Source organism: Rhinopithecus roxellana, chromosome 5 (assembly GCF_007565055.1).
Source record: "Rhinopithecus roxellana isolate Shanxi Qingling chromosome 5, ASM756505v1, whole genome shotgun sequence".
Classification (NCBI taxonomy): Eukaryota; Metazoa; Chordata; class Mammalia; order Primates; family Cercopithecidae; genus Rhinopithecus; species Rhinopithecus roxellana.
Genome location: NC_044553.1, coordinates 3,078,107 through 4,231,539, shown reverse-complemented (window position 1 = coordinate 4,231,539; position 1,153,433 = coordinate 3,078,107). Strand labels below are relative to the sequence as shown.

General features: G+C 35.6%; 1 protein-coding gene across 2 annotated transcripts; it reads left to right on the top strand.

Moving 5' to 3' along the window:
- Positions 1 to 236,378: 236,378 nt before the first annotated feature.
- Positions 236,379 to 1,090,697, top strand: MDGA2 (MAM domain containing glycosylphosphatidylinositol anchor 2). 2 transcript variants are annotated; one of them, XM_010375832.2, is made up of 17 exons: positions 236,379 to 236,816; positions 611,544 to 611,683; positions 698,816 to 698,990; positions 771,906 to 772,102; positions 785,467 to 785,599; positions 811,188 to 811,457; positions 853,310 to 853,639; positions 888,419 to 888,712; positions 967,204 to 967,473; positions 1,005,636 to 1,005,784; positions 1,044,248 to 1,044,425; positions 1,049,063 to 1,049,083; positions 1,052,281 to 1,052,436; positions 1,052,902 to 1,053,060; positions 1,075,567 to 1,075,697; positions 1,084,962 to 1,085,067; positions 1,088,760 to 1,090,697. In XM_010375832.2, exons 1-17 carry the CDS (start codon positions 236,537 to 236,539, stop codon positions 1,088,846 to 1,088,848), a joined length of 3,078 nt encoding a protein of 1,025 aa, XP_010374134.1. In that variant the 5' UTR covers positions 236,379 to 236,536; the 3' UTR covers positions 1,088,849 to 1,090,697. The 2 variants fall into 2 exon arrangements, with proteins under 2 accessions (XP_010374134.1, XP_010374135.1); XM_010375833.2 differs by lacking the exon at positions 236,379 to 236,816 and adding an exon at positions 569,019 to 569,174 and having other exon boundaries at positions 698,821 to 698,990.
- The last annotated feature ends 62,736 nt before the right edge of the window (positions 1,090,698 to 1,153,433 follow it).

The following is a 1,153,433-nucleotide window of genomic DNA, read 5'->3' as shown; positions in this document are numbered from 1 at the left end:
TTCAATATACTGACTTTCTTTATTTTGGATATATACCCAGAAGTAGGATAACTGGATCAAATGGAAGTTCTATTTTTAGTTCACTGAGGAAGCGCCATGCTGTTCTCCATAGCAGTTACACTAATTTACATTCCCACCAACAGTGTCCAAGGGTTCCCTTTTCACCACATCCTCACCAGCGTTTGTTATTGCTTGTCTTTTGGATAAAACGATTTTAACTGGGGTGAGATGATACCTCATTGTAGTTTTTATTTGAATTTCTCTGATGACTAGTAATGTTGAGTATTTTTTACATACTTGTTAGCCATCTGTATGTCTTATTTTGAGAAATATGTATTCAGATATTTTGTCCATTTATAAAGTGAATTGTTTGGGGTTTTCTTCCTTATTGAGTCATTTGAACTTCTTACATATTCTGGTCAGTAATCTCTTGTCAGATGGGTAGTTTGCAAATATTTTCTCCTGTTCTGTAAGTTGTCTCAGTCTTTTGTTGATTGGTGTGTTTACCAAAAAGCAGAAACTTTTTAACTTGATGTGATCCCATTTGACCATTTTTGCTTTGGTTCTCTGTTTTTGAGGTCCGACTTAAGAAATACTTTGCCCAGACCAATGCTCCGGAGAATTTCCATTTTGGTTGGATTTTTGTGTATGGCGAGAGATAGGAGTCTAGTTTCATTCTTCTGCATATGGAAATCGAGTTTTCCCAGCACTCTTTACTGAAAAGACTGTCTTTTGGCATGTTCTCGTTGCCTTTGTCAAAAATGAGTTAACTGGAGATGGATGGATTTATTTCTGAGTCCTCTATTCTGTTCTATTGGTCTAAGTGTCTGCTTTTATGCCTATACCATGTTGTTTATTACTATAACTTTGTAGTATAATTTGAAGTCAGGTAATGTGATGCTTGCGGTTTTTTTCCTCACGATTACTTTGCTATTCTGCCTCTTTTGTGGTTCCACATACATTTTATGATTTCTTTTTCCATTTCTGTGATGACTTTCATTGTTATTTTGTTGGGACTGCATTGAATCTGTAGAATTCTTTGAATAGTGTGTACATTTTTTTCAGATAGCGTGCATATTTTAACAATATTGATTCTTTCAGTTCATGAACATAGAATGTCTTACCATTTGGTTTCTTCCATTTCTTTCATGAGTATTTTAGAATTTTCATTGTAGAGATCTTTCCCTCCTTTGGAAAAGTTTATTTTTAGGAATTTCATTTTATTTTCAGTTACTGTAAATGGGATTACTCTCTCGGTTTTCTTTTCAGATTGTAAACTGTTGGCATGTATAAATACAACAATTTTTTGTATATTGATTTTGTGTCCTTCAACTTTACTGAATTTCTGTCAGAAGATGCAAGGGTTTATTGATACTAGTCATAAAATTAGTTTTCTATAAATTTATGGGTAAATGTTAAGGAACTAAATTTACACATTTTCTTTTTTTTTTTTTTTTTTTGAGACGGAGTCTCGCTCTGTCGCCCAGGCTGGAGTGCAGTGGCCGGATCTCAGCTCACTGCAAGCTCCGCCTCCCAGGTTTACGCCATTCTCCTGCCTCAGCCTCCCAAGTAGCTGGGACTACAGGCGCCCGCCACCTCGCCTGGCTAGTTTTTTTGTATTTTTTAGTAGAGACGGGGTTTCAGCGTTAGCCAGGATGGTCTCGATCTCCTGACCTCGTAAATTTACACATTTTCTATTATTACCTTCCAAATATATTATTAGTTTGTGTTTTGAATATATTCAAGTGACACATTTGTTTCCAGGATAAGACACACATATTCAACACTTCTTAGGATACACTTTTAATTAATTGCTACTAATTTGTGGCCAAAAAATCTAAAATCTATACTCCTTCATATGCTTATAAATACTGTAGACCACAATTAATACTGTGTTATTTCCCCAATTTAAATTGAAATGTAGCAAATAATTTTATAAGCTATCTCTCTTCAGGAAATTCTGCCTTTAAAAAGTCACATTAAATCTTAAATATTTTTTGATTACCAGGGCCTATGTATAGCTCTGTTACTGCCATCTTTTTATCTTATAGTGTTAAAAAAAAAATCACACACAAAAAATCTGGATTCTTAAATGTACTGCTGGCCCTTGTATATTTATCTGAAAGGCTGGGGAAAGTACAAATTGACTACTTAAATGAGCCACTTGAGAAAGCAACAGGGACTAACCTCAAATAATAAGAGGTCAAATCCTGTCAAGGAAATGCGTTTGCTATCCAGTGTTTTTAAAATCTCACTTTAAAAAAAATGCCTGTTAGATTGAAAAGCATGCTAAGTGTGAGAACTGCTGTGAGAGGCACAGACAGTGGTGAACTATAATTTTAACTAAATCTATGTATGAAATAAAACTGACACTACAACCTATATCCTTTGCCCTCAGAGGTTACAACATCTAGAAAGTGCTTGAAATGTTCAGTGCAACATTTATATCAGTAAGAAATGTTGAATTGTTGAATAACTCAATTTTATTATTGCTGTGGAAATTTAGTTAAATGCCCATTAGTTCTCAATATTTTGCTTGTGTGTGTGTGTGTCTGTGTGTGTGTTGAGTTTCACTCTTGTTGCCCGGGCTGGAGTGCAATGGCACAGTCTCTGCTATCTGCAACCTCCCCCTCAAAGGTTCAAGCGATTCTCCTGACTCAGCCTCCTGAGTAGCTGGGATTACAGGCACGCGCCACCATGCCCAGCTAACTTTTTGTGTTTTTAGTAGAGACGGGGTTTCACCGTGTTAGCCAGGATGGTCTCCATTTCCCGACCTCAGGTGATCTGCCCACCGTGGCATCCCAAAATGCTGGCATTACAGGTGTGAGATACCATGCCTGTATGAGTTTTTAAAAAGTCTCAAACTTAAAACTCATGTCCACTCACATTCCCTGGCTAATTAATCTACAGTTAGGATAACATTTCTCATTTTGCAAAGTCATCATTTCCACAAATTTTGCTCTCTTCAAAATCCATAATGTTTTACCTTTTAAAAAAATCCTTAGTATTTGTGTACATGAGAGCAATGTAATTTTAGGACTGAGATTTCAACTGCAGCCAGTTGTGCCATTTTCTCCTCGTGGACATTCATGTATATAACATGTCAATGGGTTGTATTTAGGATAATGTACACTATCTGATAGATTTTCAATATTATTTTGTTCTTTATTCAGTTGTTTCATTAATGTTGATATTAATTAAGTTTCCTTCAAAGCATAAATGCCTTTAGCAAAATGCAATTGGTAGATCATTGGGCTACAATTGTTTGTAGTCTCAATGATAATCCATATTTTATAAAGATTATCTATTGATCATACACATCAAGAATCAGAATGTGCTGGTTGAACCTAGTTTTTTTTACTGTGCTGTGCAAAGTATGAGTAAGCCACGTATTCAGGCCTTACCAATCTACGTAAATATAAAGTCATGTTTTTATATTGCAGAAGCTTGTGTTCCCTCCTCATGATTGCTGCATCTCAAACTTCTCAGCAAAACAGAATGCTCCCAAGTTATTACTGAGAGTTCACAGAAGGGAGTGTCACTTGTTCTTACAATGTAGTATGCCCTCTATAGTTGCAACACAAGGTCTTCCTTCGTTACTAATCCAGCTACTCCTGCCCAGTGTCCCTTCAATCACTTGAAAGGGATGGGCTATTTCCACCTGGCAGTGGAATTTCTTAAGAGATAAGCAATGTGCTTACCTGGGATATTCTCCCCGATACTCCAGTATTCCCACTCTCTGTGCAGTGCCGGGTTCTGAGTGTAAACAGAGAGAATGACTGTCTTCTCAACTCCGAGCTAAAATTATTCATCCGTTCCTCAAATCAACAGTACTTAGGGCCAAAGTTCCAAAAAGTTTCTCTTGAGTGTAGTTTTTCCTACATCTCCCCTCAGCTGCTCAAATCCCGCAAGTAACTCTCAAAAGTAAAAATCAACAATGAAAACCATATCATTACAAAAAAAACCTCTCTTATTCAAGCACACAGAAAAACATATTTATCCTGCTTCCTCACTCCAGCCCACAAAGCAAACTTCTTCGGGCGTTAGTTCCAGCACATCTTCACCAACCAAGATATGCTACCTTCTCATATACATATTAACTTCTGGTTAACTGCTTGCCTGACAACTGACTACGTCCCAAGCCCATTAAGACGATTTGCCAAAAATGAAGAAGCATCCTGCACCAATTGAAACAGTTCCATTAGCTATGACTATGTCCTAGAGCAGAAGTCTGCCAAACACATATTTGCCCTTGAATTAAATATAATAAAACACCAGTTCTAGTCATTTGTTGTAAATTGCTGTGTTGGAATGCAATTTACCTAATAACTTGATTATTTCCTGGAGGATTGTACTGAAGAAATAAAATAGTATTCATCCAATATTTAAGCATGTGCCAAACACTCTTCTAAGGATTTCACAATATTAAGAAAAATTCTGAGCAAAATGGAAATGAGTATATGCAGAAGCCTAAGTTCAAAAGGTATGAGAAATTAGAAGTTTTGTCAGCATGCCCAGAAGTAAGAAGAACACATATAGGGTAACTACAGACACCAACCGAAAAACCACATGTGAATGAACTTGTGATTGTTGCCCCAACTCAACTGCACCATTACCAAATGTGCCATGCCTTATATGGACTACGAACTATTCGTGATTGTTTTTTGTTTTTTGGTTTTTTTTTTTTTTACTTAATAAACTTCGTGCCAGCCCCTTTCCTCAAAGCACCATCTCTCAGAGCTTAACTATGAAACACTGTTTTCAGTTTGTTCCAAAGCACTCTCTGATGCTCTGTTCCTGCTGTGTTCTTTTTGTTTTTGCATCTGTTTCTGTTTTTTAGAAGACATAGTAGAGTCTGGCTCCGTTTCCCAAGCTAGAGGACAGAGTGCAGTGGTGCAATCCTAGCTCATTGCAACCTGGAACTTCTGGTCTCAAGTAATCCTCGCATCTTAGCCCCATGAATACCTGGGACTACAGGGACATGCCACCACACCTTGCCCAGCTAATTTTTTAAAAGTCCCCTTTATCCGTTTCATTTTATATTGGTTTTATTGTTTTCAATTTCATTAACGTTTACTTCTACAATGGCTAATTTACCATTTATATGTCCAGCATATACTTTACCTCTCCCATTGCAGTTTTATCTTTAAAAGTTCAGTTTGGGTTGCTTTTATTCATTTATTTATTTATTTTGTTTAGGGACAGAGTCTTGCTCTGTGGTCTAGGCTGTAGTGCCGTGGCAAAGAGCTCCCTACAACCAAAACCTCCTGGGTTCAAGCAATCTTTCCTCCTCAGCCTCCCAAGTAGCACACCCACCAGGTATGGCTATTTTTTAAATTATTTATAGAGATGGAGTCTCACTATGTTTCTCAGGCTGGCATTGAACTCCTGGGCTCAAGTGATTCGATTCTCCTGTCCAGTCCTCCCAAAGTGCTGGGATTACAGGTGTGAGCCACTGCGCCTGGCTTGGGTTGCTTTTAAATCTCCCCTTTCTCTACTTAACAGGTTCAAATCATTTCCCAAATTTCTTAAACCTATGGAATGCAATTATATGAACTATTTTAATGACCTATGCTACTAATTTTATCATTGTTATTGATTTTAATTGACTAAATTTTCTCCACGTAAAGGATCATAATTTTGCTTTTTTGGAGGTGGTCTGCCTGTAACATTATTGAATGCTAGACATTGTAAGTGTTGCTTTGTTAGGTGATGGGTAATTTTTTGTATTTCTTTAAGTATGTCTTATTCTTATCCTGAGATATTTTAAGTTAGCTGAAAACAGTATAACCTTTTGGGATCTTGGTCTTAAACTTTGTTGGATGGGACCATAATAACATTTATTTGAGGCTTAATTTTGCCCCACTATTGAACATGCTACTAAATATCCTATCAATTTTGAAGTTTTCCACTATGATTTGTGAGAAAATGTACTACTTCTGGCCAAGTGTGAGCTCTGGGGATTTTCTTCCTTCTAATCCTTTCTGAAATCTATTCCAGGTTTGGTAGTTTCCTCATCGACCTCCTGATTAGGGTTCAACAGAATACTCACGCGATAATCTGCATCTTTGGAGTTCTCTCTCTGTGTAACTCTCTCATCACTGATACTCTGCCCTGCAAACTCTAGCCATCTTGGCCTTCTTAGACCCCCAGTTCTGTTTTTTGTACTCACGTAGAGTAGCAGACTCCATCATGCTTTTTTACTCAGTGCCACAATCTAGTATCTCTCTCTAGGTAGTAAACTGGAGATATTGTAGGGCTCATTTACCTGTTTTCCTTTTTTAGAGACCATGGTTCTTTGTTGTGATGTCCATTGTCTTGAGAAGCATTGACTCATATATTTGTATTGTTTCCTAAAATTGTTTTAGGCAGTGTTATGGACAAATTCAGTGTCTCCCCAAAATACTGAGGTTTGAAGAATTAAGGAAGATAAGGTATAAAGATGCCTAATTTATTAAACAGTCCATTGTCAGCCCTCACTAAGGGTAAATTTCCTTCTTTCATTTACCTTTAGATCAAGAACTCAGGCAATTAAACTAGAATTGATCATGTATCAAAACTTTACAATGCCCTAAATAGGAATGATAATAATGACATAATATGTACCTTTGAATGAAATATTGAATAGTTTTTTGAAAAAATTGTCCAAATGAACTAAACAAATTTTTCAAGTCTCATTTTAATAGCTAATATGCCTCTTCTTTTAAAGTTATATAGTGTGAATGAAATAAAAATTCAATTTCAGATTATACTCTATTTTCCCATGTAGTTTAGTTTCTTTTTCTTTAAGGAATGGCTGTGCTTTCTTTTGAACGTTAACACCCGGTAGTAATGATGATTTTATTAGTTACACAGGTAGGGGAGTTAAGTCTTGATTCATAGGAAGAGTCAACACTAAGTTGGGAGCCTGCTGTTTTCTCAGCATGATTTTTGTGTAGTGAACTCTTTGGGACAACATGCTATTTCATTAAATCATTCCTCTCCTAGCCAGTCTTTGCTACTACTTTCCAACACAGGTCTCTCTAAAAACGCTGTCATTCTCTTACTTCCTATTGTATCTACTACTAAATATAAAATGTTTTGTGTTTTGCAAAAAAAGCAAATTAGGTGACACTAATTTCGTTCAGGAAAGAGCACTAGTTCTAGGACAAACATGAATTATTCTTACTGTAAAACAAGAGATGACTGCCTGCCTTCTTTTATCCTGGAGGTGCTATTGAGTTTGCCCAGCCTGGAAGAATCTTAAAACAGATCTGAAATTATTAATGTTTTAAAAATATAAACATTAGCATTTACACATGTTTGAAAAACTTTAATTTCCTAAAAATAGATTAAAGGAAATAGCAAAAGATTAAAATCGACATAGAAATATATAATGTTGTTTAATAAATATTCACTTCAATGTTACTGATCCATATCATCTGGGGATAAAAACCAGACTATAATAATAATTACTATTCTTATTAATATAAAGCCTATTTCAAAGAACAGTGGTAACATGAGTACCTTAAAATTATTTCAAATGATTCAGAATGATACCATAGGCTTTTTGGCTATGATGTGACATCTAAATTTTCTTCTTAATTATGTCAACTGTTATAATGAATTCAATGACACCTAAATTTTGCATCAACATATGTTTTATCATATATCTATAAAAGAACCTTATGTATCTTTATCTTTATTGGGAGTATACTCCCAATAAACAGATTATCCATTGGACAAGTGGTACATTTAATGTTTCCTCAAAATTTAAAATAGGGCTGGGTGTGGTGGTTCACACCTGTGATCCCAGGACTGTGGGAGGTTCAGGCGGGCGAATCACTTGAAGTCAGGAGTTCGGACCATCCTGACCAACATGGTGAAAACCCTTCTCTATTAAAAACACAAAAAAATTAGCTGGGCTTGGTGGTACACACCTGCAATCCCAGCTACTCAAGAGGCTGAGGCATGAGAATCACTTGAACCTGGGAGGTGAAGGCTGCAGTAAGCTGAGATTGAGCCACTGCACTCCAGCAGTCCAGCAGCCTGGGTGACAGAGCAAAACTCCATCTAAAAAAAAAAAATTAAATGATTCCCATTTACTTCTATCTACACATCTAGAAGTTCATTTTAAAACAATTTAATATGAAGGGAACATTTTATCAAAGTAAAGCTCACTTGAAGAACTCGTGTCTGATTCCTTACAGTGGCTTCCTCCTTGTCTTTTCACATATCCAGTAAACCTCATATTTGTTTTCCCTGTGTATATATAATATCTAGAGAGAGTAAAGTCATTTCTGGTCAGATGTATGGGTTTACGTTAACATATCTGTTTGGTTTATATTAAAAAAAATTTAGGCCTGAGTAAGTAAGAAAAGGGAAAGACCTCATTTACTATAATTTTTTGGAGAGGCCAGCTAAGAGGTACAGTTGTATGTAGGTAATAAGAATTAACTATAGTTAGAAGTTGCTTTTGTAGCAGGAGATTTCATGACTATAATGAAGATATCCCACTTTGTGTGTTGGTTTTATTACTTGTTTTATTATAAGTTTACATTATTTGAAGCATTAGTTTCTTTCTGTAGTTTGTGAACTGGCACTATTAGGAATGACTGTATCAGTGGTCATCATGCCTGCCCACCCACCATCAATACATACATGCGCAATAAATTTAGTTAACTTATCTTGCAACCTAGGCCTCATTGGAAATGAAGCCTGCTGAGTCTTTAGACCTCTCACAGTATCCCTCTTGCTTCAAGTGTCAGGCTATTAGTTTCTGCTAGTAAAATTATAGCTTTGAATGTTCATATTCAAAAATTAAAAATGCCTAAGATTAAGTATCCAAGCTTCTGCCTTAAACAACTAAAAAAGAAGAGTAAAATAAGTAAGTGTAAATAAGAAAAAATTAAAAGTAAAAATTAAATAAATAGTAAACCGAAAAAAGAGAAAAACAATGAAAACAAGCTATTTCTTTTAAAAGACTATTAACATTGTTAAATCACTAGGAATAGTAGCAAAAAAAAAAAAAAAAAAAAAAAAAAAGGTAGAGAAAAGACATGTTTTCCAGTACCAAGATTGAATGTGGATAAATTATTATAGTTTCTATAGACATCAAGTAGTATATTGTTAATGTTATGAACAACTTCATGCCAATCAATTCAACATCTTTAATGACTTGGAGAAATTTCTTGGAAGGCACAAGTTAACCATAAAGGTTCAAAGGAATCAGTAAATGCTAACTATATATCAATTAAAAATATTGAATTCATAATTTAAAACAGTTCCACAAACAAGGCAAGCACATCTGCTTACATTGCTTCTATACTACACTGTACTGGAGATGCTAGTCAGTGCAATAAAGCACATAAAAAATAAAAGACATACAGCATGGAAAGGAAATAGAAAAACTGTCTTATTCACAGACTGCTTGATTGACTCTAAAATCCCAGGAGTCTACCCAAAAATCCTCCATGACTAGGACATGAAATTAGGAAGGTACAGTGTACAAGATCACAGTATATATTTTTATACTAGCAGAAAAATATTAAAATACAGTATTGAGGGGAAAAGTGGAACTTATAGTAACATCAAAATTGAAACAAATTAATCAGAAGGCTTGTGAGCCTCAATCTGAAAACATAATTGCAAAGATAAATTAAGTAATATTTAAATGAGTGAGAAGTTATAGTATGTTCATGGATGGGAAAATTAAATTGTAAATATATAAATTTTCTGCAAATAGTTCAACAGTATCAATACAATATCAATTAAAGTATTAAGTCATGCTTATGGACAAGCTCATTCTAAAATTTATGTGGCTATGAAAAAGACCTGAATAGATAAAAATGTCTTGGGCCAGGCACGGTGGCTCACACCTGTGATCCCAGCAATTTTGAAGGCTGAGATGGGCAGATTACCTGAGGTCAGGAGTTCGAGATCAGCCTGGCTGACATGGTGAAACCCTGCCTCTACTAAAAATACAAAAATTAGCTGGACTTGGTGGCACGCACCTGTAATCCCAGCTACTTGGGAGGCTGAGGCAGGAGAATTGCTTGAGCCCAGGATACGGAGGTTAAAGTGAGCCAAGATCATGCCACTGCACTCCAGCCTGGCCTGATAGAGTGAGACTCTGTCTCAAAAAAAAGAAAAAAAAAAAGTCTTATAAAATGAGAATGTAAAATATTATTTCCACTCACTATCTGATTTCAAAATGTAAATAAAGCAACAATATTCAAGACAGTATGATAGTGGCATGAGGAAAGATAAATATGTCAATGGAACAGAACGTAGAGTCCTTAAATTAACCTACACATATGATGTAAGTAGATTTTTGACAAAATCTCCAAGGAAATTCAGTGGAATAAAGAAACTCTTTTCAGGTTGTGTTGCTGGAGCACTTGCATAAATTCAGGACATACACTGACCCTGATCTCACATCATAAAAGTAAAATAATTTGAAATTATTATAAGCCCAAATAAAAAAGTTAAAACTATGAAGCCTCTAAAAGAAAACATAGTAGAGTATATAATTTATAGTAAACAAAGTTTTCTTGGAAAACTGAAATGTCAGAAAAAGCACTAACCACAAAACATGATACAACTGAACTCCATGAATATCATAAACTTCTGCTTATCAAAAGTAACCATTAAGGAAATAAAACAATAGAAGCCACAGACTGGGAGAACATATTTGCAAACTCACATATGTGACAAAATAATTCTTTTATTCAACATATATGAACAACTCCAAAAAAGCATTTTAAAAATTTCAACCAAATTGGGACAAAAAAAAATTCAGAAAATTTAAAGAAAGACATAAATTGGAAATAAATGTATGAAAAAGTGCTCCATATCTTTAGTCATCCATGAAATGACATTACAAATACAATGACATCCTACTTCTCATCTACTAGAATCGTTGAAAAATGTCAGCATCAACATTGGAATGGATATGGAGCAATTGGAACATCCCAACGTTGCTGGGGCTGTGTAAAATTGTACAGTCTTTTTGAAAATTGTGTTTTCTTAAATTAAGCTAAACATGTTTACCATATGACACCAGAATTTCACTTATTAGGCTATCCCCTCAAGTAAAACTTATGTACTGTTAAATAATTCCAGATAAAATATTTGGTAGCTTTATTAGTAATTGCCAAAAAACCAAATGTCAATCAACAGCAGAATGGGTTTTAAAAATTCTGATATGTTCAGAGTGGAATATTACTTAGGAAATAAAAGTGAATTGCTGACTTATTCAACAATAGGCATGAACCTCAATATAATGTTAGCATTATCTTAAGCATTATCACATATGGCAAAAGTAACATATTTTAGTATAATCAGAAGTGTGATTGTTTATGGAGATTGGGATTAATCCGAAGAGAAAAAGAAATTTTCTGAGTTGATAGAAACATTCTACATTGTAACACTTGTCAAATTTCATCAAAGGGTATATAACATATGAATTTATCACTTTATGTAAATCTTACCTCAAAAAGAAAAATGTCCAAGAAGTTCAAGTGTTGCTGAGGATAGCTACACTTTTTATACATTGTTGATAGGAGTGTAAAATGGGATAACCTCTTTGGGACACCTGTTGTCAGTATCTACTAAAACTGAAAATCCATATATCCTGACAACTAGCATCTCTACACCTAGTTATTTATCCAAGAAATATAAATGCTTATGTCCCCAGGAAGATATTAAAAATGCTCAGACTGCATTATTTATAATTGCCACAAACAGGAAACAAGCCAAATTTCCATCAAGAGGAGAAAATAATCCAGCTTCTTTAAGAGTGGCAATATTGACATTTTGGACCAAATAATTATTTTTGTGGGAATTATCTTGTGCATTATAGGATGTTTGATAGTATCCATGGTCTTTATCCACTAAACGTCACTAGCAATATCATACTTATGACAGTCAAAAATATCTCCAGACATTTTACCAAATGTATCATCAGGGCACAAAAACTACCTCTAGTTGAGACCCACTGGGATAGAGTAACATGGTATATTAATTTTCTGGTCTATTACTCAACAGTAAAAATTAATGAACTATTAATCAACACAACGTAATGAACCTAAAACAAGGTAGTGTGTTGATAAATGTTTAACAACATGCTCTCTGAGGTGAAGGTGAGGGGGAGGCTGATATGGAGCATTTGTCATGGTTTCTATAACTATTTCAACGTCTAGGTTTTAGATGGTAGTAGATTGATATTTTTGGGAAAAACTTCTAATATTTAGGTTATCCCAATGTATCTGGAAAGGTGGTATACCTTCATTAATTAATTAGTTTATAGATGCCATTTCACAATTTATTGAAGATACTGTATAAGAGTTTGTGAATCTATAAATTTTGAAGTCTTCCAATGCTGACATTCTATAATATTTATAAAATTGACATTTGTCCTCAGAATCTATTGGTTATTTGTGGTTTTTGAAATGAAATGGACCTAAATTTTTAGTGATTTATATTTTCAAATTAATGTTCCTTTTGCATTTATTTGTAAATTCAAGTGTGTCTTTTTATCAGTCACTAAGAAGAAATTGCTTTATATTTTCAAAATGTAATGTATTTACATACATATAAGTGTATAAAAGATCCCTTTAATGTACACAAATAAGTAAAGGTCAGGCCTTGCTTAGAAGTTAATGATGACATTGGGACCACTGACATTCTTTTTATTGAGCCTGTGGTGCTGAATTGCTGAAAATATGAATATTAAATGTGACACTGAATTCTATCTAAAGATGCACTCACAGGAGTAATTAAGAGGGGGTCAAGAAAGGGAGTCCGGCTTTTGATTCTAAAAGAAAACATTTAACTCAATTTGTAGATCAGATTGAAGGACCAACCAATTATACCATTACAAATTCTGTAACATGGCTATAATATTTAGATTTCAAGTAAATAGCACAAGTGAATTCTTGAAATTTAACTTTCTATCTTCATCCCCATTTCACTACTCTTTTTCTCTGCAGACCCAAGTTGAAGGCTGATTACAAACTGTACTTGATCACTAACGAATCAGTCAGCACCTTTTTCAGATTTGAAAGATTCCTGGATTGAGTCCTCAACTAATACCTCACATATTAATACAGTCACTAAAGCTACCAACATTTCTTTGCAAAGCAAGGAGTACTTTGCTATATCATTCCAAATCAATGTCATTCAGTAATTTGGGGAAAACATTATCTGTAAACTACATCTACTTCTATCACAACATGTACAAGTTCTTGGAAAGCAAAGGAGAGTAAACACTGGGCTCCGTTCTTCCTCATGTTAATTTAAAAATGTAAACTAAATTAGTTTAGTAAAACACACTTGTGAATGGCACTTGACCATCTCTTTTGCATCCTTCGCTAGAGTTCGAGGATAATTTCAAAAGCATTTCACAAAAGTTATGTACACTTTCAGTAATGGCTTAGGTGCATATAATAGAAGTAAGTTTGCATCACTCTGTAGCTATATCTGTTCTCATGTACATTTATCTCTAAATTTCATCAACTCCACATCAACCTTCCCAATCATAAATCGCCTCAGGGACACTAGGTAAAAATCCAAAATGATTTTTAAGGAAGGAAATTGGTATCTGTCTTGGAAGCAATACTTAACGTACGTCATTTGTGAATATTTAGTTACAGCAAAGTTATGTTTGTTGTGAAGAGCAAAGCAACTGCCCCTTTCAAAAATGAGAACATAAATTACACTTGCCCAAAAATGTAAAAGCATGCCCTTGCTAAATAATACATGGTCAGTACCAAACTATAGCTGCACTGAGTAAACTGATTTCTTTGAGAAATTTAGCCAGTGCCAGGTGTTAAGAAATCTTATTTCATGTAACTTATCATACATTATAAATATAAACTTAACACTTTAGCCATTACATGTCTAATGCAATTATTTGTTGTCTCTTAAAAGTTTATAAAACTCACACTATTAAAATCATCTCCAAACATTCCCAAAGATATGAAACACATTGAACTTCCTTGTAATTAAGAACTAAATGCAGTTTGCTTTATTTAGGCTCTTTCTGCCTCAGTCCTTCAGAATATGACCATAATCTCCTATAATTAGGAAGTACTTCATACCTTAAGCAAGTTTTACAACCCACTAAAAAGCTAATTAATGTTAACTTCGAATTGGTTCTCTTCCATTGACATTGCTGTGAGTGGTTGGCTTGGCTCAAATATAAAGTGCACTTATCTTTGACCTTATATAACTGAATGCAAAGGTATCTCATTAGAAGAATTGTAGCATTTCTCTTGCATGGATATATTACTAATGGTTGGTTTTCAGAAGGAAAAAAAATGAGATGGGGCTGCGAACTAGTGAAAATTCAGGCAAAGTCAAATAGCACATGCAGTTTAAGGCCTCTTTTCACTTGCTCATGACATTGGGCTGGAAGCAAGTATCTAGAAGTCAAATAGAGTGTTTATGCCTTCTTTGCTGTGCTAATCTTTCTAATTTTGGTTTTAAAGCATTCAACCTAAGGTTATTTAACCTTACTGGGTATCTTTACAAAGCAATATTCCTGCATTTTCAGAGAAATGTACGTATTTACCTATGTGCATAAGATGTGTCTTATAATCACCTTAAATCCTTCTGGCTCCACCGCTTCCTAAGCCATTGCTCTGGTCACCATGTCCTTGCAAGCTTTGACCAGCTTTGTGAAGATGCACTTGGCAATGCAGCAATGCCTTGGCTCATGCCAGTGTCCTGTATTTTTTCTCTTCTGCTCTCAGATACGTGGGTTGCCAAGAAGTATGGAGAGTTAACAACTATGAAACTGCTCTCAACTAATGGAGATCAATGTTTCCCCTTCTTCCAAGTGTACAGTTTCCTGAGCTAATTTACTAAAACTCCTTGGGAGGTCTTCCTCCATAAAGCTCAGGTGGCTAATAACAAACGCCAACTTGATTGTTTGCTCATTTTCCTGTTTTATTATTTAACTCCTGCTCCCTAGGATCATTTCCTAAGTAAAGTACCTGCATGTCAAACCCTCCCTTAATCTTAGCTTTCAGGAACCTCAGACAAAACAGTAAACAAGACATACAACAATGAACACATTGAGAGTCTTTTTTGAATATAATTGTCTCCTACTTTATAACATGATAAATATTAAGAGACTAATTTCTAGGCTTTTTAATTTCACCAATAGGCAAAATTTAAAAAAAAAAAAAAGGACTAATGTAGTATTGACAACTATTTTTTTTAACAATATTAACATTTGAAACAAAATAATCATTTTCTTATAATACTGGTTTTGAAATGTTCACCTATATCTGGATGTAAAGAATGTTACTTGTTAGGGCATTAGATAAGTTGTTAGGACTTTAGTCAGGTTATGAATATCTTGAGCCTCAGCTCCTTCATCTGTAAAATGGAGATAATAATAGCATAATAAAAAGTTCTAATAGTAGCACAGTAGATAATAGATAATAAAGTATATCAGATATTTCTTGTGGCATAACAAACCAGCCCTCACCTAAGTAGCTTAAAACATCAACCATTTAATTTTCTCAGAATTCTAAAATGTGGGGCTGGAATCAACAGGCCTGTTTCTACTGCTTTCTCTCTCTGGGGTCATTCATGTGGTTGTCACAATCTAGAAGTTTCACAAGAGTTAGGTAGTTAGTTCCAGATGGCCTCACTCGTATATCTCGTGGGTTAACTGGGTGCCTTGGATTTCCTCCAGGAGGTCTGGTCAGAGGGCTGCTGGGGTGCTGGGGTTTCTTACATTGAGGCAAGCAACATTCCAAGTAGGAGAGAGCGGAATCTATAAAAACCCCTTGAGGCTGAGACTGATAAGTAACAAAATGTTAGTTCTTTCTGATTGGATTGCTAATAGCAAATCATAAGGATTTGAAAAGGAAAGAAATAAACTCCACATCTTAATGGGAGAAGCAGTAAATAATGTCTGGCCATTGTAAGGTATGTACCTCAGGAGTAGTACTTGTAAAGAACTAAGTACAGTGCTGGCACATAGTCTCTACTGTTTAAAAATAGCTTATTTTCATTATATATTAGTATTTTGTATTCCTGTTTTATAAAAGTGGAGTAAGATTCACTTCTTTGGAAGTGCAGAAAATGTATTAATCTGAAGAAGAGTACTTTATATGTAATAAATCTAGCCTAATATAAACTAAACATATTTCTTTATTTTTCTCATTTCACTCAAAATATCAAATCAATATATATGTAGATAAATATCACTAGTTCCAGCACCACAGCATCAGTGTTTAGTAATTACTTGTGAAAAACATAGTATTTATTTATTTATTTATATGTATTTATTTATTATGAGGTAGACTCTCACTCTGTCGCCCAGGCTGGAGTGCAGTGGCATGATCTTGGCTCACTGCAACCTCCACCTTCCAGATTCAAGCGATTCTCCAACCTCAGTCTCCCAAGTAGCTGGGATTACAGGCACCTGCCACCACACCCGGCTAATTTTTGCATTTTTAGTAGAGACAGGGTTTCACCAAGTTGGCCAGACTGGTCCTGAACTCCTGTCCTCAGGTGATCCACCTGCCTTGGCCTCCCAAAGTGCTGGGAATAGAGGCATGAGCCACCATGCCCAACCAAAACATCATTTTTCTTTTACAATTCAGTCATATGGAATCCAGTTTGCCTCGTTTTTGCACAAAGGTTCTTACCACAATATGACCATAATAGGACTTCCATGTAATTATCTGCCCCATCAGACCTAAAGTACCCAAATATAAGAATATATCTATTCTGCTTGGGAACAAATTACAAGGTTAGGATTGTGTGGTTCCCTTTCTACAAATATCCCTAAACTTCATGTGTAGATTAAGGCATAAACTTAATTATAGCAATGGACATAAAACAAGTACAATCATCCCTCTATATCCATGAGGGATTGGTTCCAGTATTTGTATTGGAATTTGATATTTTCCCCCATATGTGCCAAAATCAATGGATGCTCGAGTCTCTTATATTAAATGGCATAGTTTGAGTATAACCTACACATATGCTCCCGTATACTTTAAATCATCTCTAGATTTCTTATAATACCTAACAAAATGTAAATACTGTGTAAGTCATTTTCATACTGCCAAGACCAGCTCTGTCATGGAGACCCTAACCCAGCAGTGCTAGAGGAATTAAAAACACACACACACACACACACACACAGAAATATCATGTGTGGAGTGGAAAATCAGGGGTCTTACAGCTTTGAGAGCTGAGAGCCTCAAACAGAGATTTCCCCACATATTTACTGACAGTAAGCCAGTGATAAGCATTGTTTCTATAGATTATAGATTAACTAAAAGTATTCCTTATGGGAAACAAAGGAATGGGCCAAAATAAAGGGATGGGCTCTGGCTAGTTATCTGCAGCAGGAGCATGTCCTTAAGGCGCAGATCGCTCATGCTATTGTTTGTGGTTTAAGAATGCCTTAAGCGGTTTTCTGCCCTGGGTGGGCCAGGTGTTCCTTGTCCTCATTCTGGTAAACCCACAGCCTTCAGCATGGGTGTCATGGCCATCATGAACATGTCACAGTGCTGCAGAGATTTTGTTTATGGCCAGTTTCGTGGCCAGTTTATGGACAGATTTTGGGGCCTGTTCCCAGCACATATTGTATTTTTAATTTGTACTTTTTCATTGTTGTATTATTATTTGGAATGTCATTCAAATATTTCTGATCTGCAATAGGTCAAATCCACAGATGTGAAACCCATAAGTAACCAGGGAAAACTGTATAAAGATTTCACCTTGGAACATATGGCCAAATGTCCACTCCATTTTTGTTACTTCAGTAACCTCCTGTTACTCTCTTCAATATAAGAGTAGCATTTTCCATAGGTGGTTTTAAGTATTAGATGAAATAATGAATATGTATGATGCCTTAGAGCAAAAATCATTATTTATAATACACACACACAGACTCAAATATAAACTGTATTTACTATGTAACAACAATACATTTCATATCTAGTCATGAACTACTGAGTGCCAAGACTTCCACATTAGCCTTTGATTGTGCAAAAAAATGTTGGTCCACTAATCACTTTCATAGGAATTGGATTTCTGCATCACTTGGTTTGCTGAATGGCACACCTCATCTCTGTATGCCTGAGTGCCTAACCACTACTCCTTGTCCTGTAGACCTACCCCTTAGACAAAATACCTGGGTTTACCTGCTAGCCTCCCTTCAGTTAAATCAAATACACTTCCCTGATACTTCAACTCCCACTGGATGACCTGTCTGGCATTGTAGCTGCTCAAGACCCATAGTGAAAGGATTGCAAAGTGATAATTAAAGTAGCTAACCTTGCTGCTCTACTACTTGTCCATTTGAGGAGAATTGGATCAGCTACACAAAGATAGTCTCCAAACAGCAATAACATTCCACCAGACACTCTAATTCCTATCATAAGATCTCAGTACATTGTGATCTTGGTAGGATTTAACTAAAATCTTCCATAACCCAAAGAAGCTATCCTCTAATTTCCTGATTTAGAATTTTGTTTCAGGGCATCTCTACCTGCCTTTCAGAATTGATACAAGTTGATAATATATAAACAAAATACTTACACCTATTGCACCCAGGCCTTGATAAAAGACCAAATCAGTTATGCTATTTTCCAAGGTACACTTAGTATGCTTTTCATTTAGATTAGCTACTTAGCAGGACTTGCTTATTCAAACAAACTTTCTGAAAACTGTTTAGAATTCCTGCAGTTTTCAATGATTCTTATTTTGCCTAGCATATATTCTCAAAATTCACAGAAATTATATGAATCGGTTTGTTCTAAGCATAATTTGTATCAAAGAGTAAATAATTAAGAAATATTTATGTTCTATCCCTAGAATAATACTTAGTCTAGCATCTTTTCCAAGAACAAATGAGGAAAAAGGTAAAAGAGCAAGCAATTCAAATAATATAAACAGGTTAAGAAATCTAGCGACTTAAAATTTGTACTTGGAAGAAAATATTCACAAATTATGCATCCCTCAAGGTCTAATATCCAGTATCTATAAGAAACATAAACAGATCAATAAGAAAAAGACATTAAAAAGTGGGTAAAAGACATGAACATACCCTTATCTAAAGAAAACATACAAATGACCAACAAATATATGAAAAAATGCTCAACATCACTTATCATCAGAGAAATACAAATTAAAAGCACCATATAATACGATCTCACATGGTAGATTAGATAAAGAAAATGTGGCACATACAAACCATGGAATATTAGACAGCCATAAAAAAGAATGAAATCATGTCATCTACAGCAACATGGATGCAGCAGCTGGAGACCATTACCCTAAGTGAATTAACATAGGAAATACTACATGTTCTCACAAGTGGGAGCTAAATATTGAGTACACATGTCCCTAAAGATGCAAGGCAATAGATAGCAGGGACTCTAAAAGGGGAGAGAGAGGGAGAGGACAAAGTTGAAAAACCACCTATTGGATAATATGTTCACTATTTGGGTGACAGGATCAATGGAAACCCAAACCTCAACATCACACAATATACCCATGTAACAAAACCATACATATAACCTCTAAATCTAAACTTTACAAAAATTAAAATTAAAAATAATAAAAATTATTCCTCGTTTATCAATAGTAAAGTCTTAAATGCATTTTGGTTATTGAAAACAAAATAGTATTGTTTTAGTCCATTTGTGCTGCTATAACAAAATATCTAACACTGGGTAGCTTATAAATAACAGCAATTTATTCCTCACAGTTTTGGAGACTGGGAAGTCCAAGATCAAGGCACCAGCAGGTTTGATGTCTGGTAAAGGCCTATTGCTCATAGATGGTGCTATCTAGGTGTTCTCACATGACAGAAGGCAGAGAAAGGGCAAAAGAGGACGAATGCTATATCTTCTCATGGTAAGAGAGTCTAAGAACAAAAAGGGCCTAATTACTTCCCTCCATCCCCTTTATAAGTCACTAATTATTTCATGAGGACACTAACCTCATGACTTAATCATTTCCCAAAAGTCCCTATCTCTTAACACCACCACGATAGGAGTTAGGTTTCAACATATAAATTTTGGAGGGTACACATTCAAACTACAACAATTATTTAACAACATTGTATTATTTCTAAACCTAATTACCAGGATAAACCAAATAATTTATATCATGAAGAGTCATGTAGTTTAATGTAAGGTGAACACATGTAAATGTGGATGAACAGTGGAAGATTAAAAGTCAAATTTATTAATTCATCATGTTGACATTCTTTCTAACGATCTTTGAGATACTTAGGTAAATGTTCTCGTGAGCAGAAGGTGGTTTAAATTTGAGGAGAAAAAGAGTCACAGTGAAGACATTTGTTATGTCTTCAAGAGTATTTGTTTTCCTCATGTGGCTTACTCAGGAATAAGATGTTTCACCCTAAATATTGAGGTCTTTAAAGCAAAAGAAATGATCCTGTGCATGATGACTGGAAACAGAAAATAAAATAGCACTACAGGAAGCAAAGCAATAGCAGGAGCAAATGGTTGTAGAATGGAAAAGCAAGTAATGAAAGTGAATCATAGACTGTGTGGAGAAAATGAAAGAAACATGGAAAAAAAGATTATTCAGAAGAAATAGAAGTCAAGAAAAAATGAGTCTGAAAGAATATGTTGCTGGTGTACGAAAGTCTTAGAAATACTGGTGATAATAGGACAGTGAGATATTTGTGGAAGCAGCATTTTAGCACTTTGAAACAAGCCAAGGGGAAAGACTAAAGAAGATAAATCAAGCCAATTCTTGAGGGAAAATTACCACGTTCCCAATGAACAGCAATTAGAGGCCAAAATTTAACTCACCCCTGAGTGCTTCTGTAATTAGATTTGGAATATTTGCAGTGATAAATAGTCTAGTAAAAATATTGATTGGGAGAATGGTACAAAGTGAAAAGATCTTGGAATGTATAATATGACAAAAAAAAACTGGTTTAACTTTCAGCTTGAGCTCTTAATAGCAATGTGACCCTAGGCAACTTATTTCAGTTCTATCAAGATAATTTTTTTGAGATATTTATTGAGATAAACCTCAATTTCCTTATCTGTGAAAAGACATTTTAACTGTCTCATTCTGTTGTGTGTAAAATTATTAAGTCTAATGAACTGTAATAATTAGAATTGCCTTATCTGGGCACTGCTTGGGAGAGAAATACTTATTTTTGAAAGACAATAATATTCCTTTAAATCAACACCCTGATGTCCATCGCTGTATATCTTCTCTTCCCTCTTTTTTCTTTAAATTAGGAAAGTTTAAATATAAATGATGGAAGCAGCTGGATCTAATGTCATTAATATCATTAGAGTAGTTCAATTTATAAAATTGTAACTTTATTATAGAATTTAAGAGCAGTTTTAGAAGTGCTAGGAAAGAAACTACTTAAGCATTTATTCTTTTTATAGTTTAGCCTATAACACAGCAATTTGCTATTTTATTTTCTCTCTGTTTTATGTATTCTTAAAAGACAAGTGAGCATAAAAAATCCTATTAAATAGTTGCATAATTAATGTTTGAAGGTTATAGTCCCACTTTCTTCTGTAAAACTTTTAGAATCGTAAACCTTAAAATAATTAGAAAAATATATATGTTTGTCCAAATTCATAAACCAGACGTTAGCCTTATAAAGAGTTTCTTAGAGCTTCTCTTCTCTCATCACCTATCAGCATAGGATATTCAGAGTTCAGAGATTTTCCTACAAGAGAAGGTACTCTTCTTTTTATCTATTCACCACCTCCCCCAAGAACTTCCCATTGAGAAAATAAGAAACATTTAGAACAAGTTTCATGCTATTTATTCAGCCATAATGGAACTTTGGTGATTTAAGAGAGATACCTGCAAAGACGATTAGGATATGACATGATCAGATCTTTTTTTTGGACTATATTTCACTCAAATATAAAGTACCATATATCATTCAAAATGAGCACCCTTTTTCAACAGTTTGTACACATAATGTTTATGTCTACCTCTGTAACTATTATTCCCATTATCCCTCCTTCTGACAATTTTTATAAAAATTAGGTGACATTCTTCTAGCATTCTTATCTCCAGGATAAGTCAGACTGCTTCTAGAATGGGTAAAAGAGGTAAAGAAAAAATGTGACTACAATAGTTTGGGACCCAAACAGATTAAAGTATGAAATATTTCATAGCGTAAGCAGTATATTATTAATCATATTTCCTAGTACATATACATGCTAAATAAGAAGTTATTGCATTAATTTAACCAAGAGTGAAACTGCACAGGATCTGGGAGATTTAAGAAATGGTGGAAGGCTTGCTAGCACCATCTGACCCTTGATTGACCATAGAGATCCATCAAACGGGAAAGACAGCTGATACAAGGATTGAGGAACACATGACTGGGAGAATCATGTGAACTAAGAGACTAGGTTTAAAAAAAAAGATAAATAGGAGCACATTTGGGGATGGAAAATGAACTATTTTTATTTTTAAATATTAAAAATTAGACACCTTTATTGTGTTAAAATGTCCTTCATGGAGTTGGAAAAAGTTTAAGACTGTAGAAATGTCCTTACAATGTTAATTTATCTGGAGCTGGGGACTTAAAACTCATTTAATATGGCTCAATTCTGTTGAGCAATCTCCTTAACTGTCTTGGGATTCATTCCCCTGTTATCATGATTCGTTTCATACTGTGAGTTCCTAACAGAGAAGTTAGAAGAAAATGGGAACTTAATCTCAAATAATATAATAGATTTATTCAAGCTATACAACTTTCTCTCCCAAGTTTTTCTTCCTGTACCAAGTCCAAAGTATGAACATGCCTTGTTTTCCTGTTTAGCACTTTTACATTTTCACTCAAATATAAAGTACCTTATATCATTCAAAATGAGAACCCTTTTTCAACAGTTTGCACATACAATATTTATGTCTATCTCTATAAATATTATTCCCATTATCACTCCTTCTGACAATTTTTATGTAAATTTATGATTTATATAAAGCCTTCTATCCCTAGTCAAAATTATTTACCACTTCAAGGTTACAACCACTCTGCTCTATGTTACATTTAAAGATTTTTATGAACTTGAAAACTCCCATTTCCTAAAACTTCTACTTCCTCAATTACTCCTGATCAGTTTAAATAAATTATAGCAGCAATACCTTTCTCATGGCTTTCTCTATCTTTTAAAATTACTCTTCTCAGAAAAATTGGTGTGGCTTCATTTGATTTCTGCTCTTGCTGAGTGTAACCTCCAGTAAACATACACTTTGCGGCATGCTACAGTGTTTAAGACCATTGTCTCAGAGCCAGACTGTCTGGGTTCAAACCTTGAGTCTACCACTTGTTTAGTAACTGTGGCACTGATCAAATCACTTAAACTTCCTGATCCTCAGTTTCTTCGTCTGTACCTGAGTAGAGCAGTAGTTCCTATTTCACAAGGGTTTGTGCTGTGTATCTTATATTTGCCCACCAGATTCCCCTCTGAACCTAGCTCCAGTCTGCTCTGCACTCAGGGAGGTGTATTCATATGAACGGAATCATCGAGTTATCTTGCCTGATAGCTTCCAACTGGACCAGAGATGAAGAAGGTGGAGTGTGAAGTAAGTGTATTTATTCTCCTTTCTTCTTGCCAGGTTACTGTACATTGGCTGCATTCACCAACCAAGGGCCATAGCTTCTGATTGGCAGCAATTCATATAACTATAGGTTCCATTAATTCCTCCTTTCATTTGCCCCTTCAGGTCTAGGGATGGTGAAAGACTTCCACTATGCTAGCCCCATGATATCAGTGCCCTTCTTGAGGTAGATTCAACTCTCCTTATATCATTTGTTTCCAATATGCCATTATTTTCCTGTTGTCACCCAGAGAGTAATTGAAGAAATTAAAGGAGATAATATGTGTCCAGTGCATAGCAGAGTTAGTTCTACAAAAAGGGTTAGATATTATTATTATACCATATTATTATCATTATTATTCCATTATCTCTGGATATTTGAAGTTTTTATGACATAACAACATGTATCATTTACATACAACTGGTAAGTTCAAAGTGCTTAATGTAAATCAACTAATTTAATAGCACAACCCTGCTGAGTAGCATAGAGGTACTAAGTAACTTTCCAAAGATCCTACCTGTAGTAAGTACCAGAACTGGAATTTAACCTGTCAATCAGCCTTTGCATTATTTGCTCTTAGCAGTCTATATTGTTACATTCATATCTTCTCTTGAGCCAGTAACCGTATACTTTTACTCTGACCTGTCTTTAATATCACTCTGTTTCTCTCTTCCACTCTCTTTTATGGAAATTTATTTCCATAAAATTTATCTTGTTCTTGCCCTCATAGTTGTGCATGTTTGCGCTGATATAAATTTTCTCGCCAACTACTAATTTATCTTGCCTCCTAAAAATCAATTGAGGTAAATGATATACATATGCATTCACAAAATAGAAGCAAAATGATGTACATATACACCAAAAAAAGAAGCAAAATGAAGAACTTAAGTGAACATGTTTTGATGATAGAGCTTAAATATGAACAAATAAAAATTATATAATCATAAATAATGCTAATACGGAGAAAAAATGATAAGCATGGGGTTACAGCAAGCATCATAGAGGTAATAGAAAAAAATCTCCAAATGCAAAACACTTCTTGCCATTTCAAAATATTAAACATAATAACATAATTTTAACTGTAATTACAAAACCTAATTCTAATCCTTTACTGTTTTGAAATAAGGAGTAGCACTTAATTTTAACTGGATTAAGTTTAAATAAGATATAATCATCAAGTAATAGCTTATGTTTATAGTACATATTCATCATGTTATTCATTTTAAAATAGAATTCTTTTATTTCATATATCTTACACTATTTTTGTATTTCCTAACAATGGTAATTTTCATGTTTATCTCAGGAGGAAACAAATTTACATTTTAAATATGAAATGATACATGCTCTTATGAAATAACACTCAAAATATAAGTATTATTTATTTTTGATTTACTATTTCACACACATAAATATATATTATTATAATCTTTAATGAAAATAAATGTGTATCAAAGGCCTACTATATTCCAGACACTTTGCTAGTTACTGTGATTTGGAGAAAAAGTAAGATTCAGGATCTACTCCAGGAAGCTTAATATCCAGTAGAGAAGATGAGCTTTAAGAATAAAATATTTCGGGCCAGGCGCGGTGGCTCAAGCCTGTAATCCCAGCACTTTGGGAGGCCGAGACAGGCGGATCACAAGGTCAGGAGATCGAGACCATCCTGGCGAACACAGTGAAACCCCGTCTCTACTAAAAATACAAAAAACTAGCCGGGCGAGGTGGCGGGTGCCTGTAGTCCCAGCTACTTGGGAGGCTGAGGCAGGAGAATGGCGGGAACCCGGGAGGCGGAGCTTGCAGTGAGCTGAGATCCGGCCACTGCACTCCAGCCTGGGCGACAGAGCAAGACTCTGCCTCAAAAAAAAAAAAAAAAAAAAAGAATAAAATATTTTCAATAAAAAGAACAAAATATCCTGAGGAAACTCCCAAGTGAAGGAAAAGAATAGTGATTATAAGCTATCAGGGAATGATTACAGGAGAATTAATCATTCGAGCTAGGTGTGATTATTTTAAAAGCTTTTAGAAAGGAGAGATCATGAAGTTGAAGAAAGAATCATTTCCAGTGGAGAGAAATGCTTAAGTACCGGACAATGACTGGAAAATTAAGCATATTTTCAGCCTAACCAAACTCATCTTCCTCTGGAGTATACTGTATACCAAGTATAATAGTAAAAAGTAAGCCATGAACAGCAGTGTGGTGGCAACTCATGTAGATTATTGAATGTCAGTCGAACAGTTTGACTTCTTTGTTGAAAAGCTGAATGTCACTCCTTTAGAAAATGTATGATGTCATCAGCATATGGGCTAAATTTAGGGTAAGAGAAAATAATGCAAAGAGACCAATAAGAAAGCCATTGAAATAGTGAATGTAGAGTATACTCTGCACTTGAATTCTTGCAATATCTTTGTGAATATAAAGCAGGGGAAATACGTAAGAAACATTTGCTGTGTCCTGTTCATGATCATTCATAGAGATTACATAGAATAGGTTCACACATTTCCTCTCAAAGACATTTATCATTTGACTAGATGACTTTCTACATCCTTTATGAGAACCTTTTTGAGTAAGTAGTTTGTATTTACTAATGTAATAGTAAAGAAAAATAGGATAAGAAAAGAGAGTAAACTGTTTTGGTTGGTTACTGTGGCTTTATAGTATAGTTTGAAGTTGAGTAGTGTTATGCCTCTGGCTTTGTTCAATTTTAGGATTGCTTTGGCTGTTCAGGCTCTTTTTGGTTCCATATACATTTTAGAAAAGTTTTTTCTAATTCTGTGAAGAATGACATAGTTTGATAGGAATAACATTGAATCTGTAAATTGCTTTGGGGAGTATGGCTATTTCTATGATAGCTACTTTTTAGTTCAATAGCATGGAATGTTTTTCTTTTTTATTTTTATTTTTAGTTCTGGGGTACATGTACAATAGGTGCAGGTTTGTTGCATAGGTAAATGTGTGCCATGGTGGTTTGCTGCATCTATCAACTGATCACCTAGGTATTAAGCCCAGCATGAATTAGCTATATTTCTCAATGCTCTCCCTCCCCCAAACCCCCAAAGGCCCCAGTGTGTGTTGTTCCCCACCCTGTGTCCATGTGTTCTCATTGTTCAGCTCCCACTCATAAGTGAGAACATGTGGTGTTTGGTTTTCTGTTCCTGCATTAGTTTCCTGAGGATAATGGCTCCCAGCTTCATCCACAACCCTGCAAAGGACATGAACTCATTCCTTTTTATGAATGCATAGTATCCCATGCTGTATATATACTACATTTTCTTTATCCAGTCTATTGTTGATGGGCATTTGGGTTGATTCCATCTCTTTGTTACTGTGAATAGTGCTGCAATGAATATATGCGTGCACATATCTTTGTCATAGAATGATTTATATTACTTTGGGTATATAAGCAGAAATGGGATTGCTGGGTCAAATGGTATTTCTTTTTCTAGATTTATGAGGAACTGCTTTCCATGATGATTGAACTAATTTAAATTCCCACCAACAGTCTAAAAGTGTTCCTATTTCTCCACAACCTCTTCAGGAGCTGTTGTTTCTTAACTTTTTAATAATGGTTGTTCTGACTGGCATGAGATGGTATCTCATTGTGGTTTTCAAATGCATTTCTCTAATGATCAGTGATGTTGAGCTTTTTAAAATGTGTTTGTTGGCTGCATGAATGTGTTCTTTTGAGAAGTGTCTGTTCATGTCCCTTGCCCACTTTTTAATGGGGTTGTTTGTTTTTTACTAGTAAACTTGTTTGAGTTCCTTGTAGATTTCTGGAAAGTAGCCCTTTGTCAGATTCATAGATTGCAAAAATTTTCTCCCATTCTGTAGATACCCTGTTGACTCTGATGATAGTTTCTTTTGCTGTGCAGAAGCTCTTCAGTTTAATTAGATCCCATTTGTCAATTTTTGCTTTTGTTGCAATTGTTTTTGGTGATTTCATCATGAAATATTTGCCCATGCCAATGTCCTGAATGGTATTACCTAGATTTTCTTCTGGGGTTTTTATACTTTGGGGTTTTACATTCAAGTCTTTAATTCATCTTCAGTTAATTTTTGTATTAGTTGTGAGGAAGGGTTCCAGTTTCACTTTTCTGCCATATGGATAGCCAGTTCTCCCAGCACCATTTATTAAATAGGGAATTCTTTCCCCATTGCTTGTTTTTGTGTGGTTTGTTAAAGATCAGATGGTTGTAGATTAGTGATCTTATTTCTGAGTTCTCTATTCTGTTCTATTGGTCTATATATCTGTTTTTCTACCAGTATCACTACTGTTTTGGTTATTGCAGCCTTATAGCATAGTTTGAAGTCCCATAGCATGATGCCTCCAGCTATGTTCTTTTCGCTTAGGGTTGTCTTGGCTGTATGAGCTGTTTTTTGGTTCCATATGAATTTTAAAATAGTTTTTTTTCTAATTCCTTGAAGAATATCAATGGTAATTTAATGGGAATAGCATTGAGTCTATAAATTACTGTGGGCAATGTGGCCATTTTTATGATATTGATTCTTCCTATCCATGAGCATGGAATATTTTCCATTTGTTTGTGTCCTCTCTGGTTTCCTTGAGCAGTGGTTTGTAGTTTTCCTTGAAGAGGTCCTTAACTTTCCTTGTTAACTGTATTCTAGGATTTTATTCTCTTTGTAGTAATTGTCAATGGGAGTCCATTCACTATTTGGTTCTCTGCTTCTCTGTTTTGGGGTGTAGGAATGGTTGTGACTTCTGCATGTTGATTTAGTATTCTGAGACTTTGTTGGAGTTGCTTATCCACTTAAGGAGCTTTTGGGCTGAGACAATGGAGTTTTCCAGATATAGGACTATGTCATCTACAAAAAAATACAATTTTATTTCTTCCCTTCCTATGTGAATACGCTTTATTTCTTTCTCTTGCCAGATTGCCCTGGCCAGAACTTCCAATACTATGTTGAATAGGAGTGGCAAGAGAGAGTATCCTTGTATTATGCCAGATTTCAAGGGGAATGCTTCTAGCTTTTGCCCATTCAGTATGATATTGGCTATAGGTTTGTCAAAAAAGGCTCTTATTATTTTGAGGTAGGTTCCTTCAATACCTAGTCTACTGAGAGTTTTTAACATAAAGAGATGTTGAATTTTCTTGAAGGCCTTTCCTGCGTCTGTTGAGATAATCATGTAGTTTTTGTCATTGGTTCTGTTTATGAGATGAATTACATTTATTGATTTGCATATGGTGAACCACCTTGAATCCTGGGAATTAAGCCAACTTGATCATAGTGGATAAGCATTTTGATGTGCTACCGGTTTCAGTTTGCCAATATTTAATTAACAATTTTTGCATTGATGTTCATCAGGGATATTGGCCTGAAGATTTCTTTTTTTGTTGTATCTCTGCCTGGTTTGGGTATCAGGATGATGCTGGCATCATAGAGTGAGTTAGGGAGGAGTCCTTCCTTTTCAATTGATTTGAATAGTTTCAGAAGAAGTGTTACCAGCCCCTCTTTGTATTTCTGGTAGAATTCAGCTGTAAATCCATCTGGTCCTGGGCTTTGTTTGGTTGGTAGGCTGTTTATCACTGCCTCAATTTCAGAATTCATTATTGGTCTATTCAGGAATTCAAGTTCTTCCTGGTTTAGTTTTGGGAGGGTCTTTGTGTTCAGGAATTTATCCATTTCTTCTGTGTCTTCTACTTTATTTGCATAGAGTTGTTTATAGTATTTTCTAATGGTTATTTGTATTTCTGCGGGGTCAGTGGTAATATTCCTTTTATCATTTTTTATTGTGTCTATTGGATTCTTCTCTCTTTTCTTTCTTATTAGTCCAGTTAGAAGTCAATCTATTTTATTAATGTTTTTCAAATACCAGCTCCTGGATTCATTGATTTTTTTAAAGAGTCTTTCATGTTTCTATCTTCTTCAGTTCCCCTCCGATCTTGGTTATTTCTTGTCTTCTGCTAGCTTTGGGATTTATTTGCTCTTGGTTGTCTAGTTCTTTTAGTTGTGATGCTAGGGTGTCAATTGAGATCTTTGTAGCTTTTTGATGTGGGAATTTAGGGCTGTAAATTTCCCTCTTAACACTGCTTTAGCTGCATCCCAGAGATGCTGGTATGTTGTCTATTTTTATTTTCATTGGTTTCAAAGAACTTCTTGATTTCTGCCTCAATTTTATTATTTACTCAGGAGTTGTTCAGGAACAGGTTGTTCAACTTCCATGTAGTTGTGTGGTTTTGAGTGAGTTTCCTACTCTTGAGTTCTAATCTGACTGCACTATTGTCTGAGATACTTATTGTTATGATTTCATTGCATTCCTTTGCATTTGCTGAGGAGTGATTTACTTCCAATTATGTGATCAGTTTTAGAGTAAGTGCCATGTGGCACCAGGAGGAATGTATATTCTGTTGTTTTGGGGTGGAAATATCTGCAGGTATCTATCAGATCCACTTGATCCAGAGCTGATTTCAATTCTTGAATATCTTTGTTAATTTTCTGTCTTGATGATCTGTCTAATATTGACAGTGAAATGCTAAACTCTTCCACTATTATTGTATGGAAGTCTAAGTCTTTTTGTAGGTTTCTAAGAACTTGTTTTATGAATCTAACTGCTCCTGTATTGAGTGCATATATATTTAGGATAGTTAGCTCTTCTTGTTGAATTGACCCTTTACCAATATGTCTTTTTTGATCTTTGTTGGTTAAAAGTCTATTTTGTCAGAAACTAAGATGGCAAACCTTGTTTTTGTCTGTTTTCCATTTTCTTGATATATTTTCCTCCATCCTCTTGTTTTCAGTCTATATGTGTCTTTGCATGTGAGACAAGTATCTTGAATGGCACACCCATGGGTTTTGACTCTATCCATCTTGCCACTGGGTTACTGTAGTTGTAATCGGGGCAATTACAATTACTGTGTAATTGTAATATTGGGGCAAGTGTAACTGGGGCATTTAGCCCATTTATATTGAATGTTAATATTGCTATGTGTGAATTTGATTCTGACATCATGATGCTAGTTGGTTATTTTGCAGACATGTTTATGTTTTTGCTTCACAGTGTCACTGGTCTGTGTATTTCAGTGTGATTTTTTTTTTTTTTTTTTTTTTTTTTTTTTTTTTTGGAGTGGCTGGTAACAGTTTTTTCCTTTCCACATTTAGTATTTCCTTCATGAGCTCTTACAAGGCAGGCCCGGTGGTGATGAATTCCCTCAGCATTTGCTTGTCTGAAAAAAAAATGATTTATCCTTCATCTATGAAGCTTAGTTCGGCCAGATATGAAATTCCAGCTTGGAAAGTCTTTTCTTTAAGAATGTTGAAAATTGGCTCCTAATCTCTTCTGGCCTGTAGGGTTTCTGTGGCTTCTGTTATAAGTCTGATGGGCTTCCCTTTATAGGTGACCTGGTCCTTGTCTCTAGCTGCCCTTAACATTATTTCCTTCATTTCAACCTTGGAGTATCTTATGATTACGTGTCTTGGGATTTTTCTTCTCGTGGAGTATTTTACCAGAGTTCTCTGGATTTCCTAAATTTGAATATTGGCCTGTTTTTCTAGGTTGTGGAAGTTCTCCTGGATGATATCCCGAAGCATGTTTTCCAACTTGGTTCTGTTCTCCCTGTCTCTTCCAGGTACCCCTATCAGTCTTAGGTTCAGTCTTTTAATATAATCCCATACTTCTCAGAGGTTTTGTTGATTCCTTTTCATTATTTTTTCTCTAATCTTGTTTGACTTATTTCAGCAAGATAGTCTTCGAGCTCTGATATCTTTTCTTCTGCTTGGTCTTTTTGGCTATTGGTACTTGTGTTTGCATTTTGAAGTTCTTGTGTTGTGTTTTTCAGCTCCATCTGATCATTCATGTTGCTCTTTAAACTGGTTATTCTGGTTAACAGCTCCTGTAACATTTTATCATGGTTCTTAACTTCTTTGTAGTGAGTTAGACCATCATCTTTTAGCTTGGCAAAGTTCGTTGTCACCCATCTTCTGAAGCTTGCTTTTGTCAATCTTACGTCTCAGCCTCAGCCCCATTCTAAGTTCAGCTGGAGACTTGTTGCAATCTTTTGGAGGAGAAGAGGTCACTCTGACTTTTTGAGTGTTCAGAATTTTTGTGTTTATTCTTTGTCATCTTCATGGGTTTGTCTACCTTTGATTTTGAGGCTGCTGACTTTTGGATGGGTTTTTGTGGTGTCTTTTTCATTGATATTGTTGCTTTCTGCTGTTTTCTTCTAGTAGTCAGGACCCTCTTCTATAGCACTGCTGTGGTTTGCTTGGGGTCCACTCCAGCCCCTATTCACCTGGGTCTCTGCCATCCCTGGAGATATCACCAGTGGAGGCTGCAGACCAGCAAAAAGGGCAGCCGGCTCCTTTCTCTGGGAGCTCTTTCCCAGAGGGCCTGATGCCAGCTGGAACATTCTTGTATGAGGTGTCTGGAGACTCATGTTGGGAGGTCTCACTCATTCAGGAGGAGTGGGATCAGAAATCCACTTAAATAAGCAGTCTACCTGCCGCTTGGCAGGGTGGGTATGCTGCACTAAGGGAAATCCTCCTCTTCTGGGCTGTCCTGACTCTCCAGACCTAGCAGGCAGAAAAGACTAAGATCACTGATCCAGGATACTGCAGCCAGCCCTCCTGCTGGGGGCTCCTCTCAGGTTTATCAGTGTTCTATCCATAAACCCCTGACTGGGGATGCTGAGATTCCCACAGGGAGACCCCAGCCAGTGAGGAGTGGATCAGGGTCCCACCCCATCTCACTGGCACCAGTGGCTGCAAGGGAAAGCAGCCACTGGAGCCATGGTGAAGGCAGCCACCCCTCCCCCCAGGGAACTAAGCAGTTTCTAGTCAGCTATGCTGGCTGTGGTGATACCAAACTAGTGGATTTTAGCTTGTGGAGTTCCTTGAGAGTGAGGCTGCTTGTCTCCCTGTCTTCAGCCTCCTTCCCACAAAAGTGGGTGGGTATCCTGCCTCATTGGAATTCCCAGAGCCAGAGTATGCAAATACTCTTGTGTCTCAGTGCCTGCTCAAAGTGGCCACCCATATTAGCAGTCCACCTGAGCAGCCACCATGATTCTCCACAGCTTTGTGCTTGGGAACCAAGCCTCTGGTAGCATGGCTCAGGAGGTGACCTCCAATCCACAGGTTGCAAGGATCCCTGAGAAAAATCTGGTTTTCAGGGAGAGGAAGCACAATTCCTCACCATCTCCCTTGGCTTGGGGAGAGAGTTCCCTTTGTCACCTGCAGTTCCTGGGTGGCATCTTACTACACCCTGTTTTTGCTCACTCTCAGTGAGCCACACCAACCACCTAGTCAGTCTTAATAAGAGAGCTTTAGTACCTCAATTGAAGATGTAGAGTGCACTCACAGTTTTTTGCTTCTTAGTGAGAGCTGCAGAATGGAGCTTCCTCTATTTGAACATCTTGGCTCCACCAAATGTTTTCCATTTGTTTGTGTTGTCCCTGATTTCTTTTAGCAGTATTTTGTAATTCTCCTTGTAGAGATCTTTCACTTCCTTGGTTAGGTGAATTTCCTAGGTATTTCATTTTCTTTGTGGTTCTTTTAAGTGGGATTTTGCTCTTGATTTCACTCTCAGCCTAAACATTGATGCTGTATAGAAACGCTATTGGTGTTTGTATATTGATTTTGTATCTTGAAACTTTGTTAAAGCTGTTTAACAGTTTTAGGAGTCTCTGGCAGAGTCTATAGGACTTTCTGAGTATAGACTCACATCGTCAGCAAAGAGTGATAGTTTGATTTCTTTTTTTCCTATTTGGATACCTTTTATTTATTTATCTTCCCTGATTGCTTTGGCTAAGATTTCTAGTACTGTTTTGAAAAAGAATGTGAGAATAGGCATAAAAACAGACACCTAGACCCAAAGAAAAGTATAGAAAACTCAGAAATAAAGCTCCACAGCAACAAACATCTGATTTTTGACAAGGCTGACAAAGGCAATGGAAAAAGAACTTTCTATGCAAGAAATGCTGCTGAGATAACTAGCTAGGACCCCTACTTTTCACCACATACAAAAATTATCTCAAGATGTATCCAAGATTTAAAGGGTAGGCCTCAAATTATAAAAATCCTGGAAAACAACCTAGGAAATACTCTTCTTGACACCAGCCTTGGCAAATGATTATCAACAAAGTCCACAAAAGCTATTTAAAAAAAATAATAATAATAAAATAAAATAAATTAAAAAAAAAAAAACCAGACACGTGGAACCTAATTAAACTAAAGAGCTTCTGTACAACAAAAGAAACTATCAACAGAGCAGACAGACAAGCTACAGAATGGGAAAAGATATTCTCAAACTACATATCCAACAAAGTCTAACATCCAGAATCTATAGGAAACTTAAATCAACAAACACAAAACACATAACCCCATTAAAAAATGGGCAAAGAACATGAACAAACACTTCTCAAAAGGAGACCCACATGTGGCCAACAAACATATGAAAAAATGCGGCCGGGCGCGGTGGCTCAAGCCTGTAATCCCAGCACTTTGGGAGGCCGAGGTGGGCGGATCACGAGGTCAGGAGATCGAGACCATCCTGGCTAACATGGTGAAACCCCATCTCTACTAAAAAAATACAAAAAACTAGCCGGGTGAGGTGGTGGGTGCCTGTAGTCCCAGCTGCTCAGGAGGCTGAGACAGGAGAATGGCGTAAACCTGGGAGGCGGAGCTTGCAGTGAGCTGAGATCCGGCCACTGCACTCCAGCCTGGGCGACAGAGCGAGACTCCATCTCAAAAATAAAAATAAAAATAAAAATAAAAAAAAAAAAAAGAAAAAATGCTCAACATCACTAATGACCAGAGAAACGTAAATCAAAACCACAAAGAGGAACCATTAAATAGTCAATAGACAACAGACACTGGTGAACCTGCATATAAACTGCTGGTGGGAATGTAAATTAGTCCAGTCACAGTGGAAAGCATTTTGGAGATTTCTTAAAGAAATTAAAACAGAGCTACTATTGGACCCAGGGATCTCATTTTTGGGCATATACTGAAATGAAAATAAATCACTCTACCAAAAAGACACATGCACTTGTATGTTCATCACTGCACTATTCACAATAACAATGACACAGGATCAACCCAGGTGCCCATCGATGGTAGATAGATAAAGAAAATGTGATACATATACACTGTGGAATACTACACAGCCACAAAAAAGGATAAAAATATGTCCTTTGTAACAATGTGGATGGATCTGGAGGCCATAATCCTAAGTGAATTAACATAGAAACAGAAAACCAAATACCATATGTTCTCACTTATAAGTGAAAACTAAACATTGAGCATACATGGCCATAAATATGGAAACAATAAACACGGCAGACTACTTGAGGGTGGAGGAAGGGAGGGGGAATATGTTGAAAAACTACCTATCAGGTACTGTGCTCACCTTTTGGTGATAGGATACACACCCCAAACCACAGCATCATGCAATATTTCCATGTAATAAATCTGCATGTGTGCCCCCTGTATCTAAAATAAAAGTGGAAATTTGAAAAAGAAAAGAAAAAAAGAGCAAACTTTTAGAAATGAGGAACAGGGTAAAGCAAAGGAATAATTGTTAAAAAGGAGAATTATGGAATTCACCCAATAACTGAAGAGTTCCCTGCAAAAATGGGAAAAACTGCGCTATCCAGGGGTTCTACATTAATAGAGGTTTACCCACACCCTCTGGCATTGAAAGTAGAGCAGCCTGAAAGATGCCACAGCAGTCTGTACAATTCCATCCAGACCTTCTGTCCATCTGTAGAACTGGCACCTCACCTTTTCACAATTCGCAACCTCAAGCCCCCATACCCTACATGAGCCCCATGGCTCGTTTTGACCCTGTATGCCTGCTCTCAAAACCCATCCAAAGTTATTTTTTCAGACATCTCTTATCTTTCAGCATTTAAGTATTTGTGGTTTTCGTGATACCGGTCATCATAGTGGTGAATGCTTCGTTCTTAACAAGTTTTGTTAAGATACACTTAGCAAAGCAAACTTATATCCTTTAAAACACAAAAAGGATTGAAAACAGTATTTAGCATAGTCACTAAGTTAGCACATTCTTGACAACCAGACACATTTATATTTCTCAGAAGGGCAGTATGTAAGAGTTTAAAACCGAGTTTAGAAAAAAGTTTTAAAAAGCACAGTACTATTTTTATTTACCTATGCAAATTTGTTTACAATTTTACCTATTGTTTTAGACTTACCTATGTAAATTTTTTAAATGACCCCAAATTTTAATGTTTATGGAAAATTTGTTATCATTTTATTATACTAATAGTAATATGATGTTTGTAACTGTTTAGTCATTAGATACTATTGGTTGATGATCAGTCTGCAAATAAATGTAAAAAACTATAGTGCTGCTTAAAGATGTCAATAACTAAGAGAATATCATATGCTGGGGTCTGTGCTTCGCGCCTGTAATCCCAGCACTTTGGGAGGCCGAGGAGGGTGGATCACAAGGTCAGGAGACGGAGACCACCCTGGCTAAGACGGCGAAACCCCATCTCTACTAAAAATACAAAAAATTAGCTGGGCGTGGTGGTGGGTGCCTGTAGTCCCAGCTACTCAGGAGGCTGAGACAGGAGAATGGCGGGAACCCGGAAGGCAGAGCTTGCAGTGAGCCAAAATCATGTCACTGCACTCCAGCCTGGACCACAGAGCGAAACTCTGTCTCAAATAAAAAAAAAAATAGAGAGAACAGCATACAAACTAGACTTATGATAAATGCATACTATGGTTCCTTTCAAAAATAATTTATTTTAATTACTCATTGATAATTCAAGAGTATTTAACTTCCCTTTGTTATGGAAATAGACAATCAGAATATTTTCCCTAATTTTGTAAACATCTAATTTATCCTTAAGTAAAAGTCTTACTATCCCCAATTGCATTATTATATAATACAGTTTTAGAAAATCAAATGACACAATAAATATAACCTTATTCCTTAAAAATAGTTGCAATATATTTTATTATTGTCACAATTATAAAATTTAATTGCAGTGAGTCGGAGTCCTTGGAGACCTGGACTTCTGCCACAGACCTTTGCAACTCCAAGCACGGAATATTCTCTGCCCCCTCCCCTAGACCTCCAGACTGACATGGAAAGCTGCATAGTCTGGATAGAGGCACTGCTTAGGCACATGCAGAGTGCCAAAAGTCTTGGACCATTGAGTACACCAGGGTCAGCGGCCACAGCTCTGCCAACGAGGGAGGCCAGGCTCTCTCATATGACCCCAAATTAGGGACTGCATCCATGGTGCTGAGAAGCATATGGACTGCAGGCCTCACCTCCACTACATGTCGCCAAACGAAGCTCACTGTCTTGGGACTCCAGTGCAGCCACCCCACCCCTACCTAAGCTCGCGGGCCAGTAGAAGCTCTGCATTTCTTTCCCTGGCACAGAGTGCTCAGAAGTCAAAGAAAGGCCCACAATGTTTTGCTGTTCTACAGTCCCCAGCTCTACTGCCCTCCAGCTTTGGAGAGGGCAAAGAGTTTAAGGACTATTGCAGGCCTTCAACACAGCACATCTGCCTTAGGGAAAATTAGCCTTACTGCTTTTGACACAGATCCCTGTACCTGCTACTCCTCATTGGGCAGGGCCTGTCAAGCTGGGCCCACAGCACAGCCACTCTCCACTCTACCCCTATCTGAACCCCTATCTGAATGCTTTACATGGTAATGACTATGCATTTCTCTGTGGAGGAAATCCCAGAGTCAACCCACAGCCCTTGTGCCATTGTAGCTACAGCAGTATTGTCAGAGACGTTTGAACCAGAGCAACTTCCTCTTGAATGGGGCCTAGGTAAAATGAGGCTGAAACCTACTGGGTTGCATTCTCAGACAGTTAAGGCATTCTAAGTCGCAGGATGATATAGGAGGTCAGCACAAGATACAGGACATAAAGACTTTGCTGATAAAAGAGGCTGCAGTAGAGAAGCCAGATAATACCCATCAAACCCAAAATGGCCATGAGAGTGAACCCTGGCCATCTTCACTTCTACATTCCCACAAGCGCCATGGCAATTTACAAATGTCATGGCAAGGTCCAGAAGTTACCCTATATGGTCTAAAAGGTAGAGGCATGAATAATCTACCCCTTGTTTAGTATATAATCAAGAAATAACCATAAAAATGGGCAACCAGCAGCCCTCAGGGCTTCTCTGCCTATGGAGTAGCCTTTCTTTTGTGTCTTTACTTCTCTAATAAACTTGCTTTTACTTTACTCTATGGACTCAAATTCTTTGTTATGAGAGATCCAGGAACCCTCTCTTGGGGTCTGCATTGGGATGCCTTTCTGATATCTTTCTGGTAATGACAAAGAGATGATACTAAGGAAACCCCCAATATAAAGCTAACCCTATATAGGACCATGGGACATGGTGAATTATTTCCTTCCCAAAAGGGGAAACTTTGGAACAATGGGCAGATCTTTCTCTGGCCTCCCTGAGCTCTTTGCCTTCCCCACCCTGCCACAGGCAATGTTTTCGTCTCTCTCCTTTCCCTTTCCTATCTTTTCTAGTACTCAAGAAGACCATCTTGCCCAGAGATCACAAGTTGAAATCCCTGGTCAGAGGGTGGATTAATGATGACAGGGCCTAACCGGGACATGTTTGAGCTTTGCCAGTTGGATATTGGGTGCTAAGCAGGGTGGCTAATTTCTATGTTTTGTCACATGTATTTTGCTCTGGCCAGAATGGAAAAAGATAATTTTCCTTTGTGTTGCAGCTTGGCCCTGAGGCCTGTGATGCAGCCATCTGGGTCATGAGGGTCACTCAAGGAAAGGGAACCCGGAAGCCTGGCATGCTGGCCAAAGGGTAAGAATTTCTTACCAGTCGAACTTCCAGTCTCTCTCTCTCTTTCTCTCTATCCCTCTGTGTGTGTGTGTATGTGTGTGTGTGTGTATGTGTGTGTGTATGTGTATCTTTCTGTGCAAACCAATTAAATTAATGGAAAAAAATCACTATTTCCTCTGTAAAGTTTTGATTAATGGGAAAAAGGGTTTGTGAGGCTAGTCTTAAATTATAATGAATCTGGTGTGCTTCATGTGTCTTTCTGTATTGTTCTGTCATAATGAGGGGTACCTTAGGATATGATGTGGGCCAGTACCCCTGTAAGCCTGCTGTTCAAGATGGCCCAACAAGCTTGATAAGATTTCCCTCTTGTCTTGTGTGTCCTTGGGAGCTTGACCTTGTAACAACATGGCAGTACATTCTTTTGGTCTCTGCCATCACATGGTGGCTTGGGTTTAGGGTTCAATTCCTGGCTTAGGAAATGAGTTCTTTATCTTCTATCTGTCTGTATATTTATATATGGTGTATGTATGACATAAAAAAAGCTTTAATTGGTTTAAAAATAATAAGTGCTTAAATCAAATATTTTGGCAGAAAAGTAGAAAGTGTAAAGCCTTTTGGTTCATATGATGTAAGTAATCTTTGGGAAATCGAAACAGTTTTACATGCAAGGTGTGTAAATAAAGTTAAGTCTTTTTGGTAAAAGATCGTAAGAAGTCATGGGAATGTGAAATTTTTTGCCTAGTTTAGAGGGTCAAGGATCGCTTTAAGTTAAATAAGACAAAGCTGAAGGTTTAGGCAAGTTGAGGAAGGCTTGTAAAAAATTAATCTTGTTAAAAAATTTTGAGTGTTAAAATATTGGCTAAAGTCAAAGGGGCATTATTCAGTTTTTCTGTAAATTAAATATTGGAATAAAAGCAGAACAGGTTTTTCTTAAAGAAAAACCTGCTTATAATCTGCTCTTTAACAAAAAATGGAAAGGGTTATAAAATGTTTATGAGAATCTTACCGTATGGTCAAATATTAAAATTGGGTAGAAATGTCTATAAGGCTTTTTTTAAGAATTGGGTGTGACATCAATAATGCACAAATGTAAAGGTGAAATTTGGTTTATTTGGTATAAAAATCATACAGAAAACATTATCCAACATAAAGCAATGTTTGGCTTTCTTTGGGCTATATTTGTATTATAAATACGTTATTGGTATGTGTTCCAAAATTATGGGAAACTCCTGTAATCCTGATATGACTTAGTGTATGTTATTGTTACATAAAATTATTGTATGCCACAGAGGTAAGCAATTTTTTTTTGTCAATTATGTTTTTGACTATGGCTGTCCTAAGACCTTTTGTCATCCACAAACAATTGTCTTGTTTTGGTCTACCTGATTTCTCCAGAATTTGAAACTAGTTGTGAGTATTTTTAACTTACAGCAGTGTAGTTATTTGCGTAAGTGAAATAAGAATCTGTTTTCTTTTACAACAGGGCACAACTGGGGAAACTGGTTATTTTACCAAGGCTTTGATTGGAATGGTGTGCTTTCCTTTAAGGCATCAAACTTGACTTGCAAAGCCAATGAAAGCCCCTTGAGCAAGCTGGCCTCATACCTTTTCTACACAGTCTCTGTGCAGAGTTCCTGACCTCTGAAAAGTAAAGAATGTTACCTTCTGACCAACTGAGGAACCTCAGGGACCTCAAGAGGAGAGGAATGTATCCAATTTGTATAGGTATTTTTAGGGTACAAACCCATGGCTGGGCTCTGTTTTAAAAAAAAAAAAATGTCTTATCTGAGATTCCTTCTATGGAACAAAGTTACATCAAAGCCAATTTAAAAAGCCTATGTGAAAAATAATTACTCTTGCTGCATTTTATACAGATAATTAGGCCAAGTATAACAAAGCAAATTGGTATTACCATGATTTGTCTTTGGTAAAAACGGAAAGCTGGAGAAAGAAAAATCATGTTTCAAGAACAATATGGTATACCGGTTATTCAATTCTAGTGGTTTTTAAGCTTGTTTCTGCAATTTAGACTAACCCTGCTTATTCCTGTGAAACACCAGTGATCTCTGACTGCTGCTCAGAAGAAACAAGGGATGGGTAATGTAAAAATCTTGGGGTATGTACTAGAATCCGCTAGCAACCCCACATCAGCTTGGTTTCAACTGTTGCCCAGTTCATGGAAACCTTCTAATTTAGTTAACTTGAGATAATTTTACTAATTTTGTTTTACTGTTTTGGAATATATTGCTGTTGTACTTTTGTGTAGGAATGCAGGATAAGTTTACTAAATGTTCTCTTAAATTAAATACTTATTAATCTTCCAGATATTACCTTTTGTTAGAACTCACAGCTATGAATGGCCCTCACCATATCGATGCTTTGTAATTAAGTTCCTCTCCACCTGAACACAGGAGACACTAATAGTTGGGCAGGAATATTACCACACCTATTCAGCATGAAGAAGTTACAGAAGATGAATCTTCATCCCTCTGCCACTGTTAGGATTAAGGGTTCTCTTGTAAAAGGGAGTAGGGAAATGTCAGAGGCATTTGAATCAGAGCATCTTCATCTTGAATAGAAGCTGAGTAAAATGAGGCTGAGACCTATTGGGCTACATTCCCAGACAGTTAAGGCATTCTAAGTCACAGGATGAGATAGGAGGTCAGCACAAGATACAGGACATAAAGACCTTGCTGATAAAACAGGTTGCAGTGAAGAAGACAGAAAATACCCACCAAAACCAAGATGATGATGTGAGTGGCCTCTGGTCATCCTCACTTCTACACCCCCACCAGTGCCATGACTGTTTACAATGCCTTGGCAACATCAGGAAGTTACCCCATATGGTCTAAAAAGGGGAGGCACAAATAATTCACCCCATGTTTAGTATATAATCAAGAAATAGCCATAAAAATGGGCAACCAGCAGCCCTCTGGGCTGCTCTGCCTATGGAGTAGCCATTCTTTTGTTTCTTTACTTCTCTGATAAACTTGCTTTCACTTTACTCTGTGGACTCAACTCAGATTCTTTTATGTGTGAGATCCAAGAACCCTCTCTTGGGGTCTGGACACCACGGATGCCATAGGATAAGGAGCCCAGTCTCTCTTTCATGTGTGCGCTCATCCCCTGTTCTTCACCAGGCAGGGCCCTGACTCTGGCTGCAATGCAGCAGCCCCATCCCTGGCTGAACATTCCCATTGGCAGCACCTCTGCCTTTCTCTAGGGTAGAGCTCTCAGAGGCAACTGAGAGTTCTGCCGCTACTACTGCATTGGTACTGCCCTCGCTGCCCTTGGACAGGGGAAAGAACAAAGCCTGAGTGCTTTACTCACACCTAAAGCACACCACACCTGCCTTATGGAGAAGAGGCCAGCCTATCTTCCTTGTGAGCCTCCCACACTGCTTGCTCAACACCAGGCAATGCCCCCTGGCTTGGGCCCACAATGCAACCACTGTACCATGGGTTGATTGTTGCCATTGGCAGTGGCTCTGCATTTCTCTGGGGTTCAGCCCGAAAAGACAAGTGAAAGGCCTTCTGTCATTGCCACCGCCATGGATCCTTCCCCTCTGCCCCAAAGCTGGGGAGGAAATAAAAAGCCTCAGCTCACCCCAGGGCTGTGGTATGCAGCCCAGGAATGCCAAATCAAAATCTGTGATGAACACTTGAGTGAGTGGAGAGGAGCCCACACTATCAGAGCACTGAGAGGAAGCACAGCTGCAAATGCGAGGAAATGGAGGAGCTGCCTGACTGAGCAAGAGCCCACTACACTTTAGTACCCTCTATAAGAGTACGTCCCAAATTTCAAAACCAAATATACTTTGCTGATATACCCCACCCCTGTGAAGCCAAGGACAGGAGTTAGATCACAAATAAAGGCCCTGCACAATGGCTTGACCCTCTGAAAACATCCAGAAACGAAGTCAACTGACCGTATTCAAATTATACCACAACAGAAGGAACATCAACCCACACAGATGAGAAAGAACCAGCACAAAAATGCTGGTAACTCTAAAACGTAGAGTGTCTTCTTATGTTCAGGCAACCACACTGGCTCTCCAGCAATGTTATTTAAACAGAAGAAAATGACTGAAATGACAGACATAGAATTCAGAAACTGAATGACAATGAAGAGCACTAAGATTCAGGGGAAAGTTGAAACCCATTCAAAGGAGTCTAAGGAATCCAGGAAAACAATCCAAGAGATGAAAGACAAAATAGCCATTTTAAGAAAGACCTAATCTGAGCCAATAGAGCTGGAGAACTCACTACAACAATTTCATAATAAGATTGGAAGTATTAACAATAGAATAGACCAAGCTGAAGAAAGAATCCTAGAATTCAAAGACAAGATTTTTGAATTAATTTAGTCAGACAAAAATAAAGAAAAAAGAATTTTAAAAAATGAATAAAACCTCCAAGATATATGGGATTACATAAAGACCAACTCAACAACTCTTCGGCATCCCTGTAAGAGAGGGAAACAGAGCAAGCAACTTGGAAAACATATTTGAGGATATTGTCCAAGAAATCTCACTAGAGAGGTCAATCTACAATTCAGGAAATTCAGAGAACCCCTGTGAAATACTGTACAAGACAACCATCCCACAGACACATAATCATCATATTCTCCAAGGTCAGTGCAAATAAAAAAATATTAAAGGCAGCTAGTTAGAAGGGGCAGGTCACCAAAAAGGGAACCCTTCCAGCTAACTGCAGATTTTTCAGCAGAAACCCTATAAGCCAGAAGATACTGAGTCCCTATATTCAACATTCTTAAGGAAAAAAAAATTTCTACCAAGAATTTATATCCAGCCAAACTAAGCTTCCTAAGAAAAGGAGAAATAAAATTATTTTCAGACAAGCAAATGCTAAGGGAATTCATTACCACCAGGCCTGCCTTACAAGAGGTCCTGAAGGGAATGCGTTCATGCAAATGAAAGACCATTATTGACCACCACAAAAACACAAGTACATGGATGATCAATACTATAAAGCAAATACACAATCAAGTCTACATAACAACCAGCTGATAAAAGGAAAACACGCCTGAATTAAATTTAAAGGAGATTAATTGAGCAATTAATGATTCCAAATCAAGCAGCCTCCTGCATCACAGTAGGCTCAGAGACTCCAGCTCAGCCAAATGGTGGAAGAAGATTTATGGACAAAAAAGAAAAGTGGCATGATTTTAAATGAGATATAGAAATAGCTCAATTGGTTAGAGGTTGACTTTTGTCTATTTGAACATGGCTGAAACAGTTGGCTATATTTGATTGGCCAATGCTCAGTGACTGGCACAAGTGTAGGCTGTGGTCTGTTTATACCATCACTTGTTATAATTCACGACAATGTACAGAAAAACCTATAGGCTGAACTTAAAATATGTAAGGAGGCAGCTTTAGGCTAAACTTGACTTGACAATTCCCTCCTTTTGGTCATCTTCTCAATTTTGACAAATTGACCAAAACTTTAGTCACTGATGTCATCAACACATTTATAAATGGACTTATTTGACCTTGAGGCACACTGGGAAACAGTAGAACAGTGGGTTTTACAAGGTAGAAACAAGGACTAAGTAGAGGGTACCTCCTTATGCTGGAATATCTTGTTTACATGAAAAAGACAAAACCTGGTCTGTTCTAGGATCTCTCTGTTTCCTTAACGTCTTAGTTTGATTATGTCACATTTAGCATCAGCAGCTCCATTTTGTTTTTGTCTGGTCTATTGGGGCCCAGTGCATGAGTTCAGTCCAAAACAGTGGCCTCTTGCCATTTGGTTGAACAACTGCCTTCTTTTGGTCAGATTCTCACTTAGTTGAGCGTGTGACCAAATCTTGGTGCCTTAGTGCCACTCTTGGTTACTATCATTCTGAGTTTCCAGTTGCAGCATGTTCATTCATAGGTTACTGTGTCCTCATGTTCACACATTTCTTTCAGCTCTTGTCACTCCAGTTGAAGAGAGAGCATTTGACATTCTAGAGATGACTGCATGCAAGCATTCAAAATGTTTGAGAGAATACAGCATACCAGGGAGACTACTATTATGACTATCAGAAGGATAATACCAAGAGTTTGGATTATGCTTCTTACCCAGGGTCCCCATGAACCAAACCACCTAAAATCAAATAAATCAAAGAATAAGCTAGATAAAGAATCTACTAACTTAACTAAACAGTCTTTTCATTAATCCCCTACAACTGAATCTCTGTAATACCCGATGTGATGTATTTCTCCATAGGCAACAACTGCCAGCAGCTGCACAGATACTTCCCTGTTTAGCTAGTAAGCAATCTGGAGCAATTCTATTATTTAGCATAACTTCTTTCACAAGAGAATTTAAAGTCTGCTGTATAACCATAGCCTTTACAGTAGAATCTACCACAGAGCTTATCATAAGGGATACATTTTTAATTATCACCTCTTTTACTCCAAACCATGGAAAAAAGGACCAAACAAATGATGCCTCTCTAGAAGAGGAAAGGCCTCCTGGCAACGTTCTCTTTAACCCATGATGTGGGTTAACAAGAGTGAACCAGTATTCAGTTTCTGACTGGTTATAGGGCAACATATGTACCAGTAAAGTTTCTCACCTACAGTAGGCCCTCATCTTTCATTAAGGTATTAGATATCCATGTAGAAGGCTGGTTGCAAAATCATTCACAAATAAAATTATACCTTATGAGTGCACACAATAGGCCCCCTTTTCAATTCTTTTGTTCATAGAGGCATTAGCAAGGGAAAAGTGTTCAAAGGTAAGTCTCATGATAGTAGAGAAGCTTGTATGCATACTAAAAAATCTAAAAGAAATGGATAAATTCCTGGAAAAATACAAACAACCGATACTGAATCAGAAAGAAACTATACCACGATCAATAAATAGTTCCAAAATGGAATCAGTATTTAAAAACCCACCGACCAGAAAAACCTCCAGACCAAATGGATTCACAGCCAAATTCTACCAGATGACTAAAGAGGACCTGGTACCAATCCTACTTCAAGTATTCTAAAAACCCAAGGAGGAGGCACTCCTCCCTAACTCATTCTATGATGCTGGCATTATTCTGATACCAAAACCTGGCAAAGACATCATGAAAACAGAAAACTTCAAACCAATAACCCTGATGAATATAGATGCAAACATCCTAAACAAAACACTAGCAAACCAAATCCAGCAGCATACTAAAAGCTAATCAGCCACAATCAAGTAGGCTTTATTCCTGGGATGCAAGGTTGCTTCAACACACACAGATTAATCCCAATGTGATTTATTACATAAACAGAACTAAAAACAAAACCACATGATCATCTCAATAGACACAGAAAAGGCTTTTGATAAAATTCAGTATTCCTTCATATCAAAAACCCTCAACAAACTAGGCATCAAAGGCACATTCCTCAAAATAATAGAAAATATCTTCAACAAACCCACAGCCAACATCATACTTAATGGGCAAAAACTGAAAGCATTCCACTTGAGAGCCAAAACAAGACAAAGATGCCCCCTCTCATCACTCATATTCAATATTGTACTAGAAGTCGTAGCCCAGGCAAAGACTTCATGATGAAGTCTCCAAAATCAATTGCAATAAAAACAAAAATTGGCAAATGAGACCTAATTAAACTAAGGAGCTTCTGCACAGCCAAAGAAACTATCAACAGAGTAAACACATGACCTACAGAATGGGAGAAAATATTTGCAAACTATGCATCTGACAATGGTCTGATATCTAGAATATATAAGAAACTCAAAGAAATCAACAAGGAAAAAAACAAAAACAAACAAAAAATAACCTCATTAGAAAATAATCAAAGGACGTGAATAGACACCTCTCAAAAGAAGACAAACACATGGCCAAAAAGTATATGAAAAAATTCTCAATTTCACTAATCACTAGGGACATGCAAATTAAAACCACAATGAGATATCATTTTACACCAATCAGAATGGCTATTATCAAAAAGCCAAAAAATAACAGATGTTGATGAGGTTGCAGAGAAATGAGGATGCTTATACACTACTAGTGGGAATGTAAATTAGTTCAGTCACCATGGAAAGGAGTCTGGAGATTTCTCAAAGAGCTTAAAATAGAACTACCATTAGACCCTGCAATCCCATTGCTGAGTATATGCCCAAAGAAATATATATTGTTCTACCATAAGGACATATGCATACATATATTCGTCACTGCCCTTTTCACAATAGCAATGACATGAAATCAACCTAGATGCGCATCAGCGGTGGACTAGATAAAGAAAACCTGGCACATATTTACAATGGAGTACTATGCAGGTATTTTTTTAAAAAATAATATCATGCCCTTTACAACAACATGAATGGAGCTCGAAGCCACTATCTTAAATGTATTAATGCAGGAACAGAAAACTAAATACTGCATGATGGAGCTAAACATTGAGTACACAAACACACAAAGATGGGAACAGTAGACACTGGGGCCTAGTTGAGAGTAGAGGATGACAGGAAGAAGATGATTTAAAAAACTACCTATTGGGTGTTATGCTGATTACCTGTGTGACAAAATTACCAGTACACCAAATTCCTACTACACACAATTTACCACACAACAAACATGCACATGTATCCCTTGAACCTAAAATAAAAGTTAAAAGAAAAAAATAAAATTAAAATAGCATAATACTAGCCACTAATAGAATATCTTACAAATAATTAAAGAATAAAATAGAAAAAGATTTTATAAATACAGTCAAAGGGAGTAAATGCAATGAATGTTAAAAAGACGAATACATAAAATAATAGAGAAAGTTCTCAGATTGCTCTAAATACTAAATCTATACACATCGTATAAGAGCAGACCTAACCATTATAGGATTATATCACTATGAAACAAAACAGAATGAGACACTTAATGCAAATAAATTCATGATGATACCTCCACAAGATATACTCACTGAAATTTTGTTATTGAAGAAGATGTAAGGTTATAGGAAAAGCTTGAAATAGGATAAATAAAATAGATATTCTAAAAATTATACATTATATATGGGCCGGATGCAGTGGCTCACGCCTGTAATCCCAGCATTTTAGGAGGCTGAGGCAGGCGAATCACCAGGTCAGGAGATCGAGACCATCCTGGTCAACATGGTGAAACCTCGTCTCTACTAAAAATACAAAAATTAACTGGGCATGGTGGTCCTCACATGTAGTCCCAGCTACACGGCACACTGACGCAGGAGAATCACTTGGGCGGAGGTTGCAGTGAACCAAGATCACGCCACTGCACTCCAGCCTGGCGAAAGAGAGAGACTCTGTCTCAAAAAAAAAAAAATTATACATTATGTATATAGATATTTCATTACATAAAAATATTTACTTACATATTAGAGATGGTTAAATATAGAGATATATAGTGATATATTTACAACAACAAAACCAGCAAAGATACACACCAAAATATTAATGGTAATACTATCTGAATAGTCATAATATCTGAATTATGTGATCGGTGATAATCTTCAAATTTTTGGTAGTTTTCAAACTGTGCCTCAAAGTTTGTTTTTATAAAAGAGGGAAAGACATGAAAAACACAAGTTTCCTTGTTTCCTTTTGTTAAAAAAGAACAAAATGGCTAATTATTTGAAGAAAGAATTATATCATTATTACCTGAACTCAAAATTCATTGACATTATTTAGTTTTGCAGAAAAACATGACCTAATATTTAAACAATTTGAAAGAAACAAAATTACATGTTGTCATTTTGCCACAGATTTTTGTTTCTGAATGTTTGGAAAATTTGGATTCCATAATATATATTGCATTAACTGAACCCTCTAACTTGATTAAGATCTCTAGAAATCATATAATCATGTTGAGATTTGAATTTTGATTTGAGGAACTGAATTTGCCTTGAAGATCTCTTCCTGCCGCAGATAGAGTTCCCATGTGAAAGATCATCAAAAAATATAGTAATAATAATCATGTTATAAAGTATAATACAGACCACCTCTTTCAGAATTGCCTATACTCAAAAGATAAGTCATGTATAAACAATAATGTTTGAGGGCCATTACTTTAGAGTTTCCAAAGGTCTTGCCACTCCATTAGCTTTTTCAGAAAACTTGGCAGGACCTCCAAATAGATTTGGAAATGAATCTCATTAAAAGATACAGATCACAATAATCTAAATAGATTTTACTGCCGACACTAGTCCTTTTGTGCCTTTTGTTGATGTTTTGATGTTATTTGGAAGCTCTTCTAGGATTCAGAGCATCAATCAGCGTATAGGTGATTCTAAGTTTTTAACTAAGGAAATATATCCCCCCCCCACCAAAATATCTTCTATATGCCTACTTATATTTGTACAAAGGAACAGTCAATGTAAATGAAGAAATTTCTGTGACAAAAATTTTAACAAAAGAGCCTCCTAATAGTTCACTATTTCTTCACTATCTCCTTAAAGCAAATTGTACAGAGTAGATATGTGGCATGCTTGTCTATTCCAGATAAATTGAAAGGAAGTTTAATGCAGTCTTTGTACCCAAACTTCTTTGAAGTCTTCTATTTTCAGAGAATATGGAAAACTCATATGGGCATTTGGCTCCTTCCTCTGAGACAGTACTAGATATACAACATAAATAAAAAGACACTGATGGATCAAAAAAACAAAATGTAAAATTATGAACTTTTGGCAAAGAAGAAAGTCATTGTTTCTCCATGTGTGTGAAAATGGGCAGTTCAGATAAGTTCATTGGACATCCTAGATGGGAAATGCTTGAGGGATCTTTTCTCTTCCCTATTTACTAGGCAGGTCAGTGCCTCCTTAAAACTGGAAAGGTAGCTGTGATAGTCAATTTTATATATCAACTTGGCATCATCGTAACCAGTTATTTAATCAAATCAAACCTACTAGGTGTTGCTGGGAAAGTATTTTATACACGTAGTTAAGATCTACAATCATTTGACATTAACTGAAGGAGATTATCCTCAATAATGTGGGTGAGGATCATCCAATCAGTTGAAAGGTTTAAGAGGAAAACTTGAGATTTCCCATAGAAGAAGAAATTTTGCCTCAAGACTACAGCATTAACTGCTGCCTATTTTCAGTTTATTGGACTGCCTTAAGAATTTTGACTTGCCAGCCCATACAACCTCATAAGCCCACAACCACATGAGCCATTTCCCTATACTAAATGTCTCTCTGCTTGACCCTTTATATATAAAGTTTTTATGTAGTTTTAACATTTTATATATACACAAAAGATTTAAAACTTCAAGTTTTATATAATCTTCTATATGTGTGTACAAGATAAAAACAATCCAAAAAGAGTTATTAATATGCACACATACATCTAGGTAAATTATAAATTATAGTGAAATTCAAGCAAGAGTATCTAAAATACCATGACATTTCCCAAAGCTTCTAGAGAAAGCTTCTGCCCTAAATGAGCAAGCAACCGATTGATATGAGGAATCACTTACACTGCAGGCAAAAATACAGTGTTACATCATTTTCAAGTGAGTAAGGAAAAATAAATAAATAAATGCCAGAATTTTATGCTGGCAAACTAATTTTAAATAAACGTATAAAATTATTTTTAATAACACAAAAAGTCTCAAAAGTTTTACAACAAAAGAACCTAATTGAAATTGTAAATGGAGGAAATAACCAAAAAAGGATGGTGATAAATCTAAGAGGATGCTAATACATAAATTGTGCGTAAGGGTCAGTGAATAACTTACTGAATTATACTATTATCTAAATGTATAATAAACAAAAAATATTCAAAGGAATACATAACTAAATAAAACAATACCAAATGATGGTTTTGGAGGTTGGAGTACTGAGGGAACAATCAGGAAATGAATATATGCCAGGCATTTTGACAGGAAGGGAATTTTCATTATGTCAAGAAAGTAACAGAGAAAAATGTTTCAAATGACCTTTATAAATGAGATGTTAAGTGAAGCGTGAAAAGTCAAACTAATAAAATTTGCATATGTACAGAAGAATATCGTATCTATTCATTGATTAAAATAAACGTAAATAAGTTAAATTCACTTACCAAAAGAGAAACCTTGAAAATTTGTAAAAACAAGATCCAGCATTATGTAACAACGAAGAACACATTTTGAAAGAGGACAGTGGTAGATAAAGAAAGCTTGATAGTAAAGGAATGGAAGAAGATATGCAAAGATAACCTAAGGAAAGCAAAAGTATAACTTTTAACACTAGGTGAAACAAAATTTATTTTAATGGAATTGTTTATTATTTATAATTGCTAAAACATCATAAAGGACCAATAATATAAGAGGCCACTAAATATAAAACTTTTATAAGTAAACATTGGAGAAAATCTTTGTGATCTTGGTGGCACAATTTTCTTTGACAGGTCATAGAAATCACTAATCATCAAACTAAAAATTTAGAGTATATTAAGAACTTCTGCAATTCGGTTAAAATAATAAATAATTTCAATAAAACAAATAGGCCACATGTTAAATGGACACTTCAAAAGAAAAAATATAAGAATGGCCAGTAAGATTATGAAATATTGCCCAACATCATTAGTAATCAAGAAAATCCGCTAAAACTACAATAAGATGGTACATCAAATCCACTAAAATGGCTAAAATTAAAAAGATTGATAATGCCAAATGTTAGCAATGATTAGCAGCAACCAGACTCCTACATTTATGTAAAATATCCTAATATTTTTTAAAACAGTCATTAAACAACTATTATATGACTGGGCAATTCCACTCCTATATATTTACACAAGAATTATTTTTAATATATAAAAAGAAGACTTTAAAAAGATGTTCATAGTAGCTTTATTCGTGTTGACTCTAAATGAAAAGAGCTTAAATGTCAATTAATAAGAGAATGAATAACAAAATTGTGGTGCAGTCATTTTATTAATACTATCTAGCAATAAATGGAACAATTTACTAATATATACAACAATATACATGATTCTCAAAAAAGTATATTGAACAAAAGATGTAAATATAAAAATTAACATACTGTATAATATATCTTTGTGTGTCTACTACCTCAAGTGACATATTAACAACTTCAGACAGGAGAAGAACAATCTTATCAGATAGGGAAGGGTTGTTTCTGCTGACAAGAAAGGCTGAGTGGAACTTAGACTTCAGATACTGAGGAGTATCTGATTACACCAAAGCACCACATATCAATTCTTAGAGTCCCACTCTTTTCCAACAGGTATCCTAAATTTAAATAAGATATTTTCAGAAGCAATCAATTCAACTTATTTTGTAATTTGGCAACCCAAAGAATCAGACTGTTTTCCTGATTCTTCGTATAATAGCATTGTGCCTTCAAGAGATAGATTCCACTAAGAGGCAACATGGATCTCTCATCCTCTGACAATTCATTGAGGAAGAATTTTAGGCCCTAATCTAATCATTTTATTTTTTCTATAAGAGTGCTAAGTAAGCAGAAAAGAGCCTAACACACAGTCTTATATTACATGTTACATGATAAGCACTTTATTCTAAGCAACTACTAACAAATACACATAAAAATATAAGTACCTCTTTCACAACTATGGACTATGTGCTGGGGCATTGTCTTGTTCTCTGATATTTAATTCTAGGATCTATCTAGAAAGATATTTATTACTTTCAAACCTAACCAGATCAATTTAGCAATTTAGGCCTTCTCTTTTCTTGAGATCCTCTGGCCTTCCATATCTCCGTGTAGTATTTAATCTATCAGTCTGTGTTCTGTACCAAAAAAAGATAATCCCTTCTAGCTGATTTAGGGATTTATTTCAAGGTAGTAAGTAGTTTAAAGGATTTCTGAAAGGGCTGATGAAACATAATAGAATGTGAGTTGGTAGGAATGCACCAAAAGCCACCCCACAGAATTTGATCTTCAGCTGTTGCTCTAACCCAGATCAGGAGGTTGCCTAACAAGTTGGGAAGCCACTTCTACAGTATTCTTAGCTACAATGAATCCTTTCATTAGATGAATTAAATTATATATGATTGGTAGATGACATAAAAAGAACATAGTATATAACTGCATTGGTTTATAAGAAAGTTTCTCAATTTGTTCACATTTTATACTAAGTAATAACATCTGAAGGCACAGTACACTAATACAGTCTATGCAGCAAACACCAATAGTTGTCACTTTCTCCCTAAACATGATATCCATTCACCATCACCTTTCTCCTGGGCCCAGTTTGCCAAGCACCCTTAGAGGTATTTAATATGCAGTTTGAACTGTATTAGAGTTTGACTTTCCTGTTTTATTATGTCAGATTGGCCAAAACATAGGGGATATGCATTTTATTTCACCCAGAAATAGGAGAGGTTTATGGAAAGTCCAAGACCTGAAGTGAGAGCAAATTTATTTGTCTTTTGATTGAACCTTACTGCATACATCTCATTCAACAAACCATTTAACTTGAGGCTTTCCAACTCTTCACTTGTCTCTGATATAATTATACAACTATAGCCATAGCTTCATTATTGGCAAGGTGTACTTGCCCTCATCTTGCCACTGAACTTGAGCATGGAATTTCTCTGGCTCATGAGAAGTTAGTGTAAATTACTTAAGCAGAGTCTCAAAATGTATTTGTGGAATTTGGTTTGCCTTCTTCAACCCTGGGATTCACCATGAGAAGAAAATGACCCCAGCAAGCCACTGATCTTCTACCTGGATCACAGAATAAGATGCATGGAGATGGGCACATGCACTGGGTGATTGCTCGACCCAGAAGATTGAGCATCATAAGGAGCATACCTGAATCCAATCTGTAGTGTACAGTTGGAAGCCTGGAGCCTAGATGTTAGACTACATCCTTGACCAGCCACAATGCAGTCACCGCATGACCATGAGTATGAAAATTAATTGCTACTGTTTTAAACCACTGATTTTTAGGGTGACTTGTTACACAGCATAACTGTAGCAATAGCTGACTGATACACATTAATATTTTAATTATAGCTTAGCCAAACTAACATATTTTAGACAAGACATGGTTGAAAGATGTTAAAACTATTATTGAAGAAATAATTAGAAAATAATTTTATAATTGCAATAAAATATATATTAAGATTTTAGCACACATCTAAAAATACATTTTTTAACCTCGCAAAAATCTTTCTTACTTTTGCAGAATATTTCTTTTTGTTGTTAGTTTAAGGCTAGTTGAAAGCATATTCATAGAGGGGGAAAATCAAATCTAAACTAATTGAAGTAGGTCTATGGAGGAATTCAATGTTTGCTAGAATGAATTTTATCAAAAATAGTCTAAGTAGAACTCATTAATTACATCAATTATGAAAAACATTTATGAAATACAAATATGTGTAAATTCCATGTATAAATTAAATTTTAGATATTATCTCATTTGGTCCCTATTGTAATGTTGAGAAATTCTTTCTTAATAATTATTCCTCTTTTACAGATAAGAAGACCAAAGTAAAGTTTCTTGTTGAAAATATTTATAAACAAAATTTACTTAGTAACTATTTAAATAAAATGTGCTTGTAATAAGTTAAATCAATATAATACAAATACGTAAACATTTGGGAATTGATAATATTATGTTCCCTCACCATTTTAAACCAGCTATTTGGTTGGGCATGGTGGCTCACGCCTGTAATCACAGTACTTTGGGAGGTCGAGGTGGGCAGATCACTTGAGGTCAGGAGTTTGAGACCAGCCTCGCCAACATTGTGAAACCCAGTCTCTACTAAAAATACAAAAATTAGCCCAGCGTGGTGGTGTGTGTGTGCCTGTAATCCTAGCTACTCCAGAGGCTGAGGCACAAGAATCACTTGAACCTGGGAGACGGAGGTTGAAGTGAGCTGAGATTATGCCACTGCACTCCTGCCTGGGTGACAGATTGAGACTCCATCTAAAAATAAAAATAAAAATAAACCAGCCATTTTAGCCTCTTTCCTAAAATCCAATACTCTACATGTGTCAGGGTGATAATGGGTAAAATTTCCAAGGTAATTGATCAAGTTTCCCTTAAATATTTCCTAGAAAAACACTTCAAAGAATATAATGCTTCACCTTTAAAATGAAGACCAAAAAATCAACCTATTGAAATTGGTTCCCTCAAAAACATGAGTGCCCCCTAATGTACAGAAAACATATTTTAAGGAAATAAATACTGTTGAAGTCCTTACTCCTCTTTATTGCAAGATGACATAAGTGATTTAAAGTTAAAAAACACATAAAATTAATTAAATTTTGGAATTTATGAGAAAGTTGTAAAACCCGAAAGGCAAATAACTGCATATAGCAAGAGCAGAGTAATAGCAAAGAAAAAAAAAAGAGCAAGTTATATAGGACTAGCATATTACGTGTGTGTGATCTAAGAACAGTGAAGTCCTTTGCCTTTGAAATGTGACTACAGCCCTGTCATGCTCTAATACTCCACAGGGCAGCAGAATGATTGGAGTGAATATTAACTCAGACAGTTCTTGGGAGTCTCTATTTAGCAACAGTTGTATGACTAGCACAAACCTAATATTGTAGAACAGGATAGAGAGTGAGACACCACATAATCTTTTGGTCATGGGGCACTGTTACATAAATGCATCTGTGTTGTTCATTTGAAGACTGCCAGCAACAGTTTATTAGATTTAAACAAAAGGGCTAAAGTCAAAACTACACCATATGCAATTGTAATAATCTTCCCTTACATTCCATGCAGGTGTGTTAGTGTGAGGCATCAATCCATCTGTTAAACTCACATTTATATTTCACAGTTTATATTTCCTGTAAAGAAATATATCATAACTCTTAGGATCAAAAGTTTGCAGAACTACAGATCTAGGTGAAATTCTCAACTGAGTTATTTAGTACTGATCTGAACTAAGCAAATATCAGCTTTAGAAACAACTGTACAGTCTTCTAAGAGTGTTTGGAGATATGTCAACTAATATATATTAAACCATTAAGCCCTTAAGATAGTAATTAAAACATGGTAAGTACTGAGTATATGTCATTTTTTATTATCAATATTATTGATCCATTTTCTTTGACTTTTTCTGTTTTTCTCACTTCAAATTTTAGGACACTTAATTTGAAGACACATATGTCTAATGTGCTTAGCAAACATATGAGATGGACAGGAATGATGACAAAAATTGGGAGACGTGGAATCATTGAAAAAAGAATGTCAGTATGACAGCCAGTAAGGTTTTGCTGTGCTCAGAAAGTTAAGCTGGTGTAGCAGTTTAACCAGTCTAGAAATCAGTCAGAGAACATGGCTTGTTCCTCCTGCTGCAGACAGTAGAAAACTATTACTGTGTTCATGTAGATCAGTGGACTTACATTCTCTAATATTTTCTAAAATTTCCTACACTGTACATCCTTATCAGTTCAGGCTACTGTAACAAAATACCATAGCCTGGATGCGTTATACACAACAGAAATTCATTTCTCACAGTTCCGGAGGCTGGAAGTCTAAGATCAGGGAGCCAGGATGGTTAATGCCCTCTCTGGATTGCAAACTGTGTACCTATTACATCTTTCCACGGTGCGAAGAGGGTGGAAAGAGAACTAGCCAGCTTGCTGGTCTCTTCTTATGAGGGCACTCTCCTGACCTAATTACCTCTAAAAAGCCGTCACATTGGTAGGAGGTTTTATCATGCGAATTTTGGGGGAACACAGTCTGTTGCACAGCTTAAAATCACATGTATAGGAAATATAATCTAAGGACCAGGAGCGGTGGCTCACGCCTGTAATCCCAGCACTTTGGGAAGCCGAGGCAGTCGGATCAGAAGGTCAGCAAATCGAGACCATCCTGGCTAACACAGTGAAACTCCGACTGTAGTAAAAATACAAAAAATTAGCCGGGCATGGTGGTGGGTGCCTGTAGTTCCAGCTACTCAGGAGGCTGAGGCAGGAGAATGGTGTGAATCCGGGAGGCGGAGTTTGCAGTGAGCCGAGATCGCGTCAGGGCACTCCAGCCTGGGTGACACAATGAGACTACATCTCAAAATAAATAAATAAATAAATAATACATAAAGAAAATATGATCTAAAACCATTCGTTAGAAAAGTTCAAAATCACGCAGTATTGATGCAAAAATCATATATTGATTCAAAAATATCAGTATAACACATAACCAAAAGGAAAGAAACATGATTTATTGCAAAATAGTTAGTTGTTATAAAAGACCTTATGAAGTCATTACATTCCTACACCTTCTTAAGGTAAGTGTGAACATAAGAGAAGGAGCTTAATATAACTAGTTCAGGAAAATAAAAAAAGAGAGGTGTGTCCAGATACTAAAATAAAAACTGTATTAAGCTAATGAATAGTTGTCAGTAAGATAGCTAATAACGGTAATAAATAACAGTACAGACCAGTATTGTCTTATATGATAACCCCTAGCCTGATGTGATTATGGAGCATTTAAAATGTGGTCAGTGCTACTGAAAATTGAATTTTTAATGTTATTTAATTTTAGTAAAGTTAGATTTATATTAAAAACTAAGAAAATGTACAATATCTCAATAGTGTTTACACTGATTAATTACAGGTTTGAATTACAATTAGGAGATGCACTGTGTTAAATATAGTACATAATGAAAATTATTTTTCTACTTTATTCTACTTTTTGTAATGTGGCCACTAAAACATTTCAAATGATAAATGTGACTTACACAGCGTTGCCCTTGTCAAAGTGAGTGCTAGACCTCTGAGCACAGTAGTAGGATAAAATTGATCAATGATAAATTATCTCTCTAATTTGTTTCAATATGTGATTTTTATAACTGAGATACATTATTTCAACATGTGATTTCTGCAACCTAGATTTGTGCATGTTACAAAAAATAAAATTGCATACTTATGTGTGTGCATATAGATATATATATATAATTTTGAAACAATCTTTATTCATGAAATTCAGTGAGAATTCTCAATTTTATGTGTTCTATTGAAGTTGTTTAAAGTGTGTTAAAAGGAATCTCGTGTTTCCTGTGCTACACAGACCCATCAGTAATCTTACTTTTGCCAGAACTAAACTATAACCCTGACAGCTTTCAACCAAATATGTTCTTGGAAATTCCAGAGCAATTTGACTTTCTTCTTTCCAAAGAAATGTATATAAGACTTAATAACATCAAACACCTTGCATAATTAGATTGATTAAAGTGTACTTTGCTCCCTGAAAACATTGATTTTTAGCTCAATTAAATTTTTCAGAAAATTTTGGCTAACAGTGTTCTTCCTCTCTTTCAAATAAATTAATTACCCAGTCCAGCTTTGTAAATTAAACCAAAATTTTTAAAAAGTAATCATCATCTCATTTCAGCAGCCATTCAAAGAAAAGCAATCTACTTGGATTTATTTAACTTCTGCAAAAATAAGAGCTGTAAAAATGTTTGATGCTCAAGCTACTTTTAAATAACATATGTTTGCTTAAATATCTCATGACAATTCTGGTTACTATAAGATTGATCTTATTTTCTAGCAGCTTATAAAGGATATTATTTAACTGTACAAATATATAAAGACATCTGAAAGATATATCATATCATTTTGTGATATTTGAATTATGATATTTAATTTTTCATTTAATGAATCAAAATTTTAAAAATAATTTTATATAATAAAAAGTTAAATATTCATTAAAAACTCATCTAAATTCCAATTTCAAACGAATGCAATTACCATTGCATAATTTATTTTTTGTTGCTGACACTGTGATATGCTTTGGCTGTGTCCCCACCCAAATCTCATCTTGACTTGTAGTTACCATAATCCCCATGTGTTGTAGGAGGGACCCAGTGGGAAGTAATTGGATCATGGAGGTGGAGCTAGGAAGATATGGGAAAATTTGGAACTTCCTAGAGACTTGTTGAATGACTTTGATCAAAATACTGGTAGTGATATGGACAATGAAGTTCCAGCTGAGGTGGTCTCACATGGAGTTGATGAACTCTTTGGGAACTAAAGCATAGGTGATTCTTGCTATGCTTTATCAAAGAGACTGGCAGCATTTTGCACCTGTCCTAGAGATCTGTGGAACTTTGAATTTGAGAGAGATGATTTAGGGTATCTGGTAGAAAAAATTTCTAAGTTGCAAAGCATTCAAAACTAAGCAGAGCATAAAAATTTGGAAAATTTGCAGCCTGATGATGCAATAGAAAAGAAAAACCCATTTTCTGGTGAGAAATACAAGCCTACTGCAGAAATTTGCATAAGTAACATGGAGCTGAATATTACTCACCAAGACAATGGGAAAAATGTCTCTAGGACATGTCAAAGACCTTTGTGGCAGCCTCTCCCATCACAGACCTAGAGGTCTAGGAGAAAAAAAATGGTTTCATGGGCTGGTCCCAGAGCCCCCAGTGCTGTGTGCAGCCTAGGGATTTGATGCCCTACATCTCAGCTGCTCCATCCATGGCTAAGAGGGACCAAGATACAGTTCAGGCCATGGCTTCAGAGGGTGCAAGTCCAAAGCCTTGGCAGCTTCCAGGTGGTGTTGAGCCTGCAGGTGCACAGAAGTCAAGAATTGAGCTTTGGAAACCTCCACCTAGATTTCAGAAGATATGTGGAAACACCTTGGTGTCCAGGCAGAAGTTTGCTGCAGGATGGAGCCCTCATGGAGAACTTTTGCTAGGGCAGTGCAGAAGGGAAATGTGGGGTTGGAGCCCCCACAAAGAGTCCCCACTGGGGCACTGCCTAGTGGAGCTGTGAGAAGAGGGCCACCATCCTCCAGACCCCAGAATGGTAGGAGCACTGATAGCTTGCACCATGCAACTGGAAAAGCCTCAGACACTCAACATCAGCCTCTGCAAGCAGACAGAGGGGTCTGTAACCTGCAAATCCACAGGGGCAGAACTTTCCAAGACCACAGAAGCCCACATCTTGCATCAGCATGCCCTGGATATGAGACATGGAGTCAAAGTAGATCATTTTGGAAACCTAAGGTTTAATGACTGTCCTATTGGAGTTTGAACTTCATGGGTCCTATAGCCCATTTGTTTTGGCCAATTTCTCCCATTTGGAATGGCTGTATTTACCCAATGCCTGTACCCCCATTGTATCTAGGAAGTAAGTAACTTGCTTTTGACTTTACAGGCCCATAGGCAGAAGGGACTTGCTTGTCTCAGGTGAGACTTTGGACTTGGACTTTTGAGTTAATGCTGGAATGAGTTAAGACTTTGGGGAACTGTTGGAAGGGCATTATTGCATTTTGAAATGTGAGGATATGAGATTTGGGAGGGGCCTGGGGCAGAATAATATGGTTTAACTTGTCCCCACCAAAATCTTATCTTGAATTATATAATAGTTTCCATAATCCCCACATATCATGAGAAGGACCCAGTGGGAGGTAATTGAAACATGGGGGTGGTTACCTCCATGCTGTTCTCATGACAGTGAGTGAGTTGTCATGAGATCTGGTGGTTTTATAAGGGGCTTTTCTGTCCCTTTACTGTGCACTTGTTACTGCCACCATGTGAAGAAACGACATGTTTGCTTCCCCTTCCACCACGATTGTAAGTTTCCTGAGGATTCCCCAGCCCTGAAGAACTGGGAGTCAATTAAACCTCTTTCCTTTATAAATTACCCAGGCTCAAGTGTTTCTTCATAATGGCCTGAGAATGTACTAATACACCGAATGCAACATTCGTTGATTTTGAGTAATTCCTTTAGCATCCCTAATGCTTACCTATTGCCACTTAATAATGCAGTGAATTACTAAAGTACCTAGTGCTATTGAAGTTGACTCTAAATTCACTATGTAGACCCATCACTGCTGATATCCAAATCTTTGAAAGTGAATATGTTTTTCCATATTTTTTAAGGGATTTGCAAATTGACAATCTCTTTGTATCTATTCTCAGTACTTTTGAAAGTAACATTTTTTTCATGTGTTTTAGTCTTCATGAACCTTATTTATAAGCAGCATTGAATCATTTTCATACAGGATACTTTCATCTGTTGTATGAAAATGTGTTTGGATGCAGTTCATTGCACATTTTCGTACAACAAGTGTCAATGATCTTTGACATTTTTCACAATTTCATCAAGCCTTCTTAATACAATATCATTGCTTAGTGAAATACAAATTTTTTATTTGAATTTCTTTCTGACATAAAATAGCAATGTTTCATACAGCTGGTAATATTAATATTCTTTAATATTTTGGCTTTATATTATAATGCATTGTGCTATTCAGTAAGAAATAATGAGACTTTTATTTCTCCAATTAGGACACATTTAAAACAGTTTGGTGACAGCAACACAGTTTTCAAACTTTTCTCATAAATTTCAGAAACATTATACTATATCCTTGCTAATTTAATCAGTGTGCTGCTTAGAAAAATTTACATTCAATCTTGTAGTTTTACTGTTTCATTTAAACATCTGTTGCTCTGTGGTGGCTCATGCTTATAATCCTAGCACTGTGGGAGGCTGAGGCGGGAGGATCAGTTGAGACCAGAAGTTCAAGATCAGCCTGGTGAAACCTCCTCTCTACAAAATATAAAAAAAAATCTGTCTCTGATGGTGTGCAACTGTAGTGCAGCTACTCAGGAGACTGAGGTGGCAGATGGCTTGAGGCCAGGAGGTAGAGGCTGCACTGAGCCATGACCATGCCATTGAATTCTAGCTGGGGTGACAGAGAGAGATCCTGTCTCAAAATTAAAAGTGTTGGTAGACTAGTCATATGATAAATAGTTCAATTATTAGATAAGCTATAAAACAGTATTAAATAACCAGCTAAATACAATCGATACATTTTCTTTGTATTCAACATTTTAAAATAAGATTTTAAAATTTATATTTAAAATTTTCTTGAATATAATATTATGAATGCAAACATACACAGGTATGTTACATTGGTAACTCAAATGTCACTAGCGACTTTGACATTGTAGCATCATTTTCCAAAATAAGGAACAACTTTTGGTAAAAGTTGAGCAAAACAGTGGAAAATGTTCTCTTGATTTATAGATGAATTCCAGGAAAATTCAGTGCATATTACAACCACTGAAAATGTTTAAACTTATATGTATAATGGAGTTAGATTCTAGGCTGAGATGATTTTAAATGGCAATGAGGGACATTCAACATTTGTGCACATGGGAGAATTTTGTTTGTATTGCAGGACAGCTCCATGGTTTATTAGATGCCTAATAATCTTGGTCTTCATCTACTAATGCAGGAACATCCCCTAATATTTTAACAATAATCAAAGAAATGCCTCCAATAAATTTCTAAATGACCTGAGGGGTTATGGCTCTGTCATCAAGGAGAGCACTGACTCAGATATAAAACAGTGAATTCTGTTATCCATGGGAAAACCATTGCAGACTCATGCCACATTTGCCTCTCATCTGCTATCCAGTGTCCTTTTGTATTAAATCAATAATCTTAGCTATATCATAATCTCCTTCATAAAAGCAGCTATTATTAAAAACTTAATCTTTGCAAGAGACTTTTGGGTTCATCACAGAAAGATAATATTAGGAGGCTTTTTAGCAAGTTCACGAGAATTAATGATTTTTTTGTATTTCTAACACAAAATTTCTGTTTCTATACTGCTAGACACATAGTTTTACATTAAACATATAAGATACAGGTTCATCTTAACATATTTTATATAAATACAGTCATTTAGTAAATGTTGTAGTGACCACATATATTTTAAATGAAAAAATAACATAGCTTTGCCCTTTGAAACACAATTGAGATTAATCATTGACTTGCTTTTGCATACAGTATTTATGTCTTTGTTGCAAATGAGGGAAGGACTTAGTGTGCATTTAATATTATCAAAATATTAAAATACACATTTAATCCTTACAACAATCCCAAGAAGCTCCTAAAGATGAAGAAATAAATCTCAGATTAAATGACATTGTCAAAGTCATAATGAAAGTCGAGTTTGGTTAAGCCTCTCTACTCTACCACCCTACCTTCCATTTTAGCTTGTATGTGCATGGAGTGTTCCAAACTTTTCCTTTCAAAAGGCCCCCTTGTTAGTGATAAGTACGTATTGTAATGACTTAGTGCTCCTTTTTCCCCAGAATATCAAAATAATTTTGGAAATGTGTTTTAGGGCATCTAGTTTTTGTTTGTTTGTTTTGATACTTTGCTCTCTTGTTGTCATTATACTCAACTTATTCTGTTCACTTTTAAGGCTATTGAGGCATCCTGCTATTTTTAATCATGTGCTGTTCAATATATTGAGCATTTTGATTACTGAATAAGTGTTAAATGCATATTTCCCCTAAAATATGCTTGCTATAGTCTGTAGACTAGTAACATGGATTTTGGAAATAAACAAGCCAATGCTACTGTGTTTCATATTTATACTGAAAGTACTGAATTTCCTTAAACTGGTAAATTTAAAAGTTGTACTTGTATGTGAGGATTTTAAGAATATTGCTAGTTTTATAATTAGAACTGCGAGAAAATCCATTTCAGAAACCTCATCAGAACTAACAGTGTGAATAAACCTATTTAGTTCTTTTTAGACTCTTACTCCTCAGTATTTTTATTTTTCTAAGATGCTTTCTATATTCACAATTTCTTTGGAATACCCATAAATCATCTATTCCACTAATATTAGTCTCACTGAAAAGTAGTATTTATGATGTGATGATTGGAAAGCAATTTATCATCTCCCTATGGTCACTCAGGCTTTTATCCCAGTCTTACTCGTATCTGCATTTCTTCTCACTTTTAAAGAGACAGATTCAGCCCAGCCAGGCTATTCATTAGTCTTTGATATAAACTTAGGTTTTTAAGCACTTGTTCCTGTGAAGACTTATATAGTTTCTCTTGCGGTTTTACGTTGTTAATTGGGACAGTCAGCTATTCTTCTCACAACTTCATTTCCAATCATCTCCCATTGAATTTCCCACCATAGAGTAATTTTCCAGCAATGGAAAATAATAAGCACATTCTCTCTCTGATTCTGCCGTCAGTTCCCTGGTACCTGGAATACTCCACATTATTTTCCTAGGCAATTTTTTTTTTTTCCTTTAAAAAACTAGACCTAGCCAGGTACAATGGTTCATGCCTGTAATCCCAGAAAGTTGGGAGGTAGAGACTGGAGGATCACTTGAGTCAGGTAGTTTGAGACCAGCCTGGCAACAAAGTGAGACCCCTGTCTCTACAAAAAAAATAAAATAAAATAATAGCCAGGTGTGGCAGCACACACCTGTAGTTTCAGCTACACAGGAGGCTGATGCAGGAGGATTGCTTGAGCTCAGGAGGTCAAGACTGCAGTGAGCCAAGATTGAGCCACTGCACTCCAGCCTGCAACAGAGTGAGATCCTGTTTCAGTAAAAAAGAAAACTGGAAGTAGACTTATGGGCAGTGGGGCAAGGTGAAGGAGAAAGTGAAATATTTTCTTCCTAGGCACACTGGGCTAAATATCTGTTGTCTGTATGAGTTTAAGATTGTCTGCAAAACATCTGGTTATCTTCATTATCATCCTCTCTCTTGTTGTGTTTTCTTCTTCACAAACAATACTTCCTAGTATCACAAACCCACAGTATAAATAAATGTAGAAATACTAAATGGGAAAGATGCATAAAAGTGCTCCTCTTCTTTATTCTTATTATTGATATGTTCTAAATTTCTACTTATATATGTAAACATTATAGGAACAAATCATTGCTTTTTATCGCTTCTCCACATCCACAAGTTTCCTTCACTCATGGATGCCCCCATAAATGTTTGATCTTTATTAAGAAATTAATTTGTAGGACCACTACTGATAAAACTTGAAAACAGCTGATACTAGTTTCCACTTCAAAATAAATACTTATAAATTTAATGTTGTTAATATATTTTGTTTTACAGGATGCTGTGGTGAAAAAAGAAAAGTGATAAGTAGAAATTGTAGGAAAAAAGCAATCCCTATAATTGTTAGAGATTAGAGAATTAATTAATTTGGAAGTGAAATTGCACTGCCTTATTTTGACCAAAATAGAAAGAAAATAGCATAGTTGAAATGGAAAGAATAAGAAGAAAATCAGATCTCTGACTTTAGAAATGAAGTACACTATCCAGTTCTCTAAGGATATGGATTCTCATGCAATTAAGATATATAGTGGAGACCAAAAACAAATTTTGACAGTTAAAATGATATTTTAGATGAAAATCCAATGTAAGGAAACTAAAATAAATAATCTAGAAATAACAAGTTATGTACATTGTACAAAAGAAAGTAATTCTTTAAAAAAATAATAAAACAACTTCAAATGTTAATTCGCTTTATATTTATAAACATGTATATTGGTATACTTGTTTTCATATAATTGAACATGACCTAAAACAATTTTAAAACAGTTTATGCTGTAAACAAATAGCTGCTCATAAGAGAATCCTCATAGGAAAACAAACATTCTAGAATGGAGCCTCCTTAAAAATACATTTAATAAAATCATTTCCAATTTCTACATTCAAGTTTTCTGTAGTTTTCATTAATTTCTATGGAGCAGAAACACATTTGCTTGTAAATGTATGGCTTATTACAATGACTTATAGTGTAAGGTGCTTAAACAAGCAAACATATATGACGTATTTGAAATATTCAATCTCACTAAAAAGTTTTAAAACTCAATTTTATTAATAATAATTATAAAGATTTACATGTTTACTATCAGAAATAAACAAATACATGTGCATTAAAACAATGGGGCTGGAGCAGAGGAGCAAGATGGTTGAATATAAGCCTCCACTGACCATTCCCTCTGCAGAAACATCAACTTTAACAACTATCTATACACAAAAAAAACACCTTTATAAGAACCCAAAATCAGGTGAGCCCTCAGTATCTGTTTTTAACTTTATATTTCTTAAAAGAAGGCACTGCAAAGGTAGGAAGACAGTCTTGAATAGCCAACACCACCCTTTCCCCCATCACGTGGTAGCAACAGGTAGTGCAGACAGAGAATTTGTGTGTTTGGGTGAGGGAGAGCATAGCAATTGTTGAACTTTGCATTGAACTCAATGCTGACCTGTCACAGTGGAAAGAAAAACTGGGCAGAACTCAGCTGATACAAGCCCATAGAGGGAGCAATTAGCCAACCCTAGCCAGATGGAAATTGCTCATCCCAGTAATCAGATCTCAAGTTCTGGCAAGCCAGATCAGTGAGGGTTAAAGGCCTCTGGATTCCTAAACAAAATTGAAGGTCAGTCTAGGCCATAATGACTACAATTCTTAGCCAAATCAGAGTATTGTGTTGGGCTCAAATCCAGTGTTCATAAGGGATATGTGACTTAGTGAGACATGAGCTGGGGTGAATAAGCGAGTGCTTGTGCCACCCATTCCCCAACCCCAGGAAGCACAGTTTGCAGCCCCAAAAGTGACCCCTTCCTTCCATTTGAGGAAAGGAGGGGGAAGAATAAAGAGGATTTGTCTTGTATCTTGGATACCGGCTCAGCCACAGTAGGATAGGGCCCTGGGCAGAGTTGTGAGGGTCTCATTCTAGGTCCTAGCTTCTGGACAACTTTTCTAGACACACCTGGGCCAGAAGGGAACCCACTTCCTATAAGGGAAGAACAAAATATTAGAAGATTTCATTTTCCACCCACTAAAGAGCATCTAGGCCCTGAAAACCAGCAGCAATACCAAGGTAACATTCATCATGGGCCTTATATGAGACTCTAGATTGTGATGGCTTCAGGTACTAGCTCAACCACAGTTGGGTAGAGCACCAAGTGGGCTCTTAGGGTCCCCAATTCCAAGCACTGGTTCTTCGATGGCATTTCTGGACCTGCTAGGCCAAAAGGGAGCCCATTACCCAAAAAGTGATTCTCAGCATTAACCACAAACTACAGAAGAGCCCTTGGACCTTAAGTGAACATAAGCAGTCACCTGGAAGTATTCTATGTAGGCCTGTAATGGTGGTAGCCACAGGAAGAGGCTCCTCTGCCTACTATGGGAAGGGAGAGAAAGTGGAAAGGACTTTTTTTCTCATGGATTGATGGCCAGGTTAGCAGCAGTAGAAGAGAGGGAGCATCTGGTAGAGTTTTAAGGATTTTGCCTCCAGTCCCTCGTTCTTGGACAACATCCCTGGATCCACCTGGGGCCTGGGGGAACTTGCCAACCTGAAGGAAAAGACACAAGCATGATTGAATTCACCACCTGCTAATTGTAGAGCCCTACGGCCTTGAGCAAACATAAGCAATAGCCAAGTAGTAGTTACAGTGGGCCTTGGGTGAGCCCCAGTGCTGTGCTGACATCAGGTCTGACTCAGCACAGTCTCCGTGGTGGTGGTCACAGGTTTACTTATGCCATCCCACACCCCGCCCCAGGCAGCTCAGCACACACAGAAAGAGACACTCCATTTATTTGGGAGAAAGTAAGGGAAGAGAACAAGAGTCTCTATCTTGTAATCAAGGAATTCTTCTGGATATTACCCAATACCAACAAGGCAGTACATCTATGAATATGCAAGAATCACAGCAGTACTGAACTTAATGTGTCCTCCAATGCAGATATGGCTTAGATCACAATGCCCACATCCCTTCAAATACCTGGAAAGCCTTCTCAAGAAGAGCAAGTACACCCAGCCCAGACTGTGAAGACTACAATAAATACCTAACTCTTCAATGGTTAGATAACTCTTCAATGAACAGCCATGAGCTTCAAGATGCTCCAGGAAAACGTATCCTTACCAAATGAAATAAATAAGGCTTCAAAGACCAATCCCAGAGAAGCAGATATATATGACCTTTAAGACCAAGAAATCACAATAGGTGCTTTGAGAAAACTCAAAGAAATTCAAGGTAACACACAGAGGGAATTCAGAATCCTATTAGATACATTTTAAAAGAGTAAAATAATTAAAAAGATCAAGCAGAAATTCTGGAGTTGAAAAATGCAAGTGACATACTGAAGAAAATATCAGTCTCTTAATAGCAGAATTGATCAGGAAGAAGAAAGAATTAGAGAGCTTGAATACAGACTATTTGAAAATACACGCTCAGAAGAGACAAAAGAAAAAAGAATAAAAAAACAATGAAGCTATGTAACAAACCTGCAGGTTGTGCACATGTACCCTAGAACTTAAAATATAATAATAATAAAATAAAATAAATTTTTTTAAAAAGTGAAGCATACTTACAGAATCTAGAAAATAGCCTTAAAAGGGCAAATCTAAGTTACTGGCCTTAAATAAGAGTTAAAGAGAGAAATAGAAGTAGAAATGTCATTCAAAGGGATAATAACAGAGAATAACCAAAACTTAGAGAAAGATATCAACATTCAAGTACAAGAAAGTTATAGAACACTAAGTAGATTTAACTCAAATGAGACTACCTCGAGGCATTTAATAATTAATCTCCCAAAGGTCAATGATAAAGAAAAAATTGTAAAAGGAAGAGAAAGAAACAGATAACATTCAATGGAGCTCCAATATGTCTGGCAGCAGACTTCTCAGTGGAAACCTTATAGAGCAGAAGAGAGTAGCATATATTTTAAGTGCTGAAGGAAAAACAAAAAACACTTTTACCATAGAAGAGTATCCCCACTGAAAATATGCTTCAAACATGATAAAGAAATAAAGATTTTCACAGACAAACAAAAGCTGAGGGATTTCATCAATACCAGACCTGTCCTAAAAGAAATGCTAAAGAGATTTCTGCAATCAGAAAGAAAAAGGATGTTAATGATCAATAATATATCATTTGAAGGTACAAAACTCACTAGTAAGTACACAAAAACCCACAAAATATTATATTATAATACTCTAATTGTTGTGTATAAATTACTCTTCTCTTAAGTAGAAAGATTAAAAGATGAACCAGTCAAAAATGACAACTACAGCAACTTTTCAAGACATACACAGTACAATAAGATAAAAATAGAAACAATAAACATTAAAGAGTGGGGAGACAAAGTTATAGGGTAGAGTTTTTATGAGTTTTTATTTTGCATGTTTGTTTACTTAGACAAGCAGTGTTAAGTTGATATTAGCTTAAAATAATAAGTTATAGTATTGCAATCCTCGTGATAATCTCAAATAGAAAAAAATACAATGGATACATACACAGAAAAAAGCAAGAAATTGAGTCATACCAGCAGAGAAAATCACCTTTACTAAGAGGAAGACATGAAGGAAGAAAAGAAGAAACAGAAGACCACAAAACAACCAGAAAACAAATGATAAAATGGCAACAGTAAGTCCTTACTTACCAATAATATCATGGATTGAAAATGGACTAAACTCTCCAATCAAAATAGAGTGGATGAATGGATGAAAAAATGAGACCCAAGGATCTGCTGCCTACAAGTAACACAATTCACCTATAAAGACACATATAGACCAAAACCAAAAAAAAAATAGAAAGATATTCCATGACAAGGGAGCCAAAGAAGAGCAGAAGTAGCTTATATTTATGTCATAACAAAAAGGATTTTAAGACAAATACTATAAGAAGAGACAAAGAAGGTCACTAAATAATGATAAAGTGATCAATTAAACAAGAGGATATAACCATTGCAAATTTACCTGCACCCAACACTAGAATATCCAGATATAAAAAGTAAATATTATTAGAACTAAAGAGAGAGATAGACCCCAATATAATAATAGCTGGAGACATAGCAACCCACTTTCAGCATTGACCCCATCTTCTAGACAGATAACAAGGAACCATCAGATTTAATTGGCACTGTAGACCAAATAGACCTAAGAGATATTTACAGAACATTTTATCCAATGGATATAGAATAAACATTCTTCTCCTCAACACACTGATCTTTCTCAAGGATAGACCATATATTATTTTGTGCATATAATGCACAAAACAAGTCTTAAAACATTCAAAAAACAGAAAAAATATCAAGCTTCTTTTCTGACCACAATGCAAAAAAACTACAAATCAGTAACAAGAGGCATTTTGGAAGCTCTGCAAACATGTCGAAATTAAACAATATGCTGCTAAAGTACTAGTGGGTCAATTAAGAAGGTAATTTAAAACTGTCTTGAAATGATAATGGAAACACAATATACCAAAACCTATGGGAAACAGCAAAAGTAGTACTGAGAGGAAAATTTATAGCTATAAATGCCTACATTAAAAAGTAGAAAAACTTCCAATAAATAACATAACAATGCATCTTAAAGAACTGGAGAAGCAAGAACAAACCAAAATCAAAATTCACAGAAGAAAAAAATAATGAATATCAGAGTAGAAACACTCTGTTGCTGACCTCCACCTGTGGTCCTTCCTTTACTATGGCAATGCCAGTTTTTCTTTTGTTCTTTCAGCCCCAGAACAATGTGTGGAGGCTCACATTGTAAACATTTGTTCCTAGAACTACCATAGGAACATACCAGGAAAACAGAAAGAATTTTCTGTTTGAAAGAAACAGCTTTGCTGCTGCAAACTTTGTTAGACAGCCAAAAAACTGAATGTCCAAAGTGTGAGGTGAAAATTCCCCTCTGAACACACATCCTCACTGGGGAACCTGAAAATCCAAATCACGGGAGAAGGATTTAATTTTACCCAGAGCTGAAATGAATTTAGAGAGTTAACCAAAGTATAAAAGTAGAAGAACAGCAGGAAGAGCCCCATAGGTACTCCTAGTCCCCTGGGAAGCCATTTTTCACTTTATGTCACAGGGATACTAGGGGAGGGCTGCTAGTGGAACTGGGGAAGGATGAAGGGGAGAAGGAAACTTTCAGCTGAACTTTGTAATAATTTTGCCCAAGCGTAAATTTTCCTGGGCAAAATCTGGGGTTAGGTAGCAGGGGGGTGAATAGGAGGTACAGATAAGAGCACAGAAGCCATGGCAGGGTGGAAGGGGTGAGTCCTAAAAGCCCTGCTTGCTTTCTCAGTGGAAAGGTATGTAGACAGGAGCAAGATCTCAGCCAGATACCTGGATATAAACTCAGTACTGTTGATGAAGCATGGAGGGAGTGACTGACCTTGTTGGTGGTGTGGGAGCTGGGTAAGGCCTGTCATTGCTGGTGTTACCCACATTTCCCTGGTGACCTGTATGATGCGGCAGAGGTAGCTATAATCCCCCTGGAAACATAACCCCATTGGCCTGAGAACCACACCTCCATCTCTCACAGCAGCTGCAAGAAGCTGCACCCATGAAGAGTCTGAGCTCAGACACATCTAACCCTGCCCTGATCTGGTGGACTTTCTCTACCCATCCTGGTAGCCAATGACAAAAGACATAATCTCTTGGGAGTTCTATGGCTCTTCCAGTGCCTGAGAAACCAAAATACCTATCCAAATAACCTTAGGGCAAGCTTGTATCTACACTATGCTACTGCAGCTGATGCTGTCTTGAAAGCACCACCTCCTGACTGAAAGCTAACCAACTCAAGCCATTGCAACAATTCATAAAAGAATGACCCTGCTCCAAGAAAGGAGAAAACAATGGCTAATTCTACCACCTCTAATATTCTGACTAACCAGAGGTTCTGAGTCTGTCCACATGACTTCACTGCCTGCACAACTAGCATTTGAGAAAGCCAGCATATTAAACAAAACTAAAACCAAGGACCTTCAAGTGGTCCAAATCACTCCACTGCTACCTCCACTGCAGAAGGACGCTGTAGCCACAGCTGAGAGACCTGAAGAAAAATCACATCACAGGACACTTCGTAGACACTCCCCAGTACCAGTCCAGAGCCTGATGGCTCCAATGGGTGTCTAGACTCAGAAGAGCAATAAAAATCACTGCAGTCTAGCTCTCAGGAAGCCCCATCTCTAGGGGAAGGAGGAGAGCACCACATCAAGGGATCACCCTTTGGAATAAAAGAATCTGAATCCTAGATCTTTCCTCTGACATAGTCTGCTCAAATGAGAAGAAACCGAAAAACAATTCTGGTAATATAACAAACCAAGATTCTTTAACATCTCCAAAAGATCATGCCAGATAACCAGCAATAGATCCAAACCAAAAAGAAATCTCTGATTTGCCAGAAAAAAAAAGAATTCAGAAGGTTGATTACTGAGCTACGTAAGGAGGTACCAGAGAAAGGTGAAAACCAAGTTAAAGGAATTTTTAAAATAACACAAGATATAGACCAAAAAATCTCCAGAGAAATAGATATCATAAATTAAAAATAATCACAACTTCTGGAAATGAAAGACACACTAAGAGACATGCAAAATATACTGGAAATTTTCAATAATAGAATCAAACAAATAAAAGAAGGAACTTCAGAGCTTGAAAACAAGGTTTTGGAATTAACCCAATCCAATGAAGACAAAGAAAAAAAGAATTTAAAAAAATGAGCAAAGTCTCCAATAGTTGTGATTCTGTTAAATGACCAAACCTAAGAATAATTGGTGTTCCTGAAGTAAAAGAGAAATCTAAAAGTTTGGAAAACTTATTTGAGAAAATAATCAAGGAAAACTTTCCTGGCCTTGCTAGAGACCTAGACATCCAAATACAAGAAGCACAAAGAACACCTGGGAAATTCATTGCAAAAAGAACACTGCCTAGGCACATAGTCATCAGGTTATCTAAAGTCAACATAAAGAATCTTGAGAGATGTGAAGCAAAAGCATCAAGTAACCTACAAAGGAAAATCTATCAGATTAAGAGCAATTTTCTCACCAGAAACCCTACAAGCTAGAAGGAATTGGGTCCTATCTTTAGCCCTCTTAAACAAAACAATTATCAGCTAAGAATTTTGTATCTAGCTTCCTTAAACAAGGCAATTATCAGCCAAAAATTCTGTATCCAGCAAAGCTATGCTTCATACATGGAGAGATAAAGTCCTTTTCAGACAAACAAACACTGAGATAATTCTCCACTACCAAGCGAGCACTAGAGGAACTTCTAAAAGGAATTCTAAATCTTGAAACAAAACCTCCAAATACACCAGAAGAGAACCTCCTTAAAGCATAAAGCTCACAGGGCCTATAAAACAATAACACTAATGAAGAAAAAAAACAAGGTCTTCCTGCAACAACTAGCAGGATGAATAGAATAGTACCTCATATCTCAATACTAACACTGAATGTAAACGAGCTAAATGCTCCACTTAAAAGATACAGAATGGCAGATTGGATAAGAATTCACCAAACAAGTATCTGCTGTCTTCAAGAGACTCACTTAACACATAAGGACCCACATAAACTGAAGGTTAAAAGGTGGCAAAAGATATTCCATGCAAATGGACACCAAAAATGAGTTGTTTTAAGGCATCAACAGTTAAAAAAGGCAAAGAGGAACATTATGTAATGAATGATAAAAGGACTAGTCCAACAGGAAAATATCACAGTCCTAAATATATATTCTAACACTGGAGCTTCCAAATTTGTAAAATAATTAATATTAGATATAAGAAATGAGTTAGACAGCAACACAATATTAGTGGAGAACTTCAATACCCCATTGACAGCACTAGACAATCATCAGGAGAAAAAGTCAACAAAGAAACAATGGACTTAAACTATACCCTAGAAAAGAATGGGCATAACAGACATTTACAGAACATTCTACTTAACAACTTCAGAATATACATTACATTCATCAGCACATGGAACATTCTCCAAGATAGATCATATGATAGGCCACAAAACAAGTCTCAATAAGTTTAAGAAAATCAAAATTATCTTAAGTATTCTCTCAGACAACAGTGGAATAATATTGTAAATCAATTCCAAATGGAATCCTCAAAAGTATGCAAATATATAGAATTAAATAATCCACTCCTGAAAGAGTGTTGATCGATAATGAAATCAAGATGGAAATTTTAAAAATATTTGAACCAAATGACAATAGTAACACAATCTATCAAAAACTCTGGGATACAGCAAAAGCAGTGCTAAGAGGAAAGTTCATAACATTAATTGCTTATATCAAAAAGTCTGAAACAGCACAAATAGGCAATTAAGGTCCCATCTCAAGGAACTAGAGAAATAGGAATAAACCCAACAGAAGAAAAGAAATAACAAAGATCAGAGAAGGACTGAATTACATGCAAACAAAAAACACAAAAGATAAATGAAACAAAATGCTGATTCTTTGAAAAGACAGATAAAATTGATCAACCGTTAGTGAGGCTAACCAAGAAAAGAAGACAGAAGATTCAAATAAGCTCAATTAGAAATGAAATGAAAGATACTACAACCAATACCACAGAAATACAAAAGATCATTCAAGGATACTATGAGCCCCTTTATATGCACAAACTAAAGAACCTAGAGGAGATGACTAAATTCCTGAGAATAGACAACCCTCCTAGATTAAATCAGAAAGAAATAGAAACTCTGAACAGACCAATAACAAGCAGTGAATTTGAAGTGGTAATAAAATAATTTCCAACCAAAAAATGTCCAAGACCAGATGGATTCACAGCTGAATTATATCAGACATTCAAAGAAGAATTGGTACCAATCCCATTGAAAGTATTAGATAACATTCCATAAGATAGAGAAAGAGGAAATTTTAACTAAATTATTCTATGAAGCCAGTACCACCCTAATACCAAAACCAGGAAAGGACTTAACAAAAAAAGGAAACTACAGACCAATATCCCTGATGAATATAGATGCAAAAACCTTCAACAAAATACTAGCTAACTGAGTCCGACAATATATCCAAAAGATAAGCCACCATGATCAAGTGAGTATCATGCTACAAATGTAAGGATAGCTTAACATATGCAAGTCAATAAATGTGATACACCACATAAACAGAATTTAAAATAAAAATCATGTGATTATCTCAATAAATGCAGAAAAAGCATTTGACAAAATCTAGCATCACTTTATGATTAAAACCCTCAATAAAATCTACCTAGAAGGGGCATAGTTTAAGGTAATAATAGCTATCTATGAAAAACCCACAGCCAACATTATACTGAAGGGGAAAAGTTGAAAGAATTCCCCCTGAGAACTGAAACAAGACAAGGATGCCCAATGTCACCACTTCTTTTCAACATAGTACTGGAAGCAATAACCAGACCAATAAGACAAGAGAAAAAAGAAAGATCATACAAATCGGTAAAGAAGAAGACAAACTGTTGCTGTTTACCCACGACATGAGTGTATACCTAGAAAACCCCAAATACTCATCAAAAAAGCTCCTAGACCTGGTAAATGAATTCAGTAAAGTTTCAGGATACAAAATCAGTCTACACAGATCAGTAGCACTGCTATACACCAACAGTGAGCAAGCCAAAAATCAAATCAAGAACCTGACGACTTTTACAATAGTGGTAAAAATGAAATAAAATAAGTAAAATAAAATAAAATACTTGGGAATATCCTTAACCAGGGAGGCGAATGACTTTTACAAGGAAAACTACAAAATGCTGCTGAAATAAATCATAGATGACACAAGCAAATGGAAACACATTTCATGCTCATGGATGGGTAGAATCAATATTGTAAAAATGACCATACTGCCAAAAGCAATCTACAAATTTAACACAATTTTCTCCAAATCATCACCATCATTCTTCATAGAACTAGAAAAAAAATCCTGAAATTCATATGGAACCAAAAAAAAGCCTACATAGCCAAAGCAAGATGAAGCAAAAAGGACACATCTCAAGGCATCACATTTCCTGACTTCAAACTATAATATAAAGCTATAGACACCAAAATAGCATGGTACTGGTATAAAAAATAGGCACATAAACCAATGGAACAGACTAGAGATCCCAGAAATAAACCCAAATACATACAGGCAAGTGATCTTCCACAAAGCAAACAAAAACATAAAATGGGGAAAGGACACCCTATTCAACAAATGGTGCTGGGATAATTGGCTAGCCACATGGAGAAGAATGAAACTGGATCCTCACCTCTCTCCATATAGTAAAATCAACTCAATATGGATCAAACACTTAAATCTAAGACCTGATACCACAAAAATTCTGGAAGACAACATCAGAAAAATTTCTGTAGACATTGATTTAGGCAGAAACTTCATGACCAAGAACTGAAAAGCAAATGCAACAAAAATAAAGATAAATAGATGGGACTTAATTAAACTAAAAAACTTCTACACCACAAAATAAATAATTAGCAGAGTAAACAGACAACCCACAGAGTTGTAGAAAATCTTTATAAACTATGCATTCAACAAAGGACTAATATCCAGAATCTATAAGGAACTCAAACAAATCAGCAAGACAAAAACAAATAATCCCATCAAAAACTGGACTAAGGACATGTATAGGCAATTCTCAAAAGAAGATGTATAAATGACCAACAAACACATTCAAAATGCTCAGCATCACTAATGATCAGGAAAATGCAAATCAAAACCACAATGTGATACCACCTTACTTCTGCAAGAATGACCATAATCAAAAAATCATAAAACAATAGATGTTGGTGTGGATGTGGTGAAAAGGGAACACTTTTACGTTGTTGGTTGGAATGTAAAGTAGTACAACCATTATAGAAAACATTGTGGAAATTCCTTAAGGAACTAAAAGTAGATCTGCCATTTGATCCTGAAATTCCACTACTGAGTATCTACCCAGAGGAAAATAATTCATCATATGAAAAAGACACTTGCACACATGTTTATAGCAGCATAATTTGCAATTGCAAAATATGAAACCAGCCCAAATGCCCATCAATCAACATATGGATAAAGAAAATGTGGTGTGTATATATATACACTATGGAATGCTATTCACCCATAAAAAGGAATGAAGTAATGGCATTTGCGGGAACCTGGGTGGAGCTGGAGACCGTTATTCTAAGTGAAGTAACTCCAGAATGGAAAACCAAACATTGTATGTTCTCACTTATAAGTGGGAGCTAAGCTATGGGATGCAAAGGCATAAGAATGATACAATGGACTTTGGGGACTCAGAGGAAAGGGTGGGAGGGGAGTGAGGGATAAAAGACTATACATTAGGTACAGTGTACACTGCTTGGGTGACAGATGCACCCACATTTTAGAAACCACCACAAAAGAACTTATCCATGTAACCAAACACCACCTGTTCCCCAAAAACCTATTGAAATAAAAAAAGATCAGAGCAGAATTAAATAAATTTGGAATGATGAAAATAATGCAAAAGACCAATGAAACAAAAAGATGGGTTATGTTTAAAGATAAACACAATGAACACACCTTTAGTAAGACTATGAGAAAAGGAGAAAAGACACAAATAAATCAGATTTGAATAGCTATACATTACAATCCATACCACAGAATTTTAAAGGATCATTAGTGTCTACTATGAGCAACTATATGCCAATAAATGGAACATCTAGAATAAATATATAAATTCTTAGACACATACAACCTACCAAGATTAAACTATGAAGAAAGCCAAAGCCTGAACAGACCAATAACAAGTAATGAGAATGAAGCAGCAATAAAAAATTCTTCTAGCAACAGAAAACCCAAGACATGATGCCTTCACTGCTGAATTCTACCAAACATTTAAAGAAGAGCTAATAATAGTTGTACTCAAACTATTCCAAAAATTAGAAGAGGAATCACTTCAAAACTTACTCTATGAGGCAAGATTTACCCTAATAACAAAAGCAAACAAAGATACATCAGAGAAAGGAAACTAAAGGCCAATATCCCTGTTGAAAATTGATGCAAACATCCTCAAGAAAATACTAGCAAACCAAGTTCAACAACACAATAAAAAGATCATCAATTGTGTTTAAGTGGGATTTATCCCTGGTAGTCAAAAAACAATTCAACATATGCCCCTTTACTATCTAAACCCCATAAACTGGGTATAAAAAACCATGCCTTAACATAAGAAAAGTCATCTACAGGAGACCCACAGCTAGTATTGTACCCAATGGGGAAAAACTGAAAGCCTTTCCTTTAAAATCTGGAATACAACAAGAATGCCATCTTTCACCACTGTTGTTCAATGTAGTACTGGAAGTCCTAGCTGGAGCAATCAGAAAGAAGAAATAAATAAAGTCAATTCAAATTGGAAAGGAAAAAGTCAAATCATCCTTTTTTACTGATGCTATGACCTCATGTTTGTACAAAACTAAATACCCCACCAAAACTCTATTGAAATTGATTAACAAATTCAGTAAATTTACAGGATTGAACATCAATCCACAAAAATCAATAGTATTTCTATGTACCAACAGCAAACAATCTGAAAAATAAATCAAGAAAGGAATCCCATTTACAATAGCTACAAATAAAATACTTAGAAATTAACCAAAGAAGTTAAAGATATCTACAATGAAAACTATAAAACTTTGATGCAAGAAATTGAAGAGGACACAAAAATCAAAAAATATTCCATGCTCATGGATTGGAAGAATAAATAATTGCTAAAATTACCATATTACCCAAGGCAATCTATAGTTTCAGTGCAATGTCTATCAAGTTATCTATGATACTCTTCACAGAAATAGAAAAAATAATTCTTAAAATGTATATGGAACCAAAAAAACAGAATAATCAAAGCTATCCTGAACAAAAAGAACAACTGAAGAAATCACATTATCTAACTTCAAATTACACTGCAGAGCTATAGTGATCAAAATAGCATGGTACTAGCATAAAAACAGACACATAGATGAATGGAACAGATTAGATAACACTGAAATAAATCCATCCATCTATAGGATATTCATTCTCAACAAAGACGCCGAGAACATACATTGGGGAAAGGACAGTCTCTTCAATAAATGGTGCTGGGATAACTGGATATTATAGCGGAAGAATAAAACTTGACTATCTCACCATGTACAAAAATGGGTTAAACATTTACATCTAGGACCTCACCCTGTGAAACTATTAAAAGAAAACATTGGGGAATCTCTCCAGAATATTGAATGGGGCTGGAATTTCTTGAGTAATACTTCACCAGCACAGATAACCAAAGCAAAAAGGGACACATTGGATGACATCAAGTTAAAAAGCTTTTACATAGCAAAGGAAACAATCAACAAAGTGAAGAGACAACCTACAGAATGATAGAAAATATTTGCAAACTACCCATCTGTCAAGGGATTAACAACTAGAATATATAAAGAGCTCAGACAGCTCTATAGAAAAAAATCTAATAATCCAATTTAAAAATGGGCAAAAGGTCTGAATAGACATTTTTCAAAAGAAGACATACAAATGATAGATATATGAAAAGGTGCTCATCATCACTGATCATCAGATAAATGCAAATGAAAACAATGGGATATTATCTCATTCCATTAAAATGACCTTTATCAAAAAGAAAAGCAATAGCAAATGCTGGCAGGAGGTGGAGAAAAGCAAACCCTGGTACATTGTTGGAGGGAATGTAAATTAGTGCAATCACTATGTAGAACATTTTGGAGGTTCCTCAAAAAACTAAAATTAGAACTACCGTATGATCCAGCAATCTCACTGCTAGATATATACCCAAAAGAAATGAAATCAGTGTATCAAAGAGATATCTGCACTCCCACATTCATTGCAGCACTATTCACAATAGCCAAGGTTTGAAAGCAACCTGGATGTTCATCAGCAGATGAATGGATAAAGAAAATGTGGTACATGTATAGAATGGAGTACTTTTTAGCCATTAAAAAAATGAGACCCTGTCATTTGCAACAACATGGATGTAACTGGAGGTCGTCACGTCAAGTGAAATAAACCAGGCACAGAAAGACAAACTTCACATGTTCTCACTTATTTGTGGGCTCTAAAAAGTAAAACAATTTTACTCATGGAGATAGAGAGTAGAAGGATGGCTACAAGAGGCTGGGTAGGTAGTGGGGAGTGGGGAAAAATTGGGGTGGTTAATCGATGCCAAAAAATTAAATAATAAGATTTAGTATTTGAATACACAACAGGGTGACTATAGTCAATGATAATGTAATTGTATATTCAGAAATAACTTTAAAAGTATAATTGGATGATTTGTAACACAAAGGATGAATGCTTGAGATGACAGATATTCCATTTACCCTGGTGTGAAATGAGAGGTAGCTGTAGAAATCCCGAATAATGATTTGCACATTACATGCCTGTATCCAAATATCTCACGTACTCCACAAATATATGCACCTACTATGTATCCACAAAAGTTAAAAATTAAAAAAGAATGAGATGACAATGAATGCTGTAAAATCAATAGAATTTAAAATATAAATTAGATTATTGAAATTATTTTAATATATGACTCTACATAATATATAAAGTATTATAGCACAATATTGCCATTAACATAAAAAAATTAAATGTCAAATTTGTATTATTAGAATAAAACTGAATCTACAAAATTCATGCCAATGAAAATAAACAATTTTAACATATAATCTAATTGATAACTATGAGAATATTATGGTTCTTAAATACATAAAAATACATTTTAACATTGCTAATTAAACAACTCTTTCTTGAGAGAATCTGCTTTAATACAAAACAAACTAAAAAACTTCTCAAGAAAAGCCCATAACATCAAACACATTCTCTGTCTACACAAATCCTGGCACAGGGTGAAGAGAAAGTGATTTCGACAGCCTTTCAGGTACTTCTCCCTACCCCTAGTAGCAAAAATATAAAATTTACCAAATACATCATGTGCTTCCATATGAAGAGAGAGCCATGAAACTAATTCTAGCCAATGAATCCAGAAGCGAATCGTGCCACTTCCAGGATAAGAATGGACATGAAGGTGTGCATTCTCTCTGTACTCTTCCCTGACTCATGTCTCTCAATGGCTGTGAAGCAGAGCTCACATGATGATGCACATTGGACATGCATCCTCAGAAAACATTAAATGTTATGCTGACACATTGTAATTCTGAGATTGTTGCCTATCATGACTTAGACTCCCAAAACGAGAAAGGTTTGAAGTCTGAATATTCAGGCCTGCTCCATTTCACCAGCCTCACCAACAGAAATGCCTGGCCTCTCCTTTCAAAATACAACACCTTCATAGAGGAGCAAGGTAATTGAGATCATTACTATTTCCAGAGGTAGAGTTAGGGTTAGACACAAGTCTGGGGTTTAGTTTAAGTCTTAGGTTGAGGTTCTCATTAATTAACATGCTCTCAGGGAGTCATAGCCTAAGAGCTGTGTATTATCTCTGAGTCTGGAGATAGCTTATGATATTAAAAACATACATAGCTCAGTAAACAAAATAAATTTTGGAGTCAGGGAAGTACAAATTCAAATACTTATCATTTACTGACCCTATGAGTATGGACTAGTTACTGAGTATCTGCAACTACGCTTTGTCTGGAAAACATGAATATCAAATCTGTTCCCATAGACTAGTTATCTGGATGGAATATAATACATTATGAAAATACTTAGCACAGTATCTGGCATATGATAATAACTGGTAATTATCATATGCTTACTAAGTGCTCAATAAGTAAAGTTATTACTAACTTGCCTTGATGATTCTCCAGTGATATCATTCTGCAACTCATAGTGTACATGTTGTGAAGAATCAATGTTCTACTTCTGTCTTTTTCTATTTTCTCCTCTTTAAAAGTTTTAAAGAAATTGTTCTAATATTCATTTTTACATAATTCTTATCTATGCTTTTAACCAGATTATAACATACTTATGATTTAATATTAAATTTTATCAAATATTTGTTTGTCCATTGAGATGGAGTCTAGTTCTGTCGCTAGGCTGGAGTGCAGTGGCGTGATCTCAGCTCACTGCAACCTCTGCCTCCTGGGTTCAAGTGATTCTCTTGCCTCAGCCTCCGGAGTAGCTGAGACTACAAGCCTAGCTAATTTTTTGTATTTTTACTAGAGACGGCGTTTCACCATGTTGGCCAGGATGGTCTCACTCTCTTGACCTTGGGATCCACCTGCCTTGGCCTCCCAGAGTGCTAGGATTACAGGTGTGAGTCACTGCCCCCAGTCTATCAAATATTTTTATAAAAATTAATAATTTAGATTTTGAGCTTCATACCTATGTCTAGTCCATAATAGATTTCAAAAAATGTAGTTTTACAATTTTGTAACAAATATTTTCATTGGCATGCAACTTTAATACATTGACTAGATAAATTGACCTAAATTTGCTTTCATCCTTCGGCCTGAACTCAAAATCTCAAGCAAGTTAAGCAATAATACTCCAGACTTCAAGGATGAGTGTTGAGACAAGCAGGAATGATGGTGGAGAAATGAGAGGTAGCTGCAGAAATCCTGAGTAATGAATTTAGTCTCTAATTGTTTGTCCTTTTCTCCTAACACATTTCTCTCACTGCTTGCCATTGAGCTTACTCTTAAGTCTCGCTCCTCCTCAGAGACCTGATTTACAACAAATTGGCCCTGTCCAACTCACTTTTGTCTTCCTCCCATGCTATTTCCATTTTTGACATTAAATTTTCAGTGAAATAGGCTCTCTTTTTTTCCTTAAAAGCTATTTAAATTCCTGCATTATTCTAAATGTTCTTATTTCACTTCCACAGAACATTTCTCATATTTCAAATGGAGTCTTTGAAAGGGAAGGGTCACAGAAATCCTATTTTCTTCTTTCTCTTCCTTTTTTTTTTTTTTTTTTTTTTTTTTGTTAGCTATAAAAGCACGTGGGTTCTGGATGATAGTGTGTCTTCTCCTGAAAATGTGTTCTATTTTGAAGAAACCGAACGTCATACAATTTTGTCAACAGAACCTCGCACCACCCTGGGCTGTGTTGGGTGATTGTAGTAGAATACAGTTCTGACACATTTGCAATCACTTGGCCATTGTCTGGCCCAAGAAGCCTGCGCTCCATTGGCTCCCCTGTCTCACAGTGCTCACCTGCTGGCTGTCATTTTAAGAAGGGCCTTGATTGCAAGTGGCCTTAGCTTCAGGGTACTCTGGAGCTATATATTTTTCTGTTTTTAGTCTATTTTTTTGTAATCTTCCAGTTGCTTTTGAGTCCTGAAAAAGAAAAATATACCAATACATACATATATATAAATGTATGCATATGTATGTCCACATTATATTGAAATTATGCTCTATTAATATAATCACTAAGAACAGTTCTACTCTTTTTTTCCAGTTTTATAAAACCAAGGTTTTAATTTGTTTGACTCACTTAAACCCGAGTTATTTCACTTCTCTTTTAATACATTAAGAAGTCACAAAGCTTCTCAAATTTCCCTTAACATTTAGGGAAACATACTCAACTCTGTAGCATTGCAACTAGGTCAGATAGAAATTTCCTGGAGGAAGTAGAGAATATATCTATTATTTTCATATGTTTATTACTAGGAGCCCATCTGAAATCTTATTAGGGCTGAGTACAGGGATTTATTTATTTCCCTTCCCTTTGGCTAATGACTTATTTACATATTGACATGTTCCATGGGATTTGGGAGGGAAAAAAAAGAACAATAAATGGGCATTCATCTAGAAAATAAAATAGTATTCAAAATTGTATTTTTATGAAAATCCTTCTGTTTCATTAACAATTTGAAATGATCGTTGTGTCGTGAAATAATCACTAAATGACATATGGTCCTTAATCAGCATTGTTCACGGCTGGCAGAATCATAGAGTCACTGGACTTGCAAATTCAGGTTTTAACTTACGGTGGCTTAGTGTAATCTATGAAAATCGGAGATTGGGTATTTTAAGCCAAAAACATTCAACTCTGATTTTACATACATGGATACCACTGGCCTGCATAGCAAAATGAAGTTTGTTATCTGCTTTATTCTATTATTGTGAGGTTTGTGTAGGATACTTATGTGAAATTTTGTGTTAAATGAAAGATACATGCTGCACCTTTTTTTAAAAATCCAAATTATATATATTTAAAGATAATTCTGCCAATGATGTAGCTAACCTTATTACAGTTTTGATCCTAAACAACATTCCTCATACGATTTATAGAAATGTATCTCTCTTCAGCAAATCTCTGCTCACAATATTGATCTGCATAACGACTAAGATTATCATAAATAGAAACACTATTTTTGATTGAAGACGTTGTCTCCACAAAATCAAAAATTTTAACCTGGTACAGTAAGAATTAGAAGAAATTAAAGTATTATCCTTCCCTAATTACTTGGTGCCAAATACAGGATTGTTAATTTTTTAATGGCAAGTATATTACAGATATCAATAGCTTTTATGGATAGATATTAGTAAGATATAATATATATTAAAGATTATTTTAATAAAATAGCATTGCATATATTTTTATTATGGGTGAACAGAAACTGCCAAGGCATAGATTTCTCTTTATTTACAGCAGAAAGTAATTTCCAAGATAAAAACCAACTTGCTCTTTTTAGCATTATATTATGTATCACTGAATTTATATATATATAAATACTGCAGGTTATTAATCCACTTTTATGTTACTGAACCTTTAAGGAGAAATAGGAGCAAGTACAATATTGCTTGTTTTAAAGATAGAACAAACAAGATGATAATGCATAATATCACAAAATTGCCCCAATGAAATTCTTGCCAAGAAATATTTCCATGTATACTGGGTATACTGAATATATGCTTGCTTTCATTTGTTTATCTTATCTAAATTTTAGTTATCACAATCTGAGATTGTTACTTTCTATTTGTTTAGGAAAATAAACTGTCTTATGGAGGTTAAGTGACTTTCAGAAATTCCAACAACTTGTCAACAAAAGAGTTAACATTATAATACCATTCTTCTCTCTTCTATTCTAAGGAGTATTCCATGTCTATTGCAAATTGAAAAGAATAAAATTAATTCACAATAAGAATGTATGAGCTATTTCTGTGATAAACAAAGCCTATATTTCCATTGTCTTCGCTAAGAAAAATATCTCTGTGCAGTGTGACAAATTTTGTCTTTTCTGGCTACCTGATTTCCTGGATTACTTTGTTGGAATGGATCCTAAGAACACAGCTCATTGCCATGATTCAGAGTAAATATTTGGACATAGATGCTGCTTGCTGGACTTGTTTCAGGGCTACAGTTTGGCAGTCTCAGCCCTCCCTTTGACTGATAACAAATCAAGATGGCTACTACAGTAAGCTTTACTCCTAAACTTAGGGAAGAGAAAGAAAAAATAAATCTGTGAACTCATAGCTTTATGTTATTATTTGTATTTACTCCTAACTAATAAATACCATAGTTCAAAAAAAGATTGATCTTATCTCCAGCAGCACTTGTGCACACAAATCATGGAGTACTTGTCATGTGCTGCTTACAAAGCCTTTCTTTTATGAGTATCTTTTATCTTTTCAGTTACGATCTGAGCTTTCTGATACCAGAGATATATTTTATGCCCTTTGCTATTCATAGTGCACTAAGTCAAAGCCTTTACATAGTAGATTCTGGAATAATTTTTTTATTTCCTTTTTGATTATTTAATTTATTGTGTTTAACTCTACTTAATATTTGAAAATGTTACAACTTTAGAAACATTGTTATTCTCTTTTTAATTTTGTATATCCAGATAAAATTATTTAAATAATATTCCCTATTTTCCTGATAATTATCTGCATCTCATTTAATTTCAATTTTTTATTCCTAATTTTCTTTTTTTTTCATTTTATTTATTTATTTATTTATTATACTTTAAGTTCTAGGGTACATGTGCATAACGTGCAGGTTTGTTACATATGTATATTTGTGCCACGTTGGTGTGCTGCACACATCAACTCGTCAGCACCCATCAATTCATCATTTATATCATGTATAACTCCCCAATGCAATCCCACCCCCCACCCCCTTCCCCATGATAGGCCCCAGTGTGTGATGTTCCCCTTCCCGAGTCCAAGTGATCTCGTTGTTCAGTTCCCACCTATGAGTGAGAACATGCGGTGTTTGGTTTTCTCTTCTTGTGATAGTTTGCTAAGAATGATGGTTTCCAGCTGCATCCATGTCCCTACAAAGGATGCAAACTCATCCTTTTTTATGGCTGCACAGTATTCCATGGTGTACATGTGCCACATTTTCTTAATCCAGTCTGTCACAGATGGACATTTGGGTTGATTCCAAGTCTTTGCTATTGTGAATAGTGCTGCAATAAACATACGTGTGCATGTGTCTTTCTAGTAGAATAATTTATAATCCTTTGGGTACATACCCAGTAGTGGGATGGCTGGGTCATATGGTACATCTAGTTCTAGATCCTTGAGGAATTGCCATACTGTTTTCCATAATGGTTGAACTAGTTTACAATCCCACCAACAGTGTAAAAGTGTTCCTATTTCTCCACATCCTCTCCAACACCTGTTGTTTCCTGACTTTCTAATGATTGCCATTCTAACTGGTGTGAGATGGTATCTCATTGTGGTTTTGATTTGCATTTCTCTGATGGCGAGTGATGATGAGCATTTTTTCATGTGTCTGTTGGCTGTATGAATGTCTTCTTTTGAGAAATGTCTGTTCATATCCTTTGCCCACTTTTGATGGGGTTGTTTGTTTTTTCTTGTATATTTGTTTGAGTTCTTTGTAGATTCTGGATATTAGCTCTTTGTCAGATGAGTAGATTGCAAAAATTTTCTCCCATTCTGTAGGTTGCCTGTTCACTCTGATGGTAGTTTCTTTTGCTGTGCAGAAGCTCTTTAGTTTAATTAGATCCCATTTGTCAATTTTGGCTTTTGCTGCCATTGCTTTTGGTGTTTTAGACATGAAGTCCTTGCCCATGCCTATGTCCTGAATGGTACTACCTAGATTTTCTTCTAGGGTTTTTATGGTATTAGGTCTAAAATTTAAGTCTCTAATCCATCTTGAATTAATCTTCGTATAAGGAGTAAGGAAAGGATCCAGTTTCAGCTTTCTACTTATGGCTAGCCAATTTTCCCAGCACCATTTATTAAATAGGGAATCCTTTCCACATTTCTTGTTTCTCTCAGGTTTGTCAAAGATCAGATGGCTGTAGATGTGTGGTATTATTTCTGAGGACTCTGTTCTGTTCCATTGGTCTATAGCTCTGTTTTGGTACCAGTACCATGCTGTTTTGGTTACTGTAGCCTTGTAGTATAGTTTGAAGTCAGGTAGCGTGACACCTCCAGCTTTGTCCTTTTGACTTAGGATTGTCTTGGCAATGCGGGCTCTTTTTTGGTTCCATGTGAACTTTAAAGCAGTTTTTTCCAATTCTGTGAAGAAACTCATTGGTAGCTTGATGGGGATGGCATTGAATCTATAAATAACCTTGGGCAGTATGGCCATTTTCACGATATTGATTCTTCCTATCCATGAGCATGGTATGTTCTTCCATTTGTTTGTGTCCTCTTTGATTTCACTGAGCAGTGGTTTGTAGTTCTCCTTGAAGAGGTCCTTTACATCCCTTGTAAGTTGGATTCCTAGGTATTTTATTCTCTTTGAAGCAATTGTGAATGGAAGTTCATTCCTGATTTGGCTCTCTGCTTGTCTGTTACTGGTGTATAAGAATGCTTGTGATTTTTGCACATTCATTTTGTATCCTGAGACTTTGCTGAAGTTGCTTATCAGCTTAAGGAGATTTTGGGCTTAGACGATGGGGTTTTCTAAATATACAATCATGTCATCTGCAAACAGGGACAATTTGACTTCTTCTTTTCCTAACTGAATACCCTTGATTTCTTTCTCTTGCCTGATTGCCCTAGCCAGAACTTCCAACACTATGTTGAATAGGAGTGGTGAGAGAGGGCATCCCTGTCTTGTACCAGTTTTCAAAGGGAATTTTTCCAGTTTTTGCCCATTCAGTATGATATTAGCTGTGGGTTTGTCATAAATAGCTCTTATTATTTTGAGGTACGTTCCATCAATACCGAATTTATTGAGCGTTTTTAGCATGAAGGGCTGTTGAATTTTGTCAAAAGCCTTTTCTGCATCTATTGAGATAATCATGTGGTTCTTGACTTTGGTTCTGTTTATATGCTGGATTATGTTTATTGATTTGCGAATGTTGAACCAGCCTTGCATCCCAGGGATGAAGCCCACTTGATCATGGTGGATAAGCTTTTGGATGTGCTGCTGAATCTGGTTTGTCAGTATTTTATTGAGGATTTTTGCATCGATGTTCATCAGGGATATTGGTCTAATATTCTCTTTTGTTGTTGTGTCTCTGCCAGGCTTTGGTATCAGGATGATGTTGGCCTCATAAAATGAGTTAGGGAGGATTCCCTCTTTTTCTATTGATTGGAATAGTTTCAGAAGGAATGGCACCAGCTTCTCCTTGTACCTCTGGTAGAATTCAGCTGTGAATACATCTGGTCCTGGACTTTTTTTGGTGGGTAGGCTATTAATTGTTGCCTCAATTTCAGAGCCTGCTATTGGTCTATTCAGGGATTCAACTTCTTCCTGGCTTAGTTTTGGGAGAGTGTAAGTGTCCAGGAAATTATCCATTTCTTCTAGATTTTCTAGTTGATTTGCGTAGAGGTGTTTATAGTATTCTCTGATGGTAGTTTGTATTTCTGTGGGGTCCGTGGTGATATCCCCTTTATCATTTTTTATTGCATCTATTTGATTCCTTTCTCTTTTCTTCTTTATTAACCTTGCTAGCGGTCTGTCAATTTTGTTGATCTTTTCAAAAAACCAACTCCTGGATTCATTGATTTTTTGGAGGGTTTTTTGTGTCTCTATCTCCTTCAGTTCTGCTCTGATCTTAGTTATTTCTTGCCTTCTGCTAGCTTTTGAATGTGTTTGCTCTTGCCTCTCTAGTTCTTTTAATTGTGATGTTAGAGTGTCCATTTTAGATCTTTCCTGCTTTCTCTTGTGGGCATTTAGTGCTATAAATTTCCCTCTACACACTGCTTTAAATGTGTCCCAGAGATTCTGGTATGTTGTATCTTTGTTCTCATTGGTTTCAAAGAACATCTTTATTTCTGCCTTCATTTCATTATGTACCCAGTAGTCATTCAGGAGCAGGTTGTTCAGTTTCCATGTACTTGAGTGGTTTTGATTGTGTTTCTTAGTCCTGAGTTCTAGTTTGATTGCACTGTGTTCTGAGAGACAGTTTTTTATAATTTCTGTTCTTTTACATTTGCTGAGGAGTGCTTTACTTCCAATTATGTGGTCAATTTTGGAATAAGTGCGATGTGGTGCTGAGAAGAATGTATATTCTGTTGATTTGGGGTGGAGAGTTCTATAGATGTCTATTAGGTCCACTTGGTGCAGAGATGAGTTCAATTCCTGGATATCCTTGTTAACTTTCTGTCTCGTTGATCTGTCTAATGTTGACAGTGGAGTGTTGAAGTCTCCCATTATTATTGTATGGGAGTCTAAGTCTCTTTGTAAGTCTCTAAGGACTTGCTTTATGAATCTGGGTGCTCCTGTATTGGGTGCATATATATTTAGGAGAGTTAGCTCTTCCTGTTGAATTGATCCCTTTACCATTATGTAATGGCCTTCTTTGTCTCTTTTGATCTTTGATGGTTTAAAGTATGTTTTATCAGAGACTAGGATTGCAACCCCTGCTTTTTTTTGTTCTCCATTTGCTTGGTAGATCTTCCTCCATCCCTTTATTTTGAGCCTATGTATGTCTCTGCATGTGAGATGGGTCTCCTGAATACAGCAGACTGATGGGTCTTGACTCTTTATCCAGTTTGCCAGTCTGTGTCTTTTAATTGGAGCATTTAGTCCATTAACATTTAAGGTTAATATTGTTATGTGTGAACTTGATCCTGCCATTATGATATTAACTGGTTATTTTGCTCGTTAGTTGATGCAGTTTCTTCTTAGCCTCGATGGTCTTTACATTTTGGCATGTTTTTGCGATGGCTGATACCGGTTGTTCCTTTCCATGTTTAGGGCTTCCTTCAGGGTCTCTTGTAAGGCGGGCCTGGTGGTGACAAAATCTCTAAGCATTTGCTTATCTGTAAAGGATTTTATTTCTCCTTCACTTATGAAACTTAGTTTGGCTGGATATGAAATTCTGGGTTTAAAATTCTTTTCTTTAAGAACGTTGAATATTGGCGCCCACTCTCTTCTGGCTTGTAGAGTTTCTGCCGAGAGATCTGCTGTTAGTCTGATGGGCTTCCCTTTGTGGGTAACCTGACCTTTTTCTCTGGCTGCCCTTAAGATTTTTTCCTTCATTTCAACTTTGGTGAATCTGGCAGTTATGTGTCTTGGAGTTGCTCTTCTGGAGGAGTATCTTTGTGGCGTTCTCTGTATTTCCTGAATTTGAATGTTGGCCTGCCCTACTAGGTTGGGGAAGTTCTCCTGGATGATATCCTGAAGAGTGTTTTCCAACTTGGTTCCATTTTCCCCCTCACTTTCAGGCACCCCAATCAGACGTAGATTTGGTCTTTTTACATAATCCCATACTTCTTGTAGACTTTGTTCATTTCTTTTTCTTCTTTTTTCTTTTGGTTTCTCTTCTCACTTCATTTCATTCATTTGATCCTCAATCGCTGATACTCTTTCTTCCAGTTGATCGAGTCGGTTACTGAAGCTTGTGCATTTGTCACGTATTTCTCGTGTCATGGTTTTCATCTCTGTCATTTCGTTTATGACCTTCTCTGCATTAATTAGTCTGGCTGTCAATTCTTCCACTCTTTTTTCAAGATTTTTAGTTTCTTTGCGCTGGGTACATACTTCCTCCTTTAGCTCTGAGAAGTTTGATGGACTGAAGCCTTCTTCTCTCATCTCGTCAAAGTCATTCTCTGACCAGCTTCGATCCGTTGCTGGCGATGGGCTGCGCTCCTTTGCAGGGGGAGATGCGCTCTTATTTTTTGAATTTCCAGCTTTTTTGCCCTGCTTTTTCCCCATCTTTGTGGTTTTATCTGTCTCTGGTCTTTGATGATGGTGACGTACTGATGGGGTTTCGGTATAGGTGTCCTTCCTGTTTGATAATTTTGCTTCTGACAGTCAGGACCCTCAGCTGTAGGTCTGTTGGAGATTGCTTGAGGTCCACTCCAGACCCTGTTTGCCTGGGTATCAGCAGCAGAGGTTGCAGAAGATAGAATATTGCTGAACAGCGAGTGTACCTGTCTGATTCTTCCTTTGGAAGCTTCCTCTCAGGGGTGTATTCCACCCTGTGAGGTGTGGGGTGTCAGACTGCCCCTAGTGGGGGATGTCTCCCAGTGAGGCTACTCAGGGGTCAGTGACCCACTTGAGCAGGCAGTCTGTCCGTTCTCAGATCTCAACCTCCATGTTGGGAGATCCACTGCTCTCTTCAAAGCTGTCAGACAGTGTCTTTTGCATCTGCTCAGGCTTCTCCTGCTTCCCCTGTTGTTTTTTTAGCTGAGCCCTGCCCCCAGAGGTGGAGTCTATAGAGACAGGCAGGTTTCCTTGAGCTGCTGTGAGCTCCACCCAGTTCGACCTTCCCAGAGGCTTTGTTTACCTACTTAAGCCTCAGCAATGGCGGGCGCCCCTCCCCCAGCCTCACTGCTGCCTCACGGTTAGATCGCGGCAGACTGCTGTGTTAACAATGAGGGAGGCTCCGTGGGCGTGGGACCCTCCCGGCCAGGTGTGGGATATATTCTTCTGGTGTGCCCGTTTGCTTAAGGCGTGGTATTGGGGTGGGAGTTACCCGATTTTCCAGGTGTTGTGTGTCTCATTTCCCCTGGCTAGGAAAAGGGATTCCCTTCCCCCTTGCGCTTTCCAGGTGAGGCAATGCCTCGCCCTGCTTCAGCTCTCGCTGATCAGGCTGCAGCAGCTGACCAGTACCGATTGTCCGGCACTCCCTAGTGAGATGACCCCAGTACCTCAGTTGAAAATGCAGAAATCACCGGTCTTCTGTGTCACTCGCGCTGGGAATTGGAGACTGGAGCTGTTCCTATTCGGCCATCCTAATTTTCTTAATGTTAATAATAAATCCTCACTTTAACATTCTTTTTCTTTACTAGTATTTTAGTCATGTTAACAGTTCATCAAATTCTGTTAGAAATGAATTCTGGCCGGGCGCGGTGGCTCAAGCCTGTAATCCCAGCACTTTGGGAGGCCGAGATGGGTGGATCATGAGGTCAGGAGATCGAGACCATCCTGGTCTACACGGTGAAACCCCGTCTCTACTAAAAAATACAAAAAACTAGCCGGGCGAGATGGCGGGCGCCTGTAGTCCCAGCTACTCAGGAGGCTGAGGCAGGAGAATGGCGTAAACCCAGGAGGCGGAGCTTGCAGTGAGCTGAGATCAGCCACTGCACTCCAGCCTGGGCAACAGAGCGAGACTCCGTCTCAAAAAAAAAAAAAAAAAAGAAATGAATTCTGTTCATTTATAAAAAGTTTTATATGTATCTTCAGAGATCAAATATTAATTAAATCACTACATTCTTTAAAAGAATACATCTTAGTGCACACTTTCATATATTGTAATTATACATTTTTAAACCAGTATTTGTATTTTCTGTTATTAAATGGATTCATGTTTATTTATAAACCATTTCTTACAATTATATTTTGGGCATGTCTTTGGAGAAATTACATCTTTTAGAATATATTGCTATAAAGGGGACTCTCAGGGTTTCTCTTCCTCCTTCTATTTTACAAAATAATGTAATATTTCATTTAACATACCAAAATGTCCAGTGATACTTTTTGAGTATCCACAAATAATATCATGAAGATATCCTGTTTTTGTCCACAGAAGGCTTTTACTTTTAGCTCTTATCTTAGGTCTATTATTCATATTCTATTAATTTTCAAATGTGGTATAGAAGTCAAGGGTTCATATATATAAATATATATGAATATGTGTATATGTGTGTGTATATATATATGTATAGAGTTGTTTAAACACTATTTGTTGTAAATAATTTTTGTTTCCCAATTGACTTGCTTTGGCTACTGGATCAAAATCATTTGAAGGCCGGGCGCGGTGGCTCAAGCCTGTAATCCCAGCACTTTGGGAGGCCGAGACGGGCGGATCACGAGGTCAGGAGATCGAGACCATCCTGGCTAACACGGTGAAACCCCGTCTCTACTAAAAATACAAAAAAATTAGCCGGGTGAGGTGGCGGGCGCCTGTAGTCCCAGCTACTCCGGAGGCTGAGACAGGAGAATGGCGTAAACCCGGGAGGCGGAGCTTGCAGTGAGCTGAAATCTGGCCACTGCACTCCAGTCCGGGCCACAGAGCAAGACTCTGCCTCAAAAAAAAAAAAAAAAAAAAAAAAAAAAAAAAAAAAAAAAAAAAAATCATTTGAGGTTTTTATCGGGAATTGCTTTTAACTTTTTCTTCTGTGCCATACCATTTATGGTCTGTTTCACCAATATCACAATATCCTGATTATTATATATTTTATTAATAATCAATCTTGAAGTGAATTAGAGTAAGTTCTCTAAGTCTGTTCTTTTTTCACAATTATTTTGTTTTTCTATATAAATTTTTAAAACAGTGAGTTAATTTATTTGTAAATGTTTGCTAGGATACTGAGATTGCATTAAATCTATATATCAATTTGGGGATAATTAAGATATTCATAAATGAAGTACTTTAATCCACACACGGTATATATTTTTATTTCATTACTTATTTCCCACCCAGCAGGAAGCTCTGGGCATGCCACCATCCCCAAGTGCCAGACGTCTCTTGCGGGGTCCTTGCTATGGGACTCAATGATAGGCAGATGGGGCTCCTGCTTTTGAATCTTTCCAGCCACCAAGATGTTGTGACAGATCTGAGCTTTACACCCAGTGGCGGTTTGATTTTGTTCTCTGTGTCATGCAGTAAGACTCTTCGCATCTGGGAGCTGAAGAACCATGATATGGAGGTGAAGGAACTACTTGGTAATTCCAAAAATACTGTATTTGCTCCTTTCTCCACTTTACCAGTGTCATTTTTACCTTAATAAAAAGTACTTTGTTCACTTCTCTTTTATGCCTAAAATACTCTTAGAGTCTAATCAATGAAGTTTTGGAGAAGAAGTCTTACATACTTTTCATTAAATTTACCATAAATTATTTTATGTTTTTAAATGTTAGTGTAAATTGTTCTTTTAAAAATTTTGTTTTCTAATTGGTCATTGCTAATGCATAGAAATTCAAGTGATTTTTTGATATTAACTTAGTGTCTTAATTCAATAGTACTGCTATAACAAAACATCATAAACAGGATACCTTATAAACAAAAGAGATTTATTTCTCACAGTTCTTGTGGCTGGGCAATCCCATGATCAAGGTGCCAGCAGAGTCAATGTCTGTTTAACACTATTTTCTGCCTCATAGAGGACACCTTCTAGCCATGTTCTCACATGCCCGAAGGGAAAAGGCGGCGCTCAGGCTGTTCTTTCATAAGGGCACTAATGCAATTCATGAGGGCTCTGCTATAATGCGCTAATTATTTCTCAAAGGCCCTACCTCCTAAAATCATTGCACTGTTGATTAGGATTCAATATGTGAATATAAAGGGAATGCAAACATTCAGACCATAGCACTTAGTGACCTGAATTTTTGTGAAATTCACTTACTGCCTCTAGTAGATATTTTTATAGATTTCCTTAATTTTATTTTCCAATATTTAATTGATAGTATTAAAAGATAGAATTAACTTTTGGGTATTAACATTGTGTTCTGCAACATTGGTATGTTTACTCTTAGTTCTATATGTATTATTTGGTAGAGTCCTTAGAGTTTTCTACACACAAAGGAGGTCATAGGAGAAAGTTTATTTTTGTCTTTGTAATCTCTATATGTATTTCTTTTCCTTAACTTATTATATATCCTAGCCAGTGTCTCCTCATATCTTAAACAAAAAAGTGAAAGGAAAATCATTTGCTATGTTTTTAACTGTGAGGGGAAATGCACTATTTCATATTCAGTGTGATATTAGCTACAGAAATTTTTAATAACTTCATTCATTAAAGATATGTCCTTCTGTTTCTAGTTTGATAAGATACTTTTTCATCAGTGGATATTAAATGTAATCATATTTTTAATATTCTGAAGGGACCACATAATATTTTTTCTTTTTTCTATTAATGTGTTACACTAAATAATTTTTGTATGTTTTTGTATCTTAAATGAATCTTATATTATTGGGATAAGCCATATTTTCTTGTAATATGTTCTACATGTAGCATTCAATTTGCTAATGTTTTTAAAAGAAAAATGTACCTCTTATTCATGAGAGGTATTTGTCTGTAATACTTCTCTGTTTGAGTATCCTTGTCTGGTTTTGGAATCAAAGATATCCTTGCCTAATAAAATAAGTTTGAAATACTTACTTTTATTCTATTTTCTAATATAATTAGTATATTATCATTTTCTTAAATGCCTATAATTCACTAGTGAAGCAAAACAGTCCTAGAGTTATCTTTGCAAGAAGATTCCCTCATTAAAATTTTAAGTTTTTAAATATAAACAATACTATTGAGATTTTCTATGGCTTGTGCCGATTATGTCTTTCAAAAAATTGTTCTACTCCATTCACATTGTCAAACTTATTCGCACTGAGTTATTTATTGCATTTGTACAACCGTTGGCTGTACAGACCTTTTCAAAGTTGCCGGTGTAATGACTTCCACTCTTATCTTTAGTTTCTTCTTTCTTCTAACTTCAAAAGTTTGAGGCATACATTGTAAATTGCATGTATTTTTGATTTGTAAACGTTGTTACTAAATTGCCTTGTAGTATACACTTGAGCTTCATCTCACACATTTTGAAAATTCACATTGTTGCTATTATTTATTTCTAAGTATTTCCTAATATTGATTTCTTTTTTTTTTTTTTTTTTTTGACTCATGGTCATTTAGAGTATGCTGGGTAATTTTCACATATTTGCTGTTTGTCAAAATTATCTTTCTGTTATTGATTTATATTTTAATTTCCACATGGTCAGAGAACATACTTTGTTGATTTCTGTTCTTTAAAACTTATGTTAACATATTTTGCTATATTTATGTCTATGTGCTTCAATTTTTGTGCTATTATAATTAGTATTTTTTAAGTTTAAAATAATTTTTCATATTCAGCAATGAAAAGAAGAAAGAATTGGAACATCCCATAATGTTAAGATGTTAATTTTTCCCAATTTCATCTATCAATTTAACAGAATCTCAATAGAAATCCCAGCAAGTGGAGTCGCTGAGGCGGGTGGATCACGAAGTCAGGAGTTCTAGATCAACCTGGCCAACACAGTGAAACCCCGTCTCTACTAAAAATACGAAAATCAGCTGGGCATGGTGGCAGGCGCCTGTAATCCCAGCTACTCAGGATGCTGAGGCAGGAGAATCGCTTGAACCCAGGAGGCAGAGGTTGCAGTGAGCCGAGATCGTGCCACTGCACTCCAGCATGGGTGATGGAGCTAGACTCTATCTCAAAAAAATAAAAATCTCAACAAGTTTTTTTGTAGATGTTCTGCTCATAAGATGGTTCAATATTTATGTGGAAAGGTAAAGCTACTACTAAAATAATCAGAACAATATTTAAAAGAAAAAGTTCCAAGACTCCAATTACCTGATTTTAAAACATGTTATTAAGCTTCAGTAATTAAAACTGTTTGCTATTAACAAAAAGATAGAAATAGTGATCAATGGAACACAGTAGAGATTCTAAAAATATACTTACACAAATAGGATCAAAACACATAAAAATTTACAACAAAAAGAGTGAAAAAGAAATTCTGCATCTAGAAGAAAACATAGGACAACAGTGTACATTACCTAGGGATTGACTATGTGTTTTAAAGTATGGCATTAACAGTATAACTCATGAAAGAACATAATGATAAATTAAACTTTAAATAAAACTTTAAAATATTTTGCTCTGTGAAGGATGCAGTTGCAAGAATGAAAAGCAAGTCATAAACTGGGAGAAAATATTTGCAAATAATATATCTGATAAAAAACTTTTACTTAAATAACAAGGTAAAAGATCTAAATAGACTCTTCACTGACAATTCTTAAACCTGGCAAGGATTCAGAGCAGCAGGAATTCTCATTCATTGCTGGTGGGGACACAAAATGGCACTTTGCAAGGTAGTTTGTCAGTGTCTTACTAAATATAACTTAGATTTATCATCCAATGTAGCAAGCATGTTCCTGAATATTTACACAATTGATTTGAAAATGTATGTCTGAAAAATACATGCAGAGGAATGTTTTTAGCAGTTTTATTCATAATCACCAAAAATTTCAAGCAACGTTGAAATAATATCCTTTAGTTAGATAAATGGATAAACAAACAATGGTATGTCCATATAATGGAATATTATTCAGTGATAAAAAGAAACAAGCTATTAACTCACGGAGCTACTTAGATGAACTTTAAGTGCATGTTGCTATGCATAAGAAGTCAGTCTGAAAGTCTACATGTTGAAGTCCATTCATATGACATTTTTGAGCAGGAAAAACTGTTGGATTGAAAGACAGATCAGGGTATTCAAATGATTGTGGAAGGGAGAGTGTTTGACTAGGAGAGGCACTAAGATGTTTCAGTTCAGTGAAACGAATTGGTATTATAGTGTAGTGGTGGATATAAAAAGCTATGCGTTTATTGAAACCCATAAAGTTGTACCACAAAAGGGCCAGGCGCAGTGGCTCACACCTGTAATCCCAGCACTTTGGGATGCTGAGGTAGGTGGATCATGAGGTCAGCAGTTCGAGACCAGCGTGGCCAACATGGTGAAACCCCATCTCTACTAAAAATACAAAAATTAGCCAGGCATGATGGTGGGTCCCTGTAATCCCAGCTAGTCTGAAGGCTGAGGCAGGAGAATCACTTGAACCCAGGAGGTGGAGGTTGCAGTGAGCCAAGACTGTGCCATTGTACTCCAGCCTGGGCGATGAGAGAGACTCCGTCTCAAAACAAATAAAGATGTACAACAAAAAGAGTAAACCTTAATTTATGCAAAGTAAAAGAATTAACCAGAAAAATGTAGTGTGTGCAATGAACATGGTGACAAAAAGATTCTAGTTGTATAACAAATTTATGGAAAATCCTCACTGAAAAGGGTGGGCAGAAAACTAGCCGACAAGTAACTTTGGAAAATGGTACTTTGATTGGAAACTGTTAAGACTAGAAACTAAAGGAACTGTACGTAAACACTATACTCTAGTTGTTTTTCACAGTGGCCTGGGTTAACAATTCTGAAAAAACTGTATATATAGAGTAGGTTGAACGAATATGTAAATATATGGTGGATGCTGTGAGGCAGGTTTATTCCTATTGGAAGAGCAGTTTCAGATAGGCAAGGACAGGGAAAACTAGAATGAACCACGTGGTAATGGATTAGAGTTAGAGACAGCTGTATGAACTTATGTTCAGCATAATACAGATACAAATATGTAAGTATTGACATATTGACAATTGACATTGAATCTGCCAATACCTTGAACTTAAGAGTTCCAAGACTCGAGAACTGTAAGGAATAAATTTCTGTTATTTTTAAGCCACTCAGTTCATGATATTTTGTTATATTAGTCCACATAGACTAAGACACTCTCTCTTGAGTGTGGGTTGTAGCAAATAGTGACTTGCTTTCAAAAACTACTGTATGGAAGAGAGGAGAATGCCTTTACAGTTGAAAAAGCTGTTCAACACTACTTTGGTCAGGTAATCAAAGTTAATATCAACAATAAGTCATGCTGTTAGCATACATCCTTACTAAAAGGTGATGAAAAAGATACTTTACAATCTAAAGCTCTTTTTATGCAATTTGTTTTCCTCCTCTTTCTAGTTTTACCAGTATTAATACGTTGGCAATAGGAAGGCTTTCCTGCTGTTCCTAATGACACTCGTGTTTGTTATTCACGGGTGTTACCAGGATAAAATATCTTGAACTTCTACTCTGTGTGAGTAAACTTTCTAGAAGAACCAAATGACATTTACTTTTAATGTAATAATTACTATGTTTGAGTTTAAGTCTACTACAATGGTATTTGTTTTTCATCTCTAGAGTGAATTGATATCTTAGTATTCCATTTTATCTCTTCTTTTCATTTTTAGTTATGTTTCTTTGTGCTATTTATTTTGTGGTTTCTCTTATGTATCTTTAATTTATAACAATCTAGCTTCTAAAATAATGTACTACTTTGTAAGCAATAAGAATATTACAAAAATATAATTTGAATTACTACCTTCCTGATTTTTGTACTCTCATCATATATTTAATTATACAAATGTTACAGGATATCACAGTTCTTTGTTATATTGCTTTAAACAGTCAATAGTATCTTAAAGATATTTAAAGAGATAGATATAAATATTGATATAAAGTCATGAACATAGATGCAGATATTTAGAAATTTTTGTAAATATGTTCTTTATAATTACTTACATATTTGCTCTTTCTGATGTTCTAGGTTTATGTGTATTAGATTTATAGATACTCACTTTTTATAGCCTGAAGAACTTATGTTAGTCTTTCTTGTAATGCATTTCTTGTAATACAAAATTTTTGAGCTTTTGTTTATCTAAACATACCTTTATTTTACAAGATTATTGTCTTTGAATATAGAAATTTTTATGCATAATTTTTTCCAACAGTATAAAGATTTCATTCTAACAGTTTTTGGTTTCAATCATTTCTGGTAAGAAATCAGTAACTGTCTTAATGTTATTCCACCTTAAAGAATGTAATGTCTTTTTTTCTCCACCAGTTTTTACTATTTCCTCTTTCTCTTTATTTTTCAGCAGTTTCACTATGATATGTCCATGTACAGTTTCAGCATGCACATTGTGCTTAACCTGTGAATTGATGTAATACCAATTTTGAAAAAACATTTGCTATTCTATCTTTAAATTGTTTTTTATGTGCAATTTTACTTCAGCTTCTTGAGCTTCAAATACTATGTTTCATATTATGTTTTAGTTTTATATTCAATATTTATATTTTATAGCATCCCTCAAATCTTGCAAGCTCCATTCTCTTTTATTTACTCTTTGATATGGTTTGGATTTGTGTCCCCACTCAAATCTCATGTAGAATTTTGATCCCCAGTGTTGGATGAGGATCCTGGTGGGAGGTGATTGGATTATGGGGATGGATTTCTCCCGTGCTGTTCTCGTGATAGTGAGTGAATTCTCATGAGATCTGGTTGTTTAAAAGTGTGTATCACCTCCCACTGCTCACTCTTCCTTCTGCTCCATCCATGAAGGATGTGCCAGCTTCTCCTTTGCCTTCTGCAATGATTGTAAGTTTCCTGGGGCCTCCCCAGCCATGCTTCCTGTACAGTTTGTGGAACCTTAAGTCAATTAAACCTCTTTTCTTTATAAATTACCCAGTCTCAAGTAGTTCTTTATAGCAATGAGAGAATTGAATAATACTCTCTTTTACTTTTGGTATTTCAATTTGAACGGTTTCTACTTACCTGCATGTTGGTCACTGATGCACTGATTCTTTCCTCTGCTCTGCACAGTCTTCCAATAAGCTAGCTGATCAGAAGGATTATTCATTTCTGTTGCCATATTTTTAATTTCTAGCATTTTCCTTTGACCTTATTCTTTATCATATCTGCCTGTGCTGGCAGTTCCCATCTGTTCCTGCTCATTGTCATCTGCTTTTTGCCCAGGGTCATTTAACATATTTCACATAGTTACTTTAAAATAGCTGGCCTTTCCTTAAGACCGTTCAACATTTTTATTACAGTTATTTTTAAGTCTTGTTTGATAATTCTCACATCTCTTGACTGCTTCTCTCCTGATAATGGGTCTCATTTTCTTTCCTCTTCATTTGTCCCATAAATTTTGCTTACACTCTGGACAATTTGTGAAAAAAAAAAAGGATGCTGAAATAAATATTGCATGCTCCTTCTGAGTGGCAACAAAAGGGCATGCTCCTTCTGAGTCAACCTAGTCTATAGTTGACCTAGGTCTAAACCCTGCTGTTGCTTCAGGTAGATTTAGTTCCCTACAGGTTTCAAATTATTTGAGGGTAGTTTTAGAACTTTTCTTTTAATCAACTTGGGATCTGAGTGTATGACCATTTACTCTCCTGTCCTCACGCCTCATGCTCATGCACTTGGGATAGTTTTATCTCATCTTTCTTTCCCAACACCCAGCTACAAATGGCTTCTGCCACATGCTTACTGTCAGTCCCAGAATGCATATAGGGATGCCCTCCTTTTTTTTTTTTTTTTTCTCTCATGGTCCTCAGACCTCAGTAATCTCTGTACATTTGCACCTTTAGAGGTTATTCTCACCTGTTCTCTAGGCACAGAGAGGTGCTTTTCCCTATTAAGTATAAGGCACCGTGGCTTAAGGACTTTCTTGCAATATTACTGCTCTGCCCTCACATTTTAGCAGGCTCATCACATTACCACTTGATGAGTACCTGAAGTGTCCAGGGATTTCTCTCAGTCATACTTCTTCCCCTCAGACTTCAGCAGCCCCCACACACCTGAACCTCCCATGGAATCTGTCTCAGCTCTCCTGTGCTGCCCACGATCTTTCTCATGAGAGCTCAATAAGGCTTGTAGGAAAGAGTTGGCAGATAGTTGCAGATATTTTTCAGCTATGACTCCTAGGGATTCTGTCATACCAGTCTGTTATTAGGTTTTAACAACTCATTGAAAGTATAACTGTTTTCTTCTTGGTCATAGCTTTGGTGGCTTCTTCATTATCCAGCTGTCTGGCCACAGATTAAAGCATTTGTGGATTACTTCTGTTCTAAGCAAATCACTGTGTGGGTTATAATTTAGTAGGTTTCTTTGCTTGCTCCCACTGTAATGAGCTTAAGAAACTATGACTTTAAAGTTCTTGTGGTTAGGATTGAAGAGACATCCTCTTGCAACTCTACGTTCTAAGTGGAAAAAGAAAATATCATTTATTAGTTTTAATGGACTAATTCTCCCATTAGTATCTTTGTAAAATGATTAAGGAAGAAAGTTTTGAATTTTTTTTTAAATTGCATTTTTTTTATTTCTAAAAGTTTATTTAGGAATAAAAGCTTTTATTTTTCCTAAAAATATTGAGATGCACACCATATTGGAATTTCTCAGAAAAATAAACAGGTTCAGCCAGGCACAGTGGCTCACACCTATAATCTCAGCACTTTGGGAGGCCAAAGCAGGTGGATCACCTGAGGTCAGGAGTTCGAGACCAGCGTGGCCAACATGGTGAAACCCTGTCTCTAATAAAAATATAGAAAATTAGCTGGGCATGGCGGTGGGCACCTATAATCTTGCTACTCAGGAGGCTGAGGCAGAAGAATCGCTTGAACGCAGTAGGCAGAGGTTACAGTGAGCCAAGATCGCACCCATCCTGGGTGACAGAGTGAGACTCCATCTCAAAAAATAAATAAATAAATAAATAAACACGCGCGCGCACACACACACACACACACACACACACACACATACACACACACACAGTTTCTTTGTCCTGAGCTTAGTAAATCCCAGGATAAATCCAATTTACAGTAGCTAAAATAACAAACAAACACAGTTAACTGCTAAGAAAGTATTCTGATTTTACACCACAAGTTAAAAGCAAAATTTTCCTGCATGTAAAACTAGAACAATATTGCTATGGAATTAAGAATCCTGAAGTGTAAGTGCAAAATTCCAGGTGAGATTAAGATAGTTTTGGGAACATAAAAGTCATGTTGAATACAAAGATTCATCACTTATTGATTAGTTAAAAAATTGATCATGTAGACCTTATGTAAATCAATGCTTAAAGCTTAAGAGAAGTAAAACAATATTTTTTACAAAACCTGAATATAAAATATTATTTGCAATTTAACATACAATCACCTTGAATATATGTTTGAAAACTCCAGATTAATATATTCTAAAGTACTAATGAATGGTTTAACCATAAAAATTACTTTTATTCAATAAATTAAAAAATGTGCATCTTCATCCAAATGTAGTAACAAATTGGTATTGCTCTATTTCAACCATTTATTTCTGGTTTAAAAAATGCATAGTTGTCCAATTAATCAGAAAAGTTCTGAGTTACAAATTATCAACCAGTTAGCTCAAGAACAAAAAGAATAAAAACAAATTATTGATTAAATCCGAGTATACATATATGATAAATGTTGACTGAAAATTATATTTATTATTTAAAAGCCCATTAATTCTTCAATACAAAAAGACAAATTATAACTGCAATATGAGTAAAAGGGAAAGAGAGAAATTGAAGTTTATTAAGCAATTACCATGTGACTGGCACTATTACATCACAACTTTATTTATTTTCTACAATGTACAGTTTATGGAACTTGTGGTTAAGATGTCAGGTTTTAGCCTTAGTTAGACACTAGTGGGGCTTAGTTTCAAAATCAGGTATGACTGCCTTTTAATTCCATCTCTAAGACAAAAAAAAAAAAAACCCTGGAAGTGATAGGATTAGAAGGATAAGAAGATGAGGTCTAACTTCAAAGATAATAAGTTTTCTGTAAAACCACAGAACGTAGAAAACAGAATGAGGAGGGCCATCAAACAATAAAATTCTTTCAGGGAACATTAAGTCAGTTCTTGGCCACAGAGAAAGGAATACAAATATTCCGGCAGCTCTACACACTGGTTATCTAATAGTGAAACAACTTAGGCAAGGATTTAAAGTATTACGAAATCACCGAGGGCTATGGCTGGAAGAATCAATCAAAGGAGGCATAAAAATGCCTCATAGTTGCACCTAGGGACTCTTTATAAAATAAAGTTTGGTTAAAACATAGCTAGAGATCAGCAAATAGCTTGAATATCCTCCAGCAATGCTCAAGGCAATAGAAGAGTTGACTGTGTTCATATACACAACTCCAAGACATTCAAGTGGTAGAAAGACTGGTAATTTTAAAATATAAAATGACCCTGAAAGATCAACCAGCTGGAAAAAGCAACAACTTTCTACTTTTCTGAACAATTGTCTTCTTCAAGCTACTTATTGTCCCCTGGACTTTCTTTATGAAATTAACTTAGAATTAACTTTCTACCTATTAATTTACTAAACTCAGTCCACTAGCCACGATCTTCATAATATGTAGTATCTCCAAAGAATGCTTTGTATTTGGATGACAGCTTTTATTTAAGCCATTAAAATGTAGATGTTTGAATGACAAAAATTAAGAGCTTTTTATCTGGGCTTTATCATGTCACAAAGGGCAGATTGTGTTTTTGGAAAAATTTTGAATATTAGAATTTAAACACATAGATAAATACACATATATTAAGTCAGGTATCAAATTAAATAGAAATTATGCTATCATGCTAAAAAAAAAAGCTATATTTTAACATAGCTATGAAATATGGAAATGGAAATACTATCTTATAAGGGAGATTATTTTCTTTAAAAGCTCTATGAAAATCAGCAACAGAGGTAAATAGGTTCGTTTTCAAATACAGTGCTTCAAAATGTACTCCAGAAGTATCAATTCTGTAGGTTATTGGCAGTTCCTTTTCTTCTCACATAGGGAACTTAATATAACAAATAAGGATAGTTATCAAATCTATGACTATATCTGTGAAGTCTTTATTTTTTATAGTGAACACTTTTCCTACAAGCAACAGAGAAACCAACCATGAGGTAAGAGAATATTTCACTTAACAAGAACCTAAAGTTAAGCAGTCATGCTTTTCCTTACTCATTTCAAAAAAATCAGGATTCTGAGTCAGCACCAGTGTTAGTTAAGATTAGTTTTAGATTTAAGGGACAGAAAATTCACAATAAAAATTGGCTAAAAATATGGAAATTTAATTATTTACTGTGTAAAAGTTCAGATACATGAACCATGATTTAAGGGACAGAAAATTCACAATAAAAATTGGCTAAAAATATGGAAATTTAATTATTTACTGTGTAAAAGTTCAGATACATGAACCATGATTTAAGGGACAGAAAATTCACAATAAAAATTGGCTAAAAATATGGAAATTTAATTATTTACTGTGTAAAAGTTCAGATACATGAACCATGGCTGAAAAGATGCTCCACAGAATTGGAGATCTAACATCTTCTTACCTTGTTACATCATTTTTATTTGGAATTCCATTTTCAATTCACCTTAAGGTAAAAAAAAAAAAAAAAAAAAAAATTGCTTTAGGTAGAGCTGTATGCAACAGGATAAACCAGAAAGAGGAAAAATATCAAAAGTTGCATATCTTTGGTCACAACTTAAAGACCTGACAGCAACTAGCATCAAGAAAAGTTGGTACATATATAGACTTTAAGCTGTTTCTATTATAATTTTCTTGTTTTTCCCTGGGATACCAAAGGATTGTCACAGCTTCAGCCACCGCAAGTTAGATTTTATTCAAGGGCAGGAGGGAGAAGAAGCAGGAGCTGTCTCCATCCGTTGTCCCCTTATTATCTAAGAGGATATTCTTTTTCCAGTTGCTTCCTCAGGATATCATCCGTTGTCCCCTTATTATCTAAGAGGATATTCTTTTTCCAGTTGCTTCCTCAGGATATCTCCATTTACAACTCATTGGACAGAACTAGGTCACATGCTCAGCTCTAGCAGCAAGGACAGTCATGAAAGCAAGGATTTATCAAGGAGAATAAGATTGGCTTCAATGACCAAAACCAATGATAATGAATCCTCTTAGACTGGGAACTTTGGAGTCAAAACAAAGAGTTTTGTTTATGCAAGATTGGAGAACACCTATTAGCTAAGCAAACCATAGTGTTTGCCAGTATAACAATGTTTTGGATGCACTGTTAAATATCCAACAACATAATAAAGCCAAACATAAAAATATTTAGCACAAATTGTTCAGTTTTGGAAAGTGGTATTAGAAAATTAAAAGGAAAAGAAAAAAAGAAAGGAAAGAAGGAAGAAATGGAATAACGATCAAATGTTTTACATTTCCAAATATTTATTCAAATAAACAAGAAATCAAAGTATGTTATAAACTAGAATTGAACAAAACTGAGTATACAATGTATAAAAATACTACACAATGCAGCTAAAATTTTTCCATAAAAATTAAAACTCTTAAATATTATGAGAAAGTAGGAAATAAAAATATGTATTATTAAATTAAAAAGAAAAGTCTACAAAGATATTTTAAGATATGAAAAAATAATTTGAAATCAGTGTGCATCTTTACTTTTTAAAAAACAATTATGTGACAAACTAAGAATAGGACACAAAATATTTACCCTATTGAAGAATGTCATGAATCAATAGAAAACCCCTTATTAACAGAGAACAAAGAAACGATGCCCAATTCAACAACTATTATTTATATTATTATTTTAAGAAATATAGTAGAAAATTGAAGAATTCAGTCATCTTAGTAATGGAATGTTAATAATGATAGCTTTTATTATTAATAATAAATAGAAATATAGGTACATTGACTAACATGATATTCAAATTTATCAGAGAACACAGTAAGATTCAAGACAAGATATATCATACCTTATGCCATATCCCTGCTCTATACTATAGCTCTATAATATCAGAAATAACCAGATTTTTTTAAAATAATGTAAAAGTCTTGATACGGTTTGGTTGTATCCCCACCCAAATCTCATCTTGAACTGTAACTCCCATAATTGTGGAAAGGACCCAGTGGGAGTTAATTGATTCATGAGGGCAGGTTTTTCCTGTGCTGTTCTCATGATAGTAAATAAGTCTCATGAGATGTGATGATTTTATAGAAGGGCAGTTTCCCTGCACACGTTCTCTTGCTTGCTGCCATGTAAGATATATCTTGCTTCCCCTTTGCTTTCTGCCATGATTGTGAGGCTTCCTTAGCCACGTGGAACTGTGAGTCAATTAAATCTCTTTCTGTTATAAATTACCCAGTTTCAGGTTTGCCTTTATTAGCAGCATGAAAACAGACTAATACAAGTATCTTTCCCACAATACAAATAAAAGAAGGGTTAAACAACATTAATCTGCAAGACTGTTATGAAGAAAATAATAAATCTCTACTTAAAAATGTAAAACAAGACCTGAATAATTAGAAAGATACCACATATTCCTAGAAAGAAAGAGTTACCACGGAAAACATTTTACTTATATTCAAATCCAAATAAAGACAATACAATTATGTTTCTATAAACCAATAAAACCTGAGTCGATGGACTTCCCTAGAATATTATCTTTATAGGATTCTGAAACTCAAATCGGAGGTGCTAGAGAGACCTCCGCTGATCTGAGAAAAAACAAAACATCTACTGGCCTGCTAAATTCAAAAGATATGCATTAAAATACAGTCATCAGGCAAAATAATTCATGGTTTCTATCATCACCCTCACACACACAGAGCAATGGAAACCAAAAGTTCCACTGATCCATACATATTACATGTAATAATTTGAAATCGTGCTCCTTTTCATGTGAATTATGATGACAGCTTTGGGCGACATGATACCATTCAACCTCTAACAGTCCATACACTAGAGGCCAGCCATGTGGGCAGTCAAACATGGAGTTCTAGTAAAATCTCTGGAAACTAAAGCCCTGAAGAGCTTCCTCAGTTGCCAATATTCTATGCATATTGTCACACATTGATGTCAGGAGGGTAATGCATCCTGAAAATAATAGAAGCCTCACATTTGAAACACCCACACCCCCACTCCATTGAACCTGCCCTGTGCACCTCTTCCCTTGGCAGATTTTATTCTGCATTCTTTCTGTATAATAAACCATAACCATGAATATATCACAGCTTTCAGTGAATTCTGTGGGTCTTTCTAGTGACTTGTTAAATCTGAGAGTGATCTTGGGAAACCCTAAACATACAATTGGTATTCAAAGTGAGGATGGTCTTGTGAACTGTGTCTTCCAACTTTACAGAAAATATCTCACATGTTTCCCCTTACAGATACTCATTTAATGACAATGTACTACAGGACACTGAATGCTTGTAAAATCATGCCTAACATGAATTCTTAACATGGAGTCAGGAAAGTAATAATGAGTTGCCCAGCTACCAAAAGATCATAAGAGATAAACAGGTTTTCTCAGAGGTATTGTTCCCAGAAGTACCAGTTACTGAAGGAAAGAAGAAATTCTGGGTCATCTAGGAGACTAAAAGAAACTGCTGCCATAACCGGTGCTGCTGGCGTTTATTACTGGGGTATCCACTGGGAGGATGTCAACGTGGAAACACACTGTGGGCTAGAGGAGCCTGGTGACCTCTACCATTCCAAGGTGTGAAACCATGAACATCCAGGGGAAAGGGGAAAGATGCTTAGTCTATGAAATACTGCATCACAGAGGGAAACCTGACTCTCCAGTAAGCCTGATGAGCTCAGATGAATTGTAGACAACCATAGAGACTTGAGATTATAGACTATCTCTTAGGTATCAAACAGAAGATGTGGTCTGCTAACAGAACACTGTAGTGCTATTTTCCAATTGAATTTTACATAAAATTAGAAATTCATTCATCTGGAAAATAACTTACTTCTAAGATTTACAAATTATTTAACATCTTTTAATTAAACTAAAATTTAAAATATATATCCATATATACTACATAAATGTCAGAAAATAATTTTAATTAATTTGTAATAGTATTTATGATACACTGTGAACTGTACATTTGGCAGAGTTGCTTAAACATCTAGGTAAAACATAAGCTTAAATATAAAAGAACAAAACACGAAGTTTGTTTTAAATTACCTCATTTACATAACAGGGTGTGACCATGCAGCTCAGTCTTTGCTTGGTCATGTTTAACTCTTTCAAAAATGATTGGTTTTTAGTAAGAAGCAGCTTACCTTGGGCTTAGAGGGGGAATCAGAATGTTGTATTAACAGTAAAGAATAAGGTGCTAGTACTATAAAGGAGATTAAGGAAAAGTATGAGAAACACTTATTAAAAAACATATGCATTGGCCAGGCGCATTGACTCACACCTATAATCCCAGCGCTTTGGGAGGCGGAGGCAGGCAGATCATGAGGTCAAGAGATCGAGACTATTCTGGCCAACATGGTGAAACCCCGTCTCTACTGAAAGTACAAAAAAAAAAATTAGCTGGGCATGGTGACACACACCTGTAGTCCCAGCTACTCGGGAGGCTGAGGCAGGAGAATCGCTTGAACCTGGGAGGCAGAGGTTGTAGTGAGCCGAGGTTGCACCACTGCACTCCAGCCTGGTGGCAGAATGAGACTCCATTTCAAAAAAAAAAAAAAAAATGTGTTTTAAATATGTACAATTAACCCAAGGAATGAGTATTTAATCAGTTCACTGCTTAAAAATCTTGTGACAATGAATCCCTTATCATTGTTTCTATATAATAAAGAACACTTGTACCAGTGTTCGTGATACATTTTTAAAGTGTGGAGACACTGTTGAAAGTCATATCAGCTTATTTTCAAAGAATCCCAGAGTATCTAGGCTGAGTGGGGGAAAACAGCCACTGAACTTGATGCTCAAGGACATATCAGGAGGGAAAGGGCTGCAAATACATTGGCAATCAGCAGTAGTTGATATCTGAAAATAGGCTAGGAGGCCCTGTACTAAGCGCATTCCATGTGTTGCTTCACAGGAAGCAAAAGCTGATGCCAATTATGATAACTGATCAAAATGGTAAATTATATGAAGCCCGATTTAGTAGCACAGTCTGAGTCTTTCTACCACTCTCCAGTGACAGGAAGAGGGTGTGGAGAGTTTGTATTTGCATAGTTAGGAGTTGGAAGTAAAATGATCTTTGTCTTTTGATAAAATTAAGAACTGTATAAATTTCAGGGACACAAGGGATTGCAGCTACCATACCCTGGCTGCTGAAAATTGGCTTATTTTAATTGTGAGATCATATCCAGACATAATACATGTTCCTGAATGAGCGTAGCTGATTTTTGCAATGTTCTCATACCTAGAAATATAATGCTGTGAATGACAGCAGAATGACAAGGGTGGCTAAAGAATAGCTCACCAAACACGCTCAAGGCAACTGGTGAAGAAATGTGATCCAATATTTTAACCAGGTTCTTAAATCATTGCAGTTTGGCAGTAGACCTGGGGGAGGGAGTGGGCAGGAAAAAGAAGTTTTTTTATAAAAAGAAAAGACGAGAGACAACACAAAGACCTGCAATAATAAAGCTACAGGCATTTCAAGTGATTTAAACAACTCTCTTTCATCAAATTGCACCTGTGTATGCAAGGCAGTGTTGTTTAACATAACAGTAGAGAAGTAACTGGGAATTACTGATAGCTGTTCAGGCTCTTTCAGAGGAAGGCAGAGCTAAGCACTTCTCCAACCTGCAGCCTTATCTCTGTGAAGCAGCAGCCATGAGACCATAGCTCACTCCATCTGTGTTATATTCTCTGATCTTAGCAGCTGAAGAACTGCAGGTGATAGACTCCTAACCTCTAGGGAGTTGGAGCAATTAAACAGTAAAGACATACTCGACACAAATAGCTCACTGCATCACCACTGTTTACCTATACAGAGCTCTTTGGAAATTATGTGTTATGAGTTTCAAATCATACACCTTAAGTTACCTGATGTTTGAAGATGTTGTAATATTTGACTGGTAGCCTGAATTTTAGTGGGTTATGGATTCCAAGTGTTTTATGAATATTGTGCCTTTGACACTTGTTTCATTTCATTATAATGGACAATGCTTGTTATTTAACATATTGCATTATGCACAGTTTGGCCTGTGTCAGTGACCCTGATGTTTTGGTGAACATTTTTGTGAACAGTAGAAGGAAAAACTTTGAAAGAATTCTGCATTGCAATTTCATATTATTATTTGTTCCATAGCTATTGTTGCTTCAACAAGCTTGGGTTTTTGTTTGTTTGTTTGTTTGTTTGTTTGTTGCCTATTGTTTGCTCTGCTTCATGGAAAACAGGAACAGGTAGTTTTACTTCACACCTAAGTAGCCTGATAAAGTTCTGATCTGCAACAGGAAAAGGATATTGAATCCCTTGGAATTGATGAGGGATCTATATAATTCTCTAAGATACTCATTTTACTGAGGTTTACAAGGCATGTAAAAACAGTCAATATTTTTAAAGGGATACAGATTGCTATTATGTTATATAAAAGTTTTGCCTTCCAAGTAACGGAAAATTAATAAATTAACAAATGAGAAAGGGAGAGGGAAAATAGTAGTGAACTATAAGTTGGTGAGTAAAGAATGTACTAGCGTATGTTAAGAATGTGGTATGGGCTGGGCACAGTAGCTCATGCCTGTAATCTCAGAACTTCGGGAGGCCAAGGTGGGTGGATCCAATGGACTCAGTAGTTCGAGATCAGCCTAGGCAACCCCATCTCTACCAGAGACGAGATTGTGCCACTGCACTCCAATCTGGGTGACAGAGTGAGAGCCTGTCTCAAAAAAAAAAAAAAAAAAAAAAAGTGATATGCCAGGTCTTTTCTCCAGCTGAGTGTGTGTGTCTCACCGGCTTTTCTGCATGTGCTATCTGTGAAACTTCAGGGGAGAAAAAGCTCTTTCTTTTCCTTGCCCATCACTAGGTTTATGACTGTGACCCCTATAACAAAAGACAGATTACAAGAGAAAACCATACAAATGTATTTAATATACATTTTATGTAATATGGAAACTTCAGAGGTGAAGACTCAAAGAAATAGGGAAAACTATGTGTATTTTGTGCTAAGCCTGACGAAGAAGTAGACAATTGTGGAGGAACATGATTGGGAAAAAGGAAAATGTGATCTAATAGCTATAAACTGGGGGAAAATTTAGCAAGACCTGTTTGTTCTGACAGAAACCAGAATATTTCACCACAAAATATACTTTTTGGGCATATTTCTGTATGGCTATTCGGAAGGGTTGCAACCCACAGAAATACCTCTGAAAAAAATTGCCCTTTTTAGGGGAGATTTGCATTATAGAGAAAATCTGCATTAGTAAAAAAAAAATACAGCAACACAAACAGACATTTTCTGAGGGTCCTCTTATCTGGATCTAGGAAAGATTAACTCGCAGAAAAAGAGACTTAAAGTCTTATACCTTTAAAGAAGGTTTGACAGAAAAATGTTACTGCTGGCCACCATGTGTTCTTTGTGAGAGTTGCTAGCTGTGAGATTTCATCTGCAATAACAAGGCTGCTTTTGCTCACCATACTTTTCCTCTTCTCTGCCTCCCATATCCTACCCTGCCCCTATTCCTTCTGTAACCTCAGGATGGTACAAAAACTTCAGCTATCTGGCACTTCCTTTGAGTCTCATACTCTGTGCATGACTCCTATATCTATATACACGTTAGTAAAATTTGTATACCTTTTTGTTCCTGCTCATTTGTCTTTTTTGTCTTTTTTTGTTTGTTTGTTTGTTTGTTTGTTTTACACAGGTATCCTAGCAAAGACCTGTGAGGACTCAGAAAAAATATTATATTTTCTCCCCTTCAGATTTTTCTTGGTGTTCCTCTGTGACATTCCTTTCTTCTGAGTATATTTCAAAAATCCCCTGAAATGAGAGTCTTCTGACCTATTTTCAGGGGAAGCTCAACTGGGTTTTATGGTCTGCTTCAGGAGACAAGGTCAAGGTGAAGTCCTTCTATTAACTGTTTCTATATCCTGCTTCAGAGACATCTTCCTGTGTCTGTGGTTTGATCAATTCCTTCAGCTTAAAATACTTATTGTGTCAAGGTGCTGTATTTTGGACAGCACGTCCTGAACCACATCCCTGTGTAAACTTGGGCAAGTTCCTTAATCTTAGAATATAACTTAGCTTTCTCATATGAAAAATGTGCAAAAGGAGATTAAATAGGACTCTTGTGAAAAGTAAACAAATAAACTATGTTAGCAGCCTATTATCATGCCTGGCACATGTTAATTGCTTAGAAAATACCAATTATTGTAACTACCTAAATAAGTCACCAAGTAAAAAACCAATATATCTAAATTATAAATTCAGTCATTCAGTCATTGTAATTCCAATTCTTGGGATTCAGTCATGGAAACTGTCCATTTTGTTCACTAAAGATTATTTGTTGTGTTATTAAGAAAGTTTGCACGTAATACCTATCACTTTATGTGTCTTATATTTTCCAATGTTAGTCATTCAGGTTTCAGGGAATAGGACATGGCATTCACACGGGAAATAAAATCTGTGCTCAAATTGGGCAACATTCGGCAGATGAAGAGACTTTTGATATCTTTTGTAGTGTTGGCACACATTGCCTATTTGGGATTTAATTAAGACTTCAAAAATTTAATTTTCTTGGAAGTAGTCTTTTTAATGTCCACATCCAGAGACATTGTTTTGTAAATAAAACTCTTGACCTTTTAGAAAAAGTCGTTCTGTGTTTTTGTTGTGATATATATTAAAACTGGTTTTTATGTATAGTTTAAGAAGTAATTGTTAAAAAATTTTAAAAGGCTATTGAAAGATTTCACTTGTTCACCCATGAGTTAATACTTGACATTTATCAGCTAGTGTTTTATTTTAGCTAACAAAATTTTAATTTTGGTAAAACACATGCTATTTCTGTGAGTATGTAGAGCCCACTCAGCTGATTTTGAATTTTTTTTTTTTTTTTATACCTCAGAATGAGTTAATTTATTCCACAAATTTCTCAAATGTTTTGAGATGATAAAAAGGTAAAATACTATGAATGTCAGTGAGTGAAAATGGGGGCATACTTTGAAAGTGAAATGATGTAAAGTTGGAAATTGAAGTACTACAGAAACATCTTTGCCTACTTCAGAATTCCCTAGGATCTTCTTTCTCTATTCAGAAGGCCTTTAAAACTCAGATTAGGGAAAAAAGACCCATGAGGTTATTGTGCAGAGACAGTGCTAGGGAAGTTCAGTTCATTTAGGCCATTATCATGGAGATAGAAAGGACTAGGAAACCCCAGAGTCAAGAAGAATAAATGTCTTCCTCAGTGCCATGAAAAGCCATTCTGAGCCTGATGCAAAAGAAGAAATGGGCTCTGCAATATACATTTATGTAAAATATCAATAAATTTCATTTGTTGAACCAAATGGAAAAAGCTAATAAAAGGTAATAAAAATAAAAAACCATGAGTATACATAAAGGCCTGCATTGCCTCATTTGTTCCAACACTGTCATCAACCCTTATTGGAGGATGTGACAGTTTTGTGGCCCTGACTAGAACCTAGGGCTCATTGGGAACAACTTTTTCTCTTGCACAAAACACAGGGTTATAAAACAAACAAGCAACAATAGCCTGTCTTTATTTATAAATTTCTTCACCATGGATTTTCTTACAGTATTTTTTTAGAACAGTTTTATATTCACAGCAAAAGTGACAGGAAGGGTCATGGCACCAATGTACCTCCTGTCGTCTCCACACACGAATAGCATTTCTCATTATCAACATCCCCCACCAGAGTGGTACATTTCTTACGATTGATGAACCTTCACAGACACATTATCAGCACCCAGAGTCCAAAATTTACATTATTGTTCACTGTTAGTGTTGTACATTCCATAGGTTTGTACCAATTTATAATGACATGTATCCATCTTTATAATATCAGATAGATGATTTTTCACTGTCCTGAATTTGCTCTGTATTTCACCTATTTATCCATTCCTCCCCTCACCCCCTAGAAAGCACTGTACTGTTTGACTGTCTCAATACTTTTGCCATTTCCAGAGTGTCATATAGTTGAAATGATATAGTATATACCCTTTTCAAACTGGCTTTTTTATTGAGTAGTATGCATTAACGTTTCTTCCATGTCTTTTTTGGATTGATAGCTCATTTCTTTTTAGCAATAAATAACGTTATATTGTCTGGATATACAACAGTTTACTTACTCATTTACCTACTGAAACACAACTTGGTTGCTTCCGTGTTTTGGCAATTATAAATGAAGCTGCTTTAAACATCCATATGCAGATCATTGCTTGGACATGTTTATAGCTCCTTTGGGTAAATACTAAGGAGCATAACTGCTGAATTGTAGGATAAGAGAATGTTTAGTTTTGTAAGAAACTGCTAAACTGTCATTCAAAGTGGCTATACCATTTTGCATTCCCCTGCAAAATGAATGAAGGTACCTGTTGCTCCACATCTTCATCAGCATTTGGTGTTGTCAATGGTCTGGATTTTGATTACTGTAATAGGTGTGTAGTGGGATTTTTTTTTTTTTTTCTTTTTTTTGAGACGGAGTCTCGCTCTGTCGCCCAGGCTGGAGTGCAGTGGTGCAATCTTGGCTCACTACAAGCTCCGCCTCCCGGGTTCACGCCATTCTCCTGCCTCAGCCTCTGGGGTAGCTGGGACTACATGCACCCACCACCACGCCCGGCTAATTTTTTTTTTGTATTTTAAGTAGAGATGGGGTTTCACCATGTTCACCAGGATGGTCTCGATCTCCTGACCTCGTGATCCGCCCGCCTCAGCCTCCCAAAGTGCTGGGATTACAGGCATGAGCCACCGCGCCCGGCCTGGAATTTCTTTATTTTAATTTGCATTTCCCTCATGATATAGGATGTAGAGCATATTTTCACATGGTTATTGCTATTTGTGTATCATATTTGCTGAGGTGTCAGGTCTTTCGCCCATTTTAAAAATTGTTTTCTTATCATTATATTTTAAGAGTTCTTTGTATATATTGAATAACAGTCCTTCATGAGATATGTCTTTTGCAAATATTTTCAGTCTGTGATTTGCCTTTTCATTATCTTAACGATATCTTTGACAGAGTAGACATTTTTAATTTTCACTAAGTTCAGCTTGCCAATTCTTTCTTTCATGAATTGTGCCCTTGCTATCATATATAAAAAGTTATTGGCGAATCCGGGGTCATCTACAATGTCTCCTATGTTTCCTTTTAGTTTTATAGATTCGCATTTACACTTACATTTTTCCACCTTTTTGAATCAATTTTTGTGATGGGTATAAGGTTAGCATCTAGATTTAATGTTTTGTATGTACATATCCAGTTATTCCAGCACCATTTGTTGAAAGGACTATCTTCTCCACAGTGTGATTCTGATCCTTTGTTTAAGATTAGTTGAGTACATTCAGGTAGCTTTATTTCTGGGTGCTCTCTTCTGTTCCGCTGATCTGTTTATCTATTCTTTTGCAAATATTAGGCTACCTCGATTACTGTAGATTTACAGTAAGTCTTGATGTCAATACTACCAATCCTCCAATTTTGTTCTAGTATTTAATATCGTCTTGGCTATTCTGGTTCTTTTTCTTTTTCACATAAATTTTAGAATCAGTTTGTCAATATCTACAAAATGACTAGTGAGATTTTGATGAGGATTGCATTGAATATACAGATCAAGTTTGGAAGAACTGATGTGTTGGCAATATTGAGTTTTCCTGTCCATGGACGTGGATTATCACTCTATTTCTTGTATTCGTTTCATCATAGTTTTGTAGTATTCCTTGTACAGGTCTTGTACATATTTTGTTGGATTTACACCTAAATTTTTATTTTTGTAGGTTCTAATATAAATGACATTGTGTTTTTAATTTCAAATTCAAATTTTATTGCTGGTATATAGGAAAGTGATTGACTTTCACGTATTAACCTTTTGTCCCTCAACTTTGCTATAATTGCTAATTAGCTCTAGGAGGTTTTTGGGTCAATTCTTTAGGCTTTTCTACATAAATGATTATGTCGTATGTGAACAAAGTTTTATTTTTTCCCTTCCAATCAGTATACTTTTTATTTCTTTTTCTGTTTTATGTCATTAACTAGGACTTTCAGGACAATGGTGAAAAGCAGTAGTGACACGAAATATTCTTGCCTTCTTTCTATTTTAGTGGGACAGCTTCCAGGTCCTCATCATTAAAGATGATGTTAAACTGTAGGCTTTTCATAGCTATTCCGTTTCAGTTTGAGGAAGATTTCTTCTATTCCCAGTTTACTGAGAGTTTTTGTCATATGTCACTGTTGGATTTTGTCAAATACCTTTTCTGTATCTATTGTTACAATTTCATGACTTTTTAAGTCACGTGATGCAATGAATTGCATTAATTGATTTTTGTTGTTGAACCAGCATTGCATATCTGGGATAAATTCCACTTGATTCTGATGCATAAATCTTTTTATATATTTTTGGATTAAATTTGCAAATACTTTGTTGAAGTCTATTTTTGCATCTATACTCATAAGAGATATTAGTCTGCAGTTTTCTTTTCTTATAAAGTCTGTCTGGTTTTGATATCAGGATGATGTTGACCTCATATAGAATGAGTTGAGAAGTACTCCTTCTACTTCTATTTTCTGAAACAAATGGTAGAGAATTGGTATAATTTCTTCCTTCAATCTTTGTTAGAATTCACCAGTGAACTTCTTTGGGCCTGTTACCTGTTGTGGAAGGTTGCTAATTATTGACTCCATTTCTTTCATAGATGTAGGGTTCTTTGGATTTTGTATTCCTTTTTGTGTGAGCTTTGGCAGATTTTGTTACTCAAGAAATTGATGCATTTAATCTAGGTTGTCAAATTTATAGGCATGCAGTTGTTCATAGTATGCCTTTACTATCTTTTTGTTGTCAGTGGAGTTGTAGTGATATTCCGTCTTCCATCTCTGACATGAAAAATGTGTGTCCTTTGTCCTTTTCTTTTAGTTGACCTGGTAGAGGTTTATCTGTTTTATCTATTTTATTTACCTTGCAAAAATCAGCTTCTGGTTACATTGATTTTATTTATTGATATCTTACTTTCAAATTCATTGATTTTTGCTTTAGTTTTTATTATTTCTTTTCTTCTGCTTATTTTGAATTAAATTTTATCTTCTGTTACTAATTTCCAATGGTAGAAGCGTAAATTATTGATTTGAGATCTTTCTTCTTATTATTATTTATTTATTTATTTATTTTTATGGAGTCTTGCTCTGTCGCCCAGACTGGAGTGCAGTGGTGTGATTTTGACTCACCACAATCTCTGCCTCCTGGGTTCAAGTGATTCTGCTGCCTCAGCCTCCCGGGTAGCTGGGATTATAGGCACATGCCACCACGCCCAGCTAGTTTTTGTATTTTTAGTAGAAGCAAGGTTTCACCATGTTGGCCAGGCTGGTCTGGAACGCCTGACCTCAAGAGATCCGCACGTCTTGGCCTCCCAAAGTGCTGGCATTACAGGTGGAAGCCACCGCACTTTTCTAAAATATGTATTCAATGCTATAAATTCTAGGAACTAATTTTACTATATCCCACAAATGTTACAGTGTTTTCGTTTTCGTGTATTCCCGTTTTTTTTATTTTTTTTTATTTTTTTTATTTATATGTTATTTTGAAATGTGTTATTTTGAGATTTTTCCAGTTATCTTTCTGTTATTGGTTTTTAGTTTAATTACATTGTGACTTGAGAGCAGACAATGCATCATTCTTTTTTAAAATTTTTTGTTAAGGTGTGTTTTATGGCCCAGCATGTGTTCTATCTTAATTAAGGTACCATGTGAGCTTGAGAAGAAATATATTCTGCTGTTGTTGGATAAAGTAAGTCTATAGATGTCAATCATATTCAGTTGATTGATGATGCTATTGAGTTCAACTATGTTCTTAAATTTATTTTCTGTTTGTTGGATGTGTCCATTTATGATTGAAGGATGAAATCTTTGATTAAAACAGTGGATTCATCAATTGCACCTAGCAGTTCCATCAGTTTTTGCCTTCCATACTTTGATACTTTGTTTTTAGGCACATATACATTACAGGTTGTTATGACTTCTGGAAGAATGAACCCCTTTACCATTATGCAATGCTCCTCCTTTTAAGTTAATATTATTTTTAACTGACAAATTATAATTGTACATTTATAGGGTGCAGTGTGATATTTTGATATGTGTGTACAATGTGAAATAATTAAATCAAGCTAATTAATATATGCATCACCTACTTTATCCATCTTTTTTTTTTTTTTTTTTTTTGAGACGGAGTCTTGCTGTGTCTCCTGGGCTGGAGTGCAGTGGCGGGATCTCGGTTCACTGCAAGCTCCGCCTCTCGAGTTTACGCCATTCTCCTGCCTCAGCCTCCCGAGTAGCTGGGACTACAGGCGCCCGCCATCTCGCCCGGCTAGTTTTTTGTATTTTTAGTAGAGACGGGGTTTCACCGTGTTAGCCAGGATGGTCTCGATCTCCTGACCTCATGATCCGCCCGTCTCGGCCTCCCACAGTGCTGGGATTACAGGCTTGAGCCACCGCGCCCGGCCTTTATCCATCATTTTTATGGTGAGACATTTGAAATGTACTCTCTTAGTTATTTTGAAATATAAAATACATTATTGACCGTAGTCACACTGCCGTGCAATAAATATCAACACTTACTCTTCCTATCTGAAACATTGTACGTTTTGTCTAAAAACTTCCCATTTTCTCTATCCCCCTCGCCCACCCAACCTTTGGTATCTATCATTTTCATCTCTACTTCCATGATTTCAGCTATTTTAGATTCCAAGTATAAGTGAAATCATGCCATATTTGTCTTTCTGTGTCTGGCTTATTTCCTTTAGCATAACTTCCTTCAGTCTCATCGATGTTGTTTCATATATTTTTTCTTTTAATAAGACTGAATAATATTCCATTGTGCATAGGTACCACGCTTTCTTTATCCATTCATCCATTGGTGGACATTTAGGTTGAATCTATGTCTTAGCAAATAATGTTGCAATAAACATGAAAGGGCAGATAACCCTTTGACATACTGACTTCATTTCTTTTGGATATACATTCATAAGTGGGATTGCTGAATCATATGCTAGTTACATTTTTAGTTTTTTTTTTTTTTAAACAAACTAGTCATACTGTTTTCCATAATGACTGTACTAATTTACCTCTGATACCTCTATTTGCTCTGAAGTCTGCTGTGTCTAAAATCAATATAGCTATTCCTGCTTTTTTATTAGTGAGATCATGGCATGTCTTTCTCTCTCGCTTTATTTTTAGTCTAATGTCTTCCACTTTTTTAATGACTTCTGTGGTTTTAACTGAACATTTTGTATAATTCCATTTCTCTCCTTTCTTAAAAGCGTTAGTTATACTTCTTTTATTAGTGCTTTTTGGAGGTTGCCCTAGAGTTTGAAATATACATTAAACAAGTCCACTTTGAAATAACACTTTACCACTTTATGGTTAGTGCAAGTACCTTATAATAATAATTTTTAAATATCTCAATTCCTCTCTCTCATCTCTTTTATCATCACTGTCATTCATTTCACTTATATATATATATATATATAGTGCACATACATACGTATACATGTACATAATAAAGTATGTTATTGTTATTAATATTTTGAACTAATCATTATTTCTTAGCTCACTTAAGAATAAGAAAAAAAAGTCTTTATTTTAGCCTTCATTAAAAATGCTCTTCCTTTCTGTATGTAGATCTGAGTTTCTGACCTATATTTATTTTTTATCCTCTGAAGTTGTCCATAGAATTAAAAATTTTTTTTCAATTTTGGCAGACTTCACCATAAAAGCATCGAGCCTGGTGTTTTCTTTAAATTCTTTTATGATTACTTAAAGCCATTCTTTATAAATTTTGGTAAGTTATATTTATCTATGTATTTGTAATTATTTTTCTCTTTTCAAATTTTTTAGCAAAGTTCTTCATGGTTCTATTTATTCTAATGTCTGTTTTGGTAAATTGTGTTCTTCAAGAAATATGTTCTTATTTTATAACTTGCAAATTTTATTGGGATAATATTGTTTATAATATCCTCTTATTATATTTTAACATCTTTACAGTCTATAGTGACATCCTCTTTTATTCTGCATATTTTAAATACGTGCTTTCTGTGTTTATTGATTAGTCTTCCTAGGAGTTTATTACTTTGATTCATCATTTCAAAGAGTTTGTTACTTTGTTGATTTTTCACTTTTATATGTTTGTTCTCAAGTTTTTCATGTTGCAAGTTATGCTCCCTGGGAAGCAGACTTTGGTAAAACATAGCACAGTAGGTTGATCGGGTAGTGTTCTTAGAATTAACACCAGGAAGGAAAGGAAAGGAAGCAGAATTGAAAGACAAAGAAGTTGGACTTTGATCGAGACCACCTGGCCAACATTGCAAAACCCTGTTTCTACTAAAACTACAAAAATTAGCTGGGTGTGGTGCCACACACCTGTAGTCCCAACTACTCAGGAGGCTCAGGCCCGAGAATCACTTGAACCTGGGAGGCAAAGGTTACAGTGAGCTGAGATCATGCCACTGCACTCCAGCCTGGGCAATGAGATGAGACTCCACCTCAAAAAAAAAAAAAAAAGATTGGATTTTGATTCATTCACAACAATAGCTTCTTTTGGAGTTCTGGAACTGGGATAACTTTTAGCATTTCTCTGATTTATTGCAACCGGACCAGGACTTTTTACTCCTGCATCCACCAGTATTGGATGTGTGATGCTTCAGGAAAAGATAAAAAGATGAAGGACTTCCAGGAAGGCAGTTCTATTAGGCAGCAGCACTCCAACAGTTTATATAATAAGCAGCTCAGGAAATGAGTAGTGAAGCACAGTGTCCACTTCAGTTAATCCATGATGCTCAAATCCATGTGTACACATACGTTGGGAGCAGCTTCTCCATGATTCTGGTATGTGTGTATTTTTTTATTTCTCTAGGGGAGACTTATTAAATGAAGAAACCACACAGCTTCCAACTCTGCAGTAGATCTTCGGGCTGTAACTGATATTCGACATTACCATCCTTGTTGCAAACTGAATGTTGTATCCCTCAAAATTCATATGTTGAACCCCTAACTTCCCATGTGATGGCATTGAGAGGAAGAGCCTTCGGGGCATAGTTAAGTTTAGGTAAGATCATAGAGGTGGGGGGCCCCGTGGTGGAATTCCTGTCCTTATAAGAAGTGAAAGACCAAAGCTCTCACTCTCTCCCCACCATGGGAGGACACAGCAAGAAGTCAGCTATCTGATGACCAGGAAGAGGGCCCTCGCCAGGAACTAACTGCCAGCACCTCCACCTTGATCTTTCCATCCTCCAGAACTGCGAGAAATAAATTTATGTTTCTAAGCCACCCACTGTATTTGTTACAGAGGCCTGAGCTAAGATATTCTTAGTTATTCATTTTCACCCTCTTCACCCTTAAATAGCACCTCTGCTGGTCAGGTGGCCTAACTTCGGAAGACTCAGACCTTCATCTGTGACAGTCGTATAGTCACAGTTGCTATGCCTTCTTGGGTCCTGGCTGCTGTGTTATTACATTGATTCTCAAAGTTGTACAAGACAATATCAAAAGACACCAAAGTGGATTAGGATTAGTTACTGTTAAAAATATTCCTCCTGCTTTACATTCTGTCTACCTTTCTCTGAAGTTCAGATCAATTATCCTATCAGGATAGTGATTTCTCTTCAAGTCATTTGGGAAAAGTCCCCTGAAGTACACTGAAAGAAGGTATAACTTCAGTTCATTGAAATTTTTGCAGTGTCCCAGAGTCAATGTATTGTATCTTTGTCGACCAGAACTTCTGCATCATGCAGTCCAAACTTGCGGGTCTGGAAAGCTCAAACTCTGTAATTGAGAAATGGGGTGGTGTTAAGTAAGTTATTTATATTTTAAGCCCCTGATTTTAGACTCATGTATTTTATCTACTGGGAAAAAAAATCATATTATGGTTGTTGATTTAGAATACACACCCTAAAAAATGACAGCCCATCTTTGTATGGTCTCATGTCTGAGCTAGGCATCCCATTGAAATCTTTAACTTAACATGCCATTGTTCCACTATGCACCACCCAGAAGCTAATTGGTCTCCATGCAGAATGGTGCTATTAGGGGGATTCAGTGCTTGTCTTGTATGTATGGACATCATGCAATAACAGGAGATAAATTTGTTTTGGAGATAGGGAACCCATTCTACTGAATTTAGGCATAGTCTTCCTTACATCACGTCGGTTATCATGTCTACATGCCCTTCGTACTCACACTTGGGTTGTGTGATGGTTAATATTGAATGTCAACTTGATTGGATTGAAGGATGCAAAGCATTGTTCCTCGGTATGTCTGTGAGGGTATTACCAAAGGAGATTAACATTTGAGTCAGTGGTCTGAGAAAGCCAGATCCACCCTCAATATGGGTGGGCACAATCCAATCAGCTGCCAGCATAGCCAGAATAAAAACAGACAGAAAAAAGTGGAAGGACCAGACTGGCTAAGTCTTCTGGCCTCCATCTTTCTTCCATGCTGGATGCTTCCTGCCCTTGAGCATCAGACTGCAAATTCTTCAGCATTTGGACCCCTGGACTCACACCAGTGATTTGCCAGGGGCTCTTGGACCTTCTGCCACAGACTGAAGGCTGCACTATCAGCTTCCCTATTTTTGAGGTTTTGAGACTCAGACTGGCTTCCTGACTCCTCAGCTTGAAGACAACCAATGGTGGGACTTCACCTTGTGATCCTGTGAGTCAATTCTCCTAATAAATTCCCCTTCACATAGACGTCTATCCCATTAGTTCTGTCCCTCTAGAGAACCCTGACAAACATGGGTTGCTATCAACTGGACAAATCATTCTGTCAACTAAGATTTTTAGTGCTTCCGCACTTCTACCACAGTGAGTGTACACTAATGAATGCAAACATTTGTATTACCCAATACATGGTCTAGTAGAGCATCCTCAGATGTGAACTATGCTGCCTCCTCTATCCAAAAAGGACTACCAAACGTTGTGCTTCCATCTTACTGCAGTGCAGTAAGAAATAGTTTGTCCTTTATTTTGTAGATGTCCCATCATGCCCTCAACCACCAAATGCCTAAATTTTACCGTTAGAATCGCTGTCAGTGATTGTACATTGACATTCTGTTGTTCCAGCACCATTCTTTTCCCATCAAATTACATTGGCAAATTTGATTTAAAAAAAAACAACTGACTATGTATGCTTATAAACATTTCCAGATTATGTTATTCTTTTAACCTAAATATGTGTCCTTATGCCAATACCCCACTCCATCTATTATTGCAGTGTATGATAAGTCTTGAAATCTAGTAGCGTAAGTTCTTCAACATTGCTCTTAATTTTTAAAATCACTGTTGCTATTTAAAATTGTTTGTATTACATGGAAATTCTATAACCAGTTTGCCAAATTCTACAAAAGTCCTGCTGAGATTTTAATTGGGAGTTTGCTTATTCTGCGCTCAATGAAAGAAAATTATCTTAACAATACTTAATTTTTCAATCTATTAACATGTTGTATATTACTGTTTACTTAGGATTTTTTCAATTTTCCTGCCTTGTTTTGAATTGATATTGTAGTTTTAAGTATTTTTTTTTTTATTTCTAATATTGGCTTAGTAACTATGCCCCACTTTTTGATTTTGTAGCACAGTTGACCATTGTAACAACACAAGTTGGAATTGTGCATGTCCAATTGTCTGTGGATATTTTTCAATAAAAGTTACACTGAGTACATCAGCCTCTCTCCAGCTTCTCCTTCTACCTCCTCCAACTGTTCCACCTCTGCCACCCCAAAACAGCAAGAACAACCCCTCCCTTCCTCCTCCTCCTCAGCCTACTCAAGGTGAAGCTCATAAAGATGAAGGCTTTTATGATGAACCACTTCTGCTTAATAAATTGTAAACGTATTTGCTCTTCCTTAGGATTTTCCTAATAACATTTTCTTTTCTTTAGCTTAACTTATGTTAATAATGCACAACATAATACATGTAACATACAAAATATGTGTCAATTGTTTATGTTTTTGATAAGACTTCTAAAGAAGCTAATAGCAGTTAAGTTTCTTGGGAGTCAAGAGTTATACAAGGATTTTCGACTGCATTGGGGTCGAGTTGTTCAAGTGTGAATTGTAGTTCTTCTCATGTTTACAAACTTACCGTATTATATCTTTGAGTAATAGTATACCAATATCATATATTTACTTACAACGTAAGAATCTTACAATTGTATACTTCTACTTCCTACCTCTCATCCTTTTTCTGTTTTTTTCCAGCTCCGCCTCCCAGGTTCATGCCATTCTCCTGCCTCAGTCTCCCGAGTAGCTGGGACTACAGGCGCCCGCCGCCATACCTGGCTAATCTTTTGTATTTTTAGTAGAGACAGAGTTTCACCATGTTAGCCAGGATGGTCTCGATCTCCTGACCTCGTGATCCACCTGCCTCAGCCTCCCAAAGTGCTGGGATTACAGGTGTGAGCCACCGTGCCTGGCCCTTCTCATCCTTTTATTGTTATAATTGTTATTATTGACATTCCCTTTATTCCCACTTGTTATAATCTGTTTGCTTTTAACAATTTCTAAATATTTTTAAATGAGGAGAAACAATGTATTTACCCACAGAAATATAAACCATATAGTGTCATCATTTTCTGGATTGTAATATTTCAGATGAGAAATGTGCTAATATTCTTATTTTGGTTCTTGAGTAAGTAATGTGTAATTTTTCTTTAGCTGTTTTAAAGATGTTCTCTTTCATCACTGATTTTTCAACAATTTGATTATAATGTGCCTCACTGTGATTTTCTTTTTCTTTATACAAAGACAATGGTGTGTTAAGTTTTGAAAACCTAGTTGTCTATAGTCTAATTCAAAATGGGAAAAATTTGTGGTAATTATTTTTGCAAATATTTTTTCATCTTCCTTTTTATATCATCAATCACATAATGTTTATGCCCCTTGAAATTGCTTCACACATCACTGAGACTCTGTTCAGTGGCTTTTTATTATTTTTCTTTGTGTTTCAGTTTGGATAGTTTTATATCATATATCTGAGTTCGTTGATCTTTTCTTCTTCAGTGTCTGGCTACTATTAAAAATCAAGAATTTTTTATTTTATATATTTTACTTCTTAATACTAAATTTTGCATTTTCTTCATTCTTATACCGTCCATATCTATTTTTATTCATGTTTCCTTTAAAATTTTTGAGCACATTTAAAACAGCTTTTGTGAAGCCCTACTCGTATAAATCCATCTTCAGTTTCTGTTTCTCTTCACTGATTCTTCTCATGGTCATGGCTCACATTTTCCTGCTTCTTCTCATGTACAGTAATTTTAAATTTGATCCCAAACTATGAGAGCTATACTGTTGAGTGTTTGGATTTTGTTGTCATCCTTTTACAAACGTCAGTTTCATTTTGCTCAGTATGTAATTGTGGATCAGTGTGATTCTTTTTTTTTTTTTTTTTTTTTTTTTTTGAGACAGAGTCTCACTCTGTCGCCCAGGCTGGAGTGCAGTGGCCGGATCTCAGCTCACTGCAAGCTCTGCCTCTCGGGTTCACGCCATTCTCTTGCCTCAGCCTCCCGAGTAGCTGGGACTACAGGCGCCCGCCACCTTGCCTGGCTAGTTTTTTGTATTTTTTAGTAGAGACGGGGTTTCACCGTGTTAGCCAGGATGGCCTCGATCTCCTGACCTCGTGATCCACCCGTCTCGGCCTCCCAGAGTGCTGGGATTACAGGCTTGAGCCACTGCGCCCGGCACAGTGTGATTCTTTAGAGGTTTGCCTTTAAGCTTTTTAGGCTGGACTTAGAGAATTCTTTACCTCGGGACTGCTTTAGCACTTATACTAAGGCCTGACCCTTCCCATGTTTCCACTGAATGTCTTAGATGTTCAATCTGTTCTGGTTGGTTGAAAAGTAAACATTTCCCTGCCCTACCTGGGCTCTGGGAGTCCTTTAGCTTAAAGTTCCCAGCCCTTTGACTTTTCCCATGCATGTACAACTTAGTACCTAGCAACATTCTCAAGGAAACCCCTGTGCATATTCCTGGAGCTCCTCCTTCACCTACTTTCCTTCTCATTGGTAATGTGCCCTACACATTCTATATTCCAGGTAATTCAGCCTTCCCTAACTCTGATCTCTGTTTACTCAGCTCAGTGAGATCATGCTAGTGACCCCCTCTACACCACAGGTTGCAAAGTGATTCCCAGCGGTTGGTAGAGCTCACTTTGTTTCCAGTTCCCTTGGACCATAATCCTAAATTGCCTAATCTCCTATATCTGAAAGAATTTGACTCATACATTTTCCAAGTTTTCCAGATATTTATAATGTTAGGAAAGCTTCTGTCTCTTTTAATCAGCATGGCCAGAAGTAAAATTCTGTGTCTGTTCATTCATGACATTTTCGTGTTTACTGATTTTGTAATTTCACCTATTATTTATTTAAACATTTCATATATAATCATTTTACATTCAATTTCTGATAATTTCTGTATCTGAAGCCCTTGGGAGTCTTAATTAGATGTTTGCTATTTGTTGTTTCTGCTGTCTCATGGCTTGATTTCTTTAATCTTAATCTTTAGGTATCCTAGGGTCAAATTTTTCTCCAGGGTAGAATTTGAAATTATCTCTCCCAGGAGTTTGGTGTAGTAAGACCTGGGACCAGGCTTGCTGACATAATGCCAGGTTTCCAGGATCAGCTCCCTCAGGCTTAGTCTCTGGAACACAATGCTAATATCAACATTTGTCTCAGGCTAGCTCCAACTTTCCCATTTGTGTCTTGCAGGCAGCGCACTGTTCTTTGATTCTATCTCAGGATTCAGGTCATTTTTTGCACGTTTATTAGGTTGCTTATCTAAGGAGTGCTTAGAGATTTACTTATTTTCCCACAAACACAGCAATGCATTGAAATGTAGATTTTATGAAGAAGCTAGTAGTTTTCCTCATAGGTTATTTATGTTGATTTTGAAGATCTTTATGTCTTGGGTGTTTGGTTTTGGTTTTAGCACTGGGTGTGTGTGTGTGTGTGTGTGTGTGTGTGTGTGTGTGAACTTTATCTTATCTTGCTCCAGATCCAGTGTGCTTCTCAAATACTAAGTTCATGCTACTGAGATTTTGAAAAAAATCGTAATTACCATCTCATTTCCCTCTTAGTCTTTCATTCAGTCTATCCCATTTTAATCTAGTATCTTATTTATCTCTCAAATTTGCTTTTAGTATCTGTAAAATCCTCAGTTCTTTCTCTCTGTTAATTGCCTGTTGAGAATTATCCACTTTTTAGTCATTGTGTCAAAATCTATTATTGCTTTCTGAATATCCATATATTTCTTGTAGTAATGTTGGTTTTAGCTAAATATGTGTCCATCTACCTAAATACAACATTTTTCAGCCTTTTTTGCAGCTACTTTGGGTCAGATAAATGGTATATACCTAAAATTGTTGTACAACATTTGGATCACAGTTTTAAAAGGAAAAGAGTAGGCCTTCCCATTCTTCTTTCCCACTACAATGGAATGTATGTTTTTGGCCCCCCAAATTCATATGTTGAAACCCTAATTCCTAATCTCAATGTGATAGTGTTTGGAGGTGGTAGTTTTCGGAGTCAATTAAGTCATAATGTTAGTGGTCTCATGGATGGGATTAGTGCTCTTATAAGAAGAGGCTATAGAGTAGCTAACTCTCTTCCCCTCATAAGAAAATAAGAAGACCTTGGTAGTCTATAAACCAAGAAGTGAACCTCAACAGACACATAATCTGCCAGCACCTTTATCTTGAACTTCCTAGCCTCCAGCACCATGAGAAACAACTGTTTGTTGTTTAAACCACCAGCCTGTAGTAGTTTGTGACAGCAGCCTAAACTATTAGGTTGGTGCAAAAGTAATCACGTTTTTTGCCATTACTCTCAGTGGGAAAAACTGCTATTACTTTTGCACCAACCTAATAACACACTCACTGTGGGGGTGCAGACATGATGGCTGCATGTGGAGCATCCAAGCTGGACTCTGATTAAAAAGCTAATTGAGGAAGTTACAATAAAGGATCTGGTTTGTTGACAATTTGAAAATGTCATCCATCGTCAAAGTCCTGAAATGCTTACAATTTATGAAAGAGATATAGGCCAGGCACGGTGGTTCATGTCTGTAATCCCAGCACTTTGGGAGGCAGAGGCAGGCGGATCATGTGGTCAGGAAGTCGAGACCATCCTGGCTAACATGGTGAAACCCTGTCTTTACTAAAAATACAAAAAAATTAGCCAGGCGTGATGGCAGGTACCTGTAGTCCCAGCTACTCCAGAGCCTGAGGCAGGAGAATGGCATGAACCTGGGAGGTGGAGCTTGCATGAGCCGAGATGCAACACTGCACTCCAGCCTGGGCAACAGAGTGAGATTCCGTCTCAAAAACAAAAAAAAAGAGAGAGAGAGAAATAAACATCTATCTTATTTGAACTACTGTTTATGTGGAATTTTGTCAAAGCCACCTATATCCTGTTCAGAGTGTATACCTAACTAATAAATCCATGTATTAGAAGGTTTTTCTTATTTAATATATTTTTCATTTTATAACTTCTATTTGGTCTCTTTTCAAATATATCTGCTTCTTATGTCACCTTATCTCTTATAGTAATTGATTTCCTCTTTCCTGCTTCATTCAATTTAAAGCTACTTATTTTATAGTCTCTGTGTCAGTCAGAGTTTGATCTGAGAAGCAGTACCACCAGATTTGTGTATAATAAGGGATTTGTAATAGGGATTTGCCTTATATATCTGCGGAAACTGTTAAAAAGTCTTTGTGAAGCTATTGTTTCTGTGTCTAGTGCTGAGCCTCAAGTCATCAGCACACACAGTCTGAAAGATAAAATGGACGTAAAATGAGGGAAGCAAGACAAACTGGTACCTGCAAGAATAAACCCGAATCTATCAGGACAGAGTTGCAACCCTGCTTCCATTTGACCAACTTCAAAGTTGGGGCGATCTGCAGGAGGAGCTGCTATGAGCTAAACTATACCTCACTGAAAGTCACATTGAGTGATTGAAAGTGGGTGTCTGGCAGCTGTGGCATTTCTGAGGGCCTAGCTACTGCCCTACTCCAACAAGGTGATCCCACAGATAAATGACACCTGCATGAGCTACAACAGTGCCATGTGCCACAGTAGTGCCATGTGCCCAGTGCTGACTTTCTGAAAATAAAAAGAATATAGATGCTGTTTCATTTCATCCTTCCAAATCTCATACAAAATATCTCTCATGGCCCTCACTAACAAAGATGATATGGTTTGGCTGTGTCCCCACCCAAATCTTATCTTGAATTCCCGAGTGTTGTGGGAGGGACCTGGTGGAAAGTAACTGGATCATGGGGGCAGGTCTTTCCCGTGGTGTTAGGTGGGTCTCACGAAATCTGAGGGTATTATAAGGGGGAGTTTCCCTGCACAAGCTCTCTCTTTCCTTGCCTGCTGCCATCCATGTAAGATGTGACTTGCTCCTTCTGCCATGATTGTGAGGCTTCCCCAGCCACTATGGAACTATAGGTCCATGTTAAACCTCTTTCTTTTGTAAATCACCCAGTCTCAGGTAAGTCTTTATCATCAGCATGAAAATGGACTAATACAAAAGAACTATGCTTGGAGGGGAATTCTGGGGAATGCAATTCCAGTTCAGTTCATTTGGCATATAAGACAAATCCACCATGGTCTCTGTAGTAACCAGCATTCAATATTTTCCTAGTAAGCACTGGCTCCTGGTATTCACACTCCTATATAATTCTGTCCCACAATTAACAGGACTTACATATGTGACAAATAGAATATTGTTTAAGTGAAAGTGTGTGATATAGGAATTAGGTCATTAAAAAGTTTACAGCCTCCTCTCTAGTCTTCCATTTTGCTCATTTTGGGAGGAGTTAGCTACCATGTTCTGAGGACACTCAAGTAGCCATGTGGAGAAGATCATATGGAGAAAAAACTGAGACTGACTGCCAGCAGTAAGCACCAATTCTCCAGCCGTGTGAAGTAACATTAGAAGCAGCTTCTCTATCCCCAATGAATTCTTTAGACAATTCAAATCAGTCAGTCGTCAAGTCTTACAGCTGATATGTCAAATAATGTGGAAGCAGAAAGAAAGCACCCCTCTGCACTGAGTGTGTGACCCTTAAAAACTGAGAGATAATATGATTAGTGTTCTTTAAGCTGCTAAGCAAGTTAAATACCACAATCTTTAGTGCTGGATACTGCTTTGAATGGATTATTTCTTCTCCTGGTTTGCCATTTTGTATTTTGAACTCATTTTGGAAGAGTTTTATTTGGAATGACACCAGGTGGTTTGGTTTTAGAGTGCTTACCATCAGAGTGTCTTGCACTTGTTTTTGTCAGATGCATGAGGGGATCCACTGATCTAAGTATAATTTGACACCAATACTTTTAGCTTGAGGATGCCCACATCTTATAGAAAATTGAAAAAATGAAGCCCAGATTCACATGTCATGAAATGCATTGTATTAATTTGTATTTTCCTGAAAGCATTGCTTGATACAATGACTTATGTATAGGTGGCATATTTGGGAGGGGGTTCTCAGTAAGTCAGAATGGGGCAGTGAAGAACACGATACCAATAAAGTGTATGCTACTGAGCTGTCATCATCGCTGGAGGGAGATGGAGCTCAACACTTCTGGGCTGTTCTCAGAAACAATGTGAAATATCCCTCAGAATCTTCCTTTGGAAAGGAGATGAGAAATGTTTTTCCTAATTTCCATCCTCCATTGATTAAGGATTGTCCAAGAGGGGTTATGGGCTTTAGAGAAAAGCTGGGGGGTGGGACAGTTACATGAGTTGAGGACTCCACTAAACGCATAGAAAGTCTCTACCACAGCTGTAGCAGAAATTGAAGATGGACACAGAGCATGTGATATAGAACCTCAATATCTGATTACAAATTCTAAGGAGGATGTTTTTTACTCTTTACCCAGAGACTGAGTCACAATAAAAAAGCAATAAAAAACCTTAGCCTTTTGGGTAGATGAGACCACAGGCATGCACCACCACGCCTAGCTCTTTATTGTATTTTTTGTAAAGACAGGGTCTCTACATATTGCCCAGGCTGATCTCAAATTCCTGACCTCAAGTGATCCCCCTGCCTCAGTCTTCCAAAATGCTGGGATTACAAGCGTGAGCCACCATGACTGGTGTAATTTGTCTTACTGTGCCAGAGGAAAATTGCGTTTTCTTATTCTATCATTCCAGTGAAGGTATAGCACTTTTGCAGATCTAGCACTTCCTGCTGAAAATCTCAGTTTCAGTTCACTACCAGCACTCTCTACTTCATCTTCTATTCTAATGTAAACATTGTAACCAAGCTACTAAAATTCCTTTCCTCCCTGAGACTAAAGCTGCATCATCACCTCCTAAATTTATCACTCTAATTTTCCGTCTCATCATCAATCTGAAACATAAATATTTTATTTACTTTATTGAGAGTTTAGCTGTCCATTTGTAATATTTGTTTTTCAATGTTTTATCCATAAGTTTAAGTGCTTTATGATAGGAAGATATTCAGCGTATCTAGTCAAACACATTAACAAAATGGAAATCCCTGGCTTTCTTGCTTGATTGCAGTGTGGAAATTGCCTGAGGAAGGACATGCTAGCCTTTCTGTCATTAAATTCTAATCATTCTCCAGTGAATTCTCCAGAAGGGATTTTGGATACAATGATCCTTGATATGATGGCTAAAATATGATTTGGGAACTAATGAGTTTTGGGTGGGTAGTTGGGAAGGGAAATACTATTGGAATGCAAGACAAAACTGTGAGCTTTGGCTGCAAAAGTAATTCCCCAATTTTTAGCCTAAGATTGAAACCATTCTTAGTTTCAAGCTAAATTAAGTGGAGCATTGCAGAAATCATCGAAATAATTCATGCCAAAACAAGACATAACTATGTTTTGCAAATATTTTGTAGCTATTTCAGAATGTTATTTATTTTTAGGAAGTAATGAATGGCAAGGGGTAAAACTATCATATCAGTCAGAATTTCTATAATTATAGTCTGAACATATTATTATATTTTATATCCTTCTATCAGGATATAAACTAAAGAAACATTTACTCTTCTCCACTTCATTTTACACTTGCCTGGGCTCCTTGGCAAGTGTCCATATTCCCCTTTTCCTTCTGTAGTTAAGGAAACAGGTCTTTTTACTTTTTTTGAGTAGTTAGCTGATCTAAATTGTTAATCACAGTCGAGTCTCTCCTTTGAAGAAATGTATACGTATTTCCTTGATCTTATAAATTGATGCAAATCCACTTATCAGAATTTTTCTACTTCTTATCACTTCTTAGGAAGTCCTACTGTTCAGAAACATCCAGTGGTTCCCAAGACTGGCCATGCATTACATATCAACACAGGAAAGCTTTTAAGAAATAAAGATTGTCCACTCCTGATAGGATTTAGAATTTAGAATTTACAAAGGTGTGGATCAAGTACTGATAATACTAACAAACTTCTCCAGGTGATACATATAAATTCTGCTTAGCCCAGATTCTCAGACTCCAGTGAGAATCGCTGAATTAGAATATGTCAACTATTTTCCTCTAGGATTTAGACAAGATCTTCTAGCGATTAATGTACCCTTGAATGAACAGGGAAACTATGGCTTAGAGAAAAGGAATGAAAATTACTATTGCCAAAATGAGATCTGATTACTAATGAAAAGTAAATTGTTTAGAAGAGAACACTAATGGGCATTTTTAGACAGAGGAGCTAATTTGCTGTTTTATTTATCTCTACCTCAGTAAGACTGAAAGAAATTTATTTTAAATTAGACAAGAACATAAGGAAGTATTCCCTCAGAGTAAAAACTACAGGATAATGTCCAGTTATTTCTGTAAGATCAAACTGGTTTTATATGTGAGTCAAACACATGAATGCAATTTTTTAGAATTAAAAGGTTTAATATTTTTATTTTCCTTGTTAACTGAGGTACAATTGATGTATATCAATTACACATACTTAAAGTTAAAACTTGAAAAGTTTTGACAGGTCCATACACCTGAAGAACCATCATTAGAATTAGTGTAGTGAACATATTCATCACCCCCTCCAAATATTCTTCCTGCTTTTATGCAATCCCTCCCTCCTTCTATGTAATCCCACCCTCCATCTATACAATATCTCCCTCCAACTTCATCGCAGCCCTCCACATGGAATCACTCTGATCTCCTTGCTGTCTCTATTAATTGATTTACATTTTCTCAAATTTTAGATAAATGGAATCAGGCAATATATAAAGATTATTCTCTGACTTCTTTAATTTAGTATAGTTATTTTTAGATTTATCTATGTTGTTGTTTGTGTTAGTAGTTCATTTTGTTATTGCTGAATATGATTCCATTGTATGGATGTACTACTATTTGTTTATCAATTCACCTGCTAATGGCGAATTGGATCGTTTATAGTTTTTGGCTATTACAATAAAGCATTATGAACATTTATGTGTAAATCTTTGTATGACTATAGGCTGTATTTTCACTTGCATAAATACCTAAAAGTCAATAGCTAGACCAAATGGTAGGGATTTCTTTTTTTTTTTTCCGTATTTTTAAAAGCTGCCAAACTATTTTTTTTTTAAATGATTGCACTATTTTCTAATCTTATCAGCAATGAATTAGAATTTCAGATCCTCCGCATTCTTACAAACAATTTGTATGGTCAGTCTTTAATTTTAGTCATCCAATAAGTATATAGTAATCTCTTATTGTGGTTCCAAATTATATTCCTGTACTGATTAATGATATTGATTATTTTTGCATGCTTATATTTTATACATATATCTTCTTTAGTAAAGTATCTGTTCAAATTCTTTTTTATTTTATTTTTGGTTGTTTTCTTATTGAGTTTAGGGATTCTTTATATTTTCTCCATATCTTTTAATAAGAATCATTTATGATTTTTTTCCTACAAGTTTGTAGTGTTGGGAACAGGCCCCCCAAAATTTGACCATAAACTGGCTACAAAATTGGTCATAAACAAAATCTCTGCAGCACTGTGACATGTTCATGATGGCCATAACGTCAACTCTGGAAGGTTGTGGGCTTACTGGAATGACAGTAAGGAACACCTGACCCACCAGGGTGGAAAACCTCTTAAAGGTGTTCTTAAACCACAAATAATAGCATGAGCAATTTGTGCCTTAAGGACATGCTCCTGCTGCAGATAACTAGCCCAACCCATCCCTTTACTTCGGCCCATCCTTTGGTTTCCCATAAGGGATACTTTTAGTTAATCTTATATCTATAGAAACAATGCTAATGACTGGCTTGCTGTTAATAAATACATGGGTAAATCTCTGTTCGGGTCTCTCAGCTCTGAAGGCTGTGAGACCCCTGATTTCCCACTTCACACCTCTGTATTTCTGTGTGTGTATCTTTTATTCCTCTAGGGCTGCTGGGTTAGGATCTCCCCAACCGAGCTGGTCTTGGCATTGTAGTTTTTCTTTTTATTGTCCTAACAGTGTCCTTTGAAGCACTAAATATTTTAATGTTGATAAATTCAAAATTTTCAACTTTTTATTTCATTATTTTTGCAACATATGGGACCCAAAGTCACTGATATGGTTTGGCTCTGTTTCCCCACCCAAATTTCATGTCTAATTGTAATTCCCAGTGTTCATGGAGGGAGCTGTTGGGAGGTGATTGAATTATGGGGGTGGACTTCCCCCTTGCTGTACTTCTGATAGAATTTCCACAAGATCTCATTAGTTGAAAGTGTGTAGCATTTCCCCCTGTTCCCTCGCCCTCTCTCTCCTGCTGCCATGTGAAGAAGATGCTTGCTTCCTCTTCACCTTCCACCATGGTTGTAAGATTCCAGAGGCCTCCCAGTCATGTTTCTTGTTAAGCCTGCAGAACTGTGAGTTAATTAAACCTCTTTTCTTCATAAATTACTAAGTCTCAAGTAGTTCCTTATAGCAGTGTGAGAATGGACTAATACAGTCACAAAGACTTTTTGTTTTCTTTTAGATATTTTATTTTATTATTTTATGTATTAGTATTATGTTTTTTTGAGATGGAGTCTTGCTCTGTTGCCCAGGCTGGAGTGCAGCGGCACAATCTCAGCTCACTGCAACGTCCACCTCCGGGGTTCAAGTGATTCTCCTGCCTCAGCCACTTGAGTAGCTTAGATTACAGGTGCCTGCCACCACGCCCAGATAATTTTTGTAATTTTAGTAGAGGCAGGGTTTCACCATGTTGGCCAGGCTAGTCTTGAACTCAATCTTAGGTGTTTCCCAGGCCTTGGTCTCCCAAAGTGCTGGTATTACAGGCATGAGCCACTGGACCTGGCCTCTTTTAGATATCTTATAGTTCTATATTTTACACTTAACCGTAAGATCCGATTTGTGTTAAAATTTTTGTATTTGGGTAGACATAAGTTCATTTTATAAGGAAATAGGGAGGATATTGAATTTTAATTATTCAATCACCAGATGCTGATCCTACCTCCACACAAATACTTTTTACTTTTGCCAAAAATTTTGTTGTCCATTTCTGAACTCATGTTCTGACCCACTAAACTGTTTGTCGATCTTTATGCAAATATCACACTCAATTATATTAAATACTTTAGCTTTATATTTTGGAATCAAGTAATGTTAGTGTTCCTACTTTGTTTCCCTTCAAAGTTATTTTGATCATTCTTGGTTTCTTTGTATTTTCACATGCATTTTTACAATAAGCTTGCAAATTCTACAAAAAGAAAACTGATAGGATTTTTTTTTTTTTTTTTTTTTTATACTTTAAGTTCTAGGGTACATGTGCATAATGTGCAGGTTTATTACATATGTATACTTATGCCATGTTGGTGTGCTGCACCCATCAACTGCACCCGTCAGCACCCATCAATTCATCACTTATATCATGTATAACTCCCCAGTGCAATCCCTCCCTCCTCCCCCCTCCCCATGATAGGCCCCAGTGTGTGATGTTCCCCTTCCTGAGTCCAAGTGATCTCATTGTTCAGTTCCCACCTATGAGTGAGAACATGCGGTGTTTGGTTTTCTCTTCTTGTGATAGTTTGCTAAGAATGATGGTTTCCAGCTGCATCCATGTCCCTACAAAGGACGCAAACTCATCCTTTTTTATGGCTGCATAGTATTCCATGGTGTATATGTGCCACATTTTCTTAATCCAGTCTGTCACAGATGGACATTTGGGTTGATTCCAAGTCTTTGCTATTGTGAATAGTGCCGCAATAAACATATGTGTGCATGTGTCTTTGTAGTAGAATAATTTATAATCCTTTGGGTATATACCCAGTAGTGGGATGGCTGGGTCATATGGTACATCTAGTTCTAGATCCTTGAGGAATTGCCATACTCTTTTCCATAATGGTTGAACTAGTTTACAATCCCACCAACAGTGTAAAAGTGTTCCTATTTCTCCACATCCTCTCCAGCACCTGTTGTTTCCTGACTTCTTAATGATTGCCATTCTAACTGGTGTGAGATGGTATCTCATTGTGGTTTTGATTTGCATTTCTCTGATGGCGAGTGATGATGAGCATTTTTTCATGTGTCTGTTGGCTATATGAATGTCTTCTTTTGAGAAATGTCTGTTCATATCCTTTGCCCACTTTTTGATGGGGTTGTTTGTTTTTTTCTTGTATATTTGTTTGAGTTCTTTGTAGATTCTGGATATTAGCCCTTTGTCAGATGAGTACATTGCAAAAATTTTCTCCCATTCTGTAGGTTGCCTGTTCACTCTGATGGTAGTTTCTTTTGCTGTGCACAAGCTCTTTAGTTTAATTAGATCCCATTTGTCAATTTTTGCTTTTGCTGCCGTTGCTTTTGGTGTTTTAGACATGAAGTCCTTGCCCATGCGTATGTCCTGAATGGTACTACCTAGGTTTTCTTCTAGGGTTTTTATGGTATTAGGTCTAACATTTAAGTCTCTAATCCATCTTGAATTAATCTTCGTATAAGGGGTAAGGAAAGGATCCAGTTTCAGCTTTCTACTTATGGCTAGCCAATTTTCCCAGCACCATTTATTAAATAGGGAATCCTTTCCCCATTTCTTGTTTTTGTCAGGTTTGTCAAAGATCAGATGGCTGTAGATGTGTGGTATTATTTCTGAGGACTCTGTTCTGTTCCATTGGTCTATAGCTCTGTTTTGGTACCAGTACCATGCTGTTTTGGTTACTGTAGCCTTGTAGTATAGTTTGAAGTCAGGTAGCGTGACGCCTCCAGCTTTGTCCTTTTGACTTAGGATTGTCTTGGCAATGCGGGCTCTTTTTTGGTTCCATATGAACTTTAAAGCAGTTTTTTCCAATTCTGTGAAGAAACTCATTGGTAGCTTGATGGGGATGGCATTGAATCTATAAATAACCTTGGGCAGTATGGCCATTTTCACGATATTGATTCTTCCTATCCATAAGCATGGTATGTTCTTCCAATTTTTTATTGGAATTATGTGGATTCTACAGATCAATTTTGGGATAAATGTTACCTTAACAATATTAAATACTCTTACCCATGATCAAAATATGTCCCTCCATTTACTTATGTTTTTTAAATTTCTCTTGGCAATGTTGTGTTTTTATTCAGTGTTCAAGTGTTGCATATTTCAGGTAAGATTTATTTAAGTATTTAACAGTTTGTGATGCCATTGTAAATTACATTTTTTAATTTTAATTTTTCTATTTTTACTGCCAGCAGATAGTAATACAACTGATATGTTTCAAAGCAATATTTTACAGTGAATATTTTCTAAACTCCATTACTAGTTTTAGTAGATTTGTTTTAGATTTCATCAGATTGTTCACATGGATGACTAGGTTATTTGCTAATAAACACAGTTTAACTTCTTTTCCCATTTGTATGCCTTTGATTTTATTTTCTTGTCATATTACACTTGCTACAACCTTCAGTATAATATATTAGGAAAAGTGGTGAGGGTAGTCATTCTTGTCTTTTTCTTGATTGTATGAGAAAAATCAGTCAGTATTTTACAATGAAATATAACATTAGCTGTAAGTTTTTCATAGATGCTATTTATAAAGTTGAGGAAATCATTTTCAGTTTCTATTTTTCTGATAGTTTTAACAGGAACAAATACTAGATTTTTGCCAAATGCTTTTTTTATATCCATTGAGATAATCATACACTTTTTCTTTTTCAGTTTGCAAATGTGATGGTTTTCCATAGCTGATTTTGAAATGTTCAAAAGAACCAGGTTGGGCACAGTGGCTCACACCTATAATCCCAGCACTTTGGGAGGCCAAGGCAGGTGGATAATGATGTCAGGAGATTGAGACCATCCTGGCTAACATGGTGAAACCCCATCTCTACTTAAAAATATAAAAAATTGGCCAGATGTGGTGTCATGCACCTGTAGTCCCAGCTACTCAGGAGGCTGAAGCAGGAAAATCACTTGAACCTGGGAGGATGAGGTCTCTGTGAGTCGAGATCACACCACTGCACTCCAGCCTGGACAACACAGCGAGATGCTGTCTCAAAAATAAGAACCATGCAAGTCTCCATAAATTCACTTGCTCATAACATATTATACTTTTAAAAATGTCATTTCATCTAACTTGCTGATTAAAATTTTTGCACCCATGTTTATAAAGTTTTGCACCTACATTTTGCACCTATGTTTGTGCCTAGGTTTATAAGAATATAGGTCTGTGTTTTTTGTGTGGGTTTATATTTCTTGTAATGTCTTTGTCCCGTTGGTATTAGGAGAAAGCTGACCTATAGAACGAGTTGAGAACTATTTCCTTATCTTCAATTATATGAGTTTGTGTAGAATTAGTATTATTTATTCCTTAATGTTTAATAGAATTCACTAGTGAAGGCATATAGGGTCAGAGTTTTCTTTATGGGAAGATTTAAACTGTAAATTCAATTTATTTAGTCAATATAAGGCTATTTCAGTTATCCTTGTTCCATGACCTTTAGTAGTTTGAGGTTGTTAAATAATGCGCCTTTGTTATTGACATTGTTGAATTTATTGATATACTGCTATTGGTTTTAATATTTCCTTAATATCTATATAATTCATAGTGATGTCACTTCTCTAATTCCTCTGCTGTTAGTTTGTATCCTCTCTCTCTCTCTCTTTCTCTGATCAGCTTGGCTATGGTTTAGTTTGGTTAATATCCAATCAATTTAATATGAACAAAGTGTTTTACATGTGAGCACAACATAAACATTACATTTCAGAATTAAAAGTTTTCAGACCTGCATCTGTGCAGCATGGCCACTGTGTCTGGTCAGGAGGTGAAGCATCTAAGGTTTGCTATGAAGTAGCTTATTAGTGCTGTTATCTCCTCTTTCTAGCCTATCCAGGTTTCTGGATTTTCTCGGAAGTGGGCTAAAGAGGATGATCCAGAAAGAGTTCATTCTAAGGTTTAATTCTTAGGAGTCAGAATTTGACTGGTTACTCATCTGGTTCACAGAATGAAAGGCAAGAGTCTCTAAGTTTGTCTGGAGCCACAATTCACTTCCATGAAGGTAGCCGATCAAATATAGGAAGAGAGAGTTAGTTTACTGATTACTTTTTGGATAGGATTTGAGCTTTTTATATTATGACATTAGTCAGAGCTTTTGCGTATGTCTCAAAGCAAAGCCAAGTATTGGGAACAAGGCAAGTACTGATATAAAGGAGAAGGACAGAAAAATTCCTAGAAGCCAACAAACATTTTGGAAGGTAGTGCTGAGGTATGTGAAAGGAGTGGTCGTGAGAAGCAGCTCCAGAGCCTGATTGCCAGGTAAGAAAAGTCAAGGACAAAGAAGAAGCTCTAGTTGGTGGGAATTGAACCACTAGAGAATGGAAAATCTCACTTAACAACGTACCTTAATAAGTTTGCAAGGAGGATGGGAGAAGAAAGGCTAATAGTATTGTCACTATTAATGCCTTGGCAGGCATTAATTTTAATAATTGAACAGGAATTTAGAAAAACCTATGTTGAAGTAAGCAGTGAGAAATCTCTGGGGAAAGCAGAGGAAGGTAAATATAGTAGGACTTGAATAAATGGATTTTTGAAGAAAATTTGAAAGCACATTGTAGTATTTTGAAAAAGTTGATAGGATTACATAAGACTTCTGGTATTGTCCTTTCTTGGTAAAGGTGAAGGTTTGGATTAAGTGGTTCTCAGAAGTTCTTAATGGCCTGGTGCTAAACTACGCTGTTCATAAAACTGCAGATATGGTCAACGCCATGAATGATTTACGAAGTATTGTAACATTTCCTTACTTCATGGTTGGCATCACAAGAATATTTTGAGCAACGAATATTTAAAATTATGTATATGGCATTTATTAGAGAGTTATAGTTTCTACCTGATATTATGTTTCAACTTTGCGTAGACACGCTTTAGAAATAAAACATTATTTTTTATTTAAGCAAACTTTCAGTTGATCAATTCATAAAAAATACTCTTCATCTGCTTAATTATTAGATAACCACTACAATCATTTCCCACTAAATTTAAAGAAGGCTCTATATTATCGATCCATTCTGTGAAAGAAAAACAAAAACTCAAGGATTCCAATTCACTACTACGCCAATAAATAAATAAATAAAGTTGAAAGTTGAGTCATGAAAGAAGCTGCCTTTCCTTTTGTTCCTAAGCAGTTAGCTACAGATAAAAGGTTAAATGTCTCCATGGGTAGCTACTCTACGCTCACCTTATCTTATGAAAAGTGCCAATTTACTGAGTGCAAGATGAATATAATATTGAACATTCCCCTACCTGCTCCTTTTCCCTGACAACATGTGAATTATCAGACCCTCCTTATTTTTCCTTCAGCCCATTTTTTCCCTTTTACATCTTGAAGCACTCAAGGTCATCTCTGGAGGAAGACATAGACCACAGACTGTTTCTGTGATATTAGGTTTATTTCTTCCGGTCATGCCCTTAACCTTGGCAAAATAAACTTCTAAGCTGAGTGAGACCTGTTCCAGATACTTTTTTTTTTTGAGATAGAGTCTCACTCTGTCACCCAGGTTGGAGTGCACTGTCGCGATCTTGGCTCATTGCAACATTTGCCTCCTGGGTTCAAGCAATTCTCCTGCCTCAGCCTCCTGAGTAGCTGGAATTACAGGCACCTGTCACCATACCTGGATAAGTTTTGTATTTTAGTAGAGATGGGGTTTCACCATGTGGTCAGGCTGGTCTAGAACTCCTGAACCCAAATGATCAGCCCACCTGGGCCTCCCAAAGTGCTGAGATTACAGGCATGAGCCACCGCGCCCGGTCACAATTCTAACTAAATTTTTTATTTAACAAATATTCAGTATGATTCATACTATTAAATTAAATCATTGTTTTTCATTTGTCTTTATCTCTGTATTTCATATAATCATTTCAACTATAATAATTTTTGAACATATTTTTCCAATTGAAAAACATTCACATAGAAAAATCAACAATAATGACAAATATAAAGAAGAATGTTAAATATGTACATGTGGCTCTTGAACAACATGGAAGTTAGGGGCTCTGACATCCCAATGTAGTTGAAAGTCTGTGTATAACTTTTTACTCCCCCAAAACTTAAGTACTAAGAGCCTACCATTGACTGGAAGCCTTATGCATAACATAAAGTCAATTAACACATATTTTGTATGTTATATTTATGTCATTCTACATTCTTACAAAAAAGTAAGCAAGAGAAAATAAAACGTCATTAAGAAAATCATACGGAACAGAAAATATATTTATTATTCATTAAGTGTAAGTGGATTATGGTAAAGGTCTTCATCCTCTTCATCTTCACCTAGAGTAGGCTGAGATGGAGGAGGAAGAAGGGTTGCTCTTGTTGTCTCAGAGGTGGAAGAGAGGGAGGCAGGTAAGCAGGCACACTGGGTGTGACTGTTATTGAAAAAAATCTTATGTAACTGCATCCACATAGTTCAAATCAATATTGTTCAAGAGCCAACTAGAAATATAAGAAATAGTGTTAAAATCACTCAAAATCTCACAAGACAGAAGCAAAGATTTTTAAGTTTTTCTGTACACATGAACTCTGTCTAGAACCACACTTCTATACATGCAAATGCAGATGTCTTCCTTTGTACTTCTATTCCTTCTTAGGGGTCTCTGTTAAGTTTTCCTGTAATCAAGCACATGTTACAATAATAAATATCAAATACCACTTAATATGTTTTAACCTCTTCTGGGGTGAAAATGCGTGTAACATTCCCAGTTTAGAAGTCTTTTTGACATTCCCAGATACATAGAGACAAATAAGAAGAGGTGAACCTCCAAACTTTACCTGGCAGGACCAATACTACCGAATTCCACCTATTCAGATAGCATCTCAAAACTGTGCCTGGGAAATGGCAGTAAGGAGGAACTAGAACCACTATCTCCATCTCCCCTTTTCGCTTCACTACTGAGAATCTCCACCTTTAATTCTCTTGAAGTGTTTTTAATGACTGAGAGTTAAATACATTTGTAGGTTGCAAATTTGAATCCTGCATTTAACAACCATTCTTTCAAAAGACACCATATTTGAACAATCTTCATTTTCTTTGGATGTTAATTTTAAACACTAAAAAAAAGAAGCTTTCCATTTTGTTCTCTAATTATATCCCAAAGATTTGGACAATTTTCCCAAAAGATGTTTATTTTCTTTGGAAAATAAATTAAAGGGGTTTTTCTCTTTAGTTATACACATAAAATCTGTTATTTAATTTATGTTGAATTTAATGAGAAATTAGCAAATGTGTTATAACACAGTCTGCACTTAATGGGGAATGGCAATTTCTGTTTAATGATTATTAAATGGTTTTATTGCCAAAATGCATCATTAATACACAATATTAAATTGGCATGAATCTGAAACACAAACTGCATTAATGGTTTTCTTTTCGTCCTCTCCATATTTTCCCTCTGCACCACTGCACACAAGTGACACCCACAGAGAGCTGGTTGCAAAGTCACTAACTTCTTTGAAGCAGATGTCCACCACAGCTTGCTGGGCACAGCATCACTCAGCTTCCCTCACATATAACATTCCAGAAATTAATCACAGAAGGAGGGAAAAGAGATTATGTTTTTTTTCTTCCCCGGAAGATTTAAGTTCAAAACAAGAAAGCCAATGCCAACATTATGCTTTATCCCTGCAAACTAAGAGGGAAGGCTAATAATTAAATATGTGGTAGAAAGTGAGTTGTTGATTCTGCCCTACAGCATCATTGCTGCCAAGTTGCAGAAAACTATGTCCAAAACATGAGAGTCAGAACAAAATGGAGTTGAAATACTCATTTCCTCCTTTTTCCTATTGCATTATTGGTACTTTGTTAGAATTCTCAGTATTTTTCCCAGGGCTGTCATACTTCTGTAAAATGAAAGCAAATATGATTCCATCATAATAAAATAAGCAGAATCAAAGAGGGTAGCTAAAATGATATATCAGGAGTGACACAGAAATGTGATTTCAAAAAAAAAAAAAACTAACTTGATTTTAAGCAGTCATTGCAGAATGTGTTAGCAAATGATGACAACTTTTCAATCCTTTTTGTAACTCCCATTATAAACTTTATATGAGCTCTCTAACACTCCCAGTTTTTTCCATTTATTGTTATTCAGGATATTTCTCTATAATGAAAATGGTTTGACTGTATACAATTCTTTATTTTTTAAAGATGTAAAAGTACAAAGATAAGGTTATAATTATTTTAAAGAAAATAATATAGATAAAATTGAGAAACATTTCCTTTTAGGATTCAAGCCTGAAATCTTACACAGGACAAACACAGCAGTCAAAAATTGATTGCTGGATAATGGCAAATTTTGTGATATTTCTCAGAGTGTGTGTATTATACAGATATATATATATAAATATAGTATATAAAATATATAATTATATATAATAATAACTGTATGTGTGTGTGTGTGTATATATATAGTTTCTAACAGTGCTTTCTTTTTATTTGCATATTTCCATTAAAATGAACTAGCATTTTCCCAGAAGACTTTATAGTTTGCTAGGAGCTCATAAAATTAGAGACTAGAAAAAAATGAGAAAGAAATGAACAGAATTACATTTAGCTTCTATGTCTTGCTCATAGCACCGTCACGTAATGATGAAACAGCGGCTCTTATTTTGATCTCATGAAATCCTATATGTGTGCTCTATCTCAGCTTTAGCAAACATGGTTGCATTTGCTAAAATTCATTGGATTCTCTCGAGTAAGTAAATACATTAAGTTTGTCCAAAATGTTATGTTACTTTTATTGAACTCTTGTTGTCTTCAGTGATATTCTACGCCAAATTTGGGAAGCATTTTTTGGGGGCCATTAATGTCCAAATGGGAATACCGAAAATAATGGGCACATTGGGACATGAGGTCCAGCTCAGTGATTGTATTTCAGATGGTAAGTATACCTTTTTGTACAGAAGATAATATAACTTATCAATGTTACAAACATTTTGATATATAATTAGCTTAATTATCATTTTAGACCAGGTGTATATTTCTATCTTTAAAAGCAAAATTGGTCTCCTGAGTGATAGTAATGTTCTAACATAAAGTAATGGGAAAAAATTGAAAAAGTTCCTTATTAAGGTAAATAAGTGTGATTTTGTACTTACAAGTATGATATGTATGTATGTGTGTGTGTGTTTCTAATCAGCTTTTAAACTTGGTCACTCTACAATTAACTGTCTACCTGGGTTTAAGTTATTGATCCACATATTGAGATGAATTGCAATCCAGTGATCAGACTTACCATTTGCCCATATCTGTTTTTGACTGGTATGCTGAGAAGTAGATACTGCTTTGTCCTGGAAATTAAATACTGACTTGGTGCCCTATATTTATGAATGGGTACCTGCTGTAAAATCTCTCTTGGTTTAACCCATGTTTTTCTGTTGTCAGGCCCTGACAACAGAAATACTTTTCTCCACCCATGTCAAGGACATCCTTGTTGCCTCCTGATTGATTTGACCAACCTAGCAGCTGAGATTCCACTTAGAGCTTATGATTCTCTAATATTCAGTTGCAGATTGAACCATCCTTTAGAATGGATGTTTGCAGTTTGTTGAGCTACTACTATGTTTGTTATGATAGTCTCTTATCTTACAAATATGTTTGCCAGAACAGACCTAATGACAATGGGTGATTATGTTAACTCTTTTGATTTAAATTATAATTTATTTTGGACAAATAGTTTTTAAGGGTATAATCCTACTGGGAAGTTCTTAATAGATTTGTATGCTTTATCTCCATGTTGTATTTCTGCAATTTAAATATAAATACCTTCAAAGAAGAGACCAGAGCAACGGAACACAAAAAAGCACTATATTTTTAATTGGGTTACATGAAAAAGCAGATTTCAGCTCACACAGGAAGATACTTCTGAATTTAACCTTGAACTACTCCAAAAGTAATTAGATAACCCAAGAACAGAGGAGTGAGTTTGAAGATATTGAAAAACAGATTAGCCTATCACTAGATGGTGATGTTTTATATGCCTTAAAATAACAGAACCAGAATATTTTAGAATATGATCCCTAAGAGTACTCCCAACTCTACAATTTTATAATATTGTGTCATGGTACAAGTCGAGTATAAGTAAGGTTATAAGCCCAGCTCTTTCCACATGCCATAGGCCCTCATCCAAAGTGCTGAACCTTTCTGATCCTCATTCCTCTCATATTTAAAATGAGTATAATAATGTTTTCAGGGCTATGGTGAGGATTAAGGAGAGTTTTAAAGCTCTCTAGCACTTTATTTGTTGACAATGCTTTAATTTCATGATAGTTATTAAAATGATGTTTGATAAGACTTTAAAGGCTCTCTAATTCAAACACTCTTTCAAATGCTTAAATGCTCTTTACAGCAATATTGCCAATGCAATTCTGTGATTGTAAAATTTTAAAACATAGATTTGTTATCTTTTCATCTTATAAAATCTGGATACATAAAATACAAAAATGTGGAGTTGTTTTTCTTAAGTTGAAGTAGAGGTCTCTTGTCCTACCAATTTACCTCCTTAGCCAGAACCTCCTCTGAGTCTGAAAATCGTGAACTATTAATATATTTTCATAGCTGCATCAAGATCATTACTTTTAAGGTAGCTCTTTCCTTATCTGAATATCTACCATTATTAGAAAGTTCTTTCTTATAATAGAAAACAAAACTGCCTCTCTGGCACTTCCTCTCCATGATAGTGTTGCAACAATTTGCGGCCAAGCGGAACAAGTCACCAACAGGCATTCTTAAACATTTGGAAACAAAAGTTAGTTTTACCGCTCTTTATTTTTCAAAGGTAAAATTTCCCAATCTGAAGGAAGACAGTTTATATACATTTTCAAGTGCCTCCAAATCCATTGACACTCTTTTATTATTTTATTTTATTATCTTTATGGTGTTACCCTAACACCAAGGGTTATTCTGACTAGGGGAAAGTATTATAAGACTGTGACCTCTCTTACTCTCAGAATATAACCTAAATCTGTATTTTCAAGCAATCATATCCCACTAATGACTAACATTTAGATTTCAGCCAAATAAGAGTTCTAAGGCTTTTTATACACTCTGCTGATAAAATCAAACTGTCTCATTCTGCATAAGCAGGTTATTTTTTTTTAAACTTTGAACCTCGCCCATTTGATGTTCTCTTGCTAAATCTGTAATCTAATAGATATGACAAATCATTCATCTAAATTGTTGATCTGAAGTATTGAACAAGATAGATGTAAATACAAGCATTGTAGTGAAAACCTCTCTCCAGACTGGAAACAAATGATTCTTTAAGTGTCTTTGAACGCAGTAATTCTAGTCAATCCAAAAATACCATAAGCATTCAGTCTCTACTTCTTTGTCAAAGGTAATATAGGAGGACATATTCACAAGTTGATAAAAAAAATCATACATTAAACTGGTTGTGTTTAGCCCAAGTAAAATCTACTTGTGAACGCTTCATATCTTAGACTAGCACAGAGTCAGCACATTTATTACACTAATAAAAAGTAAATATGAGGAATTTTTAGAATATGTAGTATTTGGGGAGATACTACTGGGTGATGGTACAAATATGTACTTTGCATTACAACACCAAATTTTAAGTTTAACAATTTATTCTTATGTTAATAGCATTGATGAGAAAGGTATGCTATTTTCCATATGAAGGAATAATATTGCATTTTGTACAACTGTAATAAGAACTTCAAGTGAGACAACTGACTTGTTAAAAACATGGTTAAAGATAATTCAAGAATAAAAGTTTTTATCAGCACAAAAGGATTAAAAATTATAGAAAAGATGGTCATTATGATGTACAAAACAGTCATCAAGTTAACTCTAGTACTGACGAAAATATCAGAAATTTCAGATCTGAATTCTTAAGAAAATAAACTATGAGAATAAAGAAATCTGAATTTGGATCTATATGACTAGTTCTCAAACACCATGAACATGTAGAACATTTTTACAGAACACGGTGTTCCACATTTTGAGTAACAAACACTCATTCTTTATTCTGAAAGAAGTAAAGCAAAGCATTTCTACAGAAAATAGTTGTCAAGGCAAAGACATAGGTGTCTGGGCATATGCAAAAATGTATGTCAAAAAGCCAAGGAGAAAAATTAAAGATGTCTGATATTCAAAAAGTTATGTGCTTTAAAGTCATAAGAAGCCAATGGGTTGATTTAGATCCTCTTTATGCATAATTTATTTCACTAGATCAAAATATCAATCAAACTTAGTATGTAGAAATTCTATATTATTTAAAAAATTCAGAATGAGAAATGGTTATAATTTTCAAATCTATATTTAACAAGAATATGTCACAGATTCTGAATATAATTTTTTTTTTAGATAGAATCTCTCTTTGTTACCCAGCCTGGAGTGCAGTGGCACGATCTCGGCTCACTGCATCCTCCACCTCTTGAGTTCAAGCAATCCTCCTGCCTCAGCCTCCCAGTAACTGGGATTACAAGCATATGCCACCACACCTGGCTAATTTGTGTATTTTTCGTTGATGTGGGATGTCATATATTGGGCAGGCTGGTCTTGAACTCCTGACTTCAAATGATCTGCCTGCCTTGTTCTCCCAAAGTGCTGGGATTACAGGTGTGAGCCACTGTGCCCGGCCCTAATATAATTTTAATTAAAACATTTAAATGGTAGATATATGTATTTAATTCATTCTTGTTTTCTTATTCCAAATGAGCTTTAAGGGCAGGAGCAGCATATTTTGAAGAAGTGAATCGTTTCATAAGTAACTATTATCTGGACAACAGTTACTTTTTAATTATACACGTTTTGGAAAAGTTTTTTTTATTTTTAATTATTGGCATTATTTTACAAAAGTCTATCAATTACTTTACAATTTTTAAAAAGCAAACACAATGGCTGGGTGTGGTGGCTCACACCTGTAATCCCAGCACTTTGGGAGGCCGAGGCCTGTAGGTCACTTGAGGTCAAGAGTTCAAGACCAGCCTGGCCAACATGGTGAAACCCCATCTCTACTAAAAATACAAAAATTAGCTGGGTGTGGCGGTGTGCACCTGTAATCCTACCTACTCAGGAGGCTGAGGCAGGAGAATTGCTTGAACCTGGGAGGCAGAGGTTGCATTGAGCCAAGACCGCGCCACTGCACTCCAGCCTGGGCAACAGAGCAAGACTCCATCTCTTTTTTTTTTTTTTTTTTTTGAGACGGAGTCCCGCTCTGTCGCCCAGGCTGAAGTGCAGTGGCCGGATCTCAGCTCACTGCAAGCTCCACCTCCCGGGTTCACGCCATTCTCCTGCCTCAGCCTCCCGAATAGCTGGGACTACAGGCGCCCGTCACCCTCGCCCGGCTAGTTTTTTGTATTTTTTAGTACAGATGGGGTTTCACCGTGTTAGCCAGGATGGTCTCGATCTCCTGACCTTGTGATCCACCCGTCTCGGCCTCCCAAAGTGCTAGGATTACAGGCTTGAGCCACCGCGCCAGGCCGAAGACTCCATCTCAAAATAAGTAAATAAATAAAACAAAAAACAAAAAAAAAAAACATAAACACAATAGAATTTCTAAGACTGACTTAATTGTTTCTACTTTTTTTTCTATTAATTAATTTAGATTGAGTCAATAATTTACTTGCTCTTATATGGTTATAAAATTTGAAAAGAGTCTATGTCATTTAAAAATTATGGGGCTTTTATAACTGCTTTTTTATTATTTAAATTTTTAGGTGGAATTAAGTATATTAATAAACTTTTGTAAAGTAAGCTTTTAACAATTTATCTTTTACCTATATATAAAAATGTCAGCATAGTAATTATTCATCTGGTGTTTCATTCTAAATTCCATTTTATAAGAACTGGCCATTTTATTATGATGAACTCTCAATATTAGGACAGATAAATTGAGTTTTATTAATAAATGTGTATATCTTCATGAAACTAGAGTGAATAAAGGAAAAATGTTATGACATGAATATATGATGTTTTTATGCAATAGTTTCCAGTAAACTATTTTATAACCAAAGTGTTTCAAATAGTTCTACTTTGTGGTCTTTTTAACTCTATAAGTAACAATGTAGTATAGTGGACATAGAAAAAATATTTGAGTATCAGAGTACACTTGTCTAAAAATGTTATATGCTTGTGATAATTGATTTCATAATCAATAAATTCATCTATTTAATTCATTAAACAAATATTATTCCTGTCTACTAAGTGCCAGACAATGTTTTAGAATCTGGAGATACCCCAGTGAAGAAAACATTTTAAAATGTCTTCCATCTTGCATTGTAGTCTATATATTTGAATAGATGGGCTGAAAGTGGATGTCAACTTCTTTGTGCACAGTAAATATTTTGATGCTGTTGACAACACCACCTTCTTGATAGATGCAATATATATCAAGAATATATATTTTAATTCCACTTCTTTGCCAAACTCCTTTTCTACCAACTTGATGTTAGTCTCCTTTGCTAGCTCTTATTTCAAGACTTTAAATATTAATGTTTCCAAAATTTTGTTCCCTTGTTCCTTCATTTCTTTGTTGTCTAGCCATGAATATTAACATTCACTTCTAATACTTCATCCACCATCTTTAGGTATTTAATATCCACTTCTAATCTCTGATCTATGCCATGCTTTTGAATTCCATGTCATTATTTGGAATATGATCATTTCAAATAATGATTATATTTCTGATCATATTCCTGTCTATATTCAAAGTAAAGTTCAGGCACAAGCATTGTAAGAGGCAAATAGGATAATTTAATTGATGCATAATAACATTAACTGAGCATTAGGTACCAAATAACAGCTTCAAATGTAAAATGAAAGTATTATTAGTATTGAAAATATTGTTTTTTATACAAAAACAAACACAGCAGTACAGATAGCCTTTAAAACATACCTCATTGGGCTAGGTTGCAGTGATCAATACAGCAAAAACATCAGAATACATTAATTAATTGGTAGAAAGATAAAGATTTCTCTAATATTGTAATCAAATGAAATTATATGTAAAAATCAATAACACAATTTTATTACAAAAATTTAAATATCCTTGTAAACAACATCAAAACCATGATCAGGAAACCATAATAATTAATATAGAAAATTTAATATGGAATACTATAAAATTTAGCTTGACAAGAATTTAAAATACTAACAGCATCACTAAATAAGTTTCATAAGTGAAGTAAAAAAGTTTATTCTGTGACAAAATGAATAATAATTGTTGATCAACATGTCTGGCACATCTCATCTCATAAAGTGATGGCTGCAGTCTCTAGGAGTTGATTTGCAAACTCACTAGCTGAAGGAGTATTTGGAACATCCAAGCCTGGGCAGGAAACATAGAGACTGAAAAACCGTGTATTGTGGAGAGTAGCCTCCTCGCCAGACCTCATTCGTGCTGAAATCTCAAGGAGAGAGACCCTGAAAGCTGAATCTGAGCTCAGTCTTCAAGGGACTTTGAAATACAAGCATGGGATTAATGCTTCATGACAAGGGAAAAATGTGTGAGGAAGAGTGAGAGAGTAGAGTTTTTCATGTTTATGCAAAAACACACATATACATACATATATATACACACACGCACATATACATATACATATGTCATGTTCTTAGCAGATTGAAAACTCTTAGTGTTTGTGCATTGTTTTCATATCTTAAGATCTTAAATTTTGCAAGCAATAGTAGACAACATTCTTGGCCAGGATGTCAATGTTGTCAAAGCAGACTTTAGAGAAAATAGTAGAAGTTAGCACCTATCAACAGCTTCCAGTGAGAAAGAATCACAGAAAAGGATACAAGAAAGCTGTAAAACTTTGTGCCAAAACATTTTAAAACTTAGATGAAATTTACAATTTCCTACAGAGATTCCAACTAACAAAACTGCCTCAAAAAGAAATAAATAAACTGAATAGTCCATAACTACTAAAGAACTTAATTCAGCAAGTTTAAATTTTTCCACAAAAATACATCATGCCTAGATGGTTTTATTAGTAAGTAATAAATATTACATAATAGATGATAACATTTTTTACAAATAGAAAAGAGGAACTATCCTACAACTCATTTCTGGAATTATATAACATTGATACAAAAACAGATAAGGACATTACGAAAGAGAATTTTTATATATCAATTTTACTATTGAATATAGATACAAAACTCAGAAACAATATATAACTTATTGAGAATTTGAGATTAACCCAGAATTTCAGTTAGTTTCATGCCAAAGACTATTAATGTAATTTGCCACAATAAGAGAGTAGAGGTGAATATCTAAATGATCATTTTGATAAACACAGGGAGAAAATATATAAATAAAAAGTCTATAATTTTTCATGTTACATCCTTCAACACAAGGAAGAAAAGTTTCAAAATATGATAAAGAGTATTTACCCAAAACTCATAGTGAAACATATTAAAATCGTGTATTCCTTTTAAAATAGAGATTATATTGTAAATCAAAACTATGCCTACTATGAGCAATTTTATTCCATCTTTTACAGGATGCTAAAGTCAGTGTAATCAGAGAGGATAAAGAAGTGTTGTGCCCGAAGTCGCGAGACCCCAGTAAGTGACCACCAGAGTCCAGAGTCAAAGCCAAATAGCCGGGGTTGCTTTATTACGAGTTCGAACCCGGACCTCTCCGCTTTATACAATGGCAGGTAAAGAGAGAGGCCCCGGCTGCTGTTTTAGGGTTTCTTTTATAGCGAGGTACAAACAAGTCACAGAGAAACAGTAGTTACAAGCTTATTATTGGTTAACATTTAAAGTTGAACATTCGGCAGTTTCTGGTTGGTTCCCGCCTTTTTCGCAACCTCAAACGGCTGGGGGTTTTCCAGATAAGTTGTTTGTGTAAGCCCGGGGGGTGGTCACATGCATGTATGTTTAGAATTTTTCCCTTAGGGGCTTTCTATCTCAGAAATAAGATACAAGATTTAAAAGGAAGAAACAAGTGTTTCATAATAAGCATGTTATAAGATACCCTAAACAGAAAACCCCCCAAATCTGTAGATACACAATTAATATATAATTCAAGGTACAGTCAGGTAAATGGAAATAATAGACAAGAATTTAATGCCAGCAATTAGGTTACAAAATTCCTAGATGGATTAGAGAAACAAAACAAAGTGGAAATAATAAAGAGATTAGGAAAAATGGGGGAAGAAATCAGGTACTACAGGGAGATCTGGTGGTCTATCCCAGGGGCAGACACTACTGCAGAAAACTTCAGCCCTTTGCTGGTTACCAGCCGCCAAAACCTGTGCTCTTCTGAACTTACTTCTCTCTGTCCCTAAGTGTGACCTAATCACCACAGAAGGCACCATTTGTTTCCTGTTACCAGCACCAACACCATGGTTGCCATAATCAATTGCTATAATCAGTTGCCTAAAACCACCTCTGCTATGGCCGCTGACACTGTGAAAGCCAACAGTTGCCTGTGGAAGCCACAGGCCAATGACTTGCACCTTCCTCCTCTCTAATCCCAGAGTGTTGACTTTTGGCAGAAATAATCCCAACCTAGTTCTCAAGGAATTCTAGAAATTCTCATTTTTAAGTATCTAGCTTCAGCAGTAGAGGGATAGAATTGAAGGTGAGTGTGGGCCTCAGAACCAACAGAAAATAGCAGGTGAAATTAATACAAGAAATGGGCAAAATATCTAAATGCAAAAGCTAGATATAAAATCATTATAGAAAAATAAATTAAATTTTCAAACAAGTTATCAATCAGAAATTAAAATAGGCCAGGCTTGGTGGCTCACGATTATAAATCTAGCACTTTTAGAGGCTGAGGCAGCTGAGGCAGGAGGATGGCTTGAGCCTAGGAGTTTGAAACTCCTAGGGCAACATAGCAAGACCCTGTTTCTAAAAAAAAAAAAAAAAAAAAAAAAAAAAAATTATAAATATTAGCCAGGCGTGGTGACATGCAGCTGTGGTCCCAGCTACTTGGGAGGCTGAGGCTTGAGGATCACTTGAGCTTAGGAGGTTGAGGCTGCAGTGAACCATGATGGTGTCAATGCAATCCAGTGTGGGCAAAAAAGTGAGACCCCCATCTCAAAAAATAGTAATAAATTAAAATATAATTTATAATACTCATAAAAATACAATAACTATGAAAGATTCTAAAACAACTAAAATAAGACTAAAACTAAAATTACAAAACTTTATTATAAGACATTAAAGATGCTGGGCACAGTGGCTCATGCCTGTAATCCCAGCAATGTGGGAGGCCAAGAGGGACGGATCACTTGAGCCCAGGAGTTCGAGACCAGCCTGGGAAACACGGTGAAACCCTGTCTCTATAAAAAATGCAAAAAATTAGCCAGGCATGGTGGCACACACCTATAGTCCCAGCTACTGGGGAGATCAAGGTGAGAGGATCACCTTAGCCCAGGGAGATTAAAAATAAAAAGACATTACAGAATATGAGTTGCAAATCATAACCAGACTAAGAGGACTCAATATCTCCAATATCAAATCTCCCCAAATTAATATATAAAATCAGAGTCCCTCCAATCATCATCACTATATCATCTGTTTTGTTGTTTTTGTTTTTCTAACACCAAAATGTATATAAAACATCTAGCTCTAATACATACCTGAAAAAAGAATGAGTATGACATTGCTCTACCACATGTAGAGCATATGCAAGGAGACAATATATATACATATAGTAATTAAGACTGAGCAATGAATGGATAAATTACAGAGACTAGAGTACCCAGGCTTACATATTAAATGCCAAATGATAAAACTATCATTGCCAATCAATAGAAGTGTGGACTATTAAAAAAAAAATTGTAGTAGCAAAATTAGTTGAATTTACTTTAAAAAATTCAATGAGATTTTGATTTCACATCTTTTTTTTTTTTTTTTTTTTGAGAAGGAGTCTCACTCTGTCACCCAGGCTGGAGTGCAGTGGCCAGATCTCAGCTCACTGCAAACTCCGCCTCCCGGGTTTACGCCATTCTCCTGCCTCAGCCTCCCGAGTAGCTGGGACTACAGGCGCCCGCCACCTCGCCTGGCTAGTTTTTTGTATTTTTTTTTTAGTAGAGACGGGGTTTCACCGTGTTAGCCAGGATGGTCTCGATCTCCTGACCTCGTGATCCGCCCGCCTCGGCCTCCCAAAGTGCTGGGATTACAGGCTTGAGCCACCGCGCCCGGCCGATTTCACATCTTATATAAATCATTTCCAGGAATACTTATTATGTAAAATACTTATTACATAAAAAGCAAAATTTAGAACTTTTACTTTTTAAAAGTAGGGAATTATGACACCTGCTAATCAAAAGTCACCATACAGACAATATACAAATTCAAAAAAATTTTCAACAACATAAACTGACAAATACTTGTACCTAGAAACTACGCTTTTTTTTTTTTACCATATTAAAGGCAAATAATTACTCCAATAGAAAATGAAAAAAAGAATAGATATTACACAGAAGAAAAAATTCCTCTGTCCAATAAAAACATGAAAAAACAATCAGCCTAACTAGTCATTCTAAAATACTTTTTTGTTGTTGTTTTTTGATATGGAGTTTTGCTCTTGTTGCACCGGCTGGAGTGCAATGGTGCAATATTGGCTCACTGCAACTTCACAGGTTCATGTGATTCTCCTGCCTCAGCCTCCGGAGTAGCTGAGATTACAGGCATAAGCCACCATGCCCGACTAATATTGTATTTTCAGTAGAGATGGAGTTTCTCCATGTTGGTCAGGCTGGTTGTGACTCCCGACCTCAGGTAATCTGCCCACCTTGGCCTCCCAAAGCGCTGGGATTACAGGCGTGAGCCACCACACTCAGCCATAAAATACTTTTTAACAGTCACAATATAATACAATTTTACACCCACCAGAGAGAAAATATTAAAAAGTCTAACAATACTAAGTGCAAGGATGTGGAACAATTGCTGGTATAATGTAATTTGATATGATAACTTTGGAAAATGATTTGACATTATCTGGTAGAAGTAAAAGATGTGTGTATCTTATTATTGGGAGTACCTGCTCCCGATAGTTAAGGTGGATTCTTTTCTATTTCCTAGGCATCTCGGCTGGTTTGAGAAATAAAGGGAAAGAGTACAAGAGAGAGAAATTTTAAAGCTGGGTATCTGGGGGAGACATCACACATCGGCAGGTTCCATGATGCTCCCCGAGGCATAAAACCAGCAAGTTTTTATTAGCGATTTTCAAAAGGGGAGGGAGTGCACGAATAGGGTGTGGGTCACAGAGATCACATACTTCACAAGGTAATAAAATATCCCAAGGCAAATGGAGGCAGGGGCGAAATTAAAATTGCTAATGAAGTTTCGGGCACACATTGTCATTGATAACATCTTATCAGGGAACAGGGTTTGAGAGCAGACAACCTGTCTGACCAAAATTTATTAGGCGGGAATTTCCTCATCCTAACAAGCCTGGGAGCACTACAGGAGACCGGGGTTTATTTCATCCCTTCGGCTTCGACCACAAAAGGCGGTCGCCTTAAGGGGGCCATCTATAGACCCACCCTCAGGGTGCATTCTCTTTCTCAGGGATGTTCCTTGCTGAGAAAAAGAATTCAGAATATTTCTCCTATTTGCATTTGAAAGAAGAGAAATATGGCTCTGTTCCATCTGGCTCACCGGCAGTCAGTTCAAGGTTACCTCCCTTGTTCCCTGAACATCGCTGTTATCCTGTTCTCTTTTCCAAGATGCCCAGATTTCATATTGTTCAAACACACATGCTCTACAATTTGTGCAGTTAACACAGTCATCACGGGGTCCTGAGGCGACATATATCCTCCTCAGTTTACAAAGATGATGGGATTAAGAGAATAAAGACAAGACAGGCATAGGAAATCACAAGGGTATTGATTGGGGAAGTGATAAGTGTCCATGACATCTTCACAATTTATGTTCACAGATTGCAGTAAAGACAGGCGTAAGAAATTATAAAAGTATTAATTTAGGGAACTAATAAATGTCCATGAAATCTTCACAATTTATGTTCTTCTGTTGCAGCTTCAGCTGCTCCCTCCAATCAGGGTCCCTGACTTCCTGCTGAGTCGGTAGAGCATGAGACTGTTAATCTCAGGGTCGTGGGTTCAAACCCCACATTGGGCGACAGATATTGGGAAAACCTGCTCCTGATGGTTAACTGATGGTTACCATGACTTATGACACCATAAATCAACTCCTGGAATAAATCCTTGGGAAACTGTTGCACATGGCCGGGCGCGGTGGCTCAAGCCTGTAATCCCAGCACTTTGAGAGGCCCAGACGGACGGATCACGAGGTTAGGAGATCGAGACCATCCTGGCTAACCCGGTGAAACCCCGTCTCTACTAAAAAATACAAAAAACTAGCCGGGCGACGAGGCGGGCGCCTGTAGTCCCAGCTACTCGGGAGGCTGAGGCAGGAGAATGGCGTGAACCCGGGAGGCGGAGCTTGCAGTGAGCTGAGATCCCGCCACTGCACTCCAGCCTGGGCGACAGAGCGAGACTCCGTCTCAAAAAAAAAAAAAAAAAGAAAAAAAAAAAGAAACTGTTGCACACATATATATGTATAAGGAGAAATTATAGTAATGTTCATCATAGCCTGATTTTTCTTAGCAACACCTGAAAACAACCAATATGTTTTCTGAATGGAGAGCAATTAACTATGTGTTTAAATATTTGTAAACCACTAGATGAACTTGTCACATTTGTTGAAACAGATGATACTGTGCTACAGTGCATTCTATTCACACATTTATTCTAATATAAGACATTACTATTCGGCTTACACAGTTTAAGGAAATAATCATCACATGTTGTGCATTTTTTTAATGTATGTAAAACTCACAAAAAAAAGTTCAACATTTTGCTCACAGTAGTGAAAAATATTCATACATTTGTTTGTTCTTTATAGATAAGAGAAATAAGACCTACGTAAGTTATCAAAAACAGAAATGTTTGAATGACAAGTTTAGAACAACATTTCAAACCTCTGGAAAAACAGTAGTATTCATCTGAGAATTCTGAACGTTCTAAAGTACAAATGTCTCAAAATAATTAATAGAAAATATAATTATTTTCTAGAAAACTGGATGTTGTGTTTGTTCTGAAATTTTAAAAGGATGTTTGTGGCTATACAGGGAATTATGGACCAGTAGGACTTATATTATATCCCCTTCCCACTTAAGAGAAATCACAAGGTAATTGATGAAAGAAATAAAGCTAGCAATAAAATATGTAAATGAGTTTAATTCCTCAGGAGTTAACCATTATATTTTCCATGATGGCATAATAATCTTTGGCCTCTGTAGGTGCAAACTAGTGCATTAGCAGTCTAAAAACTATACGACATTTGAAAGAGATCAAAACAATAATTGATCAAGAAAGTTTACCTTTTAAAAATTAAAAGAAATTTTACAATTCTTAATGAGGAGATGAAAAAATAATTAACCTTGGCATTACAGAATAGTCTTAGCTTGAATACTAAGTGAGCTAAAATACAAAATTAAACAAACATGTCTCAAACAAAATAAAATGCCATACTAACTTTTGTAAGAGGGGATGATCTGCAGATGTCTCAACTTCTGCTTAACTCACTGATAATGAAAAAAAGAGCATAGAGAAATATCTCAGTGCTGCCTGTTTCCCTATGTGGTCACTCAGATTCCACCTGTTCACTGCCAGCCCTACAGACCATGCAGTTTTGGCCACCTCCCAGATTGACGATGCTCACCTACTCTCCCTGGGCTGATCTTATTTTATTCTTATTTCCCATTAATTGAAGAACATGACTTTCTTTTTTAATCTTCAAAGACATATTTTTCTTCCAAATACTTTTTTAATCAAAGCTTTGATATTCAGAATAATTGTACTGATGTGGCCTTCAGAAGCTATTTTGGAGTTTTGAAACAGACTATTCACTAGGTCTTTCTCTTTGTATTTCTCCAATAATGACCTTGTTCTTCCACAGATGATGTAGGTGTCTCTGACAATATAGGTAAAGAAAGCACATAAATATTTCAGTTTATCATCTTACTGCACACATATTAACTTATATGGTTTGGCTTTGTGTCTCCATCCGAATCTCATGTCAAACTGTAATCCTCAATTTTGGAGGAGGAGCCTGTGGTTGTTTAAAAGTGGGTGGCATCTCCTCCTTCACTCTCTTCCTCCTGCTCCAGCCACATAGTATGTGCCTGCTTCTCCTTCGTGTTCTGCCATAATTGTAAGTTTCCTGAGGCCTCCTCAGCCATGCTTCCTGTACAGTCTGCAGAACTGTGAGTCAATTAAACCTTTTTTCTTTATAAATTACCCAGTCTGAGGTAGTTCTTCATAGCAATGCAAGAACAGACTAATACATTAACCTAATACCTACTCTATGCCAGGGGAGTGGACATGCATTGCAGGAATGCCATCTCAGTGAGTTTGTCCTCCTTTGGTAACAACATCAACAATACTTATGTGGATCACATGAAAGGTAAAAGCAGCCAGCCTGCATTTGCCCTACAAGTCACACTTAGAATATGAATAAATGGAATACATTGAGAGTATTCCTCCAAAGAGAAATCTAAAGATCATTTAAGTTGCCATAAAGAGATATAACTTTAATCACTCAGAACATTATGTTTATATTATGAGGTGGTATGCTTTATGGGTTTTTTTGTATTAGCTTCATTTTAGACATCATTTCGCATTCCTGCCTGTGTTTTACATATCTTTTCCTGTATCACCAATTTCTTCTGTATGTTAATGTTTATTTTATATATTCCTATGAATTGCAAATTTTCTTTCTATCTTTTAGGAACAAGATTAGTGCGTAAATAACTATGCCTTTGACATATTCGCAGGTTGGTTTGGAGAAAGTTAAAGGTATACTTAAGCATACTAAGAGTAGAGGAACAGACGGGTGCCAAGCATAACACTAATCTAACATATATTTGGCATATATTATTCAAGTGATTATTGTCCCTAGATAATCTATTTGTTCTTTCACAAAATGTATTCTCAACCAGAAGTTCTCAGTATTCATGAAAAACAGATGTTGACAAATTCACATCTTCTGAAGCACATAAAATAGGTTGAAGGAAAATGTTTCCACATTGAGAACTTGACAACATTATAGTTGTGAGTCTAACCATTTGGATGAGAGTTTAAGTCATGGAAAAAGGGAGGAAAATGTTGATACCAGAGAATTAACAACAGAGAGATTGATGCAAGGAATATACAGGAAAAATTAAATGAGATTCCTAGGCTTATGGCCAGGAGAATGCATAGACTGTAGCTGTTATTTAAAAGATCAGAGTAAGTAGAGGGGAAAAAAAGTTGAAATAAGACTAAAATCTCTATTTCTGTGTATTTAATCAAGTGTGGGAGATATGACAAGCTTTAAAAGGGCAATTAGTAATAGTTGAAAATTTATAAAGATTGCTGCAAGAAAATGGAAGGAGAATGCAGTCAAAAAGAGAAGAGCATGGGAGAAATGGCAAAACCAGTTAAGACACCACAGGATGCTAGTAGTATGAATAGAAACAAAGGCCGGAGGACACAGTGAGGTCTTCCAATTGACAAAGAGTTCAAGACAGCAAGCAGTATTTTTTAACCCAGACTCAGAAGGCATCAAAAAATTACTTCAGCAACAATAATTTCCCTTGAGTGATGCAAAATGTAACCAAGCTGAAAAAATATTGTAACTCTGAAAGACATTTAGAAACACAAAGCCAGAAAATGGAAGTGGAGGGAACTGCTATTTATTGAGTAACACCTATCTGTCAAGTTCTATGCTAGCTACTCTCCTTGTGTTCTCTGATTCACCACTTCAAATATTGTAGCAAGAAGATTTGCAGCCAGTGGCATAAAACAAGGACATATACAAAGCAGGCAAACAATAACAAAAAAGGCATTTACAAAGTACAATACTGCAAATACTGCAAGCCACCAATCAAGAAGGGATTTAATCATTTCACAAGAAATTTCAGACAAGCAAGGCTGAGGGTCTACAAAGCAATTGGCATAGATTGTTCAAAATGTTATGATGATAAAAGATAAAGATAGACTAGGGAACAGTGCCAGATTTAAAGGGACTAAAGAAACATGACAACTAATAGTATCAGAGTGTGATAATGGAAGTTAAATTAAAATAATGGTATTTTTCAAGATTGTATGATAATGCATCTTTCAATCTTTAAAAACTTGTAATTTGTATGACTTTTTATTTCTGAATAAATATTGACTGTCATGCTTTTTTTTTTTTTTTTTTTTTTTGAGACAGAGTCTTGCTCTGTCGCCCGGGCTGGAGTGCAGTGTCTGGATCTCAGGTCACTGCAAGCTCCACCTCCCGGGTTTACGCCATTCTCCTGCCTCAGCCTCCCGAGTAGCTGGGACTACAGGCGCCAGCCACCTCGCCTGGCTAGCTTTTTGTATTTTTTAGTAGAGACGGGGTTTCACCGTGTTAGCCAGGATGGTCTTGAACTCCTGACCTCGTGATCCGCCCGTCTCGGCCTCCCAAAGTGCTGGGATTACAGGCTTGAGCCACCGTGCCCGGCCGACTGTCATGCTTTTTTATTTGTAATGTTATATAATGTACAGTATAATAAAATAAAAAATAATGCAATTTCTTTTTTATGGGGCTCCTAAAATTGTATGAATTTCAAGCCCCACAAACCCCTGAATTTTCTCCTAGAAGCAGAGAGAGAATTTATACTCAGAAACAAAAGAAAAAGGGAAAAAAAATTTTTTTATAGAGTAAGCATGTGCTATAGTAAAGAAAAGAGGTGGGAATATTTGCCTGAAATGTGCAGTCATCTTCTGGTTGAAGTGATCTCAGACCACTTTAGATGGATACATTTATATTCCAATGTTTAAGATCTATACTCAATATTAAAAGGATCAATTAATGTGTACAACAGATTTATGCACACAACAAAAGACCCACCTGTATTATTATGATCGGAAAGTGATTTTACAGAAAGACTGGCATTTCCACTGAAGCAGAACGAATCCGCAGAACTCTACTGGAATGTTTAAACTGTTAAAGAGAACTCATTTACAAAATGCTGGAGTTAAAAATGAATAACTTTAAAGCTGGATTACCCTAGATATTTGCATTTAATTCCCTAGGCTCGTTTTTCATTCTGTTCAGCTGTTATTAGCCGATTCTGTGATGTCAATGTGCACATCTATACAAACAGGTCCCAATACAAGGGTCTGGTCACCTAATGTTTAAAAAACTTTAAGTTCCCATCAATGAGTACCATGATCAGTTTCCCCTTTTTATACAAGTGTTTGAAAGAAGCAGACCTGGCTTTCAAATCTCAGCTATTTCATTAAAATCTCTATACATGGTCTTTAACCATTATAGTTCCAAAATTGCTCAGTATTTTTTGACTGTTTGGATTCTCAGCCTGGGCCTTGGTGCTGTTGTCCTCAAAACTAGAGAGTATTTATTACTCATTTCCAGAATCACGAACCACATAGTATAAAATCCATAAATGTAGATTATATAGATGTTATTCAATTGTATATTTATACATAGACTTCCATGTTCCATCCAAGTAAGTACATATTTTGAGTGTCAGTTGTCACTTCAGCACACTTCAGAATGACATGTAGGACCCAAAGCAAATTCTTTGTTTTTTTTTTTTTTTTTTTTTTTTTTTTTTTGAGACGGATTCTTGCTCTGTCGCCCAGCCTGGAGTGCAGCAGCCAGATCTCAGCTCACTGCAAGCTCCGCGAGTAGCTGGGACTACAGGCGCTCGCCACCTCGCCCGGCTAGTTTTTTGTATTTTTTAGTAGAGACGGGGTTTCACAGGGTTAGCCAAGAAGGTCTTGATCTCCTGACCTCGTGATCCGCCCGTCTCGGCCTCCCAAAGTGCTGGGATTACAGGCTTGAGCCACCGCCAAAGCAAATTCTTACAAGGTACTGCGTGCTAGCCACCTACGGGAGTGTTCTAAAGATTAAGCACAATTTCTTGGTAACAGCGTCATCTTAAATACGTGACGCTTAACTTTAAATTCATCAGCTGCTCCATGAACATTGTCTTGTTTAAAGAATATCTTGCCCCTGGCTTTTCCCCTGAGTTAATACGATACCAACAGGGTATTAGTTACACTTATCTATGACATCAGCCAGCAGACTCGCCAGCATACTGTGACTATGAAGCAAGAGATGAGCTTTCAGGAAAAAAACAAAAACAAAAACATCAAAAGCCTGTCAAAGATCTATCAACTACTGATTTCTTGTGGGAGAGTTTCCTTCTTAGCATCCATTCCCTGACATTGATTAGAAACATGGGATCGGAAGGCAGCTCACTGTTAGACCCAAAATTACACTCTGGAAAGATACACAGCATCTGGCTGAATATGCTGTCAGAAATTCTTTTATAGCAGGGCCAGAAAGAAAGAGATTTTGTATCTTATTTCTGTGGCCAGCACACCGTTAATTTCTAATCTGGTACAAAGATCTGATTAGCCAATGAACATATTTTGTTGATAAAAGCTCCAGAAAACAGTTAAAATGCAAACTACTTTGTTTTGGGAACTATTGATACTGTCCAAAAGACTTGCATCTGGCACCCTCGACATTTCAGCTTTCATCAAACTCTGCATGTCCTAGTTTTTGGCCATCCCCGTTCATGATTATTCCCAATTTTTTTGGAAATAACCAAAGGACTAATTAGGTCACTTGTAGCTTGGCTTCAGTACCAGGTCCAGGATCCCAGCTGGAAGTGAAGGCACTTAGGAGAGCAATCACCATGTCTAACACTGCTGCTTGGCTTTGGGGATAATTGCCATTTCAAGAGCTGAACAAGCTTAACATTGAATGAAATGCATTGAGGCAGAGCTGACACTAGGAAATGAACACATTTGTTTTACAAATATTTTCCAGGCATTTGCTATGTGCCACCATTGTGCTAGATGCGGAAGACAGAAAGGTTAAAATTAAATAGCACCAGCCCAAGGAAACTATAGCCTATGGATTTAGATAAGTTGTGATTTACAATATAGTAGGATGAATGCCACAACTGAGGCAAAGTAGGAGCATAAAATGGGTTATAAAGGAAAAAGGAGGAAGGTTTTGAGGAAGAAGAGTCATTGATGGGGTGACTAGGAAATAATAGCAGATGTAAAATAAAACATTATAAGTGGAAAACAGATTGTAAATGGAAAACATAGCACCTTCTCAGAAATCAAAATATTTAGCATACAGAGTGCATGCTCATTCCCACGGTTCTTAATACTCTGCATTATCACCTGCTTCTTACATTTTAGCTTTCTTTAAATGTTTGCTATTCTTCAGTCTCTCATGCTTTGGTTCACATCTCCAACACTCTAAGCTCTTTCCTGATTTACACTCTTTGCCCATTTGGTTCTGCCACGATTGGATCAATCTTATCCTTTTTTCTCAGCTTAGTTCTCACCTCCTCAAGGACATATTTAAGTGATTACATCTCCCTTATATTACCATCATGAAAACGTATAGAACTTCAGTATTAACAGTTGTAGCAATTTATAATCACTTACTTTCATCATTACATTAGTTCCCTCCTATCCGCAGAGGGGTATGTTCCAAGACCCCCAGTGGGTGCCTGAAACCACAGAGAGTATAAAACTCTAAAAACACTGTTTTTTCCTACACATATGTACTGAAGGTAAAGTTTAAGTTGCAAATTAGGTATAGTAAGAGATTAATAATTACATCTAATAATAAAATAGGAAAACTATAATAATATACTGTAATAAATGTTATGTGAATGTTATGCTCACTCTCTCTTTCCAAGAGTAATATAGTACTCTTAGACCACAGTTGATTGCTAGCAGTTGAAACATTCGGAAGTGAAACAGCAGATAAGGGGGCACTACTGTACTTGTTTATTGCCTATATTTGAGCATTTCTATCTCTGTTTCAGGATATAATTTTCGGTGTTTGAAAGTTATTTCATCAGTATCTAGATCAGTGCCTGGCATATTATAGAGTCTCAACAAATACGTATTAAACAAGTGAATGAACACTTCCCTCCTCTTCACTCTTACATTTCAAGAGAACGTGGATAGTAGGTCATATTTACCTTTGTATCCTTACAGTTTAGGTCAGTTGTTGACACACAATCGATAGTCAAAAGACAGATGTTGATTGATTAAATAAATGAACCCGGGGTGGAGAGCTGTAAGAAACTGGGTTGATGAGGTAAGTCAGAAGCCAAATCCTGAAGGACTCTTTAAGCCTCATTAAGGAATTTAGATTTTTCTCTGGGGCAATATAAGCAAATGAATGGTTTCAAAATTGGGAGTGACGTAATCAGAATGTTTTAAACAATAAAGGTGTCCCAGATGCAGTGTCATGATGAATCAAAGGGATAAAACTATAGGAAGTCTGGGAAATAAGTCTATAGAAACAATCTATATTATTCAATCTCTGTCCTAGGGATTAAATATACTGGCATAAGAAAGATAATGCTATCAAGAGATATTTTCCACATGGGCCCTTTATCTTTATTTGGCCTTACAAAGTTTATGCTATTGCTCTTACATATGTGTCCAAATGTTCCTTTTCTTGGACATTAAACAAATGTTTTTTAAATGAAGCTCATTTATTGTTAAACTATGAAGACATATTAGGAGGAGAAAACTTATTTTCTCGTAATCTTATTCATTTAACAATATCAACATTAGCTGCCTTCCTTTTTTTAGGTTTTCAAATTTTACTTGAAAATTTATAAGAGCAGAAAACCATAGCATCTTACAAAATATGTTGAAAATGAGGTTGTATTTACCAACCACTGGGGGAATATTAATTTTATTTTATTTATTTTTTTTATTTTTTATTTTTTATTTTTTTTTGTTGAGACGGAGTCTCGTTCTGTCGCCCAGGTTGGAGTGCAGTGGCCAGATCTTAGCTCACTGCAAGCTCTGCCTCCCGGGTTTACGCCATTCTCCTGCCTCAGCCTCCCGAGTAGCTGGGACTACAGGTGTCCGCCACCTCGCCCGGCTAGTTTTTTTTTTTGTATTTTTAGTAGAGACGGGGTTTCACCGTGTTAGCCAGGATGGTCTCGATCTCCTGACCTCATGATCCACCAGTCTCGGCCTCCCAAAGTGCTGGGATTACAGGCTTGAGCCACCGCGCCCGGCCGGGAATATTAATTTTATAAGAGAGATAGAAAAATGAATAGGCTGCCTTTCAGTAGTGCACCCCAACCAATTTTTTAAATGCTTCTAACTTAGTAATATTTAGATAAATTTGGAAACCGGTTTAATGGTTTCAGATAAAAGCAATTTAATGCCTTATGAAGTCTGATAGACAAGACATTTCAGTTACATAGTTTACTTGATACTATATGCATTTCATCATTCAATATAAAAATAATGATAGATTTCCTGAAAGCTTATCAATTTTTGAATATCTAGATGATCATGAATAGGAAAGTATAAAGACTGTCATTGGTAATTTCTCTTTAGGAAACAATGTATGTCCCACATACATGTAGTTACCTAACCATAATTACACAGAGTGTCAGCAGCAGACTCAGATTTGAAAACACAGTACTTATGCATAAACTTTGGGTTGGTCTGAAGCTAGGCTTGATTCCTCTTCATCTCTCTTTGTCTCCCAGATTTTGTCAGATGAAGGATAAATAAATGTGTCTCTCAAAGCCATCTTTATTTGAAGAAGTTTCTTTTACGCTACAGATCTAAAGTTCTTTCTATGAACATCTTGTATGAATTGGTACCTGATTGAGCTGCATCTAACTATGTATTTGTATATGTTTCTCATTGCTTCATAAAAATCCAGAAATCTTTAAATGTGATTCAAAACCAACAAAAAATCAAATAAAGAAACATTTAAATAAATTAGTAAGAAAATGTGATGTAGCAAGTGAGTAACAAAGAGTAAAATGTGAACTGCCTATGTACAATAGGATAAAACTGAAAATGTGTTTAAGAAAATACTATTTTAACAGCTTTTAAGTGATAGAAATTTTCTGCTAACTAGAGATACGTATTATTTTATTTATTTGTACTCCTATGATCCATAAAATTGAAATCTGAATTCCTTAAGCTAAAGAGAGATGATAGGGCATTAAAATGGTATGACTGTGCACTTTTGATGTCTTATGACTTCATTAGAATATACTAATTCTAACAGGTAATTAATTTCTATTTATTTCTTTTATTTATACATCATTGATTTCACTTGTCAAAATCAAATTCATTGATAAAATATCTTTGCAGAATGGCTGGGAACTTCCTAAGAAATAAAACCTGAAGTTCATCCTATAGTTCTAACACAATGCATATAAAGGAGAGACTGTGCCTAAATGTTTAAATATCTTATCCCAGGAACAAAATATCAGGAAGCAGTGTTTCTTGATCTACTGAAACGACAGACCAACTATATTATCCTTTTTTACAGAGAGTCCACATTTTATTCTGCCCAAATATCTACAGGAACAGTCCACAGGAACAATAACCTCAGTTGGGATTTATGATTTCTTTTCTTTTTTGTTTTCTTCTTTTGAGACAGGGTCTCCCTCTATTGCCCAGGCTAGAGAGCAGTGGTGTGATCTTGGCTCACTGCTGCCTCTGCCTCCTGGGTTCAAGTGATTCTCCTGCCTCAGCCTCTGAGTAGCTGGGATTACAGGCACACGTCATCAGCCTGACTAATTCTTGTAGAGACTGGGGGTTTTTGCCATGTTGCCCAGGTGGTCTCAAACTCCTGGACTTAAGTGATCTGCCTGTCTCAGCCTCTGAGACTGAGATTACAGGTTCTGGGATTACAGGTATGAGCCACCATGCCCAGCCAGGGTGATCTGTTTTCTTATTATACTTATTTTCTACTTTTTTCATGGTACAATGTAAACTTTCAATTCCACTTAATGAATAATCACCTCCCAACTATTTTTAAGAAAAACAGTTTGCCTAAAATATTAAGCAAAAGTGATTTTCATTGGATAAATGTTTTTCTATGTGTTTAGTAATCATCAGTTTTTTGTTATTTCATTGAGTATTTAAAAGACACTAGGAAAATCAATTGATGATGTGGTTTACTCAGGAAGAAAAATTTTAGCATGTTCCTAAAGCCTGTATTATGAGTTAACTTATATGCTACAGTAAAATGTTGTAACTGGCAGTATTTACAACTGTTGGTAGTAGAATCTAAGGAGACAGAAGGCAACAACTGGCCAGTCTTCCCTGTGAAGTCAAAATTCCATTCTCTTCCCTGGGAAAGAGACAGAGTCAAATAATGGAGGTGTTTAATTTCTTAGTCTCTGGGGTTACTTCATTTCTCAGCCTCCCAGCCAACAGACTGCAATGAAGTCTCTAAAAGAACAACTGATGCGGCCCGGCGCGGTGGCTCACGCCTGTTGTCCCAGCACTTTGGGAGGCCGAGGCGGGCGGATCACAAGGTCAGGAGATTGAGACCATCCTGGCTAACATGGTGAAATCCTGTCTCTACTAAAAATACAAAAAATTTGCTGGGCGTGGTGGTGGGCGTCTGTAGTCCCAGCTACTCGGGAGGCTGCGGCAGGAGGATCCTTGAACCCAGGAGGCAGAGGTTGCAGTGAACTGAGATTGCACCACTGCACTCTAGCCTGGGTGACGGAGCAAGACTCCACCTCAAGGAAAAAAAAAAAAAAAAAGAACTACTGCACATGCATTCTTTTCATAACTGCTGGGCTTGGATGGTAGCTTATACTGATACTCATGGAAACATTAACGTTTACTTCCATAATACAAGGATTAATAACACACAACCTTCTTTAACTGATCAAAGTCATTCTCTTCTTTCAGTATTGAAAAGGTCTAATGGTGAAGTACAAACAGAGCTTTTTATTTTATTTTTTTAAGCAAAGAGAGCATTTAAGACAATCACTTCTGTATTACTTAATATCAACATATTCTCTTTCTTTTCAACCACCAGAACCTGCACAATAACAAGAAAGCATACACACATTAATACTCTGTACTATTTTGTGACTCATCTCAGATCTCATTAATCAGAATTTTAATGTGGGGTCCAGGGAATCTATAATTTTTTCAAGAAAATAAAAGTTTGAAAATCTGCTCTAAAGGCTTGATAAATACCAAGTTATCTGCCCATACAGATGTATTTACTACCAGACACAGATAGAAGCATAATCTTAAGCTCTGAGAACATTCTCAGATGTGTATTACCAATGAAAACTGTAGCAATTTAAGCCATGACACAATCAAATTAAATGTATAATTTTAATAATAGCACTACATACATAGTATATATGAAAGGTTTCCCCAAATCATTATTTAATTACATGAGTTTTCAGTTATTAGCAATACAAGAGCTAAAGTCTGTCCTAGCTCCTGATGCCTATAAACTAATAAGTGCTTGCCAATTTTTTATTTTGTACAGTTAAATGTGATCACATCCTTTCATCTATATTTCAGTATCCACCCCCAATGCAATACACCTAAATGAGCAACCTAAAAATGTTATTTGAAATATTTTACCATCACAAAGCCTGTTCTATTTGTAACTACGTTTGTTTTGGGTGGCTATAGAAATACCTGTTAGTAGAGATTCAGGATTTTGTGAAACACAGGGCAAGTGGGGGGAAAAAAACTGGCTTTACACCTACTTGATTTATTTAGACAAATAGGGTATAGTTAAAAATGTTTTAATGAGTTTTATATTTATGTGAATTGACAGAAGAGGTAAAAGTTATCTGACATGTTTATCCTCCTTTCTGAAATAGACTGAAAATATGTTGTAGTTGGAATTTAGTATCTGGCAGTTACAACAGGCTCATAAACCCAGGATGACTTGAGTGCTTCATTTAAAGACTGCAAATGGTAACGTAAATGTGAACTCTCTTCAGATTTTCAATTTAGACTATAAAAGAGATTAAGAAATGAAAACCACAAATTATATAGGAAGAGAGCAAGAAATTGCATTCAGAAAAAAGTCTATCTCAAAGCAAAATGGATAACCCTCCAAAAAAAGAAAGTGCAAGGGAATAGTTATTAAATTCAGATAACAGTTATTGCAAATCAGATAACAGCACTGCATATATTACATTTGTGTAATATTGCTTTATTTTGTAGACTGCATATTACTGAAATGATCTTTCAAGGAATTGTCACCTTACTTTATTCACCATTGTTCTTTGCTTATTTTTTATTAGTGCAACTGAGGAAAATGAGCAAAATTAAGTCATTCAGAAATTCAATAAAATAACTAACAATAGAATAGAATTTACTGTTGGAAAGTGTTTTTGTTTTTGTTTTGTTTTGTTTGAGAAAGTGTTTCACTCTGTCACCCAGGCTGAAGTGCGTTATCTCAGCTCACTGCAAATTCCGCCTCCCAAACTCAAGCCATCCTTCCACCTCAGCCTCCCGAGTAGCTGGGACTACAGGTGCATGACCCCACACCTGGCTAAGGTTTGGTTTTGCCATTTGCCCAGGCCGGTCCTGAACTCCTGGGCTCAAGCAATCTGCCTACCTCTGCCTCCCAAAGTGCTGGGATTATAGGCATGAGTCTTAATTCCACTGTTGGCATTTCTTTTCAACTGTTCTTAAAAAGAGTCAAAATTTGGAAATTGTCCAATTTAATTACAGTATAAAACCATTATTTTGTTCTGAGTTATAAAATCCGGGGTATAAAAAAGAGTAACTGTGATGCATGGACTCCCACAAAATCATGTGTTAAAAAATTTTGAAGAGGTTTAAATCATAGTAGAAAATGCGTAACATGAGAATTATATTTTAGTTTCAAGCCTTATGTATAATAAACATTTCCAATAAGGACACTCAGTAGTCAATTTGATTATCTCCCCTTGGTTTGGAGGATATGTCACAGTGCCATCAAAAATGATCCCAAAGCCTGATCCCCACGTGAAACACAAGTAAATCAGGTTAGCTATTGGTTCCACATTTTGAAACTCCACAACTGCAGAACTTCAGCCTTCTTCCAAGAAGCTCTTTCCATCTAGAATGTATACAGCCTTGGATTATATGCCCAGTGGACCTAAGACTCATCAAGACCAAGTCCAGCTTCACTCAGTGCTCTCCACAGACTGCCTAGTCCTCTCATCCAAGCCCTTTGTTTGCCACTTAGACAACTACCAGAATGCCATCTAGGCTTCCTCTTGTGTTGTTGCTTCATTGCCAACAGACAAAGGTGCTGTTTGAACTCTCAGAAGAAAACAGTCAAATGTCTCCTTTCTCTTTATTCTGCTTCTCAAATTAATACAGACTTTAAAAATACAACTCTTTCAGCATTTCACACAGTTCTTTATCCCCACAGCACATATCTGCTTCTAGAAAATCTGGGTCAAAGCTGTCACACAGTACTAGGAACCTCAGGCCCTGTCGTTAAAGCTGTCTCATCACTTCACACTTCACAAGTTCCTTGGTGACATTTTCTCTGATAGCTCAACCTCCTGCCAATTGTCTCCATTTTTACATGCCAATCCATATACCTAATATGTCTAAACATGTCATTCTCCTGTGAGGCATTTCAACTTCCATGTAAATCAGAAAAGATATATATATATATTTTATTTATATTTATTTGTATACCATATATAAATATAGTTCTGGGCTCCTACTATATATAAAAATATAGTCCTGGTCCCCACTCTCTCTATATATGTAATGATTATATTTATAATATATTATAAATTTATATTTGTAATATATAAATAGATTTATATTTTATATATAGTTATATAATTACATAATCATATATAAATATATAACTGTCTATCCATATATACATATACGTGTACATATATATATAGAGAGAGTAGGGTCCAGGGAATGAGGAAGAAATTAATGTTACCTATTTCTATAAGCCATTCATAACATTGAACTTCTCAGTGTAAAAGGACTTAGTTGCCACAGTGCACAGAGAATTACTAGCAATTGAGGGACATCAGTTTGACAGCATCCACGTTGTTATATATACACTTTCATAATCTCTCACAAAAAAATTCTTTCACAAAAACTCACCTGAAAATTTTGATTTTCATGGTACATTATCATGATCATGATTTTGTCTCCAGCGACAACCATAAGAATCACAATATCTCAGTCTCACTTTATACTCTGTTCTTTTCATACATGGTAGTAACATTCTACAGACTTTTCATAATTTCCAGGATGCTTCATTTTATCCAACCATGCATGCCAAGGTACTAGGAACATATCTGGAGTAAAGAGTAAAGTGGAGAATTGTGGTGAATATTCATTGAATAAATAAATTAATAAATTAGTCAACTTGGGCTGCCATAACAAAATACTGTATAATGAGTGACTTAAACAACAGAAATTTATTTTCTCAAGGCTCTGGAGGCTGGAAGTCTAAAATCAATGTGTTGCCAGGGTAGGGCCCTCCCGTGGCCTGTCTCCTTGGCTTCTGATGACTGTCCCCTCACTGTGTACTGACATGGTCTCTTATTTCTCCATGCTCATTTCTGCTGCCTTTAGGTATGTCCAGATTTCTTCTTATAAGAACACCATTCAGATTACATTAAGACCCACCCTAAAGACTTCATTTTAATTTAATCATTTTTTCAAGGCCTTAAGCTCAAATATAGCCACATATGAAGTACTGAGGATTAGAGATTCAACATATGAACTTTAGGGGAACACAATTCAACTCATCTCATGAACTATAAACACATCATCCACTCAAAATTCAGTATTACAATAAGACAGGCAAATGCCAATTTATGTGAAAACCTCATTGTTATCTGCTTAGTCAGCAAGTACGCATATCCTATAAAAAATTTAAAATAATTTATTGACAGAGAAGAAACTCAGTAAAAATAATAAATCTTAATAGGAAAAAATCAATAAATGAGTTACAGTGTGTTATGGTTAATACTGTCAACTTGATTGGACTGAAGCATGCAAACTTTTGTTCCCAGGTGTGTCTGTGAAAGTGTTACCAAAGGAGATTAACATTTGAGTCAGTGGACTGGGAGAGGCAGACCCACTCTCAGTCTGGATGGGCACCGTCTAATCAGCTGCCAGCACAGCTGGAATAAAGCAGGCAGAAGAAATTGGAAGGAGCAGACTTGCTGAGTCTTCTGGCCTTCATCTTTCTCCCATGCTGGATGCTTCCTGCCCTCATGTCAGACTCCAAGTTCTTCAGGTTTCAGACTCTTGGACTTACACCAGTGGTTTGCCAGGGACTCTCGCGCCTTTGGCTGCAGGCTGAAGGCTGCACTGTTGGCTTCTGTACTTCTGAGGTTTTCGGACTCCGATTGGCTTTCTGACTCCTCAGCTGGCAAACAGTCTATTATGGGACTTTGCCTTGTGATTGTGTGAGTCAATTATCCTTAATAAACTCCCTTTCATATATACGTATATCCTATTAGTTCTGTCCCTCTAGAGAACCCCAACTTATACACAATGCCAATGTTTGTATAGGGAAACTAGTTAACAGGTTGCAGGGTTGCAGCTGTTCTTATACAATCCCTTCACATGTGTATTAGGTAAGTAAAGAGGACGTATGATGAATGAAAACTACAAGAGAAAAGAAGAAAAATAAAAACAGAACTCTAGAGTTCTAAACCGAAGGGCAATATTTTTAGTTTAAAATTTAATTATATAGGTGGGTTTCATTAAAAAAAGAAAAGAAAAAGAAAGAAAAGAAGAAAAAATCATAAAAGCATTGTAAAAAAGAAGAAGAATTCTACAGTGGTTAAAAACAGAAGCTGGAAGCAAAGCAGACTTACGTCTCTCCCTAACCGTGAGTTGAATGACTTATTTAACTTTCTGAATCTGTTTTCTCTTCAGCAAAACAAGTATTAATTGGGGATTAAAACAAGGCAAATAAGAGCTTTGCACAGTGTCTGGAGAACAGTCAATATTCAATAAATGACAGGAAAAAGAAAAAGGATATACACTAAACTGAGCGCTAGATAGTCAACTTACTGGCATCAATATAAGGTTATGGATATGTGATTCATGTGACCATGCTTAGTTTCCAGGTCAGAGCCAGAAATACAAGATCAAATCATCATCTTTTTCTCCCTGTTCATTATCAACATTCTGGTAGTTCATATTTGCTGAATGCTTACTTTGCAAAACAATACCCTAGACATTTTATGAGCATAGTCTTATTTAATGTTCCCTACACATAGACACACACAGACACACACACACACACACACACACACCCTTAGTATTATTATCCACACTTTACAAATGAAACAAAGCAATTTTTCCAATGTCATGTATTTACATTTAACTTAGGTATTTATGATTCTAGAAACTAAATTTTAGCCCAGCATACTTATTGTCAATTGTGGTTACTATTCAGATTGCTTCCAGAGAAGCCAATTGAAGTATGTTAACTAAATTATTTAATGTGTGTAAGATTAAAAAATATTAAAATTGCCGATTTATTGCAAATTTCAACCAAAAATAAGGTCAAATGTTTTCTCTTGCATTCTATTTTATAAAGAAGATATGACTACCAAGTAAACAAGTTAACTTTGGACATACATGGAAGAAAGGGGCTCATCTGTAGTCCCTTTCATTTGTTAGATGTGGGCCATGGGAACCTTCTTCATTGTTCCCTTTGCAAAGAGAACTTTTATTTTGATAAAGACATGGCTACTAGAAGGTACCCCATGTCCTGTCTTCTTGCCTGCCTTGGTCACTGATGTGGAAAGACAGGATTCCTGGAGCAACATGACCGATTGTGTCATCGTGACAATAAAGCTAATAGCCTCTCAGAGGTGTCAAATTCAATAGCTCTGGAACCACATTGGAGCTTTAGGGTATAATTTTTGAATTAGTTGTCCATATTGCTTCAGCCATGTTTAATTGAGTTTTCTCTTACTGAAAGCCAAAAGCCTCCCTGAGTGATCCAAGTTCCACTCACTGTGCAAAAACCTTGAATAATCAAATGTGAATTAACTGTGACAATTTCTTGTATTGATTTATTTTCTTCTCTAGTACACATACAAGATTACTATTTTTTCCTCAGGGACAATAATTTTAGAATAGAGAATATAGAAAACTGTTCTTACACAAAAACTATTTTTATGTATGACTAAATTAACGAAAAGGCCCTTGGCAAAAAATGAAAAATTCTAGCAAAAATAATTTCACAGATGATATGAAAATTTTCCATGCAGCTCTAATTATGTGTATATTGCCCATAAAACAATTGCCATTTTCCATATTTAGGTCAATACTGGGCCAAAAAAAAATAATAATAAGAAATACCTCTTGTCGTCATTGTAAATGTTGGTTTTGCTAAAATATCATTGATTTTTGTTGTACTGTTTCATCACCAGTGATATAAGAATTCTCTCTGTCTTTATTCAAAAATTGTAGCAATATATTTTCAGCGCAGACAATTTATTAGGATTTTGGTTGGTTGTGAACTTGAAATGATGCTGTTGCTGATGCTCTCCCTGGTGCTTACTATCTCTGAAACACTTTCCAAAGTTTTCAAGTTATCATCATAGAACCAGTCCACACTAGACTTCAGTCATCTGTACCATCAATGAAATTTCTTTTAAGGATAATAGAAAGGACGAGAGAAAGCATTCAGAAGCTGAAAAGACTCTTCTTGTCTCCTCAGAGGTTGATGCCACAAGATTCTCAAGCAGAACTGGGTGTACACAGATACATAACCTCAGAAGTGCAGCACAGATTTGAAGTGTACCTGCACTCACAAGTTAAATAAAATTGCTATTTTTTAACATAAAGCAATTAATAATACAGTGTTACAGATTAGAAATGTATAAGAATTTGGACACTTTCTCACTGCGTGAAAAGGCAGACCTTCTCTCAAAATTCTTCACAAACCATATCCATGAAATACTATAAAATCCCTGAAGACAGGTGATATCCTATAATATAAAATAAAATTTGTATTAACCTCTCTGCCATAGACATTACAAATTTTTAGATTATATTTTTATATCAAAGTTTGACAACTCAATCAAAAATGGTATTTCTTTTTCCTATAATTATATTTTCCTATTATATATTCAAATATAATTTCTGTTTATGTTAATAATGGCAATGCTGGATGGTAGTTTAAGGAAATTGAGACTCACTAATAATCAGGTGAACTGATCCTCCAGCACTAGTTAAGCCTCAAGATGACCACGGGTCTGGCCAACAGCTTGACGATAACTCCGTAAGAGACACTTAGCATAAATCACTCAGCCAAACTGCTCCAGGATAATGGATCTTCAGAAAGTATATGAGAGAGTAAATACATTAAGCTGCTAAGTTTTGGGGTAATTTGTTAGAAAGCAATAGATAACTAATACAGATACAAACTAAACAGGAACTACTTATTTGGCCATAGTAGTTGATGAATAAAAAAAGGATTTGAAGACTGATCAGAATCCATTTGCAGGATCAGAATCCGTTTGCACATCTGCAATTCCTGGTGTATGGGTATTGTTAAAAAGTATTTATTTCAAACAGTAAGCTAAATCATTGTTAATAAATAATTTGCTTTTTTTTTTTTTTTTTGCAACAAAGTCCCAAGTTAACAGGCATTATATATATGCTTATCCATCTAACTAGCTGTCTATCTATACATTCATCCATCTATCTTTCCATTGATATACTTATCTATCTAGAGATGGGATTAAATGAAGCCTACTTAAATATTAACAATCAAGATTATGGGGCCTGAAATGGGGGCAATTTGTTTTACATGAACAATTCTGTCTTAAAGAGTTTAATTTATTTCTTAATGTGCTATTTATTCTATAATAATGATACTTCATGGTATTGAGTGGTAAAATCTTAAAGTACAATCTCAGGCAAAGAAAACGAAGAAAGCAGTTAAAGGCAAAAACAACACCAACACCAACAACGAAAACATGGTGACGGCACTGATGGCCCATCTGGGGGGACCACTACAAAGACGCCAGCTACAGCAGGGGAGGTGCACTGGGGATATGCACTTAAGGAGCCAGAGGGGGATGGGAACAGGTGGAAGCCCCACTCCGTACCGAGTTGGTAGGTGCAACTGCAGCTGCCCAGCCATAACTCTGAACTCAGGCACCCTTACACTCTTAGGGGCCCGGGAAGCCCCCCTACCCTTGCAGGCTTGAAAGTGCCTGTTCCTGCTCCCTGGCCTCTCCCTGCTCCCGGCACCTGCTCTGATTTTTAAGGAAAGTTGAAGCCAAGCCTGGGCACTGTCTTGACCTGGACAGGTGTGCATGTGCTTGGGGTGGCACTGACATGCCAGGCCGCTTTCCCCCTCTGAAAGTTTGGTCACTGATGGGGCACCTGCAGGCATGCACTGAGCCACCCTCAGTGCCCCCACCCCAAGCCTCCCTCCTTGAACTCGTTACTGCCTTGGCCCCCTCTGAAACTTTGGGCACTGACAAGCTCAGGGAAGGAGACTTGGGGAGCGGGCTGATGGTGGCTCAGTGCAGGCCTGCAGGTGCCCCTCAGCACAAATGACCTGGTCACTGTGAACAGCATGTTGACAGAGGCAGGAGGAAGACAGGCTCCTGGGTGGAAATGGGTGGGTCCCTGTTAAATCTCACCTTCAAGCCAGGGACAGCCTGAAGCCTGCCATTTCTAGGTGGAGTCTGGTACCCATAGTGAGAATCTATAGTGCTTTTTCTGGGCCTGCCCGTGGCAACCCATGGACCAATCAGCACAAGCTTTCTCACTTCTGAGCCCATAAAAACCCCAGACTCAGCCAGACTAGGACAAATGTTGAGACCTGTGGAAAGGAACTACCCACTGTGGGTCTACACTCTGCCTAGAGCTGGACACTTTTAGGATGACCTGGCTACAGAAAGGAACTGTCCACTTTGGATCTCCTGAGAGCTGTTGTGTTGCTCAATGAAGCTCTTCTCTGTCTTGCTCACCTTCGAGTTGTCCATGTACCTCATTCTTCCAGGACACAGGACAAGAACTTGGACCCACAGAATGGCTGGACAGAAAGAACTGTAACACAAACAGGGCTGAAATGTGCCCCCTGTCTCCACACTCACCACATTGTGAGAGATGAAGAGAAACTAGCTGCAGGCCTTTGGGAAGCCCAGATCTAGGGACTCCCTGAGCCAGGGCTGTGATACCCTCTTTCAGCTCTGCGGTTCCAGGCATCTCCAAGCTTCCAGATACCACTGCATTCCCCTTCTCTAGACACAGGTGCCTGCTGCAAAAGCCATGTGCAATACATCTGGTTGAGCCACAGCTTCACATGGAGCTGGCACCTGTGCCAGTGCTTGGAGCTGCCTTCCTGATGCAGCAGCCTGTGTGTCTGGCTGTGTGCAGTGGCCAGACCTTGCACTTGTTCACCCACACATTCCTCACTGTTCCACTACTGGCTCACTCCTGGCGGGTGTGAGATCCAGGCCAGTAGCTTAAGCTGAGCATAGCCTGCTGGGCCAAGTGGGCAAAACGAGGTAAGTGGGCACAAGCAATACTCAGGCACAAGATGGTAAACCTACACCCCAAAGATCCTGTGACAATGGCAAATATAATCTAATCTATCTCTGTAGAAGCAGGTATACAGTGGGATTGTTTGCTAAAACAGGAGATTTTACTTTAACAAAATCACATTTTGTTAAAACACTTTCTTACTCAAAAAAAGAAAAAACAAATGACACATAGCAGTCGTTAATCCAAGTAATTCTGAAATACAGAAGGGAATATTTCTGAAGTCTTCTCGTTTACAGAGGCAAGGTACAATATATGTTCCTTGGCAAGGATACATGTACTTTCTGGGGATTATTTTACATGGCCCTTAAGCCTTTTCTGCAGGCTGTTAGCTCTAACTTCTGAGTTATTCTCTATTTTCCATAAGAAGTGGCTAGTGTTTGCAACTAAGTGTCTTTCTCAGTCTGCTTCCTGCCCATAGAAATTTGGATGCCCCAAGGCCTCTTTTCCATTTTTTCTTTCTCTTTTAGTGAATGTTTGTGGGGACTTTGCCAATAAAATTATCTTGAAAATATCATGAATTTTCTATGAGTCTTACTGGGTTTATTTTCATTAGATCAAAATCACACTCACAAGTCTTTCTGAGGCAGAGTTCTTTCTAGTTCGTTTTACAAGACAGGGTTAAGTTATGGGACTATGCTCTTAAGATTCATACCTATAATATGACTAGTACTTTTGTGTAGATGAGAAGCTCTAACTCAAGGTATTGACTTAAATCTTCCAGAGGTCTTAACTCTCAATTTGAAACTGACTCTGAGCATATTTTACCCATAGTACCCTAAATTTTGTCTTTCCCAAGGTCATTTTTATTTTGAAAATCTCTTACTTTTTGGTGGAGCTGATAATGTAACCCAGAAAATACTTGATTAGGAGGGTTTCTTCTAAAGTCTTTTTGAAAACTCAACTATTATTTATTTTATCTCTTTCTTGCAATATGTTATCATAGACAGCTAAAAGCAGCCAACTTTAGTTTCAAAGTGCTGCCTAGAAACATACTTATCCAAATCCGCACTCTATTGGTTCATTTTTTATCTTCTGTGTCACTGAAAGTGATAGTCTTATTGTTTCAACAATGCATAGCAGAAGCTCCCTGTGCTCTAGTAATGTCTTCCTTTTCAATCTATAAAAACAGCCTATTTGCTGCCCTTCAGGGCTCAGTTTGGTCCCAAAGACAATACTATATGTTTAAGTATTTCTCATGACAGTATCCCACTTGTAGGTACTAATTTCTATTTCAGTTCCCCACTCCCTGAGGAGAAACAAAACCAAATTTAGTTTATTTCTTTTCTTTGCTATTTTTTTTTTTTTTTTTTGGGACGGAGTCTCGCTCTGTTGCCCAGGCTGGAGTGCAATGGCTGGATCTCAGCTCACTGCAAGCTCCGCCTCCCGGGTTCACGCCATTCTCCTGCCTCAGCCTTCGGAGTAGCTGGGACTACAGGCACCCACCACCTCGCCTGGCTAGTTTTTTGTATTTTTTAGTAGAGACGGGGTTTCACCGTGTTAGCCAGGATGGCCTCGATCTCCTGACCTCGTGATCCACCCGTCTCGGCCTCCCAAAGTGCTGGGATTACAGGCTTGAGCCACCGTGCCCGGCTATTTTATTTTCTAAAGCACAATTTATTATTTCTCATGATTCTGCAATCTTGGTTAGGTTCAGTTGTGCAGCTCTTCTCTTCTGCATAGTACCATCTTGGCCTGGATCATACAAGGAAGCTTCAACTAGAAAGGATGACACAGTTTATGGCTGGCCAGTAATTTTCTGTTTCCACCTGGACTCTTCTCCTGGCTAGCTTATGCTTCCATATATATAATAGTATGGTGGCTTTAGAGGAGTCAGACTTCTCACCTGATGGTTGACTTCCAAGAGGGCAGAAGTTAAAGCAGCCAATATTCTCAAAAGCTTGATCCAAATTTTCACAGCATGCCATCCAACTCATTTGATTCTTCAAGTAGCCTAGATTTGAGAGGAGAACTAGACTAAGTTTCTTAATGTCAGGCACATCATGAACATATAGGGAGGGAAGAAACTGATGACTGTCAACTTTGAAAGCTGCATATTTATAGTTTGCTCATTAGCATTGTAGTTTTCTCATGCAAAATACTTAAAATCACCATAATTTCGAATTGTGGTAGTAATTTCTTTCAGTGTTTAACATCTTCAAGTTATAATTTATATCTAAAATCATTTCATTCTACAAAGCTTCTTGCTAGCCCTTAGATTTTTAATTAGATTAAAAATTAAATTATTGCTAGCCATTAGATTTTATATTTAATTTTAATATAAAATCATGTAGAAAATGTATTTTATAATTTTTAAATATTATATTAATAAATAACATAACAGGATATAGAATACATAATCATCTAGTTTCCATATTTCCCGTAGATTATTATGTATTCTATATCCTGCTATGTTATTTATTAATATGTTTAAAAATTATAAAATGTATTTTATATATAATATATAATACATATATATAAATTTTGTTCACATGTATATATGTGAACAAAACCAAAAAGTAACCCCAAAATCCAATCCACTCATTGTAATCAAAGGTTTTTTTAAAAGGGAAGTTTTTTTTGTCATCATGCTCTATGTTTTACATAATTGATTCAGATTACTTTAATGGCTACCAGGTAGTATCTTTTATTTGGCTACATTCTTGCAATACGTAGGTCACAGATGTTGAAAATAAAACTGGGAAGTTGTGTTCATTTTGTTATTTTTTATAGTGTAAGTTGGTTAATTTTTTTTTTTTTTTTAAGCTAAGCAGCATCTGGTCCCTCTTCTTATTTTGGGTAAGTCTTTACAAGAAGCAGGGACTATGACCAACCAGATACTTTTACCTGGGGGTTTGAATCTTGAAAATAGTGAACCAAAGTCTCAGAGATGGAAAGGATAAACTCAAAAGGTGGTGACCATTATGATGACAATTCAAAGGGCAGCATGAAGTGTATAAGGGGATCAGTGCTGGCAGATATGTTCTAACTAAATTATCTTTGTGACAAGGCATTTACTGTGTCCTCTTCTACCTAGTCTCCACTAGTTTTGACCTATTTCCTTTAACTCCCCTAGTTTTAAAAAATTCATTGATAATTCAATAATTTTCCAATAAATTGATTTTCTGCCTGGGTTACTCAGGTTCAGCTTTTAGAGCTTTCAATCAAGAAACCTGATAAATGCACATGCTTAATCACACTTTAACTCAATTTTATATACAGTAGTTCCCTCCTATCCAGAGAGGGATACATTTGAAGACCCCTGAAAGAATGCATGAAACCATGGCTAGTACCTACAGAGCCTTATATATACCATGTTTTTCCTATGTTTGTTTAACTATGATAAAGTTCAATTATAAGTTAAGTACACAAGGGGTGGGGCCAAGATGGCCAACTGGAAACGTGGTGATCCCAGGCTCCCATCAAAAATAACCATAACAGCGTGTGAATCCTGCACTGGCAACCAAGGTATCCAGGTTCTGTCATCAGAACTAACTAGGCAGCTGGTCTGACCCACGGAGAAGAAAGAAGAGCAATGTGGTACGGCAGCCCACCCGAGAGCCACACAGGGTAGGCCTTAGCCCTTTGAGCTCCTTGTGCAAGGGGTGACAGCCCCACTCCAGCCAAAAGAGGTGGTGAGTGAGCATGCTACCCAGAGTGTGAAAATGTGCTTTTTCCACGGAACTGAGTAACACGCAGATCGGAAGATCCCACTCATGAGTCCACGCCATGGGGGCCTAGGTTCCCAACCACAGAGCCCTGCAGATTCTCAACAGCCCCTAAGCTAGAATCTGCTTAAGTTTGCTGAGTTCCCAAGGGGAGGGGCGACCAGCACCACAACTGCAGCTGCCCCTTGCCTTAGCCCTTTGAGCTCCTTGTGGGAGGGGTGACGGCTGACACTTGGACTGATAGCCACCTAACACACTAAACTCCCAGGGCTGGGGAAGAGAGGCAGTAATCTCTGTAGCTCCAGGCTGCGCTTTTCCCCTGCTAAAGCTGGGAAGGCTTGGAGGCATAGTCCCAAGAGGTATCCCCCACAGCCCAACACACAGGCTGTGGCAGAGTGCGGGCAGAGTGCTTCTTCAGGCCTGACCTTGACCCATCCCTCCTTACTGAGCAGGCCTCGCTGCAGGAACTCCAACAGCTCCAGACAGGGGCTCAGGGACAGAACTCTGATCTCCCTGGGCCTAAGCCCCTAGGAGGAAGGGTGGCCACAGTCTGTGCGGACCCACAGACTTAGACTTTCCTCCTACTAGTTCTGAGGAATCCTGGCATCTCAGATGAGTGGGTTTCCACCAAACGAAGCACACCCCCTCCACCAAGTAACAGTAAAAGTGCTTTGTTAAATGGATCCTGTGCCCTGTGCCACCCATCTGGGTTAGACTCTCCAACAGGGTTTGTCAGACACCCTATACAGCAGCATTCCTACTGGCATCAGGTTGGTGCCCCTCAAGATCAGAGATACCAGAGGAAGGAGCAGGCAACCATCTTTGCTGTTCTCCAGACTTCTTGAGTGACATCTCCTGGCACAGGGGTAAACCAGATAAATAGGGTCTGAAGTGAACCCCTAGCAAACTGCAGCATCCCTACAGAAGAGGAACATGGCCATTGCAAGAAAAACCAAACAATAGAAAGCAACAACAACAGCATCAACAACAACAAAAAAGTCCCCACAAAAACCCCATCCAAGGGTCAGCAGCCTCAAGGACTAATATTAGACAAAGTGATGAAAATGAGAAAGAATCAACAAAAAAAGAAACGCTGAAAACCCATAAGGTCAGAGTGCCTCTTCCCCTAATGATCACAATGCCTCCCCAGCAAGGGAACAGAACTGGACAGAGGATGACATGGAAGAATTGACAGAAGTAGACTTCAGAAGGGGAGTAATAACAAACTCTGCTGAGCTAAAGGAGCGCGTTCTAACCCAATGAAAAGAAGCTAAGAACCATGATAAAAGGTTATAGGAGTTGCTAACTAGAATAACCAGTTTAGAGAGGAATATAAATGACCAGATGGAGCTGAAAAAGGCAGTACAAGAACTTCGTGAAGCATGCACAAGTATCAATAGCTGAATCAATCAAGCAGAAGAAAGGGTATCAGAGTTTGAAGACCACCTTGCTGAAATAAGGCATGCAGACAAGATTAGAGAAAAAAAAGAATGAAAAGGAATGAAAAAATACCTCCACGAAGTATGAGACTATGTAAAAAGACCAAACTACGATTGATTGGAATACCTGAAAGAGACAGGGAGAATGGAGCCAAGCTGGAAAACACACGTCAGGATATTATCCAGGAGAACTTCCTCAACCTAGCAAGACAAGCCTACATTTAAATTCAGGAAATACAGAGAACACCACTAAGATACTCCATGAGAAGATCAACCCCAAGACACATAATCTTCAGGTTGTTCAAGATCGAAATGAAGAAAAAAATGTTAAGGGCAGCCAGAAAGAGAGTCCAGGTCACCCACAAAGGGAAGCCCATCAGACTAAGAGCAGACCTCTCAGCAGAAACACTACAAGCCAGAAGAGAGTGAGGACCAACATTCAACATTCTTAACGAAAAGAATTTTCAAATCAGAATTTCATATCAAGCCAACTAAGCTTCATAAGTGAAGGATAAACAAAATCCTTTCCAGACAAGCAAATGATGAGGGATTTCTTCACCAGCAGGCCTGCCTTACAAGAGCTCCTGAAGGAAGCACTAAACATGGAAAGGAAAAATCAGTAACAGCCAGTGAAAACAAAACACCAAAATGTAAAGACCAATGACACTATGAAGAGACTGCATCAACTAGTGTGCAAAATAACCATATCAGCATCAAATTCAAATATAACAATATTAACCTTAAATGTGAATGTGCTAAATGTCCCAGTTAAAAGACACACACTGGCAAATTGGATAAAGAGTCAAGACTCATCAGTGTGCTGTATTTAAAAGACCCATCTCATGTGCAAAGACACACATAGGCTCAAAATAAAAGGATGAAGGAAATTTTACCAAACAAAAGGAAAGAAAAAAAAAGCAGGGGTTGCAATCCTAGTCTCTGACAAAACAGACTTTAAAGCAATAAATATCAAAAAAGACAAAAAAGGCATTACATAATGGTAAAGGGATTGATTCAACCAGAAGAGCTGACTATCCAAATATATATACCCCAGATTCATAAAACAAATTTTTAGAGAACTACGAAGAGACTTAGAGTCCCAAAAAATAATAGCAGGATATTTTAACACCCCACTGTCAAGATGAGACAGCTCTATGAGACAAAATTAACAAAGATATTCAGGATTTGAACTCAGCTCTGAATCAAATGGACCTAATAGACACCTACAGAACTCTCCACCCCAAATAAACAGACTATATTCTTCTCAGTGCCACATGGCACAGATTCTAAAATTGACCACATAATTGGAAGTAAAACACTCCTCAGAAAATCCCAAAGGGCAGAAATCATAACAAACAGTCTCTGAGACCACAGTGAAATCAAACTAAAACTAACGATTAAGAAACTCATTCAAAATCACACAACCGCATGGAAACTGAATGACCTGCTCCTGAGTGCCTCCTGGGAAATAATGAAATTAAGCCAGAAATCAAGAAGTTCTTTGAAACCGGTGAGAACAAAGAGACAATATATCACAATCTCTGAGACACAACTAAAGCAGTATTAAGAGGAAAATTTAAAGCACTCAAGTTCCACATCAGAAAGTTAGAATGATCTGAAATCGACACCCTAACATCACAATTAAAAGAGCTAGAGAAGCAAGATCAAACAAATCCAAAAGCTATCAGAAGACAAGAAATAACTAAGATCAGAGCAGAACTGGTGGAGATAGAGACACGAAAATTGCTTTAAAAAATCAACGAATCCAGAAGTTGTCTTTTGAAAAAATTAACAAAATAGATAGATGACTAGCAGACTAATAAAGAAGAAAAGCGAGAAGAATCAAATAGACACAATAAAAAAATGATAAAGGGGATATCACCACTGACCCCACAAAAATACAAACTACCATCAGAGAATACTATAAATACCTCTATGCAAATAAACTAGAAAGTCTAGAAGAAATGAATAAATTCCTGAACACGTACACCCTCCCAAGACTAACCAGGAAGGAGTTGAATCCCTGAATAGACCAATAACAAGTTCTGAAATTGAGGCAGTAATGAATAGCCTACCAACCATAAAAAATCCAGGATCAGATGGATTCACAGCTGAACTCTATCAGAAGTACCAAGAGAAGAGGTACAAAGTTCATTCCTTCTGAACTATTGGAAACAATCAAAAAGGAGGAACTCCTTCCTAACCCATTTTATGAAGCCAGCATTATCCTGATCCCAAAACCTGGCAGAGACACAACAAAAAAAGAAAACTTCAGGCCAATATCCTTAATAAACATTGATGCAGAAGTCCTCAAAAAAATACTGGCAAACTGAAACCAGCAGCATGTCAAAAAACTTATGCACCACAATCAAGTCAGCTTCATCCCTGGGATGCAAGGCTGGTTCAACCCACACAAATCAATACACATAATCCATCACATAAACAGAACCAAAGACAAAAACCACATGATTATTTCAATAGATGCAGAAAATGCCTTTGATAAATTTCAGTATCACTTCATGTTAAAAGCTCTCCAAAAGCTAGCTATTGCTGTAACATATGTTAAAATAATAAGAGCTATTTATGACAAGACCACAGTCAATATCATATTGAATGGGCAAAACCTGGAAGCATTACATTTGAAAACCAGTACAAGACAAGGATGCCCTCTCTCACTACTCCTATTCAACACAGTATTGGAGGTTCTGACCAGAGCAATCAGGCAAGAGAAAGAAATAAAGGCTATTCAAATAGGAAGAGAGGAAGTCAAATTGTCTCTGTTGGCAGACAACATGATTCCATATTTAGAAAACTCCATTATCTCAGCCCAAAAACTCGTTAAGTTGATATGCAACTTCAGCAAAGTCTCAGGACACAAAATCAATGTGCAAAAATTGCAAGTATTCCTACACACCAACAATAGACAAGCAGAGAGTCATATCATGAATGAACTCCCATTCACAACTGCTACAAAGAAAATAAAATACCTAGGAATACAGCTAACAAGGGATGTGAAGGATCTCTCCAAGAAGAATTACAAACCACTGCTCAAAGAAATAAGAGAGGATACAAACAGATGGAAAAGCATTCCATCCTCATGGATAGGAAGAATTAATATCATGAAAATGGTCATACTTCCCAAAGTAATTTATAGATTCAATGCTATTCCCATCAAATTACCATTGGCATTCTTCACAGAATTAAAAAAAAAAAAAAAAAAAAAAAACTTTACATTTCATATGGAATCAAAGAAGACCCAGTATAGCCAATGCAGTCCTAAGCAAAAAGAACAAAGCTGGAGGCATCATGCTACCTGACTTCAAACTATACTACAAGGCTGTAGTAACCAAAACAGCATGGTACTAGTACCAAAACAGACATATAGACCAATGGAACAGAACAGAGACCTCAGAAATAACACCACACATCTACAACTATCTGATCTTTGACAGACCTGACAAAAACAAGCAATGGAGAAAGGAAAGGCTCTCCTATTCAATAAATGGTGCTGGGGAAACTAGCTAACCATATGCAGAAAACTGAAACTAGACCCCTTCCTTATACCTTATACAAAAATTAACTCAAGATGGATTAAAGACTTAAATGTAAAACCCCAAATCATAAAATCCCTAGAAGAAAACCTAGGCAATGCCATTCAGGACACAGGCATGGACAAAGGCTTCATGACAGAAGCCTTTGCCATTGCTTTGACAAAAGCAATTGCCACCAAAGCCAAAATTGACAAATGGGATCTAATTAAACTAAAGAGCTTCTGCACAACAGAAGAAACTATAATCAGAGTGGGCAGACAACCTAAAGAATGGGAGAAAATTTATGCAATCTCCCCATTTGACAAAGGTCTAATATCCAGAATCTACAAGAAACTTAAACAGATTTACAAGAATAAAACAACCCTGTCGAAAGTGGGGAAAGGATGCGAAATGACACTCTCAAAAGAAGACATTTATGTGGCCAAGAAACATGAAAAAAAAAAAAAAAAACCTCAATATCACTGGTCATTAGAGAAATGGAAATCAAAACCACAAGGAGATACCATCTCATGCCAGTCAGAATCACAATAATTAAAAAGTCAAGAAACAATAGATGTTGGTGAGGCTGTGGAGAAATGGAAAGAAACACTTTTACACTGTTGGTGAGAATGTTAATTAGTTCAGCCATTGTGGAAGACAGTGTGGCAACTCTTCAAGGATCTAGAGCCAGAAATACCATTTGATCCTGCAATCCCATTACTGGGCATGTAACCCCCCCCCCCCCACAAAAAAAACTAATTGTACTGTAAAGGCACATGCACATGTATGTGTATTGCAGGGCTATTTACAATAGCAAAGACATGGAACCAACTCAAATGCCCATCAGTGATGGACTGGATAAAGAAAATGTGGTACATATACACCATGGAATACTATGCAGCCATAAAAAGGATGAGTTCATGTCCTTTGCAAGGACATGGATGAAGCTGGAAGCCATCATCCTTAGCAAACTAACATAGGAACAGAAAACCAAACACCACATGTTCTTACCCATAAGTGGGAGTTGAACAATGAGAACACATCAACACAGGGAGGGAACAACACACACCTGGGCTAGTCAGTGGGTGGGGGGTGAGGGGAGTCAGAGCATTAGGACAAATAGCTAATGCATTGGTCCCTTAAAACTTAGATGACAGGTTGATAGGTGCAGCAAACCACCATAGCACACATATACCTATGTAACAAACCTACACATTCTGCACTTGTATCTTGGAACTTAAGTTAAAATTAAAAACTAAAAATAAATAAATAAAAATATTGTTAAAAATAAATAAGGTACAATAAGAGTTTAACAGCAGTAGCTAATGATAAAATAGAGTAGTTATAATAACAATTGTTACGTTAGTTCCCCTTATCCAATAAAATTGAGAAATAGCAATAACAAAACTATAACAATATAATTATGTGAATATGATGTCTCTTTCACTGTTTCTCAAAATGTCTTATTGTACTAAACTGACCCTTCTTTTTCTTGTAATTTGTAGGTCTGATAACTAAAATCCCTACTAGGTGACTAAGAGGCAGGTTGCATATACATCATGGATACACTGGACGGAGGGGTAATTCACATCCCAGGCTGGATGGAGTAAGAGAGCACAAGATTTCATCATGCTACTCAGAATGGTTCACAATTTAAAACTTACAAATTATTTACTTGTGGAATATTTCCTTTAATATTTTCAGACCATAGTTGACCACAGGTAACTGAAATTCCCCAAAGTGAAATTGTGGATAAGGGGACTACTGTATTAATACATAACCAGAGTACACACAATATGCCTTTTTTATAGCTATACATTGGTCTCCAAATATTGTTATTCTCCAATACATACGCTACTGTATCTGCAGAGCTATTGCCCAACTGTGAAGATTTTGTTTTACAAATCTCAATGACTTTTTTTATAGTCATCTTAGATGAAAAGACTTCTTATAAAATAGTGATCAACAACTGAATTTAAGGAGAAGCTCTATAGCAAGACATAAACTCAAAAACAACAATAAAAATCTTGATTTATCCAGATTATTTAGGAAAATAATCATTCAAGTTAGAATTTTATAGAAAGCTGAATAGTCATTCCTTCAAAACAAACAAAAAAGATTGTTTTCAAGTTCATTCAAAAGTATAATAAACCACAAATGTATAGGCCAGTGAATTTTCACAAAATTATCAGATTTCTGTAACCAGTACCAAAAACAAAAGAACAAGTATTACACCTACAAAACACCCTTCTTTTCTCCTCCAAGTTAATATTTATCAAAAGGAAAAGCATTATTTGACTTTTAACAGCTCAGATTAGCTTTGCCTGTTTTGTACTTTATATAAATAAATCATTTATTATGCATTTATTATGTACCTTTTGGTTTCTGGGTTATTTTGTACATGCTTATGAGATTTGCCCATATTATTATTAGTAGTAATTACTTTGTTCTTACGACTTTTATATAGTTCATTGTGTGACTTTTTTTTTTAATTTTGGATTTTTCTAAAAAGAATGTATTGCATTGCTTATCATTATAAATAATATATACTTGGAGTATTTTCTTCCTGATGCAGGTTCCTAGTTTTGAAGATCAGTTACTCTCCTGTGTAGTATATGCTTTTAAGAACACTGAGGTAGTGCAGGGATTTTGGCCCTTCATCCATGTTTTATTTTGATTTTAAGACTTTTGAGTCATCGTCCTTATTTTCATATTCTATCTTTACTTATTTTTTCCAGTTACTTCTCTCTTTATCTGTTATGATTTGGGAAATATAAATTTTGAACTTAATGAAAGTCATGTCAACCCATTTCAAACAGAGTTAACTGAATATTTACAATTGGCTTATAAAAACTGGCCCTGGGTTTATGAGATGGATAAGAAAAGAAAGTAAACGGCTTACTTTAAAGGGCAGGGTCTCTCCAATCATGTTCAATAAGGGATAGGTTTTTATTTTTCCCCAAATCCTTGTGGACTGATAGTTTTGCAAAATAAGACAAAAATAAGATACTAGAAAAAAATGAAAAAGTATATAAAACATAAGCCTGTGCATGTATTATTGATTCAACAGATATCAAATTTTACTCTGTTAAAATACTATGGAGTTTTCTAAATATATACTATCAATTTCTGTATTTACATCATTGTGAGCCAGTAATATACAGTTTACAAATCATAACAGTCCATGGACCACTGCACCGATCAGTAAATTCTCCACAAAATATTCTAGGTGCAATCCTTGGTTACTTCTGTGTTTGTCACTTTATTCATATAGTCATTAATTAAATTTTTGTCTTCTTCCCTATTTGACCAAATATACATGAAAAAAATGAAATTTTGCTTCATCAATGTTTTCTTTGCTGCCAAATAGAAAGCCTTCAATAACTACTTAGTAAATTAATGAAAAAATGAATAAATGGATTGATGGGTAGATAGAATTAAATTGCATGAATCATAAATTCCCTATTAACTGTTCAAAGAATATTTAATTTCAGATTTTTACCTGGGTCCCTAATAACTAACTGATATTGCTGTGTTTTATCTGTAGGTAACCCTGTTCTATAGCCATGTTATAGTATAAGTTGTTATTTGTAGACAGGTTTATGTAGTGTATGGGGCTGTTGTCTCCTGCTCAATAGAGTCCTCTTTCTTTCCCTCTAGCCACTCCTTTAAAGCCGTGTACAGTGGATATATATATACATCAGTTAGTGCTTTTAACCTTCCCCCAGCAAGTCAATATTTTCCTCAGATTTAAAGAAGCAGTTGTTTCCTCCAAGGCCTTTTTTCTTAACCTCTAAATCTTAAGTTGCAAAGAATGGATTCTAAGTTTAAAACCATACATCATTGGAAATACTATCATTGTACTAATGGAACACGTTATCATTGCTGTGATTATTATTTTCTCTAATACCATAAAACCTTGATTATTTCTAACACTCATATAATAAAATATATTTTATATTGGCATTATCAGGTAAAAAAATTGTTATGGATATTAAAGTATGAGGAGTACAAGCCAGCATTTTATATTGCCCCCCACCTTAAAAATTACACTGTTACACATTGATATCCCTAAAAACAAATGTGTTCATACATATCATGATAAATCATTCACAACGATATTACTCAATTAATTGTTTATTTAATTACCCTATTTGGTAATCGAAACAGGTGTACAGGAACCATATCATGCAGTGATTAAGCTGCATCCATGTTAATAAGTGTGTGTAAAGATTTTTTCACACTGTGTTATTTGACTAAGGCTATATCTTAGAGACCTGAATACAATTCACTCAATATTTCTATAAAGCTTTTTGAAAATAAATATATTCTATACATAACAGACATTTTTGTATTTGGGAGCCTGCCTAGTATCCGTGCCTTTTCCTATGTTTGGAGAAGGCTCCATTGTATAAATCTTGACTGGAAGCAAATTTCTACCACAATTATAAAAGCTGAAGGCATAAGATTCTAACTTACCAATTTCTTCTGACAAATAGGATTCCAGAATATTGATCTAGATTTGGCCAAGCTTATGAAGCTCTTTGGTGTGTGAGTCTTGAGCTAATACACAAAGACTTGGGCATCATAGAGAATTCTTTATAGCAGAGGCAGTAAGTGTAAGGTTTTAAGGACAACAGCATTTGGTGCTCAGTGCTCTTATTTTTGGCAAGATGAACTGTGGAATGGTGTTTTTACCAATGAAAGCAGTAATTCTGTTAGGAAAGGATTTAGGCTCTTTCCTAATAGAAGAAGACCGTAGGCTTCTTCTATTCTGGTATTTATGTGAGATCCTCGACATCCTTCCAATAGTTATTTTTTGTTGTCATTAAGTTGCCAAAGTCAGATTATGATGCTTGCACATAAGAAACTCAACTGATAACTTGGTACCTAAAGTGATGCAGCAGAATCCCAGGAAAGTGATAGCATCTTGGAATATTTATTTGGCTGGACAAAAGTAAAAATATGGCAGAAGTGGCACTGTCTTTCGGCATAGCTCTTGACTGCTTTGAGATCTCTCATTTTCCTTCCTTTGGAAAGTTTGCTCTTAAGATGATACCTCTGGCAACACACCTTCTGAACTGGAAGCCCAGAAGGTCACATGTAGATACTGTAGTTGAGAGCCCTAAATGAACTCCCACCATCAACTACCACCCCTATGAGGGCGCAATCTTGGACATTGAGCACAGTAAAGCCTTCACATCACTGTAGCCACATGAGAAAAAGTGACACTCCAAGAGAGAATCATCCGCTGATGCTATCAAACCATGGAATACTAATAACATTGATGAGTAAAGCTATGAAGTTTGAGGGTGTTTTGCTATACAGCAATAGATATGTAGAAGTGACATATCCGTTAGCATCCAACAAGAGATAGAAACCACAACAGCAATTTGAACAGGGAAAATGTAATATAAAATCTGTTAATTAGTAAAAAGTGGTTAACCTCCAAAAAGTAAATGTAAACTTGTATAGAAGCAACAACTACACAAAGCTGTTTCTATTCCAAAATGGAGGAGGGGTGAATAACACAGCTCTATATTTCCATATGACAAGATGCAGCCATACCTCACACAAGTAAAGAAGTTCTCATCCTCTCCTTAACATAAGGAGACATACAGTCTTAATCATCATTATATGAATTGTTGTTTATATTAATTAATCATCAAATTTACTTAGTCTCATTGTATTTACATTAAAGTTTTAAAAAGTTCAAACATGGAGAGAATCATCAATCTTCTGATAGTTTATTTTATTTTATTTCATTGAGATGGAGCTTTGCTCTTGTCACCCAGGCTGGAGTGTAATGCAGCTCACTGCAACCTCTGCCTCCTAGATTCAAGCGATTCTCCTGTCTCAATCTCCCAAGTAGCAGTTGTCACCAGGCTTGGCTAATTTTTGTATTTTTAGTAGAGATGGGAGTTGGGGGCAAGCAGTAGTTAGACAATGAGAAGTAAAGTAACCTTTGTTTCGACCTGAAGAATATATCTTGTGCCCCAGACCATCTGACTTACAGAAACTATACTGATGTGAGAAGCCCCTGAAATTTTGTGGGGCTTATCTCTGTCTCTCTGGCTCATATATGTATTAATAAGATATCTAAAGAATTTGCTACTTCCAGCTCTTCCAGTCCAATTTCAACAATACTGTCAATTTATAGAAACAATGTGATATTTTGTGGAATGTGGTGATCAAGACCTCTGAAGACTGTATTATGCACAGAGGGGAAGAGATGTAACCCTGAGGTATGGCTGTGAGAATGTACCGTTGATAGTGCTAGATGAGGCAAACTTCTGGTGGTCCTTGCAATTTTTGCCTGGAGAAAAAGGAATTGGTTAGGTCAGTATCTGAAAACCAAGTCCCAAGCACTATATTGATTTTTCTAGTCAAAATATTATATCTGGATTATTGACTGCAAACAGAGTCATCAAAATTATTCTCTAAGATCCATCCAACTTTTGTGTATGTCAAATAGTCAAGTTAAATGAAGATATGGTAAGTATCACCACCTTGCATTTTTACAAGTCTATATGATGACAGTACAAATATTTTCAAAGCCTTCAAAGCATTGTTTCTTGTTTAATATCTGAATAGGGAGAAAAAGGCTCAGAGGCTTTCATTTAGACCTTGTTGTCGTTGTGGCCTTTATTCATGAGCCACAAAGCTAGTGTGGATTTTACCAGTTGCCAAGTGTATTTTTTCTAATACATATTCAGAAACTGGAAAAACAGCTATGGAATTATCTGTAGGCCAACTAGGAGCCCACTGTGACAAACTGGGGCTAAGACTTCAGCTTTCCCCTAACTACCATTACCTCCTGCTTTGTCTGGTGAACAATGACAAAAAATTTTGAAGGATTCTGGCCATAATGGAGTCGAAAAGCTGCTGTTATGATAATAGAGAAACTTGCTGGAAGGCAAGGACTCATAACCTATGAAAGTTGATGCTGTGATTGAATAATAGTAGGCTTCCTACATAACAATCCACTAACTTTTATGTGGGACAAATCATATAGGTAAAAGGAAAGTTCTTTCCTCCTCCTCTGATCTTGCAGTGACCTTCTAGTGTCCATTACAGCATCAAGTCAAAGTCTAAAATCTCAAATCCAATCAGCTCAATAGTCCCCCCAAATCACATCACCTGAATCCGTTAAGTAATCCATTAGGTATAGCACCTGGGAACAATTTTTCTCCATATGTGAATAAGGGACATTAAAAACACATTTTCTCTACCCAACCACAATGGTGGGACAGGCATAGCATAACAGTTACAGACATTATGGTTCAAACAGGGAGAAAATTGAATATAAAATGGAGTAAGCATTCTAAAATAGTTTCAAAATCAAGCCCAGCAAGCTCCATATGTTTCACGACCTGGAGTAATTCTTTGTGGCTCTGGTCTCTGCTGACCTCACAAATTATCCTTCCATTTTAATGATAGTTAGCAGGATTTGCAGGTGAATAGTTTTTTGTTTGTTTGTTTGTTTGTTTTTTAATTCAAGGGTATAGAAATTTATTTTTAAAATTTAAACACAGTCCTAAAATTATTTAGAAACTACATGGAAAATGAAAACCACAGAGTGTCAAAACTGCTTTGCAAGTGTTAGTTTAACTTTAAGATATAAAACATCAGGAGAATCAAACAAAATACATGATTTGAAGTTCGCATTCATGTATTTCCCATGACTCCATTATGAGACTATATCAGTCAGGATAATCTAGACAAAAGATTAGCAAATAGGACTCCACGGACCAAACCTGACTTGCCAACACCAACTTTTTACTTTGCTTTTAACATTTTTATTGTGATGAGAACATGTAATGTGAGATCTATTATCTTAACAAATCTCTAAATATACAATATAGTATTGTTAAGCATAAGCAAAATGTTATGCAGCAGATCTCTAGGACTTATTCATCTTGTATAAATGAAATTGTACACAACTTGAACAGCAACTCCCCACTTCTCCCTATCCCCAGCCCCTGACAACCACCATTCTACTATCTGTTTCAATTAGTTTGACTATTTTAGATACTTACATAAGGGGAATCATACAGTATTTACTCTTATGTGACAGGTTTATTTTATTTAACACAATGTCCTGCAGGTTCACCCATGTTGTCACACATGGCAGATTTTTATTTGTTAATGGTAAAATAATATTCCATTGAGTGCGTATATACCACATTGTATTTATATATCCATCCATTGATAAACATTTAGGTTGTTTTTAAATCTCGGCTGTTGTGAATACTGAGATGAAAATAAAATAGAAATAAATTTTTGAGATTCTGACTTCAATTCTTTTTTTTTTTTTTTTTTTGAGACAGAGTCTAGCTCTGTCACCCAGGCTGGAGTGCAATGGTGCGATCTTGGCTCACTGCAACCTCCGCCTCCTGGGTTCAAGCAATTCTTCTGCCTCAGTCTCCCGAGTACCCGGGATTACAGGCGCAGGCCACCACTCCTGGCTAATTTTTGTATTTTTAGTAGAGACATGGTTTCACCATGTTGGTCAGGCTGGTCTTGAACTCCTGACCTTGTGATCCACCTGCCTCGGCCTCTGTAAGTGCTGGGATTACAGGTGTGAGCCACTGTACCCACCCAGTTTAAATTCTTTCAAAAAATACCCAGAAGTAGGATTGCTGGATCATATGATAATTCTATTTTTAATATATTGAGGAGTCACTATACTGTTTCTCATAGAGACTATGTTACTGAAACATGAGAGGTTTGTTCTAGGTCCTGCTGCTCCTGCTAGGTCCTGCTGCACAGAAAGCCAATCAGAGACGATGATTATTGCCAAGGAAGTGGGCTTTTAATTTGGGCCACAGTGAAGGAGATGGGAGATCAATCTCAAATCCAACTCCCTGACCAACTAAAATTAGGGATTCGTATGACAGGGAAGAAATGTAACTATGTATGGAAAAACAGGGACTCAGGAGGAGTAAGAAGGCAATCATAATGAATGAGGGGCCTGGTTCTTATTGTCTAGATGGGATGTTTCAGTTCTTTGGTAACTTTTGAGAGGTCTGGTTTCTCATTGTCAGATCTGCTGTTTCAAGCTTAAAACCAGAAGGGTCAATTTCTATGTTTATCAAAAACAAAACAAAACAAAACAAAACAAAACAAAGCTGTCTATGGGACAGTTTCAGTCCCTTTTTTGTATTGATTGATTCCTTAGTCATTGGGAATCTGGTTGCCAATGTTTCTGGCTGCTTCATACTGATAAGGGGGTGTCCTTTGCAGCTCCATACCATGGGTGACCACGTGGCCACCCAGGAATCAAAGGTTAATCTAATACTGTAGTTACTTGCTGAAACACAATCTTTCTCTCCATAGTCCTCCACTTCTACCAAAGACTAATCACAGTGGGACCAACTTACCTACCAAATAATCTTCAGTCCCATATACTTGGCCTGATTACCCACACAAAGTGCAGCAACAATTATTGTCTACAAAGGCTCTTCTAAATTGGCTTTGCTGGAACCTCTCACAAGGTCATTTCAGTCAAAGCCATGGGAAAATAATTAGTTCCTCCAACTGTGTCCTGTTATAAAAGGAAACAGATTCTTATTAAATGTATGCAAACAAACACATTGCCATAAATTAAGAATCACAAATAGTTTACAAATTCCAGAGAAATTAGGCAAAGAGAGATAAATATGCCTCAAATTCTGTATACTCTACTCAGTATACCTAAAGTGTATTTAAAAGCTATAAATAGCTCAAAAAAAGTTCTCCAGACCCTGAAAAACAAAACAAAAATAATCAGCACCATTTCAAATTTAAAAAGCCATAAAAATTATTTCAGTTCTCCATTAGTTCAGTCTATTCAAGCAACTCCTGCTCTGCTTCATATTGGGTTAGTAGTCTTTGTGAACACAATAGTCTTTTAATTAGGGTCCCGGAAGGTTTCTCTCTAATCCAGTGGCACAATTTCCAAAGTTATGAGAAACTTGCATTCAAGAGTCCTTTCCATGAGCTCCCCGAAAGAAGAAAGCTCTGGACTGTAGTTGATTATAAGTCACTTTTGGGAAGAATCAACACAAAACAATTGTGAATGACAAAAGTCTTAGGGCAGCCATAAGTAAAGACAGAGTTAGCAAGGAAATTTCGTTATTTCTGTTGGCATACAGAAATTTAAAATAATAATTGCAATCATTACTGACAACATAATCGCACACATCAGAATTTCAGGAATGTTACACAATCCTGGAACACATATTAACACATCTATATAAACACAACTCGAATGAAGCTAAATGGCACCTCACATTTGACAACGCTTCTGGTATAATTTTACATACCACATAGCCTAATATGTTTCACTTGGACTTCAGGGGACGCAATATCCAAAAACAGTTACTTTGAGGTCAAAAAGACTGAATTTAAAACTTAAAATTTTGCCGTTGGAAAATATGTCAAATATTAAAGTTTTAAGATATTTGATATCACAAAATAGAATCACAAGTTACTCTAAAATAGTCATTCATTTAGCCAAGATGATAATATGAAGACATTTACCCTTTGATAGTGAGTAGACTCAATTTCCCAAACAATAAGATCTAATAAAGATAGCATGAGGCCAAATAAATCTGTGTCTCCCCATCCTTCTTTTCTCCCCTGCATTTTACTCATAAGGTAAACAAAAATCTCTTATTATCCCTTACATAAATTTTTTTCAGAAAGGAAAACCAAATTTTACCTTTGTATAGTGTATTATTAATGTTAAAACTAATTTTAATAAAACCTTATAAACAAATTATCTAATTTTAGTCAGTTTGACCATAAGGCAAGATTTCCATAAACCTTTTATAAACTTTTACAACTTGCTATTAAAGAGCAGACCAGTGCTTCAAGAAAACCCTGTTATTCTGACACATGGGCTCCAACACTGGTCTTGCATCAGTGTACTTTTGACATTAATATTTAATTTATAGAAAAACTCTGATCTAAGTTTACCCCTCAGAATTGACTCTGATAATTTCACATGCCCACCTCTTCTGTGATAGTCCCTGAGCCTAAATGGATTGAATGGTTGTAATTTCTGGCCCTGTGTCTCACAAAAGCAGTTCATTTTTATTGTCACCTTCACCCAGGTTTGAAGACAAGACTTTGACTTGTGTCAATGCTCAAGATTTAGCTGAAGTAGGTGACTTTTTCAGACCCAGAACTCCAAGCCTGTAACTTAACAGCACAAGAATTAGTTAATAGGATATTTATATTATAGAAAGTCCTTTAATTCCCTCTAACATGTTACAAGTTAAAACACTGTGATTCGGAGTATAGAAATTACTGCCTGCAGCACTTCAAATCACTGTATGAAAGCAATTAGGTTATTCATTGTGTATGTCTAATTGCTAGCATTTTAGTAACAGGACTGTGACGAAAAACATGAAAAATATGATAGGTCCTACACCAAAGTTAGCAAAGTAAGACAACTAGTGTTTCTATCCATCATTAAAAAATGGCAAATGCAAACATCAGCTTTGGAAATTCAATAGGAGGATAAATAATCTTTCATTTAAACACCATACAACAAAACGGGAATGAAGTAAGAACAAGCACAAGGTAATTTCTTTTCAGCTATTTTGAAAGGGCATCATCACACATTACCAAGATTAGTTTCCAGATACAGTACTGACAACTGATTAGGCAATTTCCACCATTAAAATCTTCAAATCAGTGCAACACTTGTATATGTTTTGTTTTCAAGTACATACATGAAGTTACATCAGTGATAAATGTCTTGGAATAAAAAAATCACTAGAAACTCTCACATATTTTTATTACTACTTAATCCAAGTGAGCATCACTACACTTCAATATTGGCAAAGATAACAAAATTAGTTTGAAATAAATCCCAATGAATATAATTTCCTTGCAGACAAGGCCAATCTTTGCTGAACACTAACACTTTGTACTTGTATCATAGATTTTTTTCATTACTTAAAGGAAGAGATTCGAAAACAACTCAAATTATTGATTAAATTGAATTATCTTGGAAATAAACATGATTTAAACATTTTTATTCTCACCTAACAAATACCAAAATAATGTACTATTTTGGCTTAGAACTTGTAAACATAAGTCCTTTATTTTTGTTTTACATTTTGCTGGGAACCTTAAAGCTCACATAGCCCTCTAGATCACCAGAAGCAAACAAAATCAATCAAATTTTAAGTGGCTAGTATCCTCTATCAATTTTTTTGCAGGCTGACAAATGTAGCTTAGGAATTTTAGATACATAGAACCACTGAGAAGTTGCTGGAAATGCAAAGGGAACAAAATGGCTATTAATAAATAGAATCAAATGAAAGCCTTTCATCAGAACCTAAAAAAATCAATGGTTTTATATATATGTACATGTAAATAAAACCCAAATAATTTTACCTATGCAGACAAGCAAATATAGTATTAAACAATGCAATGCAGACATTTATGTGAAATTTGGCTCCATGTTAAATCTGGCTTCATGCCTAACTATGTTTAAAAAGAATTGCCAAACTGCCAATGTATTTTCTTACAGTATTTCTTACTTTACCTTCATCAAGATTAAGAACTTTAGCTATGAGCAGGGTTAACTAGACACTTCTCCAATTTCCTATCAGGTTTTAAATAATATTTCACTATCTAAATTTTTTCAACTTTTATTTTCTCTGAAGGTGCACAGAGATACACATACAGGGAAATAGGAGAAAAACTACATATGACTTACACAGACTATCTATAACATTCTTGGACTTTTTGTTTCATCCTAATTTTTTTTTCTTTACAAACTTCCATAACAAAAACACATCTTCATATCTATAACTTTTTCACATCTCTCTCCTCTTTCCTACTGTTTTAATAAATAACCTTTTCCAGTCTGTAATGTGAATTAATCTTTAGACAACTTCTGAATTAGACAAAATTATTCTTTTTCTCAATAAAACACATCTTTTTGGCACATTTCATATACAGAATTATATCTTACCTAGAATTCTTATCTTTAGTAACCTTAAATTTTAGTGAAAACCTAGAAGGGAAGAGATCCTAAACTCTCAGATGTTCTGGGGGCCTCTAAAACTGTGTATGCATCTTCTCTGGACTTGTTCATATAAATTCTCCATTAGAGAGATTTTCCTGTTTCTTTTTTCAGAAGTTTGTAATGGCTTCCTCCCTCTGCTGTACTGTGGCTTCTGGAGCTGAAGCAATTCCTAGGCTCTCTTACTTCATTATTGGTAGCCTCTAGGCATCTAGATTATGCCAGATCTTGTCCACATTCCAATACAGGTGAAAATAAAACCAGTCTTTTGGGCAGTCACCTTAAAAGTCCAAACACTGGACAGATGTTCCAATTGTTTATTTCCTTCCCCTGCAGTAAGCCAGGAGCTGAAAGACTTTCCAAGCATGCTGCATTAAGCTGGATTTTGTCATGTGAACATGTGCTAGAATAAGTCTCCACCTTTGTTCCCAGAGGCCCTCGGGCATCTAAATTTGCCAGGTACTATCGGTTCTCTGTGAGAGGCAGACAGATGTCAGTTTCTCGGGCAACCTCTTGAAAAGTTGGAATATTGGACTCATACTTTAACTCTTTTCCTCTCCAGGGAGAGGCTAAGTTTGGGGGGTTTCATGTGCTTTCTCTGCACTGAGCCAGGATAGGGGCTATGGTTGTCCAACCCATGGCCCATGGGCCATATGTTGCCCAAGACAACTTTGAATGCAGCCCAACAGAAATTTGTAAACTTTTTAAAAACATTACAAGATTTCTTTGCCCCCCCCCCCCTTTTTTTTTAGCTCATCAGATATTGTTAGTGTTAGTGTATTTTATATATGGCCCAAGACAGTTCTTCTTTCAGTGTGGCCCAAGGAAGCCAAAAGATTGGACACCTCTGGGCTATAATGAGTGCCTGTGTTTTAGTCCAACTGCTGTCTTTGTTCTCAGCAGTTCCCAATATGGGTCCTTTCCTGTCAGTGTTCAGATTCAGGAAAAACAGAAATCAGTCCACCATGCAGCAGCCAAAGGAGACAACATTGGATATACAATTCAGCTCTTTCATTTTCTCTCCAGGAAGAAGTTAGGCCCTTGGGATTTCCTCTGGATTGCATTGCACCAGTGGGATTACAGTAAAAAGGATCCTCAAATTTTACTAAAACTTTAATCTAACTAGTTTCATTCTTTTTGGGAGTACTGGAGCCAGTCAACTGGTTTCTTAATTTCTCACCAAGGAAAATGGTTCATGTATTATTGTTGAATCAGTGTGTCCATGGGGAGAAAATGGGGAGAGAGCCTCTTATTCTGCCATCTTGCTCCAAACTCTACATATGACTACTTTAATCAGCCTAGTTTTTACCACTAGAGTTTTTGGGGTGAAACATTCTTTCATTTTTTACTCTCTGTCGCTTTTAGTCCAACCAGATAGTTTTTCTCGAGACATAAAAATTTCAGGAACTTTCTGTGTATATCACAGGAATTTGCTCCATTATACAAGAGACTTATTAAGAGATCTTACATAAATAATCCCTTCTTGAGTTTTGCTACTATTGAGGAACATTGACCTCAAGTTTTCTAGAGGTCCTATGGTTTAATTGAGAAGTTCTGTGAGTGACACCCTTAATCTTAAAAAAAAAAAAAAAAAGGCTTTTCGTGTGACTAAATACTCATATCTTTTGATCTTTATGAGGTTTCAGGAAAGAGTTTTAAAGTCACATCCCCAGCATTTCCTATAGATCACACTTTCCTGATTGTAAATTTCTTTTATCTTACCATAGTTGCAATGTGGATTGGCTGAGAATTTCCAAAAATCATCAGTCCTTGTCCTTTTAGTACAATAATTCTTCTCTCAATTTATCTCTCTTCTCAAATTTTACTATCCCCACCAAGCATAAATCAGGTCACATCTTCAAAACTTTGCTTGGAAAAGTCCTTAACTAAGCATCATACCATAGTTCATTGAATCAATCCCTATTAATGTACATTTGCACCGTATTATATTCTTCTTCTTTTATAAATAGTACTACATTTTGTTTCCTGTACACATGTCTGTTTGTATACTTTTGCCAGTATATGTTTGGGATAGGAAAGAATTTCTAGATACAAGGGAAAATGTGTATGTGATATTGTCAAGCTGCCTAACTTCTTTCCATACTTGTTGCACTATCTTGTGCTAAATGAGAATGCTTATTCCCCAAGTCTTACTAACATAATACTTTCAAACTTTTAAAACTTTTTCCATTACAATAGATGAGAAAAGACATATAGTGCACATTCATTTTGCATTTTTGCATTAGTCTGTTTGCATTGCTATAAAGGAATGGCAACTGGGTAATTTATAAAGAAAAGAGGTTTATTTTGGCTCATGTTCCTATAGGCTATATAAGCATGGCACTAACATCTGCACAGCTTCTGGTGGGGGCCTCAGGAAGCTAACAATCATGGCAGAAGAGGACAAGGAAGCAGGTGTATCACACGATGAGAGAGCAAGAAGAAGGATGTCATACTTTTTAAACAAGCCAATCTCACATGAACTTGTATGGTGGGAGCTCACCCATTATCATGACGACATCGCCAAGCCACTCATGAGGGATCTTCTCCCATGACCCACACAACTCCCACTGGGCTCACTATCAACTTTGGAGGTCACATTACAACATGATATTGGAGAGGACAAAACATCCGAACCATATCATATTGTGATTAAGAATGAGCACCTTTTCCTCTTGTTCACTCATTTGTGAAGACTATTTTCTCTGTGTATAGAATACTTAACTTTTAATATTTTGAAGATATCATTTCCCTGCCATCTAGCTTTAATTTTTTTCTGTTGAGGAATCTGACTTCAATCCTATTTTAAATTCTTTGCAAGTAACCCATCTTTTTTTCCAGGTGCTTTAATGATTTCTCTTTGATTGTTTTGTTTAGTTTTAGTAGCATATTTATCTTATTATGTGGAAGTGCATTTTCTTCATTTGACTTCTTTCTGATAAATATAATGGCTAAATATAATTTCAACTTTTTATTTTACATTCATTTTATTAAACTTGCATGTGCAAGTTTATTACATGGGTATACTGTGTGATGCTGAAGTGTGGGATACAAATAATTCTGTCCCCAGGTTGTGACCATAGTACCCAATAGTTAGTTTTGCAATGCAGAGCCTCCAAGTTCCCTTCCCTCTCTAGTAGTCCCTAGTGTCTATTGTTGCCATCTTTACACCATGAACACTCCATGCTCAGTTCTCACTTACAAGTGAGAATATGCAGTATTTGGTTTTCTGTTCCTGCATTAATTCTGTGTTCATCCTGTGCTTGGGATAATGGTTTCCATGTTGCCTCAAAGAATATAATTCCATTCTTTTTTTATGGCTATGTATTATTCCATGGTGTGTATGTACCATATTTTCTTTTTCCACCATTGGTTCACACGTAGATTGATTCCTTGTCTTTGCCATAATGAATAGTGCTGCGGTGAACATACAAGTGCATGTGTCTTTTGGGTAGAACAATGTATTTACTTTTGGATATATACCCAGTAATGGGGTTGCTGGGTCAAATGAGAGTTCTATTTAAAGTTCTTTGAGAAATCTAAAAACTACTTTCCACAGTGACTGAACTAATTTATATTGTCACAAACAGTGTATAAGGATTCTTTTTTCTCCACAGCCTTGCCAGCATCTATTGTTTTTTAAGTTGTTTATAATAGTCATTCTGACTGGTGGTGAGATTGTATCTCACAGAATTTTTGATTTGTATATCTCTGACGATTACTGACATTGAGCATTTTTTCATGTACTTGTGACTGCTTGTATGTCTTCTTTGGAGAAGTGACTGTTCATGTCTTTGCCCACTTTTTAATGGGGTTATTAGTTTTTTGCTTGTTTAATCATTTAAGTTCCTTATAAATCATTTTTAGATGCATGGTTTGTAAATGTTCTCTCCCATTATGTAGGCTGCCCAATTATTCTGATAATAGGTTCTTTTACTGTGCAGAAGTTCTTTGGTTTACTTAGGTCCCATTTGTCAATTTTTGTTTTTGTTGCAATTGCTTTTGAGGACTTAGTCATAAATTCTTTCCTAAAGACAATGTTAAGAATGGTGTTTCCTAGGTTTTCTTCTAGGATTCTTAAAGTTTGAAATCTTATATTTAAATCTTTAATCCATCTTGAGTTCATTTTTGGATATGGTGAAAGGTAGGAGTCAAGTTGCATTCTTCCGCATATGGTTAACAAGATATTCCAGCACCATTTATTGAAAAGGGAGTCCTTTCCCTATTGATTATTTTCATCAACTTTGTCAAATATCAGATGGTTGTAAGTGTGCAGCTTTACATCTGGGTTCTCTACTCTGTCCCACTGGTCTATGTGTCTGTTTTTTGTACAAGTACCATGTTGCTTTGGTTATTGCAGCCTTACAGTACAATTTGAAGTTGGGTAATGTGGTGCTTCTAGCTGCATTCCTTTTGCTTAGGATTGCTTTGGCTTTCAGTTTTCTTTTTTTTTTTTTTTTTTTTTTTGGCGGGGGGGGAGTTCTCTATGAATTTTAGAGTAGCTTTTCTTCTAGTTCTGTGGAAAATGACATTGCTAGTTGGAGAGAAATAGCATTGAATCTATAGATTGCTTTGGGCAGTATGGCCATTTTAACAATATTGATTCTTCCAATCCATAAACATGAATGTTTTTCCAATTGTTCATGGAATCTGTGAATTCTTTTAGCAGTGTTTTGTTTTGTAGTTCTTGTAGAGATCTTTCACCTGCTTGCTTAGATGTATTCCTAGGTGTGTTATGTTTTTTTGTAGCTACTGTGTTTTTGATTTGGCTCTCAGCTTGAACATTATTGGTGTATAGAAATGCTACTGAATTTTGTACATTGATTTTGTATCCCAAAGCTTTACTGAAGTTGTTTTATTAGTGTCGGACCTTTTGGCAGAGTCCTTAAGGTTTTCTAGGTATAGAATCATATCATCAATGAAGAAAGATAGTTCTACTTCTTTTCTTATTTGGATGCCTTTTATTTCTTTCTTGGATGTCTGATTGCTCTGGCTGGGACTTCTAGTACTATTTTGATTAGAAGTAGTAAGTGTGGGGGCATACTTGTCTTGTTCCTGTTCTCAAGGGCAATGCTTCCAATTTTTGCCCTTCAGTATGATGTTTGCTGAGGGTTTTTTCATACATGGCTCTTATAGTTAGGGGTATGTCCCTTCAATGCCTTGTTTACTGGGGGCGGGGTTGGGGGGGCGTTATCATGAAGGGATGTTGGATCTTATCAAAGGCTTTTTCTGTGTCTACTGAGATAATCATGTGGTTTTTACTTTATTTCTGTTAATGTGGTGAATCACATTTATTGATTTGTGCATGTTGAAACAATCTTGCAACCCAGGAATGAAGCCTACCTGATCATGAAGAATTAACTTTCTGATGTGCTGCTGGATTTGATTTGCTAGTATTGTGTTGAGGATTTTTGAACTGGCCTGTAGTTTTCTTTTTTTCATTGTGTCTTTGCCAGTTTTGGTATAAGGGGGATTCTGGTTTCTTAGAATGAATTAGGGAGGAGTCCCTTATCCTCAGCTTTTTGGAATAGTTTCAGTAGATTTTGTCCTACCTCTTCTTTGCATGTCTGATAAAATTTGTCTCTGAATTAATCTGGTCTGGGTTTTTTTTTTTTTTTTTTTTTTGTAGCTAGGTTTTTATTATTGATTCAATTTTGGAACTGGATATTGGTTTATTGCAGTTTTCAATTTCTTCCTAATTTAATCTTGGGAGTTGTGTGCTTCCAGGAATTTATCCATTTTTTCCAGATTTTCTGGTTTGTGTGCATAGAGGTGTTCATAATAGTCTCAGAATCTTTTGTATTTTTGTGGGATCAGTTCTAGTGTCCCCTTTGTCATTTCTGATTGTGCTTATTTGGATTTTGTCTTTGTTATTCTAGCTAGAGATCTTCAATCTCAGTTATCCTTTCCAAGAACCAAGTTTTGAACTTGTTGATTCTTTGTATAGGCTTTGGGATTTCAACTGCATTCAGTACCGCTCTTATTTTAGTTATTTCTTTTCTTCTGCCATGTTTGTGGTTTGCTCTTTCTTTTCTAGTCCCTCCAGGTGCGATGTTACATCATTCATTTGAAGTCTTTCTAACTTCTTGATGCAGACATTTGGCCTTGTAAACCTTCCTCTCAACACTGCTTTTGTTGCATCCCTGGGATTTTGGTATTTTGTGTCTCTGTTTTCATTTATATCAAATAATTTTTTTTTTAAATTTCTGTCTTAATTTTGTTGTTTACCCAAAAGTCATTCAGGAACAAGTTGTTTCATTACCATGTAATTATGAGATTTGTGGAGATCTTGATATTGATTTCAAGTTTTATTCTACTGTGGTCTGAGAGTACAGTCGGTAGGATTTTGATTTTTTTGAATGTATTGAAACTTCCTTTATTACTGAGCATGTGGTCAATCCTGGAGTGTGTTCTGTGTGTAGACGAGAAGAATGTATATTCTATGGTTGATGGGTGGAGTATTCTGTAGATGTTTATTAGGTCCTATTGGTCAAGTGTTGAATTTAAATCCAGAATTTATTAGTTTTCTGTCACAGCGATCCATCTAATGCTGTCAGTGGGCTTTTGAAGTCCCCCAGTATTATTGTGTGACTGTGGAAGTCTTTTCTTAGATCTAAATGTAGTGGTCTTATGTATCCGGCTGCTCCTATGTTGAGTGTATATGTATTTAGGGTAGTTATGTCTTCTTGTTAAATTGAATCCTTTATCATTATGTAATGTCCTTCTTTGTCTTTTTTGCTGTTGTTGGTTTAAAGTCTACTACACCTGATGTAAGAATAGTGATTCTTTTTTTGTTTTCCTTTTGTACGATAGATCTTTCTCCAACCCTTTACTTTGAGTGTATGGGTGTCATTACACATTTGCTTCTTAATCTGAGGCTTTATATTATCATCTGTTTTACAATTTTTCAGTTATCATATCTTTAAATTTTAATACTTTTTCCTCCTTGGAATCCAATAATGTATATATAGACTATTTTTATTGATCTCTTGTCTCATATGCTCTCTTCTGTATTTTCTATTCCTCTATATTTTCTTTCTATATTTGGGAAATTATCTTCTAATCTATCATCGAGTTCAATAGTGTTTCTTCATCTATATCAAATCTGTTATTAAATCAATCTTTGAGTTCTTGATTTCAGTTTCTCAATTTTCCAGTTACAGAGTTTCTCAGATTATTGTAACAGTTTCCATTTCTGTGTAAATCATTTATTTTAGTTCCTGGAATATTGTAGGTATAGACTTTGTTTTCCCTATATATAGACCACAACTATCTGTCTTCCCTATAGAAATTTCTATTTTATGTTTCTTGGGCTTTTATCACTATATTGGCATAACAGTACTGTGATGAACAAGCACCAGTTAGGTGGCTAACATAACAGAAATACATTTTCTCACAATTCTGGCTTGTAGATGACCATCTTCATCTGATGTTTTCACATCATTTTCCCTCTGTGTCTGTTTTAGTATCCTCCTCTTGGAACAACATCAGATAATATTAGATAAAACTCATCCATTGTCCTTATTTTATCTAAGTCACCACTTTACAGGCCCTATCTTCAAACAGAATCATATTCTGAGGTACTAGAAGTTAAAACTTCAACATATGAATTTGGGGCAGAGGTGGCACAATTCAGACAATAGCAATCAATTTGCCTTATTTCTTCATATATTTGTATATACTGGATTGAGCCACCAGTATTGTTTACTTTAAAATGAATTGTAGAACTTCCAGCCTCAGTAGCATGAGCCTGTAATCCTAGCTAGTCTGCAGGCTGAGGTGGGAGGATGGCTTGAGCCCAGGAGTTCAAGTTCAGCCTTGGTAACATAGCAAAACCCCATCTCTAAAATATAAAGAAACTAAAAATAATTGGAAAATAAATAAATTGTAGAACTTATTTGAGAGTTGAGGCAATATGATATTATCTGATTACCTTAATCATATAAGTGCTGGGGTTGATTTAAAGCTGTGATTCAGACCCAGTGAGAGTTAGTCTATTTCAGTTTCATCTTTACTCCTAAATTGCAGATCTTTTGGGTTTCAAATTAAACTTGGTATTTTACCATGCTTTATTTTTTTTAGTGGATCCTAAGTCACAACTTTATCCTACTAGGCCTTTGAAATTGCTGAAATATTTTGCTTTGCTTTTCAGCCTCTTGGCCACATCTTCAGGAACATGCTAATTCTTTGTGTGAAGAGAAAGGAAAGTGACCTCTATGCTTGGGTTACTATTCTAGGTTTTTTTATCTCTTAAATCTGAGCCCCACAATTCTCACTAGCTTGTTATTTCTCTTGTTTAGATAGACAGACAGACAGACAAACACATAGATTGATGTAGATATATAGCTATACAAAAATTCTCATTACAAAATAGTGATTTTTCAGTGGCAATTTTCATCCAAATTACCAGATTGTCATTACCAGGACAAAAGCTCCACCCCACTGATACTTCTTAATGAGCTCAAATTAGCTATGACAGCAAGGATACTGGAGAAAGAACAAACTAAAAATGAGGTTTTTTATTGATACATATTTCAAGTGCTTTTAATTATTATTTGAGAGGTAAACAATTAGTGTTACAGACATTTACTATATTACTGCCCTCCTTCTTTTTGAAAGCATCCCTGGAAACTTATGCTTTCAAGTATTTTCTTCAAAAATTGATTTAGACAGATAAAATAAACATCTTTGAGTCAAAGAATTTTAAGAAATGCATATATTTTCAATGCTTGCTAAATTAGAAAAATAAATGGCAATTATACACTATCTGCAAAATAAACAAGATAGGTAATTTTCAATTCTGCATGTTGGAAGTCATTGTTTCTGAGTGTGAATTCCTTAGGGAGTTTAAAAATTAAGATTAAAAATAACAGTCATTATAAGCCATATGCAGTGGCTCATGCCGCTAATCACAGCACTTTGGGATGCTGAGTTGGGAGAACTGCTTGAGGCCGGGAGTTCAAGACCAGTCTGGGAAACAAAGTGAGAGCAAGTGTCTACAAAATGTATACATACTAAAAATTAGCCAGAAGTGATGGTGCATCCCTATAGTCCTTTAGATAATCTGGAGGTTAAGATGGAAGAATATCATGAGCTCAGGAGTTTGAGGCTGTGGTGAGCTAGATTACACCATGCACTCCAGCCTGGCTAACAGAAAAAAACTCTGACTTTAAAATTAATAATAATAATAACAGTAATATTCACTATAAATTATTTGAAACAATCTGTCATGAGTTTTGATTTTTTTATACATAACTTTATTTTAGACTTACTAGTTTTCACCGTTGTGTGAGAAATCAATATTTTGTGTTTACTTGAATGTTTTATTAACTAAATGTGATGTTATCATCATATCATTGAAGGAGGGCAAACATAAATATTTTATTACAAACCTAGACTTTCTTAAAAGTGATAATTAACCAGGTATGTTTTCACAATTTCCTGTTTACAACTCTTTCTAACATTATTAATTCAATATGGAAAATAAACATGAGACTCACTTTATTTTGAAATGTAAAGAAGTAACTCAAAATTCATTATCAGTTCTTTATTTCTAAGCTAACAAGAGGAAAGGTTACATTTCAGCAGAAAAGGCAGTTCACTGAGACAGACAAGCAATAATTGTATCCTTTGGGCATTTGTTTATCAAATAAAGAAGCCTTGAATAAATATGGAATTACTCTATGTTGTGGGGAAAGACAACATTTAAAAAATATATATTGCATTATGTCATATCAAAATTAATTATTTTGAGCATTTGCAAATTCAAAGCTGGATTTTAAATTAACAGATATGTCCCAAGGAAAAGAAAATTATTCTGAAACACTTCTAGTCGTCCTAAGTCTTTCAACATAGATTATGATTTATGCCCAAATAAAATAATTACTTGAAAACCTGGGTTAAAGTTAGAATGCAATGCTATAATCTAAGCATATTATTAATAAAATTACAGTTTCTTAGCAAATTAATCCAATTTGAGGTATGAAGACATAGCAAGTCTCTAAAAGTCAGTGCGTGTCTTTCACAATCTTTGAACCTGGGACACTGTTTTTCTGACTAATTCCAAACCTGTAGAGTGAAAGCATGTATTTTACTCTGTCATTATACATTTTTGTTCAATTAACTAAATCCAGGTTTTGTTCATTTCTAATTAAAACATTTTTCAACAAAATTTTTGGAAAAACCGTATACTTGTTAGGAAGGTAAAGCATGGTGTGACTAGAGAGTGGTTTGTCTTTAGATTAGACTTAATAATAAAATGACAAGATGAGTGTTATTTGCTTTAAAAGACTCTTGAAAAATAGAATAATATAATATGTTCCTTTGTTAATGTGAGTATTAACTGAAAGGAATGTGAATGGGGGAGGAATTTGGAAGTGCTGACAATATTCTGTTTGTTTCATCTGTGTGCTAGTTACATCAGTGTGTTCAGTTTGAGAAAATTCATTTTACTGTACACTTATGATATATGCACTTTTCTGTGTATATTACAATTCCATGAAGATTTTAAAACCTAAATTGGGATAGGACACATTAAAATGTATAGCAAATGTTAATATTTACTGAAACTGAATGGCAGGATATATGGGGTCTTAGGCTCTGCTTTTAGAATTTTGACATATTTTGAAATTTTAAAAATAAAAAGATTTTTAGGCTGGGTGCGGTGGCTCACGCCTGTAATCCCAACACTTTGGGAGGTCAAGGTGGGCGGATCACAAGGTCAGGAGATCAAGACCATCCTGGCTAACATGGTGAAACCCCCGTCTCTACTAAAAATACAAAAAATTAGCCCAGCGTGGTGGCAGGCGCCTGTAGTCCCAGCTACTCGGGAGGCTGAGGCAGGAGAATGGCGTGAACCCGGGAGGCGGAGCTTGCAGTGAGCGGAGATCGCGTCACTGCACTCCAGCCTGGGCGACAGAGCAAGACTCCATCTCAAAAAAAATAAAAAATTAAAATTAAAATTAAAATTAAAAATTAAAAGATTTTTAAAATAAAGTAAGATGATGCAAGATGGATACCTGGGTTGGCAACAATTACTGACTTCCTGGCATGAAGCTTTTACATGAGAAGCTAGCACTATTATAATTATGTAAAACAATGGCTTGGAACAAACGTTTTGGTGACAAGTTTAACTGAATAGAATAAATTTATAAGAAATTACCTCTTGGACATATATGCATTGATTGACACCTCCAGTAATGATTTGGTATCATATATACAAAGCTTGGAGGTGAATCTGAGTCTAAGAATCATGTCTAAGAAAGGGAAATGCTCTCTAAGAAAGAAGGGCACTTCTTAGGTGACGTTTCTTCACAAGTAGAGCCTGATCCCAGAAAGCACAGTTAGGGAAGAGAGATCAAAAAGGGGATAAAGTCAGTAAACCATGTGCTAATAAATGGTCATTGCTGTGAGCAACTGGAGACTCAGATTTGCTGACTTCATACTGAGAGAATTTCTCCTCAGTGAGTGAAAAAGCTGAGCTTTTATCTAACAATCAATATTCCTTATTGTTTGAAAGATGGTCCTATGGGCATTACTTTTCCCACACCTCTGACCTGCTCCTTAAGCAGACCTCATGTGCTTCTACAACTACAGACAGCCCTCGGGTTGAGGTGTCTGAGGTGGGAAGCCATTGGCTTGTATGACATTCTTTACTGAAACTGCAGGTGACCTCCAGGACCAAAAGAGTAAGGTCAGGGCATTATAAAAATGCTCCACATTCCTGAATGTATTTAACCAGTATTTGAAATGTATTAATATTACTACTCATCTAATAACTTTTAATTCATACTTTGTGGTTTTGCTTCCTTTTGTTTCACATAAAGTTGATAATAAAAGTAATAGGAAGATGCACAATGTATTTGGTTCAGATGTTTTGTATGGGTTCAGGGTTCTAAGAATTTTCTCTGAGATTCTGAAGCAAGAGTTCTTCCACTTTCAAAACAGGTGACCTGTGCTAAATCCGTTTAAATTTCATTTCTGTTGTTGTAGAATGATATTTGTTTATAATACAATCTTATAATGATACTTTGTGATTCTATCATTCTTTTTATGGATATTTTGTAAGCAATAAGGACAATTTAACAAAATTCAAAGTAACCTAACGAATACAAGCAAAGCAAAATTTATTACGGCTACCAGGTAACAATATGCAGAATGGTTGGATTGTTTACAACAATGAAAGTAAAGATGATGACTTAAACTAAAAGTTTAGAAAATTTAATGTAATAATTCCCATTTAAATGATATGTGGCTATGAGACCCCTAATGTGCCTTCTCTAGACAGGAAAAAAAATAAAGCACAGAAAAAGACAAAAACTAATAAGGAAAAGAGATCCTTAGCCTTAGGCTATAATTGGGATGCAATTGACATACTTAAAATAAACACAGAAGTAGTTGGAGGGAGAACACAAGAAAGAGGGAAGAAAGGGAGGAAAGCAGGGAAGGAAGAAGGGAAAGGTGGAGAAAGAAAGGCAAAGAAAAGAAAAGAAAGAGAGAAAGAAAGAAAGAAGAAAGAAAGAAAGAAAGAAAGAAAGAAAGAAAGAAAGAAAGAGAGAGAGAGAAAGAAGGAAGGAAGGAAGGAGAGAAGGAGAGAAGGAGGGAGGGACAGAGGCATGTGGAGAGAGGGAAGAAGGAAGGAAGGAGAAAGAAAAAAAGAAAGAAAGAAAGAGAAAGGAGGGAGGGAGAGAGGGAGAGAGGGAAGGAGGACAGAAAGAAAGGAGGGAAGGAGGGAAGGAAGGAAGGAGAGAGAGCAAGCAAGAAAGAAAGAAAGAAAGAAAGAAAGAAAGAAAGAAAAAGAAAGGAAGGAAAGAAGGAAAGAAGAGAGAAAGAAAGAGAGATAGGAAGAAAGAACCTATCTAATTCTGGCATTAGCCTCCACTAAAGTCAAGAGATTGACTGCAAAACAACATGAAAGATGTTATTTTGCATTCCCTAATTCAGAATCTGTACTAACCAAATATTAGGCAAGCACTCCTCTTTACCTTTCAGGTGCAGTTTGCAAAGGAAACAACACCATGCATACTTTCCGGAAAGTATAGTTAACTACAAGTGAGCACTGAAGAGGTGACAGATATTTTAAAAACCCTGTTGCAGCATGCTGGAAATTATGGAATTTATCTACTATATTGGTTTAGAACCAGAAAATCAGATTATGCATGTAGTAGAAAAAAAGCCTGAAAATAATAAAGAATTGCATGGCTTGCTCCTTGCTAAGGCTAAAGCAACTTACCCTCAGCGATCACGCTCTCTCAGAAGGGAATTTCACCACTGCACAAATAATAAGAAAACAGGACCTAAGAAAATTCATTTGTTCTGCTAACAAAAATTAAATCCTTATAGATCCAAACTCTCTGTTAAAAGAAAAGTAATTAGCATCAGGCTAATACAAAATTTTGCAGCAAAAGAGTAAGGGAGTAACACTGAAGACAGCATATCTCTGACAATAATTTACTTCAAGATCTAGAAGAAAATTATAGTTACTTATTTAACAAAGCTTAGGACATCCTAAGTGTCAGGGGAGGACATAAGACAAAAACAAGATGAAGAAAAGAAAGCAGTAAGTAAGTTATCAAAAACCTTCCAGTAAATTATAAATCAGTGATAAAATATCCATTTGACTCTTGAGTGGTTATTCACTGTTGCAGAAAATCACAGCAGTATATAGACCAGAATCATGAGAATATTTAAGTATTTGCTTTATACTAAAGCCTCTTTCACATATATATGTGTGTGCCTCTGTGTGTATTTATTTGTGTATATAATAATATGTATATATAATATACATGTGTAATATATATACATATAATATATGGGGGATATATGTATATATAATATGAGGATATATAATACAAACATATATTATACATGTATATTATATATAATGTATAATATACATGTATAATACATGTATAATAATAATGTATATATAATATAGAATATAATACATTATATATAATATACATGTATATTATATATCTCATACATTTGAGGAGATATATATGTGTGTGCTCATTTGTATATGTAATATACATGCACATGCACACACATATATATATGAAAGAGGTTTTAGCATAAAGCAAATAGTAGTTGCTCCCAAAAGTGCATGACTAGAATAAGCAGGGAAGACATAATTAAGAGACAACATTTCAGAGATGAGAAAGGGCTTATTACATTATTACATTTAAAGTATAATTTCTTAGAAAGTATATATATATATATATATATATATATATATATATATGTATATATATATATATATATATCCTGATGAAATATGTGAATCACAGACAGGAAATAAAAAACACTGAAAGAATCAGGGTTTTTCAATTTAAGAGAAAAAAGCAGATACGTATAGTGGATGCAAAATAGACCTGGCCTCAGATCTCTTCTCTACAATAATGAGTGACAAAATACATTGGTGCAGAAGGCATCAAATTATATCAAGATACAATGCACATAAATAATCTAATTAAGGTTTTTTATATTTATATTTATATATAAATTTTTAATCTTACACTTAAGATTACACACTATTTATAGAGTTTAGAAAATATTTACCTAGAAGAACCCTAAAAGGCCACAATGCAAATTTCAATTAACTTAGAAAAGCAAAAATAATATAGTCTTCATTTTTGTCAGTATGATATATTTAATGGGGACAGTTATCTAATCAAAAGGTAATTTTTAAAAATTCTTCCTGACATCCATAGGTAACCCAGAATTCAAAGCAAAACTGTACAGTCTATGTGGTAACTAACAAAAAAGACAACAGAATCTGTGCAAAATGAATGAAACAGCAAATTCTACACTCAAAATCAGAGGTATAAATCTAAACATTTCATAAGTAAATAGATAAGTATGCAAATAATAAACTAACTCCTCAATATAAGAAACTATAATTGGAATGCCAAACTTATCTCAAGGAAACTAAGAGATAGGATTAATTAGGGATGAAAACCAAAGCAAGACTTAATTAATTAGGAAACAAGAAACAAGGCCCAGCACGGTGGCTCACCCCTGTAATCCCAACACTTTGGGAGGCCCAGATGGGCAGATCACCTGAGGTTGGGAGTTAGAAATCAGGCTGACCAACATGGAGAAAACCCCGCCTCTACTAAAAAATAAATGGTGCTGGAAAAACTGGCTAGCCATATGTAGAAAGCTTAAACAGGATTCTTTCCTTACACCTTATACAAAAATTAATTCAAGATGGATTAAAGACTGAAATGTTAGACCTAAAACCATAAAAACCCTACGAGAAAACCTAAGCAATACCACTCAGGACATAGACATGGGCAAGGACTTCATGACTAAAACACCAAAAGCAATGACAACAAAAGCCAAAATTGACAAATGGGATCTAATTAAACTAAAGAGCTTCTGCACAGCAAAAGAAACTACCATCAGAGTGAACAGGCAACCCACAGAATGGGAGAAAATTTTTACAATCTACCCCTCTGATTCTTTCAGTGTTTTTTATTTCCTGTTTGTGATTCACATATTTCATCAGGATATATATATATATATATATATATATATATACTTTCTAAGAAATTATACTTTAAATGTAATAAGCCCTTTCTCATCTCTGAAATGTTGTCTCTTAATTATGTCTTCCCTGCTTATTCTAGTCATGCACTTTTGGGAGCAACTACTATTTGCTTTATATCCAGAATCTACAAAGAACTTAAACAAATTTACAAGAAAAAATCAAACAGTGCCATCAAAAAGTGGGCAAAGTATATGAACAGACACTTCTCAAAAGAAGACATTTATGCAGCCAACAGACACATGAAAAAATGGTCATCACTGGCCATCAGAGAAATGCAAATCAAAACCACAATCAGACACCATCTCACACCAGTTAGAATGGCAATCATTAAAAAGTCAGGAAACAACAGGTGCTGGAGAGGACGTGGAGAAATAGGAACAGTTTTACACTGTTGGTGGGATTGTAAACTAGTTCAACCATTGTGGAATTCAGTGTGGCGATTCCTCAAGGATCTAGAACTAGAAATACCATTTGACCCAGCCATCCCATTACTGGGCATATACCCAAGGGATTGTAAATCATGCTGCTATAAAGACACATGCACACGTATGTTTATTGTGGCACTATTCCCAATAGCAAAGACTTGGACCCAACCCAAATGTCCATCAATGATAGACTGGATTAAGAAAATGTGGCACATATATACCATGGAATACTATGCAGCCATAAAAAAGGATGAGTTCATGTCCTTTGTAGGGACATGGATAAAGCTAGAAACCATCATTCTGAGCAAACTATGTCAAGGACAGAAAACCAAACACGGCATGTTCTCACTCATAGGTAGGAATTGAACAATGAGAACACTTGGACACAGGGTGGGTGGGGAACGTCACACACTGGGGCCTTTCCTGGGGTGAGGGGATGGGGGAGGGATAACATTAAGAGATATACCTAATGTAAATGACAAGTTAATGGGTGCAGCACACCAACATGGCATATGTATATATATGTAACAAACCTCCACGTTGTGCACATGTACCCTAGAACTTACAGTATATTAATAACAAAAAAATAAAAAATAAAATAAAAAAAATAAATAAATAAATTAGAATAAACTAAAAATTTAAAAAAATACAAAATTAGCCAGCGTGGTGATGCATGCCTTTAATCCCAGCTACATGGGAGAGTGAGGCAGGAGAATCACTTGAACCCTGGAGGTGGAGGTTGCGGTGAGCCGAGATTGAGACACTGCACTCCAGCCTGGGCAACAAGAATGAAACTCCCTCTCAAAAACAAAAACAAAAACAAAAAAACAAAACAAGATACAGTATAATCAATAAATAAATTTGAAAGCTAGTTGATTGAATAGGCCAAAAAATACATTAAACTTGTTAACTCGCAAAATATATATATTAATATACATACGCACAAAGAAAATAAAACTCCTAAATTTTTAAAATGAGAAAAGTGATACAAATATATTTAGAGATATTTATTAAATTGTAAAACTATATTACTTATAAAACTTGATTTAATAAATGTAAAGAAATACAGTGGGTGTGATACTATAAATTGAGAGAGAATGCCCTTCAAAAACATTCAAATACAGATAACTAAGAGGTAAGCTCTTTTGAACCTTTTTGAACAGGTAAGCTTCTTGAAATTATGTAATTATTTCTATAATATTCTAGAGCTCATAAAAATTAGAAGCTTTCTAATTAACCTAATAAATATGGCACAAAAAATTTGAGATACATTTCAAATAGAAATATAAACACAAGAAAATTATAAATAAAATTACTAGTAAATTCAGCACTTTACTAAGGCCTAATATATTATTATGTGTGGGATTTTCTTGCAAATATAAAGATTTTTCAACGTGATTAGTGTTTTGTGCCTCAGTTTCCTCATTTACAAACGGAGTAATGGTAAACTCTACCTCATATGGTGATTAGGAAAATTGAATGTATTAACTTTAAATGCCCTAGAAATTTTGTTACATAACATCTTTTTTTTTTTTTTTTTTGAGATGGAGTCTCGCTCTGTCGCCCAGGCTGGAGTGCAGTGGCCGGATCTCAGCTCACTGCAAGCTCCGCCTCCCAGGTTTACCCCATTCTCCTGCCTCAGCCTCCCAAGTAGCTGGGACTACAGGCGCCCGCCACCTCGCCCGGCTAGTTTTTTGTATTTTTTAGTAGAGACGGGGTTTCACCATGTTAGCCAGGATGGTCTCGATCTCCTGACCTCGTGATCCGCCCGTCTCGGCCTCCCAAAGTGCTGGGATTACAGGCTTGAGCCACCACGCCTGGTCACATAACATCTTAAGTAATAGCGTCTATCCATACTAATGTAATAGCAATGAACATTGATTAATCACATTAAAATTCATCAAAGTGGTTTTGGATCAGCTGGATTTGAATTTAGAATTCTATCTAACAATGAATTTAACCTCTTTAAATGTCAGCTTTTTATAGATGCAAATATACAATTATATTTTTCTTCTAGATTTATTGTGATTAATACATTATAAGTTTTCCTGGTAATTGCCATTACAATGAACCTATGTTTAAAATCATTGTGAAATGATTATAATTCATACCAAAATGGCATTAGTTAAATTAATTAGCCATGCAGATTGGGTGAGCTAGATGGGAGAACAGGAAAAATGACTGCAACAAAAAACAACACAAAGAAATCTTTTTTTTTTTTTTTTTTAGATGAGATCTCACTCTGCCACCTAGTTTGGAGGGCTCACTGCAACTTCTGCCTCCTAGGCTCAAGCAATCCTCCCACCTCAGCCTCCCAACTACCTGGGACCTCAGGAATGCAACATAATGACTGGCTAACTTTTTGTATTTTTGGTAGACAGCAGGTTTCACCATGTTGCCCAAGTTGGTCTTGAATTACCGAGCTCAAGAGATTCACGGGCCTTGCCTTTCCAAAGTGCTCGGATTACAGGTGTGAACCACCATGCTCAGCGAGACCAATCTTTTATTAAATTAGGAATTGTACATCTATTTGAAACTAACAGTCAGTGTTGTTCTGATCTGTGAAACACTAGAAGCAATCCAATGATAATCTGAAACATGTTATCAATACCATTTTTCTACTATATGACAGAAATTTCTAACAATAAAATTTTGCAAAAACGGAAGAGTGAAGACTCATTACTACTGGAAAGAAGCAAACACGATTGTCATTATCAGGAGATTATATGATTGTCTCCCTAACTTATAAACTCAAGATAGTCAATGAAAATGAAAAACAGACTTAACAAAAAAATTTCATCTATTTAACAAATGATTATACAAAAATCAGATAACTTTGCTACCACTATGGACTGAGCTGTGTCCCCTTAATATTTCTGCATTAAAGCCCTAATCTCCAATATGCTGGTATTTGGAGATGGGGCCTTTGGTATATAATAAGGTTTAGTTGAGGTTATGGGGATTTGAACCTCAGGATGGTATTAGTGTCCATGTATAAGAAAAGAATCCAGAGAGGAGGTTGTCTCTCTCTCCCTCTCCCCCCCTTGCCCTCAGCTCACTCTCTCTCTCCCCCTCTCTCTCTCTGTCTCTGTTTCTCTGTCATGTGAGGACTCAGCAACAAGATGGCTTTCCACAAGCAAGGAAGAAAGCCCACAGCCAGGAAGAAAGTCCACAAGCAAGGAAGAAAGCCCACAGCCAGGAAGAAAGTCAACAAGCAAGGAAGAAAGTCCACAAGCAAGGAAGAAAGCCCTCACCAGAAATTGACTGTACTCACACGTGCTCTTGGACTTCTAGCCTCAAAACTGTAAGAAAGCAAATCTCTATTATTTAAGCCACCCAGTCTATGATATTTGGTTATGGCAACCCAAGCTAGCTAATACACCTATATACCAACTATCATCAATTCAAAAATATAATTTAGAAGTTTTGTATTCATAGAACTAAGGTATAATTTTATAAAAATATACAAAACATGTAAAATTAAAAGTATAAAATAATATTTAAAAACTTATAAAACCTAAGTGAATTTGAAAATAATACACATTATTAGGTGTGTGTAAATTGTTTGTTTTCTAAACCCTGAAATTGACTGTACCGTATGCTGATTTCCCAAATCAATTCATTGATATCCATATCCAATATGCCCACTGATTATAGGTTGTCTCCTCTCCTGAAGATAGTTTTTGTCTCTCCTCTTCTGGGATAGTTTCTCTGCTGTGTCTGCTCTTTATATCTTTATATATCTCTACTTTCTATTTCTATCTCTTTGAATTATCTAGGGGCTTCTCTTTACACCAAGGATAAAGCCCTTTCTGTACACTGGCCTATGGAGTCCTTCATGACTTGGTCCCTAACTACTTCTCAGAAAACCTTCTTTCTGTTCCTTTAATGCAGTAAGCTCTAAGAACTGTTGTTTTATTTCCTTTGTCTATAGATCTTACTCTACCTTTGCATGTGGTGGACATTTTATCCTTCAGGTCTATCACAATAGTACTCTCCTGTTGATATTATCAATCTAATTCCAAACCTTTTCATACTCTATCACACCCTTTTTTTAATACTTATAAAAATCTTATATTATCCTTAATATGAGGAGGGTTTATGATGACTGACTAGAAGCATTAAACACTTGCCTCCTCCACAAAAAAAGAATCAAAAAAGTAAATAGATAATCACACTGTTAATAGAACACTTGAGAGCGAGCACTGGAATACAGCAGAGAAAAGATGGGAAACACCTCAGACACAAAAGGAGACAGAAGTGAGGCAGCCAGCTCCACCAAAATCAGCTGTGAGCCTTGAGAGGCTCCCCAGTGCTGGGGAAGGATAAGTAAGAGAACCTCAAATATCTACATTCTCACCACACACCCCTGCAACCCAAGTTACAGGACAGCCCCTTGATCCTTGTGGGCCTTGAGGTTATTATACAGAGCTGCCTGGAGATTGCATGACAACATTGCTCTAGAGACGAAGCTCATACTGGGTGCCCCGCACCCTCTGAGACCTACAGACAAAGCAGTTACAGCACAGTGCCATTTTGAGAGCTCAGCTCCCACCAGAATGCATCTTTCTCAGGATCCCTGCATCTTCACATCCCAGAGCTTCAATGACATCCCCCTGCATCCATCCAGAGGGCTGTGGCAGTGCTACACCAGCTGGTCTCAGCAGTGCGGCAGGGTCCCCGGCACTCTAGCTCACACAGAGTCCTATGCCCCAGGCAAGAGGCAGTGCAGCTCGCCAGGGAGACCACTGCCTGGGACTAAGAGAATTGAAGCACCTGCTTCCCAGAGCCTGAGAGCTGTCTTCTTGGGGTTGATGACAGCAACCCCACTCCCACCAGCAGCAGGGCCACAGAGCACTATCACATACCCTTAGGGCAGGTTGTTTCTTCTACCACCATTGCCACTGCTGCCACCAGGGCCAAAGTGTGTGCTCACCAGTGCCTTAAAGCCACATATATATCTGCCTGGAGTTGCTCCCACATAGCAACATCCCCGGCTCCAAAGCAGTAGGGCTGCTGTGCACAAACATGCACCCTCAGAATAGGCTCCTTGTACACGGCTGCAGCTGCCACCAGTGGCCCAAACACACTCTCCCCAGAGACTGAAAGCCTCCCAACTACCTGGGAATTCTCCCATTGACAGAATTCCTCCAACCCCCACCAGCAATAGGGTCACTGTACACTTCCATGTAGCCTGAGTTCATGCTCTCTCCACCCAACACCATAGATTGCACTGCTCCACGCATCATGGTCTCTGCCCTTCTGCATCACTGTGGGACCTGATGATAGCCCTGCTCCATCTTGCTGTTACCCACTGCTGCCACTGCTGGCCCTTGAACAAACCATCTAGAGGCCAAAGAATAGACCCACCTTGACCCACTAACAATGGTGCTACCTTATGCTTCCTGGGGGCTCAAGGAAACACATGCTTGGCTAGCTGCTGCTGAGCCTGAGGACTAGGCTCAGTCCCTTTGCAAAGCCTCACCAAATCCCACACTAACAACTGCACCCAAGCTACCTAGGAAATCACTGTGTCCCTACCAAAACTACATCAAAGCCTACACTAACAACAGCACCCAAGCTACCTAGGAAATCACTGACACTACTGATGCTGTTTGTAGCCAAGGAAATCATACAGAGACCACATTACTGTAGGCACCGAGAAACAAAGCTAAAGTGCCCTACCCAACCATAGATAATGTCAGAAAAATGTCTTGCTTTCTGAAAGCCAATCCACAAATTGGAAGAAGTGACTGTTACACTAGCTATCAATGTAAGGATATGAGAACATATAAAAATCAATAAAATGTTACACCTCCAAAAGAACACAATAATTATCTAGCAACAGATTCCAATGAAAAATATTTATTAAATTCCAGAAAAATAATTAAAAGTAATGATATTAAAGGAGCTCAATGAGATACAAGAGAACACAGATAAACAATACAAAGAAGCCAGGAAACCAATTCAGGGTACAAATAAGATATTCACTAAGAGATATATTAGAAATAATCTTTCCAGACTGAAAAATTCAATACATGAACTAAAAAATATATTTGAGGGCTTAAAAAATAGACTAGATCAAACAGAGAAAAAAATTTTATAATTTGAAGATGTTTTGAAATCCAGACAAAATACAGAAAGAATGAATGCAAAGAAGAAAGAAAGAAAGAAAGAAAGAAAGAAAGAAAGAAAGAAAAGAAAGAAAGAAAGAAAGAAAGAAAGAAAGAAAGAAAGAAAGAAAGAAAGAAAGAAAGAAAAGAAAAAGAAAGAATAAGAACAAACAAAGCAGCCTACTTGACGAATGGAACACCTTAAAGTGATGAAATATTTGAATTTTGGGTGCTCCAAACCATGAAGAGAAGGCCAAAGGCAAAAACCAACCAACCAACTAACCAACCAACAAACAAACAACAACAACAAAAACTGTTTAACAATATCATAGCTAAAAACTCTCCAAGTCTAGCAAGAGATTTATACATCAGATACAGGAAGGAAGTTCATGAATCCCTAAATAGATAGAACCTAAAATGGTCTTCTCCATGGCACACTATGGTCAGCCAAAAGTCAAAGAGAAAGAGAGAATTGTTAAAAAAAAAAAAAAAAAAAAAGGAGAGAGAGAAAAACATCTACTCACATATAAGGGAAGCTTCCCATTAGATAATGGGGGATTCTTAGCAGAAGCCTTACAGGTAAAGAGAGAATAAGATGACATATTCAAGGTACTAAAGGAAAAAAAAAAACCCTGTCAGTCAAAAATGCTATATCCAACAAAGTTACCCTTCATAAATGAAGGAGAAATAAAGCTTTTCTCACACAAGCAAAAACTGAGGGAATTCATCACCACTAGACCAGACCTACAAGAAATGCTTAAGGAAATCCTAAACTTGGAAGTGAAAGACACTATCTACCATCATGAAAACACATGAAAGCATAAAAACTCACTGGTAGAGCAAACACAAAAATGAGGAATAGAAAAGACCCAAATATTATCACTACATAAAACTACCAAATAACAATGATAAATAATAAGACAGAAATAAAGGAACAAAAGACACACAAAATCATGAGAAAACAATTGACAGGGATGACTCCTCACATATCAGTAATAACCTTGAAGGTTAACAGATTAAATTTTCCACTTAAGATATATAGATTGGCTGAATAAACAACAAAACAAAAAAAATGAACCAACTATCTGTTGCCTATAGAAAACTCACTTCACTTGCAAAGACACATGTAGTCTAAAAGCAAAGAGATGGAAAAAAGATATTCCATGCAAATGGAAACCAAAGCAAGCAAAGGTAGCTATATTTATATCCAATAAAAGACTTTAAGTGGAAAATAGTAAAAGGATATAAAGAAGGACATTATATTATGACAAAGAGATAAATTCATCTAGAAGATGCAACAATTCTAAACATATAGGCACCCAACACAGGAGCACCCAGATATATACAGCAAATGTTGTTAGATAGAAAGGTTGAGATAGACTCCAATATAATAATAGTGGAAACTTCAACACCACACTCTCAGCAGTCTAGAAAATCAACACAGAAACACTGGATTTAAACTGGACTTTAGACCAAATAATTCTAATACTTACCAAACATTTTATCCAATAGCTGCAGAATGCACATTCTTCTCATCAGCACACAGAATATTCTCTGGGATATACTACTACGTGTAAGGCAACAAAAGAAATCTCAACACATTTTAAAAAATCAAAATCTGATTATCAAGTATCTTCTCAGACCATGAAGGAATAAAACTAGAAATTAATAACAAGAGGAACTTTGAAAACTGTAAAAATACATGGGAATCAAACAACATGCTTCTGAACAATCATTGGTTCAATGAAGAAGTGAAGAAGGAAATTTTAAAATTTTGGAAGAAAATGAAAATGGAAGCACAACATACCAAAACCTATGGGATACAGTAAAAGCAATGATAAGAGAAAAATTTATAGCAATAAACACCTACATCAAAATATTAGAAAGATTTCAAAGAAACAACATAACAAGTCACCTCAGGAAACTAGAAAAGGAAAAAGTAACACAAAACAAAATTAATAGAAGGAAAGAAATAATAAAGATCAGAGCAGAACTAAACAAAATAGACCAGTAACAACAAAGGATTAATACAATGAAAAGTTGGTTTTTTGAAAAGATAATTAAAATAAACCACTAGCTATATTAACCAAGGGAAAAAAGAGAAACTCAAGTAAATAAAATTAGAAACAAAACCTTAAACATTACAACTGATAGTACAGATATGTGAAAGATCATCAGAGATTATTATGAACAACTTTACACTCAAGGCTCTCTCTCTCTCGAAAACCCAGAGGAAATAAGCAAATTCCTGTACGAATATAACCTACAAGATTGAATCAGAAAGAAACAGAAAATCTGAACGGACCCATAATGAGTAAAGAGATTGAATCAGTATTAAAAACTTTCCCAGCAAAGAAAAGCCCAGGACCCAAAGGTTTCACCAATAAATTCTACTAAATTTATAAAGATGAACTAACTCAAACTGTCCTCAAAGTATTCCAAAAAATTAAAGAGGAGGGAATTCTCTCTAACTCATTCTAGGAGGCCAGCATTACCCTGCTAACAAAGCCAGAGGATGACACAACAAACTAAGAAAAGTATTGATCAATATCCCTGCTGAATATAAATACAAATATCCTCAACAGAATACTGACAAAATGAATCCACAGTACATCAAGAAGTTAATACTCCATGTTCAAGTGAGATTTATCACAAGGATGCAAAGGTGGCTCAACATATGCAAATCAATAAACATGATACATCACATCAAGAGAATCAAGGATAAAAACCATATGATCATCTCAGTAGACAGAGAAAAATCATTTGATAAAATTCAAAATTGCTTTATAATAAAAACCCTCAATAAACTAGGCATAGAAAGAACATACCTCAATACCATAAAGTCCTTATATGATAAATCTAGAGTTCACATCATATTGAATGGGGAAAAGCTGAAAGCCATTATTTTAAGAACTGGAACAAGACAAAAATGCCTACTTTCACCACTCCTATTCAACATAGTACTAGAAATCTCAGCCAGAGCAATCAGACAAGAGAAAAATGAAAGGACTCTAAGTAAGAGGAAGTCAAATTGTCCCTTTTTGAAGAAAACATGATGTTATAGTTAGAAAACCCTAAAGACTCCACCAAAAATCTCCTAGAATAGATAAACATATTCAGAAAAGTTAGAGGATACAAAATCAATATGCAAAAATCAGTGGTCTTTCTATACACTAATAATGAACTAACTGAGAAAGAACTCAAGAAGGCAATTCTGCTTACAATAGCTACGATAAAATACTCAGAATAAAATTTAACCAAGGAAGCTAAAGACATCCACAAAGAAAACTGCAAAACACTGATAAAAGAAATTGAAGAGTGCAAGAACAGCAAAACATCTCATGCTAATGGATAAGAATTAATATTGTTTAAATGACCATACTACCAAAAGCAATCTACAGATTCAATACAATTCCTATCAAAATACCAATGCTATTTTTCAAAGAAATAGAAAAAAATACTGAAATTCATATAGAACCACAAAAGACTCAGAATAGCCAAAGCAATCCTGAGCAAAAAGACCAAAGCTAGAGGCAACACATTACTTCAAAATATATTACAAGGCTGTAGTAACCAAAGTAGTACTGTATTGGCATAAAAACAGACACACAGACCAATGGAACAGCAATGAAACAGAGAACCCAGAAATAAATCCATGTATTTACACCCAACCGTTTTTTGACAAAGGTGCTAAGAATATACATCATGGAAAGGATGACTTCTTAAATAAATGTTGCTGGGAAAATTAGATATCCATATGCAGGAGAATGAAACTAGATCCCTATCTCTTACCATATACAGAAATTAACTCAAAATAGATAAAAGACTTGAACATAAATTGTAAATTTACTTAAGTGTAAATTTATAAAACTACAGAACTACTAGCAAAAAACATAGAGGAAATACTCCAGGATGTCGATGAGGCAAAGATTTTATGGTTATGACATCAAAAGCACAGGTGACAAAAAAAAAATAGACAGATGGGACTATATTAATCTAAAAAGCTTCTGCACAGCAAAGAAAACAATCAATACAGTGAAGAGGCAACCTGATGAATGGGAAAAATATTCACAAACTATTCATTCAACAAGGCACTAATATCCAAAATAGACAAAGAACTCAAACAACTCAACAGCAAAATAAACCCAAATAATTTCATTAAAAAGTTGGCAAAAGACCTGAACAGACATTTCTCAAAGGAAGACATTCTAACAGCCAACAGGTACATCATCAAATGCTCAACATCACTGATCATTAGGAAAATGCAATTCAAAAACACAATTAAATATCATCTTGTCCTTGTCCCAATTAGAATGACTATCAACAAAAAGACTAAAAATAACAAATACTGGTGAGGATGCAGAGAAAAGAGAACTCTTATGCACTGTTCATGGGAACGTAAATTAGTAAAGCCATTATGGAAAATGATGTGGAGATTTCTCAAAAAATCTAAAAATGGAACTACCATATATTCTTACAATCCTACTACTGGGTATTTATCCAAATACTGCTGGGTATTTATCCAATCAATACTACTGATTAAGGAAATCAGTATATCAAGGGAATAACTGAATTCCTACCTTTAATGCAACACTTTTCACAATAGCAAAGATATGGAATTGATCTAAGTGTTTATCAGCGAATGAATGGATTTTAAATAGTGGCATATTTACACAATAGAATACTATACAGCAATAGAAAGGAATGAAATCCTGTCATGTACAGCAGCATGGATAAAACTAGAGGACAACATATTAAGTGAAATAAACCAGGCACAGAAAGACAGACATTAAATGTTCTTATTAATATACAGGAATTAAAATAATTGATTTCATAGAGATAGAGAGCAGAATAATAGTTACCAGAGGTGGAGAAAGATGTGTGTCAGCAGCAGGTAGGAGGCGGGATGGGAGAAGTCGGTTAATGCGTACAACATACTCTTAGGTAAAAAGGATAACATCTATTGTACAATAGCAGAGTAGAGTGGCTACAGTTAACAACAATGTTTTCTGTATTTCAAAATAGCTAGAAAAGAGGGCTTCAAATGTCTCTAACACATAAAAATGATAAATTCATGAGGTGATGTATTCCTAAATATCCTGAATCGATAATTACACACCCTGTGTGTGTACATATCCCATAAACATGTACAAATATTATGTATCAATAAAATAATTTTTATTTCTTGTCTGCTTTTTTATTTGTTTCCTCTCATTAGAATGTAATCTTTTGAAGGAAACCAAATGCTAACAAGGGAGGCTGGTTAAATGATTACATTGCATTTACACATTGGAACGCTATTCAGTCATTAAAAATGTTGCTGGAAATGATCACTTATTGCAATGGAAAGATGCTGTTCTGTATTAAATGAAAAAATGGATATAAAATATGTAAGAAAAAAGGAATATCATTCAACATATATCTTTAAAGCTGGGTATGGTGTTGCATGCCTGTAGTCCCAGCTACAAGGGAGGCTGAGGTGGGGGATCACTTAAATCCAGGAGTTTGAGGCCAGCCTGGGAACATAGTGAGTCTTTGTCTCTAATATATACGTATATATTATGCATATATACATATATGTCTCTAATATATACATAATATATACATATATTAGATACATATATATGTTTTATATCTCTATGTCTGTATATCGATATATATAGAACTATATATAAACATATGTTATATCTCTCTATATCTTTATATATATCAATATAGAGATATAGATATATGTATATATGTATATACATAGGTACATATATCTCTATATAGATATACAGATATAGATATTATATACCTATATAGCTCTAGATCTGTATTACATATATATACATGTCTATACATATAGACATACACACACACATACACAGATATATTAACAGATGTATAAGTATCCCTCCTCCAAGGCCTAAAAGATTTATTACCTCAGGGCAAAGTGAGGATAAATGTTAAATGTTCTCTTCAGGCTTTTTAGATAGAGGAGTTGCTTTTTTAAAATTTATTTTTGCTTTTTTTGGACTTGCACCTCAGTATCCCAAAACCAGTTTTTTTCCTTTTCTTTTTTTTTTTTTTTTTGAGACGGAATCTTGCCAAGTCACCCAGGCTGGAGTGCAGTGGTGCAATCACGGCTCACTGCAACCTATGCCTCCTGGGTTCAAGCAATTCTCCTGCCTCAGCCTCCTGAGTAGCTGGGATTACAGGCACCCACCACCACACCTGACTAATTATTGTATTTTTAATAGAGACGAGGTTTCACCATGTTGACCAGGCAGAACTCCTGGCCTCAGGTGATCTGCCTGCCTTGGCCTACCAAAGTGATGGGATTATAGACGTGAGCCACTGTGCCAGGACCCAAACCAGGAGTTTCACTAAGCATAACATGACATACTAAATAGTTATAGAAAATTTTTATATGTTCTAACCACATTTTTTAAATATAATGTGGAATAAAATGGAATGAATAGAAAGAAACATATCAAAATACTTTGCATGTGCTAAGGGTAATTGCTTTCTAAGGGAAAAAATACGTTCTGGATTGTGTGTGCCTGTGTGTGTGTGTGTGTGTGTGTGTGTGTGTGTACTGGTTCATATTATTTGGGGTTGAGGTTTAAAAAAATGGCAAGAAAAGACAGTTTGAAAGCTTTTACTCTACATACATTTTATTTAAGGGAAACAGGAAGAAGAGGGAAATTCCCCTCTTCTGGTCAAAGGAAAGTAAGAAAAAAGAGGAGAAGGCTTGTGAGATTTCCTCACACCTTTTCTAAGTAAAGTGGTCTTCATCAGATAGGTGCAGGAGAATGCTGAGGATAGGGGCACTGCTTCCTTGACTCTTCTCTAGGACATCTCGGGCTACTTCACCTCTATCTGGAGAGCAGCCTCATTGAAATTAACTTGGGTGTAGGAGTCCTTCAAGTCTAGTTTTCCTTGTTCTTTCTGGTTCTCTGAGAGAGGGAATAATATGTCATCTATGTTTTAAAAAGCATTATTCCACTGAGCTCTAAAGATATTTTCCTGAAGTACGTTTTACAGACGCAGAAACTCAAGTGCTACCGATTTGTCTAAGCTAGGCAAGTGCGATTCCATAATGATTTAAAAGAAAATTTCCTAAAGACAAGGAACTGGGATAAAGACCCTAGTTATTTGGTCTTAGCCAAATAACTTCTATGTAGACTCTCAATTAAGGTACAAAATGAGCTCTTATATTCATTTCCTAGGAATGCTGTAACAAGTACCTCAAACTGGGTGGCTTAAAACAGAAATATTTTTATCTTACAGTTCTGGAGGCCAGAAGTATTCAGTCAGGATATCAGCAGGACCATGCTCTCTCTGGAGGATCTAGGGAGACTGTGTGCTATGCCTTTCTCTTAGCCTCTGGTGTTGCTGGCAATCCTTGACGTTCCTGAACTTGTCAATACATCACTCCAATCTCTGACTCCATTGTCACATGGTGTCCTCCCCTGTGTATGTGTCTTTTGCTGTGCCTTACTAGAACATGTTGATCCCCATCTGTTTCCTTGCTCTGCTAAGCAATAAACCTTGAAAATGAAAATTAAAAAAGACATCAGTCATATTGGATTAAGGACCCATGCTACTCCAATATGACCTCATCTTAAGTAATTTCATCTGTTACGACCGTTTTCCAAATCAGGTCACATTCTGAGATTCTGAGAAGGATGTGAATTTTGGGGGGACAGTAAGTATACCATCTAGTACAGCTCCCTTTGCCACATTTCTTCTTCCATATCTATCTTGTCATGTTCTTGCTTGTTGACCTACATCAGGTACCTCAGCTGCATAGGTTTATTTGGCTGGTCTTATTTTCTTTACCCTTCCAGTTTGATGACACACACTGGGATACCTGCCTCTCCAAACTCCTAATAATCAATTTCCTGCCTACAGGTTTCTTCCCCCTTCTTCAAGGTACTTCGTCTCATTGATTCTTCTGAAATCCTCCTACTCTAGCCCTGAATTTCTGTGGATCTCCTCCTGACCTTACAAAAAGATGTTTTGCCTTTCTAGGTCACCCCAAATAGGCAGGTTCTGGTCCTACCACCTTACTAACTTATTTATAGAGGGCTGGGCAGTGCAGCTATAAATTAAAAATATCTTATATTCAATTTATTTCTGATTCCCTGTAATTCTTGCTGAACTATGGTTTCACATTTATTGAAGTCGAGCATCCCTTCAGGGAAAGGGCAAAAGCCAAGGGAAGAAAAAAAATGTGTCAGAGCAGATATTTGAGAGAAAAAGGATTTTTAGGGGCACTCCCAGTCCTAAGCTTTAAATTATTACGTTCTAGCTCAGAGGATTCAGACCACGGCAGTCTATTGTAAACCAGAGAGTAGGGAGAATGCAAGATTGAAATGAGGTCCATTTTTCCCTATACAAGGAAGGTAAAAACTCCCCTGGTGGGAGGCTTGGGGGACAGTGGAGGAACAGAGAGAGAGAGAAAGAGAGACAAAAGAGACAGCAAAGTTGGTATAGGTATATGCATGTCCCTTACACTTTAAACATTCTGTGGCATAGAAAGTCTTTTTTCAAATCTTGCATTAACTCTGATGGAAATGCCTCACAGAGTATACATTAGAAAATATACAAAGGAGTAGAAATGTCAACATGGTACATCCAGGTACAGATAATGAAAAGTGGGGCCATTTGGTTTCCCAATATGAGTGATGTGCAAGAGATCCAGAATTTCTTGATGGCCTCAGAGAAGAATGGGTGATGCTTCCATGGCTGGAGAGCTGGGAAAAGCCTGACGTTTGGAAGACGAGGGAGCTACGTCCTTTGTACTCAAAGCCAGTGGGCAAAGATGTGAGCTGTGGGTGTAGCATGGTAAGTGGCAGACACTCACAGATCAAGTGGAGGCCAGCAATATTGGACAAAAAAGGACATCCTTCCCCATTGTCAGGACATGGGAAGAGGACAAGGAGAAGACTGTGTGAGAGTAACCCAGAAAAATTGGATAATTACATAAAGGAGACTAAGTTGTAAACCCAGAAGATAGTGTTTCTCTGATGTCCAAACATTAGCTGATACGAGTAGCTCATTAGCAGACTGCGTTTAATTACGGAGGATGTTAAAAGTTACATTTCTATAAATATCTGTTGTGATGGCAAATTTCAAGCCTATCATCTGGTTAAGACGCAAATATTCTTTATTTCCTAGTACAAGCACATCTGTAAATTGCTCCAAATACAGAATCTTGGAAAAAATTTTTCAACTCTCTTCTAGTCCTTTATATCTTATCTGTGGGTTAATCAGATCATCTCTTTGTCAGAAACAATACACGTTTTAATATTTACATCACAAAATTTCTAATCTAACTTTGACATTTATCTTTAATCTGGTCTATTGGCAATCTAAACGTGTATGCATTGCTTCATACTAACATGCTTTTAAAAGACAGTAAACCAAGCATAGTGATAAACAGGAACTTCTGCACATTAATATTTAAGCTGTCGAGTTATCCAAGGATACATCCAGGGATGTGGCACTTTCAAAAATAATCTTGAAGCAGAATTGCACTCTCAAATTTTCATGTTTCCAGAAGATATTAAGTGATGCCTAAGTACTAAAGTGCCAAACCATTACAGCTAAACTGTGGAAAGACTTCAGAATTCGATGTGACTGGACAGAAATGGGGCACATGAAGTTTGAATGAAAGAAAGTAAAGTAATGCTTTTAGAGAAAAACATGTCATCATACTTATAAAACTAAACGTTCTAAGCTGTCACTTCATCCCCAAATGGAAATTACTCAAGTTATTATCCCTATATATTAATGCCCTTTAACTAAAAATACTATCAATAAAAATATTGAGTAAGAATAATATATTTCTTGACCACTATATGCTAGGTGATGAGTATATTTACATGTATTATTTTATTTAAAATTCTAGGTTTTTTTGCTCTTTTCCTTTTACGGGATAAGGGGAATGTCAGGTCATACTGATGTCAATGATCCAGCCTAGGGCAGTCTGTTGTCAAAGCTCAGACATTTACCTACTATGTCACACTGCCCTGCACTGAACATCTTCTACTCTGGAACAAATCAGCCTTGTGTCTGTTCCTGAAATAGTGTCAGAATTATAATAAGAGTTCAAGGTAGACATGCCAGAATAAGAATAAATCTAGGGCAGGGCTACTAAAATTACCCAGGATGTGGTATCTAAGGGTAGTCTTTTAAAAAATAATTATAGGTTCAAGATACAAATTGTATAGAAATCATGAGTGGTACACAAAATCCTGAAAGTTGAAATTAGGGACTAGCATGTCTGGTTTGAAAAAGGGATGGCATTTACCAAACAAGTAAAAACTCTCAGAAATGTGCTGCTACTTTAAGCTGAAGATAGAATATCTAGAATACCAAGACCCTTGCCTCATGCTTTCTGCCTCTCCTTCTTCTTTTCCTAGCTAGATACTCTTCACTGGCAGTCACAAAATATCTGAGACCTCAGCCCCATCATCTGGTTACAAATTATCTTGGCATCCTCTCACGGTATCCAAATATACAGCCTTTCCTGTGTACCTCCTTTTCTATTTGCACCCCGGATTTGCTATCTCCAGGGATTGTTCTTTGGGTATTTTGTTGCTTCCTCAAGTTGAATATCTCTCCTGGACCTTTCTCAGTCGACACAGTGGGGATCTGGGACTTGACCTGCCTCCTTATTTCTAATATTAGAATTAACCATTCTTATTCCTCTTTTTGTTCTCACTAAAGCCCTCTTGAGAGATAATTCTATTTCCCTAAATGAAATCACTGTCTCATACCTAACAGCAGTATCTGGGTCCCACTGCTTAGGAGCAACTGCCCCCTATCTGCCTCCTGGAAATAACCAGCACCTGGAATCTCCAATGCTGTTCTGCGCCTCATGGCTTTACTATCATCTGAAACAGCCAGTTCTATGTGATGCTTCTTAGACTTCTAAGCTTGCATGCTGGAAGCTATTACTAAGTAGAAAGAAAGAAACAGGTGAACAGGGATTTGGCTAGAAATAATTTACCATCACCACTGAGGATTTTCACATTCTTGTTTGGCAATAGTGTGTATGGGAGTTTGTGTGACTTAAAGTGCGGCAGGGAAAATGGAAGTTGATGTAAACAACAAACAGCGCCTGAGATTTGTGTTCTGGGAAGAGGCTAAATTGGAAAGAAAGACAGATTTGTCCCCATTGTTCTGAATTTGCCTTACTCAGCTGTACTTCTGGAGACAGCAGTTTTTCTCACTTCTGTCCCACTACCTTGGTTGAGTCTTGTGCCAACCTGTGACTCTTTCCATGACAACGTCTCCCCCATGCTATGGAGGTTGGAACATCAAGCTCATATTGGAGAACGGAGACAGAATTTTTTTTTTTTTTTTTTGAGACGGAGTCTTGCTCTGCCGCCCAGGCTGGAGTGCAGTGGCCTGATCTCAGCTCACTGCAAGCTCCGCCTCCTGGGTTTACGCCATTCTCCTGCCTCAGCCTCCCGAGTAGCTGGGACTACAGGCGCCTGCCTCGTCGCCCGGCTAGTTTTTTGTATTTTTTAGTAGAGACGGGGTTTCACCGTGTTAGCCAGGATGGTCTCGATCTCCTAACCTCGTGATCCGCCCGTCTTGGCCTCCCAAAGTGCTGGGATTACAGGCTTGAGCCACCGCGCCCGGCAGACAGAAATTTTAAATAAAACTATAGTCAATAAAATAACAGGTTATGATGACAGTTTATGTGGGATTTTTTATGCTCTATGCAACATCCATATTCACTGTAAAAAATCCAGGAAACTGGTGATCTCTGAAATTATTTACACTACTCCTGTAGAAAACTGTTCTAATGGGCGATATAAAGTTTGCTGGGCCAGATTTCATAGTAGTCTCTGGGCCTGACTTCTATAGCTTTTCCCTTCTCTCTGATAAACCATCTCTTGCCTGTCCTTAAGCTTCAGCTCAGGCTCACCACCTGGAGGCCTTCATTAGCCAGTGCTCAGGTGTGGTTGTATATATTATGTCTGGCTGGTCAGTGCAGCCTGAAGAATGTTGAATTTCAAGATGCAAAAAAATGTCATTTGATTGAATTGGCAATTATTTCCATAAGTAATCTATGAAGCATTTTCACAGGAACCGAAAACCCATATTAAATCCAGTGCATTAAAAAAAAACTGTTATATAAGCCATTTAATGATTGCATGTAAAATTTGCCACTTTGTGTCTTAGGACTTTATTTACAGCACTTACAGTGTCAGTAGAAATAATGGTGCATATGTTGACCAATGCACTCTGTCCACTAGATTGTGTGGTTCTTGAAGGAAGGAAATGTGTCTTATAAAATCTTTAACAGTCTAGGATAAGGCCCAGCAAAGAGTAGCTGCATCTAGCTATTTCCTCATTTTTAATTTAAACTACAACTGGAATAAGTTGTAAATTGACTGGGTTCTCTAAGTTCTCTCCAAGTTCCAAAGATTTCACTCAGGCATTGCTGAGGACTCACTGGGTGCATGTTCCTTCCTCAGCAGAGATGAGCATTATACGGAAAAGAAAGGTCCTGGGCTCCTAAGGCCCTCTTCAAATGCTGAAGGTTAAGAAGAGTAATCTCCATAACCAGTCTGGGCTCTCCTAAAATGATACACTGATGTTTGGGGATGACAAAGTATCCCAATCTATAGTTCTTCACACACTCAAAGATCTTATGATTCCATAACTACGTGTTTAAAAGTATAGTACAAATATGGGGGTGAAGTACTACTTCAGAACATGATAAGCTGAAATCAGGAAGAGCCTCATGGACAAGATACATATGAGCTTTGATCTGAGAAAGGAGGTGCAGTTTATTGCCCCATGAAGCTACTGTGCTGCAAGTGTACAGGAATGATCTACCCACAAAAAGGCAGATTTCTAAAATCATGAGACAATTTTTACCCCACAGGTGACCAGTAAGTGAACATCACTCATTTTTTCTTCAGAAATCGCACACACTGAGTTTATTTATAGCATGACGCTTAATACCATCTAGTGAAAGTGGAATTTCATAAATAACGGGTTCTCAACACCGTGTGAATGATCCTCTGGGGGACCCTCTCAAAATGTTTGATTTCTCATATCTTGTAAACCCAGAGGGTAAGCACCAAACCGCACCCTATAAAAAATAATATGCACCATTCATTTAAGTGAGGAAAAGGACCTTGGGGGAAAGACTAGGGACTAAACATTTTCTAGTGATTAGGGTCCCCTACCCCCAGCAGAAGTACAGCATGGGGAGAGGGTCCTGCAGTGTGTTCTACTAGTCTATTATGGGAGCAGATAAATGAATACTGTGCTCCAGATTTCCCATAGCAATTATTTTTGTAACACATGTACAAATGCGCGTTTTAAACCATTCCAATCACTTCCTACCCATATGCTGTTTGAATAGTGAAGAATATTTTCAACAAAGTGGACTGCGTACAGGAAACATTATTATCTCGGTTACAGAAAAAAATCAACCACTACTACATTCCCAGATGTTCCCTATTAATTTTTAGCGAAGTATTTCCACACTTGTTGCAATGTAAATTAAAGATGCTTTAGATTTTCTAATCCTTTTGTACCTATAAGTTTTTCAAAACCCTTAAACATTACAGCTACCTCTGCCCCAACAAAAGAGCCTGTCTTTCACACAAGGAAAAGATTTTCCAAGCAGTTAACTTTAGTAGGAGACATTGCATATAAAATAAACTAATCTCTGAACTCCTAGTGTGTCTTCCCCCAGAGCCTTCATCTACTGTGATGACCATACTTCCTTTAAAGACAGAAATAGAGAAGAAACGTTGCCACTTCCAAATGCTGTGGCCTGTTCTGCCCTCTAGCCAAGCATAACGGATCCTGGAAGACCTTGGGCGGCGGAAAGGAGATAGTCTGTCATGTAATTACCCCGGGTGTAAGGTGGGTAGCTGGCCCTTCGGCGTGCAAACGCAGACGGCGGCATCAGAAATACATAACCGGCACCAGCCGCCGCGGAGCTCCCAGATAGGCGAGGGAGCCCTTCGGCGGGGGAGGTTGGAGGCCTGATGCCGCCGGCCTCGCGGAGCCTTTCAGCGTTGTCCATACTGATGAGCTGGGCTGACACAGGAAGGCAGACCAAAGGAGGGGCAGAGGAGGCGCGGAGGCAGGCGGCAGAGCCGCGCACCCGGCTTTGACGTCGCCCGGCTGCGGCTAGCAGCTCGCGCTCTCAGCACGTAGCGCACAACGTGACCACACACAGCCTTCCTCCCCGGCAGCCCAGCAGCCCAGCAGCCCGGCAGCCGGTCCGCCTGCGCTCCGCGCTCGCCGCTTCGCCCTCCTCCTCTTCCTCCTTCTCCTCCTCCCTCCTTTCGCCTCCGCGGCGCGCATCTCCGCGCACACCCAGGGATCCCGGCCGGCGTCGAGCCCCGGGCGCCCAGCAGCCCAGCCAGGGCACCTCTGCCGCAGCAGCGGCCCGAGCGGACGCCACGCAGCCGGGTGCCCTCCGCAGGCGGCCGCTCCCGCGTTCACCTCTGGATGCCACCACTACGTTAGCTCAAGCGGGGAACCCCTTCTGCGGCTCCCTCCTCTAAACTCCCGCCTGTCCCGACCGCCCCCACCCCCTCCACCTGGCGGGGGTGGCGCGGAAGCGAAGAGGACGCGCGCAGTGCCGGTGGGCACGCGTAGACGTGTGTGCGGATCGGGTATTTGCTTGGCATTCTCCCTCTCTTGCAAGTGGCGGTGCTGGACTCTGCTTTCGGCTCCGGGAATTGGTGCGGCCGGCCAGAGCACCTCTACCCTGGCGGGGCGCTAAAGGCTATTTTGGAGACCGGTGGCGGTGGCGGCGGCAGCTGTGGCTGGTGTGCCCAAGCGAGCTCCAGACGCACACTCCGCTCCCTGTTGGACCCTTTCCTCCTCCTCCTTCCCTCTCCTCCCTTCCCTCTTCCCCACCCCCGTTCCCCTAGCCCCACTCCTCCTCTTCCTCCTCCTCCTCTTCCTCCTCTCCCTGTTAGGCGATGAGAGTCTGTATCGTGTAACAGGATTGGCGTTGCAATGGCAACTGATGGAATGGGGGAAGGCAAGACAGCAGGGCTGGGGGCTTCGGACTGCGGGCGGGCGGGCCGCTGTCGCCGCTTGACGCCCCTCCGGGGACCTTCGCGAGTTACTTTGTAAAGGCGAACCCAGGCAAGAGAGCCCTGCTCGGTGTCCCGGGTCAGAGGCCACTTCCTGCTCCTCGGCTGTCCAAGCCAGGCTCCCACCGCGCGGCACCCCCGGCCCCCTGCCCGCGCCCGCCGCCAGCCCAGCGCGCCGCCGCCGCCGCCGCCGCTGCGGAGACTCGAGCCCGCTTCCCTGAAGAACACTTCGCCTCGCAGCTCCCCTTCCCATCACCTCCTCCTGCTCCTCCCCGGCGTCTGCGATTTTCCCAGGCACCCGGTGTGAGTGCGGCGTGCGTGTGAGTGTGTGTCAGGGTATTGTGTTGTGGGAGAGTGTGTGAGTGTGTGTGAGTGTGTGTGTGCATGAGTGTGTGGAGTGCGGGGCTCCTGCGCTCCGCTCGCGGCCGCCGCCGGGGAAGGACAGACGGACGGCGCTTCCTCCTTCGGCGAGCGGTTCCCGGGCACCTCGGCTCGGCCCGGGCGCGAGTGGAGCGCGCCTGGCTGGCCGCCGGCCTTCGGAAGGTCCCGCTGCGTCCCCCCTGGGCTGGATATGTTCATGTTCACGTGAAGATGGATTTACTGTACGGTCTCGTGTGGCTGCTGACAGTCCTCCTGGAGGGGATCTCCGGCCAAGGAGTGTACGGTGAGTGGAATCGCGACGCTATCGTGACCTTGTGATTCTTAGGCAAGATAGGCTGGTGAGCGAAAATGCACGACTCGCGCCGTTCTGGGGCCCCTTCCGGCGTGGCATTTGATTTACACTTCATCACGTTATTGGGAGCGATAAGGCGGCAGCGAGCGCGCTGCGGATTGGGCTGTGAGCCGCTCCCCCGGCGCCTGGGCTCCGGCTCGGAGTTGGGTCTAGCCGGCAGCAACGCACTCGTGCGAACGAGTGGCTTTGCACTTGATTTATCCCCGCGGGGAATCCGAGCTCCAGCAGTCTTTGATTTAATAATGGTTTGGCTCCTTGCATGCCACGGTGTCGGTGCCGCGGTTTTCCCCCACCCCTTCAGGGAAGCTTCCAGTGTGACCCCGTGAGTCTCCCCACCCCTCTCCGCCCCACGCCGCCTCCTCCTCTCCACCTTTTCCTTTTTCTGTGAATGCCTACATGCCTTGATTTTCCGGCTCAGGAAGTGGGGTGACAGTTGAGTTGCGTTCTGCACCAGCCGTTGCCATGAGCACTGACTTGGGGAGGGGAAAATAGCAGACAAGATTCTCGGTGCCAGACACAATTAAGGGACATGTTTGTGTGAATGGATGAGCAAATGCATGAATGAACGGACTGCTAAGTCCGCGCGTCTGGGTTCCAGGGCAGGACACCAGCTCGCTGCAGCGGGAACACAATCTCATCTCCCTTCTGGAAAACCCAGATTTAGGTTTAGGAACTAGAGAAGGGCAAGTTTGTTAATTAGGAGGTTTTGAAGTCCTCAAAAGCAAATTCAGGTTCTTTTGCCTGTCAGCAGTTGGCACCCTTAGCTTTCGGTATTGAAACACACACACACACACACACACACACACACACACACACACACACACACACATTCAGGTCATGTTTAATAGCGGACTAAAATGTAAATCTTTTTTTGGGACAAGCAGGTGGTGCCCAAAAAATAACTTCCGTGTTTTTGAGGTCTGGTGGGAGGTTAGAGGTGCACCCGTTGAGGGGACATCAAGCCAAGACCCGCCCACAGCCAATCCCACCCCTCGCCCCTGAGTTAGTGTCCGCAGAATGTGTGCTGAAAATCCAGGCCACTTGCCCTTGGTTTCACTCAGGTGTTTGGACTCTGGTGCTGCAGGACTAAGTCAATGGCTGACCCAGAGCAAAAAGGAATGAATATTTGTGGAAGTGTCAGAGCTTTCCCTGCAGACCCTAGAACTGACTGCAAAGTGGACACAGGTGCCAGTGAATCCTGAGTCCTCAAACTCTCCGGGAACGGAGTGCACAGTGGGTGGGTGTTTGGGGATGAATGCCACAAACCCAGCCTTTACTCTGTCCACTGTGTTCTGTCCAGGGCTGAACAGTGCTGAGGTGAGCTCTGGTACCCACTGCACTCCATCTGCTCCTCCCCTTTCCTGTGTTTCTAGCTCCCTTCTTGGCTTCCAAGAAACCACTTTTTCCCACCTCTAAGGATCGGAATGTCCCCTCTCCCACCCCCTCCTTCCCAAATGAAAGACAACTGTCTGGTGGTGGTGATGGCTGTGGTAATGAGGGGGGAAGTGTGTATGAGAGAGATGCTGAGTCTCCTGGCAAACCTCAAGGTTTCACTGAGAACAGGAGGTGGGGCCTGAAAAGGGTAGGAATTAACTTAGTGCTTTTGTGACTATCCTGGACCCCGGTGCCCTCTGAACGGCTGAGAAAAATGGGGATTCTAGCGATGTGGGAATGCTGGAGATAAAGCCTTCTCAATGGGCTGTTCCTTAGGATGGGAGAGTCTGAATTCTTCTCATCCCATGCCCAACTCTGTATTATTCCTCTCTCATTGATTCAGATCATCTTAGCTAAAAGAAATTTTTTGTTCTGGTGTGTTTTTCAAATTTGTGTATATGCATGTGTGAAGGTATGTGTGTGTGACGGGGTGATGAGAAGTGAGAAAGGCTGGGGGCATGGGGAGACAGTGGGACATTGCTGAAACTATCTAGATCAGAAGGGCATGGTTCCATTTTCCTGTCACTTTTTGTCATTCAGATTATTTGTCCTGGCAAGTCTCAGATTGGGTAGTGGAAAAGGGTAAGATCTGGTAGTGAAGACAAATAGGAAACAATTGCATTATAATAATCCTGTGTTTATGTCTGTTAACAGTAAACAAGGAGGCAGTTCCACTACTGAGCTGATGATTGTGATGAAGGTGGGGGTCTTTTTCATTTAGTTTTTTTTTATATTGATGTGGTTATTAGTCATATAGCTAGGAATAGAATTGCTTTTGTGTGAAAAATATTAATCAGTATTCCTGGCCATTATAAATGTCACGACTATGAGATGGGTTAAAAATTATATATTGCTTTTCAGATATGTGTTACCTGTCACAGAAGTTAGGTTCTCAAAGAAGATTAGGCCCCTAATCTTCAGCATTAGCATCGCCCTGGAACTTGTTTTAAGTGCACATTTTTGGGCCTCTCTGAGACTTTCTAAATTAGAAACTCAGAGTGTAGGGCCCAGTGTTTTGTGTTCATCACCTCAAGTGATGATTACAGTGGACACTGAAGTTGAGAAACACTGACATAGACTTACAGTTTCATTGCTTTGATTTTGTAAATAATGAACTTTCTTAACCTAAAGTAGTTTTATTTTTATTTGTGGAAGCATTTATAAGGAAGAGAACATTTTAAAAATTTATCTAAGAAAGGAATCAATTGTAAAGGACATAGACATAAGATTTAGTGTAAGGTTAAAAAGTGTGTTTTGAACATTTTATATTAATAACTTTGAGAATGATTAATTTAAAAGGTAGGGTTATTATAAACAGAAACTTCAAAAGCCTAGATAGGAACTTTGCTAGCATAAAAATCTGTTTTCCTTTATTTGCCTGTATTTGCTACATGTAAAGCCACACACAAACTAATATTTCTCAATAGTGTTTTCTAGTAGCGTGGTTCAAGTGGAAACACAAATGATTTTCTAGGTTACTCAGGCAAAATCACTTCATTGTAGCCTAAAATTGTTTACATGATTTAGAACTGTGTTATTATAAACTTTCTTCCCTGGAATAGCTAGGGTATCCCTTTTCTTCTCTACTTCCTCACTGAAGAACTCTGAGCATGAAATTCAAATTCTGTTTTTTAGTGAATTGAGAATATTTGTTGTAACGCATGGATTATTTTCTCTCAAGTATTTTAATCTTCTTCCTGTTATGCCCAATCTGTTTGACAACCATGTGCAATACTTAAGTATAAAAGTTTCTGCTATAGACCTAGGAACTTACTGTCATGATTGGACTGTTGCTTAGCAAACTAACTGCACAATAGCTAAGATTCATATATGGTGTCAGAGTTGGATGAGGGAGATTATCTATTAACTGCCTACCTTCCACCAACAATTCTGTCCTATAATTTTTTTTGTAAGTGGGATTTGTACTTTATATTTCTTACATTTTTGATATCAGATATAACATCACAGTAATATGAATTATTTGAAAATATTTCTGAAGGAAAGATTGCAAGAAAACCTCTTCATAATAGAATAGCACAAAAAAAAATCATATGAACTAACCATGGCAATTTTAATGGATAATACCCACTTGACATATATATTTGGCAATATAAATCTGTGCATATAAAAAATTTTACTTTGTTAAGCTATAGGTTTTTGCTTAGTGGATTTTAAAAAGCTATTTCTATTAAAATAATTCTCCCAATTACTCTTGGAATGTTAAAGTTTTGTTTCAATTTTCCTTTTAGCTTAATTAAACACCACTGGATAACAAAAAGTCATTAAATGAACTGGTATCTGGTTTTCACATTATTAATTTTGCTGCACTCACATTTCATTAGATTTAAGATAACTGATTGACATGGCCTTAAGAATTGGAATGTAAAACCTAGCTATCTGTATGCTTATTGAAATACCTAAAGCTAAGTGATCCAACACATTTTCTTAGTTTTGAAAGTTTTCTTTGTAAGTCATTCTATGGTAGTAAGTCATTTGGGTTAACTGTGTTTTTTAGAGATCCTATTGATAATGACATCATATCAAAATTTGTTATTCCTGTAAACTTATCAGCTGACTTGCTAAAGAAAGAAAAAATTATTCTGTTGAATTCTGTAGTTTTGCTTCTGGTCATCATGCCTTTAATTTCTAAGGAAGTTATTAAACATTATGAATGCATTAGCACAGACAAATCCCCACTACAAACAAAAAACAAAATACAATTCCAAGTCTGAATAGTTTTATGGGGAACTAAATCAAAAGATGATTTGGAGTCCTGAAATGGTTAATTCACTGTCCAAAAGTAGCTTTCAGAATGCATTAAAAGTAATAAATAGAGTAAGCTTAAGAAACATGTGAGTATGACAAATTAGCAAGCTATATTAACTCAATTCAGGTAATATCAGTAAATCTCATCCAATTTAGGAATGACACCCCAGGCAGTAGCTGGAGAGAAATGGCTTGGTGGAGTTAAGAACAAGGGCATAAGTGATACAAGGCGGCTCTGGAAGATACTTCAGACGGTAGTTTAGTAGGTTGAATTTGGATGGATAGGAAGGAATAAGAATGACATGGACGATCGGTTGGCCATTACATTCAGTCTCAGGATGTTGCCATTCTTATAGCAAAGTATGTTATCTCAACGTATGTTGATTATGATTTTTGTTCAGATTGGGTTTGGAGAGGCCCTGTGATGAGATACTGCCTTTGACTAAACCATATTTAGGGTATTAGTCTGTAGGAAAAGAGGAAGAGATTATTTTAATAAATGCTGTTTAAAAATCAATGTGAAGCTCTATTATATAGCATCAGCTCCAACCTGTTTTTCCTCTTCTCACTCCATTGTCCCTACACACTCATGCACATTCTTATATTGTCACCACCTTGGCCACGATCACGAAAGAAAAGTGACTGGACTGTTCATTGTATCTTGGGATCATTTTTGCCCATTCAGAAATTGTCCTTGTTGGTCATATTACTGAGATTTCACATGCAAAATGGGCAGATTATTTTATATAGTGTTACTTGCTCTTGTCCTATATTTCCCTGGGAAAGCCCCTAAGTGGACTAATAAGTATTTTAGATTGAGCAGGTTGAGCCTAACATATTTTACAATGAATAAGTCAGTTAGGGTGCCAGAGTTTAGACAATTAAGAGTCAGAGATAAAAGTTTAGAGATGAAATAATTCTGGTGAATAGATGTCACAAGAGAAATTCTAGGAAGGCATTTTTCAAGATCTTGATTTCTTTGCTTAATTTTATTATCTTTGGTTATGCTTCTTTATACTTATATTTTACCAATATTTTTATTTTTGTTTTATAGTTGTAAAATACCTTAAACCCTGCTGGAGAAGAAGGTTACAAATAAACTTTTCTGAAAGGAAGTGCTCTGTATTTTTATAAAACTTACTATTTTAATGTAACTGTAGTAGGGCTCATGGGGATGGGATTATAGCATAAGCCTGTGAGTTCAGTTATCTTTTATTAAGACATTGTTAGGAACCATGGTTTGGAGTTGTGTTCCAGGTATAGAGGTGATTCATCACTCATATTCTCTGACTTGGTCCCCATGCTTTGAGAAGAGTCTTGCAAAGGTTGGGCTCAAGGTTTGTAATCTACAAAGGCAACAGCAAACAGCCAGATACACGGTCCTACTCTGGGAACTGAGCTCGAGAGCTTGTGCTCTTTGGTAGCTCAGATTACCTTAGGGAATGTGCTGTCATCTCAGTTAAATAAGAGAAACTCTTCCTTAGGCTCCCTTTTGGCTGTTTTGGAAGGATATGCAAAGTTTATTGCATACATTTAAAGTATGAATAGAGTGAACATTTTTAGCTTCTTTGTAATTGACAGTAACTTAATGGTCCCACAAAATAACTTTTGTTTCTTTGCTTCAGTGACTGTGAGTGTAAACACTATATTACTTAGAGCAAACAATAAAATATTGCATTCATAGAAAACTATATCCTATCTTTATTTTCAAATCCAATTAGTAGTCTTTTGGCCCTGTAAAATCATAAAGCTGGAAGTGAGAAGAGACTTTAAGATATCATTAAATCATCTCACTAATTCAAGACACAGTGATTTTACCATTATATCAGGCAGATGGAGGTCCTACATTGTTTGTGAAACTTATTTTCTCCAGGGTTCAGACGTATTCATTAGATGGATTTGTTTTTCACAAACTACTAAAATATCTTATTAAAATAATCTCTTATTAAAATAATGGGGCATGTACTTTGTTATTTCCATTGTATATCAGTGCAATTCCATTTTCTTTTCTAACTATACCACCTTGCACTGATCCCATTTCAGCTTTTCTGTATCAGTTTCTTGCTACTTTTCCAAGACACTGTGCCATTTCTAATCTTATATTTTTAAACACTATTTCTTTTCCTGTTGATTTCATTGATTGACTTGAGTAAGATCTACGCTTTCTGTTTCAACATCCAAATCATATATTCCCTGGGAATTACAGAATAGGATTTCAACTATTATAAACACATTTTTGGCTATTACACATTTACCACAAAGTTATTTAAATACATACTATGGTATGATGAAAGGCATTAGAAATTATGATGTAACTTACTCTTTCTGTCTCTACAACTTTGCATAAACAGGAACCTCAGTTTCTTGCTGTTCCTGCTCAACTCTATATTAAGGACTGTTGTGTGGCTGATATTTGGGGTCATGTATATGACATATTACAGTATCTTCAAGCAGTATATTTTTTGTCTTGTTTTGTTGCAATGTGAATGGTGGAAATAAAAATGATCAAGTGATCCTGTAGAAGGGGAAACATGTCTTCCTGAAAGAGGAAGGGTTTATTCACAGCTAGGCGTCTCAAAGTCTTAATGGACAGCACAGAAGGCAGCTGAGATCTGAAGGAGGTGAGTAGGAAGTAAAGGCTTTTAGAAAAATGTATCTACCCTTTAAATAATGGCAAAACAGCAAAAGCATATATTTTTATTTGAAGCCACTAGAACTTTGTTGTAGTGCATCAGAGTGAAAAGAAAAATGTCTGCTGTCTGCCTGAAGAAAGACCATCTTGAGGGAGATTTTTCTGGTGTCCTGAAAGGAAAGGATGAGGGGATAAAGGGCTCTTAATAGGGCCTGTGGTCACTCTGAACCAGATTATTCTTCTCGCTGATGAATTGTGGGATTTGGGAGCACAAGGAAAGGTTGGGTACAGATTGAGCATTGGAGCATTCCGTCTTTTACTCAAAATACTAGAGGAAGATGTGCTACTTTTCAGAAGTGGTGACCAGTGAGAATTCCCCACACAAATTCTAGACTGACTTAAGTTCAGTTCTCATAAATTCAGTCAACTAATTAATTTGTAACTGCTGTGGATGATGCATGTAGCTATGTAGTAAGGTCTGTAAAATCAAAGACGTTATGCATTAATCCAGGAGATAAAAACAAATAGAAAAACAAATAAAATAAGGCTATGAGAAATACACGAATGTGTGTACCTAGACCAGAGAGAGGAATTACATTTCCTATTGTGGTTGGAGAAAACTTGGAAAAGCTTGTAACACGTAAGACTTGAAAGTGGGTTGGCATAATACAGATAAAGAAGGAAGAAGGGGCATTGCTATAGCATGGATTCTAGGTGGAGGAATAGTGGTGCAGAAAGAAAAGTAGTCCTGGAATGGGTATGTAATAAAGCCTCAGCAATTTCTTTAAAGTTTACCCCAACTAGAAAGATGTATCTGTCCTTTAACCTATGTAATCATACAATTCTATTGTATGATACTCTGGAACTTGCTCAGATATATATGTCCATCAAGATTCTGAAGTGGTGTGTGTTAAATGTGCGAAGCTAACTGACCATTTCTTCAGAAGATAGGACAGTTATCTTCAAAGTTCCTGTGGGGGCAACTCCTCTTGGAGGTAGACTCAAAGACTTTTTAAAGTCTTTTTAGAGTGCTAAAAAGAAGTGCTGTTTAGCAGCAGCAGACTATGGGTCCAGAATGACTTAAAAAATCATTTTGTTCTTTACGAATGCACAGCCACTGAGATGAAGGCATTGCCCTTGTGAAAAGAGAGGTATGTGCTTTCATTATTGTTTTTTATTACTGTGCCAGGCAGCGTGATGTACTTGAAAACTGTTGGGTAACTTGGGCTTTCTTCTTGTTCAGCTGCTGCTTTACTGTGTTACCTCAGGCAAAATTCTTAATCTCTATCCCTCAGTTTCCACATCTAATAAACTCTTAGGAGAGTGTGCTGATGAATAGCAGAAATGTAGATATTAGCAAGAATAAGAAAGTACGGCTGCATTTTTTTTTTTTTTTTTTGAGATGGAGTCTTGCTCTGTTGCCCAGGCTGAAGTGCAGTGGTACGATCTTGGCTCACTGCAAGCTCCACCTCCTGAATTCATGCCATTCTTCTGCCTCAGCCTCCCGAGTTCCTGGGACTACAGGTGCCCACCACCATGCCCAGCTAATTTGTTTTGTTTTGTTTTTTTGTATTTTTTCAGTAGAGATGGGGTTTCACCCTGTTAGCCAGGATGGTCTCGATCTCCTGACCTCGTGATCCTCCCGCCTTGGCCTTCCAAAGTGCTGGGATTACAGGCGTGAGCCACCGCGCCCGGCCTGCATTTTTATATCTGGAGTAGAAGCGGGAAGGGAGCACGTAGAGTTTCCCTTCTGTTCTTAAAAATCTGCACTTAGATGCTCTAGCAATTGAACCTCATAATAGGACTGTCATTTAGTTTTTAGAGCAGAATAAGAAGCTAGGAGGTAACAGAGACCAAGTAATTTGTTTCTGGAAAAATATATTCTGGTTGTGTCAGTCTAGTGGAAAATGACCGAAATTGAGTATTTTTAAACACTGTATTATAAATATGTGCATGAAAATGTGATTTGATATTGTATTTCGATGCATGTGTAGCTTATATTGTTCCTTATGCTGGTCTCCCTTTCTCAATCCACATAACCCAGGAGTTTCTCCTTCTTCTCCTTAATGGTGGTGGTTAGCAAGGAGCTGGCATCCCCCATTCATTTAAGGGCTCCAGAGAACATTAGTGCATCCTAAACCTTATGGTCATGGGTAAATTCATGCTTACATAAATCTATAAGTGTGTTCAAATATGTGTATCTATCTTGTTTTTGAATCAAGGAGCAAGAATATTCTTAATATTCTTCATTTTAAGACTAATTGAAAAATATGAGTATATAAAAGTCAGCCATCCAATTGGAAAAAAGTAACCTAGGGATATATTTTTAAGAATACTTATAATTGGTAGTTAATACATTAAAAACAGAAAATGAGGATAAACCATTAAATGGGGTCATCACACAATTACTGTGTAACATCTTCTAGGTTTGATCCAGAAGTAACCAGAATTGGCGTTTACCACCCAGTCACCTAATCATTTAAAACATCTTTAAATTAGAATTAACTGAAAAGGCTGAGTGGGACTTTACTCACCATTAAACTGTAACAGCCACATACCTAAGAAAGCATTTTATACATGATGCATTTTCGTTTTCTTTGGCAAACACTTTCTATTTTTGGAAGGTGGAAGGTAGTTCACTTCCTTATTCTCTATTCATATAATTAACTAGATGGCTGTAATTGCTTAATTCAATTATTCTTTTTCATGTCTGAGTATTAACTCAATATTAGTCGAATATATTGGTCAAGTATCTCTTTAACCAATTAGAAGGCAGTCTTTACTCAGGACTGTGAAAGACAACAAAAATTGTTAGTTGAGAAGATTTTTCCCATTATGTGAAATGAGCTGTATTGACTTTGCTAAACAAATCACCTTAAGCAAAGACACACAGTACTCTGTAATATGGACAGATATAACTCCCAAGTAATTTCACAGTTATCCGTCTAACTTGGTATCTTAGAATGAGTGAAATTATTATCAAGAGTTGGCATAGTTAATGTTTTTATTTCAGTTCTGAACTTGTTCCTTGTTTTTCATGGGTTACTCTACACCGTTGTTGTGATTCTGTCTCATCCTTTGAGTAACTTACATTTTTCATTTGGTTCATGTTTCACACTGGTTTGTACCACCTGTGCAACAGAGATGCTATATTCATTTTAGAGTTTTAGGTCTTAGTCCCAATCAATCAAAGCTCAACCTTTGACTAATTTTTTTCCTCCTTTGTTATGCAGATTCATCTAAATATACTTGTCTAAGGAAGTGCAACCCTTTTCCATTATGACCATTCCCTACAATATTATAAACTACATAATGACATCATTACTGTGAAAATCGGGGTTTAGAAACTTCCCAGTCTTTCCCCAAGACAAGAATAACTCCCAGTGCACTGCAGCCTGAAATAATCTGTCTTGTTTCTCAGAGACTGCTTATTCTCTGATTATTTCCTGTGCCTCACTATCAAACATCCCTCCAATTGCAGCAGCTGGGGTGAAAAGTGGCCTCCTTCTTGCTTCCTGTGATTTTGCAGCTGAACTCTATGATCATTATGTCTTTTTGATTAATATTTCAAAAAGTATTTAAGTTTTTTATTTTCTGTCGTCATTGATACTAATTTGTTAATGCCTTACCTCTTTAAGCTTACTTATGCAAAGAAGTACTTTGACAACCCTTATGTTTAACCACCTCTCCTCTTCCAGAGAGAGCTAAAGAAGATACACACACACACATAGGCACATGTGCATATGCATACACACACATGCATAATACAAATATATATTTGTATATAGAGTATTGGCATGTATGCTATAAAAATAAATACTACATGTTCAAGTAGAAATCTATTAACTATGTTAAGAGTATATAAGTGTGTGTGTGTGTATTCAACAATGCTTGGAATAGTAGCTACATTTTATTTAGGCTAATCCCAAGAAACTGGGTATTTTTCCCACTTCTCTTGCAAAGCTAACTCTAACTCAGTATTGGCAGCAGAGTATGCAGTCTCTCACCTAATACTTAGTTTGTATTTAAATATTTGTGATACATTCATGTTTCTATTGTTCATGGGTTTACAAAATTACCTTTAGAAACTGCGATTACTGGCCGAGCGCGGTGGCTCACGCCTGTAATCCCAGCACTTTGAGAGGCCGAGGCAGGCAGAGTGGCTGAAGTTAGGAGCTTGAGACCAGCCTGCCCAATATGGCGAAACCCCATCTCTACTAAAAATACAAAAAATTAGCTGGGCGTGGTGGTGCGTGCCTGCAATCCCAGCTACTCAGGAGTCTGAGGCTGGAGAATTGCTTGAACCCGAGAGGCGGAGGTTGCGCCACTGTACTCCATCCTGGGCGACAAGAGCGAAACCCTGTCTCAAAAAAAAAAAAAAAAAAAAAAAAAAGAAAAAAAGAAACTCCAATTACTTCTCTTTATTGCAGTTGACAAAAGAGAAGTATTTCTTAGCTGCCTAACAGAAATGCGTGTGCAGTTTATTTCACCTGCATTACAATAATGTATATATTTGAAGCTTAGCATCACTTGCATATTCAGAAGACCATCCCTGCCATTCTACTAGTCAGGTCTTTAAGTTGTATTTTCTTTATAAGTGAGCTTTTAGTGCACCAGCATGTCTATATTCATGTCTGGATTCTAAAATACATGCACAAACAAAATTTAAGCAACTTGGATTATCTTTCATCTTTTTTCACCTATAATTGAAAAATAATTAAAGATGAGATATAGTATTTTTTCATAAAATAATTGCCATTTATCAAGTGCCTACTGTATGCCACACCTTGTATTAGAAGTTTTATAGACATTATGCCATATTCTAATCTTTGTATGTGATAGATACAAAATCTGAAATTCATGAAGTTTAAATAACCACCATATAGTTACTGGTGGCTGAATTTGGAATCAAATATGAAATGTATGTAAAAATAAATACTTGTATACATATTTATTTATGTTATTAAAATTATATTCAGATGGGTGTGCTTATACTTTAATGAAATCATCAAAGTTAGGTAGCTCACGATGGGCTATGCATGAAAATTATCTCAAGCAGTATATACTTGAAATGCAGCTTGGGTAATACATTTTAGCTTGTCACATGAGAAGTATATATAGGTAGCTAATGTCAGCACTTTATACCATACAGTTTTATTTCTTAGAAAAGAAAGATGTGATTTATAATTCTTTTTCCTTTTCAGTATTGAAATGCCCATACTGAGGACTCTCTCTCATGTAATTTATTTTTGGAATGATATGATATTTTAAGCTTATTCATAATTGGTAACCTCTAAAAATGAAGAAATGGTTCTACTACATATTCTGCAGAAGTAGTTATATTCCTCCATGTACAATAGTAGGTATGTGCTTATAAAAAATAACTGCTGTCAGGTGTACTACTTTATTTCTCCCTAGGCTGATGAACAATCACTGGCCTTGGAAAGACTGATAGTTAAATGTCATATTTGGCCTAATTTTGTTGAGCTGCCTCCGGGTATTGCTTGGGCATTTTTCGCACAGAGTTAATTGAGGAGACTCTATCAGTGGATTTCTTTTCTTGAAAATCTTGTGTGTTCAAGAGGACAGTTGATTGCGAGCTCTGCCCTTCTCTTAGCTGACAGTGAGTTCCTCAAACCTCAAAGCTTACAAATTAGTGCAGTTTAGTGATTTGTTTTAGGCTTTTAGCTACAGTATTTGCCACTATAAAAGTCATTTTTCCTATGCTTTTTGAATGCTGTTATTGTGTCCTGTAGTATAACCCTGTATCATTGTGGCTATTGTGTGATTGATACAGGAACTGCTTCAATAGGAAACCATTTCAAGAGAGAACAGGAAAGGTATTATATTCAGCTGTAGTGCCATGCATTTCTAAGCAGCTGATGTTTTCTTTAACTGATAAACATCCCCCCTCAAATTTTCAGAGGCAATTGAGTCTTTAGAACTTTAACTCTTAATTCAGTCTGGCTGCAAGAGCGCTGCCCTGAAATTCATTATACATTCACATTTTACAGTTGGGAATTCATTAATTCTGTAGCATAACTGTTGTTATTGTATTTCAAAGCCAGATCTCTTCTTTAAAAAAAAAAAAAAAAAAAAAAAAAAAGCATGGAGAAGCACTGATTTTGTGAATTCCTTCTTTAAACAATGACTTCCTAATATCTGACCAAATACTTGAAACTAATGGGATATGACTTTTTGCACACTGGAAATAGTGCTAATGTTAAATAGTGGAGCCATCATGCATTTTGTAACCAAAAATTTCAAATTAAACTGGAAGCCTTTGTAAAGGGCAGAGTAAAAGATGAGTCAAATCCAAGTTCATAAGAGTTTAATAGATTTTGTGTTTTTACAATTTACACATTTAGTTCTATATTTGGGAGTACTCATAGAATATAGTACACCTTTTTAAAATCTTTCTCTGCTTCCAATTTTTGCATGTTGTGATATATTAGATGCATACTCTATTTTGAGTGAGAGTGGGTAGTGACTTCATAATTGAGGTACACACTTATACACCTAAGATTTAAGTACATCTGTATGTTGTGCTTTATCATTTAATTTCACCAACAATAATTAAATAATATCCATGAAAGGTGGAATAGAGTTTCTTAAATAAAGTAAAAGGTAAAATATCTTATGAACCTAAAAATGCCATTTAAATGTCTTTGGCTGTGATGAAAACTAATTTAGACTTTCTTAAGATAGTTCTAAGTTTGTTCTAAGAATATTTTTAGTGGCTTAACTATTGACTGCTTCTCATTCATTTTACATAGTTGTCACCCTCTCAACAATTATTATGACATTTCAGAGGTTTTCACAGTATTAATGAAAGACTCAGCATTTCTACGGATGGAAAGTTATTTATAAAGCAAATAATGAAAATAGTAAAGCAGAATTTCAACCTACTATTGTGCTCTGCTCTGGGGATTAGACTTGAAGTTGCATGGGTAGGAGCAAATGTGTTAGCCTGGTCATGATCTTAGCCTAGAGAAATAGGCCTAGAGAAATAGGAATAAATTTATTGACATAGCAGGGTGATAGGAGGCTTTCATGTCATGAGGATTAATAAAAAAGATCAAGGCAGAATGCAGTGTGTGCATGTCATAGATTGACTTCTCCAGGAAACCAACCCCAAGTGGAAGGTTTACACGAAGGTGGTTTATTAGAGAGTGATGTTGGGAAGAACACCTGTAAGGGAAGCAGGGGGCCTGGGTAGAGCAGAGGGAGAAGGTGAACTCTGATTCACTTGCAGCAGAATCCTAGGCTGAGTGCATGGGATGCTGTAGAGTTGGGATGGACCTTCAGAGATGTTCCAAATAGAAAAATAATTCTGTCTACTCCCTTTTCTGCCAGTTCTTGGACGTGGGTTGCCCCTGGGGCAGAACCACTATATTTGGGTTAGGCAGCTCCCTTTGGTGGAAGGGAAATTCTGGGAGGAACTCAGTTGTGAGCAACCACCAGTTAACACTCTCGGAAGTTGGGAGAGTGGATGTCTTCTTCATGCAGAAGGAGTTCTGGATGTTACATCCCATCTTAGACCACTTGAGTTGCTCAGTATCTGCTTGCTTATCCTGTTTGAGAACTGAACCCTCAGGAGCTGGCCTTTTGTCTTAAGGAAACTTACAAAAGAGGATGGTTAGTGGGACAAACGTCAGCCCCTACGTCTGGTCTCAGAACCATGTCTGATACTCATTCCCCCCTTTCTACTACTTCTTCTAGATACCCATTACCCTCAACTAGCAATTCTAAAGGACTAGATTGTGAACTTGGCGAAGTGACCTGAAGGACCTAAGATCCTGGTCCCCAAGATCTTCTCAGGTCACAGCTGATGCATTTATTGGTTTTCTACCAGAACTAGGTAGGGGAGCATCAACACATACTTACATGGGTCACTGGGGTGCCAGAGGTTGTCTCCCTGCTCATGTTACATAACAGCAGCCTTGCCTCCTCCAGACAATCAGGATTTATTATCCCTGCCTGAAAAGTGACTTTGTCCTTTGCCTGCTTGTCTTTTGCATAAGGAACCCAAATAAACAGGTGACAGCTGTCACAGGAGTTTGAGACTCTTGCTGTTGTCCCTAAGAAAAGTGTTCCTCCTCTGGGAACCAATACATGTTAGCCATAGAGGCCCTGTGATTCTGGCGATAGGAAGTACAGATACCCTACATATGTCGTGGGAGTGAAGATAACTGAGGACACTACACCGCCTCCTCTTGGCTCTTGGACCTATGTATTCTACCTACTGCTACATATAATAGTCATTATGTGACACAGCTACATATAATATTCATTAATTTAGGACTGTGTCATATCCAGCAAATGTGGGGTCCAAGTCTTTAAGAGCATCATCTCCAAGCTGCTGTATTAATGCTGCTCCTTCAAAAGAGTGTTCTATTAGATGATGTGGCAGAACCAGTAGATTCCATAGTCATTGCAGCACCTTCTTTTCTGTTCAGTGGATCCCTTTGTTTAGCACAATGTTAAGAGAGATCCCCTTTTGGGTATATCACATATTCTGAAACCTCTTATATTGATGTGTTTTATGGGGCACTGTAGGCACAAGGTAAGTGTCAGTTCCAATCAAGATGAATTTCTAATCTTTCATTTGTAAGTGGAGTCCACTATACTCAATTTCTACCAAATGCCTAGTTAGTTTCCTTGAGGAATGGGGTATATCAGAGTTCCTCCTGCTGGCAGGTTGGACTTTTAACTGCAACATTAGCTAGGTCAACGCTGATGAATGGAAGCTCTTGCTATTCAGTATATGGATAATGTCCATACTTTTCACTATGGCTTCTTCCTTTTTGTGTCTATTGATGCAACATTGGAGTAGCGATGGCAAGCTGGCTAATGTCAATAAATCAAGTTATTGTGTATTCTGGTTCCAATTACTATTGTTCTGTAACAACCCACTCCAACTTTGTGGTATAAAACACTCCCTTTATTATATTCATGGATTCTGTGGCCAAAGAATTTATACGAGGGATATTCAGAATGGCTTATCTTTGCCCCATAATTTTTGAGCCCCTACCTGGGAAGACTTGAAGATGGAGGAGGATGACTTGACATCTGGAGGCTGGAATCATCTGCTGGCATCTTCACTAACACATGTGATAGTTGAGACTATGGCTGATAGCTGGGACTTTGGCTGAATTGGAAGGTAGAACACTTACATGTTACCTCTCCATATGAACTCTTGCATAGTTTGGGTTTTCTTACAGCATGGTGTCAGGATTCTAAGAGTAAGTATCCTGAAAAGGTACAAAGGATTGCTTTGAATTTTGCCTTGGAAGTTACATGCATCAATTATGTGGCACTCTATTGTTTGAGGAAGAGACAAAGGTCCACTCAGGTTGAAAGAAAGGGATTATAGATCCCACCTCTTTACACCTCTTTATGGGAATAGTGTTAAGTTTACATTTAATGGAGGACTTGGAGAATTGGAGAAATTGTTGTGGCCTTTTTAAAAGAATACAGTCTGCCACATGCCTCTTTTGTGGTGGATGCTCTCTGGGGGACAATTACATGGTCTACAAAGATGTCTCTACTTTGTGCCCACTCCCATAGGAGGTACATTTGCATGCCTGTTTTTCTGAGTTATTGTTGCTGATTTTCTGTCACTTCTCTTTGCAGGCCTCCAGCCAACAATGAGCCAAGTTATTCACTGCTGCCAATAAGACTATGTTTATTTTTACTGCAGCCACTTCTCTTTCCATACAACGTGTATGGTCCCTGAAGCTCTACCCCATTGGGAATATTTTCTCTCATTGCACTCTTTGAAGGCACCCGTTAGTGGGGCTGCAGGGCAGGTGCAGTACCTTTTTGGTTTATACCACACGTGGAGCTAACTGATCTGTGAACCTGTCTTGATCTTGGTGGTTAGAAAGGACTGCCCATACAGTCATAGGGATGAGTTGAGGGAAATGAGGCAGTGCAACAGGAAAGATGGAGTGGGTTGCCATTTCTGCATGTAGCTTACTTGGGCTTTCTCTGTCTACTTGTGCTCAGTCCCAAATGTATCATTTTTATTTAATAATGGATTGCTACAGGACCTACTTGATCTTATGACTTGGCTGACAAAACCTAGTTATAATGGACATTTTTGGCACCATGGTCTCTTAATTGCCTATTTTCAGGCATTCTGCCTAAGTAAGTTCCCAGCAGTACACCATAAACTGTTTGTCGAGTGATTTGTAATTCTATGTTGCAAATGGCACAGGCTCGCTGAAAAACCTTCAGTGGCTAACATTGTGATTTTCCTACAGGGACTTCCTGTAGACTTTACATGTTGCTTGTCACACCAAAGATACTTCTAATATCATGGGGTGTTTGGGGTTATATGGTCTAAGCTTGAGGAATTAATTATTCAGTTGAATCTGTACCTCCTCCAAGGTCTTTAACTGCCCTAAGCCCCAGTCCCAGCCAGCATCCTTCTGTGGCCCTGGTAAATAGGTCAGAACAGTATTCCCGGCATGGACTGTGTTCTCTCTTAGATCTAAAGTGTTCTGTTATGGATTGTGCTACCTTCTTATTGATAGGGAAAGTGAGCTAATTTGTTCTTTTTTGGAAGGTTGCCCTTTATTTTGGAATGTGCATCAATTTGTCTTTTTTTTGAGTCATTGTCTTTCCATGACTCAGGCCATAGACTCCTACCACTCACCGAGGAGGTGTCTATTTTCCATCCTCTGAGCGCATGTCTTACCCAGACTTCCAAAGTACTTGCTACTTTTTGCTTATTTGGTTCTCTTACAGGATGTCATTGATATTATATAGGGGGCCAGGATAATGTTCTTTCTAATATCCAATAAATTCACATTCTTTCAGACTATATTTTGGCAGAGGACAGAGAAGTTATTTTAGTCTTGGGTCAGGATGGAAGGTGCATACTGTTGTTATGTCCATGTGAATGAGAACTGCTTCTGGTTCACTTTCTTGGTAGAGATGGATAACAGTGTTTTCGCTAGATAATTGCCAGGTACCATGACCTAAAGTTGCATTAATCTGCTGTAGCAAAGATACTGTAACTGGCCAAGCACTGGCAACTGGGGCTTCTACTTGGTTGAATTTGTGTAGTTTAATTCCAGCTTCCAGCATCTATCTGCTTGTTGTATCAACAAAAGTGGTAAATAAAATGAAGGGCACAATGAGGACTGTAAAATGTGCCTCCTTTAAATCTTTAAGAGTGGTCCTGATATCTTGTGTTGTTTTTAGAATGCAATACTGTCTTTATCCTAGCAACATTATCACACCATTTTCTGGAGTCCTCACCAGGGTGTTATTAAATCCTGTATCCTGGGAGGGTCCTCCCACATCAAAAATGCCTCTCTTTCCAGCATTATATTTCTTCCCATCTTAATCTAGCATCCTTAGAATCAATTCATCTACATACTCCTCTAGCTTCTGCCAGTACTTATTGGCTAAATCTACCTCTTTCAGAGCATAGTCTTTTTTTCTTCTTTTCTCCCTTGGTAATCTTAGCACCTTCATTGCTGGGTTAACTTGTAACTTAACCCTGGTGATGAGTTTGGCTGCCAGTAGGGGAATTGGGATATATTCTAAGGGGGAAATATACTGTCTTGATAGGTGGAGATCTCTTCATAACTGGCACTCTCAGTTATTCAACTTTATGTTCCATTCTCTGGTGACCTAGCATCTTCAGAATTGGTTCCAAAGTTGTTCTACTGATTCTACTGGAACATATTGGCTAGGTCCTGTGGCTCTTTTAGACTATTGTCCCTGTCCTCCTTTTGAAGGGTTAGCACTTCAGCCAGTTGTGACTTGCCCTTAGTTACTGGCCATTTGGCCAGCAGAGGAGGTAGTGGAAAATCCTGGGTGGGACTTATGTTCTTTTTCAGGGAAGAGTCATCTTCATTGTCTTCAAGCAAGGGGGGACGCAGGAAGCACTCGTCTCTTAACAGGGAGGAGACTTTTGTAGGCACGTAGTGTCCATGGGAACCTGATGATCAAGATTATTGACTGCATCAAACCAGATTTTGTTATCTCTAGGCCTTTTTGTATTCCCAATTTGCACCCTTACTTTCATGTAGCTAACTTTTCAGGTGAATTCAACCGTATCTAGAGCTTTGCTCTTATAGTTCTCTATCTGAAGCTAAGGAATTTTTACGCTATTTATAGAGGTGAAATTCTTTTTACTCCCTGGGAAGATCTTTGGCCTTAAATTGATGGTTGTGTTAGTTTTCTTTTGTTTTTGTAACAAATTACCACAAACTTAGTGGTTTTAAGCAATATTAATTCTCTGTGTAGGTCAGAAGGCTGACACGGGTATCGCTGAGCTAAAATCAAGGGTTCAGCAGAGTTGCATTTCTTTTTGAAAGCTCTAAGGGAGAATCCATTTCCTTGCTCTTCCAAACTTCTGCAGCCTGCTAATGTGTCTTGGCTCGTGGCCTGTTTGTTCTGTTTCCAAAGCTAACAACATCACATCTCTCTGTGCCTTTCTTCCATAGTCCTGTCTCCCTCTGACTCTCCTCTTCCTCCTCTGTCTTGCACTTTCTGAGACCCTTGAGTACATTGGACCCACCCTGATACTTCAGGATGTCCTCTCTATTTTAAGGTCAGCTGATTGACAGTCTTACTTCTGCTTTGTCATGCAGTCTAACATATTCACAGTTTCCGGGAATTAAGATATGGACTTTTTTTGGCGAGGTTTGATTTGTTTGTTACTGGTTTATTGCTGCTTACCACAGTAATACATCAGTGTCATCTTCCCATTTTCCACTGGCTTTCTCAAATGCGTGGGTAGCTTCCAGAGATAACCATCTAATTTTGTAGTCTTTGTAATTATTACTTCCCCCAACTCTTCAAGCACCAGCATCATTGCACATACCTTCCTCTGGTATATTATCCCAGTTCACCTAGAGAAGACAGAATTATGTAAAGCTCACGAGCAATCTCAGTCATAGGTCTCAGCAAATCTCGGCAAAGAACTATTGCTTCCACAGTATTCCCTGGATGAGTGAAATCTATTCTGGAAAAAATCATTGCTATTGTCTTGTTCTTATTTCCCGAGTTTTATTTGTGTGTGTGTGTGTGTGTGTGTGTGTGTGTTCCATAGAAAATTGATTTTTCTATTTTAGAAGACCTTAACTGTGGCAATTTCACATATTCTTATGGTGAGAATTATTTCGTGTCCATCTAAGATTCTTATGGGATATTGAGGTTCTACTGGTATAGCATTCACATCCACCAGTGGCTCCACGAATTGGTTTTTGGAAGTTAGTGGTATAAAAATGGAGAGAGGATAGTTTGTCAGACAATGCTTCAGCCTGAATCTGGCTCAGACTTTCAATTATTTCCCTGTGGTGTGGTAAGAATCTGGGCCACACAGGTCAGTTCTTTAGGGATTTTGAAATCCCAATTTCTGACTCTGAGTTATAGTTCTTACTCATTTTTACTTTTTTGAAAAAATTAAAAGTGATATATTTTCTTTCCACTATTAATTATCAGTTGCTGGATAAATATTTGTGTGTGCCTGAGGGGAGGGGAGCAGTGTTGAAATGATCTTTGCAATTTTAAAAATTACTAAAGAGTTATAAGATACTAATTTTTAATGCAATATCCATTTGCCTGGTTTGCTGGTGTTTCACAGTACTTGTTTTAACTTAGGAAATAATTATATAATCCTGAAACTTTAATGAAATTTTAATATCATCTTTATAAGTTTGTTACTTGTGAATCAAAGCTTAATTCTGTTTCAACACATGTAACTATTATAACTTGAACAAATTAGTATTTTCAGATAAAGGAAACCTACTTTGTAGTTTTCCATCACTGAAGATAGTCTCATTTATATAACATTTAAGAACATTCATGTATTTCTGATACTTTTATTGCTGCTATGTATGTATAGTAAAAGTTCAGGGTTTTCTGTGAATAATTTATAATGTCTATATAAAATTTTGTTCTCAGAAATAATAGATGAGAGGAATATGGGCTGCATATAGGTTTTGTGTAAATAACCTTCTCTATTCCAAAATAATTTCAGATGTTCTGATAGTACTTTATAGCAAAAGAAGATAATAATACTTTCTAGCAGATAAATATATTTGACAGCTATTGCTTCTGTATATCCTTTGCTAGTTCTTCCTCTTCTCCTCAATCTCAGGTAATCACGATCCTTATGTTTCTGTCCTTGTCCCTGTTTCTTTTCTCACCACTCACCCTCTTGCCTTAGGCAGTTTAAATATCATCCCTGTCTGCCAGCTTTTAAACTTATATATCAGGTCTTTGTTCTGAGCTGCAGATCCGTATGTGTAACTGCCTCTTTCACATTTTTACTCAGAGTGCTCAAAGGCATCAACATTAATATGTTAAAAGCTGGACTGTTGGTCTACCCAACTCTTCCTCCTCATCCTACTCCTTCTCATTAAGTCACCCAGGTCCACATATCATTCACCTGAAAGTCATGCTTGACCTTGACCTTTCCGCTTTTATCCCTGAAAGCAGACCATCACCTTTATTGGAGGATCAGTTCTGCCAAATAGATCTCAGATGTACCACTGCCACCACTGTTATCCCCTCCATGTTTCTATTTTGTCTCAGTATTCTCTTCATTAGTCTCCCATTTGCCCTGTGAGTGCCCCTTCCTCATGCTTCATATACCTCCCTACATACATCCATATATCAAGCCTATGTGATGGCTAAAAACAACAAAGCAGATTACATCACTCTTCTGCTTTGAAACCCATTCAGTGGTTTCTCATTCCTCTGAAGATAAATTTGCACCTCTACTATCATTCTCACACACTCCAGATATGGCCCTGCCCACTCTGCTGCCTCATCTTGAATTGCTTCCCCTTTAAGCATTGTGGTGGAGATACAGTGATTTTTATTTCATCCCATGGAAGCTCTAAGCTCTTTTCTGCCTCAGAGTCTTTGTATGTGCTTATCCATTGCTCCAAAAATGTCTGCCCTGTATTAGAGTTCTTCAGTATTTATGGGTGTACACACACACACACACACACACACACACACACACACACACACACACACACAGAGTCTCCCTTAAGGTCATCTACAGCTTCTTAAAAACTGTGACTTTAAACAAAATGACATATAATGAAACGAATTTTACTATAGGCTAGTTAACATAAATGACAGTTAAGTTCCTGTGGTATATTTTTGGTCACAAAATCATCACCAAATTTCTAAATAAAGACCCAAAAAGCTTCTAATATTAAACACTGAAATAAATGTTAGCTATACAGACTTTTAAGAAATCATAACACCAAGTGAGATAATTATTTACCCAGTTTTTGGTGAATCATTGAGTGACTGCAGTCATAGTGGCAGTGGGTCAAATCAAGGAATAAACGTTTGCAAAATGAAAACTGTCACTACCTACCATCATGCACTTCAAAACAAACAACAGATATGATGGGCTTGCTGAGTGCATTCGTGTCACATTGTTTTTTCGTGCATGTGTGTGATTATCATCTGCTTTACAGATTTTTATTTTACAATCATTTGTGTTAATTCATTCATTTATGCATTTTTCCAACCTGCTTATTCCAGTTCAAGGTTGCAGGTGGCCAGACTCTATCTCAGCATCCCAGGGTGCAAGTTGGGAAGCAACCCTGGATGGGTTGCCTTTCCATCACAGGGTGCACTCACACGTACCCATACTTACTCATACTGGGACAATTTAGACACGCCAGTTTGCCTAATGTGCGTATCTTTGGAATTTTGGAGGAAACCGGAGTACCCAGAAAAAACCCATGCAGATATGGAGAACTTCCTCACTCCACACAGGCAGTGGCTTCTGCTGGGAATTGATTTCTTTTTCTCATCAAAATTATGATGAAAAGATGTTGAAAGAAACAATGTTATTCAAGGACCGGCTGCATATATAAAATAAGGAATTGGCTCGGCTCACATGATTATGGTGGCTGTGAAGTCCCAAGATCTGCAGTTGGCAAGGTGGAGACCCAGGAGAGCTGAGGATGTAGTTCCAGCCTAAAGCCTGGCATGCTTTAGGCCCAAAAAGAGGTGTTTAAGCGTGACTCCCAGAGCATGGAAAAACATGATGTCTCAGCTTGAAGGCAATCAGGCAGGAGGAATTCCCTTTTATTTGGGCAAGGGTCTGCCTTTTGTTCTTTTCAGGCCTTCAGTTGATTGAATGAGGCCCACTCACATTAGAGAGACCATCCACTTTAATCAGTCTGCTGATTTAAATGTTAAACTCATCTAAAAGCATCCTCACAGAAGCACTTAAAGTTTGACCAAATATCTGGTATCCTATTACCCAGTCAAGTTAACACATAAAATTAACCATTACATTCTCTTCCTCTCTCCCAATTTTTTTTAGCCAAATTGATCCTGGTTTTTCAATATTCAGATTAAAAATAGAGTCGCCTCAATAATCACCATCCCCGAAATTTAAATTTAAATCCACTGTTATATCTCCTATAGCATTAGATATTTTCTCTCTAAGTACTTATTATAATTTATTATGCTCTATAAATTTGTGGGCTTTTTTTTTTTTTTTTCCCCTGAGATGGAGCCTCACTCTGTTGTTGCCCAGGCTGGAAGGCAGTGGCATGATCTTGGTTTACTATACTCTGCCTCCCAGGTTCAAGCAATTTTTGTGTGTCAGCCTCCTGAGTAGCTGGAATTACAGTCACGTGCCACTATGCCTAGCTGATTTTTGTGTTTCTAGTAGAGACAGGTTTTCACCATGTTGGCCAGGCTGGTCGCCCAGGCTATGCTGTATAAATTTGTGAAATGATCTGTTTAATGTGTAAAATTGGATGACCAAAAGGATAGGAACTACTGTGACTTGTTTGCCATTTATACATAAAGCACTTAGCAGTTTGCTTGACATAACACATTTATTTTACTTGGTCCACAGAATTAATGGGTAGATCCATGAACAAACTCTTTAGCTTAAAATTGTCTGTAGATAACCTTTGAAGCAGTTGCTACAGTCTTGAAATCATAGGATAGTAAGAAAGTTTTCCAGTAGTAAGTTGCAATTTACTCCCTCATTTATTAAGAAGAACAAAATACCCAATAGGTTTTTTAGCAGAAATCTAAAGTTACTCTGAATTACTATGACTATGGAAATAATGATTAAAACATTTAATGAGTATACAAATATTTTATATGATGAATTTTAGACATTTAAAAATATATTGATATTACTAAATAATTATTTCCTCTAGGTACCAGACATAAGGTCAGAATACATATATAAACCATCATTTTAAAGTGTTAATGTGATAGCTGCAGGTACAATTGATGTTAACATAATTTTAGGTAAAAATGTATTATCTCTTCTCCATTTCTGTTTGTATTCTAAAGAAGATCTGTTTAAATATGGTTTAAGAAAGAAATGTTGAACACATATGAAGAAATTCCAAAATTAAGTGATTTTATGAATACTTTCTTATGAACTTTATTTTAAGTACACTTCAATTAGGTCAAAATATGCTTCTGAAATGTATTCTGCAGAGAACATTGGGTGATTTTATTTATCCAGTCTTATCCTACCTATAAAATGCTTTTACTTTCTATTCCTAGTTCCGTCTGCCATTCATCTTTCTCTGACTATACCAGCCCACTCAGATATTCTTTGCAGCTGAACTCTGCTTGTGCTTATATTTCAGTGCCTTATGGTTTAGCACTTATTGCCCTCTATTTATTTTTTGTTACAATTGTTCTTTGAGCAAATCATTATTAGACATTATGTATATATAACAGGCTACTTTCTAGCCATTGAGGGAAACAAAGAACTATAAAAATGGTTTTTGTCTTCAAATGGCATATACTCTTATTGGAAAGATAAGGGAATTCATAATCATGCCCATAATAGTACCATTTACTGAGAACATGCTATGTAGAAGGAACTTGATTTGAAAAATTCTCAACATCTTTAATAGTATCTCAAAATTCAGAGGAAGAGGTTAAGTCTCAGACTGCATAAATTGTGACAGGTTATGTAACCAATAAATTGAAAACCTAGATTAAAAACAGAAGTGTCTCACTCGATAATCTGTATTCATGTCTCTTAACAACAACATAAAATGGCACAGTATGACATAGGCAAACCGTTGGAAGGTTCACAGGAAACACAGTTTGAAGTTGTGTGTATATGAGTAGATATTTGCCTACACAATTTGAAGTGGTTGGTCATAGTTTATTGTTTTATAGGCATTTATTTATTTATTTACTATTGATGCATAATAGATACACATATTTTGGTGGTACTTGTAATAATTTAATACATTACTATAATTTGTAAAGATCAATTCAGTGTATTTGGGATAGCCATCACCTTAAATGTTTGTCTTTTCAAAAATGGATCTATATAAGTTATAACAATAATTTATAGAATTCAGAAAATACAATGACAAAGATACTGCAATGTATATAGTTGATTTCATGTTTTATATTTCATGTTTAACCTTCTAAAACTTTTAAAACAGTTATAAAACACATGTGTTTTGGACATAAGGGTATTAATATTTCCATGTTATTTTGTGGTAGGCGAAAAGTGGCAAGCCACCTGCCCACCCTAATGTTACTGTACTGCACAGAATAAGTTAAGTGTCAACATGGGTAATGTGAAATACTTTTTTCTACAAAAGGAGATCAATATTGTATACACTGTTTACAAAAGGTTATGGTTTATTTCTCCAGTTGGGTTTTCATCATCTGGGATGAAAAATCTTATGACATTCAGTCCCCGAGCCAAATGGAGAAGTGGAATTGTGTTTCACAGAAATTATCATTTTTTTTTTTTTTTTGCCTTTTTAAAGCTTGTGTCTAATGTTAATGCCTGCTATTATAAAGAAAAGTCATCCCAAGGATGACATTACAAAGATTCATACAGTGCAATAAAATGAATAATTCATTTGTAATAGGCCATGTGTGTCACTGCTTATAATCTAATATAACATGTTGCAATTAATAGAAAACTTTCGAAGTTGATTTTTTTTTTTTTTTTTGAGACGGAGTCTTGCTCTATGGCCCAGGCTGGAGTGCAGTGGCCGGATCTCAGCTTACTGCAAGCTCCGCCTCCTGGGTTTACGCCATTCTCCTGCCTCAGCCTCCCGAGTAGCTGGGACTACAGGCGCCCGCCACCTCGCCCGGCTAGTTTTTCGTATTTTTTAGTAGAGACGGGGTTTCACGGTGTTAGCCAGGATGGTCTCGATCTCCTGACCTCGTGATCCACCCGTCTCGGCCTCCCAAAGTGCTGGGATTACAGTCTGGAGCCACCGCGCCCGGCCCGAAGTTGATTTTTTAAGGTGAGGCTTCAAAATGTTTGAACAGACCTAAAATACAATTGAATAATTAAAATCTTAGAGTATTTTTAATCTTCCTGACTTAATCTGCATGACATGTATTTTGGTAAATGAATACAAACATTTATTTTTATGAACATTTGACATATTAGAATACCATATAAGACGATAGAGCCAAAGATTAATCCAAACAATATTTAGTATAGACAGTCATAATTCATAAGACATGGCAATGTGTTTCATTAATTAACTGTCTCTTGGATATTGATGTAAATTATGGTGCAGTAGAATGCTCCTAAATAGTTGAGTGAAACTTGTCCAAGGGAAGCAGAGATGTTAATCACACAAAGCACTATTTACATACACTAAAGAGTGTGGATTTATGGAGTAAGTAAATCTCACTTTCACATTACAGACTCACAAACAATTTCGTTTTACATAAAATGACTCTTTGATCCAAATTCAACCCTAAAATTAAATTGTCATCTAATATTTGTTCAAAATGTGCCAGATTTTACGCTATGGGTTGTAGAGCACTAAATGATGTATAAGAAAAACTTTAATTCATAGAAATTACACTCATGATTGGGCAAGTATTTCATATGCATTCTTGGCTGCACATCATAATGAAGAATGCACTATTGTTATCCCCACTTCACTGATTATTATACCAAGCTTAGAGAGGATAAATAACATGTCCAAGTTCACCCAACTAGTAGATGGCAGACCAAGGATCCAAGGATCCAGACCCAAGAAGAAAGACTCTGAAGCATGCATTTCCACTATTTTGGCTTCAGAAGTAAAATTTAAGCTGAAAATCAGGAAAGAATTATATGTATAATATATATGCATCTATATGTATTATATATGTTATGTGTGTATATATGTATATACATGCATGTATGTATGTGAAAAGATTAATGAAGTAATTGTATAGATTCTTGAAATATGCTTTAAGAAACTAGTTTGGTAATCTATCCTACACACATCATTAGTAAGTGCAAAATAAAAAACCTTTTGGTATATTGTATATATTTGTATCTTTGTATTTAACATTGAGTGTATTTCAAAAATGAAAGTTTCTGTGACGTAGTAAAACTGAGGAAAATTTTCTTCCTCTTTTTTTTTTTTTTTTTTTTGAGACGGAGTCTTGCTGTGTCGCCCAGGCTGGAGTGCAGTGGCGGATATCTGCTCACTGCAAGCTCTGCCTCCCGAGTTAACGCCATTCTCCTGCCTCAGACTACCGAGTAGCTGGGACTGCAGGCGCCCACCACCACACCCGGCTGTTTTTTTTTTTTTTTTTTTTTTTTGTATTTTTATTGAAGACAGGGTTTCATCGTGTTAGCCAGGATGGTCTCGATCTCCTGACCTCATGATCCACCCGCCTCGGCCTCCCAAAGTGCTGGGATTACAGGTGTGAGCCACCGCGCCCAGCCAGTTTTCTTCCTCTTTAACGTTGGGTGTTGTTGTTAATTTGTTTTGTTAAATAGTTACATTTTAGTTAGAGCTTCTTTTGATCAGGTGTAGCATTTTTGTTAGTGCTGGTACTAGTTTTATGAAATCTTAAAAAATTGTGTAATAATAAAACAGTCCGTAGTTATAATAATTGTTATTATAAGAATTCTTATTTTTGTAAGATTTATACGAATTATTTTTATAAGATTTATAAGAATTGTACGAATTCTGACAATTTTTGAATCATAAGAATTGAATTGGGCCAGGCGCAGTGGTTCACGCCTGTAGTCCCAGCACTTTGGGAGGACGAGGCAGGCGGATCTTGAGGTCAGGAGATCGAGACCATCTTGGCTAACACGGTGAAACCCCTCTCTACTAAAAGTACAAAAAGTTAGCCGGGCGTGGTGGCGGGCGCCTGTAGTCCCAGCTACTCCGGAGGCTGAGACTGGAGAATGCGAAAACCCGGGAGGCGGAGCTTGCAGTGAGCCGAGATCGCGCCACTGCGCTCCAGCCTGAGTGACAGAGCAAGACTCCGTCTCAAAAAAAAGGATTGAATTATAAGAATTGTGTGAAGATGGTAGCTGCATTATTTTTAGAGAAATGGTGTCTTCGTTTCTTATTGCTGCTGTAATGAATTCCTACACATTCAGTGGATTAAAGCCATTACAATATGTTAGGTTCTAGAAGTCAGAAATCTGAAATGAGTCTTATAGGGCTAAAATCAGTCTGTCTGTAGGACTGTGATTTTTTTTCTACAGGCTCTAGGGGAAAATCAGTTTCGTTGCCTTTTCCAGCTTCTAGTGGCTGCCTGCATTCCTTAGCTCCTGGCCCCTTCCTTCTTTTCCAAAACCAGCATGGTAGCATTTTCAAATCTTTATCCTACTCTGAAACTCCCACCTAATTATTATTTTAAGATAGATATGTATTTTTAAGATTTGTTTTTAGTTTTATTTGACATGTAATAATTGCATAAACTTATGGTGTAGAGTGTAATGTTTCCATATGTGTATACATGTGTGGTGATCAAATCAGGGCATTTAGCATGTCCATCACCTCATACATTTATCATTTCTTTCTGATAAGAACATTCAAAATCCTCCTTCTAGTTTTTTTTTTCTTCAAATTTACGATACAATATTGTTAACTATCTTCACTCTGTTGTTCAATAGAGCACCAGAATTTATTTCTCCTTTCTAACTGTAATTTTATCCCCATGGATCAATCTTTTCCCTTCCCCATCTCCATCCTACCCTCTCCAGTGTCTGGTAAATTCTCTTCTACTCTGTACTTCTGTAGCTTTTTTAGATCCCACATACTAGTGAGATCATGTGGTATCTGTCTTTCTGTGTCTGTTCTATTTCACCTAACGTCCTAGAGATTCATCCTTATTCAAAAATGACAAGATTGTAGTATCTTTTCTTATGATTAAGAATCCATTTTGTATACATGCCACATTTTCTTTGTCCATTTTGTCCATTAATGGACACTTAGGTTGATTTTGTAAGAATCTTTATGTTTCCATTGAGCCCAACTGGATGATCCAGGATAATCTTTGAGTCTCAAGATCTTTAATGTAATCACATTTTCAAAGTTCTCTTTGCCACAGAAGGCAACATATTCACACATATTCACAGCTTTTAGAGATTAGAATATGGGAATCTTTGAGGGCTATTATTCTGCCTATCACAGACAGATTCTAGTGTATAGACTGAAATGACTGTTTTTGCATAAAAATATATCTTTGTATATCTTACTGTATGAATATAGATGTTCTAATAAACTAATTTCAAATTGGCTGTGGAAAAACTCACCTGGTCTACACTCTGATCCCACTGAATGACCTTTTAATGGCTTATCGCCTCCTTTTCACTATATAAATTATACTGAATAAGGAGAGTGCTCATTAATGAGCTGTTAGCTATTACTGTGTTTTTAAGAACTAATTTAATCAGTAACCCTCACAAAAATTTTTCTTTTCTATTTAAATAAAGAAAAGTGGAGAATCTGTGCCATTTAAAAATTCTGGCCCTGGTTGTTCCTAAATTTATCTTTCTTAGGTAAAATGAAAAAGTAAAAACATTTTGTTATTCTATCAGATGAAGATTATTGTTACATAAGGAATGTGTCAGTCAAATTATGACTTCTTGTTATTTTTTATGTACACAGTAGACCCTTTAAGAAGAGATTAAGAACTGTTAGGTAGGTTAACATTTGATGCCTCCTCGCTTTCCTACTTGTGAATGGCTGGTGATAGAAAGATGCGAGGTTTTATTTCAGGAACTAGGATGCTATTCTCTTGCATATTAAACTGCTACTAGGGGATGGGTATCTAGGAATTATTGGGAAGAAATTGCCATATGCTATTTACATATGGAATTTCCATATAGCAAATCTGATGGTGTAGAGAAATCATTAATTTACATATGTATGTTCAAAAATGGTGAATGTTAGTGATTGCTGCATCATTTAAAAGATGATTGACAAGAAGCACCATGGATGCTAAAACAGGCGCTCATTAAATATGTTTTCAACTTTTGATAGACATTTTATTAAAAATGATGTAATACTTCAAAATATTTTTCTTTTAAAAATGTTTTGCTTATCAATAGAATTTAAAATAAATGGAGATTTATAGAACCCGTTATATATTTGGCTCTTCATTTAAGAATAGAATGTGATTTCTCATTAGTATAAGGAAGGGATATAATCATTGTGCTTTATCCAGAATAACAATAGTAATGATCATAGCGAATGCTTACGCAGTGGTTAGTATTTGCCAGGTGATATTTTAAGTGTCATACATACATACAAACATATGTACAAAATACTCTGTTGTTATCCTTATTTGACATATGAGGAAAATTAGGCAAAGAAACATTAAGCCCAAGTCCCATTAGTCTTAAATAAACAGCTGAAGTTTAAACCCAATCTAGCTCCAGCTCATTAAGAAATAAATTATATTGGATTGTTTAAAATCTTATTAAGGAGTAGTCTTGATGAAATTCGAACAAACTAATCCACTTATTAATCTTCTGGAGGCTAAATTTACAAAGTTAACCTTTTTTAGTTAACGGAAGTTGAGTTATGGAATTTACAATGTTTATGCTTTAATAAAGATATTATCATTTAGAGATGGATAGATGATAGATAGATAGATAGATAGATAGATAGATAGATAGATAGATAGATAGATAGGGCTGGTAGAATTGAGGACTCTAGTACGTCTATGTAATATGGGTTTAGGAACACAGTTTGTTTGGTAGGATACGAAGCAGTGTTTGCCGAGCAATATGTGTGAGGCTGAGAAATGTAAATTTTTGATCCAAATGTATCTGATAGATAATCTGTGGGAACTAAAGCTCTCTCCAAGCCCTCTTCTGGAATGGTCAATGGATGTATGTTATTGTCTGTTTTTAATATGCTGCAAAGTCATGTTTTGAGCTTATTTTGTTATTTTAAAATGCATGCGTATTTGTTCGGCATACAGAGTTATGTAGTGCTGATTTATATATCAGGTCGTTTTCTAAGTGCCTTGGGAATACTGATTCAGTTCATTCTCATAAGAGTCCAAAGAGATAAGTACCAAAATAATTCCCATTTTACTGGTGAGGGAGCTGAGTAGTAAGAAATGGGCAAATAGCTGAAGGCTACTGAGATAACAAGTGGCAGAGCTGTCTCCAGAGTCCATTCCTTACTCATAAATAAAGTAGCTCACATCTGTAAGAGCAAGTTGCCCTTGGGAGAGAATCTTCTCCCCTCCTTATTTTACCCCACTTTACACCTTTTCCTGCGTTACACATTTGGAGTGAGGTACCCTGTTCCCATTCTTCACCACTTGGGTTCTAGCTTATTTTCATCTACAGATTGTACTGATTCTCTTCCTTCCCCTTCACTCTCCTCTGCTCTCCTCTTTTCTCCATTCCTATCCTTGCATCTCCTCCCTATCAAATGAGTTCAATTGATTAATGAACTAGTAAATAAATTAATACACTTCTAAAATGACATTTTATATGCAGTGCCTGACAACCTTAGCTAAAGCTATTACATGCAGATTAAGTATTAAAGCAAAACTTTTTAATTATTTCATATCAAATTGTTATCACAAATGTTCAACTTAAAATGTATCCTAAGAAGTTGATATCCTCATTATGATACATAGCAACTTTTTAGAAGATAGCTACTACTTACCAATCTTTCTTTTGATTTCTTATTGATTCTCATCTGAACTTTTGAACTCCTAGCCACCATTCAACTCCCTATTCAAATGCTATTTTTGATATCCTCTCTTCCACTGGATTTTCTCTCTCCTTTCCCTTTTTCTCTAATACTTGGATCCTCATTATAGTATTTTCATTAGTCTACTTTTTACAGTCACATTTGGACCTGGACTCAAGTAAGCAGAAATGGTGAGATGTCTCTAGAGACAGTCATTGAATCGGGGATTACAGTTGTCCGGAGTGGGCAGAGTTGACAATGTAAATGAAATAACTGATCATGCTTTGGAATCAGACTTGCATATACTTGACTAAGGAACCTGTTTTATCCTTTAGACCAGATGTGGTCATTTAGGAATCAAGCTAACAATCTGTATCCCTGGCAAGCCTATGGACTTCTTGGCTTGACTTCAAGTATAATAAACTGAGACATACTTAATTTGCATTGAATACATAAATATGTATAGGTGTACATATGAATACTTCTGTATTTTTAATTAAATGAGTAAAACAAAAAATGGAATGCCTGTAGTGTTTCATTCACTGGGAAGGAGATGAACATTGCTTCTTGCCATTGAGGAGCTCCTTGAGTAGGGAAAAGAAAAAGTAATCATTGCAAACTTGTTTATTCAGGAAATGGTTGATTTGTACTTTCTTGGTGCAAGTCATACTAAACTCTATAATACTAGCTGTGAACGAGAGACAAGTACTCCTGCCTTTATCAGCCTTACACTGGGGTCTTGTATATGAGAGAAAGAAGAAAGGGCTTGATGACAACATAAAGAAAGGAAGGCTTCCTAAAAGAAATTATGTTTAAGTCTTTGTGAAAGCATCAGAAATATTGAGGGAGGTGAGGATATTTTGTGCAGAGGGATAAGCATGTGCAGTAAGCCACAGCTTCTGACACTTGGATGACTAGAAGTGGAACAACTACTGGAGAGTAGATGGATCTTGGAAGGTGAGAGAACAGTCAAAGGTCAAGGAAGATGTACAAAGAAGAGGTAGGATTCTTAACATGTGGGGCTTTTATGATATGCTAAAAATTTGATTTATATGCATTCTAGAATGATACAGAAATCTCTCCACAAATTTTTAGAAAGTAATATGATATGATGATTTTACCATTAAAACCAACAACGACAACCATAAAGACCAACCATAAGGAAGACTAGTGGGGTAAAATTGGAGGCAGGAAAGACAGTTCAGAAGTCATTGCAGTACATCTGGTAAGAAATAATGAGGGCATGCATTGACATAATCGTGTCAATGTTAAATGAGGGAAGATTCACTGAAGAGACATTTAGAAGAAAAAGCCTTCAGAAGTTGAAAACTGGATATGCACCATTAGGGAGGAGAAATGATTCTCAAATGCTTGACTCAAGATGTAAACTATAGAAGAAGGGGACCATTTGGCATTAAACTTGAGGGTGAGGAAAGAGGAGATGGAGAAATATGTGACTTACGTTGTGAACATGTGCATTAAATGTGCGAAGACACTCCCAGTCAAGTGAGCGTATGTAGTACTAGTTAGAAAGCGCTACAGTTCTGGAAACAAAGGCGAGATGTTATATATAGTTATACATTTACTTGAGAGTTCTCATTCATTCAGCAGACATTTACTTACCTTCCATTCTTTGCCAAGTACTGGGCTTAAAGCTAGTGAGGCAGTAATGAGTAGGTTAAGGCCCCTTTTCTCAAAGAGCTAAGAATGGAAAAGTGAATAATGGGTATTTGAGAGTTGAAGCTATAGAGATATTTGAGATTGTTCAGGCAGTGTTTCTACTGTACAGAAAGGCACATGTGGAGTCCTATAGAGTGTTAACATTTTGATGGATTAGTTTTGGAGGAGAGGCTCCTTGAATGAGACTGGGAAGCAGCAGCCTCTGGTAGGAGCTGAACTGGGAAACACATGGAAACATAGAACAGTATACAGTATGAAACGCTATAAAAGTCTTAAATAGAAGAAGAATAAAAAATAGCATTTTAATTCGAAATCTAAGAGGTTATCTGTGCCCATATTGTAAGGAGTCATGATATAGTCGTGAGCAGAATTCAACTTGTAGTGCTCTGAGGCAAAAATGCAAAGCACCGTACGCTGGAGCCCACGAGTAACTGTAAAAGCAAGGAGGGCTCATTTCTTAGAGAAAATAATTTTTTTACAAACTGCTATCTCTGTTGTATTCAAAGGGGAAGAAGGTGGAGGAAAGCAAAAGGATTTCTCTATGTCTGGGACAGAGTTTGTCAGAGAGTGAAGTTCATAGAGGATGAGGCATGGTCGGGCGGCAGTGGTGTCTGGTGAATATGTTTGTTCATCAAATTTTTAATGGAATGACATTTTCAAAGGATATAAATAGCTATTCACATGGAGCTTACATTCTAAGAGGGTAAAATGGACAAGTTTTTATCTATATCTATATACATACCTTTATACTTACACAAATCAGGTGATAATAAGTACTATAAAGAAATATAAACTGAGAAGATAAAGAAAAATGAGAGGAGGTTCCTAAAGTAGCCAGGGAAGACTTTTTGTGGTGACTTTTCATCAAAGACCTAAATTATGTGATGAAGTTAAGAGAGAGCATTGCAGGGTGAGGAAATGCTGACTGCCAAGACCCTAATGTACATGTATGTCTGGTATCTTCAAAGAATGCCAAGAAATTACACAGAACTAGAGAAAGTAATAGAAGGTAAGACCAGAGACATAACCAGGGGCCAGTCGTGTGAGCCTTGACCATTTTAATAATGAACTGTAGGGTCTGAATGGTGATGTGAAATAATCTATCACGGATTTTAAAGGGATCGCTCTGGTGGATGGGTAAAGATTTGACTATAAAGGGTTGAACCTGGATGAGAGAGGACTGTTAGAAGGAACTTGCCATAGTTAAGGAGAAGGATGATGCGGTTTGGACTAGGGTAGGAGATGATGCAAAGATTCATGATGGATTTTGAAAGTAGAGGCTTAACAGTTTTCAGTACTGGGTGAGGGGTATGGGAGAAAGAGAGAAGACCAGAACTACCTCAGGAATTTTAGCCAGAGTAATGGTGCAGGATTAGGCTGAATAAATACAAAGGTGAAATTGTTTGGGAGATCTGTAATTCCTACTTCTTACCTAACACTGGCGATTGCATGTTCCAAAGAGCCTGCACATGGTATACATTTAATGAATGTTGGCCTTAATTCCATCCTAAAGTAAGGATGGAGAGGCAGTGTTTGTTTGAGGTACAAAAATCACCCTAGGTACTGTTGTTGCTAAGTTTTCTCATAGCAAAACTGGATTTCTAATTTATTATCTTCCCATGAATGCTCTCTGCCTGCTACTCCTACTGCTCAATTAAATTTATTTTGATTGATTTCAGCTGCAAAATGGGTTTTACATTTATATCTAAACATTTGTATGTCTGCACACACACCCATAATGCATGTGTGTACTCTGTGGACATGTACAGACTTAGCATAGACCCCTTTTCTACTGAGTATTTCTGACTCAGGATGTCAGGGGCCTCATCTAAATTATTTGCTTTAGGCATCATTAAACCAGCCTCTGTGATTCTGTTGTAGCTTTGAAGAGTATAATCACATGTTCAAAGCCTGGCAGGATTTGATTGAGAATGATGATGACAAAGGAGACAGTAAGCAAATGGATCAGAGTTGTGTCATATCATGTCTTTGGGTAACCGCGTTGATATTTAATCTAAGTGTGTTTTAGTTTGCCTCACCAAAGCCAGTGTAGGAACAGAGCTGTGCAATTAGCATGAAAGTTCATCCAGGAAGAACAATGAAATGAGACCAGCTAAAGTTTAGTATTACGTATATCATATCTGAAATCCGACACTTGACACTATCTAAAAACTATCTTGCAGTTACAATTTGGATAACATTTTCTATGGTAAATTCACACGGGTTTTTATTTCTTATAATATGTTTCATGAGGGCATTTTTATGCAGAGCTACACGTATTTACAATATGCAGAATTTAGATTTTTAAGAGGTAGGAGTGGTACAGCCTTTTAGGGAGATATTTAAACCTCCAAAAATTATTTCCTTAAAGTTTCACAAGGGCATTATTCTTGGAAAATTGTTTAAGACTAAATTTTGTACTAGTTATTTTGAGTGACCATTTGGCTATATTATCTAGGAGGAATTCAGCCATTAGGAGAGTGATTTTTCTCTCAAATTCGTTTTCTTATATTTATATTCATGCTGAATTTAGTTGTTTTAAATAATTTCCTGCCAAAGTCAAATAGTTTATTCATAAAATTAAAAATTAACTGTGGGCATCTTAACAACCGACAAAACCAGCATCTCATAATGGTTAGAGTTAGAAGCTCTTTAGTTATTCTACTTGGGTTTGTATCCTGTTTGTACCCCTAGTCAACGGGGTGATCTTGGTCAAGTCATTCAACTTTATGTACATACCTATATGCATAAGTATGTTTTATGAGACTTGTGTCCTTATAAATAAAATGCAGATAAAATACCAGGTCTCATAAAGTTGTTTTATATATTGAAATAAAATGTGAAAAGGGATGTACATATTTATTATGATGTTTAAAACATTGTAAATACTTATGCACTTTTTAAACTGTTTCAAGTACATGCATACATTTATTCATTTTTTTAAATTTTATTTTTTGAGACAGAGTCTTGCTCTGTCACCGAGGCTGGAGTACAGTGGCATGATCTCGGCTCACTGCAGCCTTCGCTTCCCGGATTCAAGTGATTCTCCTGCCTCAGCCTCCTGAGTAGCTGGGATTACAGGCACGTGCCACCATGCCCAGCTAATTTTTTTTTTTTTTTTTTTTTTGAGACGGAGTCTCGTTCTGTTGCCCAGCTGGAGTGCAGTGGCACGATCTTGGCTCACTGCAACCTTCGCCTCCAGGGTTCACACCATTCTCCTGCCTCAGCCTCCTGAATATCTGGGACTACAGGTGCCTGTCACTATGCCCGGCCAATTGTTTGTACTTTTAGTAGAGATGGGGTTTCACAATGTCGGCCAGGCTGGACTCAAACTCCTGACATCAGGTGATCTGCCAGCCTTGGCCTCCCAAAGTGCTGGAATTACAAGCGTGAGCTACTGCACCTGCCCCACTCATGCATTTATTAATGCTGGCTTCTGGATGCTAGATATCCTTAGTTGATGTAGCTTTCTGTAGCTACAACAATTTTAGTGGATTTTGCTCTGATGATTAATTCAAACTTAGAAACCAACAGAAATTGCCTTCTTCATTTGCATGCATGAAGGCACAATTAGACAGCTTTGTGGTTTCATATAGTTTATTTCCAGTTATACTGAGAAGTTGTTGCTTTTAATAGTAAAATTAATATTCTTTTATCATTTTTGCTTAAATTCAAGTTATACCTTATGAGGATATGTGTGTTTTAGGAGTGTTTGAGTCTGGGGGATCAAAGTGTTTGAAAGTATTATATAACCATAAAAAGATCAGATATAGTGATATGATATCCACGTTATAAGAAATTGTTTGTCCTTTACTGGCAAGCCTTATTCCTTAAGTAGCTTTTTGAAAAAAATTTCCAATTTATCCTGCTGCTTCTTAGTTGCTCAAGTATTTTAAAATAGGCAACTTTTTGAATGAAGATTTGCAAATGCCTGTGTTTTTTGTCAATAAGTTTATTGTCTGATCATCATTCTCTCAGATTATGTCTTACATAAGGTGTGTCTATTTTTATGTTTTCTAATTTAATACTTTTCCACCTTATTCTTGGATATTCAGACACTGCTTGTATTAAACCTACACTCACTTGAAGATAACAAGGCATGGATAATTTTCCTGACAGCAAATCAACACTTAGAGGCATCATCGTTCCTGAAAGTTTGAGTTGCAAGATTACAAAACATTAACACTTCTGATTTTAAAGACCATTGAATTTGGGGAGTTAATTATTTTCTGTGAAGACAGATTTAAATCAGACAATGGCCACATTCCTTTCTACCCAGAAATTGATATTTTTCTAGTCTTGTAGAAAGGTATTTGCACTCTGGCATCAAAGTATATTTAATATGTAAGGGATGATGACAACTCATGACATTCGGCCTGTTGGGGTTATTATTTATAAATTAAATTCACATCTACTGGAGCAACTTATTTTGCACAATTATCCCTACTTTTAAAAAGTATTATTATTTGTAAACCATCTGCTCTGTGTTAGATACTATGTCAGGCCATATAAAAATTAGGAGACATTTAATTGATTATATTGTATTCAATTCTGTTGTATGTCTCATTTAATCATATCTAAATCATACTATAGGCATTTATCTGATTTCATTAATGACGAACCTGATACTCAGATAAATGAGTGACCTGCTTAAGGTCAAAACTTTGAGATACGGAATCCTTGGACTTTCTCTTAGAAAAGCAACATAAAATTTATTTATTGCCATGCTTTGTAGAGTAATTTAATGTAAAACCTAGCTGTGATTAAAAATGAGTGGCGATGATACAAATAATAAATGTTTTTTACCACCTGCCATTTACTGTTCTAAATGCTTTCTGTCTATAAACACATTTAATGTTCAGCACAACTCTATTGGGTAGGTCTTATTATTGTTACCCATGATAATAATCAGATGAACAATTTGAAGCACAGAGATGTTAAGTCACTTGCCTGAGGTCACAGTTTGTTAAAGAAGAGATGAACTATGATTTTATAGCCTGCCATTGAAATTGTTTTATTTCATACTAATGGGCTCTTTTGAAAGTGATTCAGTTAATGAACCTGAACATGATAATGATGTAGATGGAAGACTCTGAGAGCAATAAGCCTTTTGCCTAGCATCATAGAGATTTTGTATTTATCCCAAAGTAAATAAAAGTATTCTTTGTCCTATATGAACTGGGGCTCAAGAACTCATGACGTCAGATTTACTGCTACTAAGATCAATCAGTCTAACTAAAGTTTATGGTTTAGGCATATGAAATACAAAGTTGATCATTTTATTTTTAAAATGTAGTACAAAATATAGCTTAGAAAATCTAAAAAAGAAAACACAGTTTTGTATACTGGAGGCCAGATTTACAAGCGATTTTTCTTTTACAACAGAAAATATTAATAAAATTCTAAGACTGTGTTTTTTCAGTTTGGGGAATTTTTTAAATGGATACATATATAAAAATATGCATATTACACAGAATTTAATAAGTGAGCATACACATGGGGTATTGCAACTTAGAGAAGTTAATGCTTTCAGGTTCACACTGTAGGAAATGATAGAGTCCCACTTCAAACACAGGCAGAGTTAAAAGTATAAGCATTTACTGTTGAACAAAATCCTGAAAGATAAGTGAAGTGTTAATCAGAAGGAGAGAGAGGGTTGGGGAAGGAAGGAAAGAAAGAAGCAAAAAAAAAAAAAAAAAAAAAAAAAAAAAGAAAACAAAAAGAAAAAAGAAACTATGCCAAGTCTTAGAAGCCAGAAAGAGCATGACAAACTCGAGGAAATTTAGGAAGGCCATTGTGGACGTTTCTTTTAATGTGAAAGACAAAATCACATGCAATAAGGCCATAAAGGAAAATTATGATCAGTTCATGAAGGATCTTTTAAGATAACAAGCTTGAACTTTATTCTGAGGGAACTGTAGGACCACTGAAGTTTTATTAAGAAAAATGACCTTTAACAATTTACTTTTTACAATGTTTCTTATGACTACCATGTGTGTATTGGAGTAGAGGGAACGAACAAAACTGGGAACAGTTAGGAATAGTAATTTAGGTACTAGATAATAGCAGCCAGGCTGGGAAAGTAAGGGTGATATCAAGAGGACATATTTAAGGATTAAAAAGACTTAATGATTGGTTTGGACTCAGTGGTTGGATGTTTGTGTAGGAGGAGAGAGGTTTCAGGAATGCAGGTATGTTTCTGGGATGGGAGTGAATTCATGGCACCATTCATTTCTATAGGGAAAATGGATGATACAATTTTGTGGGGGAGGATGATGAGTTTGCCCTTGGTCATATTAAGTGACTTCAGACATGTCTAATTTATAGTAGGACATATGAATGCACAGTTCAAGAAAGATTAAACAGGGCATCAGGATTTGTGATTTACATCCCAAAGCAGTATTCATGTGGGTTTCATGTCCATGCATTAGATCAGAGGTGTCCAATCTTTTGACACCCCGGGACACATTGGAAGAAGAAGAACCGTCTTGGGTCATACATAAAATACACTAACACTAACAATAGCTAATGAGCTAAAAAAATAAATAAATAAATAAAAATATCTCGTAATGTTTTAAGAAAGTTTACAAATTTGTGTTGGGCGGCATTCAAAGCTGTCCTGGGCCACATGCAGCCTGCAGGGTACAGGTTGGACAAGCTTGCATTAGATAGTATGAGAAATGCTTGTCTCGTGTCAATATATGCAAGGCAAGAAGCCTGCAAAGTGACTAAGAAGGACCTTACAAATCATAGAAGAAAAAGCCAGGAAAGTGCAGTGTTGCAGCTATGAAAAGAAATAATTGGGAAAGGAAAATATTAAGAGTCAACTATTGATAGGAGAGGTATTGGATGAGTAGATTTGGTGTGAATAGATTATATTGAGAGTTGAGGTAGAAATCAGGCTAATAGGGTAATGTATGAATGGCAGGAAATACCGTCATCCATGATGGATAATTTGGGAAAGAAATTTGGCTTTGTTGAGATAGGATAGGCTAAAAGGGTATGTGATGACAAAGAGGGCTTTTTGTTTTTGTTTTAAAAAATAAGAGAAACTTAACCATTTTAAAATAGTAATGGATATGTATTCAGGGAGGTTCCTGGAAAGGAGTATGGGCTGGGGGAAGAAGGGATTCAAAAATGACTCTGCAGTGTAAACCAGAGGAAGGGGATATGGATAGAAAGTATCCATTTCACAGCATCTGCTGTCCTTGAGAAATGAGAAATGAGGTCATCATCTGGTTACACTGAAGGGAGTAGAAGAGAACAAGATTATTTAAATGCTCCAGAATAGTGGTTTTCAGCTCTGGTGCACATGAGAATCACCTGAGGGACTTCTACTTTCTGGCTATGAAGACCAAACATCAGACAATTTAAGTTAGAATCTCTAAGAGGTAGCATCTAGGAATTAGTACTGCAAAAGCTTTCCAGGTGATCACATTACGTATCCATGACTGAGAACTATTAAGAGGATTTTTTACCTGTCTTTTCAGAGGAAAAAAGGAGCTGTCTTGCTCTGTGACCAAGGACGAATTTCTTAGCATTTCTGTTTCACTTGCAAAATGGGGATAAGAGGGCTTACCTCACTAGGTTGCCGTGAGGAATAGCTGACCAAAGAGATGTAAAGCACCTACCTTACTCTCTGGAATATAGGAAGTACACAATGAATATTGATTGTGTTGTTCTTTGTATCCAAATAGAAAAGAATCTTAGAAATGTTTCATTTCGAATATCTGGCTGTTTTGTGTACTCAGAGCATTGGGATAGTTGTATTGACCATTGGAATGGAACAGATAGGGAATAGATACTCTAGATGTCCTTATTTCCTTTTGTACTAGCATAATAATTCATTTTCAGACTTATAGGATGCACAGCTGCATATGGCTTATTTTGATGATTGCCTTTGTTTTTAATATTTAGACAACTGAAAGTATAGGATTCTTTCCAGAAAGAAAGTCTCTGTATTGTATGGATAATTCCATAAGCACAAAAAGTATGATTTTTTTTCTTCGTGTCTGAAGAAATAGACATGAAGCCGAAGGGTTTGGATTGATCATCAACATGTATTATCTGTCATTGAAATGCATTCCATAACCTTTGACATACAAAATTTGAATCTGTGTATGATGCACACACACACACTTATACACATACATAGGCATATACTACATACATATATACTCAAATTACAAGCTAAAGATTTCGTTTCCGTAGTATAAAAATAACCCATTGAAACTTTATTGCTCCATGTAACCCATACTTATAAAAATATATAAAACTTTTTGAGGTATATATTGCAGAAGTGATTGCTAACTAGACTTTTGCGTATGTGTTCATTTTATAAGTACAACAATTAAGTGCCTGTGTGACTTTTCTTAAACTTATGCTGTCTGTGTGTGTGTATATTTTTTCCTTCACAGAAATGGTATACATTCTTTTTTTTAGTATGAGAATTACTGCCTTATATCTAAATCATGTTCTGTGAGCCCTCCCCACAAGTTGTGTTTTTCTTTTATACCTTGCTATTCAGAGTGTGGTCCATAGACCAGCAGTATAAGTATCACCTGGGTGCTTACTGGAAATGCAGAATCTGAGGGCTTACCGCAGACCCCCAGAATTAGAATCGCATTTTAATGAGATCCTTTGGGTGATTTGTGTTCCAGTAATGTTTGAGAAGCCCAGGTGCCTCAAGGGAAGCCTTTTCTTCTCTGGTAGACATTTTCTAATGAGCTGCAGAGGAAGGAGAATGTTTGTTCCTTCAGGAAGAAAGAATGTACCTAATTTTAATTGCTTAACTATAAAATATGCATAACTAATGTATAAGGGAGAAAGCAATAAGGGTTACATTTTAGCTAGTCTGCTGCAAAATAATAATTCTTTTATTTTAATAACAAAGTTGTAGTCCTTCCTTTTGTATAAGGCATCCCTTCTTACCCTGAACTAGTTACATCTTCATTCTGCAGTACTTAGTATCTGAACCAATGCCTTTATATGGAAGATCTTCCATTTTCAGGGAGGTGAGCAGAAACCGCTGTGGTATGGCCAAATAGGACGTGCCTTCCCTCCACTATTTCCTTTTTTGGCATAAAACTATCTTCAATAATGTATTACTTAGCCTGTGTTTATCAGGCAAATGCTGACCGTAATAGTTAATAATTTTTTAAAAACCAAGACAATAATACCAATATATCTGTAAACCTCCACTCAGCTCAAATGAATCAGAATTGTATTAATATAATGCTATTGTCAGAATCATATGCTGCCCTTCTAGTAGCTTAGTTATTTAATAATAACATACACAACTCCACAACACAGATATGACACGGATTATTTATAAGCCCTTTTTTTACATACAACCCTAACAATTTTTTCTTGTCACAGATGGGAAGAGGCTACAGTGCCTGTGACAATCTCTGTGGACCCCATGGGGAGCTCTGGAGGTGGGATGGTTCTTCAGCCTCGTCTCAAGTTGGAATATGGGGCTGACCTTTATATACCTGAAGTATGAATGTCCCTGCAAGGAGGCAAGCCCTCAAACGCAGCAGTTGCCTTCCCTTGAGACTTTCTAAAGCTACGCTTAAGTGCAGCACAAAGTGAGCTGTAACTCCCTAACACCAGCTAGGGGGAGTAAATCTTCATTCTTGAAGGGGAGTCTGGCTGGTGCATCATAGCATGCGTCATATTTCCCCTTGAGATATAAGTCTAAAGAAATATAAGGTCCTTCAGTATATCTAGATACTCAAAAAGCGGTTAGTACCATTCACCATAGTTTTAATCTTAGGAGTTTCTGTCGGTCTTTGAAAGTTGCCCATTTGTTAATCTAATACTTAGTGAGAACCCTCTATGGGCAGTTCTGTATTGTACAATTCCTTAGTGTTACAAAAGTTACATAGAATCACAGTTAATCAAGAATAATGAAGCTTAGTGAAAGAGACTTTAAATTCATTCAACAAATATTTCTAAGCACCACATAGTGCCAGTCACTGTGCCAGGCCCTGAGTTTAGGGTGTTGAACAAAACCAATGTGTTCTCAGACCTCATGGAACTTATGAAGGATGTAGAGACAGACATGAAACAAATAGTCATGCAAATAGGCACATAATTATCCATTTTGATAGGAGCTATGAAAGAAAAGCAAAATATGCCATGCAATAGAAATTTGCATAAAAATGGATGAGAGGAATTATTGAGAAAGTGTCAAGTGAGATGAGACCTGGAGATAAGTGAGAGCAAGAGTGGGGAGAAGAGAACTTGAGACAGAGGGAAGAGAATATGCTAAAGCTGGTGAAGAGTTCAGATTTGCTCCTTTTCTACCCACCCACTCCCCCAAAACCCCAAAACTATGGCAGGTGGTATAGTGGACAGGAAGAAGAATGTTGTGAGGCAGGTAAGGCTGAAGACTTGAACTGGACTATCTCAGGTAGAGCCTAAGGAGGCTGTTGTCCAGAATTCAGGAGACAAGTCTTGACTGTTTTTAATGATATGATTAGATTACCAACCCCCCCGAAACAACAACAACAGCAACAAAAACAAAACAAAACAAAACAAAAACACCCTATCTGCCATGTAGAAAATGGATTCAGCCCAGATTGTTGATGGATAGAATGCAAATATTCAGAGGATGCACTAAGACCACTCAAGAGGGCATCCAATCAGAGGGTCAGTGCCATGCTTGAGCAAAGACTTGAGTATGAGTGAGCCTCACTGTAGCAATGATGGGAAGCAAAGGATTCTACGGCCAGGAAAATAGTAACTTGGAATTTACAGAGACTGGAAACTCTGTCTGCTGTCCTGAGGTTCTACTCAGGATAATTAGCTATATAAAGATAGGCAAAGGAACGTGGAGCAAAAGAGAGGTCAAAGGCTAAGTCATTGGGCTCCTGAGATTAAGGTTAAGAATTTTTCCTTTATTCGAAAACTAAAGCACTAATGAAGGCTTTAAAGCAAAAAAATGACCATCAGCCTAATGAGCGTATTAGAAAGATAACTTTGTTAGTCCTGAAAAATAAAGTTTGGAGAGTGATTGGTAAGACTCACCATAGGGAAATGGTTAGAAAGACATTTCAGTAATCCAGATAATAAATAAAGAAGGCTTATTTTGAGACATTGAAAATGAAGATTAAGGAACAGAATCTAAAAATGTTTCATGTGAATCTATATATGTCTGTTTTTATTTGTCAATTTTGTTTGATAACCAGAAGTCGTGGGACAATTTTGATAGTTGGAAACCACAGTTACCCTACTTAAGACTGAAAATACAAATATAAATTTTGTGTAACATTGCTGTTAGGGTGATATTATGAGCATCAGCACTGGTATGTGAGTAGCAGGTATAGTTTAATATAAGTTTTAATAGGAGATTAAGTAAAACATTGTTATACAAATATTTTAGTACAGTAAAGAATCTTGTACTCTGAAGTTAAATGACATACATATTTTTTGTTTTTGCATAAACATTGCTTGGGATCATCTGTGTCCTTTATCGTTACTCTAACTGCAGATCTAAGAAGTTTGACCACATTTTAATAGAGGCCATTATAGTATGCTAAAGAAAAGCATTCCAAGGTAAATAAAAACTTGTCACAGAAACAACTATACTGTAATCTGTTGTGTGAAAGGAGCCATAGGTTTGTCACTTACTACCTGTACAATCTAGGGCAAACTTTAAATTTTAGGGCCTATAAGTTGGTCAGGGCACATATATTGCACCATTCTACCAACATAAAACTTTAAAAATGAGAGTTTCAGTGATTTTTAAAAAATTTATATGTCAAGTTAATAGTAGAACCAGGTCTAAATGATGGTTCCATTTAATTATGATACTAATAGAAATATCTGTATGAGCAAAGATTAAAATCATATATTCAAAATTCACTTATCCTGGATTTGCAGAGTTTTATGGGGTACCTGACATACAGTCTCTTTATTTCTATGTACTACAGTTTTTATCTGAGATGCATTTCTTGTTATGAAGAAGATAAGTAGAAGTGTATATTTGCTTAGGTTGAGATCAAAGGAACTAAATTGGTTTTGACTTCCACCATTTCAATGTGACCTCAATTTTAATTTAAAATTAGAAGCACATAGGGAAATTATTTACCATCTATCTTATAGCCTGGAGCTTAAAAAAACTGATTAGATATAAGAATATTCATTTATATTCAGGTTCTAGAACCAACCCTTTGGCTCTATTTATAGCTTAACAGTTTGATAAAATGTATAGTTTTTTTTTTTTTTTCCTCAAGGGTAAATAGAAAAGATTTATCATTTATTTATGTATTTGTTTGTTTGCTTATTTATTTATTTATTTGAGATGGAGTCTCGTTCCGTTGCCCAGGCTGGAGTGTAGTGTTGTAATCTCAGCTCACTGCAACCCCCACCTCCTGGGTTCAAGCGATTCTCCTGCCTCAGCCTCCTGAGTAGCTGGGATTACAGGTGCCGGTCACCACGCCTGGCTAATTTTTGTGTTTTGAGTAGAGACAGGGGTTTCACTGTGTTGGCCATGCTGGTCTTGAACTCCTGACCTCAGGTGATCCACATGCCTCAGCCTTTCAAAGTGCTGGGATTACAGGTGAGAGCTACCGCACCCGGCCTAGAAAAAGATTTATCATACAAAAGGAATGAGGACCTTCAACCTTACTACGTTGTGAACACATCATTTACAAATTACAATGATTAAATTAAAACAATACTTATATGGGTAGACATTAAAGGAAAATCAGTGCCTCAAAAAAGGGGATGGTAAGGCTAACATAGATAATAACCTTCTGAGAATACAATGTAGCTGAACATTTTTCTCACTGAAATTACCAGAAGAAGTAGGCCTTGTTCTTTGGTTTTGGAATCAAACAAAAGAATGTTTGAAATGATGGATAATTTCAGTATATACTTGGGTTTTGCCATATAGATAACCAGCTAATGCTTCCGACTTTTCTGCATAGATTACGTGGCACACACCAAAGGGGTAATAGTTTGGGTTTTAGTTATAAACTCACATTGAGATTTTAGGCAAGTGTTAAAATTTGCTCAAGCCTCAATATTTTTTTTTTTCAGTTATAAAATGAGGATATTAATATTGGTTTTCTGTAATTCACAAAATTGTAATGGCAATTAAATGAGGTGTTTATGATGAATTGGAAAGCATTTGAAAAAAAGGGAAGTGCTATGCAAATAAAGTAGTAATAGCCCCTTAGATCACTTAAGACATGCCTGCCTTTGCTAGTTCACAGAGAGAAGTATTTAATATATCCTGATGACATAGGCCGACAGTACTGCATTAGATATTGTATGTGACCTAATTTTTGGGCCGGGCGCGGTGGCTCAAGCCTGTAATCCCAGCACTTTAGGAGGCCGAGACGGGCAGATCAGGAGGTCAGGAGATCGAGACCATCCTGGCTAACACGGTGAAACCCCATCTCTACTAAAAAATACAAAAAACTAGCCGGGCGAGGTGGCAGGCGCCTGTAGTCCCAGCTACTGGGGAGGCTGAGGCAGGAGAATGGCGTAAACCCGGGAGGCAGAGCTTGTGGTGAGCTGAGATTCGGCCACTGCACTCCAGCCTGGGCGGCAGAGCGAGACTCCGTCTTAAAAAAAAAAAAAAAAAAACCTATACATTAGTTTCATTGAGACCATCAGTCCCTTGAAACTTCAACTTTTATAATATCTTGTCAATAGAAACATCCTGTCTTAGTTCAGTTTTTGTTGCTACAATGGAGTATCACAGACTCGTTAATTTATGTAGAAAAGAAATTTGTGTCTCACAGTTTGGGAGGATGAGAAGTCCAATATCAAGGTGCTGGTATCTAGTGAGAGCCTTCTTGTTGCATCATCCCATGGTGGAAGGGTGGACGGCAAAAAAGCATGTGTGAGAGAGGGTGGAAAGGGACTGAACTCATTGTTTTATCAGGAACCCACTCCTGCAATAACAAACTCACGCCTGAGATATTGGCATTAATCCATTCATAAAGGCAGCGCCCTCTTGATCTAATTACCTCCGAATAGTCCCATCTCTCAACACTGTTGCATCGGGGATTTCTTTTTGCAATACATGAACTTTAGGGACACATTCAAACCCTACCACACCCTCACCACTATCCTTTAGTTTTCCTGACTTAGACAGCATAGTCCGCAATGACAGCTACACCTTGGTCAACATCCACAATTCATTTCCTCATTAGCTTCAGTGCAACCATCTGATATTAGAAGTTACTCTGGAACAAGCCACCTATCTATTTCCCTATGACTATGACCAATTCTAGTGTTGCCGTAGAAAATCGCCCAACTCTGAAGATTCCTGCCATTCTGATGACGTTTTACAGCAGGCTAGCAGCAACAGCTAGAAGATTTCCGCATCCATGGGTCAGTTTCCTTACTTATTTTGTGTAATGACTGCATCAGACCTCATTGCAACTTCCTAAAGCTCAGCTTTCGTCCGCCATCACCTTTAATTGACAACAGATGGTGTTACTTGTTTTCACTGGGAAATAATCATTGGCTGTCTGTTCTACCTGAAACATTCTTTCCATATCAACTTTGTCTACTTCATCTATATACCTCCCATTTATTCTTGAGGTTACAACCTCTGGAAAATGTCCTGGACCCCTTTGTGTGTTTCCAAGTCACTGTGTTTTTTTCACACTGGAGGACACATTGCTGCTTCCTTTTCGTGATTTCTCTGACTCAATGAAGGCAGAATTGCCTCCTTCACAGTTGTCTCCTTAATGCCTATCACTGTGTCTGACTCATAGTTAAGTGTTCAATAAATATTTATTGAGTAAAAAATAGTGATGTCATTCTCCCACCCCCCTCCAAATCTTCTTCTTCTCTCTTTTGTGGCTCTCTTCAGGTTACCTTTTGGTTACCTTTAACTTTGACTTAATGTAATATGTATTTATTAAGTACCTGTCACTCTTCTAGGCATATCAGGAATTTATAAAACACGTAGTTTTGTTCTTTGAAGGATGTTAGAAACTGAAACAGATACCTGTGGAATACTTTATAACAGCTCATATGAGTTGAATACTTACTATATTACAAGCACAGTACTTATCACCATGCCCATTATCTCATTTAATCCTCACTATGTTTAACCATCATTACATGTTAATTCCTGTGTAATAATATATTAGTTTTCTCTAGATTATGCTCTGGTGACATAATCCCAGAATTTCAGTTGTTTAGAGCAATAAAAACTTATTTTTCACTTGCAACATATGTTGGCTGTGGTTCAGCTGTGATTCTGCTCTGTGTTGTCTTCTCTTTGGGAACCAAACAGAATGAATAGCCCCTATTCAAGATATATGTCTTAGTCCTTCTTGAGGGTTACCAACATTCAGACCACAGTGGAACTTAACATTTTTGTGTCAGAAGGAAAAGAAAGAAGTGGCAGAAACAGTTAACATCATTCCTGCTCACATTTTCTGGCCAGAGGAAATCACATGGCCACTCCTGATGCCCATGTTTTGATGTGTTATACTTATGAAGAGATGCTGTTTGCTCTGGGGGCATGATCAAGAGAATTACATGGAAAGAGGCAAGAATGTATTATTAAGCAGTGGGAATCCAGCCACAGTGGTGAGCTCCTGTAGTCCTAGCTACTTAGGAGGCTGGCGTGGGAGGATCATTTGAACCCAGGAGGTCCAGTCCAGCCTGGGCAATGGAGTAAGTCCCTGTCTCTAAAGAAATAATTTTAAAAAAAGAAATAATGAACAAAGATGAGGGAGGTTGGGCAGGATCTCCCATGCATGTTTGAGTATTAAGAAAAGTGATATGGAAAGAAGAAGGGAGAATAATAATTCCTAAGGACTAGATCCTAACTGTATTTAATATAGGGTTTAAGAATTTGGGAAGGGACTTGGAATTGTAAATAAAAGGAAAGTCAAGTTCTAATAGGCAAGAATATGAGTGGTGGTAGCTAATGGGAGTGCTCAGTAATGCCAAATGCATGTATTCAGGCATAAAGATCATTAATTTGGCCAGCAGAAGGAGGGTGACCAAAATTTCAAAGGATTTGCTCTGTTTAAGTAATCTCCAAATATTTGTTATGTTAAAGTATATTACAGGTAAATGACTGGATCTAATTTTCAGCATTGGAGATGCTCAGTGATTACAGTCGTAATTGGGCTTCAGGTGACAAATAGTGGGCAATTTTGCCAGCTCATGCTTTACCTTGTCTTAATTAAATTGATGTTGTGCCTCAGCCAGCCTGACCCAGTCACGGTGAACACAGATACCCAGTCATTTACTGCTGGGAAAAGTTCAGATTTGCTATTCCAAAAGACTGAAATCCCATACTTTCAGTTTCTCCATTCTTCCCTCAAAGCTTTATCCTGGGTATTTGAGCCATACAATGGCAACCAGATTCTTAATCTTATTTAAAATTTTTTGATACTCTGAAGGGTGGTATATAAGCTAATCTTATAATTTAGAAATTGGAATAGACAAAATTTGGGGGCAAAGTTTATGGTCTAATTAGGGAAACAATTAGGTTCTCCTGCCCTCTCATCATGATTTGAAGAAGTATATTTGTAAGCGTCTACAATATACATCTATCATTAGATGGAAAGTATTCACATGTAATCAGATCTTTTTGATTTAAGAATTTGGAATTCAAATTGAAGAAAGTTTTAACTTGCATTTGCCAAAGATTTCCTCTAAACAACACTTTTCTTAGAGTATCTTTATATATGTTAACAATATCACTGTGGTGTCCACTATATATCATTTTGTTCCATGTGTCCTGGCACAAGCCACAGTATCATAACTGATAGTTATTTGCTGTCATCCAAAACCTCAGTTATTAATGTCTTCTTGAATCAGAAACAGTGATTCAGTTTGATAAAATATTCTGTTGCCATTAGCTGCTTGATGATTCCTTTATTTCTAAAATGTAGCATCAATTCGGTGCCTTGGTTTTCATATTACATTGATGGTTAGGTCCTCATATCCATCCTTCGATATTTAACTTCAGATTCCATGTATGCCAGCATTAAGCCAAGGATTATGTGTGCTCCTAGCCAAGAGCTTCCTGTGAACCTTTCATTGGAGCCTCTTTGGTGGCCAAGCTATGAAGGAAGGTTTGGGCCATCGGAATCAGGTGGATGGCTGTGTGCTCAGATGAGGACAACAACAGATCAATCTGTGGGTCAGTCAGGCTCCACTGTCAAGAGTAGAGCAGCCCTGGATATCTAAGTAATAAGTTAAATTTAAATCGCATTTAGAATCGGTGTTAAAAACCTATTCAGATATTGTCTGTGGTGAAAAGTGTCCAACTGGATGACTGAGTTTGTCAAAGGAAACAAAACATAAAATTCACAGCCTTTTAAAACGTCAGTACCAGGATCAAAATGGGCAATGTAGCTCCTTATGCTTGACCTGTGAGTACAGGGAATTACCTACTCATCTGTGAATTGTGCTACGTGCTCCCTTGAAAGCCCTTAAAGTCTTGGTCATTCTGAGATTCCATGTTTGCCATCTGAAAGCTGGAGAGATGTGTCACTGTGCCTTTTATCTGCCTCCTCAGATGCTTTCTGACTGAATACACAGTTCTGAGTCATGGCTACTTCCACCCTTCACTTGATGTGTGAAGACTTTGATTTACTTATGAAATTATTAGTATTAGTTTTAATGTACTTTAGGCTGTTAGCTAATTAATTCAAAAAAGTAAGCCATCCGTTTCTTTGTTAGCAGCCCACCTCATTGTGATGATGATGCAGCTAATCACTATACCATAAAGAGTACAATTTTTATTCATGTGGCTTATATTTGGAATATTATTATTAGGCACTAAAATTATTAGGTACTATTTATGATTGTCTAGTTAGTAGTATCTAACACAATGCTAGGTGCTGTATAGATACTGTTTCCAATCATATTAGCTGTTTTGTAGATGATGTATTTCTCTCCCTCCCTCTTTCTCTCTCTGTGTGTGTATGTGTGTGTATGTAATTAAACTGAGGCTCAGAGATGCTATAATATCAATGTATCAAAATTGTTATAACCTAGAGATTTGTACTTCAGGGCTGTGTACTAAAACCTTGGTTCTTCCATCCTTTCAACCTATTAAAAAAAAGAAGCCTGTGAAAGCTGGAGTCCCTGGAGTCATGTCTGACCACCTTGAAAGACTTTTTTATTACCTCCAGTGTGCCCTGTATGTGTGGCCCTTTTCTATGATTGCCTTGAAGAGGAAATTTGGAAAACTCTAATGCCTACTAAGATTTTTTTGTTTTTGTTTCTAAACTAAATCTAATTTCGTTCATATGTTCCAAGCTTATGGACATTTGTAATTTTGTGGCTGGTTAAAAGTACTAGAATAGCCATTGTTGCACAGTAAATGCAAAGAAGAAATGCAAGATAGATAAAATAAAATATTAGATGCAGCATTCAGAAAGCAACATAAAATATTAGATGCTGCAAAAATGAGCAACATACAGTGCCTGCTTGTAACACATTTAGAGAACTTAGCATGTATTGCAGTAAGAAAAATAGAAATAGAGAGTTTTAGAAAGTCTTGAGAAAGGACGGGTCACATTCAGGGAGTAGGGGATGATTGAAACATCCAGGTAGACATCCACACAGACTTGATGGACAGGTGGGCTTTTCATAATGAGGAGCATGCAGATGGACACTTGGCAAAAGGAACAGATCAACAGAAATGGAGGTACAATGCCTACTAACTTTCATAGAATTCACTTACCTTTCATTCTGAATTTTGCATTTGCAAAAAGTGCACCAGAGTAGCTCCTCACTACTTTTAGGCATCCGAATGATATTTAAGACTGACTGTGATACAATTTACAAGTGGAGAATTTTGCTTGATTAGAAGCAGCATCTCAAGCTAGTACGGTTATTTGTATTTATGCGTATGTTTATCCTTGTCTCCCTTTTGGCCATAATGATAATAATTATGTTTCTCAAAATTGCTCTGAGTTTTGCCATTTTCACCCCTATTGAACACTGATAGGATGTAGCTAAGAGATGCAAAACTAGTGAATTCTTAGCTGAATTCAGACTCTCAGATTCAGCTTATATTGAAAACTTTTTAATTAAAAAGTTATATATTAAAAAGCCCTTTGGGTTTTTTCTAAGTACTGGCATTTTTTTTAATATAAATCTGTTATTAATCCACTTATTTGTGTACAATGAACATGAATTTACCCACCATCCCCCAATTACATTGTTCCTCAAGCTGTCTCTATCTCCATCTTGGTCTATGTATAGTATTTAGTTTGCATATAATATGCTATATGCAAATATATAAATAATATGCATGCAACCTAAGGAAAAACAATAAATATAAATTAGTTTACCAAGCAACTCAGTTATGGTTTTGTAAGACATCCATAAAGACATTGTGTTAGGAGACAGTTAATAAAGAAACTCTGTATGAGACCTAAGAACCGTAGCAAACTAGTAGGTTTAGTGCAGAAATTGTTTTTTAAAACTGTACTGACTTGATAGCAGCATGCAAGCTCACCAGTTCCTCATTTAAAAAGGACTAATAGGCCTGGTGTGGTGACTCACACCTATAATCCCAGCACTTTGGGAGGCCGAGGCGGGTAGATCACTTGGGGTCAGGAGTTCAAGAGCAGCCTGTCCAAGATGGTGAACCCCGTCTCTACTAAAAATACAAAACTTAGCCAGGTGTGGTGATGGGTGCCTGTTGTCCCAGCTACTCGGGAGGCTGAGGCAGAGAATTGCTTGAACCCGGGAGGTGGAGGTTGCAGTGAGCCGAAATCGGGCCACTGCACTCCAGCCTAGGCGACAGAGCAAGACTCCGCCTCAAAAAAAAAAAAAAAAAAGACTAATAAAATTTAAATAATCTTAGAAATGCTTTATTATTCACCTAGTTTACCAGAATATTCTAGTCTTCCCTATATATGAGACTGTTAGATCTTTTGTAGGCATATGAGTTGAATCCCTTAAAGTTCTTTATTTAATAACAAGATCATTCCAACAGTGGTGCTGTTGCTATCCAGTAGAAAATCCAGTATAAAATCATTGCTATCCAGTAGAACATACTTGAATGATGGAGATGTTTTGTATTTGTGCTGTCCAATAGGACAGTTTCTAACCACATTTGGTTTTTGAGCACTTGATGTGAGACTAGTAAGAATGAAGAAGTAAATTTTTACTTTTGTTTAATTTTAATTAATTTTAATTTAAATAGTCACATGTGATTAGTGACTACCTAGTATGTAGCTCAGTTTTAACTGATTCATGTCATATTTCTAATGTTTTTGGACAAATGTGTCTTGTGAACATTTTATATATGAGCTCATACAAATATGGAAAATGCATGTATAGTCCATTATCTAAAAAACTATTCTACTTTTATGTTATGCTTTCTTAGGTGCAAACTTTAGAAATTAGTGAGATTTCAGTTGTCCCTTCTGTGTGTGACAACCTCTAAAAGTAGCCTAAGGAACCATTTGGCCCATTATTTTGTGCTTAAAGTAGACCCAGTAATTCACAGGAGAAGCATATAGAAGAGCGTTTGGAAACTCAAGACAGGCCTCAAGCAAAAGGTTTCTGAGATAAAGAAGTACGTGCTCCAAAACTGTACTGGCAGGTAAGTAATGAGGAAGGAGAAGTTAACAGCATTATCAAATTTAGGTCTTCTTTTTTTGTCATTTTAACCTAATACCTAGAACAATAATAAAACAACCATTATCTTACAAATTGTTTGAGTAGCATAAATGCATAAGCAGACACTGTTAATATATCTCTTCTGACTGGCTAATTCAGAGTTTACTGCCAGGAACAAAGTAGTCTGGAAATTTTAGCAGTGTATCAGAGGAGGAGCAGACAATGTGCAGACATTTACTTTGGTTCTCGTGTCAAATTTGACATAATGGCCCTTCATATTTTACTATCTGCTTCAAAATTCAGAGTCAAATATATTTTAGTTATAGCACTGAAACTCTCAGTGCTTACTGGTCTTGTGCTGAGATTTTGTGGTCCTGATCACTCTTCCTCACTTTCTCTCGCTCCTACACATTCCTCCCAGGAGAAGTGGAGTAACTTTTGTGCTTGAAGAGATTGGAAGGAGGAACAAGGCCTCCCCCTTTAGTATTTCCAGCCCCACTCATGCTTGTACCACAGACCCCATTGATGGGTGCAGACTCAGATTGTTCCACTGTGTCAGTGCTGAATGGACATGGTCAGTCCACTCAGTTCTGGGGTCAGTATCAGGAATCCCATTTGCTCACAGATTTCAGTCATACTTTACAATTTCCGCTTTATTAGTAATCAAGGTGAGGTTCTGGTTTTGTTAGTTCAGAATTCAGGTGGGGAAGAGGTTTGTTATTTATTAGACCCCTTTGAAACCTAATAGTTCTTACCTAAGCTGGTGAGAAGTGAGATTGAGGCTTTAGGATTGTCCATTAGAATATCTGGGGGACCATTTCAATGTGCGTTTGTCCTCTTCCTTCTATCCTCTGTCTAACTGACCTAATTCAACTGCAATCCCTGTAAATAGCTCCACTGAGAGCTAACTTAGGATATTGGAAAGGCCCAGTTACTATTCTACTTAGTGTAGACTTGCACATTCCACATTTCAGACTTTAACTACACCAGGCTACTATACTGTGAAATATTGTTCTGTATGTGGGCTTGGGCTAGAATCATACACTTTACATTTACCTTGGTCAGTCCCTCAATGCTTAACATACCCACTGGTCTGTATAACTGGAATTATTCTTAAAATGTTCATGAATTTCAAATTTTATATTAATTTTTAGTAAATATATGTTATTATAGAATGGTTAAAATCATTATTTTGGTAGAAATTAAAAGCACCACTAAAACAAATGTTATTTTTAAATTTTCTGAATTTTTTTTTATTAATTCAACATTTGTTGCTCAGGAGGGCAAGACAAATAAAATAAATGTGTTTGTCTTTTTTATGACCATACATCTATGAGAAAGAATATAAAGACAAATAATAATGATAGCACATCAGGAATATGAATCAAAATTGCTATAGGATTTTAAAAATTGAATAATGAACTCTTTCCAAGAAAAAATAAAGCAATTAGATGCTTAATAATCCCACGAATTATAGAATCTACTTTGTGACTGCCAAATACTACCAATAAAGTTACACTTATGAAACATTTACTATGTACCAGATATAGGGCTAAATCCAATATTCTAAAAATCCAAACACCATCTGAAGTGGGTACTATTATTGGCAGCATATTATAGAAGAGAAAAGTAAGAGATAGAGAAGTTATATAATTACTAGTCCCTGGAAACATGTACCTTAACATCTTACAACGTGGAATTGTTTTAAATCTGAGATGCATATAAATTGCTACACTTCTCATTTTCCCTTTTCTTCAGTAGAGGTTTTATCTGATCAGATAGCAATTTAGATCCTTGTCCCACTGGAGGGTTTTAAATCAGGAAACTTGGTTTTTTTTTGAAATCTATAGCCATTTTTAAGAATCACTCATTGGTGAACACTTCTTTTTTTTTTTTTTTTTTTTGAGACGGAGTCTCACTCTGTCACCCAGGCTGGAGTGCTGTGGCCAGATCTCAGCTCACTGCAAGCTCCGCCTCCCGGGTTTACGCCATTCTCCTGCCTCAGCCTCCTGGGTAGCTGGGACTACAGGCGCCGCCACCTCGCCCGGCTAGTTTTTTGTAGTTTTTAGTAGAGACAGGGTTTCACCGTGTTAGCCAGGATGGTCTCGATCTCCTGACCTCGTGATCCGCCCGTCTCGGCCTCCCAAAGTGCTGGGATTACAGGCTTGAGCCACCGTGCCCGGCCTGAACACTTCTAATATATATGACTGCATGAAAAGATGTTGTATTAAAATTAATCTATAATTTCTCTGTGAGTTAGCATAATGAGTATGAAAATTACATTAATACAAGGCCAGTATTGGGTGTAAGAGAGGTAGGCTTCTGCATTTAACTGAGTTAAATGCATCTGAGAGAAATCATTGATTTAAAAGGTGAAAACGTGGCTGACTGCGATGGTTCATGCCTGTAATCCCAGCACTTTGGGAGCCCAAGGTGGGTGGATCACTTGAAGTCAGGAGTTTGAGACTAGCCTGAGCAACACGGTGAAACCCAGTTTCTACTAAAAATACAAAAAAATTATCCGGGCGTGGTGGCGGGAGCCTGTAATCCCAACTACTCGGGAGGCTAAGGCAAGAGAACCACCTGAACCCGGGAGGCAGAGGTTGCAGTGATCTGAGATCACACCACTGCACCACTTTTTTTTTTTTTTTTGAGACACTGTCAAAAAAAAAAAAAAAAAAGAAACAAACAAACAAAAATCCAAGGAAACAGAAATAACCAATCTCTGGGCAAATTTAAACAACAACTTTTATGGGGAAAATTGATTTTTATCCGGGAAAGCTTTATCATAACTTCTAAATAATCTATGTAAATTTCTCCTAGAATGGCACAAATTCTGTTGTCAACCCCTCCAATAGAGCATAGTAGCCATATTTAACACAACTCCAAATATTACAAAGATGTTTTAAATGTGTTCATAACTGATGAAAGAAATTTAAAATATTTCATATAAAAACATAGGTAAAATGTTTAATAAGTGCATGGGGGTTTCTTTTTAGTGTGATATGAAAAATTAACCACATAAGATCTTTTACCAGCAAAGAAAATTACATTGTCATCACGTGTGATGAATGTTGATAGGACAGATGTGTATCATTCACAAAGGAAATCAGGATAGCTATATATAAATGTATGTGCAGATAACATATTAAATTCATATCCTAGATTGTTTGGGTGTTTTTAGCCCTCACAATATGAAATGAATCTCTCTTTCACAATAAATAATATTTCTGCAAGTTCAGGATTTGTTTATTTCTGGTATGATTGGTGTGTGTGTGTGTGTGTGCGTGCGCGTGCACACGCGTGTGCATATGCGTGTGTGTGTGTGATAAATGAAGTAAATTTGCCTGCAAAGAGTAGATTCAGAGCCTCCTCCCCAAAATATACATTCCCATCTTCTGGTGAATGTCTGAAATCCACCTTGCAGCTTGTTTTATTTCTTTGGTTTACAACTTTGCTAATGTGTTCAGATGCAGAATTCATTTGAATAGGATATGCTTTCAGCAGTTTGCAGTCTAATGAAAAACAGGGCTTTTGGGGTCAGACAGAGCTGGAGTTGACCCTTGCCAGTAGCTGGCTGGGTGGCCATAGGCAAATTATTTATACCCTAAGGTCTCCTCAATTATCTCTACAGGAAAATAAGGTAATGGTAGTTATTTCAGAGTGGGTATGAAAAAGAAATGAGAAAACTCTAACAATGACCACAATAGCTGGAGTATGGAAAGTGCTTAAAACTCAATGTAAACGGCTTTCTGAGATTCTTCCCTAACTTCAGTTTTCAATACCCGCAATAAGGGAAAGAAAATGTGGTATCAGTAGGTCTCCAGAGGATGCTAAATTGTTGGAGAGGTGAGGAAGGGGAAATATTAGGTCCTGCCAGTAAACTTGATCAGGTTTTAAGTATTGTGAGGTTTAGATGACTGGAGCACATTTGCCTAATCAATAAGTACCATATTTTAAAATAGATATGAATTTTATTCTATGTATTTTTACTTGGTGGAATATGTATAAAGTACACTTAATTTCTTGTATATAACACATTTCCTATAGAAATGCTATTTTACACCTCATGTGGGGAAAAAAAGTACAGATAGCTTTTAAAGAGTACCAACAGTGGCATATTGCTTGGAGAAGGTATAGAAGCATACCCAAATAGTTCTGCATAACCAGTAATTTTAAAAATTACATTATAAATACTGTTTAAGAAGTTTAAGGACAAATCACCTTAAAATACTCATAAAATTTAAAATTGAGATGCCAGAGGTTATAACCTTTGGCATCCAGAACTTTGAGCAGCTTAAGAAAGTTATATAACTCAAGTTTTTGTTATTGTTCTTAAAGCTTGTATTTGAAAAAAATATTTTGTAGTATTAGAAACATAACAACTTATTATTTTAGATCTGTAGTTTTTCCATGAGTGTGTGTAACCTCCTAAATTAGGTGAATTCTATCGAATGAGCTTTTATCCTATGACTGTGGGGTGTCACACTTTATGCCAGATGCTAGTAATTAATAAAACACGGAAGATAAATCAATCAGTCTATCTATCTATCTATCTATCTATCTATCTATCTATCTATCTATCTATCATCTATCACATTTGAAATATGAAATATAATTTGGTGAATGCAGTGATAAAGTAGAATTTAGGTACAGAATAGGGAAATCATATCTCTTGGATTCAGCATTCATTTGGAAACTTGAGAAGTATTACCAGATAAGATAGCCAGAGTTTCTTCCCTCTAAACATTTTGTTTGAGTCCCAAATAATTGTTTATACTGGTGATTCTGTGGTATCTCTGCCTTGCTAAACACAACTTTCCACTCTTGGGAAGTAATAGGTTTTAGTGTTTCTCTGTTTACTGAGCAAGTACTTCACATAGATGAGTTACTCTGCTGTTGCTCCCCATAATTGCTTTTTGATGTGCTGTGTTATGCTATTGGCCAACAAAATGCTTGATCAATAGGCACTACATCCCAGATAATCCTGTTATATTCATTGACTCTACTATGCTTTGTTTGACACGTGGCTTTCCAAGAACCTAAGATTGGGAACATCACAAATGTAACATCAGAACTGAATGCCTACTGTTTTTTGATTTTTTGATTATGGCCATTTTGGCAGGAGTAAAGTGATATCACACTGTGGTTTAGATTTACATTTTCCTGATCATTCGTGATGTTGAGCATTTTTTCATGTTTGTTGGCCATTTGTATATCTTCCTTTGAGAATTGTCTCTTCATGTCCTTAGCCAACTTTTTGATAGGATTGTTTGTTTTTTTGCTGATCTGTTTGAGTTTGTTGTCGATTCTGGATATTAGTCCCTTGTCAAATATATATATTGTGAAGATTTTCTCCCACTCTGTGGGTTATCTGTTTACCCTGCTGACCATTCCTTTTGCCATGCAAAAGCTCTTTAGTTTAATTAAGTCCCAGCTATTTATATTTGTTTTTATTGCATTTGCTTTTGGGTTCTTGGTCATGAAATCTTTACCTAAGCCAATGTTTAGAAGGGTTTTTCCAATGTTATTTTCTAGAGTTTTTATAGTTTCAGGTCTTAGGTTTAAGTCCTTAATCCATCTTGAGTTGATTTTTGTATAAGGTGAGAGATGAGGATCCAATTTCATTCTCCTACATGTTACTTGCCAGTTAACCCAGCCCCATTTTTGAATAGGATGTCCTTTTTCCACTTTATGTTTTTGTTTGCTTTGTCAAAGATCAGTTGACTGTAAGTATTTGGATTTATTTCTGGGTTGTCTATTCTGTTGCTTTGGACTGTGTGCCTATTTTTATACCAGTACGATGCCGTTGTGGTGACTGTGGCCTTGTAGTATAGTTTGAAATCAGGTAGTGTGATGCCCCCAGATTTGTCCTTTTTGCTTTGTCTTGCTTTGGCTCTGCGGGCTCTTTTTTGGTTCCATATGAATTTTAGAATTGTTTTTTCTAATTCTGTGAAGAGTGATGGTAGTATCTTGATGGGGATTGCGTTGAATTTGTAGATTGGTTTTGGCAGTATGGTTATTTTCACAATATTGATTCTCCCTATCCTTCACAATATTGATTGTCCACATCCATGAGCATGGGATGTGTTTCCATTTGTTTGTGTCATCTGTGATTTCTTTCAGCAGTGTTTTACAGTTTTCCTTGTAGAGGTCTTACACCTCCTTGGTTAGTTATATTCCTAAGTTTTTGTTGTTGTTGTTGTTTGTTTGTTTTTAGCTATTGTAAAAGGGGTTGAGTTCTTGAATTGATTCTCCGCTTGGTCACTGCTGGTGTATAGGAGAGCTACTGATTTTCGTACATTAGTCATGTATCTGGAAACTTTGCTCCATTCTTTTATCAGTTCTAGGAGCTTTCTGGAGGAGTCATTAGGGTTTTCAAGATAAACAATCACATTGTCAGCAAACTATGACACTTTGACTTCCTCTTTACCAATTTGGACGCCCTTACTTTGTCTGATTACTCTGGCTAGGACTTCCAGTACTATGTTGAAGAGGAGTGGTGGAAGAGAACTTACTCATCTTGTCTTGTTCCAGTTCTCAGAGGGAATGTTTTCAGCTTTTCCCCATTCAGTATTATTTTGGTAGTGGGTTTGTCATAGATAATTTTTTTACACTGAGGTATGTCCCTTTTATGCTGATTTTGCTGAGAGTTTTAATCATAAAAGGATGCTGGATTTTGTTGAATGCTTTTTCTGCATCTATTGAGATGACCGTGTGATTTTTGTTTTTAATTCTGTTTATGTAGTGCATCACATTTATTGACTTTCCTGGTATGAAACTCACTTGATCATGGTGGATTCTGTTAGCTAGTATTGTGTTAAGGATTTTAGCATCTATGTTTATTAGGGATATCAGTCTGTAGTTTTCTTTTTTGGTTATATTCTTTCCTGGTTTTAGTATTAGGGTGATGCTGGCTTCATAGAATGAATTAGGGAGGGTTCCCTCTGTTTCTATCTTGTGAAATAGTGTCAATGGATTGGTACCAATTCTTCTTTGAACATCTGGTAGAATTCTGCTGTGAATCCATCTGATCTTAGATGTTGGTGTGGATGCAGTGATCGGGGAACACTTCTACACTGTTGGTGGGAATGTAAACTACTACAGCCACTATGGAAAACAGTGTGAAGATTCCTTAAAGAGCTGAAAGTAGAACTACCATTTGATCCAGCAATCCCACTACTGGGTATCTACCTAGAGGAAAAGAAGTCATTAGACAAAAAAGATACTAGCACACACATTTTTATAGCAGCACAATTCGCAATTGCAAAATCATGGAACCAACCCAAATGCCCATCAATCAACAAGTAAAAAAAACATATATATGTATGATGGAATACTACTCAGCCATAGAAAGGAATGAATTAACAGCATTTACAGTGACCTGGATAAGATTGGAGACTATTATTCTATGTGAGGTAACTCAGGAATGGAAAACCAAACATCGTATGTTCTCACAGATATGTGGTAGCTAAGCTAGGAGGACACAAAAGCATAAGAATGATACAGTGAACTTTGGGTACTTGAGAAGAAGGGTAGGAGGGAGGTGAGGGATAGAAGACAACAAATATTGTGCAGCATATACTGTTCGGGTGATGGGTACACCAAAACCTCACCAATCACCACTGAAGAACTTACTCATGTTACCAAATACCACCTGTACCCCAATAATCTATGAAAAAATTAAAAAAAAAAAAAGAACTGAATGCCTGATTTTCCCTCACTGGACCTGCTCTTCTAGACTTTTTTTTTTTTTCCTCAGTAAGTGGTACATTCATTCTTTTAGTTGCTCAGGGCAAAAAGTTTGACTCCTGTTTTTCTCTCCAGACCAAATTCTAACCTGTCAGCATAGTTCTGCTTCCGCAAATATCCAGAATCCAGCCAGTTTCCCTACTACTACCCTCATCAAAAGTCATATCATCACCTGTCAACTGAATCACAGACAAGTCTCCTGCTTCTTTCCTTGTGCCCCTCCAGTGTGTCTTCAGTACAGTAGCCAGAGTGATTCTTTTAAAACTTACTTTTGACGACTTTCACTTTCCAATGACTTCCTGTCTCATTCAGAGAAAAGCCAAAGATCTTTACAGTGGCATAGCAGTTCCACATGATCAGGCCCTTGTTGCTTCTTTGAATTTCCTTCTTACAATGCCTATCCCCTACTACTCTAGCCACATGGACTTTCTGCTCAGTGTTCTTCATATATGAACATGCATTCACCCATTTCACAGCCTTTTTATTTGTATTTGTTATTTCCTTTGTTTGAATGTTCTTCCCTACGAGCCTCATGTCTTACTCTTCAAGTCTGCATGCCAAGGTCTTTCCTGACCACTCTGCTTAAAAGGGCAATTTCCATTACTCTCACCAATGTAACATTTCCTGTTACCCCTTGGCTTGTTTTACTGATCATCATCTGATATATTATGTATTAGCCTGTATGCTCTCTCCATTCCCGACTCATCTAAGCTCCACGAGAAAAGATATTTTTGTATGTTCTGTTCACTGTCTGCAGCACTTAGCATTTTCTCTTGAAGATCATATGCTCTCAAATATTTTTGCAAGAATGTATGGATTTAGTGGGATCTACACAAAAGTTGACATATAAGTTGCCTTACTGATGTCTGTCTGAGGATCATGTTATATAATTAGGATTATTTGCTTCTTACAGTTCTGTCCAGATAAAAGTGGAAAAGTCGTAATTAAAGACCCCCATTTCACTAGGAACTACTTGTGCTTATTCCTAAGCCAGGGTCTGTGAACAGTGATACATGCTATGCACCATTCAGTGATGCCTTTCCCACCATGAGTTAAAGATATTACTCAATGGAGATTAAACTGTTATTTTATTGGGCTTACATTAAGTCTCTCAATCCATTACCAGTGACATTGTGGTCATGGATATGTAAAAGAAAAGCATAGTAATTTAAATAACGACAAGTCTTTTAGAGCTTTGTTTTTTTTTATTATAAGGAAAAAACAATCAATAAATGTAAGTTTATCAGAAAAAAAAATGGCTGTGATGCAATTCAAAGTATTACCACAATACTTGCTTTTGTCGTATTATGAGCAATTTTCCTATGGGGCCGGATTAGACCATTTCTAATATATACAAGAGTATTATTAACCTGTTTTAAGTATTCAGATAGCTATTGAGTACTTATTTGAACATACTGAATTAAGTTTGCTTATGAACCAGTTTTATAAAATACAAATTCAATATCCCCTCTGGCCTACATGTTGCAGTCAAAACCACTTACTCTGGATGCAGTGGACTTCCTGCTTTCCATTGATCTGCTGACCTCACTACCCTATTGCTTGCAAGGACCCTCTAACCCCCTGCCCTCTATGCCCTCAAAATTCAGCTCATTGACTTAGATGTTATGAACCAAACCTGCTGCCATTGATCTTTGCTGTCTAACCATACAATTTGAACCATTTCCTAGTTTAAAATGTTTTAAAACTAAAGGCACAGAAGATTGTATTAAAATTTTTATTTTCCCTAAGGAATAGTTCTGTTGATATACAGCAACTAAAATAACCTTATATTTTCCCTCTTAGCTGCAGTAAAATTCAAGAAAGGTGAAAAATAAGTGGATGAACAAGGTTCATATACCACTAGTTGTAATGTCCTCTTAAATTATAAATGAAATTGAAATACCTATCTTTATAAATATGCACTTTATTTTTTTCTTTTCCCCACGCTGATCTCTTTCATAGGAGAGTAAAGAAGTTACACGAAAAGCAGCACATATCTGGAGATGAATGTCAGGCAATTTGTATTCTGCTAAAGTATGCAATATAATAGAGAAGTATAGGTTTGTTTCCTTGGGTATTTACATCTTATAACAAATCTTAACTTTGAAAGTAATTTGACTCTTGCTAGTCATTGACCAAATAATCTTTAGCAAACAATAATGCAATTTCTTAAATTAAGGTGGTGAAAATTTTTCCTCTATCATTTAAAATTTAGAAAAAATTAGTTACTGCAGTGCATGTGTTTTTCTTTATTCAAGCTTCCTAATGTTATAACTTTTACCTACACAGGAAATTTTTTGTATTACTCATTAAGCTGCTAATAAAATGCCGAAGTTTAAGCGTTAGGGAAAACCGGTGAATTATTTTACAAAATTCTCTGTGTTTCATGGAGCGAGGCCTTTCAGTTTTGCACAAGATGCATGCTTTCTGACTCACTCACAACAGCTCTTTTTGTCCTACAAACCATTTCTTCCCAGTGGGAAACAAATCATATCATATATCTTTATAAGTATAGTATGCACTGTAGGGAAGGGTGGTGCATTTTCAAAGTGATGTGGTGGATCTGCTGATACAAGGCAAACAGTACTTTTAGTATTTAGCCTCAGATGTAAGTTTTTAGCTGGAGGCCATGATTCTATGATTGCTGTACACAGCCAGGTCTCAATTACCTCTACTGATGGAGAAGTGCAGGTATCTCATGCTCTGACATATGATTAATATAATAAAATACATTTAAACATATAGAATATATATTTAGCTTTTGAATTAAATTGTGTTCCCCACCATAGATACAATTTTAAAAGTTTCATTAGGCCCATATCAAAATTTAGCTTTCTTTTTGGAGTACTGGTGTTGATAGAAAAGCAAGAGATTCCAAATTATGTGGCAGGAAGAAATTACATGGGATTAAATACTTTAGCCTGGCTGATAGTATCTGTATCTGCACTTTCTGTATCTAGTTCATTTGTCCAATTCATCCAACAAACACACATGTTCTAGATACTAAGGATGTAATATGGAAAGGAATGTCCTTGATCTCATAAACTATTAATTTAGTTGGAGGGAAATTAATAATAAATAAGTCAACAAATTAAAATATAAGGTAATTGCAGCTAATGATATGTGCTATGTAAAGTAGTATATCAGATTAATATTTAAAACACTAACTTGGGCAACAGGCACTATTAGATATGGTGTTTGAAGATGGCCTCTTTGATTCAGCACTGTGAAGGAAGAGACTTGGATGATGACTAGGAGATGGCCCTTTGTGTGGACTGAGCATATTTGAGATAAACCAAGGCCACACTAAAGAGTGGGAAAGGAGATAAGGAGAGATGGGGAGGGAACTGGATTACTGAGGGCATTACATTATGAAATATGTGTATACCATATTTCATGATCAAATGGCAATAGAGATTTTGAAAACCTACTGTAAAATCAAATTTGCCTTTTGTGAGGGATTATCAGTCCTCAATTTTTAGAAAGGTATTCCACAAATGTCCTTCAGAACTTATATTAAAGTGATTTTGAGGAATTCTGATTAATCTTTTTTTTTTTTTTCATTGTAACCATTATAAAGCTTACCTATAGCACTATGGGAACATTGGGCATTGCCTTAGTTTTCCTGCCTTGAGTATTTGCTGGACTGATTTGATGTGATTTTCTCCATTCTGGCAAGTGATATTATTCTATCTGTAATGTTTATAGAAAAATGTGAAAGATACCGCAGTTTCTGATTTTCTGTTTACCAGCTGAGTCATCCATTTCCATGTGTCCATATATCTCTCTTGTCGTTAGGACTTCTACATTTTAGTACATAAAGTCCTTGTGGCTATAATAAAAAGTGTGTGCACATGCATCCATATGCACACATATACAAACACACATATATTGCCACTTAACTATTTTTCTTCTTATCTATAAGTGAAAAAGAATGATTGCCTTCATCTGTCTCATTGAAAATTTAAATAAATTCATGGAGTCATGGTCAAGTGCTGTGTTACTCATTGAAAAAAAATGATTTACCACTGTGTTACTCATTAAAAAAAAAAATGATTTACCAAAATAAATAAACCTAAGGAAACTCTTATGACTAGACAAATGACTGTAGCATTGGTAGTATAGGGCATTTTAAACTATGGGGAAAAAAGGAGAGGAAGAGTGAAAGAAATTGAGACACTGAAAATGGAGTCTATCAGGTATGTATGCCTTCACAGCATACACCCTCCAGCCAAGTTTAGTGGTTTAAAAAAAAAAAAAAAACGTGAATTTGTGAATTGTGTGGTGGTTCTTCTGCTGGTCTTGCTTGTACTCTGTAATGAAGAGTCCTGTTCAGGTAGGTCAGCTGGGGTGGCTGGGCTTTTCTCTATGTGGCATTTCGGCCTCAAACAGAAAGCCAGAGCGGGCTTTCTGAGAGCAGGTAATCTCAAAGTACCAAAAGATTGAGAATGAGGTCTTTTTGGAAATTGCAAGATCATTTCCACTGAAAGTCATAGAACCAGCCCAGACTAAAGGGGTGTGGAAATAAATTCCCATTCTTGACAAAAGGGGCTGCAAAGACTATGTGGTCCTTTTACATTTGAGAGAGAGTAAAATCAAGATTAAAGACTAGGTTGGGTGTGGTGGCTCACACCTGTAATCCCAGCATTTTTGGGAGACTGAGATTAGAGGATCACTTGAAGCCAGGAGTTCAAGACCAGCCATGGCAACAAAGAAAGACCTTGTCTTTATGGGTGGGTAGCGGGGGCGGCGGGGAAGTTGTGAATGGTGGAACACGCCTGTAGTTCCAGCTACTTGGTAGGCTGAGGTGAGAGGATAGCTTGAGTCCAAGAGTTTAAGGTTGCAGTGAGCTATGATTGTGCCACTGAATTCCAGCCCAGGTGACAGAGCAAGATCCCCATCTCTTAAAAAAATAAAAACAAAAACTAAAGAAAAATAATAAACATAGGATGAGAGTGGTAGAGGGGAGAGAAAGGGATGGAGGTGGGAAGGAAAGGAGAAAGTGACATTTGAAATGCCTACGTGAAGGTTACAAATATTCTTTCCAAGTTTTATTCTGTTTTGGTTTAGGTACTGTCAATCAGCCATATGTAAGTTAAGAAAAGTCTTCCAAGGGCTTGGAGGCTGTGTTTGGCTGTTCTTATATTGCTATAAAGTAACACCTGTGACCAGGGAGTTTATAAAGAAAGAAAAGACATTTATTTGACTCATGGTTCTGCAGGCTGTGTACAAGCATGGCACCGGCACCTGCTCAGCTTCTGGGGAAACCTCAAGGAAGCTTGTACCCAAGTTGAAAGGTGAAAAGGGAGCAGTCACTTCACGTGGCAAGAGCAGGAGCAAGAAAGAGAGCAGGGAAGGTACTACACACTTTTAAACAACCGGGTCTTGCGTGAACTCACAAATAGAAAGCACTAATAACCAAGGGGATGGTGCTAAGCCATCCACTGGATCTGGCCCTATGATCCAATCACCCCTCACCCGGCCCTGCCTCCAAAATTGGAGATTACATTTCAACATGGTATTTAGAGGGGACACATCCAAATCATATTAGAGACAATGGGTGCTGGGTAGAAGGAAGCGAGGAAGGGAAGAGGGTGAAAGAGAGAACAAGAGAAACAGAGAGAGAGAGAGAGAGACTATGAAGAATGAGTGGGGGAACTGGAAACAAATCTTCATTCTAATTTTAGCTCCATCGTTGGACAAAATAAGGGCATTTGCTAATGAGCATTGTGCAGAATATAGGTATCTTGTTAGTTCGGTGGAAGGATCTGGCATAGCACTTTGCAGTGTGACATCAAATATGACCCCCTTTGAAGAAGCTAGTATTTTAACAGTGATGATTTTATGTCTATGGCACACAATTTGAGGATGTACTCTGATGATTTGGACTGATACATCATTATGTGGAAATAGTGCAGACTGATGTATTCGTGTAATAAAGCATTCAAATGAAATCTGATAGTTTTATTGATGACTGAGAAAGGATTATAAAAGCAAAGTCAATTAGTAGTGAGACAGGAAAAATTAGGATTCTTTAAATCTTTGAAGGTAGAAAAAGTAAAAATATTGCATGTCTCCGCATCTTGGCAGACAGACTATGTTGTTACTTAGAGAGCTGTGGTTCCAATTCTTATTGGGGTAGATTATATATAGACTCATCAATTTAAAACCCGAAATTGACTAGATGAATTGTAAGGAGAAGCAGACTCCCATGGCTTTGTGTGGGTAATAACTGAAAGTACTGTATAGGACTGATGGTCCATCTTGTTTCCTTCTCATTGATAACTTTAGCCGTTCAGACTTACCAAGTACTTCACTTGGACTCCAGTGATATATTCACTCAGAACAAAGCTCAGAAGTATGATGCAGGACTAATCCTAACCTTCCGCACTGTGGAGCTATTTCTATATATAGTACAACGTATTTCACAGTCCTTGAGCCCTGAATAAGGGAAACATAGATATTGGGTTACTTTTCACCAGGCTCTCTCTTTTATCTGGTTTGCATGCTACAGACAAACTGGTGGTAAGTTTTCCTGCCATTGGAGGCCTCAAGGAAAAAGTCTAACAATTTTCTGTCACTTTTATCCTCCAAGGTGACAAAAAGAAATTCCTGTGCAAACTCTTCCTTACTGTAAATAGTTTTTGATAGAGACATTGTAGGAAACTAAAAATATGCACATTTCAACCTAAAAAGAGAAGAAACATAGGTGGTCTCTTTTTTCCTGCTGCTTTTAGAAAAAATATGATTTTTTTTTTTTAAATAAAGAGCTTCAGAACTCTGTAAACACCCTGTAAAATGAAGTTGAATTATTCTACTGTTTTAATGAGTGATTCATCTGATCAAAGTTAATGCTGTTCATTTGTCTTGGCTCACCATGATCTCGAAGCAGGCATTAATTAGTGCTTTTAGTGCACTCACTCCGTGCTGGGACTGTAGGTCTTACCTGTGTTTTTGGATTTTAGAATGACTGGCACTCATAGGGCACTTTGGTGATTGGGTCTGTTGGTTGGTTGTTTAACATGGTCATTTCATAGAAACATTACATTGCTGGTACAAGATTGAAGCATAATATGTGTCACTTACTTAAAAAAAAATAGTTTGTTAGCATTCAAAATAGTCACAGGTTTTCAGTCCTGAGAGGAGCTTTGTTAGGTTAATAATGTAGCATGGAATGTATCATTTATTCTGCATCATAAAAGTATCATTCTTTCCCTTTCTGAATGAGTAAATTTCCTATAGTAGCCATACATAAAGCAGTGCATAGCGAGTCCAGGAAAGTAAGCCTAAATCAAAACTCCGAAGCTGGGGGAGAGAATATAATTTTTGTCCTTTTATGGATTCAATAGATTTCCTTGTAGTTAAATCAAGTTCAACTTTTATTAAAGAATGTCTTTTAGCATGGGCCCATACCTACACAGACTCGCTTTCATATGCACTGGGCTAACAGATCTAAACACTATTCACTGATGTTGCTAAAACATGACACTTTGACCTTGTCTCAGATGCCACTGAAATGGAAATGAAAAAACCTTTTACCCACATTTTGTAGGAACAAAATTTCAGTTTTGTCTCAACTTTGTGTGTAACTCTGACATGCTGTTGTCTTTCTTATTTAAAATAAGAAATGTTTTAAATAAAACCATTTCATTTCACTGTTGAATAATGGAAAAGGAAATGAATAGAGCTGTTTTATCTTACACTAGTAATAGAAAATAGCTTTGTATGTAAGCATCCTTTATAGTTTAAGGGTCATACCTTAAACTATTTCTTTTTAATCCTTTGTCATCTTCCAGAAAGATAACTGCCTTTGATCAATACAGATTTTTTTTGAAAATTTTGCTTCTAAACCTAGGATGTAGAGACTGGTGAAGAAAGTCACAAAAATATTGACTTCATGGCCTGTCACCTCAAAGGAGTCCTTGATCTTGCCCTATAACCACAGCTGTTCCAAACAGCCTCTCTTCATTATTCTCTGTAAATATCAGAGACCTTCACTACTTTCTTCATGCCTCCTATCTCACTCCTCATCTCTATTTAGCTGATGACATTGACTAGTATTTATTCGACAGAGCAAAAGGAGGTTGCCAATATACAGCGTAGTCAGTGCTCAAAGATATTTGTTAAATTAAGATGCTTAGGATTTCTGTTTGACTTCATATAAAATATTTTGTCATCCTGTACTCTAAAACCTTCTGAAAACATACTCATACTCTTACTCTGGATAGCTATACAGTCTTATAAACAGTAGATATTTTGTACCACATATCTCTGTATGTTGTAAGAAAGTGCTTATATTAAGGGCATATAATTTTGGTATCACTAAATTTAAAATTCTTGTTAAAGTTGCTCATTAAGTCATGGGAAACCTACTGGCTAACATTACTTTTTCATTACTTGGAAATGACTTATGAGCGATCAGATAGATAATTGAAAGCTGCCTTTTGTCAGTAGGGATGGACTGATAATTGAAGTGCTCTCCTCCTTGCCTTTTTTTTTTTTTTTTTTTTTTAATGATCCGATGAGAAAAGACACAACTCGCATAGTTTACCAGGACAAGGATGACTGAGGTTGAGTTGTGAAACATAAGCATCCTCACCTGTGGGTTTAGATGCATTTCTTTTATCTCAACAGCCTAGAACTCCAATAAATGAAGACTATGGAGAGTCCTGGAAAAAGTTTGGACACAATTCTTACTACCTTTAAAAGGAACCGTGTAGACATTAATTCAATAAGAATTAGGTTAAGTATTAAACTATTTTCCTAGAACAATCATATATGGTATTCTAAAAAAAAAAATTTTGAGACAATATCTTGCTCTGTCATCCAAGCTGGAGTGTGGTGACATAATTGCGGCTCACTGCAAACTCTGTCTCCCGGATTTAAGTGTTTCTCATGCCTCAGCCTCTCTAGTAGCTGGGATTGCAGGTGGATGCCACCACGCACAGCTACTCTTTTGTATTTTTAGTACAGACAGGGTTTCACCTTGTTGGCCAGGCTCGTCTCAAACTTCTGAGCTCAAGCAATCCACCTACCTCTGCCTCCCAAAGTGCTGGGATTAAAAGCATGAGCCACCGTGCCTAGCCCAAATACAATATTATAGAAGAGAAAATTCAATGTAGCCATGTCGTCCAAATGGCTATAAGTCACGTATATCACATTTCCTTGAAAATTTGAATTACAGTTCTGTATTCTGTATAGTATAAACCAACAACCAAATAAGCTCTTATTTTGCCTCTGTGGAGTGACATTATTGAGGATATATGAAATATGCAGTAGGTTGTCTACATAAATATATTAAATCTTTACTTTCATTTGTATATATTTTATACATTCCAAAAAAACCTTTTCTTCATTTTAAAACACGATGAGTTGAGGGGATGATGACACAGAATAATCCATCCGTTGACTTGATGCTGAGCCCTGGCTCTAGAACTGACCCACTGACCAGCAGAGCAGCGTTGAGAATGTAATTTACATGTTCTTGTCCTTATTTATCTGTGAAAGGAAGAGATGGGGACACGCTTAATTTTAAAAATCCATTCTAGCTCCACATTAGTACAATTTTAGATCAGAAACTTGCAAAATGTGTGGAGGAAATGTTGTGATTTCCAAATGGGGAAATGGAAGCAAACAAAGTCAGTAACTTATTTAAGGCCTATTGTTTGGTATGGGATCAAATTAATTGGTGGAGTTAAAATGAAAATCTCATGACTCCTTATTCCAAGCACATGCTAATTTCTACTACTTCTTGGAAGAAATAAAATATTGAATGCAGTAAATAGCTGTGTGTAAGTGTTCTGAGTTCCATATATTGCCTTTTCCTTTTGTGCCTAAGTATACATCAGTAATTGTCTTAATTTGATTCGCTGCTATTTGAATACAATGCAAAAAACAAGACACAACAGCATTTGTCTTAGTTTCCAACTGACTTCATTCTTTCCTGCTAGCAGATTTTCTGTCTAGTTATGTTTCAGATGGAATGGCTTGACAGATTCGTTTTAAGTTAAAATCATTGACTCAATTATAGAATATCTTCTTTGTGCATAATGATATTTTGAGGCATCCTAGAGGAGGACAGGCATAATGTCTTCCCAAATGGTCTTATTATCTAGTTTAGGAGATGAAATAAACTGATGGGAAACAAATAGAGGATGACATATGGTTGGTGTAGCACACAAGATTCGTGATTTGAACTCAGATACTTTCTACTAAACTAGGTATATATTCACTAGGTGTTGTGTCTAGATTTTTTAAATAACACTTCCTTACAATGTATCTCATAGCAGTTGGTTCTCCTAATTATTGTTTCTGTGGAGAAAGTCTTTGAACCTTATTTAGATGGGGAAGAGCGTAGAGATAGTTGTAGCTTGAAATACATAGAACATATTGTTTATCATTTTAATTCTTTGTAAGTATACAGATTCAGTGGCATTAAACACACTCACAGTGTTGCACAACCATCACCGCTATCTGTACCCAAGTCTTTTCAGAAATAATCTCTAACATAAACTCTGTACCCGTTAAACAATAACTTCCCCTTCCCTTTTTCCTCCTAGCCTTTGGTTATCTCTATTCTACTTTCTGTCTCTGTGAATTTGCCTATTCCAGATACCTCATGTGAAAACATGTTTTCAGCATCTATCCATGTTGCCGCATGCATCAAAATTTCATTCTTTTTTATGGCTGAGCAATACTTGATTGTATATATATATACTTGATTGTATATATATATATATATATGTATATACACATATCACTTTCTATTTATCCATTTATCTGTGGATGGATATTTGAGCTGTTTTCACCATTTGACTACTGTGAATAATACAGCTACAAACACCAGTGTACAAATATTTGTTCAAATTCCTGCTTTCAGTTATTTTGAATATATACCTAGGAGTAGAATTGACAGGCTATGTAGTAGTTCTATGTTTAACCTTTTGAGGAAGCACCAGACAGTTTTCCACAGCAGCTGTAATATGTTTTCACCAACAATGCATAAGGATTGCAATTTTTCAATATCTTTACCAACATTTGTTATTTTCTATTCTTTTTAAAATTATAACCTTCATAATAGATGTGAATTTGTGAAGTCCTAGCTTTGTGGCTTTGGTTTGCATTGCCTTCATGAATAATGATGTTGAATGCCTTTTTGCATGGTTATGGCAGCTTGTTTTTCCAGCATGTATACTAAAACACACTTTTTTTTTTTTGAGACAATACTTGATTTTATGTATATATACACATTTATGAATATGTCTTGTAGATACTTTACTTGTAAAGGTTTATACACATGCTCAATGTCTTCATCAATCAATATTTTTTCTTGGATAATTATATCTAGTAGTGACAAGTCCAGACTCTGTGTTGTGTGTTTGTGTGTGTTTAAGGAATCCTCCATATATTTAACTCTCTCTAAAATAAACTCTAATTGACTATATTTTTTAAAGGAAACCATTGTAGCAGCTATTAAACCCAACCAAAGATGTGTGAAAGTGTTTTAAAGTTGTTATAATAATTATGATTAGGAGAAGGGTGTTTAGCAAAAGTCTATTGTGATTCAAATGACTATAAACTTGTCATATTTATATTCATAAGCAATGAATATAAAAGAAAGGGAGATACTATAAAATTTTTACATTTTCCAATTTTTGAGATATAAAAATACAAAGTTAAAAGACTTAATGTATTCCATGACACAGCAAGGGCTAGTCATATTATAGTTGGAATATTTTACCAACATTGTTAACTTATGTTCATTATTGAAAAAGAATTTTGGTGAATTTGCTGGAAAGAAAAAAAGAATACTGGAAAATGTTACCTATAATATTTTTCCCAATTGACTTCGGTTTTATTGAAGAAAAGTATAATTTCTTTAATTAAAATATTCATTTTGTTTAAAAGATGGGTAGATTACTTCATAGATATCATTTATTGATTACCCAAACAGACAATCGTGATAAATCTGTGATAAATAATCTTGAATTTATTTTAATGATTCTCTTAGATTTTTTAAACTGATTACCCAGAAAATTTAACCTTTCAGGGGAAATTTTCATGACCATAGTTTTGTAATGAAAGTGTCTCATAACTGCTTGAACATACCCCTGTATCACAGAAACTCTCAGTCAGATATCTATAGTAAGAAGGTTTTGATGGGATTTTGAATGTATGCTCTTGGTGTAGTAACACAGTGAGTCACTAACATCTTAGTATGAACCCTTTATTTTATTTAGCTGCTGATTAAGGCAGACCAGGGCTCTTACGGAATGGACTTATCTACCAGGACTTACTAGTTACGGATACAGGCTCTTGATTTGGACTTGAATCAAGACTCCATGACTTATTAATTTTTAGGCGTTACGAAAGCTTCCTAACCTCCACAGGACTAGTTTCTTCATCTGCAAAAAGGGAATAACAAAATACTAACCTCAGAGGGATATTTTAAAAATTAAATAAACTACTCCACTTAGCAGAATGCCTGGGAGATGTTATATGTTTAGGTAGTATTAGCTGTTAATGATATTGGTAGTAATTTTTGGTAGGGGTGTGAGGATAGGAGGAAAACAGAAAAATGCAGTTTCTAGGCACTTGCTGTTTATTTATGTCACAAGGAACCCTTCGGGACAGCCAAGGACAAAATGGGCTTCCTGGGAGGAGACAGAGTGGGGAAGGTGATGCTGAAAGTGAAGCTGGATAATGGTCAAAAGCAAACGTCATCTGCATAATAATATTACTGTGGTCCCTGAATATATGAAACATCAAAGAAAAACATAAATATGGAAATAAGCCGCTAAAATGGACTTCCAGAATGAGTCAGAAATGCTGTCTGAAGATGATGAAGAGCTAAATCCTTATCTGTTTTCAGGTTTCAGTTCTTAGGGTGAGTCAAATGCTTAAAGTTAGTTAATTCTCATGAAAGTCCTATTTCTTGCCTCTAGAATTACTAGAACAAAACTGTATGTGTTTTGCCTTCCTTTTTATTTAACTTTTAAATAAATTTCATTTAGATATAATTAGCATGCAATAAAATGCACTTATTTTTAAGTTTGTAGGCCCATAAGCTTTGATAAACATGTACACCTGTGTAACTACCCTCACAATGAAAATATAGAATACTTCCATTATGCCCCCAAACTATCTAGCTTTCCTTTCTGCCAGGTTCCCCACCCTGGCCTCAGGAAGCAACTTATCTACTTTCCAGAATTATAGATTAGTTTCATGTGTTCTATAATTTTATAAAAATGTAATTAAATAGAATATAACCTTTCATATTTGGCTTGTTTCATTCCCTATGGGGATCTTTTTAAAGTCAGATTTGTTCCCATAGAAAAAGCATTATACGTTATGCAGATGTCTGTTTCTTTACTTGGGGCTTTGAAAACTACCTAATCATATAAGAACACTGAGTTATGGGGCAGAGATCACTCTATGTCACTATATGCCTATATGCTTTTGCCTAGAGTGAGCACTGTCCCAGTGACTCATTCCAGGTAATAAACATTTAAGATGCGTGGCTGAGGGTGGCTACATCAAAGAATATAATTCATGCCTCTCACTTCATTATGCTGTCGTGTTCTTGAGTGAATCCTTCACTTGGATTCAACTAAAAACATAGTATGATGAGTTTTTATGGATTGCCTTTTTTTTTTTTTTTAAGGGGTTCCACTCGTCGCCTAGGCTGGAGTGCCATGGCGTGATCTTGGCTCACTGCACCCTCCACTTCCCAGGTTCAAGCGATTCTCCTGCCTCAGCCTCCCGAGTAGCTGGGATTACAGGCGCCCACCACCACGCCCAGCTATTTTTATATTTTTAGTAGAGAAGGGGTTTCACCAAGTTGGCCAGGCTGTTCTCAAACTCCTGACCTCAGGTGATTCACCTGCCTTGGCCTCCCAAAGTGCTGGGATTACTAGTTTCTTAAAGTATATTAGTTTTTCTTTTTTTCTCTCTAATGCTATAGATCCGCAATGGCTTGAAAATCTCTCCCCAATTATTAGTCACTTGCCATGTCCAAATGAGGACTTTATAGCATGCAAACTTTTTGTTAGTCACTTTCAGAGATGAGAGAGGAACTTGTTACAGGCTTTATTCTAGATAAGCAGGTGTATATCAGTCTGGGATTTGTGAAAAAAAAAAAAATGTTTAGTTATACCTTGAAAGTGGGGAAGGTTTTAATTACGAGGAGTGGGGAAGTATTCTCCGGTGAGGAGAATAAGTACTAATAAAGGCCAGAAGGTTTGAGGGAGATGGAGGAAATTATGGAGATGATAGAAAATTTGTGACCTACAGCATACAATCTTTCTTACCCTTTGTGCTGCAAGCAACTTGAGAACAAAGATGCTTTTTGGCTCCATTTGATCACCAGCATCTAGCACAGTTCTGGTTACACAGTCGGCACTCAGTGCATATTGGTTTAAAAACGAAAGGGTGCATGGAAGCTCACAGTGGGAACTAGGCCTAGTGGGAATGGCTCTGGATCTACAGTACCTATGTGGTTAAGAATCATGGTTAAAGAGTCTTTAAGTAACTAGCATGATTATGTCTGACTTCTGAGAATACCAGCAACACCTAGGGGGTGGTATTTCCTCTTCTAAGTTTTGAGGAGCACTAGACCTAGAGTGTTTCATAAAATGAAAGAGTTCTCTTTTGCTCATACTGAAACTTAATGTGTCTATTCATTTATTATATCTTTCCAATGAAAACAACTCTGTGGATCCTTCAGAGAAATCTGTACATGAAGCTTTGCTTTCATGGGACTGTTGAATTTATGCACATGCTCTCAAGACATTATGCTAACACTTCATGATGAAAATCAGAATAGGATTAGTTATCACCAGCAGTAGCTATGATAAATGTATAGGAGAAAATATGTTAAAATAGAGGAAAATACTCATCTCCATCTCCTCACCATGTTCTAACTGGGTCTTTAATAGTATGACCACCTACTCTAATGTTTGTCCTACACAAAATCATAAATTCTTTGAAGGGAGCAAACCTTAATTTAGGAATTAATTATATTTTATACGAGGACTATTGCTTCACTCCATGCTGAATCTAAATTCTTTTCTGAGGGAGAAAAGTGCACTGATTGATTTATTTTGAAAAATTTGTAAGTTTTATCCTGAAAAGTCCTAGCACTTCTACAGTTTTGCTGGTCATTCAGTTATATTTTAAATATTTAAAATGTGAAAGTCACTGACAAAAATCTCTCTGCAAGAAATATTTGCAGCAACTAAGCTTACAAATAGGCAAAGTCTTGTTTTTACAAGTATTTTATTTTATTTTATTTTGAATTACGGGATACATGTGCAGGACGTGCAGGTTTGTTACATAGATAAATGTGTGCCATGGTGGTTTGCTGCACAGATCATCCCATCACTTAGGTATTAAGGCCTGCATCCATTAGCTATTTATCCTGATGCTCTCCCTCCCCCATGCCCCAACAAGCCCTAGTGTGTGTTGTTCCCCTCCCTGTGTCATATGTTCTCATTGTTCAGTTCGCACTTACAAGTGAGAATATGCGGTGTTTGATTTTCTTTTCCTGTGTTAGTTGACTGAGAATAATGGCTTCCAGCTCCATCCACGTCCCTGCAAAGGACATGACCTCGTTCCTTTTATGGCTGCATAGTATTCCATGGTATCTATGTACCACATTTTATTTTTCCAGTCTGTCATTGATGGACATTTAGGTTCATTCCATGTCTTTCTTAATGTGAATAGTGTGGCAGTGAACAAACGCATGTGTGTATCTTTGTAGTAGAATGATATATTCCTTTGGGTATATACCCAGTAATGGGATTGATGGGTCAAATGGTATTTCTGGTTCTAGGTCTTTGAGGAATTGCCACACTGTTTTCTACAAAGTTTGAACTAATTTATATTCCCACCAACCGTGTAAAAGCATTCCTGTTTTTCCATAGCCTCGCCAGTATCTGTTGTTTCTTGACTTTTTAGTAACTGCCATTCAAACTGTTGTGAAATGGTGTCTCATTGAGATTCTGATTTGCATTTCTCTGATGATAGTAACGTTGAGCTTTTATTTATATGTTTGTTGGCTGTGTAAATGTCTTCTTTTGAGAAATGTCTGTTCATGTCCTTTGCCCACTTTTAATGTTTTTTTTTTCTTGTAAATTTGTTTGAGTTCCTTGTACTTTCAGGATATGAGCCCTTTGTCAGACGGATAGATTGCAAGAATGTTCTCCCATTCTATAGATTATCTGTTCATTCCAGTGACAGTTTCTTTTGCTGTGCGGAAGTTCTTTAGTTTAATTAGATATCATTTGCCAGTTTTTGCTTTTGTTGCAATTACTTTTGACCTTTTCATCATGAAATCTTTGTCCATGCCTATGTCCCAAATGGTATTGCCTAGATTATTTTTCTATGGTTTTTATAGTTTTTGATTTTACATTTAAGTTTTTAATCCATCTTGAGTTAATTTTTGTGTAAGGTGTAAGGGAGGGGTTCAGTTTCAATTTTCTACATATGGCTAGCCAGTTTTCCCAGCACCATTTATTAAATAGGGAATCCTTTCCCCATTGCTTGTTTTTGTCAGGTTTGTTGAAGATCAGATTGTTGTAGATGTATAGTCTTATTTCTGAGATCTCTATTCCATTCCATTAATGTGTCTGTTTTCATACCAATACCATGTTTTTTTGGTTACTGTAGCCTTGAAATATAGCTTGCAGTCAGGCAACAGGATGCCTCCAGCTTTGTTCTTTTTGCTTAGGATTGTCTTGGCTATACAGGCTCTTTTTTGGTTCTATATGAATTCTAAAGTTTTTTTTCTTCTAATTCTGTGAAGAATGGCAATGGTAGTTTAATGGGAATAGCATTGAATGTATAAATTGCTTTGGGAAATATGGCCATTTTCATGGTATTGATTCTTCCTATCCATGAGCATGGAATGTTTTTCCATTTGTTTGTGTGCTCTTTGATTTCCTTGAGCAGTGGTTTGTAGTCCTCCTTGAAGAGGTTCTTCACTTCCCTTTTTTACTGTATTCCTAGGTATTTTATTCTCTTGGTAGCAATAATGAATGGGAGTTGATTCATGATTTGGCTCTCTGCTTGTCTGTTGTTTGTTTATAGGAACACTTGTGATTTTTGCACATGGATTTTTTATCCTGAGAGTTTGTTGAAGTTGCTTATGAGGTTAAGAAGCTTTTGGACTAGGATTATGGGGTTTTCTAGATATAGGATCATGTTATCTACAAACAGAAGCACCTCAACTTTCTCTCTTTCTATTTGAATACACTTTATTTCTTTCTCTTGCCTGATTTCCCTGGCCAGAATTTCCAATACTATGTTGAATAAGAGTGAGAGAGGGCATCTTTGTCTGTGCCGGTTTTCAAAAGGAATGCTTCCAGCTTTTTCCCATTCAATATGATATTGGCTGAGGGTTTGTCATATATGGCTCTTATTATTTTGACATATATTACATCAATGCCTAGTTTGTTGAGAATTTTTAACATGAAGGGATGTTGAATTTTATCGAAGGCTTTTTCTGAGTCTATTGAGATATTGTTTTTAGTTTTGTTTATATGATGAATTATGTTTATCTATTCACATATTTTGAACCAGCCTTGCATCCTGGAGAGGAAGCCGACTTGATCGTGGTAGAAGCTTTTTGATGTGCTTCTGGATTCAGTTTGCCAGTACTTTATCGGGGATTTTCATATCAATGCTTATCAGGGATATTGGCTTGAAGTTTTCTTTTTTTGTTGTATCTCTGCCAGGTTTGGGTATCAGTATGTTGCTGTTTTCATAAAATGACTTAGGAAGAAGTCACTCCATCTAAATTGTTTGGAATGGTTTCAGAAGAAATGGTACCAGCTCTTCTTTGTACCGCTGGTAGAATTCAGCTATAAATGTCATGTCATCTTAACTAAACTGCTGCCTTTGCATTGCACTGAGCTTTTCAGCTTGTTTGAATTTCTTCCAAACTTTAACAAATAAGTGTGAAAGCATGAATGGCAGATGTACAATCTCAGAATTTAAACCTGGGAACTTTCACATCAGACATTAGCGGTTTTCTTTTGCCATAAGGATAAGCAGAGAGAGAGAGATTCTCCTTTATAAAGCTGGTACTAAAATTTTATAAGATTCCATAGAGTCATTTCTTTGGACCTGTCAAAGTTCTATTCATTGCCAATTTAAAGGTGAAATGTGCTGTCCTGTTCCAGGGTTAGGCTGTAATTGGGTTGAATTGACATTTTTTTTCTAACAGTTCATCATTATTTGTTGATTGGTCATCAGATTTCGAAAATATTACTTTGTGAAGTCAATGGAAAATTATCCTTCTCCTGACTGTGATTGGTCAGTGAACATACTGGAAAATATTGTTTAATGCAATGCTAATATAATTGTACTGAAACACTGCTTATGAAATTTTCTTTATTTTATTCTATTCAGAAAAATTTTTGTGGTTACATAGTAGGTGTATATATTTATGGGGTAGATGAGATATTTCAATACAGGCATACAATGTATAGTAATCACATCAGCCATCATTTCAAGCATTTATCCTTTGTTTTTGTTACAGACAATCCAATTGTAGCCTTTTAGTTATTTTTAAATGTACGATAAATTATTGTTGACTGTAGTTATCCTGTAGTGCTATCAAATATCTTGATTTAACCAATCTATATTATATTCTTGGCATTTTAAAAATTAATAAAATGAAGACAGACCTCCAATTTTTCTAATCTGTAAAAATTGTACCCAATATTCATAGTCATGCCCTATCTTTTCTTTCTAAATGTATTTTTTTATACCTTTCCTTCTGCCCAAAATGCATCTTACTTTGTCAAACTCCAACTCATCCTTAAAGATCTAGGCCATGGTCTTTTATTTCTACTAATGAGTGATAACTACATCTCCTAAAATGTCTATTTGCATCTTTCTTTTGGCATTTTTTATGTTTTGCTTTTTACAATTAATATAAAAAGTGATGTCTGCTCCCACCACTTCTAGTTAACATTAGACTGTAGGATCTGGCTAGAGCAGTTAAGCAAAGAAAAGAAAGAAGGAAATGGTATATAGACTGGAAAGGAAGAAGTAGTGCTATCTCTGTAGACAGACAAGATGTTTTTCTTTATAGAAAACTATAAGGAATACACACAGACACACATACACACACAAAAAATTAGAACTAATAAACTAGTTCATTAAGTTTGTAGGGTACAAGATCAATACACAAAAGTCACTCATGTTTTTATACACGGGCAAATGGCCAGTCCAAAAACGTTATTGAGAAAGCAATTGCATTTATAATACCATGAAAAAAAAATAAACTTAAGAGTAAATCTCACAAAAGTGCAAGATTTGTACACTGAAAACTACAAAACATTATTGAAAGAAATTAAAGAATACCTAAGTAAATAGAAAAATATCTCATATTCATGGATTGGAAGACTTACTCTTACTAAGATGACAATAATTCTCAAATTAATCTACAGCTGCAATACAGTCTACATCAAAACCCCCTCTGCTTTTTTTGCAGAAATTAACAAGCTAATTCAAAAACTCAAATGAAAATTTGAAGGACCCAGAATAGCTAAAACAGTCTTGAAAAAGACTATCAAATTTGGAGAATTCACATGACCTGATATAAAAACTTACTACAAAGCTACAGTAATCAAGACAATGTGATATGATATATAGCATAGCATAATGGATTAGAGTCTGGCAATAAACTCATATATTTTTGTTAAGTTGATTTTTCATAAGGGTGCTAAGATAATTCTATGAGAAAAGGAGTCCTCTGAACTAATAATAGTACTGGGACAAATGGATACGCACATGCAAAAGAATGACATTGGACTTGTCCTTTACACCATATACAGAAATTAATGCCAAGTGAATTATAGATCTAAATGTAAGAACTAAAACTATACAACTTTTAGAAGAAAATGTAGGCCTAAACCTTCATGATTTTGGGTTAGGCAATGATTTCTTAGAAATGACATTAAAAGCATAAGTGACAAAAGAAAAAAAGTAGAGTGTGATTGTTAAAATAACTGCCCCACAAAGATGTCCACATTTGAATCTTCAAATCCTGGAATTATCTTGCATGGTAAAAGGGACTTTGTGGATGTAATTAAGTTAAGGATCTCTACATGGGGAGATAATTCTTGATTATCTAGATGAGCCCAATATAATCTCAAGAGTCCTTACAAGAGAGAAAACAAGGCAGGAGAGTTGTAATCAGAGGAGGAAATGTAAAGGTGGAACCAGAGGGTGGAATGATGCAGAGCCAAAAGCCAGTACATGCAGCCTCTAGAGCTGAATGGACAAGGAAACAGGTACTTTCCTAGAGCCTCCAGAAGTCACGTAGTCCTGCCCAAATCGAGTGAGATCCAGTTTGCCTAGAACTGTAATATAATAATTCTGTATTAGTTTCAGCCATTAGGTTTGTGGTAATTTTTTACAGCAACAATAGAAGCCCAATATATATAGATAAATTGGACTTCATTGGAATTGAACCATTTGTGCTTCAAAGGACAACATCAAGCCACTGAAAGGACAACTTCAAAAATGGGAAGAAATATTTGAAAATCATGTATCTGATGAGGGACTCACATGTAGAAAACAAAGAACTTTAAAACTCAACAAGAAAAAGATACATTATCCAATTAAAAAATGGCCAAAGAATTTGAATATCTTCAAAGAAGATACACAGATTGTTAATAAGCATATGGAAAGATGTCCAACAATATTGTTCATTAAGGAAATGCAATTCACACACTAGGATGACTGTAATGAAAATGATGAACAATAGCAATGTTGACAAGGATGTTAGAAATTGATACCCTCATACATTGTTGGTAGAAATATAAAACGTTTCGGCCATTTTGGCAAACAGTTAGTGATTTTTCAAAATGTTAATCATAAAAGTACTTATGAACTTATGAGCCACCAATTTGTGTGTGTGTGTGTGTGTGTATATATATATATATATACACACACACACATATATATATCTCCAAGAAATTTGAAAATATAGTTTTACACAAAAATTTGTATATGACTGTTCATGACAGTATTATTCATAATACTTCAAATGTAGAAACAACAAAATGTTCATCCACCTATGAATAGATAAATAAAATACGGGCCATTTATACAACTGAATATTATTCAGTAATAAAAATAAATAAAGTAATAATATATGCCACAATATGGATGAACCTTGAAAACATGTTAAGTAAAAGAAACCAGACATAAATGGCATTTCTTTTCTTTTTTTTTTTTGAGACAGAGTCTCGCTGTGTCGCCCAGGCTGGAGTGCAGTGGCCGGATCTCGGCTCACTGCAAGCTCTGCCTCCCGGGTTCACGCCATTCTCCTGCTTCAGCCTCCTGAGTAGCTGGGAATACAGGCGCCTGCCACCGCGCCTGGCTAATTTTTTTTTTTTTTTTTTTGTATTTTTTAGTAGAGACGGGGTTTCACCGGGTTAGCCAGGATGGTCTCGATCTCCTGACCTCGTGATCCGCCGGTCTCGGCCTCCCAAAGTGCTGGGATTGCAGGCTTGAGCCACCGTGCCCAACCGGCATTTCTTATATGACCTCATTTATATGAAATGTTTGGAATAGGCAAATTCATAGGAAAAGACAGTAGATAAGAGGTGCAAGGAGTGTCTAACGGGTGGCAAGGGAATGCAAAGAGATTGTTATTGAGTATGGAGTTTCTTTTGAGATGATGAAAACATTCTGGAATTAGATTGTGGCAATGGATGCAGAATTCTGCGAATATACTAACCAAAGACTCCTGAATTGTACACAAAATTGTGAAGTTTATGGCTTGCAGATTGTATCTGAGTAGAGTTGTTATTAAAAATTAAAAAAAAAAAATTCAGGGCAATGAATACTTTGAATAGAAATATGCAAGTATTTCCATAACTTAGGAGTGCTACCTCAACATGACTCAAGTTGTTATGAAAGATTTCTTTATAGAAAAGATATTTAAGTAGGAACATAAAATAATTTGTTTACTCATATTCTCTTGCAGCCAGTGACTTCCCTAACAGAAGAAATGCATTTCTGGGAGACACAGTATCAGATAAAATAGACAGTTGAAGGGCGTATAAATGGCACAGTGAAGCCAACAGGAATAGCTAGATGCCCTCATTATATTTATTTTTTCAGTTTTAACATGAATAGGTTTATTAGTTTAAAAAATAACTAATAAATATATATTCCAAAAATATCTCAGGTTTTTATTTTAAGTTTTATTTAAGTTCCGGGGTACACCTGCAGGTTGTTTTGTAGGTAAACTTGTGTAATGGGTGGTTCTTGTACAGATTATTTCCTCACCCAGGTATTAAGCCTAGTACCCATTTGTTATTTTTCCTTTTCCCCTCCAACATCTGATAGGCCTCAGTGTATTTTGCTACCTTCTATGTGTCCGTGTGTTCTCATCATTTAGCTTCCATTTGTAAGTGAGAACAGGCAGTGTTTGATTTTCTGGTCCTGATGCCTTCATTATTGTAGGAGCACATAGCATAAATTCAGCTGCATGGCCAAAACTAAACAAATCCAAGATTTAATAGCTTTTTGTAGTTTAGACTAAGGTACTGACCTCTGAAAGAAAAGCCATGCAATGGACAATGACTACTAAGGAAGTTTGAACATGACTGGAAACAGGGACTGATGTTCATGATGAAAGAGTGCTTGGACAGAGCAAAACATGTGGATACCACTTATAGATGATTTTGTGTGGTTCAGCCCATGTTGGCTAGATACTCAATTTCCTTATGTTGCTGTCCTCCTGCAAGCTTCTGTGACTTTGGCTTGGAGGTCTTTCTTTCACCGCTCATGGAAGGTGGATGTGAGGAAATGCTTGGGGATAGACATACCCTAGAGCTGCCCTCAACCACTGCCAAATGAATGCTGGAGGATAAATATTTCCTGATTTTCTATTCTTTGGAAACAACAACTCTGGGAAGAGTGGTAGACCATTTCCCATATGTGTCTAGTGGACTTGAGTCCCTGATGTCTGCAGATATAACCTGTTCTTTGATGCCTATCATGTTGGCTTGCTTGCATTCATTGTCTTGCTTTCCTATTTTATTCTAAGCTTTCTAAGATCATCCTAGCAAAGACTCAGCTATACTCAAATCTTGGTATTTTGGGTCTGCATCTAAAAAAAAAAAAAACTTTTAGATACCACTGAAACAGGAACTATGAGTGAAGACATTACAGAACAATCAGAATGACAAACTAAATCTCATTGACTAACATAGGTGGTCAGGTAGAGTGAGAAGAAATTGTGTTGTTGATCAGGGTTGTTGTGGTAGTAGTATTAAGTGCAATCTCATGCTAATGGTTAATTCTGTACACCAGTTCTTTATGGAGTAGTCAATTAAAATGAATCATTGAAACAAGCTTAATTTAACTAAGACCAAGTGGGAAATGGAGATATTATTAAGAAGAATAAAATAATAACTACTGTTTATGTCTGTCCAATATACCCCCTTTCCTGTTCTGGTAACAGACATCACCCTCCAGAACTCAGGAGTAAACATGTGACCTAGGTTGAACAAGTTGTAGCTACTTCTTCTCCCAACTGCAAAAATTTCTTCGGAGCTGACCAGTCAGAGGCCTTCCCAAAGACTGTATATACTGAGTGAGATGAAAGAAGGAAATGTTTCTTGCCTCTTGTTTTGGTTAGTGGTTTGCTAAGATTGAATGATGTGTAAATTGGGAGCTCCTGGACTGAGGAAGGTGATACACAGTGGAAGACAATTGGAAAAAATGTACATAGGAATATTATGAAAAATAGATTTTATATATAAGGGAAGGATGAAAGGGGAGTAGGTAGATTGGTAGATCGAGTCTGAAAGTGAAAGAGAATTAAGAAATTATGGCAGCCTATTAGATGCCCTACATTTCCTAGTTAAGGGAGCCAGTGAATCACTATTCTTTTGGCTTCCGTTGGCTTACATTGGGTAATCAGTTGCACCTGAGAGACTACTAACTGTCAATATCTCTCTTTCCTGCGTATTACTGTATGCCACACTTTCTTATAGGCCCTGTGTTTGTATTCTCGTTTAATCCTTATAGCACCTTCTGAGATGTGTGTTGTTATTATCTCAATTTTACAGAGAAGAAAACTGGGTTTATATATCAGTAATTTGCTCAAATTTTTTGTTGTTATCAGTAGAAGCTGGATCTTAAACATAAAGTACAAGTTCTGTGGTAACCCATCATTATTCTGGAAGCTGAGTGTTGCTAATACTGCAGAGAGGCTATTGGGTGAACCGACATCTGGAGAGTTGGGGAAAAGGCAGCCATCCTATTTTGCACATGTTTTTGTTTCCTACAAGACTTCTACACTGTCTTTCAAATAGTCACTCAATGTATTTTCATTTAGTGCCAAATTACCTATTTGGAATAAAAAGTTAAGACTGCAAACCTCGGCAGATTGTATTCAACCAGGAATAGATACTCCTATATGCATATATGTTTCTAAAAGTATGTTAGAGTCTGGGCATTACAAGTTAAGTTGATATTAACTGTTATAAGGAGCATTAAGTAGGAAATAAAGTTCTGCTTGAACGGGGAAGTGGGATTCGGAAAAGCTTTATTTAGTGTCATCTTGATATGAATAAATGCTTGCCATTCAGGTTCAAGAGGAGGTCATTCTAAGGACAGGGAGCAAGTGGGAAGGGTATGAAGCCATGAAACAGAATGATTGTTATGGAAACGGTAACAGCTTGGCTGAGTTGTGGGGTATTAATGGGATGTAGGCAATGATTAATTCATGGAGGAACTTCTATGGGATTATAAGAAGTTTGAATTTTATTAGTAGGCAAAAGAAATCACTGAAGATTGGGTATTCACAAAGATGGCATAAGAAGATAAACCTTTAAAAATGGAAGATGATTTTGATCTATGCAATAGGAGAGATTTAGGAGATTTTGTGATAATCCAGGTAGGAGGCTCTAAATTTCTGAACCAATGCCATAGCAGAAGGAATGGAAAGTATTGGTATGAGAGTTTTTAAGATGTTTAAGAAATATGAAATTTGGTTATCTGTACTACAATAACAGAACAGTGCTTTTCTCTACATAAAACCTGTAAGCAAAGCTCTGTCTTATTTATGGTTCTGCTACTTAAATTATATCTACATAACAAAATATTATCAGTCACCAAGTATTGATTGAACAGCTATCATGTTCTCAGATTAAAGGTTAATCTGTAGCAAACAGATATTCACAAGTGTGATCATGTTTTACATTGTATAACATATTACATTAAAAAAAAATCAGTGAGTTGACTCCCAGAAGAGAACACATTTGATTCACATTTGTATCCTCTGTACCTAGCACAATGTGCAGGTAATAGAAGGTATGTAGCAAATGCTTGTTCAATGGGTGAGTGAAATATTAACACATTTCATGGAATCACTGGATTAAAAATTAAAGGGTTTTATAAAATATGGATGATTTTATTATTTAAATGAACATCTGTATGTTTCTCAAATATATTGGCATCAGAGGGATAACTGGGGAAGGTGCTTACTTTTTACCAGACACTTTATGACCGTGGAAATGCAGGTGATAGAGTAATCAGAAATAAGTAACTTAATTGCCTAGTGCCTCAGTTTACTCATTAGCACAGTAGGGATAAGACTGTCTTTCCTTTACATCACTAAAATGTGTTGAGGATTATGTGGATTTAAAGTAATTAAAAATAAAACATTAAGGGGACGACTAAACTCTTTAGAGAAGATGCCGTTTACACATAAGGTAATCATTTCAAATTCTAAAGACAGCTAATAAAGAAATTGTCTTTAAAAATAATCATGTGTCATCTGGGGACCATATTCCAGCCTGAAGACAGATGCAGTTTTAGATGATTTTAATCCAAGATCCAAATACAGATATTTAAATAAAGAACAGGTAGTAGTTATTAATAAACAGACATAATGTAAAATTTATCATTTTCTCCATCCTCCTGAAAGTTAAAGGCAGATAGTTGGTTTTATTGCTAGGCCTTAAGATATTTATCAATTTTTCAAGTTGAAAGGACTCAGCATACATATTTGAAATCCATTTATATTTCGAGAAAATCGTGATTATTCAACATCCCCAAGTCTGGCAGCTGAAAGTCTCTGAAAATAAATGAGAAATCAGTTAAATGCTTTTAATGATAATTGTCAAGGTGATTCAAAGGCTCGTATTGCTATTTAAATCAGGAGTTGCCAAGCTCTCTGTTCTCACTGGCTAGCTGCTTCTTGTCATTCAGAGCTCAGCTTTAATCTCATCTCCTGATAGACACGTCCTTCCTGACCATACAATCTAATCTAGCCATTCTCCCTCACATAATTCTATCTTAAGTCTCTGCATTACACTACACTTACTCATTTATTTACTTGCACATTTTCTGTTTCACCCCAAGTTCTATGAGAGTAGAGACCTTTTCTGTCTTGCTTACTTCTCTCTCTCCAGTGTCAAAAACCATACATTGTGTGTTCTCAGTAAAATTTGATTGAATTCACGAGTTATGAATAAAAATCATAATTTGGATTGTCTCCAGAAGAAATATGTTAAGTTTTTACAAGATGGTGTTATTTACCCATCAAAGAGAGTGCTGTGGTATTCACGATAAGATGTACATTTGCTCACTTGCCATAATTAGAAGTTTATGCAGTGAGAGACTGAGTTGAACCTGACAAAGAGGTTGAAGTTGTTACTAATTCTGGATTAAGAGAAGATGTTTTGAATAATGCTATGTCATCAAAGATGAATAAAGTACAATTTTATTGAGAATAAAACAAACCCCAAGGAAAACTGCTGCTTCCTTTGATTAATTTATCTGAATAGAATAATGGTCATGTAGCACAAGCTTAGCATTGATACATCCTACTCTGATATTTAAGCTAAACAATCAAAAAGATTGTGTATGATTTGATTTAGAAATAGAAACCATAATGTTTGCTCTAGAATCAGTACTGATACTCTATATTGAAAATGCAAAGTATTATAATTACTAAAAATTAATAAGAAGCTAAGACATGGAGTCATCAAAGATGGATAGGTTTCCGAAAAGTCCATACACTGAACAAGCAAGGTTTAGCATATAAATTAGAAACATTTCCATCAAAAGGACTGAAAATAATTTCGGTGTAAACATCAGATTCAGTCACATGTAAAAGTCATTGTCATCCCATTTTAAAAACATGAATTGATTGTGATTCCATCTTTGCATGTTTTATGAAAAATCTTGAATGAAGTATAGAGGTTCATTTTCATGACACTATTATGGAGGACTGGCCATTGGAAGAGCGTTCCTTTCTTCCTCCCACTTTCATGTCTCTTATCCTACTTAGGCCTTTAACAGCAGTGTGTGCCATAATACTGTGTCAGGGATTAAGACATAAGTAATGGAAAAACAACAATACCATAGCTCACGTTTAGTGAATATTTACTGTGTATCAAACACTGTACTAAGAATTTTAAGTCTGTTATCTTACTTAGCACTAACAATAACAATATGAGATAGATAATATTATGTCAGTTTTACAATTGAATAAGCTTGCAGAAGTTAATTTACTGAAGGTCCATTTTATTTCAGAACTTGCATGCTTACTTGCTATTACTTTACCTCCAATCATGAATGTAGCACTGGGCAGAATGAGGGAAACAGGTATATGAAATAATTTTTGAAATCCAGTGTGTATTAGCCAGGTTTATATACTAGAAGGCACTAGCAACAACATTTCAGAGACTTGTAATGGTAAACATTTACTTTCCTGCATAAATTCAGCTTGTTTCACCTGTGTTTTCATTTTGGGACCATTGGCCGCTGGGGCATGTTCGTCCCATGAATAAGCAAAAGAGAAAAAGTTTTATGCCTACTAAAGAAGGCTTTACTGTGAATAGGCAAACGGTCACTTCTTCTCAGATCCTGGTGATCAACACAAGTCATGTGACTTGAGTCCAAAATCAATGGGACGACAAAATATAAGGATTTAGAGTGGGAATATGCATTGTATGTATTTCATACAGTAGAGCTTTCTATGTTCTTTCCATGTTACTTAGCCAGGTTTATTCTAAAGTGCATCCTCTGGATTATTTGATTCTTTTTAAAAGACTGTATTTGAACATATTTCCATAAAAACTTGATTGTTCACAATTCCCAATTCTTATATCCTCGAATAATCAAAATAGTCATCCTTAACCAGAGCTTGGATTATTGAAAATGAGGATTGAGTGAAGTTAGCAGGCAGAGGTAATGTGGAAATGATGCTTTTGTATCTCATTGTTATTCTCAAATCCTGTTGAGAACTACTTTCTAAAAATACTGCTTTTCTCCAGTCAGTAAGTGAGCTCAAATGCAGAAAGTAATATAGGAGAGCTTGGAGAGGGAATTCTCTTTCCTGTATGTTCATGAAAATACATGCTTAAGGCTTTCATGAGCTTGAAAGCTGAATGAAGGGATAAAAGCTTTTAAAGCAAATTATTGAAGAAATTTAAGGCATTATCATAACTTGTAAGTACTTTCCTGATTTCACATGATTAAAATTTTGCTTTACCCAGTGTGGTTGAGCTATTCAAACTTATTAGCAATCATTTTTCTTTTCTAAAATGACTCAAGTTAGAGAAGTCTGGTAAGCCAGCCAACTACTGTTGATATGTGCTCCTTTGATGTGTAACCTGTGGAGAGGGCCATTGCCACCAAGTTGGCTAAGAGGAAACAGGCAGCATGTTATGTACTGGAAGCATTATTTCCCATAATTGCAAACCATGGGGTAAGAAAACCAGTACCTTGTTCTGATGTAAAGCCTCAGGAAATTGTAAATACACATTGTTTTGAAGAAAACAAAAATGACTTCCAAGAGACATACTGGCATTTTTTTTCTTTGTGCTTTCAAATATATAGAGACTCCATATAGTCTCCTCTTTTCAGAGATTACTGGCAGGTAGAATATTTCCCCTTTAAATTTCTGTTTCCACAATCTCAGCTCTTCTGTTGATAGAGCTTAAAATAGTGGCTTGAATGGAATCTTGTTTATATGGTGACATTTCGTAAAGACTCACTGCTGTGGTCTAGATATTTGTGTACCCTCAAAGTTGATATGTTGAAACCTACTACCAAATGCAAGAGGATTAAGAGATGGAGCCATTAGGAGGAGATTAGATCATGAGGGCAATGCCCTCCTGAATGGGATTAACACCCGTATAAAAGAGGTGTGAGGGACCTTCTTTGCTCCTTCACCACATGAGGACACATAGAAGGCAAAAGTCTATGAGGAGTGGGCCTGCGCAAGACACTGAATCTGTTGGGTCTTGATCTTGTACTTCCTTGCCTCAGAAATGTGAGCAATAAATTTCCGTTGTGTATGAATTACCCAGTCTAAGATATTTTATTATAGTAGTAGGAACAAACTAAGACATTAATTTACATGTAAAAACTTGAGCTTTGGAGAGTATTCAATAGATCTGGGTTCAAGTTTTTGCTCCACCATTTAATTGGGGTGTGAATTTGACAGAGAGAAACAGTCTCTTTGGATCTGCTTTCACATCTGTAATATAAGAATAATAATTCCTCCTTCTTTGAACCTACTATGTAAATTAGATGTAAATATATATATTCACATAGCATAATAAAGTGTAGTAATACTAATAATAGGTATCCGATAGTTTTAGTGATTGCTATCTCTTTTTTAAAAAGTGTTTTCACCTGGAAAATGGATATGTAGCAAGGACTGCCTTCCTTCTGTATAGTATAAGAGTCTATTGGATTCAATTTTAGATTTTAGTGTCTTTTGAGAGCAATCCTAACTTTCTGTAAAGATTGATGTATCATGATTTTTATTATTTTTAGATGTCTTCCAAAGCACAAAGAGAACACATATTTCATTTTAAAACTGAGAGTAAAACTTACTCTATCTCTTTTAATTATCATATCGGTCCATTGGCCCTTATTATAAATTGAAGATATATTACGGGATTTTAGCGGTATCATTTTTCCTGTGTCTTGAAACACATTGCTGTTTCATCATTCCCAGGGATTACTTCTTTATTCATCATTAATGTTCAACTATCATAAAAATACTAAAAAATACAATTAAAAAGGGAAGAAAATCTGCAATTATGAAGTGAGTGAAAAGAAACAGCAGCACTATAGACTTTGATAATGTTGCTGAAATTTCTAAGCAAAATCTCAAACCTTGAGTCTTCAGATTACCATATCCTAGATGAATTTTCTCAAAATCAAGAATAAGTGGATGAATAATATCTTAAGGACAAAAATAAATATGGCATTCTCACTTCATTAGTCATTCAACTAGAAGGACATTATCATGTCATACTTTACTACAAAAACTTGATCCATTCTATTTTGATAAAAGTTTATCTTTTGCATTATTTTTATCCAAGAATTCATTTGGAAAAGAGGTTAATATGTTTAACAATTCTTACAAATTATAATATATATTCATTGTCTTTCTGTTCTGTAAATTATTCATGAAACTTAAAAATATATTTAAAATATTTATATTAAAAAATTGGACCCAAATAGCAAATGGTGATGATTACTTTTCCTGGAATGCTAAGGGTAAAATATTCATATACTTTGACCTAACATTGTACTCCCAGAAGAAGTTCACCTTAAGAAAATCTTTCAACTCAAGCAAGAATAAATTCATTGCAGTGCAAAATGTAAACAAGCCAACTGGATAACATATGGAATGCTTTGATAAATTATGATGTATCAACGGCGTAGCATATCATGTAGCCTCTAACAATGATAATTATGAAGATCATGCAAACTTAGAAAAATACTTCTGATGTTGACAAAAACAACGTTTAAAGATTACAAAAGAACTTAATAAGTCAGTACTTTTTATAGGTATTATGGTAGTGAATGAATTAATAATTATTCAAGAAGAAAGAAAATTAGTAAAATTAGCAAAGCTTAATTTTGTCCTATTTTAGTGATGTCTCACTATCATCATTGCTTGGCTGGGGAACTGAATTTAGATTTTGATAATTTCCATAGAGTAAGATGGAAATTCACCATACTTTTGGGACATTGTGTATTGGGACATCATTTTGATCAAGCAGCGTATTTGTTTTTTTAATTTTTTATTTTACTTTAAGTTCCAAGATACAAGTGCAGAATGTGTAGATTTGTTACATAGGTATATGTGTGCAATGATGTGCTGCACCTATCAAACTGTCATCTAGGTTTTAAGCCCCACATGCATTAGCTATTTGTCCTAATGCTCTCCTTCCCCTCAACCCCACCCCCTGACTGGCTTTGATGTGTGTTGTTCCCCTCTCTGTGTCCATGTGTTCTCATTGTTCAGCCCACACTTGCGAGTGAGAACATGTGATGTTTGGTTTTCTTCCTGTGTTAGTTTGCCAAGGATGATGACTTCCAGCTTCATCCATGTCACTGAAAAGGACATGATCTCATTTCTTTTTATGGTTACCTACTATTCCATGGTGTATATATACTGCTTTTTCTTTATCCAGTCTATCATTGATAGACATTTGGGTGGGTTCCATGTCTTTGCTTTTGTAAATAGTGCTGCAGTAAACATAAGTGTGCATGTGTCTTTACCGTAGAATGATTTATATTCCTTAGGATATATACCCAGTAATGGGATTGCTCCGTCAAATGGTATTTCTAGTTCTAGATCTTTCAGGAATCACCACACTGCCTTCTGCAGTGGTTGAACTAATTTACATTCCCACCAACAGAGTTAAAGCATTCCGATTTCTAAACAGCCTTGCCAGTATCTATTGTATCTTGAATTTTTAATAATCACTATTCTGACTGGCGTGCGGTTTTTATTTGCATTTGTCTAATGATCAGTGATGTTGAGCTTTTTTCCATATGTTTGTTGGCTGCATAAATGTCTGCTTTTGAGAAGTATCTGTTCATATCCTTTGCCCACTCTTTGATAGGGTTGTATTTTCTTGTAAATTTGTTTAAGTTCCTTGTGTAGATTCTGGATATTAGCCCTGTGTCACATGAGTAGATTGCACAATTTTTCTCCCATTCTGTAGGTTGCCTGTTCACCTTATGGTAGTTTATTTTGCTGTGCAGAAGCTTTTTAATTTAATTAGGTCCTAGTTATCAATTTTGGCTTTTGTTGCAATTGCTTTTGGCGTTTTCATCATGAAGTCTTTGCCCATGCCTATGTCCTGAATGGTGTTGCCTAGGTTTTCTTCTAGGGTTTTTATGGTTTGGGGTTTTACATTTAAGTCTTCATCCTGAGTTAATTTTTGTATAAGGTGTATAAGGTGTAAGGAAAGGATTCAGCTTCAATTTTCTGCATACGGCTAGCCAGCTTTCCCAGCACCATTTATTAAATAGGGAATCCTTTCCCCATTGTCAAGCTTACTTTACTTCTGTCTCCTGTCTCATTTATCTTTCTCCTTTTCAGAAATATGCACAATAACATGATTAACTTTACCATCTTTCTTTAAGAATACTCTAGACTGGGCATGGTGGCTCATACCTGTAATCCTAGCACTTTAGGAGGCAGAGGCAAGAGGGTTGCTTGAACATAGGCATTTGAGACAAGCCTGGGCAATATAGTGAGACCCCATCTCTATAAAAAATAAAATTAGCTGGGTATAGTGGCACATGCCCATGGTCTCAGCTACTTAGGAGGGTGAGGCAGGAGGATTTCTTGGGCCTGGGAGGTCGAGGCTGCAGTGAGCTGAAATCGCAGCCTGGGTGACACACTGAGAATCTGCCTCAAAACAAAGCAAAACAAAAGAATACTTTGACTAAACAGGAAAGTATACTTTCAAAGAGGATCAAGACTTTTGTTCTAAATTTGAGAACCAAAAATATTTGTATTTGATTCTTGATAATTATTGTATTCTGGTTGGTTTTCCCCTTTTTAAATAGATTATAAGCTTCCTGAAGACAGGGATGGCTTCTGAGTTCACATATTATCTATTATAAAAACACAAAACATTTCTTAGATTGAGTGAATTTAAATACTTCTGTGAGAACAAACCAGGTACAATGAGTGCAATCAGAAAAACACATTTTGAGACAAAGGGAAGAGATTGAAAAAAAGAAAAACAGATTTTTTGAGTATCTTAAATGTGCCAGTCATGGACATAAAATTTCTACATTTATTCTTGTAATAATTTTCACTAAAATCTCTAAAGTACATATTGATTTCTGTATTTTTAATAGATGATAGAAGTTTGGTTCAAAAATGTTTTATGTTCAAGGTCACAGTGCTGGTAAGTTTCTGAACCAGAATTTCAACACCGGTCTACATGCTTCCCAGTGTGTTTGCTGTACACTACTCCATACTGCGACAAAGTAGAGAAACAGAACAACAACAACAAAAAAGCCTACTACATAAGCTATTGTCTAAGATTGGGGACACTTAAATCCAATTATCTGTAAAGTTGGTTGCTACCTTTTACAAATGGTGAAATGTACAAAATGTGTAATTATTTGACTAGTCCAAGGTTGTAATAGGCTACTGGGTAAAGAAGAATGAACTTTGGTATAGCTTTGATTCTCAGTTTTGTGTCCTATAAAATCAACTGTTTGGCCTTATTAAACATGCAAGACACATGCAAACACACCCCAATGTGATGTCTTTACAATAAACTACCTTGTTAATACCTGAAGCTCTTGGGCTAGGTGTAGCAACTACATTGGCATATGTCGCCCTGTGATAAATTTCAAATAACTTAGAATGAAAATAGAGCAGTAACTAGGTTGCTATGACAGATGTTTTAGGTTTTTTTGTTTTGTTTTGTTTTTGTTTGTTTTGCTTACATTTTCATTTGAAAAGATACAGCATGTCATGGGTTTTTGTTAATATTTTTATAGTCTGCACTCCAGATATACCAACCACAGGGTTACAAGACACCGACCTTGCAGTGGGGCTTGGGGAGTGCATTTATGGAATTTCATTTACAAGGAAAGGAAGAACTACCATGCCTTTGAAATCAACTGAAGACTTGGAAACATGGTTCTCAAGTTAAGTTAGTGTGCTCGGATTTCTTCCTGACCTTATTAAATCTTATCTCCCTCTTCCTATTGGATTTAATAATGCTTCCCAATCTCCAATTGCAATAGATACAGCCTGTGCTATACAGAATCTGTCTGCCATACATACTCTTCTTAAAACTGCAAAGCTGAAGAGGAAATCACTGATGCATAGACTGGAGATAGAAAATATACCTTAGATTTTTTGAGATGAGCTAAAGAAGTTATCAGTTAAATGAATACTTGCCCCATAGTAAGCCATTTATACTTTTTTTATTATTATCAATACTAACATTTGTCTTCACCCACAGTAATAAACTAGTATATTTTTGCAAGGCTCTCTTCTCATGTATGCACCTCATGGACTCCTTTTAATTTGTACTCTTCCAATATTGCCAGATTGACTTTGGAGATTGAAAACTGGGGAAATATGGCTCTTTGTTTTTATAATGATTGATTTGACATTTGCACCATCATGCATAACTTGATTTTGAGATATGACAAAAGCAGGGACATGAAGAGCCAAATTTATGTGGAAGGAATCTCTCTATTCTTAGTTGTTCTTAAAATCACACCAATAATTAATATTAAAACTTCATTATGGAAGCTTTTTTAACAATACTGGTCTATACTATAGAAATATATATTCAATTCTCTTTAGAGTAAGCTGATTTTTATGTTTTTTGTTTTTGTTTACAGCTTAACCATTTCATAAAATCTTTGATACTGGCTTAAAAGTAGTATCTGTAATGAAATGGGAAAACAGAAATTAAGTTAGAAAATCTGTTTCAAGTATATAGAAGCCAAGTTATAAGCATACATATAGTCTCTGTGATTGACATTCAGATTTGTACCTCAGCTTCTAGGAAACTGGAGTTGGGGTTAAGGAAAAATCAAACATTATGTAATTATGTAATTTATAACACTGATAAAGGAATAGATATAATACTTCTTCAGGTGAAGCCCAGATTTCTTTAGACTGAATTCCAAAATGCATCATGTGGGTTTTTATGTGCTTGATATAAATTGATAGAAAATGTCCTAAATAATATTTTTACATAATATCAATATTAAATTTTATGTATATTTTATGTGACCTTCAAAATTAGGGGCACAATATTAAGTTGTCTTTTAGTAAAGTTGATTCTTTGAGGGACAAAACTTATGTAATTGAAATTCAAATCCTTACAATAGCTGATCATGATCTCTGATAATATTTAAAGAACCGAGGGAAAGGGTGGCTCACACACATTTTCCCTAAACACTACTTCTTGTCCTTAATGGATAGTAGATGGCAAAACATCCAAAGTTTTATTTTCTGATGAATACCTATGAGGTTGACATGACAAAAGTAATTTTTGCCTGGAAATACTTTAAAACTTGTATTAATCGTCACCATGTTCAGCCAGTCAATCAGTGGTTCCAAGGGACATGGTGGAATTTCTCTCTGAGTTTACACAGTTTTAAACATAGAACAGATGATTTTGGTTATTTGCCAGAAAAGATGCTTATGCTTTTGATGGAATTAATGTGTGACTTATTTCTTCAAATATTTAGATAATGGGACCAGATTTTTTTACTTGCTATTTTATATGAAAGCTATTCATTAAAATGATGAAAATCATATCATCAGTATTTAAAAGGAAATTACTCTTCACTGTAGTACTGGGATTTGATTTTTTTTTCTGTTTTTCAATTATCTAATAAAACGTCCTCTCCATAATTTCATGTACTACAGTGGTTCATCTGCAAAGTTAATATATTGATTGCGTTTTGTAAAATGGACACAATGATTAGAAATTATCTGCTTATTCAGAAAAGTAATCTGGAATAGTAAACTCAGAAGTCACTCATACTAAAATAAGCCATGGGCGTTCCAAAAATAGAAGACACCTACCTATATACACTTTATACACACAGACCCATGTACACTTTATGCACACAGACCCACATATACTCATGCACTTATGCTGCATAATGATAGAAGATAGAGGGTGTGGGTAACCCAGGGCCACATAGCAGCTAGAATAGAGCAGTGAGGAGCACAGACTCTGGGGCCAGACTTGCTGGCTTCAAATTCCAGCTCTAGTGATCGGCTCCATAACTTTGGGGGCAGATTATTTACTCTTCAGTGCCTCAGTTTTGTCATCTGTAAACAGAGGTAACAGTAGCAACTACCTTAGAGAGTAGGTGTTCAGGCTAAATAACTAGTATATGTAAAGTATTAAGAAGTTTTTCTCATTCATAATAAGCACTGAATAACATTTTATCTATTATTTTTATTATCAGTAATAATAGTAGTGGTACCAGACATGAAGGCAAAGAACATTCTTCATTTTAAAGCCAGAAAACAGATATTACAATTGACCCATTATGACTGGATTAACTAGAATTAGGGTACAATTCATAGTTAAGAATATGAAAGCTAAATAATATTTGAAAATTGTATTTAGTTCATCAAACTGGACTAAGAAATAGAGAGCTGGAATATAAGGGTGGCTGAGTTAGGCTTAGAGGTCAGGGACAAAGCAGATGAAAATTCTGTTGCTGGGCCAAGCCCAGGAACCCAGGAGAGGAAAAATGCACTTGCAAAGCTGGCTGATGTGTAAGATTCTGGCATGAGGACCTTAGCAAGAAGCCCAGGAAATAAGACCATAAAGGAATAGTGAAGTACCTTTACCTAGGCTCATGATATGGATAGGGCCATAGTCGTTGATCTTGAGCAAGGCTAATAGTGTTTGAATCGCCTAATACCAATTTGGATTTCATCTACTCTCTTCCTTGGTCTGACTCTAGCATGTAACAAAAGCCACAATCCACAGAACCCATTTTCTTCTCCATAAGAACTTGCCACGCATAACCTAATGTTTTTGCCTGTACTTATATACATGATGTGAAGTTTATTATCAGCATAACAAAGAGAAAAGAGAATAGTGAATAAAGACAAAAAAATGTTCATTTTGATTCAAAGCACTTTTGATGCAGTCCATAGAATTGAAAGTATTTTTTTTTTCTATTAACTTCAAAGTTTTACTCTCTACTGTTTCACCTTTCTGGAATTTCTGAAAACAGCAGCATTCTACAATGAAATCACTTCTTAATTTTAAAAATAAGGTTAGCAAATTCATGAGTTGTAAAACACTCCATCCATGTCATTTCTTCCAGTTAGCTCTTCATACGCTTTTAGCTGATTTTCTCCTACTTACTAAGAGCAGCTGTGTTTAAGCAGCTGGAGCACAAGTTGGCCAGTAAATGAATGCTATATAGACATTTAATACCACTTAGTGCTTTATCAGGCTTTACAACCTCTAATTAGTTAAACCACAGAACACCCGAGCACATTAGGTAATTATTACTTTTCCCCCATTTCACAGATAAGGAAACTGAGCATGAGAAAGATTTGTTTTCTGTTAGACTCTAATGGTTAAAGACGTGTGTAAGATGAACATTGGGTTGTGAAAAAAAGTGCTGTCTAGTGATATGGCAAGTCCTCAGGGCCCGGGAAATGAGAAATGTAATAACATTGCTGCCAGTATTATCCAAAAGATTATAATGTGGCTGATAGCAAGCTACTTTTTCAGAGCTAGAAATAGTCTATGTATATTATGCCGGATTCTCTAACCAACAGTTCATGCTCAACTGCTTCGAAAACACTCCCCAAAAGAATAATGCTGATTTCTTCAGTGTTGTTATCTTAATCAAGTCTCATCTTTTCATTGATATTTTGATGGAACTTATGTCTATTAATGTTTCCAGAGGTGTAAAATGAGTCAGAGAAGCAAATTCCTTAATGGATATATGTGGTTACAGAATTATGCATTAAATTAGAGAAATAATCAGTTGCAGAGGAGTTGGTCATTGGTATTGTTTCATAGGGATCTTCTCATAAAAAAAACAGAAGAACATGGTAAATGAATTAGGTTGTTTGGTTCTTAGCATAATTTCTGCCTTTAATCATTGCTTTACACTGAACTAGAAAGAAAATATTAAAATAACCAAAAAACAGCATTTATATTAAACTCTAATCAAAGTTGGCTAAATTTGTTTCACATATGCAGTTCAAATGAGTTTGCAGGTCTGATTGGTTTACCCTATTGGATTGTGCTGCTGAGGCCAGAATTTCTGGTTCCATTTATATATGGGCCAGTTAATTTTCCACTGTGAAAAAAATACATTTCTGTTTCTGAGGTCTGTATTGGTAAGTCCAGCTAGCTGCCTTCCCAGAAACTGGGCTGCCTCTCTTGAGCAGTACCAAGGGAGGTGGAGAGATCCTCCCAGAGGACCTAGAGAAGACATGTTGCCTATTGTCAGATTTGGTGGAATTTCTACCTGAAAGATTTGGTCCTTTGTAAGCCAACTCTGCAAAAACCTGAGTATTGACCTAGGGGATACCACCAATTCATCCCTTAAACATTTTCGATGATCGATTCTTATGTTTCAATCAGGTCAGAATTTGTTTAAAATTATGCAATCAAAGTTTCATAGCCTCAATCATATTCAAGGGATTGCTGTAATTAATAACATGATCCCACATGTTTCTGATTTAAGCAAGATGTACAGCTAGCAGTTATTCTAATATATAAAATATGGCCCATGATTTATATAAAGTGTGTGGGGACATTAAAAATATACAAGCGACTTTTATAAAGTATTAAGAGAGCACATAGAAGTCAAAATTGCTGTTCATAGTCACTGTATACACACATACCTTGTATTTTGTAGAGAAGAAAAATCAGCAATGTAATAAATCATAAATGCCACAAGCAGTGCAAGAATTTGGAATAGCAAGGGATGGGATTGGAAAGCCTCTAATTCTATTTGGAACTTCTTTCCACAGTAAAACAGACATGGAAGACAATGCTATGTGAAAGGAGTAATGAGAATAAATGGTGGAGACCAAAAACCAGATCCTGTGTTCTGACTGCATATACTTTTATTTAACAAATGAGCAAAGTATGTATGTGTGTGCAGAAGAATGTACTGTTCAGGGGTGTGTGTGTGTGTGTGTGAATATATGCTGTATTTTTTTTTTATTATTATTATACTTTTAAGTTCTGGGATATGTGTGCAGAACCTGCAGGTTTGTTACATAGGTATACACGTGCCATCGTGGTTTGCGGCACCCATCAACCTGTCATCTACATTAGGTATTTCTCCTAATGCTATCTCTCCCCTAACCCCCACCCCTCGACAGGCCCCAGTGTGTGATGTTCCCCCCGCTGTGTCCATGTGTTCTCATTGATCAACTCCCACTTATGAATGAGAACATGCAGAGTTTGGTTTTCTGTTCTTGTGTTAGTTTGCTGAGAATGATGGTTTCCAGCTTCATCCATATCCCTGCAAAGGACATGAACTCATCGTTTTTTTATGGCTGCATAGTATTCCATGGTGTATATGTGCCACATTTTCTTAATCTACTCTATCATTAATGGGCATTTGGTTTGGTTCCAAGTCTTTGCTATTGTGAATAGTGCCACAATAAACATACGTGTGCATGTGTCTTTATAGTAGAATGATTTGTAATCCTTTGGGTATATATCCAACAATGGGATTTCTGGGTCAAATGGTATTTCTACTTCTAGATCCTTGAGGAATCGCCACACTGTCTTCCACAATGATTGAACTAATTTACGCTCCCACCAACAGTGTGAAAGTATTCCTGTTTCTCCACATCCTCTCCAGCATCTGTTGTTTCCTGACTTTTTAATGATCGCCATTCTGACTGGCATGAGATGGTATCTCATTGTGGTTTTGATTTGCATTTCTCTAATGACCAGTGATGATGAGGTTTTTTCCATATGTTTGTTGGCTGCATAAATGTCTTCTTTTGAGAATTGTCTGTTTATATCCTTCACCCACTTTTTGATGGGGTTGTTTTTTTCTTGTAAGTTTGTTTAAGTTCTTTGTAGATTCTGGATATTAGCCCTTTGGATGGATTGCAAACATTTTCTTCCATTCTGTAGGTGGCGTGTTCACTCTGATGGTAGTTTCTTTTGCTGTGCAAAAGCTCTTTAGTTTAATCAGATCCCATTTGTCAATTTTGGTTTTTGTTGCCTTTGCTTTTGGTGTTTTAGTCATGAAGTCTTTGCCTATGCCTATGTCCTGAATGGTATTGCCTAGGTTTTCTTCTAGGATTTTTATGGTTTTAGGTCTTATGTTTAAGTCTTTAATCCATCTTGAATTAATTTTTATTTAAGGTGTAAGGAAGGGATTCAGTTTCAGCTTTCTGCATATGGCTAGCCAGTTTTCCCAAAACTATTTATTAAATAGGGAATCCTTTCCCCATTGCTTTTTTCTGTCAGGTTTGTTAAAGATCAGATGGTTGTAGATGATGTGTGGTGTTATATCTGGGGCTGTATATTTTTAAGAGAAAATATACCTTTGTTTGAAAATATGAAATGGAAATACAGAAAAAAGTATCACTTACAAAGTAATACATCATTTAATTTTCTAATGACTCCATGAAAGGAAAATTATTATCCTCATTTTGCACATGAGCATACTGACTTAAAGAGGTTAAAGCACTTGTCTAAGTTGAACATATATCTCAAACTCCAAAATCTGTGCTGATTTGAATATGATAGTAGCAGCTTTGGTTTAGAGAATGCTCATGTTAGGTTGGTTTTGCCATTGAAAGTAATGGCAAAAACCGCAATTATGTTTGCACCAAGAATATAATATATTGAGGATACTAAGTGGGTCCTATGTCTGTTATTTTCTTAAGTAGAAAAGCATTCTTTCTTTTAATTTTAGTTTTTGTAATTAATTCTGTGGCATATTTGAGAAAGAAGATAATATTTTTAAGGTTAATATTTTATGGCATCTTATCTCGACACATTCTAATATTATATATTAATTTTTAAAAAACCTTTTCCTTTATTCGTTAAATTTGATCAATGCGTGAGGTCACCCTTGATTCCAGTTTAAATATTTTCCTATCTTCAACAATGTAAGATTTATTTTGCCTAAACATTTTATTCCACACTTCATTAAAGTTTTTGCTTTGTGAATGTAACCGTAGATCTTTAAAAGCACATTTACAGTTCCTCATGCTTAGGATGAACCTTTCTTTAAAAGTGACCTTATTGAAATTAAAACATGAAAAGTTATTAATTGTACATAAGTGGAATACAAAACAACAATAGAATAATCTGTACCTGAAATATACTGAAGTTTGATTTATCAATTGGATTATTCTTTTAGTAAACTGAATGAATTAGGACACTCTGAGCTGTAGTAATGAAAATTCGGACAGAACTGGCCTAAATAAGAAGAGAAATTTTTATCTGCAGAATTTCTCAGTGCTGGATAATTGATTGTTGACTGAACCATAACATCAGGACCTCTCTACTCACTGCCCTACCGTTTTTGGTGTACTAGTTTCTTCCTTTGGCTGGTTTCCATTGTGCTTGCGAGATGGCTGAGAACATGACCTGGGACAGTGTTAGGTTCTTCTTCATAGTCAATGAGAGACAGAGAATCTGTTCCCAAATCACGAAATGTAAATCATTTTTTTAACCTGATTGGACCAGATTAACTGCAGTTGCCATGTTAATGCCATACACTGGTAAGCCAGCAGTACTCAAGATCCATCCCCTGGAGACAGTTGTGAGGAAGATGCATGAACAAAATTATGGATTAAAATGAGGAGAATGATTATTAGATTTTGACCCTGAGCACTAAAAACACATATTATTTCATAATCCAACATTAATGTTAGTTTCAACCTTAGTTTTTGGATAAGATCTCCGATTATCAGAGTGTTATTTATTTATTTTTTTCTCACCCTGTCTTACGGTGCTGACAGAGAGTGTTATATTGAAAAGCAATTAAGGTATTAAAAACAAAAAACTCCGCAAGGTTAGATATATTATTTATTTCAGTAATCAGCCAGTTTTATATCAAAAATGACAATAAGTGTGATCGTAAGTTCAAAACCAGCCTGGACAACATACTGAGACCCTGGTAAAAAAAAAAAAAAAAAAAAAAAAAAGACAGTAATTTTATGTTTTAGTTAGATGTGAGGGAAGAAATTACCCTACCAAAAGAAAGTTAAAAACTCTCCAAATAGAAGCTTAGTTCATAAACATCAGTGCAAACTTAAAGAGAAATTCAAAATACATATTTTATAGCCAGCAAAGTAAATGTCATCAAAAATTGATCATGAGAAAAATTCTGCATTAAAAAATATTCTGACCTCAGCAATAATTTACAATATAGCAGGATTATTTTTATATACTGTAACCATTGGCAGAAAGATAATTTTACCAATCTACAAATATTTCTTAACAGCAATTATTTAAACCCTCTTTAACTTTATTCTCCTTAGAGAATATAAGCTTAATAGTATTTAGGGCATTATCTGTGAAATTTAAACTGGAATAAATGATCAATTAAATAGACTTTAAGTGGTGTAAATCGTCCATGCCACCTTCTCTAAAGTCATATTTGAAGTTTCTCTGTACTGTGAAGAAAATGCTCTTTTTTCTTGGTGATGTATTTTTGCTAAAAATTGGTTATTAATCCATAGTCCATGCAGTCATATTCAGTATTTAGATGTACTTGTCAAAAAACAAATTCCAAAATAACTGCATTTTGTTATATTTGTCTGATTCATTAAGTTTTGTATTTTATATATATATATATATATATATATATATTTTTTTTTTTTTTTTTTTTTTTTTTTTTTTTGAGACAGAGTCTTGCTCTGTCACCCAGGCTGGAGTGCAGTGGCATGATCTCAGCTCACTGCAAGCTCCACCTCCCAGGTTCACGCCATTCTCCTGCCTCAGCCTCCCCAGTAGCTGGAACTACAGGCACCCGCCACCACACCTAGCTACTTTTTTGTATTTTTAGTAGAGATGGGGTTTCACTGTGTTAGCCAGGATGGTCTCGATCTCCTGACCTCGTGATTCACCCGCCTCAGCCTCCCAAAGTGCTGGAATTACAGGCATGAGCCAATGTGCCTGGGCAAGTTTTTTATGTTATATTTAAAAAATGACTGCTGATGAATGCTTTAAGTGGACAGGAATAAGGGATGCTGAAGAGCTTTAACATTCGTACTTGCGGTACGGAAGTAAAATCCCTCAGAACAGCAGTTGGTTGATGACTTTAGTCTATATAGACAGCATGAATTCCATAAAATCCACATGTGATTTTAAAACTTTTAACTTTAATAACCTCGCTGTGTCATAATTCAGGCAAGCTGGAACATAATCCATACTATTAGGGCCCCAGCAGTACTGACTAATGAAGAAAAGAAGGAAAATGGGATTTGGTGGACACATGAGAGTGAGCCCAGGAAACCTATAGGGCTAGATTCTTATTGGGAGCTAGCATGGGAATAGCCCAGAAAGTCCAAAAACATATCCAGGTGTTTGGAACATGCCAGCAAGAACGTATGTCACAGAGGAATATGAGGTTTTAGACAATCTGACAATTCATAGTGAAATTCGGCCATGCCTGGAAGTACAACAAATGAAATTTTGTACTTTTTGTTGATGAGGTATATGTTAAAAAACAAAATAAACAAAAACTATACATAGAGTTAAGGCTGTAGTTTAGTGGAACACTCTTAGATCAGGTTCCCTGGCCCAATAAGAAAAGGGTGTTAGTGAAGTGGAATTGGAAGTCTAGGCATTTTCTGGGTCAAGCAAATGCGGATGATAGCAGCTACCTCAGAGGAGCATGTGTTCAGCCCTCCCAAAAATGCTGTAGACACTGGATCTCATAATGAAGACTCTTACTTTTACCTTACCTACCAGTGTTTTGCATATGAAGGCGTTCTCTGTCATAGTTGGAATGAGCTCAGAAAGATGAAATTTAGTTTCTAGACAAACAGTATTGCTGCTTGTTTGGGCAAGCAAATGTTGAACGGTTGCTAGAGTGTGTCATTCAACATGTGGCATTTCTAGGATAATGTATGATAAGTGTTTTTCCTTCAGTTGTTATGTTCCTCATTTTAGCTAGTCATAAGTAAAGCTTACCATCTTATTCTGTTACAGATGCTTTTTGTCACAGGTTCTATAATAAACTTGAATTGCAAATAATTATATAAGATAAATGTTTGGATGGATATCTTATAAAATATTTTTAAATAATACTTTATTGGGCCGGGCATGGTGACACAGGCCTATAGTCCCAGCACTTTGGGAGGCTGACGTGGGAGGATCACTTAATAAGCCCAGGAGTTCCAACCTGGGCAACATAGTGAGACCCCATCTCTACAAAAATTTTAAAAAAATAGTTGGGCATAGTGGCACATGCCTGTAGTTCGATTTACTCAGGATGCTGGAGCAGGAAGATCACTTGATTCCAGGAGTTTATGGCTGCAATGTGCTCTGATCACGCCACTGCATTTCAATCTGGGCAACAGAGCAAGACCTTCTCTCAAAAAAAATAGAAAAAAAAAAATGAAGATGGATGACTAGATGCAACAAGGAGGAGAGTCTACCAACAAGGGACTGGGACACCAGGAAGACTGACATACCCCAAGCAGATCTGCAGAGGGAGGGCATTGAGAGTGGACAGAGGGAGGACACAGATGCTGAACTGAAGAGGGAGGAAACTGGGAATGCTGCAAGGGGCTACTGCGTACTAGGACTTGTTCCTGGCCCCCAGTGACTCCTGGGGAATGAGTGTGTTAAGCAGGCATGGTGCAACCTGCTCGTGCCACAGACCTCTGGAACCCTGGCATCAGAAGTTCCCCCAGCCCCCATGGAAACTTGAAGGAAACTAGCAGGAAGAGCTGCTTAGAGAAGTGATAGGTACAAGACTCCAGCCTGTGTGCAGCCCAGAGAGTTTGATGTGGTAACATGTGCTGGGGAGCATAGCCAGGGACATTCATCCCCTAGGATTGCCTTCTCCCGTAGGATACTCTAACTTTAGGTGATTAGGTGAACTGTCAGCCTTGAAGAGACCAGAGTGATCTTGCCCGTGAGACAGGGCCAGTCTGACCTGAGCATGCTTCTCTCTGCTGACCTCTCCTGGGATCCCAGCCTGGATGTGCCTGCTTGCTGTACAGCCTTGGATGCCCAACTGAGGTGCCTTTCAAGGGCACACATCATAGCTCTTGTACTAGCAGACCGCACCTTGTGATCAGAGAGCTCTAGTAGAGCAGCCTCTCCTGTGCCACTTCACTGGCACACACCTATCCACAGTCACCACCCATCACTTTGCTGGTGTGCATACATGCAGGCAGAACTTGCTTCTCCTTCCCTGCTGGCATGTGGATACATGTGCACCCACCATGCCATTGTTCCTGTTGTGAGTGCAGCACCTGCCCTGCATCGTGATGCTGCCATTGCTGGCACAAACACATGCACAGACACCAGCAACACCATCCCCACTCCAAACTGCCATTGCTGCCAGAGTGAATGCACACAAGGACATCCCCTGCCCCACATTGTCACTGCTGCTGGCACGAACACATGGACAGAAATTGCCAGCCTTATACCTGCCAGTACCCGGTCCCCATGCCAACAAGGCCATGGGTACAAATGTGTGCACATGGACTTCAGTGGCTTTAGCCCCCAGGGCCGCCTGTGCCACCGCTGCCAACACCCTTATGGAGACTGGCACCCAGGGCCCACCAGCATCTCACCCCGTCCAACGAGTGTACACCCTGTCATATGGCCACAACTGCTGGCACAATCAAGGAAGCGAGATCTGCTACCACTACTCAACAAAGAACTTTGCCTGGCACCACCCTCAGAGAATTGTGACCAACGGTTTGGGAATGCCTTGGCCTCTCCAGCTCAGCAGGTTTCCAACTTCCAGCCAGAGAACAAAGTTGGGGGCCTGATTACAGTCCCCCAAAGTTAAAGTACACACCCCAGTAATACTGAGCTGAACCTTGGCCCCTCAAAAATCTATAAGAAACAAAGCCAGTCAGCTGGACCCACCTTATGCCACAATCAAACTGCCAAGGACATCAAAGAAGATAGAAAAGCAAACAAAACAAAACAAAATAACGACAACAATCCAAAAGACAGCAAGTTGAAAGACTGAAGGAACATCAGCCCACACAAATGAGAAAGAACCAACACAAGAACTCTGGCAACTCAAAAAGCAAGAGAGTCTTCTCACCTCCAGATGATTGCACTAGTTCCCCAGCAGTGGTTCTTACCTAGGCTGAAATGGCTGAAATGACCAAAATGGAATTCAGAATACAGATAGGAGCAAAGATAATCAACATCCAGGAAGGAGTCGGAACCCAATCCAAGGATTCTACAGAATGCAATAAAACTATACAGGAGATGAGGAAAAAAAAAAAATGGCTATTTTAAGAAAGAACACAACTTGAGCTGATGGAGTTGAAAAACTCAACAAGAATTTCAAAATACAATCACAGGTATTAACAGCAGAATCCACCAACCTGAGGAAAGAATCTCAGAGCTTGAAGACCAGCTCTCCTCAATAATTCAGTGAAACAAAAAAATAAAGAAAAAAGAATAATGAAAAATGAACAAAACCTCTGAGAAATATTGGAGGATGTAAAGAGACTAAATCTGTGACTCACTGACATCCCTGAAAGACAGGGAGCGAAAACAAGCAATGTGGACAACATATTTCAGTATATTGTTCATGAAAATTTCCCCAACCTCACTACAGAGGCCAGCTGATATGGTTTGGCTCTGTGTCCCCTCCCAAATCTGATCTTAAATTGAACTTCCATAATTCTCACATGTGGGAGGGACCTGCTGGGAGATAATTAAATCATGGGAGCAGTTTCTCCCAACTGCTGTCATGGTAGTGAATAATTCTCCTGAGATTTGAGGGTTTTATAAGGAGAAACCCCTTTTGCTTGGCTCTCTTTGCCTGCTGCCATCTGTGAAAGACGTGACCTGCTCTTCCTTGCCTTCCACCATGATTGTGAGGCTTCCCCAGCCTTGTGGACATAAGCCGATTAAGCCTCTTTCTTTTGTAAATTGTCCAGTCTTGGGTATGCCTTTGTCAGCAGGGTGGAAACAGACTAATACACCAACATTCAAATTCGGAAAATGCAGAGAACCCATGTGAAATACTACAAAAGACCATCCCTAAGACATATAGTCATCAGGTTCTCCAAGGTTGAAAAAAAAAAAAAAAAAATGTTAAAAACCACTAGAGAGAAGGGGCAGGCCACCTACAAAGGGAACCCCATCAGGCTAACAGTGGACCTTTTAGCAGAAACCCTACCATCCAGAAGAGAATGAGGGCCTATATTCATCATTCTTTTTTTTTTTCTTTTTTTTTGAGACGGAGTCTCGCTCTGTCGCCCAGGCTGGAGTGCAGTGGCCAGATCTCAGCTCACTGCAGGCTCCGCCTCCCGGGTTTACGCCATTCTCCTGCCTCAGCCTCCTGAGTAGCTGGGACTACAGGCGCCCGCCACCTCACCCTGCTAGTTTCTTGTATTTTTTAGTAGAGATGGGGTTTCACCGTGTTAGCCAGGATGGTCTTGACCTCCTGACCTCGTGATCCACCCGCCTCGGCCTCCCAAAGTGCTGGGATTACAGGCTTGAGCCACCGCGCCCGGCCATCATTCTTAAAGAAAATAGTTTCCAACCAAGAATTTCACGAACAGCCAAACTAAGCTTCATAAGTGGGAGAAATAAGATTCTTTTCAGACAAGCAAGTGCTAAAGGATTTCAATACCACTAGAATTGTCTTGCAAGAGATCCTGAGGGGAGTGCTAAACATGGAAAGGAAATACCATTGCTCACCGCTACAAAAACACACATAAACCAGTGCCACCATAAAGCAGCCACGGAAACAAGTCTGCATAATAACCAGCTAACATCATGATGACAGGAACAAATCTGTATATATCAATATTAATGAAATCATACCAACCATGCTTTCAGACCACGATGCAATGAAAATAGAAATTGATACTAAAAAAATGACTCAAATCATAACATTACATGGAAATTCAACAGCCTGCTCCTGAATCACTTTTGGGTAAGTAATGAAATTGGGGCAGAAATCAAGAAATTCTTTAAAATCAATGAGAACAATGATAAGATAGAACATACCAGAATTACTGGGACATAGCTAAGGCAGTGTTAAGAGGGACATTTATAGCACTAAACTCCCACCAAAAAAAGATAGCAAAATCTCAAATTAACAACCTAGCATCACAACTGGAAGAACTGAAGAAACAAGAGCAAACCAACCCCAAAACTAGCAGAAGACAAGAAACAACCAAAGTCAAAGCTGAACTGAAGGAAACTGAAATGCAAAAAAACCCACACCAAAGATCAACAAATGCAGGACTTTGCTTTTTGAGAAAATTAAGATAAACAGAGCACTAGCTAGACTAATAAAGGAAAAAATATTCAACTAAACATAATCAGAAATTAAAAATGGGACATTACCACCAATCCCCAGAAATACAAAAACCCTCAGAGGCTATGATGAACACCTCAATGCACACAAGCTAGAAAACCTAGAAGAAATTAATGAATTCCTGAACACATACAACCTTCCAAAACTGAACCAGGAAGAAATAGAATCCCTGAATACCAATAATGAAGTCTGATATTGAATCAGTAATAAAAAACCTGCCAACCAAGAAAAACAAACAAACAAAAAACAAAACAAAAAAAACACCATGACCAGATGGATTTACAGCCAAATTCTGTCAGCTGTATAAAGAAGATCCAGTACCATCCCCACTGAAACTATTCCAAAATATTAAGAAGGAGGGAATCCTCCCTAACGCACTCTATGAGGCCAGCACCATGCTGATACCAAAACCTGGCAGACACAACAGCAAAAAAGTACAACTTCAGGCTGATGTCCTTAAAGAACTTAGATGCTAAAACCCTCAACAAAATACTAGCAAACTGAATCCCGCAACACATGAAGACGTTAATCTACTGTGATCAAGTAGGCTTTATCCCTGGGATGCAAAGTTGGTTCAATATTTGCAAATTAGTAAATGTGATTTATCCTGTAGACAGAACTAAAAACAAAAAACACATGATCATCTTAATGTAGAAAAGGTTTTTGGCACATTTCAACATCTCCTCATGTTAAAAACCCTCAACAAACTAGGCATTGAAGGAACATACTTCAAAATCATAAGAGCCTTCTATGACAAATTCACAGCTCACATCATACTAAATGGGCAAAAGCTGTAAGTATTCCCCTTGAAAATTAGAACAAGACAAGGATATCCTCTCTCACCACTCCTATTCAACATAGTACTGGAAGTCCTGGACAGTACAATAGAGCAAGATAAAGAAATAAAAGGCATCAAAATAGGAAGAGAGGAAGTCAAACTATTCCTGTTTGCAGCTTATATGATTGGACACCTAGAAAACCCCATAGTCTCTGCCCAAAACCTCCTTGACCGGATAAACAAGTTCAGCAAAGTTTCAGGACAAAATCAATGTACATAAATCAGTAGCATTCCTATACACCAACAACGTGCAAGCTGAGAGCCAAATCAAGAATGTAATCCCATTCACAAAACTTAGAAAAAGAATAAAATACCTAAGAATATAGCTAACCAGGGAGGTGAGGGATCTCTGTAATGACAATTACAAAACACTGCTGAAAGGAGTCAGTGACGTGAACAAATAGGAAAACATTCCATGCTCATGGATGGGAAGATTCATCGTTAAAATGGCTGTGCTGCCCAAAGTAATTTACAGATTCAATGTTATTTCTGTAAAACTACCAATGACATTCTTCACAAAACTAGAAAAAACTACTATTTAAAAATTGATACGGAAACAAAAAAGAGCCAGATTAGCCAAGGCAATCCTAAGCAAAAAAAAAAAAAAAAAAAAAAAAGCAAAGATGGAGGTGTCATGTTAGCATACTTGAAACTATACTATAGGTTTAAAGTAACCAATATAGCGTGGAACAATACAGAATCAGACCTGCAGACCAATGGAACAGAATAGAAGGCCCAGAAATAATGCTGCACACCTATAACCATCAAATCTTCAACAAAACTGACAAAAACAAGCAACGGAGAAAAGATTCTGTATTCAATAAATGATGCTGGGATAATTAACTCACCAAATGCAGAAGATTGAAACTGGACCCCTTCCTTACCCCATATGTAAAAAATCAATTCAAGATGTACTAACAACTTAAATGTAAAGCCTAAAACTATAAAAACCTTGGAGGATTACCTAGGATATAGGACCTGGCAAAGATTTCATGATGAAGGTGCCAAAAGCAATTTCAACAGAAACAAAAATTGACAGGATCTAATTAAACTAAAGAGCTTCTACACAGCAAAATAAACTATCAACAGAGTAAACAGACAACCTACAGAATAAGAGATAATATTTGCAAACTGTGCACCTGACAAAGGTCTAATATCCAGAATCTACAAACAACTTTACGAAGCAAATTTACAAGCTAAAAACCACCACATTAAAAAGCAGGTCAAGGACATGAACAGACACTTTTCAAAAGAAGACATAAACATGGCCAAGAAACATGAAAAATACTCAGTGTCACTAATTATAAGAGAAATGCAAATCAAAACCACAATGAGATACCACCTCACAGCAGTCAGAAAGGCTATTGCTAAAAAATCCTAAGATAACAGATGCCAGTGAGGTTGCAGAGAAAAGGGAGCACTTATTCACTGTTGGCAGAAGCGTAAATTAGTTCAGCCATTGTGGAAAACAATGTTGCGATTTTTCAAAAAACTTAAAACAGACCTGTCATTTGACCCAGCAATCCCATTACTGCATGTATTCCCAAAGGAATATAAATCATTCTACCATAAAAATACTTGGCTGGGCACGGTGGCTCACGCCTGTAATCCCAGCACTTTGGGAGGCCTAGGCGGGTGGATCACCTGAAGTCAGGAGTTTGAGACCAGCCTGAGCAACATGGTGAAACCTCGTCTCTACTAAAAACACAAAAATTAGCTGGGCGTGGTGGTGGGCACCTGTAATCTTAGCTACTCGGGAGGCTGAGGCAGGAGAATTGCTTGAACCCAGGAGGGGGGATTACAGTGACCCGATATCATGCCACTGCACTCCAGCCTGGACGACAGAGTGAGACTTTGTCTAAAAAAAAAAAAAAAAAATTGGACTCATATGTTCATCACAGCACCATTCACAATAGCAAAGATATGAGATTAACCCAAATACCCATGAATAATAGACTGGATAAAGAAAATGTGATGCATATACACCGTAGAATGACTAGCCATAAAAAAGAACAAGATCATGTCCTTTGCACTTTGCAGGAGGAACATGGATGGAGCTGGAAGCCATTATCCTAAGTGAACTAACACAGCAACAGAAAACCGAATACCACGTGCTCTTACTTATAAATGGCAGCTAAACATCAAGTATGTATGGACATAAAGAGGGGAACAAAAGACACTGGGACCTACTTGACAGTAGAGGGAGGGAGGAGGGTGAAGATTGAAAAACTGCCTGTCGGGTACTATGCTTATTTTATTACCTGGATGAAAAAATAATCTGTACAACAAACCTTTGCAACACGTAGTTTACCTATGTAATAAATCTGCACGTATACCCTTGAACCTAAAATAAAAGTTAAAAAAAAAAATAAAAACTTCATCTAAACTTTTCATCTATGGTCTTATTGATTAAGTTCTAAAGTGCTTTATTATTTGAGATTCCTGTATAAAATCTTGAACAATTTAATATAAAGGTCTTTTGAAAAATCATGTGTGTATCATATGTATATATTCAAATTTTTAAGAAAATGTAATAAAATTTACAGAGTATAACTGCCTATTTTACTTCTTTTTAAAAAATCAAACAGGAATGATAGAAAATTATCTAATCAGCATTCTGTGAGAAGCTCTATTGTTAAAAATAATAATTTCTCATCATAAATACATCTGCAAGGTTTTATTATAATTGTCATTATTTAATATACATTTTCTCTCTGCCCTTGGTGAAAGAGTTAAATTTATATGCACTTATAAAAAGGATAAGCATATTGTCATTGACTGGCAGGAAACAGTTATTTTAATAAAAGCAGAGAACTTGTCAAAATGGGCAGAGCATGTGCACACATGTGCTCTCCCTGAAAACAGAGGCTAATGATGAAATCCACTACTTAAGAGCCTGTTTTATTTTGTCAATTTACATCACTTATTATTTTCTGAAATCCGGAGATGTTTACTTATTATTTTTGGAAACGTGACAGTTGTTCTTCATTTGTTAAGGTACAAATCATGTATTCCCCCAGAAAACTGCAGAGTCAGTCAGTCATTTTCAGTAAACATTGCTTTTATATTGAAAATATAACTTCCTCCAGATGCTAGGTTAAAATCAAAGCTAGCATTATATTAGCCTAAACCTAAAATTTCTCCAGGATATCAAAGTGGACTAATTTTTTTCTTACCCCTGCCCAACCCTATCAAAGATTATTTTAAACCAGGATTGGATACACTTTGAAGAGTAATGTTATTTTTGGAAAACATTACATTTGTATCCATAGGCTTAGATGGGAATAGAGTCTTCACCCAACCATAGTCTTTTTTTCTAGGGGCTCTGGCATTATGGTGTCGGTCATACCTTCTTCCTGCCATACTCCCCACTTGCCTTCATTTTCACTGTCGACTATTCCACAGGATTCTACTTTTTAAAGTCATGATGACTCATATTGATTAGAAAATAGACTATTCAAGCTGATGTCTCAACTATGTAAGATAAGTGAAATATTTATAATGACAAATGTGGATAATCCAAAAATCTGTTTACCCATCTTATGGATCTGTTTAAAACTCTTTTATATAACGATGTGGAGAACTGAGTTTTGAATATACAAATTAATAAAGGGAGGCCAAATCAAACGTTTGTTAAAGATGACTCATAAGTCAATCATATACAGTTATAACACAAGTTATAGACATAGGGCTAAGGATACTATTCCTAACAAACAAATCTTTTATTCACATTGTATCTATAGTGCCTGATATAGAGCTATATTATAATAGCAACTATTTACTGAGCATGTATTATATGCCAGGCACTTTGCATTTTAAACTCAGATAATTCTCCAATAACTGTATGAAGTTGCAACTATTATTTTCTCCATGCTGCAGACTAGGATACCAGAGGTTAAAGAAACTTAACTTGACCAGGGTGTTCCAGCTGGTGTATTAAGGATCCCAACCTAGATAATCTAGGTTCTCTGTAGTTCTGCTCGAGGTGATGAAATTTTGGAAACTGAGTTTACTTCTGGCTATAATCTGGAAAAATTGTCTTTAAAATACTACCTTGGAAAATGCATAGAATTTTAACAAGTGCAGATGGAATTCTGAGAAGATCCTTCCTGACCCAGGGGACCGTGTGAAGAAAGGATCAGGGGTGGGAACGTATTGGCCAGGATTTGGAATGACTTTTGCAGATGTCTGGAGAGAAGTGAAGAGGCAGTGAATTATTGGTTCTGATAGTTGGATTAGATCAGATTGTGGAGTCTTAAATGTCACTATATGGAGTTCGTGTTTGACTAAGTGGGCAAGAGGGTGCTATAACCGGTGCTATGTGTCACTTGAAATGACAGAACCAACTTAGAAGCCAGGCACAACCTAAGGTCTGATGCCGGGAAATGTGAGTGAAGCTACCTACTCGAATGCAGCCTGGAAAGCTCTGAGCAAAAGAACTGGGGGTCAGGTGTCTGGAAGGGAGTCACTCAGTAAGAGTGATTATAAGAACCTAGCTCAAGATAGGCCCTAAATTTAGAAATGTCAAAACTTTTAAGCAAAGGAAACTTTTAAGTCCAAACAACAATTTTGTTTGGTTGAAGCCTGTTTGAAGAACCAGTTTGCCATCACTGGTGGCTAGGGAGATGGAGGAGCTTTCTCAGGGTTTACAAACAGGGCTTACATGGAAAGGAAGGTAAATGATGGAGTTGTGTTTGTGGAAAAAGTAATTACCAAAGGGTTGAGATGGATAGAAGAGACTGAAGGTAGAAGGAGCAGTTTAAATGAAATCTAGTGGAGTTTTTGTCAACTTAATTATTTCATTGTGGGAGATGGAGAAGATCTAGTGACTCTAATTTTCACTGACTCACTATTGCTCTATTTTCTTATTCCTCATTTTTCTGGGAAAATGTCTCTTGCAATGTAAATATTCTTAACTTTAAAAAAATATGATTGTGGTGGATTGTCACTTCCATTCCTGCCTCTTGAGTCTTCCTCCTGAGGATATGGGATGATTATGACTTTAACTTGAACATACATGGCAACTTAATGACAACATTGATTATGGTATCATCAAATATCCCCAGCACACATATTGGTCAGAATAAAATGCTGCGTCTTTCCCAGACTCAGGAGTATATAGTCTTAGTTCCATTCTATGTCCAATTTCATTGATCTCTCTTATACACAACTTACAAACTCTCCACAGCCACACACTCCCAGTTCTTATAAGAAATGAGACTCCAGTGACTGAGAAAGTTGCAGCATTGTTGAATATAAAGCAATGAAAAGTCAAAGTTTGTGAGTTTTAATTCTAGTGCTACTGCTAGATAGTTGTATGATCTTGGTTAAACATACTGGAGAGATACTTACCTTCAACTTGGCAAAGAAAGCCAGAGAAAGCATCATTGGTAATGCCTTTTTTTTCTTTTGGTCAGTGAGAACACACACAATAGTAATCGTATCTCTTGTTGCCAGCTTGTACTTTGACAAAGGTAGCCATTCTGTTCTAATAATCTCCTTTCCCATAACATTTATAGGCCACAACTCAGGATTCAGAATATCATTTTGGCTTAGTTGAACTTATTTGCTTGTCTGGGGTTTGCCTTATTCTGTAACTCCACTGGGGAAAATTAGAAAAGAGAAATATGGGAATAAGGAAAAGAGAGGTCAAATAGGTCCATAACAGTTTGTGGTGAATAACTTTTGGTCTCAGTTTCCACACTGATAAAAGAAAGCATTTGAAGGAGGTGATTGCTAAAGCCAAAGTGTAAACACTTTGTATTCTAAGTCTTCTAAGTCTCTGTATTTGAATGTAACCAAAGTGTAGAGGTAGTGGATTAGAAGAGAAAGAGTCCAGTCTCAACCAGAGACTCTTAGGTGAAATGGAAAATTATTTTTTGTCATTAAAATTAGGAAATTGGATCAACTCATTATTCAAACAAAACACCTAACATTAAAAAGTATCATGAAAACAATTAGGGAAACAGATTTATTTAAAATATACTAGTAATAAAATTACCCTGTTCCTTGGAAACTTTCCCAAGAATTATTACCAGCTTCTAAGCTGTTTAGTATTACTATTCATGCAGATGTTCATTCATCTAGAGTAATTTAGTTCTTATGTTGCCAGGGTAGTCTCTGAAGACAGGATAATTTTTCAAGGTCTTGCCATTATTTGAGTGCATCATACACAAACATAAGAAAAAACAAACATGCATTTCAAAAAAAAATCTTCAAAGTTATTTTTCCTAGCAGCAAAATTCCTATCCATATGTTTGCTTTTCTGGGAAATAAAATAGAGTCAAACTAGTAGGTATGTGATAAACTCATCATCAGAGACAGTCAGATGGCAAATGCAGACTGCAGCTCAGAGAAAGGAACACAGCCCAAATCAATATCACCTGTAATGGAACTCCCACGCCAAAACCCAGGACATAGGCATCCGGAGAATCAAATGCTCTTCTATAATGGAGAGCGATTTCAGCAACTGAACGTTCATTGAAAGAAAATGGATTTCTTAAATGATAACAGGGATGGAGGGGGAAAGGAGGAAGGGTTAAAACAACAAAACCCAGATGAAAATACATAGAACTGCTATTTTCCTACCTCAAAAATAAACAGAATGCATGATTTTATTTCACCTGTGACTTAGCTATTAGGAAAGTGTAGGTAGTTACATATTATCTTCATTATTGATAAATATTTATTGAACCACTAACGTGCAAAAAATTGGCAAGTTTCAGAGATGCAATAAAATATAAGACAACATATATCCTTTTATGCCATATTTTTTCTTATATTATGAACTATATCCTATAGTATTGTTTTTATAAATATATCTACATATATATACATATATAAATACATTACACTGACACACATATGTATACACATACTTGTATGTATGCAATGTATATGTAGGAAAATATCAGGAATAAATATTTCAAAATATCAGTAACATTAAAATAGAGGTGACATTTTCTTTTACCTTTTAGTGTTTTCCAAAAGCTTTCAGATGTCCACACTATTATTTGAAAAAAGGAACTATTTAAACATTAAATAAATAATAAAGACACAATTCATTTCAGATATTACTTAATAAGTTAATTATCTATTCATGTTACAATAATAACAGAAATTATTGAATGCCTAGCAGAGGTTCCAAGGAACTGACCATAATATACTAGTTGATTTCTAGACACCATATGTCATAGCCATAGTTATAATGTTTTTTAGACATTTACTCTGTGCCAAACACTTTTCTTGTTGCTAGAAGCAGTGAAAAAGTACACAAAATTCTTTGCCATCAGAAAGCTCACATTACTGGGGAGAGTTAGGTGATAATAGGAACCACCAATAAATATTCCGTATATCAGATTATAATCAATGTGTAGATAAAATAAATCAATGAAGTGACATAGAGTGCCAAAGCAGAAGTTAGGGCTGCCTTTTAAAATAGGTTGATTAGTGAATGTCTTCCTGAGAGGGTAATATTTGAGTAAATACCTGAACGAGGTCAGAGAACCAGCCAGCAGATAGCTGAGGGAAAAGCAATCCATGGGGAAGGAACGTAAGTACAAAGATGATGTAGCAGGAGCTTGCTTAGTGTGTTTGAGGCATACAAAAGAGTCACATGGAGACTGAAAAAAGGCAAGAGTTGGGGTAGTAAGAGATGTTATAGTGCTTCTAGTAAGAAAATAATTTGACTATTACTTTGAATTTAAAATTTTAAAAAAAGCCATTGGTGGGCTTTTACCAAAGGAGTGACATGATCTGACTTTTTCTCTTACATTCTTTTTAACAGAGGGAAAGAAAAAGACCAGGTAGGAGGCTATTCTAGTTCAAGGGTGAAAAGATGATGATAGTTTGGACTATTATAAAAGTGGTGGAAATTATGAGGTGTGATCGATTCTAAGTGTATTTTGACATTATAATAAATAGGATTTGCTCAAAGATTGGATACTGTGGTATAAGAGAAAGAATTCAGGAATTTCCTCAATATTTTTGGCCTGAACAATGGAAAGGACATAGTTGCAATTTCCTAAGGAGGGTTAAACTGTGGAGGAGCTTTAGCTCGAAGCCAGTTTTAGACATACTAGTTTGGAAATGCCCATTTAATATCCAGATGGAGTCACTGAGCAGACAGTTGGATAGTCAGGTCTGGAATTCAGAAGAAAGTTTGAGGCTCGAGGGATACATATGACAGTAGACAGTCAAAGGTGATATTTAAGTCTATGGACCTAGATAAGGTCTCTGGCAGAGTGAGTGCTTATACAGTAGAAATGAAGGTCAAGGGCTAATCCTGGGAGAACTACAATATACAGGGTCACTGAATTGAGATAAAATCAGGCTAATATGAAATGGCAAGGGAGGAGGAAAGACAACTAAGAAAGTTGATGTCTTGAAATATTATTTTTAGTCTGGTTTAAAATAAGCCCCAAATGATCATAAATCTTTCAGAAATAAAGTATCCTTTCTTATTGAAAAACAGAAAAATAACTGGAGTCCTTTGGTAAATACTATTGTTGATGTTATTTCTCCTACTGTTTTTCACTTTCCTCTTTCACATACATAATTTCCTTTTACCGCTCCAAAAATAATAAAGGTAAGATCTACCGGGAAAGGACAAATGGGAATTGATTTTTACCTCGTAAGTATTACATAAAACAATTTTTTTAATATGGCTACAAGTTCTTTTGAACTTGTTTGTTTTGTGTTCCAACATGTCAAGGAATGGATATCGACATGTAATCCTAAGGTCTTGAGAGACCTGGCTTTGAGTCTATTAATAATTCTATTGCTTTTAATTTTGTGAGAATTCTTGGGAGATGCAAGATTGATATATAAAATGTCTGATAATGCAGAGATGTCTATCAGTGGTTAAAAAGAGATCAAATTGGGGGAAAGGTTGAAATTATTAATGTAGGATGGCATGGATATCCTTTATTTAAATAAAATGGGTGTTTCATGGAAACCCAGAGGAACAATATGTATATATTTAGGTGTGGTGTGAAGAAGTGAGAACATCATGATATTTAGCCTGAAGTGCAGCTGCATGCAGTAGAGATGTTTTGTTAGAACAGAAAAGCATAGAAAGCAAAAGTGTTTATCCCCAGGCAAAGAACAGGCTTCAGTTATTTCTGAGCTGGTCATCAGAAATCACTCTCATAAGTTAAAGGCTGGTCTGTGATAAAAGGCAGAAGGAAAACCACCTACCTAAGCAGTCTGGAGGCAGAATTTAGAGCTAGCATTTTGAAATGTTTTTAATCAAAAACAATATCCTCTTAATTATATTAAACAATTATTAAAGTTGATTTGTATTTTAACTTAATATTTACATATATACTAATACATTAATATGACACATATCTTTCTCATTTTAATAAGTACTTTTGCCTTTATGAATACCCTTCAAAAGTATAAATTAATGAGACTCTATTTGTGCTTTAAAAAGGCTAAGTTGGTTTGCCTCCTAAATGTTCCATAGAGATCAATTCATCCTGGTGGTCACAGCTTGGCTTGGACAGGGTAGATTCTGAGAGAGACTCTGCCACTCTCTCAGTGTGAATGCTGGGCCAACCTCTGCTCTTTAAATTCAACAAGGGAGTGTTTTCCTGTATGTTACCTGGTTATCAAAAATAAGATTCCCCTAAACAGAACTGATTATAACTGGTAACAGAGGCAAACCATTGTCCCATCTGGCAACACTCATATAATTTCAGGAATTCTGCTTTATTATTAAATGCAGGGGCAGTGTTTACAAAGACACAGTCTCATATAGTGACACAAGAATTTGATCTTTTCTTTTTTTGGGAATAGTGAATTTAAAAGTGAATAAGAAAAAACAGTGAATGAATCATATATTAACTTACATAACATCTAAGAATTGCTGTGATTTTCTTCACCAAATCATCTACTCTACTGATAGGTTGTTCAGCAGTACTGTACACTCATTTAGTATCACATACACATTCTCTGCAATGTGAGTGTCTGCGATAGTGATTTTATATTTATAGAGCATGGCTTTTATATGCTTTATACTGTTGATTCTGAAATAAGTGAAGGAATATTAACATATTGAAGTGTTTTGCCAAACATATTGTACTGCATCCTATAGCCACAGCCACAGTAGGATTATAATCATTTTATTAACAAAGAAGTCACTAGTAAACAAAAGAAAATGCTATTTAGCCTTAAATATCTAGTTTAGAAATTGTCACTAAATAGCTTTGAAAGACACTTTATAAAATTAACTTTACTAGAGTATATGAACCTGAGTATCTGGGAGTATGAATCATTAGCTCAAATTAGGAAAGACGGGGGGTGGGGGTACTGATTTAGTTACAAGTTCTTTTTGGAACTTGTTGAAATTATGAGAACAAAAGAACATCAAGGAAGTAATACCCAGCAGGAAGGTTTTTTTTCTTTTTTTTTTTTTGAGACGGAGTCTCGCTCTGTCGCCCAGGCTGGAGTGCAGTGGCGCGATCTCGGCTCACTGCAAGCTCTGCCTCCCGGGTTCACGCCATTCTCCTGTCTCAGCCTCCCAGAGTACCTGGGACTACAGACGCCCACCACCTCGCCCAGCTAGTTTTTTTGTATTTTTTTTAGTAGAGATGGGGTTTCACCGGGTTAGCCAGGATGGTCTCGATCTCCTGACCTCGTGATCTGCCCGTCTTGGCCTCCCAAAGTGCTGGGATTACAGGCTTGAGCCACCGCGCCCGGCCAGGAAGTTTTTTTAAAGTATGCTAACAATTCACAAGTGAGCTTAGGAGTTGAGAAGGAGATTTGGGGATAGTAGCTGTATTTGTCAGCTTGGGCTGCCATAACAAAATACCACAGATTAAATGGCTTAAACAACAGCAAAAATTATTGTCTCACAGTTCTGGAGGCTGGAAGTCACAGATCAGGGTGCAGCATGGTCACTTTCTGGTGAGGGCTCTCTTCTTGGCTTATAGACTGCCACCTTCTTGCTGTGTGCTCATGTGGCCTTTCCTTATTGCATGCATATGGTGAGGGTTGGCAGTATGAGAGCAAAAAAGTACTATTTGGTGTCTCTGCTTATAAGGACAACCAGTCCTATCAGATCAGGGCTCTTCACCCTTATTACTTCGTTATACCTCAATTACATTCCTATAGGCCATAGCTCCAAATATAGTCACATTGAGTATTAGGGATTCAACATACGAATTTTGGAAGGAACTTAATTTTGTCCATAGTAGTCAGCAAACCCAAGGAATAGGTAGAATTACTGATGCTTTGCATTTTGAAAATATACGAGTATAAGAGCCAAAGGAAAAGTCTGATAGTAAAGAATGATGAAGACTAAGGGAAACCATTGACTCTGAATAATAAAGTGCCATCATGAGAGAATCACACCGGAATGGTGGAAAAAGGACCTCCAAAAAACTGTTCTTCAAAGAGACAGAGAGAGAGAGAGAAAGAGAGAGAGAGAGAGAGAGAATATTGGTGAAACCTATCAACACAAACTTGTTTAGAATTCTAGAAATAACTCAAAAAGCTGCAACAATCCAGAGTACTTATTTGAGAAAAATCATTGACTTTCAATAAGAGCAAAAAACTTTGCGGCATTTTTTGCTTTCTCTGTGTTCATCCCGCTCTCCCTAACCAACCAGTGGCTTCCTGAAAGCAGTAGCTACGGAAACCAGCAGGGTATCATCCATTGATGAGAGACAACAGATTTGAAACCCCTCAAAAAACTCCATCCTCACTGATTTGTCACTATTTGACCTGTCTGGCAGAACCCTGGAAAAGCCCCATTCACAAGTTATATCTTTTTTTTACCTCACGTAGTGCTCACTCAGTGAGGAAAGGCATATCACTTAGGAGTTTGTTGAAAAAATAAATAAATAACCTCAGCTGCAGTTGTGAACATTGTTGCTGTCTGAAGTAGTGATACCATTTGGGTCAAATAATAGACTGAACACAACTTTAAAGGAAAATTTAAGGAATGAGAAGACCATAAGAGATATGAAAATCTCTGCCATACTCCTGGAGACCTAGAAGGCCGCAGGTGTGCGCCCTGGACACATTCAGGGTTGTGTGCATGCCCAGAAAGGAATTCAGAAGACCTTATTTTCTCAACCCTGACTGATCTCGAGGCTTTGCACAAACAAGAAGTGAAGTATAAGACAGTTCTTAAATGCTAGAATTTTGAACACACACCTCCAATACTCATGGAGAGCTCCTATTCAAAAGCTAAGAAACTTACTGGTTCAATGCATTTAAGAAATCTCTGTCTAATCATTTGCTGCTTATATGCTAACTAAGCAGAAACTTCTATGGATGCATGTAACAAAGTATACAGACTTTCTGAATTAGTCCTTAAGCAAAAAAATTAGTCACTAAGCACACAGCAGCAACAACAAATTTTGGGGATGGGGGAATCTGTTTCTTAAATTGTCCCGTTTTCAACCAAAAGAAAAAAAAAAAAGATGCAAGAAACAGGAAAGCATGGCTCATACAGAGGTTTAAAAAAAAAAAGCACACCAACATGGCACATGTATACATATGTAACAAACTTGCACGTTGTGCACATGTTCCCTAGAACTTTAAGTGTAATTTCAAAAAAGTCAAAACAAACTATTCTTGAGGAAGTTCAGATGATGGGCTCAATTGAGAAAGACTTCAAGTTAGTTATTTTGAAATAAATAAATAAATATGAAATAAATAAATAAAATGAAAATAAAGAGTAGGGAAAAAATCAATTAAAAATTAATTCTTTGAAAAGATTAACAAGATTGACAGATTTTTAGCTCAAATGACTGATTAAAAAAAGAGACTAAAATTACTAAACGAAGAATGGAAAAGGAGGCATCACTATAACTGTATAGAAATGAAGTGGATTATAAGGGAATACTATTATATTAGATATCTTTGGCTGCTGTAGGAAATAACTACAAATTTAGAGGCTAAAAATACCAACCAGGTGCAGTGGCTTTTGCTTGAAATCCCAGCACTTTGGGAGGCTGAGGAGGGAGGACCACTTGACCCCAGGAGTTTGAGACTAGTCAGGGAAATATAGGGAGATTTCATCTCTACAAAAAATATAAAAATTGACCTGGGTTTGGTGGCACATGCTTGTGGTCCCAGTTACTCATGAGGCTGAGGGTGGAGGATCATTTGAGTCCAGGAGGCTGAGGCTCAGTGAGCTGTAATTATGCTACTGCACTTCCAACTGGGGGACAAAGAAAGACCTGGTTTTGTTGTTGTTGTTGTTGTTGTTGTTGTTGTTGTTGTTGTTGTTGTTTTAAGTCCAAACCTATAAAAAATAAAAAGAAAACAACACAATTTTATGATCTTAAGAGTTTCAGTTCAGAAGTCTAAAATAGGACCCACTGAGTTAAAATCAAGGTATCATCTGGGCTGCATTTCTCTCTTAGGCTCTAGAGTGTATCAGTTTCCTTGCTCTTTCCAGCTTCTAGAAGTGTCCATATTCCGTTGCTTGTGACCTTCTTCCTCCATCTTCAAAGCCAGCAACAGCTGGTGGAGTTCTCATATGGCATTAGACTAACCTCTTTTTCTGTCTCTGTCTTCCATATTTAAGGATCCTTCTGATTATAGGGGGCCAACCTGGATAATAAAAGATACTCTCCCTATTTTAAGCTCAGCCGATTAGCAGCCTTAATGGGGTTCTCACATCACATTTAAGGGCCCTCCATAATCCAGGATGATCTCTCTTTTAAGGTCAGCTGAGTAGTAAACTTAACTCTATCTGCTTTAGTTCTCTTTTGCCGTAAAGTAAGATATTTATAAATTCCATGAATTAGGATACTGACATCTTTGGAAGACCATTCTTCTGCCTACCAAAACCATGAACACTATACATCAACAAATTGGATAACTTAGATGAAACAGAAAAATCCCTAGAAAGACACAAACTACTGAGACCAACTCAAGAAGAAACAGAAAAAGTCTGAACAGATGTATAATAAGTCAACAATTTTTTTTTTACTTGTGAGAGCATTTTTAAATTTCTCATAGAGAAAAACTCAGGCATATATTGCTTCACTGGTGAATTCTACCAAACTTTTAAATAAGAACTAATAATATCTGTTTACAAATTCTCCTATTTCTCCTGAAAAAAAGAGTTGGAAATACTTTCCAACTCATTTTTTGAAGTCAACACTATATTTAATACCACAGATATACCAAGAAATCCAAAAGAGCATGACCAAGTGGGATTTATCAGTGTTAAGATTGATTCAACCTCCAAAAAGTCAACGATGAAATCACATGATCATTTTAATAGACACAGAAGAGCATTTGATAAATTATAATAAATTCTAGCAATCTAGAATTAGAAGTGAGCTTCCTCAGCCTTACAAAGAGCATCTTAAAAGAAGCCAAAAAAATCAAAACAAAATACCCCACCAGAGTTAACATTATACTTAGTTATCAAAGACTAATACTTTTGCCCTATGGTCAGGCACAAGACAAGAATGTCTGCTTTCACCACATCTATTCAACTTCATACTAAAGGTTGTAGATATTGAAATACAGCAAGAAAAAGAAATACAATTCATTAGTATTGGAAAAAGCAAGTAAAAACTGTCTTTATTTGCAGAAAAATTGATTTTGTTTACGGAAAATCCAAAGGAACCCTTAAAAAATTAGGACTAATAGAAAAATTTAGTGAGATTTCAGGATACAAAATTACTTTACAAAAATCAGTTATATCTCTGTATACTACCAATGAAAAAAACCCAAAATAAATTTAAGAAAATATTTCTACATATAGCACAAAATAAAATACTTATTAATAAATTTAAAAGAAGTACGAAATCTGTGCACTCAAAACAATAAAATGTATATGAAAGTACTTTAAACTGAAATAAACAGAAAGATATTCCATATTCATAAATAAAAACACTCTTAAGATGGCAGTATTCTCCAAGTTGATCTACAAATTAATTCCATCTCTGTCAAAATTTCAAGAGCTTAGTTTTTTTAGAAAATGGCAAGCTGATTCTAAAATTCATGTGGAAATACAGGTGATTCAGAGTAGAGAAAGCAATATAAAAAAATAAAGCTGGAGAACTCACATTTTATTATTTTTAAACTTAACTGCTAAGCTACATTAATCACTATATGTTACTGGAATAAGGATAGGGATATATATCAGTGAAATAGTATTGAGAGTTCAGAAATTAACCCCTACCTTTATGGTCAATTAATTTTGAACAAAGATGCCAACACAATTCAATAGGGAAAAGAATAGACTTTTTAAGAAATGATGCTGGAACATCCAAGTATCCATATACAAAAAAATGACCCTTACTTCATACTACATAAAAAAGCTATCTCAAGATGGATCATTGGCTTAAATTTAAGAGTTAAAACCATAAAACTCTTAAAACAAAGAAGTAAACCTTCCTCACCATTTCTTGTATGTGATGCCAATAGCACAAACAATAAAAGAACAATTAGATAAATTTAAATATACATTAAATATAAACACTTTTTTGCTAAAAAGGATACTGTTGAAAAAATTGAAAAAAAGGTGGGCACAGTGGCTGACGCCTGTAATCACAGCACTTTGGGAGGCCGAGGCAAGCAGATCACCTGAGGTCAGGGGTTCGAGGCCACCCTGGCCAACATGGTGAAACCCCATCTCTACCAAAAATACAAAAATTAGCTGGGCATGGTGGTGCACACCTGTAGTCCCAGCTACTCAGGAGGCTGAGGCATGATAACTGCTTGAACCCAGGAAGCAGAGGTTGCAGGGAGCTGAGATCGTGCCTCTGCACTCAAGTCTGGGTGACAGAATGAGACCTTGTCTCAAAACAACAACAAGAAAACCAACAAATTGACTTTCTTATTTGAAACTAAAGACATTGTTATTCAAGGAAATGAGGACATATTGTTGGTACTATATTATTTTCCCATTTTAAGGACTATGAAGTGTATATGTGCCCATAAATGATATGGTTAGGCTTTGTGTCCCTACCCAAATCTGATCTTGAATTGTAATCCCCACAATCCCCACTGTCAAGGGAGAGACCAACTGGAGGCAGTTGAATCATGGGGGTGGTTTACCCCATGCTGTTCTCATGATAGTGAGTGAGTTCTCACAAAATCTGATGGTTTCATTAGTGGCTCTTCCCCCTTGCCTTAGCACTTCTCCTTCCTGCCACCTTCTGAAGAAGGTGTCTTGCTTCCCCTTTATTTTCCGCCGTGATTGTAAGTTTCCTGGAACCTCCCAAGCCATACCAAACTGTGACTCAATTAAACCTCTTTCCTTTATGAATTACCTTGTCTAAAGCAGTTTTTTTGTTTTGTTTTTGTTTTTGTTTTTGAGACAGTCTCACTCTGTCGCGCAGGCTGGAGTGCAGTGGCTCGTTCTCAGCTCACTGCAAGCTCCGCCTCTTGGGTTCACACCATACTCCTGCCTCAGCCTCCCGAGTAGCTAGGACTACAGGCACCTGCCACCACACCCGGCTAATTTTTTTGTATTTTTAGTAGAGTCAGAGTTTCAACTTGTTAGCCAGGATGGTCTCGATCTCCTGACTTCGTGATCCTCCCGCCTTGGCCTCCCAAAGTGCTGGGATTAGAGGTGTGAGCCACCGCACCTGGCCATCTAAAGCAGTTCTTTATAGCAGTATGAAAGCAGGCTAATTCAATTTATATAGCACAACCTTTATTTAGCAATTAAATGTTATTAATAACACATAAATTGTTTTATATTACTGCTATCATTATGAATATGAAATGTAACTTTAGAAAATGCATACCACTATTACCAGTTTTTATTCTATATATCCAGATGGGAAATAAGCAGAATTTTCTAAAAATATAACCATTCCTTTAGACCTTGGAGCTTTAGAGCTATTGATATCACACACATATAAGTAAAGCAAGTGAATGTTTTGTTTCTTTTAAACCCAGTTCATTTGTTTTGATTATACTTGTTCTGTGACAAAATTTTTTGAACTTGGAACTAAGGATGTGATTTGTAACCAACAATTAGAACAAAGATTATTGCTCCATCTAATTATTTCACCAGTTTTTAAATCATTATTTTTAGTGAATATATAAATATATTTTGATTCTGTCATACATCAGATATTATAAAATACAAGGTTCAACTTTCACTCTCAGACATGAGTCTTCATCTATAAAGCATTAAGTTAATGTGATTTCTCATTTTAAAACAGAATGATTATATATTTGTATTAATGGACAATAATAGCCACAATATTTAACACTCAGTGTGGTTAGAACCATCTTCTCCTTAGTGCTAAGTATTTTAGAATAATCGTATTTAATAATAACAACCACATCTAAACTGAGGGATATAATTTTTATCCATTTACAAATGCTTAATTGATGCTTTACAGAATTTACAGTTTTAGAATTTAACTAACTTGTTCATAGTTATACCAAGAGTAAGCACAGAGTCAGATTTTAAATCCAAGACTTCTTACTTGAGAATCTCTGTGTTTAACATATTTTAGGCTTTGAAAGAATTTTATAAAGCAGTAAGCAACTTTTATGCTTTTACCTGGATAAACCTGGGAATGTCAAGTACCTGTGAAAAATGCTATTTCTCTCTCAGCTGCAGCCAGTTTCTCTGACTGTCACCCTTACTTGGCATGACTGATTCCCAACTACTGTCCTCCCCACTTTGTACTCTGTTCAGACCAAACCCTAGATGGAAACACCTAAAACCTAGGAAAGGAAAACAGGAAGACGAGGAAGTTGGAGAAATCATGTTCTTAGAATCTTCCTCCTTCAGTGTTTGATTCTGTTGAGCATCAACAGTGATACAAAATAGAAGTGCAAGGATGAAAACCCAAAAACCAAGGGGCTGGGGTTCAAAGGTTTCACAGCCTGTAATGAACGCATGTGGCAACTGATGACTGCAATTCTGCCCATTACCTTCTGCCATTTATTGTTGCCCTGGCCCTCTTCTGTATATATTGGATGCAGTCTTTCTTTCATGTATAGAAGAGTCTTAATTCAATCTGTCACTGTCTTGTCAATAACGAAAAATTTAGGTTAGGACTAAAATAGAGCTGTTTTAGTCTAGATTTCCTTTTAGTAATTCGTGTGAGACACCCTCATTAAAAACTGAATGGGCCTACATAACATGCTTCAGGAAAATATACATTAGGGATAATTTTAAAAAAACACACAACTTGTTTTGTTCCTTTGTGAATCATGGCTGATAAATAACGTTGGTTAAAATAAGTTATTGACAGCTTTAACATTAATTCATTCAATTTACTGTGTGCCTAAAATGAATCAGGTACTGTTCTAGGCATCAGACTCTAAAGTGAACAGGATTCAACTCCCTGACTTTCTGGAGATCCACTGAAGGTAAAAAAGGGAGTAACGCAGGAGGTAGAGAGACCAAGAAACATTCCCAAGGTTTTAAATTAATATGAAATCTCAGACATTCAGCCCCCGTTTCTGGAGCTCCCATACCCTTCTTTGATGGCCAGATCCCTGATCAAAACCAAACGGGTTTTCCTGTGTGCCTTATTTTGGAGCCTTTCCATTTCTCATGTTCTTTGGATAGAGTTAGTGGCAAAGCAAAACTTCTACATTTGTATGGAATTACTTCCTGATGGTCCAAATACAGTCCTTGAATTTGTTTTCCCAGAGAAATATGATGGCTCTCTTCGTATTCAATGTTCAATAAGTACTGTAGCCTGCTTCAGAAATACTATGATGAGTAGATTCTATAGGTAAACATATACCTGTGTGTGTGTGGATATTACACAAAATTAGTCCACACTATTAGTTGACTAGTAACTGTGTCTTCTGATCTTTCCACAGAGCAAACACCTGACCCCCTTGAGTGTTTTCCAGCAGGACTCCTTTCTTCCCAGAGTACCTAGTTACATGCTGCTCTCAGACTGTATCTTATTAGTCTCCATTTCCTGTCCTTACTAGATTCTCATGCCTGTTACTATATCATGCTTAAATCATGCTTTCCAAGTTCATGTTAAAATGAAGCTTCTATATAAAGTATTTTTCTCCCCATCTCTAACTTCTCTTCTTCTGAATTATCATAAAATTATGTTTGTATTTATTTTAGCATACCAATATACTACTTGGTGTAATAGTTTTGTTTTTCTCCTAAATACAGTACTTCTCCATTCCACCATTAAACCAGTCATTTAAAAGGCAGAAATTCTGCTTGAAGCATCTAAATATTTCCCAAAAGTGCTTAGCACAGCACTGCATACTGAGATGAACACTTAAAATACAGCCTATTCATAAAGTGGGCTACATTAATTCCAGCCAGGCATCTCAATAAACACTATTTTTAAATTGATCAGATCCACTTGATGGGCGTTGCTCTCAAGCCCCCACACTATCTCCTTCTTGATTTCTTTTTGCAGCCCACTGCTGTACGTGAGACTGCTGCTGTTTTTTTTCTTGCTATAATTATTAAATACTCGATGTTAGAATCCAAGTACAATCTCTTTTCCTTTGACCATGACGACTTCTTAAATGTCACTGATTGAAACCACAGAGTTGAAATGTGTTTTAGGAAATAAAGCTTTGTTGGAAGAAAGTCACCTGTGTAAATAAAACATTGTAAGTAGAACCTTGCATAGTTTTCCTTTGCTTTTGGTATGTGCAGACCTTTAATCTCTAGCTTTCATTCTTCTTTATAATGTATATCAAATCATGAGCATACTCTTTTTTGAGAAATGAAATGTATTCTGCACCTCTCACATGATCCCTGCCCCTCTTTCTAATCTTTTCCGATCTATAGAAACATGAGATGTTTTCAATCCAAATATTGAGTATATCTGACCACAAAATGGAGATCTCCTCTTTAATAAAAGTGTATGTTGATGGATTTTATGGTGTGCCGTTTAAACTGCTTCTCAACTATTAAATATGGACACTTAAATGCATTTAGGGTTTAGCCATCAGCTTTTAGTGGCATCAGCCTTCCTATTTTGTTCTCTTATTTGCACAAATATTAAACACAGCCAGCAATGACTTAGAATTAATTCATGGATATGAAACTCATTTGTCACAGAACCTGACAGATTTTTACAATACCAATAGAAGGCCAGGATTTTTCATTTAAATATTGAACTTGGTGTTGCATAGTTGAATAATGAAAATGATTCTTCTTTCTTACAAAATTAAAATCAATTTTTGTTGGCACAGAATTTAGATAATAATTTTATACTCACTTCTCTTGGTATCATTCTGTTAGTAAATTAGATGAAATTTAGAAAAGATTGTTTTACTTTTAAAAATACATCCAGTCTGAAACTGTAGCCATCCTTGGTGATCTAAAGTGGTTCTGGGAATAAGCTCTTTCATATTGGCCCTGTAATATTACTGTCATGGTATTTACAGGTTTGATCGCATTAGACAGTCTTCTTTGTATTATCTAGTACAGAGTGGATGGGAGAAATTATGTGATTGGCTTTGCTAATTAACCTCACCTCTGGTGGGAAGACAGAGTCCTCACAACCCAGCACTTCCGAGGTCATTAACCAATTGACCTGGTATTCAGTGTACTCCTCTGGACCCATCAGTGACTACCCTCTGTACAAAAAAATAAACCAACCAATAGCATTAACAACAAAGCAAACACACACACACACACACACACACACAGCATAGCACTATCTTACAAAGAAGCATCTTTGCTGGAGAGAGGAATATTAGGCTTGGCAGACACATGATTGACATATCCCATCCACCCATTCATTCAGAATTGGATTTGGAGAGGCAATGATTACCTCACATTGAGCTTTCCTGGCAATTAAAAAACTATGCAACTTAGGAAGCATATATTTTATTATAGTTGTTAGCCCATCACTACAAGTTTTAAATAGGAAAATTGTACATTTTACCTTAGGAAAGCAAGTTAGTAAAGTATACTTTAACCTGCTAATGTTTTTTTTTTTTTTTTAAAAATCAGAGGCGCTTACACACGTAGTCTTATATAAGACTGGTTAGGCATGAACACAATTTGACTTTTAATAATGGTTATTTTCTCACTGGTGATATTAATCTTAGCATTTAGTCTCTGACATACTTTCTATAGTCTTTATATTTCAAATGTGTGGACATTATCTTTAATTCTTTTGACTATATTTAGTATTAGAACTTTATAAGACCCATTCTCAAAGCTTCAAGATATGCCTGAGGAGGACCTAAAAAGTTTGGCTAAATGTTTCCTGGTAAATATAATGGAAAAACACTGGATTAAACAAAGTTCATCATGTTTCTTGCAATACATTTTCTCAAAGCCTTTCTATGTTACATATTTTGCGACTCTGGACTCTGGCAGAGAAGGCTAAGAAACTGACCCCTGCTCTTTTTTATACTTACAGAGCTCACTGTACTAATGCTCTGTAGTATTCACTTTGCCAAATGATATTTTAGTGCTTAATCTCTTAGATAGCATCTTTCAAAACATCTCCCTTGGTGATTTATAGATTTTTATAAAGTCTGTGACTAGATTAGATGATTTATGACTATACCTCTAGTAGGGTGCATGAGTGAACACAAGATATTTTTGAATTATCTGAGTATATTCATTTGAAGTGGCAAGAACAAGGGTCATTAACTTATTAACCATGGGGAAAAACTAGAAAATTGATGGTGTCACCTGCTCAGAAGTTATACTTAGTTCATTGCTTTGGATCATGCTTATGTCCTAAACTCTTTTATATTGAAGTGTCAACAGTTTAACCAGCTATCTCCTTGCTTCAAGGTTAGTGTTTACTTTCTGCTTGTACATCTTAAGACAATAAGGCAAATTATAATAATCCATGAGACAGTGAACTCTGTGCCTGATGTGGTTTGTCACACTTTCATAATTGCAATTATTATTTTCTACATCCTTTTTATATTTTTCTACTTCCCATGCTTCTTGTTTTTTTTGAGTGCGTGCATTACTCTATAACCTAAAAGATAAAATACTTTTATAGATTTATTTTCTTTGTTGTTGTTGTTGGGACAGGGTTTTGCTGTGTCACCCAGGCTGGAGTGCAGTGGTGCAATCATGGCTTACTGCAGCCTCAACCTCCCAGGCTCAAGTGATTGCCCCACCTCAGCTCCCAAGTAGCTGCGACTACAGGTGTGCACCACCATGCCCGGCTAATTTTTCTATTTATTGTAAAGACAGGTTTTTGCCATGTTTCCCAGTATGGTCTCAAACTCTTGGGCTCAAGCAGTTTGCCCAGCTTGGCCTCCTGAAGTGTTGGAACTGCAGGTATGAGTTAGTGCACCCAGCCTATAGATCTATTTTCTAATTCAACACAATGCCTGACACATATTTGTATTATCCAATTGTCAATATCCACTAATTAGTTAATACCAAATAAAAGAAGCAATTATTGCTTGTTAATTCAAATAAAATAATACTAAAATGTATATAAAGATAAAGTAGCATTTTTACAATAGCATCTTAGAATTGTTTTCTCAAAATCCTTTTTAAATCTGATTTAACTGGTTTATTTTTGCTCCAGTTGACTTGTAGGTACATAGTAACTTTTCTTAAACCTTTTTTTGTGAACACAAATGCATTGTTCTTAAGCAAAACCTAAATGATATTATTATGTCTTCAGCCTACTAATGATTTTAAATACTGTCTCTCTTTAAACTATACTAGAGTGTAAAGGGTATAGTACCAATCTTGACTCTGAATTTACCAGTAAGAGTATAAATAACACTAAAATTAAAGAAAAACTGAAAAAGCATCAACTACACTAACCATAATCAACCTCTGACTGTACCAGCTGATTCACTGAATGTGCTTCTCGGGGATTTTTACAAAACTCATAGATGTTGTCTAAGTACAAATCTTTTCAGAAATAAAGATGAGTTTTTAAATGTCTGCTAAAGGCATAATAACAGAAGGTATTGTGAGTAGAATATCCTAAGGAGAAACAGGTGCTTTTCAAAAAATAAATACTTTGGCTCTTTATAAAATACAATCTTAATTATTTATTAGTCGCAGAATCAAGGGACACAAGTGGTGCTTTAAGATCATGTTTTAAGGCTACATCATCCATTCTTTTGCCTTGAATGAGGGATCATTTGTAACAAAATAATTATTGTTTCTTATTCCTTATCCTCCTCCTTCATGGTTTTCCTATCTTTGTGTCTTTCTCTTTTCCTAACTCTCTCTCTCTCTATCTCTATATTTGTCAGTTTCTCTTTTCCCTTCTGTGTTAGATGAAGTAAGGAAAGTAGATGATAATGCATTGAGAGAGCAGTTCAGTAATCCAGAATAGTTTATGGTAAAATGAGTGACAGCACCAGCATTTTACTTTCTTAAGAAGACAAAGGAGCCTTGTGTGATTCTCCCTATTATGCAGAGACCAGATTCAGGCTGCTCAGGGGAGGAGCAGCCAGATCCCTGGAGGACAACCTAAGAATGGTATTGGGAAGTTATTGCAAGGCTTAAGAAGAGGTTAAAATGGAGTGGTTTCCAGGGGAACTCAAACACTGTAAGAAAATTAGAGATTATAGATGAAGAAATTTCTCCAAGCTCTCAGAGCGATTAAGACATAAAACTATGATTCAACTCTCCCCTCCCCCCTTTTTTTCTCATTCCGAAGCAGATATTCCTTCTGAAAATTTACCATGTGTGGGCTACAGGCAGAAAAGACTGAAAGAATAGAGAATATAAAGAGGGAAAAGGGAAGAGACAGTGATGTCTTTATGGGGACAAGAGCTTATTGGTAAGAGAGAGAACTGCAACATTAAGGCTTTGAGCATCAGTATAGAAAGGGTAAATTTAGAAACCAAACAAGGAATTTCCCTAATATACCCCAAGTGTGAGAAAATTATGTGGCCTCCTACCTGCTGTGACTGCTTTCTGCCTCTAGACATATTTTGTTTGCCTTGAAAAGTGTTTTGGTTTTATTTTTGGATTCTTCTTGTTCTTAAATTGAGTTAATGCCAACATTTACAAACTAGATTATACCCCAAAGTCCTTATTTTCTTCCACTTTTGAAAAGTCTGAAAATGACAATGCATGATTCTTATTCCTGTATGGCCACACTTTTCAATAGAGATAATAAATAATTACTCTTTTCAGACACACATTCATCGCTTCACTCAGGGATTCACCCCAGCCTGCTTCAGTCATTTCTATTACTGCCTTGGTATCCAGGTGGATTTGAATTTTTTGAAATCTGAAGTAAAGAGCAAGTAATAATCTAATCTTAGATTGTAGGATGAGTCGTTTGACATATATTTATTGATCAGGCAGTAATCTAGGACCTAAAATATAACATAGTGAAGAAACCAGAAAAAAATTCCTTCATGGTGATTTTGTTTTAATGTGCATGGCAGATAATTACCAAATAATCAAATAAAATATATAGTGGTTGGGTGTAGTAGCTCATGCCTGTAATCCTTGCACTTTGGGAGATCAAGCTGGGAGGATTATTTGAGGTCAGGAGTTCAAGACCAACCTGTGCTACATAGCAAGACCCCGTATCTAAAAAAATACATTTTTTAAATTAGCCCAGCATGGGGGTGCTTACCTGTGGTCCTAGCTTGGAAGTCTGAGGCAGGAGGATTGCTTGACCTCAGGAGTTTGAGGTTACAGTGGGCTATGAGCACACACTGCAGTCCAGCCTGAGTGAAAGAGCAAGATCTTGTCTCTCTATATATACATATACATACATACATACACACACACACACACACACACACACACACACACACACACACACAGAGAAAGAGAGAAAAGATAGGGGGAGGGAGGGAGTGTGTGTGTTGGTGATAAATGCTTAGGAGAAAAAGCAGGAAAGGGGACAGGAAGTATCAGTGGGTTGCTCTTTTAAATAGGATAGTTAGGAAAAGTCTTATTGTAGAAGTACCATTTGAGTCATTTGGAAATGAGTGGATGATCCCTGTGGCTCTTTTAAGGAAAAGTGTTCTGAGCAGAGGGAAAAACCAAGGCCAGATTCCCTGAATGGATTTGCTAATGTGTTCTAAGAACCTTGATGAGGCCAGTGTGGTGAGCGTTGAGTGAACCAGTGGGAGCAGTAACAAGGGTCCAGATTTGGAATGCCTTATAGGTGATTGCTGCTGCCCCACCTTTCACTGAATATGGTATGAACCATATATAACTATAAATATTAGGCTGTAAAGGAAATGAATTTATGCCAGATCTACTCTAGGCTACACCATGAAGCTGGATATGATTTACCTTATATAACTATTCCCAATTCTCTCAGATACAAGTAAGGGTAAACTGTGCTCTTTAAACAATCTCTATACTTCACTGCGATAGATCGTTTGGAAGAAAGGATGCAGGTAGGTCCCAAAGATAGCAGAATAGAAATGATCAGGTCTTAAAATGGGTCCTTGTTGAGCACAGATTTCACTTTTGATTGCTGAGTGATGTTCTGGTTATCTGTTCATTGCCTCTCGGCTCCATAGCCACCCTTCATTATCTGCTCCGCTGTAATGGAGTTAGACCCTCAAGCGTTTCTCCTTTGTATATCTTAAAATTAAACTTTGTCAGTAGAGGGCACTAAAGCAACGTTGCAGAAGGAAAGGGGTTTCTCTTCCTGGTTCTGGTATGATTTGGTTTTGCTTTTTGCTTCTATTGCAAGAATGCCTGCATGGGAACATCCAGTGGCACTCTGCTTTAGCCACACACCCAGTGCATGCAGTCCAGGGCACCAGGTCCTTGCTGTGACTGTCCCTGGGTTATACATGGTCTCCAATGTACAGTTGGTCTCCTGCAGCTCTGCTGGTGAGCAGGCTCCAATACTCTGACTCCATTTGTGTATGCACCAACCAGCCCTCACCAGCCTGTACCCTGAGGGAAGTTTCCTGTTAGTTTAGACAAATGTGGATCAATTCTGGTCTGGACAATTCAGCAGACTTCTCCACTATCTACTGTGCATCATATGGTAAGACCTGTGATGGAAGTGACAGAGTAAATGTAATAGGAAGGTCAAGTACATCTGTCAGGGAGAGTTAGAGATGTTTTGAGTGTGAGAAAACCCTACCTTTAAGGCCCACCCAGTCAAGAGTTGTTGTGTTATTATCTTTGTATATAACATTAAATCTCAATACAAAAGATAATTTCTAAGGATGCTTAGTCTTGTTACAGACTGAAATACTTTGACTTACCCATTTTGGTTCCAGAACTATAATTTACTGGGAATCACTTGGTAGTTGAATAATGAAGTCAACTTTTTAGATGCTTACTTAACACTCATGAACTTGTTCACTGACCAGATTCTGTTAATTGTAGGAAAAAAAAAAATTCACAAATTTGAAAGCTCATGTCAATTATTTAGTCATACTTGAATAAAATATTGGAGCAGGAAAAACTCTCAATTTTATTTTATCACTAAGCCATATTTATCCAGGGCACATATTTGCATATGGTTACAGTGTGCTAGCACAGATTCAAAACACCATACGTTTGTTTAACTACTGCTTCTTTTAAATAATTAGTACTTAAAAGAGTCTAGCAATTATAGTTTAAATTGCAAATGGAAAAACATAGAGGTTCTATTTATCTGAATCTGTATTGTCTTAAACATCAGTGCTGGTAGAATTGCTTTGCATTTAGCAATATTTTTCCTTGTCATATAAATAATATATTAAGATATAAAGCTGCCCACCTGTGCTGTACATGGTTATTATTCATTATGTTGTCCTTGGGAAGTCTGATTCCTAAATATTTATTACTATGAACTCATCCAGTTGGTTTAATTCATGAGGAATATGTGGAAATCTTAATCTTGTTCTTTTGAAACGCAGCGAACCCTGGAATTAATGTGGTAGCTGAAGTAGGGGGAAGTTTAAACCACAATTCTTTTGCACAGGATCAATGGATCAGTTCCAGTGTAAACAAAGGTTGGTTTAGTCAAATTAGCCATCTGTCTCTGATGAATTTAAACAGTAATGTGACACATTTAGTACTGTAACAAGCTTTTGCTTATTTTTAAGTTTTTTTTTTTTTTTTTTTAAAGAGAGAAGGTAACAGTGGATAATAGCAGCCCCAGGTTTCCTCTTTAGATTAATTCTTGAGCTGTATAGTAGCATCTTTCTTTCATGTACAACAGTTGGCAGAAATTGTAACGGTTGCACATTTGAAGGAACTTCCATTTCTAGATGCTGCAGTTCTCAAATTTTTCCAGTCACTTGACATCTTTTCAAAGTCTTTTTTTCTTCATGGATTAACCAGTTAAGTCTACCATTCGTCCATGAAGTGGTCTATAAGCTTTAGTTACATGCATGAATTTAGTATCATATTTTGCTTTTGAGTAGACAGAAATATGTCTACTTCTTTTGTTATGTGGCTAACTTTAGGGCAAGATCATATATTTAGGGAAACTGGACTTCTGAAATCTCTTGATGGCAAGGCTATGTGGAATATATGTGCTTAGCTATTAAAACTATTGGTGATTTAACCCATTTCCTGTTTAGAAAAAAACAGTGCAGCCTGCTGCCAGTGCTCATTTCTCAGAGCAAAGGGGAAATGTGTTAAGTAAAATCCTTTTATTACTTACATAGAAGTTAGTAGTAGTGCAACAGAGTGAGACTCTGTCTCAAAAAAAAAAAGAAAGAAAAAGAAGTTAGGAGTAGTTCTGGAGTTCTGGATTGTCTTGCTGGGTAATTTCCACGTCATTACAAACTCCCAATTATTTCTTACAATGGTATGAATATATTCTAGGGCTTATTCTTCTCCATTGTTCCAACTGGTATGATGGTTGACTAGTGTGATTAACAAGTCAACAGAGGACTTGTAAACTCTTAAATGACAGAATGCTTGGAAACTCCCATCTGCCACAGCAATAGAAGACTCACAATTACCTCCATACTTCAGAATAGTCAGAACATAGGACAATTATTACTTATTCATTTCTTTTGCTAATATTTACATCACCTTTGTACATACAATCCCCAAGATCACAGATGCGCTCTATAAATACACAACCACCATCTGGAGAAAAAATATAACTTTAAGTTTGTTTTTAATGATCCATTTGTACATATTTCATTTAGTAATTTGTATTTGCTTGACAGTGTCTTTGTGATAGATTAAGTTATCCACTCTAATTATTCACCCTACCCTACATCCACACCCATTGTTTTGGGTCTTTGTAGTTTCTCCACCTACAGGGAGGGATCCATTTCTTGATTTGAGTTCAGCCATGTTACTTAGTTGGATCAATGAGATGTTAACAGATGTGGACACACTTAATGCTTTCGAGGTATGCCTGGGCTTGCCCTCCTGGGTTCTGCCATTGCCATGAGGGCTCAGTTAACCTGTTCCTCCAAGAAGTAGAAGAGACATGTGAAGCCCGCTTGGAAGGCAAGACTAGCTGAGAGCAGCCTAGACCAGCCAATCCCCAGCCAACTGGCTGACATGGGAGTGAGAATAAGCAATTGTTATTTTAAACCACTGAGTTTGTGGGTGGTTTGTTATGTATCACATTTGTGTCTAAAATTTTGATTGATTCAGTGGCTTTTATTATGAAGAACATTGCCTTTAGAACTTTGTACTGGAAGTTAAAGAAGATGAAAAATTTCAGTCTGCACCTATTTCATGTTTATTTGTGTCCTCTTTTTTGTCTAAATTTATTTATATCAAACATCACCACTTCTAAGATCCATTATCTGCTTTTATTTTTAACTTGTCATTTTATTATTGAAATGTATTCTTTCCCAACTCAGAACCACTTCTTCCACATCCTTTCTAACACAGAGCTGACTAAACCCTGGTCTGTAGTCTCAGGGAAAAATGGCAAACTCCTCACAGTGACTGCCAGTTCCCTCTCAAGGTCTTTCACAAAAGCGACCCCTGCCTGACTGCTAATGTAAGACATGACATTACTTCCATTCCATTTAAACTGTTTGCATTTGACTTAATTTCCCAAAGTTAGGTGTTAACCTAAATAAACTAGTACCTGGCTTACATCTGTATGCCCAAGAGAGGAAAACAAAATGGCTCCTTCCAGAACAATGAATTTGCCCTAAAAAGGAAATTCTGTTTCTGCTCTTAGAACCATCAAAAGCAAGTAATTGTCCTGTTATATGAAAGAAATTGTGTAAGTGACATAAATGGAATGTACATAGCTGCTTTTTAATTTTTTTTTCATTTTGTTAGACAGGAATTAAAATATAGACTGAATACCCAACACATGGAAACCCTAATGATAACAAATAGATTCTGAAGAAATAGAAGTAAAAAACATGTTGACATATTAAAATAAAAGTTTTCACAATTCAGTTTCTAATTTTGAGACACAGTCTGGGTTTTCCTAGGATTTCACTGAGTGGCATTCACAAACGACTGCTACAGGAGCAGCAATATTGTGTTCCCTCAGCTGTTTCCAAATGGATCTGTGAGACATTTAGGTGCTTCAGTTTCTCTCCAGATAGACTGGGAGTTATTGGGGAGGTTTCCATTATGTGTTTCACTGTAGTTCTAAAATTTATCACATGTTATCTGATACTGTCTACCTTTTCTGCTTTTGGTGCCCCAAGATATTCTCCAAAAGTTCCCACACTTGGTTCAGAGAGCCAGGACAACCTGTGCTTTTGAAGCTACTGATATGGTTAGGTTCTGTGTCCCCACCCAAATCTCACCTAGAGTTGTAACCTCCACATGTGAAGCGGGGGGGGGACCTGGTGGGAGGCGATTGGAGCATAAGGGTGGTTCCCCAATCCTGTTCTTGTGATAATGAGTGAGTTCTCATGAGATCTGGTGGTTTCCTAAGTGGCGATTTCCCCTGGCTATCTCTCACTTGTTGCTATGTAAGACATGCCTGCTTCCCTTTCCACCAGGATTTTAGGCTTTCTGAGGCCTCCTCAGCTGTCCAGAACTGTGAGTCAATTAAACCTCTTTTCTTCATAAATTACCCAGTCTGAGGTAGTATCTTTATAGCAGTGTGAGAATGGACTAATACAGCTGCTATTGTTGTTGGTACCAAAGCTATTGAATCTAAAGTCAGCCCTTTTCATTGTTACTTGATCTTTTATTGAAGCTCTCAGCTTCTCCCTCAATCACACCTCTACTCTGGGGTTTAAGTATTACGAGTTCATGAAGACTGGGCTATAAATCAAACCAAGTAATAGATGTTTCCCCTATTGTAAAGCACTCTTACCTAACCAAAATTAGCTCACTGTCTTTGAACTTCTATTGAGCCCCATGTCTCACCCATTGGATACTTGTTTTCCCAGTAGTTTTCTAAGTTACATGAGGCTCCCTACACATATCCAGACCCATTTAATTACTATAGTGGAAAAGGTTTAGGCTGCTTAAACTAGGACCTCCTGTAAATTATAAAGAATATTTTATGGTAATGAATTTGACCTTTTAAGCTGCACTTATCATGATAAGGGAATGCCATATTTGTACTTTCTGCTTACTGTCTTTACTAATCAAATAACAGTATAATAATTACTGCTATTTAACAAAGAGATATTTGGGACCTACTGTGTGAGTATCTTTTATTCAACTCTGGAGCTAATTAAATGATCAATAAGAAGTTATTTATTTTTTCTAAATAAGTATCCAGTCTACTAAAGACACACATATCCATTAAAAATACACAGGAATAATAGGAGGATGCCATGACACAGTCAGTAATGAGGTCACTATTCTCAAAATTCCAAATTATGACATAGGCATGATAGCATATGCTGATTTCAAATTATATTCTCATATGTGGTGGTGTTTTGAGCCTTCTCCATATGTGTGTGGAGGCAGACAATACATGTGGAAAGAGACATCATCTTCTATTTCTGTATCTTCCAAGCCTCTTAGTCCTAGATGAATTTATGTAAAATGTTTGATCCAATATGTGTCTTTCAGATTGGAATTTTACTTATTGATCAATCAATAAATCCCAGCATATATATTAAGAATCAGCTGGTGGGTCTTCCACAGTGCTGAATATTATGGGAATGGAAGAGCAGATGAGAGGAAGGAAGACTAGAATGTACACAATATGATCTGTGCTCAGAGTTTGTAATCTAATTGGCACATGTCTCAGACATACGTTGCCTTCCTTCCGAGTGCTTATTTCTCATACCTCCAGCACCCTGATATTCCTTTGAAGGATTCATCCTGCCCCCATTCTAAGCTATGTGCAGTGGGAAGATTTGAGGATGCCACTGACTCAATAGAACCATCTCTGGTCTCAGTGATTGACTTAATGATGGATATATGACCTAAATCAGGACAAGAAACCATCTCTGGTCTCAGTGATTGACTTAATGATGGATATATGACCTAAATCAGGACAAGAAATAAATAATCCCAGGACTAAGTGGAAGCTGTCAGAAAAGATACTGACTTCAAGGCAAGTGTAATATGGCAATTGGAGAACTAGGGTTGATGGCAGCCATGTTGCTACCATGAGGGAAGGCATGACATTTTGGAGGCCATAGTATGGAGCTTAAGATGTAGCCTATTCCAAGGAAGGAAGAACAGGAAAGCATAGCAAAATCAGATCACTGATAACATTGTTTGAGGCACTAGATAAAGCCTCAAATTGAACCTAGTCAGTACTACATATGGATTTTAATTTGCTTGAGCTAATTATTCCCTTAAAAATGATTTTGAATTGGTTCTACTGTTACTGACAACGAAAGAAGTTTTAACTGATACAAAGAAAAAAATATTTAGTGGTGTGACTTGTGGAAAAGAGTTCAGTAGCAAGAAAATAGAAGAAAGTAGTATCACTGAAAAGCACAGATTAATTTTAATACGATAGTGCAAGGAGGCGAATATAATGTAGTGGAAATACACTAAAGTAGATTTGCTCTATCGGTCCCTGGAATTATTGGACGGAATAGAAGTAAGGGCAGGGCTAGAGGTATGGACCTATGGGTAACTATTAAGATAACAGTTAAATTCATTAGAAATGAACTCATGAATAATAAACAGTAAACTGCAGTGGACTTAGAGAGGAAACTTTATTGTTAGGGCAAAATTGGTGGGTGTAAAGATAAGGAAGGCAATAATAAAGAAGGAAAGACCAAGTAAGGAACTGTCAAGTATAAAAACCAAAGAAAGAGAAACATTTATAATGCCAATTAAAATGGATAGATCTAATGCATTTCTTTAATGCTAATGACTGTAATCGTAATTGACTTGGAAGATGAAAACTGGAAATTTTTCTCAGCCTTTAAAGGGCTTGGTAATTAATCATAAATATGTAGAGACGAAGACTGCTGTTTGATGCATTTATAAGAGTCTGTAGCTCATCTCCCCTCACTTTGCACTGTTAGCCTCAAATTATGTGAAAGGCTTAGCACCCTTGTAAGGAGCTACTCAGGTGGACTAGAGACTCTGGATGTGGTGGTTTCTGTTGAATAATCCTTATGATGGTCAATTTTCTACAACATTTGCTTTGATCATACTAATATGTTTGTTGGTCTTTTCCTCATTAAATTATTTCCAGAATCTTTTTCCCTTGATGTTACAGACTTCTAAATATAAATGCACACAATTCCCTGAACCAAATAGAATATGTTTTCGAATTTATATGATTTTTACCTGTATAGAAATAAGAGCTTCAAATAAGAAACCATTATTTCCTTAATTTCAAAGGGTAAATACATTCAGTGTTGCAGTCAACATTTGACAAGTCTTTACCAACATGTCTTAAGTTTAAGGAAGAGTCTCCCCCACTAAGATGAAAGAATACTGCTTAGTTTAATGCTGTAGAGTGACAACAGTGAACATGCCATGCTCCTAGAGATTAATTATTTAATTCTCATAACAATTCTACGTGCTGATTTATTATTATCCACATTTTACAAGCAAGGGATTGAAGTTCAGATACGTTATGTCACACATATAATAATATTACATTTTGTAATGGCTGCCTAAAATAGGTCAAATACTTCCTTTCTGTTTTAATATGAGTCATTGCTAGTATTGTCTTTTGAAGGACCATAAAACACATACAAATTTTATGTGATTATACATCTTATATACTCATTTTGAGAGTGATTATATTTGAAGTCTTTCTAAAAGAGAGATCCAAAATATTGTATCCTCTACCGGGAATGTAATGTTAATTTCCGAGGTGTTTTTAAATCTTATATGGAAAATTAACTTTAGTCTAAAAACATAAAAGGTATGCAGATTACATGAACTTAATTTACTTGTAATTTAGGTAAGGTGAACACTAGAAAAAATATTTGTTTCATTTTACCTATCACTTTGATGTTGCTCATTCATGTTTCTAAGTAGCAAAAAATTCAAGTGAAAATGAGATTCGTCTAACGACTATGGCAAACAGGAATGGTGAAAAATGCTTGGAATTGTATGCATGTCATACTCATACATATCCTACAACTTCTAAAAAGTCTTCAAGAAAGTTTCTGACTGTGACATGCATAACAGCATTTAGTCAAACATGAAACTTACCCCTACCCATCAAAACAACTGTTTCTCCAGGTATAGTTCTAGCTGACCATTCTCAGTATCTTTCATGAAATAAAATAATTTAGCAATTTAAATCAAGGGTTCAGAATGCTGGAGAAGAGTTCTTTGTTAATGGTCACTAAGAATATTTTTAAAAATTTAAAAGGGAGATTTAAAATTTTATCTTTAATTATCTTTACAAGGAATACATGTTTTTTCTTTATTAATATTTAATTAAATCTTCTCAAAATAACTAAAAGTGTATAATTGGATTGTTTGTAACACAAAAGATAAATAGCTAAGAGCATGGATACTTCATTACTCTGATGCGATTATTATGCATTGCATTACTATATCAAAGTATATACATGCATTACTATATCATGTACCCCCAGGTAAATATATATACCTGTTATGTACTCATACAATTAAAAATAAATTTAAAAAGTGATCATTGCTCATGATAGAATTTCTAAGAAAGGATGGAGTTGATATCCGTCTGTGATTTATAGAAATTTTTCTGGGATGGTTATCCGAAAATAAACTCACTAAAGTTATGCAGCAATGAGCTTTACTGTAGATGTAGTTGATAAAAAAGTTTGTGAAATCTCCCTTGACACTATAGGAGGTAATGATATATGTCTCTTTCCTAGAAAGTTTTCTGAAATTATTTTTTGGAATACGTATAGTTTGTACCTGAGAGTAGATGTTTAGATTATTTTCTTGGTGTAGTAGATAGATTGTTTTACAAGATAAAATATATTGATGATGTTATTCATGATTTTCACTTATTCATGATTTTCACAACCAGATGCAAAAGGAGAATTTATTTAAGTGTATGTAAAGTTAGAAGATGATTATTTGATTTGATCAATTTGGTCTTAAAAAACTAATGCACCTCAAAGCAAGTAAATATTAATCTAATCAACACTTTCTGTTGTATAGATCATTTAAAAATCTGGTTAAATGTAACTTTTAAAACATTTATTTTAATTTTGTTTCCATAATATGTCTATACTTTTTGTGGATGATTGTTTTCTAGTCTGCAATTCTATTTGCAAATCTGCTGGAAATCTATTCTCAGGCAATGACAGAAGAGACTATGATCTCCTTCTTTTTTTGGAAGGTGGAAAGTTGCCATAAGTTTCCACAGCCACTGACCAAAGAACTTCCGTATTTTGGATTCTTATCAATATGTATGATGACTGTTTGATGGGAGAATATATCATGCTGTAAACACCTAGAAGATAAGCTCTCAGAGGGCAGGAACAGCGTTTGTTTCATACTGCTTTATTCTGCATGCTAACGTCATGCTCTGCTTACGATAAGTACTGATTAAATATTGATTGAATGAGAGCACGGTGGGTCAGAGGTGTGACTGTGTTAGCAGTGCCGTGTTTAGGTACAGGAGAAAAGCTTCTAGTGGACTTAGGCACTGAGAAGAACAGTCCTGACCTGGCCGCAGTTCTTGTGCAAAGGATGTGGTGGTTTTATTTGGCCTAAAGTTTTATGTGTGCTTGCTCTGAAATGTGGATATGAAAAAGGTCCAGGGTAATAGTATTCTGTATTATAACATCTAAGAAAGGAATCTTACTTTGTTAGCTTTGTGCTCTTGCCAGCATTTTCTGTTTCTGCCTTCTGTTTACTCCTTGCCCTTACTGTGTAAACATGTTCAAGTTTCTCCAGCATTAAAACTAACTTATTTGACTTTTACCCACTGCTTTTATCTCTTTCCTCTCTCTCATGTCCACATTATTAAGGGGCATAATTGGTGTGGATGTCTTCAATTTCTCCTTTCTCATTTCTGCTTAACCTCTTTGCAGTCTGGCATTGCCACCACTGCTGCACTCAAAATAGTTTCATTGAAGCCTCTAAGGCTGATATTGTGAGGGTCAAATGCAGAAGATATTTCTAAGAAATTCTTGCTGCATTTGAGGCTTCTCCTCACATCCACTTCTCGAAACTCTATTCTCTTGCTCCAGAGACTCCAGAGTTTCCTTTTTTCTAACTACCCAACCTCATGCCACATCATTCCTACTTTATACTTTAGCTCTCCCCAAGGCTCTGCCCTCAGTTTTGAGCTCACTTCTGTTTTCGTGCACACATGCCTCACAGATAATCCTTTCCACTGCAAGTATTTTTAACACAACCTCTATGATAACTGTCTTTTCCTTTCTTTCCTACCTCCTACCCTTCCTTTTTCTGTTCCTTCCATCCTCCTTTCTTTTGTTCCTTCCAAGAATGCATCTATAAAATTCTTGACAAATACACAACAGAACAATAGCTGTTTCCTAGTGGGAACCAAGAGATTGTGTCTAGTTTCTTTTTATAGTTTTATTTATTTTCTGATTTATTTTACAATGAATGTGAATTAGCTTTAAATTCAGAAGTAAAAAGCAAAATTATTTCCAACTAGGAACAGCCAGAAATAGTGATTATTCTCAAGAATAAATACCCTCTTGTATAAATAAATAAATACAGTCCCCTGTAACCATCTCACACACTTGACCTTACCCTCTGTGTTAAGTGAAGTGAAGGGCAGGAACCATGTCTTAATCACCTTTGTAGATTGTTCAGTACAGTGCTTGGGACTTAGTAAATATTCATTAAGCATGCTGATACCGTGATAAGCTCACTACACTCTACAATTAAAATGACATACTAAAATCTTGGGAGACGTGGGTGAAAACTCGAAGCAGATGGGGCTTGGGCCAACATTCTGGAGAGGAGAGTGCACCATGGTGATCTCAACAATTGTTCTACTTTTTTCTCACAAAAATCTGTCTATTTTCAGCAAAGAGAAGAGAGCCTGAGGAGGAAGTATAAAGTCAGACACTTACAACAGACTTGCTGGATTGGAGAGAGAGAGACTTTCACAGCCAGAGCTGCCAAGTAGATCAGGACTTGAGGGTGAGGAAGAAATCTCAGAGAACTAAACCAGAAATGATATACAGTAGGTGATTTCCTCTGAAGGCATTTTGCCAATTCTTACACTACACAGCTGTAGGGTGAAACTCCTTGGAATCCAGCAGAAACCTGTTCCCAGGAGACCAAATAGCTGAGCAAAGGTATCACCAGTCCAGTCGTCCTGGGGAGAGAGAAGTTAGAGTTTATTGCCTAGGAAAGTGGAGTGGCCCTTTTAAATTCCACTAACTTATGGTTTTGATCCCAAAAAGTACTATGATCCAAGAATAAGAGCAAACTGGAAGAAAACACCATCTCTAACAAATCTCAAAACTCACACTTAACTGAAGATATCAGTACCTTACCTGTGTTCTAGAATAAGATAATATTCTATTTGGAGAAAAAACAGACCAACCAGAGCTTTTGTGCAATATCTTGTGTACTATATATAATATTCATTTAAAATTATCTGGCATGCTGATAAACAGGTTTAGATGACCACAAATGAAAAAAACATAGATATTTAATAGATTATTTAGATTTTGGAGCTATCAGGAACCCCTGGGTAACTATGATTAATATTTTCAAGAAATAGAGAAAAAGATGGAGAATTTTCTTAAAGAACTGGAATCTGAAAAATGCAGTGATTGAAAAACATTCGGCCGGGCGCGGTGGCTCAAGCCTATAATCCCAGCACTTTGGGAGGCCGAGACGGGCGGATCACGAGGTCAGGAGATCGAGACCATCCTGGCTAACACGGTGAAACCCCGTCTCTACTAAAAACTACAAAAAACTAGCCGGGCGAGGTGGCGGGTGCCTGTAGTCCCAGCTACTCGGGAGGCTGAGGCAGGAGAATGGCGTGAACCCGGGAGGCGGAGCTTGCAGTGAGCTGAGATCCGGCCACTGCACTCCAGCCTGGGTGACAGAGCGAGACTCCGTCTCAAAAAAAAAAAAAAGAAAAGAAAATTAAACATTCAATATATGGATTCATAACAGATTTGGCAAGTCAAAGGAGAGGGTTAGTGAGCTGAAAGATCAGTGCCTAGAAATACCCAGATTAAAGTTCAAAGAGGGAAAAGCCTGGAAAATGAAGAAGAATATTAAAAACTGGTGACATGTGCCTACATATATGTAATTTAGAGTTCTAGAAAGTGAAGAGCAAGAGAATGGGGCAGAATCAATAAAACATTTAAACTGATGATTAAGCTACAGATACATTCTAGTCTGTACATTCCAGGAAGGTAAAAATAAAGGAAAAAAAAAAAAAACACACACACACACATCTGGACACACCATAATCAAACTGCTGCAAAAAAAGAGAGAGAGGAAAAAAACTTTAAATCAGTTAAGCTATGTTTTATTTATTTATTATTTTATTTTATTTTTTGAGGTGGTGTCTCATGGTCGCCCAGAGTGAATGCAGTGGTGCAGTCTCGGTTCACTGCAACCTCTGCCTCCCGGGTTCAAGTGATTATTGTGTCTTAGCCTCCTGAGTAGCTGGGACCACAGCTGTGTGCCACGATGCCCGGATAATTTTTGTATTTTTAGTTGAGGCAGGGTTTTACCGTGTTGACCAGGCTAGTCTCAAACTCCTGACCTCGGGTGATCCACCTGCCTTGGCCTCCCAGAGTGCTGGGATTACAGGCTGAGCCACCGTGCCTGGCCAGCCAGGCTCTTTTAATTTTGTTCCTTTTGAGTTCCACATTTATAGAAGGTGATTGAAAAAGTAAAAGTAGAGAATATCCAGTGGCAAGTGTCCAGAGATCATAAAAGACCAAGGGACTGGACCTGGAAACCAGAAAACCATAAAAAGGTGAGAGATGTGAGAACATTAAACTAGAAACGAGTAAGTGAGACAATTATGGTAGTCTTAAAAAATTTCGAGTGTTGTCAGGATGAAAAGGCAATTTTCTTGTTCTGTGGTATCCAAAGGACAGAGTTAGGATGCAAGCTGCAAGGAAGCAATTTGTGACTCAACATAGGCAAGTTTAACAAATGAAGCTGAATGAAAATGGAACAGTGAACTTCCAATCATTGAGATTTTTTGAACTGGGATTTGGAGGACTAAGCTTCACAAATGTAGAAGGTATTCTTAAATTGAATGTGAGTTTAATGAGCTCTCCTGTAAGACTCCTTGTAACTCCAAGGTTAAATAACTCTGTAATGTGCATTCTAGTGACTGATGGTTGTATTTTCATGACCACAACTCACTTAAGAAATCATTCATTTAGTCGTTAACTTAGCAAGTGTTACTGAAGGCCCACTTCATGGAAGGCCCCCTCACAGGCAGTGGAGCCACCAAGAGGCATAAGACACAGTCCCTGACATTATCTTGATTGTGCACATGAGAAAGCCTATTCTGGAGAGTTTGTAACTTATTCAGGTCACTATAATGTAACTTAGTATAAGAGAAGACAGGACATATATTATTAAAATGGAGCTGAATAGTGTAAAAGAATAATTCATTGCCACTAAATGGGTATTTTATTCCTTTTTACAGAGGAGATTACGTGCTGTTTGTCATGTATTGAACAAAACTGCTATAAATATAACCCTTTTCAGGACACTCAGATGAGCTTAGCATACTGTAGCTTAATTCTCTAGAAGCCTCAATGTTCTTATCTTAAATTATCTTTCATTTCTTCAATGATCTCTACTTTCTGTTTCAGTTGTCAATGCAATTATTCCAATTTTCTGGCATGAAGTGATCGAGTAAGCCTTTATGTAATGGCAGAAGAAAGATGTTATTAATAGTAATTTTTAAATGTATTTTCTGTGCCATTAAAGTAAAATCCTCTGCACTTATTTCCTGCCCCAAACATTTTCTCCTACTCAGTCTAATAGGTTTAACACTCCTTGATCCCATCATTTTAATAATCTAGGTGGAAGGGTTGGCTTACATTGTAGTTTGAAATGATAAGGATACAAATCTTCAAAAATATACTTTCATACTAAGTCTATTTTAAAAACTATCATCTAGTAGAAAAGATGCTTTACATTTAAAATCACCTTTAAACTGGAGGAGGAAATAAAAGAAATAACACATACCTCAGTTCTGTTCTATCTGTCCTTGATTTGCCCTCAAGCATTACTGAAAAGTATTGTCAGTTCCACTGTCCTGAAGATCGTTTTTGGAGGAAAATAAATGTTTCAACTGTTATGTTGTGTTCCCATTTGATACACCTTTCAACTTGCAAGCTGCTGAAGTAAGAAATAGGGACATTTTGTTTCAGTGACAAACTAAGGCAAAAGCAGCTTATAGTATGATGGATAGCAAAATAAAAACAAATATCTCTGTTGTGATCGTGTGCTGAAGGCTTAATGAACCCACCCCTAGTCTAGCTATAAGCTCACATATAGGCAGGCAGACAGACCTGGAGTCACCTGGAGACTGAGCCCACCTGGGGATTAGAGCAAAGTGCAGGTGCCGTTGCTTCGTCTGTTTCCCTGAATGGTCCTTTGCTGTTGTCATCCCTCACAGTTTCATTTGAATTTATATCGAGACAACCTGAAGATTCCATGCACCGATTACAGGTGTAGCCTCTGAGTGTTCTGAATTCCAGTCTCTTTGTCATCACTTTTTCCACTTCAAATAGCTTTTGCTAAAAGCATACTAATAGATTGAAGTAAGGGCATTCTCTAAATCACTTTAAAATTTTAAAAAATTATAATTAAAATAATAGATAATAATTCAGGATCAGTATCAATTAAATTATATTTAACCTCTACTTTTTGTGTTGAAATTCTACTGTATCCCCAGAACTATTTTGGTAATTCTAATTAAGGTAGGTTTTACCATAATAACTTTGTGTACTTACTGGGTGTTTTCTCATGTGAAACCGGAAAAAGCAAGAAATATGGACTTGATTATATTTTCATTATTTTTCTTTCGTCCTTCCTGGCCTTTGCTTATTTGGCATGCCTAGATAAGGAGGACAGGCTGTTTCCTATTTCAGGAGCATGTTGTTAATGTTTGATAACTATATAAATGTACACAACAATACTGATGAGCCAAAGAAATTAAGCTTTGCAAAGGGCAGCTTTAATTTGTTGATTTGGAGCTTGGAAATGTGGGTTATTTTGTGATTGAATAACGTTCTTGAATGTTTAATGCATGGCCCCATTTACCTTGATTAGCTCAGCAATTCGCGACACATTATTTCCAAAGATGCTAATCAATTGTAAATCAAAATAGATTGAATTGCCTCTAAAATTGTGGAGATTACCCGAAAGTGTCAATCTCTTTGGGAAATTGAAATTCTGGCATCTTAATGAATGCAGCCTAGTTATGGAAGTACTGTATAAGAATAACGGGTTTTTGAAATACTACAAAGTAGGGATAAACTTCTGAATGTAATAGTTACATTTTAAATTAATTTAGCACTAGAATTATTTTATCTAACTATTACATTTGAAGGAAATACCTCTGCTATTATTGCTGATTCTATTCCTCCTTGTTGTTTCAAATTATTAATATTCGAAACTTAGAAATATCACCTCACTAGTTATTAGCTACCTAATTCACTTCTTCTGGATTGTTCTAATTTTACAGTTTTAGACATTCTCCCTGGTCAGATGGTAGTGAAACTACTCACAACTGCATGTATAAAGTTATTTAAAGCAGAAAGAGAAGGCAGTTTCTTTAGTGAACACTTCTAACTGAACATAGCATTTCTACTGATATTTAATAGTGTGCGTGTATATATACACATATATGTATACACACACATATATAAATATATTCTATATATTTAAATAAAACACAACATTATGTTGTTTTGATTAATCTATTTCACATGTTAACTTGCATTTCTATTGCAAGAGAAAAGTCATTGGCATGCCTGTATAAAAAAAACTGAAATGCAAAGGCTTCTGACCATTGGTTTATATTAGTTAGTGTCTTTAATTTTAGTTCAGTGGAGTATTTAAAATAAGGAGAAATAGAAAAGGAAAGGGTTTTCCTATTAGCATCATTCAGGAGCTTAATATATAAAGAACTAGAAGGACAATTTTGACCGGGCGCAGTGGCTCACGCCTGTAATCCCAGCACTTTGGGAGGCCGAGGAGGGCGGATCACGAGGTCAGAAGATGGAGACCATTCTGGCTAACACGGTGAAACACTGTCTCCACTAAAAAATACAAAAATTAGCCAGGCCTGGTGGCGGGCACCTGTGGTCCCAGCTACTCGGGAGACGGAGGCAGGAGAATGGCGTGAACCAGGAAGGCGGAGGTTGCAGTGAGCCAAGATGGCACCACTGCACTCCAGCCTGGGCGACAGAATGAGACTCTGTCTCAAAAAAAAAAAACAAAACAAAAAAAAACCAAAAGACTAGAAGGATAGTTTTTTGTTTTGTTTTGTTGTTTTGTTTTGTCCAAAAAGTAAGTATAAACATGCCTATGGACTGGGTGCGATGGTTCACGGTTGTAATCCCAGCACTTTGGGAGACTGAGGCGGGCGGATCACCTGAGGTCAGGAGTTCGAGACCAGCCTGGCCAACATGGTGAAACCCCTTCTCTACTAAAAACATGAAAATTAGCCAAGTGTGGTGGTGAGCACCTCTTATCCCGGCTACTCAGGAGGCTGAGGCAGGAGAATCGATTGAACCTGGGAGGCAGAGGTTGTGGTGAGCTGAGATCGTGCCATTGCACTCCACCCTGGGTGACAGACAGAGTAAGACTCTGTCTCAAAAATAAAAATAAAAAATAAACGTGCCTATGGAGATAAAAATCACAATTTTTAATAACATAAAGGTATTTTGAAGAGTGGTCATAGTATTTTGGAATTTTTATAATCCCATCTCATATTGAGCTCCTAGCATTACTACCTTTGGTGCTTTGGATAAAGTATTAAACTCTTTGAGCCTCAATTTTTTTTTCTTTCATAAAACGAGCCTAATTACTACTGCTCTATAGGATTTTTTGTTTATTTGTTTGTTTGTTTTTTGGAGAGGGCAATGGCAAGGTCAGAATTTAATAAGATATATGTAAATAACTTAGCAGTGCATCACTGCACCTGGTAAATGTTCTTGTTAAAACTGCTCTTAATGCATGAATGATGAGTCAGGGAACTTTGCAAGGTACCCTGAGGAAGACTGAAAGGAGTACATGTGATATCATCTAAAAAATATTCACCCACATCCAGATTCTAGTTCCTTATGCAATAATTGAATATAAAAAATGACAGTCATTGAACCAATGAGTAAGATGCTCTGGAAGGAGGAAGCAAGTCTTTCCTTGAAACGACTGGGGTCAGGCAATGTGGGAAATCAATTTTAATTTCTATATATGTGTGTGCCTTCAAAGTGGAAGGTATTTTCACTAATTATTTTATCCATGACGGGTTTTGCTATCCTTGAATTTAAATCAATGACTTCAATAAGCATTAGAAAAGAAATAAAATTCTCAGGTAAGTTGAAATTCATCCTGTACTGATACTGTTTGACAAATTATTGTTCCTTAATTCTGAATGACACCATTCTTATACTTTGAGGAAGGTCAATATTAGTTTAAATCTGAATTTATCTTTAGCTCAAGGGAAATTTATTTAAGCTTTTCATGTAATGAATCTAATAGATTGGAATCATATTTCAAGGAATGGTCACTGGTTCCTTCAGTGTTCTAAAGTGTACATTCATTTCCAACATGTCAAGTGCTTAATTTAAAACACTTATTGATTCTTGATTTTTGCTTGGATGTGAGCTCATTTATTTTAATGGAATTGTTAATAAAATGTCAACTTTCTCCTGTTCTGTGTTCTGTATCTATTTTCTGACTACACTTAGTTGTGATGTGTCATAGAAAAAAAATGACTAATACAATTTCTCAGGTCTTGAAAAGTACTTACACTTTAATGTCCATATTATAGATTTTTACATTAGAAAGTTCACATGGGTTCATAATATGCAGTTTTACTTATCATTGACATCAGCCTCTTCTGGGAAATTAATCTCATGAGTTGCTTGTAGTGGTATAATAGTAGCAACTGTGCTTTTGGATGATCATTTTCAGTGTTTTATGATTTTAGGCAGCATTTTTTTGCAGATATCTGAGTGCATTGCATTTAGCTTGATTTCTGAAAGTGTATATTTGTTGAGTCAGAAGGATGGAGTAACTTTTAAAAAGAGAGGAAAACATCATTAAAGAGAGACTAGTACATTGTGAATGCAAATCCTTAGAGAGCTCGTAGTTGCTACTGAGAATAAGTGAAGTAGGTGATTTAATGATGTGATGCTTCCTTAAGGAATATGGCTCAGAGGTCTGCACTTCATAGTATCTCAGGTCTGGACTTAGTCTATCTGCTAAGTCAGGTAAATAGACATGGCATTTGGCAAATAAGAAATGACTTTAAAAATACGACGTTGTTCCAACGTAGTTCCCCTTGTTCTCAAGCAATGGGCTCTACTAATTTATTACCTGGCTTCATGGAGAGGAGAGAGTTTATTATCAAGAAGCATAATGACCTTCTAGTTCAGTGCACCTTATTTACCTGAAGTATTACTGAGATGGGGAAAAAAGTCTTTGCACTCTTGGTTTATCTCTTATTTCCAAAGAAGAGGAGAAAATAGTCCTTACTCATATGGAAATGATTATCTCACAAATTATAGCTTATTAAGGTAAGAATGCCCATATATGGTGTAAACTCATATTTTTTTTTCCAAATGAAAGGGTGACTCCAGAAGATTAAAACAATGTGACTTGGAAAGTAATTAGGGAGAGTAAGGAGGGATAAAATCTTTCCACTTCCCTCTGACAAAATAATCAAATAAAAACTTGGGAGAATTTAACCTTTGCCATTTTTGTACCTGCGTTTGTTTACTCATCATTTGTAAAAGAAAACCATCAACTATTTCCACTAAGCATTACGTGTAAATTCAAACTCTCTAAGATAGAGTAACAGTGTAATTGACCACATGAGTTATATTTTTAAGTCATATGCTGTATACAAAATTGGAATTTAAAATAATTGCATGGAGGGGAAAACAAAACAGGTGGCCTAAAACATGTGGACCTTCCATCCTATGAAGAGAACTATGGAGAAACAAAAATCAGCTGCTTAAATTAGAATGTAGGTATGCCTGAAATATAAAATAGATTAAGAACTAAAAACAAAATAAAAATATTTAATTGGTAAGGTTTTTTATTTGTTTTTGTTTTGTTTTTGAGACGGACGGAGTCTCGCTCTGTCGCCCAGGCTGGAGTGCAATGGTGTGATCTTGGCTCACTGCAACCTCCGCCTCCCAGGTTTAAGCGATTCTCCCTGTCTCAGCCTCCCAAGTAGCTGGGATTACAGGCACCCACCACCACTCCTGGCTGATATTTATATTTTTAGTAGAGACAGAGTTTCACCATGTTGGCCAGGTTGATCTCGAACTCCTGACCTCAGGTGATCCACCCACCTCAGCCTCCCAAAGTGCTGGGATTTCAGGCATGAGCCACTGCGCCCAGCCTATAACTTGGTTTTTAACAACCAAGGGCATATGGCCTCCAAAAGAGGCAAAAGTTAGAAGATGAAAATAGTAAAAATTATGATAGTCTAGCACTTAGCTAATTATCTATGTCTCCTGAATGTGTGTTTGACAGCTTCTAGTGTCATCAGACTTTATATAAAGCACACTGATGCTATAGATGGCTTATGGCTCCTAAGTAACTTTATTGTCAGATTCTTGTAAGAGGCTTAAACATGTTAGTCATCAACTCTCTTTTTAAAAGGTTTCCCTATAAAGATATCTAATGTTACGGAATATTAGATAAGAAGAAAAAGCATAGGCCGGGCACGGTGGCTTACGCCTGTAATCCCAGCACTTTGGGAGGCCGAGGCGGGCGGATCACAAGGTCAGGAGATCGAGACCACAGTGAAACCCCGTCTCTATTAAAAATACAAAAAACTAGCCGGGTGCGGTGGCGGGCGCCTGTAGTCCCAGCTCTTCAGGAGGCTGAGGCAGGAGAATGGCGTGAACCTGGGAGGCGAAGCTCACAGTGAGCCGAGATCGCACCACTGTACTCCAGCCTGGGGGACACAGCGAGACTCCGTCTCAAAAAAAAAAAAAAAGAAAAAAAAAAGAAAAAGAAAAAGCATAAAAGTAGGCATAAGTTAACAACGTATTTTTTGGCAAATGCTTTTTGTATATTGTTGCAAATTATGAGCATATTCCTATCTGTTTTTGTGTGTGATGTGCTATGTAGATCAATAATTAAAAGCTTAATGTTTTGTTTTATTCTAAACAATTAGTATCTTATAACGGTTTATACCAAGTTTTATATGTTTATCAACACACATATGCATATATAACATTAGCATATATTTTCTTCAGAATTTATTTATCTCTATATAGGTATTTTTAAAATTGCATTTTTGTTTTCTTCTTATTAAAAAGAAATTTAGCAAATTTATTCTCCTGCAGTATCTGCGAAGCCTGGTGAACTCACTATCACCTGCCCATCCTCCACCCCCACAAATTTAGTAAGATTTTCTGGTTACAATATTCTGCTTCTAGAAATCTAGAGTACCATCAGTCAGTTGCTGTGAAAGAATTATTTCTTTGCCTACCTTACTAATATACATATACATGTCCAGTTAGCACACCCATACGTCTTCACTCTTCACTGCTCCAGTCACCTACAACATAAAATCTCTTTATTTCTACTACATAAACACCCCCATGACCACACACAATAAAGCATATACATTTTTCTGTCCTCAACATGGGCACTCATCACTTTAATTTTCTACACTACTGATATTTTTAAAAGAAAGAAGAATTACAAAGTGAGGAAATTTAAGCCACACTTTTTCTTTACATTAAAATTTTCAGCTTTCTAGTTGAAAAAATAGTTTCATAAATAGGAACAAATGAACTCATGTAATTAGGTTATTAAGCATTTTTGTCAGTTTCACGTATTTAAGTATAATCTATTCTTCGTGATGTTTGAGTGATGTCAGTTCACTCAGTAGCCTTATGCACAAATATGTGGGTAACTGAAGGGCAGAGGTGTCTATGCACTGCCCAAGTTCACTGAGCTAATTGCATGGGAGAATCTAAGAGTACATTGCCTCTATCTTTCTGGAATAGACTAATGTTATACTGAGTCATTTAACATCATGTTTTGCATTTAATATAAATTTACATATATGTGATTTTTTTCAAATCTTATCTGATTTGCATTTTGCTTTTTTAAATGAAGATTAAAGATAGTATTTTTGAAAGTTATAACTTTCTAAATATTTTACTCTAAATATCCTGTTTTCTTCTGCCATTTTGTACTTTTGTGATGAGTGTTCACATGATGGCATGCTAATATCTCTGCATTAACTTTTACTGAAGGATATATTTTAACATCATAATTTTCTTTCGGAGCTCTGGGATGTTTTAAGCTTGACTTCTCTTTATTTTAGTCATCAAAAGACTCCCACATTGAGAGTTAAACTATAAAAGTCAGCTGAAAGCATGTTTTGCAGGCATGATATTTTCCTTGAACTAATTTAAAAAATTCAGTCTAAGATTCATTTTATCTGACTGGTATTTTCAGTCTAAAAGGAGGACAAATAATCATATGTGAAAACATTTATTGACATATATAAACTATTTATTAATAATCCAACTATCCTGAATCTCAATCTGTGATTCCTTCCAATTGTTTCTTCTGATTGTTTCTCGAATGAATGTATCTATAGTGCATGGGGCAATTTTTTTATTATCAATAAAGTGTCCACTTTTTTTGTTCTTATGGGTAACAGTATATTTTCTAATCATTTTCTAGTTTACTCTTGAATTGGAAATCTTTCAGTTATGTGTGGTAGAAAACTTAACCAAAAAGGGGTTTAAAAAATTAAAAGATCATAATTTTGCTTGTGTATCTGCAAAATAAGATTTCTCTAACTTGATATACAGCTTGATCTAAAGGTTCCTGATGTCATCTTTGAAGTTTGGCTTTGCTTATGTGCACTGCTTCAGCTATGCACGACCCCATGAACAGGGACAATGTCCAGTTCAGCTTCCCACATGGCAGCTGAAGATCAGAAGAAGATTTATTCTGGTATTTCCCCTTAAAAAGATGGTGAGATTACTCTCCGGCAAAACCCAACAAATATCTTCTTATGGCTCATTGGCTTCATCTGAGATATTCGTCCCTGAATAAAACTCTGTACTCAAGAATATATTCAAGTCTATTACTCAGGAGTAATTTAGTACCTGGCTTAAACATGTGTCCCTTTGAATCTAAGGCTCCACAGGCTAAGAATGAGTTCAAAGGAATTTGGCAGAGGAATATCTGGGTGCTACTGGTGAATTAAATGGGAGTTAGATGCTGAGAAGGTGACTAAATGTCTGCTACAAGTCATTTGTAAAAGACCATTTTACAACACTCCCTATGAAAAATGATCACTGATTTGTTTTTAATTTCCTGTAAACTCATGGTTTTACTTGGTGAAATTTAATGCAGATGAAGGATATGGTTCCAGGATAGGTACTATAAAGGACTGATGAATATGCAAAGAGGGGACATAAGCGTCACCTGCAAGTCAGGTCTTATTTCCAGAAAACTATGCATAAACGGACTTCGTGCCTAAGAAAATGTACTGGGTCTTTGAACTGGAGCTAATGATTGAACTATGGTTACTTTCCACTGGCTCTAGAAATAAAGAGTCTCATTCTCTTTGATTTAATTTCCTGACAATGAAATGCAGACAGTCTTCAACTTAATAACTGATTATGATTCAAAAACGTATTTGGTGTTTCAGAATTTGAAATACACATGTAGATGTTGGTTCTGTACTATTTGCAGATGAGAAAACTGAGGTGCAGAAAACTCAGTGAATTTGACCAGGGCCACACAGATAGTAAGTGACAGAAATGGCATTTATACCTGTACAGTCTGTGTTCTTAATCGCTGCATATACTGTCCTTCAAAGTTGGGCCTTTTTTTATTCCTAAAACTATCTTGTGGTACCTGATAACTTATGTTTCTAGACTTGCACAACATGGCTTATTTATCTTTTTGTACTGCTGAGCATATTATTCTGAGAGTTAAAACTAACTCCCTCAGTTTTAACTAGGGTGTTAGATTAGGTTTCCCTCTTGTCTGTGTCTTAAGTACTTGTTGATGTTTGTCACCCAGCCACTGGATATTCATTCATTCTGTTTTCAATGTGTGAAGATTCTGGAAGAATCAGGAAACAATGCCCCATTGACCTCTATACAAAGATAGCAGACGCTCTGCTCACTGACTGCAGTGGTGTCAATGTGTGACACAAGCTTGGCCTATCAGATGTGAACTTTACATCTTGATATGTGCAGGGTACTCACAGGTTATTCACAGTAGTAGTAACCAAATGGAGATTCCAGCACCATTGCTGAAAATTACCATGATGATGCCAGGGGAAGCATCTTAAATATTCATTGCTGTGGCATCACCTTTACAATCAACTAGCCAGCCCCTCCTCCAGGTCTAATGCTCTAGTCTGCTGTGCAAGTCTAGGAGTCACTCTAAATGATGAAATAAATTCCTTTTCTGCAAAAGCTATTTACCATTATTCTAACTATGACTGGCGGAGCCACTTTTCTACTTTGCTCTTCAACTAATTTGTCTATTCAGTAAACTTTATAATACAAAGTGAGCGTAGGAACAAAGGTAGAACTTTGTGTAGATGAAGAGAGAAAATATAGTTAATCTATATTTTTTAGAGATGACTCGGCTTAAATTACACAGAGCTTCTTATCACAGGAGATGGGACAGGGCCACTGGTCTCCCGCTGGCATAAGACTATCTAGAGAGGGCTGGGGCGCAGTGGCTCATGCCTGTAATTCCAGCACTTTGGGAGGCTGAGGAGGGCGGATCACAAGGTCAGGAGATGGAGACCATCCTGGCTAACACGGGAAACCCCATCTCTACTAAAAATACAAAAAGGTAGCCGGCGCGGTGGTGGGCGCCTGTATTCGCAGCTACTCGGGAGGCTGAGGCAGGAGAATAGCGTGAACTCAGGAGGTGGAGCTTGCAGTGAGCTGAGATCACGCCACTACACTCCAGCCTGGGTGACAGAATGAGACTCCGTCTCAAAAAAAAAAAAAGAAGAAAAAAGAAAAAAAAAAGAATAGAGAAGTGGGAAAGAAGAAAGAACTTAGCATTGTCATGATGTGACCCCCTCGTAATCAAATGTTTTGGCTGACAAGCGGTATCTAAGAGTATCAAAGAAATAAATGAGTGGTCTTTTGCTAATCATTGGAGAGGAGAGATAAAATAAGAGGAGGGATAGGAAGAGCCCTTAGTTAGGACTATTATTCCTGTGTGATCTTTCAAGTATAAAGGACAATTTACTTTATATGTGTATAAATTAAGACCCATCTGTATAAAATGCACTGCAAGGCATGAGATATAATGGAAGTATACTGATGGTAGAATTACAAGATATCATTCTAGACCCAGGGCTGGTGTCAATAGGTTTGTGATTTATTGAAAAATATCTCAAGAGTTTCTAGTGTTCTTGTTTGTAAAACAAGGATTAGAGACATCTAAACATCCCTCCTTCTCCAATTATTACCACAGAAAACTCAGAAGGGCAGAATTCCAGGAGTTAATTTTAGTCTAGAGTTGCTTTCTGATCTAATTTTACTTGCTTCTTACGTCCAATTAGGAGCTCACAAATGAAAGATGGCTCGTCAGGGTCACATTTCTCAGGAACTTGGGGGCATTGCCCGTCTCTCTTTTAGACTTAAAAAATGAGGCCTGTTGTTAAAGGAGGAAAACACAATGTGCCAAGTAGAGTTTTCTCTTCAACTGCAGCTAGTAATTGTATCAAGCCTTCCCTTCACCTTTCTCAAAAACAAAACAAATGATTTGAAAACAGTAAAAGGCTGTCAAGGTGGTCACCTTGTTAAAACCGGAACTCCTTGTTGTTAAGTCCGCTGTTGGTGGCTTTGTTGTCAGTTTCTGAGTTTCAACTCCCCACTCCAGTGTCACTACATTCTACATAGTATTTTAGCTTACTAGACTCTTCCTAGAAATCAACAAGATTTGTTGAGCTTTTACATTATTTCAGATGTTACACATTCATCTTAGACTATTCCAATAGTATGTGAGTTCTTACAAAAAGAGGGAAGGTACATAATAAATATTGTTGAATTGGTTCATATGTGAGTTACTGACTGAATTTGGAGAAACCATTTAATATTAATTTTTACAGCATTAGAAACAGAGGTCAATTAATTTTTGACTCAGAACATATGATAGGGAATGCCAACTTAATGTACTTTTAGTTTCTTAAATTTCACTCTCCAGCTATCATTTATTTATGGTTCTTAGCCTTAGGAACAATATGTATCAGAATTTATACTCTAAGAAATATTTACATTGTGATTGATTCTGCTGTTACTGGTGAAATGCTTATTTACCCATTCATTTTTCTAGAATGGGTAAGTAAAATTATCTATTTTTCTATGTGGGTAGAAAAAAATCACTAAAAATTACTGGTGAAATGCTCATTTACCCATTCATTCTTCCAGAATGGGTAAATAAAACTATCAGTCTGTTTTTCTCCGTGGGTAGGAAAAGTCACTAAAAATACTGGTGGGAAAGAATTAAATGATTCAACATTTTCCACATCAGAAGATCTTGCACAAAATATTAAGTTGTCCCATGTATATATTAAAGTGATTGTTTTAGAATATTTCTTTCATTGTAAGCTCCATTAGTACATAAACTATTACTGTTTTGTTCACTGCCATATCAGCCATATATAAAAAAAGAAAGTCTTCCATAAACATTTGAGGCATGTGAGTGAATACTTCTCTTATATAATTTGTTAATAGTTCCTATTTTATTAAGGTGATGCTTGCTTTCATCATGAGTTTTACTTCAGTAACTGCTATATAAGAAACATTGTTTCTGTAAACGTCATCAATGTTTTAGATTTGTTAGAAAAAAAGCATAAGCTATTGACATGGAATGAGTATATATAATAGGAAACGGTGAAACAGTTCTTTTCTTGATGATGAGGTACATGAAATATACATCAAATAAATGATACAATAACTAACTTTGGGAATATAAGGATGTTATTAAAAGTTTCCTTGAATGCTATTTAGTCATTTTTTATGGCATTGTGTATAAACCCAGCAGATTGGGAGGCCGAGACGGGTGAATCACGAGGTCAGGAGATCGAGACCATCCTGGCTAACACAATGAAACCCCGTCTCTACTTAAAAAATACAAAAAACTAGCCGGGCGAGGTGGCGGGCGCCTGTGGTCCCAGCTACTCGGGAGGCTGAGGCAGGAGAATGGCGTAAACCCGGGAGGCGGAGCTTGCAGTGAGCTGAGATCCGGCCACTGCACTCCAGCCTGGGCGACAGAGCGAGACTCCGTCTCAAAAAAAAAAATAAATAAAAAATAAAAATAAAATAAATAAATAAATAAATAAACCTAGCAGAGTTTTGAAGTTCACCTCTGAATGGTGGTTGAGAGCTAGAAAAGAACGTGTGTTAAATGAGGATGATAAAACATGGGACCTATTTTCTTCCCATTCTTTCATCTAGTTCAGAGATGGCTGACACCCTCACAGTGAGAAAAAGCTTTGGATTTTGAGTGGCTCTATAGGGAATCTACTTTATAAGAGACTGACATCAATAATTTCAACATTATGCTGTCATCTCCTGAGAAAATCATTGAACTGTGGATTTAAATTAGTATTTCACAGTTGAAATACTATTAAGTATGGACCTTGGCATAGACTACGATAGATTTATGATGTCGATAGAACAAAGCATCTCTTAATAAGTCATTCAAATCTTTGGCACTTGAAAGGTGATACCATTTCAGTAAGTAAAATGTAGAATTTGATTTATGATTTTATAGTCCCCCAACTCTAGGGTCTGTTTGAGTCTTTATGAGTGATTTTGAACTATAGTTTAATTGAGATCACATTAAATGTTTATAATGAGGAAATTATCATATATACCAAAAATTTTTACTGAAAATTTCCTAATGCAGAAGAATGAGAAGAAAAAGCTACAATGGGTAGTTTCAAGGTCACTTTTTAAAAAATTCTGATAATTATTTAATTTTAGTTCATTGTTGGACATCAAAATAAGATATAAACAGCAAACATTTCACACTCTAATATGTTTATGTGTCCACGTATGCCACCTGAACTTAGAAAGAAAATAAAATACTAAGTCAGTTGATATGCATAGTGTTCAATGGGCAGTTTTCAGTAATTCTCATGGTGCCCCATGAGATAGTAGCACATGCCAGCTCTGTGATTCTTGACAGGGACTTTACTCAACCAAAGTTTATTATTTGTGCTTATGTATGCAAAATGACTAGAGCAATTTGGAATATGTAGGCCTGCAAGTGTTTATCATTATATACACACACACACACACACACACACACACACTCCTGTTTCTTTGAGGGACAGACCTGACTCTGTGTTGCCATAAGTTGATCACCTTCACCATTCCTTTTTCACTATCTTCCTGCTCTTCCCTTCTACTCAATTAAATGAAGATATACTTCCTGCCTGAACTGGCTGCTTCACCAGTTGCACTGATATTTATAGTTTAAAAGTGTGTTTATCTGTATATCTGTCTTCATTTACTACCTTTCCTTTCTTCGGTGTATGCAATATACAAAACTTTTACAATAACTTGAATGAAACAATTTTTATACTCAGGAAAATATAAGTCCTGTTTTAAGTCCATTAGAATTGAAACAATAGAAAAAGGACAAAAAAGAAACAAAGCAACCCTCTTACACATTCACTGTTTCCGCAAAAAGAACTTTTAAAATAGTTTAGTTATTTAGTAGATACTTTCTGTATTATAAACAAAACAATCTCTTCCACGTATACTATTTAAATATAAAATAATTTTTAAATGTCTAACTATTTAATAGATATGTTCTGTATGAGAAGTGGTTTTTCTTTCTATAAAAATATTTAATGCTGAACTTATGACACAGTCTTTCAAAATTCAATTTCATTTCCAGCAGTAATGAGGTTTCTTTTGGGTCAAAGTGTAAGTTGTCTTCCTCCATTCATTAATTCATTATAGTAAGGTTTGTTTAGTGAAGGTCTTTTTCCTGATAGGTCCTGTTCCAGGATCTGAAGGAGCACTAATGAATGAAACATAGTTTTTGACTTCATAGAGTTAACGTGTGTAGGTTGGTAGGTAGACACAACACAAACCAATAAAAATAAGAAAACTGTGGATTACAATATCTGCCATAATAAAGTTGAGACAGGGCAACAGAATAGAGAACAACAACTTGTAGGGGTAAGGCTGTTTTTGCCAAGATACTTAATGAGGTCTGTGCCAAAGAAAAATCATTTGCGCTAAGATCCAAACTATGGGAGCAAAGCACTCCCATTCTGGTCTGAGTAAATGATAAATGCAAAGTCTCTCAGGCAGGGATGTGTTGGATCAGGACAGAAAGAATCACTACTGATGGGAGGTTAACTGTGATGAGATCAGAGAGACAGGAGCCAGCTCCTGTAAGGACTTATTGACAACCACGAGAAGTTTGGATTTTATTGTAATCACAATGGAAAATCACTGGAAGGCTTCCCATTTATCCTTATATCACCTAGGTGATATCAGTCTTCCATTTCAGGAAGAAAAGGGAGGGGAGGAGTAACTAAAAAGAGTAACATGACTATTCAAGGATGTTCTGCTCACCTCAGATTTTTTTAAGACATTGAGTTAAACAATCAAAATAAATAAAATTGGGCAGAACTCTCAAGCTAATATCCAAAGGGTAAATGCCAAAATAAGTTAAGGTTTGTAAAATTGCTTAAAAGGGGTTTTCATGTCTTATTTAGAAAATGTTAAACCAGGAGAGCTCTATCTCTTCTTTACTTCTCACTGTATAATTCTGTCTTAGTTCGGGTTGCTATAATAAAGTGCTATAGACTGGGTAGCTTATAAACAACAGAAATTTATTTCTCACAGTTCTGGAGGCTGCAGTCTTGAACTCAAGGTATTAATATGGTTTCTGGTGAGGGCTGTCTTCTAGGTTGCAGACTGCTGTCTTCATGCTTCATCCTTATGTGGTGGAAAGGGTGAGGGAGCTCTCTGGGGCCCCTTTTATGAGAATGCTAATCCCATTCAGGAGGGCTCTGCCTGCATGGCCTGATCACCTCCCAAAGGTCCCACTTCCTGATACCATCACAATTGAGAGTTAGAAATTCGACATATGAATTTTCATGAGACAAAAAAAATCAGTCTATAGCATTATACACCTGGCCCCCCAAAATTCATATTCTTCACACGTTCAAAATAAATTAACATCCCCACAGCCTTAAAAGTTTTAACTCTTTCCAGCATCAACACTAAAGTCTAATCTAAACATCATTTGATCAGATATGGATGTAACTCAAGGTACGATTCATCCCAAAGCAAATTGCTATCAAGCTGTCAATCTGTGAAATTAAACATGTTAGGTTTCCAAAATACAAGCATAGGAGGTATTCATAAGATAGATACTTCCTGTCCAAAGGGGAGATATAGAAAAGAAGGTATAAAGGATCCTAACTCCAAACTGCAAGACAAATTTCATAAGATCTTAATCCTCAGGAAGAATCCTCTTGATTTGATACTCTGCTTTCCAGGTCCACTGGGATGAAAATACCATCCACATGGCTCGGTAGGAAGGCCCCCAGACCCAGCGGCTCTCTGCCTAGGTCCCACAGCTATCCTGGGCTGCAGTCGCATACCTGTGGCTGTGCCAGGTCATCATATTCTTTGAAAGCTAGGCAGAGGCAGTCATGCCCCCAGTGCTCTGCTATCCAGATACAGCTCGTTTTGCCTACATACTTCAAATAAAAGAGCTCCCCACACTTCCCCCTTCTGTGCTTTCATACCACTTTCCTTCAATGATCTGATCCACTTTCATGGATAACCACTTATGATCTCCAAACTAATTTTTTAACTCGTCCTTCGTTCCAGAATAAATATTTCAAGAGTTTTACAAAATATACCCATGCACAATACTATCCCATCCCATCCCAGCAAAGCTGCTTCTAGCATTCTATCTTTTCTGTATTATAGTTTGCCTGATTACTTAATGTAGACTAAATTCTGCCATCTAGACATGTCTGTTTTTCACAGCATTCTGGTACAGATGGCAACTGCTTTCTCATGTTCTCTTGTGTGTGTAAAGTGTGTGAAGGTTGAGTAACCCAACTTTCTTCATAGAAACCTATCTACATCTGCAACCATCTTAACTCTTTGCCTATATTCTCATAAGAAGTTGTGTTCCTTGGCCAGGCGCGGTGGCTCAGGCCTGTAATCCCAGCACTTTGGGAGGCCGAGGCAGGTGGATCACGAGGTCAGGAGATCAAGACCATCCTGGCTAACATGGTGAAACCCTGTTTCTACTAAAAATACAAAAAATTAGCCAGGCGTAGCAGGCACCTGTAGTCGCAGCTACTCGGGAGGCTGAGGCAGGAGAATGGCGTGAACCTGGGAGGCAGAGCTTGCAGTGAGCTGAGATTGCGCCACTGCACTCCAGCCTGGGCCACAGTGTGAGACTCCGTCTCAGAAAACAAACAAACAAACAAAAAAGTTGTATTCATTTATGCACAAGACTTATTTTTATGTCTGTGTTTATCTTATTGCCTCCTATAGTGTTCTAGTCAGGATATCTAAGCTACCCACTAGATTTCATATCCATATGGAAATATCCACCAAAAATAAACAATGCAACAGCAACAAATAACCTTTCTTACTTATATGTGGAGACTGTGCTTTTATAACAACAATGAGAGTAAGTGTTATTCTTTTTTTCCCTTCTGTTTCTCATTCATATTTTTTAAAAATCAGAGAAACTACTGGTAGCAAATATATATATAATATATTTGTGTATATAAATATTATATATATACTGGTAGCAAATGTATACATAGAGAGAGAGGGAGAGTCAATCAACAAATTAGGAAATACGTGGCTGCCATTAATTAACTCTACATTACTCAGATATTTTTACAAGAAGCATGCTCCTTAATAAATGACCAGTATAGTAAAAATAGAGCAAACAGCTATATAAGAAATAGTGGAAGGAACGGAAAATATTTAGTCTGGAAGTAAGATTTATAGGAGACATAACTTTCTTCGAATATTTGAATTGTAGCCTTGTTGAAAAGTAGCTATCCTTATGTTGGAAGTCTTCCATAGAGAATGGAAATGATTACACTACTATATCAGGAAGACTTCCTAACAAATAGAGCCATTCAAAAATAGAATTCTTTTTCACTGATGTCAGGAAGTACCCAGTGATATTTAGATAGAGGCAAGACTTGTCAAGAGAGGCGTAGTGGGATTCATGTATGAGGATGAGCTGGACTGCATTAAGTTGTGGTCTTTTTTTCAATTCCTGCTTCAGTTCTCAGATTCTGTGTTGCAACAGGAGTATAAAGAGTAACCCAAGTAATCAATGGAAAGATCTTAAGCCCAAATTTAATTTTCTCCAGTTATTGACATAATCTCAGCAGAAACAAAATTTTGTATGAATTATTTAGGCAGTTCTGACACTGAAGATGAGATCCATGGAAGTATTATCTGGCAGGAATTCTTTAAGTATAAAGAAAAATACTAAGAGAATAATGCATTACTTGTATCACTCGGGACAAGTTGAAATCACTATTCAAAACCTTTCTTTTTCTAGTGTCTGATAATTTATAGCCACCATGTTATAGCTACTTGAAAGGAACTAAAAGTGAGGTTTATTAGCTCTTTTTTGGTTAGGATCAAACATGGCTATGTGAAATCCTGTTCTCTCTCCTTTTCAGATCTGGTCTGTTTCGTACACTCTTTACAATTGATATTACACTGAGCTTATTTTCTCAATTTATTTTTATGCAAATGGCTTTCTAAACTGATGTGTCAGTCCTGCTCTCCTGGTATCTCCTCTTTTGAATGTTTAAATCACCATTGAATGTATTTTTTTTCCCACAAACCATATTCACAAATCTGTCTTCTAAATCCTCTTCCTTATTCCATTACCTAATTTGAAAGTAACCAGTTTCCATTATTTCCTAGGTTACTATGGCAGCTGGATAGTCCTTTGTTATAACCATGATTCTACATTCTCTACAGTTTATCTCTCTGTTCTCTCTTTTGTATTTTCATTTATGATATTAAGTAGATTTGATATTATCATGTGTCTTCATTTCAATCCATTATATGCTCAACTGCCAACAAGTGCTTCTTATCAAATTCTAGTGAAATAACTTGGAAGAGCACAATGATGGTACACGGTAAGTATGCCAAAGAAAAAAAAAAATTAGCAGCACTTTTGTCTCTTCCTCCACCTCCTAGTGACCATAAAAAAGGAAAAAAAGTCTAAACTCACGCTGGCATCCAGAGCCATAAAATAGACTCTGGATGTTAGAGATCTAGGCTGGCTCTGCTGCAGGAAACCATCCAGGGACCTCAGTTACATCCTTTGTTTGACTTCACACCTTCTGACCTCAAACAGTCCTCCTGCCTCAGCTTCCCAAAGTGCTGGGATTACAGGTGTGAGCCGCCCCGCCTGGCCTGCATTCTTTTTTTCATACTAAGTGTTGGAAATTCCTGTGTATATTTTATATTTGCAACACATCTCAATGAGGACTTGTCTTCAATAGCCACCTGTTTGGCTAGTGGCTACCATACTGGACAGCACAGGACAGGCCTGGAATGGTGGCCACTGTTGCAGAGACAGTGATCTTAAAGCATTCTTCTCACATATACAGTGTAGCCTAGTCAAGTGTCAGAAACATCCAGCCTATAAGGGAAAAGAGAGAGAAACATATGAAATCCAGGGCAAGCAATTTAATTTAAAACACTGAGAAGAAATTTGCACACGACAGTTGCATTTGCGTACTATGACAAGAAGTCGTTCATGTGCCCATACCTGACTGTAAGCAAGGTTGGGAAATAAAGCTTGTAAATGGGTGTTTGTAGGAAAAATAGATTTTTTAGAGGAAAATTAGCTGTTTTAATCATTTCTATTTTTCATATTTATTTTATTTTATCTTAGATGTCAGTCAGCCTTAGTTATGTGCCTTTGCTCAAACTGGTTAGCCCATTTGGATGTCTTCTCTGACATCCAAACTCCATTTGCCCAAACACTTGTGCTCAAAAATTGCTTTCCTTAGAGAGAAGATGCTGATCCTATCAGACAATGGGAACCTACTGAACTCTCATAGCTCTTTATCTATACTCCTCTCATCACTAATAACTGCATTTTAGTAGTTATTTATGTGCATGTCTTATCTCTCCTACCAACTTTTTGTCCACAGAGAACAGGATCTGTGTCCTATTCATAGTTTTCTCCTACTTCACTGTGAAGAATGTGCTGTGAGCATCATTTCTTCTCAGTACTCATTCAGTGAATTCGTGAGTAAATTGATTATTATTTTTTGAAATTTAGGTCCAACCAAGTAAAAAATTAATAGGCAAGACTCATAATGGATATATGCAGAATACATGAAAGTCTTACCATAGATTAGGAATTATTCCATAGATAAATTAACTCTGGATTTCAATTCAAATTATTTTTTTATGATTTTGTATTAATGTTGCAAGAAATGTCAGTGTAAATTGAAATTTGGGGGTTAATTGAAAACTAAGGGAAAATTAGTACACATTTTGCAAATAATGACATAAAAGTAGTACATATTTTACTAGAATGGATTATTAAAAACTTGATTAATCATACATCAGTTGGTTCATTTCTTCATTTGACAAACACTTGAGTATTTGGTGATTCAACAGGCATTTTTTAAAACAATTATTTTGACACATCTTAATTGTACTTATTTATGAGTATAATTTGATGTTTTCATACAGATCTATGTTGTGTAATGAGTCAGTCATGGTAGTTAGTGCATACCTGACCTCATGCAGTTATCATTTTTTTGTGGTGAGAACATTCAAAAGCCCCTTTTCTAGCTATTTTGTAATATACAACATCTTACTGCTAATCTCAGTCATATCACTGTTCAATAAAACACCAGAATTTGTTCTTCCTAATTGTAAGTTCGCACTTGTTGACCAACCTTTCTCCATCTTTCCCTTCCCTCTCCCCTATCTGACAACCACTATTCTATTCTGTGTTTTTGTGATATCCACTTTTCCTTTTTTTTTTTTTTTTTTTTTTTTTTAGATTCCACATATGAGTGAGATTATGTGGTATTTGCCTTTCTGTGTCTGACTTATTTTACTATTTTACTTAACATGATGTCCTACAGGTTCATCCATGTTATTGCAAATGACAGGATTTCACTCCTTTTCATGGCTGAATAGTAAGTCCATTGTGTATACAGCACTTTTTTTTAATCCATTCATCTGTTGGTGGACAGCTAGGTTGATTCCATGTCTTGGCTATTACAAATAATACTGAATGAATCATGGAAGTGTGGTTTTTCTCTTCGGCATATCAATTTCATTTACTTTGTATGTGTAGCCACTACTAAGATTGCTGGATCATATGATAGTTAAATTTTTAGTTTTGTGTGGAACTTCCGTACTGTTTTCCATAATGGTTGTGCTAGTTTACTATCCCCCCAACAGCATAAACAGTTTGTTAGTGTTTCCTTTCCACACATCCTCGCCTGCACTGTTTTCTTTTTTCATAGTAGCCCTTCTAAATGGAAGGAAGCCGTATCTCGTTGTGGCTTTGATTTGCATTTTCCTGAGGATTAGTAATGGGCATTTTTGAATGCACCTGTTAGCCATTTGTATGTCTTCTTTTGGAAAATGTCCATTAAGATCTTTCCGCAACAGGCATTCTTGAGACTTCAGATATAGCATGAAGAAGGCAGATATCATTTTTGTACCCCCTCTTGTAATATTACAATATAATTCAATATAATGTGATGGAGAAGAAGAGCATTGAAAAAAATATATATTTATATGTATGTAAAATTACCCAACTCTTGTAAATGTTATCAAATCTGGTCACCTATAGCAGGTTCCTAGTCCATAGCTCAGTATTCAAAATTAACATCTGCATCCGAAGAATAATTATGGAGAAAATTAACAACTGCATCCAAAGAATAATTATGGTTTAGAAAACCATTTTTAGAATGAAAATATGACAAAATGAATTACTGAGAAATTAAAACACCAAAGTTTTGAAAGAGTTCATTTAGATTTTTTAGAGAATTTGATCCTTGGTCTCCTTTCACTTTTAATCCCCGATATATTCGTTTCATTACAAAGTAACCAGTAAGTATTGTGTCACCTAACTGTATGAAAATCGTCATGAAATTGCTGTGTATTCTAGGTTATTAAGAAGATCTTAGGGTTACACATTTTATACGTCTATTTTTGGTACTAGTCTCTATAAAAGATGAGAACCCTTATTTACAGAGGGAAGCTAGGACTAAGCATTCACGAACTAGATACAGGTTAACCACATTTTAAAAGAATATCACAGGTACATAGTGAAAAAGGAGAAGGTAAATATCATCTTGAGCATCAGTACCACTCAACCATATTCCAGAGAATATGCATTGGTATTGGCAACCAGGAAAATTGTATTGGTATTGACAACAAAATAAAGGAATAACAAGCAAGGATAGAGTTAAGATAGCAAAGGAGGCCAGGCGTGGTGGCTCACGCCTGTAATCCCAGCACTTTGGGAGGCCAAGGCGGGAGGATCACGAGGTCAGCAAATCGAGACCATCCTGGCTAACATGGTGAAACCCCATCTCTACTAAAAATGCAAAAAATTAGCCAGGCGTGGTGGCAGGCACCTGTAGTCCCAGCTACTCGGGAGGCTGAGGCAGGAGAATGGCGTGAGCCCGGGAGGCGGAGCTTGCAGTGAGCCGAGATCGCGCCACTGCACTCCAGCCTGGGAGACACAGCGAGACTCTGTATCAAAAAAAAAAAAAAAAAAAAAAAGATAGTAGAGGACAATGTAGTGAGAGACTGGTGAATCAATTAATTTTGCTAATCATATCACTTATCTAGGACTGCTTTTACTAAGCCACCTAAATATGCCTTTTTTATGATACCTAAAACACGTTTTACTCTCTGGCCTCTTAGCTTTTCCTGTAGCTAATTTTGGACATGGAACCCAACCATATCTACTGTATTGATCATCAACAGATTTTAAAATAGCTTTATATTTCAAGTACATATTTTTAAAAAAGTAAAATGGTCTAACTTGTCTCATTGCAGTCCATGCTATAATGGAGAAACATCAGACAACTAAGTGCTGCTTTGAAAGATGAATTTGAATTTTTAAATGGTAAAGGGGGCTTTTGTGTACGTGTGTTTAAACTTTTTCTGAAGCAGGATGTTTTTAATAACATAATATATATTTAAAAGTATCTTTGGCCAGGCGCGGTGGCTCATGCCTGTAATCCCAGCACTTTGGGAGGCCAAGGCGGGCGGATCGCGAGGTCAGGAGATCAAGATCATTCTGGCTAACATGGTGAAACCCCGTCTCTACTAAAAATACAAAAAATTAGCGAGGCGTGGCAGGCGCCTGTAGTCCCAGCTACTCGGGAGGCTGAGGCAGGAGAATGGTGTGAACCTAGGAGGCAGAGCTTTCAGTGAGCCTAGATCACGCCACTGCACTCCAGCCTGGGTGACAGAGCAAGACCCCGTCTCAAATAATAATAATAATAATAATAAAATAAAAAATAAATATAAAAAAATTTAAAAAGTATCTTTTAGCTGGATGCAGTGGCTCAAGCCTGTAATTCCAGCACTTCTGGAGGCAGGAGGAGGATCACTTAAAGCCAGGAGTTTGAGACCAGCCTGGGCAACAGAGTCAGATTCCTTCTCTACAACATAATAATGAAAATAAATCATCCAAGCATGGTGACAAGCATCTGCAGTCCCAGCTGCTTGGGAGGCTGAAGCAGAAGGATTGCTTGAGTCCAGGAGTTTGGAAGCTGCAGTGATCTATGATCACGACACTGCACTTCAACTACAGACTGGTTGATACAGTGAGACACTGTCCCCCCAGACAAAATACAAATAAAAAAACAAAAAAATCCAAAGGATTATCTTTTATATTTAAAATTTTATACTGGATTCACAAACTATTTCAATTCTTTGTGTAGTATTTAATAAAAACCTTCTCAGAAAGCTAGTTATTAGAGTGGGCTTATCAACATCCTAAAAGGTACAGATTGAGATACAAATCTTCATGATAAAAGTGATGAGTGGCATTTCTCTGGCTAGGTTGTTTGGTTTGTGCTTTGGTGTTGTACACATGAGACAGAATTTAGTTCTGTGAGGGAGCCTTAATTTCATCAGTGTGAAATTAAGACATTCTCTTTCTTTCTCTCCCTCCCTCCCTCCCTCCCTCCCTCCCTCCCTCCCTCCCTCCCTCCCTCTCTCTCTCTCTCTCTCTCTCTCTCTCTTCTTTCTTTCTTTCTTTCTTTCTTTCTTTCTTCTTTCTTTCTTTCTTTCTTTCTTTCTTTCTTTCTTTCTTTCTTTCTTTTCTCTCTTTCTCTCTTTCTCTCTTTCCTTCCTTCTTACTTTTAGAAAAGGGGGTCTCACGCTGTCACCCAGTCTGGAATGCAGTGACGTGATCATAGCTTACTGTAGCCTCACACTCCTAGCTTAAGGGATCCTTCTAAAAGTAAGGGATACTTTTTAATATACATCATGTAATTAAAAACATTCCTAGATGCTTGAGAAAAAGTTCCTCAGCCTCCTGAGTAGCAGAGGCTACAGGCCCAGCTATTTTGTCTGCTTTTTAAACCTTTTAAATGGACCTTTTAAGTCAATTACAAATTAATATAGCATTAATTCTATGTATCCATAACTCCAGTAATTATGAAGCCTTTCATCTTATTTCTTCTCTTTCACTGTTTTGTTAGATAATTTTACTGGAAATCTTGCACATGTTGTTTCATGTATAAATACTTATATAATGTATTTCCAACTAATATAGACAATTGAATGGTGTATTAGTTTGCTAGGGCTGCCATCAAAAGGTGCTATAAACAAGATGGCTTAACAACAGAAACGTATTGCCTCACAGTACTGGAGTTTACAAATCTAAAATCAAGGTTTCAGCAAGGCCATGCACTTCTGAAAGTTCTGGGGAAAGAGCTGTTCCTTGGCTTGTAGATAGCTGTCTTCTGTTGTCTCTCCACATCATATTACTTTTACTTGTGTCAATCTTTGTATCCAGATCTTTCCCTTTATGACATCAGTCCTACTGGATAAAGGCCTACTCTAATGACCTAATTTTAACTTGAGGTTAATTGACCTCATTTAACTTTACCTCTGTAAAGACTTTCTATCTAAATAAGGCCACATTCTGAGGTATTAGGAGTTAGGACTCAAATATATCATTTTGGGCTGACACTATTCAACTCATAATAAACTTTATCTAACACCATTGTTTACAAAATCCTTAACAGTAACACCAGTTCTTATTCAAGTTTCCTTGATTTGTTCTAAAATATCTTAGTAGGTATCTGAAATATTAGAGCCAAAGAGTATCTGCTCATTATATTTATTTGTGATATCTTTGTCATTCTGTAAAGGACCCTATCCCATCCTCTTTTTTGGAAATGCCATTGAGTTGTCAAGAAACTGATTTACTTGTCCTATAGAATGGTCTGCATTTTGAATTTGACTCAATCATTTCTTATAAAGTCATGTAACTCATTCTGCTATCATCTCTTACCTGTAAACTGGTAGTAATATTCAGAGGTTTAATCATATTTAAGTTCAGCTGTTTTAAGTGTTACATCATATCATGAAGCATGTAATACCTGACCATTCTACTTCCAGTGAGGATAAAATTCATCAGTGGTTTCAGGGATGGTTACCCTTATTTTTGTATTATAAAATATACATTAATATTTAATCTAACAAAATTCACTGATGATCATTACCTAGATCTATTATGATTTCATTGGGGTTGCAAAATAGTAATTTTTATTACCCTTTTTGTATTTTTAGCTATAATCTTTAATAGAGAAGAACTCTCCCAAATTATTCAGAAAAAGCAGGGTGAATGTTTGATATATTTTCTGTTTCTAACCAACCTTGAATATAAGTTGCTTCTAACTAACTACAGTTGTAATGAATTGGTTCTATTAACTTTCATTAGTCTCCTTGTGAATATATAGATTTTAAAATATCTAATGTGTTTTGATCAGTTGTAATCATGATTATTTTTAGTACTAAAATTGTTGCATTCTGGACCCATTGGAACGCCTTCTGCTTGGTTCTGGCAACTTCCAAGCCTGTCAGCAGATGCCCCAGGTTCATCTTTTATGTATCCTCCCAAGAGTCCAACAGTCAGCTATTTCTCTGGGAAGTGCTGGATCCTTTAAGTGAGAATTAGTATTGGATACCACAAACTTGGTGCTAGTTGTTAAATTTTGAATTTTAATGAAATTTCATTTCAGATTTTCTGGCTCAGCTATCTAAATCAGTATATATTTTTCATGACCAGTTTTTTAAATATTCCTTTGTAGTCTTGATTTTCTTATTACCAATGAATAGAGAAGACCCCTGGTTACAACTGTAGTAATATACAAAATAACCTAAATAGGGAAAGAATTCCTGTTACTGGTTGAGGCCTCTAAATGGTCAATTGTTCAGTCACAGGATTAATTTACCTTTTGAAAGACTTTTAAAGTATCCAAGGAGTTCAGTCAACAGGAGCAGATGAGGAAATGTGTTTAACATAGTTTTGACCTAATTGAAGGGGTATGAGCCACACAGATTTATGTGTGGGGGTTATACATGTTTTCAAGTATATTTTATCATACTGTTTTGTGAAAATATGCAAATGATTTTTCAGGGGAAGTAGACCTGCAGATTTTTAAAAATTGCTTTAAACACTTAGTGTTGGTGTATTTTCTAACAATGTCTACTACTAAATTTCACACTTTCTTTCATCTTCAAATTAAATATAGACACATATATCCCTGTGGTTATCTGGACAAAGATAAATGCCTGGACACAAAATGAGAGAATGCACAGTTGTAGTAGAATAAATTAGATCTGATTGAAAATAAAAACATGTTTGTAAATTCTCAGGCATAGAGTTGCAGTGCCTATGAACTGCTCCTTCTCGGGAGACAGAGCCTGGATGTCAAAATTTAGTAAGTACAAAAACTCATCAAAAGATAAGTGCTGATTCTGTTGTGCCTCTTATTCCTCTTATTATCTTTGGAATAGCCAATCTTTGCTCATCTCTATTGCTGGAAGCTATAGGTATATAAGCTGATAGTGGTAGGAAGCTATAGGACAACTGCACTGTTCAGATTCTAGCAATGCACATAAAAATAAATTAATTGCCTATTTATAATTTATAAAATCTTTCTTGGAGAAGATAGGGAATAACAGTGTTTATATATATTGTGACTATTGGTAGAAGGGCATTAACCTGATTAAATTTTAATTCTGTATAAGTGGGGGAAGAAATAACCATATTTGCATATTGAAACAGACATATAAACTAGTTTTCAATGATTTTCCAATGTTAACAAATATACATGCAAAGTCCACAATAAAGGATAAAGCTCACTTTTATAGCAAATCCTGGAGTATTGATATCTCTAATATGCTAGAATTTGCTAGAGATTTAAGATATACCAGTCAGTGGGAAGACAGCCAGCTACATTTTATGCAACTTTGTTCCATTATATTATATTATGGACTAATTCCAGCTGAAATAATTATGAAGAAATATTTCTAAAATTGAACACACACCTTTGGTTTCAAATAGGGACTAAGATTAGCTGATTAGCTATCCTGGAGTGATATGAACATATTGGCATGTAATACAAGGAAAATAAATACTGAAGAATAAAAAAGTGCCAGAATAGCTAAGTATTAAGATATTGAGTGACTACTTCCCTGCTACATGATTTATAAACTGTAGTTTCATAAATTATAAATGGTGATGTCAGAGCAATAAAAAAGGAAACTGCTTTTTAAAAAAGTTTTCTGACTAAAATATGTAATAATACACAGGGTATATATATATGCCAAAAATTGCTATACCAAAATCCTTCCCATTAGAACTATATGCTTTTCCTTTTCAAGAGTTGAAATATTTTTTACTAATATTTTTATTTTGTTAAGCATTGGGTCCCCTTTATTTCATATACCTCGCTAATGTGGAAATACTTGTTCCAGTGCATTTGATAACAATTTAAGTAATGCCATTATTTTTTTCCTGACTTAAGAGTGTGTTAGAAATATAACCTTTGTTAGTGAATTTCTGAAGGAAAGTTTTCTTGTGTTCACTCAAAGTACCATTTCTCTTGTACCTATAATGGTGGGAAAGACACTGTGAGCCCATGTATATACTAACAGTAGGTTAGGATGAGGATGCCTTCACAATAATAGCACAGTCTAACAGCAAAAATCAAGGTCTTCTATGCCTGCTTGTTCCAGTAACAGCTTCATGAAAAAAAAAAAGAAAGTATCCTCTCTCAGCATTTTGTTGTAGGAGTATTAGTTCAGTGAACAAGTTGCAACACATGTAATTAGAGTTGATAAGAGAGGGTAACTGCCTCGAAATAGTCTACGGAAATGAAAAGAATTATATTACAGCAAAGAAAGGTACGTGAGGAAGATTCTGGTATCTGTATATTGATAAGAAAGTCAGAGATTTATAACCAACATGGCAGGTTTCCTGTCCAGTAGACCTATTTTCATCTCTGCTCCTTCTACTGTTTGCTTTCTGCCTCCCATGTGGAGCCTGTTAGATGATTACTTAACTTTCAGAAAAAAGTGCCCAAAATAGAATATTATACCTAATCCTTACTTAATGAATATTTATTAGAAAGTAACATACAAAGTGAATTATTGTGAATTACATTGTATTTTTCCATTGACTTGTGTTAACAGTTCAGACACAGTGTTTGTGATTTATTTTTAAATTTCAGTAGCCTCTGACAGTGCAATTTTATTACCTCCCAAATTTGTATATGTCAGAAGTTACTGATTGGGTAACAGAAATTTCTTAGATTATAGATAATCACAATTTAAAGGAAATATTCTGATAAAGTAGTTATAAAGGGAAAAGAACCCCAACAACACTGGTCATTACTCACTAATATGTTTATTTTAAATTTTAATAGTATGTTGCTTTCACTAGAGCATAGTCTATTCATGTAATGTTCAAATTTTAAACCCTTTATTAAATTGAGATACAAGCAGATTCAGTAAATTATCCAGGATCTTTCACCAAACCAATCAGCGGTAATGTATAACTACTCTATTAATTGAATTTGTGTATTAAAAGACTCAGTATTGGCCAGGTGTGGTGGCTCACTCCTATAATCCCAACACTTTAGGAAGTTGAGGTGGGAAGATCACTGGAGTTCAGGAGTTCGAGACCAGCCTGGCCAACATGGTGAGACCCCTTATCTACTAAAAAATACAAAAATTAACTGGGCGTGGTGGTACATGTCTGTAATCTGTTACTCAGGAGAAGCAGCCTGGGCAAGAGAGTGAATCTGTCTCAAAAATAAAAAAAGACTCAACATTGAAAATCCTAAGAGTAGTTAAATCTCGTTCTCAATGAACATTTTTAATGGTTTCTAAATTTATGAACATAAATGACCTGTGGAAAAAATAACTGATGTGAACTTCAACCCTTTTTCAGGGGTCTCCAAACCGCAGGGTATCGGAACAACACGCTCCCGATGTTTAACATGGGTTCTTTTCTATTTCCTAAGTGTCTCGGCTGGGTTGAGAAATAAAGGGAAAGAGCACAAGAGAGAGAAATTTAAAGCTGGGTGTCCGGGGGAGACATCGCATGTCGGCAGGATCCGTGATGCTCCCTGAACCATAAAACCAGCAAGTTTTTATTAGCGATTTTCAAAAGGGGAGGGAGTGCACGAATAGGGTGTGGGTCACGGAGATCACATACTTCACAAGGTAGTAAAATATCACAAAGCAAATGGAGGCAGGGTGAGATCACAGGACCACCAGATGAGGTGAAATTAAAATTGCTAATGAAATTTCGGGGCACGCATTGTCATTGATAACATCTTATCAGGAAACAGGGTTTGAGAGCAGACAACCTGTCTGACCACAATTTATTAGGTGGGAATTTTCATCGTCCTAATAAGCCTGGGAGCACTAGGAGACTGGGGCTTATTTCATCCCTTCGGCTTGGCTTCGACCATAAAAGACGGCAGGCTTTGAGAGGTTCTTTAATAGGCCTACCCTCAGGGCGCATTCTCTTTCTCAGGAATGTTCCTTGCTGAGAAAAAGAATTCAGCAAGATTTCTCCTATTTGCTTATGAAAGAGGAGAAATACAGCTCTGTTCCATCCTGCTCACCGGCGGCCAGTTCAAAGTTACCTCTCTTGTTCCCTGAACATCGCTGTTATCCTGTTCTTTTTTTTAAGGTGCCCAGATTTCATATTGTTCAAACACACATGCACTACAAACAATTTGTGCAGTTGATACAATCACATGGTCCTGAGGCGACATTCATCCTCAGTTTACAAAGAAGATGATGGGATTAAGAGATTAAAGTAAAGACAGGCATAGGAAATCACAAGGATATTCGTTGGCGAAGTGATAAGTGTCCATGAAATCTTCACAATTTATGTTCAGAGATTACAGTAAAGACAGGCATAAGAAATTATAAAAGTATTAATTTTGGGAACTAATGAATGTCCATGAAATCTTCACAATTTATGTTCTTCTGCCACGGCTTCAGCTGGTCCCTCCATTCGGGGTCCCTGACTTCCCACAACAGCAGGGTCATGGACTGGCACCAGTTCATGGCCTGTTAGGAACTGGGCCCCACACAGCAGGAGGTGAGCAGTGAGTGAGTGAGCATTACCGCCGGAGCTCCACCTGCTGGCAGATCAGCACAAACCCCATTTTAAGCTGCACATGCATGAGAGGGATCTAATTTGCCTGCTCCTTATGAGAATCTAATGCCTGAAGATCTGAGGTGGAACAGTTTCATCCCCAAACCATCCCCCTGCCAACACCAGTCTGTGGAAAACTTGTCTTCCAGAAAACCAGTCCCTGGTGCCAGAAAGGTTGGGGACCACTGTTTTATTTTACTGTGCATATATGTATAATATATTATATGTATTATAGTGAAATATTATGTATAGATTACTGAGCATATTATATATTATAGTAGCATATATATATGCTCAGTAATGTATATATTATGATTAATTAAACAATATATCAGCATACTTAATCTCTAATTCCAACACCAATCAGATCTCTTTCTTTTAAAATTTCTTAGGTAAATTCTCCATGTTCATTTTTCCACAGCTGAAAGTTAAAATTTTGTATAAAAAAAGGTGAGGAGTCAGGGGGCTGGGCAAGGTGGCTCATGCGTGTAATCACAGCATTTTGGGAGGCCAAGCCAAGGGAATTGCTTAAGACCAGGAGTTTGAGACCAGCCTGGGCAACATAGCCTGATCCCATCTCTACAAAATTATTAAAAATTAGCCAGGCTTGCTGGTGAGTGCTTGTAGACCCACCTACTTGGGAAGCTGGGGTGGGAGGGTTGTTTGACACTAGGAGTTAGACATTACAGTGAACCATGATTGCACCACTGCACTCTAGCCTAGACAATAGCGTGAAACCCTGTCTGTAAAAATAAATAAAATTTTGTAAAAATATGGATAGGTACAAAAGTTATTATTTTTCCTTCTTCCATCTGCTTGCAGAAAATTTATCACAGCATTAGCTCATTCATTCATTTGGTTCAAAAATTTTTGGTCCAATTATAAAAATATGACAAGCAAATTATTAATATATTGAAAAAATATATTTTAATTATTAAATGTACTAAGTATATGTAGAGACAATTTACCCAAAAATGCAAATATCTAATAGCTTTGAAAAAAATTCAGTCTCACTAATTTTCAAAGAAATTAAAATTAAAATTAGGATGAAATAATTTTTCAAAAATCAAATTAAGAAATATTTTTAAATAAGAGATAACCAGTGATTTTGAAAGAACAATAAAATGTGTATTTATGTACACTGCCACTGAGAATGAAAATTTGTTCTTTGAAAAGCAACTTGGAAATATCTGTGTGAAGCAATGATAATTTCTGTCCTTCTATTGAATGATCACCGTTCTCAATACACATGCACTGTGAGAAATACTTGAATAGTTATTCAACAGCATTAGACATACAATAGCATTTAATCACCACAAATAACATTCTTTGAAGGTAGGTCTATTGCATTTTGCAGATAGAAAATTGAGGCTACAAGAAGTAAATAAAATTGCTCAAAACCATGAAGATGGCAAATAGGGGATATATAATTTGAAAATAGAGTTGTCTGAGGCCAAACCTGGTTGATTTGATTTATTAGACTATTACTGGTGGGGGAATTAAAGTAAAAGCATCATGGTTTCTAATTTTCCACAGCAATATTACCAAATTTCTTTCTTTTATTTTTATTTTTTTTCTGGATTTAGGAATACAAGTGGAGTTATGTTACATGGATGTATTGTGTAGTGGTAAAATCTGATCTTCACACAGTGTACATTGTACCAAATAAGTAGTATTTTTTCCCTCATCCCACCCAACCACCCACCTTTTGAAGTTACCAGTGTCTATTATTACACTCTGTGCGTCCATGTGTATGCATTATTTACTCCCACTTAATAAGTGAGAACAGGTGGTTTTTGACTTTCTGCTTCTGAGTCATTTCACCAAGGATAATTGCTTCCGGTTTCATCCATGTGGCTGCAAAAGAGACAATTTTATTCTTTTTATGGCTGAGTAGTATTCTATGATGTATGTATGTGTGTATATACACATACAAATATCCAATCCATTATCTAATGTATATACACACATACATACACTATAGAATACTACTGAATAAATGTGAAAATGTGACCTGTGTGTGTGTGTATGTATATATATATGTATATATATAATCACATTTTAAAATCCAGTCAACTGTTGATGGATGACCCATACCTAAAGCCAACTGATCTTTGGCAAAGTCAAAAAATATACACTGGAGAAATGACACCCTATTCAACAAATGGTGCTTGGAAAATTGGATAACCATATGCAGACAAATGAACCTGGACCCCTCTCTCTCACCATATACAAACATCATCTCAAGTTGGATTAAATAACTAAATGTAAGACCTGAAACTATAAAAATTCTAGAAGAAAACCTAGGAAAAACTTTTCTGGGCATTGGTCTAGACAAATAATTTATGGCTAAGTCCTCAAAAGAAAATGCAACAAAAACAAATGGGACTTAATTAAACTAAAATGCTTCTGCACAGAAAAAGAAATAATCATCGGAGTAAACAGACAACCTACAGAATGGGAGAAAATATTTGCAAACAATGCAAATATGTTTCTAAAGGCTTTGTTCTGCATGCTTTGAGGGAATGTAGCTTTGGCTGTTAGCCTTAATTTTAAAATAGTAGGATAGCAGCCAAACTGTGGTGATTATAGAATGAGTTTCAGGAAGACTAAGTTTATATTCCAATCCCTGCACAAATATTTCTATAAAACTCAATTTCATGTTACACAATGTATTAGTCTGATTCCATGCTGCTATAAAGAACTTTCCGAGACTGGGCAATTTATAAAGCAAAGAGGTTTAATTGATTCACAGTTCAGTATGGCTGGGAAAGCCTCAGGAAACTTACAGTCATGGTGGAAGGGAAAGCAAACATGTCTTTCTTCACATGGAGGGAGGAAGGAGAAGTGCAGAGTAAAAAGGTCTAAAGCCCCTTATGAAACCATCAGATCTCATGAGAATTCACTTACTATCACAAGAAAAGCATGGGGAAACCAAGCCTATGATTTAATCACGTTCCATGAGGTCCCTCCTACAACACGTGGGGATTACAATTCGGGTTATAATTCAAGATGACATTATGGGTGGGGACACAGCCAAACCATATCACACAGCAATCGATATCTATATCTATCTCTTGAATGACAGCTAGAACGACTTTCTAGAATTTATATTTAAAAATTATAAATCAAATTTCCATTTGTTATATGCATTGATAATGACAAAAATAAGCCAAATGTTTAAATAATATACTTAATTATCTATGGGAGAGAAAAATATTCCAAAGTGGAATTTTAAAAATATTTGATAGTTACTTTTTGGGAAATAATATTATTCAAACAGATACTTAAAAACTATTTTAGATGACTTAGGCCAGGTGCAGTGGCTCACACCTGTAATCCCAATACTTTGGGAGGCCGAAGTGGCCTCATTTGAGGTCAGGAGTTCAAGAAGATCAGCCATAGCCAATATGGTGAAACTTAGTCTCTACTAAAAATACAAAACTCAGCTCAGGCAGTAGTGGTGCGCACCTGTAATCCCAGCTACTCAGGGGACTGATGCAGGAGAATCACTTGAGCCTGGGAGATGGAGGTTGCAGTGAGCCGAGATCACACCATTGGACTCCCTCCTGGGCCACAGAGTGAGAACTTGTCACAAAAAATATATATAATTTTTATATTATATAAAATTATATAAATATGTATTTTAGGTGATTTTGTTATAATAGTCCCAGAAATATTTTAAATTAATAATGTACATGTCCATTCAGTTCTTTCAGAGATGGGGAATAACTGGATGACTTAAGTACTTAAGCTTAAAGATTGCAAAGATAGTTTAAAATGTAGAGTTAACAAATGTTAAGAAGCCACATTTATGATACCTATGCACTCTATTATTTTGATTCTGGTAATAAGTATTATTAGAATGATTTTTAAAATTTTCTTCAAGAATATAAACAATAATTGAAAGATAGATGTAGTATTAGAGAAAATAATAAAATGAAACAAAATTTTCCTAGATGTATGTAAAGTAAGTAATTCTGGTTTTTGGCTTGATACTTTTAAGATAATAACTGTCTCACCTTGAATTATGAACTAAAAGACTGTATATATTGCACAAGTCTGTCATGGAAATAATACTTTTATTGTTGCTCATATAATTTAGCAAAGTCATGGATGGGGTTTGGGACAGTAAAAAAATTCTTATATGTTCTTGATAATATTATTATAGACAGAACTATATTTAATGCAGTGCTTTAAAATACTTAGCTGTCCTGTCAGAGTAAAAATAAGCACAGACAATGTGATCTGAAGTTTATCATATTTTAACTTGTCTATGGTGATGAAAATTAACTTAGAAGATTTATGATCTTTTCCTCTGCTAAAGTACAAAACAATTGCTCTGAATTTCTTTTGTCATTTTTCTCATTTTCTGTCCTGAATCATAATTTTAGATATATATGTATATCCATATATATATCCACACATATATACGTGTATATGTGTGTGTGTGTATATATATATAAAATGAGCACTCATTCATTGTAAGCTCATTGAGAGTGTTATCTCAGCCAGGCGCGGTGGCTCACACCTGTAATCCCAGCACTTTGGGAGGCCAAGGCGGGCAGATCACGAGGTCAGGAGATTGAGACCACAGTGAAACTCCGTCTCTACTAAAAATACAAAAAATTAGCCGGGCGCGGTGGCGGGCGCCTGTAGTCCCAGCTACTCAGGAGGCTGAGGCAGGAGAATGGTGTGAACCTGGGAGGCGGAGCTTGCAGTGAGCCCGAGATCGCGCCACTGCACTCCAGCCTGGGGGACAGAGCCAGACTCCATCTCAAAAAAAAAAAAAAAAAAGAGAATGTTATCTCTGTCTGCTTAATATTTGCATTGTCTGCAGAACCAAGATTGAACATTGTACTTAAATAGAGACTTAATAAATCTTTGTCAAATGGATGATTGAGTGAATATATCATCTCCACCTTCTGTTTATGTCCATTGTGTTAGTTGTTAACACCAAAAACCATGGCAAATTTGATAGGCACTTTGGGTTCATTCTGCATCGAAAGCAACGTTAACATATTAATGATGGAAAATTTAAGATTAGTGAAAATTGTAAGCAAATGAACAATTGGATTCATTTGAGGGTTCTTGGAATGAGGAATCTTTGAAAGAAAAGAAGAATTTATATTTGTGATACATGGTTCAAAGAGAATAAATATTCTCAAATGGTCTCAGATTGCTGGAGACTGTGGACAAATATATTTGCTGGTTAAACTCAGATTCTAAACAATGTCGTTGCCATAAATAGAATAATAATTTATTTAATTATTGAATGAAAAGTGTGTATTACCAGGATGTATGAAAATACTACGCCAAGACTGTGGTCAAATGTGATAACTTTATGTTAGAATCTTTTTTTTAGGAATAACTATTGGAGCCTTTGAAAATTGATAATAGCTTTAATGTCTTTTTTTTTTTAAATCAGATTTGTCACATAACTACCGTGGCGTACACATAAAATAACAATTGTCCAAAGTTAGTATTTACTGTTGACAGGTATTTATCATCCTGGTGGTATTCTTGGGGAGAAAAAAGATAATGATTTCTTAATCATGGCTGTATATCTGCAATACCAGTTCAGCTTAAAAAAGCAAAAACAAAACAACTACACCTTCTCAGGCCTCCATTTTGGATCTCCATGGTTTTTATTATGAGTTCTGCTTACTTTGGCTAATGAGTAAGTCTTTTGCTTAAGCAGAGATTCTGGGAGATAAAGTACTATCTAGTCTCTCCTTCCTATAGGCATTCTTAATCTTTATTGTTGATATCTTGGTGCCTCTTTCATATGGCTTCAAATAGGATACAATTCACTACGCCCCTTATTCTCATAGAGGAAAGGAAATCTTAAAAATGTTTACGATTTTGCAGCAAAATCTGTACTCCTAAGACAGTCAGAGAAACTCTCAGGAGGGGTTGGTTTATTGGTGTTCAGTGGTTTGAGGGCCAGTTGTGCCCTACTTAATCGATTCTGTAGCAGGCAATTGGTCACAGCTTGAAGGACTTGCACATTGCTTTAGGATGTAGACTTATTAATGAATTTCATGTTTAGCTATAAGCCTTAGTGATAATTCTAGGAAGACAAATAAAATTCTATTTAACATTTCATTATAATTATTTCCTAAAAATTCATTTGCCCTTGGAATGTGATTAGATTTGTTTATCTATCTAACACTATCTGTTCGTCTACCCACTGTCAGAGTATCAAAGGCCAGTTCTTCCAGTTCTTCAACAGACAAAACAGAGGACTTTTGGCAGCAATCTTGTCACAGGTTCTGTGAAATGTTCTTCTCTCTTATTGCATATACACAGCTCATCACTGAAAGAGTTATCTATACCAGGCCTAGCCAACTGATTCCCGTAAGAAGGTGAATTCATTCTATTAGAGGATCAGGGAATCATACAACCATTGAAGGGGATTCTTCAGAGTTCCCTGTGACTAGGTGACGTTTCCCTTATCACAGTTAATATAATATTTTTTATTATCACTTATGTTTTTAGATTTTCAAAGTTCTTCCTTTGAAAATTCTTACATCATATTCTTGTTCTCTTAAAACTCTACAATTTAACACCTTTAATGTAACTTCTATTATAGCTTTTTAGCACCTCCTTTTATGCTCATCAATATGTATAAGATTGTGAAACTGAGAGTTGGCAATTACTGAGTTAATGTGATGTGTGTAGAGGAGACAGACTACACCACCTGATTTTATTTCAAAATGAATCTTCATTTAGTCCTCAAAGAGTTATTAAATGAGGCTGTCAGTCACTGGTTATTGAACAGCAGCTTATTTTCTTGAAATGTATTCAGAATAAGATTCTTTTCTCAAATATTTCATTTCGTTAGGTTCTTTGATAGTATTTGCTTTAAATAAAATGTTTTCAAATTACTGAAGATGATTTCTCTATATATGCATACTAGTGTTGGGGTAGTCAGTAGAGTTCAACTTTTCTGCAAGTGAAAAAGTGATTTTGAATAAATAACTAACAAGCACAGAAAACTAGAATGCAAAAATATTTTATATGCGCTAATCCTAAGAGTTGGAATCTTTACACAGTTTATTAGCAAAAAGGCTGACTAATCTCACTGTTGTAGGCATTCACTTGGGGAATACTTTTTATCCTACTCCTGACACACTATATCTCATTAAGGCAGCAATCACTGTCTCATTTTTGTTGTTCAAATTCAAAGTAGGTGCATATAGTCATTCTTTATTCTTTGTTAGAATCCTGTAGAAAACAGGCTTCCCACAAAAGTATATATGAGTATGAAGACTACCAAGTAACTTCTGATCTTGAAAGTAATATAGTTTTCGGAAAGTGATTCACTAGGATGCAAAGGAATGCTGATGACTAGTTTGAGCTATGTAAGAAAAAAAAAAAAAAAACTCATGGGGAAAAAGTGAAATGAAGATCTATTGAAATGTAATAAACTGTGAAGAGAACCAAGTGCTACCCAGTTCTTTCATTGAGTACTTGCATGACATTGGCAGCATTCCATTTGTTGCCTTAATTTTCCCTTTATAAGATGGTGATGGCAACAGTTCTGAATGCTTACAGGGTTTCTATCAGATAAACAGCATTTTAAAAATCTTGAACAATTTAAAATTTTATCATGCAAATTTTATATAGTCCATATACTGTTTGGATTATCAGTGCCATTTGCTTTTCTTCTTTTGACTACCTGGTTTATGCATTTCACAGACCACTATGATCTCCCCCAAATAAATGGGGAGCAGAAAGTAAAACGGGCCACCAAAAAAAGTAGCATTTAGGAAATATCTTGTTTATTCCTGTCAACTAGTTTAATTAGCTGTCAATTCTTTGAGTGTGATGTTCAGGGGTAAAACATAAACTAAAAAGCCTATTCATTTACTAATAAATGAGTGCCACAAAAAAGTTACCATAAATTCAGTATACAACCATAACTTTAATGAATTTCATTTATAAATTTGGAAAGAAAAACATTTAAAATGTGTTTGAGAGTGCTAGTTGTCATTAAGATTTTAGTTCAAATTTTTTTAGTGTCAGGGAAGCACTAATTTCTCTTCATCCATTTATATTTTTATTAAATCTTGTCAGTCCTCAAAATTATTATAAACTAACAAGGAATTAAATTGTTCACATTTTTTTTTTGGAAAAACCTACATCATAATAAATACCAGGACTGATATGCATAACTGAGAGAGTCCTCAGAATGGTATACAAGATTAATTTTTTAATTATGTTGTTTAATTTTAATTATGTTGATTTAATTATGTTGATAAAATTTTTTAATTATGTTGTTTAATTTTAATTATGTTGATTTAATTATGTTGATCAATTTTTTGATTATGTTGTTTTGCGAATTATCAGATCGTAACTTTGTCTTACCTGTTATATGAGGGACACTTCCTCTTACCTAAGAAGAAAACTATAGTAATTTGTCTCTTTCTCCTGGTTATGACAAACATATTTCCCATAGCACATTTTTCTTTACTTTTCTAGTGAACCTCTGTTGTGCAGAGTGTTATGAATTATCATCCTTGACTCCTTGATTTATTACATACTCTCAATAGTTCCATACATGGCCTGCTTTTATTTTTTTATTGTTTACTAACTTTTAGATTTACTTATAAATCTCTAATAAACAATTGCTAATGACAGTTAAAATGAAAACTAAGACCTTACTTGTATTTATGTCGTATTTCTTCATTCATTCCTTGCTTATGCTCATTTTTCAATTGCTCTTTTTATATAGTTTTAATTCATCAACATATATGCCTTAAAATCTATTATACTAATCATTAACTTTATAAAAGAAGTGGCATTCATTTCACTGATACATTGTTAAGACTAAATCAGTCACAAAGCACACAAAGTAGTAGAAATATAGGAGGTGGGATGTCAAAGAGTATAATCATTTCCCTGATTCTGGTGCATGAACAAAATGCACAGACCATTTGCTTCCTTGGGAGAAGTAACTAGTCAGCTTATATCTCTTGCTTTGCAAAAATTGGCTTTGTAAAGAGATTTTACTTTCTGTAGTTTGAATATTTAAGAGGTTCTATTCCTTCTCTAGCCTAAGTACATCACCTTAGTTTGAAATCTCATATGTCGACTCATACATCTAACTGACAATACTCCTTATAGGGTGACCTACTCAATTCAATAAAATATTCATTTAAACTTAAAATGCCCAATGATCTAACCATGGTAGAAAACAAGTGGCTTGGAGCATTGAGATAGCCCAGAGAGCCCCAGGGCTGTGTAGCATTAAATAGATCCTACAAGACAGCCTGCATTCAAAAAAACCATTCCTAACCCACCAATAGTTTTACTTTCCTACTGTAGCAATGCTTCATAGGCAAGAAAATTCTGGTATGATATATAAAAATAAATGATAATTTAAAATCTAAATAATTTCCCATAAAGCAGCATAAATATAGACTTGTTGTAATGGACATTTTGGGGATTATTGCCAAAACTAAGCAAAGGAGTAATTCTTGGAAAATCTAAAAAGAAAAGTTAATTTTCAGTAAATTAAGATTTATTAAACAGCAAAGAGGTATTACACATTTTCTATGTATGATACTGCTTCCAAATTTAGAAATAAGCAACCAATAAACTTAAAAAGTAACATTAAGAGATGTCAGGCTCAAATAATTACCTGATATTCTTTTCCATTCTTCCATTCTGTAAAGAAGTCATTTAGATGACATAATAATAAAGCCAAAGTGCTAGGAACGTTGAATATTAATAATTATGAATCGTCAATGAAGATAGTGATAATAAAAGTTTTCATTTTCTGTGAGTCTTCTCTGTGCCATACTCTTTCACTTTATTTCATTCAGCTCATACAACTCTGTTGCTTATGGTTGATGATTTTTATTTTACAAAGAAGTTGTAGAAGTATTTGGTAATCTGCCCAAGGTGTGAGTTTTATTAATGTGTGGCTCATATTCCTTGTTATGGAAATATACTAAATCTTCTTTAAATCAGACCCAGATGGATTCTAGTTTTTCATCTGATTGAATGTGGTCTACTAACTCTCCATTGGGATTATCAACAGTAATATTGATATAGCTTAACACACATCAGGAAGATATGAATAAAGCAGAGTTTCGTAAAATACCTGTGTCCCTTGTTTTGAATGGGGCCTGTGATACTGCTTGTTTACTCAAGGTTTGGCTAAGGAAAAGTGATTGTGATGAAATTAGAAATCATTCAAAATTAGCAGTTATTTTTCATAGCTAAGGGAAGAGATTTTTATGTTTCTGATACTGTGAATTGATAATAAATGTATAAACTTTCTGAAACTTATTTACACATAAGAATGATAAAGGAAAAAAACAACCTACAGTATTAATTTGCCATCCCCTTGTATACTAGTCTTTTTTTTACATTGCTGCTAAAGATTTATCTGAGACTGGACAATGTACAAAATGAAGAGATTTAATTGGACTTACAGTTCCACATGGCTGAGAAAGCCTCACAATCATGGCAGAAGGCAAGGAGGAGGAACAAGTTACGTCTTACATGGAAGGCAGCAAGCAAAGGAAGAGAGCTTTTGAAGAGAAACTCCCATTTTTTTTTAAACCATTAGATCTCGTGAGGCCCATTCACTATTATGAGAACAGCATGAGAAAGACATGCCCTGATGATTCAATCTCCCACCGGGTCCCTCCCACAACATGTGGGATTTATGGGAGCTGTAAGATGAGACTTGGGTGGAGACATAGAGCCAAACCCATAATTCTGCCCCTGGCCCCTCCCAAATCTCATATCTTTACATTTCAAAACCAGTCATGCCTTCCCCACAGTCCCCTAAAGTCTCAACTCATTTCAGCATTAACTCAAAAGTCCAGAGTCCAAAGTCTCATCCAAGAGAAGACAAGTCCCTTCCATCTATGACCCTGTAAAATCAAAAGCAAGTTAGTTACTTCCTAGATACAATGGAGGTACAGGCATTGGGTAAATACAGTGATTCCAAATGGGAGAAATTGGCCAAAACAAAGGAGCTGCAGGCTCTATGCAATTCTGAAATCCAGCTGGGCAGTGAGATCTTAAAGTTGCAAAATGATCTCCTTTGCTTCCATGTCTCACATCCAGGTCATACTGGTGCAAGAGGTGGATTCCCATAGTCTTGGTCAGCTGCGTCCCTGTGGCTTTGCAGGGTATAGCCTCCCTCCTAGCTGCTTTCACAGACTGCCATTGAGTGTCTGCAGCTTTTCCAGGAGCATGGTGTAAGCTGTCAGTGGATCTACCATTCTGGGGTCTGGAGGACAGTGGCCCTCTTCTCACAGCTCCACTAGGCAGTGCCCCACCAGGGACTCTGTGTAGGGACTCCAACTTTACATTTCCCTTCTGCACTGCCCTAGCAGAGGTTCTCCATGAGAGCCCTCCCTGCTCCTGCAGCAAACTTCTGCCTGGGCATCCAGGGGTTTTCATACATCTTCTGAAATCTAGGCAGAGGTTTCCAAACCCCAATTTTTGACTTCTGTTTACTGGCAGGCTCAACACTAAGTGGAAGCTGCCAAGGCTTGAGGCTTGCATCCTCTAAAGCCATGGCCCAAGCTCTGCATTGTCCCCTTTCAGTCACAGCTGGAACAGCTGGGACACAGGGCACCATGTCCCTAGGCTGCACACAGGGACCCTGAGCCCAGCCCAATAAACCACTTTTTCCTCTTAGGCCTCTGAGCCTGTGATGGGAGGGGCTGCTGTGAAGACCTGCGACATGCCCTGGAGACATGTCCTCCATTGTCTTGGAGATTAACATTTGGCTCCTCACTTATGCAAATTTCTGCAGCTGATTTGAATTTCCTCAGAAAATGGGATTTTCTTTTCTATCGCATTGTCAGGCTGCAAAATTTCCAAACTTTTGTGCTCTGCTTCCCTTATAAAACTGAATGCCGGCCGGGCGCGGTGGCTCAAGCCTGTAATCCCAGCACTTTGGGAGGCCGAGACAGGCGGATCACGAGGTCAGGAGATCGAGACCATCCTGGCTAACACGGTGAAACCCCATCTCTACTAAAAACTACAAAAAAAAAACTAGCCGGGCGAGGTGGCGGCGCCTGTAGTCCCAGCTACCCGGGAGGCTGAGACAGGAGAATGGCGTGAACCCGGAAGGCGAGCTTGCAGTGAGCTGAGATCCGGCCACAGCATTCCAGCCTGGGTGACAGAGCGAGACTCCATCTCAAAAAAAAAAAAAAAAACTGAATGCCTTTAACAGTAGTCAAGTTACCTCTTGACTGCTTTGGTGCTTAGAAATTCCTTCCACCATATACCCTAAATCACTCGCTCAAGTTCAAAGTTCCACAAATTTCTAGGGCGGGGGCAAAATGCAACCAGTCTCTTTGCTAAAACATAACAAGAGTCACCTTTGCTCTAGTTCCCAAGAAATTTCTCATCTCCATCTGAGACCACCTCAGCCTGGACCTTATTGCTTATATCACTATCAGCATTATTCTCAAAGCCATTCAACAAGTTTCTAGGAAGTTCCAAACAGTGCATTTTCCTGTCTTCTGAGCCCTCCAAACTGTTTCAACCTCTGCCTGTTACCCAGTTCCAAAGTCGCTTTCACATTTTTGGATATCTTTTCAGCAGTGCCCCACTCTACTGGCACCAATTTACTGTATTAATCTGTTTTCATGCTGCTGATAAAGACATACCTGAGGCTGGGTAATTTACAAAAATAAAAAAATAATAAGAGGTTTAACTGGACTGAGGTTCCATATGGCTGGGGAGGTCTCACAATCATGATGGAAGGCAAGGAGGAGCAAGTCACATCCTACATGGATGGTGGCAGGCAAAGAAAGAGAGCTTATGCAGAGAAACTCCCATTTTTAAAACCATCAGCTCTCATGAGATCCATTCACTATCATGAGAACAGCATGGTAAAGGCTTGCCCCCATGATTCAGTCATCTCCCACGGGGTTCCCCCCCATAACATGTGGGAGGTATGGGAGCTACAAGATGAGATTTGGGTGGGGACACAGAGCCAAACCATATCACCATGTGAAATTTGAATAGCTGTTTTGGACTGCGGAAATCTCCATGAATTTTGCACCAAGCAGGAGAGCAAAATTAACAGATCATATTGAATCCATTAGCAATTTTAAGAAAATCTTCAGTTAGTGAATCCTCCCTAAAATTAACAAACATCTCTGCACTTTTGGTGAATCTTTCCCCTGCTTTTAAAGCACTAATTTAGCAATTTTTCATTTTGATTATCCCATTGTCATCAAAGACTGCTCTATTGGATGAACTTGACTTTATTTTGCAAGTTTGTAAAATATCCCTCTATAATTGTGTGAAAACTGAAGACCAAATATATTTGACGTCTAGTTGTGTTCCTGAAAGTAAATCCTGTGGAAATATATATATATATTTCCTGGCTTATAAATTTTATATTGTAATTCTGATATGACTATATAGTATAAAGCCAAAGCTTTGTAAAAAATAGCTATCTCAAAAAATATCAAAAAATGATAAATCTGTGAAGGAAATAGAAATATGCATGTAGCCATATACCTACTTTTAATTTTGAGGTTTCTCCAATTCATTTACCCTTGAATATGTTTTACTAAATTAATTAGAGAAAATTTATTTTTAAAATTATGAAAATGAGGATGAAACAGTTTCTGATTAGAGAAAATTTGTATCTCAAGAGTTTTGACACCAAGAGATAGCAGGTACACTTTTTACCAATACTGGTCAAACAAAGTTAAAATTGCTGAGGAGTGGGAATATTCCAGCACTTCTTGGGGATTAGAATATGTCCTCAGCTCTTGTCTTTATAATATCATGCTGTTTAGAAAATGGAGAAACAAGAACTACTACAAGATGAAAATAGATGCCAACCACTCACTGCCTGCTGAGATTTGCCAGTGTGAGTGGAAAGTAGAGGAGTACTTGTGGGAAAATGAGGTAAATATGAATATGTTAACAGATGGAAAGCCACTGTTATTTTGACTTCTGTGATGTACTCATGAGCTTTCAGCTTTGTCTGTCACCATCTGTACTTCTCTGTACATACATGGTGGACCTTGATGCTGTGCGAGACAGGATTTAGAGTAGTTTTCTGTTGCAACTGTTAGAAATGTAAGGTCTCAGATAATTAGAATGAGTCTTAAAATTGAAGTTCTCAAAGTTGAAAATCACCTTTGAACATGAGAATGACGGGACAGTAGGAATGAAAAAATAAATAAAAAGGCAGGTCCAGTGATCACGATTATGGTCATTGTATGTGTCTCTTCGAAGCAGGCGCTTGCTCATCAAGGTTTCTGATTGAAAGCTTGACAAAGAGAAGTTAGTAGAAAAGAAGGAGGAAGAACAATATGGAATGTCTGCAATATATGACCATTTAAAGTGAAAGTAATGTAGAATAGCAGTAAATACAGGTTACCAAGTTGAAAAAATAGATATTAAATGTTTTGGAATTGTGTAGAAGAAAAGATAGGGTCAATAAAGACACTCCAACTGATGTTTCTGAGTGCCATGATCTGAAAAAAATATAAATGAAAAACTTTTTTTAAGAAAAGATTACTTACTTTTTTAAACTTGAAATATGTCATAAAAATGTCAGTTCAGTATTGTAAAATGTTTTCACTGTAGTATTTTAAACTTGAAAAGGAAAAATAAGTGCATTAGAAGGGGAAGGTATGAGGATATAGAAACAAAAAATGCAGAACATCTCTTTACTTCTTTTTCTCTTTTTTTTTTTTCATTACTCCACCATCCAATCCTTCAGAAAATCCTCTTGCCTATATTTTTAGAATATATCTAGAATCGACCTCCAGAATACATCTAGAAATTTTATCACTTCTGCTAGTAACATCTTGGTACAAGCCAAATATCCTAATAAGTCTCTCTGATCTTACCTTACTTACCATAGCTTATCAATATAGGAGTTAGAATGATAGCTAGAAGGTGGTCAATAATATTGAGTGATAAATGAATGAATGAAGAAGGAAGAGAGAGGTTTCGTGTCTTTGACACAGGTTTCCTTTTAGTACAATCTAGAAATTTAGATTTGATTAACTTTTGTAAAATAAACCGTAGATTTTAAAATTAGATACATCTGCATTTTTCAGAGTCAGAATGAACTCTAGTTCATTGCTCTCCGTGCTGAATGAGGCAGCTGAAGCCCGGTGAAAGATGGAGGTAATATGTTCTATGTCATAGTTTTACTTAGACCTGAAACTAATTTCCAGTTTAGTGTTTCCTCCAGTATGAAGATAAAAACTGTTGAGAAGAAATTGAGTGATGTCCAGAGTCACGCGAAATGCTGCTTTGTGAATGGCCCTGTAGCAGAAACTCTGTAATTAATTCTTCGCAACTTTTTTTATATTAGGGAGACTTCCCTCCATTCCTCTTTTCCTAAATTTCTGTCATTCCTGGGACCACACAATTTTCTTCCATACTTGGGAGTCTAAGAATCGAGAGCTAAAGCCTCCTTTTTTTGTTTTCTCTTCACATGGAAATTATAATGTCTTTAAGAACTAACTGTGGAGCTACATTTCACTCACTGTTGTCAACTCATGATAAATCCTAACTGGAAAATCTAGCTTCAAACTTCAGACTGCTGATTATTTACAGTATCTTACTAATATGTCAAATAAGACTTCTATATCACAGTGCCTGTGTACCTGTAACATTACTGAATCGAGGGTAACAATATCCTCCTCTTTTTAACTCTTTCTTTACTTCTAACTACTTAAATAGTAACTCATATATAGGACACTTTGGAGAGTTGGGATTTTTTATTTTTCAAAAATAATCTATGGTACTTCTAGTGAAAATTGCACTTTTGTAGTATTTTAATTTTCACCAATGGGGAAATAAGCCTGATACGATATTTTTACTGCCAAATTTCCAAGTCAAATATAAATCATTTCTGGCCCATAAATGTTTTTGTCTTTGAATGCCTTCTACCTAGGATGGAGAAACTAAGCAAAACATCATTTCTCTTATGTGATTTAATTTAGTGGATAATAAAAAGTACTCGAGCCATTTGGTCACTGATAAGTGATTATATGACTATGGTATAATTTGATTACTTTTGTCTGTAGGCAAAGATTGGATATTTTTGAAGCAGAGCTATTTTAAATCTGTATCAAGACAGAGAGAAACATTACATTAGCAGTTCAGGATATTAGTGTCTGTAAGAACTCATTCCTCTTGGCTATTAATATGTTGGACAAAATACCTTGCATCTGTAAAACTTATTTTCCATTACAGGTAGACCATATCATTTGCAAATTTCATTTCCTGTAAACCAGTGCATCATGTAAATGTTGTCAAACAAAACTCTGATAGTCTACTCAGTTAGATGTTGGTTTAAAAGTTTCTAAGTTGAAATTATTTTTTTCCTCTCTGGAAATAGTACTGATTCTTTGCCAAGTCAGATTTCCTCCTACGCTTATCACTTTTTTTTTTTTTTTTTTTTTTGGAGACGGAGTCTTGCTCTGCCACCCAGGCTGGAGTGCAGTGGCCGGATCTCAGCTCACTGCAAGCTCCGCCTCCCGGGTTTACGCCATTCTCCTGCCTCAGCCTCCCGAGTAGCTGGGACTACAGGCGCCAGCCACCTCGCCCGGCTAGTTTTTTGTATTTTTAAGTAGAGATAGGGTTTCACCGTATTAGCCAGGATGGTCTCGATCTCCTGACGTCGTGATCCGCGCGTCTCGGCCTCCCAAAGTGCTGGGATTACAGGCTTGAGCCACCGCGCCCGGCCGGTTATCACTTTATATGTGGAAAATGAAGTAAAAGAGTAGGAGGAATAAAGCTAGTATCTTTTCTTAGCATCACACTAACTTAGGCAGAATTGGATCTGGTTAACTCATATTTGCAATGGCAATGTTATTATTTATGTACTGTTTAGCAATATTACTTGTTCTTAAGTGTTAGGGTGTTCTTATATAAAGACATAATTTCTCAGGGTTTTTTGCCCCTTCTTTCTCCATTTCTACTCTCATATAAGATGAAGATTACCATTATAATAGCAAGGTAATTAGTACTATCAGAACAATTCTCTAGGGTACTTCTCCCTATCATTGTAAATATGAATCATATAATCATTCTATAATTTGAGAATTTTTACAATAACACTTTGTCCTAACCATTACAGAAGAATTTACAATATCTCATTCTTCTTAGAGATTCATATTAGGGCACACACACAAAAATATTTTGCTTAATCTTCAATGTTAGGTTTCAGAAGCTACTAGAGGTATTTGAGGACCACTTCCGGTGGACTAAGTTTATTCTTTCTTCTTCTGTGAACAATAATTAGAAAATGAAGGGCATCTTCATCACTTTTGAAAGACAAGGCAAAAATGCAAGAAAATAGTATTTTTAAAAATAATATTAATGTCTACTAAACAATATTTTAATAGGAAAATATGGAATTATTGATATTTTTGCTTAAAGTCTTAATTCTTGTAATTATTTTTGCCAAGTCATAAAAGCAATTGGGAAATAAATATTATTGCTATTGGTGAAAATCACTTTATTGTAGATAAATCATATTCCTTTTATAGTATTATTGCTGCTGAGGCTTAGAAGACATGCTAGAAACAATTTCTTTGACATTTTAAAATAGTCATCCAATGCTTATGCAAAATACCACTAGAAACTATTTTAACATTGTGCAGTTCTTAGCTTAACAGTAAGCTAAGAATTTGTAAACCTTGATATGTTTAGTTCTTCCCTCTGAAAATGTTTGATTTTTTTGATTATGAATTAATTTTACACATACCAAAGTTTGAGGTATACATTAGAAGTTTTTAAATAAATATTAAGGAAAAACTTAGGTGTAAAATAATTTCTAACTAATCAAAACATTGAATTTTTTTGTAAAGGAACTACATTATTTATGATATTTTGTGCCCAGTTTAGCATATGAAATTTGAAAGGGATGAACCTGGGGGAAGAGAGAACAGAAAGGATATTATTGCATAACTTTGGGAAAGTGAGATGTGAACCTGTACAGTGGCAAGGAAAGTAGAAATGGAACAGACATGATTGACTTATTAGCTGTAAATTGTTTGTGTAAGTATGACTGAGGTTTTGTGTGGTTAGCTGAGAGGGTGATGCCATCACTAAGAAAATGAATATAGGAGATGTTATAAATAATTACTATGTGGAAAAACTTGGTTTTTTTTCCTTACTCATCAGATATTGAATGATTACCAATGGTTCTTTAGAAAAACATTTCACCAAAAGTAATCAATAAATGTGTAGGTCAGTAAGTGCCTCCATGAAATATCCATGTAATTAAGTCTAGATGCCAAGAAGAAGCAGGAGATCCTTCATTAGATTACACAGTTTGCACCTTTGGGTTTATGGACTATAGCATTAAAAGTATGTAAGTAGTCTTCCCTGTAAATCCTTGCTTGTGAAGTGATTTAAGCCTTATTTGAAAATTAAGCAGTTATGTTCAGATTGAATATTATTATTTAAATCATCATCATTTCACCCTACATCTCAAAAGAGGAGATGTTATCTATTTCAAATTATTTCTGACTTTATATCAGGAATTAGTAATTATTATATGCAGATCACCTTGCAAATTAAGTTCGAGAAAAAATTTAACGTGTTTATAAGATTGTTACCACAAAGAGTCTGCTACTGTTACTCTCAGAACTAATTGTTTTAAAGCAAGCATTGTGGATATTTCCTTTTGATAGAGCAGATGACGGGGAACTATTGCAAAATCTGACTTGCCCATAAAAAGCCAAAAGTGAGGCTCCTTATAAGCTGGTTACCATTTCAAAGGCTTCAAAATTTCAAAAGATTTCTAATTCTTCAAAGCCATATCTTTCACTCATCTATTTAGCGTGATCTGTCATCCATTGGTGAAACATTCTCCACTTAACCTCTAACTCACAGGAGATTTTCTCAACGTGTTCTCCCTCATCAGAGAAGGGTCACTAGGAGAGATACTGCTCTTGTATATTAAAACATATATAAAATAATATTTGCAGCCAGGTGCAGTAGCTCATGTCTGTAGTCCAAGCACTTTGGGAGGCTGAGGCGGGTGGATAGTTTGAGCCCAGGAGTTTGAGACCAGCCTGGGCAACATGGTGAAGCCCCATCTCTACAAAAATACAAAATTAGCCATTCATGGTATTGGGCACCTGTAGTCCCAGCTCTCAGGAGGCTGAGGTGGGAGGATCACTTGAGCCAGGAGGTGAAGGCTGCCTTGACCTGTGATAGCGCCACAGCACTCCAGCCTGGGTGACAGAGATCCTGTCTCTAAATAAGAATATTTGCAAATACAATTGAATCTATAAATTGCTTTGGGAAATATGGCCATTTTCATGATATTGATTGTTCCTGTCCATGAACATGGAATGTTTTTCCATTTGTTTGTGTCCTTTTGGATTTCCTTGAGAAGTGGTTTGAGTTCTTGCAGAGGTCCTTCAGTTCCCCTGTTAGCTGTATTTCTAAGCTCGATTTTATTCTCTTTGTATCAGTTGTGAATGGGAGTTCATTCATGATTTGGCTCTCATCTTGCCTTTTGTTGATGTATAGGAATGCTAGTGATTTTTGCACGTTGCCTTTTGTGTCCTGACAGCTTGCTGAAGTTGTTTATCAGCTTAAGAATCTTTTGAGCTGAGGCAGTGGTGTTTTCTAGATATAGGATCATGTCATCTGCAAACAAAGATAATTTGACTTCCTCTCTTCCTATTTGAATACCTTTATTTATTTCTGTTGCCTAACCGCCCTGGCCAGAACTTCCAAAACTATGTTGAATAGGAGTGGTGAGACAGGGCATCCTTGTCTTGTGCAAGTTTTCAAGGGTAAGGCTTCCAAATTTTACCCATTCCGTATGACATTGGCTATAGTTTGTCATATATGTCATACATGGCTCTTAATATTTTGAGGTATGTTCCTTCAATACCTAGTTTACTGAGGGTTTTTAACATGAAAATATGTTGAATTTTATTGAAGGTCTTTTCTGTGTTTATTGAGATAATTATGTGTTTTCTGTCTTTAGTTCTGTTTATATGATAAGCTTATTCATTTTTTGTTGGAGTATTCATTTTGGGAATTTTCTTTGTAAGGCTTTTTACATATCATAATATTAACCTCTTCAGTCTCTATTTTGCAATCCCCCTCTTTTGCTCTTCAATTTTCTTCATAGTGTTTTTTACATTGAAAATAGGTTAATATTAATTTATTGAAGTTTATTGATGCTTCCCCTTTTTTACTTCTGCCTTTGGTTTTTAAAAGTTTCATTTTAAAACATGAAAGGGCTTGCTCTCTCAAAAATTGTTTCAGAGCACAGTATATTCTCTTAGGCACTGCTAAGGCTATGATGAATCCAAGTTGTTTATTAGTATTGTAATTGTTTATGTAACAAGTGAGAGTTGTTACATCCATGGCATGTTGTTGGAACCTGTCATACTCTGTGACGTGGAAGGAGACCCCTTGCTCTAACAACTCAAAATGAGTGGAATTAGAACCACAGACCAGGGCTGCCAATGGACAGAGCCAATGGGGCCTGCGCCCCTGTGACTTCACACTTGCTCTGATTGGTGACTCTTCCTGTTGTAGCTCCTTCTTCATATCCTTCTATTTATCCTGATAAACTCATAGCACACCTTGCTTCCAGGTATCCTCTATTATGAATAAACTGCATCATGCAGGTCTTTCCTCCCATTGGGCATTATGTGCTTCTCCTCGCATTTCCCCAAATCAACCTCCTGGGTTCTAACCCTCCGTTATACAACTGTAGAATTGTCTTTTTAATTGGTTGAAGAATACTATCAACAACAAATAACATTTTTGAGTTTTTTTTTTTTTTAATGCCAGAGACTCCTGTAACCACCCTTCATGTATAAACTCATTAAGTCATACAACCATTCCATGAAGTAGACATCATTATAATTTTCTCCATTCAACATCTGAGGAATTGGAGGCTTGGGCTTTTAAAGTTATCCAGCTGGTAAGAGAAGAAGCCCTCTCCTCAGCTTCTTGCATTGAACATCTTCACCCCTTCCCTCTATACTTCATGATAGTCAAGTTCCCCCACCTTATTTTCCCCTTTCTTTGTTGCCACCATGTCTAGGACATGGCTGGCTAATATACTAAATCCACTCCAACCGTTTCATCCTAACCTCCACTGGCATTAACTAAACCTACATTGCCTTGTCATGGAAGCAGACAAGGTCTGCTTGTAGTCCCACAAGACAGTGATCTCATAAGATTAAAATACAGTATTTTAGTATACCTTTTCTATGTTTAGATATGTTCAGACACACTAATGCCATTGTGTTACAACTGCCTAAAGTATTTAGTACAGTAACTTGCTGCACAGGTTTGTAGCCTAGATGTGATAGGCTATTCCATATAGCCTAGGTGTGTAGTAGGCCAGACCACCTAGGTTTGTGTAAGTATAGTCCATGATGTTTGCACAATGACAGAATTGCCTAGTGATGCATTTCTCAGAATGTGTCCCTGTCATTAATCAACACATGACTGTATATACTATGAATATGGACATTTATTTCATAGCTAAAATATGTATATAGGAATAACTCAAAATGCAGTAATCAATAATTAATTGTGCTGGGATAGTGGATTGTGCATACTTTTTCTCCCTTTTTCTGGATTATCATTAGTTTTGATATGTTACTTTTACAATTAAAAGGAAGAAAAAGAATCACATAGTTTCACATTGTTGTTTTCTATTTATTTCCTGTTCCCCACTGTATTACATTGCCTTGAATGAAAAACATTTTGTCCAGTATTCGCTGAAAATATAATAACACCATAAACATTCTATTTGTACAAGCCTGGTCTTGTTACAAGCTTAAAGTTATTTGGAAAGTGATATAAATGATTTTTCAGCTATTAACTTCAAATTTAGTTAATTATTATTATTACATAAAATTGGAACTCTTAAAGAACACAGAATTATTTTACTTTCCAAGCTTTCCATGTTTTTTTGCTTTCATAGAGTTTATTATTAAATTAATTTCCAATGAGTAACTATGCCACTAAGAGGATTGAGGCAATGTTGAAATTTATAATTATTTGCACACTAACCAAATAACAACATCTAATATCAGTTATTTTGTTTGAATTGAGTAAATCCATGTAAGCAAAACTAGATGTTTTTAAATTTTAAAATAGAAAGCATTTTGCCAGAGAAGACTAGTTCTAAAAATGGGGCAAAAGGCTTTCATGATAAAATTGTTCCTTGAATAAAGAAACATTTTACTAAAATTGTATTTCTTAGATTGGTTCGTATAATAATTTTTCTTCCCCGTTTTGATTTACTTGATTTTAAAACATGTCTAACTAATTTAATCTAGAGTAGAAATAAAGTACTATTTTTTAAATGTCAAGACAATTTTACAGCTTTCTCACTACTAAGTGATTTAGCATAGACTGTGTAAAAATGGTAAGGAGACAACATCCAGAGTCTGTCGGTGAAAAAAAAACCCAAAAAACTGCATTAATACCATTAATCACAGGAACAGAAGAATGCTCAAGAATACCTCCTCTTCGTCTTTAATTTTTATTCTGATAGCCATCTACCACTTACCTGGCAAGATACAAAAGAAAAACACACACACATTTGTTTCTTGCACTATCAACTCACAATATTTGGGGATACTAAACCAGTGGTGAGTATAATTTACAACCTCACCTCCAACACCACCCCAAGTAGAAAAGTCAGTAATCTTCCCTCATTTCTGCCCATTGCCACCAACCTTGAGATAACACTTATCAGTGAATCCACTGTTTCTGGTAAATCATAATATGTAAATTCACTCCCTGAAAATTTCCTATAAACTTTAAGGAAAAAATAGTTTCATTACTAAGTATAAAATCAACATCACTTCCATGCTTTCATGAATTGATGACAATTTGGCCACCGGAAATAGCTACTCCTGGGAGAATTTTTCATTCTTAATTTTGACAGAAATGGTGGGTAATCCTTTAGTGGAAGTCCCATTAAACCTATCCCACAAAGAGTGTAAATTAGTTCAACCATTGTGGAAGACAGTGTTGCTATTCCTCAAGGATCTAGAACTAGAAATACCATTCGACCCAGCAATTCCACTGCTGAGCGTGTATCCAAAGGATTATAAATCATTCTACAATAAAGACCTATGCACACATATGTTTATTGTAGTACTATTCACGATAGCAAAGATTTGGAACCAACCCGAATGTCCATCAGTGATAGGCTGGATTAAGAAAATGTGCCACATACACACCATGGAATACTTTGCAGCCATACAAATGGATGAGTTCATGTCTTCTGCAGGGACATGTATGAAGCTGGAAACCATCATTCTCAGCAAACTGTCACAAGATCAGAAAACCAAATACTGCATGTTCTCATCCATACATGGGAGTTGAACAATGAGAACACATGGACATAAGGAGGAGAATAGCACACAACGGGGCCTGTCACTGGGTGTGGGGGTGGGGGAGGGATAGCATTAGGAGAAATACCTAATGTAGGTGACCGGTTGGTGGGTGCGGCAAACCACCATGGCACGTGTATTCCCATGTAACAAAACTGCACATTCTGCACATATAACCCAGAATTGAAAGTATAAAAAATAAATAAATAAAAAAAAATTAATAAAAAGATGGAAAAAAAAAACCTATCCCACAGGAAGCCTCACAAAATCTCCTAGCTGCCACTGTGATGGAGCTGACCTTACAGTGAGCCTGCCTGTGATGTTACTGACTGTTTTAACTTCTTGGACATTTTGCCTTTCTTTTATACAGAGAAGAGATGTGGGGAAGGGGATAGGAGATACCCAGTTTCTGTATCCTTATAGATTTTCACTTTCAGGCTGCCCTTCTAATATAACATGAAAGTGCTGATTTCTTTCCAAATCTAATCCAAAATAATGTTAAATAAGCCTGTTGACCTAGCAGTTATTGAATATTTATATTATGCTATTATGTAGGTCATCATATATAATTTTCATATTCCTTTGGCTATATCATGTATATAGCAATCAGATCTAATAGCATCATACTTATTTCTAGAATTTTCCCATTCATGTAAAACCTGAAAAAAAATATTTTTTTCAAATTTTCAGCCCTCAGTATGGAGCAGATTTGACATTTTAAAGGCAATTTAAATGATTTTTATTTGCCTAGTAAATTCTCAAGATTCCTTGTATGCTCACACACTTTGCAATGAGATGAAATCGTGTGAAAAGTAGTGCACCTGGCATTTATATCCAAAAGAGGTGTCGAGTTTAACTAAAATATACTTTAAAAAATTTCCTCACTGGTTTAAGCTTGATTTTAATACTATTTAACTCCTTAGTTAAACAAAAACTAACCATAAAAAATTCAATTTATGAGATCTGAAGAAGTTTTGCTGGGCACAGCTAACGATTCCAGCCTATCTTTGTGTTCGCTGACTTATTAAGTGTCGTTTAGAATTGGATTAATTTTGGTCTCAACTCTCAGTCCTCATCACAATCAAAGTTGCTATTCACATAAGTCTTTCTTTGAATAGGCTTCAGAAACAAAGACTACTTATTCTACTGAGCTCTGATTAAGCATTTTATAGCACAGAGGGACAAATAATTGGGGTCAGACTTTTCAACTGCGGTACAGGATGAAGGGCAACAAAACCAACATGTGCCTGTCTGCTTTGAAGCTGCCATAATTATATTTAGTTTTTAACTCCCATAAAGAACAAATCTATTCATGACTCTTTTCTTTCTTTGAGACTTTTTTTTATGATTACAGATAGGCAGGACCTTAGATAACTGGAAAAGAGCTCACAAAGTTGGTTTGAGGCTATCCTAAGTCTGTCTTTGTCAGTGTTACCCACCTAGAAATACTTGTATTGTTAGAGGATTGCAGCACTCTACTGATTGCCTTCCACTCCTCAGCTGTCTCTCTCCTGTACTCACCTTGTAGAAATGCAAAACCCACATCGCTGTCAATGTGCCATTTCTGTAAACTATTACTTTCCATAACTACCCGTTATTATAGGACAAAGTCTGGTTTCTTTAACTTCTTAACCAGTGTTTCCCATTTTCTGTCCCTTCTTTATACAGACATTTCATTAAGTAATGACACTATGTTAATTGAGTTTTCATTTTACTGTTGTTTTAAGTACAGAGTTAAAATTTGTGGGTCATTTTGTATAAGGCCAGTCAACAAGGTTAAAATATTAAATAATACAAAGTGCTATATTGGCATCAAAAATGCACTAGACTCTGTTTTAAACACACACACATACTTATTGAATCATCAGAACAACTTCATTTGTTCCTCATTTTACAGAGAAGGAAACTGAGGCACAGAAAACTAAATGATTTTCCCAAGGTCAAAGAGCTGGTAGGTAGAAGAGTGAGGGTTCATACCCAAGCAACATGGCTCTCAGAGACTTTCAATTTACCCACTGCATTCTGTTGCCTCTTTAGCTACTTCTGGGTGTTGACAATTATGACAAGCTATCAAAACCTTTAAAGAATGTCCTCATTCATGCAATTGTAGTGCATATTAATGAAAGGAGGAGGGGGAAAAGTGACATTGTCCTCCCCCAGAGACCTTATCAAGAACTTGTATTGGATATCATGCTACAAGATTTGTGTCTCTCTACTTTCAGATTTCCTTTTGCTTGAAACTATTATTGTTACTTTTTCATTCCTGCAGCACATGCAGTTTGCATTCTAGCATTTCAATCTCAGCTACCCATAGTCAGCCATTGGTACATAATAATGCTTAGTCTTTGATGAGGGTAAAGGAAACCTTTCTCACATACTAAGAGGCTCTATTTTTCCTCCTCTAACTGCCAACCTTATTTTGGCTTCTTTTTAGTGTTTTGGCAAGCATTTGTCATAAATCTTTGTGACTTTTGTTGAGAAAGTAGTAATTTATGATTCTGGTTCCATTTTAAGGAATAGAGTTACTTCCTTAGTGGCACCTTCACTATCTTCCTTAGTTACAATTACTTCAGTTCACTGCCTCTGAGTTGGTGGTGTGTCTCAAACACTTGGCCTTGTTTTTTCTAGAAGTAATTCAACTACCTTTCTTGTTCTCTCTTCAACTCCTTCTATCACTTGCATTGTGCCCAGTAAAGTGCAAGGGTCAGAAAGTGAAATTGAAGGTACCTACAGAAGGAATGTTTATATAATTTTATATTATAATACGTTACTAACATGGTAGTAATATAGTGTGAATATATTAATATCTAATATATCACATGTATGTATGTATAGAAAGCCTCACTCACCCCACTGCTCTAAACATCTATTTCAGAGGAGGATTTTGTAGACTTCACTTTGAAATAACAGTCCTCTTGAAAGGTATCCCTGTAATTCAAAGAACGAGAACCCATTCATTACAATGTGAGTTGAAAAGTGGCATCAAGTTATCCCATGGACATCCCTGTATTGTAAATGAGGCACAGCTTTGTCACAGAGAGGCTGGAACTGAAATTGGAAAATTGGAAAAGAAGTTTCTTCTCTGTTTCTTGAGGATAAACCTGGTGCATATTATCTCTCTGTATCTCTCAACTACTTATCTCTATTTTATCTCTCTCCATCTGTCAATTCTGTTTTCACATAGACCCAAATAAGGATGTAAATCCTAGCCTCTGTTATATAATAAGAATCATTTAATTGTTCCTAATTCAAAGTTTTTTTACTTTCATTTTTGGTGTGAGGGTACTGCAAAGCTTTGTTACATAGATAAACTCATGTCACAGGGTTTTGTTGTACAGATTATTTTACCATCCAAGAATTAAGCCCAGTACCCAATAATTATATTTTCTGCTCCTCTCCCTCCTACCACCCTCCATCCTCACATACACCCCAGTGTCTGTTGTTCCCTTTTTGTGTTTATAAGGTCTCATAATTTAGCCCCCACTTACAGGTAAGAACATGCAGTATTTGGTTTTCTGTTCTTGTGTTAGTTTGCTGAGCATAATAGCCTCCATCTCCATTCATGCTCCCACAAAAGACATGATCTTGTTCTTTTTTATGACTACATAGTATTTCATGGTGCATATGTACTTTACCCAATCTGTCACTGATAAGCATTTAAGTTGACCCCGTGTCTTTGCTATTGTGAATAGTGCTGCAGTGAGCATTCACCTGCATGTGTCTTTATGGTAGAACGATTTTTATTCCTCTGGGTATATAATTCTGCTTTTAGCTCTTTGAGAAATCGCCATACGGCTTTGTTTTTTTTTTTTTTTTTTTTTTGAGACGGAGTCTCGCTGTGTCGCCCGGGCTGGAGTGCAGTGGCCGGATCTCAGCTCACTGCAAGCTCCGCCTCCCGGGTTTACGCCATTCTCCTGCCTCAGCCTCTGCAGTAGCTGGGACTACAGGCGCCCGCAACCTAGCCCAGCTAGATTTTTGTATTTTTTTAGTAGAGACGGGGTTTTACCGTGTTAGCCAGGATGGTCTCGATTTCTTGACCTCGTGATCCGCCCGTCTCGGCCTCCCAAAGTGCTAGGATTACAGGCTTGAGCCACCGCGCCCGGCGCCATACGGCTTTACACAATGGTTGAACTATTTTCTCTCCTAGTAACAGTGGATAAGTGTCCCCTTTTCTCTGCCACCTTGCCAGCATCTGTTATTTTTTGACTTTTTAATAATAGTCATTCTGACTGGTGTGAGATGATATCTCATTGTGGTTTTGACTTGCATTTCTCTAATGATCAGTAATAATGAGCTTTTTTTTCATATGCTTCTTGGCCACATGCATGTCTTTTGAGATGTATGTGTTCATGACCTTTGCTTACTTTTTAATGGAGTTGTTTTTTTCTTGTAAATTTAAGTTCCTTGTAGACTCTGGATATTAGACCTCTGTCAGATGGATAGATTGCAAAAAATGTATTTCATTCTGTAGGTTGTTTACTCTGCTAATAGTGTCTTTTACTGTGCAGAAGCTCTTAAGTTCAATTAGATCCCACTAGTTAATTTTTTCCTTTCATTGCAATTGCTTTTGGTATCTTTATCATGAAATCTTTGCCTGTTTCTATCTCTAGGAAGGTATTGCCTAGGTTATCTGCCAGGGTTTTTATAAGTTTAGGGTTTTACACTTAAGTCTTTAATCCCTCTTGATTTAATTTTCCTGTGTGGTGTAAGGATGGGGTCCAGCTTCAGCCAGTTATCCCAGCACCATTTATTGAATAGGGAGTCATTTCTCCATTTTTCTCTGTCAGCTTTGTCGAAGATCAGGTGGTTCTAAGTTTGTGCACTTATTTCTGGGCTCTCTATTCTGTTCCATTGGTCTAGGTGCCTGTTTTTGTACCAGTATCATGCTGGTCCTTTAGTATAGTTTGAAGTTTGGTAATGTGATGACTCTGGCTCTCTGGCTTTTTTTGTTTGTTTGTTTTTTGCTTAGGATTCCTTTAGCTTTTTTGGTTCCATATGAGTTTTAAAATAGTTCTCTCTAGTTCTGTGAAGAATGTCTTTGGTATTTTGATAAGAATAGCATTGAGTCTGTAAATTTCTTTGGGCAGTATAGCCATTTTAATGATGTTGATTCTTCCTATCAATGAGCATGAAATGTTTTTCTATTTATTTGTGTCATCTCTGATTTTTTTGAGCAGTGTTTGGTAATTCTCATTGTAGAGATCTTTCACCTCTCTGGTTAGCTGTGTTCTTGAGTACTTCATTCTTTTTCTGGCAACTATGAATGGGATTACCTTTATGATTTGGCTCTCAGTTGGCTGTTGTTGATGCATAGGCAGACTGATGATTTTTATACATTGATTTTGTATTCTGAAACTTTGACGTTTTCCAGCTGAAGGAGGCTTTGGGCTGAGATTATGGGGTTTTCTAGATACAGAATCATGTTGTTTGCAAAGAGAGATAGTTTGCCTCCCTCTCTTCCTATTTGGATATCCTTTATTTCTTTCTCTTGTCTGATTGCTTTAGTTAGGATTTCTTTTAATTCAAATATTACTTAATTTATATATTTAATTCAAATACTTGTGAGAAAGAGAATTTGATTAACTTTTCCTACCCCTTGTGTTATTTTATCCTGGATCTCACATCCACCTTTGGTCCATCTCAGGTCCAGTCAGCTCTGATTCATGTCTGCTGATAACAACAAAGCAACAGAGGCTCTGTGTGTGTGTGTGTGTGTGTGTGTGTGTGTGTGTACATAGTAAATGAGAAATGAATTTTAAAACTAAACTATCCAGTTTTTCTTTCATTAATTGTTCTAGAGAGGTTTGTGAGTATTGTTATAACATTCTTAGATTACATTCATTGGTAATCTGTCTTAATCAGCCCTCTCAATGAGTATTTAGCCATTAAATTATAGTGTGATGAAGTAAAATACTATATTTTAAGTTATATCCTTTACAAACTAAAGTAATGCCATTACATAAGGAGTAATCAGAAGAACTTTTGAGCCTCTACATTATTATAGGAAAGGAATCAAAACTATAACAAAAAACAAAAATATGACAATTAAATGAGATGAAAGGTGCCTGCCACAATGTTTGACATATAACTGGTGATTTAAAAAGTTAGCTATTATTTTAATAATACTAAGTATATGACCCTGTTCCCAGAAGTTTTCTTGGAAATTAAGAACTCTTGCCCCTTTCTTTACATATCTGAATTTTCTCATTTTTCAAAGTTCACCTCAATCACTACTTCCTATGTGAAGGTACAGCTTATCAATCAAGGCTCACACATGAAACCCAATTGACATTATTTTTCATCAGGTACTTCATTTGGATGATACACAATACTTGTATGTTGTATGATGTACAATTCTTTGTAATCTTGCATATTATTTACTTTTATTATTTATTTTATTTTTATTATTTATTGTATGTATTATTATTTGTGTTTTTATTTTTTGTATGTCTGTGAGCCCTCATTCTATACCTAAATTGTGAATATCCTGAAAACAAAGTCTAACACACAATATCCATCATTGCACCATATGTTTGGGGGCAAGCATTCATATGATTTGTAGCAGGAATTTGTAAATAATTGATTTTAAAAGGAATTTTTTTTCAGTGGAATGGGACAAGGAAATGAAGTAATTTTAATAAAATTTTAATTTGAGATTTAAATTTGTTAAACACTATTTTCTATGACGTAATGTTTGTTGTCCTCAATTATATAGCTAGATTTTTAGGAATTGTAGGACTACTGAATAACTGAATACTCTTGTTCCTTTCCATGTCTTAGGTTTTAGTTTATTTCTGCACACACATGCACATGCACACACACACACAGACTTCTTTCCTAAAATGATCATTAACTCCTCCAGAATTTTTGTGGCAAGCCACAATTATAAATAAATGTCTCAATTTTGCTAGTAAAGTTCAATTTTGAAACTTTATGTGCTTTGATCATGACGTTTATATATTGCTAATGTGTTCAATCACTTCCACATGAGAGATGGATGAAGAAAAAGTCCAAATAACTATTTAGTTTTAAAACCTTTAAGCAAAAATGTCACTTATATTAGTCATTTGATTTTTTATGCTCCATTTTTTTTAAAAATGCTTCATTGTTTGCATCACATCAGTGTTTCCAAAACTTCTACATTGATAGTAATCATTTGGAACACGGAGCTTCCTGTCTTTCCCTGGGAGATTCTGAGTCAGCGACTCTTAGGTGGAAGTTGTAATTTTAACAACAGTTTGTATTTTTAAATGTAACTTATATTCTGGAAGAATTTTATACTTTTAAAAAGTACCTCAGGCAGTTCCTAACATCCAGGAAGTCTGGAGAAACATCTGTATGAAGCAGTTATTCTTCTTGTCTGTTTCCATCATTCCTAGTGACAAATCTTTGTGGCATCACCTAACATAATCACTAGTCTTATTGAGAACACCTCTTGCAAGTTGGATTTAAAGGTAGCAAAGCAATTAGAGTTTATTAAGCTTCTTTTCATGGCAAAGAAAATCACTCACCTAAAAGTATTGCTAGCTGTTGAATTGTCTTCATTGCTTATATTTCTAATTAGAACAATTTACTGTCCTCCATCAATTATGTAGGGATCCTACAGATTTTATTTCAGGAGCTATCCTGAAAGCACATTACTCATCTATAGGTTTCTTTTGTTATTGTTGCTATTTCAATCCTTTCAAAGTGCTCTTTGAAATAATTTTAAATGGGTTTCTGGGAAAAGTGGATAGCTTTGAACTTCAGTAGTATGGTTCACGTCACATGAAAATAAGAAAATGGGGATCATTTGTTGTTCAGTTCTTTTCAATACATACCTACCTCTGGTCTTCTTTTCTTTTTCTTTTTTTCATTTTTGCTGCCTACTTGTGGTTCAGTCTGTAATCCACAATCATTACAGGTATTCTTGGGGCTTGAATATATTTGAACTGCTGAGCACAGAGCCTGTAAAGGAGAGGATGCTCACAGTGGGAAACCATTTTCCTGATAAATAAATGTACTACAGAAAATTTAAATTGCTTCCATTTTTTTCACAGTGCTATTCTGTTAGTAAAACTAAGACATGTTCTTCGTTGTTATTTCTAGTTTGAATCCCCTCTGTTCTAAGAGCTTTACAATTCTCTTTCTTATTTCTATTTTGAGTAAGAAGTTTGACCAAATGTTCTTCCTGGTGCAGCTGCCTGGACCCTGCTGTTTTGGCTTTGTGCTTCCATCTCACGGTAGATACACACACACACACACACACACACACACTTTTTTTTTTAAACTTGGACTACATGGAACGATGAAAGTATTTAATTTTGACTCTTTCATTGAAGTAATTAGGAAACTCTAGGGTTATTCTGATTTGACTCCATATCTAGCCTCCCTGGTCCTATCCTCTTAGCTGTTAATGATTGCCATTTGTGTAAGGTGAGTTCTTAAACTTGTACAAAATTTATTCCCTCAGATTTCAAAAAACAATATTTGACGATATTCTTTTTAAAAAATCAAACTGAAAGGAATTCCTTTATAGGATGTAAAACTCTGTGAAATAAATAACATTCTATACATTTCTTATTTAAAGGTTTATAATTAATGTGTTTAGACAACAGTGCATAAAATTAATATATGCTCTCAGTCTTGGGCTGTCTGCATTTCTGATGATGGGACTTGTTGGCCTGTATGGTTTTAGAGTCATTCCAAGGTGAAAAATGGATCAGGAATACTCATATTATCCTTTGTCATAGTCTATTTGATAATCACCACTTAGAACCAGGGACCTCCTGGGTTCTGTTTTCAGTACACCATGGCATGCGATTATGTAATATCCCATCTTCTAAAGAGGGCACATCTTTGGATGAACTTCATGGTGAGACCTGAGTTGCCAAAATATTACTGTATAAAATTGTATATATTATCTCCCAACACTTAATAAAACTTTCTTTTTCATCTTTTGTTAGGAATTTTGCAAAAATTTGTATATCTTTTTCCCTTTTTTATAGTATTTTTTCCCCCTCTCTTCTCTTTGTGTCTCATCTAAATGAGTAAGTCTAATGTTTTTCTAAAAATAGAAAGGCAAAAATACACCAAATTGTAAACGTTGTAGTACAGTACTTATATTTTACATTTCTTCTCTCAGTTATAACCTTTCTTTTGTTTCTACTTAATCCTCAGACTATTTTGAAATCACTTCAAACCTTCTTTCCTCTTTTTTTCCTTCATGAACCCATGTTTACAGGCAGAGCAGGAAAAGTATTTACTTATGACTTATGATCATTTAAAGAATCAAAGTTTGTAATGCCTAAAACAGGAACAAGATGTCCTCAGAGTATTTTCTGTATTAGGCATATCTACAAAGAGAATTAAATCTTTTAGGAGTCAATTTTAATAATGATGATGAGTGAGAATGAAGAAAATGGTATCACCTTTCATCATAAAATATTAGAATCAGATCAAATGAAAATATTTTGAAAATTTGAAGTTAAAAATAACAGATACAAATTAAGGTAGATAGCCACTACTATACTGAGAAATCCACTCTTGATCATTCAAAAATAAATTGCCTGGTTTGAAAAATTTAAATCTATTCTTCTTTTCCTACTTTTGGTCATTACTCTGAAAATAATTCTACTTCACAGCATTTTTATAGAACTTGGGAGAAGCAGCTACCATAACACATAAATCAGTACATTTTGGTATTAATTCCATAACAATTTTGATAAGAATAATAGTGTTTGAGACAGAGAATAATGAACGAAAATGCAGTTAATTTGAAGTTTTCCTTTCAATATGTAATTTCACTTTAAGGGTTTTATATATCCTGCTATAACTGTCTCCTACTGATAAAACACACACACACACACACACACACACACACCCCTACACAAAGGAGAAAGCAGGAAAAAAGAAAGGAAGGAAGGAAGGAAGGAAGGAAGGAAGGAAGGAAGGAAGGAAGAAAGAAAGAAAGAAAGAAAGAAAGAAAGAAAGAAAGAAAGAAAGAAAGAAAGAAAGAAAGAAAAAGAAAGAAAGAAAAAGAAAGAAGGAAAGAAAAAAGAGAAAGAAGAAAGACAGAAGAAAGAAAGAAAGAAAAGAAAAAAAAAAAAAAAAAGAAAGAAAAGAAAAAAGAGAGAAAAAAAAGGAGGAGGGAGAGAGGAACAGAGGTGGGAAGGATGGAAGGAAGAAAGAGAAGGAAAGGAAGAAGGAAGGAAGGAAGGAAAAAAGGAAGGAGGGAAGGAAGGAATGAAGAAGTAATGAGAATGAAGTGAAATGAATATCTTCGTCTGCAGAAATTGAAAAAAAAAAAAAAAGATGAAGCTAATGGTTAAACACTAACCACAATATAAGAGGAATTCTTCATGCTCTAAAATAGTACAACCCAACCTCTTATATTCTTGGGGATGTAGGACCTGTACTATGGAGAAAACCAGGGCACTGTCTTATACCCCCAACCTCCAGGAACTATGCCAGCCTTCGGAGGTAATCCTTCTTGAGAAAGTAAGAGTCATTTTCCTTTCACCCATCATCAGTAAGTGAACATCAGATGTTCAAAGACATCAAGAATAATGGAGGGGAAATTGATAGCATCGCATTTCCTTCTGGAGGTTTATTTCCAGCATAAAGTGTTCTGCAGAACAGTAGAAATAGCCTGAGCCATAGGGATTTAGAGATTTTTCTGGTCAAAGAATTATAGACTGACTCAATTTCACTAGGACATAAATACTTCTCTCCCTAGTTAAAGGATTATTGAAGGGCAGAAGAAAATATACCTTCATCCCACAGAACCATACTAGATAAATTTCTGGTCATTGTTGGAAATTGAACTGGAAGTACTGCATCTCAGCCCTGCCAAAAAGTGGTATATTCTTTCAGTCCCAGAGGACAACAAGAGTACAAAGAGTAAATGACACATTCCTTTCTTCAGTTGGAAAACTTTTTCTTGTTTGTTTATTGTATATATTAAGGGTGCACCTTGATGATTTGATGTGTTAATGTTGTGAAATAATCACCACAACCTAGCTGATTAACAGATCCATAACCTCTCATAGTTACCTCTCACTGTGTGCTGACAACACTTAGGATCTATCCTCTCAGCACATTTGAAGTATACAGCAGAGAGTTGTTACCTATGGTCACAATGCTACACATTAGATCTCCAGAACTTACTCATACAGCACAACTGAAACTTTGTACCCCTTCACCAACATCTCTCCATTTCCCCCTCCCTGCAGTCTTTCCCAACCACCAGTTTACCTCTGCTCTCACCATACACAAAAATCAACTCAGAATGGATTGAAGATTTAAACATAAGACCTGAAACAATAAAACTTCTAGAAGGAAACATGAGGGGAAAGCTGCTTGATATTGGTCTTGGCAATTATTTTTTTGCATATGATGCCAAAAACAGGCAACGAAAGCAAAAATGTAAGTGGAACAACATCAAACTGAAAAACTTCTACCCAGCAAGGGATACAACCAACAAAGTGAAAAAGGCAACTGAATAGGAGAAAATATTTACAAACCATATGACTGATAAAGAATTCATAGCCAATATATATAAGAAACACATATAACTCAGTAGCAACAAAACAACCTGATTTAAAAATGGACAAAGTGCCTGAATAGACATTTTCCCAAAGAAGACTTACAAATGGCCAACAGGTATACTCTCAATATGTCATTAACCAGGATATCATGACAAGATAAAAAAAAAAAAAAAAAAAAAAAAAAATATATATATATATATATATATATATATATATATGGAGACATCTTATGGAAAAGATAAAAAGTTAATTTCATAAAAATGAGCAATATCCTCTTAACCACTTGGAAGAAGAATGAACTTGTGAAAATAATTTAATAACAGTAGATGATTTTACAAAATATCTGCTCTCGTCATTAGGAAAAATAATAAAAATTCAAACAAATGAACAAACAAACAAAACACAAAAAAAATGACCCTGTGGCCTGAGAAGGAAAATCATTAATAAAATGTTAAAATTATGTTTAAAGCACATAGATGGACTCAGACTAAGATTTTTTTAAAAAAAGGAAATAAACTAAAATTTTTTAAGTAGCTGAAAGAAAACGAAAGTGACATAATTAACTCCAAATTCGAGGCAAAGAACAGTCGAGTTAACATTGTACAGTATAAGTCATATTGAGGAACACTGTTAGAAGTTATCTCAGAATGTCTTCTTTGGAAACAGTATATTATCTCCTCTCTCTCTAAACGTTTTTGTTTTCTAAATTATTGTTTATACCATTCCAGAATGGCTTACCACATAGCATCTTGAATTCAAATTTCTTCATGTCTTAATTCTCAATTGTATTTTAATTTATGAAGGGTAATGAGTTTGTTCTAGTGTGTTTCTCATTTGCATTTATTAAATATTTGCAGAAAGCGTGCCTTTTAAAATGCATGCTCTCAAGCAATATACCTGTCTAACAAACCTGCACGTATATTCCAGAATCTAAAATAGGAATTGAAATTATTTTTTTAAATGCGTGTTGTTTGATAATATGTGACTAATATTTCCTTTTATGGGAGAACACATTCCAAGAAGAAACACTAAATTTTCTCATTCAAAGTTGGTAGTATAATATATATATTAAAATATTTACCATCAGTACAATTATCTAACTCCATTAACTAATTCAGACCTTTTGACTGTGTGTTGGCTCTTATGTGCTTTATCAGAATATTCCCTCGTTAATCCCCTAACACCAAATTCAGCCAGTTGTTGTAGTATGTCAGCTTTGGTTCTAAAGATCTTACTATGCTGACTAATCTAGAATATCTGAGGTGCTGACCAGAGTCTACATATAGCATGAGGGTTTTGTTTTGTTTCTGTTTTTGTTTTTTAAGTATATTTTGAGTGTTTCTCTTAAGTAAATTTATTCAGTAAGACCTAGTGCTACTTGTAACCAGAACATACTCACAGAGAGTCACTATATTTCTATTGCTCCTATATCAGCAACTTTGAGAAAAGAAGCCCTTTAATTTCAGACATCACATTTCTTTCTTCAAAGAGTTTATTCCATTTAATCATGTGCATTTATTTATCTCTCACATAGGGGCATTCTAACATCCCACTTGTCTTCTGATTTGTCCACTATCTTATGGTTTCACACCTATATAACTCTTTTAAAAGGTAAACAATTGGCTGGGCACGGTGGCTCATGCCTGTAATCCCAGCACTTTGGGAGGCTGAGGTGGGTGAATAACCTGAAGTCAGCAGTTTGATACCAGGCTGACCAATATGGAGAAACCACGTCTCTACTAAAAAAAAAAAAAAAAAAAAAAAGAAAGAAAATTAGCCAGGCGTGGTGGTGCATGCCTATAATCCCAGCTACTCGGGAGGCTGAGGCAGGAGAATTACTTGAACCTGGGAGGGAGGCGGAGGTTGCAGTGAGCTGAGATCATGCCATTGCACTCCAGCATGGGCAATAAGAGTGAAACTCCTTCGCAAAAAAATAAATAAATAAAAAGGTAAACAATTCAATTTTCTTGCTCACGTTGACTCAACTGTCTATTTTAGGATAAGCATTATAATTCTTTCTTGACAACTTTTCCATTATCTCTTAATAATCTAAAATATTATATACCCTAAAGCCACATAAAAGGCAATAGAAATAGAGGGCTTGTCCTTCCCTCCTCTCCTCCTTTCACTTGCAACACTTGTTACAAACTCATTCAAGTAATCTCAGTTTTATTTCACAGTCCATTCTCACTCATATTCTTTTTGTTTTTTTTTTGTTTTTTTTTTTTTTTTTTTGAGACAAGAGGCTTGCTGTGTCACCCAGGCTGGAGTGAAGTGACATGATCTCGGCTCACTGAAACCTCTGCTTCCTGGGTTCAAGCAATTCTCGTGCTTCAGCCTCTTGAGTAGCTGGGATTACAGGTGTGTGCCACCACAGCCAGCTAATTTTTGTATTTTTAGTAGAGATGGGGTTTCACCATGTTGGCCAGGTTGGTCTCGAACTCCTGACCTCAGGTGATCCTCCCACCTCAGCCTCCCACACTGCTGGGATTACAGGCATCAGGCATGAACCACCGCATCTGACCCCAATGCATTCTTTTTTTTTTTTTTTTTTTTTGTTTGAGACGGAGTCTCGCTCTGTCGCCCAGGCTGGAGTGCAGTGGCTGGATCCAGCTCACTGCAAGCTCCCCTTCCCGGGTTTACGCCATTCTCCTGCCTCAGCCTCCTGAGTAGCTGGGACTATAGGCGCTCGCCACTTCGCCCGGCTAGTTATTTATATTTTTTTAGTAGAGACGGGGTTTCAACGTGTTAGGCAGGATGGTCTCGATCTCCTGACCTCGTGATCCGCCCGTCTCAGCCTCCCAAAGTGCTGAGATTACAGGCTTGAGCCACCGCGCCCGGCCCCCAATGCATTCTTAAAAGCTAAATAATATATATTCATACACACCTTCATGCTCATTTTGGCTTATTATTTTGTACAACAGAAATGTTACAAGTTGCTTCATTATTCTCATCTGTATAATGTCCATGCTTTATCATCTACTGTTCATATTTTTAAAAGGTGTTGCACGATATTGTTTTCTCATCTTTCTAGACTATTTAACAAACCTGAATGAAGCGATTATATATGTATAAATGCCTTTCAATCACACTGTTATATCCACTTCTCTACTGTGGTTATTAGTGTTCATTTGTTAGTGCTAGCTTCCCAACAGTCCCCATTTCCAGGAGTGAATGTCTCCTGGTTATTCATATTTAATCTTTTCTCAAAGTCATCTTTGCTTGGAAGAATGTGCAATTATCTCACTCAGAAGAATGGATTCCAGATCTGCAGACATCCTGAAAGAAAATTTTTATCATTCATTACTTCAGGTAATCATTCAACACACTTTCAGATCTTTAATTCCAGCCATTTTAATAGGTGCCCATAAGCTAACATCTCAAACAGAATCTTTTTATCAAGACATCACCACTATTGAACTTGAGAAATTATTATAAGCTCAGAGAATCAGGTACATGTGTAAAAGCTTATTCTTACAGAATGTGGAAACTGTATACACAGTTTTAAAAACAAAACAGATAATGAATAATAATATTTTATCGATACCTTAAGGACATTAAATAGTACTATTGAATTAGCTTGTAGGTGATTTTGGTCCTACGTTTTATATATTTAAATTATTAAATAAATCCTGAGGTTATAAATGTACCATGGTCCAGTCATTCCTCATCCTATAAGGCAGAATGTAAAACATCATGATTTATGATAAACAATACTGCCTTTTTTTTCACCCCCAACTTCCCCTTCATCGTAAATAAATGTTGATGCAGTTCAGAGGGAAAGAGAAAGTCTGTCACATGAATGCCATTTGCTCTGTCAGACATCAAAAATTAAAAGTCGGCTGCCTATGACACTCTCCCACCTCCCTGGATGAAATAGAAGTGTCAATCACACGGATCAGCAACCTAAAGAACAAAGAGGCTACATTTATTAAGCTAAACCTCCCTATTGGGGGCCGTTTTCACAATTCTAGTAGCAGAGGGAGTACATAATCTATAATATGACAAATCGAAGATTTCAAAGTTATGTATGCTATAATTTTAGCATGACATGTAACATCTGCTACCTCATCTTTTAACATGTTCATCTACGTGGCTTAATATTCCACGAGATTAGAAGACTCACAGGAGCAAAGATATCCCTTCCCATTTCATCAGCTAACTCCAGTTCATGGAACTCACTGCACCTGATAGGTGTCAGTGCTCACCCAAAATCAGATCTCATCAGACGTTTCCAACTGCTTCCACCTTTTTACCTCCTTTTATAAACTGGCTGTAGACTAGCCAATTATTCAGAGCGTAACAAAGAATTTCAGATAATTATATAATTAAAACAACTCTTACCAGAATGACTGCTCTAAAATTTAGTTAACTAATATTCATAAGATCTTTGCTTTTTTGGCTTGAAATCATGAGATTTCAAATCTTGTACTTTTCAGTTTGTCTTGTAGATGATGATTAGAGTTAGACAGTCGTCTGATCAGGAGGGAAGAAATTGCCAAGAAGAGTGAGAAATGAGTAAAACAGTCTTCTAGACAGTTCAAGATTTACTCAGAATTTACTATGTGAGGGAGATGATTATGACACTTATTTGGGTTATCTTTCACTGATCACTCCCAGATTTAGTGTCTTAGAATGACACAAATTTATTATTTTTCATAAGTCTGCAATTAGAGTTTTGAATTTGTCAGAGACAAAAGACTTTAATATGCTTTGAAACTCTACAACACTCCTTTGTAAGGAAAATTTTTATCTTTAAATATGAGAAGGCAAAGGAATTTAAGAAATATGACAAAGCCAGAATAATCAAAAGTAAAACTCAGGCCTCATCATCAGATGATCATACTTGAAAAGGTAGCCTTTACTTAAAGTTACTCTTTTGACATTCCTTCCATTTCTATAAATGTATATATTAAGAGAGCATGTAATAAATTATAATATTATTACAGAGCCAGACCATATGAAATACTTTAAACTTTATTAGAAAATGAGAAATTATTATAATTTTTTTTTTTTTTTGAGACGGAGTCTCCCTCTGTCCCCCAGGCTAGAGTGCAGTGGTGCGATCTCGGCTCACTGCAAGCTCTGCCTCCTGGGTTCATGCCATTCTCCTGCCTCAGCCTCCCAAGTAGCTGGGACTACAGGTACCCACCACCGCGCCTGGCTAATTTTATGTATTTTTAGTAGAGACAGGGTTTCACTGTGGTCTCGATCTCCTGACCTTGTGATCCACCCACCTCGGCCTCCCGAAGTGCTGGGATTACAGGCATGAGCCAGAAATTATTATAATTTTGATATCTTAAGGTAGACTGTTATAATTAACCCCAAATTATTAGTGACATAATATAATAAAACTATATATTTCCCAGCAATACAACAGTTACTCTAATGTGCATGTAAAGTTGGTGGCCTTCCACAATGTGACTCATGGTCTCAGATGCCTTCAGTCTATGTCTCTACCTTCCCCTAGAACAATGTAATTTTTGCCTTTTAACCAAAGCACAAAAAATGAGAACATGGTAAAGATAGAAGAATTTCTTAGCTATTTTGTCTTAGAACTAATAAATATCCCTTCTGTTAACATTATATTAGACAATTAGTTAAATGACCCCATCTAGAATGCAATGGGACTGGGAAATATATCCTTGGCTAGACTAGTGCTAAGGAGCAACAATTCTGTTTTTAAAGAAGAGCACAAATCTTTGGTAGACCGCTGGTCATTTCTGTTGCGGTATGATAAAAATCTGTGGTTTGGAAGAATTCCTAAAGGTCATCTGATATAACTATATGCCTGATAGTTGAGCCCTTTTTATGAAATCCAATAATTTTAAAAGTAACTAAAAAATAATGTCTTAAAGTTTTCATAGGATTTACTTTTGTCATGAAATAGTTGATTTCATTCATTGTTACTTTTATTCACATTCAAATTTCTTCTGTATTCAAGCAATATTGCAAAATACTATATAATCTACAGGCCATCCAATCTATTTATTGGATCCCTTCAGCAAAATCGGGGGAATCTTGTGAGTATGTTTTGAATGTGTACATCATGCATCAATGTGTGTAAATTTGTGTGTGGGGGGGAGGCATTGAGAAACTTTTGACCTGTCTCTACATGTGTGATAGCCTGCTTATTACCACTCAACACTGCTTTTTCCATCTTTAAAGAATTGTGTTCAAAATATTTGTTTTTAGCTATTAAAAACAAGTCTTCTTGAAGATTTTGCCCTTGAAATTGTACACCATATTGAGCAAATCTAGTGCCTCTCCATAATGGCATCCCTCAAAATGTACCCAAAGAAGTTATCTATCTCCAATTCCTTCAAACCAGTACAAGATATACGTTGTGACTATTCTCATCATTCTCCTCCGAACATTACTGAGTCTTTCCAAGGACTTCTCTTCTTTGTCTGGATATATTTCCATTTGCTTAATTTGTGTCAGTGTGGGGAAATGGCAAACATTTTATTGTAACATATATTACTACATTTTCATTTACATAGAGGAGGATAAAAAAAATCCACTGGGCAGGACCGAAATCTCATTATATTGAACAGCTAGCTGCCTAATGTATTCACTATTATCCCTATGTAGTTAACAAAGATGCACATGACTAAAACTATCTTTATTACTACGTAGGTTTTTGGCCCATTAAATGCATCTATTTTCTCATCTTGGTAGACTGTCACATATACGTTAGCCTCAAAGGTTCCTTTAGTTTATGTTAAGATTAGAAGGAAGCTTTAGCAGTCAGTTCCATGTTCTCTTTTCCCAGAACCATGTCCTGTTATCTGTGCGGCTTCCACAGACAGGAAAATCCAGGTTTCTCAGAGTCCATTTTAATATACCAGGTATATATGTTGGAAATGAGCAAAGTGATCAGGAAAAAAATCAAAAAAATCTTTTCCGTTCAAATCTATTTATGATCACTTCATTCCTTCCACAGATTCACTAAAGTTTTTCCCTTACCCTACTCTCCTCCTTCGAGTATTCTTAAAGAACCCTTGATATACTTGGTTCAAATTAGAGATCTTCTTCCCTGAGTAGGAGAGAATGACCTCCAGCTACTTCCTAACGTTATAATATATGATACTTAGCAAGTCTTTAAAATCTGCAGGTAGTAAGCCTTATTTCAGTGATTAGGAAGGAGGATTCGGAGAGTTGTAGTAGTGGAGACAGACAGGGAAGAGTCCACTGAGGTGCCCTTTCTAGGGAGTAGCTGCCATTTTAGAATCTCTTTTGTGATGAGTCATGGTCACTGGCATATGTCATCTCTCTCAGATGAGTTAGAGAATAGAAGTTGAGAGCACCTGCCCTACACAAATGTTAATTTAACGGTGCCTCAGCTAAGTAAGAATTTTTTATTTAAATGCTTAAGGTTATTTGAAAAGCAAGTCCTTCAGTTCTCTATTCCATTAACCTTTATTATACATTCCAATCACAATCACTTGAAAAAATTAAACTATTCACCATTTTTTGCAACAATTGCAGTTCCCCTCAGCTTGAAAATAAGCAGTCCTTATTCATATTAACTAATACATTTTTCCCATTATTATAAAGGCTATATGTAACTGTCCTGAAGATCCTAATGCATCACATTGTAGTCAGTTCTCAAAAATGTCTTCATAAATTCTCATAGATGCAATAAGAATAATTCAGAATGACAGTTGATGAAAAACAGATGTTATCATTTGACATTGAGATTTTTAAATTTTATCCTTACATTTCGTTTGGAGGGTCTCTTCAATATCTTTAATAATGTTAATGATGTCAGTGTCAGTGCAGCACTGCTTGGAAATTATTTCCCAATTTCTGACTAGCAGCTCCTCTGCAACTTATTTGAGACTGGAAATAGATGATGCTCATTTAAATCTGATCTGTGAGATCTACCTTTCTTCTGATTGTTTTGCCTTGGGGGATACTATTTTATGTGTTTCAAAAGATTTTGCTGAGAGAAAATAAAGGGAGAAAAGTGACAACTCTACAAAGTGTAATATTTAAATGCATTGAGGGTCTAATATTTGTTACCACATGATAAGTCCAATTTTTAAGAAAGGAGTAAACATCAAATCCGTTTACCATATAAAAAGCTATCTGTACAAAAAAAAATCCTTCAAATGAAGATAGATATTAAGAAAAAAGAATATGTGTGGTAATGCATGTGTTTGTTAATTATATTGAAACATTGCACTATATATACAGAGAGAGAGAGAATATTGTGCACAATAATTGCATCAATTTTCTGTCAATTTTTAAAAAGTAGTAACTAAATTGGAGCAAAAGAACATATAGGTTGTCTATATGTCAATGATGACTGCAAAAAAAATGAAAGAATTTGGATTTATGGAGTCTTGTTTAGGCTACGCAAAATTTTTTTTTTCACATTTTTGGTAGCAACTGTTTTTAAACCATGGTTTTTTGTTTGTTTGTTTGTTTTTTTCATAAGAAAGCACATTCTGACCAAGATTCTGGAATATATTCACAAAGCATAAATAAGTTGGTTAATGTCAGCCTAGGTAGCTTTGCTTTTGCTCTGCATGATTATGTATATTTAGAAAACCTGAAACTAGGCCGGGCGCGGTGGCCCAAGCCTGTAATCCCAGCACTTTGGGAGGCTGAGACGGGCGGATCACGAGGTCAGGAGATCAAGACCATCCTGGCTAACACGGTGAAACCCCGTCTCTACTAAAAATACAAAAAACTAGCCGGGCGAGGTGGCGGGCGCCTGTAGTCCCAGCTACTCGGGAGGCTGAGACAGGAGAATGGCGGGAACCCCGGAGGCGGAGCTTGCAGTGAGCTGAGATCGGGCCTTTGCACTCCAGCCTGGGCAACAGAGCAAGACTCCGTCTCAAAAAAAAAAAAAAAGAAAACCTGAAACTATTTTTTTTTCTATCTTTCATGTTACTTTTTGGCTATGTAGTTAGCTACAAAATCAGATACTAGTATTATATGACTGTCTCTAGCTATAGTTTTAATGTTATTAACCTCTTAAGTGTGTTTAACTGTCTCTGTTAAATCTATGCAATTTAAGAAGGTAAACTAAATGATTTCTAAGTTTACTTTTATTTACAAACAAAAAGTTATGCTCCTTTGAAATAAAACAGTCACTGTGGCCAATTCTCATCAGTCCCTACTTATGAAAAGACTGTAATAGGAACAAAAAATCGTTAAGAATATGTTCTAAATTGATTTATAGTAGAGGTGAGTCTAATAGTCTACTTTGCTCCTTCTGTAGCAAAGTCTTCATTTATTTCTGCTTGAGACCCATATGCAAGTCGAATGTAAAATATGAAATCTGCTTTTGTGGGTATAATGTGTTTAAATGTAAGTATACTCTTTCAGACATAAATAGGGTTGAAGAGTTTCCAAAAGTAAAGAACAAAACAAGTGCCACATGCCTTCACATTTTTAGGAATGGTACTGGACACTGTTGCAGGACAGGCAAAGACAAAATACTAGTTTAATGAGTCCTTGCTGTTCATCTAATTTTAAGGTTGAAGAATCTAATGTAATTAAGATTCCTCTGGAAATAACTGGAGAAATGCTTTCTTTTCACCTGTTATCATCTGTTTCTACCAACACAATACTTGTTGCACCAAATGTATAGGATTTTTCCTCATATCAGCAACCAGTTCTCCAACTCTCTGGACAGCAACTGTGCAACCTACAATTTAATGAGATTCTGATGCTAACGATCTGGAGTTAGTATCAGATCCTGCAAGTTAACGACTCTGCTCCACATGACTGCCTCCACTTCAGATGCCAGTTGCAAGTCCTGAACCACTGAAATTTTTGACCAACTGGCAATAAATTCAGGGGTTTCCCGCAATCTCTTTCTTATGCTTGATAATGTGCAGCATAAGGAACTCAGGAAGACACTTTATTTACTATTACTGGTTTATAAAACATACAAATGAACAGCCAGTGAAGAGGTTCATAAAGAGAAATCCAAAAGTGTCCCCAGTGCAGGAGCTTCTGTCCTGCTAACTTAGGGTATACCACCCTATACCACCCTTTCAACACGTGGAAGCGTCACCTGTCTGGAAGTTCTCCAAACCTCATTACTAAATCTCAGCTCCTCTTCTCTTCCAAGAAGTTGTGGACAGTGGTATTGAAAGGTTGTTGGTGGGGGTAGGGGGATTGGAAGGAGACTTTGGGCTGGGCACAGTGTCTCACGCCTGTAATCCCAGCACTTTGGGAGGCTGAGGCAGTCAGGTCATTTGAGGTTAGGAGTTCGAGACCAGCCTGGCCAACATGATGAAAACCCCATCTCTACTAAAAATACAAAAATTAGTTGAACTTGGTGGCACATGCTTGTAATCCCAGCTGAAGCATGAGAATTGTTTGAACCCGGGAGGTGGAGGTTGCAGTGAGCCTAGATCTTGCCACTACCCTCCAGCTTGGGTGACAGAGTGACATTCTGTCAGAAAAAAAAAAAAAAAAAAAAATTAATTACTTTTTTAAAAAAAGTATGCATCTAATAAAGCTTCATTTTTCTGGAAACCAAAAGCTATCTAGGTTCTCACCAAGAATTATCTACTAGAATAAAAGGGATTGCTGTTACCCAGAAAATTCCAAGGGATCCAGGAGCTCTTTGTCCCTCTGAAAGACACTCTTATCACCCCAATCACTCAGGAAAATACAGGGGTTTTAGGAGCCTTCTGTCAGAAACAAGGGACCAAAATCAAATACATATTTCTTATTTTACCACATCTCCTCAAGTCAAATGAGAGAATTTTGGAGGAGCCTAACGCCCTGATATTTTGTTTCTGCCTGAGAAATTTAGAGACAATAAGCTTTGACTGGAGCTGTGTCCTCATCTACGAGAGAGCTCACTGCATTAGGAATGAAATCATTCCTACTGATGGTAAGAACAAAAGTCTACATTTCCCATGGACGATAATGGATCACAGGACTGGGAACCATCTACAGTGAACTTAGCGAGAATTTTGCTAGGAGTGCTGTCTGGAGCCAACAAATTTCTGTAGAGTTGACTACCATATGCCCCCATAGAATGTTAAGAATTGCCATCATAAATGACCAGCTAGAGAAGTTTATTGCTGTGTCTCCTGTCACTGTGGAGATTTTACATATAACCCACATCAGCATCCAACAAAGGAAAACACAGCATTAATACCGAAAAACTACCATACAAGGCAGCCCAATAACCCACTGGCACCTGAGGCAACGAAGGAAGCCTTCTCTTTTATTTCTTTGCCCCATTTCTTCCCTGCACTAACTCCCTAAATGGATTCAGAAACTGTGGCCAGGAAGTAGAGAGAGGCATTGGGGTAGGCATGAGAAAAGAGCCTGACCTTTCTCTTGTCTTCAGCAAGAAACTTTCCAGGCTTGTAGTACCAAGCCAAGCCACAGTAGGGTATGTGGGAAAGTATTACGTTCTGTGAAGTCAGTAGCTCCCTAAACAGTTTCATTACTAAAATGGTAATGTTTAGCATGTGAGAGTATGTGAGAGTAACATGAAGCTATTTTACTATCTAGAAGTAATAGGAAAATATTTCATCCATGGGTTAAGGAAGAATAAGTCCATGGGTTAGGTTTAAGAGAATAATGTGGGAAAAAAATAAATTGTTTTTTGATTCTATACCATTGTGTTCAGCACATTCAATATAATGATTAGAGTCGCTACAAGAACGCATGAGATTCATTCATAGTATGTGAATAGAATTCTGTTGTGCCACACTAAGTCTGCAATAGAGGGGGGCTAAAATAAATATCATGGATATTAATATCACCAGTTTAAATTTGACTTTAGAAAGTGGGTGCTCTCCGATCTCCCCCACCCTGTCTTTTACTTTTTTTTTTTATTTTCTACACCCACATACCCTGGCTTAGGCTTTTTTAAATTTTACTTACTTCTGGGATCTAGCTAAAGAGATGCAAAATAGGAGAGTGGATGATCTCACTGACAAGTGGGAGAACTATCTTTTTGAACATTATGTAAACTTCAGTCTTGCAAGTCTTCATCATGCAAGAATCTTTTTTTCTCTTTTTACCCTGAGACCCCAACAACACTCCCTACTTTTGTTTTTACGAAGAATTTTCTTTTAAAACAAACCACCCACCAAAATATTTCTAGTATTTTCATTTATTTCACAATGAACCATACCCAAAAGGAAGGAGAAACTTATAATATGACTGTTTCAGCTGTAGCTCTCTGTTTAGGCCTTTATGAGCTGTAATGAAACCAGGATAAATTCTGGGTCACAATCATTCTTGTTTATAATGACTGATTCTGTAATCTTCCACTCAGATTTCTGGTATAATCTTCTCACACATAATTCCCAATGTATGAATATAACATTTTCCCCTGCTTCTTTGTGAGTAGGTAAGAAGACAAAATTCCCAAGATGTTTTTGCTTTGTTACCTCCAACCAAGTACTCATACACATCTTCATGTAAAATTTCCTCTTTAATAATTACACACAGGGATGACTCTCTGATATTTCTTTATTTTTTTTAAGGAAGTGAGTAAAAAGTTGTACGTAAGCGTGGGTTTGTTAGAATCTCTTGAAAAAATAATAGCTACACGATTTTGCAGGCTAAGACTACAAAGCTATGTGCTTGTCATGTAAAGTATTGACTCAGACTGACTGCCTTGTGTGGTCCCTACAAGAGTTATGGAAATAAATTGTATTTTGTCCCATTGTTTCTATTTTTCAGCCATCGTACCTCTACTATTGTGGTATCAAGAAATTGAATTCCATTTCTGACTCATTGCTTTGCTTTTTCTGTTTGTGCTTATCTTGTTCCAGACAATTTACAAAGGGACCACATGACATCCAATGAAGTTGGTGTACAGTAATTTTTCTCTTTGTTCCCTCCCCTTCTGCTTATCTGTCAAAGTATTCTTCATTTTCTTATTGTCACTATTTCTTATTGCTGTCCCTCTGTGGATTTTATTTTGTCTTATGAGTAAGAGTGGGTAAGAATACAAATTAAGAACGTAGTTACACTTGGGGTTTTTCAATAATTTTTTTCATGAAGTTTTTCCTTATCACTTCATAATAAAGAAAGTTGGCAAACATGAAGTCACAAATTAAAAAGAAAAAATAAAACTCTCTTGTTACAATTTAAATAGAGTATGCAAGGCATGATTTGCAACTTAAAAGTTGTACTGTTGTTTTGAATTCTGGGGATATATGAGGGAAAGCATTTACTTTCAGAAGCTATAGATGCTTATTCTCTGAACAATGTGTGTAAACAGAAAAGGTAACTACAGCCAGGTGCCGAAGGTGGCCAAAAGCAGACATTTTTCCATGACCTTGCTGCTGTTTCAAGTGTGTTTTATCTCTTCCTTCCTTCCTTCTTTCCTTCTTGTTCCTCCTCATAGTCAACATTGATATTCAGTGTGGGAATCAAATGCCCCACTGCTGAACTTCTCTTAACTTCAAAAATGGAGAAAACATGCCAGGAGACTTGAGGTGACAACCAGGATCGATGTTTTCTGTTCTTACTTTTGTTCACCCATACCCCAGGTTTAGCACTTACCTTTACACTAACCATCTTTTCCACTTTCTCTCTCCATGCATACCCTAAAGAGTCTCACCTCAGAGCAGATACTGTGATAAAGACTTAATCTCTGACTAATTAACTTTCTCGAATGCATCATTGCACGTTTTATAATACTTTGAGTATATAGCTCTTAAAAGTAGTTATTATGTAACTATTCAGTTAGGTTATGGTATATAAAGATTTCAATGTACAACTCCTCCCTTTAAACTTGAGAAAAGTAAGGTTGAGCTGGTAAATCCAGTCTTAGTGACCTCTCATGGAGTGCATGATTCACTACTACTACAAGCTAAGACTATGAGGCTTAATGACTATTACATCCAAATACCCTCCGTCATCAAGTCAGCCCTTCCATTTTTTTAAAGGTCTGGTGAATAATCAAGGTTTTAATACAAGATGACCCTTTTGAAAACCCAGACGTCTTACATGCGTGCTTTATGAATATAACATAGAAAGCTTTACTCTTTAGCAGGTGGCCTACAGGCAGTCAAATCGCCATTCATTTAGAATCAAGATGATCTCTCATTTAAACATGTACTTCTGTCCTTTTTCCATCATCTTTCCTTGCCACCATAATGGTGCTCATGATTGTCCTGGCTGATGCTCTCAAGAGCAATAACAATGTTAAAAAGAGAGGCAAACGTCAGGTTCTTATGCGGCCGTGCTCCAGAGCCATCATCTGGTTTCTCATTGTGATGATGAAGCATGGTAACATTGGCAAATTTGAAATCGTTGATAATCACATATCTGGGAAAAGAGCTGCAAACCCCGCAGGCAAGTTAAACAGGTGTGGCATGATTAACCTCAACTTTGATGTACAACTCAAAGAGCTAGACAAATGGCAAAATAACTGCTCTTCTCCAGTCAGTTTAGTTGTGTTGACAACCTCAGCTGGCATCACAGACCACAAAGGAGCACGCTGAAAGTGCACAGCAGGGAAAACCCTGGGGATTATTTTTTCTAGGGCTGTAATGCTTACAAATAAAATGCTCAACAGACAACAAACAACAATAAAAGTAAAATAAACATGTACTTCTTTAGTGTTTCTTATGTGCAAGAACCCATGCCATGGAAAAGATATATACCTTCAATAATGTTATAATCGAGTGATTGTGTTGCAGCAAAAAGGGTATCCCCAGAACCTATATAGGAAGGAAAAGTACAACTTTCAGGGACAAGCTTAGAATTGAAGAACATCCTTGGGAGTTTCCAGGCAGAAGGCATTGGACCCTCTCCCTTATGGATGCCTAAATTCCAACACTCACCTGAGACCTGCCTCTTTAGGGACATCCCTAGTTATATACAGATGAAAGGTGTCCTTCTTTGCAAGGGGCAGCTTATTGATATCTCAATTTTTATTCTGGATTTGTCATTCTTTGAAATATTACAGGCATTTGAAGATGAACTTGGGTAATTAGTACCATATTTGATATTCTTTTATTATAAAAACAAAATATAACATAAATGCATAATTTATGGACTGAACTATGCAATGGTGAAATGCAAAACAATGAATATTTATATAGTAAATATACAGACAGAAATACATGTATAGAAAAGTCTAATTCTTTTTAATTTTGTGAGCCAGTCCACACAATTACTATTTTCTCATCTGTTTTGAAGCTAGAGCTCTACTAGTGTCATGTGGTAGTTCTCCATATACAAGGGGGATACATTCCATCATCGTCAGTGAATATCTGAAACCTTGGATAGTACTGAACACAATTGCCACCAGTTGGAATACATTTCTGTTCATGTCTTCTACCCACAAATTTAATGCCTTTTATATCTTAACTGAGCATTTATCATGCACTCTGGACATAACTTTGGCAGTTTGAGGTGCAACAGCAAAACTGGAATGAATTTCTTTTTGCCTCTTTACAATTTCATGATCTCTAGAGTTGTTCTCACTATATATCTTAGCAAGTTCAGCATACAATTTTTTTCTTTACTTAAGTTGAGAACGTGCACCGTTTCACTTAAAGTACTTTATGGCTTCTCTTGGACGTATCTTAATTGCTAGTATCACTATTTTTGCACATTGGGGCCATGATTAAGTAAAATCAGGGTACTTGAACCCAAGAACTGCAATTCAGTGACAGTCCATCTGATAACTGAGATGGTAAAGTGACTAAAGGGTGGGTAGCATAGACAAGATGGGTATGCCAGAGGGATGATTTGTCTTCCAGTGGGACAGAACAGGACAGTGCAAGATTTTATCACGTTACTCAAAACAGCATGTGATTTAGAACTTAGGAATTATTTCTGGGAGTTTCCTTTTAATATTTTCAGATCACAGTTGACCAAGAGTAAATGAAATTGCAAAAAGTAAAACTTTGGATAAACAGGGACTTGAATACACAGATGTGGTATCCGCAGGAAGGTGATGGATATGGGGATTAGAGTACATGCTCAACTTCATGGTCCCTGCATTCCATTTGCTGTGCCTCACTTTTTTAATGCCTTTAAACTTTTGTTTGCCCATGTAGGAAATGAGGGGTATGATAATACCTAGAAGGTAGAATCATTGTGAGGATAAATTTGTTAATACTCTGCTCCTGCCTTCACTACTGACCTCATCTCCGGTGAGATTTCCTGCTTACATCACCTCAGTGCACCAGCTTCCTCCAACTAAGTCCCAGACCAGATCATGTGCACCCCTGACTCCTGGCTGTCTCCCTGTGCTGGAAACACTGAGCCTAAAGACAGCTGCCTGCCTTATTCTCTCATGGAGGTCTCTCTTCAGATGATCAGAGAAGCCTTTCTTGCTGTTTATTCACCATTAGGTCTGTACCAACTGGGACAGTACCTGACACTAAACAGGCACTCAATAAACGTAAGTTCAATGAAGAAATAAATAAATGCGTATACATACCTTAACCAACTACTTATCACAAAGCAAGAACTCAAAGTATCCTCTTCGTTGCCTCTAGTATCAATTATATTGTTAAAAATTGATCCCAACCTATGATAAATCACATGACAAGTAGTGATTGTTTGAGCCCCCACATTTTCTACACCACAAGCCTGTTGACCTTTTCTTCACTGGACTGCAATGAAGGGTTTTTTTCTTTTCCTAAATAGAACCTTAAATCAATATATTTGACTGGGTTATCTATTTTCTGAAATCAAATAAGAAAATATTTGTTCTGTTGCACAAAAATATTTGTCCATTGCGCATTTGACACTGATTCTATCCCAAGATACATTGTGGCAGCTGCTTCTAATCGTTCTCAGCTTTGTAGGATATTGGGTCTCATTAATAAGTTTCACTAAAACTTCAAGTACTGGTTTGTATTTCTATTAACAGTATTCTACCAATTGGCATAATACCATATTTTATTTCTATAGTTTATCTACCAAGTATATATTGTGGTACTCTCTTGGTTGTCATTTGCTCTTTGTACCCATCATAAATCTGATTTTCAAAAAATTGTAAATTCCATGAGGAAAGGGAGTCTATATGGCTCAATAATATAACCTTAGTACTTATTGATGCTTAATATAAGTTTGTTGAGAACATATTTATTTATATACTTATTTTGGTAATTAGAGTTAGATTATCTCTTAATTTTCCTACTTTGTACTTCAGAATGTCTTAAAAAAATGCTTTACTTCCGTCACTTATTTGACTTTTTAAACATTTGCACTTTTGCACAAATGTGCATTTTGAACAACCTCAATTGGTCTGTGGAATTTCAATCAATGAAATCCAGTGAGGGGGTATTCAGTGTGTTCCTGAAGCCTCACCAGTCTGTCTACTCCCTGTCCGGCTCAATGCTATCTGCATTGTGAGCCCGTTCTGTTTCTGCTCTCCACACTTGCTTTCCGTGACCAGCTGCCCTAGTCTACCCATCACAACCTGTTCCCTTGTTACGTTGTTCTCAGTTTGGAATTCCTTGACTCTGCTTGATCAAATCTTGCCTATTAAAGGATCTCATCATGAGCTTTCTTGGCTCTGCTACTTTGCCTGATCACTCAGTTCAGAGTTCATCCGTCTCACCTTTTGGCTCCCATAAACTTGTATTTATTATTCTCTTTGTGGCATGTATTTCCTTCCTTGCTTTATAGTTGCTTTGCACAGATCTGTCACTCTTACTGTATTGTAATACAGCTGAAGGTAAGGAATGTTTGTTTGACTGTCTATTTGCCATCCCCAAATGAAATCAGTACTTACCAATATTCAGTTATTAGCTGTACCCTTGAATTTAATTCTACCTCTGGAAAGGGTAAAGGGTAGAGATAAGCGAAGTAAAATTTTTTTACGTAATGATACCTTGGATTCCAGGGGAAATGATCACATCTTTCCCTATGAAAGCATAACTGTGGGGACAAAGGGCACCCCTAGAATGACAGGAAGATCTCATTGTTTTTGATATTTTGACAATTCCGTTTCCAGGGAATTTCTAGAAGCCTACAGAAAGGGTAGAATCATGCTGAGTAAGACTCTGGGTTTATTTTACCTTTTCTTTATTACTTTATGGTATCTACCAGAGATACCAACTAGAAGAATTTCTTTTCACTCTTCTCTGGAAAAGCAGTTATATAAAATTGCCCAATGATTCTGAGTTTTGCCAATTCTAGGTTTAACAATTACCTGTGACTTAAGTTGCCCTCAGTCTCCCAATAAGCAGACCCTAAGACAAGGTTTCATGAGACAGTGATGTACTAGAAAGCTTTCCCATGAGTGAGGAAATGGCACAGGAAAGGGGAGGACAGCAAGTAAGGATGTGAGATAAACAAAGTCCCACGGACATAGTCCCTCAGGGGAACTCTGGTAATAGTGGAGATCACACTTCAGAGATGTCAGATCAGGGGCCAGATATTTATACATCCTCATTAAGGTCTGCCCCAAATGTGCATTTTTTTATGTGTGCAGGCAAGGCAGGCTGCAGCCGCTGAAGGGCTACTTTCCTCCAGGGATCCTCAGGGATATGCTATTGGGAGTGAGACACTGGAGTCAGTACATGTGATGGGGAAACAATCCTAGAGGTATGGATGGAGCAGTGACATTCTCTGCACTGTGCTACCTATACTCCTGCAGGTATCTGCTGAGAATCTTGGCGCTAGCAAGAAAGGTGGAAAGAACAGTGCACCCCAGGTGCAGGCAATAAGAAGGTACATTTTCCTTAAAGAATTTACAAATCAAAAAAAGAAAAAAGGCTAAAACTCAGTCTACTTTTTATTATCTTCATGCACCAACAATCGTGGAAACTGACTAATAAAATACTTCTAGCCCTGATATGCATACACACTCATACACACACACACTCCCTTAGGGCATAACTGTCCTGGCCCATTCTTAGGTACTTGAGTACATACAACTATAATCCCTGCCATGATTGGACAATAATATTTAGATTATACATACAAACATACATACACACACACACGTATGTAAAAAAATTTAGTCGGTCATTATCGCTGTAGGTACAAATAATTTGGCATTCTTTTTAAACCACATGAAATCAACCACAAAAAAATAAAGTGCTTTTCTACAGCTATGAAGTATAGATGTGTCTTTCTGCAACTGAATCACCACAAGCATAGAGGGAGTAGGGACAGCACCACTGACAATGGAGAATGTTAACCTAACATTGTAATTCATCCATTTTACAAATGTTTCTTGAATGACTACTAGCAGTTGGATACTGATTGCTATGCACATTTTGCGATAAATGATTATGTAACTATAAATTATTCCATTAACACATTTAGGAGATAAACATACACATATATATACTCACAAACAGAGACATAAAACATACTTACATATACAAACATCAACTGTGCATATATCTATTTATATCATGGTTCATTTCCTTATTTGACTTAAGTCATTGCCATATCCCTCAATATAACCTCCTATATATATCTCTATCATAACTAACTATTCTAAAGAAAGACTCCTCATGTGTTTGGAATAACTTCTCTTCCTTGCCTTTCTTTTTTTTTTATTATTAACCAGAGCACTACTGCAGTTTATTACAGCATCCTGAGCAAGACAAAAGGACCTAATTCACTACAGAAGCCTAATGCATAAATTCTGCAGATTATTTGCTAGTGAGTCAGCCTATTTACCAAGATAATTCAACTTGCAAATTAGTCATGTAGAAAGATTTAGTTGGCGAAGATAGAGTAGGCACATTTGCCCTAAAAATAGACACACTATGCTTGTTCCTAAGGCAGTACAGTAGCACCACACATAAGAGACACAGTGAAGCAGCGAGAGACTCTTTTTTTTTCTTATCCAAATGATCAATTCCTTTCCCTGATAGAGCTTGGAGCACATTGCCAAGCATTTGTGCCAGTTTTTTCTACACTGGAAAATAAACCCTGGCCCATGCTAATGAATCAGGCCCTAACAGCACCAATTGGTCTGGTTCTTCTTTTGCTTTTTGCATTGCTGACATTTCCTCCTTCCAGCTTGGGAGTTGCAGCTGCAGGGATAGAGCTGCAGCATATTTCTGGCTCCTGTCTCTTGAAAATGTCATAATGGAGCTAGAGAGGGAAGTAGCTATACTGGTTTACACATATGAGAAACAGGAGCCATTTAGAGCCTGATCCGGAATATTTGAAATTATTTGAAAAATGACTGGGGCTCTAAACAGCTCCCATTTCTCACATATGTAAACCAGTGCTAGGCTGCAAGGTCAGAACACAGTGTTTACCTATCAAGTTATATCCATATTTCTTTGAGGGTTGTGGGATGATTAGATATATGTGCCACTCCTTTCTAGAGAGGACAGTAATTTTCGGTATGCTGTTGAGTAGCTTCCCATTGCAAAATTGTAAAATCTAACCTTACTCTTCTATTGAAGGTGAGCTAAAATCTTTACCTTTAGATTATCCTATTTTTAGACCTCAAGTTTGCAAATGTAATAGGAAGCTAAATCAATGCACAGACGGTTAATAAGAGTACAGTTCAGTAATGGATAGGTTGTACCCAGTCCTTCCACTGGTGTTTCTGAATCATACCTTAATGTAGAATGGATTATAACAATTAAGTCTAAAGGTACTTCAGAATGAGGTCTTGGGAAATACATGGCTCCATGTATATTTGACAAGCTACCTATAATAGGAATTCTTGACTAGAAAGACTGGTACTGTGCTTTATGAGGAAAGATGCCACACATTAGACTTGACCTTATGTAGTGCTCAGAAAAATGTTGCCTTTATTAGAATGTAGCATGACTACTCAGAATAAACTGGTGCTAGAACTCATTAATGAGGCTTATTCAGCAAATTACCCCTACAGTGGATATGCTTGCATATTGCTGGACTGAAATACCAACATTTGCATGTGTTTTTCCAGCTGTGCTTGTTTGTTTAATTTAAATGATCAGCTGCAGATGAAATTCTGATCATATTCTTAAATTAGGAGATGGCCCCAGTTCCCTGATCACATTTGAAGGCTGATTTGTTTCACACAGTAACTTCCTATCATTTGTTGCCTCCACTCTACTGTGTACTTCATTTGAAATTTGGCAACCCATTACATTTACAAACTGTGGGTGGATTTGAGTACAAGACATGAGGAAATACTATAGCCACTAAAGAAATGGAGGCATAGACATTGTCTTCTAGCAATTTGCAATCTTTCCAGAGTTGTAACATATAAGCAACATGGAACAACTGGAAATATATCGAAGATATGGAATGGAGTACAAATACTAGCTGTTATTTACTTAGATTTACCATATGTCCTTGACTAGGCCATGTTTAGGTGCATTATCACATTTAATTAAACCTCTCAAACCTATAGTAGGCAGCCTTATCATCCTTATTCTCCAGTTGAAATATCTGAGGCACAAGACAGTTGAATATTTTGCTTTAAAACCTGAATGCTAGTAGTCCATATAGTTAGCCATTATTTCATACAGTTATACGTTTATTTAACTGCTTTGGGATGGAGAGGAGTTAATCTGACTTCATTTCTTACAGAGGTGAGTTTAGAGGAATTGCCCCCCACCCCCGACCAAAAAAAAAAAAAAAAAAAAGATACAATTCTAGGCTAAAAAGAATGAAGTAATGTGCCTGCTCTTTAAGTAGCTTTTTGCTTGGTGTTAGAGAGAGAGAAATCAACCAAAAACTACATTGCAGAATGGGAAGTACTGTGGTAGGTATACATGCATACAACTATGATGAACACACAGAGGAGAACTCAAGGGCAGCTAGATCTCATTCTTTTTTCTGCAAGGTACAGGTGCAGTGAGCATGTATCAAGAACTTGGATCCTGAGCTAATGCTTTCCTTAAGAAATAAACTGGCTAGACTGCAAGCTTGTCCAACTCGCGGCCAGTGGGCTGCCTGTGGCCCAGGACGGCTTTGAATGAAGCCCAACATGAATTCATAAACTTTCTTAAACAATTTTTTTTGTGATTTTTTTAGCTCATCAGCTATCTCTAAGTGTTAGTGTATTTTATGTGTGACTCAAGACAGTTATTCTAATGTGGCCCAGGAAAGCCAAAAGATTGGACACCCCTTGGCTAGAGGATAGTTTCTATGGTTTCCTTAAAACCCTGGGTATTATAAAGAAATATGTTGTGTTCACCCAGAGAGTATGGTACACTCCATCAGGTGAAGTTCTTTTCCCTGCCATTCTCCTAGTTTATCTATGAAGTCCAGTTGGGGTCCCCTCTTTATACACCTTAAAAAGAAAATGCCATTTGTTCTGCTTATCTATACTAGTAGAGACTGGCTACATGTAACATTATGCAACTCAGTTTATACATAAAGATGATTCTGTATAACTTAACGTGAAACCTATTTCTAACCCTTGCTACACTAGACTGCTTGAACTATTATACAAACTTTAGACATTTAAAAAAGCTTGAATTTCTTATCAGCTTTCATTTATCCCTGTTAGAAAGACAACTTCTCAAATTGAGAAATGGAAACACTGGGAATATCAGAGATGTATTTATGGATGAGTTTTCCCTGAGATGTCCCAGTTTGTAGACAACTATAATCTATGGACTTTACTATTGAGGTTTTGAGTGCACAGAATGTCGGAGTCAAGCTTGAGAAGCCATTTTGGTCATAAGGATGGCCTCTCTGACTAGAAGCGACCAGCTTGAGAGAGAGACAAAAAAAGGAAAAGAGTCCCCAGAAAAAAAGCCTATGATTTTAGGTCAGTTGGAAGCACTAGATTTTCTAGAAAGAAATTGAATGATGCAAACTGTTTGATGGCCATGTTCTGCCAGATTCATAGGGAATGGATCTGAGAGAGCTGAGCCCAGAAGCATAAAGTCCAGGGGGCACTTTTTCAGTAACCTGGTCATGAGGGAGTGGAATCATCCATCACAGTGTTGTTGGCAGGAACAAAAAGCCATGTGCTTCTCAGTACAAGAGAGGTTTGGCAGGACTAGCATTTTTCAATAAGCCTTTAATACTTGTGAGTTGTTACCATGAATGCAAATGGCCATTCATGATGACTCTAGAAAGTTTTAGAAAACAAATTAAACATTATTGTGAAGGCCACAGTAGTCACGGCCTAGGTCCTAGATAATGCTAAGCTAGGTGGTTAAAATGTGGGTTGAGGGTTTTGTGAGTGAAAACTACTGATGCTCAAGAATGCCAATTTCTAGGTTATGCTCAGACATGCTGCTGTGGTCCACACTTCAGAGCCCAAACCCTCACTAATGTGTGGGTCCAGGTGAAAATATGCACAATCCCCATTTAGGAAATGATGGGTAATTTTGGAAAAAGTATACAACAGCCAAAAATATTTGCATTACAGAAATGTATTTAAATGTCTGGCAGAACACAGAATCTTGGTTTAGTTAAAAATTAAGAGAATTGGGTATATTTAGAAGGGTACAATGCAGCAGCTCTTTCTCATGAGTGATACGTTCACTAGAGCTAAGCGTGGTAAATAAGAGTATTTGCCTACATAAAGTGCAGTTGTATATTGCAATGTTGGTTTGTTTTGATTTGTCTTGTTTTTGAGATGGAGTCTTGTGCAGTCTTCCAGGATGTAGTGCAGTGGCGTGATCTCGGCTCACTGCAACCTCCACCTCCTGGGTTCAAGTGATTCTCCTGCCTCAGCCTCCTGAGTAGCTGGGATTACAGGTGTGCACCACCACACCTGGCTAACTTTTGTATTTTTAGTAGAGATGGGTTTTCGCCATGTTGGCCAGGATGGTCTCTAACTCCTGATGTCAAGTGATACACCCGCCTCGACCTCCCAAAGTGTTGGGATTACAGGCTTGAACCACTGCACCCGGACTCAACATTGGTTTTAATTAAAGCATTATAAACCACCATCTTGAAATAGTGGGGTTCAGAGTAACCAGATCAAAATTTATGCACCCCACACTTCAATGTTGATTTTAACTATAACTAAATAAAACTAGAAAGTAACTAAAAGGTGGAAATGACATTAGCCCGTTCAACACAAGCTATATTTACCACTTCCTCTATATCTTTGTGATGTACTTAACATCTCAGCCATCTTTCAGGTATCTTATCATGCACGATCTGTTAAATACTTTATTTTAGGCAATAAATACAAAAGTCCACATTGCTTTTACATATACACTGAGAATGATATTATACCTTCTTTGACCTCAGAGAAATAGTCTAGAAGTAGTGAGAATCACTTGATCAAAGTGTAAACCATGTTAGCTTTCCAACTGAAAAGTCACTCAAGAAGCTATGAACTCAATAGACAAAGTTTCACAATGCTACAAATTATCCTAGTTCTATGAGATATGACATCTGTTATCTGTTTTTCATATAAATTAAAGGGTAATAACATTAATATACTCAGTAGCACAAAACCCCTATAAGTATCAAATTACTGAATAGTTTTTAAGTAAACTCTGTATCTGAGTATTATTGAAACAGTTGAATTTTTGTCAAAATTGAAATTATCACAGAAAAAATATTCATATGGCAAGATTAAAAAGGGCACCTATTCAATAATTGATAAGCTATTCTTATTTTTTTTTTTTTTTTTTTTTTGAGACGGAGTCTCGCTCTGTCGCCCAGGCTGGAGTGCAGTGGCCGGATCTCAGCTCACTGCAAGCTCCGCCTCCCGGGTTCACGCCATTCTCCTGCCTCAGCCTCCGGAGTAGCTGGGACTACAGGCGTCCGCCACCTCGCCCGGCTAGTTTTTTGTATTTTTTAGTAGAGACGGGGTTTCACCGTGTTAGCCAGGATGGTCTCGATCTGCTGACCTCGTGATCTGCCCGTCTCAGCCTCCCAAAGTGCTGGGATTACAGGCTTGAGCCACCGCGCCCGGCCAGATAAGCTATTCTTAAATGATGATTTCCTAAACTGGAGAATCTTAACGTGTATTTTTGTCACCAAAAGTCTTATTTTTTGCTATCAAGATGACTTTTTTCAGATATGAAAAGCTTTTATCTTTTAAGAGATATATTCTCTTATTATTTAGCAATGATTATTTAGCAATGATTTAAAATTAATTTGAGAATAATTATGGATACATATGCTAATATCAGATATGTCCACCACATGATTAAATTTTCAAACACATGCAAAACTTTACAATGCCTGATAATTGTTTCACTGACCATATCTCAAATTATTCTCTGTGAAGCTTCAACACATTCCTGAATTAGCACATGTATTAGTTTCCTGCATAGCTAGATGAGATATTTAAATAGCAGATAATGCTTTGTCTGCTTTGAATAACAAAGAGATGATTTCATTTTTCTCAGTGTGCTTACAATTGAAGTCTACAGCTTTATTCCATTTTCATGGAATAACAATGTAAATGGCAGCATCACCCCCACAACACTTCATTTCCCTGATGTCCTGAATCCAGAATTTCTAATTTCCCTTAGTGAATAGTTTTTCAAATGTCTCCTTAGTTCTGAATTAGATTTTATAAAGCTTTAGGGAATATATTCATGAAGATATCAGGCTACTTGCTTCAAAACTGGCAATAGTCATCTTGATTATTTTATAGGGTAAAAATATTTTTCACAGTGATTTTAAATTATTTCAGTTCTCTTGTCTTCTCTATTTTTCTATGTGTTTAGCTTTGGTAATCGAAGAGTAGTTTCTCCAAAAATTCAGATAGATGGAGAAATCTCACCTTTTTTCTTAATCAATACTTAGTGTTTCCAGAAGACAATCCTAGTCAAGAAACCAAGTAGAAGGAAGAGAGGCCTCCGTTTCCCAGAAGGACAACTCTGCTGGTTTTAAGGTTTCTATGTCTAATAGTATTAAAATGCTTTTAATAATAATAAAAAAAAAAAAGATGGACTGTGGTTGTGACCATCTTATAACTAACCAAATTAGTATTTCCCCCGAACACTTTTTTCTAAAACTTCCCTATGCTCTGTGTATACCCTGTCCTTTCTCTTTTAAAAAGGCAGTTATATCTCTCATTACCTGCTCAGTACATGCTTTCCTAATGTAATCACATGGACAGCTCCTGGAGAGTCATTCTTCATCATCTATGTGTCCCAATATTTGACACAATTCCAGGCACATGGTAGGTATTTGATAAATAGGAAAGGAATTAATGAAATTATATTAATACCTGGGTTCTGATATGCAGCCAACTTCTAAAATAATTCTTCTTCTTCAAAACTCTAATCTTCATCTACCTACATCATCCAACAATAAAATAGAGATGATTGTTTCAAACTAGAGTTTCCAAAATGTCATTCCTCAAAAATTCATTGCTTAGAATATATTTAGACTATATTGCACAAATTAGTAATATCAAGATTAAAAGATCAATTTTTGTAGCACTCATATTTAAAATTTTATTTTTTTTCAAATTTTATATTCAAGACAAGCATTATTTTTTTCAGAAGGACACAAAGTATAAGGTAGTTAATAAGGCCTTAGTTCATATAAGTGAAAATATGAATATACTGGTGGACTGAGATCTTATCCTGTTTTCAATTAAATATACTATGGAGAAATATCAGCTAAATATTCCATGGAGAAATTTCTTCTACATGTGATGGAGATAAAATAGGAGCCAGAAAGTGCATATACGTTATTAACTTTAATATGCAGATTGTTATCCCAAGGACTTATAAATCTAATTTAGCAGATATATGTGAGATAACACAGTATGACACATTTCAACTGCTGGACAAGAGCTGTGGCCCCACATATAAGTGTGAGAGTCCCTTAATCATCAGAAGTGGACATTAATTCAGTAATATATTTTAACTCTGGACATTAAATAGACTTTTATCTTGTACCATAGATTTTTAATATTTTTTAACCACAAAACTAAGAGCAAAAAAATCCCCATATGAATCTTAGTTAGTTTTTCTACAAAGTCTTTAAAAAAACAATCAGAGCTTGACATGTGCACAGCACCCATAGGTTAGCACAATCATTTAGATTATTTTGATCTAATAGACATAATCTTTCAAGAGTTAGTCATTTATGTTCATCTCCATTGGATAAAAACCAAGTTGATGTAAATAATATGCTATCTATATTTGTGTCTCTCAGACTTCGTTCCTTCAAGTAATAATGCTTCAGGTTGTTCATAAGGGTCTTTGAAATAAAGAGTGCTTATAGTCAAATATGTTGTGGAAAGCTATGTTAGGCAAATTTAAAGGTTCCCTTACTGTGGCAGGTTTTAGATTCTTTACTGAAATATAACATGAATTGCCATTTTAAAAAATGTAATGTAGACAAATCTCAATGTTTTTAGTTACTAATTCTCTATTTTAGATGGTCTTCATCTATTTTTCACCATCAAGTTTCAAAAATGTGTGCCGTTAAGTATAACTTATTTCTGTAATAATATAATACTGTTACTCCCCAAATCCTCATTTGTGCAAAGAAAAACCAGCACTCTGGGTAGAATTTTAAACATGATCAAATTTCTTCAAAGCACAGTTAGTAGTAAAGCCAAGACTTGGATTTACCTCTTGTAAGTGTTCTGCTTTTTCCATCATAACAATAACAAAGGCGTAATATTTAACAAATTCTTTCTGTGTGCCTAGGCATTAAGATTAATATTTTATGTATCTTTCCACATATGATTCCCATAACATTCCAATGACATGGGTATCATAATTCTACTTTTACTCAGGACCTTTGAATAAAAAGATACATATAAATGACTTTTAAGCAATTTTTTTCACTAAATTTCGAAAATTTTATATTTTTCCCTTCCCTAAACTAGATGATTAAAACTTACACTGTGAGTTTTAAAGCTTAGCGAGTTGCCATTGCCTATGGTGATACTTATAACTTCTGATTAATTGTTTCATAATTATTCATTCTCTCTAAGTATTCATACAGGAATATGAATATATACTTATATATATTCTCGTATATTTATGTGTACATGAAAATAAAAAGAGGAACGAACCTATCCAATCACACATTATGACATGGTCAGGGCTAACCAATATTGCCTATGTCTACAGACAATCCCCAATCAAAACAGATAATGACATAAAAACTATAAGGGTTGCAAATGCCTGATGAGTTCTTCAAGTATGCACAATTTTAAGCCCTTCACATGGATGAGTGTGCACTCAGTCTTCAAAATAACCATATGAGATAGATAGCATTTTACAGCTGATGGAAGTGAAACTATTCGAATTAATTAACTTACCCCCAGTCAAACAGCTAGACTGGTAGCACCAGGATTTGAATTTAGATAATATTATAGTTGATCATTTTGTGTACTGTCAATATTTAAATGAATGAGATGCCATCATTTGAATGAATAAGACTTTCAATTGCCATGAAAATATTATTTCAAGTGCTTACTTAATATAGGATCTTATATGTTTAAACAGAAACAACTTAAACTACTCTATTATTGGTATTATTGATAGGTTGGAGCAGTATTTGTAATTGTGACTGAGTAAAGTAATATAATGGTACCCCTTTTTTTCTTTTCCACAGAGAATAAACTTTATGTAGGTATTTAAAATTTCTTACACCCCCATAAAAGTGTCTTCCCACTCAAATTGATTAAGCCTGCACTTTCTTCAATGAAGTATAAGAAACACAGATCATGGCAAAGGGATCGTATGTGAGATAATCATAGAAAACTACCTGACTAAGAACACAGACATAATCTTGATATTCTCTGTCTTGGCACCACTATCCACTCAGTTGCTTAGGAAAACAACCAACCAACCAAACAAAAAGAATCGTCTCCTTCTTTTAGTTTATAATTGCTGATCAACTCATCAGCATGTTTTAGTGGCTTTACTCCCATTATCTCCTGCAATACTTCCCTAAGTGCTTCTCTCTGGGAAAGGGTCTTTCACAAATATATCTCAGATCACAACATTGCCTTGCTTAAGACTATTATCAGTGTTGTTATAATCAAATCCAAAGGGTGCAGAGGAGTCAACAAGGCACTGTAGAAGCTGTACCTGTAGTACAGATCTGTACCTTTCTGACTTCAACTCCATTCTCCCATGTATTCATTACCTTCCAGAGACACTGTCCTCTCTTTCCTACCTCAGGCACTTTTCACTTGCTTTTCCCTCTAGAATGCTGTTCTTGTTATTATCATCTGACCTCCTTTTCAGTCAGTTTTTAGATTATGTAATGTTATGGTCCCCCCACTCCTTGTTTCCCTCTTAGCTACTGATTCTATTGCATTATTTTACTATCTTCTGAGGATTCCTCATTACATGAAATTACTTGGTATTCCTCCATCTTTCCCACTAACATACAAATCTTGTTTCTCTTTTTCACCAATTTATCCTCAGTACTGAGAATGGTGCCTCGGACTTTGAAGAACTCAATAAAATGTCTTACAATGAATAAATATATATCACATCATGATTAATAAATGAAGCTGGCGTTAAGCATTTGCATGAAAAAGCAAGTCTACCAAAACTGATTTATAAAGTTTATACCTAATGTGAATTTTCAGCATTTGATAAGTCACAATGCAGAGATGCAGATGATGATGGATGCTTTATAAAAAGAATAAGACTTTCCCAGAACAGAATGCAATGAGAGAAGAATGCCATGGAAAAGACAGAAAGTCTGCAGACCATGAATAAAGCAAAAGAGAAATCTAGAAGATACAAAACCATTACATGTGTTATATTTGCTAAGAATTGTTATAATTTTCTAGGTGAGAAAGAAGTGGAACTAAATATCAAAACTGTCTTTCTCCTTTGACATATATGCATATATAAAAATATATGTGTGTGTGTGTGTATATATATATACACACACATATATATCTTCATATTTGGTAATTATGTTAATTTCTTAGGGTTTTTTTTTTTTTTTTTTTTTTTTTTTTTTGTCTTTTGTCTTTGAGACAGTATCACTCTGTTGCCCAGGCTGGAGTGTAGTGATGCAATCTCGGCTCGCTGCAACCTCTGCCCCCCAGGTTCAAGTGATTCTCATGTCTCAGCTTCCCAAGTAGCTGGGATTACAAGCACCCACCACCACGCCTGGCTACTTTTAGTATTTTTAGTAGAGACGGGGTTTTACCATGTTGGGTGGGCTTGTCTTGAATTTCTGAACTCAAGCGATCCACCTGCCTTGGCCTTCCCTTAGTTTTTTCATATAGTAACTTAGAGATGAACCTATTACCAGTTTGTGATTTGATTCTGTTCAACAAAGCTTTTATTATTTTGTATAAATAACTATTCCATGTAGTATTTTACAAAAATGTGATTCTTAAGGTCAAGAATTTTGTATGTGTGTGTATGTGTGTTTATATATAGGTATGTATTTTACATATATACATATATATTTATGTATGTGTGGGTATGTATACATAAATATATATGTAACATGTATGTATATGTGTGCATATATACATAAATATGTATATATGTATGGAGAGTGAGTGAGAGACAGAAATGATAGGGAAAAGCTCTACTTAGAAAAGGCTGTCCCGCCAGGGTTTATTATTTGGGTTTGATACGATAATGAGATAGCAGAATACAAAACATATGTGTAGAGAGAATTCTGAACTCAGATGCTTGAAAATTAATCTTTTAAGGGATCATTTTTATTGTGAAACAGCAGCACATTCCACATATTGAAAATCAAATATATACCTGATTTTGAAAATTAATCTTTATGTAGACTAATCAACATTTCCCTAGTTTAGGGTGAGATTGAATAACTCACTATAAAAACATCTGTACTACTGTAATGTAAAGATAAAGTGCCTAATTAAAATCTTGAAAGCAAGCCACAGCAACAACTGCAGTAAAATACAGTTGTGCTTTAGAACTACACATTAATCTTTCCAAATATGAGAATGAATGAATGATACTAATATGGTATTCTTCAGAGTAATTATCCTTATTCATTAATAATACATAGAAAAAAGTGAGTAAAGAGTTTCTTTAATTTTTTCCTGTTTTCTAATTCTATATCAGGTTTGAAGTGGGATAAAGCATATAATGATATATTTTTAATGCAGTGCATCCCTAGGAAAGTTTCCTTGTGAACAGATCATGAAATTAAAATAGCTACTCAAAAAAAGAAACAAAACATCTGGCAAGATCGATAAATATGCTTTAGTGAAATCAAGGAATAATTTATCTTTCTTAGGAATTTAGCACCAGTTTCTTTCTTTCTCAGGTTGCAGCTAATCCATAGATCTAGACCAACTGCATGATATATTTTAATCCTAGCATGTTCAAACGATAGATCTCTTAATAATGAGAAGCACATCTCTCACACAATCTGCACTGAATCAAATGTTTAGCAGAGCCATGTGAGGCTTCCGCTAACTCACTGCTCATTGGCATTTTCTAAGAGAGAAAGATTTGCTACATAATTGAAACAAATTCACCACTTGAGGAAGTATCTGGCATTACATGACATCCCAGGAAAGAGAAAAATGGTTCTTCTTTTTTGACCCTATCTCTATGTCTCCCACCACATAACCTAATGACAAATACTCAATTGCAATTAATTCTTGCTTCTACTGAGAATGTTGCAAAAAGATAGTAGGGCTACAGAGAATGAGGAGATTGTGTCTATAATTATATTTGAATGAACAATTACAAAATGACATGGAGAACCTGGTCCAAAGACTTTTTTCTTGTTACTATTGATCAAATTGGTGAGTACTCTGAATATTTAGAGTAGTGTTGAAAACACAGTTATCTGCAAACCATAGTATTTGAAGATCATAGCCATCCTTCCCTCTGTTTTACCTGACACCTCTCAGTTCTCTTTTGCTATTCCGTAGCCAAAAAAGGTTTATCATTTTCCTTAAATCCTTCTTTGTGTTTTCAGGCTTTGGAGGTGAATGTGGGGCGAAGGGAGCAGGAGGGTGGTGTTTTGCCTCAGACAACACATTAAAGCCATTTTTAAAATACTAAAGTAATGGCTTTGTGTACCATTTTATTTTATTGACAATAATGGCATGATGGCATTTTACGGGAAGTTTATATCTGTTTAGACTGAGATTTAGTTAAATACTGTTAATTTAGAAACAATCTAGTAATTAGTAACATTTTTATTTAAATTATCACACAGTTGTAAAAATTACCTGAAATTAATTAGCCCTTACTAGCAATAATTACTTTGGTGTGTTACTTTCCAGACATTTTTTCCTATGATTTAAGAAAGTAACTCAATGTATATGCTCTAATATACATTCATAATATGTAGGGAATTCCAAAACTTGCTTTTCTTCACCAAGCAGTATATTATAAATGTCCATCCTCCTCTGAAAATATGAATTTATATCATATGTTAAAGTCTTTATATCAAATACTACAATTTAGTTAATCCCCTATTGTTGGATAACTGTTATTCACTACGTGAGAGAGATATATATGATATATATATATAATGTGTTATATATATATATATATATCACACACAAAGATGCTTTTTCAAAAAATATGTTTTTTATAAAATATTAATCTGCTTATTTTCTAAAAAGTAATTTTAGGTGCTTTTTTAAAATTGTATTATCTATTTAGTAATATTAATAACTTCCATATTTTGCATATTTCATAGTTAAAATGGTTGCTGTCTTTCTGTTAAACGAACAGTTATACCAAGATCATCTTGTGGTCTCAAAAAAGTAAGAACGTGCTTAAAAGAAAAGAAAGGACTCAAAAAAAGTAGGGGCATACTGAAAACATACAGGGTCCTTCTGAAAGAGATCCCAATGACCAAATTTGGAATAACTTGATCAACAAGATAAATAAGAACAGAAGTAAAAAAATCACCATTAGATCACCACTTTAATAACTGCCATAGGCTAGATCCTCCGATGGAAGTCAAATTAGCAAAAATTCAGGAGGCAGAATGAGTGAGCAGAAACAGGATATCCTCTAGCAAATACTTTGTGAAATATACAGAAGAACGTATCCCTGCCAAAATGTCCATGTTCTCGTCTGCCAAAACTCTTATGTTATTTTATATACTCTACAAAATAAACAACCAGTACTCTTTGAAAACATCCGGGCTATGTAAGTCAGAGAACCCTCCCAGACTGGAGACTGGAGGACAGAAAGAAAATATGAAAACTAAGTTCGATATGAGATCCTGGGATGGATCCTGGAACAGTAAAAGGGCATTCATTAAAAAATCCGATGACACCAAAAAAAAAAAAAAAAAAAAAAATTCTATACATTTGTGAATTTAGTATTGTACAATAGTTAATTTCTTTTTTTCTTTTTCTTTTTCTTTTTTTTCTTTCTTTTTTTTTTTTTTTTTTTGAGATGGAGTCTCGCTCTGCAGCCTAGGCTGGAGTACAGTGGCTTGATCGTGGCTCACTGCAAGCTCCGCCTCCTGGGTTCACGCCATTCTCCTGCCTCAGCCTCCCAAGTAGCTGGGAATACAGGCGCCCACCACCACGCCCGGCTAATTTTTTGTATTTTAGTAGAGACGGGGTTTCACCTTGTTAGCCAGGATAGTCTCGATCTCTTGACCTCCCAAGGTGCTGGGATTACAGGCGTGAGCCACCACGCCCGGCCAATAGTTAATTTCTTAGCTTTGATAAATATTCTGTGGCTATGTAAGATTTTTACATAAAGGAAAGCTGGGTAGAGGGCATACGGGCACTCTCTCTACTCTTTTGCAAGTCTTTTAAAAGTCTAACATGTCAAAATATACACACATATATATACACACAGATATAAAATATCTCAGGAATAGTATATCAAAATTGAGCTAAAATGAGCATTACATTCTGAAACTCTCTGGAGAAAGTAGACTTTAAATTATACTTCAGTGAAAAATATCCTAACACTCCTTGACATTCCAGAACAGAAAACAATTTACTTCCTGTTCCTAGAAGATTGTAGCCTCAGTGGCTTTTCTTTGTGTGTGCGTGTGTGTGCTTAATATTTCCTTTACTCCTAGACATTTAACTGACATCATATTCTCTAGTTCCCAAAGGTCTTCTGTTAGAAAGCGTTCTTAGGATTTGATGGTAATGGATGCTCTTGTTTGGTGCTTTTAGGTAACTCTTTGTACATGTATCTCCTACTGAAATTAAATAAGGGTGTATTTATCTGATTTGATTTTATTGTCTGGATCGACATGTGCACTAATATTTAAAACCTGTTTTACCAGATAGTGCTAAAAATGAATATCCCTAAATCTGAAGTTTGTAATGTGAATATCAAACTTGGTGCAACCTCTCCCAATAAGGCATTAACATTGAACCACATTTTTCAAGGACAAGGATTTCACAAATTTACAGAAATACACCAGGGATTATGGAGACTTATCAGATAAGCTAAATTTAAATTGCCTGATAACTTTAAATGAGAAACTCTGTTTGAAGGTCTACCTTGGGAGCTACTCCAATTCCCATCCCACTTGGGCTACTTCGTTACTGGATTTCCCCTATTCACTTTCCTTTTTATCGAGCCCCATCTTTCTCTCCACACTTCGGATTGCCTTCTCCTACAACGTACCAACACAAGATGCCTTTTCCACATCTCTTTCCTTTAGAGTTACAAAAGTAAAAACTATGAGATTATGGATGGTTGTTTGCTTTGGATTATCCATAGCTAGACAATGAGAGGGTATGTGGAGAATGAGAACTTCTATCTTAGTCTATGAAATCAGAATTTTTCTTATGGAAAACAGAAACATGAAGAGACCAGTTACCTACGTCACACAGATATGTATTGCTCCTGTGTTAAGACTCTCTAGCTCCACTCTGAATTAACTAAATAATATACAGTCCATGTCACATCTAGAATTTCACTGTTTGCTTATATAATAATCAGAATCACAAATAATAATCAGAATCACTACTTTCAATAATTGTATGTGCTGAGGAATTATGCACTTCTAATATACAAATGAATATAAGGGATAAAGTTCTGACACACCTGAGAAGATGCTGGTGGAGTATTACAAAGAGTACTGAATTCATGTATCCACCTATGTCATTCAGTTGTTGGGTGAATTATGGAAACGTGGATAGTCACTCTGAACCTCAATTAAATTTGTTCTTAAAACTTTTTTTTCTTTTTTTTTTGAGACAGAATCTCACTCAGGTTGAGTGCAGTGGTATGATCATGGTTCACTGCAGCCTGCATCTCCCAGGCTCAAATCATCCTCCCACCTCAGCTTCCCAAATGGCTGGAACCACAGGCACAAGCCACCACACCGGCTAATTTTCAAAATTTTTTGTAGAGACAACGGTTTCTCCATGTTACCCAGACTGGTCTCAAACTCCTATGCTCAAGCAATCCACATGCCTGGGCATCCCAAAGTGCTGGGATTATAGGTGTGAGCTACCGTGCCCAGCTGCTCTTAAAGATTAAATGACGATTAAGGCTGGGCAGGTGACTCATGCCTATAATCCTAGCACTTTGGGAGGCCGAGGCAGGTGGATCACCTGAGGTCAGAAGTTCGAGACCAGCCTGGCCAACATGGTGAAACCCTGTTTCCACTAAAAATACAAAAGTTAGCCAGGTGTGGTGGCTCACGCCTGTAATCCCAGCTACTTGGGAGGCTGAGGCAGGGGAATCACTTGAACCTGGGAGGTGGATGTTGCAGTGAGCCAAGATTATGCCACTGCACCCCAGCCTGTGTGACAGAGTGAGACTTAGTCTCAAAAATAAAATAAAGTAAATGAGGGTTAAATAAAACAAACATTGTGTTAGTTCTCAGAACACTGACATATCTTTTGACTTTAACAATGTTAGTCACTAGAAAAATTCAGTAGGAAATAATATATTAAGTTCTATCACGATTCTTAAAAATCTACATATGTAAGAAAATAAAACATCCTAACGCATGAAGAATATATACAAAATTTCAGTTTCCTTCTAATTACCATATCGAAGTTACAGAATACACACACACACACACACACACACACACACACAGGTGTGGGAGTAGGGGAAACTGAGTTCAAATAAAGACTGACAATTAGTAGCTGTGTCACCTTGGGCAAGATAATACTTCTGAACTTCACTTTCCTCATTTGTCAAATGCGTTGCTCTGATGATTAAATTAGGTGAACAGTGCACGTAAAGAACCTAGTATCTGGTAGATGGCTATCAGCATTAATAAAGGTTAGTTTCCCAGCTTTTACTAATGAGTGTTGGGTAGAGTTACTTAGTATGGAAGAGGAAGAAAGTTAAGTTAACTCACAGAAGTAAATTACTTAGAAATTTAAAACATTTTGCAAATGCTTTTGACTTTTTCATTATTTTTATGACCAATAAGAAGAGTGATGAATTTCAAATTTAGCTCATGATACTATCAGTGGGGATAAAATTTAATATATAATTATAAAGATATGTGACGTGTTTAGAGTCATTAGAATGAAAACAAGAAGAGAAAACAAGGGTTGTACATCTAAACACTGCAAAATAATTTGCCTAAGCATAAAAATATCTTCCATATACATAAAAGAGAAAACAACTGGTTATTTAATTACGGGTAGGAAAAAGGAGATACAATAATCGTCTGAGATTAACAGGTAAACTCTATCGTCTGAATATCTACCTATCTATCTATTTATCATCTATCTATCATCTATCTATTTAAAATCCACCTATTTATCTATAATATCTTGCTAGGGTTTTGAGTGTATAGAATTCAAATGTTAACTCTATACTTAGTCCTTATAAGTGAGCTGACACAGAAAAGACGTGTATTGTGGCTTTCATGTTAATGACATTTCAAAAAAGGAACAAACATATTCTTCATGAAAATTTTCAGCTGATTATTTTTCATTTTATTTTTGCACTGTCACCAGCTCAGTCAATACCTACGAATAGGAAAGGAGTTAGAGAAAGAGGGATGGCGAAAATAGATATCATGAAAATTACAATGTAAAAAATTAGAAAACTTCAGACCTAATATTTGAATGATGGAAACAAAACTTTATTCAATGTAAATATACCTTTAATTTAAGCTTTTTCACTTGAGCCTCGCTTTTAAATGGTTGTTAGCTTGAATTTCGGGAATATCCTGGCAGTTCTCTCATCCTTTGGAAGACATGTTTGGTTAACTCATTTTCCTTTTGTTAACCCGGAAGCTGGAGGAGGCAAGAGGGGGTCAAGAGAGGTCAAGAGAGGTCTGCCACTTCTCTTTGGAGACAAGGGAGGTCGCTACTCTTACTGACATTTGCCTTGCTAATTAAAACCTAAAGAAAAGCCCAGGACTTACTAGGAAAAAAAGTAATTGGGAAGTCAACATTAGCACTCAAAATTCCTTTTTAGTCTATGGAGAGTTTGCTCATGAATAAACTCAAATATTTAATTTATTGCTATTACAAACTACTGAGAATGCTTAATCAAGGAAGAGAGTAGAAAATTTATGAGTTTGGAAATAAAAACCAGAAAATACTGGCCTGCCAATTATTAAACAAAAGAGAGCATAAATATCTATGCCATAGCACACTTCTGTGTTTTACAAAAGTGTCTTTTTAGTGGCAGTTAAACTTCAAAGGATATTGCTAACTTTGTACCATACTTTACTACAGTCACCAAAGTTCAAAATTGTCAAGCACATGATTTTTTTTTAACTTGAGAAAAATGGATTTAAAAGTTAATGCAATTAGCAGATGATCTGACACCAAAACAAACTAAACGAACTCAAAAAGAATGCATTCTTGTAAGTATTCTTTTTAAATTAAGAACACTTAGGAAATATAATCTAGTTTTTGCAATGCGAGAGTTCTCTAATTCCATTACTATTATCCTGTTAATAATGAACAGCTTTAGTCTTCATGAGAAGTTTCTTTTAAATTTGATATTGTTTCCGCACATGCATCGGTTGCATATTGGTGTTCACTAGTAGTTCAGTGATCTATCAGGGATAATTACAACTCTATTTATGCACCATTATACAAAAAAAAAAAAATTTTCCCTGAATATCAACACAATGTGCTTGTACTTTTTTGTCCTTAAATAACAGACTGGAAGCATTTGCAGCACAGTTTTGCTTTTGTTTTTGATTCTGCTTTGCTTTTCAGCTGGTCCACATATTAAAGGATGGAAGTTAGAGAAGTGTGTCCCACTGTCCATTTTATCTGAAAACATGAATCATAGTGTTCAAACTTTGTTTTGTTTGACTATCTATGATGCCAGTCAGAGAACGCAGGATTCTTCCCCACAATTTGCAATTTGGTTTGTTCTGTTTTGGTTTTTCTTGGCTTATTGACTTACCTAATTTAAATGACTCACGAAATGAACTTTTAATCTTTTTCTCCCTTTGAATAACATAATTTGAAAATGTAAACATTTCAGATAGACATAAGTAGAGACCCCAGAGTGAAATTCTCCAGATGAGTTACAACAAACTGACCCAGAAGGTAGGTGCCTAGATTTATATTAGGGGTTATTGATTGACTAGGTAAAATGTAACATTTTGACCTAATGTGTGTGTTCCACTCTCTGGAAAGAACAGCAGTGCTCTTCCTATCTTATTCTCAGCTCTGAAGTCTATTTGCTCTAGTATATTTCTCAGTTAGGTTTTATGCTCGAAATAGGCATGTTTTCTCTGCATATAAATGAACGTAAAAAAGAATCAAAATGGTCCTCTGAAAGGGTGCAGCATTTGTGCTTGCTCTTCCTGATAGAGGAAATACAGTTTGTGCTGTGATGCTTTATTATTATTATTATTAACTTACTCTTTCTCTCTCTCTCTTTCTTTCCTTTAGATATTGCTTTTGAATCTAAGGAAAATGGGAGTCCTTATAAAAATTAGTGTCTGATTTTAACAACAGTAAGGGCCTTTTTCACCAGGCAAGGCCTGTAATACCTATGGCTTCATGAGAAAAGGATTATAGTGAGAAAAGGAGTCCTACAGTGCTTAGAACTTTGCAGGCAATTGAGCCCATCTGGCAACATGTGTCCATTTTCATCAGCTCCAAATTTTAGAATTTGTGTTTTGTAGCACCAAGAAGAAAATATCAACATATATTTAGATAACTCCTTTCTTCTCCTCTACTTCCTTCTTCTCTTTTCTTTTTGCTTTTGCTATCTTCAAGTTAACTAAAAGACCTTTTATGCTAACTCGGTATGTAAATTTTTCCCAAGTAAAGAATTTATTGGAATTACAACAGATACTGTGGTTTCTAAAATAGAAGACTAGGAGCTATCTTAGACCATAGTCTATCTAGACTTAGTCTATCTCATTCCTTCCACATTTGAATTCTTTTATCATTCATCTTTATCTTGTTACATGAGCATGTTACTATGTCAGAATTATTTCTGAAGAGATTGATGTCATTTGGTGTCTTCTCAGTTATTACAGTTAAATTGAGTAATTTTCAATTTACAATCATTATTCTAAAGAATTTTTTTAATTGGCTATAAATATTAAGCTACCATATGCATTGTATGTGTGTATATGTGTATGCATGCATGCATTATGCATATTCCTTCATCCAAGCCCCACACTTGCATAATTTACCCAGTAATGCATTTTTTTTTTTTTTTTTGAGACGGAGTCTCGCTCTGTCGCCCAGGCTGGAGTGCAGTGGCCAGATCTCAGCTCACTGCAAGCTCCGCCCCCCGGGTTTACGCCATTCTCCGGCCTCAGCCTCCGGAGTAGCTGGGACTACAGGCGCCCGCCACCTCGCCTGGCCCGTTTTTTGTATTTTTTAGTAGAGACGGGGTTTCACCGTGTTAGCCAGGATGGTCTCGATCTCCTGACCTCGTGATCCGCCCGTCTCGGCCTCCCAAAGTGCTGGGATTACAGGCTTGAGCCACCGCGCCCAGCCTACCCAGTAATTCTTTTTTTTTTTTTTTTTTTTTTTTTTTTTTTTTTTTTTTTTTTTTTGAGACGGAGTCTCGCTCTGTCGCCCGGGCTGGAGTGCAGTGGCCGGATCTCAGCTCACTGCAAGCTCCGCCTCCCGGGTTTACGCCATTCTCCTGCCTCAGCCTCCCAAGTAGCTGGGACTACAGGCGCCCGCCACCTCGCCCGGCTAGTTTTTTGTATTTTTTTAGTAGAGACGGGGTTTCACCATGTTAGCCAGGATGGTCTCGATCTCCTGACCTCGTGATCCGCCCGTCTCGGCTACCCAGTAATTCTTATTATAAAGTTGACGATCTTTTTAATTACTTGGATCATTTTTACTACTAGTTTTTATTTACACTACAAGGCTTATATCTTGTTACCTTTTAATTTTTTTATTCTTCTTCTTTGTATTTGTGTATACCTTGGTATTTCCTTGAAGAAATTTCAGCCTTTGGTAAGTATGCCTACCTCCATAAAAAGACCTCTCCAATTAGCTCACAAGAAAAACGGTCTGCTTAGAAAAATATTTTATCCCCCATTGAATTATCAAATCGATTCCACAGTTATCAACTTAAATATGAATATGCAGTATATTTATAACAATAATAATATATTGTATATATTCCGAGATATAGTATATTTTCTTTACATGATTTCAACACAAATTAAACAAATTTAGCTAATGCTAGCACTATAGCTGGCATATGTAAATAAGCAGCAAACCTGTTTAAGAAATGTGTGAGGAAAGGTCATTAGTAGTGTAGTTAAAAATACAAGAGTACTAAATATAATAAATCAATTTTATTATTGTGTGCTAAGATGTGTTCTGTAAAGGAAGGCTAGTGTAAGAAATATTTTATACATTTTTCTCATGATTATTTGACACATATTTAAGGATTTCGAGCATCTTACCTTCTTTGGGTCATGGCCTGTGACTTATTTTGGGGCAATCAGCCTACAATAAATATCATTTGGTATTTCAATAACTAAATCTCTGATAGAACCAAAAAAAAAAAAGCCCCATTTTGCTAAATTCTTTCTCTCTCTCTCTCTCTCTCTCTCTCTCTCTCTCTCTCTCTCTCTTTCTTTCTGGCAGAGTCTCGCTCTGTTGCCCAGGCTGGAATGCACTGGCGAGGTCCTGGCTCATTGCAAGCTCCACCTCCTGGGTTCACACCATTCTCCTGCCTTAGCCTCCCGAGTAGCTGGGACTACAGGCGCCTGCCACATGCCTGTCTAATTTTTTGCATTTTTAGTAGAGACGGGGCTTCACTGTGTTAGCCAGGATGGTCTCGATCTCTTGACCTCGTGGTCCGCCCACCGCAGCCTCTCAAAGTGCTGGAATTCCAGGCATGAGCCACCATGCCTGGCCTCGCTAAATTCTTCTCTCAAGTATGCAGTATTGATAAAATGAGGACAGTCTGATTATGTCCCTGTGCCTCTGCATTTAGTATCACTTCAGTCTAAAATCCTCATTTCTTCTTGATAGCCCTTTGCCATTAACTTTACAAATATTCATTTATACCATGTAAGTATCAACTTAAAATCTAGTTCAACCACTGGCAGATAGATAACTGATATACCGGTATAAAGTGAATGACTTGCTCAGAGTTGCCCTTCTTAAAAATAAATCAAAATTATTTAGTTTCGTGTCTGAATACTTTTTAAATTTAACCTCCATTTAATCTCTATTTAATCCTTTTCTAATCTGCAGTCTCTCTATATGGCAAGAACTGAATAGTATTCCATTTTTTGTCACCAGAATTCAGAGTGCTTGTAGTGGTATCAACAGTGTTTACTGAACAAATATACCCTTTCCAATGAGCTGACCTTCTTAATAGAATTTCTGACCTAATGTTCTTATTCCCTTAGACCTGGGTTCTGTTTATCTCATACCAGTTAGATATAATGCTTGGAAAATGAAGTAAGGAAGTAAATTGCAGTAAGATGCTAACAAGTGATGTCTGAATATGTTATTTTCATTAAAATCATGTGCTATGGTCTGGATGTTTGAGTCCCCCCAAAATTCATATGTCAAAATCCTAACTCTCAGTTTGATAAGGGGTGGGGCCTTTGCAAGGTGATTAGGTCATTAGGGTGGATCCCTCATAAACGGAATTAGGACCCTCATGAAATAGGCTCAAGGTAGCTTGTTTGCTACTTCCACTAAGTGAGGACATAGTAAGAAGCCATCATATAGGAATCAGAAAGTGGGTACTCAGCACAGCCCGAACTTTCAACACCTTGATCTTGGACTTCACAGCCTCCAGAACTTTAAGAAATAAATTTAGGCTGGGCGCGGTGGCTCTCACCTGTAATCCAGCATTTTGGGAGGCCAAGACAGGCAGATCCTTTGAGGTCAGGAGTTCAAGACCAGCCTGGCCACTATAGTGAAACTCCATGTGTACTAAAAATACAAAAATTAGCTGGACGTGATAGCACACACCTGTAATCCCAGTGTAGTTCTCAACCAGGGAGGTTGAGGCAGGAGAATTGTTTGAATCCGGGAGGCAGAAATTGCAGTGAGCCAAGATCATGCCACTGTACTCCAACCTGAACAACAGAGCAAGACCCCATCTCAAAAAAGTAAAAAATTAAAAAGTACCCTAATTTTTATAGCAGCCCAAACAAGCTAATATAGAAAGTGTGTACTTGTCCAGGTGCACTGGCTCACACGTATAATCGCAGCAGTTTGGGAGGTCCAGCAGGAGGATTACATGAGCCCAGGAGTTTGAGGCCAGTCTGGGCAATATAGCAAGACCCCATCTCTATAAAAAATTTAGAAATTAACCTGGCATGGTGGTGTGCACCTGTAGTCCCAGCTACTCAGGAGGCAGAGGTGAGAGGATTGCTTGAGTTCAAAGGAGGTCAAGGCTGCAGTGAGTAATGGTGCCACTGCAGTCCATCCTGGGTGATAAATAAAGATCCTCTCTCAAAAATAAAAAGAAGGAAAATTGGTACCAAGAATAAGGTAATATTGTAACAAGTAACTAAAAATGTGGAAGCAGCTTCAGAATTGGGTAAACAGTAGAGGCTCAAAAAGTTTTGAGGTGAATGCTAGAAAAAGCCTACATTGCATGAAAGGACCATTCAGGGTGGTTCTGGTTAGAGCTCAGAAAGAAAAGAGGGGAGCTGTAGTAGATAAAGAGACCATCATCTCAAAGAACATATGAGTGATCCTGGAGAGAATGTTGGTCGAAGTATAGATGATAAAAGCTATTGTGATGAGGTCTCAGGTAGAAATGAAGAATATGTTACTGGAAACATGAGGAAAGGTAAACCTTGTCATAAAGTGGCAAATTATTTGGCTGAATTGTGTTTGTGTCCTAGTGTTTTATGCAAGGTAGAATTTATAAGTGACAAAGTAGAATGTTTGAAGAAATTTCCAGCAAAATGTTGAGTGTGTGGTTTGGCTTCACTTGAATGCTAGCAAAATGTGAAAAAAGAAATTATTTAAAGACAGAATTTTTAATCAAGAGGGACACAAGTTTAAAATTAGGAAAATTCTCAACTTATTTATATAGAAAAGAATGAGAAAGCACAGATAAGATTAATATGAATGTGCAATCTCAACAGAAGCCAAGAGTTACTCATCGAGACAATGAGACCTCATCACAATAACTTTTACCATCCATGCCTCTACCAGCATTCTCTTCAGGATTACCTATATGTTCTCTGAGATGAGGGTGGCTTTCTCTACAGCTCTCCTCTTTTCTTTCTGACCTCCAAAGGACATTTCGGAGACTATGTATCTTCCATTACAAACCCAGAGTGCAAGTGCCTGGGGAGGGTGGGAGCAGAATGATTTCATGGTTTTGTTTACTGTATTCTGGCATAGTGCTCTTTACTCACCTTAGGTTTTGCTTCGGTAGGCCCAGGTGGGGCTCTGGATGCAGGAGCTCTCTCCAGAGGGCACAGGTGGTGAACCTTGCACAGTGCCATCTCTGCTGGTGCACATCATGTATGAGCTATGGGATGTATACACATACCTATGATAAAGTTTAATTTATGCATCAGGCACAGTAAGAGATTAACAATAATAGTTAATAATAAAATAGAACAATGCTAAGTATATACTGAAATAAAACTTACATGATTGTGATCTCTCCCTCTCGAAATATTTTATTGTACTGTGCCATGGGTTTCTGAAGCCATAGAAAGTGAAACAGCTTATAAGGGGGGTTACTAGTGAATATGTATAGATATCCAAATTATATATGAAACATATTTTAAACAAGGTAGGATGACTAAAGTTGGTTAAATTATAGAATATTGCTAGTGTTTGTTATGGGAGATTATGAGGCAAAGATAGGTTGCTGAGTTTGTCATTCATGAAACATCTCTATTGATTAATCCATGTTTCTTCTTTATATGTTAGCAACCAAAATTATATCTGGTACAAAATGATTATTGATATAGAAATTGCTCTGCATCTGGATCCAGTTTTGTTTCTCCAATTAAGATTTTCCCAAAGAGTCTTCATCATGTCAGAATAGTAACATTAGTTTATTGGTGTTAAAGGAATGGGTGAACTAAACAAACTGATGATGGACGATACTCAAATTTATATTAAATATATATAATGATTTATATTTTCACCATTAAGATTATTTGAACAGAATTGAATCTCTTCTCTGTGTTTTTTATTTGCAATAGAATTATATCTAAATCTTTGCAATGTTAGTAAAAAATTATGGTTACATTGATTTTAAGGATTTTTTGCTTGCTTTTATCTTTCTTTAAATATCTGTTTTATTACATTTAAATTTGTATTGGATTCTTGGCTACATGGTATAAATTTAAATCAGGAGAAAACATCACAAATCTTAATAATGATCAAATGTTCAACATAGTAGTGATGTGTACAGTAAAATATGAATCAAGGAAAGTAACTTCAAATACTTCAACCTTGACAGATTTCAGATCCACAAGTACAATGTATGTTAGCATTTTTGTAGCGCTCTGGAAACTCAACATTAATTTTTAGTTTTTACTTTAATTAATGAATCAGCAAGTGCTTAATCTCATATTACTTCCCTTTTCTTATCTATCTATATCAGAAGAAATTTATTTTTAGATACTCATTTGTAATTTAGCAAAGGTTATTATTCTTTCCATTAATAGTCAACATTTACTGAGGACTTTGGCATATACTAGCTATATTTTATGAATTAGATAGTTCATTTTTCATAGCTAGTTGATGAAGTGGTCATTTGTTATTCTCATACTGTAATAAAATACTCAGAAAGATTAAGTTATTAGGCCAAAGCCATACAACTGGTAAGCATGGATCTTGGGTTACAACAAGGTGCTGCTCATTTCTAGTCAGTGGACTTCTCTGCAATATTCACGGACATGGAAATGAAACAGTTTTATTAGGGATATGTAGCTGGATAATAGTCTAGGACTATAATTCAATTTCACAGCAGAGTTTTTCCACTGTATCCCAGTAGGACTTCATATGTCCCTTAGTTCCTGAGTGACATATCTCTTTCATTCTCTTTGCCCTTAAGAAAAGCTAGTTATCATTTTATAAATGTGATCTTCTTCTGAATAGACTCTCACCTCCTAGAAAGCCTGCATCTGGTACTCTTCTTTCCTTGGAACTTAAAAGAACCTGAGACATAGGCACTGTGTAGTTTTAATGATGTTCATAACAGAACTGAAGCTTGATTTCTGTTCCTCTAATTCTAAAAAATGTCTAACCATGCTGTTGCCATGGATGATTAGCTAACTCACTCTATTCCTTTGTTTTCATAACGTTCTTTTGTAATTTATGTTTCATTGTATATAGAACATGTCACTTGGTGTTTAGTTCAGTCCCAAAAAGCTGAAAAGTGTCTTTGGTTTCTCAAAGTAAAAGCAAGCAAACAAACAAAAACTATTACTTATAATAAATACAGCATCAAGAGGGATGGCCAGTCTTTTTGTTGTTTAGATACTTACCTTGAAAATGTCCATTTCAGATGTTTTAACCAGAATAGTAATCTGTGTTTGACTCTTTCCAATTATTTAGCAAGAAAAGATTTGAAATTATTCCCTTACAGGATTCTTGAAGACCCAGGCAATGCCTTTAGTTACTTTTTTATTCCCCTTTTTCGTGTTACTTCTTTCTTTCCCACTGCCCTTCCCCTTGAAAACAGAGATCCATTTTTAGAAACTCAAACACCTAATGCAATGCATGAGACATAGTAGAGACTTAGTAATTTTCTTGGTTTCATTTTATTAAAGGACATGCTCTTAACTTCAGCAATTAACCAAGCACAGGTTCCAGCCTATATACCAGTAATTAAAGCATGTGCTTTCCTTGGTGTCTAATGTTTACTTCCAGTCAAATATTTTGCAGCCTGGTAAAAACTTTTGTCCTTTTATAGATATTCAGTAGTGATAGGCCAGGTTTAATATCAGTTTGAAATACTGAAATATGGCCCAAATGTTAATTGGCCTGATGGAATGATTTTATTCACATGGAATTAAAAGGTTTAGCATCATAGACTTTTCTAGACTAAAGCAAAAATGGTTCTGGGCTGGGCGCGGTGGCTCAAGCCGGTAATCCCAGCACTTTGGGAGGCCGAGATGGGCGGATCACGAGGTCAGGAGATCGAGACCATCCTGGCTAACCCGGTGAAACCCCCGTGTCTACTAAAAAATACAAAAAACTAGCCGGGCGAGGTGGCAGGGCGCCTGTAGTCCCAGCTACTCAGGAGGCTGAGGCAGGAGAATAACGTAAACCCAGGAGGGGGAGCTTGCAGTGAGCTGAGATCCGGCCACTGCATTCCAGCCTGGGCAACAGAGCGAGACTCCGTCTCAAAAAAAAAAAAAAAAAGTACATTAATAAATTTCTGAGCTACATCCGTTTGCTTTATTTATAATATGTTCAGCCTTCAGTTAGAGCATGGATTAAAATCTTTGACTTCTGATTAAGGATGAATGCAAAACTATTTAGTTCAAAGGCCCTTTTCTCAGAATCTCACCTTGAAACTGCATGGGCATCATGTGGTTTGTGTGTGTACATCAATAGCATCTGAAAACCTTGAGGCTCTTTCCCGAGGAAATGAGGCTCATGTTGGTGATAGCCTGGAGCATTTCTTTCATTCCAGTCTCTCTCTCCTTCTGTAAATCTACTGTCAAAATAATTTATTTTGTCACAGAATTTATACATTATCTGTAATCTACATCATTTCAAAAGTATTTTTGCAACTTGAAATATTTTCAGCAGGACACAGTAGCTTATGCCTGTAATCCCAACACTGGGAGTCCAAGGCTACAAGATTGCTTGAAGCCAGGATTTCGAGACCCACCTGGGCAAAATAGTGAGACTTCATCACTACAAAAATTAAAAACATTGGGTGTAGTGGCATGCACCTGTATTCCCATCTACTAGGGGGACTGAGGAGGGAGGATCGCTTGAGCCCAGGAGAAGTTGGAAGCTACAGTGAGCTGTGATCACAACTGCACTCTAGCTTGGGTGACTGAATGAGACCGTATCTCTTGGAAAAAAAAAAAAAAACGAAATAATTTTTTTAAATTTCTGTTTTGTTTTTCTTCTAAATAATTGTCTAAAGAGTTTCCTCTCTTAAGTTCCTGTCTTAAGGTTTTTTGTTTGTTTGTTTGTTTGTTTGTTGCCTCACATTATTGATTCTTCTCCTTTCCCATGAAGATTGACAAACATTTTATATTAGGAAAACTGAAGACAGTTGTGAGTGTTTTGATGACTACACTTTCCTTCTTCTTTCCAAAAAATATTACCAAACTAAATGGGTGCTAGAATTCACTGGGTTACTGACTGTGAGACTTTAGACAAGCTTCTTTTTTTTTTTTTTTTTTTTGAGACGGAGTCTCGCTCTGTCGCCCGGGCTGGAGTGCAGTGGCCGGATCTCAGCTCACTGCAAGCTCCGCCTCCCGGGTTCACGCCATTCTCCTGCCTCAGCCTCCCGAGTAGCTGGGACTACAGGCGCCCGCCACCTCGCCCGGCTAGCTTTTTGTATTTTTTTTAGTAGAGACGGGGTTTCACCGTGTTAGCCAGGATGGTCTCGATCTCCTGACCTCGTGATCCGCCCATCTCGGCCTCCCAAAGTGCTGGGATTACAGGCTTGAGCCACCGCGCCCGGCCTAGACAAGCTTCTTAACTGTGATTTTGATTCCCAATTTGTAAGATGGTAATACTTCTAGTAAGAGTGCCTACTTTTCAATATCTTTGTGAATAGTTAATAATTGCAACAGTATCTGGCACATAGCCTTCCACAGGAAACCTTACGGGTCTTTGGGATTATATGAAATGATCTAATATGGCCAGGGCCCTTGTTCCAATATAGGAAAGGATGCCTGATGATCCTTTCTAGAATATGCATTGATAAGCAGAATTTGTGAATTTGACAGACCAGTAGAGCAGATGGCTGTGATCTGCCTGCTTTACACATAGGTTAATGCTAACATTTTCCTTATGTGCTCCTTCATGCGCCTACTGCCAGTTAACATTTTTCATTTCCATATGCTTTATTTTCCTATCTTCTGGTCCTATATAACTTTTTCATCTTATGGTTGTAGTTTTTTTGTTTCCCAAGGCCAACTGTTATGGTCCCAGTGATGTAATAAAATTTAAATAATTGAGAGCAAAAGTATGGGCAAGCTTATACTTAATTATTTAAGGGAATGCAAAGTTTGGCTACAGTCTCCTTATCTGGACAGTGACGTAAATGGCCTTAGTTCTAGTCATGATAATTTGTCCAGAGTTTGAGGACATTCTAGAATGTTCCAACCCGACTACATTAGCCACTTATATACATGCCTTAGTTTTATTTTCCCCTTTTAATGTTATACCCTGTAGTGTACTCTGAAAGCTTGGGAGTTTTTTCTTATTTCTGTCTAACCACTAACTTCTTCACACTGGATGGAAAAAAAAAAGGACGTTTATGCCATTCCTATTATAATTATAGGGGGATCAATTCATATTATCTTGCCTTTCTTTTTGCAACCTACAAATCATCCTTTTCTGATTACTTCCATTTGCAGAAGAGATATACTTTTCCTCCCTCATAAACTGTGATGTACCTGTCTATAGGTAATTCTATATATATATCAGATTAATTCTCCTACACTAAGCCAGTGGCCTGCCAAACACATTATGGTGAACTTTCAAGCCCTAGAAGATACAGATTTAATCCAGGATTGAAAGCCTATTCAACAGACTGAAGTTGAATTAGAAAAGTATTTGAGAGTCTCAAATGTCTGTGTCTTAGGCATCTTTTATTTTTTAATAAAAAAATCTTAGACGTCTTTTATTTTTAATAACTAGCAAAGTGGTTGATGAATAGTAGATACTTTATAAATACTTGTTAATTCAATCAGTAAAAAAGTAAATTTGATATTAGACCAATTTTTTTGAGCATAAAATATTTATCAAGTTTACTTTAGAGAGAACTTATGGCAAAAGCAACAGGCTGATTTACAAAGAAAAATTAGGAATGTGGACATTTTGCAGTTATTTTAGAATAATAAGCTTTCAAAAGCTGTTGTTCTGTGAAATGGTGTGTTTTTTCTCTCTCTCTTCAGCCATGCATTTGATTCATTTACATGTTCAAAACTAGAAGTATATCCCAAATATCTCTTTTATGTAAGTGATTATGGTCGCTATGTCATTTATTGTCCGAAATCACTGGTTATAAGTTTGTTACAAAGACAAACTTTAAGAAGAGTGAGGAGGTAAACCACAAGTATGTAAAAACAACAAGAAAACTGGCAAATACCGGGATCCAACTAGTACTATAAAAATGAAAGGAAAGGATATAAATGATTTCCTGGTTTCCTTAAATGACCTTTAACATGCTTGTTAAAATTTTCCAAGATAGGAAAACGAAGTTATCACTACTTCATTTTTCTCTCACCCCACACTCCCGTATTTGATCATCCTCTTAAGTAAACTACAAGACACAAGCCTCACTCCAGGTTAAGTATGCTTCTCTTGGTACTAAATGGTTAAAGCCTTTAGTGCCAAAGATTAACTTATAGGCATGTCTTCTAACCAGGGATTAGAATGCAAAATGGTCTTTGCTCTGATCCTAACAAGCTTCCTGTCTGAAGACAACAAATGTTAGTTGACTATTGTTAGTATGTGGACCAATTTTAAAAAGTTTTTGAAACAAAATGAATCTCATAGCCTGTTGCTTATTATGGAGCAGAAATCAGTTATCACACATCCTTCACAGACTTTGAAGTTTTTGCACTTTACTCCTCAGTGATATGTGAACATGGTGTCACTGCTCACATTTTTTTCTTATTGGATTGGTCCACACTGTTTCTTTAGAATGCTCCAACCCACAAAAGGGGGAACGTAAATTAAAACCCAAGAAGCAATATTCCAAATTGACTGTCTTTCTACTGATGATTATACTATATTCGTGAGGTTTTCTTTCTTAAAAAAATCAAAATAATATCAACGCGACTTTCACCTCTACGTGTCATCTGGGTGGTTTGAAGTGATACAGCTTCTGAGGGAAGTGGCCTGAAGGACCTCTGCTGTGTCATAAAAGATAACTCTTCTTAGAAAACTGAACTGTACCTACAGTACTGATAAGAAATAGGGATGGCAGCATGTAGCTTTTTATTAGGCTCACCTTAAAATACACAGTTGCTTTTCTTAGAGTTCAATTTGCAGTCTAGAAGGAGAGAAAGAGTAAACATGTGATTTCAGACCAGTGTGATGAATGTTTGATAATAGTGTGATACGTTTATGATAATTAAGTGAAGCCATCTAGGAATGCCACGGTGGCTACCTGGAAAAAGAATCTTTCTGGTTAAACCTTTCTGGTTTTATCACCACATTCCCTCTTCCACCAATCCACCAATCCACTCCAGACACACAGGGCTTCTTGCTATTCTTCAGAGATGCCAGTCTACTTTGGAGTCTTTCATCTCTCAGGTCCCTTTGCCTGAAAAGACTTCTTTCATATGTCCACCTGGCCAACATTCTTACCTCCATCATGTCTTTTCTCAAATATTACCTTCTTGATAAGAGTCCCAATCTGTCCATCCTATTTAATCCTCCATCTGCTCAGTCTCCTCAAGCAGGCATTCCTGACCCCTCTAACCTTACACTAATTTTACTTTTTTAAAAAGAGCACTTAATAATATCTCTTAATATTATCTAATTTAATTATTTTGCATTTTGAATTAGGTTTCTACTGATCTGAGGACAAATTACACAAATATAGAGGCAGCTCAGAGAAGAATAGACTTCCAAGCATATTCAGAGTGTTGATAAAACTTTGTGGAGGTTTCATTGTCCTTGCTGATTTCCGGCTGGTGGCCCTCCTTAGCGCTTACAGTCCTTTCGCCAGTTATTGCATCTGGATCCCTACATCTCAGAGCCAGCATCTGCTCATTAAATCCTTCTTAGGCATAAGCTGTCTCTGATTTCCCCCTCTGCCTCACCTCCTTTACAATTCCAGCGAGAGACAGTTGTCTACTTTTAAAAGATCATATGATTAGATTGAGTCTACCATGCATATAAGAATAATCTCGGCTGGGTGCAGTGGCTCACGCCTGTAATCCCAACACTTCGGGAGGCTGAGGCGGGTGGATCACAAGGTCAAGAGATCGAGACCATCCTGGCCAACATGGTGAAACCCCATCTGTACTAAAAGTACAAAAATTAGTTGTGCGTGGTGGCGCACCGCTGTAGTCCCAGCTACTCAGGAGGCTGAGGCAGGAGAATCACTTGAACCCGAGAGGTGGAGGTTGCAGTGAGCTGAGATTGTGCCACTACACTCCAGCCTGGTAACAGAGCAAGATGCCGTTAAGAAAAAAAAAAAAAAGAATAATCTCCCTAAGACTCACAACATTAATTATATCTACAAATTTCCTTGTGCCATGGAAGACAATAGTCACAGGTTTTAGGGATTAGGGTAGGGACATCTTTGGGGAATCATTATTCTGCCTACTACATGTGTTATTTGTTGTCTATCTTTCCCTATTAGAATGTAAGAAAGATTCCTGCAGTCAAGAATCTGTACCTCTTTTGTGTAACTGATGTATTTGGTGTCTGAAGGAGGCCTTTTTAGCCAGGGGCTGCTCAACATATAGTATTAAAGACAGGAATGAATAAACAAATAACTCTCATTTTCACTATAATATTAAGGTATTGCACTGTTGATTAAGAATGAATCAGAAAAAAATAATTAACGTGGAAATTCTAACCTTACTTTGAATGTATATCTTAGGTTAAATCTAATTATATAAATGCATTCCCATATCCTTCTCTAAGAACACACAATATGAGAACATATACTAAAAGCCAAAGGACAAATTAAGAACTATATTTTCATGGATATAAATTGCTGCTTTTGGTGACATTTGAAGATATCATGGAATTCTATAAAGAACTCACAAAGATTCCAGTTGAATGAAGGCAAAATATATGAGTAAGCAAACAGAATCCAAAGTAAGATATCTAATAAAAATAATGATTATTGCATTATTAATAAAATGATTGAAAATAAAACAAAAGAGTCCATTTTAAGCTTGAAAAGTAGTAAATAATTTGTATATGATTATACTGAATGTTGATTAGGGTGCAATGAAATGGACATACATTTCATTGTACAAATGAAAGTGGGAGTATAAACTCCTGCATTTTGGAAAGTGAAACAAAACAAAAAACAAAACCAAATACACTAGAATCTTAAATTAGCTCTTAGGTTTTAGCCTATAATGCACAATGGAGAAATCATGCCTAACGAAACAGAAACTTGGGCCAAAATTAATATATACATCTCTTCATTGCAACCTTAGAAGAAACTGGAAACAACCTACATAATGTTTTGGTAAGGGAATGGATTGTATTTTACAAATAATACAATAACTTTTAAGAAATGAGAAAATGATCATAATATATTAAATGAAAAAATGAATAAAAGCTCATACTGTACATAACATGGTACATATTTCTGTATTCGTACATCATATAATTAAGAAAAAAACATCAAGTTGTCAAACAGTGAGGGGCAGTCCCTAGTGAGTGAGGTTGTATATGATTTTTATGTTCTTTCTAACTTTACAAAACTTTATAATTCTCTTCAGTAAGGTTGCAGTGCTTTAATATTGAAGAGGAAATTATTTAAATCATTATGGAAGAATAAATATTATGTTCAACGTAGGATGAAAGACTGACTCATTGAACCATACCTATATCTATCAGTAGCCATTAAGTCCAAAGAATAGAGAAATGAAGAGGAAATAAGCCAATTACTACTTTAAATATTTCATGTCTCTTTCTGTCTATTCTTTCTGATTTATCCCTGGAAGAAGAGAAAATTAATAGGATGTGAATACTAGAATATGTCATGTTTTCTCTCTTTATCCCAACCCTTCCCTGGTAAATTCTGCTCCTCAGACTTTTATTTTGTTTCCAAATCTGCTATTTTAGTGCCTGCTTAATAAAGCATGCTAAATTTGTACCATAATTAAGTAAATAGTTACCATATTGTCAATCACTTATACTATATTTAATAAACACTTGTCATAATTTCAGAAATTTTTATTGTTTTTATAATTTTGTCATTTTAAAGGATGCTGGAATGAACTACTTAATTACATAGAAAGTTTGTGATTATCTCCCTGGGACAGATTTCTGACTTAACTGGTAAATTTTATTAGTTTTATTGAAAATTATTTCCAAATTTTTTTCTAAAATGAAATCTTATTTGCACTTCTACCAGCAGTATGAGAGTATAAACTTTTATGTATGTTAATTCTTACAACTAGGAACAACTCCTTTCTTGAATTAAACTACTTGCTTACTATTTCCACATAAAGAGATCAATTAATTTTCGTTTCTCTGGACCATTACCTAGGTTTAGACATTTATACTTTATAGGAATATTTTAGTTATACTGAAAATGATTGAAAAGCTTAAACTCAAATAATCCTTAAGGTTTTCAGTTGTTTCTCTTTTATTCAAATATTAACCGTACAGGTGCTGCTTACACTGTTGAGTCATGCATGAACATAAATAATGTTTTAGAAATGTTCTTTGTAGAGGTAAATCGTTTGATTAAATTTATATGATTGCTTCATGTGTCATTTATACTGTAGCAATTCAAGCACTTTAAATCTCCCTCTTATTGCCTTCATGCCCCAAGTGCTTGGAAGATTATGCAAAATTATGTGACAAAGGCACAGATTCTAAAAATAGAAGCTGTATCTGTCAAAGTGATTTTGCATTTCATAATTCAAGAAAGGTATTTGGGAAAGACTGAAATTGGACAAAGTATTGCACCTTCAAAGTCAAGTGCGTAGCTTTGTTTGGGGACTGATAGTTTCGTTTTTTTCCACCAGTGGGGAATAGTAACGTTGCTTAACATTACTACTCCCCTTATCTTCGAGAAACAGGCAAAACACAAAAGATATGTCAAAGAAGAGAAATGAATGATTAATTCTCAGACATTTTAAAAAGCACCATGTAACCATCTTTTTCATGGCTGAAGACTTTGTGGAATTTATATATATGACAGAATGGTACACTCTAGCAGTAATACATCAGAGTTTATATTCATCAGCAGAGAGCCAAGTGAAAACATAAAACGAGGGCATGGCTTAAATTTTATTTAGAAATTCAATTAAGAACTGTAAGATGAAGGGCACATTATAGTTTCTTGATTTAAAAAGGATTTTAATTAATTACTTTGTACTTTTGATAAAGCCGCATTGAGTCATTCTTGTTATTAATCATTTTACATAAGCATAATACATGTATTTATTAGACAAGAAATACATAGAAGAAAATACTTTTTGAGATATTGCTTAGAAAGCAATGATTAATTATTGCTGTAAACATCATTCATTATTTCAGACTCTAAAACTTATATATTACTTTTAATATTTATTGAAACTGACCTGCAGTTTTTCATCATTGTTTTCATGGGTAAAGACTTTATGACACAAACAGACAATCTAAGATTCATTTAAGGGTAAGATGAGAAACTGTCTTCAAATACTTAAAAGATATCTGTCATAATCAATCCCTCAAAATAAGGCAAATAAACCAACAATCCTATTATAGCTTAAAAATGATAGGTAGGCTGGCCATGGTAACTCACACCTGTAATCCCAGCAGTTTGGGAGGCCAAGGCGGGAGGAGTGCTTGAGCCCAGGAGTTTGAGACCAACCTGGGCAACATAGCGAGACCCCCATCTCCACAAAAAGTAAAAACTTAGCCATATGTGGTGGTGCACACCTATAGACTCAACTTCTTAGAAGACTGAGGTAAGAGAATCACTGGAGCCCAGGAGTTTGAGGTTCCTGTGAGCCATGATCCCATCACTGCTCTCCAGCTTGGGCAACAGAGTGAGACCCTGTCTCAATTTTGTTTTTTTAAGCTTGGTATTGGCCTGTTGCTGTGGCTCACGCCTATAATCCCAACACTTTGGGAGCCCAAGGCAGGCAGATCACTTGAGGTCAGAAGTTCGAGACCAGCCTGGCCAACATGGTGAAACCCCATCTCTACTAAAAATACAAAAATTAGCTGGGCATGGTGGTGCACGCCTGTAATCCCAGCTACTTGGGAGGCTGAGGCTCGAGAATCACTTGACCCCAGGAGTTGGAGGTTGCAGTGAGATGAGATTGTACCACTGTACTACAGCCTGGATGACAGAGTGAGATCCTGTCTTTAAAAAAAAAAAAAAAAAAGGTTGGTATTATAGAAGAAATTTCTTTTCTCATCCATTGCTATGTTCGTGGCTGACAACTCTCTATAGCAAAATAAAGATTTAACAGGAGAAAAACATGCAAATTTATTTAATATAAATTTTATGTGATACAGGAGCCTTTAGAAATAAAGACCCAAAGAAATAGGAAAACAGGTATTTTTATGCTGAGTTTGATGAAGACTGGACAATTGTGCAGCTGTATGGTGAGACAAGGAGGGTATGTTCTATCAGGGAGGCCTTAGGAAAGTCCACTTTTTAGATACATCTCTGAGTCCTTGTGTCTTCAGAGATAAGGACGTCCCTTTTCTCTGGATATAGAGTGAGCTTCAGAGGAAAATCAGATAATTTTTTATGGCCTGTTTCAGGGGAGAACAAAAGAAAATTCAGGAGACCTTCCTTTTTTTTGCTGTTTTCTCAAATGCTAAGGTGCTGTATTTTGGCATAGCATGTCCTGAACACCATCATTATGGAAAGCTAAAGGACGCAAATTCAAACTCAATTTGAACTGGTGATGGTGATGAGCATGGAAATGGTGAGAAACAGCAGGAAGAACTTAGCAAACTAAGAGTCATTCAAGTAATAGAGGGAGAGGATACAAGTTGAGACAATGGCAGTGGAGATCTGGCATTTGCATGTGATGTGTCAGTTCAATGCATAGTACCTGGTGATCAGTTCGTTGCAGGGGGAAAAAAGAGAGGGAAAAATACAAGAAGACTGCAATATTGACCATGAATGTGTTAATCCAACATTCATCTAGACAGCATAAAAGGGGAGTTTACAAAGAAGACTGATAAGGAATGGACAAGAGGAAAAAATCTGATTTCCAGATTCCAGAATGGCAAATAAGAAGATTTTTAAGGAGGATGACAGTGTCAAATGCAGCAGAGATGTTAATTTGGTTCAGAAAAGAAACTGCCCAGTTGAATGAGCAGGTAGGACATCTGGGACTTAACAAGAGCACTTTTATAGGATTGGGGAAAATGAGACTAAGTTGATAGGTTGCTAGTGAATGCTGCTGGAAATGGCAAGTGGTGACTAGGAATAAGAGGAAAAGAAGGCCACTCAGCATGGACGTTAGAGAGAGACAGTGTGGGGAGAAAGACTGCCGTTTTTAACATGGGAGAGATCTTAATGCTTTTGTGTTGAGAGAAACGAGAAAAGTCAAGAGGGAGAAATTATATACGGAACAGAGTTAAGTGATGGTGCCAAATGCCTAAGGAGATGAAAAGGTGGAGAATTCACAGCATAGGTGAGGAGGGAATAGTCCTTCACAGGACTACAGACTCTTTGTGAATGGAACAGAAGAGAAGGATTTTGAAAAATTATAATACTTAATGGGTACATTTTTAATGTTAATGTTGTGTGTCTGTGTGTGTGTGTGTGTTCCAGTCTTCTCAGTTATAATTTCCCTATTCCATGCAAATTTTAGGGCAAAGATGACACATACGTGCATATGGTATTTTGTGAACTACATAATGCTATACAAATGCAAAAATTTTAAAAAACACATTTTTAAAGGAGAACAGTTTATGTTCTGCCTTCTCTTTTCTTCTTTTACATTCTCTTCTTCCACTACCTTTTCTACATTGTTCCAGCAACATTACAAAATACACATGCTTTGCAGGCTAGAAATGGAACTTCTGTATCATTTATAGCATTTCATTGGAAGGATAATGTATTCCTTAGTAAGCTGCAAATGTGGCACCTGAGGACAAGTTTAGCCTCTGATTGTAGCAAATAAGACTCTGTTAGAGACTCACGGCTTTTCTTTTCTCCTTTTCTCTCTCTCTCTCTTTTTTTTTTTTTTTTTTTTTTGTCTCTGGGGTTTCTACCCTAGCATACACCAGTCATTAGTTTTTGAGTTTCCTAAATAAGGTTTGAGGAAACATAGTAGTAACAGTACCACTTAGTTTGCCAATGTAACATTCTCCTGTCTTCCCAAAGCTCCTCGAGGTTTTAAATTTCACTTTTAATGCCTTTTAAAGATGTGCTAATACTACCTACAGAGAGCTGCAAATACAGGCATTGAGCAAAATTTAATTTGGTGAATGAGAAACAAATCATGAAGGTCTTATGTATTTCTCCTAGCCCACGTAAGATAGACACTGATAAACTACACGCTTGTGTTAACTTTTGACCACAAAATGGAATTTCGTACTTTTAGGCCCCATGTGCTAAAGACAGAGCATTACTTGTCACGAGGCATTTGAATATTGATTATTTACTGTCTCTCATCTGTCAACGCTTCGAGAATGACTGTATTAATTCTACTTCACAATAAAGCAATCTTACCACTCAATGGACATCATAATTTATCACTTAATTTAATCAGCAAAACTGTGCAATGACATTGGCTGGCATGGGGTTTACTTAAGAGAGCTTTCAGGTGATTGTGCGGGAAATATGGCCCCAGAAGATGCAACTTAGACTTCTGGGTGAATTGATCTGATTGAGTGGATAGACAGGATCACACAGCAGCTGTAGGCTATGGGTTGGCCAGTAATTTGCTGCCAGGTAGCCTAGTACTAAACAGATCATCACCCAAACCCACAGTTTTATTTCATTTATTCATTATTCAGTGTTGATGTGCAAACATAACCAAACTATAACAGAATTTGTTGGTAAAAAATTTAAGCATTTTGGTGAGTACCTCATTTCTAAAGTTGATCATGCTGGTTGTGCATAATTAAGCTACTTTATCGCCCTTTTCTGGCAAGCAGAACAAAACATGGTTTGCTCCCCTTATTTCCCATGTAATAGCTCGGAATCTTAATCTTAAGGCATTCTAAGCTTTCAATGTCTATTTTAATTACACATGTTCCTGTCATCTTCCCTAAAGAGACTTTTACTGTTTTCAAGGCTGGAATTCCGTTCTATTTTTTATCCCTATAATGCCTGTTGAAATAAATGGAGGTAAGAATTAATGATAAACTAAATAGATGAACAAAAATAATAATGAGCAATTGTGTGATTATTGCTTTTGGTTGTTAATTTATCTATTTTATGTGTTTTTTATTGAGATTCTACTGTTAATTAGACAAATGAAGCACCCAGAACAGTACTGGGGACATACAGAAAAAAAAAAAAAAATGCCTTACCACGAAGGGTTTTGTTGTTTGTTTGTTTTTTTGTTTCGAGATGGCGTCTTGCTTTGTCATGCAGGCTGGAGTGCAGTGGCATGATCTCGGCTCACTGCAACCTACACCTTCTGGGTTCAAGCGATTCTCCTGCCTCAGCCTCCTACCACTAAGGGTTTTAAAGCTTATATGTTGTTTTTCTTCCAGTGTTTTGTTCGTTGTTGGTGTCACTGATACCAGTCCTACAAAGTATATTTTAATATTAGCTAAACAAATATAACTGGTAGATTTTAATTCAGAGAGAGATACAAATGTGTAAGTATAAGGGGATAGAGAGAACAGTCAAACGTTTATTCTGTATAAATAGTAAGTAGAGGAAGATAAGTTGCAGAAAACAATAAAGAAAAAATAATAGTCATAAAAAGAAGGGAATTAAACATTGAATGTACAGTTGTGTGAGTTTGAGAGAGAATTCAAATTAAATGTCACCTTTGACAGCTTGGGACCATGAGTGTACACACTGAAGAATAAAGATTTTGACATTAAATTGTGAAGAAAACAAGAAAAATCATAGTACAGGAATATGAGTGCTGCAGTATATTTTCTCATAATAAATATACACTTTTAAATGTTCTGCATTTTTTTTTTCTGTTTATGATTGCTCTGTCAACAAGGTTATTTTTACCAGAACATTATGCATTCAAACTGGAAGAACATTGTCAGGGGAAAAAGGGAAGTAAATTGGAGGTAAGTGCTATTCTTATGCCGTATGTAAGCCTTTTACGTGTCACTGCTTAATTACATATTCTCAGTGCCACACTCTCAGTGTGTACTTGGATCCTCTTTACGGATACCTTCTCTGACCACATCAGCTGACCCATGGTGACTTTTCTTTCCTCTAAAATCCTAGAGCTTGTTATTTTTATATCCTAAATTTGATAATTACCATGCATTGTTATACAGCATTTTGTTTTTTTACAAAAAAACAGACATGATTTGTTTCCTGAGTTTTTGTAAACTCTTTATAAAATCTTTAAAAAATCAATTATTCAGCATTCAGTGTTTGCTGGGCACTTCACTTTATTCTTATACGCATTTGTTCAGTCTGCTCTAGCACCTATAAATGTGTTATGTGTGCTCCTTAGAGTTAAAACACAATGCCATGCCATGCTATGCAGGGTGTTTTAGAATCTAATTCAATCATATTAAAGGTCTTCTGAGGTTTCTGAAGAGATTGAAATAAATCTTCTTCTAGGATAATGAAGCAGCAGTAGCTAGTTATTTTGAGAATACAGAAGCAGATGTTGGACAATTATTCCTCATTCTGTCTTCCAACTATGCAAATAGATATTTCCTATTTCCACTTTCTGTACCTGCTTTTCCCATTTTGCAATTTCTGTGGGTCCTTTATCTTCTTATATTCAAGTGATTGGGCACAATGAATTTCAATGTCAAACCCATTCCTCTTCCTGTTCCTGCTCCTTTTTTCTTTTGTTGTGATGTTGCGGTATGCTTCTTTAAGATGGATGCTTCCTTCTTTCTTCTGTCTTATCTTTGACATTTCTCTTCTGTACATTCCCTTATTTGTTGCCTATGACATTTGCAAGTATCTTTCAATACCAAAATTTCTACCAAAAATGTGGTTTTCTTTCTTGGCTGGAGAGGAAATAATCTAGAGAGGCAGAGGGCTCATCAAATGAATACAATTAGACCCTAAGTATTTGTTGAAAGAGTAAGGTTTGTTCTATAATGAAATCAAGCAAAGTTACTTATTGAGTACACAGGTACAGGTAGATAGAGTTGTGTATATATCAATTAGTCTGTCCTCAGGCAATTTGAAATGTTTTTGAAGAAGCAACAATTATAATGCTAGAAATAGTTAAATACTAAATTGTATCTTACAAACTTTGTACTACATAGAAATTTAAAATCAAGAAAAGGTGATATGAATATAAAGAACTAAGAGAAATAACTGAAAAGATGAAGTTTGTGCCACATATTAGGGAATTTTAAAAGCAGGGTGGTGCCCTGAAATACACTAAATTACATAAAATACAGCACCATAGAACCTGAGTTGAAGTCACACCTCTACTACTTAAATGTTGTGTACCCATAGAAAAATCCTTTACGCTGTCTCATCATTGATTTTCTCATATGTAGCTGGAAACAATAATGACAGTTTAATAATAGCTATATTTATAAAGTCCTCATCAAATACCAGAAAATGTATATATAGTTTCTATAATCCCCATAACAACCTCTCCAAAAAATAGTTTTTTCTTCATACCGTGAAGTATAAAATGAGATGGAAGATGATTAAAACACTTGCCTAAACGCTCATAGGCAAAAGTTAGTAGAGTTACACTAGGGACCCAGGTCTGCCTGGCTCAGTGCTTCTTCCTACAAGACTCTTGAGAGAATTAATGCAGATGAAATTGTAACTCTCAAAATAGTATTGATTTCTATACTTGAGTATTTTTTGAGTTATAAGTAACCTGGGCATACTATATTTAAGCTATAGTTCTTTATCATGGAAAATGTGGGCCCAGGCAGTTAATTGAAGAGCCATATAGTGTCTTGGTAGACTCTGAAGCCCAACCACTGTGGGTTTGATACCTGGACCGGATACCAATCATGTGACCTCAGCAGTGTCATTTCATTTTATGGTGCCTCAATTTATCTTCTGTAAAATTAGGTTAATAATGGTTCCATTCTCAAAGGGATGTTGTGAGGATAAAATGAAAATATATGAAAGTGCTGAAGACAGTGCCTGGTACATAGTACGTGCTATATAATTGTTAGTCACCAGCTGTTTCTAATTCTTGAGGTATCTAAAAAGGTGAGGCAAATGCACTTGATAATGAGAACTTTACGTTCTCTGTATTAACCTCTCTTAATCTGGGTCTCTTCAACCAGCCCCTAAAGTTACCTCCTTGTATCCAGAATACAATTATATAGCATTTCTTTTTGAAATATCTCTGTGTGTGTGTTTACATGTATTTATATATAAATATCTCTGTGTTTGCATGTATTCATATATGTGCTCATGTAATTTATGTTTATAGAGATGATCTGTTTATAAAGATACTTATCTATTGATCTATAAAGAAAAGAAAACGTCCAGATTTGCTTACACTTCTTTCTTTTATTTTGGCTTTTGAAAATTTCCTAGGTAATTCTTCCATCATAATTCAATGTTAGGTCTTAGTTTTTTGGGTGTTTCTTTTTTTTTTTTTTTTTGGTTATCTTTTTTTTATATTATAATTTAAGTTCTGGGATACATGTGCAGAACATGCAGATTTGTTATGTAGGTATACACGTGCCATGGCGGTTTGCTGCACCCATCAACCCGTCATCTACATTAGGTATTTCTCCTAATGCTATCCCTCCGCTAGCCCCCACCCCTGACGGGCTCCAGTGTGTGATGTTCCCCTCCCTGTGTCCGTGTGTTCTCGTTGTTCAACTCCCACTTATGAGTGAGAACATGTGGTATTTGGTTTTCTGTACCTGTGTTATTTTGCTGAGAATGGTGGTTTCCAGCTTCATCCATGTCCCTGCAAAGGACATGAACTCATCATTTTTTATGACTGCATAGTATTCCATGGTGAATAATTGCCACATTTTCTTTATCCAGTCTATCATTGATGGGCATTTCCGTTGGTTCCAAGTCTTTGCTATTGTGAACAGTGCTGCAGTAAACATACGTGTGCGTGTGTCTTTATAGCAGAACGATTTATAATCATTTGGGATATACCCAGCAATGGGATTGCTGGGTCAAATGGTATTTTTGGTTCTAAATCCTTGAGGAATTGCCACACCATCTTCCACAATGGTTGAACTAATTAACACTCCCACCAACAGTGTAAAAGCATTCGTATTTCTCCACATCCTTTCCAGCATCTGCTGCTTCCTGACTTTTTAATGATCGCCATTCTAACTGGCGTGAAATGGTATCTCTTTGTGGTTTTGATTTGCATTTTTCTATTTGGGCAGTGATGATGAGCTTTTTTTTTTTTTTTTTTTTTTGTATTTTTAGTAGAGATGGGGTTTCACCGTGTTAGCCAGGTTGGTCTCGATCTCCTGACCTCGTGATCTACCCTCCTTAGCCTCCTAAAGTGCTGGGATTACAGGTGTGAGCCACTGCGCCCAGCCGAGCTTTTTTTCATATATTTGTTGGCCACATAAATGTCTTCTTTTGCGAAGTGTCTTCATATCCTTCACCCACATTTTGATGGGATTGTTTTTTTCTTGTAAATTTATATAAGTTCTTTGTAGATTCTGGATATTAACCCTTTGTCAGATAGATAGATTGCAAACATTTTCTCCCATTCTGTGGGTTGCCAGTTCACTCTGAAGACAGTTGTTTTTTGTTGTGCAGAAACTCTTTAGTTTAATTAGATCCCATTTGGCAATTTTGACTTTTGTTGCCATTGCTTTTGGTGTTTTAGTCATGAAATCTTTGCCCATGTCTATGTCCTGAATGGTATTGCCTAGGTTTTCTTCTAGGGTTTTTATGGTTTTAGGTCTTACATTTAAGCTTTTAATCCATCTTGAGTTAATTGTTTTATCAGAGAATACATATAAGAGTCTAGAAGTACATATGTGACTATAATAATGAAAGCCTTCTGTATTACATAAAGTAGAACAGAAAAAAATTAAAATTCCTCAACTTTGAAAATATGTTTATTAGGAAAAGTCTGTTTGTTCACTTTAAGTTTCAGGCTAAGTTTGTTATTGGAAATTGATTTGTGCACTCGCCTCATGACTATTAGTGCACAGTCTACTATTTCTCCTCACTTTCACCCATTCCAACATTTATGAAACACATAGATTCTCTTACTATCAGAAAATATCCAGAGTTTGGGTTTACTTTTTGTTTTTCATGCTTACTACACATGAAAGTAAAAATAAGAACCTGTGGCATAAATTGCTAGTTAAAAGAAAAACGGTCCTTTACTTATTTTCTAACTTAACACATATGTAAACATTCTGAGCACTGTAACAAAGTTAAACAAAATGGTGACTATACTGTTTTTATATATGAACATGATTTAAAAGTTATAATTATGTGTGAATTCATTCTCAACTCATATTTTATTAAGAAAAACCTACTAAATGAATATTTTTGTCTGACAATATATAATAATTATTAATATCGTCATTGTCTGTAATTCAGTCATGTTTTTTCCTGGGGATTATCATGCACATTTTTAATTGTCTTATAGTTTTCATTGTAACTCTCAAAAATCAAGTTCGTATTGAATAGCATCATTTTCCAATCACTAGGTATTTACTTTAGGCTAATATTTTAAAAATTATTGCTTTCCAATATGTTTAATGTTATGTATGTCACTTGCCATAAAGTCAAAATTTAAGTATATTAAAGACCAAATATTATATGTGGATATATATGTTATAATACGACTGATCATATTTTTTTATTCTGAGAAGAACACTATGGGGAAGTAGATAAACATCAATACTCTGGCTTATGACTACATATTGTGAACTTATTTTCAAAACTGGTATAAACTGTTGAAGTGTTCTTTTTATTCTGCATCAAACTTTTTTCTTTTTAAAATTAGGATTCTAATTTGTTTAGGTGTGATATTTATGTTGCAATCTATGAAAGTCTAAGCACATCAGAAATAGTTTTTTTGTTTCTGTTTTTCGAGCTGGGTTTTCACTCTTTGTCATCCAGGCTGGAATGAAGTGACACCATTATAGCTCACTGCAGCCTCGAACTCCTGGGCTCAAACTATCCTCCTGCCTCAGCCTTCTGAGTAACTGGGACCACAGACATGAGGCCCCACTCCCTGATAATTTTTTAAACTTTTTTGCAGAGACGGGATCTCACTACGTTGACCAAATTGGTCTTGAACTCCTTCCCTCAAGTAATCTTCCCACCTCAGCCTCCCAGATTGCTGGGATTACAGGGATGAGTCGCCACGCTTAGCTGGACATAGTTTTAAATATTTAATACATAACTTTATATTTGTTGTCAAAAATTACTCATTTTAAAACTTTCTGATACTTGTGGTTTTGAGAATAATTCATGATCATAATATATTTTTGTTCTAATTTGACACTTTACATTTAATCATGTGAATAAATCCACACATTTTAATAGTTACATAGTTATGAAATTCTCAAATTAAACTGTTACAATTTTAAAGAGACCCAGTAACTAAAAATAGAAAGGCATGCATACTAGCATGTATAAAGAGAAACATTAAGTCTTCTTTGTATTCTGTTTTAGTGTTCAAAACAGTTTTTAGTATTCATAATCTAATACTAAATTTAGTATTTAGTATTCAGTATACTGTATTCAAAAAGCAATACAGTAACCTCTCTGGCTTGTTTAAACTTGAGACCATTTTTTTTTTTTTTTTGCAGATAAAATCAAATAGCCACTCTTATATGATACTCTTTCTGATATAGTTAAATTGCTATCACAGTTGAAGTTAACTTTAAGATGGTTTCTTGCTGGTAAATATTTGGAGTCTAGGATCTTCTACACTAGGTTACATATACCTTCTTACTGATTTATTGTGTTCTAAATCAAGAAGCTTTGGTTCTGGTCCAGGCTTAAAAAGCTATGTCTCCTTAAGTTGTTTATGCAAAACCTCAGTGGCTTAGTTCTTTTATTTTATTAAGTGAAAATATTATTCTTTTGTGGATAGTTTAAAAGTTCAAATGAATGCATAGATAAAAAAGCAATTAGAGGAATGCCACATGCTAACAAATGCATAGCATTTTTATTATAAAAATATTTTTTATTGTGATGTTATTTATATTCATGATGGTGGAAGTGATAAACTTGCATTGTTGTTTCATAGGGGGAGAAAAGGGGGATGGAAAATGCAGGTTCACAAGCAATTTTGCATTTTGAGAACATAACTAAATGAACTTAATTGTCCTCCTTCTTCTGACTAAGCCACTGTCCAACCCAAACTTCCAGTGACCAGTTGTCCTGGTTTGGTACCAAATGTTCGTTTATATTTGTAGTCAAAATACAAGGTTTTCCAAGAAAATCTTCGGTTCCTGGTAAGCCAGTATGATTAGTCAAGTCACAAATACATTTCCTCATTTCCTGTACAGGCACAAGTCACAAGATTTTCTTACTATTGAAAGATGGAAAAATAGCTGGTGATCATATCGATGTAGAATGTTACCTGATTATCAATATCACATTCAGATTTCATTGGCCTTTGAAGCTTTTAAATATTGAAGGGAGAAGGAAGGGCTTCTAAATGAATCGAATATGAAATAACAAATCAAAAACCAGAGGCAGGACCTTGGAAACAGACTGTGCAAATAAGGGGCCTTAAGCTTAAGGTGATGGGAAATTAGCTTCTGCTGATTATAAATCCACTTTTCTCTTCCCCCATATACCCACAATTTAAAAGAAATAGCTGTTATCTGTGGTATTTTAATTTTGACTTGGCAAATATATTCATGCATTAAATGTGTAATTATATTTTTTTTGTGTGTGTAATTATATTTTTATATTTTAAAATAATCGCAATTTAAAAACTTTAAACTTTTCCCAAAATTGAAGAAAAGTTTGAAAAAAAAATCCTGAAATAAATAGGGATTCTGGTTTTCATATAAAGCAGTATGTTTAGAAGTAAGTTATTTTGCCGCAGTAAGTACACAGATTCTCATGGATGTGAAATAAATGAATGCTTTAGATTCCTCAATTAAAGCAACTATAAAGTTGTTTAATTTCTCAAGCCTGTCAGTCTCCAGATAACAAAGATTTTTGACACAGCAAGCTATTTGTATCCCTTCTATTATTATTATTATTTTAATTATCTGGTTTCTTTGGTTACCAGCAATTCAAGGTTCATCTAACAAACACTTTAGTTTTTAAGATTTTTAGTTTAGAAGATTACTTTCTTTTTTAGCTGCAAAAGCTTGTGAAAAAAATACTGGTCTGATCTAATATTTCCCTCCAGAATGTCCTTGGCTCATGAAGAAATAAAAGTAATGAGATGCTCAAATTTACATTATTCCCATACTTCCGAGCTTTTTCTTTACTCTAAATGTGATCCTTATTTCCATTTAGGGAATAACAGACTTAGGTGTTTAATGTTTAAATTAAGAAATCTCATTCAACAGGTATTTTTCTTATTTATTTATTTATTTTTGTTTAAAAATATGTCTACCTCTGGACAGTAAGTATAAGTGGGAATGTAGGCTGAGCCACATTGCCATGTAAAGCAGCTCCTCATCTGTTCCTAGCAGATGACAGCAAAGCCTTGCTTCCTGACAAGGTTGCGGAAACATCACAGGATATGTGCAGCTCAGTAAGGTCTCTCTGGACTGTTTACCCTAAAAGTTCTCCTGCTTGCTGAAGGCAGAGTCTATATTTATTTTGTCTGTCATTGTATCTTCCACTCAAAGATATTTGTGGAATAAACATAGATTTTTCTTGAACTATGGCTAGGACTCAAAGGCCTACTTGCATGAGTCTGTATTATAATAAACATTTTATGTGGGTCAAAATTTTTATGTGGGACATTTTGATGTGGGTCATGAGACATCAGCAAAACTAGATCTTTTATTTCAATATGCCATGGCGACAGTTTCCCATCACTTTAAATGCTGGATCATTTGCTTCATGAAATGATAAAAGTTAATGATTTCTAAGCTTCATTTTTGTCTTTGCCCCTTTGACTTCAATAATTAACTATGCCTTTTTCCTTTCCTCAACCTCACCTTAAAGGATGTATTTATCTATTTATTTACTTACTTGTACATTCATTATTCACTCAGTTATACACCCTCTATTTGATACACTCTTTTTTTTTTTTGAGACGGAGTCTCGCTCTGTTGCCCAGGCTGGAGTGCAGTGGCCGGATCTCAGCTCACTGCAAGCTCCGCCTCCCGGGTTTACGCCATTCTCCTGCCTCAGCCTCCCGAGTAGCTGGGACTGCAGGCGCCAGCCACCTCGCCTGGCTAATTTTTTGTATTTTTTAGTAGAGACGGGGTTTCACCGTGTTAGCCAGGATGGTCTCGATCTCCTGACCTCGTGATCCGCCCGTCTCAGCCTCCCAAAGTGCTGGGATTACAGGCTTGAGCCACCGCGCCCTGCCTTGATGCACTCTTCAGGAGATCTAAGTGTTAAAAGTTTGAAATTCTGAAAATTTGATAAGATAAAAGGGAACTTAATTTAGGGTCATCTTCTTACAGACAGAATTACAGGGATGTGCACAGCTTTGCCTCACAGCATGCCAAAAGTGGTCTCCTTTAGCCCTCTCTTTGTTTGAGTGATGCATATGAAAATAATTAACATAAAGAGATTTCAGTTTAAAGTAACTTTTAATTAATACTTCTAAATTGCTTAGATCAAATCTTTGAGATACTTATATTGAAGGGGGTTTATAGACACCAAAGCTCACCAAAGAGAAAACAAAATGTCTTACACTAATCAGATATAGCTGTGTGTTTCTCGTAGTTGCTGGTGTTGACATCGAAAATTAGAAAAGCATTTTCTTTTTTTTTTTTTTTTTTTTTTTTTTTTTTTTGAGAAGCAGTCTCGCTCTGTCACCCAGGCTGGAGTGCAGTGGCCAGATCTCAGCTCACTGCAAACTCCGCCTCCCGGGTTTACGCCATTCTCCTGCCTCAGCCTCCTGAGTAGCTGGGACTACAGGCGCCCGCCACCTCGCCCGGCTAGTTTTTTGTATTTTTTTAGTAGAGACGGGGTTTCACCGTGTTAGCCAGGATGGTCTCGATCTCCTGACCTCGTGATCCGCCCGTCTCGGCCTCCCAAAGTGCTGGGATTACAGGCTTGAGCCTCCGTGCCCGGCCAGAAAAGCATTTTCAAATTCATGTATTTTACTGTGAGAATGACTTTTAGAGATGATCAAAATCAAACCTGCCATTTAATAATTGACAAAACCAAGATGAGATACATGAGTTGTCTTAATTAGTGTGTTATATTTATATGCATACCTGTGACACGAAAAAATACAATTTAAACAGATGTCCAAAGTGAGATGAGGTTGACATATGACCAAGGAAGGCCGACTAGCTGACATCCACAGAATGCTAATGGCTGCCATTATATTGAGTCTGACTTTCACTGTCTCAAACCTCAGCAATAACTCTGAATGGATCATCCCATTTCTTAAAGACAGTTTTCACACTTGTCTATTCACAGAAACAGATTCCTAAAAGCCATGGCAAAACAATGCCACCCTATTTATAATGAGAAATCACTGTCACATGAGCAGGAATTCTGGAGCAGATTTGTGCATTTTCTCCCTTTGGCAAATCTACAGTGTAGGCAGTCACAATCAAAAAGCTGCTAGGACAGCATGAAATCACAGCAGAGTTTGCACTAAAAGGAAGGAGGAAGTGTTACCAGAGTTTGGTCCAGAAAAGCTTCACAGAGGATATCATACCGGAGGAGGGGTATTATGTGTCTGCCAAGGAGAATGGAGAATATGATTCCAGCACCTTAAAAGCATAGAATCAAAAGTAACATGCTATGTCTCTAGTCTAGTGTGTTACATTGTAAAGTATGCAAGGGCTGGCTAGACAGGAGATGGTAGGAGTGGAAACAGCCAGGATAAGGATTGGAAAAATAGAAAAAAGATCAGACCTTGAAAAATTTGATCCATTCTGTGGTAGGAAAAGAATTCAGCCAAGGAGATGAAGAAGAAACAGATAGCGAAATAGGAAAAAATCCAGGAGAAACTGGTGTCCTGGAAACCAGGAGCAGATGTTAGGGAAATAAAATTAGAAACAAAATCTCCCAAACCGGAAAGCCTCTCCCACAAAAGTAAAGGAGAAAGAAACCAGTTTAATGATTGAATAATCATTAAACTGGAATGTAACGTGCATCACAGAAATCCACCAAAGAGATTGCAAAGACAGAAAGAAAACACCCTTTATGTGTCCAAGCAGGTACAACTCATTGCCTACATGTTCCCAAGATAAACAGTAGCTAGTTCTCAAGTAAGACAACTTGACAGTGTCATTTGTCACACACAGTTCATCCTAACTTCATTTGGTAATTGGGATGACCATGCATATTGTCTTATGCATGCTTTATCCAAAAAAAAAAAAAAAAAACAAATGTATCTTTATGACTGAAGGTTGTTTTGGAGAGAGGCAGGAGCCAAAGTTAGGCTCCTACTATTCCTTAGAAACTGGGAGACAGAGACACTATCTATCTTCCTTGATGATTCCATCTTAAAAAGTTACTTCCCTAGTCTTTGAGAAAGACATTCCAGGGTTGTAGAGCTGGCTTATTATCTTTTAAAAAGAGTTGCATATATTTCAAAGAGAAGAGGAAGAACTAAAAACTCTTCTAAAGAAAATACTTCAAGAAAAAGACAAATTTTATTTCCTTATTTTCAACAGGGAAGATTAAGCCTCTCATATTTAATCTGTATTTGCCTTTAGGGACAGTTTTAAATTGAGAGTGATCGACATCTCAAATGCTGAAGCTCTCCGGATTACGGAGGGGGCACCACTAAGAGTAGAGGTAGCCTCTCTACTCCTATGAGCATATTCAAGGAGCCAGCCTACATTGTTTCTGTCTGAGAGTCAAGACATTCACCACTAAATAGTTAAATGGCTTCTCTCTTGCTATCCTTTTAAAGTCCTTTGGCTCTATGCTTAAAATGTTGTTTGTATGTATTTTAGGGAATTACGTTAGAATCCTCTACCCTTAGGCATTTTAAAGTACTTGACTCTGGCAACAGTTTTTATTCACAGCTTTCTGGGAAATCCCTCCCCACTTTTTTCACCCTGAGGCCCCAAGGACTGCAAAGTAGGGCAGTGTTTTGCCTTCTCACTTCTGCAGCTGCAGGGGGCAAGTGAGGCTGCTTTGCTTTGTGAAGTGTGTGTGTGTGTGTGTGTGTGTGTGTGTGTGTTTTCCTACAAAAGGGAAATTGACAAGTCCTCTGTAATTGTTCAAATAGCTTTTTATTTTTCATTTATTTATCATCTAAAGACATTCCTAGAAAGCAGTTTTTAAAAAAGGACCCTATAGATTAAAAATAAGTATTTCTATGTGTATGCCATTTAAAATGGCAAAAATTAGTAAGGTGAGTCTAAGAAACATGCACAATGTATTATTACATACATTTTTAGTCATTATATGTCAGCTTGGGAACTTTTTGTTATTTAATTTCATGATACATCATCTATTTTAGAAGTCAACGTGTTTATGTGCTCACACCTATATTTTGACCATACAGCATTTGTATAACATTTATTTTTTCCTTTCATAGATTCAAAGTATACACTGTGTTAATCAAAGCTATTATGAAGCACCAGTTATTTGCTAGTACTGTGCTTGATGTATTTGAACATTTTTTACAAAGTAATGACTTGGTGCTGATCAAGGAGTTTACAGTCTTGTTGGTGAAATGTGACTAACAGATATAGATAATGCATAACTTTGTATAATTAGCACAGAATTTTATGGCACAAAGCTGCTTTTGCAATGGAATTCTTAAGGTTTAGACATCAATAAGAAATAACTAGGAAAGATGTAATACAGAAGGTAAAATATGACCTTGAGTTTGAATGATAGTCAGTGTTTCCATCGGGACATGTGGTGTAACTGAGAGGTAGAAAGCACTTTATACTGCAAGGAGGCTGAGTAAGTCATCCTCGGTTGAGAGTTAGACTCAGACTTCAAGAGCTATTAAGAACCAAAGTGGGCCGGGCGCGGTGGCTCAAGCCTGTAATCCCAGCACTTTGGGAGGCCAAGACGGGCGGATCACGAGGTCAGGAGATCAAGACCATCCTGGGTAACACAGTGAAACCCCGTCTCTACTGAAAAATACAAAACACTAGCCGGGCGAGGTGGCGGGCACCTGTAGTCCCAGCTACTCGGGAGGCTGAGGCAGGAGAATGGCGTGAACCCGGGAGGCGGAGCTTGCAGTGAGCTGAGATCCAGACACTGCACTCCAGCCTGGGCAACAGAGCAAGACTCCGTCTCAAAAAAAAAAAAAAAAAAAAAAGAAAGGAAGCAAAATACAAATAATCAACAAGCATCCAGGAATGAGTTTTTGGATTAGATAGAAAGGAAAATATGGAAATAGTGTTTGTCATCATTTTAGTCTGTGATTTCTCAGTAACCATACATTAAGATCAGAGGAAACAATGAAAATAAGTGTAGTGAATATTCAAAAGTGAGATTTACTGACCAAAAGGGATTTCCTATCCACATATTATCATTTTCCCTTATGTCGACGGCTGTGCTTGTCTGACCCATACCTCAAATACAGATAGGTTTGGAAATAGAGAGGGTCTTTCTTATACATAAACGTATCCTTAGTGCAGAGAGATGGTGAGATCTATGACTTTCAAAGTTGTCATATCCATTCTTATGCAGGGCCTAGAGTATGTCAGTTAAGTATATTTACCCTGACACATGGATATTTAAAGTATAAATATGTTAAAAATAATTATGCCCACATGCTGAATTTGACAAAGAAGTGTTTTCTGCCTCAGACGTTTCAAAAACAATTGAATATCTTGGTTGATTTACTAAGCAACATAATTTAGAACAACTTCTGCAACTTCTAATTTTTATCTTTTTTACTTTATTTAGCTGAAATTGCTTACATCAAAAGAGTACAAGGGAGAGTAATAGAGGAGGGGTTGTGTGGACATAAGAGGTACCTGGTAGACAGTGAGGACAGAGAGAAAAACACCCAGCTGTTTTGATGTATTCACCACAAAGATCCAAATGCATCATAGGGTCATAACAACTTTAGTCTCCACCTCCAACTTCCATCCTTTCCCTCTAAAAGATAGAGGGTTGGGCTTGCAGGTGGGGAGAGAATATCCCAACCCTGGTACCAAAGGAACCCACTTTACTCTGTTTGTCTTGGTCTCAAACAACCTGTTCATGAACTGAAGAAAGGATGCCAATTATAGAACCAATTTGGTCTACAAAATTTTGAAATAATGTTAGAGAGATCCTTAGTGTTTCCTGAGATTGTACAGCAACTAGTTCCTAGTAAAGTATTCTGAAAACAGTAGCAGAAACACGAATCGTACCCTCTGAAGATAACCTTGAAGAAGAACAGTCATGGGGCTGTACAGTCTGATCATATTTGCTTTGGTGCTATTTTAAATTCATTATGTATCAAGAGCTGTCGTTTATTGAATATGTACCATGTGCCATACATACTATTTTAAATCCTTCATGTTCTCCTCATAAAAACCCAGTGAAGTAGATACTAATACTCTCATTTTGCAGATGAGGAAAATAAGACACTTTCTAAGATCACACAACTAGTAAATGCAGAGCAGAATCTGAAGCTAGGCAGTCTGCCTTGTGAGTTTATGCTCACAGATACTCTGTTACACTGAGTCATGCTGCAGCCCGTATATAATCCCTGAACGATATAAATACCATAGTTGTGGAAGTGGATTCTTTTTATTATTATTATTATTATTATTATTAGTTTGACAAATTGACAGAGGCTAACTTCAACAGGTATAAATAGTCTTGGTACCCGTCTCTCCATTTTTCCTTTTTCTTTTCATCTGTTTTCACTCTTCTTCTTAGCTAATCAGTACTTTTCAGCAGGGCTCACATTTTATATTACCATTTCCTGAGAACACTTTTACCTTGTAATTGTCACTTTTGTTAACATTTCTTCTGAAATGATTACCATGTTCACATCTTTGAGGAGTGGTGGCCATTTTATTGTGAAACTGATGATGATTATGTCTTTGTTAACTACGTGTTATCAGTCAGTGGTTTAATTTTTTTCTCTGATAAAATTCACCATAATCAGTTTTTATGAAATCAAAATCATTGAAAAGAATATAAATGAAATCTATACTTTCGTCTTTTCTTTCTTTCTTTTTTGGATGGAGTTTCACTCTTGTTGCCCATACTGGAGTGCAGTGGTGCGATCTCGGCTCACTGCAACCTATGCCTCCCTGTTCAAACAATTATCTTGCCTCAGCTGGGATTACAGGTGCCCCCTACTATGCCCGCCTAATTTTTGCATTTTTAGTAAAGACAAGATTTCACCATGTTGGCCAGGCTGGTCTCGAACTCCTGACATCAGGTTATCCACCCACCTTGGCCCCCCAAAGTGCTGGGATTACAGGTGTGAGCCACCGCGTCCAGCCTAAATCTATACTTTCATAAATTAGAAAACTATTCTAATGGATATGATATAGGTTTCCTTAATTCATTATACCATTCTGAATTACAACTTGCATTTATTATTTTTTCCCTTTGTCATGTATGTTAGTGATTACAGTTCTGGGATTTATCAACATTATAAAATAGGTAAGCAACTACCTCAGTTGCTATCATCATCGACTTTCTTTAGACTATCTTAGAGATAGTTTGCTCATTTTGGTCACACAAAAGCTACCCATTTCCTTCTTTCCTCCAAAGAGAGCAAATGTATGACTTCTTTGCTCCTGGCATTTAGGAAGAAATTAGACAGCATTGCTAATGGCTGGGGAGGAAGGAAGATGGAAAGAGGGATCATTGATGCTCACTCACCTTTCTTTTGAACTATATAAAACTTTGAAAGAAAAAAATAGCTTTTTAATTATCAGTGTGCAATTATCAGTGTTCTTCTCTTCTCTTGAGTAATATTATTATTCCATATTTAAAACAATGTCTTATGTGCCATTATTGCAAATATTTATGATTGTGTTTGAATTTTTATTTTGATAGGTAATTTTTTTTTTTTTTTTTTTTGAGACGGAGTCTTGCTCTGCCGCCCAGGCTGGAGTGCAGTGGCCGGATCTCAGCTCACTGCAAGCTCCGCCTCCCGGGTTCACGCCGTTCTCCTGTCTCAGCCTCCCGAGTAGCTGGGACTACAGGCGCCCGCCTCGTCGCCCGGCTAGTTTTTTGTATTTTTTAGTAGAGACGGGGTTTCACCGTATTAGCCAGGATGGTCTCGATCTCCCGACCTCGTGATCCGCCCGTCTCGGCCTCCCAAAGTGCTGGGATTACAGGCTTGAGCCACCGCGCCCGGCCTTGATAGGTAATTTCATATGCAAAATGTATGCTAGCTAACATGGCTCTTAATAAATTATATTTATCACTTATTTCAATTTTTTTTCAATTTTTACTAAGAGAATTTTGCTGTACTTAAGGGAATGAATGTCAGTTTCTAATCTTGTTAAATGTGAGCCTTCATAATATTTTGTTTGGATCCAGAAACTCTCAGTGTCACAGTAGATATTTATATCTATATAGTTATAATTATTAGACTTAATATGCAATTTACTTAAAACATACATACAAACTTTTTAGAAATAGTATAATTTTATAAATCTAATTGGTATTATTATTAGATATATATCATATATGTAAAATTGGTCAGTATTATCTTCAACTAGGGCTCTATAGACTGTTTGGCTGCTTCGCCCTGGATTATATAAGCAGGTAATAACAGTGTGAACTTGAAATCATGTCTGCTCACATCAAGAAAAATGTTTGCTCCCTTTTACGAAACCCTGGCAAGACAAATTTGAAATAGCTGAAGGCATCAGAAGTATTCATTGTATGGTTCCTCCATTGTCATAGGCTCAGCTATCTTTATATTCTCTGGTTGCATGGTTTCCTGATTAGCTCTGCAGTGTTCTGTTCATCTGGGCCACCCTACTGGGCTTAACACCCTCATTTGTTCAGTGACTTTCAATTTGTTTTTGCAATATTTTGTTCTCCACTGGAGAGTCTCTAAGTGGGTATATCAGGTGGGATGGAGCCACTGGGAGCTGTATGGAAGTACTGTGGCACCCACCCAAGCAATCAGGAGCAGTGATTTGGATGGCAGTATGTGGCAAAATTGCCCTCTCAAGCCATACTGCAAAACATAAAAGTATGAAATATACTGGATTGGAAAGGAGGGAATGCAAATAATGGTAAATCTCTGTAGTTCCAAGTGCAGCCCATGCAATACTAAGAAGAAAATAGAAGAAATTGAGAAGGAAAGGAAGAATAATACAAGATAACAATTCTATGAGGAATGATCCTGGAAAAGTGCTGCTTGAGGAAAAATAAAGTAGAATCTGTACATTTTACTTTGTTCTAGACTTTAAGATTATTATGGGGTTGAGGAAAAATAAAATAGAATCTGTACATTTGCTTTTGTTCTAGACTTTAAGGTTATTTTGAGGTTTAGTATCAAAATGAGGTTGTATATTATGCAGAACATTGGAGTCACCTGAATACTAGAGCCCCTCATGTGGCTTAGCAACAACTCGCCTAATGGTCCATTCTCTGACTCAGTTCCTTTGCCTCTATCAACGCTGCCAAGTATTGACTCTCTACCTTCCTTACTGCCTGCTGGACTTTTTAATGTTATGTGTATATGATTATCAGGTTCTATTTTACAATACTTTGTAAGCCTCTAGATGTATTTTTCATATTAAAGTATAGGAGAGAGTATTTGATGGTATTCATTAGTTACTAACCAATATGGAATATCATTATGTTCTATTTATCTCTTTATCTAATCTCTCTCTCTCTCTCTCTCTCACCTTCTCTCTCTCTCTCTCCATAGATACTTTATGCAAGGCTGCCTTAAGCACCATGCAGTCCATATATGCAATTTTTTTTGTCTCAGGCATGATCAAAATCATCATACTACATATTCACAATTAGAGTGTTTTGTGCATTAGCAATTCTAATGAATCAGCCGGGCGCGGTGCCTCACACCTGTGATCCCAGCACTTTGGGACGCCGAGTCGTGTGGATCACCTGAGGTCAGGAGTCCAAGACCAGCCTGGCCAACATTGTGAAACCCTGTCTCTGCTAAAAAATACAAAAATTAGCTGAGCTTGGTGGCAGGTGCCTGTAATCCCAGCTACTCGGGAAGCTGAGGCAGGAGAATCCCTTGAACCTGGGAAGTAGAGGTTGCAGTGAGCTGAAATAGTGCCAGTGCACTCCAGCCTGGGTGAGAAAGTGAGACCCTGTCTCAAAAAAAAAAAAAAAAGAAAAGAAAAGAAAAAAAGAAAGCAAAAGAAATTCGAATGAGTCTCCATTCAGAAGAATGGTGCGATATGTGTCATTTACTTTCCACACAGAATTTTATTAATATTTCTTCAATGAATCAAATATTACATACAGTAGTGGTTTAATACATGGACCTTATTAGGCAAGCATTTGATATGCACTGCCAAGTAATCCAGTATATTTTTCTTTTCTTTTCTTTTTTTTAAATTATACTTTAAGTCCTAGGGTACATGAGCACAACGTGCAGGTTTGTTACATATGTATACCTGTGCCATGTTGGTGTGCTGCACCCATTAACTCGTCATTTACATTAGGTATATCTCCTAATGCTATCCCTCCCCGCAACCCACAACAGGCCCCAGTGTGTGATGTTCCCCACCCTGTGTGCAAGTGTTCTCATTGTTCAATTCCCAACTATGAGTGAGAACAGACAGTGTTTGGTTTTCTGTCCTTGTGATAGTTTGCTCGCAATGATGGTTTACAGCTTCATCCATGTCCCTATAAAGGACATGAACTCATCTTTTTTATGGCTGCATAATATTTCATGGTGTATATGTGCCACATTTTCTTAATCCAGTCTATCATTGATGGACATTTGGGTTGGTTCCAAGTCTTTGCTATTGTGAATAGTGCTGCAATAAACATACGTGTGCGTGTGTCTTTAGAGAAGCATGATTTGTAATCCTTTCGGTATATACCCAGTAATGGGATGGCTGGGTCAAATGGTATTTCTAGTTCTAGATCCTTGAGGAAATGCCACACTGTCTTCCACAATGGTTGAACTAATTTACAGTCCTACCAACAGTGTAAAAGTGTTCCTATTTCTCCACATCTTCTCCAGCACCTGTTGTTTCCTGACTTTTGTTATCGCCATTCTAACTGGTGTGAGATGGTATCTCATTGTGGTTTTGATTTGCATTTCTCTGATGGCCAGTGATGATGAGCATTTTTTCATGTGTCTGTTGGCTACATAAATGTCTTCCTTTGAGAAGTGTCTGTTCATATCCCTCACCTACTTTTTGATGGGGTGATTTGATTTTTTTTTTTTTTTGTAAATTTGTTTAAGTTCTTTGTAGATTCTGGATATTAGCCCTTTTCAGATGGGTAGATTGTAAAACCTTTCTCCCATTCTGTAGGTTGCCTGTTCACTCTGATGGTAGTTTCTTTTGCTGTGCAGAAGTCTTTTGTTTAATTAGATCCCATTTGTCTATTTTGGCTTTTGTTTTCATTGCTTTTGGTGTTCTAGTCTTGAAGTCCTTGCCCATGCCTACGAGCTGAATGGTATTGCCTAGGTTTTCTTCTAGGGATTTTATGGTTTTAGGTCTAATATTTAAGTCCTTAATCTATCTTAAATTAATTTTTGTATAAGGTATAAGGAAGGGATCCAGTTTCAGCTTTCTACTTATGGCTAGCCAGTTTTTCCAGCACCATTTATTAAATAGGGAATCCTTTCCCCATTTCTTGTTTTTGTCAGGTTTGTTAAAGATCAGATGGTTGTAGACGTGTGGTATTATTTCTGAGGGCTCTGTTCTGTTCCATTGGTCTATATCTCTGTTTTGGTACCAGTACCATGCTGTTTTGGTTACTGTAGCCTTGTAGTATAGTTTGAAGTCAGGTAGCATGATGCCTCCAGCTTTGTTCTTTTGGCTTAGGATTGTCTTGGCAATGTGGGCTCTTTTTTGGTTTCATATGAACTTTAAAGTAGTTTTTTTCCAGTTCTGTGAAGAAAGTCATTGGTAGCTTGATGGGGATGGTACTGAATCTATAAATTACATTGGGCTGTATGGCCATTTTCACGATATTGATTCTTCCTAACCATGAACATGGAATGTTTTTCCATTTGTTTGTGCCCTCTTTTGTTTTGTTGAGCAGTGGTTTGTAGCTCTCCTTGAAGAAGTCCTTCACATCCCTTGTAAGTTAGATACCTAGATTTTTTATTCTCTTTGAAGCAATTTTGAATGGGAGTTCACTCATGATTTGGCTCTCTATTTGTCTGTTATTGGTGTATAGGAATGCTTTATCTGTTTTATCAGAGACTAGGATTGCAACCCCTGCTCTTTTTTTGGTTTCCATTTGCTTTGTAGAGCTTCCTGCATCCCTTTATTTTGAGCCTATGTGTGTCTCTGCACATGAGATGGGTCTCCTGAATACAACACATTGATGGGTCTTGACTCTTTATCCAATTTGCCAGTCTGTGTCTTTTAATTGGAGCATTTGGCTCATTTACAATTAAGGTTAATGTTGTTATGTGTGAATTTGATCCTGTCATTATGAGGTTAGCTGGTTATTTTGCTCATTAGTTGATGCAGTTTCTTCCCAGCATCAATGGTCTTTGCAATTTGGCATGTTTTTGCAGTGGCTAGTACCGGTTGTTCCTTTCCATGTTTAGTGCTTTCTTAGGAGCTCTTGTAAGACAGGCCTGGTGGTGACAAAATCTCTCACCATTTCCTTGTCTGTAAAGGATTTTATTTCTCCTTCACTTATGAAGCTTAGTTTGGTGTGATATGAAACTCTGGATTGAAAATTCTTTTCTTTAAGAATGTTGAATATTGGCCCCCATGGTATTCTGGCTTGTAGAGTTTCTGCCAAGAGATCCACTGTTAGTGTAATGGGCTTCCCTTTGTGAATAACCCGACCTTTCTCTCTGGCTACCCTTAACATTTTTTTTTTTTTTTCATTTCAACTTTGGTGAATCTGACAATTATGTTTCTTGGAGTTGGTGTTCTCAAGGAATATCTTTGTGGCATTCTCTGTATTTCCTGAATTTGAATGTTGGCCTGCCTTCCTAGGTTGGGGAAGTTCTTCTGGATAATATCCTGAAGAGTGTTTTCCAACTTGGCTCCATTCTCTCTGCCACTTTCAGGTACACCAATTAGATGTAGAGTTGGTCTTTTCACATAGTCCCATATTTCTTGGAGGCTTTGTTTATTTCTTTTTACTCTATTTTTTCTAAACTTCTCTTCTTGCTTCATTTCATTCATTTGATCTTCAGTCACTGATACCCTTTCTTCCACTTGATTGAATTGGCTACTGAAGCTTGTGCATGCATCACGTAGTTCTCCTGCCATGGTTTTCAGCTCCATCAGGTCATTTAAGCTCTTCTCTATTCTGTTTATTCTAGTTAACCATTCATCTAATTTTTTTTCAAGGTTTTTAGCTTCTTTGGAATGGGTTCAAACATCCTCCTTTAGCATGGAGAAGTTTGTTATTACTGATCGTCTGAAACCTTCTTCTCTCAACACGTCAAAGTCATTCTCCATCCAGATTTGTTCCATTGCTGGTGAGGAGCTGCATTCTTTTGGAGGAGAAGAAGTGCTCTGATTTTTAGAATTTTCATCTTTTCTGCTCAGTTTCTCCCCATCTTTGTGGTTTTACCTACCTTTGATCTTTGATGATGGTGACTTATAGATGGAATTTTGGTGTGGATGTCATTTCTGTTTGTTAGTTTTCTTTCTAACAGTCAGAACCCTCAGCTGTAGGTTTGTTGGAGTTTGCTGGAGGTCCACTCCAGACCCTGTTTGCCTGGTATTACCAGCGAAGGCTGCAGAACAGCAAATATTGCAGAACGGCAAATGTTGCTGCCAGATCCTTCCTCTGGAAGCTTTGTCTCAGAGGGGCACCCAGCTGTATGGGGTGTCAGTTGGCCCCTACTGGGAGGTGTCTCCCAGTTAGGCTACTTGGTGGTCAGGGACCCACTTTAGGAGGCAGTCTATCCATTCTCAGATCTCAAACTCCATGCTGCGAGAACCACTACTCTCTTCAAAGCTGTCAGACAGGGACATTTAAGCCTGCAGAAGTTTCTGCCGCCTTTTGTTCAGTCATGCCTTGCCCCCAGTAATGGAGTCTACAGAGGCAGGTAGGCCTCCTTGAGCTGTGTTCGGCTCCACCCATTCAAGGTTCCCAGCCGCTTTGTTTACCTACTCAAGCCTCAGCAATGGCTGACGCTCCTCCCTCAGCCTCACTGCCGCCTTGCAGTTCAATCTCAGACTGTTGTGCTAGCAGTGAGCGAGGCTCCGTGTGCTAGCAGTGAGTGAGACTCCGTGGGCATGGAACCCTCTGAGCCAGGAGTGGGATATAATCTCCTGATGTCCCGTTTGCTAAGACCATTGGAAAAGCACAGTATTAGGGTGGGAGTGTCCCTATTTTCCAGTTACCATCTGTCACGGCTTCCCTTGTCTAGGAAAGGGAATTCCCCAACCCCTTTCACTCCCCAGGTGAGGAGATGCCCTGCTCTGCTTTGGCTCACACTCCATGGACTGCACCCACTGTCTGACAAGCCCCAGTGAGATGAACCCGGTACCTCAGTTGGAAATGCAGAAATCACCCGTCTTCTGCATTGCTCACGCTGGGAGCTGTAGGCTGGAGCTGTTCCTGCTCTGCCATCTTGGAACGACCATAATCCAGTATATTTTTCTTCAGCTTTATCACATTTAGTCTTATGAATCCTCTGCTCCAACTACATCAATGGATTATACTCTAAATTTTAATTTTTCATTATCTTCCTCTTTGCCACTTTATATATCATCTCCTTCTAAATACCCATCTCTCCTCTCCACAGGAAAACATAGCTTTTTTTTTATGTTAATGTCATTTTATTACATCCAAGGTTCACTACTCTAAAACTAGCCTACTTCAAATCCAAAGAATTTAAACTTTTCTTTAACAAGTTCTTTATTTTTTCTATATTCCGCCAGAACTCTTATTGTTACTTTATATGTTGAGCAGATAGCATATCGACCTTTTCAATTGATTGTAATTAATCTTTTGGAAATTTTGTGTCCCTCTTTTCCTACCTCCAGCAGATTTTGAAACCCCTCAAGGCTATGCATTTTTTCCTGCATTTATTTCTGCAGTGTCTTAGTTCCCTGTACAAAATGACTGCTCAGTAAACTTTCACAGTGTAACTAATTACATTGTTTTGCTGCAATGGCATGACACCTATGAGGCGTGAGGCTGTACGGCAGTTTTTAGATATACAATTTTAGACAGGAAAATGGAGAGCAAGAACAATAACTGAAAAACAAAGGATTTGAAGGAAATCAGCAAGTATTTATCAGATTTTAATCCCCTACTGAGGTGAGAAGAACTAAAGGCACAGAAGATAAAATTTAAAGTTAGCATTAAATGAAAATTGTTTTAAAAATAAAGTTATGCTTGTAGAAATTTATATTGTTTATATTTTTTACAACTTGAATAAGAGAACAAACCTAGGTCTGAGATTGACCAATAATAGTTGGATTATACAATTTAATTTTTCTTTTTGTTAGACATATTGGCCTATATGTATACTGGGCATGTAAATATGGATACTAATGATATTTTCCAGAAAAACAAGTATAAAATAAATGTGTGTAAAATATTTGGCTCATTTACAAAAGATGAGCTTCAGCATCAGGCACACTTTTTTGCAGTCACTCTTAGAACTATTCACACAGGTTTTCAAAATTAAATGATCAAAAATCCCAAGCTGATTAAAATGTAATAGATATAAAATAAGGACTGAGGAACATGCTTTGGGACAGAGTCATTGAAGTAAATTGTGTTTTCTGTTTATTTTATTTTATTTTTTATTATTTTTTTTTGTTTAAAGGAAAATGCTGCAAAATATTGTTTATAGTTTTGAAGAGATTTGACAAAAATCTCTTCTAAAGTAAATACAGTGGGAGTTAATGTTCTTGATGTTTCAGAAACATGCATTACATTGAATAATCTTGTAAATATAGGTAAGTAGAGTGTCATTGGCTAATTGAGTGGAAACTAACTAAAAAAGAGCAAATCAAGTTTTCCACATGGTAGTAGGTAATAAATTACCCATTGTGGGCCAGGTTCTTTTGGGAGGGGCAGCTATGGGTAAAACACAACTTTATTTATGTTGTACACATAAATCACACATAAATGATAAGTCACAGCAAATAATTCCTGAACATTTCATAGAAACAAAAAATTAATTACATTGTGAACTCTAAATCCATTGTTCTAGAGGTTAGAAAATGGCAGATGTGAATTCTAATTAGAATAATCAGGAAAAGTTTTATGAGGTAAATAAAAATTGAGATCTGGATAGTTGTGAGGATTGGACAAGTAAGATGTCATTAGATGATTTAATGGAAAAGGAAACTTTAAAATGTAGTTATAGAATCAGAAAAATGAGTTAAAAGTTAATATTCTTTTTTTAAGGACTGACATTAGAAAATGGCAGATTTAGGGAGAGCAAGTTATTTAAAATATCATGAGTACATCAGTTCGGAATAGAAGAAAGATGAGGCCAGATTAAGGAGGATTTTAAAGGTCAAGCTAAAGCATTTTGAGTTTATTTGGCAAGTTATTCCCATCACCTGCCATTGAAGATTTTTGAGGAGTGAAGACGTGAAGTGGATTTCAGGAAGATAAAGCTGGCAGCTATAATCTGTATAAAGATCAAACAAAGAGATAAGGGCTTTGATTAAGATGGAAGTTGTAGGCTAAGCAGTTAAGAAAAAGAAAATTAACTGTTACTGGTGTGTTTTTTTTTTTTTCCTAAGAGGCACTATATATGAAAGACTTTTTATTAATGATGACTAAACACTCTGAAGAACTAGAAAGTAGATACTATTTTTTCAATTTTATAAAAAATGAAAAATAAATAAACAAGTTTGGAAAGGTTAAGTAAGCAACCAAGTAAATGCTTAGAAATAAATTAAGGCAGAATTTAAGATAAGCCCTATATTTGACTTCAAAATTAAAGCTCTTACCACTATAACACACTGAAAAAAAAATCTTTGAAATATAAGTAAATGATTAGTTGTAGGGGTAAGGTCAGGTTTAAAGAAAATCAAGTCAAAGCTCACACTTGAATAAGTAATGAGTTTTATATTTAATTTCTCTTAACATCTAATAATTTAATTTGGTTATACATTTTAGAAGGCATACCATTACAAATACAAGATTGGAACAGAAAGGATCACATATTTCTAATTCTAAATAATGACATGCATCTGTTTGAGAAAGAAATGTACAGAAAACCACAGAAGCAAATCCAGTCTGTTTTCTTGCTCTTGTATAATACTCCTAAATTGATCTGTCACAGAATTTGAAACCATTTTGATGTTTCATTTCAAAATGTTAGTGGCTGCCTTCATTGATGACAACTGCATTTGGCAAACTCTATACTGAAAAAAAGATATTCATGCTGTGATTTAAATCACCAACAGGATAAAAATAGATATGAAAATCTTAATAATTTGAGCATCCAAGAATATCAGGAGCCCTGCCCAGAATGAAAATTGAGATATTAATATCACATGTGTCTTATGGTCTGGCAATCTTGCTTATAAAAAAGAGAGTGAATAACCAAAAATTGAGGGAAAAGATCTGAACAGCCAAAATCAATCTCACAATATGTAAGCATTTAAGGTCAGGTACATTATTCATGGGAACTCAGGCCTTCTCTTAAATGAGATTTATTATTTCACTCTTATTTAGATATATATTTAATGATCTTTACCATCAAAGACAATTAGTGGGAAATCCTGGGGGAACTATTGGTGTATTATATTTAAACTACATAGTCATAACATTAAAGATGATGTTCCTACTATTGACACCTATTTTCAAGAAAAATACGGCTAATATTGTTATTAGACACTGCTTAAAAAGTCAAGTAGGTTTATAACAAAGATATTTCCCCATCCCAAATATGTAAAATTAAGAGAAAGTGTTGACATTTTAAGTGGAAATTTTTCACTAACAGGAAATTTTATTTGTATGGAATACCTTATTCTCCTTTGATGGCTTATTATAGGATTTTTTAGTTTAATGACTATAATTTTAAAAATGAATTTGTTAAGAAACAATTTACATGTTCAAAAAATTGGTCATAGGTTTTCTTTCAGCTACTCATTTCAAGCCCACATTGAATGTTTTTTAGTAGAGTCACAAAGTTGTGCAGCTATGACCAAAATCTAATTTTAGAACATTTTTCACCTCCTGTCCCCTCCGAAAAGAAACCCCCTACCTGTTAGCAGTTACTCACCATCTTCCTCTCAACAGCCCCACAGCCCAGCCCTAGCCAACCCTTGACTTTCTGTCTCTATAGGCCTCCTTTTTCTGGAGTTCTATATAAATGTAATCATATACTATGTGGTCTTTCGTGACTTGCTTCTTTCACTTAGCTTAATACTTTCAAGGTTCACTGATGCTGTATCATGTATTAATAGTTCATTCCTTTTGTCACCAAAAATATTTCATTGTATTTATATGCCACATTTTTTAAATTTATTTATAAGTTAATAGATACTTGTTTTTTTTCACCTTTTAGGTGGTATAAATAGTGATGATATGAATGTTTGTTAATGAGTTTATATATGCATACATGCTTTCATTTTTCTTGGATATATACCTAAGATCACAGATATTTTTAAAGTGACATTGGGATTTATATACTTTATCCTTTACTAGTCTTAATTGTCACAGTTTTTCCCAAAGCGAATTGAATGAATTAGTGTTGCTATATTTAAATAAAACAATTAAAAATCTCTCCCACTCTTTCTTCTTTTCATAACTCTCCAAATAATCAAAGATAATAGCCTAGTTTGTGTCATTCCATATTCTATACTGTTCTTGTATGCTTATAAACATATATAACACAAATACAAACTTATGCAAGTGCAAAATGTAACGTATACACATATGTGGTGTGTTATATAATTTTTAAAAATGGGATAATACTGGTATTTGCATCATTCTACAATACAATTTTCTTTTCTCATTTAAAAGCATACTATGAGTTTTCCTCTAGGCCAAAAGAGATAGCTCTGACTCGTTCATCCTAGTGACAGAGCATTCCATAAAATTAGTATAATAAAATGTATGTAAACATTTCCCTATCATTGGATAGTCAAACTTAATTATTTTCCCTCCAGCTTTTTGCAGCTACAAAGCTACAATAATCATTTTTTAAATATGTTTTTATAAGTAATACAATAATTTCTATCAGCTAGATTCCCCAAATGAGGTTGACTGAATCAATAGTAATCCTTAATTTTACTATATATTGCTAAATTCATTTTCAAAATGGTGGGTAGTAATTCGTACACTAACCAATAATTCATGAGAGTAACTGTTTCAGTTTCTCCACCAGCACTGGATATAGTAAATCTTTTTAAGTTTGCCAATTTTATGTGTATTTCATTGCTGCTTTAATTTGCATTTATCTGACTGCAATAGAGAGGGAACATCTTTTCATATGTTGATTAGCAATTTAAATTTCCTCTTCCGTGAATTGCTAATTCTTTTCCTTTGCCCTTTTTCTATCACGTTTGTTTGTTTTCTTCTTACAATTTATTGGAGCTCTTTACATATTAGGGATATTAGCATTTGGTTATCATTTGTGTTGCAAATATTTTATCACTTGATTTTTGACTTTTTTTTGTCGTTTGCCATTATTGTTTGTAATGTACTCAAATATATCTATTCTTTTTCCCCCCAGTCATTGTGGTTTGCTCAGGAACACTTTTTCTGCCTGCTGGTGATAGAATATTTTCATATGATTTTTAAAGCATTTCTTAAGTGCATTTCAACTAATACTATGTTTAAACAAAGGACATATTTCTAAGGTATTCAGTAATACGCCTGATGTTAATGCAATATCCAGCATTTTTTGCTTAGTTCCTTTTCTAAATATCAGATGCTTTATATAATTTGAGAGTATTTTATAAAATGAAATTATATACATTTTATTTTTGTAAATACATTTCAAAATAATCATTGAAAGATTACAGTATATATTGTAAATATTTAATTCCAAAAAGGTTACTTATAATGTTATCAGGTATGAAATGAAAAATAATGCTAATAGATATTTTTATCAAAAAGGTAAGAATACTAATTTATATGATACTATAACATAAATCATCTCAATTTATAAACCTAGAAACCTAGAATATATAAATCAATATAGAAACTATTTTGGTGTTTATTATTTTCTGGTTCCCTTTCAGTAATGAGAATCTATTATTCTTACAGTTGGAATCTATTATTATTACAGTTGGAAAATCATTATGACTATGGAAAAATTAAAATTCATGTAATACCTCTTAATTGGTACATTTTGGGGATGAGAGAATTTCAGAAATATTACCATACAGGAAACTACTTTTTGCCTTACCATCCTGAAACTATTCAACCGGTTCTGTGCTTCCCTTACTCTTATTCGGAATATAAAAATGTGCCTGGGGTAAGGAGATTAATTACTATAATGTTAATATTTTATGATAAAATATATTAAATATTGTCTTGAATATAATCCATGACTGGAGAGAGTCAGTACATTAATTTAGATGACTAAAAGAGATTGATACTTCCAAATAACTTGGGTCTGTATTTGAGACTTTAAGTAGTACTTTAGGTTTTAAAATTTTACACTAAACTTAAAAATTCTTTCAGTGCATTCGAAAGATCAGCATTTGAAAATTGCTTATGTTTATTTTTAAAAATATCATAACTGTTGCTTAATAATAAACTACCTTCAACAAAACTTCCTATAACACAATCCCATGCCCTAGCAGGGAATCCTGGCTTGCAATTTTAAAGTGTGAGAGAAGAATAATAGTATCATTTATTTTTCAAGTGTATTTCAAATTGTAAAATTATTATTATTTTATAGAACTCTTTTTTCACCCCATTTTATTAGTACATTTTTATAGAAGTTTTTCAAGTCAAAGGATATTTTAAAATTCCTTTTGTGCTGTCAACTAGGCATAGAATATATCCCCTACTTATGATGAATTTGTAATAAAGTTCAAGATATAAAATGTACCTTCAGTACAGTATTAATCAGAAAAATATAAGACAAAATGTAACAAGTGGTTAGGTAGTGCAGTGTCAACTAAGCAAAATGGGAATATAGAAGAGGATGTATTATGTGAAGTTTGAAAGTCATTGTAAACCTAAAGCAAGGGTGTGATTTGTATTATTTGTTTGTCTACATAAGGGGTGGTTTACAGAGAGGGTATAGACAGAGCAGAAGGAGAAAAGAAGAGATAAATATAAGCTGTGCTAGAAGGATGTTTAATCAGTTTGAATTATATATAATATAAACAAAACTATTTTAGTAAGCAACACATTCTTATATGTGGATACTGTTTAAAACAGAAAAGTCTAACTTTCTAAATTTCTTTTTTTTTTTTTTTGAGATGGAGTCTCGCTCTGTGGCCCAGGCTGGAGTGCAGTGGCCGGATCTCAGCTCACTGCAAGCTCCGCCTTCCGGGTTTACGCCATTCTCCTGCCTCAGCCTCCCAAGTAGCTGGGACTACAGGCACCAGCCACCTCGCCCGGCTAGTTTTTTGTATTTTTTAGTAGAGACAGGGTTTCACCGTGTTAGCCAGGATGGTCTCGAACTCCTGACCTCGTGATCCGCCCGTCTCGGCCTCCCAAAGTGCTGGGATTACAGGCTTGAGCCACCGTGCCCGGCCTAACTTTCTAAATTTCTGTTTGAATATGTGAGTACTCTTTGAATATGGGGACACTGTTTGAAATAGAAAAGTCTAACTTTCTAAATTTCTCTTTGAATGCCCAAACATAAAAATCTTACACAGACACACATACACACACACAAACAATAAGTAGACCTAGAAAATTCTAATTCAGATATAGGTCTCTGATGAACTTTCTTTTCATGTTAAATATGTCCCTCCATTCACAAATATTTAGTCCTCTCTTTCTCTTAATCTGCTTTTTTTTTTTCAAAGCATTGTTTTACTGCAGTACACAATATATTATGTGATTATTTGTTATTTTCTCTTCCCCTGGAATGCAAACTCTCTAAGAGTAAAGTCTTTGTTTCACCACTGGCTTATATCACTGATAATAGTATTAAGCTCATGGCAAGAATGAGTAACTGTTGAATGCATTATTGAATGATTGAATTCATTATTTATTGAATGATGCTGAAAAAGTAAGGTTATCATTTGAGAAAAAAATGAAAAAAAATTTGTCTTTTACCTTCATATTTTAAAATAAGTGTCAGAATTATTAAAGAGTTATTTTTTTAAAAGATAGCTGCATAAGGAATAACATTTTAGGCATTAAATAATATAAAATATCACAAAGAAAGTTCTGTTGAAATGATTACCTAAATGTCTAAAAGCCTATATATACAAAAATATTATAAACCTATTAAAAACTAAGTGCCTAGCTGGTAGAAATATATGCTACAAATATATAAATGGGATAATGTTCTTAATATAGAATTAGCTCTTACAAATCATGATGAAAAATATTCAACTTATCTAAATGATTAAAAACTGGGCAAAAAGTTATTAAACTTCCTAAAAGGAAAGCAGATGACCACTATATTGATGGAAAAAAAATCATATTTTATTTATAATCAAACAAAATGCAAAATAAAATGATAGTGAGCATCATTTTTATCTATCACTATGACACTATGACATCTTTTTGTTGGCTGGTGGTGTCGGGGCCAGGGGAGTTGGGGGACTGCAGGGTAGAGGGTGGTGGTAAGACGATGAAAACCCTGAGCTCTCATACATTGCTGTGAGAAGGCATGATAATGATTACTACATTTTTGGAAAGCAATTAGGAAATAGTGTCAATCTTAAAAAATATTCTTTCTCTTTAAGTATTTCCATTTCCAGAATTTTTTAAAGGCAATTTTCAGAGAAGTGGACAAAATTGTATGTACAAAGATCTTCATCTCTATATTATTTTTTGTTCCTACGGTTCCAAAAATTGTTTAAAATTAGGAGAGGAATTAAACAAATTATAACATCATAATATGGATATATGTCATTATGTAAATTGAAGTTATCAGAAGATTTTTACTGTCATTGGAAATATTTCATGATATATCACTAAGGGGGAAAAATTGTACTGCAAAACTATATATCCAGTATGTTTTCAATCTACCTGTGTAAATAGATACATATCCAGGCATAAAACTCCGGATTGTATAGTGGTGTTTTTCTCTAATAATGTTATTATTCATTAATTTTTACATTTATTTTTAAAATTTTTGTAGTGTCAAAATTGTTCTGCATTTTATATTATTATGCTTATAATCTAGAAAAGAAGTAATAAGTATTATTTAAAATTCATACAATGTATTCAGGAGTGCATGTATGGCATACAAATGGTGGAAGTCACTTCCTAATTTTTTGAGGTATAAATTTAGGTTACATTTTTTAAAGTCAGAAAGCAAGTTCGCATGACTTTTCTCCAAGCATATGTTATTATTATATGAACTCTCTAATCATGCACTTTCTAGTAAAACTCTTTAATTCTGAACTCAAAGCTTTACACTAATGACAATGTAAAACCTGAATAAATATAAAATGTGATGGTATTCTTTAGAATAGATGGTGTCATTTAGATACTATTTATGAAAATGAGATACAATAAATGGAATTATATATCTTAGATCCTAATAACGAGTGACATAAAATTGCCATCGACTAGCAGTATTTCATGCTCTTGCCCCCGCAAAGTATAACCTTGCAAGCACAAGACTAAGGCAGAATTTTAACTCTCTCTTGCTTTCAACTACAGGCTTCCAAAAGTGATCCAATTTTATTACACTGTATGATTATTCAATTCTATTCTCTGTCTAATCTAGATGGTAGTAGAAATATTTAATTTGTAAATATATTTTGTTAAAGTTAATGTTTACTGGGTCTATACAACCATTTATTTATTTCAGTTCCAGACTAATGTAGCACAACTTCCCTTCCTTCCTTCCTTCCTTCCTTCCTTCCTTCCTTCCTTCCTTCCTTCCTTCCTTCCTTCCTTCCTTCCTTCCTTTCTTTTTTTTTTCTTTTTTGACAGAGTTTGGTTCTTTTTGCCCAGGCTGGAGTGCAATGGTGTGGTCTCAGCTCACTGGAACCTCCAACTCCCAGGTTCAAGCGATTCTCCTGCCTCAGCCTCCTGAGTAGCTGGGATTACAGGCATGAGCCACCACTCCCGGCTAATTTTTTTGTATTTTTAGTATAGACAGGGTTTCACCATGTTGGCCAGGCTGGTCTCAAACTCCTGACCTCAGGTGATCCACTCTCCTTGGCTTCCCAAGGTGTTGGGATTACAGGCGTGAGCCACCGCACCTGGCCATATCTTTCTTTTTGGAAAGTGTGTGGCTAACATAGGGTACTTTACTTTGATATTTTTAGAGAAAAATAATAAAATTTATACTTCAAGAACACTTTACCTTTGGAAAGATATATTTTTACTTCCCCAGATAGACACGAAGAACATTGCTTTAGTAATAAACAATCTTATTTAGAGTCACCTGAAGTAAGGTTTGGAGAAAGGCCAAAAGAGGTATTAGTCAAGTAAGGGAATTAACTAAAGCAGAGAAAACTGAATTTCAGAAGGGAGGTAGGAGGTCAAGAAACATATGTCGGTAATTGCTCTTGCATAGCTGAGATTTGTTTTGATTTTAGCAAATTGTGGAAGAAAAAGAGTAGCACAGTTTTTAGAATGGCTCGCCCATAGAAGTCTCTTGTAGTGTGTGGCCTATCATTCTGTACTTTTATTTTGTGATGGTGTTACTCCAAACTAGAAAACTGGCATTTGGTTACCTGCGAAACAGTATTTTTGGTAGTTCTAACATCAAATTTATTATTATTTTATATGTAAATAGAGACAAATTATGAGTTTAAAGATATTTCCTGGATGCTATTGAAGGGTTGGTTAAACATTAGTCTTTTTTGAGCATTTTGGTTACATGAACTCTTAATTGGTTTCATACTCTTTTTTGGTACAGCCAAAGACAAACATTTTTAGAGATAGCAATCTATACGAAAGATTTAAATTGTTTTGAAAATTCCAGAAAATTATCCTACCCTGAAACAAGATGGATGGTTGCTTTTGCAAAGACAAAGAATACAACTTTCTGTGAAATTACTCATAAGAGTTAATGGATTACTTAATCCCTGTGTATTTTAACTGTTAACTATAAAATAAAGAACAATTAAGATAGCTCAGTTATATTTGCATTACTCTGCCAATGTTAACAGTAGTTGGCTAATAAACTCATTTTATTCACTACTGTCAGTCTTTTACTTGATGACAGATGATTAGTCTATGGACACATTTATTTGTAACAGTTCTAACAACATAGATTAAGGTTTCTACTCATTTTTATTTTCACATACAAATTCTATTTTTTTGTTGTATGCAAAACTAGTAGGCCAAAGTCAAACTAAAAGTAATTGCATTATATCTAACTTTTAGTAAAACAGAGTATCAAACATAATCTTTAAGGAATTTAAATCTGCTTAGAGATAAGTACTGTTATATGACTTGAAGTACATGTAATATTTTAAGTGCTTCTAATGAAATAATGTATTCACTTGAAAAAAGGCAAATAATAATAACAATAATGAACAAAAACTGTACTCAATCTGTACTGATTAATAATAAAGAGCCAGAAGACAAAATGTAAATAGTATATACTTTAAAAATATAGTACATTATTTTTTGTAACAGATGAAGAGGTTGTATTGTCCATTTTATTGAGTGGTACGTAGAGCACTTACTAAACTATAACCTCCTGGTAAAAGTAGCCAGGTGAAGGGTGAAGAAAGTAATTAAGTAGGAATCCTTATTTGGCTTTTATTCTGGCTCTTGCTAATAGAGATCATAGAAAAGAGACTCAGTTCACCCTGGCTCATCCCAAAAGGACTAGAAAGAATCATCAACTCTCTAAGGAAATTCTAGAACAGCCCTCTTTTCCTTGGATTTTTTTTTTTTTTTTTTTCAGACTAATACATCAGAGCCATATGTCCTTAGGGTATTTACATTTTAAAATTCTTCCTACCCTTTCTGCAGAAAAGACACTATCATGTAAGAGGGGATTGGCATTTGGGACTCTCTAATTCAGCACTCTTCCAGTAGTCTTCCTGACCTCCCTCCAACACCAAAAGTCCAAAGCCCTCAATCTGGAGAAGTTTGAACTACGTGAAAGAACCGTTGAATTCTCCTTGCCCTGTGGGAAGAATAGACCCTGTAGTCAGAACTGCAGTTACTAGTAGTATGACTTGTAAAAGTGCTTTGGAGCTAGGATTTTCCGCCTTTTCTTTTTCCCTTCATGCATGATTATTGAGATTGTCTTTGTGATTGAGTTCTTGGCACTTTAGCTCTAAAAAAGATTTAGATAAATTAAAAGAGCTTCCGAGAAAAGCCACAGAAATGATGAAAGAGTTAGAAGTATTGATTTATGAGGAAAGATGAAAAGAATGAATATGCCTTGGCATGGCATCAAATGAGGATGTGTTGCCATACCATAGCTATAAATATTTGTAAACAGAAGGAGGAGGAAAAATTATTTAAATAGTCCAATGAAGCAGTATGTTATGCACGAAAGAGAAGGTTAAGACTGTGTATTAATGTCCTTCCTTCTGGATTTCCTCTCTAAATATTCTGGCCACACCTTTACTTGGAAATAGAATTAGTTACCATTTACTATCTAGAACACCTGAATGCCTCATACTGCTTAATGTGGGGGAAGAAAAGGAGAGTAAAATGAGAATATTATTTCCTTCTCAGTTTGAGAAATGTTGTACAATGTTTCTGAGATGTCTAGGCCTTTCCTAGGTTTCTGTCCACCAGTACTGCTCGTGGGCACTGAGCAGCTTACGAATGGCAATGGGTTGAGCTGCCAGCAGTGTAGCTGCAGTAATTCTGCCCATCCCAGTACAATCAACTCTTTGTGTTCTATGCAGTGAAGAGCTCCCTTCATTTACTATGGGCAGAGTTATCTCCGCCTTAGCAGCTGTGCATACAGCAAGCTTCAGCTTCCACGGGTGAACCTTAGCAGAAGGGAAAGGCAGGGGTGGGCCACCAAGATGCACATTTTCCAGCTGTGCTCAGAAAGGCATGTCTTCCTTCTAATCCATAAAGGGAAGAAAAACAAACCCCATCTTAAGTCTTTAAGAAATAATATACTATTGAGAGGCGGATGGAGATGAAAGTGTTGAGTTTTATTTGATTTATATGATAATAGGCTTGGGCAACTCTTTAGTTCCCCAATCCCACTGAAGGGTGTAGAAAACAACTACAAATTTCCCCAAAGGAACTTTATTTTGTACAGATGGGTTTTTTTCAAATTGACTTAAATTGTTTCTTGGAATTCATACATACTATATCATGAAGGCAATGTTATATTGGGTAATTCAATTTTAGATGAGACCATGAAATTCTATTTTACCTATAAACTGCTAATAACTCCATTTTGGCTTTACCAGGCAACTCTCCCCATGTTGTTTATGGGAGAAAATAAACCCTAAGCTTCAACTTAAAATATCAAGAGGATATACTCCTGGAGGACAAATTCCCTCAATGGAAATTTGTACAGTGCAGATTAGCATCACTCACTTATAACTATCTGTATTTGCTTTTGTTTTTTAGTTTATTCTTAAACATATACAATTTTTATTTAAAATAGCAACAACAAAACAAAGTGAGTATATCTGCATTTGCTTTAAAGAAAAGACTTTATTTGGTCCTTATTTGGTTATCATTCAACAGAAGAGCTGTGCTCTATCATTTAATATAATTCTGGATTAACAAATTAGCATATTCAGTATTGAGTCATTACATATATACTTACCCTTTAGATATGACTCATACATAGTATTAAAAGTAGAAACAATAAACTCAGAGGAAATCACTGCAATGATTACCTGAAATAAAGACCATGAAGCCACACTTGAGACTGTCCAGATTCTATTTGCGGTTCATCTATAATCACGTAAGTTGTTGTATTTTTTTCCTTTAACACGTAACTTTTAATAAGCTCATTTTTACTTAAACAGTTACTATCTATACATTTATGAACACTTTAAGGTATATAGTTCAAATTTTTAAAAAATTCAAAGTAAAGTATACATGTTAGACATGCAATATGTATTTAAATAGATACATTCTAGAGTAAATTAGATGCTATCTAGAAATACTCTTTGCACTCATCTATTTTGGCTTTCTCTTTCTCTCTTTCTCTCTTCCCCCCTTTCTCCCTCCTTCCCTTCCTTCTTCCTGCCTTCTCTTCCCTTCCTTACTTATTTACTTTCTCATCCTCCTGTTCCTTCCTCTCCCTCTTTATCTCTTTCTTCTTCTAGCTTTTGTTTACAAAAGAACGCAAATGATTACCAATCCATTTACCATGCTGTATGACTTTTTATTATAATTCAATGAGCAGAAGCTGTTTGAAATAAGTGTCAGTATTTGGTGTGTATGTAAATTTGATACAGGCCAGATGTGGTGGCTCACTCCTGTAATCTCGGTACTTTGGGAGGCTGAGGTGCGGGAATCACTTGAGGTCTGGAGTTCATGAGCAGTCTGGCCAACATGGTGAAACCCCACCTCTACCAAAAATACAAACATTAGCCGGGTATGTTGGTGTGCGCCTGTAGTCCCAGCTACTCATGAGGCTGAGGCAGGAGAATTGCTTGAACCCGGGAGGCAGAGGTTGCAGTGAGCTGAGATCATGCCACTGCACTTCAGCCTGATAACAGAGCGAGACTCCATCTCAGAAAATAAATATAGAAATAAATAAATTAAATAAATAAATAAATAAACAAATAAATAAATACATAATTTGATACAACCCAGATAGTCAAGCATTTTTTAATAAGTTAGGAAGTCTGATAGTATATATAAAATATATTAAAATAAGGTATATAAAAGTGAAGGAAAACATCCTCACTAGATTTTTATATCATTACCAAGATGATAAACAGAGACATTAATATCTTCAGCTATCCATAAGGGAAAGAAAAGAGGTTGCTTTTGCAAGGATAGAAAATTGTGTTACTGTGATCAAATTACTGACTATTTTCAAAAGCTTTACTAATTGCTTTTGCATCAAGGATGCAGATATTCTATTCAAAATAAAAACTATCAAGCATTTCTAGTTCTAAGTGCTCCTCAGAATGGAATTTTACTGACAGTGTTCAATACACTAATATGATAGTTTTTGATGCATTTATTTTGAAGTAATTCAGGATAAGTACAATAAAATAATACCTATTGTCAAAACTGGTGAGAAAGCTTCCATCTTGAGTATAGTAATAGCAAGTAAAATATCAGACTAATAAAAACATAGCCAGATTTGAAATGTTGTGTTAAATATGATGAAATATTTCTTCAAAATAATTGGGAAAACATAGAAACTAATGACTTTTAATTTTTACCTAATAATTTTATAATCTTACATATTCAGAGTAATCTTTTTAGAAAAAAATGCAATGTAGTGAAAATATATATAAGGCACAAAAGAAAGAAAAGTAAATGCAACCAAAGCAGCAAATAGCTGGATAATATTAAGCACATTAAAAAATATCAGTATCTCAAATTTTCATTTATTTGGCAGAATACTTATAGCAAATATATGCATTTTAAAGCCAATAAACATTATATAAGTGATAACCCAGTTAATTGAAAATTGAGTAAATTGATGTGTTACTGTACATATATACACTCAATACCTTCAAAATTATTTGATTTTTATTATTTTTAGAGTCTGAGTATTTACAACTTCATTTTAATATGTATGTGGAAAGGAGTCCTCTTTGAAACAAAGGGAAAATAAAGGTACTTCAGAATCCATGAAGATGGCTGTATTCCCTTTATGAGATTCAATAAGTAATGCAAATTCATTTGAGTGAGAAAGAATGAAATCCAAGGCCACTTGGGATAGAAACCCAAGTCAAGCTTCTAGTTCAAGATTTGGGACTGCTAAATCAAATGGAAGAGTGATATATATGCAAATAGATGTATGCTGTCTCATCGGAGGTTACAAGTACTTTCTATTTTGCAAAGTACAATGTTAAAACAAGATCCACTATCATTTCCATTTAAAGAAAGGACATATTTTACTACCCAAAAATCAAAATAGAAGTGAAGGATAGTAGCACAGATTGAAGAAGAGTGCTTCGAATTAGGTAATTCCAGCTTTTTGAAAATCATACTCTGATATCCTTATATTATTCTAATGTTCCTATATTCTGGTGAAAACTTTCTCATAAACTGCCCAGGTATGCAGATCAATGATCAACCAAACAACTGAGTCCTCGGTTCAAAACCAAAGGATTCAAGAATGGAATCCTATGTAAGCAGTCCAAGAACTCATCTGGTCCAATCTCTTATTTTTAAGGTTAAGGAAACCCACATTCTGAAGCCCATTAGAAAGCACTGGATAATAATCATACTTTAAATCTGAAGGCACAGGAGAGAAGCAGAATTAGTTATTTGGGAGTGAAAGCAACATACTTCAAAACAAAACAAAACAAAACAAAACAAAACAAAAACCTGAAATCAGAGACAGCGCTAAGAGTTTTAAATAACCCTAGAGTTTTCTCTACATTTAGGCATGGTATAGTAGTTTGCTAGAACTGCCACGATAAAATACCACAAACTGGATGGCTTAAACAACAGAAATTTATTTTCTCACCATTCTGGGGCTAGAAGTCCAAGAGCAAGGTGCTGGCAGGGTTAGTTTCTTCTGAGGCCTCTCTCCTTGGATTGCAGATGGTCACCCTCCTGATGACTCTTCACATTGGTGTGCCTCTGCACACTCAAGCACCCGGATTTTTTGTGTGTGTTGTAGTTACTACTGCCATATATATATATATATTTAAAGTGTACAACATAACGTTTTGAAATACATATACATAGTGAAATGATTACTACTGGCAAGCAAATTAACATATTAATTCACATAGTTGTTATACAATTTTTTGTGTGTGGTGAGAGCACCTAAAATCTACTCTCCTAGCAAATTTTTATTATGCAATGATTGACTATAGATTTTATGTTGTACATTAGATCTCTAGATGTATTAGTCCCACATAACTACAACTTTGCACCCTTTGACCTACATCTTCCCATTTCCCCCATCATCCCTGGTAACCACTTGTTACTCTGTTTTTATGTATTCAACCTTTTCCTTTCTGTATCTGATTTGTTTTACTTAGCCTCATGTCTTTCAGGTTCATCCACCTGACAACTTAAGTTGTTTTCATTTCTGTGCTTTTGTGAGTAATGCTGCAGTGAATATGGGAGCACAGATATCTCTACAAGGTGCTGATTTCATTTCCTTTGGGTGTATACAGAGAGAGAGATTGCTGGGTCAAATGAAAACTTTGTTTTTCAAGTTTGAAAAATCTCCACACTGTTTTCCATAATGAATGCACTAATTTTCATTCTCACCAACAGTATACAAAGGTTTCCTTTTCTCGAAACCCTTGCCAACACTTGTTGTATCTTGTCTTTTGATAATATTCCTAACAGACGTGAAATTTCATTGGTGTTTTAATTTGCATTTCCCTGATTGGGAAAGCACCTTTTCATATACCTGTTGCCCATTTTTATGTCGTCCTTGGAGAAATGTCTCTTCAGATTCTTTGCAAAACTTCTATTTTTTATTTAATTAAATTAATTAATTAATTAATTTATTTATTGAGACGGAGTCTCGCTCCTGTTGCCCAGGCTGGAGTGCAATGGCACAATCTTGGCTCACTGCAACCTCCACCTCCCAGGTTCAAGCAATTCTCCTGCCTCAGCCTCCCGAGTAGCTGGGACTACAGGCATGCGCCACCAGGTCCGGCTAATTTTGTATTTTTAGTAGAGATGGGATTTCTCCATGTTGGTCGGGCTGGTCTTGAACTCCCAACCTCAGGTGATCCGCCCACCTCAGCCTCCCAAAGTGCTGGGATTACAGGCATGAGCCACTGTGCCTGGCCCTTTGCACATCTTTTAATCATGTTATTTGTGTTTTATTTTTTCTACTGAGTTGTGTGAGTTTCTTATATGTTTTCGTTATTAACCCTTTATCAGCTGTATGGTTCACAAATATTTTTTTCTTAATCTATAAGTTGAGTTTTTATTTTATTGTCTCCTTTGCTGTGCAGAAGCTTTTTAGTTTGATGTAGCCCTACATGTTTATTTTTGCTTTTGTTGCATGAACTTTTGGTGTGATACCCAAAGAACCATTGCTACGGACAGTATCAAGAGACTTTTCTTCCATGTTTTCTTTTTCTTTTTCTTTTTCTTTTTTTTTTTTTTTTTTTTTGAGACAGAGTCTTGCTCTGTGGCCCAGGCTGGAGTGCACCGGCACAATCTTGGGTCACTGCAACCTCCACCTCCTGGGTTCAAGTGTTTCTCCTGCCTCAGCCTCCAGAGTAGCTTTTTTTTTAATGTATGGTGAAAGATAAAGGTCTTAGATTCATTCTTTTGCTTGTGGATATCCAGTTTTCCCAACAGCATTGCAGAAACTATCCTTTCCTCATTGTGCATTGTTGGTGCCCTTGTTGAAAATTAGTTAACCATATATGCTTGAGTTTCTTTCTGGGCCCTTTATTCAGTTGCATTAGTCTATGTGTTGGTTTTTATGCCAGCACAATAGTGCTTTGGTTACTACATCTTTATAATATAATGTTTTTCGTTTGTTTGTTTGCTTGCTTGTTTGTTTTTGAGAGAGAGTCATGCTCTGTCTCCAGGTTGGAGTGCAGTGGTGTGATCTCGGTTCACTGCAACCTTCACCTCCCGGGTTCAAGCGATTATCCTGCCTCAGCCTCCTGAGTAGCTGAGACTACAGGTGCATGCCACCATGCCCAGCTAATTTTTGTATTTTTAGTAGAGATGGGGTTTCACCATGTTGGCTAGAATAATCTCGATCTCCTGACCTTGTGATCCGCCTGCCTCGACCTCCCAAAGTGCTGGGATTACAGGCGTGAGCTACCGTTCCTGGCCAGTAATATAATTTAAAATTAGGACATAAGATGTCTCCAACTTTGTTTTCCTTTATCAATATTGCTTTGGCTACTTGAGGTATTTTGTGGTTCCCTATAAATTTTAGAGATTTTCATTTGTTTGTTTAAGTGAAAAATGCCATTGGAATTTCTTAGAGATTGCATTGAATCTGTATACCACTTTGTATAGTATGGACATTTTAACAATATTAGTTTTCCTAATCCGTGAACATGGAGTATCTTCCCACGTATTTGTGTCTTCTCCAATTTCTTTCACCAATGTTTTAGTTTTCAGTGTACAGATTCTTCAACTCCTTAATTAAATTTATTCCTAAGTATTATTATTTAAGAATTTATTCCTAAGTATTAATTTTTGTTTCCAATGCTGTCATAAATGGGATTGCTTTCTTGACTTATTTTTTGCATAAGTCTTTATTGACGTAAAGACATGCAGACGATTTTTGTATGTTGATTTTGCATCCTGCAACTTGACTGAACTCATTAATTCATTCTTAAGGTTTTGGTGCTGTCTTTAGGGTTTTCTATGTATAGGATCATGTCTTCTGCAAATAGGGATAGTTGTACTTATTTTCCAATTTGAATACCCTTTATTTCTTTTCACCATCTGATCGCTCTTGCTAGTGCTTTCAGTACTATATTTGATAGCCGCACAATGGGTGAGTTTGATTGCTTGCCAGGTGACAGGCTAATGACCACAACCAAGAAAGGTTTAACAAGGGGATTTTATTACTTTTAACAAGTACAGAGAACACTAGGGAAGTTCCCAAAGCAGTGACTCTCCAAAGAAAGGTGAAAACAGGGCTTTTATTAGACTGACTAGCTGAGTCATTGCATGTAGACGTGGAGTAAAGGCAGCACAGGAGCCTTTACTTCCACTTCCACATCAAGATGTGGATCACACTTCCACATCTATGCATAGAAAATGGTGAATAGACACCTCTCTGGGTGAGGTTTTTAGTATACTAATGAGAAGAGGTCACCAAAGTTCATCTCCAATTCAGGCATATATGGATCCAACTGGTTTTCTGGGGCAGAGCTTCTTCCTGGAACTTTTTGAAACAAGAACTCAAGGTGCAACAGTTACAAGTAGGCACTTTTTTCACAGTGTGTACCAGAAAACCCAGGGACTATGGGTTACAAATCCCCCTTGAGACATTCTGCTCCTCATTCTTAGAGCTGGAGGTCATTGCTCTGTAACTACTTCATGTAGACCAGGGCCATTGAGTCCTCCTAAAGTTAGAATAGTGAAACTCTTGGGCTACTGAATTCAAATAAGTGTTGGGGTCCCCTGTAGTTGTTCAAAGGGGCTGATATTTTTGTTGTAATACAAGCTAGAGATGAAGCTGTTGAAGTCTGTAAGACACAGAGTTTACTATCACTTTAAATATACAAAGACCAAAAAGTAACAGGGGAACAATGGTCACTAGAATCCCCAACAGAGGAAGAACCCAAGTGAGGTGAGGTGTAGTGGACTTGACTGTCTTGCAAACCTTGTTGCTTGAGCTACCCTTCTAGTTGAAGGAATGCAGCCATTCTGTGTGTCTGAATATTTATTTTATGTTAACCTCTGTTTTCCCAGAGGTGCTTACCCATGTGCAACAGAAGGTATTGATGACTGCACATACCCCTCCCTGTTCTTTTAGTAAATAGTTTAAGGCCAATTGATTGTCCAACCCTAAACTGACTAGTGAATTTGGAGAAATATGCACATTTTGGAGAGCCTCCCTGTGTTAGCTGTCAAAGTGTTGGATGATAGGGTGACTTTTTTTAGGGTGATCTCATGGCATGCAAACCCCCCAAGGGGCAGCCAGCCCTACAGCAAGTCTGGTGCCTGACAAGATTAGTCCAACAGTCCTTTTGGGTCTATTATGGTGGTTGGTTTCATTATGGACTGTTATCCAGATGAGTCCCTGTAGGCTCACAGTGCACTGTCCTAGGTATATTACATTATCTACAATAGAGTAATCCACTGCAAATTGTGGCGAGGAGGAAACGGTTTAACCAATCAAGTAATCAGGAACCCCAAAGGGGAGAGGTAGTCTCATAACACTGAGAAGATAAGGGTTCTCCATAAATCTCCGCTAAGTAAAAGTGAAATCTCCACTAAGATTCACTTTTCCAGTGGAGCTCTTCCCGCAGCTGGAGGAGTGCTATATGATAGTCTCCAATATGCAGGGGGTTGTTTATCTCTTACCAAATTTTACATTGATTGTGACATTTGGTGTTAGGGTCTATCGAGTACCCATAGCTGTCTGTGAGGGCACACCAAGGTTTAGTGAGGTTAAAGGCAAGGGGGGTAGACGTCAGACTTGCCTCCACTACCTTCTTGTTATGAATGCATTTGGTGTTTTTCTCCTTTTTCTGAACAGTTTAAATAAATGAGGTCTATTTTCATGGTGATACTGCCCTTAGGGGTGAGGTCTACACAACCCACAGATGGGGAAGGGCCCCTTTATGCTGAGATAGGTTCAGGCGGGATTTTGGATCCCCTTCTTTCCACCGTGATGTTAATGTTCCTCTGCAAAGGGTAAGCAACAGGCCACCCTGTCTGAGTCTGGGAATACGCATGGCATATTTAACATTCAGACAGATTTATCTCTACCGGCTATAACATGGGAGAAGTTTACTATTGCACTGGCCTCCCAGAGACCACTGGCCATGGGAACTAAGAGGCCCAAGAGCATAAGGAAAAGATGGGGTTCATTTTAAGGTGTTGTATGGAGGGCTTTACCACGAATTGAGGACCTAACAGAGTGAAAGAGGGCAGTAAGTATAGGGGTTCCTACGAGGATGAGAAGATGCCTAGTATGTCGAGAGAATGGCAAGGGCACATTTTAGTTATATGAGCCTTTTCTTCTAAAAACCAATTTGATATCCCAACTAATTTGACAGGTTCACAAGTGTATGCTGGGGAGGGGTCCTCTTGGGGCTCCTGGGGTTTCTTCTCTCTTGAGTGATGAATCCAAGGTGTTACTCTCTGAAGTTTAAGGGAAGAATGAATACCTAGAAGCATTTGGCCAGGTCTTGTCATGCAGGCTGAGCTGGTCCAGGGTGGGGCCAGTCGTTCAGTTCTTGATGTATACCTAGTCTCTTGGCTTGTACAGGTCAAGTTTCACGTTAGAGGGGACTGGGAGACTGAGGTTGCCTTAATGGTTAAGAGCAGAAAAGACATATGCACTCAGATTAAATGTCCATCCCCATTCAGAAACTGTCAAAAGAGAAGCATCTGCCCCCTAGCTTCTAAGAGTTTTCACTCAGGGTTGCGCTAACTGGGAGAGGAGGATTGATGCTGGGAGTGGAAATAGGAAGTCCTCGACACTTTGGTTGGGGAAGTGACTTTTCTTGTAGAGGTGGGGAAGGCCCAGGTGGTTGGGATGACAGCCTTCCTCTCTCTGTCCTCTTGGTTCCTGAGCTTTATGGAGCTGAGAAAGTCCTCCTCATCTATGGGGCTCTCTAGGATTGGGAGCACTTTCTCTGGCAGTTTAGTGGGAGATTTGGTTGGTCCCACCTAGAGAGTGCAAAGCCTGCACTACATCTGTAGGATCCCTTCTGGTACAGGGCCATAAAACACTGGACATAGGGTATCACATCCCATTTCTCTTATCCCTTACAGAAAAGATCTAGCTGTAGAATGGTATGGTAATTAAATGACCTGATCTTCCATCATGGTTCCTGGCTAGGGCACACTGCAGCCAGGCTATTTTGCAGAAGAAAATCATCTGCTTTTCAGTCATTGGGGAATACTCAAAGACCTTCCAGCGTTAGCGAATGCACCCTAATGGGCTTTTCTCCAGGAGAGAAGTTGGCTTCCTGATACCTTTGTGTCCTCGTTCAGGGCTGATCATAGGTCCCAAGGTGTTCAAGTAATGAGGTGTTGGCTATGCTGATATGCGATCATTACTTCTCTGATGTGTAAAAGACAAATAAGCAGATATGTGAGGGCTGGTGGGGCCCTAATGCAGCCCTGTGTGTTCCCCACAAACTCCAACTGTGCTGCCCAACTACCTACCCAGGCATCAGGCACAGTAGCTGCCCCTTCTTTTAAAAACATATCTGAAAATATACCCAGAATGTACCCAGGTAGTAAGAGCCTATTCTCCTAAGTTAAAATTGTCCCAGCCTGTCAAGGTTGAGGGTTTCTGGGCATACTTGGGTCCCTTCTGGTTTTGGGAAATATCTCGCCCACCACACACATCTATAGACCTTAAACCCATCTTTTTGGAAAAAAATTGATCTTCACAGTTAATATCACTGTTTGTTAGCCAGATCTGGATTACCATTGACCACAAGGGATATGTCTCTCAGTCCCCTAGGGCACCAACCAGCCAAAGACAAGGTTTGTTTGATTGCTTGGGTGTCAGTCTAATGACCACAACCAGGGTGGATTTAACAAGGGGTTTCATTATTTGCAACAAGTAAAGGAAATGTTGCGGATAGTTCTCAAAGCAGTGTCTCCCCGAAGAGAGGTGAAAAGAGCCTTTCATGAGGCTGGTTATCAGAGTCATTGCATGTAGAGGTGGAGCAGCGGCAGCACAGGCACAGTTGCTGATCTTGCTTTTTCATATGTCATGTGTATAAAAATTGACAATAAATTCCTCCCAGGGTGGGGTTTTTAGCATGGTTGGTGGTGAGAATTTGCCAAAGTTCATCTCCAAATCAGGCATCTCTGGTTCTGACTGTTTTTTGTTGTTCTGGGGCTGAGCTTCTTCCTGGAACTTTTTGAAACAACATGAACTCAATATGCAATGGTTGCAGGTAGGTACTTTTTCACAGTGTGTGCCCCAAAACCCACAGACCACATGGGTTATATGTTGAATACAAGAGGTGAGAATGGGCATCCTTGTCTTGCACTGAATCTTAGAAGAAAAATTTTCAAATATTCACTATTGATTATGATGTTAGCTGTGGGCTTTTCATAAATGGTCTGTGAGGAAATTTTCCTTCTATACCTAATTTGTTGAGAAATTTTCTCATGATAGGATGTTGAATTTTGTCAAATGCTTTTTCTGTATCTATTGAGATGATCATATAGTTTTTGTCCTTTATTCCATTAATGTAGTGAATCACAGTTACTGATTTGGGTAAGTTGAACCATCCTTGTATCCCAGGGATAAATCCCACTTAATTGTGGTGAAAGATCTTTTAAATTTGCAGTTGAAAATAATTTGCTAGTATTCTGTTGAGGATTTTTGCACCTTTATTCATTAGTAATATTGGCGTGTAGTTTTCTTGTAGTGTTTTTGTCTGGCTTTGGTATCATGGTAATGATGGGCTTGTAAAATGAGTTTGGAAACAGTATTCCCACCTCTTCAGTTCTTTGGAAGAGTTTGCGAAGGATTGATTCTAGTTCTTTAAATGTTTGGTAGAATTCAGCCATGCAGCTTTCTGGTTCTGGACTTTTCTTTGTTGCAAGCTGTTTACTGCTATGGTTTATTTTTTCTTGTTGTTATTGGTCTACTCAGGCTTTCTGTTTCTTCTTATAAGGACACCAGGCAGATTGGATTAAGACTCCTTCTTACAATCTCATTTTAAGTTAATCACCTCCTAAAAGATATTTTCTCGAAATATGATTGTATTTTGAGGAAACAGGGATTAGGACTTCAACATACAAATTTTGAGAGAACACAGTCTAGCTTGTAACACATGACTTACTAAGGCAGGAGAGGTAGTCAAAGAAATGATCCTGTTTTCTGGAGGCAGCAACTGTAGTGACCATACATCATACATAATAAACCTTAGCATTCTCATTGTAATTGAGCTCATTCAAGCAAAGCTATCTTCAGTAGGGACTTTCCCTTCTAGAAAGCATATGCCTTTTCATTTCACCTTTCCTCAAACCGACCTTTTGCTCGTTGTAACAGTAAAAGACACACCCCTGGGTAGAGATTTAAGATGCTAATGAAACATGCCACGTATGAGCAAGCATGTACAGCTACTGCGCATGTGCACCCAGAAGACCACCCAGAACATGCTTACTAGTAACACCTCTTGCCACCTCCTCTTGAATAATCATGTAAAACTCCCATAAAGAGAGTTTCTCCAGCAATCATTAATGTTGCCTCACCTTACAGGCAGCTCACCCTGAATCCTCTGCTTCAGGGTGTACTGTCTATTCTGCACCTAACTTTCAAAATACTCTTTTTCTTTTGCAGTGAATTATTCTATGCTGCATCTCCTTTGCTGTGTGTCTCATTTAAATTCTTTTAAGCCAAAAAGATAAGAAATGAAGTATCACAACAGCCATCAGCATTTCCAGACTATTCTTTTTTTTTTTTTTTTTGAGGCGGAGTCTCGCTCTGTCACCCAGGCTGGAGTGCAGTGGCCGGACCTCAGCTCACTGCAAGCTCCGCCTCCTGGGTTTACACCATTCTCCTGCCTCAGCCTCCGAAGTAGCTGGGACTACAGGCGCCGCCACCTCGCCCGGCTAGTTTTTTGTATTTTTAGTAGAGACGGGGTTTCACCGTGTTAGCCAGGATGGTCTCGATCTCCTGACCTCGTGATCCACCCGTCTCGGCCTCCCAAAGTGCTGGGATTACAGGCTTGAGCCACTGCGCCCGGCCTCCAGACTATTCGCTAAGCATTAAGCATTGTAAAGTAAAGCATGTCCCCCCAACAATGCTCTTGAAATAATCAACACAAAAAAAGATTAATGACAAATTGGGAGACATTGAAATGTAGGGAATAGTAGTGTAGTAACTTTACTGCAAATACTCATTGATATCTGTTTAGTAACTTATGATTTACAAAAAGCTTTTGCAAACATTATGCCATGTTTTTTCTCAAAATAATCTTGTGAGGAAAAAATGAGATTAGGTGAGAAAGCCATAGTAAATGTAAGAACTGTCAGGCACATCCATGTGAAGAGACCACTAAACAGGCTTTGTGTGAGCAATAAAGCTTTTTAATCACGTGGGTGCAGGTGGGCTGAGTCCAAAAAGAGAGTCAGCTAGGTTTGCTCTTGTGTGTTTATATCATGGTTTAGTCAGGATGGTAAAACTAGGTATCCAAAGACGGAAGTACCTAACCATGCCTAGGAAAGAAAGGAGTTGTTTTATAGAAGGGGTTGGGGTTTGGGAGATGAGCCAGACACATTCAGCAAAGAGAGCAAGTGTGTTTTCACGAAGAATTATGCCAAGATAGGTAATGGATGAGGAAGAAATTTGGGCTTGACTGAAGTAACGGGGGCTGTCCATGATGCCTTGTGGGGGAGCGGAAGCTGAGGAAGAATTGGGACCTGGCTTGGCCTGGTGAGGAGCAGCCTGGGGAGCAGGGGAGAGTTAGATAGGTCTGTAGAAAAGGAGGATTCACAGGACTCAGATCTTGGGTGGAGACTGAAGGAACAGACAGGAAAGAAAGAAGAAAGATTTGGGACGAGTCACATTGGGAACAGAGATTAAGAAGGGACCGAAATGTAAAAGAATACCTGCATGTCAGGCACCTCAGACCATTTGCCCATTTTACGACAAGAATTATCTAGATCTTGTAGGGTGGAGAAATCGAAAGTGCTCTTTTCTGGCTATTTGGAACCATTGTCGATGTTGTATTGGGGTCAAGCAGTATTGCAGAAGAAAATAAGGCATTTAGGTTTTAGGTCATGTGTGAGTTGAAGAGGTTTTAACTTCTTGAGAACACAGGCCAAGGGAGAAGAAGGAGGTATGGAGGGTGGAAGGTTGCCCATAGTGAAGGAGGCAAGCTCAGAGAAAAGAGAGGGTAGAGACAAAGAGAAAGGGGGTGGTGAGCAGCCCTGAGCTGCAATGTGGGTGAGCAGCCAAAGCAGGCATCCCCACAATTGACTTGCCACCAAGGGAATGTGGTTGAATGACCAAGGCAGGCATCCCTGCAGTGATCAGACACCAAGGGAATATGGGTGAATAATCAGGCAGGTGTCCCTGCAGTGATTAAACACCAAGTGAAGACTGTCTTCCTGAGTCCATGACTGGTGCCACAGTTTTGGGTCCACGGATTAAATGTGTCTCCTTTGTCTCTACTAGACAGTTGAAAAAGAACTGAAATTGGAACGACAGGGAGATTGAAGGGTAGCGAGAGAGGCTGGAGAAGAGAGTGAAAAGACAGCTTACCCAATTTGAAATTGGCGAGATGTTCCTTGGGCTGGTTGGTCTGAGGACCTGAGGTCTTAGTGCATCTCCTCAGGGAGTGAGGGTAAGGACAGCGACCAGTCTCCCAAAGGAATCCTCCTGTCTGGGTCTTCAGCACCAAATGTCATGCGCGTCCACATGAAGAGACCACCAAATAGGCTTTGTGTGAGCAATAAAGCTGTTTATTTCACCTGAGTTCAGGTGGGCTGAGTCCAAAAGAGAGTTAGCTAGGTTTGTTTTTGTGAGTTTATTTAATGGTTTAGTCAGGATGGTAAAACTAGGTATCCAAAAGTGGAAGTACCTAACCATGCCTAGGAAGGAAAGGAGTTGTTTTGTAGAAGGGGTTGGGGTTTGCGAGGTTAGCCGGACACGATCAGCAGGGAGAGCACGTGTGTTTTTATGAAGAATTATGCTGAAATAGGTAACAGATGAGGAAGAAATTTGGGTTTGACTGAAGTAATGGGGACTGTCTGTGAAGCCTTGCTGCAGTACAGCCCAGGTAAGTTACTGAGGCTGATGGGTGTCATGGTCAAGAACAAATTGCATTTTTTTGAAATAATCATGTGTCAGGTATTTTATAAATGTTATTTCAGTGAATCCTGATAACTCCTTTTGCTTACTTTACATAAGAGGAAACCAAAACTCAGGACTCAGGATAGAATAGGAAACCAATTTCTTTCTTTCTTAAAAGGTCCTTTCATGATAAGTCTCATGGAATTATATATGCATATGTATGTGTGTGTCTGTGTATGTGTATCTTTTTTAATTTAGAGAGCGTATAACATCTATAAGTCCTAGAATGAAATTCTGCTGAAGATATGATGAAGCTTTCCTAATTATGATTTGTAACTTCAAGTATTTGAAGTACTTTTTCTGGTTTCTCTGAAATCATCTGTGAAACCATTTCTTCTCTATGTCTATCAGCAATTCATAATAATTAAAAGGATGATTGGCTTATTTTCTTAAGTATTAACATGAAACTTACGATGAGATACATAATTGATGCAGATCTTTTCAGTAAATAAGATGGAATAATGGATATACAAGAAACTCATTAAAGTCTAAGAGTCCAGGCAGATGATTTTCAGACTCTATATCTCATTTAGCAAGTGTTTATTGAGCCTTAACCAAGCATAGTTATAATCTTAAAGGTGTTGAATCCTTGCCCTTGAGTTTACACTTTGCTAAGGGGTAAAGGATAAAAATATAGTTATAATGATTGATTTTTTCATAGCTGTCAGTTTGGTGTCCATCATGAAATTCAAGAAGATTTTATCAGCCCTGGTGCAGTGGCTCATGCCTGTAATCCCAGCACTTTGGGAGGCTCAGGCAGGCAGATCACTTGAGGTCAGGAGTGCGAGACCAGCCTGGCTAACATGGTGAAACCCCATCTCTGCTAAAAATACCAAAATTAGCCGGGCCTGGTGGCACTGGCCTATAGTCCCAGCTGCTTGGGAGGCTAAGGCAGGAGAATCGTTTGAATCCAGGAAGCTGAGGTTGCAGTGAGCCAAGATTGTGCCATTGCACTCCAGCCTGGGCGTTGCAGTGAGACTCCATCTCAAAATAAATAAATCAATAAATAACAAAAATACTTGATCATATAATAGAAATCCGCCTGCACAGGCCACCACTCTTCTTCCTTTGACTATCCTTTTCCCATTACACTCAGAATTCCCTTGTCTTTTATTTAAACTTTCTATTGAAATCTCTTCATGCTCCCTGGATCCAGCTACCAAAATCACTTAGGTACTTGAGAGCTGTTGAAGTGGAAATTTATTAAAATGCTAGGGTTACGTGTCTCTACCTCTAAGACACATTCTCCCAGTGGGATTCCAGATTTTAGAAATTCTTTCAAAAGTTTTTTGAATGAAGGCTTCAATTATTTATATTGTCTTACGCGCCAACGCACACACGCGCGTGCACACACACACACACACACACACGATGTCTGTTATAAAAATGATTAATTCACTTTGAACATGCTGTATTTTGTATATTTAGAATTTAATATACAGCATTTATGTTTAACTGTGTAACAGTATAATTCAGATATTCCCCCAATGTTTTGGATCCCACTTAGAGTCCTAATCTTTCTACCTGCTATTTCCATATCCCTGTCTATACTTTAGCCTAACTGGACAGTTCTCCCCCCTTGAAAATGCCCTGTATTATTTTACTTTAATATTACTCCACTCTATGCTGAGAGCAGCATATAGAACTCTTACTTTTCCACTGGGCCAGGAAATGCACTAGCACCCTTGGGTGAACTTACACACAATACAGTTGCAGATCATGGTATAAAGATGGGCTAGTTACAGGTGATTGTTTAAAAGAAGGCAGATTCTGTCCTGGGGGAGTAGTAAAGTTAACAAAAAGATTTCCAGAACATTGTCGGAGCATAATTGGGAATCTAATTCCAAGCAATATACAGAGATCTAAATGGACACAGTCAGCCATGTGCTGACTTCAGGGTTATAAGGTCCCTGTCCTATTTCCTGAAATGAAGCTTAAGCCAGGGCAGGTCCTGCCTTCGAGAAATGGATGTATCTGATGTGATAGCTCTTGCCCTCTCATCTCCTGCCAGTGACTCTCACTGGTGGGAGCCAAGTGGAAGGCAGCGGGCAAAGGAGGGCCAGGTTAATTCATGACTTTAAGGATCAACCTTCTGGGGGTACAAGAATGAGAAGAAGAGAGAATGGACCTGGAAAGGTCAGCAGTTAATTTGGAGCTCAGGGAAGAACACAAAAGACTGACTCTAGTATCGATTGCTTTTTATCTCTAAACGTTTCAGAATATATTATTAGAAAGTAAGATACTTTGTTTTTGAAAACATAATTCATGTTATCTTTTAAAAAATAAATATTTTCAAAGAAAATTTAAAATGAAAATGAAAATACTAACATGCTCCTAAAAATATTTTTGTGCCAAAGCAAGAAAAGTTCATTATTTTAAGGAGATAGTACAGTTGCTTTGAAAAGTCACATATAATTTTGTAGGTAGGGAAGCTTATATCAACCAGATATTAATTATGTGGTTTCTATTAAACATTCTATCTTAACTATAAAAATTTGACTTTGTCAATAGGAATAATGATGGTTATCATTTGTTGAGTATTTATTATATGATAAGCACATAACTGTTACCTGAAGAGGCTAAACCCGTTTAATTTCTTTAAATGGATTCATCCCAGGTTAAACATTTAAGAAACGAAAAGGCCTTTGGACTCACGTCTAGGGCAATCCAGTATCGGTAAACTTTACTGCCCTCTGACAGGCCTTTTCTGTTAGCACTTGTCTGCCTATCATGTTATATTTCTTTGTTCATCACTTCAAGTAGGCTCTAGGGAATACTTTCAATTCCAGTTCCCTTTTGTCTCTCTGTTACAGTTGCTTGTCAATATTTGTATCAATTCAACTGTTTGTTTTCTTTACTCCTACACCACAAATTCTGTACACTGCCAAAGAAGGCCAAATAAGCAAAAAGATTGATTTCACTATAAGTTTATTTTCTCTATCTTTTCAATCTCCACTGGATTCTCAGTACATAGAAAATATTTCATGTTTCTCAGTAATTCTCTATTATTGGGAGATCTTTTAAAATAAAACTTTTCTCCCCTTGCAAACTAGCTCCCTCTTCTACTCAAAAATTCAGCAGTCACTTTTAGATTAACAGAAGTCACCCAAATAAAATTTTCTTAAGTTCTTGCCACCAGTTCTACAAAGATTTTTGCTTCTGCACTCATTTTTTTCCACTCTGCCTTTGTCTCTCTGTCTCCATCTCTGTCTCTGGCTCTTTCTGCTACAGTTAAGGAGGTGTTCTGTTCCTTTCTAAGTCAAATCCTTCCAATGTGCAAAGGATTTCATCCCTTTTTGCCTTCTCAAGAAACTGTCCCTCTCTCAATCAATTATATTTAATTTCTAATTCTCAGTAATTTACAATGAGCATTTAAATATGTTAAGGGCCCAATGTAGTAGCTCACGCCTATAATCCCAGCATTTTGGGAGGCTGAGGTGGATGGATCACCTGAAGTCAGGAGTTCTAGACCAGCATGGCCAACATGGCAAAACTCCATCTCTAGTAGAAATACAAAAATTAGCTTGGCATGGTGTCGCACACCTGTAATCCCAGCTACTCTGGAGCCTGAGGCACGAGAATCACTTGAACCTGGGAGGCAGGGGTTGCAGTGAGATCACACCAGTGCACTCCAGCCTAGGCTACAGAGTGAGACTGTATCTTAAAAAAAAAAAAAAAAAAAAAAAAAAAAAAAAAAAAAAAAAAAAGGCCGGGCGCGGTGTCTCAAGCCTGTAATCCTGGCACTTTGGGAGGCCGAGACGGGCGGATCACGAGGTCGGGAGATTGAGACCATCCTGGCTAACATGGTGAAACCCCGTCTCTACTAAAAAAAAAATACAAAAAAAAAAAAAAAAAAAAAACTAGCCGGGCGTGGTGGCGGGCGCCTGTAGTCCCAGCTACTCAGGAGGCTGAGGCAGGAGAATGGCGTAAACCCGGGAGGCGGAGTTTGCAGTGAGCTGAGATCCGGCCACTGCACTCCAGCCTGGGCGACAGAGCGAGACTCCGTCTCAAAAAAAAAAAAAAAAAAAAAGGATTTTCCTATCTGAAGCACACACACACACACACACACACACACACACACAGAGAGAGAGAGAGAGAGAGAGAGAGAGAGAGGGAGAGAGAGAGAGCGAGCACAATGCAATTATTTAATTATTTTCTTCAATTCTAAGTATTCCTCCAGCTACTGCAGCTAAACTTTTCTCTTTACAGACAGGCTTCTTATGAAAAAGTTTATACTCCTAGCTTTATTTTCTCATCTGTGAATTCAGTTGACCTTCTCCATCTAAAACTTCACTCTTGTCTTCTTCCTAGGAACCTTTCTCAATTCTGATTTTACTTGACCTTTTCCTAGCATTTGATGTTATTGAACATTTCCTTAAATTTTGGCTCTTACAGCATTGCGCTTTTCCCATTATATACCAATATGTCAGGTCATTTCATGTCAGTCATTTTTGTGGAATCTGTCCATTTTTATGTATTGAACATCATAATGATGTCCTTCACACTTTCTTCTGCTGCTTCCTGCACTTCCTTTGAATTGTCAAAATCCCCATGACTAATTTCCACTGCATGCTGCTGATTCCCAAATCTTTGTCTCCATTCCATATCTCTATCCTGTGTTTCATGTCACAGTACTACAGACATTTCAAACTTAACATGTTGAAATTCGAACGCACATTTTCCAAAACCCGTATTTCCTCTTGTCTTCTCTAGCACAGCGAATGACAATAGCAACCACCTGGAAGTTCGAGACAGATGTGTTAGAGTCATCTTGTCTATTAGACTACTTACCAATTCTTTTTTTTTTTTTTTTTTTTTTTTTTTTGAGACGGAGTCTCGCTCTGTCGCCCCGGACTGGAGTGCAGTGGCCAGATCTCAGCTCACTGCAAGCTCCGCCTCCCGGGTTTACGCCATTCTCCTGCCTCAGCCTCCCGAGTAGCTGGGACTACAGGTGCCCGCCACCTCGCCTGGCTAGTTTTTGTATTTTTAGTAGAGACGGGGTTTCACCGTGTTAGCCAGGATGGTCTCGATCTCCTGACCTCGTGATCCGCCCGTCTCGGCCTCCCAAAGTGCTGGGATTACAGGCTTGAGCCACCGCGCCCGGCTACTTACCAATTCTTTCCATTCCTTTATGCCCGTTATTACTCACAAGCAAATAAAATGCCACCTTTTTAAAATTCTACCATCAAAACATATGTTACATTTATCACCTTTATCCATTCTTATTGCCATGTTTTCTACCTTTTTCTTGAGTATGTACCACTCTCAAATACTGGCATTATTGCCTCAGTCTTGTCAAGGTGCCCATTCTTAGTCCATTCTTAACACGTTCTTCCCTATTGAACCCATTATGTGTGATTGCTTTTAGAATGACTTTTAAAAATGAAAATCTGGCCATGTCACTTACCTGCTGAAAATTCACTGTTCATAAAACAAAGTTCAGACTTTGTGATGTGGCTGCAGTGCTCTGTTTAGTGGGTCCCCTACTTATGTCTGATCATTTCTCAATCCTTTTTTTATATACTTTAGAACCAGCCATGCAAGAGTTTCACTTCCTTAAACACAGTGGTTGTGTTTGTGGTGCACTCCCCGATCCCAGTTTTCCTTCCATTAGTCTCATCTTTCCATTTTCAGATAGGTACCAAGTTTTTCTCAGCCTTTCTTAAAAAGACCTACTGAACTGCTCCTACTCTGTATACTTCACCATCTAAACTCTTACTGCTTTGTAATTGCCTGCTTTTCTATCCCTATCTGCCATGAATTATATTGTTCATGGATTATATGCTTTGCAAGGGCAGAAATCATATCAGTGTTGTCTGTCATTGTATTCCCAGTACTTGGAATAGTGGCAGGCACAATAAATGCTAAATAAATGTTTCTTGAATGAATTAATACAAATAGGATGTGTGCCATAAGAAAACTATAATTAAGAATATTTACTCCAGTTGGAGGGAATTTTAATACCTAATATGTAAAGTATTTTCACAAACATGTTATGCAATACTAAAACAACTCTCTGAGTAGGAAGGACTATTGTTTTATGCATGAAAGAACTGAAATAGAAAGTTTGGGATTTGTCCAAGGTCAGAAAGAAAAGGATTTTTTAAAATGTAATTAGGATAACCTCTAACCTCTGGTTCAGTTTTGCTTTTTCTGTCCCACACTGGCTAAAATTTTAAAGTGCTAAAATGTAAAATTTGCATATGTTTTTTCATCAGACACAAGATTATATGATGCCTAGCAGATTACAACTAATAATAAAACAAGAACAGTAGTTACTGCTTATTGGATGTTTGCTATGTTAAAGCTGTTCTTTAATTTATGTTAGCATACAATTTTTTTGTTTTTACATGTTTAATTTTTAGTTTTCAAATTGACATAATAATTGTACGTTTTTATGGGGCACATAGTGGTCTGAATACACCTAATAGTGATCAGATCAGGATAATTAGCATTTTCATCATCTCATACATTCATCATTTCTTTGTGTTGGGAACAGTCAATATCATCCTTTTAGCTATTTGAAAATATATAGTATATTTTTAACTATAATCATATTACAGTGGAATAGACCACTAGAATGCATTTCTCCTGTCTGTAATTTTTGCATCCTTTAAGAAATCTCTCCCCATTCCTCCTTTCCCTCTCCCCTTCCCAACCTTTAGTATCCTCTGTTCTACTTTTTACTTCTATGAGATCAACTTTTTTAGCTAAAAAAGCTTGACTGTTTGAAAAGAGCTACTTTTGATTCAACTCACTTAGATACTATCCACAAATGTATTTGTGTTTATAATGAAAACAGTAAACACACACTACACTTCTATGAATATGAAATGTCTAGTATTTGGGTTAGCTAATTTATGACCATTCTTTAACTTCATTGTGATTCATCTTCAGTCTTACAGTGGAGAAATCCTCATGCTGTGGAAATTGTCAGTTTTCTGTGGTTTTATTGTCTAACCAAGCAGCTTTTTTTGAGAGTTGGAAGTAGGGGTTGGGGTATGGATATACATTTTCAAATTGTACAGGCACTAGATAGTTGAAAGTTATCACCCAGAAATTGCTAAAAGTGGGAATTTAAAAACATCTTTGAGTTTTTTTTTTTTTTTTTTTTGCATCTTTTATTCTCTTGATACTTCACTTGCAAATGGATATGAAAACTTGTTTGGGGAGATATTTATTTGCATAAAGAATATTGGTACAGTCCTTTAACTTTCATTATTTTATAGAACCAGATTGTAATTCTTACCTTCCTATTTATAGCATGTGTGGGAAGTATATTTTATTATAAAGGGGGACAGGCTGAAGACCATCTTTGTTTCCTGTTGGGGCATTTCCAGATTGGATAAAATCGAAGGAGAGCCATCTGTTGAACATTTAGTATTCAGAACTGTAGAACTACTCCTGGCATCTGGTTTTGCCAAGTCCTGGCTAAAAATAAATATTAAATGGGGTTTGCTTCCTTGTTTTGTTGGTTTTGAACTCTCCTGGAAGAGGTAGTATATTCCCTAAGGAGAGAAGTGTGAGAAAAAAAATGTAGACATTTATTTTTCATTTTCATTCACAAAACATTTGGTTTGAATATTAAGATCAAATATGCCCAAACATTTCTACTTTCATTTCTATGTCTCTCCTGTAAGTTTTTTTAGAACTTGTTATTAAATAATGATTACCAATTCATTGATTTTGTGTATTTCATAAGCACACAGACACACACACACACACATTCTCTCACTGACATATAGACACCCATCTGTAGTCTCATATTAAGTTGCAATTTTATGATAATATGATAAAAATGTTAAATTATACTATTTCGCCAGCTCTTGGGAAAGTATTTTTTTTTTTTTTTTTGCATGTAGCTCATCATCATTTACATGCGAAAAAAGAAACAAACAAAATTAAAACAGTTTTATATAGGTTAATAAATATTAATATTCTATCCACAGATATTAATTAATGAATATCTTCTTTCATGGAGCCAAGGGAGCAGTATACCAAAACCAAAACAAACAAGCAAACAAACACATTAAAAAAAAAAAGAAAATAACAACAGAGATTTGTTATATTTCTCTTTATTTAGAACCTACCCAAATACCAAACTCTATTTATGTCTTATTGTTATTGGCCATCATACATCTTGTAAAAAGTTTGAGAAGCTCACATTCTTAAATAATAATCTTTCTGGGACAGCAAACTAGTGTTTAAGGGAAGAATCAACTATTTTAATAATTGACTCTGGTTTGCCTGGCAAAATATTACACCAAAACTGTTTGCTTGTGAATTCTGGAAGGCAGGTTTTCATACAAAGGAACGTCAATAGGCCCCACCCTGGCCAGTCTTTAACAACAGGATGAGAGGCAAAACATTTGTCCTGACAACATGGCATTGTTAAAAATATTTGACTTACGCACATGCCAAAACTAAAGATTCTTTCCTATTTAGGAAATAAATTAATCTCTTCACCCTCAAAAGAAATGTTTTTGGTAAATGCCAAGGATAAAGAAGGCAGAAGGAAATTGTAAAGAAAATGAGGGAAACAATTGAGTAGTTGAGAGTGATTGTGTGGTTAAACAGTGATCAGCTGTTTTCACTCAGAGGCGCAAGAATGACAGTTCAGTTATTTCTAGATGTGCAGAGGTGCACACTCTTTTCCAAGAGGTAAGATAAATCAGTGAGCCTTAAAGTAGTCGATTCCATTGTTGAATTGAATAGTGAATAGCTTTGTTGGTTTTCAGGGACATATGGCTATTTTTTTTCTGAATTAATGCATATTACCTTAACTGTTTTCTTTTTTAATGCATTTTAAAATGATAGAGCTCATATAATTGTGTATGTTTGAATACACAAGAAAAAAAAACACCTAGAGCACTAGGGAAAGCTTTAAGAAATCAATTAACAAAGCAATATGAAATTATAACTAACTAAATGAAAACTTTTTAAGGAGATAAATAACTTTCCTTTTGTAGCTTCATGCCATTTTATTTAGATAATTAATGAAAATGGCATCTTTGTTCCTTTGGGTCTTCCTTTTTGTTAGAGAAACTATTTTTACTCTGTGGCAGTTAATTATGCTATATCAACTGAAGATAAAGCTAAAAAGAAGCCATCGTGGAAACCATTAAGGAAAAATAATGGACAAAAATAATGGAAAAATGGAATGGCTGCCTATACATAAGACTGGTAAGTGAAATGTAGTGACATGATACAAAGAACACAGACATATATTTATGTTTGGTTCAAAGTTAGGCTTTTCACACTACTTTCTGTCCTCCTTTGAGCTGTGGGAGTATTCAGTTCATAATAGACTCACAGCATCTCATTACTACTTAGAACTTAGTTCACATTGCCTTCCTGATGTAATACAATGCCCAGAATTCGATAATCGTTCCTGAAAAAAAAAAAAAAAAAAAGAGATCACCATTCCTTTTAATAGCTTGAGACTGTACCAGAAGGATAAGTGGAAATGAGTCCTCAAAGCACCCTCAGCTGTTTCATTAATTATTGTGTACCTCCAGCATCTGGTTATTCAAGGTGAGGCTTCCATGTTTAGGTGTGAAACCCTTGGGATCTGCCGCAGACTCACGGTAGTGCTGCCTGCTTCTCCCACTCTGTGGCTGACTCCCCTGACGTAGCATTCTGCCAGGCAAGGCTGCCTTTCCTTTCTCCCACTACTGTGACTTCAGAAGGTATGGTTTTCCCTAATTTATCCCAAGTACGAAATGGGTTCTTTTCCTCTTCCCCCCCCCCGCCCAACACAGAACCTATCCTTTAAGCGTTTAAGGAAGCTTTCTTTGTTTCATAGAAGTACAACATGCAGAAGAATTTGCTGCTACTTTTTTAAGTGGCTTGTCAGCCTAAATTTAGGACAATTTATCTCCTCTAAGAATACCCTCAATTGAGCATCCATTCTCCAGACTGTAGGCCTACCTGAAAAACATTTCTCTGTTTTCCCGGGTCAATATCTTCACAAGACTACACATTTTTTCTATGCTGTGCTGGAATTCTTCTTAGTAAAATATATAGCTGCATTTTCTACTCCTATCAGAGAAAGCTATCTACTGCTTCCACAGATATAAGAAAACAATATTCTGAAAGGAGTACATTTTCCTAGGTCTAGGTTTTTAGGTGGAAGGTAGTAAAGAATATAAGAACGTGGGTTGTGAAATAAGAGATACTAAGGTTTGAATCTCAGCTCCACTATTCACTAGCTATGAAACTCTGTTTTCTCATCTGTAGAATGGGAATAATTATTGTTCATTTCATATAGAAATTGAAGAAGATATATATACACACATATTGTATATATGTTATATAAACATGCGTATATATGTTATATAAACATGTATGTTTACACACACACACACACACACACACATACACACATTTTGTCTGTGCTGGGCATAAATTTTCAGTAACTATTAGCAAGTCTAAATAAATAAAATCCCGACGTAGGAACTCACAGGCCTAGCTTATGAATTGAAATAAGCCAAGCTGGGCACAGTGGCTCATGCCTGTAATCGCAACAATTTGGGAAGTTGAGGCAGGCGGATCACTTCAGGGCAGGAATTTGAGATCAGCCTGGCCAATATGGTACACCTGTCTCTACTAAAAATACAAAAATTAGCCAGGCCCGGTGGCGCTGGCCTGTAATCCCAGCTACTTGGGAGGCTGAGGCAGGAGAATTGCTTGAACCTGGGAGGCCAGAGGTTGCAGTGAGCTAAAATCAGACCACTGCACTCCAACCTAGGCCACAGAGAGAGACTCTGTCTTGAAATAAAAGAAGAAAGAAGCCACGTTCCGGTTCTAGTCACACCCTTACCCGCAGAACCATGCTGCTGTTTTCTCCACTTTAGCCCTCTGTCTTTTGCAAATAGCTGCCCCCAAAATAACACAGATAACTGCACAAAAATATCTCAATTACTTTTAGGGAAAGGAAAGCATGTAACACTTTTCTTCCAAGAAACATTAGAACTTACAGAGATCATTTTAAACTTTAAGATGGATTTGTCTTAGTCAAATATGTATTATCAAAGAAAATATTATTTGCATTGAAGTAACTTCCTCTTTTCAGATTTTCTTGAACAGCTGAGTGTATTTGTTTTATTTTTGCATTAAAGAACAAAACCTGGACTTAGAATTTACTCCAAATTAAGAAATTATGTACCAAAGAGCAGATATTTCTTACACTTTAAATAGTTTTCATTTTACACTTTATTGTCATCAGTGTTGAAAAGAGTGATCTAGGTTTAGTCACTTCACTCTATGACATATGTAAAATCGGCTTATTTGGCCACATGCCATTGCATCAAGAAGTCCAGAATCCTTGGATTTTGTTATGGCAAATACTGTTTCACCTGCATTTTCTTAAGAAATAGTTTCCCAACCAACACTATTATGTGAAATTCAGCTGTTTCTTTGCATGTTACTAACTGCAATGTTCCTTGAAAGGACTGTTTAGAGTAAGATCAATGTGGAGGGAAATGTAAGTTAGCTTATGGAAATGTAAGTTAGCCACATTACAAGATAGCAGATAAAACTGAATGCAGTTTCTTACATAGAAAGCAACAACAAGCTGCCGTTAAAATGTGAAGATAAGGCCTCCATTGAGAATGAAATTATAGGAAATTAAATATAGAGGGTGGGATTAATTATCAGTACAAGCAACCCACCTGAATCAATATTCTCTAAATGTTGGGTCTAAAATCACAGAAACAGCATAACAAAGTGGGATGAATTTTATGACATTGGATCTTGAGTGTTTGAATATATAATATGACTGAAACTTAATTCTAACTCTGAGATAAACAAATTTCATTTAAAATGTCAATTATATAGCCAGGCGACGTGGCGGGCGCCTGTAGTCCCAGCTACTTGGGAGGCTGAGGCAGGAGAATGGCGTAAACCCGGGAGGCGGAGCTTGCAGTGAGCTGAGATCCGGCCACTGCACTCCAGCCTGGGCGGCAGAGCGAGACTCCGTCTCAAAAAAAAAAAATAATAATAATAATAATAATAAATAAATAAATAAATAAAAATAAAATGTCAATTATAATAAACGTGTAGTGATTGCCTGGTCTGAGAATGAGTTGAAAACTGAGTCCAGATTTATGAGAAAAGAGAACCTTAGTTGACATCTGCCATGCTATTGCATTAAGAAATGGCAGCAAACTCTTTACTGATGCTCCTGTTACTCTGTCTCATAAAAGGCTACATTCACAAACCCTAAGAGGTCAGTAAGAATTTTTTATAAGACAATTTTGAAATGAATTGTTGGTTGGGTTTTGGCACTAACAAGTGACAGTGCCACCAGTATCAGAGACCCATCTGGAAATTATATCTCTGTGATTGAGATAGATTCTCCAGAGTAGGATGACTAGATGGCACTCGTTATTGATGTCTTCTATATAATTACCCTGGATCCTGAAATCATGAGTAAAAATTAGTATTTTGGCGATTTTTTATTTTTCATTTTGGTTTACTGACTGGGAAGGACCACAGTGATAAAGGATGTTTGGTTTGTTTGGCACTTCTATTTCTCATTATAAATTGACAAGTAGGAATTCTATTTATAAGTTGGTTTATGCATGGATGTCTTGAGAGTTTAGCTAGCCAGAATCATTCCAATTGAGTATATCCTGCTGTGATTTCTGGTTGTGCTGATAAAATTAAATGATTACCTGTGAAACTGAGGACCCCTAAATTATGATTATCAAGATTGTCTCTGGAAGGCCTCTCTGAATAGGCAGCCCACAGCACCGCAATACTATTTTTTCTTTTTTCTTCTAATTCTAACATGAGTCTAAGATCAAAAGCAATTTCTTACTCATATATCTATCTTTAGAGCATACATATTTGATAAATTTTATTATTATTTTTTGAGACTATGTAAGTCTCAATTTGTTGAAAATTCAGAATAGGACTGGCATTACTAGGGAAAACACCTGTGTGGATACAAACTCGTGATTATATAATGTATATATACATATGCTTATGTAAATGTAAGCCACAGAAATCATGCTTTCTGTTATGAAATTTATAAGTTGTATGTCTTAGTCGGTTTGTGTTGCTATACAGGAATCCCTAAGGCTCTGTAATTCAGAAAGTAAAGAGGTTTATTTGGCTCATTGTTCTGCAAGCTGTACAAGAAACATGGTGCCATCAATTGCATCTGGTGAGGGCTTCAGGCTGTTTCCATTCATGGTGAAAGAAGAAGGGGAGCCAGCATGTGCAGCGATCACATGGTGAGAGAGGAAGCAAGAGAAAGTTGGAGGTGATGCCTGGTTCTCTTTATTATAACAACCAGATTTCACAAGCACACAGAGCAAGAACTCACTCATTACCTCCAGGGAGACACCAAGTCATTCATGAGGGAATCTGCCCCCATGACTCAAACACATCCCACTAGATCTCACTGACCAATATCACCACACTGGGGATTAAATTCCAACTTGAGATTTGGAGGGGTCGGACCAACCATATCCAAACTATAGCAGTATAATTTACAGAATACTATTTTTAAACTTTTATTAATTATATTCTCTTTTCTTGAGAAACATAAAATCTCTTTTTTGTATTATTTGTAATTGCAAACAAAAAATTAATATTAAACTAAGCTATGCAAAAAATAGTGTTTCATTTTCTAAATACTAATGCCAGTTCCCTCATTCTTTTATACCCCTAAATATGACACACACACCCTTGGACTTCGAAGAGTAAATGATTATAAATGATCACATGATAGTCCATTTTAAATAGACTCCCTGTAAAAGATACAAATTTATTATTAGTGATTCATTTCAATCAGTATAACACAGACAGATTTTTTTCTTTCTAAATACTTAATAGGCCCATAGAAAATTTCAAAATGAACATCTCCTAATGAAGGTAATGGCTAATTGTACTGTGATAAATTAGAATTTTGTGAGCCAGTTAGAAAGGACCGTACATCATATGAACAACAATATGTATCCTTAATGTTGCTTAATGCCAAGTTTTGGGAGTGAAAATATTCACTACTGGGTTTGACATACTTGCAAATATTTCAGAGTTGAAGAGATGAATCATAATATCTCATAACTCAAAAACATGCCTTTTGAATTACAGTGCTTCTGTGAAATAGCCTTATTTGAATCTATAGATAACTTTTATTTCCAAAGAAAGCAATTGTTGTGTTGTGAGTAGAATGTTGAGGTGTGCATGGACCTATGACTACATCTTCACAGAATTCTTAGCTTGATGGATTGACTAAAATGGCTACCACTGTTCACCAACCTACTTGAACAACTATTTTCCTAGAAGTGCTTATTTATGTATTATGTGGACTCTGCCTTTGGTTATAAATCCGAACATACAACTGGGTTGATAATATGCCTTTTAAAAGAGACTAATATTCACATCTCTCAAAAATAAACATCTGTCTATATATTTCTTATGTATATATGAGGTCATTATAGCCCATGATACTAGCAAGATATGTAGTCTATCCAGATAGACCTCTTGTGTTTTTAGCATCATGTTTCTTCTCTCTAATGGCATAATAGAGTTCCCCAGAAGCTACATATTTAATATATCCTATCTAGACAGTAAAATGATTTCCATAAACATGACAAGCTGTTTAAAGCAGACCATAGCAAATACAATGAAATCTCATTCGCTGTAATCCTCGTGATCTAGTTTGATGGCATGCTGATTAAAAAGAACAAATACACAATTAGGGTATAACAGCTATTGAAAACCAGGCTTGTCTCACCTAGATGAGTTGAAAGAATAAAGTAAACATACAGATTATTTTTAGATACTTTCAGAAAAAAATCGCTGTCCTGAACTGTACAATTATTTAAAAACTCTCAAAGGGAAAATCAGACTAGGTAGTAGCAACTACAGTGCGGTGTTCTGGTGTGCGTGTAATTCAAAACAACCTATCATGGGAAACAAGATATTTTCAAAATCAGGGGTATTTATAGACTAGCTTACACTAAACCAAGTGGGCAATGCAGGTGTGACATGTTTTTCTTCTTGATGTTTCCTCTAATATAAACATACATTAATGTACACAGTCTGATCATGTGATATTGAATATTGTATAATTCTAAATGCTTAATATCATATCATACATTATGAAACTAAGGGTAAAAATTATTAATAGCCATTATCTGAGCAACTTGTTCCCCTGTTTTCTTTTTATTGTCTCTTTCTCCTGCTTTATCAAATGTCTGATTTCTTTTGATTTTATTTTTACAGCTCTATTTCTAAAAAACATCGCTGTGCTGTCAGTCTCTAGTAGTATTTATATCTGAGAAATTTTAAAGTGCCTCTCCTCTTTCTCATTCTTTACTTTATATCTGCATTTTTCTATTTTTTTCTCTTTTAATTCAATTGACACAAAAGCCTTGTTCTTGCCAAATTAGTCAGATAGATGGGAGCTTTAATTTATAAACAGATTTGTATCAACATTTCTCAGAAAGAAGAATAGCCAATAAGGCAAGGTGGTGCCCACTTTTCTCTTAATCCTAGGCCTTTGATCTGTCAGTGACACCCACATCACCTCTTGTAGCTGTGCTGTTACTGAAGCTGTCATTGTCTACAAACAATTTTGAACATAGAGAATTTTTAACATACGTACAGATTTTACCTTCCTTGAATTTACTACTTTATCTCATTGGTAATTTCTATGAGAAACTGAGTAAAGAATACAATTTATGTAAAAACAGTATCACTATAATTTAATGTAAATTACATTTATAGTTAGTATTAGGGTTGAAATGTAAGTGGAATCAGATTTGAAAAGATAACTAATGAATATTTGTAGTTTTGTTGTTGGCAAGATGTAACAATGTCCAAGAAGGCAAGTACAGATACATATTTATGTTTTGCACATTGGTATGAATGTGAAAAGGAGAAATGGAAGAATGGCAGTCATTCATTCAACAGATATTTATCAAGCATACATTGAACACATACTACAATGAGCACTGTGTTGGGTACTGTGGAAAAAATGATGAACAGATCAAAAAAGATCCCTGAACTCATTTACACTCGAGAAACTAAATAAGTAAATAAAAAAATAAATAAATGTAATAACTACATTTTTTGAGTACTATTAAAGAAGCATACCATGTGATATGTTGGAGATCTTGAGGGGGCCTACTTTTCTTTGAGGGAGGTGAAATTTAAGCTGAGATCTTACTGCATTATTAATGTAAAAGCTCTTTCCTCAAACCCTAAGATTCTAAGACTCTAAGTAATTAATCTAATGTAGTGCCTCAAAGTGGGTACTTTAACCAAAATAATTTGTAGTTACATACTAATGCAACTTACTAGTTCTGTGATCTAGGGCAAGTTACTTATACTTCATAAAATAAGAAAAACAATGCCAACTTCAAATAATTATTAGGAGGATGCAATTATTTCTTCCTCTTAAACATATCTTCTTTATTCTATTTTCTCCTTAATGCCAATCTCCATTTCTTTCTTTCTCAGCTAAATTCTTGAGATGGCTATGTACTTGCTGAGGCTAATCTCTCATTCCATTCTTCCTCAAAATTACGAGAGTCTCCCCCGTGCCCTGCCTCCTATCACTCTGTCCACCAAAGTTTTCTGTAGAGGTCGGTAATGACTTGTGTGTTCTTAAAGGTAAAGATACATGAAGTCTACAAGACATATCCTAAATGTTGATATTTGCAATTCCTGACCTTTTCCTGAGCCTCAAACCTTCCACTCCTACACTTTTTCTTATATGAGTTAGTGGCAGCTCTGTCACTCCATTCAGGTAAAAAACTTAAAGTCATTGTCAAATTCTTTCCAGGGCTTCACACTCAGAAAAGTTCTGTGCTTGGTTTATTGCTCCACTATCACTGTATTGAAATTCCTAAATTTGTATTGAAATTTGAACAAGGGATCCTACATCATTTTTATTTTTTCACTAGGACCCACAAATGTAGCTCTTCTGCTCATCTCTCTCTTATACCCTACATTTCAGTCCTGAAATCCACTATCTTTCTCCTGAGTTAAACTGAAAGCATCCTAACTGGCCTTCCTGCTTCAAATTTTGTCTCTCTTTAGTGTATTTTCAACACAACAGCCAGAGTGATCCTGTATGTATGTATATATAATATATCTGTGTGCATGTGTATGTATAACATATACTTGTAATCTGACACAAATACATACATATATGCATACCTATATGTATTTATGTAGGATTGCATTATTTCATTGTTTAAAATCATCTGATGATTTTAAACATGATGACTTTCTACCTTACTCAGTGTAAACACAGAGATCAAAAGCCCTACACAATCTGATCTCTTGTAGCAGTTGACCTTATTTGCCGTGACTGTCCCCTCAGGCTCCATGATTCTAGGAGCTCCATCTCAGGATCCCTCCCTCCCAGGATCTTTGCATTATTGCTTCTGCCACTTGGAAGGCTTTTCGCCTACATATCCATATGGCTCATTCCCTCGTCTACATCAAGGCTTTGCTCCAATATCTTCTTTTCAGGAAAGTATTCCCTGACCCAATCTATTTAAAATTGCAATCCCTCAACCTCCGGAAATCTTTTTTTTTTTTTTTTTTTTAACCATATACATTTTTTTTCTATGAAGTACTGATCACCAAATAATGTTGCTTACATTTTATTTAAGTTGTGTCTGTCTTGGCTACTACAATATAGGAATTACGAAGGCAGGAATTCTGTTTGCTTTTTCACTGCTGAACCTCATCATTCTAAAGAGTAAGGGGCTAGCACTTAGTAGGTATTCAGTAATAGCTTTAAATTAATGAAATTAAATAAGGAAATATACATAAAGTGCATGCTGTTTGATTCATGGAAAGTCTGCAACAAATAATAATTTTACTACTATCTTACAAACCACCCAATTTCAAAGCTACACCAGATTATCTCAGCAATTATACAATTCACATTCCCATTGTTTTATCTGGAAGGCCAAAGCTGAAATATTTTAAGTGCTAATTCAATAGATACTGCCCATTCAGTGTAAAGACATATCTGGTCTGAACTTCCACCTCAGGGATCCTTCCACCACATTAGATAAACTTTCTGAGTAGTCACAGTTCCTTGTATTTTGTTCTATTTGAATTATCAGTAATGCCACAGCCTGCATCTTCACAATATTGAAAATCTGGCCAGACAGATACCAATAACATCTTTACTTTGCTTACAGAATTGTCCGGAAAAGATGAACAACTCACATAACCTAATTTTCATTTGTGTATATAACTTGAAATAATTAAAGATATTAAGAGCAATGTGTTTCAATAAAAATTTAGATATAAACAATATTTATTCACTGCATGTGGTTTAAAGACATTATCCCACTAATGGTCTGAACAATCCTTTGGATGTATTATAAACCCCTGTTACAACTGAGAAAACTGATGCTTCCAGAGATTCAGGGACTTGCCTGTGATTGTACAAGTAGTAAATAAAATATCAACTAAAAGCTATGCTAACTCACTCCAGAAACTTACTTTTAAAGAAATAACACCACACAAAGTAGACTTGATCCACTGAAAATGCAAATTTCCTACAAAAAGTATTTTTAAAAATGAATGTATAATTGTATTTCATTATGGTGAGTCAAAATCACAAGACATAAGGTTTGAAAACAGGTCTGATATATCTCAACTCTAGATATATTTTTTTAATTTTTGCTTTTTCTGTACTAAGTCTGTGCTGTAGACCACCACAAAAAAGCCAAGAAGGTTTTTTGCTTTGTTTTTATATGTCATTTCAAGATTTCAAATAGTTCTAGATACCACCTTTTGAGTGTGATGAGTCATAATTCTATTATAGACTTATTTTTAGTTTGTCGTTATCATATCTGTTGAGAGCTGTACTTCCTCCAAATTCTGAATGCCAACATTTTCCTAGAGGAAATATCTGAACCATATTTATAATATATAGGGATCCAGAAATATTATTATTTATCACTTAAAACTGAGAAATCATTTTAAATAAAAACTACACTACAAATATATATTTTAAAATGTAGGCTCAGAGTAATTTTGTTTCTCATCTGTCAAGTCAAAATAGAATTTAATATTAACACATATTATTTTTTAAAATAGATTTGGAATCATTTTTATCTGTGAAATTATCTTCCTTGTTTGTTAAATGATGACATTAAATTTGTGTAAGTATGAAGGTTGAGGGTGGAAATTGGGAGAAACAAAGGAGAAAGACTCATTTATGTTGTGTGGCGTATTATTGATAGTGGAACTGTGATTAAATTTATAACTTTAAAAATATTTCTGTATTATATTCCTAACAACAAATAATATTTTGAAACAAATAAAAATTGTCTGATCATTTGGATTATAGTGATCAAGACTTCATAGCCGAAATAAAGATTTTTGATATTTTTGGTAATTTGAGGTAAAATATTAATCTTACGTTGTTAATCTACTGTGACTACATATTAGAATGTAACTGCATTCAAAATAATTTGAAACATTGATTTTCTACTATTGTGACAGTTTGTGGAAAAATCATCATACACCAGTAAGACTGGCTATTATTAAAAAGACAGGCCGGGCGCGGTGGCTCAAGCCTGTAATCCCAGCACTTTGGGAGGCCTAGACGGGCGGATCACGAGGTCAGAAGATCGAGACCATCCTGGCTAACACGGTGAAACCCCGTCTCTACTAAGAAATACAAAAAACTAGCCGGGCGAGGTGGTGGGTGCCTGTAGTCCCAGCTACTCGGGAGGCTGAGACAGGAGAATGGCATAAACCCGGGAGGCGGAGCTTGCAATGAGCTGAGATCCGGCCACTGCACCCCAGCCTGGGCGACAGAGCGAGACCCCGCCTCCAAAAAAAAAAAAAAAAAAAAGACAAAAAATGACAGAGATCGGTGAGGCTGTAAAGAAAAGGAAACACTTTTACATTGTTGGTGGGAAATGTAAATTAGTACAGCCTCTATGAAAAACAGTATGGAGGGTTCGCAAATAACTAAAAATAGAACTACCATTTAACCCAGCAATCCCACTAGTGGTTATATATGCAGAGGAAATCATTATATCAAAAAGTTACCTGCATTTGGTATGTTTATCGCAGCACTATTCACAGTGGCAAAGATGGAATCAACCTAAATGCCCATCAACAGATGGCTGGATAAAGAAAATGTGGCGTGGAGATACAATAGAATACTATTCACCTTTCAAAATAATCAAATCATGTCTTTTGCAGCAACATGGATGGAGCTATAGGCCATTACCTTAAGTGAAACAGCTCAGAAACAGTACCACATGTTCTCACTTATTAGTGGGAGCCAAATAATGTGTACACATGGACATAGAGCTTAAAATAATAGTTATTGGAAACTCAAATGGGAGGAGGTTGGGAGGGGGGTGAGGGCTTAGAAATCACTTAATGAGTACAATGTGCACGATTTTGGTGATGGTTACATTAAAAGCCCAGACTTCACCATTAGCAATATACTCATGTAACAAAACTGCACTTGTACCCCTTAAATTTTACAAATTAAAAAAATTGTTATTTAATTTTTATTTTAAAATATCAAACTAGAATTCTTTTCTGAAAGATGTTTTACATTAACAGTGAGCTAACTTAGTGTTTAGTTTTGAATTTTTTTTAAGGACTTTACATCTTTTTATTTCAATAGAACTTGATGATAACCAAAGTTCCCTCTCAGCTGCATAGGCAGACATGCGCTGTTCTTTTTTTCTGATAGGGTTATAGTTTTGTGTATGAACTCAAATTGGCTGTTTAATTTTTTCTGGTTGCCATTGTTTTAATGTTGTTTGGATTCAACAGCATGTCTGAATTCTGCCAATGTTGTGCTGACATGCTGTTGCCAAAAGTGACTGGAGTAAGGCCAGTGTGGTCACTTGGCTAGTTTCTAAATGCAAACCAGTCGCTGGTTAACAGAATTTGAGAGCTTGAGGGAAACTTCAAAAATGGCTGTCTTTCAGCTTTCCAGCTGGGAAAGCTGAGACAATGAATACGATCACCTTTTATGGAATTACACAGAGAGTTACAGAAGTTTAGATTTGATCCAGGACTTAATGGGATGAAAGTTAACAGTTCGTGTAGTAAAACTCCATATTATTATTTTGTGTGCATAGACGTATCCTAAATAACTTTGCAAGTTTTTATTATGACTGGACATGAGAATAACTGGATATAATTTCCTATTCTTCCATTTTTCTGTATCCTTGGTTAAATTGTTTGACTTTTTTATGCCAAAATGTTCGTACGTGCTAAATGAGAGTTGTTTTATTTGATTTCCTTTTAGAAAAACATGCAAGTGGTCAATTATTACAAAGGACTATTTTTGAAATGTTTGAGATTTAGAAATGAAAATTCACTAATACAAAAATTTAATCACTGACAGCAAAGGTGTCCCTGATCTAGTTAAACTAATAAGTGAGTGCGAAATAAGGCAATTGGTCTTTATTAATCCTATTATATAATCTAATAAGCTTCTCTTTCCTTTAGTCCTGATAGGCTAATTTGGAAGCAAAAACCAAGCAATGCTAAGTAGCTTTCCAGACAAGTATTAAAACAACCAGGAAGAATATCAAGTTATTTGAGAAAAAGAGAGGAAATATGTCTGCATGAAATATGGTATGAAACAGTGGGAGAGTCAGTAAAGAATCTGTGTCAACAGAAGCTTTGTGAAAGGAACTTTTTCAGATGTCTATGTTTATAAGCGAAACTACACATAGATTAAAATACCAGTTTCTATAGCATACATTTTATTTGAGTACCTTCCTATTGGCATAATGACATGTATAGTAATTTTACTGTTGGTTTTTCTTTCTTGCTTCACATCAAAGTGCTCAAGGCTAAATACAGGAAATTATATTTTTCTTTCTAATCTCAGCATTTGATTGAAGAATTATGTCACCTACCATTTTATAAAAAAGTATTTTGTCATAAAAGTATGTTTTCCTCTAATGTTGGAAGTAGTGTTGTTTTTCAATATTTTATGGGGAGTTTATGTATGTTTATGTAGATATATGTATTTATCTTTAAACTTAACTTTTCATTGATCTCTAATAAAATTCTCAATGGAATGGTACAGCAATTTACAAAACTTTCATTATAAAAATTTTCTGGTTTAGTAAATCTAAGAAGAATTGGATTTTTAAACACTGATAAAAACAGTCAACTCAGTCTGAATTTCATTAATAGTGTCCAGGTTCTACAGCTCTAGACATCACAGAAACACAGAGATAACACAGTTTATTAATGTCTAATTTTTTTCATAGAAACTACCTTTTGACTTTATTGAAACACACAAATTGTGTTTGTGTATCTAAATTGATAGACAAAGGATCTGAAAAATATTATGGAATGTAACTGTTTAAATTGATTCTTCATTTTACTCATATATATTTCAACTGTCAAAAAGGAAATGGCCTCTGTGGTTCTTTGAGAAACCATTTGCATAGGTTTTTGAGCCTAAGTATCTCATATCTTTGATTTCCTTTTTTGGTGACTGCAGGAAGATGAGAATCATTATGATATAGCTTTACTGTAATATTTAACGTAGTATACTACCTAATGTCATGATTGAAATTGACTTGGGAATACAAGTTATACTGGTTAGGCTCATCAGAGATAAAGAAATATCCTCTGTACATTTAAACCTTTCTTTTCAAAGACACAGTTTAATTTCACTGTCAGAGTTCTGCTTTCCTGGCTTAAAATGTACCAAATGTTTGTAGATTATTTCCTCTAATGGTACATTGAATTATGAGCCACGTCATATAAATACTGTTTGAAACATATGTCCTTCTTTCTCTGCATTTCTTTGTATAGCCCAGTTATTCAAAGCACAGACACATAGCACAAACTATGGAATTTGATATCTCAAGTAGAAATTTGATATAGATTAATATATCTAAAATATATAAAGGAATAATAATAATTCTTGAAATGTGTGTCAGCTTTAGATCTAGGTATGTACAAATAAATAAAATTGACATACAAAATACCTGATATAATTTAAAACTTATATTAAGTAACCTGTAGTTCACTCATAAAAATTAGAGAAATGTAACCTTTAAAATTGACATTTGTGAAATATACATATAGGTGTAGATACAAGTGATTCTGCAGTTCTTCCTTTTAAATTGTTATGCCTTAATATTTCCAGCCCAAGTGGTTTCCCTGCAGCTATTTCAAGAAAATAAACATCAGTTTGAATATTATTAAAACATCTGATTGGTTCATTGAAATTATTTGCTTTCTTTCTCTCTTTCTAAATATAGAGGATTTTTCCCCCACTTTCTACTTTATGATTTGGGCTAAATTTTAAAGTTGAAGTCTAAAGGTGTGGCTTTGCGTAAATCACTTTATTTTTAGTTTTCTCATTATAAAATGATTGCTAGATTACCTAGAGTTCTGTGATTATTGATTTTTATATGTATTTTTCACTATCCCTTCATGTCAAATTGTATATATTAACTAGCAATAATTAGTTCACTATAGTTAACACTTGGCGTTTTTATTATAAAATTTTGAGACTTTCCAAGTATTCATGATATATAGTTTTAAAAAATTTCTTGGAGAGCAGAAGATAAAGAAAAAAAGAATGTATTAAATGATCATAGACAGCTTTACTTTTGTTTCTGGAAGAAAATAAACCGCACTTGAATCTTACAGAAAAGTTGTGTGCTCATTAGTGGGAAGTGAGAAGCTTTTGAAGAATATCAACTTCGAGAAACTCAGGCAGAAGCACCTATTTTTCTATGCTAGGAACTACTGAGGTTCACTTGGGCCCTCCCTATTAGAGTGATACCCTCTCATATTCTTTTCTTTTCTTTCTTTTATTTTCTTCACTTCCCTTTCTTCCTTTTTTATTTTCTTTCTTTTTACAAATAAGACATGTTTAAGAAATAAATGTCTAGTTTAACAAACTAAGCTACTTTGTTTGTCTTTAGATAGTTCTTCAACATAATAGAGACTACAGGCTGAACATGGTGGCTCACTTTGAGGGGCCAAGGCAGGAAGATCACTTGAGGCCAGGAGTTCAAGACCAACCTGGGCAACATGGTGAAACCCCATCTCTAATTATATATATATATATTTGAATTTTCCGCCTAGTTTATAGCAAATGCATTTTTTAAAAATATGAATTAGCTTTATGTGCTTTCACATATATGGCATTTATTAAGCAATTAAGATTAAAAGCAAGAACTAATTAAAATTTTTGTGACTCCTGCTCTATTTACTGTATCCACAATGCGAGAGTAGCCAAATGTTGCTATGATTCTCATCTTTTTTATTTGGGGATGTGGTGCCTTCCAAAACGCTTATATTCTCCACAATCTTAATTGACTTATTGGGCAGCAGGTCCTAAAAAGAATCCACAACTTATATTTTAAAATCACTCAGTTTGCTTGCTTGTCTTCGTTGTCACATATTTACAATGTGAATTTCCTTCAGTGAAAGGCTTTTTCTCTGAAGGTTGTTGGTTAGCTCTCACATTAGATACCTGGAAAAGTAAAAACAGAAATAAATTTTAAAAAATCAAAACAGTTGGATATGTACACAGGGACACAGTTCTTTCAGACAGACTTACAAATTCACACTTGCCAGTTAGTTCCAAGAGTACAGGCTGTGAGCATGTGCAGTGTGAATGAAGTTTCTTCCAAGAATGCATAAAATGTGCAAATTGTAAAAATAGGCTTGTATTACTTAGGATCTTTAAAATGCAGCACGATATTAGCTTAAATTTTTGTTGTATGCCCTGAAAGAAGAACAATAGATTCTTCAATATGTAGTTTTCTTCTCCTGAACACTTCTTTTCTGTATTTGCCCCAACTGTTTCTTAAAGTTTCCCTGAGTTAGTGGAAATACAGGATTTCATAGCAGTTGACAAATACTGTGTGGAGAAAATCTTTCCCTTTCTGTTTCTTCAGGAATATGTGTCTAAATCCACATTTGTCTTCCAGTGATTTAGTTTATCCCCCTCTGCCCAATATGGAGTGTTCAGACCATAAAATTACGTGATGTCAAGTGATGGTTAAAAAATCACCTCAATCTTTTGATCATGAAGGCGCTTCAGAAAGAGAGTGACTTTGTTAAGATTATCATGGGAAGAACAGTGTTTGTTTGTTTTTCACAAACACAATGTGTAATAGTACATTACTCGACATTACACAAACAAAATGTGTAAGGGTACTTTCCTCTATGTAATTCAGCGATTGTAGGCAGGAAAACTTTGTCATTAAGAGTGAGACACTTTGAGATTCTTGTAATTTGCATTCTAGCTTCCAACTTTTCCTTAATATGTGAACTCTTGGTATTCGCTTACTTTCTCTAAGCTTTAGGATTCTTCTATGTAAATGATGATGAGACTCAGTATCCCAGCTTGTTGAACTTTAAATGAGTAAGTTTATGCGAAACACATAACAAAGAGCCCGGTATATTTAAAATTATGGAAATACACACATATAAATGTTTGTACTGTATATGCATAACATGTGTATATGTTAAATTTATAATTTGTGTAGTAATTAATATTATACATTGTGAATAAATCATGATGAGGAACAATTCTAAGAGCCAGGAAGAGGAAATAAACTGTTATTTCTGGAAGACAAGTGCAATAATCTGGTCTTGCTTTCCATTAGGATTTATCAGTCGGCAATAAGGATTTATTCATGTCTCCACCTGCCGAAATCCTTGCAATAAGGCAGTGGGAAATGGAAGCCCAGCAAGCCTTCTTGTTGTGGACAATCAGATGATATCCTTGTTTCTTACACTTATAAAGTCCTGAATTCATACAATTTAATGTCAAAGACAAGACTGTTATATATAAAGGCACATAAATGAGCTGGATATTTCCCATTGGTGCTTCCATACTCACTCTTTAACCCCGTCTACCTGGTTTTGTTCCCTGACAGGCTGACTCAGCTGAGCTCTCATTGGATTAGGCCAATGGAACAAAGGGAAAAGAGATTGATTTCTAGGAGGAGAAGAGGTTAAGGGGTTTATTCCTCTAACTTCCTCTTTTAGGGAGCCACAGTTTGTCAATAGCTGTATTCCTCTGTCCATATAATGGCTTCTGCCTGGAGACCCTCATCAGCTAAAGGTCTGGCCAGATCCAGACTTCTTATCTGTTCAGGCCCAGGTGGGGAAGTGGCTTCTAGCCTTCACTAGTTCCAGAGTCTTTCACACTCCTCACTGTTTCTCTTAACTCCATCCTCTACTTGGTAAGCAGCCTCTTTGTTAATATCTCTTCAATCACGATTTTGAGTGTGCTATCTGATACCTGATAGGACTTTGACTGATGAAAAAGCTTCAGTGAAATAAAATTAATGATTTCTCTGTAGAGAGGAAGGAACAATAGATTATTTAACTCCAGGGATCAATAGCAATTAATGTCTGTATTTCTAAAGCCAAGACAAGCCGTAACCAATTTGCCTGAATTTCTCTCTGTGTGTGATTAAGAGTTTATAAAAATGATACAATTGCGTGTGTGTGTGTGTGTGTGTGTGTGTGTGTACTATCTTACTGGCTTAAGGGTAGAGTGATGACGTGACTTGCATTTTAGAATGACTGGGGCAACAGCATAAAGGAGAGTGACTTGAGAAGGAATAAAACTGAAGGCAGAAACATTCATTTGGAGACCTTTGTAATTTAGATAAGAGGTGAAAGTAACTTTAGCTAGATCAGTAGGAGGAAAGTCATACTAGAGAGGAATAATTGGAAAGCTATTTGAGGGGTACTATAGTAAAATGCTTAAGAATCCTCAGATTCTTACTCCCTTTGTGATGGTGGGCAAGTTATTTAACCTTTCTGAGTCTCATTCTTCACCTCTTCAAAGTCGGGAGAATAGTACCCATCTCATAGAGTGTTTGTTTGGATTAAATTAGTATAAGTAAAGTGCATAGAATAGTTCTTGGCACATTTTTAACATAATACATATTTTAAATCCTATTAGCAGTATATTTATGGATGTGGAAAGATGTGGGCAGAGAGAACACATCTAGGATGACTTGCAGATATAGGATGTGACAGTGTGTGATTTTTTTGATACCATTTACTGAAGTAGGTAATTTAGTAGGAAGTTCAGATCTTCACGTATTTCTCTGAATTCCATGAACATTTTTCCCTCAAATTCACACTGCTGTCATCTTAGATTAATGTCTAATATTGTCATCCTCAACATGCTCAAATAAACCCCCTTGCTTGGAATCTCAAGTGAATTCTGGGCATCTTCCACTATAACTGTCTTAATTTGGTCCTATTATCCCTAGTAGAGTCCTCCATAATGATCCAATGCATCTTTCTTTCAGTTCATCCTACCCAAAGTGGCCTCTCTATAATGTTATCTAAAACCATCTGTGGCTCTGTGGTATTTCCAGAATAATCTACAATTCAAAGTTCTTGCTCATTTGGCCCACCTATTATATATTGCTTTATTTCTTCACTGTACTCCATTATCAGATATTTCTCAGCCTTGTTAAAGCTTATTCCCTATACCTGACATATATACTTCTCTCCTGCACATGCCTAATAAGCTTCTAATCATCTTGCAAAGCTCAGTTCAATTTTTGACTCCTTCATGCTGTCTTAATTGTGTTCTATCAATCCCTCATGTCCTCATGTCATGTTAAGTGATGATCTATTATAGTACTTTTCAAAGTATTTTTGTATTAAAAAAGAGATCCTCAGATTATATTGTGAATGTCATTAATGCAGCTCCTTAGGTACCCTAACCCAAGAGATTCTGATCCATTAGGACTGCAGGTTTTAATGCAGAAGCTTATTTTCTGACAATCAATAGTCAAAGAGAAAAGGATTGACACTACTTGTCTACATGCCTATGGCATCTCATCTTGTTATGAAGTTACTATTCCCTCACAATTGTGATATCTCCCATGGGATAAGTGGATGGATGCAATCATGCCCGTTGCATTTGATGCATGACTTCAATGTTGCTGAATTTTCTATTTCAGTTTCATAGTTTAGTTGAGAGATCAGTCAGATATTGAATATCCAACCAAAACTATCAGAATATGCCACCTTTCATACCCATATCTTCAATGCTATTTCCCACTTCTCTATTACACTCTAGTTCTAGTTTTTTTTCTCTTTCTCCTACGCTTATCAACTTTTACTCCTAAAGTTGTGTTACAACACAATAATCATGCCCTGTTTTTTACTTTTATTATGGCACCATTCTTCTACTTTTTATTCAGATATATGGGCCTATTGTCCCTTGATCAATCTTTCCCCATTTTGCTATGTCATATATGGAGCCTACAGCTTTTTGATTTAATTACTCTGAAAACTGCCTCATCTCCTTCTCTCTCTCTCTCTCTCTGTGTGTATACAATACTGAATCATAACATTTACAACACTCTTTTCTGTTTTAACGAGGGTGAGATAATCACTAATAGAAATCAAGAAAACCTCTTGCATGTTTAAATTTTAAAACCATTTATAAAAGATAAAACAACTGACATTAGAACCTGAACTATTAATACATAGACAAAGGTTCATAGTCAAAAAGAAACATGCATGAATTTGTGATCTTTGCATTTTCGTCACATGATTTCAAGGAAACTAAGATGGAAAATAAATATGAAAAGAACACTCTTGTGATAATATTGATAAAACAATGAGTTGGCTCAATGGTTCTGTGACTAGAAAGATACACAGAGAACTCCAGAGTCTGGGTGAATTTTTACCAAAGAAAAAAAAGTTCTGAGTTTCTCTGAATAGAAGGTAACTTTGATATTTTCAGCCTAATTAATCAAATGTGCATTTTCGACATCTACATTTCCAGTGATTCTGGTGCAGTTGGCTCATGGGTAACACCAATATATCTGACTCCCCTAATTATATTTTGTACTTTAGGAAGAAATAAAAAAAGTTTTTTATACCTTTGCATTACTTAAAGATCTTTTATTCTTTTTCTTTTTCTTTCTTTTTCTTTTGAGATTGAGTCTGACTCTGTCACCCAGGCTGGAATGCAATGGCCTGATCTCTGCTCACTGCAAGCTCCGCCTCTTGGGTTCAGGCCATTCTCCTGCCTCAGCCTCCCGAGTAGCTGGGACTACAGGCACCTGCTACCACGCCCAACTAATTGTTTACATTTTTAGTGGAGACGGAGTTTCACTGTGTTAGCCAGGATGGTCTCGATCTCCTGACCTCATGATTCGCCCGCCTCGGCCTCCCAAAGTGCTGGTATTACAGGTGTGAGCCCCCGCGCCCAGCCCACTCAGAGATCTTAATACAACATTTTGTGTAGAGTAGCTGTCCAATTAAATATTCATCAAATTGAATTGAATTGAGTTACTCAGGATTTGTTTTTTCTCGTACCGATTTCTTCCATGCTATTTCATGCTTTCATAATTATCAAATTCCTTTCTAGTTTAAGTTTATTTTCCCTCTTGTGCTTTTGCCAGCTTCCAGTTTCAAAGTTCTATTGTAAACTAATTCTAATTTAAGATGTCATTCCAGTTGAAAATGTTTAGTAACTGTTCTATAGTTAAAGACAGTTTTATTTTCTCTTTCTTGTTATTTTTGTTATATATATATATATATTTATATATATGGCACTAATATTAAAATAATAATAAAACACAAAATGAAATATATATATATACATATATATATATATATATATATATTCATGACTCTTTTTTCTCTGAGGCTTATTCAACACATAACAAAGTTCATTCCAGGAAAACGGGTGGTTAGTCTTTAAAATGGGGAGAAGAGTTCTCCCACTTCGGAATTCGTGCCTCTGCTTCTCTGAAAGAGCCTTAGGCACCATCTCTCCTTCATTATGTATGGCAACTACAGAATTTATATTAGTACCATGCAGCTGTCCAAAGGAGGAGGATGAATGTGTGTGTGAGAGAATATGGTAGTGGCGATTCCAGTTACGGTGGGAAGGGAGAGGGAGGTTCACATTAGCAGATGCAATCCAATGCTGATAAAATATTTCCTGTATTTGCATCTTGGCTTTATGATTTTGAAAAAATATTCAGACTTCAGGTAAATAAATTTTAAAGAATATTAATAACAACAGGCTACTCTTCACATTAGGTAGAATTATTACACTGTATCAACCCGAACTGAGAATCTGAGTATCCACACATGATAAATAGAATCTGAGAGGTGGATATACCACAGAAGTTAAGTTACTTACATGCAGGTTGTATTTTCTGAGTCCTGTCATATTAAAAGTCCCGTCTGCTCTATCTAGCACTGCTCCTGAAGGATAAAATCTGATTGAGCTCTGTTCCTCCAGGATCTGTATCTCCTCATCAGATTGTTTGAGTTCAAAAAACTTAGCAGTAATTTTTATTTTTCAGGCTTCCTTATTTTCTTGCTAGAAAGCACTAATATTAAAATAATAATAATAAAGCACAAAATGAAATACAGCACAAAACTACTTCCCAAGACTGTTGTTAGAGGATAACCTAATTTTCACACTTTAAAGCTTGTCAGTAGAATACCTATTAAAGAAGAGAAAATGTTATTTTACATGTAGAAATCTTTAGCTTCTCTGCTTTACAACTGTTTACTCTGCTGTTCAAGTTATTTCTACTAAGGTTTAAAAATGTATGCTCTGTGACATATGCCCATGTCTGTCAGTCTGTTTCTCCACTGATAGGAAATCAAATCCAAATATAACACTGTTAACAGGAAGTACTTTTTCTATGGAATATCTGGTAATCTCTCTGTCTCTCTCTCTCTCTGTCTCTCTCTCTCTCTCTCTCTCCACTCAGTTTCCTCTTACATTTGAAGTTGAGTATTTTTAAAGAAGAGCCATTCTTGGGATTTTAATGACAAATAAACTAGCTATTTATTTCTAAGTGGAATGTTTCATACAGTTGTAAAATAGTAAGTTCCAGAACTGAAAGGGACTTTCTTAATATAAATTATTAAAAATGAATTATTAAAGAAACATTATTTTTTTGAATGTTACCAATCAGTAGTTATTAGGGAGAGAGAAGATGGAAATAAAGGCATAGCAATTTTCCAGACAAAAAGCTTATGGAAATTTAGTAATGCAATGTGACTACATTCTTATTACGGTCATTTCATTGCTCTTGGTTTGTAAGCATCTTTAACTCGTATAACTAAACAATCACTTATGAACAGTATTGTAGTTTTTCTTTTTTCTCTGGCTCAGATAAAATTGTAGTAAATTGAGCATCACAGGGTAGTCTATGACTGTTAATTAGCTTTAATAGTTCCTACTAAATCTGTTTGTAGCACAGAAGAAACCACAGAATAGCAGATGGTAATCTCATTCTCTGGTGGGAGACAATTGGCATTGAATGTTGACAAGCTGAGCAGGTAGAGGTTGGGTTTCAATTACCAGCCTTTAGGGCAATCAGTGTTTGATAGCAAGAAATAGAATGCATCTTTTAGTCAAGACATTTCATTTGATAAAGAAAATCTGCAGGAACTATTTTTATGATGTTCATAATGCTCTGTTAAATACTAGCTGTGTCAAAAAGCTATTAATTGAAAGGCAAGGAAAAATACCAACCAAGCTCTTTTGTTATTGCATTGACCAAGGTCAGATCTGTCACATAAGATAATCACAAGAGCAAATGCATAGGGTTACCCAGAACTGAGTACAGAGTCACTTTTGTGTGTGTGTGTGTGTGTGTGTGTTTCCACTCTCAAGCTAAGACAGAGCAGACAGCTAATCACTCAGGAACCACAATCTACTCTGTCTGCCTTCATTCACCTTCAGATATGTCCTGTATAGTCACCTATATGCTTTACATGTGTTTCCTAGAAAGGTCACATCCTTGCCGTAATATACCATAGGGTGTCCTTGAGACTTCTCTGCTGATGAAGCGCTTGCTCAAGTCTTCTTTACCCATAATCTCTTATAAAGTTTGGTTCAGTTTAATCTGGGGTACAATGTTTCCTGTGTAAATGGCAGAGATCAATAGATTTCCCCTAACTTTAGGGCAAATACAAGTACTCAAAGCATTCTTAAATCTCTTTAACCCAGGCTCTTCCCCTCCGGGAAAAAATAGAGGAGGTTATTGATATAAGTTCAGATTTTATAACCATCCCTCACTTAATTTTACTATATCTAAGTTTAAGATACAGTAAAATTGGACTTCTTCAACTGGAAAACTCAAGTTTCTCTTTATTAGTATTTGGAAGGTTGAGACCATCATTATTCATCATGCTATTTAAAGGAAGAGAGGAATGGAGGAGAGAAAGGATGGAGGGATGAAGGAAAAGAGGAGAGAAAAATATCGAAGGAAGAGAAAGTGGTAGAGAGAGGGGAAGATGGAAGGGAGCATGAAGAAAGGAAGGATAGGTAGATGTATCTGATGCTCTCATTCCTACTCACATGTAGGTTTGGTAACTATATTCTCATATAATCAGGGAGAAATGCCAAACCGTAAGCATCCCGTCTTTCTCACAGATTTTTTGTTTTTGAGACAGTATCTCTGTCACCCAGGCTAGAGTTGCAGTGGCACGATCATAGCTCACTGCAGCCTTGAACTCCTAGGCTCAACTGATCCTCCTGCCTCGCCTTCCCAATGGGTTAAGATTACAGGCATAAGTCATCGCACCCAGCCGCAAATTGTTTAATAGTGTATTTGTCTGCTAGGGCAGCTGCAACAAAGTACTGCAAACTGGATGGCTTTAACAAATTTATTGTCTCACAGTTCTAGAGACTCTAAGTCCAAGATCAAGGTGTCCACAGGGTTGGTTTCTTCTGAGGGCTGTAAGGAAGAATCTGTTTCAAACCTCTCCCCTAGCTTTTGGTGTTCCTTGACTTGGCCAGATGCAACGCATCAGTCTCTGCTTTGATGCTTATATGGCATTCTCCTTGTGTGCTTCTCTGTGTCCAAATTTCCCCTTTATACAAGAACATCTGTATAGTATTAGGGCCCACTCTAAAGACTTCAATTCAACTTGATTACCCTTGTCAAGATCCTAACTCTAAATCAAGTCACATTCTGAAGTAACGGAGGTTGAAACTCCAACATTTCTCTTTTGGGGGAACACATCCCATCTATAGCAAATGACGTGTCCTTTTTTTGGTAATATTACAGAAAAAAGTTAAAGTCTTTAGAGTATGTTTCTCCTATTGCTGCCATAAGACAAGCAAACAAAAGATTCAAGGTAGTAGAGCATAGTGTACTTTTTTTCCCATAAAAAATAGTAGGTGAAATATCTATTAGGAAGTATACCATGGAAAATAAAGCTTTGATAATTTGTATCAGGTCTATAGAAAATATGGAGATGAGCCTGAAGAGATGAAGTATCCTTAGCACCTTCTTTCTATAGGTTGGAGTTTAGTAGCATGTGTTAGCTGAAAATGGGGTATGCTTTTAATCTTTTAGTTTACAAGGTGTTGATGTAATAGGAGGAACATATATTTAATACTTTAAGGTGAATAAAGGCCTAGAAATGGGTAAAAACAATTTCATTATTTGAAAAACAAATAAAATTTTGAGATTATAATAGATGTTTTACAACTTGCCCGCAAGTCAGAAATGTACACTCACAGAAGAGAAGATTTGTTTGAATTTGTTCAAACTCAAGGATGTTAATTACAAATGTCAGTATCTGTGACTTGCCTACATAAAGCAGATAGTCTCTTGTTCCAGTCCAGAATAATAGGAGGTAATTGATGATCCACCAACCAGTAAGAATATTATACTATGACACCTCAGGAAAATATTGTAACACAATCATAATATGCATTTTCAGCAGCACACTTTCAGACATTTTTATGTGTAGAAGTTACCACATAATAAATAGACTATGGGAAAGGCAATTAGTCTTTACTCCTCAGGTTAAAGGAAAGTGTGATATAACTTATCTTACCATAGGAGATATTGACCTGAATTAGTTTCATTTGCTCAATTGACAATCAACTAGGAAAAGATAGAATTTAGAAATAGAACTGCAAGTAATTTGTAAAATTAGAGTTCTAGGGTTTGCACATATTCAAGAATTATGTTTAGCTTCTCTTTCTATTTCCTTCCTTCCTTCCTTCCTTCCTTCCTTCCTCCTTTCCTCCCTTCCTCCCTTCCTCCCTCCCTTCCTCCCTTCCTTTCCTCCCTCCCTTTCCTCCCTCCCTTCCTTTCTCCATTCCTCCCTCCTTTTCATTCTACTATAGATCTAGATAGGCCATTTTTTTTCTGCTGCATTAATTAATTCTTTCAGTAACCACTGAATGAACAACACAATGTGCTGGTCACAGTGCTTGGTCCTTGGGATAAAATGCCAGTAAAATCAGGTACAGTTCTTGCTTGTAAGGAGTTTATTTTTAACAGAAGGTGACTGACTGACTTTAACCATCACAGATGTGTGTGTAAAACTGTATCTGCGTTAAGTAGTATGAAGAGCTGGTTAATGGAGCTCTGAGTACCCATAAATGAATGACTGGATTTGTTCACGGGGGTCAAGGAATGTGTCCATGAGGAGGGGACACTGGAGCTGAGTTTTGAGTAAGCAATTAGATTACTGGAAAGGACTTCGAAACTAGGGAGAACAACACACATGCAAAGGCCTTGGGCCAGGATTAAACAGAACAAGTAAGAAAGACTGGGAAGAGAGAGAAAGGAGTTTGAATACCCAGAGGAAGAGTTTCTGGGATTTTTAAGGTCATGTTAATGACAGTTTTACTTTTAAAGTGTTAGAGAAGCATTGAAGATTCTTGAGTAAGGGATTAATATGGTCATTTTGAAAAGATCACTAGTGTGCTCCCTGGAGATTCAATGGGATAGGGACCATCAGACTGCTTTTGCAGTAGTTGGAGTGAGAGATGATACTGGCTTGCACTGGCATGAGAATGGCAAAGATGGAGGAAATGGGCAGATTAAAAGGATGAGTTCTTATGTTTGTGGTATATGAAACATTTCCGATGGTATTGCCATTCAATGATGTAGGAAAGGCTGAAAAAAGACACCTTTTTTGAGAGAAGAGAGGTGCTGAACATGAATTCAGTTTGGATATATTGGGATATATTTAAGACATCAAGAGAAACTGTCAAGTAGACAGCTGGGCATGGGGGCCTAGAATACAGAGCAAGGTCTATGTGGAAAATATAAATTTGTGGACCATATAGATGGTAACTGGGCCGTTCTAAACATAATGTATGGGTTCTCTAGGTAAGAATGGATGAGAAAAAGCTAGAGTAGCATAGGGACAGTCTTTTGGTTTTTGATTCTTTTCCCTATACATCCAAATTGGGATGAGCCCTAGGTCCTCTCCCCATATAAATCACTAATGGGAGAACATGATCTTTCTAGGAGAGGCTTATTTAGTGTTGACTAACACTGCAGGAAGCTTTTCTTGAAAAGATATAATCAGAGCTTTAGGTGAACTCTTCCAATAAAAAAAGGTATAAATGCACTTAGCTTCACAGCACATTGTCAGCAGTCTCCATCTCAAGAATGATACAAAATAATTCAAAACAAATATCATGACGTAAACAAATATTTTTGACTTGAGGTTTTCATAAATATACACACATATATCATGAGCAAGACATTCCTTAGGTTTCTCAAAATTAATGATTACTTCTCTGTTTATTTAAAGAGGAAGTCTATTTCCAGAATTGAATTATGCGATCTTTGCACTAAATCCTGTTTAAAAAAAGAGTTTGAGTACCTGTACAGTTACTTATTATTGTATTTATCTTTTCTTTAGAGTCTCTCATCAAATGAGTAATGTAGAAGCAGAAATATTTGTATTTCATTGTTATTGAGGTGCTCTTCTAAATGTTTGGCTAGAGACTGTAATCTGAATTAGGATTATGTGTAATCATTAATTTGCTGTCACAGTTTGATATACTAATGTAGGTCAGTGACAAAACACCACTTTAAGGTACTGGTAGCTAACAGGAACTTATCGACATGAGAACTTGTCAAAAAGGTCTTTCAGTGTAAATTAAGGAACGTTTGATATATGTCAAAATAGCTCTGGAATTAGACCCTCAGGTCTCTCATTCTCAACTATTAATTAAAATCGAGGTTTAATCTGCATAATAACGTTTCTGGTTTATGTCGCTTTTTGACTATTCATTTTAGGTATTGAAATTTCAGTATGGAAAATGCCATTTTATAATAGCTTGTTTGGATATTTCTTTTAATTTTCTACAAGTATTTGGCTCCTTTTGAGGTTATAATAGAGAATCAAATACATACTTTGCATTCTAAGTATTAAAATGTTATTTCTAAGCATGCTGATTCTAGTGATTGATTAGACAGAAGTCCATCAGAATTGCTTCTCTGTTCATAAGCCTGTTAGTTAGTTATTAGATATTTCCTTATTTTTATATATTTAAGTTGTTTGTGATATTAAGTAAATGAAATAGTACTTAATTAAACAGTTATTTTCCATGTTTATTTTTGAAAAGCCCAGTTTCAGTTGAAATTTTCAGCAATAATTTTCCTTCATTTATTTGATGAACTGACCTCAAAAAGAGAGCTTGAGATTTGTTGACAATTTTGATCATTTCTTTACGTGGGCAATATACATGAAGTTGGGGTTTATTTTTACAAATGTACCTTATTTTTGTTTTTTGGGGGTTTTATAGAAATTGTTGAGAAGAAAATGTAATGTTTTTTAGTAATGAGCAATAATATTACATTTCACATTTGCTCCATACATGGAGATTTCAGATTCTCAACAAAAAGTAAAAATTTGAATGATTAATGCCATGAGCCAGAAAATACAGTAACTCCTAGATATGAATTATATAACGTGAATGCTACAACAGTATGAGGTAGAAAGCCATATCGTCCCCATTATACAAATGAAGAAAAGGCAATTACCTTAGATTGTGCTAGCATTTCCAACTCAGCAAATCCAACTTCGCACACATCACAATAAATTAGCAACACTGAGAAGATTTAAGTATTTTATCACTGGAGACTTTATAACTGGAGGAAGGTATATACAGAATCTATACTTATATATGAATATATATGTATTCATTTGAACAAATATAAATAAATTTTTTGCCAATACCATTAAGCAGATGTGAAAAAAAAAAAAAAAAAAAAAAAAAACCCTGTGGCAGAACATTATTATTGAAGGAATGACACTGCTTTTTTTCTTTGCTTTAAATTTTGACTATTTTACTTACTGCTCTAAATTGTGTTGATATTGTAAAATTGTAATATTGGTATTTGGGAGATAAATCCTTAGGACACCAAGCCACTAAAAGTGACCTTGCCAAGTTGACAGAGATGGTGACCTAAACCTTCATTAGCTTGGCCATTCCTTGGATTTTTACGTATTATCTTATTTGCTATACAAATGAATTGTAAAGAATTCAAATGAGATTGGAAGAGTGCAAGAAGCCATTGAGTTTCATTAAGGAAAAGCAAAAATCTACATTGGCATCTTGGAAAATGACAAATACTCGTTATGCTCCAATGATGACCCAAGATTTATACCACGGGATGCTTACTGAGACCCTGCCAAGAAAGTCACTTACAGTGACACAATAAGTGAAAAAGGCAAACTTTTTAGAAGTTATAAATAGAGGTATTGGTTTTGCTTCAGGCAGATTTGGTAGGGCAAAGAAGAGGGTGAGCTTCTGAAGGCCAGAAACAAAATTTAAGACAAGTCAGAAGACTCTAAGTCCATAAAAAATGACCAGAAGTTCACAGAGAAAAATACAGTGGATCCAGATAGATAAGTGTTTCCTTTATCCATCTGGATTAAGAGAATCGGGGTAACTGTAAAGTAGAAGCCGAAAAAGTATTATAGTCAGGGAGGTAGAACTTAGCTCCAAAACTTAGAAATAAACTACAGAATCATTATATTAGCTCTGGGGGAAAAAATGTGTTCATTGTACAAAACAAAATTGAAAAATACAGAACCATATTAAGCAAAAAGCAAAGATATCAGAAAATTAACTGCTCCAAGACATCGTCATTATTAACATTCTAGTTAACATCCCTCTAGACAAGTATCTAGGTACACAGTATGCAATAGTACATACCTGGGGTCATACCATGCACATTATTCTTAGCAGTATATTATGGATTTCTTGTCATATCAATAAACTATACCATTTTTGTATTGGTCATATGGTAATCTATTTATGGATTTTTCACATTTTATTAATCCAATGCTTTATTGCTTGATATTTATAATTTTAGCAATCATTTAAAAAATAAAACCACTTTAATGATTATACTTGTTCATATCTTTTCTCTTTTGTAGGATTATCTCTGTTATCACTTTTTTTTGAGACAGAATCTTGCTGTCACCCAAGTTAGAGTGCAATGGTGCAATTATAGCTCACTGCTGCCTCTACTTCCTAGGCTCAAGGGACCCTCCCACCTAAGCCTCCCAAGTAGCTAGAGCTACAGGCTTATGCCACCAAGCCCAGCTATTTTTTTTTTCTTTTGTCGAGATGAGGTCCTGCTATGTTGTGCAGGGTGGCCTTATCCTCCTGCCTCAGCTTCCAAAAGTACTAGATTACAGGCATGAGCCACTGTGCCTGAACAATTACATTTTAAGAAAAAAAAATTGAGAACATCTTTTTAGAGAACTCCTATGTTTACAAACTATCTGTATATGTACTAAGTTTACACATAAATTAGAAAATATTAATGGTGTACACCTGCTGCCAGCACACTATGGGTGGGACATGGTTCCATTAAGCATTAATGATCACATCCTCATAAAATCTTTTGTGGAAGGTTAAATTATTAATCAACTTTACAGATACAGAAACAGAGGCACAGAAAGGTCAAACCATTTTCCCCAGTGTGACACAGTTAATGTCAGAGTGAGGATTTGAACCTGGACATCTGAGTTTAGAGCGCTTGCTGAAAACCACAGTGATTACTCAATCTCCATACACTCCACACTCTTCTCAAACTGTGTTTTTAAAAATCAAATGATGTCAATATTTTTTCCATTTGTAAAATGGAAATATTACAAATATTCCATTTGTAATATTTGGAGTTACAAATGTATGTTTTTCCATATATGCTGTTATTGACAGTTTTTCCCAATATAAATATTACAGTAGGCATACTTGTATATGTATCTTTTGGCAATTTGTCTTCTTACAGTAATTTTTTAGAGATGGGCCAAAAGTTAAGTATATTTCATATTTGGATCAACACTGACAAACTGCTTCCCCCCACAACTGTACTGACTTCATCCAGTAAGTATGGAGGCATATATTTCCTCACACTTACTCCAGCATTAGGAGTAACCAATTAATTATTTTACTTATTACATTTACTAATATCTCAGGCAAAAATAAATTACTGAATTATGTAAATTTCTTTAAAAATGCTTAGATAGAACAACATTGAACACGTATAGACCACTTGTTTTTGAAAGTACATTTTGAGTTGGGCATGGTGGCTCATGCCTGTAATCCCGGTATATGGGGAGGCAGAGGCAGGAGAGTTGCTTGAGCCCAAGTGTCTGAGACCATCCTGGGTAATAACAATGAAACCCTATCTCTACAAAAAAAAAAAAAAAAAAAAGCAAAAAAAAAGGAGAGGAAGAATACATTAGCCAGTCATGGCGGCTTGTGCCTATGTTCTCAGCTACTTGGGAGGCTGAGGCAGGAGGATTGCTTGAGCCTGGGAGGTTAAGTCTGCAGTGAGCCAAGATAGTGCCACTCCATTCCAGCCTGGGTGACAGAGCCAGACCCTATCTTATTTTAAAAAGTAAAATAAAAAGAAAGTACATTTTGAAAGGCACCAATCCGTGCATGTTACAACTTAGATCAGTTAAAGTCTAAATAGCTTATTTGGTTTGACATCTTAACAAAAACATGATCTCATCACTTCTCTGGGGTTAAAATAGAATAATTTCCAAGATAACATTTAAAATTAAAGTTGTGCAAATTTTGTTGTGAGAATCTAGGCAAAATAATTTTACATTTAGCAATGAGGGTGTATGACTGCAAGTAATGCTTAGTTACTTTTTATGTATTAATATTTCTTCATTAGTTTAAAAAATGCAGGTAAATATCATTAATTAGCAGTTTGTATTAGAGAAAATATATATATATATATATAATTAAATTAAAGTCTTGTGCATTTAAGTGTTGTGAGTCACCCATTTGATTTTCTACTATTATTAAGATTCTAAGGTTCTGTGATAGGCCAGGCATGGTGGCTCATGCCCGGAATTCTAGCACTTCAGGAGGCAGAGGTGGGAGGATCTTGTGAGACTAGGAGTTCAAGACCAGCCTGGGCAACATAGAAATACCCTATCTCTACAAAAAAAAAAAAAAAAAAACACTTTACAAATTAGCTGGGCATGGTGGTGTGACCTTGTAGTCCTAGCTACTCAGGAGGCTGGGATGGGAAGATCCTTTGAGCTCAGAAGGTTAGAGGTTACAGTGATTTGTGATGGTGCCACTGCCTTATAAAACAAAAAGGACTGTCATGACAATGCAAATTTCCTATATTGTTTATTTTATTAACAAACTCTAACATTATTAATGACAATTATGACAATTCTTAGAAGAGTGGTTATGAATTTACTCAGGAGAATGAAGTATATTCTCTTTACCACCGAGAGTAGAGTCTTGCTCTGTTGCAAGCTAAAATGGTACAAGTGCTTGTGAAGAGGCCAGAGCATGAGGCTCAGCCCTGGGAGCCTAAGGTTACAGGTAATCTGGAAGATGGCAGGTATAAGAAGATTCCTGGGAGTGCCATGCCACATTGCCACATATGTGAATCACTGAGATACATACTTATAGAGCCAATTTTGGCACTCCATCCTCAAATAAATAAAAATTGAATTGTTTGAGCAGAAATTTTGGATAATTCAGCTCCTATATATAAATCTATGAGATTGTCAAAGCCTAATATTTTAAAAATTAGGAGCTGAATTATAATATGTACTAATAATTGCTTATGTTTCACATTGTGTGGTTTAGACAAATGTTTTTACTTTAGATTCTCATGGCATCAATTAACTTAATAAGAGTATCTTTTTTATCGGAGTATAAATGATTTATAATTCTTTTTCTGTATTCTATTCTTCCTCCCCAAATCCCCAAAGACACAAAGGAATGTCTAGACTTTTAAAAATGGAAATGCAGCAGAGTAAAATGAAATTATAATATATATATTAAAAAACACAAAATATATTTCTAGCATAAAGCAGAATTGGCATCAAAACTAAGCTTTGACAATTCACAAACCTTCACTGGGGATATTAATTTTGTTCAAATGGAAATAAAAAACACATGATTTTCAGGGTTTGAGAGAGTACTACAGATCATCAAAAAATAACATGAATTACACAGGTGCTTGGTATTTACTAAGTTTGCAGTCAATGAGGGTATTGCCTCAGTGGAGTCTGAATCATTTCTACCTTGTGGTAACTGTTCTTCTGCCTTTTGTAGGAGGAGAAAAGAGCCAGACTTGGGGTATGTGCCATTATCTCACTGATCCCTCTCTCCTGGGATCCAAGATGTTTTTCTGACAAGCTAAGAAACTTGTCCTTGGGGCTAGTCACAGGCAGTGGCAGTCATTTCTCAGTGGAGAGAAACAGTGGGGACGTTGGCAGGCCAGATCCTGACAATTCTCTGCTTACTGTTGCTACTCGTGGAAAAGCAATTTGAAGTTTTCATTTTTGTCATATTTCATAGTAAATTTCTTTTGTTTTCTTGATGAGTTAGGCTGGAAGAAATAACGGCTGTCTCTAAATACCCAATTTATGCTTAAGGTTGGAGCACAATGCTAAGACTAATTTCATTTTGGTTAGTATTTTCTGGGGCTTTATGGATGTTTCCAAGAAAACTGAAGAGCCCTTAATTTTAGAGAAGGATTTAAGTATACATATCAGTCCAGAGAGATTAAAAAATGATGTCATTAGTACCTCTGCCTTTAGGAGTCGTGATCTCTTCAGGTGCTGTGATAATTTATAAGAGGCAAGGAAGATTTGGTTCAAAGAACCTTGATGAGTTCATTGACCACATGATATATGGCTTCTGACACTATTAACAGGATGCCATTTCACAAGTTTGATTTAAAGGGAAAGACCTGATCAAAGATTTTAAGGATTAAATGCCATCCTTTCCTGCAGTGTTATAATAGCTTCTCTCCCTCCTTTGCTATGTTCTTGTACAAATTTCAAAACTTTTAAGAAATAGTACCATAAAAGCAAGAGGTAAGTTCCCTTGTTTTTATTTCGGCTTTTTTGTTTGTTTGTTTTATAGTCTATGACCTAGTTGCCAAGATTTCTGGAATAGTTATGGGGTTTTTGGTCTAAAATTTACTGATTTGGTAAATGTCTAATTTAACCTTTAGTTGGAGACAATTCAGGATGTAGCATAGGATCCAATATTAAAAAGAACATATATATACACACATATATTATATATATATACATATATTATAGATACATATATATTATAGATACATATATATATATTATATACACATATATACATATATTATATATATACATTTATTATGTATACACACATTTATATTATATATATATATATAATATTGCATTCATACCAAAGAAGAGGAAAGCTTAGTTCCCTACAATATTTACCTTCAAGTTGGAGTATTCCACTTAGTTTATACAAGTCTTTTGAGCAACATATGAGATTAGTTAAATATTTGATGGACTTTCAGATGTCTTCCAGGTTCAGCTCAAATCTACTGGGAAGAACATAGTGAGGGACTTAGGGCGGGAATAGCCAGGTAGAGACAGGAAACATGGATGACCGATGGCTATGTGTGACTGTGTGACTGCCTAGACTTGATGGCCCATGGTTCTTCTCTGGCACACTTGTCAGAAGTTGTCAAATGCTGTATTTGAAAAGAATGTTATGAACCTTAGATTCAGTGAAACTTTATTTTTTCATCTCTAAAACATGCAAGGGTTTTTGAAGTTTTAGGCTTAGATGCTAATAGGCGACTCTTCTAGATGAATACAAATAAAGGTAATCCTGATGAAATCTGAAGCTGTAAATGTGAAAATCTTCATGAAATAACATTTTTATAATTGATAGTGCTTTGTTTTAAAAAATAGGACACATGTTGTTTTGTGGAAGATAATTCAGAATAATATTTTGCAATTTTGTATTCAATTCTTATGAAGTTAATACTTGTCAAACAGGATAGTTTTTACACAGAAAATATGATTGCTTTTTATCATTGTTTTACCATTAGAATTTGAATTACATAATTGCTTTTTTGTTTACCATTAAAATTTAGTGTACATTTACTGTAAGTTTAAAATTAAATTGTTATTGAATGTCATTGCTCTCTTTTGATGACAAACTTTCATCTCTCTTTCAAAATAGTGTACCATATACTGCACATAAACAAGTAATTTAACTTTAAATTTACAAATTAAATTAAAATTTAACTTAAATTAAAAGTTTAAAGTTTTTTCTTTAAATTCTTGGTTAACATCAACCTAAAAGATTATGTCAACTTTTATTATTTAGCAAACATTAATAATTGCCATCTAAAACCAGAGGCTTCTAAATTTAATTTAATTACCTTACTTTGGGCTTCGTACAGTCTCTTAGAGTGGTTCAGTTACTTTATAACAATGCTACCCAACAATGTACTAAGGAAATAATACAAAATATTAAAACCCTTTCATAATCAAGGCCTTTCAACTAAAGTCATATGAGAAACATATGATCTTCTCTTTATTGAATCCAGTATATCAAGAGGATCTTATTACTTTCACTTTACAACTCATCAAATTAAGGACAAAAAAATATTTACCTCTAGTGGACAGGAATACAATGTTAACCAAACATGGCGGTGGGAGGTTGGTAGAGGGAGTGGAGAAATAAGTTCACACTGATGTGGACATTGTAGTTAGTTTAAAATAACCAATGGAATCAAACAAATAAAATGATCTGTAGGCTGACTTAAAATAATCTATATGTTGTTTATGTATCAGAATATTTTTCTATTTGGGATTACATAAATGACAATTACAGAAAGATTTTAACTATTTTTTGAAGAAATTATTGAATAAATATACAAGTTGAACATTAGCTTATGTGCATGTTTGGATATGTGTTTATGTTCATGGGTGCAGGAAATATGGCAGTGGGATGAAACAACAGTCTTTATTGTGTTGTAGTATAGGGCAAGTATGTAATTTCAAAGATCTTTGTATCGAAGTAAAAGCAAGTAAGCTAAGGCTGAAGGAGAGGCCAATGATCATAATAATGACCAAAAAAAGAAACAGTGATTTACCAAAGTAGTCTTCTATTTTCCTGCCCTGTTCTTTTAGAAATACAAATGATAGGGCAGAGTCAGACTGCAGTGGACTGAGGAGGGCAAAGCACATGCCGAGGATGGCTGTGAACATGTGTCATTATTTCTAATCACTAGACAGTAAAGGAAAGACAAGAGGAGTCCTGTTGATAGGATGATAGGAGGATAAATGTTGCTGTTTTGTCTCTGTTTTTTTTTTTTTTTTTTTTTTTTAATGGGACACATTAAGCTTATTTATATGTTGTGGCATATTTAAATGCTGTGAGGATTAGCCTTGATTGTTTTACAGAAGAGATTAAACAGCTTTGAGAGATTCCTTCATATGTGGTCCTGAAGTTGACAGAGTTGAATTTGTAAAAAAATAAACTACCAGAAAGAGAGGGAAAAAAGAAAAGAAAGAAAGTGGGCTTTTAGAGCAATTTATTTTTGAAGAATGTGGAAGGATACTAGAAAATAATATTGTAGTGGCAAAAAGTTGCAGTTGTGCTAGAAGTATAAACATGATGAGTTGTTGTTTCTTATGATGAAAGTAATGATTCTTTGCAATCCTAAAATGCTGGTACAATATTGTTGAAATATTCAATTTTTCACTTCTCACTCCTTTTTACATATGAGTAAGCCTAAATAGCAGTTTTACTATTTGCTTCGAGCTTGATTTGACCTACTAAGATCTTTTTCCTCAGTCAAACCACACATCATTCATCCTTTGACTTCAATTCTCTGCAGCCATAGCTCAGTCAAAATTCACTAATGCTGCCTTAATTCCCAAAGGCAATGACCTTTTGTCTGTGCTGCTCTTAACTGACAACTCCGTGGTAAGTAATATTTTTGGACAGTCCACTGTGATCGGCTGTCTACTCATGTAACTTAAAAAGCACCTCATTTTCTTTGTTCTCCTTCTACCTCTCTGACTTTATAATCACACTAAGTCTCTTTCTTTAGCTTCTCTAGTTAAGAATACACATTTATCATGGTTCTATCATGACTTATTCTCACTCTACATGCTCTCCTGTAGAACTCTCCTGTATTCTATGTAGCCATCAACTACCATTGATTGAAAGCTCTCAAACTTAATGTCCAGCAACAACTTGTCAACTATTGGTGAACTCACCACAGCATCCAAAACTGAATTATTCACCTTCTTCTTCAAATCTTTGTATTTTTTTCCTGTTTTTTTTTTTTTTTTGTTTGTTTTTGTTTTTGTTTTTTTTTGAGACAGAGTCTCTCTCTGTCACCTAGGCTGGAGTGCAGTGACACGATCTCAGATCTTATGTCACTGCAACCTCTGCCTCCTGGGTTCACGTGATTCTCCTGCCTCTGCTTCCAAAGTAGCTGGGACTACAGGCGCCCACCACCATGCCTGGCTAATTTTTGTATTTCCAGTAGAGACTGGGTTTCACCGTGTTGGCCAGGCTGGTCTCAATCTCCTGACCTCAGGTGATCTGCCTACCTCAGCCTCCTAAAGTCCTGGGATTACAGGCATGAGCCACCGCAGCTGGCCCTGTTGAATTTTTTGATGATAAAACATGTAACTAGGCTAATGAGGAAGATGTTAGGCAATGGAGTTGTCAACAACAGGAGTAATTATGGACTAGGACTGTATGTACAAAAAATATATAAAAATCAGTTTAGAATACCATTGTGAAAAAGGGAGGTGGGGAAGATCTCATGTAATATCTTAAACCAGAAACTCAGGTTAGGAAAGAAAAGAAGAATGGAAGCCACCATATCCTGGAAGTACTATACATGTGCTACATTGAACATTTTGAAATAAACAGAAGAAACCAACCATTGACCATGCTGATTAGCTAAATGTAACATGTTGTATAAAACTGAGAAGTGTTTTATGAAAGCATATGATCACTTAAGCCAATAGAAAGCTGGGAGGAAAGTTTGATTATTGTTATGTTTTCTTTACAAACAAAACTGAATGACAGTTACGAGAATGGTGTAAGTAATACATAGTGACTCTTTGGCCATGTGGCAACAGTAAGGTATAGGCTGTCTCTCTGACTCTGTCTATCTGCCTCTCTCTCTCTCCCTCTTTCTCTGTCTCTGTCTCTCTATCTCTATGTGTCTGTCTTCAGAAAATCTATAGTACATGAGTAATGCTGGCACAGCATGGTTTACTGAGCTGTTCACTAGAGCTTCTAGGATAGGGACCAGTGACCATCTTTCTCCCCACACTGCTTAAATAAACAGATCTGTGACCTTAACCAAGAACATACGTTACACTGATCTAGTGTAGAAGAGTAGCAACATGCTGGTGGCAACTTGAATTCCCACAGAATAGCTGCATGAGGGATTTGAGGGATTTAACTAAAGAACCAGGCTGTTACTTGAAGCTCTTAGAGGAGAGAAAGCTCCTAGTACCAAAACCATAAATGTCTGATAGCAGCACGTTTTTCAGGAACCATCCTCATTACTGAAAAAAGTTTCTTCATCAAAAATGTTTCTCATCTAAGCCCTCATGCCAACAACCCTCCACCCCCCATGAATTGGGCTCAGAGCCCCTCATCTCAAGCTTCCCTCAACTGTAGGTAATGTGAGTTCCATGGCGATCAAAATAAAATAAAAATAAAAATAATTAAATAAATAATAAAATTTATTTTATTAAATATCCTATTTAATATCTTATTAAAATAAAAAAAAAATGTCATCTTTCACCTAGTCAGGGTATAAACTTCTTCCCTTACCTGCAGATTCAGTTAATTGTCATGTCCTATCTAGCAAGACCTCTAAAATGTGTCTCTCCTCTGATATCCATTCCCAGGCCTCTCCAGTGTCTCTCTTGTGTCTGAGACATAATGGCAAGCTGATAAGGCTGTACAGTGTCAAGGTATGAAGTAAATGGTAAACTACAGGGAACACATTTTTTACATGGTTATTTCAGAAACACAGTAGACACTGGCATATTACAAAGGCATATTTCAGATTTGCCTTTGAATACACTGTTTTCTGTCTCTGAAATCTCCTTCCTCTTTTGCTCCCAAGAGCATCTCTCCAAACTTAGGTTAAATATCACTGACTTTGCGAAACTTGTTAGACTTCCCTAGGCAGATTTAGCTATCCTCTGCTTTGTCTTTGTTTAGTACTTTTCATTTTCTTCTGTTAGAGTATCTATCCTGTTCAACTATCATATAATTTTAAATAATTTAGACAAACCCAGTAGGCTGTAAGCCTTTAGCAGGTGCAGCTCATGGCATTAATCATCATATCCCCAGCACATAGTCTCATGCCTACCATAGCAGTTGCTCAATAAATATATGCTTGAAAGTCTATATATGAGATGAAAGGATTAAAATGCCCCTGGTTGTTGCCATTGTAGAATAATTTATTTGTACTCTTTCTCCAGAGTGAATTTGGTTTAACTTTCAAAAGTATATTCTAACAAGATAAAAGAATGTCTCTCTTTTGCCCTTTTAGGCGACCTCTTCAACCCAAAGCCAAAATGTCCTCAGATTAAGACACTTGATATGATTAGTGTTAGGAAAGATTTTACATAATGAGATTTGGTTTACTTCAAGAAAATTTGGATGAATATGAGTCTCATGCAATATTTTAACATTGTAATTCATTGCTGACTCTACAGGGCAAAGGAGATCATAACCTTTAGTCCAATTTAAGGATGATGAATTGAGGTTTTTTACCAACAAGGCAGAGGATCAGAAATGTCTTGCTTCAGGTATAAAACTGCAAATTGCATCTATATTTAAAGTAGCAAATGCATTGCCATAATAGTTGATATTTTGCTAAAGTAAGAAGTTGATGTCATTATAGTGATAGTTGCTAAAATAGAAACTAAAACTCAATTAGTTAATAAATACCTCCTCTGTGCTGTGAATTACATGATATGGGGATGATGCCAAAAATGATGCTCAGTCTGGCACTGAGATGCTTACTATCGTGTTTGAGTGTTAAGAGAAAGGAAAATCACAAAGCAATAAGCACATACCTACTGGAATAAAAGAGAAGATAGTCATTGATAAGTAATCCAAGAAGGTATCAGGAACATGGGTCCAATTATTGGTGTGGGAATCTTAAATGGGAGAACATTATAAGAAAAGACTCTTAAAATCAGGGTTCTTTGCGTTCTCCCTGAGGATAGCCTGATATTACAGAGAAATGGGACTTCTAGTTGGATGGTAAGCATGAGGACCCTTGACAGAGGGCCTAAATGCACCCATGTGCAGTGATTAGGACTCTATGAAATGTCATAGGGAGATACTGTAGGATTTTAAGCAGAGAAACAACATAATGTAAATAGAAATTTCACAATACTACTTTGATCATTGTGAGATGTCATGGATTTGGCGGGTACTGGAGGTAGGATGATGAACTGGGGCAACAGTCTATTGTTAAGTTTGGTTAAGTTTGGAGCAGTTCTGCTACTTATATTCTTAATCTAGTTTATGGTGCTCTAACTGCTTTATTAATAATTTCTCAGTTGTTTTTTATACCCCTAGCCTGGTCTAGGTCTGGGTCTAGTTTGGGAGTTATTTAGAACACGAATTTAACTATGACAGACATAGTTTAAATAGAGAGCATCAAATAGTGAAAAGAACAATAGGCCAGTGGCTTTGGTCTCATTTAGCCACAACTAGCCACAGGATTGTGACATCATTTGATGTCCTCAGACTTTTCTTTCCTAATCGGGAAATAAGAGCACTGACCTATATGAACTCTAAGGTCCTTTCAAGTGAGCTTTGTGCAAACAAAAGAACTAAGGGAAGCTTCTAAAATACTCTCCTTATCATTGAGCAGCTAAAATATTTTATTTTATATTTTTTATGAATATTTCAATGAATACTAAGAGGAAGACAACTTCCACACTTAAAATTTGGTGAAATATTCCACCCTCCTACAGGAGAGGAGGTAGGTTCATGATGACTGCAGTATGCAGGCAATTACCTTTTCCAAGAATGTGTTATAATATAGAAGAAAATAGCAGAAAATTAACCCTTATAAATGCCACAGTGTGCTTACTGTATAATTTAAGTGGTTTAAATAAAGCTACTTATTTGCATAATGATGTTTTTGAAAGATATACCTTAAAATAACAATACTAAGCATTGATTTGAAATTAAAACAAAAATAACAAGTATAAATTAGGCTGGAAAAGATGTCATGTCACTATATAATTAGGTATATTAATAAACATGTGGGCTATAACATATGAAGCTAAATTTAGCATGAAAATATATTTTAAAATAATGGATCTGTATTTTCTATTGAAAATTTATTTTATTTTGTTTTGCAAACATTTATAGATTTTCATCAGTTTGTTAACCTCTATAATATGGATATGACCATATTAGACAGATGTCTAAATATAAGTACCTCACTAGTATTACTTATCTAAATTGAAGTCCAAATTTGATCACTGTCTGAAATGATTTGTGGGAAATGTGGTGTGAAACATATCAGAGCACTAAGAGAAACACCAAAGATAAGGATTTCTAATGTCATAAAACCAAAGAAATTATTACAATGTCTAGACAGAGTCCAGAGACATGATGGAAAATTTTTAATAAATTGGTTTCATAGACCAAACTGGACATTTGACTTAAGCATTGTTTAATTTTTCAAATCAGTGAAATGATGCATAGCAGAAAGTTTAGTTACTTTAAAAAGACAAAGGAAAAGGATATTTTATTCCTTGGGGTATTTTTCTTTAGCTAACAAATATAATACCCAGAACCTAGTCTATGTAGCTCTGTCATTGTAGCTGTCTGGGTGTTTGGTAAAAATGCAGATTCCTGGGGTTTCTTGCAGATATATCGGGTCTCTGAACACCTTTGAAATTTGTATTTTTAACAAGTTCTTGAGGGGCGTTTATTATGCATATTTAATGTCAAGGCCACTTTTCTAGAAGTACTCTTTTGTTCTTATCCTATTATTGAAAACATTTACCTGTCATTTTGATTATGCATATTGGAAACAGGGTTCTGAGTTTCAAGGTTGAGTAACAGGATTATGCTTTGGTATCTATAAAGAGCTGGACATAGCCAGTTGTTTTATTAATCATAAGTGGGCTTTTCCATCTTCCAGTTTCTGCCTGAAATTGAAAAAGATAATGAAATACGCCCATTGTCAGTTATTAAGCTCTGTGGGTAGACTGTGCATTTACGTTATATAAAACAAAATAGTACATATTGAAAACTATTCTATTTTACTTTCAGAACACAGATTTTCCCAGAATGCAGTTTTTCATGAGTTGGCCTTATAATCTGTTTTTCTTCCATAGAATCACCAAATTTATTTTCAAATTCTATAAGATTCATCGTCTTTAATGTTAGACAAAACATTCCTAATATGCTGGTACTGGCATTAATTTTTAAGTAATCACAACCTCTGCTAGTAATACTACTGTTTAGGTCGAAATATCTATCAGGAAATTCTTGAGATCACTGTCATTTATATGTAGATATAACCTTTCCACTTCCCTTTAACTGAAATAATCATTCTCTTTCACTCCAAAATGTATTACAAACAAAAATGCTGAGTTCACAAAAGGAGATGATCTCCAATTTGAAGCTAGTAGCTGTCAATAATTTACTTGATGGCAAGCACCATATCTTATTAGCTAAGTACTTCTCATGACCCATAGAAAGTTTCCATGTAGTTGTTCCCAATGATATGTAAGTCAAGGAGTGTTAGTTAAATTTTATTGGCCCCTTGGCACTGAAGTAGGAGAAAATTATATTTTGGCCGGGCGCGGTGGCTCAAGCCTGTAATCCCAGCACTTTGGGAGGCCGAGACGGGCGGATCACGAGGTCAGGAGATCGAGACCATCCTGGCTAACACGGTGAAACCCCGTCTCTACTAAAAAATACAAAAATCTAGCCGGGCGAGGTGGCGGGCGAGGTGGCGGGCGCCTGTAGTCCCAGCCACTCGGGAGGCTGAGGCAGATGAATGGCGTAAACCTGGGAGGCGGAGCTTGCAGTGAGCTGAGATCCGGCCACTGCACTCCAGCCTGGGCGACAGAGCGAGACTCCTTCACAAAAAAAAAAAAAAAAAGAAAGAAATTTGGGCAGCTTTATGCTAATGAAATTTCTTTTGAATCAGAATTTTAGACTCAGGCAACAATGGTATATTGTCTTCTTCCATGGCTTAATCAAGAATCATACTTTGTTTACATCAATACAGATGTCTATAAGTATGGTAAATTAAGTTGGTTTTCACTTCCTGAAAACCAAATCATCTTATTCGTGAGCTTCTTAACTTGCGCGCTACATGGCTTAAATAATTAATAGACAAATGTCAATGTCTTCAATTCAAATTCCCTTTTCTCTTCCAATTGTCTTCTTTCTTTTGCACTACATATTTTTGGTGCAATATTCCTTATTATATTAAAGTTTGATTGAACTCAGAAAGGAAGGGACCTTCTCACATTTTAACAATCAAGTTTTATCATGTTGTCTTGTATTGATGGTGATTTCCTGAGGCACCAGTGTTCTTCCACCACCTTGTTCCCCTGGAAATGTGTTGGTCACTGTTAGATATATTTGAAAATTTCTTCCAGTAAAATCTTTAATGCCTTGGGGAGGTGTTAAGACTGATAAATCTGACTAATCTGACTATGGTGAAGTCTAATAAGAATTGCTTTTATAGTCAAGATGGTTCATGAGCAGATCACTTACTTACCTTTTCATGTATCTTGTCTCTCTTCTTCCTGACTTGACAGCTCCTCCCACGGTTCGTATTGTGCACTCAGGCTTGGCCTGTAACATTGAAGAGGAGCGCTACTCTGAAAGGGTCTACACTATCCGTGAAGGAGAAACCCTAGAATTGACTTGTCTAGTCACAGGACATCCACGTCCACAGGTGAGTCCCGAACTGTGACACTGGAGAAAACACTCTCTGACTTTTCTTGGAAATCAAAAAGTGTATATTTTAGAATATTTAGCTAAAACTGTGTGTGTGGGAGTGTGTGTTTGTAACTCAAGTGCAAGTATATGTGCAATGCAGGACAAGAGTGTAGATTTCAGAACATTCAAACTTGAGCTATTTTTGTGTATAAGATGAAAAAAGAAATTTTTGTTTTGGTATTATGGGAAATGTAGAAGACACTTCTAAGGAAGCTGTTAAACAGACAACTACAAAAATATCTCAGTAGGATAACAATTCATATGGCAATGAGTTTATTTTAAAACGTGGAACATGATTTCATGATGACATAATTGCAACCAAGAGGTATTTGTTCTGAAGAATGTGAAGCATGAGGTCACATGTACTTTTCTTACTCCTAGTCATTTTATTCATAGAAAACCTTGAAAAACAAACAGTTGCAGATACTGGATGCACTCAGGCCTTCAGAATCATCAGCTACACCTTTCTTAAGCTACTTTTATAGAAGCAATAAAAATGGAGACTTTTAAAGGGCACTATAATTACAACAATATCTAAAGGCAAAGCTCAGGCGTGGTGGCTCATGCTTACAACCTCAGCACTTTGTGAGGCTGAGGCAAGAGGATCACTTGAGGCCAGAAGCTGGTGACCAGCCTGGGCAACATAGGGAGAATGTATCTCTATAAAAAAAAAAAAAAAAAAAAAAAAAAAAAAATTAGCTGGACCTGGTGGTGCACACCCGTAGTCTCAGCTACTCTAGAGGCTGACGTGGAAGGATCACTTAAGCCCAGGAGGTCAAGGCTGTAGGTTGTCATGACAGTACCACCACACTCTTGTCTGGGCAACAGAGAGAAACACTGTCTCAAACAACAATCAAAAAAAAAAAAAAAAAAAAAAAAAGAGAGAGAGAACAAAAGATTTGTAAGAACAAAATAGTTAGATAGAAGATAATACGTTTAGGATAGGATATATATATACACACACACACACACATATATGATGCAGGCATATAATTTAGATGCAGAATATTGAGGATATTTTACTCAAGTATTGATCATTCTTATTGTCAATAACCTTACTAACTCAAAATTCACGTTTGTAATCAACACAAGCACTATGGTAGGAAAAGTAGTCTCATTTAGAAGACAAAGTTACATTGTTTTAAGTATTTGTGTTACAGGAAAAAAAAAATCCAGCTAACAAAGCTACAGAGGGAAAAGTGAAGAGTAATGTGGAAATTTTATGAGCTCACCATTTTAACCCTGTTTTTAACTTCTGCCATTCTTGACTCTTACTGACAGATTCTTAACTCAAGGATCTTTGTATTTACCATTTTGACTCTGAAATGTTAAAAATAGGCATATAAAGCATCACAGAATGAAGCATTAAATAGATAAGACCATGGCTAAAACAGAAATGGTAAAATATGCTTAATAAAACTCATGCTGTTGGTGAAATGAAAAAGATCAAAAGTAGTCTAGAAAGAATAATTATTAAAAATGTTAAAAAAGGAAAACTCATGATAACTAAAATTTCAAATTACAACATTTGCTATTAAATGAAAATGGATTAAAGAATACAATTGTCTTAATGAAATTTAGATAAACACAATTTGAGCCAGGATAATTACGCTTGATAGAAAAAACATGATTCCAAAAGACAACATACAAGGACAGACTGATGACTGATAATTGTTCAAATTTGAAACAAGGAAATGGATATGTGAAGCATTTTCATTTTAAAATTTATACAGAAAACAATGTCCAGTTAAAATAATGCTACCAAAAATTTAAACAATGATAGACTTAACTCAAGATAATATTAACTCAAAGAAAATAAGGTGTTGTTATAATTTGATTATATGTTTTGTTTTGTAGACATGGAATAGAAATTTCAGAGTCAAAAGTTGGGATCTAAACAGGAGGGTCCAAGCATATTTAAAAGAAGCCGTGAACAGCTTTATGAGAAGCGATTTATGGCAATAGAAGATTCATTGAGGCTCCCATTGGTCCCTCACTGAGTGTACTAAATTTACACCTTCTGAACTCCAAATTATATTTAAAAAAACAACTTCTTATCTCTGTTTCTAACACACCCTAGGTGTTGCTCTGCTGCCTCTCTCTCCATCCTCCTGTCCCTTTAATATTGGAAATTTCCCATTTTCTCCATACATTTTCCCCTTTTATCATTCACAATCAGGAGTACAATCTTTGACCTCAAGACAAACCAGATTAAGTTCTGAAACAAAGAAGTAGATCATTCATTTTTTTTTTTTCCCCCTAAGCAGTTCCATTTTTTGGAAGCATTTCAATGTGTTTTGATCCTAAGAAAAATGTATTGTTTTGGTATCAGTACTTTTTTATTCCTAGAATTAATTAAGGTGTTTGCAGGTGAATCAGTTTCAGCTTATATTGCCAGTCGAAAAATTAACTGGGCCTCTTCATTGTCAACAAACTGTATAAGGAAGGCTGACAGAACAGCTGGGGCTTGGCATTCCGGCCAAAGTCTAAAGGGCATGCTGTTGGCAGCTGGTTCTGAGGATGATTTTTGTTGGCTGATATCGGAAAGCTGGAATGACTTTCTTGCTTGTCTAATCTGAGTATGATAGTTGGAAATGCAGTGAAAGAGAGAGGTTCCTCATTCACTCATCAGCAGATTTCTTAATCTGCTACCTATTCTTGTAGCAGTAAGAGTCATAAAGATTGTTTATTTCCAAAAGTATTGTACAGAGCATTTTTTCTAGCCTCTTTAGTTTTTTATGGTATGTTGTTTCGTGATAGGTAGTGGCCTGAAGGTATTGATGTATCCAGAGAAAATAAAACAAGTGAAGGAGAGGTCAGTACGATGCAATACTTGAGAGCATGATGCTGGAACCAGACTGTGTGGATGTAACTCTGGCTCCACCAGGACTAACAGTGTGACCTTGGAAAAGTTCCGTAATCTCCCAGCTTTCTTTGCCTCAGTTTTCTTTTTTATATTTCGGGGATGATAATAACTATCTTGTATCATAGAATCCTTTCCAGAGTTAAATTTATATTATGGATATATATACACACATATATTCTGTGTGTGTATATATACACATATACATATACACACACACACACACACATACATACAAATACAACTATACTTTCTTGGTACATAAGCATTGTGTCAGCATGTAATGGAAACATATGTTAGCTTTATTATTTTTCAGTAATTTAGGAGCATCAACTCTAAGATCTATATTTGGATATGTAGGTATGAAAATAAGTAGGTTTTAAAAATGGTTTTAGCATTCCTATATCCTGCTTTAAATTAGATGCATTTAAATCCATTTCAGTATTTTTTTTGTGTGTTATTGCTCTGCACAGCCTATACATCTCTGTTAATTAGCCTTTTTAGCTTGCAAGGAATAGAACTATGTTCAGACTACCTCGTTTAATGAGGGTTTATTATGAAGATACATGAAGAAGTAAGAAAGAAAGAAAGAGTTTAACAGTAAATCTAATAATCTAGTACAAACTCTAGATGTCTGCAGCTTCAGAATTCAGCTACCCTTTCTTCCCCTCTCTGCATCCTTTTCCTTCCCTTCCCTTCCCTTCCCTTGCCTGCCCTGCCCTCCCCTCCCCTCCTTTCCCTTCCTTTCTCCTTTCTCAAAATTATCACATCAATAATTGAAATACATTATAAATATAGTCTTCTTGTAAATGACTTAAACAGTAGGATATTTAACATAAATGTTTCTCTTCTTCCCACCTGACCTGCTTCCCAGAAGTAATAGTTTAGCATATCACCTTTCAGTTCTTGTTCAATGCATTTCCTTAAAAATAATTACTTATGTTCATGTTCCATTTTCAATTTTTAATAAATAAGATAATGAAAAGTATTATCATATGACTAGAATTTTTCACTTGGCCATGTGTCCAAAACACCAAGTATGGGTCTAGCCTGGTAGTTCTTAATGTGTGGTTTCTGGAGATAATTGATTAAAAATGAAAATTCCAGATCCCTTCACATTAGAAATCCCTGCTTTGGGGCCAGCAATTCATGTTTTAGCAAGCCCTCCCCAAGTGAATCTGATGTACGCTAAAATTTGAACCAGTGACTTGGGTCACTGTCTTTGCTCAGGCTGAATAGTTCTTTGTATGGGTGCACTGAATTTTGCTGTGAGTACTCTCAAATGTGTATAATTGCTGCTGTGTTGTTCATCATGGAATTACTTACAGATGGTCACTGTTATAAACAATCCAATGAATACTTGTAGGGTATACGTTTGTGTTGCCTGTATGTACATCTTTGTGAAATGTATGGTAGCATTGCTGTATCTTAGATTCCCTCCTCAAAATGGAATTATTTAACCAAAGTTGAAAGGGACCCTTACTTGCTTTCTCAATGGGAGTGTTTTTTTTTTTTTTTTTTTTTTTTTTTTTGTCAATTTGATGCAAGAAAGTAAATCACACTTAATTGCAATTTAAATTTGCATTTTAAATCACTAGCCAATTTGAACATTTTCCCACATGTTTATCAGTCATTTGTACATCTCTGTTTACTGGTTGCTGTTATCTTCTCTTTTCTTGCTAGTTTTCTCTTTCTTGTAGACTTGTGAAGACAAATATACTACATAAATAAATTTAATTGCTGATAAACATGTTGCCAATTGCACCTCCCAGGGTGTTACTTGTGTTTTAAGATTGTTTATGATACTTTTGTGCTCAGGTTTTTGTTTTGAAAAGAGGAATCATTTTGGCTTATGAGTTTTGTAGCTACTTTAGCAAGATCTCCTTATATCCATTTAAGATTTGTTTTTCTGACAGCTTATAGTCGTTTATGTATTTGACAATTTAATCATCAGGAAATCATTTTGTCCTTAGTATGAAATGTTAGTTTAGTGTGCTCTCTGTCTCCTTCTTCTCTCTTTTTCCCTCTTGCCCTTATACAAATAGGATGGTCAATATTCCACTGGACAGCTTCAAAATGCTCTTTTTAGCATTAACAAAATTAAATTAGTCTACACCTTTCTGTTACACTTTTCTGTACCAATTCCATTCCATTTTACCTTCTACAGCTTTACTATATATGTAAAAAATATAAATAATATATAAATATATGTTATATATAAAATATATTATTTAATATATAATATATTAAATAATATATAAAATATAACATAATATTCAATGCATATTATATAATATATAAAATATAACATAATATTTAATATATTATATAATATATAATTTTATGTATACTACATGATAAAATAGATATAATTTATATAATAAAATTAATATAATTAATAAAATATATACATATATACGTGTGTGTGTGTGTGTGTGTGTGTGTGTGTGTGTATTTAGACAGCGGCTCACTCTGTCGCTCAGGCTGGAGTGCAGTGGCACAATCTCGGCTAACTGCAACCTCCGCCTCTCGGGTTCAAGCGGTTCTCCTGTCTCAGTGTACTGAGTAGTTGGGATTACAGGCACACACCACTACCCCTGGCTAATTTTTGTGTTTTTAATAGACACGGGGTTTCCCCATGTTGGCCAGGTTGGTCTCAAAACTCCTGATCTCAGGTGATCCACGCCTCAGCCTCCCAAAGTGCTAGGATTACAGTTGTGAGCTACTGCGCCTGGCCTATAATCTCTTTTGATATATAAACAAGCAGGTCATTCCTTTATAGTTGTTTTAAAATATTTCCTCCGTTGACCTCAAACACTTTTTATCTACCCTATGAATTAGAAAATATGATTTTCATGTTCTCCACCCAAATAAATGTTGAGATTTTAGTTACATTGCATTATTCTTGCAATGAGGTCATATGTAGAAAGCATGACCGGCTTTTAAAAGGAAGTTCTCAGTAGGAATACTGAACATTTGAACTTTTAATATTTCAGACTTCTCAAATAACAATACAGTTTAATTGTAACCAGTATAATGTGTGCGTCTTTGAATTTCTTTTAATAACAAACATAGGTATGCCTGTTTGCAAGGTTGGAAGATACTGACCTTCTCCTTTCAAAACAAAACAAAGAAAAAAATGTGCATCAATCAAAGCAGCCCTGCTTTTCTTCTTTTTATATGCTGACTTTCTGGGTAGGATTTCATTTGAATAATACTTTTCATCACTAAAATATTTTTGAAAGCCACTCTTTAAAAATAATTATGTAAATCCAAAACACTAGGAAGCATTAAAACTGTCTACTAGTTTATTATACCTTAACCTTAGTGAGCATTTGTTTTTTGCATAAAAAAATTAGGCTGGGCCATTTTTCAATTTTGTAGTAGAATTGTATTCAGTCATTTGATTGTTGTATAAATGCATTTTTAACTACCAAGGCAGTTGCAGAGTTATTGATGCTTTTGTCCTTGTTAATCTTCTTTGCAGATCCTCAAATGGTAATCTTATCATGATAAAAATCTTAGCAAATGTTAGTAGCCAGTTCTTCAGTTCGAAACCAATAGTGCTATGTGTATTGTTCTTTGCAGATATTTTATATATCTTGATTCATATTCCTCTACTTTTTTTCTAATTTAATCTATTAATTTTTTTTACAAAATGAGAATGCATGCACTTGAATAAGAAGCATACTAGATTTTTGGATTTATCTCCAATTAATGTGGGCAGGTTTCGGTTCTGCTATAATCAAATATTATATCAATTCTTTTCTGTGTTTTATAAAATTAATATAATTTGCTTTTTTTCATCTGTGATAAACATATCTAGACTGAATCTGTCTGCTACATCATGTTAGAGAGTTTCCAACTAAAATAACTAATATTTTTTCTTTTTTTTTTTTTTTTTTTTTTGAGACGGAGTCTCGCTCTGTCGCCCAGGCTGGAGTGCAGTGGCCGGATCTCAGCTCACTGCAAGCTCCGCCTCCCGGGTTTACGCCATTCTCCTGCCTCAGCCTCCCAAGTAGCTGGGACTACAGGCGCCCGCCACCTCGCCTGGCTAGTTTTTTGTATAGTTTAGTAGAGACGGGGTTTCGCCGTGTTAGCCAGGATGGTCTCGATCTCCTGACCTCGCGATCCACCCTTCTTGGCCTCCCAAAGTGCTGGGATTACAGGCTTGAGCCACTGCGCCCGGCCAACTAATATTTTTTCAAATAATCTTTGGATAAGATGTGGAAAGTGTTTAGGATAAGCATCCAAATATTTGTTTTTTAAAAAAATTTCACATCAGCTGGGTGTGGTGGCTCACTCATGTAATCCCAGGACCTTGGGAGGCCGAGATAGGCAGATTGCTTGAGCTCAGGAGTTCGAGATCAGCCTGGGCAACATGGCAAAACCTCATCTTTACAAAGAAATAAAAAAAAAATTAGCCAGGTTTGGTGACATTTGCCTGTAGTTCCAGCTACTCAGGATGCTGAGGTGGGAGGATTGCTTGAGCCTGGGGAAGTCTAGGCTTCACTGAGCCCTAATCTTGACTGGGCGAAAGAGCAAAAGCCTGTCTCAAAAAAATAAAAAAAATAAAAAAAGATTGCCATATCAATGGCTGCTTTCACAATCCCTGCCCCTGCCTCATATACCTAGTCCCATCTGCAGTTGATATACATCTTTATTAAGTACATGGTTACATGAGTAAATGTATTTTGCATAACTTGTTTAGGATGAAACACTTAAAGTCTTCCTTATAGTCTTCAAATAGTTTTGTTTCCATTTATTTTTATATAGAATAAGAAAGGCTTTTTGGGGTCAACACTTTAACATACTCCTAAATTGCTAATACTTTTTACTCTCAATGTATCAGCATCAACCAAATATTTTTAGAAATTTTATTAAAATTCTCAGGAAAAGTTATTTTTGTTCATCAGAAGATTTACCTATTATTTTCTCTGAATTCATCTTTTGTTTAATTTTATGAACAATCTAAAACATCTCATTCATTCTAGATACTATCTCCAAAAAAATTAGTCAGTGTAATTAATGAGACAATACATGTAGATCATTTGACAGAGTGCCTAGCATAACATAAATGCTTAGTAAATGATAATCGTATTTGTGATTGAGTCATTGATACCAAATAATAATTTACAAACTTAATAATTATAAGCTCTTACTGTTATCACTATATACTTACATTTAACTCAGTAAAGTGGTGGATATTCTTTCCTGTCGCATTGAAATTTGTCTCTTCTCTATGCCTGGATTTGGCCACTGGACTTTGAGGTAGCGGTAATGTGGGTCTAGAGTGTGATGATACTGGGCTAGGAAGAATTTAAGGATAAAGTACTCTTCCATGACTTGGGTTAATTATGAGTAAGAATACCTGGAGTTAGTCCTAATATGCTGTTAGTTCTTTGAAATTTAAACATCATGAGGACTTGTGGTAAGTGAGCTAGAGATACAGGAGCTACCTTCACAGAATATTAAAACTTAGAAGACTCAGGTAGGTGGGAATGTTAGCACATATTTATTATATAAGGCTTGTTTTTAGAGAATTTCCAAGGCATTCACTGTGAAAAATGCAGTAGTCAGATGGACACTGGCATCTATGAAAAGCTCAGGGTGACTGTCCTCTGTAGCCCAGGGTGTAGTAGGAGATGCTACCATAGTACAAGGATCTCTAAACTCAATGGTCTGATTCTGCCATTTTCAGAAATGGCAGAAGTTTAGTAGTAGTAACACTTTACCAGCAGACTCAATATTGATATCGATAGTGTAAAGAGCAACAAGGTCAGAATAGCAACCAGAATTCTTTATCAACAAGGGTTTATGACACAAGGATAGCTGACTAGAGTAGTACTTGATGTATCTGAAAAGACTAAAATGACACCTTGAGGAAGTAGACATTTTCCGCTATAATAGAAGATCACAATCATTCATCCAGTTTCCAAATTTAAACTAGTTCATGGAGCCAACTCTTACTGGTTGAAAGGGAAACCAGGTTTTCTTAAAGAAAGACCTAGCGATATCACTGTAAGTTACACAAAAAAATGCTGTCTCAATCCTTCCTTAAAAGGACTTATGGCCATTTTACATAGCAATTTACACTGGAAAAAGTGAACTAGCAAAGCCTTTTGAGGGCTCTGAAAGGTACAGAGCCTGAACTAGCACTGACATCAGTAGTCTTGTAATGCTAATAGAGTTAGAATGGGGGTTTGAGGAAGACAGAGCTAAATGGAGTCCTAGCCTAGGTAAATGAATTGATCTATGGTTATTTCCCCAGACTCCCAAGTACATAATCAGGACCAACATACTTAGCAACAAGCAGGATACTCACACTGGTTATATGACCCTTGGAATAAGTCAGAATCATTTTAGTAGAAAAGACCTAGTGGAATCCTATAAAACTATTCTTCCCAAACCAATGTATGAAATCATCAGTAACACTCCTTCCCAGGAGAAACTTCAGAGATTATATGCTACCATCAAAGATTTAACAGTGAAGGAGTCATAGTCTCCATCATGCACCTGTTCACTTCACATGTAAAATAACTAAAAAGTCAGGCGGATTATGATATATGATAGCTTATGGTTAACAACCAAACCAAAGCAGCTGCTGGATCAGATGTGGTATCTTCACTGGAACAACAACACACCCCTGGCACCAGCTGGTATGCAGCTAGTAATCTAACAAATGCATGCTTTTTAATTCTTATCATGAAAGAGAATTTAGAAGTTTGTTCTTCTGTGGGATAGACAGCAATCCACATGTACATCTCTGCCTTAGATCAGGGCTAACACTCACTCTCTGTAACATTATAGTGCACAAGGAACTTGATTGTCTTGGTAACCTATAGACGATTACACAGATGGTCTCCTAACATGATTGTTCAACTTTACAATGGTGCAAAAGTCATAAGCATTCAGCAGAAATCTTACTTTGAATTTTGAATTTTGACTTTTTCCCAGGCTAGTGATATGCAGTACAATACTCTCTTGTGATGAAGGACAGTGGCAGCGAGCTTCACCTCTCAGACAACCATGTAATACTGATAATCTACAGTATATTGTGTAGCCAGATGATTTTGCCTAACTGTGGGCTAATGTAAGTGTTCTAAACATGTTTAAGATAGGCTAGGCTACACTATGACATTCGGTAGGTTAGATGTATTAAGTGCATTTTCAACTCACAATATTTTCAAGTTGCAGTGAGGCTGTCAGGAGACAACCCCATTACAAGTTGAGAAGCATCTGTACCAGTCCATTGTATTGATTACACCATGACATTTTTTACCTTTGTGAACAGGAAGTAGTGAGTAGTCTGGGTGCCATAGTAAGCTGTGTGCGTAACAGAAGGTGGTAAAAGTTGTTGCTCTTCACAAGTCCTATCACTAAGAATGGGATGCACAATAAGACAGACCTTTGGATTCTATGGGCTGCATATACTCCAAGTCATTGTATCAGTTAATTTTGAAGGCTGTCAGTTTCAAGTAGGGCTCAGAGCAAGAAAGTGTTCGGCAGCAAGTCCAGCTTTGAGTGAAAATCGCCTTACTGCTCAGGCAATACAATCGAGCTGCTTTGATGTTGGATAAAGATGCTGTGTAGATTCTTCAGTAAGTCTAAGAAGAGAATCACAGCACAGAACTTTAGATTTTGGAGCAAGACTAAACTTTCTGCAGCAAAGTACTAATTACCGTTTGAAAAGCATCTGTTTGGTTAATTAAAAGTAGGTTTTAGTTGATGCATGCTCCCTTTGTTGTCCTTTGGTCAGGGAGTTCTGGGGCACATTCTACATGCCTTCTCAGAGATTCACAGTAGAATAGAGCCTGTTACTCTCAGCAATGACCAAAGGAATCACACTTTCTTATATTGGTTTTTCTTCATTCTTTGTATCACTGTTCTAAACCCCCTACTTGGTTTCCCTGGGATTATTTCCCAAAATAAACTACCTTTTTATAGAATTTTATCCCACATTTCCTTTTCCAAGCCAAAAGAATAAGACACTACAAATCTTCTGGACCCAAGCTCAGTGAGGAGTGTATCCATATATGTGACCCTAGTATCTTCTTCCTTGCTGCTGACCTGTGTTGCTTAACTGTGATTTAGAACTATTGTACTTTTATTTTTCTTAAAGACTTGTAAAGAAAAGTCATAAGTCATTAGCCAGGGTAAAACGTTTAGTGAAATTTTGTTTTTATTTCTTAAGACCTTTATGTAACAGAATTAGCATGAACATATTTCTACATCTGTCTGGACTGCTATATAAAATAACATGAACTGGGTAGCTTATAAACAATAGAAATTTATTTCTCACAGTCTTAGGGGCTGAGCAATCCAAGATTAAGGTACCTGCAGAGCCCATGTATGATGAGGACTTGCTCATACTTGTTCTCCTTTTTATTCTAATCTTATATGGCAGAAAGGGTGCACAAGCTCTTTGGGGTCTCCTTTATAAGGGGACTCATCCCATTCATGAGGTCTCTACCCTCATGACCTAATCACCTCCTAAAGGCCCCATCTACTAATACCATCCTACTGGGGATTAAGATTCCAAAATATGAATGAATTCTGGGGAGGGGCACAGATATTCAGAGCATAGCAGTATAGGCTATATTTTCCTTGTTTGTTCTTCTCATCTCTTAAAATAATGTCTTTTACTTGAACTAAATCTAAGCAATTTAAGTTTGCAAGTTCATGCCCAAGGAATTTTGTGTGATAGAGATTTATGATATAAACACAGAGTAAGCATTTGTTTGATCCTAACAACTTTGCCACTCCCATTGTCTGATGGTCAAAATTGGATCATGTGGGAGCTCAGAAAATGGATCTCAAACCTCAGAATCAAAATAATTAGGTATACAACTTAGTTGAAAATTTGAAATTAGATGTCTTCTTGTGAAATCTATATATTTTAATGAAAAATACTATGTAGGTAGAAGGATAAGGACCATTGTTTTACTACAAGAGTTGATATGAAATAAGTATGTGAAGATTTTCGGGCATTTCAGAAAGAAAGAAATACTGTCTGTCAACATAGAATTGAGAATCTATTGATTGCATTGTTTATAGTTATAAATACATCATTTTAAGGAAAACAGTTGCAGTTTCTTTAATGTGGAAATTCTGAACAGTTACATGAACATCAATAAATTAAATTTTGTGTTTTTATTATTAGAAGACTCTTATTGACATCATTCAGAAATGTATTATTTAAGTGGGAAGATCACTAAATGGCAAATATTTCACAATATGTTTTTTCCTCAGATTAACCAACTTTACCATAGCCTGAAGAGAGTTTTTAAATCATGAAATGATAATCAAATTAATTGATTCAGTTTATGAGTCTATATTATGTATATAACTTAAATATGAGAGAGAGAGAGTGTGTGTATGTGTGTGTGTGTATTTTTTTAAAAGTCCAGAAAGTATGAGTTATTTGTTACATCCGCCCTTACTATTTTAAAAAGGTAGCATGAAATAAATATTGTAGCAATCTACTTGTGGTCCTATTGGACACAATTTATCCTTTTCACTTTTGGTTATCACATTAAAGATGCCAATTAAGACAATTAATTTACTTGCATTTTCATATCTGTAATCTAATGAAACACTCATTAAAATGACTTTAAAGGAGGTTTCAGACTTAAGTTTAATAATTTAACTTACAAATATAGAAAATACTGCCTATCCGCTTCTATGCAAAGGAATATGCCATCAGTGGTAATTAATAATCTATACAACTGCTGGTTGTAAACATGATACATTTATTCTAAATTAGGTTCATCCCAGCCATTTTCTGAAAAGCTGCAAGATACTTCAAACAAAATCAATAAGGAATAACAATCTTTCTGTGATCTGAAAAAGTTAACTTATACTACACAAGGAAAGTGCTTATAAAATATATTTCCAGAACTGAAAAATAAGAAAACAGTTATTAAGAATGATTCAATCAATTCTTTTTTAAGGAATTGTTAATCTTTTATTTTAACTTCCTTTTAATGCCAAGGCCTTAACAAAAAACTAAAAATAACATTTATTTTCCTGGCAGTTTTATCCTTTTCCATCAGCAAACATTGATTTCTTCCTTTTTCTGCTTCTTGTGGTACATGAGAAAACATTATCCTCTACAACCTGGCCCCTTCTTGTTTACTTACTTGCCTTTGGCAGAAATCATTAAATGATGTTGGATAAGCTTGAGCAGAACACAACCCTTAGTTAATTAGTGCCTTCTCTGGTGGATTTCATAGAAATTCTGTATTTTTAAAAATTAACTTTTGTGCATCTGGGTCTGCAATATGATATCAAATTTATGTGATTTTTTGTGTGTTGATATGATACGTAATCAGAACAACTCTCCATTTTGAATAACTCTTTGTGGTGTCTTCAGGAAGATGTACGGTAGTCAGTCAAACTTACAAGTCATTTTGAAAAGAATTTTCTGAAATAGTACAAAAGCATGATATCTGTTACTGTACAGAATGAATGTAAACACATTTCGTGATGTATGTAAATTTTATATCAGCTAACATCCAATATGAGTCTAAATGGTTCTCCAATTTCAAAATTGGGCGAGTGCCTGAATTCCATGATAGTGCCTTGAATTGCTTCCCTTGGGCTGCCATAAGAAAGTATCACAAAGAAAGTTCTTAAAACAGGAATGTATTTCCTCACTGTTCGGAGGCTAGAATTCTGAAATTAGGGTGTCAGGAGGGCCTTCGTCCCTCTGAGATTCTGGGTGGAATCCTTCCTTGCCTCTTCCTAGCTTCTGGGGGTAACTGGCCTAGGTGTCCCATAGTTTTCAGCTTCATCACTCCAATATCTGCCTCTGTTATCACATGCCTGTCTTCACGTGGGGTTTCCTCTTCTTGTAATGACACCGGTGGATTGGATGAAGGGCTCACACCCTATTCCAGTATCCTCATCTCAACTAGTTATACCTGCAACACGCTACTTCCAAATAACATCACATTCTGAGGTACTAGGAATTAGAACTTCAGTGTATGTTTTAGGGGCCCATAATCAACCTGTAACATATCTTACTTATTCATTGAAATTAGATAATCCATACACTTACTGAACAAATTCTGGGGCTACCTTTACAGGATCTATTGTACAGCACTGTGACTATACTTAATAATAATATGTTGTATACTTGAAAATTGCTAAGGAGGTAGATCTTATATGAAAACTATGTGAAGCAATGGATATATTAATTAACTTGATTTAACCACTTTACAATGTATACATATATCAAAATATCACATTGTACACTATAAATATATAATTCATATTTTTCAACTATTTGTTGATAAAATATTAATAAATAGAATGTGATCAGTATGACTAGTGTGCATCATTACTATTGAAGGAAGTGACAGTGCTTTTCCTACTGACTGTATTTGTGGTCCCTTCTACTTGTTCCTACCCCTTCATCTTGACTAACTAAGTAAACACCTTATTTGTCACCTCTTCCCAAAAGTTTTGGTTGGTTTAAGAGGCTTGGCTAAGTGCTTCTTCCATGTGCAGGGAATACCTGGCCACTTCCCTACTATCATATATCACAGGATGCTGTTTTGGGGAGTGAGTGAGATTATAGGCTTTGGAGTTAAACAGTGTGATTTTAAATTCTACTGTCTCCACTTTCTAGCTCTGTGAATTTGGTTAATTTATTTAACTTCTCTTTCGCTTGTCTTCCTCTTGTGTAACATGAGAATAGTTATAGTACTTATATAATAGAGTTCTTTAATGATCAAATAAAGTCATACTTGGAAAGACTTAGAACTCTGGATAATAATGATTATGGTAGAATTATGAAAGAGAATAATCAAATTATTTTCAAATTTTCTGTCTTTCAGTGAACTATAAATTCCTAGAGAACAAGGACTTCATGTTGCATGCTCGTTTTCTATGATAGTAAAGTGTGTGTGCGTATGTGTGTGTGTGTGTCCTGGCTTGTGGCTGTTGTTTCATTATACTTTTCAAAAGCATTCTCTCTCTAGTTCAAAAAGTATCCTGCTCTGGAGGATAAAATATATGGGACCTATTGCATCTCCATTCACAATAGCCAAGATACAGAATCAACCAAAATGTCCTCCAGCAGATATGTCCTCCAGCGAATGAATGGATAATGGACATGTGGTGTATAAACACACAATGGAATGTTATGCCACCCACACAAAAAAAGAATGAAATCACATCATTTGCTACACAATGGATGGAACTGGAGGTCATTATGTTAAGTGAAATAAACCAGGCACAGAAAGACAGATGTCACATGTTCTCATTAGCATGTGAGAGCTAAAAATAAACTAATCTCATGGAAGCAGTGAATAGAATGGAGGTTACCAGAGGCCAGGGAGGGTAATAGGGAAGGCAGGATAAAGAGGGTTCAGTTAGTGTGTAAAACACACAGTTTGATAGAAGGAATAAGATCTAATGTTTGGTAGCACAATAGGGTGACTGTGGTTCACAATAATTTTTTGTACATTTCAAAACAATACAAACAGTAGATCGGGAGTGTTCCTAACTTAAATAAATGATAAATGAGGTGATTGGTACTTCCAATTACCCAGATTTGATTATTACACACTGTATGCTTGTAACAAAACATCACAAAAACTCCACAAATATGTAAAAGTATTAGGTATCCATAAAAATTAAAAAGAATTAAAAGTCATATGTATATATCACAAACACACACACACACGCAAACACACACACACACACACACACAGGACCCTAAACATAAAAACTTCACATGTAGAAGGTCTCAAATATTTATTTAATGAGTGAGTATGACAGGCATTATTACTTTGGAGTCAAATGGCATGGTTTTAAATTCTAATGTCTCCACTTTCTAGGCCTGTGAATTTGGTTTAGTATTTTAATGAATTATGCTGCTTTTGGAAAATACTAAATTGTATTTGCCTGTGCTTCTGCCATTTACCTCTAAGAATTAGCATTTAATAAGGAAATCTTCCGATTCACTTATGTCTATGAGGTACTGTTGGAAGCCATATACCTCAATGTCTGTAGGGATGTATTAAATACTCCATTGATGGCTTAGAACACTTAATTTGTCTTCTTATTTTGCTACCCAGCTTGGACTTAAAGACACTTGGGAAATGGGACTCAATAATATGAAGCTATTAAAGCTCTTCAGTCAGAGAAAATTGTAGCTTTAAACCCTCTACGTCACTTTGAAAACAGCACACAGTTTTAAGTACAGATGTAATGGTGAAACATTGGGATCTCAAGTCCCTGGAACATATTCACAAAGTACTAGATTTTTAGACAAATATCTCTAAATTTACTGCTTATAATTTATTGCTTACACCAAACTAAAAAGTTATAATCCTATGTCTTAATAATACAGAGATGATGAAAGCTTGGTTTTTGTCAGAAAAGGAAAAAAAATCAAGTTAGTAGAAAATAAAACAGAGTTACAAAAAGTGTATGCTAAAGCATTCAGCTTCATACTGACAACTAGCCATAGTTAATTTTGCTAGAAGGCTTTGAGGGGACATTGTTTCTGTTTGGCACAAAACAGAAAACCCAAGGGTAAATTTAATTCCTCTATAGACAGAGAGAATTTGGATGCATGAAATAGGATGCATGAGTGATCCATAAGTTGTATATTCTATGAAGTATAAACTTCTCTAACACATCTTTTGATACCCTCTCTGGAGAGCAACATACTGACTTGGCCAATATGCTGGTTAACAGAATAGGTAAATGTTCCAATATTGTGATGACACTCTGTAGCATTATGTTTAGTAGTTTGAACATTGCTAAGCATTCTAGTCCACCTCTGTAGTGATTTGGTATGTTCATGAATTAAACTAAAAACTACATTTAATATACTATTAGACATACAGATAAGCTAAGTCGGTAGCTGCCTAGGTACAGGCAGACAGTCAAAGAGATATCATCTGGTTAATGCTGGCTTGCTTCTTAGGCAGTTATACACAGGAGAGCATTAACCTTGGCAAAATAAGGCCACTCCAGGTTCTAATATTAATTACAAGTTCATAAATATGGTTTTGTTAGTATCATGGCAGTAGATTAGAGATGGGTTTGCATTTTCCAGACTCATAAAGGCTGACACATGTACAAACGATCCAAAAATCAGGTTAGGTACATTTCTCACTATGTATGAGAAATAATGAGAATGCATGCAAGTCAACCAAGGAACCAAATAGTAATCAGGTTGACAAGCAAAAACTTTCGACTGGGGTACCTGAAGGCCGTCTTACCTACTATGGAGTAGGAAACCATGGGCTTGAGTCCAATAGCAAAGAGTTTCTCTCTCAGACAGTTCTCAAATAGGTACTACTTGCCAAGCTGTCCTCCCACAAGCTTGTTTTTTCATTCTCAGAGCTGACCAATTACTGCTTTGACTGACACATTCTTTCTTTAGCCATATTAATATTAATACATTCAGTCACATTACACTCAAGTCACAGAGATGTGTTAACAATTTGGCTTCATTAAGCTGACTTTGCATGTCTCTATTCCAGATTGTACTTAATTAATCATAACTGCCGTCTCTGAGGATACTCTCTTTTAAATTCTTTAGGATGGGTGCTTCTTATTATATTTTATTAGAAAAACAAAATTTTGATGAAACTTTGATTTTATCTTATTTGTTCCTCTGCATTTCATGAATATGCAGACTAAGGCTAGAAAAATTAAGTAACAAGACCAAGGCCACGTAGATTGCTGGGGACAGAGGCTAGATTACCAGGTAGCTATCAAAGTGCTGACTTCACATTGCTTCCACTCGACTGCTCTATGTCTTCACACGTTTATACACTTTCTGTCCCCTTTTTAGGACTTGTATACTTTTCAGCTTTGTAGACTGAAATGATCTTACTTGACTTGTTTAGATTTTATTATCATCACCCATCAAAAGCACAGCCAAGGCCGGGCGCGGTGGCTCAAGCCTGTAATCCCAGCACTTTGGGAGGCCGAGACGGGTGGATCACGAGGTCAGGAGATCGAGACCATCCTGGCTAACACAGTGAAACCCCGTCTCTACTAAAAAATACAAAAAACTAGCCGGGCGTAGTGGTGGGCGCCTATAGTCCCAGCTACTCGGGAGGCTGAGGCAGGAGAATGGCATGACCCCGGGAGGAGGAGCTTGCAGTGAGCTGAGATCTGGCCACTGCACTCCAGCCTGGGTGACAGAGAAAGACTCCGTCTCAAAAAAAAAAAAAAAAAAAAAAAAAACCATGGCCAATGTAACTAACTCCAGGACTTTTCCACTGCCGTGCTATTTATTTATTAAAACAACTATAGAAAGGAAAGCTGGTGGTTAATTTTTGTTATTTTTTTTAAATAGCATTACAGGATTATCATCATTTCTTAAAAAACCAAGCAAAAACAAAAGTATATTCACCTGAAAATGGGGTTTGAGAGCTTGACAATGACAAGCACTTAGCATCAAAAATATTTAAATTTATGGCATATGCATAATTGTTTCTCTCTTTGGAATTTTATTTACGGTCTACCTGGTTGCTTTTGTAACTTGCATCGAATGTAACAAAATGGTATTCATGTAATGTTTATTCCTAACTTCACTGCAGATGCATGAAGAATAAATATGTATAAGGTTATGTTCTAGGTGACATGCAAAACACACACAAAGTGTACCCTATCACAATATATTAAAAATTTAAATTTTATTGCATTAAATAGCAGAAAATAGAGTTGAATGAAGCATCTTCTCAGAAGAGCATGCCAGTCTTCATGCTATCCCTTTCCAAATCTCGTTTTAATTCACTTTTCTTGAAAATAGAGGACTGATTGAAATTCCATTCATTCTTTGTGAACTTTTGCCCTCATCTACCAACTTACTGCCCTTCCCCTCAATATATTTTCCTTTCTTTTGCTTTCTGTTTCTTTCCCTAACCCTCGCTTCTCCTCCCTTTCTCTGTTACCACAATCTATACATTTAAAAGAAGCATTCAGTATTTGCCCAAAATTAATAGCCATAAGCATAATAATGGAACAAAGACCTTTGATATGTGATGACTTCATCACTAAAGAGATTTTTGGAGTGTACATTTGAACAATAGACATTTTCACTGCCTTTCCATTTTAAAAACGTATATTTATTTATTTATTTATTAAAGCCAGGGTCTTTTATCTGTCGCTCAGGCTGGAGTGCAGTGGCATGATCATAGCTCATTGCAGCCTCAACTCCTGGGCTCAAGCAATCCTCCTACCTTAGCCTCCCGAGTAGCTGGGATTACAGGCACAAGCCGCCACAATCAGCTAGTCCATTCTTAATATTCACGTGTATTTTACATTTTTTAAAAGATAATGGGTTGTATAGAACAGAATATCTGTTTCCTTTTTTTTTTTTTTTTTTTTGAGATGGAGTCTCGCTCTCTCACCCAGGTTGGAGTGCAGCGGTCTGATCTCGGCTCACTGTAAGCTCCACCTCCCGGGTTCACTCCATTCTCCTGGGTGAGCCTCCCCAGCAGCTGGGACTACCGGTGCCTGCCACCACACCGACTAATTTTGTTTTTGTATTTTTAGTAGAGACGGGGTGTCACTGTGTTAGACAAGATGGTCTTGATCTCCTGACCTGGTGATCCGTCCGCCTTGGCCTCCCAAAGTGCTGGGATTACAGGCGTGAGTCACCGCACCCTGCCCGGTTTGAATTTCTGTAAACATCCGTCCATGAACATTTAACTGGGAATTTCTAGCTCTTCAGGTCAACTATTAATTTAGTATCATTTCGTGGAAAGTTGCATGAACCTCAAGTGACTGTATTAACGTCAAATATATCAGTGTCTATTAGTATATAATGATACCAGCCCATGAAAACAACAACAACATAACGAATGAATGGCCACATTTAGAATTTGCTTATGCATATATTCGTTTTTCGGAAAAATGATAATAAAAAGTCAAGCATTTTCCTGGCTTTTCTATACAAACATCATTTCAAGGTATCCAAATAATTGTTGAAAGTGTCTTTTTTTTTTTTTTTTTTTCTACCCCCCGACACAGAGTTTCGCTCTGTAGCCCACGCTGGAGTTCAGTGGTGCGATCTCGGCTCTGCAACCTCCACCTCCCGGGTTCAAGCGATTCTTGTGCCTCAGCCTCCTGAGTAGCTGGGACAACAGGGGCGCCACCACTCCCGGCTAATTTTTGTGTTTTTAGTAGAGATGGAGTTTCACTATGTTGGCCAGGCTGGTCTCGAGCTCCTGACCTCAGGTGATTGGTTCGCCTAGGTCTCCTAAAGTGCTGGGATTACAGGCATGAGTCACTGTGCCCAGCCGAAAGTGTCTTCTTTAGAGATGAATTTCAATTAATACATACTGAAGAAATTATAGAATTCAAAAATCAACATTTTACAACGCCTAAAAAATAATGGATTTATGCAGTGATCATCAATGACTGCTAAAATCATTAGCTGAGATATGTTGAGGAAATTAAAGATGGATAGATCAGTATGACAATACCTAGATACTCTGGTAAGTCCTAACCTAAGAATGGTACAACCGGTTAGTATGTGCCTCTACATGCCTCTTGATAAACACTAAGCAATACAGTGCTATCCGTGATTTATTCATGCTCTGTTATCAAATACATTTTAAAAATGGAAATAAATACAATTAAGCCTCTAGAATGAATTACAAATTCTGGAAAATATCTGGATAGAGAAATGTATTAATTGGCATCAGAATACAATCACTAAAATACATAATGTAGGAAAATCTATAGGACAAATCACCTAGTAGCTGACATGGGATGGGGGGAGGGGGTGAATTTTATAGATTAAGATACTTAATGATCATGTCATCCTTATGCAATGAATAGACCTTTTCCAGATTCTAATTGAAAAAAAAAATACTTAAAAAGACATTTTGAGACAATAGAGGAACACAGCTTAGTTATATTAAATTATATTGGTTATTTTATCTTACATTCAATTATTAATATTTCATAGTATAGTTAATTATATTTTATTTTATATTATATTAATTGAACACAACTTGGTAATTTTATAATTTTATATATTGTATATTTATTATATCATATATTATATACTTTATATATGTTTTATTATATCATATATACCTTGTATATTATTTTTGTTTATATTACAAGGTTTAAAATGGTATTATGGTGGTTTTAAAAAATGTGTTTATTTGTTAGAGATTCATACTGAAGTATTTACAGAGAATATGATACGATATCTGGAATTTAAGACACTTCAATAAAACAAAAATAAATTATTTAAAGGTGAGAGGGAGGATAGGGGAACTATGAATGGCAAATTATCATTTATTGAAGCTGTGTGATAAGTATATATGGCTTTAGTAAACCATTCTTTTTACTTTTGAGTCGATTTACAATTTTTCAGGATAATATGATGAACATGAAAAGGTAGCATTGGATTGCTGTAGCACGCAGATGAACAGGTGATAGAGCCTCCAGAATCCTGTCCCATAGAGCTGTCCACAAATCTCCACAGTTGGAGATTTAGTCTGAAAAACATTTTAAAACATTGCAAGCTAAATATCTAGAAAATGCTATTTTTAATCATAGTAAAACACCTATAAAAAGTTTAACCTTTGCCGGACGCGGTGGCTCACGCCTGTAATCCCAGCACTTTGGGAGACCGAGGTGGCCGGATCACAAGGTCAGGAGATCGAGACCATCCTGTCTGACATGGTGAAACTGCCGTCTCTACTAAAAAAAAAAAAAAAAAAAAAAAAAAAAAAAAAAAAAAAAAAAAAAAAAAAAAACAAGCAAAACATTAGCCAGGCGTCAGGCGTGGTGGCTGGCGCCTGTAGTCCCAGCTACTCGGGAGACTGAGGCAGGAGAATGGCGTGAACCCGGGAGGCAGAACTTGCAGTGAGCCAAGATCGCGCCTCAGGACTCCAGCCTGGGAGACAGAGCAAGAATCCGTCTAAAAAAATATATATATATATATATATATATATATATTTACTCTTGAACGTAGTAACTTCCTGCTACAGCCATGGATTATACAATACATAATGAATTGTACACAAGAATTGACTTGCTTTTTTGTGTGGGTAATGAGATAGATCGATGTCTGACAATATCTTTTTTTTTTTTTTTTGAGATGGAGTTTCACTCTTATTGCCCGGGCTGAAGTGCAATGGTGTGATCTCCGCGCACTGCAACCTCTGCCTCCCGGGTGCAAGCAAGTCTCCTGCCTCAGCCTCCTACTAGCTGGGATTACAGGCATGTGCCACCACGCCCAGCTAATTTTGTATTTTTAGTAGAGACGGGGTTTCTCCATGTTGGTCAGGCTGGTCTCAAACTCTCTACCTCAGAGTTTTATTATATACAAGATTTGTATATAATAAAAAGTGAGTATCTTTCCTCCCAATACCCTGTCCCCTACATTATTATTAGCTTTTTATATATTCTTTCAGGAATATTACATGAATTTTTCATAGACATGCCAGCACTGTGTTTCCACTTGCCTTGTCATTTTTCCCTTCTAATTTAATAATATGTCTCGGGGCAAGTTTGACATCAGAATATATAGAAAGGCCTTATTATTTTTAATAACTGCATAGTATTCAGTTTTTTTTATTGATTTATGTATCTAATTCCCTAAAGTCTGACAATTAGGTTGCTAGTATATAATGTTGCAGTGAAAACCCTTGTTATACATGCACATAGTATAAATGACAGTATACACATATATACATATGCAAGTATGAATACACTGAAATGAAATTGTGGTCAAAATCTAGGTGCATTAGTTTTAATCGATATTTCCAAACTGATTAAAAATGTGTGCTTCCATCAGCAAGTTTTGAGGTTATGTATACTGATACAGTATACTATCAATTACTTTTTTCTCTACAATGTAACATTTTTTAAGTCTCTATTTTCCATTTTTATCAGGTGTATTGATAAGTGTTAGATTAAGCTAGTTTGGATATAAGAGACATTTGAGTGTGTGTATTTCTGCCTATTCACATTCTTAGACCATGTTTCTCTTGTACTGTACTTTTTCTTATAATATGTTGTGCTTTTCTTTTGTTGAAAACATTATCTCTTTTTCTTGGATATAAGCTGTAAATATTTTATATATTATTTTCCAGTTTGATATTTGCCTTTAACGTAATTCAGGATTTTCCCTAGACTTATTTTGCATTATTATTATTATTATTGTTGTTACTTAATGTATTCAAACATACTAGTTATTTATGGCTTCAGAGTTTCCTGCCATCCTTAAAAAGTTTTCCCTCCCCTGTGATTTTTTTAAAAATCATGTTTTCCTCTAGTATTTTATACATTCCTTTTTTATGTTTAACTCTAGATTTCTTCCAAATAGACAAACACACCCACACACCCACCCATTCCCCTACACACACACTTTTTCTTTTTAAAAAAATTCAAATGACATGTTCCTCCCCCCACCCCTAAATATGGCTTTATTACAACTGATCCTGTTATTCAACTGCTCACAATTAAAAGGAATAGAGATGAGATCTCATTTTATTTTCCAGGCTCCAGGCTGGAGTGCAGTGGCAAAAGCATAGCTCTCTACCACCTCCAATTCCTGGACTCAGGAGATGGTGCCTCAGCCTCCTAGTTTTTTTTTTTTTTTTTTTTTTTTTTTAATAAGATATTGTTAGGCCGGGCACATGGCTCAGGCCTGTAATCCCATCCGAGCACTTTTGGGAGGCCAAGGTGGGCGGATCACTCTCTCTGAGTGCTGATGGAAGCACACATTTTTAATCAGTTTGGAAATATCGATTAAAACTAATGCACCTAGATTTTGACCACAATTTCATTTCAGTGTATTCATACTTGCATATGTATATATGTGTATACTGTCATTTATACTATGTGCATGTATAACAAGGGTTTTCACTGCAACATTATATACTAGCAACCTAATTGTCAGACTTTAGGGAATTAGATACATAAATCAATAAAAAAACTGATACTATGCAGTTATTAAAAATAATAAGGCCTTTCTATATATTCTGATGTCAAACTTTCCCCGAGACATATTATTAAATTAGAAGGGAAAAATGACAAGGCAAGTGGAAACACAGTGCTGGCATGTCTATGAAAAATTCATGTAATATTCCTGAAAGAACATATAAAAAGCTAATAATAATGTAGGGGACAGGGTTTTGGGAGGAAAGATACTCACTTTTTTATGATATACATTTCTTGTTTCTTTTTAATTGTGTGTCATATGCGTATATTCTCTATTCCATACCTTAAATTTAAAAACTGAATAGTATTACTGAGAGGTTGGTGAGGACTAACTAGAAAAAGAAAAACAATCTCATTCTAATCTGGCATTCTTCACCAAGCCCTGATACTTAACACAGGTCTTTAGATGACTGCACCATAATTTTGGACCTGGTTTGAGATCTCTGCCTGGGAATCCCGGGTGCCTGAGTCTGTGGCTTTTGGCTCCTGAGTTTGCGATGAAAGCTGGTCTCCCGGGTGCCTGAGTCTGTGGCTTTTGGCTCCTGAATTTGCGATGAAAGCTGGTCTCTCTGAAAACACAGATGACCTCTAGGGGGCAGTGTTTCCTAGAGCTATGGCCAGCTTTACAGTCTCAGTTCTGGCTTCATTACCCTGATCTGATCACTATACATTATATGTATCAGAATATCATTGTGTACCCCCTGACTATGTAAAATTATTATTTGTTAATTTAAAAATAAAATTGAAAACAATTAAAAATATTCTCCAAGAGTAACCTTTTTATACTATTACTTTATGTTTTGAATTTGATCCCTGTTATTACAGTAACTTTTCTGGGTTTTTTTTGTGTTCATTCACTTATTTTTATTTAATTAATTAATTTATCTTGACTCTTCATCATTCAATTTGAATTTTGTGTCCATTCTTGCAGCCATGGAAGTTTTAAACCTCAGAGGTTTTTCTTTCTCTTTTCCATCCTTTAGTCCCCTCTATAGCTAGTTGGACTTTCCCTCCCTAACTCTTTTTCCCCTCTGCTGGCTGATGCCTGTAATCCCTTGCCTATTTTTTACTTCGTCTTCATCTCTGGGCTCACTTTGTCACAGAGCAGAATGATGGTAAATAAATTCTTACTTAGGGTTAGGTTCCTAGCCATCAACATTTCCAGGAAACTGGCGGGGTGGGGCAATTGTCAGTAAGTATGCTCAAGACTCAGTCCTGTTACCAAGACATTCAAGAGAAGTGCATGAACAATTTAGCCTTCCTGAGATTTTAATTCATCTCAATCCAACTCCCACTGTGTTTCTTAGCCCTATCATTTTCGTTGGAGAAACATTTCATAGTTTTGGTAGATTAGGTCCAAGTGACCTATATACTTTTCCCCAGTTGATGCTTTCAGTTTCTCATAGTTAATTATTATTCCTGTTTTACTTTCTATCTTGAATTAAACAAATTTCTTCTCTAAAGTCCTTATCTGGTCAATATTGTCCAATCAAATGCATAGGAATTAGACAATGAATATATGTATTTATATTTGTTAGTTAACTTATTATTTATAATTTTTCACTCAACATGTATTTAGCAAATATCTGCTAGAGCATTGCTAGTTAAATCAAGGTGATAAAAATGATCTAAATATGCAATTAATTATTTAAGCCTGACTCCTTTGAAAAATAGAAGTATGTCTTGTTCATTGTTTATCCATATTGCATAGTTTTTTAAACTGTTTATCTTCTGTAAGTGTGTCTTAGGTCAGGTTTCCTGGAAACAGTTCATGAGATGAGGATTGACATGCAAGAGATTTGTTAAGGGAAGTGCTCATAGGAGACTGGCACGGACTAAGGGAAGCAGGACAGAGCAGGGAAGGAAGCAGAACAAGGGTGTGAGCTCGGGCAAAGGCACTGAGAGGGCAAAGGCACTGAGAGGGTGGCTTCAGCCTGATCCTTCATAAGAGCTTTATGCCTCAGAGCTTCCCTATCCCTTGTAGCTTTGAGTCCACTGCACTGTCAGACATGGTCAAGCCCTGTCCCTAGAAAAGATAATTCCCAGACTGATAGTGGCATGGTATGGTATTTTAGTCTTGGATTTCTGACCTTGTACTCCACACAGTGACCTAGGACTGCTAAATATATATTTGTAAGAGAAATGAATGGAAAGTAAGTTAGTAGGGAATATCAAGGAACTTAGACTCTAGTCAGAAGAAGATAATGAGGAGCGTGATGAAAGCAGAAAAAATAAATTGCTGCTGTAATTCACAGAAAGAACTAAAGATGTGTACTTCAGACCAAGTTGACCAAACTCATTGACCACTCCAAATAACACATTGCTGGGGCACAGAATAGTCATCACATATTAATTGACAGAGACATTGGCAACTGCAGAATTACAATTTGTCTTTTTGCTAGTGTCTTTTTTAAAGAGATTTTTTAAAATCAGAGATACTTCTATTGGAGACAAAATGGAATTATAGTATGACCCATTATTTCTTTTTACTTAGAATAAATAAAAATGACCCATTTTTATAAAGGTAGTTTACTCCATTAACCAAAACACCTCCATCAACATTTGGTGGTTTATCTGACTACCTTAAGATATTAATCTGTTATTGCCTGATACACAATTTTCTGGATTTTAGATTTAAGAATAAGGTAATTGTGCAAGTATTTATTTCCTTTCTGATAAGTAATCTGGAGAGATACCAGGGCCTGCAACTAAATAGTAGCATGTTGTTTAATCAATTTATCATTTCCAAGACTTAGTTTCCTCATTCATCTAAGGTGATTCCCTTTTACCTCACAGACTGGATTAGAACTTATAATTTGGACTCCGATAGTGTTACACATTTTTAAACCAATGCCTGATTATGTTTAATTAAGAGATGAATAGATGGAAGATACTTCTGACAGACTGAACAGACTGCATGTCTACACTGCCTTGATAGAGGTATCTATCACTGGCTTCACCGGTAGTTTCTGTTTGGCCACTTCATCCAAGAAAGTCACAGTTGAAAAGATTGTCTAGTCAGACCCTTGAATTTTTTGCTTGAGACAATGGGAGTGTAGAGATGACAAGTTATGTGTCAGAGGACACAAAGTTAATGCAGGGAAGAACAGGAATTGTGTGTCAACTCTTAGACCTTGGCTCATTACCTTACACAGGCTGCTCTCATGCAGAAGTGAAATATTTCTCTCCTGTAAGATAAGATGGTCAGGAGCTTGTCTGCTTCAGTTCAATGTACTAAACTTTAAAAAAAAAAAACTAGCAAAATACTGCATGTTTAAAAATGAGACTAGAAATACAGATTTGTCTAAAGCAAAAAATATTAATGCGTGCTATAGTTAGCAATATTATTAAATGCTTCCCCCTTTATAGAATTATAGTATTACAGCTCTTTAGGTATATTTGACAGTTATCTAGATCTAGTTTAAATCCAGGATAGTAACTAAAATATATAAACTGGACTTTGCCTTAGGGCCTCCACATAAGAGGGCATAAATATTTTAATTGTGTAATTGTTATTTTAATTTAAAGGAATATACATATTTTTGAAATGTTTACATTATATTGGCCTTCTTTCTGCACATACACTCTTTCAACTGAGCTTAACCTGTAACTAGCAATAGCATAATGTGAATAATATCCATCTGGGAACCACATCGTTAGTCACATTAGAAAATCTATATAATGGTCTGGTCTCATCTGGTTTGATCTGGTCTAGTCTGGTCTGGTCTGGTTTGATCTGGTCTGGTTTGGATTCGTCTGGTCTGGTCTGGTTTCGTCTGGTTTGATCTGGTCTGGTCTGGTTTGATCTGGTCTGGTCTGGTTTCATCTGGTTTGACCTGGTCTAGTCTGGTCTGGTCTGGTTTGATCTGGTCTGATCTGGTTTCATCTGGTTTGACCTGGTCTAGTCTGGTCTGGTCTGGTTTGATCTGGTCTGGTCTGGTTTTGTCTGGTTTGATCTGGTCTAGTCTGGTCTGGTCTGGTTTGATCTGGTCTGGTCTGGTTTGATCTGGTCTGGTCTGGTTTCGTCTGGTTTGATCTGGTCTGGTCTAGTTTGATCTGGTCTGGTCTGGTTTGATCTGGTCTGGTCTGGTTTGGTCTGGTCTGGTCTCGTCTGGTTTGATCTAGTTTCATCTGGTCCAGTCTGGTTTGATCTGGTCTGGTCTGGTTTTGTCTGGTTTGATCTGGTCTGGTTTGATCTGGTCTGGTCTGGTTTCATCTGGTTTGATCCTGTCTAGTCTGGTCTGTTCTGGTCTGGTCTCGTCTGGTTTGATTTGGTCTGGTCTGGTTTGATCTGGTCTGGTCTGGTTTGATCTGGTCTGCTCTGGTTTCATCCGGTTTGATCCTGTCTAGTCTGGTCTGTTCTGGTCTGGTCTGGTCTCATCTGGTTTGATCTGGTCCACTCTGGTCTAGTCTGGTTTGATCTGGTCTGGTCTGGTTTTGTCTGGTTTGATCTGGTCCGGTCTGGTTTGATCTGGTCCAGTCTGGTTTGATCTGGTCTGGTCTGGTTTCCTCTGGTTTGATCTGGTCTAGTCTGGTTTGATATGGTCTGGTTTGGTCTCGTCTGGTTTGATCTGGTTTGATCTGGTCCGGTCTGGTTTGATCTGGTCTGGTCTGGTTCCGTCTGATTTGATCTGGTCTGGTCTGGTTTGATCTGGTCTGGTCGGGTTTCGTCTTGTTTGATCCTGTCTAGTCTTGTCTGTTCTGGTCTGGTCTGGTGTCGTCTAGTTTGATCTGGTCTAGTCTGGTCTGGTCTGGTTTGATCTGGTCTGGTCTGGTTTGATCCTGTCTAGTCTGGTCTGTTCTGGTCTGGTCTGGTCTCGTCTAGTTTGATCTGGTCTAGTCTAGTCTGGTCTGGTTTTATCTGGTGTAATCTGGTCTGTTCTGGTTTGATCCGGTCTGATCTGGTTTGATCCGGTCTGTTCTGGTTTGATCCGGTCTGGTCTGGTCTGGTCTGGTTTGATCTGGTCTGATATGGTGTGATCCGGTCTGGTCTGGTTTGATCCGATTTGATCTGGTCTGGTCTGGTTTAATCCGGTCTCATCTGGTTTGATCCGGTCTGTTCTGGTTTGATCCGGTCTGGTCTGGTTTGATCCCGTCTGATCTGGTCTGGTCTGGTTTGATCTGGTCTGGTCTGGTTTGATCCGGTTTGAACTAATCTGGTCTGGATTCATCTGGTTTGATCTGCTCTGGTCTGGTTTGATCCGGTGTGTGGTCTGGTTTGATCCGGTTTGAACTAGTCTGGTCTGGATTGATTTGGTTTGATCTGGTCTGGTCTGGTTTGATCTGGTCTGTTCTGGTTTGATCCGGTCTGGTCTGGTTTGATCCAGTTTGATCTGGTCGGGTCTGGTTTGATCCGGTCTGGTCTGGTTTGATCCGGTCTGATCTGGTTTGATCTGGTCTGATCTGGTCTGGTCTGGTTTGATCTGGTCTGGTCTGGTTTGATCCGGTTTGAACTGGTCTGGTCTGGATTGATCTGGTTTGATCTGGTCTGTTGTGTTTTGATCCGGTCTGTTCTGGCTTGATCCGATCTGGTCTGGTTTGATCCGGTCTGTTCTGGTTTGATCGGGTCTGTTCTGGTTTGATCCAGTTTGATCTGGTGGGGTCTGGTTTCATCCGATCTGGTCTGGTTTGATCTGGTTTGATCCGGTCTGTTGTGGTTTGATCCGGTCTGTTCTGGCTTGATCCGATCTGATCTGGTTTATCCGGTCTGGTCTGGTTTGATTCGGTTTGGTCTGGTTTGATCCGGTCTGATCTGGTCTGGTCTGGTTTGATCTGATCTGGTCTGGTTTGATCTGGTTTGATCTGATCTGGTCTAGATTGATCTGTTTTGATCCAGTCTGATCTGGTTTGATCAGGTCTGTTCTGGTTTGATCCGGTTTGATCTGGTCGGGTCTGGTTTGATCTGGTCTGGTTTGATCTGGTCTGATCTGGTCGGGTCTGGTTTGATCTGGTCTGGTCTGGTTTGATCCGGTCTGATCTGGTCTGGTCTGGTTTGATCCGGGTTGATGAGGTCTGATCTGGTTTATCCGGTCTGGTCTGGTTTGATTTGCTCTGGTCTGGTTTGATCCGGTCTGAACTGGTCTGCTCTGGTTTGATCTGATCTGGTCTGGTTTGATCTGGTTTGAACTAATCTGGTCTGGATTGATCTGGTTTGATCCGGTCTGTTCTGGTTTGATCCGGTTTGATCCGGTCTGGTCTGGTTTGATCCGGTCTGGTCTGGTTTCATCCGGATTGATCCGGTTGGGTCTGGTTTGATCCGGTCTGTTCTGGTTTGATCCGGTTTGATCCAGTCGGGTCTGGTTTGATCAGGTCAGGTCTGGATTGATCCGGTTTGATCTGGTCTGGTCTGGTTTGATCTGGTGTGGTCTGGTTTGATCCGGTTTGATGTGGTCTGGTCTGGTTAGATCTTGTTTGATCTGGTCTTGTCTGGTTTTATCCGGTTTGGTGCAGTCTGTTCTGGTTTGATCCAGTCTGTTCTGGTTTGATCCGGTCTGTTCTGGTTTGATCTGGTTTGATCTGGTCGGGTCTGGTTTGATCTGGTCTGATCTGGTTTGGTCTGGTTTGATCTAGTCTGGTCTGGTTTGATCCGGTCTGTTCTGGTTTGATCCGGTCGGGTCTGGTTTGATCCGGTCTGTTCTGGTTTGATCCGGTCTGGTCTGGTTTGATCTGGTCGGGTCTGGTTTGATCCGGTCGGGTCTGTTCTGATCCGGTTTGATGTGGTCTGGTCTGGTTTGATCCGGTTTGATGTGGTCTGGTCTGGTTTGATCCGGTTTGATGTGGTCTGGTCTGGTTTGATCCGGTTTGATGTGGTCTGGTCTGGTTAAATCTTGTTTGATCTGGTCTTGTCTGGTTTGATCCGGTTTGGTGCAGTCTGGTCTGGTTTGATCAAGTCTGTTCTGGTTTGATCCGGTCTGGTCTGGTTTGATCCAGTTTGATCTGCTCAGGTCTGGTTTTTATCTGGTCTGATCTGGTTTGGTCTGGTTTGATCTAGTCTGGTCTGGTTTGATCCGGTCTGGTCTGGTTTGATCCCGTCTACTCTGCTCTGGTCTGCTTTGATCTGGTCTGATCTGGTCTGATCTGGTGTGCTCTGGTCTGATCTGGTTTCATCTGGTTTGATCTTGTCTGGTCTGGTTTGGTCTGGTTTTATCTGGTCTTGTCTGGTTTGATCCGGTTTGTTCTGGTATGGTCTGTTTTGATCTGGTCTTGTCTGGTTTGATCCGGACTGTTGTGGTTTGATCCGGTCTGGTCTCGTTTGATCCGGTCTGTTCTGGTTTGATCCGGTCTGGTCTGGTTTGACCGGTCTGTTCTGGTTTGATCTGGTCTGATCTGGTTTGGTCTGGTTTGATCTAGTCTGGTCTGGTTCGATCCGGTCTGTTCTGGTTTGTTCCAGTCTGTTCTGGTTTGATCCGGTTTGATCTGGTCGGGTCTGGTTTGAACTGGTCTGATCTGGTGTGCTCTGGTCTGATCTGGTTTCATCTGGTTTGATCTTGTCTGGTCTGGTTTGTTCTGGTTTGATCTGGTCTTGTCTGGTTCGATCCGGTTTGATCTGGTTTTGTCTGGTTTGATCCAGTCTGGTCTGGTTTGATCCGGTCTGTTCTGGTTTGATCCGGTCTGATCTGGTTTGGTCTGGTTTGATCTAGTCTGGTCTGGTTCGATCCGGTCTGGTCTGGTTTGATCCGGTCTGTTCTGGTTTGATCCGGTCTGGTCTGGTTTGATCCGGTTTGATCTGGTTTTGTCTGCTTTGATCTGGTCTGGTCTGGTTTTATCTGTTCAGGTCTGATTCGATCCGGTTTGATCTGGTATTGTCTGGTTTGATCCAGTCTGGTCTGGTTTGATCCGGTCTGTTCTGGTTTGATCCGGTCTGGTCCGGTCTGTTCTGGTTTGATCCGGTCTGGTCTGGTTTGATCCGGTCTGGTCTGGTTTGATCCGGTCTGATCTGGTTTTGTCTGCTTTGATCTGGTCTGGTCTGGTTTTATCTGTTCAGGTCTGGTTCGATCCGGTTTGATCTGGTATTGTCTGGTTTGATCCAGTCTGGTCTGGTTTGATCCGGTCTGTTCTGGTTTGATCCGGTCTGGTCCGGTCTGTTCTGGTTTGATCCGGTCTGGTCTGGTTTTATCCGGTCTGGTCTGGTTTGATCCGTTCTGTTCTGGTTTGTTCCGGTCTGGTCTGGTTTGATCCGGTTTGATCCAGTCGGGTCTAGTTTGATCCGGTCGGGTCTGGTTTGATCCGGTTTGATCTGGTCTGGTCTGGTTTGATCTGGTCTGGTCTGGTTTGATCCGGTTTGATGTGGTCTGGTCTAGTTAGATCTTGTTTGATCTGGTCTTGTCTGGTTTGATCCGGTTTGGTGCAGTCTGGTCTGGTTTGATCCAGTCTGTTCTGGTTTGATCCGGTCTGTTCTGGTTTGATCCGGTTTCATCCGGTCTTTTCTTGTTTGATCCGGTCTGCTCTGGTTTGATCCGGTCTGGTCTGGTTTCATCCGGTTTGATCCGGTTGGGTCTGGTATGATCCCGTCTGTTCTGGATTGATCCGGTCTGGTCTGGTTTGATCCGGTTTGATCCATTCGGGTCTGGTTTGATCCGGTATGTTCTGGTTTGATCCGGTTTGATCCGGTCTGGTCTGGTTTGATCTGGTGTGGTCTGGTTTGTTCTGGTTTGATGTGGTCTGGTCTGGTTAGATCTTGTTTGATCTGATCTGTTGTGTTCTGGTTTGATCCGGTTTGATGTGGTCTGATCTGGTTTGATCTGGTGTGGTCTGTTTTGATTCGGTTTGATGTGATCTGGTGTGGTTAGATCTTGTTTGATCTGGTCTGTTGTGGTTTGATCCGGTTTGATCTCGTCGGGTCTGGTTTGATCCAGTCTGTTCTGGTTTGATCCGGTCTGATCTGGTCTGTTCTGGTTTGATCTGGTCTGGTCTGGTTTGATCTGGTTTTAACTGGTCTGGTCTGGATTGATCTGGTTTGATCCGGTCTGGTCCGGTTTGATCCGCTCTGTTCTGGTTTCATCTGGTCTGGTCTGGTTTGATCCGGTCTGTTCTGGTTTGATCCGGTCTGGTCTGGTTTGATCCGGTTTGATCTGGTTTTGTCTGCCTTGATCTGGTCTGGTCTGGTATTATCTGTTCTGGTCTGGTTAGATCCGGTTTGATCTGGTTTTGTCTGGTTTGATCCGGTCTGGTCTGGTTTGATGCAGTCTGTTCTGGTTTGATCCGGTCTGGTCTGGTTTGTTCTGGTTTGATCTGGTTTTGTCTGCTTTGATCTGGTCTGGTCTGGTTTTATCTGTTCTGGTCTGGTTTGAGCCGGTTTGATCTGGTTTTATCTGGTTTGATCCGGTCTGGTCTGTTTTGATCCGGTCTGTTCTGGTTTGATCCGATCTGGTCGGGTCTGTTCTGATTTGATCCGGTCTGGTCTGGTTTGATCCGGTCTGTTCTGGTTTGATCCGGTCTGGTCTGGTTTGATCCGGTTTGATCCAGTCGGGTCTAGTTTGATCTGGTCGGGTCTGGTTTGATCCGCTCTGTTCTGGTTTGATCCGGTCTGGTCTGGTTTGATCCGGTCTGGTCTGGTTTGATCCGGTTTGATCTGGTCGGGTCTGCTTTGATCTGGTCTGGTCTGGTTTTATCTGTTCTGGTCTGGTTTGATCCGGTTTGATCTGGTTTTGTCTGGTTTGATCCGGTCTGGTCTGGTTTGTTCTGGTTTGATCCAGTCTGGTCTGGCTTGATCCGGTCTGGTCTGGTTTGATCCGGTCTGGTCTGGTTTGTTCTGGTTTGATCCAGTCTGGTCTGGCTTGATCCAGTCTGGTCTGGTTTGATCCGGCCTGTTCTGGTTTGTTCCGGTCTGGTCTGGTTTGATCCGGTTTGATCCAGTCGGGTCTAGTTTGATCCGGTCGGGTCTGGTTTGATCCGGTTTGATCTGGTCTGGTCTGGTTTGATCTGGTCTGGTCTGGTTTGATCCGGTTTGATGTGGTCTGGTCTAGTTAGATCTTGTTTGATCTGGTCTTGTCTGGTTTGATCCGGTTTGGTGCAGTCTGGTCTGGTTTGATCCGGTCTGTTCTGGTTTGATCCGGTCTGTTCTGGTTTGATCCGGTTTGATCTGGTCGGGTCTGGTTTGATCTGGTCTGATCTGGTTTGGTCTGGTTTGATCTAGTCTGGTCTGGTTTGATCCGGTCTGTTCTGGTTTGATCCGGTCTGAACTGGTCTGCTCTGGTTTGATCTGATCTGGTCTGGTTTGATCTGGTTTGAACTAATCTGGTCTGGATTGATCTGGTTTGATCCGGTCTGGTCTGGTTTGATCCGGTCTGTTCTGGTTTGATCCGGTCTGGTCTGGTTTGATCCGGTTTCATCCGGTTGGGTCTGGTTTGATCCGGTCTGTTCTGGTTTGATCCGGTCTGGTCTGGTTTGATCCGGTTTGATCCGGTCGGGTATGGTTTGATCCGGTCGGGTCTGGTGTGATCCGGTTTGATCCGGTCTGGTCTGGTTTGATCTGGTGTGGTCTGGTTTGATCCGGTTTGATGTGGTCTGGTCTGGTTAGATCTGGTGTGGTCTGGTTTGATCCGGTTTGATGTGGTCTGGTCTGGTTAGATCTTGTTTGATCTGATCTGGTGTGGTCTGGTTTGATCCGATTTGATCTCGTCTGGTCTGGTTTGATTCGGTTTGATGTGGTCTGGTCTGGTTAGATCTTGTTTGATGTGGTCTTGTCTGGTTTGATCCGGTTTGGTGCAGTCTGGTCTGGTTTGATCCAGTCTGTTCTGGTTTGATCCGGTCTGGTCTGGTTTGATCTGGTCGGGTCTGGTTTGATCTGGTCTGATCTGTTTGGTCTGGTTTGATCTAGTCTGGTCTGGTTCGATCCGGTCTGTTCTGGTTTGTTCCAGTCTGTTCTGGTTTGATCCGGTTTGATCTGGTCGGGTCTGGTTTGAACTGGTCTGATCTGGTGTGCTCTGGTCTGATCTGGTTTCATCTGGTTTGATCTTGTCTGGTCTGGTTTGTTCTGGTTTGATCTGGTCTTGTCTGGTTTGATCCGGTTTGTTCTGGTTTGGTCTGGTTTGATCTGGTCATGTCTGTTTTGATCCGGAATATTCTGGTTTGAGCCAGTCTGTTCTAGTTTTATCTGGTCTGGTCTGGTTTGATCCGATTTGATCTGGTCGGGTCTGGTTTGATCTGGTCTGTTCTGGTTTGATCTGGTCTGCTCTGGTTTGGTCTGGTTTGATCCGGTCTGGTCTGGTTTGATCTAGTCTGTTCTGGTTTGATCTGCTCTGTTCTGGTTTGATCCGGTCTGTTCTGGTTTGATCCGGTCTGATCTGGTTTGATCCTGTCTGTACTGGTTTGATCCAGTTTGTTCTGGTCGGGTCTTGTTTGATCTGGTCTGATCTGGTTTGGTCTGGTGTGGTCTGGTTTGATCCGGTCTGTTCTGGTTTGATCCAGTCTGTTCTGGTTTGATCCGGTTTGATCCGGTCGGGTCTGGTTTGATCTGGTCTGATCTGGTTTGGTCTGGTGTGCTCTGGTTTGATCCGGTCTGGTCTGGTTTGATCTGGTCTGGTCTGGTTTGATCCGGTTTGATCCGGTCGGGTCTGGTTTGATCCGGTCTGATCTGGTTTGATTCGGTTTGATCTGGTCTGGTCTGGTCTGGTTTGATCTGGTGTGGTCTGGTTTGGTTTGATCTGGTTTGATCTGATCTGGTCTGGTTTGATCCGGTCTGGTCTGGTTTGATCCGGTCTGATCTAGTCTGGTCTGGTTTGATCCGGTTTGACCTGTTCTGGTCTGGTTTGAAGTCGTCTGGTCTGGTCTGCTCTGGTTTGATCTGGTTTGATCCGGTCTGGTCTGGTTTGATCCGGTCTGGTCTTCTGGTATGGTTTGATCTGGTCTGATCTGATCCGGTTTGATCTGGTCTGTTCTGGTTTGATCCGGTTTGATCCTGTCTGGTCTAGTTTGATCCGGTCTGGTCTGGTTTGATCCTGTCTGATCTGGTCTGGTCTGGTTTGATCTGGTCTGGTCTGGTTTGATCCGGTTTGAACTGGTCTGGTCTGGATTGATCTGGTTTGATCCGGTCTGTTCTGGTTTGATCCGGTCTGGTCTGGTTTGATCCGATTTGATCTGGTCGGGTCCGATTTGATCTGGTCTGATCTGGTGTGATCTAGTCTGGTCTGGTTTGATCTTGTTTGATCTGCTCTGGTCTGATTTGATCTGGTCTGTTCTGGTTTGGTCTGGTTTGATTTGGTCTTGTCTGGTTTGATCTGGTTTCGTCTGGTCTGGTTTGATCTAGTTTGATCTGATCTGGTCTGGTTTGATCTGGTCTGGTCTGGTTTGTTCTGGTTTGATCTGGTCTTGTCTGGTTTGATCCGGTTTGGTCTGGTCTGGTATGATCTAGTTTGATCTGGTCTGGTCTGGTTCGATCCGCTCTGTTCTGGTTTGATCCGGTTTGATCTGCTCGGTTCTGGTTTGATCCGGTCTGATCTCGTTTGATCCGGTCTGGTCTGGTCTGGTCTCGTCTGGTTTGATCTGGTCTAGTCTGGTCTGGTCTGGTTTGATCTGGTCTGGTCTGGTTTTGTCTGGTTTGATCTGGTCTGGTCTGGTTTGATCTGGTCTGGTCTGGTTTCGTCTGGTTTGACCCTGTCTAGTCTGGTCTCTTCTGGTCTGGTCTGTTCTCGTCTGGTTTGATCTGGTCTAGTCTGGTCTTGTCTGGTTTGATCTGGTCTGGTCTGGTTTTGTCTGGGTTGAACTGGTCTGGTTTGATCTGGTCTGGTCTGGTTTCGTCTGATTTGATCCTGTCTAGTCTGGTCTGTTCTGGTCTGGTCTCGTCTGGTTTGATCTGGTCTAGTCTGACCTGGTCTGTTTTGATCTGGTTTGGTCTGGTTTTTTCTGGTTTGATCTGGTCCGGTCTGGTTTGCTCTGGTCTTGTCTGGTTTGATCTGGTCTGGTCTGGTTTCGTCTGGTTTGATCATGTCTAGTATGGTCTGTTGTGGTCTGGTCTGGTCTCGTCTGGTTTGATCTGGTCTAGTCTGGTCTGGTCTGGTTTGATCTGGTCTGGTCTGGTTTCGTCTGGTTTGGTCTGGTCTGTTTTGATCTGGTCTGGTCTGGTTTCATCTGGTTTGATCCTGTCTAGTCTGGTCTGTTAGGTGTGGCTCTGTGGGACTCTACCCTGTTCTAAGCAAACAAAAGAGGAATTCACAGTGTATCATGGTTGTGTGACATTGCTTGTTCGCTAACCTCTGTCTGGAATAAGGTTCCACTATTCTAAATTTGTTCCTTCTTACTCATCATTCAAACCTAAGCTGAGGTGATTTCTTAATATGGCACCAAAAGTACAAACAATAATCACAACAGAAGTAGATGAATTGTACTAAATCAAAATTAGAAATGTTTGTGCTGCAAATGGGACCATCAGGAAAATGAAGCAACACCTCACAGAATAGGAGAAAATATTTGCAAATCGTATATCTGATCAGGAACTTGTATACAGAGTTCATAAAGAACTCTTATAACTCAATAGTAGAAAAGTAATGCAATTTAAGAATGGGCAAAGGATCTGAATAGACAGTTCCACAAAGAAAACATGCAAATATTCAATAAGTGCGTAAAATACATGTTCGACATCTTTAATCATTAGGGAAATGCAAATTAAAACTACAAGGAGATGGCCGGGCACGGTGGCTCAAGCCTGCAATCCCAGCACTTTGGGAGGCCGAGACGGGCAGATTACGAGGTCAGGAGATCGAGACCATCCTGGCTAACACGGTGAAACCCCGTCTCTACTAAAAAAATACAAAGCTAGCCTGGCGAGGTGGCGGGCGCCTGTAGTCCCAGCTACTTGGGAGGCTGAGGCAGGAGAATGGTGTAAACCCGGGAGGTGGAGCTTGCAGTGAGCTGAGATCTGGCCACTGCACTCCAGCCTGGGCGACAGAGCGAGACTCCGTCTCAAAAAAAAAAAAAAAAAAAAAAAAAAAACTACAAGGAGATACCACTTTATATTCACTAAGATGCCTATTAACAAAAATAAGGTCAATAACAAGTGTTGAGGAATTGGAACCCTTATACATTGCCGGTAGTAATATAAAATGATGCAGCCACTTTGAAAAATTGTTTGAGAATTCCTCAAAAAGCTAAATATAGAGTTACAATATAACCCAGCAGTTTTACTCCTTAGTGTACACTTTAGAAATAAAAACATACCTTCAGATAAAAACTTGTACACATAAATGTTCACACAACAGTGCTCATAGTACCAAAAAGTGGAAACAACCCAAATATCCATCAGTTGATGAATGGATAAATAAAATGTGGCCCATCTATACAATGAAATGTTATCAGCAATAAAAATAAATTGACTAATAATACATGCTGCAAGAAGGATGAACCTTGAAAACATTATTCTATGTAAAGAAAGTAGTCATAAAAGAAAACATTGTGCATACTTCTGTTTATATGGAATGTCCAGAATCGGCAAATTCATACATACATAAAGTAAATAGTGGTTGTTTAGGGGCTGGTGGGGTTGGGGAAAGAGTCAATGGCAAGAGATGATGAGTGAAAACTAATGGCTGCAGGGTTTCTTTTAGAGGGTACCAAAATGTTCTAAAATCTGATTTTGGTGATGGTTGCACAACCATGTGAATATATTGAACACCGAATTGTAAAACTCTAGATAGGTAGGTTGGATGCTATGAATGAAATCTCAGTAGTGATTGCAGTGAAGCCATTAAAAAAAATAAAAGCCTGGCCGGGTGTGGTGGCTCACGCCTGTAATCCTAGCACTTTGGGAGGCTGAGGTGGGTGGATCACAAGGTCAGGAGTTCAGGACCAGCCTGGCCAAGATGGTGAAACCCCGTCTCTACTAAAAATATCAAAAAAAGTAGCTGGGCATGGTGGTGGGTGCTTGTAATCCCAGCTACTCGGGAGGCTGAGGCAGAGAATCGCTTGAACCTGGGAGGTGGAGGTTGCAGTGAGCTGAGATCGCGCCACTGCACTCTAACCTGGGTGACAGAGTGAGACTTCATCTTAAAATAAAATAAAATAAAATAAAATAAAATAAAAGCCTTACTCTTAGTATAGCCTCTAGAATAATTTCTCTGAAACTCAATTTGAGCTCATTTTCCTTTCTTTTGGTTGCTTGTGCTTATATTTATGTTGGCATATAAATTCCTCATATGTCAATCTTTTCAACTAAACTCATAAAGTTCCTCATGATCAGAGACAAATTCTTCTTTATTATTACTATTGTTGTTTAAAAATCTTTGCCAGGGTCTGGCATAGGTCTTCATGTATAGGAAGAATACAATGAACTTCACTGTATTATCCTCTACATTCAAACAGGCTTTTGGTATTATTTCAAAAAATATTTAATATTAAAAGTGGTGATGGACGGAAAAATCTCTCCCTAAATGTTTGAAAATAAATATAAATTTTAATAAGGCAAAGGTTCCACCTTGAAAGTGTGAATGATAACAATGAATTATAAGAGAAGACAATCAATATTTACATACAGAAAGGGACAAAATGTACCAGGCCATTCATATGATTTTATGAAGCACAAATCAGATTAGCCTCATTTTACTTTCTTCTTATAAGGATCTTATAATTCAAAAAAAAAAAAAAAAAAAAAAAACCCTTATGACTATTTTATATTTCGTTAAAGCACCATTAAGCTTTTCAAACATTGTGAGTTTGCTCTGACTTTTCCTTGCCTCAGTATACTTGAGCAAAAGAGCTGGATTGAACCACTAAAATCCTGTTATTCAAATATTATCATATGGTTGTACTGAAATATTCCACTGTCATCCTGGTTTCATTAATAATATCAGAATATAATTTGACATGAATTTTGAAGATGGCTTTAAGTAACAATTATGAGTTGATTTTGTGTTCAAAATTATGCTTGAGAAAAATAGAAAGTCCCTTACCTCAATGATTTGCAAGATTTTTTTAAACTGAACTCTTTCTTCAACCAAAATCTTATTCAAAATCCAGTATATAAGTCAGAAGAACAGAGATGTTCTGCTTATCAGGGACTAAAAAGGGGTTCAAGAGACCCAACCCGTGGCCACCATCATCCCCTGGGATACCTCCAAAGATTGCTTCAGGCTCTTTAGAGTAAAAAATCACTGCCTTGGTTGAGTAGAAAGTAGGCCTATGCATTTCCCTGCATCTGAGGAGTTGTATTTTTTTATAGTAACCAATTACTTTCAGCTAAGCTAATTTAATGGCATTTCGCTAACTGATTAGCAAACACCTACATCATATGTATATTGTTCTATAGATTTTTTTAAAAATAGAAAGGTGTTAATAGGTCAACCGCGTGAAAACACACTGGTGTGATGAAAATAGCTATGGAATGAGTTGCATGAAATTTGTTACCGGTAATATTTAAAGTGTCAATTTTTGCAAATGGTTTCCTTGGGAAAAAAAACCTGAAGATATTTCTATAGTTGAATTATTGGTATTCCCTTTTGTTCTTCATTAAAAGCCCAAATGGAGTACGGGAAAAGAGTGGAGTAACAGCTGATATGGGGATTGCTTCTAACCCTGGATATGAGTTTCAGAGTGGGTGAAGGGAGTGAACAGATCCATCCTGGAAGGGCAGAGGATAGGTGAGAACCTTTCCTTCCCTTCCTCTTTCAACTCCCCCTCCCATCTCCTTCTTCTTCTCTTGACCATGATTTTAATCTCTATTTCTATCTTGTTCTCTCTCCTTTCTTCTGGTGTGACATACCTGGTATCAGAGATAGCTTGGCCATTCACCCACAATGAAACCTTCAGTAACACCTTTAGCTTTGACTTCAGTTTCTTCATCTGTGCAATAGAGATAATCATGATGCCTCCCTCATGGGGTTGTGTGATGATAAGTGAGGCAGCCCGTCGAAAACACCTAGCAAAGTACCTTGCATGTAGTTAGGTCCCAGTGAAATTAACAATTACTCTTTCATTAGTTGTTTCCTTTCCCTCTGTCTTCCCTTAAATTTCATTTTAATACTTAATGTGTTGTATTTCTTATTTATACTTAACTAAAGAAAAAAATGCTAAGCATTTTCATTTGACTTTTTCAAGGTTTTGGTTTGAGGATACTTTCATGAAATAATAGTATGTAAAGGAAAAGCAAAACATTGTTTATGCATATCTAGAGTGTCAAAACTGGGGTGTACACAATAATAAACTATCTACTTAAAAGTGATTTTCAGCATACTGCGACTTACCAAGAGTGGAGTGAAGTCCTAGATTAAAACAGTTTTTCTGGAAGTTGGTCACCACAATTGAGAAAGAAAATTATTTTAGAAATCCAGAAGAAAATAAGGAATGAATATTTGACATTTGAGAAATTGTTTATAAACAAAATTTTACTGATAAAATCGTTTATAAAATTTTAAAGTTTTTTAATCTATTTTCTAACATTATTGATGTTGTATGTCTAAAGGGAGAAAAGAATAGTCTCTGTAACTTAAGTAACTTGTTCAAGATCAGGAGGTGCAGAGCCAGTCACAGGAATGGGACTGGAACTCTGACTTTTATCATTCCTGCTGCTGTTTGATGACTCCTTCCACGGCAATGAGCACTCCCAGCGTCTTTCAATTCAGTCTGTTTTTCCCAGGGTTCTACTTATATGCATTTCTCATTCTCTGCTGCAGAGTGAACATTTGCAAAAGAGCCTGGAACCACATTTTAGACTTTTACATTTCAACTTTATTTTTATCTTTCTCAAAAAGAAAAAACACACACAAACTTTTAGTTGGCCAACAGACTTGCTCGCACTGTACTTTTGTAGGTTTTTTCTGTTCAAAATTAGTTGTGGGGAAATAGGACAGAATTGCATTAGAGATTTTCAACTAATTGTGTTTAAAATATTAAAAATAAAGAGAAGGAATTTGAAGGTGAAGCTGTTGCTAGTATTGGAGCAGCACTAATGCAAAGGCAGGCAGAGCTAAGACTTTGGGGGCAGGAAAGGATTGGGGTGCAGATACGGAGGTTTGGAAGAGTTTTTAAGTTCCTCTCTCTGATAATAAGACGCTGAAACCTTGCATTGGCTACTGTCAGAGCATATGCATTCAAGACTAAAGTTAGTAATCCCACACAGGAAAGAAAATGGCAAACAGACAGAAGAGGAGGAGTAACTTCCTTTTAACTTTCCCTGGAAAGCTTCTAGGGACAGCTTCAATCCTGCTAAGTATAGATTTTCCCTGCAGGATTGCGGTTAGAGGAAATCACGTGAGTAAACAAGCCTCTTTTGTTTTGAAAGTCAAATCAAGACATATATTTCTAGGTCTTTCTATTATTTTGAGAGCATATTCACACGTGTGCTCACGTGCCCCCCCCCACACACACAACAGTGCACGCTTACATGCAGCCTATTCCAAGCATAAATTAAAATGTATTCGTAGTTTTCTTACAGTGATGATCACTCTCCTATAAAATATTTAAGAAGTTTTTGTATTTTTCCATCACGATATTTTGTCCTAAAAACACTGTAAAAGAGCTTCTTCCCGTCACCCTCCTCATCTCATGCCACCTTGTCAATTGAGCCACACATAAACCAAGAAGAGGTGTAAAGTGGTATTACCATTCCTTTTCCCCATTAACATTAATCTATATGTTTTGAATATATTTGGGTTTTTTATTGTATGTTCTTCTGTTAAATCATAGCAACTGAAACTACTTTCCGAGTTCTCACATGGCATATACAAATATTACCCACATGAATATTAATGCTTCTCTTCTCAGTTATGCCACTTCAAGATGACTGACAGTCTCTAGTTTATGGAACCACTTGATCCTGTTCTATTAGGCACAATCAGGATTGCACATACATGCAGTAGAAAATTCTGGTACTCTGGAAAGTAAGTAGAAAAAAAATCACATTACCTTTTTTGGAGCACAAATAACAGTGTTTAAGTGTCTGATATTGCTTAATGGAAAAATCCATGGTACAGTTCAAACTAAATGAAATAATGATGTAAGTTAGGGTGCTCCTTCAAACAGCATCTTAAGTTGATAGTTATGTACTTCTGAGTTCAACCCCACAGCAGCCATGCAGCCTCAGAGCTTGTTACGGAATTTCATATCCCTTTAATGGAAATGGCTCCACGCTGTGCTTTCACTTTTCCAACTGTGGCAGTAATAGTTAGTAATCAAGTCATAATGTAATAATCACAACTACAGGGAAATGCTGGCTGATGTAATGGGTTGCAAGGGGAAAAATATTGGTGTTTTTCCAGACTTTATTTCATCAGTCTTTTTTGTCATATGTCGAAAGAATCTAAGTGTATAGATGAAAACAGCCTCTCAAAGGTGCCTTACACAGATGATGCTATATCACTTGCTTATTTCTACTGAATTTTTCTCATCTCAGTACTCACAAAGATATCACAAACTTGAAATTTTTATGTTAAAATCTGAAAAAAACATTATGCTCTGAGTAAGAGCCTAGAACTTTCCTAATTCTAGAGTCTGTCATATACTTTACTGATGCTTTAATGAAGCAAGGATCAACAAAGCATATTTATGTTGTATAGCTTGCAATTACTTGAATTTTTTCAAAATCTGATTATTTATGATGTTTCAGGAATTTTCATAAAAAATGCTGCTTGCTGGTTAGAATGAGTTATTACTACTGCTTCTTTGATTAATGATGGTCTCCTAAATTTTCTTTTCTTTTTTTTTTTTTTTTTTTTTGAGACGGAGTCTTGCTCTGTCACCCAGGCTGGAGTGCAGTGGCCGGATCTCAGCTCACTGCAAGCTCCGCCTCCCGGGTTCCCGCCATTCTCCTGCCTCAGCCTCCCGAGTAGCTGGGACTACAGGTGCCACCACCTCGCCCGGCTAGTTTTTTGCTTTTTGTTTTTTGTTTTTTTTTTGAGACGGAGTCTCGCTCTATCTCCCGGGCTGGAGTGCAGTGGCCGGATCTCAGCTCACTGCAAGCTCCGCCTCCTGGGTTCACGCCATTCTCCTGCCTCAGCCTCCGGAGTAGCTGGGACTACAGGCGCCCGCCACCTCGCCCGGCTAGTTTTTTGTATTTTTTAGTAGAGACAGGGTTTCACCATTTTAGCCAGGATGGTCTCGATCTCCTGACCTCGTGATCCGCCTGTCTCGGCCTCCCAAAGTGCTGGGATTACAGGCTTGAGCCACCGCGCCCGGCCGATCTCCTAAATTTTCAATGAAAACACAAAGTCCTCTGATTTAGAAATACAAATTATACACTCATTCTATGAAAACTATCTTGTCTAGTATTTTTACTTTTGGATAAGGAATCCGGTACCTGAGAAAGTAACTGACTTTATGTTCTTCACATACAGAATGGTATAAATGAGTATAGTTAATGATGATAATGGATCATTTCGAAGGGCCTATAGCTTCCCTTTTATAAGAACACATATATGACATAGCTTCACCAAAGAAAATACTTAGGGAAGGGCCCATAAAGTCCTACTACATATAGTACTAGGCAATGATCTTAAGGATGACAGAATATTTTCCTAAACTATATCCCTCAGCTAACCCTAAATACTGTACTTAATTGCCAAGTCCTACCATTGGAGGTTTCCTCAATCTACAGAGATTTTTTTTCTCCTCCTCAGTTTTACCCAGGTATTAACAAGTAGGACTTGCTCACAGTTAGCCTTACTTCACAGTACTCTGTGAAAACTTTATAATCCCAAAAGTGTTAATATGTTTACAGAAAAATTAAAGCATATTTATTTAAATCATATTTTGCTATGACTCTATTGCATATGGCAGCACGTATCCTTTAACACTGATTTCCATTAACATTGCCAATAATTTATCTACTCCTAGAACTCATGCTTCATTAATGCCAAGAAAATAGTTTATCTGCTCACAGAGTTCATGCTTCATGAGTGCCGAGAGTGTTTTGGACATTGTTTGGAGTTGAGTTATCATAGTATCATCAGATCATCACAGGGTAGACATAACTGTGCAACCCAAGCTGCATCTGTGTTTCTAAAGGATACATAATTATAAGGTTTTGGCACCAAAGAGGTCAAAATTACATCTAGACATATGACAGTAAAACACTTCAAGTTTTCAGAAATGGAGGGTTTAGAAGCATTTGCCACCTTGCTTTCTCATTATTATAGGATTTCAAGAGGAATGTGTCTGAATTCTAGTCCTGACTATTGTTTGTATTCCTGTCTTTTCTGTTTTTTTAAATATTTCATAGAGTCCAGCCATTTGTTCTTTTAGTATCATTCTTTTTAAAATAAATTTTTCAAAATTATTTTTATAATGAAGTTGCCTGTATATAAAAAGGAAATACGGGCCAGGCGCAGTGGCTCACACCTGTAATACTAGCATTTGGGGAGGCTGGGGCGGGTGGATCACCTGAGGTCAGGAGTTCAAGACCATCCTGGCCAACATGGTGAAACCCCATCTCTACTAAAAATACAAAAAAAATTAGCCAGGCGAGGGGGCGCATGGCTGTAATCCCAGCTACTCAGGAGACTGAGGCAGGAGAATCGCTTGAACCCGGGAGGCGGAGGTTGCAGTGAGCCAAGATGGCGCCATTGCACCCCAGCCTGGGCAACAAAAGCGAAACTCCGTCTCAAAAAAAGAAAAAAAGAAGAAGAAAAGGAAGTTAGATGTTTTGAGGTTGCATGAGTAGGTTGTAGCCTTTGTCCTATTATGTTAGGTACTTAAGCTCATAAGCAAAATAATGTTTAGAACTCAAGGGAAGGGCAGAAAGAACGTTGCTCAATACTACCAATAAATGTTTGTTAATCAAACCATAACATTTTGACCCTAATGTTGAGCACCTAGAAAGTATATCTTTGATGTACTAAAGAACTTGAAATTATTTTAAATGTTTTACATTTTGTTCAGAAAAATTAATCAAATTATTAATAATTTATATAATTCATAATGAATAATACCAGTAAAAATAACACGAAGCCAACCGTGGACAAAATTTAAGTTCAAAATTTGTAGAAGAAAAAAACAATTCAGAGAAGATTGTGTTTTCTGTGGGATTTTCAAAATGGCATGTGTGTGTTCATTAGAAGTAACCTTTAAAAACAGATATTATTCAGATATGCATACACTTAAAACATTATTTCCAGAAAATAATTGAAAAATTAAATTATTGTGACAAATTTTCTATTTGCCATTTGTGACATGAGAAATTAGAAATCAATAGTCGCAGTGACCGGAAAAGAAAAAAAAAAAAAGACATAAATAACAATTAAAAATTGGATATAGACAAAATTAAATCAATGAGTCAAATTTTTTATATCGTTAACATTAGTTATGATGGGTACAAATGAAAATATTCAACAAAATGAATTTTAATGGAATTTAAAGTCATTTAATTTCCTTCCCAAGTAATTAAATTGGCTTTGTGATCTTAATTTTAAGGACTTTTTTTTCACTTAAAATATTTCCACATTCATACAATTATGATTAAAAGCTGTGTATTTACCAAAAAAAGGATCATATTTTGAGATCAAAGTGGAGAGGTCAAAATAGCTTTTACTGTGTCATTTCCCTACCCCACGTTTGTGTCTATAGACATGGTTAGATTCTTAACAAGGACAGTGTTACCAGGTACATCATGTAATCATCCCTTTTTAATCCTCAGAATAAACTCATCAATTCATTCAACAAATGTTTTTTGAATACCATTACTATGTAAGCCACTATATCCAAAGTTAGATATATAGACAAAAATAAGACAGACATGGTTTCTGACTTCAGAGAACAGGAAAATTAGGAGGTAGTGTTCTGAGTGTTTTGAATGGGGTTGTTCTGGATAACATGAAGGCAGAGCACCTCTCCTAGACTTTGAGATTCCAAAAAGGCTATCCATAGAGAGTGAAGTTGAAAGGTGAGTAATTAATCAAATTACAGTGGAAGTGTTAGAGAAGAGTAGGAGCAGAAGATTAGCACCTCAGGCAGAGAAAATTACTTGTTCAGAAGCTAGGTGGTAAGAGCTTGACACCTTCAGAGAACCAGAAATTGGTCACTATAAGAGGGGAAAATGTAATTCCAGAGACTGAAGAGATTACAGGGAACAGATCCTGAAGAGCTAAGGAAAATCTACATAAGGACTTTGGAGTTGAGTCCTCTCTGAAATACTTTAATTAAGATATTGACAGAATCAGATTTTAATTTCAGAAAGATTATTCTAGCTACATACTAAAGAATGAATGAGCATGAGGAAGCAGGGAATAGTGGCAGGATGAAAGGGAAGGAGACCAAGTAGAAGACTCATAGTTACTTTGGTCAGATATAATGGTGGCCTGACCAGGGTAGCGGCAGTGGAGATGAACTCGTCTGAGACTTGTTTTGGAAGTATAGCCTATGGTATTTAGTGATTGAGTATATGTAGGGAGTGAAGGACTAGACAAAATTAAGTAAATCTGGAGTTTCCAGTTTGAACACTGGGTAGACGGAGGACAGGTGAGTAGAGATAATATGATAATAAATGTTCTGGAGTAAAGAATGGGCTTGGGAGTTAGGCAGACCTGGTTTTGGGTTCCAGTTTTATCCCTGCAATAATTTGGGCTACTTCGTCTATTTAAACTACATCTGTTTGTCCACCTATACATTGAAGATAAGAAGTACCTCCCTATTTGGCTGTGAGGATTAAATGAGGTAACATATAAAGATTATATGACCTCATTTAATCCTAGACCCATGCCTTGCTCATAGTGTTTGCAATTAATAGCATTAGTTGTAATAATAGTTGTAAAGATTTGTGGAGGCTGGAGATTATGATTTCCGTATATCTTACATTGTAGGCATTGTGATTTGTGATTTGGTTTTTAAATGTCTGAAGAGTGCTTGATTGGAAAATTTTAAACTTCTGTGTTATTGGAACTTGGGCACATTAGTTTAGTTGGTATTAACATGGAAGACCTCTAACATGAGATAAGATTATAGTAATGTCACCACTCCTCACTGTGTAGTTGTGATTTCTCTAGGAGTTTTCAGATTTGGCTGGTCAGTTTTTAAATAAAATAATTTTATCCTATGATAAGCTAATCAGTTAAAAAAAAATGCAACTCCCAAAACAAAGTTAAACACTGGCTTCCACAATAATGTCAGGTTTATGACATTACATTTAGGGTCTTCTCCATGAACTTAAAAGCAAGTAAGATAGTAGCATACTCAAACTACCATCAATAGAAAATAGACCAACCAATGAAAACTCTCTAGAATGTTTTTTATATGGATATTTAAAATATGAACTTTGCTATCATGGAGAGACATATGATATTAAATCGTGATTAACTTTATAACACAGGGAGTGATGTGCTACAGCCATCTCTTAATGGCCTGTGAAAGATTATTCTTAAACACAATGACTATTACAAATTAAATTACATGGTGTTACAATTAAATATATTAAAACCAAATGTAATACATATTCAAAACTAATCACTTCATAATTATTCTCTATTACCAATGCTCTTGAAATTATTTATGTCTACTGAATCCATATGATGGAAATGCTCTGTAATGATGTACTATGCATCTCTTCCTAACTCTGCATTCAATGTCATTATAGTGGTAACTTGAAAACTGCCCTGTTGAGAATATTTCATCATAGAAATTGGCAAATGCTACAAATCAAAGCTTTTTGTTTTGCTTGGTGTAATTTGTTTACAGAACTAGTTGTTAAAAATTTACCAGCATAACACTGAACATAGGTACCTTCTTACAGCAACATTAAAAAATAAAATCATGTTCTCACTCATAAGTGGGAGTTGAACAATGAAAACACATCGACACAGGGAGGGGAACATCACATGCTGGGGCCTGTCTGGGGGATGGGAGGCTAGGGGTAGAATAGCATTAGGAGAAATATCTAATGTAGATGACAAGTTGATGGGTGCAGCAAGCCACTATGGCACATGTATACCAGTGTAGCAAACCTGCACATTCTGCATATGTATTCCACAATAAAAATAAAATCATAAAATTGTTAGAGAAAAACAAAATCACAAATATTTTTTAAAGTTAAAGTGAAAGATATTGACTAGAGTCAATGCAATGAAAAGCCCTAATTACTAAGAAAATATTTTAAATTATTTGACACTTCCTCAGAAGGTAAGACTTGGAAGTAGAAAACTTAGTTCAGCCTTAGACTGTGATAAGGCTTAGAGTACATTGGATGTCGAAAGTCTTCTTTAAAAGTATCCTCTTTGGGTAATGCCATAGAAGACCAAATTTACTGTGTTGCAAAATTATGCTTTAAGAAATGGTTGAAAAATTAAAGTCAACCCAATATTTTTAGCCTACCTGGAGGAAATAATTATGAATTTTAGTAGTTTTGCTCTTTTATTATTTTTTGTTTCTTATCTTTTACTGATGATGTCTATAGTGATATGATCCATTTGCCAAAGATTTTAGAGCAGAAAAACTCATGAAGAAATTTTCAGTAGTATGTGATTTATTAATGAGTTCATTATAGATGGGTTTCAGAAGTACAAATATAGGACAGATTTCAAAACTAATGCCTCTCTGCTTCTTGAAAACAACGGCAGTTATTAAATTATTACACAAGGACACGTTGACTTAAATAGCCTTAATTTTCTTCATGGGTTCGATAAATGGTAATGGAGTAAATTCTGTGATATAAAAAGTGGTTTGAATATCATCATTTTAGTGAAACCTGTTACATAATGGAACATGACTTTGAAAGCTTGTACTGCTTCACAGATGGAATCGTGGTCACAGGTTGGTGCTTGTTGGGGTTTTCGAACTTAGAGTTGAATTGTTATTTTTCTTTATGAAAATGGTAAAAATTGTAAATGACAAATGGTAAAAATTAGGGTAAAATTAATAAATTAACTTTGCATTTTGATATAAAGAATGGCTAAAAATGTTGACTTACAAGTGAGTATTTGTCAAGGCAAATCATCTTCTGACAACTGCAAGGCAAATGTGATGCTTTTGCTATTCAGATGTGATCACCACCATGAAATGAAGCCTGAGAGTTGGCCTAAGAAAATCCAATGCAGATTAATCTATTGGAACTTTCTAGCTCTTTGCATGTATGACAATCACAGTAATGGTCATAAAATAAAGAATATCATCAGTTGTCCTACCCTATAACAGTTTTTTTAATGAGGACTCCACTGAAACACTAAAAAACTGGTAGTAGATCAAAGACTTTTCTGATTCAAAAGATTATCCTTCAGCCAGAAAATATAAATCACACATTTTCTAAGAGAAGCTTGAAAAATATTGCTTCATATTACTATGCAGTTGTGTCCTGAATACTTTTCTTAGGTGATGAGATCATAAGGCTTTTGGGGGTAGGGGATGGTGGTGGTGGTGGGGGCGGTGGAAACAAAGTAACACTTTATAATTTGAATCCACATACCTAAGTAAATCTAAGTTCTTAAGATTGTGAGACATGAAACATAAAGGAGGAATTTCCAATTTATTGACCCAAATATGCAGTGCCAGATTGAACTTAGAAAACTTAAAGTTATAGCATCTTAGAAACTGGATGTCACCAGGACAATACAGGCAGACTGGCAGGCAGGCAAAGGCAAGAATTACCTGGCTAAATTTGCCTTTGTCCGGGATCTACCCCACAGCCTGATGGGCCCTAAAACCCAAACTTTGCAATGAACTAGGGAGGCTGATTCGTGCTGAAAAAACTCACGATAATTTTAAGTTTATAAGCAGAATGATGATTAATTTATGTATTATTATCCATTTACCTGCCGAAGAGGTAGTATCATTATTTGGCTATGACTTTTTTTCCTTGCTAGAAAGCTGTAAGGAAAACCAAATTTTAATAAAGAGAGATAGATATAGGATTCACATATAATGATATTAAGCTTTGAAATCTATTCTCTTCATCTCCATGAAAGTGAAGTCCGGCCGGGCGCGGTGGCTCAAGCCTGTAATCCCAGCACTTTGGGAGGCCGAGACGGGTGGATCACGAGGTCAGGAGTTCGAGACCATCCTGGCTAACACGGTGAAACCCCGTCTCTACTAAAAAATACAAAAAAAAAAAAAAAAACTAGCCAGGCGAGGTGGCGGGCGCCTGTAGTCCCAGCTACTTGGGAGGCTGAGGCGGCAGAATGGCGTAAACCCGGGAGGCGGAGCTTGCAGTGAGCTGAGATCCGGCCACTGCACTCCAGCCCGGGCGACAGAGCGAGACTCCGCCTCAAAAAAAAAAAAAAAAAAAAAAAAAAAAAAAGAAAGTGAAGTCCAAGACACCAGGGCCTGTCGGGCCAAATATTATGAACTTTTGTTCTTAACTTTCCTGTTCTGTATTTGAATAAGGTCTGCCATCTTTGTCCTTTGACTGTACTTTGCTCAAAACTTTCCCTATTGAACTTCTGTTCTTCAGATTGATGGTCTAGGTGGTGCTGCCCAAGCAAATTCATGGAGCAAGAGAGAAAAACATCAGAATTTCCATTGGTGCCTATTTGCATCATTTTTCTATTTTATATATATTTTACAACGCACATACTATTTAATAATAACATCAAACAGTGTATGGTGTAAATTTTGTGTCAGTCATTGATCTAAGGGCTTTAAACACATTCGATATTTGGGATAGCCTTGCCAGAAAAATACAAATAAAGCCAAGATTAAGTCATGTTAACTCATCGAGAGTGGAGGAGCTGAAAATTCAAAACCAGCTTGTCTGACTTGAAATTCCGTGCTTTTAACCGCTACACCATTCCCACAATGGTCCCTAAGTATAATCCATAGATGAATGAATACACACATATTAGTGAACGATATGTATTGATAGGACTATATAGGTGAATACATTTGTCAGCCTTAGCCTGTTCTTTCTGATTTGAAAAACTCTTTTGCATGTCTGAGTGTCAGCTCTCTGATCTGGTTGTGGTAGCCTGCTTTTGTAGTTGAAATGTCTGTGGGTAATCACAGCTCTCTGTTTACAGCCACTACTGTGTGTCTGGATTCTGGAAGTGACCACCTGGCATCACCTTTATAATCTTTTTTTTTTTTTTTTTGAGGCGGAGCCTCACTCTGTCGCCCGGACTGGAGTGCAGTGGCCGGATCTCAGCTCACTGCAAGCTCCGCCTCCCGGGTTTACGCCATTCTCCTGCCTCAGCCTCCTGAGTAGCTGGGACTACAGGCACCCGCGACCTCGCCCGGCTAGTTTTTTTGTATTTTTAGTAGAGACGGGGTTTCACCGGGTTAGCCAGGATGGTCTCGATCTCCTGACCTCGTGATCCGCCCGTCTCGGCCTCCCAAAGTGCTGGGATTACAGGCTTGAGCCACCGCGCCCGGCCACCTTTATAATCTTAAGATCACTCCAGCAACGTTTAGTGTCACTACAGACTTAATGAGTGTTGCTTTCTTTATAACTAATTCAAAGACCATTGAGTTCCCCACTCTCCCTGTTTACTGTGCCAAAAATTATCTGCAGATTATACAGTATAGTGCACTCTTTCCTAGGTTGCTGGTTTAGTTTACTCTCATTTATCTCCATCACACTGGTGGGATCATAAGACAAGGAGGCCTTCATTTAAGGAAAGAGGTTAGTTTCTTTCATCTGGGCATGGTGAGCACCCAGACACTTAAACATATGCAACAGACCAAGAGTAATTCAGAAAATAGCACCAAGTGTAAAGAGGAAAAACCTATTTTGAAGTGAGATTTCTTCCTAAAGGTATTTTTGCTGCTGTACTTGGCATCTTGTTAATAAAAATATTACTTAGGCTATTTCAGTTCTAGTCTTCATACTTGTGTAATGTAGCACTGTGACTTAGGCCATCTGCTTTAATATCTTATGATATGCCATTCTTTGCTGCTTTTAGCAGATGAATCTTTCAAACAACAGCTTATAAAACTTGATCCTTACTGATTGCATCACCTTTTTCCTTGTTAAAATCTTCTGGATATCCAAGATCTAATTGCACATTTCACTCTTGACCATGTGCTTGAGATGGAAAGGGGATAATTAGTAAACAGAGATCATGCAGTCGTAAGATTCTAGCTAAATGCCAATTTCTGTTCCAATTTGACTTTTTGTTTTGTTTTGTTTTAAATCTGAAGCCAAAGGTACCCTGAAAATGTAGGTTTGCTTGGGGAGTCAATTCAGTGACATCCAGTATCAGCTCTCAGTTTACAATGTGTTCAGACCCAGTCCATTCCCGTCAAATGTATGTTCAGAACTCTAAGAAGAAAGATGCTGATCTAAATGTTACAGGTATGATATAGACAAAAATTGTATTTTTTTCAGTGTGGGTGTTGTCTATGCTGTTCAGTTTTTTCCTTTACTTATCTTTGTAATTTTTTCTATACTGTTTCTAAACCTTTAAAATTACACTCTGGGTACTGAGAGGAGAACAGGTACATTATAGAAACATTTTGAACAGCCTGAAGAACATGATATTGAGGAGACATCAAAAATGTACTGCTAGTTATAAATAAGACTATTCATTATTTTCGATGGATTTGTCCTTCCTAATGATGTTTTTCCAAACCCTCTGAACCCTCTTAAGCCTACACAGCTTTCATTGTCATTGCTATGTGATACGACATTGAGGTAATTTGCTTTTGCTCAACTTTTATGCCATTCTTGTCCATATTATTAACTCAGTGGGCTAGAATGCTAACAACTTTAAATAGCCCATTTGTTGTCATAGTAACTGATATTAAAGCCAAATGAAATCTGTCTCTTGGATTCCACATTTAAATCTTTGCTGGTAGTTTCATTCTTTAGGAATGCTATGGACTGACCATAGTACAAAGTACTATGTACAAAGGGGATACATATTACAAAGCTACCCTGAAAATGTAGGTTTGTTTGAGGAGTCAATGCAGTGACATCCAGTATCAGCTCTCAATTGTGTATCAGCTCTCTGAACACAATGTGTTCAGATCCAATCCTTTCCTGTCAAATATATGTTCAGAGAACTCTAAGAAGGATGCTGATCTAAATGTTACAGGTACTATATAGACAAAAATTGTATTTTTTCACTATGGGTGTTGTCTATGCTGTTCAGTTTTTCTCCTTTACTTATCTTTGTAATTTTTTCTGTAATGTTTCTAAACCTTTAAAAATTACACTCTGGGTACTGAGAGGAGAACAGGTACATTATAGAAAGTCTTTCAAGAGAGACACCTTCTGAGTACATCCTATTATCAGCTCTGTATCTTAGGTGACTTCTGTGTCCTTTAGAGGCTCAGTAAAGATTCCACCTCCTGCTTAAAGCTTGACTGTCATCTTTTACTTCTCTTATGTCACTTTTTTTCCCCAAAATATATGCACTGCATTGAGCACACAAAATTTGATTATAGTGCTAGGGAATCTCAGAGAGAAAGCTGTCTATATACAAAAAACAAAACAAGTTAAATTTCCCTCATCTCACATATTAATTCATCTTGCATCAATTTAAAGATTCATTGCTCTCATCTGGACTTTGTACTCATTTTCTCCAGGCAGGTCAGTTTTTCACTTATTCTTATATTTTGGGCCATGCTATCTTTTTTCTCGTCCTCTAAATTACCATTTTTCCATCTAGCACCATTTGAGACTGAATGAATTTTCTTAACTCCCTTGATCTCTGGAGATGCAGAGTTATTTTTTGTCTAGGCTCCCCATCCGCCCCCAGCTTCAAAATGAAAGAATATTCTCAGCAGCAGCTTATCTGTTGAATATGTATGAAATATCCTAGATGTTAGATCGTCTTGTCAAAGTCTCTTATATAATAGCTTGGTGACAACATTGAGTCTTCTCCCTTCCCCCATATTTCTTCAACTAGACCTCTTTCTGTTCTAAATACGCAACATCCTGCTCAGCCCCTGGGTCCCTCTCTACTCTCTCAGATTCCATAGTTATCAACATTCACTTTCCTATGACTTCAGCAACCAGTGTCGTTGAGCCCTTATTTTCTAAAGCCACTTCTTCTGAGTTCCTGTTTTATATATAGCCATTCTTTTCAGAAGCCACATCTAGTATAGTGCAAAATGTGTACCAATGGAATATTAGTACTGGGGGTTGTCAAATAATGTCACAAGAGAAAAGTGTCCTGTGTTCAAATTTGATTTAGAAAGCCTGTGTTAAACAAGCCAAACAGGTTTCTTTACCAAAGAACACCCATATGTTCATTATATGCCAACAATGAACATTGTGAGTTTTTTAAGGGGAAAAGCAAAAGTAGCATTTCTCAAATCAAACATATCTTTTTGGTACACATTTTAGGACACTTATTTATAGGATTGGTTATTTTGATTTGCTTGTTTTAAAGTACAAGCTTCAAACAAGGGTATGCAAGTAGAAGGATATTTTTAAGGAATCAACCTAAATATCTACAACTTGTATGTGTATAGTTTCCTAAAATTGATCTGCTTCACAAAGAGTTGGTGAGATTTAAGTTCTCCTCCCCCACCCATTATAATCACTCTTATCTCTTCATAAAAGAGAAAAAAAATCCACATACTGAGCAACCTTAATCATATTATTGATACATTACTCCATGGAAAACAACAACAATAACAACAACAAGAACAACAAGAACAACAACAACAAAACGCTCCAGGGCACTAAACAAATGGAAATTGGTCTTGGTGCAGAAACCAGTAAATAGCTTTTAGGTTTGAGTAACAGATTCTTCTGCAACTAAGGTGGTTTTCAATTCTTTTTGTTTTCAACATAATTGAAGATATACCTAATAGAGTTTCAGCTGACAGGTTATGGGAAACAATGTTTGATTATTTAGTATGGCGCTGTATATTCTTTTTGTAGCTTGGAAGAATTTCCAGGAATTAAAATTTCCATATTATTATTATGTGAGCAAATTTCTCAGTTCTTAATTAGAAAAATGAAAAAAAAAATAAGCAGCATAGTGAACCCTCTGTTCCATTCCAGCAACAAGTGATGATCTTCCAAGTACAAGAATTAATTGGAAAAAAAATAGCCTCATCCATCTGATTAACTGATGCATTTCCAATAAATACTTTTCACATTATATAATACATTTATGTTGTTTAAATCAAGTCTGTACTAATATAATTTTCGTGATAAGATTTTCAGTCTCAAAAAACCTACATTTTCCCACTTTCCATGTGATTATGGTTTGGATTTGTGTCCCCATCCAAATCTCCTGTTGAATTATAATCTCCAGTGTTGGAAGAGAGGCCTGGTGGGAAGTGATTGGATCATGGGGCGAGTTTCTTCCTTGCTGTTCTTGTGATAGTGAGTGAGTTCTCAGATCTGGTTGTTTAAAAGTGTGTAGTGTCTCTCCCTTCACTCTCTTCCTCTTGCTCTGGCTATGTAAAATATGCCTCCTTCCTCTCCACTTTCCACCATGATTGTAAGTTTCCTGAGCCTCTGCAGCCATGCTTCTTATACAGCCTGCAGAACTGTTAGCTAAATAAACCTCTTTTCTTTATAAATTACCCAATCTCAGGTAGTTCTTTATAGCAATGTGAGGACAGACTAATACACCATGTAATATGAAATCATAATTAGTAAGTGATTTTCCAGCATATAGACATATTACACGAAGATAAAATTCTGTGGAGAAAAGTGCCATGGAAAATGATCCAAGGAGAAAAAGAAATAACGTAACATTTCTATTAAAGAAGGCATATTTTTCAGTGAAAGATATTGAGTATCAGATTGTATATTCCATGGACCTATTTAAAGAGGTGATGTAACCATTTTACTTTCTGATTTCAGTAGCTAAAATGCATCTTAGCAACTAGTTAAACTTAGGAAAATGATATTAGATATCAATAAAAATATATGAGAAGTTCCTGTTTTTTCAAAAGTCATCTAGGAGAGATATGGACAAAAAGTATGTGGAGACCAGTGCTACCAAACGCTCTGGAAAGAACTGACCTATGGCTTCAGGTTCTATTTCTGATGCCCAGACTCCTCTGTTCTTCCTGTCTTTTCAGACAAAAATTGTGTTAAAGTAACTCTATAGGCCAGGCACAGTTCTAGGCAAACCACTCATGAACAAAATAATGCCAATTCCTGTCCTCATGAACATTCTAATGAGGGGGTGCAGACAATAAACATATTTAATAAAATATAAGAACAGTAGGTGGGGAGAGCTGGAAGAGGTTGTCAAGGGGTAAATAAGATCCAATTAAATGTTTAGGAAAACCTTTGTAAGAAGCTGATATTTGAGCAAAAATCTAAAGGAGGCAAAGGAGTGATGCTGGAAGAAAAAACAGCAAGGGAAAGGTCTCTGAGGTGAGATCACACAAATATTACTGAGTAAAGTGTCATTGTGAGGGGACTGGTGTGGGCTATGAGAATGTAAGAGATAAGATCTGAGAAGCAAAGGGCGCATAAACACAGAGCCATGTTGTCTATTGAAATGACCTTGGGTTTTATTCTAAGCCAGGAAGCTATTTGGAGTGCTTTGAACAGAGGAGTACACACACTGCAAGCCGCAATCAAGCAGTGTTGTTATTCACAACTAAGCTAACTCCATCTTGGGCTCTCTTAACCTAACTGTTCCTATATAGATCCTCTTCTTTCCCCATTCCTATCCCCTTCCTTTTTCATCTCGTCCCCTCTTTTCTCTTTTTTTCTTCTTTCTTTCTTTCTTCCTTCCTTCCTTCCTTCCTTCCTTCCTTCCTTCCTTCCTTCCTTCCTTCCTTCAAAACCCAGAGAATATAGTTTGCATGATGCCAGTCATCTACCAATTTTAAGACTTATTTTATTACTATAAAACTGTATAACTTCAATTAGATGTTAAAGATTTGTCATATAACTTTTTAAAAGTATAATTTTATATTTAGCTTTGCCCTGTCTAAATTATTACCTTGTGGCTACTATCTAGCTATGATTTTCTGCAAATTCACATTAAAAAAAAAAAACTTCTTTCATTTAATCTATTTTCCAAAACCTTCTAACATGATATTCTCTGTTCTGTGAGGCTTATATAACATGTGGAAAGAGGCATGCTTTTTACATTATAATTTTCCATTCCTATTATTCCACCTGATGTTTCTCATTTTTTATAAGATCAATTCTTCGTCTTTACTCTCCTACTCCTTGTATAATATATGTTATATTTATTTTTAGTCTTGATTTTTTTACTTATTTAACAATACCATTTGACCCAGCAATCCCATTACTGGGTATATACTCAAAGGATTATAAATCATTCTACTATAAAGACATATGCACACGTATATTTATTGCAGCGCTGTTCACAATAGCAAAGACTTAGAACCAATCCAAATGCCCATCAGTGATAGAATGGATAAAGAAAATGTGGCACATATACACCATGGAATACTATGCAGCCATACAAATGGATGAGTTCATGTACTTTGCAGGGACATGGATGAAGCTGGAAACCATCATTCTCAGCAAACTAACACAGGAACAGAAAACCAAATACCACATGTTCTCACTCATAAGTGAGAGTCGAACAATGAGAACACATGGACACAGGGAGGAGAACATCACACACCAGGGCCTATCAGGTAGTAGGAGGTTAGGGGAGGGATAGCATTAGGAGAAATACCTAATGTAGATGATGAGTTGATGGGTGTACCACATGGCACGTGTATACCTATGTAACAAACCTGCACATTCTCCACATGTGTCCCAGAACTTAAAGTAATAATAATAATAATAACATGTACTGGTATTAAAATTCTGAAACTAGTCTGGACATGGTGGCTTATGCCTGTAATCCCAACACTTTGGGAAGCCAAAGTGGGCAGATCATTTGAGGTCAGGAGTTCGAGACCAGCCTGGCCAACATGGTGAAACTCCAGCTCTACTAAAATTACAAAATTAGCGGGCATGGTGGCAGGTGCCTGTACTTCCAGCTACTGAGGAGGCTGAGGCCAGAGAATTGCTTGAACCTGAGAGGGAGAGGTTACAGTGAGCTGAGATCGCACCACTGCACTCCAGCCTGGGTGACACAGTGAGACCCTGTCTCAAAAAAAAAAAAAAAAAAAAATCTGAAACTATATCAGCACTATGGGATATATACACCTATTTATTTCTGTCCCCACACCTGGAGGAGTTCCACAGATGACTCCTTGGTTTAAATACTATCCTTATCCCAAAGATGCAGGTTCAGCAGACGCGGCACATCTTGTCCTGCAAGGTTTAAATTTTCCTTGTGTCCAAAATGGTCCTGAAACCAAAAGACACTGGTTAAGATACAGCCTGAAGTAGAACCTTAACATTACATGGTAGAAAGTAATTTTTATTCACAGAAAAACACACCAACAACAGAAAAATGTGTGCAATGCCCATCTGGTAACTGGCACAATATAGCAGTAACTTCTTGCTTTGGCCATAGGCATTGGGTAGATTATGGGGAATCTTCCTATTCTCCAAACCCAGGACTGCAGTCTCACCCTGTGCTACCTATTATACTCCTAGGGATCATCTGGCTTTTTGTTGATATGTCCGTGTGTGTATGTGTGTGTGTGTGTATGTGTGTGTGTGTGTTTCATTACCTGCTTCAGAATTAAAGGATTTTTATTCTTTCCTGTTAACTTTTCTTCTTCTTTCCTTTGGAAACCTTAATACATCTTTAAATACACCTTTTATTTAAAAAATGAAGGGAGGAGTCATTTGGTTTTTGCAGTTTGACCTTATTACTAGTCTTCATTCCCGGGGAAAGTGCTATTCTTTTCATGGCAAGAGATAGTAAGTAACTGGCTCTTCCCACACTTATCTGGACGAACCTCAGGAGTCATCTAGCTCAATCTCCTATACCCGTCAGTAGTTTCTTCTAACAATTCACTGTAGGTATGCATACAGTACCTGTTCTAATACATGAGCATTCTGAGTTGTAAGAAAGGAGTTTGGGAAATTGCAGCCTTCTGGAGGGTATTGAAGTAGGTGTCCTTATATCTCTACTAGCAGCCTACAAATGCCTCTTATTTTCTACCAATATTGATGTTAGAAATGGGTGTGAAATGACGAGATCAGGATCCTGAGAAGGACTGATAAATTTTGGGCTAGCTATTAATGGGAACAAACTGAAAAGCTGGACTTATCAATTACTGGAGATAAAGCTATGTTTTGCACATAATTGGTGCTCAAAGCATATTTGTAAAATAAATGGATAGAAAGTAAATATAAAATCAAATTGTTGATTAGCACAAACATCAGGTTACTGTTTGGAGTGGGCTGTTGAGTGAAGAGTGTAGGGCAGCATAGTGTAGGAAGTGGACTTGGAGAAAACTGGCCTCGGAGAAAACTGGCCTCTGAGCCAAAGAATCTCTCTGTGAAGCTCAGCTCCACTAATCATTAGCTCTATGTGGCTTTGAGCAAGAAACTTGCTTTTCTTGCCTCAATTTCTTCATCTGCAAAAAGAGGTGATAATGACAATCACTTTGTAGGGTTGTCGTGAGTATTAAATGAGTTAATGTTCATAAAACTATTTTTTAAAATGCTTGAATGGAGACCTCTGTAAGTGATTACCATTATATTCTTAAGCAAATGGTCGCAATTACAAATAGGATGTTGCCATATTTGAGTGAATTTCCAACTAGGTAATGAACGATTTTAACATTTTGTGTGTGTGTGTGTGTGTGTTTTTTTTTTTAATGTTAGAGATAAGAATAAATTTAAAATCCTATACCTTTACAAAAAATACTACCACTGTGTACCTACAGTTTTACAACTTACATTTATTCACTTAAAATATGTCTTGAACAATTTTCTGTGTCAGGACATAAAAAATTTTCTTATTTCATAGTTGTTTAGAGTTAGGAAGGAATTTTGAAGTCCTTTATTCTATACTTCTCCCTCCATATCATGAATTAATTGTGCAGTTGACCCGTGAAGAACCCAGTGGGTAGGGGCCATGGACCCTACACAGTCGAGAACCCATGTATAATTTCTGACTTCACCAAAGCTTCACTACTAATAGCTTACTGTTGACCAGAAGCCTTACCAGCAACATAAATTGTCAGTTAACACGTATTCTGTATGTTGTATGTATTATACCTAATAAAGTAAGATAAAGAAAAGAAACTGTTATGAAGAAATTCATAAGGCCAAGGGGGTAGGATCGCTTCAGCTCAGGAGTTCGAGACCAGCCTGGGCTCATCACAGGGACACCTCATCTCTACAAAAGACAATTTAAAAATTAGCGAGGCATGATGACATGTGCCTGTAGTCCCAGCTACTCAGGAGACTTGAATTGGGAGGATTGCTTAAGCCTGGGAGGTCGAGGCTGTGGTGAGCCATGTTTGCGCCACTGCACTCCAGCCTGGGTGACAGAATGAGACTTTGTCTCAAAAACAAATCAAAAAAGAAAAGAAAAAAAGTCATGTGGAAGAGAAAATATGTTTACTATTTATTAAGTGGAAGTGAATCATCATAATGGTCTTTATCTTTGTCTTCTCATTGAATAGGCTGAGGAGGAAGAGAAGAGGAGGACTTGGTCTTGCTGTCTTAGGGATGGAAGAGGTAGAAGAAAATTCACATCTAAATGGTCTTGTTCTAAGAGAACATGGGAACAAAATACTGTTTTGGGATGTGTATATAAAAATATACAGACACAGAACCCACATTTTCAAAACCTTTTCACAGGATAGCATCTTCTACACCTTTAATCATGATGACATGTCATTGAAAAATACCAGCTGGTCTGTGTGCTATAACCTAGACAACAATATGTTTGCCATAAAGGCTGACTCTATTTTCTGAAGCTTTGGAAATCAGTATTGACACAGATACAAGAGTCAAATGAAAAGGATATAAGCAAAATTAATTTTAAATAATTAAGACAATTATATTTGTAAGTATGTAAATGAGATTCTTTCAATGGAAAATTATAGAGTATTCTAGTATATGTGGCCAAAAATATATGTTAGACACCAGAGGCCAGAGATAAGCCTTCAAATAGCTAAGACGTTCTAGTAGAAAAGACAGATATATAAATAAAAATTGCAAGACCGTAAAATTGGATACATAAGGGCTTATTCACTTAATTCCAGAGGGTGCATAACTTATACAGAAAATACATTGCTTTAGGGCAAATAGAATTTTACTTAAATACATTAAAATTAATTGACTTGTATTATCTTCTCTATAATAATACATTGGGCATTATTCATTTGTTAAGCCAATACATTATAGTTCTGCAGTTAGCTTCTGCCTACTGTTACGGGGTTGTGGGGGCAGTGTCCTTGCTTCCAGAGCTCCCAAGATGGCGGCGGGCTGCTTCCAAGATGATGACAAGCCTTGTGTTCTCTGACCTAAGGTTCTTGGCCTCAGGGATTCCAAGGAATGGAATCTTGGGCCATGCGGTGAGTGTTATAGCTCTGTTAGAAGCTGTGGGTCATGGAAGAGAACTGTGGATCCCAGTGACTAGTGTTCAGCTCGATTAGGACGAACCCGGGCACTTAGCTGTGCAGGAACAATGGCAAGCCTTTAGCCTGATCAGGAGCGGCAATGAGTGCCTTGCTGGATCAGGAGCACAGTGGGCACCCTGCCGGATCCAGAGGGATGAAAGTCAGCAGCGGGTCTGTGACAGTGGCAAACAGCAGTGGTGGACAGCTAGCCAAAGCTCAGCTGGAGCCATAACAAACACGGACCAAAAGAGAGGGCAGTTGCAAGATTTAATAGAGTGAAGACAGAGCTCCCATGCAAAGGGAGGGGATACAAAGAGAGTAGCAATTGCCAGCTGGAATGCCTGGGTTTATATCCCAATCATTGCCCCTCCCACTGTGCTCTCAGGCCATAGATGATTGACTATTTCTTTACCTCCTGTTTTTGCCTAATTAGCATTTTAGTGAGCTCTCTGATTGGTCGGGTGTGAGCTAAGTTGCAAGCCCCGTGTTTAAAGGTGGATGTGGTCACCTTTCCAGCTAGACTTAGGGATTCTTAGTCGGCCTAGGAAATCCAGCTAGTCCTGTCTCTCACTACAATGTGTCAGGCACTGCACTAACTGTTGGAGATAAAATAATTAACAAAACAGGTAAGTTTGTCCCCTCAAAAGCAGAATCTCTCACAAGAGAGAGCTAAATAAAGAAACTATTATCAAGCCTGCTAAATGCCATCAAGGGAAAATCATCAAGGGTAGGATTAGATTATTTATAGATCATAAATTTTAGAATTACTAAGCCAGAAAGAATTGCAGTGGTCATCTAATTTTTTACAGAGCCATAAAGTAAGACTCAGAGAGAACAATGGTATAGCTATAGGCAGAGACGAAACAATCACATGTATGTCCTATTACCATTGGTCTCCAGTCGCCACTTGAAATTGTTGGAGTGTTTGGTTTCATGAGTTTAATATCCTCCATGCAAGGCAATGTTTTATCAAACCATTGAATAACTATATAATTATTGAAAAGCAGAACTGCAAGCCTATATGTGTGGGGGAAGGTGTTACAATCTGTATGAACAATTATTCTAAATGAAATAGTAGCAATCTTAATAGGTTATTAGGATAAGACACTTAGTAGACTGTTTTATTAAGTGCCAGGGAAGCAGAAAAGAGACTATGGAAAATAAAAACAAAACCTATTCTCATTTTCTTTGCACCATCTCATTTTTTCTTCACAATGGCCTTCTATGTTGGATATAATGGTCTCTATTTTACTGATGTGGAAATGAAGTTTTAGAAAAAAGAGTACCTTCTTCAGGATCACAAAGCGATTTCATGGTAAAGAAGGGATTTCAATTTAGCTATTTTGTTTTTGTTCCCCTACATAAAAATGTTCTTGGTAGGTAAACATCACTTTCGCAATTCAGTATTAAACATTATTTTTACCTCAGTGGAAAAATCATAAAATATGTGCTAGGGTTTTATGATACAATGAAACATTCTGGAATGCAGGACAGTCAGTCAGAGGAAAAGAGTAGGAAGATGAAAGTGTTTGGGGCAACATTTCTACTCTTTTCACATAATTATTCATACAAATAATTTGGGTCACAAATAATTCACTGATGACTTAAACTTTTGGTTCAAGGAGTGACCTTTAATTAAAGAAAACACCTTTGCTAAAGCAAACAACTAAAACCTTTCTAACATTAACAAATTTTGACAATGGAAAGAAACACAAAGACAAAAAGACAATAATTTTCAAATTTCTTCTATCCTGTGAAGGAATTGATATTTTAATGCAATATATAGGATTTTTCTAAGTCCCAGGGAGTTGGCCTTGTGAAAATAGCCTGAGGCAATATGAGGATGTTTGGATGTTTATCTAAAAGTAAATGGAGCCTGCAGGAGAGCAATGGTTTCACCATTTTGCCTGAATGTGCCTCCAACCTTAAAGCACAGACTTAGCTTTTGTTATGATTACTTAAGGTATTTCCCTTCCCCCAGGCCATCTTAAGGTTTCTAAGAGTTGAATTAATTACACCTATTTTAAGGAAGCATTAAAGTAACCTTTTAAATGATCAACTTTGCAACATCGGGTAACTCTGAAAGCCCATCTCCTGGGTTGGTCATCCTCTCCTAAAGGTTAAGTTTTCAAGTAGAACTTGAAAATCCTCAGTTATTTCAACAAATATATCTGAAGCGTTTCCTTCAAATAACCCATTTTCTAAAATTACACATGTGCCTCTTTATACTGTTGGATGGTATGCATAACATTTCCAAATTTAGCTGATTTAGCCGAATGTTATGAAGAAACCATATGATTAAAGTAATTGGCAATAAAATATGAATAATTAAGTGACACCACCCTCCTTAGAGGTATTTGCTTTCAAGAGAGTTGGCTAAGGGCTCACTAATTGGGAGATCAGGAGACAGCAAAAGCAATTTAGCACACTGCTTCCTCTTTACATTTTCCTTTCTGGGAATGTATTTTTTTCTAAAACCTCTCAGTTATGGGTGCAATACTCTAAAACATGCACTACTTCCATAGTCATAATCATTAATTGTTTTCTATCCATGATTTCGGAGACTTCTTTTCAAATACTTCTTTTTCTCTCCACTCCCATACCACGTTCCTTTTCATTTCCAATTTGTACCGTTTCCTAAGTGGAGCATCCACAGAGAAAGGCACATTGGGTGTTATTTTCCCAGACTGACAAAATACAATGCTTCTTGAACCTTTTAATTATCTAGTTACTCTTTATTATTATTTATTATTATGATAACCCGGTTCAAGAAACTGAACATGACAAGCACGATATTCTTCTTAATAAATGTTTCTGGCCGGGTGTGGTGGCTCATGCCTGTGATCCCAGCACTTTGGGAGGCTGAGGTGAGTGGATCAGGTGGTCAGGTGTTCAAGACCAGTCTGAGACACATGGTGAAACCCCCATCTCTACTAAAAATACAAAAATTAGCCGGGAGTGGTGGTGCATGCTTGTAATCCCAGCTACCGAGGAGGCTGAGGCAGGAGAATTGCTTGAACAGAGGAGGCAGAGGTTGCAGTGAGCCAAGATCGCGCCACTGCACACCAGCCTGGGTGACAGAGCAAGACTCTGTCCCAAAAAATACAACAAAAACTGTTTCTAACCAAGAATAGTGTCTATCCTTCCATTATTTTTGGTGAAATCACTTTGTGTTGTATCAGATATTTGAGTGACAAGGTTATAACACTGAATGTGCACAATATGTTTCAGGGACTGAAATATATAGAGAAAAAGATTGCTACTAAACTCTGGGGAAAAAAAAAGGTATGCCTTAAAAAATGATATGCAATTTTGATATAAAGCCTGTTGTTTCAAAAAGCAAGGATGCAATAACATTTGTATATATGGAGGAAAATAACTTGTAGTCAATCAAATATTTAATAAAATAGTGTCTATTCAAGCAAATAATTTAATTTAGAATGATCTCATTTGTTAAGCATTGAAGACTTTTTTCCCCCAAAGGAAAATTCATTATCTTATTGCAAGGTAATAGTAAAATAGCCAAAGGTAATAACAAAATAACTGACTTACAGCTCCTTTTGGTATGTGTTCCCTTGAAATATTAAGAAGTAACAAAAATTCTCTTCAATTAAAACTGTATGCCTGGTATCTGTTTTATATGAAAGACACTTTTTATGTTTCACATCAAATTGATCAAAGCATATTACTTGCTTTTTGTTTGCAATGCAAACATATCTTTTTGAGAAGGCTGATTTTCTCATCCCTTAGAAAGTTTATAAATTATTTTACACAATGTACAGTAATTTATATTAGACATGTTACAGTAGAATCCTATAGTGAAATATTTATGATTAAAATAATATGTTTCAACTCAGTGATACTAATCCAGGAAACTAATGCAATGTGACAGAATTTGTCCATAATTTAATTTAGCACTTATCGAGCCATTTTTTTTTTTTTAATAAATTTTGACTTTTGTAAAGGTTATGGTCATCAGGGTCACATAATATGTTTTGTTTCCCCCAAGCTAGCATGAGGTTCATGTTAGGCCCTCAATAAAACTTTATGATGGCAATAGTAGCACTCAAATTTGTGGAAGATAGTTTATGTTTGATAGTTGTCCAAGAATAACTAAACCCAGCTACATAAATACCAATAATGGAGTTTTTGGTAAAGAATAAACAGATCCTTGCAGAGCCGATCATAATTTATTTACAACAAAAATTTAGATATTTCTTCCCATTTTAAAGTTTCTACCTCTTAGCTCATTCTTTCTATAAATTTAAAAAAAATTATTATAAATCATTTTGTATTATTTGGGGTCCTCTGCATTAGTCATAGTTCTACTAAAAACAGTATATTTTGGGTTGTTTTATTTTGTTTTTACATCATTATATGAGGATAAATTAATGAATATATCTCCTTTTTGTTCCTGAACTTTTACTTTCTATTCTTCCTAACACCACTAAGCTTTAAAGTCTTTTCATAAATCCTCTTCTCTGAATAAATGCCTGTCTGGGAACACAGCATTTCCACATTTTTTTGGAGAAGTCCATAGGGTAATTTATAACACAAACATTTTAATTAATAGTGTTGATGTTTTTACTATTCCTAAATGGATAATTTTGTTGTTGTTGTTGTTGTTTTGTTTTTGTTTTTGTAAGCATATAAGACCTTGAATTTCTTAGAGTACAGATTTCACTTAGAATTACATGGGGGCATTACTGAGATAATTTCTGCTTGTCAGTGCTTACCCAGAATATTCTAAAGAAAGACAGCATCATGTCATAGAAGGGAGGTGAGTATTAAGCACCTACTAAGTGTGAGGCACTGTGCTGGGATAAAGCAATCAACAAGACCTACACAATCTCAGCCCACATGAAGGTTAAATTTTTTAGGGAAAAACAGGTAATACACAAATTCATATATATCCTGATTTCTGATATTGGTAAGAGTGCTGAAGAAAATTAGAGTAGATGTGGTGATTGGGAATAATAGGAACTGCTATTTTTAATAGAGTGTTCACGGCAGCCTACTCTGATGAAATAACATTTAGGCAGAGGCTTGCAGGAAGTTAAAAGAAGAGGGATAGCAAAGGGTGCAGGCTCTGAAGCATGAGGACTCTTGGTGTCTTTCAGGAAAGTAGGTTTGCCTTGAGTTCAGCGCCTGGGGTTGGGTGACAAGATGTGAAGAAGGATACAGGGCTTGGTGAACAGGAGTGAGTTCCATTTTCTGGGCAATGGGAAGCCAAAAGAGGATTTAAGCAGTTAGAATGTGACTTGTGTTTTAATAGGATCACTCTGGATGCAATTTGGGACATAGATTAGAAGGGTCAGGATTGGAAGCTGGACCTTGTGTCCAGGGAGAGATGATGGTGACGGGGCAAGCAGATGAATATTTAGAGTAATAGAAGAAAGTAGATCAAATATATTTTGAGTGGATAATTTTGTTGAGGGGCTGCATATGGAGGTGATTCAAGAATTTTGATGTAAGGAACTGGGTGAATGGTGCATGCCGTATACATGGATATGGAGTTTTAATTTGCTACTTTTTGACAGTACACTTCGACTTCCATTACGAACAGATATATTTGTGTAACAAAGATTTTATTTATAATGTTTTTGTGCAGCTAAGTGATAATCTGTGATCATTCCAAAAAGAATATCTTGATTCTTATTTCCATTTTGCCCCATTTCAGTGACTGAGAAGAAATATGCCATCATTTTTACCTGTAAAACTATGTTTACAAGTCCTACTCATTATTTAGAATCATTTCTACTACATTGTCTCAGGTGAATTCAGAAGTATAAAGGAAAGCTTGCATTAAGGGCAAGGCCTGGGAGACCTGGGTGTGAAATGTTGCTCATAAGTGTTACAAATCATGTGATTATATTAGAAGTTAGAGTTCTCCAATTTGCTTAATGTAATTTTATTTTATTTTTTTTTAATCAGGGAACTAAGGTGTTTTAGATTTTAGGATCTTACCTTCTTGGTTCATGCCCAATAAATGAATGGCTTTTCCTTTGCAAGGCTTTCTTTTTTAATGCACTAGATTCTCTGGCATTCTGAATTAATAATAAGTCTGTCTAAATTAGATTTAGGTTGTGGAAAAGGGAAGACTTGCTCTACTTTAGGGGAGGCAATAGCTATTTTTATAGGAACCTGAATATTATAAGCACTCCACATTCAGGGTATTTGCACTAGTAAGTTATATTAATAGGTAACTTGATAACAAATTTCTAAGAACTGGGTCAGAGGGAGATATTAAATTGGTGCCTTACAAGGTTTCTAACAGGTTGGCTTATTTTGCAAGCAAAGTTAGAGTGCATTTTCATGGAGACTTTTCTTTATATTTTATGGCCCAGTTCAGGAAAAAGCTTCTTGAAAATAAACTTTTCCAAAATCCAAAAGCTGGTATTTTGTGTTAACTTATTTGGGATATTTTCAAACTAGTTGATTATTGGGCATTTTAATACTTTGTTAATGTATAAAGACACAATATCCTTTTATCTGCTTCCAGAAGGCACTGAAATGGCTCTTTATTCATTTAGCAATCACTTATGGGGTGTTATCATTGCTTCATCTATCTTTGCCCAGAAACTAGGGAGGCATTTGAGAAGACATCACTAGCAAAATCAGGTTTTTTTGTTTTTGTTTTGTTTTGTTTTAAAAGGCCATTGGAAGAAAGCATACTACCTATTTAGCATTTCTCTATCCCAGAAATAGCATGTGAATCTCAGTCTCCTTCATCACTGTTATGTCTCATGACTTTCCTCAAACACCAACTGCTCCTACACATTTCCTACTAGGCTTAAGTGTATCCTTCAGCTTTGGTCTTGGAAAAGTATCTTGTAATAACACTCTTGCCTCCCCACAGTTTTTTTGCTTGTAACCCATTTTCTCTAACCATACTTTTGACTCTCCACTTCTTGACCCTTGGACCCAGGCACTCACTGGCATTGGTAAAGTGTTTAATTCCCAAGGCCAATTTTAGCCTTCAGGTATGGCTTCCTGAGCAGCCACTGGGGTCAGCTAATGGAGCTCAGCCATATGGAAAAGTTAGTTCCTCTTGGCATGAGTCTAGACGTATGGGAAACAGGAATGGGTAAGACAGACAATTTTTTATTATTATTTCTCCCCTCAGGGAATGGCAATGGAAGTATGTTTTCCCTTTGCAAACCTTCCAGATAATCTGGTATGCAGAAGAAAGGCATATCATGAACAACACACCTGTTGCATTTCCTCACATTTTTCCTTGCCACAAGACTGTGCATCCCCTTTTCTTCCCACATCTTCATTTCCAGAGCTTGCACCTCTCAAAGAAAATGTCAATACTCTAATCCTTGCTTCGGTCTCTGGTCTTTTTAAAGGATTCAGTCTAAGATAACTGTTATTAATCTACTCATTTAGCAAACATTATGAGGAACAGAAAGGTTTATAAGACCCCTCTGCCTACACTGTCTGAATTGCTATTAGTTTGTTCACATTATTCTTTCGAGGATGAGTTTCTAAAAAAGCAAAAACAATGAAACCTTCTCCTTCAAAAGACACTGAAACTTTTTTGTATCATAATTCCAGGACTAAGAAAAATTTCTTCCCAGTCAAAACTTTTAAGTAATGAATATATTGTAAATTAATAAATTGAATGATTGAACCGAAGAAACATGAGCTATTACTAATAGGCATTTTGATATGTCATAGGATGTGATAAGCAAAAATTGTTTTATGACCCAGTAGCATACATGACTTCTGTCATTAGCTTCTCTTTATTTGTCTTTCAAGTCTTGTTAACTTTGGAAAGTAAGCAATTTGGAAGACAATATTGTAAGTGATGCCTGAGATGCTTAATAAATATCTTGCACTCTTTTAAAATCAATAAGATAATGAAGATTTTGATCATTTCAACATACTGTAATTATATAATTAGATATCATAATTACATGTTCAAATTGTTACACATATGAACACAAATTTCTTAATTAAAGACAATTAAGCCAACTTTGTAAATATACCGTAATTGACTGAAATGACAAAATTAAGTCAATAGTTCCATCAAAGAATATTAGAGAACAATAAAAATACATTTCTATGATACAGTGCCTTTCTATGAACTCTAGCATTTGCTCTTTGTTAGAAGTCTTATGTGCATTGTATTCATTTTGCAATGAGAGTTGCAATGAGACTCTTACCTAAAATAATGAATGTATAAATGTATGAGGTGAGGCAAAAATCCTTATCATGAAGTGCCACAGTAGCATCTTGGAATGTATGTCATTTCCTGTGGCCTGATAAGTTCAATATACATTTATTTCCTCTTGGCGTTGTATCTTTAACATGTACTCTTGCCAGAGGAATTGATATTTGAACATATTTAATATCCCGGGGCTTCTTGGGAATCAGGTATAGAAGTTGCAGTGGTAGATGTGCATTGGAATACTGAGATCCTAGGTTTTTATCGTTTCCTTTACTTAAGGAATACAATATGTGAAAATTGGTATGATAAACCAAAATTTCAGGTATGTCCAAACCTTAATTGATAATTGATAAACGGTGTCTATAATTTACCTCATGGTATTTTGTATACTAGCGGGTTTGTTATTATACTAGATGACTCATGATTATAGTTTCACATGTATCTACATATATGCATTTATATGATATATAATATGAATATTTATATTTAATATTTATAATTTAATGATATAAGTATTTATATCATATGCACATGCATATATTATTGAGATAATATTAAGTTACTGTGTCTGGCTATTTTATTTTTATTGCTATGTGATTTTGGGTTTTATTATCTGAATGTAAAAAGTAAGTTCAGTGACAAGAAAAATAAATATTTTAAAAAGATATTTTGCTGGTTTTAATTTGAGCTAGCCAGGTAGACAAAAACCTTTTAAGGGTTACCCTCAATAGTTCAGGAGGCAACAAATAGACTGAATAGTTTCAATTGTATCACCTATTTTCTTAGAGTATCTGAGTGCAAGTTGTGGGGCTAATAGAGAGATCCATTAGTAGGGGTTCTAATTCATAAGTTTTAAAGGTTTGAGTTCTCTCTCCCCAATCCTTGTGGTGGGGGTGAAATGTTCCCAGAAGTGTCTAAATGTAGGTTTGAATTAAAACAGTCTAATATGCTATTAGGTCAATACTCTTCCTTCTGGTTAACCACATAGCATAGTTTCTTTTATAAACTGTAACAAAATGTTGTTTTCCCGCCCTTTGCCTAACATTTTCTACAGTAACATCTTTTTCTTTGAATTTTAGGACATGTAATTCCTCATTTTTTTTTCTCCCTCTGCCATCTTGCTGTTTTTTACCCATCTTACTCATACTGCGTATCACATTAAGAGTACTCAAAGCAATGAGATATCCTTAAGAAACTGACAACCAAGGCTAAAGTACAAAGTTGGACTTTTTAAGAAATTAAGGACAATACACTGATGCAAATTGAATATATATTCACATAATTTCTAGCTTGAAAACTAAGTGTGTAAGGAGAGATGAACAAATCTTTATCATACACATTGTAATTTTGACGTAGATTTTAATATACCGGTTTTGTAATAAGAATTTTATTTATATTTTGCCTAACATATAGTTTAGTGTTTTATATGCAGTTCTCTCACAGTTATAAGGTCTAATGGATTGTAAGTATTGTGAAATATAGCTTCATTTATGTCAGGATGAGACTAAGTATTCATGGGTTTTTGCAGATTTTGGTTTTATCTTTACGTGGATAGGTGAACTTGTAACATAATTTACTGTCAAACGGCAAACTTTTAGGTTTCTTTTGTTTGTTTTTGAGACGGAGTCTCGCCCTTTTGCCCAGGCGAGACTGCAGTGGCGCTATCTCGGCTTACTGTAAGAGCTCCGCCTCCTGGATTTATGCCATTCTCCTGCCTTAGCCTCCTAAGTAGCTGGGACTACAGGCGCCCGCCATGACGCCCGGCTAATTTTTTGTATTTTTAGTAGAGACGGGGTTTCACTGTGTTATCCAGGATAGTCTCGATCTCCTGACCTCGTGATCCGCCTGCCTCCAAAGTGCTGGGATTACAGGCGTGAGCCACCACGCCTGGCCAACTTTTAGTTTTAAACTTTATAAAGTTATTTATTAAAATGTAAGTACACTGATAATTTAAATACTGAGTGTGAAACTCTTTTATAATAGCAGTTACTTTCAGTACTTTCAGTTACTTTCATAAAAATACATTAAAGTCTTTATGAATGATTCAGAGTAGCTTCTGCATGTTTCAAGTAGTACCAAGTAATGTTTTTATTCAGCAGAATGTAACTTCTGATTGTTCACACTCTGTTGATGGTGCCACTTCTCTCTTCAGTTACCAACGCCCTCCTATTTTCCATCATTCCTCTTTCTCTCATTAAAATTATAGAATTGAAAACCATTATTTAAACTCATGGAATTACAGATAATGCTTAGGCAGCTAAGAGTATCTGTGAACATATAAATTTCACTGGGCAGTTAGATTCTTGGTGTTGATTTATAATTTTGGAACAAAGCTGCAGTTCTCATCTATAGGTGCCACAGGTAATTCCCTGGAGGGAGCATAGTGTTGGGGAGTGGAGGCTGTAGAGGTGGCATAGTAGTACTCACTTTACACTTCACTTTCCTTGGCCTGGCTTTAAAGGTGAAACTCATTGAGGACAGTGGAGAGTGAAGGGAGAAAAGGTTTATCAGTCAGGGTTCAACTACAGATAACAGAATTCATTTAGCTTGTTTAAACACAAGTGGATTACTCTAGGTAATTAATTCCTTACAAAACATAAAGTAAAGTCTGCAGAGAAATGTCCTAAGGCTATGCCTGCAAGAATAACATACAGAATAATATCACAGCACTTGCCCACCAAGAGAACTGCTTCTTCTATTAGAAAAACAAAGTAACTCTCCCTACCAAGGTCCAAGAAAAATATACCTTAGTTATAATCGAAGGATTAAGAAGCCTGCCCTAAAACTGTTGGATCTGTTTCTTAACCATGTATAATGTGATTTGCACCAACAAAAACTGATTCTTTACAAAGCACGTCTCTTCCCACTTAATCTGGTTCTGAATTCTTGATGGTATACCCAAACTCTGTCTGCAAGCTTAGAGCAAGGGAGTCTGGTAAATGCAGATTTTGGCTTTCTGGCACCTGAATTGCAAGAAGGCCTTCTAGTCAAAAATTGAAAGAGATGATGAGTGTACAATAAACTTTATCCTTTGGTCATATGGGGCAATCATGTTGAGAACTTTCCTATCCATCTACTCCCATAACCCATTTGTTCTTACCATCTTTGAACAAAAGTCAAAATATCTAACTTGCTACCCAAGACATATGTCTGGAAGCTGCCAGTATGTTGATGATTATATCCTGTCATTTCCCTGCTATTTGTGGAAAAAAAACACTGTTTTAAGAAGGTTCTCAGATAGACCTTTTTTATTTTAACTTTTGAATTCTCCATCTTCTCTCTTTTTTTCAAACATGCAGGTTCAATTTTTTTTCTTCTTATTTTTCGTCCCAGGAACATTCAGTTCCAAGAAACCCAGGTATTGTTATTATAGGATAACTTTGTGTTTTATTCTTCATTGCCATTTCAATTAGGAAAAAACATCTGGTAGATATGTGAATATGTATAGGAAACTTTACAATGGTGAATAAAATTCAATAATGTGTGCTCACTTTACCAAGAGTTACAGCAACCTTCCATTTTCACTTGTTCTTGAAGTAAGGTTTTCTGGTCTACCTAAATTAAAGCTACTGGAGTCAATGTCTCTTAATATCAAAGTGAGATTGAGCATAGGCTCTGGACTCAGACGGCATGGGACTTCCATCTTGGCTTGCTCATATACTACTATGAAATCTGGGAAAATCGTTTTCCTGTCTGCAGCATCAGTTTCCTCATCTGTAAAGTGAGGATATAGTACTTAGTTGATGTGATTCTTAGGAGGATTAAATGAGATACATTAATAAATAATTTGCACACATAAGTCCTTAATAAGTATGTGTGACTTTCAGTAAAAAAAAACAGTCATACAGATACTTTTTGGAATCCTGGAACCACTATTTACTATGCAGTACTAGGAAACTTAGTTAATATTTCTGAATCTCAATTTAGTCATCACAAATTGAAGACTACAATATATTTACTAGTGGAGTTTACATGAAAACAATTATTGAAAAGTTCCCAATAGAAAATCCAGCAAAAAATTAGTTCACATTTCTTATCTTTTTAAGCTTTATTCAAAATCCAAAGAGGTTAAATATAAATTGTTGCAATATTTAACCCTGACATTAATCTAGTGGGTTGAAATATTGCAAATGTGTGTAGGAATAGTGTACTGTTAATGCTATCTGATTCATTGGTCCTATTGGATCAGTTTATATAAAATTGGACTATTTATATGAACATTTAAAATGGTCCTCTTTAATGTATATTATTATTATTATTATTATTTTTTTTTTTTTTTTTTTTTTGAGACGGAGTCTTGCTCTGTGGCCCAAGCTGGAGTGCAGTGGCCGGATCTCGGCTCACTGCAAGCTCCGCCTCCCAGGTTCACGCCATTCTCCTGCCTCAGCCTCGCAGTAGCTGGGACTACAGGCGCCTGCCACCACGCCCGGGTAGTTATTTTGTATTTTTAGTAGAGACGGGGTTTCACCGTGTTAGCCAGGATGGTCTCGATCTCCTGACCTCGTGATCCGCCCGTCTCGGCCTCCCAAAGTGCTGGGATTACAGGCTTGCGCCACCGCGCCCGGCCAATGTATATTATTTCTTATGCCTCTGTTTAGTTTTGCATATCTTATTGATATTTTCCAATCATCTGGATGTTGAATGGAGTTTGAATTGTAAACTGACAGTTAGATGTAAAGGTCATTGACATCTCCAAATGTTGCAAGATACCCATAAAATATGTTTTTCTTGTTCTTAGTTTTCTAAAAGTAGTTCAGATATCATAGTGGCAAAATGTGAGGTAAAAATGTGTCCATAAGCTTGAAAATATACCCATAGGAATTGGAGATGTTAATTTTCTCTTTCCAGTTCTAGGTGCCTGGAAAAATGCAGAGGGGCAGATGATTCACTCTATAATATTCCTTAAGCCATTTTAATGTAACTTGTTTTGGGGGGGGGATTTTAGATGAATTATTAGAAAACACTGTTAGAATTGCACTGTATTATGTATTTGGTGTAATCTGGCTAAATTTACCTGCCAGGAGAACATTTGAATGGTGTAATTACAAATATCTATGTCAAACCTATATGCCTTGGAAGCATCCCATTTTTCTATAATTATGCTGTTGTATAATAGTGCTGGTGTTTTATCCCTTGAATAGCAGGAGTTTATTTGGTTACTTTATGAATAGATGTAAATATGACTGTAATAGAGCATGGTGGAACAGAGAAATTTATTTTTTATTACATTTCTAATACTCGTCAGTGTTTGTAATATTGTTAATTTAGATTATATTCTATTATAAAAAATCATTAAAGGAATTTCTGCTTCATTTTCAACAAGATTAAGAGTAATGGTGAAAAAAAATTCCCATAAGAAACTCCTAAGGAAAAGATGGAAATGCTGTGCAACACGTAAAAAAATCTTCTATTTGTAAAACGTCTGATAAATCAATATTGATTCTTAAGTATAAAAGTGCCAAATTTAGATCAGGAAAATCTTTTGAAGTTATGGGAGAAACATTACAGCCAACTGGAATATCGTCCTGTGTTTATTAACTCTCATTACAGAAAAGGGCTTGGAATATACTGTATGTCATTACAGCATCTTTACCTACATAAAAATGACATATTGATAATTAAGCTATGATTTCCTGTTTTAGGCTATTAAAGGCCCAGTTTACATTTTTTAAATGAATAGTTTATTCTTTCCCTCATGAGCTGCTACTCAATATTTTTTTTTTAGATTTTTAAAATATAGCATTTCTAATGAATGCAGTTTCCTATATTTCTTTAGTTACTTTTAGTTGTTTCTTCAAGGGCATTACTTTTATTATTTTGCATTTGATTAACAGAGAAGATCTTTTATTTACAGGGCCTTCACATTTTAAAAATGTATTTGCTTTATTTTTATTAATTAATTTTTCATTATAAATTGTTTGGCTTCTAATTCTGAATTTAGAAATAATAGTTAAAACAAGATAGGCATCAATTCTGCTCACAGAAAAGAAAGTTTAGTGATAGATATTATTGAGATGGTATAGTGGCTTCATGGTGTCACCAGGGACCCATTCTTAGCACGTGACTCCTATCTTGAGGTATGCCCACAATTTAAATTGGATCCTGAATTCCCAGCTATCACATTTGAATTTCAGGAATAAGGAAGAAAAGCTAGAAAGATAAGCTCCTTTTAAGGAGCTTCTTCAGAATTCCCACGTGACACTTCTGCTTACACGGTATAATATATGTGTGTAAAAAAAGAAAATAGTTAATCTGCCAAGCTTGAAAATGCCATGCCTGCTTGCAAGGTTGGCCTTTGGCTGGCATCTGTGAATTTGGATTTCAAGAGAGGTCCCACCATTCTCCAGCTGATAAGAGTGGCACACTGTGTTTATTTCTTCCTCTTCTTTTTTTTCTTTTCTTTTTTTTTTTTTTTTTTTTGCATACAATATAGCTTATGCTGGAAATTTGCTTTAGTTTTGGGAGACTGGAATTTTGATATACTGGGCAGAGGGTGCCTAAGTGGCCAGTCCCTGGCAAAAATATTGGGCACTGAGTTTCTAATGAACTTCCCTGGTAGACAGCATTTCCCAAGAGCTGTCATAATTCAACATTAAACATGTCCTGTGTGACTCCATAGGGAGAGGACTCAGGAGCTTGTATCCTTTTTTCACCAAACGTTGCCCAATATACCTTTTCCTTTTATTAATTGTGCTTTGTCTTCTTTCACTATAATATATCATAGTCATGAATATAACTATACATATGCTTGTTGACTTACAATGAGGTTACATTCCAATAAACCCACTGTAAGTAGAAAAAAATGCTTTAATTTACCTAACCTACTGAACGTCATAGCTTCGCTTAGCCTACCTTAACATGCTAGTTAAACATGCTCAGAACGGTTACATTATCATACAACTGGGCAAAATCATCTAACAAAAAGCCTATTTTGTAATAAAGTGTTGAATACCTCCTGTAATTTATTGAAAAGATCAAAATTTGAAGTACAGTTTCTACTGAATGTGTATTTTTTCACACCATTGTAAAGTCAAAAGTCAAGTAGAAAAATCACTAAGTCAAAAAAATTGTAAGTGAAACCATCAGTCTGTATAATGAGACTGTATAATGAGTTCCACAAAGTCCTCTGTGAATCGTTGAACCTTGATGGGGTCTTGGGGATCCCTGACAAACAAGAAAATTTAGTAAATGACTATTTTACTACTTTTCAAGTTATAAAACACGTTTTAAAGTCTATCACAGATGCAGTATAGTTTTTTTTTTATAACTAAGATAAATACTAGTATTTTGTGTTTTTATTAGCATTCTCTTTTCATCAAGGTGGACTGTAAAGTTTTGGTCTGAATAACTGGAAGGATGGAGTTACCATTAATCGAGATGGGAAAGACTGGGAGAGTTGGTTTGGAGGGGAGATCAAGAGTTCATTTTGGATATGTTATGTTGGCAATGGAGAGCAGGCACTTGGTGGCTAAAAGTCTGGGATTCAAAGGAGAGGCCTGAACTACAAATACTAATTTAGGAACCATCACTACATAAATGGTATTTAAAGTACTCCATAAAGTGACTGAGGAAGTGAATGTACAAAGAAAATGATGAGGCTTTAAGGTAGTCAGTTGTTCAGAAGTCAGGGAGATAAGTAAACACCACCAAAATAGACTAAACTCATTCTATTTTGGATGCATTGTGGAGTAGGATTTTGTCTAATTCATAATTGTATTCTTAGCAGAATTATAGTGCCAGGAATCAATTCAAGCAACAATGATATATTTTTTTAATCATTACTATGTCTCAGGCTCAGTTATTTGGGCTGGAGATACCAAGTTTAAGAATAGTCCTTGCCTTAATGAACTTACCATTGGTTAAGGCAAAATCATTGTTTTTGGTCTGATTCTTTACAAATGGAGCTTGAGATGAGGATTCATGTGCAAGTGATTTATTAAGGAAATGCCCTTAGGAGAAACTGATAATGGAGCAAGAAAACAGGAGAGGAAAGGGAGGAAGCTGGGCCAGGATGTCGTTTCACGAGGTTGGCATCAGCCTGACACTGCAAAGAAATTGGGGTGTAAATTATGCTGCAGAATCTATCCCATCTAGAGGCACGGGAGCAGGGCTTTCATATCCCACAATAATCATTCATCGGCTAAGAGTCACAGGGGTAGGGAATAAACTCCCAAGATTTCCCAGGATTTCCCTCTGACTGCAGGTAACTCTGAATCCCTAGTACCTTATTTCATGAAAAACAAAATGTCCTAGTGAGGTAACATATAGGAAAGGTAAAGGGCTCTAAGGGAATCAGACAGAACACCAGTTGTCTCCTACAACATCTAAACAGCTGATTTCTAAAGCATGTGATAAGCACTCTCACAGAGGGAATCTCAGAGTGTCATGGCAACAAAGGGGGCAGGACATAATAAAGCTCTATGAGAGAGGGAAAGCTTTCTAATCAAGTGATATCTGGAGGACCAGAGGGTATTAACTAGATACTAAATGAAGGAAAAAGGGAGAACTTTCAAGTCAGAAAGGATCCCAGTATATAATAGCACATAGTCTCATGGTCATGGAAGGACTGGAGCTGTAAAATGGGGAGAAAAAGTTTTCTTACCTTCTAAGCATGTCGTGGCATTAAAATCAGAGGATGGAACAATAACATTTTGTAAACTTTTAAAGAAATCGAATTCTGATAATTCGATGGTGGTGGTTTGGGGCCCAGGAGTAATGTCTTGGCCGTGCTACAAAATCAAACCTCTCTATGATGATTGCATTAATTTCCAGCATTTTATATTTATAAGCATTTGCACCAAGATGTACCCTCCTCTGTCACCTCTGGTGTGAAATAGTGCCAGCAGGCCCTATCGTAGTGCTTCAGATGCATACAGGAAGTCTGATGCTGTTTAAGAAAAGTACTGTGTCATTTGGCCGGGCGCGGTGGCTCAAGCCTGTAATCCCAGCGCTTTGGGAGGCTGAGAGGGGCGGATCACAAGGTCAGGAGATCAAGGCCATCCTGGCTAACATGGTGAAATCCCGTCTCTACTAAAAAATATTAAAAAAAACTAGCCGGGCGAGGTGGCGGGCACCTGTAGTCCCAGCTACTTGGGAGGCTGAGGCAGGAGAATGGCGTAAACCCAGGAGGCGGAGCTTGCAGTGAGTCGAGATCCGACCACTACACTCCAGCCTGGGTGACAGAGCGAGACTCCGTCTCAAACAACAACAACAACAACAAAAACAAAAGTACTGAGTTTATCTCTTTTCTCTGTTTATTCACACGAGAGGTGAATAAATTCCTCAAAGGTTAAATTCAAAGAAAAGACAAATGCAAAAAAGGATCAGAAAACCTATTGCTATCTGCTTTAAGGCCAGTCTAGTGTTCAGAAATACCATGTCCTCACCCCGGTATTTTACCTCTGTTTCTTGTCTACCGTGGTGAGTCCCTCTTCATCATTCTGTTTTCTGCATAGTGAGTAGACCTGCTTTGTGAATCCCTTGTTCTTCAGACTCCTCCTATTTGTTTATTTATGGTGAGACAGTGTCTCACTTTGCTGCCTGGGCTGGAGTGCCATCATAACTCACTGCAGCCAGGAAATTTTTTTATTTTTAGTTTTTGTAGAGAGAGGGATCTCTCTATGTTGCCCAGACTGGTCTCAAACTCCTGGCTTCAATCCATCCTTCTGCCTTGGCCTCCCCAAGAGCCGGCCAGTCTCCCTTTTTCTATTACTGTCATGAGCTTCTTATCTGCATATATCTTGTAGAAATATTTCAAATTGCATCTTGGTAGTAGTAGTGGTGGTGGTAATAGTAATAGTAATCATGGTCCCTAATATTCTGGATATACTAGAAAAATGGTTTTTTATGCATAGAGAATTGTTAAGGTTAATTTTTTTTTTTTTTTTTGCTTTGTTAGAAAATTGTGGTTCTTTTTTTTATAACAATAGATTTAGAAATAAGTGAGACATATTGCTATAATTATTGTAGACTGATACAATTTATTAAAAATTGTACCTGTATGCTCTACAGTCCTGTGCCATTCAGAATTCCACTTATTCTATTAAGTAATTCAAAGAGAACCTATTTCTTCTGTAATTTTCCCTGATATCAGTGCAGGAGAAAGGAATAACTTTTATTTTGAAAACTCTAATAAACACTGCCTATTAATAATTACATACCATTAATAGTTCTTAATACTCTTGCAAGCTGGCACTCTGTAATCTTTTTAGGTTTAGTTCCCAAGGTTCTGGTGGCAGATCATCCCAATAATTATAGCAGGTCAGGTGATGTTTATCTGATTTTTTCTCAAGGATTCTCTCACTGCTAAAGGATCTTCATTCAGAGTATAAATAATGCTGGGACAATGCTCACATTGATGTGAGTACATCTGGCTGAACTCCTTGGCAAACAATAGAAAGGAGCTTCAGTGTACAAATCCTCATTCACTAGACATTAATTAAATGGGGCAACCTAGAAGTCTCAGGTCAAAGTTTTTATTGAGTTTGTTGCATCTACACAATATACTTTTTGGATTCAGCCAAGTCTATCTATGCTTCAGGTTTTTAATATTTTCCTAAGAATATCTCAGTCAATACTGATTTTATTTAAGGCTACGTAAAAGCAATGATGTTTCAGGAAATATCTATATCTATATCTATATCTGTATCTATGTCTATATCTATATCTATAAGACTATTGGGAATTGAATAGGCCTAAAATAAGAGAATCTCCATGTTGTTTCTTCAGATTAGGAAGAGTTACCAAGAAAAGTATTTCCTAAACTCTCGTATCATTCTTTTTCTGTTAATGTTATTTTTACAGAAATGAGTTTAATGCTATATTGTAAGAGGATTTAAACACAAATGTGATAATATAGCTCATATGGTTTGGCTATGTCCCCACTCAGATCTCATCTTGAATTATAGTTCCCACAATCCCCATGTGTGGTAGAAGGGATCCAGTGAGAGATAATTGAATCATGGGGGTGGTTCCCCCCATGCTGTTCTCGTGATAGTGAGTAAGTCCTCATAAGATCTCATGGTTTAAGGGCCTTTTCCAACTTTGCTCAGCACTTCTCTCTCCTGCCACCATTTGAAAAAGGATGTTTTTGCTTCCCCTTCCCCCATTATTGTAAGTTTCTTGAGGCTTCCCCAGTCATGTAGAACTGTGAGTCAATTAAACCTGTTTCCTTTATAAATTACCTAGTCTTGGGTATTTCTTCATAGCAGCATGAGAATGCACGAATGCAATAGCATATCTGAAATTTGGATGTATTTTATTCACATTGTGAAACTAGGAGTTGTCCCAAACATCCACTCTTCTGTTTTTCCAGAATTAAGAAACTATCAAATTTTAGCTGGGGGAGAGGAAGAAGATGCTATTCAGAGTAGAGAGTATATTTCCCAGCATTTCTTGTAACTAAGGAAGAATAACCATATCATACAAGCAATGTCATGAGGCAGCTTCTAGAACCTTCTGTAAAAAACAACTAGCAGATGCTTTTGCCTGTTCCTCTCTCCTAAACAATCTCAAGCAGTAGTTTAGGATATAGCTCAAGCCAAAATTAAATTAAAATAAATTCCGATGAGTACTGAATTAAGTTAAAATAAATTCAGATGAGTTATTTATTCATTCATTCATTCCTTAATATGTAGGGAGTATGTAAGGTTTATATTTTCCTATATGTATTCTTTTCACTGTTGATATGGTTTGGTTGTGTCCCCACCCAAATCTCAACTTGAATTTTATCTACCGGAATTTCCACATGTTCTAGGAGGGACCCAGGAGGAGGTAACTTAATCATGGGAGCCAATCTTTCCCGTGCTATTCTTGTGATAGTGAATAAGTCTCACAAGATCTGACGGGTTTATCAGGGGTTTCCGCTTTTGCTTCCTTCTCATTTTCTCTTGCCACCACCATGTAAGAAGTGCCTTTTGCCTCTTGCCGTGATTCTGAGGCCTTGCCAGCCATTTGGAACTGTAAGTCCAATTAAAACTCTTTTTCTTCTCAGTCTCAGGTATGTCTTTATGGGCAGCATGAAAACAGACTAGTACAACTGTATTGATAGATTTTAATATGAAATGGTTTTCTATTCGTTGGCTTCTGGATACTTAGCAATTTTCTTTTTGATTTTCTCTTTGAACAATAACAATGTGAATAAAGGTTTCCATGTATTAGTCATCTTTTGATGTTATTTATAACATATTGAACTAAGTTTCGATAGCATGCCTGTCCTACCTCTAATTTTTTATTAGTGAAGTTTTACTTTGCTATCAACTACATGATCAATTTTTGTAAATATTTAATGCACGTAAGAAAAAAATTACTAATCCTGTAGATAGACGACTTTCTGTATATTTATTAGTCTTACATGTTGATTGTAGTTTTTTAGTTTGTCCTGTCTTTCCTCTTAACTAAAAAAGTTGCACTATCAAGAACTGCCTGAATCTCAGAGAGCTGTATTGGAACTTTCTACTGCAATTGCATGTTTGTCAAATTCTTCCCTTTTTAATTTTGTTTGCTTTTTGTCTTTAGTGGCTCTGTACTTTACTGAATACCAATTACAAGTAATATATTTATGCTTTTGACTTTTAATATTACAAAAAGTGATGCCTTTCTCTTCCTGTTAATTTTTAACTGCAAATTTATTATTAATTTAATCTTAATATACATATTAAGATTACACATTACAAGATTATATATACACGTATTATATATATGTGTATTATATATATACACATATTATATATATATCACATAATATTATATATATATATCACTCCTAATTGGTTGATTGATTTTAGTTTACATAATTCCATTACAACTTTATCCATGCCTTCTTTTCCCATCTTGGCTTCCAGTTTTCTATTGTTCCAATCATTTATTGTTGTTAGATGTTAACTGCACGCAAGCTTGTTTTAACTTTTAAATTCAGTCTAGTAGGCTCTTTCAGTGGGCAAATTCAGTCTATTCACATCTAGTCTATGACTGATATAAATGTTGTATCTTACTCTATAGTGGTCTGTTGCATAGAATGGTGACTCTAGTTAATAATAATATACTGTTAACCAGTTTCAAAATTAATAAAAGAGTAGATTTCAAATGTTTCACCACAAAAAAGTATTCGAGGAGATGAATTTATCAATGTGCTTGATTTATCATTCCACAATGTAAACTTATATTAAAACATCACATCGTACCCCAAGTATATATATACACGTATATATTTGCCAATTAAAAATAAAATAAAAATTAAATATGTATTCATTTTAAATTATACATTTTTCTTTTACCTTTGCCCTATTTTTTCTGCCCATTTTATCAAGTTTATATTTTTTCCACTCTCTTCGCTTTATCTCTTTTTTTTTTTTGAGACTGAGTCTGGCTCTATCGCCCAGGCTGGAGTGCAGTCGTGTGATCTCTGCTCACTGCAAGCTCCGCCTCCTGGGTTCATGCCATTCTCCTGCCTCAGCCTCCTGAGTAGCTGGGACTACAGGTGCTTGCCACCACTCCCGGCTAATTTTTTGTATTTTTAGTAGATATGGGGTTTCACCGTGTTAGCCAGGATGGTCTTGATCTCCTGACCACGTGATCTACCTGCCTCAGCCTCCCAAAGTGCTGGGATTACAGGCGTAAACCACCGCGCCTGGCCAACTTTATCTCATGTTTCCTTCCATTAATGAAACTGATTTTTTTTCTGTTACTTTAATTGACATTTATGCTTTTTAAAATGTATAAACAAGATACCTAACTGTTTCTCCCACAGGGATACATTTTCCCCTTTCAATTATCCCAAAGTTTAAGATTCCGGAGTAACTTTTTTCTCTCCTTTCCTTTCCTTCCATCCCTACAATGTTACCTCTGCTTTGCATTACATTCCCACCCCAAACTTCTAGGTTTTGCTAGGTTATTACAGATCTTCTTATTCTATGTCCTTTTGGTTTTAAGAAACTTTACTTAGTATTTAAATTGTATACTAACCCAAGGAAATCCTCCTTATTCATTAAATGAGTATCTATTAACTGCCCACTACAATGTGCTTTTCTATATCTTCTCAAAATCCCAGACCTCAGATACAATTCATGTGTTGGGAGTTAGAGTGTTTCAAAGATTTTCATCATGCGGGGCTATTTGAACCCTGAGGTTAACATGTTTGCATAGCACTGAATATTTTTATTTCACCCTCAGACAAATGAGCTCTTGAATGGGTATGGACTATTGGGAGATTTCCCTTTCCCTCACCTTTTTCAGTAAATGTGGATGTTATTTCACTGTTTTTGAGCTTTCGGTGCTGGAAATGAGAATCCTGAAGACAAACTGACCTCCATACCACTCCAGGAAAATCAATTAGAATTGAGTTTGGCTATCAGTCACAGAAAAACCTGAAGAAGAAGTAAACAAGAATTTTATTTTTCCCCATATAGAAGTCCAGGGCTATCAGTAGTTTAGGTTAGGTAGGTATAACTCCATGGTGTCAGGATTTCAGGTTTCTTCTATTTTACTACTTCTCTGTGCTTGATTTTCGTTTCAAATCGGCTCACTGTTCAAATGGAAGCTACCAAAATATGTGCAAAACATGAAGTGCTGCTTCCCTATAAGGACATTTCTGCTTGAAACAGCAAGAATGTGGCTAAATGGATGACTGGGAAATGTCATCCCGGGATGACCCGGGCAGCCATGTGGCAATTAATAATTTGGGGTTTAAGAAGAAGGAAATACTTAACATTAGGGAGTGACCAGGCCCTATGACATTACAAGTTAGTCCCTTTTTCCTGGAAGGCTGAACAATTTTCTTTGTAGACTTAGAGGTCACAGTTTTTATCAGAGTATATATGGAGGTTTCTTTTCTCATCAGTTAGGCATATGACTTGGTAAACTCTCCCAATGTGTAAATTTATGTCTTTCTACTACTCAGGAATATTTTATTTCATATTTCTTAAAAGTAGAGAATAAAAAGGGAGGAAAAATTTTCTAAGTGATTATTTGCATTCCTTTCTACCTCTATTGTTTACTTTTCTCTTTCCTATGTTTCATTTGAGAATTGTTTCACTTTTTTAAACTTCTTTATAATAAACACAATATTTGCTTCTGGTAAAGTAAATTAAGTATAAATAAGAATTTAAAATAAAACTTGAGAAAAGAACACATTTCACTATCCTCTTTTTACTCCCAGTCTCATTTACAGAGCTTTGTATGTTTCCTTGTGTAATTTTAATAAACATTTAGTAATATGTACACACACAAATATACACATATGCTATTTTTACACAGATGAGAATATTCTCTTCTGTTTCTTGCTTTTTGTCTTTTTTAACTTAATAATACATTTTGTATTTTATTTTTTCTAATGAATGTATTCAGTTCAATTTTAGAGTCAGTTTATAACCACCTCTCTATCATTTAGCATTTATATCATTTCCAGTGTTACAGTTTTACACACATACAGTAGGCTAATTTCTATGCAATATTTTGCAAATATGTTAGTAAGGTAAATTTTAACCAGATAATTGCTAAGTGAAAGTGTGAGTATGCTTCCATTTTTGACATAATTTACACAATTCTCCTTTTCTTCTTATGGGTATATTAGTAATACATTTATAAACTACTGGAAATCAGAAATTATGCCATTTGCATCTTTGTGTATTCCAGATATACAGAAGATTTTGAATAAATATTTGGTATTTCTTTTTGTGATTTACAGATTTTTAAAAAATTCATCTCTTAATAACATTTTTATTCCATTCACAATTAAGGGCAAACATGGTTATATTTATACAGATATTTTAATTATGTGGATAACTTTTTAAAGATACTTTTTATGCCATTAGATCATACATTGTAATTAACTTCATATGAAAATAGGTATATATAATGGCAATAGTATAGGATTTGTGTTTTGATGTTTCAGTATTTAGTTTCATTTTCCATGTCACAGCATATGTGTTTGAACAGAGGATTTCTATCAGCTATTTCTCAACCTTAACATAAAAACAAACTGAAATATATAGCGGGGCATGAAGGGAAATAAAATCAAATTATTTTTACTTTCTATTTTGTATCACTTTACAATATGAGCACGTGGCTTTTATTCAGGTTTTATACACTAAAATACACAAAAGTTGAGTTGAATACTAGTCATTATTGCTAGCAAAAATGAAGTCTGTTGTACACAGCTGTGTTTAAAAGAATGGTATTGTTTATAATGAAATGTTTTAGATATTCAAAATGTTTTGGCAGTTTACTGAAATGTTCTCCTTGAAAAGTTTACATATTTTTTTAAAAATAATTATTGATGTAAAGTGAATACTAATGATCAAAATAGACAAATTATTTGTGAGCTTATTACAGCAAAGCCATCAAAGAAAAAAAAAAACTCTTAAACAACCAGGTGTTTAAAATTATACATAATTTCAATAGACCATTATGGTATTATGTCTAAACTATTCAAATCAAATAGGAAATTTCAAATAAAAGAATGAGGCAAATCCAAAAATAAAATGAGAACCTACTTGGACTAAATAAGTAAAATAATCTTACAAGGTTTGGAAAATATGAAAAACAAATTTAAATGTCCAACAAAAAGAAAAGTTAATCTGTAGTTTCAATGTACTACTGATATTTAACTCCCTTTATGTTATAATTTATATTGCCCTCCACACTGATTAGGCAATTGATGAATTCTATGCAATTGAATTCAAATTACATACACTGTACAATGATGACATTACATTAAATTTTTAAAAATTCTATCGTGTCTGTAAACCTTAATTTTTTTTCAATAATTTGATGGGAGAGGCAATGTAGCAGTTCAATGCAAACTCTTCAAATGAGTGATTGCTATTTGATTTATCTGTGGGGAAACCAACCTAAAGTAACAATCTTTGTTGATGCTTGCTCAGATCAGGTGGACCAAAACAGCAGGAAGTGCCTCTGACAGATTCCAAGACTCAAGTGTCTTCAATGAGACTTTGAGGATTACAAATATTCAGCGACACCAAGGAGGCCGGTATTACTGTAAAGCAGAGAATGGCTTGGGGTCCCCAGCGATAAAGTCAATCAGAGTGGATGTATACTGTAAGTAAATTTTCCAGAAAACTATAATTAAGCCTAGTATGGATTTCTTTTGTCCTACAAGTCTATGGTTTTATCAAAAAACGTAGAGTTCTGTTTAGTTGAGAATGAAAACTGTAAAATAATGATAGCTCCCTTAAAACATCCCTGAAGAAAGGAATCTTCACTAGAAACTTTCATAACTTCTATGATATAATATATATTCATTGTAGAACACTTAGGAACAACATTAACAAGAAGACAATAACCATGGGTAATCCCACCAATAACTAGTGTTTTAATGTATACGTTTTTTATCTTTATATATACATATATACATGCATTTTTATATTTTTATTAAAATAGGATCATGCTGTATATTCTTTAACTTATGTTTGTGAATTTTACCTACATGTGAATACAGCTATTCTTTTTTTTTTTTTTTTAAATATACATCATACAAACAGAGCATTATGAATTGGCCTGTAAATGACCAAAAATCTCTACGTATAGTCTGCTTTTGGTCAACTCTGTTAAAAGTAATCAGCACCAACCCTGGACAGTGCTGTGCCACCTGAAAAGTGTTTGTTGATTTATTTTTGTTCTTAGTCTCATTTTCCTACATTTTGCTCTTGATGATAATATTTTAAATCTTTTTGGTCTCCTAACTTATTTCCCCACTGAAACAAAGCAAAGGCCTACATTTAATTTGGTCTTTTGCCCAGGTTTTTCTATCACTTCATTATGTTTTTACAAGAATTTGCATTTTAATTTTTAAGTCTCTAGTGTAAGGTAATTATTTTTCTTTTCTTAAAGTAATTTAGACATAAGTAACAAGTGAGAGGATGTTGTTTTTCTGCTTATCTTCCTTTCTTTTCCCTTTCCTTTCTTTCAGTGCAGGATAGGATGTTACATAGTTAGGAAGGGGCTTGAAATTATACATGGTCTATTTGTGAGATGCTCTGCTGAATCTCATTTAGTTATTCAGATGACTGAGAAGTGGGTGATAAAGCAGCACTTGGAATTTACTTTCCACATTCAGATACCTGCTTTCCTTTTGGAAAGGATGGGCGAGAAATCCTTGTTTCATCCTCTCTGGTATCTTCTATTTCCTAAGGCACCTTCCCCCTCATCCCTCAGCATAATTTGGAAACCTTCATCCCCTGTACCACCCTTTCCTTATTGTGGGTGCACAGGTTGACCATACCTGTATACTACCCAAAATAATATAGCCCCTGGCTTCCATTTTCCTGACCAAATATTTTCAGTGTTTTTGTTCATATGCAATTTTAAATTAGATTAAGTTTAATTTACAGAATTGAATACTTTTTGTAATATAATAGTGTAGAGTACATACTTCTGCTCTTTTAGTTATTGTAGTTTAGGTCATTAAATTTTAAAATACACCTCTTCAATACCTTAAACACAATTCTAAAATCTAAAAAATTCTGAAAACCAGTGGGTATGTTTTATTTGTAACTTTTGTAAGCAAAACTTGATGTTAGCTAGTGTGGTGTCAAAATTTGACCTGAAGTGACTTGAATAGAAAAGTAGAAAAAAGCTTTACACTCTTTATTTACCAGACTTCGAATAATCACGTTTTGCCCAGGAAATGTGTTTGATTACACAATATAACCAAAGATCCAGCTGAATGTATTATATAATAGATGGCATGTATACTATATTACCTTTCTAAAATCTGAAAATTTCTGAAACACATACTCCAAAGATTTTGAATATGGAATTTTGGCTTGCGTTTCTACGATAGGTCTGATAGTTTAAAAATCGTATTGCTGGGTTAACAAGTTAAATATAAAGGGGGAAATTCACATTTTTAGAGACTTAAAAAATATTTTTCTCTTTTTCGTTTTACTAGAAAGCCTTTTTCATTGCTAGTCTCCATTATCCCTTCTCCTTTCTACCTGCTCATATCTCTTGCTCTGCAGACTGGGTTGTGCCTGAGTATCTTATTCATATTGCACACCTTACTGGAAATAATAGCACTGTTCTCTCCAGGTTTCCCAAACCCTGCTAGCCTTTTAAAGTCTGACTCCTCTTCCATTCAACCATGCCTGAAGACATTTGTTTTGTTACCTTCCTCTTCTTTGAATTCCTTTGGGGTTTTCTCATGCAACCTCGACTTGACAAGCATCTCGTTTTATGTTATTTCAGTGAAATATCACTGTGATGCATATCATGTTGAAGTTCTATTTTCAGTACATGTTTGGTGGCTAGGATTTATTAACAAGCTGTCTAAAATTGTACCATTTGAGAAAATAACATGATGTTAAGTTCCATACTCTATAAATAAACATGACATCTTTCTAATATCAATTTCCCAGAGAATGCCTTACCTTTAGCGCCAGAGCTCTTTCTACTCTGTGGATGTAAACATACATTTAAAGTAGTTGTGCCTATTTTTGAGGGCTTGAATAAATGAATTCCTTTAGATAGTAAATTTTCAAACATGCTTTGAGTGATAAGAACACTTAACAACAGAGATCTCTAGACCTATCTAAGGAGTTCATGTGCTCCAAATACAACCTTGACTGAAGACCAGAGTTTCTCGGTTCAAGTACATTTTCTCTACCTGAATTTCTATAATTTAAAACTTTATCATTGCTGATAAAGACATGACTAGTGTATTCATGTTATGTTTAAATTTGGCAATGTTGGTGTCTAAATTTGAATTGTAATCCTTAAGATTTATTTGTGCTCTAATTTTGATTGGATGTTGGACAGCTTAGTCGAATAGATACTCATTTATATAAACTACAAGCAGGTGGATGACTTAATTTATTTCAGGTACTTTCGCTTTAACTATTTTAGGAAATGCTAAAAAAAAAAATAGGACTTTTTTTTCTGTTTGGAATCTTACCTTTAAAATCATCCACTGCATTGTAGGTTTCTGTTTCTTTTTCTAAACTGATTTCACATGTGGCACTTTCATCACCATCAGTAGAACTTGGAAACAGGATATGCATAAAAACAAAATACACTCATGCAAAATCAGCAGTAAAAAATATTTTTACAACACCAAGCTGAGGCAGACTATGACTTGGATTTACCAAAAATAATAATTAATAATGTTAGAATTTATTCTTGAATCCCTTGTAAAATATTATCTCTAATATTATCTGTGCCCCATAATCTGTTGATGTATAATAACACATAATGTAGGCCGGGCGCGGTGGCTCAAGCCTGTAATCCCAGCACTTTGGGAGGCCGAGACGGGCGGATCACGAGGTCAGGAGATCGAGACCATCCTGGCTAACATGGTGAAACCCCGTCTCTACTAAAAAAATACAAAAATCTAGCCGGGCGAGGTGGCGGGCGCCTGTAGTCCCAGCTACTCGGGAGGCTGAGGCAGGAGAATGGCGTAAACCCGGGAGGCGGAGCTTGCAGTGAGCTGAGATCCGGCCACTGCACTCCAGCCCGGGCGACAGAGCGAGACTCCGAAAAAAAAAAAAAATAAAAAAAAAAAATAAAAAAAATAACACATAATGTAGATATTGATGTAATGCATCAGTAGTCTTAGAGAGTTTTTATAATAGTGAAAATGGGTATCTCTCATTAAATCCCATGTTCTGATACAACTTTCTACCTTTAGAGCAAAAACCTTCCTAAAATAAAATTACGTGCTAACCAGTCATTATTTTGATGAGGAAATGTAGTTTCAGGAAAGGAATTTAACACAATGGTGAATAATATAAAATGAGATGACTTTCTTTAGATCGATATTTGGAAATCTTTGTAATAGCTATATTAACATTTTTATCACTTTGAGAAAGTTTATGTATCTTTATTGGAGACTTTTTCCCACATAATTTTCTAAAATTTCATTTAGGATAAAATATTAAGCTATATAGATTTTATAAAAGAACTACCACATGCATTTTTTTACTATGTTAATCAAGAATACAGTTTGAAAAATTATTATAATCATGTTCCTCAATTTATAGGACCTATAATTTTATCATTTAAGAATTGTAAAAGCATTCCAAGAGTTTTAGGAAATATAATTTATTGGTAAAATATATAGGCTGTTAGATTTTATAACCACACAGTGACTTAAATTTCTTTCCCAAATCTGATTTGGTTATTTATGCAAATATTTCAGATCAAAAGCTTGTTATTTCAGATCAAAATTACAAATCAAAATATTTCAGATCAAAATTACAATTGTTTTTGGTTGGGGGAAATTGCTTCTGAGTGTCTTCTGAGTGTCTGAACATAGTTTCCTCCATACTCACACAAATCTCATCTTGAATTGTAAGCCCCATAATCTCCACGTGTCAAAGGAGAGACCAGGTGGAAGTAATTGACTCATGCGGGTGTCTCCCGATAGTGAATGAGTTCTCATGAGATCTGATGGTTTTATGAGGGATTCTTCCTCACTTCGCTCGGCACCTTTCTTTGTGAAGAAGGTGACTACTAGCTAAAGAGGGGCTCTTTCCCTTCTGTGCTCAGCACTACCGCCTTGCGAAGAAGGTGCCTTGCTTCCACTTTGCCTTCCGCCGTGATTGTAAGTTTACTGAGGTCTCCTCAATCATGCTGAACTGTGAATCAATTAAACTTCTTTCTTTCATGAATTACCCAGTCTTGGGCAGTTTTTTATAGCGGTATGAAAACGGACTAATACAATTAGTAGTCTCAGAAAAAAAAGGAAAATACTGCATTCATGTAACAAGAACAGGAAAACACAAACAAGGGACTTTCAGAGAATATAAAATAGCTCTTACAATATTAAAAGTGATAACATAAAACAGTGGAAGGGCTGGAAAATAAAACAGTAAAACAAAATTTTACAATCAAGTGGATACTACATAAGAAAGAAGATAAGAAAATTCGTGTTAATCTAGCAGATCTAACATTTTAATAATAAGAGTTCCAAACAGAGTCAAAGTGAAGTTTTTTTTTTTAATTAAGAATTTCCTATCATAGTTGAACATATGTTTTTAATTATAAAGCTATCGCTGGATCCTCAACACAATGGAATAAATAAAATCTTCACCAGTGCACTTATCAGCATACAACTTCAAAACATTGGGAAAAAACCGAAGATCTTAAAAATGTCCAAAGAGTTTTTATTTTTTCCAAAATGCTCACATATACAAAATTAGGAATCAAAATGGCACAGGTCTGCACAATGGAAATCTGGGGCTAGAAGGCAACTGAGTAAAGCTTTTGAAATTCTGAAGAAAAATTATTTCAACTAGAATCTTCTGTACAGCCAGGCTATTTTTTTTCGAATATCAAAGAAGAAGAAAGACATTTTTAGACCTATAAGATTTCAATTTTTTTTGCTAATGTACCCTTGCTGAGGATACTACTTTTATCTATTTTCCTCCAAAACTAAGAAGTAAACAAAAAAGAAAGAAATATCATCCCCAAAATAGGAGGCTATGGATAGGAAAATACTGAATTTAATCTCAGAATGATAAGGAAGCAGGATGGCATGACAATAGAAGCTTGTCATACATTGAGCTTCAGAAGCAACCAGGACAGATTGAAGCTGGAATAATGATGCTTACCTGATATTTTAGAGATGAATTATCATGGAAAGCTTAATAATATGGTAATGATAGTTGGAAACAAAATTGAGTATACAAAATGTGAGTTATTAAGGGAATGTAAGAAACTTTATGAAATGAAATGTAATCCAAATATACTACAAGGTTCAGCTGTAAACATTGCTTGCGTAGTCATAATAACAACACTTGATTTAACCACAAGCATGCTATAAATATATAGCGGATGAGGGAAGGTTAGTATAAGAGTTAAATGCTTCCTTTCTATATGAAGAAATCAGCAAGACAATATGAAAATGAAAAATAAGTCTATAAATAGTTCAACACTTAAAAATATGAAGGCAAAACCATTCATAAGTAGTTAAGAGATACATTAGAAAAGGTTGCCTCTGGGTACTGGAAATGCCTAAGGTTGTTTGATGTATCATTATTTGGCTTTTAAAACTGCACTTGCATAGTTTGATTTTTTTAAAAATTAATAAAATATAGATTTGAAGATTTTTACCTTGGAGATTCTTGTTATTGAGCTCCCTGAAGTCAAAACCGATTTCATTCCAAATTTTTAGCAGATCATTATTAATTCAAAAACTTAAAACTAGATTTATATTCACACTTTATTTATTCATAAGAATTGGTATTCTTTGATATTTGACACCAAATAAAGTTGACTAAAAGCATATTATCTCCTATATAAAAGATAGGCAAATAGCACAGGGAATGTTGGTGCTACATTCTGATAACTAATTTTTCTTCTAAACTTTTTAGAATAAAACTCTTTAGGTGAATTTCCACTACAATTTTCTTACATGTTGTTTAGAATAAAATATTTTTAAAAATAACTTTGACTTTTACATTACATGAGTAGGTATTCAAAATATAGCTCCACTGAATTTTGTGGGGCTAAAAAGGAACTTATTAAATAATTTGTACCTTCAGTGAGTCTAAACTACTTAAGAAGACAAAGTGAAAATTTAATTTATTTAAATGGTTTACAAATGTTAAATAATAAGGTTAGTAACATAAATTATGCCACACAACAGTGAATGATATGCTAATGACCCTGAAAATATAGTGCTGGAAGTAAAAGGTTACTGTGGCCTCTTATGAAAGAAGTAGGATTTACATTGCAGTTTTAAGGATGGGTTTTGAAAGAATTCTCCCTGACATTTCTACACATCTTTTGACAGCTTGTGTCCGGTACTCTCTTTTTCAAGAGTGCTTGTGTAACAAACAGCCTTGAGCAATAGAGATTGTGTCTGCCATTAGGGAAGAGGGCAGATTTGTTTCCTGACCAGGATAGTAAAGATAATATCTTTATTATCAGGCTTTCTTACAGGACCTTTATAAGATGGGGAGCTTCCTGAGCTCAGGGTCCCTTAGCTGTGTCAAAAACCAGTGGTGTGTATGGCATTCACCTGGGCTGCCCAACACATTGTCCCTATGAAAATTAAGGCGGGAAAACCTATGAAAACAGGAAGCACGTACTTTTGAGGCTTCAGTAATGAGGTCATTTCTCTCAGACTCAGGAGTCTTGTGTTTTCAGTTAGCATCCATGAAACTGTGGCAGGCTAACATATTAGCCAGCAAATAGGGAAAATGTCAGACCCCTCACCATTCTTAACAGAGTAGTGGGGAAGGCCAAAGATATCTTTTAATGGGTGAGAAATTTGATTAAAGGCACAAAATAAGGGAGAATAATCCCACAGAGTTTAGGGACTAATGGTTAAGATGGTGGGTTCGGAGGAGAAATGAGAGCTTAAATTGAAAGACTGTTAGTTATGTCATAATTATGTTGAACTTTTACTGCCAATGTGTTTTACCATATGAATGATGATCTGCCATTTATGTAAGATGCAAAATAAATAAACTGTAACTTTTTATTTTTATTTTTTTTTTAGAGACAGGGTTTGCTCTGTTCCCTAGGCTCCAGTGCAGCAGTGCAATCATAGCTCACTGTAACCTTGGACTCCTGGGCTCAAGGGATCCTCCTGCCTCAGGCTCCTGAGTAGCTAGGACTACAGGCATGCATGGTGGGGTCTTGCTGTGTTGCTCACGCTGGTCTCAAATGCCTGGCCTCAAGCAGTCCAAAGTGTTGGGATTACAGGCATGAGCCACTTGTGCCCAGCCCCTGCAACTGTAATTTCATAACTGTAGAACTACTGATGAGAATCAGCATTATCCGAATACTGATACTGCTTCATTTGTCCTCTCTAAGAAGCAATGGCCACTTATTGAGAACCCTAAAATCTATCTTTGGAGGAAGAAAGAGTATATCTTAGGTAGAAAAAAAAATGGTGTCATAGAATTTGATGTGCTTATTCCCAAATATATTTGTTACCTTTAGATTTTTGAGGACATTTAAACAATTTTCTAAGAGTGTGTTCATCTAATCTTTTCACTTATTCTTAGCCATGACTGTGTGGTTCATAGTGTAATAGAGGTCATATGACTTTAAAGGTTAGGGTTTGATTACAACTTATTTTTAATTCAAAAAGAAATTAGACTGAGAGGCATTAGCTTAATAAGTTTTTATGTGTGCAGACACTGTTCACACATGAGACAAATCTTTTCCAATATCCATTAAACATGTTGTAAGCATTCTTATTTCTGGAGCATATCCCCTACTTTAGTGTCACTTAGGTAGATGCCTGCATTTCATTATGTTCAGAACAAGCAGTGATATTTTTGGTCCTTGTCTGATAGATTTATTATGTTTTCACCTGGGAGATTAGTATAACATTATCAGTTTATTCTACAAGTACAATTTACCTGTGTTAGAAAGAATTATAAAGCAAGCAGCAAAATATTATTGACAATGAGTTTATTTTTAGTGGAACCATCAACATGATTTTTGGACAGAAAAGTTTAGGGAAACTGCTAGAATGACTAATGGGAATTCTGGAAACATGACAAACCCTGGAGAAAAAAAAAAAAAAACAATCCTTTATGTAAATCCTATTAAGCATAATTTTCTTACCCACCACCCATCCTCCCAAAACATCAGTCTTGGGTTTGGAAGGTCTTAATAATGTTTGATGTGGCAATTAAAATGCTTATTAAAATGAGTTGCTGTCATACAAATTGCCCTATTAATAAAACTTGAGACAGGATTTCACAATTTTCTGAATTATACTGATGGAGTGCTTGCTTATCAGTGTTATTTACAAGTGGGACAAACAATCAGTCTAATTTCCAAATAGTGTTAGAGTTCCTAATAAAAGAGCTTTGTCAAAAATCCTATTACATACCTGTTTACTGATTCTTATTCAGAGGACGTTAGAGAAGAATTACTTTTAAATCAGTTTAGTCCTATCTCAATTATTATCCATTCAGTACTGGTCAAATGCACCCTCTTAAGATGCATTCAAAGAGCACCTACTGAATATTCCTGAATCTTACAAATACACAATCAGAATGGCAATCGGTAGCTTTCCCTCAGTTGCTCTGCACCTGTTCCTACTGCCTTTAGGTCCCTCATTCAACCTGATTCTGAAAATCTCAGGCATTCTATTAGCCCTCTGAGCTGGAGAGCTGGGAAGGCCACTTCAGTTAGTCTCAGTTTGCAATATTAACTGATGACCTACAATATGAAAAACCCTCTACTTGTACTACTGGTGAGAGATAAAACAAAAATACGGGGCTTTTGCCCTGTAGAATCTTATGATCAGTTGGAGACATGAAAACTGGACTTAAAAGTATTTTGGTTAAAAATTAGGTAAGTCTACAAAATTTATTTACATATCAAAAGTACTAAGGGAAAAGTGATGTGTGACATTCCTTAGAAAACACTCTTACTAAATATGTTAAGGAATTAAATAAATGGATATAATCATTATATCAGTCTGCATTTAATTTCTAGGTTGTTACCCTGGTAAAAACTATCCATTCCTGAGCAAACATATTCTCAGGAATACGTTTGTAGTGAAAGCTCGTAGTGTTTTTCATAAAGATAGAAGGCTATTTGAATGTGTGACTGTGTTTATACTTTTGCTCTTATTGTTACCAAGATATCTTTTAAAATGTTCACATCTAAATTTCATAAAGGTTCTCTTTCATCTAAAAATTATTTATACATTTTGTCATTTAAAAGAGGTAAATCTATGGTTAAACTGAATAAAAGGCCCTTAAGAACACAGACCATGGTCTGGGTGGGATTCCCTAGCCAAAGGTTAAGCGGCAGGCAGATGCTCCTGCTGAGTCAGCCAGAGAATGGAGATTGGCATCCAGTGTTCTGATTTCCAGGCAGTCCATGGAGCCCTCTGAATCTAGCTTTCTTCCTAAGGGCAAAGTCTGCTATCGTCAACTCTGTATTGCATACACATTTCATTAAAAATAAAAATAAAAATAAAATGTTTGGAGAAGGAATATAATTTGTACCAGTAAAGTGAGCTAATAAAATGGTTTGAATATAAAAAAGAGAGGATGTTTAATGTGTTTTTTTCCCCATGTATTTTAAAGTCCAAATTCTGAGTCACACAGAAGATAAAGTAAAAGTTTGAAAGGTAAATTATTGCTTACTTAATTATTTAGCACTTGAGGCCATACTTTCTCTGAATGTATTCAGAATACACTGTATTATCAAATTTAAATTTATAACAGTTTCAAGAAAACCTGGCCACCTTTGCTTTTGCTATTTGGTCTATACCAAGTCAGGTCAAGTAATTTGAAATACCCATTGTTGACTGGTGTTATAGGATAAGGTGGAAGGATTCTCCTAGAGAGTAAAAAAGCCATGAGATTCATACAAAATAAGAAGCTCTTTAAACTTAAAATTATTTCTACCTCCAACTTTAAGGCAAGAGTTTATTTTATTTTTTCCCTTTGACAATTGAAGGAAATGATTCTTGAGAAGGGTATCAGAGAATACATCTGACCTTGCTTCGATACTTGATATTTTCAAAAACTTAGCTCTGTTCTCTCTTGATAGAGGGAAAAATTTAATATGTCTTAGCTTCTGAAACATACTGGTGTGATTGATCCATGAAATACTGAAATATCTGAAAAGCAGCCTACTTTCAATCTCTTAAACTGAAAGTGAAGTGCAAATTTCTGCACCCTACTAGAGGGCACTGCAGTGTTTTTATTCATGATCTCTTGAGTTTGTCACCAGGCTTAGAATATAAAAATCCCTGTTTCATGAGGTAACGCTGAGGCAGATATGCAATCAAGACATCCAGATGGCTATGAATGAAATAAATGAAAGGGTTTGTTTCAAACGTTTTCAGGTGTCCATCCCTAAGCGCTGTATTCTAAATGTAGAAGGGAACATGTGAAAAACAGCTTTTAGAAATATTTTCCAGTTTTCAGAATGAGCTAAAATAGAGAAAAGGGAACAAATTCCATTTTCTATTCCCACTTCCACTATCTTATTCCGGTCTCTCATCACTTCACACCTGGTTCCTACAAAAGACCTCCCAGCAGACCTCTCCCTCAATAATAGTTCACTCCTTAAATTTATTCTACATATTATTGCCAGATCAATCTTCCTTAAATTCAATGCTCATCACACTACTTGCTGCTAGAAATTTACATTCTTTCTATGTTTTTGATTTTAAAAAATCCAAGCCCCTCTGCTTATTTTTTCTCCTGTTGTATTGAAATTTAATTCCTCATCCTCCTAAAGCAACATCCTTTGGCCTTACCTATATCATGCTTCTTGACCCCATTTTCATAGCTATATATTCTGTTCTCCCAAAGGTCTTGTAAACTCCTACAGAGTGGAGGTCACCTTATGTCATTATTTACCCTAACTATGTCCAAATGAACAACTCAGTGACAGACTTATAATAGGGTATGAGAAACATGTGTTGCTTAATGACTAAAGGGCATTGGAGATAAAATCAAACTGCTAGATGTTACCTCTTTTAAAATGTGCATTTGAATTTTTATCTTCATCCTTCCTTAGACTTGTGGGCTTTCTTTTCTGATTTCTGAATTCTAAGAAATAGTCTATCAGTCATCTATCTATCCATCCATCTATCTATCCTCTCTCCATTTTTTAGGACAAGATCTCACTCTGTTGCCAAGGCTGGAGTGCGGTGGTGCGATAACAGCTCACTGCATCCTCGAACTTCTGGGCTCAAGTGATCCTCTCACCTCAGCCTCCTGAGTAGCTAGGACTCCAGGTGCACACTGCCATGGCTGGCTAATTTACTAGTTTTTTGTAGAGACTGATTCTTGCCATATTGCCCAGTTTGGTCTTGAACTCCTGGCCTCAAGCAATCCTCCCGCCTCAATCTCCTAAAGTGCTGGGATTACAGGTGTGAGCCACCGCACCAAGCCCTACCTATATACTTATTTTATTTTATTTTATATTTATTTTTGAGACAGAGCCAACATGCAGTGGAGTGATCCTAGCTTACTGCAACCTTTAAATCTTGGGCTCAAGCAATCTTTCCACCACAGCCTCTTGAGTAGCTGGGACTACAGGCAGGTGCCAACATGCCTGGCTATTTTTTAATTTTTTAATTTTTTTTTTCTTTTTGTGCAGACGAGGTCTCACTCTATTAATCAGGCTAATCTCAAACTCCTGGTCTCAAGAGATTCTGCTGCCTCTGCTTCCCAAAGTGCTGGGATTACAGGCATGAGCCACCAGGCCTGGCTTCTCTATATGTTTTAAATTAAAGTCTGTGATCACTCATTCCCAGTGATTACAATAACTTACTGCTTAAAAACTGTGTTCTTATAAATTTCCTCAAAGCAAGCATCCAGGCAAAGACATGATGGCATGTGTCCATATGTATATTATGGAAAAGAGAGCAAGTGACTAATAATCTTAATGGCAGTTCTCTGAGGGGGCAGTATGTTTTGGTTGGAAAACCCAGAGTTAGAATTTAACCATGTCCTTTCTTTTTTCTATGAACAGCAGTATTTTCAATGTGAGACTGAGATCCGCAAAACAATGCTTTTGAATAGTGCCTTTTGTGGGAGTAAAATTCTACTTCATATGGTAGAGTATATAGTGAAGCATTCAGTATTCATTCAACAAACAATTATCAAATGACTTCTGTGTGGCAGATTTTGTGTGACTCAGTGCTGAGAACACAGTGGTAAACAGAACCAGCATGGTTATATCATCAGAGAGAGTAGAATCCAGCATAGCAGAGTTAAGATACTTCTTGTAGTAGCTGAAATGCTAAGCTAAAATTAGAAGATCATGGTTCCATTTCTTCTTGTGTTAGCTCTCAGACTTGCAAAATTGTGAATTTAACAAAGAGACTTACTTAACTTTTCTAGGTCTAAGCTTGTTTTTTCCTTTCTAAATGAAGAAATTGGATGAAACATCCTTAATCATTTGCAAAAGTTTTAGATTCTTTATGAACTTTTTTTTTCTGTTGAAAGGATATTTCACATTAAGCAGAAATCATCTAGAATGAAGATTTTTGAGGGTGTTTTGTAGTATGGAAGGAAAAATATACCTCTAATTAACATATATTTACTTTCTTTTTCTAAGAACAGTTCTGAATAATTTTAATATACCGATAAACATTTTCTGAATACCCACTAGGCTTGGAGATATTAAAATGTATAAAGCATATTATCTACCCAATAATAAATTGTAGACTCTTTGAGAAGTAAGAATAGACATAAGATCATAAGCACAAGGAAGAGGTATTACAGAAGTTGAGGGGAATAAATAGTCACTAAAGACCATCATGATCAAAGGAAGTGTTGAAGTTGTCAAGAAAGAGTTGACTTAGCAAGTCTAGATGAGAGGGAGGTATTTTTCCAACAGGGAGAATGGGGCTACATATATATGCATACATATGCACATATATATACACACACACATACATATGCACATATATATACACACACACAAACACATGTATGCACTTACAGACAAACAAACTATATATGTATGTTATGTATCTATCTATATATATCATTTGTCATTTGAAAAAGATTTGCTAGTATATGTGTGAATGATGAAGGAGCTGAGAGAGAGAAAGCAATCAATAGAAGCCCTGTTTTCTACATTTGTGACTTAGGCCACTCCAATTTTAAATCTTCACAGCATGTTGTTGGCAAAAAGTAGGAATTAGAAATTAAATCTTGTAACTATATACCCACAATTGGTATATAGTAAAATTGTCTTGAAATATATAATGTTGGTAGTAGAAGAACTCAACATTAGAAATAGAAAACTAGCACATTTTCCTTTTCAGCATATTATTTAGCAAATAACATGTTTTATTAATAACATAATGAATAACAAGTTCGCTATGAGTCTGAACTGTTCTAAACTGTTGTCAACAAGCTAATTCATTCAGTGAGCACAACTTTTTGAAGTTCTACTGTTAATAGAATAATACTAGGTATGAAGAAGGGTGTCGCACCCAATGGGAATTAGAGGAATGAGATAATATTTTTTAAAAACCCATGAATATAGTTTCTGTACTCTAGTTTAGAAGAGAATGCGAAATATACCTAAAATGAAGTAACTGATTATTATATACTTTTTCAGTAAGTGCATTAACCTTTTGACAGAGAAGATTTCAGTTTTCACTTCTATTTCAGGATTTCCTTTCCCATTGAATTTGTGTTTTATTTTACTTGAAAGACATATATGCATAAATTACACATTTTCTGCATAACTTTATAATAAAATAATTTTACTAAATTGTTGCTGCTTTATTTTCTCTCCACAATAAGTTCATTTCCATTCAGCTTTGTCTACCATATATCTTTTCTTGTAAGTTAAACATGTGGTGTTGTTCTAAGACAAGAATGGTAATACTGGTAATATTGACTGTAACTGCTGGATAAAACAAGGTGGAATGACTCCAGTGTTAGTGGGCATAAAAAATTAATTAACAAGCCTTTCAATTAAGATTGTATAGCCCTTTCAAAATGCCCACTATGTATGTGCTCATTTCTAATTCTGTTTGAATTTTTCGTCTTTGTACTTTTCTAAATATTATTGTGTGCCAACTCTAATTTTTCTTATTGACACCTGTCAGATCTCACCACCTCTCTTAACTTGCCTAAAGGCCCCAAAGACATTTATCTGCTCTGTTGCAATTAGAGTGTATCCTCAGGAAGTATTTTCGGAGAAGTTTCCTTCTCCTAGCTCTGAAACCACATTGTGGGTTTTAACTCTGGTTGTGTATCCTAATCTCTTGTGATTTAAGACATTTGGAGACTTTTGGTCTAAGCCCAAATCTCTTGAATCAAAACTGGGTGTGTCATTTTAACACTGTCGAAAGTCTTCCCCCAGGGTTTCTGAAAATTACCCTGGTTCACAAAGCCCTCTGCCTCCTGGGCTTCTATTTCTCTTTCTCTATCACTGTGCAGTCTTGCTTGGGCCAACCATAAAGCATGGTGCCATTTGTTTTCACACCAAAATTCCACTACCACCAAGCTTCCATGAGCCCAGCAGACTTAACTGAAAATTGTCCACATACGATTGAGGCTCCTAGCCATACTAAAAGCTTTACCTGGACCTGATGGAATCATTGATCCTAGTTTCTTGTGTTCCCTCAGTGTATTCAAACATTCTCTGTCTTCCTGGCACCGTTCATCCCTGCATGCTTCTCCTTCCTTCTTCCTTTCAACAAATCTCTTTCCCCATCTGTCATCAACTCCCATGTCATGACAAATAGCATTCCGCTTCTTTAAGCCCTGATAGGCCTTCCCTCCCGACCTCCCAGCTTTACCTTCACCCTGAACACCTATAAATGTATTTTTAAAAGAGTGATCTCTTTGGGGAAACTAGGGCCAAATATTAGATTAATGAAATGCCTCTACCTTGTTATATCCACATAAGAAATACCTAGATTCCTGTAACTGCAGAGTGCCCAGGTAGTGTTCGTGATAGGATCTGTAATTGCTTTTACTCTTCTCCTTTTTTAATGTCTCGGTATATGTTAACACTGTGAACACAAATCCTTTAGCTTCAAATTGAACATGAGGATTGGAAGCTCTTTTTAGGCATTTAAAACACCAAAACTGGAGAGAAAAGTTATTTTCCAATATTTCAAAGAGCTTCCTTAACATTGTATTTAGCTATGTGTTATATTAATTCTATAGCATAAACATTTGTCCCACAAGCATGTATTCAGTATTATGTGCTACTAACTTGGGCACTGAGGTCATTAGAGCACCATTGTGAGTACAAACATGAGCCAAGTTGCTGGCTTCTCATCCTGGATTTACACTTTGTCACTTTTTTTTTATCACCATATGATCCAGATATTTTCACTGTTGGAAGCTCATGCAACTAAATGCTGCTCATTGTAAAATGGAGACAATAATAACAATTTGTCTCTTATAGAATTGCTGTAAGGATAAAATTAGTCAGGGCCTGTATAGTTATTGGTTCAATGGCTGACACAAAGTCAGAACTCAGGAAGGTCAGCTCTTAATTCCTATTGACAAATGGCATGCTAGGGTTATAGGAGACAAAAGCTCTAAGAAGGATTGTTGTCATTGACAGCATTGTGACCTTCACATGGGTTGGTGCCTGATAAGAGGCCCTTTAAAAAAAAAATAAATCAGGAAGTTAGTGGAAATCTTCCAAGGGTAGGGATTGTTAAGCCAATGTGTCAATGAGTTAATCTAATTGGAAGCATACATCTCCACCTTTAGCCTTGGGCAGTTTACTTAGCTCCTTATCAAAGGACAATGATGATATCTATCTATACAGTTGTTTTTATTATCTAATCATCACAACTACTTTTACTAACATTAATCAAGTACTTGCTATTTGCCCCCAAAAGTGTTAAGGCCATTATAAGGATTTTAAGTTTTACAACTATAGAAAGGTTTAAAATGGTGAATGACATGGTAAGAACTCAATGAAAGGATGTTAAGAAGAAAGAGTAGGAGTGAAAGGAAGAGGGAGTGGGATATGTCATATTTAATTTGTTTATATGTAGGTGTAAAAGACTTCATGTATGTTAAAATTATATCACTACTGGTACTCTACTAACAATAAAAGATAACATTTCATAGTGTTTAATATGTACTGTACGTGTGTCAAGTGCTTTACATATATCACATAATTCATTAAATATATACAAGTCCCATTTTACAGATGATGAGTGGGAAGAAAGATAATTGATGTAAAGCAGAGAGGATATTTGATGGAATTGAGAATCCGGAGGGACTGGAATGAAAACTCAGATAACTTTAGGAAAAATTATCTTACTTTGTAATACAAAGGTAGATAAGAAGGAAATAGAAAAACAGATAAAGTAGGCTGGCAGTGGCTAGGAAGTTGAAGGAGTTTGTGTCTGTTGTCCATTTTGAGACACCAAAATAGAAAGTAAGTTATTTTGGTGAGAATGTGAGGAACAGCTGGGTTAGAAGTCTGAAGAGAATTCTACATATTTGAAACAATTATTGTGAAACAGAGGACATGCCATTTATTTGGAGGAAAGAGGTTTGTGAAACAGCACTAAGGCTTCAGTCAGGTTGATGAGTAGGTGCACCAGGCAAGACAGAGAAAGAACAGGAGATTGTAGGCCAAGGTAGAAGGGAGAACCATCTGGATTTATAATTTCAGAGCTAGGATGTCTTTGTGTGATCTTAAGGTCTAGGTAATAATTTTGTGAGAGTGTTGCCAAAGTGAAATGGAAGTGACTGTCCTTTCAGTAGAGGGTATTAGGGAATATGGAGCTAGTGAGGATGGATATAGTATTGATGCGGATATTGAAATCACAGCATTCCATAGCAGGAATCATGTAAGAGAGAGGGGTTATAAACCAGGTGAAAAGTGTTCCTCACGAAGTTGATGGAGTAGGTAAACTAGCAGATAATGCAATAAAAATAGAAAAAGGAAAGTGGTTGCATATATGCGTAATGAAAAACTAATGTGATATATTGATTATGGCATTAAACTCTTGATTGCCTCCAATGAAACAGATTTATTCTATAAAAAGAGAATAGTTTTAGAAATATGATATTCTTTTAAATTGTTTTGTTCATTCTGTTCTGTCTTCAATAAATATTTCTAATTATTTTAGCTCTATTATTGCATTTGATTACATTTTACTTTAGCAAAAAATAAATTTAAAATGCTATATATGGTGGTAACAATTGATTTTTTTTTGCTAAGGCTTCTCTACTATTATGTTCTTTCTTCCTTTTTCATTCTTTGGTCATCCTTATTACTATATAGAATAAACATATATAAACATATAAAACATAAGTAAAAAAATATATATATGAAGCATGTATTCTGTTTTCTTTTTCCATTTCTTCTCTATTATCAGCTGTCTTTTTGTTTCAGTCTCCTAATTTTTTCTTTCATTTACCCTTATTCATTGCATTTGGTTTATGTATTATTTCTGGGTTCTTATAAATATTATCTGTGTTTTGTATTACTGAGATCCGTATTATGGTTTTATATTTTTAAATTTACTTAAGGATGCTTTTTACCACTGGTCAGCCATTTAAGCCAAAACTTGCAATGAAGTAGAAATGTCATACATTATGTTGTTCTAAAACTTCTGAGAATCAAATTCATATTTACATTCTTTACAAATTGATCTGAATTACTATTCTGTAAGCTGAAAAAAAGGGGGAGGAAGAAACTGTCCTTATCTTTTGTCAATTATGTAATAAATACCTGTCTGCTTATTGTTAATATTTATTCCACATAATGTATGATTGTTTTTCTTTGAGTATGATATCAATGTAGTACCTTATTGGTAGACTTCATCCTGTTATGTTATTTGTATGACCTCAGAGCAACAATCACTTTGAAATGAGGGAGTTGGAAGACGTTTTTCTCAGGTCCACTCTAGCACTGACATTTTACTACAATCTTCATTTCTGATGAGTTTATGATTTCAAAGCGACAAATTAGTGAAACCAAAAAATTAGTAGAAAGTGAATATTTTAAAAACTCATTTTATTATTATTCTTTCAGAGATGCTCACTTTAACTTTGTCATAATGTTTTGTTGAATTAAAGAAATAGTGTTCCTAGGATAAATAGCTAAAATTTTGGAATGTTGAATTGGAAGATGGGAAGTTACCTAGACATCAAGTTTTATGTGTCTTTATTTAAAAAATCAGATGTAAAAATACTATTTCAAATTATATATATGACATATACATGTATAGAGAGAGAGAAGGAGAGGGAGAGAGGAGATTTATTTTAAGAAATTGGCTCCCACAATTGTGGGAGCTGACAAGTCTGAAATTTGTAAGGCAGGTCAGTAGGATGGAAATTTAGGTAAGAATTAATGTTTCAGTCTTGAATCCTAATTTCACAAAGCAGCAGGATGGAAACTTAGGCAGAGTTTTTATAGTGCAGTCTTGGAGAGAATTTCTTCTTTTCTGGAAACCTCAGTCTCTGTTCTTAAAGTTTTCAACTTGAAGCTTGTTCACATTGTTAAAAATAATATGTTTTATTCAACATTTATTGATTAAGATATAGTCACATCTAAACAATAACTTCCAAGTATTAATGTTTGACCAGGCAAATGGGCACCATAACCTAGGCAAATTGACACATAAAATTATTCATCACATCTCTTTCAATCATTTTGAGAGTTTGTTCTTCATCCAAATGTCTAATTAATTCTCTTTAAAAATAAAAGACATATAAAATAAAAATTTTAAAACATTGCTAAATAAAATAAATGAATCTGGTTGAAAGCTTTAACAGAATATTCATAGCATCATTGCAATCTTTTCATCATAATTTTATTCATTTATAGCTAGTACTCATCCTATCATTTTATCAATTTTTTTTTTTTTGAAACGGAGTCTCGTTCTGTCACCCAGGCTGGAGTGCAGTGGCACGATTTCGGCTCACTGCAAACTCTGCCTCCCGGGTTCATACCATTCTCCTTCCTCAGCATCCTGAGTAGCTGGGAGTACAGGCGCCTGCCACTACGCCCAGTTAATTTTTTGTATTTTTAGTAGAGACGGGGTTTCACTGTGTTAGCCAGGATGGTCTCGATCTCCTGACCCCGTGATCCACCTGCCTTGGCCTCCCAAAGTGCTGGGATTACAGGCGTGAGCCACTGCGTCCAGCCCTCAATCATTTTTTTAAGCAAGTTAAAGTGGATATCACTAGCTGAATTTTAAAAAGTAAAAACTAACCATTTGATCTATTTTAAACAAATTATTGTTTTGACCAGTTTGTTTTGGACTAGGTCACATAAAAGTAATTCAATGCATATATATGAAGACAATACATACATTGCACATATGCACCTATCTGTAGCTAGAGATATAATTGTATGGCTATGAATAGATCTTTTTTTTTTTTTTTTTTTTGAGGTGAAGTCTAGCTCTGTTGCCCAGGCTGGAGTTCAGTGGCACAGTCTTGGCTCGCTGCAACCTCTGCCTCCCAAGTTCACGCGATTCTCCTACCTCGGCCTCCTGAGAAGCTAGGATTGCAGGCACGCGCCACCACGCCGGCTAATTTTTGTATTTTTAGCAGAGATGGGGTTTCACCTTGTTTGTCAAGCTGGTCTGGAACCCCTGACCTTGTAATCTGCCCGCCTCGGCCTCCCAAAGTTCTGGGATTACAGGTGTGAGCCACCGTGCCCAGCCTATGGTACTTTTTTCTAATCTTGTTGTTTCAAATTCATCAACAAGAACATTTCTGACAAACATGTCTGAGTTAAAAAAAATAATTCTTGTTGCTTTAAAGCATATCATTGACAACACATTAATATATGATTGTTTTTATTTTAGGCTAAAAATGATCTCAAGTGATTAGTATGATTTCGCTATATGATATCAACTTCTCAACATATATATTATAATATTTATACTATTGTAATTAATAATTATTATAATTAATTATAAAATAATTATAATTAATAATATATTATATATTATTTATTATATATGTATTTTACTGGGTGTGTCTAGCTTGGCCAGTATGGCAGAATTGATTCTAAACAGGAATTATTCTTTTTTTTTTTTTTTTTGAGACGGAGTCTCGCTCTGTCCCCCAGGCTGGAGTGCAGTGGCCGGATCTCAGCTCACTGCAAGCTCCGCCTCCCAGGTTTACGCCATTCTCCTGCCTCAGCCTCCCGAGTAGCTGGGACTACAGGCACCCGCCACCACGCCCGGGTATTTTTCTTTTTTTTTTTTTTTTGTATTTTTTTAGTAGAGATGGAGTTTCACCGGGTTAGTCAGGATGGTCTCGATCTCCTGACCTCGTGATCCGCCCATCTCAGCCTCCCAAAGTGCTGGGATTACAGGCTTGAGCCACCGTGCCTGGCTAGGAATTATTCTTACTAGCACTTTTCACAGTTATTTTCTCGCCTATACAATTCTTTTTCCTATTTGTAAATGCAGAACAATAGTTTCCCAAGATTTTTTTTTTTTTTTTTTTTTTTTTTTTAATCATTTCCTCACCACTTCACCTCACTGAAATTTCTTGGCTGACTCCACTATATCTCACGTATTACTTAAAAAGAATTCTAGAAATCATTCATTATTAAGTCATGGCAATTGTCGTGCTAAATATTGCTTGAGGTTGCAAATACTAAAAAGTACTTAAATTCAAAGGACTCATATCTACTTTAAAAATAAAGACCCTGATAATAATATTCTTTATTCAAGAATCAAGTAGTATAGAATATATGATAATTCTTGAGGGGCAGTTGTCTTAGTCAATCAAGCTACTATTGTAATACCATAGATGACTGGGCGGCATAAATATCAAACATTTATTTCTTGCAGTTCTGGAGCCTGGGAAGTCCAAGATGAAGGTGCTGGAAGATATGGTATCTGGTGAGCCACGGAGCACTTTCTGCTTTGCAGATGGCTGTCTTCTTGCTTTGTCTTCACATGGTGGAGAACAGAGAGTGACAGCAAGGATCTATCTCTTAAAAGGATACTAATCCGATTCGTAAGGCTTCCACACTCATTACCTAATTGTTGACCAAGGGCTCCACCTCCAGATACCATATCATTTGGGGTTAAGATTTCAACATACAGGGCCGGGCGCGGTGGCTCAAGCCTTTAATCCCAGCACTTTGGGAGGCCGAGACGGGTGGATCACAAGGTCAGGAGATCGAGACCATCCTGGCTAACCCGGTGAAACCCCCGTCTCTACTACAAAATACAAAAAACTAGCCGGGCGAGGTGGCGGGCGCCTGTAGTCCCAGCTACTCGGGAGGCTGAGGCAGGAGAATGGCGTAAACCCGGGAGGCGGAGCTTTCAGTAAGCCGAGATCCGGCAACTGCACTCCAGCCTGGGCGACAGAGTGAGACTCTGTCTCAAAAAAAAAAAAAAAAAAAAAAGATTTCAACATATAAATTTTGAGGGAACATAAAAATTCAGTCAATAGCAGCAATTAACCCTTAGAAATATGTTTTATGTATTATAAAAATAGACACATGCACTCTTGTGTTCATCACAGAACTATTCACAGTATCAAAGACGTGGAATCAACCTAGATGTCCATCAATGGTGGATTGGATAAGGAAAATGTGGTACATACACAGCATGGAATACTATGCAGTCATACAAAATAATGAAATCGTGTCCTTTGCCTCAACATCAATGCAACTGGAGACCATTATCTGAAGTGAACTAACACAGGAACAGAAAACCAAATACTGCATATTTTCACTTATAAGTGGCAGCTAAACACTGAATATACATGGACACAAAGAAGGGAACGATAGACTGGGGACTGCTTGAGGGTAGAGAGTGGGGAGGAGGGTGTGCATTGGAAGGCTACCTATTGGGTATTAGGCTCACTACCTTGGTGATAGGTTCATTCGTATACCAAGCCTCAGCAACACACAGTTTACCTGTGTAACAAACCTACACATACTCTTTGAACCTAAAATTAAGAAAAATAATGCCTATGTTGTAAATGATGCTGCATGAATCCTAAATTCAGAAGATACTTTTAAATAATGAAATAATTTTTAACTTCTTAAAATGTGAAGTTCTTATACATTAACTTTTTAGGGTTATGCCACTATTCATCTGTTTATATTATAATGTAGGTTGTGGGACCCGATGTTATATAAAGTTAGTGGGTAGTGTTAAATCACTGCAAAAAGTATAAGCTTAGGAAGCAGCTAGTACTTAAAATTCTGGCTCCAATGCTTAGAAGTTGTTTAATCTTAAAGTATTTAAAACCTCTTCATCATTCTCTTAAATAATAAATGGAAATAACGATTTCTTCATCCCAGGGTTCTTATCACTGAGAACCTGTATACTATTACTACTACAGCTACTTATGCTCTCCTATAATACGTTTAATGAGTACCAGTTGCTTCATACAATGTGTTTGGTGCTTTACATAAATTTTACAACTCAAGGGAAAATTATTTAGCTTATTTTAAGGTATTCTAGTTCCATTTTCCCTGAAAACAAGTAACTAAAAGCAGAAAACACTTTTTTAAAATGACTGCAATATTCTTACAAATTAAGTAGATTACCAGGTCGTTATATAAATGTCTCTTTGTTTTGAAAATTCTTCCTTATAAGCTTACTATTTAAGTAGTGATATATATGTATATATGACTAAATGCCTGGAGTAAGTGCCAAAATAGGATATATTTAAAATGTAAATGAAATTAAAATTAGTCGATACTAGAATGCTCAAAAATCATAATTTGCTGCATTTTCTCTTTGTGTCAGTTTTAACTTTATTTCAAATGTGGCTTTTAATTATTTTTCTTTATTAGGCATGGTTTTTGGATGACTTTCTCTAAATGCACTTCTCAGGCACTGAAGATGTTATCCACAGATTGAAGGGAATATGTAATCTATAAATTCCTCAGCTGCCTTTCTGACTTTCAATTGTCAGTTACCAACTTAAGCAAATTTTAAATCTCTGTTGCAATAGCATTTTGAATTTCTATTTAAGATACACAACAAAAGTCAATGAACTGTTTGAACTTACCTCTTTTTATATGACTTTCATTTTTTTCACATCACCAGGTTATTTCTTGATTTGAATATCAAAAGAAACCTTAATAGGAAGATGATTAAACTTTGTAGATGTAAGCCTGTATTAATTCTTTATCATTTTCCCATGGCCCAATAAAACCAGTTCATCAAACACATCCAACACTCCCTGCATTGAGATGTAGTAGCTGATGGGCCTTAATGTCTTCATATTTTAATAAAAGGTATTTGCAAATTTTAAATAATTTAAGGGCTTAAGAGTGCTCCTTGGAGTTTTAAGAATATTTTCTCTATTTTCTAGTAGAATAGCAATATTATTAATAATTTTGTTGAAAGAGGATGCTTTTCATGGTAGTTAAATAAATCTAAAAAGTATTGCCAACCTTGATGGAAACTAAAAGAACAAAATACAATCATTGAAACTTGAAATATAAGTAAAGTGTGCATGAAAAGAATATAATTTGAAGTTGAATGAAGAAAAATTTTTATGCCACTGGTTTTAAATAGAATACGTACTATCATTATTTAACAGATACACTGAATTTTATGCCTAAATATGACAATTGTACCTTAATGCAGAGGAGAGAAAAAGTGAGAACTTGCATTTATATCAAATACATTAATAATACAATTATTCCAGAATATATAAAATAAGTAAGAAAATGATACATTGTAATGGAGAACACAAACAATGCATTTGGTCCTGTCTACATTTTTTGGCTAAATGGCTGTGAGAAAGGCATGAAGTATCCTTAAAATCAGATTTCCTATTTTTATAAACGAGTATAATAGTAATAATCTTGCAAAGTTATGACAGGGAAAGAGAGAGTGAGAGAGAAAGAGAGAGATTGAGATTCACTTAACTTCCTAATTGTAATTCTAGGATAACTTAAAGCATCATATCTCTGTGGCATTCCTTTATCTGAATCTTCAGTTCAATACTATAGTTTTATTATTGTTTCCTGGTTTATTATTAGCTGATTGCTTTATTTTGTCAGATCTAAGTGCTTATCTTGAAACTGTGCTTCCTAGAGAGGGCCCAAGGGTCCAGTTAACCTAGTTGAATGAGAATTTACTATTCCTCTTGTGCAAAGGGATAATACCTATCTCTCTCAAACTGGGTGAGTTACCTATCTCTCTCAAATTGGGTGAGTTAACTGCAATTCTTCATTGAAAACCTACTGATGATTAAATGTGTCTATGTTATATATACATCTAAAATGAAGCTGCTTTGAAAGTACTTTTTGATAAAAGCCTTTATTATTGGTGAGTCAGCAGAAGAAAAATGGAAAATGAATGACCCACATTCTTCTGGATGAACTTAAGCCTGAACCTTCTGAATCTGTTGTTATTTAATTAAATCAGTCTTGTGTCTCAAAATATTTAAGAGCATTGTTGCTGTGTCTAGAAAATCCCTTTCAGTTAAACTTCAACACTATTACCAGAATGCCATTTTGCTATTTAGGATACATTGTAGTAAAATAGAAATATAATTATGGGAAATATGTGAAAATATTTCTTATACACCTCTTTGAGATATAATGCTGGGGAACTGATTTTTCAGTTACTTGTGCTAAAGAGACTTCAGAAAATTTATTTTGCTTTTGATCTTAGTGGCTAAAGAGGTAAGTCTGACCATTTAATAACTATACCGTAAGACTAAATTAATTGAAGACCACTATAGGAAATCTTTTTCCTACTGTCTTTTATAGTTATAGCATGTTTAATGTAATTTTATAATAAACAAGAAGTGACAAATGGCATTTTCAGTAGCTGTCTGAAGGAAGCCACTGAAAAGCACCCTAAGAAAGGGGTACAATTTTATCGTTCTCTGAGCTCTAGGTAGGCTGTGAATCCAGGCTAGGACACCTTAAATAATGCCATAATTCACTGACTTTGCAGACACTAATTAGTAGCTTTCTGTCGGCTAATATGAGAACGCTAGTGTGCTAAGTCCTTTATGTGCATTTTTCTATTTAAAGCATTTCCCCATGATAGGTATCGTGAAAACCACCACTTCCCCATCTTATACATTGAGAGATAAAAGATAAACAGGATGACATATTCAACATCTTCAGAAAGTTCTTAGGCTACTGCCAAAAAATTTGGAATAATGAGGAAGTATTATATAGTCACATGGTTAAGATCCCAGACTCTGGGACAGATGGGTCTGATTCCTAATCTACTCCATCTATGAGACAACAGGTAAGGTTCCAGATATTAAAGTAGTTAATAGTGGTATGGTAGCTACCATACAATGTGATGACAGGTATTAAACAATATAATATGGTAAAATGCTACATTCAATGCCAAACAATTTTAGTTGCTGTTTCTGCTGTTGCTGTTGCTATTATGACAGATCCTGCCTGGAATCTAGTTATTACACAGGATAAATAAGGTTGCATTCGATTACTGAAATCTTACTCTTTTGAAGAGGACTGAGACAGTTTTCCAAGAAAGATAATACTTAAAGTATGCTTAGGAATTTTACCAAATAACTTAAGAATAAAAAGGTTTCCTGAACTTGGGATTTTTAAACAATACAATGATAGGTTTCCAATGGGATTCAGATAGCTCTCACGGGAGGTTTACATGAAAACTGTATTGCTAGCACTTGCCTTTGAACACAGGCCTGCACCACCAGTGAGTTTTTGGGAAGGAGGTCTGTAACAGTGAATATCAATCTGTTTTTACACATGACTGGTTAGAAGACACCCTTGCTGAAGTTAACAAGCATACATTGTTGGCCTATTTAACTAACACATTTAATAACTCTGAGAATGATTGAACGCATTCTATAAAATAATAATTCTGTATAACTTGTTTTATAGCTAAATTCAAGAGAGTTTTGTACAATAAAGTCTAAATATATTCTGAAGATATACTATTGTTCCCATATCTTGTTTATTTTTATTTATTTATTTTATTTTTGAGACAGGGTCTCCTTCTGTCACCCAGGATGGACTGCAATGGGGTGATCTCACTTCACTACAGCCTCTGCCCCTAGGTTCAAGCAATTTCCATGCCTCAGCCTCCCAAGTAGCTGGGACCACAACTGCGTGCCACCAGACCAGGCTAATTTTTGTATATTTTGTAGAGATGGGGTTTTGCCATGTTGCCCAGGCTGGTCTCCAACTCCTGAGCTCAAGCAATCCACCCACATTAGCCTCCCAAACTTCTGGGCTTACAGGCATGAGTCACCTCTTTCGGCCCCATACCTCTTTTCAAAGAATTAGAAAAGCAATTGTTTTTCTTCCTGTCTGTCCCAAATTTCTCTTAGTCCATCTCACACTTTCTGAGCTTACAGGTATGAGCCACCTCATTCGGCCCCACACATCTTTTCAAAGAATTAGAAAAGCAATTGTTGCTCTTCTTGTCTGTCACAAATTTCTCTCAGTCCATCTCACACTTATCTCCACTGCAATTGTCATTTTCTTGCCCTTATTATCAAGTACTAATTGCAGAAAGTTCTTAATGTCTGTACTTGAGCACAGTTTAGATTTTAAATGTAGAGGCTTCATTAGTTGCCTGGCTAGGGTGGTTGTTTTCTCCAATATGCTCACTAAGGTGCAAGCATTCAGTTACTCATTATCTGGGATGGTTTTTCTCATTTACATGAGCTGTAGTATTCTGCACTTGATTAGCATCCAGCTTTTTCTGCCTCGAAATTCCCTCCCTATGTTCTCACCATGGGTGGGTTCATTTACTCTGTTCTAACTCTAAGAAGAAAAGCTAAAAAATGGATATGCAGTATTACTCTTTTCAGACTGTGGTACATCAGGAGATTTATTATTTAACTATGATATGTCCATTAATTGCAAAGATTGGCCAGTCGATGAAAAAATGGGTGGAAAAGTAGCAAGTCATTATTAGTGGGAAAGTTTATATTATTCTTATTTTGATAATCTTTTTGTTTTCATGGACTTAGTGTCATTCTTCTAGTAAATAATTTCATTTGAAAAAGTAGTTAATCAATACCTAATCAAATCAAGATGTTAAAACAACAGATGTGATAACTAAAACTTTTTGAGAATATAAAGATAGCCCTAAGATAGCCTTTTCTAATAATGGATACTATAAGAATTGGTGATAATACTTCTAGAATTTTCATATATATATGTGTGTGTGTGTGTGTGTGTGTGAATATATATGAGATATATGTCCTAAATGCATATATTCAGAAGTTAATGTATTTTGTAGGAAGAAATTTTTGCTTTCTTAAAATGAAATAAATGATACTAGTTAATTTTATTGAGTCTTTAAAAATATAGATGTATAAAAGAAGCATATTTAAGAACATTATGGTAGGTTTCTAGGGTCTCCACATTGTTTTCAAATTTTTGAAGTGCTAATATGCATGAGATTGTAGTCCTGAGGGGGAAAAATAGACACGTACTTGAGCGCTCTCTCTCTCTCTCTCTCTCTCTCTCTCTCTCTCTCTCACACACACACACACACACACACACACACACACACACACACACACAGAGATATGTATATATAGGTATGTATGTTGGAGTGGCTAAATTCATGATGCTACAAGTCTTTTTTGATCTTAAAAAAATTTAACATTCAGTTGAAAAACTATCCTTCCCTAAATCTAATGTAACAACCATAGGGCAAGTCTCAACTTGATGCATTTTCAAACAGTTGAATGAATGAATGTCTCTTGAAAACCTGAGCTTATGCGGAGAAAAAAACTGCACTAGCTGACCTCTAACTATATTGTTTCAAACAAGGTAGTGTAATAAGATTGAAAATCCAGTGCACATACAAGTCTCCATATTGGTTTTTCCACTATATTACCCCTGCCAGTTATAGTTGTATTCAACTATGGATGTGAAATGCAAATTGATTTAGTTCCATAGTGAGCTACTTTCTCTTTTGTATCCCCACCCCTGGAAATATTTCTGTTGATAAAACTTATTTTATTAAGAGAGGAAAGAAAAAGACCCAATAGTTTATATGGGATCATGATTTTCTGAACATTATGAAACTAAATGTTGCATAATGTTGTACAGGTATGGCAACCTTGCAGAGATACACTTTTGCTTTTATTTTCTTGTTGTTGTTGTTATTTTTACATAGCCAAAGATAATGTTTTAAGGTCTGTATCTGGGAACTTTGACCATTCAAGACAATCTGTGAAGTAACTTAATTGAATTTGCTGTTTTTATATTTCTTCTGGAGATTATAAGAAAAATTCCAAAGGACACATACCTTGAAGGTCGATCTGTTTATATAATACAACATGTCCTGACCTTCTAATATTTCAGCCCAAAGGACAAGAAGGCCCTTCGACCCAAGTCATTGATTTTAATCTGGCTTTCTGTCCTGGGAGGCTGTGTGTATTGCTGTCACTGAGACTGGTTACACATTCATGCTGTTTTACCACAGCAGCATTGCAAAGGGTAATTAGGTTTCAACTCCTAGATCAGCAAAGTGGCCATGTCCAGGAACTATATGGAAACAAAAGGAAGATCTGGCATGTTTCAATTTACACAACTAAATTAACTCTAGCCTCATTTTGGGTGTAGTGACAGATTTGATTTGAATTTATCATGGACTGTTTAGTAAACAGCCAGGAACCTGAGCACTTCTGTAAGATGCTACCACTGTCCTACAGCTAAAGTGACAGATAAATGAGAGAAATGATGGGATTTGGCAGACAAATTCTGGAGAAGTAATCAAAAGAGTGACTTTTTACTAGGGCATTGTAACACAGCCTCATTACTTCTTTTTATTGCTACATGAAGGTATCTTTTAGGTGTTAATTATCACCACCTCAGTGAGAAAGAACACCAAAAATGATTTTAGATGTATTAAGTCCATCTCCTACCTGACAAAGTGATTAAATACCTCTTTAAGTCCGTACTCTTCAAAAATCATGTATCTAAGTTCTGTCTGTCACATTAATAATTTAAATATACATTGAAATTTACGATTTGTTTTTATGATTTAGGAAACAATTATGGGATTAAACTTTTAAATGATGATTGTTTGTCTAACAGCAAAAGCATGCTTTCAGTCATCATGAAACCTGCAAATCAATGACAGCATTTTTGTTTAAAAGGTGATGGGGAGGAGGAAAAGTAAATGGATTCAGAATATCTCAATTTTTTTTATGAGGAATAGAAATGACAGCTGACTCGGTATCAGCAGCTGTGGTTGCCATAAGTAGTATTTTTCACCTTTATCTTATGATTCTTAAGCAGAGGTACTTAAACCTACTATGTTCCATGGCTGTGGGGCAGTAATCGCTATGGTTTCTTGTCAAGTCACTCTGGGAGGAATCTTTTCACAAAAGAGCAACATGATGGCTCTAAATTGTCCCTGAAGTGTGAGGGATTGCAGTGGCAGCACTGATAAAATTGTTCATATACTTTAGTGTGTGTTTGTGGCTGAGCATGTATGGGTATTTCTATATAAGCCAGAGGAGGGGTTTGGGAGGGGACACTGGGGTGAAAAAGGGGTAGGGGGAAGAGAGAGAATATGTGCCACAGGATAGAGTGAGATCGGAGTTGCAATCTCAGGATACCAGAGCTGTTGGCTCTCTTGTCTGCTTGTTGTTAACTGAAAAATATCTCAAATTAAGTAAGCTGTCTCCAACAACAACAGCAAAGCTTCTTGTTTCTAAGGACTGCTTAGACTACTATACAGACAAAATCTGATTGGGGTAGAGGAGTAGCCACAAGCATAAACACTACACATTTTTTTTCTGCTTTTACTTGAAGTTCAGTAAATTTTGTGAATAAATGTTCACACAACAGCTTGTTGTATGTTTACGGTCCTTCTCCAGGATATTGGAATGTTGGTTTTCTTTTGGGGAGAATATTTGAGAATTTTTTTTTTGATTTCCTTGCTCTGACATGCTAGAAATGAATCTCCTGTAATCATCTTTTTGAATATATCAAGACTATTTCATTTTTGTTCTTTGTAATTTTACTGCTAGAAACATTTTTTACATTTCATAGCCCAGTTTATAGTATTTTCCTAAGAAGAGAATCTTATTTATTACTGTGGAATAAATTACCCCAAAGTTTTATGACTTCAAATAACCAACATTTATTATCTCACAGCTTATGTGCGTACAGAATCCCTTCATGGCTTAGCTAGGTCTCCTGTTTAGAGTCTCACGTGAGGCTGTCATAAATCTGTCATCTAGGAGAAGTTTGACTCAGGGCAGATTCACTTTCAAGCTTACTCACATGATTGTTGGTGGGCTTCAAGTGCTGTTCCCTCACAGCCTGTTTGCCAGAAATATCCATTCCTTGCCATGTGGCAGCGCCCAACATAGTAAGTACCTTCTCTTAGAGCAAGCAAGCAAGAGAGCAATAGTGGACACCCAAGAAGGAAGCCACACTGCCTTTGTAACATAATTTTTGAGATGAAATTCTATCACTTCTGCTGTATTCTGTTTGTTAGAAGTGAGTCAGTAGGTCCAGCCCACATTCAAAGGGAAAAACTTATACCAAGACATGACTATCAGATAGAGGCAATCATTGGGTTTTTGTTTTAGGGGCTATTTATCACAAATAGTGACATGCAACCAACGATGTTACCAAATAATCTAACAAAAAAAAGACAGTTTCCTGAGTCGTTTTTACAGAATCTCTAATGGGAAAATATTTTTTCCTTTAGACTATTGTTACATTCATGTTTTTACTACACTTTTTGTAATTTGATGGAGTATTTGAAACATAAAAAATGTACAGCAATAAGACACACACACACACACACACACACAAAACCTACTTTTTAATTATAAAACATGAACAATGTAGTTAAAATCCCCGATGTACCCTTCCTTTCCTAGGGATGACTGACATCCTGACTTTGATGATTTTCCTCCCAATATATTTACTTGTAATTTTGCTAGATCTATGCACTATTAACAATGTATTATTTTGTTGTTTTAAAACTTTAATGGTATCTTTATGTGTTCCCATGAATAAACTTTAAAGATTGTTGGAAAGTGCGTTGTTCATAACAGCCAAAAAATCTAAAACTTTTAAAGAGGAAACAATCAACATATCTATTAATAGCACAATGGATATATAAATTTTGGTGTATTCATAAAGTTGAATATAATGCACAGTGAAAATGAATGAACTAGAGTCACATATTAACATGGATTCATCTCATAAGCATTAAATTGAAGAAAATATGTTTAATACATATTTTTACTCACCTAATTTTTAAGTGGTTCAAAGTTACTTGCTAAAAATGCATATGAGTCACCTTTCCTGAAACTGAAGAAATTATATCTTACACTTTGTTTCTTCAGTTTGCCAACTGTTTATATGGGGAAATTAAACAGAATATTTCTGAAAACTCTTATGAAAGTGTAAACTTTTAAATTACTAATTCCAAGCCTATCTTATGATTATGCTTATTGTATATATTAAGTGTAGCTGGGATTTACATGGGCTTATTCAATTCAAAGTTTAGTGTCCTGGAAGCAAATTATTATTTCTCGTTTTTTTTTTTTCTTTCATATTTTATTCTGAATGCCTAGAGAATTGATAGATGTAGTTGTGCCCCCATTTCCCCACCTCATTTCGCTTTCTTACAATTGGGAAAATTGCAGCAGCTGTGGCTAACTATTTACATTTTAAATAATAACATGTGTAAATAGCATCTTTCTAACTCTTCATTATTGGCAGCAGAAATAAATGGGAATATTGGCCCGGCTCACTGTAGAAACAGAGCCATATTCAGAATGAGATAAAACAAATGATTATAAACTCATAGCAAAACAAGAGAACAGATTGTCAAAAGAAGGGTGGTAATAACGATAATCAACAATACATAATAATCCTAGAAAATCGAAGAAATCTAGCAGATATATTTCTTCAGAGAGGATTAGATTCCATCTGTTGATTTACAAATATCGAGTAATTTGAGAAGAATTAGATTACTGGAGGTTTCAATGACAGTTAAGTCAACTGGTATTTAAGGCACATTGGTTAATACCATGAGCTAGACTGTCTGGATTTGAAAATCAGCTCAATTACTTAATAGCTAAGGAATCTTGACAGTTTCCTAAATACTCCAGTTCTGTTTCCTTGCTTGTAATCCTCATATGCTTCATAGGATTTCTCTGAATATTGGAGTTAATTTTCACAAAGCATGAAGAAAAGTAACTAGGCTATGGTAAGCACCCTATAAATGTTAGCTTTTACAAGTGATTCATGTATGTGTGGATTTCCGATTATTTGAAAATAATTTAGTATTATACGTTTATAAGAAATTTGATATTTAATAGGGCAAGTCCTTCTACTCCTCTTTTTTCAAGTTGGTCTTATTATTTTGGCAATTTATTCTTTTATATGAATTATAAAATTAATAAATTAAAATTAATAAGCTGAATTCCATAACATAATCTTTATGTAATCATTGCATTACATTTATAAATTGATATGGGGTGGGAGTTTCTGCTTTACAATAATGAATATCTTTATCTGTGACCACAGAAATTGTTTCAATTATTTAGGTATTTTTCTTAAGAACTTCAATAAAATAATTCTATTTTTTTCTAATAGTTTTGAATTTATTTTGTTTAATTTGGCCCTGAATTTTTTATGGAATCTTGTTTTATGAACGATTTTTTTCTTCTTTTCTGTCTAAATGAATATTGATGGTATGAACATATGTACACATATTATTGATTTTTATGTATTAAGCTCGCATATAGCAAGCCTTCCATCTTAATTATAAACAGGTATTGAAATGTGTGAATGTTATTTTCTGTCTGCGTTGATTTGTCATCTGTATTTGTGGTTTTTTGTATCTTTTATCTTAATGTGGCTAAATATAGTACTCAATTTCCAAACATCAAATTTTACCGATATTTCTGTGATAAATACAATTAAGAATGATCTTGCTAATATTTAAGATTTTTGAATATGTTTATAAATAAGATTTTTAATCATAAATGAGATTAGCTAAATGTCCTTTCTCCTATGGTGTTAACCAGTTTTACGGTTAAGATTATGTTAGCCACATGAAACAGATTTTTTCTTTCCTAGGTAATTTGGTAAACGTTCTCTGTAAACTGTCTACATGTTTCTTTTTACAGTTTTGACTCTCATTTAATTTTATTGAATTATTATTCTATTCATGTCTACTATTTCCTCTTGAGCCAATTTTGATACTGTGTACTAATGTTTATAGTATATATATAGCCATCATATAATAATGTGTAATAATAGGCAAATTGCTTAAACTTTCTGACCTTTAGCTACATTAACTACAAAATGGGAATATTAATGGTACCTAAAGCGTAGGGGTGCTTTTAGGATTAATTAAGATAATACACGTCAAGTGATTAAAGAACATGACCTAGCATATAGTTTTTCATTTTTTCCAGAATAATTATTCTGTATTATAAAGTAATGACACACTTTATCACTATTGCCTTATTTTCTACATTAGTTGTGCTGCCATAATATTATTCTGGTTAATATTTTCTTTTTCCTTTTCATCTTTTTTATTCAAAAACTTTATAAAATTATGTTAACATTATATTTTATGTATATCTCCTGTAAAAGATCATTAGACTTTTTGAAAAGCAAATTATTATTTTTTTCTTTTATTATCAAGTTAAATATATATTTGATATATTTCTAGCATATTACTCATTAATTTCTACTTTGTATGGTTTATTTGCTTCACTTTCTTTCTTTCATACCTTTTTTTTTTAGTTTTATTTATTCTTTTAACGGGTTTTAAATTCACACATTCTATTTTTACATGTTAACAACTAAAATTTTAGCATGCATATTCAACCTTCTATGTTAAACACTAATCAGTGTCTCAGTTCCCTTCATGATATATATGCTTTAGATATATTTATTCAACTCAGTCTTCTATGTGCTACAAGTCTATTAGTATAATTAAAAATTTTTAATATAGTATTGTTACTACTGAAAATTAAAGAGATAATATTATGCTCTGCTTTTATAAAACAATTATTTCACCTTAAGTGTCATCTAATTAGTGGTATTTTTAAAGAAGTGTCATAGAATATTTGTTGTATATAGCCATATTGGTATCAAAGAGCAAAACTTCCTTTGAAAAATGCAAATGTTGCTAGTCTTATAGGTTATGAAACAGTGTAAGAACTTGGGAAGAGAAAAAGAGAATATAGAAATGAATCTGGGCTACATGGGCATTTAATAAAATAACCCAAAGTTATATCAGTATCAATTTATAAAATTTGTCATTATCTGGGTTGATTTCCAATTGACTATATGGACAAAAAAAAAATGTTCTAAAATATCCCAATAGAGTTCTAATTTGCAGCTGGTTGATTGTTTTACCTTACTATTATCTACAAAGCAATTATTCATGAATAAATACATCTTAGACTAGCTTTCAAGGAAATATTGACCACTAATACATTTTAATTAAGGAATATCGAAGCAAAAGAGTTTAAATCAATAAAACAGTATTAAAACAGGGTGAAATTTAAACAGTAAACAATTATAAAATGTATTAAAATAAATGTTTTTGTTCCACATTCATACATACACACATACACATAGATTTTAAAATTTATTTATTATATATAATGAATGTATAATAGAGGAAATAAAGTCTTTCCTCTAAATTGCATGGAAAGAGGATTTAAGTCAGTATTTGTTAACAGGAGGAATTACCATGGAAGGCATATTCCTGGAATTGATGTCTAAGTTGAGGCCTTAAGAACTATGTAAGAGTTAAGGACGTAAAAAGGGAGTTGGACATTTCTATATAGAGGAAAGTATAATATATAAGGCACAGAGGCAAAAGTACCCACGGGATTTTCGTGTCAGGTAGACCTGGATTTGAATTCTGGTGCTGAACTATTTTGTAAAAGTCATTTTATTTCAAATACTTGTATAATCTCTAATAATAATATCTATCTCAAATTTGTTTTAGAGATTTGCTATGCATATATATGTATGTGTGTATGTTTTGTGCAATTCCTAGCCCAAAGTAAGTGACCAATAAATATGCTATTATAATTATTGTTGCAGTGTTTGCTGTCATTATTACTGTTGCTTATTTAAGATACTAGAATTATTTCAACATAATTTGAGCACACCTAAAATGAAAGAGTAGTAAGAATTAAAATAGGAGAAAAAGATAAACTAAGGAAGATCATGAACCATCTTATCAACCTCATTAAAGCATATGAACATTACTTTGTGGCAGTAGGGATGTATTGAAATGTCAAAATTGGAATATAGAAAGCTCTTTCTTGCTATACTGTGATGAATTAATGTAGGGGCAGGTGGAATGAAACAGAAAGTAGAAATGCTTGTAACATAAGAGATGATGGGACTAAATTGTGGTAGATGCAGTAGAGAGTGATAAAATTGGAGAGATGCTTACGGGTTCAACTGTGCTGGGCTTAGTTATTAGATCCAGCAGTTGAACCAGAATAAATCAAGGCTGATGAAGATGTCTCAAACATAGTAAATTAGATAGATGATGATACAGTTCCCTGGAAAAACAAACAGAGGGATGAGCCCATATGCAGAGGAAGATAATGAGCCTAATTTTGAACATGTACACATATAAATGTTCAGAAAACAACCAAATGTGCGTCTAAGCAAGCAGTTTTTTGAGCTGGATTTCAGTTTAGGAGATATGTCAACTAACAATAAAGAATTAGACATTATCAACATGTAGATTAAAGCTAAAATCATGAAGTGAATTAAATTGAATTGAGGTTCTGTGAAGAGTGAGAACACACCTGAGAAACACCGAGCCATATTTAAATATCAAATGGAATAAAGAAAGTTCACCAAAAAAAATCCACAAAAGCAGTGTCATTTGTTTGAGAGCAGATTTGTATGTGAATTTCATTAGGAAAGCGGAAAATATAAAACTGTATGAGCTATAGCTCTTATAATATGTTGGTGTTATTTTCAACTAATTCAAAAAGTCAACTACGAAGACCAATTTTGCCTTAAAGTATGCATCTTTGGTTACTGTCTTAGTCTGCTCAGTCTGATATACAATACTGCAGACTGGGTGTAAACAATAGAAATTTGTTATCTCCCAGTTCTAGAGATGGAAAGTTCAAGATTAAAGTGTCTTTAATTTTGGAAGTAAGAAATAATTCAGTTTCACTTTTTTAATATGAATACGAATAAAATTAAAGATCAGTCGAAATGCTTTTCAAATGTCACACAGTTATTTAATGGAAAAATTGTGTTTAGGACATAGTATTTTTAATTTTTGTTTCATCCACACTAGTTCATGATGTATAGTGGTTTACAGGAACAACAGTATAATGTGACTTGCAAAGCAAAATATGAAAATAGAAATCAGGAGAGAAAAAAGATCAAGAGAAGTGATGTTCACTTATTTAATAGGAAAAAAGTAAATAATTGAAAAGATAAAACTAAATTTCAACTAAAATGGACTGTCATCTATGAATCTGAAGGGAGAAGTAGTAAACCCTGGTTTCTAAAAAATCACAAGCTAAGGTTGTATTAATCTATTTATGTTTAAGTAAAAGCATAGTGATATAAATGAAAGGATTCAATAATAGAATAATTTGCTGAGGATGATGGTTTCTAGCCTCATCCATGTCCCTGCAAAGAACATGATCTCATTTCTTGTTATGGCTGCATAGTATTCCATGGTGTGTATGTACCACGTTTTCTTTATCCAGTCTGTCATTGATGAGCCTTTAGGTTGCTCCCATGGCTTTGCTATTGTAAACAATGCTGCAACAAAACACAACAGAAAACCACATATTCTCACTCATAAGTGGGAGTTGAACAATAAGAAAACATGGGCACAGGGAGGGAAACTTCACACACCAGAGCCTATCAGGGGTGGGGGACAAGGAGAGGGAGAGTATTAGGACAAATACCTAATGCATGCAGGGCTTAAAGCCTATATGACTAGGTGCAGTGAACCACCATGATTCATGTTTACCTATGTAACAAACATGCACATTCTGCACATGCATCCTGGAATTTAAAGTAAAAAAAGATTTTAAAGAAATAGAATAAGAGGAATCACTACATTGTCTTCCACAGTGGTTGAACTAATTTACACTACTACCAAGTATATAAACTACAACCAAGTATATAAACGATCCTTTTCCTCTGCAACCTCTCCAGCATCTGTGTGTGTGTGTGTGTGTGTGTGTGTGTGTGTGTGTGTGTGTGTGTGTTTTGTGAGGAAGTCTCGCTTTGTTGCCCAAGTGGAGTACAGTGGCGTGATCTCAGCTCACTGCAACCTTAGCATCCTGGGTTCAAGCGATTCTCCTACCTCATCCTCCCTAGTTTCTGGGACTACAGGTGCGTGCCATCATGTCCGGCTAATTTTTGTATTTTTAGTAGAGACGGGGTTTCACTATATTGGCCAGGCTGGTCTCGAATTCCTGACCTCATGATCCACCACCCACCTCAGTCTCCCAAAGGGCTGGATTACAGGCATGAGTTTAGTAATAGCCATTCTGACTGCTATGAGAGGGTATTTCATTGTAATTTTGATTTGCATTTCTCTAGTGATCAGTGATGTTGAGCTTTATTTCGTGTGCTTTTTTCTTCTTTTGAAAATTTTCTGTTCATGTCCTTTGCCCACTTTTTATGGGGTTGTTTTTCTCTTGTAAATTTGTTTAGGTTCCTTATAGATGCTAGATAGTACACCTTTGTCAGATACATAGTTTGCAAAAAATTTCTCTCATTTTGTAGGTTGATTCCTCTGTTGATAGTTCCTTTTGCTGTTCAGAAGCTCCTAAGTTTAATGAAATCCCATTTGTCAATTTTTACTTTTGTTGCAATTGCTTTTGGTGTCTCTGTCATGAAATCTTTGCTTGTGCCTATGTCCTTTTCCTTATAAGTGGGAGCTAAATGATGAGAATACATTGTATGCATAGAGGGGAACAACATACACTGGGGCCTGTCAGAGGCCAGAGGGTGGGAGGAAGGAGAAGATCAGGAGAAATAACTAATGGGTCCTGGGCTCAATATACCTGGGTGATGCAATAATCTGTACAACAAACTCCCATGACACAATTTTGCCTATGTAACAAACCTGCACCTGTACTCCTGAACTCAAAATAAAAGTTTAAAATAAAAGTTAAAAAAAGAATAGAATAAGAATAAAATAATGAATAAAGAAGTCAAGTTTATTAGAACACATTAAAATATATTAACATAACTAATAAAAGTATGTCTAACAATCCCAAAGTAGTCACTAAGAAGATATTGGCAAATTAAGGAAATATCCAAATTTAGTTCTAAAAAAGATAATCTGGTTAAGATAGAATAAAAAATAGAATAACTTAGTATCATGAATCTGTGAGTAACTACTCCAATATAATATTTTAGTAAGAAGAAATATTTGAGTTTGAAATATTTCAATTTGATAATTAAATTTTTACAATTGTTAGTTTAACATTCTTCACCTACCTCTGTGAACCACAGGACCTTATAATTATGTGCTTTAAATAGTTTTATGTGATGTGTATATAATTAAATCTCCAATATCACAGTAGCCTATTAAAATATAACAAAAAATGATTTTACAAAGAAAACCCCAAACCTTTAATTATGTATAAATAGGACTTGAATTAATACAGGGATGTGTTGTGAACATGATTTTAGGAGTTGAATAGTATGGATATGTAGGTCTTCACAAATACGTAATGGTTTACTTGCAATAATATAAATATTTAAAAGTCAAAGAGTTATGAAAAAAGTGAGGATATTTGACCTCAAATATTATTAAACTACAGTAGAAAGAATTATGTAGTGTAGATATAAATAGAAGAAAAATAGTAAAAGTTTCAAGTAATGATTCTATCAAAATTAGAAAACATAAATATAAATATTTTTATTACATATGAAAACTGAGTTCTGTTGATTCGGTTCACCATCTAATATTGTACACATGTAATTATTATTTAATTATTATTATTTGTTGAATATTTGTCTTCCCCATGAGGACAATCTCTGTGTTTTGGTCACAATCAATTGTTTGTCTTCTAACAAAAGGCTGGGCACAGTAGGTTGTCAACTAAAATTGTTTACCAAACAAGTTAACATTCTCATAATATATAGACCTGTTATCTACCAAAGTCCCTGGTGGATCTTCATTGCTTTTAAGACCAATACTCCCATATGTCGCTCTAATAGATAGCTCTTTGCAGTTTCCTAAATATACTTTGTTCTCTTACACCTACAAGTATTTGCTGTTCCCTCTACCTGGAACAGTACTCACTTTCTAAACTCAGGTAAAGTATCCTTCTCTACATTCCTTCAGGTAGAATTTTTTGTTATTTCTGACTGAGTCTCTATACATATTTGGACAGGTTGTGTAGTTAATCACATTTCTATAACATAATTGTTTCTGATAGTTCCCATGGCACCACGACACAAGATGATGATGGTTTATATTTCTGTTTCTTTCTGCCTCATTGAATTGTGACTTCTTCCAAAGTAGAAGTGTTCTTTTATTTATTTATTTATTATACCTAGGTCAGTGCCTGGTACATAAATGGTAAACATGAAACACTTTTATATAATAAGTGAATTAACTGAACGATGCATTTTGTAAAGCTCTGAAAGAAAATAGACTGGGAAAAAGGTATTTTGTATCTCCAAGAGCCCAAAGTTAGAAACCAATAAAAGGCAATATAGTCAAAGGTTTCCAGGCATAGTCCCAGCTTTAAATATCTATTATGAATAGTGAAAAAAGATTGATGTCAGCCTCGTGGCTCTCGACCAAGTAGAGATGCTTTTGAATGCTTTTTAGGTATGGAAAGAAACAATGGCCCTAGAAAAGGCCTGGGAATTTAATGAGTTGCCAAATGTGAATTTTTTGTTTTAAACCAGAAAATGACAGTGCCATGTCAGTTACTTTAAAACACCATGGTACTTTTCAAATGAATTTTAACATTACTTAATGCCTTTAGCATTGTTTTCCGATCAAAATGGAGCTGTCCTTGACTATATTTTTGGATTATGAATCCACAACACCCAACCCCTTCAATGTGTATATTAAGTAATATATCCCTGGGATGCACTCCAAGGGGAATCTTCTTTGTGACATTATTCCAAGGGGAATCTACTATGTGACACTAATAGCCATGGAACAGAATTGATTATGATGAAATATTACTATATATATTTGCAGTTAATCTGCTAAGCGGTTCTATTAACCTTTATTCCTCAACAATTCACAAATGCAAAACTAGTACAGCAAGTTTAATGTATATATATACACACACACACACACCACATACATATAATAAATTGACACAAAATTTATAAAGTAGACTAGCTTCTGAAATGATTAGCAGCATGGTTTCGAAATGTGCATTTTCAGTAAAGAAATTACTTCCCTTTGAACAATAAGAAATCACCTATGTTGATCTGTGTCATTTGTCAGTAATGAATAATTGAGGAGAATCCTAGAAAAGTAGTTACACTTTTCATATAAATTGCCTCTTCTTTGCTTAGTTTTTCTTCCAGTTAATCCGAAGGAGCTTCTCAATTCTCTCAATGGTAGCAATATGAAACTGTTTGATTTTTTTAATTATTTTTACTTGTTTTCATAGTGTATTAAATTAAGAATTTATAAAATATTCATTATGTTTGGGCCTTAGTATTATTAAAACAAGAAAACTTTATATTATGTACACTTAGAATTCTCTCATTGTACATTCCATATTTAGCTTCAGTACTTTTCCCACTATCTCTTCAGAGATTATGGCTTTCTGGAGTATAAAACACATAATAGGCCGGGCGCGGTGGCTCAAGCCTGTAATCCCAGCACTTTGGGAGGCCGAGACGGGCGGATCACGAGGTCAGGAGATCGAGACCATCCTGGCTAACACGGTGAAACCCCGTCTCTACTAAAAAATACAAAAAACTAGCCGGGCGAGGTGGCAGGCGCCTATAGTCCCAGCTACTCGGGAGGCTGAGGCAGGAGAATGGCGTAAACCCGGGAGGCGGAGCTTGCAGTGAGCTGAGATCCGGCCACTGCACTCCAGCCCGGGGGACAGAGGGAGACTCCGTCTCAAAAAAAAAAAAAAAAAAAAAAAAAAAAAAAAAAAAAACACATAATATTTCTAATAAAAATAAGCAAAATTTTAAAACGTTATGATTTTTAAAAAATTGCCTTAATTATACTTGGGGTTGTGAGCCAATGGCTTGTAAGTATATGACTTTATTTTTTCAAATGTATATTTGAATTAACTTGTATTTATTAAGCCAATATCTAATGTGTCGGACATCCTGTCTTTAGATATTTCAATTTAAGTATATGTGAAGATGCTCAATAAACCACAGAGTAAAACATTTTAAGTTTATGACAATTAAAAAACCACATCCTTTTGTTCAAGTCGTTAACTTAAAAAATACTCTTCTTTAGGTTAGCCACCTTTCATCTAGGAAAATGAAAATACAACTGAATCAAAATTGGTTTTGAAATTAGTCTATAGAAATGTGTTTCTTATGTAGACTTATCAGAAGTTTTTATAGGAAACTTTCTAGAATGTTTTATACCTTTGTCATTTTAATATGATAACTCTGTATCTAATTGTTTTGTGTAAACTTGTAATAATGCATTAAAGTTCTAATGAAATATATAGAGCTGTTTCCCCCTAAACAAAATGTTCACAGTGGCTCAACTTTTTAATTTATGGAGAAAGAGCTTTGAGGTTCAATAGACTAGTTCTTGAATCTTTGCTTGACTTCTTAAGTCACTCAACATCTCTGAGAAACTAGCAGGTGAGTAGTTTCTCACCTATAAAATGACAATGATACCACCTTTGTCAAAGCATTCTTGTAAAAGTTGTATGAAATGTCAAATTCCTGTACAGTTTCAGACACATAGTTGGCTCTCACAAATGGTAACAAATAATTTAGTATTATTTGTTATTATTATTTATTTCCTCCTTGTCAATTGTTTCAAATAAGCATTTCAAAATTTCAAACAATTTCTTATTGCTGTTTCTTACTTTCCCTCTTCTCATTTGCCTCTGGTTAACTGAGAGTTGAGTAGTTAAATCAAGAAGCAATTTATTAATGTATTTAAAATCTTGGAGTGAGACTAGAAGCCAAAGACAAGGTGCCAATCCCTGTGATTAAAGGGGACAAACTTGTTTTTTTCTAGTCAGAAGAGCTCTGTGTTCATGTATGAACTCTAGGATTTATTCTGGTGATTGACAGTATAGGCAGATTAACTCAGGATTGTTGCAATATTATATTTAACATTCTGTATTTACTTAGTAATTCATTGTATTGTCTTGGCCTGACTGGAATGTTGTGAATGTGGAAGGAGAGTGGAGTGATTTTTTAACAATATATGTAATATTTTAAAATTTCTGGATGTTTTCTCATTTAAATATATTTGATTTATAGTCATATTTTAGAGGAAATTATCATTTAAAAACTTTTAATCAAGTAGTATCTAGTTAATAAGCTGAGAAACTACAGAAATTTTCAGTTTTAGTAAACTATAGAAAAGTTTGTCTATTATACCATTGTTACTTTATCATAACTGTCAAGTAGAAAAACTGATTATGTATTATTAGCAAATATAAAAATCTCAGTTTTTAAGTTAATACTAGGCTTACTTTTGTTCTAATTAGATCCATAAATTTATGCCTTAGTATTAAACTTTTTTGTCATATGTAAGTAGTAGTTTATTTCCATGTTGACAATTTTTGGAAATTCTTAGCAAAATTACTCGTTACCAATAAATATGAATCTTTTTAGTAGTATTTATAGATAAGTGAAGGCAACATGATATATTTTGAAAAGTTATAGGTACAATTATATCTGATTGACACACTAGATATTGGCTTCATGCATACAACTTAATTCAAATATATATATATATATATATGAAAAAGTAACATCATATAAGCCATTGGCTCACAACTCCTTGTATAATTAATTAATTATAGAAATATCTATGAATACTTCAAGAACAAGAAATGGAAGAAAATATTCTGAAAGGAAATTAGTTGTTAAAATTGTCAAATGTTATATTTGGTCATATCGAACTCATAAGTAAGCTGAGATTCAATATACTCAGCATGCCTGTGTTGAAGGATGTATGTAAATAAAGCAAAGTGGCTTTTGTTTCCTGTCATCTTACCATGCCCATTGGGAAGGGGAATTTAGGCAAGTTCATATGGAACTCCTTAATGCCTAAGAAAGACCAACTAAGTAAATAAAACTAATTAATTAAATTTCTAACTATATAGATATCTGAATTAGCCACTTAATTTTATCAATAATGCGACACAAAAGAGTACTATTTAAAGTCTCATGTTATTTTAGTTATAACCAGAAATATCAGGTCTAAATGTTGCTAAGGTTTAAAAGATTGAAATATTTTAGGTGATTCAGTTTTCAGTCAAAAGGAAAATCATTGAATCAGTGTCTTGAAGGCAAAATTTCTTCCATTAGCCTTATTAGCATTTTATTACTTTGCTGTGAAATTTCAACTTCTTTAATGTAACATATAAATGTAATTTAAGGTGAATTAATTTGAGTTTGAGGCAGTTTCTTAAAATGAACTTAGTTGATAGCTCAGTATCAAGAATATAAAACTTAGCACACATTTTTTCAAGTTATCTTTGTTTCTAGAACTCAGTACATGCCATTTAACAGCTCTAGATCTAAATTATGTAATATATTATTAGTTTTAACACTCTCTTTAGTAATAACTTTTCATCAATTGTCCAATGAGAGACAGGTAGTTAGGGGAAAAGAACTTGAGCAAAAGAAATACAATAGCTTATATCAGTTAAGAATACCCAACTTAAAATAATCTGAAGAGTTGTGTATTAATTTAGCAGTATTTTACTCAAATTATGGTAATGAAATTATATGATGAAATTATGATGAAAAATTATATAGAGTATAAACATTACTGAAAACAAAATTAAACTGGCATTTAATTGAGGTCAAGATGTTAAGCTGGAGTGCAATGGCATGATCTTGGCTCACTGCAATCTCTGCCCCCTGGGTTCAAGCGATTCTCCTGCCTCAGCCTCCGGAGTAGGTGGGATTACAGGTGCTCGCCTCCACGCCCGGCTAACCAGTATGTAACCAGTATGATAAACTAATTATTATTATTATTATTATTATTATTATTATTATTATTTTGAGACGGAGTCTCGCTCTGTCGCCCAGGCTGGAGTGCAGTGGCCGGATCTCAGCTCACTGCAAGCTCCGCCTCCCGGGTTTACACCATTCTCCTGCTTCAGCCTCCCGAGTAGCTGTGACTACAGGGGCCTGCCACCTCGCCCGGCTAGTTTTTTGTATTTTTTTAGCAGAGACGGGATTTCACTGTGTTAGCCAGGATGGTCTCAATCTCCTGACCTCGTGATCCGCCCGTCTTGGCCTCCCAAACTGCTGAGATTACAGGCTTGAGCCACCGCGCCCGGCCATATAAACTAATTCTTATTCAACTTAAATGAGAATCTGTTTTATCCAGTTATTAAAAAAATATATAAATGTATCAACTTCAGCAATAATAGTCTGGACAAAGAAAAAAAAGATGAATGGTCACATCTGCATTTGGAAAGAGCAGCACTGAAAGTATATATAGAGAGAGTCAGTGGATTTTCCTAAGTTAGGCATACCGGTGGTGACTGGTCAGAGTCTACATTAGAGAGTATTGTTAATTTTTCCCGATTTTCTGAGAGCTCAGCCCAGACCAGAGATGGCAACTGAGAGCAGAATCCTATGTGCTGGATACTTGGCTGGCTTGTCTGATTATTCTAGCTGACACAAACTGTCTTGTCAGCCTGGATGCCCTGTTTATCAGTTTTAAAAGTAATAATTAGAATGAGGAGCATTTGGTAATCAGTGGAAGGTACAAAGTTGGTTATGCTCTTAGTAGTATCAGGCTACAACTGGAGTCATGTGTATAATATGCTCTTATTTCAGGTTAAGTTTTTGTTGTGGTGGTTCATATTCTTGTTTTGGCTGTTGTTTTTCATTGTGATAATCATTTGTTTCAAGTTTTATTCCTTCTATTCCTTCAAGCTTTGTAGACTAGAAGTCTAGAACTGGAGATAAAGTTCTCTCTTGGTTGTATCTCTTTTGAGGACAATTCTAAAGACCTATTCTTAGAATAGGTCTAAGACCAGACAATGCTGATGACTGCATTGTGGATGAAAGAGCCAGTGTTGTTAAAAGAAAGAAATGCAGTTGTGTTTCCTTGGAATAGATAGCAAATATAGGAAATTATATATCTATAACTATTTTTTGAACCGATGAAATAAATTCTATATATGTTATTATTGGTATTAAATCTTTTGAAAGTTTTTACGAGTGAATTAAAGGTTAAAATAGTAAACAGTGGTGGGGCGCCATGGCCCACACCTGTAATCCCAGCACTTTGGGAGGCTGAGGCAGGCAGATCACAAGGTCAAGAGATCAATACCATCCTGACTAACACAGTAAAACCCTATCTTTACTAAAAATACAAAAATTAGCCGGGCGTGGTGTCGTGCACCCGTAGTCCCAGCTACTCGGGAGGCTGAGGCAGGAGAATCATTTGAACCCAGAAGATGGAGGTTGCAGTGAGTTGAGATCACCCCATTACAGTCCAGCCTGGGTAGCAGAGCAAGACTCTGTCTGAAAAAAAAAAAAAAAAAAAAAAAAAAAAGAGTTAACAGTGCCACGCATAAAATGGGATAAATCAAAACAGAGAAAAAGGTGTATACGGGCCTCCAAAAAATGGAATTATCTCATATTTAGCCACCAATTCTTTTTTTATTTATGCAAATCAAGGTAGAACACAAATGTGTGTTTTTATTCTGCCTATCAGTATGTAGAGATTAGTTTGGGACAAGGGTTTATTACAAGAGCCAAAAATATCTATGTATGAGGGCTTATAGTTCCATTATTACTACTAATTTGTTCTGAAAATATTATTTTTAACCGAGTCTCTTTGTATAACAGTTTTGGCAAAGGCCTAAAAGGTGAAATCAATTTTTGTTTCTTTTTTTTTTTTCTTTGAGACGGAGTCTCCCTCTGTCGCCCAGGCTGGAGTGCAGTGGCCGGATCTCAGCTCACTGCAAGCTCCGCCTCCTGGGTTTACGCCATTCTCCTGCCTCAGCCTCCCAAGTAGCTGGGACTACAGGCGCCCGCCACCTCGCCCGGCTAGTTTTTTTGTATTTTTTAGTAGAGACGGGGTTTCACCGTGTTAGCCAGGATGGTCTCGATCTCCTGACCTTGTGTTCCGCCCGTCTCAGCCTCCCAAAGTGCTGGGATTACAGGCTTGAGCCACCACGCCCGGCCTAAAGGTGAAACCATTTTAAAAGACCATCCATACCAGCATGGGAGATCCTTCCACTTTGGTTTATATAAGCAGCTGACAGTGGAACCTAGAAATGGAAGCAATTGAGGGGGTCCTTCAAGAGTTCCACCCTAAGATTTGTAGACTGTTTCCTCTACAAAGGATGAGATACTTTTATCCCTTACCTCCCCTCCTTCCATCATCACTTCTACAGCCCTGAAAAGTTACACCCTATGGCTAGTGAAAATGGAAGGGTCAAAGAACAAAGTAGGTGAAGAGAGGAGAAAGGATAAGTAACACCACTTCCACTCTTTCCCCTCAAACTTTCAGGATATCAAGCCTGAACTAGAAGACAGCTGGGAGGAATAGAGAAATTTTAAATCAGAAACTTCACAGGTCTTTTTCAAAATTATTGAACTGGACATTTTAATTACAGAAATGGGACTGTTCTTGTGATTGACTCAGGGGACTGGGAAAGCTGTGGAATGTGCCTAAAATTTCATCCAATAGTGGGATAAGAAATAGCCCATCACATAGGCTTTCTGGGCCAGTGGGAGGGGGAATGGAGTTAATCTATAGCTCTATTTATTTATTAATGCTTTTTTAATAAACTGTTCCATACAAGCCGCAGATTACAAAATTGGCTGATTTAAATTAATCAACTAACTTAGTGACTCACCTCCTAACTAAACAAATAAATGAGTAAAAGTGAACTTTATAGAATTGCTTTATGGTCATAGAATGAAATTTGGAAAACAGTCTGTGAGCTAGATGACATGGAGAAGCACAGCCCTCAATCCCTCCACAAGCCAGGGAGGACATGGCTGCCTCTTTTGCAGCCAGTGTGTGCTGAGTTTCTCAATGTGTGCTGTTGTTGCTCATATTAAATTCAGGGTGCTGTAATTAGCACAGTTGCTTCTGCTTCCCGGGAAACAACATTGTTGTCACCACTATGACCCTATGCCGCTGAAATGGGTCCTTCCAGTTCTTCACCAACAGAATATTAGGGGACTAGATTTGTCTGAGTTCAAGATTGGCTAAATGTGTTTTCCTCCTCATGCTGAAACACAAAAGTGCATTGTATTAGTTCATTTTCATGTTGCTGATAAAGACATACCCGCGACAGGGCAATTTACAAAAGAAGGTTTATTGCACTTACGGTTCCATATGGCTTGGGAGGCCTCACAATCATGGTAGAAGGCAAGGAGGAGCATGTCATATCTTACATGGATGGCAGCAGGCACAAAGACAGTCTGTGCAAAGAAACTTCCAGTTTTAAAACCACCAGATCTCACAAGACCCATTCACTATCACCAGAACAGCATGGGAAAGGCCCCCCACCCCAACAACCCGCCACCATGATTCAGTCATGATTCCCACCAGGTCCCTCCCATAACAAGTAGGAATTATGTGAGTTACAAGATCAAATTTGGGTGGGGTTGCAGAGCCAAACCATATCATGCACATAGAAGAGATAGGCTGGGAAAGTGTTCTCTGTCCTGAGGCTGAAAGAAGCGACAAAGAAGGCAGGGAGATTGTCTCCAGTGCTTCAGAAGAGGCTAGCCTGCCTCTTCACCACTGGTCTGTGGAGCAGGGATGACTTTGTCTTCCCCCGCTTTTGATATCGCCTACCATTAGGATTCTTCAACAACCAGATTAGAGCCCCAAAAATCTGACAAAGAAGAGTAACCTATCAACAGTATCCTGTGTCAGAAGCAAAGGTTAGTAAAAATTAAATGGAATATATACCCAGTGAAACACAGAACAGCTTAAGTGTTAATAAATACAAATAAATAAAAAGAAGGCTAATATTTAAAGAGATTTATTTGCCAGGTACATACCTTTGAGTGCATGTGCACATATATATACATATGCATGCTAGATTTGGTGATACTGAAAATCATAATTTCTTAACTAAATAGTTCAGTAAATAAACTGAAAATGGGGATCAAATTAGTGGCCTAGGACAGGAAGTGCTAGAAATATCTCAAAATACAAAGCACGAAGTATGAAGATATATAAATCATGAGGAGGGGGAAGAGGGAGAAAGACTTGGAGGATATAGCCTATGGAAGTAATATACAAATACCAGAAATTTTAGAAAATAATTACATTAACTTGAAAAGGCTTGAATTTGTAGCTGTGCTTACTGAAAATCCTGAACCCATACTGAATGGGGAGAAAAGATAACTGCCTGAGCTAATACAAAAAAATATGAACTCCTAAGAGAAAGAGGAAATCACAAAGCAAAAAAGGACAAATTCCAATATGTAAATATTTGGATGGCATAAGTTCTAACCATAATAGAAATAAGTAATAAAAAGGTGATTGTTAAATTATTTCTTCTTGGACATTTTAAACATACCTTGATAATCTCTGTACCAAAGGAAAATCAATAGGCAAATTATATACCATTTAGGAGGCACTTAAACAGATAATTGATAGTAAAATCTTTGAACAAAACAAATGCTAAATTCAATGGAAAATCAGCTCAAAATGCCATAGTTATTAAAAAGAAAGTAATGAAACACCGAAAATTCTCATCCTAATGAATCACAAACGTGTAATTAAATTAAGTAAATTAATACAGCATTAGTAAAGTAAAAGTTGAAGATAGCATAACAGCAAGGAAATACAGCTAGACATTTTTTAAAATGCAAATCTGGTTATTTTAAAAGGAAAATAAAAATGACAAACCTCTTGTCATTCTAATAAAAGAGGGAAGAAAGGAAGTAAAAATATTCCTGATTCAGAATGAGGAAAGAGACATAACCTTAGATAAAGGAGAGATCACAAAATTAAGAGATGCTTCATGCAGTTCTTAAGGAAATTGATTATTTTCTAGCAAAATTTAAATAGTTAAATATTGTCCAAAGAGCGGTGCCGCAGTAAAAAAAAAAAAAAATATGCCTTTAAAGTTAGTGTTAGAAGGCCGGGCGAGGTGGCTCAAGCCTGTAATCCCAGCACTTTGGGAGGCCGAGACGGGCGGATCACGAGGTCAGGAGATCGAGACCATCCTGGCTAACACGGTGAAACCCCGTCTCTACTAAAAAATACAAAAAAACTAGCCGGGCGACGTGGTGGGCGCCTGTAGTCCCAGCTACTCGGGAGGCTGAGGCAGGAGAATGGCGTGAACCTGGGAGGCGGAGCTTGCGGTGAGCTGAGATCCGGCCACTGCACTCCAGCCTGGGTGATAGCGAGACTCCGTCTCAAAAAAAAAAAAAAAAAAAAAAAAAAGTTAGTGTTAGAAATGTGATTAAGTATCTGTATTTGGTGATGGCACCATGTCAGATGGATATCTGAGTTTTCACTTACTGAAAATTAAAATTTATATGTGAATTTAATTGATTCCCAATGAACAATCCCAGCATAGTTTTGTTTCTCCCTGTGTGTGTTTATTTATTTATTCATTTATTTTAGAGACAGGGTCTCGCTCTGTGGTCCAGAATGGAGTGGAGTGGCGTGCAATTGTGACTCACAACTGCAGCCTCGACTTCCTGGGCTTAAGCAATTCTCTTACCTCAACCTCAGCAATAATTACAGGATGCACCATGCCCAGCTAACTTTTAGTTTTTATAGAGGCAGGGTTTCGCTATGTTGCTCAGGCTGGTGTTGAAATCGTAGCCAAAGTGCTGGGATTACAGGCATGAGCCACTTCTCAGCTGCTTTTTTGTTTGTTTGTAAAAGAAAATAATCTGGGCATTAACTGTAGCATAGATGCTTGAGAATCACCAAAAAAGCACAAAATAGAAAGCAGCAAGGGACCGGGACAGGGTGAAGTTTTATTAGTAGAGTTCAGAAGCTAAAAACCTCTATGTCACACTAATATGGTTTTGCACAAGAAAAGAAAAATAAATTCTTGTAACAGAGAAGATAAGCCAGAAGTAGATCCCAACATGTGAAACTTTAATGTATGGTAAATTTGGGTTCAACTCATTGTGGTAGAATGAGTATTCAGTGGTGGTGTGGCTACTATATCTCCATCAAAAGAAAATAAAATTAGACCTCGAAGTGACACAACATTCAAAATTCGGTTCTGGATGGAGTAAAGACTTTATCTGCAATCTAGAGGAAAACTAGTCATACTTTATTATACTTTGCCATTCAAAGCTATGCAAGAAAAGACAGTCATATTTTACTATATAAAAATTAAGTTATATGTCTATGAAATGAGACTTGCTGAACAGAATTAATAGAAAAATAATAACCAAAAGATTATCCATATATACAAAGATTTGTTTTTAAAATTTTTAAAGAAAAAGATAACTAATCCAAGATAAAAATAGACAAAGGATCTAAGTAGACAGTTCAAGGAAGCAAAAGTCTAGAAAATCATCAAATGAAAACCCAATCAAGTTCAACAGTCATCAAGGAAGTGCAAATAGAAAGTAACAATGAGCTATCACTTCACACAATCAGAGTGCACAAAAATTTAGAAGAGCAAAAAAGCCTGTTATGGCTGAAATTCAGGAAGAAGAATACTCATATGCTTGTGGTGAAGGGTACATTCCTTTTGGAAAGCTATTAGGCAAAATTCGATACAACTAGTTACAAACCAGGTTCCTTACAAGAATTTCTCCTAACAAAATAAAGCCACCAGTTTGAAGGTATGAGTTTAGAGTCAATTAATGGGAATGATTGACTAAATTAGAAAACATTCATGACCAGGAATATTATACAACTATTTTTAAAAGGTTGGGGAGGATTAGAGCTCTACCTTGGAGGAATTTCAATGAAGTAGTTTGTGTGAGAAAAGTAAGTTTTTTTTTTTTTAAGTGTTATTTTAAAATTCCCATGTACTTCCTCCTCCATGCATGCACAACCCCTCCCACTGTCTACTTCCAGTACCAGAGTGGCTGATTACAGTTGATGAAACTGCATTGACGTATCATTATTACCCTAGTCCATAGTTTACATTAGGCTTCACTCTTACTGTTGTAAATTCTATGGGTTTGGACAATGTATCATGACACATATCCACCATTTTAGTATCACACAGAGTAGTTCCATTGCCCTAAAAATCCTCTGTGCTCTGCCTATTTATCCCTCCATCCCTACAAACTTTTGGCAGCCACTGGCCTTTTTACTGTCTCCATTGCTTGCCTTTTCCAGAATGTCATATATTTGGAATCATATCGTGTTGCCTTTACAGATTGGCTTCTTTCACTTACTGATATGCATTTAAGATTCCTCCAAGTGTATTCATGGCTTGAGAGCTCACTTCTTTTCAGTACTGAATAATATTCCACCGTCTGTATGTAATACCTTTTATTTATCAGTTCACCCACTGAAGGACATCTTAGTTGCCTCCAAGTTTTGGCAATTAGAAATAAAGCTGCTGGCTCGGCATTGTGGCTCACGCCTGTAATCCCAGCAATTTGAGAGGCCAAGGCAGGCTGATCACCTGAGGATAGTAGTTTGAGACAGGCCTGGCCAACATGGTGAAACTGTGTCTCTACTGAAAATAGCAAAAATTAGCCGGGCAGCTGCTCGGAAGGTTGAGGCAGGAGAATCGCTTGAACCCAGGAGGTGGAGATTGCAGTGAGCCGAGATTGTGCCACTGCTCTCCAGCCTGAGTGACAGAGTGAGACTCTGTCTCAAAAAAAAAAAAAAAAAAAAAAAAAACAGAAAAAGAAAGAAAGAAAGCTTCTATAAATATCAAAAAAGTGTTATATGATTTAATTTTTACAAAAAGACAAAAATCTGTATATATTATATGCGCGCGTGCACACACACACACCCACACACACACACACGCACACCAGGGATATGTTCTGAGAAATGTGCCCTTAAATGATTTCATCATTGTATGAACATTGTAGAGCATACTTACGCAAACCGAGATAGTATAGCCTAATACACACCTAGGTGATATGGTATAGCCTGTTGCCCCTAGACCACAAACCTCTACAGCATGTTACTATACTGAATACTGTAGGCGATTGTAACACAGTGATATATATTTGTGTATCTAAACATAGAAAAACAACAATAAAAATGTGGTATTATACTTTGTGGAACCACAATTTTATATGTAGTCTGTTGTTGACCGAAACACGGTTATGCAGCACATGACTGTATGTATACTGTATGTGTGTGTGTTTGTGTGTGAGTATAGATACTGTATTAGCCTGTTCCACACTGCTGTGAAGAAATAGCAGAGACAATCATTTATGAAAAAAGATGTTTAATTGACTCACAGTTCTGCATGGATAGGGAGGCCTCCAGAAATTTAAAATCATGGTTAAAAGCACTTCTTCACAGCGCAGTAGGAGAGAGAAAAATGAGAGCTGAGTGAGGTGGGGAGCCCTTATAAAACCACGAGATCTTGTGAGAACTTACTATCACGAGAATAGCATGGGGGACACTGTCCCCATGGTTCCATTGTATCCCACCGGGTCCCTCCCACCACATGTGGGGATTATGCGAACTACGATTCAGGATGAGATTTGGTGGGGACACAACCAAACCATATCAGATACACACACACACACACACACATAGTGTAAAAATTTATATCCTTTGTTATTTTCATTTTTCAGGAGTTTGATAGAAAATGAGTGAGGAAGAGGTAAAAGAAAAATCCTGGGACAGTTTTTCCAGGATATCAAGGTTCAAAAACTATTTCTCTAGAATGATACATAAAACCATCAGGATAATATTAGCAAAGATATGCAAAACATGTAGCTGCATATATTTTTAAAAACTTATTGAAGATGCAATGGATTCTAATTTGTGTGAGTAAATGCGTAAAAACAAAATTTCACACTAGAATGAATGAATCTAAGTTTTATACATAGCCTCATTCTTAGAAATGTCCAATTTGGGGAAGTTGGCTGTAAGTATTCATTTTGTCTTTTATTATGGATGATCAAATAAGATTACCCATTGTTCAAAAATTGCTATGTAGGAAAGATATGAAACATTTCCTGTCATTATTTGCACAAAATTTCCCATTGATTTATCAAAGAAAACAGTGCTTTTGAATTGATATCTGCAGAACTACAAATCATTGATATTGATGCTTTGTTCTTAATTATTAATGTCTAACAATGATTTAATTTCTCTTTTGTATAGCTTCACAGTAACCATTTCATTCAGGTTGTGGTCATTGACAGTCATATGTATCTAATTAGCATTATCTATTATTATGAGCTATCACTCATATAGTGCATTCATACTATAGTTATATTAGTAATATAAATTCTTATTCATAAAGTGAAAAAATAATACACTTTTCTAGCTTTAGTGCCCCAAGTATATTGAGCAGTTATTTTCCTTAAGGAACCACATTTACATATCTTCTGTATAGGTTTTTAAGATTTCTGGAACTTTCCAGAGAAAAAAAGATGACATCCAATATAGTTTTTAGTGTGTCTTTCCATCTGGGTTTTCAGATTAATTTGGTTTAATTCAAAGATTAAAGACAGAAAAATTGGACCAAATGGTGGAATAAACCCCTGTGGAAAACATGCTTCTGCTGTGATTATTTTTGCGATTAACTGATTTTTTAACTTGTAACTGCACCCTGTGACTTCAGTTGCAGTTAATAACTGATTAATCACAAGCTTATGGATTAATTGCGCCAGCGCATGTTGGGAGGTGAGTGAGCTTGTTTATGTCACTAGAGAAACTTGAGTGGTAGTGGAGAGTGGACTAAACATATGCTTCCATAATTTAATAACTAACTTTGGAGTTTTTAAAGTTAAGAACGTGTATGCCTTGATGTAAGTATAGGGCAGGGTCAAAAATAATTTTAAGTTTTCTAGCCTAGAATCTGAAATGAAAACCTTTTGAAAAATAGGGACACACAACTGATAAAATAAATCTTGGTCGAGTGCGATGGCTTATGCCTATAATCCCACACTTTGGGAGGCTGAGGGATGTTTGTGACCAGCCTGGCCAGCATGGTGAAACCCCGCCTCTACTAAAAATACAAAAATTAGCCCGGGGCACACCTGTAATCCCAGCTACACCGGCGGCTGAGGCACGAGAATCTCTTAACCTGGGAGGCGGAGGTTGCAGTGAGCCGAGATGGCGCCACCGCACTCCAGCCTGGGTGACAGAACGAGACTCAAGAAAGAAAGAGAGAGAGAGAGAGGGAGAGGGGGAGAGAAAGAGAGAGAGAGAGAGAGAGAGAGAGAGAGAGAGAGAGAGAGAGAGAGAGAGAAAGAAATATCTTATTGATGTCGAGTGTCAAGTTGTAAAAAATTCATATAAAAAGTGTTGCAAGGCCCTTGGGTGGCATCTTTGCCCAAGTTTTGCTCAGGTCCATTGGGTTTGTTTTGCCCACTCGGCCTGTTAGGCTGCGCTCAACTTGCGCTACTGGCCTGGATCTCATACCTGTCAAGAGTAAGCCAGGCAGGGAACGATGAAGGCTGTATGAGCAACCACAGGGTCTGGCCACTGTGTACAGCCAGGCACACCAGCTGCAGCGGGGTGGGCAGCTACCGGCACTAGCATGGGCATTTACTCCCTGCTAGGCCGCAGCTGGACCAGGCGTACTGCAAGTGGCTTTCACTGCAGACGCTGGGGAACGTGGTGGTGCCCTGAATCTTGGAGACGCAAGAAACTGCAGAACTCCAAAGAGTGTGTCACGGCTCTGGCTTGGGGAGCTCCCAGATCTGGGTTTCCCGAAGGACCATGGCTCTTGTCTGTTTCTGTCTTCTCTTCTTCTCATCACCCGCAATGTGGTGAGCAGGGATGCATGTTTCATTCCTGTTTGTGTTACAATTCTTTCAGTCCTGCCGTTCAGAAGGTCCCGAGTTCTTTTCCCGCATCCAGAAAGCATGAGGTACAAGGACAACTACAGGCGTGAGCAAGGTGAAGAGGAGCTTTATTGAGCAATAGTACAGGCCTCAGGAGACCTGACGTGGGTAGCTCCTTTCACAGGCAGGTCATCGAAGCATGTGTGCGGCCCTCAGCAGAGAGGAGACTCAGAGCGGGTAGCTCCTATCTGCAGGCAGGTTGTCATGATGAGTGTACAGCTCTCAGTGGAGAGGAGACCCACAGTGTGTAGCTCTTTTCCCTAGGCAGGTCATTCTGTTGTCTATCCCAGTCTGGCTGAGTCTGGGAATTTAATGGGCTTAAGAGGGGATGAAGTGCATGCTGATTGGTCCATGGGCAGCCATGGGCAAGCCTGGAAAAAGCACTATAAGTTCTCTCTTTAGTAGAGGGAACTGGCAGCCTGGGCACCATGCTACAGAGTCCATGGTTTGAAGGTGGGATTTCACAGGGGTCCTGCCCCTTTCTGTCCAGGTGCCTATCTGCCTTCTGCCCTCTTCATGACGCCCCGGCTATTCATGCTAGGGGGTGCCTGCAGTCCAGTGCCGAGTGGCCCTCAGCCCCATCTGGGCCTCTGTACTGTACTTGTCAGCACCTAAAGTCCGGAGGTGGGTGAGACAGTAGGAGGCTGGTGTGTCAGTGTCAACCCTAGCACGAACACACCAGGCGTGGTCATGACAGCGCCCGAGCTAGGCCACAAATTTGCTCCAAAATTGGAGCAGGTGCTGGGAGCCGGGAGAGGCCAGGCAGTGGGAGCAGGCACTTCTAAATATGCAAGGGCCGGGGGGCGTCGCGGGTCAAGAGCACAGGGATGTCCGGGTTTGCTGCTGCGGCTGGGGGCTGCATCTGCACCTGGGATCACAGGGCTCCCACTCTACCAACTTGGAAGGGGGCAGGGCTCTTGCTTGTTCCCGGCTCCTGCAGTTTCCACGGAGTGCACAGCCCTAGCTGCATCTCCTCCACAGCAGTCATCGCCTTTCCAGCAGCCACTCCAAATGGGGCCACTGCTGCCATCAGATTGTACCACTAAAATAATAATTATTTTCTACAAAAATAGCTATTTCAAACATTGGGCATTTTCCTAAAGCTCCTTATGTTTTATTTTATCCTAGGAATTTAAATGCACTCAGCTTAAGGAAAAACAAACTCTCCGCTTAACGAAAAACAAAACAAAACAAGACTCTCTTGATCACATGTCCTCTAGCCCCCTAACTCCTTTATTTTTATTTTTATTTATTTATTTATTTGTTTGTTTCTTTATTTATTTTTTGTTAGAGCCAAGTTTCTTGAAAGGATTATACCCATTCATCTCTCCATGTTTTTACTTGACTTTCACTCTATAAAGTACAGGAAAATGCTAGACCCATCACTCCACTGACACAACTCTGGCAAAGGTCACCAGTGATCTATTACTTGCCAAATTTAAAGTCACTTTCCAGTTGCGTTGTCTTTTCACCACTTATTCTGCTCTCCAACCTCTCCATGGCTGCGGAAGTGCTATTTTATTTACTATTGATTTGTTTTGATTCTACCTCTCTTCCTCTTTACCACTTTTTCCTTAGTCTTTTACAAACCTCTCCCATCCAACTTTTTTTTTTTTTTTTTTTGCCTGTACTTAGTACTACCCAGACCTCTGTCACTGGGTCCTTCCCTTTTTCCATTCTGCATGCTCCTCGAGTGGTCCGTTGCCCTCCACAGCATATTGATGACTCCCAAATTCGTATCTGTAGCCCAGACTTATTCTGGCTCTAGGTCATGTACATTGCAACTGGAGGAGCTGCGTGAGCCAAACACCTAAAGTGTTGAGCAATAGTACAGGTCTCGGGAGAACTGTACTTTCTTACCTTTTACAACTTTTTCTTACCTTTTACAACTCCCATCCCACCTCACTCACAGCCAGGTAAAGTTCTCTCTTTACATTTCGTGTTTCAGTTAGTGCACTGTCTACCTAACTGCTAAATCCAGGTCCTTAGAGACCTTCTTTAACTCCCACCTTTTGCCCAGCCTGGTTTCTAATCACTCACCCAGTTCAGTTCATTTAAGCCTCCTCTCCGTGCCCATTGTCACCCTTATTTCAAAGCCCCCGTCATTGTTCATCTCAGTTGTTACCACCACCTTCTTACTGATCTTCTTACCACTCTTTTTGCCACCTCCAAATCTATTCTCCAGAAAGAGCCAGGATGATCTTTCTAAAGTGAAAGCCTGGCTAAAAAAGTAATATAATGGAATGGATTTTCTTTAGTATAGACGGTGCTACTAATGATTTGGCCCATTTTTGTCTCTCAAATATCATACCAAATTATTATTCCCCAATACCCAGAAGTCTTTTCTAGCTTTGCTGGTATCTGATATTGGCTCTGATATCTCAGAACTTTATATGTGCTAATTCCTACTCTTCACATGTATACAATACTGTATACTTGTGAAGAATTTTGGCGCCTGTTGAATAATAAAAATCATATGCTCTTAAAATAACATTTTACAATTTATTTTAATATATTATCTGGCATACTATATTCACAATTTAGGATTTATTTCAGGTATCATTTTTTCAGGAAGCCTTTACTATTCTTTCCGGAAAGAAATAGTTGTCTGTATTTGGCTTAGATCTCTATAGGATCATTTATTTAACTGAGTTTTTTTTTTTTTTCTTCTTACTCATATATTTTCCTTTTTTGACTCATGAACTGTAGGCTACTTGTAAACTGAGTGATTTATATAATGCTTAGCATGTTGTAGACATGTAAAATGTGCATGAAAATAACGAACATAAACATTTTAGATTAAGACATATTTGATAATACTCATCGTGTTACGTATATACTGGCAAATTACCTCATCTCTCTGAAACTCGACTTCCCAGGATATTAAAAGAGATGAAGTTGCTATAAAAATGAAATTAGCTGGCATATGTAAAGTTTCTTCCAAAACATCGTAGCCCCAAATAGGTTTTCAATAAATATTAGGTATATCACTCATTAGTTGATTATTTGTACACCATGTCCTGAACACCTACATGTTGAGATTAATAGAAGCTCAAAAAAAATATTGCAAAGTAAAACTGGGGAAGTAGATAATTCTTTTTTTTTCTGTTTGATAGAATGTTTATTTGTTCATTAATTCACTTACATATTTGTATGATGACTATTTACATCATACTTTTTAAAATTAATTAATTTTTTATTATAGTTTAAGTTCTAGGGTACATGTGCACAATGTGCAGGTTTGTTACATATGTATACATGTACCATGTTGGTGTGCTACACCCATTAACTGGTCGTTTACATTAGGTATATCTCCTAATGCTGTCCCTCCCCAATCCCCCCACCCCACGACAGGTGCACCAGCTAGAATGGCGATCATTAAAAAGTCAGGAAACAACAGGTGCTGGGGAGGATGTGGAGAAATAGGAACACTTTTACACTGTTGGTGGGACTGTAAACTAGTTCAACCATTGTGGAAGACTTAGAGTATAATAAAGTATAATAAATATAACTTAAAGTCTAATAAAAAATTAATTAATTAATTAATTTTCAAAAGTATGATGTAGTCATCATACAAATATGTGAGTAAATTAATGAACAAATAAACATTCTATCAAATAAGAAAAAAAAATCATCTATTTCCTCAGTTTTACTTTGCAATATTTTTTTGAACTTCTATTAATCTCAACATGTAGGTGTTCAGGACATGGTGTACAAATAATCAACTAATGAGTGATATACCTAATATTTATTGAAAACCTATTTGGGGCTATGATGTTTTGGAAGAAACTTTACATATGCCAACTAATTTCATTTTTATAGCAACTTCATCTCTTTTAATGTCCTGGGAAGTCGAGTTTCAGAAAGATGAGGTAATTTGCCAGTATATGTGTAACACGATGAGTATTATCAAATATGTCTTAATCTAAAATGTTTATGTTCATTATTTTCATGCACATTTTACGTGTCTACAATATGCTGAGCATTATATAAATCACTCAGTTTACAAGTAGCCTACAGTTCATGAGTCAAAAAAGAAAAATATATGAGTGGTTTTGATTTGCATTTCTCTGATGGCAAGTGATGATGAGCATTTTTTCATGCGTCTGTTGGCTGCGTAAATGTCTTCTTCTGAGAAGTGTCTGATCATATCCTTCACCCACTTTTTGATAGGGTTGTTTGTTTTTTTCTTATAAATTTATTTAAGTTCTTTGTAGGTTCTGGATATTAGCCCTTAGTCACATGAGTAGATTGCAAAAATTTTCTTCCATTCTGTAGGTTGCTTGTTCACTCTGATGGTAGTTTCTTTTGCTGTGCAGAAGCTCTTTAATTAGATACCACTTGTCAATTCTGGCTTTTGTTGCCGTTGCTTTTGGTGTGTTAGACATGAAGTCCTTGCCCATGCCTATGTCCTGAATGGTATTGCCTAGGTTTTCTTCTAGGGTTTTTATGGTTTTAGGTCTAACATTTAAGTCTCTAATCCATCTTGAATTATTTTTTTGTATGAGGTGTAAGGAAGGGATCCAATTTCAACTTTCTACATACGGCTAGTCAGTTTTCCCAGCACCATTTATTAAATAGGGAATCCTTTCCCCATTTCTTTTTTTTGTCTGGTTTGTCAAAGATCAGGTAGTTGTAGATGTGTGGTATTATTTCTGAGGGCTCTGTTCTGTTCCATTGTTCTATATCTCTGTTTTGGTACCAGTACCATGCTGTTTTGGTTATTGTAGCCTTGTAGCATAGTTTGAAGTCAGGTAGCATGATGCTTCCAGCTTTCTTCTTTTGGCTTAGGATTGTCTTGGCAATGTGGGCTCTTTTTTGGTTCCATATGAACTTTAAAGTAGTTTTTTCCAATTCTGTGAAGAAAGTCATTGGTAGCTTAATGGGGATGGCATTGAATCTATAAATAACCTTGGGCAGCATGGCCATTTTCATGTTATTGATTCTTCCTATCTGTGAGCATGGGATGTTCTTCCATTTGTTTGTGTCCTCTTTTATTTTGTTGAGCAGTGGTTTGTAGTTCTCCTTGAAGAGGTCCTTCGCATCCCTTGTAAGTTGGATGCCTAGGTATTTTATTCTCTTTGAAGCAATTGTGAATGGGAGTTCACTCATGATTTGGCTCTCTGTTTATCTGTTTTTGGTGTGTAGGAATGCTTGTGATTTTTCCACATTGATTTTGTATCCTGAGACTTTGCTGAAGTTGCTTATCAGCTTAAGGAGATTTTGGACTGAGACAAGGGGGTTTTCTAAATATACAATCATGTCATCTGCAAACAGGGACAATTTGACTTCCTCTTTTCCTAATTGAATACCTTTTATTTCTTTCTCCTGCCTGATTGCACTGGCCAGCACTTCCAACACTGTGTTGAATAGGAGTGGTGAGAGAGGGCATCCCTGTTTTGTGCCAGTTTTCAAAGGGAATCCTTCCAGTTTTTGCCCATTCACTATGATATTGGCTGTGGGTTTGTCATAAATAGCTCTTATTATTTTGTGATACATTCCATCAATACCGAATTTATTGAGAGTTTTTTAGCATGAAGTGCTGTTGAATTTTGTCAAAGGCCTTTTCTGCATCTATCGAGATTAATCCTGTGGTTTTTGTCTTTGGTTCTGTTTACATGCTGGATTACGTTTATTAATTTATGTATGTTGAACCAGTCTCGAATCCCAGGGATGAAGCCCACTTGATCATGGCAGATAGGCTTTTGATATGCTGCTGGATTCGGTTTGCCAGTATTTTATTTAGGATTTTTGTGTCGATGTTCATCAGGGATATTGGTCTAAAATTCTCTTTTTTTGTTGTATCTCTGCCAGGCTTTTGTATCAGGATGATGTTGGCCTCATAAAATGAGTTAGGGAGGATTCCCTCTTTTTCTGTTGATTGGAATAGTTTCAGAAGGAATGACACCAGCTCCTCCTTGTACCTCTGGTAGAATTCGACTGTGAATCCGTCTGGTCCTGGACTTTTTTTGGTTGATAGGCTATTAATTATTGCCTCAGTTTCAGAGCCTGTTATTGGTCTCTTCAGGGATTCAACATCTTCTGGGTTTAGTCTTGGGAGTATGTATGTCTCCAGGAATTTATCTGTTTCTTCTCGGTTTTCTAGTTTATTTGCATAGAGGTGTTTACAGTATTCTCTGATGGCAGTTTGTATTTCTGTGGGGTCGGTGGTGATATCCCCTTTCTCATTTTTTTATTACATCTATTTAATTCTTTTCTCTTTTCTTCTTTATTAGTCTTGCTAGTAGTCTATCAATTTTGTTGATCTTTTCAAAAAACTAGCTCCTGGATTCATTGATTTTTGAAGGGCTTTTTTGTGTCTCTATCTCCTTCAGTTCTGCTCTGATCTTAGTTATTTATTGCCTTCTGCTAGCTTTTGAATGTGTTTGCTCTTGCTTCTCTAGTTCCTTCAATTGTGATGTTAGGGTGTCAATTTTAGATCCTTCCTGCTTTCTCTTGTGGGCATTTAGTACTATAAATTTCCCTGTACACACTGCTTTAAATGTGTGCCAGAGATTCTGGTATGTTGTATCTTTGTTCTCATTGGTTTCAAAGAGCATCTTTATTTCTGCCTTCATTTCGTTATGTACCCAGTAGTCATTCAGGAGCAGGTTGTTCAGTTTCCATATAGTTGAGTGGTTTTGAGTGAGTTTCTGAATCCTTGGTTCTAGTTTGATTGCACTGTGGTCTGAGAGACAGTTTGTTATAATTTCTGTTCTTTTACATTTGCTGAGGAGTGCTTTACTTCCAACTATGTGGTCAGTTTTGGAATAGGTATGATGTGGTGCTGAGAAGTATGTATATTCTGCTGATCTGTGGTGGAGAGTTCTGTAGATGTCTATTAGGTCTGCTTGGTGCAGAGCTGAGTTCAATTCCTAGATATCCTTGTTAACTTTCTGTCTTGTTCTGTCTAATGTTAACAGTGGAGTGTTAAAGTCTCTCATTATTATTGTATGGGAGTCTAAGTCTCTTTGTAAGTCTCTAAGGACTTGCTATATGAATCTGGGTGCTCCTGCATTGGGCGCATATATATTTAGGATAGTTAGCTCTTCTTGTTGAATTGATCCCTTTACCATTATGTAATGACCTTCTTTGTCTCCTTTGATCCTTGTTGGTTTAAAGTCTGTTTTATCAGAAAGTAGGATTGCAACCCCTGCCTTTTATTGTTTTCCATTTTCTTGGTAGATCTTCCTCCATTCCTTTATTTTGAGCCTATGTGTGTCTCTGCATATGAGATGGGTCTCCTAACTACAGCACACTGATGGGTTTTGACTCTATAAAATTTGCCAGTCTGTGTCTTTTAATTGGAGCATTTAGTCCATTTACATTTACAGTTAATAATTTTATGTGTGAATTTGATCCTGTCATTATTATGTTAGCTGGTTATTTTGCTCATTAGTTGATGCAGTTTCTTCCTAGCATCGATGGTCTTTACATTTTGGCATGTTTTTACAGTGGCTGGTACTGGTTGTTCCTTTCCATGTTTAGTGCTTCCTTCAGGAGCTCTTGTAGGGCAGGCATGGTGGTGACAAAATCTCTCAGTATTTGCTTGTCTGTAAACGATTTTATTTCTCCTTCACTTATGAAACTTACTTTGGCTGGATATGAAATTCTGGGTTGAAAATTCTTTTCTTTTAGAATATTGAATATTGGCCGCCACTCTCTTCTGGCTTGTAGAGTTTCTGCCAAGAGATCCACTGTTAGTCTGATGGGCTTCCCTTTGTGGGTAACTCATCGTTTCTCTCTGGCTGACCTTAACATTTTTTCCTTCATTTCAACTTCTTGAATCTGATGATTATGTGTCTTGGAGTTGCTCTTCTTGAGGATTATCTTTGTGGCGTGGTCTGTATTTCCTAAATTTGAATGTTGGCCTGCCTTGCTAGGTTGGGAAGTTCTCCTGGATAATATCCTGCAGAGTGTTTTCCAACTTGATTCCATTCTCCCCATCATTTTCAGGTACACCAATCAGACGTAGATTTGGTCTCTTCACATAGTCCCATATTTCTTGGAGGCTTTGTTCATTTCTTTTTACTCTTTTTTCTCTAAATTTCTCTTCTCGCTTCATTTCATTCATTTGATCTTCAATCACTGATACCCTTTCTTCCAGTTGATCAAATCAGTCACTGAAACTTGTTCATTAATCACGTAGTTCTCGTGCCATGGTTTTCAGCTCCATCAGGTCATTTAAGGATTTCTCTACATTGGTTATTCTAGTTAACCATTCGTCTAATCTTTTTTCAAGGTTTTTGGCTTCTTTGCGATGGGTTCAAACTTCCTCCTTTAACTCAGAGAAGGTTGATCGTCTGAAGCCTTCTTCTCTCAACTTGTCAAAGTCATTCTCCATCCAGCTTTGTTCCATTGCTGGTGAGGAACTGCATTCCTTTGCAGGGGGAGAGGCACTCTGATTGTTAGGATTTTCAGCTTTTCTGCTTTGTTTTTTCCCCATCTTTGTGGTTTTATCTACCTTTGGTCTTTGGTGATGGTGACGTGCAGATGGGGTTTTGGTGTGGATGTCCTTTCTGTTTGTTAGTTTTCCTTCTAACTGTCAGGACCCTCAGCTACAGGTGTGTTGGAGTTTGCTGGAGATCCACTCCAGACCCTGTTTGCCTAGGTATCAGCAGTGGAGGCTGCAGAACAGCAAATATTGCTGAACAGCAAATGTTGCTGCCTGATTGTTCCTCTGGAAGCTTCCCCTCAGAGGGGTACCTGGCTGTGTGAAGTGTCAGTCTGCTGAGGGGTGCCTCCCAGTTAGGGTACTCGGAGGTCAGGGACCTACTTGAGGAGGTAGTCTGTCCATTCTCAAATCTCAAACTCCTTGCTGGGAGAACAACTACTCTCTTCAAAGCTTTCAGACAGGGACACTTAAATCTGCAGAGGTTTCTGCTTCCTTTTGTTTAGCTATTCCCTGTCCCCAGAGGCAGAGTCTACAGAGGTAGCCAGGCCTCCTTGAGCTACAGTGGGCTCCACCCAGTTCGAGCTTCCTGGCCACTTTGTTTACCTACTCAAGCCTCAATGGCGGGTCTCCCTCCCCCAGCCTCACTGGCGCCTTGCAGTTTGATCTCAGTCTGCTGTGCTGGCAATGAGGGAGGCTTCGTGGGCTTGGGACCCTCTGAGCCAGGCACAGTATATAATCTCCTGGTGTGCTATTTGCTAAGACCCTTGGAAAAGTGCAGTATTAGGGTGGGAGTGACCCGATTTTCCAGGTGCTGTGTGTCATGGTTTCCCTTGGCTAGTAAAGGGAATTCCCTTCCCCCTTGTGCTTCCTAGGTGAGGTGATGCCTTGCCCTGCTTTGGCTCTCGCTCGGTGGGCTGCACCCACTGTCCTGCACCCGCTGTCCGACACGCCCCACTGAGATGAACTTGATACCTCAATTGGAAATGCAGAAATCACCCATCTTCTATGTCGCTTACCCTGGGAGCTGTAGCCTGGAGCTGTTCCTATTCAGCCATCTTAAGAAGATAATTCTTACAGGTATACAGAGAAAAACTGTGGAAATGTTCAGATTGTCTTGGAACATTTCTCTTACCATTACATCAAAACCTTTGTCAAATTTTTTCATACCACAAATTCTTTTGGAGACAATTGGGAGATTGTTATTTCTAGAGTTAAGGAAAACAGCATACATTACATTAATTTTCTTAAATTGACTTTAATCTACTAGTGTTTGGCACATTTAATCAGCCAAAAAAAGTTTCAAGAAAATTAGTTTAGTTATAAAGGGGTAGCTACTGCATTTAAATGAAAAAACAAATTTTTCTTAGATTATTATTATGATGTATATCAGTTTCCTTGCTGAAAACTGACATTGACTATATTCATGACAGATTAATCTTCCTTTGTATTAATGTATTAGATTATTATTGAGTATTTATGCCCATTATATTGGTTTTTAAGAATATAAATATAACTAAGGTATGAGTCCTATACACATAGAAATATATTTTATAAGAAACCATATTATGTTATCGAAATATATTTAAAATAAATATTCATATATCAAATAAGATATTCAATTATTTACATTACTATATACATATGAAGAATTTTGGCCCCAGTTTAATAATAAAAATCATATGCTCTTAAAATTACATTTTGTCATTATTTAATATTTAGATATTTGAATTTAACACATTTAGCCTATAAAATTAAATTTATTTTAGAGAGAATAGATAAGTACAAATAAAATAAGAATAACAGAAAATAGTTCAGTGTGGTTATGTAATATTATCAGGGTCATAGAGTATGAAAATTGACTGTTGAATAAATATAGAGACAGATTTTATGCTACCTGAACTACATTCAAAAGCTAGAGAAAATTATGAATAGTAACTTCAAGTTCTTATGATAAAAGTATGTAGCAGGTGCTTTTTCTTCCTGGAAGCATTGGAAGATGTTGGCTCTGAAGTCAGTCCTTCTAATGGAATTGTCCTCAGCTGGCAAAAGCCACCTCACTATGGGAAGTGCTAATGCAGTGAAGCATCAATATCTTTTGTAGGAAAACTCTCCAGGCCTTCTCAACTCAACAGCTCCATCTGACCTATTTGGAAGTAATGCATCACAGTTGAACTCATTCCACTGCCTAATCCTTCTTTTTTTAAAACACTACCACATGAGTTGATTCTGAGGGCACTCTCCAACATCTTCCAAAATGCATGTCTTCATCAAATAATAATATTTCCAAAGAACCCATTCTAGGTGATCTGAGGAAGATAACTTTAAAATGGAACTTTAGAGATGGATCACTCACCAGCCAACTAGCTGGCTGTAGTGAGGGCCCCATTGCTGTTGGAGGGTAGCCATTGATAGCTCTTTTTTTTTTTTTTTTTTTTTTTTTTTTTTGAGACAGAGTCTTGCTCTGTCACCCAGGCTGGAGTAAAGTGGCATGATCTCGGCTCACTACAACCTCTACCTCCCAGGTTCAAGCGATTCTCGTGCCTCAGCATTCTGAATAGCTGGGATTACAGGCGTGTGCCACCATGTCCGGCTAATTTTTATATTTCTAGAAGAGACTAATTCACCATGTTGGCCAGGCTGGTCTTTTAATTCCCTACCTCAGATGATCTGCCTGCCTTGGCCTTCCAAAGTGCTGGAATTACAGGCATGAGCCACCATGCCCGGCCAACCACTGATAGCTCTTGATTGCTATAGTGGGAAGTTGTTAAAATCTTCACCTGTGATAAGGATAGGTACTGATGAAAGGTTGTGAGTTCAATTATTTCAGGCTTCTGAGGAATTCAGAGGAAAGTAATAATTATAAGGACAATGGAATCAATTAGTTTCTGCTGGGTTCCTGTTATGCAGTGGAGGGAAAAAAATGAAAGGCTAAGTGTAATTAATCATCACTTGACCATGGTATGTGAGCATAAGACCTCTTTAGAAAAATACAAAGAGATTCTTATCTTCTGCAGTCAAAGGTCATAGCAGCAGATAATAAGGCTTAGGGCTTATTTAAAAGTGTAGCAGAATTTCAAGAGGCCTGCATTGTCAGCTATGCCAGAGTCTGAACGCTGGTTGGGAACAAGGGGAATCTTACGGAGGGGTGGTTACAACTGGGTTTATGGACTCCATAACCTTGAAGCTTCAAATTTTCCTAAACCATCTGGACCTACGGAACTTGCCTATTCCTTCCAATTAGAGGCAGTCATTTCCATCTTGCTTGAAGATAACACAGAAACTTCTTCCCTTGGAGGTAACTCACACCCTTCTTAGGAAATAAGATCCATAAGATCTCATTTCCACCTCCATTCTGGCCACCAGATCCATATAGGGCCAATAGATAACATTACTTGACTCTGGAATTGTTGGGCTTCTAAGAGAGGAAAAATATTATGCTTTAAATTGGTTGTAGACCCCAGCCGGGAGTTAGGGAAGTATGTATGGAGCTAGATCCTGAGGCTGCTGGATGAGATAGTATGGAGAATAAGAGACTGAATAACATTGAGGATGGAAAATAGGATCAAGTGAGGATAGTGACACAGATTATTGATATGGGAACATTCCACCATGATACAAGATTTAACACTTAGACAAAGACAGCAGGAAATAGTGTCATACACTGCTAGGATGGCTCTTGGAAACTTGGGGAAAACAATAGTCTCCACTAAATAAAGTATAAATGCCCAAACAGCTGTGCAGACAGTGAAAAAAGGACTAAATGACTCAGAGAAGTGGCAATGCTAAAGTGAATATGTCATATAAGTTCCAGAAATATCATCAGCTCACTTTTTCTTTGTAAAGGCTTGGAGTAAGAATGTGCTGATGACTGAGACACAAGCATCATTAAGAAGCTCAGTGGTGACTGGACTGTTCTCTATAGGCAAATGTTGATAGCAGTAGATGCTATTATAGAATTGGCCTCTCTCATAACAGTGGAGATGACAGATTTTCAAAATAACAGAGGCTAGAAGGTAGTTCTTAGTTGTCACAAGAAAAGTAGGCACACTTATTTTTTGTTTTTTTGTTTTTGTTTTTGAGGCAGAGTCTCACTCTGGTTGGAATGCAGTGGTGCGATCTTGGCCCACTGCAACCTCCACCTCCCGGGTTCAAGCAGTTCTCCACCTCAGCCTCCTGACTAGCTGGGACTACAAGTGCCTGCCACCATGCCTGGCTATTTTTTGTGTATTTGGTAGATATGGGTTTCACCATGTTGGCCAGGCTTGTCTCGAACCCCTGACCTCAAATGATCCACCCAACCTGGGCCTCCCAAAGTTCTGGGATTATAGGCATGATCCACTGTGCCCAGCCAGGTGCACTTATCTTAATGAATGGCTTGTTCAAATATATCTAAGACTCCAGAATCACAGAGAGCATGGAGATGGTTAACAGAACACAACATCTCTAGGGGAAAATAAGTGGACAGCCAACAAACTATTGCACAATCTACTCAGTTTAAATAAATTAAAAATAGGTGAATAAGAGTCTGCATATGGCTGCCTAATAAAAAGCCACCATCCTTGTCCAATTTCTGTACCTGAGGCAATTTTCAGACTTTGAGCTTGTTGACTGAAGACTTCAACTGAATCACCAGAAAGAACCCTGAAACACCATAGCAAATGTATATGGTAATTATTCTCTCAGTTCTTTCTATAAAAAACCTACATCCATTTACTTGAATAATCATACACTAGGGAAAATGGACTCCTGAGATACTTTGAGAGATGTCATACACAGGATCCAAATTGACCTGGATATCAAGATTCCGGAGTGGGCACATTGCCATGGATTATCTGGTCATATCACATACTACATCAACTAAAAATGCCAACTTAATAGAGATGGAATGGCCTTGTAGAGAGGGCAATTGAATTTTACAGAGAAAATATCCAGTAAGGGGTGGGTGCTACCCTTCAGGATGCAGTTAAATTCTAAATCAATGACCATTATTATATGCTGCTTTTTCTCCTTATAGAATACACAGGTCCAAGAACCAAGAAGTGACCTCACTATCATCACATCCAATGACCCACTGGGGGAATGCTTTCCTTCCCGCAACTCTGGACTCTGCCAGTTTAGAGGTCCCAGTTCCCAGAAAGGGAAAAACCTTCTATTAAGTGACATAGCAGGAGTCCCCTTAATCTTTAAGCCATGGCGTTAGCTCAGCTACTTTAGGCTTCTGTGTCAGGAAGCAGCAGATAAGAGGAGTCACTATCCTGGTGGGAGTGACCAGCCTATATGAGACTGTGTTGGTAGGACTGTTGTTACATAGTGAGGCAGGGAACAATATGTTTGATACCCAGTTAATGCAATGAGTCATTTCTTGGTATTCTCTTGTTCAATTTTGGTCATAAACAGACAATTACATCAACCTTGGTTTGAGAAGGATATGATGATCAAGGGCTCAAATTTGACAAAATTCTAGTAATGCAATAAGGTAAGCTACCTACACCAAAAAATGTACTAGCCCAGGGTGAGAGGAATATGGAATGGCAATAGTAGAAGGAGATGATGGATATAGTCCTACTATAGTTCCTTTTGAAAGTTTTCCCAGAAAGAGACTAACCAGAGTCTTGGAGTAGCTTTTGCCAGATAGATTTATCACACCTAGCAAGTACATCTGCCTGGATACTGCAATGCACCAGTCAGATCCCTTCCTCAGGACTGAAGCACTCATTCCTCCCACTGCTGAGAGCATTAGCAGATGATTGCTATCAGCTAGAACTGCCCTCTCTAGAAATAAGCCAAACAGAGCAGGCCCTCCTAAGGTTATGTCTCCTAGTGAGGAGTAACACAAATTGAATGACCTGTTGATAGGGGAGGGGGTGAGTGTATAAAGGCTTAGCACCTTTGCCTCAGGGCAGGGCAGCTTTGAGGGGCTATCGTAGCTCAGAAAGTTCTGCAAGGCTACTGAGACCTTTTGTAGTTCAATGCTCCCCCTGATCAGTCCTACTTCTTTCACTCTCTCACATGTGTTGATCTATAAGGTACTTACCAGAACCATTTCTGCACACACATCTCTGAATCTGTTTTCTCAGAAACCTGTCCTAAATCAAATACAAATATTCAGTATATATTTAGTAATATAAAGAATATATATTAAAATAGATTTAAGTGATATGTGTGTATAAATTACTTACATTATATATTATAATATATAATTATGTGTATCTACACATGTATAGATGTAGGCACACACAAACATACATATATAATCTCCCTTAAAATTATATATTTTTAGCTGTGCTCCCATTTCACTTGTCTTACACAAATATTTTTCTGGCATGTTGTTTTTAAATCTGAAATGTAAAAAACACTTAGAAATTTCTAAGCATGAGTGAATTCAACAGATAACCTAGCCAGTACAATAAGCCATTGTCACAAAATTAGAATCTTGAAGACCAATGACCCACAAGTCATCCAGACCAGGGAAGAACAGGTTTGGTCTATTCCTGACTGAGTCTGTTGACACTACCACCTAACAAGAAAACAGCTGGGGATACATCAATAAATGGGTGTTGGAAAGTACAACCCTATTAACTGTTTGGAAGTCATCATTGTTACACTGTTTACCATCCAATTCTATTTTGTTCCTGAGCTTTCTGAATTCAGAATTTAATTTTTACAAAATATACAGCCGTAACTTCTAAAAATGAGCCTGTGACCAAAGAAATTATGTTTTGAACAAGAAAAAAATTTTTTTACAATTGAATCAGAGTATCTTTTTTCAAGTCACTAAGGCTAAATTCAGTTAATCAATATGTATGATCTACATGAAAGGCTAACCACCAAATTAATAAATATTTGGTAGATTTTAAAAATCTCAAAACATTTTATGATAATGATGCTGGTATCCCTAAATATCCCAACTTAATAAAACCAGACAGCATATTATCACTGCACAGCTAATAGAGTGAATTTAAATGGAAAGTTCCTTTAAGCTTTACCAAAAAGCAGCAGTTGTTCTGTAAATTTACACTACTAAAATTAGAGGCCTTTGAGGTAGCTGTGAAAATATTCTGATGTTGGAAGAAAAAAAAAACCCTCAGAATGTTGCAAAACTAGAAATCAAAGTAGGACTGTCAAGCAGATCACATTTGAAAAAAAAATAAAAAACTTTTTAAAGAATGGGGAAATTTTGGATTCTGTTCTTTACTTTGATTCTCTAGGGTAGCTATTACTTCACTACTTTGGTTGGCTTTTTATTATGTTAACATATCAGACAGAATCTTTTCTAAGGACCAATGTCTTTTAAATATTCAGGGTAGCATATGCTCACACACTTCACTATTCTTATGTCCACATAAATACTGTAGGTTATTTCCAGGCCTTTGTAAAAGGCTTTGTCATGTAGAAGCATTTGATAGTCTGGACAATGGACAAGTAGCATTTTACTTATTTATAATAAGAGTTGAATGCATTATGAATTGGTGAAATAAAAACAAGAAAACAGCGTAGAATCAATAGGAGTTTAAATGAGACTCCAATAATGATAGTAATAATATTATTAATAATAGTAACAGCTAACTTTTATTAAGCATTCATTAAAAGTAATGACAAAAACTGAAATTACTTTTGCACCAACTTAAAACTATGTGTCCAGGGCTTTGTGGACTATCTAATTTAATCCTTCAACAGCCTAAATAATATGGTATCATTATTATTCTGATTTGCTGACAAGGAAATTGAAGATTCCAAAGTTAGGTAACCTTTCTTGGTTATAATTCAAAGGGGTAAAGCCATGAACACAGCAGGTTTTGTATCATACTTAAAGTATATACTAAGTTTATACTAGCACATGGAACTAAGAACTTGCTGCATTAATGCAAGTACACTTTTAAAATTTATTTTTCTCTTAAGAAAAGAACCTGGAATATGCCATATCAGGGTTGGCAAATTATGGCCCAGTAGCCAAAGCTGGTTGAGGAGTGTCTGTATTTATAAATAAAGCTTCATTGGAACTCAGCAACATTCATTATTAATTTACCTATTGTGTTTGGCTGCTTTCACACTGCAATGGTAGAGTTAAGTAGTTGAAACAATCATTTGACCCCCAAAGCCCAAGGTATGTATGAATCAACCTTTTTCAGAAAATGCTGAGCCTCTGCTGCACAATCTTTCTTTACGATACATGCAAAATGACATAATTGGTTCCAATATCCAGTAATAGAAATAGGAGTGCCTTTTAATAATGCCTTTTAGCACTCTTCAAATTAACAAATATAATCTGGAATATAAAATTTGAGATAACATTTAGTCCTGTGCAAGATCATATTTTGGTACAAAACATAGTCTAATAATTTATAAAGTTTTTTTATTATTTTTAATATATCAGTTATAAAAAATTGGAAAAAGAAGTATATTAAGACAAAGAGATCTAGTATAGCAGTTCACGCCTGTAATCTAGCACTTTGGGAGACTGAGGTGGGAGGATCGCTTGAAGCCAGGAGTTTAAGACCAGCCAGTCCCTGTCTGTACCAAAAACATAGCCAGTCCCTGTATGTACCCAAAAAAAAAAACAAAAAAAAAATTAGCCGGGCATTGTGGTACATGCCTGTAGTCTCAGCTACTCAGGAGACTGAAGCAGGGGGATTGCTTGGGTTCAGGAGGTTGAGGCTGCAGTAAGCTCTGAGTTGTGCCACTGGGCTTCAGCCTGGTTGACAGAGCAAGACCCTGTTTTAAAAAAAGAAAAAAGAGAAAGAGTAAGTCAGGCAGCTTGATATTAATTTTTTTGGTCACTGAGGTTCATTGTTTTGGCTAAGCGCTTGAATTTGAGTGTTTTAATTTTTTATCTCTCTCATGGAACTCTGTTTTATGTGGCTATTGACAAAGAGTTGGAAATATACAAGATTATTTGTACTATATCAACAAATAGAGATACTAATATACTTTACTTCTTATCATTGGAAACGTCTTTGCAAATGAATTCAATAAGCTGAGTAAAAAAAAAGTACCTAGTGATAAGTAATACAGTCAATGAGGAATATGCATTTTTGGTTGGGTTGTATATACACAAGTCTTTAAAAGTCATCTATCTCATAACATTACCATTTGGTTGTTTTTATTTCTTCTAGATTTGGATGATCCAGTAGTAACTGTTCATCAAAGTATAGGTGAAGCTAAAGAACAATTTTACTATGAGAGAACAGTGTTCCTCCGGTGTGTTGCCAATTCCAATCCTCCTGTTCGGTATAGCTGGAGACGTGGCCAGGAGGTCTTGCTGCAAGGATCTGATAAAGGAGTTGAGATTTATGAACCATTCTTTACCCAGGTATGAATTAAGGTACAGTATTTCCACCCTACTCTGCTAGGATACTTTCCTAATTCAGGCAGCATGAATTCATAGCTATTTGAAAATATAGTTTCTCTATTCTGGCCTTTCAAAAACCAATATGTGCTTGGCTTAAAGATTAGAGAACTTAAATGTAAAGGACAACTTATTTTTATGTGGTTAAATTTAAAATGTTAACTCTTGAAAACATTTTTTAACTTAATATATCCTAACTTTTTTTTAATATATAAGTTTTCCTATGTTTCACTATAATGTACATAGTTATACATTTTGCTGGCTGATTTGGGTTTTGTGGAAAGTATTTCTCAGAAGGAGAGATTTTGATTTCCCCATTTGCAAATGGTGAATAACTATTAAAGACGTGAAGAAACCTGTTTGAAATTTATTTGGCTTTAGTTTTAGGAGAGATATATCTTTAATTTCCTTTAGTCATGTTCGTTTTTGACTTGGTTTAGAAATAGAGCTTTAATTATACTAAAAATGAAAATATTTAATGAGTCATTAAAAATGTATTTAATCAAAGTTGAATTAATTTTACATAGAGTGAATGTAATACGAAATATTCTTGTGTAATACGCGATGAGTAAGGAATTAATAAGTCTTCAGGAAGATACTGAAATTTGTGGGAATATTTGTGTGCTGTTATTGTAAAGGTTTTTTGATGACTAGAAAGAAGCACAAACCTAAATTAACAAGGAAAAAGTTTTAAATAAAAAAAGTGGACAAAAGTTCAAAAGTATTGTGACAATGAAAAATAATTTTTAAAATTATGTAAATTGGCTGGGCGTGGTGGCTCATGCCTGTAATCTCAGCGCTTTGGGAGGCTGAGGCTGAGACGAAGTCAAGAGATCGAGATAATCCTGGACAACATGGTGAAACCCCATCTCTACTAAAAATACAAAAATTAGCTGGGCATGGTGGCATGTGCCTATAGTCCCAGCTACTCAGGAGGCTGAGGCAGGAAAATCGCCTGAACCCGGGAGGCAGAGGTTGCAGTGAGCCGAGATCTCGCACTATGGTGCTCCAGCCTGGCAACAGAGTGAGAGTCTGTTAAAAAAAAAAAAAAAAAAAAAAAAAGAAAGAAAGAAAGAAATTATATAGATCACAAGATAGGCAGGAATTTGACACATTGTACATACATACATTTGAGATATCTATATATCCCTAACTAGGAAAATGTATAATTAATCTTTAATTATTATAAATATTTTACTCCACAGTTTTAAAGATTAATACAGCTTTCATATCTAAACTCTAATAACATAAGGTTATTTCGACTTTGTAAATATCCCAGCATCCCATTTTTCACCATTGAATATATTTCCTTATATGGTAAACTAAGGCCTGACCTCTTTCAGATTAATATAATTGCCAATATTTAGACATTAACTGTGGAATAGTGCAGTGATTATATAACATCTGCACACGTCATACATATTCCTGTTTTGCAAATAGATTGTAAATAAAAATATGTATTCTTTATTTTTTAAAAGGTATAGAACAGTTTTAACTTGCCAAAATATAAATCTCTGAAAATCAGCATCGCACATGCATTGCTAGTCAGTTCACCATAACATAGTACCGAGACCTGTTCTAATCTGATTGTCTCTTGATTTAGGCCACTGTGACACTAAGTGTTCTCTGCCAACAGGTAGGACTGATTTTTCCCTCATACATTCTGCAATGCTTTAATTCATTCTTCAATTGTTACTAAAATGATTTTTTAGTTTAAAATATTATCCAGATAAATGATCATCTATTACATATTTTTCTATTGTCAATTTATTTTTAAAATATGCACATTATTAAGATTTAGAAAACATGTTTTCCTCTAGAATCTTTTCAAACATGATAACATTTATAGAAAATGAGGTAATTCTAAACATCTTTTCACTATATGGTTATTTCTTTTTGTTTGTTTGTTTTTGAGATGGAGCCTCGCTCTGTCACCTGGGCTGGAGTCCAGTGACATGATCTCTGTTTACTGCAATCTCCGCCTCCTGGTTTAAGCATTTCTCTTGCCTCAGCCTCCTGAGTAGCTGGGATTAAAGGTGCCCGCCACCACACTAGGCTAGTTTTTGAATTTTTGGTAGAAATGGGGTTTACCATGTTGGCTACACTGATCTCAAACTCCTGACCTCAAGCAATCCACCTCCCTTGGCCTTGCAATGTACTGGGATGACAGGTGTGAGCCACCGTGCCTAGCTATATGGCTATTTCTAACCTGCAAATGGGTCCAATCACTTGGAAGTGAACACATGGGCCTTGGCCAGATTTTGGAAAATCTTTCATACTATCAAAATATTTAAGGATTTATTTTAAATTTACTATACAAGCACAAACTTTTAAAAAATTGATACATTATAACTATCCATATGTATCTGGTATGGTGTGATGTTTTGATACATGTCTACACATTGTATCATAATCAAATCAGGGTATTTAGCATATCCATTACCTGATACATTTATCATTTCTTCATGATGATAATGATGAAAATATTCTCTTCTAGCTGTATTGAAACATACAATACAATATTGTTAAATGGTCAACTTATTCTGCAATGGAACACTAGAATCTGTTCCTCCAAAGTGTAACTTTGCACCTATTGACCGATGTCTTTCTATTCTCCCTTCTACCTCCCTTTCTCTAGCCACTGCTGACGATTATTGTACTCTCTAATTCTATGAGGTCAACTTCTTTAGATTCCACACATGAGTAGATAATATAGTATTTGTCTTTCTGTACCTTGATTATTTTACTTAACATAATGTCCTTCAGATCCATCCATGTTGCTGGCTCTGGGACAGACCCATCATTTGTAGCAATGTGGATGGATCTGGAGGACATTATATTAGGTAAAATATTCATTATTTTATAGCTGCATTCATTATTTCATAGCTGAATAGTATTCCATTATGTACATATTCCACATTTTTTTATCCATTCATCTGTTGATGAACACTTAGGTTTATTACATATTTTGTCTATTGTGAATAGTCCTGTAATAAGTATGGAAGTGCAAGTATCTCCTCAACACACTGTTTTAATTTCTTTTGGATCTATACAACAGTAGGATTGCTGGATCATATTATAGCTCTATTTTTAATTTTTTGAGGAACCCCTATACTGTTTTCCATAATGGCTGTACTAATTTGCATTCCCACCAACAGTGTATAAGTGTTCCTCTTTCTTTGCATCCACACCAGAATTTGTTATTTTTTGTCTTTTTGATAATAGCCATTCGAATGGGAGGGAGGTGATAGCTCACTGTGGTTTTGTTTTGCATGTCCTTAATAATTAGGGATTTTGAGCATTTTTTCACATAGCTGTTGGTCATTTGTATGTATTCTTTTGAGTAATGTCTATTTACATCTTTTGCCCATTTTAAAATAAGATTTTTTTTTTTTGCTATTGAGTTAAGTTCTGTGTATTTTCTAGATATTAACCTCTTATCAATTTGAATGCATAGTTTGCAAATATTTTCTCCCATTCTGTAGGTTGTTTCTTCACTGTGTTGATCGTTTCCATTCATATGCCCAAGCTTTTTAGTTCAATATAATTCTATTTTTCTATTCTGTTTCAGTTGCCTGTCCCCAGACCAATGTCATGAAGCATTTCCCCTATGTTTTCTTCTAGTAGTTGTGTTATCTCAGGTCTTACATTTAAGTGTTGAATTCATTTTGATTTGTTGTTTGTACATGAGGAGAAATAGAAGTGTAGCTTTACCTTTCTGCATGTGAATATTCAAGCTTCCCAGCGCTATCTACTGAAGACACATTGTTCTTTCCCTAATGTGAGATTTTGGCACTTTTGTTGAAAATTCATTGGCTATTAAGTGTGTTGATTTGGTTATGTGCTGTCTATTCCATTCCATTGGCCTATATGTCTATTTTTATGTCAGTACTATGCTGTTTTTGATACTATAGTATTGTAGAATATTTTGAAGTCAGATAATATGATGCCAACTTTGTTGTTTTTGCTCAAAATTGCTTTGGCTGTTTGGGATTTTTTGTGGTTTCATATGCATTTTGGATTGTGTTTTCCTGTATCTGTGAAGAATTTCATTGGTATTTTAACAGGATTGGATTGAATCTGTGGGTCACTTTGGATAGTACAGACATTTTAACAATGTTAATTCTTCCAATCCGTTAACCTGTGATATCTTCCAATTTAATTGTATCCTGTTCAATTTTTCTCATCAATGTTTGATGGTTTGCGTTGTATCAATCTTTCCCCTCCTTGGTTAAATTTATTTCTAGGTATTCTTTAGTTAGATATCATGGCAGAGGCCTCCTTAACACTGAAGACTCATCATCTCAGAGTAGCCGTCTCTGAAAAGCAGATATGATGTCTCATTCCTTCCTTTTTTATACCTCCATATTGGGTTACTCTTTCCCTGTTTACTTTGTTTTTTGCTTATTGTGCTAATGTATTTATTTATTTATTTATTTATTTATTTTTATTTATTTATTTATTTTTTTTTTTGAGACGGAGTCTCGCTCTGCCGCCCAGGCTGGAGTGCAGTGGCCGGATCTCAGCTCACTGCAAGCTCCGCCTCCGGGGTTTACGCCATTCTCCTGCCTCAGCCTCCCGAGTAGCTGGGACTACAGGCGCCCACCACCTCGCCCGGCTAGTTTTTTGTATTTTTTTTAGTAGAGACGGGGTTTCACCGTGTTCGCCAGGATGGTCTCGATCTCCTGACCTCGTGATCCGCCCGTCTCGGCCTCCCAAAGTGCTAGGATTACAGGCTTGAGCCACCGCGCCCGGCCGCTAATGTTTTTATCTCTCTCTCTCTCTCTCTCTCTCTCTCTATATATATATATATGTACACATACATATATGTAGGGAGAGACAAAACATATGTGTGTGTATATATATGTACATATAACTTTACACAAACATATACATATATATTTCTTAGATGTTATTGATTTCTTGAACTACTGTTTCCCATACTGCCATGTGTACTTTATAATGAAAAGAACTTTTATGTTAGCATTGTTCATATTGGGGCACTTCAATATTTTAATTTTTAAATTTATCTCCTTAGGTTGATAGCCATTGGCTTTTGTGGCTTCATGACGTAAATAATATTCAGTTAAAATAACTAAGATCTACTATATTCAAAATATGGGCATACCTTTGCCAGAGATACAGAGGTACTAGGCAAGGCTCCTCCTCTGATGTTTGTTGATATATAAAGGAAAACTTAAGGTGATCAATAATTATGATATAAAATAAAAATCATTGTCAAAATAGAGGTACACAACACTGCTATGGAGGGAGCATTCAAGGTGGAGACATTAGCACCTGCAAGAAATGCAGAAGAAAGACAATGTCTCCAAAGAATATCCGTGTCTCTCGTTAGTTAGAACAATAATTAGTATGTGTGGAGGACAGGGAACTGTGAAGCTGGGAAGGCATATTGGGAATATATGGTGGAAGGGTTCAGATAATAGATCATATGTCTGCTGAAGTTTTAATGTTAGAAAATGAAACTTCTTTTCAAGATATATTTTCAATAATAATGTTATTTAATAATGTCTTCTTTTTAATAAAGCAGAATTTCTAAGATAATGATATATATTTATTTTGTATGCCAATTAATAATATGCTAATAACTATAGTAATTTGAATTGAATATTTATTCCTAAATTCTGTTAAGTGACAAAAATCTTGTTTATACCTTTTTATAGACAGTGTTTCCAGAAAAGAATTGGTCTGTGTTCCTAAAGCTGATATGAATTCATAAGCACATAATGCAATACTTGTAGGAGGAATAATTATGTTTTTTGTACTTCCACTCACTTACTACAAAAAGACATAGGCTAGCATATATAATTTTCTATTTATAAGTTTGTAATAAATTAGTCATTAGAGCTTCATAAAATGAATCTAACTTGACAGGCTTTAGTTTTTGCTGATATCTAAGTACCAAATGAATGAATATAAGTTTTTTAAAGTTCTGCTTTATTTTATAAGTAATATGGAAATACTGCTTGAGGCTGTGTGTATTCCTTCACTAGAGCAATGTCAGCATTGGTAAGGGCCACTAACTAATATACATTGTATGTCTTCTTTTTATTTCTTTTGTTAAAAAATAATGTCAAAAGTTAAATATATGTATTGCAGATAATTTTGTAATTGTTTAAGAAATATTAAACAATTACTTAAATCTTACAAATTGAAAATTCACTTTCCATTTGTCTAGGACTTTTGTAAAGATGTTCATGACATCATCTTGTGTATTGTAATTATACCATCTAATTACAAGATTGAACATGTTTACATCAATTACATAATTAGTTATAATTAGTCTAATTAGACTAATTATACAATTAGACAATAATCAACTCAAAATTCCTTTTTACAAATCATGAAAATTCACATGCAAAAAGCCTCCCAACACCCAAAATATCAAACTCAAATGATCAACAAAATGAAATTAATGTTATGTGATAGTTATAAATAATAAAGTCTAAATTATACTCATTGCCACATGTATACATATATGCCATTTGATAACATTAATCTGTGTGTGCATATATTCTCTGCTTTATTATACATTCTGCTGTGTTGTTTTAAAATATTTTTATTATATCCTGACTGTCATGAATTAAGAAGGTAAGCCTCAAAGTTTTCCATAATTCTGTAATTTTAAAAAATATTCCAGGGCCGGGTGCAGTGGCTCAAGCCTGTAATCCCAGCACTTTGGGAGGCCGAGATGGGCGGATCACGAGGTCAGAAGATCAAGACCATCCTGGCTAACACGGTGAAACCCCGTCTCTACTAAAAAAAAAAAAAAAAAAAAAAAATTAGCCGGGCGAGGTGGCGGGCGCCTGTAGTCGCAGCTACTCAGGAGGCTGAGGCAGGAGAATGGCGTAAACCCGGGAGGCGGAGCTTGCAGTGAGCTGAGATCCGGCCACTGCACTCCAGCCTGGGCGACAGAGCAAGACTCCGTCTCCAAAAAAAAAAAAAAAAAAAAAATTCCATTAACAGACTTCATCTGAATTACCCACTCTACCCATTGACATGGTATATACATTAATCTTAGATATTAACTTAGAGACCATGTTACTTGGGTCCTCTAGTTTCACATATCTTGGTACCTTGTTTTCTGACTGCAAGAAGTAATCATTTTACTCACCCAGAACAACTCTCCAATCCCATGGTAGCTGAACCACTGGGAAATCATGCATCTATTTCTTTCTTTTTTTCTCTATTCTTTTCAGTCCGTTTTGTGTTGCCATAAAGGAACACCTGAGATTAGGTAATGTATAAAGAAAAGAGATTTATTTGGTTCTCAGTTTTGGAGACTGTACAGGAAGCATGATATGGTCTCTGCATGTGGTGAGGGCTTCATGCTGCTTTCACTCATGGCAAAAGGCAAAGGGGAGCTGGTATGTGCAGAGATCACATGATGAGAGAGGAAGCAAGACAGAGAGGGGGAAGTTCCAGATTTCTTTTTAACAACCAGCTCTCAAGGAAACTAATAGAGTTAGAAGTCATTCACAGCCCCCCCTCAGGACATTAATCTATTCATGAGGAATCTACCCCCATGACCCAGATATCTTTCATTAGGCCCCACCTCCAACATTGGGATTAAATTTCAACATAAGGATTAAGGACAAACATCCAAACTATAGCACTTTCTCATATGTCCATTTTGCTGCTATGTTCTGAATAAGAATTAACTAGGATATACATGTGCATACTATTGTATTTGTAGGGCTACACTTGTAGGTCTTTAAAGAATAGAAATCATCTCAAACAGTAGCACAAATTCTCTTTTGTAATCTCAATATTACCACCAAATTCATATTTTTTACCTTTAGATAACATAAATACTAGCAGTGTCCCTGATCACAAAAATTCAGGTATACAAAATATTTTAAGAATGCATCCTTTACAAAAGCCACCTCTGCATTTTAATGGCCAGAGCTGCATTGATATTGGTTCTCTGTGCTTGATTATTATATATATTTCCCTGGGGCTTACCTTTCTTTTACATTCTCTTTTCCGTAATTGACTGTTCAACTCTCCTATGGATGACCCCAAATGCAGCTTCATAAATCTATCTTGCAGGCTACCCTAATGTAAAGATTTTTAAAATTTCCATTACTACCATTAGAGTCAACATGGTTCCGGAAACTTACTAAAAACTTAATATGTGCAATATGATGAGCTGGCTCTATTCATTTCTAGTCAGCAATCTTTTCTGAGTTGACAACATGCAAAACACTGCCCAAATGGTAGGGAAGAGAATTTGAAGTGATCTCATTAAATGGAAAGGCAGGATCAATACATAGACATAATGTAAATAATAAAAACATATATAAATATACACTCAAATGTGATTGATATTAATAGACAAAAAGCATTAACTCAAAAAGTAAAGGAGAATACATATAGGAAGAATACACTTTTAGAGGATGGATCAGAAGTAAGAACTTTTAGGTTGAAATCTCTTCATATTGAGGCTGGTGCAGTGGCTTATGCCTGTAATCCCAGCACTTTGGGAGGCCAAGGCAGGCAGATCACTTGAGGCCAGGAGTTCCAGACCAGCCTGGTCAATATGGTGAAACCCCATCTCTACTGAAAATATAAAAATTAGCCCAGTGTGATGGCACGCGCCTATAATCCCAGCTACTTGTGGGGCTGAAGCATGAGAATCGCTTGAACCTGGAGGCGGAGTTTCAGCGAGCCGAAGTCGCAGCACTGCACTCCAGACTGGGTGACAGAGCTAAAGTATGTCAAGAAAGAAAGAAAGAAAGAGAGAAAGGGAGGAAGGGAGGAAGGGAGGAAGGGAAGGAAGGGAGGAAGGGAAGGAAGAGAAGGAAGGAAGGGAAAAGAGAGACAGAGAAAGAGGAAAGAAAGAAAGAAAGAGAGAGAGAGAGAGAGAAAAAGAAAAAGAAAGAAAGAAAGAGAAAGAAAGAAAGAAAAAAAGAAAGAGAAAGAAAGAAAGAAAACTCTGTCTTGAAATAGTGACTGTCAGATAATTTTCAAAAGGACTGGAGAGTAGAGTTGCTTGGTGAAATGGAGAATTAGGGATGGTGGAAATCAAGTTTAAAGTATTTTCCAAGAGGAGAAAGCAATCCTTGGTGGAAAAAATTAGGAGGAAGACATTAGTAGCATTAAACACAGAATAAGTAATTTTAGAATAAATACAAATCTGCGATCATAGCCCATCTAATATGACCTTTTCCAAGCTTTGAAATCTTACCTCATTTTATGTTCTTTATTGTACTGCACTCCAGTCACATTAATTTTCTTTTCTTTTCTTTTCTTTTTTTTTGAAACGGAGTCTCGCTCTGTCGCCCAGGCTGGAGTGCAGTGGCCGGATCTCAGCTCACTGCAAGCTCCGCCTCCCGGGTTTACGCCATTCTCCTGCCTCAGCCTCCCGAGTAGCTGGGACTACAGGCGCCCGCCACCTCGCCCGGCTAGTTTCTTGTATTTTTTAGTAGAGACGGGGTTTCACCGTGTTAGCCAGGATGGTCTTGATCTTCTGACCTCGTGATCCGCCCGTCTCGGCCTCCCAAAGTGCTGGGATTACAGGCTTGAGCCACCGTGCCCGGCCTAATTTTCTTTCTAGCTCTCCAACATGCCAACCTTACTGCTGTGTCAGGGTCTCCACGGTTGTGGGTCCCAGTGTCATTCTGTATCACTCATCTCTCCAGTGTATTTCTAGCCCTTCAACTTTCAACTCAAGTAAGACCTAATGAGAGCTGCTTTCCAGTCTGTTCCATCTGAAGTAGCTTACTACGTCTTCATTTCTCTCTATCTATTCTCTTGTTTGATTTCTTTGGTAGTATTTAATACTCTTTTTAATCATCCTCTGTATTTGTGTAGACATTTATTGTTTCACACATATGCTCCATGTTCTTTCCACTGTGTTCCCAGCATTCAAAAGGGAATTGGCACAGAATATGTACTAAATGATTGTCTGTTTGTTGAAATAAGACTATAGTTAATTTTACATAAACTTTCATTGAAATATATGTGTAGAAAAGCACATGAAACATAAGTGTACAGCTTGATGAGTTTTTAGAGAGATCACACCCCTTGTAGTAGCTTGAAGATCAAGAAACAGAACATTAGAGGAGTTCAGCCCCTCCTTGTTTTTAGTTAATTTAAAGTAACCAACTGACTATTTCTTAAAAGTGTGAGATAGGACATGCCATGGCAAGATAACATTTAAAATCATTGAGTTTGCTTGATATGATTTTTATGTTTTACAGGGAACATGGAGACAGTTTGGCCATGTACAGGTTTTAGTAGTTCAAGTAAAAATATTTAAATATAGAAACATTACAGTGAAAAACTCAGTTTCCAGCTGATTATTAGTATGACAATATTTGTAAAAGGGGCAAAAAATTATAAAGTAATGAGGATAATATAAGAAGTACAGCAGATACAAGCTAAGGGCAGAGTTGTTTAATGAGGAAGAATGAAGAAGTCTAATTTGTATAGATAGATTTTATGTTTTGTATCTTTTATTATTATAAAATCATTGTGGGCCGGATACAGAGGCTCATGCCTGTAATCCCAGCACTTTGGGAGGCCGAGGCAGGCGGGTCACTTGAGGTCAGGAGTTCAAGACCAGCCTGGCCAACATGGTAAAACCCCGTCTCTACTAAAAATATAAAAATTAGCCGGGCATGATGGCGCACACCTGTAATCTCAGCTACTTGGGAGGTAAACGTGTTCATAGGGGTTTGTTGTACAGGTTATTTCATCACCCAGGTATTAAGCCTAGTATTCATTAGTTATTTTTCCTGATCCTGTCCCTGCTTCTAGCATCTACCCTCCAATAGGCCCCAGTGTGTGTGATTTCCCCTTTATGTGTCTGTGTGTTCTCATCATTTAGCTCCCACTTATAAGTGAGAACATGTGGTATTTGGTTTTCTTTAACTGCATTAGTTTGCTAAGGATAATGTTCTCCAGCTCCATCCATGTTCCTGCAAAGGACATGATTTCATTTTTGTGTGTTTGTGGCTGCATAGTATTCCATGGTGTATGTGTACCACATTTTCTTTATCCAGTCTCTGACATGATGGGCATTTAGGTTGATTCCACGTCTTTGCTATTGTGAATAGTGTTGCAATAAACATGTGTGCATGTATCTGTGTAATATAATGATTTATATTCCTTTGGGTATATACCTAGTAATAATAGTATGGCTGGGTCAAATGGTCTTCCTGTCAGAAAGACTAAAATTTAAGTATGTCTTGTTAATGCAAATATTTATTAAGTTATAGATAGGAAATGCTTTCTGTTAGCTGTTGTGGGACATACAGGATACCTCTGCCCCTAGGGGGCTTACGATTCAGTTAAAGAACACAACTCAACACATCAAATGATAACTCATAAGCAAACACTAAATAGTGAGTTACAAGTATATGTCATAGTATAAGATGCAGTGGATATTCCAAAGAAAGGTAATGTACTTTACTAATAAGGTCTAAACTGCTGAGGTGTAAATTACAATTATTACCGAAATAGGAGTAAGTTTAAAGGAACAGATTTGAAGTTCAGTTTAGGATATGTTGAGTTTAGATGTGTCTGAAGCATCAGAATGGACATATTGACAAACATTTGTTATGTGTATCTGAAACTTAAGGGAGAATTCTGGAATGGGGGCTCAGACTTTGGAGTGGGGCAAGAAATAGAGCTTGTAGCAGAAATTCACCAGCAAGGATAATGCCACCTAATGAAATGTTATAAAGTGAGGTGAACTATGGAACAAGTAGAATTCCAAGGAATAACACTTGTCATATAGAGAGGAGAAATAAAAGCAAAGAAATTCGAGCAATAAGTGTGACAAAGGTAGGAGAGGTAAGATGTATCACTTTATTCAAAAATTATGAGTTGACTAATTCTAACATATCATTTTCTTTCAACTATTCTTTCTAGCTAAGTACATTTTCTAGGCATTTTATATCATGTATGGGAATTCTGTAATGCAAGATAATAGTTTTATATATAAACTCTAGAAACGCATAGACATTTATTTTCTTTTGTATGTTAAAAATTCAGTGTTTCCTCTAAACAAAAATTGAAAGGTAGATTTTCGTTTTTATATATATATACCACTGAGGAAAATGCTAAAGGACTGACTGATTTAAGACTGAATTTGGACAGTGAATGAAAATACTTATGACCACAATTCCATGCACACGAGAATAGAGATTCATTTGACACATTTGCAAAACTGTGTGCCTATGTCTGGGTAAGCTTTCTTGCAAATGAACAGCAGTGTTTTTATGTAGTAAGTCACTAAGTATTCCAGTCCTCCTCAGTAACGTATGAAAGTATTACAAGTTTTAGAACTCGACACATGTTACCCAGGTAAAGTGATGAAACACATTGTTCCATACACACATTATCTGGAAAAAAATTAACATTTTGTATTTTTATAGTATCCCTAATACTATAAAATCATTGGGACACTGTTTTGCCATCAAAATAAGTAAGTTATTTACAAGAAGAACTGTTTTGAGATAATGCATTAATGACTTTAGAAGGCAAAGAAAGTCCAGGGGACCTAATTTGAATTGAGCAGGAGACTAAATTTTGTTGTATGTTCTTTTTTTCCCTTCAGCAATTTCAATTCAATGTTTTTACAAAGTTTTTCTTAGCTCATCAAGAGTTTGTTAGATACTTCTGGCCACTTGCTTGATTTGCATCTATCTACAGTTGTGCAGATTTACCTGGAGGGTTAGCCCTTAAACTCTTGAACATGAAATAACAAGAACAATAATAATATAGAAACACTCATGAATGCTTCTTTCCTTCAGTTTTAGATCTGTCACCTGTCATTGCTCCATATACAAAATATTTATGTTTATAAATTTAATTATCTATCATTAGATTTACTTAATTAACTTTGTTCTGACAATTGTGTTTCATTTGTTGGCTCTTCTTCAGATTCTTTTGTTTTGTCTTCTCACGTCAATGTCTGAATAGATTGCAGTGTTTGTTGAATGCACTCCATTATTAAGTACACTGTTCTGATCCTTGTATAATAATTTGCATAACTACCACCAGAAATAGACTTTTCCCCTAAGGAAACTAGTTTGCAAAGAAAATGTTATGAATTTTCATTGTAGTCTGTTAGTTTTTATCTCCAGGCATACTTAATATTACAGTATTATTTTAAAAAGCAGTGTTATTTTAAAGTTAGTTCATATAACTTATTTTAAAGTTAGGGCATTTCCCTTAAAAAAAGACAACCTGTCATATTCTTATAATAATATGATTTAATGCAATGTAATGTGATGTTTCATTCATTCTGGTTGTGTTGGCTTTTTCTAATGACATGTTTTTTTTTACATTTTCAGGGTGAAACAAAGATCTTAAAACTAAAGAATCTTCGACCTCAGGACTATGCTAATTATAGCTGCATTGCTTCAGTGAGGAACGTATGTAATATTCCTGATAAGATGGTGTCATTTAGACTGTCCAATAAAACAGGTATGGAATTATCTCCATATGTTACATCTATCTGATCTACGACTAATGTTAAAAAGCTCTCTTTAACTTTTTAAAGACCAAATTATTTCTATGGTGTATGTAGGAATAAGCAACTTTATTCCCAGAAAATCCTGGGATATCTGAAAAGCTTCATACATGGACACAGTAAAATATCATTGTAATACATTCCATGTAATATGTTTACATGTATAACATACAATATTATAGCTCTTTAAAGTATTGCATTCTAAAATGTCACTAATGAGCATATATCCTGTTCAAAAATATTCTTGAGAAATACTACATTCTTCATATAAAAATTCATGATTGAAGTTGCTAAATGAGTTTTGTGCTTTCAGAGTTAAGTAAAATAATCTTTCTTTTACTTTGTGTCAAGTCAAGAAAACTAATAGGTAATTTCAGATAGATGTTTTTAGAGCAGTATTTTTGTAGAAAATGGCTGGGCACGGTGGCTCACTCCTGTAATCCCCAGCACTTTGGGAGGCCGAGGCGGGTGGATCACCCGAGATCAGGAGTTCAAGACTAGCCTGGCCAACATGGCGAGACCCTGTTTCTACTAAAAATACAAAAATTAGCTGGGCATGGTGGTGGGCGCCTGTAATCCCAGCTACTCGTGAGGTTGAGGCAGGAGAATCGCTTGAACCAGGGAGGCGGAAGTCGCGGTGAACCAAGATCGCGCCATTGCACTCCAACCTGGGCAACAAGAGCAAAACTCCGTCTCAAACAAACAAACAAAAAAAGTTAAAGCATTAATAGGATTGAAACTGAAGTTAGCCTTTGTTCAATAATATAGACCCCAGAATAATGGTAAACATATTAAAAAGAAATTGATACATGAAAGAGCAAAGAGAGAGTATGTGAGTAAAACATATTTTTTATGATTGTGCTTAAACAATCACCTTAATAAATTAAAATTTGAACTGTTCTTGAGAAACTCCAACTTTTTGTGTCAATTAATATAAATTTTTACTTTTAAGTAACTATATTAAACTAAAGATTTTTAAAGACCCTTTTCCCATTAACAAAATCTCTAAAAGTGTGGGCTTTTTTGTGTCTGAGTCTAGACTCTGCTTGTGCCACTTACTAGCTTTCGCACCTTGTCGAGCAAGTCACCTAACTCTTCTTTGTCTGATTTCCTCATAAATTCATGAAGTTGTAGAAAGAATTAGAGTGGATACAAATAAAGCATGTAGAACACACTTTACTAGTTCTTCCAACAAAGAGCTGGTCAGCAAATCCAACCAACTCAGTTGGTAAAAAGATTAAACTTAGGACTTTATTGTAAAATATATTTTAAAAAGTCAGCTACGGCATTGGTTCATCAACATATGTTCCATCGAGTTGCCAAGATTTCGAAATGTTCATGCATTTATACACTAATTTTTCTACTCATCAAACTTATTGGGACCCTCCTATGGTTCAGCAATGATAGGAACACTGATTTTGGCAAAGATTTAAATTGTCTTAAACTAGAGAATACTCTATTTCATATCAGTTAAAAGTCATTAAAGTACAAGAACAATGAGAGAAAATTAAACTGTATCAATAATCATAGGAAATTGTTGATGGAGGCAGGGCGAGGTGGCTCATGCCTGTAATCCCAGCACTTTGGGAGGCCGAGGTGGGCAGATCACGAGGTCAGGAGATCGAGACCATCCTGGCTAACAAGGTGAAACTCCGTCTCTACTAAAAATACAAAAAAATTAGCCGAGCATGGTGGCAGGTGCCTGTAGTCCCAGCTACTCAGGAGGCTGAGGCAGGAGAATGGCATGAACCTGGGAGGTGGAGGTTGCAGTGAGTCGAGATAGTGCCACTGCACTCCAGCCTGGGCAACAGAGCGAGACTCTGTCTCAAAAAAAAAAAAAAAAGTTGATGGAAGTTATGTTGCAGAAAAAAATAGAAATATAAAATCTTAGTGGACTTGGGACTTATAAAAGTTAATATCATCTGTCTTAAAAAAGGGGAAATTGGATATTGAGAAATAAGAATAAACAGGTTAACATATAAGAACTGGTTGTAATTATGTTATTCTTCTTGGCATGAAATGCATTGTGCCTTATAACTAATTTTGTTTTTCTTAGCTTCTTTGATTCTTTTTGAAATATATATGATCCAGAGAGAAAATTAAAAATAAAATGAAAGTATGACCTGTGGGATGAATAAAAGCATTACTCTGGAATGAAGAAGAAAAAAACACTGAGATATATTATGACTTAAGTTACCACCTTGCACTTTAGCAGTGCCTTATTAATTTTTAAAGTCTTTAGTGTTTTTTATCTCAGTTTATTTTTATAACTACAGGAACATAAACAGATTTTTCTTGGCATGTCTTTTTCTATCATCTGTCACATAATGAACGGTCCTGCAGCAATGGAGCATCCTCGTTGGATTATTTTGAGAATGAACTAAATTGACATACACAAAAATTCTTTAAAGACAAAGATAACCAATAAAATTATATTTAATATATTTATCTTGTAGATGTGATTTTTATCATTTTCCAAGGTCCCACAGCTCGTAAGGAATGAGGACTAGATTGACTCCAATGTTTGAAGAGTTATTCTAAATAGGAGACTGACAGCTCTTCTTAGTTTTCATAGAGATGGAGAGAATGAACTTAAATCTCAGCCAGATTGTTTTGTTAGGAATAAATAAGGACTTCACACCTTATAGCCAAAAGGGGAAGATTACTGGGAAAAGTGGTCGAATTTCTGAAATCTTCTAAAGTAATTGGATGACTTTTTTTCTGTGATTATTAAAAAAAAAAAAAAAGGCTCAGAAAACAGTCTTTGAATACCTGTTCTATGGAGGGCACAGTAGTGCTATAACTAGAGATATTTTATGTAACCTTTCAGCTTTATGTTGCATTTTTTATTTTTCAGCTAATATGTATCTAGACTGGGCAAACATAAAAACCTATTATTCACCTTTATAAATTGTCTCACAAAAATGTTGATTGATGTTCACTACAAAATAAGTATTAGAATTATGGTAAGTAATTGAGTTTAAAAATATAAGCTAGTATCCGTTCAACTCTTCAGTAACTGTAATCAGACATGTCATATGCCTCATACTTTACATGTTCAAACTGGGTTCATTTCAGAAATTTTTCCATCTGGTGGTGCTCATAGTTGGAAGAGTTTGTGAATTTCAAATAGGTGGAATTATTGACGTAGCTTTCAAAGTACACAGGGTATAAATTAAGCTTAGAACATCCTCATGCAAATAGGTCTGTAAACTACAAATAAATGCATGCAAGATATTTCATTGCTCTTTTAATAGTGAAAGAGGAATATAAGTTACCATTGCTATAATCAATGTGAAAGTCAGTTCCTCCTAGTGATTCTTACTGTTTTGAATCTCTAAGTGATGTATGTAAAATTACCGTATTTTAAACTGTTGGTTTGCAGAATGTCAAGGAAAATGTGTACCTTATGACAGGAGAAAATTATAAATATTGTAATATGTTTGGTTAATCTTCTCTGTAAGCCAATATGTTTATAAAAGTCTTACTTTACTTTAGAAATTATTCTTGCAATTAATGTCAAATAATTGGCTAATAAATGTACTTTTGGTAGAGACAAAATGCCATTGGAACATCTCCACATTCACATCAACTTTTTAATTGCAATTAGTCTATGGACCTGATTTGCACAATGCCCAAATGATACAGGATGTAAAGATGGAAATAATGTATAATAGAAGTAAAAATTTCTAAAAAGTTCTTACAGCGGAACAGTTACACCATAGAGTAAGTTTTCTGGCTCCATCCCATACCTGCTGAATTAGACTTTCTGGCGGGTGACCTGGCAATGTATACACTTTAAACAAGTTTAAATAATTACTTCGGATGGTAGTAATATGTAGTCTTTGTTATCCTACTGTTTCCATGAGTCCATTCCATTTTGTGAATAGAAATTAATTTTCTAGAATTGCTTCGAAAGGCAGTATCTAGGTGTCATGGTAAAGTCAATGTCATCTGTAGAATTACCAATAACGTGGTTTCTTAATTTTCCTACTATGAAATAGCATTGTGATGGAACTCATAATTGTACATCAGCCATAGAAAGTGTTAATTAATTTGTTGGCTCCCTTTTCTTGTTTGGCATGCTATGAAAATGTCTCCTGCCACAGTAGTGTCATTATGTATCACACCTAATCTAGCTGTCTTAAAATTTATTGAGACAGTTCATAGAATTTTATAAAAGATAAAGTGACTTATTTATTTATTTATTGTCATGCACCCTGATCAATTGACACAGTGCTTGGGAGGGTCTAGAAGTTGTTTTTGTTGTTTTCCTACTCATATTTGGATGAAAAGGGGTATCACCTCTTGACTGATAAATTATTTTTAAAACATGTGTATATATATTTAACCTGGGAGCATAAATTCAAATTGTCATGAATATATATTCCCTTGATCCTTGATTGGTAAATTCTTAATGTAGCTATATTTCTCATAGTTTATTAAAATAAGCCTGTTAAAATTTATAAGTTTAGATGGTAATATAGGTGTATTTTGAAATTATCATAATTAGGATAACTGAGTATAAATTATTTTAAGTTTCTCATATTATGTGTGTTACCAACACTAGGACACATAGAAATGATGATAAAACAAATTTTATTTATTTTAATGAATTTCAAGCACTTAATGACTTGATGTCTCACAATTTCAAAGTCAAATAAGAATTAAGTACGTTACCTATATTAGGATGAAAAACATATTTTTTGCCTGCTTGAGAGGTTATCATGAAGTGTATAAAAAAGGGATAGGTGTGGCTCATTTGGCCTAATGATATAAGTCCTTTGATTTAGTCTGCTCTACCTTAGCATTTATAAACATTATCTAATTAAGATATCATCTTTAAATGGGATTTAATTCAAGGAACCAAGCCATAAAAGTATTACTGGCTATAGAAATAGAGGGAAAATATATATCTTTCTCCTCCTTCCCTCTCTCATTTATTCTTCATTTTTTGTCCTTTCTCTTCTACTCTGTTTTTATTTTTCTTTTTGTCTCAATAAATTATCATGGAAGAAGATAGAGGTCAAGAAACGTCTTTGTTTCCTATGTTAGGCAACTATTATCTCTTTTTATTATTTTATGTAGCTCTTAGGGAAGTTGTAATATAAATGCCCAGCAATTGTTGTGAATTTCAGTATAAAACATTTTGTATACTGTTACCTATTCGTGATAGTTCTCTTCATGTTTAGAGGAATTTAACTAACTTACTTAAGCCTTATGAAAAAGAAAATATTTTAGTTATAGAATTTTTGATAACTGTGGTCATGAAATGAAATACAAAAACAATTTGTCTTGTGATATGCTACACCTGTGGTCATAGACAGCCAGTGTAAGTGCAAGAGGAAGTAGCAGTAAAAATTTTGCTGTAACCTGCACCTTAGTACTAACATCAGCCATTTTCCTTAGTCATATGAATTTTTCTAGCCTCTTGGGTTTAGATGATCTTCATAGCATCTAGATAATCAAGAGAATCGTTTATTTAGAATCTAGATATGCCAGTTAACCATCAATAACAGTTTTTAAGGACTATTTAGATTTGTGAAAATAGATGGTATACATATGATGATGTCCTATGTTAGTCAGCTTGGGCTTCCATAGCAGAGCACCACAGACTGAGAGACTGAAACAGTAGAAATTTAAATTCTCATAGGTCTAGAGGCCACAAGTTTAAGATCAAAGTGCCATCAGGGTTGGTTTCTCATGAAGGCTGTCTTCTTGACTTGAAGATGACAGCTTTCTTCTTGTGTCTTCACATAACCTTTCCTCTGTGCTTTCATGGAGGGAAAGAGAGAAAGCTCTAGTGTCCCTTCCTTTAGTGTCCCAAATATAGACACTAGCCGTATTTGATTAGAGTCCCATCCTTAGGACCTAATTTACCCTTGGTTACCTCTCTGTAAAAGCCCTGTCTTCAAATACAGTCACACTGGAAGACAGGATTCGGGATATGAATTTGGAGGGAAGGACACAATTCAGTCTATAATACCCCCAAATTACTGAATGTGAACTTTGCATTTAGGATGGCTTTTCCTTAAAATTTCAGACATAAGTTTATAATATATGCTAAATCAAAGCAAAAAAATGAGTCAGATGTGTTAAAGAGCCTATTCCTCACTGGGAACTCAAATTAAAGAAGTGACTCTATTGAGTATTCTTAGCTTTCGGGAAATATGAAGAATGCAACTCTAAAGGAAGAAGGTAAGATGAAATTTTAGGGAGAGACAGATATCCCTTCTGTAATACATCATGAATTTTTAAAAGCATGGTCAAACGATTACAGCAGGGACATAAATGATAAGTCAGTGAACTTGTGCATTATTCTTGGATTTTTTTTCCCTGAGTCTCTTTTTCAGTGAGGGCAAAGTTAATATGGGAAATGGAAGAAAAAACATTGGACTTTTCACCTTTCACGCTCTAAAATATTGGAAATATGGGTGCTTTAATAGTATTTATCATAGATAACAATCCAGGTTATCTGAACAACAGTGTTTACTGCTACGACCAATAATGGAACACAATAAATGTTATTAGAATATTGTAGATATAGAGAATAAGATGTTCCCTATAGCTCTTTTGCATAAGTTTTAGCATTCAAAAGTCTAAGGTTTAAATTTTGGTTCCTAAATCTTTTAGGATGTTACTACTAAGTTTAGCTTATCTGAACTTATCTTTCACCTTCTTAAAAATGAAGAAAACATTTTTGTTTTCAAAAATAATAACACATGGGCATCTTTTGGGGAGAGCATTATTCTGCCTACAGTGTATAGCTTCAATCATCGATGATTAATCTTGAAATAAGTTCACAATCATTTTATGGATGACTTTTGTCACTGCATATGTCAGATATTAGTATTTCCCACTAAAATCTATGGAAATGATTCATATTGTAAGTATATTGATATCTAACCTATTAGGAGAACAAATGTTTAACATAAATACAAAATATTCTTTATGAAATTGATAGTGGTTTGTTAGGAAATGAAGAAACTTCAAGGTTGTTGATATTCAACAGATCCTTCATTTCAGTGCTCTGTCATTTCCTGAGGTAATCAAGCATATATATGACTTATTTTCACTAATGTAACTTCAGAGATGAAAAATATAGATGATGATAAGTCAGCACATCTTAAGCAGAAGCAATGGTCATTGTGAGGTTTCAACTTTGGTTTTACTAAGGCAGTATATAGAGCAATAAGATGATCCAGATTTTTCAAAATTCTATTACTGTCATAAAAGGAAATTTACATGTTGCTGGGATCTCCCTACACCTGTGCATTTTGTTGTCCTAGCAATGAAATTTTTGTATTTCTTTATTCAAATGTATCTTGAAACTATGGGTTCATACATAAATATACCCCATAAACTAGTAACTCTCCCAGAAGATATCATAATCCAGATACAATAAACAACCTTAGTTGAATAAAAGGCAACACTAAAAGCCATCTCACAATAGAAATACCTTGGACCATATCCAATAATCTGTATTTTAGCAAACATCTAGGATATTCATTGATTATATTTTTCTAACTTTAAGTATTTATTATTTTTAATATGCTCTTAGATTATAATTATAATTCAAAATTTAAAATAGTTATTCATGAGAAAATCTTGCAAAAGCTCAGACCATGTATTTTATATTTGTTTCAGTAGATTGGGTTGAAGATATGCTAAAATAAAGTAATAGGATTTTTATACTACTAAAAACAATTAATTTTTAATTTTCAAAATGTTCCTAGATTATGGATTTCCAGACCACAGCTTGGTTCTTTTCAGAATTTTACTGGTCTAATGAAATACTAAGAATTGCATTATCATAGACAATAATTCATTTGGTAGAAATGAATTGTACAATTTCTTCATGGTTTTGGAGCTAGCCACATATAACTTCTGGCTTGGAATAGCTGCATGATCATTTACTGACAATTTGCTTTTATAGGTTACTAGCTCTAACAAAGGAGATCCAATAAAATACAAAATATTATTTTCTTAAGTGCATGTAGCCAGTCATATTGCTTATTCACTCCGAATACTAGGATAGATTATGTCAAAATGTCATCTTTAGGCAGAGCAACCATCTCAATTTGCCTTGGACTTAGTGGAAGTCCCACATCCTGGGAAACCCAATAGTTCCCCCAAAACAAAACAATTGGTCACTCAGTGAACTAATCAACTATCCAGCCTACCTCCTTATAAGATACAAGTCTTAATGTCAATTGTTAATGCAGGTGGATATGGAGCCTTAAACAACTCTACCTAAAGAAACATTATTGAACAAGAGCTGGGTGTGGATTCTGGTTCTCTTATGATCAATTCCTTCAACTCTTTGAATTTGCTTTCTGCTAAATCATGTTTATGAGGTGTTCTTGGGTAGGTAACATAATGTTGGGAAGAGAACGCTCACAATAAAATTTTACATTTATTTAGCAAAATAATGACAATAACAACAATAGCAAAACACAGAGGAAATGAGATTGCTACAAAGGAGTAGATGCAGCCCATAAGTACACAGCTGCCCTTGAGCCCCAAGTACATGCAAGCAAAGTTCAGTTGTACGGAATTTGAGAAGATTATTACCTGATTGTGCTGTTATCCTTTTATACATGGGACTTACATGATTATTTCTTAAAAATTAACTGGCAAGTTATTTCTTGACCTAATGCACATATTTGAGTGAATCTTTGCAAATATTTGTGCTATCAATATTTCTGATAGAAAAAGTCACTGTCAGGAAGATTTTATCCTAATTTAAGAGAAGATGCACACCTAGCCACTGTTATTCTCCAAGCTGTAAGTCATTTAGAGTACCAGTTTCCCCAGATTTGTACCTCATTACAGATATTGTGAAGATAAAATTAAATTATATGTTTATAGTGCCTGGCAAATAGTAGGCTCTTAGTTATGGTGGTGGTAGTGGGTGTACTGAAAATATCCTTTGTGAAAAAAGCAAAGAGGCTTTCTAAAATATCATCTAGCTCATCAATTTTCCTTTTTCCTTCTTAGTTAGTGAAAAGTATTAATGATAGAATCTATCTACTAAAATGTATGTTTCAGAACTAATATTAAATCATAGCTAAATTCCAAAATTTTGTCAATAGTTGGCAAAATAAGTAAATATAAAAATTGTATATCCATTAAAGGTAAATTATATTATTATTATGCATGTTACAGTATGTTTATTACATTAGTTCTGCTGAATTTTCTAAAGCCTTTTTGGAATATTCTATGTTTACTTTCTTAATGAAGAAACCTAAACATGGTCTTGTTGTGTCTGAAGACCAAGTGTACTAATCAGTGCCAGGTAAATACAATTTTAAAAAATGTTTTAGTAGGAAAATAGAAACTGGTTTTTATCTCTCCAAAGAACACTTATAGGATACATTTCCAAGTTATAGACAAGGCAAAATGCAAACAGCTTGCCTTTGGCTCAGTCATAAATGAGTGGGTTTTTCCACTCTGATATTCTGATATAACGAAACACATTTTTGTTAAATCTTCATGCTAAAATATTTGTGCTTTCAAAACATTTTCTGACGTTAGCTACACTCATAGGATTTAATAATGTGTTATAGCTAAACGTAGCCTTGGGGCCACTGTTAATATTACAGAAGCATGTGTACCACAACTAGGCATGATTTAAAACATCCATGTTGGTTTACATAGAGCTTTTAATTAGATCAGAAAAAAATGACTCTATGTGGTAGTCCATATTGCAGGGATAGTGTATCCAGTCCATTATTATAGGGACTAATAGGAGAGAAGATTGGTACGCTGGGCAATAGTAAACAGGCAGAGTATCAGAGATATATTAGCATCAACCTTTGACTGTACATCTGGATGCAGTGTGTACTTTTGGTCTGTAGTTGTGGCAACGATTTTCAAAGCATCACAGTAGTTTCAGGGGTTCCCTCAATTTCCAGTTTCTGCAAAGTCTCTTCTAAGAGCCACCTTTATATTTATTTTTTTTTTAATAACAACATACTCTTCTTGCTACTGTTCTGTTGCTGAAGAAAATAGGTATGTCCAGTTGTTTAGTAATATACTTTCGTTCATATTTTCAAAGGTATTTCTGTCTTCTACCTCCTTTTAGTCATTCTGCTTAAGTTGCTCTATTCTACTATTTAATCATTTATGGACTGCATTTTCAATCATATTCTATCCAATAAATCTGCAGTTAGTCAGCAGTATTGATTTTTGATAGGCACCCTGTGTCATAGGAATTTTTTTTATTGGAACCTTGCCCTCATGTTCTTTGTACCTATTGCCTTGGTTTCATAAGCATGGAAATTATCAAGAAACAAGGTATTAGATTTTGGGCACAAATAGGTGTGACAATTGAAGATCCTCTTTACGTTTTTACTTTAAGAAGCTACTCTTAAAGTTTTTTTACTTTGATTTGGCATGATGACATTGTACTCAACCAAGGAAAAGGTAGGATTTATAGTCTTCCCGATGAAGCATCACTGGGTAGTGTTGTATCGTTTTAGAAAATTCATCAAAACCCATTTTCTTTGTTTTGCTGGCAAATGTTTATAGTTCTGAAATGACCAAATAGAGGTAATTTTATACAGCTTGATTTAACAGGTAACTGTAGATGAGAGTCCTTCAAAATGATTGTCACATATTAAGTGCAAATTAAAATACCTATGTCCAAAGTGAAGAGAGAAAATATTAGGCACCACAGAAAAGACATAAACAAAACTATTGGAAAAGCAAGCAGGTAATATGGGTTCTTTATTTATCTGGGATTTAATCTACAAAGACAATTGTCTTGAAGCGGAAAAAAGGAGGAGCAGAGACTAAATTCCTTATATTCTTAATACGTCTTTCTAATTCCCTTGATCAGGAATACTTAATAATGTCCTGCTTTCCTGCATATTGTCTTTCAAATTTAAATTAGTTCAATGTGAAGAAAGCTGTAATGTTTGTGGCTTTGTTTGTTCATTTTGGAATCATCAGTAAAAAGCAATCTGATGTGATAGCCATATAAAATTGTGATACTGTGAAGTGTACAAAGATACTGCATTTTAAGGAATTCAAATATTCAGTGAATATGCATGGTCTGCACACTAAATATTGTGTGTTTAAGCAAAATGTTAGATATGAATACACGTTTAATAAAGCATTATTGTATGCATATAGATCCACAGTTAAAGAATATATAGGGCTGGACCCAGTGACTCACGCCTGTAATCCTAGCACTTTGGGAGGCCCAGGTGGGCAGATCACGAGACCAGGAGATCAAGACCATCCTGGCTAACACGGTGAAACCCCATCTCTACTAAAAATACAAAAAACTAGCCGGGAGTGGTGGTGGGTGCCTGTAGGCCCAGCTACTGGGGAGACTGAGGCAGGAGAATGGCGTGAACCCGGGAGGCGGAGCTTTCAGTGAGCCGAAATTGCACCACTGCACTCCAGCCTGGGCGACAGAGCAAGACTCCATTTCAAAAAACAAACAAACAAACAAAAGATATTATGTAGGCTGGACATGGTGGCTCACACCTGTAATCCCAATCTCTGCTTTGGGAGGCAGAAGCGGGAGGATTGCTCAAGGCCAGGAGTTTGAGACCAGCCTGGCAATATAGTGAGACCTCATTTCTGTGAAAAATATTTTAAAAAATTATCCAGGTATGGTGGTGCATGCCCAGCTACTTGGGAGGCGGAGGCAAGAGAATCACTTGAGCCTGCCAGGTCGAGGCTGCAGTGAGCTCTGGTCACTCCACTGCACTCCAGACTGAACAACAGAGTGAGAGACCTTGTTGTTTTGTTTGTTTTTTTGTTTTTTCAAAAAAAGCATATATAATATGGGTCTAACTTTCAAGTCATTGGAGAGTTAAACAGGCAAATCAACACAGACAGACATTAAGAACTTGGAAAACATAAATTAAAATAATTCTATATTGAAAACAATTGGTATTTTTGTTTTTGCTCTACAAAGATATTTTAGTAGCTCATTAATCATATAAAAAAGAGAAATGTGATGGTGCCAAAATCTATATTGAAAATACCAGAACTAGAATTTGAAAGCTGTATTTTCAGTAGCTTCGAGAAGTAAAATATTGACAGAGAGGAAGTGAATTCAGAGGTGAGCCAAATGTTTTATCTTTCATTTAAAAATAGTATTAAAAAGGTTTTATTGCTTTTTAATATTTCCTTAAACAATATTCCATTTTGTGTAGTAACCTATTTAGTTCTTCTATATGTATTCCATTACAGTATTATCTTATTCAAAAAATAAATACCTCCTTTATCACGTAGCAGCATTGTCCTAGAACATGGCAACAATCTGCTCTGAGTGTCTGAAATCCCTGATAAGAAATGCAGCTAGTTGAATAGTTAGGCTTGAATTGGCTCTTGTTGAAATTAGATCTGTAATAACAGTACTAAGCAGCATTAAGTATTTATGGTAAGTCAATAAGTAGTGACACCTACTACAAGTTCTGTAGTTTAAAACTGTCATTTTATTCAGGTAAAACACTTTTTTATGGCTTTGCAATTCAGTTCATTAAATTGATTTCTAACTGCATGCAAAACTTGGAACTAAAGCCATCTTCTTGGCACATTTATTTTTTAAAATATGGTTTTTAAAATTTATTTTATTAATTGCAGTAAGAACTCAACATGAAATATATGCTTCTAAAGTTTTAAGTGCACAGGACATTATTGTTGACTATAATTACAATGTTGTACCACAGATCTCTAGAGCTTATGCTTCTTGCTTGACTTAAACTTTATACCTGTTGATTAGTAACTCCCCATTTCCCTCCTCACCCAACCCCTGAGAGCCACATTTCCATCCTTTGATTCTGTGATTCTATGAATTTGACTACTTTAGGTACCTTATATAAATGCAATCATGCAGTATTTGTCTTTCTGGCTCATTTCACTTAGAATAATGTTCTGAAGGCTCATCTATTTTGTCACATGCTGCAGACTTTGATTATTTTTTAAGGCTGAATAATATTCCATTATATGTACATACCACATTTTCTATATTCATTCATCAGTTGATGCACATTTAGGTTGTGTGCACCTCATGACTATAGTGAAGAGAGCTGCAGTGAATATAGGAATCCTAATATATCTTTGAGATCCTGATTTCATTTCTTTTGGAAAAATAAGCAGTCCTGGAAGTAGGATTACTGGTTCATATGGTAGACACAGTTTTAATATTTTGAGGAACCTCTATATTGTTTTCCATTGCAGCTGCACCATTTTGCATTGCACAAAGCTTCCAATTTCTTCACATTCTTGCTGACACTTATTGTCTTTCTTTAAAAGTAGTAGTTATCCTGAGAGGTGTGGGTTGGCATCTTATTATGATTTTGATTTGTATTTCCTTAATAATTTGTAACACTGAGCATTTGTTCATGTATTTATCCATTTGTGTGTCTTCTTTGGAGGATGTCTGTTCAAATCTTTATCCCATTTTTGAATCAGGTTATTTGTTTTTTGTTTGTTTTTTGCTATTGAGTTTTGGGATTTCTTTAAATATTTTTAGATTAATCTCAATTGGATATATGGTTTGCAATTTTTTTCTCCCACTTAATAGGCTATCTTTTCACTCTCTCTCTCTTTTTTTTTCTGTGCAGAAGTTTTTTGTTTGTTTGTTTTTTGTTTGTTTGTTTTTTGATGTGGTCCCACTTGTTTATTTTTGTTGTTATTGTCTATACTTATTGTGTCATATCTATGAAATAATTCCCAAAATTAATGGAATGAATCTTGTCCCCTGTGTTTTCTTATAATAGTTTTAAAATTTCAGGTTTTATATTTAAATCTTTAGTCCATTTTGAGCACTTTGGGAGGCCGAGACGGGTGGATCATGAGGTCAGGAGATCAAGACCATCCTGGCTAACATGGTGAAACCCCGTCTCTACTGAAAAATACAAAAAACTAGCCGGGCGAGGTGGCGGGTGCCTGTAGTCCCAGCTACTCGGGAGGCTGAGGCAGGAGAATGGCGTACACCCGGGAGGCGGAGCTTGCAGTGAGCTGAGATCCGGCCACTGCACTCCAGCCTGGGCGACAGAGCAAGACTCCGTCTCAAAAAAAAAAAAAAAAAAAAAAAAAAAAAAAAAAAGGAAGAAGCTTTAGGGGTGAGATGATGGGGTTTTCTAGATATAGGATCATGTCGTCTCCAAAGAGATACAATTTGACTTCCTCTCTTTCTATTTGAATACCCTTTATTTCTTTATCTTGCCTGACTGCCCTGGCCAGAAGTTCCAGCACTATTTTGATTAGGATTGGTGAGAGATGGCATTCTTGTCTTGTGCTGATTTTCAGGGGGAATGCTTCCAGCTTTTGCCCATTTGGTATGATATTGGCTGTGAGTTTTTCATAAATGGCTCTTATTATTTTGAGATATGTTCCATCAATACATAGTTTATTGAGAGTTTTTAACATGAAGGGATGTTGAATTTTATGAATTTTATCAAAGGCCTTTTCGGTGTCTATTGAGATAATCAAGTGGTTTTTGTCTTTAGTTCTGTTTATGTGATGAATTCCATTTATTGATTTATGTGTGTTGAACCAACCTTGCAAGTTGAAGCTAACTTGATCGTGGTGGATAAGTTTTTTGATGTACTGCTGAATTCAGTTTGCCAGTATTTTATTGAGGATATTCGCATGGATATTCATCAGAGATATTGGCCTGCAGTTTCCTTTTTTTGTTGTATCTCTGCCAGGTTTTGGTACTAGGATCATGCTGGCCTCATAAAGTGAGTTAGGGAGGAGTCCCTCCTTTTCAATTGTTTGGAATAGTTTCAGTAAATCCGTCTGGTCGTTGGCTTTTTTTATTGTTGTTGTTGATAGGCTATTTATTACTGCCTCAATTTCAGAACTTGTTATTGGTCTATTCAGGGATTCAACTTGGAAAGGTGTATGTGTCTAGGAATTTATTAATTTCTTCTAGATTTTCTAGTTTATTTTAATGGAGATGTTTATAGTATTCTCTGATGGTTGTTTATATTTCTGTGGGGTCAGTGGATATCCAGAATCTACAAGGAATTTAAGCAAATTTACAAGAGAAAAATATCCCCATTAAAAAGTTAGCAAAGGACATGAACAGACACTTCTCAAAAGATATTTATGCAGCCAACAAACATATGAAAAAAAGCTCAACATCACTGATACTAGAGAAATGCAAATCAAAACCACAATGAGATACCACCTCATGGCAGTCAGAATGATGATTATTAAAAAGTCAAGAAACAACTGATGCTGGTGAGGCTGTGGAGAATTAGGAACGTTTTTACACTGTTGGTGGGAATGTAAATTAGTTCAACCATTGTGGCAAGACAGTGTTGGCATTCCTCAAAGACGTAGAAACAGAAATATCACTTGACCCAATAATCCCATTACTGGGTATATACCCAAAGGAATATAAATCATTCTATTATAAAGATATATGCATGCATATGTTCATCGCAGCACTGTTTACAATAGCAAAGACATGGAATCAACCCAAATGCCCATCAGTGATAGGCAGGATAAAGCAAATGTGGTACATATATACCACGGAATACTATGCAGCCATAAAAAGGAACAAGATGTTCTTTGCTGGGACATGGATGGAGTTTAAAGCCACTATCTTCAGCAAACTAATGAGGAACAGAAAATCAAACACTGCATGCTCTTGCTTATAAGTGAGAGCTGAACAATAAGGACCCATGGACACAGGGAGGAGAAAAACACACACTAGAGCCTGTCTTGAGGCATAGGAGAGGGAGAGCATCATGATAAATAGCTAATGAATGCCAGGCTTAATACCTGGGTGATGGGTTTATAGGTCCAGACAACCACCATGGCACACGTTTACCTATGTAACAAAACTGCATGTCCTGCACATGTATCCCAGAACTTAAGATAAAATAAAATATTTTTTAAAAAGCGTAAGCAAAAAATTTTCTTATTCTGTCTCTCTTTTTATCCTCACTCTTTCTCTTCTCTCACCATTTCTGTCTTTTTCTTTCCTTCCCCCACTTTTTTTAGTGTTGAATAAACTTTGCCATTGTTCTGCATTCCAGGTTCCTCATCTCTGTCCTTTCAACTTAGCCCATTCATTGTTCATATTATACATCCATGATACAGTTAGCCTGAGCAGAGAGTAAGAGCATGAGCTCTGCAGTCAGACAATCTATATCCTTGTCAAGCTCTTCTATGGAAAACTATGAAATTTTTGTATCTCAAAATCTTCACATTATTACCAACATCTAGCTGCTCAAGTGTATTGCCTCTTATCTTTTTTAATCTGGCATTTTGGGATGATAGTTGAAACATATGGAAGCTAGGTTAATATTGTTCTTTGTGACCCCATTTACTATTCTATATTAGATAGTTGTTTCTTTTACCCTTTTCTTGCTGGTGGATTACCAACTGCAACTGTTGCTCTCCATTTTCCTGCCTCAAGAAGTCTTTCCATGTTAAATTTCTCCTCATTACCTCTTAGATTCTGAGAATTTAAATCACTGAGCCAATTAAAAAGTTTTTTTTTATGTGTGAGACGTGAAGACATCCAGAGCAATGGCTTAAGAACCTCTTCCACAGATATTTCAGAACTTAGGCTTTGTAATTATGACTTATGTGGTTCACAAATCCTTTTCAACTTCTATTTTGGAGGGTGAATATTTCTGGAATTCTGACTAGCAAATCAAGTTTGTTTTTACTCTATCCAGTTTTTTCATAATACACTAGAGGACATCAATGTTATTCCTTCTTTCTGTTAGAGAGGCAGCACTAATTCTCCTCCTGGCCAAAATATCATCAAATATTCAATCAAACTTGGAAATTATGAACTCTGTTTATTTTGCATTAGAGTTTACAGCCCTTTACATTCATCTTAAGCCAGGCTCCCTAGAATAGAATCCTGGCTTCACCTTTCACTAGCTGTGTGACTTAGAGGTTATCAAAAGTGTTTCTAAATGGTTTCTCAAGTTTGGTAAAAAGTAAAATAAAGTAATAATAGTACCTACCTCCTATAATTAAGTGAGTTAATATATGCAAAGCTTTTGGAGAATGTCTAGGATATTTTAAGGGCTGTAATTGTCTCCATCTAATTACAGACTCCACAAGGGCAGGATTTTGGCTTGTTTTTTTTTTTTTCTAACATCCTCAATGCCTCGTATGCAATTGGTACTTAATAAATATATGTTGAATTAACATTTTTTCTTAAAATAGAACATATGTACATCTCTAAATTGACAATGAGTTTATTTGGTAGTAATCGGCCTATCTAATTAAGCTCCTGATGTGATTTTTAATCTTTGCCATATCATGGAACCAACGTAGACATTTGAGTAGCCAAACATAGATATATCATAGATATAGAGGCTATATGCCCAGGTGTTTTCCTAATCATGATAAAAACTTGCTCTAAGCAATCCTTTAGAAATTATTTAACAGAATATTCTTATTTTTTAGAAGAGCAAACAGAGGCCCAGCAGAGTTAAATTTATTCAACATTATTCTTTAAGATTGGCTATAAATAAATGTTAGTCAAAATTTCTATAAAATAAAATTACAGAGTCATAAAGGTGCTCAAAATATTACACTGTGATAAAGTGTCCCCAGAATGGATTATGAGAAAGAAAACTAATCTTTTTCAGACAAAATCTTTTTCCCAATAGGAGAGTACCTTTCCATATGGTACAAAATGAAAAAGTAAAAACTATAGCTATGAGATCAACACCAGATGGTGATAGAGGTGATGCCTTTATCGCTTCTGCTGTTGCTATTTCAAACTCAGAAAAGAGCTTTAAATCTTGACTAATTTGCTAAATCCCTATTAAAGTATGTACATACTAGCCCTCTTGTGAAAAAGGCCATGTAGCCTTTATTTTGGTTTCAGAGTCAGCATTTGGCTGAGTTACATGGTTTATTAAAAATAATGTTCGATAGTATAACTGAACAAATAAGTACAAAGGAGTGCAAACAATATGCTGTGTTTATTTTTTTGTGAGTGCTGCATTACATTTTGATAGATAAATGCTTTGTCATCTCCTTGTTAGTAATATAAAACATAGGTAAGTTTAAGTGGGTAGAACAGTGAAAGAATTTGCAAGTTGTCATGACTAGAATTTGTCAATAAATGGCTCATGAAATTCTTATCATCTGTCACATTATTTCACAGTTGGTAGGTTTTTTGATTATTTTATTTTATTTAGTTTTTGAAACAAAATCTCGCTGTCTCCCTAGGCTTGAGTGCAGTGGCCCAATCTCAGTTCATTGCAGCCTCCATCTCCTGGGTCCTAACAATTCTTGTGCCTCAGCCTCCCAAGTAGCTGGGACTACAGGTCTGTGCCACCACACCTGGCTAATCTTTGTATTTTTAGTAGAGGCATATTTTTGCCATGTTGGCCAGGATGGTCTTGAACTCCTGACCTCAAGTGTTACTCCCGCCTCGGCCTCCCAAAGTATGGGATTTACAACTGTGAGTCATCATGCCTGGCCTTTTGATCATTTTAAATTAAGTTTGATGAATATTCAGAGCTTAGGTGGAGTTTCGGTTTACTAATTTTTAAATTCAACTTTCTTTTATTCAGTAAAACTTTATTGAGCACCTATTCTTTGTCAGATATTCTTCTGGGTGCTGGTGGTACAAAGATGAAAAACACTACCCTTTTTACTCTGATGTCCTATTCCTAAATATCTCACAGTGAAAGCATAGGGGCAAATGTTCTAATGAGGGGGTATCATAAACAACTATTCTCACACAAAGGAAGAAGCAACTCAGTTGGTCTGGACAAAAGCTGGAAATTTTAGGGAAGAATTGTTATTATTATTTGAGCATGATAAATTTCCTGATGACTGGTTTAATGAGTGGACAAGCACTGGAAGAAAATTCCAGGCAGAAGAAATAGAAAGTTCATTCTTTACTGATCTTGTGATGAAAGTGTCTTTACAATCTAGTACTGTGCTTAAAATTCTGGTGTTTTCCATTAATAATAAGAAAATTTTATGGATAACAAATACTTCAGTTGGAAATGCTTAGCTTGGATTTTTCTCTCTATGAGAGATGACCCTCTGGGATTCTGCAGCAAATGAATACTCAGCTTCCTGTCAACTTGAATGAGACCAAGTTTGCCAGGGCCTCACCTGTTGGAAAGAACAGTAAAGGACTGTTGATCAAGGGAAGGAGATATGTGCAGTGCTAACTTTTTTCTTCACCATACCTTGTCAATGTTTATAAAGACCTTTCAAGCTGCTGGGTATTAGTACCCCAACTATTGGTATAGCTTATACACGGGGATCATCTTTTTTGCTTCATTGACTTTTGCTCACCTTAGAACACAAGTTCTATTTCTCTAGCTTTTCTACTTGTATTGTTCAGTGATTAGATTCCAGCATAAGTGTCACTTACTGTATTTCCTAAAGTCTTAGTTTACTGAAGAATGTACCTTTTGGCAACTTTCTTTGCTCGCTGTGCTCTGATGACATAAACGTCCCAGTCAAGCATGATAAATGCATATGACTTTAGAGAACAGGCAGGTGAAGTAAACATACAAAGTCAGTTAAGACAAGGAGAGTCATGCGGAGTGTGCTGTTTCTCTTCTTGTTAAGTTGTAAGCTTCTGACTGCAGGGATTCTTTGACTCTTTTGTTCGCTGATACCTCACAGCTTACTGTCACAGGGCTGGACACATAGTAGATGCTGTAGAAATACTTCTGAATGAATGGATAGGAAACGTATTGTACTAGGGAGAATAAGCAATGCCTAAAGGCATTCATTCACTCATGATAACAACAACAATAGATACTGTGTCAGGCAAACAAAACCCATCTAGGGGATCTCTCATTTAGGACCCATGGTCATATGAATCACGTCTCTTCCTAAAAGTTATATAATTTTCAAAAAAGAAACAGTTACTCTGCCTTCGCAATCATTTCCATAAATGTCTGTCCTGTGAATATTAAAGTAATGAGAAATGCATGTTGGCTTCAATATTTGTAGCAAAAGTTTACTCCTACATTAAAAACTGTCTATGAATACAATTTCAAATATTGTTATTTCCTAGAGCATCATTTTAAATAGAATTTCCCAGCATGATACCAATCTTGGGCTTAATGAGAATCAATCAATATGTGAATGATAGTATTTGAATAATAACTCCACATAAATGGGTAGACTATTTTGAGTTTTCATATCAACTTCTAATATATTATCTCATCTTTATTTTGTGAAATATTCACTGCTACTTCTATTCAATGAAATACATGCTGAAAATGAATTTCAATGAAATGTATGAAAATACAGTGATATCTTCATTGCAGTGAAATGACTAGTTCTTCCAAGAGAAATATTTTTCTGTTCCTTGAATCTGTAAGCACAATTTAAGCATGTTTCTCTACATACAAGCTGGATTTAATTTGTTTAGCATCTGTATATGTTCTATGATTTAAACAATGTAGAGTCACGGAACAGAAGCAAAAAGTTAATTGTGTATTTTTACCTCGTCTCTCTTAAATTCATACTGTGCTCTCATTATTTCATTTTTCACCTATATCTTGATTGATAAGGGTGCTTTCACTTACCACCTACCCCTTCCTTGTTCTTTCTTTACCCTTTACACATTGTCTCCATGTAGCCACTCGTTGATCACTGGATTTACATGGAAACAAAGTCATAGCAGACACTGTGGGTGTCTTGCCTTTCCTCCTGTCCTGACCTGGAGGTTACTGCAGTTTCTTTGGACAGATTGCGTATTTATTATTCTATCTAGCAACTTTCATTGAATGCAGGAATGTGTTCAGCCAGAGCATGAGATGGGAAAGTTAAGGCCCAATTAATGAGGAGCAAGAGTTGACGGATAAACACCTGAGTCAGGCTCCTTGTTCTTTAGATAGAGAGCTTTGAGGTGCCCTCAACTTGGTCTCTCAGCGGGTTCCTAGCAGCAGGGAGCCAAGTTTCCCACAGTGATAACCTGCTCATTAGTGCCCCTTTACTGGCTTTTCTTCCTTCTTTGGTTTGCCCTTTTCTGCTTCTTCAATGTTTCCTGTGATCCCAGCCCAAATGAACTGCTGTGCTTTTAAGGGGATTCAAACTAAGCAGATACTTTCAACCTGAGCATTTTAAAATTGGAGTTTTTTCTGTTTTTTAAAATTATTATTTATTTATTTGTGTGTGTGTGTGCGCGCGTGCGTGTTTCTCCTTCCTCACAATGTTCTCTGTGAATTCAGTTGCTCTATAATACTTAGATTATTTCCGTTCAAAAAAAACAGTCTTGAGCTTAAGTTAGAATATCTCTAATTCAAGGCAACCGGCAGGTTTGAACAGTTGTTAACTGCTTTATAATTTGCTCAGAGTCTGGAGGGAAAGCTGGGTTCCTTTTTCATAAGTAAATGCTCCAGATCTACAGAGAGTCAAAGTCTGTAAGAATGTAAAGATGATTAACACTGTATCCTGCTTTCAGATTTTAAAAAAGATGCTTATCTTCATATTTACCTATTATGTTAGGTAGCGACAAAAACAAAGCACCTAAGAAGTCAATGACTTCTGCTAAAATAGTATTTTCTTTCTACATAATGTATTCTTAGTTAACTCCCAAATTAAATATTTGCATCACACACCCAGAATACATCATGAGAAACTGAATCACTACAATTTTTAGTGGGCATGAACCCCAGTATACAAACTTGGGTTTGAAAAATATGTATCTGTCTCTACTATTTCATAATTCAATGTTATTTTTTCTTTCAACTCCCTATTCTGCCATAACCTCAGAAAACTTTATCAATTTGGAATTCCCACTTAATTTAAATTCTAGGAGATGCTGTTGTACCAAGGCCTGGAGCATGAGATCTGAATCCTTTGGCAGGCATATATTTCCTGAGACTTCTCTCATTCCTATTGTTTTGGCACTTTTTAGTGCTAGCTGGTCTCTCTGTTCCTTGCATTCCACCACTGTGAACTGGGAGCTGTTTCCCTGGAACATGGGAGTCTTTTCCATGAGATGACTATGTCCTTGTCTAGATAGGCAGCCACACTCAGTGAGCTCAAATAGGAAGGGACGAACTGATCTCCTATGATCTTGAATATCCAAATGTTTGGGATTTGGTGTGGGGGTCAAGAGGCCAGTTATTCCTCTCTTGGACCCACTGAAATGTCTGTTGCTCAGTCCAAGAAAACTTTGTTTGCCAGGAGAAGAGGTGCTTATGGGGACATAGGAAGAATTCCTTTTTCTCAAAGGTATTTTCTAAAATAGACTTTCTATGTTGCAGTTATTGAAATTCTATTAAGAGGTTATGATTTTGGAAAATAGAAACCACAGACTTTTTGCTCCCCTTTCCCTTCCTTTCTTTCGCTTTCTTTCTCTATTCTCTTATTTTTCTTGTCATTCAACTTTGCCATGCCTCTCCAGGACCAATTCTTTCTATCTATCTATCTATCTATCTATCTATCTATCTATCTATCTATCTATCACTTTGTGCATCCTTTGTACTAGCTATTATTGAAAGGTCTTTAAATTATGCATATTAAATTATCTAAATGCTGCAAGATATTTACAATTATTTTCCCCATTTCAACAATGGAAAATTGAGACCCTCAACTGAAGACAAAGAACTTACTCAAGTTCACATAGGTATTAAATGGCAGAGTCAAGTTCACACAGGTATTAAATGGCAGAGTCAAGACTTGAACCCAGGTACCTTTCTCTGGAATTTGTACTCTTACCACTTAGCTATCACATTATATAATACTTCAGAGAATGCAATCATGACACTTTTCATCTGGCTGAAGAGTCATAGTGGTAGCCTGGCTAATATACAAGGTAATATGAAGAAAAAATTGACAGGGGCAGCTATGGAAACCTATAAAAAGAGAATGACTAGCCTAGAATGTTTTACGTTACTCTTTGTATACCCCCAAATTAGCAAATGATTCATCCAATATGAGATATTTTCCTTAAAATATTTTAATAGACAAAAATATGTTTATGTTTTTCCTCTATCAGTTTTTACTCAAGGACGTGATTTACACTGAAGCTTGATAAATCCTAATGTCTCTGGTTTTTAAGCAAAGCCTTACAGTTTTAAAAAGCTGATATTTATGAAATAAAAAGTAAAATACTAGAACAAAATGACAATGATTTCAACTTTTTTTTTTTTTGAAATTTAAAGCTACCAAATTTTGGTATTAAAATATATATAAACGTTTTTAAAGTCTTGAAATTATTATCTGTTTTGTGGTCTACCTGGGCTATTTTTAGTTTCAGGTATAATCAGATAAAATAAGTGCCACCATCAATAAAAGTAACTTGAGCAATACTATGTTTTCAAGTCAAATTTGGAAGAAAACATTTTTAATAATGTTGTGAAGGTAGTTCTAAAATATATTATAGTTAGAATAGTGATCTGTTATATATGCATTATTTTTGAACTTTGAAATTATCTTAAGCTTTTGTTCGTTAAATAATATCTAATAGAAAACAACTCATCCTATACAAACCAATTTCAGGGGCAAATATTCCTTGACTTAATGTCACCATTGTGTGTGTCTATAGTCCAAATATAAGCTGTTTATGGCCTTTAGGCCTTGGGTCTTTTAATTAGACTAAAATGCGATATAAAAGAAATAAATTTTTGTTAATATGATATAAATATTGAGATCTCTATAGTTATATTTTAATCAAATAATTTTATATGATTATGCTATTTACTTTAAGTCAGGCTATAGAGATTTTCTTTACCTCTTCATGACGATACGTTAATAATTAAGTATAATGTCTTATTTCAGAATATTTAATTAGTAATGTCCTCCATCAATTTTTTTTTTTTTTTTTTTTTTTTTTTTTTTTTTTTTTTTTTTTTTTTTTTTTTGAGACGGAGTCTCGCTCTGCCGCCCAGGCTGGAGTGCAGTGGCCGGATCTCAGCTCACTGCAAGCTCCGCCTCCCGGGTTCACGCCATTCTCCTGCCTCAGCCTCCCAAGTAGCTGGGACTACAGGCGCCCGCCACGTCGCCCGGCTAGTTTTTTTTTTGTATTTTTAGTAGAGACGGGGTTTCACCATGTTAGCCAGGATGGTCTCGATCTCCTGACCTCGTGATCCGCCCGTCTCGGCCTCCCAAAGTGCTGGGATTACAGGCTTGAGCCACCGCGCCCGGCCTGTCCTCCATCAATTTAACATTAAATAACTCTTTGAGATTTTTTTCACCAAAATATGGCAACTTTTGCATACTTTTTCATGATGTGCATTTCCCAACAGATTTTCAATCATAAATATTTATAATTTCATATTAACTCTTCAGAAGGGCTAATAGTATGACATTTTAAAAAATCCCATATTATTTAAAGTGATGTTAGAAGAGTCAGCATGAAACATTGATGTTTAAAAGGGTCATACAGGCACTTAATGCCTTTCCCATAGAACTATAACGTGGAATTATTTTCTTGCCTCTTCTGGCTTTTTATTTTTTTCAAACAAGGCAGACAATTTTGAACTTCACAAGTAGTCTAACTTTTATTCTGAGTAAAACACTCAACTCTAAGCTGAAGTTAATATATTTTTAAAAATCACACAGTACAATTGAACAGTTTAAATATTTCTAATATAGATTGATTTCATACAATACAGCTCTAACATTGACAAAATATTTCTGAATGTGTGACTTGAAATGTAATTATAATGTATTTCCCCTGTTTTTATTTAGGGATGCATTATTTAGGCTAGCACGGCAGTGTAAGCAGAAAAAAAAAAGTGCTATATGTGAATGAAGTTTTTGTACAGTTTCTATTTGGAGTGTTTGATGAAAAGGCTGCACACAGCTTTTTCTATTGAAAGAATGTTTATCTCTGTATTTTTTAACCTAAAAGATTACAAAAGACTTGTTTTTAGTAAGGGATTATTACAACCCAAACAGTAGTGGCAAGCATGGTTTAGTGGCTGTTTGAGCTCTCAAATGTTTATTTATAAGTTTTAAAGCAGTGCTTATAGGAGCTCACTGCCTAGACCTTTGTAAGTTGAAGAGGTTAGAGATGAAGTATGGACACTGCATTAGAATTAGATGATTTTATGTTTTCTTTTGAGAACAAAAATCAGGCTCACTGAATGGTAAAAGCCTGGGTGATCCATGACTTTATCTGTCACTTGGTTGTATTCAGATTGCAAAAAATTATCATTTCATCTCAGAATGATCCAAAAAATAAATCATTAACCATCTTCACCATGAAAATACAAGGACTGTATATCTGCAGTATCTGTACTGGGAATGATAAAAACAGAAGATGATTGTCAGCATTAAAAAAGAAAGGGATATTTTGTTTTAAAACCTTAATCATGCTTATTATTCCAATTTCAGAACAATAATCCAGGAAACATAAATTTTATTTCCCCTTTCTATGTGTAAGATTCTTAATACAGTTCTACATGTTTATACCATTTAATTAAAATATGAAACCATTAAATCTTGTTTAAATTTGAGTAATACAGTATGATTTTGGCAACAGAGGACTATATTTCATTTTAATTTCTCGAATGAACCAATATAATGCATGCTGCTGAATTCTAGTTGTAGCATATCTAAATAGGTGCATGTTCTTTTGTTTATGTCTTTTAGCATCACCGTCAATTAAACTCTTGGTGGATGATCCTATAGTTGTAAATCCTGGAGAGGCCATAACATTAGTATGTGTTACAACAGGAGGAGAGCCTGCACCTTCTCTCACCTGGGTCAGGTCCTTTGGGACTCTGCCTGAAAAGACTGTTTTGAATGGAGGAACTTTGACCATACCTGCTATCACCTCAGATGATGCTGGTACTTACAGCTGCATTGCCAATAATAATGTGGGAAACCCTGCAAAAAAGTCCACCAACATCATTGTAAGAGGTAAGTTTGCTGAGAGGATGTTACAACATAGATTCCTAGGTTAGACTCTCAAAAAGCAAATAATGCTTGATACAAAATTACCTCTTCAAATATTGCATATATCTTTAAAATACAGAGAAAATCATGTATAAATCATAATGGTGGGTAATTATAAGTGGAACTTAAACAGGTTAAAGATTAATAACAGTGCTTTATATTTGCATTGAATAGCTTTCATAACATATTCTTAGTGATACCATCAAATGCTTTTTATAATATGTTGTTAGTTTAAAAAATTGAAAGAAAAAATGTGGCATACAGCTTAAAACATTCACTGTGTAAAATATACGGATTGTAACATAGTTTAGGAATTCAGTAAATTTATCAATAAACTTTTATTCAGCCCCTATTACAATCATGGTTTTAAATTGTGAGGTTATATAGAGATCTATCAAACACTATTACCCTGTACTCAGGATTTCACTGTCAGATAGTGAAAATAATATTTATCAATAGTCATATGATAAGGTGTTCGAAAAGAACAAACAAAAGATATAGAAATTTAAAAAATGTATAGCCACTTCTGGCTGAGGTTATTAGGGAATATTTAATGACATTTGTACTAGGTCTTATAAGTTGAGTAGTGTTTTGACAGATTGAAATTGAGAAAAGACAGAAAATTCAGAGATAGAACACGCAATGCTTGTTTGAGGAACTGAAGCAAAATGTAAGTCAGTAACTCAAAGTAGCAATGCTGTTCTAATGTGGCCATTACCAGCTAGTATGCTGGCACCACACAGGTATGTTTTCCCTCCATTTTGGAAGATAGAAAGAAGTTCTGAGGCAGATGTACAAAGAGACCATATGCTTCTTCATGTCTCACTTCACCTGGTATGGTCCTGGGTTAGAAGTGGAGGGTGGACATGATGCCTCTGAAGTTAAAATAGACATCCATATGCTGAAGACGACCTTTTGAACATGCAAATGAAAATTACTTATGATGGAAGCAAAACATAATCAAGTGTATAGAGATAAACATTTGTGATTTTGTGAATATAGATTGTGGTGGTTTTAGTTATCTGTTGTGCAAATTATTAGAAATATGCTATTTGACAAAAGTATACTCTATTCAAAACATTTCCAGGTACAGTGTAAATCAAAACACTGTGAATAGCATACCATCTGCCACAAAATTGTATACCATACAATATTTAGTGATTATAACATGTACAATTATTTTATATATCAATACAAAATAAAACATACTGCCAGTTAAACTACCATAATGTCTTATGAGATAGAAGATTATTGAAAAAGCTCATCTAAATTTGTTTATACTTAGATTTTCTATTGAAACATGTCATTTATTAGCCTACATAAAAAGGCCAATAAAAGCAAAATAAATTGATTAAATTATTCATAACACTTCACACTCAGAACTCGACTTCTAAATTAGTTTTTATTACAAGGTCATTGATGATGATACTTTGCTATGGGATATTGTTCTTGTGTCATTAAGAGCATTAATAATTCCAAATTATAGAGAAATACTGTCTCTGAGATTTTCTTTTAAGTCAGATCATGATTATTAATAGCAACCATGACAGACTATTGAATGTAAGAGGCATTCTGATTGCAAAATTGTTAAAATATAAAATTAAAGATGGATTTTAGAATCAATGAAATATGTGCTCTTTGTTTCAATTGTTTAACGAACTTCTGCACAACTACCATATGCTAAGGACGCAGCAAATGTAAGGAATGCATGAGTGTGACTGCAAAGATCAGTGACTAAACGTCTGCCCTCAAAGGAGTTTACAGTCCTTTAAGGAATATGGAAATACAAAGGAATTATATATGGAAATATATAGAAAACAAATAATTCACAATGGAAGTATCCAACTTTTATTTTAAAAAATATTAGTATTGAGAAGTGGGGCTCATTTTAAGCCTTGTGTCAGTGAGCAACCAGATTCTGTTCTCTACCCCATTTTTTTTAAAAGAAATAGAAAACTTGTATTGTCATCGGTGTTTGTTTTATTTCTATTTTTTGTTTATTTGCTTTAAAATACTTGTTTTTCTAAGTAGGCATAAAATAATCTACCAAATCTTGCTGTAATTATGAAAGTATTGAAGTATGATGATTAAAGCATTGAAGTATTGAAGTATAGTGATGAAAGTGTAATATCAAAGTACTACAACATCTATCCTTAAGTGCCGTGGATACAATGCAGAATCTTTTATTCCATTATTTTATCAAGGACAGTAACTTGTTAGAGAAAAATGATGAATAGAATTTAATTTTCATAATGGGATCATTTGCAACTATATTGAACCCACATACAACTGGCAAAATGTCCAGTATAAAATATCTGTGTGGCTTATACACCCTTGATAAGGGACTAACCCAGTGAACAGCAAATACGTGCCTAGAGAATGATTTTCTCCTCTCTACCCCACCTAACAGGTTTCACCTGTATCCTTACAAAAGAAAGTTTCCAACTTTGACATGAAAGACCTGAAATCAACAAGGCCTTAAAAATGTATTTCTTCAATCTTATGATTTCTTTTTATGCTTTTAATTTGTCTGATGTGTACATTTGCATAATCATATTATATTGCCAGTGGGACTTCTCAGCAGTGGCATTCACATAATTCATAAAATCAAGTTTGTATATAATCTTACTGAATATAGAAGTAGCCTTGGTTTTTAAAGGATCCTAGATTAAACTGTGGGGAGAAAAACCGCTACAATAATATGAGGCATCTGATTTCTGGTCCTCAGAAGTCAAGAAATTCAGTTAAGGAAAACAGTTTTCTTTTTATTACATAAAGAAACTATTTTCAAGCCTTCTGAATGTATAGACCTCTGTGAGTCTTAGATTAACTGTGTCATGGATACAGTAGATACAGAAACCTAGGTTTATCTCCTCTCATTCTTCTCTGTAATTAAATCAGGATCCGTGGACCAGGTTTCTGAGTAAGCACAAAGATACTTTGTGCATGGAATTCCCATCCTTATTTAAGAAGGTCCATGCACAGAATGAGAGTGTAGAGTGCTGATACAAATAAAATTCAAGAAACATTTCTGAATTCTTTATTTTACTTTTATAAAAATAGAGAACCGTGTAAAGTAAATAATGGAGATAACACTCTATGTAGATAAGCAGTAAAAAACTGAACACAAATCTCATATGGTTTACTACTTTGGGAGAATATTTATTAACGTAGCACCAATGCCTTTTCTTATCGTTTTTTTTTTTTTTTTTTTTTAAATTGCAGTGACTGAGCTACATTTCTCCTGTTAGGAGAGAAGCAGTTGCCTAATACACCTGAAAGGAATGTTATGTTGATTTCCTATCCACATGTTCCATGCCCTGAGCTCAATGCTTTCTAAACTTCTGTTAGATATGGCACTTCCATGTAAAGGTCTCTGTTTTCATGCTTCATTCTATTTAGAAATGCCTACATTTCTCTTCTGTCATGAATTAAACCACTGTGTTGAACATGTATGGTTCAAAATATCAAGACATTACTGTATTTTAGTGTATAGAGGCCTCTTTGAATGTTCTGTAGTATATTCAAATCACAAACACATTTAGTTCAGTGTTTTGGATTCATGGTCCAAAATAGTAATAACTCTAAACCTGATTTAATGCAAAATTCTCTCCCCTCCCCAACTTGGGTCCACTTTGGGCTGGAGACCTGAAGTAAGATAAGGAGATGGAGCACAGTTGGCTTTTTTGTCTGTTACCTCTCCACCTACCTCTCCACTTAGACCAACCCCAGCCTGATAGCTAGGTTATGACCACCCTAGCTCAGAGTAAGCTATGAAGATCTCTATACAAAGCTTTCCCAATTCCTTGGTGACATGTTAATGGACCCTTAGAAAGTTTCTCTACCCAGACAATATATGCATCTACGTAGATCAAAGAGAGGTGTCCAGTGATTGGGCATATCCCTGAGTCCATGGATATGCCACATTTCCTGAGCATCTTGTACTCTACCCTACCCTCTTCTCTGCTGACGTCTTCCTTTTCCCTCTAAGCAGCCAACTAAACAGAGCCCAAGACATGGTCATGTCCCTTCCCTGTGAGACTCACATCTGTCTGGTGGAAATGCTTACCAATAGACTATGAGAGCACATAAATTTCAGTGTACTACCTCTGTTCTCTTGCCACACCGGTTTTAGTTTCTTCAGATATGAGTCAGGCAACATTGGAGGGAAAATATTTCAAAGCTGACAGGTCCCATGGAAAGCTCCTCAATAGGACTGAGATGAAACAAACAGGGTCTCCTTTCATCAGCTTGGGTTTGGAAGAAGTTGCATCTCACAGTTTTCTCTAAAGATATCCTTCTAATTAAATTTGGTTTCTTACTCTTCTTTTACCTTTAATTGTCTGTAAAGTCCAAGAATCATGGCTTGAGATTTCTTCCACTTTCTCCAAAAATTCTATATAAGAGAGAGGTCTGTTTTGCACTTACTATGGAATTCTGTATGTTCTATTTTCAGGTAAAAGTGAGCCAGTAAAAGTCTATTCTATCATCTAGCTTTACAAAAATGTAGGAGGATTAGAGGAATTTTCAAATTTTCTAACTAGCATTCTTGAAGGTGATTTATCAGCAAGTCCTTCTGGTTCTGTCTTCAAAATATACTTTTAATCTGATCCTACCTTTCCATGTTCACTGCTACCACATATGTCCAAATCATCGATGTATCTCTCCTGGTTGATTAAAATAGCTTTCTATTGTTATTCTTTCCATTGTACCCCTCTTTTAGAAATTCACCTGCTATATTAGATAAAGTAGCCTGCGCTAAGTTAATAAATATACCCATACACGTAATTTCTCAAAATAAAAGAACTTCAGATTTTGTTCATGAGAGCGTACAGAGTGTTTACTAGTTGATAATGCTGCTGAGTGTACTTGGGGTTGCTCCATGTGGTCATTCAGGTATCAAGGCTGATCATGTCTCTGCCATCTTCAGTCAGTGGCTGCTAAGATTACTATGGGTATTGCCTCCATCCCTGTCATCGGGATGGGACGGAGCTTGAATGAGCACACGTGGGAGATTTTTATGGGAAGTACACATCAGTTCCAGTCAAGTCTATTGACTGGAACTCAGATACATGGTCATACCCAATGACTTGAAGGCTGGAAAATTCTTACTATGCACTAAGATATAATTTTAAAAATCTCATTATCCTGATCAAATTCCTCCCATAGCTTTTCATCTCACCCAAAATGGAATTAAAATTCCTCATCATCATTTCATATGCCTCCCATTTTTAGTTGCTCTACTTTAAACACATTGGTCTTTATGCTTTGAATGTTGTTTTTGAAATGCTACCGTCTGGTAAACACCTTCTCTGACTCCCCTATCTTAAAATAGCATATCTCTAATTTCCATACCATGATTTATTGCTTCTTATCACATCACTACCTGGAATTATTTTATCCATATTTCCTCACTTATTGTCTGTCTTTTTAATAGGACTATAGGGGTACAGAATTTGTCTGTTTCTTGTCTTATTTAGTGATGTAGTCTTGGAGCCTAGAATATTACCCAGCATATAGTAAATGCTCAATAAACATGTGTTTAGTGAGAGAATCTCTTTTTTAAGTTCATCGGCTCATATTAGATTTCTTTTCTGGGTATGACTCTTTGATAGCCTAAGTATGTATTAAATGATGTTAAGTAAAACTAGAAAATTCCATGTGCATACTCAATCATTAAATAATTTGTGTGATGTGACCAACTTGTTTGAAAGGCCACATTGTTCTAATTATTTATTGCTATGTAACAAACCATCCCAAAAGAGTAGCTTATAACAATAATAATCATTTGTTTTGTTCACAAATCTGGGAGTTGAGAGGCTCAGCTAAAAAATTCAGGGTATCCCATATAATTACAGCTAGAGGGTGGTTAGGTCTGCAGTAATCTTCAACATTTTTTTATTCAAATATCTAGTGCCTGCACTAAGAAGCTCCTACGGCTGGGCTCCTCCTGGCGGTCTGTCTCTTCTCTTTGTCTCTCTCTCATTCTTTTCTCTTTATATGATTTCTTCACATGGCAGCTTCAAGGTAGCCAGAATTCTGTAAGACTACCAGACCTAGTGTTCCAAGAACTGCATGGGTTTTTGTAATGTAGCTTCTGAAGAAATGCAGTATCATTATTGTATTCCATTCTTCAGTGCAGTGACAAAGTCTGACCCAGTCCCTGGAAGGGTCAAATATCTCTACCCTGTTATGGAACAGACACATTTTAAAGCCACTGTAGTATGCAGTATACTTCATAAACTATATTCTTCACATCATGCTCCCATGATGCCTTGATACTCATTTAGGCCTTTACTTTTTCCATTTTTGAACCCATGGCCTCTGCAAAATGACACTGTAAATGATTTTAGAATCAATGAAACATGCTCTTTATTAATTTTAGAATTATTTCAGCTTTTTTTTTTTTTTTCTTTTTTTTTTTGGCTAGGATCTTAGAGTCCTAACATAAAGAAGTAAAGAAGTATGTCAATATTGAAATAGAGTTAACCTTTGTGGAAGAAGTCAATATGTATTCAGTGAGGCATGAATTTACACTTTCCTAACTGCACAGAAATATCCTGTAACCTCCAGGAACATCATAACTCTGTTCCAAAAAGTGATGATTTAACTAATTCTAGTTTATCAACGTGAAAAGACTGTATTTTTTAAAATATGAATTTTAATATTAAGTAGTTTATTCTGAATGTATTTGACTAAAACATGTAAAATATTAGCACTGCTAATATTCCTAAATTATCTTTATGCTTATTACAGAAAGACTTACAATTCCAAAGTTTTACGATTAAAAGTTTTTGACATTTGAGTGTACCAGTATGTTTAAAGAATAGTAATAAATAACATTGATTGAGCACTTATTGTGTACCAGGCTACCAGTAACACTATATACATAAGCTTTTTAATAATCTCAACACAGTTATGAGGTAAAAAATTATTATTCCCATTTTTTTTTTTCAAAAGTAAAACAGAAGGCCACATGCAGTGGCTCATGCCTGTAATCCCAGCACTTTGGGAGGCTGAGCAGGTGGATCACAAGATCAGGAGATTAAGACCATCCTGGTTCATCCATGTCCCTACAAAGGACATGAACTCATCCTTTTTTATGGCTGCATAGTATTCCATGGTGTATATGTGCTATACATATGTAACAAACCTGCATGTTGCTCATATGTACCCTAGAACTTAAAGTATAATAAAAAAATACAAAAAAAATGACTGTCCTGGCCAACACGGGGAAACCCCCGTCTCTACTAAAAATTACAAAAATTAGCCCAGCATGGCAGCATGTACCTGTAATCCCAACTACTTGGGAAGCTGAGGGAGGGGAATTGCTTGAACCCAGGAGGCAGAGGCTGCAGTGAGCTGAGATCGCCCCACTGTACTCCAGCCTGGGAGACAGAATGAGACTCCATCTCCAAAAAAAAAAAAGAAGAAGAAAGAAAAAAAAGAGCATTAGGTAACTTCCCCAAAGCAAGCTTTGTTTAAATAATAGAGCTGGGATTCAAAGACCACACAATAAGTTTCCAGGGCCATTTTCTTAGCCAAGGAGCCATTCAAATTTTAGCCAAGTTTTTACAGATATTTAATTTTCTCCCAAATATTTGAACTGATAATGGTCCTTTTTTATTTCCTCTATTCTTGCATTGCCAAAGATGTACTAGGGATTCTTTCTAGATTGTGAATCCCTTCTTTTTATACTCATGAAAAATATCTCAACAATACTGAGTCTTCAGACATTTTTCTTAGTAACATTGTTTTCTTTCCCATATATACAGACTCTTTGAATTGAAGGAAATTCTGTTTTTGTTAATCAGTATTTTTCCTCCAGTAATGGTGGACATAATCTTACTTAATGTCAAGTTCTAACTAACAAAGTGTTTACAGTTTATGATTTTCTGAATATCATATTTTGAAGAACTTGATATGACTGACTTTCACTGGCTTTCTTACAAATGACTGTACAAAGCTTTTAAAGAATTTATAGTTACTGGAAGAGATCAATGGGATCATTAAAGACAAATATTTACATAACAAAATATTTGCATAACTAAAACATTCAGCATAAGCAAGAAAAAACAATGTATACTTACAAATGTGTGTTCACTGTTTTTGTTGAAAGGTATATATCTTAAGTTATTAATCGGAATGTCAGTCAGAGTTAATTGGCAATTTCCCAGAATGATTTGATAAAATTTAGCCCATATGCATTTCTGAATATAAATTGGTGGTGAATTTCCAGTTACTGGGCCAGTGTTGTTCTTCCCAAGCATTTAGATTCATCAAATTTAATTTTTAGTCAATAGCTTTGTTACATAATCTTTCATTATTACAACTATAATGATGATGGCTAAAATTGTAGAAAACCAATGCCTTCACATTCCCCAAAAGCAGAACTGTCTGCTGTGTGCAGGTGTCCCAATTATTCATGCAGATTAAGTGCTTATTTCTCTTTTCCCAATTTAATATTCTGTAGTAATTACACCTCCCCAAAATACCACAGTGAATTTTATGATATCATTTTGTAGCTCAAAAATGGTTTCATTATTATCTTTTAAAAATTAATCAAGGCCATGTAAAATCTAAAAATTATCATTCAGTAGTTCTCATCTGAATTTAGGTAGCTCAGTTTCCTTTTGTAAATAAAATAAATCTAACATCCTTGTTCATTAAAATAATTTATGAAGAAGTATCATAAATACAATTTCAAATAAAAAATTTTATCTAGATATTGAAAAATCTGATAATTACTTTTATGTAATAGTGATATTCAGGCAGCTTAGTTATACATGGTTATTTTATTAAAACTTTTAAATTTTCCTACTTAGTAAATGGAGTCTCCCTTGTCATATTTACTCTAGCCAAGAGAAAATCTTTCAGTTTTCTTTTAAAAATGATAGTAGTGCTCTAAAAGTCAGCACTGGTGAGTGTGCAGAAAAGGAGGATTTTATTCAAATAATAACATTTCTAAAATTTTTTAATTAGTTTCTTTGAGACCCTTGGTAGTTTTTGTTTGTTTGTTTGTTTGTTTTTGATACCCTACAATTGTAAAACAGTGCCAAGACAATGAATACTAATATGAAAACACATAATTCAGCATTTTTACCGTTGTTATGGGAGGTACTTAATTCCCAGATTCACTGGCTTACCAGATTTAGTTTGGACTAAGTAATCTATAGGCAGGAAAGTATCAGACAAGGTATCTGTGGTCTGGTTGTGGTTTTGCCTTAAATTAGCTTTCACATCATGGATATGTAAATAGGCCTTTGGTTACTTCTCTGTGATACTAAGAAACTGCAGTACATAAGCTTTAAGATAGATTTGCTCTATCTATAATAATAATAATAATAATTATATTATTATTATTGAGATGGACTCTGCCTCTCGAGTTCAAGTGATTCTCATGCCTCAACCTTCTGAGTAGCTGGGATTACAGGCACCCGCCACCACACCTGGCTAATTTTTTGTGTTTTTTTTTGTAGAGATGGGGTTTCATGCTGTTAGCCAGGCTGGTCTCAAATACCTGATCTCAGGTGATCCACCCACCTAGGCCTCCCAAAGTGCTGGGATTACAGGTGTGAGCCACCTCACCCAGCCAACCGTCTATAATTTTATGAGAGCAAAATGCTCCGTGATCCATACCCATTACAAATGCAGGAGGGCACATGTCTTTATGGATTTATATGTATTAACATATAATTATTGAAGAACACTAATTTCCTAGTGAAGTTATACTCTAAAAAAATTATGTATAGATTATTTATGTCAGGATATTAAACCAGGAAAATAAATGCAAGTGATGCTATAATAGGTATTTTAATAGTTTCTCCTCTATGCTATATCTGTGTTAGTTGCTACAAGGAAAAAGTCCCTGAGGCCATAGAGTTCATACGCTTATGTGACAAAGATATCAGAGCAATTCTCTCCATATAGCATGCAAAAGGATAAACTAACATCACAATTGAAGCATAGGGAATGTCCTGTTCAAATCTCAGATGAAGAAACAGTTAATTCTGATTAGGGAGATAGAGAAAATTCCTCAGAGGATGGTTCCAATTAGCTGGGATTTGAAAAATGAGAGTCTCTACATATTCAGAAATAAAATGTCTCTTTCATTTGCTGCCCAGAATGGTGACATTAACTAGTTTTTTTGAACTTACTTCATTTTCTTATTTATGAAGTAGTAGAAACTGTTGATAATTATTTAAAGTAAAAATATCTATGTTTAACTTCTATCTTTGATAATAGAATCTTTTCAAGAAATAAGTATACATTCTATTCTATCATTCAAAATAATGCTTAAAACTTATTTTTGCAATTTTGAATTGCATGAGATTTTACATACAATTTTTAATTGAAATAGCAACCTGATAAATTTTCCATTTGCCGTGTTGTTCTGTTTCTCTTTGAATTCTGTCCAAATTCTTCCAATATCAGTGCTCATTCTAAATGCTTCCAATTATTTCTAAATATATTTAATCAAATATAATTCTTTAATTGTTTATTTTCTAGATTGCATAGGAAAATTTCTTAGTTTTAGTTTTCAAAGAATCTTTTCGTCTTCTTTTTACTTTGTTGGCTCAACAAATATACTTATCTGAAAACTGTATGAAAACGGAAATCATCAACCCAGTAATTCAAATCCATTTTAGCCAAACAATCTGTTAAGATGAACTAAGAATTAGTGACTGCTTAAAACAAAACAAAACAAAAAAAACTTACACATTCAAAGTCTATAATCACAGTAGTTAAAACTGATTAAACTATACATTTAAGGCATGAACATTTCAATGTATGTAAATTATATTTCAGTATTCAAAATAAGGTAATTAATTTAAAAGCATTGGGATATATTCTTTTCTGCTATCTTGAAGTTTATGTAAAATCAGTGTTACTTTCTCTTTAATTGTTCGAAAGAATTCTCAGGAGAAGCCATCTGGGCTTACAGATTGCTTTGTACAAAGATTGGCAATTATAGATTTACTTTTTATAATAAATATAAGACTAGTCAAATGTTTAGGAATAAACATTTTTACATCTTAGTTTTGTTTTTCTAGGAAACTGAATATGCCAGTTCAGTTGTCAAGTTTATTAATATAAAGTTGTTGTAATTCCTGTAATTATCTTTTTTAATTTGGGGAGAAGAGGGTCCAGGGTGTGCTGGTAAACCAGCTCTCTGGAAAAAAAAAAAAAAAAAAAAGACTTGATTTACAGTATTTACCAATTTTCATGGCATATATAATCAGATCATGGCCAATATCCAAGTTTTGTAGTTGGAAAGAGATGCATATAATCTGCTGTCTTCCAATTCAGTGCTCATTCTAAATGCTTCCAATTATTTCTAAATATATTTAATCAAATATAATTCTTTGTTTCTGTCACGAGCAAGAATGAAGTGGTTCCAACAAACCACTGTTGTAATCTATAGTGAGACCAGACTGTGATATTGATCATCTGTGTCAATATCATTCAGTTTTTCTCTATTAGTTTTGCTAGAGGTTATTCAAATTCCTTAGTTATTTTAAAGAACCAACATTTGAATTCTAGGTTTTCTTGATTGTCGTACATGTGTTTTCTATTATAATGATTTCTGTCCTTGATTATTCCTTCCTTCCATATCATTATATTCAAATGCTAATTATTTTTCTAATTTGTAAAGCAATGGTTTGAGTATTGATTTTATCTTTTCTATTTTTCCTCATGTAGACTTTTAAGACTGTAAATATTCCTTTAGATGTACTATTAACTGTATCCCAAGAGTTTTGATATGTAATAAGTTTATTATTATTCAGTTTGAAAGACTTTCTTATTTTCACTGTGATTTTTTTTTTCTTTGACCCAAGGATTACTTAGAATTTTATTTCTGAAGTTTCAAACATGTGGGTTTTCTAATTATATTTTTGTTATTGTTTAATTTCATTTTGATCAGAATTTAGATTCTGAATATCTTAGCATGTGTTCCTATAACAAAAATACAATAGACTGGGTGTTTCTAAACAACAAAAAGTGATGTCTCACAGTTCTAGATCCTGGAAGTCCAAGATCAGTGCATCGGCATGGTCGGATTCTAGTGAGGACACACTTCTGGGCTGCACACTGCAAATGTTTCATATCCTCACATGGAATAGAGCAGAGAGGGAAAGCCAGCTCTCTCTGTAACTCTTATATGGGTGCTAATCCCACTCATGAGATCTCCACTCTGATACCTTTATCTAATCCTAATTCCTTCTGAAAAGCCCCACGTCCTGATACTATTACAAATGGTTTAGGGTGGGGAAGTAGGGTTACAACAAAAGAAATGTTGGAAAAACACATGCGTTCAGTCCATAACACTGAATTACTTTTATTTTTACTTTATGACTCAGCATATCAGCTTTATTTTTCTAATTTTTGCTGTTTTTTTAGCTTCTTGAAGTGAGAATTAGATAATTTACCTGAGACTTTTCTTCTTTTCTACTGTATGCATTTAGCAGTGCAGATTTCCCTGTCAGCACTTCTTTAGCTGTCTTACAAATTTTGATATCTCTTGTTTTCATTCAGTTCAGTGTATTTGTTTTTTAATTTCCCTTGGTACTTCTTCTTTGACCCATAGATTATTTAGACGAATGTTGTTCAGTATCTAAGAATTTGGAGATTTCCTATAATCTTTCTGTCACTTATTTCTCTTTTAATTCTATTGTGGTTAGAGAACTCACTCTGTACAATTTGTTTTTTAAAAAATATGTTGAGGTTTGCTTTTAAGCAGCATATGGTCTATCCTATGTTCCATGGGAACCTGAGAAGAGTAAGCATTCTTCTGTTGTTGGGAATAATGCTCTATAAATGTTGATTTGATACTATTAGTTGAGTTCTATGGAATCTTTGTTGATTGGTTATCTAGTTTTTCCATCTATTTAAAGTCGGGATGTCAAAGTCTCCAAGTATAATTGTGGATTTGTCTATTTTTCCTTTCAGGTCTATTTGTTTTTGCTTCACATATTTTCTGCTTTTTTTGGAGGGGGAAGGGTATATACACAATTGCTGTGACTTTTTAGTGTTTGGACCTTTTGTCATTACATATGTCCCTCTCTGAATCTGGCAATTTTCTTTGCCCTAAAGTCTACATTATCTAGCCACCCTGCTTACTTTTGATGGTTGTTTGCATGATATTTATTTTTTGTCCTATTACTTTTAACCTACCTATATCATTATATTTGAAATGAATTTCTTATAGATAATATATAGGTGAGTCAAGTTTTTAAAATCCACTCTGCCAATCCTTGTTTCAATCGGTGTATTTAGATAATGTACACTAAGTATAATTATTGAAATATTAGAGCTTGTCTGCAACTTACCTTTCGTTTCCAATTCTCTATTTCTTATTTCTGTTTTCTTTGTCTTGACCTCCTATGGGTTTCTTGAACATGAAGAACTTCTTTCTAGAATATGGAGTAGTGTACTTTTCCCTGTTCCTTTCACTAAGTATAATTGCATATTTCAGTTTTACATTTTGATTTATTTATAGTATTTTTAAGTGTATGTTTTTATATAGTTTTCCACCCTCCACCCCACCCACCTAGGTCCTAGCTGTATTTCTAAGAGTTTCTCTGTATCTTTAGACATTTTATAGTAAGTGCTTAAACGTGGATTTTTTTGTGTGTTTATTGTGCTTGGATTTTTATGAGCTGCTTGAATATGTGGATTATAGTTGCGTAAGTTTTAGAAAATCTTGGACCAGCATTTCTGCAGACATTTACATTTTCTCATTCTTTTTCCTGTTTCCTTCATTAATTCAGTTTTTACTTATGTTAGACCTTTCACTGAGTTTTACATATTTTATGCTCTTTCCTAATTTTTCCTCCTTCTTCTTCTCCATCTGTGCTTCAGTCTACATACTGCTTATTGCCCCATCTTCTTGTTCACCAGTCTTGTATTCTCTTGTTTCTAATCTACTACTAGACATATTTATTGAATTCTTCATTTCACTTATTTAATTTTTTTCATTGTAAACTTTACATTTGATTTAGTTTTATAGATTCCATTATCTGGCAAAATTTTTCATCTTTTCGTTTAGCTTTTCCCAGCTTTGTATCCTATGTTCTTAAGCATTTCTATCATAGCTATTTTACTATTTTTATCTGAGAACACCTGTTTTGATCATCTGTGGTCTGTTGACTTTGCTCTATTTTTCTTTGTCTTCTCTCTTGACACGTCTTATTTTTTACTGACTGCCATTTATTTTGCATGAAAAACTGGCTCAGGATTAGGTTATCTTTCTTCAGAAATATTTGTCTTTTCTTTTTTATATTACTTTATGTTAGGCAGATAAAGTAGTCTTATTGTTTCAGTCCAATCAGGGGCTGAGCATATTGAAGACTGGCTTGGTAATGCTATATTTGTCTGCTATTTGCCCTATTCCTAGGACATAACCTTTCAGTGTTTCCAGTTGAATACTCTGGGTCATTCACTGCAGATTTTTGCTTGCATTTTCAGCCTACAGCTATATACCTGAAATAGACAATGACTTGAAAGAAAAGTAGCTATAGTATGCGAAGCTCATTTTTTTTTTTTGTTTTGTTTTGTTTTCCTTCTCTGGAATTAGATCTCTCAAGTTGAGGTTGCCTGAATTGATATCTGATACTTTCAAAAAGGACTTAAAAAATCTCATTGGTTTTTCTTTTTTCTCTATGGGAGTGTTGATCAGCTGCCAGTGACCCCAGAAAAGTCAGAAATGGAAATGCAATTCAGTGTACTTTGAACAGAATGTATTTGTAGTGAGATAGACTAAGTTTCTATGAGTATTTGAAGAACAATGATGATAGAACACAGAAAACTCAAATTTTATAAGTGAGTAAAATAAAACATAACTGAATAGCTTAAGTTGGTTCATTTTTCCAGCATAAATCTGATACTGCCCTAAACTTCTATAGTTAAAGGATCTTTTGCTATCTCTTAAATTTGAGGAGCAAAAAATGTAACAAAATATGAAAAGACTTATAATCTGATGTATTTACATAGTAAAGATGATAACAGTAGCATAATTTTACAACGTTAATGATCAACAGCCCTGAAACAATAATTGGCAAATGGTTCCATCAGAAAATGATGACAACATTTAAATTGAGCAATAAATTCAGAATTCTTTCTTCCCTAATTGGATATGTCTGAATTGCAGTCACTGCATACTAAAAATAATATGGTAATGGATATGTATTTTTCCAGTGATAATTTAGGAACCATTCATAATTACCAGTTAACATATGATATATGGTTGTGGGTAATACAGCAATTTTATTTACATGTCATTTCCAAAAATAAGCTCATAATAGTATTTTCTAGATGAATAAACTCTAGTGTTTTTGTTTTGTTTTTCTAAAAGCACATGTGTCCAAATACTCTGCCTAGTTTTCCTGACCTTGGAGAAAAAAACTAAAGGCACAGATGTTATATGTTTAGAAGTTGCATTATAAGTGGGTAGTATATTGTTTTACAAAAATACTTTTGTGAAATTATATTTAAAATATTACTTAATTGGAAAATATTTGATTTTTATAAGCTTGATACTTTCGATACTTAGAAACATCTTATCACTAAGTTTTTCGTGTTTCTGTTTCACCATCTATAGACTAAAGATAGTATGGTATAAATGACCTGGATATGAACTTTTGAAAAATGTATACATTTAATAGCTACTTTTTTTTTTTTTTTAATGAGAAAGAGTTGTTTATGAGGTAAAATGAGAACCAGAAAGTAATACTATTTTAAATATTTTTAAAGGAAATTTTGAAAATGAAGGTGTCAACAATGTAAAATGCCAGAATGAGTTCAGGTAGATGAAGACTGAAACATGAAAATAAAGCCGCTGGTATACTATAACGTAGAGACGCGAGTAAGAAAGCACATTTTGGCAGAGCATGGAAGTTTATAACTAGTATTTCAGAAATAAAGACTGAAGTTGGATGATTTGCAGAAGTTGACTGTAAATAAAAGTAAAAGTAGGATTTCTGAAAGAATGGTTTTTAATATTACAGAGACTTGAGCACTTGCAAAAGCTTGAGTTAAGTAATTAGCACAGGATGGAGATTGACAATTGAAGAGAGGAAATGAGCTGAGTGCTGGAGCATGATAGATCCAGGCCCAGGTACAATAGCAATAGGACAAAGAATGAATCATTATGAGAAACAATGGAAAAGGGTAGAAAGAGGTGGAACTATAAATGAGCTTTGACATGGTGTGTAATTCACTTGGGGCATTTATACTTAATGCCGTTTTAGTGAAGTAAGAGGCCATAGTTTTTGCTGACTGTGACCAGTAGGCTCAGGTATGGATTTGAGGATAATAAGAACAGATTCTGGAAGGAAAGATAAGGGCATGTGAGGGAGGATGCACAAAACATCACTGAGTAACAGAGAGATTGTTGCATATTAAGTGGCCATGTTCTTAATATTTATTAATAACAAATAAAATAACTTAAAACTAACTCATATATATCTCAAGATTTCTTTTATGGAAAAATATATTTTTTTCCTCCACATCTTCACCAATATCAGTTATTTTATTTCTTAAAAAATTATAACCATCCTACCATGCATAAAGTAGTATCTTACTGTAGTTTTGATTTGTGTTTCCCTATTCACTAATGATGTTGAACATCATTTTATGTGTTTTTTGGCCATTTATCCTTTTTATGTGCTTATTGGCCATTATGTCTTCTTTGGAGAAATGCCTATACAAGGTTGTTTGCCCATTTTGAAATTGGGTTACTGGAAAAATATTTTTAATTGACAGTCAGAAATTGTATTTTCTCATTGAATAAAACCTTTCCAAAATCTCGGTGGAAGAAACTTAGCTTGATCTTGTGTTATAAATTGAATAGACATCTCCTCCAGAAATAATTGAATTAAACGTAAGTGAAATGTAAACTTATTTTTACTACTCTTAGTCTCTAGCATGTCCAGCTTGATTTTACAATCATTTCTCCTACCCTATCTGTAATGACAGGGCTATATCCCACTAATGCCTGAAATATGTAATTGAGATTCAGTATCTGTTAAATTGAATTAGACAAAGTGTTAACGTTCACCTTCCTATACTTTCCTCATTCTATTTTACTGAATTTCAGGTGTACGACAAATAGAATTTAGGAGAAAATCAGCTGAATCAAATAACACAGTATATTTGGCAACATTCATATTTTGTCAACACAGCCTAAAACTACTTATTACCACATAACTACCGACATTTGGATGCAATAAATGTCTTTCTAAAGTAAAACTGAGTGCAAAGGGATAATTTGGCTGTTCTTATCACTAAAATGTATTGCCAAATTTTAAATAATGCTATCAGAAATTATCTGTATTTTTCATATTTGATTTGCCTGCATTCCAATATTATTTCATTCTAGCTTGTACCCCAAGTAGTGTTAAGAATGAGGGACTACTTAATAAAAATATAATTCCATGCTGAATTTTTCTGATATCTAAAGGTTGAAGTAATGACATTTCATCAATGCTTGGGTTTTGCTCAGTTTTGCAAACAGAAATGTTAGAATCAAGGACAAAATTAAATGTTTGACTCCATTGTTTTGAGCAGTGGATAGTTGTGGATCTCTCAATCTATTAATGAGAAATTATCCACATAATAACTTGTCCTAATTTATGCCTTCTTTAAATGACTAAAAATATCACCCAAGCAATCTGTAAATTACAAAGTATATTTTATTAAGGAATGTTTATATCAAGTGAAGATTAAGTAACTGTTGATGTTCAGAAAGTTTTCCTCCCTTTGTCCCTCTCTTCCTTTCTTCCTTCCATCGTAGTTTCCCTTTTTTTTTTTTTTTTTTTTTATCTCACTTACATGTGGAATCTAAAAAAGTTGTACTCACAAAAGTAGAAAGTAGAATGGTGGTTACGAGAGACTGGGGGCATGGAGAGTACTACGGAGATGTTAGTCAAAGGATACAAAATTTCAGATAGGAGGAATAAGCCCAGAGAGGTCTTTTTGGCAAGGCAAGTGCTGGTCAAATATAAGTAGCTTCCTAGAGAACTATGTCCCAAATAAATTCTAGGTGTTATCTGGCCTGGATTGGAAGGACTGTTAGGATCATTTTTCAGTAATAGTTATAGATAGAGAAAGTAGAAATGGAAAAGTTATATATTTGCTGTGCTTAGTAGTCAACAACATTTTATTTCCAGGAGTTTATTTTTGAAAGATTATTTTAATTCTCTAGTGAAAAATGTGTGAATGAAGTTATCTCCGTTTTTTCTTAATAATTTTCCCCCAAATTTTAGAAGGAAAAAACAGGCACATAGGTTGGTGGGTTGTGCTGTCCTAATGTTTAAATTGGATTTATATTTCAAAAATTTGATATGTTTTCTTTGATATATTGACATTCTAATGAGTTTGTGAGAGATTTTAGCTCCATGGTTTTTATGGGAGGCTGTCTCAGCTTGACTGACTGTTGAAGCACATGATTCTGTACTTAACTATCATTTCAGATTAGTTGCCCTATAGTTATTTATCGGGGAGTATAAACTCAGTTATTGCTACAAATATCTTTCAAAGCCTTAATTCAGGATATTGATATATATGGAGGATAAGCATGTGCTATATGTTTTCAATTATTCTTCTAGGTCAGTAGATCTCATTCTGAAGGATGAATCAGAATCTTTAGTAGACCTTAAAAATCTAGATCCAGTCTCTACTCTAAAATGACATACTTGGAATCAATAAGGGATGTAATTCAGACATTGTGGTCTGATGTTTACCTTTTGTTAAGAACAACTGGCCTCAATGAACTAAAATCTGTCCCTGAATTGACATATCCTATCATATTATATAATATTTCCTCATCCCTCACGTATTATAATTCCTTTTGCTTATTTCTCTTGACCTGATGTTTTAAGCCTACACTAAGCAATTTTTAAATAAATAGTCCTCCAAAATTGTTTCTTGTTTGTTGTAAGAAAGTTTTCAAAGATATTATTAATCACTCTATCTTATACCATTTTTCTGAGAAGCATAAAAGAGAAATTGTACTTCTCTTGTACAACTATTTTTTTAATCTGCAAAAACTGTTTTATAATTGACCATGGTTTCCTTATTATTTTGGTTGCTATAATGTTTATTGTGTAATATATGACTTACCACTGTAAAATATATAGAATTTATTGTACTTTTTTTTAATCAATGTCAGTTCTGGCTTTGTCTTATTTTCTTAACTGGATATTGTCATTGCTTCTTTGTGTGTGTGTGTGTTTTTGTTTTTCTGCAGGATGCACTATGTTAACAATAAATAAGAATGCCTGGCAAAATGTTCTTAGAACATGGCTAGGTATAAGTAAATTAGTTTCAGCTTCTAACTTGGGTTAAGTCCCATTATGTAGAAATTACAAAATAACATCACACATATACAGCAATCATATTGATCCCAGAAGAACACGACTAAGAATTGGAAAACAACAAAAGAAAACAAAAAAAAAAAGTAATATAACTATGAAAAGGTAGAGAACAACTGCATATGATAAAGTTCACATACATCTTTCACAAAAGAGGCCGTATAGAAAATTGGGAAAGGAATAAAGCTTTTGCACTAACCCTATGATGATTGTAAGGAATAAGAGCTGATAGTTACTAGCAAAGAAAGTGACCAAAACCAAAAGCAACTGACACAAAGTAAAAAATGCATGCCTGCCTGTAGCCATTTAGTGAAAGGGGAAAAAAAATAGTGTTTCTGTCATAATCAAAAGGAATCCAGTGCCTAACTGTGCTGTTCAGTAGTGTAAATTCTTGATGCTGGTGCCTCAAAATGCTTAATGTTTAAAGTTGTGGTTTTAGAGTGATGTTTTCAATGATACTAAAAACAAACAAACAAACAAACAAACAAAAACTTGTTACAAGTTCATGATGAGTTGCCAACTGGGCAAGTTTTAACTTTGCTGCAAAGCCCTATTAAATGAGAAATGATTATCTTATAAAAAATGGATGAGTAGAAATATGCAGGATGTTCACGTAAGGAAATGTTTTCCAGGTCAGATAATTTCAATTACGACTCTATTTTGTTTCCATGAATAATAACGATGAAATAAAACACATGAAGCTAATGTATTGCACTATTGCCTTGGTCAAGGGAGTGGATTCAAGGGAACTAATTCTGATATAATCTTCAGAATAATAGCTTTATAAAATTCTCATTGGTTTGTTCCCAAGTTTCATGTGGACTTCCAAATAAAGGTATATGGTTCATATAGTATGATTTCAAATATGTAGATAAAATATGAAGTGAAAAAGGAGAGTCAGAGTAATTAAAGATGTTTTTAAAAAATAATGTTCATTGGGTAATACATACACACACACACATACATACACACACTCATGCACATATGTTGAAATACGTCGTACCCTGATAAAATGTGATGGAACATGGCATTGTACTTTCAGCAGCCCCATTTATACATCTTCATTTGGCCTAACTGAGCTTTCACAGAGTCATATGTGGCTGCATATGTGTGGGAAACGTTAAGAAAAATGTATCCTTTTGACTTAATCTTAAGAAATTATGAATATTAATGAAAAATATTACACATGGTATATATTGGATGGCTCCACATTTTATGTTTTTGTTGATTTTTTTTTTTTTGGAATATCTAGAAAGTTACTGTTAGAGAGTATTAACAGTTTTTTTTCTCTGCATGTTTTTCAGAATGACAGTTCATTTGTTTTAATTAAACTAAAAAAATGTTGTACAAGTTTCTATGAGATACTGAGTAGTAGTTTACAAAAAGTATATAGTATTTATCAGGCACCATCACTAATTGTACCCATTTGTATAAGAAGGATTAATTTATTTGCTTGACAAATATTTTGTTGAGTAAAAGTCAGTTTTCTTCACTAGTTTTATTTGTTATTCTTTCGGTTTTTTGTCAGTATTTGATACTAATTTTTTATATTGGTGATAATTTTCAAAGGGTCATAAATGTTAAGCTTAATTCGAGGAGAATGGTTTAATAGGAGGAGGATAATCTAGAAATGTAACATACTCCACTGTTATCACTGGAGGGTACAGATTTTGTATCTGTAGATATAAATAACAACAACAAACCAGTTGATTTTTTAATATTAATTTCTCAACTTCTTAAGAACTCTGTTTTTAAATATCAAGAATAGTACAAAAACTCTCATAGATAGCCTTTACCCAGCTTCACTGTTAGTTAAGAGTTTTTTTATTATCATTCTTTTTATAAATACGTGTATAAATGTTTTATGAGTCCTTTGAGAGTAGCTTGGAGATATAGTGCCCATTTACACAAGACACTTTAGTGAGCATTTCCTGTATAACCACAGTATAGTTATTAAAATGTGGAAATTTTACCTTGACAAAATACTACTTCATCGATAGCCCACTATTCAAATTTTGTCAGTTGTGTGATAATTTACAAAATTGAACAAATTTGTTCAGGTTAATTATTAGTTGTCAACAATCAATCTGATGACTACTTGATAATAGCTTCAGATATGTCCCTTGTTGATGAAAAGCTTTACATGTGTTGTATCTTCCACATCACCAACCTAAGTGCTGTGACATTTTTTTCCTGTGGAAGAGAAGGTGCTCAGGAAGACAGCAATATGAAGTACTTCCGTTTTCAGGAAGCTTGAGAGTCCATAGAATATAAAATATCTGGAAGAGGGTTTTCTTATAGGCAAATAATAGTAGCAATTCTTCAGACTCATTACATGAATTGGGGAAAGCATTATAAAAAAGATGACATTAGATCTGGGCTTCAGTGACTGGATCCAATGTGGACAGAGAGCATGGACAAGATGTCATACAAGGTGAATCCAACAGTAAGGGCAGATTCTGGGAGACTGAAAACAATAAAGGAAAAGGTGGGGAAAGGTTTGATTATGTGGAGAATATGTCATAAATGAAAGAGTGAGAAGGAAAAAAAAGATCAGACATACCTTAGTGATACAAGACATTTAATTGAGGAACATTGACTGAAGTGCTGCATCACATAAAAATCGAACAGGCATTGGGAAATAAGCAACTGTATCTCAGAGAGTTGAGACCAGAGGGTTTTACTTAAGTGGCACCTGTGCTGAGATAGAAACTATGGATGTAAAAGCAAGCTGTGAAGAAGTGATAGTGTAGACGGAGAGGAGACAAGAGGTGCCCAGATTCAGGACAAAGGAAATGGCAGTCTAATTAGTCTGGGAGCTATAAACAAAAGGTCAGAATAGATTGTATACAGCAAATGCAGCAGGAGTTTGGACTGAGCTGTCGCTCCTTAGAACATACTCTCCCTGGCAATTGTTAAAAGTTCTGTTACTGGGCCAGACGCGGTGGTTTACGCCTGTAATCCCAGCACTTTGGGAGGCCGAGGTGGGTGGATCACGAGGTCAGGAGATGGAGACCTTCCTGGCTAACACGGTGAAACCCCCTCTCTACTAAAAATACAAAAAATTAGCTGGGCGTGGTGGCGGGCGCCTGTAGTCCCAGCTACTCGGGAGGCTGAGACAGGAGAATGGTGTGAACCCGGGAGGCAGAGCCTATAGTGAACCGAGATCGCACCATTGCCCTCCAGCCTGGCCGATAGAGCCAGACTCTGTCTCAAAAAAAAAAAAAAAAAAAAAAGCTTCTGTTACTGGTGGGAATCAAAACTATGGAAAGAGGTTAAAAGCGAGTAGTTTATATATTACTATTTTGAGAGTGAGAGGTAAAGAGAGTAAATAAGAAGTCACTTCAGAAGATAAAGAAGTTGAGGAAAGGCTTTCTGTATTATATAGTTGTTTCTTTGTTTTAATTAATGAAGAGGTTCTGATCGTGTTCATAAATACATGGGAAAGACCTTACTGTGAGGAAAAAATTTAAGAGAAAATTGATGATGTGTAAGTGATGTTCAATGCAAAGCTGGATCTGAGTTCAGAAGCACAATTTAAAAGGTCAGCTTTAGATAGATTAACCCTGCATCCTCAGAGATGGGAGGGAAATGAAAGTGAATGTTTGAAATCATAGAGAAACACATTTTGAAGGAATATGAGAGGATTGTCTAGAGTTATTGAAAGCTGAGCTGAAACCAATGGTTGGTACTGTAAGAATTCCTGTTCTAATACCCATGAAGCTGCCACAGTCTGGAATGGACTTTCAGCATCTTTAACTGTCTGTCTTCCTTTTATACCTGAATTCCCGGGCGCCACCAAATACATGAAGTCTTCTCTTACCATTTCACAATAATGAGTTGTCTTATAATAAAGTATTCTCACTCCTTGTCTTTATAAAATTTTTTGTTTCTATACTTTTCCCCACCACTAGGCTCTTCATCTATGCACCCTTGGTAGCAAGAATAGTGATAGACATGTTGTGAGTGCTCAGAAATACGGAATAAAAAGCAGCTCACATCTAGTGTTTGGTTATTCTGTGTTGGGACTAGCATACTAGAGCTTCATAGATCAATTGTATGCTTCATAATTACTACTATTTTACAGATGTGGGAGATTGAGTCTCTATAGAGCTAACCGTACATTACACTGCCAAGAAATGATGAAATCATATTAGAACCAGGCAGTCTGACCCCAGAATACTTGCTCTTCACTGTTTTCTACGTTGACTCTCCCAGAAACCATTGCCACTCACAAAAAAACTTAATAAACTATTTATCGCTTACCCCTAAATTATGACCATATCAGGTATTTAGATATTCCCTAATGAGAATTGGTTACCTTCTTAATACTCAGTGTTAGAAATTCGTAGGTAAAGAAGGTTGACTTTAAGGTGCTTAATATTGAGCACTCTACATTTTTATCATCTTCTGAAGAAATCTGGAAATGATAAGTGTTTTTGTGAAATTTTTTTCAAGCTTTGGCCATGTGGAAAGGAAGTAGTTCCATGTTAATCTATGTGAGATCATGTTAGACTCTTTTGTTAGATATTATGGGAGCTTTTTAAAAATAGTATTTCAAATGTTATCATTAGGATTAACAGGCTTTTGAAGATCCTGTAAAGTAAAAAGATATGCTATGGCACTTTTTAGTTTGTGCTTTAATATCTCAATAATCCTTCTGGGTAAGATGATGACCTGCCTTCTGTCTGTATGTCTAAAGAATGGTAGCATAAATGTTTTCAATAACAGAGGTTCTCAAACCTGAGAGTACATCAGAATCACTCAGAGGGGTTGTTAAAATGCAGATGGCTGGACTCTATCCCCAAAACTGAGGATTGGGTCCAGGGTGTCATCCAATAACTTGCCTTTCTAACAAATTCTCAGGTGATGCTGCTGCTATTGGACTAGGGTCCATACTTGGAGAACCAATATTTCAAACTATCACTATCATAGTATTACTTTCAAAAAGTAGAGATAACTGGCCGGGCGCGGTGGCTCAAGCCTGTAATCCCAGCACTTTGGGAGGCCGAGATGGGCGGATCACGAGGTCAGGAGATAGAGACCATCCTGGCTAACATGGTGAAACCCCATCTCTACTAAAAAATACAAACAACTAGCCGGGCGAGGTGGGCGCCTGTAGTCCCAGCTACTCGGGAGGCTGAGGCAGGAGAATGGCATAAACCCGGGAGGCAGAGCTTGCAGTGAGCTGAGACCCGGCCACTGCACTCCAGCCTAGGCAACAGAGCGAGACTCGGTCTCAAAAAAAAAAAAAAGGGGGGGGGCGGAGCAAGATGGCCGAATAGGAAGAGCTCCAGTCTCCAACTCCCAGCGCGAGCGACACAGAAGACCGGTGATTTCTGCATTTTCAACTGAGGTACTGGGGTCATCTCACTAGGGAGTGCCAGACAATCGGTGCTGGTCAACTGCTGCAGCCTGACCAGCGAGAGCTGAAGCAGGGCGAGGCATCGCCTCACCTAGAAAGCGCAAGGGGGAAGGGAATCCCTTTTGCTAGCCAGGGGCACTGAGACACACAACACCTGGAAAATCGGGTAACTCCCACCCCAATACCGCGCTTTAAGCAAACGGGCACACCAGAAGAATATATCCCTCACCTGGACGGGAGGGTCCCACGCCCACAGAGCCTCCCTCATTGTTAACACAGCACTCTGCAGCGATCTAACCACCAGGCAGCAGCGAGGCTGGGAGAGGGGTGCCTGCCAATGCTGAGGCTTAAGTAGGTAAACAAAGCTGCTGGGAAGCTCGAACTGGGTGGAGCTCACAGCAGCTCAAGGAAACCTGCCTGTCTCTATAGACTCCACCTCTGGGGGCAGGGCTCAGCTAAAAAAACAACAGGGGAAGTAGCGGAGGCCTGAGCAGACGCGAACGACACTGTCTGACAGCTTTGAAGAGAGCAGTGGATCTCCCAACACGGAGGCTGAGATCTGAGAACGGACAGACTGCCTGCTCAGTGGGTCACTGACCCCTGAGTAGGCTAACTGGGAGACATCCCCCACTAGGGGCAGTCTGACACCCCACACCTCACAGGGTGGAGTACACCCCTGAGAGGAAGCTTCCAAAGGAAGAATCAGACAGGTACACTCGCTGTTCAGCAATATTCTATCTTCTGCAACCTCTGCTGCTGATACCCAGGCAAACAGGGTCTGGAGTGGACCTCAAGCAATCTCCAACAGACCTATAGCTGAGGGTCCTGACTGTCAGAAGGAAAACTATCAAACAGGAAGGACACCTGTACCAAAACCACATCAGTACGTCACCATCATCAAAGACCAGAGACAGATAAAACCACAAAGATGGGAAAAAGCAGGGCAGAAAGGCTGGAAATTCAAAAAATAAGAGCACATCTACCCCTGCAAAGGAGCGCAGCCCATTGCCAGCAACGGATCGAAGCTGGTCAGAGAATGACTTTGACAAGATGAGAGAAGAAGGCTTCAGTCCATCAAACTGCTCAGAGCTAAAGGAGGAATTACGTACCCAGCGCAGAGAAACTAAAAATCTTGAAAAAAGAGTGGAAGAATTGACAGCTAGACTAATTAATGCAGAGAAGGTCATAAACGAAATGACAGAGATGAAAACCATGACACGAGAAATACGTGACAAATGCACAAGCTTCAGTAACCGACTCGATCAACTGGAAGAAAGAGTATCAGCGATTGAGGATCAAATGAATGAAATGAAGCGAGAAGAGAAACCAAAAGAAAAAAGAAGAAAAAGAAATGAACGAAGCCTACAAGAAGTATGGGATTATGTAAAAAGACCAAATCTACGTCTGATTGGGGTGCCTGAAAGTGAGGGGGAAAATGGAACCAAGTTGGAAAACACTCTTCAGGATATCATCCAGGAGAACTTCCCCAACCTAGTAGGGCAGGCCAATATTCAAATTCAGGAAATACAGAGAACACCACAAAGATACTCCTCCAGAAGAGCAACTCCAAGACACATAATTGCCAGATTCACCAAAGTTGAAATGAAGGAAAAAATCTTAAGGGCAGCCAGAGAGAAAGGTCGGGTTACCTACAAAGGGAAGCCCATCAGACTAACAGCAGATCTCTCGGCAGAAACTCTACAAGCCAGAAGTGAGTGGGGGCCAATATTCAACGTTCTTAAAGAAAAGAATTTTCAGCCCAGAATTTCATATCCAGCCAAACTAAGTTTCATAAGTGAAGGAGAAATAAAATCCTTTACAGAGAAGCAAATGCTTAGAGATTTTGTCACCACCAGGCCTGCCTTACAAGAGACCCTGAAGGAAGCCCTAAACATGGAAAGGAACAACCGGTACCAGCCATTGCAAAAACATGCCAAAATGTAAAGACCATCGAGGCTAGGAAGAAACTGCATCAACTAAAGAGCAAAATAACCAGTTAATATCATAATGGCAGGATCAAGTTCACACATAACAATATTAACCTTAAATGTAAATGGACTAAATGCTCCAATTAAAAGACACAGACTGGCAAACTGGATAAAGAGTCAAGACCCATCAGTCTGCTGTATTCAGGAGACCCATCTCACATGCAGAGACATACATAGGCTCAAAACAAAGGGATGGAGGAAGATCTACCAAGCAAATGGAGAACAAAAAAAAGCAGGGGTTGCAATCCTAGTCTCTGATAAAACAGACTTTAAACCATCAGAGATCAAAAGAGACAAAGAAGGCCATTACATAATGGTAAAGGGATCAATTCAACAGGAAGAGCTAACTATCCTAAATATATATGCACCCAATACAGGAGCACCCAGATTCATAAAGCAAGTCCTTAGAGACTTACAAAGAGACTTAGACTCCCATACAATAATAATGGGAGACTTCAACACTCCACTGTCAACATTAGACAGATCAACGAGACAGAAAGTTAACAAGGATATCCAGGAATTGAACTCATCTCTGCACCAAGTGGACCTAATAGACATCTATAGAACTCTCCACCCCAAATCAACAGAATATACATTCTTCTCAGCACCACATCGCACTTATTCCAAAATTGACCACATAATTGGAAGTAAAGCACTCCTCAGCAAATGTAAGAGAACAGAAATTATAACAAACTGTCTCTCAGACCACAGTGCAATCAAACTAGAACTCAGGACTAAGAAACTCAATCAAAACTGCTCAACTACATGGAAACTGAACAACCTGCTCCTGAATGACTACTGGGTACATAACGAAATGAAGGCAGAAATAAAGATGTTCTTTGAAACCAATGAGAACAAAGATACAACATACCAGAATCTCTGGGACACATTTAAAGCAGTGTGTAGAGGGAAATTTATAGCACTAAAGGCCACAAGAGAAAGCAGGAAAGATCTAAAATTGACACTCTAACATCACAATTAAAAGAACTAGAGAAGCAAGAGCAAACACATTCAAAAGCTAGCAGAAGGCAAGAAATAACTAAGATCAGAGCAGAACTGAAGGAGATAGAGACACAAAAAACCCTCCAAAAAATCAATGAATCCAGGAGTTGGTTTTTTTGAAAAGATCAACAAAATTGACAGACCGCTAGCAAGACTAATAAAGAAGAAAAGAGAGAGGAATCAAATAGATGCAATAAAAAATGATAAAGGGGATATCACCACCAACCCCACAGAAATACAAACTACCATCAGAAAATACTATAAACAACCTCTACGCAAATCAACTAGAAAATCTAGAAGAAATGGATAATTTCCTGGACACTTACACTCTCCCAAGACTAAACCAGGAAGAAGGTTGAATCCCTGAATAGACCAATAGCAGGCTCTGAAATTGAGGCAACAATTAATAGCCTACCCACCAAAAAAAGTCCAGGACCAGATGGATTCACAGCTGAATTCTACCAAAGGTACAAGGAGGAGCTGGTACCATTCCTTCTGAAACTATTCCAATCTGTAGAAAAAGAGGGAATCCTCCCTAACTCATTTTATGAGGCCAACATCATCCTGATACCAAAGCCTGGCAGAGACACAACAAAAAAAGAGAATTTTAGACCAATATCCCTGATGAACATCGATGCAAAAATCCTCAATAAAATACTGGCAAACTGGATTCAGCAGCACATCCAAAAGCTTATCCACCATGATCAAGTGGGCTTCATCCCTGGGATGCAAGGCTGGTTCAACATTCACAAATCAATAAACATAATCCAGCATATAAACAGAACCAAAGTCAAGAACCACATGATTATCTCAATAGATGCAGAAAAGGCTTCTGACAAAATTCAACAGCCTTTCATGCTAAAAACGCTCTATAAATTTGGTATTGATGGAATGTACCTCAAAATAATAAGAGCTATTTATGACAAACCCACAGCCAATATCATACTGAATGGGCAAAAACTGGAAAAATTCCCTTTGAAAACTGGTACAGGACAGGGATGCCCTCTCTCACCACTCCTATTCAACATAGTGTTGGAAGTTCTGGCTAGGGCAATCAGGCAAGAGAAAGAAATCAAGGGTATTCAGTTAGGAAAAGAAGAAGTCAAATTGTCCCTGTTTGCAGATGAAATGATTGTATATTTAGAAAACCCCATTGTCTCAGCCCAAAATCTCCTTAAGCTGATAAGCAACTTCAGCAAAGTCTCAGGATACAAAATTAATGTGCAAAAATCACAAGCATTCTTATACACCAGCAACAGACAAGCAGAGAGCCAAATCAGGAATGAACTTCCATTCACAATTGCTTCAAAGAGAATAAAATACCTAGGAATCCAACTTACAAGGGATGTAAAGGACCTCTTCAGGGAGAACTACAAACCACTGCTCAGTGAAATAAAAGAGGACACTAACAAATGGAAGAACATACCATGCTCATGGATAGGAAGAATCAATATTGTGAAAATGGCCATACTGCCCAAGGTTATTTATAGATTCAATGCCATCCCCATCAAGCTACCAATGAGTTTCTTCACAGAATTGGAAAAAACTGCTTTAAAGTTCATATGGAACCAAAAAAGAGCCCGCATTGCCAAGACAATCCTAAGTCAAAAGGACAAAGCTGGAGGCGTCATGCTACCTGACTTCAAACTATACTACAAGGCTACAGTAACCAAAACAGCATGGTACTGATACCACAACAGAGCTATAGACCGATGGAACAGAACAGAGTCCTCAGAGATAATACCACACATCTACAGCCATCTGATCTTTGACAAACCTGAGAGAAACAAGAAATGGGGAAAGGATTCCCTATTTAATAAATGGTGCTGGGAAAATTGGCTAGCCGTAAGTAGAAAGCTGAAACTGGATCCTTTCCTTACTCCTTATACGAAGATTAATTCAAGATGGATTAGAGACTTAAATGTTAGACCTAATACCATAAAAACCCTAGAAGAAAATCTAGGTAGTACCATTCAGGACATAGGCATGGGCAAGGACTTCATGTCTAAAACACCAAAAGCAATGGCAGCAAAAGCAAAATTGACAAATGAGATCTAATTAAACTAAAGAGCTTCTGCACAGCAAAAGAAACTACCATCAGAGTGAACAGGCAACCTACAGAATGGGAGAAAATTTTTGCAATCTACTCATCTGACAAAGGGCTAATATCCAGAATCTACAAAGAACTCAAACAAATATACAAGAAAAAAACAAACAACCCCATCAAAAAGTGGGCAAAGGATATGAACAGACATTTCTCAAAAGAAGACATTCATACAGCCAACAGACACATGAAAAAATGCTCATCATCACTCGCCATCAGAGAAATGCAAATCAAAACCACAATGAGATACCATCTCACACCAGTTAGAATGGCAATCACTAAAAAATCAGGAAACAACAGTTGTTGGAGAGGACGTGGAGAAATAGGAACACTTTTACACTGTTGGTGGGATTGTAAACTAGTTCAACCATTATGGAAAACAGTATGGCAATTCCTCAAGGATCTAGAACTAGATGTACCATATGACCCAGCCATCCCACTACTGGGTATATACCCAAAGGATTATAAATTATTCTACTACAAAGACACATGCACACGTATGTTTATTGCGGCACTGTTCACAATAGCAAAGACTTGGAATCAACCCAAATGTCCATCTGTGACAGACTGGATTAAGAAAATGTGGCACATATACACTATGGAATACTATGCAGCCATAAAAAAGGATGAGTTTGTGTCCTTTGTAGGGACATGGATGCAGCTGGAAACCATCATTCTTAGCAAACTATCACAAGAAGAGAAAACCAAACACCGCATGTTCTCACTCATAGGTGGGAACTGAACAATGAGATCACTTGGACTCGGGAAGGGGAACATCACACACTGGGGCCTATCATGGGGAGGGGGGAGGGGGGAGGGATTGCATTGGGGAGTTATGCATGATATAAATGATGAATTGATGGGTGCTGACGAGTTGATGGGTGCAGCACACCAACATGGCACAAATATACATATGTAAGAAACCTGCACGTTATGCACATGTACCCTGGAACTTAAAGTATAATAAAAAATAAATAAAAAAATAAAGAATTTTAAATTTCAAAAAAAAAAAAAAAGTAGAGAAAACTTTAGTGGATTACTGGTCTTACCATCAACTCATTTTTCTTTAAGAATGAGTTTAGACCAACTCCTCCAACATAATAGTCATTGTTTCTGTTAAATGTGTCTTAACATTAGACTGACTCATGTCCAACAAGTCTCTAAGAAATGCAAACAATTGAATGCAAAATATTTTCTTGAGGTGCTCACAGTTTTTGCACTGAAAAAATTGTATTTTTACTGTGTATAGGTACAATATAAGCTTTCTATATTGTCTCCCTCCACATGTATTCTTCTATCTATGTCACTACAGCGTCTAGGTCCTAGTTTGTCTTTTCTCCTTTCCAAGAATATGTAACTCTTATTTCTTATCAGTTAACTATTAATAAATATATTTTCATGTATCCGTAACATTTAATATCTGCAAAACCTCCTCCCAAACAACAACAACCAACAACCTTCCTAGGTCATTTTCATAGAACATATACTTGTATTCACTCTTGTTTAATATTTACCCAGACAATGTCTTTGGAGTTTTCCTTAAATTGAGCCTGAACAACTATACGGTGATAACATACTCATTTGGTTCCTGTATAAAGTTACAGTAGTTAGCTCACCTTGAGGTATAGATTGACAACTAGGATTGTGAATTTCATTGTTATGATTACTATAAAGAAGTGGGTAAAAATGCTACTTGTTGCATGTCTTCTTTATGCAGGTGCAGAAAATAAATTCAATTCAGATCTCTGAAACAGGAATAGTAATTTTTGTTTGTTGTTTATTTGAGGAATTAGAGTATTTTTAAGTCCCAGATACTGTGAATTGTGAAATTAGTATTTCCCTCTTTGCCTTTCTTCCTGTAAAGAGTAAAGCCAATTTGTGGCTCAACTAACAATTGTACAGAATGAAAAAGTATACCACCATCATTTTGACCTATCTTATTTGCTTATTTGATAGAATTTTCTCATTAAAAAGAAAAAAAAATCCACACACACTATAGTAAGTATTTTTAAAATATGCTTTAAACACATCTGAAGAAAGGTAGGGTATTCTTCTTCAAAAAGGAAAGGTTATACATTTCTATTTATAATACATATAACATATTAAATGTATTTAATTTTGAGTCTCTTCATGCCTCTGCAGTCCTGCCATCTTTTAATTAACCAACACATTCAGATCTTTGTTTTGTGGTTTATTATCAGAAACTCTATACCTGCAGGGCATTAAAGATTAAATAGAGCTTACCACATTGGAGAAGATAGCTTTATAAAGGGATTAAATTAACATCTTTAACTCTCAAATACTCTTGTGCTTATAAAACATTGCATCTTTGAGCAACATACTGGGGTGTGTGTGTGTATGTGTGTGTATGTGTGTATGTGTGTGTGTTGTAACCATAAGTATTTCTTTGACATTTGAAATTTTGTAGCAACGAATTTCCTAGACTGATCCTATTTTCGTTTATTTTAAAAATGCACATGATTAAATTTAATGTTGTAAAAGAAAAATTACACTGGACGCGTGTTAAAAATAACAAGGAATATTTAAAACCATTCCAATGGGGGAGAGATATTTAACTCAACTCAGGTGAAATAAAAGCAGGAGGATTTTTAAATCCTGCGTGAACTAATAGAAAGTACTGGAATAGGCTGGGTGCAGTGGTTCACAACTGTAATCCCAGCACTTTGGGAGGCCAAGGCAGGTGGATCACTTGAGGTCAGGAGTTTGAGATTAGCCTGGCCAACATGGTGAAACCCAGTCTCTACCAAAAAAAATACAAAAATTAGCTAGGCTTGGTGGCATATGCCTGTAGTCTCAGCTACTCAGGAAGCTGAGGCAGGAGAATCACTTGAACCCAGGAGGCAGAGGTTGCAGTGAGCCGAGATCACACCACTGCACTCCAGCGTGGGTGACAGAACGAGACTATGTAAAAAAAAAAAAAAAAAAAAAAAAAAAAAGTACTGAAAGACTTTATGGGAGAGGTCGTCAATGTGATTAAGACATCTGTCTTTGCTGTTTGTCTCTTTTCACATTTCAAAGTTAAGCTCTTACCCTCCTCAGAGAATGGGAGATAGGGGCAATGTCTCAGAGACTTCAAAGATGATGATTGTATTTCAAAGGGGTGACTCCCAGATACTTGAGAAAAAACATTTTTGAGTTTCAGATTATTTACAACTCGATGGAGCAGAGGAAGAATTTACAATTTCTCTAAATTTTCAAGTTTTCTAGCGTAAATGCTCTGTGAAAATGAGGACCAGGGGCCTATAGTAAAAAATAAATCTATGTAACAGAAGAGAAGGATGATTACTGGAGCCTGGGAAGGAGAGTGGTGGTGGCGGGGGTTGGGGGGAGGAAGATGAGCATGGTTAATGGGTATAAAAAAATAGTTAGAAAGAATGAATATGACTTAGTATTTGATAGCACAACAGGAGGACTACAGTCAATTATAATTATTTAATTATACATTTAAAAATAACAAAGAGTATAATTGAATTGTAACACAAAGGATAAATACTTGAAGGGATGGATAACCCCACCCCTCCCAAAAAAAGAAAAAGAAATAAATCTATCTAAAGTTTAGTTAAAATAAGGGGAATGTTTAGATGGACCAGGTCAATAGTATTCATTTTCATCTTCTTATCAGATAAGGTAATTAAGATAATTTATATAAAAAATTCTTAGTAATTAAAGATATTTCTCATTTAGTCATTCAATATATCTAAGTTATTTTATTTGCTTTGTAGTGTTAAAATGAAAACATATATTAAAATGATTTTAACACATTTTTCTTTTAAATTGAAATATGCACAAATCTGGTTGCAATATTCTACAGCTCAAGAAACAAAACAAACAAACAACTATCTCATGTTCTAACATGGGCAGCAAAAGGAAAGAGAGAACATCAAGGAAAAACTCCATGGCTTCCAATTATGGCAAAATAATTTAGAAAAATCCTACCTTTCTCAACAAGCCTGACTTTACAACTGCTGTTCAAATGATAGAACTGGGAGAATGTCGTGACAATTGTGATGTGAGAACAGTTCACTAATTTGTTTTCTATTGTTAGAACTGTTCAAGTGATAAAACTGAAATGAACGGTTCAAATGACAGAACTCAAGTGAGCAAGGGAGACTCTCATGACAATTGTGATGTGAATTAGAACATTCCATTAATTTATTTTCTTAAATGTTATATCCTACCAGTTATAGAGGCCAGTATAAAAGAGGTGTTCAAGAAAGAAGAGCCAATAATGTAAAGTGACAAGAAGTGGAAAGTGTGAATAATACAAACATGAATGGGAACTAGAAAATATTGGATTAATTGATGAGGAGATCATTGCTAATCTTTGAGCCCTCACTGCCAGAGTAGCACCAGTGAAACCCAGCGCATAACGTATCCTAGTGAGTGAGTGCAACTGGTATGTCACCATTTTATCAAGCAATATGCCACAAATGGTTTGAGGGATTATTGGGGTTAAGAGAAGTGTTTTAAGTTTATATGTGACCTAAACAAGTTTCCAGTCTGAGGGAATACAGTATGGAAGAGGAGATACTGATATTTCAAAAGAAGTGGCCAACTGAATGTAGGGCCTCAGGGTACCATGAGAGAGGCTGGCAGAGGGGCAGAATCACTTTGGAAAGGGAAAGGGCACTGCTTATGAGACAGAAAATAAAAAAGCTCAAGAAAGGTAATGAAAGATTTTAGATTAAGTTAGTCTCATTATCTCATCTAATTTTCACTACTACATGATCAGTTCATAAATATTAAGGATGTACTATTTTCAGAAGGATTTCAAATGAATTATATTTTGTACCAGTCTTTCTCAGCTGCCGTTCATCTGATGGCTGTTTCTAGTCCTAGGTCTTTGACAACTAATAAAAAATATAATATACCTGAACACATTCTCATTTCTCATAGTGAAAAAGTATTATTAAATTTCATAGAAAAAGTGAGCTCAAAATACCCACTAATTTTTAACATTATAGGACCAGCAAAGTGATAATCTTCTATTCAAATAACTGGTGCTAAGGTATCATGCTAATTCAAATACCATTTACATGGTAGCCACATGTAAAAGATTTTTATTTATGACACCAGTATAGACATTTTGGTAATTTATCAGCAATATATATATTTTTTCCCTACTTAAAATAGGGTTAAAATGGCAAAATAGGGCTAGGAATGGCAAAATAATAATGATAATAATGTTGTTATTATTTTAGTTCACTTTTTCTCCCTTCTTAAGAATTTACCCCAAAAAGCATAATTTGTGCCTGCCTAAAACGTCCTTTCTTTCTTTAATTCTTACCCAAAATGCTTACCTGCTGATGTTCTATTGAGAAAGGATATTCAAAAGACATTTTCAATTCAACCATACTATGCTTAAACAATTTAAATGATTAACTGTACTAATTAGCTTTGAGTAAATTCACAAAATAAATAAAGCCTTGATACTTTATAATTAAATAGAACCCAACTTCATTTCATCATCTGATTCTACATTTTGATGATCAGGGGTGCTATGTCAAACCACTTTCAGGAAAGGGTGTAATGTATTTTTGTTCTTGCATTATTAATGAACTTCCATTCAGACTAGATTGGCAATTGGAGTTGTTAGAAACAGAAAAGTGAGTATAAGAATACTTAATAGCATATCAGAGAAAAAAAATTTAAAAGACCTTTCTGCTCATATCCATTTTCTAGAAGCTTTAATACTTTTAAGACTAACACTGCATATACTTTTTATAATAATGTAAGATATAAATAAATTAACTCAAATTATTATTTCTTCAAGCAAATGAGAAAGATTAAGTCTTTTTGACACCAGTGCTTGCAGTTGTACAAAAGCTGATGCATTTAACTTCTTTTTAATGCTGTTTGCATATTGCAAAATGTACATTTCAGAGACAGCAACAAATTGATAAGTTAATTTTGTTTTCTAAATTGTTGGTTAGAAAGAAAAAGGCATGCGGCCCTTAGTGTAGGTGAGTTTATTAGATGACTCTGAAATATATTTTTATAACTTCAATGTACCATTACTTATTAACTTAAAAAATTAAGATCATTCCCAAGCCCTTTAGCTTTTTAAATAATAAATATTATTTTCACTAGAGAGTCACACCTTGTTGAGTATTTCGTGATGTTCATAAGGGAAATGCCTACAATATTAAGAATGGAATCTAATTTTAGTGTCTTTTCACTGATTCTCTTTGACTGATAGATTTTCTTAGGTCATTGTTTCCCAAACTTTATTCTCTGGGATGCTAGTCCTCAAAGAGATGTTCCATAAATAAAGGGTCCCTTGGTAGATGCAATCGCCTCTCTAATAATGTGACAATGTGCATGTTAGCATGTTCAAAGCGCTGAAAAGTTTGAGAAAAATGCAAACTTTTATTCATATAGTCAATCTCCAAACTTTGTTACACTTTGGTTTTTTGTTTGTTTGTTTGTGTGTGTGTGTGTGTGTGTGTGAGATGGAATTTTGCTCTTGTCATCCAGGCTGGAGTACAGTGGTGTGATCTCGGCTCACTGCAACCTCCAGCTCCTAGGTTCAAGAGATTCTCCTTCCTCAGCCTCCCAAGTAGCTGGGATTACAGGTGCCCATCACCATGCCTGGCTAATTTTTTGTAATTTTTAGTAGAGATGGGGTTTCACTGTGTTGGACACACTGGTCTTGAACTCCTGACCTCAGGTGCTCTGCCCACCTCGGCCTCCCAAATTGCAGGCATGAGCCACCACACCTGGCCTACACTTTGTTTTAATGTAACCTCTATTAACCTTTTTCTGAAACAGATTTAGGCAAATACTATTTCAGACAACGTAAATCTGCTTAGATGTCAGTTTTTTTTCCTTCTTCCATCTTTCCTCAGACTATCAACTGATTATCAGTTGAGTAATTATCCATATTTGCTCAGAAATGATTATTATCTGAAGCATATAAACAAGCCCTTTTGGATGAAATCCTCCTTTACAAAGAGAGTTGTTCGATAGTTGATGTCCCATACACATAGCTAACTAGTCAGTGGATGTGCTAGAATGAGGTTTCTTGTGTTGTGTACAGAATTCTCTTCCTCACATATATTCCCATGTTGATGCTCTTTGTTCATCAAGTGTTATTCTGTTCACACAACAAAATCGCCGAATCCTTGAGGACATCAAATCTGTTCTTTTTCCTATTCTATTTCCCCAGATGCATCTCAGAACACACGACTGCGACACAAAATCAAAATTAACAGGAACTTATCATACTGTTGGCATCTATAAAGTCAATGCTTTGAAATGTCAATTATAATTAAATTCAATAAAGTATATTGAGTGCCAACTGTAACAAAGCACCATATTCAGGATTTGGGGGCGAAGAGTAAGGTATACCCACTCCAACCCCAGGTGTTCACAGTCCTATTGAGGAGAAAGATAGGTTGCTAGTTATAGTAGGACAGATTATACGTAGTATCATTTACTATCTTTTAAGTTGCTTTGCTGATGTAACCTATTTCCAACTGCTTATTTAATTAGCATTCGGTGGGTCAGGAAAATACTTCATCTTTCACATATAGATATTTTTATTTTCTTCAACAAAGAATAAATAAATAGGAAATTGATTTTTATTTATCTGATTACACTATTAATGGTTTCTATATCCAGATCTCAACAAGGTTTTGTCAGTTCTTCAGATTGTCCAGAATCCTAAAACCTGATTATAAAACATAATCGATTAAGACACTCTTTTCAGCAATTTATCAACCTGAAATGGTGATCAGTGGTCACTCTGTATCTTATCATTCTTCTGAAATAGATACTTAACGGAAGCTTAAAAGCTGACACCTCATATTTATTATCTCCAAAGAGACATTTTTCACATTAAAGTATAAGACTGTTGTCTTTTTTTGTTCTGTCAATAAATTTTAGTTTATTATTGAATTACTATATATTGCATACTTCATGGAACATTTGACCAACAAAACAGTGTATGTTATAATTTTAAATCTACAACTACAGTCAAGATACAATATCTCAGCCTCCTCTTTGTGGAAGCCACAAGCCTAGACTTCTCTGAAGGCAGTGTTCCCTCTTTCAAGCATAAGTTCAAGATGTAATCTAGTTTTACATAACTGAAGTCTTCCATTGAACCATTGACATTCATGTTCACAGGCATGGACTCTCATTTCTAGGGAAGGTCAGCAACAAACCCTACCCAAATTTTTACAGTGAGTAGCCTCTGTGTCAGTACATGGGTTTCACTCCATTTACAGAGCACATCTGTATAGCCCAAAGAAGAAGGATTTCAGTAAGTGCAATTAGAATGTCCTTGCAAGTAAACTGCTAAAAAATGAATGTAGGCCAAGCCTGCATTCAATTCACAATATTAAAAAAAGGGAGGCTATAGTTACATTGCAGTGTTTCCAAACTGATTATCCAGAACAGAGGTTCAACTTGATGCCGGTCTTTTACATGCACTGCCAGACTAAACAAGTACCTTTTAAGGTTCATCCATCACGATTTATGATACATTAAGCCAAATCTAATGTTCTCTCAGGCTGATGTTAGGGGATTTTCAATATTCAGACTGAGAAATTGCATCTGGGGAAAGGGATTTCTCCGATCCTTTTTCCATAGAATTTCTTTAGTTCTATAGAGTCTCGTTAAGTCTATTGGATCTCTATTATACTCCAGTACTAATCACAGATTGATTTTAAAAGTTTGAAATCTTAACTGGTAGCAGGAAATGACTTTAAATTAACATTACATGAACTACTATAAATTGTTTACTGAAAAAGAGAGTGTTTAATTGTAAACGAAGGATCCTGCTGCCCAGTTGATTAACTACATTAAACACTCTATATTTTCAAAACTCAAGCACAATTGTTAATAAGCTATTTCTCACAATGTGTCTCTAAGGGATCCTAACTCTATCACCTTCTATTTTTATAAATGATGTGCTTGATCCATAAAAATTAGATTGCCCATCTTGGACTACGTAGACATGAAAAACTGGAATTAGGTTGCAAGTTCTCAATGTACCCAGACCTAGTTTACAAAGCTATGCTCTTAGTTTTCTGAACTTAGTAAGAAAACAAAATTTCTCTGTCCTTTGTTACTGTATATGAGTACATACACACATCTTTTGTCTGAACATTTCTTTTTTGTATGCAAAATCAGTTACATTATTTTGTTAGAGGGACAACATAAACAGAGAAATGACTATCTATTAAATAATCTATGTTAGTTATTCTGATATTTCTTAACTTGAACTCACTTAGCAGACTTGTTTCTCTTTTTCACTTTAGATTCTGTGTCATTTGGAAGACTAGTACAATAGACTAAGACTTAGGCCAAATCATAGAATTATCTGATACTAAGATTAACCAATGTTTTTTGCTGTGAGTTCATTCTAAAAAGCATGCTTGATTATATTGCTTTTTATTAATTTGTATAATTGTATATTATATATGATCTTAGGTATTAATTGATTATGGGTTTATAATCTCTAATATTTTTACTTTGGGTTTTAAAGTTGTTATATTCTATAACACATAATACAGATATTTATTTCATATTTTTATCAGTGTTTTTTGAGTTGTTTAGTATTTTAAATCTAATTTGGTAAGTTTACAGTTCTCTCAATGTCACTTTAATATGTCACTATGCAGAGCACAGAACTAGAAAACAATAGCTGCATAGTAAATAAATGACAACCGCTTAAACATCTCAGTTTTGTGTGTGTTTACTTATGCAACCAACATATATCTTTGTAGTGAAAACTATTCTAAAAGGTATCCCATATGAACCCTGATATTAATCATATAGTTATTAATAAATTAATATATGCAATAGTAAAACTTTCAAAATATGACTTTAAAATTTCTTTAAAAATAGGATAAAGAAAATTCTTAGCAAATGAAAGGAAACTCTCCTTTAAGTGTTACGGTGTTAATAAAAGTAAATGCTCCTGATATATTAAATTTTACATCTGTTTTTAAAAGAAAATATATTTTTACTCATATGATTTGCTTTGTACTGTAAAACTTCCATTACATTGGCATTGTATGAGCACAATTATTATATACCAAATATAGCAGCCAGATATGGACGTTTTCATCACATTTCCCTTCCCTAATACAATGCAAAGTCATACTTCAGTGCCTGTGAAAATATAAATATATGATTCTAGGTAACAGAATACCAAAATGTATCCTAATTTCATCCTAGAGCAACTTACTGATAAAGATATGGTTAGGGGTAAATAAGATACATAAGTTGCATTTTATTATGAAAAAATGTAGCAAATGACAGTATGAGAATGTGATTTAAGTATTTGTCTTCTCATGTTTTCATTAAGATTAAAGCTTAGTGCATTTTCTAAACAATAATTTAGAGAGACTGTCCTCTGAGATTGAAACTTCTTCAGGCATATAAAACATTTCATCACTATATGTGTCTGTGGTTTCTCTAGACATAAGTATCGTAAGTGTTGTGTGAATAAGTTGGCCTCTAATCTATGAATCTGCAAGCTGCAATACGTGAGGGCCATGGTTATGTCTATTTCATTCATGTCCTGTAGTCAGAACCCAGCTTAGTGGCTAGTCTTGAGAAGGAGCCCTTCAAACAAATGAAAAAGAAAGATACAAACATTGTTTTTGATATCTATTTGTATCTTCTTATTAAGATGCCAACAAGAAAGCACCTGAAAATATTTGAGGCTAGAGAGTTTTAAAACCTAGAAAAGTTTTTCAGATTTAAAAGTATATTCATCTCTAGTTCATTCTGCATGATTTTATAGATTTTCATAGTTCTCACTGGTTTTTATTGGACTAACGACAAAAATGTGGTTAAACTAAAGAGGGGCTATCCAGAATGCTGTTAGCAGCCTTCTAGTGTCTGCAGGTCCACTAAATTAATGGCGTTTTTGACAATATCATTACATATTTGGGCTTAATGGTAAAAGTGAATGACCAATATTTTATCCTGATAATTGTGTTTCACTGTTTATGCTACATTTTGTCATGTGGGAATAGTCATGTTAAAGGAGAGGGAAATGGGGAAGATGATGAAAAAAAGGAAAAATGTGTACATAAGAGAATCACTATCACAAAAGAGAGAAAATACTTTTCCATATTGAGTACTGTGGTATCATTCAAAGTTCAGGCCCTTACTAGAAAGCCTATAGATGCTCCCTTGGCAGCCTTCTGGTAGTCATTACTACTGATCTCTTGTGAAAACAGCACTGCATTTAGACCTAGAAAACACTTCTGTTAGCATACAAACCTGTTTTCTAAGCTATCTTTGGAGAGGTTCTTTTGGTCATCTGCATTAGAGAGCCAACAAACTGTTTTAATTGGAAACATCTGTGTGTGGTAGAATAGAAAAGTTCATAGAAAATGTTTTGAAAATGCTTTTTGTCCCAGGTTTTTTTTTTTTTCAGTTCAGATTATTTCAATATATGAAAATGTTTCATGAATGTGAATGGACTCAAATGTTACCAAACTAGTGTTGGTCAACATGTAGATACAACTTAGGAGAATGTTCATATGTCCTTTGTGTAATATTTGAGTTGTTTGGAAAATTATACAATAATTAAGTAATGACATAGGGAAATAATTAGATTAAATGAGACCCATATTCTTATTTTTAATTTTAATACCCTATGACTACATAGAATCTGCCATTTGTTCAAAATTAAATGTCAATATTTAAGTATAATTGCACATAGACCTAAGGCATTACTTTTGATATCACTGGAAAATATTACCAAATTTATAAAAATCAGTGTTCACAGTCTTTAATTGACTTAGATTTTTTAAGATTATTTCTGGATTACCTAAATGAGGTCTACTGATATGCACACTACTTGGCTATAACCAAGAAATATATGTACACTTTGTTTGGTTTTACTTTATTTCAACTCAGAGATGATTATCTAGAGTGAATGAATCCTTAAAATTATGAAAGTAACACTAACTCCTTATGGAATTTTTATGTTGTAGCATTAAAAAAAGGACGATTTTGGATCACACCAGATCCTTATCACAAAGATGACAACATCCAGATTGGCCGTGAGGTGAAAATATCTTGCCAAGTAGAAGCTGTTCCTTCTGAGGAGCTAACATTTAGTTGGTTTAAAAATGGTCGTCCATTAAGAAGTTCTGAGCGGATGGTCATTACACAGACTGATCCTGATGTCTCTCCAGGAACAACAAACTTGGACATCATTGATTTAAAATTCACGGATTTTGGGACGTACACATGTGTAGCATCTCTGAAGGGAGGAGGAATATCTGATATCAGTATCGATGTTAATATATCCAGCAGCACAGGTAAGAGGCATATATTTATGATGTAAAAGATGTTCACATTTAGAATAACTGAAGTTTAGCAGATAAAGTAGTTTTTAGTTAAAAATATTTTTTCCCTTTTACATTTCCTAAAAACAAAATTATAATGTTCTGAATGCTCAATGAATACTAGGTTCTGAAATACCGTTTTCATCTGTTTTGATTTGGATTTACATGAGATTTTACAGAAATTATCCAAATAAAACTAATAGCATTGACCTAAGATAGATATAGGCTTCTAATAATACTAGTATTTCATCAAAATACTCTGAAGAATCTAAAATTATATTAATAAAGTTAAACAGCAAATGTCTAGAGTTAAGACAATTTTCAGACATTTTAAAGAAAGCATAAATACATAGTGCTAAGAAGAAAATACTGAGATAATTTAAGACTGTTCAGATGCAAAATATGTAAGAAATGTACCCTACACTAACAAAAATTGGTATGTTAAAGTTGTAGTCAGATGTGATTTTTTTTTTTTTTTTTTTTTTTTTTTTTTTTTTTTTTTTTTTATTATACTTTAAGTTCTAGGGTACATGTGCATAACGTGCAGGTTTGTTACATATGTATACTTATGCCATGTTGGTGTGCTGCACCCATCAACTCGTCAGCACCCATCAATTCATCATTTATATCATGTATAACTCCCCAATGCAATCCCTCCCTCCTCCCCCCTCCCCCCTCCCCATGATAGACCCCAGTGTGTGATGTTCCCCTTCCCGAGTCCAAGTGATCTCATTGTTCAGTTCCCACCTATGAGTGAGAACATGCGGTGTTTGGTTTTCTCTTCTTGTGATAGTTTGCTAAGAATGATGGTTTCCAGCTGCATCCATGTCCCTACAAAGGACGCAAACTCATCCTTTTTTATGGCTGCATAGTATTCCATGGTGTATATGTGCCACATTTTCTTAATCCAGTCTGTCACAGATGGACATTTGGGTTGATTCCAAGTCTTTGCTATTGTGAATAGTGCCGCAATAAACATACGTGTACATGTGTCTTTGTAGTAGACTAATTTATAATCCTTTGGGTATATACCCAGTAGTGGGATGGCTGGGTCATATGGTACATCTAGTTCTAGATCCTTGAGGAATTGCCATACTCTTTTCCATAATGGTTGAACTAGTTTACAATCCCACCAACAGTGTAAAAGTGTTCCTATTTCTCCACATCCTCTCCAGCACCTGTTGTTTCCTGACTTCTTAATGATTGCCATTCTAACTGGTGTGAGATGGTATCTCATTGTGGTTTTGATTTGCATTTCTCTGATGGCCAGTGATGATGAGCATTTTTTCATGTGTCTGTTGGCTGTATGAATATCTTCTTTTGAGAAATGTCTGTTCATATCCTTTCCCCACTTTTTGATGGGGTTGTTTGTTTTTTTCTCGTATATTTGTTTGAGTTCTTTGTAGACTCTGGATATTAGCCCTTTGTCAGATGAGTAGGTTGCAAAAATTTTCTCCCATTCTGTAGGTTGCCTGTTCACTCTGATGGTAGTTTCTTTTGCTGTGCAAAAGCTCTTTAGTTTAATTAGATCCCATTTGTCAATTATGGCTTTTGCTGCCGTTGCTTTTGGTGTTTTAGACATGAAGTCCTTGCCCATGCCTATGTCCTGAATGGTACTACCTAGATTTTCTTCTAGGGTTTTTATGGTATTAGGTCTAACATTTAAGTCTCTAATCCATCTTGAATTAATCTTCGTATAAGGGGTAAGGAAAGGATCCAGTTTCAGCTTTCTACTTATGGCTAGCCAATTTTCCCAGCACCATTTATTAAATAGGGAATCCTTTCCCCATTTCTTGTTTCTCTCAGGTTTGTCAAAGATCAGATGGCTGTAGATGTGCGGTATTATTTCTGAGGACTCTGTTCTGTTCCATTGGTCTATATCTCTGTTTTGGTACCAGTACCATGCTGTTTTGGTTACTGTAGCCTTGTAGTATAGTTTGAAGTCAGGTAGCGTGACGCCTCCAGCTTTGTCCTTTTGACTTAGGATTGTCTTGGCAATGCGGGCTCTTTTTTGGTTCCATATGAACTTTAAAGCAGTTTTTTCCAATTCTGTGAAGAAACTCATTGGTAGCTTGATGGGGATGGCATTGAATCTATAAATAACCTTGGGGAGTATGGCCATTTTCACGATATTGATTCTTCCTATCCATGAGCATGGTATGTTCTTCCATTTGTTTGTGTCCTCTTTTATTTCACTGAGCAGTGGTTTGTAGTTCTCCTTGAAGAGGTCCTTTACATCCCTTGTAAGCTGGATTCCTAGGTATTTTATTCTCTTTGAAGCAATTGTGAATGGAAGTTCATTCCTGATTTGGCTCTCTGCTTGTCTGTTGCTGGTGTATAAGAATGCTTGTGATTTTTGCACATTAATTTTGTATCCTGAGACTTTGCTGAAGTTGCTTATCAGCTTAAGGAGATTTTGGGCTGAGACGATGGGGTTTTCTAAATATACAATCATGTCATCTGCAAACAGGGACAATTTGACTTCTTCTTTTCCTAACTGGATACCCTTGATTGCTTTCTCTTGCCTGATTGCCCTAGCCAGAACTTCCAACACTATGTTGAATAGGAGTGGTGAGAGAGGGCATCCCTGTCTTGTGCCAGTTTTCAAAGGGAATTTTTCCAGTTTTTGCCCATTCAGTATGATATTAGCTGTGGGTTTGTCATAAATAGCTCTTATTATTTTGAGGTACGTTCCATCAATACCGAATTTATTGAGCGTTTTTAGCATGAAGGGCTGTTGAATTTTGTCAAAAGCCTTTTCTGCATCTATTGAGACAATCATGTGGTTCTTGTCTTTGGTTCTGTTTATATGCTGGATTACGTTTATTGATTTGCGAATGTTGAACCAGCCTTGCATCCCAGGGATGAAGCCCACTTGATCATGGTGGATAAGCTTTTTGATGTGCTGCTGAATCCGGTTTGCCAGTATTTTATTGAGGATTTTTGCATCAATGTTCATCAGGGATATTGGTCTAAAATTCTCTTTTTTTGTTGTGTCTCTGCCAGGCTTTGGTATCAGGATGATGTTGGCCTCATAAAATGAGTTAGGGAGGATTCCCTCTTTTTCTATTGATTGGAATAGTTTCAGAAGGAATGGTACCAGCTCCTCCTTGTACCTCTGGTAGAATTCAGCTGTGAATCCATCTGGTCCTGGACTTTTTTTGGTGGGTAGGCTATTAATTGTTGCCTCAATTTCAGAGCCTGCTATTGGTCTATTCAGGGATTCAACTTCTTCCTGGTTTAGCCTTGGGAGAGTGTAAGTGTCCAGGAAATTATCCATTTCTTCTAGATTTTCTAGTTGATTTGCGTAGAGGCGTTTATAGTATTCTCTGATGGTAGTTTGTATTTCTGTGGGGTCAGTGGTGATATCCCCTTTATCATTTTTTATTGCATCTATTTGATTCCTCTCTCTTTTTTTCTTTATTAGCCTTGCTAGCGGTCTGTCAATTTTGTTGATCTTTTCAAAAAACCAACTCCTGGATTCATTGATTTTTTGGAGGGTTTTTTGTGTCTCTATCTCCTTCAGTTCTGCTCTGATCTTAGTTATTTCTTGCCTTCTGCTAGCTTTTGAATGTGATTGCTCTTGCCTCTCTAGTTCTTTTAATTGTGATGTTAGAGTGTCAATTTTAGATCTTTCCTGCTTTCTCTTGTGGGCATTTAGTGCTATAAATTTCCCTCTACACACTGCTTTAAATGTGTCCCAGAGATTCTGGTATGTTGTATCTTTGTTCTCATTGGTTTCAAAGAACATCTTTATTTCCGCTTTCATTTCGTTATGTACCCAGTAGTCATTCAGGAGCAGGTTGTTCAGTTTCCATGTAGTTGAGCGGTTTTGATTGAGTTTCTTAGTCCTGAGTTCTAGTTTGATTGCACTGTGGTCTGAGAGACAGTTTGTTATAATTTCTGTTCTTTTACATTTGCTGAGGAGTACTTTACTTCCAATTATGTGGTCAATTTTGGAATAAGTGCGATGTGGTGCTGAGAAGAATGTATATTCTGTTGATTTGGGGTGGAGAGTTCTATAGATGTCTATTAGGTCCGCTTGGTGCAGAGATGAGTTCAATTCCTGGATATCCTTGTTAACTTTCTGTCTCGTTGATCTGTCTAATGTTGACAGCGGAGTGTTGAAGTCCCCCATTATTATTGTATGGGAGTCTAAGTCTCTTTGTAAGTCTCTAAGGACTTGCTTTATGAATCTGGGTGCTCCTGTATTGGGTGCATATATATTTAGGAGAGTTAGCTCTTCCTGTTGAATTGATCCCTTTACCATTATGTAATGGCCTTCTTTGTCTCTTTTGATCTTTGATGGTTTAAAGTCTGTTTTATCAGAGACTAGGATTGCAACCCCTGCTTTTTTTTGTTCTCCATTTGCTTGGTAGATCTTCCTCCATCCCTTTATTTTGAGCCTATGTATGTCTCTGCATGTGAGATGGGTCTCCTGAATACAGCAGAATGATGGGTCTTGACTCTTTATCCAGTTTGCCAGTCTGTGTCTTTTAATTGGAGCATTTAGTCCATTAACATTTAAGGTTAATATTGTTATGTGAACTTGATCCTGCCATTATGATATTAACTGGTTATTTTGCTCGTTAGTTGATGCAGTTTCTTCCTAGCCTTGATGGTCTTTACATTTTGCCAAGTTTTTGCGATGGCTGGTACCGGTTGTTCCTTTCCATGTTTAGGGCTTCCTTCAGGGTCTCTTGTAAGGCAGGCCTGGTGGTGACAAAATCTCTAAGCATTTGCTTATCTGTAAAGGATTTTATTTCTCCTTCACTTATGAAACTTAGTTTGGCTGGATATGAAATTCTGGGTTTAAAATTCTTTTCTTTAAGAACGTTGAATATTGGCCCCCACTCTCTTCTGGCTTGTAGAGTTTCTGCCGAGAGATCTGCTGTTAGTCTGATGGGCTTCCCTTTGTGGGTGACCCGACCTTTCTCTCTGGCTGCCCTTAAGATTTTTTCCTTCATTTCAACTTTGGTGAATCTGGCAATTATGTGTCTTGGAGTTGCTCTTCTGGAGGAGTATCTTTGTGGCGTTCTCTGTATTTCCTGAATTTGAATGTTGGCCTGCCCTACTAGGTTGGGGAAGTTCTCCTGGATGATATCCTGAAGAGTGTTTTCCAACTTGGTTCCATTTTCCCCCTCACTTTCAGGCACCCCAATCAGACGTAGATTTGGTCTTTTTACGTAATCCCATACTTCTTGCAGGCTTTGCTCATTTCTTTTTCTTCTTTTTTCTTTTGGTTTCTCTTCTCGCTTCATTTCATTCATTTGATCTTCAATCGCTGATACTCTTTCTTCCAGTTGATCGAGTCGGTTACTGAAGCTTGTGCATTTGTCACGTATTTCTCGTGTCATGGTTTTCATCTCTGTCATTTCGTTTATGATCTTCTCTGCATTAATGAGTCTAGCTGTCAATTCTTCCACTCTTTTTTCAAGATTTTTAGTTTCTTTGCGCTGGGTACGTAATTCCTCCTTTAGCTCTGATAAGTTTGATGGACTGAAGCCTTCTTCTCTCTTCTCGTCCAAGTCATTCTCTGACCAGCTTTGATCCGTTGCTGGTGATGGGCTGCGCTCCTTTGCAGGGGGAGATGCGCTCTTATTTTTTGAATTTCCAGCTTTTCTGCCCTGCTTCTTCCCCATCTTTGTGGTTTTATCTGTCTCTGGTCTTTGATGGTGGTGACGAACTGATGGGGTTTTGGTATAGGTGTCCTTCCTGTTTGATAGTTTTCCTTCTGACAGTCAGAAGGACTCTCTGTTGGTCTGTTGGAGATTGCTTGAGGTCCACTCCAGACCCTGTTTGCCTGGGTATCAGCAGCAGAGGTTGCCGAAGATAGAATATTGCTGAACAGCGAGTGTACCTGTCTGATTCTTCCTTTGGAAGTGTCCTCTCAGGGGTGTACTCCACCCTGTGAGGTGTGGGGTGTCAGACTGCCCCTAGTGGGGGATTTCTCCCAGCTAGGCTACTCAGGGGTCAGGGACACACCTGAGCAGGCAGTCTGTCCGTTCTCAGATCTCAACCTCCGCGTTGGGAGATCCGCGGCTCTCCCCAAAGCTGTCAGACAGAGTCGTTCGCGTCTGCACCGGCTCCCGCTACTTCCCCTGTTGGTGTTCAGCTGTGCGCTATCCCCAGAGGTGGAGACTACAGAGACAGGCAGGCTTCCTTGAGCTGCTGTGAGCTCCACCCAGTTCGAGCTTCCCAGCGGCTTTGTTTACCTACTTAAGCCTCAGCAATGGCGGGCGCCCCTCCCCCAGCCTCGCTGCTGCCTTGCGGATAGATCGCGGCAGACTGCTGTGTTAGCAGTGAGGGAGGCTTCGTGGGCGTGGGACCCTCCCGGCCAGGTGTGGGATATATTCTCCTGGAATGCCTGTATGCTTACAGCGCAGTATTGGGGTGGGAGTTACCCGATTTTCCAGGTGTTGTGTGTCTCAGTTCCCCTGGCTAGGAAAACGGATCCCCTTCCCCCTTGCGCTTCCAGGTGAGGCGATGCCTCGCCCTGCTTCAGCTCTCGCTGGTCAGGCTGCAGCAGCTGACCAGCACCGATTGTCCGGCACTCCCTAGTGAGATGACCCCAGTACCTCAGTTGAAAATGCAGAAATCACCGGTCTTCTGTGTTGCTCGCGCTGGGAGTTGGAGACTGGAGTTGTTCCTATTCGGCCATCTTGCTCCGCCCCCCATCCAGATGTGATTTTTTTTTGCAGAATCATGTGGTGAAATCTGTTCATAATGAAAATAGTTAAGGACGAAAATATATTGGAGTGAAATTCTTTCTTTTAAAGTTAAAAACGAAAACATGTTATTAGTTTTTTCTTGATTAAATGTACATCTGTTGACAAGGAAAATTACAGGGATTGGTTGGAGGAGGGTTCATTCAGATGCTTTAAAGCCCTGTGATTCTCTGAGGCACAATCAGCGCACATCCAGAGTTCCAAAGTAGCTGTATTTGTTTTGCCAACTTGTTACCAAATTGAATTTTAATGGAAGATTTTTACATCATTCAAGATAAATAATATGTGTTGAAAACATAGAGACAAATGTAGTAGACACATGATCAGGCAGCATTTTGTATCTTGTACATTGAGGTATTCACCTATAATTTTGTGCCTTCTCATGGTTCCAAATTGCAGTGAACACTGGATTGATTTTACTTCTTAAGAATAGAAGCTTATGATTCAGGCTGACAAAAGTGTGCTAACTTTGCACAATTGTGCTTTGTTCCTAAAAGATATTTAATTTCTTTCATCTATAACTAAAACAAAAGGAAATTAGGGTGATGAAAATTACTTGTGTTTGGACATTATTTCTTTTCTAGCTTAAAAAAAAAGCTAGAGACAAAAAAAGAAAACACAACTTTTTTTTTTTTTTTTTAATTTAACTGACATTTAAACATTGGTGCTAGCACTAAGAGAGGGATTCTTTTAGGATCTCTAAGGGAAAACTGTTGATACACACAGTCAGTTATTACTTGTTTATGTATTCATTCAATCAACATATATCCATTGATTCTTCACCTCAGTGTGCTAGGTGACACTGTACACTGTACTATATGATATTCCAATATGATATTTCCTGTAAGAGAGTAAGAGCAATTTTGTAGATCGAGGATAATTTGTCCTCATTTTCTGAGGGATAGTTTCTAGAAATGTTCTACATTTAATCAAAACCATTGCTTTGTTTGGTTAGGTTTTGCTTTTTTTTTTTTTTTTTTTTTTTCTTGTTTCCTTTGCAGAACCAGTGACACAAAGCTCAGATCCAAAGAATCAATGCTTTTATCTAAAAGAACTCCTTTGATGGGAGCACAGTTTATATACCATTAAACTTAGACAAATGATGGAGCACAGAATGGAGAGAAGAAAGCAGCATTATATATAGGGCTCACAAAACGAGCCCTAACATTTATTTTTGAATATACTAGTTATATGGCCTGTTTGAAACTATGTGTTATATGTGACAAAATAGTAAAGATGACCAACATTGATTTGTGAAATGTCCAATAATCCTTTAAAGAAAATTCAAGATTAGTAATAAGAGATTGGTTGTAATCATTAAATTTTCTTAACTATCATTAATTTGCCTGGCTACCAAAGGTAGCACTATTGGAGATAAAAGAAATATATTGTCTTCTTCCAAAACACTACCCCTGGAAAGCCCCCACTTACTACAGATAGAGTGGAAGCTCTATCTGTGGATTCCATAGAGTGGAAGCTCCACGAAGTCTGAGATTTTGTATGCATCAATCATTGAGATAATCTCAATAGCCGAAACAATACATGTCACATAGAAGGTACTAAATAGATAATTATTAACTAAGAAAATGACTAATTTATGCATACGCCTTTCATTTTAGGTTTTCTTTCCTCCCATTGTCTCTGTAATATAGACATTTACTGTTCCTCTTACTACCCTTGTTGTAATTCCTTACTGACTTAAAGTTTTTTGACAGATAAATTTATAGTGACTTAATGTTTTATCACTCCCAAAGACAGGAGCAGTTTCTCAATTAGTAGTGTCCAGTGAAAATAAAAATACCTACCCCTTGTTCAAAAATTAATAAATTCACTATGGCAACATCAGAGCATTAAGGCAAATTTGGGGCTCTTCTTAATGTGGCTACACAGATGGCAGACTCTTGAGTCTAGATGGATCAGGAGATTGTATTGTGATAGAAGGCCTAGAGAAGATGATGCCTAACCTAAAGAATGAGTTACTGAAGACAATTACATATTCTGTCTTCAAGCCAAAACTGACTTTTGATGTTCCAATTTGCTTACAATAGAGTAGAATACTAGAATGCAGTATAAAGTTCTAGAAATCTGAGATTGTATGATTCAACTGACATCATTAAAATGATTTTTATCCCAATACTATTGAAGACTGAAGTGCTTTAATATGAAAATATATGTATTCTAGTATATAGTTTGAACAGTGAAAATGAATAAGCTATAGCATGAAAGGAAATCTTGGATTATATCAATTTTATGAACCCTGGAGGATACTGAGGAAATTCACACAAATGGGGTGAGTGAGTCAAAGAAAAGGAAACAATGATGTAAGACATAAATATATATGTGGTGATGTGTTAGATTTTTGGTTTTGCTAGTATTTCTATCATAAGAAATCGAGCATTGACCAAATGGTCAGTAGCTTACCTGTGTGCTAAGCATTTCTTTATGTTAAATATAAGGCATTTTAGGGTGGCATTTTAAAACATTTTGAACATTTCCGAGCATATAAAATCTTACATCGAATCTCAATTGTTACTGTGTTGTTTCTTTTTCCTCTCTCTTTAATTCTTCATCATTCAATTTGAGTGTTACTATGTTTTAAGAGACATATAATGATATTTTTAAAGTAGAGGCTGAGGTACCACAAGGCATTTTTACCAAAGACAGAAAATCATTTTTCTTAAATGACAGAGCCACATTTCAACATATGTTTTTGATGACTTTTAAAATTGAAATACAAAATATTTCAGGGAAGTAAATTCTAATTTACAGGATTATTCATATCCTTAAAACATAGTGTTTTGATTTTCAAAGACAACTAGTTTAGGGCCAGGCATGGTGGCTCACACCTGTAATCCCAGCACTGTGGGAGGCTGACTCAGGAGGACTCCTTGAGGCCAGAAGTTTGAGGCTGCATTGGGCTACCATGGCACCATTTCACTTCAGCCTGGTTGACAGACCAAGACTCTGTCTCACAAAAGCAAAGCAAGGCAAAGCAGGGCAGGGCAGGGCAGGGCAGGGCAAGATATGGCAGGGCAAGGCAAGGCAAGGCAGATTGGAGAGGAGAGAAGAAGGGAGGGGAGAGGATGGGAGGGGAGGGGAGAGAAACAAAAGGAAAGAAGAGAGAAGAGAGGCCTCATGTATTTTGGAGTTTGAATTTGATTGAATGATAAAAACTATGATATATACGATTATAGGTTGTCTTTCACATTAATTGAATATTGGATACCTTTTTCCTCCTGATTCTTTAAACATGCACATTGTTTCATTGGGAGTATTTTTTTTATTTAAAATGAGTGTTTCCCTTAGATTTCTTTCCTATATTACTGCTACATACACACTCTGTGTTATATGGTGATAGTACAAATGGGCCTTGCCCTTAAGGAGCTTAAAATCTAAATCGTCAAGACAGATTACATAGAAACTAGGCAATATGTAGTGGTTGCATACTGTGCTTAAAGCTTGTTCGGACTTCTGTAGAAATTGTGAATTTTTTGTTCATGTGAATATAAGAAACTTTCACAGAGAAATGACATTTGAGATAAATGTTGACAAAAGTAGCATTGTGCTAGTGACAATGGAAGGAGGATATATTTGGCAGAATATATAGGATGAAGAAAGTCTCAAGAATATTAAAGTGATAATTATTGTTTTTACTGTAGGACTGATATTCACTGATAGGAATATAAGCAAATTATATTGGTTTATCACAACTTTATAGTTTTTTTATTACTGAAACTATATTTTATCTGGCTAGACTGTAGGTAACTTAAAATTGTTATAAATGTTTCAATTAAAAATTAAATATACTGAAACTTTAATGGCTATAATTCGATTTTATAAAATAAAAAAAACTTCACATATTTGCTGAAAAATACATGTGAATTTTAGCCTAAAATTTTGACGAAAGTTAAATTCTTAATTATTGTCACTTGATTGTCACACATTTGCAAAAAAGTAATTGTTATACAGCAGTAGACTTAATTTTCAGAGGCATTGTTGCAAAATATCTCATTGCTTCTTACAGTATTATTCCATGGTAGAGTCCTTGGATGCTCATTAGCTTGCATTTATTTCTTCGCATGACTTGACAAACTTGTAGGTTTATAGTAAACTCAGAAGCATCTGCATCATGCCTTGAAAACCTAAACAGTGAAGATGCTGATCTGTGGAATTCCCATGATGAGACATCTGGTGGACAAATATAGCAGAAGACTCAAACACATTCTGATTATTTTTTTTTCTACCTTGTTAGAGCACATGGACATTTTATAGGCAGAAAGTGGATCCAAATTTAGAGGTTTAAACAAGAAGCTAAAGCATAGGCATAGGTGCATAGTGGTGACCAACTGAGAAAATCTGTTCAAAATTTTAGTTTGCTGCCACCCATCTAGTTACTATAATTATTTTATTTAACCAGTGTCTGTACAAGTATTCACATCTGCAAAATGGCAGTTGTTGATAACACAGGACAGGACTACAGTACACAAGAAAGAAGAATAGTTAGTAAACAGGAGGGCAACAGAAAAAAAATTACTAAGTCCACTTAATTGGATTTGCTTCCTTGTCCTTTTCCCAGTTAAGGAGAAATAGAAACTCATGAAATTCTGCTGATTAACACTGAAGTTCTATAGAATGGCTATATTAAGGTATAGGTCATTTTATGTAAGTAGAAGTCCTAAGACTATCACATAAAATACCCTGACAAACCTTTGATCAGAGGAAGCTACCCTGAAATCAAAAGTTATGTAATTAGCATCTGAGTTACTGAACAGAGAAACAATTTCTTTCCTTGTATCCAAAATTGTGAAGTACAATCTATGACCTCTGAATTAATGATGGACATCAGAGGCTGGCAAACATTTTGTAAAGGGCTGGATAGTAAATATTTTCAGCTTTTCAGGCCATATGGTTTCCGTCACAACTATTCCACTCTGCTATGATAATGGGCAAGCTGCCATAGGCAATAAATGAATGGGCACAGCTGTGTTCTAATAATACTTTATTTACAAAAACAAGTGGTAGCTGTATTTTGCCCACAGGCTATAATGCATTGACCTCAAACCTACACTTTTGATACCTATTAATTCAGAAAGAAAATAATTACAAAGCTGAACCTCATGGGCTTACTAAAATAATTAAACTCACATATAACTGCTACTTTTCCATACAAACATTAATAAATTTTGTAAGATTGAGGCAAAATCTTATTAACAGATATAATCTAGCATTTACTTTAATAAACTACAGAAATTATATGGGAGCACACAGAATAATGTTATTGAATCTGGTCAGCAAGAGTTCCATAGAGCAGGTAGCATCTGAGCTGGATTAAGAATAAGGCACTAGATCTTAGAAGGAAATGAATCTCATTAGATCTTACTAGCTCACATTCACACAATCAAGAATGACCAAAGTATTTATCAGGGCAGCAATATGATCTGATTTGTGCTTTGGGGGCCTATTCAGTTGGTGAATCTTCAGAGTTCAGAAAAGAGACAATTAGAGAAATGATGGTGGAGAAATAAAAGAGAGTTTCAAACGACATTCTTAAGGCTTAACAATCAATCTGACAAAGACAGCTTTTCCTGTTTCCCAAACAGTGAGACTACCTTTGCATCGTGACAGAGTATTCAGTGAATTATTTGGAGATAATGTAACAGAGAAAGGCAAAACACTCTTATTAGAAAAATTGCCTGGGTGACAGAGTGAGAGCTGTTGAGAAAAAAAAGAAAAGAAAAAAAAAAATTGGACAATGGGGACAAGCAATATTTTATGAATAGTGGCTAGGTAAGAAAAAAAGATACAGAAAGCTTAGCTAACAAAAAAAGCTTTGAGACTCAGGAACAACATCTGAGAAGTCAGTTAACCTCTTTGCATGTTAGATTTCTTATCTCTCCACCACGGGTTTGAAATATTTACAAGACAGAGCTTGAGGAAACAGAATGAATAAAGGGAGCATAAGAAAAAATTCTGCAGATTGTGTGTGAAGGGTACCACTTATTCAGCTGAATGGATAGATAGGAATCAGATAAGGTGCTGGGTAGTCCTCACAACCTCTCATAAAGGGATAGTTAAGTCAATGACCAATGTTCTTAAGTCAATTTAAGAAAGAGCCTGATTGACATCAGGCAGACTAATGCAGTGCAGAGTCCAGGCCCAAATTTACCTCCTAGTAGCTTTATGACTTTGGTCTGGCTGGCCCTCAAAACTTTTCATCTATAGAACAATGGGATCAGCTGGAGAACTGATTTCCAAATAGTGTTTTAATGGCAATTTGGAGTATTTGCAAGTGCTACTGAACTGCAGAGAGAAGGGAGCAGAGAATTTTACTCATTTCTTCCCTTTCCAACTTCAATCAGAGTAAAATATGTTTCTCTTGTATACATAGAACTTCTATGTAAGATTATATTTGGACAAAGGATTCTGATTCTCAGCCATATGTGTGTGTGTGTGTGTGTGTATACTCACACAAACATATATATATACACATATATATACACATACATACACACTAGTAGTATTTACTACTCATAGTTGAAAGCCATTGGCTTAGATGAATTCTTCCATTCCTTTTAAGTATGTTGTTTTGCTAATATGATCCCAAAATGTTATGCCTCCGTCATTTAGAATACAGTAATGTCACATAAAGGATTTATGTCTGTGAGAAGGTTTGAGAGAACAAAGTGGTTTGAGATTAGTTGTAGCTGAAGGGATAGTGAAACATCTTCATGCTTCTGGTGAGCAATTAGAAAATCAGTTCTGATGATCAGGAAAAGGTCAGAACTAAAACAGACTTCACAAGTGATTGTATTAATTTGAAACAGATGGTCTCACGCAAGAAGAGAATAAGAAGCAAAGCTATTACTGTCCATGGAGATGACAGCAAAAAGAAGAAACCATGAAGCAAATGAGAAGACTGATCAATGGAAATCAAGGAAAATAAGCTCTCTAATTTGAGTAAAAAAAGAATATCGGCTGGGTGCGGTGGCTCATGCCTGTAATCCCAGCACTTTGGGAGGCCGAGACGGGTGGATCACGAGGTCAGGAGATCGAGACCATCCTGGCTAACACGGTGAAACCTCGTCTCTACTAAAAATACAAAAAATCAGCCGGGCGTGGTGGTGGGCGCCTGTAGTCCCAGATACTCGGGAGGCTGAGGCAGGAGAATGGCGTGAACCTGGGAGGTGGAGCTTGCAGTCAGCCGAGATTGTGCCACTGCACTCCAGTCTGGATGACAGAACGAGACTCCATCTCAAAAAAAAAAAAAAAAAAATTCATGCAGTGGAAAGCTTTTCGTATTTAGAGCATCTTCATAGCCTTTAGTACTTCTTCATCTGCATGAAAATAAATGTGAATGATTGTATTTGTCCCAGAAACCATAATATTGATGCATAGATTTTGATAATGGAAGTGAGCCCTTATTTTCATTTAAGTGAAAGGATTGAATATGGAAAGAGTGAGGGAGTATGAAAGAGACAGAATGAGACAGAGGAATAAGAGGAAAAGAGGAGAGGGGAAAATGGGAAGGTCAAGATAAGAGGTCATCAGAGTTTAAATAGAGTATTTTGGTATGAAGAACATACATCTTCAAATTATGTGGCATCTTCTTCAAAAAGCCACAGGTAGCATTATAGACACTCGTAGAAGGTGACAATTATATGAATCCTCTTTTCAAGAAGACCATTTAAAGGAGTGAAAGGGATTATTTAAAACATTGTTAGTTGCAAGTTGTTTTGAGAAGCATAAGTTATATCAATATTATATTATTGATACTTTGAGGGACATAAATATAAAAATGGGGAGTATTCTATTATTTCCTGTAATCGTTCAGTAAACATTAAACATGTTTTTCTATTAGAATTTTTCACATAAAATTGAATCTGTATTACTATGGAAAGAACATTGGATTCATAATTTCCCTCCAATTATCATCTGAAAATACTCCAATATTTTCCCCAAATATCAGAACAAAGGTTTGACTTTACAACTTATTGTTTAACAGTGGTTAATTTGCTTTTGTCTAATTACTGTCCGAGGTGTTGGGGACTTTCTTCATTTGATAAAATTAAATACTTTTTCAAATTCTCAGGTGATATGAAAATAAGAGCAGATCAATGAGAAATAAGGAAGTATACTCAATATGTGCTTCCTATGCCCTTCATTATTTTCTAATGCAAGCAATGGGAACATAGAAACTATCTGAATTTTGAACGACTGGATATAAAATTCTCCAATCCAATGAGGACTGAAAATAATATTTTAGCTTCAAAATTGGCATTTAAAATGATAACAGTGAGTAATGTATTAGAGATAAAGAAACACTTGTGACAATTATCTCCATTCACTGATAAAGAATAAATGCCTCCACTAGATTTATAGTTAACAATGGAATGTACATTACAGCATACTATTTTAAGGCTGTAATACCAAGACCAACCCTGAAGTCTTTTATTAGAGGAGAAGATAGAGGTATATAGGAAATGGTATGTTCACTACTAATGTAGTTATGATCACACTTCAGATTTTTATGATCACACATGACACTACTAACCTACCATTCACAACTGGCAAAAAGAAAATTAAATAGAAATATTTATGATGATTGGATCCACAGGCTAACAGTTTCATCACCATTTTCTTCCATGTGGTAGTGAAAGCGCTAGAACTCTAGACCTCCTAGCAACAGAGAGAACAGTTCCTAAAGTGATTTAATTTGTATGTGATGTGTTTAAGTTTCATTTTACAGTTTGGAATGTCTTAAAGCTCTTTCTTTCAAGGGTTCCAAATAGAAACTAGAACTATGATTAGTGCAAAGAACTTCTCCCTTCAAATCTGCTTGCCAATAAATATCTTTTCAGTTTTAAAAGAACCTAATTAATTTTCATAATCTTTTGATTATTTTTCATTCAACATTGTTAGATATCAGTGAGATTTGGAAAAGGGACTAGAGAAATGTAGAAAATCTTGAATTTGGGTTTTGGTGGTGCCTTTATGGAATATGTGGTGTGTTCTAAATATCTATTCTTAATTTAAAAAGAAAATAAAGGATTATTGGGACAGGTCCCCACACATTTGTTTCATAAAACGATTTTAAAAGATCCCTACATGTCTTAATTGTTAGCACAGACTTAAAATACTGAGGGCTTATTGATGACCTAATGCCTTTCATTTTATAGAGAAGGAAATAGAGTCCAGAAGTATAGATACTATGTTCACTTCCTAAAGCTTTATCCTGACTTGAGCTTGAAATCTCAGATTTCAAATCCAGTATGAAAGCTTGCAGTGTGCATTAAAATCTTAGATTAAATGAATATTTCCCTTTATTATCTCAGGCAATTCAAATATTCAGTCATACCCCTTTGATAAAGGCCTTGCAAGAAATGGTCGTTATAGACAGGTGTTACAATATTCTAGAGGTGATTCAGGTAACGTTCTAGTTGGATCATGTGATGACATATTCTGTTGATCATGGGGCACAAGATTATCAGAGCCATATTCCAAGGATGCCACTCCAAAGAGTGTTAGGATGTTAGGCTCTGCTTGCTAGTCCCATATCCCACTCGCAAAAGTTGGGAGAGATCTTACTTATTCTAACCAATGCAAGTATCTTTAATAGTATTTATTTCACCACAGAAGAACATATTCAACATCATGCTACATTAAAATTTCTCTAGTTCAGCTCAAGATGATACTTGTCTTCTCCCAGCTGCCTGAAAATAGTGGACCCATGGTTTGAGTTTCTAAATTGCTATCTAACTGCAACTGGAGTGTATACACATGAGTAGCATAATATTAACACAATGAAGATCACATTGTTTATGGTGAATTATTTTTTCAACCCTTATTGCAGTATATAACAGAAATACAGAAAAATGCATAAATTGTAAGCATGCAGTTTTGTGAAACACACGTGTCAAAACCAAATTTAAGATACAAAACCAAATTTAAGATACAAAGTGTTGCCATATGCTGAAGTGTTTCAAAGTAAGTTACAAATAGACAGACAAACTAAGGTGTTTGGAGTGCTTATTACATTCTGGTTGCTAGGTTAAACACTTTACAGTTGGTATTTCATTGACTTCTCAGGACACCATTTAAGCAGATTTTGTGATTATATTCATTTTACACATGAGAAGCTTAAGCTGTAGAAAGCATAGGCCTTTTATCGACATCACAATTACTAAGTAGTGACATAAAGTGTTGAACATAGGTCAGTTCTGGCTGAAGAACCTGGGTTCTTTACACAGAACACACAAGAAATGGTCGTTGTAGACAGGTGTTGCAATATTCTAGAGGTGATTCAGGTAACGTTCTAGTTGGATCATGTGATGACATATTCTGTTGATCATGGGGCACAAGATTATCAAGTAATGAGATTTTAGGCTCTGGAGATACACTGTGAGAAATGTATTTTTGATGAGGGAATCCATTTTAGAAACTTCAAATCACATTGTGTCTGCCTTCTGACCTATTTGACTAAGGAATTGGAGCCTGGCAAATCCTGTTGGGTGTAATTTAGCCCAAGAGGATGCTGAGGATCAGGACCAAAAGCTTTAGAAAAGGTTACAGAGCAATGATTTGCAGGGGAGGGAAAGAGCTGAGAACAGTGGACTCCTCTCCAAGTATATGATGGGTAAAGAAATCAGAATTTCCCAAATTTTATAGATGGTCTGTCAGCAATAATGAGTAGACCAAAAATGTGTGAAATGAGAAGACTGTCACTGCACTTTTGAAAAGATTCTATGCAGAATATGAAATGAAATACAGTCGGCTGTCCGTATATAGGGTTTCTACATCCATCAATTCAATCAGTCTTGAACTGTGCTCACTGTGTGATGGGATCATTCCTACCCCAAAGGTCAGCATCACGCAATATACCCATGTAACAAAACTGCATATGTACCCCTTGAGTCTAAAATAAAAGTCAAAATTATTAAAAAGTATTCAGAAGAAAAACAATTAAAAATACAACAATAAAAATTATACAAATAAAAACCAATATAGTACAGCTATTAAATAGCATTTACATTGTATTAAATATAACTACTCTAGAGATTATTTAACATGTGTGGGAAGATGAGATAGGTTATATGCAAATACTTTACCATTTTATATAAAGGGCTTGAAAATCTACAGATTTTGGTATCTGATGTGGTCTGAAACCAATACCTCCCCCCACCTCCATCTCCATGTCCTGTGAATATCAAGGAAGAATTGTATCTGTATGCTGATAATTTAAATATGGGAAGTAGAAATAATAAAATGAAAAGCAGTTGAAATGTCTATGTCTAAAATGCGTTTAGCATGAATGACAGTCCACTGCAAATGAAACATAAGTAGTCCACTTTTACCAAGGCTATCTAAATAATACTTGCAAACAAAATAGATATAGTTGACATTTAAACAGAAATGTCCTTTCTTGGGAATAAAATGCAGCATAAAACCATATTTAAAAATTGTTTTAAACTCTTCACACTCACATATTAGCGCAGAATGAGTTATCTGTCATTCCAATCAATCACATTATATAAGTTTTTATGTGGTTTTAAAATCAGGTCGATAAGTTTATTGTAGAATTCTATATACTTCTACAGACTAGCAGAATGGTTTGTAAAATGCAATCATGCTTCAGTAGAATATTTGTTAATAAGGCCTTCATGCAGCTATAAGAAGACACTCCTTTGTTAATTAACCAGTTATCTGTTATCTGTTAATTAACCAGTTATCTGTTAATTAAACCTCATTTGCTCTAAAGAACATGTGACCCTGATCCGTTGATGGAACATTGTGTTCACTGGTTGTTTCATTTTGCTCTTGACAAAGGATGAGACAGCCAGCTTCGTTTTATGTCAAAATGTTTATTAAGGTGGCAGTAGTGTCTATTTCCACAGGATAAGGCATATTCAGTGGTATACAATCAGTGGTGTAATTAGGGAATTTGTAAAACAGGCATTGTCCAGAGTGATCATTTATAAGAGAGCTAACAATGTCACGTGGGTTCTACAAGGAGACAAATGGCCTTTTTATTGCAAAAGTAATAACAAATTGATTTTTTCTGGCCATTCTGCATTGAAGAGTTTACCACTGTGAGCAACAGTTGCTCCAGAAAGTAAAATAAATTGTGAATTACTTTAAAGCATCTTTCTTTTTCAATGCTTTTATAAAATGCCTTTAATGTATAATTTATAGCTTATCTTCCTTTTAATGTAGAATTCCTTTATCCACCAGAAAGCAATAACATAATTAACATGATCAGACAGCTCCTGATACCTTACTAGTCCCTGGTTTTCATGGCAACACCTTGACCTTTGTAAAAATGGACAGCACTGACATTTTGTTATCCTTGTAAAGGAGGTGTAGATGTATATAGAGATGTCCAAAACTCATTATTTCAGAGAAATAGAATGAGAGCTGAGATATCTGTATTATGTGCCATTTTGTTATAATAACCAAACATATAGATCAAATTATTATGTCTAATGGGAGACAAATGCAATCTTCTTTCCTTGGATGGCTTTGGGGGAATGTGTCTGACTATTCAGATTAGAAAAGGTTTATTCCTATCTTTTCTAAAATGTCATTTTCTTCAAATAGTATCCTCATCTAAAATGCGTATGTGTCTCCTGGACAACAGACAATAGCAATAAAATGTATTTATATAGGTATAAATATATTTATATATTTGAATTGTATAAACCTTTGTTTGACCATGTAAGTACCTATGCTCAGTACTTGAGACATCATAAGTATGAATAAAACAAAATCTATGCCCTCTATATAGAAATGTGTGCATAATAATGAAGTATGGTTATTGATACTACACAAAGTACAGTGATAAGAAAACATAATAACTAACATATTAATATATTGAGTGTTTACTATATGACATACCTTGGCTTAAGAGGTTATGAGTATTAAAAAATGTGAAGTAGGTACGATTATGCTCACTTTAAGTAAACTGAAAGGTGCAAACTAGCCAACTTTCCCAAGGTCACCCAGCTAGTAGGTGATAGAGCTAGGAACTGAATCTAGGCAGCCAGACCTGAGTCTTGCTCTTTACAAGTATATTACAAAATTCAAAGTGTTTAGAGGACACTTTCATGAGCATTGTGCCATTTTATCATTACTCATTAAATTCTTCTTTTCATCAGCTTAATTTGCAGACAAGAAAACTAAAATTAAGACATCCCTTTGCCAAGGTTACATAGCTAGTATGTGGATTATAACCTGAGCCCAAGTCAAATTTCTAATCTTGTAAATTTACAAGTCTTCCAAACTCTCCGTGTTTATTAAAAAGAATCCTTTAATTTGGAAATAATTGTTAGCAACTATCAGCTACAAGAAGTCTTACTTCTTGTGAAGTGTAGTTCTTGTGAAATATAAATATATGTTTTCATAATACATAGTGTAATTGAAGATAATGAATAACCAAATTTATCAGTCTTGCCCCTAGTCCTAGGCATATTTGTTGATTCAAGGGAATAAAAAATGTATATTAAAATAAATTGGTATTATCTCTAACATTGGGTATAAATTGTAACATATGTGGCTCTGCTTTTGTTACTCTCAGAGTGCTTGCTATTAATTTAAAGAATAATACATTTGTATAAATGTATAAAAGTGTATTTGGATAAATGGTGGCACCATTTCTAAGAGCAAGTAGGCAAGGATGCAAATATATTATGGAATATAAGAACGGTAGGAATTTGGGAATCTTAGTTGGCTTTTTAGCTATAAGATCCTCTTGTCTATTATTTGTGGTTTGTATAATAAACTGTTTAGAGTGCAGTATCCAACTTTTAAGGCTAAAATTCTTTATCGCCTGCTTATATATAAATAACTATAGTTTTCCAGATTTACTCTGCATTATTTGAAAAAATAATAAACATGAACTAAAACTTGATTAAGAAAGTTAATTTGAGGAATTGGTTTCTAGTTCTCAGAAATGATTGTGGGTTACTAGTTCTTCATCGAATGACCTAGTCATTTCTTAGTAAATCTTATCACTTTACTTGATGTTTTGCATCCTATCATACCCCCCTTTCTTTTATTTACCTTTTTTTTTTTTTTTTTTGAGATGAAGTCTTACTCTTGCCGGCTGGTGTGCAATCTCGGCTCATTGCAACATCCACCTCCCAGGTTCAAGTCATTCTCCTGCCTCAGCCTCCCAAGTAGCTGTGATTACAGGCGCCTGCCACCATGCCCGGCTAATTTTTGTATTTTTAGTAGAGGCAGGGTTTCTCCATGTTGGCCAGACTGGTCTCAAACTCCTGACTTCACCCACCTTGGCCTCCCAAAGTGCTGGGATGACAGGTGTGAACCACTGTGCCTGGCCCCACTTTCTTGTTATAGCAAAAAAATCCAGTGTTTCTTTTATAGAGTCCCTATTCCCTCCAACATTCTCAATCTAATGTATATTTGTTGCTTACTACAATTTTGACATAATTCTTTAACAAGTTGAAATATCTTGCTCCTGTTCACGTTTCAGAAAAAAAAATAGTTTTCCACATGTGAGACTTTATATACTTAATTAGTGATGATTATTTATTTATGTATTTTAGTATATGAGAAACATACAAGTCAGGGAGGTTAAAAAAAGAAAGAAATATTTGCTTTTATGTTTCTTTTCCTTTTTTTTTTTTTTTCCAAAGAGGTTAGGATATTCTCTTAAGAGATTTAATTATTCTAAAAATATTTTATTATAAGCTCAAGTTAGAAAACCAAATTATATGAAAATCATAACAGTTCGAGATACTTGAAATCTTAGCCAAATAGTACCTTAGCAACCTTAGCTGAAGTCCCATTCACTTATCTCTTGATGAGGCAGCAAGAATAGAACCTGTGTTTATTTGCAACTGGTCTTGTAGCTTGAGTAGCAAGGAAAATATGAATGCCACGCAGAGAATGATTTTCTATTTTGTTATTTCATCTTACACGTTGTGTTCTACTGAATCCCTCAGAGACTATTCTTATGCCATAGCAACACCTGCTGGGTGAGGGAAGTTGGAACAGCCACAACTGTTGCCTGCCAAACCTGTTTTCCTGATTGAATGGCACTGCGTGCTCCCCATGTCCAATACCAAACCTTTTAGAGTTGCTACCCTCCAGGAACCTATTTCTCCCCATATGTTTCAAGTAATGAACAATGCCATTCTAATAAGATTTTCCCATTTCTTTCAAAAATAGGCATTATGTATGTGTGTATATGCACGGACATTTCCCCTTAAAACTTCCAAATGCACATGCTGTGATATTTTAACCTCATGTTTGTTTTTAATGTGGGTTTTCTTCCTGTTCAATTGCTAGATTTGTAAACATTGTCAATACTGGTTTGTTAGCATCTTCTGATTTATTATGGGTGAGGTACTTAAAAGTGTGTGTCAGTGTAAAAAAAGGCAGTTTTTATTTACAGATTGTGATAAGAGTTGTATTATGCTTATTCATATTATGGACAAAAACGCTAGGCATACCATCTGGTGTGAAGACATATTTATAAATAACTGCTTGTTTCATATATGAAACATTTACACACAGGACTGCAAGTAATACAAGTCTTAGAATATAGATCCACATGGACATTCTATCATAAGGCCAACTAGCCTTTCCTTTACTGCTGATTAAAGAAAGTCATGGAATGGACAGATTACTCAATATTACCAAGTGCTGCCAATATTTTAGCGTGTTATTTCTACCTCCTTGTATCGTTGCTGTATCCAAATCAAAGTCTAGTAGAAGTACTAACATTTTAAAAATCTATTGTTTTTTGGTGGGTATTTAAAATTAAAAAAGAAAATAGTTCATATATGAAAAATGATCTTGAAATTTATATGCTTTATAATTAAGCCTTGGATAATCAAGAGCTGATTATTAATCAATGGTTTTCTTACTTTGGTTGCTTAGTAACCTTGACTGGTGCTCCATCAATCAATCCACTTATTAAGCACCTCAACAAAAAAAAACCTTTAAAATGTTACATGATGTGGGAGCTACTGAAGAAATAATAAAACCCTGATGCTTACATCAGGACACTTTAGTTACATATGTAAGTGTACATTTTGTCATGACATATACAGAATAAATTGGACATGCTGTAATTCAGAGACATGGAAGATGAATAAAAATGCAGAAATCAGGAAAGACTAAATACAACAAGAAATTTAAATTGGACCTTAAAGAATGTAACAATCATTGGATGTGTGGTCAAACTCATTCCTGAAGAGAAGGAAGGGAGGTGAGGGGTTGGGAATAAGTCAAATATGTTAAGCAAATGAAAAGACCAGCCTCAACTGAATAGAGAGCTTTCCACAGTAGCACTATGGCTTATTAAGGTTTGACAAATAAGATGGAAAACAAGCAGTGGGATTTAGACCTTCTGTTCTGGTAAATGGGAAACTACTGTAGCTATTTAAATAATATAGTGACATGATTTTTAAAAAAGATTTAATTGAGAAATGGTAAATAATTTTTTTAGATGAAGAAGAGACATTAGTCAATCAGATCTTAGTAATTCTTTAAAAGGGGAAAGACAACCCAGAAGGATGTGTAACAATATAATATTATTATATTAACCTATGGCTCAGGCAAGTTCTGCATATTTTCAAACAACCACCACACACAAAAAATTTAGGTGCTGCATATTATGTAACTCACCATGTTAACTTCACATTTTTATATACTAAGAATTTTTTCTAGTAAGTATCCAATAGCAACTTTTATTCCTTTAATAAGAAATGAGTTGTAGTTTAGCCATCTTCCATCAAACTCTTTGTTGCCAATCATGATCTCTAAAAGGAAGCAAATATCAGCAGGTCCATTAATAAATGAGGAATGTCTAGCATGTTGGATTTTTTTTGTCACCCTGAACATCTCTGAAACGCACATTACTGTGTTTTAAAAATTGACACGCAGTTATAATCATACTGGAAATGGGTCAAGCATATTAGTTTAAAAGGTATTATTCAGACTTGGAATGGAATTATTTTTAAATTGAATGAAATTCTCAAATTTGCCTCGTATCATTATATGAATATTTTCCAGTGGCCACTGTGTTCTTATATTGTATTTTAAGGCAATTCTTCCAAATCTTAGTGGTGTGTTCATATAAGCTGTGAGGTATATGGTAATTATAATATTTCAAATATTAATGTGTGGAGGTTTTAAAATACAGATTACAGTCATGACATTATTCTCACTTACACTGAATGTACTTTCTTGAATGGAAGAGAAATGAGTGGAGTTACCACAAACATACTGACAATTTCACTTAACCAGAGGCTTATCTTACTTATCCTATTGTGAGCTATCATTACTGATGTGCCATTGACAGTTGTTGCAAACGCAAATTATTTAGTTCTTGGCTTCTATGTAAAACTACTTTGTGACTTCTCAAAACTTCAGAATCTGAGTATATTCATGTGCATGTCTCATGCTTATGAAGCCAATCTGTAAATGTGCTAGCAAAGAAGAGATGGAGGACTGCTGACACAAACACTGAAACAGCACTCAAGTGTGACAGAATATCTTTCCTTTAAAACTGTGCTCTGAAATAAAGATGTTGCTTACCTTGGAGTCTCAATCAGATCACCAAAGATGAAACTCATCAAGTCTACAGAAATTTTTTTAACCCATCTCTTGTTTTGAAGAAACACACCTGTGTGCACACGCGTACATACACACACACACACACACAACACAGATTTGGTTCATTTGGATTATTTGCATCGACACATTTACTACTTACTTTAGTCATACTTTTTTACATTTGTTTATATCTGGTCAGGATGAGAATTATTGAATTCTGGTCTCTAAGGGTAACTTTCATAAACACAGTATCTCTGAAGTTTTATTTATTTATATGTTAAATGTAGACTATACACTCTACTTGAGAACATACATATCTTTTATAAGGTACTTCCCTCCAAAATTCAGGTATAGTTGAATTAGTGCCATGCTTATTTTAGGATTCTTGGAAATATGAGTCTGATTGTCTTTTGGAGGAAAATTCTATTTATTACTGAGCTTCTTATGATTCTTATATTGAAAGAAATATAGCTTGTGTTTCAATATTTACTATTAAAATACACTACGGTCATCTATTTAAACCAATAATTCCATAAAAAGCACATTCAGATGTCTTTGTTTCAGACGGCATGATATTTTTCCACCTAGTTCAAATGAACTAAACTTCTGCATTCTTTTAAAGCCATTTTCTAAGTAAAGAATAAAGATTAAATTTTCTCAGCTGCCTTCCCAATGAAGAAATGAAAATATTTTCTTTTTCTATATTTGCTTTATTTTACAGTCGGTGATCAGTGGAAAAGTTGACGGAAAAGCAATTTGTTCTAGTCGTTTGTCTATTTATTTATGTTTGGAATGAGAAACTTTGGTGTCATATCATGTTTTTCCAGTCTCTGATTATAACATCTCCTACAGTAGCATTACAGACAAAAAAATATCAAGGGCTGTGTATAGACTGTATGTTAGAGAATGTATCTGCATTTTTTAGGAGTGAATTTTTCTTTTGTGTGTGTGTGTGTGTGTGTGTGTGTGTGTGTGTGTGTGCGCAACATGGCTGTTTATTTCACCTGGGTACAGGCGGGCTGAGTCCGAAAAGAGTCAGCCAAGGGAGATAAGGGTGGGGCCATTTTATAGGATTTGGGTAGGTAAAGGAAAATCACAGTCAAAGGGGGGTTGTTCTCTGGTGGGCAGGAGTGGGGATCACAAGGTGCTCAGTGGGGGAGCTTTTTGAGCCAGGATAAGCCAGGAAAAGGAATTTCACAAGACATCATCGCTTAAGGCAAGGACCAGCCATTTTCACTTCTTTTGTGGTGGAATGTCATCAGTTAAGGCGAGGCAGGGCATCTGCACTTCTTTTGTAATTCTTCAGTTACTTCAGGCCATCTGGGTGTATATACGTGCAAGTCACAGGGGATGCGATAGATTGGCTTGGGCTCAGAGGCCTGACATTCCTGCCTTCTTATATTAATAAGAAAAATAAAACAAAATAGTGTTGAAGTGTTGGGGCAGTGAAAATTTTTGGAGGGTGGTATGGAGAGAGAATGGGCAATGTTTCTCAGGGCTGCTTCAAGCGGGATTAGGGGTGGCGTGGGAACCTAGAGTGGGAGAGACTAAGCTGAAGGAAGATTTTGTGGTAAGGGGTGATATTGTGGGGTCGTTAGAAGAGACGTTTGTCATATTGAATGATTGGTGATGGCCTGGATGCGGTTTTGTATGAATTGAAAAACTAAATGGAAGACACAAGGTAAGAGAGGAAGAAAAAACAGGTATTGAAGGACTAAGAATTGGGAGGACCTAGGACATCTAATTAGGTTCAGCATAGCCTTGCCAGCAAAGACTATTTATTTACTTTAAGAGGGAATTTAGAGTGGCGGTTTGGGATAGCACTAGGAGATATCAGCTGTGATGGCTTGGAGAAACAGTGTAAACTGGCAGTGTAAACACGAGCAGGGCATTTATGAGTAGCTGAGAATGGTGAATAGGAGTATGACTAGACAGAAGGCAGTAGGGATGAAAGTTTTTTGGGGTGCAGTCCAAGTTGATCTGGTGTCTGGAATGAGATGGGACCTAATAAAAAGGAGTGTCCACACAGGAGCTCACATGGGCTGGAACCTGTAGCATTCCGAGGACAGGCCTGAATTCTGAGAAAGGAAAGTGGTAAAAGTATTGTCTAGTCCTTTTTAGGTTGGTGACTGAACTTGGTGAGGTGTGTTTTTAAAAGACTATTAGTCTGTTCTACCTTTCCTGAAGACTGAGGACGGTAAAGGATATAAAGGTTTCACTGAATACTAAGAGCCTGAGAAACTGCTTGGTGATTTGACTATTAAAAGCTGGTATGTTATCAGACTGTATAGAGGTAGGAAGGCCAAACTGAGGAATTATGTCTGAAATGACCGCAGTGGCCTTCTCAGACCCTGTGGGAAAGGCCTCTACCCATCCAGTGAAAGTGTCTACCCAGACTAAGAGATATTTTAGTTTTCTGACTCGGGGCATGTGAGTAAAGTCAATTTGCCAGTCCTGGGCAGGGGCACATCCTCGTGCTTGATGTGTAGGAAAGGGAGGGGGCCTGAACAATCCCTGAGGGGCAGTAGAATAGCAGATGGAACACTGAGAAGTGATCTCCTTTATGATAGATTTCCATGATGGAAAAGAAATGAGAGGTTCTAAGAGACGGGCTAACGGCTTGTAACCTACATGGAAGAGGTTCTGAAATGAGGACAGAATAGAATGGGCCTGTGAGCTGGAAGGAGATATTTTCCTTGATCTAAGAACCATTTGCCTTGTGTGGGAAGAGATTGATAGGTGGAAGTTTCAGCAGGGGAGTAGGTGGGAGTGGCCCATGTGAAGGAGGAGAACTGCCTTGAGGAATAGAAGTTGGAAGCTAGCTGCTTTTTTAGCTAACTTATCAGCATAAGCATTGTCCTGAGTGATGGTATCTGATGCCTTTTGATGGCTACTTTTTAAGCTACCTTATCAGCATAAGCGTTGTCTTGAGCGATGGTTGGGGGAAGAAAATAGATTTTGGAAGTTATGAGAACTCTAGAGAGTTGAGCATAGTTTGTGATTTTTAGGGCCTCTAACAGTATTAAAGCAGTGGCAGCTGCTGCGCACAGACATGAGGGCTAGGCTAAAACAGTAACGTAGTTTGGACATAAAGGTTACAGGACGCGATCCTGGCTCTTGTATAAGAATTCTGACTGTGGCCGGGCACGGTGGCTCAAGCCTGTAATCCCAGCACTTTGGGAGGCCGAGACGGGTGGATCACGAGGTCAGGAGATCGAGACCATCCTGGCTAACACGGTGAAACCCCGTCTCTGCTAAAAAAAAAAAAAAAAACCTACAAAAAACTAGCTGGGCGAGGTGGTGGCGCCTGTATTCCCAGCTACCCGGGAGGCTGAGGCAGGAGAATGGCGAGAACCCGGGAGGCGGAGCTTGCAGTGAGCTGAGATCCGGCCACAGCACTCCAGCCTGCGTGACAGAGCAAGACTCCGTCTCAAAAAAGAAAAAAAAAAGAATTCTGACTGCACTAACCATGCCCAGGAAGGAAAGGAGTTGTTGTTTTGTGAAGGGGTTGGGATTTGGGAGATCAATCTGACACGATCGGCAGGGAGAGCACGTGTGTTTTTATGATGAACTATGCCGAGGTAGGTAACAGATGGTGAAGAAATTTGAGCTTTGGAGGGGTATACCCGATATCCTTTGGAGAATAAATGCTGAAGGAGCAGAAGTGTGTCTTGTTGAGAAGATTCAAAGGAGGGGCTACAAAGAAGCCAATATATTGAATAAGGTGAGAAGTGGAGGGGCGGAAAGAAAGTAAACCATGGGAAAGAGCTTGACTGAAGTAATGAGGGCTATCCCTGAAACCTTGTGGCAGCACAGCCCAGGTAAGCTGCTGGGACTGATGGGTGTCAGGGTCAGTCCAGGTGAAAGCAAAGAGAGGCTGGGACGAGGCGTGTAAAGGAATAGTAAAGAAAGTATGTTTGAGATCCAGAACAGAATAATGGGTTGTGGAGGAAGGTATTGAGGATGGGAGAGTATATGGGTTTGGCACTACAGGGTGGATAGGCAAGACAATTTGGTTGATAAGGTGCAGATCTTGAACTAACCTGTAAGCCTTGTCTGGTTTTAGGACAGGTAAAATAGGGGAATTGTAAGGGGAGTTTACAGGCTTTAAAAGGCCATGATGTAGCAGGCGAGTGATAACAGGCTTTAATCCTTTTAAAGCATGCGGCGGGATAGGATATTGGCGTTGAGTGGGGTGAGGGTGATTAGGTTTTAATGAGATGGTAAGGGGTGCATGATCAGTCGCCAAGGAGGGAGTAGAGGAGGAGTGAATTTTTCTAGCAAGTACATTGCATAAATATGGATCTTACATGGTATAGACATTTCAGATATTTATGCTAAATTTGATATGTTTTCATTATGAGACAATTTTTTTAAAATAATTTGATTTAAGACCTAAAAACCAAATGATAAAATTAAATTTCATGTCTTCAAATTGCCTCTCTCCTCTGTTTTTTTTTAAATAATTCATAACTTATCTATTCAAATATTTAAATGAAAGAAAAAAGAAAACTGGAAGAATCTTTTCTTGACTTCTTTAACTTTTTCACACACCCACAGATCTCCAGATCTGCATCAGAAATATATTCTAACAATGTATTTTGCATAAGATTATGCTACTTGTATGAGCTACTAATTGTAGAATTACTATATTTTGTTATTATTTATCACATTTGTTCCAAAACACACGATTCATATCGATTATGTTTATCTCTATTATCTATTATTTGATAGCTTTTTATTTTCCTGTGTTCCTACCATCTTCTTCTGCTCTGCCTTTCTTTCTTTCTCAATTATTTCACAACTTTCTTATCTGTGCCAAGCAGGAAAGCAAGACACTAGACTTTAGAGACAGCTTAAGGCTCTGTGCCTTTAAGGAGCTGCCTAGTCAGGGATATAAACATAGAAGAAAATACAGGACAAAGTCACAAGGACAAGTTAAATGGGTAAAACATACGATGTAGTATGTAGTCAGGAAGAATAAGTAACCAGGTCAGCCTGAGGTTACAAAAGGAATAAGATTTGAACTGAGTTTCAACACATGGGGCAGACAGAGGGTGCTAGAAGACAGCAAGAGTCAGACGCTCTGACCATGGAAAAGAACTGCTCGTTCAAGGGCTCAGAGGTTAACTAGTCGGTGAAACTTCAGTAAAGGAGTGTTAACAGGAGTTAGTGATTTTAGAAAAGCATTTCTCAGTCTATGTTTTCAGAGTATCATTTTCAGAGTGAAACATTTGTGTTACTAAAATGTGAAGTTTTCATTGAATGAGTTTTGGGAAATAGATTGAATTAACATTTTAAAATTTTCTGAGCTTCTTTGGCCCTGTAATATGTTAATATGTACTATATATATTATTTAAACAGTAAAAGAAAGAGGGAAATAAAGAAAATAAAATGTATCAGTAATCCCACACTCAGAGAGAACCACTCTTAGTGTTTCGGTATAGTTCTTTCTAGGATTTATTTTCCTCTAGACTTTTCCCTATGTAAGTCTCCTCTTCCCTGAATTGGTGCCCAATTACCTTGCTACTTAATGTACATATTCGGTGTAAAATTTTGTACTCTATTTCTGTATGTGAGAGATGGTGTGCTAGATGATAACAATATAAAAACAGAGCATGTATGTGTAGCCTACCCTTCAAGAAGCTTCCTGTTAACACTCATTGAAATTAAAAATATATATATATTGTATATATTTGAGGATTGCAACATATTATAGGATACATATGGATAGTAAAATGGTTACTATAGTGAAGTAAGTTAACATATTCATCATCTCGCATAGTTACTTCTGTGTGTGTGTGTGTGTGTGTGTGTGAGCCAAGAGCAGCTAATATCTAGTTATTTAATATACAAAAATTAGATATAACTGTTTATACTGCACAGTGACATGTTTTACACACTGAATAATAGTGGTTATAGCTATTTATACTACTTGCTAACATGCTTTTCCCACTTAATATAAATGCCTTATCAATAAATACAGGTCTATTGCATCATCATTTAAAAAGACTGTGTCATATTCTATTTTTCAACTGTTTTATGATTTATTTAACAACTCCGTTAAGCTGTTTTCAGGTTATTTTTTAAACTAAACCAGTGTTGTGACAAGCACTCTCATCTAGGTTTGTAGTCTTCATAGTGACATGAACAAAACTATTTATGATGATAAAGCTTAGACAGGGCAGCAGGAAGCCTGGAAGAATGGGGCTAGTGACAGAGAGACCACTTAGGATGCTGTCACAAGAAGATAAAATGATGACTTCTACTGAGAAAACTGCCTATGGCCATGAAAAGAAACAGGCAGATATGAGACATAGTTTTAAATAAAGAAACAACAAGATTTGATGGCTGTTTTGAAGTGGTGAACAAGAGGAAATGGTGAAACATAATATTGTATGGTTTTCAATTAACAGATGGAATCTGTTGAAATTAACTAGTAACTAAGTCAAGAAATAAAATAGTGTTTAGGTTTGAAAGACTTTTGGAATATAAAGACAGGCTGCAATTATGAGCCATTGGAATAAAGTTATAATTTGTTATTATCAACACATAGAGAGAAATCTATGAGAACAAATGAGATCTCTCAACAGAAAAAATTACAGGAACAATTAAGAGAGTTGAGTAATTCTAAGGGATAGAAAATTTAGTGGGGACAGAGGGATAGAGAAGCATATAACAGCTTTGAGAAATTATAGTTTTTTTGGCCAGGAGAGTTGTAGGGAAAGGTTAACCCTGACTTCTAGATTTAAAATCTATTTATTTATTTTTTATTTTTTGAGATGGAGTCTCCCTCTGTCACAGAGGCTGGAGTGCAGTGGTGCGATCTTGGTTCACTGCAGCCTCAACCTCCTGAGTTCAAGCAATTCTCCTGCCTGAGCCCCTGAGCCTCCAGAGTAGCTGGGACTCCAGGTGCACACTGCCATGACCGGCTAATTTTTTTTTTTTTTTTTGTATTTTTAGTAGAGACGGGGTTTACCGTGTTGGCCAGGATGGTCTTGATCTCCTGACCTTGTGATGTGCCCTCCTCGGCCGCCCAAAGTACTGGAATTATAGGCGTGAGCCACCGCATCTGGCCTAGGAAGAGATGGATATTAAATAATCTTTTAGCTAGATTTTGCTATTTTGTAAAACCTGGGCTAATTTATCTAAAAATCAATTTTTGTGTTATTGAGATTAAAATTGAGGTTTATATTTCTGTAACTTTAATTCGGCAGAGAGGAAAGTTTATCTAAATACATGAAAAGCATAAACAAATTTTAAAAGGGATATTTGAACTATTTAGCATGATAACATTTTAAAAAATTATATCCAGTCAAGAATCTATTGTGATTTGAATGGTCTAATGTAATAAGTTGTTTAAATAATCCATTTTATTAAGTTAAGAAGTAAGCACTATCTTTTGACACCACTTCTCATTTTAACTTTTTACTATTCATTCTTGTAATCAGAACATCAATAACATTGAGACTAATAAAGTACAAATTCTTAGTTTCAAAAATGGTAAGGTCGAGCACGGTGGTTCACGCCTGTAATCCCAGCACTTTGGGAGACTGAGGAGGGTGGATCACCTAAGATCGGGAGTTTGAGACCAGCCTGGTCAACATGGTGAAACCCTGTCTCTACTAAACATATGAAAAAATTAGCTGGGTGTGGTGTTGCACACCTGTAATCCCAGCTACTCAGGAGGCTGAGGCAGAACAATCACTTGAACCCGGGACATGGAGGTTGCACTGTGTGGAGATTGCGCCACTGCACCCCAGCCTGGAAAACAGAGCGAGACTATCTCAAAACAACAACAACCAGCAAAAGTAAAATTAATACAGACAGCGTTTTTGGTTGGCCAAGGTCATGTAGCTTGTTTTTGGAACAGAAATGGATTGTATATTTCAAGTAATAACACTCCATTAGTCTTTAAAGTTATACATTTTTTCATTTATTTTACACAGATTTATCTAAATTTGGATATTTATTTTGGGGTTGGTATATCTTATAAGCAGTTTTGACATATGAAAAATATTCAGATATAGATAATTGATCTATGTAGTTATTTAAGAAATATAGACGTTGGCCTTATCCACTGTGATAGCAATAATAAATGACTAAATAAATAAGATGATAAAAGATAGATAAGATAATTTGCAAAATACTTATTGTATACTCCCTCACATTCATCTTGACTCTTTCATATTTGAAACAGTGACCAAATGACAGGCAGGGATTTTGTCCAATTTGTCATGAGCATGAAGAGAGGAGTCTATTGCTAACACTCAAAAGTTATTAATTCCAGATACCATTGTTTATTGAGCCTGCTTCAGTATTCATATCTCTACATTAGCTACCTGCTATAAATTAGTTTTTGTTTGTATTCTGTTCAAATCGAAGGATTTATTATCTCTTATTCTCAATGTTCTCAATTGTTTATTTTAATATTAAATATTTGGTCCTTAATATTATCAAGGGGGTTTAAATGAAAACATAAAATCCTTAATTGTGCCTGTCACATAGTAGGGGGATGATAAATGTTAAATGCTGAGGTTATTCTGCACACTTTCTCATGGAGGGTGAGTAAGTATCATAGTTCCATTCCAGTCGCATTGTTAACAGTATGCTGCTTAGATTTTAATTACATCATTCACTTTGAAAAGAACAAATACTTTGCCAAAATTATTTAATTGTTTCCATATACTGGAACAAATTATTTAGCCATTTGGGTTTATAAAATGAAGCCATTTTAAACATGTATTTTGTTAATGTCAATTTCTAGGATGTATATATCTACTTCAAAATGATGGTGGTTAATATTTCATATTGTTTAAATTCGAAGCTGTTATGCATTATGTAATTTGTTTTTTAAACAATAAGTAAGTGAAGGAATTAAATAAAAAAGTGAATTGAAGATATTTGAATAGGAGGATAGTTCTCATATCACTTTGAACTTGAATTAATTTGTCTCTATAATGAGGGCAACAACATTTCTAAATTAGTTGAAAAATAATTTTAAACATAACTATGTTTGGTTTTGTACCTGGACACTGGGGCATAATCAAACTAAAAGGAAGAATAAAACCTTTCACTTTTCATTCATGTGCAGTACTACTTCCAAAGGGAACAGATAACATTTATCAGAAGGATAGAATTATTCATGTTTCTGGTTATTTGTATTTGTATAGCATTCTATTTAGCTTGCCCTTTTTTGATAGATGTTCTACTGCACAAATGCATTTGAATTCATATACAATTGTATAAGAAATAAGAATCTTCCAGTGGAACTAGTGATAATGTTTGTAAGAAAGATCATTGTATAGTACTTCCCTCATATCACATTAAATTTTTTCAGCACAATAAAGTAAGTTACAGTAAAATCAATCTAACTTTTCATAAATATCCTCTGTAAATCAGAAACTGGCTTTACTTGAGAAAAATTATAATTCTTATATTCATTGAAATATATTTTGAAGATTTAATTAAAATTAACTTTGTAGGCCGGGCGCGGTGGCTCAAGCCTGTAATCCCAGCACTTTGGGAGGCCGAGACGGGCGGATCACGAGGTCAGGAGATCGAGAACATCCTGGCTAACACGGTGAAACCCCGTCTCTACTAAAAATACAAAAAAACTAGCCGGGCGAAGTGGCGGGCGCCTGTAGTCCCAGCTACTCGGGAGGCTGAGGCAGGAGAATGGCGTAAACCCGGGAGGCGGAGCTTGCAGTGAGCTGAGATCCGGCCACTGCACTCCAGCCCCGGCGACAGAGTGAGACTCTGCCTCAAAAAAAAAAAAAAAAAAAAAAAAAAAAAAAAAAAAAAAAAATTAACTTTGTAGAAATACTGGCAACATTATGGCAAACTATTTACAATGACATCAAAATATTATGAAGTTAAATAATAAGAAATTCAAATATCACAAAAAATTAAAAGTACAAAAATGGAAAATAGAATGGATTGTCAAATTGCTTGATTTCACTCCCACTAGGGAAAAAAACAAATCTTAAATCTTAGCAATTTGGCAAGTTTTAAACCAGTCAAACCTTATGATTTTAGATCAGAGGTTTCTCTTTTTCCCTTTCTGACTACTTGCACTTATTGTGACTGCTAAGTCTACATAGCTGAATGCTACTCTTCTATGAAATGCAAATGTTAAAGCCCCAGTTAATGGCTAATTATTACAGGTCATTGAGAAGATTATTTTTATGTTGACCATTCGTTTTTCAATTGAATGCCTTATTTATTTTGCTAATGTTTGAAGTCCTCATTTTAAAATATACAGTGAAAACAATTAAGAATGATTTTAAGTGAGAGTATATTCCATTTATTCCCAAGGTTTTTGAGCATCCGAATTGTCACATTTCTTCCACCAGCAGAAATTATTTCCTTATGATTTTCTGTATCTGAATATGCTTTACCAGTTTATACTAACCTTGAAAAATTTTCTTTTTCCCATTTCAAGTTCCACCCAATCTGACTGTTCCACAGGAAAAATCACCATTGGTCACCAGAGAAGGAGACACAATAGAACTGCAATGTCAAGTAACTGGCAAACCTAAACCAATCATCCTTTGGTCTAGAGCGGATAAAGAAGTTGCAATGCCTGATGGATCAATGCAAATGGAGAGTTATGATGGAACACTGAGGATTGTGAATGTGTCTAGGGAAATGTCAGGAATGTACAGATGTCAGACCAGCCAATACAATGGATTTAACGTGAAACCAAGGGAAGCCTTGGTGCAGCTCATCGTTCAGTGTAAGTAAATTCCCTTTTATGCATTTCCATGTGGGGACAAGGGAAGAATTGTTACCATTATTCTGCTAGTAATATGAGGTGATTTTTGTAATGGGATTGAATGAACTATTTCTACATTAATGATACCCAATTTAAACTATAATCTACCCTAAATCTGCTTTTTGCATTAGTTTATACACACTAATAGAGTTGTGTGGGTTTTGTGTGTGTGTGTGTGTGTGTGTGTGTATAATTATGATGGTGTTATCTGGTTGGTTAATGTGTGTGTGTGTGTGTATGTGTGTGTATGATAATTATGATGGTGTTATCTGGTCGGTTAATGTGTGTGTGTGTGTGTGTGTGTGTGTGTGTGTGTGTGTGTGTGTATGATAATTATGATGGTGTTATCTGGTTGGTTAATGCCAAAGAATCAACAAACCTAATGGTGAGAAACTGTCCATGTGCAATAAGCAAAGTGGAAACTGGAAGTAATTGCTAATTCAGGTTGTAATATATGTTTGTTTTCACAGTCCATGTTTTTACTTCAGGCAATTGTATGTCCTTTTCCCAAATTATCTACCTATTTCAAGCATCTCTTTGCTTAAATTATGGAGATCTAATCATTGAAATGTTATATTTGCATACCTGAAGTTGTAATAGTGAATTACATAATTATCTAGTAATATAGTGATAATTCAGGAAAGTCTTAGATGCTGAATTTTTGCCTTATTTAATCTTAGCAGGTAGTTGTTTTACTCTGAGAATTGAATAAGATACATTTTTAACTATTTTTATATTTTTACTGAAATCACGGTTATAGTTCTAATTAAAAATGTAGATATTATGGACTTTACATTTGCTTTTGGCATTAAAACCACCTAAATCTACACACTTAAGGGTCAAGAAAATGCACCAGTGTTACTATTGTTTGGTTTTTACAGAATGCCCTGGTAACTGGGCTGCCCAATGGTAAAGACACTGCTGAAAGAGAGGAAAACTAAACACAGTCTACTCAATTTCTAACAGTGCTACTGCAAATTTTAGTTGATATACTATTTGTTAAATATATGGCATAAAGTTTTCATTAAACAGATGAATTAGGTAAAACCATGCACATCAATAAACGATGTCATTTTTATCTAACTCTTTTGTAACTCAGAAACTTGAAAATAGAATTTAGTCCAAAAATGTCTATTTTTCTATTAGACTTAAAGTTGTTGGCAGAATGAATTATTTTGTATTTTAGAGAATAATTAAAGTATGAAAATATTATGCGTGGAACTGCTTAGCTACAAATGTATTTGTGTATGAGATATGAGTGTGGGGTGAGAGACAAGGTTTTGGGTGCTGCTTAACCATTCCCTGCCCCTCTTCTATAGAACCTCAGATTCCAGTTATGCTATTTGTCTTATAAATATGCAAGCTGATATTTGCAAACAGATGACAAATAACTTGGCTTGATTTCTAATTGATTATGAGTTTTTTCTCCAAATAAGGCAGGTTTTAGAGATGTTAGGTTCCATTCAGCAATGGAATATTGCCTTTTTCTCAGTGGCCTCTATACTCATGACAGTCTGTTCATGGGTATGAGGATCATGTGAAAACAGGTTTCTGAAAAAAAGAAAAGAGAGAGAAACTGCTTCCCATTAAAAAAAAAAAAAAAAAAAAAGATACCTTAAGTGACCACAAAGGAATTTGATATAATTTGGAACACTTCAATCTTGTTGGTAAGCACAGGATTCTGAGCTTCTTTGAGTTATGCACAAAGCTTCAATGTTCCTGCAGCTATTAGTGCAATTAGTTTTCACTCTGCTCACTCCTTTCTGCAGAAGCTCTGATACTAATAAAAGCTACAGAACCCAGATGGCTCTAGAGAACTTCAAATTAAAGTTTCAAGAAATCAGAATCTCCGTTCTCCATAGAATATACTTAACTTCAGAATTTTATTGATTAACTAAATTTCCTGTTTTTTCCTTTTTCCTGCCTCTTAATTAGTCCCCTAGAAAATAAATTCAGCATAAGATTTTAAAATTCAACTCTATAATAGGAATGACAATTAACAGTGGCACAGTTGTCTAGTGTGACAGGGATGAACATAATTGAGTAAAAAATACCGATAGACACAGGCAAAGTTTAGTTATTTTAACACAGGTAAGATGATACAATTTATCTGCATCCCAAGGTGACTTCCTGAAGCAGGGGGTATAATCCAACAGCATTTCCTCTCAGAGGCAAACTTCCCTGGCCTGCCCAGGAAGGCAACTGAATGCAGGCAATCTTGCCAGCTCTAGGTGAGGAGCATGTAATCATGGCTTTCAAGGACCTCCCTTCCATATATTTCCAACTCTTCTGAAGAACCTGTTTATATGTCACTGTTTTCCAGGTACAAATAACTGGTAACAACTCCAGAATATTCCTGAGTACATCAAAGGTTCATTTTCCAGACATATAGTCTCTGCCAGCAGATCTTGCCTACATGCCTATCTAAGGCTTATTCTTGCAAAACTAATAGTGTAGGAATTCAGATAATGTTTTTAAATTGATTAACAGTCTAACTTTTATAGTCATTTTTTTAAGAGACAGGGTTTCACTCTGTTGCCCAGGCTGAACTACAGAGGCATGATTATAGCTTACTGCAACTTTGCTCAGTAAAATCAGGCTCAACCGATGCTTTCACCTCAGCTTCCCGAGTAGCTGGGACTACAGGTGTGCACCTCCATACCTGGCTAATTTTTAAATTTGGTGTAGAGACAGGGTCTTGCTATGTTGCTCAGGCTTGTCTCTAACACCTGACTTCAAGTGATCTTCCTGCCTCGGCCTCCCAAAATGTTGAGACTACAGGTATGAGTCACCATGTTCATCCTGATTTTTTTTTTTTAATTTGAAAATAATTTATCATTTGCTTAACTTGGATACCTGTGCTACATGTAAGAAATATTAATATGTAATATTAAAACTAAGTTATATCATACATATGTGGACATACATATGTATACATATATATATATATTTTGTATCATCCTTAGCAATTAAGTACATCAATGCAGATAACAAGCTATGCTTTATATATTTTGTATTCCCAGCATAATATATTTTACATTATAGCTGTTCAGTAACTTTGCTGAGTAAATATAAGTTTACTCAACAGTAAATTTGTTGTGTAAATACAACACACAAAATGTTCATGCCTGGTTTGTTAGTCTATTGTTGCATTGCTATAAAGAAATACCTAAGGCTGGGTACTTTATAAAGAAAAGAGGTTTAATCGGCTTACAGTTTTGCAGGCTGTATAGGAAGCATGATGCTGATATCTGCTTCTGGGTAGGCTTCTGGAAGCTTACAATCATGGCAGAAGGTGAAGTGGGAGCTTGCACATCACATGGCCAGAGCAGGGGCAAGAGAGTAACCTGGGAGGTGCTACACATTTTTAAATGAATACATCTCACGAGAGTTCACACTATCCTATTGCAATGACAGTACCAAGGGGGAATGGTGTTTAACCCATTCATGAGAAATCCCACACCAAGATCCAATCACCTATCACCAGGCCTCACTTCCAAACTGAGGATTACATTTCAGTATGACATTTGGGCAGGGACACAGATCCAAACCATATCACCTGTTTCTTTATTACTTAAGTTTCAGGGGTAGCTGAGGATTTGCTGCATACAGATTTCTCCCTTAAGATGTTTATTACATTGGTAAATTCTGAACTGCCTATTTTACACACGAGCACACACACATTTATGTATAATTTTATCTTTTAAGACATAAAATAATGTAAAAGAGGTGGCAATAATAAATAAGATAGAAAAAAATCCAGTATTTTCAAGACATGTTTTACTTGCTTAGTTTTACTTGCATCCAACTAAACAATAACCACTCAAAAAAACTAAGGGAGCACAGAATGAATTGTATATAGGACATCAATGAGTGAAGGGCATCCATCCCTAAAAGGAAATAGTACATATATATATTTCTAAATAATATAAATAATGGAACCATCCACTTATGGGTCTAAATATCTAAATGAGGTTTATTCTTAGCTAATGTTATGTTTAAAAGGAAGCAATATAATTTATAAAATTATAAAGTTTATACAAACTTTTCAAATTATTTACTCTCACTAATTAATTTGCCTCTTGTTAAAATTTGTACAAAATGAGGGACAGAAGCCTAGAGATATTTTAGACCATTCTATATCCTGTTAAGAGTAACATAGTTACAGCAATGAAATAGTTTGATTAATTCTTGTTCACATTGCTAATTTTTAGAAAGCAAAAGGTTTTTTCTTTATGACTTTTAACTTCTACAATTGCCAGTTACCACACAGATTATGGACCAGAGTATGAAGTTGAAAATATAAGTTTTTTGAAACAAAAATATTTTTGTTTCAAACTTTTTTAACATTAATAACATTAATAACATTAATAAACTTTTAATAACATTAAAAATTTTATCCATTGTTTAATTTATTCCCATTTTTTGGAATGGTAATACGATTTTTTTAAATACTTGACTCATTTTTATTTGAAGCAGCATTAGAATAGCATAATTGAAAATAAAGGTATTACATATATTAATTTATTCATGGTATTTAAAAATCACAGTATGTATAGAGCTTACCAAACACAACTGAAACAACTCTCTTTTTTTCCCTCTTTTTTTCTCTTTTTTTTTTTCTTTTTCAGACTGAGTTTCATTCTTGTTGCCAGGCTGGGATGCAGTGGCATGATCTCGGCTCACCACAACCTCCGCCTCCCTCGTTCAAGCAATTCTCCTACTTCAGCCACCCGAGTAGCTTGGATTACATGCATGTGCCCCCATGACCAGCTAATTTTGTATTTTTAGTAGACATGAGGTTTTTCCATTTTGGTCAGGCTGGTCTCCAACTCCTGACCTCAGGTGATCCACCCGCCTCGGCCTCCCAAAGTGCTGGGATTTGACAGGTGTGAGTCACTGCGCCCAGCCAACTAAAACAACTTTCTAAACAAAGTACCTGATTGTTTGAATATTAATTGAATAAAAGTTCCATTGAATTTTCAAATATATATGTTAAATGAGAAACCAGGATATGCAGGCAAGCGGGTGGCTCATACTTGTAATCCTAGCGCTTTGGGAGACTGAGGTGGGTGGATCGTGAGGTCAAGAGATTAAGACCATCCTGGCCAACATGGTGAAACCCCATCTCTATAAAAAATACAAAAATTAGCTGGACGTGGTGGTGTGCACCTGTAGTCCCAGCTACTCGGGAGGCTTAGTCAGGAGAATTGCTGGAACCCAGGAGGTGGAGGTTGAAGTGAGCCGAGTTCTCACCACTGCACTCAAGCATGAGTGACAGAGCGAGACTCGTCTCAAACAAAACAAAACAAAACAAAAACAGGATACAGGATATGCTTATTGTCTGCCTAAAAGAAAGTATTGTTTTTCATATCTGTATTATATAAGTATATTTATACTTATAAAATTGTATGCTACAATTTTAATTTGATAAACTATAACATTTTATTTTTAATATAAGCTGTCCTTTAGTTTCATCTCAAAGCACTATTAAAGTCTTTTAGTAACGTGAGTATATTTCAAAGTATAATTCCTTGAAAATTAACTGGAGAATATATTGCATTGAATGTTACTTTTGGTGTTGTCTCCACCATGGATATGCACATTTGTTGTACCTTCAACTAATGACATGATATTTCTGTTAAGAGGTATAAAATATACACTAAAAACCAAAGACAGATGTTAGTGTTAGATTCTGTTAAATAACTGCCTTTTACCTAATTCCAAATCTAATTAATACACCCCTTATAATTTGTATTTTCCAAACAAAGAAAAATTATGAAAGAAAATAATCAGGACTGTTGATAAACCGATGTTCCTCCCCTATTTCAGTTTCCAAAGCGAGACCAAATTAGGTGAAGGAGAGAAAGCCAGAGATCAGTTTTATTTTTGAGGCTTTTTCTCAAGAAATCTAATGAAGAGAGTATGCCAGTTACTTTTAATCAAAATGAATATTCAACAAAAGCAAAATCTCATGAACCTTACAAAGAAAAAGAAAATTAAAGATAGATTGGAAAGTGCTCTAACACATATGCTCACTGTTGTTAGACAAGTTACTGAGTAATGTTCTGTAGTGTTGAGATAGATAGAAATAGTGTACTGAGATAATATAACAATTTTGTGATTTTTTAAAAGCAAAATTATTCTGGAAATATCAGTGTGACTAGGGATTAATCTAAAACTAATATCAAAGATAAGGTAATTACTGATAAAAGAGGAAATACAAGAGGATCTAGGCCAGGCAAAAAGGCTATCCAAAAATTTTACAAATGAATAAATGAATTTTTAATTTATTAGGAGGGTAATAATGACTTTCAGCTCAGTAGCCTGAACAAGTTTTACTTGTCCAGGTCTGTTTCTTATTTTCTGTAATAATTCAGTCCATCTCTTCTCAGTCTCATAAGCATGGTAATTGAATGTTGCCTCTCTGGCTAGGCTTTAATTCTCCTCTTCTGTTTATAACAATTCTTCCAATCTTTTTGCCATTTAAGTCCTAGCTAAGTCGCACCCCTCTATACTGCCTCTTGGTGATGATGAAAGATCTTTATTGATAGCTCCATGGACACTAGCTTTAGTATGTAGAAGACAATTTAGAGCTTCAAAGTAAAACTTCATTTTGAAGACACACAAGATGGTATGTTTCTTTCAAAATCACTAGGTTTTATTTCAGTATTGCCTTTCTCAGAACTATCCTGTAATATTAGCTATACAGATAGTTGAGAAATAATTCTAATGGTTGTGTATGTTTACACTAAACTGTTTTTATCTGATTGTATTCATTTCTTATACCAAAGTGACTTGATTCTAACAGCCTTTGGTTTTCTTCCATAATATAAATTTATACTCAAAATTTGAAGACTTACCTTTGAGATTATTCCAAAGACTCTAGTAGAAACATTAAGGTAAGTTCAAAGTTATTTTCCAAATGTACTTAAGGATGGAGTACATTGCATACATATATATATATATATATATATATATAATATCTTCAGATACAACAATTGACTACACATTATCTGAAAAGAAGATCAGTTTATCAAGTATGTGGCTCATGTAAGGAAAATAAGTGCATAGTTTATTTTTCTGGTTTCTTCTCTGCTGCTATCTTAATGTAAGTACAACCAAAATTTAATATTTAGAAAAGTGTATGGATTAAAAATTTTATTTTTCAGCATCTATGCAAAGAAGTGTGAGAGTGACCAGGTAGTTTTAACAGAATGATTAAAGGTACAAATTAAGCCAGGCAAGACTTATTTTTATTGGTATTGTCAGCTAGGTACTTCTGTCCACCCCAACTATGCAAAAATGAATTCAACTGGATAATATCATTATATCATTTCCATAATACCTTAAGGCCATGAGGATATTTTCTCCCATTGAAACCCTTCAGATATGTGATTAAGTTAAATTTATTTTATAGGTTTTTTTTTTTTTTTTTTTTTTTTTCCATTTTTTGAGACAGGGTTTCTCTCTTGCCCAGGCTAGATTGCAGTAGCACAATCATAGCTTACTATGGCCTCAAATCCTTGGCCCAGGCAATCCTCAATCTTCCGAGTAGCTGGGATTACAGGTGTGAGCCACCATGCTGGGCTGTTTTTTACATTTTTTTAGAGACAGAGTCTTGCTGTGTTGCCCACCCTGGATTCAAACTCCTGGCCTCAAGCGCCCCTCCCATCTCAGCTTTCCAAAAGTGCTGGGATCGAAGGTGTGAACCACTACTCCCCACTGAGTTAAATTTTCAATAAAAAGTTTACATGCCTCTGTTCCTGCGGGCTTTTATCTTTCTCCCTTTTTTGCTTTATGGAAATATAGTTTCTTCTAAGAAAAATGAACATAAACACATATATAAATATATATGTATAACTATAAAAATTCTGTGCCTTCATAATCTTTCTTAGTTAAAAAAGAATTTATCTTTATTCCAAAAACTAAATTCATTCTTCCCAAATACAGAATGTGGGCATTTCATACATACTGTGATCATCTCCCCTGTAACACAAAGGTAATAACAATAAATAATTATAATAAATCACACATAAAGGTGAACAATAATATATCATATGAATATTCCTGTGATATTATCAATTTATTTTAAATATACCAACAATAATATGCTTAGTGCAGAGGGAAATATAAAGTGCTATCAAATTAACTTACAAGGGTATAAGTTAATTTTTTCTAATCAAAGACCCATGTATTTTGGTCTTTGATTAGAAAAAAATAAATTCAAAGAATTTCAGATGTTAAGTAAAATATAAGAAATTGATTGTCAAAAAAGTACTTTAATAAATGCATGATAAAGCCAATCTGAAAGTGAGAAATCAAAGGCAGTATTTGACAGAAAGACATGACTTCCTCTCCCTCCAGCAATGGGCACATATTTACTAGAGTGTTTAATCCCCTCCAGGCAGTATTCATATAGATTTTCAGCTTATATGTTGTTAGCAATTGTATCTTTATTATCAATTTTTGATGTAATATCATATTTTAATATTCAGTACCAGCCACACATTTTTTGGTTTTGCGTATATCATATTATGTTGGGTTATATTACGTGACACTAATAACTTTACTTTGTACTACATTCCTGTATTGAATAATCTACCAAGGGTCTTAGATTCCACTGCTTTTAAACTTGCGGGACTACTAGAGGCATATTTGGTATCAAAATTCACATACAAGGGTATAAGACAGAAACAATAGCTTGCCAACATGCCCTTCCACTCCTATTCCCTGCAGATCTTTGAAAATGTGTAAAAACATGTTTTAATTGAGTCAGTGGAGGAAAAGGAATGCTCCTGGCATCTAGAGAGTAGAGACCAGGGCTACTGCTAATTGTCCCAAACGCAGTCTTCCAACACAGTTTTCTTGCCCAGAATATGTATATTTTTTTGTGGTGGAGGAGGCTCTAACTTGTTTATTGTATGGTGTTTAGAGGCTACGTAGGCTTGTAATCTTTAGATTCCAGTAATATGTCCTTCTCCCCTATGTCATGATGATACAAACTGTCTCCAGACATTGCCAAATGTCTCCGACTGGCAAAATCACCCCAGGTTAAGAACCACTGCCTAGATGATGACTCATAGACAAGGAAACAAGGTCTACATAATTTGGGGATGGGAACTCTGGGAGAATCCTCTGCCCCACAGGAGCCAATGTCTCTTGTAACAAATCTATAGGCAGAATTTCCAGGGTCCTTGAAGAGACATGCCAGTTACAAGAGCCGCTGCACTAAGCTCAAAGCCTTGGCTTACTATTAAGTATTAACATTCCTTTCAAATCCAGAAGCAATTTAATGTAGAAATGCCACCTAAGATTATAGTTGACATTCTTCCCTTGTCAGGTTATCAGGGGATCAGAGATAGAATTTTAAAAGAAGGTCAAATTCTCATACAGAAGGGAAAAGTTTTATTCCTTTAATTGCACCTACTCTTTTCATCTGCCATACTAAACTCTTAGCAATTCTTTTACTCTTATATTTTTCTGCATTTGATAATAATAATTATAGTTTCATATATTAAGAAAGTATGTTTCCAATATATCTTTTTGTTTTTTAACTTGCCCTTTGATTCATCTTCTGAGAACTGCTGTGCCTGTATTCTTCCTTCATAAGCCTTTTGGCTTTGTGTCTGGGTTTGGCAGGGAGTAGCTGTATTTCATGCTGTTCCATCAAATCATTTCAGTCTACCTTGTGAGTTCCTTTCTTCTGGCAAATGAATATTTCCTTGAAGCCTTAAAAATTATAATAAGCAAAAATAAAGATTCTTCAAAAGGACACCTCAGGACTTAAACTAACCATGCATTATAACATTAAAATTAAATCTCCTTGATTATATACCATTAAGACTTATTTTAAATGTGGAAATTACTCTTTCTTCTTAATTCAAACTATTTTCATAAAGAAAGAAGTCAAATACTTTTCTTGAAATTTAATATGTATATTGTTTTCTTTGATACTATTTTTCATTCAATGAAATAAAAGTTTTAAAATGTTTTTCTAGAAAAAGGTTATTATTTAACTTGAGTAGGATTTCTTTTTAAGAAGATAATTGCACTCAATTAATCAAGGGAGGAAGCTATTAAAAACTAAGCAGGAAACTGAAATGTATTTAAGAAAAATAGGAAGTATTCATTCTTATAATTTAAATTATTTGCATTGAAATACATGGATGAAATGACAGAAGCGATCAGACGTTTATTGAGTATTTTGTTTCTTTGTGCCCATCAGTTTCAACAGTTTATCCAGTGTTTGAAGCCATATGTTCATAAACACAACATAACTGCCTTGTGTACAACATAAAATGATAAATAGTGCTTTATAGCTCAGTTAAAAGATATAAGTAATTCGAGTACACAAAGTTTTCACTTTAAGTGCTCACTGGAAGCTCTAAGTTACAGTCAATCATTCAATCACAGATATACATAGATATAGAGGCAGATGATGCAGATATTTAGAGAGGTATGTACGAATGCAGTGATGTATCCCTATTTACTTATCTATCCATCCACCTGTCTGTCTATCTGTCTATGTCTGTGTTGTCTCCATGCAGAGGACACATTTATTGAGTGAACACTCATTCCTGTTAATGCATTTTTCTTGTTTGTCTTTTATGATATTGTAAATACTAGTTCTGTTTTTACGTTTCAGTCTTGTTTTGGCTGCTATTTATTCTTCATATCTTTAAATCAGATTTTGATCCTATTGTTCCCTTACTCTACACTTTCTTGCTTGGCAGTATAATGACTTAAACTGTCATTGCTAAGCAGATCTTCCCCAAATTTGTATCTGAGATATTCAGCTACTGCAAGATGTCAACTTAGTTTCTGCATGAATTCTAAAATCTAATGTGACTAAAATTAAAAGTATAATAATTCCTTTTCATTATTTTTTTCCTCTTGAATTCCCTGTTCCTCCAAAAAGATCCCTTTCCTCTCTATTATCAAGAGCAAAGTCATTCTGTCTTTCCTTTCTCTACCATACATTTCAAATTAGGATATTGTATTCTGAATTAAAGACCTGATTTGAATTCCAGCTTTGCTCTTTATTCATAATTTCTCTAAATATTCACTTTCTTATTTGCCATGATGAAAAGAAATCTTGTTATGATGGATTTCTCTGAGCATTAAATTAGATGATGCCTAAAAAGCATTTAGACCAGTGTTTGACAATGTTAGTAATATTCCTTAAGGTTACCTCTTCTTTCCAAAATCCTCTGAATTCATCCCTGCTTTTCCATTCCAACTTTTGTTCAAAGGTCAGACCCTTTTACCTCCTGCAAGAAATTCCTACTATTTTTACAACCTTTGATCTCTTTACCTTGGCAACATTGCTGCATTGCTGTCGGATAAACTTTTTTTTTTCTTTTTTTCTTTTTTTATGAGTGAGAATACTTTCAGTTGCAATTGGTGGAAAATTCTTATCTTATCCTGGAAAGTGTAGTGGGTTCCAGGAATGTAAACATTACCACCTTCTCAACTATCCACTCAGTTCTTTCTGTATTTGCTTCACTTAGTGGTTCTCATTTCCAGTCCACCTGAAAAAGCTTGCCCCTTTGTCTCTCTCCCAGAGATTAACTACAAAGAGACGTGATTGGTTTGGCTTGGGTAACCACACTCCACAGCAGAGGCATAATTGCAAGCATTGTTCTATTTGCAAATTCTCTATGACTACTCATTATCTGTGATTCAAAGTTTGGTATCCTAAACTGGCAAATAGCATCGCCTACCCTTTGTGAGATCACATTTCATGTTCCAGTCAAGGTGAACAGTTCATTCTCTTATGCACATTTGAACTCAATACTTTTGTCATTTCATTCCCTATGTCATGAATATCCTTAAAATAATCTTTATGAACCCACTCTTTACAATCTTCAAGACATTACTCAAATGTCATTTCTCCCATGCTATCCCCTGAAGTCTCCAGCTATGTGTAATTTTTTTAAATTCAAAATCTGTACCTTTTAAAAAATTTTCTGAACTTAGCAGCTTCAGTCTTCAACTCCTAAGTAATATACAGAGACATTTTCAGTGTTTCTTTTTTTCTCTCTGTCTCTCTCATAAGAGATTATAAACTCCTTCCTTCGTGACATAATTGCGTACCCTAAAAATGCCTAGATCAGTAAGTGTGTAAATTGGTGAATTATTTGAAATATGGTTATGTTTTTCATTTATTTCATTTTCAATGTTTATTTATTTAGGCTGGGTGCGGTGGCTCATACCTGTAATCCCAGCTCTTTGGGAGGCTAAGGTGGGCAGATTGCTTGAGTCCAGGAGTTCAAGACAAGCCTGGGAAACACCCCATCTCTACAAAAAACTACAAAAATTAGCCAGGCATGGTGATGCACACCTATAGTTCTAGCTACTTGGGAGGCTGAGGTGGAAGACTTACCTGAGCCTGGGGAGGTCAAGGGTGCAGTGAGCCATTGTTGTGTCACTGCACTCCAGTCTGGGAGACAGAGTGAGACCCTGTCTCAAAAAAAAAAAAAAATTTTAGATTCAATTGTTTTATTTTCAAATAATTCAGATTGTATTTTTCAGCTACAGTGTTGTCAGTGAAGATATAACTCTACACACAGTTTTTTGATACTGCAATTCAACCCAGGTGACATAGTACAATAATAATAAATAATAAAATATGAAACAGTTTTAACCATAACTATGAATATGGTTACAGTCTGGAATAGGGGCATAATAAGGAACTATAAATATGGAGGATTGATTCTAAGTCTGGCTCTGGATTCAAATTCTAGCAGTGCCAATTTTAATTGTGTGACTTGTGTCGGTTTCTACCACCAAATTTTCTATGCAAATAAAGGGCTTAGTATGATGGTCTCTAAGTAATCTTCAAGTATGGAAGTTATTACCAACAAAATTTTCTGATTTATATAATAATAATATGTAACAGAAGCTGCATATTCTAGTAATTGTTTCAGAAATTTCCTAGAAGCTACGTGCTTGAATTAAAGGATGCATGGATGACAAACTTTCATTGCAACAAGTTATCTATGTTAAAATAATTCAGTTATCTGTTATAATGAAAGACAAGAATAAAAAATAAGAGATTGAAGGCTAGAGGCATACGTAATTATATATACTTAACTTTGTTTCCACTAGAGAAAATGCAGTGCATTTGCAATCTTATTAAAAAAGAATTCTTGCTATATATAATGACAAAATTTCAGTGCCCGATGAAGTAAAATTTTCGAAGTTCATAATGATGTCTTGTGAATTTTACTTTAATCTTTCTCTTTCGTTGTTTTGTGGTTAGCTTCTGTTTAGAATGAGGATGGTTGCTAGGTACACTACTGGATCCATATATCGTGCCTCTAAACATATGTTATTTTACAATTCCTTAGTTTTAAAGACTGTGGACGTGCTAACTTTTGAAGGATACTATTATTTTGTTTCTTCTTGATGTAGCCAAACATTTACATAAATACAAAGAAAAATACCATAATGCTTGATGAATCGACTTAAATTGTTTTATTTTTGTCTGCATGTCTGTTTCTTTGTAGATATTCTTTGCAGCTTATCTGTAAAGAAGATAAATTTTACAAAGCAATGGAAAAATATAGTAGTCTGGAAATTCATATTTCTCTCTCAAAGGCCATTCTATGTCAAATGCCTAATTTAAAAATTATTTTCTTTTTCTTTTAGTGTCTTTTTTAAAAGGCTTCTTTGTTTTTTTTTTTCCTGAGAGTACACTGTCATAAAGGTTTGCTTCCAGTGTTTTACATGTATTAGTTCATTTGGGTAAGAAAAACTAATTTGTTCAGCACACACAAATTCCTTTGTCTGGAGTTGAAAAACATTTGAATTGAAATGACCATTTTGATCTTTGGCAGCACACAAAGTAACTTTTAATAAGTCATGTGACAATGCCACAGTAGGTGTGTTAGGTTTCCTTCAATAGTCTTGGGAAAATGTGATTATTTTCTTAGGCTGCTTTTGAATATTCTTAGCTTTCTTAGCTTCACACAGTTTTTCTCTGTCTTTCCTCTCTTCCTCTCTCTTTCTATACACACATAGAGGTTCATACATACTTTTGGGGGATTGTAATTTGAGTCTATTGCTCCTTGTGTGAAGATGGAACATATCTGTCACTTACTAGTTTTAAACAATCAGTTCGGTTTTCTCTAGAATTCTACATAAGACATTCTTGATCTTTTTTTCATTTTTGTACATAAGATGGGTACCATCCTATGAAATACGCTTGGCCCCAAGTTGTAGCTTGACCATAATTCCAGAGTTTTGACATTGATGACTAAATAAATGTATTCTAGTATTTATTAAGAATCCCATCTGATGCTGATCTTACAACTCTCAAATATAGGCTCCAGTAATTTCATATTTTTATATTTTAATTAGCTCATCCATAGAATTCCTTAACACTGATGCATTTTCATTGTTAGATAAAGAGGTTCCCATAGGTGGAAAAAGATTGAAGATCTGCATTTCCATTCTCTTTGTTGACAATTGATCCTAAAATATCTGTGCCTTGAATTCTCAGCTTTAGTTTTAAAAGTTGTGCACAATATGTCTATAAAATGTACGTATGACCCTACTGAAAGTGAAGTTTCTGCGTTCATCCAATTACACTAAAGCCAATAGAAATATAAATGCATACTATTTTCCTTTTAGCAATAGTAATGCTGCACAAATCTGTTTAAATATGACGCTGAGGTTTTAAGTGTTACATCTCTTTTACCAGGTAGATAATTTTTTTTTTTTTTTTTTTTTGAGACAGAGTCTTGCTCTGTCGCCTAGGCTGGAGTGCAGTGGTGCAATCTCGACTCACTGCAAGCTCCACCTCCTGGGTCAGGTCATTTTCCTGCCTCAGCGTCCTGAGTAGCTGGGACTACAGGTGCCCGCCATCACGCCTGGCTAATTCTTTGTATTTTTAGTAGAGACACGGTTTCACCGTGTTAGCTAGGATGGTCTCGATCTCCTGACCTCGTGATCCGACCGCCTCAGCCTCCCAAAGTGCTGGGATTACAGGCGTGAGCTACCGCACCTGGCCTACAAGAAGGAGATATATTTTGACTTGAAATGTTGATTGTTCCATATCCCTTTACATGTTGTTATTAGGTTGGTGAGAAAGTACTTGAGGTTTTGGCCATTACTTTTAATGTCAAAAACCACAATTACTTTTGCACCAACCTAATAAAACAATAGCAACAACAAAGATAACAACAATGAACTGACTTTTAAAAAAGCTAGATTATAAAAGAACATCTACTTATAGTGTATCCTCTATATCTCATTATTATTGTTTTGTGTACTTACATATCCCTATAATTTTGTCAAAATTATGATGATTCTTCCTGCATTATACTCAAGACATCAGCATTGTTTTCATTCTTGGCTTAGTGATGTTTATTTATTTATTTATTTATTTATTTATTTATTTTTTATTTTTTTGAGACGGAGTCTCACTCTGCCACCCAGGCTGGAGTGCAGTGGCCGGATCTCAGCTCACTGCAAGCTCCGCCTCCCGGGTTTACGCCATTCTCCTGCCTCAGCCTCCCGAGTAGCTGGGACTACAGGCGCCCGCCTCGTCGCCCGGCTAGTTTTTTTTTTTTTTTTGTATTTTTAAGTAGAGACAGGGTTTCACCATATTAGCCAGGATGGTCTCGATCTCCTGACCCTGTGATCCGCCCGTCTCGGCCTCCCAAAGTGCTGGGATTACAGGCTTGAGCCACCGCGCCCGGCCAGTGATGTTTATTTTTTAATGCTTCATTATTTTCAAGGTAATGAAACTATTTTTCATATTTTTTTCACTTTAATCAGTATTCAAATTTGAAAGCTTTAAGGAATTCAGTCAATAAATATTTACTTCAATTAACTCAGTCAATAAATATTAATTCAGTCAATAAAATTTTACCAATTTCTCTGATAGATTAAGGGAAATTCAAGTAAGAATTAAAGGTAATCTGTATACCAGGAAGTTTATAATCTAATGTAGAATCAGACAAAGACTTTTAAGGTAGGTTTCAGAGGTGCCATGTAAACATAGAGGAGGGGTGGGAGAAGCTAATTATGCTTTGTCCTGACAGCCATACATGTCTGGTGTGTATTTTTACATTTGAGTTTACCAGTATCAATAGGTATAGATGTGAAGGTGTAAAAAGATTTCCCCCATTTTCTCATTTTGTTTTGATTCTCTCAATTGAAACTTTTTTTTTTTTTTTTTTTTTTTTTGTAAAATGGCTTGAGCCTTACAGTTTGGGAAGTTGCTTGGCCTGCCTTCCTAATATTTCTGAGAATTTCTGGAGACTCCAAGTCCTCTGCGAATCTCTTGCTTTGAATTCTTCCTGTGTTCTCAGTATCTACTTTGCTATCATCCCTTAGCAATTATAATTTTCCCCCCGCATTACTTCATTTGTTAGACATAATCTCTTTTTATAATTTTTTCAAAGCAGTTTTAATCTAAGACCAAGAGGCAGAACAGATTATTGAAGATTTCTAGAAGCCAAGAGGAGGGGAAATGAAAGAGATACTCTGAATGAATTATCAGTGTTCCCAGATAGCCATCATTAGCATTTTTCTGCATAAGCAACTTTTCCTTTGTAAGCCTTTTGTTAATTCCCATCTGAGTGAGATCTTTACTTCTCTTTATCCTTAGTGCTAAAGTCACTAGCAGAAGGCACAACTCATAAACATCCTACTTACAATGTATAACAATTCAGTTTTTTCATGGTAATGTTCTCCTATTTAGACTCCTGTCACAATCTAATGGACTACTAAAGTCGTTTCTTTAAAAAAAAGAACAGGGGAAAAAAAGTCAATTACCCCAGGGGGAAAAAAATATGATATTTCCACAGCATAGGGTCAATTTGGACTTTAAAACAGTACATTTTTTTTACTTCTCTCTATAGTGTGTGAATATATATGTTTCTGCATGTACTAGTGCTCTTGTGTCTGTAGGAAGGAATATCAAAGATAAAGCAGACAGAATGCACTGGAAAGAACAGAGAGCAATAAATACCAGAAATATTGAGTCTAAAATTCGGCATAGTGATAAAATAAACATATCTAAGCAAACAGACATTTTGCATGGAGTCCTCTTGAGGGTTTGACATCATGTTAGTTTCATTTCTTGCAATGTGTTTTAGATCATTAGAAGCAATATTTAAAACACAAGATGGTAGTGTAGATTTATGTGGGATCTCTGGAATTTGAGAACATATATTTTTCACTCACTAGAACAGGAAGATAGGGCCTGTATCTCTAATAAATGAGGGCAATTTTGTTTTATTCTGTATTTGTTAGCTTTATGTGGAATTTTAAAACAATTTTCTTAAGAAATTATGTGAATATTGTATTTTTCCCTCTGAATGTTGAAGATTGCATATATTTATATAAATGTTCCTGCTCTGATTTCAGGGTTGGTTAAATCCTGAGACTGTGTCATACTTTGTTCCTTTGCTCTTCTCGTTTCCCTTTTTATGGCTGTATATCTTTGTAGCTGGACATAATATAGAATTGGAATGTATTTTATTTCTTATTATGTGTATTTCCTACTCAGTTTAAATATCAGTCAGTGGAATATTTTATATCTCTCGCTGAAGACAATGCAAAAATAAAACTAGATTTAAATTTGCTGCTGCTGCTGCTGCTGCTGCTGCTGCTGCTGCTTCTTCTTCTTCTTCTTCTTCTTCTTCTTCTTCTTCTTCTTCTTCTTCTTCTTCTTCTTCTTCTTCTTCTTCTTTCCTTCTCCTCCTCCTCCTCCTCCTCCTCCTCCTCCTCCTCCTCCTCCTCCTCCTCCTTCTCCTTCTCCTTCTTCTTTTTATTGTGGGCCTTGATGAATTCTTTTTGACCCTCTGGGTCAGAGGCCCTTATGGAGCAATGCTTCCCTTTCTAGATCTAAAATAAAACCTATGGACAGCAAAAGAGCATGAAGTCAGGAAAATGTTTACCTTTGATAAGCTTGAAAAGTCAATTTCAAGGATAAAACACCTTGATAAAAGTCAATCAGATTAGATAAACACAAATGGAAACCAAGAGAAATAGAGACATAAATAGATACGCAATATCATATACTTTTCCTAAATAGGAAAGGAGGTTACACATAAAATGCAAGTATTTTGCAAGCTGGAAACACAACAAAACAGAAAATGAGATAGAATGTGGAAGAAAACAATAAAAATGACTATGAATAAGAGATATAAAAATATTTTGAGCAAATGTTTTAGACGCTCTTGCAGGTGAGTTGCGTAAATGCTCCATAATTTCCTATTACCTTGGATCTATACGAGCTGGATTAACAAAGAAAACAGAGTTTAGACTATTAATTTTATTTCTTTAATTTTTTGATTATGAGTATATATTTACAATAAATAATAAACCTTGCTTTAAAACATACTCATGTTAGTTATATTCACTATGAATTTGTTTCGTAAAACATTTTCACAGTTCCAAAAGCTGTGTCCAAGTTGCATCATCATAGATTTCAAATTAGTAGAGTAATAATGATGGTTTTTAGCTCTTTCCTCATATGTAGATATTCAGAGTGAGTCATGGAAATTCATATGATCATAGCCTTTTTGGTGCATTTATTTTTTAACTATATATTTAGAAATACTTTTCATATAAAGTTATAACTTTATGTTGACTATACAAAGTGAAATATAAAGAACAAATTGTGAATGATACAGAAATGATCTTAGCTAGTTTTCTTTGTAAATCTTAAAAAATTAGCAGGCTTAAGGATGTAACATAATAACAAATACTACATTATTTGGGAAAATACTTGAAGTGCTATTAATGATTTAATATAATTTGGACCTCATGTTATGAAGGACTTACTGTTACTCTTCAGAGCAATCCTATGAAGAACACATACCTACTCAACAATTTTTAAATGACTAAGCCATTAAAAACCATGCAAATATTGTAACTGAGTTGGCAATTGAAGCAACTGAAAAACATGGAATCCACAGGACAGCTTGCAGACTCTTTCCACCTAGATAGTTGTAAAAAAATACAACTAAAGAAATAAATTTAAAAAATTTTAAATGCGTTTTTACCTGTATTCTAACAACAATGTTATGTCTCTACCAAATAAACAGACAAGCAGGATCATTTAATGCTTTACTGGTATCACCTTAGTGGTTAGTCTGGGATACTACTTCCAAATGGTTTACCTTTTTCTTGGTCATTATACCTCTCCAAATTCTTCATGTTTTGTTTTTGTTTTTTACGTCTGGGCTCCTTAGATTTCTGTAATTCTGCATTTTGGGGGTTTATTTTTTTTCTCCTCTCTAATTTTATCAGTATGTTTCTCAGACTCCTTATTTGGAAGCATATGTTACATTCTTGTTTTCACTTCCAAAGTGAAAGTAGTTCAGACACTCCTTGGCTCTTGCCTACCCTTTCTTGAATCCTGGCTTCATTTTTTGATATTCTCTTTTCTTGGAATTCTGTTATTCTCATCCTTTAGCCTTGGATTATTGGCACAACTTAATTGGTCTCCAGCCTTCCCAGCCATGACTTTTCCACATGTGCTCTCCCTTGCAGCCATAGATAGCTCAGTTTTCACTTCCCCACGTTTTCTTTTTTTTTTTTTTTTTTTTTTTTTTTTTTTTTTTTTTTTTTTTTTGAGAAGGAGTCTCGCTCTGTCACCCAGGCTGGAGTGCAGTGGCCAGATCTCAGCTCACTGCAAACTCCGCCTCCCGGGTTTACGCCATTCTCCTGCCTCAGCCTCCCGAGTAGCTGGGACTACAGGCGCCCGCCACCTCGCCCGGCTAGTTTTTTGTATTTTTTTAGTAGAGACGGGGTTTCACCGTGTTAGCCAGGATGGTCTCGATCTCCTGACCTCGTGATCCGCCCGCCTCGGCCTCCCAAAGTGCTGGGATTACAGGCTTGAGCCACCGCGCCCGGCCTCCCCACGTTTTCATATTGCCACCTTTTTGTTCATGTTGATTTGATTTACATTTCTCATTTGCTTGTTTTACCTGAAGATAGTGAGGCATACTTTGTTTTGTTGTCCTTTACTTCTTTGACTTTTCACATACTATGTTTTTTATAAATTGAAGCTTTGTTCCAGCAAATCTATGGTACCATTTTTTTTTTTTTTTTTTTAACAGCATATGCTTACTTTATGTCTCCATGTCACATTTTGGTAATTTGCAATATTTCAAACTTTTTTATTATTATTATATCTGTGATGGTGATCTGTGATCAGTGATCTTTGATGTTATTATTTTAATTGTTTTGAGGTGCCATGAACCACACCCATAAGAGACAGTAAACTTAACTGTTAAATACGGTGTTCTGACTGCTTTACTGACCGGCTGTTCTCATGTCTTTCTTCCTCTGTTCCTTGGGTCTCCCTATTTTCTGAGCCACAACAATATTACAGTTAGGCCAATTAATAACCCTACAATGGCTTCTAAGTGTTCAAGTGAAAAGAAGAGTCTTGCATCTCTCATGTTAAATCAAAAACTAGAAATGATTAAGCTTAGTGTGGAAGGCATGTCAAAAGCTGAGAGGGTAAAAAGCTAGGCCTCTTGCACCAGTTAGCCAAGTTGTGGATGCAAAGGAAAATTCTTGAAGGAAACTAAAACTGCTCCTCCAGTGAACACATGGATGATAAGAAAGCAAAACAGCTTTATTTCTGATATGGAGAAGGTTTTAATGGTCTGGATAGAAGACCAAACCTGCCACAACATTCCGTTAAACCAAAGCTTAACTGAGAACAAGAAACTAAATTCTCTTCAATTCTATGAAGGCTGAGAGGCGTGAAGAAACTGCAGAAGAAAAGTTTGAAGCTAACAAATGTCGGTTCCTAAGGTTTAAGGTAAGAAGCCATCTCCATAACATAAAAAGTGCAAGGTGAAGCAGCGAGTCCTGATGTAGAAGCTGCAGCAAGCTATCTGGAAGATTTAACTAAAATCATTAATGAAGGTGACTAGCCCTAAACAACAGATTTTCAATGTAGACAAAACAGCCTTCTATTGAAAGAAAATGTCAGTAGGATTTTCATAGCAGGACAGAAATCAATGCCTGGCTTCAAAACTTCAAAGGATAGGTTGAATCTCTTGTTAGGGGCTAATGTAGCTGGTGCATTTAAGTTGAAGCCAATGCTCATTTGCCATTTCAAAAATCCAAGGGCTTTTAAGAATCATGCTAAGTCTACTCTGCCTGTGCTTCATAAATGGAATAACAAAGCTTGGATGGCAGCACATCTCTTTACAGTATAGTTTATGGAATATTTTAAGGCCACTGATGAGACTTACTGTTCAGGAAAAGAATCCTTTCAAAATATTACTGCTCACTGACAATGCACCTGGTCACTCAATAACTCTGATAAAGATATACAAGAAGGGCCAGGGGTGGTGGCTCAAGCCTGTAATCTCAACACTTTGGGAGACCAACATGGGCAGATCACCTGAAGTCAGGAGTTCAAGACCAGTCTGGCCAACATGGTGAAACCCCGTCTGTACTCAAAACACAAAATTAGCTAGGCGTGGTGGTGTGGGCCTGTAATCCCAGCTACTTGGGTGACTGAGGCAGGAGAATGACTTGAACCCAGGAGGCGGGGGTGCAGTGAGCTGAGATCACACCATTGCACTCCAGCCTGGGCAAAAAGTGCAAAACTCTGTCCAAAAAAAAAAGGAGAGAGATACAAGGAAATTAATGTGTTCGTACCTGATAACACAATATCCATTCTGCAGCCTATGAATCCAGGAGTCATTTTGACTTTCAACTCTTATTATTTAAGTAATACATTTTATAAGGTTATAACTGCCATAGGTAGCGGATCTTCTGATGAATCTGGACAAAATAAATTTAAAACCTTCTGGAAAGAATGCACCATTCTAGATGTCATTAAGAACATTCATAATTCATAAGATGAGGTCAAAATATAAACATTAATAGGTGTTTGGAAGAAGTTGATTTCACCCCTTATGGATGAGGGATTCAAGATTTCAATGGAGAAAGTAACTACAGAAGTGCTGGAAATAGCAAGACAGCTAGAATTAGAAAGTAGAGCCTGAGGATGTGACTGAATTGCTGCAATCTCACAAAAGAACTTCAGTGGATGAAGAGTTGCTGCTTGTGGATAAGCAAAGAAAGTCGTTTCTTGAAGTGGAATCTACTCCTAATGAAGATGCTATGAACATCGTTGAAATGACAACAAAGGATTTACAATATTGCAAACTTTGTTGATTAAGTAGTGGTAGGGTTTGAAAGGATTGACTCCAATTTGAAGGAATTCCTACCATGGGTAAAACGCAATCAAACATCATGACATGCTTCAGAGAATCCTTAATGGAAAGATGAGTTCATTGATGCAGCAAACTTCATTGTTTTCTTATTTTAAGAAATCGCCACAGGCCTGTGGTGGTTAACAACCACCACCCTGATCAGTCAGCAACCATCAACGTGGAGGCAAGATACTTCAGCAAAAAGAGTACAACTCGGTGAAGGCTTGGATGATCGTTAGCATTTTTTTTTTTTTTTTGCCTTAGAGGATTTTGTAATTAAGGCAAGTACATTTTTTTTTTTTTTTTAGATCAATGCTATTGCATGCTGTATAGATTGCAGTATAGTGTAAATGTAATTTTTATGTGCACAGGTAAACCAAAAAATTTGGTGGCTTGCTCTTCTGCAATATTTGCTTATTGCAAGTTGTCTGGAAGTGAACTGCAATATCTCGGAGGTATGCTTGTACATGCCAACTCCACCAAGATGTCTGTACTGAACCTTCCCACTGAAATATGACCTCCTGCCTCTACACCCAGGTTAATCAACATAAAATCAGTAACAATAAGAACGATATTGTGGAATACTCACTTTATGCTAAACACTATAGTAAGTGCTTTATATGCACTATTTGGTTTAAACTTTAAGTCACTCTCCAAATGTACATGTATTTTTATTTGGTTTTGTGTTTAAGTCTTCTGTGTTCCTTTCCTAACCTAGGAGCTAAGCTTATTAAGTTCGTTAAAGCTAAAGTTGTGATTGATTTATCTTTGTATTTTCTGTTATAGACAGTACAGTAGTTGACACTAAATTGGTATTTGAAAATGAAATATTCATAAAAAATTACTAAATGATGTAATAAATCAGTGGAAAATGTTACTCTGAGAATGCAGCACCTGAAGTGTATGTTTTAACTGAATTACCATTTGCATCACGGAGGTTGATTCAACTGACTATTTTACGGACAAGTCAAATCATTTTATGCAAACAAGTATATTCAGTTTATAGAGAAGAGATTTTTCAGGAGACATTTGAGTGAATCTCTATCCTTTATACCAATCTTTGATTTTTAAATTAATTCACTTTTGCATTTTTTTCTCTGATCTTGTCATCATACACTATTTTAATTAGTATAGTCCTGGCATACATGAAGATTGAGGAAATCATCAAAATCTTAAAGTAAAAAAATGTAAATGCCTAAAAGCTAATGATGACAACACAATTCAGGAAAGTGCTGATGACAATAGCACATATTCAAATGAACACGTTGACATTACGTTTCTTCTTTGCTGGGGAAGACTGAAATTGAGAAAAATAGCAAAGAGAGAATCTGATAAAAAATGTATACAATTTCATGATTTCTACTTTTACATGACCTACAAAATATATTATTGTTTTCCATAGTGGATATCAGAGCTATCTACATGCTGATATTCTCTACTCTCCTTTGGTTCTCTTAATGTAGATTGTCCTAATTGTTATACAGTGTCAGAAATGAAGTGTGAAAAATAAACCGTATATATAAGAAGCAACCTATTACAAATATGCATTTAACACAGTGTCATTTTTTGTCCACATGTCATTAAATAAATTAAAATATATATACTAGAGTGTGAAACTAATAGTCTGTACATATACAGTCAGTGGAATTTATGAAAAATTTATTTCTAGAACTCCCAATATACTACTTTGAAATATGTTTTGGTGAAACATTCTATGGGTAGAATGTATAGGTTCAACAGAAACACCCAACTGAACTTGTTACTTTTGTTTCTCAACATATGAGCAGAAAACAGATTCATTAGATTATCTTATAAAAGTTCACTTATAAGGCAGTTATTTAAATTTTAAATTTTAGAACATGCATTCACATAGAAAATAATGTGATGAATGGTGTGTACATTCCTATGGCCAACCACAGATTTATGTAATGCTCATGAATTATGGCAAGAACAATGTTATTCCAAGGTCATAGTTCTAATTTCATGCTATGTGGGAAGTCATTTTTTTTTTCTCTGAGCTCTAAATCCACAGTAGAGTAAGTTTTTGTGTGTTTGTTTGTATGTTTGTTTGCAATTGTTCTACTTTTCTTCTGATTATCTTTGCACAGTTCCAAATTCATTTTTCCCTATAATGCTAAAAAGTTATCTACTTTCTTTATTTTCCAAAGTAAACTTCTAATCATTAACCTCAAATACTCTCTCTACATAAACATAATGTGAAATACGAGTTAACAAAATAAAACTCCACTATCTTACTGCAAATGGATATTAATGGAAAATAAATCTGATCTAATTAATTCATGTCCATCTGTCCATGACTTACATTTATTTAATTATAATGAGGTAGCAAGTTTAATTAATACAGTATTTAGTTGTTTAACAAAAGGAAACTAGACAGTCAAAAGCATTAAATGAGTTAGATGAAAATATTTCTATGCAATTGTTTATATTCAATGACTAGAAAAACTTAAATTTCACATTGTATTAATTAGGTAGGGACACTTACCTATGTCATTAATGCAATGCCAAAAACTTCATGACATTTTGTGGGGACACTTAGGGGAGTCAACAATACAATGCAAAATTTATGTGTTTTGCATTGTGTTAATGACTCCCTTAAATGTTCCCACCAAATATTTAAAGTGGGGTAGGAGACAAAACTGGGAAATATATAGTTATGAATTTAAATAATCAGTTTTATAATAGGCATAATAAAAGAAAAAATGATTAGTTTATTGGAATATGTCAGAAAGGTAAATAAGGTCCCCATATTTTAACCAGGTAAGTCCCCCAATATTCTACCTCAGAGTGTATACATTCAGCTTTAGTAAACTAGAATTTTATGTTATTTTTCATATCTAATTTAATTTTTCCTAAGATCTTAAATCCTTATCTGATTACTTTTAAGCTAGCACTTCCATTATCTCTAAGATTTCTTTGGATCAGTTCAAAAAGCATATATTGACTATTTGCATGCCAGCAATTGGACTAAGTGCTGAGGATCCAAAGATTATTACGATCTAATTTCTATCCTTACACAATTTCGAACTGGCCAGGAAGTCAGTAATATCCATGGATCATTTCCATGCCGGTCAGTAGAGGCAAAGACGCCACAGGGACTCCATGTTACAAGATCATTAATGGAGGAAGATTCAATCCTACATAGTAAAAGGAGTAATCAGAACTCGTCTTTAAGGTGGTGTCTAAACTGAGTTTTGAAAGATGATCAGACTTAATAGGTTGGGAAAGGTGAGTAAGGGGCAGAGAAACCAGCATGCATGAAGATTCAGAGGGCTAGAAATAGCATGATGTATATGGATGACAAAGATAGGCTCAGCACTTCTAGAGTGAAAACTAAAGATGGAAAAGGCGCAGCTTGGACGGAAAAGGTGTGGTAGGGATCAAGTCATGGAATGCTAAAGTGTTGTCTGTCTCTTTCTACTGCTGCCCTCTTTCCCTGAGAAACTAAAAGTTCAAAATTCTTACCGACATCTAATCTGATTCAGTAAGTATCTCCAATTGAGGAAATTAAATGCACTGCCTCACTGGAAGAAGATAGAATGACAATGTAATGTTGTATACATAGTGTTCATTCATTGTACCACATTGACCATAAAAAAGTAATTCTTACATCCTAGTTGCTATAGGACTGCCTTTTTTCCTTTTGAGTTTGTATTGCTGATAGAACTTAAAATGTACTTGGTTAGAGAAAAGTGGATATTGATTAGATTTTAGTAATTGGGAACCAGAGGGATAGAGAAGCCATATAGCATGTCAGGATTCCATAATTAGGTAAAGTGGTAAAAAGTTCAGGTAGTCTGATTCATAAAGAGTAGTCAGATTGAAACAGCTGCATTTATGTTTTATTCTCGTAATAGTTATCTTAGGAGAAACTATAGCATATTAAATTGGCTAACTTTTTTAGAACATCTAATCTCTTTGAGTATTTCTATGATGTATTATTGCTTTAATGTTTATTCCAGACAATAGAATAAATTTATATATAAGCAAAAACTTATTATAGTACCAACTTGATTTATGTGGAAAATGTAGACTAAACTATAGGACTATTTGGAGTGCTATAATGTACCATTTATTTATCAAATGAGTGCTATATTAAATTACATTGCTTAATTAAATATTGTAAACCTGTTGATATTCACTAGGAACAAATACACATTATTTTATTTATGAGTTGGGCAATGGGAATATCTTCTTGTCCTTCCAAGCCCCTTTTTTAAAAATAGAAAGAAAGATAATCACTTAATTGCTGAATAAGATTTAATGATTGAACAGCTAAGATGTGCTCAGGGAGAAATAAACATTTGAATGAATTTTTAATAAGGATCTTCCCTAGTTTTAAATAGCATAAATATTATTGCAAAAAAAATACTGGAGTGTGAGATCTGATAGAATGATTGTTAATTATATTTATAAAGCATTTTAATTTTTAAAAACCCCTCCAAGCACATTATTTTAACTGTACTTCCAGAGCAGATATGTTATAGACAATGACATTATAGCTTAAGAGGTTAAGTGACTGAACTAAATCACACACCTTATTAGTGACAGAACTGGGGCCAAAATTTCTAGACCTGTACCATTTTTCACCCATGCTGTCAAATCCCGTAAAATATTTAAATATTTAAGTCTGTCTAAAATAGCTTTGCTGGGCAGAAATGTAAAATACATCATGCTTCTTAACTGTAGAAACCAAGGTATATCAGTCTTAGAAACTGCAGCTTGTTTAGCAAGGTGGTCGAGGGAATATTTGGTTTCAAAGACTTACTTCCATATGCCAGATATATTGTTTAGCTGCTTGTTTGAGCCAACTAGGAGAACAATAACATTAGGCATGGGCTTGTTCTGCCAACACTACCTGTTAGGAATCTTTTTATCCACCTTTAGCTTTGAAATTGTATTTACCCTTTATATTTTTGTCTTTCTCATAGTATCTTTGCCCTTCTTCATATTTATTCAGAATACCTCTGAAATGTTTTTGTTTCTCTAACATGCACATTTCTAAAACATAGGTCCCCTGGTCCACATAATTTATATATAGAATGAGACTCAGTCCATACTTATCCATTATGGAATATTCAAACTCACGGTTATCCAGTAGTTGACTACCTGTTGCTATTTGATGCTTAGTATACTCAAAATTGGAATTGTAGAAACAAATAGAGGTCACAAATAAAACAAATGAATTTGGAAATTGCATGCTTTCAAAAACAATTTTTATCATTACAATACACTCTGTGCTGATTTTATTTTCTTAGATCATAATTGGAAATGAATATATTTGAGTACTTTTAGAATTTGTTCCACTCTAATTTAATATAATTCTAGCAAAGGAAACAACTTATGACATTAAAATGAGTATCACTTACATGAGAGGCAAAATAATCTGATACACATTTATGTCGGTAAACAGATAATTGAGGAACAAGAGGAATGATTGGGTGATCTTTGAAAAGTATCAGTGCTTTTGCACTATATTTAATTTTCCTACCTATCTTCTTTAATTTTCTAATCTTAGAGGAAAAACAAATTGACCCTCTATAATGATTGTTACATTCTAAACAGGCTACGTAAAGTTTTATTCCTTCTCAGAGTAGCAAGCTCATGTTCAGGGTGTCTTCATTAAGTTATCTGTGTTCCTCTCACACCTAAGAAGATACCATACAATTTTAATGTATACTAAAATAGCCTTTATGAGTAGGTGTATGGTGAGCACTTACCGAACATGAAATCTCAAACTTCAATTCATTAAGTAGAATCAATGTGAAAAATTGTAGGGCAGCATTTTATGACTGGATGTTTGGATTTTTTTCCTTAAGCATTTGTATTTGATATTTATTATTCTGCTTCTTCAATACATAATATTACTCACCATCAGGTATCGCTGTTCATTAGTCCATCCTTTCTCTAAAAATCGTGACCCAGAAGTGGGGATTAAACCCCAAGACCAGATTATCACTCTTTTAGGATGCAAATTCCATATGAAGTCCTCGATGTATCCTCCATGGATGTTTTCACAGTTTATCAGTTACCCGGAACTTGGAACTTTTAAAAGGAAATATTCTTTCCTTAAAGTTTCTTGGTATATACATAAATTTGTGGAGGCAATGAGTTACAATGAGAAAGAACATTGCTTAAATTAGCCTTCAAAGAGTTCATCTAAGTCTCCAGCCTGCTCCGGGACAATAATAGTCTGTTAATACCATTCTCCCAGAATAATGCATACTTTTCTATTTTACATCTACCTAGCTAAAATTGGAGACCTAGGGGGTCATTTTCTGACACAGGAACTCTGTTTAAAGACCAGTTTGCATCTTGCCTTTTAAAGGAAAAAAGTTAGCAAATTTTAAATGGAATTCTTATAGCTTAAAAAAAATAGAAAATAAAAGTTCTATGTCCATTTCTTCATCAGGTGATACTCCAAGCAAGTCAATTTTGAGAAAGAACTAAATAATAGACATCATCAGCTTCCCTAACAATGGGGGATTAAAGACATTTTCCTTTTCTTATTGTACACTTGATTTATATTATTTAAGTTGTTGGGTATGATAGAATGACTGGGTGCTCACAAATTCACATTTTATATTCAAACTGGAATTCTATTCACTATGTTATTAATGATATTTAAAATTATATTTATAATTAAAATATAATTATAAATATAATTTATTTAGTTTATGTTGTAGTGAACCATTTTTGCATCTTTTTTGTGAAATGGAGACTGAACATTATTTCAAATTTAGCTACTATAAACACTAATACCACAAGATTCTGAAAATAACATGAGACAAAATGAATTGCATCTTGACAGCTGAAAGATACCTGAGATTAACTGACCCTAATAGTCCTTGCAATGTATGCTTAACACTTGAAAAAAGCAATTATTATTAACGAAATTTTTTTGAAAATAGTTCCTAATCATAAATTTCAAATTGGCAAACAGATGTGATATAGTTGACCTTACTGTTATTTTCCACAACCATGTTTACTGATGACCACATCATAAGACTCCAGATGAACTAGTGATTCTCAGAAAACATTTTGAAAAGTATAGTCCTCTGACAATCAGCTTAAACTGCTGACAGCATCCATTTATATTTGCAGAATATTATAGCACAGTTTTTAATGTTTTAAAACATGTTAACACATAGATTTGCGTAGTTTTAAAAATACTACACGTGGCTTATAAATATACAATCAATGTTTAAGTATACAAATAAAAATATAGACAAAGTACTATAATTCTTACAACCCAGCAGTTAGTATCAATAGCATTAGATTGGTATCAATATACATATAGGGAGATGAAAAATAGAAAAATAACTATAAAATTTTAATATCAAAATTAGGTTCATATTATACACATTTTTTCAGAAAATCAAAGTGTAGCGAATACTTCCCAAGTCATTCTATTATGCCAACATTATTCAGATATATAAAAAAGGAAATAACCATACAAGAATATAAAACAATCCCTACCAACTAAAATCCTTCATGAACATGGACATGAACAGTCTAAACAAAACTTTAGTTGCTGAATCAAGCAATATATAAAAATAATAATACGTTATGATGATGTGGAGTTTATCCTGAGACTATGAAGTTGGTTTAACACTCAACAGTTAAGCAATATAATTCATCATGTTAATAAAGTGAAGAAAAAATTCATATGCTTCTTTCAATAAGTGGCAAAACAATTTGTTGAAATCCAACAACAGTTCCTAGAGAACAACAACAAAAAAAACCTCTTAGATAACTAGACATAGAAGGGAACTTACTAAGCCTGATAAAGCTAGATACCAAAATCCTAGTTAACATTATATTCTATGATAAAAGACTGAATGCTTTCACCTAAGTTAGGAAAAGGCCAAGGATGTCGTTGCTTATTATTTCTGTTCATTAACCTACTAGAGGTTCTAGCTAATACAATAAGACAAGGAAAAGACATAAATCGCATCAATATTGGAAAGAAATAAACCAAACTGTCTTTATTCACAGATGATCTTATCTATGTAAATAATCTGATGGAATCTACAAAAGATACTAGAGCTAGTAAATGAGTTCAACAAGGTTGCAGAATAAGATATCAATACACAAAAATTAATTGTAATTCACCACATATCTTCTGTTTATCTTCTATGTATGACCAAAGAATAAACAGAAGTTAGAATTAGGAAAGAATACCATTTTAAAAACATTTAAAATGTGATGCCATATGATTGTCAGGGAAAAAAATCTGTGGAAAGATATGAAAGACCTGCACACTAAAAGCTATAAAATACTGCTGAGAGAAAAAAATTAACAAAGTCCTAAATAAATGGAGAGATATGTGGTATTCATAAATTGTGATATTCAATATTGTTTTCAGTTCTCCTCAATTGAATCTATATTTTCAAAACAAGCTCTTTTGAAATTTTTGAAGTTTTCTTTGTGTTTTTGGATTTTGATGTGGCAAAAATTGACAAGTTGATTCTAAAATTTAGATGGAAATACAAAGGAACAACTATGGCCAGAGTAACTTTGGAAAGGAACAACAAAGTTGGGTGACTAACACTATCTGATGGCTTATTACAAAAATAGAATGTGGTCCTGGAATGGATGGACGTAGATTAATGGAACAGAATAGAGATCCATAAATAAACCCACATATATGTGGAAAACTGGTTATTACAAAAAATGCTAAGGCAATTTAGCTGGGAAAGGATAGTGTTTTAAACAAATTATATCATCACAATTGGATTTCCATACACCAAAAAGTGAACTTTGATCCACCTATTGATTGACGTACAAAAATTAACACAAAATTTATCATTAAATTTTATGTATCTGATGACTAATAATGTTGAATATCTTCTCGTGTAATTATTAGCTATTCATATATCTTTATTGGTGAAGTGTCAATTCAAATTTTATCTATTTTTAAGCCATTGTCTCATTATGTAGTTCTGAAACACCTTTACATATTCTGAATATATATCTTTCATTAAATGTATACTTTGCCAATATTTTCTCACAGTCTGTAGCTTGTATTTTCATTCTTTTAAGTGTCTTTCAACAGAAGTTGTTTTATTTTTTGTTTTGATACGGTCTAATTTATCGTTTCTTTCTTTTATAAATTCTGTTTTGGGCATTGTATCTAAGAAATCTTTGCTTAATCTGAGGTCACAAATATTTTCTTCTACAAGTTTTATGGTTTCATGATGTCTTAAATGTAACACCCAAAATGCAATCCACAAAATAAATAAATAATAAATTAGACACTACAGAATAAACTCTCATACACTTCTACTCTTTGAAAGATACTGATAAAAGAATGAAAAGAGAAGCCACAGTTTGGAAGAAGATATTTGCAAATTTAGAATATGTAAAGAATTTTCAAAACTCAGTGATGAGAAAATTATTAAAAAAAGGAGCAGTATAGACACTTTATCAGAGAAGATATATGGATGGCAAATAATCACCAGAATGAGTACTCAACATTATTACTCATCAGAGAAATGCAATTCAAACCACAGTGAGATGCCACTACTCACTTATTAGGATGGCTCATATTAAAAAGACTAGCCATACTAAGTCCTGGAGGATATGACTAGGCAATGGAACTTAACATACTCTGCTGTTGAAGAATGTAAAAGGGTACAAACCACTGTGGCAAACAGTGTGGTAGTTTTTCTTGTTTTTTTTTTTTTTTTTTTTTTTGTATTAAACATTCACTTATTATAATCCACATCTAGGTATTTACCAGTGAAACATGAAGCCATAAGTCTACTTAACAACTTGTACACAAATGTACATAGCATCTTGGGTTGTGATAGTCAAAAGCTGGCAACAACTCAAATGTCCACAAATAGGTGAAGGAAACAAACTTCAATCATGGACGCACTCAACAACATATGTGAATCTCAAAATAGTTATTCTTCATGGAAGAAGCCAGATTGTTTTTAAAAAGCACATATTGTCTGATTTGAGTTGCATTAATTCTAGAAACTGCAAACTAATGTACAGTGAGAGAGTAGATCATTTCTTGTTTGGGGACAAGGTGAGGAGGAAGGATTGAAAGGAATGAATTACCAAGGAGCATGAAGAAACTTGGAGTTGATGGACATGTTCTCTAACTTAATTGTGGTGATGACTTCACAGGTTTGTCAAAGTATATGTCATTAATTATCAAATTATATACTTACATATGTGTAGTTTTTTTTTTGTCAATTATACCTCAACAAAGCTAAGACAGGCTTACACAAAATGCATATATTTATCTAAAAATATCATATTAATTATACTTTATCAAATATGTTAAATTCAAGCATAAATAAATTGAATTTGTTTTTAGATAGAGTCTCGCTCTGTTGCCCAGGCTGGAGTGCAATGGTGCAATCTCCGCTCACTGCAACCTCAGCCACCTGGGTTCAAGCAATTCTCCTGCCTCAGCCTCCCAAGTAGCTGGGATTACAGACATGCACCACCATGCCTGGCTAATTTTTTTTCTACTCATTAGAGATAGGGTTTCGCCATAGTGGTCAGGCTGGTCTTGAACTCCTGACCTCAGGTGATCCACCCACCTTGGCCTCCCAAAGTGCTGGGATTACAGGTGTGAGCCACTGTGCCCGGCCTAAAAATTTTAATGTAAGAAATAAGTTATTGAATTGCTTAATCCATCAGGAATATTTATTCACCACAACAGATATTTTGTCATAAACGTTTCTCTAAACTTAAAAAACGAAATTATAAGAAAAATTAAGACATGTAAACCATTATATATTGTTTAAGAATATATAGAACTTCAGACCATATTCATGAATTTAAGCCTTCCTATTCTTTATTCAAACTGATTTTGTAGCCTTGTTTTTGTAACTTTTGTCATTAGTTTTACATTGGGAAGGTTTATCTAATTTACATTGTTTTATAATTATTAGTTTTTAAATTTAGTGTTAGTCTAATATTCGCATTACATTAATTTAGTGCCCACCACTAGTTCTGTTTACTCAGCACTTCTCCATTCCCAGCATCTTCAATTCAATTGCCCCCACTCCACCACCTGGAGATAACAGATACAATATATTTTGCCTTTAAAAATGTGTATTTGGGAGAATCTTAATTCTTGCTTTCATAGCTTAGCAACATTTTGGCTGGAGATCTCTCTTGCCTTTGCTCTCCCTCTGTCTCCCCACTCCACTGATTATTACTGTGAGAATGTCTAGAATGTATATACCACCACTGCTGCCACCAATACTTCTCCCAGGCAGTTTATTCTGTCCGTGTGAATTGCTAAAGAACTATGTCTTCTTGCAGTTCAGTAACCTAACCAGGATATGTACCAGTGTTGAGTATTATACATCATTTTGTTTTTCTCTTGGGATAATGTGCATTATTTATTTTAAGGAAAAAAGAATTACATTTTGTGTAGTTTGCCGTTTCATTTGTTCACGTCACTACCTCAGGAATACTTTTTTTTTTATTGAATAGTGTTTGATTTCTCCATATATTAGTTCCTTTCATTTGAAAAGTCTCTTTCTTTTCCCATATGCATGTATCCTGGTAGAAAGACATCAAGTCTTTCTACCATGTTAGTAACAACTTTCAGTCATGTAAGTTTTGTTCCCTTTTGTTTCTAATTTATCTTCTTGGTTGTTTTGGTCCTCAGATTGTTTTCATAGTGCTTAGTATTTCTTTTCATCCTGTTTTGTTGCTTTAACTCCTGTTTATGAACACCTATTTTACAGAACTCAATTTCTTATTAATATATCCTATTTCATAGAGCACTTATATAAAATTTTCTTCTATTCCTGCAACTGTAATTTTTTTTTACTCAGCTGGATTTCTTGTCCACATTTGTACATCATATTCCTTTCCTTTTTTAATTTTTGCTTATATTTTGTATTCCTAACCTGGCTGCATCAATGGCTTGAAATTTTTTCCATCTTGTTCCTGATTTCACAGGTTAAAAGAAACAATTTACTTGCTGTGATATAATGCGGTTGACTTCCTGACTGTAGTTCCACTGTTTCCTCCCCTAGTTCAGTGTTCGAAGTCTGAGTATTTTATGTTCTGTACACATCATGGGCTGATGATGTAGTACTTTTTTCTCACCTAAAATACTTTGATAAGCTAACCTATTTTCTTTATGTGTCATATTGAAATAGTATGTAATTTTCTTAGTTTTAGAATCAAACTATGGTTACTTTAATAATCAAAGAATTACTTAGGTTTCAAATGTTATTATTTTCTTCTATATGTTGATACTGGAAGGAACATTATCTGCGAAAAGTCAAATATTCAAAGCGTAGCTTCCTTTGGATGCTAAAACACCATGATTATGAATCCAAGCTATTCAGTTCTTTTCCCAGGTCTGCTGCAACCGCATTGCATGACTTTAGGCAATTTACTTGACTGCCCTATATCTAATATTTGAACTTATGGATTACAAAGGCCTAAAAGATCTCGAAAGCTTTAGTTTTATATTGAATGTTAAAACTTTACAATCATTCTATACCATTTTCTTATGAATTTGGAAGTTAAACCTTCTCGTATATTTAAAAATCATGATATAATAGCCAACAATGCAGAGTTAGCAATTTAACTTACAAAGATCTTGCACACAGTTTTAAATGTGTGTGTATATATATATATATATATATATATACACACACACACTCACAGCTGTCTGGAACCTAAGCAAGAAAGCTATTATTATCCTTAGAGCAGTTACATGCTTTGAAGTCAGGCTTTCTACCCTTTAACTTCCTTGTGTATTAAATAGATATAATTATGTCTAACCCACAGTGTTGTGAGAATTAAATATGTCTAGCATATAGTAAGTATCAGATAAATGGCAACCACTAATATTAGTGTATTTTTTAGCTATAATATTTTTGTTATTTTTATACATATAATTGCAGTTTTTTTTTAGGCAAGATAACTAAAAGTTGTAAAGGGTAAATGACTTGTAAAATGTGTGCAGCTATCAAAGGACAATGCTGGTATTTCAATCCAGGTGATTCTCTTCAAACTTCACCATAATTAAGTACTATGTGTTACATCTAATGAGCATGTATCACCACTTAGACATGTGTGAAGGTAGACAGAGCAGATGATCTTACATGTCCTAATTTGTTAGGTATGTGTGCCCTTCCAGGCTGTTTCTTCATCAGTTGAAATATTAGTCAGGATGATTCAAAATTTCAGAAGAGGGATTTGATACCCACAAAGATAATCCAGAGAAAAGGGGGTGGAGGAATGCCTTCTTTTTGGTTTCCAAGCCGTCAGAAGAGGGAAGATACGGTGGCGCTTGTTTCCTTGACAGCCTCCTTCTTTCTTAGTCAATACTTTAAATATTTAAGTAATGATGGATTCGTATTTATTCAGTTATACTTATGAGAATAAGTCTACCTCACTGCAAATATACCTATCACTAAATTGCAAAGAGGAATATCAGGGGAAAATTTGTTCTACTCTTCAATTACAATGCGATAAAATACATTTTCTTTTTGAGATATTACACCACATTTAGAATCAAGTAATTTTGTGCCTATTTGGGCTAGTAATGATGAATCTAGTTTTTAAAACCTTTCCAAACACTCGACCTTAATTTAAAAACCAATCAATAGTATCTGCAAATCCTGCTTTTTCACGAGTGCTTATGATCTCAATAATTGGGGGAAAAAGGTTTTTTTTATTTATTATCTTAATTATCTTTATTAGCGTTATATTGTAAAATAGGTGGACTACATTGCTTTGCAGATTTTTTTGTTACCTGCTGTGACAACAGTAGAACTTTTGCCTTCTGATTCCACAATGTATACTTAAATTGTATTTTAAGATGCTGTATTTTAAATTTGACTAAAAAAAACACTACTGATTGGTGAATAAAAATAATAATAACCAGCGTATGCCAGAGATAGTATTTTTCATCTACTACATTCCATTCTGCATTTCTATTTCACTTTATCATTTTATTGACAGATTATTTAGTAAACAGTGGATTGTTTCCTACTGGAAAGGGTAGGTTCCTGAGATTTCTTATGATAGAACAATTTGTCGTTGAACAACTTAACATTATATGGGAAAAACAGAGCAAGGGAAATCAAGGTTAGAAATGAAGGCATCAAGTTCCTTGTCCAGGTTGTAAGTACCTTGAATAAGATAAAAGTTGATCCACTAATTAAGATTATATAAATAATATCATACATATTTAGTTAATATTGATGGGTAGTGGATAATTAGTGTTCATTTACTGTTCACAATTGGCAACATAAACTTAAAAATTCTTTAAATTTCTTTAAAATTCTCTGGGTGGTTTGAAAAATGATTTTAATTATTTTTATTTTGCAAAGAATAGCTATACTAAAAAGAATTTTGTACCAGTATCAGACTTTCCACGAGCTTTTCTCATTTTGTGACTCATACTTATTGGCTTTCAACTTCTGAGTCTCACACTGGATTCAGAAATGTGGAAGAGCTTGTTATTGGAGTTTTAAGATTAAATAGAGAAGTTTATGTAACCTTTATTTAGACAACTTAGCTTTATTAAGTATGTCCAGATAATATATTTCTAAAGTTTCCTCTAATACATATGTTTATATAACCCTAGGTTTTTCAAGATAGCTTCATTAGCTCCACCCTTCTTACAATTGACTTGGTTTCCTCACTCTTCATAGACAGATAAATTATTATTTCTTCTTTTCATCAGTTTTTATAGAGACTGGATCGCACCGTGTTGCCCAGGATAGTCTCGAACTCCTGGGCTCAAGTAATCCTCCTGCCTCGGCCTCCCAAAGTTCTGGAATTTTAGGTGTGAGCCACCATGCCTGGTCTAGATAACTTATTTTCTAAGCCCTATGATATTTGACTTCATTTCCCTTTTCTTCTTCAGGGCTCTTCAAAAATAACACTTTTTTCCTTCCATCTATTTGTTTGTCTAAATTTCTGACTCTTGGTTCTTATTTTTTTCTGATGATATTCAGTAAGGATTATTCAAAAATCTTCAAATAACAAAACCACCATTTTCCTGATAAAGCACAATCTACATAAAATCCTGTATTCACGGGCCTTTAAACTTAAAGTGTCTACAGAAGGTTTGATTGTTTATGATTTTGAAATCGGTCACACACAAAACTTGTTCACCGTACTTCCTTCCCATTATAATAGAATTTCATTAGTAATACTCATAAATGTAAGAAGCATTTTATATTCTCTTTTGCTATTTTTTTTTTTTTTTACAATACAACAGTTTTATTAAGCATGTGGATGCATTTATTCGGTACAAAATGTAGTCACATTTCTTTCTCTCCTCTGCCCCTTGAGGCCACCACTCCAGAACCTTATGTTCCTATAAACTCATTTTTGGCAGCAGTAACAACAAAAAAGTGAAAGAAAATGCAATTCTGACAGTAATGCTAAATCATCAAAGTGAGAAACACAAATAGGCAGGGGTTAGTGGGTTTCTTAGCTAGTTCTTTAACCACGGGCCTTAGTCCTGCTCATTTTCTCTCAACAGGAAACATTTTAAGAATACAAACCCCCAAATGTTATTTAAGTAATACTGCTTACCTCTGTTGGTGGCACTTTTCTTCCATCTAGCCTGATGTTATAACAAGCTTATTTGTAATTTCTTCGGGAAATTCTTCCCTAGAATTTACATCTCTATCAGTCTCCCTTTGAGCTTAAAAAAAATCAACAACAAAGCAGAAACAGAAGACTAGGAGGTTTCATAAGGATGCCAACTGAAACTATTATGAGACCTACTTCTTTTTTTTTTTTTTTTTTTTTGAGACGGAGTCTTGCTCTGTCACCCGGGCTGGATTGCAGTGGCCGGATCTCAGCTCACTGCAAGCTCCGCCTCCCGGGTTTATGCCATTCTCCTGCCTCAGCCTCCCGAGTAGCTGGGACTACAGGCGCCCGCCACCTCGCCCGGCTAGTTTTTTGTATTTTTTAGTGGAGACGGGGTTTCACCGTGTTAGCCAGGATGGTCTCGATCTCCTGACCTCGTGATCCGCCCGTCTCGGCCTCCCAAAGTGCTGGGATTACAGGCTTGAGCCACCGCGCCCGGCGAGACCTACTTCTTAGAAGTCAACTGGCCAAACATAGACACAGCTGTAGCCAATGGATTCTGAAAACAGGTCCTGCTGGAAAATATCTCCAATACCCAGTTAAATCCAGTTATTGGTGTCCATAGATTTGAAATGATCATCATTCACAGTGGAATAAATGTATCCCTGTATTCTAAGAAAATTCACTGCTTCCTTGATTGAGGCTACAGACATATTGGAGTTGTTTCTTAAGATCCTGAAAGCTCAATCTTTCAAATCTTGGGCAAACCTTAATCAAACCCAGCACCTAGTTTTTGGCCACTGTAAAGCCATTTCCTGGCATGAAGCTATTCCCACCAAAGTTCCCTACTTCACCCATTCCTGGTTTGTTGCTAGGTGCTCTCCCTTGCTGTTAGATTTGCTCAGCATCATATCCGTTGGCTACTTCCAGAATATGTGTGGAAAACTCATTCACATCCTTGAGGGGCATGATGTTAAAAGCTACTAGGCTCTTTTTGTTCTGAAAAGATCTCAGATGGCCATCACTTTCCCATATGTTTTTGAAGGAACCACAGTGTGGTTACCACTGACACCCTCTGCATCAAATCACTGGTGAGCACCCATTGATGCAACTGTTGTGTCATCCATTTCATCAACAATATTGATTGGAGTCCTCTCTGCAATATCTCATTATCTCCACAGTAATGATCTGAGAAATCTCAACATTCCAAATTTTGAATATGTCACCAAAAAGAATAGCAAAAAGCAGCTGAGATGCAGTACAGAGTACAATGTTCTGGGCTTAGGCTCTTGATTTTTTTTTCTGAGACGACATCAGTGTTTCAAATCCCCAGGGAACTCTGCACAACCACTGGCTCTTCCATAACTGCAGTAGCCATGGATTTCAAATGCACTATTCCACATCTCGGTTGTGGTTCCCTCAGGAAGGAGGCCCAGAAAGCTTAGGTATGGTGGGTTCCCAAAACACCTCAGAACCCTGTTGCTCCTGCAGCAGTCTACCTTTCACTGGTTTTCCTTGGCATTTTGGATACAAACAATGTTGAGTAAACAGAGATTTAGAAAGATAATTCAAGTATGTAAGAATTTAATTTCCTATCAGCAGAAATTTGGTGCTCTTTGAAAGTAATGGCAAAACTTAGACAATAAGAAATTTTTCCTAAAACCTATGAAAATAGTGATGCTTATATCATATCTCCCAAGATGCTGCTTAAGGATTTTACAAAACTCTTAACACAAACTTACGATTTTCCTCTTTTTATGACCACAGGCTTAGAAGTGAGTAGACACTGGATGGATATAGACCACTGGATATAGACCAGTGCTTTTTTTTTAATATACAAAATGAAATGGGGTCTTCATTTTTTTCAACCAACTGAGTTAAACATCTCACTTTTACACAACATGTGTAATATACAGAATTTAAGAAATTTGTTTTTTAACTTGCTTTAATTCTAAATATTTTTATCCTGTTAGGTGAATAATAAAATAAATAATTTTATATTAAAGAAATGAATATAAATGTTTATTATTGCATTAAAAACATTTGATAATTTTCTTATACTAATCTTTTCCTTATTTTAAATGTGTAAAGAACTGATTTTTCATATTTATGAAAGTATATTGAAGAAGTTTCTGCTGAAAAAACTTTGATGTAAATATTATCAAATGAAGCATTAAAACATTCAGAACAACTGGCAAGACTTATTTTCATATAATGGATCAGCAAAATGTATAGTCAAAAAAAAAGCAATGGTTATGAAATAGTTTAAACATTGATTACCTGTCAAAAATCACAAATTAATTTAAAAATGTTAATTCATTAACTTCCTAAAATGTAATTTATTTAAATTTTGCCATATTTATTTAACACAAAGCAGTGTTCTCGGTCCAGTCCTTAAGCTTTTAAATTATATTGTCAGTAGTTCTTAAACTTTGGTCTGCAACAGTACTACCTAGGAGTTTGTTAAAATGCAGAAACTCAGGATTCTGCCCGTCTATCAATTTGGGAGATCATGAATTAGGATCTGAAAATCAAAAAACTCCCTAGTTGATTCTAATGGACATTGATTTGATAGCCAGTAATAGTAATTTAGTAGAACAAAATGGAATTAAGGTAAACAGAATAATTTTTTGTTTTACTTAAATTGTCTTTTGATGCCTCAAATCCTTTTCATAAAATGTTTATTGCCATCTCTGTTTGATCAGAGAAATGCTATTTTACTCTTATTAAATTTTAGATATATGATTTTACTCTGTACTAAACAAGATAAACTTAGAATTCGGAATTCCAATTTTTTTTATTTTAATATTGGTATTGACCAATATGGGTGTATCCACAAGAATGATACTTGTGGATAAAGTAATGAAGCAAGATCTGAAAATGATGTCTTCAGAAAACTGATTAAAGGAGCTATCCTTTGTGTTTTAAAGAAGGAACACATTATAGGGAATTATATTTAATTGCATTTCCACTATCCTGTGTTATTACCTTTTCATCAAGACAAACAATTAATGATTTAATATTTTCAATTTTAGAAGCTTTATACTTAAGGGTGTTTTGCTCTTATATTTAAGGCTGTTTTGCATCAACACTTGAATTGACTATTAAAATCCATTTATAGTGCAAGAGGCATGAGAGGAAGTAACGTGGCACTGACAGTAAGTTATTAAAATATATTTATTAATCTACAGTTTGGTCTGTTGATGTTCCTTTTTATGTGTGGACTGAGTTTCTGTGTTAATGTATTTGAGTGTTTTGGGTGTGCGAGTGTGTGTGTGTTTGTATGTGTGCGTGTTTGCCTTTTAGTTAATTTGTCATCCAAGCACTTCTGCCCATGAGTTAGTCCAACTGCAAAGCTTGAGGACACAGTCCTTTACAGACTGCCCTAACTCCTGACACCAATTGCAAGTCCTGAAGGTCACTGTTAGGTTTGATAACTAGAAGGACTCAGAACTCATTGGAAGCAACTGTATTTAAAGTTACAGATTATTATAGGGAAAAATACAGACTAAGATCAGCCAAAGGAAGAGTCATATAGGGTAGAGCTTGGTAGGGTTCTGAGTGTTAGGCTTCCATCCTTTTTCCGATGGAAACAGGATGGGCATTACCTTCCCGGCACTGATTTGTGACAGTTTGCACAGAGTATTGCCCATAAGAGACACTTATTCAAGCCTCTGTGTTCAGATATTTTTTTGAAGGTCCATTATATAGCCATGACTGATTGATCGATTACCCCGTGGGTGAACTCAGGTCAACTGATATGGTCTGACCTAAAGCCTCCTCCCTAAATCGCGTGGTTGGTCCTTCTGGCATGTCTATACTACAACCTAAGATTGTTGGGTGTGGCCAGTTCCCAACCTAAGCAAAGACACTTGTATCAAGTATAACATAGATACCTCCCAGAAGCTGAATACAAAGGCAGTGCCCCTCTTTGGGCAAGACAAAATCTTATACTACATAGTTTTTTAACGCAGAAAGATTAAATTAAAAGTCAGTATGGATCCTAGTATATAAGAACAACATAGGGGCCAGATGCAGTGGCTCATGCCTGTGATCCCAACACTTTGGGAGGCCGAGGTAGGCGGATCGGTTGAGACCGGGAGTTCAAGACCAGCCTGGCCAACATGGCGAAACTCATCTCTACTGAAAATACAAAAATTAGCTGGGCATGGTGGCATGCACCAGTAATCCCAGATACTTGGGAGGCTGATGCAAAAGAATGACTTGAACTCGGGAGGCAGAGGTTGTAGTGAAATGAGATTGCACCACTGCACTACAGCCTGGGCCACAGAGCAACACTCTGTGTCAGGAAAAAAAAAAGTCTCAAAAAAAAAAAAAGAAAGAGGAAAAAAGTGACAATTGTGTAAAATGTATAATAAGTATTATTTATCATCAGTGGTGTAAATGTTCAGTATTTATAAATAGTTATTAATTATGAAGTATTGAGAACCAAACTAAATTTGAAACCAAACTGGGAAGTAAATAACCTTTCTGGAAGTAAAATGTTGATAGAGAAGGTAAATTGCTTCCAGGTGTTTTCAAGCAATCTCTATTCAATTATGAATAACTGAGACAAAGTATGCTTAATAAACAATGCTATTTTATTAAAAGCATGCCTCGCATCATCATAATGCTAGAATAATAAAATGTATTTATTTATTTCTAATAATCTGTTTAGATTTTTTCATCAGCGGTTGCTTTCCTATTGTATGAGAAGAATCTTTTTTTTAAGGATAACTATTTACGACGAATAACTAAAGAGCCAAGTAAAGCTTAAGATTGAATAAGTTATAGTTATTGGGGAACGAAGTATACAATTTCAGTGCTTTTGGTTGAAAATGTTTTCACATCACTCATTTTTGCTTGTCAATATTAAATGATATGTAAGTGATTAGGTTTAGTCAAGGCATATTGCTAAGCTATTAATCAACTTCATGCATGGCTCAGGAATCATCAGGACAGATATGGATGCCATTTTTGCTCACAATTCATTTTGCAGCACTGAACTCAAAATTTAATTTCTCTACATATCAAAGTGAAACAATTTCCACAGCTATGCTCATTTTATAGGAGCTTTTGGCAAAGTACAAATAAGTATATGACTGCTGGAGAACTCCGGTTTCTATCAAATTACTATGAAATAGTACCAACAAATGATCCGAATGATATGATAGAATATTCTATTCTTGAGTGAAAAACATTATACAAATAAAAGTCACTGCACTGTACTATTCTAATGCATAATAAATTTAAGCATAAGTGATTTCTACCAACTGTTATAGTATATAAATTACTAGTAAATTGTTCTGAAGCATTTCATTGTAACAAACATGGGGTTGCCAATAATTGTCCCCTTATGGGAAGAAGAAAACTGTGAGATTTAAAAAAAAAATAGTTCAAAACTTAACTAATCACTTAAATGGTAAATAGTCCTTAACTTCTTCTGATAACATTGGTAGATTTTAATCTACATTTTATTTTTTCTTTTGAATAAAAATACAGATTTAATTTTACTGCGGACATTTTAACAATTTTAGCCACCTCCAAATTTAAAATTCCAAATTAGATTTGCTATAGTTATTACCACTCTTTCTTTTGCTTATGTTCATATTGTGGATAGATTTTAATTGAGAATTTCTTAAGCTTTGTCAGTGGAAGCAGTTTTATTGTCATGTTGTGTACCTCAACTATTGAAAGTATCTTTGATCTTTTAGCTTTTAGCTTTGATCTTTTGACAGAAAGAGTATATTGTTAGGAGTAGCTTTTATTACTAAATCATGAAATTATGAGTAGGAAGCAATTATTCTCCTCCTAGTGAGATCATACAACTATGCAATTTTCTGAGTCCATGACAAAATGCTAACCTAGAAACAAGTCTCTTTTTGTATTTCAACCTTTGGATGGGATCCAAGAGAGTCTTATCCTGAATTCTATGTTATTACAGATAGTGATCTAGCTGAGTTCTAGCCAAGTGATCTAGCTAGTGTATTGAAGGAACAAAAATATTTGAACATTAACTTTTAATTTTAGGAGTTTATTATAAAACACAATTGTATTAATTATTTTGTTTCTCTTGCAAACATTAGGGAAAATGACTAAGTTTTAGTTACAGTGAATGAAGGAATTTCATATTTTTCCCTTAGAAACATTCCAGTCTGAGAGGAGAAAAACTGATTAACTATTGTTGTAAGTTTGGAAATGTTCTCACAGACATCATTAACTTTTTCCATAAAAAGTTTTGTTTTCATATGTACCATTTAGTGGATATAAAATTTCCAAATAATTTAAATGTCCAAGCCATAGATGACTAAACTTTGCTGCTTTGACTCTTAAGACACAAATGAAAAAGGGATGGTGCTAGGGACTGTCAAGGCAAATTATTGAGTGACAGCTGGTATTGCTGTTTAGTAAGTGTTCTCTTTAATAAATAGAATGGACAAGCCAGTACTTAAAAATAAAAGTTGTTTTCTAAGTCCCAAGATGAGCATAATATTTATTTTCTTTCTGAAAACTATAAGATCTTCTTTACATTCTATAAAAGATTTAAATAATCCTCAGGAAATGACCTTTCTAAGGCAGAGGATGTCTTTCCTTTTATTATTCTGTATCTTGATGCTCCTGTCGAACTATGTGACATTTCCACAGAATTTTAAATAGAAATGTGAAAGGACAGAACAGGAAGTCCATTCATAATAATAAAAAAAAGTCTGGCTATATGACCCCAATAAGACAAGTTAAATATACTACCACTACTTATTTCATATTGAAGGATCAGTTGGTAGCCAGACAAAATCATTGAGATAAAGCCTAATTCAGAGTGTGTGCTCTGATACTTGCACTGTAATCCCATAATCCTTTAAAGAAGCAATCAATGATCTCTTGCTTCTGTATTTTCTAGCTCTGTCTTATGCGGTGTGTGTCTGTGTGTGTGTGTGTGTGTGTGTGTGTGTGTGAATCCATATATGATTATTCAATAACTAGAAGCTTGATGTTTATACCTTTTTGTACTTAATCAGATTAGTAAGCATATTTCTATAACCAACAAAGTAAAGTTTGACATACTATCTAAGCAAAATTCGTATTTTATTATCTATCTGAATTTAGGAGCCTTACAATAAATTAGTTTTAATCTTTGATCTTGCTTTATAACAAATTACACAATGTTTCAAAGACTCCTATTTTCTAATGTGTAATTAGACATTAGCAGAACCTCAAAAATAAAAGGAGTGGTTACCAATTTTTTGAAAATGTATAACAAATGTCAACATGTTTCTTTACCTGTTTCCTGTATATGTTTACAATGCTTCTCAGAACATTTTTTTGTTAAAGAATATCATGGATTTTCAAGTGGAGAATAGAAACTGTAGCAGAATTTCTAAACAAATTTTACTCTGAAGGTTTTAGTTTTCATGAAATGTTCATGATTTATATCTAGTAATTTATTTAAGAAATATTAAATGAGTACTTGAATTACTATAGTAAACAAAGCGTTACAAGTCCTAATCTCACAGTAAACTAGTCTCTTATGACTAATATTCTACAGAAACTTTCTAATCGCTGAGAGGGAGTAAGGGACTATAATTAAGTGGTTCATATATGATATCTCATTTGATTTTCAAGACAAACCTAAGAGTTAAGCACTATTATCCTCATTTTTAAAATGTGGAAATTGAAACCTAAGGGGAAATGAAGTTAACACATTTCAAGGTCACATATCTAACAAGTGATAAAGTCTGGATTGGAACCTATGAACTCTTAGGAACACTGTATTATATAGAAGAGTATTCTTTAATAACAGCCTGTCCTATAAAAGACAAAAGCAAATATTCTGTCATATACATAAAAATTGGGGCTGTTATTTTAATTTCATCATATGGATAAATTGAATGCTGGGATACTAGTACCAGGTAGTACTAAATAGTACTACCATTTAGTTCAACTAAATGGGCTGTTGACGTGCTAACCTCTATTGTTCTTTCAAATTCTGAGAATTCTTTTTGATTTTATGAAATATTAATGATTTACTTGGTGGTCCCTGCCAGCTGTCTCCTCTGCCATCTGGTGTGGTCCTGCCTAGGTAGCTAATTGTGTAGAATATATGTAAGTGCCTGTATATAGCTCTATCTGAAAAAAACACAATCTATATGGAAGTAGAAGCAAGTAGAAGCAATCCATTATCTCATATTGTCTACATATTTTCCTTTCCCACTGGCAAGTTACTCAGTAGTTTACTGGATCTTTATTGAGTAGCTATTGCCAACAGAAGTTTCAAGTTGATGTAATCTTTAGTCTTTCCTATGATAGTACTAGCATTATGTAATATAGCCATGAAGAAAAAGATGGATTAGTCACATATTGTCATCTGCCAAGATGAAAAATTATGAGCTTTCCTCTTTGTGTTTAAATGTACCTGGAGCTCACTCTGGTAAGAAATCATGTTCCCCAAGGCAAGTCTTTTTTATTGTATTCACAAGGGTGCCTTTTTTTTTTCCAGTGCAGCTATCCTTTTCTGATATGTGTGGGGGAAGTTCCATTTTCCCTCCACTATCCTACAAGTATTCCTAGCCCATATAAATGGAGCAAGCCACTAAGAGCTGCTAGTGGAATTGGGGAAAACTACATAGACACAGAAAGTGGAAGTTCGAAATGGCATTAGAACTCAGAGTTGTGTGGACAGATACAAAGAAAAGTGATAGCCGAGCAAAGAATTATAGGTGCATGTAATGAGTGATTTTTTATTCATGTAGAGTACTAAATTCTGTGACTTGGTTTTTATGTAAGTATAAATGATAAGAGATTATTACAGATTTGAGCTTATGCCATGGATATGCTTTCTTTAAAATGAAGGATGGAGTTTATTCTAGCAGTCCAGAAACTGTACTTTGCACATAGCCTTTTAAAATCCTTGCCTCTAATCTGAGAACACATAGGATTCTGTTGTGCATAGGACTATTTTCCAAGCATTATGGCAGAGAAACAGTTGAAAATTACTCTCCTAAAGAATCTATTCTGAAATATGTCTCATTCCTGCTGGTAGAATCATTATAGAACACAAATTTCACTTCTACCTGAGAAGAGATAGGTAAATGACATCTCCCTAAAATTCCTTAAAGCTCTGCTCCATCCATCCCTCTTTCCAGCTCACACAGGGCATCCTTACTGATGCATATGGAAGCTGCACTTATTTATTATCTTCATTAAGATTTGGTTTTCTATGAGTCCTTCTGCCACTCATTAGCTTCTTCTTCACCATAATATGCCTACCCCGGTGTCAAATTGCTACACTAAATCTTTTGAAAACTGAAACACAGCTGTCACCATGCACCACGTCAGCAGCTTCCTATCGGCAAACATGTCAGAATCTAACCTTTGCTTCCCTGGTGTTTCAGTTTTTATTAAGTTGCTTATGTTCAAATTAAACTTTATGGCAACAGCTGTCTCAGTCGTCGAATCAAAATTATGCTACTGTTACCTGATTTTTTTCCCATCAACCCTTCTTGTTTCTATTCATTCTGTAAGGTAAATATAAATTCTTAGTAACTCTGCTTCTTTTTATTTGACCCTAGTTTTCTATTTCCTTCTTCATGATTTATGGAATAATCAGCATGATTCTCCCATTATGAATCTGAGGACACAATAATAGACCACAGAGAGCAAAAAAAATACAACCCTTCTCATACATTCATATATGGCACTGCTAGCTAGTACCATCCTAAGAAGCCATGTTCTCCACTCTTTACTACTATTTTACTTTAATAATATTAATTTCAGTATTATATTACTCATTTTTCCTTTCACCATCACATACTATACATAATAGTAACATACTTCCACAGCAAATTACAACATACACATACGCGCACACACCCCTACCCCAGAATATTCAGTCCCAACACTTTTTGGCATATATAGTTCCCTTACTTTACTAGATATAGCAGTTTATTAATAAGGAAGATATTCTCTTCTGAGGCCCTTAACAGTTTTATATTACCGTATTTTGAATTAACTTAATCCAGGTTAAATTGCTTTGCACATAGAAGCAACATAGTAGTTGCCTTTCACATAGTTGTAAGTTTCACTGTCATTTCTTTCCCTTCAAGATCAGCGAGGCATTGTTCTAAATTTTGTTAGTCTTATGCATACTTAGGAGCTTAATTAAACAAAAACGATCAGATACACGAGTGTTGCTCCTTAAAATGATTTTCTATTTTCATATCACCAAGGTAAATTCCTTCTCAATTTTTCAATGTGCTAAGTGACACGTGGCTGCATCTGACTTCGGGAACACTCAGAACACAGGCCTTCTGCCCTCTGCATAAAGGAGAGAATATCTATTAAACTGCTCTGTGATTTCTGATAAAGAATAGCTCTTGTGGATATCATGAGTAAACAGTGAATAACAACATTTTGTACATTAGACATTTTTGTGTCAAATTCTCAGTTATGCCTTGGCAGGGCAAATCACAAAAATATTTTGTGACAGTGCTTCAGTAGTAATCAAGAGGGCTCACTCATCACATGGACTAACAAACCAGTGATGAAAATACCAGCCCTGTTTGCTTGACCAGTCTTATCCCAAAGAGTCACCACGGGCATATTAGTGTTCACCATTTACTTGAGAGAACTGTCTTTTGAAAATAAGCTTTCTGTCAATAAATTTATTAAAATAAGTTGAGGTGAATGCACATTCTATGTTAGGTGTTTAGTGTCACTATCATGAACTATTATTACTACCAATATGCAGACACATACATACACACATGCATACCTACATGTCTACTTACATAAAACTGGGACAGAGTTGTGTCACTGTAATGACATGAAATTGAGCTAGGGCCACTTTGAGTAAATGGGAAAACTTGCCTTCATGAGTTATAAAGTACATCTCTCAGAATGGCTGTGAAAATCAATAAGCATTCTTAACCAAGCTTTCTAAGTAATTTCTGATAGAAAGTCAGACACACTTGGCAGGTTATGCTAAAAAGTATAGAATAAGTTACTCAGTTCTACTGACTTCAATAATTAAATCAGTCCTAGGCAATAAAATATAGCTTACTCTTGATGCTTTGGGACAAACAATTTGCCAGTACGTTTACAAGACAACTAAGACAGCATGCTAAGCAGCTAGTTGTGTCTTTTGGGTAGATGATTTCTGTTGAAACTAATTTCCTTGAGACATTTATCTTTTGGAAATTTCATCAATAGCCTGTTTGAGGCTATCTGGAATCCAGCAAAGTTAATTATGAATTTACTCAGCCTGTACATGATAATCAGAAAGAAGATCTAACATCAGTATTTTCGGGGAATATGATTGGGATATTCTGGAATCAGGGTTGGCAGATGCCCAGGTTGGCAGCCTTCAATACTGTTTTCCCATTTTATGTGGTCATTAGTGTTGAGCAAAGTACCCTGGTGCTTTATAATTAAAGGGAGTAGCTTTACCTCAGAAAGAATTCCTGAAGAGGTTTTGTTGGTATAAATAATAAAGGCACAGATGTAGAGGTAGCTGATAAAACTTCTTGTACAAAGGACTTCTGTATCCATATGTGCATAATTGAGTCTCTGTGTGACACTGTTCTTGAATTGAGAACGATCGATATATTTGTGCCATCTGTTATGTTGTGTCTGTGCCAAGTGCCAACACTATAAGCAAAAAACAGTGGTCTGTGAGCGCTATAATGTATTAGCTACAAGCTTCACTTGGAACTTGATATTTTAGCAAGATTCCTCAGGCTGTCATGGCTAACAAACTACAATGGCACCTTTTTGGTAGGCAAAGATAACACTCCTAATGTTTGCCTCTTGCTGAATCATATTCTTGCAGAAACTTTTGAAACCTTAGAAGTCTTGGAGTTTTGTGTCTTTTTCCTAGAAAAAATGACTCAGTTGTAGATAACTAATGGTGACCCTCAATAAGGTGAATAAGAGCATTATTAGTGAAATAAGATAAGTGGAAGAGGTCTGTGATTCTTAACACTCTTTTCACTTGATTAACCTGTTCATTGAAATTGTGTAAGGTCCATGAAGGTGTTCTTTGACTTTGCTTTGTGTTATTTTCATGATCAATATGTTACCATCTCGAATGTGCAGCTCACTGATGCTCGACTTTATCAGCTCCACAGTAAACCATTCAAGCAAAGGTTTGCTGAGTTGTCAGGATAAGTGCCATATTCCATTGCTTAATTTTGAGAGCAGATTTTTCTACTATTGTTTGAATTCTTTTTAAGTATACAATATCTGTTTGACAGAATAGTATTTGGGGTAGCAGTAACTCAGGTAAGAAATAAGTATGCCCCACAAAATTTACTTTTCTCCAAAAAATTGATAAAGCAATTCAGCATCCCATGGTACATAAAAACTTAAATGTATGATTACATATACATACCTAATCCTCTAGGTTCGGTTCAGCTCTTTTCAACAGATTCCTACTTATACTTGAGTACTTGCACTGGATTCCTTACACAGATCAAGCAAATTAGTAGTAGAAAACAAAATTGATGCTACTAGATTATCCCTTGCCAAGGTATTATGTTATATTTGTATTACTTCTTTCTAGCCACTTTCACGTTATTTCATTTAATCTTCATAAGAACTCATTGATAAAGACAGGAGAAATCTATATCTAAGATTCACAAAATGCAAACTAGGAAATTGAATCCCAGGAAGGTCAGTAGCTTGGTCCTAGTAACTCAAGCTATCAGCTTGAGCAATGGGAGGAGAGTTCTCTTTCCATGTCTATAGCTCTACTGTATTCTTCTCTTACTGCAGTCTAATTCTCTTCTAAAGATTTAAGGGAGAAAATGAATATAAAAAAATGTACACTATTGATATTTAAAGAAAAATTACTAGTTAAAAGTACTTTAAGTGACATTCAGCAAGTGCCTACTTAGAAATTTCAGAATTAAGTATAATTTAGAATGACTGTTATTAGGTCTAAACTTAAGTTTTGCCAGTGTTAGCAAAACTGTGTGTTAAATATGAAAGGGCAAAGTGGAAACTTGAGTTAAGTGTAAATTTTGTATTTTTCTTAACAGAAAATTGGAACATGGAAGTAATTGTTAATTCTTTTGCAAATTGGCAATTGCAACTAACTATTCATCTATCAGTACTTTGATATGGTTGCCAGAACACATCTAGCTAAATAGTTGAGGACAAACTGTAGTACTATAAATCCACTGTGTAAGATTATTAACTGGGGAATTGATGGACAAGGTAAGTATTCTTGAGAAATGTAGTGGGGACAGCTAGATACAAGAATCCATTGGAAACCACTATCATGATTTTCATATAATTGCATTGATTTTCTAGTTAGAGATGTGTGAGCAGAAAGCATCTATTTTCTAATTGGCAATATTATGGGTGCTTTGATTATATAAAATATAATTATGAAATATAATTGAAGCACTCATAATATTTCCAATTAGAAAATACTTTCTGCCCACACACAAGTAAAAATAAAATAAATGCTTCCATATTTGTATGACAAATAGGAACACTTTTACTGAACATTATTAAGGAAGAGGAAGTGGAACGGTTTGAGGATGTAGAAATTTACACCAGATACTCATTTGGAATACCAGGAAAATGAAATACTGAGTATATGATTTTCTGTGTTTGATAACATAAGTAAAGAAGCAAGACTGAAGATGCAGATGTAGAGACCGGTACATATGCCCTGGGGGTTGGAATCTAGAATTCTGAGATTTCCAGTGGAATCATGCAAAATATTTGACATATCTTTATTCAAGTAATATAACTATGTTTTATTACTAATATACTTACGGCACTATATTTGCACTTATAATATTAATCATATTATTAGTTATAATATAATTAACATAATATACAAATATAATTGTAATATTCTATTAATGTTAATTATAATATTAATTCTATACACTTAAATATTCAAACTAATTTTATTGAGCATCCCATTATTATGAGGTTAGCAGTTTGTTGGATGGAGAAGAGAATTAATCAAAATTCTCACTGTCTCCCATCTGTTTTGAAAGGCAAAGACAAGAAATATATTAGTGAAAAGTTACCATACAGCTGAAACTATTCTCTTTTAATGTGTGGAGTGCCAAAAAATTTAAATTTTGACACTTTCAGCACCTTGATATTACTGAAAATCGGGTCTGCAACTGGCAAGATATTGAAATTCATCCTACAGAGCAAGGAGACTAAACAAATTAAACAAGTTCTCAAATGTATGACATTTAATTTTTAATTCTCCAGTGGCACTTAGGATATCTCAACTTGTGGTAGGAATTTTTTGATGATGCTTTGCTGGAAGCACACTTAAAGGCATTATTTTATTGATAGAACATTTCAGTTGACAGAGAAAAACCAATTCAAGATTCTGTTAATTTCAAATGTATAAGTCATAAAATATAACTGTGAAGAAAATTTCGGAAAATTTTATGTAAGAATTAAAAATAATATGACCACATTAGAAAATATATTCATCAGAAAGATATTAATGAGAATATTAGAGGGATTCAGCTAAGCAACTGAATAAGATACATGATTATTTGCCAAAAACAATTTTGTTTATTTATAATGATCCTTTAACCAATACAATGTAATTAAAATATTTCTTTAGGAGTGTGCATAGTTATAGGCTATATTTTTGCATTAGTTTTTTTTTATTGTTTTTAATTTTTTTGATGGAGTCTCTCTCTGTCGCCAGGCTGCAGTGCAGTGGCGCCATCTTGGCTCACTGCAACCTCCACCTCCTGGGTTCAAGTGATTCTCCTGTCTCAGCAGCCCAAGTAGCTGGGATTACAAGCATGTGCCACCACGCCCAGCTAATTTTTGTATTTTTAGTAGAGACAGGGTTTCACTATGTTGGCCAGGATGGTCTCTATCTCTTGATCTCGTGATCTGCCTGCCTCGGCCCCCCAAAGTGCTGGGATTACAGGCGTGAGCCACCATGCCCAGCCTGCATTAGTTTTTTAAAGGAACTAATTTTTGGCTATACCAATATATTAAAACTAATTTGTCCATCTGTAAATAAATATTTTTATTTTAATAATTATATACCATTTTAATAGTACTAGTTTTACACCATTTTAATCATAGCATAATACTATTTTAATAATTTATGAACCTCCTTTATACAGTTTGGAAGAGAAATTATATGGTTACCCTACTAGTCTTTTCATGTTAGTACTCGTATCATATGGTGTCTTTTATTGTAGTCACTTGTGTATATAGCTGAAACACTGAGGAAAATTGAAAAGTTCTTGTTACAACACTTGTGTCAGACATCACTCAGAAATACTATGTCTGAAAGACTAGTTAATATTTAGGTGATGTTCAAATACTTTTGAATGGATGCTTGGCCTCATAAATCCGATTATATGCATGTCACGTATTGCTCAACTTCTGAAGCTCTAAGTTGAACTGATAGTATCCTGCTGTCCATCACTTTTGTCAATATGCTTTTGGTTTGTCACCTCTGTGATTTTGTTTATAGAATCATTCTTCTTTGTGGCTAGTCCATATCTTTTAGTTAACCAAGACCCAAATATATTAAAAATGCAGACTCAGAAGGTGTACAATGCTCTGATTTTTAGTCTCAGCCCCTCTCTACCGTGAATGCTACCTTCTCACAATTTTCTCGACTTCTTTCTCTCTGTGTGATCAAAAGACTGTTTACAAAACAGGTCATGATAACCTAGATCACTTCATCCTACAGTGATGTGCTCTTCTTGTGAAAACTTATAGCATTGGTACTCTATATCACTCTTTTCACACCTACCACTTGACATTTTTAAACTGTTAAACTTATCTATTGTATTATTTAAATGTTCATATATTTATGCCTTATCTTCTTTATCTTAGCCATAAACCCTATGAAAAGAGGGCCTGAAATGCATACTTGCATACGGTAGTATTAAAAACATAAATTTATATTTTAATTTATTATATCCTAGTACAGACTTTTTTTTTTTTTTTCTTGGAGACAGACTCTCGCTCTGTCACCCAGGCTGGAGTGCAGTGGCGTGACCTCTGCTCACTGCAACCTCTGCCTTCTGAGTTCAAGCGATTCTCCTGCCTCAGCCTCCTAAGTAGCTGAGATTACAGGTGCACACCACCACAGCCGGCTAGTTTTTGTAGTTTTAGTAGAGACAGAGTTTTGCCGTGTTGGTCAGGCTGATCTCAAACTCCTGACCTCATGATCTGCCCACCTCGGCCTCCCAAAGTGCTGGGATTACAGGCATGAGCCACCGCGCCTGGCCCAGACCCTTAAAAAGTATTTTGAAGGGTAAAAAAATGTCTTAGATGGTAGTCTTCAATCTCAATAGATATTTATTTATTGTCATAAATATATGCTGTTATCCAGAGACAAATAATAAAAGGCTTTTTAAAGTCTAAGATAATCAAAAGTCAGAATTTGAAACACAGGCATTCCTCAAAGATATTGGGAGTTCAGTTCCAGACTACTGCAATAAAGCAAATTCTGAAATGAGACAAGTCACACAATTTTCTGGTTTCCTAGTGAATATTAAATTTATAGTTACATTATACTGTTGTCTATTACGTGTGCAATAGCATTATATCTAAAAAGTGTACATAGCTGAACTAAAAATACTTTATTGTTAATAAATGTTTGCGATCATCTGAACCTTTATTGAGTCATAGTATTTTTGCTGGTAGAGGGTCTTGCCTTGATGTTTATGGCTGCTGAGTCAATGTGGTGGTGGTTACTGAAGGCTGTGGCAATTTCTTAAAATAAAACAACAGTGAAGTCTGCCACATTAACTCATCATTTCATTTCATGAAAGATTTATCTTTAGCATGTCATGATGTTTGATAGCATTTTATCCACAGTAAAACTTCTTTCAAAATTGGAGTCAATCCTCTCAAACCCTGCCACTGCTTTATCAATGAACGTTATGTAATATTCTAAATCCTTTGTGGTAATTTCAGCAATGTTCACGGCATCTTCACTAGAAGTAGATTCCATCTCAAGAAACCATTTTCTTTGCTTAGTCATAAAAAATAACTCTTCATTCACTGAAATTATTTTGTGAGATTGCAGCAGTTCAGTCACATCTTCAGGCTCCACTTCTAATTTTAGTTATCTTGCTATTTCCGGCACATCTGAGGTGATTTCCTCAACTGAAGTCTTGATCCTCTCAAAGTTTTCCATGAGTGTTGGAGTCAACTTTTTCCAAACTCCTGTTAGTGTTGATATTTTGACCTCCTCCCATTAATCACAAATGTAGATTGTAGCATAATTCATACTGTTGATTTAGCATAATTCTTAAGGGCGCTAGGATTTTGGAATGGCCATTGAGCATTGACTTACACTTACACTAATGCACTTACACCAGCTACATTAGCCCCCAAGAGTATAATCAATCTGTAATATGAAGGTTTGAAGCCATGCAATGACTTCTCTTTAGCTATGAAAGGTTTAAATGGCATCTTCTCCGAAGAAGGCTGTTTCATCTACATTGAAAATCTGTTGTTTGGTGTAGCCACCTTTGTCAATAACTTTACCTAGATCTTCCAGATAACTTGCTGTAGCTTATACATCAGCACTTGCAGCTTCATCTTGTACTTTTCAGTTATCATGATGGCTTCTTACCTTTAACCCCATGAATCAACCTTTGATAGCTTCAAACTATTCTTCAGCTTCCTCACATCTTTCAGCCTTGATACCATTAAAGAGAGTTAGAACCCTGCTGTAAATTAGGGTTTGGGTTAAGGGCATATTGTGGCTGGTTTGATCTTCTATTCAGACCGCTAAACTTTCTCCATATCAGCAATAAAGTTGTTTTGCCTTTTTTTTTTTTTTTTTTTTTATCATTTTTTGTGTTCACTGGAGTAGCACTTTTAATTTTCTTCATGAACCTTTTATTTGCTTTCACTAGTGGGCTATTTGGAGCAAAAGGCTTAGCTATTGGCTTATCTCAGTTTTTAATATGCTTTCCTTAGTAAGTTTAATTATTTTAAGCTTTTGATTTAAAGTGAGAGATGTGCAACTCTTCCTTTCACGTGAACGCTTAACGACCATTTTAGTGTTGTTAGTTGGCCTAATTTCAACATTGTTGTGTCTCAGGGAAGAGGAAGACTTAAGGACAAGGAGAAGATGAGAGACGGGGAAACGGCTGGTTGGTGGAGCAGTCAGAACACACATGACACATATTAAGTTTGTCATATATGTGCAGTTCCCGGCATTCCAAAACAATAATAGCAGTAACAATAGTAAGATCACTGAAAAAGGGTTACCATTTTGCATATAATAATAGTGAAAAAGTTGGAAATATTTTAATAATTACCAAAATGTCACACAGAGACACAAAGTGAGCAATATGCTATTGGAAAAGTGACACTAATAAATTTGCTCAATGCAGGGTTGGCACAGATCTGCAATTTGTAAAAAATGCATTGTCTGTGAAGCACAATAAAGTGTAATGCAATAAAACAAGGTATGTTTTTAAATAGTTACAATGTTGAATAACAACCTCTGTTTACATGAGCAGTCAATTCAGGTATATATTGAAAGTCTATGAAATGACCTGTTTTGCAAACTCAGTATTTAAGAAAAGTGTAGTTACCATAATACTGAATGTGAATGGAGATATAAATATTAGCTTGCCTCTCTGAGTCATTCAGGAAAGATTTAGCATTTTTTATAATAGGGATTCTGTAGTATTTTCTCAGTGTTTCTAAATGCAGCAACTATGACTTGGGAGAGGAAATGATAACAGCTTTTTTCCTGTTACCAACAATAATCTCCAAAAGCTGAAACTTCTATTTATAGCTACTTGATATAAAGGAATTTATGGCACATTAAAAAGTGCATTGCTTCTTTTGTCAGTACCTATATGTGAAATATAGTGAAAATATATATTTTTATAGTTACTATTTTGAAGTATATCATGAGAGCATCCAATATAATGCTTGGTAATTAATATCAGCAGCAAAACACATTGCTGTCTAAATTATTGCCCATATTCTTCATTTCATTTCTTCATTTAATGCAGCACTTCAATATTAGCATATATGTTAAATATCTTCCTTAAATTACAATAAATGAAGAAGCCAGTTTTGAAACCTAATTACAGTGGTATATTAAAACATTTTCTAAATATGAATGGTTCCTAACATTTTTCATCAGAATGTTTATCTTTGTTATAATAGACAAAAGAGTAAAGTAAGACAATGTGATCACTATGCTTGATATGACACAATTTTACAGCTACTGGAATTATAATCATTTTAGTTTTATTTTCTTGCTTTATTTTGTTTTGTTTGTTGTTTTGTTGAAAAATAAAATGACAAACATACTTGTTCAATATAAAGATACTCTGAAAAAAACTGTTAAGCCATAAGCAAAAACTGGAAAGAAAACAACCTCTACTCACTCACAATTTTGGTGATGAAATTTGTTTTTATAGTCCCTTACTACTGAGATTAAAGCAACACATTATCTACTTTTTTGGCCTAAGACGAGTCTTCACAATTTCTCCAGCAAGATTTTCAAGGATATTTCTTTTACTGAGTCCCCCTACAGAAAAAAATATTTCTGAAAAGTTTTATACCTACTAAGTTTACTACCATGTTATTAATCAATAATATATCTGTAACTGGTTTGTAAAAGATGATCAATTTATACTGCATTTGTCAGACTAAGCATCTGTCTTCTTAAGTAAAATTCTGACTTAATTAGAACTATCAGCATGTAAAATGGTTAGTTTTAATAGACTTCCTGGTGTAAAAGGCTGCATTTTAACTACATGTCTGGGAGGCCAATATTTGCCTAATTGTGGCTATTATCAAATGGCCATTTTGTATTTGGATGTAAAAATGTGGACAATGATAAAACAGATGGTCTAATTATGATTACTTACTAATATAGTTAGGGTTACTTATTCTAGGAAATGAAATTTCTGTTTTCATCTTTTTTTTATTTCTTGCATTAATGTTTGTCAATCCTTGTGACAGGAAAAAAAATTAGAAACGTAACTTCTTATTTCAACCCCTCCCATTCATGTTATCCTTTAAGAAAAAAGTGAGGGCCTTGAATTCTAGAGTGACTAGTGGAAGTGTTTTTTAAAAAAAAAAAAAAAAAAATGAGAAGAAATTTGAAAATTGGCTTTTTTTCTGATATGAAATTCTATTGCTGTGTAGAAGCTCTTTAGTTTAATTAGATCCCATTAGTCTATTTTGGCTTGTGTTGTCATTGCTTTTGGTGTTTTAGACATGAAGTCCTTGCCCATGCCTATGTCCTGAATGGTATTGCCTAGGTTTACCTCTAGGGTTTTTAGGGTTTTAGGTCTAACATTTAAGTCTCTAATCCATCTTGAATTAATTTTTGTATAAGGTGTAAGGAAGGGATCCAGTTTCAGCTTTCTACTTATGGCTAGCCAGTTTTCCCAGCACCATTTATTAAATAGGGAATCCTTTCCCTATTTCTTGTTTTTGTCAGGTTTGTCAAAGATCAGATGGTTGTAGATGTGTGGTATTATTTCTGAGGGCTCTGTTCTGTTCTATTGGTCTATATCTCTGTTTTGGTACCAGTACCATGCTGTTTTGGTTACTGTAGCCTTTGTAGTATAGTTTGAAGTCAGGTAGCATGATGCCTCCAGCTTTGTTCTTTTGGCTTAGGATTGAAAGACTTCTGCACAGCAAAAGAAACTACCACCAGAGTGAACAGGCAACCTACAGAATGGGAGAAAATTTTTGCAATCTACTCATCTGACAAAGGGCTAATATCCAGAACCTACAAAGAACTCAAACAAATTTACAAGAAAAAAAAACCCCTTCAAAAAGTGGGCAAAGGATAGGAACAGACGTTTCTCAAGAGAAGACATTTATGCAGCCAACAGTCACATTAAAAAATGCTCATCATCACTAGCCATCAGAGAAATGCAAATCAAAACCACAATGAGATACCATCTCACGCCAGTTAGAATGGTGATCATTAAAAAGTCAGGAAACAACAGGTGCTGGAGAGGATGTGGAGAAATTGGAACACTTTTACACTATTGCTGGGACTCTAAACTAGTTCAACCATTGTGGAAGATAGTGTGGTGATTCCTCAAGGATCTAGAACTAGAAATACCATTTGACCCAGCCATCCCATTTATACCCAAAGGATTATAAATCATGCTGCTATGAAGACACGTGCACATATATGTTTATTGTGGCACTATTCGCAATAGCAAAGACTTGGAACCAAACCAAATGTCCATCAATGACAGATTGCATTAAGAAAATGTGGCACATATACACCATGGAATACTATGCAGCCATAAAAACGGATGAGTTCATGTCCTTCGTAGGGACATGGATACAGCTGGAAACCATCATTCTCAGCAAACTATCGCAAGAACAGAAAACCAAACACCGCATGTTTTCACTGATAGGTGGGAATTGAACAATGAGAACACTTGGACACAGGAAGGGGAACATCACACACCAGGGCCTGTTGTGGGGTGGGGGGAGGGGGGAGCGATAGCATTAGGAGATATACCTAATGTAAATGACTAGTTAATGGGTGCAGCACACCAGCATGGCACATGTATACATATGTAACAAACCTGCATGTTGTGTACACGTATCCTAGAACTTAAAGCATAATAAAAAAGAAAAAGAAATTTCTAGAGTTAATTTTTACTCTTGGAGCTTGATGATACGTATGTCATATAATCATGTATACTCTAATGTGCTATATCTATTTTATAAAACAAAACTGTAAATAATAAAGAATTGAGAATTTGGTCTCCATGTCATTAGTAACATAATTTGGATAGACAATCTTTTTTGACTTCTGTCTTAATTTCCATGAGAATGATGAAGTTTGAATAATATAAAATGGTATGTTTACATTCCAAGGCACAAACTTGTTAAAATTACAATTAATCTGCAATTCTCTACTCATTAGTTTCCATAATGGTGCATATAATTTGAGAGCAGATGAGTAAGAAAAGCACAGTTCCTTTCTACCTGTGAAATTATATTCCTGAAAACTCAATTCTAGAAGAATTGTTTTTAGAAAAAATATGAGAAAAAAGTATGTTAAATAACTGAAGAAATATGTGAACGATTGAAAAATCTTGACAGTCATTAAATAAAACAATGAAGACAGCACACTCAATTCAGTATCAAATTAATAACATTATATGCACCAATAATGGATATGATAGCTTTGTTTTGGGATCAACCTTTTTATATTTTCAAAGAATTATTCATAGATCGGTTTTTATGCATGCTAGATAATGTAAAATAAAAGCAAATTACTGCCTGAATATCTAACCAACTGTTAGAGAAAGCAACTCTAACAAAGCTGTTTTCTTACTTCCTGATTCACAAGTATGAAGTCATATCAAATAGTATCATTTGTTCTAGAGGTAAAGAATGATGTCACTGTCCTTTTTCAGTTCTATTTTTTAAAATTTACAGTAATCTTGGTTCAATTTCTGTAACAGTGGTTTATTGATGTTCTGTTTTGTTCTTTTTTGTTTTGTTTTAAGCCACTGTGTTTTTGTTTTTTGTTTGTTTTAAGCCACTGAGTTCATTTTAGTGACTATGGTAAAATACACATAATTTACCATGTCAAATATTTTTAAGCATATAGTTTAGTGGTATTAATACATTCATAATGATATGTATCCAACACTATCATCCATCTTCATAACATTTTTCATCTTGTAAAACTGAAACTCTCAATATATTAAACAATAAGTCTCCATTTTCTCTGAAAATTATTGTGTTGAAACCTATTCACCAATGTTGTTAGGTATTAGAAGGTTGATCCTTTTGGGAGGTGGTTAGGTCATGAGGGCAGAGCTCTGAAGAATGGTATTAGTGCCTGTATCAAAGAGGTTCAAGATTGTTGTTTTGTTCCTTCCACGTCTCAGGACATAGCAAGAATCCTTATGTCTGAACCAGGAAACTGGCCCTCCTCAAACACTGAATCTGCGGGTTTCCTAATCTTGAACTTCCCTGCTTTTAGAACTGTGAGAAATAAATGTTCATAAGCCATTCAATTTATGTTTTTTTTTTTTTTATAATAACTCAAATGGACTAAGAAATCTCCTCTGCCAGCCTCTGGCAACCACTATTTTATTTTTGTTTCTAAAGGTTTAACTTACCTAAGTATTCTATATGAATGAAATCATAAAGTACTTCTCTTTTTGTGACTAGTTTATGTCACCTAGCATAATGTCCTCAAAGTTCATCCATGTTGTAGCATATGTCAGAATTTCATTCCCCTTAAAAGCTGATTGATATTCTATTGTATGTATAGACCTCATTTTGTTTATCCATTCATCTGTTGATGAAAACTTGCTTTGATCCCATCTTTTAGGTGTTGTGAATAATGCTGATATGAACCTGGATGTACAAATATATCTTTGAGACTCTGCTTGCAATTAGGTGTCCACTTAGAAGTAGAATCCCTGGATCATGTAGTAATCCTTTTTTATAAATTGTGAGAAACAACTATACTGTTTTCCACAGTGGCTGTACCGTTTTGCATTCCCTCCAACAGTGCCTAAGGGTTCTAATTTCTCTACATTCTCACCAACATTTGTTATTTTCATTTTTTTAAGCAGAAGCTCTTCTAATAGCTCTTCTAATGTTAAATGGCATCTCATTGTAGTTTCAATTAGCATTTTTCTGATGACTACTGATGTTCAGCATCTTTATGTGCTTATTGGCCATTTGAATATCATTGGAGAAATATCTGTTCAAGTTCTTTGCCCATTTTTGAATTGAGCTATTGCTTTTTTGTTGAGTTTTAGGAGTTTTTATCCATTCTCTATACTAATTGCTTACCATAAATGAGAGTTGCAAATATTTTCTTTCATTCTGTGGGTTACATTTTTACTCTGTTGCTATTTTAATGCACAACTTGAAAAAGAATTATGAATTCCATTTGTTTTCTGTTGTCATCCGTGCCTTTAGTGTCATACCCAAAAAATTACCGACAAATTCAATGTCATGAAGTTTTGTCCCATGTTTTCTTCTAAGAGTTTTATATTTTTAAATCTTACATTCAGGCCTTTGACTCATTTTAAATTAATTTCCGTATATATTGATCTAACTTGATTATTTTGCATGTGAATATCCAGTTTTCATAACACCGTTTGTTGAAAAGACTATCTATTCCCCGTTGAATGACCTTGCCTCCTTTTTACAAAATAACTTTAACATATATGCAAGGGGTACTTCTGGGTTCTCCATTCTGTTTGGTTGATCCATATGTCTATTTTTATGCCAATACCACGCTGTTTTGATTGCTAGAGCTTTGTGGTGACTTTTGAAATCAAGAAGTGTGAGTTTTCCAGCTTTGTTTTCTTTTTCAAGATTTGTTGTGGCTATTCAGGGACCCTTGAGATTCATAAGAATTTTAGAATGGGTTTTTCTATTTCTGCAAAAAACAAATGGCATTGGGATTTTGATAGGAATTACGTTGAACCTGCATATATCTTTGGGTAGTTTTGATGTATTAACAATACTAAGTCTTCCAATTAATGAACATGTGATGTATTTTCATTTATTTATGTCTTGTTTCTTTCAGAAATGGTCTGTAGTTTCCATTGCACAAGTCCTTTAATTCCTTGGTTAAATTAACTCCTAAGTATTTAAATGAATTCTTACATATTTTATTACTTTTGATACTATTATAAATGGATTTTTTGGAATTTCTCTTTCAAAATGTTTATTGTTAGTGTATAGAAATGCAACTGATTAGCTGGGTGTGGTGGCTTATACCTGCCATTCCAGCATTTTGGGAGGGTGAGGTGGGAGGATCACTTAAGTCCAGGAGTCCGAGGATGCAGTGAGCTATGATCATGAATAAAACTGTATCTCCAATAGTAGCAATAATAATAATAATAATAAAGAAAGAAATGAAACTGATTTAGTATTTTGACTTTGTTGCTTGCTTACTTTTTTGATTTATTTGTTATAACAACTATTTAACATGGAATCTTTAGAGTTTTCTACATAGTTTTCTATCATCTGCAAACAGAGGTAATTTTAGTTTTTTCTTTACAATTTGGATGCCGTTAGTTTGGAGTTTGTTTCATTGTACATCTTTAGCTGAAACAATCTTTTCCTTTTAGAAAAAGCTGCCCACATTTCACTGATAGCTATATTTTTGAATGCATATATTCTAAATCTCCATTCATTTTTTGATTTCAAAGCAGGCTGAGTCCTGTCATGACAGTTTTACCTTCATGACAGTTTTGCCTTCCGTACAGAGCTTCCTGCATTGTCTGTTAAACATTGACCAATTATTTCATTAAGACATGGAGTCCAGGTCAGTGTTTCTCAAAGGGGCTTTTTGTACAAGCTGCACAATAGGATTACGTTGTTTATATTAAAATGTAAGTTGATGCACTACTTCCTTTATTGAACAAGTCTTCCTCAAAAAAATTACCAGCTGAATTTAACTGCACTGTGATGTTAGTTGTTTTTTTTTTTTTTTTTTTTTTTTTTTTTGTAAACATAAGTTTTCAAATCCTTTGAGTAAATACTAAGGTCTATGATTGCTGGATCACATGGTAAGAATATGTATACTTTTGTAAGAAACTGCCAAAATATTTTCCAAAGTGGCTGTGCCATTTTGCATTTCTACCAGCAACGAATGAAAATTCACCTTGCTCTACATCCTTACCAGCATTTGGTGATGTCAGTCTTCTGGATTTTGGGCATTCTAATAACCGTATCATGGTATTTTATTGTTTTAATTTGTATTTAATTTATGACATGATGCACAGCATCTCCTCATAATTTCCATCTGTTTGTCTTCTTTGGTGAGGTGTCTGTTAAGGTCTTTGGCCCATTTTAAAAATAACGTCATTTATTTTCTTATTATTGAGTTTTTAGAGTTTCTGTATGTTTTCAATAACAATCATTTATTAGATATGTCTTGGCAAATATTTTCTCCCAGTCTGTAGTTTTTGTTTTCATGTTCTTGACCGTGTGTTTGCAGAACAATGAAATAATAATTTCAATTAGAGTTCAGCTTAAAAGCTACTTCTTTCAGTAATTATGCCTGTTGGTGTTGTATCTAAAAAGCTATCACCAAGCCCAAGGTCATCTAGCTTTTTTCCTATGTTATTTTGTAGGAGTTGTGTGGCTTTGGACTTTGATGTCATGTAATTTGGATTTGGATCTAAACCTGTTATCTGGAACGCGTGGGTTGCTTGAAAATGTAACTTCTCATATTTAATTTCCTTATCTATAAAATGTAGATAGTGATAATAGTTTACAAATTTGTTATAAATATTAAATGAAGTAATAAGTATGTGAAATGTGCTAGCATAATCATACTGAGTTAATCTAAAAACTGTTGGCCATCTCAATCCTTTTTTCTTCTATATACATTCAGACAGATCCTACAAACGTCTCAATATCTTTTCTCAAGTAGATGATTTTCATATAGTTCTCTACTGAATAAATTGGATTTATTTTAAAACTTAATTGGTAGTTCTTTTGTTCTTTCTGACACCAAATACCTGGTGTGTTTTCCACGTCAATTCTCCAATTCTCCGGCACTAACTGGGTATTCAACATTTCAGTTCAATTCTCACAGTAAATATCGTGAGGTAGCATACATCCTATAAGTTAAAGGACTCAGCCCCAGTAGATTGGCCCCATTTCAAATGCCAGTCACAAATCCCAGTTTGCCACCCATATTTCTAACCTACCAGCTATAGATTCTGAGTTCCTATGACAACCCCTGCCACCTCAGGTTTGATAGTTGACTCGATGAACTCATGGAACACAAGAAAACATCTTAATTACATTTATAGGTTTATTATACAGTAGGTTTTACTTTCCTTTGTTTCAACAACCCAAAGTCAACAGTGGTCCAAAAAATACTACAGAATTTTAAAAATTGTTTTGATAACAATGTATTTTACATATTTATGAGGTACATGTGAGGATGTGTTACATGTATAGAAGGTATAATGATCAAGTTAGGGTATCTGGGCTGTCCATTACCCTGAGTATTTATCATTTCTATGTGTAGGTAACACATGGCTCTTTTAGCTTTTTTTTTTTTTTTTTTTTTTTTTTTTTTTTTTTTAGCTGTTTACCTCTTTATTTACCTCTCCTTTAACTATTTTTATTATATAATACATTGTTGCTACCTATGGTCTCCCTAATCCACTATCGAGTTTTGGGGTTTATGTCTTCTATCTAACTGCATATTTGTACCCAGTAATCAACATATCTTTATCTCCTCCTCCCACCCATATACCTTCCAAGTCTCTGGTATCTATCTATACTCTATCTCCATAAGATCTAATTTTGTATCTCTCACATGTGAAAGAGAATATGTGGTATTTGTCTTTCAGTGACTGTCTTACCTCACTTACGATAATGTCCTCCAGTTTCATCCATGTTACTGCATGACATGATTTCATTTATTTTAATTGCTGAATATTACTCCATTGTGTACATATGCTACTTTATCCATTCATCCATTGGTGGACACGTAGGTAGATTCTATATCTTTGCTATTGTGAATCATGCTGTGATAAATGTGCAAATTCAGGTACATATCCCATTGATATATACATTTCTTTTCCTTGGGATAAATATCCAGTGGGATTGGTGGATTGTGATAGTTCTATTTTTAGTTTTTTTTGAGTAATTGCCATAATGATTTCTATAGTGGGTGTACTAATTTACATGGCCACTAGTAGGGTATGAATTGTCTTTTCTCTGCATCCTGGCCAGTATGTTTTTTCTTTGTTTGTTTTTTTATTTTATTTTATTTTATTTTATTTTATTTTATTTTATTTTATTTTTTTGTCTTTTTAATAGCCATTCTAACTGGGGTAAAGTGATTGGTAAGGTAATTGTGGTTTTGATTTGCTTTCCATAATGATTAGTGATGTTGAGCAGTTTTTCAGATACCTGTTGGCCATTTTTATGTCTTCTTTTGAGAAATATCTATTTATGTCTTTAGGCCACTTTTAATGAGATTTTTAAAAAATTATCACTTTTAATGAGATTTATTGGGTTTTTGTATATTCTAGATATTATCATTTGTCAGATAAATAGTTTGAAAATATTTTCTCCCATTCAGCAGGTTGTCAGTTCATTCTGTTTTTTCCCTTGCTGTGCAGATGCTTTTACATTTAATATAGTCCCATTTGTCTATTTTTGTTATAGTTGTCAGTGATTGCAATGTCTTAGCCATGAAATCTTTGCCTAGACTGATGTCTTAAAGTGTTTCCCCTATGTTGTTTTCTAGTTGGCTTTATAATTTTAAATTTTACATTTAATTCTTTAATCCATCTTGGGTTTGTACATGGGTAAAGATAGACATCCAGTTTTCTTCTTCTGCATGTGGATATTCAGTTTTCCAGCACTATTTATTGAAGATAGTATCTTTTCCCCAGTGTATGTTCTTGGCACCTATACAGAATGTCAGTTGGCTGAAAATATGTGGATTTATTTCTGGACTCATTATTCCATTCCATTAGTCTATGCCTGTTTTTATATGAATACTATACTGTTATTGTTACCATGGCCTTGTATTATATTACATTTTGAAGTTGGGTAATATGATGCCTCTAACTTTCTTCTTTTTGCTTAGGATTGCTTTGGCTATTCTGACTCTTTTTTGGTTTCCTACAAATCCTATGATTGTTTTCTTTTTCTAATTCTGTGAAAAATTATATTGACATTTTTATAGGGATTGCTTTCAATCTATAGATTGCTTTGGGCAGTAGAATCATTTTAATGACATCAATTCTTCTTACTAATGAACATGGAACATCTTTCCAGTTGTTTGTGTCCTCTTTAATTTATTTCATCAGTTCTGTAGTTGCCCTTGCAGAGATCTTTTACCTCCTTTGTTAAATTTATTCCTATTTATTTTTTTGTAGCTATTGTAAGTGGGATTGTTTTCTTGATTTTTTTCTCAGCTAGTTCATTATTGGTGTATAGAAACACTACTGATTTTTATGTGCTGATTTTGTATCCTGCAACATTCCTGAATTTATTTATCAAATCTAGGATTTTTATTTATTTATTTATTTTTATTTTTTTGAGACAGAGTCTTGCTCTGTTGCCTAGGCTGCAGTGCAGTGGCACAATCTCAGCTCACTACAACCTCTGCCTCCCAGGTTCAAGCAATTCTCCTGCCTCAGCTTCCCAAGTAGCTGGGACTACAGGCACACACCACCACACCCAGCTAATGTTTTGTGTGTGTGTATTTTTAGTAGAGACGGGGTTTCACCATGTTGGCCAAGCTGGTGTTGAACTCCTGACCTCGTGATCCACCCACCTTGGCTTCCCAAAGTGCTGGGATTACAGGTGTGAGCCACTGCACCCAGCCCAAATCTAGAAATTTTTAAATGAAGTCTTTATATTTTTCTAGACCTAAGATCATGTCATCAGCAAAGGGGGACACTTTGACTTCATCTTTTTCAATATAGATGCCTTTTACTTCTTTTTCTTGCCTGATTGCTCTGGCTAGGATGTCCAGTACTATAATGATGTGCTGCTGGATTCTATTTGGTAATATTTTGTTGGGAATTTTTCCATCTACCTTCAGAGATTTTGGCCTGCTGTGCTGTGAGCCTGTCTCCGGAGAGGGTGGAACCACTGTCTGTGGGAGCAGCTCAGGCAGGCACCTGTGGGGCAGGTGATCTCCCCTTGTCTTGGTCCCATAATAGCCTACAGCAGGAGCATCAGGGCGATTTGTCCTCAGGGTGTGTCAAAGTGCCCAGGCTCCCGCCTTCTACCTTGGCCAGCTGCGCCAGAGGTAGTGTTAGCCCCAGGGCAGTTCGCAGGTCTTTGAGGACTGAGCTCTCAGAATGGCACCATGTTGTACCTGCTCAGGGCTCAGAAACATGTGGGATCCAGAATGAGTTCTTTCTCAGGAGCAATTCCTCTACATAATATCTAGGCAGCTTTCTATGTTAGCCTTGAGGCCCCCAGAGAGTCAAGGGGTTTTCTCATGCTTAGGATTACTGAAGTTATTGGTGGGGTTGTGAAGTCCTGGGGGTCAGTCACTCACTCGCTGAATCTGCAGCTTCTGTCCTTTTTATAGCATTTTGAGAGAGAAGAGGAGGGACTATATTTATATTTTTTTATCACTGTATATTATTATAATTGTTCTATTTTATTATTAGTTATTGTTGTCCATCTCTTACTGTGCCTAATTAATAAATGAAAATTTATCATAGGTATGTATGTATAAGGAAAAAAAAAACAGTAAATATAGTGTTCAATACTATCTGCAAGTTCTGTCATCTACTGGGGGTCTTGGAATGTATCCTGCATGGATAAGGGGGTACAACTGTAGTGAATACAACTCAGGGACAGCCAAATAGAAAAGATGCAGTAGGTAAGGACTGATGAAGGTGAAGTATAGATCTTCCATGCTCTCTTCAGGCACACCACCCCGCCAACACTTCTGTGTGTTCATGGAGAGAGAGGTTGTCATACATTAATTGTAGCAATTTAACTCTTTTTAATGGGCAATGGAAGAATTTAATTCACTGACCTAATACTCTAACACCTAGATTTTCTTTTATAAATATTGCATTTGTAAATAATTAAGAGCACAGTTTTCCTTAAATGACTTTAATCCCAGCAAAGAACCGGACAACAAGTATTTGGTTGGGCATGCTTTTGACTTGGGAAGATGTGGCTGGAGAGGAGATCACTCTAATGAGTACCTATTTCTCAGTGCTCCTCTAATGGTTCAATAATTAAGACTGTACTTACATGAAGTCCTCCAAATAGACAGGACTGTTTCAACTCCTCTTTCAACTGTAAGTGATTGAAGACAGCCCTATGCATATTTAACATCCATTGTCTCACACTCCCTTAAATATTTAAAAACAGGTTATATTAATATTTTTTAATATTAATTTGAAGATTTTATTATTTATTTCAACATCTTTTATTGTTTTTAAAATTAAAATTATCGCTTTGCCTACACTTCTGGTACTCATTGAAACTGGCAATTGTTTTTCAAGAACTAAAGGCTAAATTTTATTCATATTGTGAAAAAAATGCATGAACTACTCTCTCATCCCCTTATTAAGAAATACACACAGGCCGGGCGCGGTGGCTCAAGCCTGTAATCCCAGCACTTTGGGAGGCCGAGACGGGCGGATCATGAGGTCAGGAGATCGAGACCATCCTGGCTAATACGGTGAAACCCCGTCTCTACTAAAAAATACAAAAAACTAGCCGGGCGACGAGGCGGGCGCCTGTAGTCCCAGCTACTCGGGAGGCTGAGACAGGAGAATGGCGTAAACCCGGGAGGCGGAGCTTGCAGTGAGCTGAGAGCCGGCCACTGCACTCAGCCTGGGCGGCAGAGCAAGACTCCGTCTCAAAAAAAAAAAAAAAAAAAAAAAAAAAAAAAAAAAGAAATACACACAAATAAACATTTTCCTATAATCTGATATTTTCATGCATTATTCTTCCCAAATAAGGTAGATAGCTCTATATGAATTTGAACATTAGGACTAAGTATTTGGAAACCTTGCCGGACATCTTGAACCAGTAGATACAAACTGAAAACGCTAAAATCATTAATTTTGGGCATGTGTTACTTAATGACTTTATTACAACTAAAATCCTTAATTACTTTGAAAGGTCACACTTTTACCTTCAGACATTTCATATTCTACAAACACTTGTATATATTATAATATATAGGTACTACCAAAATTAATTTACATGAAGTACATTGCCATATCAACTGCAATTTGAATTTGATGTAAAATTCTGTAATTTTTTTCTTTAAATTAGTAGTTTTATTGTAATACTTTGACACTTTCCACAAAGCATGACTTTTCTTTTATTGCTTTTGCAAGTTTGTGAATTCTAAATGATGGTGTGAGTAGGTCAACCTCTGTTTTAATTGACAACTTTATATAACCAGTAAGGCAAGATTTTCAAAGTCCTCTTTTAGGCAGAGAGCTAATTCATGAACCACTGGTAGTATTTGCAATTGGAAATAATGTGACATAGGCTGTTTTTAAGAGCATACATTCTGGAATCAAATTGCCTTGTTTGATTCCTTAGTCTGCTACTTTTTAGCTGGGTGACTTTGCTTAATTTTTCTGTTCCTCTTCTCTTTTTCTTCTATAAATGCGTTATTGTTATAAAAAGATAATCTGTGTGAAGATCTTTTTTTTTTTTTTTTTTTTTTTTTTTTTTTTTTTTTTTTTTTTTTTTTTTTTGAGACGGAGTCTTGCTCTGTCGCCCAGGCTGGAGTGCAGTGGCGCGATCTCGGCTCACTGTAAGCGCCACCTCCCAGGTTCGCGCCATTCTCCTGCCTCAGCCTCCTGAGTAGTGGGGACTACAGGCGCCCGCCACCACGACTGGCTAATTTTTTTGTATTTTTAGTAGAGACGGGGTTTCACTGTGTTAGCCAGGATGGTCTCGATCTCCTGACCTCCTGATCCGCCCGCCTCGGCCTCCCAAAGCGCTGGGATTACTGGCGTGAGCCACCGCGCCCGGCCGTGAATATCTTAATATAGTATCTAGCATTTAGTAAATATTCAGTATCAAGAAATATAATCTTTATTTTTATTTTTATAATCATCATCCTTTAGTATACATGTAGTGTGTTAGTTTCATAAACAGACTTTTTAATCAGATATTTCAGTATAAGTGAAAAAACTTGTATAATAGTATATTGTAAGAGTCATGTATTTTAATTGAACAAAACACAGGCACCTACTTTTCTTTAAAAATCCTACTTTTAAGCATTTCAGAATATGCTAAGTAGATCTTTCTTATAATGTTCCTATATATTTCATTTCCTTCATGTTAAATATTTCATAATAACATTCTGAATAAATTTTATGCCACAAAAAAACTGATTCTATCAGAATAGTGAGCTCTAACTTTCTTTTTTTTAACACCTGAAGCTTTCTTTCATCATGTTCAAATTTTTCACACTATACATTTAATCATAACTGCAAAGGCCTATCCTTCTCACTGGATATTCCAAAGAATGAAACGTCAAACATTAATAGCTAGTATGCTTAAAATGAACCTTCTATCAGGAGAAAATTTCCATTGGCAGACTTGAGTGCACTATAATGAGTGTACTTGGTTTCATATTATTTAGCTTTTTTGAGGTGAAGAAACTACCCTGGAATCAAAGTAGTGTGGGCAGTCTTTTAAATAAAAGACCTTTTAAGTAGCCTTTAATTTAGGGATGCTTTCCAACTCAGACTCTATTAAACTGTATGAAAATAGACTATGTTTGAAGAATTTTAAACCAACATTATCATTCTTCCTTACAAGCCATTGAAAATTGAATGGGCTGAATCTTTCAGGTGTGGACCAATGACATATAGAGAGAGAGTCTAGAAAAACCCCCATCGTTGGTAACAATTCATTAAGTCAGATACTTTCAAAGAATTCTCACAAAAATCATCTATAAACAAGTAAATATGTATTTGGGGATATTTTCCCATTAGGTATAATTAATTACACTGATAACTACTTCCACTTAAAAGGAAATTTCTCCTTTATTAAGAAGAAACAAAATAGCTGCAAACACATTTAGGTTTGTTAGGCAAATACAAATATAACTGGAGAGCAAAGACTGTATTCACTTAACTTATTAGTATTTGATTCTAGTATCATTAATCTTCACTCCACTTCAATATTACATTCCAATGATCATATCTTTGATATTGTAAGCATTCCAAACTTCTCTACCTGTGAACTATTAAATTGCAACAATATCCTGTTCATTGACTGCAACATTCTGGCTCTCAGACACCTTTGTTCTCAATATATTTGCTTTTCAAGTTTTTGAGTTGTTCTGGCAAATCAATCTGTTGGCTGTCTTCCCCCATGAGTTTCCTTCTGAATTATTTCCTTACTGAACCAACTTAGACTGTCCCTTAAACTGCGCCTTAATGTTTTGCCTCCTTGTCCTTTTGACTCCACTCATAGTGTCAGACTCGACTTTTGAAGGAGAGAAGGCATCTGTTTCAGTTATTTCTTGCTGTATAACAAACTACTCCAATACTTCAGAGCTTAAAAGAATCACATTTTATTATATCTAATCATAGTAATTCTAACCAGTGGATAGCTGATTTGGTCCCTAATGTCCAAGATGATTTCATATGTCTGGAACCTTGGTGGGGACAACTGGAAGTCTAAGCTAAACTGTGCCCTCTGCTTCTCCATATTGTCTCTGGGCCTCTTCATATGGTTTCTGCAGAGGAGAAGTTGAAGTTTTACATGGAGTTCAGAGCTTCCAGAGTGGGTACTTCAAAAGATAGGAAGTGGAACTGCCAGACGCTTGTGTCCTGGTCTCAGCAATTGGTACAGCATCACTTCTGCTCTGTGTTCTAATAGTGAAAATAATCACAGAGCCCATCCAGACTTAATGAAATGAACATAAACTCCAGGTCTTGATGGGAGGAATTTTGAAGAAAATGTATACATCTTTATTCTTTTAACACCACTCATGTATTCGTTTATTCAATGAATAATGATATATCACCAACTATAATGACAGATACTGTGATGGACACATGGGATGCAACAATGATTGGAGAATTTTAAGTCCCTTTGTAATGGAGCTTACATAAACAAGATATGAACAAATAGTGAAGATATGCAGAAAATACATGCAATAATAAATAAAAATTAACCATGGGAGAAGTTACTTTACCAACTTGTCATCAAAGATGGGCTTTCTGTAGGGGTAAAATCTGAATGATGAGAATGAGCAAGCTATTGAAAAACCAAAGGAAAGAACATCTCAGGCAGAAAGAACAAATTAGAGGTCTAAAGTCTACAAAAGTCTTGTGATGTAGAAACAAGAAGAAAACTTATGTGTTTGGGACATAGTCATCAAGACAAGAATGGTTGAGAACATGGGCAGAGTCAGAACTTGCAGGACCTTGAAGTCCTGAATAGCAAGCAGGGGTGAGTCCATAAAGTTTTTTGAGCAGGAAAGTAACATGAGCTGATTTTTCTGTTAAACGCACATTTGAAAAATCTCAGAAGAATGGGAGAACAAAAGGAGTACGTTGACCTATCCCAAGTCCACTGCAGGGAATTTGTAGTAGTCTATGTGAGACATAATGGTAGTGGTATTGGATATAGTGACAAATTTATAAGCTCCTAAAATATTTTAAAGTAGAATCAACATAAATAATTATCTTTTAAAACCATGGACAGTGTTCTTGAACAGTTATCACTCATTATTTCCACAGTTTAACCATCAATTCACATACCCCAAACCCAAATTACGTATAATACACAGAAAACCTGCTTTTACTGTGTTCCTTAATGGTACTAAACTTGTCAAAGAAAAAATGTATATTTTACATATCATCAGCCCTAACTTGGTTTTTGATAGCATTTGGTACTTTTGACCACTCATATTCTCTAAAACATGCAGCTCCTTTAATTTTTGTAACACAACACTCTGGATCCCCACATCTCATTGATTGTTTATGATTGTTCTCCTTTAAAAGCTTTTATTTTTCTCTAACCCCATAAGTGATTATATTCAAGAATAAAGTCCATATTTGGCATTTTACTTATTTTTTGTCTGTATTCACTCTGAGCTATCTTAATAACTGTAACCTTTGGTCAGTCCTTTCTTCTGAGTTTTAGATCCATATTTTCCCTTGACAATTAGATACATGCTTCTAGGCATGTAATAGACAAAATATTATGTAAAACCTCTCCAATGTAAACAACTAAAAATTCTGGACAATATTGTAAAATTAATTTTAAAAACATTTAAAATGTTTATTTGAAAAATTACTTTGTCGAATTTAGTGAAATAAGTAAAATGAAGTTACATTTGCTTGAGGATGTTTGTTGAACATGGACAAATCTAAGCTTCAATTCTGATGGCATCTTTGGGCAAGGGGTGCAGAACTTCAAACCCAGAGTATTCACTAGGGGAGGGATCTGTTGGTAGAACTTTCTGCCAAGAAGTTGGAACTCAAAGGATTATATCTGTAGGGTAGGAGTAAAGCAGAAGTAAACCCAATCTACACGTTCCCACTCCTAAGGGAGTGCAAGAAATGTGTGACTTTGAAATGAACAGGATGGGATGATGTGGTAATCCATTCTTGAAATTATAGTTGATAGTTGACCTTTATATGGATTTTTAACTCAAATTCAAGTCACTTGATAATTCAAATTAGCCTGAATTCATGCACTTAAATGTGAGCCTAGACAGTGATGTCTATAGTTGCTTGCGGACACAAATTTTCTTTGGAGAAAGAAACCATCATTTTAGTCATTGAAATATCCTATAAATATTTTTAAAGGGCAATGAATAGCATAGAATCCAATTTATCGAAAGTAATCAAGAACACACAGGACGACAGTACTTTGAAAGAAAACCAACAGAAAAACTTCCTCAAAATGTCAATTGAAATTATCAGGCAGTGGCCTGGTGCGGTGTCTCACGCCTGTAATCCCAGCACTTTGGGAGGCCGAGGTGAGTGGATCACAAGGTCAGGAGATCGAGACCATCCTGGCCAACACGATGAAACCCCATCTCTACTAAAAATAAAAAAATTAGCCGGGCATGGTGGCAGGTGCCTGTAGTACCAGCTACTCGGGAGGCTGAGGCAGGAGAATGGCGTGAACCTAGGAGGCGGAGCTTGCAGTGAGCCGAGATCGTGCCACTGCACCCCAGCCTGGGTGACAGAGTGAGACTCCGTCTCAAAATTTAAAAAAAAAAAAAATTGTCAGGCAATATAAAACAATTACTTTGTTTACAGAAGTGTAAGATAAGCTTAACTACTTTTTCAGGTAGTGGAAACATACAAAAAAGTGGTATGGCAGGTGTACAAAATAACTACACAGAAAAGGAATAAATGAAGTATACATTATTGGAATTAAAAACAACATATATTTTGCAGATTAAGTAGGATTGGAGAAAGACTTAATGAACTGAATTAGTTCAGATGAATTTATTCATAATGCAGTTCAGAAAAATCAACAAGTGGAAAATGTGAAAGGGGGTTAAAAGATATCAAAAACAGAATGAACAGGATCATCTAATGAGGATATAAAGAAGGAAATAGAGGTGTTATTTAAACAACTAATGATGAGAATTTTCCAAAATTACTTCAGATGAAAGACACCAAACTTAACAGCTTTAAGAAGCCCAACAAATTTCAAACCCATAAGTAAAAAAGAAACCCATCCCTAGGAACCGTGTATTGAAACTGCAGAACAGCAATGACACAGATATTTTGAAAGTGGCTGGAGGAAAAAAAAGACATTCATGTCAAAGTGTAGGACTTTGAGTTGACCTCTTTACACCAACAAGGGCCATCTGAAGACAGTGGAATTATATAATGGTGCACTGAAAGAACAAAGCCTGACAACCTACAAAGAAAATACCTTTTAATGTTTAATGTGTGTGTGTGTACATATGCATACACATATATGTATATATAAAACTAAATATATATACACATACATGTATGTATATATAAAACATATTTATATGTATATATAAAATATTAAAATATATATGTATTTTAACATATGTACATATATGTGTTATACATTATATGTATAATTCTATATATGTATATGTACACACAAATTCTACATATGTGTATATGTACATATATGTATGTATATGTGTGTATGTATATACCATATACATGTATACACACACATACATAAATACATACATACATACATACACTTTGGGACCTTTATTTACTTCTCCACATCACTAATCATGGATTATTGCATGCTTATGAGTGGCTAGGTCTTGAATTTCCTCAGGAAAACATAACACTATTGCGTGTGTATGGTTTCCTATAGAGAACTTCAGTCTTTGGGCATAGCATTAAGAGCTCTTGGTTTCCCAGCCCCACAAACTAAAATATATTTTTTAGAAAATCATGATCAAAGAGTTCACTAAAGATATGATAGATCTAAATTATAACTTCAGACACAAGGAAAGTGGTCACAGATGGAAAGTCTACAATGAAAGAATGAAGGGCAAATAAGCTAGCAAACATCTGGATGTTTTTAAAAATACTATAAGTATACATTATTATACTATAATGTACAATAGAATTTTTTTTTTTTTTTTTTTTTTTTTTTTGAGACAGAGTCTAGCTCTGTTTCCCCAGACTGGAGTGCAGTGGCACAATCTCGGCTCACCACAACCTCTGCTTCCTGGGTTCAAGCGATTCCACTGCGTCAGCCTCCTGACTGAGTAGCTGGGTCTACAGCCACACGCCACATGCCCGGCTAATTTTTGTATTTTTAGTAGAGACGGGGTTTCACTATGTTGGCCAGGCTGGTCTCAAAGTCCTGACCTCATGATCTGCCCTCCTCAGCCTCCCAAAGTGCTGGGATTACAGGCGTGAGCCACCACGCCCGACTATGTACAATAGACTTTTTATTAAAAAAAAGAATTGAAATTCATGACTCAGTAACGCATGTTAGAATGAGAATAAAAGGAATAAATTATCCTTAGATTATTGTTTTCTTCAGTAGTATAATAAGGGTATTGATTGATGTTTTTGGATAACTTAAGTATGCACGTTGCAAGCTTTGAGATAATCGGAATAATAGAAACAGAGTAAATAAATCTTCAAGTAGTAGCAGCAAAAAGATCAGAATGATAATGTAATCCATCCGTCTAAAAGAAGGCAATAAAAAGCAGAAAACAAATAGTACACAATAATAAGTTACAGTAAATTTAATACAAAAATGCAATAAAATAAAAGTACAAAATAAGTAGTTACAGTAAATGTCAATGAATAAAGTGCTAATAAGTGCTCTGGGTTAAAAAACGATTGACAGACTTAAAAAATATCCTAAAAATTAAAACATAAGCTCATGATGTTTAAAAGAGATTCTTGTAAAATTTAAAGATACTGAAAGTATAAGAAGAAGAATACTTATAAAGATATTGAAAGTATAAGATTAAAAGGATGGAAAAATATCACATGCAAATACTAACAAAATAAATGCCAGTGTAGCTATAATAATGTTAGACTATATATGTGTGTATATATATACACACATACACACACACACACACACACACATATATATATATATAGCATTGCTGGAGACAAAAAAGACTATAGTGATAAAATATTCAATATTCAACTCATGGACAACATAAACCAGTTCTAAATTCATATCTACCTAATAGCATAGCCTCAAAACAGGTAAAGCAAAAAGGAGGCAGAACTACAAGGAGAATTTTTTAAATTAAGTATCTAAAACTTACAACTTTTTTTAGAGGAGTTTAACATACTCTTCTGAATTAATTCAACTGGAATAAGTAGGCAAAAAATAAATGAATAAACAACTATATGGATGATTTGGACAACTCCTCGATATTAGACTTGGCCCAATAGATACATATCACACTTCAAAAGTGCAGACTATTCCTTCTTAGCGGGCACACCAAGAACAGAAATCTTTTGTATATTGTGTCATACAGCAAGTGTTAACAAATTAAGAGGATTGAAAACGTGTACTATTTTATCTGACTACAGTTCATTTAAGCAAAAAATCAAAAGCAAAGAGAAAATAAAACGTGACCCATATATTTGGAAATGAAGAAACATTGCTTCTGGATGTGTGATTGACAGATGCATAAAACTGACACATTAAACATACATCAATCTACCTCTCCTTTTCCTCGCTGTCTTCATGACTGGCACTATTATCCACTTCATTGCCTAAGGCATCATTTTTGGTCCCATTGACCTCACCTTGGTTCAGGCTTTCACCAGTGATTTAATTCTTTTGCAACTCGTCTCTTTCCTCTGTGGTTTCTGCTTTTCCTATCTACCACAATATTTTTCCTAAAAAAAAAAAAAAATTAATTTGATCATATAAATCCTTCATTTAAAAATTTTAGAAGATCTCCTCAATACCAAGAAAATGCATTCCTTGAATAGAGTCTATTTCTTTTCATCTTTATTTCCCCCCAAGCGCTTATGGTCTTCTTTTGTGCATCAGCTATGCTAATTCATCTGCATTTATCTGAACATCCCTTCCTCTTCAGATTTTGTACCTTTGAATGTACACATCTCTCTACCTGGAATACTTTCTCTTACTGCTTACTCACCTGACCATTACCCGTACATTCTTGAAGACACAGCTGAGTATCATTTTTGTAACATACTTGCCTGGTCAACTCTCATACTGTCATTCAATTCTTATTTACTTAGCACTGTAGAATAATTTTTCATACAGCTTTGTAAATTAGCTTTTTAAATAGCTGCCTTCGGTATCAGACCATGAAGTGAATGAAGAGAGGAATCTTTTCATTGTACATTAAAAAAGGAATTCTTACCACTTTTAGACAAAGGGCCCCAAACAAAAAAAAAAAAAAAAAAGGAGAATATTGATAATATTAGAATTAATAGGTAAGTTTTAAAATATTTGCTGAAAGAGGTAAGAAGGATCAGTCAGCTCTAGTAGTTTCACCTGCAAATGCATTTGTAAAGCAAGGAGACTCATTTACTTGCTACCCTCAGGAAATCACATTTCCCAACCCAAGCTAAAATTTCTGGGCTTAAATATGTTCTTCATTCACTTCTTACACTCCTCCTCTATTGCTGCATGTGTTATTAAAAATGGCTCCTTCTAATAAGAGTAGCTTTTGGCTTGTTGCAAGACACATCTTTCATCTGTTTTTACATATCTTTTCTACAGATCCCCCTGCAGTGGAACCAGCATTCTTGGAAATCCGGCAAGGACAGGATCGAAGTGTCACTATGAGCTGCAGAGTACTGAGAGCCTATCCAATACGGGTGCTGACCTACGAGTGGCGCTTGGGCAATAAATTATTACGGACGGGTCAATTTGACTCTCAGGAATACACAGAGTACCCTGTGAAGAGTCTTTCCAATGAAAACTATGGAGTTTATAACTGTAGCATCATAAATGAAGCTGGAGCTGGGCGATGCAGCTTTCTTGTAACAGGTAGGATTCCAGATATTTTCTTTTTATATGTTTTGTTTTTTTAGACCAAGAGAGTTTAGAGCTATGTCAATATAAGAATGAAAACACTTTGTAAATCAATGGAGCATAGAACAGCTTGACTACTCAAGTTAGAGCTTCTACACATTTATTTTTAAGTCAAATTTATTTTAATAGTAAAAAGGGTGCACGGGCCTACAAAATTACATAGAAGTTTATCTGAATTCTAGTAGAGTTAGTGAGGAGGAGGTTGGTTATTGTATTAGTCGATTCTCACACTGCTATAAAGAACTACCTGAGACTGGGTAATTTACGGAGAAAAGAGGTTTAACTGACTCACAGTTCTGCCAGCTGAGCAGGAAGGATGACTTGGAAGCCTCAGGAAACTTACAATCATGGCAGAAGGCAAAGGGGAAGCAAGGACCTACTTCACATGGTGGCAGAAAAGAGAGAGAGAGAGTGAAGGGGGAAGTGTCACACACTTTTAAACCATCAGATCTCATGGGAACTCACCATCACGAGAACAGCAAGGGGGAAATCCACCCCCATGATCCAATCACCTCCCACCAGGGCCCTCCCCTGACATGTGGGGATTGCAATGCCACATGAGATTTAGGTGGGGACACAGAGCTAAACCATATCAATTATTTAGAGTGTTTCGGTAATCATGAGACACACTGTGGTGTTGGCTGGCTTTACTTAGATCAAGTTGCAAATTTTTTTTTCTTTTCAAATCTCATGTGAATAGATAATTGCTCTGGTTTTCTTATTACCAGAATTTTTTTCTTTTGTTTATTTGCTTATTTATGTATGTATTTATTTACTACGTCTCAATATATGATAACTTTCAATTTTGTCTTTGACTGGCCATATGTTTACAAATATTCCAAGAAAAAGCAGTAGAGTTGTATCTGACAGATAGTAAATTAGGGAGAAGTATTGACTTTTGATGTCATTGTCTTTTAAACATTCCCTCTGTATTATGACTTATGTAATTATTTACATTGTTTTTATAATCTATATACTGCACATTATTTTTGAGTGACAAATTAGGAATGCATTAAAAGAAAATACTCCTCATTTTTTTTTTGTCATAGGTAGTTAGTTGTAATAGTTGAAATGTTCATGGTAGTAAAAAAAGAAACTGGACATTGTGTATTATCTAAAAAGAAGTCATAAAAGTGATTGAAATGTTCCAGACTTAAAACTTATTAATAGCATAAATTGTAAGTGATAATTTCTAACTTGTGAGGGAACTTTCTAATTATGAACTGCCTTTAGCCATTTTTGCTTTCTGAAATGTAATATTAGCTAGTCTAATCTAGGAAAGCATATCAGATGTCTGGATGAAACTTTGAAACACCAATTAGTTCATATACTAAAGCATATCAGGATTAGTATTCCTTATGAATTTCTCATAACTCGAAATTTTGAATCTAACGTAAGAGAGCCATGGAATAGAAGTATACAAAGATCCATATATTTTTAATGCACAAAACAAATCTTTCAAGATAATGCTGTTTACTTCTGAGACTCAAATTAACTAAAAACATTTTAAATTTTATTTTTTACAATTATTTTACTCTTCCACTTACCATGAATTTTGTATAGTCATCCCAAAGTAGACTTGATCTAACTATACACCAAAATGTATAGAATCGAACTAAAAGGCAATGACATCTATACCTCTATTAACTCACAGGAAATCTTAAAAGATTATTCCTCTTTTCTTTCTTCTTTTAAAATTCTATGTTTATGATGTATGTTAAACTAAGGGGCTAAAAGAAGAGAATTGCGTTCACTTAGATGTCAGAAGAGGTGTGAGAATAGTTTCCTGCGAGGAAAAAGAAGAAAGTAAGCCAAGGTATTTTGGAAACTGCGATGAGCCTAGCTTGTAGTATACTATCTATGTTAAAGATAATTAACTAGAATACTAAAACATACTTTGCATTTGTATACGTTTTATGTACTCATATTTTAATGGTGAAGTCACAGCAGTTTTATGTGGTTTAAGTGAGCTTCATGAGCTTTAGTAGAAACCCAGCTGCCATTTTTCATCTTCTATGATGGGCTATGTTTTACAAGTTCTAAAGGTTAAGGTAGCATATTGATTTATTAGAATAAGCCCATTTGTAAATTTGAAATTCCAAGTATTACCTATATTACTTATATATTAATATGTAGACATAAATATTTCCATTTTAATAGTTCTGTAATACTATAGCACAGGATTTAACTGGAGTATACATTTCAGTTATCAAAAATTCAAAATGTCTCAATATTTAACTCTGGAAAAACATATTCTTCAATACTTCAAAATATCTGGGCTTATTTTTTCATGGCATGACTGAATATCATTCTATGTTATACCCCATTATGTCCCATCACATTGCTTGGTCTAGAAAAGAAAACCAGTAACTCTAGAGTGATTAAATAGATGAAGGATGAACAAAAGAGTTAATGATTCAATGAAAGAAAATTTCTGAAAATAATTTTTAAATGAGAAGAAAAGTGAATACAGAGAGAGTAAAAGGAAGGCTTAAGTTGAAAATAAATCATATATACTTTAGGAAGCTAGCTAGTGCCCTCTGAAAAAGGTAAGTCTATGTCCTAATCCCTGGGAACTGTGGATATTAACTTACAAGGCAACATATGTAATTAAATTAAGGATTTTGAGAGGAGGAGCTTATCTTGAATTATCTAGGTGGGTCTCAAATGCAATAACATGTATTCTTATAAGAGAGAGGCAGGGGGAGTTTTAAGAGAGAAGAAGAGGCAATGTGAGTATGCAGTAATGCAACCACAATCTGAAGAACCCCTGGAGCCACCAGAAGCTGTAAGAGGCAAGGAATATATTCTCCCCTAGAGTCTCTACAGAAGTAGGAAGTAAGGTCCTGCCAGGACCTTGGTTTCAGACTTCTGGCCTTCAGAATTGGGAGAAGATAGTTTTTGTTTGTTTGTTTGTTTAAGCCATCCAGTTTGTGGCTGTTTGTTATGGCAGTCTTAGATAACAAATACACATTACAACTTACTATTTCAAAGAACCCCTCTCTTAAAAATTATACGTGATGAATAGAACAGTTTTGTCAACTGTCCTGTTTTATCACACTAAGCAGGCTAGACCATGGAGACATGGGTGCATGTGTCTTATATTTCAGCAAAGTTGTAAGAAGGGGTTGCTTTTGCCACCTAAAAGGTCAGCTGGAACAAGCGTACAACTGCAAGAGGCAGTCAGTGCGGAAAATCAACCTGGGAGGTCTCAGGTCACCTACATCAGTAGATTGTGTAGGTTTAAGCTACACATTGGCTTAAACCAACCACAAGGGATGCTTCAACATTGAAATGTTATGCCCATTACATAATATGGCAGAGAAAAGATGTTTCCAGCAGCTTGATTATATAAGAAACCAGATGACAGAATCTACTGGTAGATTCTGTTGACAGCACCACAGATTAATGAAGATGCACTTTTATTCTTTTTTTGAACATGAAGACCCAGGTAATCTGCAGCAAAATGCAGTGTTTATTTATAAAGTTTTAAATTATCTGTGTCTTTCAAATTGTTCTAATTGATATTTCTAAATATTTAGCAATCAAGATGTTAGCTCTAAGCTATTCTAATTATGTTCCCACTAACTACACCTTCTTCATATTTCTTCACTTTAACAGACTTGCTTCTGACATTATGTTTTTATTGAAATGTTTATGGGTGTCAGGAGACTAAGATTTCTTGACAAGTCAGGCAAGACAATACATAATGTGAAAAAAGCATAATTTTTATATTAACTTTTTTGTCTAGTTGCTTAAATGCAATAGTCTAAGCATATGCATTTATTACATGGTTTTAGATAAAAGAAAATAAGAGCAAAATAAAATGATAATCAATGTTCCCTATATAATCCAGGAGATAAAAGTAGAATGCCCTTCTAACTTCCAGAAAGTGCATGTACACAGTTATATATACTTAGACTTGTAAAACATTTAGGAATTTTATCAATGGAGACATTTTAAGATTCTTTTAAATGAAAGACACTAAAGGAGTGTTTTGTTTTTTTTTCCAAAAGGTAACAGTGTGTATATATAATAGATTTTTTATTGCATAGTCATAAATTATAATTGAGTATAAAACCACCAATATGGGCCGGGCGCGGTGGCTCAAGCCTGTAATCCCAGCACTTTGGGAGGCCGAGACGGGCAGATCATGAGGTCAGGAGATCGAGACCATCCTGGCTAACCCGGTGAAACCCCGTCTCTACTAAAAAAAAAAAAAAAAAAAAAAAAAAAAATTAGCCGGGCGAGGTGGCGGGCTCCTGTAGTCCCAGCTAGCTACTCGGGAGGCTGAGGCAGGAGAATGGCGTAAACCCGGGAGGCGGAGCTTGCAGTGAGCTGAGATCCGGCCACTGCACTCCAGCCTGGGCGACAGAGCGAGACTCCGTCTCAAAACAAACAAACAAACAAAAAAAACCCAACAATATGTACTCTCAACTGAGTTGTTTTTTACAATCAGGAATGTATTTAACAAGTATTTCCTGTCTACTTACTAAGTGTGAGGTACAAAACTTTGCCAGTTTTACATGTGCATAGCATCTTGAAGTAATTTTGTTTTTATATCTATTGCACTTCTTAAGCCTTGTATTCTCTTCTGGGACATTGCAGTTTCCTTTTATCTGATCTCTGAAATTTTCATATTGTTGGGCTTTATTTTCCTAGAAAACCTAGCTTATCTTAAGTGAGAAAGGTTGATTCTGTTTATTGCCTATAGGATGATATGCAAATTCTTCACTGTCATAAATCTTCAAAGCATTCATTAATATCTCAAATAAAATATGTAGCATAATCTCTACTTCAGTTCTACCAGTTATTCAAAATTCAATTCAAATGTGACTATGCTGCTTCCCCCAAATCATCACACATTTGTAGGACTCTGCCTTTCTTCACATATTTCTTTATTCTGAAATACTAGGCTTTTGTGTATCTCTGTGCTACAGTTATAGTGACTTTTGCGTATGACTTTACCAGGGTTATGTCGATCGTTGTTCTTCAACCAAATACACAGGTGCAGGCTGTGATAATATTTTTTGATTCACAAATTAATGATTACTGCTGTAACTGCTTCTCTCTGAACGTGTAAATAAACTCCAAATAACCAGGATTTAAACATGGCTTAACCATTATTTAAACAGTCTAGAAAATTATTTCACTCAGGTTAAGTGATGTATCATTTCAGAAAGTAACACGATGGTTCTGTTCCACAAAGTCCTTGGGAATTCAGGCTTCTTCCATCTTAATCCTCAACCACCATCAATAAATGGTACATCTTATAACTCTGACTACTTAAATTGCAGCTATTCCACATTTCCAAAGTGAAGCATGCTTCTTCTTTTGGAGGACACTTCTCAATAATTTTACACATTTTTTTCTGCTTGGATATCATTGAAAATAATCGTATTTCTTCACTGTCAATTAATGTTGTGTGTATATATTTTATTTTAAGAAGATTAAATTGCATTATATATATGTGTATATATATGTACATATGTGTGTATATATACATATATATACTATGTGTGTGTGTGTATATATATATGTTGCCCTCATTGAAAATAGTTCAGTGAAATTAAAATGAGATTGCCAAGGAGAATCCTTGAACTATAGTTTTATCTGTGTAAACCTTGCACCAATACTATTATACCCCTTTTTCAGAGCCATGAACATTTAGAGTCTCAGAATAATTTCAAAAGATAGATGATAAAAGGTTTGATTAGTGACTCAAGATATTTTAATGCTAAACATAATAAAATTAATGGTGCTGTGTTGGTTATTTTTTCTGCATAAAGAATTATTACAAATTCAAAAGCGTTAAATAACATATTTATTGTCTCACAGTTTCTATGTATCAGGATTCCAAGCATGGCTTAGCTAGGTCCTCTGTTCTGGGTCTCACAAGGCTGCAATCAGACTGTTGGTTGGGCTGTGTTCTTATTAGAGGCTCAGCTGGGGAAAAATACCTTCCAAGCTTATTCAAGTTACGGAAATAATTAATTTCCTTGTGTTGTATGATAGAGGCCCTGGCATTTGCCGGCTATTTGCTGGACCTACCCTGAGACCCTAGAATATGCCTGCAGGTCCAAGAAGCTGCCCTCAATAGTTTGTCCCATGGGCTTCTCAAAAATGGCTGCTTATTTCAAACCCACAAGAAGAATCTCTAGCTCCAGTCTGCTAAACTGGAATCTTATGTACATAATACAATCACAGAAGTGACATTCTGTCACAGTTTTTAGATTCTATTAATCAGAAAGAAGTCATGGTTTTTCCCTGACACTGAAAGAATTATGCAAAGATATGAAAAACAGGAGACAGGAATCATTGGGAGTCAATCATTGGGGGTCTTTCTGCCACAAGTACTAGCATTTCCTGCCACTGGGAGTCCTTTTTGAACATAGCCTACATAAGAATGAAACTGCTATATCTATTGAAATATTAACTAAAGAAATCCTTCATAGTTTAATCCCTTTCCTTAATCCTGCCAAATAGGGTTTTACAAAGCAAAATTTTGCCTGTAACTGCTACTCTCACCTTTAGTTTGGAAATATTTGAGCTAGGATTTCACATCCTGTGTTTTCCTTTTGGCATATTACAATATTCATATTGACATATTGAAACTACCAATTTCTCCATGTTCAGTATATAAAGAATTTCAAAATGACTGAGGATTTTAATATCACCTAAAACAAGATGTTGGAGGAATCTAGCATTTCTTATTCCTGAAGAATAAGTGGGAAGAAACAGCTACTAAAGGAGATTTGACTCCACATAAAAAATAAAGTGTTTTATCTTTTTTCTTTCTAATTTTGGATTGAATTAATAGTGACCAGATAGAAAATATATTTTAGTCTCTGGTAGTGTCTGTATTTATTTATTTATTTATTGCTATTCAGCTAGATATTTCTTTCTTAATAATGTCTAAAAATGAGCAAAATAATACTGTTGAAAAATCATTAATAACTATCAGAAGTAAGAGCAGTCTAAACATACTTTGAAAATGAAAAATAATTGCCAGTAAAATTACCTGTGATAACTCTAAAAGACAAGAAATTTCAATGTCAAATCAAAGTTTCTCAAGGCCAGAATTTTGCTAAATTTATTAGAATTTTATTTATGATGATAACAGGTGGACTAGTAGATCCCAATATTTTAGCCAGCTTATGAGTTGCAGTTGTATTGCAAAATAACCTTAAGCAGAAAATGATAATATGTCCTAACAATTCCATGTGTAGCCTTCTGTAGTTTACTAAGTGATTCCATACATACCCTTATCATCTCCAACAACCCTACTATATGTGCAGAAGAGATGGTATCACCCTCCTTTGACAGATAAACTAACAGAGGTCCAGGAAGCCAAGAATAACATAGTTCAAACTCTTTTTGACACATGTCAGTGACTCTTTTATTAGTGATGATAAATGAATATTTGAATAATCAAGCCAGATAAAATATAAGAGAGTCCATGCAAAATCTGGAAAATTAGGGATAAAAATGTAAGTATCACTTAACGAAGTTAATGCTGTCACTTATTACTAAAATATATACCTTAATATTTGACTTAAATTCATATAATGTTTTAAAAATTTTATTTTTCTCCAGTAACCATATGATGAGGTATTATATTTCATATCATACTTAAATAAAAACTTCAATTAAAATTTTTGTTATTTTTACAGCAGTTTGATGGCTCCTTAATTTATTTGCATTACTCATTTTCTTAATTATAAAATCATGTAATTTCTTCAATAAAAAATTCAGAGCAATGTTACTATCAAAAATCTACTATTGGACTCTCTTAAAACTAAAGCATTGCAATGCTAAAGATCAATTTAAAGCACAACTACCATTCAATCCCGCAGTCCCACCATTGAGTATCTACCCAAAGGAAAAGAAATCATTATATAAAAAAGACACCTCAACTTCTATGTTTATCACAGCACTATTTACAATAGTAAAGTCATGGAATCCAACTAAGTATCAATTAACAGGTGACTTGATTAAAAAATGTGTTTTATATATATATGAGGAATACTATATAGCCATAAAAATTAATGAAATCATGTCCTTTGCAGCAACATGGATGAAGCTGGAGGCCATTATTCTAAGTGAAATAACTGAGAAACAGAAAATCAAATACCAATGTTCTCATCTATAAATGGGACCTAAACGATGGATACACATGGACATAAAGATGGAAATAATAGACTTTTGGGATTCCAAAATGAGAGAAGAGAAAGGGAGGTGAGGGTTAAACAATTACACATTGGGAAACATTTCAATGCTCACTATTTGAATGATGGGTGCACTAGAAGGCAATTTTACATGGGTATATTATGCAATATACCCATGTAAAAAGCTACACATATGCCCTAAAAATCTTAAAAAAAAAAAAAAAAAGAAATCACAGTATCAAATTACAACATGGAGAAAATTACGTGAACTCCTCTAGTCCACATGGAACTCTTCTGGATAATCTGTTGTGGGTACAGCTGTCTTTTATTCTTGGTCAGTATGTAAAGAAAGTTCTCCCATGAATGAAAGATTTTAACATCTTCTAACAGATTAGCTCTGTGCAAGCGATTTAATTCTTTGTGGTCTTGCTTCCTCTATCTGTTGAATGGGAGATGATAAATCTGCTTCCCATGACTCACATAATTTTAGGATTATCAGATAAGCTAATCAATGTGAGTGTTTTAAAAACAGCAATATGATCATATAAAAGTAAGATGAGAAGATTTCCAGATTTAGCCATAGGTAAGCTACTTTCTGTCTGAGTAACACAACAATTGAAAATGCCCCTCCAAAAAGGCAGAGATGGGGAGGATGACTGATTTCAGAGATAAAGTAAGTAATCAATGCACAACTGAGCTTTGGTTGGAAGAGAAGTGTGGTAAGATTATTAGGCTGGAGCCAATGAGGCCAGTGACAATATTTTGTGGCTAGTCTGAGAGAGAACTTTGCATTTTAGGTGAGCTTTTTCCCCTCTGTATATTATTCTGCATGGCTTATTGCCTGACATTACCAAGGAGCAGAAAAGCAGCAATTCTAACTTGAAATATTAGGAGAAAAATTGAGAGAGAACCAGAGCTGGAATGGACAGTGTATAGAAATGAGGGCAGCCAGGGTGGTTGGCTCTCAGAGTTTCTACTGTTCTTCCTCTCCTCACATCTCCATTCACACTCCCTCAAGCTAGACCACACCCAAGAGGCAGGCCAACCTAACATAACAGCAGGGTCTGGACCTAGAGTATTTTAAACTGGGAGAACCAGAGGGAGAAAACTGAAGAGTAGAGGGAAGAGAAGATAGAAAATGGTAAAAATGATACTGCAACCAGATCTCTCCATCCTGAAGCACTCCTTCTCTTTACCTAAGGAACACAAGCAAGAGCCTAGGTCATCCTTACTCTCATAGATGATACAAGGCAATTAGGGCTCTCACAGGAATAAAATCTGCAAAATCCAGAGCAAAACAATTATGAAAGAAAGAAGACAAATGGAATAATCTATTCCACATTAGGTAGGAGTATTAAGAAACAGAAAGTAAGAGTTTTAAATACATAAAATTTCATCCTCAAAGAAAGCAGGAAGAATATAAAAAACATGAAGAAGAGAAAAGATCATTGCAGAAAAGAAATTGATGACAATGGGCATACAAATATAACAGTTGATATAAATAACTACATTATTAGACTAAATTGCAGAATAGGCACAAGGCAGGAATAAGTAGTTTGAAAGATATCGTAGAGGAACTCTCCCAGTAGGGGACACAAAGATAAGTCAAGTGTTAAGAGATGTGAAGGACAAAAGAATAAATATCTGCTTAGCAGGAAACCCATAAGGAAGTAAAAGACCAAATGCAGAAATAAAATTAAATTAAAAAAAAAACATATTTTTTAAATTAGAAAGTAAAAAGCACTAGTGTATTAGTCCGTTTTCACACTCCTGATAAAGACATACCCGAGACTGAGAAATTTACAAAAGAAAGAGGTTTCATTGGACTTACAGTTCTATGTAGCTGGGGAAGCCTCACAATCATGGTGGAAGGCAAGGAGGAGCAAGTCATGCCTTACTTAGATGGATGGCAGCAGGCAAAGAGGGAGAGGGAGCTTGTGCAGGGGAACTCCTCTTTTTTAAAACCATCAGATCTCATGAGAGTTATTCACTATCAGGAAAACAGCATGGGAAAGACTTGCCCTATGTTTCAGTTACCTCCCACCTGGTGCCTCCCACAACATGTGGGAATTCAAGATTAAATTTGAGTGGGGACACAGCCAAACCATATTGGCTAGACCTCTGAGTGATGTGGCTCATGGAATGACAGCAACAATAGGTTGGGAGAAAAATTTACATGCTCTGATAAATTTAAATGAATTTTAAAATATCAAGTACAAAAATGTTTAAGAAGCTACTTATAGAGATAAAGTAGATCATTTATACAGGATTTAGAATTATATAGACATTAAACTTCATGCAACTTGACATGCAGAGAGATAATGGAGTTATGTTTTCAAAATATTAAAGATAAAATACATTGAAAAAGAATTTTGCATGCAAATAAATGTACATTTAATTGTGAGGACACGATAAAAATACTCCTATTCTAAAAGTTGATCTTACAAAGATTATTTAAAAAAAAAATTCTTGGTTGTTGGAATTAAGCAAGAAAGAGATGAATCTGGGGGAAAAGAATGGAATATGAGAAAGAAGAAAGGATGAGTAAAGACCTAATCAAGTCTGTTTTTTTGTAAACAAGTAATGCTTAAAATATTTTATTCATACTAATTCAGTATTAAGACTTGAGTCGATACCAATATAACATAAAGGGACAGGTCTTATGAGCATATAAGGGGAAGGACCTGGCATCCTTCCTCTGACCTGTCAGTCATGGTAGGGAGTTACTGACACTAAAAAACCAGTGTTTCACTGTATTGTCAGTTTTCTCTGGGCCTATGGTGTAAGTGAGGTGACTGGAGGAACTTAGGGGTAAAAGAGAAAATTCTAGTTTTGGAATCCTCTTCTCTGGTCTTGGTATGACTAGCCTTTTCTTGTTCTGCAAGTCTTAATATATGTCATCTCTCAGAGATTGTCTTCAGAATATTGTCAAACCCAGAAATTATGTAACTGTTTGTTGACTACATCCACATCATAATGTATGTTCCATAGGAGCAAACATCAGTCCATTTATTGAATGAATATTTCAGGCCATTAAGATTTCTCTTAACAAGCACTTATTCCTGCTTGTTAGCCTTTCATTTACTGGTATATTGGCAACACAACTCCAGTGCAATACTAGTTCACAAGCAAATGTATTAATTTGTTTCGAAGTATGGAAACCTTCGAAAACGCCATTTTTTTTTTTTTTTATTTTTTGCAGGCACGTTAATAGATTGTTTTGCGAGTAAACAAGGGAGAATATACCAAGTTTCAATAATTATCATATAAATTGGCAATATAGCTGTAAAATCAAACAATAAGGTTATATCATATTGAGCTCACTGCCTACAATCTCCCCTCCAATATCTGTAGGAATTCCTCATACATAGAGCACTACCAATGAATACTTGTTCAATGAGTGAAGCTATAGGAAGAGAAGGAAAATTTAGAAGTTTAGATCTCATACCTGAATTTTTATTCAGATTAAATTAAAACATCATTTATAGTTTTAAAGATTTTTGTCCACTTTTTGACTCAGTTTATCTGTGTTATAGCATATTTTTTCTTTATTCTAATTTTCTGATTTCTAATTTAAGCAACATTATCTACTTAACCATATGTGTTAACTATGTCTTTAAAATACATGCATTATACAACTCATGTCTTCGTTAAAAGCTTTTGAATACCGTGTTGTAGCTTTACTAAAATCTTGAAAGTTATCTGGAAAATACTAATGGAGACAGCCTTTCTACTATGAACAACCATAACATTGGACAAACTACATGAGGTTACAATTTTAAGGGATAAAAACAGACAGTGCAAGACTGCATTTCCTGAGAGACGCAAACCGATGAATTGAGCCCCATGATTGTTCTAGCTCTCCATTTTGGGGAATTTGCTATATATGAACATAGCAAGGTAGAGTCCGAGCAGAGCATAGATTTCTGGCTAAGCTAAAGAAACATATATTAAAACTCAAAGCAGCAAAAGCATCTATCCGCAGGACAAAATATTGTATAGTAAGAAAACTCTGTAGAAGAAGGGTCATAGAGGTTAGTGTGGATCCTTACCTCAGGACTAGACTCTACAAGGATGAGGTGATTTACCATTTTCTTCTCTATGAGACTTTTGCAAACAGAAAATTGATAATAGAGTTCTAGCAATGCTAAAGGAAGCCAGAATTTCAGCTCCTCAGGATAGATTATACCTCCTTAAATTCTAAACAACCTGATGAGACTCCAAAAGATTAAGTCAGAGCAATAAAAACCATGTCAGAGTAAAGACTTATTCTAGGTACTCCATAACAAAAACTAATACCAAGCTTTGCTAAAATTTAGAGGGAGGTAGAATTTCATGGTGAGTCCCACCAAGTTAGAAGAGCTTAGGAACTTGGATTTCCACAGATGTCATTACTTTTTACATTTAATGAAATGTAAAAAGCTGGCAAACAAAGGTTCAAAAGGGACAGCAGGTAATTGAACTCTCTACTAAACTAAAACTTGACACTCTTTACAGGGTGAAAGAGAGCACAGTCCAGTTATTTATAATATATTATTCATGATGTTCATTAAACAATAAAAATTACCTGACATACAAAGAAAAGAGGAAAATGTTACTTATGGTCCAGAATAATAGTAGTTTATTAAAAACTAACCTTAAGGTAGGTCAGATGTTGGATGTAGCAAAAAACTTCAGGTAGCTATTATAAATATTTTCAAAGTATGATGGGAAAATATGTTCAAATAATTAAAGAAAAATGCAGATTTTATGAGCAAATGAATAAGAAATTTTAGCATACAGAAAACCCTAAAAAAGAACTAGATGCAAGTTGAACAACTAAAACTCACCATAATTGAAATGAAAAATTCAGTGGGTGGGCTTAATAGTATACTGGAAAAGGCAAGAGGACTGGTAAAATTGAAAACAAATTGCAAGAGCTGATCCAACCTGGTAGATTAAAAAACATAGAGGGATTGAAGAATAAAGAGAAGAAACCTAAAAACATGGGGCACAATGTAAAACAGTTGAAAACAAGTGCACTTGAAGTTCTAAAATAGAGTGAGAATGGGGCAGAAAAAATGGCTGAAATTTTCTACAAATTTTTGAATCAGACCCTCAGATCCAAGCATATCATGGTGCACAAAGCAAGAAAAATACAAGAAAACAACACGTAAGAATACCATAGTCCAACTGTGGAAAACTAATGATAAACAGAAAATTTTCAAAGCAGCCAGAAAAAAAAAATGATATTCTGATGATATGCATGACAATTACTTTCTCATTAGAAACAATACAGCCTAGAAGAAAATGGGACATCTTTAAATCTTTAAATATCTTTTGAAAATGCTGTCAATTTATATTTTATGTCTAGTGAAAATATACTTTAAAAATTAGAGTCAAATAAACATACATATTCTGAAAAATAAAAGCTAGAGAATTGGTAGTTTGCAAAACTGCAGTACAAAAAATGCTAAATGGTGATCTTTATACTTAAGGGAAAGGCTATCAGTGAAAACCAGGTCTCTACTAAAAATACAAAAACTAGCTGGGCGAGGTGGCGGGCGCCTGTAGTCCCAGCTACTCGGGAGGCTGAGGGAGGAGAATGGCGTAAACCCAGGAGGCGGAGCTTGCAGTGAGCTGAGATCCGGCCACTGCACTCCAGCCCGGGCGACAGAGCGAGACTCTGCCTCAAAAAAAAAAATAATAATAAAAATAAAATAAATAAATAAATAAATAAAGAGGATTAGATATAGTAAATAATGGATAAAGATAAAAGGTTATGTTTCTTTTATCTTTCAATTTTCCTGATAAACATCTGTATAAATGGTGGTCAACAAAGAGCAGCCTGAGGTCAGCAAACTGTTTTTGTAAATAAAGTTTAATTGGAACACACCTTCCCTGATTTGTTTATGTATTGTCTATAGCTGCTTTCATGCTACAACCGCAGAGGTGAGTAGTTGCAACAATGACCATATGGCTCAAGCCAAGAATATTTACTGTCTGGCCCTTTACAAATAAGTCTGCCAATCAATCTCCTCTTTGAAGAAAAAATAATAACATTGTAAGTTATGGTTCACAGCATATTTAGAGCTAAAACATGCCAATAGCACAAGCGATGGAATTAATTTGAATTATACTGTTGTAAATTTATTACATTTGTGATGTGGGAAGTGAAAAGTAAATAGAGACCTCAGAGAAGCACGAAGTATGGAATGTGATATGTTAACTGGTACAATATTGACTCTAAGTAGAATCGGTAAGTGAATGTTGCATACTTTAAGCCATATAAAAATCCTTAAAAAGTTTTTTTGAATTAGTCAAAATACCCCCAGGAAATGAGTAACAGATGAATGAAATATTGAAGAGACAAAACAAAGAGCAAGATGGCAGACTTTAACTCAATCCTGTTAACAATTACGTTAAATGTAAATGAATTTAAGATTCCAATTAGCTGTCAGAAATGGTAGAACTGGGTTGAGAAAAAAAAATGCAAACTATCTATAAGATACACACTGTTTTCTATGAGAAATGCACTTCAAATACAAAGACACAGAAAGACTGAAAGGAAATGGAGGAATACATAGCTTTCAAACAGCAGACATAAAAATGCTGGCATGGCTGTACTATTATCAGAAAAAGTAGACTTCAAGATAGAATAATTACGAGAGTTAAAGAGGAACACAATAATACTACAACAGGAATTTATAGGGAAGACAAAACGGTTCAAATTATGTGAACATCTATTAATAGAGCCTCAAAATTCCTAAATAAAAAATACTACCAGGAGTAACACACTATTCCATAATTATAGTTCAAGATTTTAATACCCATTTATTCATGATTGATAGAATATGGAGATAAAAAAATCACTAATGTTTTAGAAGATTTTAAGCATACTATTTAGTAAATTAAATTAATTTACCCAATAGAAATGAAAGCATATGTATACACAAAGACTTAGGCACAAACTTTAACATCAGCTTCATTTGTAATAGCCTCAAACTAGAAACAATCCAAATATCCATCAACAAGTGAACAACTTGCGATCTATTCATGAAACGGAATTTTACTCAGTGTTAAAAATGGAAAGAAGTCTTGATACATGCAAGTGGATGGATTTTAAAAACAATATCGAGTGAAAAGAACCAAACACAGAAAGTGCATATTTTATTATTTCATTTATATGAATTTGCTGAATAGGAAAAACTAATCTTTAGTAATGAAAAGTGGATTTTTGTTTGCCTGGGTCAAGGGTGGAGGCGACTACAAAGGGGCAGGAGGTAACTTTCTGCAGAGATGGGAATCTATATCTTGATTATTGTGGTGATTACATAGCAATATATATTTTTCCAAACTCGTCAATAATCACACTTAAAATGTATGAATTTTATTATATGTAAATTATATCTTAATAAGGTACTATTGTGTTGTAAATGGATAAAAAATCTGCCAGCTAAGGTAGGCTTGGGAATAGGAAGTGTTTCATAATGTGAATGGCATTTATTCCATGTAATGTTATAATGTATATAATTTTTCTAATGCATATTGTAGTAACATATGCAAAGTAATTTAGCAAAATTAATTTTTCCTCAAGAATGATTTGTTCCTTTTTCTTCTCCACTAGCCTTCAAAATTCTTTTAGTTGGGGAAGCGAAAATAGTTATTCTTCACAGTATTTCCCCTCTCCATATCATTGTTTCTCTATTATATTTCTTGCATGAAGAGACAGCGAATGTTACATCAAAAATATAGAATGACTCAATTGTTGGAAGCAAAAGTCATATATAAAAGTTGAATCAGAAAGATATCAATCAGGTTTTGGAGTATTACCATTTTGTAAGCAGAGACGGTCACTGCTGTATAAAATAATGGAAAGATGGAGATATCAGTCTCGAACAAGCTAGGGTGTAGGGTTGCAAAACTGTGTCTTACAGCTTGCTCACATTATTTTTTAATCTGCATTAGATCTAATTTGTAAATAATAAGAAATGGTCTAAAATTTCAAACAGTTTCCTCTGAGAGAAAAGAAACTTTCTAATATTTACTGACATCAGAGAAGAATGAAACAAAGAAAACTGAATGTAGAAAAGCACATCTATGTATATTAATATCCTATGTTTGGTACTACTATTCTTAAGGGCCTATTTAGCTCTTAGCACATTTGGATTTTTCAGTAGAAATTGAGTGGTAATAAAACCAATCTGTGAAGGAATCACAGAACTTTTTAGTTCAGTGGAATCAAAGCCATCTCTCAAACCTCCCAGTGTTTGTTTAAGCACCTGGCCTCTGTCTTTCACCCTGAAGGAATGATTAATGGATGAGAACAGTTCAGAGTGTGTTCCAAGGGCATACCTGAAACCAGACTTAAAGTGGTCAGGAGAGAGATTCCACAGATGATAGCCCACAGCCTGATCTGGCATCATTTCTCAAGAGAGATTTTGTGACAGGTCTCTAAGTTGAGAAAGTCAATAGAGGTTTTCTTGTTAAAAATTCTGTCAAGGATTCAGACCAGAGGATATAACCAAAGTCTTATAATTTCACATTACTTAAGTGAGCATTACTTGAGAAATCTCCTCCTTTTATCATTCTAATGACTGTCTATTTTAAAAGAATATATCACAATGACAGTTACTAGGAGCCTTGGGATCCAACTGCCAGCAGATAGATAACTGCTTTGCAGTCAGATCCAGTCCAGTGATTCCTTGCAAGGTGATAAGAGCAGTTATTTGTGTTCTATTATTTTTCTTGTTCTAGGATTCATATTCAAGACTTTCAGTTATTCCTGGAGAGTCACAGTGATGCAGGTTCAATAACCAGTTTCCTTTATTCACATCTAAATCTACTTTATTAACTCAAGTTATATGTTTTGGAGAAAATAAATGTTCCTAGAAGATAAACAGCATACCTTCTGGGCTTCTCTTCAACTCACTTGAACACCTCTTGCTCCCTGCCCAAATGATACTCAGCACATTCATATTCAGCGATGGACCACCCACATGTGCAGCAGCAGCACTTGCCAAGAAGTTAATGTGGTCTATAAGTACACCACTGAACATTCAGTTCTTTCAGCCTGAGAGTCGCTGGATCAGTTCATCCATCTGTTCCCCTCCACGCACACACTCAACCAATGGTCCTTTAAGTGAACACAAGGCTTTTAGATATTTTGGAACTATTATTATTATTATTATTTTTTTTTTGAGACGGAGTCTCGCTCTGGCACTCAGGCTGGAGTGCAGTGGCATGATCTCAGCTCACTGCAACCTCCACCTCCCAGGTTCAAGCAATTCTTCCGCTTCAGCCTCCCGAGTAGCTGGGATTACAGGCTCCTGCCATCATGCCTGGCCAGTTTTTGCATTTCTGTAGAGACGGGTTTCACCACGTTGGCCAGGCTGGTCTTGAATTCCTGACCTCAGGTGATCCGCCTGCCTGGGCCTCCCAACGTGCTGGGATTACGGGCATGAGTCACCGCGCCCGGCCAGAACTATTAAGTTTTAAGGAAATGTATGGCTTTAGTGAAGACTAAATACATTTATTTGCAGCTTATAGTATACTTATTATTCCTGAGTTAAATATTTAACAAAGTACTTATAGTTCTTATTCTAGAGATTTAGTCAATCCTTATCTTTATAAATTCCTGAGTTGACAATACTTTCAAATAATGATATGCTATAGCAAATATGGTTGAGTGCTAGGGATAAACTTGTAGTTTAAGTTTCCATACTCAGAGAGGCAAAGTGGATATCCTTTTGCAGTAAGTCCTCCATCCTATCAGAAAGTCCACTAACCTATATAGTAACTCTGTACATAAGGAGGGGAGAAAAGCTCCTTCCTTGAAGTAGATGTAGTTCCTATACCAGGACACAAGTGGTAGCAATAGTAATATAGCCTGGATTTCAGCCTCAGTCATGCCTTCAGCCAGGCATGCACTTGGTTGTGAGAAATCATGCCCAAAGGTATTGGAAATTAGTGTAAAATGGACTTTGGACAGCCTGAGTTCACAATGTAGCTTCGTGACTTGATGGTTGCTTACTATAGGGAAGTGGCTTAAGATCTCTAATCTGCACTTTAGTCTTGTGAAAGGACAAAATGATAATCATATTGCCATCTTTCATGAGATCGTAAATATTTAAAAAAAACATATGTATACAACTTGATTAGTATGGTGCCTGACAAATACAGCAACTAACAACAAAAGTGCCTTGAAACATCTTGTTCTGTCTGGGAGAGATTAAGAACCAATTCTTCCTTAGGCCTAGAAATAATTGTTTTATCCAAGATTAAGCTTCCAAATAATGCTTTAGAAACTGCTATTTTTAGTATTTACTGTGAACAATGTTCTGTGGTAGAACACTGGAAGCAGGTTTACAAGGTTATGAATAGAAAGATCTCAATGGAAAGCATTTCATGAGAACCTTGTTAAAAACTTTTTAAGTGACATATAATAATTTTACATATTTATGGAGTCCAAAGCAATGTTTTGATACATACAATATGTAGTGATCAAATCATAGTAATTAGCATATCGACTATCTCAAACATTTATTGTTTCATTGTGTTGGGAATATTCAATATCCCCTCTACTAGCTATTAGAAAATATATAATATATTGTAAACTGTAGTCATCCTATAGTGCTATAGAACACTACAATTTATCCCTCCTATGTGTAATTTTGTATTCTCTCACAAATCTCACCCTATTCTCTCCTTCTCAACTACCCCTCTCAGGCTCTAGTAACCTCTGTTCTACCCTTTACATTTATGAGATCAACCTTTTTAGCTTCCATAAATGCATGAGATCATGAAATGTTCAATTTCCTGCTCTTTGCTTATTTCACTTAACATAATGCCCTCCAGGCTTATCCATGTTTTTGTAAATGACAGAATTTCATACTTTTTTATGGCCAAATAGTATTTCATTGTGTATATATACCACATTTTATCTTTCAATTCATCCCTTAATGGATACTAAGGTTGATTTCATATTCTGACTATTGTGAATAGTGCTACAATAAATATGGGAGTGTAAATATCTCTGTACTGTACTGATTTCCTTCCCTTTGGATAAATGTCAGTAGAGGGATTGTTAAATCATATGGTACTTTCATTTGTAGTTTTTTGAGGAAAGGCCATAACTGTTCCCTGTAGTGGCTATACTAATTTACATTCCCACCAACAATGTTTGCATTCCCCTTCCCATCTTCACCAGCATTTGTCATCTTTTGACTTTTTCATAATAGCTGTTCTAATTGGGGTCAGATGATGTCTTTTTTTTTTTTTTTTTTTTTTTGAGATGGAATTTCGCTCTTGTTGCCCAAACTGGAGTGCAATGGCACGATCTGGGCTCACTGCAACCTCCACCTCCAGAGTTTAGGCAATTCCTCTGCCTCAGCACTCCCAAGTAGCTGGGATTACAGGCTTCCGCCACCACACCCAGCTAATTTTTGTATTTTTAATAGAGAAGCGGTTTCACCATGTTGGTCAGGCTGGTCTCGAACTCCTGATCTCAGGTGATCCACCCGCCATGACCTCCCAAAGTGCTGGGATTACAAGCATGAGCCACCATGCTCGGCAGGATGATATCTTACTGTTGTTCTGATTTGCATTTCCCTGATAATTAGTGATGTTGAGCACTTTTTCAAATATTTTTTGGCCATTTATATGTCTTCTTTTGATAAATGTCTTTTCAGATTGTTAGTCCATTTAAAACATTAGATTGTTTATTTCTGTGCTAGAGATGTTTGAGATCATTGTATTTTCTGGATAGTAATTCCCTGTAATATGAATAGTTTGCAAATATTTTCTGCCATTCTGCATTGTCTTTTCAGTCTCTTGATTGCTTCTTTTGATGTTCACAATCTTTTTAATGTAATCCCATTTGTTTATTATTGCTTTTGTTGCCTGTGTTTTTGAAGTCTTATTCATAAAATCTTTTCTCAGCCCAATGTTCTGAAGCATTTCCCCTATGTTTTCTTCCAGTAGTTTTATAATTCCAGATCTTACATTTAAGCCTTTAATCTGTTTGGAATTAATTTTTACATAGAGTAAGAGACAGAGGTCTAGTTTCATTCTTCTGCATATGGATATCTAGTTTTCCTAGCACCATTATTGAATAGACTGTCCTTTCCCAAAGGAATGTTCTTGGCACCTTTGTCAAAAATCAGTTGGCTGTAGAAATGTCAATTAATTTCAGGGTTCTCTATTCTATTCCATTTGTCTATGTGCCAGCACCATACTGTTTTGGTTATTATAACTTTGTAGTATATTTTGAAATTGGTAGTATAATGCCTTCAGCTTTGTTTCTTTTGCTTGAGATTGTTTTGGCTATTTAGAATCTTTTGTGGTTCCATACAAATTTTAGGATTTTTTTTTTTTCTATTTCTGTGAAGAATGTCATTGGTACTTTGATTAGTAATTGATAGTGATTACATTGAATCTATATATTGCTTTTGTGTGTGGTCATTGTAACAGTGTTCTTCCAGACCATTAACATGGGATGTTTTTTCCGCTTTTTGGTGTCTCCCTCAATTTTTTTTAACCAGTATTTTATAGTTTTACTTATAAAGATCTTTTACTTCCTTTGTTAAATTTGTTTCTGGTATTCGTGTGATGGGGGAGTGTAGTATCCCTGTTGTAAATGGCATTGCTTGCTTTATTTCTTTTTCAGACTGTTCACTCCTGGCATATGTAAATGCTACTGATTTGTGTATGCTGATATTGTATCCTGCAACTTTATTAAATTTATTTGTCAGTTCTAAGAGTTTTTTGGTAGAGTCTTTAGGTTTTTCTGCATATAAAAGTATGCCATCTGCAAATAGGGACAATTTGACTTCTTCTTTTCCAATTTGGATGCCTTTTATTTCCTTCTCTTGCCTAATTGCTCTGGCTAGGACACCTAGTACTGCGTTGAACAAGAGTGGGCATCCTTGTCTTATTCTAGTTCTTTGAAAAAAACATGTTTAACTTTTCTTCATTCAGTATGATGTTAGCTGTGGGTTTGTCCTATATAGACATTATTGTGTTGAGGTTCTTTGTATTGTGGGCCTTCTATGCCTAATTTATTGAGAGCTTTTGTTTTTTTCATGAAGGAATGTTCAATTTTATCAAATGCTTGTTCTGTGTCTATAGAGATGATCATATGGTTTTTGTCCTTTATCCTGTTGATGTGATATATGAGAAGCTATCCATACCACAGTATATGAAGGGAAGAGAAAAGTCCTTCAATATCTGATATTACAGAGATGAACAAAAATAAATCAAATTTCTAATATATTATCAGTGAGATTTTTTTCCTTGTTTGGATATATACTCTATTTCAAATTTTGTATGTTGGTATTTTTTCACATATTATTTTACTTACACAATTCAAATTCTTATAACATCTCCCTACATGTACCAATATACATGGACCTCCATTCCCATAAATAAAGATATTTTATTTAATAATGGGAGGCGAAAAGTAGCAGTTCCTCATGGGAGAAGAGAAGGCCCAGCAGAAGAGCAAAGATGATGTAAGGGAAAGGTGTATATCTGTTCTCTGATTGTCCATTTGCTTGTGGTTTGGCCCTATCTTATGGGCTGGTGTCAGAAGTTGACAGAACTTTTCAAGAATGAAATTGTAGACATGAACAGGAGCTCAGGTGATTGACTGGCAGAGACAAATTATGAATTTTAACCATAGGCACCTTTGTCTTTGTGGACCACTTCCTTCATTAAAAAATAAAATAAGTAATACATCAAAATTTAAATTTATATATTTATTACTGCATTTATATAAATAGGATCTACAATCCCAATTATTATTATTATTTATTTAGTATTGTTAATTTTTTTCCAATTTTAAAATGAATTAAATTTAAAACATTTTCTTAGACCTCTAAATTATCATAGGTCCTAGGTGCTGTGACTCCTGTGTCTAATAAATAAATCAGTTCTGTCAAGTAAAATGGAAGTGTCACAACTTCCCCCAACTCTCCATGTCAACCCAGGCACTTTCTGCCAAACCCCTCCTCGCGTTCCACACTCAAGGAAGTGTTGGAAACCTCTAGATAGAATATCTGGTAGTGGCGATGGTGAAGGTGAAGGCAGTGGTTAGCTTTGTCTAGCTAGCTTTGTGGGCATTTACCATGGACTGGTGGAAGATGGAGCAAGAAAGGAAGGGCAGGAAAACCTGATGTAAGTGGCTTTGTCATCGCATGTGAGAAATCTCTTGGGGATTCTCAGAAAGAGCCAGGAAAAGGTTTTAGGGCTTGTAAGAATGTGGGTTCTACTAAATAAACTGAGTTTGGGGTTATTTTATACATTGGCTTATAAATGCTTTTGTATATCTTGTGTATTTAGGAAGAGTACAGATAACATTTATGTTTCTTTTATGGCCCACATGCAAATAAGCAATTGAGTTTCTATATGGTTGGCTAGATACTTTAGGGATTGAGTCTTCAGCAGAGACTCTAGTAGTATTTCTTAGGTGTGGGATATATAGGGCGAGCTGGATTGCTAAGAGAATTAAAGTGTGCTCACGGTGCCTATAACGTGGGAGATTTATAACAAAGGTACACTCACTGCAAAATGGGCGATTTGTGCTGATCTCAGAAATTGGGCATAATGTACATTAATCATTTTCTGCTTCCATCTCATTAAATAACATCCGTAGAATTTCTTCTGAACTCCTGATAATGTCTGTGCTCTCCATGCCACCAATTCACATTCTCTACGGTTGGTTCAGTAAAACATATGGTGGTGAAATGTGAAATAAGTGGCATAACCCTTTTTTTTTTTTTTTAATTCTGACACTATCCACCTGGAGATGAAGTGGCATAACTCTTGAAGCAGTAGTTTGCAGAACATTCTGTACAAGCAAAAGAGAATCACAAAATTGACCCAGAACCATAACTGTGACAAAAGCCAAATGCAGCATGTCATAGCTATTCTGACCTTGTGCTTTCCTCACCCACTGACAAAAAAAGTAGTAATGACAATTAACATACACCATGTATTAATGAAATGATTTTTTTAAATATAAAATGAAGCAAAAGTAGGTTTGTGTTCTTTCTGCATTCTTACAGCATTTGCTGTAATATTTCCATAAGGAGGGATTTCTGAGCATTTCATTTTACCATGACATCCCTGATATAACATACCTTAAGGAAGGTGGTACTCAGAACCTCTCAGTTTGAATGCCAGCTTTCTTTGTAGCTTTAGGTGAATTATGCAACTTCTCTTCCTTCTGACAAAATATCCATTTAGATCTTTTTGAGGTATGATCTGCAGACCAGACAAGGACAGTAGTATGTGTCAGTTCAGTAATTATAAACTTTTAAGATTTGCAATTCAAGCCAAGAAATATGCCTCTGTGTATTTGATCTCCCTCAGCTCTGTGAAGAGTGAACTAATATTTGTGAAAGTTCTTTGTGAGCTGTAAATTCCTATATAAAACTGAGATACCATTTTCATTTATCAATGTTTTTCTTGCTTCATAAGTCCATGTTTTTAGTGGTAAATTATAAAAGAATAATTTATAAACAGCAGTGGAGGACCATAATTCTGGTATGTGTCTTAAATACTTGCTAGAGTAGTGATGAATGAAGACCCCTTGGAAATCTCTATAATAGACAGACAAGAGGATAGTAAGAGTAGAGAATCTGAAGATTCCAAGTATAACATAAATGAAAATATAGTTTTTATTTCTCAACATTTTTTAAGTCCTAGGCAATTTCCTACTTGCATGCCAAGTGTAAACACTATCATTTCATCAAATTTAAATAATCTTTTTGAATTTTTGGACAAAATTCTTAACTAAACTTATTTTGAGAAAAAAATTGACATGTATTACTCATATTTTTCATCATTTTTTGCAAAGTATATCCAGGATTTCAGAGTCAAGGAGTTATTCATTTAAGTTGAAACAGTATTTATCTGTTAAATCATGAATTTATTTTATATTGCCCAAGAAAAGCATATATATATATATATATGTTATATATATATATTTGTTGCATAAGCCAATAGAACTTTGTATAGTTCTGTAAGACAATGCCAAAAAGAAGCCATGAGTGACACAATTGTATTGAAATAATGCCTCACTAAAGTTTCAAGAAAATAAATGCAAACTCATTTAAAATTGTCTAGTTAATTTTAAAATTCCTTCAAATTCCTTTGAGGAATTTGATAACAATCAAATTTGATTGTTAGCAATAATCAAATTAACTTATGGAAATCTTCCTAAAGAATGTTATTTGATTTGATTTTCTTTTGTTGTTGGAGTGGCAAGGGAAGTGTAATGGGAGAGCAATATTTATTAAACATGTATATTTTGTCAAGTGTTATGATAGGTATTTTATATAGGCTAATCAGGTACTTTTAAAAATAATAATTTGTGTATTATGATCCTTTTGGATCTTCAGATATGTCTTTTTTTTCTAGCCAAATTCATAAAGTAATTGTCCTTTTGAGAACCAAAAAAAAATTTTTTGAAGACTTCTTGCTGGTAATGAAATCAATCTATTACTAATATTATTGTGCTAATTAACTATACTTATTAATTAATTTTATGAGTAAGAACTCTTGATTTTCTATGACAGAGCTCTACTCAAATGACATGAATTCTTCTGGAATGTGTCTTAAACTGGGGGAGAAATTTTACAATGGGAAATATATCAGGTTAGCATTCAACCGATGTGGAGTATGTGTGGAGTGAACATTTGGTGGTTTGCTAAAACAGACATGATTTTGTAAGGATGAAGTAATTACTAAACCATGTTATTTCTACCCTTCCCAAGTAGGTTGCCTACCTATTTCAGTCTGAGTGACTTGTTTCCTAATAACCAATGGCAGGGTTCTTGGTGAATTACACAGTCTTGGGATCTGATCATCATTTTTCTAGTTTCTAATTCTTAGCAGTAAGCCTGGAGGGCATCATTGTGGGCCTTATTTTAATGATCTTTGCCTTCCCAATGGTTATAAAGTATTAATACAGGAAGATGATTTTAGGAACGGTTATAAAACTAGATTTGTGTTCATCTTGTATTTAAAATATTGAAGAAAAAATGATTTTTAAATTTAGATCATTTTAACTTATACTTAAATAACTTTTCAATTATATATTTTTATAAACATACATTCTGTGAATATCTAAACATTTTAAAAGTATCTGTAAAGGAAATTAGATTATATAACGTAATATTATATTCATGTGAACTTAAATTATTGAAGCAAATTATAAAAAGACTAAGTTACAAGTTTTCATACAAGTCTAAAGATCTTCCTTTCCATTTTTTTAATTAGGAAAAGAAAATTGAAGTTGCCATAATTTTAATTACTTCATAGCTATCATTCTTTATACTTATACATATTAATAAAGGAAATGATCTGTATATCATGAGAATCCTGCTATGTGGCATTTTCTTTAAATGCGTCTCTGAAGATTGGAGTATTGTAAAAAACTTAAAGCTTAAATAATTGGAATTTGTCAAATTATGGGTTATGTACACACACTTTATTCCATTTTACTCTATATTAGTTATTGTTATTCCATCGATATTTTTTGATATTCTATGGATTACTCTAGTCATTTTTATGTACTTAAATAAAAATATAATGAAAAATTTAAAAACGTTTTTATTCATATGACTACAATTAAATTGATTACATTTCTCAATTATACTAATGAAAGTAGGCTGGGCGCGGTGACTCATGCCTGTAATCTCAGCACTTTGGGAGGCCGAGGCAAGTGAATCACCTGAGGTCATGAGTTCGAGACCAGCCTGGCCAACACGGTGAAACCCCGTCTCTACTAAAAATACAAAAAATAGCTGAGCGTGGTTGCTCATGCGTCTAGTGCCTGCTATGCAGGAGGCTGAGGCAGGAGAATCGCTGGAACCCAGAAGGCAGAGGTTGCAGTGAGTTGAGATGGCACCACTGCGCTCCAGCCTGGGTGCCAGAGCTAGACTCCATCTCAAAAAAAAAAAAAAAAAAAAAAGAAGAAGAAGAAGTAAAAATAAACAAAGAAATTAGAATGAAACACATTTTTTTCTAAATTATAACTAAAAATTATAAAAGAAATTGTCCTCCAAGGTTCTACTGAAAACGTGGTATACATTTGAGTGCTTTATTCAGAGGAGATATTTTCCCTAATAATATTAACAAATTTAAAAAGACTATTTCAATTGACAAAATGTAAATTAACATATTTCTGCTGATAACTCTGTAAGAAGTAAGTGCCTGAATTCCTCCTTCTTCCCTACCAGCTGCAAATGACTATCTCCATAAAAAGATTTTGAGATTTTTTTTTTTTTTTTTGAGACGTAGTCTCACTCTGTCACTCATGTTGGAGTGTAGTGGCATGATCTTGGCTCACTGGAACTTCCTCCTCCCTGGTTCAAGTGATTCTCCTGCCTCAGCCTGCTGAGTAGCTGGGATTACAGGCGTGTGCCAGCATGCCCTGCTAATTTTTGTATTTTTAGTAGAGACGGTGTTTCACCATGTTAGTCAGGCTGGTCTTGAACTCCTGACCTCATGATCCTCCTGCCTCAGCCTCCCAAAATGTTGGGATTACAAGCGTGAACCACCGCGCCCAGCCTAGATTTTGAGATTTTTAAAAAGAGTTTTATTTTAAGTACAATTGATTTCCTTTCAGATCCTCAACCGATGGGACAATATATGAAGAAGAGATATTTGCCATCTGGAGCTTATAATTTATTTAAAAAACAGGAAGATAAATTAAGACAAGTAACTATTGAAAAGGTGATAAAATATAATGTGGTCATTGCATGGAGGTATTTTAGTTAGTAACAGCAGTCACTTTATCAAAATGAAGGTAGTTATAAGGATAGGGATTTTATGAATAATCCTAAGGAAAGAAAAGATTTGCCAGAGTGATTAACTCTTTCTCATTTCAAGTACATGTGATAAATAGAATCTTCTTAGTCATTATTTGTCATTAAACAGGTCTTATATAAGATTAGTTAAGCAAGGAAAATAAGCGCTTATTTTAGCTGAAGTTTTCTTCTAAGGGTTTTTAAGTTTGTGATTTTTAAAAAGTCCATTAAAGCCGGGCACGGTGGCTCAAGCCTGTAATCCCAGCACTTTGGGAGGCCGAGACGGGCGGATCACAAGGTCAGGAGATCGAGACCATCCTGGCGAACACGGTGAAACCCCGTCTCTACTAAAAAAATACAAAAAACTAGCCGGGCGAGGTGGCGGGCGCCTGTAGTCCCAGCTACTCGGGAGGCTGAGGCAGGAGCATGGCGTAAACCCGGGAGGCGGAGCTTGCAGTGAGCTGAGATCCGGCCACTGCACTCCAGCCTGGGCGACAGAGCGAGACTCCGTCTCCAAAAAAAAAAAAAAAAAAAAAAAAAACAGTCCATTAAATATTCTAAATATTACTGTTTTCATTTACCAAAGTTTGTTTTTTTCACTGGTGTTGGTTTATGAAAGAATAATGCATAGAACACCAAAAAGGATGTGACAGTAATTTGGCTTAAAAAAAATACTCTGATGACATCTTAAATCTTTTTTAATTTGTTCTAGAGAGCTTTTGAAAAGTATCGCTTGTACTACATCTACAAAGTGCAGTGGGGACTAAGTTTTAATTATCTATCTGTGGGAGACAAATTCTGTTAAACTTTATTGAAGCCTTTTGCCAACATTTGGGTATTACATGTTAGAAATATTGAACTTCTCAATCTTTTCAGTTTTATTTCTTTCCTTCTTTGGGTGTTGCATACTCATGAAATAAATAGTTTTCAGTTGTAAATGAATACTTAGAATTGGAATGACATGGTCAATTCGGAAAATAATAAAAATAGGAGCACAAATAACCTGTCAACTCATTGCATCATTAGATGAATTCTGCATTTGTCACCCTCTCAAATTATATAATCATGGGCCAGGCACAGTGGCTCATGTTTGTAATCCCAACACTTTGGGTGGCTGAGGAGGGGGGATCACCTGAGGTCAGGAGTTCGAGACCAGCTGGCCAACATGGCAAAACCCTGTCTCTACTAAAAATACAAAAATTAGCTGGATGTGTAATCCCAGCTACTCGGGAGGCTGAAGTAGGAGAATCACTTGAACCCGGAAGGTAGATTTTGCAGTGAGCCAAGATCGCGCCATTGTACTCCAGCCTGGGAGACACAGTGAGAGTCCATCTCAAAAAAAATAGATGTGTGTGTGTGTGTGTGTGTGTGTGTGTATGTATATGTATATCTCTATATATGTGTATATATACATATATGTATTTATTGTATATATACACATATATTTTTAATATATGATCATGGACTATATGAATTTATAAAAATATGTGTGTCTTAAGCATATATCAGGTCAAATACTATTTATGTATTTACATTATTTAAAATATATATTGATTGAAAGTTAAGAATACTTGTAGCATACCTTTATTGTACTCAACTATCAAGTTAACTTCCTAAATTAAAATGTCATATGTGTATTCTCAGACATTGTATAATTCAGTTAGACATTTGCCCTACCAAATAAACTCTATTGTCAAAACCAGATCACATAAATCATAAGTCTTTCATAAACTTCACTTGAGGAATAATTAGCAAAGTTTCCAAGCAAGTAATTCCATAGACCACCATTCATCTTTAAGAGGTACCCAGTCTATCAGATGTAACTTCCTAATATTCATTTTCCCTTTTTAGGGGTTTGATGTAACATAAATGTTAAATATACATTATTCAAATTAGCACAGGGAATCTACCAGGGAATCTAGTCTTGGAGTCTTTCCATTTTTATACTTTGCTAGTTAGAGATTCTACGTGGCTTTCACTCTTTACCAAAGCTATGGTTCATGCATACATAAGTGTCATATTTGTTTAAAATAACAATTCAGCAGACAGGTCAAGTCTAAGAAAGACACTTTTTAGATGTAAACTTAGCATATTCTGAACTCTCAGATAAGAACCTAGTAACAATACATTCCAAACTGTAACATCTTGAATTAATTTAGAACAGAGTTTAGCAATCATGGGTCATAGATGTGACCCCAGAGCCAAATTTGGCTGGCCAACCGTGTATATATGGCCTATGAGCTAAGAATGATTTTTACATTTTAAATGGTGTGGTTGCTTTGTATTGTTCAGTACCCTCTACTGGCCTCAACTATATTATGTCTAATTCTGGGAAAGGGCCTCAACAAGAAATAAAAATGATTTTATAGAAAGCATTTTCAGAAATTATTCTGTATTGGAATAAAATTATGATGTTTTTGTAATTAAATGCTAAGTACTATGATGTAAATAATTATCATAGAACAAAGAGTTACTAAAGGAAGGAAGGATAGTGGTGATTTTGGTATTAAAAGATAGCTAACAATTGAAAAGCAGAGAGGAACTGCAGGAGGAAAGTATTTTAGTTTATGGGATCAAGGTGTGTGAAGATAAAACTGGGGCTTTAGAAACATTCAGTCATTGGCATGCTGAGTCACTAGAAAGTGAATAGAAGAAGTGAAATCATGTGAAAAGTTCACTGATTGATTTATTCAATAAATACTGAATTACAAAGCTTTTGTTGGTGTGAAGTGATAAGAGTGAGATTCAACGTTATTAGAATAAACTCTAATAGTTACAAAGAAGAGGCATTCTAAAAGATGAATCTGTAAATGCAAGAGAGGCATCAGAAAAAGATGAGTGGGCAAGACTTCCTTTTATAAGTGAATTTAGCCATAAGTTCCATAAAGCTTGTTGCCAGTTTCTCCTGGTATATGTTCATCATGAAAATGCTTTAGACATATTATTATGACTTTATCAGTTCATAAATTCATATATTGGCTGAATGTATTGTTTTTGTGACTGAATTTTTAAAAAATAATGCTAAAATTGATTTTCGTAAACAAGTTTTCCAGATTAATAATAGGAATACTAACTTGACACACAATGTTTTAAATAAAATCATTTCTGGGAAATAAGACATTTATTTTTTCAGCAGATTTATTTTGAAGAGGCATAACCTACAAGAGAAATCATAATATTGTAACCAAAGCAATTGTACCTTATGCCTGAGCAGATTTAAAGGCTTTCTATAAAGATCCCAGAGATTTGTAAAGACTGACAATATAATCAATAGTTTCATTATTTAATCAGTAAACCTGCTTTCCAAGGCTATAAATTCTTAGGAATTTCTTGAGTGCTGAAGTGTGGTCGCAGGGTAGTCTGCCTTAATGTGATGTGTACAGCTCTGCCTCCAGCAGAAGAAAATGAATTCAAGTAAGGGATGAATAAACCAGCTATATTGTGATTTAAAAGTAATGTCGTGATAATGACTGGTCATTGAAAAATATATTCGCTATTACTAAATGGGAAGACACAGTTTTGATAAACACTTCTCTGTCTCAAGTACCAAGGCACTTGACCTAAATGATTTAGTTGGATTATAAATTGTTGCACACATCTTGCATTCATTTTAAAAATGAATCTTTAACTGACAGATGTTGTCATTGACTCCACAGTTGTATTAATTAGTTGTTATGTTTTTATTTCCTGCATACATATTGACAAGTTATCACTGTTGAACAAACTATTAATAACATTGAGTTTTATTGCTGCTGTGACATTCATCTTAATTCCAATATATTGTTTTAAAGTCAGATACAATTGTTTATTTTGTTAACTACTGCCTGCATGTTTAACATTTTTAATTCCTTCTTCATATAAATTTAGCATCTTTCAAGCCAATGAACTAGGTAGAACCCATCAAATTGGTAATAATTCCTGTATTACTTACTTTTAATATGATAAGATCTAATATTAAATACCATACAAGTAAATGCCAAATAAAGATAACTGAGATAAGTATATTGCTATTTTAAAAAATTTTCTTTTGACTTGACAGAATTAAATCTTATTTTCCTCAAAGTACTCTTTATGCTCCTAATTTCATGACACATTTTTATATGGCTTTGAATCTAAACAATAAGCCTTCAGAAGGACAGAATCTCAAGAGGTGATGAAATCTTTCACTCCTTTTCCAGGATGAGATGTTCACAGTCATTTTCCCTCTCAGAGATGCTAGTGACCATTCAGTCTCTCAAGACTGAAAATTTAGTAGTCTCCGCTCAGGATCCAGTCAGAAGACACATGCTGATCAGGAGTTTATGCACAATCACTTTTGAATTCATCAGCTTTTCTTCTTTTCTCAAATAACGTATCTTTTTTTTTTTATAGGCAGTATTTTTTTTACTAGTTCCTGCCTAAGGTTTCTCACTCATTCACTCCATTAGCTTCTTTCCCAGCAGTTATTGTTGTAAAACATAAAATAAATGTATATCATTTCCCTGATTAAACATTTAGAAAAATGCCTTTTTCTGTAGAAACATTTTTTTCTCTCTTCTAATTAATATGACTCAAGATTCATTAATTTGAAGAGAATGTAATTTTTGTTCCAGTAGTTGCATGTTCTGTGTTTTGCCCTATGGAGGAATGACAGAGAGCTGCATATGTTTTTATTGTATATTTTACCTAATATTTTAACACATAACCCACTGCCTTAGCCAGTCTATGTATGTAAACACAATGTGACTTTGATTCTCAAATCGTTTCACTATATTGATTAGCTTCTAGAGCTGTGATTTCTGATTTTTAGAAGGCTTTTTTTTTTTTCAAATCAGTGTATCATCAGTGTTTAAGTTCACCTTGAATTTCAGTATACATTTGAGAAGTTTTAAATTAGGTTTAATTATTTTTGATACTTTGTAAATGTGTTTTTTGTGAAATTCTTTCCTTATCACCATTTAAATTATTTGGTTCCTGTCCAATTATTTGCCATCACTCAGTTCTTTACACACTAAAAAAAATGAAAATCAGTGGATTCACTATAAAATCTTTTCTCCCATTTACATGAGGACTGGTTAAAATCATTTCAGAATAACTGGACTTTAGAGTAAATATTCAACATCTTATATCACTAAGATACTTCACAAGTTAGCGCTAACATATTTTTCCTGTATTCTGCAAGCACATGGATTATGTCAGCCATTGTGTGTTCTTGAGAAGTGCACAGTTTGGTAGGAAAGGTGGGCACTGAATGTTACAACAGTACCATATCCTAAAGTAGTTTCAAAAGTATCTATAACATATTCATTTTTCTCCACCTACGGTCACACTTTATTTCTTCTCCTTTTTATCCCTTCATGAACCAACCTTGTCTGTCTGAGAGATTTGATTTTTTCTTCTTTGAGATCAGTTAAAATGCCAGATATTTCTCTTGTGAAGGCTTTCTATGGTCCCAGTAGAGAGTATCAATTATTCTTTCATAGAATGTTCCATAGTGTTCGTTTATATTTTTCTATTGTATGACTTTAGTCTTATTAAGTATACTTATGTATACTTATAAATTCTATTTTCATTTCTTTTCTTTTTTTCTTTTTTGTTTTTTTGTTTTTTTGTTTGTTTGTTTTTGAGGTAGAGTCTTGCTTTGTCTTCCAGGCTGGAGTGCAGTTGGATGATCTCGGCTCACTGCAACCTCTGCCTCCTATATTCAAGCAATTCCCCTGCCTCAGCCTCCCAAGTAGCTGGGATTATGGGTGCCTGCCACCACTCCCAGTTGATTTTTGTATTTTTAGTGGAGATGGGGTTTCAACATGTTTGCCAGGCTGGTCTTGAACTCCTGACCTCAAATGATCCTCCAACCTTGGCATTCCAAAGTGCTGGGATTACAGGCGTGAGCCACTGTGCCCAGCCTAAATTCTATTTTATTTTTCTCTTATCTGATACCTAATCTTGCTATTTATTTATCTTGGTAATCTCTCACAGTGGAATGTTTTCTTGTGTATTTGTGTATTCAAAATGTTTGTGAATTTATAATCATTGGGATTTAGAGGAATTATCTGCACCTTAAATTGACAGCATGTCTTTCAAGATCATTTTGGCATTAGCTCTTTTCAAGCACTCCAGCAGTATCACTAGTCAAAAAAATTTTATGGTAACATAAATATTTTTGTCATCTTCCTATACTGGTGAGAGTCAAATGTTTTCTAGTATATCCTACGTCTGAAACTATAATTTTTCTAGATTTTGTTCATAGGTGGTGGCCTCATTAACCTTATCTCCATGGGCCTGAAAATCCATCTCCCAATGATAAAAAAGACCAACAGCACTCTATTTATCTCCCCTAACTCTTATTAAATGTCTTGTTTTCAGTAGTGTTTTTTGATCCCTAGAGACTTCTTTTTCTTGCTTGCAAACATACATCTAAAAAGATGTTTGGCATAATTTCATCTAGCATTTCTAGATGAGAGATATAAATTTGTTCTTGTTTTGAGTCAATTATGCCAACAACGGTATCAGAATTTGTTGTTTGTATGAGGTTTTTTTTTTTTTTTCCCCTGAGATTGTGCAATTTGATGATAAAGTGGGCTCATTTTATTTATCTAGATTTTCTCAGCACCTCACAGGAAAGCAATATGTATTAGCTACATATTGTCTCTTTTACAAAGTGAAAAATTAATAGATATCCCTAAATTTGCAAACATGTCCTATCAACCTGTGTAGTTCTTTTAAGTTTATCTTCCTACAGTCTGTTTTCCAAAATGTGAATTATTTTCAAAAGCAAGATATGTTTGGTCTCGATCACTATTATATATTTTTTTGTTTTTATTTCAAAAACTCTGTTGACTTTACTAAAGTCAGTTCTTTTATCCAAGCACGTTTTAAGTGTTCATAGCGGGAATAATAATTGTTTTTAATTTATGTTTGAACTTTACACATAAAATTATATTTTGTAGTCTCAATGTAATTATTTTTCAAAACCATTTTACAAAATACCAATATTTCTATATAAATCTATAAAATATTTTCAAAAACAAATTTTTTTCTACATAGATATTTTAGGGATATTTTTTAAATCCAAGATTTATATATAATCATACATGATGATTCCAAAAATTACCTCCCAGTTCAGTTAATGAATATAGTTCTAGGTCAGTTAATCTGAAAATATTTAGATTGGAACAACATTGTATAAGAATAAAACTAGAATGTGAAAGAGTAAGAAAATGTTCTTGGTATGCTTACTGGAAGAATTAAAATGCCTGAGGTATAAAATGGAAAAAAATATTTACGAATTCTTTCCCTTTTCAACCAGTAGATGTCATGTTTGGATGTCAAAGCCCAAGATTATTATAAGGTTATTTCCTTAGTTTTACTGTGTCTTTATTACAAATCAGTATATAAGCATAAAGTATAATTGGCTCTGAAATTAGAGGAGAAAATTAAGTGTGTCCCATTTCAAAAAATTTAAGATGCCCTTTTCCAATAAAATCAAGAAGCATTTTTCCTTTTTAAAGCTTTTCCACGGTAGGTTCAGGAGAAAGTATGCCGTGAGGCGTAAGTAAGCACATCTATATTTAATCATAATAACTGAAAATTATTTCTGATTAGCAATTACTTATTACTAATCATTACTATTTATGCACCATCTAAAAATGTTTTTTACCTTTAATTCCAAGTAATATGATTATTCAACTAAAAAAAACTTTCACTAATTTGTTTTTTAATCTCATGATTCTAAGTAAAAAAAGTAATAGATCTTATTGTATTTGATTATTTATTTGTATAACCTTTCATATGTTATCCCTATCTCCATTCTGCACCTTAATTTATTTATATATAATACGAGATATTGAAATAGTCTCTAAAGTATTTTCTAATCTAATGCTCCATGAAAAAATATTACCTGTGGTTTAGCCAATGCAGATAAAGCATTTTAAAAAATACATTGGAAAGCCTTTGTAATAGCCTGCAATTAAATATAAAGATGATAACATTTTATAGTGAAATTGGATCTATTTGTAATATTTTAGTGGGTTAGACTGGAGCTTAAGTTTTTACTACCTTGAAAATGGATCTTGATAAACAAATTCATATTACTCACAAGATCATGAGGATCTGTTTTTTAACTTCAGGGTAAAACTATTTCAGTAACCTCAAAAGTGTTCATTTAGATAAATAATGTTCCTAGAACAATGGCAATTTGTATTCATGGCATGCAGCCAGTTATCCTCGTGGTAGTCAACAAAAGTCAACTATACTAGGATAGCTACTTCTTGAAATGCTTCGAATATTTCCTGTTATTATTCTATCCTACTTCGCCCCATCCCCATTATCTGATGTCTCTCAGTCTTGCCCCAGAGAGATCCTGGCTGTCGGATCAGGCATGCTGCTGCCAGTCTCAGAGGAGGAAGACCAAAGAGATGTTTCTTATGACTTTAGGATAAGTTTTTACATCTTTTATTATATAGACTTGGAGGTAATTTCAGAGAGAAATTTCAGCCTGTTTAAAGCATTCCAAATTGTAAGACCTGTATTTCCTTACATCAGAATAACCCGGCGTATTTGAGAATGTCTGGATTCCTGGTCACCACCTTAGAGGTGAATTCATCCTTATGAATACTATATTTGGAAAGATATTTTTCTTTACAATAAATACGTGCCCTTTCAAGAGGAATTTTTTTTAATGTTATGAGATAATTTTGAAATGCCAGTTCCTCTGTATTTAAACCATATTTAGTCTAAAATTAGTTAACATATCAAATCCAGTTTGACAGGCAAATGTTTTATAGCAGCCTACAGTTCAGTTTCAGGACTGAAAGTTATTTTAAATGACAATCTTGTGGGCAGCTACCTTCCTCAGCCCTGCTAAATGGCTGTTTAAGTGTTGACTAAATACCTCAAGTAAAGCGAAATTTATAGTCTACTGAGGTAGGCCATTCCATATTCAAAAGTCATTGGTAGAACATTTCTAAGTCAAAGTATGTACCCATTTTAATAGGAAATCCCTGGTATTCATCTTATTTCATGTATCTGTTAACGTTTATTCTGATTTTATTTGTGATCTATTTCAACTCCTAGAAAACTGTATTCCCCCACCCCCCACCCCCGCTTTTTTCCCATGCTAAATAATCCCTAGTTGTGCCTGTATTCTCTTCTTGATTCTCTTTGAATGAATTGTTACTTTATTAAGAATGGGCTACTTAGAACTGAATCAGTCACCCTTAGGCTTCTTCCTTGATTAAATAACAAAAGCAACCCCTCAGTCTTCATAGAAAAGAAACACTAGACTTTTACCTCCCCAATTCAATCCAGATACCACTCTGTAAAGAAAACACTCTAGGTTTATGTTACTCATCTAAGCAGCTCATTACTTCTTTAGTAAATTTGTAGGTATTGAATGTGTATTTTTAATTAAAACTTCTAGCTGTCTGACTCGGCTACTACTAAATTCACTTCCTTTATTTCATTTTGAAAAATTTTGTTTCAAATACAAATTACCAAGAATGTTTTGCTACTTGATTCCTTCACTCAGTATGTTGTTTTCCTCTCATTTGGGACTTTGCCTTTTTTTTTTTTCTGGTAGAGGCATGATTTCGCTTCGTTGCTCAGGTTAGTGGGTCTTTAACAACTGGGCTCAAGAGATCCGAGCACCTCTGCTGCCCAAAGTGTTGGGATTACAGGCATGAGCCCTACAGCTGGCCTAATCTAATTAAAAGAAAAAAAAAAAGAAAGAAAAAAAGAAAAAATGTTAAATGAGTGATGATAGAAATGCAGCTTTTCCACTTATTAAGAATTGCAAAGCTACATGAAAAGTCTGGAAAAAATGTAATTAGTTTCTATGAATGAGGAGGCCATACCTCCTCATTCATTGTGTTCTTTTTTTTTTTTTTTTTGAGACGGAGTCTCGCTCTGTCGCCCAGGCTGGAGTGCTGTGGCCGGATCTCAGCTCACTGCAAGCTCCGCCTCCCGGGTTTACGCCATGCTCCTGCCTCAGCCTCCCGAGTAGCTGGGACTACAGGCGCCCGCCACCTCGCCTGGCTAGTTTTTTGTATTTTTTTAGTAGAGACGGGGTTTCACCGTGTTAGCCAGGATGGTCTCGATCTCCTGACCTCGTGATCCACCCGTCTTGGCCTCCCAAAGTGCTGAGATTACAGGCTTGAGCCACCGCGCCCGGCGATTCATTGTGTTCTTAATATCTAGGACAATATTTTTCATTGAATAGGTTCTCATTAAATATTGTTTTATTATTAAATAAATATGTTATTTGTAATAGAAAAAATTATACTTCAGAATATTGGGAAGCTGGATCTGTAATTCCAAATGGTGTGTAAACTTTTCATTTTGGCAATTAAGAAAAACAGATGGTTTTTATGTGCTATATACGCTATATGTAATTCATATTTCTTTAAAAATTAAATATAAGCTAAATATTGACTAGATCTTTTATTAAGTAATTGTTTTAAATTGTTTTAAGTTGTATTAAGTTCACTTTATTGATGAAAGCCGCAGGTAATACAAACACAAATTTTCATTTCCTCTAATTGTTTTCTACACAGTGAATCACTCACTTCCCGAAATACCTCTTTTGACCTCTAGGATACCACGTTTTTAGTTTTCCCCAAATTTATGGTTGTTCCCTCTTGGGCTTCTGTGTGATTTTTATCTCCTCCCATAACTCTCAACCTTGGATTGCCCCAGTGTCAGACTTTCACCTTCTCTATCTACTCACACTCCCTCGGTATCGTGGCTTTAAATTTAAATTCTATCTGCATGCCTACGGTTAGCAAGATTATATCTCCAGTTCTGATCTTTATTATATTCCAGAGTAGTTATATCCTACTGCATACTTGATGTATCTGTTTAGATCACTCAAATTATTTAAAAATGACTTTGATCTTCTTTCTCCAGATTTCATCCTCCCATAGATTTCCATTTTGGTTGATGAAAATCCCATTCCTCCAATCACTTAGACCAAACAGTTTGTGTTCATCCTTCTCTTCTCACACTGCTCATCCAATCAACCAGGAAATCTCACATTGTTGTCAAAATGTATCCAGAGAATTGACAGGATTTTTACTAGTGGAAGATAGAGTAGAAATAGTAAAAGGGCCAAAGGGAATAAGTATGCTTACACTACAATATGTCATCATTCAAATTTAAACACACTTTCTGTTTTCAGGAAAGGCCTATGCTCCAGAATTCTATTATGATACCTACAATCCAGTATGGCAGAACAGACACCGTGTTTATTCTTACAGTCTACAGTGGACACAGATGAATCCTGATGCAGTGGATCGGATTGTTGCATACCGATTGGGTATCAGGCAGGTGAGAAATCTAATCGATGTCCTTTTTACTTTGTGGTCCTCTGTGAAGACCTTGTTGTTACCATTTTTCTAATAGTTTTGCATGGATTCCAAAATATATTTTATGTATATGTGTGTGTGTGTGTGTGTGTGTGTGTGTGTGTGTATATACACACATATATATATGTTTTCACCATATGTATATTACTCTACACAAATTGTTCCAAATTACTTAAAAATCTTTGAAATTACACATTTTTCACTATGACAGCAGACATATTAAAGTGACAGCCTTTGAGCCTTCTAAAATCCTTCATCACTAGATATGCGAGATAAATTACATGGTATAACTTCAGAAAAGGATCTTACTTCAGATGTGCTCACACTCACCTGTACTGCATAAGCATTTGTCTTGTTTCCTAAGAAGCCAGAAGTCGAACATATTTTTACTTTAGGAGTTCAAGATATATACAGAATGTGGCATAAGCTAATTTAATATGTCTGAGAAATAGAAATACTTTTGTAAAATGAAAAGAAATTGAAGTATGATAGTTTCTTAAGGAAGCTGAAAATCAAGTTATGTGGAAAAAAATGTATCTTTTTCAAAGGGTTAAAATGTTAAATTCACGTATCCTTTGTATAAATGATATTTTTGAAATTTAAATGTAGATCTTTACATTGTTTCTTGTTAGCATATTATCTGGATGAATTTCAGCATAACAAAACATTTTCGAAGATTTATTTGATCACCACGTAATCTATTAGCTCTCCCTCAAAACCTTGTATTATCCCTGGATTGGCAAAGTGTATGTTCCACTTCCTTAACTAAATCACAGAATAATCTTTTGAGTTGGGATGGTAGAAAGTATAAAATTTTCACAGAGTAAGATTGATCAACCTCCAAGGATTCATTCAGCTATTCTTTTTTTTTTTTTTTTTTTTTTTTTTTTTTTTTTTTTTTTTTTGAGACGGAGTCTCACTCTGTCGCCCAGGCTGGAGTGCAGTGGCCGGATCTCAGCTCACTGCAAGCTCCGCCTCCCGGGTTCACGCCATTCTCCTGGCTCAGCCTCCCGAGTAGCTGAGACTACAGGCGCCAGCCACGTCGCCCGGCTAGTTTTTTGTATTTTTTAGTAGAGACGGGGTTTCACCGTGTTTGCCAGGATGGTCTCGATCTCCTGACCTCGTGATCTGCCCGTCTCGGCCTCCCAAAGTGCTGGGATTACAGGCTTGAGCCACCGCGCCCGGGCTCATTCAGCTATTCTATCATAAAACCATTGTTTTTTTTTTTTTTTTTTTTTTTATCTTGCTCACAAGGTCACAATAAAATCACTTGTATGATACATTACTCACATTAAGATACATTGTAAATTGCATATTTTTATTCAACCTGTTTAAGATTCTCAAAAAAGTGAAAGAGCTTGTCCTAGTGAAAACATCCTGGCCTTTGATAATTACTGGAATCTTCTCTAAGTGCTCACAGGCTACCGATATAGCAGACCATAGTGGATCATTCTCGATGTTTCTCTGGTTATCCCTCATTGAAAAAGGTCTGTAGGTAAATCTGAGCAAAACTGAAATCTATATGAACATTGTTCTACTCATTCTAATTTGCTAATTTTCTTTAACAGAGAAGATACAAACAATAGCAGCAACAAAACAAATTAGCAGTTCTTTCTCCCTCAGTTTGTGGGCTTATTTCTTTCTTTCTTAACACAGCTAGTATTTTAAAACCTTTCATATTTGGAGTATCTATAAGGATTCTTGACTTTACACACCTCATACACTTTTTAAAACTCCTTACTACATTGTTTAATCATTCACATTCACTTTTTTGTTATACATTCTTTGTAGAAATATAAGAATCTATGACTAAATTTTCATTTGTAAAATTGTTTTCTTTAGGTAATTATTGTGCTATTTTCTGGTTATAGGTTTATTTGCAAAGATAAAGTCATAATTGTATCTTTAGTTTCTTACTTTCTTCCTCAGTTGTGTTTTCTTGGAGTCTCTGGGTAACTTCCCATTACTAGCTGTGTGTTTTAAATTCATAGAATTTACCCAATCCTTCTCATCATCCTCTTCCTTTACTCTTATGCACCTCAAATACTTTGTTTCCACTCAGTATCTGTGTTGTGGATGCAAATCAAATCCTTACCTATAAGCCAAATTTTAGAATTTAGAATTCCTCCCAAGAGAGATCCTGTTATTTAAGCCTTCTCTTTCTCATCCATATATTGTACTCATTCACAAACTATCCTCTGTAATATTGTTGTTAGGATTGCTGCACCATTTTCCAGTGACAAATTCTTCTTTTATTTTCCTTTCCTGACATGAACATCTCCAAATTCAATTTTTAATATTTTTATCATAAAACTGGTGTATAACTCCCTGATATGCAGTGACACACATTTCTCAGTCATTGTATTGTTCCTTTTGAAAAATTAGTGAATTTTCTCCTACTCTTCTCCTTTAGAATAAATTATATATGTTTCCATATGTATATATAAATTTCCCTTTTCTATGTTTTTTAAAAATAATGAATTCCAGACACACTTGGCTTCCAATTCTAGGCAAGATAGCCTCATATTTTTATAGCTACATAACCTTGAGCATGTTTCTGAACATATCTAAGCCTGGGTTTTTATCCTGTAAATTGAAGATTATACCTGTCAGGCAATTGGAGTATGAAGTGGATTATGCCCCCACTTGTTCCACAGGCCAGGTACTCTTGTGCAGGACACTCCTTGCACAAACAGTTATGGCAATTCTTATACTCAGCTGTCAGTGCTGTATACAGATTTTTTAAAAGAGTACATTTCATGAGCTGAGCATGTCTAATATTTTTATTATTTGAGTTTTATTTAGTATACTCTATATTCTAAGCCTATGCATTATTTCAAGTCGTGGTTTTTACAAAACAATTTCTAGATCTTTTTTTTTTTTTTTTCCATTATGTCTCATTTTCATTTCAAACCTATTGTCTTCTGTGAGGTCTGTGTTATTGATTCACATTTTTCTCTTCCACTTCAAGTGTTCATTTCAAGCCTTCTTGATTGGATCAGTAAGTCTGATACTAATACTCTTCTTTCCAGGTTTTGTAAGATGCATGCTATCCACTAGAGGAAAAAAACATATTTCTGGTGTAATAAACCATGGTGCAGAAAACAGATATTTCCCTTACTCAATTTTTGAAGCTAACTCTTTACCTGCCACTGTATACATTCTTTTCTGGACTCCTTTGTTCTTAGGATTGTCTTTTATATTTAGAAATAAGTGTTTTTTTCTAGGGTGCTTTTCATGATGCCCTATTCTAATTGGTAATTTCACTCTTTCCATGGGAGAGAAAACTTTGATGTACCTTTCAGGGATGTCTCAATAAAGAGTAATGACTTTGCGCTATTCTGCCAATGTGAATAAAATGGTGCTGTTTGTAGATGTACTGTAAGAAGAGAAGGAGTATGTAGACACACACCTCTTTTTTTTTTCACAACTATAACCTCTGCATGGAACTCTTGAATGAAACATCTCTACATGCAAAATGGTCCCAGCAAGCAACAATGCTTTTGAAGATTCACTTACAAACAAAAGTTTAGGATGATAAGGCAAAAGTATTCTAGATACAATACAATCGATGTAGTTCTTTTAAAAAAAAAATCCTTTTTAATAACAGGAAACAAAGACATTAATGGAAATAGGTGTATTTTTATATTATCTCAGAAAATTTAAATTTCTCCTTTACCAGGCATTGACATTTAAATATCGCTATTATCTTAAGACACAATCAGATACTAACTTTTAAAAATCACCTTTGGAGGCCGGGCGCGGTGGCTCAAGCCTGTAATCCCAGCACTTTGGGAGGCCGAGACGGGCGGATCACGAGGTCAGGAGTTCGAGACCATCCTGGCTAACACGGTGAAACCCCGTCTCTACTAAAAAAAAAAAAAAATACAAAAAACTAGCCGGGCGAGGTGGCGGGCGCCTGTAGTCCCAGCTACTCGGGAGGCTGAGGCAGGAGAATGGCGTAAACCCGGGAGGCGGAGCTTGCAGTGAGCTGAGATCCGGCCACTGCACTCCAGCCCGGGCGACAGAGCGAGATTCCGTCTCAAAAAAAAAAAAAAAAAAAAAAAAAAAAAAAAAAAAAAAAAAAAAAAATCACCTTTGGAGAAAGAAATCGAAACCACTCTTGAATACTGACCTGTTTATTATGTTAATGAGAATTTTATATTACATGCATGTAGCCTTTTTCTTCTGCCAAACTATTTCAGAATCCTAAATCAATGAGCTTTTGAACATAGTAAACATAACTTAGATGGTTTAAATAAACTGAGTTAGGCATTGGCCTAAGCATTATACATTTTTAAATACATGGATTTCTGTCCTAATAACTGTAGTTCATGTCTTTTACTAGAAGGCCAAATTTTATTCAAAGGATTATTAATTTATGTTAAATATTTTGTGATTTTAAAGTCTTATTATTTTAGGCAGTATTTCTATTTTTAGCCTATACATGTAAATGATTTCTTCTATCCATAAAATACCTAGGTTATCTAGTACAAAATATCTCACCTCTTAATATCAAACATGGCCTTGATTACACAATGCATTTGTGTGTGAGATGAAATCTGAAAACAAATTAGATTCTTTAAGACTAATAGCAAATTAAGTTCCTAAGACTTTACCTTGTTTTTAATCCAGAAACCTTTAGAAACCTTATTAGTGATTCTTAAATAGGACTGTAAAAACCATTGCTGTGTTATTAAGCTCATAGATGTATGGGGCTGATAAATTGAATCCAGCATTCCTTGTTGGTTAAACTGTATGGTCTGTATTTAAATTTGATTAGGAAGATTGTCTCAGATTTCAGTATTGACTTACACTATTTTCTTACAAAATAATGCATTATATCTAGAAAAAAGTACAGAAATCACTGCTTTAAGAAATTTAAAAAGAGAACCAATATATAATGAGAAGCTAAAACATTAATTTGTGGAAAAAGTTTTCTCAGAATCTTTATGTCCTAACAAAGTTGTATTTTTTAGGCTCAGCTAAGCAATTGTTTAATCTCCTTAGACAGCTACTAACCTCCAATTATTTGCTTCATTTGTTACTTAACAGGAAAGAGAAAAAGGTTATTTGAATGTCTACTTTCCTTGGTATCTAAGGAATTAAAAAACAGGGAAAATGTTTCTAAGTTATCTAAATATACCAAGCAACGTAAACATCATTTGACTTCATTTGAAATGTACACAATTACAGTTTTAAATAATATACAATTTTAAACAGCTTCCTTTTTTATATTCAGCCATAGAAATACACAATGTTGTGACTTTTTGACTATATCTTTGGAAAGTAGGATATTTTATTTTTAAAAAAAACCTTAATTGACCCATTCCTATCTATCTTTTTAAGTCATGTTGTATTTAAAAATTTAGAATTATCATACTTATTTGCTCTCCCATTCAGTCAATAAAATTTTGATTAGATTAGTTATATGGCAATTTCCAAGAATTTAAAAATGAAGAAGTATTGTCCTCAACGTCTTATAAAAGTAAGTGGTATAATACAAATAAACAAAGAGTACTATAGAAATCCATGGGGGCAGTTAGTACTGCCAGGTAGTGGGGCAAGAAACAAGACCACTGAGGTGCAAACTTCATTTGTTTGTTAGTTTTATAAGTTTATTCCTCAACTTTCTTCTTAAATGGCGACCACTAGTAATCACTAATTACTAATAAAAAATTACTAAGCAAATACATATGTTTGATACAATTGATAGTTGGATAACTTTATTACAAATTTAATTTTGGTCTTCAGTCGATGTGACTGTAACGGTTGAGCTGTTGCTTATTTCTCCTTTCAGTTAAAACATTTTTAAAAGTTATTTTAGTGAATAATTGTTTGCTTATTGTTGCTTGTTAAAGGCTTAATAGTGTTGTACAGTCTACAGATGCTGAAAGAGAACGGTAGGATAAGACAAATGACATTGGGATAACCTGTGTGCTTGACTTAACCCATTTAGATAGATTTTATTGCAAGAACTGTTTGGAGGAACATTTCATGCCAGTTCAGGAAAATATGTGGAGATTTGATAATCTGGATTCTTTGAATAATCTTAAATCATGAATAAAATGACACCTTCCAATAGATTAATCTTATAATACCATACTGAGTATACTGAATGTTTTTACAATAGAGACGGGTACAACAGTTAGGCACATATTTGGAGTGTGTACTGATGATTTAGATTGGAATAGTGAAAGGGGAGAAGAAGAAAAATTGAATTAAGAAAATGTTAAAATAGGCAGAACTTGAATTTTGACTTTGTTTTGAGAAACTATTTTGAAAAAGATAGTGACCTTATTTCTCTGATATTCACTTCAATTTCTTTAGTGAATGCTCTGGAAAGCACTAAACATATAGAAATGAGACAGAATGAAGGACTGAGAGAAATGTAGAGAAACCATTTTGTAAGTGGTCTCTGTGGCTCTGGAAAAGAAACAAGCCATATGTCAGTGGTAAAAAGTAAAGTTTATCTTCATGTTCCAAATGAAGGACATTGGACATACTTCTTCATTCCTGCCAACTAATTTTACAATGTGTTTATTAGAAGGGATATATAAATGGTAAATTTGAGAGACCTGGCTGAAGGATTGACCTTGATTGATGTAGAAGTTTCTGTAAAATAAGGATACCTTGTCTTGGAAAACTCCAAGTACTTCCTGAGGATTTTCTCTGTTGCCTTTGTATAGATTTAATTCTGTTTAGAAATATGGTTTGAGAAAATTAATTAGAAATGTGGAGGAAACAAGCAACTTCAAAGACACTTAAAAGAGTGAAAGAAGGTTAAATTATTGACATAAATGAGATTTTTAATCAATGTTTACAAGTATTCCCATATTTCCAGATGTGGACTTGTTAGGCTGGAGTGACAGGGGAGCATAAAACAGTTATCCAGATTAGAAACGTGCTACTAGAATTTGGGTGAACACTTTTTCTTCAATATATTAATTTATAAGTTGAAGCATTAGATATGAAACTGAAGGTAGCAAAAATTTCAGCATAAATTTTCCATCTGAAGACAGTAGTCATAGAATTTCCAGCAAAAACGAACTGAAAGGTAGAAAAATCTTGTATTTGTATGGAAACTAAGAAGACAGTGTGTGAATGTGCATTTGTGTGTATGTTTGTACTTACAAACAAAATTTTAAAATATGAAAATGCAAATTTGCTTATGAGCAAAGTACAGCAGGTCCTTGAATAATGTCATTTGTTTAAAGTCATATGGTTATAATGTTGAGGAGAAAAAAAAAATTCAGTTCCTGGCTGGGACCACTGTCTGTATGGAGATTCCGTGTTCTCTCTTGTCTGTGGATTTCTCTAGTTTCCTTTCACATCCCAAAGATGTGCACATGAAGTGAATTGGCATGTCTAAATGAATCACTCCCAGTCTGAGTGAGAGTGGGTGTGTGTCTGAGTGTGCCCTGCAATGGGACGGAGCCCTGTTCAGTGTTGGTTCCTGTCTTGCGCCCTGGCTGCTGGAATAAGCCCAGGCCCCCACACCATGAACCTCAACTGGAATAACTGGGAAATAATTATCTTCCTTGTTTGTATGAATATTTCTTAAATGTATGTATAGTTCACATTTATTTTATGTTCAATATTAGAAGTGTTTGGGGCTTTATTTAGAAGTTTGGTGATGTTTTTATTACCAGAACTATGCCATGGGATCTTAACACTTGTTTAGATATCAGTTAACTTAAGGTAAAATTGGTTTCCTTATATGTCATTTCACTTAAACTTGCAGTTGATTCTGAATCGATCATCAGTTTAAATTGCTCCTCTTAAGTTTAATGATAAATGACTATTAGTTTAGCTTTATCATTTTCAGTTGCAGTTCAAGTTTCTTATCTTGAAGTGTGGCGTCATCCACATTTTTCCATTACTTTTATACCAAAAATCTGATGGTTTTTTAACATTTAAAAGGTTTAACTAAAATAGCTGAAACAGTATCTATCTTTGAATAATACGTGTTTGACATGACAGATGTCAATAAAACTACATAACTAGTGCTGTACAACTACTCAATAATGGACTGCCATGTTTTCTCAGCTTCTGTTTTCTGTTTTAAAATGTTCAAGAAAGAATTGCAAAATATCACTGAGTGTTTAAGTTGCTTTATCAGACTTCAAGTTTTGGAAACCATTTGTAAAAAGATGGAAGCAATAATGTAAGTAGAAATTCGAAGGTAATGGTTTAGATATCACAGGCGTCACTTATCTTTTTTATTTAACTTTTATTTTAAGTTTAGGTGTACATGCGCAAGTTTGTTATATGGGTAAACTTGTGTCATGGGTGTTTGTTGTGAAGATTATTTCATCACCCAGGTATTAATCCTAGTACCCACTAGTTATTTTTCCTGATTCTCTTCCTCCGCCCAACCTCCACCCTTCAATAGGCCCCAGTATGTATTGTTTTCCTCTATGTGTCCATGTGTTCACATCATTTATCTACCACTTATAACTGAGAACATGCTGTATTTGGTTTTCTATTCCTGCATTTATTTGCTAAGGATAATATCCTCCAGCTCCATCCATGTCCCTGCAAAGGATATAACTGCATTCATTTTTATGGCTGCATAGTATTCCTTATGCACATGTACCACGTTTTGTTTATCCAGTCTACTACTGATGAGCACTGATGGCCGAGACTATGGGTTTACTAGATACAGGATCATGTCATTAAGTCTGACAGTTTGACTTCTTTCCTACCTATTTGAATGTCCTCTATTTCTTTTTCTTGCCTGATTGCTCTGGCCAGAACTCCCATTATTATGTTGAATAAGATTGGTGAGAGAGGGCATCCTTGCCTTGTGCTGGTTTTCAAGGGGAATGTGTCCAGCTTTTGCCCATTCAGTATGATGTTGGCTGCAGTATTGTCATAGATAGTTGTTATTATTTTGAGGCATGAAGGGCCATAGGAACAGTTCCAAAGAAGTTAAACTTTACCTTGAAAAGTGGGGAGACACTGAAAGAGTCAAAAGAGAAAAGTCAAATACTCATTAATATGGTACTAAATTAATAGGCAACAAGCATGAAGTAAAAGCTGTTCTTTTTTTCAAATGAAGTATAATGACCTGAATCTGATGCTGCACTGGAAATTTGAGAGAAATATATGTGGCAAAATCTGGAGGATTTGATGATTGAATGGAGGCTGGGGGAAGGGAGAGAGTAAAAAGGCAGGGATGAAAACAATGTTCACTATTTACATGCTTATTGTCTTTAGACAACCTTGTGTCAATTCATATAAATATTTGTCTCATTTCTATATATTGAGAACATATCCTTGAACATGATTGTTACATTAAAAATGAAAATTAACTGTCATTGAGATGGATGTTAGGCACAGGTTTAATGAAATATTTGCAAGGAAATGTAAAATTATAACATTTATAAACAAAATCTGAGGAAAGCTTCAAGTTAAAATATAAAAATATCTGCAATGTACTAATACATCCATGAGGTTCGTTTGTTTTGTGTTCTAAAGATCTTAAGCTAAAATTTTTCCTTTAGAGTTCCATATCTTAGTAAATTGACACAATACAAAATTCATAGCTTTCTTATATTTAATAAGCAGTTTATCTGCTTAGATAAGCTAATTTTGAAGATATATGTGTTCATGCTATAATATAAGGTACTGCAATGATAGGTCATAATTTTTAAAAAGGAAGAATTTTTAAAAATAGTTTCAATTTAGATGTATTTTTTCCTTTACAGTATCTCCTCTATAATTTTTAGATTATCCTTTCCTCATAGTAGAAGGTATCTTAGCCGGGCGTGGTGGCTCACGCCTGTAATCCTAGCACTTTGGGAGGCCAACTCGGGTGTATCATGTGGTCAGGAGATAGCGACAATCCTGGCTAACACAGTGAAACCCCATCTCTATTAAAAATACAAAAAATTAGCCGAGGTGGAGCTTGCAGTGAGCCGAGATCCCGCCACTGCACTCCAGCCTGAGCAACAGAGGGAGACTCTATCTCAAAGAAAAAAAAAAAAAAGAAAGTATCTTAGTATCCCACTAATCTTAGTGAACTAGGTTAAGTGTTTCTATGTATTGATACAAAATTATCTTTGGAATGTCAACTGTATTTTGGAGGGAGCATGTTGATGCATGTACCAGGTCTTAATTTCTCCTTTTGGAAGGGACATACAGTGCTTCTGCTCACACTTTCTTCACCAAAGCAACCCCTTGGCTTGATCTGAGGAAAACACGGGGAATATAAAATGTTCTTTGAACTTGCAAGAAATGAAAGAACCAAATACTTGTGAAGAGCTCAAATTACTACAAAGTTCTGCCTTTCTGAATAGCAGTATTTGATTGAATATATTAATAGTACATTTGATTTTCTAAAAATATAACCTCAAAAAGATCTACTTTTTAAGTTTATTTGTAGAATACTAAAGGAATAAGAATAAAGATTTGATTCCTCTTTTGCAATTAAATGTATTATATTCTGCTATGGGTAAATGGGATAAGAAGTGCACCGGAAAGAAAATATCCATGATCTCATGAAGCTTATAGTTTGGTAGAGTAGCAAGCAGACAAAAAATTAATGGATAGAAAGCAATTAATGCTATGCAACAAATAAAACAGACATAGAGGGAAAACTGTCATCATTAAAATTCATTCTGTGTGCCAAATGATTGAAAATTTGAGAAGGTAGCAGAAGCTGATCTTTACATTTCCCACATGTTCATTATTTTGAGACAATTTTCAAACCACCTAGATGGAAAGTGGACTTATACTTCAATCTGGGGAAAGTAGGAATCTAATTATGAATAATCGAGCACAATAATTAAAATGAAGCAGTAACTTCTCTCATGTTCACTTGACATTTTACTTATTCTTAAAAACTATAAGAGATAAGGTAAATTACCTAAAAATTTAGTGGCTACATTTAGAACCGTAAATTATGTTCAGGAATAAGAAATTAAAAATCTTCAGAACTGGAATACAGTTTAAATTTATGTATTTTGAGGATGTGTTATGTCTGGGAGATATGTAAAAACCTGTGAACAATTTACAAGACAGATCACTTGCACAGCAAACTCTTAACGAATGAGAACTTGTGAGGATCTAGGAGGCATTGTCACGGAGGCAATTAGCCCTGCTTTGAAAGTGGTTAAGACTCCTAAATGTTTCAATCAATACTACATTTTCAAGCTTACTTAAATAATTATTTTGAATTTTCTATTTCAATAATCACAATTTTTAAAAAGGATAGAATAATCCTAAATAGTTCCAAAGAATTGATCAGGGTTAGAGAGAGGTGGCAGAAGATAAAATTTTCAAGGGAAGAGTTGTTCTAGTCAGCATATAAAGTACTAGGAAATCAAGAGCTAGAGTTTTAGCTCTTTCCATCCCCTTTCAGTCAGCCTACTCTAGCAAATAGCTTTTGTTTTACATTTTTAGCCTCTGAAATTTTGAAAGAGGTTTACACCACTCCAAATTGTTAGTTCATATTTTATAATAAGCACCAGAAATTGTAATTTTAAGGATCATTTTGGTTTTGTTTCTGATGTGTGATGATATGTGTGACAGTCATTGTCTCTTTGTGGGGACTTATATCAAAGTAACACAATGGTGCCTAAAACTCTTTTTGTTGCCTTTAAATTGGTATATAATATTCTAAATCCTAGGACAAAGATGTGCCTCTCACTCTGCACTAATGAGAAGACAGAAACAACCTTAACTATGTACTCAGGAAAAATTCCTACTTTGTGAAACTTTCCTTTTTATTTAGGAGAAATACAAATACTGTACACAAATAAACAGCTACTGTGATATCAGGTACTAATAAATTTTTTTGAGGGTTAGAAGACAATCAGATAATGGAAAAAGAGTGGCATTGCTATTGTATAAGATAGTGTGGTCAAGGAATGCCTCTCTAAGGTGTTGGCATTTGAGTAGAGACATGAATGATATGAAAAATGGTGTCACAAAATAATTCAGCTAAGAAATGAGAGCAGCACATAAGTATGTCATAGGAAAATAAAAGCCTCAGTAAATTATACATTTGTAAATCAAATACATATATATAATATCTATTTCTGTAGGCACTATATCATCAAAAGTCTCTTGGACAAAATTTACAGTGGTATATTATGAGAATAATAGCGGTCTAAATTAAAAAATGTAGTGTGAATCTAATTATTAGAATAATATAGAGGTCAACATGAGAGAATTGACATTTTGCAGATTAGAAGAATGATCAGCAGATATTCTCAAATTGTTAGAATGAGAGGACCAATAGAATACTTGTTAGTGGGAGATGAAAATGCAAAATCCACAACTGATTTGCTAGAAAGCAAGAAGCAGGCCAGCACTTTGGGAGGCCAAGGCGGGAGGATCATCGGGGGTCAGGAGTTCAAGACCAGCCTGGCCAACATGGTGAAACCCCAGTCTCTACTAAAAATACAAAAATTAGCCAGGCGTGGTGGCATCCCAGCTGCTTGGGAGGCTGAGGCAGGAGAATTGCTTGAATCTGCGAGGCAGAGGTTGCAGTGAGCTGAGTTCATGCCACTGCACTCCACTCTGGGTGACAGAGCAAGACTCCGTCTCCAAAAAAAAAAAAAATGTAAGCAAAGAATGCAATGTTGTAATTGAGATAGCTTAATGGGAGTCAATTGGTAATTAATCTGTCTATTGACACATTTTTAATGTGCCATAACTTTAAATAATGGCACATTTTGTCAGGGTGGGCAAAATGATTTCCTTCTGATCCAGAAAGACACATCTCTCTATTGAGTAATTGACTCTACTATGGTTATACATTGTTTTAATAAACAGTAGTCTAGACTGTGGGAATATTACAGTGATCCAAACAAAGAAAATTATCTCCCTCATAGAGCTGTATTATACAGGATACATTAACCTATTGTTAGTTATAAAGTACAAAGTTCTAGCTAACAGATGGCAAGTAAATATATGCTCTAATTTATATCAGCAATAGAACAGTGAAGTCTTACCAAATTTTAAACAGAACATGTGTGTGATCATATTTTTTAATTAATGGTTTTACTAGAAAATGCCATGATAGATTTTATTTTATAAAACAAGGCAATGACAAGGCTCAGTGTTTCTATCAATACCCAGGTTTATTTAGCATGTCCTAGGCACCCATTTACTTGCAAAAAGAAAGTACGGTAATTCTGGTCCCAACTATTACTTCATATTTTAAATATTTTAGGACTATGAATTTAGTAGCACACAGTAAACTCTTGGTAAAATTATTATTATTTTAAGGACTCATCTCATTTTAAGCAAAGTAAGCTTAAGCACTCATTTTGGGGGTATACATTGTACAGATAAATGAATGAAATCATTTCAAAAGCAAGAACAATGTCATTCCTTTCTGAAGTACATCTCCCTCTCTCCCTGCTTATTCTGTAGTACAGTATCTAGCACAGAGTGTCTTAATATGCAATATCAATACTAACTGTATAATATTAATACTAATTATATACTATTCATAAAATATTGATGACTTTTATAGAATGACAACATGCCATTGTAAGTTTTGAAAATTTTATAAATTCTATTACTATAACACAATATTTCTATTTCAATTTTCAACAACTTTATCTATACAACTATGCATATTTTCAGTACCCACTATACAACTATGCATATATTCAGTGACCCTAAGGGATTTATGTTTAATTTGGTAGCTTTTACTACTTCCAACAAAGATTAACTATAGCTGCTCACCAAAGAGGAGATTTGTGGGGTTTTTTGTTTGTTTTAGTTATCTAATTTTGAAAGAATTCAACAAACATGATTTTTTTCTTTTTGTCATCATGAATTGAACTTTATGCTTATGAATATTTCATTTTTTCAGTCATGTAGATCATCAGTCATATTGATGCTCAAAGCATCTAGCAATATAGTAGCTTTTTTACGATATTTTAGTAACATATTGGATACCCAGATAATAACTTGATAAATTTTAAGATTTAAGAAACATTACATAGTCTTTTTCAATCTGCTTGGATTTGCGTGTATTTCAATATGTGCATTGTTTACTGTGCATATGCATAATACCACAAATTGGTATCAAAAATTATGTATGAGATAGTTTGCATGCAATCTCAAAATGACTTAAATAAAATTGTAAAATGGAATTTGGAAGCATAATGAATACACTTGCCAAGTGAGAAAAAAAATAGAAAGAATTTTTTTTACTTATGCTCCTGCAGTAGTTAGTACTTATTTTGTCATAGGTTTCAAGAAGTCCCAACTGCTTGAAAATAGCCTTTTCTAACCTTAAAATTGCACCATTGCAAATTTCATTGAATATCTAAAATACTTTCTGTCCACATCTCTTCTTGTATAAAACGAGTTTTCCAGGATTCACTTTAAGGACTTAAGTTATCTCCTGGGAACTTAATAATGATATTGTGAGAATGAAATGAAATAAAAGATAGTCATCTAGGTACAGAGAAGAGTCTTGTGCAGCATTAAAAATTTGCCTGGTTGTCTGGTTTGAATAGGGCTGTCCCTGCATGTTCCATTACTTTTGTTTTAATAGAATGTGACTTCCATATCCTTTCTCATAGTTACAGAGATTCCCATTTATTTCCATTGGTTCCACATAGACTATCCTGATAATACAACTTCAGAAACTGGAGGTAGCCTTCTAATGGTACAAGTGTGAATTTTCTAAGAAACAAGGATGTTGAGAGCCTGAAGTTGGAAAGGTCAAAAGAGAACTCACCTGAGTTCGGAGTTTCTAGTCAAGTTTCATCTTAGGAATTTAAGGATTAAGAACTATATAAGTTTTAATTATTTATGGGCCTCTACTTCTTTAAATGTAAACATGTGGCTATGAATACTGAAACACATTAGCTTGTGTGGTACAGTCATAAAAATGTTTGATAAAAATAAATGGCTTTGGTATGAATTTTCTCAAATATTCTTAGTACATTTGAACAATCACGAGTAATGAGCAACCCTTTTTGGGTTGCTCACGGGTGGATTGTATTAGGCACATAAAAGTATTTAGCCTCATCAAAGCTCTGGATAGCTACATATTCTTTTGTAGATTAGACCCAATTCGGACCCAATTTTCTAATTAGCACTTCTGCTATTAATGCTAGTATCGATAATAATGGCCATACGAATTGTAATTTCTTAATAATGGCCATACAAACTGTAATTTCTTTTTTTTATTATTATTATGCTTTAAGTTCTAGGGTACACGTGCACAATGTGCAGGTTTGTTACATATGTATACATGTGCCATGTTGGTGTGCTGCACCCATTACCTCGTCATTTAAACTAGGTATATCTCCTAATGCTATCCTTCTCCCCTCCCCACAATAGGACCCGGTGTGTGATGTTCCCCTTTCTGTGTCCAAGTGATCTCATTGTTCAATTCCCACCTATGAGTGAGAACATGTGGTATTTGGTTTTCTGTTCTGCGATAGTTTGCTGAGAATGATGGTTTCCAGCTGCATCCATGTCCCTACAAAGGACACGAACTCATCCTTTTTTATGGCTGCATAGTATTCCATGGTGTATATGTGCCACATTTTCTTAATCCAGTCTGTCACTGATGGACATTTGGGTTGATTCCAAGTCTTTGCTATTGTGAATAGTGCTGCAATAAACATACATGTGCATGTGTCTTTATAGCAGCATGACTTATAATCCTTTGGGTATATCCCCAGTAATGGGATGGCTGGGTCAAATGGTATTTCTAGTTCTAGATCCTTGAGGAATCGCCACACTGTTTTCCACAATGGTTGAACTAGTTTACAGACCCACCAACAGCGTAAAAGTGATCCTATTTCTCCGCATCCTCTCCAGCACCTGTTGTTTACAAATTGTAATTTCTTAATCAAATATTTAAAATAAAATGGGCTTTTTTTTTTTTTTTTTTTTTTTGAGATGGAGTCTCCTTCTCTCTTGCAGGCAGATCTTGGTTCACTGCAACCTCTGCATTCTGGGTTCCTGCGATTCTCCTTCCTCAACCTCCTGAGTAGCTGGGATTACAGGCACATGCCACCAGGCCCAGCTAATTTTTAATTTTTTATATTTATAGTAGAGATGGGTTTTCACCATGTTGGCCAGGCTGGTCTTGAACTGCTGACCTCAAGTGATCTGCCTGCCTCGGCCTCCCAAAGTGCTGAGATTACAGGTGTGAGCCACCATGCCTGGCCCAAAATTGGCCATTTTTTATATGTCTTCCTTTCAGTAACAAATGGATACATTGAAAACGCCCTTGTTTATAAAGCAATTCTAATTGACTCAACATGGTTTAAAAATCTTCTTCCTTGTTAGATGATAATTTCATAGTGTGATCTGGATTTGACAATTCAAATTTGATGAACACACAGAAAGCATGAATACATTGTTATATATTAAGGTATTCGGTTTTATTTCAACTTGAAAAAACTGTTGTTTGGAAACCAGGTTATCATAATAAATCACACAGTCATGTTCAGTAAATGGGCAAAGCCACAAACCAAGATAAAGTAGGAACTTTTTGCCATAGAGTAAAACAGGCATTCCAGTATGCCACATATTACAAATAATGTAACCAGCATATATATTAGACTAATATTAACTTCAACTGGAATTTTTGGAGAAAAATTGAATTATATTGATGATCTATAATAAATAGAAATATAATAATTAATTATAGAGCAATGGCTCTGTAATAAAGATGAAAAGGGGAAATGCTTTCATCTATTTGAAATAGAATGACACTCTCCGAAGTTAAGTATAGGATTAGATATTTTGATTAAGATTCTAACATAAGACTTCTAAATCATCCAAATAAAATTTATTGTTTTGAGGTAATAAAAAGTCAAGGTATATAAGTAACTGTCATTCTTACACTCCTACCTATAAAGGTTACACTAGACTAATTCTGCCCTAACAATAAAATTAAAAGAATGCGTTTCTTGGCCGGGCGCGGTGGCTCAAGCCTGTAATCCCAGCACTTTGGGAAGCCGAGACGGGCGGATCACGAGGTCAGGAGATCGAGACCATCCTGGCTAACACAGTGAAACCCCGTCTCTACTAAAAAATACAAAAAACTAGCCGGGCGTGGTGGCGGGCGCCTGTAGTCCCAGCTACTCGGGAGGCTGAGGCAGGAGCATGGCCTAAACCCGGGAGGCGGAGCTTGCAGTGAGTGAGCTGCGACCCGGCCACTGCACTCCAGCCTGGGCGACAGCGAGACTCCGTCTCAAAAAAAAAAAAAGAATGCGTTTCTTGACATGACACCCTTTCTGTTAAAATATATTCTAAAAGGGAGATTATTGTTGCAGAATTTCTGTTCCTTAGTTCAGCTAAATCTGGGTTCTTGTGTCACAACCAGGAAAAGTTAGGCATGCACACACGTTGAAAGGTGACGGGAACGGAATTTGTTGGACGAAAAGGAAAAAACAAAACAACAACAACAAAAAACTCTTAGCAAAATGAGAGGGGTTCCTGCCAGCGCTCCCATCTCACAGATGGAGTAACAGGCCACAGCACAGGAACTGAAGAGGCGAGGCTCCTCCCTGCTGCACATGGCTCAAACTTCCCGTGGCTCCAACCCGTTCTTGCAGTGGGTAGGCCAGTGGGAGATTCTCTGGGGCCCTCCCCCTTGTTTACCTCCTGCATCTATCATTAGGTTATAAAATAAAGAAAAGAAACACTGATTAATCTGTATATTTAACTAGGTCTGTGTATTCCTGGTGCCTTAGAAATTATAGCAAATGAAGCATTGTCACATTAAGTAGTATAAATCTTCAGAAAATGCTTATATTCTCTACCATAAAATTCTAGATGGCATTACCTTGAACATAAAGCAGATTCTTAGACATTATTAGTTGAGAGTGTGAAAATATCATGGCCATATATGAAGCAATAAAAGTAGACAAATAGTGGGAAAGAACTTATTGTAGTCCTTGTATTATATACATTCTGCATCAATACAATGCTATGCTTACCTTATTTCAGTTACTTAAAAAACAAAACAAAACCTTAGTTGTAGAAAATTTCTCTTAGCATAGAAAAGAAAGCAAATATTTTGGTAGGAAATAAGATTTTTATTCTTCAAAGAGTATAATTTCTATGTATTCAAATATATGCTGGAAAGGTATAAAACCATATTTGGGAAAAGAAAAAAAGTACCTACTGTATATAGTTCTTCCCTATAGTGAGGGAGGGAGGGAACAGGTTTGAGAAAAGATAGAATGTGGGTTCCATACATCTGCAACGTTTTACTTATTTTGAAAAGAGCTCTGAGGCAAATATCCAGTTCCACTAATTACCACTTATGTTAACACTGGGAATTAAACAAAAATAGTAATAACAATTTAAATGCAAACACTTTCAAAATTAAGGTCATGGTGGTACTGTTGAAAAAAATCAACTAACCTAAAAATAGACGTATTTATATAAAGACATTTACACTTATTCTACAGTGGCATATGGTTTGCATAAAACTCTTTCTTGTAAAACAAGGAGAAAATGAGGGCAAATAATCAGTCATGCTTTTATAACCCTAAAAGGGAGGGAACAAGAAAGAGGGGTTCATCGGTGACAACTGCATTTAAACATAGTGGCATCTGGATATACTTTATGAAGTAATTGCTTAAAAGTCATCCTCATTCCCAAGCAATAGTCCTCATGGTGACGAATAATGAAGATCTCCACACAAGCCACAGTTCTCCTTTTTGAGTTTCCTTTCAGACTTGGCCATAGCTTTTAATTTTTATTTTTTAAATTTTTTTATTTTTTTTGAGACGAGTCTCGCTCTGTCGCCCAGGCTGGAGGGCAGTAGTGGCAGGGTCTCCGCTCACTGCAAGCTCCACCTCCCGGGCTCACGCCTTTCTGGTGCCTCAGCCTCGGAAGTAGCTGGGACTACAGGCGCCCGCCACCACGCCCGGATAATTTTTTGTATTTTTGGTGGAGACGGGGTTTCACCGTGTTAGCCAGGAGGGTCTTGATCTCCTGACCTTGTGATCCGCCCGCCTTGGCCTCCCAAAGCGCTGGGATTACAGGCGTGAGCCACCGCGCCCGGCGGCCATAGCTTTTCAATTAAGATTGCCATGGCAATATGGTTCAGAGAATGCTCAGTTTTGGTCACAGGCTCAGCTCACCATCCTTAAGCCTTAGCAGTGAGCCTCGGTTATTAAGGGAAAGGAAAAGGTTTGAACGAGGCTTTCCAGAGTGGTTGAGAAATGTGGAGAGCATTACAGGTTAATTAAATTGCTTTTACAATTGCATAAAAACATGGAATAAGATATTTTTCTCATTTTATTTTCTGCATTATCCTCAGTGCCTGGTACTGTTTGGCACATAGTGGTTGTACAGTAAGTATTTACTGAATACATGAATAAATACATGTGGGATAGTTTAGCTGAATATTTAGTCTAGGTTTGATTTTCTTCTCCTTTAATAGTTTGAAAATATTGCTCCATTGTCTCTTGTATGCACAGATGCTATGAAGAAACATGCCAGTCCGATTTTCCATCCTTTGTGCTTGAATACTCATGCTTATTAGATTTTCCAATATTTTCTATTTCTCTGATATTCTTAAAATTTACTATAACAAGTTTGTGTGTAAGTATTCATGTGTGTCATTTGTGTATCTTTTTCTCACCCTTACATATCCTCTTCAGTACTTTAAAAGCCTTTTCAATAAGGAGTGTATTTTTTTTCTTTTTAGAAAACATTTATTCTGAAATAATTACAGATTCACAGGAAGTTACATAGAAATGTACAGAAAAGTTCCATGAAACCCTCCCCCACTATGCCCACTTCAAGCCAGAATCCTATACAAACACAAGTACATTATGAAAACCAAGAAACTGGCATTGGTACAATCCATGAAATTTAATCAGAGTTCATCCATTGTACATGCATGTACTTATTTGTTTGTGTCTGTGTGTTTGCATGTGCGTAGCTTTGTGTAACGATAATGTAAACAAGATACTCAACTGTATCATCACCATAAGACTCCCTTACGTTACTCTTTTATATCTACCCTTATCCCTGGAAACCACTAATTTCCTCCTCATCTCTATAATTGTATTATTTCACAGTTGTTACATAAATGGAATTACACAATACTTATTTGTTTGAAATTAACTTTTCTATTTAGTGTAATTTCCTTGAGATTTATCCAACTTGTTGCATGTATCAGTAGTTCATTCTCTCCATGGTTGAGTAGTATTCTAATGGTACGGATGTCCTACAGTTTGTTTAATATACATTTAAAATACATTTGGCTATTACAATAAAGGTACTATAAGCATTCATGTACAAGTTCCTCTGTGAAAATAAATACTTGTTTTACTGGGATAAATGCCCAACAATGCAGTTGCTGAGTGGTATAGTAAGTCCATTTTTAGCTTTAAAGAAACTGCCAAACTATTTTATGAAGTGGTTTTCTTCTTTACATTCCCACCAGAAATATATGAGTGAGTCACTTTCTGTATATACTTATTAGGATTTGTTGTTTTCACTATTTTCATCTCAGCCATCCTGATAGGTGTGTAGTCATATCATATTTAGTCTTAATTTGTATTTCTCTAATGGCCAATGATATTTCAGATGTTTATTTTCCATCTGTATATCTTCTTCAGAGAAATGTCTGTGCATGTCTTTTGCCCACTTTTTAAAAATATGAGGTAATATCCTAGAAAACTGTACCACTGTATTTTCAAGTAGTGACTACTTTAAGTTTATTTTTTTCTTTTCTAAGTATATATGGATATTGACACATTTCTTTCCTACATATTTCTTGACTTCTTTTATACTTTTTAAACCATACTGATACTCTACTGATGACTTCTGAGAGCATTGTTTGACATAATCTGGTTCAAAACCTTCTCTTAAGTTAAATCTATTTTGCAATTCAGCCTATCTGTTGGGTTCTTTATTGCAATTAGTATTGCAGTGCCCAGTATTTCTCAAAGGTGTTAAAGCTATATTTTTGCCAAGTAACAACTTACAACATCACTTCTGTTTCTTCGAGGATAGTTTTGTTAATTTTAAATTTTTTATCTTACATTTGGGTTAAAAAATTAACATTAATCGCATCCTCAGCAGGTCTAGGTTTTTTTTTTTTTTTTTCTATCATTATTTATCATGGTTGAGCTTTTCTGTGAGCCCCATATTTTTGGTGAGTGCATATTCTTTTGGTGAGCACAGAGTCTTTTGCCTATGTCAATTGTCTTGGGCAGTAATATATTTCTGTGAGATAAGCTAAAGCTCAAATCATAACTTCTTTCTAACCACCTGAGTTTGAGAATCAAACAGAAAGTGAATGGTACAAATGATTTATCTCAGAGCATAGCCTTTGGAATTGCAGACTGGACTTGACTCCTCTCCATACATTATTATAGCTCTCAGGGAAATTTTTTGTACTTCTGCTTTGAAAAGACTCCTTCACATGTAATCATTTTGGGGGAAAAAGTGTGGGGAGGAGAGAAAATACTAAGGTTGCCAGTTTGGTACAAATTTTATCTACTCCTGACCTATTACCTGGAATGATTAATTTTTGTTTTCTCAGAGGAAAAATCTTATAAAAATGATGTGGTTATGGGACAGAAGAAATAAAATATCATATGCCACCCTATTTCCTGTTTGTGACATAATCCCCTTTCCATTAGGGGCTGCAATTTTCCCCTTAGGTTCAGAAATCTCCCTCTACTTTTATGGTGTCTCCAAGGTTGAGTTTGGGGAGAGGCAAAGATTCTGTTAGTTTTTTGTTTGTTTGTTTGTTTGTTTAATTGAGAACTGCAATGTGGACAATTAAATAATTGCTTATCCTAAGCTAATATTTTATACTATTTCATTATTTTTGTTGATGCCATTTATATGATTAAAAAGATTGACACGCTTTGTTCTTAGTCAGTTGTCTGACCTTAATGAAATATTTCATTTTCCTGCAAACCTCATGTCCTATTCAGTCTTGCAGTCTTGTCCTGGAGTAAATAAATCTCTTCTTTCCCTAACTTCCTTTCTTTGATTGTTTTCTTTAAAGGAGCCAATACACAATATGTGATTGCCATAATACTTCAAATTATTTGTTAAGTACCAAAGAACATGTTGGTGAATGAAGTTGTCAGAGTTTTAATGTTACCTCCCTAGACCTATTTATTTGAAAAAACTGTACTTGGATATTTCAGTGGCCTCCCAAACTTAATGCTTCTATATTCTAACCTATTCTGTCTCAAACCTTGTCCTCTTTTTGTGATCCCCATTAGACTGAATGGCCATTATCTGTCCCATTGCTTAAGCCGGCAAGAAAATGTACCTTGACACCTTTCTCTATTTTATTCTCTATATCCAATTCATCAATAATTTCTACCAATTTTATTTTTCAATATTCTTCAAATCCTTCAACCCTTATTCTTATGTACCACCATCACTAACTTCAATTTCTTACCAGAGAAATTACCAGATTCTCTTCCAAAATAAACTCTTGTCCTCCAAATTTTTTTCCATTTATATTTTATATTTTTAATTGCTAATATTTTCTTATTGATTATACAGACCCTGTATATATTAAGAAAGATTATGTCATATGTTTTGCAAATAGTCCTCCATGCATTTATCTTTTCATTTATTTATTTTTATTTTTCATATTTTTACATTTTTACGCAATTTTTCCATTGTGTGGTCTCTGAATTTCAGATCCTCTTAGAAAACGTAGTGCACTCAAAGATCTAAAAACATTCTCAAATATTTACTTGTAACACTTTATAGTTTCATTGTTTACTTTTAAATTAGGATCTATCTATCATTTATGTTGGTGAATTTTCCAATTTCCAAAAATAGATAAAGATTATTACTATTTCTAAGCAAGGTCATATCTCCATGTTTTTCATATTATATGTTCCCAGATTATTATTATATATTTTGAGTGATAAATTAATCGCTCACAGCACTCTTTCTGCACATGTACCAATTGCAACCAAGTAATTTTAATCATAATGGTAGTAAGAATAGAAGATGTTGCTTCATTAGCTAACACTTATATAATGCTTACTTTCTGTTAAACATTTTTAAGGGCTTTATATATATTAATTTTTTAATTTTCAGAATAACTCAATGAGGCAAGTATAGGTTAGACTTTAACATGTAAGGAGAACAAAGATTGTCTAATTTGTTTAAGTAATAGGCTCTCAACAGATGGCTTTCAGTGACTGAATCAATCTATGATATTGTGCAACATTTTCTATTAAAATAGAATGTTGTAGTTATTTGCCATTGAAAATATCAAATGACCTTAATGTACATCTTCATATAAGACATGGCGTGTCTCTCCGACTGTTAATTTCCTAAAGCAATGCATTAAGAAATCTTTGATGATTTAAAAACATTTTTCTAGAAACTGACAAGAATATACAGTACAAATATGAGGATGATATTCAGTTAAAATAATATTTAAACAGGCATATTTCAGTGGAGAGTGATACTAGATTACATGCTTAGTAAATGTAAGTACGTTAGTAGAGAACAATAATCTAAATATGGATTTCATATAGGAATAAATATGGATATCACATTAGGGCTTTCTGAAAAACATTTAAAATATGTATTCTAAATTGTCATTGGTTGGTTCAATTATCAATTTACTTTGTGCCATTTGGGAGGCATGTTTAAGAACCCTACTGGATATATCACTATTTCAATAGTTACTAATGAAAAGATGTAGAGGCCTCACACAGCACCTCCACTTACATGTCATTGGCCAGGACTAGGTCATATGACCACACCTAATTTAGAGGAATGCTCAGAAATACAGCACTGCTAAAAATTGTTAATGAGTAAGTGGACTGGGAAAAGATTAGCAAGTACCATTTCTTGTCATATTGTCCTATATATTCATTAAGAAAAAGTTACTGTGTTTCATTGGCCATAAAATCACTAAAAACAATATTGCATTTCAGGTAATTTTAAATTTTGAATTTTCTAAGACTCAGGTAAAATGTATAGAGAGCTTAAAATTATATTAAATTATGTTTGAATATGTTTTAGATAACATCCTCATGCTCATGTCTGTTCTACCTTACACTCCCAATTTTAATGCTCATATTAATATTAGGATTACAAATATCAAACATATAATATATAATATAAAAAGAGCTTACTCTGCTTGGTCCTTCATTACTTTTATCATGCCAACATAAGTTAGATGATTTTGAATGAATGAATAAATGTATCAGTCAATGTTGTACAATTTCTATGAGAAGAAACTATTACTGACATTTTAAATCCAAAGCGTAGTAAGTGATGCTAATCTCTATTTATACATTTGTATGAGTATTCACAACAAGAAGCATTGCCTGTTTTTCTTACTTTTGTTCTTCTATGTCTATAATTTTAGGACACTTTGAGAATTAAATTGTTTTATCATTGTCAATAATTGAATTAAAGCTACAGTGCATCAGTATGTTTAAATTTATATATCAATATGCTCTACTGTGTAAAGTCTATGAAAATAGTTTAACCAAAATGACAGCCCAAATGGATATTTAAGTGATATAAAGGTAAAATAGCCTAACAAAACTTAGAAAATATCCATGGTGACATTATACATTTTAACCCAGTTAAAGTGAATCGAAGTGGTATAATACCTATTATTATAAATAATGTTACAAAAGAGCAGCTACTCAAATAGTTTAAGCAGGGGAGTAAGATTGAACTTTAGTAGCAATATGTACTATGGACAGTAATCGGTACTGACCAGAAGCCAAGAACTTCACTTGAAAGACTGTTAAAGGAAGTTATCAACGATACACAGAAGGGACAAGGGGCACTGCAGAATCAAAATATAAGACTATTAGTAATAAATCCAGAACATAGCAGTACTAAAATATCCTGTAGGTTTATTGAAATTTACCTATTCTTTTTTTTTTTGAGATGGGGTCTCACACTGTTGGCCAGGCTGGAGTGTAGTGGCGTGATCTCGGCTCACTGCAACCTCCGCCTCCTGGGTTCAAGCTAATTCTCCTGCGTCAGCCTCCTGAGTAGCTGGGATTGCAGGCACCCGTCACCACGCCAGGCTAATTTTTGTATTTTAATAGGGACAGGGTTTCACCATATTGGCCTGGGTGATCTTGAACTCCTGACCTCAGGTGATCCACCCGCCTTGGCCTCCCAAAGTGCTGGGATTACAGGCATGAGCCACCTTGCCTGGCCAACCTAGTTATTCTTAAAAATAATCGAAGGAAGTGATTATGATTCCCCTTATATAAAATAGATACTGTATTAGTCCATTCACATGCTTCTATGAAGAAATACCTGAGACTGGGTAATTTATAAAGGAGAAAAGTGCCTTGCAAAGGGGTAAAAGCCTTTTATAAAACCATCAGATCTTGTCAGAACTCACTCATTATCACGAGAATAGCAATATGGGGGTAACTGCCCCCCTGATTCAGTTACCTCCCACTGGGTTCCTCCCACACCACGTGAAGATTATGAGAACTACAATTCAAGACGAGATTTGGGTGGGGACACAGCCAAACCATATCAGATGCCAAGATGAATAAAAACTAAAAAATCAATCCCTAATTATTAATTTATTCCTACCTCCTGGAAATTTTTTTAGTAGTCCTTAGAAAACCTACCTGACGAAGAAAGATGCTGACTGAGCTGCTTAATTCCAATTTATCAGGGTTGAAATCTATAACAAATGAATTTTTAGGTTGATGTATCCTTTCACCTGCTGATCCAAGCATGACAAGAAAATAATTAGGATGTGTTTTTTCTAAACTTGATAGGAAACAAGTTTTTCTTTCATAATAATTTATCGGAACCTGCTAAAGAATGATTATTTTTACTGTTACACATGGTCTCTTGGGTGGTTTTCAATGTTGTTTTGCTTTAACAGATGGAAGTAATAAATACATGGTAGGGGGATATGTCAGTAATACTTATAAATTCTTTCCTGAGGCAGTATGAAATATCCTGTCATTTGATGATTTATATAACAGTTTGGAGTACAAACTCAGCACAACCAAAGCACACGTTCACTGGAGTCTCTAAATAAAATGAAAAGCGGAATCCGAATTCGCTTTAACTGTCAGGTCTCACAAAATCAAAAGCTTTTTGTATGACTAACCCTTGTCCTAAAGATAAAAGCTAGATTTATTATCTTCCTCTGTTGCCCCTTGCTATGTAATTGAGTTCAACATAATTAGGCATTCCCAATGGTGAAAAAAAATTATAAATTTCTAAGGGAATGTAAATACAGTGCACATTTGTGAGGAAAACCTGTGAAAGCAACACATTTGATATAAGAAGAAGAAATGGAGAATAGTGATTAAGAGAGTAGCCTTGAAATTGGACAATATTGGGTAATAATATCTATATTATCTTCTGCTTCTTAGCAACTCTATGACCTGGGAAAGTTTATTGGTTTAATCCACTTCTTCAACTGAGGAAATAAAGATAATAATACTAACCTCAATAGATTTTTATAAGATTTAAATTAAAATAATGTGTAAAATATTTAGCAAAATATCTGGCAATAGTGAGTCCTCAAAAATATTATAGTTACTACTTTTTTTGTTTTTCTTAGTAAACAAAAATACTTTAGTTGAGTAGTCTCAACTGTCACCCCAAACTGCAATTCTAAAAATTGTGGAAAATGAATCAAATGTGCCATTAAAGGGGTCAGCCTTTCTGATGTCTGGTGGTGGAATTAAGGGACATATATATAGAAGTCTAAAAAAGTTTATAAAATATCCATGGTGACATTATAAATTTCATATTTAGGCACCCTACTGACAGAAATCACAGTGAATTTAAGGGAGACTGACAGTACAATTTGTACTAAAAACACAGCAGATAATGTTTAAAATAGCTCAATCTCTTTGATTACATTTTTTAATTCCTATGTAAAGAATAATGTAGTTGTCAAAGTTGTTTTTAGAAATTTGTAGTATTAAAATGTGAATGTACTGTCAATAATTTTTAAATTTCTATTTTTTAACTGTACATTTTTAAGGTATACATTGTTTTGATATAAATATACATAATAAAATGATTACTACAGTCTTGCAAATCAACATATTCATTATCTTATATAGTTCTCTTTTGTTTGTTCATATGTGGGTATATGTGGTACGAGTACCTAAAATTGACTCTCTTAGCAAATTTATATTATGTAATACTATTAACTGTGGTCCTTATGTTCTGTGATAAATCTCTATCCTTATTTATCCTACATAACTGAACGTCGTATCCTTTGGCCTCCATCTCTCCATTTTCCTTACACTTACACCCCTGGTAGCCACTTTTTCATGTTCTATTTTTGTGTATTTGAGTTTTTGTTTTGTTTTGTTTTGGTTTAGATTCCACATATAAGTGATATTGTGCACTCTATTTCTTTCTGGGTCTGCTTTATTTTACTTAGCTTAATTCTTCTAGGTCCATCCTGCTGTTGCAAATAGAGGTACCTTGTTTTTTTAAAGCTGAATAATATTCAATTGTGTAATTTGCAATTTCTTTATCCATTCATTCATTCATGGACATTGAGGTTGTTTCCATATCTTGGCTTTTGTGCATAATGCTGAAATAAACATGGGTGTGCAGTTGTCTTTATAAGTTGGTGATTTCTTCTGGGTAGGTATCTAGAAAAGAGATTTCTGGGTCATATGGTAGTTTGATTTTTAACTTTTTAAGGATGCTTCATACTGTTTTTCACAATGGCTGAACCAGTCTACGTACCCATTAATAGTGTAGAAGTTTCCTTTATCTCCAAACCCTTGCCAATACTCCTTATCTCATCTTTTTCATAATAGTTATGCCAACAGATGTAAGATGATACTGCATTTTGGTCTTGATTTTCATTTTTATGATGATTAGTAATATTGAGCACCTTTTCATCAACCTGTTGACCATTTTACTTCTTCTTTAAAGAAATATCTATTGTCTTTTGCTTATTTTTGCAGGGTCAGATTATTTGTTTTTTTGCTGTCGAGCTGCATGAGTTAATTATATAGTTTGGACATTAACCCTTTATCTGATAATGTGGTTCACACATGATTTTTACAGTTCATTGCTAGCTTTGCATTTTGTTAATTGTTCCCTTTGTTGTACTGAAGCTTTTTAGTTTTATGTAGTCCCAATTGTTTATTTTTTATTTTGCTGCTTATGCCTTTGGTTGAATATCCAAAAAATTTTTGTCAGACCCAATATCAAGGAGCTTCCACCCCTTTTTCTTCTAGGATTGTATAGCTTCAGGTCTTATGCAAAGATCTTTAATCCATTTTGAGTTAATCTGTGTATGCTGTAAGATAAGAGCCAGTTTCATTCTTTTGCATGTGGATGTTCATTTTCCCACACTATTTACTGAAAAGACTATTCTCTCTTAATTGGGTCTTCCTGGTGGACTTGTCAAAAATTTGTTGACTGTATATGCTTAAGTTTATTTCTAGGCTGTCTGTTCTATTTGTCTGTATGTCTGTTTTTATGCTAGTCCAATATTGTTTTGATTACTATTGCTTTGTGAATACATTTTTATATTATTTTCTTTAAATAAGCTTATTTTAAAAACATTTTAAATAAAGTTGTCACTCGTATCTTAAGGATTGATGTTTTCTAGGAGAGGCTCATTTCCCCACAGATGAGGATATGTTAATCTGACAGTGACCAAAGTGACTATTATGAGCCAGAATGTCTCATACTAACTTCTACTCCATAACACATTTACTTTTGTAAGTTTAGATAGGAAACTTGCAAAAGTTCAAATATCATTTCATTTTTAAGTCTTAAAATATTTGTTACAATATTTATTATAAGTATTATAAAACCAGTCTCATCATTTTAAAAAATCCAATAATAAGGAAATGCTTTTGTGATGAAACTGTAGTTACTAGAATCCTATATATGTGCTAGATTTTAAATAATAATAACCTATTCTTTTAGAAACTAAAATAAAAAATTATTTAATTTATCTAAATTTCACTTTCTTATGTCCTATTCATTAAATGTCAAATCTTTTAAACTCTACCAAATCTTGAATATAAACAGTATTAGTCAATATAATTTACTTAATCATGATTATAATTCATTATTAAACGTATTGCTAACTATATAAAACAGGAAATAAATTATATTAATATAACATGATAAATGTGCTCTGCAAGTTAAAAACATTAATCATTCCCTAAGGTAAGTGTTAGCAATTACCTTTCAAATATTACAAAGGGGCAAGAATAAGAAAGGCTAACAAGATTCATTTGAACTTTATTTATTCTGTATCTGAGATACCATATTTACTCTTTTCGTTTTTATTTTATTTTTTCTAGAATTATATTTAGAAACAATAATTCTACACATTTTAATAGAAAAGGTTAAAATATAAAAATATAGAAACAATATAAAGTTAATTATCTCATTGATTTGCTTGGGATTAAATTAACTAAAAGAACATAGCAATCACTCAGTAAGTATTGGCTATGTTTTAAATATTCTCACATATCTCTTTAATATACTTTAAACTGACACATTAGGAACGTAAAGTCACATAAAATATGTACTAAATATTAAAGACTATGTAAAATGCCAATCTTTGTTTTCATCCTCACTTCAATTTTAGCTACTGTGAAAGCATAATAAAGAACTTACTTTTTTCAAAGGTTCTGTTTTATTGTATGTGTCATAGTTTTTTTTGGAACTACATATTTAACTTTGTCATAACACCCTTAATATATGTAGGAAGTTTTAGGTTTGATGTTTTTTCAACTTCAATTTCTACTTTTTCTATTACTTCTATTTCTGTGATCACTGAGCAGGAATATTTCCCGTGGTTGTCACTAAAGACCTTGTTCTCTGTGCTTAATGCTTAGCTTTCTTTAAAAAAATCCTTGAAGTATATTTGCAAGGCCTTTCATTTATTTACTGGTGAGCTTTACCAGGGACTCTGCTTGCATAGCCAGTTCACATCTCTTCAGACAGCAGTGGCTCACTAAGATAGGTGAAGGAAGAAAACTTGCTAAACTGCATGGAAGACTGAGAGACCCACTGATGCTGTGGACACATTCAATGCTGTCTTTACCTGAGGGCTGCTGTGTTTGTTTTGTTTCATAATCAGTAACTGATGCTAAAAGAAATATAAATAATACTATAGGGAATTATTTTCAAGATACTCAAAGCTAAGTGCAAGTTCAAAGTAGTTTGCTGTATAAGTTAAAAACTTTTTGAAAAGGTCAGTTGAAAATGTGACAAATTAACAAATGCATTTTTCTATTCTTGTAATTTTCTTTATTTCTCTCATTACTTAAAATTACAACAGAGAAGGCTAAAGTTTATGGCACAAGAATGGGAAGACTAACCCACACCTGCACAAAACAAGAAAGGTGACAAATGAACTTTTAATAGATTGTATAAAGTCCAAGCAAAAACAGTAGCCTTGAAAACGTAGTATTTAAATCTAATAGAGGTCATGGTGGTGGGAGTGAGCAGGAGGTGGCTAAGGGAGAAAAAGTGTTGAGTTCTGAAATGCTTTATGTCAGGAATAAAAATATCGGGAGCAATTCCCAATGAAAATACAGAGTTCCAGGCATGGGAAAGAGGATTATTTTAGTGTAAGTGAGAGAAGAGCAATAGAGTGGGTCCTATATTCACTGATAAAGAAGGGCAATAGAGTGGGTGCCTATATTCCCTGAAAAAAGGCATCTACAGCCCACCACAGTAGAAAAGAAGGATGCATGCTCACTTCCCGACGTGTAGTTAGGGAAGATAGCAAGACTTGCCTAGAAGATCTGAGATCTGGGTCCCACTTGGGGGAGCACTCAAGTAGCATAGTAGGGTAGACTGAGTCAAATTTTCAAGGAATGGGGCCTGGCTAGTTCTTTGCCTTACTGTATTTCTGGGGAAGCTGTCAGGATTCACCAATTCCACACCCCTTCAAAAGAAAAGGCAAAGATAATGATGTTAGACTCAAAGAACTTGTGATTTGCCTAAGAAAAATGCAGACTGAATAGAACTAGTGACTAAAGGCCAAGACAGTTCCAAGGACATAAAAAATAAATGCTATAGATGCTAGACACTAGAACACAACTAGAAAGACCAGTTGAAATTGACTGAGTTCAAATAAGAAGTATTTGCCCCACTACCACACCAGGATGCTTTCAATTTAGATGTAATTCAATTAAGAAGAATAATACAAGATTCCAAAGACCAAAGGCAGACAAAAACTTATAAATATCTGGATATCTAAAAAATACACGGTCACTTCTAAAGGTGTTAATAGCATGAGCAAAATATGATAAGCAAAATATTTCTATGATGTGAAAAGTGCCTACCTACTCAGAAGAATTATTGCTGAATGTAAAGAAGTTGATATTCAAATTTGTGGGAATGAAGGAAGAAAAGTTATGTAGTCAGTTGAATAAATGTTTGTTATTATTAGTAGAAAATAAAAATAAGATTCGTTTAATGCCATGTTACTTATTATCTCCTTTCCCCTAAAAGGGGTTATTAAAACACTAGTGCATCTTAAAAATCAGTGTTACATTTTATTTGGGATTATAAGACAATTTGATTTTAATCCATGAAAATGTCATCTTCATGATTTCTTATTCTGTTGGATAATCATTAGTGTGCATGATTTAGGGTCTGTAATACCTGGATTTTTAACATCAGCTATTATTTTTACTATCAGTGTGGTTGCTAAACATGAACAAAAGTTTCCTATAAAATGGATATATCAATCTCTCTCTTACAGAGTTACATAAAAATAATTGAAATAAACACACATATATGCCTTGTATTCAGTTGTTGCATTTCCCCTTCTGTTTTAGTTTTCACTTACCTGGTACTTTTCAGTGGAGCTCATTATAGTGGTTAAAAAGATTTATAGTCCAAGAAAAAAAAAAAAATAGGAAAACATGGGCACTTCTATTCCGTTCACATTTCAGAATCTGTTGCAGCCTTCTGCTTTTAAATTAGCTAATTTTGTTTCTTATAAAATTAAGAGAAAAAATTAACATGATTTTTCCTCCTGAGACCTTTTCAGCAATAGCTTTTTATTTCTCCCCTGTGGTAAAAACAACAAATTATAGTTTTTAATAAAAAGTCTCACTTTAGGGTACTTGGGGGTTTTTAGGCTAACCTCTAAATCATCTGAATGGAATATACCTCCTGGGGATAAAAGAAAAATTCAGTGGATTTTTAAAATTGATATGAAGAAAATAGTTTAACATTTACTTACATATCATCATGCTTATAAGTATGATCTGGCATTGTCATCTGCAGTATTGTTTAGAATACATCTTCTTGAGGGTTTTCTGGTATTACTTTCAATCAGTGGAATAATATTGCATCTCCTTTTGTGTATGTGCAAACATTGCATTTAGTTTTCCATTTTTACATTTTGCACAGCTCACTGAGATACAATATGAAGTATTTAATTGCTTATTCTGCCAACTGCTGAAGTATATACTTTCATTACAGCTTAAATTAAAGACTTGGAATCAAAGTTATTGCTTTTTTAATACACATATGAAGTTATGGACACTGGAGTTTGTAATAAGTAAGAACATCAGTATATTTCCCGACTAAAATTACTTGAGTAGAACACTCATTATAATAAGAGGATACCAGCAGTGTCTCCTTTGTGACGTACTACAAATTTTCAGTGGTATTAAACTCTTATTTAAACTTAGTATTAACATCCAGAAAAGTACACCTTGATTAAACTTGTGTCTTTAGGTAACAGTAAAATGTCAAATTATTCTGTGTATATTTTTGTGTGTTTAAATTGATTTTATCTATCTTTAAAAATCATAGCACTTTGCCTATTGTTCATATATATATATAAATCTAAAATTAAGATACAGTAAAAGTGTCATCATTTATATTATGTTATAGAATTTGAACCTACTGAACTAAAAGAAGCTTCATAATACCTAGTATTAACTATGCACGCTTATCTGAAAGATAAGTACTTTCTGTGGAATTAGGTTTTTTATCCTTCACCACTGTATGTAAATTCAGTGACTGTAGGCAGTTTTCACTGAAATAACTTTGATTTTCTGCCCTACTCCTTGGAGGCCAGTTAAATATACATTGTATGCTGGCATTTAATTTCATCATATTTCTATCAAGTTAATGACCAGACATAGTGTATTGTAACTCAATATATAAGGGCTCTGGTAAAAACAATTAAAGGAGCAATATATTCAGGGAAAACAAAGGAGGAAGTGATACCAAAAAGAGTCATTTTGAGTCTAACCACATTCTGAAGCTGCCACTTAAAGAGTTACCTTAACCTCTCTCTGCCTCAGTTTTTTCATTCATGAAATAGGACTAAATGTAGTTACCACCTACTAGGGTTTGTGGGATATATTACATATAATGATAGGTATAAGACAGTTAAAATGGTGGCACATGGTAAAGACTAATAGATACATTTTTTTCTTAATTTTCTGAGCTGAAAATACAAGTTAAGAAGTTATCAATGTAGAGATATTAGAAGAAGCTACTAATAGTAATGAGGTGGTTTAGCAGGACTAATCTGTGCCTCACCAAATGTAGCCTCTGGATTATTTGTATCCAGAGTAGTATGTGGGAGAGGGGATGCTTTTCAAAGATCGTATTTCTAGATCTCATTGAACCATGCTTACTGATGGTTGAGACTTACAATTTTGGTTAACAGTGTCGTCCGGTGATTCTCATGCATGCAGAAATATGAGAACCACTAATACAGAGTACCAAAAACGCCATATACAAAATTCTGGAGAACATCAACATTTAGAACACAGGTAAAGAAAATAAGGAGTAGTCAAAGATGCAGATGTGGGAAGCAATATGAGAGACAGCACTGTCATAGAATTCAAGGGAGAAAGAGTTTTAAGAAAATTCAGAATTTCTTCTCTCTCTTATTCTCTAATTCTCTTTATTAAAAACAGAGAAACATTTCAGGCCTACACAAAAGAACATAATCATATTTTTTACATCTACCATTAATCTAAAACAAAACAACAGAAATCACCCGGCAGAGTTGAAGTCCTTTCTTTACCCCACACAATTGCATCATCTTCTCTTGACACTCTCCTAACCTATTTAAACAGTATCTTCAACTCAGTGTTTATTATTTCTCTGAATTTCTTTATTCTTTAATGCATATATATCTATACACCCTCTTTAAAATACACAGTTTAAAATTAAATTTTATAACATATCTACTTCAAAATTAATTTTAGTTCAATATTACTTTTGTGAAATTTACCCATGTTGATGTATGTGGAATAGGTTCCTTTTTCATGCTATATTTTATATTCCATTTTATGAGGAGTCTGCAATTTGATTATCACCTCTTAAACGATTGAGGTATAGATCATTTTCCATTTTCTATGCCATGAATGTACTTGTTTCCAAGTATAAGAATTTACCTGTTCTCATTGTAACATGGCTTTTATTGCCAAATTATTCTCTAAACTTATACCAACTTGCATTTTCATCAAGGATATAATGCAACCTCCGTTTTTCATGGATTTCTTGTATTTCTTTGTGTCTTGTGTACAGAGGCACCAGTTGCCCTTATATTACAGCCTATCTTTTCAAGTCATTTGCATAGCAAACATCTTTTGAATGTAGTGCCTTCCTCTGGAACAGAGGTGAGATTTGTTTGATGTCCTGTATAATAAGGATGTCTCCTTTTTGGGCAATGGTTGGACACATTTGGTTACTATCAGTTATAAAGACTAAGGTTTCTTAAACTCAGAGTCCTTCAGATGTGACGCACAATCAAGGCATGTGCAGCGTCCTCCTTGGCACATCTGCAGTACTTCTGTGGAACTTCAGAGGTAAGGAGGATCAATGCTAAAATAAAGCTTGGGATATATGCTGAGTCAGTCATTTTATTTGACCAAGTAGTCTCCAGTCTAACAAGGCTAACTTGTTAGCTTATATGTAGGATAAAAATCTCATTTGTTCCCCACCCCAATCCCCTGGTTTTGACATGAACAAAGATTCTCATTGTTTTATAACTATACAAAGACCTAATAGTTAATTTTTTAAAAGTTTTTGCCTACCTGATGGTAGAAAATAATATTGTGGTTTTAATTTCTGTTTCCTTGATTCATTGTGAGGCTGAGGCTCTTCTTTAGTTACTTATTTGGGTTTCTTCATCTATGAATTACTTGTTATTTGGCTGAATTTGCTACTGAATTCTTTTCGTTGTTTATTAAAATCAGTTTTTAATGAAGTCTGGTTAATTGTGTATATTAATATGTGTATAATATCTTCTTCGAACCTCTGGCTTGTATTTTTCCTGTTAATGGTGAATACCAATGAGAACAAATTTTTTAACTTGAAAGTTTATATTTAATTAATTTTAAATTTGATAGACAAATTTATCAGTCTTTTTCTTCGTGATTCATCCTTCCCTGTTCTGTTTAAGAAAGCAATATATTGGCCAGGCACGGTGACTCACGCCTGTAATCCCAGCATGAGTCACCGTGCCTCACCTTGGGAGGCCAAGGTGGGCGATTACTTGAGGTCAAGAGTTTGAGACCACCCTGGCCAACATGGTGTAACCCTGTCTCTACTAAAAATACAAAAAATTAGCCAGGCATGGTGATGGGTCCCTGTAATTACAGTTACTCAGGAGGCCGAGGCCGGAGAATTGCTTGAATCCTGGAAGCGGAGGTTGCAGTGAGCTGAGATAGCACCATTGCACTCCAGCCTGGGTGACAGGGCGAGACTCTGTCTAAGTAAAAAAAAAAAAGAAAAACAAAAAGGAAAAGAACAAAAAAGAAATAGATTACCTGAGATCATAACATTTTTTCTGTATTTTTCCTAAATGATTTAATGATTTAAATTTAAATGATTTAAATTTTGTGTTTTAAATTTAATTGTTTAATTATCCTGAGACTGAATTTTATGTATAAGATATAAGGTTCCAATTCAAGTGTTTTTTTTCCATATGCATAAGCAACTGAATAGTTTATATTTTTCTCTCTACTGTGCAGACACTCTATAGATTTTATATTTGGGCTTTCTGTCCCTTTCCATTATTTAATTTGTCATTTGTGTAGGACTGTGCTAGTAGCACACATATTGTATTTTTTTATTTCCAGAAATGTAGCAGTCAAGACTATATAATTAGGACTAACTTAACCTTCAGAAAACAAATATTTATGAACATATAGTATGTGCATATATGTGAACATATGTGCATATTGTGTGATATGTATATGTATGCGTACATGTGCATATAGTGTGTACGTGTGTATGTGTGTGTACATAGAGAGAGAAAGTACTAGGTAAAAATCCAAGGAAAAATGGCATTCCAAAGTAACAAATATAATTTCTGCCCAAACTACTTTTGCCCTCAGCTGTTTGCCAACCCAGACAAACTTGAACTTTGATTCTTAATAGTTTGTCACCATTGAGGCAGACAGCAATGAAAACTCAAGACCTTCTGAAAGCAAGGGATCTTCTCCACTCTAATTTGTGACACCAAAGAGTTTCACAATCAAAGTAAAAGTAGATCATATTGTTGATGACCTTAGGAGCATGTCAGAAACAACGGTACATCTATACAGAATATGTCTTTGTCATAGGCCACAGATAACCCCCAATAATAGAATTTTAAGCCATATAATCAGCACCCAATGAAAAATAACCAAGCAAATAAAAGGAGAAGAAAAGCCCCATTAAAGAGGATACCATAGATTTAAACTATGGAAAATATCAGACACATATTACAAGGCAATGATGCATACTATATGTAGAGCTATAGATACATATGTATAATTACACTATAGTATAGATACATATGTATATAACAAATACAGTTATATATACATATATATATCTGAATGTAAGGAGAATAAAAAAATCTGTCACAATTGTATAAGCCAGCAAAATGTTAATAGCTTGAAAGTCACAATGTACAATAGCAAACAAAGCTGTGGATTACCTGTTATCTAATATAATAAATTATATACATAAATTTAATAAAGAAAGCTTCAAAGCGCTTGTAAAAGACATTCATGTGTATATGCATATGGAAGGGTAGAGCAAGAGAAAAGGAGAGAGATAGATTCATACGTAGACAACTCTATAGATTATTTTGGTTTTGTTTTTCCAATTATTATACACTTCATTGTTAGTAAAGTACAATTTTAAATAGATTATGTTAAACATTCCTTCTCATTTGTAATTCTAAAAAAGATTCTAATATATAAGCATTAAAAATAAAGCATCCTTTACCTTTTTGTTGGACCTTCTTTATCAGATTAATCAAGTTCCCTTCCATTCCTAGCTTGTTCATAGTTTTATTATAAATAGGAGTTGATGTTTCCTAAATTTTTCTCCATCTAGTAGAAATACATTTTTTCTTCTTTTACCAGTTAACTATGTTAACATACTTTCTAATGTTAAGCAATTCTTGCATCCTTGCAAGAGAAACAATACAGGATGTAAAACTTGATGAATTTGGTAACAGTACTGTATAATGAATTTGGAAACAATACTGTATGTTAAAACTGTATGAAGTTGGTTCGTATATATATAATTTTTCTTTCTTGTACCATCCTTACTTTTTGGTTTATATTAAATAATATAGCTGTAGAGTTGTTTTTATTTTTAAAAATATCTGCAAGATTTTATAAAAGATTAAAATTGTTTCCTGAACATTTTGATAACTGTGCTGTGAAATTATCTGAGCATTGTGATTTTTTAGTGAGGGAAGCATTGTGAAACTCATTATTCTTTTAACATACTACAATCACACTTTCATCTTCATTACTCTGACACCATTTATTTTAGGGTGACCATCACTTCCATCTTGCCAAATCCCATGGTAAATTCCTAGCCTTCATCTTAACTTCCCAACATTCTTCTTATGGAGATGTCCTCTGATTAACTAGATAAAAGAGTGCCCCTCTTCAGCCTTCCCACTGTGACTCTTAATCCCCTTGTGATTTTTTATTTTTCTTTATTGTACATATGACTAATTGAAATTTTATATTATACATTTGTTTATTGTGCCTCTTTTTAATAGACTTGAAAAGTTACAGATTTGTCCTTGTTTTATACTTCTACTGCCCAGAATATATGGGAACTGTTATATATGCAATGCACATGTTTGCTAATGTGATAAAGAGTTGTAAGTATTCGAGAATCTCATATGCCATTAATATGTTAAGCAAGGAGTAGCTAAACTTAGATCTCTCCCGACTTCCAGATCAGAGACACTTTGGAATTTTCTCTTACTAAACATTAGTTGATATATTAAATCTATTAAATACTCCTGATCATTTGACAATTATCTGCAAACATATGCATGCAACTCTCAAAATTTGTTTCTCATTATAGAAACTTGAATTTTAATGATATGTGTTCATTAATATAATGTACCTTTTAATTTAATAAAATTTCAGAATGTGCTTTCAATTTTCTTAGTACCTCTGAAGAACATACTGGGAACATTATTCTACTGTTGTTTTGATTTCAGGCTGGGCAGCAGCGTTGGTGGGAGCAGGAGATTAAAATAAATGGGAATATTCAAAAGGGAGAATTAATTACATATAACTTGACAGAGCTAATTAAACCAGAAGCTTACGAAGTTCGACTGACTCCTCTCACCAAATTTGGTGAAGGAGATTCAACAATTCGTGTGATCAAATACAGTGGTAAGTAGCCTTTTATTTACAATTATTTATTTATCAAACTGTATGGAAAATTTTGGTTGCTGCTCTCTACCAAATGTAGACACAAAGTAAAACTTAGCACATAGACTTTCTGGATCATTAGCCAGTTAACTAAACAAACAAACAAAAACCAAAACCTTAATCACCACAAATGTGACATTTGATTACACATATAGAGATATAGAATAATTTAATTGTGACCCTATGTGATATAAGCAATGTTTCTTTATTTTTGATCGTACAAGTTATAGTACAATATTTGTCTGCATTTTATCTTTTCAAATTATTGATGACTTTAAAACTTATTAAGAAGCAAAAAAGGATCAAAATGTCATTTTCTGTTTTTTAAATAAAATCAATAGATTTCATTTTTAGAGCAGTTTAAGGTGTACAGAAAATTGGCAGGAAGTATAGAGAGCCCTGTTTCCCTGACATAGTATCCCCATTATTAACATCTTACATTATTGTAGTACACTGGTAAAAACTGATTAACAAATACTGAGAAATTATTATTAAAATCACCATTTTACATTACAGTTATTTGTGTTGTACAGTTATATGGATTTTGACAAGTGTATATAATTTCTCCACCATTACCGTATCACACAGAATAGTTTCACTGCCTGAAAAATCCCCATGCTCTACCCATTTCTCTCTCCTTTCTCCAGTTCAGACAACCAATGATATGTTTACTCTGTCTATAGTTTCTCCTTTTCGGGAATGTTGTAAATTTGGAATCATACAGCATGTAATGCTTTTTAGACTGCCTTATTTCACTTAGAAATACATAAGGTTTCTGTATGCCTTTTTGGGCTTTCGTAGCACATTTCTTTTTATCATTGAATAATCTCCATTGCATAAATGTACTACAGTTTATTTGTATATATATCAAAAGGCATCTTAGTTGCTGGATTTTGGTCTTGGTTGTTGATGGCCATTCATTTTCGACATTGCTAATGTTAAAAAATGCTAAATGTTTGTGTGTGTGTTAGTGATAGTTTCATTTTTATTAACTATATGCAAAAAATATTTCTTCACTACTTAAATGTCCTATTTGGAGAAAAATAGAAATTAGCGCAGAACTTTGAAAAAGTTAAAAGTGGATCTAAAACTTTTGTCTAGAATTAATACCTCAAAGAGAAACAACGGCAATTAGATATGTTATTATTTTTTTCTTTTTCTTTTTCTTTTTTTTTTTTTTTTTTTTTTGAGACGGGGTTTTGCTTTTGTTGCCCAGACGGGAGTGCAATAGCACGATCTCGGCTCACCGCAACCTCTGCCTCCCGGGTTCAAGCAATTATCCTGCCTCCGCCTTCCGAGTAGCTGGGATTACAGGCATGTGCCACCATGCTCTACTAATTTCGTATTTTTAGTAGAGACGGGGTTTTTCCACGTTGATCAGGCTGGTCTGCGACTCCCGACCTCAGGTGATCCACCAGCCTGGGCCTCCCAAAGTGCTGGATTACAGGCATGAGCCACCGCGCTCAGCCTAGATATGTTATTTTACTGTATACTAAAGAGAGAAATATTTTAAAAATTGAAATTTGTGTGCATTTTAGAATTTTAATATTCAGTGTTAGTTGTAGAATTTTCAATGTATTTCAGGTTTGAATGAAACATTATTTAAACAGTCGTATTTATTGTATTGTTTCAGTAGAATATTATTATTATTATATATATTTTCTTGAGATGGAATCTCACTCTGTCTCCCAGGCTGGAGTGCGGTGGTGTGATCTCGGCTCACTGCAACCTCCGCCTCTTGAGTTCAAGTGAATGTCCTGTTTCAGCCTCCCCAGTAGCTGGGATTACAGACACCTGCCACCACGCCCAGCTAATGTTTGTATTTTTAGTAGAGAGGGGGTTTCTCCATGGGCAGCCTGGCCTCAAACTTCTGACCTCAGGTGATCCACCCGCCTCGGCCTCCCAAAGTATTAGGATTACAGGCATGAGCCACAGCACCCGGCAGGAACGTGATTCGTTTTATCATTGATTATCAGAGCTTGACTTAAAAAGTTCTTAATGAAGTTCTCCATTGTGTTTACCCTTAAGTATACGTTTCCTGCTTAAGGGGGAAGTAGTGGATACTGGCAAATGTGAAAAATGAAGTAAAACTATTAAAAACTCATTAAAGTTGTTTGTACTTACAATTTTTACCAAAAAATTAAGATGTATAATGTAGAGTGCATTAATATCAATATTTTTAAAAGATGAAGATATTAGGACCCAGAAAGTTTCAGTGTCCTGCAAAGTTAAATGACTGTGAAATGGCAAACCTGACTAGAATTAGGGTTCACCACTTCATTAGAAAAGATCTTTACTTCTTTGCTAAAGTTAATTGATCATTATGACTTTCCTTAAGAGATTTTAAAAAGTTAATTAGCTCAGTAGTTGCTATTGAAAACTCTGAGGCAACAAACTAAAATGAAAAATAGATGTGGAACATAGATATTACTTTTAATAAGTTTTCAAAATTGTTTTTACATACTTAGGCATACACGTTAAGATCTCCAACACTGTTATTAAAATTATTTTTCTGTAATACAGGTTTGGGCAATGTATACTTTAATGGTTTAGAGGCAATGTACTAGTGTGTTTGGGCTGCCATAACAAAGTATCATAGTGCGAGGCTTAAACAACACAAATTTATTTCTCACACTTTTAGAGACTGAGAAGTCCAAGATCAAAGCACTGGCATAGTTAGCTTCTGGTGAGAGCTCTCTTCCTAATTTATAGGTGGTCACCTTTTCACCGTGTTTTCTTCACATGTCAGAGAGAGCTCTCTGGTGTCTCCTCCTCCTCTTATAAGGACACCAATCCAATTGGATTAGGGTCAAGATTAATTTAATCTTAATTACCTCCCTAAAGGCTTTATCCCCAAATACAATCACATTGGGGATTAAGCATTGACATGTGAATTTTTGTGGGGACACAATAGTCTATAATATGCATTTATAAAAAATTATACATGCAAGTTCAAATGAAAGAAGAAAAAAATGGAATCGCTGTAATATTTAGAAGTTAAATTTGCAAATTTTCACAAAGTTAACTGCATTTTGTATAGTGAATTTGGTGACTAAAATGTTGGAGAAGAAGTCTCAATTAAAATTCAATCTGGTAAGAGCTTTACATGTACATATGACATACTTAAAACTAAATTATAATTCAAGGATGCTTACATCTTTGAGAGATAGCACATAATTTTTTAAAAATTTCATATTAACTGTGAAATAATTTTAATTTTTATTAATTTTAAAATTAAAATACATTGATATCTTACCATAAAATTCAATTGTTATTTTTAGTTCACTTTCAGCTCCTTTTCTATGTTATTCTTTTCATAATTTGCAATGTGGAATGCAGAATCAAAAACAACTACAGTAATGGGAATTGTCTTCTGTATGTAGGAATAGTAAAAATCATTGAAACACTCTGTTAAAATTTATCGTTTGTATACTAATGTTACAATTATATATGAATATTTTTGCCCATCAGACTTTATTAGTATTGCACAAATTTAATAAAGGTGGTTAATGACAACCGCTAAGAAAATGACAAGTTCTTCTGCACTGTAGATTAACTGCCCATTGTAATCTTGGGGAATTATATCAATGCTCTCTTTCATCCAGATTGGAATATTTTCTCAGAGTGATAAGTGGTTAATTGATACATACAGATACTTTGGCCCTTAGATGAGAGATATTTTTGTTGATGTGTTAGTAATATTTAAACTATTCGTTTCTCTTTGGGTGGAAATTCATTGGCACTTGTATTGCAAATATAATTAGTTTTCTGGGAAAAACAATTCTTTTGGTACCCCAGAACACAAAATTTGTTGCTTATCATTTTAAAACTCTGTGTGCATGCACTCCTGTGTATGTATGTGTGTGTGTATATACACATATGTGTGTGTGTGTGTGTATGTATATATATATATATATATATATATATATTTTTTTTTTTTTTTTTTTTTTTTTTTTTTGAGACGGAGTCTTGCTCTGTCGCCCAGGCTGGAGTGCAGTGGCCGGATCTCAGTTCACTGCAAGCTCCGCCTCCCGGGTTTGTATGTGTATATTTTAACATAATTAGATAAAAGGCATTGATGTAGCTATTCGTTTTAGTACACATATTACAACATATCAGGATTGCTTTATTTTCATATTTGCCTTTAACTTTCTGCTTTATTCTCAGTAGAAGTAGAAATCAGCAAAAAACAGAAGTGGAAATTCTGCTAGATAATTGTTTTCATTGATAAATCATCTAGATTATAGATTGCCCTAGTGTCAGCCTCAGTTTTGATATCTGAATATTTTTGTTTAGTATTAGTTTAGATATTTAAGAGGTCAGAAACTCTATACCTTGAAAAAGGAACATTTCCTGTACTATTTAGCATTGGTCTTTTTGGTAATTTGAAGCTGTTATTGCTGAGCTCCAAAGCAGATTCTATTCAATCCTCTAAAACAAAATGGATTGCAGATATAAATCTCAATGGCCACAGTGGGAAAGATCATTAAGTTTTGGTAAGGAACTATGAGACACTGATTAGACTTTTATTTATAAAAGACATTCAAGCCATGCTAACATTGTTTTTTGTTTGTTTGTTTGTTTTGCTTTTCTTGTAGCTCCTGTAAATCCTCATTTGAGTAAGTATATTTTAACTTACAAAATGGCACTATATTTAATAAATACAAAAATAGAATGTTTATAAATATACAAAGATTGGTAACTTAGTTGGCTTAAAACACAAAGGTTCAGAATCAGTAAAATTGGCATTAAATGTAGATTTTAAATTTCAAAAGATAGGGGTATAAAGACAACTTTTTTAATACTGATAATTGAGGTTTATAGATTTTCCTAACTGTTGAAATATGGAGCCATTTGCCAACCTGCTTAATACTCGCTATTTCTGCGGCTGTGGGATTATTTTTTTCTTTTGTGGGATTGCATATCATTTTTATTGTTGTTACACGTTTCTTTGATTTCCCTTCTTTGAATTTCTATATTCCCCTTATAAAAGAGTATGGTTACTTAGAAAGTTGGTGTTTGATGGGTTTGAGACTTTCTTTTATAGAACACTAGCTTGCACCCCAATGTATTTGGTTTAATTTAGGTTATGAATTCTGTAAAATTGTTAAATTTGGGGACTTCTGGAAAGTTATTTTTATTTTGTTTTATATTAAACGTTATAAGATGATATGTATCTACCTGAAAAATATTTCCATATATTAAAACTTGTCTCTCCCTGGAAAATAATTTTAAATCAACAGAGGATTGACTATGAAGACATATTCTAAAATCTGAGCTATTTATTTGTAATTTAAGGTTAGATTTTTTACAAATTTAAGGACTAAAGAGCGTCGCGTCGTCTCTGGGTGCAAAAGGACCACTGGGTATCAGGCTTCATCATATTATGAAAGATTCAGGGAAAATTCTGCAGACCAAATAAAGCAAAATTTTGAAGACCACGTAATGGAGAATATTTAAAATATCTTTAGTTATTTCTATGTAGCCCCAGAAACTCTGCCAAAATCATGTTGTAATTAGAAAACCAGTGGAAAATTCAAGATCCACTCAATTCTCAGTTCTACATCTTTGTGAAAATCCTGGACTTTATTACTCTCCTACTTATAAACTCTTCTAGTATTTTATATTACATTGGCTTTTGAAAAGTTTGTACAACTCATTGCACTATCATTATCTATCAGATATTCTTTATTCAAATAAACTTTTTAAATGATTAAATGTATTTGCACACATTTATAATTGTCTTTTTTTAAAGTGACAGGACAATCATAAAATTCTTGGGTTTTAACTAGTGAGTTTTATTTTCATTTTACCTGCCAACTTTTTATGAATTTTCTTCAGTAATAGGTTTATTTATTGTAAAGATATATGTCCTTAGAAGGAATCAAGAGCTATTGATGTTGCTTAAGTATCTTTGTTTGATTTGAATTATCACACTAGTTATAATATTATAAACAACTTACACCATATAAAATAACCTAAACCATGAAAATTTTTAGGCAAAACTGACACTTTTTGTAGTTTTCATAATCTGCATTATTGCTTAATTTTACTATGAAAGACTTAAATATTTAAGTCTCAAAAAGTATTGTATGGTTTTTAAAGACAAGATATTTTCTCTTTTTAACCAAGTTCAAATTACAAAAAAAAAAAATGGTTCAACAGTGTTATAAAAATTCATTATACATAATTTTTAATAACATATAAAAAGTGAGACTTGGCAGTAGATATATAAACTGAAACCCTTAATCTTTACATTTGTTCTGTAACTCTTTTTTTGTGCATATGTAATATGTAATTAAATAACTGAAAACATTCAAAATCAAACGTTGCCTTTATGGAATTCAAAACTCCAGAGTAGCAACTAATGGAATTTCATGTCATAACTAAAATATTGTTAAAGAAATACATGCATGTATATAAATGCATATACTGCTACACTGCTGTTACCAACATTATTTTTCCAACTGATAGCATCAAAAGGTTATGTCTTGTTTGGTACAAGGTCTGTGACATAAATATGTGTCTAATAAATATTTTATGTATAGTATTATTTATTCAGAAATTTATAGATTTATTTATACTCCCTTAAATATGTATATTTCCTGTAACCTTACCTACCCAGAATATAGAATATAAATAAATACAAAGAGATAAAGCAAGTATTTAGTCTAAAAAACAAAAACAAAACATAAACTCATTCTCTAAATTTAAAGGGAAAGCCTTCTGTTTTATTTTTACTTGTAAGTACCAATGATTTTCAATTAATTGGTACATGATCTCAACCAGGGCTCCATTTCCAAGGGTATCTGATAAATCTAACCCCTTGTGGGTAGGTTGGAGAGAGACTAAAATGGAAGTCTCTGTTCTTTAAGTGTTTATATCTCTATGAATTCCAGGGAATTTGGATTCCATTTGACTTTATCATTTAATAGCTGATCTTTGCCAGCGTTTTCTCCTCTGTGAAGCCCCATGAGTAAGAATTATTGTGATTTCACAGAGTTGTGATAAGGCTGAGTGAAATAATATACATTATGTTTATTTTTTCTCAAGGATACATACTCTTTAATAATGTATCTAGCGGACCTTATCAACTTCTTTATTTACACCTGGTTTTTCAAGCAGTAAGAAAATCTTTGATACCTAGAAACATTACTACCACCCACATTTTAGGGATAACTGAAAAAGTCTTTCTCTGAACTTGTGTTGGCCCTGAACTCAACATACGTTAGGCATCCAAGAAATCAGTCCTTCTTCAAAGTCTTTAAAAGGTCTTTTAATTACTTCATTTCCATACTGAATTTCAAGTATCTGGGAAACCCACATTCAGATAAAGTAGGAAGGATAAATACTTTTCAAAATAATTTGCTATTAGCTTGCCCTAAACACACTTCCATTTATGCAAATGGATATTTGAAAGCACCTCCAGACATGCATGAAAAATTATAAACTTAAAGTATACCTATTTAAAACTACCCTCAGGTAAATTAATAAAGGTAATTTTCCAATTGACAGTTTTGTTTTGATTGGTTCTATACTGACAAATTGAAAGTTGGGAAAATTCTTCAGCAATAATGCAAGCATAAATTGTATTCTTTAATTTCAGTTATTTGGATATTTTAGAGAAAAATTGTTTGAGTCTTAATTATTCAATGAGATATTAAATATTGGTTTTATGTTTAGTTTTAACCTTATTCACTATTATGGCTCTCATGCCATTATCACAATCTTTCATTATTATTGCTATGTAATATTTTATTTTTTCTTATGAAAATATTGCAGTATGTGTATTAATTTAATTAAAATTTATCAACAGGAGAATTTCATTGCGGATTTGAAGATGGTAATATTTGTTTGTTCACTCAAGATGATACAGATAATTTTGACTGGACAAAACAAAGTACTGCAACAAGAAATACAAAATATACTCCTAATACAGGACCTAATGCTGACCGTAGTGGCTCCAAAGAAGGTATGAGGGAATGACCTGTTGTGTTCATAGCAATCAGAGACTTTTAAAAATTGCTATAAATATGAAATACTAATATTTAGCCATATACTTGAAGATTATGGAATAAAATATTAAATTTTCCATGCATTATCAATTTAGATATTTACAAAACTTTGTAGACATTAATTTTTTCTCAGAACTCACTGATAGGTATAGTAGAGAGAATAGGAATTTTTTGATAATTCAAGTCTAAATTTCTAATTTGTCCTCAACTTTTTACACATTTTATCTTTAATTTGGTAGATCATTTACTCTTTATGTTAAAGCCACTATTAATTACATATACACATACAGATTTTATAAATGAGATGCAAATCTTCCTATCCATCTTTATTTTGTGTGAAAACTATAAGACTTCTCAGTGATTTGAAATTTCATTATGCCTAAGAATGATGTGTTTAAACACTTTATTTTGTCTGTTTTAAGGTTTTTATATGTATATTGAGACATCACGACCCAGATTGGAAGGCGAAAAGGCTCGACTTCTCAGCCCTGTTTTCAGCATAGCTCCCAAAAACCCTTATGGACCCACAAACACTGCATATTGTTTCAGCTTCTTTTATCACATGTATGGACAACATATAGGTGAGATAGCAATAATTACTGATTCTTATAAAATTAATGATAACTAAGAAGAAAAAGGTTCATAAACACACAGCAGTAAAACGATTTTTGGTCAAAGAATGCTACAATTTACTTTTTAAATGATTTATCTGCAAATTGCAAAATAAGATACAAGAGGTTTTTCCCACCATCTAATTTAGATTAGAATTTGACATTTTAGAGCATCACCTACCTCCCTTTGGAATTCTAAATCAGGTAGACCATCAATTAGTTAAACTCTTTACCAGATCTCATGGAATTGACACAGCATAATTTAGGCTGCTTCTTTCCAAAGAAACTTGCTTCAATAGTGACTGAATGCATATTAATCATGATGAAAAACTGCCATATTGACAGTTATTTTTAGCACCATCCACCTATTTGAAATATTGGTGTGATTTTTTTCATGTTTTTAAAGTATGCCAAACACACCCAGTCAGATTTAAGAATGTTCTAGGTCCTGCACAGCATACAAAGATAAAGACACATTTCCTTCCTTTAGAGACCTTGTACAGTAATAGAGGATAAGATTAGATGCACAACTGTGCCAGATAGAGCATGACATTACACTGAGAGTAGACCTAGTAAACTCTGCGGGGAAAAAGATCATGCAGGTCTACCATTCTTTTTCTGCAATTCTAAAATCCTGAGAATTGAATATCAATTTTTAAAATTTAATTATTTGACATTACATGTTAGCCTGATATATAAGCGGAACTGATATGAACCTATTTATATTCTCTATCCAAATGAATGTGAACATTTATACCATTTGCTGCAAAAATGTTACTGTTCTTAATAACAGGATTCTACCCTAGATCATTCCAGGACATATCACATAATATAAACGATACAATCTCTCACCTTTCTAACATAAGACAAAATTCTGAATAATGAAGCATAGAACTTGAACCAGGGATTATGGATCTATATCTAGTTAAGGAATGAGTCAGTGCATCAATACAAACGAGGGTATTTCTCTGGGTATGCAAAAGGGGTATGTTTTCAATAAGCAGAGATTAGCACAGGGAAGCTTAAGGCACTGGTAATAAGGAAGTAAAATTTGAGAAGTTAGGATTACATCAGTGTCTTTATATAAATTAATAAAATAATAGTATAAATATATATGATATAAACTAATACAATTGGACACATAATATATATCAGCCACCATATTATTTAAGCTAAGTAATACTCTCAATTAAGTCTGTAAAAGTGAACGTCACTGTCCATCTTTTACCGTGGAGAAAACTGAACCTCAAGAAGTTTTTGTGAACTTCCAAGTAAATGGTTGTGCTGGGATCCAAACTCATACCCAACAGTATTAACTAGTATTCTTCACAGTATACTGACAAGCCTAAACGGATAGCACTCGAGTTTTTTTTGTTTTGTTTTATACTTTATTTTCATTTTTATTTATGAGACAGGCTCTTGCTATGTTGCCTAGGCTGGTCTCAAGCAATCTTCCCACCTCCACATCTCAAAATGCTGGGATTACAGGCATGAGTCATTGTGCCCAGCCAGAAAGCTCCTGAGAAGTTAAACTACTGTAAACTTGAAGTCAGGAGACCTGGGCAGGAACTTGGCTGTAGCACTTAATCACTATAATACTTTAGAGAAATCACTTAAAATGTCTGAACCTTAGTTTCCTTATCTGTAAAATGAGAATAATAACTCTTATTTCAGAAAGCTGTAGTTAAGTTAAATTAGGCAACCTACATAGTATCTTCAACTAGATGGCAGACACTCATAATCTTAGGTTACTTTGATTCTGAAATAGCAATAATAATAGCAATAATAAAGTAATAGTTGACATTTATGAAGTACTCATCATGGGCTAGGATACTTTGTGGATTATTTCTTTTAATTTTCATGATCAACATTTGTGCTTATTAAAATCATTATCCTGTTTCATAGATAACAAAATTGAAATACAAAGAACTTTAGTTACCATGCCCATCATATGGCTAAGTAGTGAAGCCGTAATACAAACATGGGAAGCTGGACAGAGTCTGCCTGTTTTATTACTGCACAGGAACACTTGTTGGAAGATTTTTGCAAGCCTAGCTAAGTATGTGACATTTATTTAGTAGTGGCATGAGTTATTAGATTTTTTTGCAAAAAGCATAATGAGATATTTGATTCAGGAAACAAAACATAAAAATAGGTAAAAATCATTCAGAAACAAAATCTAAACTGGGAATCACTTAAAAAACCAATGAAAGGAAACAAATCGCATAATTGCCAAACCATTTTATTTATTGCAGGATTACTATATTATTACTAATGTAGGATTAGCTCAACTCTAATTCTTCCTTTTGTCAATAATGTATACTCCCCTCTTTATTTTGAATATATTTCATGTACGTTCCTTCTCCTCTTCTGATTTATATTGGATCACATATTTTAACTGATTTTTAAATAAATATTTCCAAGACCAATATTTTGAATCACTTTAAGTCATAAAATATGTTCACCTTATTAATAAGACTACATTTTAGGGCTTTATTTTAAAATAATTTTAAAAATACTTTAAAAATACTTTTAATACATCATTGTAATATACTTTTAACTTAACAGTTGTTAGTCTTATCTTCTTTATTGTCAATGGATGTCCAGTTGATGTTCTGCTAGTTTTATTCTGATTATTTTGGGATAAGGGCAAATTAGGAGGACAGTTCTCCATTTCTTGACAAACATTTACATTTTGACCCCTGTGTCATTTCTTTGCTTCATCAGACTGAAGATTGCAGGCTGGGTATCAGGTCTATTACTTGGGTTCCTCTCAGCAAGCTGCAGGCATGCTGCTTAGTAAAATCTAGGCAAAAATACCTGTCCCAGACATTGAGTAATCAGTTAAAACTAGATGAGATAGTTCATTAGAGAGATCTGCTGGTAGTTACAACATTCCCTCTTTGCATATATTATTCTCAGACTTTCATTCATCTGTAAACTCAGGAGGCATTTATAGTCACTGGTTTTACAAACTGTATTTTCAGTTTTAGTCATTCTTTTGGAAATCCAGGTTTAAAGATGCCTTGTCCTGAATTTCTAATAGCTTAATTAAATTTATAACTTCTTGAATAATTGTAAATAAATCTTGCACTTTTAACTGTGACTAAAGGACGGTATACCATTGAGAAGTTTCAGAATTATCTAATACAGAAATTAGCAATACCCTACTAAGAAGAGAGATTCCTCTTTGAACCAAAGTCAAATATGTTGCATTACTTATTCACAGTATAACAAATTTCCCCAAACTTTTGTGACTTAAAACAATAAATATTTATTATCTCACAGTTGCTGTGGGTCAATACAAGTATAGCTCAGCTGAGTGCCTTTAGCTCAAGGTCTCTTCTAAGGTTGTAGTCAGGCTTTCAGACAAGGGCCCTGCTATAATTTGAAGACTCAGTTTGGGGAGGATACACTTCCAGGCCCACTTGCTTTGATTTTTGGCAGGCTTTGCTCCCACAAGAGATTGGACTGTAGATACTGATTTCTTGCTGGCTGTTGATTGGAGGCCTCCCTCAGTTCCTCACCATTTGGACATCTCTACAGGGCTGTCGCATGACATGGCAGCAGGCTTTCTTCAAAGCAAGTAATCCATTAATAAGAGAGAGAGAATGCATGTCCAGGATTTTTCGTAACCTAACCCCTGAAGTGATATCCCCTAATGTGTGTCTTGTTCCATTTAATGTGACTGAGTTGATAATTCAAGCCCCTACCCAAGGGGAGAGAAATGCCCAAGAGTGTTCATGCTAGGACCTAGGTTGAGTTGAGCTCTGCCACACTGGTACAATTTCTTTTTAGTTAAATGTTTCATCAAAATTGATTGAAGAAAAAAACATGTTTCCAAGGGAAAACTATAATGTTATCCTTAAAGTACCTGCTGATTTATATGTAAGTGATACAATATATGGCCATTGATAATACTAAAATATTTTTTCAGCATTCCTGTGACTACTAATGGACATTTCAATTCTCAAAGAATCCACTGAATTTCTAATGTTCTTGCAAAAAAAAGGGGGGATCTCATATGACATCACTAGATATGACAAAAGCTTATAAAAATAAGTTAAATACATCATTCATTTATTTAAAAAAAAGAATGTGCAATGTAAGGGTCATATCATACCGGGAAATTAAGGCACTTATGAATACATTCACTGTACTTGATATGAATGGTTCAATAAAGTTGTGTCTCTAGAAAGCTAATTCTACTATGGAGTAAAGCATAGTAGAATTAGGAGGAAAGCAAAGGAGTTCATTAATGAAGAAGCAGGAGAGTATAAAAGAACTGATAAGTAGAGAGATGTGGGATTGTAGAGGGTCTTATTTTAAGAGGAAAAAGAGGTAATAAAAAGGGTAAGCTTAGATGAGAATTTAGAGCTCTGGTTGGGAAATGAGACTTGAAGAGAGAAACTGATGCCATTTCCACTAAAGTGGGAAAAAAAGAATTAAGTATTAATAGTAACATAGCTTCTGATAGATTTCTAGCTGCAATAACAGCAAGCTAACATGAAAGTTGCCTTCCTAACAGTCTCTATTTTCTCTGCAAAACAGATACAGATGTACATGTTCCAAGAGGAGTTAGCTTTAGGAGAGTGGTAAATGGGAGCACAAAGTAATTGACAATATAGACACAGTTGGAGAGGTTGGAGATGAGGACATCAGTCTTTAGGTTTCTGAAATCCATTTTGGAATATAATGGCCAGTTTGAGTCCCCATCTGTGCATAATACTACATTTCGCTTGTTAACTGATTTTCTTGCTGTCTTTTTAGTCCACAGCTTCCAGGGTAAAGATCTTTCTCTAAAAGCAGTAACAGGACCCTAAGGATATATGCCCCTCTGGCTTCTCCTTGAGCTAACTTCATAGTCTATTCCAGTCATACTTGAAGTTTTCCTGGATAAGCTCTCTTGTGCCTGGAGCTTCTTCACAGGCTCTCACCCTTGTCCTGATGAACTGTAGGCTTGATGGGAGTAGAAATAATGTCTCTTATGATAACACCCTGCCCTGCATGTAAATATTCAAGTACCCCCCAAAAAATTAATAAACAAATATTTGTTTAATTGTCTAATTGAATAAGTACTTTTTCTCCTATTTAATCTTCTAAGTCATGCATAACCTTCCTTAAAAAGGCAATTCAGGCACTGTGGGAGGCCGAGGCGGGTGGATCATGAGGTCAGGAGATAGAGACCATCCTGGCTAACACAGTGAAACCCCGTCTCTACTAAAAATACAAAAAAATTAGCTGGGCGTGGTGGCAGGTACCTGTAGTCCCAGCTACTCGGGAGGCTGAGGCAGGAGAATGGTGTGAACCCGGGAGTCGGAGCTTGCAGTGAGCTGAGATGCGCAAATGCACTCCAGCCTGGGGGACAGAGCAAGACTTCGTCTCAAAAACAAAACAAAACAAACAAACAAACAAACAAAAAGAAAAGGCAATTCAGGGACATCTGCTGAAATTCTTTCCTATCTTCTCTGCTCCTTTTGTTCCCAAAACTCCTGATATGCATACCTATCATAATGTTTGTCACGCTGACCCCTGTAAAATTGTAAACTTCTTGAGAGCAGTAACCGTGATTTATTTATATTTGATTCTCTGAAACAACATTTACACAATAGATTTAAAGGACGATCCAAACTAGATTCTTTTGCTTCTGAATATACTAGAATAACAAAACAAGGGAATTGAAAGTATGCAGTTTAGTTTGGAAATAGAAGGTAGTTTCATGAAGACATTATAGATTGTAAAATAAAAAAGAGAGAAGAAGTTGTTTATTAATGACTTAAATGACTTAACTTGAATTTTTATCTACATGCTCTGGCAACTAAAGCAAAAAGAAAAGCAGAAGTGTCACATATTCTTAACAATTAATGCAAACAGAAATGCATATTATAAAACTACACTTGAGTAATGTAATCAGTAATATCTTAGTAAGATATTCATATAAAGAATAAACATAAAACTTGTTCAAATAAAAATTTAATATATTGATGAACCATAATACAGGGATAAAACAAATTTTTGTTTTGAGCTGAAATATTAAGGACCAGGTATGTCACCTTATGATGACCTAACTTAATGCAGAGTTAGAATGTAAAGAATGTGAAATTACTCATTAAGTTTCTCTTAATAAGATTTATTAGATTAAGCAAGAGTTTGGCAAGAATGGATTAATGCTTTCTAACAGATATGCTGGCATTCAAGGATTTTAAACTAGGAACTTAAATATTTTTATACAAGATATTGAGAAAGCAAAGATAATGTTTTGCAAGATTTTAGGAGTTTGATTTTTATTCTCATCTTGGTCAAAGACTGTATTTCTTCTGATTAGAATTTAAAATGTCAAGATTCTTGCTTACATATCAAATATATTCTCAAATAGGAAATCAGCTCACATACTGGGATTTTTTTTCCGTGGAGTTAAATGCCATATGAGAAAGAATGTTAAGACAAGGAACTATTATTTTAGAGCCTTGATTACACTGACTCTGGGAGAATCTCAGTGGAATAAACATAAAATATTAAGGTACTTGTATTCTGATAAATTTTCAGAATTAAGTTCCTTGCAGAAGACAACTCTTAGGTGGCCAAGGGGATAGATAAGGCTACTTAGTGTTCTCCATTTAGATATTAGGGAATAACTACCATCTTTTTTGATAATAGTTGATATTAAGTCATGCTTTCTGTTAAGAATTAGTCAATGCTGTCAGTGAAGCTGTTTATATTTAATACTGATGATGCCAATGCTGTCAATGTGAAAATAATGCTATAGGTGGAAGACATTCATTCAGTAAACTGCTTTGCTAAATGAGATGTATTTTAAAATTGAGGAGGTGGATAGAATCTAGCCATGACTTATTACAATAAGTATCTTTTTAAAATAAAAACTTAAAATAAAAAAGTTTACAATAAAACTCTTTTTACAGATACTTGTTATAGACCTGCTAGTAAAACTATATGTAATCTCTAATACATTTATCTTTTCAGAATCCAGGTTTGAACCACTAACTACTTCTAAATTAATTTTTTTTCTATTTAATTCTTCATTGATGATGGTCCCTTAGACAGTGTATATAATAAAATCTGGTGTGTTTAAGCAAAATTAATGTATGAACTGAGTAAGGCTGAGAACTCAGTAGCTGAGAAAGACTGTTACTTCAAGCCATACGAGTCTCATTTTCAGCATAATTAACAGACAATATTATTTCATCAATTAACTTGATGGTAAGCAACTGAATTAACTGCTTCTGTTTCTCATCCAGTGTACCAGACTTTTAAAACTAATTTCACTGGCATTAAGGTTTTTTTTTAACCTTAGGTTTTGAATTCACTAATTTCTGTACAATAAGATGAATCGCACAGGCTATAGTATTTAGGGTACTATAGAGAATAAAATACAAATATGATGAAAGTTTTTTATTCATAAAATAGTTCATCATCTTTTTGAGGTAATAAATTTCTGAATAAAATAAAAATTGAAAGTAATATGTATCAAAATGTAGGACAAGCCCATGGCATGACTGAACAAGGGAGAGAACAGTGAGGAGTACATTAAAATAAAAGTGTCTATGGAAGAGAAGAAATATAAAGCATCCTCCAAAAGAGGTAATTATATAGGAGGAGGAGAACAAAGGTCAAAGAATATGAGAAATGGACAGAGCCAGTGTATGACAAGGGAGAATACTGTGCTTATAGGAGAGTAGAGAAAGTGATAGAACCAAAGAGGGAAAAGGTCAGCATAAGGGATCTGACTTACATCAGAGAAATAGAAAGGAAAGCTATAATTTAAAAACATTTTGGACTCTAATGTACAAATTCACCTGTGCACCAGAAGGAATGGTAATAACTGTAGAAAATAAACTGACATTTTTTCATTTAGGATAACACTGCAATTATATGCTGAAAAAATAATATCAATGGGCGTGTGCAGCTGTTTTTATTCAAGCAGAAAATAATGATTTTATAATTTCTCATTTTGTATGTATGTATAAAACAAATGATGCTAGCAATTACCTATCAGTATACATAGATCTTGCCTAGAGCTGGATGATTGTGGCACATCCTCATTTTTCATGAAATGTGAAACTCAAATTAGTAAGTGTGTTACTGATTATAACAACAATGTGATTCGTATGCAAGTGATCTCCAGACCTCAGAATAAACCAAATTATAAATTAATTCATGTATACTTGGCAATTTCAAGACTCTATTGGGAATATGTATGCACATTTTAGAACATATACTTAAATTATGTATCAAAATATATATAATACATATTTATAGTACAATAATTAAAAGTAAAATTATGTTAAGAACTTAAGAAGAGAACTAGGTAACATTAGTGAGAAATATTATTTATGCAAATTATAGTTTATATTATAAGATGTATTAAATAATATTAAAATAATAATCAGACTATTGCATAATGCCATGAATAACCTCAAAGTTTTGGCCATTATTCATGAGATAAGACGGCACTTACATCATTTAGCATTTTTGCCTGCAGTCTTTTTTTTTTTTTTCGAGATGGGCGTTTCACTCTTGTTGCCCAGGCTGGAGTGCCGTGGCATGATCTTGGCTCACAGCAACCTCTGCCTCCCAGGTTCAAGCAATTCTCCTGCCTCGGCCTCCCAAGTAGCTGGGATTACAGGCACCCGCCACCACGCCCAGCTAATTTTTTGTATTTTTAGTAGAGACGGGGTTTCACCATGTTGTCCAGGATGGTCTCGAACTCCTGACCCCAGACGATCCACCTGCCTTGGCCTCCTGACGTGCTGGGATTACAAGTGTTAGCCACCATGCCCAGCCTTGCCTGCAGTCTTTAAATATAAGAGCTGACTAAAGTCCTCTAAGCTCTAGCACCTGATTTTTGGAGAGTGGTGATCAAAAGATGAGAATGAAGAAACAAAGGAAAAGAAAAAGTTGAGTTTTGCTTAGATTCTTCAAACTCGTATTCTAGAACTGTAGAATTTGAAAATTCCTATAAAATTGAAAATCCTTGGGGATGATTAAATTTATACGTTTTGGTATCTGATGTCTACTAAAGCATGAACACAGTGTCTCTGGGGATGTAAACTTACTTTTAAGGAGTATTAACACAATCCATCATATTCACTTCAGAGTTTTTTTTTTTTTTTTTACTATAAATCTATAATGTGCTGAATCAGCTTTGCTGAATCTAACTTCTCTCGAACAGCTTTATTCTATTTCACACGTTCTAATTTTGTTGACCAAGATGACTTGACATAAGTTTAAATATCTTTTGGCACGAATTTCTCTTTTATAAACTTAAGAACTGGAAACTTACTGAGAGAAAAGTTCCAAAATCATTTGTGAATTAACACTGCTTTTCTCATCACCTCTAAAATACACCAGTAATAAGTAGTTTGCATTCACTGACTGGGATAATAATATAATTATTACTATATATATAAGACATTGAAATTATATTTGAAAGATTTATTTCAATGTTGTAGTTCTTTTGTCTTTTTCTTATCAAACAAGTAAAATTTGCCTTTTTAAATTCAATCTAGCCACAAATGAATATACCTTATTTAGTCTATTCTCAAACCTAACAAGAGCTCGGATAATTCAGACCTGACTTCTTTAAACCTAGGCAAAACATTTTTTACATATTATGTATTCAACAAACAGAAATAACTCAAGTTTGAATGTATATTACATGTGTAAAAAGAAAATGTTAAGAAATACACATAATCACAGGCAAACAGAATTCTTTTAGTGAGAAACAATAGTCATTACTAACACAATGCCCTATCATTATTGATATAAGAAAGATAAGTCATACATATTAATATGTTTTACTAAATCATGTATGTAATAAAACGCATGAATTCTGAAAGACATGTAGTATGCACTATTTTGTTAGCGAACTATAATAGGTCTTAAAAATATTCTGTTAATATTTTTTTAAAAGTCCATTTCTTGATTGGATGGATATATTTCCTGTCAATTAAATCAAAATAAAAGGTCATACAACCCAAGAGAAATAAAACTCTATATGAAAGGGTATAAGAGAAGCCTCAAAAATTGTCTGGTGAAAAATGCCAAAGGATTACTTCTTATTACTCAAGAATGAATAAAGATGAAGAAATGGAGAGAGAAAAACATGAGGTTCTAACGAAAATTTCATAGAATAAAAACTGGCTCACATGGCATGTAGTAGAAGAAACACCTACTGGTGAAAAACACTTACTGAATTACTTCCAGTGAATGTAAAATGTGTACAGCATATGCTTTATATGTTTAATAAAGCATATAAGAATATGAACTTTATGAAAGAATATAAGAGAACAGTGGACCAAGAAAAAGATGGAATTGGATAAAGTCTAGATATAAAGGAGAATTCTGAGGTCACAAAAGAGTGATACACTTTAAATAGTATAATAGCAGAATAAAGATGACATTACAAACAAAACAACAGAAACAAAAATATGCTATGGAAATTAACGTCAGTTCTGTGGAAGACAAGTCTGAGATTCTTTCTGACCCTAAAGGGGAAAAATGATAGAAGGTAATTTTGAAGCAAAAAGTGAAAATGCGACACTGAAAGATAAAAATCAAAAAAGAAAACTGGAGAACCATATGGATAAATATACACGGATTATTCCAAAATAAAATACTAGTAAATTGACTCAACCTTATAATAAAAAGTCAATGGTCTATTATAAAGTACATTTTATTCCTGCAATATAATATTTAGTTCAATATTATAAAGTGCATTAATATAACCTAACACGTCAATAGAGGAATAGAGAAACCTTAGTTGAATATCTTCATGTAATAAGAAATGTAGTGCTGATTATATGAGAAATAATATATGGTTTACATACTTTAATTCTCACTAAAAACTTATGCTAGTTATCATCATTTAGTTATCATTTGCCTGATGAGGAAGTTGAGGGAATTAGAGATTTAGAGATGAAGACAGAGTCATCCAGCTGTGATATAAAGAATGCAGTTTTTGCTTAAAAAGTGGACACCCATATTTATATACTTCTATTATATGCATACATATGGTCTTATGTGTAAAGAATTAAAGAAAATTTCTCTAAAAATTGGAAGAATAAACTATATCATATAACGATACATTGCTTTAAAAGCTAAAGCAACATACAACAAAATGTTAAGAAGGCTACCCTCTGAGTGATTTCATTTAATGATAATGTTATATTGTCTTTTCTGTTCATTAGAATTTATGTACAATATTCATATAAATAAGTCTATATACTACATTATGTGGAAATTTTCTATGTCTATTGTGAAGTGTATATATTAACATATTACTAATAATTTATGTAATTACCTGTTATCAAAATGAGATCGTCTTAAAGCCAAGGAGTAGTAAATGATATCAGATAAATCCTATTGCCCTAAACAAGCATAAAAATGGGCAAAATATGTTAGAAACCATTTTTTAGAGAATAGACCAAAAAACAGGGTAAGACTGCAATGGATAAGAAAAGAGAAAGTAATGGATTGATCTCCATGACAGTCAAGCTCTCTGACTAAGGACAATTTCCTGACCTTGCCACAGATCCCAGAAATTCAAGCAGAATGTGAAGATCCCACTCAGTCAGGGAACAAAGATTAGCGTACTGTACAATTGATGTCAATGGAATCTGTAGGTCAGGACAACAGAAAGAAAAGAGATGTGCAGGGTTGAATCCAGAAGTCTGTACGGGGTTCCCTCATGAAGACTAGACTGTACATGTAGAAGACTAGAAAAACCAAGACTTATAGCAACCTTTGTGGGACTGGCAGCACAACAAAGATGGGGAGTGCAAGGAGACCGGAGAGGAGAGCAGCATGGAATATTGAAGTCTCAGCCATGAAACTTTCTGAGAGTGTAGAGATCTCATAAAACCCCTGGCAGCACTATGAAACCAGAAAGGCTAGAATCGTACCTGGGAGAAAGGCCTTCTCTAGACATTCTCTAAAAAAAGCTAAATGCAAGCCCCAATAAGATTCATAGGTAAGACAGATTTGGAGATTGAGTCCCATAAAGTTAGAGAATTTAGGGCAATTTTGGGTTTTCACAGATCTGCATTAGTAGTGGAAAACCAAGCCTATACAAGTTCAGCATGGTCAATTTATAACTGAACAGTGTGCTATAACAAGAGCCAATAGCCTTCTGAGAAAGATTACAGCTGAAGAGTCTCTATAATGTCCTATTTACAATGCTCATTACTCACTGAAAGTCACTAGATATACAAATAAATAGAAAATACGATTCATAGCCATAAAAAGTTAACATCAGTTCATAGGAACCAAACTTAAGAAAGTTAAACTTTGGACTTAGCAGATAGAGGCTTTAAACAAAGTATTATAGGCCAGGCACAGTGGCTCACGCCTGTAATCCCAGCACTTTGGGAAGCCGAGGCAGGTGGATCACGAGGTCAGGAGGTGGAGACCATTCTGGCTAACATGGTGAAACCCCGTCTCTACTAAAAATACAAAAAATTAGCTGGGTGTGGTAGCTGGCACCTGTAGTCCCAGCTACTTGGGAAGCTGAGGCAGGAGAATGGCATGAACCCAGGAGGCAAAGCTTGCAGTGAGCCAAGATCGAGATCGCGCTACCGCACTCCAGCCTGGGCGACAGAGCGAGAATCCATCTCCAAAAAAAAAAAAAAAGATATTATAAATGTGTTCAATGAAATAAGAGAATGTGCTGAAAGAATCAAAGGAAATAAAATGAGTGAATGGATAAAGAATTTCAGCAGAGAAAGAATCCATACAAAAGGACTAAATAAGAATTATACTACAAAGTACAATAAACAAAAAAATTTACTGGATGGGCTTAACAGAAGACTGGAGATGACAGAAAAAGAAATCAATAAACTTGAAGACAAGGAAAATTTTCTAATCTGAGAAAATAGGGGAAAATATTGAAGACAAATAAACAGAGCCATAATGACCTATAAAAGAATATCAAGTTACATTATATGTATAAGTACTTAAATATATATATTATATATATAATTGACTTATATATAAGTCAATTGTGCAAAAGAAAGGAAAGAGACACATGGCAGAAAATATTGTTAGAAATAATAGGGCCAGGCATGGTAACTCACATCTGTAATCCCAAACACTTTGGGAAGCCAAGGCAGAAGGATTGGTTGAACTCAGTTGGAGATCCACCTGAGTAAGATGGAGAGACTCCATTCATTAAAAAAAAAAAAAAAAAAAAAAAAACTAGGCATGTTGGGGTGCCCCTATAGTATGAGCTACTTTGGAAGCTGAGGTGGGAAGATCCCTTGAGCCCAGGAGTTTGAGGCTGCAGTGAGGTGCGATGGTACCACTGCACACCAGTCTGGGTGACAGACCAAGACCCCATCTCCTAAAAAAAGAATAAGATTAAATAAAACAAATTTTTAAAAGAATTAATGGAAAAGACTTAGAAGAAACTCAGCATAACCCTGAGCAAGATGAATCTAAAGAAAACCATATTTACATTCATCACAATCAACTACTGCAAACCAAAGACAAAGGGAAATTCTCCAAAGTGGCCTGAGAGAGAAAGAAAAGCATACTATGTACAAGACAAACAAAAATGAATGATGGTTTATTTCACATTAGAAATAGCATGCAAGGCTGGGCGCGGTGGCTCAAGCCTGTAATCCCAGCACTTTGGGAGGCCGAGACAAGCGGATCACGAGGTCAGGAGATCGAGACCATCCTGGCTAACACAGTGAAACCTCGTCTCTACTAAAAATACAAAAAACTAGCCGGGCGAGGTGGTGGGCGCCTGTAGTCCCAGCTACTCGGGAGGCTGAGGCAGGAGAATGGCGTGAACCCGGGAGGCAGAGCTTGCAGTGAGCTGAGATCCGGCCACTGTACTCCAGCCCGGGCGACAGAGCCAGACTCCGTCTCAAAAAAAAAAAAAAAAAAAAAAAAAAAAAAAAGAAATAGCATGCAGAAGATAATGGAACACCTTTAATATGCTGGAAAAAAAACCCTGCCATCTATACCTCATGAGAAATATGAGAGAAATGAGAATATTTTTACTTAAAGGAATCAGAGAAATGTTGTCCCTAGAAGCTCACCACTGCAAAAAACTGCTAAGGGATGCCCTTTGGGCCGTGGGTGCCAGATTGTAACTCAGATCTACAGGTAGAAATGTAAACCACCAGGAATGGGAATAAGTGGAAATTGAAATGCCCTATTTCCTTTCTTCTTATAATTTATAAAAAATATATTCATATCTGGCTCTTAAAAATAGTACTGTAGGGGGCGGAGCAAGATGGCCGAATAGGAACAGCTCCAGTCGCCAACTCCCAGCGCGAGCGACACAGAAGACCGGTGATTTCTGCATTTTCAACTGAGGTACTGGGGTCATCTCACTAGGGAGTGCCGGACAATCGGTGCTGGTCAGCTGCTGCAGCCCGACCAGTGAGAGCTGAAGCAGGGCAAGGCATCGCCTCATCTGGAAGCGCAAGGGGGAAGGGAATCCGTTTTCCTAGCCAGGGGAACTGAGACACACAACACCTGGAAAATCGGGTAACTCCCACCCCAATACTGCGCTTTAAGCAAACAGGCACACCAGGAGAGTGTATCCCACACCTGGCCGGGAGGATCCCACGCCCACGGAGCCTCCCTCACTGCTAACGCAGCAGTCTGCGGCAATCTATCCACAGGGCAGCCGCGAGGCTGGGGGAGGGGCGCCCGCCATTGCTGAGGCTTAAGTAGGTAAACAAAGCCGCTGGGAAGCTCGAACTGGGTGGAGCTCACAGCAGCTCAAGGAAGCCTGCCTGTCTCTGTAGTCTCCACCTCTGGGGACAGCGCACAGCTGAAGACCAACAGGGGAAGTAGCGGGAGCCGGTGCAGACGCGAACGACTCTGTCTGACAGCTTTGGGGAGAGCCGCGGATCTCCCAACGCGGAGGTTGAGATCTGAGAACGGACAGACTGCCTGCTCAGGTGTGTCCCTGACCCCTGAGTAGCCTAGCTGGGAGAAATCCCCCACTAGGGGCAGTCTGACACCCCACACCTCACAGGGTGGAGTACACCCCTGAGAGGACACTTCCAAAGGAAGAATCAGACAGGTACACTCGCTGTTCAGCAATATTCTATCTTCGGCAACCTCTGCTGCTGATACCCAGGCAAACAGGGTCTGGAGTGGACCTCAAGCAATCTCCAACAGACCAACAGACAGTCCTTCTGACTGTCAGAAGGAAAACTATCAAACAGGAAGGACACCTATACCAAAACCCCATCAGTTCGTCACCACCATCAAAGACCAGAGACAGATAAAACCACAAAGATGGGGAAGAAGCAGGGCAGAAAAGCTGGAAATTCAAAAAATAAGAGCGCATCTCCCCCTGCAAAGGAGCGCAGCCCATCACCAGCAACGGATCAAAGCTGGTCAGAGAATGACTTGGACGAGAGGAGAGAAGAAGGCTTCAGTCCATCAAACTTATCAGAGCTAAAGGAGGAATTACGTACCCAGCGCAAAGAAACTAAAAATCTTGAAAAAAGAGTGGAAGAATTGACAGCTAGACTCATTAATGCAGAGAAGATCATAAACGAAATGACAGAGATGAAAACCATGACACGAGAAATACGTGACAAATGCACAAGCTTCAGTAACCGACTCGATCAACTGGAAGAAAGAGTATCAGCGATTGAAGATCAAATGAATGAAATGAAGCGAGAAGAGAAACCAAAAGAAAAAAGAAGAAAAAGAAATGAGCAAAGCCTGCAAGAAGTATGGGATTACGTAAAAAGACCAAATCTACGTCTGATTGGGGTGCCTGAAAGTGAGGGGGAAAATGGAACCAAGTTGGAAAACACTCTTCAGGATATCATCCAGGAGAACTTCCCCAACCTAGTAGGGCAGGCCAACATTCAAATTCAGGAAATACAGAGAACGCCACAAAGATACTCCTCCAGAAGAGCAACTCCAAGACACATAATTGCCAGATTCACCAAAGTTGAAATGAAGGAAAAAATCTTAAGGGCAGCCAGAGAGAAAGGTCGGGTTACCTACAAAGGGAAGCCCATCAGACTAACAGCAGATCTCTCGGCAGAAACTCTACAAGCCAGAAGTGAGTGGGGGCCAATATTCAACGTTCTTAAAGAAAAGAATTTTCAGCCCAGAATTTCATATCCAGCCAAACTAAGTTTCATAAGTGAAGGAGAAATAAAATCCTTTACAGAGAAGCAAATGCTTAGAGATTTTGTCACCACCAGGCCTGCCTTACAAGAGACCCTGAAGGAAGCCCTAAACATGGAAAGGAACAACCGGTACCAGCCATTGCAAAAACATGCCAAAATGTAAAGACCATCGAGGCTAGGAAGAAACTGCATCAACTAACGAGCAAAATAACCAGTTAATATCATAATGACAGGATCAAGTTCACACATAACAATATTAACCTTAAATGTAAATGGACTAAATGCTCCAATTAAAAGACACAGACTGGCAAACTGGATAAAGAGTCAAGACCCATCAGTCTGCTGTATTCAGGAGACCCATCTCACATGCAGAGACATACATAGGCTCAAAATAAAGGGATGGAGGAAGATCTACCAAGCAAATGGAGAACAAAAAAAAGCAGGGGTTGCAATCCTAGTCTCTGATAAAACAGACTTTAAACCATCAAAGATCAAAAGAGACAAAGAAGGCCATTACATAATGGTAAAGGGATCAATTCAACAGGAAGAGCTAACTCTCCTAAATATATATGCACCCAATACAGGAGCACCCAGATTCATAAAGCAAGTGCTTAGAGACTTACAAAGAGACTTAGACTCCCATACAATAATAATGGGAGACTTCAACACTCCACTGTCAACATTAGACAGATCAACGAGACAGAAAGTTAACAAGGATATCCAGGAATTGAACTCATCTCTGCACCAAGCGGACCTAATAGACATCTATAGAACTCTCCACCCCAAATCAACAGAATATACATTCTTCTCAGCACCACATCGCACTTATTCCAAAATTGACCACATAATTGGAAGTAAAGCACTCCTCAGCAAATGTAAAAGAACAGAAATTATAACAAACTGTCTCTCAGACCACAGTGCAATCAAACTAGAACTCAGGACTAAGAAACTCAATCAAAACCACTCAACTACATGGAAACTGAACAACCTGCTCCTGAATGACTACTGGGTCCATAACGAAATGAAAGCAGAAATAAAGATGTTCTTTGAAACCAATGAGAACAAAGATACAACACACCAGAATCTCTGGGACACATTTAAAGCAGTGTGTAGAGGGAAATTTATAGCACTAAATGCCCACAAGAGAAAGCAGGAAAGATCTAAAATTGACACTCTAACATCACAATTAAAAGAACTAGAGAGGCAAGAGCAAACTCATTCAAAAGCTAGCAGAAGGCAAGAAATAACTAAGATCAGAGCAGAACTGAAGGAGATAGAGACACAAAAAACCCTCCAAAAAATCAATGAATCCAGGAGTTGGTTTTTTGAAAAGATCAACAAAATTGACAGACCGCTAGCAAGACTAATAAAGAAGAAAAGAGAGAGGAATCACATAGACGCAATAAAAAATGATAAAGGGGATATCACCACTGACCCCAAAGAAATACAAACAACCATCAGAGAATACTATAAACGCCTCTACACAAATCAACTAGAAAATCTAGAAGAAATGGATAATTTCCTGGACACTTACACTCTCCCAAGACTGAATCAGGAAGAAGTTGAATCCCTAAATAGACCAATAGCAGGCTCTGAAATTGAGGCAACAATTAATAGCCTACCCACCAAAAAAAGTCCAGGACCAGATGGATTCACAGCTGAATTCTACCAGAGGTACAAGGAGGAGCTGGTACCATTCCTTCTGAAACTATTCCAATCAATAGAAAAAGAGGGAATCCTCCCTAACTCATTTTATGAGGCCAACATCATCCTGATACCAAAGCCTGGCAGAGACACAACAAAAAAAGCGAATTTTAGACCAATATCCCTGATGAACATCGATGCAAAAATTCTCAATAAAATACTGGCAAACCGGATTCAGCAGCACATCAAAAACCTTATCCACCATGATCAAGTGGGCTTCATCCCTGGGATGCAAGGCTGGTTCAACATTCGCAAATCAATAAAAGTAATCCAGCATATAAACAGAACCAAAGGCAAGAACCACATGATTATCTCAATAGATGCAGAAAAGGCTTTTGACAAAATTCAACAGCCCTTCATGCTAAAAACGCTCAATAAATTCGGTATTGATGGAACGTACCTCAAAATAATAAGAGCTATTGATGACAAACCCACAGCTAATATCATTCTGAATGGGCAAAAACTGGAAAAATTCCCTTTGAAAACTGGCACAAGACAGGGATGCCCTCTCTCACCATTCCTATTCAACATAGTTTTGGAAGTTCTGGCTAGGGCAATCAGGCAAGAGAAAGAAATCAAGGGTATCCAGTTAGGAAAAGAAGAAGTCAAATTGTCCCTGTTTGCAGATGACATGATTGTATATTTAGAAAACCCCATTGTCTCAGCCCAAAATCTCCTTAAGCTGATAAGCAACTTCAGCAAAGTCTCAGGATACAAAATGAATGTGCAAAAATCACAAGCATTCTTATACACCAGTAACAGACAAGCAGAGAGCCAAATCAGGAATGAACTTCCATTCACAATTGCTTCAAAGAGAATAAAATACCTAGGAATCCAGCTTACAAGGGATGTAAAGGACTTCTTCAAGGAGAACTACAAACCACTGCTCAGTGAAATAAAAGAGGACACAAACAAATGGAAGAACATACCATGCTCATGGATAGGAAGAATCAATATAGTGAAAATTGCCATACTGCCCAAGGTTATTTATAGATTCAATGCCATCCCCATCAAGCTACCAATGAGTTTCTTCACAGAATTGGAAAAAACTGCTTTAAAGTTCATATGGAACCAAAAAAGAGCCCGCATTGCCAAAACAATCCTAAGTCAAAAGGACAAAGCTGGAGGCGTCACGCTACCTGACTTCAAACTATACTACAAGGCTACAGTAACCAAAACAGCATGGTACTGGTACCAAAACAGACATATAGACCAATGGAACAGAACAGAGTCCTCAGAAATAATACCACACATCTACAGCCATCTGATCTTTGACAAACCTGAGAGAAACAAGAAATGGGGAAAGGATTCCCTATTTAATAAATGGTGCTGGGAAAATTGCCTAGCCATAAGTAGAAAGCTGAAACTGGATCCTTTCCTTACCCCTTATACGAAGATTAATTCAAGATGGATTAGAGACTTAAATGTTAGACCTAATACCATAAAAACCCTAGAAGAAAATCTAGGTAGTACCATTCAGGACATTGGCATGGGCAAGGACTTCATGTCTAAAACACCAAAAGCAACGGCAGCAAAAGCCAAAATTGACAAATGGGATCTAATTAAACTAAAGAGCTTTTGCACAGCAAAAGAAACTACCATCAGAGTGAACAGGCAACCTACAGAATGGGAGAAAATTTTTGCAACCTACTCCTCTGACAAAGGGCTAATATCCAGAATCTACAAAGAACTCAAACAAATATACAAGAAAAAAACAAACAACCCCATCAAAAAGTGGGCAAAGGATATGAACAGACATTTCTCAAAAGAAGATATTCATACAGCCAACAGACACATGAAAAAATGCTCATCATCACTCGCCATCAGAGAAATGCAAATCAAAACCACAATGAGATACCATCTCACACCAGTTAGAATGGCAATCATTAAGAAGTCAGGAAACAACAGGTGTTGGAGAGGATGTGGAGAAATAGGAACACTTTTACACTGTTGGTGGGATTGTAAACTAGTTCAACCATTATGGAAAAGAGTATGGCAATTCCTCAAGGATCTAGAACTAGATGTACCATATGACCCAGCCATCCCACTACTGGGTATATACCCAAAGGATTATAAATTATTCTACTACAAAGACACATGCACACGTATGTTTATTGCGGCACTATTCACAATAGCAAAGACTTGGAATCAACCCAAATGTCCATCTGTGACAGACTGGATTAAGAAAATGTGGCACATATACACCATGGAATACTATGCAGCCATAAAAAAGGATGAGTTTGCGTCCTTTGTAGGGACATGGATGCAGCTGGAAACCATCATTCTTAGCAAACTATCACAAGAAGAGAAAACCAAACACCGCATGTTCTCACTCATAGGTGGGAACTGAACAATGAGATCACTTGGACTCGGGAAGGGGAACATCACACACTGGGGCCTATCATGGGGAGGGGGGAGGAGGGAGGGATTGTATTGGGGAGTTATACATGATATAAATGATGAATTGATGGGTGCTGACGAGTTGATGGGTGCAGCACACCAACATGGCATAAGTATACATATGTAAGAAACCTGCACGTTATGCACATGTACCCTAGAACTTAAAGTATAATAATAATAAAAAAAAAGAATAAAAGCTATAACTGGCTTGGTTCATATCCCGGCTCCTACCATTAATACTCATGTAAAAAAAAAAAAAAAAATCAAACCAAAAAAAAAAAAAAAAAGTACTGTAAGGTGAGGTTTACAATGTAAACAAAAGTAAAAGATATTTGAGTAAAGAAATGAGGCAGATAAATGAATTATATGTTGTGTAAGGTTGTTATATTTGTGGAGATACAGAATCTGAAGTGAATAGGATAAGGTAATAGTGGAACATGTGAAGGGAGTTTGAATTACGATTTGTAAGTATGAAGAAGTAAAATATTAACTCTAATTAGACTCTGAAAAGTTGTATCTTGTTAACTCTAAAATAATCACTAATGCATAGTAAAAGGAGATATAGTTAAGAAGTCAGTACAGTACATAAATTGAAATCTTTTGTTTTTTTATAAATCCTGAAAAAAGTCCATTCCTGGAAAAAAGGAATGGAAGGGGATAGGGAGAAGGAAAAACAGAAGACAGAAATGCAGTCCAACAAGATGGTGTATTTAAGTATAAACACATCAGTAAAGTACATTAAACAGAAGTAAACTAAGCATTGAATTTAAAATGACTAATAAAACAATGACATAAATATCATCAGTGTCACACTGAGGGAAAGTCACCAAACACACAAAAATTATATACTGCCTAATTCCATTAATATGACACTCTATAAAAGAAATCATTAATTAGTGATAGAAGCCTGATCACTAGTTATCTAGCAGAGGAAGGGTGGCTGGGAAGACAAACTACAGAGGAAAGTGAGAGAATTGTTTGAGGAAATGGAAATGTTCTGTATCTTGAATATTGATACAACCAAGATACATTGATTGTATCTTGATCGAGTACTTACATTGTAGTAGACATTAGTCTAAAATTATTGGCCTGTACACATAGTAATGAATGAATTTTATTGCATGTAAATTTTACCTCAATAAAGTTGATTTTTAAAATTATCTATTAAAATATTGATTGCCTAGTGATTAAGATGTAAGACTCTGAAACTCCCTGAGTTCAAATCCTGCTTGTGCTATGTTCTTACTGTATGACATAGGGCAAACTGTTTAACCCCTCTAAGTTTTATCATCTATAATGTGGGGACAATAATAATAAATACTTCATAGGATTGTTGAGAGGATTAATTCCTCATCTGGAGTAAATGTTCGAAATATATTTATTGTATTAATATCATTATCATCATTAATATCATTACTGTGTACAGCACATTAAACTGTTGAAAGAGATATCAAATGATGAGATAAAAGCTATCTTCATTTTATATTCCAATAACTATTTTAGAGGAAAAATGAGACGGGTAAAAATCAAACTGAAAAAATATGATTCTAAATGATAATATAAGATGACAGAATTAGAGTCCAACTCTGAGCAAATTAGTCAGTACATGATTACATGCTATATTCATTTCCTCTTGCTACTGTAACAAATAACAAATGATCACCAACTTCATGACCTAAAACAGCACAAATTTATTATCTTATTCTTGAGAATAGAAATCTACAAAAAGCATTCTGGGCCTAAAATCAAGATGTCATCAGAGCTGGCTTCTTCTGAAGCTCCAGGAGAGAAGCCCTTTCCTCTGCCTTTACTTCAAGAAGCTGCCAGGAGTCCTTATGGCCCCTTCCTCCATCTTCGAAACCAGCCATGTAACATCTCTTTCTCTCTCATGGCCTTCTTTCCTGTATCAAATCTCCCTCGGCCTCTGTTTTATAAAGCTATATGTAATTGCATTTAGGACTCACCCTAATAATCTAGAATAATCTCCCCATTGCAAAATCCTTAAATCCCTTTTGCAGTATCAGGCAACATTCACATGTTCTAGGGAATTAGGACATGGTTCCTTTTGGATCAAATGTCAAATGTCATAAGAGCAAAATAGGAAATGAGAGAAGAGAGGACAAGACACTAGAGTGTTCTGTAAAATTTCAGTTTAAGAAGTTTACAAGTATTTGGTCAAGGAAAAACAAATTTGAGTTGAAAATGACTATGCAAAATAAAATTTTATTGTCATTTTTAGGCGTCTTAAATGTTTATCTACGTTTGAAAGGGCAAACAACAATAGAGAATCCACTGTGGTCTTCAAGTGGGAATAAAGGACAAAGATGGAATGAGGCTCATGTTAATATATACCCAATTACTTCATTTCAGGTAAGAATAGTAATTTTGGCTAATTAATTGCTGTAAATGAGCATAACATTAAAGGTAGATCTTGAGGAAATATTAAAATATGAATATTCAGAAATCCCATGATATAAGCATCACAAAAATTATATGATTAAGTTTTGCTTTAGTTCTAAAAGCTGCTTTATAAAGATAAATGGGCTTTTCCTTTATTCATTAATACTCATCAAGTAATTGGTTTGAATAATAGTTTATCAAAATTTAAATGATTTGCCTGGATAAAATGTAATCCATTTCTATAAAACCACATGCTTATATTTTACTCCCTGAAAAAAAAAATAGAGAGAGATGTATATATATATAAGTTTCTATAATAATGGAACTTGATAATCAATTCTCAATCTGTTTGAATTTTTCTTGATGAAATTTTATGTACTCATAGCAAAAAGTTCCTTTTGATTTAATGCCATATCAGTAATTGATCACTGATTATTAAAATTAAGATGACTTTATTTTTCTTTGTTTCTATATAGAAAAGTAGTAAAACTTAGAGAGTTAGCTAAGAGAGTTACCAGTAAAAATATAGAAGTTGTAAAGACTGCAACACTGGCCATTATAGCTAGAGACAACAGATGATTAAGCTATTTCAATGGAGTTAATACAGTTTTTAATGATTTTAATGTGTATAAACATATATACATATATAAATATATATCTACATATCCAAATATTTTTATATTTTAAAAATATGGTAAAATATCTTCAAAGTCTATGACATATATCTTCTGTAGCTCTATGCCTTATTTCAAAAGAATTCAAATCTATTTCATGACACTGTATTTATAGCATTGAATATTTCTTCTACTAGTGTTTTTTTTGGATGCATTTCATGGCATATGTTGTGTAAGGGTATAGAAAATTGTGCCAATTTTTAATTGGTAGAATGACCTTTTCTTGTAATCTAATCTATAAATTCTAATTGCTTTGGAGATTGCACTTCTAAATCAAACCAGGATGATAAAAATACAGTCATTCACAATGATAAAGAATCAGAGAGTAAGGCTAGCCAATTATCTACAGATATATAAAAGATTTATTCCCATATGGTTTTGAAAAATAAAAGAATCATTTTGTTTCTATGAAGAACAATACAGTTGTGAAAATGAATGACAACATATCATCAAACTAAATTAAACTGTGAAGACAGGATTCCAAAGTATTACTGATACAAGTAACCTTAATATTAAAATGTATATACTGATATTGTCATTAAAAAGCAAAATTTTTTCTAAAAAGTTGATATTCTAGATATACTTTCACTTCCCACATGACTGCCTCTCCAACACAAAATTCCAGCAAAGTTCACAATAAACAAAAATACCAAGATCATAATATACCACACATTTTTTGAAAGTTTCCTCTGATTAAGCATCCTTGTTTTTGTTGTTGTTGTTGTTGTTGTTGTTTTTTAAGAACTTTTCAGATATTGTACCATATTCTTCTTGTTTGCATTGTTTCCAGGAAGAAATCTGTGGATAGCCTTAAATTTATTCTTCTATATGTAATGTGACTTTTTTCTCTGGTTGCTTTTAAGATTTTCCTTATCATTCATTTTTATAAATTGTATTGTGATGTGCTTTGATATATTTTTCTTCCTTCTATATGTGCTTTGTGTTCATTAAATTTCTTGGATCTGTGGATTTATAGTTTTCATAAAATTTGAGGTTTTTCTCACTAATGTTTCTTCAGATACTTCTGCTAGTCCTCCTCTCCTTTGAAGATTTCAATCACACATAGATAAAATCGCTTGAAAGTGTCACACAACTCATTAAGGCATTTTCATTTTTTTCTATTTGTGTTTAATTTGTGATAGTTTTTATTCTGTCTTCACATTCAACAATAGTTTCTTCTGCAATGTCTAATTTACTTTTAGTTTTATTTGGTGTATTTTTCATCTAAGTCATTGGATTTTTCATCTCTGTAAGTTCAATTTGAATCTTTTTAGAAAATATTTGTATGTCTTTAGTTAATATTTTAAATGTATGAAATCCAGTTATTATAACCATTTTAAATTATCTGCTATTGCCAACATCTATATAAGTTCTTGGTTGGTTTCAGTTGATTGATTTTTCTTCTCATAATGGATCATTGTTTTCGTTATTTTTTTACAAGTCTGGTAATTTGACTGGGTACCAGACATTGTGACTGTTACCTTGATAGGTGCTGAATATTTTTGTATTCTTATAAATATTCTTGAGCTTTTTCAGGGAAGATAGTTAAGTCACTTCAAAACAGTTTCATTATTTTAGGTGTTGCTTTTAAGATTTGTTAGGCGAGACTAGAGTAATGTTTGGTATAGGGCTAATTATTTCTCATGATGGAGGCAAGACTATTCTGAATCCTCCACCAAATGTCCCATATATTACGAAATTTTTCCGTGTGGTGGATGGGAGCAGTCACCATTCCCAGTCCTGTGAAGGCTGGGCACTGTTAACTCAAATTCATCCCTCTGGTTCTTTCCCAAGTATTGGGTAGATTCCTTATTTCATGTCCTGATCAGTACTCTGCTGAATACTCAAGGGGGACTCTCTGCAGTGCTCTGTTTCTCTCTTTTTCTCTGCCACTGTTTTTCTCTGGTATTCTGCCCTGAACATTCCAGCTTCCTTTGTTTTTTTGAACTCTCATCTCCTCAACTCAGATTTTCTACCAGGTTTCACCTTCTTTTCCTCTACTTGCACCATGGCCTATAAACTTTGTATTGGTCAACAGAATTCACCTTATTTGACTCCCATTTCCCAGGGAACACACGTCTTCATTATCTGATATCTAGTATCCTGAACACTGTGGTTTCATATACTTGGCCCAGTTATTGGTTGTTTAAAGTAGAAAGACAGCTCTTGTTCCTGTTACTCTATATTTCTTGGAAACAAATGGAAAAATTTATATTTGTAAATAGTTTGAATTGATGCATTTTTAAGCTATTTAAATGATCAATGGAAAATAAAGATAGATAAAATCATCTTTTTATTTTGATCTATGCTCTTTCATTTCCCAACATATTTCTAGGTCTATTGGCTAAGGACTTTAGTTCATTAATCTTAATTGTTCAAGGAAACATGAAACACAACTAAATAATCCCATGCCACTTTTGTTGTTTTTGTCTTACTTCATTTTAGAGAAGATTTGTTTTGAATTGTTTTATACGAAGTATTATTTTTACCCAAAAATCTTTTATAACTTGTCAAGCTTCTCAAAAATACTTTTTTTGGTGTGTAACATCTTCTAGGAACTCCTGATAACAACAATGATACCAATATATTACCATATAAATTAAGTTGTGAGAAGCTTTACTATTACTCAAATGTAACTTTCTGGCATTTGAGGATGTATTTAAGTGGAAGGCAAAACTTTTACCTCTTGAAGTTTTAAATGGAATATAAGTGACTTTGAGTCTCTTTCACTAACATTTATGCTGTTTTATTTGTTTTGAGTTGCATGACTTTAAATTAATTTGATCCATAAATCCTTTAAAAATTACTTGGAAAGTCCTTTGTTTGAGTGGGTCCAATTAGTTTGCTTAGTTGAAAATACAATCATTGTTTAGTACTTTTCAAGACAAGTAGAAGTTTTATTCTATTGAAATTTATGTTGGGTTCATTTACTAGAATTAACTTAGCATGATCAGTGCTTGGGATAAAAATATATTTTGCTACATTTGAAAAAATTAGGGCAACAATTCCAAAGAAACAAAATGGATATATTCTTATAATGTCAATTAATTTTACATCCCATACCAAGGAAAATATTTAACCATCCCCTTTTAATGTTTTACTTCTTTCATAGTATATTCCAAATGTTTTCCAGGGGTAAAGTATATAAATAGATTATAAGACACAAAATGCTCCTTACATTTTCTTAGTTTAAGTGAAAGGGATTCTGGAAATCTCCTGCTCCTACTTATTCATTTCAAGACTTAGAAATAGGTTTTGACATAATTTTTGAGAAAATTAAGGTAGAAATGCTTAACACTGTAACAGGGACTGGAAAAGAGACTATACTGCTCTCCTTACATCATTCTGCCCTATGTTCCAACTAAGAATAATAATAAGCTAGAAAATATTGTCCTCATTAGTAGACATTACATGCTCATGTAGCATATCTGGCATTCTAAGCCACATTCCAGGGCAATTATATGGATACAATGGTGACTCCTGACTTAACCATTAAAAACATTTACCAATTCCAGCTCACAACTTGATGCATTTCTTTGTCTTTCCCAACAGTCGACTCTCACGTTATTATTTAACATTAGAAATTCTGACAGCTAATTGACATTTGTCCCACAAGTTGAACTGGCAGAGCACTGTGAAGTTAAACTCACCGTTCTGATTTGAGATGGTTTCCCCAGGGAAAAAGCCAAGGCGACCCACTAGGTCTATTATGTTGTCTCTCTTCAAATTTATTTTGTAATGGTTGAGGATAGTTCAATTATTTACTAAACCAGTAATAAAATAAAGATAATATTATTAATGCTAATGGTTATTTTAAAATATATTTATATCCTGAAGTTTTTCAAAGTGATATGTACTGTCGGTTTTCAAACTGCAATCTTAGGGTTTTGCATTTGCCTTAGCAGTAATGATTAGAAGTGATTTGCCTTTTGTCAGGAAGAAACTATATTGTAAATATTTGCAAAAGTCACCATTAAAAATGAAGGCAAATCATCAGAAGTGCATTGTATTATTTAATTCCCCCATCTACTTTTACTCATTAGTGATTCATGTAGCTCTTCTTTTCTTGCTGAGAAATTACATATGAACACACACTTTCGTAGCATCATCTATATTTTTATTTTGATATCTATATTTATATGCTTTGAAGCATTATAATGTGTGTAAGAAACTGTCAATTAATGAACTGAAATGATTTTGTGAGGTATAATTCTAATACAGAAGTCCACATTAATTTTAAAATTCCCATTTGAATTTACTTACCAAAAGTTAATTTTCTGATTATGCAGTATTTTTTATATGTTAAGTTTGCTGAGTTGCATGAACACACTGTGAAAACATTTCAATTTTAAACTCGTCATTTCAATTAAGGGAAATAATTTTAAATAATATTGCTATTGTATGGGAGGAATAGGTTTTGCATAATTTTATCCCTCTTTTAGGAGACCTAAACCTTAACATTTTCTTCATGAGTACCTAGATGCTGTTAATTCCTTCTTCAAGTCAGTTAAACCAAATGCAGAAGTACTGAAGAGGAAACAAAAATGGTTTTATCTCTGTAATGTAATAGTAGATAAAATAATGATGGAAAGTCATAAAAATATGATAATTTAACTTTTTAAACTAGAGTCTTAATTCTCAAAATAAATATAATTAATATTTTTTGTTGTGTAAAAAGATCACATCTTCTATGGCTAAACACATCATATTTTAATGGACTTATAATTTCTCATCTTTATATTCTAGAAAATGCCAAGCAAAGATTTATTTTTACAAATGCTTAAAAGTTTGGCTAAGGCACATCATTTAAATTTAATATCTACACTTTATATTTGTCTAATCTAACTCACACAAAAACAATGTCAAGTAAAACATGCTCTCTCTAGATCTTAGTCTAGGAGTCATTTATGAATCTGTTCGAATCTATAAAATTTAATTACAATAATTCAGAAATATAATTGTAGTCAAGAGCTCAGAGCATAAATAAAACAATGCAATAAAAATTTCTTTGTGAAATTCAACCAGTTAAAAACTAATGTATATTTTCCTAATAGCAAAACTGTGGAAATCAAAAGGAAACAAACATGCTACACAGGATCTTTTTCTTTCTGTTCAAAAAGGACCCTGTGGAAGACTGCAAGTATTTATCTGGCCTATTAAAGTAGATTCATCATCACAAGATTACAAATAAATATTAAAAATATAAATTATGACTGTACTAAGAGTTTTATTCCTGGAAATTATTTTTATCATTCCAATAAATAGCCACTAATTAGATTTATTTACACACAATGTCTAAAATTCCTACTATGCTTAAAGAAATTACCTTGCTTTATCAAGGACAAAATGTAGTATCAATAATTGTAAATGTAAATGTAAATAATATATTTGCAAATCAGCCTACTTTTTTTTACTGTACCACTTCATTCATTCCATATCACCAAGGGATGAAATATTCACATAAGGTAATGCTGTAGGTATACGAAGCCCTGTGGACACATGATGCTTTGATTTTTGTTGATTTCTACTTTCGCTCTTCAGCAGACCACAAACTTATAGTCAACATATTGCCAGTAGGTAGGTAGCACACATACTAAATTACATTAGTCAGTCTGCTTCCTGATGTTTACTACAGATGGTTTCTGACACATTCTCTCAATCTGACTACAAAAGGGTCTGTCTTTCACAATTTCACTGCTCTTGGACTTTTTTTTTTTTTTTAGCACAAACCTAGGTCCAACCTTTTGATTTTGATCAAGCTGCACAGGGAGGCAGGAAGACAGGATGAAAAAGAAAAGTAACAGAAAAAGGAAAATTGTTTAATCCTTTAAAAGCAGTAGCAGAAGAAGTGTTGAAATGCTTTGAGTAATGGCATGATCGTTGTAATTAAACTATGACTTTCCCAGGATAGCAGCTTTGAAAAATTCAGAAATGACTTTGATGACATGTATGTTTTAGTTTTGATTTTTAAAGAAATCTCACCATTTTATATGACTCCTACCTGGAAGTAACAAGAACTTACTAAGTGAAAGCAATTGTGTACTTTGAATAAGAAAAAGCGTAGATATTTTCTTCAAACTTTTTACCTTTACATAGCTAAGATGGGAAATCCATGCACTGCCATTTTGTTTTGGCTTCAGTGACACAGAACACAGGGATGTTTTGCAAACATCCTTCCTAATAAAAGGATTTTGACTTCAGCTTCATCTGTGTAAATTTCAAGTGCGAGCAGGTGCAGAGCATTTTAACCCACCTTTATTAGACTCTTCACCACATCTCACTTGCCCACATAAAGCACATGGGAATGCAAACCCCTTATCTTTGCTATGGCTACATTGTAAAACCTGTACTGCACTCTACAATCAGTATTTAATAGTAACTATTGATTTACTCTAACATTGACTCTCTATCAGGTAAGGGACACATATCAAAGAGGGAAAATATACCCCAAGACTTAAAAACCTACCTTTTGGAAAAACGGAAATATTTTCTCACAGGTAGTTTGCTCATAGGGGCACTTTATAGACCTTAAACAACAATGTGCTTGAAATGTAGTCACCTCAGCCTTGTTCAGTATAGGAGATAACAGTTGTAATGTCTAACAATGACTATAGGGTACTGGTTAAATAAATTATATCCATAATGTGGAATATTCTGCACCTTAAAATGACTTCCCTTTCTCCATATTTAATTCTCTCAAATGTTTATACTGTTCATTTTTTTTCTAAATTGTTTCTCATAGACCTTTCAATAAAGGACTGTTTCAAAGTCTTCTGAGACTTTTTAAAGCCACTTCCCAGTTACCTTTCCAGACACCATCCTATCTCAAATGGAAGTCATCAATTCCAAGCAGCCACAATAATACTTCTATCTGAGGACTGAAAATTTGCTAAACTGCTAACTTGGTTATAGTGTTTTATGTAATACCCTTGTGCTGTAGTTTTCTGATGAACCATGGTAGCTACAAAACCTTTTATCATTTGAAGGAACAAGCGTAATACATAAAACAGTAGAACCAAGCTAGTAGCTGCCATTTTGTTTTGGCTTCAGTGAAACAGACCATTTTAAATGTTTTTCAAAGAGATGGCTTTGGAGAATCTTTAAGAACATGCTTATCTTAACATAGACAAGCAGGAAACTCCATATTTATCATATTTGTATATCAGTAAGAACTCACATTTTTCTCTGCTATCAAATCATGAAAATTATTCTTTGTTTATGAACTACATTTAAGTGAAGGACAGGGTCTCAATACAAAAGTTGACAAGTGATTCCCTCTGCTTACTACCTGGAGATTCCCTTTGATAAAATTATGAGAGCATATCAAAGAACATTGGATCAATTTCTCAAAAATAGCCTACGTTCTCTCAAAATCATCGTAATTAAGCTATGGCTCTCCCAGGACAGCAGCTTTGAAAAGTTCAGAAATGATTCTGATTTGCCTTTGAGGAGATGTTTTCAAATAAAAACAAAAACAAAAACTTTGGCATTGATAAAAATAAACATTGTCAAATCTGTTGTGATGACATAAGTCTAGAAATGTTATTAATAATGCACATTACCAGATTGATGTTAGAAACAGCTTTTTATAAAACTATTCTTTGGAATGACCAAAACAGATATTTTCTTTTAACATGTAAATATTTTTCTAGAACTATACACCTACCACTAAATGCATGAATTGCCTTACAGTATCAAAAAGATTAAAAAGTTTTCCTGAAAGCAAGGAATAATCTGGGAGTCATAAAGAAAATTCTAAGAGTCTTGTTTCTGTAAAAATAAAAAATATATATAAATTTGCTAATTGTGCTTCTATTGTCATTGTATTGATTATTTAATAATAAAGGATTCTGATTGTACTCATTTATTCTTTCAATATTCATGCACTGAGCCTCAGTGACCACCATTGTTATAGCCACCATAAATTCAAAGGTATACCATGAGATATTCAACATAAATAGACTGATAAATATCTTCAAGTTTAAAAAATGGAATATCAGCAGTGAAATCATGGAGGTAAATTATAAAGCCAACATGGGAATATGACGAACATATTCAATCTGTTTGTGAGAAATCAATGTCAGAGAGAGAAAAACTTTGGTCTGGGCTTCAATATACATATTACTGTTGTAAAGAATCCAGAATTGATTCATTCTTTAAAATATTTCTAGAAAACTAATGTTATGAGTTATGTTCAGATAAAACCAGAAAATATCTATGTCAGAGAAAGACTTTTCAAATAAAACATTTTTTTCTTATCCTTAAAAATTAAAAGAGGATGTGTAGTCATTGTTTTATTGTATTATTTGATTAAATTTAGTTTTGCTTTAAAATTGACAGAGAGCTTTTGATGAGAAAAACTAATATAGTGCAAGGAAGATTGAATTACCGTTTTTGGGATGAAAATTTATGTTTTCTGCACGTTTTAATTCTGAAGGTCATCAAATCTAAAAGATGCCAGGATTACTGACAAGTTTACTTTTGTCTCCTTGATTTCTCAAAAGAAATTGATCTGCAAATAAAAGCTCCACATTTAGGTTTGTTTCATTCATATTTGTAGCTCATTTTTGAAGGTATCCGAGGTCCTGGAATAGAAGGTGACATTGCTATTGACGATGTATCAATTGCAGAAGGAGAATGTGCAAAACAAGACCTAGCAAGTAAGAGTAAGTATCTTTGCTTGAGATGGGTTTGTTGTAACGTTAAAGTAACATTACTATTAAATTAACATTTAATTAAATTAATTTTAAAAACAGTTATTTTTAGTTGGTTTATTTAAAAATTCTTATATCTAATACCCTAAAGTTTCTTCAGTTATTTTTAAAGTATTAAATTCAATTGCAGATATATTTGGCCTAAGATAAAATAGAAGTGACATTTTGATTTAGCTCTGTGTAAGGCAAGTACACTTTTATTGTTAAGATTTTAAAATACTTTGACATTATTTGTTTTAGACGATTTTAAAACTTTTATTAAAATATTTGATGAACCTGTATACGTAGCACATATTTATAATGTAAATTGTATTAGTCAATCTTCATACTGCTATAAAGAACTGCCCAAGACTGGGCAATTTATAAAGGAAAGAGATTTAATTGACTCACAGTTCAGCAAGGCAGGTAGGCCTAAGGAAACTCACAATCATGGCGGAAGGTGAAAGGGAAGCAAAGTACCTTCTTCACAAGGCGGCAAGGAGAATTGGTGAGAGAAGGGGGAAGTGCCCCTTATAAAATCATCAGATTGGCCGGGCGCAGTGACTCACCCCTGTAATCCCAGCACTTTGGGAGGCCGAGGTAGGCGGATCACGAGGTCAGGAGATGGAGACCATCCTGGCTAACACGGTGAAACCCCATCTCTAGTAAAAAATACAAAGAAATAAATTAGCCGGGCGTGGCGCCGGCCCCTATAGTCCCAGCTACTCGGGAGTCTGAGGCATGAGAATGGCGTGAACCCGGGAGGCGGAGCTTGCAGTCAGCTGAAATCACGTCACTGCACTGCAGCCTGGGCGACAGAGCAAGATTCCGTCTCAAAATACATAAATAAATAAATAAATAATAATAATAATAATAATAATAAAATCATCAGATCTAGTGAAAACTCACTTTCATGAGAACAGTATGGGGGAACCGCCCCCATTATTCAATTACCTCCACCTGGTCTCTCCCTTGAAACGTGGGGATTATGGGGATTATATTTCAAGATGAGATTTGTGTGAGGACACAAGCCTTACCATATCAGCATAGATGTTTTTGTGCCTCCAGTTTATGAATATAGTGAATATATTTCCTGACTTAGCCAATTTTTTTTTTTTTTTTTTTTTTTTTTTTTTTTTTTTTTGAGACGGAGTTTTGCTCTCATTGCACAGGCTGGAGTGCAACTGTGCAATCTCTGCTCACTCTGCAATCTCCGCCTCTCGGGTTCAAGTGATTTTCTTCCCTCAGCCTCCTGAGTAGCTGGGATTACAGGCGCGCGGCACCACGCCCTGCTAATTTTTTGTATTTTTAGTAGAGACGGGATTTCACCATGTTGACCAGGCTGGTCTTGAACTCCCAGCCTCAGGTGATCCACCTGCCTCGGCCTCCCAAACTGCTGGGATTACAGGCGTGAGCCACCGCTCCTGGCCTTTTGCCAGCCATTTTAACAGATTCAGCATTGTAATGAGCCTAAATACATATATTAAGTAATGAAGTAGCCCTAATATGGTCTAATCTCCTATCTGCACCAAAAGCTTGTTTAGTAATTTGATTTTCACTTTATACCCTCTTTTGAATATGACAGTTTAATGATATCTTTAATTTTATTTTTTCATCACAGGTCCCTTTTATAATAGAAGAGATATAAATAAAACATGATAAATAATGCACAAAGATTTAGAATTATGTGTTTAGCTGCTTCTTAAAATCCTCGTCTCTGTATTTCACATTTGAAGCTATGAAATCTATAAAATCATTCCTGTTAAAAATGACTGCAATTGAAGGATTATCTTAGACTCATCTGGAATCTTTTATTTTGTGGTCATATAAAGAGAAAGTAATCAAACTAAATTTACACAAATTACTCATCAATTATTTAGCACATACAAAAGCCTGAAAATCTATCTTGTGTAAGTCTAGAGCAAATCAGAGTCTTTGTTAATTTTCTATATTTGGTGAGAAACTATATCAGTCTAGATGTTGAAAGTTAAATGTGTACAGTTGTCCACTGATTACTCATATGAACTGAATTGACTCAATTCTTAGGTATTGTCAAAAGACAAAAACTAAGATTTTTATATAACAATGAGCCATTTTGCTCCTAGTATCTTGTCATAAACTTAGTATTTCAAGTAACATATTTAGTAAAAATTTATCCTTGTATCTGTCTGGGTCTGCTTTAGAAAACCAGTAGCTATATTCAAAAGAACAGTTTTTCTAATGCACAGGAAAACATGTATTCTCTTCAAAGGATAATAGTATTTCTTTTGAATTTCATAGTATGACTGAGTGGCAGTAACATTTTATTAATTAAAGGCAGTTACAACTATATACAGAAATTTTACATTTTCATAATGTAAGCACAAATCTTATAAATAAATTCAATAAATTGAATTAAACTTTTCAAAGGAGGAAAGCAAAGGAAATTATTTACTCCCTAGTGCAGAAAGAAAGCATAACTGATAAAAGTAGCCACAGTTAAATGCCTGTGAAAGCCCATAGGGACTTCATTACTGTACAAGTTCTATTACAATAGAATATTTTTATAATTAGTTTTTTTCCTCTTAAACTAGCAAGTCCAAAAAATGTGCGGCAGTTTTAAATATGAAAATACCCCCTATATGTATTGGGGATATTTTTATTTAAACTCTATAAATTAGGGGAAATAAATAATCTTAATTGAACAAAAATAATCTATTTGGTATCAGAAAGTTTACTGTTACATTTGTGTCATTTAATTACCATTTATTAAGTTCATTTTGATGACTAGGATTTGATTGATTGATGATTATTAGATGAATATTATATTCTAAGTACAGACCAACCTGAAGGCTGAAAGCCTCTTCCTGATTCCTCAGGCTGCCAATTATTTCCGGGCGATAAATGGAACTATGGTCCACACCATCCAGATATAAGATTGTTTGTCTCCATTGTCAAACTCAACTCTACCCTAGATACAAACCATTTTGTAACTTTAGCTAGGTTAATGAATTATACCTGTGTTATCCCTCCTCAGTAAGGCATTCATTCTAAGAGGCATCACCTGGACACCAGGTTTTAACAAATCCCAATTAAGTAGAACTTTCCAGGCTGATTGGTGGAAGGGATTTTTTAGTTAGAATGGACTTCATCATGCCTCTAAAAGTTAAAATAAAGAGAAAATGATTTGTATAATTTATAGATAATGGACTGATCTAAACATGGATAATCTACTAGTTGCAATAGTAATTTCGGTACACATGATCATCCCTTTCTAGTTTTCATTAAGATATTCTTTCAGTCTTCAAGCTTATCCACTTCTGGAAGCTTGAAAAACAAAAATCTACTTTATGAAGATTTCTGATAATTTTCTCCATGTTCCTGCTTTCCTAGGGCTAGCAGAACTCTCTAAGATTGAGCTCAACCACAAACCTCTGTGAATATCTCACGAACAAGTTTTCATAGCATATTATATCAATTTAAAATCTGTAAATCTTTTTATCAAGTGCCTTACCATATATTCATTTTCCTTTTCACTTCCCTTAGCAATGAAGCTGATAAACAAAACAAAATAAAAATAAATATCTTCCATATACTTGTTTTATTATTCACCCAGATTGTGTTAGTAGCTACGTGAAATGCTTATTCTTCTTTTTTTTGTTTGCATTTATTTTCCTTATCTTTAGATTCCGTTGATGGTGCTGTTGGGATTTTGGTTCATATATGGCTTTTTCCCATTATCGTCCTCATGTCTATCTTAAGTCCTCGAAGGTGACCTTATCCTGGCAGAGGCTATAAAAGATTCACCAGGCACTGGCATGAAGAAAGAGTCTTTGTAAATGGACATTGAACAAACAAACTACCAAAGATTCCTCCACTGACTACTGACTCAAAAACAAAATAATAAAAACAAATTTTTTTAAGCACTGGGGATAAAAAGACATCATGGAAGTATAACTTACTCCAAACTAAACATAAAAGATATTCTTGACCTGAGTAGAGAAGAGACCTTCAGGTGCTTTTGTGGCTAAAAAGATCACAGCGTCATCTGGTTGAACTCTGGAAAAAAAATGAAAAAAAATGAAAAAAAAAAAAAAAGAGCTATAGAAATCCTTGTCAAAGCACAAAGTCATGGCTGGTTTTGTTTCAAATGAATAGTTTGCTTGTTACCATGGAAACCTAATGGCCTGCCAACAAAAACCTCACTGTAAACAGGGTACGTGAAGAGCTGGCATTTATTTTCCTTTCGAGAAGGTTTTCATAGAGAATTAAATAAATGTAGGCCCTTTTACCTTTGGCTGTTACCCTTCCTTGAAAATAACCCGAACTCAGAATTATTTAAAGCATTCATGTTTCTCCCCACCTTATCCCCATCCCACATTTATTATTATTATTTTTCTCCCATGGCTAAGCTAGATAACTGTATGCTGTCTCTTTTTGCATGCACTACTATCCAGGATGGTAAACCTGGGCTTACATATTACACAGGCTTATCGGAGTTTGCTTGCGGCCACTTGAACACCCAAACTACGTCATCTGTTCCAATGAAGAAACCAAACCACCATCTTTTATAAATTGCCATGGAAACCAAGTGCCTTCAATGAAACAAGCCTGAATAATTTTCAACTCAGAAGCTTGCACTGCTAAGAGTGGTTTGTGTAAAACTATTTTATAAACAAACTACAGAGCCTAAATGTGCAAATTACAGGCAAGACAACAAAGCCGCTTCTGAAGAAGAAAGGACCGAAGCTGCTGCGTAAGCCCATGCAGACAAGATATTTGTTGTTTAACCTCCTAGACAGCCATGGCCTTTCGGCTTATTGTCCATTAGAAAATTACTTCCATTGAGACCAGATATGGAGCAACACTATTTTTCTTCCAGGTTATTAAATGGGTCAACCAGAGCAAAAGGTTATTAAGAATACTTAGTGCAGAAGATGGTAGAACACAAAAGTGATTTTTTTTTTTACTCTAACCTCCACTTGAAATGAAATTGGCCCTAGCTTTAGAGGGAACAAGAAAATGTTTGGGATTGCAGTGCATACTAACTCTACAGTGGAACTGGGCCTGAAAAATCTGGCTTTATTCTAAACTCTGAGGGTAATATGCCTCTGCCCTTTAGTCAGACTCTGTGCAAATTGTGAAATATTATTTTATTATTTTACCAAGATTAAAAAACACTTTTACAAAAAAACAAAAACCTGTAAAAATGATTTTGAGCTACCTGAGGACAAATCATATCTTTAACCAGCCAGTTTTCCAATGCATTGTAAATTTCACTTAAACCTGTTGGTTATGAAAATTTGAAGATCCTTTTCCTTAAATTATCTCAGCTTTTAACTTCATTTAAAAAGACTTTTGCCTAAGAAGAGTATTATTATTATATGTTCTTTCAACACCCCAGGATTTAAAAAAAAAACTGCTTATGCAAGTAATTGGAATATAAGTATTAAATTATAACATTTGCGAGTATTAATATAAAAAGCACAACAAAATGTAGTGGAAAACGACAAAGCTTGATTTTTTAAAACAATTCTGTAGAAATGTTTGTGCAAATTCAGTAATTCAACTTAAAATATAACTTTACAGCTTATGTTCAATAAAGCCTCTTTCCAGGTAAGGTATGACAAGCAGTATGTGTGTTTGTTGAGAAGTATTCACTTATCACTAAAATGAAATTAGTTATACAATTTATTGGTTACCATGGGATAAATCTTCAGTGTTCCACATACCTTAATGTCTGCAGAAAGAAATTTCAATAGGAACTCCCTGATGCACTCTCCTATATTTGTAATACATGCAAAAAGCAGTTAAACCTTTGAAGGTTAAATATGAAATACATATGAACCTGGAATTTAATGTCTATTTTCAGTCAGTTCAAAAGGGGACCAGTTTGAATATTTAGGTAATGATGGAATTGATCTGAACCAAGCCCTTTAAATTAAACATAATAAACAAATGAGTTTCATAGCTTATTTGAATGAATTAGGCATATTAATATTTTTTCAGTTTCACAGTAACCTGTACACTTTATCAGACCAAAGAGATTCAAGTACACGATATCTGGGGCATTTCTTTTACTTTACAAAATTTCTCTTCATCTTGACTTCCATTTTGTGGCAACTAGCCCCTTTTCTCCACTATCTCTTATCAGTAGATCACCCTTTTTAGTTGATTTTCTGCACTCTCATTCATGATAGTAGCAATGAAAATGTTTGAGATCTAAAAGGAGACTCAACTCATTGCCTCTCTCTCCCTTGATCTTTAAAGTGATTTGAGTGAGGCTTTTGCAAAAAAAAAAAAATTAAATAAACAAAGACTATATTCAGAATATTTGAATATACATGTGTCCTTTTCAGGTAAACAATCAAATGTCCTATTATCCTAAGTAATCCTGCACAAAGAAACTACTGTAAGAAAAAGTTTCAATCCTACTACTAAGCATTTATAAAATACTAAAATCTTTCCTACCATCTCAAACAGTAAGAATACACAATGCTTCAGAAGTTGATGAGAACTGGCTGGTACTTCACAAATTAATTTTGATTAAATTTTTTAAAAATTGCAGATGAATGTGAAGAACAAAGGGGCAATCAGAAGAAGTGCAAAGCAATCAGGCTTATTGAGATGGTAATAAAATATATATCTCAAATGGCTTCTGGATCATTCACGTAAACCAACAAACAATTTGAATCAACATTTTTCACTACAGATCATATGTTCAGTTGCTTTAATTGAAAGTACATGGATAAAATGCAGAAATTTTAAAAGACTGGAACAAGTGAAATGTAAATTTTGTTAAGTAACCTCTTCTTTAATGTTAGTAAAAATAATGAAACTTTTAAAACACCCATTTAGCAACTGCCTTCCTTTTCCTAATACTTTTTGTATTTATTATGAACTGGACTCACCAACATATTTTTCCTTTTCCGTTTTGATAACATATTTAAAGTGTAATTGATGCCAATATTTTTTGTTCTTTTATAGAGAGGCACCAGGCAATGGAGTTTTTAATGTTCTGGAAGAAAGAGTATACCATGTAATCTCTTATTGCCAGTAATTGATCCCAACTTTAATTTGGAGTATTATTCTATTTCATGAGTTCAAGAATGCTTGTCTCTCTACATATTAACATCTCTGCAATTGGGCCCATTTTAATTGCAATTGGCAGCATTTCTTTGTAGTGATATATGAAATGCATCATAGATATAATGAAATTCACTGAAGTCACTAACATTGCCAGAAGTGCCAAACAATGCCTAATATTACTACTTTTCGACAAACCCTAAAGTGAAAAAAAAAACACCCAACCATATTTGTAAGGTTTACATCAAATGCTCACTGACTATGCAGTATTTAAAAATAATGTAATTTTTATTTTATCCATTTTAAAAATCTGAGTCCTCTCTTTAAGTACATTATATACATACCTAGGTTCACTCTTTTTTTTTCTTTTTCCTGCTACGTGTTTTTTAATTCCACCACAAATCATAATATACCCCTGTTTAAAATATTTCTTCCTTCAATGTTATTCACAGTACTTTGTCACAAGTTTGGCCTGTCATTAATTTTTCTTAAAGAGATTTGAAAGATGCATGGTACACCACAATGTCATGCAATAGGCTAAACTAAAGAGGTATTTCATTTCACACATATCGCAGAATTGACTTCGGCATGGCAATGAATTATGATAATTATAACATTGAGAATTACAACCCAGCTAGTCAGTTACATCATGTAATAGAGTAAAAATAATTCCATTCTTTTGTATTTTAAAATATGATGAAATAGAAATTACAACTGTATTAACGTTTCACCAAACATGCATTTTTATTTTAAAAACTTTATAATAAACATATATGTCAATAAAATGTGTAACTCAAAGAACAATTAATTCATTTAGTTATAAAGACTGTATGAACCTGACTGTGTTGTTTTTCATGATCGATTTTTCTTTGCTCTGGTTAGTGATTTGAAAGATGGTGATAGAATAATCTGATTTTTATAGACTGATTTCCAAGTATTCTTGTGAATGCATATTATTTACCACAAAACTTTTTTTTTTTTTTAATGTGCCTTTCAAAGATCAGGGCCAATCAACAGACATTTAAACTGGAAAAATTTTACCCCAAATTAATTTGCTTCTTGGTTGATGACTACTTTTTACTAATTGCTTCATCTGTGTCTCACCAAAGCAGAAGGTACACTCTTCTTGCAACTGGGTAGTTGATGTCAATGAGGAGTTATTGCATTTTCTGTGAAAACAATGAAATCATAGGGTTCACTCCCAAGCTATTTCCTTTCCTACTATGTTCCCTTTGTGGCTAATCAGTTTATTAGTTTTCTTAGTGCTTATTTTTAAAAACCAATGTCTGGCTTTTTCTACTTCTGTGTAGGAGAAAAGCTACCACAGAATGATCGGAACATTTTTCAAATCTAATATAAAACATTCTTTGCTGAATATGCATAATATTTATCAGTAAACATGTATGTTGTTATTACACAGAAAAAGAAAGACTAAAGATTTGAAATCTTTGTGTGAACTATGTCAGTTCTGAATCAATCCATATGTTCATGTCTGCTTAGAAAAATAAGCGAGGCTTAGAGAGGGAGAAATATTCCATATATTTGTATATGGATGACTTTATTAACATATTAATTTAAAGCTTAATAAATTAAGAGTGGTGATATCACTACCCTGAACGTACATTGAACATATTGAAATTAGGGAACTGGAATTCAAAATGTTGAGTAGGGCAGAGGTTAAACTCTGGGTAGAAACTGAAATAGTTTTCTCAAGGAAATATTTACAACTGATTGAATTTAGTTTCATTTGTACTAATTTTCCATGAGTTGAGCTAAAATGTATTCTTATTTTTCAATAAAACAATGAGAAATTCTATAAAATAGGGATTAGCTTGTTAGTTTCAATTCGTTTTTCTATGGCTCTTAACTGTTGTCCTGGGTTTCCAGGATGTCATTTTTATTTCTTGAGTTTCATCAATATATTTAAATGTGTAAGTTTAATCAAATATACATTGTGTTAAATTTATATTGAATATTAGTTTCATTTGAAATCTCAAAGTTTAGATTTAATTTCATTTTCCTTTTGATATTTTCCTCCTGCTAAATAGTTTCAGATAGCTGTATGTTATTTTCCCTTGGATTTTTTTTTCAATAAATGAAATTATGTTAAATACTCTATTAGTGTTTTGGGGAAATTTCTACTGTCAATAGCACTTAAGTTAGAAACAAAAAGATATTTAGAAGAGCAATTATGTTTGCAATTTAAGATAAAAATGCCATCATTTCTCTCACTTTTGAAAAGCTTTTATAGACTCAACACAGCAGTGAGCACAATTAGCCCATTAAGATATGTGTGGATTTTTACATCCTTTCTAAGGGATCATTTATAAGATTGTGTTAAACAAGCAGGCACTAAAATCTTCCTGAATTAATGTGATTTAAGAATTATAACTTAGTTTAGTAACTCTGGGCTTCTGTATGATATGTGAAATAATTGCGGTTTAATGGTGCTAATGTTATTCAGAAAGATAGTTTGAATCACATATTTCATGGGGGCACTAGGCTAAATGTGAGTTTTCTGGGAGAAACAAATAATGTTGCTTGACAATGATTGAATGAACGAAAGCATAAAGAGAATTCTAAAAATTAACTTGTGTATCATTGTTTCCCTGCTGACATTTTAGCTTAATTTTATCTTTATTTTTGGTATTACATATCTAAATAAATCTAAGAAATTTTGGAAATGCAGGTACAATTAACACTAGCAGACTCATTGACAGTGTTCAAAAGTCAATCCCCCAACTGCTTTCTAACTATGCGTTAATTACTGTTTATTTTTCATATGCTTTTTTAGTTGAATTAAGGATCTTACCTATATTTGTATTTCTGGTAGTCTTTAGTTGTCTACATACTTGCTTCCCAAATGAAACTGTAACCTCTTCCATCGCAAGGATGTGTCATTCACATCTTCAGTAGTCTCTATTGAACCTAGGTAAACTGTAAGTCACGGTTCTATGGAGACTACTGAATTAATGATTATTGAAATAATTTATGATTTAGAGTCATATGTAGACCAGAATTTATTCAGTTAACCTAAAAATAAGCAGCAACTTCATCTTTCACTAATAAAATCAATGTAATTTCATAGACAGAAGAGATCTCCTGTATATTGAGAAAAAATGAGAAACCAACTGAAGAAACAGTTTAACCATTTGCAACATAATTTTCTAGCACTTCTTAGTTTTAGAGAAAACAATTGTACTTCTTAATAAAAGAGCAAATGTCAGTGTTTCTGCAAAGAAAATCATTGTATATTTAAACTAAGGAAAATTAGATGAATTCTGTATATTTTGTGTTAGATATAATTATACATGAAAATAATACTTTAGGGAATCTCTACAACTAAAATGTATTAATTATAGAATATTATGCTTCATTTTACATGAGTAGGATCATATAAGCTCTAGCTAAATTCAGAATCTTAGCTCCTTTCTAGTGTTTGTTGCAGTATATATTTCTTGGGATCGAAACTTGAAGTGTAGTATACTCAGACATGGAAATATTTTTCAGAGTTGTATGGTAATTTGAATTGTAATACAAAATTTTAAAATTAAGACTATTTTGGGCTAATAGTTCTTGCAGCAGAAACTAGATCTTATGAATGGAACAAAATAATAAGAAACAAATTAATTTTCAAAATTGGAAACAGCCTTGAATAGAGAGGACTATTAATTTTTATTATTTTAACTTGTTTCTGCCTTGAGTTACATTTTTTAATTTTCAAAACTAACACAATTTAACAGGTTGATGAGTCCAAAATATAAGGATTGTATGGTGCTAATATATGGCAGCCAAATAATAATTATTAAGTAAATGAAAAATAAGTAATACAATGTCTGTTGTGAATTTTTAATGAAAGGAACATACATTTTTCTTTTTTCAGATTTTGATAATATCTTGTACAAGACAGATTTTGAATGTATCCAAAAGGCTTTTCCAATACAGTCATATCTGGGCATGCTAGAAGGGTACCCATTCTGAATGAATCCCCACACTATAGAATATGATGCAATTATTCTGCAATTTCTCACTCAGTTATCCATTCCTTCATCCTTAGCATTACTTTTTTCCATTTAGTCTTCTTTTAAACTACAAATACTTTCATAAGAGAAAGATATTAGTTCCTAATAATATGGGGCACATTTTATCAGATCAAAATCTTCCAAAAACTAGAATAATAGACGGAGAAAACTTACCAGAAAGGACTAGGAAAAAGAAGGAGAAGCATGCTAAAAGAAGATGTATAGGACTTGAAAGACTACATTCATTTCATAATTTTCCTGAAAGTAGGTTCAGATTGCATACCCAATGCAGAAAATGTAGATAGAATGAGAAGAATGTCCACCTGTCAGATGTATGCAGCAGATCAAAGAACAGAGTTGTAGAGTTTATAGAACAGAATCACAGACAATGAAGTCACAGAGATGGGAAAATATGAATAGGTATGGATAATGTAGTTTAAAATGAAGTTATTTAAATGAGTGCTCCCATCAGTACAAGAGAGACACAAGGAAAATTTTGTAATCAAATGCATTTGGTAGAGACAAAATCTAAAAAGTGAAAATAAAGTATTCAAATCAAGTAAGTTTGAAAAGGAGTTGCAATAAACACATTTGCAAATATTTTACCGCATGATCTTCTTGCTTTCTCTTCTTTCCTTTTCAGTGACTATTTACAACTTGACTTCTCTGTCCACTTTCTCCTACTGTGTTATGTGAAGTTGCATTATGTAGGTTAGAGTAAATTTTACTTTAAGACGTATTTCAACAAGCAAGTTCCTATCTCAGAGTGCTTCTGCTCACACTTTTACTTCAGCGTTTTCTCATTAAGTAATTTTAATCAACTTATTTAATGTTCCTACAACTCAGCTTTTTTCTCTTGTAAAATAGGGATAATAGCAACAGTAATAATATGATATCTCACAGGATTCATGGGAGGCTCAAATAAGATAATCTGTGAAAAGCACTTAAATAATTTCCTAGAGCATAGCAAGCAATAAAGAGCACTCTTTATTGATATGCTTCCTATTATTAGAGAAAGAAAACGAAGAATGTTGAAAATCATGATGTCTGTTATAATGCGCATGTGCCAAGTTTGGAAATGAGCATCATCAAGTTATTTCTACTTTCTCTAATAATCTTACTTCAAGCCCATGCTTACACTTACAGTCATACACACACAGCATTTACATAACGATTTATCATTTTCAAAGTGTTCTGAAACTCATTATTTTATCTGTTCATGGGTTAGTAACTTACACATACTATATGTGATTCTACATACGATGGAAGACTTAAGATTTTTTTTTTCCAGAACTCTGACTCTTACGGCATGTAGAAGGGCGCCCTTTCACGTGTGACCCAGGAGCGAAAAACAAACAAACAAACAAACAAATAAACAAAAACAGTGCTTAATAAGCAATGTCTCTTGTATTTTCATATCCAGTGAACCTGCATACATTAACAAATCTAAAGCAACATTATTTTACGTAGCATGAAGAAGAAAAAAAAATCTGTTTTTATTGTGATTACAGGAACCACCAGTTTTAACAGTTAGTCCTATTTCAGAGATGTTAAAGTGTTCTTAAAAATTAAACATTAACTGGCCGGGCGTGGTGGCTCACGCCTGTAATCCTAGATCTTTGGGAGGTCGAGATGGGTGGATCACCTGAGGTCAGGAGTTCAAGACCAGCCTGGCCAACATGGTGAAACCCCGTCTCTACTAAAAATCTGAAAATTGACTGGGTGTGGTGGCAGGCACCTGTAGTCCCAGCTACTTAGGAGGCTGAGGCAGGAGAATCGCTTGAACCCAGGGGGCGGAGGTTGCAGTAAGCCGAGATTATACCATTGCACTCCAGCCTGGGCAACAGAGCAAAAACTCCTTCTCAAATAAATAAATAAATAACATTAAAATTGATAAAATATGGCATCATTTATAAATATTCCAGAAATTTCATTTGAGCCTCATAGAAAACCTGCTTTGTGTATTAGAATGCAGCCAGATTGGGACTTTAATGTTAATCAAAACCTCCTAGGATGGTTGTTGACAATTCAGATTCCAAGGTTTTGGCACCAGAGGTTTAGAGTCAATAGAGATGCAGGAAGGGAGAGGGCCTAGGTTTTAAACAAGCTGCTTCAATAATTCTGATGTATATGATCAAAAAATCAGAATTTGGTAAACATTGGTGTAGTGGAAAGAACATACATTCAAATCCGGATTTCACCATTAGTAGCTGTGTGACTTTATGTAGATGGTTTAAATTATCTGTTACTTAGTGTCTCTTGGACACACCGTAGAACAGTCTGGAGCCAGACTGCCTGTATTCTTCCTTATACAATTTCCCTCCATTCCTTCAGGTGTAAAAGGGGGTAGTATGTTGCCTAATTTATGAGCTAATATATGTAAAACACTTAGAACATTACTGGTAAATAAGAAGTGCTACGTAAGTGTTTACTCACCTGTAAAAAAAGGCACAGCAATAATAATACCCATCTCATAATGCCATGATGATTAAATGAGGTAATGCATATCGGGTATAATATTCAGCAAAGAAACCATTTTGGATTTTTTTTCCAAAATAATGGCTTAATGCAGTAATCTATCTTCTAAATAGTTTTAAATTTTTTTTTCATGAATAACCCTTTTTTTAACCTTGTTTTATCTTGAAGATAGACAAGGAAGAATTTTCCACGACATTTTAATGATGCAAATATTTTCATATTGTTATGTAACTGACATAAATTATATTAGCCCTCAAATGAAGTAAGTTCTCTGGTATTACTTTCTAATATAAATGACTTTTGAATAATCATGCTTATTTTAGAATGTAAAAATTAGAAAAATTAGACATGTATTAGTGAATAAGCACAAGTTTGGCATTCTTCAAAAGTTAATCATTAATATTTATATATGTACATATATTATAGACAGAAATGTTGCTAATTTGTAAAAATTTAACCTTTTATTTTGACATAGATTTACATGCAGTTGTAAGAGATAACACAGAGGTTTCATATACACTTTACCCATTTTCCCCCAATGATAACTTTTAACACTGTAGTACAATATCACAAACACATTGACATTGATACAATCCACTAATCTTGTTCCCCAGGTTTATTTGTGCTTGCGTGTAAGTGTGTATTTAATTCTGTGTATTTTAAACACATCTGTAGATTCATTATCCATCACCACAGTCAATACACAATAGTTCAACCACCACAAGGATTGCTTTAGTGTTGCCTTTTAACAATACATCTCCCTTCAGCCAGCCAATTCTATACCACTGGCAACAATTAATCTGTTCTCCATTTCTACAGTTTTGTCAATTCAAGAATGTTACATAAATGTATCATACACTACGTAAATATTGGGGAGTTGCTTTTTTCAGCCTAATTTCCTGGAGATTTATCCAAGTTGTGGTATGTATCAATAGATTGTGCCTTTTTATTGCTGAGTAATATTGTGTAGTATGCACGTACTACATTTTGTGTAACCATTTACCCATTGAAGGACATCTGGATCATTTCCAGTGCAGGGCTATTATAAATAAAGCTGCTATGAACATTCATGTACACATTTTTGTGTGAACTTAGATTTCCATTACTCTGAGATAAATGTCCAGGAGTATAATGGCATGCAACATAGTAGTTGCATGTTTAGTTGTATAAGAAACTGCCAAATTGCTTTCCAGAGTGAGTATATCATTTTGCATTTCTGCCAACAATGTATGAGTGATCAAATTTCTGTACATTCTCACCAACATATGTTATTGTCACTGTTTTGTTTTTGTTTTAACTATTCTGATAGGCGTATAGTGATATCTCATTGCAATTTTAGTTTGCATTTTCCTAAAGGCTAATAAAGTTGAACATCTTTTCATTTGCCATCTGAATATCCTCTTCTGTGAAATGTCTAACCATGTCCTTTGCTTGTTTTATAATTGCATTTTTGAATTGTTTAGTTTTGAGAGCTCTTTTTATATTCAACATCAAAGTCATTTGCCAGAAATGTGTTGTTCAGATATTTTCTCCCTGCCTGCACCTTGTCTTATCCTTTTCACATGGTATTTTGTAGAGAAAAAGTTTTTAGTTTTGATAAGGTCCAATTTATTTATTTTTCCTTTATGGATTGTGTTTTTTTGATGTAAAGTCTAATGATGCTTTGTCTAGGCTTAACTACTAAATATTTTCTTCCCGTTGTAATTTTCAAATCAATGTTGCCCTTATCTTAAAATAGAAAATAAAACACATTTTTAGACTTGTATTATGTTAGGTACATTTATTTTAGCTCAGAGTACTGGCTTTTTTCATAACAATGATGAAATATGTAAAATTATCAAATGTGGTTAAAAGATATTTTAAGTATTAAATCTAAATTTAGAAGGTAACATTTAAAGTTAATTATATATTATCTGACATTCCATAGAAACATTCATTTAAGAAGAAAAAAATTGCCCCTCTTTATCCCAAAACATACCCACAGATTATAACCTTGAATTTTTTGAATTACCCTTTAATATCACTATAGGAATTATATCATGTAAAAAATCAGACAGTCATACAAATAATTATGTACAAGGATACTGTGGTAGTTTATAATGTTGAAAGAAATGGAAACGATCTAATTGCCCATCAGAAAGGGAGCATGACATAAAGCATTTGTGCTCTTATATCTACTCCAGCTTTAATAGCACAGTGCATCCTGAGGACAGCTGACGGCATGAGAGATTTTTTCAGGAACCAGGACCTATCCATGATTGTAATTCAAAAGTGTCAGACATTTACCACCACCACAACTGGACACTCTCCTGTTTCCCCACCCTGCACCAGCAGCCTTGGATCAACTCCTCAGATTTCCATCCCTGAGAGAGAATAGCTCTGAGGAGCCTGTTTTATAGACACCCAGAGTTCTCCAGTGAGACCAAGTTTATTACTCACCACGGTCCCTGGATCAAGAGCAGTCCTGTATTGGTTGTCTTAACTTCCCTTTCTCATTTCCTCCCATCTCAAAATTTACTGGCATCACCATCCAGATAAAATATGTCATTGAAACCCTTGTCTCAAACACTACTTATGAAAGAACCGAACAATGATTTATTTGTAGAAGAGAGAAGCAAGAATCTGTTTAAGAAAATGGGCTCAAACTTAACATAGGATATATGTATTAACATATAAATATGTCCACTATATATTGTTTGGCTGAAAAATACATAAAGTTATATGTCATCTGATATATTTATAAAAACATGTGTACCCTAAACTGCTAGGATTCTTCCTGCCTGGTAGATATAGTGAAGCAGTTTCATTTTTTATTCATTTTCTATTCTGGGTTCCTTTTTTTTTTTTTTTTTTTTTAACATTGAACATATGTTAATTTTGTTGTCTTAAAAAAGGAAGGAAAACACCTGCTGAGAGAAAAGGAAGAAAGTTGTTCAGTGAAAGGAAAGGTTTTCTTTGGAGTTTTTATTTTTCAAAAGTGAATCTTTTCTAGATTTGGCCTAGGAAATAAAGCTTTAGGCATTCTACAAGGGAAGTATAATACAGTAAGGAGAACCACATCTGCCTAGTGAAGTCATAGGGATGTGCTGGGATACCGAAAACAGGATAATTATCAAAGGCAAATATCACTTAATGGTGCACATTGGCAGAGGAAATCAAGGAGGTTGAAGAGCCAAATTATGCTCTACTTGGTGAAGCATACTTAATTCAAAGTTTAGGTTGGGAATATTAGTTGGAAGAAAAGAAAAAATCTTGATTGTGAGTTCATGAAAACTATAATACGTGTATTAATGATTGGTAACAATGACAAGTTTAAATGCCAGAAGAAACATGCAGAATTTCTGTGTTAGAATATAATGGACATGTGCTTAAAGACTACTTTCCCACTTTTATCCCTTCTTTCCAGTACACTAATTATTTGTTGATCTCAGTTATAGTCTCTCAACTGTATTTATTTGTTCTGGAAAGTAGTACACTGCATATGAAAGTAATTGCCATCACAGTGAATGCATTTCTTTTCATCTCTCTGGCCTGGCTAGCTCTGTTGATTTGGGCATGTGGTAATGAGGCCAGTGCTGTTGATTCAAACCCCATCCTAATTAGCTGTACATGGAGAGATGAACTCCATGGAAAAACCTGCTACTCTCGGCCACACATCGGACCAATGCTTATTATCAGTCAGAAATGGGACTAAGATTGTGCAGCTAAATTGACGGTTTTCATTATCGTTATTGAATAAAAATGCCAAAACTTTGTTTTTCACTGGTGTGTTAATACCCTATGCTTCTCCACTATTCCCCTTGTCTGGAATGGCAGCAACAGTCACTAAAATTTAAGCCAGAAAACTGGGAATCAACCTTGATACCTCCACATTCTTCATTCCCGCTATTCAATCAACCACCACATCTATTTGTTTTGCCTCCTGAATATATTTCAAATATATCTTGTCATGTCTAATGTCACTACCCCAGACTAGGTTACCATGTACTCTTGCTAGAATATTGCAATAACTTCTTCTTGTAGACCTTTACAACCAATCCTGCCATCTCTATTCATTCTCTGTTATACCTTACGTGATTGTCTTAAAATGCAAAAACTATACACATTCTCCTTCTTAAAGCCTTTTAAAATCTTCCCATTGCTCACCAAATAAAGACAGAATTCCTTAAAGTAGGACATAAAGCCTGCATGACCTGGTTTATTCTCACCAATCCAGCCTTATATCTCCTGTTTGCTGGGCACTTGGTACTCCCCGGGACATATCATATTTCATAATCTATCATCAGATTTAAATAAAGAAATGAATGATTATCCTACCACTTTCACTCATGTTGCTTCAGAACTTTTTTTTTTTTTTTTTTTTAGTTTCCCTAGTGCCACCTCCATACTCAGGGTTGTGTCTGCTTTTGTTTTGTCTCCTAATGCTCTAAACCCCTCTTCCTTTGTACAGTTCATTCCTGGTCTCAGCTTATACATGCAAACCTCTGAAAATCCCTTCTTTATCATTTAGGCCAAATAGGTTTTTTCTATTTATTTACCCTTTCCCTTAGAACATTCCTCAAAAGTTTAATTGAATATTTGTGTGTTTTATTATTGTCAGTTAATTATCAGCTTATTACACTGTAAGCTCTGGGAAGCCAGAGGAAATATGCTTGTTTTGCTTACCTTTAAAAAAATTCATAGGAGGGTTTTGAATATTTGTTAAAAGACAATGAATGACTATATTTCCCCTCTATTGATCCCTTAGAAGCCAAGTCCAAAGATTTCCCCAAAGGTTCATTCTCTTCAGTTATTTTAGACTGTTTATCACACTTTTTAATTTTGAAATTAAAACATGTTGGTGTTACTATGTTTGCTGGTTTTTCCTAATTGTTTTGAGTACTATCTATTGCTTCACATACCGCCTATTTCTTCTTTTATCTTCAACTGTAGTTGTTTTCCATGTATATGTTCATCCCACCCATTACAAGAACTACATCTCAATAGATAATATCCAAACTGACTTCAATCTCCCAGACTACATTTGTTATATAGATTCAAAATTTATAATGAATCATATACGCTACAGTCCAAATCAGAAACCAGTTTCCTCTTCATCACTAAAAAACATTTTTTCTCCTAAATTATCATATTCTTCTGAATTCTCTATCTTGGTTAATTTGGCCACCATTATGTTCCCATTTTTCCAGTCAACTATGTTCAAGTATATTCAAAACCCATAGAATCATCTTTGCCTCCATGTGTTGTATCCAAAACGTAATCAATATTGCTTCCTTATTCTGTCATCTCTAACCCTTTTAAAATTTCATTCTGCTTTCAGAGAAATTCAGACAGAACCTGTCTTGACATTGTAATAGCATACTAGCTCATGTCATCACCCTTGTACCCGAGATTCATCATCAAAATCGTGTCAAATCTGTCCTCCTAAAGATAGTTGTACTTCTTTACAAGAATGTGGAGCCTCAAATATTTTGGTCCCCTGCTCAGGGATCCTTAGTATCTACCTATTGTATGCTGACTAAGGTACAAACTCCTAAGTGTGTACCCACATTTTTTCTTAAATGTTTGTAATATATCTTGCCAGATTACTATGCATTGCAATTTTCCTGAAAAGCATACTCTCCACCGAACATATTCACACTTTCTAAATACTTTAAGCTTTATCTTACTATTCCACTTGACTTAAGTGACTTCTAGCTTATGATCTTGAGGTAGGAGTCCTACTCATTCTTGAACATTTGTGTCAAATGCTACTTTTTATTCTGATAACCTTCTTGAACTCCATAACACATTTTGGCAGCTCTTTTATGAATACTTTGTTTTATATCATAACTATTAGGTCCTTGTCTTATTTCCTTAATGGAGACTGTAAGCTCCTTGAGAGCAGGTATTATTTCTTATTAGTTTTATGTTCCCAGTCATGCAATTTCAAAGATTGGCATATACCAGGTGCTCAATTAATATTTGTTGAATTAAACTAAATATGTAGGAAACCAGACTAATAAAAATGTACATATATAGAAAAAATTCAAGAAATCATTAAAATTTGTACATCAGAATGTATAGAATAAAGACTTTATTGTTCCTGCTGTATCATTTGTTTTATTATAAGATTTAATATTATTAATGCTTATAGGATTTGCCTTCAAATTATCTAATAAAACCTTAATGTGCTATTCCCAAATGTTCTGTGAGATAGTCAGAATAAATAATACAATATTCATTCTAAAGATCAGTAAACTGGAGTACAGAGATTTTATAACAGACCTACTAAGGCCCCCAAACGTGACGCCCATAGAACTAAAACCAGGGTCCTTTAACATTCATCACCATTTTACACTGTCTCATAATCCCAGTAATATTTGTTTGCCAATATAAAATGAATTAATGTATCAATGGTGTTTGATAGTTTAATTTTTTTATCTAAAGGCATAATATATGTAAACATATTCTGAATATTCTTAAAGATGATGGGAAGACTGACAAAACTAATGCAAAAACAAGAAATGGCAATAATTAGAATTTATTAGTTATTTATAATTATATAGGCACACATGCATAAAATTATGAATACATGTTTATGCATATACATATATGTATGTGTATATGAATATATATGCACACACAATTTGTTGTAAATGCATGTAGATAGATCAGCACATATACATATATAGCTTATGACTGAAAATTCTAGGTACGTTATTATTTCTCCCAAACATCTTACAATTTAGAATAAATGTTGTGGGAATTATCTCTCAGAAGCTAAACTAATCTCTTGACAAGGGATCATGAATCTGTATATAATATAGAAGTTCAAAGGAGAAAAAATTGGAAAATATTTACATTCTTCTCAAAATTTGATCATGTTCATCCTAGTTTGAAATTATCTGTAATGTATCAGCATAAACTAAGGTTCATATTAACTGCAGCCACTTCAGTTATTTTAGTGTTATTTGTACACAGCAGTCTTCACATGAATAAGTCAGATTCAAATCCCCCTGTGACACTTTGCATTTTGGATTCAGAGTCACGTTGAAAATTGTACAAGGAAGACATGGCGTTTAAACTTCGATAGTCTTCTTCATTCATCCTTAGCACTGAATACAGGCTCAAGGGAAGAACTGGAATTTCCATGGTAGTAATATGAAATGTTTTCATATCAAAAACATATAAAAGACTTTTCTGACACACTAAGTACTTAGTGTGACTAAGAGATTTAAGTGCAAGTGCACTGATATTGCTAAAAAAATGACATGACTTAGTTGTAAGGAAAATCTATTTGTAATTTCCCTTCACTCCCTTAAAAGAGTTTGTTGAGAAGTACTATGACTCTTTCCAATTGGCTATAAATATTAAGAAGGAATTTCTAGACTGTTAATTCTATGCTGAAATTGAGTAGAAATAAACTTCGTAAAGGCAAAATTCAAGTAAGTAAGTCAAATAAACAGGATTAATGTTTTTATTATAATGAATACGCAAAGGAGAATGTCATGCCTCTTCTGAAAAGATTTCCCAGTATTGCTACTGCTAATTTCTTTTAATAAATTTTTCTGTCCCAAAGAATAAGCCTAGAAAAATAACAATTTTGCAACTTGATAGTGTAAGAGCAATGTCCTACATGAAACATGATTTCTGTTAGAAAGGAAAAGTTTGTTCTAAGAAATATTTGCTGACAAAAGGAACATATAGGTCTTTTAAAAGTAGTTTAAATGATATTATTTGTTTTGTCAAATTTCTCTGAGTTTTTTTGTGGGTTTTTTTCCTACATTTGGATTTATATTCTCTTTAATTGTGAGTTGATTGGGTGCTTAGTATTGAGGGAAAGGCAGATGGATTGCCTGTACTAACTAGAGTATAGGCCTTACAATTCAGTCATGCTGGAGTCAGACTATTCTGCTTTCTTTTTACTTCTGAATTCATTTCTTCAAGCATGCATGAATTTCACAGAACTATAGAATATGCTATTAAAATTCAGGCATGCTGCTTAGAACTTGGAATGCAATGTGAACAAGAGTACGACACTGCCCATTCTCAAGTTAATATCATCAATTTTTGTGAGCTTTTGCTTTTTTATATTTAAGGCAATCTAGTAGCAGTCTTCTTGGTGGGAAACAGTAATAAATCTTGAATGAAATATTTACGTGCATACTTACAGTAGCTCTATTCAATTCTCAGTAAAATGTTTCTTAAATATACCCCACCCACCCAGTATCTGTGAATGTTGGATCTACTCTTGGTTTTGCATTGCAACATTAAGGAGAATCACATTGAAAATAAGATAATACTCTGCCTCCACAAACTACTCTTAGTCCATGAACCCAGTATCCCTTTATTTTGTGAAACTGCTATAGTGACAAAATATGGTGGTCGTGAATGAAGGGAATGCAGACACTCTGGAGAAAGGATGCTGTGAGGCTCTGTCAAAGTCAGTTGCTCAGAGCCCTGACTTCTCTCAGATCTGATATTTTGCAAAATCATTAGTTACAGCTATAAAGCAAGTGTATTAAAAATTCTGGGGGTATAACATAGCAAACTATCTTTTTGTGAGGTTAGCTCTGACCCAAAACCTAAATTTAATTTCAAAAAAGAAATATACTTACCAGGAGCTTAACAAAAGCTGTGATGCTGTGCAGTCAATTGAGAAAGAAGCTATATTTAAAGAGTCTTTGGGTAAATATGCCCATTTCTAAAGAAGCTATTACAAACCTGACTTTCTTTATCCTTAAGTAAATTAATACTTATCTGATTAGCTATTGCAAGCAAACCTTCCAGGGTTGTGTTGCAAGTATAAAGGAAGAATAACCTAGAAATAACATCATTGGATTTAGAGGACTACCTGTATTTTGTTTCAACCACATTCTGTTCCCAATCTATAGAAATTTCCGCAGATTGAATGATTCTGTAAAGTGACAATTTTCAGTGATATTATAGTTAAAGTTGTTTCATTTTTGTTTAATCAATTTCTAAGTTGTAATAAAATGGTTCTATTCACAAATGTAATGGGCTTTTTTAAAATGATGGGTTCAAGAATGTATCTGTCTTCCTATTCATTTGATAATAAGAATAACAACAAATCAGTGGCATCTATGAGCCAGGCATTATTCTATGTGTTAAGAACACAACAGGATAAATGACAAAAACACCTACACTTATGTAGCTTATGTTCTAATAGAAGTATAAACCACCACCTCTGCCACCACAAACAAAACAAAATAAACTGCTGTATACGTTGAATTGTGACAAGTGCTATGAATAAAAAATAATAATAAAGCCTGGGAGAAGGAAAGCATTGGAATTTTAAGATGTTGTGAGATGATTTGCTCTTCATAGGTTTAAGAATTGAAATGATGTATGATAAAGAAATAAAAAGAAAAAAAGCATTCATTTGTATCAAATGAAATGAATGAAAATTACCTAAAAATAAATCTTTTTTCTTTCTTTCTCCCCTAATAGGAGGAACAGAAAAAATAAAAATCAAGAATTGCACACGTATAGAAATAATTCAAAATCAGATATCTCTCAAACAACTATGCTAGGATTGAAAACTATAACTGATTTTTAATAGAATTTTAAAATATAAAAATTGTGATATTAAAATTCATATGAGGTGTGTTGATTATTGTACACATCTCACTTCTCTTATGCACCATATTTTGTTTTAGAAGATGGATAAGAGGGGCTATTTGCAGGTAAGCTCTCACACTTTTGCTATAAAAAAATTAGAGATGTATTTACCGTCATTTACAACTTCTGATGTGTTAAATACCTTTAGAAAGAAGAAAATTATTACATCAGAACTTGAATTGCTGTCTATAATAAGTAGCGTGAACATTATAGTTAGTATCCAAGCAATTACCTTACATTTAGAATACTTAAATTTTTATATTTCTGTATGAGTTACTTGCAAATTAACTCAGTTTTTGTTATATATTGTTTAACAATTCAAAGCTGGGTGTTCAGATTATTTACTTAATCTGACCAATGTTTTCTGATTTTCACTCCTTGTCTCTCTCTCTCTCTCTAAAAGGCACATACATATGAAAAATAAGTTTCATAATTTTAACTCTAATTGATTTCTAAATATAGAGAAGTCAATTGCTTTTATCTTTAAACTTTTCTCCAATCTATATTTCCAGAGAAAACATCCAAAATTTTAGAGTCCAACTCCTATCTTTCTTTGCTTGATTATCTCTCTTGAATCTGATCAGTAAGCAAATTCTACCAATATGTTCTTCTTCCCATCTCTTTGCATTACTGATTTTATTAATATATCCTTTGTTCTCTTGACTATATAATTTTGCTCATGATATCTTCCTTTCCAAGGTATCTTCTTTTCTTTCTGCACAAAATGGCCTTATGCATACATATTCGTTTTCTCAAATTCTAGTTTTTCAATACGCTGTCTTTTGCTGTTTTCCACTAGAATATCTTTATTATTTTATGTTCACATGGGCTTGTTCCTTCCTCACTTATTAGTATGGCTTATATTATTTTGTCTTGCTCTAATTTAATATTATGTTTTATTGATTTGAATCTTGGCAAATGCTGAGCATTTTAGGAAAATAAAGCCCTAGAATTCTTCCTGTCCTCTGAGATGAGTGGACATTGGGGGAGACAGCTATTACTGAAGGGATCAAAGTTCAATCTAGCAACTCAAAATTTAATCACCCTATCAGACCCAATTTATATGTTCCCTCTTCCATGATACACTTCTTAACTGAGTTAGTTTTGGCTTCCTCAATTTTCCCAAAATATACTGTAACTACCTAATTTGTTTATAAGTACTCTTTAGACATCTGTCTTCTCTCTCACACTATGAACTCCTTATTTAAATTTATCCCTAGAACATAAACAGTGTCAAGCACAAAGCATTTACTCATTAATTGGTTATTAAATTAAATTCCATTGAATTACAGGACAAACAAAGATCCAAGTGGCAAGAATGTTAACTTGGGGCTAAGCCCCAAAATTTTGAGTCAGGGTTCCTTAAATCTTTCTGTCTAATATTAGCTTCAGATGGGGCTGAGTTTAGAGTTAGTTTTCGTTCGTAGAAAAAGGGACACTCTAGAGCAGGTATTCTAAGAAATATGAGAAGCTACAAAGTTGGGAAAAATATTGATGGTAAAGAAAGAGAAAAAGTAGTTTATAATGTCTGAGAGGAGAGAAGATGTGGAGAGACATGCTATGTCATATAGATGATAGAACCCCACAGATTTCTGCTGAGCTACCTTGTGATCACAACCAGAACTATGAGGTCTGCTTTGAGGCAGCCTGTATTCTCAAGTCTTTTGTTTTTCACTGTATGTTTTTCCAAGTTAGGCCTATATTTTTAAATTGTCCTTAACTCAGTACATATTCTTAAAATAAACCATCATCCACATTTTTAAAAGCTCGCCAAATGAAACATGAACATCGTAGTTTGAGAACCATGACCTGAAGGTATTGTCCACAGCTCTTATTGATGAATAAATAGGGCCAGGTACGTGGCTTATACCTGTAATTCAGCAATTAGGGAGCCTGAATTGGGAGGATTGCTTGAGCCCAGGAGTTTGAGGCTGCAATGAGCCACTATTGGACCATTGCACTCCAGCCAGGGGGACAGAGCAAGACTCTGTCTCTTAAGAAACAAACAAACACACACACAAACCAAAAGAGTGAATACTTAAAAAGTTCAGAAGCATCCAGTCAACCCAGAGAAGCACACACCTGAGGTCTGTGAGGTGCCATTTCAGCCAAGATGACTTAGTAATACTGTGTGACTGACTGACCGAAGACTATTTCTGCAGTGTAGGTTCCTGAAAGGTAGTGAAGATAGATCTCTGGGATTTGTAGCTCCCCAGATCTGGGACATAAGAAGTAGGTAAAGTTTGTAGAGCAAGTTTGCCTCACTTACTGCAACATAGAGCAAGAGGATCCATACAGTGGAATGCAATGTAAAGCTCCCAAGCTGGGGAGGCAACTGAAAGATGTAGCCCAAGCCAAAATAAATTCCCCATGCCTAGGGAGACTGTTTAAAATTAAGTGTCTTCTCAATGAAGTTTTTGCCTTTCTTCTCATTGATCCTATAAACTACACAAGAGGTTGTTGTAGGATGACTTTCTCCTTGCTTCAGCTAAAAGCTGGGTTCTTATCACACAACCAGGAAAGATTAGGCTCACAGACACATAGAAGAGTGGGAGAAACGGAATTTATTGGGTGAAAAGGTAAAAGGAAAAAACAACACAGCAAAGCCAGAGAGGGGTTCCTGTTAACAGGCCCTCATCTCGCAGGCTGAATCCCAGGTTTCCATCCTGGAAAAGGAGAGGCCAGGCTCCTCCCCACTGCAAAAGGTGCAAACTTACTGCAGCTCCACCTGTTTCTCCCAGTGCACAGGCCGGTGGGGAGTTCCCCAGGGACCCCTTTATACTTGACTGTCTCAAGATAATGACCACCATAGAAAGGACCACAACTTTATCATCTCCAGTGTGTGGCTGCTTGTGTTACGTATGATTGATCATAAGAATTAGATAAATTGCCACAGGCATTGAAAAACAGTCATCTTTCCCTCTTCCTTTTTGTCCCACCCCCTGAGAGCAAGGACAGTGGAAAGGCCACTTTGAGAGAAGCACACCAAGTTTACCCACCCTACAATGCATGCTACTGGGGCTTTACTGACCCTGGTAGCGGGGAAGGGGAAGAACATTAAGTAAATATGAATCTACGTTTTAAATCTGTAGGATAGAATTTCAGTAGCTGAATCACATTGCTGTGATAACCCAAGGTGAATAACAAGTCATGGAATCGGACTAAAATATTCAAAACTGATCTTGATACTCAGCAAAAATAATGGTAACAGAACAGAGTGGGTAAGAGTTACAGGTAAAATAAAGCCATTTTATGTTTATACTTGACAGAGATGAAACTCTTCACAGAGTGCAGCAGAAAATATACAGAAGCAAAGCATAAACAAAGTGGTTTAATTATCTGGCTTATAAGCTGACTCTTGATCTATATCAGCTCATTAAATGACACCGACATGATGGAAGGACACCATATATTTAAGGATAACAGCCATTTCCGAGTGATTTTAAACCTCCAATTAAACACTGCCCTTACATCAATTCCTCTCAGGATTACAGAGCTTGGTTTACCTCTCACCAACTAATTAAGAAGTGAAATGCCAAGAAATTAGGATGCCTGAAAACACATGGTGAATTCTGCCGAACTTTTAGAATTGAAACACAGAGGGTGAATTAGATCGTCTGTAACATGTGCTTATGCTTTGGAAAGCACATCATGTTAAAGATGCTGCTTCTCTGATTGCTACGTTGACAAAAGTGAGCCACACGGCAGTGAGAGATAATGGGTGGCTTTAAATGAGCCATAAAGGAAGTCTATTGACTAAAACTAATTACTTGTTACCCATGGTTGCCTTTGATAACTGAGTAGTCATTTCGTGCAACATAGAAAATTAGAAATATGTGATTATGCCTTCAATTTGGATAAAAACTAACCATTGTTTTCTTAGTAAAAATTTTTGATGCTTAAAGAAAAAAAAATCCTGTAGAGTTTTAAATGTGGCATTCTGCATTGTGGTTGGGAAGGTATAGTCTTTCAGCTATTGGAAGGATCTGCCAATTTCCTTCTCATTCTGTGATATCATTTCCTTCTAACCTTTAATAAGGTATAATTGACAAATGAAAATTATATATATTTAAGGTGAACAGTATGACTTTTTTATATACATATATTGTAAAACAATTGCCACTATCAAGCTAATTAACGTATTTGTCACCTTTTGTGTGTGTGTTGAAAAGATTTAAGATCTACTCTCTTAGCAACTTTCAGGTATACATAGTATTATTAACTACAGTCATCATGCTGTCAGTTAGGTCTCCAGAACTCTTTCATCCTACTTAATTGAAACATTGTACCCTGACACTTCCATTTCCCTCCATAACATAGAATATATTACTTTTACATGAGGTTTTTTACGGTGGATGCAGTTAAATGTAAAGACAAAATGAAAATGTAGCACTGAATTATTTACTAGAGTATAGGTATGTGGCTTCTTTTATTGCATAGGGGAACAAATTTTGCATTTTGAGAAGAAAAAATATCTTTGGCAGCATCTTCTGAAGTATCCATTATTTAGTATTAGATGGCAAAGGGGTTTATTACAAATTTTAAAGAGGCTGTATAATTCTAATGGCCAACCATGTAATTCTTTGGGCACAAATTCTTTTTTCATAATGATTACTAAGAGAATCTGAAAGCAAATGTACTACCATCACTGGCAATTACAAGTGCCAAATTATTAAGTGCATTAACAATTTTAGGCTACTGGAGTTGCACTTAATGCACTGGAGTAGCAATTTACTAAATGGACATAAGTGGCCTGAAAGATCTAATGCACCCCACAAAGGCAAGCACTCAATCACTTCATTACTATTGGATCATCTGTATATTCAATGATTGCAGGAATGAAAATTATCATTAAATATGAAAAAGGGAAAAATACACCATAACATAAGCAGTTAGGTATTGCATGTTCTTAAGAAGTCAGAAACTTTAAGAGCCTTTTTGGAATATTAAATGGATTAAGTTTGATGTGACAAATTGTAGTTGACAAAGTTAGTTTTCTCTCAATACCTGAGATTCAAAGTAAGAACTATCCTGAAATCTTACTGCAAATGCTAAACACCATAATGTGAAGCTGTTCAAAGGAAAAAGGGAAAAAAACACCCATACATAAGTAGAGAGCTAATTATTCAAGGTTATTCAATTAACAAGCAAAAAGTATATCTGACCTTATAGATATAATGTTAAATTACATAAGGACATGAAGAACACAAGGGTATAAACATGGTACATATATTGAAAGGTTAAAGAAGTTTTGATTAATTGGTGTATTTTATTTTCATATTTCAGCTTGGGCTTCAAAATGAACACCACATACAATAGCCCCCGAGTCTGAGTTTGCTTTTTTAAATAAAAATAAGTTTACTCTAAGAATTACTGATTCTGAATCTTGCAACTAGCTATCTTTATGCTAGTCTACTTTAAAATGCCTTTATAATGGATGACTATTAATGAATAGATTTAATGATCAAGTCTCTTATACGAATACTACCCAGTTATAGATATAAAAATCCCATGGTATATTGAGAGCCAAAATTATTTTGAAATACATTTTGTAGATGCTTCGTGTCATAGTCTAGGATACTTTTTGTTTGTGTTTTTGCCTGGCATTGTTGATCACAGGAACAGGTTATTTCAGGTAGTGCAGGGTAGAAGTAAGGATGTGCCTGGGTATAAGAGAACCCGACTTTTACAACATCGATGAGGAGGAACTTTTATTGGCTGGAGAATAAAATTCTTTTTAAATCTAAGGCTTGTATAAGCAACAAAACGTTAAGAATGTGCATGATACAGCTCTCCATTTACAGTGCCTCAACTGTCTCTGTATGTTTATTTCTATCTGAATCTATTTTCCTCTCTTTCTGCTACCAATTGGCTTTCCTATGCATGTAATAAATGTTTACTGAATGCCTATTATGCGCCAGATTATGTTCTTGGCATTTGGAACTTGAACATCAGTGAACAAAACAGATACATATCCAGATTTCCTGAATGTTTATCTTAGTTGTGGAGAGACTGATGATAAACAATAAATATCATTTTGAAAGTAAATTATGTTAGATGTGATCTGTGTTATAAGGAAAAAATAAAAATGTGAAGCAGAGCAATGGTAATTTGAAACCATAATTTTTAATTTTAAAATTAAAAGAGATTATAACTTTAATATGAAGTTTCTGTTGATAAGATGAAGTCTGAGCAGAGACTTGAAGGTGGTGAAGAAGTTAGCTCCATGAAAGTCTGGGGGGAAAATGTTCCAGAAAGAGAGAACTGTTAGAAAAAAGGTCAGAGGTGAGAGTGTGCCTCTTATGTTCCAAAAACCATAAGGCATCCTCTGTGGCTACAGCATGTTGATCAGGGACATTAGTAGGAGGTAAGATCAGAGAGATAAGGAGGGAAAGCAGAGGATGTAGGGCCTTTTGTATTTCCTGTTGAGTGAAGCATAAAGATTTTGAAGACTTTTGAAGAGAATTTGATATATAATGTTTATTTATTTTAATTTTAGATTCAGGAGGTACATGTGCTTGTGTACATGGGTATTACATGCCTAATGGTGGGAATTGGGCTTCTAGTGTACCTATCACCCCAATATTGGACATTGTATGTAACAGATAATCTTTCAAACTTTTTCTCTCCTTCCCACCCCCATTTTGGAGTCTTCAGTGTGTATTCTCTTCAAATGTATATCCATGTGTGCCCTTTGTTTAGCTCTCACATATGTGAGAACATGTGACATTTGATTTTCTGCTCCTGTGTTAACTCACTTGGTATATGGCCTCCAACTCCACATGTGTTGCTGCAAAGGATATTGTTTCATTCTTTTTTAATGGCTGCATAGTATTCCATGGTGAATCTATACACCACATTTTACTTATCTAATCAACTAAGTATCTTTTTGTGGACACCTAGGTTGATTTTATGACTTTGCTATTGTGAATAGTGCTGTGATAAATGTATGAATGTCGGTGTCTTTTTTAATATAATGATTTCTTATCCTTTGGGTACATATCCAGTAGTGGAGTTGCTGGGTTGAATGACAGTACTATTTTTAGTGCTTTGAGATATCTCCACACGTTTTTCCATTGAGGTTGAACTGATTTGCATTCCCACCAACAGTGTAAAAACATTTTCTTTTCTCCACGTTCCTGCCAACATTTAATTTTATTTTTTGACTTTTTAATAAAAGCTATTCTGACATATAAGATAACATATCAGTGTGGTTTTAATTTGTATATCTCTGATGATTATTGATGTTGAGCATTTTTTCATGTGTTTGTTGGCTGTATTCTTTTTTTTTTTTTTTTTTTTAAGTGTCTGTTCAGGGCCTTTGACTAGTTTTTACTTTTTTTTTAAAATAAATTCTGAATGTTAGAACTTTATTAGAGGCATAATTTATAAATATTTTCTTCCCTTCTGTGGGTTATTTGTTTAGTCTGTTATTTATTTTTTATTATTATTATTTTGCTGTGCAAAAACACTTTAGTTTAATTAAATCCCATTTGTCATTTTGTTTCTGTTGCAATTGCTTTTAGGGTCTCTGTCATAAATTCTTTGCCTCGGCCAATGTCCAGAAGATTTTTTCCTAGGTTTTCTTAGATTATTTTTATAGTTTCAGATCATACATTTAGGTCTTTAATCCATCTTAACTTAATTTTTTACATGGTGAGAGATGGGAGTCCAGTTTCATTCTTCTGCATATAGCTAGACAGTTTTCCCGGCAACATTTATTGAATAGAGTGTTCTTTACCCATTGTTTATTTTTGTCAGCTTTATCAAAGATCAGTTTTGAGTAGATATGTGACTTTATTTCTTGTTTTTCTATGATGTTCCATTGATGTATCTGTTTATCTTTGTATCAATACCATGTTGTTTTATTTACTGTAGCCTCATAGTAAAATTTGAAGTCAGGCAGTGTGATGTCTCCGAATGTGTTCTTTTTGCTTACTTTGGCTATTCAGGCTTTTTTTTGGTTTCATATGAACTTGAGGATTTTTTTTTTAACTCTGAAAAATGGCATTGGCAATTTTATAAGAATAGTTTTAAATCTGTAGACTGCTTTGGGTAATATGATCATTTTAACAATATTAATTATTCTGATCCATGAGCATGGTATATTTTCCATTTATTTGTGTCATCTACAATTTCTTTCATCAGTGTTTTATAGTTTCCCTTGCAGAGTGATATTTCACCTCCTTGGCTAGCTGTATTCCTAGGTATTTTATAATTTTTGTAGCCATTTGTAAATGAGATTGAGTTCTTGATTTGTTTCTCAGCTTGAATGTTATTGTTTAAAAATGCTAGTGTTTTTGTACATTGATTTTGTATCCTGAGATTTTACTGAATCAGGTCTAGGAGACTTCCACGAGAGTATTTAGGGTTTTCTAGGTATAGAATTCCGATATATAAAATCCACCAGGAAATATTGCCACTATCTTCAGAATATGTACGAACTCAATCACCCAACACTATTTCCAATGTTTCTGGTCACGATTATCATTTAGGGATTTCTAGGTGTACTATCATTCACCAAAAGAAGATAATTTGATTTCCTTTTTCCAATTTGGATGCCTTTTATTTCTTTCTCCTGCCTTATTTCCCTGGCTAGGACTTCCAGTACCATTTGAATAGGAGTGGTAAGAGCAGACATCCTTGTCTTGTTCCAGGTTTTAGTGGAAATGCTTTCAACCTTTCCCCAGTCAGTATAATGTTGGCTGTGGATTTGTCATAGATGGCTCTTATTATTATGAGGCGTGTTCCATCTATTCCCAGTTTGTTGAGGAGTTTTATCATTAAGAGATGTTGGCTTTTACCAAATGCTTTTTCTGCATCTATGGAAATTATCATATGGTTTTCGTTCTTAGTTCTGCTCATGTAGTGGATCACGTTTATGATTTGTGTATGTTCAACCACCCTTGCATCCCTGAATAAAGCCTGCTTCAACACAATGAATTAACTTTCTGATGTACTGTTACTGGATTTGATTTGCTAATATTTGTAGAGGATTTCTGCATCTGTGTTCATTAGGGATATTGGCCTATAGTTTTCTTTTTTTGTTTTCTCCCACGTTTTAAGTGGATCATATTGACCGCTTTGTTGAAAACTGACTAGAAAGAGCAAAGGTGGAAGTAGAGAATCAAATTACAAGGCTACTGTAGAAATCCTGGTAAAATATAGTAGTGACCAGAACCACTGGAAATAGTGTGGGGTTAAATTTGTATATATTTTGAAGATAGTGGCAATATTTCCTGATTGATTGGACATGTGGTATGAAAGTAAGCTAATAGTTAAAAAAGACTCCCAGGTTTTGGGCTGGGCAACTGGAAAGTAGAGTTGTTAATAAGATAAGAAATTATATAGGTAGAGCTTTTTGGGGTGCAGGGCTGGTTTGAGGTCAAGGGTTCTTTTTTTGTTAAGATATGTCTTTTTAAAATAGCAGATATAAGCCTAAAGTTTGGGAAAGAACTCTGGTTATAGATTCAAATGTAAAACTTCTTAGATTCATTTGCCTGTTTAACAACTTAGGTAGTTCTAGCTTGAGTTTGGTCAGGACTCATCTGTGTTTTATTAAATCTAAATATTTATTATATTTATTTATACACACGCACACACAGTTATACCTATGGACTTACAGATATATCTGTACATCTCTTGCCTAACATGGTGCTTTGAAGCACTCCCAATAAACAAATTGAATGCATGAGTGTAATGAAATAAATGAAACCAACTCAATGATTTCTGATGCCTTAGCCTTTCTCTCCTTCTAAAAGAGCATGACATGGTTCTCACTTCGCAAGATGCTTTGAAGAATAAGGTATAAATATTATAGATCCATAGGGTACTATTAGACTTGCTTGTGGACATTTATTGATTCTTCTGTGCTGAATTATGACCAGATTACACTCCTGTATTATTTTAGCATGACTGCCACCACTTACTGACACATTCTTGCCATCATTCTCAAGTCCACATGAGTTTGAGAGATTAGCATAGCTTCTTCCAAAGGTTTATACCAGAGCATGTCACAGAACTCCATCTACCATGTGGATACACATACAGAAAGGTATATATAAATATATCTATCTTTCCTTGATAGCAAGCCAAGATTTTCTTCATTCTATTCTCATGACCATGAAATCAAGAACACAAGATGTGCTAGTTATAATAATAATATTAATAATATTAGCTATCATTTACTGAGGTTTGCTATATGTCTGGCACTGTGCTAAGTTATATCCAATGACTCATTTACAATATTATCATATATATGTGACTGAGAAGTATTCAGTCTTGTTTACTGTGTGCTAGCTATGATGAGAGTTTATCATATCAACCAAACAGGACAATATGGGAGCAACAATAGGCATGCCAAAATATTGTATACATACTCTCTCCAAGGCCTTATTTAAATTTTCACTTCACTTTATAAACAGTGGTACCACTAGCAATAGGATTACAAAGTATGCTTGATCCTCAGCCCTTGCTGAAACAGCAATGTGAGTCTAGACAGAAAAATATTCCCAAAAATAAGAAGAGGAAGCAGAGTAAGATATCCAAAAGGAGGACATGGGCAAAAAGGCCAGAAAAGAAAATATGATTAAAAAATCTTAAAAGGAGAAAAAATAAAAACAGCTAAAAGGGATGTTTCACTGAAGCCTTCACCTATACTCCACGAGGAAGCAAAACCACTACAACAAGCAAGAGCACTACAATTACTTATTTTTCTTGAAAATGTGTGCATCTGAGCATTAAAACCCAGTTAGGTCCCCTCCCCTTTTATCAGTGGCAAAACTCCTCTTCCAGACCAGAACGTTAGTGGCTATGCTGGTGGTGGTACATGGGGTGGGGTCACTAGATAAGGACCCTTCCCTTGGGGATAAGGTGTATTGCATACCTAACATATCTAAGCAGGATTCCGTTGTACAGGACTTGTCAAATAAACCTATTATAACAGAAAGGCTAATTCAATTTTAAATGTTAAACTGCAGACAATTTGAATCCTCCCCTCTTCCTCTTCTCTTCTTTCCCCAACATTTGAGCAAACCAATCAGAAAGCTATATGCTATCTCCAGTGGCACTGGCAAGAAGTTCAAATCACATGGTCCCTGGATTTCATGAGGAAACCATCACGTTAACCCCACTCTTAACCCCAATAAAAGCCCAGACTAGTCATTTCTCATTGCTCTGTCAAGCCATTCTAGGACATGCTTGGGAGCCTCCCCTGTTTCTCTCAAAAGCCTCATTGTGTTATGGATAAATCTATTGATTCATTTTTGTATGTGTGTGGTATCATCAATCTTGATATCCTAACCCATTTTTGATGAGGATTCATCGCTTCTCTAAAGGGTGAACGTATCATCTCTGTTCAACCAGGGGTATATCCAAGACTCTCACTTTGTGAGTCACTTTTTCTTTCCTTTGAGACAAATTAGGTATTTATGTCATTATGAATATCTCTGATGCATCCCCAAACCACTGAACATGATCAGGGCATTACTTTGATTATGTTTAATAACTGTACTCTATCCTAGTAGGAATTATTTTCTACTCTTTGGCTCATGTCAGATTATATTTGGTAATGTTATCAAGCCATGTTCTTTAGGGAGGGCTGTAAAATGTGCTAAACAACGAAAAACTGGCAATGTAATCTGCTCCCAAACATATCCCCTTCTTTTAGCAACTTCTAACATTTCAATAGCTTGCTCCCTAAGAAATGTTAACATCATAAGTAAAATCATTTTATTTCATCCATTTTCTTCTCGATCTCCTGAAATGGGAGACAAAAGAGAGATGTCTTGGATGCCTGATTAGGAGCTAAATTTTTTGTTCCTTTCATTATTCGTTTTTTTGTTGTTGTTGTTTTCCCCGGCAGTTGAAGAATAAGACAACTGCTATGAAAACTGATGTTGCCCCTTCAACGTCTCTCAGGCTGAAAGAGTCCAATCTTAAATTTCATGCATTTCAATTCAACATTGCAGATTTCCAAGGAGAAAATGGGATACAGAACAATACTATATAAATCCACTATTCACAGTTATAAAAAAAAAATCACAGTCACATATATAACAGTTACCATGTACCACATAATTTATTGAAAACCCTTATAATGCAAGCGTAAATTATGTCATTAATAAGAGTAATGCTTTGCTAAATTACAAATTTTTCACTATCTGGAAATTGAGAAAAAGAAACCCAAAGTATCTATTCTGCCAAGAGACTCAAACTAACAAAAATAAATTAAGCAAGCTAAAGTCATATATATCTTAAAATATAATTTTAGAACCATTTTGGAAGTTTGCCTATTTCATATATATGAGTATAATAGTTAACAGATATTTTAGGAAGTGAGTCAACTCTGTTTTAGGAAACACTGGATTTTTCTTCTTTTTTTATTACCTCCAAAAACCAGTATAGTTCAATATTTAAAGACAAGTTTATTATTCGAACTTTCCCTCATTTATGACCATATGATATAAAAATAACTTCTTTCCTAGTAATTATCATTTTTTGTAAACCATTCTAACTACATTTTAAAATTCCATGTCTGTGGCAAAATAAATATATGTATACATATTTGGGCTTAGTTCCTGTCTACTGGCACCCGGCTTCTTAAACCCTTGGAATCGCCTGAGTGATGAGTGACTTTCATATGCTAATATTATGACTTTTTGACTGAGGTGCTTCTGGATAGCTTCAGGATGGAGTCTGGTTGCCAGAAAGACCAAGTCTTGATTTGAAGCTTAAAAATTTTAGCCACATCCTACAACTACCAAAGAGAGGACAGGGGCTGAAGGTTGAGTTAATAGCTAATGGCCATTGATGTAATCAATCACGCTTATGTAGTGAAAGTGTCAGTGTCTTGAGAATCAGAACAACTGCAACTTGAATGGGAGCTGGGTAAAATGAGGCTGAAACCTGTTGTGCTGCATTCGCAGATGGTTAAGGCACAGGATGAGATAGAAGGTCAGCACCAGATGCAGGTCATAAAGACCTTGCTGATAAAACAGGTTGCAGGGAAGAAGCTGGCTAAAATCCACCAAAAGCAAGATGGCCACAAGAGTGATGGCTGTTCATCCTCATTGCTATACTCCTATCAGTGCCGTAACAGTTTACAAATGCCATGGCAACATCAGGAAGTTACCCTATATGGTCTAAACAGAGGAGGCATGAATAATCCACCCCTTGTTCAGCATATCATCAAGAAATAACCATAAAAATGGACAACCATCCAGGCGCGGTGGCTCACGCCTGTAATCCCAGCACTTTGGGAGGCCGAGGCAGGAGGATCATGAGGTCAGGAGATAGCGACCGTCCTGGCTAACATGGTGAAACCCCGTCTCTATTAAAAACACAAAAAACTAGCCGGGTATGGTGGCGGGCACCTGTAGTCCCAGCTACTCGGGAGGCTGAGGCAGGAGAATGGCGTGAACCCAGGAGGCAGAGCTTGCAGTGAGTCGAGATCGGGCCACTGCCTCCAGCCTGGGCGACAGAGCCATACTCCCTCTTAAAAAAAAGCGGGGGAGGGGGGGGTAGGGGGCAACCAGCAGCCCTTAGGGCTGCTCTGTCTATGGAGCAGCCATTCTTGTAGTCCTTCAGTTTCCTGATAAACTTGCTTTCACTATACGGACTCGCCCTGAATTGTTTCTTGTGCAAGATCCAAGAACCCTCTCTTGGGATCTGGATCAGGGCCCCTTTTCTATAGCAAAACGTCCAAAAAAAAAAAAAAAAAAAAAAAAAAGCAACAACTTCAAAAAACACCGTAAACAAGGGTATTTGCAGAACTTCGGAGCTGGCAAACACATCAGCATGCCGGGAGGGTGACACACCCAAACTCCTGTGTTCAGGATCCTTCCAGACCTAGCCCAATGTACCTCTTAATCTGGCTGTGTTTTATTGTATTCTTTATAATAAACCAATGACAGTTAAGTAAAGTGTCTTCCTGAGTTCTATGAGCCATTCTAGAAATAATTGAACCTGAAGGAGGAGGTTGTAGGAATCCTCATCATTGTAGCCAGTTCAGACAGAGTGTGGGTACCCTAGGCTCACGATTCTTGTAATTTGTATCTGTAATGAGGACAATCTTGTGGTATGGATCCCTTAAACTGGTGGAGTCTGACAATTACTCCGGGTAGTTGATGTCACGATTGAATTGAGTTGTCCACATCAGGTTGAAGAGAATCGAAGAAGTGGTTGTTGGTATGGACAAAACCCACATGTTTGATGTTGGTAATGTTGTGAGTAAAAAGATATTATAATGCCATTAAAATAATATTAATAATTTTGTTAATACACAATTTTCAATCATATGTAATTATATAAAATATAATTGTATTAATATTTATTGAAGATTTATTATGTTATATCCTAAATATAAGCACTGGGTATAAAATGGCTGCAAAGAAGATGCCTTGAAATCCTGTGGGGAGGCAGAGATTTCTCAAATGAGCCAAAAAAAGGAAAAAAAGGAATAATAGGAATATGTAATCTGATTGGGTGGTCATAAGTAGAGGTGCCTTGGAAGAAATATTGGTCAGCGTGAGATATGCTCAATGACTAGGCAAAGGTAGGCATTCCAGGTGGAAAAAATAGCATATACAAAATCCTCAAGCAGGACAGGATATGGTGTATTTGAAAGAGTGAAGTTTAGAGAGTGAAGGGGAGAGGAGGGTGGCCTCCCTAGTCTACTTTAGGCAGTGACTGGCTGATTATGTTATAAACTGTACCTTTACCCCTCTAAACAATTGGAAGTTATAAAATGGCTTTATTGAGAAAAATGTCATAGCCAAATTAATAAAATAATTTCATAAACATTATTCGTCTTTCAGGAGTCAAATACTTATAAATAACAGGAAACCTAAATAAAGTTGGCTTACATCGTTGAAAGTGCAGATATAGAGTGAGCTTCTGGAATTATCTAATTTAGTGCCTGAATGGTCACTAAAGAATCCCATTTCTTTTCTTCACTATATGATGCACTTTTGTATAAGACTCCTTTCTTTCATAATAACCAAATGACTACAGCACTTCAAGGCTTCATGTCACATATACCATCATCCAAAAGAGAAGAGGGAGTTATTCTTACAGAATATTAAATAAGATATCTGAAATTCATCCTAATTATTAGGTATATATCATATACCTACCTCAGAAATAGCCACTGAAGTTAAAAGAATGAAATCTAATGTCATAAGTAAAAAAGTCCAGCCCTATAGGTTATGGTGGGATCAGTTCCTTCCAAAGTGGGTAAACTGGTGGAGGAGAGATGAATATGATGTAGGAATAGTGCTGTATGGTAACAGGACAATGGAAAAACCCTAGCGACAGCTGAAACAGAACTAGGCAAAGAAACCACAGGATAAGAGAAAACCCAACAAAAGGGAGAGAAAATGGCCAAAATCCCAATCAGGGTGGCGTGTCCATGACTCAGGCAAACCTAAAGAAGGGGAAAAGGGGTCAGTAACTGAGGGTCCCAGAAATCCCCTCCTTTTCTAGAGTATCTAATGACTATTCCACCCCCTAATTAAAGAAACACCTATAAAATAGGAATGCTGGGTGGTCACCGGAGAAGTGGGAAACATATCATCAGTAATTTCACATAACAGCAAGAAAGGAGTTATTAACATTAGCTACAAGGACGATGATGAGCCTGGACTGATAAGATCCTAACAAAACAGGGTGGAGACTAAGCTAGTTGAAACTGACTGGATCCAACATAGTGTTGAGTTTGACCCACGCCATATCACAGACTTAATTATGTGCTGATTACCATACTAAATCACACATCCACCAGCATCATGACATATCCAAGCATGCCCAGATTGAGTATAAAAACTAGTGGCATCTCAATTGTAAGAAATCTCCACCTTTTCCCTTGAAAACCTCAAGATTATTCCAGTCCCTAATTAGAAGAGTCCATAAAATTAGAAACCCAAACTCCATTGTGCGCGACTTACTCTCCCAAATACACCTGCACTCCCCCTCTTGAGTGTGTACTTTCACTTTGCAATAAATGCTTCTTGCCTTTTGCTTCATTCTAACTTGTCTCTGACTGCTTTCTTGTGGCAGTTTCAAGAACCTGAAACACCAGCTGGGGCTAGTGATCTCACCAGCACCTGGAGACACACCTAAGCCCTCTGGCAACATATACATGAAAAAAATCCCTAAGTTAGTAACAAGGAAGGAGATAATGGGTGCTGAATAATATACCAAACTACAGTGCATTTGATCATCACAACACTCTGAGCTGGTGTTTAGGTAAACTAGTAATAATAATTTAAAAAACCTACTCACATAGTTAAAATGCTTTATTTTTAGCATTTTCTTTACATAGTATTCCTAAAATATAACATTGAATTCCCTGAATTCCCTAGCAACAGAGAATCATATCTTTAGCATTAAATTAAATGATGAAAATTGGAATTTATAAAACTTATGGGTTATTCCTTTTAAACAACTTTGTATGATATAAGTGACACATTGCCGATTAAAGGAGTTTTTATTTCGGCAAAGATGTTGCCCTGTTAAATCTTAAATATAAGTCTAACATTAGAAGAGAGACATGAAGTTCAAAAATAGTTTATTCAACAGTGATAAAAAATATAAGAAAATATAACTACATGGTTTGGACATAGACAGAAAGATTACAAACAACATGTCAGGAAGTCCAATCTAGCAATGTATAAAGGTGTAACACATCCTGACAAGTGGGTTTATACAGGAAATGTAGAGTTGATTCAACATGTGAAGAACAATATAATTAAACATACAAAAAAGGAAAAAATAATAAGAATTTCAATAAATGCAAAAAAAAGTCCATATCAACTTATTATAAATTCCTCTACCTGATAAAGGCTTTCTATTAAAACAAAGCTTACAGCTCACATTATAGACAATAGTGAAAGTCTTTCTCCCGAAAATAGTAAACAAGGAAAGAATATTCAATCTCTCCACTCCTATTCAACATTATTCTGGAGGATCTGGACTGTACAATAAGATAAGAAAAAGGAGTAAAAGGCATACATTTGGAAAGGAAGATATAAACTGTTTCTATGCACAGGAAAATCATTGTCTCCATAGAGAAATCCAAAGATACAAAAATTAGTTACTACAAATATTGTGAGCTTAATGAAGTAAATATATGTAGGATAAATATATGGCAATCAATTATATTTCTACATAATAGCAATGAACAGCTGGAAATTGAAATTGAAAAAACAGTAATATGTATAATAGTACTGAAAAACATGAAACAGGTATACATAGCACAAAAAATGTAAAAAATCCTATGCTGAAAATTACAAAATATTCATGAAAGAAATTCAAAAGATTGAAATTAATGGAGAGATTCATAAGTTCAAGGATAGGAAGACTCACTATTCTCGAGAAATTGTTAAGAAGCTAAACTTTTGTACAAATTTAATGCACTACAATCAAAATTTTAGGGGGATTTCTTTTGTAAAAATTTACAAGCTGATTCTAAAATTTACATGAAAAATAAAAAATAACTATACTAGTCAAGACAATTTTGAAAAAGAAAAAAATGAGAACACACTACTTGACTTCAAGACAATATTAAGACAGTGTAGTACTGGTAAAAGTATGGATACATAAATATATGTGACAGAATAGCATATCCTACTATACACCCACACATATAAAGTCAACAGATTTTTGACAAATATGCCAAGATAATTTAATAAAGAAAAGACAAATCTTTGCAATATACAGTGCTAGCTTCTGGTGATAAACTATTTATAATCCTATCATATGCAAAATTCATTCATCTCTTTCCAAGTTTCCCAAAGTCTTACCCCACTATGTAACTAACAAAAAGTTCCTTATCTTGCCATTGATACCAGTTCCATATGGAGAAGTCGCTCCCTCACTTTGGTTTCTTAGATACAGTTACTGAAGTAGGACCTAAGGTGTAAACAGACGTGATATCCACCTACTCTCAACATACAGTGGTGGGACAGATATACATTAACTATTATAGACATTCCTGTTCACAAAGTGAAAAATATGGAAATAACAAAATCATTAATTCTTGCTAATTTTGAAATTCATCCAAACAAGTGTTAGAAGGTCCTTGATTATAACTCACGCTAGTCTTTCTAAGAAATAATGCTTCCTGACAATTGTCTTTGCCTTCTGGGGCTTTTCACTATGCTTTTTGGGCTCTTGGTTTCTCCCTATAAATCGTACTTCTTTTCTGTAAAAGGTAACCCATGTTTGCTGATGCATAATTTACTTAGGCCACTTCCTGCTAGTGAAATTTTGGAAATCCAAAAACTTATTTTCACTTTTTACTGCCTTTGTGTCTTTTAATTGTAAATTCACAGTGTTTAGTGAATGTAATTGTCTTCAAATTTCGTAGGTCCTGCATGAATAATACTGGGGTTCACTTCATTCTCAAAAGTTAAACTCACAAATTTCATCAAGATAAGTCTTCTGTACATAGGACTTCTACTGTGACAGCAAGGGTAATGCCTTTAAGCTTCTTAGAAAACCTATCACTTGTTTGAGAGGATCCGTGAGATGATTAATTAAATTCTTCAATGGATCTTTTGTCTGAGGCAAGACCATCGATATTTCTGAGATCCTAACAACGCATTTTACATTCATGCCTTTGGTTTCATATTTAGACAATGATTTTCTTACAGTGAGCTGTGTTTGACCATTTCTTGGAAGCCATTGCTTGATTGTAATATGTTTTGTTTTTTGGAAAGTCTGATAATTTTCCATGCTATTAAATCTCTAATTATTATTGTTTTAGAGCATTTCCATTGTTTACCTCTTTCCTCTCATATTTTACTGTAAGCAGTAAGAAGCCACCAGAAAGCATGTTCAACAATGAGGGTGGAATGTCCTTAGCTAGATAATCCAGTTCATTAGGTGTATTTTTTTATGTTAAACATTACTAGAAGGTACAGTATTTCCAACTCCTACTATGTAACAAGTATCCACTCTCCTCCAATTTTAAATTTTTCTCACTTTCCTTTAAGCCCTCACTTAGAGCCTCCCAAAAATTCATGGTGCTTCTACAAACACTTTATTCTAGGCTTTTTCAGCTTTTATAAACGCTCTCAAATGTTCCCAGCTTCTTCCCACTGTTCAGTTTAATAGTCATTCTCACAGTATATGGTTATTTTGTGGCAGTTCCTCACTTTTAGGCATAAAAATGTGTATTAGTAATCTATTGCTGTATAACATGTTATTCATGTTATACTATATTAATATCAATTTATTATAAATTCCTAAATATATTATAAATTTCCAATATAGTATAAATTCCTAAATATATTGTAAATTCCTAAATAAAAACTAGTAGCTTTAATAACTGAATATTATATCATTATTTCTGTGAGTAGGAATTCAGAAGAAGCTTACTGGATAGTTCTGAATCAGAGTCTCTCATGCAGTTATAGTCATTTGTTGGACAGGGCTGCTGTCATCTAGTGGCTTGTCTGGACTAAAGAATGTGTTTAAAGGTAGCTCACTCACCTGACTGCTGGCAGGATGCCTCAGTTCCTCAATTCTTGTTGGCAAAAGGCGTTAGTTTTTTACCAGGTAGGACTATTTTCACAACATGGTAGCTAATTTCTTCTCAAATGTGAGTGACTGAGAAGAAAGCTACGGTACCTCTTATGACCTACTCTCCAAAGTCCCACTCCATCATTGTCACTTGCTTCTATTCTTTAGAACCAAGTAATAAGTACATTTCACATTCAAGAGCATCAATATAAGGCTCCTTATATTAAAAAAAAGAATATGAATGAATCTGTGGTTATGTAGCAGGACAAGCCGCAGACAAAACTCCTCAGACACCGAGTTAAAGAAGGAAGGGGTTTATTCGGCTGGGGGCATCGGCAAGACTCCTGTCTCAAGAGCCGAGCTCCCTGAGTGAGCAATTCCTGTCCCTTTTAAGGGATCACAACTCTAAGGGGGTGAGCGAAAGGGGGTCGTGATTGACTGAGCAAGCAGTGGGTATGTGACTGGGGGCTGCATGCACTGGAAATTAGATGGGAATAAAACAGGATAGGGATTTTCACAGTGCTTTTCTATACAATGTCTGTGATCTATAGATAACATAACCGATTAGGTCAGGGGTCGATCTTTAACTACCAGGCCTAGGGTGTGGTGCCAGGCTGTCTGCTTGTGGATTTCATTTCTGCCTTTAGGTTTTACTTTTTCTTTCTTTGGAGGCAGAAATTGGGCATAGGACAATATGAGGGGTGGTCTCCTCTCTTAGTTATGTTTTAAAACCACCACACAGTCCTCTTGTGGAGACTTCATTTGCTTTAATTATACACTTATTAGGCTGCTTGAAGTTGCTCAACAGCTCTAGATAATCTATTCGTTTTTTCTATACATTTCCTTTTGGATACTTTCTATTGCTATGTCTTTAAATTATTTAATTTTTTTTCTGCAAAATATAACCTTCTACTAGTTCCATCAAATGTATTGTTTAATCTTAAATATACTTTATCTCTAGAAGTTGATTTATGTCTTTTTGATTCTTCTATGTCTCCATTTATGATATGGTTTGGCTGTGTCCCCACTCAAATCTTATCTTGAATTCCCATGTGTTGTGAGAGGGACCTGGTGGGAGGTAGTTGAAGTATGGGTGCAGGTCTTTCCCGTGCTGTTCTCATGATAGCAAATAAGTCTCATGAGATCTGATGGTATCATAAGGCGGAGTTTCCCTGCCCAATCTCTCTCTTTGTCTGCTACCATCCACTTAAGAGGTGACTTGCTCCTCCTTGCTTCCTGTCATCATTGTGAAGCTTCCCCTGGAATGTGAAACTGTAAATCCAATTAAATTTCTTTCTTTTGTAAATTGCCCAGTCTTGAGTATGTCTTTATCAGCAGGATGAAAACAGGCTAATACAACTTAACATCTTCAATCTTTCTCTATTTTCTTGAACATATGGAATACAGTTACAGTCACTGTTCTAATGTCTTTTTCTATTCCTTTGATAATAATTCTATTAATTTGTCATTTCTGGGTCAGTTATATTTGATAGATTGTTCTCTTTATTATTAGATAACAGCTTATAATACCTCTCCATCATGTGGCAGTAACTGATTCCTATAAATTGCTTTCTGAGATGTTTTTATAAATGATTTCCTTTTGGAGCATATTGATTGCTGAGGAAATGAATTACAGCTGTCAGCACTAGTTATTTAGCTGACTTCTTCACACCTTTTAATAAAGAGATGCCATTCGTTTTGTTACTATGAAAGTAAAAAAATAATTTTTTCACAAAAAATGAGGGTAATGATAAGAAAACAGTGACTCTTAAGAAGATGAAATAAGAAAATCGTTATTTTTTCTCTCCTGGGAGCAATTCCAAAAGTAATAATGATTTTCAAATTGATCAGTTCTATGTTGCTCATGTGGAAGAGTATTGCATAAAAGTAAGCACTAGACAAGTGTTCTTCACGTCAGTATCGTTCCACAGCAATTGTCATTAGTGCAAAATAGAATAAATGGAAAACAGCATAAACAAAACCCTCCGATTCTATGACACCATGACTTGGTCAATCATGAAAATAGATTTACTTTCTTTTAAAGTAAAGCAAGGCTAGGGAAAGAAAAGTGAAAGTTTATTTGAAAGAGGAGTCAGCCTGAAGTTGTTATAAATTAAAACTTAACCACATTTTAGAAATAAAGCTATTGTAGCATGAGAAAATTGACTATTCTTGAACTTCCCTCAAAATCTTGAAACAGAGTATGGAGACAACCAAGTTTATTTACTATTTTAAAAACATGTTGGTAGAACAGAATTTAATACCCTTTAAAATAAATAAATTAATAAATAAATTCTAGGCTGTCAGACACATAACATTGACAATGTATAGCATATAATACAGTTAACACAGATGTTAAAGTAGCCAGCAATGAATGTGAAGCCAATTATAAATGAGGTTGATGATTTAATGAAAAAAAGATGAATATGATGAGTTACGAGATAGGAATCTCAGCAAAGAAATGAAATAATATAAAAAAGAACTGACTAGAAATTATAGAATAAAATTATTATCTATAAAACAAAGAATTAGTGAGTATGCTTAACAGCAGATTAGGCACTGCAGAAGAAATGATAAATATATAAAAATTATCTTAATTGAAACACAAATAGAGGCTGTGTGAAGACAGTTATTCTAAATTGCTCTAAACATATTTAGATTTCATAATTACTTTCTTCTTTTCCATATTTTTTCACATATATACTCATGTAAGACCAATTCTTTAAAAAATAGATTATATCAAAGAATCCAATAGATTTTTAATGGAAGAGAAAAAGAAAACTAAAGAAGATAAAAATTGGGGTAGAAGAATATTTGAAGAAATAAAGTCCCAATATCAATTTTTATCAAGAATATCAACTCATATGTCCAAGGAGCTCAGCAAATTTGAAGTATGATAAATCCCCCAACATTATAACTAGGTACATAATAATCAAATGTTGAAAATTGAAATAAAAAGGCAAATCTTAAAGTCAGCCAAAAAGATATATGGTAAATTTAAAAGACATAAAACTTTTAAAATCTTGCTAATCACAATGATGCAATTAAGGCAAATATGAAAAGCTATTCTTAGAATGTTCAAAGGGAAAAATAATCTGTCAAAGGAAAACTCTACATCCAGCAAAAAGGTCCATCAGTGTTAAAGATAATAGTTTCACTCTGTTTAGGACATGGGAAGACCCAAGTGAATGTCATTATTCCAGTAGCAGTAAGAAAACAGCTAAACAACATAAAAAAACTGTGTTGTTTGTTTTAAGGTAATCAGAGCTATGAAGTCATATAACAATAAGTATTTTGAATTCCAAAGGGTGACAAATTCCTCTTGGAAAACATTGAACACGGAAACTACTTTACCTTTGGCAAAGTACTGAAAGAAAAAAATAAGGAGAATAAAATCATGTAAGAAAAAACAACAATTTTAACACATTCTTAAAGAGCAAGGCTAGGTGTGGCAACTCAATCCTGTAATCCCAGCACTTTGGGAGGTTGAGCGGGGAGGATTGCTTGAGCCAAGAAGTTCAAGACCAGCGTGGGCAGCAGGACAAAACCCTGTCTCTACAAAAAATGCAAAAAATTAGCCAGGCATTGTGGTACATGCCTGTAGCATCAGCTACTTTGGAGGCTGAGGAGGATCACCTGAGTCTGGGAGGTCAAGGTTACAATAAACCATGATCTTGCCACCGCACTTCTCCCTGGGCAACAGAGCAAGACTGTGTCTCAAAGAAAAAAAAAAAAAATGGAAAAAATAAAAAAGCAAAAATAAGGTAGCATGACAATTTACAGAACTGTGAATGTTCTGTAGCAAGATTGTTTCACACATACACCCTCCAGATCTTTTCCATGGGCCATCATTAGATGCTTTTGAGAAAGTTTGGGAACCGAGTATGGAACAGGAGCGGGAGATTCCTGTTGGAGGTAAAATTATGCAGTGGGTGATTTACTGTTTTGGGGTTTGGCCTAGAAATCTCAGACAGTTTTCTAGAGTATTCTCTCCTATGAAGCAAATATTAGTTAGTAAGAGAGAGGCAGAAAACCTCCATAATCCCAGGTTTATGCAAAATCCATCACCTGAAGAAACTCCTTTAACATTCTTAAAGTATAGACCTATTTCTGACAAATTATCTTAATTTTTGTTTACTTAAAAAGACTTACTAGGCTAGACTTTAAAGAGCAACACAGCATTTCTCCTCCTTTCTCTCAATGGTATTGTTCTGAGAACCCAGTCACTGCTGTGGAAAAGCCTAGATCACATGGAGAGATTTCCGGCTTCATTTGCCTTACATATGGGTGAGGAAGACTTTGCAATGATTCCAGCCTGGGCCATTATCTGCCTGCAACCTTATAAGATATTGTGAACAAAACCCACCCATGTGAGCCTAGTTAACCCCCTAAGCCATATAAACTAAAAATAAAAATCATTTGTTATTATAGCAACCCTGAGTTTAGGATGGTTTGTTAGACAGTAATAGGTAACTAGAAAACTTATCTAGTGTGGTTTATTCCAAAAATGTATCCTGGGTTATTATTTAGCAATCAATCTTATTCACCACATTAATAGAATAAAGGGCTAAATTCACGATCATCTCAGGAGATACAGTAGTCCAAAATACAAACATATACCTAAAGCAAGAGACATAAGAAGACTTCCATGGTTTTTGTTAAAGGTTACACATTTAAAAAGGAGTATTTTCTCACAGATCGGAGTTGCGAGCATGCAGTCCTATTGATACAAAAGTAAATGCTTCTCATTTTTCAAGAAAAACAGTTAAAGAGAATACAGACAATTATAGAAATAAGAATTAGAGAGTGAGACCTGAATGCATTTTAATCTGAAGTTCTCATAACCATTATCTTTCCCTTAGTTTTCTTATGTACAACAATATACTATTTCTATAATTTTGTTTTTCATCAAAGACATCTGAGGTCAAGTCTTTGCACTTGCAACCAAAACTCATTCTTTCCTATGAGCCTCTTCTAATTTTAATCTTATGTTTTAATAATGAATCTACTGAAAATAGGAATCGGGTAAGAAACTGAAAAAAAAGACAAGTAACAATCATCATGACAATGAAAATTAATATTGTTACATAACCAAAAGATAATATTAGATGTGTAGATAAAATATACAAAAAACTAAAGGAAACACAACTTACAGTTGTTTTGTTTTGTTTTAGGGTTTTTATTGTTGTTGTTGCTGTTTTGTCTCTGAGTTGAAAGAAGCCAAACTAAAGAAAGTGCTGGACCCTGAAAAGAGAGCATCTTTAAGGTTGTTCTTCTTGAAATTGAAAACGAGGAAAAAAATTATGTAGGAATGTTAGACATATTACAGCACATTTCTAAAAGAATCATAACCTTTATTTTTTCTCCCAAAGATTAGCAAACACAGATTAAAGAATAATAAATTTGTGATGGCAATAATAAAGCAAGAGAATGATGAACAATACAAAGGGGAAGAAAAAAGTGCCAATATTTTAAGAGGCTTGAAAAAATGTTGCAGTAAAAGTATTAGAAGGAAAGTAACAAGGGCAGAGGGTAGAGACCTCAAATGACACATTCCTTAAGATATACACTCAAGAAGGAAAATTGAGGAAGGCCATCTCAAGTCTGTGGGAACTCCAATGGATTAATCTGAAGTTAATTGCTGTGCATTAAAGCATGGACTTTTATTTTTGTTTTTGCTCCTCACAGTGTTTATAAATTTTCATTTGTCTGCTTTCCTTAATTTTAAATAGTCTCATACTTTGTTAACTTAAATCAATTTAGTTTTAAAAAATGCTTTATTAATCTAAATACTTCTGAAGTTTTTTGACACTTCTGAATAGTATTCTTAATACTTATTCATACCTTTATCTCATATTAGTCATATTGTTTTGTAATTTATTTTACATGATTTTACTGTGTCTTACTGTGAACTGCTTCTGAGCCAGGAGTTTGTCTCCTTCCCTTTCTCCTTTGTTTAAATCATTGCAACTCTAATGCCTATTACTTCTAACACAATTAATAAATAAATTACTTCTAACAGAAATAAAAGCAATGACTGAGTATCCTTGCAATGGATTGTTAGTTCTTGTATTGTAGATACTTCTGGGAATAATCTGATTCAATAATAATGTGAATTTTGATAAATCTGATAAATTTCAACACCCCTTCGTGTTAAAATCTCTCAATAAATTAGGTATTCAAGGACTATACCTCAAAATAATAAGAGCCTTCTATGACAAACCCACAACCATAATATTGAATGAGAAAAACCTGGAAGCATTCCCCTTGAAAATGGTCACAATACAAGGATGTCCTCTCTCACGACTTCTATTTAACATAGCATTGAAATCCTAGCCAGAGCAATCAGGCAAGAGAAAGAAATAAACGGCATCCAAATAGGAAGAGAGGAAGTCAAACTATCTCTGTTTGCAGATGACATAATTCTATAAAGAGAAAACACCTTAATCTTGGCCCAAAAGCTCATTCAGCTGATAAACAACTTCAGCAAAATTGCAAGACTCAAAATCAATGTACAAAAATTACTAGCATTCCTATACACCAAACAGCAAAACAAAGAGCCAAATCAGAAAGGCAATCCCATTCACAATTGCCACAAAAAGAATAAAATACCTGGGAATACAGTGAACCAGAGAAGTGAAAGATCTCTACAATGAGAATTACCAAACACTGCTCAAAGAAATCAGAGAAGACACAAACAAATAGAAAAACATCCCATGCTCATGGATAGGAAGAATCAATATCATTAAAATGGCTATACTGCCCAAGGCAACTTACAGACTCAATGATATGCCTATCAAACTATTAATGATATTCTTCACAGAACTAGAAAAAACTATTTTAAAATTTATATGGGACAAAAAAAATAAAAATAAAAATAAAAAAATAAATGAGCCCAAATAGCCAAGGCAATCCTAAGCAAAAAGAACAAAGCTGGAAGCATAACATTACCTAACTTCAAACTATACTACAGTGATAAAGTGACCAAAACAGCATGGTACTTGTACAAAAACAGGCACATAGACCAATAGAACAGAATAGAGAGCCCAGAAATAAGGTCGCACATCTGAGACTATCTGATCTTCAACAAAGGTGACAACAGCAAGCAATGAGGAAAAGACTCTCTATTCAATAAATAATGCTGGGATAACTGGCCAGACATATGCCAAAGATTGAAGCTGGACCCTTTCCTTACACCATACATAAAAACTAACTCAAAATGGATTAAAGACTTAAATGTAAAACCCAAAACTAAAAAAATCCTGAAAGACAACCTAAGGAATATGATTTTGGATATAGGAACAGGCAAAGACTCCATGATGAAGACACCAAAGACAATCGCGACAAAAGCAAAAACTGACAAGTGGAATCTAATTACACTTAAGAATTTCTGCACAGCAAAATAAACTCTCAACAGAGGAAAGAGACAACCTAGATAATGGGAGGAAATTTTTGCAAACTATGCATCTGACAGAGGTCTAATATCCAGCATCAATAAGGAACATACACAAATTTACAAGAAAAAAAAAACCCATTAAAAAGTGGGCAAAGGACATAAACAGACACTTCTCAAAAGACAACATATGTGTGACCAACAATAATATCAACAAAAAAGCGCAATGTCACTCATCATTAGAAAAATATAACTCAAAATCACAATGAGGTATCATCTCACACTAGTCAGAATGGCTATTAGTAAAAAGTCAAAAAATAGCAGATGCTGGCGAGACTGTGGAGAAGAAGGAACCCATATACACTGTTAGTAGGAGTGTAAATTAGTTCAACCACTGTGAAAGGCAGTATGGAGATTCTTCAAAGAGCTAAAAGCAGAATTACCCTTCAACCCAGCAATCCTATTACAGGTTACATACCCAGAGGAATATAAATCATTCTACCATAAAGACACATGAATGCAAATGTTCACTGAAGCACTATTCACAATAGTAAAGACGTGGAATCAACCTAAATATCCATCAATGAGAGATTGCATAAAGAAAATGTGATACATACATACCATGGAATACTATGCAGCTATAAAAAAGAATGAGATTATGTCTTTTGCAGGAACATGGATGGAGCTGGAGGCTATTTTCCTTAGCAAACTAATGCAGGAACAGAAAACCTCATGTATTCACTCATGTACTCACAAGTGGGACCTGAATGATAAGAACTTATGAACACAAAGAAGGAAACGACACACTGGGTTCTGGCCCTGGGTGGAAGGTGGAAGGAGGGACAGGAGCAGAAAAGATAAATATTTGGTACTGGGCTTAATACCTGGGTGATGAAATAAGATGTACAACTAACCCCTGTGACCTGTGTTTACCTATGTAACAAACCTTCACAGGTACTCCCCAGTCTAAAATCAAAGTTAAAAAAAAGAATATGTATCTTTTGTTGTTTTGACAAGGCTATTTTACATTCCTGCGTGATGAAACAATTTAGTTTGTTGTAGAAAACTGATGGGAATGCAAATGCTTCTTGTGCACATTAATGCAAGTATATAATGTCCAGTAGATAATATGTATATATAATACAGGCATACCTAATTTTACTGCGCTTCATTGATGTATTTTTTACAAATTGAAGATTTTGGGCAACCTGTGTTAAGCAAGTCTAGTGGCACCATTTTTCCAATAGCATACGCTCACTTCATATCTCTATTACATTTTGGTAACTCTCAAAATATTTCAAACTTTTTCATTATTTTTATATTTGTTATGATGATCTGTGATCGGTGATTTTTGATGTTATTATTTGATTTGCTTTCCAGGAAGCTGATTTGCTTTCTAGGAAGCTGATATGCTTTCCAGGAAGCTGATTTGCTTTCTAGGAAACCAGGGCCAGTATTAAATGACCAGCGAGTAGGCAAGGCTAGGAGCAAAACTGCACATTTATTTTTGGTCCCCCAGCTTCAGGAAAGAAGGTGTGGGGGAGGGGTGAGGTCCGTGGGTCTCCGGCAGGGGAGGCCGGGGGAATCACCTGGTGGAGCTCTCGGGCGGAGTTCCTACAGTCCCGACAGGAGTGACTGCTGACGACGTGCGCGCAGCACGCCAGCTGGGAGCGGCTTTTATGTCCTGGGCCTGGGAGTGGGCGGGCAGTGGGCGGGATGTAGGCGGGTCGGGGGCTGGGCAGTGGGCGTGGCTAGGCGGGTTCCGGTTTTTCTGCCTGGGAGGTTGGGTTGCGCCTGGGCAGTCCACCTGTGTCTTTCCCCGGCGCGGGAAAGCTGACAGTGAAGAACCCTGAACTGCGCCATCTTGCCTCCGTTTGTCCAAACATTATTGTAATTGTTTTGGAGCACCATGGGCTGCACTCATAAGAAGGCAAACTTAATTGACAAGTGTTATGTAAGTGTTCTGACTGCTCCACCAACCAGCAGTTCCTCCCTCTGTCTCCCTGTCTCTCTCTGTCTCTCTCTCTCCTGGCCTGCCTATTCTGAGACACAGCAATATTGAAATAGACCAATTAATAGTCCTACAGTGACTTCTAAGCATCCAAATGAAAGTAAGAGTCTTATATCTCTCATGTTAAATCTAAAGGTAGAAATGATTAAGCTTAGTGAGGAAGGCATGTTGAGAGCTGAGCGGCCAAAAGCTGGGCCTCTTGCACCAAACAGTCAAATTTTTAATGCAAAGTTAAAGTCCTTGAAGGAAATTAAAAGTACTACTCCAGTGAACACACAAATAATAAGAAAGCAAAACACTCTTGTTGCTAATATGGAGAAAGTTTAGTGGTTTGGAAAAAAGACCAAATCAGCAACAACATTCTTGTAAGCCTAATATAGAAGAAGGATCTAATTCTCTTCAATTTTATGAAAGCTGAGAGAGGTGGGGAATTGCAGGAGAAAAACATTTGGTTAACACATGTTGGTTCCTGAGGTTTAAGGAAAGAAGCCTATCTCCATAACATAAAAAGTGCAAGGCAAAGCAGCAAGTGCTGATGTAGAAGCAAGTGACCCAGAAGATCTAGTCGAGGTCATTAATGAAGGTGTCTACACGAAACAATAGATGTTCAATGTAGATGAAACAGCCTTCTGTTGAAAAAAATATGCCACCTTGGACTTTCAAAGCAGAAGAGAAATTAATGCCTGGCTTCACAACTTCAAAGAGCAGGTTGACTCTCTTTTTGGGAGCTAATGCAGCTGGTGACTTTAAGTTGAAATGAATGCTTGTTTACCATTCTGAAAAGCATAGACCCCTTAAGAATTATGCTAAATCTACTCTTCCTGTGGTCTATAAATTAAACAACAAAGTCTGAATGACAGTATATTTGTTTATAATATGGTTTACTGAGTATTTTATGCCTACTATTGAGACCCATTGCTCAGAAAAAAGATTTCTTTGAAAATATTACTGCTCATTGACAATGCACCTGGTTATCCAAGAACTCTAATGGAGATGTACAAAGAGATTAATGTTGCTTTCATGCTTGCTAACAAAATATCCATTCTTTAGCCCATGGATCAAGGAATAATTTTGACTTTCAAGTCTTATTATCTATGAAATATATTTCATACAGCTATTGCTGCAATAAATAGTGATACCTTTAATAAATCTGGGCAAAGTACATTAAAAACTTTCTGGAAAGGATTTATTATTCTAGATGCCATTAAGAACATTTGTGATTCATGGGACAAGGTCAAAATAGCAACATTAACAAGAGTTTGGAAGAAATTGATTCCAAACCTCATGGGTGATATTTTAGGGATTTAAGACTTCAGTAGAGGAAATAACCACAGATGTGACAGAAAGAGCAAGGGAATAGAATTAGGAGCCCAAAGATGTGACTAAATTGCTACAATCTGACCATAAAATTTTAACTGATGAAGAATGAAAGTGGTTTCTTGAGACACAATATATTTATTAAATATTCCAAATCTGTTGTCATTCAATAACATTCACAACCTGGTGAAGTTGTTGTCAATGTTGTCGGAATGACAACAATACATTTAGAATATTTAATCAATTTTGTTGATAAAGCAGTGGCAGAATTTGAGAGGACTGACTCCAATTTTGAAAGAAGTTCTACTGTGGGTGAAATGTTATTGAAGAACATCGCATCCTACAAAGAAATTTTTCATGAAAGGAAGAGTCAATTGATGGAGCAAAACTTCATTGTCAAATTTTTAAAAAATTGCCACAGTCACCCCAACCTTCAGCAACCACCGCCCTAATCAGTTCGTAGTCATCGAGGAAAGATCCTTTTCCAGTAAAAAGATTACAACTCTCTGAAGGCTCAGATGATCATTAGTTTTTTTTTTTTTTTCTAGCAACAAAATACTTTTTAGTTTAATTATGTACATATTTTTAGACATAATGCTACTGTACACTTAATAGGCTAGAGTATATTGTAAACATAACTTTTACATGCTTGAAAAACTTAAAAAAAAAATTGGTTTTAGTGAATGAAGCAATCACCTTATTGCTTTATTCACTTTATTGTGGTGGTCTGGAATGCAACCTGAAATATCTCCAAGGTGTGCAAACATATATTGTATATGTCAAATTTTTATTTGAACCAAAACCAGTTCCCTCAATAAGAATGTATACAATCTTTGACATGCATTAATTTTATATCTGTATAAAAAGTGTATTTTACTAACTCATATACATAGTAAGGAAGAGCACGCTCTGTGAAGACCATTAACTTCAAACAGAGGCAAAGAGGTGTCTTATTAAGGGAAAGTACAACGTATTTTATCAGAAAAAGTGATTGTTCTGTTAGTCACATCTGTCTTTGTCAACTGAACATTGGTTGGCTGCCTGGGAGTACTATGTTGACTGATTGCTGATCTATGAACTAATTTAAGGAGTTATTTCTCTTTCTGTACACTTTAGGGTTGCTAAATCTAATTGGCACAGTGAATCAAACCAAGATAGAGTCCAGTAGTGGGGTCAAATATTTTTTCTCATAACTCTTTCTAGTAAGAGTTCTCATAATACAACTCATCTACCATTGTGAAAAACGGTTGTGGGAGAAAACCTGTAGTTTGAACAACTGAAATTTTGAAATTTCAGCATAAATAGTATCGAAGGATAAATAGGTAAGTACTTTACAATTTTGTATTGACTATAAGGAGTTTAGGAATCTGGAGGAAAATCAGCATTAGTGTTCTTTGGCAAGGTTTTATGCAAAAGATAGATTTTAATTGAATCTATAAAAGTAAAATAGACAAAATAAAACAGGAAAGCATTTTATGAAAAGAAACATCAATAGGGGCATGAAAACAGAGGATGCTGCTGGCTTGGAATAGCAGAGGCAAGAGCTAGGAGCCTGGGATGAAGGGAAACACCGAGGAGTAGAAAATGGGTGGTGGTGAGGCAACGGAAAGGAGCTAAGCATGTGGGTCCCAGGCAAAGGAAAAAAGGAGATGCTGGGGGAAGAAACCTGGACTGATGGCTGAGATAGCAACAATTAGAAATCCCAAGAGGCTTTCTGTAAAAAGCAGGGCAGAGATTTTTTTTTTTTTAAATGAGGAATCTCTGGAGACATTTAAAAGTAGAGTAACAAAATGAACTGAGGCATAGTAGAAGGGAATGCTAAACAGCTCTAGGAAAACAGCCATAAGAACAATCTGAAAACAAGATTGCTTTATATATATATACACACGCAGATATATACACACACACACATATATTTATACACATATATACACACACACATATACATACATACACACACATATACTCGTGTGTGTGTCTATAATTAGAAATACGTAATACACTTTTTTTTTTTTGGACACGGAGTCTTGCTCTGTCACCTAGGTTGGAGGGTAGTGGCATGATCTCGGCTCACTGCAAGCTCTGCCTCCCAGGTTCACGCCATTCTCCTGCCTCAGCCTCCTGAGTAGCTGGGACGACAGGCACCCGCCACCATGCCCGGCTACTTTTTGTATTTTTAGTAGAGACGGGGTTTCACTTTGTTAACCAGGATGGCCTCGATCTCCTGACCTCGTGATCTGCCTGTCTCGGCCTCCCAAAGTGCTGGAATTACAGGCATGAGCCACCATGCCCGGCCTACATAATATACTTTTGAGAATAGGGAGATATATACTTAACGGGCATAGGGTTTTGAATTCCAAACATTGTCAAGACACCTGATTATATCTGTGAATAAATTTCAAGTTAAATTAAGTCATTTCTTTAAAAATTTTAAGATAATTATAAAAGAAACATGCTACTTTTCATCGAATTATGTTGCTAAAGTTGATGTAATTTTTCTATTAAATTATTTTAGAAAGTGTGTGTATACAACCCTTTCTCATTCAAAATATCAGAATAATATATCTTGTATATCTCTTAATGTTTTAGATATGTATGTGTTTGTATAGAGTATTGAATATGTAAATCTGAAAGCAAAGAGTCTAAAAACATGAAGGAAAAATAAAAATTTTTTGAATTAATATCTGGGTGAGAAAAAGCTGGCTTCAAATGTTTCTTTGATGTCCAAATATTATATTTGCATCAATGAACACAAGCCAGTACTTCCAAAAGCTGTTAACCAAGCTTTTCTGTTAGTGATTGCCTCTCTCTATTTCTCATTAAAATAGCCATGAAAGCGTCAAACAAGTTAAGTGACAAACAGATAAACAAACTGTGGAAGTCCTTTTTTCAAATAAAGATATCTGTTATAATTCTACAAATGCACACTTGAAGCAGGATTGAGAAACAGCCATACTACCTGTAGTACATGTGAATCTCTGGATTGGAAGGAGGACATTGACTACACTCTAGGGACAAAACTGACAAAGACCTGATCTCTTACCACATTCTCTGGAAGCATCTATTAGGTGGCTGTGTGATGGTCAGGAAAATAAAGACACTGGGATGATTATAATTTTTCCCTTTGTACCCTTCTCCCATTCCACTTAGGTTTGGATATCAAACGATGGTAGGACTGGAGGACAAAACAGGCAGAGGTTACACATAGCTGTGATACATATATTTGAATCCACTATTCAAACTCCAAAGGGGTGTTTAGTTTATTACAACTTCATACTTTTCCCCAGACCACAGATATGAGACATTGGCCTTGAAGTCTTCAGATTCAACATTATCAGCCTTTGGCACATCTGTTTTCCAAAATAAAGAAATCTCTCTTAAGTGTACTGACAAAAAGCATCATTAGTCCTTGAATAAAATGGGCCTGCTGTCAGTTATTAATAAACAATAAGATAAACTGTACAAGTCAATATTTACAGAATACAAGATGTGTGGTTGCAGGATCTTAATTTAAAGTCTTTCATTTGTTAGCTACAAAACCAGCCTGGGAAATTTACTTAGAATATCTGTTCCTCAGTTTCATCAATTGAAAGGTGAGTGTAATGACATAAATTTTTATAGAGTTCTTTTAATGTAATAAAATAATGCATTTAGATTACTTAGCACTGAACCTGATGCATAGCATATTAATATACATAATTTCTAATTACAATATAACTGCAAACAAACAGGAAAATCAAAATTAAATTTATGAATCTCCATAAAATCATCTATTTTGTAAAATAAAGAAAATAATAATGCAGAAAAATCTCAGCCCATAAAACTCCCACAGGGAATTTATGAATATTTAGAAAAAAAATTATTTGTCTGTTCATATACAAATAAAAAAATCATGAGTTATAAAGAAATAGGTTAAATTTTGCTTCAGAATAATTTGATGAATATAAGAAATAAAAGAATTGAAACAGTAAAATTTGATTTGTAAAACAAAGCAGACTTGCAGAATGTAGAAAGCATTAACAAAGGGACAAAATTCAGCTAGAATATGACACACTGAAAACATGCTTGGCAAAGAATGAAGATATGCATGGTCAAGAATAGAAATGCTTTTACAGAATAGCTAAACAAACAAAAAATGCTAAGTCATGGAATAAATGAAGTGACTGGAGGCTACAGAACTGAGAAGGAATGGGAAGGACTAATTGTTGTGGGTAAAATTAATTATGAGAAAGTAATACTGAGACATCATCTAGATAAAATTCAGGCCTATATTAGGTTCCGACCCTTCATGTCACATATTTGTACTTACTAATAATTGTTTCAATGAAAAGTACATTAACAGAATGAACTTCTGGTCCAGTTGGAAGTTCTTCCATTTGAAAAAATGTGATGTTTGCATGGAACTGTTTGAATCTTTTCTATTTTCTAGTCCTCCTCCCCAACACTGGATAGAATTTAAGCTAGAATTTTCTCTTTTGATAAAAAACAAAAAGGAACATGTTATTTGTAAATTGATGTTTAGTAACTAGTGATAAGCTTGAAATACAAGAATACATTATTAGCCTTAATCTTAGGTAGTCTTATGAAAACGAATCTCTTAACTATCTTTTGAACCTATATTCACATTGGTTTTCAAGATATTTTAAGTTATATTTTTTCCTCATCTCTTCAGAGCTACTTCTTATTTTGGGGCTACTTTTTTTTATTGTGTAATTCACAAGGAGCAGCATTTTTTTTTTTTTTTTTTTAATAAGTTTTGTAACCATGGCTGGATGTTTTGCTCTAGTCTTCTAAGAAGGGCCATTTTATTTTTTAGTCACTTCTAAAGTCATGTGGCCATTAACTTTGGAGACTATTTTGCATATGAGTGCTGATACAAGTTGAAACCCAAGTAGACCTCATTGCATATCACCCTATGAATGCTGGCAATGGAGGGAATACCTTGCCTGTAGTATACTGTCACTTCTGGACTGAAAAGCTGAGGAAGAAACTTAATTTTCTTTTATGCATAAGTCAGAAAAACTTACCGTTAATGATTCCAGTTTCCTGATTGACCTCAGCAGATGAAGTGAACAGATAGTGTTAATTCGGATTGAAGAAATTGTCTGAATCTCGGTTTGTGTAGATTTAGAATCTACGTGCAATATTAACTAAATCAGATAGCTTTTACAGTTTCACATGTGTATATAGGTTCCCTCCCAGTCCATTCCATACCCGTTAGTTATCGAACTTTCTAAACTGGCAGTGAAACATTACAACAATTTTTTATTGCACCAATTTTATAAACTTATGCAGTGGATTACTTGTTATTTTTCTGAGGCAAACCAAAGAGAAATTTCTCAAGGTTCTTGCTGCCTTCTTTAGCAGCATTTGATGGAGGATCTCTTATACATTTGTAATAGATAAAAATAAACCAGACTGCAAATCCTTTTTAAAAATCTTAAATCATGTACCAAGTTTTTGGTCCAAATTTTGTAGGATAAGTTAAACTTAAATTGTATTCTATTAACTAATATGAGTGTATTTCTGAAAGCATAGTTACGTTGAAATAAAGTTTTAAAAAGTGAAACTTTGAAAGAAGAATCAGTATGAAAAATATCTATACTTTAGGTATGTTTGATATATCCATGGCCACTCTAGGAATGTTTTAATAAGGCAGAATTTTGTTTAATCATGAGATGTGTTATGATAAAATATTTGCTCTCAAATTAACCAATTCTAAACATAAAAGGAAATTTCACACTTTCTATATTAAAAGTCAAAATACAAAATAACAAAAGAGTTAAAATTAAGCAAAAAATATTGTGATACATGACAAAACTGTGTAACAATTATATATACCCAACTTTAGTAATATATTTGTTTACATTTATTGTGCACTCACTACATGTGAGAAATTATATGGAAATTACATGTTCATTTACTTCTCACTGTTTCTTTGGTTTGCATGAGGTAGTCACTGTCTATAAACTTGAGTGTACACAATTTCATCTAAAATTTTTTAATTTGAATTAATTTTAGACTTATGGAGAATTGCAAAAGTAGTACAGAGATTTATTTTATATCTGACTCTGCTTCTCCTAATGTTAACATCACTCAAAACCATAGTACAATTGTTAAGAAGTGTCTGAAAGTAAAAAACAAAAAAAAGTTCCAGACTTGAATAGACCATTTTCCCCAATTTTATCCTTAGAAGAAATTAGCATTCCTGATAAAATCTTTAAATATTTTCTGAGAACTTTTGTTGGAATTAAGACATGCTCTGTCAAAGAGTTACCCACTCACCTTATTGAGTCTCAATTATCAGATCTTTAATCATTATTTCTTGTGTGTTTAATCTAATCATGATTAAACACATGATTAATCTTCTCTTGCCTTGTGGAATGCTCTATTAATATTATATTATTATTATTTATTAATTGATGCTATTTTATTATAATCTATTAATTGTATATATTTTAATTGTTTTTCTGTGGCCCTTATCCATTGAATGTAAGATTGCAAAAAACTTGGACACGTACCAATAACTAAATTTCTGAATGATTTTTCTTTATTAGAAGAAGGGAAATAATTTTCCAGTTCTCTTATTCTATCAGTACCATTTCCTGGATTTATATACCTTAGAAATCAAGGCAAGGCAAAAGAAAGAATAGCATATATTTTTCCTCTAGGTACAAAATCTCTGAGATGTCCAAATTACTGAATGACAAACATTTTGCAAGTCTAGTAGTTTCTTAATCTTTGCTTTTAGCAGTATCAGAGAATCAATATTATTGGATAGTCAACCACTAATGATAATTTAATAATAAATGGGCCTTCCTAATTGTATGAATATGACAATTGCTTAATATAATAATAGATTACTATGTTATTTTTGACAACTCGAAAGCAGTTAAAACAGATAAAAATATTGCTTTAACAAATCTCTAATGTGAATGAGTTTTCCAAGTTATTACATCTATAAAAATATACAGGAATAAAACTGATGGTGAGCCTAGTCCCATTTGTGCAATTATAACTTTTAAAATGTCAAATTACAACTCTCAAATCCAAAATGAACCCTTGTCAATTATTTTTCTCAATTCATTAATTAATGAGAGAGCCAGTAACACTCTTCACTTGAGAATTTGACTAAAACTATTTATGTTCTTTATGGGAAAACATACTTTTTCACCACTATGGGCACAAATTGTTTGCATTTCTATCATTTTTTAAATAATTTTGACTTCTGACCCTACAAAGCTGTAAAATAACCTAGTTAATAAAAGCTATACAAGGTAATACAGCACCATGGAACTAGACAATAATTGGATGATTGGCAAGAGAACACACATCTCTCCTTTGGTAGAATAGCCAATAAACTCTTTTGCCTATTTCTAAGTTTAGGAAAATTTTTTAGGACAGATGCTTGCAAGATGTAATATTATATCAATAGATAATGATCTAGAAAAAATTACCTCATTCATTTAAAATATGTATTTCCAATACAATTTTGCTTGATCTCTTTTATAATTATTTATCAAACAATATGCTTATGTTGCTTTGATAAAATAATTTTTTAAAATTTCTGCCTAATTTCTTTGTTCATCCATGAGTTACTCAGGAGCAAGTTGTTTAATTTCCATTTATTTGGGTAGCTTTAAGAGCCATTCTTGATTTGTATTTACATTGCACTGTGATCCAGAAATGTGCTTGGTATAATTTTGATTTTTTAAAATTTATTGAGATTTGCTTTATGATAGAACATGTGGTTGATATTACAATATGTTTCATGTACAGTTGAGAAGAATGTATATTCTGTGGTTGTTAGATGGAGTAATTTGTAGATGTTTATTAGGTCCAATTTGCCCAGTGTCATGTTTAAGTCTAGCATTTCTTTGTTAATTTTCTGCCTTGATGATCTGTCTAATACACTCAGAGAGGTGTTGAAATCTCCTACAGTTATTGCATGGCTATCTAGCTCTTTTTATAAGTTGAGAAGAACTTGTTTTATGAATCTGGATGCTCCAATGTTAGGTATGAATATATTTATGATAATTATGCCTTCTTATTGAATTGAACCCTTTATCATTACGTAATGCCCTTCTTTGAGCTTTTTTAATCATTGTTAGTTTAAAGTTTATTTTATCTGATATAAGAAGAGGAATTTCTGCTATTTTTTAAATTTTCATTTGCTTGGGACCTCTTTCTCCATCCCTTTACTTTGAGCCCGTGAGTATCATTGCATGTGAGATAGGTCTCTTGAAGACAGCAGACAGTTATGTCTTGTCTTTTTATCCAGCTTGCCACCTTATGCTTTTTAAGTGTGTCATTTAGATTGCTTACATGCAGACTTAGTATTGATATGTGAGATCTTGATCCTGTTATTGTGCTGTTGGCTGGTTGTTTTGTAGACTTGATTATATAATTAGTTTATAGTGTCTGTGAGCTACGTGCTTAAGCATGTTTTTGTGATAGCAGGCATCGTTCTCTTTTTTCTATGTTTATCATTCCTTGAAGAATTTCTTGTAAAGCTGTTCTAGTTATAACAAATTCCCTTAGCATTTGCTTATCTGAGAAGGACTTTGGCTCTCCTTAACTTATAAGCTTACTTTGGAAGGATATAAAATTCTTCATTGGAATTCCTTTTCTTTATGGATGCTGAAAATAGGACCTCAGTCTCTTCTGGCTTGTAAAGTTTCTGTTGAGGGGTCTGCTGCTAACCTTTATGGTTCTCATTGTGTATTACCTGACACTTCTCTCTAGTTGCTTTTAAGATTTTTTTCTTTTACATTAGCCTTGGTGAATCTGGTGACTATAGACCTTAAGGATGGTCATTTTGGATTATATTTTATAAAGGTTATCTGTATGGCTTGAATTTGCATGTCAACATCTCTAGTGAGATTGGAAAATTTTTCATGGACTGTATCTCCAAATGTGTTTTCCAAGTTTGTTACTCTTCTCTCTCAAGAATGCCAATGAGTCATAGATTTTGTCTCTTTACATAATCCTATATTTATAAAAGATTTTGTTCACTTTGTAAAAATTAATTTTTCCCTTTATTTTTGTCAAATGAGTTGATTTGAAGAACCAGCCTTTGAGATCTGAGATTATGTCCTCAGTTTGGTCTGTTCTGCTGTTAATGCTTCCAACTGAATTATGAAATTCTTATAGTGAACTTTCCAATTCCAAAAATTCAGTTTGATTTTTTCTTAAAATGGCTATTTCTTATGTCAGCTCTTGGATCATTTTACTGGATTACTTGGATTCCTAGGATTTGGTTTCAACTTTTTCCTGAATCTTGATAAACTTGTCATTCAGACTCTGAATTCTATTTCTGTCATTTTAATCATTTCAGGCTGGCTAAGAATCATTGCCAGGGAGCTACTGGGCTCATTTGGAGGTAAGGGGGTACTCTGGCTTTTAGATTTGCCAGAATTCTTGAGCTGGCTCTTGCTCATCTGTGAGGATTGATATTCCTTTAACTTTTGAAATTGATGTTCTTCAGATGGATCTTTTAGCTGTTATGTTTTTTAATGCTGTTAAGAGTTTGACTGTGGTATAAATTGGGCTTAGTTGATTGTCTTTGTTTCTGACACTGATGCGTTCAGAGAAACAAGGCTCAGTTCAGCCCTCCTAGGCAGAATTCTTTAACTCTGGGTGCTGGGACTGCGACCACAGCTTTATTCTCTGTCCCCTTGAGGTAAAGCATTGGCTGCACTGGGCAGGGGTGGTGCCTGTTGGCAACAATACTCTCTTGGGGCTGTTGGGTGGCCTTGAACAAAACCTCTCTGATGGGTGTCTGCCAGCAAAAGCACTCCAGTGGGATGGCAGGGGTGGCCAGTGAGAGAGCTATGGTGGTGGCTCTGGTAAAAGCACTCTGGCAGGTTGGGTTTGGGTTGCTGCAGGCAAGTGTGCTTCAGTCAGGCAGCGGGCAGGCCACAGGCAAAAGTGCTCTGGCATGGTGGCTGAGGATTCGTGGACAAAAGGGCTCCAGCAAGTTGGCAGGGTGGCCATGGGTGAAAGATCTCCATTGCAGCAGCAGGGAGACTGCAGATACTCTGGTGAGTAAGCACTCTGGCAGGGCAGTAGGTAGGTTCCAGGCAAAAGCACTCTGATAGGGATCCCCTATTTCTTTGCAGTAAACACTTAGAAATAAACTTTGGAGTAAAAGGAAAGGTATACACTATAGAATTTTTAGTGGAATTTCATTGTTATCACTGTTACGTATAATTTTATTTTGTTCTGTATATTTGTGTTTTATGAACATTTTTATTTGAGAATATATTATGTAAAACAATGTACAATAAAACAATGAAATAACAATTTGCAGATAACAATGTTGATGTCTTTCAGAATTTCCTTTCCATATATATATGAACACTTATACTTGGATTAAGTTTTAATTAAAAATCATCTACAATATTTTTAAGAATCAATTATATGCAACAATATAACTGAGAACCAAACAGAATGTGTGTGGAGCTTACGTGGAGAATAAAAATATAGTTAACTCTTATAAGTGTTAAGCACAATTTGATGTGCATTTGCTCATTTGGTCTCAACATTCACCCCATAAAGTAGAAATAACTTGCCAAAGTTTACACAACTCAGATGTAGAGATGAAGAATAGAAAATAAATGAACCCAAGAATCGTGGGCTTGAGCTCTTGCCCTTGACTCTATATTATGAGAGGTGCACACCACATCACTATTCACATTGTATTGTATGCGAATAGTGCCTCTGAAATACTGCAAATCAGTGGTTATGATTGTCTCTCATACTAAGCATACTGCCTATGTGTAACCTGATTTTTCCTTAATCATACATAATAAATATAATCCTGCATCCATTTTGATGATTTTAATGTATTTCACTTTAATACAATTTAATTAAAAATAAACACTTACTAAATAATTACCTTTGGTAGGAACCATGCTTATTATACATTTTTGAACATATGTCTTTGTACTTGTTTTTTGTTACTTCCTTAGGATTAATTTTTGCAGGTAGAATCGCTGGGTGGAAAGATACATACATTGAAAACTTTATAGGTATTTTTTATCTTTCCTCCAGAAAAGCATTAATATATAGTCATCAATAGAATATCACAACAGCAATATAACAAAAGTCATTGTAATACTGGATATTATAGATTCCTTTAATATTTTGCAAATATTTAAAATTTTTACTTCACTAACATTTCTTAAATGTCCTGTTTTTATCAGAAAGTCAATATCTACTTTTGCAAATATAATATTCTTGTGGTAGGTACATTTAAAAATATAATTATAAGGATATGGTTGCTATTACTTAGTAAGTAACAAGCTTGCAACAATAATTTTGATACTTTGTTCACACAATTCCATCAAGATTTTTGAAGATCTTAAACCAATGAAAAGTTCACATATGATGAAATGAACAGATCTTAAATATTTTTTATTCTCTTTTAAACACCTGTAGTATGTGTAGTAATGTCACCTCTTTCATTTCTAATGGTGATAATATCTGTTTCTGTCAGTGTTAGTAGAAGCTTGTCGACATTACTAATATTTTCAAGATTTCAACTTTTGTGCTTGTAAATTTTGTCTATTCTACTTGTTTGCTACTCTTATTTTCATTGTGTCTTTTATTCTTCTTATTTAATGTCTTATTTGCCTGTTGGTGAACCACCCTTGCATTCTTTGAATAGATTACCCTTGTGATTATGTTTTTGTTGTTTGTTTTAGTATATTGTCAGATCAGTGTGCCAAAATTGTATTTAGCATTTTTGCATCAATAGTGATACAAGAAATTGGTCATAGCGGTAAGCATACCTAATTCCCATATGCCAGTTTCTACATGTAATTTTTCAGTAAAATACCATAAGTCTTACAGAAATGGCTGCTAATAAAGCAAGCATGGCAAAATTTAACAATATTTGAACCTAGTTGAAAAGTGGATGGGTGCTCATTGTACTATCCTTCAAATTTTGCTTTTGTTAAAATTTTTAATATAAAGAGTTTGTAAAGTGTGCTCTAATTTTATCGGTTTGAAAATATGGTAAATAATGGTAAGAATTATTTTATTACATTGTGCAAATATAGCTTAAAAAGAGTCAAAAATTTAATCAGGCAATTAATTCACTATTGTTTTAATTTCTGATGTGCACACTAACAATAATTTTAAAGATATAAAGAATTAACTCTGTTCCAGTATTACTTATGTATTGGTTATTTATAAGCAAGTGATTTTAATAAAATGTAGATTCTGTTCTCCAGTAGCATCTATTACATCCCAAACTGTCACTAATAGCCTGAGAATCGCGAAATGGAAAATAAGAACTTCAATTGCCATGACTTGTTCCAACATTCATCTGTGGGACTTATTCATTCATTTATGTTTATTAAATGTTTGTATTTGGGAAAATACAAACTAAAAAGTAATAAAATTAAAAATTCTTGCTCATAGGCGCTTATATTTTAGTGGAAGGAGAGGCAAGTTAAATATTTTAAATGAATAAATTACATTTTAGCCTCTATGTTAATAAGTGCTCAAGAAAAATAGAACAGAGTTAAAAGAATATGAAATTCTGATGGAAAGTGAAATTGTGGTAGGGTTACTATTTTAAGTAGGAATGTCACAAAATGACTCATTAAAAGTAATTTTATAGCAAAACTCAGAGAAGGAGTATTGTAGGATACATTTATCAAGGGGTGAATTGGCCTATTAATCTACCTGCCCAGGTCTTTGTCATCTCTGTGGAGTTTATGTGGGAAACAGGTGTGCAGGTATCTAAGCGACAACATTTGTTAGTTGTTTTTTAAAGTTCTGCCTTTAGAGAAAAAATGTAATGATCTTTAAATTCTTTAAAATTCTTAAAGAGAAAATGAAAGAAATGCATGCTTGTGGATAATATGTTATAACAAGTATAATTACAAGAAAAATCTCCAAACTTTTCAATATATTTTTAGATACAAATACAGAACAAATATTGCTTCCCCTCTTTCAATGAAAACTTTTTATCTCTGTAAAATTCTATTTCAGAATTCTCAGTAGAAGTCCACTTTTTACTTAAAGTATGTTCACAGGATGTTCACAGCATGCTGAAGAGGGAAATTTTTATGAATTTCTCTTTTCAAACCGAGTAACAGTGAATATTACTAGCAAATTCAGTGTGCTCCATTGATGCATTAATCCACTTAGCAAGCTCAGGTAATAATTTTAAACAAAATATATATTATTGAAAAGATTGTACACTTGCCCAGTATTTCAGAAACTCTGTAACAATATTGAATTAATTTCCTTCTGTGTTTCTAGTTTGAGTTATCAAAAGTAACAAATAAAATGTGAGGAGCCATTCACATTTTTGCATGCATTTTTATTCCTTTGGAATTCTGCTAAAGAAAATTAGTATTAAAAATCAAGTTTGATTCAAACTCTAATTTCATTTGTGAGTCTTTGTAAAACTCTGTAGACTCATTTATAATATCAGTATTCTGAAATAAATACTACTTATTTGTATTCACTTGAAAAGAGATTTACAGGTTGCAATGTGCTTGAATCTAAAACTGAAATTTGTTTGTATACATGTAAGTTATTATTTTTCTCATGGTGCTATCCTGAAATGACAATTCTTCTGAAAATGTGGCAGCTACAAGTTTTCTTAGAAATGTTTTAAAAATGTAAAAAAAATATTTTCCACCCCTAAAAGTTAAAAAGTTTTCAAAATTTTTTTTTCACTTTAAGAAATACAAAATAGATTCAACCAGACATCATATGCATCAAGCACCAACTATGAAGTAATCTTGCTGAACTATCTATACTATCCATGAAGTAATTTTGTGGAAGTTTCTATATTTTCTATAAACAGCAATTTATTTTCTATAAATAAAAATTTATAGAAAATACAGAGGCAGAGAAACCTACTAAATACCACCTGGAGGAATGCAATAAACAAAACCTAAACTGTGAATAATTTGCCAGATCAAAAAACTATTTCTTCTACCAATATTTTTCAGAAAAAGAGAGGGAGATGGGAGAAATTTTATTAATAGATTAATAAAAGACTTACTCTGAATACTTCATATGGATCATGATCCAAGTGGATAAACTATAAAACAAGTGACATTTGTGACACAATTGGATATTTGAAAAACAGAAGTATATTTAATGAAATTATTAATTTTGGTAGATAAGCAAAATGTGTTGAAATCTTTCTTTTAGGATTTAGAGCAACTTACTGAGATATTTACAAGTATAATTATATGCAATCTGGGGAAATAGGTGGAGGGATACAAGAAGAAAGATTAACATTTGTTGACAATTGTTGAAGCTAGTGATTTGTTCATAGCACGTTTATGATGCTATTTTTTTTTCCTTTGGTATATAGCTAACACTTTTATAATAATTTTAGTGTAAATTAAAGCCTTTAAATGAGAAAACTATGCCATGTCGTTGTAATTTGAGAAACTCACACAATAATTGAGACTTTGGTTATACATACCCAAATCAAAAAATGCATATTTAATATATGTTTATTTAACATTATTGACCAAACGGAACTTCTCTTTAGGATACTGCCTGTAGGAAAATGCATTTCAGAAATCCCTGTTATCAGATGAAAAACTTCCTAATTAATCATTTTTGAATATACCTTTGGATTGGTTACAAGTAGTTGTTTACAACATAAATTTTTGAGTGTAATAGAATATAAACTAATTTTATTCATTACCTATGTGATGTATTTATACCACATGTGTATTTTATTGTCTAATAAGAATTCATAAGAATATTCAGTTCTATGGGTGTAATAAATTTATGATTACATACAATTAGCTGCACTAGTTATCTGTTGCTAAGTAACAATATTATCATAAACCCAATGACTTAAAACAATGCATATTTATTACTTCACAGTTTCTATGGGTTAGGAGTCTAGGCACTG

What these genes read in the sequence shown, in the direction of transcription:
- MDGA2 (XM_010375832.2), top strand. Translation starts at nt 236,537, where the DNA reads ATGAGTGTGTGGAGTGCGGGGCTCCTGCGCTCCGCTCGCGGCCGCCGC. An exon ending in CCGTAGTGGCTCCAAAGAAG is followed by an intron (nt 1,052,437 to 1,052,901) that starts GTATGAGGGAAT and finishes GTCTGTTTTAAG; the next exon opens with GTTTTTATATGTATATTGAG. An exon ending in ACCCAATTACTTCATTTCAG is followed by an intron (nt 1,075,698 to 1,084,961) that starts GTAAGAATAGTA and finishes TCATATTTGTAG; the next exon opens with CTCATTTTTGAAGGTATCCG.